General features: G+C 54.4%; 7 protein-coding genes across 46 annotated transcripts; 3 read left to right on the forward strand and 4 right to left on the reverse strand.

Moving 5' to 3' along the window:
• Positions 1-182211: 182211 nt before the first annotated feature.
• Positions 182212-758640, reverse strand: SND1 (staphylococcal nuclease and tudor domain containing 1). 2 transcript variants are annotated; one of them, XM_050952694.1, is made up of 24 exons: positions 758480-758638; positions 732805-732954; positions 727785-727905; positions 720010-720088; positions 707875-708035; positions 707454-707545; positions 705711-705869; positions 704684-704790; positions 703398-703488; positions 685360-685473; positions 571920-572009; positions 506175-506275; positions 462207-462317; positions 433851-433923; positions 404260-404401; positions 304087-304196; positions 200736-200924; positions 191070-191211; positions 188797-188920; positions 185614-185683; positions 184744-184857; positions 184193-184396; positions 182797-182841; positions 182212-182599 (listed from the first exon to the last, which is right to left on the reverse strand). In XM_050952694.1, exons 1-24 carry the CDS (start codon positions 758549-758551, stop codon positions 182534-182536), a joined length of 2727 nt encoding a protein of 908 aa, XP_050808651.1. In that variant the 5' UTR covers positions 758552-758638; the 3' UTR covers positions 182212-182533. The 2 variants fall into 2 exon arrangements, with proteins under 2 accessions (XP_050808651.1, XP_050808660.1); XM_050952703.1 differs by lacking the exon at positions 571920-572009 and having other exon boundaries at positions 758480-758640.
• LRRC4 (leucine rich repeat containing 4) lies at positions 241078-245551 on the forward strand. The gene has a single exon (XM_050952761.1). It carries the CDS (start codon positions 242202-242204, stop codon positions 244137-244139), a length of 1938 nt encoding a protein of 645 aa, XP_050808718.1. The 5' UTR covers positions 241078-242201; the 3' UTR covers positions 244140-245551.
• Positions 758641-829454: 70814 nt separating the features above from the next.
• Positions 829455-849447, reverse strand: FSCN3 (fascin actin-bundling protein 3). Its single transcript, XM_050953207.1, has 6 exons — positions 849349-849447; positions 836384-837080; positions 833234-833352; positions 832621-832780; positions 830520-830690; positions 829455-829660 (listed from the first exon to the last, which is right to left on the reverse strand). The coding sequence occupies exons 1-6, from the start codon at positions 849445-849447 to the stop codon at positions 829455-829457; spliced, it is 1452 nt and encodes a 483-aa protein (XP_050809164.1).
• A 2385-nt stretch (positions 849448-851832) lies between these two features.
• Positions 851833-863423, reverse strand: ARF5 (ADP ribosylation factor 5). Its single transcript, XM_050953496.1, has 6 exons — positions 863250-863423; positions 859939-860019; positions 857954-858063; positions 857009-857080; positions 853308-853433; positions 851833-852486 (listed from the first exon to the last, which is right to left on the reverse strand). Exons 1-6 carry the CDS (start codon positions 863314-863316, stop codon positions 852400-852402), a joined length of 543 nt encoding a protein of 180 aa, XP_050809453.1. The 5' UTR covers positions 863317-863423; the 3' UTR covers positions 851833-852399.
• A 2996-nt stretch (positions 863424-866419) lies between these two features.
• Positions 866420-873799, forward strand: GCC1 (GRIP and coiled-coil domain containing 1). 2 transcript variants are annotated; one of them, XM_050952749.1, is made up of 3 exons: positions 866420-866484; positions 866911-867996; positions 872048-873799. In XM_050952749.1, exons 2-3 carry the CDS (start codon positions 866950-866952, stop codon positions 873350-873352), a joined length of 2352 nt encoding a protein of 783 aa, XP_050808706.1. In that variant the 5' UTR covers positions 866420-866484; positions 866911-866949; the 3' UTR covers positions 873353-873799. The 2 variants fall into 2 exon arrangements, with proteins under 2 accessions (XP_050808706.1, XP_050808697.1); XM_050952740.1 differs by having other exon boundaries at positions 866427-866519.
• A 22465-nt stretch (positions 873800-896264) lies between these two features.
• On the forward strand, positions 896265-910854 carry LOC127051193 (transmembrane protein 116-like). 2 transcript variants are annotated; one of them, XM_050953178.1, is made up of 12 exons: positions 897133-897258; positions 899229-899272; positions 900320-900383; positions 901152-901292; positions 902968-903066; positions 903892-903947; positions 904456-904596; positions 905191-905233; positions 905808-905888; positions 907508-907661; positions 908764-908834; positions 909774-910854. In XM_050953178.1, exons 1-12 carry the CDS (start codon positions 897208-897210, stop codon positions 909927-909929), a joined length of 1101 nt encoding a protein of 366 aa, XP_050809135.1. In that variant the 5' UTR covers positions 897133-897207; the 3' UTR covers positions 909930-910854. The 2 variants fall into 2 exon arrangements, with proteins under 2 accessions (XP_050809125.1, XP_050809135.1); XM_050953168.1 differs by lacking the exon at positions 899229-899272 and having other exon boundaries at positions 896265-897258.
• A 3597-nt stretch (positions 910855-914451) lies between these two features.
• On the reverse strand, positions 914452-960367 carry DENND6B (DENN domain containing 6B). Of its 37 annotated transcripts, none has more exons than XM_050952776.1 (20): positions 960167-960367; positions 945099-945137; positions 944979-945021; positions 943262-943374; positions 941317-941397; positions 938910-939015; positions 931477-931556; positions 931176-931238; positions 930436-930491; positions 929341-929463; positions 928270-928365; positions 928046-928140; positions 927413-927478; positions 925045-925109; positions 924381-924470; positions 920634-920687; positions 918821-918930; positions 915980-916082; positions 915032-915106; positions 914452-914679 (listed from the first exon to the last, which is right to left on the reverse strand). In XM_050952776.1, the coding sequence occupies exons 1-20, from the start codon at positions 960341-960343 to the stop codon at positions 914557-914559; spliced, it is 1758 nt and encodes a 585-aa protein (XP_050808733.1). In that variant the 5' UTR covers positions 960344-960367; the 3' UTR covers positions 914452-914556. The 37 variants fall into 37 exon arrangements, with proteins under 37 accessions (XP_050808733.1, XP_050808964.1, XP_050808957.1 ...); XM_050953007.1 differs by lacking the exon at positions 960167-960367 and adding an exon at positions 960128-960137; XM_050953000.1 differs by lacking the exon at positions 960167-960367 and adding an exon at positions 960089-960098.
• Between the last annotated feature and the right edge of the window lie 15935 nt (positions 960368-976302).

A 976302-nucleotide genomic window follows, 5' to 3' on the forward strand; every position in this document is an offset into this window, starting at 1 on the left:
TGCTCCCCAGTCACTTACTGCAAGCAGCGCCATTCACGGGGTGCAGTACGTCCCGCCGCTGCCACCAGTTGTCACGGAGCCACCGGGCGATGCTCTGGAACAGCTCCCCACCAAGCCAGTCAGGACTTTGGGGAGCCTCCTCTCCCTTGGAGCAGACTTGTTCAGGGCAAGAAGCTCACACGGCTTCACCTCCTGGGTCTCTCCTTGGAGCATTCAGCATCCTCTGCCCCTCCGTGCGCTTCCCACAGCGAGCCCGCCTCAGTGCGGTCCTGGGGAAGCCACCGGGTCCTGCACCCCCACTTCGCAGTCAGACATGACTCTCAGCCAGCCAGTAAAACAGAGGTTTATTCGATGACAGGAACAGGGTCTAAAACAGAGCTTGTAGATACAGCGAACCGGACCCCTCGGCCGGGTCCATTCTGGGGGAGTGAGCCAGACCCCCACGTCTGCACTTCACTCCTCGACCCCAGCCAGCTCCAGACTAACAACCCCCTCCAGCCCCTCCTCTCTGCTCAGCCCCTTTCCCGGGCCAGGAGGTCACCTGATCCCTTTGTCTCCAACACCTTCAGCTGGCACCTTTGCAGAGGAGGGGCCCAGGCCATCAGTTGCTAGGAGACAGAGTGTCAGGCATTTAGGGGCACTGGCCCTTTGCTCTGCCAGATACTTAAGAACTGCCATGGGGACACTGAGGCACCAACACAGTATTCAGAGAAAACGTTAAGAACTTTCCCAGTTCGTCACACCACCTGTGAAGGAGGGAGGAGGTCCCCAGGTCAGCTCCTCTGGGGGGCTGGATGCTCCAGGCTCCAAGTTTTTGGTTTACAGGGTGGGAACGGGGCTGCCCCTCCGGAGAAAGTGCCTTGTTCCCCTGGAGGTAGATGGGAGGGAGGTCACTGGGTACTGGGACACGGGCGCAGAGGTGACGCTGGCCTGGCCCGAGGTGGTGGTCTCAGATCGAATGGTGCCCGACACCCACCTGACGCTGATGGGTGTGGGTGGGACCCCATTCAAGGTGCCCATGGTGAGGGTACACCTGAAGTGGGGGGCCAAGGAGGGCCCCAAGGACTTGGGGGTACACCCACATTTGCCCACGGAGGTGTTAATAGGGGGGGGACCTGGAGGTCTGGCCAAGCAACGCCCGGGGTGCCCTGGTCGTGACCCATAGTCAGAGTCGGCGCAGGGCACTGCGCCCCGACAACGGGGAAGGGACTCTACCCGAGGCGCAGGACCCTAACCTGGGGGGGAGGGAAAGCCCAGGGACACGGCTCAGAGAGGCTGGGGCCTCAGACCCAGCCAGCGAGAAAGAGCAGGTCCCCATCCCTGTCCCAGCTGCTGAGTTCCAGGCCGAGTTGCAGACAGAACCCTCCTTGCGGAGGCCAAGGGACCTGGCTGACCTCAGTGCGGTACAGTCCATGAGGAGAGGTTGCGAGGAGAGGTTGCAAAGAGAGGTTCCTGTAGGGGAAGGAGTTCCTGTACAGAGAACGGGTTCCCCCAGGGGAAGTAGAGTCATGGGGGATCAGGAGGCAGCTGGTGATTCCCCAGAAGTTTCATCACAAGCTGCTGTACCTGGCCCATGACATCCCTCTCGCAGGGCACCAGGGAATCCGGCACACCAGGTAGAGGCTGCTACAGAACTTTTACTGAACTGGGGTCTTTACCCATGTCCGACAGTACTGCCGATCCTGTGACCCCTGCCAGAGGGTGGGGAAGGCCCGGGACAAGAGGAAAGCGGCTTTGAGGCCTTTGCTCATCATAGAAGAATCTTTCCAGAAGGTGGCCATGGACATAGTGGGACCTCTCAGCAAGACGACCCAGTCGGGGAAGAAATACATTCTGGTGGTGGTAAATTTCGCCACTCGCTACCCTGAGGTGGTGGCCTTGTCCTCTATTGAAGCAGGTACCATGGCAGAAGTGCTGCTGACCATTTTCAGCCTGGTGGGGTTCCCCAAGGAGGTCTTAACGGACCAGGGGTCCAACTTCATGTCAGCCCTGCTCCGGTGCTTGTGGGAGAAATGTGGGGTCCAGCACAACTGGGCCTCAGCGTTTCACCCACAGTCCAATGGGCTGGTTGAAAGGTTCAACGGGACGCTGAAGATGATGCTAAAAACATTTATGAACCAGCACCTGCAGGATTGGGACAAGTACTTACCTCACTTGCTGTTCGCGTATAGGGAGGTACCCCAGGAATCTACCGGGTTTTCACCTTTCGAACTGTTGTATGGAAGGTGGGTGAGGGGGCCCCTAGACCTGATGAGGGACGAATGGGAGGGGAAGACCGCTCCCGAGGGAGAGTCAGTAGTGGAGTATGTCCTGACCTTCCGGGAAAGACTGGCCGAGCTCATGGGCCTGGCCAGGGAGAATCTGGCCTGAGCCCAGAGGAAGCAGAAGGTCTGGTATGACCGCACGGCACGGGCCCGTGCCTTCGCCACCGGGGATCAGGTGATAGTTCTCATCCCCGTGAGGAAAAACAAACTCCAGGCCGCCTGGGAAGGGCCCTTCAAGGTTATCAAGCAACTGAATGAGGTAAACTATGTGGTGGAGCTGTCAAACCGGGCACATCACCGTTGGGTGTACCATGTGAACATGATGAAACCATACTATGACAGGGGGAATGTGGTGTTGGCCGTGTGTGGACATTGGGAGGAGCAGGGAGATGACCCCTTAGTGGATCTATTCCCTGGGACAAAAGCTGGTTTCCCCCTGGAGGCGATTCCCCTCTCTGATCAACTGACCCTGGCCCAGCACGCTGAGATCAGAGGGGTGCTGCATCTATACCGACAGCTGTTTTCCAACTAGCCTGGACGCACTAATTTGACTATCCACCGGATGGAGACCGGGTCACACACCCCTATAAGATGCTCCCCTTTTCGGGTCACTGGGAAAACTGCCCAGGAACTAGAAAGAGAGGTCAGGGACATGCTGGCTTTGGGGGTGATCCAGCCGTCTTCCAGCCCTTGGGCCTCGCCAGTGGCGCTGGTCCCCAAAAGGGATGAGTCGATCCGGTTCTGTGTGGACTATCGAAAGCTCAATGCTGTGACGTTATGAGTGTAATATAATATCTCATTGAAAGGTGACAGGGCCAGAAAGAGTTAATTAACTGACCTCACCGACTGACCTGACCCATGGGTGTACCTTAAGGACTGGTTAGCAAGATATGTACATGAACAGAGCTTTGAAATGCAAGTCTGCATTGTTAGAGGTAGAAGGGGAGGTGTTTGCTTAGGTCTTGGGATGCCAGCAAACAAGTCTTGTCTATTGCTATAGTTTTAATTCAAAGATGAAAAAAGGAATATTAGCATTTAAGATGAAACTTGAATGAAATAGTATTATTGTCTATGTGTCTCTGTGAAGGTTGTGGTAACCTGCATCTGAACTGTTTAATGGATAATTTACTCTGTGCTAATTGCCAGGATGTTTGGAAGGAGAGTTAAGCCTATTGTTTTCTCAGGCTGAAAGGCTGCTGGAAATGTATAAGAACCCTGGGACACGATCCTTCTTCATCTCAGATCTGCTCTGGGTTTCAAGAGGGGGAAACCTTAAGCCATAAGGATTGAGATCCCCAGTCACTGACTGGAGCCACCCTGAATATGGACATTGGATTATAACCTCTGGACTATTTCTAGAAGGACTTTTGGCAACTACAAGCTCATCTCTGCTATGCATCTGAATCTCAAGAACTGAATTCAAGTCTGTCTGTATATTGAGCTTTTAACCAACTCTCTCTTTTCTTTTTTAGTAAATTTTAGCTTAGTTAATAAGAATTGACTATAGCATGTATTTTGGGTAAGATCTAAGTTATAATTGAACCTGGGTATGTGGCTGATCCTTTGGGATTGGAAGAACCTTTTCTTTTATATGATGAGATCAGATTTTCAAGAATTATCATCATATTTTTGACAGGTGTGTCTGGACAGAGGCCTAAGGCTGGATACTTTAAGGGAACTGCATGGTTGGGGCTTCTAAATAACCAGTGAGGTATTATAGAAGCTGTTTTGTGCTGGCTTGGTAAATCTAAGTATTGGAATAACCACCAGCGTTTGGGGTTTGTCTGCCCCGTTTTGTTTGCAGTTCACCCTGATTGAGTGACCTCAGCTGGCTCCCACGGGCAGCACCGTCACAAATGCCATCACCGTATCTGATGCCTACCCCATGCCCAGGCCTGATGAGCTCCTAGACAAGCTGGGAGGTGCTCGGTACCTCACCACTATGGATCTTACAAAAGGCTACTGGCAAGTGCCGCTGGACGCAGATGCCAGGCTGAAATCGGCCTTTATCACCCCTCTGGGGCTCTATGAGTTTCTGACCCTGCCCTTCGGCCTCAAGGGAGCTCCGGACACCTTCCAGCGCCTGGTGGATCAGCTACTGCGGGGGATGGAGAGTTTTGCCGTGGCGTATATTGATGACATCTGCGTCTTCAGCCAGACCTGGGAGGACCACATGTCCCAGGTTAAACAAGTCCTGGACCGACTCCGAAAGGCTGGGTTAACAGTAAAGGCTGAGAAGTGCAAGGTGGGGATGGCTGAAGTATCTTACCTGGGCCATTGGGTGAGGAGCGGCTGCCTGAAGCCGAAACCAGCCAAGGTGGAGGTGATCAGAGACTGGCCTGCTCCCCAAACCAAAAAGCAGGTCCAGGCCTTTATTGGGATGGCGTGGTACTATCGAAGGTTTGTGCCCCACTTTAGCGCCATAGCCGGCCCCATCACTGAGCTGTGCAAGAAGGGGAAGCCAGACAAGGTGGTCTGGACTGAGCAGTGCCAGCAGGCTCTTCGGGCGCTGAAGGAGGCTCTGGTTAGTGACCCAGTTCTGGCAAACCCAGATCTTGACAAACCCTTTATGGTGTTCCCTGACGCCTCAGACACGGGACTAGGGGCGGTGTTAATGCAGGAGGATGAAAAGGGGGAGAGACACCCCATCGTGTACCTGAGTAAGAAGCTGCTACCCCGGGAGCAGAACTACGCGGCCATTGAGAAGGAATGCCTGGCCATGGTGTGGGCCCTTAAGACTCTGGAGCCATATCTCTTCAGGCGACACTTCACCGTGTACACCGACCACTCTCCCCTGACCTGGCTGCACCAGATGAAAGGAGCCAACGCCAAGCTCCTGAGGTGGAGCCTGCTCCTGCAGGACTATGACATGGACGTGGTCCATGTGAAGGGAAGTGCCAACCTGATAGCGGACGCATTGTCCCGGAAGGGGGGCCCTGAACTTCCCCAGGTCACTGGGCAGAGTGACCCCGCTCAGTTCAGTCTCGAAGGGGGGAGAGATGTGATGCAGTAGGGACTGTCTGTGTGGGGGATGAGAGAGCAGGAGGTGACTTTAGGTGAGGGACAAGTGCTCAGCCTGTAACCTGAGCCAGGTACAGGGGGAAGGAGTCAGCACCTTTGCCTGGGAAGCTGGACAAAGGAAGGGGCCGGCTGGAGGGAGTTAGGTTAGTTCAGTTTTGGTTTTGGGCCGGGTGGTTGGAATTCAGGGAATCCCAAGCTGGGGACTAAGCTTCCTGAACCCCAGAAGGACTTGACTGAGGGGTCCTGGTTGTGCTTACAAGCTCTGCTATATCCTTCGTTCCTGTTGTCCAATAAACCTTCTGTTTACTGGCTGGCTGAGAGTCACTGTGGGTCCCAGGAAGAGAGGTGCAGGGCCGGACTCCCCCACACTCCGTGACAGCCCCCAGCTTGTCTCTCTAACATCCCAGGACCAACATGACTACGGCTACCTGTCTTCCCCAGTCAGTTCTGAGGGGGCCTTTTCTGTAAGAAACAGTTTAGAATCGGGCTCAGTTTATACCCTGGGGGTGGGCTGCATTTTGTAAACTTCGTCCCTCCAGTCAGTTCCGTAACTAATATTGTCACTCTGGAACTTCGCTGGACATGAATCATTAGCCGAGATGTTATGGAAACTTGACAGTCCCACCAGATATCTGTCCTCCAGCCGTTCCAGGGATTCTCTCAATTGGAGCAGCCCAGTAACTAAATTCTACAGGTGAAATGATCCCTGGTTCCTCACATTGCTCTGAGATCTGTAGGCACAGGATGAACCTCAAGAGGCATTTGTACGTCATTTGGCAGCTCTCCCTTTCACTACAGCCCGACTGCGAACAAAATCAGATTTGTATCCTCCTTCCAATGTGACTAGTGGATCAAACACATGGTACCCGGTACTCCTGCCAACACTATCTCGTTCAGCCAGTTTCTATTATCAATTCGTGAAGGACCATTTCCTTAGGTAACAATGAAATGTAACAGCAAAGAAGTCCCCTTGTCCTTTACCTTGTCCTAATTCTAACACCTTGGGCTCCCCTGACTGTAGCTTTTCAATACTGCATCAATTTCTGCTAAACGTCGCATTGGCACATCTTTGTATTGTACATTTCTACAGGAACTACAGATGCCGCAGCATCTGCCCTATCAGTCGCCACCTTCTTGCTTCTAGTATTTAGAGTACCCCAAAGCGGAGCATTGCATCCCATTTACCCTGCACGGCACACAGCTCTCCAAAGGGCTATCCATCACCAGCCTTTTTCTCATTGCCGGTTTCCTTTTATAATGGTATTTTAAAAGCCCCCCCGACACCCCGTATGCTGCTCTGAGCACCTTTGAATTAATTAAAAAACAATGCAACCCAAACAAAGCCATCCAACCATTCCCAGCACAACTCCAGCCCAGTCTCACCCAACAGGAGGGGCCTTTCCTAACAAAATTCCACCCCACTGAACACCCACGTGCACTATTAGTGAGATACAGGATTCTTCCTCACTTCCTGTCTGAACACGTGTTCACCGGGGCTCAACCCTCTCCGGCACGGAGGGGAGCCACGCCGGCTCACTACACACCGATGGGTCCGGGGAAATAGTGCGGCGGGGCTCTCTCTCGGTAGCCCTTGCAGTAGTCGGCTGCACGGTGGTTACATCTGGCCCTGGCTCTGGCAGGGCAACACCCACTGGGTCAGGAGGCTCAGGTCCTCAGGCAGGGCTGAGCCATAACAACAGTTATGAGCCCCGGCCCTAGGTCAGGGTGGGGCAACAACTCCTGAGTCAGGAAGCTCAGGCCCTTGGACAGGGCTGAGCAACAGTAACAGGCTTCGGCCTCCTCAGGCCAGGGGGAGGGGGAGTCTGCCACCCAGGAACAGGGTGGCAGGGAGGACACAGGTCCTCCCACTTCACTGCGTCCCAGCCCGGGGCCCTCGCAGCGGCTGAGGATCCGCTGCTTAGTCAGTGGGGATCCTGGCCACAACACACTGACATAGGCTCCGGTAAGGCTGCAGCCCGTACTCCCCCTCGGGACCTACTGGGTCCTGACGTCGGCCTCTGGGGGGTCCAGGAGCATGGGTTCGTCACGGCTGGGGCTGGGTGGCAGGTCCAGCAACTCCTCCGGGTAACTGGCCCAGGGTAGCTCCGGCAGTTCCTCCGGGGATCGGGCACGGGGGAGCTCCGACAGCTCCTCCCGGTAACAGGCACGGGGACCTACGGCGGCTCCTCTGGGTAACAGGCGCGGGGGAGCTCCAGTGGCTCCTCCGGGGAGTGGGAGCTGGGGAGATCCGACGGCTCCTCCGGGGAGCGGGAGCGGGAGAGCTCCAGCGGCTCCTCCGGGGAGTGGGCGCGAGGTAGCTCTGGCAAGTCTGGGCGGCTGCCCAGGGCCACAAGGTGTCATGGAGTGTGGGGGAGTCCAGCCCTGCACCCCTCTTCCTGGGACCCACAGTGACTCTCAGCCAGCCAGTAAAACAGAAGGTTTATTGGACAACAGGAACACAGGTTACAGCAGAGCTTGCAGGCACAGTCAGGACCCCTCCACCGAGTCCTTCTGGGCTTTCACGGTGCTTGGATCCCAGCTAGGATACCCTGAATTCCGCCCACCCAGCCCCAAGCCCAAACTCCAACTGCTTCCCTCCTGCCACTCCCTTCCTTTGTCCCCTTCCCGGGCAAAGGTGTTGACCTTTCCCCTCCCTTACCTAGCTCAGGTTACAGGCTCTGGCATCGTCCATCCCCTAAAGTCCTCCCCTGCTCTCCCACTCCCCACACAGACAGTCCCTACTGCATCACATCTCTCCCCCCTTCGAGACTGAACTGAGCGGGGTCACTCTGCCCAGTGACCTGGGGAAGTTCAGGGTCCCCTCTCCGGGACAACGCATCTGCTGTCAGGTTGGCACTTCCCTTCACATGGACCACGTCCATGTCATAGTCCTGCAGGAGCAGGCTCCACCTCAGGAGCTTGGCGTTGGCTCCTTTTATCTGGTGCAGCCAGGTCAGGGGAGAGTGGTCGGTGTACACGGTGAAGTGTCGCCCAAAGAGATATGGCTCCAGCTTCTTAAAGGCCCACACCATGGCCAGGCATTCCTTCTCGATGGCCGCGTAGTTTTGCTCCCAGGGTAGCAGCTTCTTACTCATGTACACGATGGGGTGTCTCTCCCCCTTTTCATCCTCCTGCATTAACACCGCCCCCAGTCCCGTGTCTGAGGCATCAGTGAACACCATAAAGGATTTGTCAAAATCTGGGTTTGCCAGAACTGGGCCACTAACCAGAGCCTCCTTCAGCACCCGGAAAGCCTTCTGGCACTGTTCAGTCCAGACTGCCTTGTCTGGCTTCCCCTTTTTGCACACTTCAGTGATGGGGCCGGCTATGGCACTAAAGTGGGGCACGAACCTTCGATAGTACCCCGCCATCCCAATAAAGGCCTGGACCTGCTTTTTGGTTTTGGGGGGAAGGCCAGTCTCTGATCACCTCCACCTTGGCTGGTTCCGGCTTCAGGCAGCCGCTCCCCACCCGATGGCCCAGGTAAGATATTTCAGCCATCCCCACCTTGCACTTCTCAGCCTTTACGGTTAACCCAACCTCCCGGAGTCGGTCCAGCACTTGTTTAACCTGGGACATGTGGTCCTCCCAGGTCTGGCTGAAGACGCAGATGTCGTCAATATACGCCACGGCAAAACTCTCCATCCCCCTCAGTAGCTGATCCACCAGGCGCTGGAAGGTGGCCGGCGCTCCCTTGAGGCCGAAGGGCAGGGTCAGAAACTCGTAGAGCCCCAGAAGGGTGATAAAGGCCGATTTTAGCCTCGCATCTGCGTCCAGCGGCACTTGCCAGTAGCCCTTGGTAAGATCCATGGTGCTGAGGTACCGAGCACCTCCCAGCTTGTCTAGGAGCTAGTCAGGCCTGGGCATGGGGTAGGCATCAGATACGGTGATGGCATTGAGCTTTCGATAGTCCACACAGAACCGGATTGACCCATCCTTCTTGGGGACCAGCACCACTGGCGAGGCCCAAGGGCTGGAAGACGGCTGGATCACCCCCAAAGCCAGCATGTCCCTGACCTCTCTTTCAAGATCCTGGGCAGTTTTCCCAGTGACCCGAAAAGGGGAGCATCTTATAGGGGGATGTGACCCGGTCTCCACCCGGTGGACAGTCAAATTAGTGCGTCCAGGCTGGTTGAAAAACTTCTGTCGGTACAGATGCAGCACCCCTCTGTTCTCAGCATGCTGGCCCGGGGTCAGTTGATCAGAGAGGGGAATCGCCACCAGGGAGGAACCAGCTTTTGTCCCAGGGAATAGATCCACTAAGGGGTCATCTCCATGCCCCTCCCAATGTCCACACACGGCCAACACCACATTCCCCCTGTCATAGTATGGTTTCATCATGTTCACATGGTACACCCGACGGTGATGTGCCCGGTTTGACAGCTCCACCACATAATTTACCTCATTCAGTAGCTTGATAACTTGAAGGGCCCTTCCCAGGCGGCCTGGAGTTTGTTTCTCCTCATGGGGATGAGAACCATCACCTGATCCCCGGTGGCGAAGGCACGGGCCCGTGCCGTGCGGTCATACCAGACCTTCTACCTCCTCTGGGCTCGGGCCAGATTCTCCCTGGCCAGGCCCATGAGCTCGGCCAGTCTTTCCTGGAAGGTCAGGACATACTCCACCACTGACTCTCCCTAGGGAGCGGCCTTCCCCTCCCATTCGTCCCTCATCAGGTCTAGGGGCCTGTGACGAACTGGGAAAGTTCTTAATGTTTTCTCTGAATACGGTGTTGGTGCCTCAGTGTCCCCATGGCAGTTCTTAAGTATCTGGCAGAGCAAAGGGGCAGTGCACCTAAATGCCTGGCACTCTGTCTCCTAGCAACTGATGGCCTGGGCCCCTCCCCTGCAAAGGTGCCAGCTGAAGGTGTTGGAGACAAAGGGATCAGGTGACCTCCTGGCCCGGGAAAGGGGCCGAAGAGAGAGGAGGGGCTGGGAGGGGTTGTTAGTCTGGAGCTGGCTGGGGTCAAGGGTGGAGGGCAGACCTGGCGGTCTGGCTCACTGCCCCCAAGAATGGACCCGGCCGAGGGGTCCGGTTCGCTGTATCTACAAGCTCTGTTTTAGACCCTGTTCCTGTCATCGAATAAACCTCTGTTTTACTGGCTGGCTGAGAGTCACGTCTGACTGCAAAGTGGGGGTGCAGAACCCGGTGGCTTCCCCAGGACCCCGCTGGGGTGGACTCGCTGTGGGAAGCGCACGGAGGGGCAGAGGATGCTAAATGCTCCAAGGAGAGACCCAGGAGGTGAAGCCGTGTGAGCTTCTTGCCCTGAACAAGTCTGCTCCAAGAGAGAGGAGGCTCCCCAAAGTCCTGACTGGCTGGGTGGGGAGCAGTTCCAGAGCATCGCCCGGGGACTCCGTGACAACTGGTGGCAGAGGTGGGATGTACTGCACCCCGTGAATGGTGCTTCTTGCAGTAAGTGACTGGGGAGCAGTAAAACAAAGGAGGGATAATGAGGACCAGGCGTGCTGAAGGCTCAGAGAGGGACGGCTTCAGGGGGCAGTTAACCTCTGGGAGTGTGTGACCAGCGAGAAGGACTGTTGGAGTAACAGGGTCCCCCTGAGGACTGCAGCCAGCGGTCTCAGGGATGGAGGAGCTTACCGCTCGACCCTGGGAGAGAGAAGGATTTTTGCAGTAGCAGGGTTCCCCGGGGGATTGCAGGAGCAGTCCCAGGGGCGGAGGAGTCTGCAGCTTGACCCTGGCAAAGAGGTGGTGATCACGAGAAGGGCTGGCACACCAGGGGTTCTTCCTGGAAACCATGGGGGAGCCAAGAGCACACAGGCCTGTGAGTCCAGAGCCACTTGGGAACGGTGAAGTGATGGCCTATCACCATCTCCTTGAGAAGGACATTGTGATCCTGTGCACAAAGAGAGGGTTACGCATGGGGACGTTCACCAAGGCACAGTTAATCGTGCAGTTGGAGGAGGAGGACCGCTCTGAGGAGCAGATTCCTGGCCCAGATGGGGCTACAGGAGGATCTGAGAGCAGCTGGAGCATCAGCCAGGCATCCCCGGGAGTCTGGTCCCCAATCAGACGAGGGTCTTCACGATCGGGTTCCCCATCAGGAGATTGGAGACGGATGGGATGGGAGCAGAGCCCGAGAGAGCGAGAGGACCGTGAGAGAGAGCAAGAGCCTGAGGAAAAGCTGCAGGAGAAGCAGCAGCAGCGTGGACTGGTGATGGTGGATCAGAGAGACATAGGGGACTGCTCAGGGGTTAGTGGGGAAACACGCCTGCGGGGGTGAGACACTGGGACAGAGAGAACTGTGGTGGTGCAGCCCCAGATGCTGAGGGACTGTGGGACCTGGGTGAAGTTCCCTGGGGTGAAGTCCCTCGCCCTGCCTATGGCCCAGATCCCTGTACAGACCCAGAAGGGGTCGGGCTGGCTGGTCGTTGGGGTTCTCCAGGATATCGGCTGGGAGGCCCTGTTGGGGGGTGACTGTCTCCCCATGGGACAGGATCCAGGCCCCGCTCCTGTAACGGCCGAGGGTTTGAATTCGAATCCAGGGAACCAATTGGCTAGGATGGAAATGGTCAGTGAAAATGCAAATGACCTGGCTGGCAGGGGGGAGGGGCTGCTGGGCTCAGGATACCTGCCTACCTGTAACCAGCCCCCTGGGGCTGAGTGGGAGGGAGAGATGCTCCCCACCCCCCTGCACACCGGAGAGGGGGCTCACGCTGGCTCTGATGCTGTGACCAGAGCAGAGAGCTCGCTGCCTGCCCCCACTGGGACAGCAAGGGCAGCGCTGAGCACGGAGGGGAGCTGAGACCCCAGCTGAGTGAGGGGACACCCACGCAGGGCAGGTCAGCTGCCAAACAGCAGGGAGGGAGCTACCAGGGACAGGGCTCAGGGGGGCTGCGACCCCAGGCCCAGCCAGCGAGAGGGAGCAGGTCCCACTCCCTGCCCCAGCCGCTGAATCCCAGACCAAGCTGCAGAGGGATCCCTCCTTGAAGAAGCTGCGGGAACTTGCTGGCCACAGCGCTGCAAACCCCCTTGGGGAAGGCTGCAGGGACAGAGTCCTGCAGGAGGAGGGATTCCTGTACCGGGAATGGGCTCCCCAAGAGGAAGTAGAACTGGGGGGAATCGGGAGGCAGCTGGTGGTGCCCCAGGAATCCACAGGGTTCTTCCCATTCGAGCTGCTGGATGGGAGGAGAGTGAGGGGACCCCTGAACCTGAAGAGGGAGGATTGGATGGAGAAGGGGGAAGACCCCCAGGGGGATCTCTTCCCTGAGGTGGGAGACAATCTCCCCATCAGGTGTTCCCCATTCAGAGTCACTGGGAAAGCAGCCCAGAACCTGGAGAGAGAGGTCAGGGACATGCTGGCTTTAGATGGGATCCAGCCATTTTACAGCCCATGGGCCTCACCCGTGGGGCTGATCCCCAAGGGAGACAGGATGATCTGGTTTTATGGGGGCTATCAGAAGCTTAAAGCCATCACAGTGTCCAATGCCGACCCCATGCCTAGGCCTGGGGAGATTCTAGACAAGCTGAGAGGGATGGAGAACTTGGCCCTGGCAGACACTGATAACATGTGCATCTTTAGCCAGACCTGGGAGGAACAGGTGTCCCAGGTGAAGAGGGGGCTGGGCTGCCTCAAGGAGGTGGGACTGACCTTAAAAGCTGGAAAGTGTAAGTGGGGATGGCAGAGGTGTTGTGTCTGGGCCACAAAGTGGGAAGCGGCTGCCCAAGCCCAGAGCTGGCCAAGGCCAAGAGGGGGGCTTTTAAGTGCTGGGAGAAGACCCCGTCCCAGTTTGGACCCCAGAGGTATTGGGGTAGCAAAAGGGTTCAAGCCGCATAAACCTTCCCACATGCGGCCTGCAAGTGCCATCAAGCACACCCGACCTAAGGGAGGGCGTGAGACTGGACTGTCCAGGTGTAACTCACACCAAGGAATGGGAGAGATGCTGGGGCATCCATGGGAACGTTGATGGGTTCGAACTTCCCCAGGTCACTGGCTGGAGTGACCTCGCTCAGTTCGGTCTCGAAGGGGGGAGAGATGTGACGAACTGGGAAAGTTCTTAATGTTTTCTCTGAATACGGTGTTGGTGCCTCAGTGTCCCCATGGCAGTTCTTAAGTATCTGGCAGAGCAAAGGGCCAGTGCACCTAAATGCCTGGCACTCTGTCTCCTGGCAACTGATGGCCTGGGCCCCTCCTCTGCAAAGGTGCCAGCTGAAGGTGTTGGAGACAAAGGGATCAGGTGACCTCCTGGCCCGGGAAAGGGGCTGAGGAGAGAGGAGGGGCTGGGAGGGGTTGTTAGTCTGGAGCTGGCTGGGGTCAAGGGTGGAGGGCAGACCTGGGGGTCTAGCTCACTGCCCCCCCCAGAATGGACCCTGCCGAGGGGTCCGGTTCGCTGTATCTACAAGCTCTGTTTTAGACCCTGTTCCTGTCATCGAATAAACCTCTGTTTTACTGGCTGGCTGAGAGTCACGTCTGACTGCGAAGTGGGGGTGCAGAACCCGGTGGCTTCCCCAGGACCCCGCTGGGGTGGACTCGCTGTGGGAAGCGCACGGAGGGGCAGAGGATGCTGAATGCTCCAAGGAGAGACCCAGGAGGTGAAGCCGTGTGAGCTTCTTGCCCTGAACAAGTCTGCTCCAAGAGAGAGGAGGCTCCCCAAAGTCCTGACTGGCTTGGTGGGCAGCAGTTCCAGAGCATCGCCCGGGGACTCCGTGACAGGGCCCCCTTACCCGCCTTCCATACAACAGGTCGAAAGGTGAAAACCCGGTAGATTCCTAGGGTACCTCCCTGTACGCGAAGAGCAAGTGAGGTAAGTACTTGTCCCAATCCTGTGGGTGCTGGTTCATAAATGTTTTTAGCATCATCTTCAGCGTCCCGTTGAAGCTTTCCACCAGCCCGTTGGACTGGGGGTGATACGCTGAGGCCCAGTTGTGCTGGACCCCACATTTCTGCCATAAGGATCGGAGCAGGGCCGACATGAAGTTGGACCCCTGATCCGTTAAGAACTCCTTGGGGAACCCCACCCGGCTGAAAATTGTCAGCAGTCCAGTAAGGGGGTGAGAACTGCGATCCTGTCTGCAGGGTCAACTCTGTGCAGCTCGCAGGCATTCTCAAAGGCTGTCAGGAAGGTATCTATGTCCTCCCCCTCCTTACGCCGGGGCAGCAAGTACTTATCAAAGCTCTTTGTAGGCTTGGGTCCCCCCTCACTCACCGCAGCCGGGGCCTCACTTCTCCTCAGCTGGGCCAGGTCCAGCTCATGTTTACGCTGTTTCTCCTTCTCCGCCAGCTCGCGCTGGCGCTGGTTCTCCTCATGTTCACGCTGTTTCGCCTTCTCCTCCAGCTCTCGCCTCTTTAACTCGAGCTCCTCCCGTTTCAGCTCCCTTTCATATTCCAGCCGCATCCGCTCCACGGATGCGAAGCGTCGCAGGGAGGATCCCCTGCTGGGGGGTGAGCTTTGCTGGCAGGATCCCCTGCTGACCAGGGGGGTCACGGTGCCCTCGGTATACACTGGGCTCCTCCTCGCCCTTCCCCTAGGCCTAGGAAGGGGGGGTCTCGGGAAGCCCTCGTCCGCCGGCTGACCACTCCCAACGGGAACAGACACTGGTGCCTGCGCTGCATCTGCCCGGCTGCTTCTCTCAGAGACAGGGCTCCGTTCATTCATGCGGTCTCCCTGCTCCAGCTGGGCAATCAGCTGGTCTTTGGTTAGCCTCCCCGGGCGCAGCCCCCTCTGCTTGCACAGCTCCAGCAGGTCACACTTGCGCCGCTTGGCATACATCTTCCTGCTGGCCACTCACAGGCCGGGGTGCTCGCCGCTCCCCACGGTTTCCAGGGGGACCCCTAGTGCACCAGCCCTTCTTGAGGTCACCACCTCTCTGCCAGGGTTGAGCTGCAGACTCCTCCGCCCCTGGGACCGCTCACTGCAATCCCCCGGGGGACCCTGTTACTGCAAAGTCCTTCTCACTGGGCACACACTCCCAGGGGTTAACCACCCCTTCGTTTTACTGCTCCCCAGTCACTTACTACAGGAAGCGCCGTCCACGGGGTTCAGTATATCCCACCGCTGCCACCAGTTGTCACGGAGTGTGGGGGAGTCCCGCCCTGCACCCCTCTTCCTGGGCCCACAGTGACTCTTAGCCAGCCAGTAAAACAGAAGGTTTATTGGACAACAGGAACACAGGTTACAGCAGTGCTTGCAGGCACAGTCAGGACCCCTCCACCGAGTCCTTCTGGGCTTTCAGGGTGCTTGGATCCTAGCTAGGATACCCTGAATTCCGCCCACACAGCCCCAAGCCCAGTCTCAAACTGCTTCCCTCCTGCCACTCCCTTCCTTTGTCCTCCTTCCCGGGCAAAGGTGTTGACCTTTCCCCTCCCTTACCTAGCTCAGGTTACAGGCTCCGGTATCGTCCATCCCCTAAAGTCCTCCCCTGCTCTCCCATTCCCCACACAGACAGACCCTACTCTATCACACAGGGGCTTCCCAGTCTTGAGCTCCCCTGGGGCATCTGCTCTCCCGGGCAGCTCGAGCCCTTCTGAGCTCTGAGGACCGGCCTTTATAGTTCTGGGTCGCTGCCTGACCCTTTGCGGGGCGGGCTCAGAGCTCCCTAGCTCCGCCCACTCTGGCCTCCGGCACGGAGGCGAGCCACACCGGCTCACTACACTGTCCTAAAGTGGTAAGCAGCTGTGATGTTCCAGCCCAGAGATGGCTGCATTTCAGAGTCAGGCCAAATGAGCCACATGTATTCTCTTTATTTTGTAAAGTGAGAGATAACCCTGAAGGATCCCCAGGCCCTTCAGCAGCAGAGCACAGGAATCAGCCACTTGAGCTAAAGGAGGAATTTGAGTCACTGGTAGCAGTAGTAGGTTCTTATCTTATAGGTACCAGCTTGTGGCTCATTGATGGCTTGATGAAAGCATATCTCCTAGTGTGCTTGAAGCCAGTGTAGGGGATCTATTTGGTAATCAGCCTTTCTGCCTGACAAGCAGCCTGACAAGCAGTCAGTGGGGATGAAGTTACAGATTCCCATTTCTCTTAAAGGGCCCACTCCCTGCTCGGCTCTGTGGAATCTCCTTTTCAATACTGAAGAGCAGGTTTCCATGGGCTCAGATCTGACATCTCCATCAGAGGTGCCAGGGAAAATGGAATGGAAGTTAAATAGCCTCTGTCACCAATTTGTGATGGCAGCACTGCAGCCAGAGCGACATTCCCCTGCTCTGCCTCGGCCAAGGCATTAGAGCTGCTTGCATTGCATTAGCACTTTCCCTCCCTTTCTCCAGGGGCACTAGGGAAGGGGGCTGTGCAAAGGCCATGAGGACGGGGGAGATGCTGCCCCCACGCATGCAGGGCTGGTTCAAGGGACGGATCACAGAAATCGGCTCCCCCAGCCCTGGCACGCAATGCTGTGGCGACTGCCTTCCCCTGCTATTTCTCAGGTACCAGAGACTTAGCACCTCCAGCAGGCAGCTACGGTAGATGGATGAACTCAGTGGGCAACAGGGCAATGCTGGCCTGGCTCAGGGCTCATTCTGACCCCTGCCTCCAGGCAGGAGCATCGGTAGCTCAGATGTGGTGAAAGCTGCCCCACCTGCGCAGCCCACTGCTGGTGGCTGCATTTGTACCCCATGGCATCGGGAAGTCACTGGCACCAAATCCTCCACCCCCAACATACATTGCCTGTGAGAATGGGACCTGCTGGCTTGGGGGTGGGACTTTGCTAACACAGAAGTCAGGGGAAACCTCTGTGAATGTGACTGAGGGGGTGTGTTGTGGGGCTGTGCCCTCCACAGCTGCTTGGGGAGGGTGGAAGGGCCCAGGCAGCACAGAGCAATGCCAGCCCCTCTCAGGCAGCTGGATAAGTGGCAGAGCCAGTGTTCGGAGCTGGCCATTCTGGCAGGCTGGAGCAGGCTGGGTTACTTGCACCATAGGGACGACCACGTGTGCCCATGCTTGGCTGTGTTCTGTGACTGCAGAGTGGGGAGTATTGACCTGGGAAGGTTGCAGGGGGTTATGCTGGGAGTGTCTGCATTGGGGAAGGGAGGATACCTGAGCATGTAACCTGAAAACCCAGGAGGGGGGTTGGAGGCCAGGTAACACCTCTGCCCTGGACACTGGACAAATGACACAAAGGCTGGGGGAGGCGCCGGGGGGAGGCTGAGTGAGAGGCTGGGGGGAGTTTCAGTTTGGGGCTGGCTGGGAAATGGAGGAGAGCCCAGATTGGATGCTGACCTCTCAACAGGGCTCTGGCCTCCCTGCCCCCCCAAAGAGGGACCTAACTGGGGGGGTCCTGTTGTCTGTACCGGCAAGACCTGTCTTGGACTGTGTTCCTGTCGTCTAAATAAACCTTCTGCTTTACTGGCTGGCTGAGAGTCACGGTGAATCGCAGGGGGTGTAAAGCCTGGTCTCCCCTAACACTCCATGACTCTGTCTGTGTGTGTGTGTGTGTGTGTGTCTGTGTGTGTGTGTGTGTGTGCGCGCGCGCGCGCGCTCTGGCCGTGTTCCAGGCTGTGACAACGAATGCTCATCATTCCCTATGCTTGGCTTGCTTTCCTGGCACTGGGATGCCAAGGCTGGCTGCCAGGCGATGGCTGCAGCCAGAGATGGGACCTGCCGCCATGACAGTGTTCAGCCTCTTGCTGGTTGGTGCCACAGTCTCCTCTGACGAGTGTGGCTGATGTTGCCGTAAGTGGTGGCGGCAGAGATCGGCTGTCACAGCTCAGCTAGCTAAGAATTGAGGGCCAAATCCTGACGCTCTCCTCAGCCAAGAGTCCCACTGGCTCCAGTGGGCGAGCTGCTGGCCCCCGTCTCCAGAGGTGCCAAGCAGGGCTGCACATGCTCTGAGCATGCTCCTTCTTGGTCGGAACCCTGCTCTGGTGCCATCGGTGACGGCAGGACACAGCAGCAGCTGGGATGAGCTACCATCCTTTGGCTTAGATTTTTTAGACCACTTAAAAAAAACTCTGGAAAATACCTGCCCTCTTCTCAAAGGCCGTGGCACTCCCCTGCCTCCAGCCGCACCACCGGGCACTACACACTCTCTCAGCTGCACCGGGCCACAGGGCTCAGCCAGTGAGGGGCAAAGGGAATTACCACCTGTGTCCAACCTCACATGCCAGAGAGAGGTGACAGAGAAAGCTCGGACACTGGGGGGCCCTGCCAGGGGGGCTGATCCTGGGCCAGTTTCAGGAGGGAGCTCATAAGAGCCCAGCCAGCCTCCTGCCTGACCTGGTGTCTAGGAGTCCCCTGAACACAGAACATGAGGTGACTTTAAGAGCCATGCACGTGAACCCTGGCCCCTCTCTCCCCAGCCACCAGCAAACGATGGGGCAGGACCTCCTCTCCTCCCTGCCTGGGCCTCTCTCCTTAGTCCCATCCCGGGCCTCACCCTCACTGCCCCCTGCCCGTCCACACTGCGCCCCACCATGAAACAGATCAGCCCTCAATGTGCCCCAGCCACCCAAGGTTTCCACAACTCCCCTGCCGGAAACACCTCCCGCCCTGGGGGCTGATGATCTGTTAACGCTCACCACCACCTGCCCACAACAAAGGCCACTGCCTCCCGAGAGCCCCTGCTGCACACACCGGCTGCAGAGGCTCGCTGCCAGCAGAGGCTGGGCTATGACGCCAGAGCACTCCAGTCCTGACTGATGGAGGCATGAGGTTGTCGTGACTGCTAGGAGTTTGCAGGGTGCCAGGCTGCAGCAGTGACCAAGCCCGGAGAAGCCCGCTCCTTGACTAGCATTCTCCAAGCCGGATGGAAGGAGCTGTTCTGACCGGTCAAGCTGGCCTGGCTGCCCCCCACCCCGGAGAGCACCCCTCCTGCTCCACTGACGGTGCCTGGACTGGGGCTGATGCTTGCACGGGGCTCAGCAGCTTCCGCAATCACTCAAATGGGGGAGGAGAGGTTGGCTTTAGGGAGCTCTAAGTAAATTCTCAGAAGGGCTGAGGCCTGGCCGCTGTCTTTGCAGATGCAATTCCCTGAGTTATAGGCTTTGGTGAGGAGGAGCGTCCCACCTGAACTCTTCACAGACACTAATGCATTTATCCTGACGTCTCCCCAAGAGCTAGGGAAGGGTTTTTCAGTTGGGGAAAACTGAGGCAGAGCTAAAGCAACTTGCGCAGAGAGCCAGGATCTGAACCCAGATATGAGTCCCCAACACAAATCCGATAGTACCATCTGCTGCTGGCTTTTTACTGACACAAGAATTTGCTAATAGTGCCGAAATGCACGCCAAAGGTCTTTGCTGCTTCAATAATTCAGCTGACTGTCCCGTGCCCTATAACTACTGTTCTTGGAAAACAGGCTGTCCTGAGTCACTGATGGCCCTTATCCTCGAGAGTCCCTCCCGTCCTCCCTGTCGCCTGCTCCGAGAACCCTCGTGTGGAGAGTCTGAATGATCCTTAGCACGCGGGCAGCTCTCTTCCTGCCCCGAGCATCCTGAAGGCCCGAAGCGACTCACTCGCCTCACCCGTTGGTGGAGGCAGGTCTGGGGAGAGCAGATCCCTTTTCTCCTTGGCTCTCTCTAGGTCTCATTTCCTTCACATCTCCCAATAGGGTTGAATCCCCTACTCACAAGTGTTTATTCATGAGGGGCCTAAACATGACCCACACACCCACACCTCCTCTGAAGCCTCACCGGGGCAGTGGATAATTCTTGTTTACTTGTACATTGGTGCATGTAATAATAATAAAAGCCAAGCTGGAGTTGGGCTGTCTGCAGCAGCATCCCACTGCTGCTGGGTATTCAGTTCAGCATCCCCTGGAATCCCGTCTCATCCCCCACAGCTGACTGTGGCGCATCCCAGCCCCGTCATCTCTATCTGTGTATTTGACTAGCCCATTCTGTGCAAACCAGGCTCCATTTTGCCTCTCCTGGTATTGATTTCACACGGTTTCTCCAATCTATCAGGGTCATGCCATATTATAATCCAGTTCTCCAGAGCCTCTGCTGGCTTCAGAGCCTGTCAATTTCATTAGCATGCTCTGTGATCTTTTTCAGAATCTGACATTCATCCTGTTAACCTCCACACTGCGCGAAGGGGCTGCGGCTGCTGGGAGAGAAGGGGGCCGCACCCCAACACTTGCCTGAAGGGTCATGTTGGGACCTGAGGCTGGGACATGGCCCAGCCAAGGCACCTGGGCTAGAATCTTGCCTGAGTTCGTGAGGATTGGCCCAAGGGTGGTTTAATGGAGGCAGACATGGGACAGAGGCTCATCATGCAATGCTCACCTCTGCCCCCCAACTTCCTGGGTGACCTTGGGCACCTCGTTGATCCCCTCTGAGCCTCAGGGTGGCTTGCTGGGCTGAAAGAGGTTAATCGTATGGCTCTGTGACAGGCAGGAGTCCAATTCTCAGCATCCATTACTTTGCTCAGCTGATCTGAATGAGGCAGCACCTGACTTCTGCTGTTGTTAAAGCTGCAAACGTCCTAGGCAGAGGAGGTGCCACCCGGGCTGGCCCCAGTCCTTGTGCAGAGCCAGCCTGGCATCCCAATGATAGTCACAGCACGGGCAGGTCTGGCTATGGGGGAGGTGCCACATCCACCAACCTTCCACCTTCTCTGTATTCAGCTTCCTTCCAGAACCCAGCTCTCCCCCGGTCACCAAGAATGAGGGCTAAGGAGGGTGCTGGAGAAATCTCCCTACACCATCCCCATGCATCCTGTCACCTCATGCCGTGAACCCTTTGGGACAGGACCTGCCTTACCTGTCTTTGTATTGTACAGCACCGAGCACACTGTCAGTACTAACCAAATATGCATTAGAGAGCCTGGGAATTCATTGCACAAGCTTCGCTGAGCTGCCAGGTTCTTAGATACCCCTCCTCCCACCAGGGAGCATCTGAGTCCTCCCATACGTTAATGAATTTATCTTCAGCACATCCCCGGCAGGCGAGGAAGACTACCCCTATTTTGGGCATGGGGAAACTGCCCCAAGTCACACACAGAGTCTGTAGCAAAACCAGTAATTGACCCCAGACCTCCTCGGTCTTGGACCAGAGCCTTCCCCGTAAGCTCAGCCGTCCGCCCCTACTGGCCATGGAGGGAAGAGCCTGGGAGGAGGGCGGTGGATAAAAGACCGTAACATTGACCTTGAAACTCCTGAGCCAATGGACATGTACTGAGATGAAGGTCACGGGATCTTCAAACATCGGACATGGGCCAACACATCAACACCTGAGTGCCTTGCCTGAAAGCAGCCAAACACAAGTCACTATCGTGGCGGGTAGCTTCCCCTGGGAGAGATGCAGATCTAGGCCATGGCTGACCCACCTCCAGGAAATGCCAGAGCTAAGGGCGATATCTGTACAAACCTGGGGCAAGTGTCTCTTCCCTGAGCCCTCGAGCAGGTCGGCTGCAGGGGCTGCACTTGGTGAATAAGTGTGATCAGCAGGAGAGGCCTTTGCTGCAGCTAGGGCCCCACCCTATGATGCAGCTAAGAGAAGAACTTTATGCATGGACTCGACAAATTGTCAATTGATTGCTAGCCCCTGAAAAGTCCTAGGGATCCCTTCACCTTGCACCCATGGGGCAAAGGCCCACAGTGAGAGGACACCAGCATGTCGCTTGCTCCTCAGTTGTGGCTGTCGGTCTGCCTGGGTTCTAGCACTGTGCCCATCACCATGATATCTGAGCATCGGGGCATGGAGCTTTTCCAGTCCACGCTGCGGGTGGAATTACCTTGCAGCTGCTGACTGGGGTGAGGAAGCCCAGGTCTGCAGGATCCTGCGAGGAGGCCCCTGCTCTGCAAAACAGCCCCATCCTTCAACACACTCAGCTGCACCACCATTGAATGAGTCTGCAGGTTTGAAAGCCAAGACAGCGGCAACATACGCAGGCTGCAGCTCTGCTACAGCCAGGTCTCGGAGGGTGCTGGCAACCGGACATGGCCCATTCAGTAGGGGGTCGGGGATTGGGACTGAGGACTGGCTCCTGCTGGCAGCAATCCAGAGTGATTCCCCTGCAGCCTGTGGGTTTACATCGGCTGTGGGAATGGCCAGCCCCGAGTGGGGGTTCGCTCATTTTATCTCTCTCACTCTCTCCTACGTGTTGGGCATTTTCTGGTGAGGCTCTGCTGCCTATGAAAAACCTCGGCCTGTCTCACCCTGTCCTAGGGCTGGACTGTGCCAGCCTCATCGTGGTGGTAGTCCACCAAGAGCCCCATCTGGTGAAGGGTGTCAGGCCTGGCAGAACCTGCCCTGGGACAGCTCCATTCACCCCCAGAGCCAGGATTGGCCATGGGTGGCCTCAGGGAAGGCATGGTTGGCCCCTCCATAGATTTTGTGCTGGTTGATCCCAATGAGGTAAATTCTCACTCCTGCTCTAAAACCCATCGCATGCAGCAGAATTGCACCCAGGCATGACCCTGGCTTTCACAAAGCACAGCAGTGGCTCACTATAGGTTTTGGCTGGATGACTTGTGTGTGTTTGTACAACCTTTCTAGATGTAAGTCACTGCATCTGAAAACGTGGTGGTGTGTGCCCAGACTCAGACTACGATGCCAAGGGAACAGATGGCATTGGCTGGCCCCAATACATCCCTGGCTGGACACACAGGCACATGCCTGGCTGGAGGCTAGGGATGATTTTTTTCATTCATAGCCCAGACTCAGGGATTTATCTGGGGAGCTTTTCCCTGCAGTGCACTGGGTTCTGGGGAATTGAGGGGGCTTGGTTAATTTGCAGTGCGACTGAAAATATAAGGGACCAGGCTTGGGTTGGCAGCCAGGGCCCAGGCAGCTGGCAGTGCCTGTGGTTTGTCCTGCTTTGTCCTGCTCCCTGGGGTGCTTGCTGCTGGAGTAGAGCAGAGGGGCGATTGGTTGCAATCTCCTTCTCCAGTGGCACCGATCCCTGGATCTGGGGAGCAGCCCTTTGCCTGCACCCCCGGGCCTGCCCAGTGCCCCAGCCAGAGGGCAATGGGGACCCCCCCCCCCCGCCTGCTGGAAAGTCCAGCCTGGCCCTGTGGCTTTAGCAGGGCAGTGCAGTGGGGCAGGCGGTGGCTTTGCCCTGCCTGGCAGCGGGCTGCGAGCGGCCAGAGCGCAGGGCCAGGCGGGGAGAGCCGGAGTTGCTCTCGGCTGGGGAGGGGGCTGAAATGGGGGGCCGCTGGCTGACCCCTGGGGCTGGGTCGGCGGGCCGCTCTACAGCTACACCCGGCAAGGGGCGGGTGCCCCACCCGCGCTGCTCGCGGCCCGAGTGGGGCTGGCCTGGCTCCAGCCCGGGATTCGCCCGCCGCCCCCTGCGCTTGGCGTGGGAAGCTCCCACGGGCCCCGCCGCCGGAGCAACTTGGGAAAATCCTTCCCTGCGGGGCAAGGAGCTCCTTCCCCAGCCCTCCGTGCTGGGGCTGCGCTGCGGGTGCGGGGAGCCGCTTGTGTCCCCGTCTCCCGGCTGCTGTGCGCGCTGGAGGGCCGGGGAAGGGAAGGAAGCAGCGGCCGTTTGAGGGGGACCTCTCCTTGCTCCCGGAGGCAGGGACCAGGGGGACAGAGTGAAGGGTTCACACACACACCCCGAGCCTGGCAATGGGAACAACCAGCCCCGCGACAACCGGACCCCACCTCCCGTCAGATCCGGAGCCAGCCTCGAACTCCAGCCCCGGCCCCTGGCGGGCGCAGTGGCCGAGGTGCTGAAACCGGAGCCTGGCCAGCCCGGCGGGCAGAGCCCGTTCCAGCTGCCGGGGAGCCCAGCGGGCCGGGCTGGGGAGCGGCACCGTCCGAGGGAGGCAGCCGGGCGCTGGGGGAGAAGGATCCTGCAGCCCCCACCCCGGGGCGTTGCTGTGAGCCGGGGCTGCAGCCCTGTGGCGATAGCGCTGAGTGGCGCGGGGCGCTCAGCGCGTCTCCGCACACAGACACACCGACATAGAGGAACACGGACACACACGCAGAGAGACAGGGACACACACAGAGACACGGACACACACACAGAGAGACAGGGACACCCACAGAGACACGGACACACACACAGACACGGACACACACGCAGAGAGACACACGCACCCAGAGACACACGGACACACACTCAGTGTGGACACGCGCGGCGCACTGGCGGGCAGGGAGACACGCGGATTTCCAGTGGATTCTCGCTCTGTCCCGGAGCTCTCTGCCCAGGCAGGGGGCGGGGGCTGGGGCCGGGGGGGGTCCAAAGTGGTTCTGCCTCAGGCACCGACCCGCTCTTTAAAGCCCCCCCCCCCGCCCCGCCCCGGGGTCTGCAGCCCGAGCCGGGGCCCTGCAGGCAGCCCCCCCCCCCCGCCCCACACTTCCAGGCTGGGTGGGAAGGGGCGACTCACGTCAACACCGCTGCAGGGACCCCCCCGCCCCCGGGAACAGCGCCCAGGTGCCACCTACCTTCGCCGGGCAGGTCTTCGCCCCCGTCCGGTCCGCTCCAGCTGGGGAGCCCGCGGCGCAGCCAGGGAGCCGGGCGGGGCCGGGAGCCGCGAGCCCGGGCTCTCCCCAGCTCGCTCCCCCACGCCTGAGCCTCCTGCCCCCGGCTGCTTCCCCGCCCGCCCCGGCGCCTCCCCCAGGACCGGACGGGAGCCGCTCCGCTCCCCGGGCCGCCAGTGACCTGCATTGACGTCATTGCGTCATTAGGTTTCCCCTGGAAACACTGGAGCGCCCAAAATAGTAACACAGGAACTCAGCCCGGAGCGCCGGAGCCGCGCGGGAACCCTGCGCGAGACCCCCCCCCCCTCCCCCGGGGGCAGGTGGGGCGCCAGCTGCAGCCCGGGGCCAGAACCAAGCGAGGGGCGAGACCCCCCATAGCTGTGTGCACCCCCAGCGCCCCAGCTCGCTTCCCCCCCAGCCAGCCCGGGGGGGTCTGCACACACACAGCTGCAGAGCAGTGTCCTTCACAGGCGCACACCCCCGAAATGCGGCTCTGACACACACACACACACACACAGCTGCAGAGCAGTGTCCTTCACAGGCGCACACCCCCGAAATGCGGCTCTGACACACACACACACACACACAGCTGCTGTAGTTATTCTCTCGCTGGCTCACAGACACACAGGGGTCACATGCACACATCTGTGTCACACACACCTGCGGATTGGTCACACACACCTCTGGGTTACATGTAGCCTATTCCCTCACACACACAGCCATGTAGCTTATTCACACACCCGCCTCTTTGACGCACACACACGTGTCACACATGCACACACAGACGTGGACTATTCACACACAAAGACACGCATCTGTGTCACGCACACACACACAGCTATAATTATTTCACCTAAACAGACACACGTATGCCACATGCAGACACACGGATGTAGATTATTCACACACACAGAGATTATTCATACGTAAACAGATGTAGGTTATTCATACACACTCATCAGTGTCACACACACACTTAGTTTAGTCACACATGCACAGCCCTACAGCTGTAAATATCCCACACACATACATGTGCACGCACACACAGATGTCCAAGCACACACACATACATGTGCACGCACACACAGATGTCCAAACACACACACATACATGTGCACGCACACACAGATGTCCAAACACACACCCCTACACACACACCCCTACACACACACACAGGTAACTCTGTGGTGCTGCTGAAGGTCCCTGCCTGGGTTCTGTGCCAGGCTGGAGGAGGAGCAAGCCGCCTGTAGCTAAAAATAGCCAGTGCTCAGCAGTCAGCTGTCAGCCAGGAGAGCCCCTGCAGTGGAAGGGAGGCCGGCTCTGCCTACTGTGGGATTCCTGACAGTGTGTGTGGGCGGCTAATGACTGGCCAGGACTCTGCCTGCCTTCTCACTGGGCCTGGGGGTGGCCCGGGCATGTCTGCCAGAGACCAGGCTGTGCCCGGAGGTGCCGGCTGCAGCTCCTGGTCTGGGGCATGTGGCTGCAGCGGGCAGCCAGCCTGCCCCCTCCCTCCCCTCGCTCTCCCATTCTAGAAGTGCAGGGAGGACAGCTCTGCCAGCCAGCCTCCCTGTCTCCTTTCTGCAGCAGCCTCCACCCCTCCCTGATGCAGCTGCCCAAGGGTCCTGCCATGCCCCCCCCCCCCCCATGCCCTGCCTAGATTTCCTCTGTGCTCTTCAGCGCGGGGCACTGGCCCTCTCCAGCCCTTCCAGCCCCACAGTTCTAGGATTCGGTGCTGAATATGCCCCACCCACAAGGCTCCCGGTGAAGCCATTCACCAGGGTACCTGGATTTAGCTCGTCTCTAGCTGACAAGGCCAGCATTCACCAAGCTGGCTCCTGGCTGGCTCCGTGCTGTCTGGGCCCAGCTGACAGCCAGCGTTGCTTTCCCTGACTAGGACACAGGCCAGGTGTGGGTTCTGCAGGCAGCACGGTGTGGAGTGAGCCAGGGTGTGGACAGTACAACAGGCAAGAGCAGACTGCCTCATGCCACGTGTTGTCAATGACTCTTGTGTAGGGTGACCAGACAGCAAGTGTGAAAAATCGGGATGGGGGTGGAGGGGGTTATAGGAGCCTATATAAGCAAAAGACTCAACAATCAGGACTGTCTCTATAAAATTGGGACATCCGGTCACCCTACTCTTGTGCAAAGTAGTGGGAAGATGTCGCCTGGAAGCATCTGCTGCCTGCCTTGCCCAAGTGGAAATGCTGGTGCAAGGGGTCAGGCAGGCTGCATTCAGCCCCTCGGCCTCCCAGCAAGCCAGACTGCCTGGGAATGGAGGAGTCACAACATGCTCCTGGGGGGTGCCAGAGCACCTAGCACTGGGGAGATTGCATGCGTTCGCCAAGAGGAATCCTTTCCGTCTCCAGAGGCAGCCACGGTGCCCTGCTGGCAGCACAAGCCCTGTGCACTCACCCAGGACGGAGGGGGAGCGTGGAGCGGGGAATGACTCGCCCTCTGGCCAGGGCTCAGCGTCAGGCTTCCAAACTGAGTTCCCAGTACAGCCATGAGGGAGGAGCACATCCCCGCCCTGCCCACGCCACCTCCTCAGGTTCCCCATTCACTCAGGATCCATTCCAAATCCTCCGTGGCCCACTGACCGCACGGATCGTCCCCAGCAGGATGTTGACAATGACCCAGGGGCTGGAAATAATCTTCTGTGAAGGGGGATAGGAAGAGGGGGCTTGTTACTGCAGAGCAGAGACAAAGGAGAGGGAATGTGGTAAAAGTCTATAAAATAATGGCTGAGCTACCCCAAGGAGATTGAGACCTTCTGTCCTTCCTGTCTCAGCACAAGAACAAGGGGATGGGCAGTGAAATGAATAGGTGGCAAATTCCACACTGATCGAGGAAATGTTTTTTTTTCCTTCACACAATCTGTGATTTACCTACGGAACTCCCTGCCCCTGGACAATAATGAGGCCAAGAATTCAGCAAGACTCAGAAAGTGTCTGGACATTTTTAGGGCTGATGAGAGTAGGCAGGGTTAGAATAGCTAATGCTAACAAAAGCATTTTGGAATGGATATACAACCTGTTTCAGGATTTAGGTCAATCTCTGTTTGGGGGACAGATTACATCTGGTGCCGTGGGGTTCCCACAGCTCTCAGAAGCCATTGGGGATGGGCCCTGTCATAGGCAGGAACCCAGACTAGATGGACCTCAGGGCTCACCCAGCCTGCCCATTCCTGTGTTCCTCTTCCCCACTGCCCCTGGCCTCCTAGCACCAGCCCTCCCCTTCAGCCCCTTTTCCTAGTTTCCCCATTGCTGCACCGGCCTTCTCCACAGCAAAGGTGTATGTGTGTTGAGAGGGAGACACTTGGCTGTAGCATCCTCCAGGCTCTATGTGTGAGTGCTGGCGGTGGATTTGGCTGGGCTCCGGGGTCCCGAGGATCCCTGTTTGGGAAGACCTGCCCCCTCATGCTCAGCCTGGCGGGCCAGGGAGACTGGCAATGCCTAGCGACATCTAGGGCAGCCAGTCCTATCCAGCCCTGGGCGGAGGAGGAGCTGCCCCCAGTGGCCATAGACACCAGCACAGATCAGAGAACACTCTGGCCAACTCTCACCTTTGCTGCCGAGGCCTCCCTGGAGCAGGCTCTCTGCAGCCAGCCAGTGCTCAGTGCCCTGTGCTGGCCCCACAGAGATGGCTTCTCCTCACCCCATTGAGTGCAGAAGGGGGTGGCTCAGCATGCAGAGGGGTGGCTGAATTGGAGACCAGCAGCAGCCCTGAACGGAGCCGTGGACCCACCCCACGACATAACTCCACAGCCCGGCTATCGCCTCCTGCATGGCCCATGCCTCAGTGTCCAGGAGCCAGGACACTCCTGCTGGGCCGGCCCCATCAGCTCTGCTGTTCTCTTCCAAGAAAGTCCTTTCTCCCCCAGTGGACAGGGATCCCTGGCCCACTCCCACTTGGGCCTGCTAATGCTGTCAGCATCCCAGTACCCCTCCACACACACATTCTGGGACAGTCACAGGAGAGGTCTGGGATCCAAGCTAAGGAGCCAGGGACTCACCTGAAGCCAGGAGCCCCATCCTGGACTGACTGTAAGGCAGCAAGACGGCCCCCCCACAGCAGCTGCTCTGTACCTGGCTGAGGGGCTAGTGGCAGCACCGTCAGCAGAGGGCTCACCTGTGCCGAGGTCCAGGAGCTGCTCATCTGTCCCTCTGGTAAGATGCTGCTACTGGTGACTTCCCGCCCTTCACACACCCCAGGTGGGGTCCCAGCTCCTGCGTTCTCCCTCCATCAACCAATAGCCAAATGGCAACCAACAGGAAGTCCAGTCTGAGCTGGGCTAGCCCCAGGCTCCTCTCTCAAGGCTGCTCTGCCCACACCCTGTATCTTCAGGCCCGCACTCCCAAGACCCAGTTCTGAAACCTGCCGTGACCCAGACATGACCTGGCAGGGACAGAACAGCCACCTTCTCAATATTTCACCACACGGGGTCATGTGGAGCCTCTGCCTAAAGCTAAGAGCTAGCTGAGTATGGAAGGATGTTTGTGTTGGAAACATTTTTAGGGTTGTGTAACATGTAGAATATTGGGTTCCAAAACTGGGGGAGGAGAAACCAGTTACATGAGGCACGGGGCTGTGGGGTTTCAGAGCTGAATCAGTCAACTCTGAGAACAACTGACATCCCTCCACCCAGCCAGCCCTGCGGTTGCAGTGTGGGGCAGAAGCAGACGTGAGCATTGACAGAGAGAAAGGTCTGGGACTGTCTTAGACAGAGGTTCTCAAACTTCTATACTGGTGACCCCTTTCACACAGCAAGCCTCTGAGTGTGACCCCCCCATATAAATTAAAAACACGTTTTGATATATTTAACATCTTTATAAATGCTGGAGACAAAGCGGGGTTTGGGGGTGGAGACTGACAGCTCACGACCCCCCCGTGTAATAACCTCGCGACACCCTGAGGGGTCCCAAGCCCCTGTTTGAGAACCCCTGAGTTAAGAGAAAAAGAATGGTGCCTATTTCAGAGGTGACTCTCTGCCAGCGGGAGTGACTCATGAGAAGTGGATCCCAGCTCTCTGGGCTGGACAAGTGCTGGACGGATTGACCACTGGCTGAGAAATACCTTCTCGAACAGGAAAGTGACATGTTAATAAGCACAGGCTCTAGCCTGTGTTGTGTATTTCTCTTTTACCTGTAACCTCATGTTTCCAAATCCTTTTACTTGAATCTTTAACTTGACCTTTGTGAACTAAACTCCAGTTTGGTTTTACTGTAGACACATTTAAGTGCCTTGTACTAAGGAAGGGGTTGACCTGAGGCATGGGCAGTGGCTACAATAGGCCAGGGGAGGCGAAGCCTCCCCTAACCCAGGCCCTGGCTCTGCCCCAAGCTGGCAGGAGCTCAGCCCTGGCCACAAGCCTGCAGGCAGCTGGGGCTGGTGGGCGACCCGGCTCTGGGGGTGGCTGGCAGCCCTGTTCTGGAGCCGGCTGACAGCCTGGGGTTCTACCGGGGCTCCTGTGGCCATGGTATGGAGGGGGGTGTTTGGGGCTCCGGCAGATGGGGGAGGGTGGTAGAGTCGGGGCCTCGGGCAGAAGGTGCAGGGCCACATGGCTAGCCTCTCGAATCAGGGGCTCACGCGCAGCCCATGGCCTGAGGGGACGCTAGGGAATGGGTGTGTGCTGCTTCCACAGAGGCACCAAATCTGTGTGCACTGCAGGTGTTGGGAAGACAAGGCGCTGGGCACAGATGGAACAAAGTTGGGCCTGCAAGTTGCTAGCCTGTGGAGAGAGAGAGCAGGGCTGGCGGAGCCCAGAGTGGCACAGAGCAGGCAGAGTTTCCCCCGGTGGACACAGCCAGGACTCTCACACTGCAAGCAGGTGGCAGTGATTCACCCTGGACATGGTGGGCAACCATGAAAAGCGTCACCATGGTGCAGACGGCAGGATCTATAATTAGTTTATGAGCGGAACAGAGTTCACGCTCCAGGCACTTCCCAAGTGTTGTGACGCAGACGCCTTAGAGAGTCAAAGGCAAGAAAGTCGGAAGCAGCAAAGGAAACGGTTCTGTTTTGTTGTGTTCGGTTCGGAGAGGGAAACGGAACCAAAGACAGCGCAACATGGACAAGCAAGAAACATAGCAACCAAAGCTGAACAGCTGTGCACAGATCCTCATTTAGATGCTCCAGGGCAAAACGCCCAGAAAATGAGGTTTATGCTCATGGAACAAAATCAAGTGGGTGACCAGCAGCCAGACCCCTGGGGATGAAATGAGAATGGGGGGAATAGCCTGGGTGCGACTCCCCCAGCAACGGGTCATCAGCCTGGCACAGTCCTCAGCAAAGCAGCCATCTGGCTGGAGATGACTGGATAGGAGCTGGTGACATTAGAAAAGGAAGGAGCGCATCGGAGGTGGATGGTGGAGAAAGTCTACAAGAAGGCAGCGGAGGAAAGGGCCTAAGAGAGAAGAAGGCAGTAACGGGAGAGAAACAGGTAGCAGAAGAAGTCGCCGATCAGAGACTGTTGGAGCTGGAAGAACAGAAGTGTGACAAGAGGGAGCATGCACGCATGTTTGGAAAGCAGCCAGGCGGGGCCCAGCAGGTCAGTATAAGAAGAGCTGCAGGGCCAGTGGGAGCTCAGTTCCTTGCTAGATCTGGAGGAGAGAGGAGCGTGAGCCTGGCTGGCTGCTAGGACTCCACCAGGACAAGGCTCTGAGGTAAGGGTGAAGAATGTACGGAAGTCATAGTGAAGTGGCCCAGGGAATTGTAGCAGCTACACAGTTTATTTAAAGGGGCATGATGGATGGCTGCTATCTATAGGGTCCTTGGGCTGGGACTCGGAGTAAGGATGGACCTGGTTCCCCCGCACCAGCCACTGGGAAAGTGGCCTGGACTTTGCTACACTTCAGAAGGGGAACTGAACTTTTTTGTGGCCCAGCTGAAGAGCTGGGCCCAGAGAGGTGAAGAGTCTCCAGGGAGGGAGCCCTGAGGGACATGGCCCCAACCCAGGGCCAGGACTGCTTGAAGAGCAGGGACAACTTGAGAGAGTCCAGAAGGGGCTGAGACAGTTCCAAGCAGGGTACTGCGATAGCCCCCACTGGACATATATCCCGGAAGGGGTTTGGTTTTATTCCACATGCAGATTGTGCGGCTCGGCCGGAGGCCTGAGTCACCAAAGACCCACCACAAACTCTGGAGAGAGAGTTCAGGCACAAACACTGAGACAGGGGCACTTGCATGAGGTGAGTGCACCCCATTACACCCCTGTGTGATGGAGTAGGGACTGTCTGTGTGGGGGACGGGAGAGCAGGGGAGGACTTTAGGGGATTGACAATGCCAGGGCCTGTAACCTGAGCTAGGTAAGGGAGGGGAAAGGTCAACACCTTTGGCCGGGAAGGGGACAAAGGAAGGGAGTGGCAGGAGGGAAGCAGTTTGAGTTTGGGCTTGGGGCTGGATGGGTGGAATTCAGGGTATCCTAGCTAGGATCCAAGCACCCTGAAATCCCAGAAGGACTCGATGGAGGGGTCCTGACTGTGCCTGCAAGCTCTGCTGTAACCTGTGTTCCTGTTGTCCAATAAACCTTCTGTTTTACTGGCTGGCTAAAAGTCACTGCGGGTCCCAGGAAGAGGGGTGCAGGACTGGACTCCCCACACCCCGTGACAACCCCCTCCCACAAGTGATCCTCCCCGGGGACAACCCAGCTATGAATAACTAGGCTCCCCCTGCTGCCGGCTCGAGACTGCCTGGAGGGCTATCTGACTAGCTTGGAAAGGCCGTGCGGAGTACACCAGCTTTCCAATGCACAAAGAATGTCTTGCTTCCCAAACTGTCTGGAAAAGCCCTGCATGGCTTTAATGAGAGATCTGGGGCAGGCTGTGATTTCTGTTCGGCTTAAGGAAACTGTGTTGAAAAGGCTCCAGGTCACCCCAGAGGTTTCTCACCTGAAATGTAGAGACCCGCAGACATCGTATGAGGCCTAAGGGGGAATGGGTTTATACCACGTGAGATATAATATTTAAGGAGTTGGGTGAGGGGAAGGGGCAGAGAGCTAAGAAATGCTGGTAGACCTCCTGTCCAAGAGCAGCTCTGTGATGCCTGCACTGATGAGGGAGAGGCGGCAGGCTGATCTATGCATGCAAGCCAGGCCATTCCTAGAGCGCAACACCCCAGTGTCAAGGGGTGTGCTCATGTTGTGCCTGGGAAGGAGGAGGGTGGGGGTGGGTTTAAGCCCATAGCACCCAGAAACGGCCCCTCCTGGGAACCCTAGTAACTGACTCCTGGACTAGGGAGATGGTCCAAGGAGCCATTACCTGTGTGGTTCCACTGAACCTGGAGGAAGTGATGTGCTTTGTGTGTGGAATCCAGATGCCAGTCCTGAACTGCCCTGGCTAATGTGGCTCCTTTGCATCCGGAGCCCCCAGGTCATAAGAACATAAGAACGGCCGTACCGGGTCAGACCAGGGGTCCATCCAGCCCAGTATCCTGTCTACCAACAGTGGCCAATGCCAGGTGCCCCAGAGGGAGTGAACAGAACAGGGAATCATCAAGTGGTCTCTGCCCTGTCACCCAATCCCAGCTTCTGGCAAACAGAGGCTAGGGACGCCATCCCTGACATCCTGGCTAATAGCCATTGATGGACCTGTCCTCCATGAATCTGTCTAGCTCCCTTTTGAACTCCATTACAGTACTGGCCTTCACAACACCCTCTGGCAAGGAGTTCCAGAGGTTGACAGTGCATTGTGTGAAAAAATACTTCCTTTTGTTTGTTTTAAACCTGCTACCTATTAATTTCATTTGGTGGCCCCTTGTTCTTGTATTATGAGAAGGAGTAAGTAACACTTCCTTATTTACTTTCTCCACACCACTCATGATTTTATAGACCTCTATCATATCCCCCCTTAGGCGCCTCTTTTCCAAGCTGAAAAGTCTTATTAATCTCTCCTCATACAGCAGCTGTTCCATACCCCTAATCATTTTTGTTGTCCTTTTCTGAACCGTTTCTAATTCCAATATATCTTTTTTGAGATGCGGCGACCACATCTGCACACAGTATTCAAGATGTGGGTGTACCATGGATTTGTATAGAGGCAACATGATATTTTCTGTCTTATTATCTATCCCTTTCTTAATGATTCTCAACATTCTGTTCGCTTTTTTGACTGCCTCTGCACACTGAGTGGATGATTTCAGAGAACTGTCCACAATAACTCCAAGATCTCTTTCTTGAGTGGTAACGGCTAATTTAGACCCATCATTTTATAAGTATAGTTTGGATTATGTTTTCCAATGTGCATTACTTTGCATTTATCAACATTAACTTTCACCTGCCATTTTATTGCCCAGTCTCCCAGTTTTGTGAGATCCTTTTGTAACTCTTCGCAGTCTGCCTGGGACTTAACTATCTTGAGAAGTTTTGTATCATCCGCAAATGTTGCCACCTCACTGTTTGCCCCTTTTTCCAGATCGTTTATGAATATGTTAAATAGGACTGGGCCCAGTACAGACCCCTGGGGAACACCACTATTTATCTCTCTCCATTCTGAAAACTGACCATTTATTCCTACCCTTTGTTTCCTATCTTTTAACCAGTTACTGATCCATGAGAGACTTTTCCTCTTATCCCATGACAATTTACTTTGCTTAAGAGCCTTTGGTGAGGTACTTTGTCAAAGGCTTTCTGAAAATCTAAGTACACTATTGTCATAACCTTAGTCCCAGATTTGGACCTTAGCGTCCAAAATATGGGGGTTAGCATGAAAACCTCCAAGCTTAGTTACCAGCTTGGACCTGGTACCTGCTGCCACCACCCAAAAAATTAGAGTGTTTTGGGGCACTCTGGTCCCTCTGAAAAACCTTCCCTGGGGACCCCAAGACCCAAATCCCTTGAGTCTCACAACAAAGGGAAATAATCCTTTTTCCCTTCCCCCCTCCAGATGCTCCTGGAGAGATACACAGACATAAGCTCTGTGAAACTATACAGAGTGACTCTCCCTCTCCGTTTCCAGTCCTGGAAGCAAAAAGTACTTTCCTATTCCCCCAGAGGGAATGCAAAGTCAGGCTAGCAATCCAATACACAGATCTCCCCTTGACTTCTTCCTCCCACCAATTCCCTGGTGAGTACAGACTCAATTTCCCTGAAGTAAAGAAAAACTCCAACAGGTCTTAAAAGAAAGCTTTATATAAAAAGAAAGAAAAATACATACAAATGTTCTCTCTGTATTAGATGATACAACACAGGGTCAATTGCTTAAAAGAATATTGAATAAACAGCCTTATTCAAAAAGAATACAAATCAAAGCACTCCAGCACTTATTTTCATGCAAATACCAAAGAAAAGAAACCATAGAACTTACTATCTGATCTCTTTGTCCTTACACTTAGAAACAGAAGATTAGAAAGTAGAACTACTTCTCCAAAGCTCAGAGAAAGCAGGCAGCCAGAAAAACAAAGACTCAGACACACACTTCCCTCCACCCAAAGTTGAAAAAATCCGGTTTCCTGATTGGTCCTCTGGTCAGGTGCTTCAGGTGAAAGAGACATTAACCCTTAGCTATCTGTTTATGACACGCCCCCCAAATTGCAGACAGTGGGGAAGCTCACTGGCGGCGATTTCCTTCTAGAACTTTAAAATAAACAGATTACTACAACACATGCACCTTTACATATACTACTAAGTATATAACTAACAGACTTCTACATTTTAAGAACACTTTTTAACTACTGAATTCTGGGAAACTCTCACGGGAGAGTGCATCAGCTACTTTGTTAGAAGCTCCTGTGATGTGTTGAATTTCAAAATCAAAATCTTGGAGAGCTAAACTCCAACGAAGAAGTTTCTTGTTGTTCCCCTTGGCAGTATGAAGCCACTTTAGTGCAGCATGGTCAGTTTGTAGTTGGAACCGCCGTCCCCAAACATATGGGCGTAGCTTTTCCAGGGCGTACACAATGGCATAGCATTCCTTTTCACTGACTGACCAGTGACTTTTCCTCTCAGACAGTTTCTTGCTGAGAAACACGACAGGATGGAAGTTGTGATCTGTTGCTTCCTGCATGAGCACTGCTCCTATACCACGCTCAGATGCATCTGTGGTTACTAGGAATGGCTTGTCAAAGTCCGGGGCCCTGAGCACAGGGTCAGACATGAGCATCGCCTTAAGCTGGGTAAAGGCCTTTTGACACTCATCAGTCCACTTAACGGCATTTGGCTGGGTCTTTTTGGTCAGGTCAGTCAATGGGGCAGCGATTTGGCTGTAGTGTGGTACAAATCGCCTGTAGTATCCGGCCAAGCCTAAGAAGGATTGGACCTGCTTCTTTGACTTTGGGACAGGCCACTTTTGGATAGCATCCACCTTGGCCTGTAGGGGGTTTATGGTTCCTCGACCCACCTGGTGCCCCAGGTAAGTCACTCTGTTTTGGCCTATTTGACACTTTTTGGCCTTAACAGTTAGTCCTGCCTGCCTGATGCGCTCAAAGACCTTTTCCAGGTGTAGTAGGTGTTCGGGCCAGGAGTCTGAAAAAATGGCCACATCATCGAGGTAGGCAACTGCAAATTCTCCCAGTCCAGCTAGTAGACCATCTACCAGCCTCTGGAAGGTGGCGGGTGCATTTCGAAGGCCGAAAGGAAGGACATTGAATTCATACACCCCCGCATGGGTGACGAATGCTGACCTCTCCTTGGCAGGTTCATCAAGCGGTACTTGCCAGTACCCCTTGGTTAAGTCTATTGTAGAGATGAACTGGGCACGTCCCAACTTTTCCAATAGCTCATCGGTACGTGGCATTGGATAGTTGTCCGGACGAGTTACCGCATTTAGCTTACGGTAGTCCACGCAAAAGCGTATTTCCCCATCTGGTTTGGGTACCAGAACCACTGGAGATGCCCATGCACTGGTAGATGAGCGGATTATACCCATCTGTAGCATGTTCTGGATCTCCCGTTCTATAGCAGCTTGGGCATGAGGAGACACTCGGTAGGGTGGGGTTCTGATTGGGTGAGCATTACCTGTATCAATGGAGTGGTATGCCCGTTCAGTTCGTCCTGGGGTGGCTGAGAACAATGGGGCGAAGCTAGTGCACAGCTCCTTGATTTGTTGCCGTTGCAGACGTTCCAGGGTGGTTGAGAGGTTCACCTCTTCCACGCCACCGTCTTTTTTCCCGTCGTAGTAGACACCGTCAGGCCACTCAGCATCATCTCCCTGGACTGTAAACTGACAAACCTGTAAGTCTCTGGAATAGAAAGGCTTGAGAGAATTAACATGGTACACTTTAGGCTTTAGTGAGGAATTGGGAAATGCTATGAGGTAGTTTACAGCTCCCAGGCGCTCTTGGACCGTGAATGGCCCTTCCCATGATGCTTCCATCTTATGGGCCTGTTGCGCCTTCAAGACCATAACCTGGTCTCCTACCTTGAAGGAACGTTCTCTGGCATGTCTGTCATACCAGGCCTTTTGCTCTTCTTGAGCATCCTTTAGGTTCTCTCTAGCAAGGGCTAAAGAGTGTCGGAGGGTGCTTTGTAGGTTGCTTACAAAGTCCAGAATGTTAGTTCCTGGAGAAGGCGTAAACCCCTCCCATTGCTGCTTCACCAACTGTAATGGCCCCTTAACCTCGTGACCATACACCAGTTCAAATGGTGAAAACCCTAAACTGGGATGTGGTACAGCCCTGTAGGCAAACAGCAACTGCTGCAACACTAGGTCCCAATTATTGGAGAATTCGTTGATGAATTTTCGTATCATGGCCCCCAAAGTTCCATTGAACCTTTCAACCAGGCCATTGGTTTGATGGTGGTACGGGGTGGCAACCAAGTGATTCACCCCATGAGTTTCCCACAGTTTTTCCATGGTCCCTGCCAGGAAATTAGACCCTGAATCTGTAAGGATGTCAGAGGGCCAACCTACCCTGGCAAAGATGTCTGTTAGGGCCAGGCACACAGTGTTAGCCCTGGTGTTGCCTAGAGCTACTGCTTCTGGCCATCGGGTAGCAAAGTCCACTAAAGTCAGTACGTACTGCTTTCCTCTGGGCGTCTTTTTTGGGAAAGGGCCCAGAATATCCACAGCTACTCGCTGAAATGGGACCTCAATTATGGGGAGTGGCTGGAGAGGGGCCTTGACCTGGTCTTGAGGCTTACCCACTCTTTGGCATTCCTCACAAGACCGGACATACTTGGCAACGTCCTTGCCCATCCCCTCCCAGTGGAAGGACTTCCCCAACCGGTCCTTGGTTCTGTTCACCCCAGCATGGCCACTGGGATGATCATGGGCTAAGTTTAAGAGCTTCCCCCGGTACTTAGTTGGAACCACCAACTGTTTTTGCGGCTGCCATTCTTCCCGGTGTCCACCAGAAAGAATTTCCTTGTATAAAAGTCCTTGGTCTATAACAAACCGGGATCGATTAGAAGAGCTGAGAGGCGGTGGGGTGCTCCGTGCCGCCGCCCAAGCTTTCTGAAGGCTGTCATCTGCTTCCTGCTCAGTCTGGAACTGTTCCCTTGAGGCTGGGGTCACCAGTTCTTCCTCAGACTGTGGACTTGGGCTTGGTCCCTCTGGAAGCGATGTAGGTGATGGGGTTGTTTCCGTTGCTGGTGTACCGCTCTCCGCTGGTGCACCTGAGGGTATTTCAGGCTCTGGCTGAGCCTTTTGGGTATGGCTGTCTTTTGCTTCTGCCAGTTCTTGCTGGTGCTGGTTGCTGTTCCAGTTCCGGGCCTGGGACTGGAGATGCTGTGGCTGTTTCAGTGGTAGGCATGGAATCCGGGTCCACTACCTCTGTCTGGGTCTCTGGTAACACAGACGGGGCCTCTGTGGACGGCTCAGGAACAGGAATGGGTCTGGAAGCTTGCCTGGTTTGGCTACGTGTAACCATTCCCACTCTCTTGGCCCGCCTCACCTGGTTGGCCAAGTCTTCCCCCAGTAGCATGGGGATAGGATAATTGTCATAGACTGCAAAAGTCCACATTCCTGACCAGCCTTTGTACTGGACAGGCAGTTGAGCTGTAGGCAAGTCTACAGCTTGTGACATGAAGGGGTAAATTGTAACTTTGGCCTTTGGGTTGATGAATTTGGGGTCAACGAAGGATTGGTGGATAGCTGACACTTGTGCCCCCGTGTCTCTCCACGCAGTAACCTTCTTTCCGCCCACTCTCAAATTTTCCCTTCGCTCCAAGGGTATTTGAGAGGCATCCGGGCCTGGGGATCTTTGGGGTGATGGTGGTGTAATGAATTGCACTCGCATGGTGTTCTTGGGACACTTGGCCTTGATATGTCCCAGTTCATTACACTTAAAGCATCTTCCATCTGATGGGTCACTGGGCCGAGGTGAGTTACTGGAGACTGGTGAGGTTGAAGGGTAGGGTATCTGTGGCTTTACTTGGGTGGTATGTGGGGTCTTTGGCTGTCCTCGGTTGTAGGGTTTATGGTCTGTGTGCCCCCTGGGGTAATCGTTCCCCTTGACAGTAGCTTTCTTGCTTTCTGCCAGTTCCATCCATTTGGCTCCAATCTCCCCCGCCTCAGCGATATCTTTGGGATTTCCATCTTGTATGTACCGTGTGATGTCTTCAGGAACACCATCCAAGAACTGCTCCATTTGTATGAGGAGGTTCAGTTCTTCCAAGGTTTGAATGTTGTTTCCTGTTATCCAGGCCTCATAGTTTTTTGCAATGTAGTAGGCGTGTTTGGGAAATGACACCTCGGGTTTCCACTTTTGGGTTCTGAAGCGCCGACGGGCATGATCTGGGGTTATCCCCATTCTGTATCTGGCCTTGGTTTGAAAAAGTTTATAGTCATTCATTTGCTGCTTAGGCATTTCAGCTGCCACCTCTGCTAAAGGTCCACTGAGCTGTGACCTTAATTCTACCATGTACTGGTCTTCGGGAATGCTGTACCCAAGACAGGCTCTTTCAAAATTTTCCAAGAAGGCCTCGGTGTCATCACCTGCCTTGTAGGTGGGAAATTTCCTGTGCTGTGGAGCAATATTTGGCGCCGGGTTGTTAGGGTTGGCTGGCACATGCAGCCCAGCTTTTGCCAAGTCCAGTTCATGTTTTCTCTGTTTTTCCTTCTCTTCATGTTGTTTTTCCATTTCTTTTTGTTGTTTTTCCATTTCTTTTTGGTGTTTTTCCATGTCTCGGCGGTGGGCCGCCTCTTCTTCTTCTTGCTTCCTTCTGTGGGCCAACTCTTCTTCTGCTTGTTTCCTTCGGTAGGCCACCTCTTCTTCTTCTAGTTTTCTTTTGTGTGCTGCCTCTTGGGCTGCCTGTTCTCTTTGGAAGGCTGCCAGTTTCATGCTTTCTTCCTTTTCTTTCATCTCCATCTCTTTTTGTTTTATTTCCAGTTGTCGCCTGTGTTCAGCTTCTTTGATTTGTTCTTCGGCGTCGATTTTTGCCTTAGAAGTCATGGTTCCTGTTTTCTTGTGTTGGGGTGCCCTCCGGTGTTTATCTTCTGAACTGCAGGTTCTGTTGCCTCCTGAAGTCTGCCTAGCAACAGTGCTTTTTCCTTTTCTCTCTCTAGCTAATGTTCAATGAAGGGAAACCAGAAAAACCACTTTATTTGCATGCCTATAAGTGCTGGTACTTGCCTCCTAATGGGAGGGCTATTGCATGACAAAAGACCCTCAACAGTCTCTTAATGGCTTCTCGCTTAACATGCAAGCCACAAACTGCCAGAGAGAGCAGAAAAAAAAAATTCTCTCTGGTTCCCTTTTAAAACCAACTGTTTCTCTCTGCTAAAAAGCCCTTAGCAGAGAAAAGAAAAATATAATATTTCTACTGGCTTCTGGATTCTGTCTATATCCCACCGCTGCCACCATGTCATAACCTTAGTCCCAGATTTGGACCTTAGCGTCCAAAATATGGGGGTTAGCATGAAAACCTCCAAGCTTAGTTACCAGCTTGGACCTGGTACCTGCTGCCACCACCCAAAAAATTAGAGTGTTTTGGGGCACTCTGGTCCCTCTGAAAAACCTTCCCTGGGGACCCCAAGACCCAAATCCCTTGAGTCTCACAACAAAGGGAAATAATCCTTTTTCCCTTCCCCCCTCCAGATGCTCCTGGAGAGATACACAGACATAAGCTCTGTGAAACTATACAGAGTGACTCTCCCTCTCTGTTTCCAGTCCTGGAAGCAAAAAGTACTTTCCTATTCCCCCAGAGGGAATGCAAAGTCAGGCTAGCAATCCAACACACAGATCTCCCCATGACTTCTTCCTCCCACCAATTCCCTGGTGAGTACAGACTCAATTTCCCTGAAGTAAAGAAAAACTCCAACAGGTCTTAAAAGAAAGCTTTATATAAAAAGAAAGAAAAATACATACAAATGTTCTCTCTGTATTAGATGATACAACACAGGGTCAATTGCTTAAAAGAATATTGAATAAACAGCCTTATTCAAAAAGAATACAAATCAAAGCACTCCAGCACTTATTTTCATGCAAATACCAAAGAAAAGAAACCATAGAACTTACTATCTGATCTCTTTGTCCTTACACTTAGAAACAGAAGATTAGAAAGTAGAACTACTTCTCCAAAGCTCAGAGAAAGGAGGCAGCCAGAAAAACAAAGACTCAGACACACACTTCCCTCCACCCAAAGTTGAAAAAATCCGGTTTCCTGATTGGTCCTCTGGTCAGGTGCTTCAGGTGAAAGAGACATTAACCCTTAGCTATCTGTTTATGACAACTATATCCACTGGATCTTCTTTGTCCGCATGCTTGTTGATCCCCTCAAAGAATTCTAGTAGTGAGGCATGATTTCCCTTTACAAAACCATGTTGACTATTTCCCAACAAATTATGTTCATCTAAGTGTCTGACAATTTTGTTTTTTATGATAGTTTCTACCAATTTGCCTGGTACTGAAGTCAGGTTTACTGGCCTGTAGTTGCCCGGGTCACCTCTGGAGCCCTTTTTAAAAATTGGTGTCACATTAGCTATCCTCCAGTCATTTGGTACAGAAGCTGATTTAAATGGTAGGTTACAGACAACAGTTAGTAGTTCTGCAATTTCACATTTGAGTTCATTCCGAACTCTTGGGTGAATCCCACCTGATCCTGGTGACTTATTACTGTTTAGTTTATCAGTTTGTTCCAAAATCTCCTCTAATGACACCTCAATCTGGGACAGTTCCTCAGATCTGTCACCTAAAAATAATGGCTCAGGTTTGGGAATCTCTCTCACATCCTCAGTCATGAAGACCAATGCAAAGAATTCATTTAGTTTCTCCACAACGGCCTTATCGTCCCCGAGTGCTCCTTTTGCATCTCGATCGTCCAGTGGCCCCATTGGTTGTTTAGCCAGCTTGCTGCTTCTGATGTATTTAAAAAAATTTTGCTATTACTTTTGGAGTCTTTGGCTAGCTGTTCTTCAAATTCTTTTTTGGTCTTTCTAATTATATTTTTACATTTCATATATATATTTCATTCATATATTTTACACTTCAGGTCCCGGTTCACTTTGTCCAGTCTGACCTCCTGAGGCCAGACAAGGCGTTTGTTAAACAGACAAGGTCAGTGGCAGGATGTGCCATGCAGGGAGGGACATAGGCCCAGATCGCACTTGCCAGGAAGTATCTGGCTAAGGAATCTGATCTGCTCCCAGGAGAGAGGGTAAAGCCCCTAGCATGGGGGGGAATCAACCCGCCGGGCCTTTAGCTCACATCCAGCTGGAGTGGGCAAGCTGAAAAGGTACTTTGAAGGCAGGAGTTCTTCAGAATAGACCTGTGGATGCACTGGTGGGGAGGGATATTCGATCACTGCCTAGGGCTGTTACTGTGAGCTGCAGCAAGGAGGAGTCTGTCCCCAGGCCCCCAGCCAGACACCCCATAGACGGGGTGCTGAGGGCTCTCCACCCTTGGCAGCAGAGAGTTGCGATATGCAGTACGAGCAGGAGCCGAGTGGAGTTTGCTGCTGAACAAAGCACAGCCACCTCCGTGAAGAGCAGAAGGGAGAGCACCCTGAGCACTGCCCCAGTAGAGAGAACGAGGGGAGATGCTTTCGGGACAAGGGCAGAATGCACAGGGAAGCCCCAGTGAGGAAAATAGACATCCAGGTTAACACTCCAGACAGCTAATAGTGCCCACCAAGCAACACTGCTACCAGCCCATTGGCCGGACCCCTGGAAATGGAGAGAATATCTGAGCAGCTAACAAAAACGTTCATTGGCCAAATACCCAGAGTATTACATCACACTATTACCTTTATCAACAAACTTGTACTCTCATCAAAAAAGATCTGAAGTTAGTTTCACAGATCTATTTTCCTTAAACCCATGTTGAGTTGCATTAATTCCATTACCCTTCTTTAGATCTTTATTAATCAAGTCCATGTCAGCTGCTCCATTATCTTGCCTGGGTTCAATATCAGACACACAGACCTATAATTACTAGAGTCATCCCATTTGCCCTTTTAAAAAAATAAAACAATATTAACTTTCTTCTGGAACTTCCCCAGTGCTCGAAGACGTATTGAAAATCAGCATTAATGGTCCAGCTAGCTCCTTAGCCAGCTCTTTTAAAACTCTTGGATACAAGTTATCTGGAACTGCTGATTTAAAAATATCTGACTTTAGTAGCTTCTGTTTTACATCATCCAGAGCTACTAATGGAATGGAAAGAATATCATCCCCACATGATGAGAGAAAATCATCTGATCTTCCCCCACAAGTACAGAACAGAAATATTTATTAAATACTTCTGCCTTTTCTGCATCATTCTAGATAATTCTGCCATTTGCATCTAGAGAGCACTGATCTATGTGAAGGATTAAACCCCAGCTGAAAAATCAGAAATTATGGCTGTGTTGCAAAGTCCTCAGCAGGTCTATTTTCCACCCAGCCAGGTCTGACTAACAGAATGGTCCATAAACTCGGCACCGAAAGACCATACCCTGCACCCAGCAAAGCCTACCGAACACCCGGCAGAATTCAGGAGCAAGTCCATAGGGAGATAGGAAGCATGCTGGAGATGGGAATAATGACCACATCCAATAGTCTTCCCCAGTCTTCATGCTCCCAAAAAGGATAGAACAATAAGATTTTGTGTTGACTATAGGAAATTTAACACTGTCCTGGTGCCTGCTACACACCCCCTGTGGACTCTGCAGATTTAACCCAGCGGTATTGGCAAAGCCCCCCAGACAATGAAGTTGAGAAAAAATGCACCTTCATGACTGATTCAAGACTTTTGAGTTGCAAGTGTTACCATTTGGAGTCATTAACATAGGTGGCGCATTTCAGCAGCTAGTTAATCAAGTGTTGGCCTTTACTCATGCCTACTTCGATGATAGTGCCATCTTCTGCTATTCCAGGGCAGTTCATCAAGATCACGTGGGAATTGTGCTGGAGAGACTTGGAGCTGCAGGTCAAACCTTAAAAGTATAAAAATGCTAGATGAGGGCAGCCCACGTCTCTTATCTAGTTAGCAGAGGCAGGTTTGCCTGGATCCCTTGAAAGTCGTATCCATTGATAACTGGCCCTTTCCCCAAACCAAAAAGCAAGTCCAACCATTCACAGGCTTAGCTAGTTCTCCCTGCAGGTTTGTGGAGGGTTTCAGCCCCCTGTGGCTGCTATCACAGAGCTCTGCAGAAAGCCATGCAGGGAGCGCAGCCTGTCGGGCAGGCTTTGAGGAAGGAAAGAGGATTCTGCCAGGAAAGCCTGTCTGACCAATCCAGGCTTTGACCAGGTGTTTGGACTCTGCACTGATGCATCCAGCGCTGGCCTGAGACTGATGCTGATGCAAGCAGGAGATGGTCACAAGAAGCAGCTCGTCGCCCTTCTGTGTAAAACGTTGACACCAAGTGATTCAGTTACAGAACTTGAATGCCGCACAGTCATGGGGGCTGTCACGCAGCTTAGACCGTGGGTCCCGGGTTCAAAGAGACCACTCCCCTCCTGCATGGCTTCCCAGAACAAAAGCCACCGACTCCAAGAATATGGGGGTCAGACAAGGTGGCCAGGGTCCCTGCTAACCCTATGGAGATTTTACCTACCAAAGGCAAGGAGAATGTAGTGGCAGATGCCCTGTCCAGGAAGAGGGCCCAGTGCAGGGGCCTGCAGAATGGCCAGTGGCTAACCCTACGGTGTCAATATCAGGAGAGGGGGAAGGGGTGGACACGGTCCTGCCCCCGATGCCGTCGCTGGTATCCAGTCATCTCAATATTACACCGAAGGGGTGGGGGGTCATGTGGGGTCTCCGCCAAAAGCTGAGGATTAGCTGGTTATCACAGTTATTGCAAGAAGTTTGCACAGGAAACCCGTTTAGAGCCATGCCACATGTCCAGTCCTGAGTTCCAAAATGGGGGGAGGTGAAACTTGTCACCTGAGGCAGGGAGCAGCTCTGAGCTGACGCAACCAACACAGAACGATCCACGTCCCTCGCCCCAGCCCAGCCCTGCACTTCCGATGTGGGGCACACGCAGACTTGAGCACGGACAAAAGCAAAGGGCTGGGACTATACAGGAGAGGTACAGAGGACACACCCGTGTCCATTATGGGGGTGATAGTCTGCCAGCAGGAACATCTCCTGAAACATGGATCCTGTGTCCAGCTGTACTGAAGTGTGTGAGTCCCAACTTCCAGGGCAGACTGTTAAGAACTGGCTGTGGGGTCTATACCAGCAAATTATCAAGAGTGAACTCCTCAGGCACCAGAACAGCCTTAGCATGGAGTCCCGGACAGTCCCCCTGGGTGCTCCGATCCCTCTTACCACTCCGGTGAGCCTGCCTTTGTCAGAGATGGTCCATTAGTTACACCAAAAATCACAGTAATAGTCATGTTACTCCCGGTCCCAAAGAACCAGTCATTTACTCCAGGCCAATTGCACGTTAGATCTCACACCAGAGACACTGCTTACAGCCAACCCTGTAATAAACCATCAACAGGTTTACTAAATAGGAAACAGAAACAAGAGTCACTTACAAAGGTAAAGTCGGCAAACACAGATACACACACGCGTTCCAATGGTACATTTCACAAGGCACTAGAAGCGTCTATAATAGAAAAGGTCTCTATGTCCTTAGGGCAAACCCAGGCTAAGCAACTGGGACTCCCTTACTCATGCCTAGAAACTTTGCCCCCCAGACTCTGAGCAGCACAGAGATCCAGTTCCTCCTCGTTAAGGGATTTAATTCCCTTCCCCCCTTGTGCTTTGAGCTGAAAACTCAGCGGATGGGAGGAATTCGCTTGCACAGCTCTTCTTCATGGAGGTAGAGCGGGAGAGCAATCAGCCAAGTCTTTTGTCCTCTTTAATTTTCCGCAATAGTTTATCTGGTGTTGATGGGCCTTCCCGGTGGCCCAGGACCTAAGTCTGCTGTTGGAGGTCAGCACTTTGTACTAATTCATGTCTCAGCTCAGCTGACAGGAGGAGTCCATGGCAGGACTCATCTTCCCGGAGGAAGCAGAATAGTAAAAGTCTGTTGTCCTCTTGTTGACAGTACGTAGGGAAGCTCCAGTTGCAATGTCCCACGATGATCTGTCTGGTGCTCATGGACCGTTCCGGCCCTTCCCACTAGTTAATGCCTCTCTCCTGGCGAGTGAATCACGTCACCACACAAGCTCACAACCCAGCCGCTCAAATGTTACAGATGTTCTAACTGAGCTTAACGCTAACTGCAACCCGCAAGCTGCAGTGGAAAGAGAGAGCCAGAAATATGGGCCTGGTGCAAGGCCTGAGGTGTGAACTTTGGAGTTTGGGTGCTGGGTGCAGGCTCCAGGCTGGGGCAGGGTGTGTGTGTGCAGGAGGGGGTAAGGGGCTGTGGATGGAGGCAGGCTCTGGGATGGAGTTTGGGTGCAGGCTCTGGGCTGTGGCAAGTGGTAGGGGTGCAGGAGGGGATGGGAGTGCAGGCTCTGCGATGGAGTTTGGGTGCAGGCTCTGGGCTGACGCAAGGAGTGGGGGTGCAGGCTCTGGGAGGGAGTTTGGGGATGGGAGGAGGTGTGTGGGAAAGAGGTGGGGGTGCTGGCTCTGGGAGGGAGTTTGGGGGCAGGAGGGGGTGTATGGGAAGGGGGAGGGGGTGCAGGCTCTGAGAGGGGGTGGGAGGTGCAGCGCTTATCTGGGGCTCCTAGGCAGGGCAAGCCAGGGGGGTCCATGCGCTGCTACCCCCACGCACTGCCCCCACAGCTTCCCATTGGCCACAGGGGCACTTGGGGCAGGAACCGCGCGAGTAGACACAGACCCGACCCACCCCACCCAGGAGCCGCAGGGGGGGCAGCAGCCACGTGGAGTGAGCAGGCAGGAAGCTGCTCAGCTCCTCTGTGCTGCCGGTGGTGGGTGGCGGCCCCGAGCCATTTTAAATTTCCTGGGGGACTGTCAGGGGAGTGCCCGGGTCGGAAGGTGAGGCCGAGGGAGAGACCCGGCTTCAGACATTGCTGGAGCTGGGCCCCAGGCTAGGAATATTCCTGGTTCCCAGGCACCACAGGCCCATAGAACTCGCTGCCTAGGCTCTCTCGTACCCCCCTTAGGCGTCTCTTCTCTAAGATGAACCATCCCAGTCTTTTTAATCTCGCCTCATATGGAAGCTGTTCCAGCCCCTTAAGCATTTTTGTTGCCCTGTTCTGTACTTTTTTTCCCAGTTCTAATGTATCTTTTATGAGATGAGGCGACCACATCTGCACGCAGTATTCAAGATGTGAGCATATCAGGGAGTTATATACAGGCAGTACGATAGCTTCTGGCTTATTATCAATCCTTTTCCTAATGGTTTCTAGCCTCGTTAGCTTTTTGCCTGCTACTGCACACGGAGTGGATGATTTCAGAGAACTCTCCGCAATGACTCCAAGATCTTTCTTAAGCGGTAACAGCTAATTTACACCCCATCATTGGATATGTGTGGTTGGGGTTATGTTTTCCAATGTGCATTACTTTGCAGTTATCAACATTGAATTTCATTTGCCATTTTGTTGCCCAGTCACCCAGTTTTGTGAGATCCCTTTGTAACTCTTCACAGTCAGTTAAGTTCAAAGCTATCTGGAGTAATTTTGTATCATCTGCAAATTTTGCCACTTCACTGTTCACTCCTTTTCCAGATCATTTATGAATGTGTTGAATAGGACTGGGCCCAAAACAGACCCCTGGGAGACCCCAGTCACCGAGTGTGGGGGAGTCCGGCCCTGCATCCCTCTTCCTGGGACTCACAGTGACTCTCAGCCAGCCAGTAAAACAGAAGGTTTATTGGACAACAGGAATGCAGGTTACAGCAGAGTTGGAGGCACAACCAGGACCCCTCCATCGAGTCCTTCTGGGCGTTCAGGAAGCTTAGTCCCCAGCATGGGATTACCTGAATTCCAGCCACACAGCCCAAAACCGAAACTGAACTAACTCCCTCCAGCCGGCCGCTTCCTTTGTCCGGCTTCCCGGGCAAAGGTGCTGACCCTCTCCCCTCTATCTGGCTCAGGTTGCAGGCTTAGGTCCTGTCCCTCACCTAAAGACATCCCCGGCTCTCCCATCCCCACACAGACAGTCCCTACTGCATCACATCTCTCGCCCCTTCGAGACTGAACTGAGCGGGGTCACTCTGCCCAGTGACCTGGGGAAGTTCAGGGCCCCCTCTCCGGGACAACGCTTCTGCTGTCAGGTTGGCACTTCCCTTCACATGGACCACGTCCATGTCAAAGTCCTGCAGGAGCAGGCTCCACCTCAGGAGCTTGGCGTTGGCTCCTTTCATCTGGTGCAGCCAGGTCAGGGGAGAGTGGTCGGTGTACACGGTGAAGTGTCGCCCAAAGAGATATGGCTCCAGCTTCTTAAGGGCCCACACCATGGCCAGGCATTCCTTCTCAATGGCCGCGTCGTTCTGCTCCCGGGGTAGCAACTTCTTGGTCAGGTACACGATGGGGTGTCTCTCCCCCTTTTCATCCTCCTGCATTAACATCGCCCCCAGTCCCGTGTCTGAGGAGTCGGTGAACACCATAAAGGGTTTGTCAAAATCTGGGTTTGCCAGAACTGGGCCACTGACCAGAGCCTCCTTCAGTGCCCGGAAAGCCTCCTGGCACTGCTCAGTCCAGATTACCTTGTCTGGCTTCCCCTTCTTGCACAGCTCAGTGATGGGGGTGGCTATGGCTCTAAAGTGGGGCACGAACCTTCGATAGTACCCCGCCATCCCAATAAAGGCCTGGACCTGCTTTTTGGTTTGGGGGGCAGGCCAGTCTCTGATCACCTCCACCTTGGCTGGTTCCGGCTTCAGGCAGCCGCTCCCCACCCGATGGCCCAGGTAAGATACTTCAGCCATCCCCACCTTGCACTTCTCAGCCTTTACTGTTAACCCAGCCTTTCGGAGTCAGTCCAGGACTTGTTTAACCTGGGACATGTGGTCCTCCCAGGTCTGGCTGAAGATGCAGATGTCGTCAATATACGCCACGGCAAAACTCTCCATCCCCCTCAGCAGCTGATCCACCAGGCGCTGGAAGGTGGCCGGCGCTCCCTTGATGCCGAAGGGCAGGGTCAGAAACTCGTAGATCCCCAGAGGGGTGATAAAGGCCAATTTTAGCCTGGCATCTGTGTCCAGCACACTTGCCAGTAGCCCTTTGTAAGATTTATGGTGGTGAGGTACCGAGCGCCTCCCAGCCTGTCTAGCAGCTCATCAGGCCTGGGCATGGGGTAGGCTTCAGATACTGTGATGGCATTGAGCTTTCGATAGTCCACATAGAACCAGATCGACCAATAACTTTTGGGGACCAGCACCACTGGCAAGGCCGAAGGGCTAGAGGACGGCTGGATCACCCCCAAAGCCAGCATGTCCCTGACCTCTATGTTTAAGTCCTGGGCAGTTTTCCCAGTGACCCGAAATGGGGAGCATCTTATAGGGGGATGTGACCCGGTCTCCACCCTGTGGACAGTCAAATTAGTGCGTCCAGGCTGGTTGGAAAACAGCTGTCGGTATAGATGCAGCACCCCTCTGATCTCAGCGTGGGTCAGTTGCTCAGAGAGGGGAATTGCCTCTAGGGGGGAACCAGCTTTTGTCCCAGGGAATAGATCCACTAAGGGGTCATCTCCCTGCCCCTCCCAATGTCCACACACGGCCAACACCACATTCCCCCTGTCATAGTATGGTTTCATCATGTTCACATGGTACACCCGGCGGTGATGTGCCCGGTTTGACAGCTCCACCACATAGTTTACCTCATTCAGTTGCTTGATAACCTTGAAGGGCCCTTCCCAGGCGGCTTGGAGTTTGTTCTTTCTCACGGGGATGAGAACCATCACCTGATCCCCGGTGGCGAAGGCACGGGCCCGTGCCATGCGATCATACCAGACCTTCTACCTCCTCTGGGCTCGGGCCAGATTATCCCTGGCCAGGCCCATGAGCTTGTCAAGTTTTTCCCGGAAGGTTAGGACATACTCCAGCACTGAATCTCCATTGGGAGTGGCCTTCTGTCACGGAGTCCCCGGGCAATGCTCTGGAACTGCTCCTCACCAAGCCAGTCAGGACTTTGGGGAGCCTCCTCTCCCTTGGAGCAGACTGTCTCCAGGGCAAGAAGCTCACACGGCTTCATCTCCTGGGTCTCTCATTGGAGCATTCAGCATATGCCCCTCTGTGTGCTTCCCACAGCGAGTTCACCCAGGTGGGGTCCTGGAGAAGCCACAGGGTCCTGCACCCCCACTGCACAGTCAGATGTGACTCTCAGCCAGCCAGTAACACAGAGGTTTATTCGATGACAGGAACAGGGTCTAAAACAGAGTTTGTAGATACAGCGAACCGGACTCCTTGGCAGGGTCCATTCTGGGGGGCAGTGAGCCAGACCCCCACATCTGCACTTCACTCCTCGTCCCCAGCCTGCTCCAGACTAACAACCCCTCCCAGCCCCTCCTCTCTGCTCAGCTCCTTTCCCGGGCCAGGAGATCACCTGATCTCTTTGTCTCCAACACCTTCAGCTGGCACCTTTGCAGGGGAGGGGCCCAGGCCATCAGTTGCTAGGAGACAGAGGGTCAGGCATTTAGGGGCACTGGCCCCTTCCTCTGCAGCAATCACACACCCTTGTTCCACCACCTAGATATTAAGAACTGCCATGGGGAAACTGAGGCACCAACACAGTATTCAGAGAAAACATTAAGAGCATACCCTGTTCGTCACACCTTCCCCTTCCATTTGTCTGTCATTAGGTCCAGGGGCCCCCTTACCCGCCTCCCATATAACAGTTCAAAAGGCGAAAACCCGATAGATTCCTGGGGTACCTCCCTGTACACGAACAGCAAGTGAGGTAAGTACTTGTCCCAATCCTGCGGGTGCTGCTTCATAAATGTTTTTAGCATCATCTTCAGCGTCCCGTTGAACCTTTCCACCAGCCCGTTGGACTGAGGGTGATACGCTGAGGCCCAGCTGTGCCGGACCCCACATTTCTGCCATAAGGACCGGAGCAGGGCCGACATGAAGTTGGACCCCTGGTCCGTTAAGACCTCCTTGGGGAACCCACTCGGCTGAAAATTGTCAGCAGTGCATCTGCCACTGTGTCTGCTTCGATAGAGGACAAGGCCACCGCCTCGGGGTAGCGAGTGGCAAAATCCACCACCACCAGGATGTATTTCTTCCCTGACCGGGTCGTCTTGCTGAGGGGTCCCACTATGTCCATGGCCACCTTCTGGGAAGGTTCTTCTATGATGGGTTAAGGCCTCAAAGCCGCTTTCCCCTTGTCCCGGGCCTTCCCCACCCTCTGGCAGGGGTCACAGGATTGGCAGTACTGTCGGACATGGGTAAAGACCCCAGGCCAGTAAAAGTTCTGTAGCAGCCTCTGCCTGGTGCGCCGGATTCCCTGGTGCCCTGCGAGAGGGATGTCATGGGCCAGGTACAACAGCTTGTGGCGAAACTTCTGGGGAACCACCAGCTGCCTCCTGATCCCCCATGACTCTACTTCCCCTGGGGGAGCCCATTCTCGGTACAGGAACCCCTTCTCCCACAGGAACCTCTCCTTGCAACCTCTCCTCATGGTCTATACCACACTACGGTCAGCCCGGTCCCTGGACTTCCGCAAGGAGGGATCTTTCTGCAACTTGGCCTGGAACTCAGCAGCTGGGACAAGGATGGGGACTGGCTCTCTCTTGCTGGTTGGGTCTGAGGCCTCAGCCTCTCTGAGCCATGTCCCTGGGCGTTCCCTCCCCACCAGGTTAGGCGCCTGCGCCTTGGGCAAAGTACCTTTCCTGTTGTCAAGGCGCAGTGCCCTGTGCCGACTCTGATTACGGGTCACGACCAAGGCACCCCGGGCGTTGCTGGGCCAGACCTCCAGGTCCCCTCCCATTAACACCTCCATGGGCAAATGTGGGTGTACCCCCAAGTCCCTGGAGCTTTCCTTGGCCCCCCCACTTCAGGTGTACCCTCGTCATGGGCACCTTGAATGGGGTCCCGCCCATGCCCATCAGGGTCAGGTAGGTGTCAGGCACCATTCAATCTGAGGCCACCACCTCGGGTCGGGCCAGCATCATCTCTGCTCCTGTGTCCCAGTACCCAGTGACTTTCCTCACATCTACCTCCAGGGGAACAAGGCACTTTCTCCAGAGGGGCAGCCCCGTTCCCACCCTGTAAACCAAAAACCCGGAGCCTGGAGCATCCAGCCCCCCAGAGGAGCTGTCCTGGGGCCCTCCTCCCTCCTTCGCAGGCAGTACGCGGCCAGCCCCGCTTTCCTGCAAACGCTGCCCCTCATCCAGCTGGGTCTCTACCAAGTTAACCCGGTGTGGGGAGGGTCTGCTCAGTTTGTACTGGAGCCTGGGGCACTGGGATCATATGTGGCCCCTATGGCCACACTGATAGCAGCTCATGTACTGTTGGTCCCCTCGAACCGGTCGGTTTTCCCTGACGCTGGGCGTTCCCCTTGGGAGGGGGTTCTCCCTATTCCCCCTTTGGGAGGTGTGACGATGCGGTTCTGCCGGGACCCAACTGAGAGTGCCAATTCAGGACTGTAAAAGCAGCAAAGAATCCTATGGCACCTTATAGACTAATGGACGTTTTGGAGCATAAGCTTTCGTGGGTGAATACCCACTTCTTCAGATGCAATTCAGGACCAATTGCTTAAACAGGGCAGTTACAGCCCTAGGCTGGGGTTTTTCCACCTCTAAGGCAAACCAAAACAGCCAGACAAAAATGACTTCGGTTTCACCCCACTGGCTAACCACAAGTCACACAAGCTATTTCCTTAGACGTTCCAGTCTCCCAGTATCACCACCAGCGCCACCCGTCCTGGGGATGAATGGTTATGAAAATCAACACCCCAGTAAAAGAAAAAGGTTCTCTCGATCCCAAAGGACCAAGCCCCAGACCCAGGTCAATATACACATCAGATCTTACACACAAATCATGCTGTTGCCAATCCTTTAGAAGCTAAAATCTAAAGGTTTATTCATAAAAGGAAAAAGATAGAGATGAGAGCTAGAATTGGTTAAATGGAATCAATTACATACAGTAATGGCAAAGTTCTTAGTTCAGGCTTGTAGCAGTGATGCAGGTTCAAATCAAGTCTCTGGAGAACATCCCCCGCTGGGATGGGTCATCAGTCCCTTGTGTAGAGCTTCAGCTTGTAGCAAAGTCCCTCCAGAGGTAGGAAGCAGGATTGAAGACAAGACGGAGATGAGGCATCAGCCTTATATAGGCTCTTCCAGGTGTAAGAACACTTCTTTGTTCTTACTGTGGAAAATTACAGCAAAATGGAGTTTGGAGTCACATGGGCAAGTCCCTGCATATTTTGCTGAGTCACAAGGCGTACCTGCCCCCTCTCAATGGGTCAATTGTGTAGCTGATGGTCCTTAATGGGCCATCAAGCAGGCTAAGCAGAGCTAACACCAACTTGTCTGGGGTGTTTCCCAGAACTGCAGCACCAATTTGAAATACAGACAGTATACAGCCAATACTTATAACTTCAACTACATAATGATACAGACATACAGACAGCATAATCATAACCAGTAATCCATAACCTGGTCTTAGACACCTTATATGACCCCCTTTACATAAGATTTGGTGCCACTACAGGACCTTGGTTGCAAACCATGTTTTATATGATCCCAGTTTATATCAATAAAGTCCCAGGAGGTCCCAGGATGACTCTCTCTCTCTGCATCGCGGCGGGCCTGTTCTTTTGGGACTGCTCCCTGCCACCCCCTGTCTGGTTCTTCACAAACTCATCAGCCAGGCCCCCTGCATGTTGCGGGTTCTCCGGCTTTTGGTCCCTCAACCACAGCCTCAGCTCGGATGGGCACTGCTCATACAGTTGTTCCAGTACCAGCAGTTTAACCAGGTCCCTCTTCGTCTGGGCCCCATCTGCCCACTTGCTGGCGTATCCCTCCATGCAAATGGCTAGTTGCAGATATAAGACCAAAGGGGTTTTATCCTGACTCCGGAACCTCTCCCGGTACATCTCAGGAGTCAGCCTAAACTCGCGCAGCAGGGCCTGCTTGAATAGTTCCTAGTTCCCTTTCTCCTCCTCTCCCAGCTAGCAGTACAAATGTTCGGGTCCAGTAAGGGGGTGAGAACCCAGAGCCTGTCCGCAGGATCTACCTGGTGCAGCTCGCAGGCCGTCTCAAAGGCCTCCAGGAAGTCATCCATGTCCTCCCCCTCCTTACTCTGGGCCAGGATGCACTTCTCAAAGCTCCGTGCAGTCCTGGGCCTCCCCTCACTCACTGCAGCCGGGGGCCCCGCTGCCCCTCTGCCTCCCCAGTTCCAGCTCATGATGACGCAGTCGCTCTTTCTCCTCCAGTTCCCGCTGTCTTCGTCTCTCCTCATGTTCTGTCTGTCGCTCACGATCCTCCAGCTCTCTCAGTTTTAGCTCTCTCCCCCATTCCAGCTGCTTCCACTCCACAGATGCCGAGCGTTGCCGGGATGATCCCCTGCTGGGAGCTGAGCTTCGTCGAGAGGATCGCGTGCTGGCCAGGGGGGTCAATGTGCCCTCGGAATTCGCTGGGCTCCTCCCCACCCTTCCCCTTCTCCTTTTTCTGCAAAATAAAGCATTTTTCTTTATCCCTGTCAGGCTGTTAATTAGCTGTCAGCTAGGCAGACCCGATATTTCGGTAACACCCTAGGCCTAGGAAGGGGGGGTCTCGGGAAGCCCTCGTCTGCCGGCTGACCACTCCCAGCTGGGACAGACACTGGTGCCTGCGCTGCATCTGCCCGGCTGCTTCCCTCAGAGACAGGGCTCCGTTCATTCGAGCGATCTCCCTCCTCCAGCTGGGCAATCAGCTGGTCCTTGCTGAGCCTCCCGTGGTGCAGCCCCCTCTGCTTGCACAGCTCCAGCAGGTCACACTTGCGCCGCTTGGCATACATCTTCCTGCTGGCCACTCACAGGCCGGGGTGCTTGCCGCTCCCCACGGTTTCCAGGGGGACCCCTAATGCACCAGGCCTTCGTGAGGTCACCACCTCTCTGCCAGGGTCGAGCTGCAGACTCCTCCGCCCCTGGGACCGCTCGCTGCAATCCCCCGGGGGACCCTGTTACTGCAAAGTCCTTCTCACTGGGCACACACTCCCAGGGGTTAACCACCCCTTCGTTTTACTGCTCCCCAGTCACTTACTGCAGGAAGCGCCGTCCACGGGGTGCAGTATCTCCCGCCACTGCCACCAGTTGTCACAGAGTGTGGGGGAGTCCGGCCCTGCACCCCTCTTCCTGGGACCCACAGTGACTCTTAGCCAGCCAGTAAAACAGAAGGTTTATTGGACAACAGGAACACAGGTTACAGCAGAGCTTGCAGGCACAGTCAGGACCCCTCCACCGAGTCTTTCTGGGAGTTCAGGAAGCTTAGTTTCCAGCTTGGAATTCCCTGAATTCCAACCACCTAGCCCAAAACCGAAACTGAACTAACTCCCCCCAGCCGGCCTCTTCCTTTGTTCAGCTTCCCAGGCAAAGGTGCTGAGACTCCTCCCCCCTACCTGGCTCAGGTTACAGGCTTAGATCCTGTCCCTCACCTAAAGACATCCCCGGCTCTCCCATCCCCCACACAGACAGCCCCTACTGCATCACAATCCCACTGTTTACCGCTCTCCATTCTGAAAACTGACCATTTATTCCTATCTTTCGTTTCCTATATTTTAACCAGTTACCAGTCCATGAGAGAACCTTCTTTTTCACACCATGACAGCTTATTTTGCTTAAGAGCCTTTGGTGAGGGACCTTGTGAAAGGCTTTCTGAACGTCCAAGTGCACTATATCCACTGGATCCCCCTTGTCCACATTTGTTGACCACCTCAAAGAATTCTAGTAGATTGGTGAGGCATGATTTCCCTTTACAAAAGCCACATTGACTCTCCCCAACAAATCATGTTCATCTATGTGTCTGTCCATTCTGTTCTTTACTAGAGTTTTAACCAATTTGCCTGGTCTGGAAGTTAGGGTTACTGGCCTGTGTAACCCTTCTGCCAGTCTGAGTTGGCAGCATCAAGGGCCAGGTTCAGTATCCAGGGGTTCCGTTTCAATAACACAATGCAACACCGGCTCGAGCCCCCACCCAGTGACCTGGGACAATTACACACCACCCCCCAGGTGCCTCTAAGAGGCAATACTTCCCCTATCGCAAGCACGGAGTCCGAGGGTATATCTACACTATGAAATTAGGTCAAATTTATAGAAGTCAATTGTTTAGAAATCGATGTCTGTCAGGGGCACCTGGACATAAATGGGAGTGACTCCAGGTCACTCTCTTTTTAAGTTTCGTCTTCTGGAGATTCAGCCCTGCCTGCAGTCATACTGCACCATCTTCTGGCGAGTAGCCAAGAGACAACGATGGCTAGCAAGCGTACCACACCGTCTTCTGGCGAGCGATCAGGAGACGACGATGGCACGCAGTCATACCACACCATCTGCTGGCAAGCGGCCAGGAGACAACGATGGCTAGCAGTCGTACCGTGCCGTCTGCTGGCGAGCAGCGAAGAGACAACGATGGCTAGCAATCATACCGCACTGTCTGCTGGCAAGCAGTCAAGAGACGACGATGGCTAGCAATTTTACCGCACCATCTTCTGGCGAGCGGCCAGGAGACGACGATGGCTAGCAATTGTATCGCGCCGTCTGCTGGTGAGCGACCAGGAGACGACAATGGCTAGCAATCGTACGGCGGCATCTGCTGGCGAGCGGCCAAGAGACGACAATGGCTAGCAATCGTACCGCACTGTCTTCTGGCGAGCGGCCAGGAGATGACGATGGCTAGCAGTCATACTGCCCTGTCTGCTGCCAGCCTAAGATGTATGAGAGATGGAGTGAGTGGATCAAAACAAGAAAGTGACCAGATTTGTTTTGTATTCATTTGCTCCCCCCTCCCTCTGTGAAATCAATAGCCTACAATCGTTTCAGTGATGCACCCTGAAAAGTTTAATGGAGATTCAGTCCTGCCTGGGATAGTGAGTGGTGGGCGGGATAGCTCCATGGTTTGACCATTGGCCTGCTAAACCCAGGCTTGTGAGCTCAATCCTTGAGGGGGTTATTCAGCTGTTCTCAGTGATGGCAGATGACAGAACAAGGAGCAATGGTCTCAAGTTGCCATCGGGGAGGTTTAGGTTGGATATTAGGAAACACTATTTCACTAAGAGGGAGGTGAAGCATTGGAATGGGTTACCTGGGGAGTGGAATCTCCATCCTTGTAGGTTTTTAAGGCCCAGCTTGACAAAGCCCTGGCTGGGATGATTTAGTTGGGGATTGCTCCTGCTTTGAGCAGGGGGTTAGGCTAGATAGCTCCTGAGCACCCTTCCAGCCCGGATATTCTGTGATTCTATGGAGGGCAGGGCTTGTGCTGCTAGAGGCTGGTGGTTTCAGGGAGCTGGTCCATAGCAGGCCCAGATGAGGCTGATTCATGCAAAGGGCAGGTGGGGGTGAGCTTTCTCCCAACCCTGGATACCCCCAGGAAGAGTCCAAGCACTCCCAGCCCCTTGGTTGTCTCCTCTCTGAGATCTCCTCTTAGACCTCAGTGGCAACTACAACTCACTGGCAAAGCATGTGTTGTATCCCTTGCTCAAGAGCCCTAGGAGATAAGAGCCTGCAGCTGGCTAATGGGGGTGGCAAAGGTGTGTGTTATGGTGCTGAAGGTTCTGGGTTCAAACCCTGCTAGTGACCCCTCAGAGGTTCATTATGCAAATCTCTCTAATTTCTCTCTCATCCAGCTCTGTGGTTTAATGCCGCCCTGTGTTTGGGGACAGCATGTGTGAAAGGCGATACACAGGACAAAGCTGTCTTGCATTTCATGGAGAAGATCCTGTTCTTACCGCTTACTAAATTACACATAATGGACCTCAGAGTAATTATTGTGTGACCTGTTCTTTGGCTTAGAAGACAGATCTAATCCCACACTTCATCCGATAATGATACAGGCTCACTCAGCCACTACCCCAACTGCAGACAAGCACTCACTTCCCAGACTCACTCTAGCACTGGGACACCGATGCCCTCGCTGCCCACCAGAGCCCTCGCCAGGGGTCCTCAGACAGCATGTGCAGAATGCAGGCCCTTCCGCGTCAAACTTTAGCCCCTCCAGCTCAAGGCACGTTGTTACCACAGCAGTAGTTGTAGTAGGGCTTTTATCTTCTGCGAGGGCTACTGCTACAGGGGACAGGCCCATCTACCTGAGTGGGTCTGGCATTTCACCAGGACAGGACAGTGACGTGCACACACTTGCACACACACCACAGATGCACACACCGTGCATGCACACACTTCACACAGGCGTGCACGCAGCAGATGTGTTTTCATACAAAGGCACATGCACCACAAAGGTGCACCCACACGCACTTCATGCAGGTGCATGCATGCAGACTCACACATGCACCCCAGGCATGTACATACACATGTCTCACACTGTGACGAACTGGGAAAGTTCTTAATGTTTTCTCTGAATATGGTGTTGGTGCCTCAGTGTCCCCATGGCAGTTCTTAAGTATCTGGCAGAGCAAAGGGCCAGTGCACCTAAATGCCTGGCACTCTGTCTCCTAGCAACTGATGGCCTGGGCCCCTCCTCTGCAAAGGTGCCAGCTGAAGGTGTTGGAGACAAAGGGATCAGGTGACCTCCTGGCCCGGGAAAGGGGCTGAGGAGAGAGGAGGGGCTGGGAGGGGTGGTTAGTCTGGAGCTGGCTGGGGTCAAGGGTGGAGGGCAGACCTGGGGGTCTGGCTCACTGCCCCCCAGAATGGACCCAGCCGAGGGGTCCGGTTCGCTGTATCTACAAGCTCTGTTTTAGACCCTGTTCCTGTCATCGAATAAACCTTTGTGTTACTGGCTGGCTGAGTCACGTCTGACTGCAAAGTGGGGGTGCAGGACCCGGTGGCTTCCCCAGGACCCCGCTGAGGCGGGCTCACCGTGGGAAGCGCACGGAGGGGCAGAGGATGCTGAATGCTCCAAGGAGAGACCCAGGAGGTGAAGCCGTGTGAACTTCTTGCCCTGAACAAGTCTGCTCCAGGGGAGAGGAGGCTCCCCAAAGTCCTGCCTGGCTTTGTGGGGAGCTGTTCCAGAGCATCGCCCGGTGACTCCGTGACAACTGGTGGCAGCGGCGGGACGTACTGCACCCCGTGAATGGCGCTGCTTGCAGTAAGTGACTGGGGAGCAGTAAAACAAAGGAGGGATAATGAGGACCAGGCATGCTGAAGGCTCAGAGTGGGACGGTTTCAGGGGGCGGTTAACCTCTGGGAGTGTGTGTCCAGCGAGAAGGACTGTTGGAGTAACAGGGTCCCCCTGAGGACTGCAGCCAGCAGTCTCAGGGGCGGAGGAGCTTACCGCTCGACCCTGGGAGAGAGAAGGATTTTGCAGTAGCAGGGTTCCCCGGGGGATTGCAGGAGCAGTCCCAGGAGCGGAGGAGTCTGCAGCTCGACCCTGGCAAAGAGGTGGTGATCACGAGAAGGGCTGGCACACCAGGGGTTCTTCCTGGAAACCATGGGGGAGCCAAGAGCACACAGGCCTGTGAGTCCAGAGCCACTTGGGAACGGTGAAGTGATGGCCTATCACCATCTCCTTAAGAAGGACATTGTGATCCTGTGCACAAAGAGAGGGTTACACATGGGGAAATTCACCAAGGCACAGTTAATCGTGCAGTTGGAGGAGAAGGACCGCTCTGAGGAGCAGATTCCTGGCCCAGATGGGGCTACAAGAGGATCTGAGAGCAGCTGGAGCATCAGCCAGGCATCCCCGGGAGTCTGGTCCCCAATCAGACGAGGGTCTTCACGATTGGGTTCCCCATCAGGAGATTGGAGACGGATGGGATGGGAGCAGAGCCTGAGAGAGCGAGAGGACCGTGAGAGAGAGCAAGAGCCCGAGGAAAAGCTACAGGAGAAGCAGCAGCAGCGTGGACTAGTGATGGTGGATCAGAGAGACATAGGGGGCTGCCCAGGGGTCAGTGGGGAAACACGCCTGCGGGGGCGAGACCCTGGGACAGAGAGAACTGTGGTGGTGCAGCCCCAGATGCTGAGGGACTGTGGGACCTGGGTGAAGTTCCCTGGGGTGAAGCCCCTCGCCCTGCCTATGGCCCAGATCCCTGTGCAGACACAGGAGGGGTTGGGCTGGCTGGTCGTTGGGGTTCTCCAGGATATCGGCTGGGAGGCCCTGTTGGGGGGTGACTGTCTCCCCATGGGACAGGATCCAGGCCCCGCTCCTGTAACGGCTGAGGGTTTGAATTCAAATCCAGGGAACCAATTGGCTAGGATGGAAATGGTCAGTGAAAATGCAAATGACCTGGCTGGCAGGGGGGAGGGGCTGCAGGGCTCAGGATACCTGCCTACCTGTAACCAGCCCCCTGGGGCTGAGTGGGAGGGAGAGATGCTCCCCGCCCCCCTGCACACCGGAGAGGAGGCTCACGCTGGCTCTGATGCTGGGACCAGAGCAGAGAGCTCGCTGCCTGGCCCCACTGGGACAGCAAGGGCAGCGCTGAGCATGGGGGGAGCTGAGACCCCAGCTGAGTGGGGGGACACCCAGGCAGGGCAGGTCAGCTGCCAAACAGGTTTGCCTGGTCCAGACGTGCTGCTGGGAAGTGATTACACAGCAGGAAGGGAGCTACCAGGGACAGGGCTCAGGGGGGCTGCGACCCCAGGCCCAGCCAGCGAGAGGAAGCAGGTCCCACTCCCTGCCCCAGCTGCTGAATCCCAGACCGAGCTGCAGAGGGATCCCTCCTTGGAGAAACTGAGGGAACTTGCTGGCCACAGCGCTGCAAACCCCCTTGGGGAAGGCTGCAGGGACAGAGTCCTGCAGGAGAAGGGATTCCTGTACCGGGAATGGGCTCCCCAAGGGGAAGTAGAACTGGGGGGAATCGGGAGGCAGCTGGTGGTGCCCCAGGAATCCACAGGGTTCTTCCCGTTCGAGCTGCTGGATGGGAGGAGAGTGAGGGGACCCCTGAACCTGAAGAGGGAGGATTGGATGGAGAAGGGGGAAGACCCCCCAGGGGGATCTCTTCCCTGAGGTGGGAGACAATCTCCCCATCAGGTGTTTCCCATTCAGAGTCACTGGGAGAGCAGCCCAGAACCTGGAGAGAGAGGTCAGGAACATGCTGGCTTTAGATGGGATCCAGCTGTTTTACAGCCCATGGGCCTCACCCGTGGGGCTGATCCCCAAGGGAGACAGGATGATCTGGTTTTATGGGGGCTATCAGAAGCTTAAAGCCATCACAGTGTCCAATGCCGACACCATGCCTAGGCCTGGGGAGATTCTAGACAAGCAGAGGGCGATGGAAAACTTGGCCCTGGCAGACACTGATAACGTGTGCATCTTTAGCCAGACCTGGGAGGAACAGGTGTCCCAGGTGAAGAGGGGGCTGGGCTGCCTCAAGGAGGTGGGACTGACCTTAAAAGCTGGAAAGTGTAAGGGGGGACGGCAGAGGTGTTGTGTCTGGGCCACAAAGTGGGAAGCGGCTGCCCAAGCCCAGAGCTGGCCAAGGCCAAGATGGGGGCTCTTAAGTGCTGGGAGAAGACCTCGTCCCAGTTTGGACCCCAGAGGTACTGGGGTAGCAAAAGGGTTCAAGCCGCATAAACCTTCCCACATGCGGCCTGCAAGTGCCATCAAGCACACCCGACCTAAGGGAGGGCGTGAGACTGGACTGTCCTGGTGTAACTCACACCAAGAGAGGGGAGAAATGCTGGGGCATCCATGGGAACGTTGGTGGGTTCGAACTTCCCCAGGTCACTGGCTGGAGTGACCTCGCTCAGTTCGGTCTCGAAGGGGGGAGAGATGTGACGAACTGGGAAAGTTCTTAATGTTTTCTCTGAATATGGTGTTGGTGCCTCAGTGTCCCCATGGCAGTTCTTAAGTATCTGGCAGAGCAAAGGGCCAGTGCACCTAAATGCCTGGCACTCTGTCTCCTAGCAACTGATGGCCTGGGCCCCTCCTCTGCAAAGGTGCCAGCTGAAGGTGTTGGAGACAAAGGGATCAGGTGACCTCCTGGCCCGGGAAAGGGGCTGAGGAGAGAGGAGGGGCTGGGAGGGGTGGTTAGTCTGGAGCTGGCTGGGGTCAAGGGTGGAGGGCAGACCTGGGGGTCTGGCTCACTGCCCCCCAGAATGGACCCAGCCGAGGGGTCCGGTTCGCTGTATCTACAAGCTCTGTTTTAGACCCTGTTCCTGTCATCGAATAAACCTTTGTGTTACTGGCTGGCTGAGTCACGTCTGACTGCAAAGTGGGGGTGCAGGACCCGGTGGCTTCCCCAGGACCCCTCTGAGGCGGGCTCACCGTGGGAAGCGCACGGAGGGGCAGAGGATGCTGAATGCTCCAAGGAGAGACCCAGGAGGTGAAGCCGTGTGAACTTCTTGCCCTGAACAAGTCTGCTCCAGGGGAGAGGAGGCTCCCCAAAGTCCTGCCTGGCTTTGTGGGGAGCTGTTCCAGAGCATCGCCCGGTGACTCCGTGACACGCACATGCTAGTTCATGCTGGGCCAGGGAGAGTGGGTGCTGAGTATGGTACAGTAGCAGGGTGAGCTCCTAGGCTGCCCGGGAGGCTGGGCCCTGCCCAAGGGAGGTGACCCCAGCCGCAGCAATCCTGCGTGCCTGGCATTCAGCCTTGGCTAGCCCAATACACGGGACTGGGGGCTTTGGGGAAGTGCCAGTGCCAGCTCCTCCCCACATGAGCCCCCGTGAAAAGGCTTCAGAGGCTCCCTTGCAGCCAGGGCATGCTGTAATGGGTGCAGGCGTCTGAACTGATGAGCTAACTGTTAGGTCTCCAAATGAAACTGAAAACGGGGAGTCATCACTGAGCAAGTATGTTCCCAAGGGGGTCTTCAGGAAGCAGGGTGTGATGCAGTAGGGAGTGTCTGTGTGGGGGGTGGGAGAGCAGGGGAGGACTTTAGGGGATGGATGTTGCCAGGGCCTGTAACCTGAGCTAGGTAAGGGAGGGGAAAGGTCAACACCTTTGCCCGGGAAGGGGACAAAGGAAGGGAGTGGCAGGAGGGAAGCAGTTTGAGTTTGGGCTTGGGGCTGTGTGGGCGGAATTCAGGGTATCCTAGCTAGGATCCAAGCACCCTAAAAGCCCAGAAGGACTCGGTGGAGGGGTCCTGACTGTGCCTGCAAGATCTGCTGTAACCTGTGTTCCTGTTGTCCAATAAACCTTCTGTTTTACTGGCTGGCTGAGAGTCACTGTGGGTCCCCGGAAGAGGGGTGCAGGGCCGGACTCCCCCACACTCCGTGACAACTGGTGGCAGCGGTGGGAGATACTGCATCCCGTGGACAAGGCTTCCTACAGTAAGTGACTGGGGAGCAGTAAAACGACGGGGTGGTTAACCCCTGGGAGTGTGTGCCCAGTGAGAAGGACTTTGCAGTAACAGGGTCCCCTGGGGGATTGCAGCGAGCGGTCCCAGGGGTGGAGGAGTCTAGAGCTCGACCCTGGCAGAGAGGTGGTGACCTCACGAAGGCCTGGTGCACTAGGGGTCCCCCTGGAAACCGTGGGGAGCGGCGAGCACCCCGGCGTGTGAGTGGCCAGCAGGAAGATGTATGCCAAGCGGCGCAAGTGTGACCTGCTGGAGCTGTGCAAGCAGAGGGGGCTGCACCCAGGGAGGCTCAGCAAGGACCAGCTGATTGCCCAGCTGGAGCAGGGAGACTGCATGAATGAATGGAGCCCTGTATCTGAGGGAAGCAGCCGGGCAGATGCAGCGCAGGCACCAGTGTCTGTCCCCGCTGGGAGTGGTCAGCCGGCGGACGAGGGCTTCCTGAGACCCCCCCTTCCTATGCCTAGGGGAAGGACGGGGAGAAGCCCAGTGTATACCGAGGGCACCGTGACACCCCCGGCCAGCAGGGGAGCCTTACGGCGAAGCTCACCCCCCAGCAGGGGATCCTCCCAGCGAAGCTCACCCCCCAGCAGGGGATCCTCCCGGCGACGCTCACCCCCCAGCAGGGGATCCTCCCAGCCTCGGCATCCGTGGAGCGGACGCGGCTGGAATATGAAAGGGAGTTGAAATGGGAGGAGCTCGAGTTAAAGAGGCAAGAGCTGGAGGAGAAGGTAAAACAGCGTAAACATGAGCTGGACCTGGCCCGGCTGAGGAGAAGTGAGGCCCCGGCTGCGGTGAGTGAGGGGGGACCCAAGCCTACAAAGAGCTTTGATAAGCACTTGCTGCCCCGGCGTAAGGAGGGGGAGGACATAGATACCTTCCTGACGGCCTTTGAGAATGCCTGCGAGCTGCACAGGGTTGACCCTGCAGACAGGATCGCAGTTCTCACCCCCTTACTGGACTCCACAGCCGTGGAGGTGTACAGCCGACTGAAAGGGGCGGAGGCAGGGGACTACGAACTGTTCAAACAGGCCCTGCTCCGCGAGTTTGGGCTGACTCCTGAGATGTACCGGAAAAAGTTCCGGAGCCAGCGTAAAACCCGTGAGGTCACATACCTACAACTGGTCAACCGGGCGCAGGGGTATGCCCGCAAGTGGACAGCTGGGGCCCAAACTAAAGAGGACCTGCTTGACCTATTCATACTGGAGCACCTGTACGAGCAGTGCCCGTCCGACCTGAGGCTGTGGTTGATGGACCAGAAGCCGGAGAACCCGCAGCACGCAGGCCAGCTGGCCGACCAATTTGTGGACAATCGGGCAGGGCATGGCAGGGAGGAGTCTCGAAAGAGCAGGCCTGCCTCAACGCAGAGAGAGAGTCATCATGGGACCTCCCAAAGGGGGCCTATGGAGAACCCCCCCAAAAGGGGAACATCCAGCGGCAGGTCCCTCCGACCCACTCAAGGGGACCCACGAGACATGGGCTGCTATCGCTGTGGCCAACGAGGTCACATACGGGCCCAGTGCCCCAGGCTCAGGGACAGACCAAGCAGACCCAACCCGCAGAGGATGGACAGGGTAAACCCAAGCGGAGGAGGGGCTACATTCCCAGGAAAGAGGGGCTGGCAACATACCACCTGTGGATGCTCCCGGTTCCGGGTTTTTGGTTTACTGGGTGGGCGCGGGGCTGCCCCTCTGGAAAGAGTGCATTGTTTCCCTGGAGGTAGATGGGAGGAAGGTCACTGGGTACTGGGACACGGGCGCAGAGGTGAAGCTGGCCCAGCCCGAGGTGGTGGCCTCAGATCGGATGGTGCCCGACACCTACCTGACCCTGATGGGAGTGGGCGGGACCCCATTCAGGTGCCCGTGGCAAGGGTACAGCTGAAATGGGGGGCCAAGGAGGGCCCCAAGTGTGTGAGGGTACACCAATATTTGCTCACTGACGTGTTAATGGGAGGGGACCTCGAGGACTGGCCTAGTAACACCCAGAGTGTCCTGGTCATGACTCGTAGTCAGAGTCGGCAAAGGGCACTGCACCCCGACAACGGGGAAGGTACTCGACCCGAGGTGCAGGACCCTAACCCAGGGAGCGGGAAACGCCCAGGGGCACGGTTCAGAGAGGCTGCAGCCTCAGACCCAGCCAGCGAGAGAGAGCCGGTCCCCATCCCTGTCCCAGCTGCTGAGTTCCAGGCCGAGTTGCAGAAAGATCCCCCCTTGCGGAAGCACCGGGACCGGGCTGACCTTAGTGAGGTACAGACCATGAGGAGAGGTTGCAAGGAGAGGTTCCTGTGGGAGAAGGGGTTCCTGTACCGAGAATGGGCTCCCCCAGGGGAAGTAGAGTCATGGGGGATCAGGAGGCAGCTGGTGGTTCCCCAGAAGTTTCATCACAAGCTGTTGTACCTGGCCCATGACATCCCTCTCGCAGGGCACCAGGGAATCCGGCGCACCAGGCAGAGGCTGCTACAGAACTTTTACTGGCCTGGGGTCTTTACCCATGTCCGACAGTACTGCCAATCCTGTGACCCCTGCCAGAGGGTGGGGAAGGCCCGGGACAAGGGGAAAGCAGCTTTGAGGCCTTTACCCATCATAGAAGAACCTTCCCAGAAGGTGGCCATGGACATAGTGGGACCCCTCAGCAAGACGACCCGGTCAGGGAAGAAACACATCCTGGTGGTGGTGGATTTTGCCACTCGCTACCCCGAGGAGGTGGCCTTGTCCTCTATCGAAGCAGACACAGTGGCAGATGCGCTGCTGACAATTTTCAGCGGGGTGGGGTTCCCCAAAGAGGTCTTAACGGACCAGGGGTCCAACTTCATGTCGGCCCTGCTCCGGTCCTTATGGCAGAAATGTGGGGTCCAGCACAACTGGGCCTCAGCGTATCACCCCCAGTCCAACGGGCTGGTAGAAAGGTTCAACGGGACGCTGAAGATGATGCTAAAAACATTTATGAACCAGCACCCACAGGATTGGGACAAGTAATTACCTCACCTGCTGTTCGTGTACAGGGAGGTACCCCAGGAATCTACCGGGTTTTCACCTTTCAAACTGTTGTATGGAAGGCGGGTAAGGGGGCCCCTAGACCTGATGAGGGACGAATGGGAGGGGAAGGCCGCTCCCAAGGGAGAGTCAGTGGTGGAGTATGTCCTGACCTTCCGGGAAAGACTGGCCGAGCTCATGGGCCTGGCCAGGGAGAATCTGGCCCGAGCCCAGAGGAGGCAGAAGGTCTGGTATGACCGCACAGCACGAGCCCGTGCCTTCGCCACCGGGGATCAGGGGATGGTTCTCATCCCCGTGAGGAGAAACAAACTCCAGGCCGCCTGGGAAGGGCCCTTCAAGGTTATCAAGCAACTGAATGAGGTAAACTATGTGGTGGAGCTGTCAAACCGGGCACATCACTGTCGGGTGTACCATGTGAACATGATGAAACCATACTATGACAGGGGGAATGTGGTGTTGGCCGTGTGTGGACATTGGGAGGGGCAGGGAGATGACCCCTTAGTAGATCTATTCCCTGGGACAAAAGCTGGTTCCCCCCTGGAGGCGATTCCCCTCTCTGATCAACTGACCCCGGGCCAGCACGCTGAGATCAGAGGGGTGCTGCATCTATACCGACAGCTGTTTTCCAACCAGCCTGGACGCACTAATTTGACTGTCCACCGGGTGGAGACCGGGTCACATCCCCCTATAAGATGCTTCCCTTTTCGGGTCACTGGTAAAACTGCCCAGGATCTTGAAAGAGAGGTCAGGGACATGCTGGCTTTGGGGGTGATCCAGCCTTCTTCCAGCCCTTCGGCCTCGCCAGTGGTGCTGGTCCCCAAGAAGGATGGGTCAATCCGGTTCTGTGTGGACTATCGAAAGCTCAATGCCATCACCGTATCTGATGCCTACCCCATGCCCAGGCCTGACGAGCTCCTAGACAAGCTGGGAGGTGCTCGGTACCTCACCACTATGGATCTTACCAAAGGCTACTGGCAAGTGCCGCTGGACACAGATGCCAGGCTGAAATCGGCCTTTATCACCCCTCTGGGGCTCTATGAGTTTCTGACCCTGCCCTTCGGCCTCAAGGGAGCACCGGCCACCTTCCAGCGCCTGGTGGATCAGCTGCTGAGGGGGATGGAGAGTTTTGCCGTGGCGTATATTGACGACATCTGCGTCTTCAGCCAGACCTGGGAGGACCACATGTCCCAGGTTAAACAAGTCCTGGACCGACTCCGAAAGGCTGGGTTAACAGTAAAGGCTGAGAAGTGCAAGGTGAGGATGGCTGAAGTATCTTACCTGGGCCATCGGGTGGGGAGCGGCTGCCTGAAGCCGGAACCAGCCAAGGTGGAGGCGATCAGAGACTGGCCTGCTCCCCAAACCAAAAAGCAGGTCCAGGCCTTTATTGGGATGGCGGGGTACTATCGAAGGTTCGTGCCCCACTTTAGTGCCATAGCCGGCCCCATCACTGAACTGTGCAAAAAGGGGAAGCCAGACAAGGTGATCTGGACTGAGCAGTGCCAGGAGGCTCTCCGGGCGCTGAAGGAGGCTCTGGTTAGTGGCCCAGTTCTGGCAAACCCAGATTTTGACAAACCCTTTATGGTGTTCACCGACGCCTCAGACACAGGACTGGGGGCGGTGTTAATGCAGGAGGATGAAAAGGGGGAGAGACACCCCATCGTGTACATGAGTAAGAAGCTGCTACCCCGGGAACAAAGCTACGCGGCCATCGAGAAGGAATGCCAGGCCATGGTGTGGGCCCTTAAGAAGCTGGAGCCATATCTCTTTGGGCGACACTTCACCGTCTACACCGACCACTCTCCCCTGACCTGGCTGCACCAGATGAAATGAGCCAACGCCAAGCTCCTGAGGTGGAGCCTGCTCCTGCAGGACTATGACATGGACGTGGTCCATGTGAAGGGAAGTGCCAACCTGATAGCAGATGCGTTGTCCCGGAGAGGGGGCCCTGAACTTCCCCAGGTCACTGGGCAGAGTGACCCCGCTCAGTTCAGTCTCGAAGGGGAGAGAGATGTGATGCAGTAGGGACTGTCTGTGTGGGGAATGGGAGAGCCGGGGAGGACTTTAGGGGATGGACGATACCGGAGCCTGTAACCTGAGCTAGGTAAGGGAGGGGAAAGGTCAACACCTTTGCCCGGGAAGGGGACAAAGGAAGGGAGTGGCAGGAGGGAAGCAGTTTGAGTTTGGGCTTGGGGCTGTGTGGGCGGAATTCAGGGTATCCTAGCTAGGATCCAAGCACCCTGAAAGCCCAGAAGGACTCGGTGGAGGGGTCCTGACTGTGCCTGCAAGCCCTGCTGTAACCTGTGTTCCTGTTGTCCAATAAACCTTCTGTTTTACTGGCTGGCTAAGAGTCACTGTGGGTCCCCGGAAGGGGGGTGCAGGGCCGGACTCCCCCTCACTCCGTGACACAGGGCCTGGCCCTCTGCTACTTAACATTGTATTGCTGACCGGGAAGAAAACATCAACTCGGCCCTGATCAAGTTTGCGGCTGACAAACATTTTGGGGAATAGTAGAGAATGAAGAGGCCAGGTCACTAATGGAGAGTGAGCTGGGTCGCTTGGGAAGTGGGGTGCAAGCAAACAGTGTGTGTTTTAAGGCCGCTAACAGTATCCATCTGTGCCCAAAGCGTGCAGGCCACACATACAGCAGGGGGGACTCTAGCCTGCGAAGCAGCGACTCTGAGAAAGCTCTGGGGGCCGTGATGGACAATCAGCTGACCAGAAGCTCCCAGGGCGACACTGTGCCCAAAGGGGCTAGTGCCATCCGGGGGTCCTGTACTCTGCACTGGCATGACCGCTGCTGGGATCCTGTGCCCGGTTCTGGTGTCATAATCCAAGAAGGAGGCTGCTGAACTGGGGAGGGGTCAGAGAAGAGCCACAAGAAAGATTAAAGGATTAGAAAACCTGCCTTATAGTGCTAGACTCAGGGAGCTCAATCTGTTCCGTGTAACACAGAGGAGGCTCAGGGGTGAATTGAGCACAGCCTGTAAGTACCTACGTGGGGACAAGTATTTGATCACGGGCTCTTCAGCCTAGCAGAGGAAGATCTAACCCAGCCAATGGCTGGGAGTTGAAGAAAGACCAATTCAGGCTGTCAATGAAGTGGAACGTTTTCACGGTGAGTCATTATCCATTGGAACAAGGTACCAAGGGGCATGGTGGAGTCTCCATCACTGGCCATTGTTAAATGAAGCCTGGCTGGTATTCACGGCTCTGTCCAAGGCGTTACTGTGGGGCAGGTCTCTGGCCTGCGTTACACGGGCTCAGACAAGATGATCTGAATGGTTCTGCCTGGCCTGGGAATCTAGGAACACAGCCAGGGGGAGGCTTGGAGCAGGGGGAGTCCCAGCAAGGCTCTCATCCGGAGCGACTGACCCCCTGCAGGGCACCACGGCACCCCCCATGATGGGCACAGGGCCCGAGGGACAACCTGGCCCGGCCGGGGAGGGCAAGGGAAACACGTGACGGGCTGGGGCCAGAGATCAGCTGGGACTGGGTGGCCACTAGGAATGGGCACTCAGTGCTCGGCTGGATTGGAGATGAGTGCCAGGGAGAAGCAGGGGGACAGGGTGGTCAGGGGCCTTGGCACACAGCAGGACTCTGGTCACGCAGGGCACTGGGCCCAGAGGCTGAGACTTCCTGCTGGCCAGAGCACCACTCTTCCCCTGGTTGATCTGAGCCGCTTCTGGCTGGAGCTGGCCGCTCAGGGCTCTTCAGTCTCCATCTGGCCAGCGGGTGGCCCCCCCGAGCCGTGGTTCAGGCTGGGAATATCCAGGGGGATGGATCAAACACTGAACCGCTCCTGGCTGGGCAACTAGAGGTGCCTGGTCAGCACTTTGCCCCGTTCCCAGGACCCGGCACCAGAGCTATCTGTGCCTGCTGGGGGAGGGGGTCCTGAGGTAGACAGGACAAAGCCTGGCTCACTCCGGTGTCTCGAATACTGAGGCAAGTTCCCCAGGAGCGCTGGAGAATCCAGGCTGGCGCAGCGAGCAGGAGCACAGTGAGCGGTAGCCTGGGGCGGGCCCTGGCTCTCAGCCCCGATGCCAGGAACTGGCAGGGAGAAGCCGAGGTGCTAGGGTAGCTCCCCCAAGGGGTCAGCAGGAGGATCGGAACCCGGCACTAGCAGCACAGACCTCTGTCATTTCCGGTAAGGGAGTGACTCCATCAGTTGGCAGCAATGTAAGGCTGTTATCCTCCATGCAGACTAGCCAGGGATGGGAGACTTACATTAGAGACAGATGCTAAAAATCATACCTCTGGAGGGTTGAGGGGGGGGCCTGTTTCTGTTTGAGGGAGAAGTTGTAGATGCAGTCTCTGCTCTGGCCAACTGAGCAATGTGACATTTGAGCACCTGGAGCATCACTGCACCTGGGGACCACCAGGTAATGACAAGGAGCTCTCCCCTCCCCCCACACACACTCACCCAGCCAGGGAGCCAGGAGTGAGATTTGGCACATACAGCACCGTGCATATTTCTGTTACCTAGATGCTCCAGGGATGGGCACCGCAGAAACAGCTCAGAAAGATCAGCTCATAGTGGAATCAGACTCTCTTCCTGCACTGGGCTTGGTCTCTGCCACCTGGGAATCTCCACCAGCTGTTAGCAGTATGGGGCCTATGACCTACAATTCTGACTGCACCCGGCAGTGCAGAGTTATAAACCAATGCTGACAAGGGCTTGTGGATCCTCTGCCCACTCCCCAGCCCTTTACCTGCCCATGGAGATGGGGTTCAGAGATCACCTTTTCCTGACCATGGGAAGCTGCCTCAATTCACCCCTGTCCCTGGGGAGGTGGCACAAGGCAGGATCCCAGCATGCCCAGGCCACCAGGGGCCAACCCACCCACCCCGCAAAGCGCGTGGGTGCATGACCCAGGGGCTGGGCCTGATGCTGCAGCAGCATTTCCCCCCTCCCATGCTGCCCCTGGCCGGGGGTCCCAGGTCTGTCTGGGGTCCCCAGGCAGCCCCAGCACCCCTTTCCAGGAGGCAGAGTGGGGCAGGGACAGAGGGATCACTGCCCCCCTGGGTCTGGGTCCCTACGGAAACACCAGAAGCAGGGGCTCATGGCCACCCTCCCAGCCGCTCTGCACACTAAGCTGCTCCACCACCTGGCGGGCTCATGGGGAAGGATGCTCTGGAGATGGGGCTTGTGAAGGGCCAAGAGCCTGGTTGGGTCTCAGGGACTCATCCCCCAGATCTGCCGGTGCCCCTCAACCCCTACCCACAGCCCCTGCTAGCCCAGCCCTGGGCTCCCTACACAAAGTTCTGCTGGTGCCCCTCAGCTGACTTGCAATTCTCCTCAGCCTCAGTTTCCCTTCGGCGCAGTGGGAAGACGGCAGTGGCTGAGCACTGTGCTCCATCACTGTGTCATCCCGTGAACTGCTCCCTGGATATTAACAGCCTAACACGTTGAAAACAGATGCAGCCTGTTGGCCTCAGCTGGCTCCAGATAACAGGAGCCCAAGCCTGATCTCCAGCCCTGGGCTGTAGGAGCGGGCGGCCCATGAAGTCCTTCAGCCGCCCACAGGATTCACACTCAGGGCCGCCTGCGTCCGAAGCTCAAACACTGGCCACTTTGGGCACAGAAGAGCGGGTGTGCTGTGGGTTCTGGACACTAGAGGGAGATAGGGTCCCACACTCTGCAGCCAGCGCTCCAGGCCCACGCACCAGCCTGGGGCAAGGCAGGGCAGATGGGACATTCCCATACGGAGGCTGGGGGTGCAGGGAGCCTGCTCAGGGTCACACTCAGGGGTGAGAGGAGCCCAGGCTCAGGAACAGCTGGAAGGGACAGAGCCCCCCTGGGCTGTGCCCCCACCCCTGAGGCTGGCTCCCGAGTCCCGAGGGGGCACGAGGGCCATGGCACCAGAGAGTGAACTCCCCTGCCCACATCCTGCTGAGGCGCTGGGAGAGGTGCAGCTTGTTAAATCTGCCCAAGGGAGGCCAGAGGGGGGCGGGAAGCCTCTGCCTGGCTCCCGGAGAAGACGCAGGGGCGGATGACTGAATTCCCGCGGGTTCGGGGCAGGGGGTAGCGGGACTCAGACTAGTCCCTGTGAGGAAGCAGGACGCTTTGATGAGGAACAGGGCTGCAGGCCGGGCGCCGTGTGGGCCTGGGATAGACGCAGTCACCAGCTGCTCGCTGGCAGATCTGGAGGCTGCAGTGCAGACGACTCTCTCCAGGCACTGGCAGTTCCCCTTTCGAAGCCTGTGGAGGCCACAACAAACGTGGAGCAGCGAGAGCCCGGGCGCGGCTGGAGCCCTGACAGAAACATTTCATAGGAGCCGGCTGCAGTGGGCTCCGGCTGTGCCATGTTGGTGCCTCGTCTCCCTGCGGCTGCAGAGCTGCCTCCGCTGCCAGGCAGCCTGAGGAAACATCGCCGCAGCTGCCGCGTCTGCCCAGCCAGGCTGAAGCCGGGGTCTCCAGAGAGACGGCACTTTTCATGCATACAGCCGGGCGCCCGGTCTCCGCTCCCTACCCCGCAGGGCTGCTGCTGACAGGACCTGCCACAGTGCCTTCAGCAGAGCCAGGAACTGATCTGCTGTGTGACCTTAGGAGAGCCCCTTCCCCACCTGGTGCCTCAGTTTCCCCTCTGTACGATGACCAGCAGCATCGTATGCTAAGGGCTGGGGACGCGAAGTTTCTATAGCCAGACAGAGTGGTATTAACCTGTGGGACGCCCCTCCCTCCAGTGGCTCACTTACACCGGGGTCAGGGGAGTTACCAAGGCCTGGTTCCTGCCTGGGCTAATCCCCAGGGAACGGGGTGCTCAGGAGGCTGAGGCTGCCTCTGGATTTCACTTCATAGCACATGCTTCTCCCTTGTGCCCAGCATGCGCTAATCGATCCACCTGATGGGCAGAGGCATCTCTCTATCTGCTGTGCAGATGGGGAAACTGAGGCAGGGAGGCTCAGGAATTTACCCACAAAGGGAGTGTGTGGGAGCCCAGGCCTGTCAGACTCCAGCCGAATGGCTGCCACTGGCATAGCCTCTTATTAAAGCAAACCCTGCTGCACCTGTAATCAGTGTGCAAGACACAATGGGGACAGCTGGGTGCCATCCAGTCCTCAAGCCCAGCCTACACCAAGCCCCGGCTTTTGGATCTGCTGGGGCATTTCCTGCATTCCCATCCCATCTTGTGCTTTTGCTGCAGGTCCCCAGATAACTGGCTAATGCTTGAGCTTTGAACTGGGCTGAGAAGAGGTGGGCCCCATCGCAGGGTCTGCAGACACAGGGCAGAGGGCCAAACCGCTGCAGGGCTGGCTGGCTTCCCATCTGAAAAAACTGGCCTTTGAAAGCCTGTGACCAAGCTCTAGATCCACCTGGCACCTCTCAACCAGGCCAGTGCCAATGTGCAGCCTGGGGTGCTGGCGTATTGATGGGGCCAGAGGGGGGAATAGTCATATATGGAGATATCCCTATCTCAGAGCTGGAAGGGACCCTGAAGGGTCATCAAGTCCAGTCCCCTGCCTTCACTAGCAGGACCAAGTACTGATTTTGCTGTAGATCCCTAAACGGCCCTCTCAAGGGTTAAACGCACAACCCTGGGTTTAGCAGGCCAATGCTCAAACCACTGAGCTATCCCACATATGTCTCTCCAGCCCTGCCCGATACACCTCACAGACCAGCGGGGAGCCCTTCGACTGGGGCTTGTTCCGGGCCCTGGTAATGTGGACAGGACTTTGGTCCCATCCTCTAAAACTGCCTGCGCACTGCCCTTGCAAAGGCGGATTTTATCCAGCCATCAGCGAGACTCTGCCCAGGACGGCTACTTCCTGATTGCCAAAGGCACTGGCTGGGGCTAGCGCAGGGGATGGACAGAGCACGTGCAGAAGCTCCTGGCATGGAGTCCCCGGGCGATGCTCTGGAACTGCTCCCCACAAAGCCAGGCAGGACTTTGGGGAGCCTCCTCTCCCTTGGAGCAGACTGTCTGCAGGGCAAGAAGCTCACATGGCTTCACCTCCTGGGTCTCTCCTTGAAGCATTTGGCATCCTCTGCCCCTCCGTGCGCTTCCCTCAGCGAGTCTGCCCAGGTGGGGTCCTGGGGAAGCCAGAGTGTCCTGCACCCCCACTTTGCAGTCAGACATGACTCTCAGCCAGCTAGTAAAACAGAGGTTTATTAGATGACAGGAACAGGGTCTAAAACAGAGCTTGTAGGTACAGAGAACCGGATCCCTCAGCCAGGTCCATTCTGGGGCCCAGTGAGCCAGACCCCCATGTCTGCCCTCACTCCTCATCCCCAGTCAGCCCCAAACTGAAACCCCCTCCAGACCCTCCTCTCTGGCCTTTGTCTCTTTCCCAGGCCAGGAGGTCACCTGATCTCTTTGTTCACCTTTAGCCATCCCCTTGCAGCGGGGGAAGGGCCCTGGCCATTTGTTGCCAGGATATAGAGTGTCCGCCATTTATGCACCCTAGAGACTTAAGAAATGCATAAGGGAAACTGAGGAACCCACACAGTATTCAGAGGAAACATTAAGAACATCCCCACTTCATCACAGCTCCCGGGCAGGGTGAATTGAATTCTCCCTCCGGCTAATCCCTGGGACTGTCTGTGGGGTATCTAGCTCTGTGGGAGCCCAGGGGGCTGGGCTGGGAGCAGGGAGACAGGTATCCGCTCAGGATGTTCCGAGAAACTTTGCCTTGATTCTCAAGTTCCCCCAGGGTTGGGGGTGGCTGTATCACTGAACCCATGAACTCCAGACTTGACCCTCTCCTGCCAGAGCTAACGGAGAGCTCCCTCCGCTGGCTCCAGTAGACTGGTAGCCATTTTCTTGGAGCAGCCACTAGAGGGCGATGGAGATGCATAGCGTGCTAGCATGGGCTACATGTCATCCTGGAGTCTGAACTTCTCACTCCAGGCAACTCAGTTGTCTGGCCGTGGCCCCTCGCCCTGCGCGGCTGCCCCCGCGCCTGCAGACAGGCCGTATGGAGAGAAGAGCAAGGCTGGCATTTTCCGTGCTGCCTGGACTATGTGCACTCCTGGGCCTGACCCCTCCCCTCTCCCCCAGGACCAGCCCAGGCTGCTCCCCCGATGCCAGGGAGAGGAGAACCCGGCCAGGACCGAAGAGCACGTTCCAGACAGTCGAAGGCAAACCCAGCAGCCACGGGCATGGCCACAAAGAGCCGTAGGGCTACCCCCAGCACGGCACTGGCAGAGGAGGCTTTGGCACTGGCAGGTCCTGTCTTTGGCCTTGGCCCCCTGGCTGCTCAGTTGCTGAAGCAGATTAAAAATCGGAAGTTGCCTGTCTGACGAACTAGGAATGTTCTTAATGTTTCCTCTGAATACTGCGGGGGAGCCTCAGTTCCTGGCCGACCCTCTGTCACCCGGCACCTAATGGCCAGGCCCTTCCCCCTGCAAGGGATGCTAAAGGTGTGGGAGAACAAAGAGGTCAGATGACCTCCTGGCCTGGGAAAGGAGGTGGGGCTGGAGGGGTTTTGGGAGTCTGGAGCTGATTGGGGACGAGGAGTGAAGTGCAGATGTGGGGGGTCTGGCTCACTGACCCCCAGAATGGACCCGGCCGAAAGGTCCCGTTCACTGTACTTACAAGCTCTGTTTTAGACCCTGTTCCTGTCATCGAATAAACCTCTGTGTTACTGGCTGGCTGAGAGTCACGTCTGACTGTGAAGTGGGGGTGCAGGACCCTGTGGCTTCCCCAGGACCCCGCTGGGGCAGGCTCGCTGTGGGAAGCGCACGGAGGGGCAGAGGATGCTGAATGCTCCACGGAGAGACCCAGGAGGTGAAGCCGTGTGAGCTTCTTGCCCTGCAGACAGTCTGCTCCAAGGGAGAGGAGGCTCCCCAAAGTCCTGCCTGGCTTTATGGGGAGCAATTCCAGAGCATCGCCCAAGGACTCCATGACAGCCTGCTGTTGCTGCTGGGAAATATTTAGGCTCCTTTTTTCCTCCTCTGCACGAGTCTAATTGTACAGCTGGTAGTCAGGTAAACCTTCATTAGAGCCATTGCTCATTGTTCGCCTTTCATCCTGGCAGTTTTGTTGTGTATAAACTGGCTAAATTTAGCTTAATTGTTCAGTCAGTTAATTGCTTCCTCTGCAAGACACCTGCGTGGCCCTCCTGCTTCTCGCAGAGCACAGGGTTTCATCCTCCACCAGGACCAGTCGCTCCCTGGGGCCGGCTCCTCTTAGCCCCGCTGACCCTGCCCAGGGGCCCTCAGCCCCACCTCTGCACGTGAGCTAAAGCCCTACCATGCACCGGCTGTCAGCCAGAGCAGATGCACGAACTTCTGTGACTCAGCATCTGGGGGGGGATGTGGCGCCCACCGAACGCTGGTGGCAGCGTCTCTCTGGTAGGGTTTGCTTGAAACACTCTATTCTCCTCATCAGGCTGGGGGTGTCAGACTGTGCTGACTCCCTGGGACAGTGGACACTCTCCCTCACTAAGGGTGGGAGTGGCTTTCTGGGCCAGTGAGGACCCAGGGGATGGGCTGAGCAGGGCCAAAAGAGGAGTTCTAGGAATGGCCCAGCATGAGAACTAGGTTCAAGGTGAACTGATCTCTCATTCTTTTCTTTGTTACTAAAGAACATAAGAACGGCCGCACAGGTCAAACCAAAGGTCCATCCAACCCAGTATCCTGTCTGCCGACAGTGGACAATGCCAGGTGCCCCATAGGGAGTGAACCTAACAGGCAATGATCAAGTGATCTCTCTCCTGCCATCCATCTCCACCCTCTGACAGAGGCTAGGGACACCATTCCTTACCCATCCTGGCTGATAGCCATTTATGGACTTAACCACCATGAATTTATCCAGTTCTCTTTTAAACCCTGTTATAGTCCAGCCTTCACAATCTCCTGTGATGCAGTAGGGACTGTCTGTGTGGGGGATGGGAGAGCAGGGGATGTCTTTAGGTGGGGGACAGGATCTAAGCCTGTAACCTGAGCCAGGTAAGGGGCGGAGAGGATCAGCACTTTTGTCCAGGAAGCTGGACAAAGGAAGGGGCCGGCTGGAGGAGGAGCAGTTCAGTTTCGGTTTTGGGCTGGGTGGTTGGAATTCAGAGAATCCTAAGCTGGGATCCAAAGACCCTGAACCCCCAGAAGGACTTGATTGAGGGGTCCTGACTGTGCCTCCAAGCTCTTCTGTAACCTGTGTTCCTGTTGTCCAATAAACCTTCTGTTTTACTGGCTGGCTGAGAGTCACTGTGGGTCCCAGGAAGAGGGGTGCAGGGCCAGACTCCCCCACACTCTGTGACAACTGGTGGCAGTGGCGGGAGATACTGCACCCCGTGGGCGGCGTTTCCTGCAGTAAGTGACTGGGGAGCAGTAAAACGAAAGGGTGATTAACCCCTGGGAGTGTGTGCCCAGTGAGAAGGACTTTGCAGTAACACGGTCCCCCGGGGGATTGCAGCGAGTGGTCCCAGGGGCGAAGGAGTCTGCAGCTCGACCCTGGCAGAGAGGTGGTGACCTCAAGAAGGGCTGGTGCACTAGGGGTCCCCCTGGAAACCGTGGGGAGCGGCGAGCACCCCGGCCTGTGAGTGGTCAGCAGGAAGATGTATGCCAAGCGGCGCAAGTGCGACATGCTGGAGCTGTGCAAGCAGAGGGGGCTGCACCATGGGAGACTCAGCAAGGACCAGCTGATTGCCCAGCTGGAGCAGGGAGACCGCATGAATGAACGGAGCCCTGTCTCTGAGGGAAGCAGCCGGGCAGATGCAGAACAGGCACCTGTGTCTGTCCCCGCTGGGAGTGTTCAGCCGGCAGACGAGGGCTTCCCGAGACCCCCCCTTCCTAGGCCTAGGGGAAGGGCGAGGAGGAGCCCAGTGAATACCGAGGGCACTGTGACACCCTCGGCCAGCAGGGGATCCTCCCGGCGAAGCTCACCCCCCAGCAGGGGATCCTCCCGGCGAAGCTCACCCCCCAGCAGGGGATCGTCCTGGCGACGCTCGGCATCCGTGGAGCGCAAGCGGCTGCAATGGGAGAGAGCTAAAACTGAGAGAGCTGGAGGATCTTGAGCGACAGACAGAACATGAGGAGAGACAAAGACAGCGGGAACTGGAGGAGAAAGAGCGACAGCGTCATCATGAGCTGGAACTGGGGAGGCAGAGGGGCAGTGAGCCCCCAGCTGCAATGAGTGAGGGGGGGCCCAGGACCGCACGGAGCTTTGAGAAGTGCATCCTGGCCCAGCTTAAGGAGGGGGAGGACATGGATGACTTCCTGGATGCCTTTGAGACGGCCTGCGAGCTGCAACAGGTAGCTCCGGCAGACAGGCTGCAGGTTCTCACCCCCTTACTGGACCCGAACATTTGTACTGCTAGCTGGGAGAGGAGGAGAAAGGGAACTAGGAACTATTCAAGCAGGCCCTGCTGCGCGAGTTTGGGCTGACTCCTGAGATGTACCGGGAGAGGTTCCGGAGTCAGGATAAAACCCCTGAGGTCTCATCTGCAACTAGCCAGCCGCATGGAGGGATACGCCAGCAAGTGGGCAGATGGGGCCCAGACGAAGGGGGACCTGGTTAAACTGCTGGTACTGGAGCAACTGTATGAGCGGTGCCCATCCAACCTGAGGCTGTGGTTGAGGGACCAAAAGCCAGAGAACCCGCAACATGCAGGGCAGCTGGCTGATGAGTTTGTGAAGAGCTGGTCGGGGGGTGGCAGGGAGGAGTCTCAAAGGGACAGGCCCGCCACGATGCAGAGAGAGAGTCATCCTGGGACCTCCCAAAGGGGAATAAGGAGAACCATCTCCCAAGGGGAACACCCAGAGTCAGGGACAACCGACTGGTTTGAGGGGACCAACGGGACATGAGCTGCTATCAATGTGGCCAGAGGGGACACAGACAGTCCCAGTGCCCCAGGCTCAAGGTCAGACTGAGCAGACTGACCCCACACCGGGTTAACTTGGTAGAGACCCAGCTGGATGAGGGGCAGCGTTTGCAGAAAAGGGGGGCTGGCCGCGTACCATCTGCGAAGGAGGGAGGAGGGCCCCAGGTCAGCTCCTCTGGGGGGCTGGATGCTTCAGGCTCCGGGTTTTAGGTTTACCGGGTGGGCGCGGGGCTGCCCCTCCGGAAAGAGTGCATTGTTTCCCTGGAGGTAGATGGGAGGAAGGCCACTGGGTACTGGGACACGGGTGCAGAAGTGACGCTGGCCCGGCCCTAGGTGGTGGCCTCAGATTGGATGGTGCCCGACACCTACCTGACTCTGATGGGCGTGGGCGGGACCCCATTCAAAGTGCCTGTGGTGAGGGTACACCTGAAGTGGGAGGCCAAAGAGGGCCCCAAGGACACGGGGGTACACCCACATTTGCCCACAGAGGTATTAACGGGGGGAGACCTGGAGGTCTGGCCAAGCAACGCCCAAGGTGCCCTGGTTGTGACCCATAATCAGAGTCGGCACAGGGCACTGCGCCCTGACAACGGGGAAGGTACTCTGCCTGAGGAGCAGGACACTAACCTGGTGGGGAGGGAACGCCCAGGGACACGGCTCAGAAAGGCTGAGGCCTCAGACCCAGGCAACGAGAGAGAGCCGGTCCCCATCACTGTCCCAGTTGTTGAGTTCCAGGCCGAGTTGCAGAAAGATCCCTCCTTGCGGAAGCCCAGGGACCAGGCTGACCTTAGTGCGGTACAGACCATGAGGAGAGGTTGCGAGGAGAGGTTGCAAGGTGAGGTTCCTGTGGGAGAAGTGGTTCCTGTACCGAGAAAGGGCTTCCCCCGGGGAAGTAGAGTCATGGGGGATTAGGAGGCAGCTGGTGGTTCCCCAGAAGTTTCGCCACAAGCCACTGTACGTGGCCCATGACATCACTCTCGCAGGGCACCAGGGAATCCGACACACCAGGCAGAGGCTGCTACAGAACTTTTACAGGCCTGGGGTCTTTACCCAGGTCCGACAGTACTGCCAATCCTGTGACCCCTGCCAGAGGGTGGGGAAGGCCCGGGACAAGGGGAAAGCAGCTTTTAGGCCTTTACCCATCATAGAAGAACCTTTCCAGAAGGTGGCCATGGAGATACTGGGACCTCTCAGCAAGGCGACCCAGTTGGGGAAGAAATACATCCTGGTGGTGGGAGATTTTGCCACTCGCTACCCCGAGGCGGTGGCCTTGTCCTCGCTGCTGACCACTTTCAGCCGAGTGGGGTTCCCAAAGGAAGTCTTAATGGACCAGGGGTCCAACTTCATGTCGGCCCTGCTCCGGTGCTTGTGGGAGAAATGTGGGGTCCGGCACAGCTGGGCCTCAGCGTATCACCCACAGTCCAACGGGCTGCTGGAAAGATTCAATGGGACTCTAAAGATGATGCTAAAAACATTTATGAACCAGCACCCGCAGGACTGGGACAAGTACTTACCTCACCTGCTGTTTGCGTACAAGGAGGTACCCCAGGAATCTACCGGGTTTTCACCTTTTGAACTGTTATATGGAAGGTGGGTAAGGGAGCCCCTGGACCTGATGAGAGACGAATGGGAGGGGAAGGCCGCCCCCGATGGAGAGTCAGTGGTGGAGTATGTCCTGACCTTCCAGGAAAGGCTTGCCGAGCTCATGGGCCTGGCCAGGGAGAATCTGGCCCAAGCCAAGAGGAAGCAGAAGGTCTGGTATGACCGCATGGCGCGGGCCCGTGCCTTCGCCACCGGGGATCAGGTGATGGTTCTCATCCCCGTGTGGAAAAACAAACTCCAGGCAGCCTGGGAAGGGCCCTTCAAGGTTGTCAAGCAACTAAATAAGGTAAACTATGTGGTGGAGCTGTCAAACCGGGCACATCACCGTCGGGTGTACCATGTGAACATGATGAAACCATACTATGACAGGGGGAATGTGGTGTTGGCCGTGTGTGGACATTGGGAGGGGCACGGAGATGACCCCTTAGTAGATCTATTCCCTGGGACAAAAGCTGGTTCCCCCCTAGAGGCAATTCCCCTCTCGGATCAGCTGACCCCGGGCCAGCATGCTGAGATCAGAGGGGTGCTGCATCTATACCGACAGCTGTTTTCCAACCAGCCTGGACGCACTAATTTGACTGTCCACCGGGTGGAGACCGGGTCACATCCCCCTATAAGATGCTCCCCTTTTCGGGTCACTGGGAAAACTGCCCAGGATCTTGAAAGAGAGGTCAGGGACATGCTGGCTTTGGGGGTGATCCAGCCTTCTTCCAGCCCTTCGGCCTCGCCAGTGGTGCTGGTCCCCAAGAAGGATGGGTCAATCCGGTTCTGTGTGGACTATCGAAAGCTCAATGCCATCACCGTATCTGATGCCTACCCCATGCCAAGGCCTGACGAGCTCCTAGACAAGCTGGGAGGTGCTCAGTACATCACCACCATGGATCTTACAAAGGGCTACTGGCAGGTGCCGCTGGACGCAGATGCCAGGCTGAAATCTGCCTTTATCACCCCTCTGGGGCTCTACGAGTTTCTGACCCTGCCCTTCGGCCTCAAGGGAGCACTGGCCACCTTCCAGCGCCGGGTGGGTCAGCTACTGAGGGGGATGGAGAGTTTTGCCGTGGCGTATATTGACGACATCTGCGTCTTCAGCCAGACCTGGGAGGACCACGTGTCCCAGGTTAAACAAGTGCTGGACCGACTCCAAAAGGCTGGGTTAACAGTAAAGGCTGAGAAGTGCAAGGTGGGGATGGCTGAAGTATCTTACCTGGGCCATCGGGTGGGGAGCGGCTGTCTAAAGCCGGAACCAGCCAAGGTGGAGGTGATCAGAGACTGGCCTGCTCCCCAAACCAAAAAGCAGGTCCAGGCCTTTATTGGGATGGCGGGGTACTATCGAAGGTTCGTGCCCCACTTTAGTGCCATAGCCGGCCCCATCACCGAACTGTGCAAAAAGGGGAAGCCAGACAAGGCGGTCTGGACCAAGCAGTGCCAGCAGGCTCTCTGGGCGCTGAAGGAGGCTCTGGTTAGTGGCCCAGTTCTGGCAAACCCAGATTTTGACAAACCCTTTATGGTGTTCACCGACACCTCAGACACGGGACTGGGGGCGGTGTTAATGCAGGAGGATGAAAAGGGGGAGAGACACCCCATCGTGTACCTGAGTAAGAAGCTGCTACCCCGGGAGCAAAACTACGGGCCATCGAGAAGGAATGCCTGGCCATGGTGTGGCCCCTTAAGAAACTGGAGCCATATCTCTTTGGGCGACACTTCACCGTGTACACCGATCACTCTCCCCTGACCTGGCTGCACCAGATGAAATGAGCCAACGCCAAGCTCCTGAGGTGGAGCCTGCTCCTGCAGGACTATGACATGGAGGTGGTCCATGTGAAGGGAAGTGCCAACCTGATAGCGGACGCGCTGTCCCGGAAAGGGGGCCCTGAACTTCCCCAGATTACTGGGCAGAGTGACCCCGCTGTGACGTTATTGATATAAACTGGGACCATATAGAACATGGGTTGCAACCAAGGTCCTGTAGTGGCACCAAATCCTATGGAAAGGGGGTCATATAAGGTGTTAAGGCTGATGCCTCATCTCCATCTTGTCTTCAATCCTGCTTCCTACCTCTGGAGGGACTTTGCTACAAGCTGAAGCTCTACACAGGGGACTGATGACCCATCCCAGCGGGGGATGTTCTCCAGAGACTTGATTGGAACCTGCAGTTTACTCCATCATTGCTACAAGCCTGAATTAAGGACTTTGCCATTACTGTATGTAATTGATTCCATTTAACCAATTCTGGCTCTCATCTCTATCTTTTTCCTTTTATGAATAAACCTTTAGATTTTAGATTCTAAAGAATTGGCAACAGCGTGATTTGTGGATAAGATCTGATGTGTATATTGATCTGGGTCTGGGGCTTGGTCCTTTGGGATCGAGAGAACCTTTTCCTTTTACTGGGATGTTGGTTTTCATAACCATTCATCCCCAGGACAGGTGGCATTGGTGGTGATACTGGGAGACTGGAGTGTCTAAGGAAATTGCTTGTGTGACTTGTGGTTAGCCAGTGGGGTGAAACCGAAGTCTTTTTTGTCTGTCTGGTTTGGTTTGCCTTAAAGGTGGAAAAACCGCAGCCTTGGGCTGTGACTGCCCTGTTTGAGCAATTGGTCCTGAATTGGCACTCTCAGTTGGGTCCCGCCAGAACCGCATTGTCACACCCGCTCAGTTCAGTCTTGAAGAGGGGAGAGATGTGATGGAGTAGGGGCTGTCTGCATGGGCGATGGGAGAGCCAGGGATGTCTTTTGGTGAGGGACAGGACCTAAGCCTGTAACCAGAGCCAGGTAGGAGGGGAGGGGGTCAGCACCTTTGCCCAGGAAGCTGGACAAAGGAAGGCGCCGGCTGGAGGAAGTGCAGTTCAGTTTTGTTTTTGGGCTGGGTGGTAGGAATTCAGGGTATCCCAAGCTGGGATCCAAAGACTCTGAATCCCCAGAAGGACTCGACTGAGGGGTCCTGGCTGGCTCTCCTAGCTCTGCTGTAACCTGTGTTCCTGTTGTCCAATAAACCTTCTGTTTTACTGGCTGGCTGAGAGTCACTGTGAGTCCCAGGAAGAGGGGTGCAGGGCCGGACTCCCCCACACTCCGTGACACCTCCTCAGGCAAGGAGTTCCACAGGTTGACTGTGCGCTGTGTGAAGAACTTCCTTTGATTTGTTTTAAACCTGCTGCCCATTAATTTCATTTGGTGGCCCCTAGTTCTTGTATTATGGGAACAAGTAAATAACTTTTCCTTATCCACTTTCTCCACATCACTCATGATTTTATAGACCTGTATCATATCCTCCCTTAGTCTCCTCTTTTCCAAGCTGAAGAGTCCTAGCCTCTTTAATCTCTCCTCATATGGGACCCCTTCCAAACCCCTAATCATTTTAGTTGCCCTTCTTTGAACCTTTTCTAGTGCTAGTTTATCTTTTTTGAGATGAGGAGACCACATCTGTACACAGTATTCGAGATGTGGGTGTACCATGGATTTATATAAGGGCAATAATATATTCTCCATCTTATTCTCTATCCCGTTTTTAATAATTCCTAACATCCTGTTTGCTTTTTTGACCACCTCTGCACACTGCATGAACATCTTCAGAGAACTGTCCACGATGATGCCAAGATCTTTTTCCTGACTCGTAGATAAATTAGCCCCCGTCATATTGTATGTATAGTTGGGGTTATTTTTCCCAATATGCATTAGTTTACATTTATCCACATTAAATTTCATTTGCCATTTTGTTGCCAGTGCCTGGGAGACTGGGAGTCTGAGCAGGACACACTGTACAGGCTGTCAGGGGAGCAGCCTAGCAAAGGGACCCCCAAACAGTTTGACCCTCCCCCCCCCATAATCCCAGCCTCCAAGGCCTGGCATCCTGCAACCTCTCTTGCCTCTACTGGGGGATGGTCCCTGTGGGGCAGGGATGTGTGCGTGTGCGATTGCTGGTGCTTGCACCGGGCCTGCCCTGAAACCCAATAATCCCCTGCAGCACCTTCCCTCAGCCTGAAATTCACACCCGCTTGTTGGCGAAGGGTGGTTGGGATCTCAGCGGAGCAGTAATTGGCCCCGTCTCGAGGGAAGGGGGCAGTACCTGTGCACCGCAAGGAAAGAATCCAGCCAGGAAAGGCTGCTGCACTGGGCTCACCCTAGAGAGACAGAGCCTCAAGCAGAGACCTGTGTGCGAGGCCTCTCCAGTCTCCGCGCTGCTCACCAGAACACATGGGCCTTCCCAGTCAGAACACCCGAGGCCTCCTGCACGGGAGCTGGCTAGGCACTGCCGGTCTGTGGGGGGGGAACAGGCTGTATTTCTCCTCAGCTGAGCGGAGTGTGCGGCCTGCTCCCTGGTAGGTGTGCCGCCCGAGTGGCAAAGAGGGAAGGTGGCCTCATGGGAAAGGCCTCTGTGTTCAAGTCCTGCCTCCATCACAGACTTGCTGTGGGATCTGGGGCAAGTCCCTTAGCCTCTTTGTGCCTGAGTTTCCCCATCTGTCCAGTGGCTGGTATATTCACCTGGGGAGCTCTCTAGGGCCCTGAGCTCTGTTGGGGTCTCTTGGTGCTGCCGTAATACAGGTAATTAAAGCAGAAGTTTGTGCTCTCCAGTGCCTGACGTCAGCGTCCTTGGCGCCTCAGTGAGTGGTCTGATGCACTGATCCTGGAGCTCAGGAGACTTTCAGCACCTGCCTACTCTGCCGGCTTCCCTGTGGAGCCAGAGGTGCAGGCCCCTGGTTCGAAGGCCGTGACTATTATTATCTGTGTTCTGACAGCACCAAGAGGCCTCCACTGAAATCAGGGTACCCTCTTGTGAACCCATCTCTGAGAGGAGCCCCCCAACCATTTCCCGCACCTCCTATCATGCTGATGCCTTGTCCTGCATTGCTTGTTCACCTGCTTTCAACGTCCTGGCCGAATCTCCGCCCTTGCTGGGACCCTGAACCTCCAGCTTCTCTGGCCTGGGCCAGAGCTTGGCTGAGCCTGGGACCTACACTGGGCTTTGTTGTGTAGGGAGGGAAGGTGAGGTGGTGGGGTCAGCCCTTACCCTGCCCAGAGCTGAATCTGCTGGGTGGTGGGACACAACTGGCTGAAGGTTCAGACCAAAGGATCAGGGAACATTTCCTAATAGAGAGACAGGGAGAGTTCAGGCTCATCTGGCCACATTCTGACCTTCTGGCTCTCCCCGGCCAGAGGCCCTCCCACAGGGAGTCCTGCCTCCCGCCCACACCTCCTGGCACTGCTGTTAGCCCCAGATATTCAGTTGTGAGGTGCAGACCCCATGCGAGGAAGGAAGCCTCCACCACATCCCTAAGTCAGTGCTGTCAGGCCTCCCCTGGGGAGTGGAGAGAAGCCTCATTGAAAACTGGCCCCGACACAGGACTGGAGAACAGAAGTTGGACCAACGCAGGATTGTCCCCCAATGGAAGTGACCTCGAGAGAACACGAATGTGCATGGGGACCACTGGCCTTCAGTGACTAGCGCGCGGCACAGGATCAAGTCCCAGGCCAGCTTCCTTTCATCACAGCAGGAGAAGCCGGGGGCTCTTTGTAGCTCTGGTCCAGGTTCTGTCCCTTGCGCTGCTTGCAGCTTAGCCAGCCAATGTGCCCAGCTGGATTCACTGCAGCCAGGGGCCTCTTCCCTCCGATTCCATCCCATCGCTTCTCGCCCTGGGCATCCCGTGCAGCCCGGCAGCAGGAAACAGCAGACGAAGTGCGAGCAGTGAGTATGGACGCAGCGTAAATGCAGCTGCTCAGCCCATCATTTGCATCCATCTGACAGCTTCTACTGATGCCAGTGGCTGTTGTGAATTGAACCCGACTGCACATGGGGTTTGTGCTGCTTTGGGATCCCAGTCATTAAATGTGTGTTTAATCACATGTTGAGAGCTCTGCTAGGAGGCTGGCTTAAGTGATAGATTGTTAATGAAACATGTTAATTACCAGCCACCAATTCCTCTGCATGTAATTTGGGCACGGCACAATAATTTGGTCCGAGATGAGCTGCACAAAGTTGCCAGTTTAATTTAATTTATTTCAATTTAATTTTAATTTAACTTTAATCTATTCTCCATTTGCTCCTTTGACTGGGGTCTGAGGTTGTTAAATTGTTACTCTGTCTTACCTCGGCTTCTTGTGTAATGGAAAAGGAGGACGTGTGCTGAGGAGCAGCTCCTCTGGGGTCACTGTCCCTCCGTTGGTGCTATTGTGGGAACCACCTCCCTCCGGCTGGGAGAGCTGTAGACGCATTCAGTGCTGCAGGCAGTGGGAGCTCTGAGCCAGTAGATGGCGCACTGGGGGTGGGGGGTGACAGCTGCCATCTTTCTGACCCTGACCACATACCTGTGTTAACCCCGTGTCCTGGCCAAAGTCAGACACTGGGAATTCAGCATCCCAACAATTTCCCTTTTCACTTTCAGTTACATTCAAGGAGTCTCCTTGCTTTCTGTCCTGAGCTGCTGTTCAGCATTTCTGTTTAACAACTGCCATGCTCAGCCCCAGAGGTGACTGCATTTCAGTGGCTGACAAAGTGGTTAGGGCTCCATATTAATGTGTAATAGCATTATTGCAGCAGTGTGCAGAGCTCTCAGGATTGGGGCCCTACTGTGCCAGGCACTGTCCAGCCACCTAGGAAGACCCAGCCCCTGCAATCGGCAGCGCTAATGAAATGCCAGTTGGTCTTCCCCTGGGCACGTTCTTTTAGTCCGGTGTGCTGTTGCACGGGGCTGGGGGAGGGTACTGACCTCACCCCAGGGGACGAGGGCTGTATGGCGACGCAGCTGGTGGAGCAAGTCAGAAAGTGCCCGAAGAAAGAAAAGCTACAAGCCGCACCTGAGCAGGGAGGAGAACACAGCGGCTGCAGACAGGCGCCTGGAGTGATTCCGGCCACAGGCTGGACCAGGCCTGTCTGCTCCCCGCCGGACCCTGCCCGGGGATCAATAACCTGAAGACGTGTAAATAACCAATCTCATTTCAGATTCTGCTCTTATCCGGCTTTAGTCATAGCAACAGGCAGTAAAATCTGTGCCGCTGCGCCGGGGAATCCATCAGCTTCAGGCCCTGGGATGGCTCAGAGCGAGAGCGCTGAGTTGTGAGCATCTCCGAGCCAGACCATCTCTGCTGCCGATCTTGCCTCACTTCTCCTGTTGCTTCTATATTGATTTGGTCTCTCGTTGGCTTCTTTCTCCGCTGCATGGATAATTCTGCACAGAGCCGTCCATCCCGGCTGTCTGCTGGGTCTCCGTGGCTCCCGGCCCCTTTGCTCTGGGCCACTCCAAGAGCCAACACAGAAGCTAGGCATGGAGCAGGCTGCCAACCCGCTCTTCATCTTCAGGGGCAGCTCTCGCCCCGTGGGCTGTCCTCCCAGGGAAGCCAAAGATGGAGGGGGTGTCATGGACTGATTCCTTCCCTCTCTGCCTCTTCTCCCTGGTTGTGGGCAGAGCAGGTCATTCTCCAGCCTGTCACCTCTTCCCAGCTTCCTCCACAAGGTGCCCCACACCTGGCCTGGAGGAATGGCCTCTACACACGGACCCAGCCAGACCTCCACCACTGTGCAGCAACTGCAGGGTGCAGCCTGGGACCCCATGACTTGCACCATGGCAGCTGGCCCGGGGTTAATAACCGCTAGCAGGCCTGAGCTGGACAAGCTCTGATGACTTTCAGGGCAGTGGATCCCTGCTGTATCCCTCTGGGCCCTGCTCCCCGGAGAGCAACAGCAAGGCCGGGGGAAGGCAGTGTTGGGGGGGGCATGCCGCGGGGGCAGGAGATTCAGTGCTCACTCACTGCTGCTTAGGAGGCAGCATCTTGGGGCCAGGAGGCTGCTATTGATTCCTCATTAGTGCGGCTCATGGTTAATACAAACTGCTGCCTGCCAGGGCCGGAGCAAGGATGTTTCGCGCCCTAGGCGAAACTTCCACCTTGCGCCCTCCGCCCCCCGCGCCCGCACCCTGAGGCATCCCCCCCACAGCAGCTCCCCCCCTCTGCCCTGAGGCACCCCCCCTGCGGCAGCTCCCCACTCCTACCCTCTGCCCTGAGGCACCCCCCCGCCCCAGCTCCCCCCTGCCCCGCCTCCTCCCCCACGCTGTGGCTGCTTCACTTCTCCCTCCTCCCAGGCTTGCGGTGCCAATCAGCTTAGGTGCCACAAGCCTGCGAGGCAGGAGAAGTGAAGCGGCCACCGCGTGCTCGGGGAGGAGGCAGGGCAGGGGTGAGCTGGGGCGGGGAGTTCCCCTGCGTGCCCACCCCCTACACACTTGCTGCAGGCGGCCCTCCCCGTGCCCCCCGCCCCAGCTCCCTCTGCCTAAATGCCAGCCGCGACCGGGGCGTGTGACGTTATGAGTGTAATATAATATCTCAGTGAAAGGTGACAGGGCCAGAAAGAGTTAATTAACTGACCTGACCCATGGGTGAACCTTAAGGACTGCTGAGGAAGATATGTAAATGAATAGAGCTTTGAAATGCAAGTCTGCATTGTTAGAGATCTCAAGGGCAGATGTTTGCTCAGGTCTTGTGATGTCAGCAAACAAGTCTTGTCTATTGCTATAGCTTTAATTCAAAGATCAAAAAAGGAATATTAGCATTTAAGATGATACTTGAGTGAAATAGTGTTATTGTCTATGTGTCTCTTTGAAGGTTGTGGTAACCTGCATCTGAATTGTTTAATGGAGAAATTCCCCTGTGCTAATTGCCAGGAAGTTTGGGAGAAGGAGTTAAGCCTATTGTTTTCTCAGGCTGAAAGGCTGCTGGAAATGAATAAGAACCCTGGGACACGATCCTTCTTCATCTCAGATCTGCTCTGGGTTTCAAGAGGAGGAAACCTTAAGCCATAAGGATTGAGATCCCCAGTCACTGACTGGAGCCACCCTGAATATGGAAATTGGACTATAACCTATGGACTATTTCTAAAAGGATTTTTGGCAACTACAAGCTCATCTCTGCTATGCATCTGAACCTCAAGAATTGAATTCAAGTCTGTATGTATATTGATCTTTTAACCAACTCTCTCTTTTTTCTTTTTAAATAAATTTTAGCTTAGTTAATAACAATTGGCTATAGCATGTATTTTGGGTAAGATCTAAGTTATAATTGAACCTGGGTATGTGACTGATCCTTTGGGATTGGAAGAACCTTTTCTTTTATATGATGAGATCAGATTTTCAGGAATTATCACCATATCTGACAGATGTGTCTGGACAGAGGCCTGAGGCTGGGCACTTTAAGGGAACTGCGTGGTTCAAACTTCTAAGTAACCAGTGAGGTGCTACAGAAGCTGTTTTGTGCTGGTTGGTAAATCTAAGTATTGGAATATCCACCAGCATTTGGGGTTTATCTGCCCCATTTTGTTTGCAGTTCACCCTGATTGAGTGACCTCAACTGGCTCCCACGGGCAGCACTGTCACAGGGCGGCTGAAGATCCGGCTGCCGCAGTCGCTGCGTAAGAAAATGGTGCCCCCCAAATCCTAGCGCCCTAGGCAACCACCTAGGTCGCCTAAATGGTTGCACCAGCCCTGCCGCCTGCCAAAGGTTCTGTTATTTGTCAGCGAAGCAAAGCGGCTGAGTGGGGCAGGGAGTCGGAGCTGCCAGTTTCAAATGGACATATGGATCTCGCCTGGGCAAGGGGACAGTGCAGCCAGGCAGGGACTAAACCCCGCAGCGTGAGCTGCGGGCTGCAGGTGATAACGCGCAGGCTGGGAGGGGGTTTCGAAACTTCCCCTCCAGCTTCCACCAAGTGGTTGCATCTCAGCTGGGGCGGGGATTCTCTACGCAGCGGGTTTTGGTAGCAATCACATCCCGTCAGAGCGTGCTGCCAACGCAGCCGTGCTTCCCACATGGGAGCCTGTCCCGTGCTCTGCCGGGGCGTCATCGGCACAGAGCTACCCCCACACACAGAGAGGCCTCCTCCCTCAGGAAATCCTCCTGCACAGGCTAGAGGCAGGGTGACCCCGCAGCATCTTTTCCCGCCATGCCTTTCTGAGGCTGGCCCTTTGCATGGGAAGGGCCTGTTGGGATCCCCTCTTTCCTATTGCGGGGGGCTGGGCTGTTCTGACACGTGGCCCAGGGCCCCACGTTGCTCTGGGGAGGGGGCTGTGACGGAGATGGGCCTTTCACTACTGTGGCTCCCTGTATGACAGTAGCCAGACCAGGGCCCCGCTGGGCAGAGCCGGGTCCAGGCACCAGCGGAGGAAGCTAAGGGGCGGCTTTTGTTCTTTTCTTTTTGCTTGGGGCAGCAAAAACGGTAGAGCCGGCCCTGCCGCTGTCCCAGGCCCTACAGACGCAGAGGAAGAAAGGGGGTCCCTGCCCCACAGAGCTCAGTCTGAGCTGACTGGCCAAAGGGTGTCAGGCCAGCAGCCACACCGCAGGGATCTCCATCGAGCAACAACTGAGTCAGCCTAACGCTTTCTCTGCCCCCAGTGCAGCCCTCGGCTACACTTCCGGAGACAGGTCCATTAATGACGTCTAGCCAGGGTGGTCAGGGACACAGCCCCATGCTCCAGGTGTCCCTAAACCTCCCACCGCCAGACACTGGGCCTGGACCACTCGGTAATCGCCCTGGTCTGTTCATTCCCTCGGAAGCGTCTGACACTGTCAGAAGACAGGACACTGGGCTCCATGGATCCAGTGGTCTGACCCAGTCTGGCTGTCCTTACGCCACCAACAATTGTCGGGGGTTAACAGCGACAGTCCAGCCAGACCTTGTGATACTTCTATAGTGCAGGTCGGGCCGGAGAGCTGTAGAGGAAACCGCAGAGAAGTGACTTGTTCAAGGTCTCACAGTAGCTCAGTGGCAGAGCCAGGATCCAAACCCAAGTCTCCAGAGTCCCCGTACAACACCCTCTCCACCGAGCTGCGCTGACACAGACTCTTGTCGCTGTGTGAATGAACGGTCCCAGTCTGACCAGTCCCAGTGTGAACTGTCCCGGTCTGACCAGTCCCAGCATGAACTGTCGCAGTCCAGTTGGTCCCAGTATGAACTGTCCCAGTCCGACCGGTCCCAGTGTGAACTATCCCTGTCTGACTAGTCCCAGTGTGAACTGTCTCAGTCCAATCGGTTCCAGGGTGAACTGTCCCGGTCTGACCAGTCCCAATGTGAACTGTCCCGGTCCAATCGGTCCCAGTGTGAACTGTCTCGGTCCTACTGTGAACTGTCCCAGTCTGACCAGTCCCAGTGTGAACCGACCCTTTCCAGCCGATCCCAATGAGAACTGTCTCAGTCTGACATGTTCTCTCTCATTCATGATTCTGACCCTTGGTCAAGTGTGAGCCGTGGGTTTTGCTGTTTCATCTCCGTGCAGGAGCTGGAGCTTGGGGCTGGCTAGGGGGTTGGGTAGTGGAGGATGGAACGTCTCCACTCGGGCATATCACCCTTTGCTAGGGGATTTATTTTGGCAGCATCTGAGCACCTCACAAACATTTAACGCATGTATCCTCCCAGCCCCCTGCAAGGCAAGGCCAGGCTCTTATCTCTGGGCAGCCAAAGCACTGAGAGGCCAGGTGATTACTCCAGGTCACACCGGGAATCTGTGACAGAGCCTGGATTTGAGCCAGGCCAGTGCCCAGACCAAGGCACCAACCTTCCTCTCTGCTCTGGGTGGAGTTAAAAGATAAAGGTTTCTCCTAGCTGATGCTTTCGCTAGCCCGGCCCGGTGCACCAGAAACTTTTCCCTGCTTACCATTGCTGATGCCTTCCAGTTACGAGCGGATTTTCAATGCTTTTCCCCAAAAGAAACTGGCCTTCCTAATATTCTTCTTCTGCGTCTCATCCCTGCCTAGAGCTTTTCTCTGGGTCTTACGTTGTAGCATTGTGGAAAAAGAAGCTGGACTCTGCAATTGCCCAGACAACCTTCACTTTGCTCCCTTTATATTGGGAGCAAATTCAGCCCTTTGCAGAGAGCTGGCCCAGGCCTGGGTTCTGTCCGTGTGAAGTTAACAGGAACATATTGTGAGGAGAGTGTCAGATCCTATTTCAGTCGGGCTACTTCCGCTCACACCAGCTGAGGATGTGGTTTTATAGGTGAACCCACGCTACATTTGCTTCCATGTGAAACCTGCATGCAAGCAGCCCGCTCCATAAACCCAAAGATCACGTCTTCCCTCTTATTCCTAAAACCAGCATCTTGCCGCTCCATCAACATATCACGCTAGCAGCAAGCATATGGAGCTGGGGCGCCTGGAGACTAAATTAGTTTGGAAACCTTTTCGTTCTGATTAAACAACATATTCTGGTCTGTAGATGCAGTGTTATTTGCGAAGGCAGCCATGGGAGCAGGGTTTGAGCTGGGGCAGGAGGGGCAAGCAGTGGTGGTGGCAAGGCATTAGATGGCTGGATGGCCTTCACTGTTTGAGTCCAGGATATCATGGTTTGGGGAGGGTTTTACTGGGATAGAACTGTTCTCTGGGAAGGCAGATCAAGAAGCTGAAGCCAGGCAGATTCCGCTGAGAAAGAAGGCACAAATCTCCACTAGTGCCAGTGATGAACGGTTGGAACAAACTCCCCAGGACCGTGGTGGAGTCACCATCTCTTGATGGCTTCAGATCCAGACTGGATGCTGGTCTGGAATTTGGGCTTAGCCAGACTCAGGCCAAGGGGAACTGGGTGAGGTTCTCTGGCCTGGAAGAGATCAGACTACATGATCTGCTGGTCCCTGCTGGTGTGAAAGCTATGAAATCTGACCCTGATTTCAACAGCCCATCCTAGTCAGCAAAGCACTTCCACACATGCTAAGTCTCACCGCAGGTATGTCTACACTGCACACTAAGTTTGGGCTCTGATTCAGGTTTGAACCCAGCCCCCTCCCTTCCATCCGCACACAAATCAGCCTGACTTGGGTCAGCAAGCGCTCAGGACCGGGGTCCTAGGACCCCAGTGGGTGGATGAGTCAGAGCCTGACTCCCACTGTGACTGAGGTCCAACCCCTGTCTTTTTGCAGTGTGGTCTCAGCTCAAACCACAGACCTGAGTCAGAAGGTCTGCGCAGTGCAGTGTGGACATGCTAGCATGGCTGTGAGACTGGGTCTAGGTTTACACATTGGAAATAAATCCTTTGGTAAGGAAATAGGGTCTTGCAATCTCCTAGCAGCATGTTCTATGTTCTTCTTAAACTATCAAAAAAGAACTAGATAAGTCCCTGGATAAGTTCTAGATAAATTCCTAGTTCTAGATAAATTCTAGATAAGTCCCTAGACTCTGTTTGCCAGAACCTGGGAATGGGTGACAGGGGATGGGTCACTTGATGATTCCCTGTTCTGTTCATTCCCTCCGGGGCACCTGGCATTGGCCACTGTCGGAAGACAGGATACTGGGCTGCATGCACCTTTGGTCTGACCCAGGATGGCCATTCTTATGTTCTTATGTTCTTAACCTCAAAGGTGCAAAAACTCATGTGTCAGGCTCAGAAAATACCCTGAGATTGACAATTTGGGCCCTTTTTCTTTACCTTCTGGCTTTTGAGCCATTAGGATTCATGTAAGTGGGGGAGGCGGTGTCACATTTTTGTGCTGCGTCTGGCAACTGGGAGGGTTAGACATTTACTTTTTAAACAAAATGAAAGGTGAGATTTTCTTGTGTTCACCTGACTCCATGAGCTGAGGCTTTATGTGGAACACCATTGAGCGCGAGAGTTGGCAGCACCACTGTCTTCACAAGTATACAGCCAGCCCAAGGTTTTGGCATCTCTTAACACATAAAAACGGCCAAATGGGTCAGACCAAATATCCATCTTGCCCAGTGTCCTGTCTTCCAACAGCAGCCAGTGCCAGGTGCTTCAGAGGGAATGAATAGAACAGGGCAATTGTCGAGTGATCCATCCCTGTTGTCCAATCCCAGCAGCTGAAAGTTAGAGGCTTAGGAACATCTACGGCATGAGGTTACGTTCCTGACTATCTTGTCTAATAGCCATTGCTGGACTGTGCTCCATGAACTTATCTCATTCTTTTTTGAACCCTGTTATGTTTCCAGATTTCACATCCCCTGGCAACAAGTTTCACAGGTTGACTGTGCGCTGTGTGAAGAAATACTTCCTTCTGTTTGTTTTAAACCTGCTGCCTGTTTCATTGGGTGACTCCTAGTTTGTGTGTTATGTGAAGGAATAAATAACACTTCTCTATTCACTGCCTCCACACCAGTCATGATTTTATAGATCTCTGTCATATCCCCTCTTTGTCGCTTCTTTTCTAAGATGAACAGGCCCAATCTTTTTTCTCTCTCTTCACATGGAAGCTGTTCCCTACCCCTCAGCATTATTGTGTCCGATCTCTGAACCTTTTCCTATTATAATTTATCTTTTCTGAGATTGGGCAACCAGGACTGCACGCAGTATCCAAGAAGTTGGTGTACCATGGATTTACATAGCAGCATGATTATATTTTCTGTCTTATTATCTATTCCTTTCCTAATAGTTCGAAACTTTCTGTTTGCTTTTTTGACTGCTGCAGCACATTGAGCAGATGCTTTCAGAGAACTATCCACAATGACTCCCAGATCTTTGTCTTTAGTGGTAACAGATAATTTAGACCCCATCATTTTGTATGTGTAGCTGGGGTTATTTTTCTCAATGTGCATTATTTTGCACTAATCACCATTGAATTTCATCACTTCTTTTGTTGTCCAGTCACCCAGTTTCATGGGATCCTTTTGTAACTCTTCACAGTCAGTTTTGGACTGAACTATCTGGAGTGTTTTATACTGTCTGCAAACTTTGCCACCTCACTTTTTACCCACTTTTCCAGAACATTTATGAATATGTTGAACAGCATGGGTCCCACTACAAATCCCTGAGGGACCTCGCTACTTACCTCTCTCCACTGTGAAAACTGACCATTTATTCCTACCATTTTTTCCTTGTCTTTTAACCACTTACTGATCTATGAAAGTCCTTCTCTTTTATCCCATGACAGCTTACTTTGCTTAAGAGCCTTTGGTGCGGGACCTTGTCAGACACTTTATGAAAATCCACATACACTATGTCCACTGGATCCCCCTTGTCCATATGTTTGTTGACATCCCTCAAAGAATTCTAGTAGATTGGTGAGGCATGATTTCCCTTTCCAGAAAACACATGTTGACTCTTCTCCAATGCATCATGTCCATCTGTGTGTCTGATCATTCTTTTCGTCAGCCAATTTGCCAGGTACTGAAGTTAGGTTTATTGTCCTGTCATTGTCAGGAGCACCTGTGGAGCCTTTTTAAAATAATCAGCAATACATTAGCTATCTTCCATTGTCTACTACAGAGTCTGATCTAAGTGACAGGTCACATACCATGGTTAGTAGTTCTGCAGTTTCATATTTGAATTTCTTCAGAACTCTTGGGTGAATCTCATCTGGTCCTGGTGATTTTTGCTACTTAATTGATCACTTTGTCCCAGATTGAGATGTCAATGGAGGAGGTTTTGGAACAGTTCCTTAGATTTGTCACTTAAAAAGAATAACTTGAATGAGGGGATTTCCCCCATGTCCTGTGCAGTGAAGCTCGATGCAAAGAACAAGGCTGTTGCAGAGAAGCTAAATGAATTGTCATCCTTGAGTGCTCCTTTAGCACCTTGATCATCCAGGGGATTCACTGCTGGCTCGGCAGGCTTCCTGCTTCTGACAGACTTAAACAAATCTTGCTGTTAGTTTTTCTGTCTTTTACTAGTTGCTCTTCAAATTCTTTTTTGGTTTCTTAATTATACTTTTACACTTAACTTGCCAGAGTTTATGATCCTTTCTCTTGTCCTCAATAGGATTTGACTTCCAATTTTTAAAGGATGCCTTTTTGCCTCTAACCTCCTCTTTTATTCAGCTATTTAGCAGTGGTGGCATTTTGTTTGGTCCTCTTTCTGTTTGTCTTTTTTTTAATTTGGGGTATACATTTAGTTTGAGCCTCGAGTATGGTGTTTTTAAATAGTCTCCATGCAGCTTGCAGGCATTTCATCCTTGTGCCTGTTTCTTTTAATTCCTGTTTAAGTAGCTTCCTCATTTTGAGTAGTTCCCCTCTTTGAAGTTAAATGCTCCTGTGATGGGTTTCTTTGGCATTTCACACACACACACACACACACACACACACACACACACACACACACACACACACACACACACACACACACACACGGCTGTTAAATGTAATTACATTATGGTCACTGTTAATAAGTGGTTCAGCCATATTCACTGGTCCCCTCACACGCCTGCTTTCCCAGAGCAAAGCTGTAATTGCAAGGGTGGTGTGGGATTTTGGGGGGGGGGGTGGAGGGGCAAATGGAGGCTACTTAGAGGATCCTCATTTCTCAGAGGCTGGTTGCTCAGCACCTCCTGGAATCCAGGACCCCTTAATCCAGCCCCCCAAAATGAAGATGGCTGATACAGCCAGTCACTGCTGGCAATGGTGGGCTCCTGCTCTGTGCTGGGTTCCCAAGTGCTCGGATGGGGCTAGGTCCTGCAGGAGGCCCTGCATGCTGACATGGAGCACTCCTGGAGTCAGGGGGATCTGCCCAGGCAAGGCTGGGTGCAGGTTCAGGGCCAGGGGGCACACGGCACTGATGCTGGCAGCTCTAGAGGGAGTGGATGGAGAGGAAGAAGGCAAGATAGTGACTGGGCTGATGTGATTTCAAACTCCATCTCATGAGCTAATGGGAACAGAAACACCCGCAATTCACCCTGGGAAATGCGTGAGCCTCAGCTCACCGGGGGGCATAACATTAGGTTCTATCGGTACAAGGTCCTGCCCCCGGTCCCTAAGATTGGGCAAAACTACACACCATTCCTCTGTCTGCCCCAACCCCTCCAGATCCGCCTGCCATACCTTGAGCAACAGGCAAAGCTCGGATGGTGCCAGGCTGGGCTTGGAGAAGGACCCAGAATTCTGGATGTTGGTGCTAGAGCCCCCTGGGCCCCCGGCATGACTGGGACGTGCCTGGGAACTGGTTCCCTGCTGCATTTTGGCGCTCCTTGCCAGGGAGTGGATTGGGGCATCACCCTCACCGGGCTTTGCCTTTGACACACAGCAGTCAGCCTGCAGGGGTTGCCCCTGTGTGCTGGACCAGCCTCCTCTCCATGCTACAGATGAGGAAACTGAGGCAGACCAGCAAAGTGACAGAGGTGGGATCAGAACCTGTTGCTCCTGGCACCCTGTCCTGTGCTGTGATCCAGAGAGTTGAGTGGGAGCTTGTATGATTCTAACTGGGACCTTCTCCCTATCGAGACGTGACTCTCAGTGACCCGGTGCATTCACACCTACTTAGGCCTGACGGCACCAGCTGCTCCCCCAGCTCATTCTGCCAGGCAAGAGCGGGCGGCGCTGGCACTGAACTCCTGCTTTTCTCTGAGAACGGATGAGGTTTCACCAAAGCACCGAACGTCCCTGGGGGCGATGACACAGAGCTCCACTGCACGGGAGCGTTATCCATCAGCTGGGCCACTGCCTGCCTCAGCAGGATTTACAGGGCTGTTTACCATTCTGATCTCTCAGGGGCTACATAGATCACACCACATGGCCTTAACACAGCTCAGCAGAAAGATTTGGGCAAACTTCCCCAAGCGACACAGGTTTTCATCTGCTGGAGCAGAGGACATCACAATCACCTAGTTTACAAATGGACAGGGAGTGAAGGAAATGAAAAGACAACAGCCAACCAGGTAAATCAAACAGCCCTGGAGTCACAGCTCAGCCCTGGGGCTCGCTCCGGCCTCACGCCCTCTGCTATCAAGACAAAGTGTGTCTGGGGAGGGCACAGGAGCTCTGAGATCAGGGCCCCACCATGCAGGGCACAGCACAGAGCCCAAAGAGCCAAAAGTCTGAGCAGACAGGACAGAGGATTGGGATCCCCATGCTACAGCTGGGACCTGGCCCAAACTGATCCGAGGTACGTCCGCACAGCAAGGCCGGGCTAGAAACCAGCTCTCCTGTGTCCTATGGGCACCTTTTCTCTCCAGCATGTTACACGGAAGTGAGCCCAGGGGACGGCTGGAACTTCCACTCCATTAGGGCAATTCTGACACCCCTTTGGGGGCAACTTCCCCCCTCCCAGGGGCAATCCCCCCTCAGCAACTCTTTTCCTTGTGACATTTCCCTGGCCTGCTCTCCAGCCCCGGGAAAGATGCTTCCTGTCAGCTCTTCCCTGTGAAGTTCTGTTGGGACAGACACGCTGGCCCCGGGCCAGGCAAACCACAGTCTCTCTGACCGAGCTCTGCCTGCACCCTCAACCCTCCTCCCCCCCAGTGTAGACGCAGTGATGCCAGCACCAGATTGCTTCTACCGGCACAGCCCACGGCACTCGGGGAGGTGGTGTTACTATGGCGACCGAGGAACGCCTTCTGTCCCCAAAGCACTTGTCGGGTAGCCAAGGCCTTAGATTCCCCATCACCATGGCATCTGGGCAGTGCCAGGCATTGCCGAGAGTGGGCAGGTGCCTTCGGCTTTGTGACTGGAGGCAAGTGACAGTGTCCGCTCTGCCTTTCCTTCCTCCTGATTGTATTGTAACTCTTGGCTGGGGGGTCACTGGCACCCCAAGTCAGAGCCACGGGGTGGGGTGCTCAGTAGGGGGCACTCTCCCCACACAGTCAGTGGTGGCTCCAATGTCCCAGCGTGGCAGTAGGGGGTGCTGTGCTGCAGGGGGCTCAATAGGGGGCATGCTCCCCTGGCAGTCAGTGCTGGCCCTCTGGGGGTGGGGGTGGGGGCTGCACCCTCTGCTCAGCCACGTGCCCGGGGTGGGGGCTGCACCCTCTGCTCAGCCATGTGCCCAGGGGGTTGAGGGGGTCTGCACCCTCTGCTCAGCCACGTGCCCCGGGGGTGGCGGGTGGGGTGGCTGCACCCTCTGCTCAGCCACATTCCCAGGGGGGTGGCTGCACCCTTGCTCAGCCACATGCCCGGGGGGGTGGGGGGGCTGCACCCTCTGCTCAGCCATGTGCCCAGGGGGGTGGGGGGGGCTGCACCCTCTGCTCAGCCACGTGCCCGGGGTGGGGGCTGCACCCTCTGCTCAGCCACATGCCCGGGGGGTGGGGGGGCTGCACCCTCTGCTCAGCCACATGCCCGGGGGGTGGGGGGGTTGCACCCTCTGCTCAGCCACGTGCCCCGGGGGTGGCGGGTGGGGTGGCTGCACCCTCTGCTCAGCCACATTCCCAGGGGGGTGGCTGCACCCTTGCTCAGCCACGTGCCGGGGGGGGCTGCACCCTCTGCAGGCAGCCCCAGGGATCCCTTCTCCATGGGCTGCCCCAGGCGTCTCTGCTGAGGCCTCTTGTGGTGGTGGCTGGCTGCAGCCTGGAGGGCTGTTGGTACCCCAGGACAAAGCACCATCTGCCAGGCGAGAGAGGGGCCTGACGCTGGCCCCAGCTCTGCTCCCCTCCCTCACTCCCCACTTTGAGCCCGTCTCCCCTGGGAAATGGAAGTGCTGCTGCTCCCCATCCCCAACGCAGCAAGGAGAGCTCAGCAGGAAGGCCATGGGGCCGAGTGGGGGCTCCTGCCCTGAGCAAGGTCTGGGCTCAGAAGGGGTCTGTTAGGGCCTCCACATCGCTGACCTCCATCCTCCCCGAGAGCTCAGCACAGGCCAGCCCAGGCGCAGTGGGAGCTGCTCTCGTCCCAGCAGGGAGATGCACCAGCCAGCAGGAGCTACCCAGATCCCCAGGACAGACTCCCCTGGGCCCAAGGGGACCCGCTGTAGCCGCTTTGGGGGTTGCTAAGGCCAGCCAGCCTGAGAGGGATTTCCTCTGGCCATGCTCCTGCCCAGCCCTGAAGCGGCCCCTCCGCTGGCAGCCTCATTATCCCCTGGCAGGCCGGAGGCAGTGACCAAGCATGGCGTAATGGGGGGGAAAGCCACACGCCCTCCCCAGTGCGGAGGTGGCACCTCCAGCCCCATCCATCATTGTCGGGGGCCATCAGTCCCAGAAGGAGCAGGCAGGGGGCCCAGACGTTGATCCACCAGTGGGGCAAAGCGCCAGCAAAGCGGGGACATGGAGTCCAGTCAGCAGCTGCGGGAGGTGCTGAGGGTTCCCAGGCTGCCCTGGGCTCCCCCACCACATCTCTGCTAGCTCCCTTCCGGCCTGACCCACAGCTCCCCCAACCCAGAGCTCCTGCCACCATATCTCTGCCAGCTCCCTTCTGGCCTGACCCACAGCTCCCCCCACCCAGAGCTCCCCCCACCACAGCTCCCTTCCGGCCTGACCCACAGCTCCCCCCACCACAACATTGCCAGCTCCCTTCCATCCTGACCTCGATTCCGGTCCTGAGCCTCACCTGAGCAGAGCCTGACACTCCTGCCCCAAACATAGCAGTGATGGGTCTGTAATGTGGACAATCAGCTGGGGCTGCTGGACTCACTGCACTTGGACGCTTGCTGCCTGGAAGGTGGAGCTGAGCCAGCCCCCGGGGAAGGAGTGGGGGATTTTCCTGCTCTCCAGCCTGGCGCGCTGCCGAGAGCCAGTGCAAGGAGTCGGGCAGTCTGTCCGTCCCCCCCTGACCCCCCGCAGCCCCAGCATCTTTGAGCCCCGTGACCTGGTGCTGAGGCGGTTAAAGTGCTGCCTGTCTGAGCCATGGCTCAGTGAGCCCCTGTGGGGCCGGGGAGTGGGGCCCAGGTGTGCTGAGCGGGGGCGTGGGAGGTGGTACTTAGCCAGCCTCCACTGGGCTAATTCACTGAGCTCAGTGCCTGGGGCTCGGAGAGAAATCCAGCAGCCAAGTCCTCGCGGAGCCTCATCCAGCCAGCAAGCGAAGCCAGCCCAATCAACGGGCCATGTGCCCACGGCACTGGCACTGCTGGGGCACGGCCCCTGCCCCTTGCCTCCTCCTCCCTTCCTGCTGCCTCGATCAAGCCAACCCGAGTGGGGTGGGAAGGCCAGGTGATGGGCGGAGGACCCGGGGTCTGCCCAGAAGAGCGCTGCAGAGGATGATGGAAAGCCAGATTTGCCCAAGGGCATGTGTCTCTCTCACCCCCTAGTGGTGGCCCAAGGTGGGTATAAAAGCCCTCGCACGAGCACACTTCAGGGGGACCCTCCTACGGCTGGCGGCAGGGAACAGAGGGTGCTGGGGTCCTTTGCCAGAGCCCCCTGTATGCGGTGCAGCACCATGGCGCAGGGCCCGCACGGGACAGATCCGGGTCACCTGCAGGAGGCCAAGCGGAGGCTGTGCGCAGAGGAGGGCACTTCTGTCCTGGGAGCTCACAATGCAGAGGGGACAGGTCTCCATTGCGGCTGCTGGCCCCAGCTGGCCCCTGGGGCTCTCTCTGGCTCTAGTTCCCAGCCTGTGCTCTCGAGGGCTGCCACCAGGGATCCCTCTGGCCCTGCCGGGGCCCCAGTGGGGCCGCTGCCAAGTGCACAGTAATTGGTGTAAGATCTAGGGGAATAAGAGCAAGTGGCACCTGAAGCAGGCGGGATTTTATCTGAGTCAATATTATAAAGTCTGCTGGAGGGTTTTTAAACCTATTTAATCCAAAAATCCCCAGCAGATGCCATGCTGTGTTCATCCCTTTCTCAGCACATAAGCAAATCAATTCGCTATTCCACACACCTGCCAGGCTGAGCAAAATCACTCCCGTTCCATCTTGCTTCTGGCCCTCGGGTGACACCTGGGGCCAGAGCCATGGCCTGATCCTTACTGACTGGCCTCTTGGAGCATCTCCCTGCCCCCAGCCATCTCATCTGATTCTCTCATCCCTCCAGCTCTCCTCCTGCGTAAGAGTCCCTTGTGCTCTGAAGAAGGCAGGACTGTGTGTGTAACGTTCACCTGCAGTGTATTATTCAGCCACTTAATGTCTCTGTGTGTTGTACAGAGTGCCAAATGCAGTGTGGTCCTGGTAAACACCGGGGACAAAGCTGGAACTGGAGCTATGCAGATGCCTGATTGTCTGTAGTGTGGAATGGCTCGTACCTCCTGTTTAAGGAGGACTGATTCCAGACAGCACAAATGGATGTGCCTATGTACACCCTTTGGGCACCCCCTGCCAGGAGCAAATCACCAATGGAAGATCTTTCATCTTGGATTCCAGAGAGGAGCTATAAATATTTTAAACGCACGTAGAATTAACCCGTGGAACCTCCTGCCACAAGGTCTTATGGAGACCATTAGCTTAATAAGATCTCAGTTAGTTCTTCAACTGTCACATAAAGACACTGGCTGCAGGATTCCCAGGGGACCAAGCACTGGAGCAAGACCCTGATGGGCTGGGAGATGGTCCCAGATAGCCCCTCTCTTGCAAAGTAGTCAGCAGAATGGAAAAGTATGGCCACTTCGGGCTGGACACAGAGCAAGGCACTGCTCACACCCCCTGCCCAAAGAGACAGCCTAAATCCGGGGAGAGTGAGCCATTAGAACAGCTCTCAGGGGGTGCTCTGAGCATGGGAGACTCTCTCCCTGCATGGGGAGAGTGGGGGCTGGAGTCGGAGCAGCCGGACTGGCCGGGGAGCAAAAGCAGAGAGACTCCTGGCCATTAGAGAGGGAAGAGCTCTGCTCGGTACCATCCGGCCCATCTCCAGGGCTCTGTTCAGTCTCTTTTGGAGCAGCTCCAGTGATGGGGTCAGAGGTTGATGAGGCCCTCGGGTGGCGCAGCTGGGAGCCAGGGTCCCAGAGATGCAGCCAGCCATGGGAAGGAGAAAATTCAGCTGCGCTGCAGGCCCAGGCCCTGGGGGAATCTGCCCAGCCACTGAGGAGACAGATCCTGTTTCCTTTAGCATGAATCACTCGTTGCCAAGCTGCAGATTCAGTTTTCAGCAGGGCTGATTGGGAGCGGAATCTCTTCCATGGAACAAACCCTGTTCCTCTAAGAAGGTTGCTGGCTACAGAGAGTCCTGGGGGACCCTCCCATCCCTAGCACTGCCCAAGCCCAGGACAAATAGCCCAGCAACCACTCCATGGTGCTCGGACCCTGAACCATGAATCGCTCGCTTCATCTAGCCTGCCTCTGTATTCAGGGAAAGCACCTGGGAGCCCTTGGCAGGACGGGCCCTGTATGCACACGCGGCATCTGCAGCCCTGCCTGGCATCACGGCAGCACTGAGGGGTCCTAGGCCAGGACGGTGTCAGGCTGGGAGACATTGCAGGGAGGATGAGGGGCTCCCCTTAGAGTTAGTGCTGACCCTCCTGCCTGGGGTTAGGGGATGCTCTGCTGCAGAGATCAGTCCAGCATGAGGCCTGCGTTACATTCTCCGGCCCTAAATTCACCCTGCAGCTGCAATCAGAGCTGTTAAAAAGCTCTGCTATGTTCCACCCCAGAATTGGCTGCAGTTGAGTGGAGGCTGACAGGATCCCTGTCAGTGTTTCTTTGGAATGAGCTCTAGAAGTGTGAGATCACAGTGATGCACGGGAAGCTGGCCAGTGCTGGGTGCGATCACTACGCACAGCAGAGACACACGCCTTCTGGACACTGCAGTGTGGGACTATGTGCAGTGATTTTTCACGGTGCTGCACAACAAGGCATCCTCCCATAGTGCCGTGTCCAGAAAGCCCATCTCTCTTGTGCCTTTCTGCCCCGTCAGAGCTGGTTCCAAGCTGATTACTCTCAGCTCCTAGCAATTGTGGGAAAATCCAAGTCCAGCTGTTTCCACCCAAAAGAAAAAGAGTGATGAGCAGGCAACCAGATCTGCCAGCCGTCGTTCTACCACCTCCATCTGCACCCACCCAGCCCCCCAGACTGTCTGTCCGGGGCTTTACCACGACGGGAACAAGTCACCGCTCGCACCCTCCTGCCCCCGGCCTGGCTGGGCACGTCATTCCAGCAGCCCAGCTAGACAGGCGAGCGGGTTAATCGTAAGCTAGCTGCTCAAAGCCCTTCTAGCACCCGGTGTGATTCACAAAGTCATGTGTGAAAACAGGCCAAAATGGCTGAGTGTTTCCTCGCTGAGCGGTAACAGCCTGAAACCCCAGGGAGCAAACCTGGGATGCTCTGACCCCCCAGAGCACTCAGCCCTGCTCAGAGCTGCTCCCAGCACTGCCTGCTGGTGCAACCAATCCTACATGTGGGGTTATTGTGTGTGCTGGCTGGTTGTGTTGCACTGGGAGATTTGTGTGGTGTTGAATAAGGGTGTCTGCTGCAGTGAGGGGCTGTGTGCTTGGTGTTAGTGCGTGTGCTGGTTGTGTCGTGTGGGTGATTGTATTGGTCTATGTCTGGGGGTGTGTGCTTGGAGATTTGTGTTGATATGTGCAGGTGGGGTATGAGAGGTGTGTGCTACGGTGAGGGGCTGTGTGTTTGGGGTTGCTGCATGTGCTCGTTATGTCATGTGAGTCTGTGTCTGAGAGGGTGCTGGGAAAGTTGTGTTGATTTGTGTAGGCTGGGGATGAGAGGTATGTGCTGGTTGTGTGGTGTTGGTCTGTGTCTGAGAGGGTGCTGTGTGAGTTGTGTAAGTGGGGGATGAAAGGTGTGTGCTGGTTGTGTGGTGTGCAGGTTGTGTTGGTCTGTGTCTGAGGGCAGTGCTGAGAGAGTTGTGTTGATTTGTGTGGTGGCGAACGAGGGTGTGTGCTGTGATGAGGGGCTGTGTGTTTGGGGTTATTGTTTGTGCTTGTTGTGTCGTGCAGCTGATTGTGTTGGTCTGTGTCTGGGGGCTGTGCTAGGAGAGTAGTGTTGATTTGTGCAAGTGGGGGATGAAAGGTGTGTGCTGGTTATGTGGTATGGGTGATTGTGTTGGTATGTGTCTGGGGGCTGAGAGAGTTGTGTTGATTTGTGTGGTGATTAATGAGGGTGTATGCTGTGTGTTTGGGGTTATTGTCTGTGCCTGTTGTATCATGCAGGTGATTGTGTTGGTCTGTGTCTGGAGACTGTGCTGAGAGAGTTGTGTGGATTTGTGCAGGTGGGGGATGAGAGGTGTGTGCTGGTTGTGTTGGTCTGCGCCTGGGGGCTGTGCTGGGAGAGTTGTGTGGATTTGTGCAGGTGGGGGATGAGAAGTGTGTGCTGGTTGTGTTGGTGTGTATCTGGGGGCTGTGCTGGGAGAGTTGTGTTGATTTGTGCAGGTGTGGGATAAAAGGTGTGGGCTGGTTCTGTGGTGTGGGTCTGTGTCTGGGGTCTGTGCTGGTAGAGTTGCGTTGATTTGTGCAGGTGGGGGATGAGAGGTGTGTGCTGGTTATGTGGTGTGGGTGGTTGTGTTGGTCTATGTGTGGTGGGTTGCTGGGAGTGTTGTGTTGATTTGGGCGGGTGGGGGATGAGAGGTGTGTGCTGGTTGTGTTGGTCTGTGTGTGGCAGGTTGCTGGGAGTGTTGTGTTGAATTGGGCGGGTGGGGGATGAGAGGTGTGTGCTGGTTGTATGGTGTGGGTGGTTGTGTTGGTCTATGTGTGGCGGGTTGCTGGGAGTGTTGTGTTGATTTGGGAGGGTGGGGGATGAGAGGTGTGTGCTGATTGTGTGGTGCGGGTGGTTGTGTTGGTCTGTGTGTGGCGGGTTGCTGGGAGAATTGTGTTCATTTGGGCTGGTGGGGGATGAGAGGTGTGTGCTGATTGTGTGGTGTGGGTGGTTGTGTTGGTCTGTGTCTGGGGGCTGTGCTGGGAGAATTGTGTTCATTTGGGCGGGTGGGGGATGAGAGGTGTGTGCTGATTGTGTGGTGTGGGTGGCTGTGTTGGTCTGTGTCTGGAGGCTCTGCTGGGACAGTTGTGTTGATTTGGGCGGGTGGCAGCTGCGCACATGAGTGGCATTACAGTCTCCTCACACACCCCGTGAGGCTGCTCCACCAGCTGGGGAGTACAGGTGGTGATGGCTGAGCTCGCTCGGCTGTCCCAGGGCTCTAGGAAGCCTGGCCTGGCACAGACACAAGCCTCACACTAGCTGTGCAGCGCACGGGGACAAGCCGTACAGTCCGAACGGCTGAGAACTCAGAGGTGGCCGGGAACAGGCCGGGAAGGCCAGGGCCGATTCGGCCTGGGGATGCTCTGGACACAGAGCGCTCTCTGCCGTGCCTGGAGCTGCTTCCAGCGCTCCGTGCCCGGGCTGCAGAGGGGCACGTGGCTCTGGCCATAGACACATCAGCCGCCTCCTGCAATGTCTCTGGAACCGTCCCCCCAGGTCCATGCCAGGTTTGAGGAGTGGGGCCAGCAGTGCTGCATGGGGAGGAGTGGGGTGGCAGAGCATTGGGTGCTTTGCCATGGAGAAACAGCACTCCGGGGAAAGGACCCCTGGGGCCGTCCGAAGGGGCTTGGCAGCCTGGCACAGCTCTGGGACCTTTTCAAGCCTAGCGGCCATCGGCAAAGGCTGGGACACTTACCCAGGGAGCTGCAAGGCCTGCATGTACCTTTCTCCCCAGCCCACCCCTGACACACGCACAGCGGTAAGGACTCCCCAGAGCCCCACAGGGGGCTTGTTCCGTGCCGTGTGAAAGGCACACAGGGAGCAGAAATGCACTCGGCTCACCGGTGAGAGCTCACGGTGCCGGGGCAGGGTGTGTGGCTGCATCGAACAGCCCAGCCCTGGTGCACTCTGGTACCTGGCAGGCCATCCAGCCGAGTAGCCGTCCAGCCAGTCCCAGCCCAGCGCTGATCACAGCTGACAACTGGTTTTCCCACTCGCAGGCACCTCGATCTCGGACCAGGCCGGCTGCCGCGTCACAGTGTGACCCAGCCCTCCAGAGCCAGCAGAGGCAGCGGGTCAGGAGTCAGCTGCTGCGGCTGGATTCTGAAAGGGGCTGCCTAATCGTATGGCCATTAATAACTTTGCGGCTGAGCCAGGGTGGATAATGAGCTGGGTTTAATCACCGCTCCTGCTCTGGGGGCAGGGCCGAGCCCACTGCCTGTTGAGGTCAGAATTTGAATGGCTGAAGTTCTCACTTTCGCAGAGCAGGATCAGGTGGGACTGGATGGCCCAAGCTGCCAGTCTGTGGAGCCGGCTGTGTGCTAGCAGCTCTGATCCGACAGGGAGGGGAAAGGCTGGGCTGGCTGGCCCTGTGTTCCGACCCTGCCGAGCAGAGCCCGCGGGAGATCCCAGGCTAGAGAACACGGCGATGAGCTGTACCGCAGGAAGCAGATGCCGGACAAGACGTGCTACGGCTGGAACACTGGGGTCTGTGCAGCGCCTCGCACAATGTGGGGCTCTGATCTGGCCCCTGAGCTCCACCCTAATACAAATAATAAATAATCATTCTGATTGGCTGGGAGCTGGGCTGTTTGGTGTCCCTTGGCCGATCAGAAACCAGCTTAGCTTTTAAAACCCAATCCACCCCTCCACCCCCCGCTCCCTGGCCAGAATCAGCTGAGCTAGTACTCAGGTTACTGAGCCAAGTGGCTGGGGATGGAGTCTCCAGCATCCCTGCTCCCTGCCTCCAGCGGCTGCCTGAGCTCCTGGTTTAAGGCAATCGTCTGCAATAGCTGGGTAGAGACCTGCCCCTCAAAAGCCCCAGCTCCTGCAGAGCAGCAGGCCCCACCCATTGACCTCAGCCTTCCTGAGCACAGCTGGGACAGCTCCAGCAGGCGCTGGTATCCAGCAGCAGACCGTGCACAGGCTCACATTAGCCGGCCGCCCGCTTGGGTGTTCTCCATCTGTTAACACAAATGGAAAGGACAGGGGCCCCTGGGACTACAGCAGGGTGAGTGGGAGGGCTTGCGGTCTCTGTGTGTGTGCGGGGAGGGCTGTGTGAATTGGTGTTGTGTTAGGGTGCTGGCCCTTGCTGCGTCTCGTCAGTTCAGACGGGGAGCTCTGCAGGGCAGGGTAATCTCTCACTGTCCGGGCACTGCTTGTAGGGTTGTGATGAAGTGGGGATGTTCTTAATGTTTTCTCTGAATAGTGTGTGGGTGCCTCAGTTTCCCTTATGCATTTCTTAAGTCTCCAGGATGCATAAATGGTTGACACTCTGTCTCCTGGCAACAAATGGCCAGGGTCCTTCCCCCCACTGCAAGGGGATGGCTAAAGGTGAACAAAGAGATCGGGTGACCTCCTGGCCTGGGAAACAGACAAAGGCCAGAAAGGAGGGGCTGGAGGGGGTTTCAGTTTGGGACTGGCCGAGGATGGGGAGTGAGGGCAGACGGGGTTGTCTGGCTCACTGGGCCCCAGAATGGACCTGGCTGAGGGATCCGGTTCTCTGTACCTACAAGCTCTGTTTTAGACCCTGTTCCTGTCATTGACTAAACCTCTGTTTTACTGGCTGGCTGAGAGTCACGTCTAACTACGAAGTGAGGGTGCAGGACCCTGTGGTTTCTCCAGGACCCCGCCTGGGCGGACTCGCTGTGGGAAGCGCACGGAGGGGTAGAGGATGCTGAATGCTCCAAGGAGAGACCCAGGAGGTGAAGTCGTGTGAGCTTCTTGCCCTGCAGACAGTCTGCTCCAAGGGAGAGGAGGCTCCCCAAAGTCCTGACTGGCTTTGTGGGGAGCAGTTCCTAAGCATTGTCACTCCGTAACAAGGGTGAGCAGTGAAGGACATAAATCCACACCATGTAGAGGTTAAGCATAGGAGTTTATTACACACAGCGCTGGCAGAGTGTTACCTTGCTTATTAGGCTTAGAGACACTGTTAATTAATTGATTACAATAGAATATATAGATTTTTTATGGGTGGGGGAAAGTGACGGGGTGGGCAGTTTTACACCCCGGGATAGGTTTTGCAGCAAGACAAGATAGCACATTAGCCAACGGTTAAAAGGTCACATAAAGTTTTTGCCCATGGTTTTAAGTTAGCAAGTTAACATTTAATTAATACTTTGATAAAATGTTATTAGGATAAAATATATATATATAGAATTTTAATTTGGGGTTTATAGGAATGGAACAACTTTTTTGTTTGTTTAACAGGTACATTTTTAGGGTTTAAAGCAAAAAAACAGTGAAAGTATGTGACAATAAAGATTGTCCCCTTTATGTTTTAAGGCGGGCATTGGTTCCTGGGAAGAGAGGTGGAAGGATGCCATATTTTATACTGACATGTGCCAATTTTTATAAACTTAAGGTTGGATTTGTGGGAAGAACATTTTTTACAGGAGAGACTGACACAATAGGAACAGGGATTTTTTGTTTAATTTGAAACATTAGATGAAACATAATTATTTAGTTACCGTTTTAACATTTGGCATTTTTACTGACCAAGCATATTTTAGTAAAGGCGTGTTATTTTGTTTACCCCAGCTTTTTCTTAGCTAATTACTATTTGCTAGGCCTCTGGTCGCTTGACCAGACTTTGGACTTTGAAAAGAGCTGGCACAATCCATATAAAGTGCACATTGATTTTAACCCTTCAAGCAGATTTTATGGGGACAGTCCTGATTTTTGGGTCTTTTTCTATGGTTCATCAGCAGGCTTTGAATCCAGGCCCCACAGAAGCAGAGTGCACACATCTACCACTTGAGCTAGAGGAGCAACCACAGCTGCTGCACACTTGGCTAGCGTGTGTGAAGATGCTGCGCGTGGGAGCCAGCTGAGGTCACTCAATTAGGCTGAACTGCAAACAGAACGGGGCAGACAAACCCCAGAAGCTGGTGGTTATTCCAGTACTTAGATTTACCAAGCCAGCCAAAACAACTTCTATAGTATCTCACTGGTTACTCAGAAGTCCAAACAAAGCTGTTCCCTTAAAGTGCCCAGCCTTAGGCCTCCATCCAGACCCACCTGTCAGGTATGATGATGATTCCTGCAAATCTTATCATACAAAAGAAAAGGCTCTTCCAATCCCAAAGGATCAGCCACAGACCCAGATTCAATTACAACTTCGATCTTACCCAGAAAACACGCTCTAGCCAATTCTTATTAACTAAGCTAAAATTTATTAGAAAAGAAAAGAAAGAGAGAGTTGGTTAAAAGATCAATATACAGACAGACTTGAATTCAATTCTTGAGGTTCAGACACATAGCAGAGATGAGCTTGTAGTTGCCAATTTCCACTACATGCATCCGACGAAGTGGATATTCACCCACAAAAGCTCATGCTCCAATAGGTCTGTTAGTTTATAAGGTGTCACAGGACTCCTTGTCGCTCTTAGCTGCTGTAATAACCTTAGTCCCAGATTTGGACCTTAGCGTCCAAAATATGGGGGTTAGCATGAAAACCTCCAAGCTTAGTTACCAGCTTGGACCTGGTACCTGCTGCCACCACCCAAAAAATTAGAGTGTTTTGGGGCACTCTGGTCCCTCTGAAAAACCTTCCCTGGGGACCCCAAGACCCAAATCCCTTGAGTCTCACAACAAAGGGAAATAATCCTTTTTCCCTTCCCCCCTCCAGGTGCTCCTGGAGAGATACACAGACACAAGCTCTGTGAACCCAAACAGAGTGAATCTCCCTCTCTGTTCCCAATCCTGGAAACAAAAAGTACTTTCCTATTCCCCCCAGAGGGAATGCAAAAATCAGGCTAGCGATCCAACACACAAATCTCCCCTTGATTTCTTCCTCCCACCAATTCCCTGGTGAGTACAGACTCAATTTCCCTGAAGTAAAGAAAAACTCCAACAGGTCTTAAAAGAAAGCTTTATATAAAAAGAAAGAAAAATAAGTACAAATGTTCTCTCTGTATTAAGATGATACAACACAGGGTCAATTGCTTAAAAGAATATTGAATAAACAGCCTTATTCCAAAAGAATACAAATCAAAGCACTCCAGCACTTATATTCATGCAAATACCAAAGAAAAGAAACCATAGAACTTACTATCTGATCTCTTTGTCCTTACACTTAGAAACAGAAGACTAGAAAGTAGAACTACTTCTCCAAAGCTCAGAGAAAGCAGGCAGCCAGAAAACAAAGACCTTAGACACTCAAATCCCTCCACCCAAAGTTGAAAAAATCCGGTTTCCTGATTGGTCCTCTGGTCAGGTGCTTCAGGTGAAAGAGACATTAACCCTTAGCTATCTGTTTATGACAGCTGCCAAAAGTCCTTTTAGAAATAGTCCAGAGGTTACAGTCCTATGTCCATATTCAGGGTGGCTCCAGTCAGTGACTGGGGATCTCAATCCTTGTGGCTTAAGGTTTCCCCCTCTTGAAACCCAAAGCAGATCTGAGATGAAGCAAGATCGTGTCCCACGGTTCTTATATATTTCCAGCAGCCTTTCGGCCTGAGAAAACAATAGGCTTAACTCTCCTTCCAAACATCCTGGCAATTAGCACAGGGGAATTTATCCCTTAAACAGTTCAGATACGAGTTACCACAACCATCACAGAGATATGTAGACCAGTGGTCTCCGAAGTGGGGTGTGCAAAAGGATCCTTCGGGGTGTGCGGCAGGAGAAGCACAGTCAAAACAGAGCCACTTCAGCAGTTCGGGGGGGGGGACTTTTTTTTCCCCTTCGGCAGTTTGGGTGGGTGTCCAAGCACCTTTTCTTTTTGGTTGGGGTGGCAAAAATGGTAGAGCCGGCCCTGAGGCACGGCAGGGGGTGCGTGCTCAAAATTTTTTACTGATAGGGGTGTGAGATCACTGATATAGACAATAACACTGTTTCCCTCAAGTGGCTTCCTAAACACTAATACTCCTTTTTTGATCTTTGAATCAGGCCTACAGCAATAGACAAGACTTGTTTGCTTACATCCCAAGACCTCCCCTTCTACCTCTAACAATGCCAGCTGCATTTCAAAGCTCTGTCTCTAAAGGTTGGCCCTGGGTCAGGTCAGTCTGGGAGATAATTAACTCTTTCTGGCCCTGTAACCATGCAGTTAGATATGATGTTACTCTCAGAACCTCACTGTGTGCTCCGTGCCCACACAAAGCTTCTATCCCGACTTGCTGGCTAGGAGTTAAAAGCTAGAAGGGAGGAGAGAAGAACCAAGAGGCCTCTCCAGTGAAGGTGAGATGGGGCCCAGCCGGACAGGAGAAGGCTCTCACTCCACCCGTGGGGCGGGGCAGAGGAGGTGGCTGCCAGGCTCGAGGCAGGGGACACGAGAGGATGTGTGACTTAGAGGCTGGAGAAGAGGCACTCCCCATGGAGATGCTGCCAGGATCCAGCCTGCAGGATCCAGGCTCGTGATGGCTTGGACCCAGCACCCTGTCACTATAGAGAGGGACTCAGCCCCTTAAAGCTGACCACAGTGTAGGCTGAGGGAAGGGAGCAGAGGTGGCCTGGCTAGGGCAGGACTGGCCCCTACAGTCTATTCCCTGGGGCCTCCACCATGAGTGACGGAGGCTGTATTAGCATCACCCCACGAGGGCCAGCTGGATAAACTGGTGGGCCCCTGGGCAGCTGGGAAGTGCAGCCCTTCGCCAGGCAGACTGTGTTCAACCTGCCTGGGAGCGTGCCACTTCCCGGGTGTGAGCGGCTGTGCCTGAGTGCGGACAGCTGTGTGCATGGGGGGCTGTGCTTGCATGCGGCTGTGCCTGCATGCGGTTGACTGTGTATGCGGGTGGCTGTGCCTCCGGGTGGATGGCTGTGTACATGGGCAGCTGTGTAGGTGGGCGGCTGTGCCTGCAGGCGGATGACTGTGTACATGGGCAGCTGTGCCTGCCTGTGAAAGGATGGCTGTGTATGTGGGTGACTGTGCCTTCATGCAGATGGATGGTTGTATATGTGGGTGGCTGTGCCTTCGTGCGGATGGCTGTGCCTGTGGGTGGATGGCTGTGTATGTGGGCAGCTGTGCCTTCGTGCAGGCAGATAGCTGTGTACACGGGCAGCTGTGCCTTCGTGCGGATGGCTGTGCCTGTGGGCGGGTGGCTGTGTATGTGGGCGGCTGTGCCTTCGTGCAGGCAGATGGCTGTGAGTACACAGCATTCCTTAGGAATGTGCATATCTGTCTGTGGATGCATGCATGCACTTCTGTGTAGCTGCTTGCCTGCGTGCTTGTGAGTCCATGGGCACACACATGCGCACAGGGGCATGCACCCCACTACCTTCCGCGGGATGGAATGTGTCAGTGCGGCAAACAGCCGTGTTGGTTCCCTCCTGTGGCTGAGCCCCAGGCCCGTGACTCAGGCAGAGCCCATGCTCCAGGGGTCCGATTCACTCCCCAGTGCCATGCGTGATGAGCATAGACACTCTGCATGGTGACCATGGATTACTAACTCCTGCCGGCCCCTTCCCTCCTCCTAACACTTTCCCAGTCTGGGCCATTGGCAGGGATCCGTCCCTGGTGGTGAACCCTGCCCAGCGGCATCTGGGGCTCAGAGGACTGCAGTCAGATACAATTAATCAGCGCTTGCTGGGCGGCAGGCGCAAGGACCAATACAATGTGGTTGTACTGAGGTTAACAGCAGTTTGTCTGCTCTCAGAGCCAGGCAGAGGGGAGTGGTTTCTGGGAGTGGTTCTAGTTTTCAGAGTTAATTACATCAGGTGCTATGGGGCTGGAGGGGAAGGGCAGCCCCCAGATGTGTGTGTAAGGGTGGGGTGTGGGGCAGCGGGCCGGGGCTGGGCAGGGAGAAGAAGAGTGTGCCTGAAGTACCAGGGGATGGGAACAGAAACAGCCTTGCAGGAGAGGAAGAGGCCAACTGGGACATTGTGTCCTAGGCGAACGGTGCATGTCAGCTGCAACGGAAAGGTAGTGGTGTGCGTTCCCAACCCCGAATCCAGCAGCCTCAGTGCAAAGCACTCCCGTGAAGGGGGCTCAGGTGTTTTACTGCCATGACATGAAAAGCAGTGGCTTTGTTCAGAGAGAGTGAAGGAGACGGTGGTGGGACCATCCTCCAGCTGGCCAGCACCTCCTACTGAGACCCCACCCTGATTCCGGCAGCACAGTGCCCCCAGCACTGCACTGGGTCTGTGACGGGGTGGACTAGGCCCAGAGGTCCTCCTAATGGAGACCTCAGGGTCCTACCACACCTGTCCCAGAAAGAAGCAGTAGAGAAGTCCTCCAGGCTGCTTAGAGTGGCTGTGGGGGAAGCAGCCAATCAGGGAGAGGCTACAAGAAGCCTCCAATCAGGGCGCAGCAGGCCCGTATAAAAGCAGTTGCAGTAGCAGAAGACAGTCAGTTGCTGCCTGGAGCTGGAGGACGGTGCTCCTGGCTGGCTGAAAGACCTGCAGGGATCATGCACTGAGCAGTTGCTGGCAGGGACTTGGGGAGGAAGAAGGAGCTTGTGGCCAGCTGCCGGGACTGGGTACAAGGCTTCAGCCCTACGGTAAGAGTGAAGTATTCGAGAAGGTGCTGGGGCCATGGGGAAGTGGCCCAGGGAACAGAAATGCAGGTTAGTTAAAGGGATGCAGCAGGTGGTTGCTATTTTTAGGGTCCCTGGGTGGGACCCAGAGCAGTGGGTTAGCCTGGGTCTGTACTCTCCCCACACCAGCCCTTAGGGAAGCGGCTGAAGCCCTGAGGAAAGGAGTAGAGAAGGGACTGATTACTGAACTGTAAAACAACCCTGGAAAGGGATCAGACAGTTTAGTGGCCCAGCTGGGAGCAGAGCAGGTGAGGATGATGTCTCTAGGGAGGAAGCCCAGGGGGTACAGCCCCATACCAGGGCCGGGATTCTAAAGACTGAGCCCTGGGAGGGCCATGGAGATGCCAATGGAGGGTATGGGGCTAGGCCCCTGTTGGATGCTAAACCCATGAATGGGTCTGTTGGTTTCACATCCAGCCTGTGTGTGAGAGGCGGCTGGAGCGGGAGTCACTGACAATCGCCGGAGAAGCCACCGACAGAGGTCGCTGCAGACTGATAGTGCAGGCACCTGGCCAGAGGGTGCTGGTGAGAGGTGGGTGCCACACTGACTCAGGGGGGAGTGCGCCCCTACTGAGCCCCAGCTCACTCCCTGCTGCCCCTGGGTTTTCCCGTTCCGGTACTGACCAGGCTCGAACCTTCTGGGCTTGTGAGCCAGAGCCATGGCACCGGGCAGTATTTCTGCTCCCGTGCGGCACACGTGTCTCCTCTGCTCGATCTCCAGTTCCCTTCACGCGGGGGCCCCACCAGGTTCGTTCACCCAGTGGTGTGGGGTCCAGTGCAGTGACTGATATGTGACCGCATTCCCTGCTGCCACCCTCGGCTCTCCCCAGATCCCTGCCTGGGTCATGGTGGTGGAGGCATCGGGGGGAACCAGGCTCTTCCCAAGCTGCCTGCCCCATCCCGGCTGCTCTCTTCCTAGCTGCCCCCTGGGTCTGCAGCTTCCCCTACCCCCCTTGCAGTTACACCCTCCCGCTCTGCCCCCCACCTCAGCCCGGGGCCCACGCAGCCCATCCCATGGCCATCTAGCAGCTCTGTGTGAACCGCATTCAGCAGAGGCCGATCATTTGTTGTGCAGGCACAGGCAGCACGGGGACCTGCAGCGTGTGTGTGGGAGGGTGTATGCTGGAGCCTGGGGGGCTGGGGTTAGTGTCCCAGCCCTGGGGGGGGGGGGAGCGGAGGAGGGGCAGATACCCTACACGTGTACCAAGGTGAGAGCGGAGGGACATAGTGTTTTCACCCAGGAAAGCCAGGGGCTAGGAGAGTGAGGCCCAGCCAGAGGGGGGTGGGGAATCACTTAGCATATACCAGCCCCTCCCCAAGGGGCTGGGAAGGGACCGACACTAAGGACTGATACGTGCTCAGGTAAGTATCAGAGATCACAATATGGAGTCGTTCCTGCCCAGAGGTATGAGGGAGCCCCTGGTGGGAGGGAGACGTTCTGCAGTGTCATTGGGGGTTGAACCCGGACTGTTTGCATGGCAGCACCATCCTTTGCTGCTTGGGCTAAAGGAATGCCTCTGGCAGCAGTAGTTGGCTATTATCTTCCAGTGGACTGGCCACAGCACATGCCTCTCTTGCAGTACCTGCTGATTGATGCCGACTGAGCATCTGGCTCCCACCCTTCCACTGGCATTAAATTCACAAAGCAAAAACCTCCCTTCAAATAAAAAATGACTTTGTGGAGGTCTTAGAACAAAGCTGGAGCCATCCGTCCCCTCCTGCAGCCAGGCTGCCAAGGAAAGATTGAAGCCAGTCAGCAGAGCACATTTCATTTGCCATGATGAGGTCTGAAAAGAAAAGCCCTCTCTGGAACTTCTAAGGAAACCATTTTCAGATCCCATTAGCTTCCTGAAAAATAACTTGTCTGGGCTGATTTGTGGCTGTTGGCCGGTCCCCGGCCACACACCCAATCCATCCTCTGGGCTAAAAGGAGCTAGAAGCACTTCCACAGGGTCAGCGCCTGAGCCCTCCGGGAGAAGGGGGAGCTGGCAGCAGAGGCAGAGAGTGGGAGAGTTCCAGATCTTGGAGGAAAGAGAAACAGAATAAGGAGAGAGTGTGACCTGGGGGCTCAGGGAGGGGAGTGGGGTCTAGTTTATACAGCAGGTGGGTCTGGAACTCAGGACTCCTGGGTTCTATCCCTGACTCTGGGAGGGGAGCAGGGTCCAGTGGTTAAAGCAGAGACCTAGGAGTCAGAACTTCTAGGTTCCGTTCCTAATTTTCCCACCGTTATGCTGTATGGCCTTGGGAGAGTCCTAAGTGAAAGACGATAAAACTCCTCTGTAACCATCAAAGGGCGCAGCACTGACCCCCTCTCATCTGGGAAGGCAGTACAGGCAAGAAAAAAGAGCTAAACTGCTCCCTTGCTAGCTGGCCACCCTGGTAGTGTGGCAGGTTTCTGGGGCCAGTTTCTGCGTGGTAACTGTATGTGGCCAAGCCTGTCCGCAGGGGGTTGTGAGTTAGCATGATGACGGTGTTTGTCACTATTATGGGATCTGCTAATACATAAAGGTTATAAAACCCAAGCAGACTGCACAGAGAGTGAATCCCTAGGGTGCTGCACCTCAAGCAGTCACTTGCCACCAACCCCACACTCCCCTCCCTAATGGGTGATGTTTGACACCTGGTTTGCACATGTGTGCCCAGGAACACAGCAGCCCATCACAAAACCAACTGGCAGCCAGCAACCACGGTCAGAGCTATATATCGACGTGCTAGCTCCATCCCCAGAGCGGGGCTTAAGCTATATATAACTGGTTCTCTGTGTTGGATGCCTGTCAGAGAGCAGCTGGAGAATCCCGGGACTGCGCTGAGCAGGGGACGAAAGAGGAGCTGGGTGCAGAGGCGGTGGCAGTGCTAGGAGAGAGCATGCGCCCCTGCCTAGCCTCTCCCCGGGGTGCACAGGGCAGGCACACGCGGAGCAGTGGTGCTGGTGCTTTCCATTGTCCACAGCCTGCCCAGGCAAGACTTCAGTCATGCTTCGCTCTAGGTGTATTTCCACTGGGCTGTACCCTGGAGCTGGGGCTGCTGCAAGGAACCAGGGACCATTCTGCCCCCTTGCTTGGCCCAGCTCCAAGACCCTCCCTGGGGACTCCAGCAGCGAGCCCAGAGCTTGTGATGGAGCCAAAGCATGTCTGTTAGCAGCAGCCTTCAAACTCCAAGTGACAGAAAACCCCTCTCCTGCCCAGGTCAGCAGCCCTAGCGGCAGCGATCACGCGGGGTGAGGGTCCCAGATTTCAGCTTTTCCTGTTCATCAGCAAAATGGATTTCTGAGGGGCTGAGGGAGGGTCCGCCAGGCCTGTGGGGTGGGGCTAACGAGCTGGCATGTGCAGGGAGTGTGGCGAGGCTGCACCGAGTGTGGGCTGGTCCATCAGGTGAGTTGGTGCATTGGGACTGGCACTGGCACTGGCTCTGGCACTGGGGGGAGGAGTAGCTCAATGGTTTGAGCATTAGCCTGCTAAACCCAGGGTTGCGAGTTCAATCCTTGAGGGGGACACTTCGGGATCTGTGGAAAAATCAGAACTTGGTCCTGCTAGTGAAGGCAGGGGGCTGGACTCAATGACCTTTCAGGGACCCTTCCAGTTCTAGGAGATGGGTATATCTCCAATTATTAAATGAGACCCAAGAAGCCGCTCACCTGGGCTCTACCCACACTTCACGGGGGGCTCTAGTGCAGACCGGGCACCAGCAGCCTTTGGCACTGCCCTAGCCCTGCTCAGAGCAAGTGGGCTGAGACCCACCAACTCATCTCACGGATGGCAGCAGCTCCCAGTCGCTACGGCCTGGGCCAGCTGAGACTCGCAGTGAGCCTGCAGGGCGGGGATGGGAGCAGCTCTCCCTTGCTATGCCGGCACAGAAGAATATTCCCAGGTCCTGTATTGAGAGTCTCACAGCACAACAGGGCAGGGCAGCTCCTAGTGCTCCTGGCAGCTGTAGTAGGCTCAGATTAGGGGTCTAGCCTGGGAATCCCTTGTTCTTTGCTCCCCACTGGCAGGCTGGGGAGGGCTTTGGTCTAGAGGGACCCTCAGAGGCTGGGACCTGCTGTGCCAGACCCAGTGGCCAGGAGAGGAGGCTGCTGGCAGGGTGTCTTTGCAATGCCTTGCTCCCTGCTTGGTCCCTCAGCCATGCAGTGCCCAGCCAGGGGAGCTTAGGCTGGCATTTCAAAGCAACTCCTTCCAAAATCTGCCCTCAATAGGAGCCAGAGGGGCAGAGCTGATAGCCCAGGCTCCAATCTGCAGCGCAGCCGGTGACACCCTTTGCCTGCGCATCCTGCGAGGAGCAAAATGGCTCTGCTGCCTTTGAGACATCCGAGTAAATCCCTCCCTGCCAGCTGGTCCCAGCTGAGCGCTAAGCTGGGGGCCAACTCCCCCGCAGCAGGAGGGGGCTGGCTGTGGGCTAAGAAGCTCCCTGAGCTCCCCATTTGCATTGAACTCATGAGCCAGTTTCTGCCGCGCCGCATCCTCTCCCATTGCCATGCGCCTGAGCTAATGCCATGCATTGAAACAGGCCCACTCGGTGAATTCTTCCCTCCCATGGACGGCCAACACGGATTTATTCCACACGCCGGAGAAGTGCGAAGCTATTAGAGCTCTGCTACAGCTCAATTACACTCCCTGAGAAATGCAAATCTCTCATTTTCTCCTCCGCACGGAGTGCTGCAGGCATCTGACTTTCTTAATTAGACTTTTTCAAGTTATTAGCTTTGCGAAGGCGACTGTTTTAAAGGCGAAAACAAATATGCAGCTGGAATATTAATGACTTGCTTCCCCACGCCAGCCAGTGCTCTTTTCTCAGCCTGCATCCTGTGCAGCACACAGCCACGTGGGGAGCCAGCCTGCGCCTTCTGGGAGAGGCAGCACGTTCTGTTCCCATTGGGAGAAGGAGCAGAGAGCCAGGGGGGCTGGGGGGGGCCAGTACCAGTACCAGGTCCCATCTCTCTAGCTACTTGCATGGCCCCGTAGCTGTTATTTCAGGGAAACCCAGACGTCCCAGTGACGGTCAGGGCCTCATCGTGCTGGGCACTGCACTGAGTGACAGACGAGCCCTGCCCCAAAGGGCCCACAGTCTAAACAAGAAACATCCCTGTCCTGATTTACAAATGGAGAAACTGAGGCACGGGGTAGCTTAAGGGACTTGCCCACAGTCACGCAGGGAGTTGGGGCAGAGCTGCGAGTTGAGCCCAGGTCTCCTAACTCCCCATCCAGGGCCTCAGCAAGGCCAGCCCTCCATCTGGGAGGTTGTCTTCCCATAGCCTGAACCTCCCCTGCCTGCAAAGCCTGGCTGAAGTGAAGCATGTTACAGGTACCATGTGAGGGGGTTTGGTCCTCAAGCAAAGGCGGCACATCAGCCAAGCTGCCGGTCAGACCCTGCTGCTTTGCCCGTCCGTGCCTGGGCACTCTCGCCAGCACACTCGCTTGCTCAGCACCTCGCAGGTGACGGCATTTTGAGCAATCCAGTTCCAGCTTGGTGAGCCGGGCAGGAATCCGAAATAGTCAAATTCCTGCAGCCTGCTGCCTTGCAGGCTGAGATTCTTTTTTTACTTCCAGAATTTGGATGCAGCCAGCTCTGCGCAGGGGGCTGTGTCAATCAGCAATCAAGACCTTTGCTTTTCTAGAAGAGGAGAAAGGAACTTTGGCTGCCACCCCTGCAGATACGTTACGGCCCCTTTTGCCTGTGCTGGGCCCAGCCTGGGCCTGGGGCACTGAGGGGCTGGCAGGTTGGCTCAGCAGCACTGGAACGGTTCTGCAGTGTCTCCGCATCATTTTTGTGGCTCCTGTTCTTTGTTGCGAATTAGATCGAGCCAGATTCCCCCCGGGAGACTGGAGTGTCTCCAGCAGCCTGTGCTCCGCCGAGTCCCTCAGAAACCTCCTTCAGCTGCTCTTGTGTGTTTAGTGCTTCTCAATGTGGAAAGTGTGGGCTGCGTCTCGAGTCCTCCTCCTGCTCAGTGCAAATCTCAACGCATGCAGCGGAGCTGAATGGACCTGTTGAGAGACGCTCCCCTGAGAGCCTCAGCAAGCTGAGACATCCACAGTCTTTTTTTCAGCCAATCTGCTGGGAAGCTGATGATCATAGAAATGGGGGCTGGAAGGGCCCTCGAGAGGTCACCTGGTCCAACTGCCTGTGCTGGGGCAGCACCAAGTAACCCTAGACCATCCCTGACAGGGGTTTGTCCAGCCTGTTTTTAAAACCCTCCAGTGATGGGATTCCACAACATCCCTTGGGAGCCTGCTCCACGGCTCCTTAGGGCTGTGCGAGGTGTCACTTCTTCCTCAGTGAGGAGCAAGCCCCCAAGCGAGCTCGCTCCCACATCTCAGAAGGGCAGGATGCTCACACCAGACGCTTCCTCATCTTTTCATTCCACATTTGCTGGCTCAGGAAGCAGCCAAGCCCACCTTGCCAGATCATCCTCTACATTCTGGGTCGACGTCTGCAGTTACAGGTGTCCTGCATGGAGTGGACGCTTGTGGCCACCGTCTGGTCACTCCTCATCTTTGATTCATCTTCTTGCCCAGGTATCAATGTTGATCCTTGACAATCTTTCTCTGATTTGGGCTCTGTGTGTTCCCTCGCGGCATCCACTCATTCAGTGGCACAGTTAAGCTCAAGGAATCAGAAGAATCTAATTTTCTGCACTTGCTGGAATGGCCGTAACCCCTTTCTCCAGCCACGCTTGGCAGCTCGGTGCAAGGCGTGCGTTTCATTTGAGAAGGATTAACTGCTTTCCCTGCTGAATCCATCGCTCTGGCCACTGGGTTCCTACTGCTTCCTCCAGCTTCAGGCAGGCTGAGGCAAAACAATTCATGCACTGATCTTCAGTAATTACTGAGCGCTAATCACCCATCTGCAGGAATGATCCACAGCTTCCACTTTTGCTACAGCTGGAATTTGAAACAACCACGAGTGAATTCAGCTCTGCAAGAACTGAAAAATAGGGGGCATTAGCCAGCTTTTTATGTAGCATTCTCATCTGCCCTGACTATAGAATCTTCTGTATCCTCCAAAGAGTTTGTCATGCCATGCGCTGCTGTCACCAGTACTCAGGGACAGTTCATTCTACTCACTAGTGACTCCCTTCTCTCCAGTCGCCAGTCCCCTTCCCACCTGGAACCGCAGACAATTCGGCCTCATGCTTACCGCTCCCTAGCACACACTCATCCCATCTTTTCAGAGGAAGGCCGGCAGGGATCAAAGAGCCATCAGCCAGAGTGTTCCTCCACCACGTTGTTGGCGTGGGGCCCTTCACTCAGCCTGGACAGTGACACCGGCCTGGTCAATCACACTGACGGGTGTTTACACGTAGGTACCATGACATTGAGCTTGGCCAGCCAACACAGCACAGGGGGAGGTTTAGCAGGCAGAGTAGGTATGTGAGCTTCTCTAGTAACTCTGTCAAGTGCTCTGAAGCTAAGTACGGCCAGGCCGAGTCAGCCCTGCAATGGGAGACCTGCAGGAAATGCTGTTGGTGAGTCAGTAGCTTTATAGATGTCAAACCCGGAAGTGATGATTATTTAGTCTGAGCTCTTGTAAAACCCAGGCCACAGAAACCCACCCAGTGATCCCTGTAGGAACCCAGAACTCCTGGCTGAGCAGAGAGACGCCTGATCTCAATTTAAAGACCGCAAGTGATGGACAGTCCACTGTGTTCCCAGGGTCCATTACCCTCCTTGCAGGTTAATCTGAATTTCTCTAGGTTCATCTCCAGCCGTCGGTGCTCACTCTGCCTTCAGCAGCCAGATGGAGAGCTCTCTGCTCTCAGAAATCATCACCCCATGGAGGACCTTGCAGACTGTGGTCAAGTCCCCTCATCGCAACCTTCTCCTGGATCAACTAACTAGCCTGTGCTCCTTCAGTCGCTCACTGCCAGGCACGTGTCCTGGCTCTCAGGTTGTTCTTGCAGCTCTTTGCTGAACCCACTCTGATTTTTGTCAACATCCTTTTTTGGGGTGTGGACTCCATAATTGGCCCCTATCTCCAGAAATGTCTCATTAATGCTGTAGGTAGCACCACCTTCCGGCTCTTATCTGATCCTCCCTGGCAATGTAGCCCAGGATCACATTCAGCCCCAGCACTGCACCGGGAGCTCATGTGCCGTTGGTTTCTGCCATGACCCCAAGTCTTTTTCACTGCTTCCCAGGATCCAGGTCCCGTCTCGTAAGTGTGACATACATTCCTTGCTCCAAGATGGACGGCTTTGCATCTGGTTGTGGTTGTATGAAAACACATGTTGAAATGACCCCGCCTCCTCCTGAGATCCAGCTCGCTCTGCAGGACTGACTTGGGCCATCATTATTTACCATTCCAACTGAGGTAGTGCCATCTGCAAATCTTGCTAGCAGTGATTTTCAATTTTCTTCCAGAGCATTGATTAAAAGAGACTGAAGAGCAGGGGGCCCAGAACAGATCCCTGCCAGACCCTACTACAAATGCCCTCAGATGGTTTCCCCCCGCCCCCCAAGGAGCCACCTGAAGGGCTGAGATACCACGGAGACTGCTTCTTCTCCCAGCATGGGCCCCCTTTGGCCTGTCTTGCTGAGCCAAGCTCTTAAGCCTCGTCCAGCGCGCACACAGGCAGAAAGACACAGATCCTGAGATCAGCTCTGGGAAGACTCAGCTTAAGGGACTTACCCCAGCACTCAGGCTCCCATCTCCCTTGGAGTGCAGGCCCAAAGGGATACTGTCTTGCGCTGTATAGAAGAATCTGCACAGCGCAAGCTCATACAAATGTGCCCTCTGCCTCAATGTGATGAGAGATATGCACCCCTTCTTTCGCCCCCCACACTACTTAGAAATTGCACAAACTGGTTTTAATAATAAATACAACAAATTTCTTAACTATAAAAGGCACATTTTAAGTGATTATAAGAGATAGCAAACAGAACAAAGCAGATTACTAAGCAAATAAAACAAAGCATGCAAACTAAGCTTGAGTCACTACAGAAATTGGCTACAAATCGTAATTTCTCACCCTAAAAGTTGTTTCAGGCACATTAGAGACTCTGGAAAGCCAGCTGCAGGTGGTATTACTCACAGGCGAGATGCCCTTCCAGTCTTGGCTCAACTTTTCTGTCCCCAGTTCAGTTATTGCTTCCTGGTGTTTCCCAGTGGCTCTTCGGTCAGGGAGCAGAGAAGGACCATGATGATGTCACTCCCCTGCCTCATATAGCTCTTGTGTAGGGTGGGAACCCTTTGTCTTCCAGTGGAAAAACACTGGCATTCCAAGGGGGGTCCAGTACCAGGTGACTCAGATCCATGTCTCTACAGGGCTGTGGCAGCCATTACTCACAGGCTGTTTGGAGCAGCCCCAGGAAAACTCAGCTCTTTCACAGTTCATTGTCTTTGCTGATAAGCCATCAGCCCTGTCTGGCTTTTCCATTGTGGTACCTGAAGGACTAGTTATGGGTGTCACCCAAACTTGCACATTTGAAATACAGATACATAGTCAATATTCCTAACTTCGGGTACAGGAATGATACAGGCACACAAATGGGATAATCACATTCAGTAAATTGTAGCCTTTCCAATGGTATCTTATATGAGCCACCTTGCATAAAGTATAGCTCGGTTATGCCATATTTATATCATAAGCATATTTCCATAAAGCATATGGAGTGTAACGTCACACACCCCATTGACTGAACTGTTACCTTTCTCAACCAAATCTCGAATTCCTTCAGAAAATAACAAGTTTGTCCAACAAGACCCATAAAGCCAGGCTGCTCGGCGTGTATGCTCCCAGCCATTCATTCTGTACTGGTTGCTTCCTATCTGAGGCTTCCCACGATTTCTGCCTTTGACATCAACTTTGACATTCAACCTGTAGATTCTGAGATTGTCCCATTTACCTTTAAAACCATTGGCATCACATTAGCTTTTCCTCCACCCCTTGGGAACTTCGCCAACGTTCCAAGACTTGCTAAAGATCTGAATCTATTACTCAGAGGGCTCCTTGGCTCTCAGTAGTCTTTGGATATAAGTTATTGGGTCCTGCTGTTTTAAAGATGTGTAACGGTTGCTATATAACTCCCTCCCGAGTTACAGAGGGAACACAATGTATTGCTTTATCGCTGGAAGATATGAACAAGTTATCCCATTTCTTTCCAAATACAGAACAGAAATATTTACATAATAGCTCTGCATGCTCTACATCACGACTGACAATTTTGCGGTCCTTATCTAGCATCAGCCTCTTGCCATCGCTAGGCTTTTGTTTGTTCCTGATAGAGTTAAAGAATTCCCTCTTATTGTCCATAGCCCTACAGCCCGTAGGTTTTTCATTGGTAATTTTAACCTCCCTTATCATTTTCCAGCAGCTGATTTTCACTCACTGCTATCAACTTCCTCAGTTTTCTGCTTATTTTGGGGGGGGGGGGGGAGAGGGGAGGTTCATTTCTACTTTCTCTTCCCATTTGACCCCAGGATGAGTTTTTAACCAAAGTCGCCGCCTTACACACGATTACTTTATTAGATGGCCAGAAAACCCACATTTTTAAGAACGCCCAGTTACCATTGACAGAGTCGTGGTTGGGTGACATTTGTCCCTCTGACTCAGTGGTTCTGAACCTATTGACCACTGTGGGCTGCGTTTGCACCTCTCTGTGTTATGTGGGCCGCACGCACGCACTGTGTGCTGCTTGTATGGCCCTGAAGCTGTCACATGGGCTGCAGCCATGTGCTGAAGGGGCCACAGGTTGAGAACCACTGCAGTACTGAAGCAATAACCAGATTGTCCTAGGGTGCACTGAGCTGCACACTATGAGATGGGGGGCTCAGCAGGGGATGCTTTCCCCTCTCCCCAGTGCCCCAGCACAGTGCTAGGGGGTTCCGTGCCATTTTCGGCTGAGACACACAGTCAGAATGTTGCCGTTCTGTGCTTGTTAACGGCCTCAGTGGCAGATTTCATAAGAGGTGAATGTTAACCAAGTGTCTCGGCCAGATTCCAGCATGGGTAATTCCATTTCACTCTCCTGAAACCCCTGCTCCCATCCACAGGTTCTTCCTTTCCAGCCCTGAACTGACACGGGGCTTTGCTGTAGGCTGTTAAACAGCTGCTGCGTTCTACCCCAGAGTTGGCTGCACTTGGTCCTTGGAGGATTCCTGCCTAAACAGGTAAGGAAGGCAGCAAACGGCTTGGGGCCCCATCTGGCTGCAAGTGCCACCTGATCATGAGTGTTACATTGCCTGAGCTGGGAGGGCTCCCCTCTGCAGCCTAGAGACGGGGCTGGGCTTTTTTCCTTCTAGCCAGCTGGCGGTGGGATTTTTTTGCTCCATTCAGTAACAAATATACGGCCTGTAATTAAATGCACGCAGCCCTGGAGGGGGGATTTGACGTGATCTAATAGGTCTTTGGCATCTCTGATTCGATGCTGTGATACAGCCTCCCTGCACGCCGCAGTGCCTGTGGCTTGTGCTGGCTTGGTGCAGCCCAGCTGCGGTGCCGTTCGCTGCTGGTGTTTCTCTCACCGGTGTAAAGTTCCTCTCGCTCCACGTTAGCATAACGAGTTTGTGCCCCCCAGCCCTGTGCCTCCAGGCCAGTTGGCACAAGGAGAAGCAGCCTGGGAAGCAGCAGTTGCCGGCTCGCCGGGCATGGCTGGCACTTACTTCCCAAGGCCTGGTGCCAGTCTGACCCTGACGCAGGTGAAGGGACCTTCCCTCACCCTGGGCAATTCACTGCAGTGTCTGTGAGCCAGAGGGCAGGAGTCCAGCCTGCTGCAGGCCTGTCTGCCAGGCAGGCAGGAATCGGGTCACAGGTGCCACTCTGTGTCAGCAGGGGATTGACATCGCAGCCTCGCCGAGGGGCAGCCCCCGAGTGAAACTCCAGGGGCAGTGGAGGCGGGAGTGCCCTGGCCTGCTGACCAGTTTCGTCTTGTGCTTCCCTCTCTGCTGCCTAGTCTCATTATACCCGAAGTGCAAGCGCCTATGGGCAGGGCCTGTCTGTGTACTTGTACAGCACCTTGCGTGGCAGGGCCATGCTCTGTCATCTGGGATCCTGCAGTGCTACTGCAGTAGGAACAACAACTTTTGTGGGCTCCAGCTCTGTGCCCTCCTAGCGATTCTCCGGGCCCCTCTCTTGGGGCGTTTATGGTCAAATCTCTCTCTATTTATAGGCTGTGTAACACCTGCAAAAGGAGGTGGAGGGTGGAATTGCAAACAGCTGCAAAGAGCAGAGACCCGAGTGTTACAGGCCAGCCACAGAGAGATTTTCCAGCAACTGCAACTGCTTCCCCAGCAAGCGTGACTCATGGAGCTGCATCACTCCTGATAGTAACAATCCTGCCAAACGCCCCCAGCCTCCTCCTCCCTGCATCCTCCGGCTGCCAGCCTCGCCTTGTCCTCAAACAAGCTGGCTTGTTTGGGTTGGTAGTTCTCCGGGGCAGACAATGCCCAGTGCGCTGTTATAATACTGCATCAGTCATAGCTAGTGGTCAGTTCCTGGGGGCTGGGTGCCCACGCAGAATGCCCAGGCACAGACAAAGGGTGGGCAGCCTTGTGCTAAGGGCACCGTATTTGGAACTCGAGAGGTGGGTTTGAGTCCTTGCTCTGGCACAATCTCCCTGTGTGACAGGCTCATCACTGCATCGCTGGGAAAGTCTGCACTCCAGTTAAAAACAGGCGGCTGGCCCATGCCAGCTGCCTTGGGCTCAGGCCAAGGGGAGTTTTAACTGTGGGGTAGATTTTGGGATCAAATTCCTTGACTCTCGCACCTCCCGGAGTCCTAGAACCTGAGCCCAATATGTCTATAGCGCAATTAACCAGCCCCTTAGCCCGAGTCAGGTGGCATGGCCCAGCCCTGGGTTTTACCCGCTGGGCCTTGGATCGCTGCCTGTCACCTGGGGATGATGCCCCTCCTCTGCTGTGTCTGTGCAGACAGGGAGTCCCCCAGGCAGGGGCTGCCTCTCCCTCTGGGTCTGTGCCCGGCAGGGCCCTGATCTCAGCTGGGTCCCCTATAGCCACTGTAATTTATAGACAAATAAAGTCTCATAACGACAAATGTGGGTGTTCCCCAAGTCACAGCCGGGCGACACCGCGAACAACAGATGCAGACGTGGTTGTGGGGCGCAGGGCCTGGACAGTCTGGTTGTTATGGCCCAGGCAGCAAGTCACTCTGTGTGCAGCTCGACTGCTCGCCCGTAATCCCCTCCCCAGGCTTCATCCATTCCAATCTGTCTGGGGATGGAAGGTGCTAGAGAAGGGGGAACACCCACTCTGTGGCCAGGCTCTCCCCCAGCTCCGTGGCTGGGGCTGGGCGTCAGGCCGTTGGCTTGGATGGCAGTCGGAGCGGGACCAGCTGGAGAACACGACGCTGCTGCGATGTGCAGGATCAGCTGAGGCAAAGCGCAAAGGGCAGCGGTACAGGGTACGGAGCTGGACCTGGGTCCCCTCCGCCCTGTGCACAGCTGCTACCCACTGGGTTGCAGAAGGGGCCTGACGGACGAGGAAATCTTGGTATTTATTCCCTAGAGTTAATGTGAGTTTGTAAGACCTTGAACTCTATTCCCAGCTCTGGGAGGGAGGTGGCCTGAGTAGGTGCTTAGAGTAAGGGCAGATAGAGACAGGACTTGGGGCTCTATTCCTGGCTCGGGGATGGGGTCTCATAGTCAGATCCAGGGGGACCTGGGAATCAGAACTCCTGGCTTTGCCCCTGGTGCTGGGCCATGCACCAATCCCCAACCTGGTGGCCATTTCAGAGTGGTCGTATTTTGGCCCCATGTGCAGTTTTGTTTGCTTGTGCGGGTGTAACCTTTACGCAGCAGCTGCACCTCAGATAAAAATCAGCCAACAGAGAGAGATTCAGGCAGAACAGATTTTCTGTGGAGCCAGCCCCATCTGGTTAAAAATCATGAGCTAGGACCCCAAAAAGCATGAGAGAATTTTGAATTGATTAGTCCTTCACCTTCTGGGTTTTCAGTCGTTACGGGGTGCTTGCTTCCGGCTGCCAAGCTTTCATCCACAACCTAGAAGTCTGGAAAGGTACTTTTGGTTTTAAATGAAAGCTGAGATTCTCATGAAATAGCATGATTCCAGCAGCTGAAACTTTAAGAAAAACCTGAAAAATGGTGAGAGTCAGAAACATTGTGATTTTCCAAAATGAACTGCGCCGCAGCTGATAACAGGCATTCACTTCCACACCCGGCTGCCTGTGCATGCCTTTAATAGCTCTTGGAACACTGTCCGTGGCTGTGCCATCTGGTGACTCCCTGTAGTGTTCCAAGCTGTGGTTCTCCCTGGCACAGGCAGGGCCGTCCTTAGGCATAGGCAACATAGGCAGCTGCGTAGGGCACCTGAAAATTTGGGGCACCACTGGGTCTTAGTGTCCACCCGCTTGTTTTCCTATCCCTGTTCTGACCCTTCCTGCAGGCTCCCACAGATGGCTGCTCTAGCCTGGTGAGTCTTCCTTGGGAGGGAATCTAGTAGTTAAAAGTGAAAAAACCTCCAGCCTGCCAGACCTATTAGCACAACATTGAAACTGTTAAAGAGACATTCAAGGGGTAATAAAGCCATTTAACAGGCATTTGCCAACCCCAAGGTATATACTGACAGGTTTCAGAATGGTAGTCCTGTTAGTCTGTATCAGCAAAAACAAGGACGAGTCCTTGTGTCACCTCAGAGACTAACAAATTATTTGGGCATAAGCTTTCGTGGACTAGAACCCATTTCATCAGATGTCCACGAAAGCTTATGCCCAAATAAATTTTTATACTGTCAGTTTCTGACTTTACTGACAAAAACAGTTGTGCATTAATGTAATATTTACACAGAACATGTCAGTCTACAGGACCTTAGTTTAAAATTTGCTTTAAAAATATTTCATTAGTGAGCTGGTGAAGGTTATAAAATCACATTTCTAAAAAATGCTTGCATAGAGTTTTAGATGCACAATCATCTTTAACCTTAAATGTGTGGATCTTCAGACATACAATTTTTTAAATAAATCCTTCAAAAGACCTCCCTTATCCAAAATACACATTTTAATTACTATAGTTTTAAAAAAAAGTGCTTCCAAGTCTTCCTGTGTCCTTTCTGTCCATCCCTTCACCACCTCTCCCCCCACTCCCCACTGAAGAGAGCCCTTAAAGGGACAACAGTCCTTCCCTTCCAGATAGCTGGACAAAGAGTTTCCCTTTCTTTACTTCTGACTGTCCGACGAACTAGTTTTAAAAGAACCCTCCAGCAAAATCAGTACCTTAGTAAGACAAAATCCTTGTTATACCTAAAATCTTTGGAAACATATTTTTTTAAAGTTGGTGAAATTTCATAACCATGTCTCTTGTTATGGAGATCACACAAAGTAAATTACTGTTCCGTTTTTCTAAAAGCAATGAACATTGTTCTGAACACACTAAACCTCTCTGATTAATTTAAAAGAATGTCTTTGTTTCAGTGAGTTAAATATGTAGTAATCTGGAATGCTGGCTTAAGATTTGAGTACATTTAAAATATAAATTCAGCTTAGAAATACTGATTAAGAAAAAGTAAAACAGAGAAGAGCTGCATCATGTATTCCATTATATGTAATGTTGTATTCAGCAGGACAGCTGACTCACCCTTACTATGAAGTTTTTGCAAATAAATCTCTGACAAACTTCAGGACATATCAAAAAACCTGTGACTGACATTTTTTATTCCCAAATTTTAGTGCTTTTAATTAGGTACTTTCTTCATGTCCATTCTGCATGAGGGAGAGGGCATGGAAGTCTCTGCGGGGAACTGTGACTCTCCGCCACCATGAGGCAGGCCAGGCATCTCATTGTCCTTTGCTGTCAAGTCCCTCCTCCCCCTCCCCCACCAGGCTGTGACCTTGGGCTGCCATCCGGCATAGGGGCACCAGTTCAATAATACTGCGTAGGGCCCCATAAATCCTAAGGACGGCCCTGGGCACAGGGCTTGCTTTTTAAGCTCCCTGCCTTCCCCTGCTCGAACTACTTGGCAGCCAGGCCATCTGAAGTCTTCTGACATCTTTTTCTTTCCCCTGTTGCCTCCTGTGCTGCTCTCAGAAGGCCGGGATATCCCTGAACCATGTGTCCTTTCACGTGTCGTTAGGGCCAGGCCAGAGGCGACAGATCGCTCCTGATTATTTGCCTCTCTGTGGTGGTTAAAGACCAGCCAGGGGACACAGGAGGAGTTCTCCCGTATTAGAGCTGGGGGGTTAACTGCAGAGGTCGCTGCCTTCCAATCCTGCTGTAGGTGGTGATCCACACATCTCTGTAACGGCGCATTTAGTGCAATAGATTCCGGGTCCTGGCTTATAGTCTGTCTTAGCCACATGCCTCTTCCCTGCCCAGCATTGCTGCAGCCAGTCCCAAACCGGCAAGCGAGCAGTGCCCTAGAGCGTGGCTGCTTGCCGACCCAGGCAGGGTGGCACTGGGGTGGCTCCCCTCGGGGAGCTATTCTGCAGACATCAGGGAAAGTTGGACGTTGGATGAAGTTTAGTTTTTAATTTGTATTTTGAAGGCGTCGCTAACCCTGGTGCAGTGCCCGAGCTGCAGCTTTTGTATTGTCACTTTCTGCCTGTGACTGCTAACAAATTATGGAAATCCCTTTTAATTTTGATTAGAGTTATTTTTCCCGGCTTCCCATGACATGATTCATTCTTCTTTAGCGGCACTCGGATTAGAAAAGGGTTTGATTTTTTTACCAAAGCAGGTTATCGGACCTGCCAATCAGGAAAGCATCTGCTCAGGGAAGAAATTAAAGCAAGAGAGCAAGAGCAGACATGCACACACGCACCGTTCTGGGTAGGTGTGTGGATCTAGAGATACACAGGTGCGCACACACACCTCTGTGTGTATAGTATACACACAGCTGCTTGGGTAGATATACACAGGGCTGCGTATGTACGTTATTCACATGGTTAATCCTTTTGAGCTGAGCAGTTAGCCACAATGTGAGGTCTTGCTGGTGGTTTCTGCTAGGAGAGAAGCTGATGATGGATCGATGATGCAATCCTGCGTTGGGTTTGCAGGATTGAACACAGCTGGCGTTAAACAGGGTTGGGGGGAGGTAGTTTATTTGCTCACAGCTCCAAGCCCTTTTCTAGCCAGTACTGTGCCCAAAAGCTCTCCGCTTTGTCTCAGGGTCACACTACCAGTGCTGCTGTGGCTGTGTCAGTGCTTCCTTCCTGCCTTTGCTGTGCCCTTGTGTGATAGTTCTGGCTGTGTGTACGTATGCACATTTACATGCATGCACACACTCACTTTCTCGCTCTCTCCAATACACAGAAAAACTTCCCCAATCTCTTCCTGACCAGCCCCGGGGCTGGGCAGCAACTCCTATTGTTACAGGTCTATGAGGTAGAGGAGCTTGATTTGCAATTTGCTTCTTACATTTGCCCTGAGTGAAGGGCGGCTGTGTCACCCACCAGTTTCACAGAGGTTTTGTGCAGCCCCCAGCATACCCTCACCCCCCCCACCTAAGCTCTGCCCATTGTCGCAGTGGAGTCTAATGAGGGGTGACAACACCCGTTGTGCTCCTAATTTCCCTCTTGTGTGATTCAAGGCCAGGACTCTGTGGCAGGAGGAAGCGTGTCATCGCCCCATCACCTGTGCCCCTCACGTCCGCGTGTGGTGCTGCAGAATGGCCATCCCTCAGTGCCGCGGTACCAGGGCACTCTGGGGTTACCCCAGGTATTCAAGCGCTGGCTGTGGGGATGCATGTGGGGCTGGGGCCATTCACTGCTGTGTGTCAGACCCAGCCCCACATAATATGTTATGGCACAGTGTCCAGTGTCCCAGGCGAACACAGCTGTGAGCTGAGACCTCCCCCAGCGAGGAGGTTAGACCGCCTGCCCCTCCCACACTGCCCCATGCAGGGAATGGGAGGGAAGGACCCGCTCAGCACACCTTGCCCTGGCCCAGCGGGGCCAGACTCTGGCTAGACTAGTCCTAAAGCAGTCTTGGGCTGTGTTCACCAGCGTCCTGTTAAACTTCGCCAGCCAGGCTCAAACGCACACTCTGAATGTCACCATTAGTAATGAAAAGAAGCTTTGGGCTCATGCCTCCTCCCCACCCCACTCAGAAGTGATTTCCTGGCCTTGCCTGTCAACTCCAGCCCTGCCCCAAACCGCAGGGACGATGATTCTTTCCTGCACCTTTGGCCAGTCGCCCAGGAGGGCTGCAAGGGGCTCTAGGACCAGCTTGGGGGATTGCCCGGTGCCTGAGGGACAGCGGCGGGGTCCGTTCTGTCAATTGAGCTGGCCCATATGGGCCCAAAGAGTGAAAGATGCTAACATCAGCCTGTAACTGTGCAGCGTTCAACGGTGTTACACAAGCTCTGGGGTGTGGTACGCAGAGACCCCCGCCTGCTTCGCACCACGGCAAACGCACCACAGAGCAGCCGCTTCACCTTCATTAAAGACACGGAAAAGGGGAGGACGCAGGTAAGGCCTGTGAGATGCAAAGTGTCAAGGGAGGTTTGCAATGTAACAGCAGCCAAAAAGCCCCTTGTTTGCCAGTCTCTGAGCCGGTATCAGCAGCTAAGTATCCTGCTGGGATCCAGAGTCGAGCGTGGAGAAGGGGTGGAGCCGAGCTGCGATGCTATTCTGGTTAAAGTCCAATATTGGCTCCTGGAAGACAACGCAAAACGAATGCACCCAAGAGAGGAGAGGAAAGATCAGAAAATGCAGCCTCTGCCTCTGGTGCTGACTTTTACCTGCAGCCTGAGTGCTGGAGCGAGACGGGCCTGTCACGTGCTCGTCTCAGCCAGTCCGAGACCTGGCAAACCTGTACCAGCGTTGGCATGTTGGGGCATTGCTTCAATTGGCTCCCTGGTCACAGGCTCACAGCAGTGTTGCAAAATATTCTACCTTGGTTGGCCCAGCCAGACGCTGACTAGGCAGAAGGAAAAAGGTGAGCGAGAGAGAGAGGAAAGAGAAGAAATAAGGTGGAGAAGGAAAAGGGCACAGGGGAGAGAGGTCTCCTATCCCAGGTGGAAGTTGGGATTTAGCAGGAGCCAGTGTGCTCTGCGCAGGGCTGGCTTTAGGCCAATTTGCTGGAATTGGGCCCCACATCTTAGGCCCTTTTTAATTTTTTTTATTCACTCCAGCAGCAGCCCTGCTCCCCTGGCCAGAGCATGGCAAGCCCCTTGGCTCCCCTCCCCCAGCCAGCAATTGAAGTGCTGCTGTTAGGCCTGAATAAAAATATAGCAGACAAAACCAGGTATGCCAACCTGACCAAAGTCAGGCTAACAGAGGTTTGTGGGTAATCCCTGAGTGGAAAACACTGAGAAGCAGCATGTCTCACAAGCCCTGGGAAAAAGTGAGATCAGGGAGAGGCTGCATTCCTGGCATAATACCAGATGTGCTATGTTAGGAGCAGATCCTTCCAGGAACTGATAAGAGCCCTAGCTTCCCAGCCTCCTTGTCTTCACTCCCTGGTTTTGTTCTTTGTTTGTTTTTAACTCCCCTACATTTCTAACTTTAGGCATGCATATATACTAAAGGTGTCTAGTTTCTAGTTGTTAGAAGAAGGGGGTGGTTTGCTCCAGTGAATAATTTATGATGCGACAGAACTGTCTATATAGGCTTATACTAAGATGTAAAGAGCAGGCTGGTTCTCTCTGGAGACGAGCTGCTCTCTATTGGTGCGTGCACTTGTCAATAAAGAGCTTTTCATCGGACCTTGCTGGTGTTGCCTGTCTGTCTCGCGGTCAGACAACGAACTTTGCCGTCTGGGTTAGAGTCCCTGGCATCTTTGGCAACTCCGCCAGGACTTGTCTGACTCTCCAGCAGGGGATCGGACCCTGAGACAACGCAGCGCACATCCTCCGGTTTAGAGGAGCCTTGCCTGGTGATCTGATCTCTGCATTGGCGATAAGGCGTGGTCTGTGAACCAGCTGAAGCTCGTAGAAATCCAGCAACGTCCACCTACCCGTTGAGTAGGGTCCAGGTTGCCGGGGTTAGAGTCCCTGACAACTTAGGTCTGGGTTAGGGTCCCAGTCCAGGTCTGGGTTAGAGTCCCAGTCCAGGTTTGCACAGGATCCAAGTTGTCTGGGTTTGAGTCCCAGTCCAGGTGTTCGAGTCCCTGGAGAGGTAAGCGAGTGCTCGATGCGGGGAACGGGGGTTAGAGTCCCTTTACCTCTCCGTGGGGAAGAGGGGTTAGAGTCCCTTCATCAAAATGGGACAAGTTGGCAGTAAGTGCCCAGGGGATGCCCTGTTGTCTCTGATACTTAGAGATTGGAAAGAGATTTCTGAGACCGCTGGTCTGGTTAAATCTAAGGTGAGAAATCTGTGTTGGATCCAATGGCCATCATTTACCTTTCATTTGTCCCTGACTAGAGACTGGCCGGAGGGTGAAACCTTTTCCACAGATAGGATGAATTCCTTAAGGGATATTTCGGTTGATCTTAGGCCGGGACAAATGGATTACTTGTTTGTATGGTATAATTATAAACCCATGGAGGGACGGGTAGCTTTTGAAGCTGTTTGTATGGAGAGCTCTTGTAAAAAAATCCCCCACCATATGCCCCAGAGCCGCACTGGGAGGAGGACAATTTTGCTCCTGTTCTTCCCCGTCTGGTGGAGTACAAGGATTCAAAAGCAGGTTAGGGACAGTTCAGGGACAGAGGAGAATCAAGGGGGAGCTCAGAGTGATGTTCCCTCATCTTCAGAGGAATCAGGCAGCCTCACCCCCTCTGTGCAGCCTCCAGCCAGCCTTTTGCAAACTTGGCCAGGGACTGCTTTTCAGACACCCCCAATATTACAGCAGCCCTCATCCTCGCCCTTGTGGACCCCCACTAGGTTACTTAACTCCATGAGGGAGAATGTTTGAGACACCCCTGATATTACAAGCCTCGTTGAGAACTTATCCGGTTCCACTGGTTGCTGGGGGACATGAGATGGTTTTACCCATACCCTGTTTGCAACTTCAGATTTGTTTAACTGGCAGTGCACTATGCCTCACTTATGAGACAATCCTGAGGCAGTGGAAAGAATGTTCTGCACAATCTTTTTCACTCATGTGCCCACTTGGGCAAATGCAAATCAGTTATTAGATACTCTCATGACAGAAGATGTAAGACAAAAATTAAAAGAAAAATCTGCAGGTCATTTGAGTGCACTTTGGCTAATTACTGACCCTAACTGGAATCCCAATAATCCAGCTCAAAAGACAAAGTTGGATGGATTTTTAAAAGCTGTTTTGAATGGTATTAGAGATGCAGGGGAGGCTACTCCAAATTGGAGCAAGGTGACTGCTTGTGTTCAGCGTCCAGACAAGCACCCCTCTGACTTTTGTGCTCAACTGATTTGTGAAGTTAGAAAGCATGGGAATTTAAATCCTGAAACTGATCATGGAAAGGAGGTGGTTAAAATGGTTTTCATGTCACAATGTGCAAAGGATATTGCAAAGAGATTTAGAGTCCATCCAGATGGTACGCAAGGGAAAAGTTTGTCTAACGTAGTTAGCATTGCTACTAGAATGTTTAATGGGAGAGAGGAAAAGAAAGAAAAAGAGAAAAGGAAGGAAAGGCAGAAGGATATAAAGGAGCAAGTGTCACCGTTGGCAGCAGCAATGACCGGGGGAAGGGGAAAAGGTCATGGATGGAACAGAGGTGGATGGAATGAATGGAAAAAAGAAAAAGCAGCGAGAGGCCGTGGATGTGAAGAAAAAGTTAGAAGTAGTGGTTGTCATTATTGTGGTGCAGAAGGACACTGGAAAAGAAAAATTGTTTGTGAATGGATCTGCATTTGTTCATGAAGGAATCAGACACTCTGGATATGCAGTTACTGATAGGCAGACTGTATTAATAGGGGAAGCTTTCTCCTGGGGTGAGTGCCCAAGCTGCGGAGTTAAAAGCCCTGACCACAGCCTGCCTTCATGCTAAAGGGAAAAAGGTTAACATTTATACTGACTCTAAACATGCCTTTGGGGTGTGTCATGCTACTGGAGCCATTTGGAGGGAGAGAGGATTCATTACTTCTTCAGGATCTCAGATTGCTCATGGAAAAGAGATAGCTGAGTTACTGCAAGCTAGCCAAGCCCCTAAAGAAATTGCAGTTATTCACTGCAGGGCTCATACCAAACAGACTGATCCAGTGTCAGTAGGAAATTGTTTTGCAGATGAAGCTGCTAAGGCAGCTGCACTAGAAAATACACACTTGACTGTGGGTTCCCCTCTTTTGATTTGGCAACAGCAAGCCCCGGATGGTGAAAAAACAATCTGGTAAAAGTGGGGAGCTAAGCCCAACTCGACAGGACTTTGGGAATGCGATGGTCGCTATGTGTTGCCTAAAAGTTATCAGAGTGAAGTGCTGCAACAGATTCACAATAATACACACTTGGGGGCAAACAAAATGGCCCAAATTATCCTAAGACAGTTTGTTTCTTCAGGACTTTATGAGGTAGCTAGGAGAACAGTAGAGAAATGTGCTTTATGTCAGCAATGTAATCCAAAGGGTGTGAACAAACAAGCACCACCTAGGGGGTACAGATGGGCTCATAGGCCCATGCAGCACATGCAAATTGATTTTACTGAATTACTCCCCTCAGAAGAAACCTTACAAACTGCTTTGGAGTGGCTGCTTCTTAATGAGATCATGCCAAGATTTGGCCCTCCTGAAAAATTAATTCTGACCAGGGAATGCATTTTACAGCAAAAATTTGCAAGAAACTTACTGAAGCAGTTGGGACAAAATGGGTTTTTCATGCTCTCTGGCATCCTCAGAGTTCAGGCCAGGTGGAGCTTAGGAATGGAACTCTAAAGACTGCCCCAACCAAGTTGTGTAAAAAACTTCAGATGAAATGGACTAAAGTTTTTCCATTGGCTTTGTATATTGTCCGGACTACCCCGAAAACTAGGTGTGATGGAGTAGGGGCTGTCTGTGTGGGGGATGGGAGAGACGGGGATGTCTTTAGGTGAGGGACAGGATCTAAGCCTGTAACCTGAGCCAGGTAGCGGGGAGGGGGTTAGCACCTTGGCCTGGGAAGCTGGACAAAGGAATCGGCGGGCTGGAGGAGGGGCTGGTCAGTTTCGGTTTTGGGCTGGGTGAGGGGAATTCAGGGGATCCTATGCTGGACCCAAGCACCCTGAAACTCCAGAAGGACTCGGTGGAGGGGTCCTGACTGTGCCTGCAAGCTCTGTTGTAACCTGCATTCCTGTTGTCCAATAAACCTTCTGTTTTACTGGCTGGTTAAGAGTCACTGTGGGTCCCAGGAAGAGGGGTGCAGGGCCGGACTCCCTCACACACCGTGACAACTGGTGGCGGCGGCGGGAGATACTGCACCCCGTGGACGATGCTTCCTGCAGTAAGTGACTGGGGAGCAGTAAAACAAAGGGGTGGTTAACCCCTGGGAGTGTGTGCCCAGTGAGAAGGACTTTGCAGTAACAGGGTCCCCCGGGGGATTGCAGCGAGCGGTCCCAGGGGCGGAGGAGTCTACAGCTCGACCCTGGCAGAGAGGTGGTGACCTCAAGAAGGGCTGGTGCACTAGGGGTCCCCCTGGAAACCGTGGGGAGCGGCGAGCACCCCGGCCTGTGAGTGGCCAGCAGGAAGATGTATGCCAAGCGGCGCAAGTGTGACCTGGTGGAGCTGTGCAAGCAGAGGGGGCTGCACCCAGGGAGACGCACCAAGGACCAGCTGATTGCCCAGCTGGAGCAGGGAGACCGCATGAATGAACGGAGCCCTGTCTCTGGGGGAAGCAGCCGGGCAGATGCAGCGCAGGCACCAGTGTCTGTCCCCGCTGGGAGTGGTCAGCCGGCAGACGAGGGCTTCCCGAGACCCCCCCTTCCTAGGCGTAGAGGAAGGGCGGGGAGGAGCCCAGTGTATACCGAGGGCACCGTGACACCCCCGGCCAGCAGGGGATCCTCCCGGCGAAGCTCGGCATCCGTGGAGCGGATGCGGCTGGAATATGAAAGGGAGCTGAGACGGGAGGAGCTCGAGTTAAAGAGGCAAGAGCTGGAGGAGAAGGCGAAACAGCGTAAACATGAGGAGAACCAGCGCCAGCGTGAGTGGGAGGAGAAGGAGAAACAGCGTAAACATGAGCTGGACCTGGCCCGGCTGAGGAGCAGTGAGGCTCCGGCTGCGGTGAGTGAGGGGGGACCCAAGCCTACAAAGAGCTTTGATAAGCACTTGCTGCCCCGGCGTAAGGAAGGGGAGGACATAGATACCTTCCTGACGGCCTTTGAGAATGCCTGCGAGCTGCACAGGGTTGACCCTGCAGACAGGATCGCAGTTCTCACCCCCTTACTGGACTCCACAGCCGTGGAGGTGTACAGCCGACTGAAAGGGGCGGAGGCAGGGGACTACGAACTGTTCAAACAGGCCCTGCTCCGCGAGTTTGGGCTAACTCCTGAGATGTACCGGAAAAAGTTCCGGAGCCAGCGTCAAACCCGTGAGGTCACATACCTACAACTGGTCAACCGGGCGCAGGGGTATGCCCGCAAGTTGACAGCTGGGGCCCAAACTAAAGAGGACCTGCTTGACCTATTCATACTGGAGCACCTGTACGAGCAGTGCCCGTCCGACCTGAGGCTGTGGTTGATGGACCAGAAGCCGGAGAACCCGCAGCATGCAGGCCAGCTGGCCGACCAATTTGTGGACAGTCAGGCAGGGGATGGCAGGGAGGAGTCTCGAAGGAGCAGGCCTGCCTCAACGCAGAGAGAGAGTCATCATGGGACCTCCCAAAGGGGGCCTATGGAGAACCCCCCTAAAAGGGGAACATCCAGCGTCAGGTCCCTCCGACCCGCTCAAGGGGACCCACGAGATATGGGCTGCTATCGCTGTGGCCAACGAGGCCACATACGGGCCCAGTGCCCCAAGCTCAGGGACAGACCAAGCAGACCCAACCCGCAGAGGGTGAACTGGGTAAAAACCCATCGGAGGAGGGGCTACATTCCCAGGAAAGGGGGGCTGGCAACATACCACCTTTGAAGGAGGGAAGAGGTCCCCAGGTCAGCTCCTCTGGGGGGCTGGATGCTCCAGGCTCCCGGTTTTTTGTTTACCGAGTGGGCGCGGGGCTGCCCCTCCGGAAGGAGTGCATTGTTTCCCTGGAGGTAGATAGGAGGAAGGTCACTGGGTACTGGGACACGGGCGCAGAGGTGACGCTGGCCTGGCCCGAGGTGGTGGCCTCAGATTGGATGGTGCCCGACACCTACCTGACCCTGATGGGCGTGGGCAGGACCCCAATCTAGGTGCCCGTGGTGAGGGTACACCTGAAGTGGGGGGCCAAGGAGGGCCACAAGGATGTGGAGGTACACCGATATTTACCCACGGACGTGTTAATGGAAGGGGAACTCGACGACTGGCAAGTAAAACCTAGAGTGCCCTGGTCGTGACTCACAATCAGAGTCAGCAAAGGGCACTGCGCCCCAATAACGGGGAAGGGACTCTGCCCGAGGTGCAGGACCCTAACCTGGTGGGGAGGGAACGCCCAGGGGCACAGTTCAGAGAGGCTGCGGCCTCAGACCCAGCCAGCAAGAGAGAGCCGGTCCCCATCCCTGTCCCAGCTGCTGAGTTCCAGGCCGAGTTGCAGAAAGATCCCTCCTTGCGGAAGCCCAGGGACCGGGCTGACCTTAGTGCGGTACAGACCATGAGGAGAGGTTGCAAGGAGAGGTTCCTGTGGGAGAAGGGGTTCCTGTACCAAGAATGGGCTCCCCCAGGGGAACTAGAGTCATGGGGGATCAGGAGGCCGCTGGTGGTTCCCCAGAAGTTTCGCCACAAGCTGTTGTACCTGGCCCATGACATCCCTCTCGCAGGGCACCAGGGAATCCGGCACACCAGGCAGAGGCTGCTACAGAACTTTTACTGGCCTAGGGTCTTTACCCAGGTCCGACAGTACTGCCAATCCTGTGACCCCTGCCAGAGGGTGGGGAAGGCGCGGGACAAGGGGAAAGCAGCTTTGAGGCCTTTACCCATCATAGAAGAACCTTTCCAGAAGGTGGCCATGGACATAGTGGGACCCCTCAGCAAGACGACCCGGTCGGGGAAGAAATACATCCTGGTGGTGGTGGATTTTGCCACTCGCTACCCCGAGGCAGAGGCCTTGTCCTCTATTGAAGCAAACACAGTGGCAGATGCGCTGCTGACAATTTTCAGCGGGGTGGGGTTCCCCAAGGGGGTCTTATTGGATCAGGGGTCCAACTTCATGTCGGCCCTGCTCCGGTCCTTATGACAGAAATGTGGGGTCCAGCACAACTGGGCCTCAGCGTATCACCCCCAGTCCAACAGGCTGGTGGAAAGGTTCAACGGGACGCTGAAGATGATGCTAAAAACATTTATGAACCAGCACCCGCAGGATTGGGACAAGTACTCACCTCACTTGCTGTTCGCGTACAGGGAGGTACCCCAGGAATCTACCGGGTTTTCACCTTTCGAACTGTTGTATGGAAGGCGGGTAAGGGGGCTCCTAGACCTGATGAGGGATGAATGGGAGGAGACGGCCGCTCCCGAGGGAGAGTCAGTGGTGGAGTATGTCCTGACCTTCTGGGAAAGACTGGCCGAGCTCATGGGCCTGGCCAGGGAGAATCTGGCCCGAGCCCAGAGGAGGCAGAAGGTCTGGTATGACCGCACAGCACGAGCCCATGCCTTCGCCACCGGAGATCAGGTGATGGTTCTCATCCCTATGAGGAGAAACAAACTCCAGGCCACCTGGGAAGGGCCCTTCAAGGTTTTCAAGCAACTGAATGAGGTAAACTATGTGGTGGAGCTGTCAAACCGGGCACATCACGACCGGGTGTACCATGTGAACATGATGAAACCATACTATGACAGGGGGAATGTGGTGTTGGCCGTGTGTGGACATTGGGAGGGGCAGGGAGATGACCCCTTAGTGGATCTATTCCCTGGGACAAAAGCTGGTTCCCCCCTGAAGGCGATTCCCCTCTCGGATCAGCTGACCCCGGCCAGCACGCTGAGATCAGAGGGGTGCTGCATCTGTACCGACAGCTGTTTTCCAACCAGCCTGGACGCACTAATTTGACTGTCCACCGGGTGGAGACCGGGTCACATCCCCCTATAAGATGCTCCCCTTTTCGGGTCACTGGGAAAACTGCCCAGGATCTTGAAAGAGAGGTCAGGGACATGCTGGCTTTGGGGATGATCCAGCCGTCTTCCAGCCCTTGGGCCTCGCCAGTGGTGCTGGTCCCCAAGAAGGATGGGTCAATCTGGTTCTGTGTGGACTATCGAAAGCTCAATGCCATTACCGTATCTGATGCTTACCCCATGCCCAGGCCTGACGAGCTCCTAGACAAGCTGGGAGGTGCTCAGTACCTCACCACTATAGATCTTACAAAGGGCTACTGGCAAGTGCCGCTGGACGCAGATGCCAGGCTGAAATCGGCCTTTATCACCCCTCTGGGGCTCTACGAGTTTCTGACCCTGACCGTCGGCCTCAAGGGAGCACCAGCCACCTTCCAGCGCCTGGTGGATCAGCTACTGAGGGGGATGGAGAGTTTTGCCGTGGCGTATATTGACGACATCTGCGTCTTCAGCCAGACCTGGGAGGACCACATGTCCCAGGTTAAACAAGTCCTGGACCGACTCCGAAAGGCTGGGTTAACAGTAAAGGCTGAGAAGTGCAAGGTGGGGATGGCTGAAGTATCTTACCTGGGCCATCGGGTTGGGAGCGGCTGCCTGAAGCCGGAACCAGCCAAGGTGGAGATGATCAGAGACTGGCCTGCTCTCCAAACCAAAAAGCAGGTCCAGGCCTTTATTGGGATGGCGGGGTACTATCGAAGGTTCGCGCCCCACTTTAGTGCCATAGCCGGCCCCCATCACTGAACTGTGCAAAAAGGGGAAGCCAGACAAGGTGATCTGGACTGAGCAGTGCCAGGAGGCTTTCCGGGCGCTGAAGGAGGCTCTGGTTAATGGCCCAGTTCTGGCAAACCCAGATTTTGACAAACCCTTTATGGTGTTCACCGACGCCTCAGACACGGGACTGGGGGCGGTGTTAATGCAGGAGGATGAAAAGGGGGAGAGACACCCCATCGTGTACCTGACCAAGAAGTTGCTACCTCAAGAGCAGAACTACCCGGCCATCGAGAAGGAATGCCTGGCCATGGTGTGGGCCCTTAAAAAACTGGAGCCATATCTCTTTGGGCAACACTTCACGGTGTACACCGACCACTCTCCCCTGACCTGGCTGCACCAGATGAAAGGAGCCAACGCCAAGCTCCTGAGGGGGAGCCTGCTCCTGCAGGACTATGACATGGACGTGGTCCATGTGAAGGGAAGTGCCAACCTGATAGCGGACACGTTGTCCCGGAGAGGGGGCCCTGAACTTCCCCAGGTCACTGGGCAGAGTGACCCCGCTCAGTTCAGTCTCGAAGGGGGGAGAGATGTGATGGAGTAGGGGCTGTTTGTGTGGGGGATGGGAGAGCCGGGGATGTCTTTAGGTGAGGGACAGGATCTTTAAGCTTGTAACCTGAGCCAGGTAGGGGGGATGGGGTTAGCACCTTGGCCTGGGAAGCTGGACAAAGGAATCTGCCGGCTGGAGGAGGGGCAGCTCAGTTTCGGTTGTGGACTGGGTGAGGGGAATTCAGGGGATCCTAGCTAGGATCCAAGCACCCTGAAACCCAGCAGGACTCGATTGAGGGGTCCTGACTGTGCCTGCAAGCTCTGCTGTAGCCTGCATTCCTGTTGTCCAATAAACCTTCTGTTTTACTGGCTGGCTGAGAGTCACTGTGGGTCCCAGGAAGAGGGGTGCAGGGCCGGACTCCCCCGCACTCCGTGACACTAGGACTAAGCTAGCACACTTTAAAATACTTTTTGGACATGTACTACCTTCTTTTACTTCTCTGGTTTCAATACCTAGTGACACTGATCTGACTTGTGAAACAAAAACTTATGTAAAAGTTTTGCAGCGGCATTTAACTTCATTACAACAGTACTCAGCACAGTCTCAATCTTTACCATTGTGGGCAGCTGTTCATTCTATTTCGCCAGGTGACTCAGTGTGAATCAAAGCTTTCTGAAAGACTCCACTTCAACTCCAATGGCTAGGACCGTTCAAGACTATCCTGGTGAGCCCTACTGCTGTTCGGGTCAAGGAACTTCCCACTTAGATTCATCATACCAGGATCAAGAGGAGCACCACTCGGGAACCTGATCTGGTTAAGGGTTCCCCAGAAGCAGACGACATCGGACTTCGAGGGAGCCATGCACGTTCACTCCACCGCGAACTGGGTGAGCCAGAAGCAGAGGACCACTGTGCCCAGAACACATGGACTGCCACCCCCTTGGGCAACCTGAGGCTAACTCTCAAAAAGAAGTATACTGGTGCTCATTCTCCAAGGAATGGCACGAATAGTCGCTTGGCGAATTGGTGAACTCATTTGTGTATTGTTTGTTTTTCTTTGTGGTGGTTAAATTAACTAGGGGATATAAATATAATGTCTTTATTCGCTTTGTTCATGAAATCAAAGCCCGTATGCCAGCACTGATTAATATTTCATGTTAGGTATGGTCTTCCCATGATCCCCATACCTCTTAGCCCTATGAATATGACATGGACTCCTTCACGGAAGGACTCCTCAGGCTTGCAAAACCTAACCTGGGCAGATTCAGGAATCCAGATTAATAGATACCTTACGGTGTGGAAGCGACATGGTGAGTGATGCTTCCTGGGTTCAGGAAATGTGCCTGTAGGAATTAGCAATCGTAAAGCCTATTTTAATGGAACCCATTTTGGTGGTAGCCGTGGCCCTGATTGTACTCTTGTACAAGGGTTACCCCAGCCTGGAAAGTCCTGGTATATTTTCCCTGCTAACTTTTGCAGCTTGTTTAATTGGTTGGTATTGGATAAACCTCATGTGTTTACCAGAATAGGTTGCTTTATAGCACCAGATTTATTACACACTGATTGCACCGCAGTGCTGGAGCATTCAGAGATCATTCGCATACACTGCATAAAAAGTCATTCTTTTAATTCTTTGGGTACTAAGTATTTTGTGTGTCAGTGTATTAATAATGCTACTAATAGTTTTCACGGTCTCTCTGCCTGGACTGGATGGTATTACAAATCTCAATATACCGCATTTGTTATATCTAATCCCTTGTTTGGAGTCTATTGGGTTTGTGGAGCAAAGACTTATTTGAGCTTGCCTGTCTCCTGGAAGGGGTCATGCTATTTGGCCTGGTTAGAACCCCTGTCCTATATCGAGATCACCTTCCTTCTGGATGTTTAAGAAATGTGCGAGATGCCAGGGAAGATGTTGACAGGTCTTGACCCCTTACCTGGAAAGTACTTAATAATTGGACAGGAACCTGTGCAGCCCTTTTCTTTGCATGCGGAGGTGCTACTTACTGTATAGGGGAAGGTATAATGAGATTACAAGGAATGTTAGAAACAATGGCTAATAACACTGGTGAAACCCTCATTGATCTGGCCACCGAGCAAAAACAGCTTAGGCAAACGGTTCTTCAAAATAGAATGGCTTTGGACATTTTGTTAGCCTCACAAGGAGGGACATATGCCTTAATAGGACAAGAATGTTGTGTATATATTCCTGAAGTTTATAACACTACATGGGAGAGATCAAAATATCTTGAAAAAATTGCAAGGGATCATGGAGGAAAGTGACCCAGCTGGAACTCCTGGTGGAGTGATTTATTTAGCTGGTTGCCTGATGTAGGTGGATGGCTACATAATCTGCTTAAAAGTGCTGCTGTTATTATTTGTCAATTTTTGTTGCTTTATGTATTCATAAGGTGTGGATGCTGTGTGGGAGCTCAGCTATGTAAAGAAGACCCCAGGGTTAAAAGGCCTGGCCAGGTAGTAAACCCCTGATATACATAAATGAATATGTGTCCCAAGACTCCCATTATGGTCCTCTAAGGACAAAGGGGGGATTGTTAGGCCTGAATAAAAATATAGCAGACAAAACCAGGTATGCTAACCTGACCAAAGTCAGGCTAAAAGAGGTTTTCGGGTAATCCCTGAGTGGAAAACACTGAGAAGCAGCATGTCTCACAAGCCCTGGGAAAAAGTGAGATCAGGGAGAGGCTGCATTCCTGGCATAATACCAGATGTGCTATGTTAGGAGCAGATCCTTCCAGGAACTGATAAGAGCCTTAGCTTCCCAGCCTCCTTGTCTTCACTCCCTGGTTTTGTTCTTTGTTTGTTTTTAACTCCCCTACATTTCTAACTTTAGGCATGCATGTATACTAAAGGTGTCTAGTTTCTAGTTGTTAGAAGAAGGGGGTGGGTTGCTCCAGTGAATAATTTATGATGTGACGGAACTGTCTATATAGGCTTATACTAAGATGTAAAGAGCAGGCTGGTTCTCTCTGGAGACGAGCTGCTCTCTATTGATGCGTGCACTTGTCAATAAAGAGCTTTTGATCGGACCTTGCTGGTGTTGCCTGTCTCTCTCGCGGTCAGACAACAAACTTTGCCATCTGAGTTAGAGTCCCTGACACTGCTCAGTGAGTACAAGCTCTGCCCCCAGGAATCAAAGCTGGCCCTGGCTCTGACCTGATCAGGGTATCTTTAAAGTTTATAGATCAGGGTTAGAAGGGACCTGAGAAGGTCATGTAGTCCAACCCCCTGATGGATTTTTGTCCCCAGATCCTTAAGTGGCCCCCTCAGGGATTGAACTCACAACCCTGGGTGTAGCAGGCCAATGCTCAGACCACTGAGCTATCTCTCCCCCCCAGGGTGATGGGGATAAAGGGGGTCTGGGGGCTCAGAAGACTGTGCAAGGGGCAGCCCGATGGTGACGCTCACTCCAGTAACCAACCCCCCCGCCCCCTCAAGTCTGTCTCTTTAAGGCCCCCAAAGACAGGGCCAGCTTTAGGCCAGTTCAACCAATTCCCTTGAATCGGGCCCCGCACCTAGGAGGGCCCCGCACCCAAGCCCCACTGGTGCGCTGTACTGGGGCGGCCTGGCTTCCCCAGGGGGCAATTTAAAGGGCCAGGGCTCCCACGGCTATTTAAAGGGCTGGGACAGTGGAAGCAGGGGCGCCCTGGGCCCTTTAAATAGCCCTCAAGTCCTGGGCTGCTGCTGCTACCCCAGTGGGGGAGGGAGGAAGAGGGCGCATTCACCATACAGGATGGACTGTACCCCCTATACCCGCACCCCTGCCCGCAGCCAGCCTCTGCTGCACCCCCTGGTCTGCCCACAGCCCCGCACCCCCTGGCCTGCCTGCAGCCAGCCCATCTCCAACCAGCCCTACACCCCCTGCCCTGCCCGCACCAGCCCCTGTCTCCAGCCAGCCCCACCCCGCCTGCCCTGTCTCCAGCCAGCCCCATCCCCCCTGCCCGCAGCCAGCACCTCCCACATGCCCGCAGCCAGCACCTCCCACATGCCCTGCCCTGCCCACACCAGCCCTGCACCCCCTGCCCTGTCTCCAGACAACCCCTGCCGCACCCCCCCGCCTGAAGCCAGCCAGTTCCGCACTTCTCTGTCTCCAGCTCTGCCAATCCTACCTCCAGTCAGCCCCTGCCCTGCCTCCAGCCAGCCCCATGTCCACTGCTGCCCTGCAGTTCTCAGGGCAGTAACTCTGCACACCTGCTTCAGTGAGGGGGGGCAGGGAGCAGCTGGGACCCAGACACGTGCACACCTAGGGTGACCAGACAGCAATTGTAAAAAATTGAGTCAGGGGTGCGGGGTAATAGGATCCTATATAAGAAAAAGACCCAAAAAGCAGGACTGTCCCTATGAAATTGGGACATCTAGTCACCCTAGTGCACCCCCAGGGAGTGGCGGGCCCCGCACATGTGAAACGGAGCTCATTTCTAGTTCAGGCCCATCTTTTTAAAAAAGAACTTACTTTAGATGGGCTTAACATACATCTGTATTTTCCTGGGCATGTCCAACTTTTTGGTTCTTAAATCGCCATCCAGGAGGAATTTTTAAAAATACGGACGTATGGTAACCCTCTTGGTACAAAACATATATACTATGGCACATCCCTTAAATTAGAACTTTTTATAGGGAACCGGTTGCTAAGAAATGAAAGGCTTCTTTTAACGGGTTTTTTTAAGTCGTCCCTGCCGGGGCCCTGCTGAAAATGTTAGAATTGGGCCCTGCACTTCCTAAAGCCGGCCCTGCCCAAAGGGCGTGAGGAGTGGAATAGCCCGTTCCCTCCTTACTGCAGCTACTAATCGGCCTGGTTTCTGACACTCCAGTTTTGGTTCATTGAGCTCTGGTCTCCCACTGTTCTTCTTTACCAAGCATGTTCCTAACACAGCCTGGAGTTCTCTCCCGAGGCCTTTGATGGGGCTAATTCCCGTCCGTCTGTCCGTCTCCAGGTGGTGCCTTTTCCTGTCGGCATTGATTGGCATAGGCTGTGGTGACCTTTGACAAACTCACACTCACTTCTGACAGCTGAGTTCACAAGGTGGGTAAACACGTGCCCAGTTCTCACGAGCGGGCTGCCTGGCTGGCACCCAGCCCTAGCACCCAGCCCTCCCCCTCCCCCGGCTGGCACCCAGCCCTAGCACCCAGCCTTTCCCCCTCCCCCGGCTGGCACCCAGCCTTTCCCCCTCCCCCAGCTGGCACCCAGCCTTAGCACCCAGCCCTCCCCGCTCCCCCGGCTGGCACCCAGCCCTAGCACCCAGCCTTTCCCCAGCTGGCACCCAGCCCTCCCCCCTCCCCCGGCTGGCAGGGAGGAGGCGCAGAGCAGCTGAGCCAGGCGGAGAATGTCAGGCACTCGCTGGGAAGTCGCAATGAGCTGGAGCCTTGTGTCCTGGGCAAGGGAACAGGCCATAAAGCGTCACTCTCCCTGCTCGCTCTGCCGCAGGAATCACCCCACAGGCAGGGAGAGCAGCCCCACCAGAGCCCGCCTGGGGGGCGCAACACCTACTCTCCCCCTGCCAGGAGTCTCCAGCCACAGCGCGGGCTCGCCTTGGCTGCTGGAGTTCCTTGCCGGCCGATGTTTGGGTGCGGGGCTTAGCCCCAGGGCTGTGTCCTCCAGCATCGCCCTGGTGATCCTGCCCAAGGCCAGCGGGCGCCCTCCGCGAGGTTCCCCAGCGAGGGGGCAGGCTGCTCAGGTCGGCACCGGGGGGTGGAGGGAGCCTTTGCCTAGGGGACTGCATGGGGCACGGGGGCGGGGAGGAGGTCTCAGGCCAGCTCCTCGTGAGACTGGTTTCCCCGGCGCACAGCCGCCCTCAGCAGCGAGGCGAGGTGCTGAATGGGGCCTCGTGGGGGTGGGGGCTGCGGGGACGGGGTGTTGGAAGCACCTGTATAGAGATACAGAGCCACTGCGGGAGGGGCGAAGGGGGAGCCATGTTTGGGGCAAGGTCTGTGCTGACCTGGCTCCGGACAGCAGCCCAAGTCCGCGGGATGGCAGCGCTGTGCTGGGGTAGCTGCGCTCTCCCTGGGGGATGTGCCGGGCAGCTCTCCAGCCTGCTGCACGGAGCTCACAGCTCCAGCTTCTGGGGGGGGTGACGCCCCCGTGCTCCTCCTTCGCTGAGCCTCCCTCTGGTTGCTAAAGCAGCAAAGAATCCTGTGGCACCTTATAGACTAACAGACGTTTTGGAGCATGAGCTTTCGTGGGTGAATACCCACTTCATCAGATGCTGGTTGCTATGACACTGACAGACGCGGTCCCCAGTGCAGCTCTTCATTCCCTAAGGGCTAATTAGCCAATTACCTGCTGGGCCTGTCAGGACAGGTGCGAGCATGTTACTAGCATGTCCGGAGGCTCTCCCAGGGTCAGCGTGCCCTGGCATGCCAACCTGTGTCTGCCACGTGCAGCTCAGGGCGCTGAGCCTCGTCTCTGCTGCCAGCGCCCCAGAGAAGACAGGCTGCATGTGGCAGGCAGCGAGCCTGGCTTTCCAGCCCCAGCCAGTCCCTCTGCTGACACCCCTCTGGCTGACATTAGGGATCCCCTCCCAGAGCTGTTCTCCTGCTCCCTGGGCCAAGCCTCTAGGCTGATCCCAGGGCTGAGTGTGCCTGGCAACGCTGGAGGATGGCAGGGCTAGGGAAGCAGAGCCGGGATTGCTAAATGTGAGCACGGTGCATGGACAGCTCTGTGTGGCACAGCCCGCCTGAGTACTGGGCAGATTCAGTCCCCCAGCGCTGGTTACTGGTGATGCCTGCTGTGTATCGTGGCTTCCTGGGTGATGCTTTTAAAAACCCCAAAAGGGATTAAACTCCTCCAAGGAAACATCCAGTCTGATTGGAATCCATCTGTGCAGGGAAATGAAGGGTTAAGAGAAGCAAACAAGGAGAGGAGACTAGCAAGTGCAGTGAGGATATAATTAACAGCATCCTCCACCCCCATGCTCCAGGGCACATTCTGAGCCCCATCTGTGGCCAGGAAGGATCAATCCTGAAGGATTATTAGGGACTATATGCCCCTTCCTCTAAACCATCCAGCACTGGCTCACCAGAGACAGGCTATAGAGGGATGCAGCAACTGTTGTGTTAATCCCCTACTGCCTGCCCGATTGGGTCTCTGAGCCAGCTGCACGTGAGCCTCTCCCCTCATGTGTGTCTGTGACCAAGTAGGAATTTTATACATTCGTTTTAAGCCCTGTGTGTGCCTCAGTTTCCCCTATATGTTGCATGGCTGGACTAAGTTTGTGCTCATGGCAGGCTGAGACATGGGTGCGTGTCTCCTCCCTCTCTGGGTGGGATGAAGAGTCATCAGGGGAGTGGTTGAAACCCATTCGCCAAGGTGGGATCAGAGAGACAATGCAACTTCCAAGGACTCCTGGAGTCCCCTACCTCCCACCAGGGAAGCTGAGCAGAGACCCCAGCTCAGGAACAAAGGCCTGGGAAGCTGTGAGCTCTCTCCCCACGGGAACTGACCGGGGAGATCAGACTGAAAGAAGAGACACCGATCTGGCGGGGCTGTGACTCCCCTCACCGGGGTCCGATCCTGCTCCCGTAGAAAGGGCAGCAGGCAGGATCCCCTCTCCCAGCTCTGAAGCACGTGGGATGGATGCAGCTCTGTCTGTGTGCCTCTCCTAGCTGGTGCATGGATGCAGGCAGCTCACCCTGCTTTAGGGCATGTGCACCACAATCAGGAGTTCCTGGGGCAGGGCTTTCACAGCGAGCTGGGCCGTTGGGAAGTGTAAGAGCCTGGGGTTAGCTGTATCCCAGAGCATGCAGCCCTGCAGAGATGAATTAGGTTCAGAGTTGCTGGTCATGTGTGTGACGAACTGGGAATGTCTTAATGTTTCCCCTGAATACTGTTGGTGCCTCAGTTTCCCCTTTGCAGTTCTTAATATCTAGGTGGTGGAATAAGGGGGTGTGATTGCTGCAGAGCAAAGGGCCAGTGCACCTAAATGCCTGGCACTCTGTCTCCTAGCAACTGATGGCCTGGGCCCCTCCTCTGCAAAGGTGCCAGCTGAAGGTGTTGGAGACAAAGAGATCAGGTGACCTCCTGGCCCAGGAAAGGGGCTGAGCAGGGAGGAGGGGCTGGAGGGGTTGTTAGTCTGGAGCTGGCTGGGGACGAGGAGTGAAGTGCAGACGTGGGGGTCTGGCTCACTGCCCCCCAGAATGGACCCAGCCGAGGGGCCCGGTTCGCTGTACCTACAAGCTCTGTTTTAGACCCTGTTCCTGTCATCGAATAAACCTCTGTGTTACTGGCTCGCTGAGAGTCACGTCTGACTGCAAAGTGGGGGTGCAGGACCCGGTGGCTTCCCCAGGACCCCGCTGGGGCGGGCTCACTGTGGGAAGCGCACGGAGGGGCAGAGGATGCTGAATGCTCCAAGGAGAGACCCAGGAGGTGAAGCTGTGTGAGCTTCTTGCCCTGAACAAGTCTGCTCCAAGGGAGAGGAGGCTCCCCAAAGTCCTGCCTGCCTTGGTGGGGAGCAGTTCCAGAGCATCGCCCAGTGACTCCGTGACAATGTGTTAGTGTCTGGAAGGAGACGAAGTGTCACTAATGTGTCTGGAGGTGGGAGGCGTTGCCTGGCATCCTTTGCTGCCAGTGGCCGTGCTAATCACACTGAGATTTCCCTGCATTAACGACTGACCTTTCCAGGCCTTTCCACATTTGGCAAGTGCAGGAGCCTTTGATGCATGGCATGGGCACGGAGGAAAAACGATGCAGAGAGAGCAGCAGCAGCAGCAGCAGCAGCAGCATTGGACAGAGCAAAGGGGAAGGCCAGTGAGCTCCTGGCTGGGCTATGGGGTTCCTGGCTAGCCACATACACGCCCAAATCTGCCCTCACAGGTCTCATTCCAGGAGCTACAGAGCAAATCCTGAGATTGCAACACTGCAAAGGAGAGAGCGTCAGGGTCCGCTTGTTATCCAGGGATCCGACCCGGTGTCCATGCTCAGCTGGGGACAGCCAGGGGGATTCTCCAAGCTCGAGCGAATCTCACTGGGCAGACAGCCCCCTGGAGCCTGCTGCCTGGTGGGGCGATGATTTAACAGAGCAAATTCCCTTCTTCTCAGGTCACTGACCAGAACAGCTGAAACACCCCAACAGCCCCCACCCCCAAACAAACCACACGTGACCCCACTTGTCTGCCAGGTCCCGGCAAAAACTGACAAAACATTCTAGTCTGACGGGTCTGGGGGCAGGTGGCAGGGGACACAGGGATAATCTGTTTTCACACAGCCCTCAGGGGCAAGGTTGAATGTGTGCTAGGGCTGAGCCCTGCAGCCTCTGGGCCCGGCAGTTCATAGCCCGGCACCTCCGGGCCTGGCGGTTCAGAGCCCGGCACCTCCGAGCCTGGCGGTTCAGTTATGAAAGTAAAAAAAAAAACCACGTGAGCCCCCGCCCCTCTTTCGTTACAAATGAAGCCCTGCTTGGGGGGACCTTGCATCATCCCGTGGCCAAAGCACTTCATGGATCAATAGGCTGGTAAATGCTAAGGCCGAAGGAACCATCCTGATCATCTTGTCTGATCCTCCCAGGCAGCCTGGGCCAGAGACACTCCCCCCTCCCCCAAGGGGTCCCTGCATCCCCACCCAGGACTCCCTGCTGAGCCTGAGCTCGATGTAAAGACGCCAAGTGATGGAAAATCCACCGCGTCAGTCGTTCCAGTGGCCAGTTCTTCAAAATGGGCCTGGCCTTCCAGGCTGACTTCATCCGGCTTCCGTGCCCAGCCGTCGGCTCTCGTCCAGCCTGCACGTTCGGCCCTTCTCTTTTGAGGCCAAATCGATTGAGCTTCTCAGTCCCTCGCTGTGGGCAGGTTCCCGGCTCTCAGCGGCTCTTTTCGCTCACACAGTTGAGCCTCATGCAGTAAGCTCCACAGGCCCCAGGTTTGATCCTGCTGTCATGGAGTCACCGGGCGATGCTCTGGAACTGCTCCCCACCAAGCCAGTCAGGACTTTGGGGAGCCTCCTCTCCCTTGGAGCAGACTTGTTCAGGGCAAGAAGCTCACATGGCTTCACCTCCTGGGTCTCTCCTTGGAGCATTCAGCATCCTCTGCCCCTCCGTGCGCTTCCCACAGCGAGTCCACCCCAGCGGGGTCCTGGGGAAGCCACCGGGTCCTGCACCCCCACTTTGCAGTCAGACGTGACTCTCAGCCAGCCAGTAACACAGAGGTTTATTCGATGACAGGAACAGGGTCTAAAACAGAGCTTGTAGATACAGCAAACCGGACCCCTCAGCCGGGTCCATTCTGGGGGGCAGTGTGCCAGACCCCCAGGTCTGCCCTCCACCCTTGACCTCAGCCAGCTCCAGACTAACAACCCCTCCCAGCCCCTCCTCTCTGCTCAGCCCCCTTCCCGGGCCAGGAGGTCACCTGATCCCTTTGTCTCCAACACCTTCAGCTGGCACCTTTGCAGGGGAGGGGCCCAGGCCATCAGTTGCTAGGAGACAGAGTGCCAGGCATTTAGGGGCACTGGCCCTTTGCTCTGCCAGATACTTAAGAACTGCCATGGGGACACTGAGGCACCAACACAGTATTCAGAGCAAACATTACGAACATTCCCAGTTCGTCACACCTGCCCGCTGCCCGCTGCCCGCTCGGGTCTCTTGGCCTTACCTAAGCCCTTGAGGAATCTAGCCGGGGCAGGGTGGGCCACGGCTGAGAAGCCCACGATGGGTGAGTGAAAAGCTGCAACAGCTGCGAGATGTCCCCATGGATCTCACTGATAGACCCTGAGCCTTTACAGCTAACACAGAGGCAAGATTCGTGGCAAGTGGCACCTCGGAGGCGAGGGACGGGAGCACCAGGGATAGACATGTTTCTAGCCCCAAAGATAAGTTTTGCAGGGACTAGGTCTGGTGTGAGGATCGTTGGGAAAATGGGGCTTCCCACTCAAACCCCCTTTCGCCCCCCCTCTTCCCCCGAGAGAGTCCCGATCTTTCGGAGGCGCTGTGATGGGTTTGGAGAGACTGGGGTATACACAGATCTGAGCCCTCTCTGTCATTTCTCCTCCTTCTCTGACCACCTGCCTGGCCCTCCCTGAGCTCTGCCATGCCTGGGCACGGCAAACCGGAGCAGGAGGGGTCGAGATCATCCCTGTAATAGCATAACCACTGCTCAGCCTTCCCCAGGAGACGCCGCAGTTCTCAGCGGCACGCCATGGCTGGAGCCCATGAGCCCCGCACCAGAAGCACCAGCCTCGCGCTACAGACGACTCGTTGGTCACTGTCAGCACCATAGAGCATCTTACACAGGGCTGAGGAGTTCTGGTTCCAGCCAGTAGGAGGCGGTGGCACAGGCGCACACACACCCACAGCTCACGCACACAGAGCTCACAAGCGCACACACATGTTGCCGGCACAAAGTGCCTGAGGCCAAGCAACAGCGGGGGGGTCTGTCACCTGGTGTGCCGCGCCAATAAACACACCAGGGTGGAGAAGCAAACCAAATTTATTTGAGATCTCAAAGCGGTGCAGGGAGACTGACGCCTCAAACCAAGCACACCTAAAACAAGCAGTCTGTTCCTTTATACCCCATGAGAACTTTTCTTGCTGACTAGCAAGCCCCCGTTTCCCCTCCCTCTTCTGTCTGGCTGCAGCATTCTCTTCTCACACACCCCTTTGTCTTCCCCCTCCCTCTCCCGCTTTCTGCTGCTGAGACATGTATGCTGTATCTAAAAGTGGCCTTGAAACTTGCTTCAGATTAGCTCCAGTGTGTTACAGGGAACTGGCTGTTACAATCAGAAAACTAACTGCTGACATTACATTTTACAGCTCTTAACATATTAGGTTACACTAGGTTACACAAAGTGTTTAACATGAAGGAACAATGGTTCACTGAGGCCTACAACAGGAGGGCTTCATTGACACTTTTGGTCTACCACCCTCCCGAGTTACCTAGGTTTATACCTGGTAACACCAACACACAGAACTTTCACATACAGCTCACACACACGCACACACACACAGCTCTCACACACAGAACTCACACACACACAGTTTGCACACACAAAACACACAATTCACATGCACACACACAGCTCGCACACATGCACGCACACACACACAGAGCTCACAAGCACACACACACACAGAGCTCTCACATACAGCTCACACATGCACACACACATATGCACATGTGCACACACACACACACACAGCTCTCACACACAGAACTCACACACACACAGTTTGCACACACAAAACACACAGTTCACATGCACACACACACACAGAGCTCTCACATACAGCTCACACATGCACACATACATATGCGCGCGCGCACGCGCACACACACACACACACACACACACACACACACACATATACTAAGAGGAGGCCCTGAGATATAAACCTTGGTATCAAAGGCCCAGTATGAGGCCTGAGGCCTGAACTAAAGTAATGGTCAAGACTTTGCTAACAGAAAGCAAAGTGAAGCTGTGAGCCAGAGGCAGGCCCTGCTCACACAAGCTGCCAAGGAAAGGGCTGATGCTGCAGAGAGAGACATAGCTGAAAGGTACTGGACACCAGATAGCAGAACATTCGCATACTTGTACAGTCCACACAGATAACAAGGAACAGACAAACCCATCCCAATGACAGGGGCAGAAGGGTAATATGATGGATAGAGTTGTTTTGTTCGAACCAACATGTACAAGGTGAGAGGCAGCACCTTGCTACGTAGAGGGGTTGCACCTCATACGTCAGGAGTGATGTGTAGCTTGTTTGTACCTGCGTATAAGAATGCATCCCTGGGGCGGTGTCTTTGTCCAGCCGAGGGGGCAGTGGAAAGTCCCGCCACTGACTGAGCTGAGTCCATTGCCGGGGGGCACATACTCGTAGTATGTCCTGTAGAGTAAAAATCTAGCGGGAACTATCATTGTGTTTCGTTTGACAATAAACCTGGCCGACGTGCCTTCGTACCTTACTAGACTCTGTGGTCATTGGGGCTTTTCTCAAGATCTGCTGTGTCAGCTATCTGCGCAGATCTGGGACAGCACACAGAGGGAACACACACACACACAGCCGAGTGAAATCAACATTGAAGAGAGCAGAGCACCACAACGGTAGCATCTGACAACACACACACGCACGCACGCATGGCCCGCGCTTCCATTTAGGCGGCCTAGGTAATCACCTAGGGCGCCAGGATTATAGGGGGGCAGCATTTTGCTGGAGGGGGCGGCAGGCGGCAGCTCCACTGGAGCCACGAGACCAAGGCGCAGGGCGGCGAAATTGCCGTGCGCCTAGGGTGCTAAAACCCCTTGCGCCGGTCCCACACACAGAGCGCACACGCATACACACAGCGCTCACACACTCAGTGCACCCCCCCCCCAAACACACACACAAAACCTCATTGCACCCCGCTCTGTATTACAGCCTCGTCCTTTATTATTCTATCCAGGGTTCCTAATGCTGTTAACGTCAGCCGCTTGGTGTTAATGGAATGAGTAAATTACACACACACGCACACACACGCGCACAAAGTCTGTAAGCCTCATTTTTCATGCAGCATTTAGCAGGGCGAGGAGGAGATGCTGCATGACAGACACTTCACCCAGAAAGCTGGTGCCAGAGGAGGCCGGTGCTGTGGGGACAAGGGACTGCACAATGGATGCGCTAGGAGAAGCAGAGTCTCCCGCTCTCTGTCCCAGGGCATGAGCTGTATGGGACATGACAGGGCCTCTGCCATCCATTTCTGGGCTTTTCAGATGCAATTAAATGGGAGGCCATCTGAAGTGGCTAAAAGGCATGGTCTTTACCACTGCAGCAGCACACGATTAACCTGTGGAACTCACCACAACAGGATGGCATAGGGGCAATTTGCTCAGTAAGATTCACTGGACCCCTCCCCAGCAATGCTGGCAGCTGTCTCCTTCCTAGGCAAGGTTTATGCAGTGGTGACCAGCCTTTCATTCAGTGAGGGGTGAGGGTGGGCTGCAGGGTGGGGAGACCTGGGAGCTGCAGCAGGGGTGGGGTGAAGGCAGGACACGTCTCCAGTGACTGGCCTCTGTCACTCACGGCTGGAGGGAGAGGTCAGTCTTGGGGAGAAGAGCTGGTTGCAAATGTTTTGTCCAAAATAAGTGTTTTGCGTCAGACAATGGGCTTTTTTTGGAAGAATGAATGTTTTTATTTAAATTGTCTGAAACGTGTTTTTGGTGTGGAAAAATATCATGCCCTCCCCCAACCCCCCATCATACACAATTATGACCAAGCCCCTTACTGAGAGAAACCCCAGGAGTCGGTAAATGAAAATCATCAAGACAAATGCGGGGCTAGGCTTTAAAAAATCACTCCCAACAACATGGCAAAAATGAGGGGTGGGTCCATCCTGTCTGGGCCACGTGGGAGCCAGAGGGGGGCCCAGCGAGGGGCTCGTGATCTGTCCAGGAGCGCCAGGGATCAGCACTAGTGCTCGGCCCAGGCGTCCCAGGGCTCCAGCCACGCACCTGCCCCTGTCCCAGAAGCACCGCTGGCTCTGCTGTGAGATTTGAGGAGTGGGGACCGGCTCTGTTCCAGTCCCCGGTGCAGGGAGAGGACAGAGGAGTCCGGGGTCAGGTTGCTCTGCACAGGGGGTGGCTGTAGGATTCCCACAGTCTAGGACCTGGTTCAGCCATCCTGTCCCCCCCCTTCACAGAGCCCTTTCCACAGAGGGAGGGGAATGGACAGAGCCTTCCAGGGCCTGGCCACGGGACGCACTTCCAAGGGGTTCAGCCAAGTGGCCTCAGGGTAGCAAGGTCTGGGAAGTGATGCTTGGCCCAGCTGCTCCCTGCAGGCGCCGGAGGCCTGGGGCTGGGATGCTGTGGGGTTAAGGATGGCGGATTTGCGGTTGGGGGTCCAGCAATCACTGCAGATCCAGGTCACTGCAGCCTCGAATCGCATCCCTGGCTTCGCAGCAGGAGCCCCGCCCGGAGGGCTGGGAATAACGATGCAGTGGAGCCGCAGTGATGAATTGCCGGCATGGCTCGCTGCCGGGGATGGGGGCGAACGCCGCTCGCGGGGGCTGCAGCGGGCAATATTGGCCAAGCTCCTGGCTGGGAGGGGAGGGAGCAGCAGACAGACACTGGGCATTGGCATCCTGGGAGAGCAGCCACTGGCCAGTCCCAAAGCCACCTGGAGCACAGGGCTAAAGGCCCGGGATGGAGCAAGCCAGGAACCAGGGACTCTGGCGAGTGAGAGCAGGCGGGTGAGCCAGTGAGCCCTTGGCTGGAGCATGGGCCTGCACCAGCAGTGAGGACCCTCCTGTCTCGCCCTGGCACCGTTCAGCTCTGCCCCAGGTGCTGCCTCCCTCCTTCCTCCTCTGCTTGGCCCACCTAAGGCCACTCCCCCCACGTGCCTCCCTAACCTGCGTCCTCTCCCTGCCCGTTGCTGTGCTTATCCCTCAGGCACTGCCTCTGACGGGGCACCTGGCTGGCACAGAGACCCTGATGTGCCCCAGAGCAACGGGGAGCAGTCAGCAGCGACTCGGCCAGGGCTGCTGGGTCACTGCCCTGAGAGCTGCCCACACGGCTGCGTACTCCCCCCTACCAGGAGATGGGGCTGGGGGCCGGCTGGCAGGAGCAGGGCAGGGACGGGGGCTGGGCTCCAGGCCTGCTGCAGAGGGAACCTTTCCCAGCATCTCCTGCGTGTGGGCTCGCAGCGCTGCAGGGGAAACGTCCCTTCCATTCACGTCACTGACCCCGGAGCGGGGCTGGGGGCCTCCCAGCAGCCAGCCAGAGCCCCCTCTCTGCCCTGGGACCCCACAGGTCACACCGCTCTCACGGGTACACACACACTGCCTGCTCAACTACACACCCACTCAACACCCATCGACACAGCTGCACATGCAGCTAACCAACACAGCCTCACAACACACACCACTTGCACACAGACACAGCTCAACTGCACACTCACAACCACGCGATGCACACTCTGTAGCTGTGTGCATCTTGCACAGCTGTGTAAAACACACACAGCACTTTGCCAACCCATAGCCAGGCAGAATCACACGCGCACACACAGCCAACACACTAGGGTTGCCAACTGTCAAACCCAAACACCCTTGCTCCATCCCCTGCCCCGCCCCGCCCTTTCTCCAAGGCTCTGCCCCACTCAATCCATCTCCCCTCCCTCTGTTGCTCGCTCTCCCCCACCCTTGCTCACTTTCACCAGGCTGGGGGTCTCTATGTGCTGCCCGCACCCACAGGCACCGCCCCCAGAGCTCCCGGAAGGGGCAGCGCGCAGAGACCCCCTGCCCTCCCCCCTCCTCAGGGGCCACAGGGACGTATCGGCAGCTTGTAGGAGCGACATGGGGCCAGGGCAGGCAGGGTGGGTGTGTGCCTGTGCACACAAGCGTATGTGCATGCCCCAATGCTGCATGGGACACGGGATGTGTGCCCTTGTGCCAGTGCTGCCGGGAAGGTGTCACTTTGCAATGCTTGCTGCCCAGTTCCCAGCCGTGTCCCGGGGAGCGTGGTGAGAGCTGGCTGGGTCAGTGCCACCCACTGGCTTTTCCGAGCACAGAGCCCGGGCGGGGGGGGGAGGCTGTCTGCGGGGTGGCTCGGCTACTGGGGAACTTTGACAAACTTGGAATGTTCTTAATGTTTCCTCTGAATACGGTGGGGGGGCCTCCGTTTCTGGCCGACCCTCTGTCTCCTGGCAACTAATGGCCAGGCCCTTCCCCCTGCAAGGGATGCTAAAGATGTTGGAGACAGAGAGGTCAGGTGACCTCCTGGCCCGGGAAAGGAGCTGAGCAGAGATGAGGGGCTGGAGGGGGTTGTTAGTCTGGAGCTGGCTGGGGACGAGGAAAGAAGTGCAGATGTGGGGGTCTGGCTCACTGCCTCCCAGAATGGACCCAACTGAGGAGTCCCATTTGCTGTACCTACAAGCTCTATTTTACACCATGTTCCTGTCATCGAATAAACTTCTGTTTTATTGGCTGGCTAGAGTCACATCTGACTGTGAAGTGGGGGTGCGGGACCCGCCTGGGTGGACTCGCTGTGGGAAGTGCACGGAGGGGCAGAGGATGCTGAATGCTCCAAGGAGAGACCCAGGAGGTGAAGACGTGTGAGCTTCTTGCCCTGAACAAGTCTGGTCCAAGGGAGAGGAGGCTCCCCAAAGTCCTGACTGGCTCTGTGTTCCAGAGCATCGCCCGGTGACTCCGTGACAACTGGTGGCAGCGGTGGGATGCACTGCACCCCGTGAATGGCGCTGCTTGCAGTAAGTGACTGGGGAGCAGTAAAACAAAGGGATGATGAGGACCAGGCGTGCTGAAGGCTCAGAGAGGGACGGTTTCAGGCGGCAGTTAACCCCTGGGAGTGTGTGACCAGTGCGAAGGACTGTTGAAGTAACGGGGTCCCCCTAAGGACTGCAGAGAGCAGTCTCGGGGCAGAGGAGCTTGCCGCTCGACCCTGGGAGAGAGAAGGATTTTGCAGTAGCAGGGTTCCCCTGGGGATTGCAGGAGCAGTCCCAGTGGTGGAGAAGTCTGCAGCTTGACCCTGGCAAAGAGGTGGTGACCTCACGAAGGGCTGGTGCACTAGGGGTTCTTCCTGGAAACCATGGGGGAGCCAAGAGCACACAGGCCTGTGAGTCCAGAGCCACTTGGGAACGGTGAAGTGATGGCCTATCACCATCTCCTTGAGAAGGATATTGTGATCCTGTGCACACAGAGAGGGTTACGCATGGGGAAATTCACCAAGGCACAGTTAATCGTGCAGTTGGAGGAGAAGGACCGCTCTGAGGAGCAGATTCCTGACCCAGATGGGGCTACAAGAGGATCTGGGAGCAGCTGGAGCAGCAGCCAGGCATCCCTCAGAGTCTGGTCTCCAACCAGACGAGGGTCTTCACGATCGGGTTCCCCATCAGGGGACTGGAGACGGATGGAATTGGAGCAGAGCCCAAGAGAGCGAGAGGACCGTGAGAGAGAGCAAGAGCCCGAGGAAAAGCTGCAGGAGAAGCAGCAGCAGCATGGACTGGCGATGGTGGAGCGGAGAGGCATAGGGAGCTGCCCAGGGGTGAGTGGGGATAGACCCCGGGCTGCCAGTTCCACAGGGAACCTCAACACTAAATTGCTGCCCCTGGTTAAGGAGGGAGGGGATGTGGATGCCCACCCCGTTGCCTTCAAGCAGGCGGATGATTTGAACCAGGGGGACCCTGCAGAAACACCCCGGTATCTAGCTCCCTTGCTGGGTCCCAAGGCCATAGACGCTGTCAGCTAGATGGGTGGGGTGGTGGACAGGCTCCCACTCCTGGCCCTGGCCTATATGTCTGGTTGGAGTCTCCTGGGCTCAGGCCCCTCGGACCCCCAGTGGGAGCAGAAGATGGGGGTCAATGGGGAGACACGCCTGGGGTGGCGAGACCCTGGGACAGAGAACTGTGGTGGTGCAGCCGCAGATGCTGAGGGGCTGTGGGACCTGGCTGAAGGTCCCCGGGGTGAAACCCCTCACCCTGCCTATGGCCCGGATCCCCGTGCAGACCCATGAAGGGTCAGACTGGCTGGTCGTTGGGGTTCTCCAGGATATCAGCTCGGAGACCCTGTTGGGGGGTGACTGTGTTTCTTTGGGAGAGGATCCAGGCCCCGCTCCTGTAACGGCCGAGGGTTTGAATTCAAATCCAGGGAACCAATTGGCTAGGATGGAAATGGTCAGTGAAAATGCAAATAACCTGGCTGGCAGGAGGGAGGGGCTGCTGGGCTCAAGACACCTGCCTACCTGTAACCAGCCCCCTGGGGCTGAGTGGAAGGGAGAGATGCTCCCCGCCTCCCTGCACACCAGAGAGGGGGCTCACGCTGGCTCTGATGCTGTGACCAGAGCAGAGAGCTTGTTGCCTGCCCCCACTGGGACAGCAAGGGCAGTGCTGAGCACGGGGGGAGCTGAGACCCCAGCTGAGTGGGGGGACACCCAGGCAGGGCAGGTCAGCTGCCAAACAGGTTTGCCTGGTCCAGACGTGCTGCTGGGAAGTGATTACACAGCAGGGAGGGAGCTACCAGGGACAGGGCTCAGGGGGGCTGTGACCCCAGGCCCAGCCAGCGAGAGGGAGCAGGTCCCACTCCCAGCCCCAGCAGCTGAATCCCAGACCGAGCTGCAGAGGGATCCCTCCTTGGAGAAGCTGCGGGAACTTGCTGGCCACAGCGCTGCAAACCCCCTTGGGGAAGGCTGCAGGGACAGAGTCCTGCAGGAGAAGGGATTCCTGTACCGGGAATGGGTTCCCCAAGAGGAAGTAGAACTGGGGGGAATCGGGAGGCAGCTGGTGGTGCCCCAGGAATCCACAGGGTTCTTCCCTTTTGAGCGGCTGGATGGGAGGAGAGTGAGGGGACCCGTGGACCTGAAATGGGGAGGATTGGATGGAGAAGGGGGAAACTCCATTCTGGGGGGCAGTGAGCCAGACCCCCACGTCTGCACTTCACTCCTCGTCCCCAGCCAGCTCCAGACTAACAACCCCCTCCAGCCCCTCCTCCCTGCTCAGCTCCTTTCCCCGGCCAGGAGGTCACCTGACCTCTTTGTTCTCCCACACCTTTAGCATCCCTTGCAGGGGGAAGGGCCTGGCCATTAGGTGCCGGGTGACAGAGGGTCGGCCAGAAACTGAGGCCCCCACACTGTATTCAGAGGGAACATTAAGAACAGCCCCACTTCGTCACATAAACCTTCCCACCTGCGGCCTGCAAGTGCCATCAAGCACACCCGACCTAAGGGAGGGCGTGAGACTGGACTGTCCTGGTGTAACTCACACCAAGGAATGGGAGAGATGCTGGGGCATCCATGGGAACGTTGGTGGGTTCGAACTTCCCCAGGTCACTGGCTGGAGTGACCTCGCTCAGTTCGGTCTTGAAGGGGGGAGAGATGTGACCAACTAGGAATGTTCTTAATGTTCCCTCTGAATACCATGGGGGGGCCTCAGTTCCTGGCCAACCCTCTGTCACCTGGCAGCTAATGGCCAGGCCCTTCCCCCCTGCAAGGGGATGCTAAAGGTGTGGGAGACAAAGGGATCAGGTGACCTCCTGGCCCGGGAAAGGAGCTGAGCAGAGAGGAGGGGCTGGGGGGGATTGTTAGTCTGGAGCTGGCTGGGGACGAGGAGTGAAGTGCAGATGTGGGGGGTCTGTCTCACTGCCCCCCAGAATGGACCCGGCTGAGGGGTCCGGTTCGCTGTATCTACAAGCTCTGTTTTAGACCCTGTTCCTGTCATCGAATAAACCTCTGTGTTACTGGCTGGCTGAGAGTCACGTCTGACTGCAAAGTGGGGGTGCAGGACCCTGTGGCTTCCCCAGGACCCCACTGGGGCGGGCTCGCTGTGGGAAACGCACGGAGGGGCAGAGGATGCTGAATGCTCCAAGGAGAGACCCAGGAGGTGAAGCCGTGTGAGCTTCTTGCCCTGAACAAGTCTGCTCCAAGGGAGAGGAGGCTCCCCAAAGTCCTGACTGGCTTGGTGGGGAGCAGTTCCAGAGCAGCGCATGGGGACGCCGTGACAGGAACCTCCATCCTGGCTCGAGTGAATCCTGCAGCCAAGAAGCACAGGAAGCCCAGCAGCCTCACCCAGCCACTGCAGCACGTCAGCTAGCGGCCTGTCCCGCTCCTCTCTCGCCGATCGAGTGCAGCATGTCTGGGACAACGGCCCAGGGGCACCAGGTCCTGCACTGCACGTGCCCTGGGGCGTCCGACTCGCAGGCCAGGCAGGGAGCGCGGCCTGCGTCTGTTACACCTCGTGCAGGGGCTGTGTGTGTACACGAGCAGCACATTCCCTTCTGGCCTGGGTGAGGGCAGGGGCTGCTGGGCCTGCCGGAGAGGCACCTGGGCACCATGATGATGGGCATCAGGTTTCCCATCCCAGCGGACTCAGGCGATGGCCCGGCCACACCCCTGAGCCCACTCCCAGCTCTCCAGCATCCCCAAAGCTTATGTAAATATTGTTCCAGTTACAATAATTGGCTTGCATGAATTATTGAAACATGCCATACAGTGCACTATACTATAATTATGTTCAAATTAAATTAGCATGGCCTCTAATTAGCACATCAATAACAACACACAAGAGGGGAGGCTCCCGAAACAGGTCCACGCAGCCGGCACAGCTCATCCAAGGGACCTCTCTGCTGCAGCCCCCAACAACAGAGTAAAGTGAGCAACCCAGTCGGTAAAACATCAGCTCCAGGGACAGGCAGCAAAACCCACCGAGCCGCCCTCCCGCTCAGTGCTGGGACTAATTGCCAAGACTAGCTGGGGAGAGAAAGAGCTGAGATGAGAAAGGTTCCTCCCTCTGCCACAAACCAGTCCTAGGGTAGCATAGAGACAAAAAGTGGGTGTTTGGGGATAGATAGATAGATAGAGGGGTTGTGGATGGATAGAGGATTTGTGGATGGATAGATAGATAGAGGGTTTGTGGATGGATAGATAGATGGGTTGTTTGGGGATAGAGAGATAGATAGAGGGGTTGTTTGGGGATAGATAGAGGGTGTGTGTGGGGATAGATAGGTTTGTAGATAGATAGGTGGGTTGTTTGGGGATAGATAGATAGAGGGGTTGTTTGGGGATAGATAGAGGATTTGTAGATGGATAGATAGAAGATTTGTGGATAGATAGATAGAGGATTTGTGGATGAATAGATAGATGGGTTGTTTGGGGATAGATAGAGGGGTTGTGTGGGGATGTGACGTTATTGATATAAACTGCGACCATATAGAACATGGTTTGCAACCAAAGTCCTGTAGTGGCACCAAATCTTATGTAAAGGGGGTCATATAAGGTGTCTAAGACCAGGTTACGGATTACTGGTTATGATTATGCTGTCTGTATGTCTGTATCATTTTGGTAGTTGAAGTTATGAATATTGGCTGTATGCTGTCTGTATTTCAAACTTGTGCTGTGTTACTGGAAAAGATCCCAGACAAGTTGGTGTCAGCTCTGTTTAGCCTGATTGATGGCCCATTAAGGACCATCACCTACACAATTGTCCCATCGAGAGAAGGCCGTTCCGCCCTGTGACTCAGCAGGGTGTGCAGAAACTGGCCCATGTGACTGCAAACTCCATTTTGCTGTAACTTTCCACAGCAGGAACAAAGGAGTGTTCTTACACCTGGAAAAGCCTATATAAGGCGGAGGCCTCATCTCCATTTGGTCTTCAATCCTGCTTCTTACCTCTGGAGGGACTTTGCTACAAGCTGAAGCTCTGAACAAAGGACTGAACGACCCGTCCCAGCTGGGGATGTTCCAGAGACTTGATTTGAACCTGCAGTTTACTCCATCACTGCTACAAGCCTGAACTAAGAACTTTGCCATCACTGTATGTAATTGATTCCATTTAACCAATGCTAGCTCTCATCTCTATCGTTTTCCTTTTATGAATAAAAAGACGGTTACTCACCTTTGTAACTGTTGTTCTTCGAGATGTGTTGCTCATATCCATTCCAGGTAGGTGTACGCGCCGCGCGTGCACGTCTGCCGGAAACTTTTTACCCTAGCAACTCCAGTGGGCCAGCAGGTCGCCCCCTAGAGTGGCGCCATCATGGCGCTCGATATATACCCCTGCCGGCCCACCCACTCCTCAGTTCCTTCTTGCCGGCTACTCCGACAGTGGGGAAGGAGGGCGGGTGTGGAATGGATGTGAGCAACACATCTCGAAGAACAACAGTTACAAAGGTGAGTAACCGTCTTTTCTTCTTCGAGTGATTGCTCACATCCATTCCAGGTAGGTGAATTCCAAGCCATACCTAGGCGGTGGGGTCGGAGTGAGAAGTCGCGGCATGGAGCACTGCAGATCCGAAGGCCGCATCCTCTCTTGACTGCTGGACCAGGGCGTAGTGGGAAGCAAAGGTGTGGACCGATGACCAGGTCGCTGCCGAACAGATTTCCTGGATGGGCACAAGGGCGAGGAAAGCCAGCGATGACGCCTGCGCCCTGGTAGAATGCGCAGTCACACGGCCCGTAGGAACGTGGGCCAGCTCATAGCAGGTCCTGATACAGGACGTTACCCATGAGGATAACCTCTGCGAGGAGATAGGAAGCCCCTTCATGCGGTCCGCTACTGCCACGAAAAGTTGGGGGGATTTGCGGAACGGTTTGGTCCTCTCCACATAGAATGCGAGAGCCCTACGGACATCAAGCGAGTGGAGCTGCTGCTCCCTGCCTGAAGAGTGAGGTTTCGGGAAAAAAACCGGGAGGAATATCTCTTGGTTGATGTGGAAGGTCGAGACCACCTTGGGGAGAAAGGCAGGGTGTGGCCTCAGCTGCACCTTATCTTTGTGGAAGACTGTATACGGGGGGTCTACCACGAGAGCCCGGAGTTCCGACACCCGCCTAGCTGAGGTGATAGCTACTAAAAAGGCAGTCTTCCAAGAGAGATAGAGTAGGGAGCAAGTAGCTAACGGCTCAAAGGGGGGCCCCATGAGCCGAGACAACACTAGGTTCAGATCCCAGGTTGGAGCAGGGAGTCGGACGTTAGGGTATAAACGTTCCAGCCCTTTCAGGAATCTAGACGCCGTCGGGTGAGAAAAAACGGAGCGGCCATCCCCACCGGGGTGAAAGGTGGAGATAGCTGCCAGGTGGACCCGCAACGACGATATCGCCAGACCCTGTTGTTTGAGGGACCAAACATAGTCTAAGATATTGGCCACCGAAACTTCCATAGGGCGGAGACCTTTCTCCACGCACCAACAGGAGAAACGCTTCCACTTGGCTGAGTATGTCGCTCTAGTGGAAGGCTTCCTGCTGCCCAAAAGCACCTCCCGTACCGGGGTAGAGCAGCGCAGTTCAGAACCGGTCAGCCATGCAGGAACCACGCCGCTAGGTGCAGCGACTGCAGGTCCGGGTGACAGAGAGTCCCATGCTCCTGGGTAATCAGGTCCGGGTGAAGGGGCAGGGGAACTGGGTCGGCTATGGCCAGGTCCAGCAGCATGGGGTACCAATGTTGCCTGGGCCACGCCGGGGCTACCATGATCACGCGAGCCCTGTCCCTGCGCACCTTCAGAAGGACCCTGTGGACCAGTGGGAACGGGGGAAACGCGTAGTACAAGTGGGTCGTCCATGGAATAAGGAAGGCATCCGCTATAGACCCGGGCTCCCTGCCCTGAAAGGAGCAGAACGCCTGGCATTTCCTGTTCCCCCCGGACGCGAAGAGGTCCACACGGGGACAACCCCACCTCTGGAAGATCGAGAGGGCGACGTCCGGGCGAAGGGACCACTCGTGTGAGAGGAAGGATCTGCTCAGGCGATCCGCCAGCGTGTTCCGTACTCCGGGGAGGAAGGAAGCCGTGAGGTGAATGGAGTGGGCTACACAAAAGTCCCAGAGTCGCATCGCCTCGTGACATAGGGGAGAGGATCTGGTGCCGCCCTGCTTGTTGATATAGTACATGGTCGTCGTGTTGTCGGTAAACACCGCGACACAACGACCTTGAAGCTGGTGACAGAACGTTTGACAAGCAAGGCGGACCGCTCTCAACTCCCGCATGTTGATGTGCATCCTCACCTCCTGCGGGGACCACAGGCCCTGCGTTCTCAGGGTTCCCAGGTGGGCCCCCCAGCCGAGATCTGAGGCATCCGTTGTCAGGGACACCGAAGGCTGAGGAGGGTGGAAAGGGAGCCCCGCACACACTACGGACTGGTCTAGCCACCAGCCGAGAGAATCTAACACCCCCTGGGGGATTGTGATCAGCATGTCTAGCGGCTGCCTTGCCAGCCGGTAATGTTCGATGAGCCACAACTGGAGGGGCCTCACGCGGAGCCAAGCGTAACCGGTCACAAACGTGCATGCTGCCATGTGGCCTAACAGGGTTAGACATGTCCGTACTGATGTCAAGGGGGCTGCCCGTAACCGCTGAACGATCGCCGACAATGCCTGGAACCTCGGTAACGGCAGAAGAGCCCTGGCCACGGTGGCGTCCAGGACGGCCCCGATGAACTCCACCCTCTGCGTGGGGATCAGGGTGGACTTGTCCATGTTGATCATGAGGCCCAAGGTAGCAAACAGGCCGGTGATCACGCGGACGTGGCTGCAAACTTGCAGTTCCGACGTGCCCCGAATTAACCAATCGTCTAGGTAAGGGAACACGTGGATACGACTGCGCCGAAGATGTGCCACAACGACTGCCATGCATTTTGTAAATACCCTCGGGGCCGTAGAAAGGCCAAATGGGAGGACTGCAAATTGGTAGTGAAGGGGGCCCACCACGAAACGAAGGAAACGTCTGTGGTGTGGCCAAATGGCGATGTGAAAATAAGCGTCCTGCATGTCGAGGGCGGTGTACCAGTCTCCCGGATCCAGGGATGGGATAATGGTCCCCAGGGATACCATGCGGAACTTCAACTTCACCAGGTATTTGTTGAGCTCTCGCAAGTCGAGGATAGGCCTGAGGCCTCCCTTGGCCTTGGGGATCAGAAAGTAGCGGGAATAAAACCCCTTGCCTTTCTCGTTTTCCGGAACCGCCTCTATAGCTCCTTTGTTGAGGAGCGTCTGTACCTCCTGTCGAAGGAATTGCTTGTGAGAGGGGTCCCTGAAGAGGGACGAGGAAGGGGGGCGGGAAGGAGGAAACGATGTAAACTGCAGACGGTATCCCGTCTGCACCGTACGCAAGACCCAGCGGTCCGATGTTATTTGGGTCCACGCCGGAAGGAAAAACGAAAGGCGGTTGGAAAACGGGGGGGAAGGATCCGTGGGGGAAACTGTTACTGCGCCCTCGGGCGCACCTTCAAAACGAAGGCTTGGGTCCAGGCGGGGGCTTAGAGGAGCTTTGATTCTGCCCCCCTTGGTTCCCCGAATGCCTACGCCTTCCATTCCTGCCACGGCGCCTATTGAGGTCCTGCCGTTGGCGGAACTGGGGGTATGGCCTGTGCTGCTGCTGCTGCTGTGGCCGGAAGGGTCTGCGCTGCGTTCCCGGTGTGTGCATCCCGAGGGAGCGCATAATGACCCGATTGTCCTTTAGACTCTTAAGTCTGGGGTCTGTCTTTTCCGAAAACAGGCCCTGGCCTTCGAACGGGAGGTCCTGGATGGTATGTTGGAGCTCCGGTGGAAGGCCAGAGACCTGCAGCCAGGAGATACGGCGCATCGTTACCCCCGAGGCGAGGGTGCGGGCAGCCGAGTCTGCAGCGTCTAAAGAAGCTTGCAACGATGTTCGTGCAACCTTCTTGCCCTCGTCTAGAATGGCCGCAAATTCTTGGCGGGTGTCTTGTGGCAGCAGCTCTTTAAATTTGTCCGCTGCCACCCACGAGTTGAACGCGTATCTACTGAGCAGGGCTTGTTGGTTCGAAACCCTGAGCTGCAGGGCCCCAGCCGAGTAGACTTTGCGCCCAAGGAGGTCCATACGCCTGGCCTCCCTGGATTTGGGGGCTGGAGCTTCCTGCCCATGACGCTCCCTGTCATTCACCGACTGCACCACCAGGGAACACGGTGTCGGGTGGACGTGGAGGTACTCGTAGCCCTTGGAGGGGGCCATGTACTTCCTCTCGACGCCCCTCGCCGTAGGGGGGATGGAGGCCGGTGACTGCCAGATTGTATTGGCATTGGCCTGGATCGTCCTAATGAAGGGTAGGGCGACCCTGGTGGGAGCATCCGATGAGAGGATGGTAACGATCAGATCCTCTATTTCTGAGACCTCCTCGGCTTGTAGGCTCAGATTCTGAGCTACTCGCCTAAGGAGGTCTTGGTGCGCCCTGAGATCCAGCGGGGGGGGGCTACTGGAGGAGGTGCCAGCCACCGCTTCATCAGGGGAGGAGGATGAGGAGACCCCCGGCAAGAAAGTGTCCAATGGGGGGTCTCCCTCGGCCCTCGCCTCTGCCTCAGGAGCCAGAGCGGAGTCTTGCTGCTTGGACCCTTCCTCCCCATCCGGGGAGGGAGGGGGGCGAGACAATGAGGCTTCCGGCACCCTGTGCTCCGCCGTCGCAGGCCTAGCAGGGAGCTGTTGGGGGCCCTGGGCTTGATGGTACGCCCAGGGTGTCCAGAACCCCCATTGCTGCGGGCCTTGGTCGTGTTGTGGCGGGTCGTGAAATAGCGCCGCCTGCCGGTCGGTGCCCAGCGCATACCCGCTGTCCGTTTGGGAGGAGACCGACGGCTGCCTAGAAGGCCATGGCGGGGCCGACCCCGGCTGGTAAGGGTCTGCGCGGGTCGGCACCGAAGATCTTCTCGGTGCCGGGGATCGGTACCGGGAGTCATAGCGGTGCCGGGATCGGGACCGGGACCGGGTTCTGTCTCGGTGCTGGGATCTGGACCGGTACCGGCCGCTGCTTCGGTGCCGGGATCGGGACCGGGACCTTCCACTGACGCGGTGCCGGGAGGTCGACCGGGACCGGGACCTGCCACCAGCTCGGTGCCGGGAGGTCGACCGGTGGGGCGAGTGACGGTGGGATTGGCTCCTGGAGTCACGGTGCCGGTATCGGCGGCTGGAGTCAGACCGCGACCGTCTGGAGGTCGATCGGTGCCGCGAGTGCGACCGGTACCGCCGAGCGGTGGGATCTTGATCGGCCGTGGCGTCGGGACCTGGATCGCGAGCGCGAGTCCCGAGACGGTGCCGACATCATGGGCTTGCCTCTAGATGCGACCCGCACTGGAGGTACCGGGGGTGGCAGCTGAGTAGACTCCGTTAAGGCGATAAGGTCCCGTGCCGAGGCGAAGGTCTCCGGCGTGGATGGGACCAATAGCTCAACCCCAGATCTTATGGGGGAGCTTGGCGGCACCGGACTCAACGGACCCGCCGGGCCCGGAGTCGACGGTGCCGGCGGCGCCGCGGCCGATGTCGAGGCCGGGCGCTCCAGTCGGGTCTGCCTGGCTGGAGTAGCAGACGCTGACGGTCTCGGCTCTGCACCCGGTGCCGGAGAAGGTCGGTGCCGGGGAGTCTTCCCGGTGCCGGTGCGATCCGGTGCCGGCGTCGAGATCACGGCCTGCGAAGCCGCCGGGTCAAGTGCCGCCTCCATGAGGAGAGTCCGGAGTCTTTGGTCTCTCTCCTTTTTTGTCCTGGGCTTAAAAGCCTTGCAGATGCGGCACTTGTCCGATCTGTGCAATTCCCCCAGGCACTTCAGACACGCGTCGTGGGGGTCGCTGGTAGGCATAGGCTTCTTACAGGCCGCACACTGCTTAAAGCCCGGCGAACCAGGCATGAGCCCGGTGCCGGGTGCCGGGAAGGGCTACAGCCCCCGGCGAACAACTATCTACAACACTATTTACACCTAATTACTTAACTAACTACACTTAACGATCTAACAACTATAACAATAATGATAGTTAACAAGGAGAGCTAGGGACGTGGAGGACAGCTATGCCGCGCTCCACAGTTCCAACGACCGACACGGCGGTAAGAAGGAACTGAGGAGCGGGTGGGCCGGCAGGGGTATATATCGAGCGCCATGGCGGCGCCACTCCAGGGGGCAACCTGCCGGCCCACTGGAGTTGCTAGGGTAAAAGTTTCCGGCAGACGTGCACGCACGGCACGCACACCTACCTGGAATGGATGTGAGCAATCACTCGAAGAAGAACCTTTAGATTTTAGATCCTAAAGGATTGGCAACAGCGTGATTTGTGGGTAAGATCTGATGTGTATATTGACCTGGGTCTTGGGCTTGGTCCTTTGGGATCGAGAGAACCTTTTTCTTTTACTGGGGTGTTGGTTTTCATAACCATTCATCCGCAGGACGGGTGGCACTGGTGGTGATACTGGGAGACTGGAGTGTCTAAGGAAATTGCTTGTGTGACTTGTGGTTAGCCAGTGGGGTGAAACTGAAGTCTTTTTTGTCTGTCTGGTTTGGTTTGCCTTAGAGGTGGAAAAACCCCAGCCTTGGGCTGTGACTGCCCTGTTTGAGCAATTGGTCCTGAATTGGCACTCTCAGTTGGGTCCCACCAGAACCGCATCGTCACAGGGGATAGATAGATAGATGGGTTGTTTGGGGATAGATAGATAGATAGAGGGGGTGTTTGGGGATAGATAGATAGAGATAGAGGGTTTGTGGATAGATAGATAGAGGGTTTGTGGATGGATAGATAGACAGATAGAGGGGTTGTTTGGGGATAGATACAGGGGGTGGATAGGGATAGATAGCTAGATAGAGGGAATGGATGGGGATAGATAGATAGAGGGGGTGTTTGGGGATAAATAGATAGATAGATGGGTTGTTTGGGGATAGATAGAGGATTTGTGGATAGATAGATAGATAGATAGATAGATGGGGGTATGGAGACAGATAGATAGAGGGTTTGTGGATAGATAGATAGATGGGTTGTTTGGGGATAGATAGAGGGTGTGTGTGGGGATAGATAGGTTTGTAAATAGATAGAGGATTTGTGGATAGATAGAGGATTTGTGGATGGATAGATAGAAGGTTTGTGGATAGATAGAAGGTTTGTGGATGAATAGATAGATAGATGGGTTGTTCGGGGATAGATAGAGGGGTTGTGTGGGGATAGATAAATAGAAGGGGTGTTTGGGGATAGATAGATAGAGGGTTTGTAGATAGATAGATAGATGGGTTGTTTGGGGATATACAGAGGATTTGTGGATAGATAGATAGAGGGGGTGGATGGGGATAGATAGATAGAGAGTATGTAAATAGATAGATAGATAGAGGGGTGTATGGGGATGGATAGATAGAGGGTGTGTGTGGAGATAGATATATAGAGGGGGCGGATGGGGATAGATAGATAGAGGGTTTGTGGATGGATAGATAGATGGAGGGGGTGTATGGGGATAGATAGATAGAGGGTTTGTGGATGGATAGATAGATAGAGGGGTTGTTGGGGATAGATAGATAGTGGGGGCGTGTGGAGATAGATAGACAGAGGGGGCCTATGGGGATAGATAGAGATGGACAGATGGGGTGTGTGGGGATGGATAGATAAGGGCAGGGGGACTGGCCGCCCAGGACCCCGCATCCCCCTGAAGTGCGGGGCCCAGGGCGGTTGGACAAGATGGCTCTGCTTGGACCCATTCTGGGCACCACCAATAATTATACAAAGCTGGTGCCCATGAGGCCCTGCCCACCTGAGCCAGGGCAGAGCTCCCTCAGGGGGTAGCAGCAGTAGGTGCCTTATCCTATCCATGAGCCCCGCCCCTACAGCGCAGCGCCTCTCCCAGACACAAAGCCAGGGCTGTTCGTAGAGCCCCTCCCTGTGAACACGAATGGCTGGGCTTTGGGAGCACCCGAAAGCCAGCCCAGAGCAGGGGCCAGCAGCACGAGGAGCCGCCGGGCAACGACCTTCTGTGGCCAGAGCCAGCTCGGCGGAGGCTGCAAGGGAGTTGCTGGCTCAGTGCTGCGGCTGGACGCCCTCGATGGGTTAGTGAGTGTTCCACGTTGCCTTCGTTAGCAGAGCTGGGCAAGCCCCATTAACCTCGTCTGGGAGGAGCATCTTAGCGAGTGGCTGGCTAAACAAGCCCTGTGTCCCCGCAGTGGACTGCTGACCTGAGGAACTCCCTGCTGCAGGGGCCACGTAACAGGCCACCCCTGCCTTTGCAGCCTCTCCCTGCCGAGAGGGACCTCCCTGCAGCCACCCTTGGCCTTCGGTCACGGCCACTCCCTCTGCTCAGGGTCATGGGCTAGAGCAGATTGCAGTGGCCAAGCCCCAGACACCAGGACCTGCCCTGGCCTCACACCAACCTCAGGAGCAGTGGGGTGGGGGCTGCTGGCCCGGGGCGGCTAAAGGCAGGTTCCTGGAGCCTGTCTGCGCTGTAATGCAGGGCACTGGAGCAGGTGAGGCTTCCCTCTCACCAGTTACTTCTCACCTCACACCCACTGGCCCCGCAGGACGCTTACCCCACTGGCTGTAGCAGCAGGGTCATTTGTGCCAATGAACATCGGGCGTATGGGAGCTCCAATGGGCCCAGGGGTGCGAGGGCTGGTGGGCAGAGTGGTGTCTCTCCAGCCTGCAGGGTGGCACAGCCAGGGCTGCCTGGCACCGGTCCAGCCCTCTGGGCAGGGGAGTGGGTCTCTAGTGCCGGGCACTAGCCTCTTCCTCCTAGCGGGTGCAGTCTCGGTTGGCCAGGCCCCATCCTGTCTCCGCTTGATGCGGTGGTCTCTCTCAGCTTGCCTGGCGCAGCACGAGCCAGAGGGGCGCTCTGGCTGATGGGGAAGATGGGTAAGGATCAGGACAAGGGGCATCGGCAGCGCTGTGGGTGCTGGGATCCCAGGACTGGGTTAGCCTGGGGCTGAGATCGGGATCGAGGGGCACCAGCAGGGCCATCTGGGGTGGGGGGAGTCCCAGCCCCTCCCTGAGCAGTACCTGACTCTGCTGGTGCTATTGCCCCCTCGCTCCCACACACGCCTCGAGGGGCTGCAGGTCCAGCCCTGCCTCTCACACCAGCCGTCAGCAGGGCAGCGTCCCAGGCGGGTTTGGTCAGAGCGTGTCCAGCGGAGGCCATGGCCCCTGCTCGTGGCAGCCGCTGGCCCATCTTCCCTGGCACTGTGCCCGCTCGTGCCCCAGCTGTGGTCCCTGCCACAGCCAGCTCCGGCCCACATTGCTTGGGGCCCAGGCTCATCGCCCTATGGATGATCGGGGAGGGACCGCGCTGGCTGCTGGTGCTGCTGGCCTGTGGGCAGAGTCAGAAGGCACCCAGCCAAGGGGGGGGGGTGAATTGGCACACACTGGGAGAGGGGCTGGGGGAATGGTGCGGGGGGGGGGTTTCACCCAGCCTCGACGCTTGGCCATCAGCGCCACCTGCCCTACCCGGTTCGCCCCGCTCCCATCTGGCCTCGGCAGTTCCCTCCTGGCTCTGGCCTGTCGGGCAGCCCTTCCTTGCAAGGCTCAGCCCCCGCCCCCCAGGCCTGTGAGCCAGTTCTCACTCCTGCCCTGCTGGCAGCCTGGCCCCTTGGGTGCATTCGCGCCCCCACCAGCCCAGCTGTGTCCTCCCTCCGGTAGCCAAGCCCTTCTCCCCAACCATGGCCCATCTCGGCTCTGACCGGAGCTGGCAGACGCTGTGTGTTCTAGCACCCTGAGCCCTTCCCCAGGCGGGCACCATGGTGCGAGCCCAGGCCAGGGCATGGGGCCGAGATCTGCCCCAGGAGGGCGGCTGTGGCTGGATGCAGCGAGTTCCAGGGGCTGTAACTTGCTCCCCAGCTCCCGCCCCCACAAGAGGCATTCGTGCTGGGGCCGGCGGCTGTAAATCTCCTGGCAAAGGCAGCCGGACAGCTTTAGTGCCAGTGCTGCTGGGAATGACAAGGCCAGCGGCTCCTCTGTGCTGAGGGCCCCGCCTGTGCTGGGCCATAAATCCCAGGCGGCTGTCGGCACCGGAGCCAGCAGTGGCCCCACTCACTGGTAATTGGCACTAAATAACCCTAATGGATGGCCCTGTGGTGCCCATGGAGGGCTGGGTGCATGAATGCCCATAAATCCCCCAACGGCCGTGCCGGAGCGCATGCCCCGGGGCTGCGCTTAACAAACCTCAGCAATTAAACACTAATGTTTGTGTGCCAGCCGCCAGCGCTGGGAACGCGCTGGGCCGGGGCTGCTGCCCAGGAGATGGGGTTAACCCCCAGCTTTGCAGCAAGACTGGCAGCAGCTCTTCAGCTGGGGGGTGCAGCCCACCCAGCCCAGCCAGGAGAAGGGGCTGGGATCCAGGACAACTGGGTTAGACACCTGGCTCTGCTGCCACCATCTACTGCCTCAGTTTCCCCAGCTGTAACAGGGCTAACCAGCGTGACCTGACTCCAGGAGGGGGCTGAGGTGGGGCTAGGGAAGGAGCACCCATACAGTGGTGCCAGCAGCATATGGATAAAGTATCCCATGTCCAGCAATGCCCAGTGCCTGATGTTGGGGGGGGGTAGCCCCCATAATACCCCTTGTGGTACCATGCTATGACTGAGGGACATAACTCGGACCTCACATCCCTGCTGGTGTCCCCACCCTTACTCCTTCCCTGCACTCCCCAGCCCACCCTCTCCCTGCCCCCCAGCAGCTTGGGTGTCTGGGGGGGGGCAGCCTGCAGGAGTGGGGCTGGCAGGGTCCCCAAGAACAGTGGGGACTGGGAGTTAAAACCCACATGGAGATGTACAGGGCAGCATCCCCCTCTCAGAGCAATGGGCTCAGGCTCGCTACAGACTCAGGCAGCATTCCTGCATCGGTCACACCCAGGTCATTTTTCCAGCTTTTCTCCCAAATGAAAAGACTTCTTTTTAAAATGAAGATTGAAATCCCCTGACTCCGGGAACTGGGGCTCAAAAATGGTTCCTTCAGAGCCAGCAGGGAGGCAAAGGGTAAACAGAGCCATGGACATGACTCCCCACTCCCTCACCCACCTGGGTAGGGCTGGGATCCTGGGAAGCTTGTCCAATGACTCGTCATCCTGACGATGGGCTCAGAGAGCTGGGGACCATAAAGTCACACTTGGGGGCTGCCCCCTGGCCTGGGTGCAGCCAGTACCAGATACGCAGGCAGAGCTGGGGGACGGGGGGTGGGGATTCTCCTCACAGCGAGGTCCCAGGTGTGTGTGTGAGAAGCCGAAATCCCAGCATCAACCTCCTCACACCCAGATGGCTCCTGAGTCCCTTCAACCCACGAGAATTTCTTCAGCACCAGCACTGCTGTATTTCCGTGGCACCGCTGGCTTCCACCACCCCGACCCCAGAGCCTGACCTCAAGAGCTGGCTGGGCTAAGGGCACTACCAGGCCTGTGTGACCCCAGAACCCCAAAAGGCCAACTGAGAAGGGTCACAAATCTCATGGTTCTGGGGTGCACATTTCTAGCTCCCCAGAAAACGTCAGGGCGGGTGAAGCTGGAGTCACACTGGTCATTACTGTGGTTGAGAGACAGATGCTGTGTAAGTCGTTACACCCGTCCACCCCGACAATCTGTTGATATCAGGGTGTTAGGCACCAGCAAAGGGGACAGCCAGGAGGTGAGGAACTGTTCTCCCAAGCGGGCGTCCATGCCACATTGTGAGCTAACACAGCAGATGCCCATTCACATACAACGTCAAATGATAACGAAGAGATGTGAAGTCAACAGGAAAGGAGACCAGGGAAAGAACAACCCCCCCCAGGAGGGGGGGCTATCCCATCTCTGTGTGCAAAGACAATGAAGTGGGGGGGGAGGGTTCCTAGAAGACACCCCTAACCCTGCACTTAGGATATCACCTGCCAGTGCATTTGCCCCGTCACAGAGTGTGGGGGACACAAGGTCCTGCACCCCTGACCCCCTGCGATTCACCGTGACTCTCAGCCAGCCAGTAAAGCAGAAGGTTTATTTAGACGACAGGAACACAGTCCCAGACAGGTCTTGAGGTACAGACACCAGGACCCCCCCAGTTAGGTCCATCTGGGCCCCCAGGGAGGCCAACACCCTGTTGGGAAGCCCAAGCCCCATCTGGGCTCCCCTCCATTTCCAGCCAGCTTCAAACTGAAACTCCCCCCAGCCTCTCACTCAGCCTCCCCCCGGCGCCTCCCCCAGCCTTTGTGTCCTTTGTCCAGTGTCCAGGGCAGAGGTGTCACCTGACCTCCAACCCCCCTCCTGGGGTCTCAGGTTACATGCTCAGGTATCCTCCCTTCCCCAATGCAGACAGTCCCAGCGCAACCCCCTGCAACCTTTCCAGGTCAATACTCCCCACTCCGCAGTCACAGAACACAGCCAGAACATCCGCACTTCGTCACAGCCGCCATGAAAATGGGGTCTCAACCAGCCTTGCTTGAAAACACTGAACTTGGAGTGAGTGTGACGGGGTGTACCAACCCCCCACAGGGCAGGCAGGGGTTAACTTTGGGCCAGGCCCCCTTGCCCTTGCCGGGCATGCTCCGAGGAGGAGACAAGATGTGCACCGTGGGCTCCTGCCGAGGCACTAGAGACTCCACCCAGCGGCAGCCGGGGACCCTGACGCCTCGCGGAGAACCAGTTGACCATGGGGATGCCGAGTCGCTGCCAGCTGAGGAGATGCCCGAAGCAGGCCCAAGAGTAGGAGGTGACCCAGGGAATGGCCCAGAACCCTGAGCCCTGCATGAAGAAACTGGTTTCACAGGACCCAGCATGGGAACCCAAGGGCATAGGGTGGGCCCGGGTTCCTCTCCCTGCCCTCCATCTAGGTGCTACTGTTGTAGACACCCACTGCCAGGCCTGGCTGCCTGAAGGCAAGGACGGCTCTGGGAATCCTTAGCACCAGACATCACAACCACAGCAGAGGGGGCAACCGCCCCTGAACCCATCACCCCCCGTGACAGTGAGAGAAACTCCTTTCGCGGGGCTGTTAACGTGCAGTTAAATTTAGGCTCCAGCAAGCACGGGATGATTTTGGTTTACATGCAACTTTTTGTTTCCAATATTCTTACTCACCATAACTTGAGTCTCTGATAACAACCGTATCCGTTTTCACTGTAAATAGATCTCAGTGCTGTGGTGTGAAGCCAAGTGAAGGCCCTGACCTGAATCTTACAAGCTGTGTCTATAGACTCTCAGACTTGAGCGCCAGAAGGAGCTTTTCTGATCATCTAGCGTGACCTGCACATCGCAGACCACAGAAGCTCACCCACCCCATCCCATAACAGGCCCGTAACCTCTGGCTGAGCTACTGACGTCCTCAGAGCTTGTTTTAAAGACTTCAGGTTAGAGAGAATCCACCATTTACTTTACTTGAGAAATACCATCCCGTTCCTTCAGGAACCGCATGCCTGGTACGTCTGTGAGCAGAGTCAGAGTCTGGCTGGATATCACAGGGGGGCACTTACCGTTAACCTGCCAGGCAAAGTAAGGGCTGGCCTAGCCCAGAGAAGCTGTGGGAGGGGCTAACAGGCTGGTGGGGGCAGGGAGCTGGGGGTAACAAGGTGACTCACGTCCTGGATACCCCAAAAACCGGGTGAGTGGAGCAGCCGGCAGGAGATGCACAGTTTGCTGGTTAGCTGCAGCTCCAACACCAAACGCTTGCAAACTGGGTTGTAAGCGTGGAGGCTGGGAACCGACAAGGTTACAGCTTCTTCCTTTCGGGTAAGAGAAATGGAAGGAAAGGAAGCATGAGCTGGGTGAGGCGGCCAGATGGCCAAAAGCTCCACCCCAAGGGCTGGAGGGCGATGGGGAGGCAATTGCAGCAAACCAGCCTAGCCCGTCCCCCAGCGAAGCAGCCCTGCGCCGTGGAGACACGGTGCATGGAAAAGGACCGTGCGCACCGGAGCTAGAGGCAGAGCCAGCACCCCAGCAAGCCACGGCACCGCGGAAGCGGCTGTGTGAGGCGAAGGAGCAGTGCACATGGTGCTGGAGACGCAGCTACAGGAGCCTCAGGCCCCAAGCTGCCCCCTCCGAGGCCCGATCGCACAGCTGGGACAAACCGTGTCCTAGTGACAAGGTAACTGGCTGGACTGATGAGTAGTTAGAGGCTCGGCAGTGCCCAGAACAGCCCTGGGAACTGGAAAATGGTGGCTCCGCTCCACAGGCTCCTGGGTAAAGTGCTACAAGGGTTTTCACGCTGTGCGTGTGACTAAAGTTACGAGCGACGCTGGGTTTAAATCATCTCTGGAAAAAAGGTTTCAGAGGATGCTAGCGGATCAGTGTCTCAGACTTGGGCCCCTCCTCCAGGGCGATAAACGGCGTGGGGAACAGTGGCATTAAACGGTTCCATTTTGGGAAAAAAATAGCTGAAGAGTAACGGGACAGCCCCACGACACGCTAGGGGAGCGGCTCACTCAGGAGAAGTATCCACTTTCCAGCAACGGAGAATCCACTCCCCCGTTGCCCGGGCACATAGTGCCAATGGTTCATTGTATGATTAGTGTGTGTACCTCAGTCGGAGTCTGGAGTTGTCCAGCTTAAACGTCCAGCCATCGGATCTTTTTAGACCCTTGGGGGCTAGACTGAAGAGCAATTCTCTTCCAATGTCTGTCCCCCACATAGGGACTTACAGACTGTGATCGAGTCAACCGTGAACCTACTCTTTGCTAAACTAAATAGCTTGGAAAAGAGACGACGAAGGTGGGATATGATCGAGGTCTATGAAATCACGTCTGCTGTGGAGAAAGTAGATAAGGAAGTGTTACTTACTCCTTCTCATAACACAAGAACTAGGGGCCACCAAATGAAATTAATGGGCAACAGTTTAAAATGAACAAAAGGAAGTATTTCTTCACACAACACACAGTGAACCTGTGGAATCCTTGCCAGAGGATGTTGTAAAGGCAAAGACTATAACAGGGTTCAAAAAAGAACTAGCTAAATTCATGGAGAACAGGTCCATCAATGGCGATTAGCCAGCGTGGGCAGGGATGGTGTCCCTAGCCTCTGTCAGAAGCTGGGAATGGGCGACAGGGGATGGGTCACTTGATGATTCCCTGTTCTGTTCACTCCCTCTGGGGCACCTGGCATTGGCCACTGTCGGCAGACAGGACACTGGGCTGGATGGACCTTTGGTCTGACCCAGGACGGCTGTTCTGATGGTCGAGTCTATCACTATAAGGGAAGTTTTCTAATCCTGTCATCAGTCTCATGGCTCTTTGATGAACCCTCTCATTTATCACCATCCTTCTCGACTCGTGGACACAGGATCCGAGCAGCAGGCCCACCAGTGCCAAGTGTAGAAGTAAAATCACCTCTTTGCTCCTATCTGAGATGCCCGTTCATGCATCCCAGGATCACATCGGCCCTTTTGGCCACAGCCTGACGCTGGGAGCTCCGGTTCAGCTATCTACCATGCCCCCGCCAATCTTTTCCCGAGTCCCCTGTCCTGTAAGCGTGGCTGCAAGGGGAGTTCCCAGATGCACACACTGACGTTGGAACAGGCAGGTGCTTGTGCTCCCTGCACCAAGCAATGCAGATCGCACGCTAGCGGTGTGACGAACTAGGAATGTGCTTAATGTTTTCTCTGAGTACTGTATTGGTGCCTCAGTGTCCCCATGGCAGTTCTTAAGTATCTGGCAGAGCAAAGGGGCAGTGCACCTAAATGCCTGGCACTCTGTCTCCTAGCAACTGATGGCCTGGGCCCCTCCTCTGCAAAGGTGCCAGCTGAAGGTGTTGGAGACAAAGAGATCAGGTGACCTCCTGGCCCGGGAAAGGGGCTGAGCAGAGAGAAGTGGCTGGGAGGGGTTGTTAGTCTGGAGCTGGCTGAGGGCAGACCTGGGGGTCTGGCTCACTGCCCCCCAGAATGGACCTGGCAGAGGGGTCCGGTTCGCTGTATCTACAAGCTCTGTTTTAGACCCTGTTCCTGTCATCGAATAAACCTCTGTGTTACTGGCTGGCTGAGAGTCACGTCTGACTGCAAAGTGGGGGTGCAGGCCCCTGTGGCTTCCCCAGGACCCCACTGAGGCGGGCTCACTGTGGGAAGCGCACGGAGGGGCAGAGGATGCTGAATGCTCCAAGGAGAGACCCAGGAGGTGAAGCCGTGTGAGCTTCTTGCCCTGCAGACAGTCTGCTCCAAGGGAGAGGAGGCTCCCCAAAGTCCTGACTGGCTTGGTGGGGAGCAGTTCCAGAGCATCGCCCGGGGACTCCGTGACAAGCGGTGACCCGGCTCCTCACCAATCACCACTCCTCCCGTCGGTGTGTTGTCTGCCGACTTTACCAGTGATGAGTTGATGTTTTCTTCCAGCTCACTGATAAAATTGTTACTTAGCACAGGGCCAAGAACCAACCCTGTGGCCCCCCAGGCACACGCCTGCTTGCTGATGAGGATTCCCTAAGCTTTGCATCGTGAGACTGTCAGCCAGCACTTAACCTGGGCCAGGCTCCTTTATCAGTCTAGCTTCCTACTCAGACAGTTGTGCAGTAGCAAGTCAGACACTGCACCGGACTCACCATCTCTCCCCGGCAGCTACCGCCCGCGTGACCCCTCCAAAGAACACTGCCCAGGCTCTAGCCCCATAACCCCAGACTGATCTGCAGTCATTGCACCACCCTCCCGTGAGTCTCTATTCAGCGAGTCCCGTACCAGCCGCTCCGTTTCCGTGCCCGGGATCGGCAGGCCTGTAATTACCGGATCATAACTCATGGCAGGCTGGGAGGGCATGGGGGGTTGTGAGGCTTGAGGCCAGGTGATGGTGGGGGGGTGCCTCGCACTGGGGTGCAAAGCGGGGGACATAGGTGGGGTTAAGGCTCCTGTGTGGGATCAAGGCGCTCAGGGAGGTAGGGGGTCGGCGTTTCAGGGGAACACGGCAGGGGCTGGACTAGTTCCCTCGTCTGTCCCAGCCCACGATCTGTGACTAGTCCGAGGGGCAGCCCAGGGCTGCATCAGCCACAGGAGGCAGCAAAGGGCTCAGGCTTCCCCTTGGCTCTGTTTCCCGGCGTGTGGCACAGCCACCCCTGGGGTGGGCAAGTGAACCCTCCCCTCAGAGCAGCCACTGCCCCGAATGAGGCCACGCTCCTCCCCGCAGGGGCTCCCCGGGACAACTCCCCATCTAGCAAGTTGGATTGGGGGGACCCCACTGGACAGGGAGGGCCGGGGCACCCACTGAAGGGGGGATGGGTGCAGAGCCATGGTAGGAGAAATGGGGAGTCAGTCTTGGAGCCCTGCCCCACATCACAGCTGGGGTCTCCTCCGAGTCCACACAGGACCTGACCCCTCCACCTCCCCCCGAACTGGTGTAAACCTGGCATTTCCCAGCTCAGGGGCCTCTCTCCCCCGGACTCCTGGGTTCCAGCCCCAGCTGCTCACAGATGTGCTGTGCATCCTGCGGACGAGGCCGGCTGGGCTGCACCAGCAGAGCCTGGCTGGCAGGGGAGGGCCCAGCCCTCTGCTCTGGGCAGGGGTGGGGAACCAGCAATGGGCCCCCGGATCCTCCCCACGCCGGCAGGCCCTGGCCGCAAGGAGACAGCACAGAGCAGCACTCGACTACTTTATTGGGCCTCTGAAGCTTTAAATACAGGCCAGAGCCAGCTCCACGCGGGACAGCGGCAAGAGCAGATCCCCCACCGGTCCGACTGGGGCGGGGGGGCCAAGAGCCGCCTGCTCCCCTTTCCCCCTGGGGCACAGGGCCACCCCCAGCGGCTCGCTGCCCGGGTCGCGGAGCTGAGGCGAAGGGGGACAGTGCGGGCCCAGAGCGGTGCCCTGGCCCTGTGGTGACGCAGCGGCTGGGGGCTCGGGGAGGAGACGAACACAGACGGCGGCATGGTGGCTGGGAGGGGCCGGAGCCCAGGGCCTCCCCTAGCGGCTGTAGCCGAATTCATCCGCATCGTCTGCCCGGAAGTCGCCGTAACGCCACAGGTTCAGCTGCAGGGGAGAAGGGCCGAGGTGAGAGCCATGGTGGGGTCTCCTGCTCCCCTCCGCCCTGCCCCACAGCCCCCTGCCACGCAGTTCCCCACCCCCACTCCTCCCCAAACCTGACACCACTCCCATCCAGCACCAGCCCCACTCCAGCTCCCCTGGGGCTGGGGGACCGGCTGCCGTGGGGCCCGAGCTGGACTCACCCGGTTGGTCTTGGCCAGCTCCTGCGCGTTCAGGTACTCGGTGATCTGCACGAGACAAAGGCCGTCATGGGGGATGGGGATGTGTCCCCAATCGCCGCTGGGCCCCCCCCCCCGAGCCATGTCCCCCATCGCCCATTGGGCCTGCTCCCCGCCCCCACGAGCCATGTCCCCAATCGCCCGCTGGGTCAGGTCACATGACACAGAGCATGGGGGGCCTGAGCCAGACAATTCCTGTCGCCCCCCAGGTGAGCATGTGTGTGTGGGGGGGGCCAGGTTTCCCAGCTCTTTATGGCCAAGGAGCTGACAATGCCCCAGGCCCGTCTGTTCCGGTACCACCAGCCCCCCTACCCCCACCAGCGACCTGGCGTGCAGGGTGCGCTGTGCACCGGATGCCATTTTGAGAACAAACCGGGGTCCCTCTGAAGCTGCCCTGGCTCTAGGGACAGACCCGCACATAACCCAGCGTGGAGCCCAGGGGCCTGAGGGCCCTGCTTTGGGAACCCACTGGCTGAGGGCACCTTTTCACTGTAGGCTCAAAGCGCTTGGCAAAGGGGGGGGGTCATGCTACAGATGGAGAAACTGAGGCACAGAGCAGGGCTGGGACCATTCCAAGGCCACAAAGGGTGGGGCTAGAATGCAGGAGTGCTGAATCCCAGTCCGTCTGCTCCAGCCACTAGTCCTCACTGCCCACCAAGAGCCAGGAATGGTCCGGTCCGGGCTTCCTCATTTATGCCCTGGACAAGAAGCGACGGGTTATTCTGCAGCAAGGCAGGTTTGGGTCAGATGTCAGGAGCGCCCCATATGCTCCGGGAGTGAGGCTGGCCCAGGTCCCTGGGTGCTGCACCTCTCGGGGGCCCTGCTGGCCACCCACTGCCAGGGCAGTGACTGCAGCCTGGCACGCACTGGGCTCTGTGTCAGGGCACAGGCCAAGGGGGCTGCAGTAGGGTGGGGTCCATCCCCCGGCCAGGGTGCAGAGACGGCGCCGCTAGCCAAGCTGCCGGGGAATCAAACAGCTCCACGGGACCCAGAGCATCGATCTGTGAGCCCTGGGCACGAGCAAGAGCCACCTCAGTGCCCCTGCACGCCCCGCCCCCTAGGCACAGAGCACACGGGACGGCCTCCCTCCAACCCACAGTGATGCCAGCCTGGGGCAAAGGGGGGCAGGCAGCGTGACTCCCACGAACCCGGCACTGGCACTCACCAGGGCTGGGCATACCCAGGCCCTTGGCACCCGTTCCTCCACACCCCCTGCGCCCTCCCCAGTCCCCACCTCAGCAGCTACACCCCATGTACCCCCAGCCCCTGCACACCCCCCCCAATCAGGCCAGAGCCACAGGCCAAGCCCATGGACCCCTCTCCACCCTGCTCCCACTCCGCAGTGGAGGGGCTCACGTACCACTTTCTGGAACTGCTTCTCCTTCCGCGCCTCCACCATGACCAGCCCCTCCTTGACCAGCCCCAGCCCCACGTCGCCCTTGGAGTCGGCAAACTGCAGGGTGACGTGGGGGCAGCTGGGCCCGAGGTGCTCCACGTTCAGCAGGCACTGGGTGTTCTGGATGTCCCGCACCACGCTGTCCACCGCGTCAGCGCGGGCATCGTCCTGGGGGGGGCCGGGAAAGAGAGAGAGACCGTTGCCATGGGGCTGGGCGTGGGCGATGAGTGATCAGAGCCGTGCGGGGAGCTGGCCCTGAGCTGAGAGCACAGAGGCAGCATGGAGCGTGTCCAGGGCGGGTGCAAAGCCGGACAGAGAAGGGAAGGGACGGATGGACAGAGATGGACACATAGAGAGAACAGCTGACACGATCGGTCTCTCCCTGGAGTCGGGAAGAGATGTATTTTGCCAGTTGTGGGCAGTGGGACGCTGGGCAGGCTGGGTCCAGGCCCTGCCCCTATGGGGAGCCCCCATCCTATGGGGTGCCCTGCCCCTGCCCCGCCTCCCTTACTTACATCCTGTGGCACCTGGATAAAGGCAAACTTGTACTCGATGGCCTGGGCGGGCAGGATACGGGTGCTGAAGGCAGGCGGCAGGGTGCCCAGGCGCGTGGAGGGCAGGGTCTCCTTCTGCAGAGAGCAAACGGACAGCGAGTCAGGGGGCCCCATGGGGCGGCAGAGCTCTGGCATGGTGGGCAAGCTCTCCCACTGCTGTCATGGCAGGGCCAAAGGCGCTCATCCTCCATGTGAACCGCACCCGTGGAGCATGCCAGGCACCCGGGCGTGGTAGTCAGGGAAACAGTCACGCCAAGCCTGCCCCGGGCGATACAGCAGGGTGGGGGCAGGGAGACCAGTGCTGCTTAGCCCATCGCCTGCGGATCTCAGCGCTGGGGGGCCAGGTGGATGGGCAGGTTGCTGACCATCTGCGCTGGAACCATGTGATTCCCGCGCCCACATTCCCTTCTCAGTCCTTCCGCCAGGGCCTGGCCCTTCCTCAGCACGCTGCTGATAGCCAGCCCCCGACCCAAACCACCCCATAGCCCTCCAGTGGTTGCTGGGGAGGGAGAGCCGCCGGGCCCAGGCACTGGGTGGCAGATTGCCCCATGGCCCCCCGGCCCGGACACAGCTGCCAGGAGCAGGACTCAGCCTGGCCATCGCATAATGAACCCAGGAGCTGACAACAGGTTGGGGCAGGGAAGCCAAACTTCGGCGCCCCCCGGCTGGGGCTGCATGGGCCATGATGGGGCCTCCTGGGCACAGCTCTGCCCCTGCGGATCTCAAAGCGCCCAGGTCTGGCCATGCTGAAGGCAAGCGGCCCTGCCACTGGCTCTGCTTAGCCGGGCTGGCTGGGGTGGTGAATGTGCCCATGGCTGCCCAGGAACTCACGTTGCCGTAGTCGATGTAGAAGATGTGCACCCTGGCTGACGACTCCACCTTCTCCACGCGGGCCCGGTACCTGGCAGGCAGGGAACACGGGTGAGAACTAGCCCCCCTCAACAGACAGGAGCAAGTGGATGGGACCGAGAGACCGACTGGGGGACAGACCCCCCCACGGGCTCTGGAGGTTCAGCCTGAACCCCGGCCCTGCTCAGATCCCCCAGCACAGCCCCTCCCCTGCTGTCCCTGCCCCCGTCCGGGCTCCAGGCCCAGATGAGCAGCCAGCCAAGCCGCCGAGAGGGGAGGACCAGATTAATGGGACCCTGGAGCACAAAGCATCACCACTAATGAGCAGATTGATGTGCGCGGCTTAAACTAACACGCTTGCCACGGCGGTAATTAGCTGGCAGATCCAGCTGGGGCTTCGCACTGACAGACGTCCGTGGTGACTCCCGCCCTGGGACAGGCTGTGACGAAGTGGGGGCGATTCTTGGTTTTTCTGTGTTTTCCGCGGTTTGCATGCACAGGGGGTGGGACTCAGTGTCCCGGGTGTTACTGGTTTAAAGAGGGGAGGGGAGAGGGAGTTTGTTGGTACAGAGGACCGGAGAGGGAACTTGGGACCCCGGCCGATGGCCTGGAAGATGGAGACCCCGGTGACTGGTGACCTGGAGACCCAGCTCAGGAGTCACAGCCGGTTCTGGCCAGTGGGAGGACAATGGGCTGCGGGGAGAGGATCCCGGTGACCTGACCAGCTGGTTCCAGCCAGAGGGGCCAGGGGAGGCTGACAGGAGACAAGACTCAGGCCTTCCTGTTTATGATCCTTTTTACCTGGAGAGAAGACAAAGGACAGAGGGGGCTGGGGGCCGGGGATATCAGCTGCCCAGCTGGGAAGCAGGGGGGCTTGGGGCTGGCGAGGGGAAGCAGGCAGAGCCCACCTGGCTGCAGGGGGACTGGGATGTGCTGGGCTGAGAGAGGCCAGGCCTGAAGCCCTGAGAGTTTCCTGTGCTGGGGTCAACTCTCAATAAACCCTCCTGTTTTATGCTGGCTGAGAGTCACTCTGGTCTAGAGAACAGGGGGAGGGGGGGGGATCAACCCCTTTGGGGGTGAGGAGGCCGGGGGGGTCCAGAGCGTGTGGAATCCCTGAGGGGGCCCACAGCGAGAGAAGGCTCAGAGGGGTGCGGTCAGGAGGTGGAGGGGCCTGACCCCGAGAGAGAGTGGACCCCCGAGAAGGGCTGTCGCACTGAAAGGGGCACCCCCCACGGACCCGTGAGTGGGCACGATCTGTGAGTCCGTGACACAGGCATCTCTGCTTTGCCCTATTGCTGCTCCCCCCCGAGGCAGTGGGAGAACCGAGAGCCTGGCAGTTACCGACTGTGCTGGGCCTGGTGTGGCCTGCGTGGCTCTCCACACGGAGCCCCCCGGGAGAGATCCGCACCCCAGTGCAGGCCACCAGCCCAGCAGCCGATTCCAGGGGGGCAGGCGCAGAGCCCCTGGCCGAGTGCCCCCTCCTCACCAGGCAGAGGGAACCCCCACTGGCCTTCCCTGGGGGTGAGAGCGGAGAGCAGCCCCTGCCCAGACCCCAGCTTTGCCCAGCACCGGGCGATGCCCGCCAGAGGGGGTAGCAGGAGCCAGTGCAGACAGAACGGGGGTCTGGCCCTTGCTAGGAGTGGCAGCGTAAGGCAGACTGGAGCAGAGATGCTGCTGCTGGGGGTTCGGACCAAGGCACAGCTGAGGGCCGCCCCGCCCTGTGCTCTGATGCACCGTGGGGGTGGGGGGAGGCGCGCTGGCTGGGACCCGCAGTGCCCAGCTGTGAACACAGCTGTGCCACAGCAACAGCAACATCAACCCCACTCACAGCTGCCAAGGCGCTGGCACCCCCCATTCCCGCAGCGGCCTCGCACAGCCGGGGGGTGTTTCCCATCTGTCTGTTCCCCCCGGCAGTGGGACCGGGGATCGGGGGGTGGGAGCAGCCTAGCAGCCAGGGGGCTTCTCCCTGAAGCACGGAGGAGAGTCCCATCACCAGCGAGGTCTGAGGTTGTGCTACCCCGGGGCAGGGCAGTGTCTGGAGGCGCCACTCAGGGCCAGGTCCCTTCCCAGCCACGGCAACCAGCCCGGCCCCAGGGCTGGAGCTGGCACCATTCGTGGGGGGCAGAGGTGTATGTGCAGAGTCCTGCTCATCTCAGTGATGTGGGCCCCGGGCCGGCTCTGCTGGGCACGGCTGGCTGCAGCGTGGGCCCTGGGTCGGCTCTGCTGGGCACAGCCGGCTGCGGCGTGGGGCATGGCTGGCTCTGCTGGCCCTGGGCCGGCTCTGTTGGGCATGGCCGGCTGTGGCGTGGGGCATGGCTGGCTGTGGCATGGGCCCTGGGCTGGCTCTGCTGGGCATGGCCGGCTGCGACGTGGGGCATGGCTGGCTGCGGCATGGGCCCTGGGCTGGCTCTGCTGGGCACAGCTGGCTGCGACATTGGCCCTGGGCTGGCTCTGCTGGGCATGGCCGGCTGCGGCATGGGGCATGGCTGTCTGTGGTGTGGGCCCCGGGCCGGCTCTGCTGGACACGGCCGGCTGCGGTGTGGGGCATGGCTGGCTGCGGTGTGGGCCCTGGGCCGGCTCTGCTGGCCCCGGCTGGCTCTGCTGGCCCCGGGCCGGCTCTGCTGGGCACGGCTGTCTGTGGCGTGGGGCACGGTAGGCTGCGGTGTGGACCCCGGGCCAGCTGCTTGCTATGACCTGGTTTCTGCTGTCTCGAGGTCTGCCCTCCCTACTCAGAGAGGTGCGACCCCCACCACAGGCATTTCTGGCACCAGCCCAGTTCTACCCTCCACCTGGCTCCTGCCTGTCAGCGATCCCTCTGCTGGGCCTGGGGCCAGTGATTCCCGAACCCTCCCATCCTGCCCTGGGAGGCTGCGGGGTGAACAGACACGGCTGGCTCAGCTCCCGCAGCTGAGCTGGGATGGGGACAGCCCTCCCCCCGTGCTCCCCTCATATTACTGCACTGAGCCAGCACCCCCCCGTCACTGAGAGCCCTCCCCTGGCTCCTGGGGCACTATTCTCAGACAGGGCATTCAGCAGGAGCTGGTGTACCCAGTGCATGCCCCGTGGCGCTGCAGCCAGAGCCCTGCCCCCACGTCCTTGGGGAGAGCACACCCCTCAGCTGGCCACGTGGCTCCGTGCCCGGCCTGGGACCGCTCTGCGGCTCACCATTCCCCATCCACAAACTTGGCGATGCAGTAGTCCCCGCGGCGCGGCATGTAGGACCCTTCCACGGGCGGGTGGCTGGCAATCTCGCTCCTCATGTTCTCCATCAGCTTCTCCAGCTGGGTCCCTGCAGGGGGAGAGACCCGGTCAGGCAGAGGGCAGCCCAAGGGCCATCCACACAGCCCCTCACAGGCGGCTGCTCCCCAGCTGTGGCCGCAGCGGTGCCGGCTGCCTGGGCGCTGAGCGCAGAGCGCGTGGCCTGGCGTCACTCCCGGTAACCCCGCCCCCGTCGCCTAGCACTGATACCCCTCCGCCCGTCACAGGGCCAGAACCTCCCGTCTGATGCATGACACAGGCATGGCGCTGCCCGGAATGACTCCGTCTGATCCAGAGCAGAGCGGTCAGAAAACCGGCACCCTTCACTTCCAAAGAATCCTGAGCCCCGGTATATTATTCCACTGATTGATTACCCTCCCAGCTCACCGCAGCCCGAACTGTCTCGCTCCAGCTTCCCACCATGGGATCATGTTGGAGCTCCCTCTGCGAGGCCGCCGAGCCCTGAGGAGGTGCTGCCCGACCGGGAGCAGGTCACCCCTTCGCCACTTCTCTGCGGCGCAGAACAGCCTGAGCTCGCCCAGTCTCACTTGCAGGCAGGTTTCGAAGCCTTTAACCCGGCGCTCCCCAAGCTTTCCACGGTCACGCCCCACTTTACCCCTGCCCTCTCGGGAGCCAGGGGTGGGGCTGCAGCTCGAGGGGGGCGCAGACGGAGGTAAGGGGGCCAAGGTGTGGCTGCAGCTCAGGAGGGGGCGCAGATGGAGGTAAGGGGGCCAAGGTGGGGCTGCAGCTCGAGGGGGAGGGCAGATGGAGGTAAGGGGGCCAAGGTGGGTCTGCAACTGGGGGTGGGTCTGGGGTCAGGAATAGAGCTAGGGTCGGTCTGGGGGCACCAGGAGCAGAGCTGCAGCTGGGGGCAGGGCTGGGGTCAGGCCACTGTTGGGGGCCACGATCGGGGGCCAAGGCTTGGCTGGGGGTGGAGCAGGGCAGGGTGGCACTCTCCCCCCACCACGTTCCTCTGTGCCCCCTGCCGGGGTGCACCCCCCAGTTTGGGGCTCTCTGCTTTAAGAATCTCCTGGCTCTTTGCTGCCCCTTTACTCTCTGGCACTGGGTTGTAAGTGCCTGCGGTGTAGCTGAGTCCACCCCGGGCACGGACGGACTCTCTGGGGACCCAGTTCGCTGTGCTACACCAAGAACCTGGGCACAGCAAGGTCCCGGTGGGATCAGACGGCTCCTGGCAGGGCCAGAGCTTCCCCCTCCAGAACAGGAGCCACAGCACAGGGGACAAAGCTCATTCGAATTAAAACTATCGCCCCTTCTCTCCCAAACAACTTCTCTGGTTCTGTCCCTCCTGCACGGCTGGATGGCGCAGGATCTGTGCCAAGGTCCCCCCCAGCCCTGCTCACAATTCAGCCTGGCAGCTCCTTACCTGGATCTGCCCCGGTGACTTCCCCAAGGCCCCACCAATCCCCACACATCCTATTACGGCCCTGCGTGTGGAGGGCTGCAGAGCACTGGGCATGTAGCTGACCAGGGCAGTGGGTGCTGGGGGGCATTACAAGCCCCCCAGCGACTTGGCAGACTCAACAGCAACAGATGAATTGTTTGTTCAACCACAGATTAACCCTCTGGAAGGGATCCACAGCATCCCAGTGCCTCTGCCCGGGCACCTCCCTCTCCGGGCGGGTCAGTGAGCCAGGCTCACAGGGTGCGAGGGCATCTCCCCATGGCGATGTGCTTTGGGCAGCTGTGCGCTGGGAATTCCCGTCTCCCCTGGGAAATGCTGACATGGGGGTGGCGGGGGGCAGTGGTTAGCGCAGGAGACAACTGAGAACTCGGACTCCTGGGTTCTGGTTCCTGGCTCTGAGGAGGGACATGGGGTCTAGTGGTTACAACAGGGAAGTCTGGAGTCAGGACTCCTGGGTTCTGTTCCCAGCTGTGCCAGTGGACGAGTGCACCTCTCGCAGGCCACATGGCCTCACCCAGCCCAGTCGGGCAGGGAGCAGTGGAGATGCCGAGGGGGACGGCCCTGAGTGACTCGGCTCTGATTCCTCATGGCTGGTTCCTGAGCTCGGTGCTCCCAGCCCGATGGGAGCAGCTCCCCACAGGCCCCTGAGGAAGGAGACGGGAGCAGGGGCAATCCTGCCCCACTGGGGAATGGGTCCCCCCCACTCCCAGCCTTGTCCCATCCCACCGCGGTTACACAATGCCCCCCCCACACCTACCTGTCTCCACGTCCTGCACGTAGAAGTGCAGCTCGTCGGTGATCTCCGTCACGAAGACAGGCTTGTAGCTGGTGGTTCGCTCCTTCTCCTCCAGCACTGGCATCACCTCCTCCACCGGCACCTCCTCACACTGGGACCACACCTGCCGGGGAGAGGAGACCGGGGCTGAGAGACGGAGCAGGCGAGGGGCACTGAAATGGGATCAGAGCGCCAACCCGTCGTTCTCCATGGGACCCCCGCCCCCGGCCCAGCACTGACCCGGTGCACCGGGGAGCCCAGGACTGGCACAGCAGGGGGTGGTGTGGGTGGGAACTGAGGGGCATTGACCGAGCTCTGTGCCTGGGCAGCTCAGGGCTGGGATGGCAGAGGGGTGCTGTGGGTTGGGATTAAAGGACACTGGCAGAGCTGGGGGGCAGGGGGGAACCCAGGGGACTGTGGGTCTGGATAGAGGAGAATTGATGGGTAGAGAGCCAGGGGGTGCAGGGGCATTGGCAAGCTGGGTGTGGGGAGCCTACTGCTGGCTGGGGCCCAGGGCTGGGAGGTCCCTTTAGCGCCAAGCCTCGGAGCCTGGCATCTCCCATCTCACCGCCCTTCAGCTCTCTGCATGCTGGGTGCAGGGAGGGAGGGGGCTCCGTATACCCCCCCCTCCTGTCGCGGGAATGCCAGCTGGAGTCCCCTGGGGCTCCCCACCCAGCTAAGCAATGGCCCTGCCTGGGACCCCACTGTGTTCTAGGTGGGGAAACTGAGGGGTGGGGAGAGTGAAGGGCCCTGTCCATAGGCACAAAGCGATGCTGCGGCAGCACCAGGAACTGAACCCAGGAGTCCCGACTCCCAGCACTCTCGTCTAACCACTAGCCCTCATTGGCCTCCTGGAGAACCGGCGCAGGGAAGGGAGCCAGCCACAACGAATGGTGCAGCAGGCGGCTGGAGCCCTGTGCAGTGCTGGGGCGAGCTGATGCGACTCCCTCCTCATCCTGCCGGCACTAGGGGCGGGTTCATTCCCAGCAGGGCAGGGCCCAGATACTGGGAGATGCAGCCCTGCCTGCTACGGACTCAGCCACCCCGGCAGCGCGGCAGGCTGGGATCCCCTCTTATATCTGGCACTGGATTTTCCCAGAGCCGATGGGCCCACCCTGCAGCCCGCCAGGTGCCAAGGCCTTTCATGCTGCAGCCCCACGTGTGGACAGCACCACTCGTCTCTTAATCCAATGCCAACACACTCCCCACAAAGGATCGGGGCCACCCCTGGCCAGGGGCCAACCAGACCGGCTTGATGCTGGTGCATGCTCGGGACCGCACAGGAACCAGCAGCCCAGTTACACGCTGCAGCTCGGGGGGCTCAGGGCCAGCCGGGGGGCTCAGGGGAAGGGGTGAGGGGGAGTGGTGGCTCAGAGGGGAGGACTCCTGGCACCGGTGTGCTATTAACCATCCAAAGCTCCCTCCCTCTGGGCCAGACTCTGCTGTGGCTTCACCACCTGTCTCCGGGTGACTCTGGATTCACACCAGGCACAGCAGCCTGTGGCCCGGAGCTGCTGGGAGGGGGAAGGCCCTGGGCTAGCACGGACCAGATGTGCAGGGTGCAGCACGGGCACCAGGGCATGGCCAGGTGGCTGGGAAATGCCGGAATGGCAGTACCACTCTACCAGCCCAGGTTTGAGCTGAAGCAGCTCAGTGCCCTGCGAGTGGCTGCAGCAGTGCCCAGCCCATGCCCACGCCCTTGGAAGGACGCAGCTGCTGAGCGGTGACCTCTCTTCACCCCGCCTGGCACTCCCCGAGCAGCGCCAGCACCCTGGCGTTCAGGATGGCAGGAGCAGGCCGGGACGCTGATTGGACGTGACAGCGTGTCACGTCTAATCCAGTCGCTCAGAGGCTGAACAAGCAGCGGGGTCTGTCACAGGCGGCCAGCGACACAGGCCAGCCGACGGTGCGGGTGCAGCAGAACGCACACACACCTGCTGCCACGGGGAGCAGAAACCCCCCACGCTCATCTACGCGGCAGACAGGGTCGGAGCTGAGACGAGGGAGCAGACCCCAGCCGCCCTCGGGAACAGCCGAGGCTGGCTCCTGGCAGACAGCGGGTGTCTCTCCCCGCCCTGGACAGGGAGGCAGCCCCTGCCAGAGGGGGCACCCACAGCCGCGTTACCGGCACGGCCGAGTTGGAGGGAGCTGCCCTGGCTCGCGGCAGTGAGGACGAAGGATCGGATCAGAACCAGCCTGAGTAACGGGAATGGATCAACCGGACACATCGACTGCCCTACCTGGCCAGCCCAGACAGCTCCCCACAGGCTGCTACGTGCCTTGGACATCAGAGACCAGGCTCTGGGCAAAGCAAGCAGCCCAGCGAGCGAGCTGCACCCTAGGGTGCCACCTGGGGTCAGGGAAAGGGCACAGCTGGTGCAGCCCCCCTCAGACACCGGCGCTGGGGCAGGGGAGCAGCCAGGCAGACGAGGTGTCTGCTTCGGACCGGGACCTGCTCTGCAGAGCGCGGCCCCCCCTTGACAGGGGCTGTTTGAAGCCACCAAAGTGCTGCCCTCAGACAGGGAGATGCTCGTACCTGGGCACACAGCCACCTCTGAGAACGGGGCCTGGAGTGACCTACCCACTGCCTCTCGCTGAGTCAGCCGCGGCACGAGGAACTCTCCCCCTCCACCCAGCACCAGCAGGAGCCTCCCCCCGCAAGCCACCGCAGGGCCCCTGTGCACTGACACCACGGGGAGACACCGCTGGGCACAGGCAGGACGGTTCCCTAGGCTGAGTTCTCATGGGCTCCCGGTGCCCTGGGCTGAGCACTTCCCTTCACTCGGCTCCTTCCAGCCCCCTGGGTCAGCGTCCCCCACCACCGGCAGGGCTCCTGGCACCCCCAGACCACGGGGCGGCCATGCAGAGCTCACCCCGGCTCACAGACCGAGGCAGCCATCATCCTGGGGGGAACTGACAGTGGGGCGCCCAGCCAGGCCTTGTGTCCATGGCACCTGAACCAAAGGCTGGCCTGCGGGAGAGCCCTGGGACCCAGCCCAGGCCTGGGCCCGGGCCCACTGCCTGGCAGCCACGCGTGCCTGGGACCGTGGGGCAGCAGGCAAGGGGGGTGCAGCCGAGCGGGCTGGAGCCAGCACCTCCAGCACTACTGCCTGTTCTGCCACCAGCCGTCTCGTGTCAGCCCGAGCAGCCCCTGGGTTGTGAAGGGCTCCAGGATCCAGGCTGGAGGAGCAACGTGATCACTGCTTGTTAGATACCGAGGTGACAGGTGGGCACCTCCCAGGACAGAGAAGGGGGCGTGGGCATCTGGGCAAGTGGCCCCCATGACAACCGAGTGCTGTGGGCTGCCGGAGCTACGGCCCCTGGGGTCCCACACCTGCTGCTGGCACCGCGGCTGCTCAGGCCTGACTGCACGGGTAGCAGGGGACCCCAAATCCATTCACCCACCCAGTACCGGGCTCTGGCTGGGGGAGGAGCCCATCCGCCATTTCCCAAGGCTGGAGCTATGCTGCCCCAGCCCTGAGACCCTGCCCGCGGGGCACCGAGCCAGGGCTGCCCGGGGGGTACAGAGCCAGGGGGCAGCTCACGGGGTACAGAGCCAGGGGGCTGCCCAGGGGACACAGAGCCAGGGCTTTGCCCAGGCTGCTCCCAGGGTCAGTGGCACACCCTGGGATAGAACCCAGGAGTCCTGGTGCCTGCTCTGAGTACTGTCTCAGGAACACAAACCTGCCGGCGTCGGCAGGGGTAGCCCGAGAGGCGGCCGAACAGCAGCTGCGTGTGGCTGAGCGAGGCAGCTCAGTGTCAGGGGGCCTGGCCAGCCTGTCCCTGCTGGCAAGGCCCCAGGGTGGAGGGTTCACTACAAACACTGTCTGCCCCATATCAGAGCCCAGGGTCCCTGAGCTCAGCACAGGGCTGTATTAGCCGGGGTGGGCAGGCCTTCCGCTGGTGTCCGCTGGCAACGCTCCACCAGCTGCGGATCTGGCCCAGACCATTTGGGGATTTCATTTACCTGCTGCCTGTGCCGGGGCGGGTGGGACCGGGACTGCCCCTGAAGGCGGCTCTCCTCCCAGGGACAGCGCAGAGAGACACAGGATGCCCGCCCCAGGCTGACACTGATCTCCATGGGCGCTGGCTAGACTCTGCTCTGCCACGCTTGGGCACTGCACCTCGGCCACTCCAGGTCTGGATCCTTGCCAGCCTGTAACCCAGCAGAGGCCCCCGAGCCGGGCAGCTTTGGGACCACTGCGTGGTCAGCTGGGTGCTCTCTGCCTGCCTGTCGGCTTGGGAACTCCTTCGACTGCCCCTGCGGCCGGGGTGAGCCCTGGGTCGGGGCTGCGGCGAGCGGAGGGTGGCAGGGAACAGGAGAGCTCTCTAGGATCATCCAGTCTGGGGGCCAGCACAGGGCTGCTCTCCGCAGTGCATGCTCCCGCCCTTTGCTCTGTTACAAAGCATCCCAAGCCATGAGGCTTCCCAGTCGCTGGGGAGATGATGTCCCAGGCCGGTGCGACTCTCTGCCAGGGGCTTTGCTGGTATCCAGCCTAAATTGACCCTGTCTCCGCTCTGGCCTCGCGCGCTTTTTGCAAATCACAGCGGCTGTGAGTCACCAGTGGTACGTTTAGCCAGGTGACACTGGCGTGTGCTGCCCAGTGCTGCCAGCCCAGAGAGGCCAGGGCTCTGCCCGCAGCAAGCTCCCAGGCAAGGGGGCAGAGACTGAGCAGGGGAGTGGCTCACTCGGCCAGGTACGGGTCAGTGTCTCTCCGCCTGCCCCAGCCAGGGCTGCGGGAGTCTGGAGCCAGGGTGCAGGCAGTGCGCCCAGCTAGGAGGGGTGCAGAGGTGGCTGCAGGGACCCCACGAAGGGAGAGGCAGCACAGGGCACACACAGCCCCATGGAGAAGCTCGGCCAGGGGAGAAGAGAAGCAGCAGACAATGACAACGGGGCAGGGACACTGCGCGACCTCCCAGCTCACGTAAGATCTGCCAGCCTCTCCAGGGGGCCAGGAACCAGGACAACGCTGGGGGTCAGGGGGGCGCTCAGGAGGCAGCAGCCTCTGCTCCCCCAGCTGGGCTAGGGAGTGCTGGCACTCTGGGTCACCCATGCCAGCCCCAGTGCTGGGGGTCACTTGATGGCAAGCTCAGCTCTCACAGATATGGGGGGGACTGAGGGGGGCTTAAGCGCACTGGTCCCTGCTTATCAGAGTGCGCACGCTTTCACGTGACCTCCCCCAGCTGCTGAATCAGCCCTGGATGTAATTAATGGAAGAATTAAGTGGCCTGCTGGCTGGAGCCTCAGGGGCCCTGCACGCCGCTCACGAAGCGCTCCCAACAGACCACATTCAATTAAGCCGGGAAGATGGCTAGCTGGCTCCGCGCACCACAGGGGCTTCCTTCAAATGTCGGAGGCTCGCTACGCAGGCCGGGCGTTCTGTAGAGGAGTCGATTCAGAGGGGTTGAAGCTACGTTCGTCCATGTCACTTCCCTCTTCCCCATAGCACCTGCAGCGCTGGCTGCTGGCGTCCCGCTGTCACAAGGCAGGCACTTGGGGATCCAAGCGAGACATGGGATGTTCCTCTCCCCATTCTCAGAACGCCCCCCACCTGGATCTGTGCCGCCAGTGCCTCCCGGCTGGGGCCAATGCGCTGGCAGCTGACGCAGCCCCGTGCATGGGCGCTGGCGGGACGAGGTGGATTGCTCCACACCTGGCAGACTGAGGTGCTGCGCTGTGAGTGGCCTGTGTGTTCCTGGCTGGGGAGAACGTGTGTATTCAGCCTGTCTGCCCGGGCGGCCTCCGAGCCGGCCTGCTCTGTCTGCGGCATGGGCAGCGCCTCGGCAGAGCGGCGGCGAGTGGACGGTGTCCAAAGGCAGTAGCTGGAGGTAGTGCAGCTCCTGTTGGCTTATAAACATTCACTCCGTCTCCGGATGAGCCGCTGCCCGCGTGGTGGGGTCATGAAACCCCGTCGCTGGCTCCCAGCGGTAGCTGGCAAGTGACAAGGTTAGTTTAGGCCAAACTCCACGGAATTCATTGACCCCCATCAGCCTGCAGCATAGGCCAGGTGGGACCCTACGGAGGCCTGACGCCGGACTAGATGGGCAGAGGAGGTGGGGACTCAAGGTGACCTACTTTAAGGGTTAGGGCTGTTTGGAAGATCCCTGTGATTCACATCTCACAGCTGCCGGTCCCCCTGTCCCCTAACACGCCCCTCCCTGCTTATGAATTAAACCAACCTAGACTCCCTTGGCCAGGCGCTCTGCCCTCTTGGGCTCCCCCTCCAGCTTTGTTCCAGCCACTGTCTCCCACCTTCACCTGCCACGATGGCGGATGGTATTTAAAACTTCAAGCCACGCAGCCCTGTTCACTGGAACACCAGCCAACCCCAGCAAGACACTGCACCCAGCTGGGCTGCTTTCGCTCTGGATGTCCTTGTTACTCAGCGTCCAAATGCTCCTTGAGCCAGCTAGGCTCCCAGCCTCCTGACATCCTGCAGCAGTGAGTTCCATAGGCGAACTCGGCCCCATGCGGAGGCGGCTTTCCTAGCCTCAGTGCCGCTGTCCTTTCCTCTCCAGGCCCCCTTGCTCTCCTATGACAAGACGCAGTGGCTGGGAATCCCTGATCTCACCCATCCCAGGCAGCATTTCCTGCCTCTGTGCGCATCCCTGGAGAGCCGAGAGGCGTACGGCAGGCCCGAGTCATCTGGCTAAGCCCAGGCTGCGGGGCTCCCGGGAGGGCAGCACAGGGACTCCTGACAGCACTGGTGCGTTAATGTGTTTTACTGGGTTGATTTTCCCCACTCGTTGCCTCTGACACAAATTCAGAGGGATGGGGCCTGTCAGGCAGGTAGCAGCCAGACGACAGGGCAATCAAACAATTAACTGGCGAATAAACCCTGCTTTAATTGTTGGGTTAATGACTGGCTTGTGCTGCTCTCACGCTGGGCCGTGACAGGTGGCTCGCGCAGGCTGCTATGCCGGAAACCTCTGACCTGGCGGGCTCCCCGGCGCTCGGGGGGGAGACGGGCTTTGGGCACGAGCTGTACCAAACAGCAGCGATGCTCCGGAGCGCAGCCAGGGCAGGCTGCAGCCTCGCCGTGCAGTGACACACACACACACACACACACACACACACACACACCCGCACCTCGCCTGGGAAGCGCATTTCCCTGCACAAGTTGGGCATGCGCAGAGCATCACGGCCCTGCCTGGCCTCCTGCCAGGACACGGGGGTTCAGCTCCCCCTCTGCAAGCTGATGGGCTGGCCAAGGGCCAAACCCACATGTTCTTCCACCTGCCCCATGGTGCTTATAGCACCCGACCCCACGTATCCAAACTCGGGGGGCTCCAAGCAATTGCTGCCCCACAGATGCACGTTTCAGAGCTACCCGACAGCCTATGTGGGGCTGCATGGGGCTCAGGGGGCAGCAGTCCCCCTCCTCCGCTGGGACGGCTCTGCTAGGGCAGGGGGCACAGCAGCAGAGAGCACCTGCTGGGATCCCGGCCTGCAGCACAGACGCCAACGCAGGAACCAGACGTATCCCCCACTGGCCTGGCGGGGTGAAGGAGCTCGGCATTGGGACGGACCTGCCAGGCCGCTGGATCACCCAGGCCGAGATTCATCTGGGGCTTCCGGCTGCAGGATCAGTGCCCCCGAGGGAACGGCACTGGGAGCAGCTCCAGGGCCAAGGTGGTGCCCGGGAAGGGCTGGGAACGGCTCCAGGGCGGGGCCTGGGAGTGGCTCGATTGCTGCCACGGAAGAAGGACCCTCCACCGAGGTGGGCTCTGGCAGCTAATTGAGCTGCTGATTAAGTCCCACTGCTGTCTTCGGCGACAGCTCTTTCGAATCGGGTCCCACAGTGCCTAAAGCCGGCCCTGGCAAGAGGGGAACGAGAGCACACAGAGCCCCTGGCATGAGGGAAAGGAGGAACGGGGGGGCACACAGAGCCTGTGGCACGAGGGAAAAGAGGAACGGGGGGGCACACAGAGCCTGTGGCACGAGGGAAAGGAGGAACGGGGGGGCACACAGAGCCTGTGGCACGAGGGAAAGGAGGAACGGGGGGGCACACAGAGCCCCTGGCACGAGGGAAAGGAGGAACGGGGGGGCACACAGAGCCCCTGGCATGAGGGAAAGGAGGAACGGGGGGGCACACAGAGCCCGTGGCACGGGGGAAAGGAGGAACGGGGGGGCACACAGAGCCCGTGGCACGGGGGAAAGGAGGAACGGGGGGGCACACAGAGCCCCTGGCACGGGGGAAAGGAGGAACGGGGGGGCACACAGAGCCCGTGGCACGAGGGAAAGGAGGAACGGGGGGGCACACAGAGCCCCTGGCACGAGGGAAAGGAGGAACGGGGGGGCACACAGAGCCCCTGGCACGAGGGAAAGGAGGAACGGGGGGGCACACAGAGCCCCTGGCACGAGGGAAAGGAGGAACGGGGGGGCACACAGAGCCCCTGGCACGAGGGAAAGGAGGAACGGGGGGGCACACAGAGCCCCTGGCACGAGGGAAAGGAGGAACAGGGGGGCACACAGAGCCCGTGGCACGGGGGAAAGGAGGAACAGGGGGGCACACAGAGCCCGTGGCACGAGGGAGAGGAGGAACGGGGGGGCACACAGAGCCCCTGGCACGGGGGAGAGGAGGAACGGGGGGGCACACAGAGCCCCTGGCACGGGGGAGAGGAGGAACGGGGGGGCACACAGAGCCCCTGGCACGGGGGAGAGGACAGGAAGAGAGGGGAGGGGGCAACGGGGCCCCCGAAGGGATGGAGGGGGGCAACGGGGCCCCCGAAGGGATGGAGGGGGGCAACGGGGCCCCCGAGGGGATGGAGGGGGGTAATGGGGTCCCCGGGGGGATGGAGGGGGGCAAAGTGCCCTGCTGACTGCACTGAGCCCGGCCACCAGGAGCAGGGGAGGGAGGGACACCCCGGTTCGTCACCCCAGCCCGTGGGGAGTCAGGCACAGGGAGAGGTGGTGACATGGCCAGGCCTCCCCCAGCGAGGCAGCGCCGGAGCTGGGAACAGAACCCAGGGGCCCTGAGTGCCCCACTACAATCACTAGGCCTCACTCCCCCCCAGAGCCATCTGCCTGCTCACGCCCTAGCACCTGTTCCTCTAAGGAGACACCTCGCTGGGAGCCCCTCCGGCGACCTCCTGCATTGCCGCTGCATGGTGGAGCTGGAGACGCGGCCGGGGCAGAGGGCACGGTCTGCTGGGATCTCCAAGGATCCCTCCCCAGGCCTATGTGTTGTGCACGGCCTGTCCCTGTCGCTGGGCAGGGTACCCCACAGAATGGGCTGCGGGGTCCCCAGGGGACGAGGCAGCGGGAGCTTACCCACGTCAGCTGATTGAGGCAAACCCCAGGCTGCTCCCTAGTGCCCCCCAGCAGGCCCCAGAAGGCTGTGGTGGTGCAGCCGTGCAGGATCCCACCCCAGGCCAGGCCAGGCGAGCGGGTATTGACCCATGCTGGCATGTTCCCAGCGCCCTCCCCTGCTCAGAAACCTGCAGGCGGGCACTGCCAGCCGCCTGGTCTCTGGGAATGGAGGGAGGGATGTGAGGTCAGGAGCTGGGAGGACAGCCGGGGGGCTGGGCCTGCAGAGGCCCCCTTGGCCCTGGTGCTGGGGGATGCAGTGGGAGAGCCCCAGGCAGGGAAGGAACCAGGCCCCCTCATGCCAGCTCCCCCTCCCGTGGAACGGACCCGTCTCTTACCTTCTCCTTCTTCTGCTTGGCGGCCTCCTCCGCGGACAGCAGGGCCTTGTAGTAGGAGCTGCGCTCGGCCGTGAAGTGCACCTTGGAGAGCGCGTGCTCCACCAGCGCCACCGACAGGTTCAACCCCTCGATGTGCAGCCAGCCAATGAAATTCCCAGCCTTGTCCATGCTCTCCACCTCCACCTCCGCCTGCGGGCACAGACGGGCAGGCCGGTCAGCGGGCAGCCGAGGGGCAGGGGGAGCACGGGGGGGCTGGGGAGTGCAGGGCTGCTGGACACGGAGCCAAGGGGCAGGGTGGGCAGGCACAGAGTCTCGGGGAAAGGGTAGCATGGGGGGAGGGCTGGGGGGCATGCAGTCTCAGGGAAGGGGTAGAATGAGGGGAGGGCGGGGGGTACAGGGAGGGGCAGGGCTGGCGGGTGCACAGCAGCGGGGAAGGGGTAGCACGGGAGAAGGGCTGGCGGGTGCACAGCCGCAGGGAAGGGGTAGCATGGGGGAGGGCTGGGGGGCGCACAGCCTCAGGGAAGGGGTAGCATGGGGGAGGGCTGGGGGAGCACCGAATGGGTCATTAAAAGGCCTGGCCAAGGCTGGCCCATATCAACGGAAAATCCCAGTGGACCAACCACCAGGCCTGTACCCCTGGCGAGCAACGCCCGGGGGGAGGGGGATTTCCCCACCGCCCCGCTGGGAAGCTGGGCACAGACCCCAGCTCGAGAACGAAGGACGGGGGGTGAGCGGGGGCTCTAGAAGGCGCAGGGGCTCTCATCTGGGAACGAAGGAAGGAGCCAGAGAGAGGGGGCCTGACACCCGGAGGCACCACAGCTTGGCTGGGCTCTGGGTGAGCAGAAGGGCCTCCCTCCGCTGTAAGCTCCGTGCTGACCGAAGGCCGAGGCTGCCCTCGTGGCTAAGACCCCGGCGGTCCTGATACCGCTGCGTCAGCGGCCCTGCAAACGCCTGCTGCGTGCACTACTCCCGGCACCGTGGCTGTCTCTCTCCCAGGGCCCCACTCGGCAGGAGGCTGGGCTGTCTCAGGAGGTGGTGAGGCCACGTGACCTACCCTAGAGAGCAGTGAGACCTGGGGGGCTGGCACAGTGCAGAGGTTCTGCCCAAAGACCAGTCCAAAGGGGTGGGGGGGTAGCACCGATCCGGTGGCTCTGTGACGCACGGGGCGGCTTCGGCTTAGAATGGAGCCATTGCGAAGGGCTCGTCTCCACAGGGATGCTCAGGAAAGAAAAGCTGAAGGAACTAAGGGTGTGATTCGAGGCGGGTCAGTTAAATCCTATCCACCCCGTGCAGATGCTCAAGTGGCCTAAATTCAGTTCACTTAATTCACACCCTGGCGCTCGCCCTGCCATCTCCCTAGACAGCTGCTCCCCGCACTGCAGCCGCCCCCCTCCCCCAGCCGTGGGGAGCACGAGCCTTTCATCGACTCGTCTGCTTGGCTGAGTCAGTTCCCCGGGGCCTCCTCCCCTGCACGACGCTGTCGGCCTCCGAGATCCAGGAGCCAGAGCTCGAGGCTCCTGCACACACCTTACACGAGTGCTGGCCGACAGCGGCCCCCCATCCAGGAGCAGCTGGCCCCCACCAGGCCAAGCACTTCCCTGCACCCAGCCTGCTGTCTCCCGCTGCCCCTGCAGGATGTGGTTCCCCACGCTGGGGTGTGGCCGGGGCCCCACGGCATGTGCTCAGACACTTGCAAACAATGCAATGGGCCCCCTGCCCTAGCTGGCAGACAGCGCCTCCTGCGCACTGCTCCCCAACGTTGTGCTCTGAGGGCCCCGCTTCCCGCAGCCGCTGGGGGTTCTGGCAGGCCACCCCTGCTGGGGAGAGCTGACGAGCCAGCGAAATGAAGCATCAGAGAAGGAAGGAAGAGAGCTCAACCAGCCGCCGAGCGCACAGCCCTGAGAGCGAGGCCCCAGATACACAGCACCAGGGCCCTCTCCTCCTGCCAGGGCAGTGCTGGGATGCTGCGTGCCGAGCGCAGGGCACGAATGCAGGGCCGTCCATTTGAGCGGCTCTGGTAAACGCAGGAGACGCCGGCAAAGAGCAGCCCTTATGACTCGGCGCTGTTCTCAGTGAGGGGCCAGAAGTAACTTGGGCACGCGGTCCGAGCGGGCACAGTCAGAGACGTGGGTCTGCTAGGAAGCCCGGCACAGTTTGCTTGCTGCCCCCGAGTTATTGCACATAAAGCTGGTCTAGCGGGAACGACACTGACCTTTCAGCGCTGCGAGGCCCACTACGATTTGCCATGCGGACAGCCTTCCTGCCCGCTGCAATGCCATGTTAAGTGGAGCAGGGCTGGGGAGCGACTGGCGGAGCACAAGGGCCGAGGGGGGGACTGGCAGAGTGCAGGGGAGACAAGTGGAGCAGGGCCAGGGAGCGACTGGCAGAACGCGGGGGCTGAGGGGGGGAGGGGGCCTGGTGGAGCTGGCCGGGGAGCGACTGGTGGAGCACAGGGGCTGGGGAGACAAGTGGAGCGGGGCCAGGGAGCGACTGGCGGAGCACGAGGGCCGGGGGGGGGACTGGTGGAGTACAGGGGCAGGGGGGACTGGTGGAGCGGGGCCAGAGAGCGACTGGCGGAGCGCGGGGGCCAGGGAGCGACTGGCGGAGCACGAGGGCCAAGGGGGGGGGACTGGTGGAGCACAGGGGCAGGGGGGACTGGTGGAACGGGGCCAGGGAGCGACTGGTGGAGCACGAGGGCCAAGGGGGGGGACTGGTGGAGTACAGGGGCAGGGAGCGACTGGCGGAGCGCGGGGGCCAGGGAGCGACTGGCGGAGCGCGGGGGGGGGGGGGGTGCCCAGTGGACCGTGGGGACAGGCAGAAGGCAGGCTGCTCATGTTCTCCCATCCCCAGAGCAGGTGGTGATTGCGTTGGGGGTGAGCGATTTGACAGATCATCCCCTTCCCTTGGGTCTCTGAGTAAATCCGAGCGGGACAGATGCCCAGAGGAACGTCCCCTCCTGTGCTCAGTGCTTCCTTTCCTACCTACGGTGGAGTCATGACCTGGCCAGCACCACTGCCCTCTACTGGACACGTTCAGAACGACATGCGTGCGGGTCATAGGTCCTATATGCTAACAGCTGCTGGGGAGTCTCCTCTAGCTCACATGGTCAGAGCTGTGGCTTTGAGAGCAGAGGGGGCTGGGTCCTAACCCTGTTATTGCTGGGGAGACCTGGGCCAGCCCAGGCGAGAGCCGGAGTATTGTGGTAGTTTGCCAAGGGGCTGCTGCCCTCTCGCCCACAGAACAAGCTGGCACCTCAAGCAATGCCAGTCTCTAGGCCAATGGATGCTCGCTCAGGACAGTGTCTGGACCAGCCATGGTCTGTGGTATCCCGCGAGGGGCTCGCGTACCAGGGAGAGCTGCAGCCCTGGCACTGAGAAGGCATTTTGGAACAGGATGGAGCCAATCACCACCCAGTGGACTCAGCGCCGGTGCTGGAACCAGGGGAGTTGCCACACCCCCAGTCTGAAGTGTTTTCTATTATATCCAGGTGTTACTGTTTGGTTCACTGGCTCTCAGCACCCCTGAGTCCCTGCAGGCAACATCCCCCCCCGTCAGGTGAAGGCAGAGTGCCACAGGCCATGCCACGTGGCTGCCCCACATCCTGCAGAGAGCTCATCTGGCCTGGTGCACAGACGACAGCCCCTGCCCCTTTCTGCACAGCACTGGCTCCCTGCTCCGTACGAGACCTCCAGAGTGCCACTGCCTGTGCCAGCCGCAGCCCCCCTGCGTCCCAGCCACCGCTCCAGCGCTCTGGATCTGCGAAGAGGAGCCTGGGAGCTCCGGCTGCAAGAGCTGCTATTAAACATGCAGGGTCCCTCCCTCCTGCAATTATCATGCCACAGGGATCTCAAAAGGGAACCGTGGATGGGAAAAAATGACACTCAAAGCAGCACAACTGATCAAAATTAGGTGTTCTATTCAGACAGCTGCCCTGGCTGCCATGGCAACCAAAGTTTAACCAACATCTTGCCGTGTCCTCCAGCAAAGCCCCCCGCCCAGAGGCGCCTGGGCAGGGGAGCAAGGCCACCACGCTGAGCAGGCAGCAGATGGGTCAGGAGATCTCCTTGGACTGGCAAATAGGGGGCACTTTAGGGGCACTGCTAACACTCGGCCTGGGCACAAGGGTATCTCCAAGACCAACCTTCCATCACAGCTCCCAAGGGCTTCCAATGCCAATGCTTCAGGGCTCCCAGCTGATCCCCAGGCTAGGTCGGGAGGAGACTTGCCCCAGGCCACTGCACCAACCACCACTAAGACTGCTTCTTGGCCATGGCACAGGGCGCTGGAGGGCAACGTATGCAGCAGCCCCTGCAGCAGGGCAAGGCACGTGCCCGTCAGCAGCCCCGGCACGCAGCTGCGCTGATGGGCAGTTTTGCACCCAGCGTTAGTGGAGCTGGGGCCCCAAAGCAGACAGAGGGTGAGCGTGGAGCAGGGTGGCACTCAGACACCCTGCCTGGTGCTGACCCTCTCTGGCTATCGTGCCATCCTTGAGTCTCCCCACAGTGTCCTCCCTACACCCCCAGGGCTGCCCCGCAGCACGTGGTCCAGGCGATCACAGGCTGAGCTCAGATCCAGCCTCTTGCATTCACCTCTCCAGGCTGGACCAAGGCCTTTTTTCATGCACATTAAGATACACTCTCCACAACCCTACAGCCGGCCACCACAGCCCATTTCCTGGTGTAACGCCGGGGGCCAGCTCATGCCAGGGTCCCCGGGACTCAGCTGAACACCGCCAGCTCCGTAGCTGGAACCTGGCCGGCTCAGCTGTGCGGTAGGCTCGTTAGAACAGGTGTCAGCGTTACCAGAACGTGCTCCGTGTTCAGGCTTTATTGGATGCTTGAGAGTCGCTGCTGGCATGAGCCTCACTGAGAGCATCTGTGCCCCGTATTGTGGTAACATTTGAGCAGTTGTGTTGTGAGCCTCTGTGACTGCACACCACCAGCCAGGAGAGACACTAACTCGTGGGAAGGGCAGAGCTCCAAGCCCTGCCCAACAGGACGCCCCATCCACCCCAGACAGACCATTGTGGGATAGTCAACGAGAGGACAACAGACTTGTTATTCTGCCTGCTCCCGTCAGCTCAGCTTTGCAGCCCAAAGCATGCTGGGAGAAGAGACTGAAGCCCCTAAGGAGGAGGAAGAAGTGGTCCCTCTTCTGTAACTTGTTCCTCGAGATGCATTGCATGCGCCCATTCCGCTGTTGGAGAACTTTCTTCCCCTCCGTGGTGCCCAGCGGGGTGGCCTCTGCCATCTGACGCCGCTGCACGCGGGTAGCAGAGCTGCCTCCAATCCCCTCAGCTCCTTCACCCCACACAGATTCCAACAGAGAGGGGAAGGCAGCGGGGCGTGGAAGGGACCCTTACGGAAAGGTAGGGAACCGTTTCTCCTTCGTGTGCCTGCCTGTCCATTCCACTGCAGGCGAGTCGCAAGCAGACAAACCTGGAGGGGGGCTTGGAGTCTGACAACCCGTTTGACACTGGCCCGGCCGCGGACTGGCAGGGAATGGCATTGGGAGAAGCAGAGGTGTGGTTGCTGCTTTGCAAATGTCTAAGATCGGCACTTACAGAACCATGGGGTTCGAAGGGACCTCCAGGATCAGCGAGGCTAACCCCCTGCCAAGATGCAGGATTTGTTGTGTCTAAACCACCCAGTACAGGTGGCTCCAGCCTCCTTTGGAAAACTCCAGGGAAGGAGCTTCCCCGACCTCCCGAGGCATCTGTTCCATTGTCCTGCTGCTCTTGCAGTTCGGAAGTTTTTCCTGAGATTTAATCTCAATCTGCTCTGCTGTAGTTTGAGCCCATTGCCCCTTGTCCTGCCCTCTGTGGCAAGAGATCAGCTTTTCTCCATCTTTTTATGGCAGCCTTTCACGTATCTGAAGACCGCTATCACTTCCCCTCTTCATCTCCTCTTTTCTGAGCTGAACACACCCCGTTCCTTCAGCCTCTGTGCTATGGCTGGCGTTCCATCCCTCTGAGCACTTGCACCGAAAAGCCGCTGACGTTGCCTGGGCTCTGGTGGAACGGGGCCGATGCGCTAGCTGGCAGGGCTGCATTAGCCACCCGGCAGCACAAACGGCTGCCCGAAGAGACGGAAGAGGAGATTCTCTGAGTGGAAACTGGATCAGCCCTTAGCCCTATCTGCAACCGCCATGCAGTGTGTGGGGACCTAAGGGCTTGGGAGGCTCCAGGGAGGAAGCTAATGGCATTATTGCACCCAATGAACCAAGTCTCTCCTCATCTCGCCATGCAGGGGACTGGGAAGAACGTCAGCAAAGAGACATGGGCGGCCTTCGGGAGAGGGCAGAGAGAAATGTCATCCTCATGGAAAACGGTCTCAGGAGGCTCTGCCACTCCCCCTCCCTCTGGCTGGGGGGGATGGTCACCAGAAATGCTACCTTCACAGAGAGCCAGTGGCAAGGGATTCTGTGGGTGAATCCCAGTCACTTGGCTAGCGCTGCATTCAGATCCCAAGGGATGGGATCTGGCATATGCGGGTACGCTCTGACCAAGCCCTTCAGGAATCTGGCGACAATGGGGTTGGAGAAGAGGGACTGGCTCTCCAGCAAGGGGCAGGAGGCTGAGACAGCTGCCAGGTGTTCTCTTAGAGAGCACAGGGCCTAGCACTAACACTGTAGGCAGAGAAGAGTCCAGTGTCAGGGGTGCACGCTCTGGGGACCGAATGGAGCAGCACTTCCATTTAGCTGGGTTAGTGCCCCTAGGTGAGAATTTTCTCCTATTCAGATGCATTTCCTGGACACCCTGAGAACAGGCTGATAGGCTGGAGCAGAGCAGGTGGCCACAGTCCCGAGAAATCACACCTGGATCCAGCCGGAGAGACGGTGGAGACTTGACTGAAAGGTCAGTAGGGTCCAGGCCCCGCTGATGCGACAAGGATGAGACAAGCATCGTCTTGTTTGACTTTGACAAAGACCTGGGGCAGGAGGGGAAGCGGGGGAAGGCCCACAGGAGTCAGTCTCTCCAGGGAAGCAGAGATGCATGTGTCAAGGAGCCTGGGCTGAGACTGTCATGGAGTCCCTAGGCGATGCTCTGGAACTACTCCCCACAAAGCCAGGCAGGACTTTGGGGAGCCTCATCTCCCTTGGAGCAGACTGTCTGCAGGGCAAGAAGCTCACACGGCTTCACCTCCTGGGTCTCTCCTTGGAGCATTCAGTATCCTCTGCCCCTCCGTGCGCTTCCCACAGCGAGTCTGCCCAGGCGGGGTCCTGGAGAAACCACAGGGTCCTGCACCCCCACTTCGTAGTTAGATGTGACTCTCAGCCAGCCAGTAAAACAGAGGTTTATTCGATGACAGGAACAGGGTCTAAAACAGAGCTTGTAGGTACAGAGAACAGGATCCCTCAGCCGTGTCCATTCTGGGGGGCAGTGAGCCAGACCCCCATGTCTGCACTTCACTCCTCGTCCCCAGCCTGCTCCAGACTAACAACCCCTCCACCAGTCTCCTCTCCGCTCAGTTCCTTTCCCGAGCCAGGAGGTCACCTGACCTCTCTGCCTCCAACACCTTTAGCATCCCTTGCAGGGGGGAAGTGCCTGGCCATTATTTGCCAGGTGACAGCGACGGCCAGGAACTAAGCCCCCCCCCCCACAGTATTCGGAGGGAACATTAAAACCAGTCTCACTTCGTCACAGAGACCATCTCAGGAACAGAATCCAGGGCGTTTTCTGTTGGACATGGTTGCAAACAGGTCCACTTGGGGAGTCCCCCAGCGCTGGAGGGTGGATCTGGCGACAGCCAGGTGATTGGAAAGGTCCTGCTCAGTCACTCTGCGGATGCGTTCTGGAAGGTCTGCAGCGCCCCACTGGCCTAGATCCTGGCATGGCAGGTCAGGCAGGCTGTACCCAGAGGGATACTGGCAAGTTGCCAGGGGTGCGGAGATGGGACAAGAATGGCCTGGGAGAGCAGCGTGTGGGGAACGAGCAACAGATGCCGCATGGCTACAGGAGGAGCAAGCAGCGAGCGTGAGAGAGACACCATGTGCAAAGCCGGGAGGGAGGGAGCCCGCCGGAGGAGAGTATTTGATTGCTCAGGCCACTGGGGTGCCACTCGCCAGGTCTCATCAGGAAAATTTACACGGACTCTCCAAGGAGCTTCTGAGCCGTGGGATGCACCAGGCTGGGAAATCTTCTCCCCAGGGACGGGGCAGAAGCCCCACTGCTTGGGGCATTTACAATGGGACCAGGCTCAGACCGAGCGGACACTCCTACACCAGCTGATCTCCGCATCTCCAAGGCCTCGGCTGGAGGGGAGCGTGGGCCTGGCTGGGTTGGGCTGGGCTGGTGTTGTCCAGCAAAGGCACCGTGATCTCACACAGCAGCGAGCCGCACTGTGAACTCACAGGCACGGTCAGGTTTCGGAAGCGATGAGCTTTTAAATCCTCAAGGGGGTTTGCAGGCAGCTGCCCCGACCAGATGGTGCCCCTGCCGCTGCAGACAGAGCTCTCCAGCTGATGTGCACTGGGGACACTTAAAGGGAGGAGAAAATAATTTCAAGGCATCAAACCTTGTGTGTGCCACCTGCTGGCGCCAGGGCAGAGGATGTTGGCAAGCTGGCTGGCAGTGGCTCAAAGTGCAGGTACACCAGTCTCGGGGCAGGCTGTCGGCAAACAGGACACACAACCGACTGGCTGTGAGTTCTAGACTTACATTTCACTTACATTTCACCAACTAGTCACGCGGTGTGAACTCCTCAGGCCCCGTAACAACCTGGAGCCACAGACAGTCCCCTTGGGCACCCCACTCTGGCTTGCCACCTACATGAGCCTGCTTCCCTCACAGCAACAGGCTGCCAGTCCCAAGGGACCAGTCACTTACCGCAGGTCAACTGTGCTTTAGAGTTCACCGCAGAGACAACGCGTAGAGCAAGTCCTGCGATCACGGACTCGGAAAGGGAAAGCAGAGAGCTATTTACAAGGTTAAAGCAAGTGACACACACTAATGAGTTACAGCCTTAAGTTTCGAAAGACAACTTCAGCAAGCTCTCTATGTCCCTTGGGGCTAACCCAGGCCAAGCACTGGGGATCCCTTGCTTATGCCAGGAAAACCTTGCCCCTCAGACTCCAATGAGATCCAGTTCCTCCTGGGTTGGTGTTTTTATTCCCATCCCTGCTTCTGCTCTGAGCTGCAAACTCAGCTACAGGAGGACTTCACCTGCAGGACTCATCTCCACCAGGCACGGGGTGACAACAAAGTCTTTTGTCCTCATTAATGTCCCGCACTAGTGTCCATGGGCCGTCCCTGCCAGGCAGCCGTCCCACCTCCTGCTGGAAAGCAGCACTTCCCACTAGCTAATGGCTCTCTCCTGGTGATTTACAGAGACTCACAACACAAAACACTCTGATGTGTCCGTACAATATGGGACACAGATGTTATCTGCGAGATTCATGCTGGCAGCCACTCAAGCATGCCATAAATTCTAAGCACTGAATGCGCTCTCAGATCTCCAGTCCCTGCGTTACCAACCCTTACACCCAGCTCTGGGTCTGTCTGGCCAGCTGAGAGATGGGGACCTTGGCATGAGCTGGCACCTGGTCTCCCAGGTCGAGACCCCCGTGCACCTGGCAGAGCTCATGCTGCTGTCTCTGAAGCCCTGGCAAACCGCAGTCCAAGAGCGACTCGCCCTCCCGGGCTAGCGTGGGGCAGGGAGCCAGGGGCTGCCTCGTTCTATAGATATTCATTATGCTCTGGCGTCCCGCAGCGATCTTCACCCAGGATCATTACAGCAGAATTCCAGAGGCCAAGAGCCCATTCCCACTGCTCAAGCCTGTGCCCATCTGCTCCGGTTGGCAGGAGGGGCTGTGCAGATGCAGCTGGGGGGGCCAGCTGGGGCGCAGCAGGGAACGCCAATCCTCTCGGAGGGCAATGTAGGGCTATGGTCCGGGCATGCGCCAGAGCTCCCGCATGCCGTGCCGATGGAGGTGGCTCCCAGTCTCATTTGCCAGAGTTGGGGACAGAGCGGGAACCGGCGGCACCGGGCGCAGTAGCAAGGTCTGCTGAGTTCAGCCCAGCTCTGGCTCCCTCGGCTGGGCACACAGCACCTGCTGCATCCACCAGCCAGTACGCGAGTTGGCCATTCCCACAGGGAGGCCTCAGTGGGCAGTGGAGGCTCTGAGCGAGCCAGTGTGCTGCGCTGGGCAGCAGGGATCAGGGCGACTGGATGTAAGGGGTGGTGGGAGGTGAGGAGACTGGGATGACCAGGCAGAGGCAAGGAGGCGGACGCAGGGGTTGGGGCATTTCTGACCTGGTGCCCGGGCTGCGCTGTCAGGAGGTGACAGAGTAGGGAGTGAGCAGAGGATGCAGGAGGCTGAGAGGGGCTGCCAGCAACTAGCCGACGGGGGGGTCGCATCCAGGCTTCCTGCACCTATGGGCAGCCAGCACACCCCCACATGGTTACAGCCGTTCCTATCAGCCCCAAAGCCTGCGGTGGCCGAAAGGAACGGAGCGCGGGGCAGGGTGGTCCCACGCCCTGGGCTGGGGAGAGGGTGAAGCCAGGCTGGGGGCCCTGGAGTTGCTAGCCTTGGCAGGTGGCTCGGCTCTCAAGAGAGCACGGCTGCTGTAATGGTGCGTTTTGCTCCCATGAATGCTGCATGAGAGCTGCGGCGTGAGCCCCGCATTCAGCCAGCCACCTGGATCTGACGTTTGCCAGTCATTAGCACTGATACAATACCATGAATAATGGATCGCCGGGCGCTGGAAAAGGTAGCTTTGTGTTAGACGTGTGAGCAGCCCTGATTAATGCCAGGCCCTCCGCGGGCGTGGAGCCAGCCATGCCTCCGAAAGAGGCGCCAGTCATCTCACCATCACCGGCACACAGGCAACGCGGCACCGTGACAGGCTCTGCTGTGGCCCTGCTCCGAAGCTAAGCGGAGTCCAGGGCATTGGAATGTGAAGAGGCTAAACAGCAGTGTCCCAGCTCATGCCACGAGCATCTGTCCCGCAGCACCCTGGCTAATGCCAGCTGCAGGTAGGACCCCTCACTGGGCCGTATCACCAGACGTGGCGTCCCAACCCAGAAGCGGCTGCATTGCAGTGGGGGCTAAGCGAGCCCGGGGGAGTTTAACTCCAAGCAGCAGTTTTTAACCCTGGGGCGGGGGGGCTGGAGGCACGTCGGGAAAGGCAGGAGGCTGTTCTGAAGTGGAGAGACATGGACTCACAGCTGCATGCAGCCATGCCCGTGAGAAAGCAGCTAAGCCCCCCTTTCCCTGCCGAATCTGTGGGCCATAGGGCCTGCAGAAGGGAGTGTGCACGTCCCCGTACCGCAACTGTACCTGCTGCAACACCTGCCCAATTCTGGTAGTAGGAACACAGGTGGGCGCTGGCAGGAGAGCTGAAAGCTGCGGTGGATGGAAAGGGGAAGAGACGCATTTGCCTGCACCCACAGGCCAGGGAGGGGGCTGGCTCCCAGCGCTGGGACCCCAGTCGTTTAGGACCCTTCCTCATGGCTCCGCCAGGCGGAAGCAGGGTTCACGTGCATGCAAAGAGTGTTTGACCACAGAGGGGCCGAGTGTAGCCGCTGGAGCACCCAGCCTCACGTCTCTGGTGCCGTCTCAGAACTCTTCCCAAGCTCCCCTCCTAGAGTCTGGGCAAACCTAAGTGGAAACTGAGGCACAGACGGGGCAGTGGCACCCAGGTGGCGGTGCCCTGTCACCACCAGACCCAGCATCCTCCTGAGCTGCATGACAGGATGAGGATCCAGCGCCTGACGCTGAGACATGCTCCAAGGCAAGACTAGCGCTGGGTCCTTCCAGCTCCTGCCACGGGACCAGGAGTCCACGGGGCAGGCCGAGACAGGAAGACGCCGGATGCGGTGGCAGCCTGCAGAGTGGCACACCTCCCCCAGCCAGACCAGGCAAACGGCAGCTTTGATCGCCCAGTGCATCATCCCAATTGCTGGCCTGGCAGCAGAGGCGCCCGCTCCCCTAGACTGTGTCAATCGCTGCTCGGGAAGATGTGGAGTTGTCGCTGCTGCGTGGTGATAAATGGGCGGGCGTGGCCTGTTCAAGAGATAATGGGAGACTTGGCAGGCTGGGGCTGTGGCTGCTGCCGCTGCTCAGAGCCGAGCTTGGAGTCCTTCGGAGGGGAGGGTTACCAACGCAGCCTTGCCTCTGGTTCTGGAAGTGATCCAGGGCCGTTCTTATCTCCGGTGCCCAGATCCTGACAGCTCCCCTCTGCTGTGCCGCAGACAGCGCTGGCTGGTGGGCCAGTCCCCTCACACAGCCTTGGGGGACAGGTGTCCGTGGCAGGGGCTTCCATCTGAGTCAGTAGTTCCCAGGCCGAGCGCTGCCCAGCCCCGTGTCCCAGCCTTCTCTCTTCCCTGCTGCCGACTTTCATAGATAAGGCAGCCGCAGCCCTGCTCCTCAGCAGCCATCTCAGCCAGCGTTCCCGGCCCAGCCTGCGAGCTCCGACGAGAGCCGCATCCTGCCAAGGGCTGCCCTTTCACCAGGCAGTGCAGAGCCCACGGGGGCTCCAGGGCAGGGCAGCACACTTGCTGCCACAGAGACATTCGAAGCGGAGAGGAGAGATTTGCCATGCACGGCCTGTCCCCGAGACGCCGTGGAGAAGGCAGAAATCTCCAGTCCAAGTGCTCCCTAGTGCAGACTTGCCAGCCAGGGTCCGGGAACGGGAGCTGCGGGGACATATGCACCCTGCACTCCCTCTGCCCACCAAGGAGAACCGACTCCCAAACGCTAGCACTGAAACCCCCAAGGATTTATCGCTGCGCGGAGGAGGAAATCTAAAACCCAGAACCAGCCCGCTGGCCAATAGATCAGGGAGCTTGTTCCCCATCAGAGTAACTGTACATGCCACACATCCTGCTTATTCAACTAAACGTTTAAAGCAGTAGCCCTCTCCCTGCCCCGCAGACACTGTTTATGGTTTTCTCCTCACCTTTCCAAGTATATTCATCACCCCATTTTCCTTCCCCGCTCGAGATGGGCTCTGGCGTTACCACCTGCCGAGTGGTGCCGACGGTTTACATCATGCATGCCGAGGAGCAGGCCATAGCGGGTCGGAGGCTGGGGAGGCAAGAGCTAGTGCCTCGGCTGCAGGAAAATCCGAAGCTCCTCAGCGAGAGAAGGGGGTAAGGAGCAGGAGACGGGATGATGAATTTAAGAGCTGGCAGGATCAGAGGCCCAGCCAGTCTGGCTGATAAAAGTGAAAGCTCCTGGGCCCAGCGCTGCTATTAATGTCACCCCTCATGTATATGAGATATTTATACACAAATAAATCCACACCGCGGGAAGCTGGGCGGGGACAGCTGCCGGAGCAGCCTGTGCCCTCGCTCACCCTGCACACGAACTGGACATCACAAGCCAGAGCAAAAGGATCAAAGTCCCTTACCCCTCTTCCCAGGAATCCTGCAGGCTGTCACAGAGTCCCCGGGCGATGCTCTGGAACTGCTCCCCACAAAGCCAGGCAGGACTTTGGGGAGCCTCCTCTCCCTCGGAGCAGACTTGTTCAGGGCAAGAAGCTCACACGGCTTCACCTCCTGGTCTCTCCTTGGAGCATTCAGCATCCTCTGCCCCTTCGTGCGCTTCCCACAGCAAGCCTACCCCAGCGGGGTCCTGGGGAAGCCACAGGGTCCTGCACCCCCACTTCGCAGTCAGACGTGACTCTCAGCCAGCCAGTAACACAGAGGTTTATTCGATGACAGGAACAGGGTCTAAAACAGAGCTTGTAGATACAGCGAACCAGACCCCTCAGCCGGGTCCATTCTGGGAGGCAGTGAACCAGACCCCCCCACATCCGCACTTCACTCCTCGTCCCCAGCCAGGTCCAGACTAACAACCCCCTCCAGCCCCTCCTCCTCTGCTCAGCCCCTTTCCCGGGCCAGGAGGTCACCTGATCGCTTTGTCTCCAACACCTTCAGCTGGCACCTTTGCAGGGGAGGGGCCCAGGCCATCAGTTGCTAGGAGACAGAGCGTCAGGCATTTAGGTGCACTGGCCCTTTGCTCTATAGCAATCACACACCTTTATTCCACCACCTAGATGTTAAGAACTTCACAGGGGACACTGAGGCACCAACACAGTATTCAGAGCAAACATTAAGAACATTCCCAGTTCGCCACATCTCTCCCCCCTTCGAGACCGAACTGAGCGAGGTCACTCCAGCCAGTGACCTGGGGAAGTTTGAACCCACCAACGTTCCCATGGATGCCCCAGCATCTCTCCCATTCCTTGGTGTGAGTTACACCAGGACAGTCCAGTCTGACGCCCTCCCTTAGGTCGGGTGTGCTTGATGGCACTTGCAGGCCGCATGTGGGAAGGTTTATGCGGCCTAAATCCTTTTGCAAACATATATTCCTGGGGTTCAAACTGGGACGGGGTCTTTTCCCAGCACTCTGGGCTGCGATTTGGGCTCTCTTGGTTAAGAGTCCCTGTCTTGGCCTTGGCCAGCCGCTCCCCACCTTGTGGCCCAGATACAACACCTCTGCCATCCCCACCTACACTTTCCAGCTTTTACCGTCAGTCCCACCTCCTTGAGGCAGCCCAGCCCCCTCTACACCTGGGACACCTGTTCCTCCCAGGTCTGGCTAAAGATGCACATGTTATCAGTGTCTGCCAGGGCCAAGTTCTCCATCTCCCTCCGCTTGTCTAGAATCTCCCCCGGCCTAGGCATGGGGTCAGCATTGGATACCGTGTGATGGAGTAGGGGCTGTCTGTGTGGGGAATGGGAGAGCAGGGGAGGACTTTAGGGGATGGACGATACCGGAGCCTGTAACCTGAGCTAGGTAAGGGAGGGGAAAGGTCAACACCTTTGCCCGGGAAGGGGACAAAGGAAGGGAGCGGCAGGAGGGAAGCAGTTTTGAGTTTGGGCTTGGGGCTGTGTTGGCGGAATTCAGGGTATCCTAGCTAGGATCCAAGCACCCTGAAAGCCCAGAAGGACTCGATGGAGGGGTCCTGACTGTGCCTGCAAGCCCTGCTGTAACCTGTGTTCCTGTTGCCAATAAACCTTCTGTTTTACCGGCTGGCTGAGAGTCACTGTGGATCCCAGGAAGAGGGGTGCAGGGCCGGACTCCCCCACACTCCGTGACAGACCATGATGGCTTTAAGCTTCCGAAGGTCCCCACTAAACCAGATCAACCTGTCTCCCTTGGGGACCAGCCCCATGGGTGAGGCCCATGGGCTGTAAAACGGCTGGATCACATTTAAAGCCAGCAGGTCCTTGATCTCTCCCTCCAGGTTCTGGGCTGCTTTCCCAGTGACTCTGAATGGGAAACACCTGATGGGGAGATTGGGTCCCACCTCGGGGAAGAGATCCCCCCGGGGGTCTTCTCCCTTCTCCTCCCAATCCTCCCCTTTCAGGTCTAGGGGTCCCCTCACTCTCCTCCCATCCAGCAGCTTGAAAGGGAAGAACCCTGTGGATTCCTGGGGCACCACCAGCTGCCTCCCGATTCCCCCCAGTTCTACTTCCCCCTGGGGAGCCCATTCCCGGTACAGGAATCCCTTCTCCTGCAGGACTCTGTCCCTGCAGCCTTCCTCAAGGGGGTTTGCAGCGCTGTGGCCAGCAAGTTCCCTCAGCTTCTCCAAGGAGGGATCCCTCTGCAGCTCGGTCTGGGATTCAGCGGCTGGGGCAGGGAGTGGGACCTGCTCCCTCTTGCTGGCTGGGCCTGGGGTCACAGCCCCCCTGAGCCCTGTCCCTGGTAGCTCCCTCCCTGCTGTTTGGCAGCTGACCTGCCCTGCCTGGGTGTCCCCCCACTCAGCTGGGGTCTCAGCTCCCCCCATGCTCAGCACTGCCCTTGCTGTCCCAGTGGGGACAGGCAGCGAGCTCTCTGCTCTGGTCACAGCATCAGAGCCAGCGTGAGCCCCCTCTCCGGTGTGCAGGGGGGCGGGGAGCATCTCTCCCTCCCACTCAGCCCCAGGGGGCTGGTTACAGGTAGGCAGGTGTCTTGAGCCCTGAAGCCCCTCCCCCCTGCCAGCCAGGTCATTTGCATTTTCACTGACCATTTCCATCCTAGCCAATTGGTTCCCTGGATTTGAATTCAAACCCTCGGCCGTTACAGGAGCGGGGCCTGAATCCTGTCCCAAAGAGAGACAGTCACCCCTCAACAAGGCCTGCGAGCCGATATCCTGGAGAACCCCAAAGACCAGCCAGCCCGACCCCTCCTGGGTCTGCACAGGGATCCGAGCCATAGGCAGGGCGAGGGGCTTCACCCCAGGGAACTTCACCCAGGTCCCACAGTCCCTCAGCATCTGGGGCTGCACCACCACAGTTCTCTCTGTCCCAGGGTCTCGCCACCCCAGGCTTGTTTCCCCACTGACCCTTGGGAAGCCCCCTATGTTTCTCCGCTCCACCATCGCCAGTCCATGCTGCTGCTGCTTCTCCTGCAGCTTTTCCTCGGGCTCTGTCTCTGTCTCTCAGGCTCTGCTCCCATCCCATCCGTCTCCGATCCCCTGATGGGGAACCAGACCGTGAAGACCCTTGTCTGGTTGGGGACCAGACTCTCGGGAGCGCTTGGCTGCTGCTCCAGCTGCTCCCAGATCCTCTTGCAGCCCCATCTGGGTCAGGAATCTGCTCCTCAGAGCGGTCCTCCTCCTCCAACTGCACGATTAACTGTGCCTTGGTGAACGTCCCCATGTGTAACCCTCTCTTTGTCCACAGGATCACAATGTCCTTCTTAAGGAGATGGTGATAGGTCATCACTTCACCGTTCCCAAGTGGCTCTGGACTCACAGGCCTGTGTGCTCTTGGCTCCCCCATGGTTTCCAGGAAGAGCCCCTCGTGTGCCAGCCCTTCTCGTGATCACCACCTCTTTGCCAGGGTCGAGCTGCAGACTCCTCCGCCCCTGGGACTGCTCCTGCAATCCCCAGGGGAACCCTGCTACTGCAAAATCCTTCTCTCTCCCAGGGTCGAGAGGCAAGGTCCTCCGCCCCTGAGACCGCTCGCTGCAGTCCTCAGGGGGACCCAGTTACTCCAACAGTCCTTCTCGCTGGTCACACACTCCCAGAGGTTAACTGCCCCCTGAAACTGTCCCTCTCTGAGCCTTGAGCACGCCTGGTCCTCATTATCCTTCCTTTGTTTTACTGCTCCCCAGTCACTTACTGCAAGCAGCGCCATTCACGGGGTGCAGTACATCCCACTGCTACCACCAGTTGTCACGGAGTCACCGGGTGATGCTCTGGAACTGCTCCCCATCAAGCCAGTCAGGACTCTGGGGAGCCTCCTCTCCCTTGGAGCAAACTGTTTCAGGGCAAGAAGCTCACACGTCTTCACCTCCTGGGTCTCTCCTTGGAGCATTCAGCATCCTCTGCCCCTCCGTGCGCTTCCCACAGCGAGCCCCCCTCAGCGGGGTCCTGGGGAAGCCACAGGGTCCTGCACCCCCACTTTGCAGTCAGACGTGACTCTCAGCCAGCCAGTAACACAGAGGTTTATTCGATGACAGGAACAAGGTCTAGAACAGAGCTTGTAGGTACAGCGAATGGGACCCTCAGCCAGGTCCATTTTGGGGGGCAGTGAGCCAGATCCCCACGTCTGCACTTCACTCCTCATCCCCAGCCAGCCCCAAACTGAAACCCCCCCCCAGCCCCTCCTCTCTGCTCAGCTCCTTTCCCGGGCCAGGAGGTCACCTGATCCCTTTGTCTCCAACACCTTCAGTTGGCACCTTTGCAGAGGAGGGGCCCAGGCCATCAGTTGCTAGGAGACAGAGTGCCAGGCATTTAGGTGCACTGGCCCTTTGCTCTGCCAGATACTTAAGAACTGCCATGGGGACACTGAGGCACCAACACCGTATTCAGAGAAAACATTAAGAACATTCCTAGTTCGCCACACAGGCCAATAGCTCCCTGCCACACAGACAAGCCATCAGCTGCCTTCCCGCTCCCGGGCCACCGAACCGACCCATGGCCTAAGCACAGCCCCACCTGTGCCGAGAACAGGAGCAGGACACGAGGGGGCAGCACCCCCCCCCCCGCTGAGGGGTCCCAGCCCCCCTTCCTGAAGCTGCCCTGGAGGAGGCAGCAGGCAGCTCAGTCTCTGCTCCACAGCCGATTCGGTCCTCAGCCCCTCTGCTGAGGCCACCAGCCAGTGCCAAGCACGCCGTGTATTCACCACGTGGAACTGGCTTGAGACTTGCCGGCTTGTCCTGCCCTAGCCGCTGAAGGGCTGCGAGACGGCAAAGGCGAGTGACCCAGCACCGGCTGGATTCTACCCTGTGCCCCAGGGATCGAATGCTGAGCACACACCTAGTCTCCTGCGACAGCCCGCTCCCTGCCTGGAAACACAGGGGATAAAAACACACTGCCAGCCGGTCCCTGGCTCAGCACAACCTGGGAGCCACCAGCACCGGAGCGGGGCCAGCTTTATGCAGCGTCTTTGCAGTGATCAATAGCTCCATGAGAAATACATGGCCAGTGCTCGCTCTGCCTCCTCCGGGGCCAGGGTGGGGCTCCACTAATTCCCATGCTCGGGTTTCACTTCATTCTGCTGCTGCCCTATAGGCAGCCTGCCCGCTCTGCCAGCCGTGTATTGCCAGGACCAGGACTCACTGCTCCGAAGGGGAACGTGTGCTGGGTGCAGGGCCGGGCTCTGTGAGAGCTCGCAAGTCAGCAGCCCAAACAGGAGGCAGATGCCCACCTTGGGGAGAAGGTCCCTTGGGGAGCAGCACCCAGCTGAGGGGCAGGCTGTCAGCCCCGGGAGTGTCACCGCTGCTCTCTGGTTAACGTGGAGTATGAGAAGCTTCCTGGGGGTAGGCAGGGTTGTGAGGTACGGTGCCACCACCTCTCCGCAGCCAGAGAACCTCACCTGAGCTGGCCTGGCTCAGCTCCCCGACACCCCTGGCCACAAGCTCTCAGTCCTCACGCAGGAGAGCAGCAGGTGCCCCCCCACTGCATCCGACCTCTTATCCACTGGGCACTGCCAGACTGCCCAGGCCTGTGGTTCCCCAAGGAACCGTTCACATCAGCTTGGGAGCAGCTCTGCTGAGCACCCAGAGAGGAAGCCACTCAGATCCACTCACTGCGGGTGCGGGTCTCACTCAGATCCAAGGCTCAGAGGGCAGCAAACACAAACACGGGACACAAACGGTGATGTGTAAAAAAATCGCAAGCTGCATTCTAGAGCCTAACCACTGCCCACATTCTGCCCTGCGGTGTCCTGGGTCCTGCTCACCCCGCGCCCTTTTCACAGCGCGATCAGAAGATCAAGTGTCTCCCCGATGCAGGGCGCCGGGGGGGTCTGGCTGCACCTCCAGATAGATCAGCTGTGATGGGCGATCTTCACCTGAACCCCCGCTCCTTACCTCTTCCTGTTCATCTCTTCTCCTGCAGTCCCTGTGAGCTTCTCCTCAGCAGTGGAGTCAGGCTGCACACGCCAGGGAAGGGAGCGTCTCCCATGGCCTGTCTGGGGGAACCTGGGCGAGGGTATGTCACCACTGGGGCCCTGCCGCTAACTGCCCCACCTTAGGAGCATGAGTTCCAGGGTACAGACCCCTCTCCCAGTACACTGCCCGCACACGTGCTTCCCAGAGATCACGCTGACCCATGTGACATGGGCTTTCGGCAGAGACCTTGCCCGGTGAACTAGGATACCAGACCTCGAGGGTCCCTTAGGCACCCTGTGCCCTCTGCCAGGCAGCCCTTGGGTCAGAGGGGGCCCTGCCCTGGTAGGCAATTGTCTCTGTCTCTGCTCGAGAGGGCACTGGCAGGGACTGAGGGGCACAGATCATTCTGGGGAGGCCTGGTGCTGCCAGGGATGTATGGGCAGGGGATCCGTGTGGCTGCTGCGTCACACACAACCAGAGCACGGTGCTAGCCAGTCACAGCAGTACAGGGACCGGTTCAGGTTCCCCCCATTCGGCCTTAGCAGGGTCTCGGGTTACGGCTCCCCTGGCCTAGTGCTCCCACCAGAGATTGCCCTGCCAATCTGCAGACAGGTGAGAGCCTGTGTCTAAGACGACACGGCACTGACATGCAGCTGCCATTGTCCCTTGGGAGGCAGCGCCGACCCAGCTCTGCTGCACCTCAGACTTCTCCCTGAGCCCCAGGGCCCCGAACCCCGGGGAGCAGGTTTGCAGCCCCTCCCTACCCCAGACTCCTTGGGGCAGTGAGCACCAGCATCTCCTCTGCTAGGAGCACTGTCAGCTGTCATAGCCGGCAGGCCGGAAAGCTTCCCGCTGAATGTTTGACAAGGCTTGTCAGGTAAACATGCCGGCACCTGCCTGTCACACTTACACCTCTCCCCTGACAAGCCTCTGTCAGCGCTAGGGCTTATCTCCAGAGCACGTCAGCCTCCTGCCAGAGAGAGACGGCTGCGGACCTGCCGCGGAACCATTCCCGGGAAGCTAGGTCTCATCACAGCCCAGCCCGGCGGGTGTCCTCCTGCTGCTTGCTCTCCCCAGCCCAGCCCAGCGGGTGTCCCTCCCACCCAGGGCCGGTGCAACCATTTAGGCGGACTAGGCGGTTGCCTAGGCCGCCGAGATTTGGGGGCGCCAAAAAGCACCCCCCAATTTTTTTTTAAATAGTTGAGCAGCCGCTGCTGGGACAGAGAGGGAGTCTGAGCTGCCGGCGGCAGCCAGCAGCCCAGGGCGTCCCCTGGGTCAGGGCGCCGCCGCGGCAGCCCAAGGTGTCCCCTGGGTCAGGGCGCCGCCCCGGCAGCCGGTAGCCCAGGGTTTCCCCTGGGTCAGGGCGCCGCTGGAGGGGGCGGCAGGCAGCTCCCGTGGAGCTGCCACAGTCGTGCCTGCGGGCAGACGACTGCTCGCACGGCTTCAGTGGACCTCCCGCAGACACCACTGCGGCAGCTCCACCGAAGCCACAGAGCACCGGACCCTCCACAGGCACCACTGCAGCAGCTCCACCAGAGCCGCAGACCAGCGCGCGGGGCGGCGAAATTGACGTCCGCCTAGGGCGCTCAAAACCCTAGCGCCGGTCCTGCTCCCACCGCTCGTGCCCAGCCCAGTTGGTGACCCTCCTGCTGCTCCCTCTCCCTAAGCCCAGTCCAGCCCAGCCCAGCCGGTGTCCCTCCCGCCGCTCGCTCTCCCCAGCCCAGCTCAGCCCAGCCCAGCCCGGCTGGTGTTCCTCCCGCCGCTCGCTCTCCCCGGCCCAGCATGGCAACGTGGGCACTGCCTCCCTCCCGGTACAGCTCGCAGCGTGCTCCCCTCAGCACGCCTGCCCAGAGAGCCTCACACTGCCACTGCCTGCCTCCACCATGCAGCATCTGTCCTGGCACTCTTGGGCCACAGGTTAGAAGAGGCTGGAACCGGTGTGGAGGAAGGATGGGATGCAGCTGGGTGCAGGACACAAGCATGAGATCCTGCTGGCTCCAGCACGGCCTCCCGCCATGGCATATGCAGGGAACAGCCCTGCCAGGCTGGGAGTAGACAAGGCCTTTCCCTTCTGCTCCTACCACCTGATGGTGTGAGAGCGCCTCAGAGCATCTACCAGCACCTGACACCCTCAGAAATGCAGCCATCTCTGGAGTGGGCTCCACCTCCATCCTTTGCTGTGCCCCAGTCACCAAACCCCCCATGCACAACCATTATTCATTGTCTCACCTGGAGGTCTCCTCTGCCCTGGGCCTGTCACACAAAGGGTTAAATGGGGGAAAAGGCAGCGGATCCTTTTAGGAAACCGACCTGGCCTCTCTGGGGCTAGCTCCCTGTTTGTCCACAGCGGCGCCCTGGGAGCTCCTGCTCAGCAGATTGTCCACCACGGCCCCCAGATCCCCTCAGTGTCACTGCTCCCCCCCTGTCCATAACCCTCGGGGTGCGGTGGGAACAGAGACGGCCGTGCAAACAGCTCGCTGCGCAGGAGAAAAACGTTCCCCACCCCCGCGGGCTGGAGCCCAGTGGCAGAGCGACAGCAGCACAACAAGACGCAGGGAGGCCATGTCCAGCCAGGCCTCTTGAGAGCCAGCGGGCACCATGGTACACGTTACAGAGCCCCAGCATGGCAGTGCCCTCCTGTGGGGACGATGGGTCCCAGCATGCGCTGCTCCACCTAGCCTGGCCTGCACAGTGCACCCGGATACGGTCTCTGGGCCCCCTCCCATGCCTGGCTACCAACACCCCAGCAGGGGGCAGCAGCGGGACCCCCAATCTGGAAGCGTAAGCCACTACCGCTAGTCAGCCCCGCGGGAGGGGGCAGGGCTGCGCCCCCGCACTGCAGCAAGGCCAGACATCGAGGCTCTTACTCTGCAGAACGCCGCAACCTTGGTGCTGCTCGGGGCAGGCCGCGTGCAGCTGCCGTCAGCAGCCGAGGACAGGGCCAGCGGCACAGGTAGAGGACGCTCGGGGGATCCACTCACGTGGCCCTGGCTCCGGAGCGGCAGGTGACCAAGAAGCACCTTGACGGGCGCAGCAAGGGGAGCACTGCATGCCACCACCTGGCGAGTATCCGGCACGGCAGGAACCCTCGCCCCGGGCGGCCGCTCGAGGGAGGAGACGAACCCAGCGTCTCCCAGACAGCTATGAGTGCTCAGGCTGCCTAGAAGCGCAGTGACAGCTGCCGCTGACGGGAACAGCAGAGCCCTTCCCTGGCCCCAAAGCCTCACAGGGGAGTGAGGCCCTGGCCGAACCCCCCGGCTACGCCACGAAGTGTGGCTTGGGGAGCCGGATGCATACCAATCCCAGCCTCTGCCCGCTCCCCGTTGAGCTAGAGCCGGGACGCAGGCGAACACTCCTCTGAAGCACTGAGGAGAGCGTCTCTGCATGGCTGTGCCCGCAGCCTGGCATCCTGCCCCCGGCCCATCACCAGGGAAGGGAACATGGCATAGAGGATTTAAATGTTCCCCTTTGGCCCTGACTTTGAATGTCACATGGCTCTGGCTGTTTTCTGCTCTCCACAAACTGGGGCTTCTGGCAGCACAGGCAGGAGCTCCCGTTGGGCCTTCTGCTGCTGGAGAGCGAGAGGGGAAAGGAAGCCCAGCTGTTCAGCCGGCAGCGGAGCAGGAGCGCACAGGCAGGAATACTGGATGGGCGAGTTCTTCAGCACCAGACCCTACCCTGGGATGTGCTGCCCTCCGAACCACAGAGCCTGTGAAAAATTCATGCCCAACTCGGCGTGGGGGAGAACCCCACCAAGGCCAGCACCACTGACCCATCTGCAACCTCAAGGTCTCTGACCCCCTGCAGCGTGATGACGCTGCCAGTCCCAGCGAGTGGCTCTCTGGAGATCCCAGCAGCCACAAGGAGCTGCCAATGGGCATGGCCTGAGCCCGCAGCCCCTGACAAGTGGGGGAAAAGGAGCCTGCTCCAACAGCTGCATGACTGACGGGGTCGATGGAGCTGTTCTGCTGGGGGCAGGAGCAGACTTGGCTGATTTATAAACACCCCAGGGTAGAGGTTAACGCCCCCCAGTGCTGTGCTCCTCAGCTGCCGCTCCCTGCAGCCTCCTTTCCCGGTATTCACCCCCAGCAACCCGAACAGGCAGCAGAAAAGGGACCCGAGCAACGTCCTTGCTGGGAAAATGCTGCGCTAGCGAGTGCCCGATGTCCGAGGAGACACACAAGGGTGGGAATATGCCCTGATTAAGCCGGCTCAGCAGCCCTGCGAGGCTCTAGGAGCTACACAAGCTCAATACTGCAAGTTCCAGACGGTAAGATGGCTTTCTTCACGCCGGTCGGCTTTGGCCAAGCCACGGTGCGAGGAAGGAGACCAGAGATCCCAGCCCCACGGCTCGGGTCAGAGCCTGCAGCTGAACTCTGGCAGAGCATTACCGGCTTTCCCAGCCACGCTGCCTTGGGGGGTTGGCTTGGTCTGGTTATGGTGCTGGTGCCCTGCGGGGCATCCACGCCACCCTTCCCTGTACTCAGCACCAACAATTGGAGCTGGAGTTTCCAAAGAGCCCAGTTCCCATTTTGGCACATTAGCAAGCAGCCAGGTCTTGCGACGGGCCCAGCTTTTAAGAGCAACTGGCGCTTCCTGGCCCGGGCCCAGAGGCACGGGAGACTGGCAGAGAGCTGGCTCCAGCAGCATCCAGCCTGCCCAGCAGGACACCGGCTGTGCACACAGCCCAGCACTGGGATCTCACCCACACGGGGTCTGTCTACACTGCACGGTAAAGCCGTGTCTGTGGGACTGGGCACGTGCACTGCATTGCAAACCTGTCTCCAACAGCTAGACCCTGGTGTCTCAGCCGTGCTAACACGGCCACACTGCATGGCGCAGGCCTTCTGAGTCGGGGCTGAGACCTGAGCTGCGGCCACACTGCAAAATGACAGGGCTTGGACCCGAGTTGTAGCAGGACTCGCCTCTGCCCCCCCACCCGGCAGCATCCTAGGAGCCAGGCCCTGCACTTGCTGACCCGTCAGGCTGACTTGTGTGTGGACGGAAGTGGGGCTCAGGCTAAGGGTGCAGAGCAGACATACTCAGTGCTCAAGTGTGCTAATGGGGAGCAGGGCACCACAATCACCGAAATGTGCCAGGGACACACCCGAGGCCAAAGCCCTGCGAAAGGAGACCAGGAGCGTTGGGGGGCAGGGAGAGCAGGCCCCCATTGGTGGAGAGCCCTGGGTGGATGAGATTCTGGGAAGCAGTAGCAGTTATATCTGACTGCTCCAGGGAGCCGGGGGGCCTAGGAAGGTCTCTCAGGTTATATTAGCACCAGAGACTTTGCCCTCCTGGCAGCTGCCCAGGAGGCGAAAGAACAGCGTGTTCCCCCTCCTCCATCAGCACCATCTAAGCTGGCACTCACACCTGCCCTGGCTCCACGGATCCCCCGGGTCAGCTCTGCCACAACAGGAGTGCAAGGCTCGGCACTGGTTGCACACGCAGAGCAAGCCCAGCCAGCCCCACACCCCATCGACACGCCACTGCCGCCCGGGCAGACCTACCAACATCCGGCTGTTAGGAGCTGAGGAGAGCCAGGGCTAGACCAGTGCCCCCCACGGGTTGAGCCGCACCGGCAGGCGGATTTCAGACCCAGCCCAGTACAGACACATCACAATCTAAGCCCAGGGACAAAGCAGCACGCTCTGCACCATGGGCACTGCTTGCGGTGGGGACCTGTCTGGGGGGTGTTCCCATCTCAGCTACTCTGCCCCCTGCAGACATGGGCTGAGACACCCTGGCAGCCCGAGGCCCAGGTCTGCACCAGAGCTGGAGAAACGAAGAATGAAATTTACAGGCGATGCACCAGGGGTCCAGACTCCCCACTGGGGTTGTAAAGTTACCAGGAAGCTCCCCTGATCTGTAACGCCTGGCGCTGCTGGAGAACACCTGTCCACCTCCTCCCCTCTCCCGTATGCACCAGCCTTCAGCGCGTGCCCCCTTCAGACGGGGGCACCTACTCCCCCTGCCAGGGAACCTGCCCACAGGACCGGCGGTCGATGGTGTCTGGAACTGGCTCCTGGCTGCGCGGGAGAGGCGACCCCTTGCTCAGCGCCCTGCCTCGCTACACTGCTCCCCAGCAGTCAGACACTTTTCTCCAGCTCCGTTCAGTTAGTGGGAATTGAAACACTACAACATCCAGCACATCACCCCAGCTGAGCCATCCTGCCAGAGCCCCAGACCCTGGCCAGCGAGCGCCGGGTGGCACAAAGGGCAGGCCGTCTCCGGGTCTTGCTCGGAGCGGAGATGCGCATGGATCAGCAGCTGGGGACCCCAACTCCCTGCAGCCATAGTGACACCCTGGGATTTCCAACAGCAGCCTTCCTTGAAGCAGAATCGACCAACCCTTTCCTCACTCAGCAGCAGCGACGGAGCCGGGTCCTGGGGGTGTTAGTGATTATACCGCACCAGGCACAGAGCACAGCTGGGACCAGGCCCCCATGGGGCCGAGCGCTGCACAGACACCTGGAGAGGCAGGCTGCCCCCTCATCGCTCACAGTCTGCCCAGACAAGGAAGAGGGGTTACTAGTCTCCGGGCACTGAGACAGCCGGTGACGGGCCTGGGTCTGTAGCAGAGCTGGGGAGCGAGCCCTCGCCAATGCCTTAGCCACCAGGCCCCCTGTCCTTTCCCCACAGGGCTCAGGCTACCCAGGATCGTCGTCACCCTCCACCACGGCCAGGGAGCTCACGTGCTGCTGGGTTCTGCCCTGAGCCCGAGTCCCAGCGTTCCAGTGACCCCTGTTCCTGGACGCACGACTTTCCGTTTGACTGGCTGTCACAGAGTGTGGGGGAGTCAGGGCCCTGCACCCCACTCCCTGCTCCGTCACACTGGCCAACACACATTTGGAGTGAGCCCCCCACCAGCCACCTGAGCGCTCTGGGGGACTGAGCGGCCCCAGAGTTACTTATTGCTCCAGCTGGTACTGGGTCAGCCACCACCTTCTCCAGCAAGGACTCTATTCCCTTCGGGATGATGGCTGAAGCTACTGAATAGCCCTGGGCTAGACCAGACCCCTGCAGGACCCCCAGGGGATACCCAGCCCCATTTACAGTTACTTCTTCAGAGCTAGCACTTGCCAGTTTTATCCCATTCAATACGGGATGCAGAGTTTTTCTATGGGGCGAATGATTTTTAATCAGAATGCTGAGGAGGGCAAGTCAGACACAGGAAACTCGTGTCTCATCACAGACCCGGTTCCAGCTGCCCCAGACCCATTTCTGTAACGGCCGGCGGACTGGCACTGACTGCGCTGCCATCCCTGAATTCAGCCAGTGCGTCCCAGATCAGCCGTGCCATGATTTTGCCCAGGATCGAGGTCAGGCTGTGCAACCTAGTTACCCAGCTCATTCCATCTGCCCCTTTCACATACTGGCCCGTTAGCAGTGGCTGCGAGCGCCTCGGCCGAGTCTTTTAATACTCTTGGGAGCCAGTTATCTGATCCAGTCTATCTCAAAACTTCATTTTAGCAGTTACTGTTTAGCACCCCACCTCCTTACTGGAGAGAGAGGCATTCCTGTTCCTCTCCCCTCAGCCCTGACCCCACAGACTCCAGCAGCCCTTCCAGATCAGTGACAAGGGCTCCCAGTCTCGCTGCCCAGACTATGAACGTCTCAAACAATATCCTCGTCTCCAGGAGCCTGCTGACTCAGGAGCATCGGGGAGAAGGCAGGATCTACCCAGCAGGAGCAACAGAATGGGGTCCTCCGAGGCTCACAGCAATCACCCCTCTGAGGGAATGGGGTACTGCCCCCCCAGGGAGCACTGCACCCCCAGGGAGCACACAGGAAGTCCTATATAGCACTGGATAAGCAGCCAAAGGAACTGCTTACCTAGCAACGAAGCGCAGCGGCAGGAGCCGGTTATACAGGGACCCCTCCTCCGGCACTGAGATGCAGCCACCTCTGGGGTGGGGCACAGTGGCTGTTTCTACAGGGACCCCTTGCCCAGTGTCAAGACGCAGCCCCTCTGGGGTCCAGGTTCCACCCCAGTGGGGGGCTGAACAGCGACTGGAGGCAATCAGAGTGAGTCCTGAGAAGGGGGCTCCCTGCTCCCTGGCAGGTGTAGGGTGGGAGTCAGGAGAGAAAGTCCACCCTGATCTGGGGTGCAGGTTCACTTGCTCCCTGGGCATTTGTTTTAGCCCCTGGTCGCCCCTCTCAACACCCCCAAAAGCAAAGAGCTTCTGCCACCCCATCAGCCTCTCCCCTGCGGCCATCCCGTCAGCTGCCTCCTCCGCTCACAGCGCAGACGTCAGCAGCGAGAGTGGGGGCACAGATAGGCAGCTCCCAAGATGGAGGTGGCATGAGCAGCCCAGTCTGACACTCTGGGGCACAGGGGATGCAGGGGCGCTGGTACCCTGCAGGCCCTGTCCAGAGCTGGCTCGGCTGGCAGTTCATCACGCACACTGGAAAGCGTTTACTGCCATCTCGCCGTGGCAGAGGGGGCCCGACAGTCAGCAGGCAGTTCATTCCGCACGCTGGTGAGCTTCGTGGCGGGGCATGAGGAGAGACAGCGCATGTGCGGGCCCAACGGACACTGTTCCCGAAGTTCTCCAGGCAGCAGCGCAGGGATGCAGGCACACCGGGGGCTGAGCACCCATAGAGACGGCACTGGGAGAACTGCCCGGTTCCCAGCCGCAGCCAGCTCGTCGTCCCGTTAAAGAGCGAGGCAGGAGGAATGGAGCCGCTCTGCTAATCTCTGCTAATCCTGTAATCGGGAGTTAAAGCCCCCGCACACAAGTGGATTTGCAGAATAAGGCTCCTTGCAAAGCAAATGACATTAGCTGGCTTTCAACTGAAAGAAGAGAGCGAGACACGGAGCACTGGGCGATGTGGCAAACCGGTGCCCTGGAGGCTGCCCCCTCCTGGCCAGACTGGCACAGCGCAGGCCAATGCATGGCGTTAGGGTTGGCTCTTCCGTAATCAGATGTGCCCTAGGCAAGCTCTGAAATTTGCACCTGTAAATAACCTGGCCCCCGTTACCCCAAGGCCAAGCCAAACAGCCCCAATGGCAGAAACGTCACTGCACCTCTCCAAGCCCGCACCACCCCCTCTGGGCACGGGGAGAGAGATGGCTGCACAGTGCACAACGCAGCTAGTGAACGCCGGCTGCTACACAATCGTGCTCCAAAGGCTGTCGCTTGCATAGGTGCAGCAGCTGTTATACACTGTGTACACACACACAAACATACACGCACCCCCTCTTCCACCCTGATCACCACCAAGTAACAGATCAACTCTTCCGCTGCCCCGAGGCCTGTTTCCAAGCGAGCCGCACGGGCTGGCCCATCCCAGGGGACAGAGAGCCAGCCACAGCCAGCACTTCGACGCTGCAGCCACGCCGAGGAGCGCGCCGGCCCTGCCCGCCAGGCGGCTCTGTGGACATCTAGTGGCTGGTCGGGGGAAGGAGAGCAGGCACCTCAGGCCATATCTAAACCAGGCAGGGAAAACGGCCACGTCCTGACCTCGGTGGGGCCTGGCAGCACCGTTTGCATTAGAGTTTGGGCCCGGCCCTGCACAGCACACAGCCAAAGATCAGACTGGAAAGAGGGAGCACCCCTCCGTAGGAAGACTGGTGACCTGCCCTGAAACTCACCCCCAGCCTCCTGAGCCCCGGGCTAGAGCCTTCCCCCGCTGCCTCTCCAGCCAACCCCCAAGGGCAGCCCTGCAGAGGTGGCTCTGCGCGGCCAGGGCAGGGAGGGGACCTTCCAAGAGGTGGCTCGTTCCTTTTCCTGCCCCCCAAAGGGAGCAGACTGCTTGGCCCGTGCATGGGGCCAGCAGCGGGAGCAGCGCTCTCCTGCTGCCCCGGTGCAGAGCAAGGGCTGCACCTCTTCAAGGATGGGGCCTGCTCGAGATTTCCCGGTGCCGACACGAACACCCAGTGTGACCGGATCCTGATCAATCGTCTGCAGCCCGTTGGCCCCGGAGCTTGGCCAGTGCTTTCCTCTGCAATCAAATCCTCATCAGGGGCCTAGCAGTGGCAGCTCGTTAATTGAATTAGCCTGCCTGACAGAAGAAACGCTCAGCCAGAGCGCCAGGGCGGACGCAGGGCGGCACGCGGACAAGCATGGTCCCTGGAGGTCAGCGGCATGGCTGGCGGCCAGATGCCCTGGAGATGCGCAGCCCACAGGGGCCCCGGCATGCCATGGCTTTGTGCCTGCATCTTCTCACTTCGGCGCCGTCGAGGGGGTGTGGGGAACACACCCAGAGCGCCTGCAGCTCCCAGAGCTTCTGTCAGCCACAGCCCCTGCCCCGTGGGGGTGCGGGGCCATGGTTATCTCAGGGGAAGGAACTCACCCCCGGTCACGGAGCAGGGATCAGAGCCTAGCAGTGGGGCTTGCTCCCCCCCCTCGCCCCCACACTTCAGGGCAGTGGGAGAGCAGCCGGGGTGGAAGGGCAGCCCAGGTGGGCGGGCCCAGCTAACTACCAGGCAGAGATGGATGGATCCTGGTGCAGCCCTACAGGTGCCATGTGGCTGTAATTCAATTAGCCCAGTGCAGCCGCCGCGCTGGTAACTGTGTCTGGCTCCCACCACACGCCCAGGGCTTCCCAGTCCGATCTCCTCTTCAATCAGTTTGTCACCCTTCCTGCCGCGTCGCTCCTCCCGTGCCGTCTCGGCCTGCCAGCGAACACCGATGGAGAAGGAGGTTAAGAGCGACTCGCTGCCAGACGCGCGCCCCAGCATCGCTAGGAACCAGCTCCGCGCCCGCAGCAGTGTCCAGTCACCCGCTCACCGCTCCAGCTGGGACACGCTCTCAGCCGTGCACCCATCCCAGCAAAGCTGCTGGCCGCTGAGGCTACAGGCGGGACGCTCTGCCCCTGGGAAAGGGAGAGGCACCTGTGTCACGGAGTAACCGGGCGATGCTCTGGAACTGCTCCCCACCAAGCCAGTCAGGACTCTGGGGAGCCTCCTCTCCCTCGGAGCAGACTTGTTCAGGGCAAGAAGCTCACATGACTTCACCTCCTGGGTCTCTCCTTGGTGCATTCAGCATCCTCTGCCCCTCCGTGCGCTTCCCACAGCGAGTCCACCCCAGCGGGGTCCTGGGGAAGCCACAGGGTCCTGCACCCCCATTTTGCAGTCAGACGTGACTCTCAGCCAGCCAGTAACAGAGGTTTATTTGATGACAGGAACAGGGTCTAAAACAGAGCTTGTAGATACAGCGAACCGGACCCCTCAGCCGGGTCCATTCTTCGGGGCAGTGAGCCAGACTCCCCACGTCTGCCCTCACTCCTCGTCCCCAGCCTGCTCCAGACTAACCCCCCCAGCCCCTCCTCTCTCCTCAGCCCCTTTCCCGGGCCAGGAGGTCACCTAATCCCTTTATCTCCAACACCTTCAGCTGGCACCTTTGCAGAGGAGGGGCCCAGGCCATCAGTTGCTAGGAGACAGAGTGCCAGGCATTTAGGTGCACTGGCCCTTTGCTCTGCCAGATACTTAAAAACTGCCATGGGGACACTGAGGCACCAACACAGTATTCAGAGAAAACATTATGAACGTTCCTAGTTCATCACAGCCTGCTATGCCACCCAGGGACCGTGCCCCAAACCCTTCGCTGTCCTGCCTGGGAACGCGGGCTCCGGGCTCCCCACGGGGTATGTGCTTTCCACTCTACCATCCAGCCTTGTCCCCTGGAGAGAAGATCCATCACATCTTGCCCAAGCTGGCCCTCTGCCCTGCTGCAGCGTGGGGCTGCTAACTGGCGGCTGGGTTCCACTCCAGAGTGGATGCGTTCCCGCTGTGAGCGCACAGCCCAGGCTGTAACCAGGACCACTGGGGCTGGGGAAGGCTCGCTCGGGTCAGGTCGGATTTTGTGTGAGATCCAGCTCGTTGGGCTGGTACTGGAGGTGGAGGCACCATTCCTGTGGCTTCTCTATCCCAGCTGAGCCCCCGAACTGTCAGAACTCCCCAAGACGAGGAGATTCCGAACACTCAAACCGGCGGCAGCGCCTCCATCACCACGACTCGGGCGACTGCAAAGGGGCCGGCGAAGGCTGGGATCCGGCTTGGGAACTGTGGGGCCTTCCAACGAGGGGCACGCTGGCTGCCAGCCCCCGCCCCCCGCCATGTGCATCCTGTTCCATGAAGTAGCATCACCTGTTACAAATTAGACGGAAAATTGAGCCGTGATAAGATCTTTGCCTCCTTACTAGACAGCACCATGATCTAGTGGCGCCTGACAGCCGGATCTCTGTCTCGGGGCCGAGCCGGAACCTTCCACCGCAACGGAGGCAGCGTAGGTGGGGCCTCACCTCACCCATGTGCAGAGGGCAGACAGCAAAATTCCTGTTCAGACCCAGCTCTGGAGCAGCCGTCACGTGGGCCTTGTGGCAGAAGCACTGGACGAGCACCCTGGAGCTCTGTGCTCAGCTCCCGTCATGTCACAGGCTCCCTGGGTGACACTGGGCAAGCCACAGGGTCTCTCTGGGCCTCCGCTCCCAGCTCTATAACGGGACAGACCCTTCCTTTTGTCCCGCCCGCTCTGACTGGGGCGGGGGCTGCCTCTCATTGTATGTCTGGGCATCCCGGACAGGGTCCAGGCAGCATCTGGCTCAACAGGGGGGCCCCGGATCCTGGATGGGGTCCGGGCAGCTCCCAGCTCAATGGGGGGCCCCCGGATCCCGGACAGGGTCCGGGCAGCATCCGGCTCAACAGGGGGGCCCCAGATCCTGGATGGGGTCCGGGCAGCTCCCGGCTCAATGGGGGGACCCCGGATCCCGGGCAGTGTCCGGCTCAACGGGGGGGCCCCGGATCCCGGACAGGGTCCAGGCAGCGTCCAGCTCAACAGGGGGCCCCGGATCCCGGGCAGCGTCCGGCTCAACGGGGGGCCCCCGGATCCCGGACAGGGTCCTGGCAGCATCCAGCTCAACGGGGGACCCCCGGATCCCGGACAGGGTCCGGCTCAACGGGGGGCCCCCGGATCCCGGACAGGGTCCAGGCAGCGTCCAGCTCAACAGGGGGCCGCGGATCCCGGGCAGCGTCCGGCTCAACGGGGGGCCCCCGGATCCCGGGCAGCGTCCGGCTCAACGGGGGGCCCTCGGATCCCGGACCCGCAGCGCCCGGCTCAACAGGGGGCCCCGGATCCCGGACGGGGTCTAGGCAGCGCCCGGCTCCATGGAGCTCATCATGGTGCAACCACAGTATGAACAATTAGCAATCATCCACCACATCCAGTTTCCACTGGTGCTCAATCACAGGGTAATGGTTCTCCCACAGTGCACAGGGACTCGCCAGCGACTCAGTGAACATCCACCAGGGAACTGCTCCCCCCTGCCAGGAACCTCCCTCTCGTGCCCCAGACCTGCTTCCGTGGGGCTTGGAGCTGGAGAACCTGGCGATGGGGCGTATCTGCAGGGCCCAGCCCAGGGTGCTGGTCGGGGACCAGTTCTCCTTGGTGCTGCACCACCACAAACCCCAGGAGCCATGGGGCAGCGAGACAGGGACATGGCAGAGCTGGGGCTCTCCCGAGGGAGCGAACAAGCTGCTCTAAGCCAGCCCAGCCCACCACCCGCCCAGGCTCAGTTCACTCCCGCCCTGCCGCTCGCTGGGGCGCTGTGGACGAGCTGGCAAGCTGGCGGGGCTCAAATCAGGCAGAGCAGATGCTTGCACAGAGCAAGGCCGGGGAGGAGCAGGGGAGAGTGATTCCCATTAGGCCAGACAGAATTACATCCCATTACTCTCCTCCCGACGTAGCCAGCTCGGCAAAATTAGTCCGATCTATCTCAGTGCCGGCAGGGCTCCCACCGCCACGGCGTCAAGCGCCACCAAGTATTTAAAAATAGGAACTCTAATCACCCCCTCCCCCCGGCAGCCTGCCATCAGCAGAGCCGGCTCATCTCACAAACCCTCCCAATCCATTACGGGCGCCAGCAGGGTCCCCACCCTCGCCAGTGGGCACCACGGCCCACGCTCTGCTGGGCAGGGAGCTCCAGGGGGCCTGGGGTGTTACATGGGGCGAGGAGGGGAGGCCCCCTCCTGCAGAGCTCAGAGGGGATCCTGGGCTATTCCACCGGCCAGGAGGCAGGGAAGGGAGGCACAAGGCCGACAGCCCAAGGGACATGTTAAAACCGCAGCTCGTAGACCCAGTTGCTGCTCCTCCCCGAAGAGGCAATCAGCCGTCCGTTCCTTCTCCAGCCCTAGTCCTCGCTAGGACCCTCCCTCCTTCCCGGCCGCCGCACAGCATGACCTGAAAGTCCTCAGGCTGGGGCTACAGACGAGGGGGGGGGGCTTCTGGAGAATGCCCAGCTGGCAGCTCCTTCTCCAAGACCCAAGAGATCTCCAGCTCTAACCCATCACAGCCGCGTCCCTCTGACAGGCCAGCCCCGAGCCACGCAGGCCTCATCCAGCACCCGAAGCTCCATGCGGTGCAGTCGTGTCACTGGCTCACAGCTACCCAATTCTGTGCCCGTTCCCTGGGGAATTTAAGGGGCAGCCCCATGCGGCACGCACGACAGGAGCCTACGCCCCAGCTGACAAAGGCCTGGCCGACAGAAGCGAGGCCCCGGGCTGATGGAACAGCTGCGCCAGGGGGATGACGGGAAATGCCCGCCGAGAAGATGCTGCTGTGTGATGCCAGATAGTCACCGGGGAGCCACTGGACTCCCCAGAGCATGGACTCCGTCAGCAAACGGGGGCACCCAACCTCCGTACCAGAGACAGGCACAAATGTAGCTCTCCCCCGCTCACCAACAGCCTCCAGTGCCACATAACCGCCACCTGGGCACCCAGCTCTGCCCGCCAACAGGACACAGAGCGACACAAGAAACTAGTCCGTGCACCTGCATTCCCACGGGGCAAAGGTCCCTGCTAGCCAGTCAGCCCCTCCGGAATTCAGAGTCCATTTGGGCCCGCTGGTCACGCTGCTTTGGTGTGCACCTGCCTGAGAAATTTCCCCCTAGGGTGACCACAGCTGTGCACCCAGAGGGGTCTAGCTAGCCACAGGCGGGCACAGCGACTGGATTTCTACACCGAGCCAGTGCCTGTGTGTCACGGAGTCACTGGGCGATGCTCTGGAACTGCTCCCCAACAAGCCAGGCAGGACTTTGGGGAGCCTCCTCTCCCTTGGAGCAGATTTGTTCAGGGCAAGAAGCTCACACGGCTTCACCTCCTGGGTCTCTCCTTGGAGCATTCAGCATCCTCTGCCCCTCCGTGCGCTTCCCACAGCGAGCCTGCCCCAGCGAGGTCCTGGGGAAGCCACAGGGTCCTGCACCCCCACTTCACAGTCAGACGTGACTCTCAGCCAGCCAGTAACACAGAGGTTTATTCGATGACAGGAACAGGGTCTAAAACAGAGCTTGTAGGTACAGCGAACTGGACCCCTCGGCCGGGTCCATTCTGGGGGGCAGTGAGCCAGACCCCCCCCCGTCTGCACTTCACTCCTCGTCCCCAGCCAGCTCCAGACTAACAACCCCCCCCAGCCCCTCCTCTCTGCTCAGCTCCTTTCCCGGGCCAGGAGGTCACCTGATCTCTTTGTCTCCAACACCTTCAGTTGGCACCTTTGCAGAGGAGGGGCCCAGGCCATCAGTTGCTAGGAGACAGGGTGCCAGGCATTTAGGGGCACTGGCCCTTTGCTCTGCCAGATATTTAAGAACTGCCATGGGGACACTGAGGCACCAACACAGTATTCAGAGAAAACATTAAGAACATTCCCAGTTCGTCACACTGTGCATGGAACTGCGACTGTGCGGCGAAGGGCACAAAATCCACACGTCTCGTAGGCAGAGCAGAAGCGAGAGCCTCGTGACGGGACCCGAGCACATTCCATCACCTATGGATAGAGCCTTTGTCCCAATACAACAGGCTTGCAGGTGCCGTGCCCGCCCAGAAAGAAATGTTTCAATGCTCATGCTTTTCAACCACAGCAGCACGTGACACAGACAACCACAAGGTGCTACCGCTCCACCTCCAGGACCCAGCCGGAGAAAACTGCAGCGCCGGTCGCTCCACTCCAGCCAAACCTAGCGTGGTCATGGGCATCTGCCCCTGCTCTCCAAGGGTGCTCTGCTTCAGGGGCCCCCAGAGATCCAGCTCGTGTTCCCTGCTCTCTGGGAGCACTTGGAGAGGTGCTAAGCCCCCTACTTGTCAATATGGCTCCCCCACCCTCACCGACAGGCTGTCTATTACACACACAAAACTACCCTACAGGAGCGAGAAGGTGGCCAAGTGGGGCACTCAGAAGTCAGGAAATGCCGGAACACCCATCCCATCCCATGCTGCAGAGAAGGGTGCAGCGCTCCCCCAGGCTGCTCCTTCCACAGGCCTCCCGCCTCCGTCAGCGAGTGACCCAGGGCTGATTTCACGTGCCCCAGGCCCTGCTGCACATTTCTTCCTTTCCTCCTGGGCGTTTCCATGGTGCTCTCACCCCAGTATCCAAGCGCTTCACACACGTTAGTGGATTTGTCACCACAATTCCCCGGTGAGATTAGGTGGCATTATCATCCCTGTTTACAGCTGGGGGCTGAGACTTGGAGAGATTAAGGCCAAAATTGTCAAAAACATCTGTTAATTTTTGGCACCCAACTCGAGACTCCTGGGGGCTGGTGTTCCAGCGTACCTAGCACGTGTACAGCGCTGTCTGTTCGAAGCACAGCTGCCATCAACTGCACTTCTCCAGGTCTGCCCCGGCGTCTCTCCTGGGCCCCCCAGATAGTGGCCAACTGAGCATTTTCCTCTGTGACTTGTCCAGCGCTGCACAGAAACGCTGGGGTGGCAGCTGGGGGAGAATCCAGTTCTCCCGGGCAGCATTCGACTGCCTTCGCCAAGAGAGCCTCCTTTCTCCTCCGGCATCCCCTGCCTCAGTCACTGCACACCCGTCTGCAGCAAAGGATGCCGGGGTTCTGCAGACCCAGCCTCCTTCACTGCCCACCTCAGTCACCTCCAGGGCAGTGTGGAAAAAACCATGTGATCATGTCATTGCGCCCGAGGGCGCAGAGTTCAGGTTGCACAAACAACCTCAATTGTGGCATTCCTGACTGCAGTGGGCTCCACTTTGCTCCTTAACGTCCTTTTCCTGGGCTTTTTGGATGTAATTTCCAAAATAACCCCCCTGGAAAAACAGACCTTCCACCTTCTGGAGCCACACTGACCCCCAGCGTGGGTCATCAGTAGGCTGGGATCTTCTTACCCACACGACAGAGCTTGACCCCGTGAGCGACGGGAGAAACCGGCAGCAGTAGCAGACCGTTATCCTCTCAGCACGCGGGGCTGGGCGAGATGTTTGGCCAGTGGGTTTCGCAGCGACGACTGACAGCTGAGAATGAGGAGCCAGCAGGGGAATGTGCTCTCACAGGCACTGCCCCTGCTGCCCCATGCCCCTCGCCTGGCTCTGGGCCATTCTGCTCCTACCCACGCAGCTCACCTCTGGCTCCTGCCGCCCCTCTTTGCTCCCTTCTTCCCCTCAACCCTCCCTGCGCCTCAATGGGTGGGGGGCACAGAGCACAGGAGAGCCAGGCCCCTGCTCTCAGTCCGGTGCTGCTGCGGTGCCGGCAGCCCCACAATGGAGCAGGGTCAGCCTCTGCAGGGATATGCAGGCGGAGGCTGGGCAGCGCGAGGGCTCGATGCCGGCTCGAGGCAGACGGAATCGTCGGCTCATTGAGCTGCCGAACCAGCAAGTCTGTTGCGCACCCGCACACTTGCCAAGTTTGGGTGGCTTTCCATAGGAACAGCAGAATCTGGGTCTGTGCTCCCAGGGACGCCCTCGTGGCTCCGTTCCCAGCCCTGCTGCCAGCACAGGGCCACCAGAGCGTCTCACTCAAACAGCTGCAAAGCCACATTTCCCCCAATGTCGTTTGCAGAAAGGGCTGCACTGGTTTAGCAGAAACGTATCCCAAAACCTCAGCGGCAGGCAGACGCGCCGCAGGGAGCATTTCGGCACCGACGGTTAAAGCTGGACACAGGTACAAGCAGCTAAGACCTGGGTCTTACCATGGAAAGTATCAGACAAGCTGAACGAGTGCAGCCCATTGCAAACCCTCTGTCGGTGGCTTCAGGTTGCCGATGTCGAACGCAACCTCCGTCGATACCCCGGGTCTCGGGAGCCTTGAGGTAACCCCGTGCCCCAAGCAGGGTGCGGTCACCGATTCTACCCTGCCCGTCCTCCCCCCGTTGCTGTCGGTCAGTAACAGGCCCCAGGCAGGAGCAGGCGCCGCTCTAACCCGAGACCACTGCCCTGCCCATCACACCATCTCTGCCCCGGGGGGGGGAAGGAATGAACCCAAGGCTGCTTGGGAGACAACTCGCTCCCTTTCCCCGCTCACCAGACTGGGTTGCAGAAGCCAGACATGTCCACCAGCCATGCAGCAGGATGGCATCATGTGTCTATTGCCTTGCCAAGCCATCCCCGCTGCTTTCCCAGCCTCCCCTTGTGGGCGGCGGAGAGCCAGGCTTGTTCCGGTGTGACCCAGAGGTAGGTGTGTGGGGGGGGACACAGCCTGGCAGAGCCAGCTGCGGGCACGAGGGACCTACAGCCCTTTGGAATCCTGGCCTAGTGTCCAGGTACCGAGTAGCCATGTGGAACATCAGCTGAGAGCCCCCAGCTGGCAAGGCAGCACGCCCAGCCTCCCCTGGCAGATGGGGAAATGCTGGCCGGCCAGCCCCGGTGGGATCCAGCTACAAGGGGCACGAAGGGGCATCACAAACACCCCAGCCTGCTGCCCCCACCCCAAGAAGGGAGCCAGGCTGCACACATCTGTCCTGGGGCATGGGGAGCCAGCAAGGGGCCGCAAGCAGGATCACAGCCCCCACTCACCACCACCACCGCTCTCTCCCCTGCCCCTCGTGCTTCAGGGCACACGAGGCGACAAGTGACCTGCCCCCACCCCCCAGCACAGGTCAACTTCAGAGCTCCCAGCCCTTCCTGGATCATGGGATGAGGCGACTCCAGACAACCCCCCCGCCCATCCCAGGGGCAACTCCAGACACCCCCTGCCCGTCCTGGGGTCATGGGATGGTGGCGACTCCAGATCCCCCACCCCGGGACAGGGTGAATCCAGACACACTCACTAGGGCGACTCCAGACACACACACATCCCTGCCCATTTGGGGTCAAGAGACGGGGCAACTCCAGATCCCACCCTGGAACAGGGTGACTCCACTCACACCCACCCACCGATCCCCAGGTCACAGAACAGGGCAACTTCAGACACCCCCCCATCCCAGGGTCATGGGACAGGGTGACCCCACTCTCCCCCCGAATCATAGGATGGGGCAACTCCAGACACCTCCCTCCCGCCAAGTTCAAGGGATGATGCAGCTCCAGACCCCCCTGTCACAGAGTGTGGGGGAGTCAGGGCCCTGCACCCCCTTTTCCAGTGATTCACCATGACACTCAGCCAGCCAGTAACACAGAAGGTTTATTAGGTGACAGGAACACAGTCCCCAACAGGGCTTGTAGGTACAACCAAGACCCCTCAGTCGGGTCCCTCTGGGGGGCAAGGAGCTTAGACCCCAGACTTGGGGTTCCCTGCCTCTTGCCAGCCAGCCCAAAACTGAACCCCCCCTCCAGCTGACTCACTCCCCTCCCCCAGCTCCTCCTCGGCAAAGGTGTCACCTGGGCCCACCCCCCTCCTGGTTCAGGTATCACCCCCTGCTCTCCCATCCCCCATGCAGACAGTGCCAGTAAAACTAGACACATTCCCGGTCAGTCCGCCCCACTCCCTCCTGCCTCACACCCCCCTACCCCTCAGGGGCACAGGATGGGGGTGACTCCAGATCCCACCCCCGGGACAGGGTGAATCTAGTAACACACACACGGTCACAGGACAGGGCGACCCCCCCTACCCCACCCCCTGGGTCACAGGACGGGCTGACTCCAGACACACACACACGGTCACGGGACAGGGCGACTCCAGACACACTTGAGACAGGGCAACTCCCCCCTCCAAATCCCCCCTCCAAATTCCCCCCCACGGCGTCACGGAATGGGGCAACACCAGACCCCGCCCCGGGTCATAGGATGGGGTGATTCCAGACACACACGCATGACTAACGAGACAGGGTAACCCTCACTCCCCTCCCCTCCCCATGGGGTCACAGGATGGCGCAACACTAGACACCCCCACCCCCGGGGTCACGGGATGAGATGACCGCACTCTCCCCCCCGATCAGAGGATGGGGCAACTCCAGACACCCCACTCCGCCCAAGTTCAATGGATGGTACAACTCCAGACCCCCTCCACTCTTTGGGGTCATGGGGATGACTCCAGACACCCCCCGCCCATCCTGGAGTCAAGGGATGGGGCGACTGCAGACACCCACCCCCCAGAGACAAGGGATGGGGCGACCCCATAACTGCCCCCGAAGGTCACGGGACGGGGTGACTCCAGACACACACATCCAGGTCACAGGACAGGGCGATGTCCCACACCCCTCCTCCCCCCGGGGTCACAGGATGGCACAGCTCCAGCCACCCCTCAGTACCCGTAAGGGCTATGGGTCAACTCAGTTCAGACATCCCCCACCCCCCGAGCCCTGGGACACGGCCGTTCTACCCCAGCCCCAGGCCCCCCAGCCGCACTCCCCTCGAGGAACGAGGGCACCTGGGAAACCCGGGGGTGGGGACGGAGCACGTGAGGGAGGCAGAGGAACGGTCTGAGCTGCTCAGTGCTGCCTGCCTCTGTCCCTGCGCCGCCCCCTCACCCGGGCCCCCACGCAGGCCCCCGGACAGCAGCCCGCTCCGCGCTCGGCAGGGCATCACTGGGCCTCTACCCCGAGAGCCGGGGGAGCGGGGCGGGGGAGAGGGGGTCGCCGGCGCCCCGTCCGCGGCCACCCTGCCTCCTCCTGCAGCAGCACGGAGCGAAGCGGCTCCTCCTCGCGGCCCGGCTCCCCGGCCCTCCTTGCAGCCTGGCCGTTAACCCCTGGAGGGAGGCAGAGGAGGGGGAGGCTGCGAGCCCTGCATCACGCTCCTGCTCTGCCCAGCACACCATGCGTCAGCAGTACATTCACGTTCCCACTGAAGGACAAAAGGATGAGAGAGCAGCCTGCGCGGCTGCCGCCTGCACCAGCACCGCCGCGGGGAGCCCGGGCGCCAGGGGAGAGGGCTGCCGCCGGCACGGCTAGGAAGGGAAGATGTTACCGGGCTCCGGTGCGTCTCACGCCGCCGCTACTGGTGCCGCTGCTGCGCCGCCTCCGCCTCCTCCCGCTGCCGCCGCAGTCGACGGGCAACAAAGCCGTTAACGGCACCGGAAGGCTGGCGCCACAACTCACTACCTCAGAGCCGCGGGGGAGCCGGCCGGGGCCACGGGAGGGGAGCCGCCCGCCCTGCCCATCCTGCGCCGAAGCCCGGGCTCAGCGCTAACGCTGGCGCGCTCCCCTCAGCAGGACAGCAGCACTTCAGAGCGGCCCCCTCCGCACGGCCGCGTGCCCCCTTCCCCCGAGAAGCTGCCGGGTCACCACGAAGTGCGAGGAGGCTGCAGCCGGGCAAGGCAGCGCAGCCCTGCACACAGAGGAAGGGGGGGCGTGCAGTGACAGCTAGCCTCCGGCGAGCCCCAGCACAGCCCCCCGAGGGGAGGGGAGGGGAGCGGGCACGGAGCGGAGGACGAGGCTGGCGAAGGCGCAGCGAGCAGAGAGAGTGATTCTCTTTGGTTCCTTGTCTGGCTGTTCCCGGCGGGGGTGGGGGGGGCAGGGTCCATGCTCCAGCGATGGAGCAGCAGCCCCAGCAGCTGCGAGCAGCAGCCGGCGCTCGGAGCCAAGGACAAATTTGCAAAGCGCTGGCAGCGTTGCTCCCCAGGGCAGAAGGCAACTATGCACCTGCCTAGCCAAGCGGGCCTCACCTCCAGCCGGGCTCCTTCCACTCGGCTTTCCCGGCTCCTGCTTTGGATTTACTAGGAGCCATTTTGTCTTTCACCCCCTTTCCCCTTCCCCCCTCCCCCTTCCTCCCCTTTGTTCATTCAAAACTGCACCGGAGAGGGGATGGGGGGGATGGAGCGGCGTCCTGTGGCGAGAGCTTAAAGAGCAGCTCACAGACCCCTTCCTCCCCAGGCAGGTGCCAATTACAGAGCAAGGGGCTCGGCTGGGGAGGGGGGGGGCTTTTGCTTTGCTTCTTTTTTTTAAACCCCGTTTTCCCTTGACCCCCCCCAGCTCCCTCCCCCCTCCTTTGTTAGCTGGCGAGAGGAACAAACAGCTGGTTTAAGCCGGGGGAATAGGGCCCCTTCTCCTTTCTGTGCCAAATCCCGGACGATGGTGAATTATGAACGTGCCACATCATGAAGCTCTTGTGGCAGGCAACTCTGCACCACACCTGGAATGCTGCCCTGCTCTCGGTCATCTACCTCACGGCGCAGGTGTGGATTCTGTCTGCAGCAGCTGCCTGGGCTGGAGCCCCGAACTGCCCCTCCGTCTGTTCCTGCAGTAACCAGTTCAGCAAGGTGGTGTGCACGCGCCGCGGCCTGGCGGAGGTCCCTCAGGACATCCCTTCCAACACCCGCTATCTCAACCTCATGGAGAACAACATCCAGCTGATCCAAGCGGACACCTTCCGGCACCTGCATCACTTGGAGGTCTTGCAGCTGGGCAGGAACTCCATCCGCCAGATCGAGGTGGGTGCTTTCAATGGGCTGGCCAGTCTCAACACCCTGGAATTGTTTGACAACTGGCTGACCGTCATCCCGAGCGGGGCCTTCGAGTACTTGTCCAAGCTGCGGGAGCTGTGGCTCAGGAACAACCCCATTGAGAGCATCCCTTCATACGCCTTCAACCGGGTCCCGTCCCTCATGCGCTTGGACCTGGGTGAGCTGAAGAAGCTGGAGTACATTTCTGAGGGGGCTTTTGAAGGATTATACAACCTGAAGTACCTTAATCTTGGGATGTGTAACATTAAAGACATGCCGAACCTCACGCCCCTGGTGGGGCTGGAGGAACTGGAGATGTCGGGGAATAACTTCCCTGACATCAAGCCAGGATCTTTCCATGGGTTAAAGTCTCTCAAGAAGTTGTGGATTATGAACTCCCAGATCAGCCTCATTGAGCGGAACGCGTTCGACGACCTCACCTCGCTGGTGGAGCTCAACCTGGCCCACAATAACCTGACCTCGTTGCCACACGACCTTTTTGCCCCCCTGAGATACCTGGTGGAGTTGCACTTGCACCACAATCCCTGGAGCTGTGACTGCGACATCCTGTGGCTCTCCTGGTGGCTGCGGGAGTACATCCCCACCAACTCCACCTGCTGCGGGCGCTGCCACGCCCCGATGCACATGAGGGGCAAGTTCCTGGTGGAGGTGGACCAGACCTCCTTCCAGTGCTCTGCACCCTTTATCATGGACGCCCCCATGGATCTAAATATCTCTGAAGGACGAGTGGCGGAGCTCAAATGCCGAACTCCCTCCATGTCCTCCGTGAGGTGGTTGCTGCCTAACGGGACTGTTCTGAGCCACGCGTCCAACCACCCACGGATATCCATCCTCAATGATGGGACCTTGAACTTCTCCCATGTTTTGCTAACAGACACCGGGATTTATACGTGCATGGTCACCAATGTGGCAGGGAACTCCAATGCCTCGGCCTATCTCAATGTGAGCACGGCCGAGCTCAACACTTCCAACTACAGCTTCTTCACCACTGTCACGGTGGAAACCACAGAGATCTCCCCCGAAGACATCTCCCCAAAATTCACTAAACCAGTGCCAACGACTTCGACAGGGTACCAGCCGGCATACACCACCACCACGACGGTGCTGATCCAGACCACTAAAACGCCCAAGCAGGTGGCGGTGCCCACTGCGGACACTAACGACAAAATGCAGACCAGCCTGGACGAGGTGATGAAGACCACTAAGATCATCATCGGCTGCTTCGTGGCGGTGACGTTGCTGGCGGCGGCCATGCTGATTGTCTTTTACAAACTTCGCAAGCGGCACCAGCAACGCAGCACGGTGACGGCCGCCCGGACCGTGGAGATCATTCAGGTGGACGAGGATTTGCCGGCGGCACCAGCGGCTCCGCCCAATGTATCAGGTGAGGGGGCAGTTGTACTGCCTACAATTCATGACCATATTAACTACAACACCTACAAACCGTCACATGGGGCCCACTGGACAGAAAACAGCCTGGGGAATTCGCTACACCCCACGGTAACCACTATCTCTGAACCTTATATAATTCAGACCCACACCAAGGACAAAGTACAGGAAACTCAAATATGACTTTTTTCAGAAATTATACATGCAATAGAATGCACAAAACAAAACAAGACAGCAACTTTTGTACAGAGTGGGGGAGAGACTTTTTTTCTTGTATATGCTTATATATTAAATCTATGGGCTGATAAGAGAAGCAGATTATATTAAAATTAAAAAAACTATTTTCTAACTTGCAAGTTCTATTTAAAGCAAAAGGGGTGGGGGGGGAATCAAAACCTAAAACAAAACCGAGGCCAAACTGACTTTCTGGCGCGAGGCTGGGAACACAATGAGCGAAGGGCCAGGCAGGGAGCGGGGAAGGAAGGATCAGCTCTTAGAAGCTGTTCCACAGAATGCGGGACAAACCCGTTTCTATAACCATCTTTTCTGAAAGCCCAACATCAATATTTACAGATTTATCTTAGTTAAAAAAAGAAGGAAAAAGGGCACCAAGAATTTGTACTGTGCCAAAATGTTACAAATGCAATAATGGGGTTTTTGTGGGGCGGGGGGGATATGGAGAGACCATGGGGCTAAATATATATCTGTATTAAAGAAAAAAAAGCCAACGTTTGCCATGTATCTCAGTAGGGCTGTGTGTGTGCCGGCTCTGTGGGGATCATGTATCCCAACGGAGCTTTGAAAGAAACAGCAGTGAAAGAGAGAGAGAAATTGGCGTCACTCTCAGTCAAATGCTTCCATACTGCACCAGATTTCTGCAGTTCAGTTTAACCCGCTGCGCACAGGGACCATGTGTGTGTGCCTGTGACTTTCCCAGGAGGGAAGGGAGCAAGGGAAGGTTAGGTCAGGTTGGCTAGAGGACATCCTAGCAGCCTTGTGCGCTGCGTGTGTGTGTGGCTATGGTGCGGGAGAGCTGACAGATGACTGTAGACTATGCTCCAATTTTATGATTTTTTTTCCATCTTTGTTAAGGTGGCAAGAGCTGAAGCTTTTCCCTCCCCCCTAACTGCTGGGGTTCCCCAATCAATCGAGGGCTCTTTAGATATCTGTCACCTGGTGGGGGCAGGAGCAAATCAAACGGGAGCTGCTGCAAGGCAGAAATACTCTCACTTGTTTATAGAAATGCAACCAGATTACGCATGGGGGAATCGTCAGATTGACAGTCTCTTGCTCATGTGAGCATCTGGCGAACCCTGGAAGGGGGAAAAGGCTCTCCTCCCTGGCACATTCACCCCCAAAACCAACTTGTGGAAGGTGTCTGGGGAGCAGGGAAGCGCTGAGGGAGGCTGAGCCCATTTCCAGCGGAACTTCTTTCCTTTCTGAGCAGAGCTTTTAACAAATGAAGTGAAAGGATTCAAATCTAAGGGTGAGAACAGACAGAGCGACACCAGAACAATCGGCCTGTACTCTGAGAAAAAAGTGTATTTTTGTATTTTAATAAACATTGTTCACATTTTTAATGACACGTCCCTAACGGATTAAATTGACCAGCTGGCCCGAGGTGGGAATCAAACAGAATCAAACCCAAAGGGTTTTGACCTGGTACTGGTCAGAAAAGCCAAAATAAAATAAAGTGGGGGCAGGGGAGAGAAACGGAAGAGGTTCATTTTAAAAAAGCATTGAACATTTTCCAAGCTGGCCGGAGCCTCTCCTCAAATGAAATAAAACCACTGAGAGCCGGCAGCCGCAGCCGAGTCCGAGAGCTTCCCAGCTGGCGCAGGGTCCTGGTGCGAGTGGGCGCATGGCGGAGCAATCAGCCCTACTGAGCTGCCGAAGGAGAGGGGAGAAATAACTGCAACCTCATCAAGCCGCCCCCCACCCCCACAAGCACTAACCCAGCTCCCCGCCCCCTTCCCCTCGCCATTAACACTTGCTCAGGATTCCCAGGAGTTCTCTCCAGCGCAGGGTATTAGATTACCCGCTCTCTGCGTGCTATTTACACCCCCAAGTTCATGGTGCCGGAAGGTTGGCTTCCTGCCTGGAAGCCTGGTGGCCTAGCAGGGCTAAGGTGCATTAGCATAGTGGTGTCAGAGAGGGGGAAGTCGTGAAGCAAGCGGGTGGGCGCAGGGGAGCCAGACAGGTGCCTGGATGGATGGACAGACAAGGCAGCCAGGGCTCTCTCCCCAGCCTCACACATGTTAAGCTGCAGATGCTGAAAGCCCCTGGCATGGCTAGTTTGCATGTAGGAATTAAACTGCACAAGGACTGGCAGGATCTTATTAAAAAGAAGAAAAAGGCCAACCCAGCGCAGGGCCAGCCGGCAGCCTCCCTTGCTCGGGTCCTGCTCCCTGAACCGGAGCCTCTGAACCAGGCCGACCCCCTCCGCAGGGAAAGCGCCTGGTTCTCAGCACTGGACTGATTAGAAGTTACGAAAGGGGGTCCGCAGGGCAGGGGAGGCCACCTGGCTGATTGCGGGGCGACCCCCTCAGCAAAAGCCAGAGCGGACCGCCATTGCGCGGGTCCATTAGTCGGCTTGAGTGCTGCACCTCAATAGACTCGGCCAGCAGAGAAATTGCACTGAAAGGACATTCTCCCAGGGAGCACAGGCATTTGAAAAGCAGCTGGGAGGGGGACGTGGCGGGCTGGAAGGAAGCGCAGAGGGACAAAGCCCATTAGGGGTGTGTGTGTGTGTGGGGGGGGGGGGATAGCCCTGCCGCGAGGAGCTGTAATTGGTCCAGCGTTGCGGGACGCTGGATCCTGCATTAGCCCATTTCTCAGCTGCCCTCCCCCATGCTCTGCTCCTCCAGAGGCCTGAGCCGGCTCTGGGATGCTGGACCCTCCAGCCGCGGAGGATTTCCTCTTGTCCCCAAGCCAGGGGACGGTCTCTGGGAGACGGCTGCTGAGTGGAATTTCTCCATCTGCCCCTGCAGCACGACGGGGGCTTTTAAAGCAACCCGCTTTAGTTACCATAATGGGTCACCAAATCCGTCCCAACCACGATGGGCCAATGCCCTCCAGACTCTGAGAATGCGGCATAAGGCGCAAGCTCCCCCCGCCCCGGTCACTTTCTTTGTGCCAACCGATGCCAGCTCCGCAATGGGCACAGGCCAGACGGAGCTGCTGGCTGAAGGCACAGTTCTTTCCCAGGGACTCCTGCCAGCCGGGCGTGACCCACACACGGGGGCTGGAAAGACCTGTGTCCACTGGCCATTCTGTGGGGCGTCCGGGGTGTGGGGGGCAGGACAGGGGCCAGTTCCCCAGGCAAGCACAGATGAGGCAGTTAACGCTGTGATTTATAGGTTCCCCTGCTGTAAAATATTAATTCGTCATTAAACGAGAGAGGGGCTAAATCCATGAATGAATCACTCGCTAGCTTGTTCCAGGGGAGGGCGCGTGCTGCAGGCTGCCATGCGTGGGGCTGGGCTGGTGTGTGAACGAGACAGAACAGGCTAACCAAAGCCAGACTTCACCTCCAGGGTGGGCCCTGCCCTGATCCGACCCTGGCCTTCCCAGCGAGCCAGCCCCTTGCCCAAACTCCTCGAAGGGCCGCTGGCCAGGCCGGCAGCGGCAAGGAATGGCTCGCCGAGCACCCTCATCCCACCATGCAGCCGCCATCATCAACAGAGAACTTCCCCACGATTGGTGGGCAGGAGAATCATTAGCGCTGATCCTGGTCCAGAGAAAGTTAAACCTCTCCCCACGCATCCTGGGACGCCGCAAGGAGGGGAGCCCAGCCAGACGACAACGGCAGCCAAAGAACAAAGGACTTGCCAGTCCACCACACCCCGCCAGGGGCTCGGGCATCGCAACCCCCAGAAACAGGGCACTGGCTGGCTGTACCCAGTGGGTTCCTGCCTCCCTGACGTACACACAACTTTTGTCAAGACACCACATCCAGGAGGAGCCATGAGCTAAACCCGAAATCAACAAGCAGCCCTGTCAACCCCCCCAGACCCAGTGGAGCGAGAGGGACCCCCCCCTCCCCAGGGTGCTCTGGAGGAGGGGGTGGGTCATTTCCAATCTCCTGGCAAACAGCCAAACCCCTTTGCTGCTTGGCAGAAGCACAGCCAGGCAATCTCTGGGCGTCTCCTCCTGCAGGCAGGGGCACGGGGCACTGACACCCCAACGAGACTTCTCACTGGATGTCTGCTGGGGAGGCAAGGCTCATTCCACAGGAAAACCCACCTGCCGTACCCCAGGGGTGAGGGCGAGGAGTCATGGCCCTGAGACAGGATGGCACTGGGCTCAGCACAGACCGGCGCCCGCCCCATTCCCTAGAATTAAAGAACAAATTGCTGAGTGTTCCCCCCCCTCAGCATTTCGGGGTCATGGGTCTGGAGAGTATGCCGGTTGGTTTTGGCTCTGTGGCAGGAGTCTGCCAGGCCGGGTCCCAAGGTCTGATTCTCAGGACAGAGGCCTGGGCCAGGCAGGAGAAGACTGTCCTGGAAGCGAGCAGGGCAGGCTGTGTCTTGGGGCTGGCCAGTACCTCGTGATCCTGCAGCAAAGGCAGGAAGGTCATTAACCTCCCTGCCTCAGGCTGCAGAGACCCCAAACCACTCACGGCCTCTGCACCTTGCAGCACCAAACGCTCCAACGAGTCCGACTCGGCCAGCGCCGGCAGGAGAATCGGTGGGAGCATCTCGCTGGGGTTCTGTACATTTCATTTAGTCAGGTTATTTATTTATTTTGTGGAAACTGGGAGTGTTTCTGTCAAAACATGTGTCTGATTTTATCTTCCCGGACGGCTTCTATCGCTCCGGCTGATCGGTTAATGAAAACGCTGCACCACTTCGGTCGCGTCTCTGCTTCAGCTCTGCCACGAATTGGGTCTGTGCTCCGGGCTCTTCCTGCTCTGTGCGCGCCTCCCCCAGTCTCGCCTCCGCCCTCCTATCCGCGGGGACTATCTCCCCCAAACCCAGACAGGCAGGGATCGGGCTGGAGCCACACAGTGGTTTTAGTTAAGCACTTAGTTTTAATTTGGTATTTAATTAAAATACCAAAGCAAATAATGTTCTTACTTATAGCAAAAAACTGACTTCAGAGGGAGAGCGGAACCAGCCTCCTCTCCTCAGGAACCCGGCTCTGCGGCTCAGCACTCCGGCGAGGGGAGAGCTTTTGGCTGGGGGTGAGTTGCAGCCGAGAGCACGGCTGCGGCTGAACGCTACAGCTGCTAGAGGCAGCAGAGAGCCCATTTGCTTCCCTTTCTCCCCGAGCTCTGCCAAACTTTGCTCCCTGAATATCGTTCAATAACGATTAAGGCTACGGGAGGCAGTTTATTCGGGGGCTGCAGAGACACGGCAGATCAGCCAACAGCCCAGGCCAGCAAGAGAAGCCAGCGGGGAGGTGTACGGGGATGGAGAGCGGGGCAACCTTTGCAGGGAATTCTGGGCAGAAGCCTTTACCATTGATTTCTCAGACAGGCAGGCGCTGGAATGGTTTTATGACTCCAGGGCTGGGCCCACCCCGGCACCCCACCAGCCCCAACTTGTTTGGGAATCGGGGGGCCGAGAGTCGAGACTCAGAAGCTATTGTCGAAGGAATCCCAAAGAGCCAGGCGTCCAGGGGGAGACGCAGGGACATGGCCAACAGCCACAGGGGGGTGGAAACAGCTTCTGTAACGGCCAGCCCCCCCCCCGCCCCCCCCGCGCCATCCAGCAGATCCCCCTCCTGAGGGGGCAGCTCATGGATCACACGGAGAAGGTGGGGAGGGAGGAGACGGGACAGGCAGAGGAATCTGAGCTATTCCTCGGCCATAGCAGCCATGGCCTGCAGTATAGGACTCCGTGAGATGAGGAACCAGGCCCTGCAGTCCGGTCCCCGGGGGAAGGGGGCTGCAAGGGGCACAGGGACAGCGGATGGAGCTAGAACCTCCCAGGACAGCGCTTGCTCTGACCACGCTCGCGGTGGATTAGAGGAGCTTGGGAAGGCAGCTCCCTCTGCGCATCGCTTGGGAGCGCGGAGGCCTCGCCGGGCCAGGCCCTGTGCATTGTTTTAGAACAATGCCGAGGAGCCACGGTTAGTGCTGCTGGCAGACGGTGCAAGACCCTAACACCGCACCCAGGAGTCCTTGTCAAAGCTGCTTTGAATACTCCTCCATCGCAACCCCTCGGGCACACCCACTCCGGCTCCAGGCATACCCGGTGCCACACATGCCAACCACAGAGACCCCCCCCCACAGGCCCGGAAGCCAGCTCAGAACCGCGCCGATTCCCAAAACCCACAGGCCAGGCACCCAGGGCAAAAAGACCTGGCGAGTTCCTCAGGCGATCACAGACCCACGGGGTTAGAAGGGACGCAAGGGCCAACCCCCTGCCACGATGCAGGCTGTGCTGTGTCTGAACCAATGGCACAATGACGCTGGCGCAGGCTTAGACTGACCTAGAACGAGGCTGGATTCTCTCCCGAAAACCGACAGGATTTGAGAGACTTTTTAGTGGCACTGCACCAGGCTTTGCTATATCTGCTGTGTGAGAGCGCGCGAGGGAAATGCTGTATAACCGCTAGCTCCTGCCCGCGACTGAGACTGGCCACAGGGAAAGGGGAAGTGACTTGTCCAAGGTGTCAGCAGGATTAGAACTCCTGACTCTCAGGGGCAGGACAATAGCCAGGTTAGGTGGGTTCCCCAGCTCTGGACTCTCTCAATGAGTCACTGGTGAGACCTGTCGCACCCGTCCCCTCCCACCCCCGCAAGTTACAGCACCAGGTATTTAATTAGCTGCAATGCCTGCAAAAGGCAAATATTTACTAACAAAGATGCACTTTCAAAAGAAGTAAATGTCGCAGCAGCGCCGAGAAATACCCCCTGGTGCCACAGCCTCCCTTTTCTGGGATGGCGTTGACAGGGGTCTCTCCCACCACGCTGCTGGCACCTCCCAGCAGCAAGCTGGTTGGGACAGAGGACGCTTTGCTCCCAGCGAGGTGGGAGGGTGTCAAGGCTGCTGGGGCCTTGGGACCCCCTTCCTCTCCCAGCCATTCCAGGCTGAGGCTGCATTTCTTGTGCCGAGGGCTAAGGCGTGTGTCAGGGCAGATTCCCGCGTGATTCTGGCTTTCAGTGCCATGAGAACTGGGCAGCGTGACTGTTGGGAGTCCCCAAGGGACACACCAGCCCAGCCTCACCCTGGGCCTGCTCTATGAAGGACTAGGGGGGGTAGCCCCAATGGAGAGCACTAGGACAAGCAGCAATTTTCCAGGGTGACCTGACTGACAAATAACTAAGCTCAGCAGATCTGCTCCCAGGGTGGAGTCAGACCCCCCAGCGGCTGCCCTTAATGACAACACTGTTGTCACTCCTCTTCAGCCTGCAGAGCCACCCCAGCCGAAGGGGAGCTGAAGTCTGTGCCTCTTCGAGCATCATCCAGACGTGCCAATCGCAGGGCTTCGGCTGAGCTCCCGCAGCCTGCACTGCAGACAATGGAGTTCCACAGATGTCATCAAGGGCTGAATTTGGCTAGCAGAATTCTTTATCACCGGTGATGATGCTTCAACAGGAAAGATCACAGCTTGCCTCCTACAGCCCAGGCTGAAGCTGCAAGGCTGGCAGCTAGGGAAAAAACAAGCAGTCGTTTACTCTGAAACAGAGCAAATTTGTTATGGCAGCAGTGTGACACAAGCCTGGAATCCGATGAGGAAACGGCACAGTGACTTTTCCGAGTCAAATCACGCTTTGCAGAAGCAAAATCCTTCCCTCCAGTGCCGGCATCCCCGGGTGAAATCCTCTGACTGTGTTATGCAGGAGCTTAGGCTAAGACAGTTCCCTTACAGCCTTAAAATGTGCCAATTGCCTTTTCAATGGAACTGAGCGACAGGAATCCTTCCTTACCCTCGGTCACTTTTCCCCTCGGAAAGGGCTTCCCAAATGGGCCCAGCTCAGCTGCCAGAGGGGAGGGGGGCAGGATTAGGGTGACCCCATGCAGCAGTAATGATGGTTCCTGTCACAGAAACTGCACTAAGGAATCTGGCCTTGATTCGGAGAAATTTCTCAGTGGAGCCCAGCAGGTACGCAGTGGAGACGCTCGCTGCTCTGACTCGTTCTAAGCAGCACTCGGATGCCTTCCTCTGGGGGCATCCCCACACACGGGCAAGCCGATGCCAAAGCGCCCAGGTTGTTCTGGCTGAGCGGGATCAGACGTTCCCCACAGAACCCGACTGGGGTTAACAGTCATTATTCTTACTGCTGCAGATGTTTTTGGCTTCGTTGCTGCGGATGTTTTTGCAGATCTGCATGAGTTTACAGTAGCAGCAGCCGACTGGCACGCACCCTTGTGAGGGTTCTCCTAGTCCCACCCGGGGGTGGGGGGGGGGAAGATATACTTCGAAGAGGTGCCCAGGGGTTGCAATGAGGGACAAAAAAGATGCATTTGATTAAAAAAAAAGTGTTTAGAATCCTTATATTCCATGATAGTTTTTCTGTAACCCACAAAAGATACACCGGGCGCATATGGGTGTCTCCCCAGTCACCAGAGAGGTGGTAGCAACTCCAGCCAATGGTGGTGGAGTTTAAAGGACTACAGGCCTGTACTTCACACTTGAATGATTCAATTTAGTCTCCAGTTTTTGCATATACACACACACATATATGCACACGTACACTCACACATACACACCCCTATAACCTGTGGCACATATTTGTATGTATATATAAATGGTTCATGGTTTTACAGTGTACAGAGTTCAATGTCGCTATTCAGCATGTGTATTATCAGTATGCAACATAGATAATGCCCAGTTACATCCATTGTGTGTATGTGATGTCCCTGTTCTATACTGGAGCTGGCCTACAGCTCTGTACATTACCCTGATAGAGTTTAATATTTAAAATGCATCGAGATATTGCACAGATCTTTGTGTACACTAGTGCGTGGGTGTGTGAGATCTGCAGTGGTGAAGTACGACGCACACACGGATTAGAAGATCCCATTTCCAAGAGTGCAATACGACTATAAAACCACAAGCCATTTATCCTCTTCCAGCACAACCAACTGCTACAGGACTGTTGTCAATCGGAACGTGATCCTTCCCCAAAATTAGCTAGCGCTGGGTTAGTCACAGGCTCGCTCGCTTCACCTGGCTGGTGAGTCAGCAGCCAGCCAGAGACAGTATTTTAAAAATACATCCTCCTCCTCCTGCCAGACTAGGAAAATTAGAAGGTATTTGGTTTCCACTTCTCCCAGCAAGGCTCTGCTCTCCCCACTAAGTTGGCACTCCCCCCACCCCATCTGGCATCCCAACAACTCCCCTCCCCGAAGGGCTGACGCCACAAACGGCTTTGCCCGCTCATCCTAGAGAACCGAATGATGTCAAGAGAACGCTTACGCTGTTCCCAGCCAGAGAGCAGGCTACCGGTGCGGTGCTACCAGCAGAGCGGCCAGTGCCAGGGTTAAAGGAAACACCCACGAAGGCGGGACCCAATGCAGGCTATCTGTATGTAAAAGAGCAGGAACAATACGTTCTCCTATTAGCATCAGCCTCTGTGATCTCCCACTGGACTTTACTGCTTGTGACATGATAATTTGGAGCAAGAGCCGGTGGATGGACCGTGCGCGTGTGCAAGCATGTCACATGCAGCGCAGCGCTGGGCTCTACAGGCGTGCAAATATACACACACGCACACGCCCCTGAACCTTCCTGCAGCCCAGCCCCTGATCTCAGCGGGATGCTGGCACATGCACGGGGTGCCCGTCCCATGCCAGATTCTGAGCTGGCTCACTCCAGTGACCCTCCTGGGGTCAGGAGAATTACTCCACACTTACATTAGCCCGAGGAATCGGGCAGTGGCCCTTCTGCGGCCCCTGGCCAGCGAGCCTCACAGAACCACAGCAAAGCTTTCATTAGTCAGATTGACTTGCACTGCTTGGTTTCTGTCCCCCTTCTATGGCAGCAGGTGGAGAGAGTGTGTACGCGTGTGTCTGTAACAACCCTCCTTAGGCTCACAGCCACCACGGAAGTTGATGGAGGGGAGGGAGCATTGCACTCACCCTCCTTTTCTTTATTGGCCTTTCCGCTGTCCCAACCCCTCTTTTCTTCCCCCCAGACAGTTATTCTTCAGAGACCCTGAACGCTGCAGCAGCCCAGCTCACAGCAGCCAGGGCCTTTTGCTGACATGGGACTCTCGCTCCTCTGAGGGGCGAGTTGGTAAGAGGAGCTGAAATCAGAGCCAGGCTGTCTTTCCCCCAAAGAAAATGGCCTTGCTACAGGGCAGGCTGTTACTCCAGCAGCGTCAACATCCCTGCTTTAACATGGCCAGTAAATCCTACCCCTTCCCCAAAGGACCTGGAATTTGGGGGCAGGGGGGGAAAGACTTATCCGGCTAGCTCTTCTCCGCCAGCATTTCCTTTTATGGGTTATTTGGCCTTGCTGGGTCAATTTCTCTTTGAGCCTTTTGCAGACTGGGCTGGGGTAGCTGCAGCTCTGGATCTCAGGGGCCCAGCAGGCAGCAGCAGTGAAAGCACTGGCCTACGAAACCTACATTCAGTTCCTGGCTCTGCCACCGACCAGCTGAGTGACCTTGGACAAGTCTCTTTGCTTCCTTGCGCCCTGCTCCATCTGTCCTGGCTGTGAGGATCGTGAGCTCTCCGAGGCAGTGCTGTGTGTGCCCGACCTGGCTTCCTAATGCTGGCTGTGACCACTAGACACAGCTCCACTGATCCCAACACGGGGGCGGAGTACAGGCGTGTTATGCTCGGGGAATACCCCAGACAAGGACCCCAAGGGGCGGAACAGTCCCTCTGGCCCAAGGGATCCAAAACCCCAACACCGATTCGGGAGGGTCGGAGCGGTGTGCAGGCTGGGGGGCAGGGAACGCTGAGCGTACAGGAAGGCAAATCCCCACTCTCTGGGCTGGGGACCCCACAGCTCAAGGATGAGCAGAGGAAGGGTATGGAGGCCATACGAGCCATGCAGCCAGACCATATCGGTGGCACGGGCAGAGGACGCTGGTGCCAAAGGACGCATCAGACTGCTGGGAGAGTCCTGGGTGTCACCTGCCAGCATGCAGGGGCTCTGTACAGACGCTGACAACTCCTTGCATTTTGCTTGCCACCCTGGGGCGATTGCAGATGCATGTGGAGGGGATCCTGCCCCCGCCCTGGGCTCAGGTAGCTCTCCAAGGCTCTCCTGATGTCTAACACGTGCCAGAGGCTCTCTGGGCTGCGAGGCACAGACGGCAAGGCTGCCCTCAAGGAGCTATGAAGCACGGCTTCCAGCAGCTGTGAAATCGTCCAAGGAACACGAACCTCTCCATCCTTGGGCAACAAATGAGGGAGCTGCTCAGAACGTCCCCAGCCTCCCAACTCCAAAGCCAACCAGGCTGAAACACTGGCCACTGGGGAGCTGCCCCTGAAGGTTACAAACAGCAGGCTGCTCATGCTGCAGGAAGGGCTGCAGTGGGTGAAGACACGCAAGACCAGATGGATGGAATGAGGATTAAATAACGAGAAGGACAGAGACGGGGACTCAGGAGCATGTGCTCAGCCTGGCTCCATTCAAGAGCAAATTCAAAACTGATAAAAAAAAGGAAATACTTATTCTACACATGGTGACACTAGCCTGTGGAACTCCCTGACACTGGATGTCAGAGTTCAAGACCTAGCAAGATTCAGAGAGGGACTGGACATTTCAATGGATCACAAGAATTAGCCAGAGTTGTTACCGCTAATGGAGTGGATATAAAACCTCCAGCTTCAGGGCTAAAGCCAATCTCTGCTGGCGGTGGGAGATCTTTATGGGGGGCTGATTATTCCCTAGCTGCTATTGACCAGTGTGATGCAGTAGGGACTGTCTGTGTGGGGGATGGGAGAGCCGGGGATGTCTTTAGGTGAGGGACAGGATCTAAGCCTGTAACCTGAGCCAGGTGGGGGGCGGAGGGGAGTCTCAGCACCTTTGCCCGGGAAGCTGGACAAAGGAAGGGGCCGGCTGGAGGAGGGGCAGTTCAGTTTTGGTTGTGGGCTGGGTGAGGGGAATTCAGGGAATCCTATGCTGGGATCCAAGCACCCTGAACCCCCAGAAGGATTCGATTGAGGGGTCCTGGTTGGGCCTCCAAGCTCTGCTGTAACCTGCATTCCTGTTGTCCAATAAACCTGTTTTACTGCTGGCTGAGAGTCACCGAGAGTCCCAGGAAGAGGGGTGCAGGGCCGGACTCCCCCACACTCCATGACAACTGGTTCTTGCATCGTCCCCGGAAGCAGCTGGTGCAGACACTGGGCTGCATGGACTGGGGCGGGAGCCAGTGGGTGTGCTGCACGTGACGCGCTGGAGAGGCCCTCTCTTCCAGGTGCCACGTGGGAGTTGGGCACAGCAGGCAGAGTGCGTTCTGGCCAGCGCATGCTCTAATGGCCCTGTGGGGCCTTCCTCCGGCTCTGCTCGGCCGCCAGGCTCAGACCTCAGGGTCTCAGCACCACAGGCACTGGCTGGAAGAGGATGCATTGTTGCAAGGCACGCCATCTCCGAGAGCAGCCAAGGCTTCTGGAGCCAGCGAAGAATCCTGGAGCAGGCACTGAACTGCTCCCTCCCAATCGCCCATGTCGGCCTGGTTAGCAGCAGAGCCAGAGGGAAGGCGCCTGGAGAAATATCTCCCTGCCTTGCCATTTGCTGGCTCAGGCGAACTGCTCCTGGGTGAGGCTCTGGTTTGGCAATGGTTCTCCAGGGTGCAGCGTCCCCCTGCTCTCATGCCGAGGGGACCTCCATGGGGAATGAACAGGACAGGGAATCATCAAGGGATCCAGCCCGTCGCCCATTCCCAGCGTCTGGCAAACAGCGGCTAGGGACACCCAGAGCATGGGGTTGTGTCCCTGACCAGCTTGGCTAATAGCCACTGATGGACCTATTGTCCAGGAATTATCTAAATCTTTTTTTAAACCAGTTATTCTTCTGGTCTTCACCACATTCCCTGACCATGAGCTCCACAGGCTGACTGTGCGCTGTGTGAAGAAATACTTCCGTACGGTTGTTGTAAGCAGCAACCCCTGGCCTGGCCTTGGCAGCTAATCATGGCCCGTTTCCTTGCTCTCAATCCCCACAAGAGCAGTGGCCCTTTGGCCATCGGCCTTGTGCCAAGAGCCCTGACTTGAGGACTTCCCAGTCCCTCACGTTGGCATTGGTTTGGAAGCCCTCCCTGCATGGAGCTTTCCCCCAGGACCTCTCGCAGGATGTCCCCACCACAGGGCGTGTGCCTACCCAGGGCGCACAGACAGCATGTTCCCGGCTGAGTGCCCTGGGCCATGGTGCCGGGAGGAGATGCTGCTGCAGCTTCCTTCTCTGGCAGGCGCAGGGCAGCCCCCTCCACACCATCACCAAACAAGCCGAGGGAACTTGCCTCATTGCTCAGCCTGGCACGGGGCACCCTGCAGTCTGGCTGGCCCAGCCAGCCAGCTCTTGCTGGGGAGGACCCATCAGCTGCCTGGGGCAGCCCCACACTTGATGCCGACACGCTGGCTCAGTCCCTAAAGGACACGAGGCCTGTGCCCCTCAGAGCCTGGTCCCCGTCGCACCCCGCTCAGCAGCCTGGCTGGCTCCAACATGGCCATGGCTGGTGAGCGACTGAGCCTGGGGCCTGCAGGCACTGGGACGCAGTGCCGGGTTTAGGGTTACCGCCTGCTGGGTTACCCAGCACAGGCAGGGACTTTGGGTCCCCTGTGATGTGGTTACCGCAGCGACACTAAATCCCATAATCCTCACCTACCCCCAAGTGCCTGGCAGCAGCTCGCTGGGAGCGAGCCACTCGTCCTGCACTCCAGCACTACAGGCTGACCCAGCACAGCAAGTCTTCGCCAGCCAGCAGCTCTCTGCCCTAGACAGCCCGGCGCAGCGAGGCCCTGCCAGCTTTGCACTCCGAATTCAGACGCGCCAGGGGCCAGTGGGCTGCTCCAAGACCAGACAGCAATGCCATCCTGGGCAAATACTCCCCCCTTTTATCCAAGTGCTTTACAATCAGCAGCAGCCCAATACCAGAGATGGGGAAACGGAGTCTTGCCCAAGGTCACCCAAGGAGGTGGTGGCATAAGGGCCATGGGACCCAGGAGTCCGGATAGCCAGCTCTCCATCCTGCTCTATAAAGTACCCAGCCCGGCCATTTGAATTGCCGCTTCACTTCTGCAGCCTGGCTACCTGAGAAGAAGAGCCTGCAACGTGCCTCCCATGAGCGCAGCACCATCTGCTCGCACACCCGTCCAGAGAGCAGCAGGGCTCTGACGCGGGGGTCAAGGGCTCGGCACGACATTGCTTTTCAGTCCTGCAGCATGACAGCAATGCGCCCTGCGGGACCCGGAATGGTCTCCGCCGTAATTTTATCACCTACGTTTAATTAGAATCTCTCCCGTCCTGATTGTTTCAAGCAAAATCCCCCCAAGGTAGATTGTGATACACTGAGCGCTCGGCGCAGTGCGCTCCCTCCCCATCACGTTCATTTAGCAGAAATTTGCCACTATGGCTCTGGCAGCTGAACTCCATAGCTGGGTGTGCGCACATGGGGTGCCTGTGGGCCTGTCGGGTGGCAGAGGGGGAAGAGGACAGGGTTTCCAGTGCACCTTCCCGTTAGCAAAGAGAAGTCCTTTCTCCCGGAGCCCCCGAAGGCAGGGCTCATGGTAATGGGCTGAACAGAGTCAGCTCGGGTCCCTTCGCTGGGATGAACACCAAGTGTGCCAAGCCATTCCCTCCCTGCTCTGCGAAGGAATTAGCAGCCGAGGTGTTTGCGTGTGCACCTCTCCCTAGGCCTTGTGTTTTCAAGGCTTCGCTGCAAACCCGCCTCGCCCAGGGCTGCTCAGCCTGCTGCCCTGGCACACATGGCCCCGGGTTCCCTCCAGGTCCCCTGCCAGGACCCAGCCACACCCCTTGCCTCCAGCGCTGGGCAGAATCTGCCAAGAGCTATGCTGCCTCTCTAGCGTCCCCCTCTGGCCAGCCCAGGTTGCATTGACTGGCTCTGGAGCACGGTGATTGGAAGGGAGAGGGGTGAGATGCGGGGCTCAGATGGTGGGAGGAGTAAAGGGGAAATTCTCCAGGCCCCACGGACTAGAAACCGCCAACAGCAGCTAAGGATGCATTGCCCATCAAAACTGACCCCCAGCTGGCGAGAGCACCGATGAGGGCAGCAGGGAGGAAGGCTGCTTGGGCCCACGGCGCTCACTGTGCTTAGCCCAGAGTTTCCAGTGGGGGGAGTTTTTAGCCTTGTTTGTGCCTCCTCCGAGCTCCTCGCGGCATAGCACTTCCAGGGCTGTTTCATCACTACAGCACGTGTGTAAGTGCCCAGCTCGTCCTCCGCCTCCGGCAAACAGCCTCTCCCCAGCGTGGGGGGAAATCCTTCGCCCGTGGAGGGGGGGATTATTCAACTGGATTTACGGACCGGGAACCGGCTTGGCAAAGATCATGCAGCAAGCGGGTGCTGGAGCAGGGATAAAGCCCAGGCGCCCTGACTCCCAGCCCCCCCACTGCCAGGAGTGGGGCTCAGCATCTCCAGGGGGAAGCTGGGGATACACCATGCAGCCGCTGTCACTGATGAGCGAATCATTCCATGTCCTGCAGTTCAGCAGCAGGCACGAGGGGTCAGAACAAGGGTAGGCAAATGCCGGCATCTGGGCCAGAGCCGGCCCGCCAGCCGTTTTAATCTGGCCCTCCAGCTCCAACTGGGGAGCAGGGTCTGCGGCTTGCCCTGGTCCTGTGCTCCAGCTGGGGAGCAGAGTCGGGGCCGCTCAATGCAACTCCTGGAAGCAGTGGCATACCCCCCGCCCCCCCAGATTCCTATGTGTAGGGGCAGCCAGGCGGCTTCGCTCTGCATGCTACCCCTGCCCCAAGTGCCACTTCCGTAGCTCCCATTGGCTGGGAACCGTGGCCAGTGGGAGCTGCAGGGGTGGTGCCTGCAGATGGGCAGAGTGCAGAGCCGCCTGGTCGCACCCCCGCATAGGAGCCGGAGAAGGGACATGCCACCGCAGCTTCCGGGAGCCACTTGAGATAAGTGCTGCCCAAAGCCTGCACCCCTGAGCCCCACCCCCTGCCCCAGCCCTGATCCCTCTCCTGCCCTCCGAACCCCTCAGTCTCAGCCAGAAGCACCCTCCTGCACCTCAAACCTCTCATCCCCAGCCCCACCCCAGAGACCACACTCCCAGCCGGAGCCTGCACCCCATCCCGCACCCCAACCCCCTGCCCCAGACCTGATTCCCCTCCTGCCCTCTGAACCCCTCAGTCCCAGCCCGGAGCACCCTCCTGCACCTCAAACCTCTCATCCCCAGCCCCACCCCAGAGACCACACTCTCAGCCGGAGCCTGCACCCATCCCGCACCCCAACCCCCTGCCCCAGACCTGATTCCCCTCCTGCCCTCTGAACCCCTCAGTCCCAGCCCTGAGCACCCTCCTGCACCTCAAACCTCTCATCCCCAGCCCCACCCCAGAGACCACACTCCCAGCCGGAGCCTGCACCCATCCCGCACCCCAACCCCCTGCCCCAGACCTGATTCCCCTCCTGCCCTCTGAACCCCTTGATCCCAGCCTGCAGCAACCTCCTGCACCCCAAACCTCTCATCCCCACCCCAGAGCCCGCACCCCCCAGCTGGACCCTGCACCCCGCTCCCGTGCCCCAGCCCAGAGCTCCCTCCTACACCCTGAACTCCTCATTTCTGGCCCCATCCCGGAGCCCGCACCCCAACCCCCGATTTCGTGAGCATTCCTGGCCTCCATACAATGTCTGTACCCAGATGTGGCCCTCGGGCCAAAAAGTTTGCCTACCCTCAGTCAGAGGAAAGCCACACGCTGACACACACGTCATGGTGGCTGGCTGTCGCGTCCTGGTCAGCGCAGGACCAGCTGCTGTCCCACTGCCAGGCGAGGGGCCAACTAGAGCAGCTTAGCCACCCCCACAGCGCTGGAGCAGCCGGCGGGCGCCCCATCCGCATGCCACGGCTAGCACGCAGGCTGCCCTCCGGGGAGCTCGGCCAATGAGCCTCTGGACTGGAGGTGGAGCAGCTGCCTGGGCTGGTGCCAGATCAGAGGGGAGCTTTGTGGCTTTAGCGCCTGTGATGAACTAGGAATGTTCTTGTTTTCCCTGAACACTGTGTTGGTGCCTCAGTGTCCCCATGGCAGTTCTTAAGTATCTGGAAGAGCAAAGGGCCAGTGCACCTAAATGCCTGGCACTCTGTCTCCTGGCAACTGATGGCCTGGGCCCCTCCTCTGCAAAGGTGCCAGCTGAAGGTGTTGGAGACAAAGGGATCAGGTGACCTCCTGGCCCAGGAAAGGAGCTGAGCAGAGAGGAGGGGCTGGAGGGGTTGTTAGTCTGGAGCTGGCTGAGGGCAGACGTGGGGGTCTGGCTCACTGCCCCCCAGAATGCACCCAGCCGAGGGGTCCGGTTCTCTGTACCTACAAGCTCTGTTTTAGACCCTGTTCCTGTCATCAAATAAACCTGTTTTACTGGCTGGCTGAGTCACATCTGACTGCGAAGTGGGGGTGCAGGACCCTGTGGCTTCCCCAGGACCCCGCTGGGGCGGGCTCGCTGTGGGAAGCGCACGGAGGGGCAGAGGATGCTGAATGCTCCAAGGAGAGACCCAGGAGGTGAAGCCGTGTGAGCTTCTTGCCCTGAACAAGGGAGAGGAGGCTCCCCAAAGTCCTGGCTGGCTTGGTGGGGAGCAGCTCCAGAGCATCGCCCGGGGACTCCATGACAGCGCCCCTCTCTGGGGGGGCCTGGCATGACATGGGCATCACGCCACCACCAGCTTGCTCCCTCGTTGCTCTGGAGCGCACACAGGGGAGAGGAGTTTAATTAAATTACCACATAAGCAAGCCACGGTTCACAGCAGCCTCTGAAACTGGGCTCATGTTAACACGCAGCTCCATGTGCACAAAACCCAAACACTTGCGCTCACTCGGCTGTGGGCAGCTGAGTTCCACTGGCAGCGCCCGGCGCGCGGGCTCAGAGCTGGCAAGCTTGCTGCAGCCTGCCTGTATGAACACCACCACTCCAGAAAGCCACATCTGGTGCCAGTAGCCTTCCCCTGGCGATTAACCCTAGAGGACGCGGACCCCCCTTCGTCCAGGAAAAATGCACCCAGTGGGGCCCTGCAGGCCTGGCCAGCAGCCACCAGGAGCGGGGATGGCAGAGGCCAAGTCGAGCTGCCAACCCCTCCCCTGGCACAGGGCGGATCCCGCAGCACAGAGAGCAAGACAAGAGACTGGGTGTAATTCGACAGCAGCATCGCCTCCCTCCCCGCCGTCAGGGGAGCAGAGCCCCGGTCACATGTGGGTCTTCTCTGAACTCCCTCCAGTCTGTCCGTCCCTCCCTCATGCCAGGGTGGCCCTAAAGCACAAGGCTTTTTGCTGGGATCTGCGTGGAACTGACTCAGGCCGCGACCCAGCGAACAACCCCAGAGGCGGAGAAGGGACCTGTGCGCCTGTGATGGCAGCCAGTGCCGGCAGGAGTTACCGGGCCCTTCGCGGGGTCCCGGCGCCGGCAGGAGCTACCGGGCCCTTCGCGGGGTCCCGGCGCCGGCAGCACAGGTGTAAGGAGCAGGGGATGGGCCAGTCTTTCCCGAGCTGGGACCACAAGCTGCCCGGCCTGGATCCCCACCCCCCACATCTCTGCCTAACTGGCCAAAACAAGGCAGGCCTTGGAGCACCAGGCCAGTGGGGCTTCCGGCGCATCTCAGGCTGGGCCAAGGCCTTCGGCAGCCCGGCCAGAGCACCTGGAGATCTTCCACTAAAGCCTCTTAGGCTAAGCGCACGTCCAGACTAACCCGCGGCATCGGTGGGTTAAAATCGATTGCTCGGGGATAGATATATCGCGTCTAGTCTGGACGCAATGTATCGATCCCCGAGCGCGCTTACATCGATTCCGGAACTCCATCAACCCGAACGGAGTTCCGGAATCGACGCGGAGAGCCGCGGACATCGATGCCGCGCCGTCCAGACGGGTGAGTAACTCGATCTTAGAAATTCGACTTCAGCTACGTTATTCCCGTAGCTGAAGTTGCGTATCTAAAATCGATTTTAATACCTAGTCTGGACGTGGCCTAAGTAACACCCTATTCTAGGCTAGGCTAGCCCAGCCCCAGGCTCCCCCCGAGCTGTGCCGGTGCCCCTCAGTCCCGACCCGCAGCCCCCGCTAGCCCAGCCCCGGGCTCCCCCCGAGCTGTGCCGGTGCCCCTCACTCCCGACCCGCAGCCCCCGCTAGCCCAGCCCCGGGCTCCCCCCGAGCTGTGCCGGTGCCCCTCACTCCCGACCCGCAGCCCCTGCTAGCCCAGCCCCGGGCTCCCCCCGAGCTGTGCCGGTGTCCCTCACTCCCGACCCGCAGCCCCCGCTAGCCCAGCCCTGGGCACCCCCGAGCTGTGCCAGTGCCCCTCACTCCCAACCCGCAGCCCCTGCTAGCCCAGCCCTGGCGGTGTCCCTCACTGCCGACCCGCAGCCCCTGCTAGCCCAGCCCTGCCGGTGCTCCTTACTCCTGACCTGCAGCCCTGGGCTCCCCACACCCAGCTCTGCCAGTGCCCCTCCCTCCCGACCCACAGGCCCCGGCTCCCCACACCTGCCCCATTGTGTGACGATATATAATTTGGACTCAGAAGTACAAGGCCTCCAATCTCCTTTCCTGTGCTGAGCTTGGCCTGGGCCCCAAAGCGGAAAGCCAACGCTGCCCCCGTAGCTTGCACAGGACCCACCCGCCCCGTCTGGAGGGTTCTGGAGCCCACGAAGGAAGCTCAAGTCAAGCCTCCTCTGCCCAGCACGTGGCCAGGCGCCCAAGTGCCAAACCCTACAAACGGGGGGGTCCCCGAGGAGCCGCTGCCTGGGAACCTCCGGCACCATTCCCTAAGCTTCACGCCAGAGCTCAGAGGCTGGTGCCACCCCACGGTCTGGGCACACTGCAGAGACCACAGGCACATGCCAGTCCTGTGCCACCTCCCGAGGAACCAGCTGAGCACACGTGGTGCCACCCAGGCCATGCCAGTGACTACCGAGTGTACATGAGCCTGTTCAAAGCATCGTTCTGCCCTGCCTCGGCCCCACGCGCTCTGGGGCTGGGGACGCGCTGGCCTGTGAGGGGAGCGGATTTAACCCCCTTCCCAGCCCCACAAAAAGAATCGGCCCCCAGACCTGGCAACACCAACCGCCCCCTTGCCTCCCTGCAGGGAGACACCACTTAAAGCCACTGAGGATCTCGCTGGCATGGAGCAAAGCCACTGGGGTCCTGCCAGGCCAGCGCTCCACAGCTCTGCTCTCCAGCTCTGTCAGGCTGCCGCCAGCTACTCTCCATTACCAATGATTACAGGTGCGAATCCCAGGTGCCTGTGGAACTGGTGCTCCAAGCTCTCACGCCCGAGGCCGCCTTCCAGCGCGGGGAACAGCAGCTGCGAGCCGTGTTGGAAGGACCAGGCAAGCCAGCTTTCTCCTCTCCCCTGTAGCCCTCGCTGAGCAGGTGAACCAGCCCCAGCGAGGCACTGAGCTAGTGACACAAACACGCGCTGGATGGCAGGAGCCAGCTGAGGTGGCGAGGCCGGGAGAGGAGGTGGTCAGCTGTGCTTAAGTGATTATGTAACATATTTAAGCGAGGAGGGATGCAGCCAGGGAAATACAGACCAGGGATTAGCACTGGGGCAGGGAGGTGGCAGAGTTGTGCGCACATGCGGCGGCTGCTGGCATCTGTCAGGGCAGAAAGGCTCCCCTCAGGCCCAGGCCAGGGGCAGCGCCGCATGCAGTCAGAGGACAAGAGAGAAATGGAGCAGCCAGCTCTGGGCTGGGAGCTCTTGAAACAAGCAGCGCACCAGGCAAGAGAGGCATGTGAAGCCAGAGGCAGCGCCAGGGGCGCAGGCAGCCGGACGTCCTTGCCAAGATTAAAACTATCCAGGAGCAACGGCCGCCGAGCTGCCCACGCGGAGACAAACAGCCAGTGCCAAGACACTGGCCCCCCGGGCTAAATCAGCAACAATCGCACCCCTGGAGCGTCTCTCGAGACATTAACCCCTCAGCACCCTACAGCCCACGCTGTGAGCAGAACAGAGGGGATTTCCCCTCCCCACCCAACATAGCCGGCACCATTCCCGGAGATGCCCACTGCCCGAACAGCAGGGATCACTGCGGGTAGGGGGTCGGCGATGTGAGGGAGGGAGCCCAGGACTGGCACAGTACGGGAGATCAGAAACTGCGGGTCAGGGCTGAGGGGCACCGGCAGAACTCAGGTGGCGGGGACGGAATACCGGGGGGCTGCGGGTCAGGGCTGAGGGGCACCGGTTGAATGCAGGTGGCGGGGACGGAATACCGGGGGGCTGTGGGTCAGGGCTGAGGGGCACCGGCAGAACTCAGGTGGCGGGGAGGAAATACTGCAGGGCTGCGGGTCAGGGCTGAGGGGCACCGGTTGAACGCAGGTGGCGGGGAGGAAATACCGAGGGGCTGCGGGTCAGGGCTGAGGGGCACTGGCAGAACTCAGGTGGCGGGGAGGAAATACTGCAGGGCTGCGGGTCAGGGCTGAGGGGCACCAGCAGAACCCAGGCGGCGGGGATGGAATACCAGGGGGCTGCGGGTCAGGGCTGAGGGGCACCGGCAGAACTGCGGGTGAGATTGGGAGGACACCAGGCCTGGTGGTGGGAGCAAGCAGCCTCAGTGGTGGAAAGGAATCTACATGGATGTGGAAAGGGCCTCAGCACCCAACCATGGCACTGTCTCTGCTGCCTCATGCCCCCGAGTGGGCCTGAGCCAGAGCCCCTGGCAGGTGAGTACCAGAGCGCAGTGCCGGCTGCATGGGCAAGGCCAGTCCCTGCCAGGGGCACTGTCCTGCCAGGCAGCTTCAGCAGTTCTGCTCGCCCGGCCAGGGGGTTCAGCACCAGGGCAGCTGCTTCCCAGGGGACCCCAGCAGACACTAAGCTCAAGACGGTCTGGTCGCTCCTGCGGACAGGACCCTGCAGGCCCATCCTGCACTGGCTTGATGGGGCCTGGGCCACAGGTCGCCTTTGTCTTTACATCTGGGGTGAACTTTCTGAGGGGCAGGGCTGGGGCAGGACTACATTTCCCATCATGCAGTGCTTCGGACACATGGCACGGCAGGGCTCGGGGAAGGCTCAGCATGGCCGTTAACGTCCCCACAGGGACCAGGCCGCCGCGCCGTGCAGGAGCTGGGGCGCCCACGTAACACACCCGGACTGCGCCCCTGCTGGCAACGGCCCAGCCGCCCTGTGCGGGTGTGCAAGGGGTCGGCCCCAGTACGGACTGACGCCTTGTCCGGACCACCAAGGCCTTTCTGGAGCTAGATGCTCTAGCAAGGGAAAGAGCTGCGGCCATGAGGCAGATTGTTCACAGGCCCTGGAAGGCGGCTGCTAGGAACCCATAGCACCAGGAACGAAGGGATGGCTCTAGGGAGCGAACCGCCTAGCCCAGCCAGCGGGACCGGGGAGGGGAGGGGAGGAGGCCGGGTGCCAGCCGCAGCCTGGGCATGCAGGCGTTTAACAGAGATCTAACACCTCCTCTCGGCTCCCAGCTCCACTAGGGACCCATTTTCCTACTCTGTGAGAAACTCAAGTGGGTAAAGTGCTTCTTGAAGCTGGAGTGCCCACAAGAGCTCCAATAATATTCTCACTGGTGTCAGCACTGCTGCAGCTCTGCCTAGCCACGAGGCCTTCGGTGCCCCGCCAGGCAAGCCCAGCAGAGTGAGGTGGCCATGGTCACCCTGCAGCCCAGTGGCAGAGCCCAGTTTGGTGCCATGCCCACAGGGCCTTGCTGCACCCAGTAACCAAAGATGGCTGGGGCTCAGGGCTAACAGGCAGGGCTGGGTCCGCGGTGCTTGCCCCAGAGGCTGAGCAGCCAACTTTCCGGGCTGCAATTAGCAGAGTCCAGGGACATTCAAACGAGACTCTCAAATCCCACCTCCTGCCTCGTAAGAGCAGGGGTCTGACTCTGAACTCCTGGGGCTGGGATTCCTCTCCCCACTGCCTCCTTGCAGCATGCCACGTGCCGGCTGGATACTCCTCCTCCCCAGAGCTGGCTGCAGGTCAGTGCTGGGTCAGCGAGCCCCCAGTGTCGTTTGCGAAGCATGTTGGGATCCTAAGGATGGATGACTCTGTATAAAGGCAAAATATTATGCACCTTGGGAAAATCCGGCAGCTTCTCTAACATAATTAAATCAGGCACCTTGTCAAAATAAGGCTGCTCATTTGCACAAGGCAGGCGGGCGAGGGGAGGGGTGGGCAGGCCGGGACACACTCCAAAACTCTGCCTTTGTGCAGGAGCTGGCGCCTGTGCGTTTAATTCCCTGGCAGGGCTGCAGAGACCGGCCAGCCTAGGCCGAGGATGGGCCGAGCTGCCCCCGGCATGAAGTGACCCCTTAGGGGACTGTGGCCCCCAGGGATTGGTTAATCCCTTCGAACAAGACGCAGCCTCCCTTGGCCCCGTGACAGCAGCACGCTGAGGCCTGGGGTGCTTTTAACTCCATTGCCGGTCTCTGACCCCTGCAAGGGCAGGGCGGTGCTGGGAGGGCAGGGCAGCGTGGCAAGCACAGACTGCCAGTGGCTAGCAGTGCAAAGGCAAGACACGTGGAACCAGCCCTTCTGGCTTGGCCTGGACCCTCTGAAGGAGGTTACGCAGGGAACAGGGGGCGCGAGCACAGAGCAGCTCCCGCACTGGCCCCCTGGTGAGAAACATACCAGCTTGGCCAGCCGAGGGCTGGCACCGAATGGGTCCCACGGGGCCGCGCTCTGATGGACAGACTGGCAAACAGCAGGAGACAGCAGCAATTTGCTCAGGAACACGTGTCACTCACCTAGGTTGGCCAAGGGAGATAAACACACGGGTCCCAGCCCCTATGCCCAGCCAGCCCCACGCCAGCAGCCCGAGAGAGAGTCTGGCTGCCTGGAACAGGTGCTGCTCTCCTCTCTGGGGTCAGGAGTCGGCTGCCTTCAGACGCAGCCCAGAGGGCAGGAAAGACCCCTCCTGGGGCAGGGGGCAGGCGGCACCGGCCGCTCCGGAGAGGGGAACGAGCGAGCGAGCGAATGGGCTCTGACAGACACACACGGCGCAAACTGATCAGGAGACGCGGCACACGCTGGACAGACTGACAGACGCTGCAGCTCCCGTTCAGCCACCCACCTGCAAAGGGCTCCCGGTTCATGGACCCCCTGATCCGGCCATTCCCCTCCGAGCAGCCAGAGCAGCACCCGCCCGCCCCCGACCAGGCCATTCCCGCTCAGAGCGGCCAGAGGCTCCCCCCATCCCGACCGGGCCATGCCAGCTCTGAGCGACCAGAGCTCCCCCCCTCGCTCCAGCCATTCCCCTCCGGGCAGCCAGAGCCCCCCCCATCCCAGGACATTCCCCTCCAAGCAGGCAGAGTGCCCCCCACCCCCGCCTCCAACCCAACCATTCCCTCTTCGAGCAGCCAGCACCCCCCACCCCCCAACCCGGCCATTCCCACTTGAGTGGCTAGTCTGGGCCCGCCCCCTCCAGCCAGAGCTCCCCCTGCATTCCCACTCGGAGCTGGCAGAGGCCCTTCCTCCCAGCCATTCCTGCATCCCACTTCCCAGTGACCTCGCTGCGGGGTTCCCCCGAGGATGACCACCCTTCCTCTTCCTCCTCCTCCTCCCGGGGTGCAGTGAGGTTCTTACACCAGCTGTGGGTTGTTAGCTCCCAAACTTCCTGCCCCTTGGCTCATCCCTTCCGCCCCCCCCCACACACACCCCCTCCCCGTCCCTCCTGCAGGCCTTGGCACAGCTTGTCCTACACTGGGCAAGGGGCTGCTCCGAAGCCTCACCGCTGGCCAGGTGGGGAGCCCACATCACCCAGCTCCCTGCACTTCCCAGGAACTCAGGTGCCAAGGTGAGGGGCATGTCAGTAACGCTGCCTCCTCCCGGCTCAGGACAGCCCAGCCGATAATGAGCCTGTTACAGATGAAAAGCCGTGTGGCCGCCCTGGTCCCTCTGCTCCACACCCTGCAGTCTGTGAGTGGGGACTGGATCTCCTTCCCCAGGTCCCAACCTGATCCAACCCCCCACGGGCACCCAGCTCCCATGTTTTCTAGAGCACCGATAAAAAGGTGCCGTGTGCTGAGCAATTTATCCTCCGCAGGCAGCTCACAGCCCAGCGCAGCAAATCCCCTCAATGACTCTATTTCACTGTCTTATTAACAATAAAATACAGAGCGGTCACGGCTCAGCGCTCCGCACGGGCTTTGCCACAGCTCTGATTCGGCCGGCAGGAGGGGCAGCCTTCTACAGCGCAGCTTGTGCCCACCACAGCCCAAGGGAAAGGAACGGAAAATCCTTCTCCCTGCCCGCTCCTACACAGCGCTCTGTCCCTGCCTTCGAGCTGCCAGGCTCAAGCAGGGAAAAGCTCCTTGTCGAGCTCTGGCAAGCTGCCATGTTAGGGCTCCCGCGTCTGCCCGTCCCGTCTGTCGGTTTCACCCCGTCAGGCCCCGGCACAAACCAGCGTGTGAACTCTCGGGGCAGCAGTTTGTACGGCTGGGTCTGCCGGGAATACCAGGCTCAGGACAAAGGCTGGGGCTCTGGGTCCCATCCGGTGCAGCGCTGGCCTAGGGGGAGTGGGACCAAGGGCAAAGGGACAGACAAACGTTTCCTCCGTTGGCAGGGAGATCACCGCAGGCCGTGCCCCTGCTGCTGCCTGAGCCCGTCGCCGCAGCTTTGCTACGAGTGCAGTAAAGTCCTCAGTGCGTCAGCTTTGTGCATGGGGCCAAGGGCTGGCAGAGACTGGAGCCAGGGCTCTGCCCCGCACGTTCGCAGGGCTTCACAAACAGCTCCCTCACAGCCACCGGCTTTTCTGTGGCTGCTGGTGGGGGTCCCTGGCACTGCAGGAGACTCATTTGGCTCTGGCAGGAAGTTTAACAGAATCTGTTTTCTAAGAGTGCAGACGCTGCAGGGATCTTCACCCCGGCACTCGCTGGGCACGGGCAGGTGGCTGCTCCACCGATCTGACATACGTGGTGCTACTAGAGAAGGGGACTGGGCTGGACACTTTCCTTTGCCAGCAGGTTTTGGGAGCTTTTACAGAGCACAGACCAGGCCTCAGTCAAGAGGGGCTCTACACCTCCTCCCCCCACTGTGCATCACTGGCCCTCCGCCCCCAGCGTCGGGTGTCTAGCAGCCCTGTGCCAACTACAGCCCCGAGCAACACGTCAGGCCTCCGCAGGCCCCCTCCTGGCACCACGGCTCTGCCCCGCCAGCACAGCAATGGGGGAGGAGGAAGAACGTCTAAAGATGGATTTGCACTGGCTGGCCACCAAAGTCTGGCAAACAGGAGCCAGCCCCCAGCGACATCCCTTGCATGCAGCATCCCAAACATGCAACAGGTCCCTACCCGCCAGCGCGTACAGAGCACGCCCAGCTCCCCAGCACTGTCACAGCCACAGCCGGCAGCTGAGAGCGCCGTGATCTAGGCAGAGACCATACGAGGTTTTGTGCTATCCCTCCTGTGATCTGATAAATCATGTAAAGTCAGTTACCAAGCAGGACTCGGGGCGGGCTACATTCGCTGTAGGAAATGCAAGGATGCCTGCCCCTCCCCCAGACTCCCCCGGCTCGCTCCCAGCCAGCCAGGGCTGGCGCTTGCTGCCCGGCCTGCAAGCATCACGGCGAGTGGCAGGTATGGGGATGGCAGGCGTGCCGAGGAGACTACAGCTGCACACTTTGTTGCACTCAAACAGGATACAATGCAGTCATTTTTTGCTCAGTGATTTGAAACCGAGAAACCCCCAGCGGCTGGGAACATGGACTTCTCAGGAGTCGGGCGCCCAGCATGTGTTTTAGAGATCTCCATGCATCCTTCTCTGAATCCCCCGCCAGCTCTCTGCAGAATGGCGACCGCAGCAGCAGATCAGAGCCAAGGCGACTGGACAACCACAGACAGGAGTAGAGCCCATGCCGGGCCAAGGAGACCACTGAGCACCGTCTGGCCTAGCCCATTAACACACCTGTGCCATGCTCAGCGGCCCTGCCCTAGCCGAGGGCGAGTACCGGAGAGCTGCTGGCTGTGCGACTGGGGTGTGCGCAGGGTGGGGTCAGCGAGGGCAGGTCACAGTCGGCACCTTGTGCTGCAAGTGGAAGGTCGGGAGGGGGGGGGGACGACACTTCTGACTGAATCGTTTTCCACGACCAGACCGGTTTGGCAGGAAGCCATGCTCCAGCCGAAGCAAAAGGCAGTGCTCTGAGCTCAGCAAGGGGCCAGAATCCGCCCATGGGAAGCTGCGAGTTTCCGGCCCAATTTGAGATGAGAGGGTGTGATGTTATGAGTGTAATATAATATCTCATTGAAAGATAACGGGGCCAGAAAGAGTTAATTAACTGACCTGACCCATGGGTGAACCTTAAGGACTGGTGAGGAAGATATGTAAATGAACAGAGCTTTGAAATGCAGCTGCATTGTTAGAGGTAGAAGGGTAGATGTTTGCTCAGGTCTCGTGATGTCAGCAAACAAGTCTTGTCTATTGCTATAGCTTTAATTCAAAGATCAAAAAAGGAATATTAACATTTAAGATGATACTTGAGTGAATTAGTGTTATTGTCTATGTGTCTCTTTGAAGCTTGTGGTAACCTGTATCTGAACTGTTTAATGGAGAAATTCCCCTGTGCTAATTGCCAGGATGTTTGGGAGAAGGAGTTAAGCCTATTGTTTTCTCAGGTCGAAAGGCTGCTGAAAATGTATAAGAAGCCTGGGACATGATCCTGCTTCATCTCAGATCTGCTTTGGGTTTCAAGAGAGGGAAACCTTAAGCTGCAAGGATTGAGACCCCCAATCACTGACTGGAGCCACCCTGAATATGGACATTGGACTGTAACCTCTGGACTATTTTTAGAAGGACTTTTCGCAACTACAAGCTCATCTCTGCTGTGTATCTGAACCTCAGGAATTGAATTCAAGTCTGTCTGTATATTGATCTTTTAATCAACTCTCTCTCTCTTCTCTTTTTTAATAATTTTTAGCTTAGTTAATAAGAATTGGCTATGACGTGTATTCTGGGTAAGATCTAAGTTATAATTGGACCTAGGTATGTGGCTGATCCTTTGGGGATGGAAGAACCTTTTCTGTTATATGATGAAGTAAGATTTTCAGGAATCATCATCATATCTGACAGGTGTGTCTGGACGGAGGCCTGAGGCTGGGCACTTTAAGGGAACTGCGTGGTTCAAACTTCTAAGTAACCAGTGAGGTGCTACAGAAGCTGTTTTGTGCTGGTTGGTAAATCTAAGTATTGGAATAACCACCAGCGTTTGGGATTTGTCTGCCCTGTTTTGTTTGCAGTTCACTCTGATTGAGAGACCTCAGCTGGCTCCCACGGGCAGCACTGTTACAGAGGGGATTTCCCATGGACAGGAATCCCCAGAGCTGGTTGCAGTGGGGGAGATCTGGGGTGGCCCTTGGGGGGTTCCAGCACCCACTGCAGGGATGGGGTGCAAACCCTGCCCATACCCTTAGCAGCAGGGAGCGAGCTTGCTAAACCCCAGTACCTCTCCCTCTCCTTGCCTCGCCGAGTGCTACAAGCTACCTCCCGCTGGGAAGCCCTCAGCCGCCCTTGCAGAACGCTGCTGGGAGCCTGGGATACATCTGACCAGGCCACCGGGTCCCGGCAAGGCTAACTCACCAGACATGTGAGGGCAGAAGAGCAGGGGAGAGTTCGTGGAGCTCTCAGCAGGCCCATACCGAACTCGGCACCTCCCACGGGATTCGGACTAAGCCAACTTTCCCGCCAGCATTTTCCAGTATTTAATTCCTTAAAGGCATCTCAAGTGCTCGCTCTCAGGGCACTGGGCCCCCTGCGGCACCTGCTGAACAGCGCTTCAAGGGAACCGCTGTCGTGGGAGCTCCAGCATCATGAAAGAGGCTTTCAAGGGTATCAGGAATCAAGCTGCGCGCAGCCATTAAGTGGAGAATTACGCCTCCCTATTAGAGCAGGAAAAATGCATCTGAGGCAGAGAATTGCACCTTGACGGGGAAATTCTGCCCACAGATTAAATGAATTGTTCCCGTCAGCCTGGCTGTGGAACCCAAGCTGAGCGCAGCACAAGGCAGGGAGACAGACCAGGCCAGCGCACACTCCCAGAGCGTGCAGCGGAAAAGGCTTTTCAGGAGCTGCCTGCCCCATTGCCAATGGGAGCTGGGGTGGGGAGCCCATGATTCAAGGGGCTGGCCGGCTCAGATGGGATCGTTGGTTTAAGAATGGTCCCCCCCTCCAGCCAAGATCCCCATAGATCATAACTCCCATAAGTGCCAAGGCCAGAGAAGACGGTTACTCACCTTTGTAACTGTTGTTCTTCGAGATGTGTTGCTCATATCCATTCCAGTTAGGTGATTCCCAAGCCTTACCTAGGCGGTGGGGCAGGAGTGAGATGTGGCAGAATGCAAAACTGCTGAGCCAAAGGCTGCATCATCTCGACTGTTGAACCAGAGCATAATGCGAAGCAAAGGTGTGGACAGAGGACCAGGTAGCTGCGCGACATCTCTCCTGGATAGGTACACGAGCCAGAAAGGCGGCAGATGAAGCCTGAGCCCTGGTAGAATGTGCGGTGAGATGGCTCGAGGGAACATGAGCCAAGTCATAACAAGTGCGGATGCACGCTGTTACCCAAGAGGAGATCCTCTGAAAGGAAACAGATAGGCCTTTCATTCGGTCTGCTACCACGACAAAGAGTTGGGGCTTTTTACAAAACGGTTTTGTCCGCTCAATATAAAATGCGAGCACTCTTTGGACGTCCAGGGAGTGCAATTGTTGCTCCCCTCACATTGAGCGTGGCTTAGGGAATAAGACCAGGAGAAAGATGTCCTGGTTAACATGAAAGGCCAAAACCACCTTAGGGAGGAAAGCCGGGTGTGGTCGCAACTGCACCTTGTCTTTGTGGAACACAATGTACGGCGGATCCACTGTAAGAGCCCTAAGCTCAGAGATTCGTCTGGCCGATGTAATGGCTATGAGGAAAGCTGTCTTCCAAGACAGGTATAGCAGCAAGCAGGTTGCTAACAGCTCGAATGGGGGAGACATAAGTCTGGTTAAAACCAGGTTGAGGTCCCAGGTTGGGGCTGGGTGGCGTACTTGAGGGTATAAGCGCTCCAAGCCCTTGAGGAACCTCGAAACCATAGGGTGTGAGAACACGGAACGACCACCTTTGCCGGGTGGAAGGTAGAGAGGGCTGCCAAGTGTACCCTCAGTGATGATACTGCTAGGCCCTGCTGTTTGAGAGACCAGAGGCACTCCAAAATAGAGGGGATCAAGACCTCAGTGGGACTAAGATTAAGCATTTCACACCAGCAGGAGAAACGCTTCCACTTGGCCAGATACGTTGACAGGGTGGAAGGCTTCCTGCTACCCAGGAGAACTTGTCGTACTGATTCTGAGCAATGTAACTCTGACTGGTTTAGCCACGCAGCAGCCACACCGTGAGGTGAAGAGCCTGCAGGTCCAGTGGCGAAGCCTGCCGTGGTCCTGAGTTATGAGGTCTGGGTGGAGTGGCAGGGTAATTGAGTTGGCTATCGAGAGGTCGAGCAACGTGGTGGACCAGTGCTGCCTGGGCCACGCTGGAGCGATCACGATGATGTGCGCCCTGTCCCTGCGGAGTTTCAGCAGGACCTTGTGAACCAGCGGGAATGGTGGGAAGGCATAAAGAAGCTGGCTCTTCCACGGCAGCAGGAAAGCGTCCGAGATCGATCCCGGGAGAGACCTTGGAAGGAGCAGAACATCTGGCATTTCCTGTTCTCATGGGAAGCGAACAGGTCTATGTGGGGAAATCCCCACTTCTGGAAAACACAACGCATAACGTCCAGGCGGATCGACCACTCGTGAGACGGGAAAGACCTGCTGAGTCGATCCGCCAGAGTGTTCCAAACGCCTGGGAGAAAGGACGCTACCAGATCTATCGAGTGGGCTATGCAAAAGTCCAAGAGTTGGATGGCCTCCTGACAAAGGGGGGGGGAGGACCGTGTCCCTCCCTGTTTATGTAGTACATGGCCATTCTGTTATCTGTAAACACTGAGACACAACAGCCTCACAACTGTTGCTGGAATGCCTGGCACACCAGGCGGACTGCTTTCAGTTCTCGGACATTTATGTGTAACGCCAGCTCCTGAGATGACCAAAGGCCTTGAGTACGAAGGTGACCGAGGTGAGCACCCCAGCCAAGAGATGATGCATCCGTTGTCAGGGACATGAGGGTTGGGGCGGATGGAACGGCATCCCTGCACACACTGGGGACGGAGTTAGCCACCATTCTAGGGAGCCTAGGGTGCTCGGGGGAATGGTGACTATCGTGTCTATTGGGTCGCTGCCCGGGCGGTATACTGAGTTGAGCCAAACTTGGAGAGGACGGAGGCGGAGCCTGGCGTGTTTGGTTACAAACGTGCAGGCAGCCATGTGACCCAGGAGACCGAGACAAGTGCGAGCCGAGGTCATCGGGAAATTCTGTAGACCTCGGACGATTGCTGCCATCGCCTGAAACTGCAGCTGTGGTAAGCAGGCTCTGGCTAGACTGGAGTCCAAGATAGCTCCTATGAAGTCTAACTTCTGCGTGGGAACCAGAGTGGATTTTTCTATATTGATCATCAGGCCTAGGCATATGAATAGGTCCTTGACAATGCCCACATGCTGAATGACGTGTGTCTCGGAGGCCCCTTGGATGAGCCAATCGTCCAGATACGGAAAAACGTGTATCTGACGTCGGCGGAGATAGGCGGCGACTACGGCCATACACTTTGTAAATACCCGTGGGGCTGTAGAAAGGCCAAACGGCAGGATCGTAAACTGGAAGTGCTGACGGTTGGCTACAAAGCGGAGGTATCATGTGCGGAGGAAAGATGGCGATGTGAAAGTACGCATCCTTCATATCGAGGGCGGCATACCAGTCTCCAGGATCCAAGGACAGGATAATGGTCCCCACGGATACCATGCGGAACTTCAACTTTATCATAAACTGGTTGAGTCCTTGCAGGTCTGGGATAGGTCTGAGACCTCCCTTCAACTTGGGGATTAGGAAATAACCAGAGTAAACCCCCTTGCCCCTTTTGTCCATTGATACCTCCTCTATAGCTCCTATGGTGAGGAGCGTCTGCACCTCTTGTAAGAGGAATTGTCATGAGAGGGGTCCCTGAAGAGGGACAGGGTTGGAGGGTGGGGTTGAAATAAATTGGAGGTGGTACCCATACTCCACCATGCGTAGGACCCAGCGATCTGAAGTTAACTGGGACCATGCTGGGAGGAAGTAGGAGAGACGGTTGGAGAAGGGAGGAGAGGGATCCTGGCCTGTAACTGGTATGCCGCCCTCGGGTGCACCTTCAAAAGTTCGTCTTTGGTCCCAAGGGACCTTGATTTTGGCCCCCTTGGGGTCCTGATGGTCATCTGCGACCACCTTGGCCGCGCCACCTGCCAAAGTCCTGTCTTTGTCTAGGCACAGAGTACGGGCAGTGAGGCTGGGGACGGAAAGGCCTGCGTTGGGTCACCGCCGTATGCATGCCGAGAGAGCGCATTATGACCCGCATTTACAACCTCATCTGCTCTAACCCCTCAGACAGAGACCAACACCTACAAAATCTCCACCAAGCATTCTCAAAACTACAATACCCACACGAGGAAATAAGGAAACAGATCAACAGAGCCAGACGTGTACCCAGAAGCCTCCTACTGCAAGACAAACCCAAGAAAGAAACCAACAGGACTCCACTGGCCATCACATACAGCCCCCAGCTAAAACCCCTCCAAAGCATCATCAAGGATCTACAACCCATCCTGGACAATGATCCCACACTTTCACAGGCCTTGGGTGGCAGGCCAGTCCTTGCCCACAGACAACCTGCCAACCTGAAACATATTCTCACCAGTAACTGCACACCGCACCATAATAACTCTAGCTCAGGAACCAATCCATGCAACAAACCTCGATGCCAACTCTGCCCACATATCTACACCAGCGACACCATCACAGGACCTAACCAGATCAGCCACACCATCACTGGTTCATTCACCTGCACATCCACCAATGTAATATACGCCATCATATGCCAGCAATGCCCCTCTGCTATGTACATTGGCCAAACTGGACAGTCTCTACGGAAAAGGATAAATGGACACAAATCAGACATTAGGAATGGCAATATACAAAAACCTGTAGGAGAGCACTTCAACCTCCCTGGCCACACTATAGCAGACCTTAAGGTGGCCATCCTGCAGCAAAAAAACTTCAGGACCAGACTTCAAAGAGAAACTGCTGAGCTTCAGTTCATCTGCAAATTTGACACCATCAGCTCAGGATTGAACAAAGACTGTGAATGGCTTGCCAACTACAGAACCAGTTTCTCCTCTCTTGGTTTTCACACCTCAACTGCTAGAACAGGGCCTCATCCTCCCTGATTGAACTGACCTCGTTATCTCTAGCTTGCTTGCTAGCATATATATACCTGCCCCTGGATATTTCCATTACATGCATCTGAGGAAGTGGGTATTCACCCACGAAAGCTCATGCTCCAAAACGTCTGTTAGTCTATAAGGTGCCACAGGATTCTTTGCTGCTTTTACAGATCCAGACTAACACGGCTACCCCTCTGATACTTGACATTATGACCCTGTTGTCCTTCAGGCTTTGCAGCCTGGGGTCAGTCTTTTCCGAGAAGAGGCCTTTACCATCAAATGGCAAGTCCTGAATGGTATACTGCAGCTCCCGTGGGAGGCTTGAAACCTGAAGCCATGAGATGCGCCTCATGGCAACACCCGAGGCCAGAGTCCTGGCTGCTGAGTCTGCTGCATCCAAAGAGGCCTGGAGGGAAGTTCCGGCCACCTTTTTCCCTTCCTCCAAGAGGGCAGCGAACTCTTGGCGGGAGTCTTGAGGGAGAAGCTCCGTAAACTTACCCACCGCCACCAGGTGTTATAATTATAGCGGCTAAGCAAGGTCTGTTGATTTGCCACCCGGAGCTGTAGGGCCCCTGCCAAGTACACCTTGCGGCCGAGTAGGTCCATTCGCCTAGCCTCTTTCGATTTTGGGGCTGGCGCCTGCTGGCCGTGGCGTTCCCTCTCATTAACAGACTGGACGACTAGTGAGCAGGGAGGAGGATGGACATACAAGTACTCGTACCCTTTAGAAGGCACCATATATTTACACTCGACTCCCCCGGCCGCAGGAGGGATAGAGGCTGGGGACTGCCATATAGTATCTGCATTCGCCTGGATGGTCCGAATAAACGGTAGGGCCACTCTAGTGGGGCCATCCACCAATAGAATGTCCACTATCGGGTCCTCTACCTCCGGGACCTCCTCCACCTGGAGGTTCATATTGAGTGCTACCTTCCTTAGGAGGTCCTGATGGGCTCTCAGGTCGATTGGAGAGGGCCCGAGGAGGACGTCCCTTCCACCGCCAGATCTGGAGAAGAGGAAGAGAAGATGCCAGCGACGAGCAGGTCCTGTGTGGCCTTTGCTCTTGGGCAACATCCTGCTCCAGTGGAACCTGGGAGTCCGGTGGGTGAACTGGGGCTTCCTCCGCAGCAGTCGGAGGGGGACGGCTAACCGTCGCCTCTGGCTCTCGGTGCTCTGATGAAACAGAGCGGGACGGAACTAGTGGTATGCCTTGGGCCTAGTGGTACACTCAAGGTGTCCAGAAAGACCACTGATGGGGTCCTTGGTCCGGGTCTCTTGGAAGACTCCGGTGGGCACATCAGAATCGCGGTCCTGAGCATAAGAGCTGTTCGCCTGGGACGACACTGATGCGTGTCTGGATGGCCATGGAGGTGCTGAAAGGCCCTGGGCAGTTTCTGTCTCTAGCGGACCTTGTTCTACTCGGCACCGGGGACTGGTACCAGGAGGCATACTGGTACCGGGAACGAGATCAGGACCTGCGACCGGAGTGGTGCCAGGAGGTCGACTGAGATCTCGAGGCTCAACGTCGGGAGCAGCTACAGGAGTCACGGTGCTTGGAGCGGTGCCAGGAGCTGGAACAGTGCCAAGAGTAGCGGGCTGGCAAACGGGATACCGACCGGTGCCGCGAGTGCGACCGGTACCGAGGAGAAGAATGGTACCGGGACTGCGAGCGGCGTCAGGAGCGGGATGGTAAGAAGGAACTGAGGGGCAGTTGGGTCGGCTGGGGTATATATCCGGCGCCATGGTGGTACCACTCCAGAGGGCGCCCAGCCAACCCACTGAGTGTTGCTAGGGTAAAAATCTTCCGACGAACGTGCACGCAGCGCGCGCACACCTAACTGGAATGGATATGAGCAAGCACTTGAAGAAGAACAATGGAGTTACTTATGTCTGTCTCGGTCAGGGGCTGGTCTTTGCAGCACCGGGACCCCAATCTCAGTGGGGAGGGCTGTGCAGAGCCTGGCACAGCAGGGACCCTAGTCTCAGAGCGGGGGGCAGATCTGCCGGCCCCAGTCTCAGTCAGGACACCTGGGCACTCTGGTAAGACATACGGGATAGTGCTGTATGGTGCGGATGGGGATCCCAGCAAAGGAACGTATTTCAGCACTGACCCTGCTCCATGCCCTGCTCCCATTTCTCCTTGGAAGAACCTCGTTCCCTTTCAGCCCAGAAAAACCAGCTGCCTCCCGCTCTGCTCACAAACGGCTGACATGCCAGCCAAAGCCTCTAATTCAAACCCTAATCATAACGGAGAAACGTGGGCTGCACAGCGCGCACTAATGGAACACCGCCCTCCGGTCCCAGGTCTCATCAGAGCTCTGCAAAGCCATTACCCGCACGGTCCCAGAGTAAGCTCATCAACTGCCCTGTTATCAGTCTGGGAGCATGGGGCCAGGGCTGGACCGGCCCATTGGCCCAGGGAAAGGGAAAGGAAGACCGGCCGGCTGGCCGGCCGGGGATGGCACCCTGACAGTAATAGAATATTTTATCATAAATGGCCTAGAGCTGCCAGACCTCTTTCTCCCGCCATTTGAATCAATAAAGGGAAACGGTGACTTGCTCTCGATCTTCCCGACGACGCTGTACAAATTACGGGAACGCTGGGCCAGACAGAGCAGGGCCCACCGCAGGCACCTTCTCCCCAGCTCCATGGTTCGTGCCAAGCACGGATGCTGAACGCATACAGTGCTGGGCACAAGCCTATCGAGGACGTCTTTCCTGTGGAGAGACCAGAGGTGAGACGCGCGGAAGGATGAGAGTCACAACCGCGAAGGCAGGCATGCTCCGGCACACGCTGACGGAGAAGGGCCGGGGGCGGCGTCTGGCAGAGGTGCTAGCACTGAAATGCCAGGTACGGCAGGACCTGCCTGGCTCTTCCGGACAAATTCGAGCCACAGGAAACCCCCGTCATAAACATACAGCTACAAGTAGCATAAAATCCCTCCCTTATCTATAAGGGGTTAAGAAGCTCAAGTAACCTGGTTGGCACCTGACCAAAAGGACCAATAAGGAAAGAAGATACTTTCAAATGGGGGGGGGAGGGGAGGTCTTGTTTGCATTCTCTTTGTTTTTGTTCCCTCTGGTTAGAGAGAGAGAGAAAGCAGGTAACCTAGCTCCCACTGAAATGATACGTCGACAATTACAGAAATTCTAAGTAATAGCAAGGAAATGCATTAGTTTATCTTTTGTTTTAGCTTGTGAATTTTCCCTGTGCTAAGAGGGAGGTTTATTTCTGTTTTTGTAACTTTGAAGTTGAGCCTAGAGGGGAATCCTCTGTGTTTTAAATCTTTTTATTACTCTGTAAAATTACCTTCCATCCTGATTTTACAGATGTGCTTCTTTGACTTTTTTCTTTATAATAAAGTTCTTTTAAGACCCTGATTGGTTTTTATTGTCCTAAAAACCCAAGGGGCTGGTCTGTGTTCACCTTGTTAACTTATCGGTCAGTATATTATTCTCAAACCTCCCCAGGAAAGGGGGTGAAGGGGCTTGGGGAGATATTTTGGGGAAATAGGAACTCCAAGTGGTCCTTCTCCTGAATCTTTGTCTAAATCACTTGGTGGTGGCAGCAATATCGTCCAAGGACTAGGAAAGGAATTTGTGCCTTGGGGAAGTTTTTAACCTAAGCTGGTAGAAATAAGTGTAGGGGGGTTTTCATGCGGGTTCCCACATCTGTGCCCCAGAGTTCAGAGTGGGGAGGGAACCCTGACACCCCTCAGGTGGGTGAGCGCAGGCATGTACCAGGCAGGGGCTAAGGAGCATCTCTGGCCGTGGGCCGGAGAGTTTGATCCTGAGCACTGATCTGGATTCTGCCAGTGCCCAGACACGCACACCTGCTCTATGGGCAGGCGGGCGAGTGAGGGAACTGCTGGAGCAGAATGCCAGCAGGGCACACCTGGCAGAACCTGTGTGTCCTGGTTTTAAACCCAGATAGGGGTGAGGGGAGGAAGGGGGCAGCCTGGTTGGAGGGGCAGCCCTGGCCAGGAATCAACAGGAGTTTGGCCCTGCTCCTGGCAGAGCTGTGCCCAGGGCACCTGGGGCTGGAACAGCTGCATGGTTGTGGGTCAGGACTGAGGAGCATCATAGAATGCCAGGGTTGGAAGGGACCTCAGGAGGTCATTGTGATGAAGTGGGGCTGTTCTTAATGTTTCCTCTGAACACTGTGTGGGTGCCTCAGTTTCCCCTATGCATTTCTTAAGTCTCCAGTGTGCATAACTGGCCAACACTCGGTCTCCTGGCAACAAATTGCCAGGGCCCTTCCCTCCTGCAAGGGGATGGCTAAAGGTGAACAAAGATCAGGTGGCCCAGGAAAGAGACAAAGGCCAGAAAGGAAGGGCTGGAAGGGGTTCAGCTGGGAGCTGGCTGGGGACAGGGAGTGAGGGCAACGGAGTTGTCTGGCTTGCATGAACCCGGCTGAGGGGTCCGGTTCGCTGTATCTACAAGCTCTGTTTTAGACCCTGTTCCTGTCATCGAATAAACCTCTGTGTTACTGGCTGGCTGAGAGTCACGTCTGACTGCGAGGTGGGGATGCAGGACCCTGTGGCTTCCCCAGGACCCCGCCTGGGCAGATTTGCTGTGGGAAGCGCACGGAGGGGCAGAGGATGCTGAATGCTCCAAGGAGAGACCCAGGAGGTGAAGCCGTGTGAGCTTCTTGCCCTGCAGACAGTCTGCTCCAAGGGAGAGGAGGCTCCCCAAAGTCCTGCCTGGCTTTGTGGGGAGCAGTTCCAGACTATCGCCTGGGGACTCCGTGACAATCATCTAGTCCAACACCCTGCTCAAAGCAGGATCAGCCCCAACTAAATCATCTCAGCCAGGGCTTTGTCAAGAGTGACCTTTGTCTGCGGGGAGCCCAACACTGAACTGCAGGGACGACGGAGGGGCAGTGAGGGAGGCGCGTGGCTTGCACAGACCAGTGCACTATGCCTGGCTGCACCCTGTGCTCTCCAGCGCTCCCATTTGACACTGCTGGCCAGACCACTCGACTCCGTCGAGGAGCCCACACAAGACAGGTGACCTTGTGCAAGTCCCTTCCCCTCCCTGTGCCTCTCTCTCCCCCCTCCCTGCTCTGTCCAAGCCGGGCCTAGCTCAGGTGTCCGTGCTACCATAATACAAAATAATCATAAGGCAGGCCACCAGCTTCCGGGTGTTTGCTGCAAAGTTCCCCGATAGCCTCCGGGTGCGACAAAATAAGGAATCAGCTCTTCCATGGGCCGGATGGCAGATTACACTTTGTAGAGGTCACCAGGCGAGGACCGTCATTAATGCAGCGGGATCATTTCCCTGGTGTTCGAACCCCGAGAGCTGGATGGAAAATTGACCTCTCCAGCTGGAATTCCTCAAGCCCGGGCTCTGCCTGAAAGTGCAGTGCTAAGTACACACGCCCGTGAGAGAGCACTCGCTCCACACACACGCCTTCTCCACTGAAAACCTGGTACTTTGCCATTTAGAAGGAGGGGGAGGGGACCCTGAGAGAGAAAAGATTCCTGCCTTGTGCCAAAGCTATAAAACAGGGTGGAGCAGGACAAAGGGGGCTGCCAGTGATGAGAAAACCCCTGCTTAGTACCTGAGATGTCTGCTGGATCTAACAAAGACTGTACCGGGGAGAGGATTGGGCCCAGACTAGGGAGGAGTCTAGTCTGTGAAAGAAGCTTATTGGAACATCTAAGGGTGAGATTTACCTGTACTCAGTTGCTTAATGTATTGGGCTCAGACTTGCATGTTTTGTTTTATTTTGCTTGGTAACTTACTTTGTTCTGCGTGTTATTACTTGAAACCACTTAAATCCTACTTTTTATACTTAATAAAATCCCTTTTGTTTATTAACAAACCCAGAGAAAGTGATTAATACCTGGGGGGGGGGCGGGGGGGAGCAAACAACTGTGCATCTCTCTCTATCAGCTGGCCCGAGGGCGGACAATTTATGAGTCTACCCTGTATAAGCTTTATACAGAGTAAAACAGATTTATTTGGGGTTTGGATCCCATTGGGAGCTGGGTGTCTGGGTGCTGGAGACAGGGGTACTTGCTGTGCTGTTTTCAGTTAAGCCTGTGGCTTTTGGGGGACGTGGTTCAGACCTGGGTCCGTGTTGCAGCAGGCTAGTGTGTCTGGCTCAAAAAGACAGGGTACCGAAGTCCCAAGCTGGCAGGGAAAATGGGCTCAGAGGTAACTTCAGCACATCAGGTGACAGTTCCAAGGGGGTCTCTGTGACTGAACCTGCCACACTCTCCATCCCGGCTGGCCCTACTCAGCCTCCATGCCCACGCCTTGGCAGAGAGACCGCAGGCTGACGGGCCGCACCCCCTTGGGGGCAGCGCTGCGGCCTGCAAGCAGAGGAAGCTTTCCCTCCCGCTGCCCAGCTAAGGAGCCCACTGGGTCGCCAGGGCTCTGAACCTCCGGCTAAATTCGCCTCCTCCAATGAATAACCAAAGGAAAGAGCCCTGCTCCCGCTTGGGCCCCAAAGGACTCCAGCATTTAGCAAAGGAGTTTAAAGCTGCTGACCTGGCATGGGATGAAGTGCTGAGATGATTATGAGAAAACCTTGAACTGTGCCCTAGGTATTTGGGGGGAAGTTGCAGAGCTGCAAGCTGCTAGAGGATTACGTCCTGACAAGCCCGGCCAAGCGGTGCCTGTGCTGCGCTGGCACTAACCTCCGTGCAGGGAGGCAAGGACGTGTTAAATATGCGCTAGACCCATCCTCAGGCCAATCTAAAAATACAGCCGACCCCATTCTAAAATTACAGTTTGACACTGGCAGCTGGCAGGCGAATGGCCCAGAAATCCACCTCCATCAGCAGCCAGGGACCGGCGTGTGCATTTCCATAGCTGAAATTGCTGCAGCACTTCAGAGGCATGGGCCTGGCCCTGCTCACAGAGACCGCGGCTCTGCACTTTAATTAATTAATAACTCACTTAGAACACACGGGGGGAGGGGAGACTGGCAGCAGGACCAGCAACACCTCTGCACAGGCCACTACTCATTCAGCTAAAGGTGCATCTCTCTGAGTTGACAGCAGTAGTAGGCTGTTTTCTTGCTTTTGACGGTGGGTTTGTGGCAGGGTGCTAGCAGGGTAGAACTGTGTTATCGTTACACAGCCCATGACTGGCTGGAAAGAGGGAAGTCCTCAGGGCGGTGGCCACGACAACCCAGGGTAAGTGTGATGGGACCACATGTTACCTCCACTGCTTGCAGGAGGGAGCCTGGCCAAGGGCGACTGCTTTCGGGGCAGAGACAAACCTGCCTGAAGTTGCTAACCCTGGCCAGGGCACTGCCAGGTACCCACCTCTCTGCAACGGCAGCCAAGGACCCACAGGGAACATTACAGCGGGATCTGTGGGGCCTGGCGCGGCCAAGTGACAGCAGCTTTGGGGGGAGGGGGAGGGTTAGAAGGTTACACTGAGGTGCTGCCTGCGGGGAAGAGCTGTTCTCAGAGCGCTGCTGCACTGCGGGCCAGCCCCCTGCGCCCTGCCAGGGGGTAGGGCGGATGCTCCTTGCTGCGCTGTGGGGTGAGCAGAACCCAATTGCGGGTACGGCTGACTGCACAAACCATGGGCTCCGCAGGTCAGACTGGCTGGCCACGTCTCTGAGCCCGCTCCTGGCCCCACTGCCACATGGGCAGCTCCCAAAGCACAAACCGCTCTCTGGATTGAGCAGCCCGGCCACCGGCTCACAGCCTTGCCAGGGCCCTCCTCCAAACCCAGCCGCCCCCGGGATGCCGCCAGCCCTGGTGCAATGGAGCCATCCAGCTCGGCTGTCTGAGCGAGCACCACACTCCTATGGGAGCCTGACACCCTTGCCAGCATTCCCACTGCACCAACCCCGGCCCCACCACAGAGACAACCATGGTGCCAGCATACCGTGCCCCAGCATAGGCCGTGCCTCCTGGTGAGGGACGGGCGCAGCAGCCTACGTCCCCCGCCTCCCAGAGTTATTTAAACCAGACAAATTCGTTATCCCCCCTGACAATTCGCGGGGCGGCCTCAGCGCTGCCCTGCACAGGGCTTAATTAGAGGCACTCGCCAGCTGGAGACGCGTTCCAGGCAGAGTACACAGCCACTTAATTAACAGCACCTGCCCCAGAGAGCACCAGCCAGCCCGCGGGAGCTCCAGCTCGGCTCCGCCGCGCTCAGGATGCGGCCAGGCAGGCCTGCTGTTAAGGTAGAGGCCGGCTGCGGAGAGGCCATGCTTTGCTGGGGAAGGGATGATAGTGAAATGCAAACAAGGGGAGACAGCACCTCGGAGGTGCCGGAGGAGCCCCAGCCTCACCACAGCACCTGTGGGTGCAGAGTGCCACCTCTCAGGGCAAGTCACAGCACAGGCTGCCCAGCTGGCACTGCACTCCAGAGCACGTGCTGCTGCCTCGCGCCCAGGAGCAAAATCCCCCCCTCAGACACAGGGCAGCTCCCCGCCACGCCGGGGGCCTCGGCTCCAAGGGCCAAGCCGCTTTCTCAGATACAAGGGCAGCCATGCTACGAGCCCGCAAGGGACCTGCACCGGCCCTTCTGGGACTAGCTTCGCTCACCCGCCAGCAGCAATGGCTGCCCTCCCGACACAGCAGGGAGACGCGCTGGGATTAGATCAGGTGGGTTTCGGATGGCCACCTCCCTCCAAGAACAGAGTCAGCAAAGGAGCCTTCTGCTACACCCCCCACCCCGCCATCTCAGGCAGCCCGCAGGAGAGGGGTCCCTCCCACCTGCAGCAAGCTAGTTCCCCACATTGATTCCTAGAGAGAAGCTGCCACACCAGGGCGGTCTCATCTTATTCGCTCAGACGCACTGGGGGATGCCAGGGCAAACCCAGCCTCACACAGGGCAGCCAGATGCGTGTCCTTACACCCAGCCCCTTCCACCCGACCCCTCCTCGGCAGAGCACCACCCACCCCAGGCCAGAGAGTGCTGCAGAGGGAGCGCCTCACACACAAGGGAACTGTTTCTGGCACCCAGAGCACCCTGGCCATCTCCAAGATCTGCTGACCTCCAAGCCTGCCGCTCCCTGCAGCTGGCGGCTGCTAGCCAAACAGCACTGCAGCTCTGGCTCTCATCCACATTGCAAGCCATGGGCCTTGGGCCGGGGAGGGGTGCAACAGGGCACCGTGGAGCAGGGGGCACAGCGGAGCAGAGGACCCAGGCAGGCTCGGGCATGGCTGCTTCACCGGACTGGGAATGTAACCTGGCCTCCTCCCTACAGGGATGAGGAACCCTGCTCGGTCATGCTCCTGGGTCTGTTTCTCTCTCTTCTCTCCCCAGGTCCCTTCTGCTGCTCCCCTCCCCAGCAGCATTCACCGAGCATCAGCAACACGCGGTGGGGTCAGAAGCGGGCACAAAGGGGGGCCAGAGAGGGAAGGACCTCTCCACACACTCAGCCCCCAGACATGGCCATCAATGGGGCAGCGTGTGCTGGGCGTCTGGGGAATCTGGGCACGTGGGCTTTGGAGTCCCAGCCCGCTGCAGCCCAGGGGCCAGATGGTACAGAGGCAGCAGCTCCATCTCTTCCCCTGGCTCCGTTCCCAGGGGGAAAGGGGAGGCGGGGCTCTGCTGGTCCCCCTGGAGGGCTCACCCGCGCACCCAGCACCCTCTCCCCTCACGCAGGCAGATCCCAGTGCAGATAATTCCCCAGTTTGTTCATTACCCTATTTCATATGTCGTCACATCTCACACCCTACCAGTGGACGCTCCGTTCATCAAACCAACGGCCGCTCAGCCGGCCAGCCATAGCCACCTATGGGGCACAGGCCGGGAGTGTCACTGCTCCTACGGGGGAGCCAGGTGGCATGGAGGGCACAGCCTGCCACTGGCGTCAGCCCACCTCCATGTCTGTGCCCAGGGGAGGGCCGCAGCGAGCCAGCAACTCATGGGAACGCTATTAGACAAGTCCCACCCCTCCCCTGCCAACGCAGCAGCCCAGTGTACGCTGGTGGCCAGTGACTCAGGGAGCCCAAGCCTTGCCTCGTCCCTTCGAAATGACAGCAGGCAGCACGGGCAGCTCTGGAGAGGGCGGGGTAAAGCCCAGAGACAAGGCTGCAAACCCAGCGCCTCACACAGAGCCAAGCTGAGGGAGCGGCACCGCAGGGGCCAAGGTGACAGCAGCCTGCCAAGGGGCGTTTGCTCATGGGGAGCCGCTCCCTGCTGACCAGGCTGGGTTCCTGCAAGCTCGCAGGAGCTTGCTTCTCAGCCTCGGCGTGCCCTGCAGGAGCTCCGTGTCGGAGGGCCCCCAGGGCTGTCCCCAAAGATCAGCCCCTCGGCTTCAGTGCACAGGGAGGAGCCAGTGACGTGCCAGCTCCTGACTCCCGGGGGAAGCCCAGCACCAAACAGAGCTGGCTGCTCCGGAAACCAGTGTAGCCATGGAAAGCCCAGGACCACAGCAACCACCCTCCTCTCCTCTCCTCTCCTCTCCCCAGGCCAGTGGGGCTGGGAATCCCCCTTCGGAAGAGCTGAGTTGAAAGGCCAACTTGGGACATCCCAAAGAGACATGTGACGAAGTGAGGCTGTTCTTAATGTTGCCTCTGAATACTGTGTGGGTGGCTCTCAATACTTTGGGGGGAGCAACCAGGGAGGGAGAGGAGCTGGTGAGGCTAAAGGACGGTGCTGGCACAAGAGCCAATGAGGATAAACGCAGCTTGTATGACAAGCAGATTTCTAACCTCCAGAGGAGAGGTTCTGGCCCAGCCCCTGCCAGGACCCCGCTAGGTTTAAAATTGTTAAAATTCGGACTGGGACTGTAGGCCTGGGGCTGCTTGCACTAGACGCAGACAGGATTCACTGACCCAGGAGGTCCCTGCCAGTCCTAATCACGTAATAAATAATTCAGGGCCACAGATTGCCTCCAGCCTCCAGAGCTCGGCAGAATTCCGTAGCCACAAATCTACCCCTCAAGCAGCTGGGATACAGGAGACACCGGGTTTCTCCACCCAGCTTGGAAACGTGCATTTCAGACAGAGAAGCCAGCGCCAAAAACCCTGCTGGACTCTTCCTGCTCCTCTATGCCCAGTCCCAATGCTGCTGATGGCTGCAGCCCCCAGGGAGCGATGGGAGTGACAGGTGAGCCCAGACGAAAAGGAGCAGCAGCAAATTCCTAATAACCAAGGGTTTAGAGTTCTATGCAGCCAATCTGCAGCTGGTTGACTGTCAAAGGAATTGCACGTGCCCTGACCTTTCGCCAGCCTTGCCCAACCCGCAAGGTTGGCAAACTACCAGCAAAACACAATCTGTCATGCTCCGAGCAAGCCGAGACTTGCAGCAGAGACGGCTGTTTGCAAGTGAAAGCATGAGAGGCATTTTCAGAGAATCATAGAACTGGAAGGCCCTCGAGAGGTCTCTAGGCCAGTCCCCTGCACTCACGGCAGCACTAAGGATTATCTGACCATTCCTGACAGGTGTTTGTCCAACCTGCTCTTAAACATCCCCAGAGATGGAGATTCCACAACCTCCCTGGCCGATTTATTCCCGTGGCTAACCACCCTGACGGTGAAGAAGTTTTCCCTAAAACGCCCTTGCTGCAATTTAACCCCATTGCTTCTTGTCCTGTCCTCAGAGACTATTCTCCAGACTAACCCAAACCAAATTTCCTTTCATCTTTTTCAGTCATGTTCTCAACCTGCTGCACCTGGGCCCCCGTTTAGCAGTAGGGGGCCGGATGGTCCAGCTGCCTGTCTGTGAGCCCCGTGAGGTGGAGGAGGAAGGTTTCTAGCCGTGCCAGGAGATGAGCTGGTAGCCATTGCTAAGGGGAGTTGATGAAGTACCCAGGAGACTCTTCCAGCCCACTCCAGGGCTGGCCAAATGCTGCTCTGAGGCTGCCCTTGGCCTGGCTATGGCAGAGCGACTGTGGAGACAAGAGGCTCCAGTGCCCTCTGGATGGGAGGTGCCACTGGCTCTATGCGATGGGCCAACATGGCCCTTAGCTCCCCCTCCCTGCTCCTAGGCTAGACTCCTCTGCCCAAGCCAGGGGCACAGTCTGGTCCACATGCTAGTACACCACTGGCCATGCTGCCCCAGAGCCACCCGGCTAGGAGCAATCCCACTGCATGGCACACGAGCCCCCATCCCTCCTGGAGGAGCAAGGGATGGCTGGTACCTCCCTAGGCAGCCTCCAAGGTCCCAGGCCCCCTTCAGCCCAGACAGCGCCTCTCGTGCTATTGCTGGCTCCTGTGACCATGCTGGGAAGGATCGCTCCGGTGCCTATCGCAAGGGGCAGGGCAGTCGTACCCAAGGGGTCAGTCCCACCGGCAGCTGCCGTCAGGGGGCCGAGCAGCAGGCAGACCTTGGGGTCACGGAGTCACCGGGCGATGCTCTGGAACTGCTCCCCCTCAAGCCAGTCAGGATTTTGGGGAGCCTCCTCTCCCTTGGAGCAGACTTGTTCAGGGCAAGAAGCTCACACAGCTTCACCTCCTGGGTCTCTCCTTGGAGCATTCAGCATCCTCTGCCCCTCCGTGCGCTTCCCACAGCGAGTCCACCCCAGCGGGGTCCTGGGGAAGCCACTGGGTCCTGCACCCCCACTTTGCAGTCAGACGTGACTCTCAGCCAGCCAGTAAAACAGAGGTTTATTCGATGACAGGAACAGGGTCTAAAACAGAGCTTGTAGATACAGCGAACTGGACCCCTCGGCTGGGTCCATTCTGGGGGGCAGTGAGCCAGACCCCCAGGTCTGCCCTCTACCCTTGACCCCAGCCAGCTCCAGACTCACAACCCCTTCCAGCCCCTCCTCTCTCCTCAGCCCCTTTCCCGGGCCAGGAGGTCACCTGATCCCTTTGTCTCCAACACCTTCAGCTGGCACCTTTGCAGAGGAGGGGCCCAGGCCATCAGTTGCTAGGAGACAGAGTGCCAGGCATTTTGGTGCACTGGCCCTTTGCTCTGCCAAATACTTAAGAACTGCCATGGGGACACTGAGGCACCAACACAGTACTCAGAGAAAACATTAAGAACTTTCCCAGTTCGTCACACTTGGCGAGAGTGTACTGCTAACTTGAACGTTTCTGGAGGTAGTGGGGCTCTTGCTCCGTTTGGGAAAGCAGTAGGGTGACCAGATGTCCTGATTTTATAGGAACAGTCCTGATATTTGGGGTTCTGTCTTATACAGGCGCCTATTACCCCCCACCCCCTGTCCTGATTTAACACACTTCTTGTCTGGCCACCCTAGGGCGCAGGCACTGGTCCCACTCCACCCTGTGGAGGAAGGCGCAGAGACATCCCCATGCCAGAGGCCTTTTAAACACCGGTAACCACCAATATGCGTTACACAGAAACAAACTGCACTGATTTATTCGAGAGACTCCCACGATGGTCCCCTCCTAGCGCCTGGTCCACTGGAAGAGAACAGCCTACAACTGCTGCCAGCTAATGCAGTTGCCCTTTAGCTCACGGGAGAGCCATGCTGGAGAGCCGGAGGCCCCAGCAGGTTCACACCCTGCTACTGACGCATGCCTGGGGAGAGGGGCAGTATGACGAATGCCCACTTCCTTCGTTAGCACCGCAAGGGAGTTTAACTTCTGCCGCTTTGTTCTCACTGCCAGTGCCCTGGGGCAAGGGTCATACCTACGCAGGGTGTGACTGCCACAAGGTTTGAAAGGGCCTGCTCCAGATGGAACTGGGATCCCACGGGATCCCACGCTACCCTCAACGGTGCTCAGAAGGTCCAAGGGAACTACCTGCCACTAGAGCCGCTCCCCACCCTGGGCAGAACTCAGGTGCCTGCACTGTCTCTGCTCTCCAGCCCTAAGAACTCAACATTCACCCAGCTCGATCACCCTGGAGAACGGCTGCAGCTTTGAGCAGAGACAAAATGCAAAATCTCCCGATCGTAATTCAACGGGCGTCGAGACCAGATGGAAACAAGCGCCAAGGGGTCAATGCATAATAAAAACCTAACCTGGCGCCAACACTCCCTGCAAAGGCTGCTCTCCGCATGGCCCCTCGAGCACAGCGAGGTGGACAAGCTGCCTCAGGACATCTCATTCATTTATTATGTTTCTCTGCCCAGCGCCTGGCCACGGTGTGTTCTGCAAAGACACAGACGGTTCCTGGGAGCAAAGAGCCACTCCCGCTCCCCACCCCTGCCCGCCTCAACCCACCCTGCGGGAGCTGGGCCTGGAAACCCAGAAGGACCGAGTGCAGGAGAAATTGCAGAGTCTGTCCCCAGCTCCCTCAGGCCTAACGAAAGCAGCTCTGTCCCGGTTGATTGCAGCTCTCGGGAGCCAGGACCATTCCCGACCACGCAGGTCCAAACCCACGCAGCAGCCCCTACAATGAGCACCAGCAGCGCCAGGCTGCACTCTGACCTACCCAGAGGTGACTCGGACCCAGCTCTGCCTAGAGAATTGGAGCCGGCAGGGTCCTGCCCCCTGCTCCCAGGGAGCGATCTACACCCATTCGCAGGATCCAGCCCACTGCCTAGGAAGGGTTTTGCACCGACCAGCGCAGCAGCCAGCGGCTGCTCAATCAAGGGAAACCTGCCTCTTCCCCTTGTGTGGCAGAGATTCCAGCTTTCACTGCTGCCACAGTAACCACCAGCTCGTACCCCCTCCCCACGTGGTCAGCCTGCCAGCTCCTCAGCCCCTTGGGGACAGCACCCGCCTCCAACCGGGCCAGGCAGAGCTTGGACGTGCAGATCAAGCGCTGGGCCCAGTGCGGTTACACAGGAGCGGATGCAATTCTGTGCTCAGCTGGCCGTGAAAGCAATGAGCCGAGGGAAAGCCGAGCACACTGCAGATCGGAGCTGCACACAGGTAGCAGGAACCAGCACACGCTCTCGGCCCTTCCAGCCCCGAGGCTGTGCGCACACCTCTGGATCGGACACAGGCTGGCATGGAGCTCACGCACACGGCTACACCCTAGACACGTCTGTCCATCCGGGGGATACCAGAGGCCCTTTGCTCTTGACTTAGGACCTCTCAGTAATGGGCCGTGTTGCTGCTGCCAGCCCACTGGGGGGTGACTGTACTAGCCCCTAGCTGGTGCTATCCAGAGGGGCACCCGCTGTGCCAGGCGCTGCACAGAAACCCGGCCCCTTTCCCCCAGAGCCTGCAGTCCAGGCAGGCACCCGACATGTTACGTGGGGGAGAGGAGATCCCGGGGGGGTTCTCCTGCAGGTTCCTCTCAGGCACAGCACAGGATGCAGCAATATCAGGACAAGTAACATGAGTTATGAGCATGACAGTAGCGCCTGGGGCCCCACGTGCTGGGTGCTGCTTGCAGGCCGTTCCTGCCCACAGAACACATGGAACTGATGTTCTATTTCACGTTGACCTTTCCCTCTTCCCCACTAGTCCACGGAGACCGAATTCTGCCCATTCCACGTGCTATGTTCCAGGACGTCATGTGGGGTCGCCTTGCGCTCTTGAACACCGGCCGGGTTCCACCCCAGAAGTGGCTGAAGAAGTCCCTGTGCCTACCAATGGAGAACCAGGAGAGACGGATACAAGCTCATCACATGCTTGTTAGAGGAAGCTCATTGTCACCTTGTTAGTAACAGCTTGCTGACCCCCCCGGTCCCCAAAGACGCTAATCACTGAACTCCGGCGCGTGCTAGAAAACAGCTTTCCTGGTTCAATCTGCGAAGTGAACAAAGCGGGGCACTACTAGGAGAAGAGGACTTGGAGCATCGTCTATTTATAGCAAGCTAGAGCAAACATCAGCCAAGGCGAGCGCCTCCCCACTCTGCTAACTATAAAGCCTTTCCTCGAACAGCTGCTCTGCTCCAGTCCACACGCACACACGCTCCTGCAGCATGATTAACGGGAGTGCACCGCGCGGGCCGGCACCCGCCACTCCACACAAGGGAGCTGCAAAGGGTGTCTCAAACCAGCGGTAGGAGCTGAAAAGGCAATCGCGAGGGCTCCTGTGTTGGCTAAGCCCCAGCACGGGCAGTGTGCAGGCATGTGTGCATGAGTACTGCCAAACACGAAGCGGAAGGTATGGACCGCGCCCAGGGATGGCGGCGAATTTAAATGGAAAGGAGATTTACCACTACCACCAATGCGATGGGGTAGACACAGCCTGCGCTGGAGAGAAGCAGAGAGAACATAAACGGTGTTTTATCTTGACAAGCTCTTACCAACTCCCTCCAGGGCCGCCTCCCCTCCCGCCTCCTGGGAACCTAGCTTCAGCAAAGCAGCCCTCAGTGCATCTAGACGCTTTAACAGTCAAACCTAGGCTAGGAGATGGAGCAAACCCTTGGCATCCCAAGGGGCCAGATCTTTCCAGCCTGGGCCTAACCTCCAGCTCTCATCTGCGGCTCCCTCCCCGGGGCCCTGCAGCTCATGAAGTCTCGCTACCCGGAGAGCAGACGTATGGAAGGTGCTGGGTGGAGAAATAGCAAACATCTGACCTTCCAAAATCCAACTGCAATTTCTCACCCCTCCCTCTCCATGCCCACCCCCTGCCCCAAATCCAAGGGAAAATCCCCACACACGCACCCAAGCAGAGATCTTGGAGGATGTTTACAGGGTTTCTAAAGAAAGAAAGTCATTGACATTTTCCTGTATGGAAGGGAGAGAAGCCTCTTCTGAGGGGTGACATGTGTAATCAGAGCAAGCTGGGGCTAGCCAAGGCCAGGGAAACGCCATCCATTCTGCAAGTCACAAGCTCACAGACAGAGCCCCCGAGAGACCCTCCCCTCCGTCCCTTCTGCGCCTTAGCTAAGGTGCGGTTTCTGGCTCCGTGTCAGCCAGGCATCCCTACACAACCCCTGGCTCCTAGAAGAGCCACACAATCGCCAGGAAAGATTCGGATCCATTTTCAGCTAGGCAGCCTGGCCTATCTTCTCTAGGCTGAGAGATCACAACCTTGCGCCCAGCCCCCCGTACTGCTACCTCGGGGTTCCGCACCCCTGCGAGCACCCACCTGGCTCTGCGCTGGGAGGCTCGTGTGCACCCCACCCGCAGCGGGGCCAACATAACAACAGCTCCTGCTCCTCAAGAGTGGGTCTCCTTCCAGCGGCGCCACAGCAATGCCAGGCTCTCCCTCCCTTGGCATTGAGAGGCACACCCAGAGCATGGGGGCATAACCGGGCTGCACCAATGGGCAAACCATGCAAGAGGCAGGTTTCCCAATGGCTGCTTTACCAGGGGCTGGCTTGCCACCTTGCACCTCCCACAGTCCCCAACCTTCCTGTCCTCACGGAGCCCAAGACCTAAGTGGGTGCCCTCAGTGTGCCTGGCAGATGGGCATCAGGATCCCAGCCCCAGAACCGCCATCACAGCCACGGGTGGGGTACAGTGCCCACTCCAATACCACTAATACTAAAGGTTCCTCGTCTCTGCTGGCTCAGTGGAACTGACACGCTCCGTGAACCCAAAGGGCCAGCTCCCCCATTCCTGTCTTACAGCTGAGTCCTTGTTCCACTTGGCACCCTGGTCAAGGCGCTGCCTTAGTCACTGGCCTGCGAGTCAGGCGAACGCAGCTGCAAGCGTGACATCTCCAGCCCTTCGCAGGACGCCCTCCCTGCAATGCAAGTGCTACAGAAAGCCATCTGTCCTAGCCACACCAACTGCCCCAGCACCCCGACCGATCCAGAGCACGGCAGGGCAGGGCAGCCAAGGGCCAAAACAGGCTTTTATTGATTACTTTTAATTGCAGTAGAACCTCATTAATTAGCACTAACGACCGGGAGACCAATGGTGAGTAACTGGATTTTCTGAGTGAGCCAATTGGCAAATACCACACATGAAGGCAAGGATGGGGCATCACGGAGCGCACTGCGTCTGACAGGTATAGCTCCAATGATTTGTACCCACCCTGTCCCACCTAACAGGTGCTGTATGTTTTGGGAACGTGAGTGAGTGTTGTGGGAGGAGGGGACGGATGCATGGTGGTCCTGCTGGGATCAGCAAAGTGCGCAGCGGCACAGCTCTGCAATCTGCTGCAGCAGGCACTGGGTAAAATCCACCTGCCTTCCCAGGAGACCGACTCCAACCCACAGTTCAGCTGTCCACTCCCGGACTGCCTGTCCTCCCTGCTTCACAGCACAACCAGACCGGGGTAAGCAATCCCCAAGGTGGAGCACGCCCAGGCCTGCAGGACACCACAGCTTCTCTTCTCATGGTGCCTTTCACACGCTGGGTACCAGCCGAAGGCTGCAGAAGAGACTTGGATCCCATGCCAGGAGGCCAACGGAGCAGCTAGGTGACATTCAGCCCTGCACATCAGCATGCTGCCTTTGCTCCTGTGACAGCACATCGAGCAGAGGGCTCACTCCAATACTACAGCCACGGGGGGGTACAGCGCTCCAATACCACAGCCACGGGCGGGGTACAGCACTCACTCCAATACTACAGCCACGGGCGGGGTACAGCATGCCAATACTATAGCCACGGGTGGGGTATAGCGCGCCAATACCAGAGCCACGGGCAGGGTACAGCGCGCCAATACTACAGTGATGGGCGGGGTACAGCACACCAATACTACAGCCACGGGCAGGGTACAGCGCTCACTCCAATACCACAGCCACGGGCGGGGTACAGCATTCCAATACCACAGCCATGGGCATGGTAAAGCGCTCACTCCAATACTACAGCCATGGGCGGGGTACAGGGCGCCAATACTACAGCGATGGGCGGGGTACAGCACACCAATACTACAGCCACGGGAGGGGTACAGCGCTCCAATACCACAGCCACGGGCATGGTAAAGCGCTCACTCCAATACTACAGCCACGGGCGGGGTACAGCGCTCACTCCAATACCACAGCCACGGGCGGGGTACAGCGCTCACTCCAATACCACAGCCACGGGCGGGGTACAGCGCTCACTCCAATACCACAGCCACGGGCGGGGTACAGCGCTCACTCCAATACCACAGCCACGGGCGGGGCACAGCGCTCGCGCCAATACCACAGCCACGGGCGGGGCACAGCGCTGACTCCAATACCACAGCCACGGGCGGGGTACAGCGCTCACTCCAATACCACAGCCACGGGTGGGGTACAGTGCTCCAATACCACAGCCACGGGCGGGGTACGGCGCTCACTCCAATACTACAGCCACGGGTGGGGTACAGCGCTCACTCCAATACCACAGCCACGGGCGGGGTACAGCGGGCCAATACTACAGCCACGGGCTGGATACAGCGCTCACTCCAATACCACAGCCATGGGCGGGGTACAGTGCTCACTCCAATACTAGAGCCACGAGTGGGGTAACGTGCTCCAGTACTACAGCCACGGGTGGGGTACAGTGCCCACTCCAATACCACAGCCACGGGTGGGGTAACGCGTTCCAATACCACAGCCAGAGGCTGGGTACAGCGCTCACTCCAATACCACAGCCACAGGTGAGGTACAGCGTGCCAATACCACAGCCACGGGCGGGGTACAGCACTCCAATACCACAGCCACGGGCGGGGCACAACGCTCACTCCAATACCACAGCCACGGGCGGGGCACAGCGCTCACTCCAATACCACAGCCACGGGCGGGGCACAGCGCTCACTCCAATACCACAGCCACGGGCGGGGCACAGCGCTCACTCCAATACCACAGCCACGGGCGGGGCACAGCGCTCACTCCAATACCACAGCCACGGGCGGGGCACAGCGCTCGCGCCAATACCACAGCCACGGGCGGGGCACAGCGCTCGCGCCAATACCACAGCCACGGGCGGGGCACAGCGCTCGCGCCAATACCACAGCCACGGGCGGGGCACAGCGCTCGCGCCAATACTACAGCCACGGGCGGGGCACAGCGCTGACTCCAATACCACAGCGATGGGCGGGGTACAGCGCTGACTCCAATACCACAGCGATGGGCGGGGTACAGCGCTGACTCCAATACCACAGCCACGGGTGGGGTACAGTGCTCCAATACCACAGCCACGGGCGGGGTACAGCGCTCACTCCAATACTACAGCCACGGGTGGGGTACAGCGCTCACTCCAATACCACAGCCACGGGCTGGATACAGCGCTCACTCCAATACCACAGCCACGGGCGGGGTACAGTGCTCACTCCAATACTAGAGCCACGAGTGGGGTAACGTGCTCCAGTACTACAGCCACGGGTGGGGTACAGTGCCCACTCCAATACCACAGCCACGGGTGGGGTAACGCGTTCCAATACCACAGCCACGGGCGGGGTACAGCGCTCGTTCCAATACCACAGCCACGGGCGGGGTACAGCGCTCGTTCCAATGCCACAGCCACGGGCGGGGTACAGCGCTCACTCCAATGCCACAGCCACGGGCGGGGTACAGCGCTCACTCCAATACCACAGCCACGGGCGGGGTACAGCGCTCACTCCAATACCACAGCCACGGGCGGGGTACAGCGCTCACTCCAATACCACAGCCACGGGCGGGGTACAGCACTCCAATACCACAGCCACGGGTGGGGTACAGCACTCCAATACCACAGCCACGGGCGGGGTACAGCGCTCCAATACCACAGCCACGGGCGGGGTACAGCGCTGCAATACCACAGCCACGGGCGGGGTACAGCGCTCCAATACCACAGCCACGGGCGGGGTACAGCGCTCCAATACCACAGCCACGGGCGGGGTACAGCGCTCGCTCCAATACCACAGCCATGGGCGGGCTACAGCGCGCCAATACTACAGCCACGGGCGGGGTACAGTGCTCACTTCAATACCACAGCGATGGGCGGGGCACAGTGCTCACTCCAATAACACAGCCACAGGTGGGGTAACGTGCTCCAATACTACAGCCACGGGTGGGGTACAGTGCCCACTCCAATACCACAGCCATGGGTGGGGTAACGCGCTCCAATACTACAGTGATGGGCGAGGTACAGTGCTCCAATACCACAGCCACGGGCGTGGTAAAGCGCTCACTCCAATACCACAGCCACAGGTGAGGTAACGCGCTCCAGTACTACAGCCACGGGTGGGGTAACGCGCTCCAATACTACAGCCACAGATGAGGGAAAGATACCTACCCACCCTTTTCACTTTACCTATTTCATGGTTTCCAGCCCTGCAGCGTGGTAGCTAATTCAAAGGAGTGACAGCTTCTATTTATTAGTGGCTTGTCCACTTCACCCTGCAGTCCCGTCGGCACTCCCGGGCTGGCTGGTTCTCGCGAAATGTTCGCCTGCCCACCGCTTTCAAAGCCTGACGAGATCACTTCAAGAACTCAGTTCTAGCCTAACCTCCCGTGCAGCTGGGCCAGGGAACTCCAGCCAGGCAACAGACCCAGTAGGTCGATGGCTGAGCTAACAGCGCCCTGGAAAGAGAGACCTGAGCGGAATATCACAAGCCCCCCACGTCCCGTGGCCAGTTCTTCCAGCAACGCCTCTTCTCACCTCAAATCTCTACAGCCTGAAAGCGACGGGTGGCAGGGAGCTCGTCTGGCTGGCTGCTTGGCCCCACAGGCCTTCACCTCCCTACAGTTCGCTCTCTAGAGCCGAGAGCCCCAAGTGACGGATCTTCCATTGGGGACTATTCCAGAGGCAAAACATGCACCTCCCGGCAGACTTTCCTCTCAGTCCTCCCACAGCCTTCCTTCCTCAATTTCACCTCCTAACCCCACCGACAACCTCAAGTTAACTCTGCTCCCTTCCTTGGCGCGTACTCCCTTAGGTAACCCAAGCCCTCCCAGCAACCTGGCTGAAGGATCTGGGGACACTCAGCAGCCAGGGGGCTCCCACAGAAATGAAAGCTGGCCACGGACATGCTCATCGCCCCTACAGCCCTGGCAAAGCTGACTGCACAGCCAAAGCATGGCTCAGTTTCCCAGCACTATGATGCTAGCTGCTCTTGAAATTGCAATGGAAGAGCAGAGTGCTTTTCTCTCTGAAATAGCCCGTAAATGCAGAGCAGATAAATAAACAAACCCTTCTATCGCACAGCAACAGGACGTTCTCTGGGTGGCACTTGTAGCAATGGATTGACGGTACTGAGACTGGATGGCTGTTCAGTGCTGCCAAACGGGAAGGGCATTTCTTCCACAGGCGTGTAACTCGCCAGCGGGGAGAGCCCCCGGCCAAAGTACAGCCTACCCCAGTGCCAGCACAAAGCAGGAGCACACGTGATGTAAGTTAGTGATTTTCAGGGTGAAATCTCTGCTTGGGGTAGGGTGGGTTTTTAAGGATTGTATTCATTGCCTTGGTTTTGGTAGGCTTGTGGTAGAAGGGGACTTGATGGACCTTGGGTCTGATCCGCTCTGGCAGTTCTTACAACCCTAACCGATTTCTCGGGGTAGCTATTCCACGGGAACGACCCCTCCACCCGAAAGCCCAGCTCCACCTCTAGTTCACTGCCATCCCGGTGTGGTCTGCCCAGACAAAGGCAGCTTGTTCAATCCCGCAGGATGGTGGGGAGCGCCCAATCTCATTCCCGATGGGGAATTGTCCGTGGCTGATCAAAACTGGCACCAGAATCACCATCTCCGTGGGGTGGGAGTAATTGCATGCGTGTGAGGGAGTGGGAGAAGAGAGCTGTGCGTAGCTGTTAGAGACTCAGACACCGACTTTGATTTGAATTGCTGGTTTCCTGGACAGGGAAGGGCAGAGGTAGGGGGTGGAGAACCCACGTAACTTGCCCAGCTTCTGCACAACCCCAGAGAAGGCTCCAGCGCCAGACTGCAGTACGCCACAGAGCCCAGGAACTGCTCGCTGCAGGAAGTCTCAAGTCATTACCGTGTATTAGAAAGATCGTGGAAGTGGCAGCTATGCAAATGCAGCAGGGTTGTGCTGGGACAGGAGAGACTTCAGAAACTCGCCAAATGGAGACCTTTCCTTCGGAAAGGGAGCCGGGAAATGCAGCCGGGGCCGCGGAGTAACTGGACAGTGAATGATGGCTGGAAATGTCAGCTTCTCAAAGCGGGCTGGCCTTATGCAGCAGCCGCGTAAAACGAATTTAAGGGGAATTGGGTTGACAGTTCTCGAGATAACCAGTTCTTAAGTCAATTTAAACCGAACGGGTGGGAGTTAGAATGCAGGGCAATGATGCAAAATTGATACATAAATTTTCCTTGTCTGAAGAGTGGATCCCTTGGAGGAGAATGTGCCAAATGAATAAAACAGAGTGCGAACGTCAGAGGGGCACAAAGCACAGCAGTGCGCTGTCCACACACCAGGACGCCCCGCCAGCGAGATCCACGCACGTGACAGTACCGCCTGGCCTGTAACACACCCTGCACTCTGCCTCCAACTGCCTGAGAGCTATTCCCTACCCAGAAAGGATCCGCTCATCTCTGAAAGAGCCCCCGGCTCCTCTGCCCAAGGGCCATCTCCCAGCCCCACTCCAAACACTGCAGTCGGTCTGAGCTGCCGCATCCTCTGTAGGGTTCACCCAGAGATCCCCACAGCTTGGGAAGGAGCTGCCGAGGTGAAGGAGAACGAGGGTGGGATTTCTGGGGGGTGGGAGGGGTTCTTCCTGGTGTTTTGCCGTGCTAAAGGTCTGATGAAAAGGTCAGTGGGAATTCACGAGTGAGTCGCAGGCAGGAGTGGAAGCCTGCTGGAAAAGCCCCGGTACGCGGAGGTGCCCGAGGTCAAAGCAAAGACCTCTCTCAAAGTGAAAAGGGAAGGTGGCTCGGAGCGGGCTCCGGCAGCCCCTATGACAGTCAGGCTGGCGGGGGGCACACTGGGCATCCCCACTGTCCACTCCTCACAGGCCACAAAGTGAAAGTGCTGCTAGCCCTGCAGGTCACTGTCCCGGCCCCAGCCAACGCCTGTCTGTGCGAGAGGAGAGCTGCCAGTGCGCGGTGCCTGCTGCCAGAGAACTGGCACTTGGGGAGGCAGGCAGGAGCCGGGGAGCTGGGGTGGCTGTACGTGCTCTGCAGCAGGGTTGGGATCAGTACTACTGGTGACTATGCTCCTTCCCGGGCACTGCCCGAGCAGAGCCATTCCCCCCCGAATTGCTCAGTCTCCAGAGACTGGACACACACCGGGGTCGGGGGAGGGAGACTGGACACACACCGGCGTCGGGAGGCGAGAGAGACTGGACACACATCGGAGGGGGGAGGGGGGCTGGACACACACTGAGGTCTGGGGGAGAGAGACTGGACACACACAGGGTGCGGGGGAGAAGACTGGACACAGAAGCAGCAGCAAGAACTGATGCTATAGCAGCGAACAGCATGGCAGGACCAAGACGGGCTGGGATTTGTTCGCTACTTAAATCTGAGGCTGGCAGGGGATTGGCTAGCTGGAAAGACAAGGGCAGGGGGAAGCAGCAGGCACAGGGCGTCAAACATGGCATGAGAACACGGTACAAAGCAGACGCAGGCGTGAGCTGCTTCTGCAGGGCTGCTCCAGCCTCTGGCTGGCTCCTCCCTAAAGGCCCCGTGGCTGGGGGGCAGCCAGAGGGGGTCTCCCTGCATGGTTCTTGGGCAGGGAGAAGGGGCTGTCTAGGCCCCTCTGAACTCCCTTTGACGCGGTGCAGCAGGGCCTGCTTAGAGAGACCCTTCCCAGCATGGAGGTGAGCGGCCATACGCTCGCTGCGGAACAGGGGCGAGAAACAAGCCAGTGCCAGGCAGGGTCCTTTCCAGCCCCTGCCTGAGCCCAGCTGCAGGAGTCAGCCCAATGCTGGCCAGACCCGACCTCGATTCACCTCCTGCAGAAACGCAGAGTTCAACACCTGGTCCCTGGCCATGCCATCCCCAAGGGACTGCCCCCAGCTCGCATCCCACCCCGAGAGGTTGTCCCCTTCACATACAGACACCCCCATTCTCACACACTTCCAATTCGAGCCCTCGATCTTTCCCAGCTGAGCTCTTCTCTCCCAGGAATGGGTTCTCAGTGCTTTAACCAGCACCCAGAGCCTTCCAGTCTCACCCAGTGACACAGCCACCCTTGGGTGCACGTCATACCCCAGAGCTCTCAGCTGCAAGCTTTCTTGGCCCACCCTCTCCGAGTGTAAGGCCAGAAGGGACCGCTGTGATCACTAGTCAGCCCTCCTGCACATCACTGGCCACAGAACCTCACCCGGCCACTCCTGTGACAGACCCTGAACCTCTGGCTGAGTTGCGGACGTCCTCAAATCATGGTTTAAAGACGTCAGGTGACAGAGAATCCCCCACTGACATCAGTTTAAACCTGCCCAGGCCCCAGGCTGCAGGGGAAGGTGACATACGCCAGCAGGATTTCTCCGAATGCTGCGCTTAGTCTGTGGTATCGTGTGAAAGCACCATTCCCCGGGGCAGACACCCAGCCTGCCGTGCTTGCACTGCGGCACACGGCATTACAGGACCGTACCCATGTAGGGCCCGGCTCAGGGAGGGTGAGCTCGCTGCCCAGGATCAGCTCAGCCCCACACTGCCCCAGGCAATCCTGGTGCAATCTCTGTGCCCAGGGCTAGCCGCGCCACGCCAGTCAGGAGCCCGGGAGGAGCAGGGCAGCTAGCCCCAGCCTCCACGGTTGCAGGGGCACAGACATGCTGCCGTTCTGCAGAGCAGAGATCCCGGTTAGCTCCGGAGTCCCACAGAGGGAGTGTTCCTGGCGTGTGCCCCTGCCCCATGGAGCAGGCTGGGAATCGCTCTGCTCTGCCATTCCCCCGGGAAGCAGGAGCGGGGGCCTGTTATTGACAAGCACTGAGTGATGTGCAGCTCAGCCTCAGGGGAAGAGTCGCACCCTCCCAACAGCGCAGGAGCTGCTCCTTGGGGGCAGGGGGGGAAACACTCCCAAAGACCCGCAAGGTGGGGCTGCCACGCCGGGCCCACAGGGGGACCTCGAGCTGGAAGCCAGCACTGCTCAGCTGAGGCAGGGCCAGGCTCCTCTGATGGAGCCACTTACTACACCCCTTCCAGGTCGCGCCCAGCCTGGGCCCTAGGGCATTCGCAGCACACGCTGGCAGGGGCCACCCCAGCACCATGGCGGCTTGGCAGGGCCTGGGGAAGCCCAGGCACTGGTGGCTGGAGATGCTCTCACCCGGGCACCTGCTCAAGGCTTCTGTCAAGCCCAAGAGTGGGAAGAGCAGTCGGCTCAGTCCTGCCCTCCCGCACCCAGCAGGCAGGCGAGACATGGGGTCTCTGCGGGGAACAGGCGCAGACTGACAGCAGTGCACAAGAGCCTGGCTTGCCTTTAACTCTAGGGCTTCTCCCTCAGCCCAGCTCCCCCACGTCAGCTGGTGACACAGCCGAGTGGCACCCTGCCCACACTGCAGACCTGATGTCCCGGGGCCGGCTCCGACCCCAGCAAAGCAGAGCGAGGCTGGAGCCATGAGACGCAGATCTCGGAAGAAGGTCCAAGACCAGTTAACCATGGGAGTCGGAGTTCAGTGGGCTTGTCTACCCTTCCAGCCCGGCTCCCCCGGCGGGTCAGCAGAGCGCCGAGCACTCGGGGGTTCCAACCAGCAACTGCTGCTCCTCTCCTGGAGGGCGCAAAGGGCACAGCCCTGCCCCCACAGACCCTTCCAATCCCAAAGGCTCCTCGCTCTGCTTGAAAACTAACCCAAGGCTCCCAGTGAGGCCATTACATCACAAACGAACTTCTCCCTCGAGAGCAGCGAATCCCTGCCTGGGAGAGGCGACTCCAGAGCGCATCCCAGTGCAGGGCGCCAATCCAAACCGAACAACACTCCAGCCCCGTGCGGCTCAGCGGGACGTCACCACCTAGGGGCTCTGCTGAACACAACCGCGATGCCTCAGCGCAGTGAGCCACTCGACCCACTCAGCAAGCCCCAGCCAGAGCCCGGGGTGCCCATGGAGCCTGGTCTCTGCTCAGGAGCAGCCAACACGCTGCGGCACCATTCGTAGGGAGGCAGAGGCCGAACAGGGGAACAGGAGCACTAACTACCGACCGGGAACCAGGGCCACCGCCCTCTGCCACCACCTATTCCAAGGCGGAGCCTTAAAGCCAGCCGCAGCGGCCATCGCGTGCATGGGGAGGTGGGGCACGGTGGAGGCACATGTCCTACCTCACGCTGCAGCACCAACTCCTTGGTGAAGACGGTGGCTTCTTCGCTGAAGGGCTCTCCCTCCTGGACCAGGCCGGGAAGGTTTCGTGCTCCGCGGGGACACTCGATACCTGAGTGGGGTGATAAACACACCTTGGTGAGGAGATGAGCACCCAAGGGTGCGGGGGGGTGTCACGGATGTGAGGGAGGGGCTGGCGGCTGCGGCCCAGAACTGCCCAGGTCCCTGCCTCACCAGAGCTGAGGGGATCGCATGCAGCCACCTCTCCTCTGGGGTAGCATCCAGCACCTCAGACCGGGGGTGGGAGGCGTAAAGAACAGTTGCCCCTCCCACTTCCCCATGACAGACACTGCAGTCTGGGACTCAGGAGACCTATGGTCTATCCTGGTTCCACGACCTGCTGGGTGATCTTGGGCAAGTCACAGCCTGCCCCGTGCCTCAGTTTCCCCTCCCACTTTTAGTCCAACTGCCCAAGGCTATCACTCCCCTCCTGGACAGAGCACAGAGCATTGGCCCACAGCTATATCTACCAACCCACAACTGAGCTGCTAGTCAGAGCCTGCCCTGGGCTCGGCCAAGGAAAACAAGCCCCAGGTTCCCCCCTTCTGCAGTGCAAACCCGCTCCCCTAGTAAGGTAGACTTGCCTACCGCGGGGGAGGGGTTCTCGCTGTGCTGAACCAGGCCCCTAAGCTTCACTGGCTGGAAAGTTACATGGACAGACATGACAGCACCCGATTTCCAAGCTCCAGCCCACCGGGCATGAGACTCACCGGCTGCTGCAGGGAGGCTGGCACAGAAGTTTCCATCTCCATGCCTGGCCTGGAGATCTCTCTCTACAAAGCCACCCAGGGCAGAGGGAGCCTGGCAGGCCCTGGAAACGTGAGCCCCACTGCACGCAAGCTGGGCACACTCCTGGCTAGCTGCTAGCAGAGCCTCGGGACGGGCACAGAACGTCTGCACTGCCCTACATGTTCAATTACTGGGGGCCTGACTCAAAGCTCACTGAGCCAACAAGACTCTCCAGCGACTTCAGGGGACTCCTGATCAGGCCAAAGGGCCTGGGATACCCGCGGGGCTTCAAGGAAAACATTTATGGACAGGAAAGGTGCCCAGACACTATGGTGATGGGCACTACAGAGACCCCACAGGAGCAGACAGCCAAGCCCTGGGGGGCCGGGGGGCCACGGCTAGGCTGTGAGAAGACATCGCCCATGTCCCCCCAGCAAAGAGGAGCAGGTGGGCTGAGGAGAGTGCTCTGTCAGGAGCCAGGTGCCCCGGGAGCACAGAATAAGCACGAATAAATCTCTGAGCCTTGGAGGGAGTCTAAATAAGGTATCACAACTTCTGCTGGGATGATCAGGATAATTGTCAAGGGAAAGGCAGCTGTGTAGACAGCCTGAGCCGGACGCGAGGAGCGTGCATGTGAGAGAACCCCCCTGCCTTGCAAGGCGAGTGCTGGATTTCCTCTGCAGCTCGCAAGCTGAATGCTGATCAGCTCAGGCCCAGGCCAGGAAGGGAAGTAATTTAAAAGTCGGGTGAAATCTGCGAAGGGGGCGGAGGGAGGGGGGCTTCCACTCAACCCAAGAGCCCATTTCGGCAAAACAATTTTAAAAAGTAATAAAAGCTGGAAAGGCAAACGCCAGGCTTGCCCCTGAAATAAATGTTTAGTGAAGGGAATGTGCCGTCAACTGGAGAACAAGGGGACCACAGTGCATAAAGATACTTTATTACAGTCACCGCCACATCTGTCAAAAGGCTCATTCAGTGAGCGTGTGTGCGCTCTGCGAAATGTCATCGCGGCTTCGCCAGCAGCGGGGAGCGCCCAGAGCTGCCTGCCCAATCCGGCTCTGCTCCTCTGACCCCCAGCAATAGCCCCCTCGCTCCCGACAGCCTGGATAGCCACATGTCCCACCAAGGGTCACTCGCTATGCTGAAGACCAGGGAGAAAGACCTCCAGAACACACCCTCCTTCCCCTCCATGCCAGCCAACACCTGCACGGGTAGATACACCGGGAGAGACGGTGAGGAGGATGGGGACGCCCAGGGATTCAGTGTCAGAGACCCTCGCCCAGTGCCGCCTGCACCGAAGCTCTGCTTGGGCCCCATCTGGCCTTAGAATCTATTCTATACACGCAGGGGTCTCCTGCTTCACCCACTCCATCCAGCCTGCCCCCCTGCAAACCCAACCACCAGCGCAGCGAACCCCTGAACTCTTTCGTGAGCCAGCTGGACGCATGTCACCAGGCTGGGGCGATCCTGCTGCTGACGGGACACAGAGAGCAGAGCACAGGTGGAGGCGAGAACCGCGGTGCTCCAGTGGGAAGGGAAGGGGATTGCCTCTGCCAGGGAGCAGTGCAGACACTGCAACCGGCTGCCAGCAAATCCAGCTCCTGGGCTGGGGAGGAAGGACCTCGCTGCTTGGTTTAGTGCCTCACAACTGCCACAGCGGGGAGAGGGAAACCTCTGCTCTGGGTGAAACTGCTGGGCCGCAAAGCGAGCCTTTGCGGGAAGAGGCTCCTGCCATACATGGGAGATGCCTGCTCAGGCCAGCACCGCTTATCCCGACGCAGCTTCCTCCCCCAGGCTGGGTCTGCAGTGTCCCACAGCACCCAGCACAGCTTATCCCAGCCCAGCTTCCTCCCCAGGCTGGGTCTGCAGCATCTCTCAGTACCCAGCACCGCTTATCCCGACGCAGCTTCCTCCCCCAGACTGGGTCTGCAGTGTCCCATAGTACTCAGCACAGCTTATCCCAGCCCAGCTTCCTCCCCCAGGCTGGGTCTGCAGCATCTCTCAGTACCCAGCACCGCTTATCCCAACCCAGCTTCCTCCCCAGGCTGGGTCTGCAGCATCCCACAGCACCCAGCACAGCTTATCCCAGCCCAGCTTCCTCCCCCAGGCTGGGTCTGCAGCATCTCTCAGTACCCAGTACAGCTTATCCCAGCCCAGCTTCCTCCCCCAGGCTGGGTCTGCAGTGTCCCATAGTACCCAGCACAGCTTATCCCAACCCAGCTTCCTCCCCCAGGCTGGGTCTGCAGTGTCCCATAGTACCCAGCACAGCTTATCCCAACCCAGCTTCCTCCCCAGGCTGGGTCTGCAGCATCCCACAGCACCCAGCACAGCTTATCCCAGCCCAGCTTCCTCACCCAGGCTGGGTCTGCAGCATCTCTCAGTACCCAGCACCGCTTATCCCAGCCCAGCTTCCTCCCCCAGGCTGGGTCTGCAGCATCCCATAGTTCCCAGCCCAGCTTCCTCACCCAGGCTGGGTCTGCAGCATCTCTCAGTACCCAGCACCGCTTATCCCAACCCAGCTTCCTCCCCAGGCTGGGTCTGCAGCATCTCTCAGTACCCAGCACCGCTTATCCCGACGCAGCTTCCTCCCCCAGGCTGGGTCTGCAGCATCTCACAGTACCCAGCACAGCTTATCCCGACCCAGCTTCCTCCCCCAGGCTGGGTCTGCAGCATCTCTCAGTACCCAGCACCGCTTATCCCAACCCAGCTTCCTCCCCAGGCTGGGTCTGCAGTGTCCCATAGTACCCAGCACAGCTTATCCCAACCCAGCTTCCTCCCCAGGCTGGGTCTGCAGTGTCCCATAGTACCCAGCACAGCTTATCCCGACCCAGCTTCCTCCCCCAGGCTGGGTCTGCAGCATCCCATAGTACCCAGCACAGCTTATCCCAGCCCAGCTTCCTCCCCCAGGCTGGGTCTGCAGCATCTCTCAGTACCCAGCACAGCTTATCCCAACCCAGCTTCCTCCCCCAGGCTGGGTCTGCAGCATCCCATAGTACCCAGCACAGCTTATCCCAGCCCAGCTTCCTCCCCCAGACTGGGTCTGCAGCATCCCATAGTACCCAGCACAGCTTATCCCAGCCCAGCTTCCTCCCCCAGGCTGGGTCTGCAGTGTCCCATAGTACCCAGCACAGCTTATCCCAACCCAGCTTCCTCCCCAGGCTGGGTCTGCAGCATCCCACAGCACCCAGCACAGCTTATCCCAACCCAGCTTCCTCCCCAGGCTGGGTCTGCAGCATCCCACAGCACCCAGCACAGCTTATCCCAGCCCAGCTTCCTCACCCAGGCTGGGTCTGCAGCATCTCTCAGTACCCAGCACCGCTTATCCCAGCCCAGCTTCCTCCCCCAGGCTGGGTCTGCAGCATCTCACAGTACCCAGCACAGCTTATCCCAGCCCAGCTTCCTACCCCGGGCTGGTTCTGCAGCGTCCCATGGTACCCAGCACAGCTTATCCTGACCCAGCTTCCTCCCCCAGGCTGGGTCTGCAGCATCTCACAGTACCCAGCACAGCAGGGCTCCAGGCCCAGCTTCCTCCCCCGGGCTGGGTCTGCAGCGTCCCACAGCACCTAGCACAGCGGGGTTCCAGGCCCAGCCAGCTGCTGCTGACTCCTCCCCGAGCCCAGAGCAAGGGGCCGGAGTTACCCCAGTGCTGGAGCATTTCCACTGCAGTCCATACCCTGCCTGGCACTCCCCCTGCTCTGGCACATGCCCCGACACAGCCAGTTCGGGGGTGCTGCCCTTCACACGCAGGCCCAACGCTGCTCCTGGAACTTCAACAGACTTGAAAGAAAATCAAGGCACCAGGGCCCCTGAGCCATAAGCAGTTGCAGCCACACTTTGACTTTCTGTAGCGCCTTATTCAATCTCCAGGTGCATCGAACGGCTAAGCGGGAGCAACCCCTGCAAGGATTTCCAGGTGAGGAAACTGAGGCACACAGAGGCGGCCAACATTCCAAACCTGGCTGCCTACACTTCGCCACCTCACTAAGTGGCCCGATTTTCCAAGGCACGGCCCCACTGACGCCGACAGGAGTGGTGGGTGCTCAGACTTCCAGCTGCCTACCCCTCAGCAGTCAGGACCCTCAGCCCGCACAGACTTTGGCCTGCGGCCCAGGGAGCAGTTACACTGACCCGCGTGCAGAGTTCTGGAGCAACAGAAATCGTTGCAGGCACGGGGCCCAATTTGAAAATGCTGCCCATACACGTAGCCCAAGGTCACCGAGCGTGGCAGCGACAGCTCAGGCAGGACTGGGACACACGATCGCCTGTGCCCGGCTCTAAAGACAGAGGAGCGGCAGGAGCCCTCCCAGGAGGCAGACAAAGCACAAAACCTTGCCCAGAAGCCAGTTCAACATCTGAAGGGAGATCCTGCTGGAGGTCCAGATGCTATCCCAAGCCAGTTTAATAAGCACACCTAATTTTGGGTTGTGCTTATTACCTTTAATAGCTGCCTTTGCTGATAACTTCAGCTGGGCACTACCTGACAAGCCAGTATTAATTCTGCCATGTCACTTGTGACGTTATTGACATAAACTGGGACCATATAGAACATGGGTTGCAACCATGGTCCTGTAGTGGCACCAAATCTTATGTAAAGGGGGCCATATAAGGTGTCTAAGATCAGGTTATGGGTTACTGGTTATGATTATGCTGTCTGTATGTCTGTATCATTTTGTAGTTGAAGTTATGAGTATTGGCTCTATACTGTCTGTATTTCAAATTGGTGCGGCAGTTCTGGGAAACACCCCAGACAAGTTGGTGTTAGCCTGCTTGATGGCCTATTAAAGACCATCAGCTACACAATTGACCCCTTGAGAGGAGGCAGATAGCCTTGTAACTCAGCAGGGTGTGCAGGGACTGGCCCATGTGACTCCAAACTCCATTTTGCTGTAATTTTCCACAGTAAGAACAAAGAAGTGTTCTTACACCTGGAAGAGCCTATATAAGGCTGATGCCTCATCTCCATCTGGTCTTCAATCCTGCTTCCTACCTCTGGAGGGACTTTGCTACAAGCTGAAGCTCTACACAAGGGACTGATGACCTATCCCAGTGGGGGATGTTCTCCAGAGACTTGATTTAAACCTGCAGTTTACTCCATCACTGCTACAAGCCTGAACTAAGAACTTTGCCATCACTGTATGGAATTGATTCCATTTAACCAATTCTAGCTCTCATCTCTATCTTCTTCCCTTTATGAATAAACCTTTAGATTTTAGATTCTAAAGGATTGGCAACAGCATGATTTGTGGGTAAGATCTGATGTGTATATTGACCTGGGTCTAGGGCTTGGTCCTTTGGGATCAAGAGAACCTCTCTCTTTTACTGGGGTGTTGGTTTTCATAACCATTCATCCCCAGGACGGGTGGCACTGGTGGCAATACTGGGAGACTGGAGTGTCTAAGGAAATTGCTTGTGTGACTTGTGGTTAGCCAGTGGGGTGAAACCAAAGTCATTTTTGTCTGGCTGGTTTGGTTTGCCTTAATGGTGAAAAAACCCCAGCCTTGGGCTGTGACTGCCCTGTTTGAGCAATTGGTCCTGAATTGGCACTCTCAGTTGGGTCCCGCCAGAACCGCATCGTCACAGTGGCATAGCCGTGCTAGGATCCACAGAACCAGGTCAATTAAGCTTTGGGTCAGAACCCCACACTATCCAAATTTGAAATTTTGGAATTGAGAGTTTGGTTGGTTAAAAATTAGTGACCATGTGCCATAAAGCATCAGCAAAAGCAATGAAACTGCAAACCCTGATGGACAGCCTGCAGTTCAAATATGAGCAAAAACTGGCAGAAATTCGAATGAAAGAGAAGCAAGCCTTGGTCCGGCTAGAGAAAGAGGCTGCTGAAAGAAAGAAGGAGGCTGAGGAGAGAGAAGAAAAAGCTCGTAAGGGGCGTCTGGAGCTGCTGGCTGCTGAGGAGAAAGCTCGACAGAGGCAACAGGAGACTCACAAGCTGGAACAGGAGACTCACAAGATGCAACAAGAAACTGCCAGACTTCAGCTCCAAGTCAAAGAAGCAAGGGAAGAACAGCAAAAACTGTATCCTCTTAAAAGTCCAGTTTATAACAATGTTGGTATGTTGTATAACTCTGAGCAGTTGTCTGGGTGTAACCAAATGTACCCCAACACTGCCACCTTTTATGTCAATGCTGTGGCCATCCTGCAGCCAAAAATCTTCAGGACCAGACTTCAAAGAGAAACTGCTGAGCTTCAGTTCATCTGCAAATTTGACACCATCAGCTCAGGATTGAACAAAGACTGTGAATGGCTTGCCAACTACAGAACCAGTTTCTCCTCTCTTGGTTTTCACACCTCAACTGCTAGAACAGGGCCTCATCCTCCCTGATTGAACTGACCTCGTTATCTCTAGCTTGCTTGCTAGCACACATATATATACCTGCCCCTGGATATTTCCACCACATGCATCTGAAGAAGTGGGTATTCACCCACGAAAGCTCATGCTCCAAAACGTCTGTTAATCTATAAGGTGCCACAGGATTCTTTGCTGCTTTTACAGATCCAGACTAACACGGCTACCCCTCTGATACTGAATGCTGTTACTGTGTGTTCAGTAGAAGGTGGCTCCATAAATTGTGCCAGTGCTATGTATGGGAGTGGTGATGAAAAATTCATAGAGAGTGTAAAAGTCAATGGTAAAAACTGTTTAGGGCAAATGATGGCATCTGACATCACTCTTGTTAAAGCAGATCTGGTCAAAGAGGAAGATTATTTACCAAATCAGAGTGTGAATGTTGTGATCCTCTATGAGTTTACTGTCCGTGTGCCTGTAGCCAGAATCTACCTCGAATGGAATGGGGCTAAGCATGAAGTTATAGCTGGGGTAAGGAAGTTATTGCCTAAAGATCTTTTAACTGGGGAAAATGTTAAAGCTTTGTTCAGTTCAGGTAGCCAGTCACAGGACAGGAATGATCTTACACTTGTGTCTATTGTGGGCAATGGTTTGCCTGAAGAGGGTTGCTCCAAAGGTTAGTCCGTGCAAGAACGCAGTGTGTCTGTGAATGGAGTTTGTGAATGTCTGTCTAATGTCTCAGAAGTGAATCTGGAGTTAGATCAAGAGCAAAAAGATCTCATTGGGGAGGAAAATGTTTCTCAGGAGCAGATTCAAGTAAATGGTCAGGTGGAAGCCCTAACTGAGGAAGGAGAGGGTAGATTTGTGATGGGTGATGGATTGGTGGCTAGTGCAGCTTGTAAAAGTGAACCTGAAATGGGTAACTGTGATTTGCTGGAAGTAGCTCAGTGTAGTGAAAAAAGCAGCAGCTTATCTGTTGGAAGTCGCAATGTGCCTGGTGGGGAAAGTTTGGAGCAGCCGAGCCAGCCTTGTGAGCCAATGGTTTGTCTAGTCAGCAGTTTGGGAAGACAGGGATAGTGGAAGATGAGTGTCCCTATCCCTTACCTGTTTCCTGTGTGGAGAAATGTGACAGTGAAGGGAATGTTCCTGTGTCTGTCAGGGGTATTGACTTGCCTATGGAGGAAGCTACCTCGGTCTCCAAGCAGTTGTCTGTGAATAGCCCTGTGTGCTGGGACAAGGGAAAGGAAATCCCAAGCTGTGTGTCTGGTGAAGGAGAATGTGTCTCTGGCTCTTCTGTGTCTGTGGAGCAGACAGAAGGTGCCTTTCAGCCTGTGATGGTTGAGGGTGATTCAGTTGTCTCAGAGTTGGTTGTAAATACAGCTAAAGCCCAGGAAGGGAATGGTCCTAAGTTTGTGTCCGCTGGGGAGAATGGCACTGTGACTAGGTGGCATCCAGTTAGTGTCTTAGCAAAATCCCAGAGACCAGACAATTCTGGTGCTTGTAGTTTGCCAAGTGCTAATGTGTGGCTGGAAAAGGGTGTAGCAGCTCTGTCTGATCAGGGTAATACCCTAGCCAGGGCACAAGGAAAGCAGAAACATGATTTAATTGTGTTACCTACTGATAGTTTAACAACTTGTAAAAAGGAGGAAAAGATTCCTAAACTTGTGGGTATTAAGCCTGACAACGTGCAGGTTGCCAGTGCCTATGAGAAAAGTTGCAGAGGGAAGGAGGGAACCTCTACACTTTTATCTAGTAAGTCTATAAGTTTGCCTGAAAGGAAAGTGGGTAGAAATCTGCCAGATGGGCCAAAGGTGATCATGGATGTAAGTAAGACCCAAAAGGAGTCTGTTGTGAATCAGGAAAGTGTTCCTTTAGAGCAAGCCCTAGGTGAAGAAGGTAAGAGCAGAATGTCTGTAAGGGGTGAATTGTTGCTTAGGCTACGTCTACACTACAGGATAAATTCGAATTAGCTTAAACTGATTTTATAAAACAGATATTATAAAGTCGATTGTGCGCGTCCACACTAGGCACATTAATTCGGTGGTGTGCGTCCATGGTCCAAAGCTAGCGTCGATTTCTGGAGCGGTGCACTGTGGGTAGCTACTGTAAAATAATGAGGCCAATAACTTCGATTTGCGTCCACACTAACCCTAATCCGATATAGTAATATCGATTTTAGCATTACTCCTCTCATTTTGTAGGAGTACAGAAATCGATTTAAAGAGCAGTGTAGTGTGGACGGGTGCAGCGTTAAATTGATTTAACGCTGTTAAAATCGGTTTAACAGCGTAGTGTAGACCAGGCCTTAGAAAAGCTGCTAAGGAAAGAAATCCTCATGGTAATCTGTGCAGGCAGTTTGGTACAACTAAAGGGTGGTAAAAGTGATTTAATCAAGGAAGTTTCAGTTCCTAACAGCCAGAAATTTTCTGTTGTGAATGGATCCACTGAATTTCCTTTTGAAAGATCCAGTGGGGGTAGCTTTGAGAAGGTCTCAGATAGAGTAGAAGCTGTTAAGAAAGTTAAGCAGCCCTATAATCAAATGGCTGTGGGTGGCCAGCTTGTTGGGAAGACAATGGTGTTGGGACAGGAATGTCTCCATGCCAATTCTGTGAGTGAGCAATCTGTGCTTCAGGATCTGAGGACAGATTGGGTTACTGGTGTTTCAGAGCAGAATAGTTTTATGGATAAAGGCTTGAGGATGCAGGGGAGAGCAAGCAAACTCTCACTCTCAGACCCTTTGGATTTGTGTGGTATCTCTGTAAGACAAAGTCCAGCCTTAGAATTGGTGGCAGCTAAAAAGTTAAAAGCTGGTGTTTGTGTTAATGCAAATTACCTGACTGGCAGGGAGAACTTGCTAATAGGTGTTAGCACAGGGAGCCCACCCCATCAGCCAGGGAATGTGGTTAAGCAAGAGAAATCAGGGTTTGATCCTGCAGGACCAGGAAAAAGGAGAAAACTGAATTTTGCAAAGGGAAGCAACAGGTTAACCCTAAAATTCCCAAACTCCAATGGTAGTAATCCAAAGGTGTGGCATAACAAACATAATTGTAAATGGACACTTGCAATGAATTTGTTGTTATGGCTAATGGTGATTTTTGTAACTAATGTGTTGCTATTACCAAGAATTGTAAGAATGTGCAATGTGCCCAATCCTTTGGAAAGTCCCTTGAATGTGTTGAAAGCAGTACATAAGAACACACTTTATGTTAAAAGGCCTTGCTATACTAATGTTTCACAGTTAATGCCTGTAAACAGTATTGAAACTTTTCACAGAGGAAAAGACATTCCAGACCTGACGTGCACTAGGAAAAGGGAAACTGAGGCACACTACCATATTGCTTTCATGGCTAAATGCCAGAATTCCTCTACTGTGAACAACATTAATATCTATGTTGATTTGATGTTAATTGGGTTCCAAACAATTGCCAAAGCTTGTATAGATAAAATAGCTAGTTTCTTTAGCTCTTGGCAGGATCATATAAGACATACAGGAATCCTGCTGCAAGAGCAGATCCAATCCACTGTTGTTCAAACTAAGTTTTACCTTGAGTTTGTAAAGAGATTCAATTACGTTATTGAACATGACTTTGATAAACCATTTCCGGTATAATTGATATAGCTTCTAACCCAGGACAAGCTGTAGTGAGACAGAACCCAGGACGGGGAGCTCTTGGGATGCAGTCAGTGATGTCTGTGTCATCCCTTCCTGCAACAATTTTGCGTTGGGGGTGTGACATTATTGATATAAACTGGGACCATATAGAACATGGGTTGCAACCATGGTTCTGTAGTGGCACCAAATCTTATGTAAAGGGGGTCATATAAGGTGTCTAAGACCAGGTTATGGGTTACTGGTTATGATTATGCTGTCTGTATGTCTGTATCATTTTGTAGTTGAAGTTATAAGTATTGGCTGTATACTGTCTGTATTTCAAATTAGTGCTGTAGTTCTGGGAAACACCCCAGACAAGTTGGTGTTATCTCTGCTTAGCCTGCTTGATGGCCCATTAAGGACCATCAGCTACACAACTGACCCATTGAGAGGAGGCAGATAAGCCTTGTAACTCAGCAGGGTGTGCAGGGACTTGCCCATGTGACTCCAAACTCCATTTTGCTGTAATTTTCCACAGTAAGAACAAAGACGCGTTCTTACACCTGGAAGTGCCTATATAAGGCTGATGCCTCATCTCCATTTTGTCTTCAATCCTGCTTCTTACCTCTGGAGGGACTTTGCTACAAGCTGAAGCTCTACACAACGGACTGATGATCCATCCCAGCGGGGGATGTTCTCCAGAGACTTGATTTGAACCTGCAGTTTACTCCATCACTGCCACAAGCCTGAACTAAGAACTTTGCCATCACTGTATGGAATTGATTCCATTTAACCAATTCTAGCTCTCATCTCTCACTACAGACACAGAACCAGTCAAGTGCTAGTCTTCCTCCACCCCACAATCGGGCAAGTCATTACTAAAAATAAAACGGCTAAAACTGGACCAGTCACACTCCTGCGCCAAGCGGCGAGGGGGATTTCTAATGGAGATGCTAACAGCAAGAGGCAGCGCCCTACGCTTTAGGTCTCAGCCAAGCGAATGGAAGAGCCAGAGATGCTATGCGAGAATGCACCATGCTCCCAGTTTTCAGGATCTTCCTTCCAACAGCCACACTGGCACCAGCCCTCAGCTGCATCACGTTCACACAGCCTCAGTCACTCAGCTGGCCTGTTTGTAGTGGATTTACCCACACATGGCTAGTGAGGGATGGACGTTACCATGAAGAGGGAGGTTGATGCAACAATGTACTGATAATAACCTCCCTAAAATGTTACAGGGCTACTGACCCATGGAGACGGAGGACTTGGCTACACTGGAGAGTTGCAGCGCTGGTGGTGGGTTTACAGCGCTGCAACTTAGTAACTGTCCACACCTGCAAGGCACATCCAGCGCTGCAACTCCCTGGCTGCAGCGCTGGCTGTACACCTGGCCTGCTTGGGGTGTAACGATTGCAGCGCTGGTGATGCAGCGCTGCTCATCAAGTATGGTCACCAAAAGTGCTGTTATTGGCCTCCAGGGTATTAGTAGATATCCCAGAATGCCTGTTCACAACAAACCGGAAGAATGGCTGAACTCTGAGCTCCCCCGAGCTGCTTATCTAAAAAACAAACACAGCTCCTGTTTGCTGAGCGAGCGGAGGCAGGCAGGGGAATTGCTTTGGAATGTTCACAGCTGTTTGCTTGAAGAGAGAAACGGCACGCTCACACGGCAGAGGGGGAGGGGGGAGTCCGTGCTGAGCAGCTGCTTATGTGGTCTGAGGGCTATTTAGGAGTGCATAATTTGCATTTAGTGAATAAGAGAGGGGTGGGGGAAAGGCTCGAAACTTTTAAAATGATTGAAGGTAGGTGCTGTGTGTCTTCCAGTCCTTAGAACTTGCAAGGCAGGGAGCTGAGAACAGTGTCAGCTCCAAAAATCCACTCACTCTGTCTCCCCCACGCTCCCTGTCACACTCCACCTCACCTCCGTTTTGAAAAGCACGTTGCAGCCATTTGAACGCTGGGATAGCTGCCCACAATGCACCACTCCCAACAGCGCTGCAAATGCTGCAAATGTGGCCACACTGCAGCGCTGTCCCTACACAGCTGTATGAAGACAGCTGTATCTCCCAGCGCTGTACAACTGTAAGTGTAGCCATACCCTAAATCACTTTAGGAAGGAGAGTAACACACACAGCACAGCACCCATCACTGCAATGCAGCCAGCTCTGGGGTGCAGCTGACTGACAGTCCACAGCAACACTAACCAATAGATTAGGGCAGGAAGGGAAAACCTAACAATGCAACTGAAGCCGCAAAGGGGTGTCACGGAGTCCCCGGGCGATGCTCTGGAACTGCTCCCTACGAAGGCAGGCAGGACTCGGGCGGAGCCTCCTCTCTGTGAGCAGACTGTCTGCAGGACAAGAAGTTCACACAGCTTCACTTTCCTGGGCCTGACCTCAGAGTATTCAGCATGTGCCCCTCCGTGCACTTCCCACAGCGAGTTCGCCCAGGCAGGGTCCTGGGGAAGCCACAGGGTCCTGCCCCCTCACTTCGCAGTCAGACGTGACTCTCAGCCAGCCAGTAACACAGAGGTTTATTAGATGACAGAAACATGGTCTAAACCAGAGCATGTAGGTACAGCGAATCAGACCCCTCAGCCAGGTCCACTCTGGAGGGGTTAGGGAGCCCAGAACCCAGTTCAGAGCCTCCTTCCACTCCCACAGCTGTTTTTAGGCACCAAGTTTGTCTGGAACTTGCTTTCCTCCAGCCGCCGCGTGGAAAGAGCAGAGCTGACACGGACTGGGAATGCAAGCAGCCGCTGGGTGGGGCCGGCTCTGCCCTTTGAACCGGGGAAGCTGCGCTCAGCTCCGTTTGAAGAGAGGAAGCACGCGGGGCTCTTTTGAAGGGCCTTTGTGCTGCGCTGACAGGCCAGGGCTGGCTCTCACAGGCTTCAATGCTGAAGCTTTTGTACTCAGCAGGAGGAGGAGATTTCCTTGCGCAGGCAGGAATATGGGAACCCACTTTGGCAAATCTCTGCTTTCCCCACTGCTTGGCACGCTCCCTCCTCCCCCAGAACGGACACGGCCCCACCTCCGCTGCCGGGCAGAACCCTGGCCCAGCAATCAGGGAAAGCGGGGCTCACTGGGGAGAGAACCTAGGAGACCAGCGTTCTAGGCCTGGCTCGGACATCAAACCGCTGCGTGACCCTGTCCAAGTCCAGGCCTCCCTCTGTGCCTCAGTTTCCCCCCTGTACATGGGGATAGTGATGCTGGCCTTCCACTGGAAAGCGCTTTGAAAGTGCCCATTCCTTTCCGGCCATCGAGGGGTTAAGTAGCCCACTGCTAGCTTCCCTGCTGGTAAAGGGGAGCCAGCAGCGCCAGTGAGCAGGCGCCGGACCTGTTCGCTTCTGAAGTGGAGGAGCTCTCGGCTGGTGAGCAAAGGAACTGTCAGGATAACCATGAGGATCAAGGCGATCAGCCAGCCACTGGCCATCCCGGGCTCCAAATCAGCGAGGGTCAGAGGATGGGAAAGGAGCGGCACAGAAGAGCCCTGTTCTGAGTCAGATTAACCGTGGGGGGAGCACATACAACGCAGGGCCTCTCACGGAGCTCGAGGCTTGTTGTGCTGGGCGTGCCACTTAAGCATAACAAGTGGATCCCTGCCTTGGTGAATGTCTCCTCTAGATAAAACAAGGCAGATGGGGCAGGAGTGGACAGGGTCCCCCAGCAGCCAGAGCTGGGGCTAGAACACAGGTGTCCCGAGTCCTCCTCCCGTCCCCATCCCCTGGACCACACTTCTGGTCACGCAGTCTCTCGCCTGCCACGTGTTACCAGAGGGAAGCTGGACTCTGGAACAGCAGGGAGAAGGCAGGTTTACAAATACGACCACAAAGAAGCCGGCGATTCAGTGGGCCAGGCACACCCCAGGAGGCTGCTCCGTGGGGCGGGAGCTGCAGAGGAGAAGGCTCTTGCATCAGCAGCAGTGGGATTGCCTGGTGGGACACAGGGGAGGCGGCTGCTGCTGAGGAGCAGAGAGCAGGCCCATCAGAGCAAGTCCACAGAAAGCTCTAAACGCATGGAGGATCACTGCAGGGGTCCCATCTGTGCCTAAAGCAGGGGGCAGATGCAGATCCGGGCAGGCCCGAAGCAGGGCATTTCAGCTGAGGGCAAGCTCTGCAACGAGGCCACAGCGGCAGCAGACAGAGGCGGCTTATCCTAGACAGATTCTTTCCCTGCCCTCAGTGCTGGGGTAGCCGTGAGCCTCGCTACTCGTGCAGTGAGCAACGCGAGGCCCATTCTCTCTGTCGGGGGATGCTGGGTATGCAGGGGAGGGGCCTGGTCTTTTAAGCCTCATGATTTGTCCCCACTGCTCTAGACTCTCGCTGGGGAGGGCAGGCTGGGGCAGCGGGCTGGGCAGCAGGAGCAGCAGGTGCGGAGGTCTGGGATGCTGCTGGGGCAGGGAAGGGTTTGTTCCCCAGTGAGCGCTGTCTTGGTCACAGGCAAGCTCTGCCCTTGCAGCAGGTCGCCCCGCTGTGCCCGAGGAGCGGAGCTGCCGACCACAGTCCCTGTCCCACAGCATCACACGATCTGGGGCAGCCTTAGCCTAGGCCCTTGGCCGCCTTGAGACAGACTCTGAATCCTGCCAAAGGACAGTGCAGACAGTGAAAATGGGTCAGAGCCTCCTTTCCCCACCAGGTTTTCTATTATATCCCAGCTGGCCCCGTTTCCGGCTAGCCAGAGCGGCCGGCCCCTGGGCCAGCCTAGCCCGTTTGAAGGCACTGCCGCCCTAATGCCAGGGATGACGGGACAGAGCCGTGCGCTCCTGAGGCCACTTGCCACCAGCCCAGGAGAAGGCCAGCAAGGAAGAGCAGCAGGTCCACGTTCGGTTTCCCGTGCCTCCAGGGTGGACTTTGCCAGCAGCTTGTTTCTGTTTGGCTGCACAAGAACGTGACCCGTCCAAGCCGGGCTGATCGTGCTCAGGCCTCCACATAACCTCTCCCTCGTGGTGATTTAAAAGCCGCAGCGCCCCAGCTGATGAATGCCGTCCTTCCCTGCATGTCGAATGCCAAGAGTGTGGCCACAAACCATCCGCACAGGCTGGGCATGTCTGGCGTGACAGGGCATCTCGTTCCCAGGACAGCTGTTCATCTTCAGCTCTGCTGTAAGCACTGGTTGCAATAATCTCACGGTCAACATCCAGCACGAGAGGGGAAGAGCCCGCAGAGGGCGAGAGCCAGGCGCAGAGTGAGGGAGGGGAACTGCCAAGTGCTAATCCTGCCCGTGCCCCACTGAGACATCCGGAGCAAGGTCAGTTCATCTCTCCGGTCTCGCGCACGGCAGGGACAATGCTGACCTCGCCAAGCAGCTCGGGAGGACTGGTTAGTCCTTGGCATGAGTGAGCATTAGCTGTTTTCACCTTCCAGAAGGACGGCCATCCTGGGTCAGACCAAAGGTACATCCAGCCCAGTATCCTGTCTTCTGATAGCGGCCAATGCCAGGTGCCACAGAGGGAATCATCAAATGATCCTTTCCCTGTCGCTCATTCCCAGCTTCTGGCAAACAGAGGCTCTGGACACCATCCCTGCCCATCCTGGCTAACAGCCATGGATGGACCTGTCCTCCATGAATTTATCTAGTTCTTTTTTGAACCCTGTTATAGTCTTGGCCTTCACAACATCCTCTGGCAAGGAGTTCCACCAGTTCACTGTGCGTTGTGCGAAGAAATACTTCCTTTTGTTTGTTTTAAACCTGCTGCCTATTAATTTCATTGGGTGACCCCTAGTTCTTGTTATGAGAAGGAGTAAATAACAACACTTCCTTATTTATTTTCTCCACACCACTCATGATTTTATAGACCTCAATCATATCCCCCCTTAGTCTCTTTTCCAAGCTGAAGAGCCCCAGTCTTATTAATCTCTCCTCATAGGGAAGCTGTCCCAGAGCCCTAAGCATTTTTGTAGCCCTTTTCTGAACCTTTTCCAATTCCAATAAAACTTACGAGTACGTAAGCGTCACCCCACCACCAGTAACGTGGCAACTCGCACCACACCGCCGGCCCTGAGACGGCAGCAGCACTCTCCCGTTCTAAGGAAATGGCTCGGACCCTCACGGGAGGGGGGAGGAGGTGGTCTGGCAGCCAGGGCCCAAGGTTGGGACTTGGGAGACCTAGGGCCAATTCCCTGCTCTGCCACAGGTTCCTTTGTGTGGCCTTGGCTGTGTCACATAGCCTCCGCGTAGGCCCTGCCTGCTGCCCAGCTCTGACTGCAGCGAGGGCCAGACGAGCGCCAGAGACCCCAACGGCTACGACTGCCAAATTCTGATCTTCCCCTCCCCCCGTACACACGCTACACTTCAGTGCCATGAATCTAAGAACCAACCTCCCTCCCAGCCAGCACTGCGCATTGCTCCTGGGGCAAGTGTCTCGTCTCTGCTCCCCGCCCCCCCTTCAGCCTGCAGCTGGCTTTTAAGTCCAGTAATTACTATGGAAACTATGGTGTCGTCCCGCTGAGCGGCGCTTGGCGACAGGGAAAGGCAGACAAGGCTGTGGCGAGGGGGCAGTGCAGGGGAGAGTTAAGGGTGCTGTAGGAGCAGATGCTCAAAGCTGATGAAATAAAGGTGAGAGATTTGAGTGTGTTGGCTGAAACTGTCTGGTGCCTGGACCCGGTGCGGAGCCTGTGCGTCCATGGCCTAGTACACGGAGCAAAATCTCTCTCCCGAGGGCCCGGGCGCTTGTTAAAGCTGCCCATGGAAGACACAGAGGTCCTGCCACAGGCCTTATTCCTGCATCTGCTGGATAGGAGCAGTCCCCGTATTTGTACTGGCAGCTGCTCTCCACGAGTCTCGGGCATGTTGAAGAACAACTCGGGAGGGAGAACCAGGAAACAGAGCTGGGACTCTGCCCCCCGGGGAAGAGGCAGAAGGAGGAAGCACAATGGGAGGGCGAGGAGGTGAAATGGAGCAAAGCAATGTGGTGACCACAGCTGAAGACACAGTGGAAAAGGTCCGCACTGCAATGGAGCCTGGCCAAGCTGAGAACTCAGCACTGCCAGGCACATCTACACTGCCGCAGCTGGCCCAGGTCAGCTGACTGGGGTTGGGGGCTATAAGACGGCAGCGTAGCTGTGCAGGCTCAGAGACCCTCTCCCTTTGGGGGGTCCCGAACGTCAACCCTGCAGTGCTATCCTGCTGAAGCCCTAGCCCGGTCTTTTACTGCAGTGTCCACCCCCCCTTAGCGAGAGGCGGGAACACCCTCAGGCTAGAGAACCGTCCAGCTCCACACTGTCAGAGGATTGTTCCCCCAGATTCCCGCGGGCTCCAGGGCAGGTATCAAAGGGAGAGCCATCTGCCCGAGCACCGGAGGATCAGACCAGACAGTGACAGGAGGAGCTGATCACCTCTCTGTCTCCACCCAGCTGCTTTGCGCCCTGGTGCTAGGGACCGACACACACACGGCCCTCGCTTAGCACACAGCCTGGCTGGAACGCACGTGGAGCGCTCGCAGCTGGCAGAACGCACGGGCTCTGGGGCTGCAGAGGAGAAATTACACACGCTAACCCCTTATACTGGAAAGGGGCAACTGCTGGGATAAATGCTGTTTGAGCAACTTACCTACTGCCCTGTTACCTGGGTAATATAAAATCTCTGCCTCGTAAGCCTGTTCACTCGGCCCCTGGTAATGCCGCTATTTGAATGGGAACATGCAGGGAACCGGCACTGGAGGCCTGGCTCCTTGTGGCCCTTTCTGCACCGTGCTGGATGCAGTTTGGCCTTTGATTTCTGGCTGCCACGGGGCAGTCACAAAAGCAGGATCTGGGTAGAGACCTGGGACCTGCCTCTGGGGACAGCGATCAAGCTGGGCTTCCCTTGAGTTGGTCGGCCTCCTCGGAGAGCTATGCGGGCACTTCAGAGGACTTGTTTAGCTTGATTTCCAGGTGCCCACAAGTCCCTCCAGCATGTGTGGAGAGAGGGTGGGAGCAGACACCAGCGCATACTTCTACTGTCTGATACAGAAAGGCAAAGCCAGGGCCCAGTACCCTCAACTCCCATGGAGTCACAGGCATTCATGGGGCTTGAGACCTCTTTTTTTTTTTTTTTTTTTTTATAATGGAGATATCCTATCTCCTAGAATGGGAAGGGACCTTGAAAGGTCATTGAATCCAGCCCCCTGCCTTCACTAGCAGGACCAAATATTGATTTTTGCCCCACATCTCTAAATGGCCCCCTCAAGGACTGGACTCACAACCCTGGGTTTAGCAAGCCCATGCTCAAACCACTGAGCTGTTCCCCCCCCCCCAAAATATCCCCCCCTAAAAAAATCAGGGTTGGAAGGGACCTCAGGAGATCATCTAGTCCAACCCCCTGCTCAAAGCAGGACAAATCCACAGACAGATTTTTGTTGTGTTTTTTTTTAAACCCCTGTTCCCTAAATGGCCCCCTCAAGGATTGAACTCACAACCCTGGGTTTAGCCGGCCCATGCTCAAACCACTAAGCTATTTTTCCCCCCTAAAAAATATCAGGGTTGGAAGGCACCTCAGGAGATCATCTAGTCCAACCCCCTGCTCAAAGCAGGAATAACTCCAGACAGATTTTTGCCCCAGATCCCTAAATGGCCCCCTCGAGGATTGAACTCACACCTCTGGGTTTAGCAGGCCAATGCTCAGAGCACTGAGCTATCCCTCCCTCTCAGAATCAGTCACGAGTTGCCAGCCAAGCACCTCCTGACCCTCTAGCTACAAACCCCGGGGCCATCCCTCCACTCTGAGCCATGGCACCAAACCCTGTGTCATCTGCGATTCTGACCTTCCCAACAGAAAGGGCCGGGCTCCCTCCAGAGTAAGTAAAACCCTCCTGGGCTTAGGGCTGTGCCATCAGTTGAGGGAGAAAGAACTGGAGTGCAAGCTGCCCTCAAGGTAATAAGACTCGGGGACCAAAACGCATGAATCAAAATCCCAGAAGAGGAACACTTTGCGAGCGTCCTTCACCTCGCTCAGAAAACTAATGGCAAAGTAGAGACGCAATTCAAAGCACCGCCCTGGTGCCAGGAGAGACCCCGGCTCGGCAACATAAATACTGATCCGCTTTGATCTACAGCGCTCAGCCCAGCACTGTTTGAAGGACCGGGCTCATTTGTTTGGTGATCATTTTATGAAGAATGGTGGCACTTGGAAAAATTACAAGGAAGGGCGACAAAGTTCAACTGCTCTTAGCCCTGGTGTTAGCAAAGGTGACAGTATTAAAATACGCACCATGGAGCTCTAAATCTGCGTGGTTCCTGCCAGTGGGCGAGATGAACAGGCAGAGGGAACAAGGGGAACTGCTGAAGTGTGCAGCTGCCTCCTGCATGCATTGCACAAGGAGCACCCATCCCACCGCCTGCGAGACGGGAGCAGGGGAATGAAATCTAGGGTGTGAGTAAACCCCGAATTGAACGGGACAGATCTCCGGGCCACTGAACTTTACAAAGCCAACTCCAAAACCCAGAAACAGACAACTCCAGAGTGAGTGGGTGGTAAAGAATAAAGAACCAGGATGGGAACACTGGGGAATCCAAAACACACGCAGCCCACTGGCACCAGGTGATGTGAACCCAGGGCACAGCAACCATTATGTCTCAAGTGTCCTGTGAAAAGGGCAGACCCAGACAGCTGGAGGGAAACAAAGGGCTGCAGATTTTCAATGAAGGAAAGAACATCAATCCTGACAATTACTCTTCTGCAAGTGGAACTGCTGCTGTCCCTAATAAGTGCTGGACCAAGTGTGACGACGTGGTTCTGGCAGGACCCAACTGAGAGTGCCAATTCAGGACCAATTGCTCAAACAGGGCAGTCACAGCCCAAGGCTGGGGTTTTTCCACCTCTACGGTAAACCAAACCAGCCAGACAAAAATGACTTCGGTTTCACCCCACTGGCTAACCACAAGTCACACAAGCAATTTCCTTAGACACTCCAGTCTCCCAGTATCACCACCAGTCCCACCCGTCCTGGGGATAAATGGTTATGAAAACCAAAGCCCCAGTAAAAGAAAAAGGTTCTCTCGATTCCAAAGGACCAAGCCCCAGACCCAGGTCAATATACACATCAGATCTTACCCACAAATCACGCTGTTGCCAATCCTTTAGTGTCTGAAATCTAAAGGTTTATTCATAAAGGGAAAAAGATAGAGATGAGAGCTAGAATTGGTTAAATGGAATCAATTACATACAGTAATGGCAAGTGTGCATGTATCATTTTGTAGTTGAAGTTATGAATATTAGCTATATCCTGTCTGTATTTGAAACTTGTGCTATTCTTCTGGGTGACACCCCAGACAAGTTGGTATTAGCTCTGCCTAGCCTGCTTGATGGCCCATTAAAGACCATCAGCTACACAATTGACCCATTGAGAGGAGGCAGATACGCCTGGTAACTCAGCAGGGTGTGCAGGGACTGGCCCGTGTGACTCCAGACTCCATTTTGCTGTAATTTTCCACAGTAAGAACAAAGAAGTGTTCTTACACCTGGAAGAGCCTATATAAGGCTGATGCCTCATCTCCATCTGGTCTTCAGTCCTGCTTCCTACCTCTGGAGGGACTTTGCTACAAGCTGAAGCTCTGCACAAAGGACTGATGACCCATCCCAGCAGGGGATGTTCTCCAGAAACTTGATTTAAACCTGCAGTTTACTCCATCACTGCCACAAGCCTGAACTAAGAACTCTGGCATCACTGTATGTAATTGTTTCCATTTAACCAATTCTAGCTCTCCCTTTTCTCCGTTATGAACAAAACCTTTAGATTTTAGATTCTAGAGGATTGGCAACAGCGTGATTTGTGGGTAAGATCTGATGTGTATATTGACCTGGGTCTGGGGCTTGGTCCTTTGGGATCGAGAGAACCTTTTTCTTTTATTGGGGTGTTGGTTTTCATAACCATTCATCCCCAGGACGAGTGGCACTGGTGGTGATACTGGGAGACTGGAGTGTCTAAGGAAATTGCTTGTGTGACTTGTGGTTAGCTAGTGGGATGAAACCGAAGTCATTTTTGTCTGGCTGGTTTGGTTTGCCTTAGAGGTGGAATAACCCCAGCCTTAGGCTGTGACTGCCCTGTTTGAGCAATTGGTCCTGAATTGGCACTCTCAGTTGGGTCCCGCCAGAACTGCATCATCACAGAGAGTTTGCTGGCTTTCCCCTGCATCCTCAAGCTTTCAGCCATAAAACTGTTTTGCTCTGAAATACCAGTAACAGAATCTGTCCTTAGACCCTAAAGCGCAGACTGCTCACTCACAGAATCAGCATGGAGACATTCCTGTTCCAACACCATTGTCTTCCCAACAAGCTGGCCACACACAGCCATGGGGTTATGGGGCTGCTCAACTTTCTTAACAGCTTCTACTCCACCTGAGACCTTCTCAAAGCTACCCACACTGGATATTTCAAAGGGAAAGTCAGAGGATCCATTCACAACAGAAAAAAGACGGTTACTCACCTTTGTAACTGTTGTTCTTCGAGATGTGTTGCTCATATCCATTCCAAGTAGGTGTGTGCGTGCTGCGTGCACATCCGTTGGAAGATTTTTTACCCTAGCAGCACTCGGTGGCTCGGCTGGGGGCCCCCTGGCGTGGCACCGCTATGGCACCTAATATATACCTATGCCGACCCGTCCACTCCTCAGTTCCTTCTTGCCAGCTACTCCGATAGTGGAGAAGGAGGGCAGGTTTTGGAATGGATATGAGCAACACATCTCAAAGAACAACAGTTACAAAGGTGAGTGACTGTCTTTTCTTCTTCGAGTGCTTGCTCATATCCATTCCGAGTAGGTGAATCCCAAGCCTTACCTAGGCGGTGGGGTCGGAGTGAGATACTGAAGCGTGTAGAACCGCAGAGCCGAAGGCTGCGTCCTCTCTGGATTGTTGTACCAGGGCATAATAGGAAGTGAAGGTCTGTACTGAAGACCACTTAGCTGCTCGACATATCTCCTGGATGGGTACTCGAGCTAGGAAGGCGGCCGAAGAGGCCTGAGCCCTGGTGGAATGGGCGGTAATATGCCCCGGAGAGGCATGAGCTAGGTCATAGCAAGTACAGATGCACGCCGTTACCCATGACGAAATTCTCTGAGAAGAGATGGGTAGGCCTTTCATCCGATCTGCCACTGCCACAAAAAGTTGGGACGTTTTGCGGAAGGGTCTCGTCCGGTCAATGTAGAAGGCGAGCGCCCTACGGACGTCGAGGAAATGCAATCGCTGTTCTCTACGAGAAGTATATAGTTTGGGAAAGAAGACTGGGAGGAATATGTCCTGGTTGAGATGGAAGGCCGAGACTACTTTAGGGAGGAACGCCGGATGTGGATGTAACTGCAACTTGTTTTTGTGGAACACCATGTATGGCGGGTCCACCATCAGAGCCCGAAGCTCAGAGACTCTCCTAGCCAATGTGATGGCTACAAAGAAGGCTGTTTTCCACGACAAATACAGGAGCGAGCAGGTCGCCAGTAGCTCGAATGAAGGAGTCATAAGTCTCGTCAGGACCAAGTTGAGGTCCCAGGAAGGGGCGGGGCGTCGTACTAGGGTGTATAGATGCTCCAAACCTTTGAGGAACCTCGAGACCATAGGGTGGGAGAAGGCAGAGTAAGAACCTTCTCCGGGATGGAAAGTAGAAATAGATGCCAAGTGCACTCGCAATGATGAGATAGCGAGGCCCTGTTGTTTAAGGTACCAGAGGTAGTCCAATATAGTGGGAATGGAAACCTCCGTGGGTGATGTATTCTGTGCTTGACACCAGCAAGAAAAACGCTTCCACTTGGCCAAGTACGTAGATCGGGTGGAAGGTTTTCTGCTGCCTAGGAGTACTTCTTGCACAGAGGCAGAGCAACGTAACTCTGACTGGGTTAACCACGCAGGAGCCACGCTGTGAGATGGAGGGATTGCAGGTCCGGGTGGTGAAGCCTGCCGTGGTCCTGCGTTATAAGATCCTGATGCGGGGGCAGAGGGATCGGGTTGGCTATCGAGTGGTCCAGCAACGTTGTGTACCAATGCTGTCGGGGCCACGCAGGGGCGATCAGGATCAAACAAACCCTGTCCCTGCGGAGCTTTAAGAGAACTTTGTGCACCAGTGGGAAGGATGGAAAGACGTACAGCAGCTGGTCCTTCCATGAGATTAGGAAAGCGTCCGATATCGAGCCCGGGGCCAGACCTTGGAAGGAGCAGAACTTCTGGCACTCCCTGTTGTCGCGGGAAGTGAAGAGGTCTATATGGGGAAAGCCCCACTTCTGGAACATGGAATATAGGACGTTCAGGCGAAGAGACCACTCATGAGACCGAAAGGATCTGCTGAGATGGTCTGCCAGGGTGTTCCGGACTCCCGGGAGGAACGATGCTACAAGGTCTATTGAGTGGGCTATGCAAAATTCCCACAATTGGATCGTCTCCTGACAAAGGGGGGAGGATCGAGTCCCGCCCTGCTTGTTGATGTAGTGCATGGCCGTTGTGTTGTTGGTAAGCACCAAAACACAACGACCTTGCAGGTGTTCCAGGAATGTCTGGCACGCCAGGCGGACTGTTCTCAGCTCCCGGACGTTTATGTGAAACCCTAGCTCTTGAGGTGACCAGAGGCCTTGCATGCGACGATGGTCTAGATGAGCCCCCCAGCCGAGAGACGACGCGTCCGTCATTAGGGACACCGAGGGCTGCCTCGGATGGAACGGCAGTCCCGCACAAACCAGGGAGGGTGTTAGCCATCAGTTGAGGGAGTCTAAGATGCTCTAAGGAATGGTGACCACCATGTCTATGGTATCTCTGGCTGGATGGTACACTGAGGCGCGCCAGGTTTGAAGGGGACGCATGCGCAGTTTTGCGTGCTTCGTTACAAAGGTACATGCAGCCATGTGACCAAGGAGGCTCAGACAGGTGCGAGCCAAGGTCGTCGGAAAGGTTTAGAGGCTTTTTATAACAGAGACTAGTGCCTGAAACCAGGGTGGTGGCAGGCAGGCTCTTGTGAGTTTGGAGTTCTGAATGGCCCCAATGAATTCTATTCTTTGAGTGGGTACGAGAGTAGACTTCTCTCGATTGATCATCAGGCCCAGTCTCTCGAATAGGTCCGTGTTGATGGCTATGTGGCGGGTGACCTGGGCCTCGGAGGTCCCTCGAATAAGCCAGTCATCTAGGTAAGAAAACACATGTATTCGCTGACGGCTGAGGAAGGCGGCCACTAGCGCCATGCACTTTGTAAAGACGCGAGGGGCCGTGGAGAGGCCAAACGGAAAGACCGCAAACTGGAAATGTTGGCGGTGCACCATAAACCGTAGGTACCGTCTGTGCGGGGGGTAAATAGCGATATGGAAATATGCGTCCTTCATGTCGAGAGCAGCGTACCAGTCTCCGGGATCCAAGGAAGGAATAATGGTCCCCAGGGATACCATGCGGAACTTCAACTTCTTCAGAAATATGTTGAGTCCTCGCAGGTCCAGGATGGGTCAAAGACCTCCCTTTGCCTTGGGGATTAGGAAATATCGAGAGTAAAATCCCCTGCCCCTTAATTCCTCCGGTACGTCCTCTATAGCTCCGTTTGAGAGGAGCATGCAAACCTCTTGCCAGAGGAATTGCTCGTGAGAGGGGTCCCTGAAGAGGGACGGGGAAGGGGGGTGAGAGGGAGAGGGCGAAACAAATTGGAGGTGGTATCCAAATTCCACCGTGCGTAGGACCCAGCGATCCAAGGTTAACTGGGACCATGCAGGGAGGAAGGAGGAAAGGCGGTTGGAAAACTGAAAGGGATCCTGGGAAAGGACTGGTGCTCTGCTCTCGGGCGCACCTTCAAAAGTTCGCTTTCGGGCCCGGCCCTGGTTTGGCGGGACCGGTATTGTGTCCGCCGTGGGACCCAGATTGTCGCCTGCGGTTCCCGCGACCGCGCCTCCTACCAAAGTCTTGACGCAGTCTGGGCGGGGGGTAAGGGCACTGGGGTTGGCTACGGAAGGGCCTGCGTTGGGTCTGTGGGGTTTGCATCCCGAGGGAACGCATGATCACCCGATTGTCCTTAAGACTCTGTAGCCTAGGGTCCGTCTTCTGGGAGAAAAGGCCCTGGCCTTCAAACGGCAGGTCCTGGATGGTGTGTTGCAGTTCAGGAGGTAGACCTGACACTTGCAGCCACAAGATTCTCCTCATAGTAATTCCCGAGGCCACGGTTCTGGCCGCCGAATCCGCAGCATCGAGGGAGGCCTGCAGGGACGTCCGTGCCACCTTCTTTCCTTTCTCGAGAAGGGCTTGGAATTCCAGGTGGGAGTCTGGTGGGACCAGCTCAGTGAACTTACCCATCGGCTGCCAGGTGTTATAGTTATATCTACTGAGCAGGGCCTGTTGGTTTGCCACCCTGAGTTGGAGGCCCCCTGCAGAGTAGACTTTATGTCCCAACAGGTCCATCCGCCTAGCCTCCCGGGATTTTGGGGCGGGGGCTTGCTGGCCATGGCATTCTCGCTCACTGATGGATTGAACCACCAAGGAGCATGGAGGAGGATGGGTATATAGGTATTCATACCCTTTGGAGGGCACCATATACTTTCTTTCCACCCCTCTGGCCGTAGGAGGGATAGACGCCGGGGATTGCCAGATTGTGTCCACTTTGGCTTGGATAGAGCGTATAAATGGCAAAGCTACACGGGTCGGGGCATCCGCCGACAGTATGTCTATCACTGGGTCCTCAACTTCAGGGACCTCCTCCACCTGGAGATTGATATTTAAGGCGACTAGCCTCAAAAGATCCTGGTGAGCTCGGAGGTGGATAGGGTGCGGGCCCGAAGAGGATGTACCAGCCACTGCCTCGTCGGGTGAAGAGGAGGATGACAGACCCGGTACCAGTGGTTCCTGGAGGGACTCTTGGTCCGGAGGTACGCCAGGGTCCGGGAGGACCTGAGGTCCGGTGCCTGAGGATAGTGATCTGTACCCGCTGGAGGGGGGGCGGCTAACAGTGGCCTCTGGTGCGTGATGTTCCAACACGGTGGAACGTGATGGTGCCGTGGGCTCGCCTTGGGCCTGGTGATATGCCCAAGGCTTCCAAAAGGACCACTGATGAGGATCTTGGTCTGGACCTTGAGCCTCATGGAGAACCCGGCTGTGCGCCTCTGAATCAGGATAGGCAGCACTATCCGCGTGCGATGACTCAGACGCCTGCCTTGATGGCCATGGCGGAGCGGAGGCTTTTTGAGGGTAAGCCATGTCTCTAGGGTACCGTATGTCATCCCGCACCGGGGAGTGGTACCGGGAGTCGTATTGGTAACGAGAGCATGATCGGGACCTGCGACCGGTGCGGTGCCGGGAGGTCAACCAGGATCTGGACGCTCTTTGATGAGAGCGGCTGCGGTGCGAACGATGCCGGGAGCTGGACCAGTGCCTGGAATATCGGTCAGGAGAGCAGGACCTTGAGCGGTGCCGCAAGTGCGATCGGTACAAGGCAGGAGATCGGTACTGGGACTGCGAGCGGCGCCTGGATCTGGAGCGATAGCGAGATCGAGAGCGTTGACGGGATCTCGATCTTGAGTGCTGTCTGCCAGAGTTGTCGATGGAAGGTGGCGTCACCATGGCAGGCTTGCCTGTCAATTGAATAATCCGCACCGGCGGTACCGGGGTTTGAGGCAGAGCGGGCTCCGTTAAGGCAATAAGTTCCCTCGCAGTAGCAAATGTCTCTGGCGTAGTGGGAACGAGAAGCTCTACCGAGGCATGTGCCGGGGAGCTGTCACGCACCGGACTCGACAGCTCTTGCACTGCCGGAATCAACAGTGCGGAGGTTGTTGGCGCCGCGGCAGTTGGTGGTGCCGGGCGGCTCAACTTAGATTGTTGCTCAGACTGCGGTGCAGATAGCGAGGCCGCAGGAACTTTAAGCTTCTTGGCATGTGGGGAAAGGGAGCGGTGCCGGGCCGGTTTCTGTGCCAGTGACGGTTGGTAGCGAGCTGTCTTTGCAGTGCTGGAGCTCTCCAGTGCCGATGAGGCACTTTTCCCCAGCGCGGAATGTCCGGCAGGCGGTGCCGAAGGTGGAGGAGTGAGGGCTGCCTCCATTAGGAGCTGCTTAAAGCAAAAGTCACGCTCCTTTCTCGTCCGCGGCTTGAACGATTTGCAGATCCAGCACTTGTCTGCAAGGTGGGATTCCCTCAAGCACTTGAGGCAGGAGTCGTGAGGGTCTCCCGTGGGCATCAGCTGGCGGCAGGCCAAGCACGGTTTGAAACCCGGTGAGCCAGGCATGGGCCTGGGCACCGGGAGAGGGAAAGGGCTAATCCCCGACCCTCTGAACTATATACACTAACTACGTTTACAAAAATCTATTAACTAGAACTACAGAAAATAAACTATATACACAGTGAGTATTAGAACGAGCGAAAAGCTAGGGAAGTGGAGATCAGCTAAGCTGCGCTCCACTGTTCCAACGACCGACACGGGCGGTAAGAAGGAACTGAGGAGCGGACAGGTCGGCAGGGGTATATATTCGGTGCCATAGCGGCGCCACGTCAGGGGGCACCCAGGCAACCCACCGAGTGTTGCTAGGGTAAAAATCTTCCAACGAACGTGCACGCAGCGCGCACACACCTACTTGGAATGGATATGAGCAAGCACTCGAAGAAGAACTTCTGGCTGTTAGGAACTGAAACTTGCTTGATTAACTCACTTTCACACCCTTCAGTAGCAATAAACTGTTTGCACAGGTTACCATGAGGATTCCTTTCCCCAGGAGCTTTTCTAAGCAGCAATTCATCCCTCTCAGAACTTCTGCCCTTACCCCTTTCATCCAGGGCTTGCTCTAAAGAAACACTTTCCTGAGGCACCACAGACTCTTGCTGGATCTCACTTACATCCAGAATCACCTCTGGCCCATCAGGCGGATTCCTACACAATCCCCTTCCAGGCAAACCTATAGACTTTCTAGATAACAGGTTAGAAGCATTCCCCTTCCCTTGGCCATGAACAAGTTCAGGAATCTTTTCCTTCTTGCTACAAGTTGTTAAACTGTTAGTAGGCAACACAGTTAAATTACCTTTCTGCTCTCCTTGTGCCCTGGCTAGGGTATCACCCTGAGCAGAGTTGCTACACCCTTTTCCAACCACACATCAGCAACTGGCAAACTACAAGCACCAGAACTGTCTGGTCTCTGGGATTTTGCCAAGACACTAACTGGATGCCACCTAGTCACAGGGCCATTCTCCCCAGCAGACACAAACTTTGGACCATTCCCTTCCTGGGCTTTAGCTGAATCCAGAACCAACTCTGAGACAACTGCACTATTCTCAACCATCACAGGCTGAGAGGCACCTTCTGTCTGCTCCACAGACAAAGAAAAGCCAGAGACACATTCTCCTTCACCAGACACACAGCTCGGGATTTCATTTCCCTTGTCCCAGCACATAGGGCTGTCCATAGACAGCTGATTGAGACCGAGGTAGCTTCCTCCATAGGCAAGTCAATACCCCTGACAGACACAGGCACATTTCCTTCTCTGTCACATTTCTCCACGCAGGAAACAGGTAAGGGATAGGGACACTCATCTTCCACTATCCCTGTCTTCCCAAACTGCTGACTAGACAAAGCCATCAGCTCACAAGGCTGCCTAGGCTCATTCAGGCTTTCCCCACCAGGCACATGGCCACTCCCCAAAGATAAGCTGCTGCTTTTTTCACTACACTGAGCTACTTCCAGCAAATCACAGTTACCCATTTCAGGTTCACTTTTACAAGCTGCACTAGCCACCAATCCATCACCCATCACAAATCTCCCCTTCCCTTCCTCAGTTAGGGCTTCCACCTGACCATTTAATTGAATCTGCTCCTGAGAAACATTTTCCTCCCCAATGAGATCTTTTTGCTCTTGATCTAACTCCAGATTCACTTCTGAGACATCAGACAGACATTCAGACACTCCATTCACAGACACTCTGCTTTCTTGCACAGACAAACAGCTGTTACCCACCAGGTTAGACTCCCCTTCTCCCCGCCATAGCAAAACTGGTTACACACAGAAAACTGCCCAGAGTAATACCACATATCAACACAGTTATAAACTGGATTTTCAAGAGGACACAGTTTCTGCTGTTCTTCCCTTGCTTCTGTGACTTGGAGCTGGAGTCTGGCCGATTCCTGTTCCATCTTGTGGGTCTCCTGTTGCATCTGTCGAGCTTTTTCCTCAGCAGCCAGCAGCTCCAGACGCCCCTTACGAGCTCTCTCTCTTTTCTCTCAGCAGCCTCTTTCTCCAGCTGGGCCAAGGCTCAGCTCCTCTTCCACTCGTATTTCTGCCAGTTTTCGCTCATGTTCAAGCTGCAGGCTGTCCATCAGGGTTTGCAGTTTCATTGCTTTTGCTGATGCTTTCTGGCTCGTGGTCACTGATCTTTTACCAACAAAACTCTTAATACTAAATTCAAATTTGGATAACGTGGGGTCCTGTCCCAAAGCTTAATTGACCTGGTTCTGTGGATCCAAACACGACTACGCTACTGTGACGATGTGGTTCTGGTGGGTCCCAACTGAGAGTGCCAATTCAGGACAAATCGCTTAAACAGGGCAGTTACAGCCCTAGGCTGGGTTTTCTCCACCTCTAAGACAAACCAAACCAGCCAGACCAAGGGGACTTTGGTATCCCCACACTGGCTAACCACAAGTCACACAAGCAATTTCCTTAGACACTCCAGTCTCCCAGTATCACCACCAGTCCCACTCGTCCTAGGGGTGAATGATTATGAAAACCAACACCCCAATAAAAGAAAAAGGTTCTCTCGATCCCAAAGGACCAAGCCCCAGACCCAGGTCGATATAAAATCTAAAGGTTTATTCATAAAGGGAAAAAGGTAGAGATGAGAGCTAGAATTGGTTAAAAGGAATCAATTACATACAGTAATGGCAAAGTTCTTAGTTCAGGCTTGTAGCAGTGATGGAGTTTCAAATCAAGTCTCTGGAACATCCCCAGCTGGGATGGGTCATCAGTTCTTTGTGTAGAGTTTCAGCTTGTAGCAAAGTACCTCCAGACGTAAGAAGCAGGATTGAAGACAAGACAGAGATGAGGCATCAGCCTTTTATAGGCTCTTCCAGGGGTAAGAACACTTCTTTGTTCTTACTGTGGAAAATTACAGCAAAATGGAGTTTGCAGTGACATGGGCCAGTTTCTGCACACCCTGCTGAGTCACAAGGCGTATCTGCCTCCTTTCAATGGGTCAGTTGTGTAGCTGATGGTCCTTAATGGGCCACCAAGCAGGCTAGGCAGAGCTAAGACCAACTTGTCTGGGATGTCGCCCAGAACTACAGCACAAAGTTGAAATACAAACAGTATAGAGCCAATACTCATAACTTCAACTACAAAATGACACACACATACAGACAGCATAATCATAACCAGCAACCCATAACTTGGTCTTAGACACCTTATGTGACCTTCTTTACATAAGATTTGGTGCCACTACAGGACCTTGGTTGCAAACCATGTTCTATATGGTCCCAGTTTATATCAATAACGTCACACCAAGTATGAAGAGAAAGAGGTTGCGGACCACCTAGGAGGAGCAGCTCACTCAGGAGGCTGAGATTAAACGGGTGGGCAGAGGAGTTAGCTCATGTTTCTCTAGGAGTCATGGAAGGGGAGGGGAATCACAGCCCACCTTGTTTGAGATGTGAGGCTCCCAGAGCACTTCACCCTGCCTGCCCCCACTGACGCATGCTTGGGGAAGCTAAACAGAGGCAAAGTCCAAGGCCACAAAGAGAGTAGCAGAGCCAAGAACAGAACCCCAGAGCGCCCGACTCCCTGCTCTCTCCCCGGGACACTGCACCCTGCAAAGGCAGACGGCCCCAACAAAGGTGGGATTAGAACGCAGCTCGCCACTGAGTACTCTGCCAATGAAATTAATGTGGCAGCCCCCCGCAAGGGAAGGCGGAACCCTCCCCACATATGACCCCTCCCGCCCTCCAGAACCCTCACCCCACACCCACTAGCTCCTCCATTTCTACTGCACAATCCTAATTCAGCTGCTTCGACTTTTCTGCCCAGTTTATCAAAATCTGGCCAATTAGATCAGCTGCCAGCTTCCTTCTGAAAAGCCATCTTCATGCCTTCCCGGGAGTGGGTCTGAGAGGAGACCGCAGCCTCCATGGTCCCATGCTTGGCCATGTCTAGCACTGCTCAGCCCCTTCGCCCCCCACGACCAAAGCAGCAGCCTCTTCCCCCTCCACCAGCATCCACTTCCGCTCCCTCAGAAGCCATCGTTCCCAGAAGCAACACACCCCACGCTGCCAGCCCTGCCTGGCACACTTCTCTCTAGTGCAGGAGTTTCTTGGACCTGATCTCGCAGCATAAAAAGCATCTGGAGGAAATAGGTGAATAAATCAGAAAGAAAATGCTTTCTGCAGCAAAATCTCCCTCCAGTGCTTCCACATATTAATGACCCTGGGGAAGCTGGCGCAGGTTTGCTTTCATGGTGGATGTTCCCCAGCATATCCACGTGACCCACTTTGCAAGGCGAGTGAGCACAGTGGGGGTTGCACTCTGGAAGGAAACACAACCCCTCTCCCAACCCGCTTGCTTCCCAGCCGCCTGGCCTGACGGAGGCATGGCTGAAGCTGGGTGAGAGATGGGGATGGGGAGCACTGGAGAGTCACTGAGCTGTGTCTCAAGGTGTGACCGCAGGCCACGCTGTCACGGAGTGTGGGGGAGTCCGGCCCTGCACCCCTCTTCCTGGGACCCACAGTGACTCTCAGCCAGCCAGTAAAACAGAAGGTTTATTGGACCACAGGAACACAGGTTACAGCAGAGCTTGCAGGCACAGTCAGGACCCCTCCACCGAGTCCTTCTGGGCTTTCAGGGTGCTTGGATCCTAGCTAGGATACCCTGAATTCCGCCCACCCAGCCCCAAGCCCAAACTCCAACTGCTTCCCTCCTGCCACTCCCTTCCTTTGTCCCCCTTCCCGGGCAAAGGTGTTTGACCTTTCCCCTCCCTTACCTAGCTCAGGTTACAGGCCCTGGCATCGTCCATCCCCTAAAGTCCTCCCCTGCTCTCCCACTCCCCACACAGACAGTCCCTACTGCATCACATCTCTCCCCCCTTCGAGACTGAACTGAGCGGGGTCACTCTGCCCAGTGACCTGGGGAAGTTCAGGGCCCCCTCTCCGGGACAACGCATTCGCTGTCAGGTTGGCACTTCCCTTCACATGGACCACGTCCATGTCATAGTCCTGCAGGAGCAGGCTCCACCTCAGGAGCTTGGCGTTGGCTCCTTTCATCTGCTGCAGCCAGGTCAGGGGAGAGTGGTCGGTGTACACGGTGAAGTGTCGCCCAAAGAGATATGGCTCTAGCTTCTTAAGGGCCCACACCATGGCCAGGCATTCCTTCTCAATGGCCGCGTAGCTTTGTTCCCGGGGTAGCAGCTTCTTACTCAGGTACACGATGGGGTGTCTCTCCCCCTTTTCATCCTCCTGCATTAACACTGCCCCCAGTCCCGTGTCTGAGGCATCAGTGAACACCATAAAGGGTTTGTCAAAATTTGGGTTTGCCAGAACTGGGCCACTAACCAGAGCCTCCTTCAGCGCCCGGAAAGCCTCCTGGCACTGCTCAGTCCAGATCACCTTGTCTGGCTTCCCCTTTTTGCATAGTTCAGTGATGGGGCCGGCTATGGCACTAAAGTGGGGCACGAACCTTCGATAGTACCCCGCCATCCCAATAAAGGCCTGGACCTGCTTTTTGGTTTGGGGAGCAGGCCAGTCTCTGATCACCTCCACCTTGGCTGGTTCTGGCTTCAGGCAGCCGCTCCCCACCCGATGGCCCAGGTAAGATACTTCAGCCATCCCCACCTTGCACTTCTCAGCCTTTACTGTTAACCCAGCCTTTCGGAGTCGGTCTAGGACTTGTTTAACCTGGGACATGTGGTCCTCCCAGGTCTGGCTGAAGACGCAGATGTCGTCAATATACGCCACGGCAAAACTCTCCATCCCCCTCAGTAGCTGATCCACCAGGCGCTGGAAGGTGGCTGGCGCTCCCTTGAGGCCGAAGGGCAGGGTCAGAAACTCATAGAGCCCCAGAGGGGTGATAAAGGCTGATTTCAGCCTGGCATCTGCGTCCAGCGGCACTTGCCAGTAGCCTTTGGTAAGATCCATAGTGGTGAGGTACCGAGCACCTCCTAGCTTGTCTAGGAGCTCGTCAGGCCTGGGCATAGGGTAGGCATCAGATACGGTGATGGCATTGAGCTTTCGATAGTCCACACAGAACCGGATTGACCCATCCTTCTTGGGGACTAGCACCACTGGCGAGGCCCAAGGGCTGGAAGACGGCTGGATCACCCCCAAAGCCAGCATGTCCCTGACCTCTCTTTCAAGATCCTGGGCAGTTTTCCCAGTGACCCGAAAAGGGGAGCATCTTATAGGGGGATGTGACCCGGTCTCCACCCGGTGGACAGTCAAATTAGTGCGTCCAGGCTGGTTGGAAAACAGCTGTCGGTACAGATGTAGCACCCCTCTGATCTCAGCGTGCTGGCCCGGGGTCAGTTGCTCAGAGAGGGGAATCGCCTCCAGGGGGGAAACCAGCTTTTCTCCCAGGGAATAGATCCACTAAGGGGTCATCTCCCTGCCCCTCCCAATGTCCACACACAGCCAACACCACATTCCCCCTGTCATAGTATGGTTTCATCATGTTCACATGGTACACCCGACGGTGATGTGCCCGGTTTGACAGCTCCACCACATAGTTTACCTCATTCAGTTGCTTGATAACCTTGAAGGGCCCTTCCCAGGCGGCCTGGAGTTTGTTTCTCCTCACGGGGATAAGAACCATCACCTGATCCCCGGTGGCGAAGGTACGGGCTCGTGCTGTGCGGTCATACCAGACCTTCTGCCTCCTCTGGGCTCGGGCCAGATTCTCCCTGGCCAGGCCCATGAGCTCAGCCAGTCTTTCCTGGAAGGTCAGGACATACTCCACCACTGACTCTCCCTCGGGAGCGGCCTTCCCCTCCCATTCATCCCTCATCAGGTCTAGGGGCCCCCTCACCCGCCTTCCATACAACAGTTCGAAAGGTGAAAACCCGGTAGATTCCTGGGGTACCTCCCTGTACGCAAACAGCAGGTGAGGTAAGTACTTGTCCCAATCTTGCGGATGCTGGTTCATAAATGTTTTTAGCATCATCTTCAGCGTCCCGTTGAACCTTTCTACCAGCCCGTTGGACTGGGGGTGATACGCTGAGGCCCAGTTGTGCTGGACCCCACATTTCTGCCATAAGGACCGGAGCAGGGCCGACATGAAGTTGGACCCCTGGTCCGTTAAGACCTCCTTGGGGAACCCCACCCGGCTGAAAATTGTCAGCAGCGCATCTGCCACTGTGTCTGCTTCGATAGAGGACAAGGCAACCGCCTCGGGGTAGCGAGTGGCAAAATCCACCACCACCAGGATGTATTTCTTCCCTGACCGGGTCGTCTTGCTGAGAGGTCCCACTATGTCCATGGCCACCTTCTGGAAAGGTTCTTCTATGATGGGTAAAGGCCTCAAAGCTGCTTTCCCCTTGTCCCGGGCCTTCCCCACTCTCTGGCAGGGGTCACAGGATTGGCAGTACTGTCGGACATGGGTAAAGACCCCAGGCCAGTAAAAGTTCTGTAGCAGCCTCTGCCTGGTGCGCCGGATTCCCTGGTGCCCTGCGAGAGGGATGTCATGGGCCAGGTACAACAGCTTGTGACGGAACTTCTGGGGAACCACCAGCTGCCTCCTGATCCCCCATGACTCTACTTCCCCTGGGGGAGCCCATTCTCGGTACAGGAACCCCTTCTCCCACAGGAACCTCTCCTTGCAACCTCTCCTCATGGTCTGTACCGCACTAAGTTCAGCCCGGTCCCTGTGCTTCCGCAAGGAGGGATCTTTCTGCAACTCGGCCTGGAACTCAGCAGCTGGGACAGGAATGGGGACCGGCTCTCTCTTGCTGGCTGGGTCTGAGGCCGCAGCCTCTCTGCACCGTGCCCCTGGGCGTTCCCCGCTCCCTGAGTTAGGGTCCTGCACCTCAGGTCGAGTACCTTCCCCGTTGTCGGGGTGCAGTGCCATTTGCCGACTCTGACTACGAGTCACGACCAGGGCACTCTGGGTGTTACTAGGCCAGTCCTCAAGGTCCCCTCCCATTAACACGTCAGTGGGCAAATATTGGTGTACCCCCACATCCTTGGGGCCCTCCTTGGCCCCCCATTTCAGGTGTACCCTTGCCACGGGTACCTTGAATGGGGTCCCGCCCACGCCCATCAGGGTCAGGTAGGTGTCGGGCACCATCTGATCTGAGGCCACCACCTCGGGCCGGGCCAGCGTCACCTCTGCGCCCGTGTCCCAGTACCCAGTGACCTTCCTCCCATCCACTTCCAGGGAAACAATGCACTCTTTCCGGAGGGGCAGCCCCGCGCCCACCCGGTAAACCAAAAACCCGGAACCGGGAGCATCCACAGGTGGTATGTTGCCAACCCCCCTTTCCTGGGAATGTAGCCCCTCCTCCGATTGGGTTTTTACCCAGTCCACCCTCTGCGGGTTGGGTCTGCTTGGTCTGTCCCTGAGCTTGGGGCACTGGGCCCGTATGTGACCTCGTTGGCCACAGCGATAGCAGCCCATGTCTCGTGGGTCCCCTTGAGTGGGTCGGAGGGACCTGACGCTGGATGTTCCCCTTTTGGGGGGGTTCTCCATAGGCCCCCTTTGGGAGGTCCCATGATGACTCTCTCTCTGCGTTGAGGCAGGCCTACTCCTTCGAGACTCCTCCCTGCCATCCCCTGCCCGACTGTCCACAAATTGGTCGGCCAGCTGGCCTGCATGCTGCGGGTTCTCCGGCTTCTGGTCCATCAACCACAGCCTCAGGTCGGACGGGCACTGCTCGTACAGGTGCTCCAGTATAAATAGGTCAAGCAGGTCCTCTTTAGTTTGGGCCCCAGCTGTCCACTTGCGAGCATACCCCTGCGCCCGGTTGACCAGTTGTAGGTATGTAACCTCACGGGTTTTACGCTGGCTCCGGAACTTTTTCCGGTACATCTCAGGAGTCAGCCCAAACTCGCGGAGCAGGGCCTGTTTGAACAGTTCGTAGTCCCCTGCCTCCGCCCCTTTCAGTCGGCTGTACACCTCCACGGCTGTGGAGTCCAGTAAGGGGGTGAGAACTGCGATCCTGTCTGCAGGGTCAACCCTGTGCAGCTCGCAGGCATTCTCAAAGGCCGTCAAGAAGGTATCTATGTCCTCCCCCTCCTTACGCCGGGGCAGCAAGTGCTTATCAAAGCTCTTTGTAGGCTTGGGTCCCCCCTCACTCACCGCAGCCGGGGCCCCACTGCTCGTCAGCTGGGCCAGGTCCAGCTCATGTTTACGCTGTTTCTCCTTCTCCTCCCACTCACGCTGGCGCTGGTTCTCCTCATGTTCACGCTGTTTCGCCTTCTCCTCCAGCTCTCGCCTCTTTAACTCGAGCTCCTCCCGTCTCAGCTCCCTTTCATATTCCAGCCGCATCCGCTCCACGGATGCCGAGCGTTGCCGGGAGGATCCCCTGCTGGGGGGTGAGCTTCGCCGTGAGGCTCCCCTGCTGGCCAGGGGTGTCACGGTGCCCTCGGTATACACTGGGCTCCTCCCCGCCCTTCCTCTACGCCTAGGAAGGGGGGGACTCGGGAAGCCCTCGTCTGCCGGCTGACCACTCCCAGCGGGGACAGACACTGCTGCCTGCGCTGCATCTGCTCGGCTGCTTCCCTCAGAGACAGGGCTCCGTTCATTCATGCGGTCTCCCTGCTCCAGCTGGGCAATCAGCTGGTCCTTGGTGAGCCTCCCTGGGTGCAGCCCCCTCTGCTTGCACAGCTCCAGCAGGTCACACTTGCGCCGCTTGGCATACATCTTCCTGCTGGCCACTCACAGGCCGAGGTGCTCGCCGCTCCCCACGGTTTCCAGGGGGACCCCTAGTGCACCAGCCCTTCGTGAGGTCACCACCTCTCTGCCAGGGTCGAGCTGCAGACTCCTCCGCCCCTGGGACCGCTCGCTGCAATCCCCCGGGGGACCCTGTTACTGGAAAGTCCTTCTCACTGGGCACACACTCCCAGGGGTTAATCACCCCTTCGTTTTACTGCTCCCCAGTCACTTACTGCAGGAAGCGCCGTCCACGGGGTGCAGTATCTCCCGCCGCTGCCACCAGTTGTCACGGAGTGTGGGGGAGTCCGGCCCTGCACCCCTCTTCCTGGGACCCACAGTGACTCTCAGCCAGCCAGTAAAACAGAAGGTTTATTGGACAACAGGAACACAGGTTACAGCAGAGCTTGCAGGCACAGTCAGGACCCCTCCACCGAGTCCTTCTGGGCTTTCAGGGTGCTTGGATCCTAGCTAGGATACCCTGAATTCTGCCCACACAGCCCCAAGCCCAAACTCAAACTGCTTCCCTCCTGCCACTCCCTTCCTTTGTTCCCCTTCCCGGGCAAAGGTGTTGACCTTTCCCCTCCCTTACCTAGCTCAGGTTACAGGCCCTGGCATCGTCCATCCCCTAAAGTCCTCCCCGGCTCTCCCACTCCCCACACAGACAGTCCCTACTGCATCACACACGCCACGGCTGGGTCCCAGAGAACACACTCTGGCTGGGATCTTGTGGGCTGCCACCGCCCTGACAGGTGGACGGGGAGGGGACACTCATCCTACCCAGCCGCGCTGGGCCACGCACAGAGGTACAGAAGGACCCGTTCAGCCTGGGGAGGGTTAAGGGCCAGGGCTGCAGGGGTGGGGGCGTTTACACCCTGGGAATGTGGAGGAGAATGAATGGGAGAGACTGGGTTCCTGTTTCGCCCACTCACAAGCCTCCATGCCGGGTGCTCGAGCCGGGTGCTCGAGCAATCTCACCCCGCCTGGGGAGAAGCCAGCGCTGTGTCCAGAGCGGGGCGCAGAACTGGCCCCTGCTCAGCTCCCCATTACAGCTCCTAACACTACAGCCTGTGGCCTAAGGCAGCTACCAAATCAGGAGCATGGCTGGGGGCCTCTTCCCCGCACCTTGCCCCAGAATCCTCCTTCACTCCCTGCCCCGATGCTCCGCTAGCCTGGTCTCCTCAGCAGCTGCAATGCTGCCAGCCCCCTGCTCTCGACCCACCCGGCAGCACTGTCCTTGGTGCTCCATTCTCCCTGCCCGAGAAGCCTCAGGCTCCGCGGCCCCTCCCTCTCCAGTGGACAGGAGACCATGCTGAGAGGCCAGGAAGCGGCCTGGTCCTGCACCCCCTCACCAGCAGCCACGGCAGTGCAGGACCCACCCAAGCTAGAGTCTGTCTGGGGGAAGCCCAGCCTGCACTTGGGTCTGGTTTGCTCCAGAGCCCCGAACCCGGACCCCTGAGGGGGCAGGACTGCCTGCGACTGGGGCCCAAGGACCCCGACGGGGTCCTCTCCAAGGGCCAGATTGCACCGTCACCCCAGCCCATCCCCGCTGTCCCTTAGGGGAGCAGGGCCTGGCCAGCAGCATGCTGCGGCTCTTCTCCTGCCCAGCCCAGTGAGGGGCAGGCGGGCAGAGTTCTGGGGCCTTCGGGCACTTGCATCCACCCAGTGGGGATAGCAGCCGCCAGGAGCACAAAGCGCATTAGCAGTGCTCAGCGACAGCCACTGGCCTCCCTTCCGCACCGCCAGCGGTTCCCTGCTGAGGGGACCCACGCCCATGCACGGCCCTGGGGGAGGCTGGACTGGGTTTTTCCCAGAATCAGGGCTGTCTGAGCCATGGGCCGGGGTCCTAGCCCCATTCCTCCAGAGATTGCCAGGTTTGGGGGCTGGTCCCGAGTGGCAGGGTCTCACCTGGCAATGCACCTCCCCTCCCGTGGGTACAAACCTGGCAATGCAGCCCTCCCCACTTCCCTAGGATGCCCTCCCAGCCCACTGCCTCTCTCACCAAGTGGGAGACTGCAGAGCTGAGGTGCAGCACCAGGCAGCAAAGCGTTTTCTCCGCTGGGCTGGCTCCCAAGGACACAAAATATTTCAAGGGAGCCTGGCAGGAGTTTAACAAACGTGAGACAGCAGCCACCCCCGCCGGCCCAGGGCTGTCTCTGGGGCAGAGGGCAAAGGCCTCCGCCGGCACTGGGATTTGACAGGCTTATCCAGCCTCTTGTAACCATGTGCAGAGCAAAACCCACCCAGTTCTGACCAGGGTGGAGCTGCTAACACCTGTGAAGGCAGAGACATCAGCCGAAGGGGCTAGAGACATGGGCAGGAGCCCCCGCTTGGAAAGTACGCGGCTAGCACGCCTGGGGGAAGCAGGGACCAGCAGGGGGAGAACGCAGCTTTCAAAGTGCAGGTGCAGAGGCCTCATGTCGGTGGGCAGGGTATCCTGCAAGCCTCCAGCCAGGGCCCCAGAAAGGGATTGACAGACTGGAGAGGGTGCAGAGAAGAGCAGCTGGGACAGCTGGCGGGGCTGTGCCGCAGGGGAGGAGAAGCATCAGTGCGAAGTCAAGGGCTGTCTCTACAACAGGCACCTCTGCCATGAGCCACGGGTTCCTGCTCCGTTCCCATCAAGGCACACCTGCACTCGTGTTCCCGGACACACCACTGGCGCTTGCTCTGGGGCTGCAGCCGAGGGTTAAGCACAATGATCAACAACTGCAGGCACGTGCTCTGGCCACGCTGGAATTGACTCTAATGTTAGGGGATGCATGGCAAGGCACAGCTACCAGTTCAAGGGCGGAAAGTTCTGGTCGGATGGAACCAGATGTTGCTCTCCTGTCCCCCTTCCCTTCTCCTGTTTTCTGTCCTGCCCTGAGTTGGGGTGGGTGGAAATCAAAGTGCAGGCAGGCCATGACTCAGCGCCCAGGCCGGTGCCTGGGGTCCTGCCTCCCCAATTCCAGGGCAGATGTGGCCCCGGCCATCAGACACAACAAGGCCTCCAGCCCTCTGCTCTGCAGGCCAAACCGCCTGTCCTCAAGCCCTTGCTACTAGGGGTTCTTTAAAGCCAGAGCATGCAGCAGAGAGGCACAAGAGATCAGCGGAGGGGGCAGATAAGGAGGGGTGCTCTCCAGGGCAGGGGCCTGGACACAGCAGCTCCCCTCCCCATCGTGTCCTGCCCCCATATTCGCATTCGCTGGAGATTTGACCGTTGTGAGGTTTAGACGTGGAAAGTTCCCATCCAACTCATCCGCTGAGGCAGGACCGTTCAGGTCGTCGGCACCCTTCTGGCATGGAGGGGCCCAGAGCCCGACACCAGCTAGGACTGAGGAGCATTCTGGGGCCCAACTTGAGACACCTGACAGGAGTCTGGGTCAGCAGAGGCTCAGCCCATCCTGCAGATTAGGACCCTTTAAGGCATCTCCGCATGGGCCCCCAAGAACCGCAGCGCCCCCAATCAGCAGCACAGCAGTAAGCCAGGCTTGGGACTTGTAAGCGCAGTCACCCCCGCACCGCGCAGGATGCTGCTTCACACTGCCAACTCACCTGACCGTTGCTCACTCCCCAGCCCCCTCGCAGCCAACACAGACCCTCCCGTACAGCTTAGAAATATCCCAGGAGTTCCTGGCGCTCCATTATGGAGGAAGGATTCAGACCTGCCCATTCTCAGCTCCGGGTCCCTGCGGATCAGAGCCGGCCTGGCTGAGGGAGAGCCTGGTTCTCCAGCACGGAGGGAAGGGAGGAAGGAGAGGGAAGGCTTGGCTGGTCTCCCAGGCTGCACTGGGATGGGACTCAGCAGCAACAGGCAGCACTCGAGGAACTAGAGAGGGCAAAAGGCTCTGTCCTGTCCCGAAGAGCCCTGGTCCCATCTCTGCCCCTCCGCATCCTCTCCTCCTCCGCCTGCTGCCTCCCCACACCCAGCGTCAGGGGCACGGCTACGCTGCTTCTCTTCCACTCCAGAGCCCACTGCCTGTGAGAATACAAGCAACACAGAGAGAGGGACACACACACACACACACACACACACACACACACCCCTTGTAGGCTCTGCTGAAGGGCCTACTTTGACTCAGCTTGCAAAGCCAGAGGACAATGAGGGGAGGGTGCGCACCGCCATGCCTTTTATTTCCTCCTCCTCCACTGCCATCAGGGGAGGGGGGGCCCTCGTCTGACTGAGGCTGCCCACAACTCTCCAGGTTCACCTGCTGCTGGAGATCTGCATTTCCAGAGCCCCACGAGAGGACCCAGGGCTCAGCCTGGGAGGGGGAAGCTGGAGTCCAAGGCCGGCGCTATGGGGAAAGCCCAACACGCAGAGGAAGGAGGAGGGTTTCCAAGCTGCACAGTCGCTCGCCAAGGGAAAACCTGCTTTTGCACCATTCTTCTGCTGGGCGGCTCCCGGCCTCACTGCCTCCCATGCACCTCTGAACTGTGCTCGCAAACTCAGGACGCGCTAAGCTGGGCCGTGCCATCGAGGGAGGCTCCTCTGCAGCGCGGAGCATGCTGGAGAGAGGGGGAGGGGGAGCAGCACCCAGACATCCTCCCGATGACCTGAATTAGAAAGAGGATTTCCCGCTCTGCAGCCTTCACGCCTCAATGAGTCACACCAAGTCGAGCGGCAAACAGGCAGGAGCCTCAGCACTGAGGCTCAGGCGTGTGGCTGGAAAGTCACCAGGCAAAGCGCTGGCACCGGGCACCCAGACCCTGCCTGGCGCTCTGGGACGAGGGTGTTGGGGACCAGGGCAGGGCCCAATCCTGGGGTTACTCAAAGGGCCTGGAGCTGACAGCCAAGGCCCCAGCCCCAGTGCTCCAGGGGCTGCACAGGCACCGAGCTAGGGACAGGCCCTGCACCAGAGCACTTGCCACCTAACCAGACACAAAGGAAGGAGCATCATCCCCACGATACAGCTGGGCCTCAGGCCCCACAGAAACTGGGCGACAGAGGCGGGGGCAGAGCTGGGAATCAAACCCAGAGTGCCTGAGCTGCCTGTCTCAGTCACCGGCATGTCCAGTGCCCTAACCACACCAGCCCCTTTCTGGCCCAGCCCCTTCCACCCCTCAGCACAGCTCAGCCTCTGCCATGATGTCAAGGAACTCGGAGAGGCCACCTGAGACAGATGGGGTGGCACAAACAGAGGGGGCTGACGCTCAGGACCAGGCCAGGCTATATACAGGGTAGGGATTCCTTCCTGGCCTTAAGTATCAGAGGGGTAGCCGTGTTAGTCTGGATCTGTAAAAGCAGCAAAGAATCCTGTGGCACCTTATAGACTAACAGACGTTTTGGAGCATGAGCTTTCATGGGCGAATCCCCACTTGGGTATTCACCCACGAAAGCTCATGTTCCAAAACGTCTGTTAGTCTATAAGGTGCCACAGGACTCTTTGCTGCTTCCTGGCCTTGGAGTCCTCTCGTTTGGGGTCGGGTCTCATTTGGGGTTGGGCGAAGCGAGGAAGATTTTTGCCTGGCTCTACACTGACCCCTGTTAGCCAGCACCATAAGCTCAGCCAAGCCAGAAAGACTGTGGGCTCTGGCAGTGAACACAAGGGAAAAGCACAGACTAGCCCTGTCCCTGGCCAGAAACCAGGCTGGAATCACTGTGCATGGTACGACTGCCCAGCCTGCCTGTGATGGGAGGCAGAAAGAGCAGAGCTTGGCCTCACATCCCCCTCAAGCCACCCTTGCCCCGGAGAACCAGGCTGGCTTTTCTCTGCTTCTTGGTCAACAAGGCCTGTCAGGGCTTCCATGTCCCCATCTGCTTCATCACGGGCTGGCTCCTGCTGCCACATAGAATTATAGAATATCAGGATTGGAAGGGACCTCAGGAGGTATCTAGTCCAACCCCCTGCTCAAAGCAGGACCAACAACAACTAAATCATCCCAGCCAGGGCTTTGTCAAGCCGGACCTTAAAAACCTCTAAGGGTGGAGATTCCATCACCTCCGTAGGTAACCCATTCCAGTGCTTCACCACCCTCCTAGTGAAAATTTTTTTCCTAATATCCAACCTAAACCTCCCTCACTGCAACTTGAGACCATTACTCCTTGTTCTGTCATCTGCCACCACTGAGAACAGTCTGGATCCATCCTCTTTGGAACCCCCTTTCAGGTAGTTGAAAGCAGCTATCAAATCCCCCCTCATTCTTCTCTTCTGCAGACTAAACAATCCCAGTTCCCTCAGCCTCTCCTCAGGAGTCATGTGTCCTGGAGTTTGGGGGAGACAAGGCCCTGCACCCCCAGCTTCCTGCGAGTCACCATGACTCTCAGCCAGGCAGTAGAACAGAAGATTTATTAGACAACAGGAACATAGTGCCAAGCAGGGCTTGTAGGCACAAACAGGATCCCTCACTCAGGTCCTTCTGGGTAGTAGGAAACTTAGACCCCAACTTCAGGGTTCTCTTCAATTCCCCAGCCAGCCCAAGACTGAAAAAAATCCTCCACCCGTCTCACTCCTCCCTCCCTGCTCCTCCTCTAGCCTTTGTCCATTTTCCCAGGCAAAGGCATCGCCTCCCCCTCTCGCCCTCGGGTTGCAGGCTCAGGTATCCTCCCTCAAAGTCACCCCCTGCTCTCCCATCCCCCATGCAGACAGTCCCAGTAAAACTAGACACATTCCCCTGTCAATCCACCCCGCTTCCTCCTGCCTCACAGCATGTTCCAGCCCCCTAAGCAATTTTGTTGCCCTCCGCTGGACCCTTTCCAATTTTTCCATGTCCTCCTTGTAGTGCAGTGCCCAAAACTGGACACAGTACTCCAGATGAGGCCTCACCAATGTCGAATAGAGGGGAATGATCACATCCCTCGATCTGCCGGCAATACCCCTACTTATACAGTCCAAAATGCTGTTAGCCTTCTTGGCAACAAGGGCACACTGTTGACTCATATCCAGCTTCTTGTCCACTGTAATCCCTAGGTCCTTTTCTGCAGAACTGCTGCCTAACCATTCAGTCCCTAGTCCGTAGCAGTGCACGGGATTCTTTCATCCTAAGTGCAGGACTCTGCACTTGTCCTTGATGAACCTCATCAGGTTTCTTTTGGCCCAATCCTCTAATTTGTCTAGGTCCCTCTGTATCCTATCCCTACCCTCCAGCGTATCTACCACTCCTCCCAGTTTAGTGTCATCTGCAAACTTGCTGAGGGTGCAACTCAGGTCATCCTTCTCATCTCCCCAGGAAGACCAGTTATCAGGCCATCAAGTGCGGCTGCCCCTGAGGCCGGCTGTGTTCAAGGGGGAAAGGGCTTGCCCAAAACACGGCCCTGTGCGGTCGCCTCCATGTCCCCAGGCCCAGCAGTTCTGAGAAGAGACGCAGGAGCAAAGGCAAGGAGGGCACCGGCTCTCCAGGCAGCAATACATGCAAAGCGAACAGATGGGCCCACATTTGGTAGCAGGGAGGAAATATGCTTTTTGCTGAAATCAAAGCCATCAGAAATTTGCTTTTTGCTGCACATTTGCCTCCAGTCTGAACTGAACAGACACATTAGCCAGGCTTTCCAACGTGACCAGCTCCGCAACACTAGGGCTGCAGCCATTGCGTGACCTGCGTTCAGGATGGCCTGTCCTGCTTCACCCTACGCAGCAAGGGACTCTGGGAAATAACACGGCTGGACTTGTAACTCATTCTCACCTGGAGGGGAGGGGCCTGGATTCAGCTCACCCCCCAAAAGGCAGAGAAATTACAAACCACAGCCAATATTTTTGTAGGACTTGCAAAGGTTCATGCTCCCTCTGCAGCAGCAAGAGAAAGGGGGAAATATTTTGCTGCTAATTGGTTCTAACAATGATGAGGGTTTTATAAAAAACAGAATGATTTTAAAAAGTAGCTGAGAGAGCATCCAGGTTCTTAAATCAGCACACGAACAGCGCAGCGTTTCTACAGTGCAGCTAAAGCCTCTGAGCCCTCACAGCCAGATGGAGGAAGGTGACTAACTCCAGTGGAGACTGCCCCATGTAGAAACCTCAAACCCTGAGCAGACTGTGCAGCAATTCAGGGGCCACTTTGGATCCTTTCTCTGCCTCTGGTGCCCCCTAAAAGTGTAAGAAGGAAGCACCCTTTAAAACCAATTGGTTTTTAAAGCACAAAACGAGCCCGACCAAAGCTGAAAGGCCCCCTCCGACACATGGGATGGGGGGGGGGCACTCTGCGATCGTCACCATCCGAGCGAGCCTGTCCAAGTTACACTCCCTCGAACTAACTAAATAACGGGCCCTGAGAGCCCGTCTCCGTCGCTCTCCCCGGGAAGCTGTAATGCATTAATCCGGGTAGATGAGTGATGCAGTTTAAAATACTGCAGTGTTTGGCTGCCATTTCTCTCCCCTGGGGTCTCAAAATAACTCAGCCACAAATCAGTTTTACTAAACACTTGCTCAGGCAGCGTCTCTCTGCCAGAACACGGAGCTTATGTAAGCTGGGGAGCCCGGCGTGAAGCGGAGGCAGGGCAAGGGGTGACGCAGGAGAGCTCTTCAGCCAGCCCTCAGCGTGAAGACAAAGCGAACGGGGGCTGGCGGGAGCCCTGGGGAGGTCACTCAGGCAGCTCAATGAGGGGCTGTCCCAGGAAAGCCTGACCTGACTGAGGACATGGCTCCCACCCAGAGGGATGCGCAACTGCATCCAGCCTGCCTTGCCGGCAGTGCCTTGTTCCCCCTTTGGCTGCAAGCAATCGGCCAGAGCTTCAATGATAAAAGGCGCCTGGAAAAAACAGCACCTGCTTTGCACTGATCCCCTGCCTGCTGCCCTTTGCGCAGGGCTCCTGAGCACAGGAGCTGCCCAGGCCAAGAGCCATGTCTCAGAGGCCCTGGCACCCCGCACTGGAGACTGCCCGTTTTGCAGCTGAAGAGACGCACCCTGCCGATAACGGGCGGGCAGACTGCTGCCTCCTCCACAGACCGTGCTCCTGTCAGTCTCCCCCACCTGTTTACTGGCCAGCCCCACCTACCCACCCCACTCTGCTGCCATTTGTCTCCTGCACCGGTGAGCTCACAGCTAGCTTGGTGTTATGCTCTCTGGGGCAGGGGCTGTGAGCACCCAGGGCAACGGGCCCAACCTGGGCGAGACCCTTCAGTGCTACCACAAGACAAAGGTTAAAAGAGGAGGAGCTGCTCTGAGCCCTCTGGGACTGAGATTGTTAGCACTTCTTTGAACAGCACCTTGCACCAAGGGTCCGGGCCCTTTACCAGAGCCCAGAGACACAAGGGTAACAGAAGTTGTTACCTAGGGAGGGAACGCATTCAACCCCTGGGTGGCAAGGAGCCTGTGCATCATGCCAGTGCATTCTTCTGTCCCTCTGAACACACTCACTGCTAACCTCTGCCCCTGGTACGGCTCCCCTAGTTCCAACACACTCTGCAGATCTCTCACACACACACTCCGCAGATCTCTCTCTCTCTCTCTCTCTCACACACACACTCCGATTTCTCTCACACACACACTCCGCAGATCTCTCTCTCTCTCTCTCACACACACACTCCGATTTCTCTCACACACACACTCAGCAGATCTCTCTCTCTCTCTCACACACACACTCCGATTTCTCTCACACACACACTCCACAGATCGCTCTCTCACACACACACACACACACGCGCACACACTCCACAGATCACTCTCTCACACACACACACACTCCGCAGATCTCAATCTCTCTCTCACACACACACACACACACACTCTGCAGATTGCTCGCTCTCTCTCTCTCTCACACACACACACACACACACTGCAGACCGCTCGCTCTCTCTCACACAAACACACACACACACACTCTACAGATCAGACCTCTGAGCTGGAATATTTTACTGTCAGCCACAGGCACGGACTTTCTCATTTCCCTAGAGGTGCTCGACCCCTGCTCTGCCCACCCCCCACTCCACCACTTCCCCCAATGCCCCACTCCCACCCTGTCTCTTCCCACCTCCTCCTCTGAGCATGCCTCACCCCCACTGCTGAACAGCTGATCCATGCTGGGAGGGAGGGGGGAGGAGCTGACTGGCTCCACTGTGGGGTGCTGAGCACACACAATTTTTTGCCATGGGTTCTCCAGCCCTGGAGCACCCATGCAGTCGGCACCTATGCTATCAGACAGACAATAGCTAGCGTGTGGCATTTTTAGACGCTTTAGATTTGTTTCTACTCCTTAAATTTCTCTCCCTTCCTCCTAGACCTGAAAAAGCAGCCCAGAAAACAAACAAAAAGACTCACTAAAGCATTGAAAAAACCTCCTTTAACTTAGCGGCCTGCCCAGAGCATACAAGACTAAAGTACAAAGTGGAGGTCTGAGCAAGAGCCACACTAAGTCTGAAATGTGCCTATGGGCAATGGGACCATCCGCAGTAGCATGAGATAGCAGGGCTATAAACGCTCATGCTTCAGGGCATGAGCCAATCACTAACTGTAAGGGTCAGGAAGGAACCTTTCCTGGGGGGCAGGTTCGGTAATTGTCCACTAGGTCTCCTCCTGCAACTTCCTCCGAAGCAGCCAGCCCCAGCCCTTGTCCGAAATGCAATGCTGGAATCCTGGGGCCTGGCCAATGGTGGTAATTCCTAGGCTTTTGGTACCCTGTCTTTCTAACACTGTGCTCGTCACCATGTTCTCTGAGCACCGCTGCATCCCTCACACACGGCTGGACCAAACGCAGCCTCGCACTGGCCCAAGCCATCTGCTATTTGTATATTTATAATCTCTAGCCCTAGAATGCAGGCACTCAGGTACCATGGAGATGAGCACAGCACAAAACTCAGAGGGACACATCCTCACTGGCAGGTCCTACCCACAGCCCGGCACGCCGGACTGTCACAACCCCCCTCCTGGGTCTGACCCGGCAGCCCTACACACCCAGGGCTCCCTAAGGAGGCTGTGCAAGGTTAGGCCCATAGGCCTGCCAGGCTGTGGGCATTTCTGTGAGAAGCACCACAGCCACCTACCTCCTCCAGCAGAGCCAGGGAGCCATCCCAGAGGGAGCTGTGCTCAGCACCCCAACAGCTAGGAGAAGGATGCGGCCTGCAAAGAGCGTTTGATGTGGCAAAGATCAGAGGTCCCACAGGACGAGCGAAAGTGCAGGAGACCCCTCCCCGCTCCGAGAGGCAGCTGTTGACAGACTCTCTGCTTGAGTGGGGTGAAGCGGTTTCCCCATCCCCGGCTGGAGATAACAGTCATTCCCAGCAGTGCCTAGGAAGGGGCTGAGAGCGTTAGCCCAGCAAAGTCGCTGCGCTCTCCAGACATGAGCAGTCTCAAGGGATCTGGCTTCGATTACTGCCTCTGCGCTGCAAAGGGCAGGGAAGCACTGTAGCCATCTCAGCCTCCATGCAACCGGGACCCGACCCCGCTGGCAAGTCTCCCATGCACGAAGACTTCAATGGTGCACGAGCAGGACCCTGGAGAGAGCCAGTAGCTCACCACGGGGCACCTCCATGGGCGCACGACTGCTTCCAGACTTCTGGCGGCCACCCCTCCCCCCATCCTCAAGCACGGAGCAGCAAGCAGGGCGGATTTGAATGTTGCAGGGGAGTTACATTGGGGATGGGGGACTCCCCTTAAAGGAAGCTCCCTGAGCTGTAACCTGAGCCAGGAGGGGGGTTGGGAGAAGTGACACCTTCTGCCTGGGAGACTGAACAAAGGAGAGGAGGACCTGGGGGGAGGGGGAGAGCGCTGCTGGAGGAGGTTTTGTTTTCAGTCTTGGGCTTGGGGGTGCAACGCAGGGAACCCCAATCTGGGGTCTAAGTTCCCTGAACCCCCCAGAGGGACCAGGCTGAGGGGTTCTGGTTGCACCTATGAGCCCTGCTTGGGACTGTGTCCTGTCGTGTAATAAACCTTGTGTTACTGGCTGGCTGAGAGTCACGGTGCATCGCAGGAAGAGGGGTGCAGGGCCCTGACGCCCCCACACTCCGTGACAGGGAGAGGAGCTCTACACCAGCTGAAGACCTGGGCCGTGATGTAGCTGGGACCTCTGGAGTAAGATACACTAAGAAAGGCAAGTTCACCGCTTCCTAACAGCCCCATCTTGCTGGGCAGGCCCCCCACTCTACCGTCGCCCGCAGCCGGGCGAGCTGCAGTGTTTAGCAGGGCCTCTGCACATCTCTGGCATGCCTTTGCTGCGGCGTGTCAGTTCAGCAGAGGAGTGGTTTTTCTTTAAGCACAGATTGCGAGTGCTGATTTCATGTTTGTCATAGGGATAAACTAAGGGGGGGGTGGTTCCCACACTAATCTCTTTATTTCACACACAGCCACTGACAGATGAATGGGAATTTTCCAGCAAAGCAGTTAATAAACTTTTGAGCTGGCTGGCTTAACGGCTTCACCTGCAGGATATCCCAGAGATTCCAGCCACTACATTAGAGCCAGGCCACTGCTCATCAAAACTCCATCAGGGGCAATGTTCTCTCACACACACTCCCCCAGCTCCTGGAGAGGATGCAGGAGGGATTTACCGAGTGGCACAACAACAAGCACCTGATGCTTTTCCTCTACAATTCAAAAACTGTCACTCAAATTTCTCTAGAGAAAACTTCTCCCTGATTTACCATTGACGACCTACCCGTGTACGGGGGCTTCTCATTAAATGAAAATCGTGCATCCAGAGGTCAGACCGTACTGATTTCTGGTCTGTGCCGTAGCCGTGAGAACATCCCTGGGCAGGGAGGGGAGATGGCACCAGTGCCGTTTGGCGACTCAGCCAGCACAATTCCCACCCTGGGAGCATTTTCACAGTTGATGAATGGGGAAGACTGATCTTCGGGGGAATTTACAGATTTTTTAAGAAATATAAAAGCCGAACATAGGGGAGGACAGCAGCTGCTCGGCAGCATCAGTCATTTGAACGGAGCCACCCAGTAATTACGGCCAACACGCCGAGGCGAGACCTGAATGTTTAAGAACAGCATTAAGCCCTGCTGCGCGTCCACATGCTAGACACCATCCAAAAGTTGAAGTGGATTCAAAGGGCCACCCAAGCTCAGCAGCTACCGGCTCTGGGGAATGGGCACGGGGGTTTAAGGCCAGCAGGACTGTTCCCACAAATGCACACGGTTAACATGTGGGTGTGCGACAGCTGCCCCAAGATCCAGGTAACGCAGCATCCTGTCTGTGACCGCGGCCACATGCTTCCGAGGAAGGCGCACTAACGCACCCCAAGAAGCCTCAGTCAAGATCAGGGCCCCCTTCTACTGGGAGCTGTGCAAGTAAGAGTCCCTGCCCCAGAGAGCTCACACTCGAAATAGAGGGGTGTGTGTGTGTGTGTGTGTGTGTGTGTGTGTGTGTGTGTGTGTGTGTGTGTGTGTGTGTGTGTGTGTGTGTGTGTGTGTCAGAAAGGGAAAGCAACCTCTCCCAGGTCACACACCAGGACACTGACAAAACGAGTGTTGGGCCCAGATGCCCTGAGTCCCAGTGCGGCGCTCGCAGTGGCAAGAGGAGAGTTCATTTTTATCCAAAGAGCAAGATCCTAGGGCAGCAAAATGGAGGAGAGGAGAGAAAAATCCCCATAAGTTCAGGGGTGAGGAAGAGAGAAGGGTATGGGGGCAGGGCAGACACCAGCCCCTCTTTACCACTGCAGTGCTGCTCTCCAAGTGCGAGGAGGTTTTTGGCTGGGGAGCAGTGAGGGGAAAGGCATTAGCTGCGAGCGGCAGGGATGCCAGCAGCCCCAGCTCTGAAGGAGAGTTAAAGGGACTTTGCCAGCTCCGGTCTGCGTCCCCTCGGCACTCTCACACTCCCTGCATTGCAGAGAGGCAGCCGGCGCGGCCGCATTCGCTTCCTCATGCAGGCAGCAGCTTCCCTGCCGTTGGCACAAACTGGTCCAACTCGCGAAGTCGTGATGGGAGCTTGGCTGCTGTCGCAGAGCCTGTGTGGGAGCAGTGCATATTTTTAACATAGTCCCTACAAAAATAGAGGTTGCAGAGAACGGAGAGCCAGACAGTAGCAGGAAGAAGTGAGGCTGGCCTGCAGCAGCCTGCTCCCCGAGCAGCCAGGTGGGGTCCTGCCTACAGCTCCCAAACCTGCTCAGAATTTGTATCATGAAATAAATTGACCTAAAAGGTAACCCATGTACAATACAAACAGATAAAATACCCCGAAGATATCAATGCTAAAATAACGGTACCTCCTGGGCAGCATCTTGGCGTCCCCAAATGAGATCAGGTGCTGCACAGACACAGAGCAAGACAAAGGGTGGGAGAGGAAACTGAGGCACAAAGGGGCCGTGACCTGACAAGGTCGCCCAGCCGGTCTGTGGCAGGGCTGGAAAGAGAACCCAGCACTGCGGACTCAGTCAGGTGCCCTAGCCACAGGGACACGCTGACCCTCCTCCTGTGCGACAGGCGCTGGCTGGGCTACAGGCTCTGGCTTGCAACCCCTTGCTCTAAGGGAAATCAGTCAAACACGCTACAGAGTACCGAAAGGCCAACTACACTCTGAGCTGCAGGAAGCGGCCAACCCATCGCCACAGCCCCGGGAACGCTCTGGACAGCTCCAGGGAGCAGCCAGCTGGAGGGAATTCAGCCAGGGGATTTAGCCGGGCCCGGAGGGGCGAATGCAATAGGGGGTGTGACGTTATTGATATAAACTGGGACCATATAGAACATGGTTTGCAACCAAGGTCCTGTAGTGGCACCAAATCCTATGTAAAGGGGGTCATATAAGGTGTCTAAGACCAGGTTATGGGTTACTGGTTATGATTATGCTGTCTGTATGTCTGTATCATTTTGTAGTTGAAGTTATAAGTATTGGCTGTATACTGTCTGTATTTCAAATCGGTGCTGTAGTTCTGGGCGACACCCCAGACAAGTTGGTGTTAGCTCTGCTTAGCCTGCTGGATGGCCCATTAAGGACCATCAGCTACACAACTGACCCATTGAAAGGAGGCAGATATGCCTTGTAACTCAGCAGGGTGTGCAGGGACTTGCCCATGTGACTCCAAACTCCACTTTGCTGTAATTTTCCACAGGAAGAACAAAGAAGTGTTCTTACCCCTGGAAGAGCCTATAAAAGGCTAATGCCTCATCTCCATCTTGTCTTCAATCCTGCTTCCTACCTCTGGAGGGACTTTGCTACAAGCTGAAGCTCTACACAAGGGACTGAATGACCCATCCCAGCGGGGGATGTTCTCCAGAGACTTGATTTGAACCTGCAGTTTACTCCATCACTGCTACAAGTCTGAACTGAGAACTTTGCCATTCCTGTATGGAATTGATTCCATTTAACCAATTCTAGCTCTCATCTCTATCTTTTTCCCTTTATGAATAAACCTTTAGATTTTAGATTCTAAAGGATTGGCAACAGCGTGATTTGTGGGTAAGATCTGATGTGTATATTGACCTGGGTCTGGGGCTTGGTCCTTTGGGATCGAGAGAACCTCTCTTTTTTACTGGAGTGTTGGTTTTCATAACCATTCATCCCCAGGACGAGTGGCACTGGTGGTGATACTGGGAGACTAGAGCATCTAAGGAAATTGCTTGTGTGACTTGTGGTTGGCCAGTGGGGTGAAACCAAAGTCATATTTGTCTGGCTGGTTTGGTTTGCCTTAGAGATGGAAAAACCCCAGCCTCGGACTGTAACAGCCCTGTTTAAGCAATTGGTCCTGAATTGGCACTCTTAGTCGGGTCCCACCAGAACCGCATCATCACAGGGGGCCGCAGCACACCGGAGGGATTTAGATGAAGGGAATGACTATGGGACAGTGCTGCCGGAGCACCACAGCGCTGACTCCTCTGTGGAAGGAAGGGGTTTCTCTCACGCGGAGGTTAACCCTCCTTCCCAGCATTCGTCCATCAACTGCAACACATCTGCCCCAGGGGTTTGGTCAAGCTAACTATGTTCTCCACAGTCCGGCGCCACGTGGCGAGGGCAACCTGGCCAGGCCTGAGGCAGTGAGCCGGCCAGGCTGCAGAACCAGCTCCCCATGGCGCAGGGCTGGCAGCCCATCAGAACACTCCTATGCAGGCTGGATGAAGCCCCAGAAAGCGCACGCTGGGGAACCATCCTACCTTGGACAGGGCAGCAGCTGGTGCTGGAAGGGGGTTTACAGCTGGCACAAAGTGCCCCTCAAGCCCAGCCTGCACAGGAAGGATGGTGGGTGGAGCCCCCAGGCTTGGGGGAGGCGTACAAGGTTCTCACAAGAATAGTGCTTGCGGAGATGGGGTGCTATTCAGGGCCTGCCTTATAACCACTCATGTCCCAAAGCAGTGGGTGCCAGAGATCCAGCCGCAGAGCCAGCCTTGCCCGCTGCCCCTGCTTCCAAAGCTGCAGGGTCCCTCCCACAGGGCGAGGTCTCCCTGAGCCCCCCACCTCCCAACATTGACTGCAGAGAGCAGGAAGGAGAGGACAAGAGGGAGAAGCCCTGCGCAGGAGCTGGCTCTGGCTGTTGGGACACCCTGGCAGCATTGTGGGGAGGGGGAAGATGAACATTCGGAAAGACTCTGCTGAAGGTTAGGGGAGAAAAGCAGCAGGCCCTTAGCCGGGGAGCCACCTCCGCCGCTGCTGCAGCTCAGCCCGAGCTAACCTGGTTTCGATTCCTCGGGCAGCCAGCCTGCTAACACCGCACTCTGCTGCTTTCAAGGCTTCCTTTCTTGGGGCAGGGTTTCATTCTCTACACACGGCAGTTCGGGGGGTTTCTAACACACAGCCCCTCTGTGGAGCCAGAGCCCCCCTCATGCAGCAGGAAAATAAAGCTCTGTCTCGCCCTGGAGCGGTTCTGTGGAGCTGTCAAACCCAGGAGCAGGCCGCCGGCTGGGATCACCATTACAGCCCAGTTCCCAGGGAGCGCAGCGAGCAGGCTCGGCACAGCCTGGATCACTGCAGGGACAGTCCCCGTGGGCAGGCTGGATTCGAGCCCAGGTTGTAGGAGCCTGCGTGTCTTCACGGGGGCTTGGACTTCCTTCTGCTTGGCCGTTGATAAAGAAAAATAACCCCAGGCCCAAAAGCCAGGTCTTGATGCTGCTATAGATTGCATCAAGACAGTGGGCCTCAATCGTACTGGCATGTGGCAGGGTGAGAGGAGCTGATTTTCCACTAACTCTCCTGAGGCTCACTCTCTGATTTCTCTATACACTACTATTATCACACTATTATGCTATTAAAATGCTGCCTTTAAGGGATTAAACTAATATAAAGTCCCTTGTATTACTACTGAAATAGACTAACAACTGCTAGGTCACTATAGTTTATTAAAAAGCTTGTGCACGCATAAAAATAACCCCAATGTACTTGGCCAAAGGAACAAACATGTATTTTTGAACCCAAGTTCCTCAAATTTTGCTTGGGAGCACAGCTGCAGAAACCACAAGTAGGTGGACACCAGGTGCCAAGATCCTGACAAACAAAACAACCTGTAAAAAGGGGAAGTTGCAAAGGGCAAGCTTGCAAAATTAGCTTATTTTATATGTTTTTAGGAAATGGTGTCATTGTATTAACCAAATATGGTATATTCGGATGCATGAGTTCATATGCTAATGTGCGGTTTTTGGCTATATAAACCCAGGTACCACTGCTGTAAGGTAGAGCGACTTCCCCTTGCTAGGGGACTTTGTCGTCTCTCCCTGCATATATGCTTGTATTCTCTGATTAATCAATAAAGGAGCCTCAGGCTGTCTGATCAACTCAACTGAGTGGTGGTCCTTTTCCACGACACCGTGAATCCGGCCTGTCCCCAGTCAGATCCCACAATGATCAGCTAGCCTGACCCCTGCATTGCACAGGCCATAAGACTGCCCCGAATGGATTCCTAGACCTGTTCTCTTCGAAAAACCACCCCCATTGCCAGTGATGGAGAATCCACCACGACCTGGGTGAATTGTTCCCATGCTTAATGAGTAAATTTTTAACAGTGACTGTCATGTCCAGTCTGAATTGGTCTCACTTCAACTTCCAGCCATGGGATCCCGTTAGACATTCCTCTGCTAGAGTGAAGAGCCCATGCGCCAATACTTGTTCCCCAGGCACGTACTTACAGACTGATCAAATCAGCCCTGAGCCTCCTCTGTGTTAAGCTAAATAGACTCAACAAGCTCAATCTAGCACTGTAAGGCAGGTTTTCAAATCCTTTCATCGTCCCTGTGACTCGCCTCTGACCCCTCTCCAATTTCTCAGCATCCTTCTTGAATCGTGACACCAGAACCGGGCACAGGATCCCAGCAGCGGCCGCACCAGTGCCGAGTATAGGGTAAAATTATCTCTCTGCTCCTCCTTGAGGTTCCCCTGTTCACGCACCCCCGGATGGCACTAGCCCCTTTGCACACAGCATCGCCCTGGGAGCTCCTGTTCAGCTGATTGAGAAAGGGCTGGGGGCCATGGTGGGCAGTGTCACTGCTTCCCAAGCTAGAGTCTCTCATCCCATCTGGGGGGAGGGATAGCTCAGTGCTCTGAGCATTGGCCTGCTAAACCCAGGGTTGTGAGCTCAATCCCTGAGGGGGCCATTTAGGGAACTGGGGTAACAATCTGTCTGGGGTTGGACTAGATACCTCCTGAGGTCCCTTCCAACCCTGACAGTCTGCGATTCTGGCTTTACCAGACGCAGAGTCCAGATCTTAGAGCCCCTACACAGACCCAAAACTGCTGAATGGCCCGTGAGGACTCTCCCTTCATAGCTCCTGCCTGGCACAGGCCAGGCAACCTGACCCAGCGATGCCAGCACTACTCTCTCCCACACGTACACGCGCCAGAGCAGTCCCCGGGCAGTGTGGTTTCTGGGTATGACAGTTACAGGCTGAAGGCAGGAAGAGGAGCAGCGACCTCTCTCAGGCTAGGCCTGCACTGCGATCACAGGGTGCGACGTGGTTCACGTGGACAGAGCTGAGCTAGCTTCAATCTAGTCTCCTGGGGCTGAGGTGCGCACTCCTCCCCGGCTTGGCCCCACCAGGGTCGTTCAGCCCTGCTGGTTAGCGTACGGCTAGCTGAGTATGTCTATCCAACCTGCAGCAGCGATGTGTCCTCGGTCCATGATCATCAGGCCCCAGCTACCCAAAGCTCTGAGCCATTCTCTGCTCCAGCTCAGCAGAGACAGGCCCCCTGGGCTATGTAGAACCTGCTACAAGGAGTCGGGTGGAGCAAGCCCAGCGACGCAGCATCCTGGGCAAGCCACGCCCGACCTGCTCGCCCCACTCCTCAGGGGGAGTTAGTGGGCAGCAGCAGAGCAGTAGGTGCCCAAACAGCAGCCAGATGAGGAGCTTCACACCCGCGTTGCACAGATACGGGAAAGTGTGCGCCAGAGCAGCCCCGGCTCCACACCAAGTAGCCTAGAGAAAGCACGGCAGGAGCTCTGATCTTGGGCACATCTCTCCATCTCTTCCTGCCAAGCAGCTCAGCACCCACCGCGAGTCGGTGCACTTCGAGCCAGCGAGTTAGAGACAATTGCCCGCGACCCCCAGCTCGCACATGGCTCTTGGAGAAGCAGGCAAACAAGGGCTTCCGGATGCAAAGAAGTTCAGGCCTCCCCCATTGGCGAGATGGGGCCAATCCTTCCCCGAGCTGTTTGGCAACGGTCCTTCTCCTTCTCTGGCCCCCATCACCACAAATGCTGATGCATTTCTCCTCTCAGCCCCCTGGGCAGAAGGGCTCTCGGGGCAAACGCCCCAGGCTGGCAATGCAGGGAAGCGGTTGTACCCCAGGCGGGTGCTCTAACCACTGAGCCACCCTTCCTCCTAGACTGTTGGACGACTCCCGTAAAACGCTTTGAGATGCTCAGATGGCAGGTGCCAGAGAAATCCAGAGCGCCAGCTGGGAGACTAGTGACCACTCAGGGTATACAGGCTGGGGCCTCCTGAGGTGATAGGCCCTTGGGGGAAAGGAGGCCCCAAGAACCACTCTGTGAACATGCAGGCCCCAGCAGGGCACATGCGATGGAGAGAGAAAATCAGCCCTAGCGCAAAGGGACCTGCTCCCCGAGGCCTGACTGCAAAGGGAAACACTTGGACCTGGCCGACAGCAGACGATGGCTGTAGGTTTGACACGGGAGCCTAAGGACTGCTCTGACCTGACACACTGGCATAAGCGCTGAGACCTGTCTACACTGGCAGCTCAGCGCCAGGGAAGCTGCACCAGACTCTGCCCAGCGGCAAGTGCAGTGCTAGCTGGCAGGCAGTGAGAATTCAGGAGCACAAGCTGTGACTGGACCTTGCTACCGGACTGGGGGGGTGTTTTTTAGGGCTCACTAGAGGCTAGGCCACAGCCCCCGCAATGCTATCAGGACGCTGGATCCCTCCCAGTCTGATGGCCGAAAGGCATGGATGTCTATCACTGGATCACCACGGTGAAAGGGAGAGAAACTGCCAGTTACCACTTGGAAGCAAGCCCGCACGGATGGAAAAGCGGAGATAAAGTATCCACAATGTACTCGGCTCCTTCACTGTGACAAGCGTCGCTTGGTTTAAAGCTACATTGCCATGTACGAGTAAACGTTCTCCAGGATGTTGCATACACAGAACAAAGCGCTAGTAAGACAAGGCCTTGGTATGGGCATTAATCACCAATATGGAAGTCTAGAGAGACCACTGGTTTTTTGGCACATATTAGTAAGGCTCTACTATGTCATTTCTACATCATCTTCTCTTCCAAAGGCTCTCAAGGTGCAGCCACCTCTGGGGTGGAACACAGTACCTGATCAACAGCAATATTAGGCAGCAGTTTAGGGCAGGATGCCAAGAAAACCTGCTCCTTCATAAGTGGAGTCAGACACACAATTCTTGCCTGGGAAACCACAGGACAGACATTAGTCACACCTGACTCCCTTTCTGAACACGGGGGGTTGGCATCTTCGTGAGCTTCCCCCCAGCCTGAGGACACTGAGGTGCCGACCGACCGTACAGCTGAAGCACAGACTAGAGGCACAACCACGAACTTCCAGCAGAGCTGGATGTCACAGAGCAGGTGCGAGTGGGTGGCTCTCTGACGGCTCTCGAGGAGGAATAAGACATAATTCCTCCTCCTCTCCCTTGAATTAACCAGGATGGGGCTACTGCCTCAGGGTACATCTGCACCTGGCGCTGGGGTGAGACTCCCAGCTCCAAGAGACATACCCACTTCTGTCCCCCGCCCCGAGCTAGCACACTGTAAACAGCATAACCATGGTGACAAGAACAGCTAGCAACTCAGCTGGGGAGGTACTGGGGTGACTAGCGCCTCCTGCTGCGACTACGCTCACTTTGAGAGCGAGTGTGAGCATGTCTCCTCCAGCAGGGCCCACACCTCCAGCTCCAAGTGCAGACTCTGGGATTTTACACCGAGTCTTGCAAGAGCTGGCAGTGTCCTTAAAACTCCAGCACCTGGAGTCCCAGGAACGTAAAACCACGAACAAAGAGCAGCCTAACAGCTCAGCAACAAAAAGAACCTGCCACCTATTTATTTAAATCCCAGGCTGGGCCGGCTGGGGCATTATGAACATGTGGGGCTCAGGGCCACCCAGAGGATTCAGGAGGCTTGGGGTCTTCAGCAGCGGGGGGCCCCTGCTTTCGCAGTAATTCAGCAGCGGGGGGTCCTTCTGCTCTGGGACCCACTGCCGAAGTGCCCCAAAGATCCGCAGCGCCACCGCTGAATTACTGCCGAAGACCTGGCACTTTGGCGGCGGGTCCTGCTTCGGAGGTAATTCAGCGGTGGCCGAAGACCCAGAGCGAGTGAAGGACCCTGCTCCAGGGGTCCCGAAAAATTCTCGTGGGGGCCCCTGCAGAGCCTGGGGCAAATTGCCCCACTTGCCCCCCCACTCTGGGCGGCCCTGGTGGGGCTGAGCGGTCTGTGCCCAGCCTGGAACCAGGCCGCAGCATGCATGTGTATCCCACTCTTGCTGCAGGAGGCGGCAGAGAAAAGGTTCCCAGCTCTGCGGGGAGCAGGAGGGGAGAGCCGCTTGGCTGAGTGAAACAGGAAAAGGAATGACCCTTTCTTCTCTCCATTTCTTTATTCATCTTAGGCCAGGACGCGAGGGGCTGCTCGCCCAGCGCACGGGCTCACCACGCTCAAGGAGGCCCAGCAGAAAAAAAGACGGTTACTCACCTTTGTAACTGTTGTTCTTCGAGATGTGTTGCTCACATCCATTCCAGGTAGGTGTACGCGCCGCGCGTGCACGTCTGCCGGAAACTTTTTACCCTAGCAACTCAGTGGGCAGGCAGGTCACCCCCTAGAGTGGCGCCGCCATGGCGCTCAATATATACCCCTGCCGGCCCACCCGCTCCTCAGTTCCTTCTTGCCGGCTACTCCGACAGTGGGGAAGGAGGGTGGATGTGGAATGGATATGAGCAACACATCTCGAAGAACAACATTCTTCTTTGAGTGATTGCTCATATCCATTCCAGGTAGGTGATTCCCAAGCCTTACCTAGGCGGTGGGGTCGGAGTGAGAAGTCGCAGCCTGGAGCACTGCAGAACCAAAGGCCGCATCATCTCTGGACTGCTGGACCAGGGCGTAATGGGAAGCGAATGTGTGGACCGATGACCAGGTCGCCGCCCTACAGATCTCTTGGATCGGGACGCGGGCGAGGAAAGCCAGCGATGATGCCTGTGCTCTGGTGGAGTGAGCAGTCACACGGCCCGTCGGAACTTGGGCCAGGTCGTAGCAGGTCCTGATGCAGGAGGTAACCCATGAAGATAACCTTTGGGAGGAAATCGGCAGCCCCTTGACCCGGTCCGCTACTGCCACAAATAACTGGGGGGACTTGCGGAAGGGTTTGGTCCTGTCCACATAAAATGCTAGTGCTCGTCGGACATCTAGCGAGTGGAGCTGCTGCTCCCTGCGGGACGAATGGGGCTTGGGAAAGAAGACTGGGAGGAAAATCTCTTGGTTCACATGGAAAGCTGAGACCACCTTGGGAAGAAAGGCAGGGTGAGGACTCAGCTGTACCTTGTCTTTATGGAAGACGGTATACGGTGGGTCCACTGTGAGGGCCCTCAGCTCTGACGCTCGTCTAGCTGAGGTAATGGCCACAAGGAAGGCGGTCTTCCACGAGAGGTAGAGCAGTAGCTAATGGCTCGAATGGACGGGCCATGAGCCGAGTCAGGACCAGGTTGAGGTCCCATGAAGGGGCCGGAGGGCGAATTTGTAGATAGAGCCGCTCCAGCCCCTTCAGGAATCTCGCCACCATAGGGTGAGAGAAGACAGAACAGCCGTCCACTCCAGGATGAAAAGCGGAGATGGCGGCTAGGTGGACTCGGAGGGACGACAGTGCCAGACCCTGGGTCTTAAGGGACCAGATATAGTCTAAAGGAGTGGTGACGGGAGTCTCCGTAGGACGAAGAGCTTTCTCTGAACACCAGCAGGAGAAACGCTTCCACTTAGCTGTGTAAGTCACTCTGGTGGAAGGCTTTCTGCTGCCCATGAGAACCCCGCGAACCGGGGTGGAACATCGCAACTCGAAGTCTGTCAACCACGCAGGAGCCATGCCGTAAGGTGAAGAGATGGAAGGTCCGGGTGACAGAGCCTGCTGTGGTCCTGAGTGATCAGGTCCCAATGAAGGGGCAGGGTAACTGGGTTGGCTACTGAGAGGTCCAGCAACATGGGGTACCAGTGCTGTCTGGCCCATGCTGGAGCTATGAGAATCACCCGGGCTCTGTCTCTGCGCACCTTGATGAGAACTCTGTGAATCAGCGGGATGGGTGGGAAAGCATAACACAGGTGGGCTGTCCATGGGATCAGGAATGCATCCGCTAGAGACCCTGGCTCCCGACCCTGGAAGGAGCAGAATGTTCAACACTTCCTGTTCACCCTGGACGCGAAGAGGTCCATCTGGGGACGACCCCACCTCTGGAAGAGTGAGAGGGCGACGTCCGGACGGAGGGACCACTCATGCGAACGGAAGGATCTGCTCAGCCGATCCGCTAGGGTGTTCCGCACTCCCGGGAGATAGGAGGCGGAAAGGTGAATCGAATGGGCTATACAAAACTCCCAGAGACGTATTGCCTCGAGACAGAGTGGAGAGGACCTGGTGCCGCCCTGCTTGTTGATATGAAACATGGTCGTTGTGTTGTCGGTGAAGACCGCGACACAACGACCTTGAAGGAGATGGACAAACGCTTGACAAGCAAGGCGGACCGCCCTCAACTCTCGTACGTTGATATGGAGGTTGATCTCTTGTGGTGTCCACAAGCCCTGAGTTCTCTGGGTGCCGCAGTGAGCCCCCCCGCCCCAGATCGGAGGCGTCCGTGGTCAGGGATGCCGAAGGTTGGGGCGGATGGAATGGGAGCCCCGCACAGACTACGGATTGGTCCAGCCACCAGTGAAAAGAGTCCAGCACCCTCTGAGGGACGGTGACGACCATGTCCAACGACTGTCTGGCCAGCCGATACTGCGCAATGAGCCATGATTGAAGAGGTCTCATGCGGAGTCGGGCATATGCTGTTACAAACATGCAGGCTGCCATGTGGCCTAGGAGGGCCAGGCATGTTCGTAGAGAGGTCAGCGGGGCCGCTCGCAAACGTAGAATGATGTCCGACAACGACTGGAACCTGGGCAAGGGTAACAAGGCCCTGGCCAGGGTAGAATCTAGAACGACCCCGATAAACTCTATCCGCTGCGTGGGGAGTAGAGTAGACTTGTCCACATTGATTATGAGGCCCAAGGTCGCAAAGAGGGTGCTGATCCTGTCGACATGGTCGCGGACCTGCAGCTCCGACGTGCCTCGGATCAGCCAGTCGTCCAAGTAGGGGAAGACGTGGATGCGGCAACGTCGAAGGTGTGCGACGACGACTGCCATGCATTTTGTAAACACTCTCGGGGCCGTAGAGAGGCCAAACGGGAGGACCGTAAATTGATAATGTTGGCGGTCGGCCACGAAGCAGAGGAAACGCCTGTGTTGGGGGGCAACAGAGATGTGAAAGTAGGCGTCCTGCATATCGAGGGCGGCGTACCAGTCTCCGGGATCCAGGGAAGGGATGATGGTTCCAAGGGATACCATGCGGCACTTCAACTTCACGATATACTTGTTGAGTTCCCGCAGGTCGAGAATGGGCCTGAGGCCGCCCTTGGATTTGGGGATTAGAAAGTAACGGGAATAAAACCCCTTGCCCTTCTCGTTTTCCGGAACTGCCTCTATGGCTCCCTTGGCAAGGAGCGCGTGCACCTCCTGACGGAGGAATTGCTCGTGAGAGGGGTCCCTGAAGAGGGACGGGGATGGTGGGTGGGAGGGTGGGGGCGAAGAAAACTGCAGGCGATAACCGGCCTGCACCGTACGCAAGACCCAACGGTCCGACGTTATTTGGGTCCACGCCGGGAGGAAAAAGGAAAGGCGGTTGGAAAACTGCAGGGAAGGATCCGGAGGGGAAACTGGTACTGCGCCCTCGGGCGCACCTTCAAAATGAAGGCTTAGGTCCTGGAGGGGCCTTGGTGGAGCCTTGGTTCTGCCCCGTTTGCCCACCAGACTGCCTGTGGCGGTTGTTCCTGCCTCGGCGCCTCGAAAGGTCCTGCCGTGGGCGGAACTGAGGGTATGGCCGCCGCTGCTGCTGCTGATTTTGCTGCCTGAACGGCCTGCGTTGTGTCGCCGGCGTATGCATGCCCAGCGACCTTATTATGACCCTGTTATCTTTAAGATCTTTCAATCTAGGGTCTGTTTTATCCGAAAACAGGCCCTGGCCTTCGAAGGGGAGGTCCTGGATTGTGTGCTGGAGCTCCGGCGGAAGGCCAGAGACCTGCAGCCAAGAAATCCGGCGCATCGTGAGCCCCGAAGCTAGGGTCTGAGCGGCCGAGTCGGCAGCATCAAGGGAGGCCTGTAGCGATGTTCTTGCTACTTTCTTGCCCTCGTCCAGGATGGTGGAAAATTCCTGGCGTGCATCCTGGGGCAAGAGCTCCACAAACTTCCCCGCCGCTACCCAGGAATTGAAGGAGTAGCGGCTGAGGAGGGCCTGTTGGTTTGAGACCTGGAGCTGCAGCGCCCCCGCCGAATAGACCTTGCGGCCCAGGAGGTCCATCCGCCTCGCCTCCTTCGACTTGGGCGCTGGGGCCTCTTGCCCGTGGCGCTCCCTATCGTTCACTGATTGGACCACCAACGAGCAGGAGGTCGGGTGAACATATAAGTATTCATAGCCCTTTGAGGGGGCCATGTACTTTCGCTCCACCCCTCGAGCCGTCGGAGGGATGGAGGCTGGTGACTGCCAGATGTTAGTGGCATTAGTCTGGGTCGTCTTTATGAAGGGCAGGGCCACTCTGGTGGGCGCATCAGATGAAAGGATGCTCACCACCGGGTCCTCAATTTCCGACACCTCCTCCGCCTACAAGTTCAGGTTCTGTGCCACTCGGCGGAGGAGGTCCTGGTGTGCCCTCAAATCCAGTGGGGGGGGGGGCTGGAGGACGAGGTGCCCGCCACTGCCTCATCCGGAGACGAGGACGAGGAGACCCCCGGCAACAAGGTGTCCACGGGGGGTTCCGTGAGGGGCTGCACTTCCGTTTCTGGAGGGAGCTCTGGGTCCCAGTGAGTACCGTCTGTTTCCGGGGAGTGAGGGGGTCTAGACGCCGTCGCCTCCGGTGGTCTGCGCTCCGCCACAGGGCGGTGGGTAATGTGTTGTGGACCCTGGGCCTGAGAGTATGCCCATGGGGTCCAAAACCCCCATTGTGGAGGCCCTCGTTCTTGTGGCGGAGGGTCTTGGAACAGGGCCGCGTGCCTGTCCTGTGCCACGGCATAGACACTGTCAGTGTGGGAGGAGACTGACGGCTCCCTAGAAGGCCAGGGGGGCGCTGAGCTTGGTTGGTATGCAGCTCTATGCGCTGTGACTGACGCTCCCCTCGGTGCCGAGGCTCGGTGCCGCGACCCACATCGGTACCGGGATCGGGACCGGGAACGGTGTGATGATCTGTGCCGAGATCCCGACCAGGAGCGGGAGCGATGTCGGTGCCGGGAGCGGGACCGTGACCTTCTGTGAACGCGGTGCCGGGCCGGCAGCGGAGACCGGGACCTACCACCAGCGCGGTGCCGGGAGGTCGACCGGGTTCGGGACTTGCCACCGGTTCGGTGCCGGGAGGTTGACCGTGGGGCCGAACGCCGAGGCGAACAGTTCCTGGAGTCTCGGTGCTGGTGGTGAGATGAGCCCGACCGGGACCGTGCGGATGGTGATCGGTGCCGCGAGTACGACCGGTACCGTCTGGGCGACCGGTGCCGGGACTCCGAGCGGTGCCCCAAGCGTGAGCGTTCGCGCCTCCGGGGTGATCGGTGCCGGGACTCGGGAGACAGCGCTCGAAGCATCGACTTACCCCTGGAAGTTATGCATCCCGGGGGTGCCGGCTGAGGCTGAGATGGCTCCGTCAGTGCAATTAAGTCCCGAGCCAAGGTGAAGGTCTCCGGCGTCGATGGGACCCTTAGCTCGACCCCTGATCTTACGGGGGAGCTAGGTGGAGCTGGACTCGACGGACCTTCCGGGCCCGGAGTCGACAGCAGTCCTGCAGGCAGTGCCGCGGCTAAGGTAGGTGCCGGGCGGTCCACTCGGGCCTGCCTTTATGGTGTCGCAGATGCCGAGGGACGTAGATCTGCTCCCGGTGCCGGAGAGTCTTGCCGGTGCCGGCGCGGTCCGGTGCCGGAGTAGAACTGGCTGACTGCGCCGCCGGTGCCGGAGACAGGGCCGCTTCCATGAGGACAGCGCAAAGTCTTTGGTCTCTCTCCTTTTTAGTGCGAGGCTAAAAAGCCTTGCAAATGCGGCACTTGTCGCTAATGTGCGAGTCCCCAAGGCACTTAAGGCACGCGTCGTGGGGATCGCTCGTAGGCATCGGCTTCTTGCACGCCGAGCACTGCTTGAAACCCGGCGAGCCAGGCATGGGCCCGGTGCCGGGTGCCGGGGAGGGCAACGGCCCACCCGCAGGCAACGTTCGATAACTATTTACAAGATTCTAACTAACTATTATACTAAAAGGCTATCTACTACTTAACTAAGAACTATCTACAATCAAACGACGAAGACGAACAGGAGAGCTAGGGACGTGGAGGTCAGCAAGCCGCACTCCACAGTTCCAGCAACCGACACGGCGGTAAGAAGGAACTGAGGAGCGGGCGGGCCGGCAGGGGTATATATCTGGTGCCATACTGGCGCCACTCTAGAGGGCGACCTGCCGGCCCACTGGAGTTGCTAGGGTAAAAAGTTTCTGGCAGACGTGCACGCGCGGCACGTACACCTACCTGGAATGGATATGAGCAATCACTCGAAGAAGAATAAGGGCATAAATCCTGCGAACAAACAGGTTTATGTTTATGCATGAACACAGCCTGGCAAAGGGCAAACAAGCCACAGGGACGAACGGGAAGAGGTATCACCCCATCCACACGCCCCTCTGGGGGCTGCGCTGCCAGCGGTCGGCTCCAAGTCACCTGGCCATAAGGCTCTGAGTGGCTGGTGGTGGGAAGATGCAACTTCTCCCCTGATCCATGGACACACACAGCCTGAGCTGTCCGATCACCCTGACACCTGAAATTACATGAGCCCTGTGACTACTGGGCTCGCAGGGCATCCTTGATGGCAAGGCCTCAGCTTTGGAATCCAGGGACAAGCACAGCCACATCTGCAGCACGAAGCAAGACAGAGCTTTGCTAAGTGGAGCTGGGAAAATCCTATTAGCGGGGAGGCTTCTCCAGGGGAAGTGGTCTGGCCAGTGAATGAGAGATGTGGGGTACACATTTCCTGCCTTGGGGGAACTTGGCTCCGCTCATCAAGCCCATGGTGACAGGTGCCAAGCGAGGGCAGACAGCAGAGATGATGTGTCTGAACCAAAAATTCACTGATCCCCTGACACCTCCGCTTTGGGCTGCTGCCTCCTGCTTAGCTGAGAATCCCAACTGCGGAGCCCGGACTCAAACCTGGGCAGCGGGAGGATATTGCAAACACAGCCAGAGGGAAAAGAAGGCTGGCGGAGGCGGTGTCTGAAGCTACGGCAATGTGCTGCGAATGTTCCCTGCTGTCATAACATTTCTTCCCAGATCTGGACCTTAGCGTCCAAAATATGGGTGTTAGCATGAAAACCTCCAAGCTTAGTTACCAGCTTGGACCTGGTAATTGCTGCCACCAGCTAGGAATTATACAGTGCCTAGCTCACTGTGGTCTCCCCAATACCTTCCCTGGGGGACCCCCTGACTCAGATGCCTTGAGTCTTACAACAAAGGGAAATAACCCCCTCCCCTTGTTTCCTTGTTACTTCCTCCCAGGCTCCCCTCCCTGGACGACCCTAGGAGATTCCCTGCTTCCAGTCCTGGAAACACAAGTATCGAGAGATCTAATCTCTCTTCCCCCTCACCCAGAGGGTATGCAAAGTCAGGCTTAGTAAATCTAACACAAAGAGATTTTCCCCCTGACTTCTTCCTCCCACCAATTCCCTGGTGAGCTGCAGACTCAATTCCCTGGAGTCCCCACTAAAGAAAAACTCCAACAGGTCTTAAAAAGAAAGCTTTATATAAAAAGAAAGAAAAATACATTAAAAATAGTCTCTGTATAAGGGTGACAATATACAGGGTCAATTGCTTAAGAAAAAAAGTGAATAAACAGCCTTATTCCAAAAGAATACAATTTAACACATTCCAGCAACTACACACATGTAAATACAAAAAAAAACCAATATAAACCTATTGTCTTACTATCCTTGTACTTACAACTTGGAAACAGAAGATTAGAAAACCTGGAGATAGAAAAATCACTCTCAGAGCTGAGAGGGCACAGACCCAAGACAAAGAACAAAGGACTCACACCCAAAACTTCCCTCCACCCAGATTTGAAAAAGTCTTATTTCCTGATTGGTCCTCTGGTCAGGTGTTTGGTTCCCTGTGTTAACCCTTTACAGGTAAAAGAACATTAACCCTTAGCTATCTGTTTATGACACCTGCCCCGTCCTCTAGAGACAGTTGCTGGCTCTAGAGGGCCAAAGGGTCATTCCTGCCTCGGGGGCACACTGGCAGGGACCCAGGGAAGGAAGACAAGGAGACAGGGTAAGGGTCCACCAGTGCCCTCTGCATGCAGCACCAGCCGAACACACAGCAGGCACCAACACACCAGCTGCAATGGCTGACCCATGGGGACACAAGAACAGAGACAACACTTGGCAATTCTCTTCCCTAATACTGACTCCAGCGCCTCCCGGCTTTCTGGATACTCGGGAACCCCTGCTTGCCTCCCAGGAGGAAGATGAGGTGCTGAGCGAGGACGGGGATCTCCCCAGGTCACGCAGCACATCAGACACGGAACGCAGCCACCTTCTGCCAGGAGGTGGGCAGTGAGCAGAGACGTTCGCCCCTTGGGAAGCAGCGCCACCCATGCAGCTCCCACTCATGCCAACTGATAAAAGCAGATGACCCTTTTCTGTGGCTGGCCGGGGCTGGTAAATTTTGACAGCATGCTCAAGGCATGGAGAGATGGGCAGCAGTGGCCAGGCAGGATGCGCATGTTTTACAGCCAGATTCTAAACAACAGAGCTAAGAAATCAGAAAGTGAGCAGATTCCAGGCTCCCAATTTGCCAGAGCAGGGCCTGCTTCTCAGCTAAGCCGGGTCCCAGGCCGCTGAGTGAAGCCACTGCACAGCCCCCAAAGATTACTTTAGGGCTCGAGCAAGGACAGCCACGTTGGCAAGAGGCAGGCATCATGGCGGCTTGTCCCTCCAGCTCCTCTTCCGCCCACCCAAAGTGCCTCACTCGGCTCTGTTTCTGTGTCTAGCTGTGAAATGAGCAGGAACAAGGTCTCCCTGGTTTACCGACTCCATGCACCCCCCTCCTTTAGGGCCGCTTTGCTAACAGCGCAACACGCTGAGGAAACCAGCCAGATCTGCCGAGGTTAGTTTGAAAACCAGAAAGGTGATTGTTCCCGGACCGTGCAGCAAGGCGCCGGGCCGGGCACTGACAAACCCCGACTGCAGCTGGCACTGATCTATGGTGAGACGCCGGCTTTTAAACCGATCCTGGAGAAGGGGTTAAAGCCAGTGCACGACACTCAGGGGCTGTCTGGCTCCTGCGCCAACATTACAAACATGGGGCTAGTTAACACAAAGTGCAGCTTGCAGAGCAGCTTGGCGTTATCTCGCTGGCATTTGGCGGTGCCTCCCTCAGAGGGAGCGGTACCTCTTGCCTGAATTTCAATCACTCTGCACTGCACCGGAGCCATGGAAGAGCTGCGGCGCCGTCAGACGGGCTGGCCTTTCACCTTAACTCCGAGTCACAAGAACAACAAAGGAAACAGAGCAGAAGTGCTGCATTATCCAGTGTCTGGGGAGAAGCGGGCTGGGGCTCAGGACTCTTGGGTTCCCCTCCTAGTTCTGGGAGGGCAGTGGGAGTTAAAGGGTTGAAATGGGGGTAGGGGGAGAACAGGAGTCTGGACAGCAACACTAACATTTCTGCATCGTTCCATGGAGACACACTACCTACTGCCCCCCAGCAGCTCCCTAGCCAGTGTTACGCTGGAGATAGTCAGGCCTGTCTGCACAGGCCTCTACGGTAAGAATTTAGGTGTGTTCTTATCACTCAGCTAGTTCCAGAGGCACCAAACCACAGTCTGCCTGTGTCTGGGTCTTATCTCACTAGGAGAGTCTGAGGCCCTGTCCTTAGGCTAAGGCCTTTGGCCAAGCAGCAGGGGCAGCCATAAGCTGGGAAGCGAACGGTCACATCCTCACCAGTCACACACAAATAAAAAAAATGAGGAGTCCTTGTGGCACCTTAGAGACTAACAAATTTATTTGGGCATAAGCTTTCGTTGGCTAGAACCCACTTCATCGGATGTATGAAGTAAAAGATACAGGAGCAGGTATAAATACATGAAAGGATGGGGGTTGCTTTACCAAGTGTTAGGTCAGTCTAAGGAGATAAATCAATTAACAGCAGGATACCAAGGGAGGAGAAATAACTTTTGTAGTGGGAAGAGTGGCCCATTACAGACAGTTGACAAGAAGGTTTGAGTAAGAGTAGGGAGAAAACAATATTGGGGAAATTAAGTTTAGATTTTGTAATGACCCAACCACTGCCAGTCTTTATTCAGACATGAAAGCTTACGCTCAAATAATTTTGTTAGTGTCTAACGTGCCACAAGGACTCTGCAGTTTTTTTGCCAATACAGACTAACACAGCTCCAACTGAAACAAGGCAGTTTGGGGCTGTGAGGAAGGTGATCCAATCTCTCACCTCCAGAGAAAGGGAAGAGCCTCGAAGATGCAAAGAAAACTTAGTTTGATAGTATCCTGTACTCCTGTTCTTTGTGCGGATACAGACTAACACTGCTGCTACTCTGAAACTTGTCACTTATCAACAGCTGGGGTGTGCAATCCTCATTTCACTGTATCCCCACTTCCCTATTGTTTGGCTGTATAATCTCTGGCTGGTTCAGTGACTGTTTCTGTCTGCTGTAGCATTAATTTTGCTGGGGGTAAGTTAATTAAGGTGGTGGGGTATAATTGGTTAGCTAATCAGGTTACAATACGTTGGGATTGGTTAGATAGGTTTCAGTGAAATGACTGGTTAAGGTCTAGCTGAGATTATTATATATAAAATAGGGGCAAACAGGAAGTACGTTGGGATTCGAAAATAAGGAAAAAGGAGCTTGGATTTAAGCTTGCTGGACATTCACCCCCATAAACATTGAATTATTTGCACCTTCGGACTTTGGGTAGCGCTGCTCTCCCTCCATTCGTGGGAGGAAGACCAGGGAGATGGGAGAGTGAAGGCAGAAGCTCTCTAACATCCAGGCTGAGGGGTGTGCCTGCCCTGGACAGCTTCCACTCCATCAGTCTCTGCACTGAGGCGCCCGCTGGAAGCGGTGGGAGACCAGCCTGGGCAGGGGAACGTTCTGCTCCTGAGCCAGGATTACCCATCCGCCCCATGGCTCTGAGGACCTAAGCTCTGCATCTTGACAGATGGTGCCAGAGCCAAGACTGACAGGTGCCTCTGCCGCAGCGGCATTACGGCTCCTTCCTTCCCTTTAGGCAGCAAAGGCTCCAAGGTACCAGGAGAGATGGGCCGTTTCTCTGCCTGCCAGAGCAGCACGGCCCCGCCTCAGTGGAGCACAGGTCCTGCACCCTGCCACAGCCAGTGAGCCGCACCACAGGCCCAGGGCCGATGCAAGGATGTTTCACGCCCTAGGTGAAACCTCCACCTTGAGCCCTTCCCCCCTGCACTAAGGTGCCCCCCCGTAGCAGCTCCCTCTCTCCACCCTGAGGCACCCCCTCTGCCCTGAGGCACTCCCCTTCTGGCACCCCCCCCACTCCAGCTCACCCCTGTTCCACACACGAGCACGCCGTGGCTGCTTCACTTCTCCCCCCTCCCAGGCTTGCGGCACCTAAAATCCAGCCACTGCAGTCGCTGCCAAAGAAAATGACGCCCCCCAAATGCCAGTGCCCTAGGCGACTGCTTAGGTCACTTAAATGGTTGCACCAGCTCTGCACAGGCCCCAGGCAGGCTCAGGCACTCTGCTTGGGGCTCCCCAGGGGGCTAGGAGGAATCCTAAATGCCCCCCCACGACACTCCTGTTGAGAGGGTGGGGGCTGGGTACAGAGGCCCCCACACACACACACAAAAGGAGGGACATGGGAGCTGCAGGCCCTGCAGTCAGACTAAGACTCCAGCATCTGAGGATGGAAGGCAGGAGCCAGACACCAGCTGTGCACAGTGGAGCTGCCCCTGCCCTAAGGGTCCTCTGGGGTAAATCACTCCTACTCCCTTCCCCTCTGGGGCCAGCTCACTGGGTAGCCGCCTACACCCCCTATTTGCTACAGACAAGACATGAGCTGCCCCCTGCCACCCCAATCACCATTGGCCTGCTTGCCCCAACTCCCCTGCTGACTCAGCTCCCCCACCTCGCCGGTGCTGCTTCGGCAAGGGAGGGCTCTCTGCTGTCCATTTGGTGAGGGCCCACCCGGCAGGGCCCCTTCCCAGCCAGCACCCCGGTGCGAGGGAAACGCAGTTCCACTCACCACTGTGCTGCCCCTTCCCCCACAGGGTGCTCTGGGCCCCACTTGCCCACGTGCTGCCAGGCCAAGCCAGGCCAGCTCGCACGGGGTGGGGAAGGCCCAGGCAGACGCAGAGGAGGCTGAGAGTTCCCACCTCCCCACGCCAGCCTGGCTACACTGCCTGCCCGGCCCTGCCGGCGGGGTGAGTTATGGCTTTTCTCCCACTCCGCAGATTGCCTCCATTCCCTGCCTCGGTCCGTGAGCTGATCCCCAGCCTCCCACACACAGATCAACCCCACAGCATCCAGAGGGAGCTGCCGCAGCCCTCGCCTCGCAGTCAGAGAGATTGGCCTGTGCCAGGGCAGGCTGTCCAGCGTTCTCAGGCAGGAGTGCAGCCTGGCAGCAGCCCCGACAAAGAGCCCAACAGGTGCCCCAAAGCCCGTGTCGGCCAGGAGTTGGATTGCCAGGGCTGCTCAGCCAGAGCTCCCTACCCTGCTTCCCACTCAGCCTGAGGCCAACGCCAGAGTCAGGCTTTACTGCAGGATCAGTCCCCTGGCTTCCCCACCCCGCAACTGGCTTGTTATGGCCCTACCTTGACAGCAATGCAAGGGGGCAGGGATAGCTCAGTGCTCTGAGCATGGGCCTGCTAAATCCAGGGTTGTCAGTTCAGTCCTTGAGGGGGCCATTTAGGGAACTGGGGTAAAAATCTGTCTGGGGATTGGTCCCCCTTTGAGCAAGGGGGGAACTAGATGACCTCCTGAATTCCCTTCCAAGCCTGAGATTCTATGATCACCTTGTGACGAACTAGGAATGTTCTTAATGTTTCCTCTAAATACTGTGTGGGGGCCTCAGTTCCTGGCCGACCCTCTGTCTCCTGGCAACTAATGGCCAGGCCCTTCCCCCTGCAAGGGGATGCTAAAGGTGTGGGAGACAAAGAGGTCAGGTGGCCTCCTGGCCTGGGAAAGGAGGAGGGGCTGGAGGGGGTTGTTAGTCTGGAGCTGGCTGGGGACGAGGAGTGAAATGCAGACGGGGGGGTCTGGCTCACTGCCCCCCAGAATGGACCCGGCTGAGGGGTCCAGTTCGCTGTATCTACAAGCTCTGTTTAGACCCTATTCCTGTCATCAAATAAACCTTTGTGTTACTGGCTGGCTGAGAGTCACGTCTAACTGCAAAGTGGGGGTGCAGGACCCTGTGGCTTCCCCAGGACCCCTCTGGGACGGGCTCGCTGTGGGGAGCGCACGGAGAGGCAGAGGATGCTGAATGCTCCAAGGAGAGACCCAGGAGGTGAAGCCGTGTGAGCTTCTTGCCCTGAACAAGTCTGCTCCAAGGGAGAGGAGGCTCCCCAGAGTCCTGACTGGCTTTGTGGGGAGCAGTTCCAGAACATCACCCGGGGACTCCATGACACACCCCCTCTAACTAAGGCCCCCAGCTCCCTATGCCCTCCACTGCGCGCACACATATCCCACAGCCCGGCCCAATCCCACTCCACCACCCTCATTTTCCAGCTGACCCTTCTCATTGGCTTCCAACCCCCCGGGCCATCCATGCCAGCCCACCCTATGCCCCTACTGCCCTTCGTGCAGGCAATTCCCAGCTCCTGAGCCATTCGTGCCAGCTGTCACAGAGTTCCCGGGCGATGCTCTGGAACTGCTCCCCACAAAACCAGGCAGGACTTTGGGGAGCCTCCTCTCCCTTGGAGCAGTCTGTTTCAGAGCAAGAAGCTCACACGGCTTCACCTCCTGGGTCTCTCCTTGGAGCATTCAGCATCCTCTGCCCCTCCGTGCACTTCCCACAGCGAGCCCGCTCCAGCAGGCCCTGGGGAAGCCACACGGTCCTGCACCCCCCACTTTGCAGTCAGATGTGACTCTCAGCCAGCCAGTAAAACAGAGGTTTATTCAATGACAGGAATATGGTCTAAACCAGAGCTTGTAGGTACAGAGAACAGAATCCCTCAGCTGGGGCCCAGCGAGGCAGTCCCCCCGCTACATCTGCCCTCACATCCCATCCCCAGCTAGCTCCAAACTGAAACCGACTCCAGACCCTCCTCTCTGGGCTCTGTCTCCTTCCCAGGCCAGCAGGTCAGGTCAGGGGAGAAAGGTCCCGGCTATTTGTTGCCAGGATACAAAGTGTTGGCAATTTATGCACACTGGAGACGTAAGAAATGCATAAGGGAAACTGAGGCACCCACATACTATTCAGAGGAAACATTAAGAACAATCCCACTTCGTCACACCCGCCCACCCCGTGCCCCCACTGCCCTTTGTGCAGGTAATTCCCAGCTCCTGGGCCACACAGCCACCTTCTCTGCACGCTACTCTGCCTGCTGGGGAGCAGGGCAGCTGCAAGGCCCCCAAAGGTAACTGCACCGTGTTAGACAGGGCCCTCAGGTCACTGAAGTCTTATCTCAACCACAAGAACCATGCAATGCCCAGCACTCTTGTCAGGGCTGGAGACATCATAGCAACAGGGGAGGAGGACAGGTGCTGGCATCCCACTGCGACAGACACAGACAGCCGCCCGAGCCTCTCGGTACAATTTCTTGTGCATTCTCCCTCTGAACACACCAGCCAGCACCGCTGCCATCCTTCACTCACTGCCTGAGAACACAGGATTCAGAATCTCTCCAGGAGAATGCAACGAGCCAGTGAGATTCAATTATGACTCTATTTGCAAATATTTATAGCACCAGAATATCTATATTTCAGCTGGTAAGACAGCATCAACATCCACTGCGAAGATCCCTGAAGTCAGTGACACAATGGGCCTGGCTCGCCTGTAACAGGCACGTTTGCATTAGACAAGTTTTACTTTTCAGCATTGATGATTACAAGAAATAATTCTGTAAATAACAAGGAAAATCGACAGGCGTAAATGGCCGTGTGGCGGCAGCATGGCCAGAGGGCGGCGGGAGAAGTTCAGCGGCATGCTGGCCAGAACACCACATCTCTGATCATTAGCAAAAGTGGCAAGGAAACAGGCCCATGACTGATTCATGAGAAAAGAGCCAGTGCAGTAAATCCGGACAGCAGTCCAGCTAAGAGACGACTAGTGGGGGCTACAGGGGCAGCGCCTAGCAGAGGGGGAAGGGTTGAAAGAGGGGAGATGCACAGGGCACAAGCTCTAAGAGCGGGGCTGGCAGTGGGAGAGGAAATTAGGAAAAGGGTTGCAGAGATTTAGCCTTGGTTGGCTCACAAGGACAGGGGCAACCTAGCGCCTGCCTGGGGCTAAGCCTCTTTGCCTGAGGCATCAGCAGCTGGCCTGACCAAAGCCCTGGGGAACAGACCAGAAGGCTCCTGCTGCCCAGGCCCTGCCAGCTCGCAGGGTAGATCACCAGCTACTGGCACCAGGGCAGTGCCCAAGGCTGCACACACACCCCCTGAGCAGCCCCAGGTTTTCCTGTACCCAAGTCACAGACTGCACCTCTCCCTCCAGACCCTGCTCTTACATCCCTCCCTCCTATCCCACTTCTCAGCACCTGGCTGCACTACGCCCAGGAGCCCCCATGCCCGCTGGGTGGAGCGCTGTGTGTTGGGGGGATCTGGCAGCAGGGAGAGGGAGTGTTGGAAGGGGCGGAGGGCTCATGGCCTCCTTTCTGCTACCACAAGCGCAGACTCCCTGCTACACCAACCACAATGGACATCCTCAAACTGCGGCCACAAGGCGGCCTCCAGCCCACTCCCCCAGCAGGGCTGATCAGCATGTCCCCACATATGGTGTACGCCAGCCCCTCCCCTGCCGCAGACCCCGTGCCCTAGTCCATGTGGAAGCACCTTGCTGTGGAGGATTTGAGCCCAGGGGCTGGCAGCTCTTGATTTTCCTCATGCCTGGCTGCGATTTTAAAAATTTCTCTCCAAGTTCCAGAACAAGCCACTTCCCCTCTCTGGCTCAGATAGTACAGGCTGGCTTGAAAGGGGGGTGCAATCCCCACCATGGGGGTGCCTGGCTGGCTTGGACGAGTTGAGAGAGCAGCTATGGATTAACTAGTCCATGAGCCCAGGTTGGCACCCCCCAGCAGGGAGGGGCTAGGATTACTTGGTCCCACCTCAGCACACGGGGCTGGACTCGGTGACCTCTCAAGGTCCCGTCTCGCCTGACAAATGCATGGGTCGATGGCTCTGGCTCGGCTCCAAGAATCAATATAGCTCCTAGGCACGCGGCGCTTTAATATCAATCCTGCACATTATTCTATATAATGTAATTATTTTGGCAATTAATCAATTAGCCAATTACCAACAATTGTTCTCCAGCCACCACCCCTCCTCAGTGGGCCATGGCACGAACACATGGGCAGGCATCAAAAACGGCGGATGAAAAACAGTCATGGGGCTGACTCCACAGAGCCCGCAAAGCTTTGGAAACAAAGGCCTCATTTCCAGAAACTACCTTGCGAGGAACACTCACCCTATCATCAAGAGACAGTGCAGGGAGACCTAGGTTCTAGCCTGAGTGCTGCCACTGCCTCTCCGTGCCTTAGTTTCCCCACCTGGAACAAGTGGCTAATAACACTGCCCTGCCCTGGTTGGTGTTTGTAAAATGCTTTAAGATCTGACTCAACAACAAGAGAGGGTACATGGCCTTCCATGTCCCACAGCCATGGATGCGGGGCACCAGTTACAGAGAAACTAGGAGAGCAACTGGTCCTGCAAGTCCCTCTCCCCTCCCCCAACTAGCAATTGGAACGTGACCCCCTCCCTCACTTGCAGCCGAGCTCCCACAGAACTTACCATGAGCAGCTCCTGCCAGGGGCTCTCCCTCCTCCACTTCACCGGAGCATGCAGCTCACCCCACCCGTCCCCCCGGCCTCTGGCGGAGGGGCTCCTCCAGGGCAGAACACCCCCATTGCCCAGGACTTAGGGCCTGGAACAACCAAGGTATTGGCCAGGCAGCACCGGGGGTCACTAATCCACAGGGGATCCTGTGAGTTTCCCTGGTCTGACTGGCGGGCAGCGATTGTAGTGGTATGGGACTTGTCACCCAGCTAATACTCCCCAGCAAATCAAACCCTTAGCAAAGCAGAGGGCAGCCCTGAGCGGGGCTGGAAGTTCTCCTCCCTGGGCAGGCTGTCCCGAGCGCCAACACGCTGCCAGCCGGAGACCTGGGCCAACATGCCCTCCCCACCCTTGCCACACAGAGGCCCAGCAGCTGGGACTCCCGGAGCCCTCCCCTCCAGGCCCTCTGGCCCTCCCAGGCTCACCTCGCCAGGCCCCTTGGGCCCTGGCCCAGCAGCCCATGCTCCCCAAGACTTCCCCACCAGCTGCCTGGCCCCCTGCCCTGCTCTTGTACTTAGCCCTAATTCTAAATGGCCTTGCTCTGTCTTGCAGAGGGATTACTGACCTAGCGTTCAATTTTGCTTTCAAACAAGGGAGAAGAAAAGAGACACCCAAGCAAGTTCCCATCAACTCAGCAGAAAACAAGCAAACACCGGAGAACAAGAGAAAGAAGCTGCTAAGTGAGACACATTTAAACACAGCTGGTGATTAGAGCTGACAAAGGCTGAGGGAAGCACCTTTCCCTCCCCTAGGAGGGTTTAACCCACATTGAAAATCACCCACTCCAGCAGCGCCTGCATCAGCACTTCCAGCTCCCCGGACCTGGGCTGCAGGGGACAAGGCCAGGCTGGAAGTGGGTGGTCAGGGTTAGGGCCGTTGATGCCCAGTGAGGATCAGCCCCGGCGTTGCCCCAGAGAGTTTACATAGCCCGATGGGAATCCGGGCAGACAGGCCGCGGCGGGCGTTCCAGGGTGGGACAGGAGTTGATGGCTGGATGGGCGAAGCAGGGATCACCAGGGTGGAGGCGGCAGGGCAGGGCACTTGGCAGTGACAGAGGGGAGCAGGAGGTTAAGCGGGGTGATCAGCATGGTGGGTCGGGAAGATGCCCCAGCAGGAGTGGTGGCTGTTCGGGGGCTAGCAAGCAGGGTGACTGAGGGACAGCTGTCTGGGTGGAGAAACGGGGAGTGTCAGTGCACTCAGGCCCTGCAGCAGGATCCCGCTATCCAGTCATTCAATGATCTCGAAAGGTGCTCCCCAAGCAGGTAAGACAAGCCTGCGGCATGCCACGCTGCAGTGAGAGGAGCAGGGAAGGAAGGGAGGGGGTGGAGCAGGGTGCAGAGCAGTGTAAATCGCCAGTGGAACTCGGTCAGTCCATGCAAGGTCCAGATCTGGCCCGGGACTGCCTCCTCCTCCAGGCCAAGCTGCAGAAACTGCTGGTGCTCGCTGGAGAATTGAGAGCAATAATAAATATCCCCTTTCCTTGCCACTAATTGCAGGGCTGGGAGCTGGATCAATTGCATTAGCGCTAGCCCGTGGCTAACACCTCCCTAGTCAGAGACTTAAAACACATGGTATGTCAGCTAATTAGAGAGTGTTCATCTGAGGAGCAGAGTATTCGACGGGTGGCTCCCAGAGCCATCGGCTCCTGCCCAGACTCATGCCCGTCGTGCCCAGGGGATGAGCCCGTAAGCAGCACGTCCTGCATGTGGCCAGGCCTGCGGCGAGCTCTGACAGCTCACCAGGAGGTGACAGACCCCAATCCCACACCTTGGCCACGCAGCGCAAGGGGGTGGGGAGAACGAGCCAGCGCTAGGAGCAGGGCGAGAACTGCTGTCGCACAGCTGACTTCAGCATGGAAGGAGCCGCCCCTCCCTCAGCAGCCTCAGCACAGGGGCAGGTGCTGACGCCACTCACGTGGGGCAGTTGAGGTGCTGAGCACTGGCAGGTCCCCTGGAAAGCTCTGCTCCAGGGCTATAGGACTTACCGCCTTGCCCCTGTGATTCCCCACCCCTTGCTCTGCCTTCCCCAGTCCACTCCACACATGGCAAGCCTGACACAGGGATGAATCAGAAGGGAGCTGCCCACACAAGGACATGTCTCTGCTCCCAGCCTCGTCCCACCATCCAGGTCTGGGGAGGGACGTGGGGCTGCCTGAAGGGAGCTCTGTCCAGGCAGCCTGCCCTCGGCAGCCCCCGACAAGGCAGCCACACAGCGCCCTCGGTGACAGTGGGGTGGGTGCCTCCCCACACCGGGGACTGGGCTGAGTTCGAACTCATCCCTGCTGCTGAGCCCCACTCCCGGGGAAGGCCTCATCACACTGCTGGCTCCAGCCGGGAGCAGAGAAGGGCTGGGATGATGTTCCAGCCACACAACTGCCGGCAGGTCCCTGGTACACATGAGGCAGGATCTGCTCTAGCGCTGAGAGGGGTCTGAACTGCCTGCTGCACCCCACCTCCCGCAATTTCCAACAGCCCAGCTGTCCATGCAGAGCCTCCCTCCCTCTCCTAGGCGAGATCCCCCCCAGGCGGGGCGAACTGGGTCACGATCTACATCACCAGCCAGCTTGTGAGATCGACTCCAGCAGGGAAAGCAACACGGAGCGGGCTGCGCTGCAGGGAAGCTCAGGGACCAAGGTGGGGGCCTGGGTCATTTCTGGCAACCTCTCTATGTTAATCAGCCGATGTCTGTACAGCCCTTCCCCTCCCAAAGCACTCGGGGAATTATCACCCGTGACCCATGTGCAGTCACTTCTGGGGTGGAACAGCTGCTGTTTAACAGCCACACAGCAACGCTGCACAACCAGGACAGCAAAGGGAATGTAAGGAGGCAGAAAGTAACGACCAGGCCAGAAGATGCCCAACGCTACCCAAACTGCCCTGGGAGTTGACTGGCCAGCGATTAGGATGTGGATTTCGACATCTTCGAGAGACACGTGACAGCACGCTGGGGTCAGCCACGAACCCTCTGCCCTGGCCACCTCCCAGCACACTGCAACCCGGGTGACTCAGCATGACTCCAAGGGGGTATTGCCTCCCCCAAGTCCCTCTCCCCACTTCCCGCAGCACAGCACCCCCTAGCACCACACTGGGAAAGGGGCCCCTGCTCTCCTCCATGCAGGTGGTGCTCCATGGCACCTACTGGGGTCTAGCTACCCTCCAATTCTCCAGCAGGGACGGCTGTCTCCAAGACCCAGCGCCGCCCAGCCAGATGCCTGCAGCCAGCCCAGACACGCAGCTGCTTGGCTCCCCATGGCACAGAGGGGCAGCGTGGCAGGTTTATCCCCTCCCCTGCCCCCCACAACTACTGAGTTTACCCCAGTGGCCCTTCTGCCCAGGTAGAGGGCAGGCAGGGTTTGCCTTTGATCTCCTCTCTTCCCCAGGCCTGAGGAGCTGCCAGTCCCGTGAACTCATCTGGCCTGTTATTAGCGATTTCGCTGAATAATTCATCCAGGCTGCCCAGGGCTCATTAGAGGGAAAGATGCTTCAGTGACCAAGTTAGGACTTTGCTTACTCAGGGCGAAAGTTTAATTTTCCAATAAATATGATGCCTGGAGCTAACAATGGCTTGGCCCTGCCTTCCCCACCCCGCCTCGAACCTGCCACTGGGCTCCCAGACTCACTCCCTCCCGCATCTCCCCACCCTTCCACTTTGCGCCCTGAGATCCCAAAGCTCTTTGGATCACAGCCCCTCGGCCCTCCCCGGCTTCGAATAGGGAGCGTGGCTGTCATGCTGAGGCTGCCCAGAGGAGGCTGCTCCAGGCCATCTGAGGTTGGCCAGGCAAGATGAGTTGGGAACTTGCTTTAATTCTGGGGCAGGTGATGGAAAGGGCCAGTTCACCCCACCCTAGTGCCCAGGCTGTCTGACGTGTAGGTGTCAGACTCCGTTCGAGCAGCCAGTGCTGGCTAGCAAGACAGGCTCTGCCTGGGGGAAGGATCCGGTGAAGGGCCAGCAACGGCTCCAAGCTCTGGTAAGCTCAGCCTCCTTTCATTGTGCCGAGCCATGGGCACCCCCAGCCATCCACTCTCAAGCAAGGGGCTGATCTAGTCACAGACAATGGGGCAGAGTTAAGGGGAGATTGTCTCTCACATTCTCCTCAATTCCTGTGGCTAGCAGCTGACATCTCCTCATAGCCACTAACAGCAGAATACCCTCCCCCCTCCACTGGTCCCACACTTACCGTGTACGGCTCAGCCCTGACACCTACAGGTTGGAGCCTGGACCCTGGGCAGGAGAGCGAGATGCTTTCAGTATGTGTTGGCCTGTTTCCCCAAGCTGGAGGAGGGGAATCTCAGGCATCACTTGCCTGACCCAGAGCTAGCCCATGCTCGGGGTGGGACAGCCAGCAGGCCATGGCCTGGGCTCGGGGCCAGCTCCTTGGATTCCCCAACCCCTAGTTAAAGGTTTCAGGACCAGCGGCTGCCTGGGGTTCCACTGGACTTACAAGGCAGCATACTGCAGTTCGTGGTGGCAGCGACTCTAGCCTGCAGGTGGGGCATGGGGTGAGCCCAGAACTAGGGTGGGGGTGTTTTTGAATGGTGTGATGCTGAAGCATGATTCCGTGGCAGGCTGAAGAGCAATATCTCCCCCACTGCTACCTTAACATTCTCTCTGTCTGGGAATGCTGCAGACATAGGGATTGTTTCACCCACCACCAAACACAGCCCGCTCTGGGGTGGAGCAAGGCAGCTATCCGGCAGCACACAGCAACACTGCACAATAGCTTCAGGCAGGAAGTGAAAGAAAATCCTGCGACAGCACGGGGTTGTGGGCAGAGCTCTTGGATGGGGTTAGCGCGCCCCAGATGGGTCCAACAAACGCTGACCCATGATCACTTTCATCAGGCCGCGCGAATGAGACGTGACCCATGACCTGCTGTGCCACCCTGTGCCAACTGCTGCTCGCAGTTCCGGGCTGCAACCCTTTGCTTGGGCGCTGCATGTGGTTGAATCTGACAGCCGAGTCAATGATTGCAAAGGAAATTCTCCTCTCTCTATTCAGCCCTCCTCAATAACGGAGCCATTGAATGAGTGACAATAGTTGATTTCAAATAAAGGAGTGAAGGAAAGCGCGCAATCCCCTCCATCCAGCCCCAGCCACTCGTCAATGGGCGAGTGCCAATATTGCGGAGCAGGGAGCTTCATTCCTGCACTAGCTGCTCGTTATTCTAGTGGGCGGCTTCGCTGCTTACACTGGTTTCCAATACCCAGGGCTGGCGCCGGGCCAGAGACGTTATGGTGCAGTTAGCGGCACGCAGGCTGAGGAGCTCCCATGCATAGCGCAGCGCGGGCCAGGAAGGCTCTCTATGCAGACAGCCCCAGCAGCTCACGCTAAGCCCGCTCCAGTCACGGTTTCAGCCAGCAACCAACAAGTTCCGTGCAGTGGAGGCAACGCGCAGGGGGTGCAGAATGGGCTATGCAGCCTTCCACCCACAGGGCGGTAGTTCAAATCCAGGCCAAGGGGTCAGGCACCCAACCCCAGGGGAATTTCAATGGGAGTTCGGGGCCAAACTCCTCTGAAAATCTCCAGCCTATGGATCTTCTCCATGCTGTCTTGGCACCAACTCAGGGACCCCATGCAAGGAGTGGGGGTCTCACCACACAAACTCCCAGCTGGCCGTCTCAGCACAGAGGCAAGCACCAAGAGAGGCTGAATGGCTCCACCCCGCTACAGCTGGTGCCCTGTCCACATTTGCATGCAGGAGGGATGGAGGGAGGGGAAGCTTGCTAGGCCAATGCCCTGCCATACCCACCTCCAGGGGCAAGGGAGCGCCAGTCTCCAGGTTTGTCAGTCCAGCTCCGGGGACTCAAAAATAATCAGCAACCCCAGATTTTCCAAATAGCAAGGTGCAGAAAGGGCCCAGCTGGAGACAGGGCTGCAATGCACATTCCCGTGGACACGCAGGACAGGGAGTGGATTTGGGGAGGATTAGGTTTGTCTATCCAGCTTGTATCCCAGCCCTGCACGGCTTGATTCACTCCAACAGCCTCCTAGCCAGCAAGAGGCAGGGAGAGAGATGGAAGTCTCAAACCCTGATCTGCATCTCTCCTCCACCTTGTTTTGTTCCTGGGATCTTTTCAGGGGGATGCCGTTCCTGTCAACCTCCACAGCAGGCATCCCGTAGAGCAAGCATTCGGCAGCACGTACAGATGTAGTCGAGACCCCATGTGACCTATTCTGTGTGGCATGCCGGGTGCGTTGGGACCAGCGGCAGCATCAGGGGTCCCAAGATGGAGAAGTTACTCGAATAACAAGCGTGATCACTACTCCAATTCATACATGAAAGGGAGAGAGAAGCACATGCCGCCTGGTGACTACCTCAGCTGCTAGCTTGCCTCAGCAAGAGCCAGGGAGTTCAGTTACCCCGGCTACACCGCGGCCCTAGCCCGCGGAGCCACTGATGCACCCATTCCTGCCGCAACGTGAAGTCAGCAGCCCTCAGAGGAGGGCCATGCGCAGCATGTAGGGCACCACACAGCATGCTGACAGGCAGCATCCCCGCACCGCACCCATCTAAAGGCTCCCTTGGCACCTGACTGACGCCCTGCCCCGGGCTGGAGCATGGAGCGATGACAAGATGGAACCGTTCTCTGGGGGCTGTACCTGCACATTACCAGGGGCGGGTCTCAGGCCACACATGGCCCCTGGCTAGGGTCAGGCCCCACCTCTGCTCCCCAGGAGAGCAGGAGACCCAGTCTGACTGGCTCACCGCTGGCTTATTGTCCAGGACCTGGCTTGGCCTCCGACCGACTCCAAAAGGTGGTGATGTGCTCGGGCCACCGGCCAGCCCAGCCCGCTGACAGGTGGAGTGCAGCAGAGCTCCCTGCAGTGCAGATCCTTCTACTCCAGAAACAGCAACGGCCAAACCGCGGGGCCATTTGCCAGGGCTGGAGTGAAGAACTGCCCATAGGCACAGGAACTAGGAGTGCGGGGGGGCCCCCCCAGGTTTTACATGGGTCTCAGCTGCCAGCCCCATGCCTAAGTGACCCCGCTCCCAAGGCTCCGCCCCCACCTGTGGCCCCAGCCTTGGCCCCCTTACCTCTATGCACGTCCCGCCCTCCTGGAGCAACAGCCTTGCTCCCAGCCCCAGCTCCAGAGGCGGGAGGCACAGATGGGGTAAAGGGAGGCACAGCTCCCCCATTCTAAAAGTTTTCCAGTGCCTCTGGAGTGGCCCCCATTACCCAGCTCCTCCAGCCACTGCCCTTCATCCCATCACCATTCAGTCCATGCTGCTCTGCCACCACCGCGCAAGGCCCGGTCCTGCCAGGATAGATCGCTGGAGCTGCAGGACTCCCTTCAGCCCTGGCCCACGCCTGGACTCTCCTTAGCAAGGCGTTTGGCTCACTGGACACAGAGCAGGGGTCTGCACTGCCAGTCCCCCGGGTTCCACACACGGCCCAGAACTAAGCCAACCCTAAGAAGGGCACCACTTGCTGCACTGATTCAGCCTGTCCCCAGGAGCTACCAACCACCAGGAGATCGGTGGCACCTGAGATGTACAGGTGGGGCCTGACGCGCGCTGGAGCAGAGAAGGCCAAATCTGCCCCAGGTTCACCCACGTGCGTACATGGCGAAAATTAACCCTTGGGTTCTGGATCGACACCCGCCTCACAAAACTATAAATACAGACAGACACACAGCGCTCCTGGTCGCAGCATCTGGATGCTTCACACCCGATAGATTACAGGACACCCCAGGCTGCTCAGATGGTAATTAGTGTGTCCGAGTGCCCAGGCGAGTCTTCCCAATGCCCTGAGAATCACCTTCCCTTGGAAGGGCCTGCAAAACTCCTCCTCAGCAGCTGAGAGCATGGCATCCCATAGCCCCAGGACATACGGCAGGGAGAGGCAGCAGCTCCAGCAGCTGGGACACAGGCCATCCAGGAGCTTCTGCACAGGGATTTTCTGCAAGGAATGGGACTGAACAGATACTGATGGAGCCACTTCTGCATTCATAGCACGCGCAACGTCATGCACAACAAGGGAACGGTGCAAATATAGCAGAAATGTCGCCTTGTCATTTAGAATGCAAATGCTTCCCAGCGAATGGGTGTATCGGTGGAGTTAATAAGCGCATGCATCACAAAAGGAAACAGCTTAAAACACACTGAGCCCACAGACACCACGTTCCAGTTTTAAAATGAGAGAGAGAAATCCAAATTAACCCCGGGAATAGAGATACCAACAGATGTACAGACTCCAAAACAAGGGAAGGCAGAAGCAGCACCTCATTTTCCATGCTAATTGGCACGTTACCTGCCTTTAAGTCCATAATAAATGTATATAACTTGATTAGAGAGCTGGGGGGTGGGGGCAAGGGCACGCTCCCAAGAGGGGAGCCAGGATGGCATGGAAACAGCAGGTAATTCCCAGAATGATACAGGTGGGCTGCTGCATACTATTTACATCCTCACCGAGGAGGAACAAGGGAGCCTGGGGGAGAGCCAGCCCTCCCCGCTCTGGATCCCGGAGCCTGACTGCTCAGTTGATGGGCTATCCCGGGCAGTGCACGCTACACACTGGTTAGGGGGCATGCTGCTGGACCCACCTTATTCTACAGGCAGGAGGGGCAGCTGGCAAAGTGTTCTCAGTGAGAGCACTGGGACTTTGCCACTCGCTCCTCCTGCACCCAGTGGTCCACAACAGCCCAAGTGCAGCGACAAGCTAGGCCCCAGTCGCTGGGGCAGGCACAGGATTTGTCCCCCTCACACCCTGGGGGTGGCACAGAGCCTTTCTGTAGTTGGCACAGTTTGGCTTCCTGGCTGAACGTGGGATTTTTAATGCCACTGGGAAACTAGCATGACGGTAATTTTTCAGGACGCCTGCAGCTCTTGGAAAAGCAGATTTTTTACCATTAGGATTTAAAGTCAAGACTATGCTGTAGCCTCTTGCCCCAGCAGGGCTGGGGTGGGGGAGATCCCTTTTACTGTGTGCTATTTACATCCTCTCCGAGGAGGAGCCCTCCCTCAGCCAGCCCTTCACCACAGGCCCTCAAATCCACCAAAGGGCTCAGGGCTCCCGGCTTGCCTGGAGAGACTCCAGTGACAGAGCAATGAGCTGCCAAGGAGAGCACACAGAGGTGCCAGCTGGGCAAGTGGAGCAGGCTAAGCCTGGGCTGGCCAGGGACACTCCAGCAGCAAGGCCGGAAGAGGCTGCCTTGGGGGTCTCAGGGAGAATGACTGCCCCAGGTCAGCACGGTCATGCTCCCGCATGGAGCCACACCTGGTCACTGGGCTAGCTTTCCCTTTACTTTAACCCATGAGTGAGCCTCGAGGCTAACAGCAGGGTGCTGGAAAGCGAGGGTTGGGGTGGCTGGGCAGCCGGGACGGGCAGAGGCCATGGATGGGGTTTACGGCAGCCCAACCAGGCCGCATTTTTAATTTTGAGAACTTTTCTCAGGGAAATCAAACCTCTGATCGGGCGACTGTCGGTTCCCATAGTAACGAGGATTAAATATAACTTCCAGCGAGAGCAGCACACCCTGGAACCATCCATTACCAGGGTTCAGAGCATCCCTCTCAACGTCAAATTACCAAACTTCGAGCCGCCACCCAATGCCAGCGCCTGATCCCCGACCTCGCTGCAGCGCACCGGGGGCGGGGACCCGCCTGTGGGAAAGGATGGCTATATTTAACCCCTGTTCCCAGGGGACAGCCAACAGGGCCTCCAGTTGCCTGGCAAACGGGTTAATGGTTCTGACAGTGGGCAACCCATTTCAATTAACACTGCCTTTGGAAAGGCACAGCATGCTCACGCCAATCACCAGCCAGGCACTGGGCTGAACTATAAATGGGGGAGATAGTTGTACACTGCAGACTCTTCCGCCTGCTCCCATCAGCCTGATCGGCAGCAGACCCGGCTCTTAAGCAGGGTGACGTTAATTGCTGCCTGCGAGGAGACCGGGTGACGCAGCCCTGCTACTGGCGATAAGGGGGGGACGGGGGTTCCCACCTGAACACGCAGCTCCCTCCAAAGCTCAGGGACTTGAGCGGCCTGGGAACACCCCATGCAGCTGATCTCCCCCAAGGGTGGGGGGCCCACGGCCCGTGCTGGAGGCCACATGCCATGCACAGCAACTGCACAGGCTAACAAGCCTGACATCGGCACTACCAGGCAGGAAGGTGCCAGTGCAGGCCGGGGGCATCTTGCTTCCCACCTCGCCCAGGCGCCAGGGCCTGGAGAACTCCTGTGGGCAGGCAGGGACAGGCTGGGCTCTTAGCCCTCACGAGGCCGCGGGGCAGAGACCCCCGTCTCCCAGCAACGAGTGTGACAGCAAAGGGCAATGTCTCCTGGCAAGTGGGCCCGCAGGTAGATACAGGACTCCCTAGTGTCTCGAAAGCCCTTTGATTCCCCTCTCCCTCTCCCAAGAGCCTCAGTCCATGGGTGGAGGGGCCCTATAGGCTGGTGGGAACATGATGCTTTGTGCTGGGGCCGTCTCTCAAGGACAGCTAAAACGCAAAGGTCCTAGGAGCACCTCTGGCAGCCACGCTAACAAAGACAGGAGCCAGTCCCCCCGTGCTGGGTGTCTCCATGCAGGGCCACATACCAGCCACCTGCCACAGTGGCTTGCACCCTGCCAGGTATCTTGTGGGGCCTAGTGGCTAGAGCACTCAGCTGGGACTCAGGAGACGTGGGTTCTGTTCCAGGCTCGGGTGCTGGCCTGCTGGGGGATGTTGGGCAAGTCACTGCCGTGCTCTGTGCCTCAGTTTCCCCACTTGTGCAATGGGGATAATGACAGTGACGCTCTGTGACGAACTGGGAACGTTCTTAATGTTTTCTCTGAATACTGTGTTGGTGCCTCAGTGTCCCCATGGCAGTTCTTAAGTATCTAGCAGAGCAAAGGGCCAGTGCACCTAAATGCCTGACACTCTGTCTCCTAGCAACTGATGGCCTGGGCCCCTCCTCTGCAAAGGTGCCAGCTGAAGGTGTTGGAGACAAAGGGATCAGGTGACCTCCTGGCCCGGGAAAGGGGCTGAGGAGAGAGGAGGGGCTGGGAGGGGTTGTTAGTCTGGAGCTGGCTGGGGTCAAGGGTGGAGGGCAGACCTGGGGGTCTGGCTCTCTGCCCCGCAGAATGGACCCAGCCGAGGGGTCCGGTTCGCTGTATCTACAAGCTCTGTTTTAGACCCTGTTCCTGTCATCGAATAAACCTCTGTGTTACTGGCTGGCTGAGAGTCACGTCTGACTGCAAAGTGGGGGTGCAGGACCCGGTGGCTTCCCCAGGACCCCGCTGGGGTGGACTCGCTGTGGGAAGCGCACGGAGGGGCAGAGGATGCTAAATGCTCCATGGAGAGACCCAGGAGGTGAAGCTGTGTGAGCTTCTTGCCCTGAACAAGTCTGCTCCACGGGAGAGGAGGCTCCCCAAAGTCCTGACTGGCTTGGTGGGGAGCAGTTCCAGAGCATCGCCCGGACACTCCGTGACAACTGGTGGCAGCGGTGGGATGTACTGCACCCCGTGAATGGCGCTGCTTGCAGTAAGTGACTGGGGAGCAGTAAAACAAAGGGGATAATGAGGACCAGGCGTGCTGAAGGCTCAGAGAGGGACGGTTTCAGGGGGCAGTTAACCTCTGGGAGTGTGTGACCAGCGAGAAGGACTGTTGGAGTAACGGGGTCCCCCTGAGGACTGCAGCGAGCAGTCTCAGGGGCGGAGGAGCTTGCCGCTCGACCCTGGGAGAGAGAAGGATTTTTGCAGTAGCAGGGTTCCCCGGGGGATTGCAGGAGCAGTCCCAGGGGCGGAGGAGTCTGCAGCTCGACCCTGGCAAAGAGGTGGTGATCACAAGAAGGGCTGGCACACCAGGGGTTCTTCCTGGAAACCATGGGGGAGCCAAGAGCACACAGGCCTGTGAGTCCAGAGCCACTTGGGAATGGTGAAGTGATGGCCTATCACCATCTCCTTGAGAAGGACATTGTGATCCTGTGCACAAAGAGAGGGTTACGCATGGGGAAATTCACCAAGGCACAGTTAATCGTGCAGTTGGAGGAGAAGGACCGCTCTGAGGAGCAGATTCCTGGCCCAGATGGGGCTACAAGAGGATCTGAGAGCAGCTGGAGCATCAGCCAGGCATCCCCGGGAGTCTGGTCCCCAATCAGACGAGGGTCTTCACGATTGGGTTCCCTATCAGGAGATTGGAGACGGATGGGATGGGAGCAGAGCCCGAGAGAGCGAGAGGACCGTGAGAGAGAGCAAGAGCCCGAGGAAAAGCTGCAGGAGAAGCAGCAGCAGCGTGGACTGGTGATGGTGGAGCAGAGAGACATAGGGGGCTGCCCAAGGGTTAGTGGGGAAACACGCCTGCGGGGGCGAGATCCTGGGACAGAGAGAACTGTGGTGGTGCAGCCCCAGATGCTGAGGGGCTGTGGGACCTGGGTGAAGTTCCCTGGGGTGAGGCCCCTCGCCCTGCCTATGGCCCAGATCCCTGTGCAGACCCAGGAGGGGTCGGGCTGGCTGGTAGTTGGGGTTCTCCAGGATATCAGCTGGGAGGCCCTGTTGGGGGGTGACTGTCTTCCCATGGGACAGGATCCAGGCCCCGCTCCTGTAACGGCTGAGGGTTTGAATTCAAATCCAGGGAACCAATTGGCTAGGATGGAAATGGTCAGTGAAAATGCAAATAACCTGGCTGGCAGGGGGGAGGGGCTGCTGGGCTCAGGATACCTGCCTACCTGTAACCAGCCCCCTGGGGCTGAGTGGGAGGGAGAGATGCTCCCCACCCCCCTGCACACCGGAGAGGGGGCTCACGCTGGCTCTGATGCTGTGACCAGAGCAGAGAGCTCGCTGCCTGCCCCCACTGGGACAGCAAGGGCAGCGCTGAGCACGGGGGGAGCTGAGATCCCATCTGAGTGGGGGCACACCCGGGCAGGGCAGGTCAGCTGCCATCCAGGTTTACCTGGTCCAGACGTGCTGCTGGGAATTGATTACACAGCAGGGAGGGAGCTACCAGGGACAGGGCTCAGGGGGGCTGTGACCCCAGGCCCAGCCAGCGAGAGGGAGCAGGTCCCACTCCCTGCCCCAGCCGCTGAATCCCAGACCGAGCTGCAGAGGGATCCCTCCTTGGAGAAGCTGAGGGAACTTGCTGGCCACAGCGCTGCAAACCCCCTTGGGAAAGGCTGCAGGGACAGAGTCCTGCAGGAGAAGGGATTCCTGTACCGGGAATGGGCTCCCCAAGGGGAAGTAGAACTGGGGGGAATCGGGAGGCAGCTGGTGGTGCCCCAGGAATCCACAGGGTTCTTCCTGTACGAGCTGCTGGATGGGAGGAGAGTGAGGGGACCCCTGGACCTGAAGAGGGAGGATTGGAAGAAGAAGGGGGAAGACCCGCTGGGGGATCTCTTCCCTGAGGTGGGAGCCAATCTCCCCATCAGGTGTTTCCCATTCAGAGTCACTGGGAAAGCAGCCCAGAACCTGGAGAGAGAGGTCAGGAACATGCTGGCTTTAGATGGGATCCAGCCGTTTTACAGCCCATGGGCCTCACCCGTGGGGCTGATCCCCAAGGGAGACAGAAAGATCTGGTTTTATGGGGGCTATCAGAAGCTTAAAGCCATCACAGTGTCCGATGCCGACCCCATGCCTAGGCCTGGGGAGATTCTAGACAAGCAAAGGGCGATGGAGAACTTGGCCCTGGCAGACACTGATAACGTGTGCATCTTTAGCCAGACCTGGGAGGAACAGGTGTCCCAGGTGAAGAGGGGGCTGGGCTGCCTCAAGGAGGTGGGACTGACGGTAAAAGCTGAAAAGTGCAAGGGGGGACGGCAGAAGTGTTGTGTCTGGGCCACAAAGTGGGAAGCGGCTTCCCAAGCCCAGAGCTGGCCAAGGCCAAGATGGGGGCTCTTAACCAAGAGAGCCTGAATTGCAGCCCAGAGTGCTGGGAGAAGACCCCGTCCCAGTTTGGACCCCAGAGGTATTGGGGTAGCAAAAGGGTTCAAGCTGCATTAACCTTCCCACATGCTGCCTGCAAGTGCCATCAAGCACACCCGACCTAAGGGAGGGCGTGAGACTGGACTGTCCTGGTGTAACTCACGCCAAGGAATGGGAGAGATGCTGGGGCATCCATGGGAACCTTGGTGGGTTCGAACTTCCCCAGGTCACTGGCTGGAGTGACCTCGCTCAGTTCAGTCTCGAAGGGGGGAGAGATGTGACGAACTGGGAACGTTCTTAATGTTTTCTCTGAATACTGTGTTGGTGCCTCAGTGTCCCCATGGCAGTTCTTAAGTATCTAGCAGAGCAAAGGGCCAGTGCACCTAAATGCCTGACACTCTGTCTCCTAGCAACTGATGGCCTGGGCCCCTCCTCTGCAAAGGTGCCAGCTGAAGGTGTTGGAGACAAAGGGATCAGGTGACCTCCTGGCCCGGGAAAGGGGCTGAGGAGAGAGGAGGGGCTGGGAGGGGTTGTTAGTCTGGAGCTGGCTGGGGTCAAGGGTGGAGGGCAGACCTGGGGGTCTGGCTCTCTGCCCCGCAGAATGGACCCAGCCGAGGGGTCCGGTTCGCTGTATCTACAAGCTCTGTTTTAGACCCTGTTCCTGTCATCGAATAAACCTCTGTGTTACTGGCTGGCTGAGAGTCACGTCTGACTGCAAAGTGGGGGTGCAGGACCCGGTGGCTTCCCCAGGACCCCGCTGGGGTGGACTCGCTGTGGGAAGCGCACGGAGGGGCAGAGGATGCTAAATGCTCCATGGAGAGACCCAGGAGGTGAAGCTGTGTGAGCTTCTTGCCCTGAACAAGTCTGCTCCACGGGAGAGGAGGCTCCCCAAAGTCCTGACTGGCTTGGTGGGGAGCAGTTCCAGAGCATCGCCCGGACACTCCGTGACACGCTCCAAGAGCTAGGAATCATCATGGTCCAGAGCTCTGTGCAGGTTCTCCTATGGCGCCTGTCAGCCAGCACGCAAGTGACATGATCAGCCTCTGCCCAATCTGGTCCCTTCGCCCTCCCCCCAGAGTGGAGGAGCTCCATTAGGCACCGTGTGCTGGGTGTGTCCGGAGGACACCATGTGCTCCCAGCAGAAGCCAGCGAGGTTTGGGGTGCCCTGGACTGGTCCCCAAGAAAGCCCTCTGCCCCATGACATGCAGCTTGTCCATTATCGCCCGGGGGTGGTGCAGAGATGCTCCCAGAGCACAGGGAATCACTAAGGCCCCATATCATTCAGACAAGGACCTCGACCTCGTGCCCTTGGGGGAGCCTGTGCTGAGACAGCGGGAGGCTCTGGTGTGTCTACCCAACGCTTTAGCCCAGCCACCTCCTGGCCACTGTTACAGCCCTGCTGGTGACTATGACAACTTAGCCAAATGAACCCACACAGCTTCAGTGGCTGCTGCCCCAGACCTCTGAGTCAAATTCTCCTGGGCCCCCGCAGCACCCGGTGCTGAGTGAAGCCACTCTGGAAATGAATGGGGCTTTCTGCATGGAGATGAAGTGTGGGGCGGCGGGAACAACACTGTCCCTTCCTGATTGCCATAAAACAGTAATTCAATTACAGAAAGCAAAGAGAATTCCGAAGGCTCAGCAGCCCCACTGATTGTCTCATTAAGGGCAGAAACGCAGGGAACACAATTACACCGGCTATCTGAATCATTCATGCCCCTGCGAGAGCAGTGCAGGATTCCATTCAGACATACAGAGGCCCTAGCAGTGTTGTGCTGGGGGAGAATCTTGCCACCCTAATTTATGGGGGGGGGGGGGGGTTTGTTCCCCATGCCTTTCCTCTGAGCAACTCTGTGGTGTCAGCCCACCCAGCTCCCGCAGAGGGTTCGTGAGTATGCAGAAATCACCCCAGAGCAGCATCATGCAGCCAAACCCCACAGTCTGCCAGCCGGGTGCAAGAACCCCACCAAGTCCAGCCCAAGGGGTAGAAGCAGGAGCCCGGGTGCAGGGAGAGTTTGGCTCCACACCCTGAATGAACAGCGACACGTATTCATACAGTGCACAAAGGGAGTGACTGGCACTGGGGTAGCACTGGAGATGAGCTCTCAGGGCAAGCCGAGAGAACCCCTTGTGCCAGTTGCTCCCAAGCCTGCCATCCCGCAGACACATTATTTAGTGGTTTTCCCCCCAAGTGGGAGTTTTATCGCTTATTAAAATTTGAAGATGTCAGAGGCCCTGGCACAGGGAGTCTTTCTTGTCTTTTGCAGCTGACTTTAAGGCTAGTTAATTATAAGTAAGATTGTGCAGCAACTTGTGCCCACACACAGAGGAGCTGGCTTCACACACGCCTCCCACAAGCACACGTCTAGCCCAGATTCTGGAAAATGGGTGTATGGAAACAGCAATGCTTTGCCCACTGCGCAGGGTGCAAACTTCCTTCCGCCCAACTGTGCAGCGCAGAGACAGACACTGCAGTGGTGGGAAGTCCCTATGTTCCAGACAGTTTGCATAGGTGAGATCTCCAGTCACTCATGGGGAAGGAAGCAGCAGGATCACCCCAGCACAAGCAGCCCTGATGAAGCTGGCGCTCCAGCTGGTGGTGTCTTGCGAACGGACAAGGAGCATGGACTCACAGCAACTGATCCACAGCAAACTGGAGGCAGCCACGAGGGGGGCAAAGGAGCCAGGCAAACACCACACAGCTGCGTAGCGTTGAGACGGGGCTGGAAAGCTGCACATTTGCCCATCGGCATGGGCAACAGGCGTCACTGCGGCACCACAACACCGGCCATCTCTGCAGCAGCTGCCACATCCAGCGCAGAACCCCACAACTCTTCTCTGACCGCGCTTTCCATTTGTAGCTCTCAGGGCTTCACCAAGGCAGGCAGGCGGCATCACCACCCCCTCTCACGGCTGGGGAACCCAAGACATAGAGGGGCAGTGGCTTGCCAGTAGCAGTGCTGCGAATAGAATGCAGGTCCCTGAGTTCCAGGACAGTCCCTAACTGCCAGGCCTCTCCATCAGCTTCACCAGCTGCAAAACATCCACTCCAAATCCCGCAGCACATGGCCAGCGCAACCTGAGCTCTGCAGCCAAGGAGGAACTTGGAGCCACAGTGTCAGGGAGTGTGGGGGGGACACAAGGCCCTGCACCCCCCACTTCCTGTGATTCACCGTGACTCTCAGCCAGCCAGTAACACAGAAGGTTTATTTAGATAACAGGAACACAGTCCCAGACAGGTCTTGCGAGATCCTCCCCAATTAGGTCCATCTTGGGGTCCCAGGGGCACGACAGCCCCACTGGGGGATCAGAGCCACGTCTGGGCTTCCCTCCATTACACCAGCCATCTCCTGAAACTCTCTCTCCCCCAGAGTCTCCTCCTCTAGCCTTTGTTCAGCTTCCTGGGCAGAGGTGTCACCTGGCCTCTACCCCCTTCCCGGGTTCTCATGTTACATGCTCAGGTATCTTCCGACAAGGCCAGTCTCCCATCCTCCAATGCAGCCCATCCTCCCAGGCCAACACCCCCGACTCGGCATTCACAGCCCACAGTAAGAACAGCCCCAGTTCCTCACACACAGACCTGCCCTTTCCAGCTACTGAACACCACCACCCACCCCCCGCCAACTCCACCCTGCTGCAGCACAAAGGCCCTAGCAGAAGAGTCCCTGGACTGTCACTGTCCGAGCCACAAAAGGCTGCAGAGCAGAACTCCAGCGTACTGCCCACTCCATGCCCTGCACACTGGCGGCAGGAGGGGCCCTTGGTTTTGGCTCCGGTTCTTAATATCCTAGTAGCTCCTGGGGGCCCTGGCTGAGATCCGCTTGGCACAGCCCACCCGTCAGTGATGCAGAATCCTTGCTCCACAGTGCTCACAAGATGGGGGAGGGAGATTTAGTGACTTGCCCAAGGCCACCCCACACAGGTCCCTGGTGCGTTAGCCTTCTGCTGCTCGGGTTCCCTGAGCCTCTCAGGGTGGGGTGGGTCTCTAGCCACCTGCTAATTTCAGGGGCCCAGGGCAGGTCAAAGACAGCAGCAGCAGGGGAGCAAGGAAGAAAGACCCTGCTCCTCTGTCAAGCATCAGCTTTTCAAGGGCACAGATTGCTCTCCATCTCCCGGACAAAAGGACTGAAAGCAGGTTAAGGCTGTAAATTTAAATCTCTCCTGAAAATTTCTTCCTCTGGTAGAGGCAAGAGCCAGAGTCTACAGAACCCTCCTGTCGGTGTGACGCCTGTCCATTTATTTATGCGCTTACTGAATTTTTCATAACAGAGTTAAGAATGATCAGTGTTCAGGGTTATCCTTTGTCCATGGTTATCGCCATAGAAACAAGAAGAAGAGAGATAAACACAGCCCCACGTTGTCTCCCGTTGATGGAGCCAGGAGAACACAGCAGGGGAGGCGGGAAGCTCTGTGCACTGCAACCTGCACAACAATCAAGTACTCTGAAGTCAACAGCATCGGAGAGAAAGAGCTGGTCCCATCCACAGGGACAAAGGGCGTGCAGCAGCCTCCTCTGGTTATTTGTACCTGCTGCCGCTACCACCCTGCTAGGCTGCCAACAGAGTCTGGTAACTACTAATAAAGGCTCCACGGCATTTGGGAAGGGCTATAGATGGGCTAAGTATTAGTTCAGAAATGGACCAGTAATAGGAGTCCTTAAAAAACCCCACAACACTGTTCAGCGTTTTTGTAGGACCTACAGGAATTAAAAAAAACCTCTCTCTTACCTTTCCATGCAGATCCTGCAACATTAGTGACTGCAATAGGTTCCAAGCGGTCAGTGATGCTGGTGCACAAGCTAGAAAATGAACCAGCTTTACCAGGGCAGGAACGTCTCGCTTCTAGCTTCTGGAAGAGGGATGCGCGCAAAACACATTGGTGGTGTGTCCGTAATTCCCCGGGCAGCCCCCAAGTCAGAGGTCAGTGCAGAGGGAACTCCGTGGTCATCCTATCCCTAGGCCGGTTTTATGGAACAGCTTCCCTCTGCCAATAGCCCTCCCCAGAAACTGGAGACTCTTGGGAACCGGAGGTGATGGAGGACTCGGCCCTGTTACAGTAATTGGGCTACGTATTTACCCTCGTTGCGAGCTCAGTGCAAAGAGCGCAGGAACATTCATAAACGTCACAATAACCGATAGCAACACATGTCGATGGGAAAACGTACGAAGGGGCAAAAAAGCCAAATTAGCCCAAACAAAACGGCCTCCAGATATAGCCCAAGGACTGAGTCATGTTAGAAATCAGTGACCCAAAACTGGGAGGGGAAACTAGGCCTAACTGGCAGATAATGTAACAACGGGATGGGCTGTTCCACCCATCCCCCCTTTTTGGGTCCTTACAGCAAGAGGCTTTGGGGGAAGACACGGAAGAACAGACAGAACCTACTGGAGTTAGCTCCACCATCCTGGCTGCCACGCCCCACCATCTCTTGGGACCGTGGGCCTTTTCCCTCCCGATCCTGAGTGGTGGCCAGAGAAAGGGACCCAGCTCACATCGCCATCCCTACCGGCTCCGGCTCAATCTCAACCACCACCCGGAATAAAACAGGATTGGATTTAGCAGCAGCAGCAGCCTCAGCCCATCTCAGCTAACGTCATCTCTTCTCCCCAAAAGGAGAGTTATCACTGGCTTTCTACTATCGCAGAGACTGGCAAACAGGGGCCTTTTCCTTCCCCAGCTCCCTCCGGTGAAAGGTAAAGGGGACCCAGGAGGCTGTTACAGGAAAAGCTCTACCCAGCATTTTACATGGCACAGGCTGTAGCTGTTTTTCCTTGTTTTCTGTATCCTTAACAAAAAGGTGAACAGGTTGCTCCGTGATGCGTCTGCCACGGTGCGAAGCAGGCAGAGATCCCTGTGTATCAAACCTGAGCTTGTGTAACACTGGGCAGTGACCGGGTTATGTTAGCACCTTAGCCCACACATTCCCTCAAACACAGCAGTTTTTCAGGAGATTCCATGCTGTTTCCACAGCTGGTGCAGCTGCACTGGCAGGAGTGCTGGTGTAAACACGCCGGGTCGCCAGCCCTGCTCTGAGCAGGGGCACATGAGAGATGGCTATGCCTGCCAGCCACTGCTGTACACAAAGGGTACATCTCACCACACACTCCTTTTGGCAGCACAGAGTGCGTGCACATTACACACATCCCTAGTACAGTGCACAGAGGCACCACTACACTCCCCTTGGTGAACGGAGCTGAACCTGCCCCACCCCATCCCCAGAATACCGGGGCAGGGCAGAAAGTATAAAAGGAAGGCTCTGCAGCTCAGTTGGGCCGGAGCCAGCGGAGGAGACAGATGCCTCTGCCCTGCTGTGGCACCAGGAACCGAATCTGGGCTTGGCCGCACCCTGCCCCTAGAGGAGACAGACCCAGATGAGGACTTGCCATCAGTTGTATACCCAGAGGAGCTCGAGGACCAGTGGACACCAGAAGTACCAAACCCCAGGGAGGAAGGAGGAAGCCAAGGGGCAGCTGAAGACAGGTTGGATACAGGACTGACTGCTTCGGGGTCAGAGTGTTGTGGCTGGATCCCTGCCAACCCGAGACGGATCACTCTGCCGCCGTTAGGGCCCTGGGCTGGGACGTGGAAGAGTAGGATGGGCCCACGTCCCCCTGCCACTACCCAGTTTAGGCCAGGAGGCCTGTGCTTCTTGACTCCCCCCTCCCTCCACTAGCACCCTAGACTGCCCATTGGGTGCTCAACCTCTCTGGAGCCCCTAGACTGTGTGGGTGCTCATGCCTAGTTGAACCCCGAGACTGTGTTTGCTGGCTGCTTAGCCCACAAGCTGAAGCAAAAGCCTGCTCCCTGCTCTGCCTCACCCACAGGGCTAGAGCTACTGACTGGGTGTGCTTGCCGGCTACCTTAGGCCCGAAGGCTTAGGCTACAGCCGGCTATCAGCCCCGTCCCGCCCCGCCGACTAGGGCCCAACTGTTCATTTTTGTCAGCCCCAGCTGAGAGGCTGGGGGCTAAAGATTACATCAGGCGCTGCCCCACCCACGGGTAGGGACCAGAGCCCCAGACTACTGTGGTGCGTTTGCCTGTTCGCCAGGTCCAGAACCATAGACTGCACATGGCCCAGCCCTGCCGGTGTGGCCCGAGCCCCAAGACTACCACCCCTGACAACGAGGCAGAGTGACCTCCCTCCCCAGTGGAGAGCGAGGGTACAAACAGCAGTGTAGACAGGGAGAGCAAGGATAAGCCTGAACCTTGTGGGAACGTACCTGGATAGGGACCTCTAGGGCTCTACTCGCCCAGCCAGTGCCTCTCATGGCTACTGTGCTATTTTGAGCAGCAGTGTCCCACTGCTGCAGTGAAAGACTCCAGCAGTGGAGAAAGGCTCTGGCAGGAGGCAGGCAGTGGGAAAGGTGCCAGCAGTGAGGAACGTGCCTTTCACTGTGCCATGTACCACACCTACCCTACATGCTGCCGCCACTGGGGTGCAGTAGAGACAGCCTCTGGCACCCCCAGGCCGAGCTACCTAGTGCCAGGCTGGGGGTCCATAGCCCTGGGAGAGGCCTGGCTTCAGTCAGAAGTGGGGCAGAGGGATGAGGACAAGTGACCCAAATCAAAGCCAGACGGGAGATTCTGAATTACCCAGGTGGAAACGTAACATCCCAGAAGAGCTAGACAACATGCTCCCCACCAAAAACGTAAGATGCACAAACCCCATTCTGTACGCAGAGGTCTGGGCCATCTGCCACCCCCCATGAGTACAGCCAGGGATCTTGGGCATCCTCTCTACCAGGACAGTCAAGCACGTTCAGCTTCACACACCAGCGCCTGGGTTACGCTGCCACAGGGCCAGTCAGACAGCACCTAGGTACTGCAGAGGAGCCCTACCTGCATCCAGCCATCGATCGCACGGGGAAGAGCCATTCCTAGCACAGAATTTGCAGCTCTCACAGATTCCTTTCAAACAACCCCTGAGGATTCCCGAGGGCCTGTTCGGCACAGAGGTGGGACCTGGGCCAGGGAGACAATTGGATGGCTACTGCAGAGAAATCAATCTCCTAGCACACAGCTCGCACCGGAGCTGGCACCCAGGCCAGGGTGCAGGGCAAAGTGGCAATGAGGAAATGCCATCTCGTCACGGAGAGTTTGTCCAGCCAGCCATATGCTCAGCCATAAGAACCTCAGGTCCAGGATGCATCCATGTGCGGCAATGGCACCGGGAGCCCAACAGCTTGCCAACAGCAACACCACCCCCGCAAACACATTCCCCCCGGGACACGAAACACCTGCGAAGCCAGGAGCAGAGGCAGCCGGCAGAATAGGGCCCAGAGCTCCCGGCACTGAGCCGCAAGCAGCTCAGAACCGTTGCCTGATTTACAGAGGGTTTTTAGGATACAAGGGCAACAGCTGTTTTCCCAACACTCCACTATAGCTACCAGCTAATACATTTCACATCTGTTCAGCTCACTGCTCAATGAGATTCAGGACCCGACTCTGGGAGGGCTGCAGCAGATACCCCAGCAGCCTGCTGGGAGGCCACGGAGTGACCCCGCTACCACTCGGACTCTGCCTGAACCACTCCAAGAGCTGGCTGGAGAATAACTTGGTTGCATGGAGACCAAACAGAGCAGTGTCACCACGGAGCCGGTGACGGAGGAGCACCCGAGAGGAGCAGAGACCAGCGGGGCTCGGGATACTCCCTGCCGGCCTGGCTAGGCACCGTAAGGACATCCCTCACCTGGAGGAGAGCCCCAGTGCGGCATTTTCCTTCCACAGGGAGCCTGGGTCACGGGAAAGCCCAGATTTAGGCACCAGGCAGAGAAGTGTGGAGGGATAAATAGAAGTGTTAATAAAACAAAGAACTGAACCGGAGCCAGCTGTCTTGCCTCCCTCCTACATCATGACTCAAAGGCTCAGCTGCCCATGCCACGTGGGATCTCCCTGGGGACCGGCGGAGGGAAGAAAGCCGAGGTTTGTTTGTAGGCCAACAGCCAGGCCTCCATGACTGCCTGCCAGTGACCCAGAGACCCCTCTCTGCACCCTGGCAGGAAGAAGGGAAGATCTCCAGTGAGAGCAGAGCTGTGCAAACAAGCCCCGGAGCGCACGTGGCCCCAGTCTCAGCCGCTAACACGGCCCTGGTGCCGGGATTCTGACAGCTCAGCACTCTCGCCTCAGCAGAGCCCGCAGTCATGTCTGATTAGGGCGCCCCAGCTCGATTAATTCCTCTAGAAGGCATAGCAAGTTGCAGAGTGATCATTAACTTCACATGCAATGAGAGAGATGCTCAACAAGAACTGACTGTGGGGGAAGCAGCTGTGATCTCGGGCCCCATATCGTTCAGCAAGACGCACTGCGTCCTGTGACTCCATCTACCTGCAGAAAGAAGAGTGAGAGGCGAGGGGAGGCAGTTCCCAGGGCCTGGCATGGAGGAGGAGACCCGGGGCAGATGGCAAGCGGCTGCCAGCAAGCCCCACTGCGGCCAGGCGAGACTCATCACCCAAGAGACCTGTGAGAACGAAGAGGCAGCGCAGACTTCACGGGCTCAGTGCCGAGCGTGATGGGGAAAGGCGCTGCCTCACCCGTAACAACACAGCCCCTCCAGGAGGCAGCAAGCGCCAAGAAAGGCACGTTTTACTGCTCGTCAGCGGGGAAGAAATGAAGCATATGGCTCCTTGAGCGCATAAACGAACATTGTTCCAAGCACATGGCTCGTGACTGCGCTTTGCTGGGAGAGATGAAGGCACCAGACAGACAGAGCTACGTGTGGATGGAACAGAGCAGAGTAGCCGGCTCAGGTACCAGGGCCGCCAGGAGGAGCCAGGGCCAGGGTTCAAACCTGGATCTCCCCCGTAGGAGGCAGCGAGCCATGGGAGATGGAAGAAAGCGGGCTCTGGGCTGGAGACAAGTCGGGGGGGGTGTCCCCTAGAAACACTGGCCCAGGGCCAAAGCAGGCACTGGGGAAAAAGAGCCTCTCCACCTGGAAGGGCACCAGGCAGGTTTACACAGCACAGGACATGTGGCCAAGGTGCTGCAAGGCACCAGACCTGGGTTACGTGCTGCTCGCTCCCCTGCACACAAAGAGCCCATGCTGGCAGAACATCAGGGATGGAAGGGGCCACAGCAGCGTGGGGAGGGGAGACCCCGGAGGGAGCCTGCACTCTGTGCCCTCCTGGCCTTAGGAGAATCAGACTCAGATCAGTTACAAAGAGAGTTGGGGCACTGGGATGGACACACGGACTGGGGACCTTCCCCCATTCCAAACACTTCTCACGCTGCGGCATGGCAGGCCTGAGAGCTCCCGTGTGGTGAAGGGAGACCGCAAGCCATGCCCCCGCCGGGCACCGCAGATCAAGGGCAGGCTGAGCCGCTGCCCGCCCAGCAAGGGACCGACACAGCACGGGCACAAGCCCCACACCCGCAGACACGAGGCTGGCTCACCCGCTAACAGGAAGGTGATAAGGCAGGTTTCCTTTGGCATGTACAGCTTGAGCCGAGAGCCGCTGAAGACGTACTCCACCACTGCCTCGGAGCGGCCGGCCCGCTGCAGGAAGGGCAGGAACTGCTTGGCCTTCTGGGTGTCCTGGGAGAACAAGAAAGGAGAGAGAACGTTCGAGACTGATGGTGCGAGGGGGAACCCACGCCCCTGTGGGACAAGGCACAGCGTCCTCATGTCAGCCAGTTACACAACCCCCAGCCTGGGCTGGCGAGAGATCGAACCAGGCCTTGGCCTCCAAGCACAGGCCCCTGCCGCTCAGGCCAGAGACTGAAGCCCGCTGGCTGGGGGCAGAGGGACTGACGAACCTGGGGCCACCAGCCAGAGGAGATGGTGGCACTTGGCCCATAATGAGTCACCATTAAGATGGGGCTTGGCCTGTTCAGTGCTGTAACTGGCTGGTTGGGAGACTCTCCCTGGGGAGCACAGCGCTTCCCGGTGCGAGGTGGAGAATCTGCTCCAGGGAGCCAAGCCCTGACCCCAGCTCCCAGCCCCAGGCAGATGGTGGGGTCAGCCCCAGCATGCCAGGTAGCAGGGCACATTTGCACTAGGGAGCCCCTCGGGCAGGGAAGGGGAGAGCTGCGTTTCCTGGCAGGGCAGCAGTCAGGTACTCCTGCCCGGCACCCACTCGTACGCCCAGCTGCATGCAGGCTGCGAGCAGGGCTACAGCCCAAGCTGGCAGCAGGGCCAGGGCCCAAACCCCACAAGGCCTGGTGCTGCCCTGCACAGCCTCTTATCTCACTGACAGTGATTCGAGTCCCAGCGTGACCACCTCTCCTCCACCCGCCCAGCAGGACAGGCAGCGGGAAGCTGGGTGGGTGGAGGTGGTCTCCAAGGCCTTGTCTCCACGGAAGTGTCCATGGTTTAGCTGCCCTTTGCCCTCCCAGGCCTGGGACTCTTCCATTTGGATCCTTCTGGCTTAGCTCAAATCCCTTCCCAAGAGAGACAAGCTGCATGGAGAAAGGGCAGCTCTTCCTCTAGATCGGGAGGCCTGGGGCTGAGGCTACACTGGGATAACAAACCCGAGTTTGTACGGAAAACCGTTCCTGCATAGACAAGGCCTGAATGCAGCCTTGGAGCTGGGCTCCCGTAGCCTCCTTCCCCAGCTGTCGAGGCTGCTCGGGTCAGGTCTCTGAAGCTGCTCTGGCAAGCCAGGGCAACAGCACCCGAGAAACACCCACATGCCCTACCAGCTGTGGGGCAGCATCTGGGCACGAGTGGCTGATGGTCCTGGGGGAGTCCCTGCTGAATTCAGCCCCAGGAGAGACCAGTCACTCAGACGATCCATGGAGCACTCAGGGCTGAGCAGATGTCAGTACTGTCTCAGTGTTTCCATGTGCTCCCCCATCTGTCTGTCTCTACCTGACATCTCGTCTCATACTCTGATGGGGAGCTCTCTGGGGCAGGGGCCGGCTTTTCATCCTGTGATTGTACAGCACCTAGCACAATACAGGCCTGGCTCCTGGGCGCTATGCTAATGCAAATCATCACTAACAATGCTCAGTTATCTACCTGGCCCCACAGTCTGCGTGCCTGGATCCAGGCAGCTCCCTGTGACCTTGGCACAGCACCTGGCCTTTCTCAAGGAAGGAGCTTGCGTCTCAGGACCTCTGTGCTGCAAGAGCACGCTCTTTCTGTCAGGCTCAGAGCCACCCATGGGTTCCCCTCCCCACCCATCATGCAAGATGCCCTGTTTAAGACACTGCAGCAAGAAGGCAGGTGCCAAAATCCTCTGCGGCTAGCTCCCCCCTGTCAGGCTAGCTCCCCTGTCCTAGGCAGTTCCACTAAATCCTGCCTATTTGAGCATTGTTGCAGGTGAATAGGAGAGATGCCAGCTGACCCGGAACACCCAACTCCAGCAACCTCTCACCCCCCCCACCCCTCGTTAAATATAACCTGGTGCCGACGCAGCCCTCGGCAGAGCAGCAAGTGCTTCCCTTTCACAGGGAATCTTGCCTCAACTGACTGCCGCACTCTGGCTTGTTGCTATGAGCGGACCAGGCAGCACTGTACAGAAATGAATGCATATTGGTTAGTGAAAAATCAGCGTGCCATGAGCAAGAGTCAGTGGCGGTGCAGGGACCCCGAGTGCTTGGTGAAATGCGGCAGCACCACACTAATGCCTGGCACGCTTTCATTAGACAGGCCCAGACATTGAGGGAGGGCTCAGAATGATATTTACAGTAATGAGATTCACTGTTCTCTCAAATGGACCCATCACAGCAGAAACAGCAGGAAGACAGTCTCCTCCCAGCTCACTGCTGCTTTCCTTGATAGAAAGCAGAGCAGAGCAGCAGCCTAAGTTCGTGGAAAATTCCCACATGCCCAACTTCCCTCCCCACCCCAAAACGGAGCAGAGGCAAACAGGACAAACATCCAACAGGTCAGAAAGCACCAGCAGATTAAGACCATTTGCTAAACAGGCTTACATCTCAGGTCATTATTCATAGGCTGGGCCTATAATTTGGGAAAGTATTACCTAACTGCTTATCTCAAATTGCTAGGTTATTGACTGATTTTGAACCAGAGGCCTTAGCCAATACCTGAGCAATCTGTACATTTCAGACGCAAGACACTGACCATCACGGGCTTCTGATTTATTTCACCCAGGAACAAGAAGCTGTTCCTAAAATAAAACGCAGCCAGGTGGCTTTTTATTTCCACTGTGTCCTTAATTTAGAAAAATGAATGGGAAGGGAAGGGAAGGGAAAAGCTAGCCGCAGCCAAAAAACTTTCCTCCCTTCAGTGAAAGCTTGGATCTAGTTCACTGAAGGGCTGCCTGACCAGACTGCTAAAGAGAGACGTAGATGGAAACTCACTATATCACAGAAATAAAATCAGTAGGATGTTCCCAAGATCCGGCTCCACTGCTGAATGGCTTGCACTGTAGAAAAGGGCTTACTGGGAAGGGGCAGGGGCATTCAAAATGCCATATTTTATGGCAAAGGTTAGAGCAGAGAGCTCGCTGCTCCAGCTATGGGACTTGAATGTAAATTGGAACCAGCTCCCCGACTCGGAAACTCATTATTCCCAGCGCAGGCAGCGAGTGAACAGAAATGGCTATCTGCATGCGTTCCTTAGACCAGAGTGCGAGCCAGGCTGCGATTACACGCCCGCATGTCACTCCGGGAAAATTAAGTGGCGAGGGGAGAGTGGGAGCAGTGCATACGCTGACAACAGCCGAATCCCGATTGACAACATGCGTCCGCACCTCTCAGACTCTCATTAACAGGACGCGACCTGCAGTTTTTCAGATGTGACCAAAAAAAGAAACCCAGGAGGGACCGGGCAAGTGGAGGCAGCCATAAATCTTTGGAGCGGAGCCTCCACCCCAGGACAGCAAGAGGTGCTTTGGCAGCGGTATGGCAGATCAGACTTGAAGATGGGAAAAAAGGCGAATATCATGGCCCATCTGGAGCTGCCGATCCCCGGGGGTGCACAAGAAACGATGACAGTGTCCCAGCATGAGAAGGAGGCAGCTGATAACAAGCTAGGCAATAACAGTGATTTGCACTCCAACCGTACAGCAGCTCACCAGAGAGGAAGGACGGCCCAATGGTTAGAGCGCTAGCCTAGAATGAGAGATCTGTCTTCAATTTCCTGCTCCACCACTGACTCCCTGTGAGGCCCTGGGTGAGTCACTTAATCTCCCTGATATAATAGCACGGAGGGTAAATGCACTGAAGCATGTGTGACACTCAACTGAAGGGGGCTAGAGAAATAGCTGTGAGGGACCAGAGGGCCTCAGAGTGCGGTACAGACACTGAACCGCATGGGAGCCCAGTTCCCCTGAAAACGGGGCCAGAGTCACACCGGGAGTCAGTGACAGCCTGGATTAGAACCCAGGGTCTTGACTCCAGACACTAGACTACACAGCCTATACTAGCAAGCCACAGGGGGACGTGGAAGAAGCTGTTCTGGGTTCCCTCAACTCGGACTGGAGGAGTTCTTCAAGGATGACTCGGGACTGTTCCCATTTAGATATTTTCATTGCTGCCCTGGCACAAGAAGAAGGAATGTGCTAACGAAACGTGTGGACGACCCCACGCTGGTAGGACGACCCCACGCTGGTAGGCATCGTCAGTAAAGAGGAGGATCAGAATATCGTACAGGGCAGCCGTGAAGCCTGACGTAACAGCAATGGGATGAAATGTAAGAGCACAAAGTGCAGGGGACTAACAACAAAAATGTCTGTTATAAGCTCAGGGCTCATTGGGTGACAGCCATAGAGGAGAAGAGACCTTGGCGTGTGGGTTGATCACAGACGACAACAAGCCACCAACATGATGCTGCTGTAAAACAAGTAAAGTGCAATCCTTGTGTGCACTGGGTGAGGGAAGCGTTAATGCCATTGGATAAAGCACTGCTGAGCCCTCCTTTGGAATACCATGTGTGGTTCATCAGCAACCGGAAAGGTGCAGCTGAGACCTACTAGGATGACCGGGGAAGGGAGGCCTGTCTTATGAGAGGAGCCTGGGAGAGCTTGGTTTGTTTGGCCTAGCACAATGCAAGCTGAGAGGGGATCTGACTGCTCTCTACAAATACAGCAGGGGTAGGCACTGATGGGAAATGGAAGAACAGAGTGTTTTGCATTCGTTTCGCCCCAGCAGCAAACTGTCCACACACACAGATGAAGCTGTCAGTTCAGTAGGCACCAGTCTTACCAATAACTAAAGCACTCCCAGGTGCCATAAGTTTGAGATTCCAGCTGTGGAACCTGGACCTATTCCACATATCAAGCTCTTGCCGCTCTCCAAGGGCTAGAATGCTGGAGCTGCTGCCCTTCAGGACAAAGTAAAAGGACAGAGGGATAGAAAGCTGGCTAGATCATCGGGCTCAGTGGGTAGTGATCAATGGCTCCATGGCTAGTTGGCAGCCGGTGTCAAGCGGAGTGCCCCAAGGGTCGGTCCTGGGGCCAGTTTTGTTCAATATCTTCATTAATGATCTGGAGGATGGCAGATGGCGTGGATTGCACTCTCAGCAAGTTTGCAGATGACACTAAACTGGGAGGAGTGGTAGATATGCTGGAGGATAGGGACAGGATACAGAGGGACCTAGACAAATTAGATGATTGGGTCAAATGAAATCTAATGAGGTTCAACAGGGACAGGTGCAGAGTCCTGCACTTAGGTTGGAAGAATCCCATGCACTGCTACAGACTACGGAGTGAATGGCTAGGGAGCAGTTCTGCAGAAACGGACCTACGGGTTACAGCAGACGAGAAGCTGGATATGAGTCGACAATGTGCCCTTGTTTTCAAGGAGGCTAACGGCATTTGGGGCTGTATAAGTAGGGGCATTGCCTGCAGATTGAGGGATGTGATCATTCCCCTCTATTCGACACTAGTGAGACCTCACCTGAAGTACTGTGTCCAGTTTTGGACCCAACACTACAAGAAGGATGTGGAAAAATTGGAAAGAGTCCAGTGGAGGGCAACAAAAATGATTAGGGGGCTGGAGCACATGACTTATGAGGAGAGGCTGAGGGAACTGGGATTGTTTAGTCTGCAGAAGAGAAGAATGAGGGGGGATTTGATAGCTGCTTTCAACTACCTGAAAGGGGATTCCAAAGAGGATGGAGCCAGCTTTGATCAGGGGGTTGGACTAGATACCTCTTGAGGTCCCTTCCAACCCTGATATTCTATGATCCTACGATCCACTCCCTTTACACTCTGCTCGCCATGCACCCTGCAGCACTGGCCGTTGTAACCGTTTATCTCCACAGCTTGGCTCCGAGATGCAGAGAAGAGCGGCTGAGAAGGGCATTTAGAGGAGCCACAGACAGGGCTCCAGTTTGTTTGCCATCTGCCTGGCACGCAATTCCGATAGGAACCTGAGGCCAAACCAGGCGTGCAGGCCGGTTAAAGCCCTCCCACTTCCTGGGGCAGAACAGGTTTTATCGCCGTTTCTTGGTGCTGTAATGGAGGCTCAGTCCACATCACTTCTCTCTGTGTAACTCTCTTCATCCCAGGACAGCCTAGAGTTCAGTATTATGGCCATGGAGAAACTTACAGGAGAGCGTCAGAGAAGCACTAAAGAAAGGAAAAGGTGGGAGGAGCTGATGAGCCGGAGGAGCTGCAGAGAAGCCTCTTGTGCCATGCAGTGAGACTGACTCAGGGCAGAGAGAAGGGCCAGGACTCAGTGGAGCAGACAGAGAAACACAGCTAAGTTCCACATGGGTTTAGAATCAGAGGCCCATTTGCCTCAAATCTGAACTCGGGGCCTAGGCCATGAACTTTGCAAGGGCTTTTCACAGGATGCTCAAGCTTCATTAGCAAGCCCAGAGAGTTGCAATGCGTTCTGACTCTGCAGCGAGGACTGACACACCTGTGCCCCATCCCAGGAAACACAATGTGTGCCTGGCACCCAGACGAACCGCCTCACCCAGGGGAACATCGTGCATCTGCTGGGAAAGGAGGGGGACCTGGTCTCCAAGAATCACTGGATCGTTTTGTTCATACTTCGCAGGCCCCGAGCATCTGTTGGGCAGACAGACACGGGGAGGCAGAGCGACTGGCCTGCTGTTGCGTGGTGAGTCAACGCCCAGACCCTTGGTCTACCCACGAGGTGAATTCCAAAGCTGGGGAAGTGTAATTCTAATCTACACTGCACTGCGGCCAAGAGATGGAGGAGCCCAGATCCCAGGCTGCCAATGGCACATTCCGAAGCCGCTCTGCACTTTGTCGCTTGTGCATGCTGGGGTCTTGATTTTCCAATCTGTATCTGCCTTTCATCTTCATTTAGGGTTTTACACTGTGTCACGGAGTCCCTGGGCGATGCTCTGGAACTGCTCCCCACAAAGCCAGGCAGGACTTTGGGGAGCCTCCTCTCCCATGGAGCAGACTGTCTGCAGGGCAAGAAGCTCACACGGATTCACCTCCTGGGTCTCTCCTTGGAGCATTCAGCATATGCCCCTCTGTGTGCTTCCCACAGCAAGTTCACCCAGGTGCGGTCCTGGAGAAGCCACAGGGTCTTGCACCCCCACTTCACAGTCAGATGTGACTCTCAGCCAGCCAGTAAAACAGAAGTTTATTCGATGACAGGAACACGATCTAAAACAGAGCTTGTAGGTACAGAGAACGGGACCCCTTAGCGGGTCCACTCTGGGGCCCAGCAAGGCAGACCTCCACGTCCGCCCTCACTTCTCGTCCCCAGCCAGCTCCCACATGAAACCCCCTCCAGCCCCTCGTCTCTGCTCAGTTCCCTTCCCCGGCCAGGAAGTCACCTGACTTCTCTGTTCTCCCACACATTAGCATCCCTTGCAGGGGGAAGGGCCTGGCCATTAGTTGCCAGGAGACAGAGGGTCGGCCAGAAACTGAGGCACCCACACACTGTTCAGGGCAAACATTAAGAACAGTCCCACTTCATCACACCCAGCAGCCCATCACCATAGTATCTGGCCTAAAGCTGGGTAAAAGTTTTCAGCAAACAGTAAATTTGTCAAAAAATGCATTTTGAGGGGCACTAAAACGATTCACAAATTTGGGTCAAGTTTAGCAAATAGCTTTGACTGAAACACACTGAAAAAGATTCAGAAATGTCCATTCAAATCAACATTTTCGTTTTGAAATGTCATTTCCACTTGCCATTTCACTCCAAATGTTTTGTTCAAACACCAATAAATTATTTTGGTGTTTTTATTTCAGGCAGAAGAAACTTGAAAAAAATTCAATTTTGGGTGAAAACAAATGGAATTTCCAGTTTGCATGCACACAAGTACATTTTTGTTCAGCTCGAATCAGACTGGCCGGATCCTGCCTTTGAAAGAATGACGCTTCAGGCAGAAGTAACAAGTAAAGCGCTCTGAAATCCGCTCTGAAGGACCACGTGCTGGAAGTCACCTTTTTGACCCAGCACTACACAGAGGATGAGATGCTTAGATAACCCTAAACCACACCTCCTTGTTGTTCTTGACTAGAGCAAGCCTCTGCTTCCAGCTATGCCAGCCTTAAAACACGTGCCTGGAAACTTATTTCACAGCTGTGCAGTCAAGAAGTTAACACAACACATGTAACCACAATCTGGAAGCAAAGAAAAAAATTCGTTACCCAACTATTAACCACTTAGGTTTAACGTATGCAAATCTAAAACAGAAGCTGCTAATGAAGGCTACTAATTAGTGGTAATCACCATACAGTCACAGTTTGATTAACTTACAGAAAAAATGAGCTGGAAAACAGAAAAAAGTCCCACCGTGGGCTGAACTTTCCTGCTACTCCCCAAAAGTGAGAGGGGGAGTTTAAAGTCCCCACATTTCCCAGCTTCGCTTAGGAGAGCGGTTCTAGCAGCTCAGGCGAGCGGATCCTGTCTGGAACACAAGACTCTGCTGACTGGCAAGCGCAAGCCAGCTGCCATCAACAACCAAAAGCAGCAGCAGTGTTCAAATATTCTGAGAATGACCTTAAAATCCACACATATTTGCATAGCACAAAGCAGGCTCCTCTCCGAGAGGGGAAGAGACAGGCAAGCGCTGATCGTTAATGTGGAATAATAAGTGGAGAGTGGCAATTATTGCACGGTAAGCCATAGAGTCATCAGCAGCAGGCTGACACCAAAGTGACAGATTACAACTCATTTCCCAAAGCTTCCGTTAGGACAGTTTTCAAAGTCTTATTTATTTTCGGCTTCGCGGTACAGACGTTAATGGAGAGGGAACAGCACTGTTCATAAATCGCACTCCAGTAAGGGGGTCAGGGATCCAAGAGGGCACACAAATAAAGGGCATTTTTAACAGGCGGACTGTTAGCGGGGATTCAGGCTGGTTCGATTTCCTTATGTCGAGGTTACAGCAATCAAAGCTCCACACATCCTAAACCCAGCTGGGCTCCCGTGCTACGGCAAACCTTCCCCCGGGAATTGCGGCACTCACGCAAATCCTGCAGCACGCTGCATGTTCCTCAGCGGCTGTCAGGAAATTCAAGAACAGTGGGACTGGTTTGGTTTTTTAAAACCAAATGAGATATGGACGAGAGCAACACCATCAGCACCACATTCCTGGGGTTATGTTAATATTAAACATCCACATTACACTGGTCCCAGCTTTTCACTGGGCCGCAGATTTGTATACTCATGGGGCTACATGGAAAGGATAGCTGTCAGGGAAGGACGCTGGCTCAGATGTGAGCCAAATGTGCCTCTGATTGGGGTCTAAATTAATTGTATCCACTCAGGTAAAAGACATGGCCATCACTGAAGGTAGATCAATGAAAGTCTCTGCTCAGTGTGCAGCAGCAATCCAAAAAAACTAACAAGTGGTTTAGCTGGAGAAAGAACAGGACACAGACTATCCTATACACAATGGTGTGGTTCCAGTCACCCCATGTCCAAAACACTGCAGAGCCAGGGGTTCAGAGACTGATGGGAATGATCAGTGAACTGGAGAAATCTCTGCTCAGAGGGGAGACTGAAACAAACGGGAATGTTTATCTCAGAGGGGAGGTGTGGGGGGGGGGTCGGGGGGGGGCGGAATCTGATCATCTATAAAATAGTGAATGGGAGAGAGAAGGGAGATCAGGACTTCCATCCACTCCATCTCATCCACAATAGCCAGGGGACTCTCAATGACTCAGAAAGGTGGCAAAATTCAAGCAGACTGATGAAGGGCAATACTTTTTCAGATGACAGAGCCTATGGAACTCTCTACCACAATATGTCACAGAAGCCAAGAAATCTGCAGGATTCAAAGGGACAGGACATGCATGAAGATACTAAGAACAGCCAGAGTTACCCGAGTTCGTTTACAAGAGCTTGGGAAGCACTATAAACCCTCCTGCTGCAGGGCAGCAGCCAAACTAAGGCTGGTCTGGGGGCAAGGGGAGGAGAGAGAATCAATCTAAGTTACGCAACATCAGCTACATGAATAGTGCAGCTGAAGTCGATGTACTTAGATCTACTTACCGTGGTGTCTTCACTGCGGCAGGTTGACTGGTGACGCTCCAGCGACTCTGCCTACGTGTCTCGCTCCGCTCCGGTGGAGTACCGAGTCAAGAGGAGAGCGCTCACCGGTCGTTTTATCGTGTCTTCACTAGGCAGGATAAATCGACCCCCGCTGGATCGATCACTCCAGAGGTAAGTATAGACATGTCTCAACTATTGGGGGTCAGGAGGAAACTTTTCCAGTGCAGGATCTCTCATCACTGCCCACTCGGGGGCCTCTTGCACCTCTCTCTGAAGCTGCTGGCACTGGCCGCCGGTGGAGCCATGTGGCTGGGCTGGAGTCTTGGTCTGACGCCTTCGGGCACTTACTATACTTCTGTATATTGGAGGCATCCATGACCAAGTCCACAGAAGGGGCCAGTGATATGGAGGAGATCCCTATGCAAACACTGCACAGTGCCTAGCACGCTGGGGTCTGAGGGGCTCCCTGCACATCTGTCACCATGGGGGGCGGGGGGATCTCAATTGCTCCCCTCTGCCCATCAGGACTGATGGAGGCCTCCCAGGGGTGGATGGAGTTATGACAACACCATCAGTCCCAGGAGCACACTGCACATCCAGGCTGGTTTTACTGGCTTATCATGTCTGATCACCTCTCTGCCCCGGGGGAGCTGGAGCTGCTCTAGCGAACCAGATTTCTGGAGAATTCAGGAAGGAGGATTTCTCTTGGTTTACCCTCGGCCAGGAGCATGACTGAGGGTATGAGTGGGCTGGGGTAGGGGGGGGACGGGCGGTGCACACGATCTGGCCTGCACTAAAGAGCAGGACTTTGAGCACTTTGGGAAAGTGTCTGACCTGCTGTACCCTTCTCTCCAGGCCTGGGCAGACGGGTGCGTTCTCACTGTGCCAGCCAGCTGACCCAGGAGGCAGACCCAACTGCACACATAGCACTCACACTTCAAGGCAACCCCGGAGGCTGGCTTGGCATGGTTCTCAGGTGCTGGAGACTGGGCTTTCCATGCGGGGGCGTGATGCCAAGAGCCAAGGCGAGCAAAGAATTCCCAGAGACTGAAATGCAGAGCATCAAGCATCCTCTCTCTGCCTGGAAACTCCCAAGTCTGGGCTGCTGGTGATGGCATTAAGTGCTGCACCTCAACGTTCTTCCTGCACCTGGTACAACACTGACGTGTCCTCACTGTAAACCCAGCAGGGACAGAGTTGCTGCAGAGCAAAGGCAGCCAGCCCCGTTGCAAGCACTGCTCAGCCAGCAGCAGAGCAGGCCAGGCTGCTCCAACGCCCACGCGCGGGCAGCAGTCTGGGCCATGGGGACTCCCCTGCACCAGGAGGGAAGCAGCGTGATGGGAAAGCTGACAGCCAAACACCCACTGGGCACCAGTTTAGCTGCAGTGCCAGTTCAGCACAGGACTGCTCAGTGCTGGTGGCTCAGCACTGGGCTCCCAAAGCCTTTGAGAAGGGAGGAAGAGGGGAAGCTGCTCTAAGGATCCACCCAGCTTTCTAGCTAAATCTGTTCCCACGTGGGTCTATGCCAAACCAGACACTGGGTTCCTCCTCTCACGTTGTGCTCTGCACCTTCTGAAGGAGACAAGCAAAGACCTTCCCCCTCCCCCTCAGCATCCATTTGCTCCCGCGGGCCCTGCAGGAAAGCATGCTGCGGTGGCTTCCTTTTTAGGAACACAAATGTTCCCAGACTGGGTCAGACCAGTCATTCATCTCTGACAATGCCCCGTACGAGATGCTTTAGACTCTTAGAAGAAGGTGAACAGTGAACAGACAGGCAATAATCTACCCCAGGAGAGTCCCCCCCAACCCCTCCAAAACTTGGTTTGAATTGACCATTGTTACTCTGGCTAGGCTTGGTACCCATATAATGTCCAACTCCCTTGGATTCTTGCCAAACTCTTGGTCGCGGTGACATCATGTGGCAGTGAGCTCCACAGACTAGTGGCACATGGTGTGAAAAAAACCATGCTCTCTGATCCGTTCTGAATTTGCCCCCTTTTGGTTTCATTGCATGTCCCCTTGTCCTTGTGTCATGAGACGAGGAGAAGAGAAGCTCCCAATCTCCTTTCTCCAGACCAGTCAGTATTTTATGGACGTACGTCCCCTCTTATTCGACTCCTCTCTGAGGTAACAGCCTCAATCTTTTTAGTCTCTGTCAAGAGGAGAGTGTCGCCAGGCCCTTGATCACTCTGGTCACTGTTCTCTGAAGCCCCCTAGCTCTGCACCATCCTTTGAAGATGCGGTGGCCAGTGCCGCACAGAATAGACTCACCACTGGCTTACGGAATGGCATAATAGTCTCTCTAATCTCCATCCCATTCCTTACACATCCTCTCCCCCTCCACAGCCCGTTCACTCTGCCTCTCCACATCTGACACACCCGGGAGCAGCTGCCACCCCAGCTGAGGCCCTGACTCAGAAATTGAAGTAGCTGGGGAAAGTAGGGGAGGCGAAAGAAAAGAAGGGCTCAAACCCAAGGATGCGCCAGCAGTAAGATGGGAAAACTCCTGCAGCCAATGCTGGGCTCATTCGAAGGCAGAGGAAGAGCAATCAGAGCTCCTAGATCACCGGAGGAGGAAGCCCCAGAAACCTTATAGACTCTTAAGGATACTGGGGGGAGTAATGAAGGGTTTGGGGGCCCTCAGAACTCAGGCCCCTCTGGGGAGAATTTGCTGCTGGGGATGGACTCGGGATTGAGGCACTGGAGTGAGGACCGTCTCTCCTACAGGTTCCTGTGTGACCCTGGGCCAGTCACGTCCCCTCTGGCCTTTGGCATCACCATCAGCACTGCAGGGATAACAGTCCTTCATCTGTTCGGGTCTAGTTACCCTGTAAACTCTTTGGGGCATCTGTACAGTACCTACCACAGGGACTCTCCATCCCGCTGGAGGCCCCAGCACCATTTTGACACAAACAAATGACAGCGAGAGTGAATTCCAGACCAGACTGACATGCGGAGGGGGCTGCAAGGCGGTTTCAACCCAGGACCGCTCCGGATTGTGTGCGATTAGGAGACCGCACCTTGCTGTAGGTAACCCGTCAGTCAGATGGAGAAGCGATTAGGCAGAGCTCTGTTTTACACTGCTCCCCAGCACTTAGCTTGAGACTTGGTGACAACACACGTCCATCTCCGATAAGGCCTTCATTCAGAACCGCCTTGTGCCCCCAGACACGCTCAGCTGCATTGTGTCCTCGGCCAAAGGTGGCTCCCAGCACAAGCCTATTCACGCCGGAGAAGGTATTGCTGCACAGAGCAAGACTCAAGGACATATAGATTTTCCAGCACAGACGGCACTAACGCATGACACCACACGCAATTAAAAACCACGTGTGCAGACACTGCCACCGTCCTGCTGCTGCCAGTCCCGGAGTAAGGACAGGCGAGCAGGCCAGGAAACCAGGTGCACTGTGCTGGGATCCAGCTGCAGTCAGTCCGCACTTCACTAATCCAGCCATAACTTGTTACAGGAGTGGGTGGGTGAGATGCTGTGGCCTGCGTTGTGCAGGAGGTCGGACTAGACGATCATAATGGTCCCTTCGGACCTTAAAGTCTATGGTTCCATGATTCTATAGGCAGCACTAATCATCTTGCATTGATACAGCACCTTTCAGCCCCACGGATCCCAAAGAACTTTGCAAATATCCATCCCCACCTGGATGGCAGCCACTTCTGGGGCGGGACGCAGCAGCTGCGTAAAGCACAGTTTTCGGCTAGGATTTAAGGGTGACTCTTGAACCCAACTAAAATGCCAGGGGAAATGTAGGGGGACAGGCCAGCCCACATGACACTCCCCCAGGTCCCAAGTTCAGGGCTAGAGGATCCTCAGCAGCACCTGGGTTTTATGCTGCATCCCAAAAATGCAGCACAGCAACCCAAAAGCACTAGGCTTGGGGCAGCATTACCTCCTACTGGAAGGACACAGCCTGCGGAGTCACCAGCTGCATATTGCTAAGAACACTCCGTGCCAGGGCTAATCCAGCTGAGGGCCATCAGCACTGCTCCTCCACCACAGAGCTGGATCAGCCTGTCTGAGGCAGGGCTCCCCACCCACCCCACGCACACAGCTTGGGCGCTTGGATTGTCAGTATATCCCTAGCCCAGAGAGGCCAGGAACAAAGATCCTGGTGTGACAAATCTCCACATCAGGCACAGCAGGAGAGCCAGGCCCATGGGGCGCATGGCTGTGGGTACACCCCAGCCCTCAACCCAGCCTGGACGGGAGGGACCTAGAAATGTCAGGGTTAATCTCAGCTCATTTAAAAGAGCATTTCTAGCCCTTTTCTGTGCAGAGCGCCTTGAAAATCACGCAACCACAGACCAGCCAGCCTCACTTCGATACCCAGAAAGATATTGAACAACGAACAAACAATCAACGTGTAAGCACCTGGAGGACAACAGGGTGATAAGGAACAGCCAGCGTGGATCTGTCAAGAACAAATCACGCCAAACCAACCTAATTTCTTTTTTTGAGAAGGTTACTGGCCTAGTGGATGCGGGGAGGGGAAAGCAGTAGCCGTGGAACCGCTTGATGTGAGCAAGGCTTTTGACACTCTCAAAAGCAAACCAGGGAAACGCAGTCTAGATGAAAAGGCGAGTGCACAACGGGTTGAACGCACGTACTCAAAGAGTAGCTATCGCTGGTCCACCGTCAAACAGAGGATGTATCTGGTGGGGTCCCACAGGGGTCAGTCCTGGGTCTGGGACTATTCAGTATTTTCATTCATGACTTGGATACTGCAGTGGAGAGTAGGCTGATCAAACGTGCAGATGACACCAAGCTAGGAGGGGCTGCAAGCATTTTGCAGGGCAGGATTTGAATTCAAAATGACCTTGACAAATTGGTCTGAAATCAACAAGAGGAAATTCAGTAAGGACAGATGCAAACTATTACCCTTAGGAAGGAAAACTCAAATGCACAACTCCAAACTGAGGACTACCTGGCTAGGTGGCAGCACTGCTGGAAAGGGGCTGGGGGTTCTAGTGGATCACAGATTTAATGCAAGTCAACAATCCGATGTAATTGCAAAAAAAGGCTGGTATCATTCTGGGGTGTGGTAACAGGACTTCGTATGTCAGACACAGAAGGTGACTGTCCCACTCTGCTCAACACAGTTGAGGCCTCAGCTGGATACTGTGTCCAGCTCTGGGTGAAACACTTTAGGAAAGATGTGGACAAACTGGAGAGAGTCCACAGGAGAGCAGCAAAAACGATCAAAGGTTCAGAAAACCTGACCTACAAGGAGAGGTTAGAAACCCTGGGCATGTTTAGTCTTTAGAAAAGAGTGAGAGAACCTGAGAACAGTTTTCACATGTTACAGCCTGGTATTAAAAAGGACAGGAATCTCTGTGCCCACTGATGGTAGGACAAGGAGCAATGGGCTTCATCTGCAGCAAGGGAGAGTTAGGTTCGATATTAGGAGAAATTTTCTAACTCTCTGGGTAGTTAAGCCCTGGAGCAGGCTCCCAAGGGCAGATGTGGCTGGACAAACCTGTCAAGGCCAGGTTAGGGTTACCTGGTGCTGCCTCAGCACAAGGGGCTGGACGACGTGACCTCTCCTGGTCCCTTGCAGCCCCCCTTTTCCAGGACTGTGTGACTGTGTGATTGAAGCAAGTGCACTGCTGGGACTGGGAGCTGCTCGACATCATGGGTTCATCGTTCACCCCACCCAAAAGGTACCCAGCATCTGCCTTCAGGATCCAGGAAATCCAGACCCTCCGTTCTGGGATGTGACGTCCTGGCCAAGGAATGGCTGATGACAGTGCAACTCCGGGGCTGCAGCTGATTTACTTGGGCCCCCACAAGCTGTGTCCTAGTCACACCAGGCTCCCTTGCTACCTGCCTGTGGACAAGAGAGGCAGCCTGGTCTCGCGGGTTGACAGCAGCCTACTTCTGCATTGGGATACCAGCCTCGACAGTACCCCTGCCCCCGCCAGCCGGTTTAGTAATGGGACCTTGCCACTAGCACAGAGCGCTGGGAGGAACAAGTCTTGGCCCTGCTAGGTGTGTTACTAGAACGTCACTGTGACAGGACGGGCCTGGGAGAAGGCAGGTTCCAGTGTTAACCCTTCAAACCCTCACAGTCCATGCTGACTGCAGACTGGACCCCAGGGAAGGCCTGGGGCTCGCTCTCTCCTTCAGAGGGAGACGCGTTGCTCAGGAAAAGCCGGCGTTTCGTTTGAATGCCTGAGCACTAGCACAGAAGGCTCTGCAGGAAGCGAATCCATCCCGCTGTGTGCACTGCTGGCTCCTTCAGCTCCAGACCTACTGAGTTTCTCCAAGAGACAGTTCAGAGGAGAAGTGACCCCAAAAGACCCGGCTGGGGAAAAGAGGACAGCAGAAGGCTCTTCTCTCCAGCAGACAAAGGATTGGGAGCCAATGGCTGGAAGCTGTCCTTAGACAAACATCCTGGAAATATGGTGTAAATTTTTAGCCTGGAGGAGAATTAGCCATTGGACCATGGGGATGAGGGGATTCTCAAGCACCTATAGTCTTGAAATAAAGATCGTGTGTCTCTTTATAAAAAACACTGGTTCATTCAGGAATTCCCGTGGCAAGGCTCTCTGGTCTGTGTGATGGAGGTGGTCACACTGGTGCTCAGAATGGTCCCCGCCAGCCTTAACATCCACCTCCAGGACCATGAAATCATTCCTTTTGGAACACCCCACACTCCTTGGCAAGGTACACGATCCTTCGCAGGGCGGGAGTCTCTGCCTTCCTAAGCTGATTGCACCACTGGCCAGCTAGATTGTGTGCAGCATCACAGCGGTGGGTTCAGTACGTCTCCACATCGACACCCAGATGCTTTCCTGACTCGATGCCTCCCTCTCTCACTGCTGACCCTGCACTGATCTGTCGGCCCCTCTGCCTGGCATAGCAAGCTGCTCACCCACATGGCCCGTTACTGCAGTGTTATCCCCACTGTACAGCTGGGAACCGAGATGCCATGTGACCTGCCCAAAGTCTGGGGCGAGGCAGAGCAGGGACTCAAACCCAGTTCTCCCGAGTCACAGGCTCATCCCCTAACCACTGGACCATTCTCCTTTCCTGGACAAACAGCAGGGCTTCTGGAGTTAAATGCACCTGGAACGCACACAGCCCCCTGAGCAGCCAAGGGCATGGGACGGGAATACGAAGGGGTGGATGGGTCTACTGGAGGGATGACAAAGTAACTTAAAGCAGAGCTGCACATTGCACGGCTGCTTAGGGGTTGGGGCACCGAGATAGGAATCTGGCTAGTTAACCCACCTTTCCAGCTAGCCCAGAACCAGCCTTCACTGCAGCACTGAGGGAAATTTCAGAGCAAGTGCCTGAGCAGGGGAGGAACAAGAACCCTCTGCATTCTCTACCAGTTTCAGCGCTGGGAGCAGACAGCCGCAGAAATAGGGCTTCCAGCTGCATCTCCAGAGAGGCAGCCACTACCTCCCAGCTGGCCAGCCCCCTCCCTGCTCACCGCCAGGCCAGCATCATGCCATCTTCCATTACTAGCATGTTAACGTTCCCAGTGGTTAATTATCTCTGATCTGAAGGGAAATTATGCATAAATACAGTGAAGAAAAATATAACCACAACTCTCCTTTTATGCGCAATGCTGCCAATTATGCAAAATTATGCAAGGACTTTTCGCAAGGAGAGGAGGTTTTCAGTGGCTGGGCTTACAGGAGACTGCTCTCTGCCCTGTAACGGGCTGCACATTGCTTAACGGGAGAAGTGAGTGAACACGGATTTGTCTTACATGATTTAAATTATTTAGTAAATTACTCCCGAGCTGAAGGACGGTGCTTCCGCCCCTCTGCCTGAGCAAGGGGGATGGAAGCAGAATGCCATCAGCTAGCCCGTCTTCCCCACCGCAGAGCCAGCTGGTGTGAAGACCAGACAGGTGAGGTAAGAAGAGGGACACTTCATATGCAGCAGCACTAACAGGCAGCAACACGGTTCCATCGGCTGGAAATCTTTCCTATTACCAAGGGCTGCATTTAGCGAACGGAAGTTAATTTGGAGCTGCTAAGTGGTGTTGTCAAGGGGGCAGTGAGGAATGTTCAGGTGCGCAGCGCCGTGATGTGCTCATCTGAGCGGTGTTAGGTGACAACGTGCTCAGTCTAACCTCAGACCTGCTGGCGCGAGCCAAGGATTAACTCAGCTGCCCCTAGCCGGAGCAGCATTGGGCTCATCGACAGGACTGAAGACCGCGAAACACAAGTCAGGTACAATACTAAGGAGTGAATGTTTAATTGTTCGTTTAAAGGCAGCAGCAAGTGTTTGACAAGCAGCTGCCGCCTCCTGGAAAATGTGGATTGTTCTATTTCTAGTCTGTTCTGCTGCTGTCGCCGGGAGACCTGCCTCCAAACAGGATGGCTGGTGCAGAGTTCAGGCTACTCTGGCCACTGCTTTGCTCCTGTGGTCTCAGACTCCTAGGACTGGGTGTTCAGGTGAGTCCCAGCACAACCACCATTGCACTGTCAGCAGGAAAAATGAGAGAGCAGAAGGCCTGAACAGCAGAAGACTGGGCACTGCTCTGAACCCCAGAGAGGCTCCTGCAGCCTTCCCCGAGGAGTCAGCAGCAAAGCCACAACTGGGGCTCTCCAGAGACAGCTCAGATCGCAGGCAGCAGTGCCAGAATCTCCCCAAGGGCTCGCTGGGAACGGTGCTCAGAAAACCTTCAGGCCAATTCAGAGGCATTCGCGATCTGACCTCCAGGAGCTTGGCTGTGCAAATGACATCAAGTTTGTGAGGGAACAATTACAACAGGTGGGTTAATTGAGCACCTGCAGGATCGGGTCCATCAATGGCTATTACCCAAGCTGGCTGGACACAGCCCCATGCTCTTGGTGTCCGTCACCTCTGACGGTCAGAAGCTGGGACTGGACAACAGGGGATGGATCACTCGATAATCGTTAGGGCGACCCTATTTCCCTATGTTGAATACGGGACACTTGGTAAAATGACTCGTATTCAAGTGAGTTCAATGGCAATCAGAACTATGCAGTGCGAACGTGCAACTTAACATCAAGCTGACTGAGCCCCAATTAAAAAGAAACACTGCGGAGCTGGATTCTTTTTATTTACCTTCTGATCTTCCAGGCTGTAGGGTTCACCCGGGGAGAGGTGAGACACACTCCCATACACCTCATATGAGGGGGAGGGGGAGAGGAGAGGAGAGAGAGACAGACCGACCCGACCCGACCCCTCCTGCCCAGCACCATCTGCTCCTGGCTGGGCCCCTGGGACGGATCCACCTCTCCTAGTATCTGGTGCCGCATCTTCCCAAGGCACCATGTGGGGGAGGCACACAAAGCCACATGCCCTCCCCCAGATTTCTGCCAGGGCTCACATCAGAACATGGCCAGCAGCAGCCTTTCAGCACTGTGCAGTAGGGAAGGGATGGGAGCTGCTTCTGGCTTGGGGCAGGGGGGGAGATGACCTGGCTCCTGCCCTGTCTTTGCAGACCTCAGCTCTTCCCCACCCCAGCCCCGCTCCCTTGTGGCTGGAAGCAGCTTGTCCCCTCCTGCCCGCACAGTGTGGAGAGGCAGCTAACACCTCCGGGCTGCTGCTGGCCACCGACATAACCCAGCTACCTCCTGTCCCCTGGCTATAGCACAGGCAGGAAGGGGTTAGGCCCTAGGGATGTACTGTGCACCAGGGCCCAGGGAACCTGACTGCAGGGCTTCAGCGAACCGGCCAGAGAGGTGGCTCAGCAGGGGAGGGTGCCTAGGGGACAGAGCAGTCCCGTGCTCCCTGGGGGCAGGACGCAGGGTGGGGGGGGGGTGAAGAGGGGACTACGCCCCTGGCTGGGAAGCTGCTGTGGAGCCTGCAGGAACGGGGCAAGAACAGGCTGGAAATCGCTTCCCCTCCCCACCCTCCTGCCACTCCACAGCTTAGCTGAGGGGCAGAGAGGCTTCCCCGTGTCAGCGCTGTGCGAGGGCTTTGACATACGCAGGGCTCAGCTCCTCCGGGCCAACACCCCAGGCTGGAGGGTACTGGGCTTTCCTAGGGCACCAGGTCCAGCCAGAGGCAGTGAGGGAAGGAACGAGCCTGCTGCACAGGCTGTGGTGAGCTGGGTGCTCCGACCAAGAGTTAGTTCTCCACACGCTGCAGCTTGGCCCTGCCACTAGCCTTGCACACCCCACCCCCATCGTCAGCCACTGGACCCCTCCACTCAGCGCTGGTGAGCAGGAACCCAGCCAGCAGCAGGACCCACCAGTACTGGTTGGGGCGGGCAGGGAGAGGCAGAAAATACAGGAGAATTTGCCCCTTTTTAAGAAACAGTCAGGACACCTGCAGGAAGGCTTAAATACAGGACTGTTCCTTTAAAAATGGGACGCTTGGTCACCCTAATAATTGCCCTGTTCTATTCATTCCTGCTGAAGCACCTGGCATAGGCCACTGTTGGAAGACAGGACACTGGGCCATTGTTTGTCCCGGTATAGCCGTTCTTTCATTCTTATGACACACGCAAATACATGGACATCGACACCATCCATATTCATCTCAAGCAACTGAGATGCATCTGATTCAGCCAAGCCCTAAGTGACTCTAGGAAGAGCGCAGAAGGCCCACATGGCCCAATCTCCTTGCACTTCCAGCAAGAACACCACGGTGCCAATGCCAACACAATTCCAGGGCCACAGAACTGTGCTCGACATTGCCAAACACACAAAGCTGATTAGACCAGTGGCAAAGCTCCAGAGTCAAGAAACACCAAATTCCCACATTCTCATGCAGTCCCATTGGCGCATTCGTTCAGTCCTGCTACAGCACTCCGAGAAGAGGACCTCAGCTCACATGCTCTGCAGATGTTCTGGATGACATTTAATAGGCTAAGTAGGGTTGGGGTTCCCCTGAGGCCTGGTCCACTCCATTCCCCGAGAACTCACATTGACTCCAGGCTCGTTACTCAGGTGCCCGTATCTGGCAGGCAGCAAAGCTCCAGTGAGTTGTTCAGAATCAATGCAGAGGGGAAGCCAGGGCGTACCGCACATCCAGAGTTACACAGCAAATCTCTGCCTTTCGCCACATTCACACAGCTCGCCGCACTGACTGGCCATTGCCCCACACGTGGTACCGGTGTAGGAACCGATCTCTGTACAGCAGGCTCCGTCCATGCATGACTTCCTCTTTGGCGTGTCTCTCATTCTCGGTTTATCCTGCCCATTGTTCTCTTGTCCACTGCCAATGCTTCCCTGAGGGGTCACCCCTCATCTTAGCTAGGACAGACATTCCGTTTCCATTTACCTCCCAAGCCTGGGTCCCAAGAAATGAGGCCTCCCCCATGTCCCATTACTCATGTCAAGCCAGGCCTATGTTCCACTGCTTTTTATATTAGCAGACGTTTCATTTGCACTATATCCCCGTCTTTCACTTGTAAGACCACAAGAGCCGTAATCATTTGAACCACCATTAATCCTAGACTCAGAATACAAACCCGAGGGTACCAGCTGGCCTCCTATGGCATAGCCCACCAGCCTATAACTCCACATGACAAGCTTGCTCTGCCTTTGAAAGAAAAGCAAAGGGGAAATCATCTAAGGATGCTTTAGTACCATTATGAAAAAACTGGTACAAAATATACAAATCTTTCCGTTTATCCCCCCAGGGAACGTGGGTGCGAAACAGAACACAGACCTGTTCTAATCACACTCCCTGCTCCACACCAGAAGTGGGCTTCTTCAGCTGCCACATAACACTTGTCATCCCCAGCCTGGGAAGTTTTTCCTTAACGTTCCAGCCTCTCAACTGCACGGTGCTACTCGGAGACTGATCCCCAGAGCGACACCCCCACATGCCGACCGCTCTAAGACATGACACCTGCACTAGTGTCCCTCCAGTGCAGGTCTGGAGCTTCCCAGGCCTTGCATTGTCTCACAGCAGTATTTGAGGAGGGAAAAAACTCCTTCCACACCATATGGGGTGCAGCGCTTTTACACTGAACTTCCTGGTCCTGAAGCTTGGTAAATTTCCTTACTCGGCACTGACTGGCAACACCTCTTGTACCAAATGTTTAACTTTCCTGTGGTGATAAGAGGGCAAGTTTTCCTGCTCCCTGGCACTTATGGACTCTTCCTTTGCACAGCACGTATCCCCCGCATACTCCTTACGACAGCACCATTAGAACACAGCGACACAGTGATGTACTTTTTTTTAAAAGCAATTCGATTGTCATGTAACAGTTAAAGCTTCATTAACGAGTCCTTGCTTTTGCTTATTTAACAGATGTGGTACTTTTGCTGCTCTCTTCTGTTGAAATGCTTGGTCATGTTCCCACAGCTTGTCCAATTACTCTGGTCAAAGCGGGCTTACAACTAATAGCTGAAAACAGTCCCATGCAGGAGAGCTGGGCCGTAACAGATCGTGTGGCTTATCTAACATTAACACTTTCTGCATTTCCTGAAGTAGAGTTTAAATGTGGCGTATCACTGTCCTGTGAAAGGAGAGGCGCCTTACATGGAGCACCTTCTGCTTTAGAACAAGGAACTGCCCGTGCGTGAAACTAGGCCTCTCCGGCTCAGAGGCGAGCAGGGTGCTAAGGGGCAGGGTTCCTGGAAAGCAAGGTCCCAAAGGAGAGTGTACATAGCTCAGCAGCAAGGACAGTGCCAGTGTCCCAACTGGAGGGTGAGAGCCACTGGGAGAGGGGAACTCAGTGGTGAGAAGAAACCTGGTCTCCAGCACAAGACCCCTGCCTAGCACCACGGGCGGCTCTAGGTATTTTGCCGTCCCAAGCATGGCAGGCAGGCTGCCTTCAGCGGTTTGCCTGCGGGAAGTCCCTGGTCCTGCGGATTCGGCCACACGCCTGCGGGAGGTCCACCGAAGCCACAGGACCAGCGGACCCTCCGCAGGCATGCGACCGGCAGAGCGCCCCCCGCGGCTTGCCGCCCTTGGCGTGGCTGGTGCCACCTCTGCCTAGCACACAGGAGAGCTGGGTTCCTAGATCCCGAGGCCAGAAGGGACCACTGTGATCATCTCTTCTGCCCTCCTGCACAGCACAGGCCAGAGACCTGGTGTCATGGACTGTCGGGGAGTCATGGCCCTGCACCCCCGGCTTCCTGCAATCCACCATGACTCAGCCAGCCAGTAAAGCAGAAGGTTTATTTGGATGACAGGAACACAGCCCAAGACAGGTTTTGCAGACACAGACAACAGGATCCTCCCCAGCTAGGTCCATCTTGGGGTCCCAGGAGCACCACAGCCCCCTTGGAGGGTCAGAGCCCTGTCTGTCCTTCCCTCCATTCCCCAGCCAGCTCCTGAAATTCCTCTCTCCAGCGTCTCCTCTCCCAGCCTTTGTTCAGCTTCCTGGGCAGAGATGTCACCTGGCCTCTACTCCCTTCCTGGGTTCTCACCTTACATGCTCAGGTATCCTCCCTCCAGCCAGTCTCCCATCCCCCAATGCAGACAGTCCTCCCAGGCCAACACTCCCCACTCAGCATTCACAGCCCACAGTAAGAACAGTCCCAGTTCCTCACACCTGCCCCACAGCAATCCTAGAGCAGAATTCACAAAAACCTACCCAATCTTGATCTAAACATTACCAGTAATGGAGAAGCCAGCACGACCCTACGTCAGCTGTTCCAAAGAAAAGTTATCTTCCTTGACAAAAATCTGCGCCTTATTTCCTGTCTGAGAAAGTCTAGCTTCAGCTTCTAGTTCATAGACTCATGGACTTTAGGGTCAGAAGGGACCAATGTGATCATCTAGTCTGACCTCCTGCACAAAGCAGGTCACAGAACCCTACCCATCCACTTCTATAACAAACCCCTAACCTATGTCTGAGGTATTGGGTCCTCTGCAAAACTGGGGAGTTCTGTGCTACCAAACTTCTGTTCCCCACGTAGGTACCCTACAGACTGTGGCCAGATCACCCCAACATTTTCCTTGCTACGCTAAACAGACTGAGCTCCTTGAGTCTGTCACGCTCAGGCAGGTTTTCTAATCCTTTAAGCATTTTCGTGACTCTTCTCTGAACCTGCTCCATGTAGCAACACCCTTCTTAAATTCTGGACACAGGATCCCAGCATCGGTCACATCACCACCAATTACAGAGGTAAAATAACCTCTCTGCTCCTACTCAAGATTCCCCTGTTCATGCATCCCAGGATCACATCAGCCCTTTTGGCCACAGCATCACACTGAATGCTCATGTTCAGCTGATTATCCATCATGAGCCCCAAATCTTTGAGAGTCCCTGCTTCCCAGGCTGCATCCCCTGTCCTGTACATATGGCCCCACGCTTTGTGCCCAGATGGATAGCTGTACATTTAGCTGTTGTAACGATTTGCTTGCACCCAGCTTACAGAGCGAGCTGGATCTCTTGGTATCAGTGACCTGGCCTCTTCATTCTTTACCACTTCCCCAGCATGCATGTCAACTGAAAACTTCATCAGTGCTGATCTGATGTTTTCTCCCAGGTCACTGACAAAAGTGTTCGAGTACAGCCTAGAACCAGTCCCTGGTCAATAACCAGCTGTGCCACAGGCCCCTTGGCTGTACCACTTAACCTCTGCTGCGGCTCGGTTCCCTGTCGCACATGCAGCCAGGGCGGAGATCGCTGGGAAGAGATGGTTTCCACGTGGTGCTCTTAAGAAGGATGGACCCAGCAAAGAGCAGAATGGAGGGCTGGCCTAGTGCCAGCAAGCTGGGCAGGACAGACTCTTCCCCCATGAACCAGGCACAGTCGAGTCCAGATGCCCTGAGCTCTGTCTCCATGGGAAGAAGAAACCCACAGAGCCCAGGACTTAGGCTCCCGGGACTGTATAGTGCTAAAAACAGCTGTATGGACATTCGGGCTCAGGCTCTGAACCTAGGGGGTGGGGAACAGGGGGTGCTCAGAGCCCACGCTCCAGTTCAAACCCGAACATCTACACAGCCAGCTTTAGTGCTGCAGCGTCTGTGTCAACCTGGGCTCAGACACTCTGCAGTGGGTTTCTGCTTGCCATAGAGATATACCATGGGAGACTCCCTCTTGGTCTAGAGGGCAATGGGCTCATGTGAGTTAGTATGGAGCCTATAAGAGGGCAGAGGAGGCTGGTGCCCTGGGAATAGGGCAGCATGGAAGAAGATGGGGGGGGGGGGAAGAGATGGGAGATGCAAAGGAGGCATCAAGGGTGGTACAGGGTGGATAACATGGTACAAGACAGGCTGTGGCAGGGCTGCAAGAGGGAAGTGGGGTGTGATTGTCCGCCCCGTGGGAGGGCTATGCACGACAGTGGTGTCAGGATCTGAGATCAGAGCAGTAGATGGCCATTGAAACCAGAAAGCCCCCGACCCGTGCAGGCATCTGCAGCCATGAGCACAAAATGCACCCAACAACCCCCCTCCCCGTCAGCAATGGCACGGGGTGCCGGGAGATGCAGGCCCAGGCAGCAGGGCCCCTGGTATGAGGGTGAGGGAATGGTGCATGCCCGGAGTGGAGTGAGGAGCCAAGTCACCTGTGGGAGGGAGCAGACACAGGAGCAAGTGACTCGGCGCCAGCCAATGCCTGCAGCACGGGGGTGAGAGCAGGTGGCTCTCAGAACATGCAATGGCAGGGGCAGAGGAGAACTCAAGGGCAGCAGGAGACTCCAAAGTCACTGGCCTGAGGGAAAGCAGGGCCCCGCCTCTCTAACCCCAGCACCAGACAGAGCGGCACTGGAGCTCCCAGCCAACGGGACAGCAACTTGAACGTTGCAAACGAAGCAGGGGAGAGAAGGGAATGGTTCTGGAGCCCACCACGTCCCTGCGCTAATGAGCAGGGCCCTCCTCTCCCCGAGGCCGTAACTCATTCTTTTGTGTTTCCAGAGCAAGGTGGAGCTCCAGCAGCGTGGGCCCTCACTGCCTGCTCTACGCTGCGCAGCTGCAGGGCTGACACAGTAAGAGAACCGGAGAGCAGCACTGCAGGCGGCCGGGAGAGCAGAGCCGCAGCCAAGCTAGCACGGAAAGAGCATCGCACAGAGCAACGCTGCTGCTCCTCCTGCTCCGCCACCTCTGCCCAGCCCTGCCCCTCCCCACCTGGTGTGGAAGGCAGGCGCTGTGCTGACAAGGAAAAGCCCCCATCTAAGGTAGCCGGATGGTGATGCAGATATTCCAGCAGCAACTGCAGACCCGCCCAGGACAGCGCCACCAGCAAATAGCTTCCCTTGAAATAATCCCAGATTAAAAGGCAGCACTAGAGGACGGACGGGCTATTGACTCATGGCAGCAATTAGATGCCAGGCACCATCTGAATCAGCACCTCCTGCCAGGGTGCTGGAAATGGGGGAGCAGAGAGGTCTGATTGGGCTTTGCTCTGCGGATGCTAGCAGCCTCTCCAGGCCACAGCCTGGTTCACTGAGACAGCTCTGACGGCCTGTACAACTCAAAATAATGAGATTATCCGCAAAACGTGCCACACACCATGCGCTAACAAGAGAGTGTAAAACCCCTCATGGGGTATTTACAGCCCGCGCTGAAGGGAGAGCCACTAACAGGACACAAACACTCCCTTCAGCGTCACGTGGGTGAGAAACAGAACACGGAGGCTTTAGGTGACCTCAACTGGAGCACGGAGCTGGCAATTTCTTGCAAGCAAATTAACATGAGGGGGGTCTGAATGCCACAGGCGGGCATCAGCGCAAGAGATGCACAGCGAGGCAGGCAGTGCCGCCGAGGAGACCATCACACGTCTTGTGACCCTCCTGCCTGTTTCCGCACCAGAGCCGGGCCGTGAGGACGGACCCTGTTACACAACACTGCAGCTGATGGTGCAGCAGGCTAACCTAGTGTTATCACCCAGGGCCTGCTGGCAAGCCAGCTTCCTGGGTAGCCTGCCCGAGAAGTGAGCTATTTGTTCCAAGTGCCAAGCTTGATTTCTTGAGAATTACCCCCATGAGGGGGAGGTGAAGGGGCAAACAGACTGAAAACACAACTGTGCACTTGCATAACATAACGCTGCAAAACCAAACCAGCACACGGGTGCCCTGGCAGCCCTCCACAACACCTCCCCTTGCATCGCCCCAATTCTGCTCATGTTGGCAAGAATCCTGCATGGCGAGGGGCCGGAAGGAGCAAGGTCCCTGCAGTTCTCCACACCCCCAATGTCTTGTGCTACCTTCTGCACTGGGAGGGGAAGAGGCACATGCCCTGCAGCTGCAGGCTGGGTTAAGCTGGGTGCACACAGCAGGGAATACTCCTGCAGTGGCCAAAGGAGAGGGTGCGTTTGCTGGGACACTGCAGGCCACCTCTCAGGCTCTCTCAATTTGGGGGCATGCGGCTACGCAGGGCGCATGTCCATGCCGCCAGAGGAGAGCACAGATGCTAATTCACATTACATTATTTTGGCAGCAGTAAAGCACACGCTGTCAGCTCGGCACACACTAACATTCATCACGCCGTGCAACTGCTGACATTCAGCTAAGAGCAGGATCAATTTAAGAAAAACTATTAAAGATTTAAAAAGATTAACAAAGCGTCATAACGTGGTGATGTATGACCCCCATTTTATTTGTGGAGCCCCATCTTTTACCCGCTGCGAAGCGGCTGCATGTTTTACCTATTAAGTTACAGGCGCTCCTTAGAATCCTGTCCACTGTCACAAGCATGGGGGTTTGATGTGAGGAGGGGGCCTTGAGCCTTGCACTGACCGCACAAGGACCCCCGACGATGGAGAGTGCGCACCCATGCGCGCACGGAGGGAAGGAAAGCCACTAAATCTCCCGGCTTGGGAGGCAGCAAACAAGAGTTCAGCATTTTAAAGAGAGAGCGCTTTGTGCTCCTGGCAGACAAGGTCAAACTCGGCAGCTCTCGCGACTGAAACGTTGGCCTCGCCTTATGTCTCAGGTTTTACTTGGGATTTTAAATTGCTCCTGTGCACAATTTAACCAACATGTATTTTTTAAACCGTCAAAGCGCAGCAGCCATCCAGCACAGGCAGCTGTGAGATGCCTCTGCTCAATAGCAGGCTGCACAGGGCTGTCCCCAGGCCCCCCTCGAGAGGGCCCTGTGGATTTTGGACCGGGTCTTTCTGTCCACATCAGCTCCACAGAGGTTCTTTGCAAGGTCCCCGACTCCCCTCCTGTATGCAGGCCTCCGCAGACAGCACTTGGACTCAACGCCCCCTCCCTCTCTGCCTTGGGGAGGGGGCAGATAGGCGGCTCTAAGGCCAGAGATGTGAAGCACAGGGGCAGGCTGCATGGAGAAGACTTCGATCTAAAGGGATAACTGGCCTAGGCTGCACCCCTGAAGAATCCGACTTTAATGGGATTAACATACCTTGGAGCCCTCAGCCATGATGTTAAAGGGACTCCCTCGTTTCAAGGCCATGCCCTGGGATTTCAGTGACATGGGGTTTAAACTCAACCATGGCAGCCCCTCGGGGGCCCTGCCCAGCTACCCTGAGTTATTACGGACTAGGCACACCGCATGTAGAGACTGCTGTGTAGGACTGAGATAGGAATTGGGCTGGTTTATCAACACGGGGCCAGTGACGCACCCACCAGCGACTCCAGGTTCCTGAGCCGGTATGTCAGTACAAGGGACTGCTGAGAATCACTTTGCTTTAGCCAGCTGCACAGCTAGCCCAGGACGCCCCAGTGCAGGCTGATTCCAATGGACAGCCAGCCCGGCAGCGGCACTGCTACTCCCCCAGGACAGCAACGCCGCAGAGAACTCTGTGCTCCGGCTCCTGGGAGAAAGGAATCAGCTCCCGCCACACAACAGCGCCCCTGCTGGCCAAGCGAAGAATTGTACCAATGGGCCCTCGAGACATCCTTGTGTGGAGTCAGAAGTACGGTTGTTGCACACAGGCCTCAAAGCAGGCACCAGGCTGCAGGGCCAACCAGCCCCAGGGCTTTCCTTGGCACGAAGCCCTGCGACAACGCAGGGCCCATTTCCACATCGACTGCTTCGCCTAACACAGTCCCCAGTGCGCAGACAGCAATGTGCCGGGTTACGTGCGCTTATCCTACTTGTCTTCTCTTTCCCCTTTCCAGGCTGCAAGCGCTCCGAGCAATTCCAGCCTGAGGACAGCACGAGGCAAGCGCTCTGACTGCGTCATCGAACAAAGAAAGCTCGTTTCCTTTCTCTAGGCCTCAAACTTTTCGGTGCCGCTGCTCACATTCCAACACCTCCCCCTCCCACCTCGGCACGCAGGGCGGCTGCAGGGCGAAGAGCGGAGCCGAGCGCGCCGGCAAATTGGAAAAAGGCACTTGCAACACACAAGGGAATTGAAAAGGGCAAATTGTGTTTAAATCCGAGGGCTCTTCCCATTTAAACGATAATCATCAATCAGGCCAGGGTCTCGCTCTTAGCCCCCTACTGGGGCTGCACCACAAGTGCTGTCTGCGACAGTATGTTTCAGTAGCCACCCTCTCACCTGTGCCCAGAGCATGATGGGAAAGAGCCAGAGGCCCAGAAGCTGCGGCACCTTGAGGAAGTCCGAGCTAGTCCTTCAACAATAAAGCAGCAGCAACCATGTGGATTCAGGGCCCAGCAGAGGGCTCGGTTTGGAGAGCACAGCCTGACACGCTGTCTCCAGTCATCTCGCTGCTCCTTGGCATCCCCCCGCTGTCTGCTATACCCACATGTCATCGCAGTTTACAAGGGTGTGCACTCTCAAGCCCTTAGCAGTATCCTTAGGCTCTACCACAACACAACTAATAATGCCACACTGCATGGGCAGAACCATGCGGATCCTTACCCCAGAGATATCGGCCACCCGGTGTATTGGCACCTCTTTCTTGCTGTGCAATCCTTTGCCATTCTTGATAGCCCTGTTGCAGGGAAAACAAACAGAAAATATAATCAGCGTGGGAAAGCAAAGCGAGCTGTGCCATCTGCACTGCGCACGCCGGATGGCACCGACAGCTCGGCACCGTGCGCGAGGGGAGCCCAGACGCGCTCGTTAGCCTGCTAATCCCAATTACTGGTATTCAGCTGCTCACCTGAGCTATGCATGTACCTGATCAGAGAGAACATTTGTAGATGTTACCAAATTAAATGGCTTTGTTCCCTGCACAAGGGAAGGAATCAACAGGAAGAGCACACCAGGGAGAATCAAAAGTAATAAATGTTTCTTTCAGCGTTTAATCATGTGAAATATTTTAAATGCAAAATAAGCAGCCAGCATTCCAATTCGAATGGAAATACGTTCCTCCCAGGTAAAAAAGAAAAAGAAGAGAAGAGAAGTAGCCTGAATGAAGCAACACTGTACAAGGAAGTCATTTAACAGCCACAAAAATTAGCAAATGCTACAGAAGTGACATGAAGCCCCATTTTCAATTCCATCTGAAGCCATAACTATTAGAGCATATTAACAGGAAAAGAAGAATTGCCACGACAGATCATCTCGGTCCAGCCTGGGCAGCACTCTTCCTCTCTCCCTCAGCTCCGGTATCCTGCTGCCTTGCAGCCGTACTAGCTCCGAGCTCTAGCTAGCAGATTTTATCTATGGGGAAAGGAGCTTTGCCCACAGTTCAAAAGGAATATGATGCACACCTAAAATGTAAGTAATTGCCTCCTTCTGACCCTACTGGGATAGGCATCTGTGAAACCTGAGACCCCAATATCCAGCCCTGAGCTGTGCCAGAACAAGCCACTAGTCTGTCTCTGTGCTGCACCTAGCACAATGGGGTGCTGCTCCATGACTGGGGCTCCTAGCCACGAATGCAAAACAACAAATAAAATAATAAAATAAATAAGGGTCCCAGCCCAGTCTACTGCTTGTGGCAACAGCCAGCATATGACACTGCCACATGGCAAATTATTGGGGGCAGGGAAGAAATTCCTCTGCACTCCATCTTTCACCCAGTAGCAGGAGATACAGCCGACCTTGGAGCCTGCATAGCTACAGTGTTATTAAATGGCCAGATTCATCCAGGTCGTTCCTTTTCCTGAAAGCTGAGATGCTATCCAACTCCTTCCTGTAGCAAATCCCTTAGCTCAACCATGGGCTGTGTGATGTATTAAAAATGGACTTCAAGCAAATTGCAGCTCTGTATTTTATAAATATTGAATGAAAGAGCTTTGGAGTCCGAATGCTCCAGCCCGGAGACAAGTTGTTCCCCCCACCTCCACCGGTGTTGCAAGTCTTGCAATATTTGGGGTTTTATGTAAAGACCCAACTCCTGGAGTCATGTGAGATTCTCACATACAGAAATTGCTAGCCCTATGGTTCCAGAGAAAAGCTTGAAAACATGAGCCCCTCAAGGCTTGAACACCAGAAAGCAAATTTAAACAAATAATTTGTACAAGCCTGGAAGATAATAGGGTGATAAGTAACAGCCAATGCAGACTTGTCAAGAATAAATCACGTCAAACCAATCTAATTTCCTTTTTTGACAGCATAACCACCCTAGCGGATGCAGGGAGGGAGAAGAGAGGGAAGCAGTAGCCGTGATACAGCTTGATGTGAGTAAGGCTTTTGACACTGTCCTATATGACATTCTCATAAGCAACCTAGGGAAAAGTGGTCTAGATGAAATTATCAGAAGGCGGGTGCACAACTGGTTGAACGCACGAACTCAAAGAGTAGCTATCACTGGTTCACTACCAGAGGATGCATCTGGTGGGGTCCCACAGGGGTCAGTCCAGGGTCTGGGACTATTCAGTATTTTCCATTAATGATCTGGATAATGGAGTGGAGATAATGCTTATAACGTTCGCAGATGACACCAAACCAGGAGGGGCTGCAAGCCCTTTGGAGGGCAGGATTAGAATTCAAAACGAACTTGAAAAACTGGGGAGCTGATCTGAAATCAGTCAGAGGAAGTTCGATACAGACAAGTGCAAAGTACTTCACTTATGGCTTATCTCCATGGCACGTCACTGTGGCAAGGGAGGGTGTGCATCTACAGTGCATCAGTTTACCCCCTGCTGGGCACCTACACCAGTGTCCTGGAGTGCTTCTCTGGCACTTGCAGTGTCCACACCTAACATTATTGCATGGCAAGCCGGTGTGCTCTAGATTCACACTTTGACTTGCCACAGTGCCCTTACGAAGGAAAAATCAAATACACAACTATAAAATGAGGAACAACTGGTTAGGTGGCAGCACTGCTGAAAAGAATGAGAGGGGTTGCTCACCCTGTGCAGTAACAGAAGTTCCTGTTCTACCGCCGAGTCCATGTTTGAACCCTGAAGCAGAGGGGAGGAGAGTGGGTAGTGGAGCACCCATGGGGGGAACACATCTCTAAGAACCTCAGTTGCTGCACAGGTGAGTAAAGCCTCCTCTTCTTCAAGTAGTATCCATACAGGCACTCCACTGTAGGTGACCGTAGAGCAGTGCTCTTAGCTGGGAGGCTTGGGTGTCGGAATCGTATCAGTGAGGACAGGACAATGCATTCTAATATGGGATCTGATGGTGAGTCGTGGGTGATCGCATAATGCTGTATGAATGTGGCTGATGCGCAGGTGTCCGCCTTACAAATGTCCATAATCAGCACGTCCTTTGGAAAGGCTATGGAAGTGAACAACGATTGAGTGGAATGCATTCGAATGCCCAGTGAGGCCCATAGTTTATGTGGCTGGTAGCGAAGGTGAGTGCACTCGGAGATCCATTTAGAAAGTCTCTATTTCAGATGGCAGATCCCTTTGATCTTTCAGTCCCCGAGAGGAATACATGTGATAACTGAACGATTTAGTTCCTTCGAGGTGGAAGGCCAATGCTTAGGGTAGCACGGCCTCTCGCTGGTTTCCATGTGGTTTAGAGAAAAAGGATGGAAAGTGGATGGTTTGGTTCAGGTGAAAGGATGATGGTACCCTGGGTAAGAACTTCAGGAGGGGTCATAATGGGACCTTATCCTTGTAGAAGGTTGTGGGGGGGACGCCATAAGGGCACCAATTTCACTTGTCCAGCAGGCGGATGTAATCACTACGAGAAAGGCAGTTTTCATGAATAGGCGCATGGAGGAAAAGGTAGCAGTGGGTTCAAACAGGGAGCTTGTGAGGGAGCGTAAAACGAGATTGAGATCCCAAGGTGGGGTGGGGTCTCATACTTCACAGTACAAGTTGCGAAGGCCCTTGAGGACTAATTTTTTGGTCATCAAGTGGGTAAAAACCAGATGACCTTCTATCTTAGACTGGAATGCAGTGATGACAGCCAGGTGTACACGAATGGAGCTCAAGTAGAATCCTGGTCTTGAACTGAAGGATGTAGTCCAGAATGAGTGGTAAAGGAGCCCTCAGCACTGAAACACATTTGGTGCCGCACCAAGTCTGGAATCTTTACCATTTGTGTAGATAATGGATGGCGAATTGTTGAACATTTAATATTTAAAAGGATACCTTTTACCTCATCACAACAGGTCACCTCAGGAGCGTGGAACCATGTGTCATGGAGTCACCGGGTGATGCTCTGGAACTCCTCCCCACCAAGCCAGTCAGGACTTTGAGGAGCCTCCTCTCCCTTGGAGCAGACTTGTTCAGGGCAAGAAGCTCACACGTCTTCACCTCCTGGGTCTCTCCTTGGAGCATTCAGCATCCTCTGCCCCTCTGTGCACTTCCCACAGCGAGTTCGCCCCAGCGGGGTCCTGGGGAAGCCACAGGGTCCTGCACCCCCACTTCGCAGTCAGACGTGACTCTCAGCCAGCCAGTAAAACAGAGCTTTATTAGATGACAGGAACAGGGTCTAAAACAGAGCTTGTAGATACAGCGAACCGGACCCCTCAGCTGGGTCGATTCTGGGGGGCACTGAGTCAGATCCCCTACATCTCCACTTCACTCCTCACCCCCAGCCAGCTCCAGACTAACAATCCCTCCCAGCCCCTCCTCTATGCTCAGCTCCTTTCCCGGGCCAGGAGGTCACATGATCCCTTTGTCTCCAACACCTTCAGTTGGCACCTTTGCAGAGGAGGGGCCCAGGCCATCAGTTGCTAGGAGACAGAGTGCCAGGCATTTAGGGGCACTGGCCCTTTGCTCTGCCAGATACTTAAGAACTGCATAGGGGACACTGAGGAACCAACACAGTATTCAGAACAAACATTAAGAACATTCCTAGTTCGTCACATCTCTCCCCCCTTCGAGACTGAACTGAGCGAGGTCACTCCAGCCAGTGACCTGGAGAAGTTTGAACCCACCAACGTTCCCATGGATGCCCCAGCATCTCTCCCATTCCTCGGTGTGAGTTACACCAGGACAGTCCAGTCTCACGCCCTCCCTTCGGTCGGGTGTGCTTGATGGCACTTGCAGGCCACATGTGGGAAGGTTTATGCGGCCTGAACCCTTTTGCTATCCCCAATACCCCTGGGGTTCAAACTGGGACGGGGTCTTTTCCCAGCACTCTGGGCTGCAATTCAGACTCTGTTGGTTAAGAGCCCCCATCTTGGCCTTGGCCAGCTCTGGGCTTGGGCAGCCGCTTCCCACTTTGTGGCCCAGACACGATGCCTCTGCCGTCCCCCCTTACACTTTCCAGCTTTTAACATCAGTCCCACCTCCTTGAGGCAGCCCAGCCACCCCTTCACCTGGGACACCTGTTCCTCCAAGGTCTGGCTAAAGATGCACATGTTATCAGCGTCTGCCAGGGCTAAGTTCTCCATCTCCCTCTGCTTGTCTAGAATCTCCCCAGGCCTAGGCATGGGGTTGGCATCGGACACTGTGATGGCTTTAAGCTTCTGATAGCCCCCATAAAACCAGATCATCCTGTCTCCCTTGGGGATCAGCCCCACGGGTGAGGCCCATGGGCTGTAAAATGGCTGGATCCCATCTAAAGCCAGGATGTTCCTGACCCCTCTCTCCAGGTTCTGGGCTGTGTCACGGAGTGTGGGGGAGTCCGGCCCTGCACCTCTCTTCCTGGGACCCACAGTGACTCTTAGCCAACCAGTAAAACAGAAGGTTTATTGGACAACAGGAACACAGGTTACAGCAGAGCTTGCAGGCACAGTCAGGACCCCTCCACCGAGTCCTTCTGGGCTTTCAGGGTGCTTGGATCCTAGCTAGGATACCCTGAATTCCGCCTACACAGCCCCAAGCCCAAACTCAAACTGCTTCCCTCCTGCCACTCCCTTCCTTTGTCCCCTTCCCGGGCAAAGGTGTTGACCTTTCCCCTCCCTTACCTAGCTCAGGTTACAGGCCCTGGCATCGTCCATCCCCTGAAGTCCTCCCCTGCTCTCCCATTCCCCACACAGACAGTCCCTACTGCATCACATCTCTCCCCCCTTCGAGATTGAACTGAGCGGGGTCACTCTGCCCAGTGACCTGGGGAAGTTCAGGGTCCCCTCTCCGGGACAACGCATCCGCTGTCAGGTTGGCACTTCCCTTCACATGGACCACGTCCATGTCATAGTCCTGCAGGAGCAGGCTCCACCTCAGGAGCTTGGCGTTGGCTCCTTTCATCTGCTGCAGCCAGGTCAGGGGAGAGTGGTCGGTGTACACGGTGAAGTGTCGCCCAAAGAGATATGGCTCTAGCTTCTTAAGGGCCCACACCATGGCCAGGCATTCCTTCTCGATGGCCGCGTAGCTTTGTTCCCGGGGTAGCAGCTTCTTACTCAGGTACACAATGGGGTGTCTCTCCCCCTTTTCATCCTCCTGCATTAACACCGCCCCCAGTCCCGTGTCTGAGGCATCGGTGAACACCATAAAGGGTTTGTCAAAATCTGGGTTTGCCAGAACTGGGTCGCTAACCAGAGCCTCCTTCAGCGCCCGGAAAGCCTCCTGGCACTGCTCAGTCCAGATCACCTTGTCTGGCTTCCCCTTTTTGCACAGTTCAGTGATGGGGCCGGCTATGGCACTGAAGTGGGGCACGAACCTTCGATAGTACCGCGCCATCCCAATAAAGGCCTGGACCTGCTTTTTGGTTTGGGGAGCAGGCCAGTCTCTGATCACCTCCACCTTGGCTGGTTCCGGCTTCAGGCAGCCGCTCCCCACCCGATGGCCCAGGTAAGATACTTCAGCCATCCCCACCTTGCACTTCTCAGCCTTTACTGTTAACCCAGCCTTTCGGAGTCGGTCCAGGACTTGTTTAACCTGGGACACGTGGTCCTCCCAGGTCTGGCTGAAGACGCAGATGTCGTCAATATATGCCACGGCAAAACTCTCCATCCCCCTCAGTAGCTGATCCACCAGGCGCTGGAAGGTGGCCGGCGCTCCCTTGAGGCCGAAGGGCAGGGTCAAAAACTCAGAGCCCCAGAGGCATGATAAAGGCCGATTTCAGCCTGGCATCTGCGTCCAGCGGCACTTGCCAGTAGCCTTTGGTAAGATCCATAGTGGTGAGGTACCGAGCACCTCCCAGCTTGTCTAGGAGCTCGTCAGGCCTGGGCATAGGGTAGGCATCAGATACGGTGATGGCATTGAGCTTTCGATAGTCCACACAGAACCGGATTGACCCATCCTTCTTGGGAACCAGCACTACTGGCGAGGCCCAAGGGCTGGAAGACGGCTGGATCACCCCCAAAGCCAGCATGTCCCTGACCTCTCTTTCAAGATCCTGGGCAGTTTTACCAGTGACCCGAAAAGGGGAGCATCTTATAGGGGGGTGTGACCCGGTCTCCACCCGGTGGACAGTCAAATTAGTGCGTCCAGGCTGGTTGGAAAACAGCTGTCGGTACAGATGCAGCACCCCTCTGATCTCAGCGTGCTGGCCCAGGGTCAGTTGCTCAGAGAGGGGAATCGCCTCCAGGGGGGAACCAGCTTTTGTCCCAGGGAATAGATCCACTAAGGGGTCATCTCCCTGCCCCTCCCAATGTCCACACACGGCCAACACCACATTCCCCCTGTCATAGTATGGTTTCATCATGTTCACATGGTACACCCGACGGTGATGTGCCCGGTTTGACAGCTCCACCACATAGTTTACCTCATTCAGTTGCTTGATAACCTTGAAGGGCCCTTCCCAGGCGGCCTGGAGTTTGTTTCTCCTCACGGGGATAAGAACCATCACCTGATCCCCGGTGGCGAAGGCACGGGCTCGTGCTGTGCGGTCATACCAGACCTTCTGCCTCCTCTGGGCTCGGGCCAGATTCTCCCTGGCCAGGCCCATGAGCTCGGCCAGTCTTTCCCGGAAGGTCAGGACATACTCCACCACTGACTCTCCCTCGGGAGCGGCCTTCCCCTCCCATTCGTCCCTCATCAGGTCTAGGGGCCCCCTCACCCGCCTTCCATACAACAGTTCGAAAGGTGAAAACCCGGTAGATTCCTGGGGTACCTCCCTGTACGCAAACAGCAGGTGAGGTAAGTACTTGTCCCAATCTTGCGGATGCTGGTTCATAAATGTTTTTAGCATCATCTTCAGCGTCTCGTTGAACCTTTCTACCAGCCCGTTGGACTGGGGGTGATACGCTGAGGCCCAGTTGTGCTGGACCCCACATTTCTGCCATAAGGACCGGAGCAGGGCCGACATGAAGTTGGACCCCTGGTCCGTTAAGACCTCCTTGGGGAACCCCACCCGGCTGAAAATTGTCAGCAGCACATCTGCCACTGTGTCTGCTTCGATAGAGGACAAGGCCACCGCCTCGGGGTAGCGAGTGGCAAAATCCACCACTACCAGGATGTATTTCTTCCCTGACCGGGTCATCTTGCTGAGGGGTCCCACTATGTCCATGGCCACCTTCTGGAAAGGTTCTTCTATGATGGGTAAAGGCCTCAAAGCCGCTTTCCCCTTGTCCCAGGCCTTCCCCACCCTCCGGCAGGGGTCACAGGATTGGCAGTACTGTCGGACCTGGGTAAAGACCCCAGGCCAGTAAAAGTTCTGTAGCAGACTCTGCCTGGTGCGCCGGATTCCCTGGTGCCCTGCGAGAGGGATGTCATGGGCCAGGTACAACAGCTTGTGACGGAAGTTCTGGGGAACCACCAGCTGCCTCCTGATCCCCCATGACTCTACTTCCCCTGGGGGAGCCCATTCTCGGTACAGGAACCCCTTCTCCCACAGGAACCTCTCCTTGCAACCTCTCCTCATGGTCTGTACCGCACTAAGGTCAGCCCGGTCCCTGTGCTTCCGCAAGGAGGGATCTTTCTGCAACTCGGCCTAGAACTCAGCAGCTGGGACAGGAATGGGGACCGGCTATCTCTTGCTGGCTGGGTCTGAGGCCGCAGCCTCTCTGCACCGTGCCCCTGGGCGTTCCCCGCTCCCTGAGTTAGGGTCCTGCACCTCAGGTCGAGTACCTTCCCCGTTGTCGGGGAGCAGTGCCATTTGCCGACTCTGACTACGAGTCACGACCAGGGCACTCTGGGTGTTACTAGGCCAGTCCTCAAGGTCCCCTCCCATTAACACGTCAGTGGGCAAATATTGGTGTACCCCCACATCCTTGGGGCCCTCCTTGGCCCCCCATTTCAGGAGTACCCTCACCACGGGTACCTTGAATGGGGTCCCGCCCACGCCCATCAGGGTCAGGTAGGCGTCGGGCACCATCCGATCTGAGGCCACCACCTGGGGCCGGGCCAGCGTCACCTCTGTGCCCGTGTCCCAGTACCCAGTGACCTTCCTCCCATCCACTTCCAGGGAAACAATGCACTCTTTCCGGAGGGGCAGCCCCGCGCCCACCCGGTAAACCAAAAACCCGGAACCGGGAGCATCCATAGGTGGTATGTTGCCAACCCCCCTTTCCTGGGAATGTAGCCCCTCCTCCGATTGGGTTTTTACCCAGTCCACCCTCTGCGGGTTGGGTCTGCTTGGTCTGTCCCTGAGCTTGGGGCACTGGGCCCGTATGTGACCTCGTTGGCCACAGCGATAGCAGCCCATATCTTGTGGGTCCCCTTGAGTGGGTCGGAGGGACCTGCCGCTGGATGTTCCCCTTTTGGGGGGGGTTCTCCATAGGCCCCCACTGGGAGGTCCCATGATGACTCTCTCTCTGCGTTGAGGCAGGCCTGCTCCTTCGAGACTCCTCCCTGCCATCCCCTGCCCGACTGTCCACAAATTGGTCGGCCAGCTGGCCTGCATGCTGCGGGTTCTCCGGCTTCTGGTCCATCAACCACAGCCTCAGGTCGGACGGGCACTGCTCGTACAGGTGCTCCAGTATGAATAGGTCAAGCAGGTCCTCTTTAGTTTGGGCCCCAGCTGTCCACTTGCGGGCATACCCCTGCGCCCGGTTGACCAGTTGTAGGTATGTGACCTCACGGATTTTACGCTGGCTCCGGAACTTTTTCCGGTACATCTCAGGAGTCAGCCCAAACTCACGGAGCAGGGCCTGTTTGAACAGTTCGTAGTCCCCTGCCTCCGCCCCTTTCAGTCGGCTGTACACCTCCACGGCTGTGGAGTCCAGTAAGGGGGTGAGAACTGCGATCCTGTCTGCAGGGTCAACCCTGTGCAGCTCGCAGGCATTCTCAAAAGCCGTCAGGAAGGTATCTATGTCCTCCCCCTCCTTACGCCGGGGCAGCAAGTGCTTATCAAAGCTCTTTGTAGGCTTGGGTCCCCCCTCACTCACCGCAGCCGGAGCCTCACTGCTCCTCAGCCGGGCCAGGTCCAGCTCATGTTTACGCTGTTTCTCCTTCTCCTCCCACTCACGCTGGCGCTGGTTCTCCTCATGTTCACGCTGTTTCGCCTTCTCCTCCAGCTCTCGCCTCTTTAACTCGAGCTCTTCCCGTCTCAGCTCCCTTTCATATTCCAGCCGCCTCCGCTCCACGGATGCCGAGCGTTGCCGGGAGGATCCCCTGCTGGGGGGTGGGCTTCGCCGTGAGGCTCCCCTGCTGGCTGAGGTGTCACGGTGCCCTCGGTATACACTGGGCTCCTCCCCGCCCTTCCTCTACGCCTAGGAAGGGGGGGGACTCGGGAAGCCCTCGTCTGCCGGCTGACCACTCCCAGCGGGGACAGACACTGGTGCCTGCGCTGCATCTGCTCGGCTGCTTCCCTCAGACAGGGCTCCGTTCATTCATGCGGTCTCCCTCCTCCAGCTGGGCAATCAGCTGGTCCTTGGTGCATCTCCCCGGGCGCAACCCCCTCTGCTAGCACAGCTCCAGCAGGTCGCACTTGCGCCGCTTGGCATACATCTTCCTGCTGGCCACTCACAGGCCGAGGTGCTCGCCGCTCCCCACGGTTTCCAGGGGGAACCCTAGTGCACCAGCCCTTCGTGAGGTCACCACCTCTCTGCCAGGGTCGAGCTGCAGACTCCTCCGCCCCTGGGACCGCTCGCTGCAATCCCCCGGGGGACCCTGTTACTGCAAAGTTCTTCTCACAGGGCACACACTCCCAGGGGTTAATCACCCCTTCGTTTTACTGCTCCCCAGTCACTTACTGCAGGAAGCGCCGTCCACGGGGTGCAGTATATCCCACCGCTGCCACCAGTTGTCACGGTGTGTGGGGGAGTCCAGTCCTGCACCCCTCTTCCTGGGACCCACAGTGACTCTTAGCCAACCAGTAAAACAGAAGGTTTATTGGACAAAGGTTTATTGGACAACAGGAACACAGGTTACAGCAGAGCTTGCAGGCACAGTCAGGACCCCTCCACCGAGTCCTTCTGGGCTTTCAGGGTGCTTGGATCCTAGCTAGGATACCCTGAATTCCGCCTACACAGCCCCAAGCCCAAACTCAAACTGCTTCCCTCCTGCCACTCCCTTCCTTTGTCCCCTTCCCGGGCAAAGGTGTTGACCTTTCCCCTCCCTTACCTAGCTCAGGTTACAGGCCCTGGCATCGTCCATCCCCTAAAGTCCTCCCCTGCTCTCCCACTCCCCACACAGACAGACCCTACTGCATCACAGGCTGCTTTCCCAGTGACTTTGAACAGGGAACACCTGATGGGGAGATTGTCTCCCACCTCAGGGAAGAGATCCCCACGGGGGTCTTCCCCCTTCTCCATCCAATCCTCCCTCTTCAGGTCCAGGGGCCCCTCACTCTCCTCCCATCCAGCAGCTTGAAAGGGAAGAACCCTGTGGATTCCTGGGGTACCACCAGCTGCCTCCCGATTCCCCCTAGTACTACTTCCCCTTAGGGAGCCCATTCCCAGTACAGGAATCCCTTCTCCTGCAGGACTCTGTCCCTGCAGCCTTTCCCAAGGGGGTTTGCAGCGCTGTGGCCAGCAAGTTCCCTCAGCTTCTCCAAGGAGGGATCCTTCTGCAGCTCAGTCTGGGATTCTGCAGCTCAGTCTGGGATTCAGCGGCTGGGGCAGGGAGTGGGACCTGCTCCCTCTCGCTGGCTGGGCCTGAGGTCACAGCCCCCCTGAGCCCTGTCCCTGGTAGCTCCCTCCCTGCTGTGTAATCACTTCCCAGCAGCACGTCTGGACCAGGCAAACCTGTTTGGCAGCTGACCTGCCCTGCCCGGGTGTCCCCCCACTCAGATGGGATCTCAGCTCCCCCCGTGCTCAGCACTGCCCTTGCTGTCCCAGTGGGGGCAGGCAGCGAGCTCTCTGCTCTGGTCACAGCATCAGAGCCAGCATGAGCCCCCTCTCCGGTGTGCAGGGGCGCGGGGAGCATCTCTCCCTCCCACTCAGCCCCAGGGGGCTGGTTACAGGTAGGCAGGTATCCTGAGCCCAGCAGCCCCTCCCCCCTGCCAGCCAGGTTATTTGCATTTTCACTGACCATTTCCATCCTAGCCAATTGGTTCCCTGGATTTGAATTCAAACCCTCGGCCGTTACAGGAGCGGGGCCTGGATCTTGTCCCATGGGGAGACAGTCACCCCCCAACAGGGCCTCCCAGCCGATATCCTGGAGAACCCCAACTACCAGCCAGCCCGACCCCTCCTGGGTCTGCACAGGGATCTGGGCCATAGGCAGGGCGAGGGGCTTCACCCCACGGACCTTTACCCAGGTCCCACAGCCCCTCAGCATCTGGGGCTGCACCACCACAGTTCTCTGTCCCAGGGTCTCGCCCCCGCAGGCGTGTTTCCCCACTGACCCCTGGGCAGCCCCCTATGTCTCTCTGCTCCAACATCACCAGTCCACGCTGCTGCTGCTTCTCCTGTAGCTTTTCCTCAGGCTCTTGCTCTCTCTCATGGTCCTCTCGCTCTCTCGGGCTCTGCTCCCATCCCATCCGTCTCCAATCTCCTGATCGGGAACCCAATCGTGAACTCCCTCGTCTGACTGGGGACCAGACTCTCGGGAATGCCTGGCTGATGCTCCAGCTGTTCTCAGATCCTCTTGTAGCCCCATCTGGGCCAGGAATCTGCTCCTCAGAGTGGTCCTCCTCCTCCAACTGCACGATTAACTGTGCCTTGGTAAACTTCCCTATGCGTAACCCTCTCTTTGTGCACAGGATCACAATGTCCTTCTTAAGGAGATGGTGATAGGCCATCACTTCACCGTTCCCAAGTGGTTCTGGACTCACAGGCCTGTGTGCTCTTGGCTCCCCCATGGTTTCCAGGAAGAACCCCTGGTGTGCCAGCCCTTCTCGTGATCACCACCTCTTTGCCAGGGTCGAGCTGCAGACTCCTCCACCCCTGGGACTGCTCCTGCAATCCCCCGGGGAACTCTGCTACTGCAAAAATCCTTCTCTCTCCCAGGGTCGAGCGGCAAGCTCCTCCACCCGAGACTGCTCGCTGCAGTCCTCAGGGGGACCCCGTTACTCCAACAGTCCTTCTCGCTGGTCACACACTCCCAGAGGTTAACCGCCCCCTGAAACCGTCCCACTCTGAGCCTTCAGCACGCCTGGTCCTCATTATCCCCCCTTTGTTTTACTGCTCCCCAGCCACTTACTGCAAGAAGCGCCATTCACGAGGTCCAGTACATCCCGCCGCTGCCACTAGTTGTCACGGAGTTGTGATGGAATAGGGGCTGTCTGTGTGGGGATGGGAGAGCAGGGGAGGACTTTAGGGGATGGACGATACCAGAGCCTGTAACCTGAGCTAGGTAAGGGAGGGGAAAGGTGAACACCTTTGCCCAGGAAGGGGAACAAGGGAAGGGAGTGGCAGGAGGGAAGCAGTTTGAGTTTGGGCTTGGGGTTGGATGGGCGGATTTCAGGGTATCCTAGCTAGGATCCGAGCACCTTGAAAGCCCAGAAGGACTCGATGGAGGGGTCCTGACTGTGCCTGCAAGCTCTGCTGTAACCTGTGTTCCTGTTGTCCAATAAACCTTCTGTTTTACTGGCTGGCTAAGAGTCACTGTGGGTCCCAGGAAGAGGGGTGCAGGGCCGGACTCCCCCACACTCCGTGACAGGAGTCACCGGGTGATGCTCTGGAACTGCTCCCCATCAAGCCAGTCAGGACTTTGGGGAGCCTCCTCTCCCTTGTTCAGGGCAAGAAGCTCACACGGCTTCACCTCCTGGGTCTCTCCTTGGAGCATTCAGCATCCTCTGCCCCTCCGTGCGCTTCCCGCAGTGAGCCCGCCCCAGCGGGGTCCTGGGGAAGCCACAGGGTCCTGCACCCCCACTTTGCAGTCAGACGTGACTCTCAGCCAGCCAGTAACACAGGGGTTTATTCGATGACAGGAACAGGGTCTAAAACAGAGCTTGTAGATACAGCGAACCGGACCCCTCAGCCGGGTCCATTCTGGGGGGCAGTGAGCCAGACCCCCCACGTCTACACTTCACTCCGCGACCCCAGCCAGCTCCAGACTAACAACCCCTCCCAGCCCCTCCTCTCTGCTCAGCTCCTGTGATGCAGTAGGGACTGTCTGTGTGGGGAGCGGGAGAGCAGGGGAGGACTTTAGGGGATGGACGATGCCAGGGCCTGTAACCTGAGCTAGGTAAGGGAGGGGAAAGGTCAACACCTTTGCCCGGGAAGGGGACAAAGGAAGGGAGTGGCAGGAGGGAAGCAGTTTGAGTTTGGGCTTGGGGCTGTTTGGGTGGAATTCAGGGTATCCTAGCTAGGATCCAAGCACCCTGAAAGCCCAGAAGGACTCGATGGAGGGGTCCTGACTGTGCCTGCAAGCTCTGCTGTAACCTGTGTTCCTGTTGTCCAATAAACCTTCTGTTTTACTGGCTGGCCGAGAGTCACTGTGGGTCCCAGGAAGAGGGGTGCAGGGCCGGACTCCCCCACACTCCGTGACAGCTCCTTTCCCGGGCCAGGAGGTCACCTGATCCCTTTGTCTCCAACACCTTCAGCTGGCACCTTTGCAGGGGAGGGGCCCAGGCCATCAGTTGCTAGGAGACAGAGTGCCAGGCATTTAGGTGCACTGGCCCTTTGCTCTGCCAGATACTTAAGAACTGCCATGGGGACACTGAGGCACCAACACAGTATTTAGAGAAAACATTAAGAACATTCCTAGTTCGTCACATCATGAAGGAGTCATGCCTTCAGGTGGAGAATCTCCAGATTTGGATGGAGAATTTGGCCTGCACTCAGAGAGGCGGTGTAGATTTGGCTGTAGAGTTATTGGAGGACAAACCACCATGTGCAAGAGAAGGTACCATATCTGTTGGGGCCATTAGAATGACTTCAGCTTGCTCTACTTGCATCTGTGAAGCACCCTGAATATTAGCGGAAGAGGTGGAAAGGCATAGAGGAGAGGTGCATTCTATGTGATGATAAAGGCATCCCAAGGGAACATGACTTACAAGGAGAGGCTGAGGGAACTGGGATTATTTAGTCTGCAGAAGAGAAGAGTGAGGGGGGATTTGATAGTTGCTTTCAACTACCTGAATTGGGGTTCCAATGGAGGATGGAGCTCGGCTGTTCTCAGTGGTGGCAGATGACAGAACAAGGAGCAATGGTCTCAAGCTGCAGTGGACGAGATCTAGGTTGGTGCCACAAAGTCCCTGGGTGATGCTCTGGAACTGCTTCCCACAAAGCCAGGCAGGACTTTGGGGAGCCTCCTCTCCCTCGGAGCAGACTGGCTCCAGGGCAAGAAGCTCACACGTCTTCACCTCCTAGGTCTCTCCTTGGAGCATTCAGCATCCTCTGCCCCTCTGTGCGCTTCCCACAGCGAGTCCGCCCAGGCGGGGTCCTGGGGAAGCCAGAGGATCCTGCACCCCCACTTCGCAGTCAGACGTGACTCTCAGCCAGCCAGTAAAACAGAGGTTTATTCGATGACAGGAACAGGGTCTAAAACAGAGCTTGTAGGTACCGCGAACCAAACCCCTTGGCTGGGTCCATTCTGTGGGGCAGTGAGCCAGACCCCCAAGTCTGCACTTCACTCCTCGTCCCCAACCAGCTCCAGACTGAAACCCCCTCCAGCCCCTCCTTCTCTGCTCAGTTCCTTTCGCGGGCCAGGAGGCCACTTGATCTCTTTGTCTCCAACACCTTCAGTTGGCACCTTTGCAGAGAAGAAGGGCCCCAGGCCATCAGTTGCTAGGAGACAGAGTATCAGGCATTTAGGTGCACTGACCCCTTGCTCTGCAGCAATCACACACCCTTATTCCACCACCTAGATACTTAAGAACTGCATAGGGACACTGAGGCACCAACACCATATTCAGAGAAAACATTAAGAACATTCCCACTTCGTCACAGTTGTATATTAGGCAACACTATTTCACTAGGAGGGTGGTGATGCACTGGAATGGGTTACCTATGGAGGTGGGTTACCTCAGAGATTTTTAAGGCCCAGCTTGACAAAGCTCTGGCTGGGATGATTTAGTTGGGGTTGGTCCTACTTTGAGCAGGGGGTCAGGACTAGATGACCTCCTGAGATCTCTTCCAACCCTGATATTCTATGATTCTTCTATGATCTGGGGAGGATGAGGAGAGGTTGGCCGGTGGTGTGACCACTTCCTCATGTTCCTCGAAAGGCTCTCTTTGGTTTGAGGGGCTTGGAGACTGAGGAAGATGAAGAGGGTGCATGTCAGCTCCTCTGATCAGTAGTGGCTGAGGAAAGTGTTGCCTGTATGCCACCCATAGGTCCCAATGCGGGCAAACAGGCATACGGGGCGGCATCCATGGGCACCTGTAACAAGGACCTGGCTTGGTTCTAGTGTCCTGATATTGAGGGGGTGTAAAGGATTCATGTTGTGCCATCCCCTGATATGATGGTGGGGTGTGCAGTGTAACTGAGCAATCCTCCTGACTAAAGAAGATGGGGGGCAGTTCCAGGAGGTGATGTAGTGTGTGGTATCATTTGCATCTCTGCAGGAGAGACATGAATTGGTCCTGCTTTGAGCAGGGGGTTGGACTAGATACCTCCTGAGGTCCCTTCCAACCCTGATATTCTATGATTCTATGAATTGTTAGTAGTTTGCTATGGAGAAGCAGCAATGCCGCAGTTTTAGAAACAACCAAGTCTCTTAGGAACCTGAACTCTGTGGTACCAGCACGATCATTAATCGGTAACGCATGATGTGAGTGCACTGGTGCCAGATGGGGTCGGTGCCAAGCTCAGCTGAAGTCCACCAAGTAGCCAATAGGTGGTGCCAAGGGCTTTGCCTGTGTCAGGGGCTTCACCAGTGCCGAGGCATTAAGCCATGGGGAAGTTGGTACCAACTGAGATTTCTGATCTGTCTTTGTAAGTGCCCCCTTTATGTGATCCTGCCCTTTTAGGTTCCTTTGAACTACCAATATTACTGGTACTGGAGGTACTTGGGTGATGAAAGGAGCTAGGTCTCACTCCAGAAGATGTGGGGGCCACTGATCTCAGGGGGTGTTTCTTGTCATCCTGACTAGGAACTGAAGACTCTCTCTTCACAGTGTGCCGTGAGTGTAGGATGGCAGATGACGGTGCTGATGGAAACCGCTGCACAAGAGAGGTATCAAGAGTCAGGGTCTAGCCACAACGAGCCTTCCATCATAATTTTCGTTTCAGTTCACAGGCCTCTTGGCCTGCATTTCCAATTTGAGGCAGTGGGTACACTTCTGTGGTATGTGCCCCTCTCCCAGACAATAAATGCACCGTGAGTCGCCGTCACTCATGAGGATGGCCTTGCGGCAGGAGAGGCACCTCTTAAACCCAGGGGAGCCAGGCATAACCCTGTGCAAGCAGAACTTTGCTGTAGAGTAGAATGTAAGAACTTACACTAAGCTAAAAGGTAATGGAGAGGAAAGAACAGAAAGAAGAGTTTGTGTTTGGCGGACCTTTGGGGAGAAGAAAATAAAGGGAGGGAGCAACTACTATCTACTTTGAACAGAAACTTATTGCCACTACAGACACTAATGATGCCTGTGAAGGGCTCTGCTAGGGATTCCGTCCCAGACCCAGGGGCATTGAGAAGGAAGTAAGGGCAATTGGACCGCATAGCACTACAGAAGCCGCTCATGGTGAAAGATGAGGAAGAGAACATGTGCAGCCCAATGGGCACTGCTACTGAAGATCTCTGATCCCAGGGGCAAGGACACTAGCTCACCTAACGTGGAACACTCATAAGGGGACACATCTCGAAGAAGAACTGGGGGCTCTAGTGGATCATAAATTGAATGAGACACAGTGATGTGGTTGAGAAAAAGGCTGGTATCATCCTGGGGTGTGTTAACAGGAACATCTTCTGTAAAACGGGGAGGTGACTGTCCAGATCTACTCAGTACTGGTGAAGCCTCAGCTGGAGTACTCTGTCCAGTTCTGGGTGCCACCCGTTAGGAAAGATGTAGATAAATTGGAGAAAGCCCAGAGGAGAGCAGCCAAAACAATGAAAGGTTTAGAAGACCTGACCTATGAGGAAAGGTTAAAAAACTGGACATGTTTAGTCTTGAGAAGAGAAGGCGGAATGGGGACTTGATAACAGTCTTCACATATGTAAAAGGTAGTTATAAAGAGGACTGATCTGTTGCTCTCCATGTCCACAATAAAGGGTACATTAAGAAAGAATGTGCTTACTCTGCAGCAAGAGAGATTTTGCTTAGATATTAGGAAAACTTTCTGGCGACAAGGAAAGTTAAGCACGGGGACAGTCACCTAGTATCCCTGGTAGAGGTCGAACAGGTTGGTCGTAATCCTGTCTCAGAGCAGGGGGTTGGACTAGGTGACCTCAAAGCGTCTTCCAGCGCAACATTTCCATGGTTTTAAGATCCACCCAACATTGGCTAAAATACCAGGACATTAAAAGCAATTAAAATCAATCTTGTAGATCCCAAGGCCAGAAGGGACCCTTGTGATCACCTGCTCTGACCTCCTGTACAGCACAGGCCACAGGGCCTTCCCTGAATTAACTCTTGGTTGAACTGTACTTCAAGGGCCTTTAAGAAGTGATTGAAAAGGACGGCAAGATAAACCACAGTGGAGCTGAAGAGCTGCTGACTTTTGGGGCACCACACCGTAACACCAGCGTCGCTCTGCCATCTAGTCTTACCACTTTTGTGGACTGCTTGCAAACGCATCTGCGTGAGAAGCCATCCGGGATATTTATAAAGTTTTCATGTAATTTGCAGCTTGTCTCACTTGTTGGAGAGGAAAGAGGGAGAAAGATCAAGCAATACCCCGGATAAGCTCACCAGAACTGAAAGGTCTCTGAACACAGACTGTAGGTTAAAGGGTAACACACACATTTATTAAAGCCTGGAACAGCTCCTTCCCCTGACAGGTTTGTCCTTTTCCGTTTGCAAATGCCAAGTTTATTTTCCAGGTGTTTCTAGCGGAGCAAAAGCTCATTATGGCTGCTGTTGGTCAGCCTCTCGCTGCACTGGCCTCAGTGATGTCAGCAGGAAAGGAGCAGGGCTCTGTATCTGTTAATTGCTACGTGCAGCCCAGCAGGGGGAGCTCACCACACTTTTTAATGAGGCAAAGTGGGGTCTGTTTAATTTTCCAAATAGATGGATGTTGTTATACAGCCGTAAGTGTTAGACTGTAGAGACATGCCTTTCGTTTAAAGGCCAGGAGTAAAGGAAATCAGCACTCTCTATTTTACAGATGGGGAAACTGAGGCATTCCCAGCCCTCTGGTCTATGTACTTGGTCACACTGCCTGTCTCAGCAATGGGAGATTTAAGCAGGCATGAGGTGAATGTCCCACTGGGTTAGACCAATCTGAGGGGAGGCAAGGAGTACAGCTATCAACTTGGCTCCAAGCTGCCCTTGCTGGATAATATTACTGAGATGGAGGCAGCACTTCCAGGAGTCCTCCTCCATCATCCTGGCCCATGTAGTTGCCAGTCAGAGGAAGCACCGAGACTGCCCTTGTTCCGTCAGTGCATCTCCTCACAATGGGAAGAGGCTGGGTTTTTCGGCTGTCATCTGGCCATGGAGTTCTGATGGCTCAGCTGCAGGCTCCCAGCACGGGGTGGGGAGACCACTCTGAAATGGACTTTTTCCATGCAGAGATCCCAGGGCATGGTGCGGGACTGCTGCTCAGCCACCATGACCAGGGCTCTGCTGAAGGGTTCAGGGCACAATCACCTTCCCGTTCAGCATCCGAGGCCGCTGGGGAAGACGTCAAAGTTCCACGGGCCTCACTGCCATCAGCGTACTGCCAGCACGCAGACAGCTCGGCACCTTTTCTTCTCCCAGGCACCTGAATGAGACCAATCCTGGTGGTGGGTTGGGGAAGGACTTGGAGAGTCCGACAAGGACAGTTATTGGATGAGGAGTCACCCATTGCTTCCAGAGACCCAGGTGGCATGATGGGCAAAATGCCCATGCTCAGCACGATTCTTCTTGAACCTGGGCCGTGCGGAACCTTGGAGACTTTCACAGAGGATGGCAGTGATGCATCCTGCCCAGGGTCACTCCTGAGACGCTGCAGAGGGGGCAGAACGCAGCAACCTTCCCTGCCTGCAGAGACTAGCCATGGAGTACACGCCAGGCCAGCACTCTAGCAACCACACTGGATCCCTGAGCATATCCGTGGGCAATTCGAGGGCTTGACTTTGACCTATAAAGCCGTATGTGGCTGAAGTCCTCTATCATTGCTACTTCCCATGCTCTGCTCTCACTAACTTTCCTGGCCTGGACTACCTGGGGCAGCTCTGGAACTGACATCCCCAGCACTTTGGCCCCAGAAGGTTGCTTGACCTTCACAGCTTGTTGCCAGTCCCATCTGCTCTCTCCAGCTGCTGGATACAGCGATTGACCTTCCTGGGTGTTGTGTTTTCAGAACTGCTAATGGACTAGGGGTGGAGGGGATGTTACTCTTGTGTCTGGGGGTTATTGTGTAGGCTGGAAATTAGCCTCAATTTCACCACCGCTGCAATGGCCCCCAGTACAAGAGCTTGTGTTTATCACTGCTTGAAACCGGGATGAGCTGCAACAGACTCAATCGCCGCTCCCCTGCCTGTGCGTGGCATCGATGGCTGGAACCAGGGCAAAGGCTGGTACAAACAAGGCCTCTGTTTCAATCATGGCGGAGTGATGGGCACGGTTTGGGGTTTTTTTAAAGAGGTTTCTTGCTGTTGCCAGCAATGGTCACCTCTGCTTTAATGGTATTTCATTTCCATAGCTGTCTGCCCAGACCCAGGCACTCGATGGACATCTCTATACATTGGACCACAAATGAGAAGTGTCGCCAGATCAGTCCTGATACAAAACCCACCCCTTTCCCCTGCTCTGGGTTCGGCCTTGATTTCTGCAGCCCTTAGACTCTCACATTAGACTCAAAATAAAAGCTCCTGACTTCTCAAACTTCCCCTTCCAGGCCCACTAATGGCTGCTCCTAGACACGCAGTGTGCCTTTGTTCAGACTGGGCCGTGATCATCATAAAATACAAGAGAAAGGTTCAAAGCCCTACAGAGGCTTTGTAGAGCAATCAGTCTGCTGAGGGGTATCATTTGGGAGCAGTGGAAAACAGGCCAACCTCTTAAATGGTAGGCACAGATTTTTAGAACTCAGAGCCACTCAGTGCTTCCAGGGATAAGTGGCTTGGCAGCAGATGGCTGTTTGCTGGAAAGCAGCTACCTGCTCCGCTTCTGAAAGAGAAGTTGTTAAACTTGCTAGCAGTGAGTTATTATAGCAAGTTGCCTACCGTGTTCCACCCAAACTCACTTGCTGACGCTTCAGGATGGTAGAATTGTTCAGAGGGGCCGGACTCATCACAGCTTCACACTCTGAAATCGCGAGAGTCCTGCCAAGTTTAGAGGTGCAATGTCCCCACTAGATGGTATCTTATTCCAGAAGAACAGGTTCTTCCAAAAGCAGAGGTCAATCTATCATTTGTGCTTATGGCCCACGAGACTCACCTGGTGGCTGTCATTTCTGGGGGTTCAGATACCACATCAGGGCACAGTTGGCTCCCAGAGCGGGCTGAAGAGGTGGGCTTTTAGGGACACAATTCTTTGAAGGAGCTGTTAAGTCACAATCCTTTCTGCCTTTGCCCCAAAAGATGCTCAGAGGGAAACTCAGATTCTGATCTCAGTTGTCCCACTGTCAATCCAGAATAACTCCCTTCAGTGGAGTTACTCTGGATTCACACCAATGTAACAGAACCTGGCCTCATTCGTGAGAGTTACTGCTGAATGCAAACCTGAACTCTCCCTGATGGGGACATCGTGAAGTAAAGAACGAAGGGGGGGGGGAGGGAAGGAAGAGAGAGAAAGCATTTAAAAAAAAATCACTTGAATCGGGACTCACAAACTGCAATACACATTCGTTATACTCGTATGGAGACTGCATAGTGTCACTCTGGGGTAGAGTTAAGGTTGTTTGGGGGCCTCAGCGGCGCATTGCCATGCCTGCACAGCTTTGGGTTTCTTTGAAGTTTAGCCTGCACTCTGAATGCTTGTTCTGGGACAATTCCATCAGCCCTCTATCACCAGCCTCAGCCTCAGCTCCAGTTCCTGTCGGTTGGGCCTGGGAATGTCAAGGCCTGGTTCTACCCTTGGGGCGGGAAGCCTGCATTCAGAGCCCTGGCTTGTCTTCTCAGTCCGATAAACCAGGGGCTGGATGTTCAGCGTGACACTGGGACTCCGACCTACGTTCTATTCCCAGCTCGGACGCTCAGTTCCTTGTGACATTGGGCAAGTGCCTCCCCTGCTCTGCGTCCTAGCTTGCCTGTCACTAAAACAAGGAAAACACTCCTCTGAGAGTTATCAGGAAGATTTAGGTTTATAAAGATCTCAGAGACTCAACTAACTGGCAAGCACTTTGATATCCGCAGCTGGGAAACATTTCACAAGTGCAAAGCATTGTCAACACCCTCCCTTGAGCCCAGCATTAGAGCGTGATCCCAAGCACACAGCTCCCCCTCTAGCAGCAGATGCTACCTTCACTCCCAGCTGCATGGGGCAGCTCATCCACCTCCCAAAACCCCAGAGCCGACTGTACTTGGAAAGCCTCCAAACTCAGCAAGCCAAAGAGGAAAGAATCCGCTTTACCCCATCTCCGTGCAGTCAGAGCCAGTACAAACCGCAGCAGTTTGCTTAGGATCAAGCAGGAACACAGCAGAGAGCTCACAGGTTAGTTCAGCCTCTAAGTTCCTTTCAGAGCAAACGAACGAAACCAATGTGGATTTCTCTGTCTTTATAGGGTCAAATGAAAAGTGGAGGCCCAAAAAGCAGCCAAGTATTTGCTCTTTAAGGTCTCTCTTCAAATCAGCTTCCCCAGGAGAAGAGATGTGTGATCCTTTCCTCAGCTAGCCAGCCAGGGACCTACAGATCACGGTGCTGAGCCTGTGTCCCACAGACCCTGGTGGCCCTATGTTTAAAATTGGTGACACTTCAGGGAAAACAAATGCCCTCTAATCTAGAGGCTGGACCAGGGGGATGGGGATACCATCAGCTGAGATGCACGCGGGGTTCTGGATGCCAGCACGGCTGTAGCAGAAACAGAAACCAAACACTAATACTGCCACCACCACTTAATGCCATCCAGGTGGGAGCTCATCTTCACTGCTGCTGCCAACGGGTGCATAAAAACAGCACACCTGGGGTGGGGGGGCCTGGATGGATTAACCTGTGCGGGCAGGGCTAAAGCTAATTCTGCATAGCTTGGGTAAGGGTGACAAAGGGTGCAAAAGAAGGAACACGAGACAAGTATTTAAAGGCACAGACACCAAGGAAGCAGAGGAATTGTTTAGTGCAGAGAAAGGAAAGGGAATATCAAATCAGACTTCCCCACAGACTCTGGACTCGTCTCCCAAGGCAAGATGTGTTTGATCTCCTCCCACACAACGCTAGAGGGGACAGCTCACTAGCACTATTACGGAGGCTCTAGCAGCTAAGGCTGTGCTGAGATGACTCCTCTAGGACTGAGGCTGCAGCAGCCGGGAAGAAGGGCTGTATGGGACCCAGCGAGTTCTCCCCATCTCTATCTTTCAGGGGAAGCGACAAGGTGGCTGAGCAGCCAGGCCATGTCCTGACTGGTGGCACATGAAGGGCAACAGGCTTCAGAGAGAAATAATTGACCAGGAAGCGCATAGGGAACAGCTGGGCTGGCTGGTTCGGTGCCTGACTCCAAAACATCCCAAGGACCCCTGGAGAGTATACAGTCCTAGAGCAGGGGCAGGCAAACTACAGCCCGTGGGCCAGATTCGGCCCGTCTGGGCTTTCAATTCAGCCTGCAGGATTGCCAGCTCTGTGGTGCAGCAGGGCTAAGGCAGGCTCCCTGCCTGCCCTGGCCCAGCACCGCTCCCGGAAGTGGCTGGCACCATGTCCCTGCGGCCCCTGGGCAATGGGGGTCCAGAGGGCTCTGTGTGCTGCCCTCACCTGCAGGCACCGCCCCCTGCAGCTCCCATTGGCTGGGAACCAGGAACTGCAGCCAATGGGAACTTCAAGAGTGGTACCCACAGGCGAGAGCTGCCTGCCCCACCCCACCCCACCCCCAGGTGCCACTGCCAGACATGGTGGCCATTTCCGGGAGTGGTGCGGGGCCATGGCAGGCAGGGAGCCTGCCTTAGCCCTGCTGCACACTGCTGCCACCCCACAGCCACTCAAAGTAAGTGGCGCTGGGCCAGAGCCCGCACCCCGAACCTCTCCTGCACCTGCTGCCTTCAGCCCCCTGCTGCACCCCAACCCCTGCCCTGAGCCCCCACCACACTCCTCCTGCACTCCGCACCCCCTCCTGCACCCCAACCACCCATCCGTGGCCCTGCATACATTTTCCCCACCCCTACCATAGAGGATTAACCTCAGTACAGCCTCAGATGTTAGCACTACTAGAGCCTGCTCTGCCCCCAGATACACCAGCCTCTCCTCCCCCTCAACTCTGCCCCAGAAATACCCGACTCCCACATTCTCATCAACTCTTCCCCCCGAGGGATACCATCCTCCCTGTTCTGTTCATCCTCCTTAACTCTGTCCCAGAGCAATGCCAGCTGCCCCCTACGCCATCCTTTGCTCCTTCAAGCAGGTCCAGCTGTGCCTGCTGTATTATTTCAGGTTCTGCATCTAGCTCCCAGGGCTGACAGAAGGCTGCAGACTATGGCTGTGGACTGGAAGGACTCTGGCAAAGCCACTGTACTGATCCACTCCCTCATTCTCCCATCTGCCCTTCATCCTCTGCATGCTGGGCACGATCAGAAGTCCACATGTGCCTCAGAGCACTGAGTTGATAACTGGTTTCATACGCACACGTCTCTGATACTAGGACGCTGCTTCACCTCTGTGCTTGTCAAGCGCGTCAGGGCTGCAATTTTGTGGTGTGGACAGGCAGGCTCACCACCTCCCTCTGCCTCTAATGACACTTGTGTAATGGATCGCCAGCAGGCTCTTAATGACCAGGGAGCAAATCGCTGTTAGCATTCCATTTGCCTAGGAAAGCATCTGGAACAGCTCTCTCTGGGCGGGCCGCAGTTTTCCGGAAAGGCAGCCTGAGCCGACCAAGCCACTGGACACTTTATCCATGCAGGGAGGCTCGACTCCAGGGGCTGCGACCAGCCGTGTGTCGCTCAGACGTGCGCCAGCTGTGCTAATGAGCTGTCTACACTACAGCCCCTTCACACCGCCCTGGCAGTGGCACAGGCCTTCCCATGGGTATCAATGTGATGTGTCTCTACTTCACAAGAGGCCTTGGAGCAGTGAGAATCTGGCCCCTGGTGCAGACACCAGGCCTGGCACGTGCGTGAGTAGGAGCCCAAGTGCCCGTGCTTCCGGGTTCTCCCTAGGCCAGCAGTAATGCCAGGCATTGCCAGGGGAGGCTGCGGTTTGCTTCAGTTTGACCTTCACTCTGGATTTTCTAATAATTCCTTTGATTGCCACAAAATTTCCCTGCCTGGGTTTCCTGACACTCTCCAGCCTAACCACCTGGGCCTGCCATAGGTTCGTAACAGGTTTTGATTGTATGGCACGTACAGGGACCCAAGGACTCCATAACATTGCAAAGCCAAGCAGGGTCCACCTGGCCAGAGCAAGCCCGTTGCCCTCCACTCTCCAACGCCCTCCTGTGCCCCCTTCGCTGCTGGTTGCCAGAGCCCATTAAGGGTCTTAGCAGCATGGCAAGGGCCACGAATCCTGGCCAGACTTTACGTAGGCTGCAGGGAGGAGGGTACGTGGATTATCTCACAGCTCGGCAGAGCTACAGCAAGCCGTTCCAAGGCATGGACCCACCCCCCCACTCCCTAAAAGTCATCAGCATCTCCCTTCCCCTTCTGCTCTTCACACAGTGATCCCATCAACAGTTCCAACACCTCCTCTCACTCGCCCCCTGATCCACAGCTCCCAGGCCCTTCAGTGGAAGGACAAGACCCTGATGCCTGTACTGCTGGAAACAGAGTCACCTGCCAGCTCTCTACTCGGAGACTGGGGGCGGCACGATGGACATCCCAGTGCATCATCACCAGGAGGCACAAGCAGCTGGGAGTGAAAACCCCCAAACAGCAGAGGGGACACGCCCACATTGATTTCAGGGGGACATTTCCAACTGATAGGGTTTAACTGGGCGCCCTAGGCTTCACCAGACTGCCTGCTTCTGTAACTCAACCCCTGTGCCTCAGTTTCCCCATCCGGTAGGTGCTATCCCCAGTTGCACACTGCGACGTTATTGATATAAACTGGGACTATATAGAACACGGTTTGCAACCAAGGTTCTGTAGTGGCACCAAATCTTATGTAAAGGGGGTCATATAAGATGTCTAAGATCAGGTTATGGGTTGCTGGTTATGATTATGCTGTCTGTATGCATGTGTCTTTTTGTAGTTTAAGTTATGAGTATTGGCTCTATACTGTCTGTGTTTCAAATCTGTGCTGTAGCTCTGGGAAAAATCCCAGACGAGTCAGTGTTAGTTCTGCCTAGCCTGCTTGATGGTCCATTAAGGATCATCAGCTAAGAAACTGACCCATTGAAAGGAGGCAGATACGCCTTGTAACTCAGCAGGGTGTGCAGGGATTTGCCCATGTGACTGCAGACTCCATTTTGCTGTAATTTTCCACAGAAGAACAAAGACGCGTTCTTACACCTGGAAGTGCCTATATAAGGCTGATGCCTCATCTCCATCTGGTCTTCAATCCTGCTTCCTACCTCTGGAGGGACTTTGCTACAAACTGAAGCTCTACACAAGTGACTCATGACCCATCCCAGCTGGGGATGTACTCCAGAGACTTGATTTAAACCTGCAGTTTACTCCATCACTGCCACAAGCCTGAACTAAGAACTTTGCCATCACTGTATGTAATTGATTCCATTTAACCAATTCTAGCTCCCATCTATATCTTTTTCCTTTTATGAATAAACCTTTAGATTTTAGATTCTAGAGGATTGGCAACAGCGTGATTTGTAGGTAAGATCTGATGTGTATATTGACCTGGGTCTGGGGCTTGATTCTTTGGGATCGAGAGAACCTTTTTCTTTCATTGGGGCGTTGGTTTTCATAACCATTCATCCCCAGGACAGGTGGCATTGGTGGTGATACTGGGAGACTGGAGTGTCTAAGGAAATTGCTTGTGTGACTTGTGGTTAGCCAGTGGGGTGAAACCGAAGTCTTTTTTGTCTGTCTGGTTTGATTTGCCTTAGAGGTGGAAAAACCCCAGCCTAGGGCTGTGACTGCCCTGTTTAAGCAATTGGTCCTGAATTGGCACCTCAGTTGGGTCCTGCCAGAACCGCATCGTCACAGACACCTACCAGGTGACCTCTTGTAATGTTTGCCAAGTGCTCTGCGATCCCGGCATGAAGCAGTAAGACAAACCAGGAGGCTCACTGAGCTGCCCGGGGCTGGGGGATGCAGGTGATGGGAGCTGCTTGGGCTGGCCTGCTATCAGTCAGAGAAGGGAGGGGAGCTGGGGAATGGGCCCCGGGCCAGAGGCGCCTCTTGCAGAGCTGCAGCTCACTCTGCCCATTCTGCTGCCAACAGAACAGAAGACGCATCAGGCAAAAGGAACATTTGCCTGCATCTCTCTCACCAAGATAACCCCAACCTCATTACATGAGCGCAGAATGTGTTGGAAGTCCTTTCAATCGGCTCAGATGTCATATTCTTTAAATGCAATTACTGCTCCCGCAGACAGGCTGGGGCAGGAAGCTCTCCACGCTTTCTGCAGTGTACGCGGCCCCAGGGAACGAAGCTCGGCCCTTTGAACTCCCCTCAGCCTGACCACCTTTTCAAGCTTGATACGTGCAATGGGCCGGAAGATTCAAACAATCTCCCAGGCATTTTTAAAATGTTATCTTCTTTAATCTGCCTGTTGGGAGCTCCACAATTAACGTGGAGAATCCAAATGCAATCCGCCGTACCCACTGACTCTCAGCACGCCTGGCATGCTGCCAGCGTGCCAGAGCCCTTTGCAGCACCAGACAGTCACTCTGCAACGCAAGGCGCTGGGGGCTCGCAGCACCGCAGCTTGAGAGAGGCAGCTAAAGAACAGAGAGGCAAGACGAGGCGGGGGACTCGCAGGCCAAGGGAGGATTCCAGATGAATGGGGCCGGCTCGGGCAAGGGGCCGAGTTTGGAAAAGCAGGAGGGTAACCAAGAACTCAAAGTGGAGCCAGACGGCTCGGCGGAGGGGGCTCCAGGGGACTCACTATCCCCAGCCCTGAGAGCTGTGGTCAGTCAGCAATCTGAGGAAGGGGCAGAGCAGGGGGTGGACAGGGACTGCAGGGTGGAGAGCTCAGCCAGGAAGCCCCTCCCCTATTTGCTGCCCGAGGAGGGGGGCTAATGAGGAGCGAGTCCCTCCCCCTATCTGCTGCCCGAGAAGGGGGGGTGATGAGGCAGGAGGGGAGGAGCGATGCCTGGCTGCAGCAGTGAGTTTACAGTGGAAGTGGAGGCAGCCTGCCCCGTCCCAGGGGGCTCTGCTGGGACCCTTCCCAGGCCCGGGATAGTCACCACGGCAGAATGGAGAACAGCCAAGCATGGTCTGTGCCCAGTACCCACATCTCAGCTCACCTCCCCTACACCCCAGCTGCTCCCTCTGCTCCCCCCTCCCCGTCCTTAGCGCTCAAACACCAGTCCATTGCATGGCACTCTCCCACACCACACAGCCTGGCGTGCTCTGCTGCCGGCCTTCACCCAGCAGCTGTACTGGCCGAGCACGCAGACCCCCACTCACCGTGCCTCCGCGGCCAGCAGCTCGTCATAGTGCGAGGATCGCTGGTCGTCATCCTGCCGGTAGCGGATGACTGTGGCAAGGCCCTTGCTCACTAGGGCCTCAGCGATGTTTCTGCAACACAAAGACATTGGGGACTCAGCCTGGGGGAAGGGAGGGGAGGTCAGTCCTGGCAGCCCGCCCCACACACACCCCTGGGCACTAGGCACGGCTATGCCCTCTCTGTCACATATGTAACACGTAATACCACACATGGGAGCAGCAGCAATAGCTCAGCCGTGAGGCAGGGTCCCAGAGGTGCACCTAGCAGGTGAGAGCTGCTGCATCCCTTGGTCCCTTAGACCCAGCAGAAGCCCAGGCAGAGCAGCTGCTTCCCTCCCCACCCCCGTCTTGCCCACAGCCCCACTGGAGAGCAGCTCCTCACCCCACAGCTCTGGTGCAGGGACCTCCTAGGAGCTATGGAGCTGGTGGATCTTGGAGCTGCAGGACAGGGCGCTGGGTGGGAGTGATGGGAAAGCGAGTGGCTAAGGCAGAGCACTCTGGGGGTTAAGCCAACCCCAGCCCTGTTCAAGGTTCACCCAGGGGAGCTGCAATGGGACCTGGGCACAGCAGCCTGCCAAAGGCTCCCATCGCTCTCCTACATCCAGAACAGTGTGCGTTTTTCTCAGCTGGGACGGAAAGGTCAAGGAGAGAAGCTCCTCAGAGCGGGGAGTGGCTGCGGTTTGAAGCCCGCATGCCAATCTGGGGCCCAGCCCTGGCAAAGCGCGGTAAACTGGCTGCCATGGCATTATGCTGCTTTAACAAATTCATGAGTTGTACTTGGCCAGCACATCAGTAATTGTCCCCCAATTACACACGCAGGGCAGGCACCAGTAATTCACAGCTTACAAACCCAGGACTCATCCCCGCTCTGTGTCATGGGGAGGGGGTCAGGCCGGGCTGGTGCCGAAAGCTGAGATTAGGTCTCGCTTGGGGGGTAGGGGGGAGGAAATCAGAGGATTTGTAAGTGAGGAAATCAGCAGCAGCAGGAGGTAACTGCAGAGGTAGCACTCGAAATGCCAGGCAACCAGGAAAAAGCGCCAGGCACGCACCGCACCGGGGAGGGCGAACAGAAGGCCGTTTGCTCCCAGCAGCCCACACATCCTTGCTTTCCTAGCCAAGTCAGGTGCTGCAGTGAGACACCTCCACTCCCCGCACTCCTCTCACACATGCGGATGACAAAGCACTTTTTTGAAAGCACAGGTGCCCCCTGCCCCAACCCACAGCCCTCAAGACTCTGGGTGACTTAACCCCTTTTAAGGGGACAGAGGCATGTGGTTAAATTATCTGCCCAGCATGTGCATCCTGTTTCACAAGGCAGCATGGGTCTGCAGAGGCTCTCCCCAAGACATGGGACCTGCTGCCTGGAGAGGCTGGTGCAATGGGCTCCTCACCACACTCTCTCAGCACACAGCCCATCATGCCACAGGCCAGGGCAGACCAGCCACAGCCTGGATGTGGCACGAGCAACCCTCCTCTGGCCATGGATTCTTCCTTGCTGCACTGCCGGGCCACACCACTCCGCTAACCGCAGCACCTCCAGCTGCCACCCACCTTCCGGCGCCTCGGGTGCCTGGGAACCACACGCGGGATGCAAAACACGCTGCCTTCTTCTCTGGAGTCAGCTCGTCCACAGCACAGAAAACCTGATTTTGGGGAGAGGCAGCGAAGGACAGGGCTCCACCCAGCATGCAGCAGAAGTCTTCAGAGCATCCAGGAGCCCTGCCAACCGACGCCAGTAACACCTCCTCCAATGGCACAACCTGCCGCCATAAGCCAGTGCATGACCCATATCTCAGCACAACCTGCCTCACCCAGCAACCAACTCAATACACATCTCAACACTACAGCCCAGAACAGAGAGAACCAGCAGCCCTGTGGGATGCACCTCTCGTGGCCACGGCAAAGGTCATGCATCCACACTTCTACAGCAGGGCCCTTCCATTGCATTCACGCCACCCTGCTGGGCTCTCAGGCATGGCAGGCGCCAGGACAGGGCCGACATGCTGCAGCTATGTCTCATGCTACACCCAGCAATCTGTGATGGGCATCGGCATCCAGATCCGCTCCCTGGGGGCTCACCCTTCAGCTTCTGTATGAGGCCGCGGGGGAGGGCAAGCTTTCACCAGCCATGCAGCAACAAATAGGTATCTCCCAGCTCCACCCCACCTTCCTGAGACCCATGGTGCCAAATCCTGGCTTTCTAACAGCCCAGACCCCAGCCTGCACTCTGGACAGAGCAGCAGCTGAAGCTGAGGGGAAAACCTCCCTGTCTTTCACTGAGGACATTTGCCCTCAGAGCACCAAGACAATCTTGGTCTTAGCTTGTGTCTGGGTGGACTCCCAATGCCATGGCCACGAACCCAGCCCCCTTCCTATCTCCACCTGGCAGGGCTGCGCTGTCAGAGATGGACTACATGGCTCGGTCTGAGGGCTCCCAGCAAACTGCACCATGATCCTCAGCTGAGGTCCTAGCGCAGGAGGCTGGCCCAGGTGCTTGAAGGGCAGTCCGCGAGGGATGGAGGAGGAGGGGGAGCTGGGAGCAGAGCTGGGCTCATTTTCCAAGGGCTGGGTTTTGCTAGGATAAGCAGTTAGCAGCTTGTTTCTATGTGGCTTACTCCAGGCCTGTTAGTGCAACAGCTCAGGAGCCTGAGCACCTGGATGGCAGCCAGGGAGGCTGGGGTTCACTCCCCAGGTAACTGATTTTCTCCGTTTCAGCAGAAAGCATCCCAGCCGCTTGCCGGCGTTTGCAGATTGTTGTACAAAGTGAGGGGGGCAGGCGGGCGAGAATGCTGAGTCTCCATTCCGGTTCTTAGCCTGTCAGCCAGCACATGCTGGTAGAATGCTGCCTGCTGAAGTTTGACACATTTCACATCTCCAAAGAAACGTCTGCGGCTTCTCGGCTCGTTGAGGTTCGCATTGTGCATTTGTGCTGATGTTAAAAGCCGGAGCTTTGCAAGGGGGGAGGGGGGGGTGGAGAACCAGAACAGCTGTCGCAAAGTGCCTTATGGAGAAGCTCTCGTAATGTTAGCCTAGATTTCGGATTCATTATTACAGACGCTCCTGGGAGAGACGCCCAGGCAGTGATTGGCACCTGACCTCCAGGAGGGTAGACTAGCACCCCATCACCTCAGCTGGAGTTGAAAAACTAAGCGTAAAATTAGCAACAGTAATGGCAACGAAGCTCCCAGCTCCGAACGGGGCTCACAGGAGCCAGGCACCCAGCCCTCTGCACCCCACAGGGAACGAGGCAGGAGAGGGAGTGGAGCCAGTATTCACCTCCAAGCCCGAGTCTGTGTGGGAATAAAAGCGCCTCTCATGGGAAGATGCTCCCGGATTCACTTCACACCACCCGTGGCCTGGAACTAAGGCTATGCACCCTCCCTTGGGACACCTCCACCAGCAGCTTTCCAAGAACACCAACAAGACAGGGCTACAGTACTGCAGAGCGCGCACCGGCGCCTGGCGAACTGCAAGAGGTGCCCCAATGCGACGCCCATTCCAGACAGAGTTCGCAGGAATCCGGCTCTCCAGGACTCAAGAGCCAAGGCAATCGCTCAGGGACTGGGGGACAGCAGGTCAGGCTGACGCTAGAGAGGGGGGCTAGAGCCCAGCTCTCCCAAGGGGAGATCTCTGACCCAGGCTGACTAACTGAGTCGCTGGCATTGGGCAGGTGTCCTGTGCACTCTTGGAAAGTCTCAGTTCCCAGCGGGCAGGTATCCCCATCACCCCCACATTACCAAATTCAGCAGAGGGGCCTTGCTGTCTGAGCCCCCCTGTCACGGAGCGTGGCGAGTTTGGCCCTGCACCCCTCTTCTTGGGACTCACAGTGACTTTTAGCCAGCCAGTAAAACAGAAGGTTTATTGGACAACAGGAACACAGGTTACAGCAGAGCTTGCAGGCACAGTTAGGACCCCTCCACCGAGTCCTTCTGGGCTTTCAGGGTGCTTGGATCCTAGCTAGGATACCCTGAATTCCGCCCACACAGCCCGAAGCCCAAACTCAAACTGCTTCCCTCCTGCCACTCCCTTCCTTTGTCCCCTTCCCGGGCAAAGGTGTTGACCTTTCCCCTCCCTTACCTAGCTCAGGTTACAGGCTCCGGTATCGTCCATCCCCTAAAGTCCTCCCCTGCTCTCCCATCCCCCACACAGATAGCCCCTACTCCATCACACCCCCGCCTCCACCCCTCTCCTGGTGGTCATGGTTGAGGGGGCAGGAGCCTGACCCTCGGCTGCTCAGGCAGTGCCTGTTCCGGGGACGGAAAGAGTTTCAGTCCCTGGGGCTTGTAAACCTGGCCCCATTTCCCCACATGGCATCCACCCAAACACACTCACATCCTGCTCAGTACTGGCCAAGGCAGGCTGAGGGGAGCTCACTGGCCTCACAGCAGCTTTCTTCCTATGAGGGAGAGGCCTGGTGCAACCCCAGGTGGACACTTCTGTGCACAGGTATCATCTTTACTGACGCGCACAGACCGAACAGCAGGCCCAGAGCACTTCCTGGCAATCACAGAAGATTAGAGTTGGAAGAGACCTCAGGAGGTATCTAGTCCAACCCCCTGCTCAAAGCAGGACCAATCCCCAATTAAATCATCCCAGCCAGGGCTTTGACAAGCCGGACCTTAAAAACCTCTAAGGAAGGAGATTCCACCGCCTCCCTAGGGAACCCATTCCAGTGAAAAAGTGTTTCCTAATATCCAACCTAAACCTCCCCCACTGCAACTTGAGACCATTACTCCTTGTTGTGTCTTCTGCCATCACTGAGAACAGTCTAGATCCATCCTCTTTGGAATCCCCTTTCAGGTAGCTGAAAGCAGCTATCAAATCCCCCCTCATTCTTCTCTTCTGCAGACTAAATAATCCCAGTTCCCTCAGCTCTCCTCATAAATCATGTGCTCCTGCCCCCTAATCATTTTTGTTGCCCTCCGCTGGACTCTTTCCAATTTCTCCACATCCTTCTTGTAGTGTGGGGCCCAAAATTGGACGCAGTACTCCAGATGAGGCCTCACCAATGTGGAATAGAGGGGAACGATCACATCCCTTGATTTGCTGGCAATGCCCCAACTTATACAGCCCAAAATACAGCAAGACCTGCACAGCAGCTAAGGGAGAGGCACTAGTTGTGCTCCTCTCTTCCCTGTGCCAAGCAGCCCAAACCCCTGCTCCAGCCCTGGCACGCTCAGAGCCATCGGGCTCTGGAGGCAACTGGCACAGGGGGAAGGGGCAGAGCTGATTGAGACTCCATCCTCCCCTGCACATTTAGGAAGTAGAGACACGGTTTTCAGCCAACTGAGACCATTTGCCATTCTACTCTCTCCAATTTTACATTGCTCCAGTGCTTCCCCCAGCTCCTGCAAGAGCTTCAGCTACCTATGCTAACCACAGGGGAGCTGAAACGCAGCCACCTCTGGGGTGGACGGCAGTGCTCCAGGTGAGGGGAATTCTCGCCAGGCATGCCAGGAAGAAAAGAAAATCTCCATTTCAGAATCGCCTGCTGGGATCTGAGTCTGTGGCACTGCTGCAGCCCTGGAGTACAGGGAGGGCACTGTTGACAGGTGCAGCTCCACACCACTCACCAGCCTGACGCATTTTCAGCCGGAGCAGAGAAATCTCAGCCTCCCTCCAGAAGCTGGAGTACATAACCAAGGTGATGCCGTGCCATGGAGGCGCCACTCCAGGGGCACCAGAGATGAGCCAACTGATACCACTAGGAGGGAAGTCTTCCTGCGACAATGCATGCGATGGGCACACACCTATATTGGAATAGACATGAGCAAGCACCCAAAGAGGGTAGTTGAACCCCATGCTCACCATCCCCATTCGCTCCCCCAGAAAAGCCACTGCCACACACAGAAGGAGGGAGGGAGCCGGCAGGTGGAACCCAGGAGTCCTGGTCTCCTGCACTCTTCCCAGCCCCATCACTGACTCAAGGTGACTTGCCCATGGTCCCTCATGGCAGCTCCACCTCAGCTTCCAGCTTTGGCATATGGGTCTAATACTGACCGGCCTACAAGGGAAAGCACTGAAATCCTCCAAGGGACAAGCCCGAGAGCCATCACCACGAGCCTGCCTCCTGCTCCTGTGCGCACCCAGCACAAGCTTCCACGTTTGGCCAGGGGGCCCAACACACAGCAAAGACATCTCAGCTCCTGAGATTGATCTGCCTCTGGCAAGGAGCTATACCCTGGGCCATCGCTTCCAGCCCACTGACCTGGGCAATAAGGGGTGGGTTGGGAGCCACAGCCTCTCCTTGGACAGTCCTACTCCAAAGGAATCCAGAGCCCCCCAGCCACTGATAATCAGCTCACAACAAAGGGCTGATGCAGCCAGACAGCTCAGCCTGCTGGAGCACAGGGGACAGGGCTGGCACCACCATGCCTAGCATTGGCACCTCCTGTGAGCTCTACTCCGGGAGCAGCCATGGAGAAAACCGACACTGAAGGTCCTGGCAAGGACATCCTGACAATGGTGTTCACTTGGCCTAACAAAGGGGCCCTCCCCATTGCTGGACAGACTCTACCAGCCTGGCACAGCACAACAGCCACCACTCACACCTCAGGATCTCAGAGCTTCCCAGGTCTGCAAGCAGCAGGTAAACGCCTGTGACAAGCACTCACGCCCCAGGTCTGCATTCCCCTGGGCCACGGCCACCAGTGATAGAGACACAGGATACAGTGTGCTCCAATCCCAGTCACTTCCCATCCCTGTGCACACAGACTAGGGAGCCTACACACTCCAGCTCAGTGTGCCGTTGGCCAGCGGGCCCCTCAGCAGAGGGTGAGCAAGAGCCCACGGACTGTGACTTTGCAGTAGAGAAGCCCGAAGACACAGCTAGAGCAGCACCATAACAACACGACAGATGAGCTCCAGAAGGGCCCATCCACTGTCCTGGCTTCAGAGCCAGGTTACCCGCAAAGGGGGGCAGGTTACCCCATCACTGCCAGTGTGACCTTGGGCCTGCCACTCTGGGGCTCAGTTCTCCCCAGAGTATGTGGGTGACCCCCTGCCTGGCCACTCAAGGGAGCTGGCAGGATACGGACATGAGGAGATTGTGATAATACAGTAACGGCCAGGCAAGTATGGTACCTCAGACAGTGAGAGCGGTTCAGGCACATCCCCGCCCTTCTGGTACTGCCACAGGTGAAGGCGAGATACCAGGCCGCATCTGCCCCAGTCCTGCAGCTCCTGTGCCCTGCGACTTACTGACATTGCATGGAGTTAGGGGGGACTGGGCAGGTGCCCAGCCCAGGGCAGGAATCAGCCCTCCACAGGGACAGGGGAAAATCGTGCATGTCAGTTGAACCCTTAACCCAACTGTGTTGTACAGGAACGCTCAGGCAGCAGCAGTAAGAGATCCTGGGGGTGGGAGTGGGGATTGAAGACGAGTAAAGCGCTGAGAAAAACACAAGTCGGCTCCCCGCTCCCTAAACAGACCATTTCATCCTGCCCCCAGCGTTTCGGAAGCACTGTAATCTTGTTGCCACTTCTAGCTGATGGCTTCATTTATTCAGCGATCTCACAGTTATGGCTTTCCTAAGACAAGTAAAGTAGCTGGCATTTTCTCCCATTGTGCAGCCTTCCCCAGGGAGCAGCGCGGAATGGCAAAGGAACGGGCACCACCACCTGGGCTCTCGCAGCACATTGACTCCTCTGCAGGGGAGGCAGGCCAGGTACGGCCCTGGGAAGACCCCAGCCAGCGCAGGCAGCTTGGCTCCAGCCCGACTTACGTTTTAATCAAGTTTCATGGCGTTTAAGGCTAAAGGACCATCTCATCTGGCCTGATTTAAATCTCAACCGCCTACCCTTGTACTGAGACCAAAGCATTTCAGATCGCGGGAGAGCAAACGGTGAGCCACAGGGAGAGACCACGGTGCCAGCAATGCCTGATGGCACAAAGCCATTCGGTTAGCCATGCCCCACGCTGCAGAGGAAAGCGAAAACTCTAAGGTCCCTGCCAGTCTGACTTGAGGAGAAACCTCTTCCTGACCCAAAATCTGGGGGTCGGTGTGATGGAGTAGGGGCTGTCTGTGTGGGGAATGGGAGAGCAGGGGAGGACTTTAGGGGATGGACGATACCAGAGCCTGTAACCTGAGCTAGGTAAGGGAGGGGAAAGGTCAACACCTTTGCCCAGGAAGGAGGACAAAGGAAGGGAGTGGCAGGAGGGAAGCAGTTTGAGTTTGGGCTTCGGGCTGTGTGGGCGGAATTCAGGGTATCCTAGCTGGGATCCAAGCACCCTGAAAGCCCAGAAGGACTCGGTGGAGGGGTCCTGACTGTGCCTGCAAGCTCTGCTGTAACCTGTGTTCCTGTTGTCCAATAAACCTTCTGTTTTACTGGCTGGCTGAGAGTCACTGTGGGTCCCAGGAAGAGGGGTGCAGGGCCGGACTCCCCCACACTCCGTGACAGTCGGTTAGACCCTGAGCACATGAGCAAGACCCACAAGCCAGGTACCTAAGCCAGAAGACACTCTGCATCACATCACAGCACCGGCCTACCCTCCCTGGGGAGAGGGATAGCTCAGTGATTTGAGCATTGGCCTGCTATCCCTAGGGTTGAGGAGGCCACTTACGGATCTGGATCAAAATCAGTACTTGGTCCTGCTAGTGAAGGCAGGGGGCTGGATTCGACCTTTCAAGGTCCCTTCCAGTTTTACTAGATAGGATATCTCCATTATTATTAGAAGTCTGTGTCCCATATCTCCAGATACTTCAGAGGATGGCAGGGAAAAAACCCAAAATACGCCTCACTAATTATGCACAGCAGACAGGGAGCGATTCCTTCCTGACCATTGCAGGCAGCCAGCTGAAGCCCTGAAGTATGATTATAATCATTTTAAAGCAGAGCTGCGAGTGTTTTGAGCATACTGAGGGCAATCCCAGTCTCCACACCTCCCCATGAAGGAAGGGGATGAAGAGAGGGATTCACAGACTCCCTGGCCAGGAAGGACCACCACGACCATCCAGGCCAATGCTGGATTAAAGCAGAGCTTTGAGAAACATACCTAGCCTCCTCTTAAAGACTACAGGAGACAGTGGGCCCACCACCGCCCCAGTGAACTGTTCCAGTCAGCCTCGCTGCCAAGAAATGGCACCTTCTTTCAAGGCTGAATGTGTCTAACCTCGAGTCCCAGCCATTGGATGTTGTTCTGCCTCCCTCAGCAAGGCTGTCAGATCTCCTTTCCATGGGCACGTGCCCACATACTGACCAAGTCACCTCCCACGCCAGCAAAGGCCCCCCCATCGGTCCCAGCAATGGAACCCGTTGTCGCAGAATGGACAGTGCTGTCTGGGCCCATTTAACGCACATGCTCTCCCAGCTCTGGTGGGAGACGCTCAGCTCCCCTGGCTCTCCTAACCTTCCATCTCTCTGCCAAGGTGCCCACAAAGGGAACCAGCCAGAGCCAGCTGCACTGATGCACTTGGGATGTTGGCATCTCTCCTCTAGGACACTAAGTTAGGGCTGCAAATGCCCATCTGACAGGGACAACTGTCTGCTGTTACTGACCTGGTCTGGGCTCAAACCAGTGACCAGCTTTGAACCTTGCTGCTCATCACAGAACCATGGGGTTGGAAGGGACCGCAAGGGTCATCTAGTCAACCCCCTGCCAAGATGCAGGATTTGTTGTGTCTAACCCAACCAGGACAGATGGTTCCAGCCTCCTCTTGAAAACCTTCAGGGAAGGAGCTTCCCCGACCTCCCGAGGCGTCTGTTCCATTGTCCTGCTGCTCTTGTAGTTAGGAAGTTTTTCCTGAGATTTAATCTCAATCTGCTCTGCTGTAGTTTGAGTCCATTGCCCCTTGTCCTGCCCTCTGTGGCAAGAGATCAGCTTTTCTCCATCTTTTTATGGCAGCCTTTCAAGTATCTGAAGACCGCTATCGCTTCCCCCCTTCATCTCTTTTCCAAACTAAACACACCCCGTCCCTTCAGCCTTTGCTCATGTGGTTTGCATTCCAGCCCTTTGATCATCTTTGCCACTCACCTGTGTTCTTTCCAGTTTCTCTACATCCTTTCTAGACATTGGTCTCCAAAACTGGACACTGCACTCCAGCTGAGGCCTAACCAGCGCCGAGCAGAGCGGTATCACCTCCAGTGATTTGTTTGAAACAGCTCTGTTAATGCAACCTGAAATTTTGCCGCAGCATCGCATTGCTGACAGTTGTGGTGCTCCCAGATCCATCTCAGCAGTGCTGCTGCCAAGCCAGTGATCCCCCATTCTGTATTTGTGTGTTTCCTTCCTTAAGTGGAGCACTTTACATTTGTCTTGGTTGAATTTCATTGTCGTCTATAGCCCAATTCTCCAATTTATCAAGATCCTGCTGAATTTTAGCTCTAGCCTCCAAAGTGTTGGCAGCCCCCCTAGCTTTGTCTCATCTGCAAATCTGATTGGTCTGCTCCCTAGTCCTACATCCAGGACACTGAAAGACGTTAAACAGCATCGGCCCCCGAACAGATCCCTGGGGAACCCTACCTGAGACCTCCCTCCAATCCGACATCAGTCCATTAATAGTGACTCTTCGTGGTTGTTTAACCAATTGTGTGTTCACTTAACAGTAGTTCTGCCAAGCTCACGTTTCTCCAGCATTCTTACAAGAACATTGTGGGACTGTCAAAAAAAACAAAAACAAAAGAGAAGTCTTGCTGAAGCCCTGCCCTGGGCCCAAACCACAGGATCCTTCATCAGGGCTCCCTTCTCCCTGCAGAACTTAAGGAAATGCTAGAAGGGCATGGGCTGGCCACAGCTCACCTTCTCCGGGACAAAGTGTCTGCGCAATAGCCATTGTTCTGTCTCCTGCAAGGCACCACCACCACCACTCTGGAGCTGAGAGCTACAGTGAGGACTGGACCTAGTCCCCCAACCCTGCACAGCGCCGTTTGTGGTTTGAGTTATGCTGCCTGCGCCCACTCTCCATCCCATACCCTGCTCCTGGAACTGCGGCCCAGCTTAAATTGGAGGGTTTGAGAAATCAATTCCTGGAGCTGAGAGCAAGCTGGGCTGGAAGAGAGCCATAAACCTGGCCGTTGAACAAGGGAACAGCGTGGTGTGCGAGTCTCTCCTTCAGTGCTTGGGTGAATTCGGTGCCCAGAGAGTTTAGGGCTTGTAGCTCTGGGTCTAGGATCACGCAGGGTGTGCTCAGATGCCATGCAGCATTGTCGTTTCATCAACAGAGATAATGGGCAGTGCCTCCTGCTATTCCAGGTCTGAACCCCCTTCCACACAGCTCTGCCAGTGCCCCCCCCCCAGTCCTGCCCAGCAGCAACCTGCTAGCCCAGCCCTGGGCTCCCCACACCCAGCTCTGCCAGCGCCCCCAATTCCTGCCCGGCAGCCCCCTGCTAGCCCAGCCCTGGGCTCCCCACACCCAGCTCTGCCAGTGCTCCTCAGTCCTGCTACCTCCTATGTCAGGTCTGAACCCCTATCCACACATCTCTGCCAGTGCCCCTCAGTCCTGCCCAGCAGCCCCCTGCTAGCCCAGCCCTGGGCTCCCCACATCCAGCTCTGACAATGCCCCAGTCCCAACCCTCAGCCCCCTGCTAGCCTAGCCTAGCCCAGCCCTGGGCTCCCCACACACCCAGCTCTGCCAGTGCCCCTCACTCCTGCTACCTCCTGCGAGCCCAGCCCTAGGTTTTCCCCACCGCCATACACAGCTCTGCTAGATCCTGTCAATCTTGACCCGCAGCCTCCTGCTCTCCCTACCCCACCCCCCACAGAGCTCTACTGGTGCCCCACAAACCCTGCCTTCTGATGGCTCCTGCCTCTACTCTTGTGCTCCTCACTCCCTCAGAGGCAGCGGAAGGAGGCTGCCAGCACTGGGCTGCAGACTGCCCTTTAGCCACTGTGAATCCAGCACACCCAGAGGAGAGCTAAAGAACGTGGGTGGTGAGGCTGCCCTTGCTGCAGGTCACTCTGTTTGGCACAGGATACCGGGAAATAAAACCAGGCTCCTCATCCTAGAGGGGCCCTGCTAAACCGCAACAATGTCAAGGCAAGGTCACATGTGGAGTCGGACCTCCTTGACAACGTCCCTTTCAATAACTCCCAGCCCTGCAATGAAGACACATCTCTGCTCGCTTTGTACCACTTGGTGCCTGATAAAGAAATTCTCTTGGATGAATAACCTAGTTAGAGCGAGAGCATCAGGGTTGTGCATTTGGAAAGGAGCAGTCTAGATCCTGTGAAATATTGTGACCTCATCTCAGCTTAGAACCCGGATTCCCATTTCATCACCGTAATTTATTCTGCGCTGATCGCAGCTCTCAGTCCAGGAGCGACGAATTCCACACAAACACACTGTGCGGGAAGGAGCAGGCTGGACATCCTCATTTTCAAAGCCAATAAACTGAGAGAAGGCGGTGAAAGCACTTTCCCAATGGCACAGTCACTCCGCGGCAGAACCCAGGGCCCCAAACCCAGCTGCTGCTCGAGCCCTGCCCCATATCGAGGACTGGGGCTTTCCCATCCTGCTCTCCCAGGGCGGCATCAAAGCGCTTTAAGTGGCCCAGCGCCTGTGAAGCACTGAGCATCAGACAGCTTCTCTCAGGATCTCGCCTTCCAAAACCCCCCAGCTCTGCTCTCTGTGGGGCAGAAAAGGAGCCCAGCACCCTGGCCTGAGCTCAGCTGGGCTTAGAGACCCTGCCCCACCTGCATGTGCAAACTCATAGGAGGCCTTAGAGGAGAGACCTGCATGGGCAGAACGGGCTGTGCAGGCTCCACTCCATCCCTTCTCCTCTCCCACGCCCCAGGCTTCCAGCTGAGACATCCCCGGATGATGGCAGGTGGCTGAATCGCTACAGCCACACTGAGGGTAGCATTCGCTCTCCGGACAGGGAGGACAACAGCCCTAGTGTCTTAGCCCTGCTGACCAATTCCCCCTGCAGGTCTGACTGGACCCAGGAATCTCCAGCTCTGGACTCAAGCATCCAAGTCGAGCTGCTGTGCGTTACTGAGCAGGTGCCACGCTCCTTCGCAGCACAAGGGGCAAGTGTTTTGGGACTTGTTAGTCCTGACTTTGCAGTGGCCAGAAGAGCATTAAGGGCACTTCACAGGAGTCCTGGAACAACATGGCCCCTCCTCCAAGGAGCCTACAATACAAGCTTTAGACATGGCAAAGCATGAGAGGGCGAGAGGCCAGGAGCAGCATGGTGGAGGGGTTAGTGGAATCTAGGCATAGATGTTCTGGAGCAATGCCAGGTATCTGCTCTGGCTGTGAACAGCACCTCACCTAACCCTGTGCCACGGCCCAACCACGGGGGTCAGAGAACAGACTATGCCCTTGTGATGAACTGGGAATGTTCTTGATGTTTCCTCTGAATACTGTGTTGGTGCCTCAGTGTCCCCTATGCAGTTCTTAAGTATCTAGGTGGTGGGATAAGGCCATGTGATTGCTGAAGAGCAAAGGGCCAGTGCACCTAAATGCCTGGCACTCTGTCTCCTAGCAACTGATGGCCTGGGCCCCTCCCCTGCAAAGGTGCCAGCTGAAGGTGTTGGAGACAAAGATCAGGTGACCTCCTGGCCCGGGAAAGGAGCTGAGCAGAGAGGAGGGGCTGGGGGGGTTGTTAGTCTGGAGCTGGCTGGGGTCGAGGAGTGGAGGGCAGATGTGGGGGGTCTGGCTCACTGCCCCCCAGAATGGACACAGCTGAGGGGTCCGGTTCGCTGTATCTACAAGCTCTGTTTTAGACCCTGTTCCTGTCATCGAATAAACCTCTGTTTTACTGGCTGGCTGAGAGTCACGTCTGACTGCAAAGTGGGGATGCAGGAGCCTGTGGCTTCCCCAGGACCCCGCTGGGGCGGGCTCACTGCGGGAAGCGCACGGAGGGGCAGAGGATGCTGAATGCTCCAAGGAGAGACCCAGGAGGTGAAGACGTGTGAGCTTCTTGCCCTGAACAAGTCTGCTCCAAGGGAGAGGAGGCTCCCCAAAGTCCTGACTGGCTTGGTGGGGAGCAGTTCCAGAGCATCGAGCAGGGACTCCGTGACAGCCCTGCTCCGCAACTCAGCAGGCCTCATGCAGATCTGGGGACCCCTGAGCCTGGATGGGATGCTGGACACTTCAAGATGCTCCTCAAAGCAAGGGGTGCTGCAGGGCTACACGGGAGCCCACCTCCGCCGAGCATCCCAGGGCTGCAACTGTAATTCCGAGAGCTTATGAAAGTAAGGAACTTCTCCTGCCTCTCCCCTGGCTGTGGGACCTGCAGGGCTCCCCACTCCTCCATCCAGATCCTCATCCTGCATGTGACAATTCACTCCTCGCTGGCATGGGGAGACTCAACCTTGGCACTAACTATCCCTTAACCTGGGCAGCCCTTCCTCAAGAAAGCCCTGGTGCTCCCAGCGCCGAGGAGCACAGCAGGAACTCAGCAGCCCCGATCTGCCTCCCGGTGATGTAAGGCGAGAGCTGCTGGCAAAGCTCGCGGCCTAACGGGGATACTAGAACAGATCGCCCTGTCTTGGCAGCGTGTGTGGCTGCAACACTGGCTGCAGGTTAATCCCCTCCCTGCAAGCACTCCTGTTCAGCTACAGGACCGGTCACCATCTGTTACCCAGAATTAGCATAATGATCGATAACTGAATCCCTTCCACGTCACTGTACTCGCCCAGATCCAGAATGGCACCATCCACACGCAGCCACAGAGACCCCCACCTGCCCAAACCCCAGGCCATTGTACATGGCCAGAAAACAGAGAAAAGACAGGCTACGGTTAAAACAATCCCCCGTCCCCAAGCTTTGAAGAAAGCCGAATGGCTCCTCCATTGCAGAATGGATCCAGGTCCAGGACTCCTTGGGGTAGAATGCAACATCAGGGAAAAATAAACACTTCCCCACGCATCCAAGAAGGGCAATATACGATACTAACAAAAACAAACCAAACTCCTCCCATGCACCAAGCAAGGGAATGGGGAATATAACCACACGGTCAGTCACCCACCTCAGGTAGAGTGCTGTTAAACAGGAGAACCCAGGACTAGCAATCAGAACAAAGCAGCTGGCTTCCCAAGTTCGACAGGCCTGCCATGATCTGCAGCTAAGGCTGAAATTCACCAGGGGATGCAGGAGGCCGAGCGCATCCTCGGGGCTGCAGCAGGACTCGTGGTGCACTGGGCCCTGCAGAACTTGGGTTGTCTATGGCCAAACACTGGCCCCTCTGCACAGGTGACAGATTTCACATTGGCACCTGCAGAGAGAAGCATCCTTCGTCGCAGACCCACACCTCTGGACTCCACTGGGGACAGAGGCAAGGATTGACTCACCACAAACCTCAGCCTTGCACAGTGCAGAAAGCTGTCAGGCCAGCTGGACAGAGTCACGGACAGGGAGGGGCTCAAGACAGAAGAAGCCTGGAGCCAAAGCTTCTCAATAGGCTCTTTGGATTATGGGAGAGCCCAGAGGACACCCACTGAGTCTGCCACCACACACTGTGCCAGACCAAGGTTAGGGGCCCCACTGTCCTGGGCACTGCACCATCCCATGTGCTCAACTGAGACCTGGGGTCTCCACTGGGCCAGGCAAACCCTGCCACTGGCCACGATCCAGGCTCCCCAGACTGTGCTGGGCACCCACACCGCACAGAGAGAGTTCCTCCCCCAAACACTGGCAGTGTAAGTAGACAAAAGTCACGCAGCAGGGTGATGGCAGAGCTGGGAACAGAGCACAGGTGGCCTGAGCCCCAGACCTGCAACCTCAGCTACGGGTCACAATTCCTGTGTAGAACAGCAGCACAGCCAAGTCTGTCACCCCTCCCTGGGAGCAGCAATCCCATCCCTTCTCTCCCCACCAAGGCTTGCCTGGCTAGTGAGCCCCTCGCCCCTGGGGAAGGGCAGAGCTGTCTGGTGCTGCCCTCCAACACCCTCCCCAAGCTAACGGTCATTCTCTAGACGCAGGCAGAGCCAGCGCACCCCGCAGGGGAGGAATTCTTCTCCACAGCCCATCCTGCCTTTGGTGCCTCTCCTGAACCTGCTGTCAAGAGCCCCAGTGAGCACTGGGGGCAGTGGAACTTGGGAAGCCAGCTGGCCCAGCAGAACTGGGCGCAGTGCTCATTCCGTAGCAGCCGCTGCACCGCAATCAGATGGTGACCACTGACCCAAACTGGATTGGAGCCAGCGACACAAGGGGAAAGGTTCCAACCCTCATTGCTGCTCTCCTGAGCCCCTAGCCCTCAGCTCTGGGACTGTAGCAGAAGGGGTGGGGGGGTGTCCTGGGGGAGGGACCCAATCACCCAGGCACAGCAACTCAAAACTTGCCTGGCCAACAAAGAGGATGCCCAGGCTACATGCAGGAGGCCTGTAAGACACCTGCAGCCTGTGCGCGTATCTCCTCCCAGCTGCCCATGCTTGAATCATACCCATTTAGAGGGGACAGCAAGCTCACCCTGGCGCTGGCATCTGGCCAGATCCAATATGCATGAAATCAAAGTTCTCCTCATTTCCATCGGTCAAAGGGCAGTGAGCATTAAATCCCAGAATACCAGGATTAATGGAGGAATCATTAAAAATCTGATGTTAAATCACCTCAGCAGCCAGCCCCCGAGTGAGCTCTCTAATACATTCTGGGGCTGATTAGAACTTGTTTCCTTCTAATTTAGGAAGATTTTATCTGGGCTTTGGAAGCAAGCAGGGAGCTTTAGCTGAGCAGGTGTTTCGCAGAGATTTGTTGGAGGCACAACCTGAGACTCCAGTATGCGCTGGAGCAACTCATCCAGGCACTGCAAAGCCAAAATTCAACACATGCTCGTGCCATCTTGCCTGGGCAGCCCAGGCAGCAGCAGCTGCTTGGAGCCGAATTCACCATTGCTGACAATCCCACCTTTGGCACAAAGAGCAGCCTTGCCAACACTTCACACTATGCCAGCCAGGCCTGCTTCCCTCTGCCAGGCAGCGCTGGAGAAGCCGCAGGGAATGCTTCCCACAGCCTCCAGTCAGAGCAGCCTACTTCTTCATGCCCCGACACCCAGCAGAACGTCATGCGCTTGCTCAGTCAGCAAGATGAGGCTGGAGCAGGAGGCACCGGGACCTGTGATGCCTGGATCCCGCCTTCCCTGTCCCGGACTGCCCCCAGCAGCATCGCACAGGCTGCATTTCAGCCAGAGGGCAGATCCGGCCCCACCCCAGCGGCAAGGTGTGCCCAGGCAGGGAGAAGTTTGCAGCCATCCCCCTGCGGCAGTCCATTCCTGGACAGACCAGCGGCTCTGCTACACAGCCCTGAAGGCTGGAAGAGGAGCCCAGCATAGCCCAGTGGCCATCCGTGGAGAATGCTGATGTGACTTCATTTGGAGGGTTTGATTAAATTAAGTCAGGACAAGCTTTTTAAACAGCCTTACGTAAGGCTACAGATTTTCAATCAAACCTGCTTGCTTCACAGCGAGCGAGCAAGCCCGCCTGGGGAGTTGAGAGTTCCAATGGCAAAAGCAGGCTGCCTGGCTCCAGAGCAGCGCTCACAGAAACACAGAGCCAGGCTGCAGCCCACACTGCTGAAGGCAGCCATGACGTGACCACCATGAGGGCCAAAGGGCTATTCTGCAGGGCATCAGCAGGCATGCAGCAGTGACGTGGATTCCCTGAAGAGGATCAGGTGTGAGAGATCCTTCTGGACATGGTCCTGTATGCTCTGACTTCCAGGAGGCCAGACAGATAGGCGGAGAGTACATAGCCATGCACTCTCTCTAGGTACCCACACTGCCCCTGTCACCACAATAACTAAGTGACCCAACTATTTAAAACACACTATCCCACCCTCTTCCTGACCAGAAGCTGCTTTATGTCCCACAAGAAGCAAGCCACGACATCCTAGCTGAGGTGCCCTGTCACGCACCAGCTTGGGGTGGCGAGCATGGGCAGCGCCCTTCATGCACCGAGCCACACAACAGCTCCCTCGTGGGACCAGGCAGCTGCCCTTGGGGAGAATGGGGCTTCGCCAGTTTCTATACAACTTTGACTAATTCTCAATAGAAGTTCCTAGCCCTTGTGGCTGCTGCCCTGCCTGCCTGAGTCTGCAGACACCCTGAAACAAAGGCTGCAAACTGCTGCCCTTCACCTCAGATGGGCTGTTCTCTCTGGTACATCTCCACGCTCCTCCATAAATCCCAGCTGCTCCCCTAAACACTGCTCAATGCCTGGAAGTTATGGGGGGCCCCATCTCTGACCCCATCCTAAATGCACATCAAGGGCCAGCACCAAGTAGGACTTAAGCTGTGTTTGCGGAGAACAGATCCTGTGAAAATAACTTGGCATCTTTTTCAGAGGTGGTTACCAGTTCAGCTGATAAGAGGGAAGAGTGTTGATGTAACAGAGACCCCTCAGGCATTTGACTTGTTCTGCAAGACATTTTGATTAAGAAACTAGAATGATACAAAACCAACATGTTTGGAACAGGGACTGTCTTTGTTCTGCTTTTGTACAGTCTGAGTGCTTCAGTAATACAAACAACAACACGGCACAGATTAAATGGACTGAAATAGGAAAACCGATGGGTCTCAAAACGTAATAAGGGGAAATTATCATCAAGCAAGAGTGTTTCTAGCACAGGGGCAGGCAAACTTTTTGGCCTGAGGGCCACATCTGGGTATGGAAATTGTATGGAGGCCATGAATGCTCATGAAATTGGGGGTTGGGGTGTGGGCTCTGGGGTGGGACTGGGGATGAGGGGTTTGGGGGTACAGGAGGGTGCTCCTGGCTGGGACCAAAGGGTTCGGAGGGCAGGAGGGGGGATCAGGGCTGGGGCAGGGGGTTGGGGTGCAGGCTCTGGAGTGGGCTGGGAATAAGGAGCTTGGGGTGGAGGAGGGGGATCAGGGCTGGGGCAGGGGCTTGGGGTGCAGGCTCGGGGCAGGGGCTGGGGATGGGGATGAGGGGCTTGGGCAGGGGCGTGGGGTGCAGGAGGGTGCTCCAGGCTGGGACTGAGGGGGATCAGGGCTGGGGCAGGGGCTTGGGGTGCAGGCTCCAGCTTGGGGTGCAGGCTCTGGAGTGGGGCTGGGAATAAGGAGCTTGGGGTGCAGGCTCTGGAGTGGGGCTGGGAATAAGGAGCTTGGGGTGCAGGAGGGGGATCAGGGCTGGGGCTTGGGGTGTTAGCTCGGGGCAGGGGCTGGGGATGAGGGGCTGGGGCAACAGCGTGGGGTGCAGGAGGGTGCTCCAGGCTGGGACTGAGGGGGATCAGGGCTGGGGCAGGGGCTTGGGGTGCCGGCTCGGGGCAGGGGCTGGGGATGAGGGGCTGGGGCAACAGCGTGGGGTGCAGGAGGGTGCTCCAGGCTGGGACTGAGGGGGATCAGGGCTGGGGCAGGGGCTTGGGGTGCCGGCTCGGGGCAGGGGCTGGGGATGAGGGGCTGGGGCAGGGGCATGGGGTGCAGGAGGGTGCTCCAGGCTGGGACTGAGGGGGATCAGGGCTGGGGTACGGGGTTGGGACATGGAGAGAGGCTCAGGATGGTGCTTACCTCAAGCAGCTCCTGGAAGCAGTGGCACGTCTCCCCTCCAGCTCCTATGTGGAGGCACAGTCAGGTGACCCTGCACACTGCCCTGTCCACAGACACTGCCCCTGGAGCTGCAGGGGCAATGTGCAGAGCTCCCTGACAGCCCCTACGCATAGGAGGCAGAGGGGGCACATGCTGCTGATTCCAGGAGCCACACAGAACCCCGACATGCACGGAGCAGGGCAAGCCCCAGACCCTGCTCCCCGGCTAAAGCTTGAGGGCCAGATTAAAATGTCTGAAGGGCCAGATGCAGCCCTCGGACTGTAGTTTGCCTATGCGTTCTAGCAAGTTCCTGCAACGATTCCTTCTTGGCCCTGTGCTATTTCACATTTTTATCACTCACCTGAAAGAAAATGAAATAGTTACTGAGGAAGTTTGCAGATGACAAAGATTGGGGGAGAGGTAAATGAAGAAAAGGACAAGTAACCAACAGAGCAATCTGGATCGCTTGGTAAGATGGGTGCAAGCCAATATATACTATGATATCGCTGAATGTAAAAACTCATAGAATCACGTGACTATAGAAATGAAGGGCTGGGAGGAACCTAGAGGAATCACCAAGTCCAGCCCCCCAGTGCTGTGGCAGGACCAAGTCTAGACCCTCCCTGACAGATGTTCGTCCAACTGTTCTTAAAACCTCCAGTGATGGGGATTCTACGGCCTCCCTTGGAAGCCTGTTCCAGGGCTTAACTACCCTGAGAATTAGAAAGTTTTTCCTAATATTGAACCTAACTCTCCCTTGCTGCATATTAAGCCCATTCGCTGTGTTAACTAACCTAAGTACTTCCAGTGCTGTGTTCCAATTCACTAACAAACCCGACCGTTCTGCCATTGATGTCTGAGTGTCACCGCAAACACTGAGCAAGGTGCTTCAATCCCTGAAGAGCACGCATGTCTTTCCCCAGGGGGGCTCTCTCAGCGGGACTCCCTTAGCAGAGCTCACAGGGGAAAGCAGGAGGGCTGAAGCCCCCAAGGTTCAGTCTCTGGAGGTGATGAGGCCACGTGACCTAGCGTGAAGAAAGGGTGAGACCCTTGGGGGTCTGGCACATTGAAGGGGTTCCTGCAAGGGACTGCTCCAGGTCTGGGGGCGTAGCACCGACCCTGTTAATGCGCCTGTCACAGATCCAACAGAGTGTCCTACATAAGATATGGGAAGCCGTCATCTCACTCTGCTCAGCACGGGTGGGGCCTCAGCAGGAGTACTGTGTCCAGTTCTTGGTGCTGCACTTCAGGAAAGATGGGAACAATTTGGAGAGAGTCCAGAGAAGAGCAAGAAAAATAAAAGGTTTAGGAAACCTGACCTATCAGGAAAGCTTAAAAAAACAGGCATATTTAGTCCTGAGAAAAGACAACTGAAGGGGGACCTGATAAATCTTCAAATACGTTACAGGCTGTTATAAAGTCAACGGTGACCAACAGCTCTCTGGGTCTACTGAAGGTAGGACAAGCAAATATAGATTACAGCACAGTCCATGCCATTCAGACCAGAGCAATTCACCAGTCAAGCTGTGGTGAGCCCCATTTTCAGGTCCTGTGTGTGTGATTTCCTGAGTCAGTTCCCAGGTGACAGACCCTGGCTCCTTTCAGAAGCCAATTCTTTATTCCCCATACCGCCCATCCTCTCTTTTCCTGCTGGCCTTTCTGCCCTTCTTCCCTATGGAGAGGAGGGGAAATTCTGCTCCTCTGGGGCAGTGGAAGCCAGGGATCCACGTCCTGGTGATTGGGTTTTGCATTGTACTCTGATTTTCAAGTGATATGGATCTGCCTCAGCCAGCCTTTTTTAATGACCTGTTCAGTCTTCTCAGACAGCTAGTTGACAAACGCCCATGTCTCTTGGTCTGCCCTGAGAGCAAACTCCAGCCTGGTCTACACTGCAGTCAGGCCAAAGACAGACAGCTTACACTGACCTAACTCTTCAGTGCCTACACTAAAATGCAGCTCCCACCTCCAATGTAACTCACCCACTACGCCGACTTGAGCGCTACGCCTCTCGCAAAGGTGGGGTTAAGTCAATGTAGTTGTGTCGACACAGTGTCAGTGTAGACACTGCGTTGCTTATATTCACTGTTGTTGCCTTTAAGAAATGGTCCCACAATGCCCCACGCTAGCAGTAAAATTGGAGCAAGCACTCCTGGTGAGGATGCGCTCTGCCAACACAAGGAGCGTAGTGTGGCATGTACAAGCAATTCAATTACTGCAGTGGCTGTACATCAACCTAACTTAGGTTGACTTAATTTTGCAATGTGGACTTTCCCTCAATACTTGCGCCACAACACTGGGTAGCAATGCACAGTATATGGGAAACTGAGGCACACAATTCATTAAAAAATTACAGCACCTCAGAATATTCACCTTTTTCACAACTGCATCCCGTTGTGATCCACTAGAACCCCCAGCTCCTTTTCAGCAGTACCACCACGGAGCTAGTCATTCCCCAGTTTGTAACTGTGCTTTTCGTTTTTCCTTAAGTGCAGTATTTTGCACTTGTCTTTATTGAATTTCATCTCGCTTTCAGACCCATTCTCCAATGTGTCAAGGTTGTTTTGAATTCTAATCCCATTGTCCAACGTGCTTGTAGCCTCTCCCAGCTTGGTGTCACCTGCACATTTTCTAAGCACACTCGTCACTCCATATCCAAGTCATTAATGAAAATACTGAATGGTACCGGACCCAGGACTGACCTCTGCAGGACCCCACTAGATACGTCCTCCCAGTTTGAGAGCTACTCTTTGAATATGGTATTTCAACCAGTTGTGCACACAACTTGCAGTAATTTCATCTTGTCATAAACAGATAGCTAAGGGTTAATGTCTCTTTCACCTGAAGCACCTGACCAGAGGACCAATCAGGAAACCGGATTTTTTCAACTTTGGGTGGAGGGAATTTTGTGTCTGAGGTCTTTGTTTTCTGTCTGCCTGCTTTCTCTGAGCTTTGGAGAAGTAGTTTCTGCTTTCTAATCTTCTGTTTCTAAGTGTAAGGACAAAGAGATCAGATAGTAAGTTATATGGTTTCTTTTCTTTGGTATTTGCATGAATATAAGTGCTGGAGTGCTTTGATTTGTATTCTTTTTGAATAAGGCTGTTTATTCAATATTCTTTTAAGCAATTGACCCTGTATTTGTTACCTTAATACAGAGAGCCCATTTTTATGTATTTTCTTTCTTTTTTATATAAAGCTTTCTTTTTAAAACCTGTTAAAGTTTTCTTTACTGGGAAATTTCAGGGAAATTGAGTCTGTACTCACCAGGGAATTGGTGGGAGGAAGAAATCAGGGGGAGATCTGTGTGTGTTGGATTTGCTAGCCTGATTTTGCATTCCCTCTGGGTGAAGAGGAAAGTGCTTTTGTTTCCAGGACTGGGAACGGAGAGGGGGAGTCACTCTGTTTGGATTCACAGAGCTTGGGTCTGTCTATCTCTCCAGGAGCACCTGGAGGGGGGAAGGGAAAAAGGATTATTTCCCTTTGTTATGAGACTCAAGGGATTTGGGTCTTGGGGTCCCCAGGGAAGGTTTTTCAGGGGGACCAGAGTGCCCCAAAACACTCTAATTTTTTGGGTGGTGGCAGCAGTACCAACTCCAAGCTGGTAACTAAGCTTGGAGGTTTTCATGCTAACCCCCATATTTTGGACGCTAAGGTCCAAATCTGGGACTAAAGTTATGACACATCTAGACTGCATTTCCATAGTTTTCTTAAGAGAATGTCACGTGGGACTGTGTCAAAAGCCTTACTAAAAATCAAGATATATTACATCTACCGCCCCCCAAACTACTCGGCAAGTCAAAAGGAGGAAATTAAGCTGGTTTGGCATGATATTTTCTTGACAAATCCATGCTGGCTATTCCTTATAACCGTATTATCCTCTAGGTGCTTACAAACTGATTGCTCAATCACTTGTTCCAGTATCTTTCCAGCTACAGATGCTCCCCGACTTACACAAGCATTACGTTCCGGAATGTCTTGCATAACGAATTTTGCATAAGTCGGAAACGTATACTTGACCATTACACACACAAAAAAACCCACACTATTTCTAGTTTACGGAATTTTTTCCGTAAATGTGGATTTGTGTAACCTGGGGGGCATCTGAAGTTAGGCTGACTGATCTATAATTTTTCTCTTTGTTTCTCTTTCTAAAGACAGGTATTATATTTGCCCCTCTCCAGTCCTCTGGGACCTCACCTGTCCTCCAGGAATTCTCAAAGATAATTATTAACAATTCCGAGATTGCTTCAGCTAGTTCCTTAAGTACCCTAGGAGGAATTTCATCAAGCTGCTGACTTGAATACATCTAACTTGTCTGTATTTGTTTTGTATCATCTATGAACAAAGACTGGAGGGCATAACCTACAGGATAGGGACTCTACCCTGGGAAACAAGGACCCTGAAAAACATTTGGGAGTCATGTAGGATGATCAGCTGAACACGAGATGCGAGAGCAAGGCTGTGGACGAAAGGGCTATCACAGGCCTTGAACGCATACACAGCGGAATGAAGTGCTGCAGCAGAGAGGTTCTATTATCTCTGTATTTGGCACTAGTGTGACGGCTGCTGGAATCCTGCACCTGGTTCTGATGTCCACAAGGCAAGAAAGCTGTTGATAAATTGGAGAGGGGTCAGAGAAGACCATGAGGATGATTAAAGGATTAGAAAAATGTCTTACAGTGAGAGACTCATGGAGTGGATGGGTCACTACAAGAACTAAAAACCAAATTCCCCATGCTAATTTTCCCCTACTGTTATTCACACCTTCTTGTCTACTGTTTGAAATGGGCCACCCTGATTACCACTACAAAAGTGATTTTTCCTCCTGTTGATAATAGCCCACTAGAATTGGTAAGGAAACTCCCATCTTTTCATGTACTATGTATCTATCTTCCTACTGTATTTTCCACTCCATGCATCCAATGAAGTGGGTTCTAGCCCACGAAAGCTTATGCCCAAATAAATGTGTTAGTCTCTACGGCGCCACAAGGACTCCTCCTTGTTGGAGCTCAGTCTATGTATTTTAACAAAGAGAAGGTCCTTGATCACAGTCCTATATGGGAAACATATTTAATAATGGGCTCTTCAGCCTAGCAGAGAAAGGGCTACATAGGATCCAATGGCTGAAAGTTGAAGCGAGACAAATTCAGACTGGAAAGAAGGTACATTTTAACATTGGGCGACGGGCATACTTGCCCAGCACTGATCCTGCAGGGTTAACTTCACCCTCTGGGCCGAGGAGACCATGTCCCCTTGGCCCTGCCAGGCATGCTCCAGCTGGAGACAGAGGAGAGAGGACAGGTCAGGCACTCTAGCCTAAGAGCCGCTGAAGCCCCAGCCTGTGGAGGCCAGAGGTGCAGAGCCCCAGGCAGACATCCAAGGAGGGCTGGAGCTGCCGGGAGCTACATAGGCCGAGGAGCCCAGAGACCCTGGAGATGCCCAGAGCACTGCATCAGGGACAGCGTAGGAAGTAACCCAGGAGGCAGGGCCGGCTCCAGGTCCCAGTGCGCCAAGTGCGTGCTTGGCGTGGCATGCCACGGGGGGTGCTCTGCCAGTTGCCGGGAGGGTGGCAGGCGGCTCCAGTGGACCTCCCACAGGCGTCCCTGCGGAGGGTCCACTGATCCCACGGCTCCGGTGGAGCATCCGCAGGCACGCCTGCGGGAAGTCCACCAGAGCCGCAGGACCAGCGGACCCTCTGCAGTCATGTCTGCGGGAGATCCACTGGAGCCGCAGGACCGGTGAACGGCAGAGTGCCCCCCGCGGCATGCTGCCGTGCTTGGGGCGGCGAAATGGCTAGAGCCGGCCCTGCCAGGAGAACTAGTCTTTGAGCCAGAGGCATCAGTGTGTTTTGGTCAGATCCCACTGACTCACTGACTAGCACACTTACCACTGCCAGGACTCTGGGCTAGGACTCAGCGGAGTAGGGAGGGCCTGGGTCCCCCTACCCCCCTAGGTGGTGGCCCTCTTCCCTGACTCTGGCCACTATACCACATAGCCCTGAAGGAGAGGGCAGCCATGTTGACTTTGGCCCCTAGGCCACACTACACTGGGACTAAGGGTGATAGCGCAGACCTAGCCACTGGGCTAGAACAACCCTTCCCCCACTCCAAAAGGGGACGGGGCATGGCTGTCCTGCAACACACTGGAACAATTTACCAAGGGTCGTGGTGGATTCTCCATCACTGAACATTTTTCAATCAAGATTGAACGTTTTTCCAAGAGATCTGCTCTAGTTCAAACGGGAATGACTTTAGGGAAGTGTTGGCCTGTGCTATACAGAAGGTCAGACCAGCAGGTCATAATGGTCCCTCCTGGCCTTGGAATGTAGCAACCAAAATGCCATAGCGAGAACTCTACCGCCTCCTCTTTCCCAAGCAGCCTAGAATCCAAAGATTCTCAGCCTGGGGGACAGGATGCCCCATTTCAGGCCCAACCAACAAGCTGATAGCAAGAAACGGAAACCGAGCAACAACTTCTGCCCGCGCAGCTCCTTTTTGACATAAAAGCATTTCGAAAGGGCTGCTGGAGCCGCGGCAAAGAGGAGATGCGCCGCAGTTAAACCCAGATTAAAGAATGGGAATAGGAGAACACAGATGAAAAGCCGGTTGCTGTGGAAAAATCTTATTAGGCCATGAAATATAGTTTTTGCTGCTTAAAGATACCAGAGTGAAAAACAGCCGTTCTCAAGCTGCCTCCCCACCCCCCTTCTCTTTAATAATGTGAAACTCATTTCGCAATTCTCCCCAGAAAATCTGGTGGGGGGGTTTCAAAGGACTTTCCATCCGCAGAAACTTCTCCTCCTAGCTGCTTACGTTTCTCTTGACTTTGGATAGTGTTGTTCAGTCAGAAGAGCCCAGAATAATTTGCATCCAGGAACTACTGGTAAGGGGGGTTTCAAAGAGCTTTCCATCCGCAGAAACAACTCCTCCTAGCTGCTTATGTTTCTCTTGACTTTGGATAGTGTCCACTACTACGACTACTGCCAGGGTGTGCTCTGGACCAGTGCAGGCCCATATGCCACACACAAAGACAGGGGAGAGATATGGGCATAAGGAGTCAGGAGAAACAGTCTCTGGAGATGGAGTTAAGAGCAGCGCGCTGTGTGCCCACCCCGCAGAGCAGCTGTGGGTGGTGAGATCCATGCATCAGAGTCACTGGAAGAACTCCAGGGCAGAGCATCCTTCAGTGCCAAAACACACTAGTGCTATGGATTTTGGGTGGGCAGGAGTTAATAGTGGCCCCAACCAAACAACAACTCCCTTCCTTGGGGCATCACGCTGCCAGGGGCAGGAGCTCTGCAAGACGCTCAGGTGTTCAGGAGACACTGCAAAGCCTCAACGTGGTTGAGATCACTGGGAAACATGAACGAAGCTGCATGCTCAGGCCCACTCCAGCCAAGAGCCTGCTGTGGCTGCCAAGCAGAGACCAGCAAGGCAGAGTTGCCCAGTGCTCTAGGAAGTTAAGCTCTGAAGCATTGTCATGAGAGAGAGACCAAGGCTCTAGATGAGTGTCTCAACCTTTTTGATACCAGGGATCGGCCTGCTGCCTTCCTAAACTGTGCATGGAAGATCTCCGGGAAAAACAAACCCAAGAGAAGGTCCTTGCCCCCAGAGCTTCCAATCTAGATAGAAGAGATGGACAGACAGATGGTGGAGCCTACAAGGAAACAATGGAGTTCTCCTCCTGACCCCACTGTGCGTATGGTAGCCAGGGAGATCTCAGGAGCCAGGCAAACTTGGGGAGGTGCCCAGCCTTGCCAGCCCTGTAATTAGACCACCTGGGCCCACCACTGGGGATAAAGTAAATGTTTGCCTGCAGTCTCACTTAGCGGCTGCCTGTGCACAGACAGGCCAGTCATTACAACATGCCCCAGAGCTACAAGGAACCAGCACTGATCAGCAACACTGACACTGCAATCTGAGCCGGAGGACAAGCAGTTGCTGCTCTCAGCTGCAGACAGGGTACAGGTCCAGCACACAAGAGGCAGGCTGAGCTCAGCCCAGCAATGAATGGGGGAGAGGGGAGATACAGGGGCTAATTACACAGGTACTGCAAGCTGGGCAGCACCTCTGTACAGCTAACAGCTCTCCGCTCTCTGGCCTCTCTCAGTGATTACGGCGCCAGGCAAACTCTGCCCCCCGCAGACACGATTTCCAGCCAGGAAGCTGCCCTTCCTAAAAACCATCCAAGTCCTCCTCTGCCCTGGCTGTCAGAGCACCAGGGAGAAAAGGGCACTGTTGCCACTCGGGCCAGTCTACACTACAGCACTACATCGGCGCAGCTGCACATCTGGGGAAGACACACTATGCCCCGAGGAGAGTGCTCCCGTCAGCAAAATTACTCACCTCTGCAAGAAGCAGAAGCTACGTCAGCAGGAGCGCGTCTCCTGCCGACATAGCGCCAGTGTGGACACCTGTAGGTCGCTGGAACTTGCATCACTGGGGGATGTCGTCTTTTTCACACCCGAGCAAGGTAAGTTACATCAACTTAAGCAGCAGCGTAGAGCAGCCCTCAAGTGCCCCCTTGCCAGCTCAGAAGGCTGCTCTCGGGGGTTACTGTCAGACACGATTTAACCCTTTCCGAGAGAAATAAAGGCAGCAGCTGGGCCTGCCCCAGCAGGTCCCAGGCACGCTTCATGCGAACACAGCACACTGGAAATGCAAACCCAGCTAGCCAGCGTAGAACATGGAAAGACAACAGCTCCGCTAAGGCCCAATAACACCACACTCACACAGGTGCTCCCTGGGGTCCCGAACCCCAGCTACATCGTCCTTGTTTTCAGGTGGAGTTTAATGGTTATCCGATAGTACTATTTAAACCACTCCGCTAACAGCCCACTGCACACCCGCTCCGTTCCAGTCAGCGCACGTGAGGGGCCCCCCCACTTCATCTCACAGGGTAACTGCTGCCCTGCTATGGCTGCAAGTCCCTCCTGCACCCACAGGGCGGATCTGGAGGCAGCGGGGGTAGGGCCCATTCTGATTCCCTTGGATTTATTTAATTTTCCTTAGGCTGACTCTCTCCTGTTGCGACAGCAGAATCTAAACCTCTGACCTTACCTGCGCTCAACAAAAAACAAGAGCCGCTGCAGAGCAGTGGTGCTTGCTCACCAAAGCCATGTGGGGTCCAGCCTCTGCAAACCGCCAGCTGCACATACCTGCAGAGAGCTCGTGGAGCTGCAAACAGTTCCCCTTCTGTGTACATGCAGCATATTGGCAGCCTGTGCTGCACTGCCCCTGCTACCAACCAACCAAGTCACTCTAAAGCACAGACACCAGACAGCTGCATCCCAGCTCCGGAGGTCCCAGGTTCAAAGCTGGTTAGTGACCAACTTGTGGCTGGAGATGAGGCAGGGGGGTCCTTACAGTTACACAAAGGTCTCAGTGGATGGCCAGAGACGTAGAAGTTTGGGTGATGAGAGGTGCTAGGAGAAAGGTCCCTGAACTCAGAGCACAGTGAAGAGCGCACCAGGGCATTTGCTTCACGGTTGGGATCTCTGTCAAGCCAGTCTCCCCTCAAGGGACAAGTGAGCTCCAGCTAATGAAGGGGGTGTGTCATAAACAGATAGCTAAGGGTTAATGTCTCTTTCACCTGAAGCACCTGACCAGAGGACCAATCAGGAAACCGGATTTTTTCAACTTTGGGTGGAGGGAATTGAGTGTCTGAGTCTTTTGTCTGTCTGCCTGCTTTCTCTGAGCTTTGGAGAAGTAGTTTCTGCTTTCTAATCTTCTGTTTCTAAGTGTAAGGACAAAGAGATCAGATAGTAAGTTATATGGTTTCTTTTCTTTGGTATTTGCATGAATATAAGTGCTGGAGTGCTTTGATTTGTATTCTTTTTGAATAAGGCTGTTTATTCAATATTCTTTTAAGCAATTGACCCTGTATTGTATCATCTTAATACAGAGAGCCCATTTGTATGTATTTTTCTTTCTTTTTATATAAAGCTTTCTTTTAAGACCGGTTGGAGTTTTCTTTACTTCAGGGAAATTGAGTCTGTACTCACCAGGGAATTGGTGGGAGGAAGAAATCGGGGAGATCTGTGTGTTGGATTTGCTAGCCTGATTTTGCATTCCCTCTGGGGGAATAGGAAAGTACTTTTTGTTTCCAGGACTGGAAACAGAGAGGGGGAGTCACTCTGTGTAGTTTCACAGAGCTTGTGTCTGTCTATCTCTCCAGGAGCACCTGGAGGGGGGAAGGGAAAAAAGACGGTTACTTACCTTTGTAACTGTTGTTCTTCGAGATGTGTTGCTCATATCCATTCCAGTTAGGTGTGCGCGCGCCGCGTGCACGTTCGTCGGGAAAACTTTTACCCTAGCAACCCAGTCGGGTCGGCTGGGCGCCCCCTGGAGTGGCGCCGCCATGGCGCCCAATATATATCCCAGCCGACCCGGCCACCCTTCAGTTCCTTCTTGCCGGCTACTCCGACAGTGGGGAAGGAGGGTGGGTTTGGAATGGATATGAGCAACACATCTCGAAGAACAACAGTTACAAAGGTAAGTAACCGTCTTTTCTTCTTCGAGTGATTGCTCATATGCATTCCAGTTAGGTGATTCCCAAGCCTTACCTAGGCGGTGGGGTCAGAGCGAGATGTGGCGGTATTTAAAACTGCTACGCCAAAGGCCGCATCATCTCTAGATTGTCTGACTAACGCATAGTGATCGGTGAAAGTGTGTACCGATGACCAGGTCGCCGCACGACATATCTCCTGAATAGGCACGTGCGCCAGGAAGGCCGCTGATGTCGCCTGGGCTCTTGTGGAGTGTGCTGTGAGGTGGCCAGATGGGACACGAGCCAAGTCGTAGCATGTGCGGATGCAAGCAGTCACCCAGGAGGAGATCCTCTGAGAGGATATAGGTTGTCCCCTCATGCGTTCTGCAATCGCTACGAAAAGCTGAGGGGACTTCCGAAACCCCTTGGTTCTCTCGATGTAGAAGGCAAGCGCTCTACGTACATCCAAGGAGTGTAGATGTTGCTCCCGCCGAGAAGAGTGTGGTTTCGGAAAGAAGACGGGAAGGAAGATGTCCTGGTTGGTATGAAAGGTGGACACCACCTTAGGGAGGAACGCCGGGTGGGGTCGTAGATGTACCTTGTCCTTATGGAAGACGGTGTAAGGTGGGTCCACTGTGAGAGCTTTCAGCTCTGAGACCCGTCTGGCCGATGTAATGGCCACCAGGAAAGCTGTCTTCCATGATAGGTGTGTGAGCGAGCATGTCGCCAGTGGCTCGAATGGTGGGAGCATGAGCCTGTTCAGGACTAAGTTAAGGTCCCACGTAGGGGCAGGGCGGCGTACAGGCGGGTATAGTCGCTCCAGTCCTTTAAGAAATCTGGCGACTAGCGGATGAGAAAATATGGAGCGGCCATCTTCACCTGGCCGGAAGGCTGAAATGGCCGCTAAGTGCACCTTTAAGGAGGAAGTTGCCAGGTCCTGCTGTTTAAGGTACCAGAGGTAGTCGAGGATTGTGGAAACTGGGGACTGCGTGGGGTTCACCCCTTGGGAAGCGCACCAGCAAGAGAAGCGTTTCCATTTGGCCCTGTACGTAGAGCGAGTGGAGGGCTTCCTGCTGTTAAGAAGTATATGTTGGACCGGCGTAGAGCAGCTGAGCTCTGCCGAGCTCAGCCATGTAGGAGCCACGCCGTGAGATGAAGGGCTCGCAGGTCCGGGTGGTGAAGCGTGCCATGATCCTGGGTAATTAGGTCTGGATGGAGAGGAAGGTGAATTGGGGGGTCCACAGATAGGTTCATCAAGGTGGTGAACCAGTGTTGTCTGGGCCACGCAGGTGCGATCAGTATCAGGTAAGCCTTGTCTCTGCGCAACTTCAAGAGGACCTTGTGCACCAGGGGGAACGGAGGGAAGGCATACAGGAGATGGCGGGTCCACGGCAGGAGAAATGCATCCGTGATCGACCCCGGGGAGAGACCTTGAAAGGAGCAAAACTCCTGGCACTTCCTGTTGGACCTGGTTGCAAAGAGGTCTATGCGGGGAAACCCCCACCTCTGGAAGATGGAATGGATGACGTCTGGTCTGATCGACCATTCGTGGCAGAGAAAGGATCGGCTGAGGTTGTCCGCCAGCGTGTTCTCGACCCCTGGGAGAAAGGATGCCACTGGGTCTATCGAGTGGGCTATACAGAAGTCCCAGAGTCGAATGGCCTCTTGGCACAGTGGAGATGACCGGGTTCCCCCCTGTTTGTTGATATAATACATGGCCGTTGTGTTGTCCGTGAGTACGGAAACACAACGGCCTTGGAGGTGACGGAGAAATGCCTGGCAGGCAAGGCGGACTGCCCTTAGCTCCCGGACATTTATGTGGAGTGACAGCTCGAGGGTCGACCACAGGCCCTGGGTGCGCAGGTTTCCTAAGTGAGCTCCCCAACCCAGGGATGACGCATCGGTTGTTAGAGTCACCGATGGCTGTTGCGGATGGAATGGCATCCCCGCGCATACCAACGATGGGGTCAGCCACCAGTCGAGGGAGCGGAGAGGATCGGGGGGCACCGTCACTAACACATCCGGGTGGTCTCTGCTTGGTCGGTATACTGAGTGAAGCCACGTTTGGAGGGGCCTCATTCTGAGTCTGGCATGCTTTGTCACGTACGTGCAAGCGGCCATGTGACCGAGGAGTGTGAGGCATGTCCGAGCCGAGGTGAGAGGGGATGCTTGCAAGCTCCGGATGATCGCCCCGATCGCCTGGAAACGAGGTTGAGGTAAGAAGGCCCTGGCCTGAATAGAGTCCAGGGTCGCACCTATGAAGTCCAACCTCTGTGTTGGAACTAGGTTGGACTTCTCGATGTTGACCAGCAGTCCCAGTCGGGAAAAGAGGTCCGTGGCAGCCTCTACATGTCGTCGTACCTGCGACTGGGAGGAACCTTTCAGGAGCCAGTCGTCTAGGTACGGGAAGACGTGGATTTTCCGCCGACGGAGGTAGGCGGCCACGACGGCCATGCACTTGGTGAACACCCTCGGGGCTGTCGAGAGACCGAATGGTAGAACCGTGAACTGGAAGTGTTGATGTGTGACCGTGAAGCGGAGGTACTTCCTGTGCGGTGGGAAGATGGCAATATGGAAGTACGCGTCTTTCATGTCGAGGGCGGCGTACCAGTCTCCAGGATCCAGGGATGGGATAATGGTTCCCAGGGAGATCATACGGAACTTCAACTTGAGCATCCACTTGTTGAGGCCCCGAAGGTCTAGGATGGGTCTGAGACCTCCCTTGGATTTGGGGATCAGGAAATAACGGGAGTAGAATCCCTTGCCTCTCTCGGCTAGAGGTACTTCCTCTATGGCCCCCGCCGCCAGGAGGGAGCGAACCTCCTGTAGAAGGGTTTGCTCGTGAGAGGGGTCCCTGAAGAGGGACTGGGAAGGGGGGCGGGAAGGGGGTGAAGAAGCAAATTGTAGATGGTATCCATGCTTCACTGTGCGTAGCACCCAACGGTCTGACGTTAATTGGGACCACGCTGGGAGGAAGCGGGAGAGGCGGTTGTAGAAAGTAGGGAAAGGATCCTGAATTGAGACTGATAAGCCGTCCCCGGGCGCACCTTCAAAAGCCGGACTTGGGGCCCGGTTGCGACTTGGAAGGCCCTTGGTTCTGGCCTCCCTGGGAGCTGGGTTGGCGTCTGCGTCCCCCGCGTCCACGCCGTCTATTGAGGTCTTGCCTCTGACAGGGTGGGAAGTATGGGCGCCGTGTTTGGGGCCTGAAGGGTCTGCGCTGGGTGGACGGGGTATGCATCCCTAATGAGCGAATAATGACCCTATTGTCTTTTAGGTTTTGCAATTTTGAGTCCGTCTTCTCAGAGAACAAGCCTTTCCCGTCAAAGGGTAGGTCTTGGATCGTGTATTGCAGCTCCGGAGGTAGTGTGGACGCTTGAAGCCAAGAGATGCGCCGCATTGTTACTCCGGACGCAATGGTTCTGGCTGCCGAATCAGCTGCATCGAGGGAGGCCTGGAGGGTAGTCCTGGCCACCTTCTTACCTTCCTCCAGGAATGCATTGAATTCTGGGCGTGAGTCGTGGGGGAGCAGTTCCGCGAACTTGCCCACCTCCACCCATATGTTGTGGTTATAACGCCCTAAAAGGGCCTGCTGGTTGGCCACACGGAGTTGCAAGGCCCCTGCTGAGTAGACCTTGCGACCCATGAGGTCCATGCGCTTGGCCTCTTTGGACTTGGGGGCCGGTGCCTGTTGTCCATGACGCTCCCTGTCATTGACCGACTGGGCCACGAGGGATGAGGGGGGAGGGTGTACATAGAGGTATTCGTACCCCCGAGAGGGTACCATGTACTTCCTCTCCACTCCCTTAGCTGTCGGAGGGATGGAGGCCGGTGACTGCCACAGGTTTTCGGTGGTAGATTGAATAGTCCGTATAAACGGCAGAGCTACCCGGGTAGGGGCATCTGCCGATAGTATGCTCACCACCGGGTCCTGAACCTCCGAGACTTCCTCCACGGGGAGGTTGATATTAAGTGCTACCCTACGGAGGAGGTCCTGGTGGGCCCTGAGATCTATTGGTGGAGGTCCCGATGTTGAAGTCCCCGCCACTGCCTCGTCTGGCGAGGAGGAGGAGGAGACACCGGGGATGATGTCCTCCTGTGCGGTGTCTCGCTGTTCCTCTGTTTCCAGCTCGTGACAGCCCGGTGAGTCTGGACGTGGCTGTTTGTCCGACTCAATCGCGGGAGGTCGGGAAACAGTGGCCTCTGGCACCCGATGCTCTGCGGTAGCGGGACGCGGCTGAGGTAGGGGGGCACCCTGGGTCTGTTGGTAAGCCCATGGTGTCCAGAAGCCCCACTGTTGGGCACTCGTGTCCTGTGTATGTGGGTCTTGAAACTCGCCCAGCGGTACTTCAGGTTCGTAATAACTACCCGCATGGGAGGATGCCGACGTGGCTCTTGATGGCCACGGTGGTGCTGCAAAGGTCGGTGCCGCGGTGCCGACCGACCTCACACCTCTGGATACTGGCGACCGGTGCTGGTATTGGTGGGGAGAGCGAGACCGGGACCTGCGACCGGCTCGGTGCCGGGAGGTCGACCGGGATCGCGAGCGCCGTTGTCTGGATCTGCTCCTGTAGGCGCGGTGCTCCCTGCGGTGCCGTGAGCTGGATCGGTGCCGGGAGTACTCAGTTGACGCACGTGACGTCGACCGGTGCCGGGAGCCCGACCGGTGCCGGGAGCCGGAGCGGTGCCTGGAGCCGGAGCGGTGCCGGGAGCGTGAGCGGTACCGAGGTGATCGGTGCCGAGAGCTCGACCGGTGCCTGGGTGATCGCCGACGAGGTGATCGGTGCCGGGAGCCCGATCGGTACCGGGATCGGGATCGAGATCGGGACCGACGCCGTGAGTCTGAACGTCGTCTTGAAGCTGAGCGTCTGCCGGATCGCGACCTAGAGCGGTGCCGGTCTGTTACACTGACCGAAGCTGGTCTGGTCAGGGTCGGCTTGCCCATAGAACACAGGACCCGCACCGGCGGTGCCGGGGGTAAGGGCATGGGTGCCTCCGTAATGGCGATCAGCTCCCTCGCCGCGGCAAATGTCTCCGGGGTAGTAGGTGTAGAGAGCTCTACCACTGCGTGTACCGGGGAGCTACCAGGTGCCGGACTCGACGGACCTCTCGGGGCCGGAGTCGACGGTACCGGTTTGGGCGGTGCCGCGGCTGGTATCGGTGCCGGGCCATCCGCTGTCTTCGCAGGGTCTGGCTGCGGGGCGGCTGATGGCGAGACGATTTGTGCCTTCGCCGCCTTTGGTCTCGGGGAGGTGGAGCGGCTTTGGCTCGGCTTCGGTGCCGCCTTCTTGGAGGAGGTACTCGGTGCCGCGGTGCCCTTGCTCACCGGCTTGCTTGCGCTCTGAGCCGAGGGCGAAGGTGTCAAGGCCGCTTCCATTAGGAGCTGTCTTAATCTAATGTCCCGCTCCTTTTTGGTCCTTGGCTTAAAGGACTTGCAGATTGAGCACTTAGCAGTTAAGTGCGACTCCCCTAGGCATTTTAAGCAGGAGTCATGAGGGTCTCCCACAGGCATAGGTTTATGGCAAGCCGCACAGGGCTTGAAACCTGATGAGCCGGGCATGGGCTCCGGCTCCCCGTGTGGGGGGAGGGGAGGGGGGGGTACCCCGATCCCCTCGTTACCACTAAAAACTAAACTAAAGCACTAAACTACTAACTATTGACAACTATAAACTATCTATATACAATGAGTAACTATATACCACGAAAGCTAAATGAGCTGCTAGGGAGTGTGGAGTTCAGCGAAGCCGCGCTCCACAGTTCCAACGACCGACACGGGCGGTAAGAAGGAACTGAAGGGTGGCCGGGTCGGCTGGGATATATATTGGGCGCCATGGCGGCGCCACTCCAGGGGGCGCCCAGCCGACCCGACTGGGTTGCTAGGGTAAAAGTTTTCCCGACGAACGTGCACGCGGCGCGCGCACACCTAACTGGAATGCATATGAGCAATCACTCGAAGAAGAAAGGATTATTTCCCTTGGTTGTGAGACTCAAGGGATTTGGGTCTTGGGGTCCCCAGGGAAGGTTTTTCAGGGGGACCAGCGTGCCCCAAAACACTCTAATTTTTTGGGTGGTGGCAGCAGGTACCAGGTCCAAGCTGGTAACTAAGCTTGGAGGTTTTCATGCTAACCCCCATATTTTGGACGCTAAGGTCCAAATCTGGGACTAAGGTTATGTCAGGGTGCTGCTCTATTCTCCAGTGCCAGCCTAGATGTGAAGCCAGTGCCATCACTTAAAGGGATGCCCAGGGCTAAGAAGCCTGTAATTCACCTTCCCTCGACACACATTTACACACTCGAGACAGAGGGTGGGCACTGCACCATTCTTCCACTCACGTGACAGGGGTGTTACAGCTCACAGCAGACTAGACAGACCACTAAGGGATCCTGGCCCTGGCCCCTTGGAGATGGACTGAAAACAACATCCCCCTCTCGAATTCCTGCACTGGATGAGGGTACGGCAGCAAGATGGGCATGAGCCCATAGACACACTCAGCTCCCTGCAGGCGTTATTGTAGGGTTTCTGGAAGCAAAAAGGGTTGTTTCCAGTATGGTGGTGTCTTGTTTCTGAGGGACGGGGTTTTCCAGCTCAGAACAAGTTTAGGGGGCAGTGCTGAAAGCAGGTAAACCTTGGGGCACTACTGGCCACAGCACCTCCACAAGCAGGTCCCCGTGCCGACGAAAGCACTGTCTACTGTCTAGATGAGTCCAGCCAAATCCACTTAGACCCCCTGCCCCCACACACACACTTCCATTTCCCAGCTTTGGTGGCCACCATTCAAAGAGGGTTGATGAATTGGAGAAGGGTCAGCAAAGAGCCCCGGGAATGCTCAAACGATTAGAAAACCTTTACGATTAGACCAAAATGATTAGACTCCAGGAGCTCAATCTCTTTGGCTCAACAAAGAGCAGGCTCGGGGGTGAATTGAGCACAGCCTGTAAGTACCTATGTGGGGACAAGCATTTGATCACTGGCTCTTCAGCCTAGCAGAGGAAGCTCTAACACGATCCAAAGGCTGGAAATTGAAGCTAGACAAATTCATACCAGAAATAAGATACACATTTTTAATAGCAAGAGTAATTAACCACTGGCACAATTCACCAGTGGCCGAGGTGGATTCTTCATCACAGAATTGTTAAATCCAGACGGGATGTTTTTCTAACAGCTCTGCTCTAGGAATTACTGAGGGGCAGGTCTCTGGCCTGGGCCATATGGTGGGCAGACCAGGTGATCACAATGGTCCCTTCTGGCCTTGCAATCTACAAATCGCCAGTGATACAAACACCCTGGCTCCTAGAGCCAAGCTGGGTTCTCTTTTCTGCCCACACCCCCCACCTACAATAAAGGGCCTACAAGCCAAACTCCACAACCCTCATGCCCTCAAATTCTACCTTCAGTTACTGCCAGGAACCCACTGTCTTCAGCAGGCTGCACTGCAGAACACAACAATTCAACGTGGTCAGTAGCTGCACCGAGGCTATGGGACCCAGCAGGGAATCCAGTCCACGCTCTGGCGTCTGCGCCGACTCAGCAAACAGCTGAGAGTGAGCAGCAGTGACGCTCCTCAGAGACACACACAGGGATCAGGCCCCAACAGCACCACAGTGCCATTTTTACAACACAGCTATGCGCTTTCAAACCAACTCCTACCTTCAGCTCAACTCCCCTCACCATTCTCTGATTACGCCATGCAGCATCGACAAATCAGCACAACCAGCAGCTCTGCAATTTCATGTCAGGTTCACTCCCAAAACAGGGATTAAACTCAGAAGTTATTTGAAAGCAATTTACAGCTGGAGACACTAAGCGCAGGTGACAGCACGCAGAGAGGTATGCTTCCTTCCGACCCAGGCTGCGCCGGCACGGAGCCCGGCTGGGGAGCGCCCCAAGCAACAGGCGTCTGCATGGCTTCCTCAGCCCCAGACATAGGGACACACAACGGGGACGGTAGGGCTCACGCAGATCAAAGTTCCTGCATCTCTATGGACAGGCCTCCCCTGAGTGTGGCTGGCTGGCATGGCTGCTTTAGCTCTCCACCACCCTGGGTAGGGAGCTTTGTGCCGGCTGATGGTGGGCCAGATCCCCAGCTGGCGGGAAACCAGCACAGCCCCCTTGATTTAGAGCAGCTTAGGATGAGCCCTCACCCCCCCTGCCCTCCTCCTGGTCCCACCCTGAGATTCACTCCCACAAGCTCCAGCTGACCTGGGGAACTGCAGGACTGGTGGGAACAGATAAATATTTACTGACCCAGGAGTGGCTAGTCCTTCAGACTTCCCTCCACAGCAGCAGATGGTGCTGCGTGGGGGCCGCGTCTCTGAAGAGGAACCTCGTGTGATGATGCAGTTTGAGACACGGAGCATTTGAGGGCATGGGAGGCTCTGAGCTCTTGCAGCGGGAGTTTGGGTTCTGTGACTGTTGGGTTAGCTTCTATTCTTATTCCTTCCCACTCTGTGGCTGCCTCCCAAGCCCAGACCACCTGTCATCAATGCCCCAGAGCACCCCTACTCTCAGTGGGCGGATGCTCCCATATGCCAGCATAGCACCACCCTCCATCCTAGAGCTGCCTCCCCTCCCTCCCGCATGCTGCAGGAACTCCTGATGCCCACAGTACAGGCCCCCTCCCTCACAGGTGCCACAGGCACCTTGCTGCTCTCAGGTAATCTGAGTAACCCAGGGAAGTTGCATCTCTTGTTAAGGAGTCCATCACGCTCTCTCCCCACCCAGGCGCCTCTGAATCCTGAGCCTGGAAAAGGAGCAACCACCACTTCTAGATCGGTACCACACCAAGGCCTTTCCAGCATTCTGTATCCCCAGCGGCCGGCCGCAGCCAGACGGCCTCCCAGGAATGGCCTCCCAATGCACGTTCTGCTTTGCTTTGCGCCTAGATGAACGGCCAAGGCTGCGGCACTGACTGGATACGACTAAGCTAGAGAGCTGTTCCTTCTGCCTGGGTACTGGCCTCCTGACCCCTCCTCCTCCAATATCCCTGTGGACAAACCATTCACATCCGGAGTACCCTGCACCCTGCCTCTGTGCGCAGTTAAAAGGCCTTGCGTTTAACACTGATGAAGACTCCAGCCTATTTGCATAGTCCCAGATGTCCCATTACAAATGTGCCAAAATCCTTCCCAGTTAAATGATTAGATTTCCACACAGACACCACAATAATGAAATCGGCTGGAATCAAGTGGAAACCATTAGACTAGCACCTCTTCCCCGGCACAACGATCATCACGGGGGTCAGCCCAGCCTTGGGCTGCAGGGAACCTCCTCTCAGTCCCAACAATGACGCACCCACAGCACAAGGAGACAAAACGGGACCATTCCATGCAGCGACCCCTGCCCAGGAGTCAGTAAGTTCTGACCCTCACAGAGGAAACCCCTCAGCAGAACAGGGACACACGCTTCTTGGGCGAGAAACAGCGAGCGAAGGGCGAGCCGAGCCACAATTAAACTAGGCAGACATGGTGCTCTGTGGCATGCCGGGCCAACATCATCTGACCCCTTCGTTAGTGGGCAGGGAGATGGCCAAATACGGATGAAATTCAGAGCTACTGGACTGGGAGAAGCCCTGCCTCGGCCTGAGGAGGGCAAGACAAGCAGAGACGGAGGTAGGGTTTGACAGAAATCGAGGATCACTCTGGAAAGATGCAAGCGGGGGGGGGGGGGGATTCCCTGGGACACAGACACTTGGGGGGGGGGGGTCCTGCTCAGCTGCAATCCCAGAGGTAGTGGGAAGGGAGACAAGGCCAGGCAGGAGTTTGCTCTGTGGTGCAGCAGCCAGAAAAGAGGTCAGTGTATTCATGGCAGCAGGCGGGGCGGGGATGGCTCTTTCCTGGCGAGGAGCATGCGGAGTGCCAGGCCCAGGCCCACCCAGCCCAGTGTCCCGTCTCCCTCAGTGGCCAGCACCAGCTGTTTCAGGAGAAGGTGCAAGATCCTACAGTAGTGAGCAGGGACAGCCTTCCTGGGGCCGGCTGTTGTGTCCTCCCCCACCCCAGCACTTGGCTCAAGCCTTAATCCAGAGGTGGACAGTCCTTGGTGGGGGTGGGGGGTACTTTTATCTTTGGTGTAACCCATGTAAGTGCCCAATCCTGACCAGTGTCCCTCCAAAGTCTTGACACTGGCGACCCGGGCCCGTAACACTCATTCAGCTCAGGGCACCGCGCTGCCAGAAGTATATTGAAAAGCTGCAGGGAGTTCAGAGAAGAGGCACAGAACACAACCCAGGAACAAAGGGGAGAAATCAAAAGAGCTAAGCCTGCCCAGTGGGGCTAGAAACAGTCCAGGAGGGGCCAGCCCTGCAGCGGGGTGGAGAGGAGCAATTGCGGAGCCGCATAAGGCCATAGCTGGGAGCAATGCGACAGAACAGCCCCGACTGCAAGCCGAAGTGATACAGGCCCCACCAGTGGGAGGATTTAAAGAGAGACCAGACAGCACGTTAGCAAGCAGGAGCTAGGCTGCCCCGCTCTGCTCTGCGGGAGGCAGCTGGGCTTTTCCACCCATCTAGCCTCCCCCATTCCAGCCAGGCCTCTGCAATGGACATGTAAATGCTATTTACCAGCTGAGTGCTGCTGCTGACCAGCACACACAGTCAGCCAGGTAACTCAAGACCCACTTCGAGCCCTTCCTTCCCTCGCTGAGCCAGCGCCAGAGAAGCCCCTTTGCATCTCCTCATTCCACACTTCATTCCCAGTGCACAGCGCGAGCGATAAATCTCACCTCGACGGGCGCTCACCACAGGCCGCCCCGGCTCTCACACACACTTTATGCTAATGCTGCCACGGTTGTATCAGAGCAAGCGGGACGGCCCTTTACGTGTCACAAGCCAGCCCCAAAGACTGGGGGCTCGAGAGCCACCTTGGGGCTGCAGGAGTCAGGTGGGAGAGAAACAGCTGCCTGGACTGAGAGCCTTTGTCTGCAGCATGGCCACCGACCAAGGGAAGGGCAGCCCTTCGCTCTCCCCGTCACCAGCACCCTGAGACACGGGGCAAGGCAATCTGCCTCTATCTACTGTCCAGCGATGCTGCAGCCTATCCTATGACTGCAGCTCGTCAGAGCAGCGCCCCCTAAGGGATGCAGAGAGAGAGCTGGAAACCTGCCGTGGGACACCACGGTGCTGAGCGGGGCGCAGAGTGGCAGAAGGAGCCCCCTGGATGGCACCACTACCTGCAGCAGCCCCACAGGCCATTGCATGTCAGCAGTTCCGATGCAGGAGGAAGCAAATGCCAGCATCAGGCCAAGCTGCTATGAAATGATCTGTCTTCCCCTGGGGAGCAGGGCTCATGGATACCAACTTTCCAGCCATTCCCATCATCCCAGTGGGACATAGACAGTCAGGACCAGGCCAATTCTCCCCACTACATCTGAGGAACTGTAACGCCTGCTCCCCCACTGTGACCCAGTCAAACCCAAAGGGCAGGGACAAGGACAGACCCCCAGCACCCTCCTCCTGCCACCCAGCTCATCAGGCTGAGGACCACGCCAGCCCAACACCCACGAAGCGTCTGGCACGTCGCAGCCCCGACCACTAACACCACACAGTAAGTGCCACACGAACGCTGCCCCCATGGTCTCCCAAGAAACCAGATAGGGCTGCCCCAGAGACAACACCCCCTCCTCCCAGCAGGCGGGCCCAGCCCTGACGAGTAGTCTCCCACCCCTAGAGCGAGAAGGGAGGTCAGTCTCTATGGCCCTTTCAACTCTTTGTCCTTCTGCCATTAAGGGGGCTCAAGGGAGGGCCTGGCATGGGGCACTTGGATGCCTGTGGATTTTTGTCTGTCCACTAGGAACTAGACCGAACCCTTCGACTCAGACCAGAGAGCCCGTCCCGGACAGATTCCGGCCAGCAAGCCAGAGGCACAAGGCTCCATATCTCGGCATCAGCTCTCTGAGCCATCCTCTCCCCGCTTGGTGCCAAGGCGCATGGGCTACACGTGAACAGTGCACTGTCCACAAGCTGCTGCCCCCAGGGCCTGCTGGAGTCTGGAGCAGGCATCACAAGCCTGGCTGAAGGTCACGGCCACAAGTGCCTTCATTAGACTCAAGCTCAATAACGAGCAGACTTGTGACTTCCACTCAGCAGGGCTCCCCCAGCTACAGAGCATAGGCTTGGCCCTGGTCTGCATTACAAACTATTTCGGTATGACTACGCCGCTCGGTGGGTGGAACAACCACACGCCCAGTGACACAGCGACCCCGACCTACGCATCAGTGCAGACAGTGCTGTGTCGGCAGGAGAGTGTCTCCCAGCGACATAGCTACAGCCTTTCGCAGGAGGGGAGTAACGAAGCCGGCGGGAGAAGCTCTCCCCGCTGGCTTAGAGCGTCTCCATTACAGTGCTGCAGCGGCAGACCTGTGCCAAGGCCATGTTTGAAGCCCAGACCTGCCCTCGGACTGAAAACCGAAAGGGCAAACCCCAAAGCACTCGGGGTGCTTTCCAAACTAGCCGCTGGGAAGAAAGGCCTGGGGCAGTGCCCCCAGACACAGAGCCCAACACACTAAGAACACAGCCACCCGAACAGCCAGAAGGAAGCTCTTTCCATCCTACAATCACCCCGCCATGGCTACCAGGGGCTGGGGGTAGGGAGCATGTCCCAGATACACCCATCCCACGCACAGGCCAGAGCGGAGTCGGCACAGGAAGTGTTTGGCTGCAGGCACCGAGAGCATGTGTTGGTGCCTGGGGCCCTCTCGTGCCATCCAGAGGCTGCAGACACCTGCACCGACTGGCAGCAGCCTGCACTAGAGAGCTGCAAGCCACCTAGAGACACATGGCAGCCACGTACTGTCAGCTCTGCGACAGGAGGCTAATGGGCTAGCTGCTCTAGGCAGGAGGTGATAAGCCAACTCTCTCCAATAACCAGGCCCTGCTGGAAGTCCCAACAGTGCAGGGATCCGCAGTGATTTGGTGCTTCCCGAGCACCCCCCGGTCAATAAATCCCAGACCGACGGGCTCAGAGCTGCCCTTGGAGTCTCTCCTTCCCCCAGGGCCCTCAGCATCCCCTAAGCTGTGTCAGGCTTTGGGCACTATTCCTGTCCTTGGGTATGGCAAGAGCTAGTGGAGACAGCGGCCCCAGGGGTGTCTGCATCTGAGCAGCACCTCATCCCCTCATGCAACACATGGGTGCTAGAGCAGCCCAGCGAAGGGCCACGGGTGAGCATGACAGACCCACGAGCCAGGCTCTGGCTGCAGGCACAGCCTGCTCACAGCTGCCTGGCTCGGAAGCACTCGAGCAGCTGTTAAATAATGTGTAAATCATTTGATGGAAAGAAGAGTTGGGAAGAGCAGCAGGAGGCAAGGTGGAGGCCAGCCCGTGCATCTGAGCACAGGGGCCTCAGAGCTGCACGGCCCCTTGACATTGTTTGTAAAACACCAGCAGTTTGGGCGGATGGCCAGAGTGTGCAGGACTGGGAGCCAGAAACCACAAGCTTTAACCCCAGCTGGGCCAGCAACTCCCTTAGGGATGAAGGGCAAGTCACATCTGCTTTCTCCCTGTGATTCCCTGTCTGAAGTGGGCCCGAGAACACTGAACCACCACAAGGTAGGGCAGAGCGGAAAGTAATACATGCAAAGGGCTTTGCAGACTGACTGTGCTAAGCACGGGCAGGAGATTCTTGCCAATAGTCACAGCAGGAAAAACGCAGAGCTGGGGCACATCTCCAACTTGTATTTGCGCTCACCACAAGAGTGACGGAGCCTAGCCCAGCGAGGGCTGCTGCCCCTGAGACACAACACATGCAGAAAAGCTAAAAGCCGCAAGGACTTAGGGCTCGTCTGCATTTACCGTGGGGATTAGGTGGGAGAACTGCATTGCTCAGGAGCGTGGACACACATTTGACATGTGGACTTGGGCTTCCACACTGAAACATCCAAGCAGCAGCACTTGGTGTCATCTGCAGCATAAAGTGAAAACCAGAAAAGCCAGGTATGATCACCACACTCAGCTGTGGCTGCAAAGCTGCTAACTCTGTGCCCATGCTCAGAGCTAGCCAGCCCGGGGTTCTCAGCCTGCGTAGGTTGATACTCACATGCCTCCAATGGCAACGGTGGCACAGGTTCGCTCCGAGAAGGCAGGCACAGTCTCCGTGGCGGTGCTGGCAGGTCTGATGTAGTCCACAGTGACGTTCACCTGCAAGAGAAGGCAGCCAGGTCTGAGACTTCATAAACCACCAGAGCACATGGTAACAACAGAACGAGCCCAGGGCGAAGAGGCCTCTGCACCCATACTGCTCAGGGGCTCTCTGAATGCGACCTTCCCCAGCCCCCTCTCCTTTCACAAGAGCCCCCTGCCCACACCCAGAACCAACTACAGGCTCCCAAATACCCCATCCAATCAAAGCATGCACTTCCCAAGTTACGCTAGCCAGGGCGGTGAGTTACAAGTGTAACATCTGACAGGCCAGCAGGAGACAAAGGCAGAGAACATGTACACCAGGAGCCTCCCAGGTTTAACAGGATGCACAGAACTTCGCTGCTGCAGCCCTTGGCTCAGGGAGGAAAGCGCAGCTCCAGCATTTGGGCTGCGAGAGCAGGACTGACCCCACTTCGCTGCTTCTTGCTCCCGAACGCACACGAGACGCAGCAGGGTGCCAGCCGCAGCCTAGCACAACATAGAGACCCAATGGAGAACCAAAGCCAGGCCTATAATTTTACACAAACTAGACAGAGCTCGTAGTCCTGCTGCTGCCAATGGCACAGGTGGGCAGCTGGCAGAGATGGTGGCACATTGCTTATCAGTGGGGTGCTGAGAACTAGCCACAAATCATTGCTTGGGAAAACCTCAAACACCCCTTTGGATACCATTTAAATATATAAATCAGCATCCACCTTGGACAGTATTATACTGTCATTAGCATTCAGTTCCCAAACCACTTCAGACCTGCACATCTGGAGTCAGCCGGCTAGTATTTGTCCACACTAGACAAGGGCGTTTGTAAAACGTGATTGCTACAGTCCTGCTGCAGACAAAGCAAGTGGTAGCTTTAACATGTTAGCTTGGCAGTTCGTAGCCTAGGCTCCCCACCAGGGTCCACCTTGACCAGTTAAGCCGTATAACCTACAACCTGCCCTGTCTACACTGGGCTTTGAATCGGGTTGGCTGTTAACACACACAATGGGCGAAAACCCTGGCCCTGCGGCGTCAGCGACAACATTGACTTTAAGGGTGGAGGTGTGGCCCCAGCAGTCTCCCAGTACAGACAGGCTCAGATGGCCAGCCTTGGCTTCCCAGGATCAAAGCCACTGGCCCTCATCTCCTAGTGACCGCAAGATACAAACCTCTCTGGGCTGAAGCCGCACTCGCTCCTGTGCCAGCTCTCTGCATAGGGACAATTTTTACCCTCCAGAGGCTCCTGTGGCCAGGGTAGGGGGAGCTGTTCCTGTCCTATGCGCCTTCCCTACAATCTAAGTCACCCCTGCATAAAATTCCCAGGGATGCCGCTGTTCATGGCAAAGAGCTCAGATGGTCACGTTCTCTCTCTGTTCTCTTTCAAGAAGACTACAGGTGATGCACCAGTGTGGCGGAGCCACAGCTGAGGAAGTCAACTCACCCAAAGTGGTTTAAACAGGGAGGAAAGCCCAAGTGGGAGATCCTAAGTGCAGAGTTTAGAAGGCTACATTTTCAAGAGCGACTCTTGGCCTTGGCTGCCCAAATTTGATGCACTGAAGGGCCAGCTCTTCCCAGGGGCTGTTCTCGGCACTTTCTGAAAAGCAGGCCCCATTCCATGGGAATTGCAAGATGATCAGACCCCAGAGGCCCATCTAGTCCTGCATCCTGTCATTGACACCCAGAGGAAGGGGTAAGAAGCCCAGTGGGGGACAGATGGAATAATCTGCCCTGCCCATGAAGGTCTCACCCAAACTGGAATAGAGATTGGTTTGAACCATGGAACAGAGGCTCTCCCTCTTCACAAACTCTCTTTACAGCTTTAGCTACAACAGCTCTGGATGATGTTATCCAGACACTGTCCAAAACGCCTTTGAACCTTGCTAACTTCTTGGATTTAACTTCCTGTAGCAGGGAGTTCCACAAGCCAAACAAATATTGGAGGAGAAAGCATTTTCTTTTCCGTTTTGAACTGACCTCTTTCAGTTGTGCTGAATGCCCCCTTGGCACTGTCTGATGAGATGGGGGAGCAGAAGTTCGACAGTGTCGAGTTAAATGGGCACCTTTTGGTCAGCTTGGCCCCCAATTTTCAAATGAATGCAACAGAATCCGACTCATTAGCTAGCTCTGCACGATGCAGTGGTACAGGTACCGGTGAGTTTGACCAGCAATTCCCGACTGCAGTAGAAAGGGCAGCACAAGAGGGGCTGGGGGAATTTCAACTGAAGGGCTGAAGTGTCTGAACAAAGCCTGTTACCCAATTCATGCCAACAGCTACATTTCTATGTAAATCCAACTGCTTTGCTTACTCCAAAAACTTACTTTCTAACTGCCACTTAACCCAGATAAAGCCGAGCTTATTCCAGTAACTGGGGATGGAGACAGGGGGAGGTGTCAGCATCAAGCAATCTGCCTTGCCAGGCTTGGATTTCCCATGACTGCGAGACCTGCTCCTGCTAGCAGAGTTCAGACCTATCGTTTTCCAGCAGCAAAGGCAGCAGCTGTGGTGTGGGAATGGCACAGCCATGCCATCGGTGAGTGCCCACACTGAGTCTGCACCAGCGCTACTCCCCCAGTGGAGAGACAGACATTCCCAACACAGACAAGGCCCTGGAGCTGACCAGAGACTCAGGTCTTTCACAGCCCAAGGCAGAATCACTGCAACTTCCTGAGTGGGATGCCGCCCCTCCTCACACACTGCAACCCGCCTTGCCTGTCAATTGGCTCTGGGGATGGGCTCCAGCCCACCCAGCCTTAAAGAGGCAGCAGCTCTCAGCTGTAGCACTTAGAGGGTTGCCAGCCCAAATGTAATCAAGAGGCAGCAGTGGGGCTCCAAGTTTCAGCCGAGGAACAGGCCTGGCCTGTGTTTCGTCACCTGCTGGGTGTGTGGCCTGGCAGGTCGTGCTCTAAGGTGTGCTTTCCCAAGACTGGTTTCTTGGGAGGGAAGAGGGAAGCAGTTGGTTCTAGGGAGGAAGAAAGTGTCAGTGGAAGGCAGGGAGGGTAATTCCCCCTGCTTGGAAGCAATCAGGCAGCAGAAGTGGGGAGACAGGCGCCGACAGGGCCCAGCACTAGGTCTCCCTTGGTAGGTCACCAGCCCATGGAGCTCCAAGTGTCTCATATGTCCACATGGCTAAGCCATCTCTCTGCCCTAGGGTTCCCTCACTGCAGCATCTGGGCACCTTGCACACAGACGATCAGCAATAGCCGAGTCTCTAGCAGACTTCATGGCGAGTACAGCTCTTCTCCCTCACCAGGGGATAGAAAGCCTTGCTACTCACCCCGCCCACCCAACGGAGCTAGAAGTGAGTGCTCCCACCAAGGAGACTGCTGAGTGCTGCTTCCGCTGTGCTCTGCAGCCAGCCACCAGGAGGAATCTTTTATACTTCACATTTTTTTTTCCAGGTAGGGTTTTTTCCTCTCTTTTACACCTTGTACTGCGAGCTAGCACCTTCGTTCCACTTTCAGCCTCAACTGATCAAGTCAAAAGGGAGCAGAAGACAGACAGGCGTCAAGTTCATCAGTGTTACAAGAGTGTCATTAAAGCCCTTTCAACTGTCGGCTCTTTACAAGCCTTGCGTTTTAAAGGAGCATAAAAATGTAAAAAGGTAGGACTCACTCAAAGCCTCCTGCCACCGGCTCGCTCGCTTGTAAAACGGAGCCAATCATGTCTGGGAAGCAACAAGAGGGAACTCTGTCAGGGAAGAGCCAATTAAGGCGGGAGGTTAAAGTAATTCCTTCTGGTGAAACTGCTGTCATAATTCTGGGGGGGAGGGGAGAGGAATGATTATTTGGAAAGGGAAGTTAGGAAATTCAAACTCACCCAGGGTTTCTCTCAGCAGCAAGGAGCAGCTCAGTTCAGAGATGCCTTGAGCAGAAGCAGGCAATAGCTTTTGGCTAAGGATGGGGACAGGCAGCTGACCCAAGACCTGATTCAAAGGCATGCTCACCCCCCATGCATGCTCCAGCACACGGCCACGGCCACGCATGGGGTGCTGCGTACGTACCAGGGTAAGGTTGGCAGCAGCCACGCATAGGGTGCTGCGTACGTACCAGGGTAAGGTGGGCAGCAGCACAAAGGGTCATTGCATTTTACACCTCAAGACGCAGGTTCAAATCTAAAATGGGGGAAAGAGTATGGTGGCTGAGGTGTGGACTGAGGTTCACTAGCCATGCTAAGTATCACAACAAAGTGGCACGAGTAGTGGCATCTGCCCTGGCCAGCAGGTTCAGGTGCCCTGGAAAAGCCGACATGCCACCCATATATACTAGGACAGCGTGGTTAAATCCTTCGTTTCTCTTAGCAAAATCCCTCCCCCAGACAGAACACCCCACGAATTCTCTACACACTCAATCTGACAGGACTCCAAACAGTTAGCATCCAGGCTGACGCCGCTTCCTTCCTGGTGCCACTTTCAGAGGCAGGAATGTGACAATCTAATTCCCATTTTACTCATCCACTAAAAAAATGCAGCCAAAGCATTGAGCCCAAAAGGTGGAAAGGCTTCACTGTTGCCAACTTTCATGCGGTAAATAAGCACCCCAACTTTCACAATAAGCCAAAAACCAAACTAATCCCATTTCAAAACAAGCCAGTCCCTAAGAACCCCCACCCCCACTCTATGTCACCAGATCCCCCGGCGTGCAGTCTGGACCTGTGGTGGGTCTGCTATGCACCCGACTCTCCCTTGCCCCTGCTTTGCCGGGAGCCAATCAAAACAAAGAAGCAACAAGATACAAGCCAAAAACTAGGCAACAAGCAACTCACAAGCCAATTAAGCCAAAAACAAGCCAATTTCTGCGTTTTTTCCTCAGGCTTGGCATGTCTGAAAGGACCCCAAGGGCCAGTGATTGCAAACACCACACAGCCGATATTAAGGAGGCTGACGTCACAAGCCAACAAGTCATGGAGCACTGTTGGGGATGGCTGAAATGTTCTACCCCGCTGACCCAACAGCACCCGAAGCAACAAGAAGTTACTCACCTTGTGCAGTAACAAAGGTTCTTCGAGGTGCGTGTCCCCAGGGTGCTCCGCGGTAGGTTTGCCTGCAGCCCTCCAGTGGAGCACCCTAGGGACACTACTTGAAGCAGCAACGGCTATGCCATTGCCATAGCATCAGGGCGGAGGAGAACTGCGGCATGGCACGACCAGCACAGCTGAGAAACAAACATGGGCAAGACCCAGTGTGTGGTTTAGCAGAGTGACTCTCCACCTTTGAAAGGCGGATTTGTCTGGCATACCCCCCCGCAAGTTACACCTCACTTAAAAACTACTTGTGACAAAATCAGACATAAAAATACAGAAGTGTCCCAGCACATCAGTACTGAACAATCGCTGACTTTCTCCTCTGAGCACAGAACTATAAAACAAATCAACTGGAATATAAATACTGTACCTACATTTCAGTGTTTAGTATGTAGAGCAGTATAAACAAGTCATTGTCTGTATGAAATTTTAGTTGGTACTGACTTTGCTGGTGCTTTTTCTGTAGCCTGTTGTAAAACTAGGCAAATCTCTAGCTGAGCTGACGCACCCCTGGAAGAGCTCTGCGAGCCCCCAGGGGTACACGTCCCCCTGCTTGAGAACCACTGCTCTAGTACACAGAGCCTGGGTTGAGCAGTCAAGAGAGCCAAGATCACGTTCTTGGCAGTCACTGACTTGCAGCATGGCCTTTGACAACCACTGACGGTCTGATTTTCAATGGCCCGCCATCACTGGGCTGAACACCACTCAGCTGCTCCGAAAGAAACTGCGATTATACAATCGTATTTATCCACCTCCCCGGGGCACTACGGGTTCGTGTTTGCAATGCACCGAGCTCTGGAGAGGAGAGGTGCTAGGAACACGCCTATTATGCTATTATTGAACATCCCATAACATTGCAGTTCTGAAGAGACGCATCCAAGAACCCCAAAGGGGATCCAAGAATGGCAGCCAGCAACATTACAGCAGCAGGAGGCAGCTACGCACTAGAAATTAAACCCTACCTGTAATTAGCATTCTTGGCACCCAGACACATGACATCGAGGGAACACAAACCTGTATCTCAGACCTCAGCATCTGCCCTGTTCTCATTCACACCCAGGCTCAAGGGACCCCATCGGAAAACTGGCATATAGCCAGGTTACCGCTCAATCCCATCTGATCCTGACCCACAGCATCCCGGCTATCCGAGACCTGCTAGTGCCCCTCAATCCCAAAATGCCGCCTCCCTGCTAGTCTGGCCCTAGGCACCCCCCAGTTTTGCAGATGTCCCTCAATCCTGCCCAACAGCCCCCCAAGCCCTGAATTCCCCATGCAGTTCCACCAACACGTCAGCCCCATGCAGCCTGCTGGCTACCCAAGGCCTCTTTAAAACAGAGACTGCTAGTGGTGCTAGACTGCAAGAGACACTATGGGGCATGGTGGGCCCTCTGGTTTGTTGCACCTGTTACTGAGAGAGTCTGCTCCTAGGTCTCCAAAGGGGAGGGCTCATGCATTGACCCATGGCCCAGAGGACATGGCAGTGTTAGATCAGCCCTACAGCTGTGGCTGTGAGCAGATCTTCCCTCCTTTCAAGCCCCTTTGGGGTGCACTTTGCTGCACTCTCTTCGGGATACATGGGTCATACATACAACCTCCATTGAGCTAATGGCCTCATTTACCTAGGCTGGCTGTTTATCTCAGGCCCTGAGCGGCATTCCATTCCCCCCTCTTCCCCTCAGAAGGATCATTCTAACTTAAAATCACAGAATCATAGAAGATCAGGGTTGGAAGGGACCTCAGGAGGTCATCTAGTCCAACCCTCTGCTCAAAGCAGGACCAATTCCCAGCTAAATCATCCCAGTCAGGGCTTTGCAAAGCCTGACCTTAAAAACCTCTAAGGAAGGAGATTCTACCACCTCCCTAGGTCACCCATTCCAGGGCACACTGTTGACTCATATCTAGCTTCTCGTCCACTGTAACCCCTAGATCCTTTTCTGCAGAACTGCTGCCTAGCCATTCGATCCCTAGTCTCTAGCAGTGCATGGGATTCTTCCGTCTTAAGTGCAGGACTCTGCACTTCTCTTTGTTGAACCTCATCAGGTTTCTTTTGGCCCAATCCTCTAATTTGTCTAGGTCCCTCTGTATCCTGTCCCTACCCTCCAGCGTATCTACCACTCCTCCCAGTGTAGCGTCAACTTCAGCCACCTTCCAGTCTCATCAATGGATCGCAAGCCTGAGAGGTGCACAGAAGTGCTCGGGCAGGGAGGATTTCTGCCCTCACAGTTCTGGTCAGGCGCATTTAAAGAACCCACCAGATCATAAGTAGTATCCTATAATGAACAGTTAGAGCAAGGACATGGCCTCTGCCCTGAAGCACTTACAAGCCAAACCAATCGATATAAGAGGGAAATACAATCCATGTGGACACACCCCTCTGCAGTTGAAAGCAGGGGCCCAACTCCCCAGGTGCTTAGTCTTCACCACTTGCCATGGCCACTGAGCACCCCATCTTTCCAACACACCAGTCTTGAGTTTAACTTCACTTCCTGTGAGATTATCCCCATTTAACAGATGGGGAAAGTGGCAGAGAGATGGATGACACAGGTAGGTCCCATGAATCCCAGCGAGCCAAGTCCCCATGGCACCTGCCCTCCCAAACCAGCCATGCAATGGGCTAATGCTACAGTAGCGTCAGGAAGGGGCTGAGCGCACCGTTCAGAGGAGGGCCTATCTAAATGCAGAGCCTGTGGCAGCCGGCTCCATCTGACCCCAAGCATTCCCATAAGTAGCCATTACCATCACGCAGCAGACCTGCGCTTTGATGAATATTTGATGGGAAGAAACATTTCATGGAAACAAGAGCCGATGTGCTTGTCAGTCTGAGCACAGGCGTGTGGTCAGCTCCCTTGTAGCCGGCTTGGGCCTATGCACATGGCACTTGTGATGAAGTGGGACTGTTCTTAATGTTTCCTCTGAATACGGTGTGGGTGCCTCAGTTTCCCCTACGCACTTCTTAAGTCTCTAGGGGGTGACAGTGTTGCAGAGCAAAGGGACGGTGCACATAAATGGCCGGTGCACATAAATGGCCGACACTATCTCCTGGCAACTAATGGCCCAGACCCTTCCCTCCAGCAAGGGGATGGCTAAAGGTGTTGGAGAACAAAGATCAGGTGACCTCCTGGCCTGAGAAAGGAACAAAGCCCAGAGCAGGAGAGGCTGGAGCAGGAGTCAGTTTGGAGCTAGCTGGTGACGAGGAGTGAGTGCAGACATCGGTGTCTGGCTCACTGCCCCTCAAGATGGACCCAGCTGAAGGGTCCCGTTCTCTGTACCAACAAGCTCTGTTTTAGACCATGTTCCTGTCATCGAATAAAACTCTGTTTTACTGGCTGGCTGAGAGTCACATCTGACTGTGTAGTGGGGGTGCAGGACCCTCTGGCTTCCCCAGGACCCCGCTGGGGCAGGCTCACTGTGGGAAGCGCATGGAGGGGCAGAGGATGCTGAATGCTCCAAGGAGAGAACCAGGAATGTGAAGACGTGTGAGCTTCTTGCCCTGGAGACAGTCTGCTCCAAGGGAGAGGAGGCTTCCCAAAGTCCTGACTGGCTTTGTGGGGAGCAGTTCCAGAGCATCGCCCGGGGACTCCGTGACAGCACTTAAAGCAGAAGAATCAAACAGAATCCAGAGGGGGAGACGCCATGCGCAATCCGTGTCCTTAGAAGCAAGGGAACGTCTTCGCACACAGGTGTTCCCAGCTCACTTCCCAGGACCGAATGTGCATTCACCACCACGTCACGGCCAGTTCAAGGAGCGACCCGTCAGCTCCATGCACTCAGCATGTGGCCTGGTCACGTGCCGCTCTCACCACACACACGGCTCCCTGCTAACAGAGCCAGTGGTCACACAAAGGCATCCATTTACCATCCCCCTCCTCCCCTGCCCCAGATCCATCCCACCCACCAGCCCTAGACTCGCTCTGGTTTACAGCCAGTGTCGATAGCAGTCGTCTACCGGCAAGTTTCCAAGGTCAGCTGCAGTCAGTGTGAATTAAATCACTAGGGCAGTTCTCCTCCCTGGAGGAGATCCAGCCCCAAGAAGAATGGCACTACACAGAGATCGGTTTGCCTTTGTACAGTCCGCATGCTCAGTGTCACCCTCCCTTGCCTGGCGCCCAAGCACTCTACTGGGATTATTACAAAGGAACCAGACCCTCCCCACGACCAATGGAATTTGTGGTCCTGATTAATGAGCTGCCTGCACTCTGCGGGAGGAGGAAAAGTCAGCACGGACTGGAGGAGGGGAGCCATGTCCTCCAACCTCTGCAGTGTGCTCCATCCCATCAGCTTTTTACAAGGACAGATGGGGGAATAATGCACCAAGAAGTTTACATGAATAATTTCTGGCAGGGGACCCAAGTCACTGCATTAATCCACTGTTACCAAGGGAGGGGGCATGTGCCCTGTTCAATGGCTGGCTCTGGCTAGGCCCCCGTAAGGACAAGCCAAGCTAATTAACATGCAGCCGGAGTTCACCAGGCTGGGGTCACAGAGCCTTTGGGAGCTGCTCCCATTTCCAAGGCAGCTCAGGCTGAGCGTGGAATAGAGGGGAAAGGAGGAGGCAGCTCCCTCCCCACACAGACGGGTTATGTGTTACCAGGCCTGCCGAGGCTGCAGCATCCCCCCTACCTCCCGGAAACCCTTCTCCCATCCCAGGCTCCACCGTGGCCATCCCCAGCTCAGCAATGCTGCTGTCAGAGCACAGCCCAACCACCGGCGGGAGATGTGACGGAATAGGGAGTGGGAGGATTGACCTGGGGTTGTTGCGTGGGAATTCTGCAGGTACTGTCTGCACTGCTGATGGGATATCAGGGTGTGACTTCACTTCAGGGATGATACCTGAGCCAGGAAGTGGTTGGGACCAGGTGACACCTGCCCGGGACACTGGACAAAGGCTGGAGGAGGAGCCAGGGGGTCTGGCTGGAGGGAGTTTCAGTCTGGAGCTGGCTGGGGAAACGGAGGAAGCCCCAGGGATGGGGTCTAAGCTCCCTACCCCCAAGATGGACCTGACTGAGGAGGGAAGAACAGCACCTTTCCAGGGAGGAGTGACAACGTACCACCAGCACGCCGACCCACGGGGCCAGGCTGAAGCTCACTCACGGCACGGGCAAACACGCCAGAGAGCCCCAGCTCTCAGAGGGACATCTCTCCCCTCAGACTAGCATTTTTAATGGAAAGAATGAATAGTTATTGGAAGTTTGAGGAAGAGAGGACAACTCGCTGTCTACAGGCACTACCATCAGTAATTACAGAGGAGCCGGTCTGGTGTGCCAGCCGCCTACCCACCCCCTGCCATCTGCACCTCCTCCCACCCAGCCATCCTGCATCACGGCCCTCTCTCTCCCTGCCCCAGTGCTGTTTCCTTGCTTACAAGCCCACATCCCCACACTGCGAACATTGGCTTCTCTCTCGGCCCCGGAATCAGCCAAGTCACTGAAGCTTGTGCCTTAGAGGCTGAAGAAATGGGGGCTCGAGTCCTTGGTGAGCTCAAGCTGAGACATTTAATTTAGAAGACCCCATCCTCTCCTCCTAGGAGCTGGGACCCGCAGCACAGGGTGAGGGGCAGGGACAGAGCTGCTGGGGAGAGTGCTGAGCAGAACCGCCTGATGGTGAAGGGAGAGCGGTTGCGGTGATCTGGACCTGGCTGGACCAAAGAGGTAGCAAAGCTTAGTGCCCCAGGCTACTGAGCACCCCAGAATCAGTGCACGAGGACTCTGCAGTCAAGGATCGGCTGTAACAGCCACACTGCACAAGCATCTGCTCAGCTGTTCCCCAGAATGCACTGGGAAGAACGCAAGCCCTGGGCTGGGTTTGCTGGGGACAGTGGGGTCTGAAGTCCCACTCAGACACCAAAAAGGGATCTCTCCAGCACGCTGCATGCAGGAGGCGGCTGTGTTTCCCAGTCCTGGAACGTCAGCAGGAAAGCCAGTGCACGAGAGCCGCTGCATCCTCTGGCATTGCAGGAATGTTGCCATGGAAGCCCAGGTGCCCACCCCTTTCCAGGGCACTCGCACCTGCCAAGCGCTGAGCCCACCCTACAAGAGCTGACATCGCTGACGCCCACAGCAGAGCTCACCTGAGTGCGCTTGGCTAAACCACGACCAAGAGCGCCCCAGGAGCTCCGGTGCGGGCAGTTTGCTGTACAGCGGCATGGCCACTCCTGTGCCCTACCTCCTGCAGCAGCTTTCAGTCTCGCGCGCTCAGATTTCCAGGTCCCTTGTAGCTAGTCCCAGGGGACAGCATATTCCCAGCAACGGGGCAAGCTTGTCAAAGCACGTCCCTGTTCTAACAATGGACAGCGTGACTCCAGAGCAAGCGCGTTTCATTCACAAGCAAGCTGGGCTCTCTGGCCGCCCTACAGATTCAGCCAGGGATTAGGCTGGGCTCTTTTCTTTTTGCACGGCAGCCCCAGTAGAGAAAAGACGGTTACTCACCTTTGTAACTGTTGTTCTTCGAGATGTGTTGCTCATATCCATTCCAGGTAGGTGTGTGCACACCGCGTGCACGTTTGTCGGAGAAACTTTTACCCTAGCAACCCAGGCGGGTCGGCTGGGCGCCCCCTGGAATGGCACCGCCATGGCGCCCAATATATATCCCAGCCGACCCGGCCACCCTTCAGTTCCTTCTTGCCGGCTACTCCGACAGAGGGGAAGGAGGGTGGGTTTGGAATGGATATGAGCAACACATCTCGAAAAACAACAGTTACAAAGGTGAGTAACCGTCTTTTCTTCTTCGAGTGATTGCTCATATGCATTCCAGTTAGGTGATTCCCAAGCCTTACCTAGGCGGTGGGGTCGGAGTGAGATGTGGCGGTATTTAGAACTGCTACGCCAAAGGCCGCATCATCTCTTGATTGTCGGACTAGTGCATAGTGTGCGGTGAATGTGTGGACCGATGACCAGGTCGCTGCACGGCATATCTCCTGGATGGGCACGTGTGCCAGGAAGGCTGCCGACGAAGCCTAAGCTCTCGTGGAATGTGCCGTGAGGTGGCTAGAGGGGACATGAGCTAGGTCGTAGCATGCGCGAATGCATGCAGTCACCCAGGAGGAAATCCTCTGAGAGGAGATTAGTAGACCCCTCATCCGTTCTGCGACCGCCACAAACAGTTGAGAAGACTTCCGGAACGGCTTTGTTCACTCAATGTAGAAAGCGAGCACTCTGCGTACATCTAAGGAGTGTAGCTGCTGGTCCCTCCGAGAAGAGTGTGGCTTCAGGAAGAAGACCGGGAGGAAGATGTCCTGGTTGGTATGGAAGGCAGACACAACCTTAGGGAGGAACGCCGGGTGGGGTCGTAGATGTACTTTGTCCTTATGGAAGACGGTGTAGGGAGGGTCCACTGTGAGAGCTCTCAGCTCGGAGACCCGTCTGGCCGATGTAATGGCCACCAAGAAGTCAGTCTTCCATGACAGGTATGTGAGCGAGCAAGTCGCCAGTGGCTCAAATGGTGGGAGCGTGAGCCTATTTAGGACCAAATTAAGGTCCCAGGTAGGAGCAGGGCGGCGTACAGGGGGGGTAGAGACGCTCCAGGCCTTTAACAAACCTAGCGACTAGGGGGTGGGAGAATACGGAGCGGCCCCCCTCTCCTGGTCGAAAGGCGGATATGGCCGCTAAGTGCACCTTTAAGGCGAGAAGAGGTCCTGCTGCTTAAGGTACCAGAGGTAGTCTAGAACCGTGGGAATCGGGGCCTGCGTAGGGTTCACACCCTGAGTAGCACACCAGCAAGAGAAGCACTTCCACTTGGCCTTGTACGTTGAGTGAGTGGAAGGCTTCCTGCTGTTAAGGAGGATATGCTGGACCGGTGTAGAGCAGCTGAGCTCCGCCGTGTTCAGCCATGCAGGAGCCACGCCGTGAGGAGTAGGGCTCGTAGGTCCGGGTGACGGAGCCTGCCGTGATCCTGTGTGATCAGGTCTGGGTGGAGAGGGAGGGGGATTGGGGGGTCCACAGACAGGTCCAGCAAGGCGGTGAACCAGTGCTGTCTGGGCCACGCAGGTGCGATCAGGATTAGATGCGCTTTGTCCCTGCATAGTTTCAACAGGACTTTGTGCACCAGAGGGAACGGAGGGAAGGCATACAATAGGTGGTGGGTCCATGGCAGGAGGAATGCGTCCGTGATCGACCCGGGAGAGAGACCCCGAAAGGAGCAAAACTCCTGGCACTTCCTGTTGGACTTGGTCGCGAAGAGGTCTATGCGGGGAAATCCCCACCTCTGGAAGAGGGAATGGATGACATCCGGTCTGATCGACCATTCGTGGCATAGGAAGGATCGGCTGAGTCTGTCTGCCAGTGTGTTCTCGACCCCTGGGAGGAAGGATGCCACCAGATCTATCGACTGGGCTATGCAGAAGTCCCAGAGTCGAATGGCTTCCTGACATAGGGGAGACGAACAGGTTCCCCCGTTTGTTGATGTAGTACATGGCCGTTGTGTTGTCCGTGAGTACGGAAACACAGCGGCGGTGCAGACGTTGTTGAAAGGCCTGGCAGGCGAGGCGGACTGCCCTCAACTCCCAGACATTTATGTGGAGTGACAGCTCTTGGGACGACCAGAGGCCCTGGGTACGTAGGTGCCCTAGGTGGAGCCCCCACCCCAGGGATGATGTATCGGTTGTTAGAGTCATCGATGGTGGCTGTGGATGGAACGGCATCCCCGCGCATACTAGGGATGGGGTCAGCCACCAGTCGAGGGAGCGGAGAGGGTCGGAGGGGACCGTCACCAATACATCTACGTGGTCTCTGCCCGGGCGGAATACCAAATGAAGCCACGTTTGGAAGGGCCTCATTCGGAGCCTGGCATACTTCGTCACGTAAGTACATGCAGCCATATGCCCCAGTACTGTGAGGCAGGTGCGAGCTGAGGTGATTGTGGAGGCCTGCAAGCTCCGTATGAGCAAGACGATAGTCTGGAAGCAGGGCTGAGGTAAGTAAGCCCTGGCTTGAGTAGAGTCCAGGGTCGCGCCCATGAAGTCCAACCTCTGTGTGGGGACCAGGCCGGATTTCTCGGCATTGAGAAGCAGGCCTAGTTGGGAGAAGAGGTCCGTAACCACCTCGACATGTTGCCGCCCCTGCGACTGGGAGGACCCCTTTAGGAGCCAATCGTCGAGGTACGGAAACACGTGGATTTTCCGCCGACGGAGGTAGGCGGCCACAACGGCCATGCATTTGGTAAACACTCTCGGGGCCGTGGAGAGGCCGAAGGGTAGGACTGCGAATTGGAAGTGCTGCTGTCTGACCGTGAAGCGAAGGTACTTCCTGTGCGGTGGAAAGATGGCGATATGGAAGTACGCGTCCTTCATGTCGAGGGCGGCATACCAGTTTCCAGGATCCAGGGATGGGATAATGGTTCCCAGGGAGATCATGCAGAACTTCAACTTGAGCATCCATTTGTTGAGGCCCCGCAGGTCTAGGATGGGTCTGAGACCTCCCTTGGACTTGGGGATCAGAAAATATCGGGAGTAGAACCCCTTTCCTCTCTCGTCTAGAGGTACTTCCTCTAAAGCTCCCGCCGCGAGGAGAGAACGAACCTCCTGCAGGAGGGTTTGCTCATGAGAGGGGTCCCTGAAGAGGGACTGGGAAGGAGGGCAGGAAGGGGGTGAGGAAGCAAATTGTAGGTGGTATCCTTGCTTCATCATGCGTAGCACCCAACGGTCTGAAGTCAGCTGGGACCACGCCGGGAGGAAGTGGGAGAGGCGGTTGGAGAAGGATCCTGTCTTGAGGCTGGTACGCCGTCCCCGGGCAAACCTTCAAAAGCCGGACTTGGAGCCCAGTGGTGCCTTGGAGGGCCCTTGGTTTTGGCCTCCCTGGGAGCTGGATTGGCGTCTGCGGCCCCCCCCGGCCACGCCGTCTACTGAAGTCCTGCCTCTGGCGGGGTGGGAAGTATGGGCATCGTGTTTGGGGCCTGAAGGGTCTACGCTGGGTGGAAGGTGTATGCATCCCCAGCAAGCGTATGATGACTCGACTGTCCTTCAGGTTTTACAATTTGGAGTCCGTTTTGTCCGAGAACAAACCCTTCCTGTCAAAGGGTAAGTCCTGGACGGTATATTGTAGTTCCGGGGATAGGGTGGAGGCCTGAAGCCAGGAAATGCGCCTCATGGTGATCCCCGAGGCCAAGGTTCTGGCTGCTGAGTCGGCCGCGTCGAGGGAGGCCTGTAGAGAGGTCCTGGCCACCTTCTTACCCTCCTCCAGGAACGCATTAAATTCCAGGCGTGAGTCCTGGGGTAGAAGCTCAGATAACTTACCCACCTCCGCTCATATATTATAGTTATAATGGCCCAATAGGGCCTGTTGGTTGGTCACACGGAGTTGCAAGGCCCCAGCTGAGTACACCTTGCAACCCATGAGGTCCATTCGCCTAGCTTCCTTGGCTTTGGGGGCCGGGGCCGGTGCCTGTTGGCCGTGCCGTTCCCTGTCGTTGACAGACTGGACAACTAGGGAGGAGGGAGGAGGGTGGGCGTATAGGTACTCGTACCCCCGAGAGGGTACCATGTACTTCCTTTCCACTCCCTTAGCCATCGGCGGAATGGAGGCTGGCGATTGCCAAAGGTTATCAGTAGTGGACTGGATAGTCTTGATGAATGGAAGGGCTACTTGGGTAGGTGCGTCCACAGAGAGGATGCTCACTACCGGGTCTTCAATCTCTGAGACCTCCTCCACAGGTAGGTTGATGTTAAGGGCCACTCTACGGAGGAGGTCCTGGTGGGCCCTGACGCTGAAGACCCAGCCACGGCCTCATCTGGCGAGGAGGAGGAGGATGATACTCCGGGGATGAGGGCATCCTGTGCGGGCTCCTGCTCCTGGACTGGTTCCTATTCCAGTTGACCCGGGGAGTCTGGTGGCAGCTGTTTATCTGACTCAACCACGGCGGGGGCGGGAAACAGTGGCCTCTGGTACCCGATGTTCTGAGGTGGCAGAACGGGTCTGGGGCATGGGGCCCACCCTGGGTCTGATGATATGCCCAGGGTGTCCAAAAACCCCACTGTTGGGAACCCACGTCCTACGGGCGGGGGTCCTGGAACACTCCCAGCGGTACCTCGGGATCATGGTCCCGTTCGTAGTAGCTACCCGCCTGGGAGGATGCCGACGTGCCTCTGGACGGCCATGGTGGAGCAGCGAAAGTTGGAGCCGAGGTTCCGACAGACCTTACACCTCTGGGTTGTGGTGACCGGTGTTGGTATTGGTGACGATGCCGAGAGCGAGACCGGGACCTGCGACCAGCTCGGTGCTGGGAGGTCGACTGAGATCTCGAGTCTCTCTGTCTCGATCTGCTCCTGGAGGTGCGGTACCCACTGCGGTGCAGTGAGCTGGAGCGGTACCGCGAGTACCGGGTTGACGCTCGAGATGTCGACCGGTGCCAGGAGCCTGACCGGTACCGAGGCGATCGGTGCTGGGAGCCTGATTGGTGCTGAGGCGATCGGTGCCGAGAGCCTGATCGGTGCTGAGAGCCTGATCGGTGCAGAGATCGAGATCGCCGTCGAGAGTATGAGCGACGCCTCGATGCAGAGCGTCCGCGGGACCGCGATCTGGAGCGGTGCCGGTCTGCTACGCTGACTGAAGCCGGTCTGGTCAGGGTCGGTTTGCCCATTGAGTGTATTACCCGCACCGGCAGTGCCAGGGGTAAGGGAGGTGGCGCATTGATGATCGCTATCAGATCCCTCGCTGCGGCAAATGTCTCCGAGGTAGATGGCGAAGCAGGCTCTACCGCGGTGGGTACCGGGGAGCCGCCAGGTGCCAGACTCGACGGCCCTCGTGGGGTCGGAGGCAACGGTACCGGCTTAGATGGTGCCACGGCAGGTATCGGTGCCGGGCGGTCCGTCTTTGGCGCAGGCTCTGACTGCGAGGCAGCTGCTGGCGTGATGATCTGTGTCACAGAGTCCCCGGGCGATGCTCTGGAACTGCTCCCCACCAAGCCAGTCAGGACTTTGGGGAGCCTCCTCTCCCTTGGAGCAGACTTGTTCAGGGCAAGAAGCTCACACAGCTTCACCTTCTGGGTCTCTCCTTGGAGCATTCAGCATCCTCTGCCCCTCCGTGCGCTTCCCACAGCGAGTCCACCCCAGCGGGGTCCTGGGGAAGCCACCGGGTTCTGCACCCCCACTTTGCAGTCAGACGTGACTCTTAGCCAGCCAGTAAAATAGAGGTTTATTTGATGACAGGAACAAGGTCTGAAACAGAGCTTGTAGATACAGCGAACCGGACCCCTCGGCTGGGTCCATTCTGGGGGGCAGTGAGCCAGACCCCCAGGTCTGCCCTCCACCCTTGACCCCAGCCAGCTCCAGACTAACCACCCCTCCCCGCCCCTCCTCTCTGCTCAGCCCCTTTCCTGGGCCAGGAGGTCACCTGATCCCTTTGTCTCCAACACCTTCAGCTGGCACCTTTGCAGAGGAGGGGCCCAGGCCATCAGTTGCTAGGAGACAGAGTGCCAGGCATTTAGGTGCACTGGCCCTTTGCTCTGCCAGATACTTAAGAACTGCCATGGGGACACTGAGGCACCAACACAGTACTCAGAGAAAACATTAAGAACTTTCCCAGTTCGTCACAATCTGTGCCTTCGCCGTCTTCGACCTCGGGGAGAGGGAGCGGCTCGGAGCCGGTTTCGGCGCCAGCGGAGGCCGGTGCCGTGAGTCCTTGGTGGCAGTGCTCGGTGCCGTGGCGGTGCCCTTGCTTACCGGCTGACTTGTGCTCGGTGCCGAGGGTGGAGGTGTCAGGGCCGCTTCCATAAGGAGCTCTCTTAATCTAATGTCTCACTCCTTCTTGGTTCTCAGCTTGAAAGACTTGCAGATTGAGCACTTAGCCGATAAGTGCGACTCCCCGAGGCACTTCAAGCAGGAGTCATGGGGGTCTTCAACTGGCATAGGCTTGTGACAAGCCGAGCACCGCTTGAAACCCGATGAGCCGGGCATGAGCTCTGGCTCCCGGTGAGGGGAAGGGGTCCCCGATCCCCTCAAACTATAACTAATAACTACACTATTAACACTAACTAACTAACTGACTAAATAATTATATATACACACACACACACACACACACCCCTACTATATAACAACGATAGCGAAAAGAGCTGCTAGGGAGTGTGGAGGTCAGCTAAGCCGCGCTCCACAGTTCCAACGACCGACACGGGCGGTAAGAAGGAACTGAAGGGTGGCCGGGTTGGCTGGGATATATATTGGGCGCCATAGCGGCGCCACTCCAGGGGCGCCCAGCCGACCCGCCTGGGTTGCTAGGGTAAAAGTTTCTCCGACGAACGTGCACGCGGCGCGCACACACCTAACTGGAATGCATATGAGCAATCACTCGAAGAACGGTTACTTACCTTTTCGTAACTGTTGTTCTTCGAGATGTGTTGTTCACGTCCATTCCACATTAGGTGTTCACATGCCACGTGCACGAGTGTCTAAACTTTTTCCCTCAGCAGCTCCCGCCAGAATGGTGCCACTGCACCATGTACATATATCCCCGCTGGCCCGACCTCTTCCAGAGCTCCTTCTTGCCAGCGACTCCAACAGAGGGCTAGGAGGGTGGGTGGTGGAATGGACGTGAACACCAAATCTCGAAGTACAACAGTTATGAAAAGGTACGTAACCGTTCTCTCTTCGAGTACTTGTTCACGTCTATTCCACATTAGGCGAATCACAAGCTTACCTTTGGAGGGGGGTAGGAATCACGAGACAGTCGACTGCCAACTGCCGTGTCCTCCCGTGCCTGATGGCTGACCGCGTAGCGGATCGTAAAGGTTTGCACCGATAACCAAGTGGCCACCCTGCAGATCTTCTGGATCAGAACCTGTACCAGGAAGGCCGCGGAAGCTGCCTGCGCTCTGGTGGAGTAGGCTGTGACCGCCGGAGCCAGGAAACCAGTGAAGTCATAACATGCCTGAATGCAGTCCGTAACCCATGACGAGACTCGCTGCGCCAACACCGGAAGGCCTTGCATCCGCTCAGCTACACCCACGAACAGCTGCGTGGATTTACAAAAGGGCTTGGTGCGCTCGAAGTAGAACGCCAATGCTTGGCAGACATCTAGAGTGTGCAAGCTGTGGTGACTCAGGTCCGCATGGGGTTTGAGAAAAAACACACTGGCAGACAAATGTCCTGGCCCAGATGGAACTGTGAAACCACCTTTGGGAGAAACTTAAAGTGTGGGCGGCCCTGCACTTTGTCTTTGTGAAACACAGTGTATGGCGGCGCTGAGGTGAGAGCCCTCAGCTCAGATACCCTCCTGGCTGAGGTGATGGCTACCAGGAATGCCACCTTCCAGGAAAGGTGGAGGAGGGAGCAGGTAGCCAGGGGCTCGAACAGGGGCCCCATGAGCTTAGAAAGGATTAAGTTGAGATTCCATGGAGGGACCGGGGCGGCGCAAGTAAGGGAACTCCCTTTCCTGACCTTTGAGAAATCACCCCACCATTGGGTGAGAGAAAACCGAGCTGTCTGAAAACCCTGGTGGAAGGCAGAGATAGCCACCAGATGCACCTTAACAGAGGGCAAGCCCAGCCCTTGCTGCTGGAGGTGCAGTAGTATTCTAGAATGGCCAGCACTGGGGCCTGGTACAGCTGCACCTCTTGTGACTCACACCAACATGAGAACCAATTCCATTTGGCCAAGTAAGTCACCTTGGTAGAGGGCTTCCTACTACCAAGCAGAACCTGCTGCACAGGAAGGGAGCACTGGCTCTCCAAAGCATTTAACCACAAAGCTTCCATGCCATCAGATGCAGCGATTGCAAGTCAGGGTCCTGCGTAATGAGGTTCTGGTGTAGGGGCAGGGTTATTGGAGCCTCCACCGACAGCTCCAGGAGCGTGGTGAACCAGTGCTGCCAGGCCCAGACAGGGGCGACGAGAATAATCGAAGCCCCGTCCCTTCGCACCTTGAGCAGTACCTTGTGCACCAAGGGAATTGGGGGGAAGGCGTATTTCAATTTCCTTCCCCACGGGATCGCGAATGCATCGGCTATCGAGCCCGGGCTGCAACTCTGGAACGAGCAGAATTGCGAGCACTGGGCATTGCCCTTGGCAGCGAACAGGTCCACCCAGGGAAACACCCACTTTCAGAAGAGCGAAAGCACGACGTCCGCTCTGAGCATCCACTCGTGCATGCAGTAAGACCTGCTGAAGTGGTCCGCCAGCCTGTTTTGCTCCCCCGGGACATATATCACCTGTAGGTGAATGGCATGGGCTACGCAAAAGTTCCAGAGGAGGAGAGCCTCAGTGCAGAGTGGGGAGGAAAGGGCTCCACCCTGCTTGTTTATGTAAAACATGGCGGTCGTGTTGTCTGTCAGGACTGTCAAGCTGTGACCACTCAGACTGGCATGAAAGGTCTGCTAAACGAACCGCCCAGAGCGCCTTCATGTTGATATGGAGCCAATGCTTTGCCCCCGACCACACAACCTGAGGTACCCCAGGTGAGCCCCCTACCCGAGGTCTGACGCGTCTGTTACCAGCAGCAAAGTGGATGCCTTCGCAACCGGCAGTCTGGGACTGCCCCATCAGGGAGCCCAACACGTCTCCCGGGGCTGCCACTATGAAGCCTAGGGGGTCCCTGCCCAGGCGGGATATATGGGCAAGCCAAGCCTGCAGAGTCCTGAGTCTCAGTCTGGCATGCTTGACCACACGTGTGCAAGCCGCCATGTGGCCTGGCAGCCTCAGGCCGTCGTAGTGAGGAACTGACACAGTGAGTTCACTCCTTGCTGGATGGCCCAGAATCGTGATTCTGGGAGGCTCGCCCTTGTCTGTATCGCATCTAGGATCGCCCCTGTGAACTCCACTCTCTGCGTTGACACAAGAGTGGACTTGGGAACAATGACCAGGAGCCTGAGCTTGCGGAATAGACTCTGGGCCATCTGTATGCGGGACCGAACCTCCTCTTCGGACCGCCCTGCCAGGAGCCAATCATTGAGGTGCGGGTAAACTCGAATCCACTGCCTCCACCACCTCCATGCATTTTGTGAATACCCATGGGGCCGCAGCTAGACCAAACGGTAAAACCACGAACTGGTAATGTTCCTGGGTCATGGTGAAGCACAGGAATCAGCGATGCACTGGGTGATATGAAAATACGCGTCCTTCATGTTGAGGGCAGGGTACCAATCTCCCAGATCCAGGGAAGGGATGATGGTGCCCAGAGAGACCATGAGGAACCGGGCCTTGACTAGGAACTTGTTGAGACCACGCAGGGCTAGAATGGGACGAAGGCCCCTTTTGACCTTGGGGATGAGGAAATAGCGGAAGCAGAACCCTTTTCCCCTTAGGTCTAAGGATACTATCTGTACTGTCCCTGAAGAGGGACGGGGAAGGGGGTAGGGGGTAGGCAGGGAGGAAAACTGTAGCATGTACCCGCTTCACACCGTGCGTAACACCCAACGGTCCGACGTAATGCTGGACCATGCATGGGAGAAGCAGGACAGGCAGTTGAGGAAACAAGGGGATGGATCTTTAAAAGCTTGGCTTAGGGCCCGCCTGAGATTTATGTTGGCCTTGGCTCTGGCCCGGCCTATTGGAGTTATTGTTATTATTACGCCACCTCCTGTTGTCTCCGCCTCGCCTGCGGTATGGCTCCTGTCCAGGACAAGACTAGTACTGGTGTTGGGGAGGTGGTTATGGCTTAAATGGCTTCCTCCGAGTTGCCAGGATACGCATACCCAGTGACTTGAGTGTAGCTCTAGAGCCTTGAGGTTATGCAGCTTTGCATCCATCTGGTCCGAGAAGAGTCCGGACCCTTCGAAGGGACGGTCCTGGAGTGAATTCTGGACCTCTGGCGGGAGACTTGACTCCTGAAGCCACGTTGAGCACTGGTGCCGTGAGTCCTTGGTGGCAGTGCTCGGTGCCATGGCGGTGCCCTTGCTTACCGGCTGACATGACCACACCTCACACGACTGTCCTGGCTGCCGCGTCCGCTGAGTCCAAGGACACTTGGAGAGAGGTTTTTGCTATGGCCTTGCCTTCCTCCACCAGGCTGTGAACTCCTGCAGGGAGCCCTGTGGGAGGTTGTCCCAAAACTTCCCCACTGCCGCCCTGGAGTTGAAGTTATGCCTGTCAAGGATGGCCTGCTGGTTAGCAATCCTCAGCTGAAGGCCCCCTACCGAATACACCTTCCTGCCAAACAGGTCTAGGCGTTTTGCCGTGTTGACCATGGGGGCCGGGGCCTGTCGCCCATTGCACTCGCTCGAGTTTACTGCCCAGACTACCAGGGAACATGGGCTTGGGTGGAAAAACAAAAAGTCGTATCTTTTCGATGGGGCAAAGTACTTGCGCTCCACATCCTTGGCTGTTGGTGCGCTGAGATGCTGGGGGTCTGCCATATAGTCATGTAATTAGACTTAATGATCTTAATGAGTGGGAGCGCTATTCTGGATGGACCTTCTGGGCTCACAATGACCACCATGGGGTCCTCCTGCTCAATCATCTCCTCAGCTTGCAACCCGAAGTTATGGACCACATTACGTAGCAGCTCTTCATGGGCTTTATGGTCCGATGGCAGAGGTCCTGTTACCGCCGTGCCTGCTACTGATTCATCCAGGGATGACGAGGAAGTTAGTTGCTCAGCTTCCTCCAGCTGGTCACCCTGGCTCCCCATCCTCAAGGGAAGGGGTTCTGCCTCAGGCTGAGGTCGGTGGCCATAGGGTGGTACCAGACACAGTGCCAGGCTCTCCAGTCTTTCACTCAGCGAGGCTGCAGGTGGCTTGGACGCTGTAGCTTCCTTTACAGGGGAGTGTTGGTGCAGGGACCAGGATCTCTGTACCAAACAACTGGCCCTAGAGGGAGCACCTTGAAGCTGGTGGTAGGCCCAAGGGGTCAGAAGGGCCAGTGCCATTGTGGTTGCCACCCAGTCTGTTGATCCCTTCTGTCCGGAGCCTGTTATGAGTAGCTGTATCAGCCCAAGTCAGCTACTGACTCCGGCAACGCCAAGCACAAGGGCCATGGCGGTGCTGGCCATCTGTGTCGGCAGGAGGCTGATGATCGGCTTCTTGCTCATCAGGAGCAGGACTGGCACCGCTGCTCTCTGGACTGGGACCAATGCCTTCTGGGAGCCCTCGGTGACTCCCAGCTCATCGTCACCTGGTGCCGGTCCCGAGGGGGGGGCGATGCGGAGCACCATGTGTCCTGCACTAACCCCACGCGTTGACTCGCCTCCAGTACAGAGACTTCCCTCAGAGTCGAGGTAACTGGGAGTCCACCGACTTGGAGCTCGACTGGGACCAACACCGGGAGCGGAGCAGGGACGGTGACCAACGGGCACACCATTGTCGGCTTTCCCTTCGACAGCACCCCAGGTCCGGGTGCCAGAGGCTTCTCCCTGGCCGGCAGGGGGCTCGCCTTCAATGATCCGATGAGGTCTTTTGCAGCCTCAAAGGTGTCAGGCATGGAGGGCTGATCGATTATGCTCTCGAGCCCTTCGTCCACACTGAGTTCACTTCTGGCTGGTCTCGGTGGGACTTGTGTCGCCGGTTGGGCTGCACTGAGCAGATGGGTGGTGCTGCCTACGGCCTGGGGGAAAGGTAGGACAGCCCAGAGCCAAGCCTCCATTAGAACAGCTTCTCCTCATCATAACGCAGCTCAGGTGAAGCTTATTCATCATGACTAGGGCTCCTGGTCTCTCTACAAACAGGAAAGGAAACAGCCGCTTATGAGCCATCTGGGGAGCAGCAAAGGCTGAGCCAGGCTGACACTGCAGGCTGCGTCTCTCTGCTCCGCTCTCCTCGGAATGGAGACCGTTACGGATTTCCCTCCGTTCCCTGTCCGGTTTCATCTCGCAGGGCTGTGTAATACACAAGGCGGTGACCTGGTCTCTTTCTGTGGTAGCTGCATTAGGCACCAGGGCTCTTCCCATAAGCTGAGGGAGCAGTTCTGGCCCATTCTCAGTATTGCTCCTAATACCGGGCTTCTGTACAGGGACTCTGCCTTCCTGGAACTCTGCATGAGAATGGCCATTCCTGTTTCACAGATGGGGAAGCAGCATGCAGAGGGGAACAGACTTGCCCTGAGTCAACGGCAGAAGTGGGAAGAGAACCTGGGTGGCCTTGGTCACAGTCTGGCACCCTACCCAGCTGGCATACTCAGCATGCACCATTCTTGGAGACATACAGCTACGGCAGCAAGATGGTTCTAGCAGGCAAAGGATGAGGATGGGACCGACCAAAACAGCTTGGAGCAAGATGTTTCAACATGGTTTCCCACAGGCTCCTTCCGTGCAGTGACACAAACCCATTACTTCCTGCCTCTGGTGCTTCTTGGAGAGATGCTCCCCGGGGTTACCACTGTAAAGACACCACCTGCACTCCAGCCTGCCTCCCTCATCCCTCCAGCTGCCCCTTCCGGAACATCTGCAGAGCCTGACTAACCTCGCTGCTCCAAGGGCAGCTGAGACAGGGAAAGCCGAGCTCCCGTCTCCTTGGCTCTGCCAAACATTAATGCCGCTCCAGCCTTCCTCCCACGAGGACGGTAACCATCTTCCGTAACCTCAGAACAAGCTGCTTGGAGCCACTTAGGGTCTGTCTGCACAGCTCGCGCCGGTTGCTGACATGGGCTTGCAATGCCATGCTGAAACCAGCTATGTAGATGTTGGGTCATGCGCTGGAGCTGAAACCTAGGGTTGGGGTGGACTTCAGAGCCCAAGCTGTGCCATGTACACAGCCACTTTCAGCACGGCAGCGCGAGCCTGGCTCTTTTGACTGTGGCTCAAAGACGCCTTGCCGCTCGCTGCGTGGAGAATCCTTAGCGCCCCAAGGATGCACACCACGTAGCTCGCGCACGCTGCAGGAGACACCAAGCAGAACAGCCGGGCAGCCCTCCTCTGATGAGGGTCTTTCTGGGGCCAGCCCCCTAAGCATTGCTCAGCGCTTCTCTGGCACAGCCACATGCCAAGCACGGAGATCAGCGGCTTGGTAGGACAAGGGGAATGGAAGATTCTGCCTGCCTGTATTGGGCTTACAGTTACCACAGCTTCTACCTCAGCCAGGTCACCGGCGTCCGGCATCAACATGGCCCTGACACCAGCGGCAGCTTAGCCACGGCAGCCAGGAGAGGCCGTCTGCCTGCACAGGGCTTTGCCAGAAGCCAATACACCCACAACACAAGCGAAATGACTGCCTGTGATCAGCAGCCATGCTCCGAGAGGAGACTGGCTGCCCGAGACCACCCCTGCAAGCTGAGCGGCTCCACTGCCACCCACACGCCCAGCAGCTGCTCGCCAGCCCAGCACCTCGCACACAGATTGCCTAGAGATCGAAGCCAGGCAGGGCACGGAGACAAAGGAGTGAGGGGTCCCACACTTCACCACCAGGCCACACAGCCTCCAGACCAGGGCACATCACTTTCCTGCCACTGGGTCGCTGGGCCCCAATCTCCCCCCTTCCCTCCCCCAAGCAGCTGGGAAGCACAACGGGAGAAGGCTGGGCTCCCTGCCGGCACCCCAGCTCAGCCTGCTCTCCAGGTGGCCGCCAGGGAAGCAGCACAGTCCTTGCCCTGGTTCTAGTTTTTCCAGCATGGGGGTGCAAACTTGGCCTCGCGTTAAATGAAGCTCAGTGATGCGCCCCAGCCAAAGGGACAGGCACAGGGGCATGAGAGTACTTGGAGACCCCACCCCTTTAACGCAGGATGCCCGGTGCTGCAGCTGAATGCTCAAACGCAGAGCTGGGAGCCCTCCCCGAATTTCCCAGGTTTGGGAAGTGGGCTCTGCTCGAGGTTAGCGAGTTTCTGACCTGACAATGTCCTTTACCCCACAGCTGCCCAGCGCAGCTGTTTCTTATGAAGCAGCTGGAGACCAGGTTAGATAGACCCCCCAGCCTGGCAATTTCTACTAGCATTGGGGGCAATCTCATTTAACAAGCTTCCTCTGCAAGGCTAGATGGACCTTCGATTTGACCCAATATGGCCGTTCTTACGTTTCAATCCACCCACCCTCTGGGTCTCAGACTGCACAGCAAGTGGGTCCTCTGGCCTCTCATCACCAGCCTGACATGGTCTGATTGGGTATGGGGGTGGATCCAGCCAACCCGTCCCTCTCCAGACAGCTCCTGCTTTGCCATCGCCCTGCGTGCAGTACTAGGCGCTGCCTGTGGCCGTCCCTGCAGCCACCATCCCCCAAGGCCTGGGCTTGGGGGAGGAGGGGTTGGAGGGCCTGTCAGAGCCATCAGTGGTACCAGGGAGGCTCTGCTCTTTCCTCCCACTCACAGGACAGGCATTACAGCACTGAACAAAGGTGTCCTGCTGTGACAGCCCCTCCCCCAGACACCCCTGAACCCTCCCCCCACCCCCACTGCTTGTTCTGGCAGATTAATTTAATTGAACTAGATTAGAACTCCAAGCTTCATGCTCCGAACATCCCATCCTGGCACCCACACGCCATTCACCAGTCAGTAGACCAGAAACCGCCTGTCTCTTCAGTTTCAAACGGGGGAACATCTGCCTCCCCCACCCCTGGGACAGATCCCTGCAGAGGATGCAGGGAAGCCTCAAGGAGCCTGGGGTGGGAGTGGAGGGGCCAGGGACACAGGAGCAGGCTGCTGCAGCAGCCATGAGCAGATACATAGAGCCAACTCCCCAGCTGGCTCCCCGCCCTGGCGCTCTGCTGCACAGCGGTCCTGTTCAGTTTGGCCGCTACGCTGGCATGCAAAGTCCAGGGCGCTCAGCCTCCTACTTCTCACCTCTCCCCACCAGCGGCTGCCATACCGCAGCCCTTCCTCCGCCATCTGTTCAAAGTTATGGCGCCGTCCTTCTCTGTCACTAGGAAAGCTGCAACCTCTGCACTCTTGTTCCCTGCACCCCTGCCATCCAGGAAGGTGCCCGGGTTTCCTTTGGGGAAAGTCTGATTACCCTATGCCGGTCTCACTTGAGTACAAACTCCTGGGCCACTCCCCTTCTTCCATTGCTTCGGATTGACCACCAGGGCTGATCAGTCAGCTCTTCACCGACAGCACCAGGGGTTTCTCACTAACACACATTTCCAGGGGAAGGAGCACAGGACTGGGGCAAGGTTTGCCATTTCCCTAACGCTGCCCAGTGGGACAAACAGCTCCTCCTTAACTCTGCAGCGCCGAATGTGGTGAGACCCCAGGCCATCCAAAAGCTGCCTCGTTGCAAAGCAGTGTTGCAGAACGATGATAATGCACAGGCTTGAAATGAGATTTCAAGATTCATGAGCCACCTGTCAGCACCAGTGCTACCGAGACAGCAGGAGATGGTCACGGAAGTGTCAGTGTCTTTGTTCATTTGTTCCTGTAACCCATTTACACCATACAGAGTACTGCTGGGGGTGCAGGCCCACAGTCTGTCACATCCTATTTCCAGAGGAACTGCCCCCATTCCAAGGACTGTTGCTCTTCGTTCCACCCTTGTGCCCGCGTTTTTGCACATTAATCGTCTCATTTGGAGACCACGACCAGAGTCCTGCTCATTCTGCTTTCAATTTCCTACAGCTGGCCATTAACCCCATTCACCTCTAACATGCACGACCTCTGCAGAGACTGACTAGTGGTCTCCCTCGGACCCCCAGAACGCAGCATTCGGTGGCTGCACGCGTGGAGTCCATGAGAAACCACACGAAATGCAAGAGCTGAGCCAAATACCGTTTGCATCTTTGATTCCTCCCCTAAAATGGGATGTGAGGAAAGCCAATCACACAGGGCATACCAAAGATCTGCAAGTGCCCTGAATTTTATGAACATCTCAAGGGACACCCCAAACCTCTGCAAAACCAGGGGTACTAATGACTGGGAGTTTAGGTGCTTTGCGTGTAGTATCATTTCCTCCGTTTAGCTTCAGTCCCGATGGACTCTCACGCTTTCCGGGGTGAAGGCTGAAAGTACAGCCTGGCAGAGCAGAGGAGCGATGCATGAGCAGAGCCTCAGTGCTGCCCCAGGATATAACTGACCTTGCTAAGGCAGGGTCTTGGTGAGAGCTCTGAGAAATCAGCACTGCAATATACAAAGCAGAGTGCTGGCTGCTCCACTGGAGAAAACATCTGCAGGAAGAAAATGGATGTGGGGGGGAGGGAATAGTTCCATGTTTCTGATGACTGATTTGGGGGAGATACAGGGGTGAGAAGGGAATCTGGGTGTACCTCAAGCCATTTCAGCCCTCCATAAACAGTCTTAATCTAGATGGGGCTAGAGACCTTCTGCCTGGCTTGCTGCCTTCTCTTTCCATTCACTCACTTACATTCTCCTGTATTGTTTGTTCCTAAAACTATTCAGCTAAAGTTAGCAGAGACAAGATGGCTCCCAGGTTTAGCTGACATCTCAGAAGGGTTTGACTAAGAGCCCATCTCCCCACCATGTCTGGATGCTGATATGAATTACATGATCTGTATTACTGGGGTAACCCCATCAGTGCTGCCCCGGTTACTAGCATGGGCCTATTGGAAGTGGGGGAGGCTGTCACAAGACGTTTGAGGTACACGTCCAGACACAAGGGGGTTTGGAACTAGCACAGATGCTCTGCAGCACTGAAGGGCAGTTTGCATTGGTGCACACTACCTTGGTTTGAAGCTATGGGAAGCTGCAGCAGCACAAGCAGCTTTACACCAGTGCAGCCTGTTGCACTAGCAGATTTGGTGTGTTACACTGGTGCAAAAAGACACACACACACACACACACCCCAGTCAGACTGTTTATCCAGTGCAGCAACTACAGCTACTGAATGGATTTGGATGGTCGAAAAGCAGAAGTCACTTATTCCCGATCTTTCTACTCTCCCACCCGAGTCCTCACAGCTCGCAGTAAACACCTGGGCTTTTTGGCAAGCTCCAACAGGCTGCGTCTTCTGGTTCAGTCCAACCCTCTCTTTAGTCTTGATAAAAGATGTTTTTCATGAGACCTGTCTGGTTTCAGATTGCGTGGATGCAACAGTGTCATGGTGCAACCTCCCAGCCCCTTGTGGGGGGAATCCAGAACAATCAGATGCCTCACCTGGAGCTTTCTGGTGCAGCAGCCCCTAAGAAGTGCTACGCAGACACTAGCTCCAGAAGAGGACTGGAGAGAGACAGTTTGATCACAAGGCATGGTAGGAGTGCAATGCCCCGGAGCGGTGCATATGGAACCGATACACAGAACTCTAGGACACTGGAAACTCGTATCCCTTACAATTAACAATCCCTCTGGCCGATCACCTTTGGGTCTCAGGGCTGATCAGCTCTGGAAAGGAGGACAGCTTTGCAGCTACATCCCACAGGTTTCCTGCAGGACCTTGGCCAAGGCAATCCATCTCACTTCCCCCTCTGCAAAATGGGGATAATCCTTCCTCTCTTCTACCCCTTGTCTTGTCTATTTCCATTTTAAGCTCTTCAGGTCAGGGAGCAACTCACTATATGCTCATACAGCACCGAACACAGAGCTCAGATTGCAAAGAGGCCTCTGGGCATCACTAGAATAAATAAAATGCAGACAACTCTATAAACAGATGTATTCCAGGCTAACCTGAAATCCACAATGCTCCATGAAAAATATAGGAGGATTTTATTTTATTTTTTTACATCCGAGAGAAAGCACACCATCATCATTAAGTTACAAGTGATGCCTGCACCCCATGTTGCCAGCTGTCGCTAAGTTTACAGACTGTCAGTAACAAACAGGGAAAATTGCCTGGCAGTAAAATATCTGCAAAAAACCATATGTCAGTGGAAATGGAAGATATTCTAGGAGGAAGTGTTTTCCTTATTCAAGCACCGTTCTCTGTATTTTCCAGCAGTGCGCTTAAAGCAAAGCCTGCTCTCAGAGACGCTGTCAGCTCTCATGCTGGCAATTCTGCTCACCACAGCCCCAAAGAGCACATTTCTGAAATACGTCTCAGACCAGAAGCAGAAGGCGGACAAATCAGAAACTGCTTAGAAGTCAAAAGCTCTGCTTTCCAAGGCCTTTTCTACATTGCTCCGTCCTTGCTGGCTGTTGGGAGAAGACAGAGGTTCCAGCCCTTCGGCTGAATGCCACCCCACGCTTGACGCCTGGGGACCAGCCTCCCTCACTGCCTCAGTAACAGTGCCAAGGCAGGGCTCCAGAGGTAGATCTGGACGAGGGCGTAGGGTCAGGACAAGGACACCCTACCTCTCCCAAAGGAATAAGCACAGAGATAGCCAAAGCGAGTCTGTGCTTGCTCTCAGTACTGCTCCACTGCAGGTCAGCTTATTGCATACCAGGCCTGCCAGGCTCCACAAATAGCAACTCCTTATTAAAGACCTTGGTTCTTCCTAGCCCCAGAGCAATGCACTCGCCAGATCGAGGCCGCACTGAATCAGGTGCTGCATAGACCTGAGGAGCTTACAGCCTGAACAGAAAACGGGTGGAAGAAAGGAAGGATAATTATCCCCATTTCGTAGCTAGGGAATGATGGCACAGAACAATGAAGGCCAAAATGTCAAGAGTGGCTAGTGATTTTGGATGCCCAGCCAGTAGGTGCTCAGCCCCCACCCTCTGAGAATCAGGACTCTTTAAGGTGTCTCCCCAAGTCAGTCACTTGAAAGCCTTGGCCTAAGGGACTTGACAAGGTCATTCAGAGTCTGTGGCAGAGCTGGGGATTGGATCAATATTGCCAGATTCCCAGCCCGGTGCCTGAACTCTTCTCTCTGCTGCAAGGTGCCCCACTGTGTTAAGGGTTAGTGTGCTAGACCAGCCCCTACCCCAAGGAGCTTCCATTCCAAAGGCAGCCTAGGCATGGGTCCCCCTAGCTCTTGGGAAGCCATCCCTGGGTCATGCCCAGAAATGCAGCCTCCTGCTCTGACTGCAAGGCAAAGCCCCATGTGTCAGTCCTTCAGCACTGCTACCAGGACCCCTGGGCAAGTTCTTCTCAAGTACAAATCTAGCCCCACCGTCAGGGGCAGAGCTACGTGAACCAAGTCTCCACCCCACCTCACCTGCCCTCCCGACTGGACAAACGCTGACACTCATGTCATAACCTATTCCCAGATTTGGACCTTAGTGTCCAAAATATGGGGGTTAGCATGAAAACCTCCAAGCTTAGTTACCAGCTTGGACCTGGTAAAGCTGCCACCACCCAAAAAATTAGAGTGTTTTGGGGCACTCTGGTCCCCCCAAAAACCTTCCCTGGGGACCCCAAGACCCAAATTCCTTGAGTCTCACAACAAAGGGGAATAAACCATTTCCCTTCCCCCCTCCAGGTGTTCCCTCCCTATTTCCAGTCCTGGAAACAGAAGTACTTCCCTCTTCATCCAGAGGGAATACAAAGTCAGGCTAGTAAATCTAACACACACAGATTTCCCCCTGACTTCTTCCTCCCACCAATTCCCTGGTGAGCACAGACTCAATTCCCTGGAGTTCCCCACTAAAGAAAAACACTAACAGGTCTTAAAAGAAAGCTTTATGTAAAAAGAAAGAAAAATACATAAAAAATGGTCTCTCTGTATTAAGGTGACAAATACAGGGTCAATAGCTTAAAAGAATATTGAACAAACAGCCTTATTCAAAAAGAATACAATCCAAAGCACTCCAGCAACTACACACATGTAAATACAAAAAAACAAACCTATCTTTGTACTTACAACTTGGAAACAGAAGATTAGAAAGCAAGAGACAGAAATCCTCTCATAGCCGAGAGAGAGACAGGCACAAGACAAGGAATTTAGACACAAACTTCCCTCCACCCAGATTTGAAAAAGTCTGGTTTCCTGATTCGTCCTCTGGTCAGGTGTTTCAGGTTACTTCTTTCCAGGTGTAAGAGACATTAACCCTTAGCTATCTGTTTATGACAGCAGAGCTACGTGAACCAAGTCTCCACCCCACCTCACCTGCCCTCCCGACTGGTAACCCACCCCTCCAAGTGCACAGCCTGGCACAAAGGACAAGGCTCGCCCGCACACATGGCACTTGCCTTCCCAGCCCCTGCCCGCGCCCATTCGCCCCACCTGTCCTCTGGACAGGGTGTGCCTGTGACTGACGTGGGAACATGCCGCTACGAGGAACAATGGCGATCTGCGCTCTCTGATTTCAAGGACATGTCCTGTGGTCACTTCGGCTACAAACTGACCTCAGGGGTACTTGGCATTGCAGTCTCCACTGCACCAGCTATGGACGCTACCATGCACTTTCATCTGCAGAGCCTGCCTCCTCCCAGCCCACACCTCAATCCAGCCCATTACAGAAGGGATAGCAGCAGTCTCAGACTCCACATGCCACACTGATGAGAACAAAGAGCTACAATAGCTCAAACCCCAGATTGTGCAGCCATTACTGATTCAATCTACAGACACAAAACAGCAACAGCGCGGCTCCCTGAAGCACAGGAAGGCTGGACAAGCGGCAAGCCTCACAGAATCCAGCCCCCGCTTCCTGATGAAATGTGTCTCATGAACTGCAGGAGACTGATGGATGTTACTTGCAAGGGCGAGATGGAGATGCTTCCTCCTTCAGCAGCGTTCTTCAAACCAAGTCATTGGAGGGAGAAGCCAGAGCTGAACAAACAAGGCTGAACGACGTCCCCCTCTTTCGACCCCTGCAAGAGGACCCAGAGGCACTCTGTTCCAGAGGTGACTCCACTCCCCTCATGCAGCCCTGGGCTCTCCCCCACAGAGCCTGCAGCAGCAGGAGCAGGGCTGTCAGGAGGGGTCAGGTAATCAATATTTCAAGGTTTGCGTATTACAATGAGCATCTGCCTCCATGAACTCCTGGTGCCCCCAGGCAGGGGGAGGGTTTGCCAGGTCACACCCCTTCGCCAGACTGCACCAGCCAACGTTAGATAGGAACTTCAGAACTGGGCCCCCCCCAATAATCCCTATGATGCACTGAACAAATCCAGGCACACACCCCCAGGCTCCAAATTGCCATAGCTGCCACTGAGATGGATCTGGAAGGAATGTGAGAGACGGGTAACGTCTCCCCACGCTATCGCGCGCCCCACCAGAATCCAGCAAGTACCCTACAACAGGTGCCTGGCTGGGCCTGTGGGACATGGCACCACCCTGCTCAGGCTAGCAGAGGACTGCCCCCAGACAGCGGGGAGCGACTGCCCTGCCGACACTATGGGAAGACGGCTGCAGAGCCTCAGTGGCTGTCATGCAGAGGGGCGGGAGGACATACTGCACGGTTAAAGCAAGTGACCCAGACACCACGCTCCAGAGTCCAGACCCGTATGTCTGTAGGCTGCGGCACCCCGGCTCCATGCTCTGCCGTGGGAAGCAGCAGATCCTCCATACAGCATGCCCTTCCTTCCTAGTCCCCAGCCTCAGCACATCCCTCGCAGGCAGGGACCATGAAGGAGAACTATTCCACATCGAGTTCTCTCGTGCCACCACTCTCCAGCCACATGATTAATCCCCACCGGCTAATTAGAGGAAAGGGCCAACAGCACCCATTTAGACCTGCTTGCGCAACGGCATAATTAAAAAAGCTGCTTAATGGCCATGCTTGCCCCACGCTAAAATCGATAGACAGTATCTGTGCAGAGAGAGTCATCCATGACACTGACATACACCAAAGATTTATTCCATTGCAGGAGCCTGCCTCCCACCACTCCACACTGTATCACAGCCGCAGATCGCCGGAAGGGCTGGCCAGCGAGGGGGGAAATGCCAGCGAGATGGGGCTCTTGGTGAACTACTTTTCAAAGGTTTAATAGGGCTTACATTACCCCAACCCTCGCACTAAACTGCCAGAGCACTGCCGAGGAGTGAGCGTGTGCGCACAACATTACAAAGCAGTGGTTTCACCTCTCGTAGCCTGGGACTGCTCCTCCCCCAAGAGAGGTCTGGCTGGAACGCAGCTCCACTTGACACACACAGAAAGGGCAGAGTGCCTGCGACCCAAATACCTTTTCCCATCATCCACGTGGACAGCCCCCAGCATCCTGGACCAAGGACTGTCCATCTCATCCAGATCATCATTTATGCTCCAGGAATGATTGGGCAGCAGTTCTCTGGCCTGTGTTATACAGAGGTCAGACCAGATGGTATCAATGTCCCCTCAGGCCTTTGGATCTATGGCTCTGCAGCTACCGATCCCACACCAGGCATCCCTGTCTCCTGTCTCGGAGTATCAGGTGGTTACTCTGGTGCCCTCCATTGCTCGATGGGCCTGGGGGCCGCAGGATGCCTTCCTTCAAACATGGGGTGTGTGGCTGCTGCTTGAGATAGGATATGGACTTTATGGACTGACGGTCCAATTGAGCATGGCAGAGGCTGCCAAGACAGACAAGAAAAACAATGAGGTCTGTTTAAAGGAGAGCCAACGCTCCATAAAAATCAGAGCTTCATAAACCTTCATGCCGCTTTGATGAAAGGACAAGACAGAAAATATATCAGCCGCTATCTATCTTGAGGGCACTGGGGATTCACATGTGGTTAGCAGCAGCCCAGATCTATTCCCAACATAAGGATTCTACAAAACACAAAAGCAAACAGGCCAGCACAGGCACCGAGGGGACAGGAAACAAAACCACTTCCAGGGCCAATATTTTTTAATCTTCTCCTTTAATGCTTCAGCACTTTGGAGTTCCGCCTGACACTGGATTCTGTGCAAGGATCAGGGAGGGAGCTGGCTGTTCATTAGTATCACAGTAGCACCTAAAAGCCTCCAGCTAAGATCCGAGCATCTTTCTGCTGGGCGCTGGACAGACAGTCTCTGTCCCATGAAATTTACCCCCTTTCACATCTATTTCGAGGGTAAGAGCCAGAACTGAGCCCCAGAGCGATTCAGTGACCGGCCCAAAGTCAGACTAGCAATACAGACAACTGCTGGTAAGTGACCATTGGAACAACTGACCCAGGGACAGGATTGCTCCTTTCAAATCAAGGCTGAGTGACTCATTCTAAAGATCTGCCCTAGCTCCTGGGTGATGTCTCCAAGGCCTGTGCTATGCAGGGGGTCAGACTAGATCATCCTTCCAACCTTAAATCTAGGAGTTGAACAGGAAGCCTGTGGCACAGATGGCGAATGAACCCCGATCTAAGTCCCAGGCCGATGCCTTTTCCACCTGACCATCCATACATAGGTACCCGGCTTGGATTACTGTCAGACCTCGAGCCAGTGAAGGAGGGATCCTGGCTAGATAGCATTCGCACGGAGGAGGAACAAGACGCAACATTCAGATAGGCAGACACCATGTCGGGCCAGAGCGAGCACAGGATCACGTGCAGTGCCCACAGGGATTATCCCATGCTGGCAGGAAGAATGCTTAGACCGAAATGTGTTTCGGGGAGATGTTACAATGAGGAATAATCAGAGACCCGGGAAGAAGGGCCCATGCAGAAAAGTGATGGGACGCAGGTGTACCCAAACTGGAGAAAAGTAACAATCTCCCAATGCACAAGGCCCTGAGAGAGAGGGTGGGGGAGAATCAATGCTTGCTAGGCAGCAGACACAGAACAGGGAGGTACGGACCTTTGCAGCAGGCAGATCTGCAAGTGCAGAACAAGGTGTCATGGAGTCCCTGGGCGATGCTCTGGAACTGCTCCCCACAAAGCCAGGTAGGACTTTGGGGAGCCTCCTCTCCCTTGGAGCAGACTGTCTGCAGGGCAAGAAGCTCACACAGCTTCACCTCCTGGGTCTCTCCTTGGAGCATTCAGCATCCTCCGCCCCTCCATGCACTTCCCACAGTGAGCCTGCCCCAGCAGGGTCCTGCCCCCCCACTTTGCAGTCAGACGTGACTCTCAGTAAAAACAAAAGGTTTATTTGATGACAGGAACACGGTCTAAAACCGAGCTTGTGGGTACAGCGAACGGGACCCCTCGGCCGGGTCCATTCTGGGGGCAGTGAGGCAGACCCCCACGTCTACACTTCTCTCCTCATCCCCAGCCTGCTCCAGATTAACAACCTCCTCCAGCCCCTCCTCTCTGCTCAGCCCCTTTCCCGGGCCAGGAGGTCATCTGATCCCTTTGTCTCCAACACCTTCAGCTGGCACCTTTGCAGAGGAGGGGCCCAGGCCATCAGTTGCTAGGAGACAAAGTGTCAGGCATTTAGGTGCACTGGCCCTTTGCTCTGTAGCAATCACACCCCCTTACTCTAGCTTGCTTGCTAGCATATATATACCTGCCTCTGGAAATTTCCACTACATGCATCTGAAGAAGTGGGTATTCACCCACAAAAGCTCATGCTCCAAAACGTCTGTTAGTCTATAAGGTGCCACAGGATTCTTTGTTGCTTTTACAGATCCAGACTAACACAGCTACCCCTCTGATACTTGACCCCCTTATTCCACCACTTAGATACTTCAGCACTGCATAGGGGACACTGAGGCACAACACAGTATTCAGAGAAAACAGTAAGAACATTCCCACTTCGTCACACAAGGGAACAAGCTGCCAATGAAGGTTATGGAAATGCCACTTCTCAGAAGAGCCAGAGCTGAGACGAGAGCAGTCAGTCTGGGAAAGGAGTCTGTCCTGCTGCTGTTCAGAGAAAACAGGTCCCCCAGGGGCCCTGACCAAGTCAGATGGGTCCCCTTCCTCTAGCCACCAAGTCCATGCTATACTTTATACTGCACAAACGGTTGCTTTTAGCTTTCAACTGCCCCAACTCCCCCTGCGAACAAAAGAATCCCCATGGGGCAATCCTTCCACCGGGGCAGCGTGGGTCAGATTACCCCACCCCAGAGCAGTGCACATCGTAGAGAGCCCCACGAGGGGCAGCCCTCTCCCCCCAGGCAGTGCATGTCAGAGTCTCCCCGGGGCAGCATGGGTCATAGATTACCCCACCCCGGGGTAGCGCGCATCATAGAGAGCCTCCCGGGGGGCAGCTCTCTCCCCCCCCCCCCGGCAGTGCGTGTCAGAGAGTCTCCCCGGGGCAGCGTGGGTCATAGATTACCCCACCCCAGGGTAGCACATGTCATGGATAGTCCCCCAGTGGGCAGCACATGGCAGAAAGAGTCCCCCTGGGGGAGCGTGGGTCATAGATTACCCCACCCCGGGGCAGCGTGTGGCATAGCCTGGCTCCGCCGCATGCTCCGTTCTGCTTCACCCCCAGCAGGGAGAGTAAAGCAGGGCATTCTCTTAGGAAGGAACACGTCGCACAGAGGAGCAAACTGCACAAAGACTTATGGAAGAAGAGCTCTGCTCAAAGCCCAGCTCCCCCTTGTAACTGTGACGAACTGGGAATGTTCTTAATGTTTTCTCTGAATACTGTGTTGGTGCCTCAGGTTCCCCCATGCAGTTCTTGGGTGTCTGGGTGGTGTGATAAGGGGGTATGTTTTCTGCAGAGCAAAGGGCCAGTGCACCTAAATGCCTGACAGTGTCTCCTAGCAACTGATGAACTGGGCCCCTCCTCTGCAAAGGTGCCAGTTGAAGGTGTTGGAGACAAAGAGGTCAGGTGACCTCCTGGCCCGGGAAAGAGACAAAGACCAGAGAGGAGGGGCTGCAGGGAGTTTTTCAGTTTTGAAGCTGGCTGGAAATGGAGAGGGGAGCCCTGACAGGGCTTGGGCTTCCCAATGGGGCTGTGGCCTCCCTGGGGGCCCCAGATGGACCTAATTGGGGAGGATCCTGTTGTCTGTGCCTGCAAGACCTGTCTTGGACTGTGTTCCTGTCGTCCAAATAAACCTTCTGCTTTACTGGCTGGCTGAGAGTCACGGTGAATCACAGGAAGTGGGGGTGCAGGACCTGGTGGCTTCCCCAGGACCCCGCCTGGGCGGACTCGCTGTGGGAAGCGCCCGGAGGGGCAGAGGATGCTGAATGCTCCAAGGAGAGACCCAGGAGGTGAAGCCGTGTGAGCTTCTTGCCCTGAACAAGTCTGCTCCAAGGGAGAGGAGGCTCCCCAAAGTCCTGCCTGGCTTTGTGGGGAGCAGTTCCAGAGCATCGCCCAGGGACTCCGTGGCAGCAGCACAGGGATGCACAACTTCCCTTCCCAGGAGGCCACACTGGGGGCAGCACTCCAGAGATCAGGAGACATCCAGATATCAGAGCGAAGGACACAGCACAAGAGTTGGTGGTAGCCTGGAGGGGCTGATCCTCTGCCATGGTATTGCCATCTAGCCCAGATTCCACCACCTCTGAAGAGGTTGGTTTGGTTCTTAGGCACTAGGGCCCAGCCATGCAGGGGTCTGGGGGGCCAAGGGGAATTCAGGATTCAAAGGCAGCCCTAAGCTTTTACCACTGTCACTTTGAGATTCTTACAGAGCAGCAGCCACTGGAAGTGTTTTTGGAGGGATAAAGGAGAGAAATGAGTGATTTGATGTATCCTCCTTCTACAGACTCTGCCTCAGAGTGGCTCTCCTTTGGAGAGACAGAGAAGGCTTCTGTATCCATTGGTACTGCTGCTAGCTTGGGAGCGGGAGGGGAGGACCCGGAGATCACCCACCCCGTGACAAACAGGGCTGTCCTTAGCTATTCTGGGGCCCTACACAGCCCCCTCATGGGGGGGGAGGGTATCCCAGGCCTCTGCGAGGGGAGGGGGGGCTGGCGTACCCAGGCCTCCACCGAGAGGAACCACCCCCCAGCACTCACCGGCAGCACGGCTGGGGCTGGGTCCCTGCACTTCCCGCTGCCGGTGCGGCCCTGCTGCACTCCTCAGGGGCAGGGCTGGGGTGGAGCAGGGACAGGGAGGGGTCCTGGGAAAGAGGGAGTAGGGGCTGGAGCAGCACACAAGGAAATGTGGTGTCCCAAGTTTCCTGGTGCCCTACGCAGCTGCGTACTTTGCGTATGGGCAAGGATGGCCCTGGTGACAAACCGCACTGTCCTCAGCCCAGTGCTGGCCGACAAACTCCAGGAATGCTGCTTACCAACACCACTGGGCTTGGAGCCACTGCAGCTCTGTTCCATGAGAGGAAGGATGGCCCACAGGGTAAGGTACTAGCCAGGGACTTGACTCTCAACTCCCTGATCTGTCACTGATTCCCTGTGCCCTTGGGCACATCACCTATTCTTTGTGCCTCGGTTTCCCCATCTGTACCTGGGTGAGAAATAGCACTTCCCAGCCTCACAGGAGGAGCTGTGAGGATAAATACCATAAAGATGGTGAGGGGCTCAAGCCCTACAGTGACAGCGGCCAGGTAAGTACTCATGATAGATCCATACATCTCAAACTGGTAGGGACAGAACTGCCAAGGCACTGCCCGGCACGGAACACAGCTGCAGGTTCATGCAAGTCGCTACACACGGGCCTCCACACCAATGAATGGGATCCAGTTTTACTATTCACATTCAATCTTTGCCTTGCAAGAATACCCAACGGTCCTAGTTAGGAACAGGGCCCCATGTGTCAGGCACTGCACAAAACCATGCAAAGAGACAGGTCCTGCCTCAAGGAGTTTACAACCTAAATTCATCCAAAACCTCTCTCAGGGTTTTCCCAGGAAAGACATCCAACCAGGAGATGGCATAACAGGAGCACACCTGACTCCAGATCAGAGGGCTGCACATGCATGTCACATCAGGGACATCTTCTCCTTCGAAAGGAAGAACGTGGACTTGTGGTTAAAGCACTAGGCTGGGATTCAGGAAATCTGGTTCAATTCCCAGCCCTACCACACTCCCTGTGGGACGCTGGAAAGTCCAGGCCCCAGTCTCCACATGCAGAATTTCTTCTCTCTCATTCTACCTATGTTTCATCTGCTTGGATTATAATTTTTTCAGGACAATCCAGTGCCTTGCATAAGGAAGCCCTTGATCTCTAGGTGCTAGTGAAATATATAACAAAAAATGGGCTGAGACTGAACGAAACTCATTTCACAAAGGTGCCTCTTTCCCTAGCCTAGAAGGCAGCCCACACCCAGAGCTAAGCACTTTACCTGCTCCGCTCGAAGTCTCTTTCCCAGGCCCCATCGTGCATCAATGCCAGGGAAGGAAGAGGCACCTAAGAGGAGCTACATTAGCAGCAAGCAGCAGTTTAACAAGGAGTTCAATATATTGAAAGAGCAGTAAATAGTAGCAAGACGCTGATGTATTTAGTTCCAATTCATTTCAGCTGTATGGTGCGGGTGGGGTGATCCATCTCCAAACCCGGGCGGGGGAAGAGCCAGAACACAGCCACCATCCTGCCCTCATTTAGTGTTTAAAGAAATAATCACGGAGGTTTCAAACAGAGAAATATCAATTTACTCCCTGCCAGCCTGATAAAGTCCAGGGCTAAACGGCACCCTTTGTGGGGTTGCCTGGTGTTTTCAGGAAGGAGGGGCGCGGGAGATGAAGGAGAAGTTAGGTCGGCTCATTCCCAATGCAGAGCAGTGAGCAAGCAGGCCAGAGTGACAGCGTTACAGCCAGGGACGCTCCTCTGGCGCCACACAGAAAGGGGAGGGATAGGAAGTGACAGAAGGCAGCAGGTTGGGGACCCACTGGCAACAGCTTAATTCACTATCCAGTGTTAGCAGAGATCACACAGGAGGGGGCTAGAAAACGAACGCTTGGTGGTGGCTGCCTCCCAGAAAAACCCAGGCTGCACATCAAAATGGTCCACTTGGCTCAATCCTCGTGTTTCTTCCACACTGGTCAGGCCAAGCGACCTGACACATCACAAGTGATGACACATAACTACACTGGTCACGAGAGAAGGGATAGCCGCGCGGTTAGGACAATGGTCTGGGACTCAGGAGACCTGGAGTCAATTCCTGCTCCACCACTGACTCCTTGTGTGACCCTGGACAAGTCACTTCTGGCCTCTCTGGGTAGGTCTACAGAGCAGCTAGGCACCCACAGCTGGTCTGAGCCAGCAACAGGCTTGCAGGGCTGTTTCACTGCTGCAGAAACATCTGGGCTCAGACTGGAGCCTGGATTCTAGGACCTGTGAAGTGGGACAGTCCCAGAGCTTAGGCTCCAGCCCAAGCCTGGAAGTCCACCCAGCAATGAAACAGCCCCACAGCCCGAGCCCCGTATGCCCAAGTCAGCTAGCATAGGCCAGCCGCGGGGCTCTTTGCTGTGTAGACAGACCTTCTGCACCTCCGTTCCTCATCTGTACATGGGGATAATAGCACTGTCCCTGCCTCACAGGGCTGCCAAGGGTATGTATGTTACAGATTGCGGGTGCTCGGATACTATGGGGAAGGAAGGCCTGGTAAGTATGACAGACATCTCATCTGTAATTACACAGCACACAGAGAAATCATCTCCCCTGCCAAGGAAATGTAGCCCCCTCTGAGACTAGACATGGCAGCTGTTGCACATCCACACAGTAAATGCTGCACAATAAATCTACCCGATTTCACCCAGCTAAGGTTTTACTCTCAGCCCATCACCGCAGTATCTGTGTGCCTTCCATAGAAAATAAATAGCAATAACGAAGATCCTACCGGACTTTACGGCATCTCAGGCACATCTCTCGCTTTGGAGGGAGACTCTGCTTGGGGTAGAGTTTTCAAGTTTGATTTTTCAGATTTTAATTTAATGGGGGAGGGTTGAAGTGAAAGCAGTGGTTAGATCAGCACAGTAGTAACCAGTGTTACTTCCCCCCCCACCCCCCAGAGCAGTGACTATTTCCAGGGCTCGGTGTAAAGATAGCCTGCACCCTCCCCCGACAAAGAAAGGAAAGCCGCCAGCACCCATGGCTGAGGCACACCCAGATGTTACTGTCAGCACAGAAACCCTTCAGGATGCTGACTGATTGTCTGATCGTTTGCTTATCTGTTTTCTGAGACCCAAGAAATCTCTGGCTGCACTGGAGGGCTGTCACAGCTTCCGATGGCATTGCAGCAGCACTCGGAACATACTCTGTGCTTTCCAAAGCGACAGCGCAGCATTCCCTGTCCCTAACAGCTTGTAATCTGCAGAGACGAAACAGGATGATGGCACAAAGGGATACAACAGATAAAATGACCAGAGGACTGGCATCCACGTCACGTCGATTCCATTTTTTAACAACAGTCCTCACCACAGGTCATCAGCAGGATTTGAACTTACAACTTCAGCTCCACAGCTGCCCAGACCTCTACCACCAAAGCAGAAGGAAGAACTGCACTGGCTGGCAAGCAGTAGCAGGCTATCACCCTCCATGGCCCAGCCACTAGAAAGGAAGGTTGTACGCTCCTGGAGTAGAGACTTATCAGTTTGTACAGCTTGCCCCTGGATCCAGGAAAGTGCAGAGAACTTTCAGGAGGTTCTGGTCAGAGAAAGGAGCCGGGAGGGCATAAAATGTGACGTGGATGGAGACATGAACTGCAGTAGCCCCAGGGACAGGCTTGATCTACACTAGGAACTTACATCAGTATAACGACGTCGCCCAAGTGTGTGGAAAATCCACACCCCTGAGCGAGATGCTCTCTCGTCGGCACATATAGCATCTTCAGAAAGTGCTACAGTGCTGCCACAGCCCTGGAAATGTAGACAAACCCACAGCGTTTAACTGGGTGAGCAGTGCAGTAAGGAGCCAATGAAGTGACGGAAAATGGGACGGCATGGCTGGAAGACCAAGCAAGAGGGGATTCTGGAACGTGTACATCACCGGGACTGGGGAAGGGCAAGGTTAGCATCAGACCAGTGGTGAACAGAAACGGGAAGCAGAGAGCAGGCCTTAAATTAGAGACCTGCCAGTCAGGAACAAGAAGGGCTGAATTATAGCACTGCTGTGGCTGAAAGAGCAATTGGACTCTAGTTCCAACGTGGATGTGGGAAGGAGGAAATGAAGATGACTGAGGTCACAGGAAGGAGGATGGTGTTAGCGTGATGGAGGAGGGGGCTGGGCGGGGAGGTCAGGAGTTCAGCTTGGGAAGCAGGTGACACCCAGAAGGAAACGGATCCATTGGCCAACGCAGCGGGACACCATAAGTTCACTTTACAGGGCAGCTTGTACATCATTTTCAAGAGCTTTAGTGCCAGCTAAGAGACTCTGGGGAAAAATAAATAACCCCTAACATTCCCACCACATTTCACCCGCAGGGCTGAAAAGAACTTTACAAGCGATCACATACCAACACCAGAGTCACTCCTCAGGCACACTCGGAAACGCAGCCACCTCTGCGCTGGGAAGCTGCAGCTTGGTAACAGCAAGCAGAAACCCCATACCAAGATGCAGGGCAGACAGTAAAGAATCTCATTACCAGAAGAAGCTGTAAAGGGGACTTGAGGTACCCACAGCATAATTACCCCACTGGGAACTCGGCCAGGACCTCAGAATTAAACACCAATTCAACAGAACGAGTCACCTGAGCTTTAATCCCGCACAGGGTCAGAGCTGTTTTCCAAGTCTAATTCCTGCAGCACAGCGCCCCCTACTGCCGTGCTAGTGTACTGATTCAGCATGCACTTAGAGAGGAGACAGCAACACCTATTGAATCAAGGTCACCGGGTGCAGTTTTCCTTGGAGGTCTCCCATCCAGCATTAACCCAACTATCTTGCTTAACAGACGTGGCTGCAAGGAAGCAGGGGAAAATGTCAACTCCTGCAAGCTCACCCTGCACGTGAGATCTGGCACATGAACTCCTCTGGGGTGAGAGCAACGCAAGGTAAGGAAATTCTCGTCCCGAGCTGCAGAACCAGGCAGGCTCACTCAGAACTCGCAAGGAAGGAGTCTGCTGATGAAATATAGATGATAATACCGAAAGCAGAGCCTAGCCTAATTATTCCTAATATTCTATTCATCAATCTTGAACGGAATGATCACATTCATCTGGAGCTGCTGCCAGGAGCCATCTCTCCTGGGTTGTGTCATGCTGGGAAGCGCTGCCAATGTCAGAACTGCTCCATGCTGCTCAGAGCAGGAGCCAGCCCGTTATCCAGCCTCACCCTAGGAGGGAAGGGCACATCAGCTATTCGATCAAGGTCACCTGTTGCGGTGTTTTCCTCCCTACACTGACATTAAGCTTTCCCTGAGATGGGATGTTACACAGAGCTGCCTGGCCCCCTCCCCAAAACACCAAGGGTCTGCCCAGCCTGGCAAGGGGGAAGACTGTAAGCCAAGTTTCTGGATAAGAAGGGAGCACATGGATTATCCATACTGCATCAAGGTAACAGCTGCCACTTGCTGTGCTCAGCCCTGCTCCAGCACGGCCACCAGATGGGAGGCAGCTCAGAGGGACCAGGGGCTGAACAGGAACTGACTCCAGCTGGGCCAAGGCCTCGCCCCACATGTCCACAAGGGAGCAGAGAGCTCACAGCAACCTCCACCTTCCAGCAGGGCAGGGCACCGCACGGCCAGGGCTGCGGCAGGGCACGGGGCCCACTCCAGCACCACCCCATCGAGGAGCACGGCTCCAAACAGAGACGGGGAAGGAAACCAGAAGGACCCCCCACGAATGAACAACTGAAGAGGGTCTGAGCCCTACTGGTCCAGAGAGAGACAGAGAACTAGCTTAACCTGCTCACGAACCCCACAGCCAGTCAGGGCCTTGGAGAAGCTCCCCCCCAGCCCTTCTGGCCAGGGCAGGCCAGTGTGGGTGCCATTTCCAAAGGAAGGCACGACAACAATCCCAGTCAGGGTCCACTTCCGCGATACAGATGGAAAGGACAGAACGTGCCCAGCTCCAGAGACCAGCCCCTTCCAGTCCAGGGCCTAGACACTCACTCAGCCATCCCGCTCCTTTGGCAGGCGCACAGCGCCTCCGTTCCATACACCCCTTCACCCTAAAGCACCCTCAGAAGGGATCACTTCCACAGCACTGAGACACAGCAACCCCTGGGGTGCCAGTGGAGCAGCACCATGCTACTGCCAGGGAGAGGAGGGAGGCACGAGGCACTTCACCATTGCCAGGGCTGGCCAGTCAGACGGTCCCATGGGAACTTCAACAGCCACAGGCTATGTAGCCCTGGTTTTACACAGCTCGTAGGCACCAGGCTGGGATGCCAGATTCAGCACTGGCTTGGCACTTACAGCACTTCCTCTCAAAGCACCGACCTCACTCCCTAGCACGCAAAGAGGCGCTCACAGCAAAAGGCTCCAGACGCTGCCTTTGTAGTGGCGGCCAGTCACACATCCCCGGAGCTGCAGTAGCAGGGCTCAGCAGCTGGTGTGCTGTGACTGCTGCTTATCACACTGATATCAGCACCGCAGCGTGCCTGTCTGCCACGTCCAGCTGCTGGCTCACCTTAGACAGCCAAGAACAGTGTCCTGGTGATGCGCACAGAGCCCAGCCAAGCCAAGCCAGGGGCTTCCCAGGGCTAGCACAACAGCGACACGGACACAGCTTGGCAGGAAAGCCAGCTGTGCTAACCGCCCTCTCCTCTGGGGGTGGAACACACTCTCCCCAGTGACTGACCCCCTCAACTCCTGGCTGGTGAGATCCATGCAGGACTTTGGGAGCCTTCAGGGCATTACAAACCCCATGAGAAAAGGCAGTGTTCTTCTGTAAAAGAAGGTTACTCACCTTTGTAACTGTTGTTCTTCGAGATGTGTTGCTCACATCCATTCCAGTTAGGTGTGTGCGCCGCGCGTGCACGTCTGCCGGAAACTTTTTACCCTAGCAACTCGGTGGGCCGGCAGGTCGCCCCCTAGAGTGGCGCCGTCATGGTGCTCGATATATACCCCTGCCGGCCCACCCGCTCCTCAGTTCCTTCTTGCCGGCTACTCCGACAGTGGGGAAGGAGGGCGGGTGTGGAATGGATGTGAGCAACACATCTCGAAGAACAACAGTTACAAAGGTGAGTAACCGTCTTTTCTTCTTCGAGTGCTTGCTCACATCCATTCCAGGTAGGTGAACCCCAAGCCTTACGTAGGCGGTGGGGTCGGAGTGAAATCTGGCAGAATGAAAACTGCTGAGCCAGAGGCTACAGCATCTCTTGACTGTTGAACCAGGGCATACTGTGAAGCAAAGGTATGGACCAAGGACCAACGGAGCTGCGCGACAGATCTCGTGGGTAGGAACACGAGCCAGCAAGGCGGCAGATGAAGCCTGAGCCCTGGTAGAATGTACGGTGATGTGGCTTGGGGAAATATGAGCCAAATCATAACAAGTGCGGATGTACGACATCACCCAAGATGAGATCCTCAGAGGAAAACAAGCAAGCCTTCCCTTTGGTCTGCTACCGTGACAGAGCTGGGGCACCTTATGAAATGGTTCTGTCAGCGCAATATAAATGCGAGCACTCTACAGATGTCCAGGGAGTGCAATTGTTGCGCCCATTGCATTGAGCTGTGGGTAACATGAAAGGCCGAAACCACCTTAGGGAGGAAAGCCGGGTGCGGTCATAACTGCACCTTGTCTTTGTGAAACCTAGTGTACGGCGGAACCACCGTAAGAGCTCTGAGCTCGGAGACCCGTCTGGCCGATGTAACAGCTACGAGGAAAGTTGTCATCCAAGACAGGTATAGCAGAGGGCCGGTCGCGAACAGTTCGAATGGGGGAGACATAAGTCTGGTTAAAACTAGGTTGAGGTGCCAGGTTGGGGCTGGGCGGCGCACCCGAGGGTGCAAGCGCTCCAAGCCCTTGAGGGACCTCGAACCCATAGAGTGTGAGAACACGGAACGTCCACCTGAGCCTGGCTGGAAGGTAGAGATGGCTGCCGAGTGTACCCTCAGCAATGATACCGCCAGGTCCTGCCGCTGAAGGCCAGAGGCAGGCCAAATAGAGGGAATCGAGACCTCAGTAGGAGCAAGATCGAGCGTATTGCACCTGTAGAAGAAACGCTTTCACTCGGCCCAGTACGTTGACCAGGTGGAAGGCTTCCTGTCACCCCGGCTCAGTTATGCAGCAGCCACACCGTGAGGCGAAGAGGTTGCAGGTCCAGGTGACGAAGCCTGTCGTGGCCCTGAGCGATGAGGTCTGGGTGGGGTGGCAGGGTAATTGGGTCGATTATTGACAGGCCGAGCAACGTGGTATATCAGTGCTGCCTGGACCACGCTGGAGTGATCATGATGATGCGCGCTCTGCCCCTGCGGAGTTTGAGTAGGACCTAATGAACCAGTGGGAACAGTGGGAAGGCATAAAGGAGTTGGCCTTTGCACGGCATCAGGAATGCGTCCAAGATCGATCCTGAGGAGAGACCTTGGAAGGAGCAGAACATCTGGCATTTTCTGCTCTCGCAGTGAGCGAACAGGTCTATGTGAGGAAAAATCTCCACTTCTGGAAAGCAGAACGCCTCACATGGGGCAGAGTGACCACTCGTAAGACAGGAAAGACCTGCTGAGTCAAAGCGCCAAGGCGTTCCGAACGCCTGGGAGAAAGGACGTCACCAGCTCCATCGAGTGGGACATGCAAAAGTCCCAGAAATGGATGGCCTCCTGACAAAAGAGGAGAGAACCATGTCCCTCCCTGGTTATTTATGAAGCACATGGCCGTTGTGTTGGCTGTAAACACCGAGATACCATGGCCTCGCAGCTGCCGCTGGAATCCCTGGCATGCCAGGCGGACTACTCATTTTTGGGGCATTGATGTGGAATGCCAGCTCCCGAGAAGACCAAAGGCCTTAAGCTCGGAGGTGACCATGAGCACTCGAGCAGAGAGATGACGCGTCCGTCGTCAGGGGCAGTGAGGGCTGGGGCGGATGGAACCGCATCCCTGCCCACACCAGGGAGGGAGTTAGCCAGCACTCTAGGGAGCCTAAGGTGCTCGAGGGAACGGTGACTACCATGACCATTGGCTCCCTGTCCGGGTGGTACGCCGAGGTGAGCCGGACTTGGAGAGGATGGAGGCGGAGCTTGGCGTGTTTGGTTACAAACTTGCGGGCAGCCATGGACCCAGGAGACTGAGAATAGTGCGAGCCGAGGTCATTGGGAAAGTCTGCGGACCTCGGATGATTGTTGCCATCGCCTAAAACTGCAGTTGTGATAAGCAGGCTCCGGCTAGGTCGGAGACCAGGATAGCCCCTAGGAAGTCCAACCTCTGCGTGGGAACCAGAGTGGATTGCTCTATAGTAATCATCAGGCCTAGACCTGTGAATAAGACCGTGACGATGCCCACGTGCTGAGTGGTTTGTGTCTCAGAGTCTCCTCGGATAAGCGAATCGTCCAGATACAGAAAAACGCATATCCGACATCAGCGAAGGTAGGCGGCGACTATGGCCGTAAACCAGAAGTACTGACGGTTGGCTAGAAAGCGGAGGTATCTCCTGTGCGGAGGGAAGATGGCGTTGCGAAAGTACGCGTCCTTCATATCGAGGGCGGCATAGTAGCCCCCAGGAGGCAAGGATGGAATAATGGTTCCCATGGATACCATGCAGAACTTCAACCTTATCCTAAACTGGTTGAGTCCGCGCAGGACTAGGAAGGTCTGAGACCTCTGTTCGAGTGGGGGACTAGGGCATAACGGGAGTAGACCCCCTGGCCCCTTTCGTCAGTCGGCGTCTGCACCTCTTGTACGAGGAATTGCTCGTGAGAGGGGTCCCTGAAGGGGGACAGGGCTGGAACAAATTAGAGGTGGTACCTATGCTCCACCGTGCGCAGGACCCAGCGATCTGAAATTAACTGGGGCCACGCCAGGAGAAAGCGGGATTGGGATCCCGGCCTGTGACTGGTACACCGCCCTCAGGCGCACCTTGGAAGGTTCGTCTTTGGTCCCAGTGGTAATTGCGAGGGACCTTGACCTTGGCTCTTTAGGGGTCCTGACGTTCGTCTGCGACCACCTTGGCCTCGCCGTTTGCCAAAGTCCTGTCTCTGGCTAGGCACAGAGTATGGCGGCTGGGGACAGAAAGGCCTGCGTTTGGTCACTAGCATATGCATGCTGAGAGAGCGCATTAGGACCCTATTGTCCATCAGGCTTCGCAGCCTGGGGCTGTCTTTGCCGCGAAGAGGCCTTTACCAACAAAGGGTAAATCCTGAATGGCATACTGCAGCTCCGGCCGGAGGTTTGAAACCTGAAGCCATGAGATGCACCTCATGGCGACACCAAAGGCCAGAGTCCTGGCTGCTGAGTCTGCTGCGTCCAACGAGGCCTGGAGGGACGCTCTGGGTACCTTTTTCCCCCGTCCTCCAAGACGGCAGCGAACTCTTGGCGGGAGTTTTGAGGGAGAAACTCCATAAACTAAACTACCTTCACCCAGGTGCTATAATTATAGCAGCTAAGCAAGGCTTGTTGCTTTGCTACCCAGAGCTGCAGGGCCTCTGCAGAGTACACCTGGCGGCCAAGTAGGTTCATTCGCCAAGCCTCCTTCGGTTTCGGGGCGCACCTCTCCTTAACAGACTGAAAGACTAGTGAGCAGAGAGGAGAGCGGACAGACGAGTAGTCGTACCCCTTAGAGGGCCCCATACCGGGTCCTCTACCTCTGGGACCTCCTCCACCTCAGGTTGTCAGGGGGCGTATCAGAATCGTGGTCCTGAGCATAAGATCTGCGCATGTGGGATGACACGAATGCGTGTCTGGATGGCGATGGAGATACTTAAAAAAAAAAAACATGGGCAGAGTCTCTGACTCTATCGGACCTTGCCCAACTCGGCACCGGGGACCGGCACCGGGAGGCGTACCGGTACCTAGAATGAGATCCAGACCTGCAACCAGAACAGTGCCGGGAGGTCGACCGAGATCCCGAGGCTCGGGTAGAGGCTACGGGAGTCACGGTACCTGTCGCAGTGTCGGGAGTCGGAAAGGTGCCGATAGTAGCAGGTCGGCGAACGGGATACTGACCGGTGCGGCGAGTGCGACCAGTACCGATGAGGAAAACAGCACCGGGACTGCAAGTGGTGTCGGGTGTGCCGACGGGACCTGGAGCGTCTGCGGGACCGTGATCATGAACGGTGCCGCTCTGCTGTGCTGACGGAGGACGGTCATATGAAGAGACTGTATTACCCGCACCGGCGGTGCCGGGGTCAGGCAGCATCGACTCTGTCATGGCAATGAGATCCCTCGCCGTTGGTAATGTCTCCGGCGTGGAGGGAACAGCAGGCTCAACCACAGTGCATACTGGGGAGCTGTCAGGCACCGGATTCAACGGTACCGAGGTCGTCAGAGCTTCGGTAGGTGTCAGTGCCGGGCGATCCGACTTAGACGAGCTCTCTGGCTGCGGTGCAGTTGGCACAGAAGCAGCGGGAGCAGTAAGCTCTACCATGGTGCGTGCCAGGGAGCTGTCAGGCACTGGATTCAATGGCCCTGGGGGACTGGAATCGACGGTGCCGATGTCATCGGTGCCTCTGCAGGTGTCGGTGCCGGGCAATCCGACTTAGACGAGCTCTCTGGCTGCAATGCAGGTGGCACGGAAGCAGCAGGAGCAGTAAGCTCAACCACGGCGCGTGCCGGGGAGCCGTCAGGCACCGGATTCGACGGCCCTTGTGGGACCGGGATCAACGGTGCCGACGTCGTCGGTGCCTCGGCAGGTGTCGGTGCCGGGCGATCCGACTTAGACGAGCTCTCTGGCTGCGATGCGGGTGGAACGGAAGCAGCAGGAGCAGGGGGCTCAACCACGGCGCGTGCCGGGGAGCCGTCAGGCACCAGCAGGAATTGTAGGCTCTCTCGACCTCGGAGGAAGGGAACGGTGCCGAGTCAACTTCGGTGCCAGCGACGGCCGGTGCCGAAAGGCCTTGGCAGTACCGGCGGGGTCCGGTGCCGAGGAGGCGTTTCTGCCAGCCGCTTGATCATCGCTCGGTGCCAAAGGTGGAGGGGTAAGTGAAAGTCCCGCTCCTTTTTGTTCTCGGCTTAAAAGCCTTGCAAATGGGGCACTTAGCTGTCAAGTGTGATTCCCTGAGGCACTTCAAACAGGAGTCGTGTGGATCTCCCTTCGGCATCGGCTTCTGGCAGGCCGAGCCCATTTTAAAACCCGGTGAGCTGTGCATGGGCTCCGGCACCGGGTGCAGGGAAGGGGCTACTTCCTGAACCCCGCTAACTATTACTAAACTAACTATGTTAGCAAAGAAAAAACGTATAACTATACAAATATATATCTAAAAGGATTATAACTGCATAACCATATACGAGAACTACAAGTAGCTAGGGAAGTGGAGGTCAGCTAAGCTGCGCTCCACTGTTCCAACGACCGACACGGGCGGTAAGAAGGAACTGAGGAGTGGGTGGGCCGGCAGGGGTATATATCGAGCACCATGACGGCGCCACTCTAGGGGGCGACCTGCCGGCCCACTGAGTTGCTAGGGTAAAAGTTTTCTGACGAATGTGCACGCTCGGCACACACACCTAACTGGAATGGATATGAGCAATCACTCGAAGAAGAACTGATGTTCTTCAAGATGTGGTGCTCATGTCCACTCAGCTTCGGTGTCTGTGCTCACCACATGCACTTGTGCCAGAAATTTTTCCCTCAGTAGTATCCATAGGGGACCGTCTCCAACGCTCCCTGGAGTGGTGCGCACATGCCGCGGTACATAGGGAAGGCTGACACCACCTTGGGAAGGAAGGCTGGGTGGGGTCAGACTGGAAGTAGACCATTGCCAGCCATTGCTGCAGGGGTCGCATCTGGAGCCTGGCGTGATGCACCACATATATACACACTCCCATGTGACCTAGTGGACAAAGGCAAACCCTGGCTGTGGTTAGGGAAATGCAGAAACTTCCGCAATGAGGTCCGTCAATGCGCTGAATCTCTCGAGTGGCAGGAACGCCCTGGCGCAGGTCGAGTTGAGCACCTCTCCGGATGAACTCTATCCTCTGTACCGGAACTAACATGGATTTTTTGTTGCTTACAAACAGGCTGAGGTGACAGCAGGTGGCTAACAACATTGTGACATCCCTTTGGACCTGGCGGCAACCCTCTTCAGTAGTTCCTGGTGCGCTTCAGCATCACCCGGAGGAACCGGGGGGGGCGGGGGGGCATTATAGCCTCATCTGGCAATGACAAGGAAGATGCCAGTTCCATAGGGTCCTCCACAACCATTGGTGGCCCAGTGGCTTGCTCCCCTGCTCCCTCTTGGACCTGCTGGGTCCTCGTGCCCGAGGCTTCGTGCACTGGAGGCGGGCAGGAGAAAGGATCCCAACACCGAGTGGGCAGCCTGGGAGGGCTGGATGAACCCCCATGGGTACCACAGGGCTGGTTTCAGTGCCAACAATATAGCCCGTATCACTGGTACCAGAGCTTGTCCCACCATCAGGGAACCTCACTTGGAACCACAGCTGGCTCCTGAGCCGTCACTCCCAGGTGACCAGGACAAAGAGGAACAGTGGCTCTGCCCCAGCCGGTGCCAGTCACTCCGCCTGGAGTCTGATCTGGAGCGGGGTCTTGAGTACCGGTGGCGCTTGACCCATCCGCAATGGCTTGGAGTCGATGATCTAAGTCTGGCGCTTGACGAACAGTACCGGGATGAGGAATGGGGCCAGAAGTTGGAATGGGCCTGGTGCCAGGAAGTGCTCCCCCCACACACACACGCATGCACGCAGTGATGCCCTCCATGGAGATCAGTGACAGTCCAAGGAATGGTAGAGTCCATCCCTCAATGGTCCCTGGAGCGGTACCATGGTCTTGGAAATACCGGGTGTTGGGACTAGTACTCCTGCCTACAAAGATCTGTGCCCGCTGGCTGGCGAGCTGCACCTCAAGCCGCTCTGCCCATGCCCAAGGTCCGAGGACCATACAGGGCTGTGCTGCATCTGCCTTTTGTGGGCAAAGACATGGCAGCTACGGGAGAGCGAGCGCTGGCAGAACGTCCTCCACGATGGGGAACGGTGCCGCTGAGGTGGGGACCGAGACCAGTGAACCGCAGGAGCCAATGTGGGCAGCACTGGGAGGGACATGATCTCCTGTGCTGCCTCCAGGGCCTCCAGCATGGACAGTATCCAGAGCTGGCAGAGGCCTCTGCCACTACCCAAGGTGGCTGGCTGGTGGAGAACGGGCTGGGCTCCACCGCTCCACCAGAGCTGGGGCCCGAGATCCTGGCGGGGGTAAAGAGTTGCCCAACCTGGGACCTTGCTCTCACCCAGTCTTACCCTTTCCTTTGCAGAAAAGGCTGGAGACCCATCTTGCACTGTCTCCTTGGGCTTCCTGGTTGGAGCCACGGATCGGGACTGGTGCCGGCCAGTGGACGGTCCCTGTGGGGCGCTGCATACCGAGGTCATGATGCTCATTGCCAAGTTGGAGCATTGCTCCAGTGCTGGGTGAGGGCTGCCTCCATAAGGAGCGTTCTTAAACGAATATCGTGCTCCTTCTTAGTCCTTGGCTTGAAGGACTTGCAAATTTTGCGCTTTTCACTAATGTGCCTAGGCCTCTTGCAGCGATCACAGGGCTTAAAGTGTGGGGACAGGGTCATACCCCGTCCCAAGGCAAAGTCCCATTCGGGACCTACGAAGTCTCTAACTATAGCTAAGGGATTTACTAACACTAGCCGAAAACTACACATACTATAATACAAGGATTAACGAGTTTGTATGAACAAGAAAGCAATAGCAGTAGCTGAAGCAGCAACAGTTCCAGCACCGTCCCTAGCGGCAAGAAATAACTGAGGGTGGGTGAAGCCGGCAGCGCCACTCCAGGGGGCACCGGAGCCGGTCCCCTAGGGATACTGCTGAGGGAAAAACTTCCAGCACAGGTGCACGTGGTGAGAGCACACACCTACACAGCATGGACATAACATAAGAACGGCCGTACTGGGTCAGACCAAAGGTCCATCTAGCCCAGTATCTGTCTACTGACAGTGGCCAATGCCAGGTGCCGCAGAGCGAGTGAACCTAACAGGCAATAATCAAGCGATCTCTCTCCTGCCATCCATCTCCACCCTCTGACAGAGGCTAGGGACCCCATTCCTTACCCAGCCTGGCTAATAGCCATTTATGGACTTAACCACCATGAATTTATCCAATTCTCTTTTAAACGCTGTTATATAGTCCTAGCCTTCACAACCTCCTCAGGCAAGGAGTTCCACAAGTTGACTGTGCGCTTGATATGAGCAAGCACTCAAAGAAGAGAAGGCTGCACTTCACCTGTGTGCAACTGAGTTCTCTCTCCTGCAGTGGGGAGAACAGCTCAGCCCTGCCCTGCCACACTGCACAGGGGGAGGATAAATACACACTGATGACAGAGAGATGCTCAGATACTACAGTGAGGGGGGATAAATACCAAAGATAGAAATATTCAGCTAAAAGGCAGCTTGCTTGAAAATACCCTACATTAGCCCAATCATCATCAAGAGCATTATGATGCAACCCGAAGCAAAGAGGAGTGAGCAGTCTAAATGCTGACCCACCTCGTTCCAGTTCATTTGGAAAAGAACTGCCTTCAAAAGCCACTAAATTCACTATTGGGGTTTGGGGCGTTTAATGAAGGAATCTGCAGCGAAGATTGATCCCGACAGTGAGCCGTGTGAAGGCAAGGACGAGCTGCCTCATCTAAGCCTGTCATTTTAAATCAAAATGCATTTCCAAGCTCTAGGGACTGTTTTGATCATTAACGTAGAGGACTTTTTCATCGCTTAACTCAATCAAATTAATCTGAAGTGAAAAATGTGGAGCTGACAAAGGAAATATTTAGAAAGCAAACTATGCAGCATCAAAGGCAATTGGAAACAAGATTCCCAAGGCTACCTAAACAGCAAAGCCGAGAGAGAGAAGGCTGGAGAATGCGGCAATGAAATGCATGGCCCAGGCAATGTGTACAACAAGGTTATATTGGGGCGGGGGGTGTTAAAAACGGAGGCCGTTTTAACTTGCAACCAAATATCTATTTGCTTCGATTTATGTAGGCCACTGGCTTCTTAACAGCCACTTCCAGAGTGTGAAACACTGCCCTACTTACTCCTTCCTTCCTTCTTTCCTGCCGGGGGATTCTGAAACAAATATCACTGAAGGGAGCTGGGCTTCCTCCCAGGCTGGTGGCTATTTGTTCATCCCACCCTGACCCTGTAGCCACCTCCCCAAGAACACATCTGGCTCAGGGTATGGCTACACTTACAGTTTTGCAGCGCTGGTAGTTACAGCTGTGTTCGTACAGCTGTGTAGGGCCAGCACTGCAGTGTGGCCACATTTACAGCACTTGCAGCGCTGTTGGGAGTGGTACATTGTGGGCAGCTATCCCACAGAGCACCTCGTCCCATTTTGGCTGTGGCTTGTGGGAAGCGGAAGGAAGTGTGCGGGTCTTTCCACTTCCTGTTCCAACGCCCCGTGGTGCCTTGCTACACATTCCGAGCAGTTTGGCGGCATTGTGAGTCTGCAGCGCGATTTCTGTTAGAAATGGAGCCTGAGCAGCTGAGGACCTTGCTGATGAATGTTGCCAGCACATCACGCATGGCAGTGGAGCTATTCCTTCAGCTGCAAAGTGACAGTGAGGAGTCAGACGATGATATTGAAACGCCTGATGCTGAAGACACTCAATTGCTTGTGGCAGTAACAGACGTGCTCAGCACCGTGGAACGGCGCCTTTGGGCTCAGGAAACCAGCACTCAGTGGTGGGATCACATCATCCTGCAAGCCTGGGATGACGAGCAGTGGCTACAGAACTTTCGGATGAGAAAAGCCACTTTCATGGCACTGTGTGCTGAGCTCGCCCCTACCCTGCGGCGCAGGGACACGAGATTGGGAGCTGCCCTGCCAGTGGAAAAGCGGGTGGCTATTGCAATCTGGAAGCTGGCAACTCCAGACAGCTACCGATCGGTGGCGAACCAGTTTGGAGTGGGAAAGTCCACCGTTGGAATGGTGCTGATGCAAGTTTGCACAGCCATTAATCGCACCCTGCTAAGAAGAACCGTGACTCTTGGGAACGTGCAGGACATTGTGGATGGCTTTGCAGAAATGGGTTTCCCTAACTGTGGAGGGGCAATAGATGGGACGCATATTCCTATTCTGTCACCACCCCACCTGGCATCAGAGTACATTAATCGCAAGGGGTATTTCTCCGCGGTTCTGCAAGCGCTTGTGGATCACCGTGGGCATTTCACTGACATTTACTCAGGATGGCCTGGAAAGGTGCAAGATGCACGCATCTTTCAGAACAGTGCCCTGTTCAGGAGGCTGAGGGCCGGGACTTTTTTCCCAGACCGCAAGATCACAGTAGGGGACGTCAAAATGCCCACTGTGATCCTTGGAGACCCCGCTTACCCCTTAATGCCATGGCTCATGAAACTGTATACAGGGAAGCTTGACAGGAGCAAGGACCGGTTCAACTACAGGCTGAGCCGGTGCAGAATGACTGTGGAGTGTGCTTTTGGCCGTTTGAAAGCACGCTGGTGCTGTCTTTATGGGAAGCTAGATTTGGGGGAAAGCAGCATCTCCGCTGTTATATCCGCATGCTGTACCCTCAATAATATTTGTGAAGGGAAGGGTGAAAGATTCAGTGAGGAATGGACCTCCGAGGTTCGGCGCCTAGAGGATGAATTTGCACAGCCAGAGAGCAGGGCTGCTAGGGAGGCCCAGGAAAGGGCTTCAAGGATTAGGGATGCTTTAAGGGAGCAATTTGATGCTGAGAGCCAACAGTAATGTTTGGTGCCTTTGCTGTGCTTTGTTCTACCTTGGGGTACAATATTGACCACTTCCTGCAATAATAAAACGTATTGTAAAAGCCATAAAATCCTTTATTCAAAGTACAGTACATAAAAGGCCAGGGGGGTTAGGGTGGTGGACTGTACATTCAGAGGTTTGAATATGTCCTGTTTGGATTACTGTTCAATGTCTGCTGCACTTCAGGATTACTATGCTGCAGGGTAATGGGGGTGGAGTGCACAGGGTAAGAATTGTAGTTATCAGGGCTGGCAGGTGATCGTACAGGTGTTGGGGGCAGCTGGGGGTAATAAGAAACTGGCTGCTGGAGAAAGGTGTTTTGTGCAAATACTGGGGAACAAGAAAGAGAGCTTTGAGAGGGGTGTGGGTTACCACGGCACATATCTGCCTGCATGGCTACAAGAGACTCGAAAGACTCAGTCTGGCGAGCCAGGAGGCTTATCATCTGCTTTGAGGTTTTTTTGATAGCCAATTCCTTTCTCCTGCTTTCTGTTTGCCTCCAGTCATACATTTTCTCTCTCCATTCCTGTGTCTTCCTACTTTCTCTGTTGTAGTGATTCATAACTGCTTTGATCAATTCTTCTTTTGATTTTCTGGGATTTCTTCTCAAATTCTGCAAGCGACGTGAGGCCGGTGATCCGGCTGCATTAGTCAAGGTCACTAGAAAAAACAAAGATAGAACCATGTAATACACAGAGGCTACATTGTTTATTATCACACAGTGAAGGAGTTTTTAGACTTTTTGTAGCATCCTTCCCACATACCTCACATAACACAGAGAGGCCAGGGAAGCTAAGTCATGGCGAGCAATGGGGTGAGTGTTTCTGCCCCGAGTGCACCTGGGAGGGGGAATTGACCGATAGGTCACTGGGGTTTATCTGCACTGGGTACAGGAGGTAGCTGGTGTCCTGCACAGGGGACAGTAGTGAACAGGAAGGTGGCGAGCTGCTGGCGGGGGTCCGCGTTAATGCCGGCCTGCTGGTGAGGGGGGGAAAACGCACAGCTGTGCTGGCTGCCTGCTGGGAAGGGTGGGGGAACACCGGAGCGCACCGCAGCGCTGGATGCCTGCTGGGAGGGGGGTGGGAGAACACCGGAGCGCACCGCGGGGCTAGCTACGTGCTGGGAAGGGGGGGGGGGGGGCAAGACTGGAGCACACCGCGGGGCTGGCTGCCTGCGTGCCGGGAAGGGGGTGGTGAGACCGGAATGCACCGCAGGGCGGGGGGGGGGGACCGCGAACCTGGCGCCCTGCACTCAAGTATCCCTAAATTCTCAACAGGGTTTCCTACTGCCAGATATATCACTGCTGCGTGTGTGACGAACTGGGAAAGTTCTTAATGTTTTCTCTGAATACTGTGTTGGTGCCTCAGTGTCCCCATGGCAGTTCTTAAGTATCTGGCAGAGCAAAGGGCCAGTGCACCTAAATGCCTGACACTCTGTCTCCTAGCAGCTGATGGCCTGGGCCCCTCCTCTGCAAAGGTGCCAGCTGAAGGTGTTGGAGACAAAGGGATCAGGTGACCTCCTGGCCCAGGAAAGGAGCAGAGCAGAGAGGAGGGGCTGGGAGGGGTTGTTAGTCTGGAGCTGGCTGGGGTTGAGGAGTGAAGTGCAGACCTGGGGGTCTGGCTCACTGCCCCCCAGAATGGACCCAGCCGAGGGGTCCGGTTCGCTGTATCTACAAGCTCTGTTTTAGACCCTGTTCCTGTCATCGAATAAAACCTCTGTTTTACTGGCTGGCTGAGAGTCACGTCTGACTGCAAAGTGGGGATGCAGAACCCGGTGGCTTCCCCAGGACCCCGCTGGGGTGGACTCGCTGTGGGAAGCGCACGGAGGGGCAGAGGATGCTGAATGCTCCAAGGAGAGACCCAGGAGGTGAAGCTGTGTGAGCTTCTTGCCCTGAACAAGTCTGCTCCAAGGGAGAGGAGGCTCCCCAAAGTCCTGACTGGCTTGGTGGGGAGCAGTTCCAGAGCATCGCCCGGGGACTCCGTGACAACGTGTTACCTGGGAAGAGAGGGAGGGTCTTCTACAGCAATGTGGATTCCGCCCTGGCCCCTATGCAGCTTGCCTGTGTGCAGCCATGGTCCCCCCACCCCTCGCTGCACAGTGATCGGACGAGTTAGCCTGACCGGGACAAGGACCACGGTGGCTCTCCCGATAAACTTAAGAAAGCACATTGTGCACACTCTGGCTGCAACTTTTCAAGAGATTACCGAGGCAGATTACAGAGACGTGATAGAGCAAATCAATGGGCTATTCCACGTTTAGGCATGCATGCAGGCAGCCATAACCCAAACCCTCCTCTCCCAAAACATAAAAATCTACTTACCCCGAGCACGCTCTTCAGTTTCTTCCTCACCAGCAACTTCCTGCTGCTGCAACTGGCTAGTCTCCTCCTGGCTTGAGAAGAGCTCCTGGCTGCATGCCTCCTGGGACTCCGGGGTGTCTCCCTCCACACCAGTAGCCTCACTGTCGGCTTCCTCTACACCCTCCCCCACTTCTCCCTGCTCTGAACTCTCCATCGTGCTCCTAGGATTGGCAGTGGGGTCACACCCAACTATGGCATCCAGCTCCTTGTAAAAACGGCAGGTTGTGGGGGCAGCTCCTGAGCGGCGATTTCCCTCACGGTCTTTGCAGTAAGCACTCCTCAGCTCTTTTATTTTGACCGTGCACTGCAACGCGTCCCGTTCATGGCCCCTTCTCAGCAAGGACTGCGATATCTGCCCATAGGTATCCTAATTTCTCCTTCTGGAGCGCAGCTGTGCTTGCACAGCCTCCTCACCCCAAACACTGATGAGGTCCTGCAGCTCAGAATTGTTCCATGCTGGGGCTCGTTTGGTGCATGGAGGCATGGTCGCTGATTGATTGAATGATTGATTGCACTCCACACCTGGCTGAGCAAACAGGAAGGGGATTTTTAAAATTCCCGGGGCATTTAAAGGAGGGGTCAGCTGAGCCCAGGGCAGTGGAGTTTGCATGATTACCAGAGAGGCTTCTAAGGTATGCTGGGATACCTGCTTATACCACGGAGGTCAATAAAAGCACTGGTGAGTGTCCACACTTGCTGACCAGCGCTGGATCACCAGCGCTGGAATCCCTACACCCGAGGCTCGACCGGGTGTACAGCCAGCGCTGCAATCAGGGAGTTGCAGCGCTGGCCGTGCTTTGCAAGTGTGGCCACATCCCAAGTTGCAGCGCTGTAACCCCCTCACCAGCGCTGCAACTCTGTAGTGTAGCCAAGCCCTCAGACACCATGGATACACGATCCAGCACGCAGCTTTAATCCGGTCCCCAAGAGAGTGTTCAAAAGGGCACAGAAATCAACCTCCTGCAACTCTGCAGAGGAGGGATTTGATGTGGAGGAGCAGCCACTACAGACCAAACGAGCAGATAGGTGGGAGCCGAGTGGCAATCCTGGGAGGCGGCAGAGCCTGAGTAGCTATGGAGGAAGGACCACAGCATGAGAGGCTGCACTGAGGCCAAGCCCTAGGATGGGGATTGCTGTGCTACAGCCAGAGGCCAGCCCAGGCATGCCACTGAGCAGAAGGAAACCAGAACTGGGAGAAGAGACTGGTTCTGCGTGAGCTAGGGCAGGTTACTGTGGGTTGGGCTCAAGGCAGAGGATTTAGACTCAGACTTTAAGGCCAGAAGGAACCATCATGATTATCTAGTCTGACCTCCTGCACATTGCAGGCCACAAAGCCTCACTCAGCCACTCTCATAACCTCTGGCTGAGTTACTGATGTCCTCAAAGCTTGATTTAAAGACTTCCAGTTAGAGAATCCACCATTTACTCTAGTTCAAACACCAGCAAGTGACCTGGGCACATCCTGCAGAGGAAGGTGAAACCCCCCACAGGGATTTGTGAAGGTGAGCTGCAGAGGTGAAAAGGTCTCAGCCTTTTATTAATATAGGAAGGAGGCCTCTCAGCAACTCTTCAAAAGAGTTTTGCTGCTCAATTTTTACACCACAAATACAGGTCCAGCCAAGCCTGTTGTTCCTGACAAATACCCCTGGCCAACTGGAGAGCTAAACAACTGATTGCAGCACAAATACCAAGGCAGTGAGACCTACGGGCAAAAGATTTCTATTCAGGCTGGTTAAAGATCTGGGCTGTGTTACATGCCTGCCACACAGCTTGAGGGGCTAAAGCCTCAAAGGTAGGAAAAATGAAAAATCCACATCCAAGACTTTCAGGGTGGTTCCCAGTAAGACAAGCAAGAGACTTGACATGACCGCTGTTTAAAGGGTGAACATGCAAAGAAGTGCATCTCTTTACAGGAGACTTCAGATACTGCCAAGAAAGCAGGAAGGGCTCAACACCAAGGAAACATGGAATGCCCCATGGCTGAGCTCATGGAGCTGGGGAAGGCAGCATTAATGGTAATGGAAAAAAAATAACATCACTGATGTGCCCAGGAAACTGACAGATTAGATGAGCTGTGACCAAAAGAGCTAATGCAATCCTTGGATGCCTGAACAGAGGAATCTCGAGTAGGAGCAGAGAGGTTATTTTATCTCTGTATTTGCACACTGGTGTGACCACTGCTGGGATCCTGTGCCCGGTGCTGGTGTCACAATTCAAGAAAGATGCTGAGAAATTGGAGAGGGGTCAGAGAAGAGCCACGAGAAGGACTTAAGGATTGGAAAACCTGCCTGCGTGTGACAAGTTTAAGGAGCTCAATCTATTCAGCTTAACAAAGAGAAGGTTCAGGGATGACTTGATCAGTCTAAGTAGCTACCTAGGGAACAAGTATTTGACCCTGGGCTCTCCAATCTAGCAGAGGAAGCTCTAACACGATCCAATGTCTAGAAGCTGAAGCCAGACAAATTCGGACTAGAGAAGGTGTAAATTTATTTATTTATTTATTGGTTAAACAGTGAGTAATTAACCATGGGAACGATACACCAAGGATCATGATGGATTCTCCATCACTGGCAATTTTTAAAATCAAGATTGGATATTTTTCTAAAATCTGCTCTAGGAATTATTTGGGGAAATTCTCTGGCCTGTGTCAGACGAGATGATCACAATGGTCCCTTCAGGCCCAAGAATCTATACTTAACTCATTGATTATTTATCCGGTACCCACCTACAAAACTTCATGACATTTAATGAAGTTCTTTGCATGTTAAATTTGTAGAGTTCAAGAACAGAAGGGATGTTCCAATCTTCTCATCTGACCTGCATCACAGGGGCCAGAGAACCTCACCTCACCCAGGGATTTGACATTTCTAGGATTTTTTAATCAAGCCCATAGCTGTGTGTGTGTTAGTGAGAGAGAAAGTCTTGATTTAAAGAAGGTACCACGTCCCTAGGTCAATTGATCCAAGAGTTAATAACTAGAAGACACTTGATGTGCTAGTTACTGAGGAGAAAATTGGTGCTCAGCTTATGGAAATTCCCTAAAGCCACACGCCCAGAGAAGTACAGTGAAGTTCCACCCTCTAGCAAGATGCACTTGACTAGGCCACGGCATAACACAGCAAAGGGACATAGCAACTGTTATGTTCATGTCACGTGTTTCGGTAGCTGAGCAGGAGGGATTTGTAAAGTTGCTTATCTGTCAAACACAAACAACTGGAAAGAAGTGGTGACGCTGGAAGCAAGGTGCACAGCAGCAGAGGAGAGGGAGTGACAAAGGTGTGTTTCTGAAGATATTGGGTATCGAGGTACATCCCTGGGCAGAGGAGATGAAGGAGGAGAACAAACCAGTGAGGGAGGGGAAGGTGTCTAAACCAGGAAAGGAAGAAGGAAGACCAATGAGGATTACCAGTACCTTTGGCTTTGGAGCAGCCCTGAGACAGCTCTGCCCGTTAGCTAACCCTACAGGGAATAAGGAGACAGGGGACATGTCCCTGCACTGAGAGACAGATGGGGAAAGAGAGCTGTGGTCTGGGCATGAAACCTCCAGCATCAGTGAGTGGCATGCTTCCCACAGTTCAACATGCCCACACACTCACCCCTGCTGCAGAGGCCCTGAACTGCTCCCTGCTCCCCTTCACTGCAATTCTGAGGGGACATCAGATCCGCCTGGAGGCAGAGAACGGATTCCGTGGGAAACAGAAGCTCCCAGACTAAGCATTTTGATTTCTAATTACAAGAGAGCACCTATTACAAATAGGCTTAGGTGTCCCGACATCAACCATAATCTAGCCCACCGTACAAAGAGCTGTTACCATTGGCTGCCGAGGCATTTCAACCCATCACAGATCTTTACATTCTGAACACCGCAGCCCTACTGGGGAGCTCCTGCCTCCAGACGCAGCAACAAACATCTCAGCAAACCCACATACTGCACAATAACGTTCACACAAATCATCTCCCCAGTGCCAAGCCCACCTCCAGTCTAAGCTCTGCTCAATACTGGTAACCAGCCCCTTAAAGATGCAGTTATTCTGAAATCTCTCACTAACAGTCAGCTCAGATCAGGGTCCTATTAATTGCAACCCCGGATATAGAAGGACAGAGCCAGCTAGGGGCAAGGACAGAGATATTCTACCAGAAGCAAACTTTGGAACAGCCAAATTCAGGAGCAAGCTCAAGCAGAAACTTTGCTGAGATTAAGGGGAATCCATCTTGTCTGAGGGCACCCCGGGACCCACACAATCTACTCACTCCAAGATGAGCATGTAACATTCACATCCGTCTCGCACAGGGAGCTGCTCCCAGGGACATGCCCACTGGTGCACACAATGTTCGCACTAACGCACTAAGCATTCTGCTCACGAGCCACATGGTGCAGAGGGGTCAGAAAGACAAGCCTTCCTGGCTTCCCCATAGCCGTTAGAGGCCGTGCAGGAATGGCACACACCTGTATGGAGCTAAACACGGGTTCTTCCAGCTCTGGCTGACCTAGCCGGAAGAGAAAACGGAGCTATTACCAGCAGTAAGTCTGCCACGAGCATGATTAATTCAAGAGCAACTTGAGCCAGGACTGATCTCAGGGGACTCTCTACCCTCACCACCACCTTGCCTCCCAGGTGCATGACATAACCCATGGAAATGGTGCAGGAACACATCCATCCAATGCTACCTTGAAGGCATGAGGAGGATGCGTTTTGGCTGGCATCATCTAATCAGATGCAGCCCATCCTTTCAAAGAGTACATCCTGCAACCAGAGCTCCAGACCGACAGAGCCATAGACTTCCAGCCTCGTGTTTCAGAGCTGCAGCCCTTAACCTCACACACAAGGAACAAAACACTGCCAGACCTGCTTCCAAAACAAACCCCAGGCTCCACTCAATGAGGGATTGAGGTGCTTTTAAGCATGTAATTAAGATGGCTTCAGTATATCGCGAGCTGCCTAAGTGCCATATTTTCATGTAAACACTTTTTGAAGAACCTGCATTTGTCTAAATTAAAAATAAGCACCCTTGTTGCTAATGAGCTCTGTGGAGACAGCAGCCAAGCCAGGGTCTCTAGCACACTCTGTCATGGGTGTAACAAGAGGACACTGGAATAGGAAACGGGCTGCTCTGAGGGAGAGGCCTCCACCCTCATAGACACACCTGTTTGGGGATCGCTCTTAAAGCAGGCATTAAGCCGCGGAGCCCCAGGGCCCACACTGGAGTGTTACTGCAATATTATTAAAATGCTTTGGAGCCTGATTAGCTGCGCTTGGTATTTATTGTCATTCCACCTGCCCTGAAACAGGAGCTGCAGGCGCTCAGAGAAATGGATTCAAAGTGTTTTGCCTGCTTTCATCATCGCTTCTCTACGTGCCCCGGCACCTCAGCTGGAGCTGTCTAGCAAAAGGACAATTTCTTCCAGCGACACCTTCTCCCCCAAAAACCCCCTTGTGCAGGGTTATTCTAGCTGTTCTGACACCAGGGAAAGAGCCCTACTGTGCTGCATCAAGGGGAGGCTGTCTCTACACACCAGCCCATACAGCCTGCCTGTCTTCCTTCACTCGGTATAGCACCAAGCAGTCAGCACCCTGATGACAGCAGGAACTAGGCCATGGACAGATAATCTTGCTAGACAATTCCCTTTAACACCCCATCACCATCCCTTTCCAAATGCCAGTTACTGGATGAAACCTCCTTCTAGGCTCACATTGGCCCAGAGATCTGGGGGTTTGAGGTCAAATTCCCTACAGCCATTTCCTGAAGGAGACAAGCAACAGACTTTTCGCCACTTAAAAAACCCTGCAAGTCTTCTTAATATATAAACAAGTCTCTGAAATGGAAAGATATAATTAGGCATGGAAATAGTCCTCAATGAGCTGCCTTGCTATGGAGGAAAATTGATTTATTTGACCATTTTATATGCATTTGAAAATTGCATCCTGAGCATGTGCATCGGTAGTAAAGTGCATATTATACTCTTCATTCCCCAGAACGGCTCTAAACCAGCAGAGAAAAACAGGCCAGGAAAACATGGAACTAGAGGGGGATGGAAATAAGGACATTACCTGGTACCGTAGAAACAGTACACACTAACGTAACTGAGGACTGGATCCTACCACCATGCGGGGACAGAGGCGGAGGTATTCAATGTTTGCACTGTGGTGGCTCAGAGCCCCCACATGAGATCAGGCCCCCACTGCGCTAGGTGCTGTACATACACAGTAAGAAACAGTCCCTGCCCTGCAGACTATCAGCTAAACAGGCAACGCAGAGAGGGGAGGAAAAACAGAAGCACTGAGAGAACTGACTTGCCAAAAGGTCAGGCAGCAGGTCAGTGGCGGGGCTGAAAATAGAACCAGTATCTCTAGGCTGAATGCTGAATCATGTAATATTAACACTGTATGCATCTTGTCATAGAAAGCCAGGATAGCTTCCACCTTCCCAGCCACATTCAGTCGCTGGGGTGTAGATCCACGTATGCTCCGGTGACATGGAAAGGACGTGCCCTGGGACTGTGGCCCAGACCTCTCAATGTTCACTGCAGCAGATGGTTGAAAGCGAAACTCGAAGGACAGAGGAAAGTACTGCACAGCATGCAGCCAGCTACACAGGAACAGGAGGCTAGTTCTTCGCCTGTGCGTTTTAAAGAACCTTAGAGCTCAAAGGGAGCTTGCTTGCTTCTGTTTAGCATTGGGGCCATTTCTTTGGCAAGAAGCCCTCTTCCCACCCCTAAAACAAAGGATAGCACTACCGTATCTCTCGCCAGCACCTTCTACTCTCAAGCACTTATGGGGCTGGGATTCTTCACCATCCCCTAAGCACGTGCAGCCGTGTCTGGAGTGGGAAAGCACCAACAGCGGTTGCACCAGCCAGCTGGAGGAACAGGAATTCTATTCTGCTCCCTAAACTTCTCCTGGGACACAATCAGAACAAGAGGAGGATAAAGCTACTGTGAAATTGAACAGCCGCCATGGGGTGGGTTCCCTCCTCATTCCCAGGAACAGCAGCTCCAGCAGCACAGCACACCTCTACACCCCTACACACACCTCACGGAGGCATCAGCTTTGTACAGTGTCATGGAGAGCGCTACCCAACATATTTTCAGCCCATCTTCCAGTAGCAACTGGGTTCTCCTTGGTCTAAGCCTGCTCGGCCCATGAGGTCCCAGGAGATGGCAGCTCTAGCCAGCTGGTCTGCAGGTTGCTCCAACAAGCAATTTCTAAATCCCGATCCAGTTTCTTACCTTCTTTCCAATGAGCTTCTTCCGCAGGAACTCCCGAGCCTCAAACATGTATGGAATGTCGTAGAGTGGGCGCAGCTTCCGGTTCTTGTCCTGCAATGAAGAGGAAAACCCAAATAAGCTTGGGAGCAGCAAAAAGTGAAGGTGCAGCCAGCCAGCGCACTGCACAGGAGGCCCTCAGCAGCAGAAGGGACTGCACTCAAGCAGCAGCACAGAAAACAGGGGCTCTAGCTATTTGATCCTGGATCATAAAGGCTTGACTACACCGTGAATTTGACCAGAATAGCTACTGAGCAAGCGCTGCTCCAGAATAAGCTCCCCATGTGGACACGTGATTCTGGAACAATTACTGAACTTCCAATGTGGAGCAGTTATGGAATAAACTGATGGTATTCCAGAGCAGAGCGTGTCTACACAGGGAGCTATTCTGGGCAACTTTATCATGTAGACAAGTCCCAAGAAGCAGATTTGAAGGATCACAATTTACCCTCATCCTCTCTTCACCCCTCCAAGCCAGCACAGGACTGTCCCCAGCAGCACTTCTTCCATTTCAGCGTTACAGTTTCCCATGCAAACAGAGACCTTCCACACCCACCACGAGACTGCTCCTCAGCCTGGGCTCTCTTGTCATCAGGAGGTTATTCTTGATACTCAGCCTCCATTTGCCTTTACTCAGTTTTGTCCAATTCCGCCTAATTCCAGCACCTCTTGCCCGGGGGCTTACCTCTGCAGATCACATGACCAGCCACAGCCTTCAATCATTGCTTAGCCAGACTGGTGGCTGGTAGCGTCCTCATTAACAGGTCTGCTCCCACAGGGACACATGCCTCCCATTTCACACACACAGATACAGTGCCCATTGCTGGTCAACACTCCAAGACCCTGCAAGAGGCACGTCCGCGTGGATGCACAGCGCAAGAGGCTAGAACAGGGATGAACGGCGATGCACTGTGGCACCATCTGAAGCCCCCAGCCCACCAAAGCCCCATCAGTCCTGGCAGCTAAGCAGGGGTCACCCTTCAGCCTCTACCCGCATCAGACTCCGATTCCAGCACTAGTAGCCACAGAGCTCCTTGCCTTTTGGAGCAGCCTCTCAACAGAACGGCAGGTTCGACTGGTTTCTCAGGAGAACACAACAGCAGCTCAACGATTAAAAGGGTAGGGGGGCCAGTTTTATCGCAGGAACCCACTGAATTGTGCAAATTTTCACACTTATCTGCAAGGCTGGAGCGCACTGCATCCAGGCTTTACAGCCCAGCATGTCTCAGCTCCAGATTACACAGCACCCCAAGCATCTCCTATGGGGGGCAGAAGGGGGGAAGGAATCAGAAGGCTTCTCATTAAGAAGCCTTTGCACACAGCACCTTCGTTCCCACCCATACTGTTTTCACCTCCCTACCAAAAAGGGCTCCTTAATTAACGTAACCTGGCAAGCTCAGTGCATGTCCTCCACTCACACAGGCTCGGGTGGAAAAGTTGCTCATTAGGCAAGCTCATTATCAGCTAGTGATTAATAGCACTCCTGGGATGCGACACCAATGAAAAGGAATTGCAGAGCATCTCACTGCATACCAGTTACCGCTGTCTACCAGCTGCTAAAGGCATCTTGTGGTGATAAAGACCCTTCAAAGAGCAAGAGGAAAAAAAGTTTCCAGCCAAAATAGCTGCCACGCAGTCAGAGCTGGGGGGACAACAGGGAGTTAAAACTAAGTTAGTTAAGGGGAAAGCTAGAAATCTGAACGCAAATGAAACAGCAAGGCTAGTAAGCAGTGAATGGCTGGGAGGCACTACTAACGCCTCCTTGCAACTGGACCTGGAGAAGTTCAGGGAGTGAATGAAAGTACGTCAACTTTCCTAAATCTTTGCTGTGAGCGCTACTCCCACAAACTCATCTCAGCTCCCAGTGGGCAAAACCTCCACTGGCAGAACCCCACCAACACCGAGTCATGGACAGGCTCAGAAGCCGGGGTCAGGGAGAGTGCACGGCCCTCAGTTCTAGAGGGGGTCTCCCCCTTCGACCCAAAGCTTAAAGCCAGCTGGTGGGGACATTTGCATTGGAACTGCCCACACCAGTCACCTTAAGGTCAGAAGGGACAATTATGATCATCTAGTCAGAGGAAGAGGGGTCCAGTCTCTGCTCCACCCCAGACTTCCTGGGAGCCATCAGGCAAGTCACTGTGTGCCCCGGGCCTCAGTGACTATGTGGAAAGCGGGGTAAGAGCGCGGCCCTACCTCGCAGGGGTGTTGAGAGGATAAATACAGTACAGAGTGTGATGCATCAGATGTGACAGCGATGGGTCAGACAACCTGACAGACCACGGAGACCTCAGTCCGCCATGCTGATCACTACCATCTCCTTGTACTCCCATCTGTATTTATCCATTGCCTCATCTTAGGTGAACTGTGAGCTTTGTGGGGCTGTCTGTCCTCAGCCCCTAGGACAATGGGGTCCTGCCCATGACTGGGGCGCTGAGGTGCTATGGTAATATCAATAAAAATAAAGCTTTTCTGATCTACCTAGCACAGGCTAAAGAATCGCACCCAGGAATTCCTGCAGGAGGAAGGATTACTGGGGGTTCAAGACCAGAGCTGTGCATAGGAGGGCCCAATACTACCCACAAGCACCAGAATCACCTGGAAACATTAATGGGTAAACCAGCAGTTCTCAAACTTGATCACTTCCTGTTAGGTTCACTCCCTCTGGGGCACCTGGCATTGGCCACTGTTGGCAGACAGGATACTGGGCTGGATGGACCTTTGGTCTGACCCAGTACAGCTGTTCTTTTGGGGGTCAGCACAAGCTCCACCCTGACCCAGGGCGACAGGGCTCATGCTGCTGCCCCATGTCCCGTCCCCCCCCCCGCACCACGTGGGGCAACAGGGCTCAGGCTCTGCCCCCCACATGCCATGTGGCAACTCTGTTGTCGGGGGGTTGTGGTGCAACTCAGTTTGAGAACCCCTGGGGTAAGCCAATGCAGCTCCCTATTACAGCCATTAGAGCTCCTTAGTTTGTCTGCTCAGGACTTGATCCCTGCTGCAGGCTTCTCCTTACACTCAGAATTGTGGCTACTTTGCATCAGAAATTTGTTTAAGACAATGTAAGTGAACAGGTGCCGTTTGGGAGGCTGGAGCCTGCCCACTGCTCCCAGCCCACGGCTTCGAGTTACAGCAAACCTCCAACTCGATGGAAAAGAACTATTACACTGTATTTCATCCTAGAACATACAATCCTGACGAAGGCCTCTGACCTCCCTAAGTCTGCAATCTATAGCGGATGCTGGCTCATTAACAAGGATTTTCTGTTGCAGCCTGAGGAATTGACATTAAACACCAGAGAATGTCTCACCCAACAGAAGACGCAACCCCAAGAGCAAAATCTTTAGGATCTGAGCCTCTCAACGACTGGCTCAGCACCTGCTGAGGAAAATCAAATGCACAGACAGAAACAGGCCAAAGTAGAAACAGAGGCAGAGGTTGAAACAAGAGTCAAAGAAATGAGGAGTTACTTGGTTGATCCAGTTGTGCACGCAGCTCACCTGTAAGACTGTGCAATCACCCTGCCCCCCATTGCTGTTGCCTGCCACTCTCACTTGTCTCTGGGTTCCAGCCCCCAGCGTCACACTCATGGCAGGTAAGGCAGCGTCCTGGGCTCTGGGATTCATGGAGTGGAGTTGCTCCCTATGACAATGGTAACAGGCGCTACAGGAGTGAGTTTAATGCCTTCTATCTAGGAACGAAGGGCAGAGACTAGGTGGTCACCTGTAACCAATGCAGGCTGAGAACGGTCTCTAGCAGCTGCAGATCCAAGCTCTTGGGTTTTATTCCTAACTCCACCACACCCTTGGACCAGTCACTTCTCTCACTGGGTCCCCAGAGCCCAGAATTAAAGTCTTATGTGATTCCAGCCACCAGTCTCAGTACAAGAGTTACCCGCTCTCCTGGGCTCTCTTGGGGGAAAGGTGGGAGGGAAGGAGGATGAGTGGATGGCACCAGTGTAGACGGAGCCTCAGTTTCTTGGGGGGCGGGGGGACCATAAGGGGGAATCTAGAAGGGTTTTCGTCTATGAGCATTGGTCCAGTTTGCCATCATGTGGTTTTATTTCTCCAGACTGTATGCAGGTCCAGGCCATGGGATGGACACATTGCAGCACATCTAACAGCAGCACTATGCTGCCGGACTAGCCCATCTCTCGGCGCTCTGGGGTCCACCAGGCACTGGCTGGGCTGCAGCGGGGGGGTAGCAGCATTTAGGCCTCATGCTGCAGGGTCCAAGTAGGAGCTCCAGTGTGGGACAGGCATCTCCGGGTCCTCACATGGGCCAGTGTTCAGAGCAGCAGCCAATTGCGGAACATCAGCCATGTCCAGCCCTCAGCTGAGGTGGGAGGATCGGACCCCCGAATTAAAGAAGTCTCATGTGATTCCAGCCACCAGAAGCAGCCTGGCAATGGGGTAACTCCAGAAGAGTCCGCACTCCCTTAATCAGCTGTGGTTTGTGTCATAACATTCTTTCCCAGATCTGGACCTTAGCGTCCAAAATATGGGTGTTAGCATGAAAACCTCCAAGCTCAGTTACCAGCTTGGACCTGGTATCGCTGCCACCAGCTAGGAATTATACAGTGCCTAGCTTACTGTGGTTTCCCCAAAACCTTCCCTGGGGGACCCCCAGACTCAGATGCCTTGAGTCTTACAACAAAGGGAAATAACCCCCACCCCTTGTTTCCTTGTTACTTCCTCCCTGGACGACCCTAGGAGATTCCCTGCTTCCAGTCCTGGAAACACAAGTACCGAGAGATCTAACCTCTCTCCCCCCTCACCCAGAGGGTATGCAAAGTCAGGCTTAGTAAATCTAACACAAAGACTTCTTTCTCCCACCAATTCCCTGGTGAGCAGCAGACTCAATTCCCTGGAGTCCTCACTAAAGAAAAACTCCAACAGGTCTTAAAAAGAAAGCTTTATATAAAAAGAATGAAAGGACATAAAATGGTCTCTGTAATAAGGTGACAATATACAGGGTCAATTGCTTAAGAAAAAAAGTGAACAAACAGCCTTATTCCAAAAGAATACAATTTAAAACATTCCAGCAACTACACACATGTAAATACAAAAAAAAACAATATAAACCTATTGTCTTACTATCCTTGTACTTACAACTTGGAAACAGAAGATTAGAAAGATCACTCAGAGACAAGAAAAGGAACAGACCAAGAACAAAGGACTCACACCCAAAACTTCCCTCCACCCAGATTTGAAAAAGTTTTGTTTCCTGATTGGTCCTCTGGTCAGGTGTTTGGTTCCTTGTGTTGACCCTTTACAGGTAAAAGAACATTAACCCTTAGCTATCTGTTTATGACAGTTTGCCAACCCTAATTCTGAGCACAAGACTGGTGCAAACTGCAGGCATCCTCACTCTGCCCAAGGATGCTGCCCCAGGGCCCTCTGCCCAGAGATGCCTGCACAAAGGACGTGGGTTCTGCTGGGGGGAGGTGGGGCACGCACTGGCTGAAGGACAGATGTCCATGCCAAGGTACATCAAGTGCAGCTACTTTTTGTTTATGAAGCTATTTTCAGAGGTAGACCAGGACTTTATTGTACATGAAGATCTTACAGTGAAAACCACACTGATGTTTACAAATAGGGACATTTCATAACCCCCAGCAACCCACGACTGTGATCTACTGTGACCCAGATTCAGTTGTTCTATTGTTCTGCCCCTATGTGAGAAGGCTCTCACTTCACTCATCCTGCCGGGACAGGTCTGTTCAGGTGGATTGGCACCCGCGTGCCCCTGCAACCCAAGCTACTCCCTATCTGCCCCCTCTGCTGGGGAAGGAAGTTGCTACTCCTTGCCCAGGCCTCCCAATGGCACCAGCTCTGAGCGAATACAAGCTGCAGCCTTCTCACAGCGACCCAGTGCCAAGAGCTTCCCCCAGAGCTCAAGGCAACATATTGCAGGAACAATGCTCCCTCTGGCTAGCTTCCAGTCCCTTCATGGCTTGGAACATCTTCCACACGCTGCCCAGCAGTGAGCTGCACGGCCATGCTGCATGCATACCTAGGGGTTTCCATGCTATAGAACATGGACAGGGCAGCAGGCTTCATCCCCTTGACAATACGCTGCTACTGCCTTCCCCCGACACAGACACCGTCACTTGGGCATGGGGCTGCTAAGGCTTTCGATGGGTGTCTAACTCCACCCTCAGGTCAGCAGCCCCATCAGGAGTTCGAGGCTGTAACAGAAGAGACAGGCCCCTCCTAACTTAAGTTTCAACCAGTTTGCCTGGTACTGAACAGAATTATCAGGCAGAGAGATGAACACTATTTGATGGGGAAGAGTCAACACAGCTTTTGAAAAAGGAAATGCCTCAACCTATTAGAATTCCTTAAGGGGGAAAGGAGGGGTCAAACATGTGGCAAGGGTGACCCAGTGGATAGAGTGTACTTGGACCTTGTCAAAGGCTTTCTGAAAGTCCCACATGGAAGGCCCTTCAGCAAAGTAAGCAGTCATGGGATAAGAGGGCAGGTCCTCTCATGGATCAATAACTGGTTACAAGATAGGAAACAGAGTAGGAATAAATGCTGTTTTCACAGTGGAGAGAGGTAAAGAGTCAGGTCTCCCAAGGATCCGTAGTCGGACCATTACTGTTCAATGTATTCGTAAATGATCTGGGAAAGGGGTGAACAGCGAGGTGGCAAAGTTTGCAGAGGATACAAAATTATTCAAGAGAGTTAAATCCAAAGCTGACTGTAAAGCGTTCCCACGGGATCTTGCTAAAATGGGTGACGGGGCAACAAAATGGTAGATGTAATTCAATGTTGATAAATGCAAAGTAATGCATACTGGAAAACAATCCCAACTATACAAAACCCATCACTTTGTATAAATTAGCTCTTACCACTCCAGAAAGATTTTGGAGTCCTCATGGCTAGTTCCCTGAAAACATCCACTCAATGTGCAGCAGCAGACAAAAAAGCGAACAGAACGTTAGGAACCGTTAGGAAAGGAATAGACGAAAAATACCACAACTACACAAATCCATGGTACACCAGGCCTCAAATACTGCATGCAGTTCTGGTCACCCAGCTCAAAAAAAGCTATAATAGAATTGGAAAAAGTAGAGAGCAGGGCAACAAATCTGATATCGGCGTGGAACAGCTTCCACGTGGGGAGAGAGTTAAAAGATTAGGAATGTTCATTTTAGCAAAGGGACAACTGAGAGGGGATAGGAGGGAAGGAATGGCTTAGAGAACATGTAATGAAGGGTTATTTATCTCTTCACACAAACACAAACCAAGAGTCACCCAATGAAATTAACAGGCAGCAGGTTTAAAACAAACAGAAGGAAGGATTTCTTCACACAACAGTCAACCTGTGGAACTCGTTGCCAGGGGATGTTGTGCAGGCCAAAACCATAACTGGGTTCAAAAAGAATTAGATAAGTTCATTGAGAATAGGCCCAGCAATAGCTATTAGCCAGGAGGCTCAGGGATGCAACCCCGTGTTGGGTATCCCTAAGCCTCTCTCTGCCAGATGCTGGGACTGGATAGCAGGGATGGATCACTCGACAAATTGTCCTGTTCTGTTCACTTCATCGGAAGCACCTGGAACTAGCCACTGACGGAAGACAGAATACAGAGCTAGACGGACCACTGGCCCAACACAGTGCAGCCATTGTTATGTTTTCTTCTTCCTCTCTTACAGGAAGGGGTAGGTCACAGCAGAGGTTCTCAAGAGCTTGTTGTGCGGTGGTGTAGCGCTTCCCCAATCAAGGCACATGGATTATATGGATAGGTAGAGAATAAAAACCACATCAGAAACCAGAGTTGTGTAGTGACATGACAACATGGCCTCCCCTTCTCCCAATGTGCGGTGGCAGAATGGTGGGAGACTGCTAGCTAGCATCGCTTCCTTCCAGCCTCATGCCACAGGCAGGAAGCAGCAGGGCAGGTCTTGAGACAGAGCAGTTTCCTCGAAGCGAGGCCACAGAGCTGAGGAAGGGGGCCTGGACTGGATGCAATGAGCACCCAACTGAGGGACAGTTCCTCTCTGGCCAGCAAGACTTCATAGCAGAGGTGACCTTTTAAACACTGGAACCCATGGCAACAGCTATTCAGAACTGCTGGCCACATTATCTGGCTGAGTGATGCAAGATATCATCCCAAAGGTCACATTTGCATTTATAGAGCTCTATCAAAGCCCCTTACAGAATACTCAAACTGGGGCCATTTTGCAGCCTGTGGAAATGCAGCCACCTCTGAGGTGGAATGCAGCAGATGTTCACTTCCTCCCCTTGGGTATCACACAGCATTGCCATGCACTTTTGGACACTGTGCTCAGTTTACACCTGCAAGAGGGATGTAGAGTAACTGATTTGCCCATGCCAGAACTGGTTCTGACTCCAAGCCCAACACACCAACCCTTGAAGGAAGAGTCACAGGATTTGCACCGCAGGTCAAGAACTCTGGCTCACGTCTCATCCATAAGACCATTCCCGCAGCACAGGAGCATGCCCCAGCATGATTCAAGGAATCTGTTCAGTACTGACTCGGGGAAGAGGGTCAATTACATCACTTCCTGCTGGCTGTCTTTGTAGCTCTCCCAGGAACCGGCCATGCTGAGCTGGCAAGACCAAACTGAGTTACCAGGCAAGGGGAGGCAGCTAGAAAAATCCTCCCAATAGCAGCACCTCAGAGCTGCAATTTTAAATGCACATTCCCAGCAGGAATCGAACCCAGCTCCCTGGGCCAGGAGGCAGCAGCTGCACAAGCAGATTTCACCTTTCCTGGTGCATCTCATTCACTCATAGTGCCCACTGAAGTGATTTTTTGACAAACGTAGTGGTTCACTGCACAGTCATGGTTACAAATATTTGCTGGTGACTTGCCAATATCTGAACAGTTCTATTGTAGCAAAAAAAAAAAAAGGGGGAAGAAAAGAACCAAAGCAAATGTAGGCACTTGATATCTTTGCAGGGACTCTGCCCGTTATCTCTAGCACACAGCCTTCGATTCCATTCTGCAAAAACTCACAAAAAATTAAACCAGCATTTTCATGATCATCATGTAAAAAGGGATTCTCTTTAGAGACTGCTCTTCTACTCAATTACATCTTCAATCCCAGACAGACCATTTCAAAAATCATTTGCGACTGCTTGCGAGGATACTATTAGCTAAAAAGGAACCAAACATTAGCTTTGAACTGTATGGATTTCAGCAGCAACTGAAGTGTTTGAAGACTCAAAAGCCATTATGAGTAGCAAGCCATGTGGTGCTCGCTCTCTCTACAAGAATTTTGCAGCTATACCAAAAAGAAGCAGCGCTGTCCTTTATGGACCTAAACGCCACAGGAAAACAGTCAGTGTTATTGAGGGGAAAACAAGCTACTCTGCTCGAAGCAACGAATGCTCCGTCACAGAGATAAGATTTCAAGAAGTGAGACTCCTGCCAGCCACCTCCCAACCCCAACACGCTGAGAATTTTGACTGCAGAGTGCTAATAAAATTCGAGCCAGCACTCTGGTTGGAATTCTTGCACAGAAATCGTTGGAGGTGGCACACTCGTTCTGCCTTAGAGAAGGCTGATCAGACTGCCCAGAACACCAAGCCCAGCTGGAGACACCTCAGTTCCACTGGCACTCAACCCTGGTGCTCAAATACCACTAGAGGCAAAGTGAAGGGAACGCGGAGCAGAAGTGATGAAGGGGAAGGACTGACTCATTAGGAAGACAGAAGAGGGGAGAGCTCAGCTAGGCACCTAGGGAGCATCAAGTGCTGCTGAGCCACAGCATTGACAAGCAGTAAATTAAGAACAGTAACAGAAGTACATTCTGTTCCCATTCTCATGGGGTTCAGTATCTTATGATACTTAGAGGTTCTCTATTTCCCCACCACACCCGACTTTCTTCTCAGCTTTGACCAGCAGGGAGGTTTTGCATCTGACAGACTGTTCCACAGGTAAGGACCAAGTGTAGAAAGACCTGGGCCTCCAGCTCCCCAGACTTTCAAACCCTGACAATAGCAGGGGACTCAGGACATGGAGTTGGCCCCCTTATGGGCAGGTCAGTCCACGGAGTGCACAGAGCACTGGTGCGACGCATTCTCAGCAGTGAGCCCTGCTCAAAGAAAACTCCTGCATGTCAGACCAGCTGGGGTTTGATTGGTCTTATCTGTCTGGCAATAGTCCAACACCTGCCGTGGTCTGATCATTGGAGGGCAGATGTTGGGAGCAGCTAAGAGCCTGCCTAGCTCCTCCAAGCATTCCCCTCTTCCTGCTGGCATCTCTGCCACCTTGCCCAGGCTGAGCCATAGCCAGGCCTACAAACAAGAGCTCCTCTTGCTCGCACCAGTGTCTGAGTCGGGGGAATGCAGCCGGCCGGCATGCCTGCAGAGCAATCGCACAAGCCTCATCCCCTGGGGCACTGAAACATAGGCAGGGCCCCGGTGAACATGCTGCAGCTCCTGGAAGGATGAGCTGGGTGTCACTGCCTCCAGCTGTGACTGGCACAAAGCAGCACAGGTCCCAGGAACAAGTACAGAGCAAGGCGGTGGCAGCAATCACAGGCTGCCAGCCAGAGGGCAGAACCTTGCTCCCCTTAAGAGACATGTCTGGGGAGGCTGGGTACATAGCCAATACAGCCAGCTGCCTTCTCCCTCATCCCTGTGGGATGGAGGGGTTTTGGCCAATAATGCTGGTGGGAGGTGTCTGCCTGATGACTGTCCAAGTCCTTTTCTGAGTAAGAGGACATAGGCCAGTAGGGTGAGGCCATTCTAACACAGCCGGGACGAAGATTTCTCTGAGGACCCCGGGCAATGCCACTCTCAGCTATGTAAGGGGAGGCCAACGGCACCATGTGTCACACCACTAGGTGAAAGTCTTGCAACATGCAGCAGGGACAGATCACCTGGGCTTGGAGCAGGAACAATCTGACCACAGGGTCACAAACCAAGAGCTTTGCTGTGGCTGCTTTATGCCACAAGGGAAGTGCAAAACTCAGCTAAGGAAGACGACAAATCTATGTCCCCAGCCAGCAGACACCCAGGTCGAGGGCATTAGCGGGAACACGGGAAGGATGGAACTCATTTGGCTGGGCTGAAGCAACCACCCCCCCCCCAAAAAATAACACCAAGTGCTCAGTAGGAGCGCTCTGTGCATAGCACATTGGGGCTCAGTCTTGGACTGGAGGCTCTAGGGACTGCTTCAATACACACATCTAGTCATGAAGACCCAACATGGAAATCAGGAATAGAATGAACTTGTCCAGTGTTTGAAAGGGGCGGGGGCCAGACCGCAAACCCAGAGGACCCTGAGAAGAGCCTCTTTGCTGCCGAAGCGAGGGAACCTAAGAGAAGAATAAATTGAAAAGAATGAGATAAGGCAAGAGCAGCAGGAAATGAATCAGATGGGAGAGAGAGTGAACAAAGACACAACAGCAATTTCATTCCACATTTTTCCATAATGAATGAGCCTTTGATACGGTTTATTATTTCCCAAGCAGGCTGCGCCCTCTGTGCCTCTCCCTCTCCACATCCCAGGTCGCATCTCATTCGGAACTTCTGCCCACGCCCAAGGCCTGGGGCTACTTTGGGCAAGATGAGAAAACGGAGTGGGAGTTTGGACCACAGCTGTGATGGCTACAGATGTACCTAGAAAAGCCAGCACCCCAAGACCCAGCAGGACACTACTACCTCGCCACTCCCCCCATTGGAGCGCTAAGCGCTGGGCACTCAAGGACATGATGCTGGGGGGGGGGGCGGGGAGGAGGGATTAGTTCCATAGCTCCTGCTGGTTGGTTTGTCAAGGTTTTTGAGCATTTACTCACTGGGACTTCTCCCACTCTCCACTCCTGTTAAACTGAGGAGCAGAAGACTGAGGAAGCCAATCCCATCCACATCAGTGGGCCATGGTTAAAACCAATGACTGCCATCATGTGAGGTATCTTTTTGCTAAACCAACTAAATCTACTACAAATATCTATGCCAGGAAACTGGCTTTTGCTTCTTACTCAAGCAGTGAATCTGATGCCACCTGCAAATGCCAGGACAAGAGAATCTAGGACAAACAATTGGTGCTTCACGTTACCTAGCAAAAGAAATGGCTCTCTCTTTTTTATGATGCTTTTAAAATAAGAAAGCAACAGTCACTTTCTGACACCACATGAAACCAGACACAAACAGGCAGGGTGAAAAGGGTCTTCAAGGAAGACGGGAGGGCTGCAGAGTCCTTTGTTCTGGAATGGCTCATCTACACAGATATTAAACTGACATGCAATTTGCTGAAAGAAAGACACTTATTGTGCAGCTCAAATGAGGAAATGAAAGCAAGGAGGAAAAAAAACTAGGGTTGCCAAACAGAAACCTCGCTTTACCCCTCCAACCCCTTTCAGGCTCAGGCATAAATACAAATCTTTTGCACAAAAGGGAAAACTGCTTTCAAAAAAGACAATTTCCAAATATGAAACCAGAACTAATGGAGATCTGAATGCAGGCTCCTCTGAATGGAGAACGAGAGAGACTGTAGGAGTCTCCAAGAGAATGGCACATGCCACTCCATCCCCTTCCAGAGTTTGAGTCTGGTCAACTGGATCCAAACCTGCAATTTCATAACTAACCAGCTGACCCCAAAAAAAGTTTTCTAGCAATGGAGAAGGACTCCCCGCCCCAGCTAAATAGTCAATATATTCAGATCAGACATTTGCATTATTTGAAACACAGGCAACTAGCCAGATGAAAGCCTTCCAGTGCTGTGAACTGCCACATTTCCCACAGATCTGGAGACCAAATGAAAATCTGACTCTCTCCCTGTCTCATGCACCGCAAGCAATGCAGACAGCCCAATTCACAGGGTAAACCCTTTTGCATGAGGGGACGATACATTATGCACGCATTCTGCCCTCTCCTTGGAGAGAGAAGGGGCACAGCAAGGATGTAAGTGTTTCCATTATTTAGCTGGTGCCAAAAAAATGTCCAGCCCCATGCCAGATCTCTAGTCAAGCCACACAATAAATCCTGCAGTGCTTCAGAATTAATCTGAATTATGCTGTTGCAAGGCATGAAGTCTTCTCCCAAATGCTGCTTACTCGCCTTGCCAGCCTCGGTGCTCCAAGTTCTAAATCAGGCTACCAGTGGCACATTTTATCCTCCAAATCCAAGGGATTTTCGGGCTGTATTTAAAAATGCACTCAGTTCACCTCTTCCCGTGGTCGCATTCCGGGGGCACTCTCATTTTAACCCCATGGAGCAGAGATGACTAACTTCTGTGTCACAGTCCAGCGCCATAGATCAGTGGATTACAGCAACATCCATCACCTCACTGAAACTTTGGGCAGAGCTAGCAAATGAAGTCAATGGAACAACAAATAGCCCAGACAGCCTTCTGATACAGTACACTGCTTGCATTGCAATTTCAGAGCTGCTTCGCCCCTCGCTTTCCCTTTCCACCCGCACAGGCGACCCAGGACTGCAAGGATTTAACATTGATTGTCCTGCTAGCAAGAGGGCGGAGGTCGCTATTGAGAAGCGGAGAGATTCTGTCTAATTTTAGGAGCTATTCCCTATGTTCAGTCTGTACAACAGCACAGCAAGGCTGCTGGCAGCTATTGAGAACTGGGAGGCAGAGATCAGGAGATTGGCACTTTCACACCTAGGCACAGAAGACTGTCCCCAGAATTCCACTTTTGGGAACGCATGCGCTGATTGTTTCCACAGGATCCCACTGCCCAGCACACAGCCCCAGATATGGCCAAACGGAAAAGAAAACACAAACACCCATTTACTGATAGCCCCTTGGTGCCAAATATTTATTTTTTTAATGTATACCATGGCCTCTGTGTGCATCATGCAATACAGTAGACCCTGCCGTGAACATTTTATAGCCAGGTTGCCCCTGCTTTTCAGTCAATCCCAATGGGTTTCCAACTCGCCATTTCAAGTTTTTATGAGGACGAAATGTCCCCAGGGCATTTTTTATTTTTGGCCAAGAAAAACGAATAAGTGACATTTTGCCAGAAGCAGACACTAGTGACAGTGTCACATCATAAGGCAGCAAGGTCCAGTGGACAGAGTCAGGAGACTGGGGTCTAGTGCATAGATTGCACCACTGCTGCACCGTGCTGAGCATGTCGTAAGCATTCAGCCAACTCTGAACGTTCTTCACACAGCACACAGTTAACCTGTGGAACTCCTTGCCTGAGGAGGTTGTGAAGGCTAGGACTATAACAGGGTTTAAAAGAGAATTGGATAAACTCATGGAGGTTAAGTCCATTAATGGCTATCAGCCAGGATGGGTAAGGAATGGTGTCCCTAGCCTCTGTTTGTCAGAGGGTGGAGATGGATGGTAGGAGAGAGATCACTTGATCATTACCTGTTAGGTTCACTCCCTCTGGGGCACCTGGCATTGACCACTGTTGGAAGACAGGATACTGGGCTGGATGGATCTTTGGGTCTGACCCAGTATGGCCATTCTTGTTCTAAAATCCCTTCTAGCCCATTGTGCACAGAGTGCAGCCTCTGTGATCGCACGCCTATCAGAGGCACCAGATCAAGGGTCTGCATCACCACAGAGCATGCTGCAGCAAGGTAACCCTTTTCACAGCCTCCAGAGAGGCCAGTCCTGTATTTCACCGACTCCCTCAGCTTTGGGGCTTTACATCAGACTAAGAACCTGGAGACCATTTGTAATTTCATAGCAGCCTGCACTGCATGAGACCCTGCAGCTTCTCCAGAGCCTCAAAACATGCAGCACAGAATTAATGTTGATGCTTCCCACCACATCTCTCTAGTTTATCGCACCAAGCCCATCGGACGTCCTGCTCTGAAGAGCACATGGCCATATCAGAGACCATCCCCCCTCGAAACCAAAGCTAAATACGTTTCTTTTTTGCTGGCTGCTGTCTAGGTACAGGAAGCACAGAGCAGGTCACCAACCCCTCCTACTGCTTCAGCTGAAGCTTTCCACTTCGCTGTAACTATTTAAGATGACACATTAGTGACCGTTTCTGTGCAGATGTGATCAGACTCTTTTCCCCAACTACTGTATGTTTCCACATGTAATAGATTCCCCTTTCACTTGCCTGCTGAGTCTGCCTAGGTATTTATCTGTCATCACTCAGATACTTACACGTCCCTCATCAAAGCATCTCTGCACCTCCAATCATTATTGGATTTTAGCCTCTGATGTAGGAAGTGGCATCCCTGTTTTACAAAGAGAGGAAGGGGGGTACAGGGTAGATTCAAATGACTTGCCCCTCATCACACAGGAAATATGGTTAAGCCAGGAACTGAACAGTCTCCTGAATCCCTGGCCAGTGCCTTATTCACTGGAGCATCCTTCCTACCAGTCACCATCTATACGCCTTCATGGACTCGAGTCTCCCATTTAGAATCCTGCCTTCATCCCAGCACAGAGCTGGGTATTCTCCTTCACCTCCAAGGACTGCATTACTGTAGGCACCAACTCTTGTGTGGGAATACACATTCGGAACGCAGACACTGGCTACTTAACCAAAACTGATTTTTAATTGTCTTCCTCGAAAACAAGCTTGCAATTAAGCCTGAAGAGAACTTATTGTCCAAGGGTCTTTATGAAACCCAAACAAGTTCACAGTTTAAAGTGTCAAGGTAAATATCACTTCGACCCTTGTCTTGCACTCCACATATTCAAAGCACTCCACAAACACTAATTAATCGTCATGAACCAACTCCAAATCTATTGCTAATTTAAGTGTTCGTCTGGCACAGGCGGTTACAGTCTACATCCCACTGAGCACAAGGTTTGAGGAGGAGGATGAAAAAAAGCCATGGGATCTTGTGTGGATGTTAAGCAGAAACGTACACCCTAACCCTCCCACCCAGGTCAGCATCAGCACAGCCCGGGGCTCCAAGATGCCAGTGCCAATTAAGGTGAACAGAGAAGTGATCAGATAAAGCCTGTCCTCCATTAGTTATCAAATAACCCTTGCTAAGTTAAGAAACATGCAAGGAGGGAGTTCATAGCAGCCTTACCCACTTTGCAGGCGACTACAGCAGGTGGCAGGATAAGATGTGCTTCCAGGGGGAGGTCACTATTCCAAGAAATGAACCTCGCCACATGGCTGCTTTATTATGCGTCCGTACAGTGGCACAGCACAACAGGGCCCTGATCCTTGACTGGGGTTGTCGGGACCCTTGCATTCCAAAGCCTCTGCTCAAGCTAAGAAAGGGATTTAGGGCAAACTTTCCACTGAGCTACTGTTTGGTGGGTCAAACTATCATTCCTGGTATTTGATTAGCGATGGAATTATGGTTCTTAAGAACATTTTTATTGCCTGGAGAAGTGGAAACCCTCTCTGAAGCTAGAAGTGAAGTGATGAAAAGTCTCTTCTCAAAAGCAGTTGCAGCCGCTATGGAAAAAGAAACAATTCAAACCTTTGCCTTAAAAGAAAATTATCTCCAAAGCCACAGACACCTCCATTCAATTTATGCTCGGATGAGAGTTCAGCAGCTATATGTAGCCAAGTCTGGACAAGGTGCCAGGTCTGCCTTATTGCCTAGCTACACAGGTGCACATGCCGCACCCAGCCAAGCAGCACTGCGCTCAGCCTTGCGTGCAGGGAGGAAGGAGTCGTGTATTCATCAGAACCAATAATGGTCTAACAGCATCCAGAGAGCTTCCTTCCAGATGTCAGTCCAGTGCTGATCACCAAAGAGTTTCACGAGGTGAGACAGAAAAGTCCAATTAGCACGCACAGGAGCAGAAGGCAGAGTAAAGAAAGGAATCCTGGTACCTAATCGCCCAGCCTTTGCAGGATGTCTTTTAAAAACACACACACAAGCCTTTTGTAATGCCCAGAACAACTAAAACTCAATGATCTGTGCCAAGAGTCAGATAGAAACATTTAAGTGTGCAGTACATATTGCCCTTAAACACTCTCCTGTCAGCCACCATTAAATACCGCTTTGCTAGCCTGTAAAAATGATATTTCATATCAGAGGGAAATGCACAGTGGATCATTCTGGGAAGCCGTTCAAGAATTTGGACACACATTTGAGGTTCTGCAAATAAACATTAAAAATCAATATAACCGCAAGGATGCTAACTAAATTCTATGACTATCAAACATCTCACAATTATATTCACATGTAAAGATATTGCTTTTTTAAATTACTTTTTAGCCCAAGAGCTTGAATGGCAATAGCTTCCCTGAAAACCACCCTGACATTCCAGCTCACTGAAGGTTATGTCTCAGCATTCCTCATTTTCCCTCCTGCTTCAACACACCAAGCCTTGGGGACACATCATCTTCAAGGTCAGCAACTTGTCCTGGCCTTGGGATGGTGTTTTGGGCATCGTACTGGTGTCGATCTCTGATAAGATGTCAGGCAAGCCAAGACCGTAACAGATATTTACCCAAATCCCAGCATCCATCCTGAACCATGCAATCTTCCAAATCAGTTACCGAGGCCCAGATGTGTTATTTAAAACTAAGAACTGAACGAGAAAGCCAGCAGCCCAGGCTATTTTATCACATCCCCATCAAAGGAGCGGCTAGGCACTGGCTCTGTTTGCTGCACATGGATTTACTGTAGGTCACGGACCAGACAAAATGAGGGCAGAAGTGAAAAGAAAGTCATGGACAGTAGCAAGGTAAGTTACCTCCACAGCCCAAACCCCACATGTACCCCCTCACCTTGTCCTATAACCTTATCTCGGGGGGGCGGGAGGGCAGTGCAGAGAACCAAGTCCCCGAGCAGAGGGCGATTCTGGAGGCTTCTTGTTTTTGGGTAAGAGCCAAAGAAGTTATAAACAAGGCAAAGGGTGCAGCCTTTGGACTGTACCCACCACGCTCTTAGCCTATTCACACCACTTCCATTAGGAGGAACTCAGCACTGCTGAATACCACTGCTAACACCTGTCAGCACTCCATGTGATGCCATTGGGCCACGGCTGTGTCACTCATAGCTCCCGTCCCCTTTGGGTAACGACTGTTCATCTCTAATAAAGCTTCAGAGCTCTGAAAAGGCTGAAGGAGAGGGGGGAAACTGGAGAGGTTAGGCAACAGCTGTCAGACTTCATTTCTGTAACAGTGGACACATCTGGCTTGCAGCCTCATGGGAATTCTACCCATAGCTCTAGATATCAAAATGTAAAGAGGTGCCATGACAAACAGCGCCCGTTCTCTCGCAAGACTCTGATGAAGGACATTACATGATTTGCACACACCGATTTGCTTCACACACACTTGCATAGGGGCTTTCCCCCAACTAGGGCGGAGAAAAGCAGTTACCCACTACAAAAAAAAATAAAAGTTATATTTAATTTAAAGTGTACAGTGGGAGGAGTAAAATATTTCATTAGCTGGAAGGGTCAATAGGTTTATTTTCTATAGATAGTTGGGGGTGGAAATTCTTGAGGCCTCCCTCCAGGGAAGCAGAGGCAGAGAACTGTAAACGAGAAATCAATAGCGATGTATGGTTTCCTGGCAGGCCAGCAGAAGGATCCATGCTTGGGAACCACAAAAACAAGTGGGCTTTTTATTTAAAATGAACATGAAACATCTTGCAAGTGGGTCGAGGCCAAAGCTGCCTAAGCCTCTAAAAAAGCAGTTGTGGAACCCAGAGCCACAAACCGTCTCTTACCAGTCTCTATAGAGAGGCATTAAGTGCCGGCATTCAGGAATGCTCTCACCCCCTCCTTCCTCCTCAAACAACATGTGTACAACTTTAAATACCTAATAAGCTGATTGAATTATGGCTCTCTTGTCAAATTAAAATCATTACACTGTAAAGTAGCCAATTAAAGTCTATTTTCAGCAAACTAACAACGCATATCTGCCATGAAGGATTGTAACCTACGACAGTGAGTTTTAAATAGAAAATGCTTTCACTTCTCAAGCTGCCTGAAGACACCCTTCTCTCCAGCCAGCATGAGCTGCTGAGGGGCTAGTCTCTCCAGCGGTGCCTCTCTTCTGAGCTGGAAGCACAGCAATCCAGCTTGCTTTTGGCCTGCGTGCAATGCAGGTAAATACTGCAGCCCTAGGCTACTCACTCTACAAGTTGTGAGGCACTTTCAGGCCATTTGTCTTCACACTTCAATTGCACCTAATGAAAGCCGCTGCTCTCCAGCTTACAATCCCTTTTTCATTCACTTTCCCCTCTAGAAAATAAAGGGAACTTCAGCCACAATCCCCATCAGCCAAGTGAGCTGGGTTATCGTGTGTGTATGCAAAGAGTCATTCAAACCACCACACCCAGTCCGTCACTGCCCCAAGAAAAACAAGCAAACAAGGGGTATTAGGAGAGGGACAGGAGGTCCAAGAGCATATGGTGCTTCTTAGACCCCACCTGGGCTGGGGAATAGACCCGCTGGAAGAGGGAAGCAGCCCTGTGGGGTGGGACAACAGAAAGCATCCAAGATCTACAAGCGGTGGCTACAGGTACTTCTAGAGGCAGGACACCACAGGTCTACCCCCCACGCCCACCATTTGCCAGCCTAACCTAGACTAACTCGAATGGCACAGACCACAGAGCTCCCAGCATGATGGGGTCAATCTTGACTGCATTACAGCGGCAACCCCAGGTCTTAGTATGGCTCACGCCCTCCTTGGGTGGGACCTGGGGAGCCAACGCCCATTTTAAGGTGAGCAGAAGAAACTCAAGCTTGCAGGAAGGAGCTTCCCCACAGTGCAGCGCTCAGGAAGCAACAGATACTATCAGAGAGGAGGGGAGGATCTGGTTCTAGCTGCACGAGGGTGGTGCCCCAGAGAACATTACGGCTTTAGGATGCTGCAGGGGAAAAAAATGGTTACCTACCTCTCATAACTGATGCTCAAGATGTGTTGCTCATGCCCCTTCCAAGACCCCCACACCCACCGCTCTGTCGGAGTACTCCGGCAAGAAGAAACTGAGGAGGTGGCAGGTTGGCAGGGACCTATATACACACCGCCATGAAGGCGCGACTCCAGGGTGCGCTACAGTTGACCCGACGGGTACCACTGGGGGAAAACCTTCTGAAGACTGTGCACACAGCACGCACACATCTACTTGGAAGCAACATGAGCAACACATCTCAAAGAACAGTTATGAAAGATTGGTAACTGTTTTCTTCCTCGAGTGCTTGCATGTGTGACTCCCAAGCGTCTCCTAAGAGGAGGAGTCTGAGCTCAGCGGATCGCAGACGGCAGCATCATCTCTGGCCTCTGCAATCGCAATGAAGAGTTGTATAGATTTCCAGAATAGCCTCATTCTTTCAATGTGAAAGGCTAACGGTCGCCTGACATCCAGGGAGTGAAGCATTCACTCCCAGTTGCTAGCATGCAGCTTAGGAAAGAACACTGGGAGAAGTAAGTCCTGGTTCACATGGAATTGCGAAACTACCTTAGGGAGAAAAGCCAGGTGTGGCCACACTTGCACCTTGTCCTTATAGAAGACAGTATATGGGGGCTCAGAGGTCAAGGCCTTAAGCTCAGACACTCTCCTGGCTGACATTATAGCCACTAGGAATGCCACATTCCAGGAAAGATACACAAGAGCATGTTGCTAGGGGCTCAAAGGGAGGAATCATCAGTCTTGAAAACACCATGCTGAGATCCCATGGAGGGGGGGGGGGACTGTCTTTCTTGAGGGTACAGTCTGTCTAGAGCTTTGAGGAAGTGGCCAGTCATGGGGTTAGTGAAAACAGACCAGCCAGCCAAACTAGGACGGAAAACCGAGAAATCATCAATAAAGGTGCACATGGCTGCTGACAGGCCCTGATGTTTCAGGTGTAATATAGTCCAGGATAAAAGGGAAGAGTGTCCTTTTGTAACGGCCAAATAGAGTACCTCTTCCACTTAGCCAAATAAATGGCCCTAGTGGATGGTTTCCTGCTGCCAAGGGGAACCTCCTTTACAGGGTCTGAGCTCCAAGGGGTTCAGCCATGATGTGGAGAGACTCTAGACTGGGTTGTTGGAGGCAGCCATGGTCCTGTATGATCAAGTCCAGAATCAGGGGCAGGGTTATGGGTGTGTCAGCTGACAGGTCTAGGAACGTGGTGCACCAGTGTTGACGTGGCCATGCTAGTGCTATTAAGATCATTGATGCTCCCTCTCTTCTGACTTTTAGCAGGACCTGGTGTATGAGCAGAAAGGGCGGGAACGCATACAGCAGGTACCCCTTCCAAGGGAGAAGAAAAGCATCCACAAGCGAGGTTGGGCTGTGATTCAGGAAGGAACAGAACTGCTAACATTTCCTGTTGAGTCTTGTTGCGAACAAGTCTGCTGGGGAAAATCCCAACTTTGGAAGATGTTGATCACAACATCTGGCCAGACAGACCACTCCTGATTGTGAAAGGACCTGCTGAGATGATTGGTCAGCTCATTCTGGGAGCCCCAAGGTACAGTGCCTCTAGATGCATCCAGTGGGCAATACAGAAGTTCCACAGTTTGAGAGCTTCCCGGCACAGGGGAGAGGAGCAAGCACCATCTTGTCTGTTTATATAGAACATTGCTGTTGTATTGTCGGTCAATAACAATACACATCTGCCCTCCAGATGGGTTTGGAACGTCTGGCAAGCAAGGCGAACTGCTCTTAGTTCCCTGGTACTGATGGGCAGCAAAAGTTCTGCCTGGGACCAGAGACCTTGAGCCCTGAGTCTCCCCTAGGTGCGATCCCCATCCCATCGCCAACACATCTGTGACTAGAGACAGCAAGGGTTGGGGCCTGGAGAAGGGTACTCCTGCACACACCTCTTGTGGGTTAAGCCACCACTGAAGGGACTCGATAACTGAAGGAGGAAGAGTGACTAACCTATCTAGGCTTGGCCTGTATATTGAGGCCAGCCAACCTGAAGAGGTCAGAGCCACAGTCTTGCGTGCTGAACTACATACGTACAAGCAGCCACATGATCAAGCCGCTTAATGTCACATAATAGTAGTGAGGTATCATTGCAAGCCCTCTGATGGCCCCCATGGTCAGAAAACACAATTCCGGAAGCAATGCTCTGGCTTGACCTGAGTCTAAGAGCACTCCAATGAACTCTAGCCTCTGAGTGGGGGGTTAGAGTTGACTTTGTTGCATTCAGTATCCATCAGAGCCTGTCAAAAGTCGACTGTACCAGGTTTACATACTCCACCTGAGCTTGATTAGCCAGTTGTCTAGGTACCAGAATACTTGCACCTGTCGCCTCCTCTGGAAGGCGGCTACAACCGACATGCACTTGGTTAACATCCGAGGGGCCACCAATAGCCCAAGGGGGAGAACAATAGACTGATAATGGGTGCTGTTGACCACAAAGCAGAGGAACTGCCTGTGGGACAGGACTATCAACAAATGAAAGTATGCATCCTTCAAGTTGAGGGCAATGTACCAGTCCTCTGGATCCAGGGAGGAGAAAATGGAAGCCAGGGAAACCATGCAGAACTTCTGTGAAACTTCAACAGATTCATGAAAAAGCTGGCCTAGAATAGGCCTGAGTCCACCCATGACCTTTGGGATTAGGAAATAGCTGGCCTAGAACCCCTTGCCTCTGAAAGCCTGAGGAACCTCCTCATCCACTCCAGTTTCTAGGAGCATTTGCACCTCCTGTATGAGAAGGGCCCCTGAAGAGGGACACAGAAGGGGGATGGGAGGGAACTCATGCAAGAGGTCTGAAGCCTACAGCCATGAGCTCCTTCTCATGGGTCCAGTGGTCAATATCATGTGGGTTGCAGAGTCCACTGAGTCAAATGCAGCTCGCAAGGAGGTCCTTGCTATAACCTTGCTCTGATCGATGATGGCCCTAAACTCTGATTGGGACTGAGTTGGGAACAACTCCTTAAACTTAGTGTTCCAAGAATTGAAACTGTAGCGGCTGCCAACCAGTAAGTGGTCCTCAATTTGAAGCTGGAGATCTCCAGTACAGTAGACATTTCAGCCAAAGAGATCCAGCTTCTTGCCCTCCTTAGATTTAGGCGTTGGTCCCTGCTGTCCTTCCCTCTCTTTTGCAGCTGCCACGACTAGCGAGCCTGGCTGAGGGTGGGTAAATAGGTACTCGTACCCCTCTGAGGGTACAAAGCACTTCGTTTCCACCCCTTTGGCTGTGAGGGGAAGAGAATCGGGAATCTGCCACAGGGTCTTGGTGGTGGTTTGGATGGTCTTAAATCGGGGGTAAAGCCACCCTTGAAGGATTCTCAGGTATCAGAATATCCACCATTCGGTCAGTCTCCTCTGATACCTCCTCGGCCTGAAGTCCCAAGTTCTGTGCCATTCTCCTGAGTAGCTCCAGATAGGTTCTGTTGTCCATAGCCAGCAACGTGGCAGATGAGCCTGCTACTGCCTTGTCCAGGGAGGATGATGCCCTCGGTAGCACTAGGTCCTCTTGACCCTTCAATTCATGGGGGGGTCCCTCTGCGCTGATGTATCCTGTGCAGAGCCTCACGGTGGTTCCCAGGCCATAGAGGACATTGGGGGAGCCTGCCTTTCTGAGGCAACCGCCAGGGATCCCCCGGGCATGGTGGTACGCCCACGGGGTCCAGAAGGGCCACTGCACCAGCACCTGCCATTGCAGTGGCCAAGGCATAATGGGGAACTGCTGTCCCTCCTCCTGTCTGGAATGGTGCCACAAGCAGCATCTGCTCCATTTTGAGACATACAACTCTGGCTCTGAGTTCGAAGGTGACTCTGAACCGAGAGACCATGGCGGTGCTCAACAGGGCGGTCAGAGGAGGTCAACCGGTGCCTCATCATGGCCGTTTTTCCCTTGGAAGGTACAGAGCTTCTCTGCAGTGTTGATGCCTGCAGATATGTTGTAGCTAGGAGGACCCTGGCCACCTTGAACGTGTCTGGGGTGGACGGAAGCTCCAGCTCCTCTACCAGACTCTCCTGCATGGGGGGAGTCCACCAGTACCGGACTCAGACCTCTCTGCAAGGCCAGAGTTGATGGTGCCAGCTTAGCCGGTGCAGGGGCTGAGTGTCTCAGTGCAAGACGCACTCCTGTAGCACTTTCGCGCTCTCCTGCTCTAATTGTGGGCTAACGCCCCTTCTTGGTGCTTTTCCGTTTCTTACACAGCACTAGCAAGTGCAAGCGGTGCCGGGCAGCCACGGTGAAGGTCTTCAGTGCCGGGGAGTGGCAGTGCCAAGGGTCCCTAGACCCAGAGTCCTTTTTCAGCACCACAGTCTCCCTCACACCGAGGCCGGTGAACTCCACACTGAAGTTCTGGGCTTCGGGTCCAAAACAGGCTGTGCCAGCTGGGGATACAGAGCTGACTCCATGAGGAGTACTTTTAACCTAAAATCTCTTTCCTTTTTGATTCCTGGGCGAAAGCCTTCGCAGATCTTGCATCTGTCGATATGGAGGAATTCCCCCAAGCACTTTAAGCAAGAGTCACGGGGGTGTCCTCTAGGCATGGGCTTCTGGCAGGACCCACACAGTTTGGACCCTTGAGACCGAGGCATGCCAGAAGGGTTGAACGCAGCGAGCAAAACCCCAACGAACCGGAGCTCTCCTGTGGGCATAAAAAAGCCACCCCCATGAGCAGCATAAGCTACGTTGGTGGGAGAAGCTCGCCCGCCAACATGACGCTGTGCCCATGAGCACTTGTGTCAGTGTCGTTCAGCGGGGTGGAACACTCATCCCCTGAGTGATCACGTTTTGGCACCACAGGCAGTAGTGCAGACATAACCTTAGTGAACTCTTCTATTAAGGGTTCTTTTCAAAGGCAGAAAAGGACAATGATCCAATTAAGATTAACAAGTGAATTAGCGAGAGGCTCTTAAGCACGGTTTCACCATAAACTCGCTGAGACTCTACACAGATGCTGCTATAGGAGCTGTGACCAGAGTGGCTGCAGTTCTGCAGGCTGAATTTCCAGATGCCCAGTGAGTTCCACATTTACCTGGACATACCGTTATTAAACGGTGCAAAGGGACCAGATGGAAAATTGATAAGGGGAGGGAGGTGCAGCCCCATGTGATGGGAACCCAGGGACACTGCGCTAGTTATGATGATGAGGCTTGAGCTCAGTCCTGCCTCAAGGAGCTTGCAGACTCAGGGGGACCCGCATTTCTCTAGGAACTCGTTTCGCAGGCAGAAAGCACGTGGCTAGCCAGCACAAGCAGCAGGTGAAAATTTAAGATGAGTTCCTGTCCCCATCACTCATGTTTTTAATGCATAGCCCTCTCCATCATATCGAAGTACCCACAGATCTTTCCTTTCCCCCTTACTCGCTCCCAAAGCAGCACCAAGTGTGTGGTGTAAACAAGTCCTCTCCACCACTTGGATAACAGCACATGAACACACCTGCCCAGGGACCGCTTGGGGTTCAGCGACTTGGGGTGAGAGGTTCCTGGGGAACACAGCATACCCCTACAGTGAGAGGAGTTGTCATCTCAGAATAGCACCATGTTCATTTCACTCCTGCATTACAATGGGCCACCAAGCACAGGTTCCACGACAACCGGGCAAACTGTCCCGCTCCCCTTACCCACAGAGCCATTTGTATCCGAGATGCTCTGGTGACAGCTGCATGGAAGAGTCCCCCCTACCCACAGCCTCCCAGAAGCCAGCACCAGACCCTCCGCTGGCTTCACCCAGCAGGCCTCACAAAAGCCTGGTTTGGATAACCACCGTTCGAGGACAACAGCCTGTGTTTGGTTCGTCAGGAGCCTGCTCCACACTGGCCCACTGGGCACCCGCCTGCCTGACCTGCCATCACGCCCCTAGAGCAGGTCTAGCCCAGACACAGGGATGGGACCAGTTCTCGATAAAGCTTGAAATGCGTGTGGGAGGCAACTCGACCTCAGCCAACGTGGAGCGTGGCTGTGCAATCCACAGGAGAAAACTCTACTTCCAGGCTGCAGGGCTGAGCCAGGGTGACTGGGTTGAGTGCTTGAGTCTGTTAGAAGCTGGGAGACCTTTGCAAACAAACATTTCTCCCCTTTTAAAGCTGGATTTGCACCCACAGCTGTGTCTGAGCACTGGCTAGGTCTCCACGATGGAGCTTGGCCCAGGTACTGCCACAGGATTGTTTACCCATAGTTAAGAAACCAATTTTCCATCCCCTGGAGAATCTAGGGCCATGGCTACACTGGCGCTTTACAGCGCTGCAACTTTCGTGCTCAGGGGTGTGAAAAAACACCCCCCTGAGCACTGCAAGATACAGCGCTGTAAAGCCTCAGTGTAATCAGTGCCGCAGCACTGGGAGCGCGGCTCCCAGCACTGCAAGCTACACTCGGAAGGGATGTGGTTTACGTACAGCGCTGGGAGAGCTCTCCCCCAGCGCTGGTGCTCCGACCACACTCACACTTCAAAGCGCTGCCGTAAAGTGTAGCCATACCCTAGGAGTGAAACCGTTTAGTTACTTAAACCTTCCTGATCGCCCTGCAGTCAGAAGAGCTCCCAAGACTACAGCTTTGCCAGAGTCTGACAAATCAGGAGACTCCAGTCGTTTAGAGCACTGCCTAAGATTTGGGAGGCTGAGGTTCAAGGCCCTGCTCTGCCACAATCCTCTTGCGCACCCTTGGGCAAGTCATTTAACTACTCTGGGCCTCTGCTTCCAGCTGTAAAAAACAGACATAAGAGCCCTGCCTCCCAGGGGCATGAGGATAACTACACTGATGATTGTGAGGTGTTCAGACACCACAGAGATGGGGACCATGGATAAGCGCCTTGGGGTATATGTTAACCCCTTCCCCTAGTTCACACTCAGAGATTCAAATTCCAAAGCCAGAAGGGACCATTGTGATCATCTCGTCCGACCCCATGTATAGCCCAGGCCAGAGACCTGCCCCACAATGATTCCTAGAGCAGAGCTGCTAGAAAAACATCCGGACTTGACTTAAAAATTGCCAGCAATGGAGAATCCACTACGACCCTGGGTGAATTGTTCCAACGGTTAATGACTCTCACTGTTAAAATTTTACACCTTATTTCCAGTCTCACTTCAACTCCCAGCCAGCGGATGGTGTTAGACCTTCCTCTGCTACACTGAAGAGCCCGTGATCAAATACTTGTCCCCACGTAGGTACTTACAGACTGACGTCACCTCTGAACCTCCTCTGTGCTGAGCTGAACAGTTGGAGCTCCTGGAGTTTCTCACTACATTTCCACGAATTCTTAGTAGATGCTAGGCCCCAAACATTCCCCAAATCACCAGGAAGTAGCATCTGACCTGTCCATCTCCCAGATATGCCTAACAAGGTACCATGGTCTCCAGGAGCCCTGACCCCTGCATTCCCTCTGCCCAATCAATTCCCGAGACTCCAAGAAGCGCTATCTGGATGCAAGAAGAAGGTGAAAGCAGGCACTGGCCATTCAGGTTAACAAAGCGAAAGGAAGTGAGACAACTACAGTGACTTTGCAGCCCTGGTTAGTTCAGCATGTGATACCCGCCCCCTGTAGCGCGAGACAAGGATTCTTCACTTGTCTGCCAGAGAGGTGTCACGGAGTCCCCGGGCGATGCTCTGGAACTGCTCCCCACAAAGCCAGTCAGGACTTTGGGGAGCCCCCTCTCCCTTGGAGCAGACTGTCTTCAGGGCAAGAAGCTCACACGGCTTCACCTCCTGGGTCTCTCCTTGGAACATTCAGCATCCTCTGCCCCTCTGTGCGTTTCCCACAGCGAGTCCGCCCCAGCGGGGTCCTGGGGAAGCCATCGGGTCCTGCACCCCCACTTCGCAGTCAGACGTGAATCTTAGCCAACCAGTAAAACAGAGGTTTATTTAGATGACAGGAACACTGTCCAAAACAGGTCTTGTTGGTACAGACAATAGAACCCCCTTTAGTTAGGTCCATCTGGGGCCCCAAGGAAAAGACGGTTACTTACCTTTGTAACTGTTGTTCTTCGAGATGTGTTGCTCATATCCATTCCAGTTAGGTGTGCGCGCACCGCGTGCACGTTCGTCGGAGAAACTTTTACCCTAGCAACCCAGTCGGGTCGGCTGGGCGCCCCCTGGAGTGGCGCCGCCATGGCGCCCAATATATATCCCAGCCGACCCGGCCACCCTTCAGTTCCTTCTTGCCGGCTACTCCGACAGTGGGGAAGGAGGGTGGGTTTGGAATGGATATGAGCAACACATCTCGAAGAACAACAGTTACAAAGGTAAGTAACCGTCTTTTCTTCTTCGAGTGATTGCTCATATGCATTCCAGTTAGGTGATTCCCAAGCCTTACCTAGGCGGTGGGGTCGGAGCGAGATGTGGCGGTATTTAAAACTGCTACGCCAAAGGCCGCATCATCTCTAGATTGTCTGACTAACGCATAGCGATCGGTGAAAGTGTGTACCGATGACCAGGTCGCCGCACGACATATCTCCTGTATAGGTACGTGCGCCAGGAAGGCCGCCGATGTCGCCTGGGCTCTTGTGGAGTGTGCTGTGAGGTGGCCAGAGGGGACACGAGCTAAGTCGTAGCATGCGCGGATGCAAGCAGTTACCCAGGAGGAGATCCTCTGAGAGGATATAGGTTGCCCTCTCATGCGTTCTGCGATCGCCACGAACAGCTGAGGGGACTTCCGAAACCCCTTGGTCCTCTCGATGTAGAAAGCAAGCGCTCTACGTACGTCCAAGGAGTGTAGCTGTTGCTCCCGCCGAGAAGAGTGTGGTTTCGGAAAGAAGACGGGGAGGAAGATGTCCTGGTTTGTATGGAAGGCGGACACCACCTTAGGGAGGAACGTCGGGTGGGGTCGTAGATGTACTTTGTCTTTATGGAAGACGGTGTAAGGTGGGTCCACTGTGAGAGCTTTCAGCTCTGAGACCCGTCTGGCCGATGTTATGGCTACCAGGAAAGCCGTCTTCCATGATAGGTGTGTGAGCGAGCACGTCGCCAGTGGCTCGAATGGTGGGAGCATGAGCCTGTTCAGGACTACGTTGAGGTCCCAAGTAGGGGCAGGGCGGCGTACAGGGGGGTATAGTCGCTCCAGTCCTTTAAGAAATCTGGTGACTAAGGGATGAGAGAATATGGAGCGGCCATCTTCGCCTGGTCGGAAGGCTGAAATGGCCGCCAAGTGCACCTTTAAGGAGGAAGTTGCTAGGTCTTGCTGCTTAAGGTACCAGAGGTAGTCGAGGATTATGGAAACTGGGGATTGTGTAGGGTTCACCCCTTGAGAAGCGCACCAGCAAGAGAAACGCTTCCACTTGGCCCTGTACGTAGAGCGAGTGGAGGGCTTCCTGCTGTTAAGAAGTATATGTTGGACCGGTGCAGAGCAGCTGAGCTCCGCCGAGCTCAGCCATGCAGGAGCCATGCCGTGAGATGCAGGGCTCGCAGGTCCGGGTGGTGAAGCGTGCCATGATTCTGGGTAATCAGGTCTGGATGGAGAGGAAGGTGAATTGGGGGGGCCACAGATAGGTCCAGCAAGGCCGTGAACCAGTGCTGTCTGGGCCACGCAGGTGCGATCAGGATCAGGTGCGCCTTGTCTCTGCGCAGCTTCAACAGGACCTTGTGTACCAGGGGGAACGGAGGGAAGGCATACAGGAGATGGCGGGTCCACGGCAGGAGAAAAGCGTCCGTGGTCGACCCCGGGGAGAGACCTTGAAAGGAGCAAAACTCCTGGCACTTCCTGTTGGACCTGGTTGCGAAGAGGTCTATGCGGGGAAATCCCCACCTCTGGAAGATGGAATGTATGACGTCCGGTCTGATCGACCATTCGTGGCAGAGGAAGGATCGGCTGAGGTTGTCCGCCAGCGTGTTCTCGACCCCTGGGAGAAAGGATGCCACTAAGTCTATCGAGTGGGCTATACAGAAATCCCAGAGTCGAATGGCCTCTTGGCAAAGGGGAGACGACCGGGTTCCCCCCTGTTTGTTGATATAATACATGGCCGTTGTGTTGTCCGTGAGTACGGAAACACAACGGCCTTGCAGGTGACTGAGAAATGCCCGGCAGGCAAGGCGGACTGCTCTTAGCTCCCGGACATTTATGTGGAGTGTTAGCTCGTGGGACGACCATAGGCCCTGGGTGCGAAGGTTTTCTACGTGAGCTCCCCACCCCAGGGATGACGCATCGGTTGTTAGAGTTATCGATGGCTGTTGCGGATGGAATGGCATCCCCGCGCATACCAACGATGGGGTCAGCCACCAGTCGAGGGAGCGAAGAGGGTCGGGGGGCACCGTCACTAACACATCCGGGTGGTCTCTGCTCGGTCGGTATACTGAATGAAGCCACGTTTGGAGGGGCCTCATTCTGAGTCTGGCATGCTTTGTCACGTAAGTGCAAGCGGCCATATGACCGAGGAGTGTGAGGCATACTCGAGCAGAGGTGAGAGGGGATGCTTGCAAGCTCCGGATGATCGCACCGATCGCCTGGAAGCGGGGTTGAGGTAAGAAGGCCCTGGCCTGAATCGAGTCCAGGGTCGCACCTATGAAGTCCAACCTCTGTGTTGGAACCAGGCTGGACTTCTCGGTATTGACAAGCAGTCCCAGTCGGGAAAAGAGGTCCGTGGCGGCCTCTACATGTCGTTGTACTTGCGACTGGGAGGAACCTTTCAGGAGCCAGTCGTCTAGGTACGGAAAGACATGGATTTTCCGCCGACGGAGGTAGGCAACTACGACGGCCATGCACTTGGTGAACACCCTCGGGGCCGTCGAGAGACCGAAGGGTAGAACTGTGAATTGAAAGTGCTGATGTGCGACCGTGAAGCGGAGGTACTTCCTGTGCGGTGGGAAGATGGCAATATGGAAGTACGCGTCTTTCATGTCGAGGGCGGCGTACCAGTCTCCAGGATCCAGGGATGGGATAATGGTTCCCAGGGAGATCATACGGAACTTCAACTTGAGCATCCACTTGTTGAGGCCCCGAAGGTCTAGGATGGGTCTGAGACCTCCCTTGGATTTGGGAATCAGGAAATATCGGGAGTAGAATCCCTTGCCCCTCTCGGCTAGAGGTACTTCCTCTATGGCCCCCGCCGCCAGGAGGGAACGAACCTCCTGTAGGAGGGTTTGCTCGTGAGAGGGGTCCCTGAAGAGGGACTGGGAAGGGGGGCAGGAAGGGGGTGAAGAAGCAAATTGTAGATGGTATCCATGCTTTACTGTGCGTAGTACCCAACGGTCTGACGTTAATTGAGACCACGCCGGGAGGAAGCGGGAGAGGCGGTTGTAGAAGGTAGGGAAAGGATCCTGGATTGAGACTGATAAGCCGTCCCCGGGCGCACCTTCAAAACCCGGACTTGGGGCCCGGTTGTGACTTGGAGGGCCCTTGGTTCTGGCCTCCCTGGGAGCTGGGTTGGCGTCTGCGTACCCCGCGTCCACGCCATCTATTGAGGTCTTGCCTCTGACGGGGTGGGAAGTATGGGCGCCGTGTTTGGGGCCTGAAGGGTCTACGCTGGGTGGACGGGGTATGCATCCCCAGAGAGCGAATAATGACCCGATTGTCTTTTAGATTTTGCAATTTTGAGTCCGTCTTCTCCGAGAACAACCCTTTCCCGTCAAAGGGTAGGTCTTGGATAGTGTATTGTAGTTCTGGAGGTAGTGTGGAGGCTTGCAACCATGAGATGCGCCGCATGGTTATTCCTGACGCAATGGTTCTGGCTGCCGAATCAGCTGCATCGAGGGAGGCCTGGAGGGCAGTCCTGGCCACCTTCTTACCTTCCTCCAGGAATGCGTTGAATTCTGGGCGTGAGTCCTGGGGTAGCAGTTCTGCGAACTTACCCACCTCCACCCATATGTTGTGGTTATAACGTCCTAGAAGGGCCTGCTGGTTGGCCACACGGAGTTGCAAGGCCCCCGCTGAATAGACCTTGCGACCCATGAGGTCCATGCGCTTAGCCTCCTTGGACTTGGGGGCCGGTGCCTGTTGTCCATGTCGTTCCCTGTCGTTGACCGACTGGGCCACGAGGGAGGAGGGGGAAGGGTGTACATACAGGTACTCGTACCCTCGAGAGGGTACCATGTACTTCCTCTCCACCCCTTTAGCTGTCGGCGGGATGGAGGCTGGTGACTGCCACAGGTTTTCGGTGGTAGACTGAATAGTCCGTATAAACGGTAGAGCTACTCGGGTAGGGGCATCTGCCGATAGGATGCTCACCACCGGGTCCTGAACCTCTGAGACTTCCTCCACGGGGAGGTTGATATTAAGGGCCACCCTACGGAGGAGGTCCTGGTGGGCCCTGAGATCTATTGGTGGAGGACCCGATGTTGAAGTCCCGGCCACTGCCTCGTCCGGCGAGGAGGAGGAGGAGACTCCGGGGATGAGGTCATCCTGTGCGGCGTCTCGTTGTTTCTCTGGTTCCTGCTCGTGACAGCTCGGTGAGTCTGGACGCGGCTGTTTGTCCGACTCAATCACGGGAGGTCGGGAAACAGTGGCCTCTGGCACCCGCTGCTCTGCAGTAGTGGGACGTGGCTGAGGTAGGGGGGCACCCTGGGTCTGTTGGTAAGCCCATGGTGTCCAGAAACCCCACTGTTGGGCACTCGTGTCCTGTGTGTGTGGGTCTTGAAACTCTCCCAGCGGTACTTCGGGTTCGTAATAGCTACCAGCATGGGAGGATGCCGACGTGCCTCTTGATGGCCACGGTGGTGCTGCAAAGGTCGGTGCCGAGGTGCCGACCGACCTCACACCTCTGGATACTGGCGACCGGTGCTGGTATCGGTGGAGAGAGCGAGACCGGGACCTGCGACCGGCTCGGTGCCGGGAGGTCGACCGGGATCGCGAGTGCCGTTGTCTGGATCTGCTTCTATAGGCACGGTGCTCCCTGCGGTGCCGTGAGCTGGAGCGGTGCCGGGAGTACAAAGTTGACGCACGTGACGTCGACCGGTGCCGGGAGCCTGACCGGTGCCGGGAGCCTGAGCGGTGCCGGGAGCCTGAGCGGTGCCGGGAGCTCGAGCGGTGCCTAGGCGATCGCCGTCGAGGTGATCGGTGCCGGGAGCTCGATCGGTACCGGGATCGGGATCGGGACCGACGCCGTGAGCCTGAACGGCGTCTTGAAGCTGAGCGTCTGCCGGACCGCGACCTGGAGCGGTGCCAGTCTGTTACACTGACCGAAGTTGGTCTGGTCAGGGTCGGCTTGCCCATAGAACACAGGACCCGCACCGGCGGTGCCGGGGGTAAGGGCATGGGTGCCTCCGTAATGGCGATCAGCTCTCTCGCCGCGGCAAATGTCTCCGGGGTAGTAGGTGTGGAGAGCTCTACCACTGTGTGCACCGGGGAGCTACCAGGTGCCGGACTCGACGGACCTCGCGGGGCCGGAGTCGACGGTACCGGTTTGGGCGGTGCCGCGGTCGGTATCGGTGCCGGGCAATCCGCCTTCTGCGCAGGGTCTGGCTGCGGGGCGGCTGATGGTGAGACAATTTGTGCCTTCGCCGCCTTCGGTCTCGGGGAGGTGGAGCGGCTCTGGCCCGGTTTCGGTGCCGCCTTCTTGGAGGAGGTACTCGGTGCCGCGGTGCCCTTGCTCACCGGCTTGCTTGCGCTCTGAGCCGAGGGCGAAGGTGTCAAGGCCGCTTCCATTAGGAGCTGTCTTAATCTGATGTCCCGCTCCTTTTTGGTCCTTGGTTTAAAGGACTTGCAGATTGAGCACTTAGCAGTTAAGTGCGACTCCCCTAGGCATTTTAAGCAGGAGTCATGAGGGTCTCCCACAGGCATAGGTTTGTGACAAGCCGAACAGGGCTTGAAACCGGAGGAGCCGGGCATGGGCTCCGGCTCCCCGTGTGGGGGAGGGGGGGGGGGTACCCCGATCCCCTCGCTACCACTAAAAACTAAACTAACAACACTAAATTACTGACTATTGATAACTATAAACTATCTATATACAATAATTAACTATGTACAACGAAAGCTAAATGAGCTGCTAGGGAGTGTGGAGATCAGCGAAGCCGCGCTCCACAGTTCCAACGACCGACACGGGCGGTAAGAAGGAACTGAAGGGTGGCCGGGTCGGCTGGGATATATATTGGGCGCCATGGCGGCGCCACTCCAGGGGGCGCCCAGCCGACCCGACTGGGTTGCTAGGGTAAAAGTTTCTCCGACGAACGTGCACGCGGCGCGCGCACACCTAACTGGAATGCATATGAGCAATCACTCGAAGAAGAAGTCACAGTCCCGTTGGGAGGCCTGAGCACCGTCAGGGATCCCTGAGCACCGTCAGGGATCCCAACCATTTCCAGCCAGCTTCCAAGCTGAAAACTTCCCCCAGCCTGTCACTCAGCCTTTGTTCAGTTTTCAGGCAAAGGTGTCACCTGGCCTCTACCCTCTTCCTGGGTTCTCACATTACATGCTCAGGTATCCTCCCTCAGGCCAGTCTCCCATCCACCAACGCAGACCATCCTCCCAAGCCAACACTCCCCACTCAGCATTCAAAGACCACATTAAGAACAGTCCCAGTTCCTCATAAGGGGTAAATGGGCTCCTGTCCTTCTGAGAACAAGCTAGCGCTACTCAGCCTGAACAGCTCTGAAGAGATTGGAAACAGCCAATGGGGGGCCCCAGGAGGCATGTGACACCATTGTTCCCTCTTCCCAGCCTAGTTTAATCTGCAGCATAGATGAGGATGTGCCTTTGATCTTAGGAAAGGTGACTGAAATTCTGGGGAATTCTCCCCCCTTCTCTCTCAACCACACATACACATAATCCTCCGGCTTTGTTTGGGCAAAGGGTACTGAAGTTCCCAACTTCTCACTAGAGGAGGAAAAGATTGCCTGAAAGAACCCAGGTCCCCAGCAAGTCTCCTCTTTGCATCTGTGCCAGGGTCTCCTCTGTGCAGAGGTTCTCTGCTCATCCTTTACAGATAGTGAAGTCCTAGTAGAGACATGGAGAGTGCATGAGGATGCAGCAAAGGGGCCTCCCCATTGCCAGGTTTAAGGCGACAGTGTACCCCTTCCCCTGCTCTGAAGCTAAGGCAGTCAGCTTCTAACCCTACAAACTTCTTACGAACAGCCCCGATGGGTCAGACCAGTGGGCCATCTAGCCCAGTATCCTGTCTTCAGACAGTGGCCAGGGCTGGTCACGCATCAGAGGGAATGAACAGAACACAGCAATTATCAAGTGATCCATCCCATTGTAGAGTCTTAGGTTCTAGCAGTCAAGAGGTTTAGAAACACCCTGACCATCTTGTCTAATAACCATACATCTGTCCTCCAGATACTTATCTAATTCTTTTTGAACCCAGTTATACTTTTGGCCTTCACAACATCCCCTGATGAGTTCCACAGGCTGACTGTGCACTGTGTGAAGGACTTCCTTCTGTTTGATTTGCCTATTCATTTTATTGGGAGACCCCTGGTTTGTTTTATATGTAGGGGTAACAAACACTTCCTTATTCACTTCCTCTACACCATTTACAATTTTATAGACCTCTATCATATCCCGCCTTAGTCATCTCCTGTATAAGTTGAACGATCGAAGTCTTTTTCCATCTCTACTCATATGGAAGTTGTTCCATACCCTGAAATATCTGCTGCCCTTCTCTGTTTTTTTTCCAATTCTAATATCTTTTTATTGATGGGACAACCAGAACTGCACACAGTATTCAAGATGTGAGCGTACCACAGATTTATGAAGCAGCATTATATTTCCTGTCTTATTATCTATCCTTTTCCTAATGGTTTCTAGCCTTGTTAGTTTTTTTTTTTTTGACTGCCACTGCACACTGAGTGGATGTTTTTGAGAACTATCCACCATGACTCCAAGATCTTTCTTGAGCAGTAACAGCTAATTTAGACCCCCTCATTGTATATGCATAGTTAGGATTATGTTTTCCAACGTGCATTACTTTGCATTTATCACCATTGAATTTCATCTGCCATTTTGTTGCCCAGTCACCCAGTTTTGAGAGATCCCTTTGGAGTTCTTCAAAGTCTGCTTTGGACTCAACTATCTGGAGTAATTTTGTATCATCTGCAAATTTTGCCATCTCACTGTTCATCTCCTTTGCTAGATCATTTATGAGTATGAACAACACAGGTCCAAGTACAGATACCCCACTATTTACCTCTCTTCACTGTGAAAAGTGACCATTTATTCCTACCCTTTGTTTCCTGTGTTTTAACCAATTACTGACCCAGGAGATGACCTTCCTTCTTATCCCACGACTGCATACCTTGCTTAAGAGCCATTGGTGGTGGTGTGGAGAGGGGAATCATCCTTGTGCACACCTTTGTTTATCCTTCTCAGAGCATGCCTGGCCAGCACACAGAGGGAAAACCCTGTTAGGCCAGATAAACTCCTCTCAGAGAAAAGAACACAGGCTTTTTAATCAGAGAAATCTGGAATCCCAGAAACTACATGACAAGTACTAGTTCACAGCACGGCCAGGATCGCTCCCCGGCAACATGCTCCAGTACCTTGTCCAGTCTACAGTATTACAGGCAACAATGGCTTCTGCTACCCACAGTCTGCTCATCACAGCCCTCATCTCTGTGACATAAGCGGCTTTTGCAGGGCTACACGTCCCTGTTGCACGTGCTTGCGCCATGGTTCTTCGCATCTCACACTTGGCAGGCTGGATTGCGGGTGGGGAGTGATCCCTATTACATATGAACTAATTAGGAATTCATTATTTGTTAAGTAATTAGCATAACACATCAACTCAAAATGACACGAGAATAGACAATTCAAAACGAAAGTCAAACTTAAGCAGCAAGATAACTGAAGTAACTTTCAGGCAGCCAGTCACTCTCAGGGTATCTGGCTGCTTGTCGAGAGGATAAGAGCCAGGCCTAGCAAACAGTGAGATAAGAAGGTGGGTGTCAGTGGTTCTCCGGTTTATTTTTCCCCTGGGGTCTTTCTAGGCCTAAAATCCAGAGTCAGTCATGGATGCACTGCAGTGTTTGTGCAGGAGGCCATGGAGCAAAAAGGGTTGCACTCATGCTAATAACACCAGAGACGAATACACTTCAGAAATGACTTACTACAAATGTGGTTTGAAGTTACCTGAATTCCCTTTATCACTCAAGTTATTCTTTGCAGTGATGGGCTTTGCCACTGCGCAATCAACACTAGGGTACCTGGCAGGTCAGTGTTTCAGGCCAGAAAGGACCCCAGGCCATCTAGTCTGACCACCTGCACATCACAGGCCACTATCTCCCACCATTACCTTCGTGTGCAGGTGAACAACCCGCTGTATTGCAGCCCTCAGGAGACTAAACTGTGTGCCACAGGAAGAACACGAGGGACCAAGGTGCACCAATGCCCAAGGCATTGCAGGGATAGGACATCAGTTTGGTGAAGTGTGTCCAGAGAAGACAAGCACGAACAGAGACCCCCTCGGACAAGGTGGGGGTTCCACAGGATTTTAAATGTAGCAATATATGTAAACATAACCTTTCCCCAAGTTATTTCAGCCACCTATGAGAACATCAGCCTTTCTAGAAACACTGGACACTGACCACCATGGTCTCCTGCATTCCAAGCCCCACAGCCTCCCTTCCAGGTCACTGCTCATCTGCTGGGTTGTATGGATGCTGACAAAGTAGCCTGTGACCCTATGGGCTCTGCGTCTGCTCTCAAAGCACAAGACGTTTCAGGAGTGGGAAAGACCACACAGCCCAACGTAACAGGCTTCTGCTTGGTCTCAGCCCCAACCTTTCTGCTCTTTCAGATCCCCCACTCCTTCTTTAAAAAGCCTCTGTCCCCAACTCATTTATAGAACCCATTCCCAGTCCCTTCCCCAGCAGCTCCTTCCACCCTCGTCTAAATAGCACTGCCTCAGTCACTGATTCCCTGCCCTTACAGCATGTTCGTTAATACTCTCTTTCACAATGCTGGAGAGACTGCCTGTTCCCAGCTCCTTTCAGACTCGTTTTCCATCCAGTCCATTTCACCTCCTATTCCCAGCCGCACGCTCTCAGCCATTAACCTCTAATGGGACCCTCGTCAAAACACTCCTGAAAATCTAAACATACTGCATCCCTTGATCTCCGCTGGCAGCAATATCCTCCGAGAATTCCTGCTTGTTAGTTATGCATGGCCTCCTTCACTGCCTGAATCCACACTTGCTACCCCTTTAGTCAAACTCTGCTCTTCCAGCTGTTCTTCCAGCGCATCCTGATGCTTTGCATATTTTTCCACCCCAATCCATTCCAGAAACCTGTTTCTTCCAAAGTGCTCACAAACGCTAATCCGCCTCAGCATCCCCCTTAGCAATGTACCTTCACTCTCTAGATAGAAGGGCCACCCAACATTTTAATCTGATCCTTTTTAGGCAAATTCCAAGGGCAGAGAGGCTCTCATCCTGCACCAAGCATCCCATCAGCAATTCACTCCCATACAGCAAAGTCATGTGCCAAGTACCAGCAGGGTCACTCGTGAAAAGGGGCGGTTTATCCTTTGCTCTGCGAATCTCAAAGGACTTTACACTCCAACACCCAGAGATTCTTAGCACCTGTTTGTGAGGTACTCTGATGACCATTCACTGCTCCACCCACTACACCACAGACCTCAATCTCCTCACGGAGCAAGCCAAGTATGCCAGGGAACCAAAAGTCAGAGTGAACCAAGTTTTGGAAGAGGGAGAGGCAGCTGTGGCACACTGCGGGCAAACTTTCAGTGAAGCTTGCATCCAAAAGCTGTTTGGGGAAGCCAGAGCTACCTCTGTGAGTAGAAGCAGCAAAGAATCCTGTGGCACCTTATAGACTAACAGACGTTTTGGAGCATGAGCTTTCGTGGGTGAATACCCACTTCGTCGGATGCATGTAGTGGAAATTTCCAGGGGCAGGTACATATATGCAAGCAAGCTCGAGATAACGAGGTTAGTTCAATCAGGGAGGATGAGGCCCTGTTCTAGCAGTTGAGGTGTGAAACCAAGGGAGGAGAAGCTGGTTTTGTAGTTGGCAAGCCATTCACAGTCTTTGTTTAATCCTGAGCTGATGGTGTCAAATTTGCAGATGAACTGAAGCTCAGCAGTTTCTCTTTGAAGTCTGGTCTTTGAAGTCTCCTACCTGTAGGAGAACACTTCAACCTCCCTGGCCACACTATAGCAGACCCTAAGGTGGCCATCCTGCAGCAAAAATACTTCAGGACCAGACTTCAAAGAGAAACTGCTGAGCTTCAGTTCATCTGCAAATTTGACACCATCAGCTCAGGATTAAATAGAGACTGTGAATGGCTTGCCAACTACAAAACCAGCTTCTCCTCCCTTGGTTTTCACACCTCAACTGCTAGAACAGGGCCTCATCCTCCCTGATTGAACTAACCTCGTTATCTTGAGCTTGCTTGCATATATATACCTGCCTCTGGAAATTTCCACTACATGCATCCGACAAAGTGGGTATTCACCCACGAAAGCTCATGCTCCAAAACGTCTGTTAGTCTATAAGGTGCCACAGGATTCTTTGCTGCTTTTACAGATCCAGACTAACACGGCTACCCCTCTGATACTCAGAGTAGGGGACAGGACCTTGGGAGATGCAGAGAGAGGGAGGACAGGCCTCCAGCAGACAGCTATCCAACGAGTTCTCAGGGCAGCAGCCTGGTGACTTGAACTCCATGAAAATCCCAGTCATCTCAGGTTGCGTCTGGCTGCAGAGAAAACTTGAAGACTGAAGAGGATGGACACCAAGACAGTTCATTAATACTGTCTCACGCATTGTATTCCCAGGCTCACCCTGATCCTCCCACAGACTCCGCACACTCTGCTGGAGGGGCTTAGCAGGAAATCCATTGCGGAGGACAAACAGATCAGCCACAGCAAACGTGACAGCAAGCTCCCTTTCGGGATAATGAGCACTTCCCACACAGAAGCTGGTGATGATGAGGGAAGATGAGGTGGGCCTGCAAAACTCACTGCCTCTAAACACACAGGGACATGTTTCCACGCTGTGGCCTCCATTTTTTCATGTTCTACTTTGTCCTACACAAATACCAGAGCATTTTTGCATGCAGACCTGGGTAACAGCTCACCTGCAAACACATCACTGATGTATCTAGATAAGGTATTTCAATAGCCCCCATTAGTGTAGCACAGTGTGACAAAGTTCCTCCTCTACTCTAGTGGGTCCTGCGCTTATTGGCAGATTTGCTCACCTCAGTGAGCTTCCCCTCTTGTGGAACCCACAGTCTGGGTCAACTTCTCCTGTGTCTGATCAGGAGCTGGGAGGTTTGGGGGGAACCCGGGCCTGCCCTCTACTCCGGGTTCCAGCCCAGGGCCCTGTGGATTGCAGCTGTCTATAGTGCCTCCTGTAACAGCTGCATGACAGCTACACCTCCCTGGGCTACTTCCCCATGGCCTCCTCCAAACACCTTCTTTATCCTCACGACAGGACCTTCCTCCTCGTGTCTGATAACGCTTGTACTCCTTAGTCCTCCAGCAGCACAGCCTCTCACTCTCAGCTCCTTGCGCCTCTTGCTCCCAGCTCCTCACACGCACTTCCTCTCCTCTGGCTCCTCCTCCGCTGACTGGAGTGAGCTCCTTTTTTTTAAACCCAGGTGCCTTGATTAGATCACCTGCAGCTAATCAGCCTGTCTTAATTGGTTCTAGCAGGTTCCTGATTACTCTAGTGCAGCCCCTGCTCTGGTCACTCAGGGAAGAGAAAACTACTCATCCAGTGACCAGTATATTTGTCCTCTACCAGACTCCTGTACCCCACTGGTCTGGGTTTGTCACAATAGTTACACACCATAGTCTGAGGTACATGTCCTCACAACCCCGCAGTGCTGCAGGACACTGCTACTGTCCCCATTGGACAAATGGGGAGTGGAGGCACAGGGACGCTGAGTGACTGGTCTGAGGTCATGCAGGAAGTCTGTGGGAGAGTCAGGAACTGAGCCCAGGTCTCCCAAGGGGTTTGGGGAGAGCAGCTGTAGTGCTATACAAAGCTGAACCTGTCCAGCAGCCAAACCCACCCTTGGCACATCTCTGCTGGGACATCTGTGCCTCAGCCCTTCCCCACAAAGCATGGGCAAGGCTGTGTATACACTACAGCTTACATTGGTGTAAGTTATGTTGCTCAGGGATGTGACCACACTTTGAATACTGCGTGAAGATGTGGTTGCCCCATCTCAAAAGAGGTATATTGGAATCAGAAAAGATTCAGAAAAGGGAAACAAATTATTAGGGGTCTGGAATGGTTTCTGTATGAGGAGAGATTAATAAGATTGGGACTTTTCAGCTTGGAAAAGAGACAACTAAGAGGGGGATATGATTGAGGTCTATAAAATCATGACTAGTGTGGAAAAAGTAGATAAGGAAGTGTTATTTACTCCTTCTCAAAACACAAGAACTAGGGACCACCAAATGAAACAGGCAGCAGGTTTAAAACAAACAAAAGGAAGTATTTCTTCACACAACACAGTCAACCTGTAGAACTCTTTGCCAGAGGATGTTGTAAAGGCCAAGACTATAACAGGGTTCAAAAATGAACTAGATAAATTCATTGAGGATAGATTCATCAATGTCTATTAGCCAAGACAGGCAAGGATGGTGTCCCTAGCTAGTTTGCCTGAAGTTGGGAATGGGAGACAGGGGATGGGTCACTTGATGATAACCTGTCTGTTCATTCCCTCTGGGGCACCTGGCATTGGGCACTGTCGGCAGACAGGATACTGGGCTAGATGGACCTTTGGTCTGACCCAGGACGGCCACTCATGTTCTTATGAAATAACGGTTACTCACCTTCTCATAACCGTTTTTCTTCGAGATATGCTGCTCACGTATATTCCAATCAGGTGTGCACGCACTATGTGCACAGCAGCCAGAAACATTTTCCCCTAGCACTAACCGTCAGGTCGGCCTGGGCGACCCCTAGGGTGACGCCCTCATGGTGCTCAATATAGGGCCCTGCTGACCTGCACCCCCTCAGTTCCTTACCACCGTATGTGACAACTAGTCAGAGCATTTGTGACTCTTGCTTTGCGAGCGCACTGCTCTAGTTCTTGATCTCTCTCTGTGTACATAGTTCTAAGTAGTTTATTTAGCCTTAGGTTTCCATTGGGGGTGCACCTTTAGCCCCCCCGCAATTCCCCCAGGGCTGGGGCATGCCTCTGTCGCCAGGGTTTAAGCCCTGTGTGAACTATGATCCGCAGCTTTCTGTCTGAAGTGATTGGTGAATGCCATCTCAAAGAGCACTGCAAGATCTGCAAAGGTTTTCAGCCAAGAACCCAGGAGATGGAACAGCACCTCAAGTTGTTATTAATGGAGGTAGCATCGCGCCCACATTCGGACCCTGGCACAACGGAGCCGGCACAGAGTACCTTGGCACCAGGGCATGGTGCCCCGGCACCGCTAGAACATGACTCGGTGCCGAGAAAGGACTCAAGATTCGGCACCAGCAGGCACAGAGCAACACAGATCCCATTCCCTGGTCCCTCACAAGACGACAAGGCCCAAGAGGGGGTGCTCCCCGACTACTAGAGCAGCATCTAAATAGCCCACCACTGTGAGACCCGCTTCGGGCCTTGGGAGTTAGGCCTCTTCTGTAAGGCTCTCATCGACTCCTGCCCCTCCTCGGGACCAGTTGAATCCAGACCCCCACCTCTCCCAGGTCCAGAGGCCTTTCAGGCAGCTCAGGACTTAATTGCCCATATGGCTCCGCCCTCTCCCCCGAGACCGGACAGGGCACCGGCATCGGTCTCAGTGGCACCTGCGAGACCCACAGTGCCTCACCCTGCGCAACAAGTTACAGCAAGCATGGACAGTGCTATGCCAGCAGGAGAGCGCCTCCTCCTGCTGTTCACAGGGGCTGGAGTAATTCAGTCAATGGGAGAGCTCTCCCTGCTGGCTTGGAGCATCTGCACTAGCAACACTACAGCAGAGCAGCTGCATAGCTCTGTAACACAGTGTGACAAAGTTCCTCCTCTACCTTGGTGGGTCCTGCGCTTATTGGCGATTTGCTCGCCTCAGAGATTCACCTGTGGGTCGGGAAACAGCCCAGAGACCTTCTCCTCTAGTAGAAGCCACAGTCCAGGTCAATTCCTCCTGTGTCTGATCAGGAGTTGGGAGGTTTGGGGGGAACCCGGGCCCGCCCTCTACTCCGGGTTCCAACCCAGGGCCCTGTGGACTGCAGCTGCCTAGAGTGCCTCCTGGTACAGTTGTGAGACAGCTACAACTCCCTGGGCTACTTCCCCATGGCCTCCTCCCAACACCTTCTTTGTCCTCACCACAGGACCTTCCTCCCGGTGTCTGATAATGCCTGTACTTCTCAGTCCTCCAGCAGGATGCCTACTCACTCTCAGCTCCTTGTGCCTCTTGCTCCCAGTTCCTCACACGCACTTCCTCTCCTCTGGCTCCCTTTGGCCTGACTGGAGTGAGCCCTTTTACAGCATCAGAGGGGCCTTAATTAGAGTCAGGTGCTTAACAGCCTCACCTGACTCTTAGCAGGTTAATTGGAGTCAGGTGTTCTCATTAGCCTGGAGGTGCGCCTGCTCTGGTCACTCAGGGTGCAGAAAACTGCTATCCAGTGGCCAGTATATCTCCCTTCTACTACTCTGCTGTTCCCAACTGGCCTGGGTCTATCACAATAGCCTCAGCCCAAGACATTAGCAAAACCTAAATAGACAGTCCCAGAGCTAACAAAGTGTATGCAAAGCAGCATAGTCAGAGCAGGGGCTGGGGGCCACGAGACCTGGGTCTGTGTATGACCTTGCCCAAGTCAGCCTCTCTGCAATTCAGTTTCTCCATCTGCAGAGCGCTAATCATCCCCACTTTGATATAAGGACGTAAAGCACTGAATATCTATCTCCACTGTTTGTGTTACTTCCAGCCCCTGCCTGTCTGTAAGGTCTTCTGGCAAAGCGCTCCTGATTTAATTGTCTAAAGCGCCCGGCACACTACAGGCACATGATACCAAGACAGCAAGAGCCTCAGAAACACGTAAGAGCATTGATAAATGTAGGGTGGCTGCATCAGGTCCAGATTGGAGGGGTTTTAACTTCAATAAAAGTTTAAGTCCTATGCACCCCCTGTGGATGGGTGATATACAAGAGCAAGATTTACACCCACTATAACCAGCCTGCCCTGGGTTCTGGGTCTGAGGAATGAGTACAAACAGGTTTCAAATACTAGAGGCTTGAGCTGCAAGCCTGACAAGCTTGCAGAGAATCTTAGTCAGCCTACTCCACCCCCATCTCAGCAGCCTCAATCAGTGCATCCTCCTGGGTCCTGGCCTCAGACAGTATTACACAAATTATCAATCACCTTTTATATTGACAGAATTACGAGCCACAATTAATATATTCATTGCCCCACAGACCTCTCAGCAGGGTAAATCAGGCACAATCTATAGCAATGGACCAATCAACACTTAATACCTCACCAGGGAGTGGCAGGTCTCAGGTGGGGGTGGTCTGGAGTCCTCCTCATTGCTGCAGACAGCCCACTGCTAATGGGTTTGATTAAACATTTCCACTATTGCCCATCCCCTCTCTTGGAGAGCAGCTTGAAACCAGCTCCTCTGCAGCCTCTTCAGGGAGGAAGATAAAGAAAAGATTAAAGCATCTCAGTGGATATTTATGCAGGTAACAAGAACATCCAGAGTTACAACAGAAAGAGGATTAACACACCCACACACTCTGGAAGACTATAAAGGCTCATGCTTCAGGGCATGAGGTGACCTCTAATGGGGGTCAGGAAGAAGCTTGTCCTGGGAGCTGGTTATCCCACAGCTGCCACTGCAGAGTTTTCTGTACGTTCCCCTAAAGTATCTGGTGCTGGCTTCTGCCAGAGGCAGGAAAAGGGGCTGGATGGAGCACCTGTCTGACCCAGTATTGAAATTCCTATGTTCTTATGCACATGTGAATTCCAGTTAGATTTACACTTCAACCAGTCAGAAACCACATGATCATTAAAAAATGGCTAGTTGACTGGCTATGTATTCCCGCAAACAAGCCCCAGTTCTCCATCAGGGTGGTTACAGCCTGCATTGCGCTGAGCTCACTAATAACCTTAAAAGAGGATTAGACTAAGAATTCTCAAAGCCATGCAAGAATTGAACACGGCACAGCTAGTGCAGACTCCAAACTCATGAAAGCAGCATCCCCTATCCTCTCTGCTTCCCACTCTGGACACTGTTTAGTGTCAAGTCAGTGACAATCCAAGTGTACCAATTAGCATCTGGCACACTTCACAGCCTGCTGTAGGGCAGGGTGGGGCTTCCCTGGCTCCTGGTTGGCTAAGACTCATTCTTGTAGCAGAATGATGGAAATCAAAGGGGATGGCTCCTGTGCTTCCCTGGAATTCTGCCAGCGTAGCACAGAAACGTCCCTCTGAGAAATTCAAAACCTCTCCTTAATTCACTACAACAGCAGCTTTGGAAGGGAAGGAGGGGACTGGAGTGGAAAGCAGCAGGGCAGCATTCTCACTAGGGAGGCTGCCTGTGGGGCGGGAATCAAAGTCTGAGCAGCAGGAGATAGGAGGCGTGGTATCTCTTCATACAAACGGGATTGATTAAGATAGTCTGGTAGCACAGGAGAGGCGTAATGGGGACACAGGGAGCACCACGGGGCTGGGGAAATGGAGGCAGCCAGGAAGCACTTCAGAGGTATTAACATGCCCTGTGGGGAAGGGAAAGGCAATGAAAATGGATTCTGCGAGAGAAGGGGAGGGTGACAAAAACAGGCTTCAAAGAGGGCTCCACAAGCTGGAAAACGCACTTCTGCAGAACCAGGAAGAGAGCAGAGCAGCCCGGGGAACAGGCTACACACACAGGAGAGCACCAGAGGGCAAAGGACATTCTTCAGCCAAACCCACCCCCCTAGTTGTCACCTACCCATAGGCGCCAACTTCCACTGTTCTCAGTGGGTGCTCGACCCCACCCCCTCTCCTGGCCCCGCCCCTGCACTGCCCTCACACAGCCCCCATTCCACCCCTTTTCCCCAAGTCCTCACCCTACCAGGCAATCACTGCACTCTCAAACAAACTCAGAAAAATGAAAAATGATAAAACAAAAACATCCCATCACCTCCCTGTGGACGAAGCCCTTTCACAAAACGATCACTCTGTATCCGACCTCTCAGTCCCTGTGCTCAAAGGAAGCCTGCACAGCACCATGAAAAGACAAGTTTGGGAGCTTAAATTCATAAGCTTACAGGGCCCATGATCTCTAGTGTCTAGCAGAGACACTGAATATATGGCTTTTTACAACAAGCTGTATCTCACAACCCCCTTTTTGCCCTATGACTGCCAAGGTGTTATCAGGCCACCTTCAGTCTGGTCTCTCACGATATGCGAGAATTACTTCTACTAAACAATCTGTTCCACCTGGTATTTAGCTCTGACACTCTCTGAACCTTTCCCAGACCTGATGAATAAGCTTCTTCAAAGCTTGTCTCTCATCACCGAAAGCTGGGCTAAGAAAAGCTACGCCCTCAACCAGCTTGTGTGTCCAGCATCTCTACACCATCACTGCATGCATCAGGAAGCACAGGGAACAACACTGCATTTTGACTGTGGGCTCCCGGAGAAAAGCACGGGGTCATGCATGGTCACATGGGGATCTGGAGCAGCTCTCCCTGCTAAGAAGGTCTAACAGAGCTAGGAGCCACAAATCTGTGTCTTAGTCCTACCAGACAGTTACCAGTGCCGTGTGAACAAAAACCATCCCCACCCACCCACCCACCCTGCTTTGAAATGTTCACAGGCCCTTTCCAAGGTCAACATTACTTATCAGCCAGTAGAAACTGTCACCTCAGACCAAAGATTAAGAACTGCCCCACTTTCCAATCTCCCCACAACTAATCACCCCAGCATGCCCTGCTTCCCCCATGTCTGTCTTCACTTGCGTTACCTGCGTATGTTTGGTAGCTCCTCGTGGCAGAGATCTTCCCTTTATTTTCATAGGTGTGCATGGTGCTTTACCAATGAACCCAGGAAAACATACCAAATGTGTCCAACCCTATGGTATCTCTAGCAGCAATGCACAGTTATCCCTGCAGACACACCTGTGGTCTCAGGACAGAGGGAAGATCTCTACCAGCATCACAAGTAGTGTTGCAAGTTGCCCAACAGCTCTCATACGCTTCACTCCTTCCCTCACCTTGGCCCACTTTCCCCTTTGTGCCCGAAGAAAAAGCTGTCAGAACTCAAATGAGCTGACGCTGGCTAGACCCAGCTAGGTAAGGACAGCTGCAGCTGACAAGCCACAAGCCAAGGAAAGAACAGCCCCATGAAGTACCTGGAAGAATCTTGCCTTCTCCAGTTTTCTATTTGGAAAGCCAGTGTTAGAAGCCAAGAACCAAAGAACACTCCCAGAGCGAGAGTCTACAGAGCAGACCTAGGTGCTGCATGCAGCAGCAGATGCTCCTCATTTTCCTTCCTAAGTGGATCAAATAAGCCATCCAGCCTTGTGGGTTTGCAGGGGGGAGGGATAGCTCAGTGGTCTGAGCATTGGCCTGCTAAACCCAGGGTTGTGAGTTCAATCCCTGAGGGCTAATTAGGGAACTGGGGTAAAAACCTGCCTGGGGATTGGTCCTACTTTGAGCAGGGGGTAGGACTAGATGACTTTCGGAGGTCCCTTCCAATCCTGAGATTCCAGGATTCTATCAAAGCCATGAAGAAGAGCCATTCTTTCCACCCTCCCCACCCCGGATACCAGCCTCACCTAGAGCCCAATATGCCTAGGCTCAAAAACTCTCCCTCCCTCCAACAGATTTGGGCCATTTTAAGCAAAATTTTCTGCTCTTCATCTTGTCTGCCTGACACCAGAGTAACAACCTGGCCCAAGAAGCACAGACCTTAGCATTAGGGTGAGGTAACACAGCAAGAGGCCAGACCCAGGGTCCATATAGTTCACTATCCTGGATATGACTGTGCCTATAAGCGGCTGGAAACCCCTAGTGGACAGTTGTGGAATAACCTTTCACTCTGCCCCACCCATTACTTAGCTGAAGCCCTGAAGCATGAGGGTTTGCAGACCCTGTGTTTTATATCCCACTAATATAGCTTAGCTACTGATGTCCTCATTATCTTTCTGTCTAATCCTTTTGAAGGCTGTGAGGACAGGGAGAGTGGGGTAACATTCCCTGCTGGGGTAATAGACAATGATACATTCACCACTCCTCCGGAAGCTGAGAGCTGCCTAATCATCCCAAGCCTTGTTCCCTGCAAAGAGGAGATCAACAAGGGAGGGGATGGGAACTGTTTTCCAGACAACCTACTCAGAAGCCAGGGGAATGCTCTTCTCCCAGGCCATGCCAGTGTCCGGCACTGATCACAGACAGGGCAGAGAACTAATAGATTTAACGGAGCCACGGCGGAGCCCAGGAGTTAGAGCCTCATTAGCAGAGTCCAATTAAAAATGGAAAACCAAGCTACTTTCGAGCTGAGTGCTTCTACCAAAAAAAGAAGCCACATCTTAATCACTTTCATTATCCAAACAGACTCCCCGCTGGAGCCTTGTAATTGGAAGTCTCCCATTTTAACGAGATTTGCATTTTATCCAAGTGCACTGCCAGGACTAAGAGCAGCGCTCTCACTCCCAGCTCCCCCAGCCCCACAAACAAGCACAGGCGATGAAACAAGATAGGAGGAGCAATGTCAGAAGCTGCGCCCCCACCATGGGAGCATCTGTTTGGCAATTTCCAACCTACCGTGAGCTATAAAACAGACTTTCCCTTCAACACTGCTGTATTCGTGTGTAGGAGGCCATGTAATATCAGAGAGGGGGCTAAGAGGGGTGGGGAATATAAAAAAAAAGTTTCAAAAGCTTTCATCCATCAAGCAACATGAAAGATAATGCAGCAAACACCACACCCTGCAGAATGACAGGCAAGATACTGAATATCCTTGAACCAGCCAGAGCCCACACATGCAGCTATAACTGCAGCTACAGATTGTATCCATGCAGGACACAGCATGGCCAGTGGGTAGAGGCTTGGACTGGTATTCCAGAGACCAGGGCTCCATTCTCAGCTTTGCCACTGACCTGATAAGTGACCTTAGACAAATCCCTTAACCAGTCTGTGTTTCTGTTTCCCTTCCCTCCCCCTATTTAGAGACAAATGTTGTTCAGAGCTTCTTAGTTTGCTGTTAGTTCAACAGGACTCCGATCTTGGTTAGGGGGGTGTTGTAATACAAACACACACACAGCAGATTTTAAGCAGCCATCTGTGTTAAATCAACACAACCCTTTAAGCCTCCCAAGGACACCAGGTACTCCAGTCCTCCTCCGTACAGGCTTTCCAAAGCAACATACAGTGGAGCCATATTATAGTTGGGTTTTTTTTATGCTACAATATGTTCTCCCCACTTGTCTACAAGGTGGACGGGTGTGGGTTTTGTTCAAAGCCCTCAAAACATGCCCCTCATGTGAGACCAGAGAAACCTTCAGGTAACTGCTTTGGAGAGTTTTGTTTTCATAAAAACTACCAGCTCACCCCTAAGCACCTACCAGCGAGCACTTCAAGCCAAGCCTTTTGTCCCTTACCACACTCAGCATAAAGGTACAAAAGAACAGATGCAGCTAAATGCAGGGAGAAGCCAACTGAACCCAGTCTAGATGCCTGGCTGATTACTGACCAAGCACACCACAGCAGGATGCAATCAAATCCAGAGGGTATAAGCCATACTATGCTCTCGCATTTCTGTACCTCTGCAGGAAAAGCACCCTAGAGGGGAAAGGGACAAGTTGTCCCTCCAGCAAGGGACAGAGCAGAGGCAGCTTCGGGGTAGGAAAGCACTGGCCGGTCTGCTGGCCCTCTCCTACTTCCTCTTAAACCTGCTCTTCCCAGTCAGGCCCATCACATCTCAGCCCAATCGCTCAGCCACGTTACTTGTGGCATCTCCAGCGTATCTGACACACTGATCCAGTCCTCTCCCCGGGGATGTGGGTTCCTGTTTACGACATAGCCACATTGCCTCCAGTCTGAGGCGCAATGGCTGGGTGGTTCAGGAGCTCAACTACAATCCTGAAGATCGTGGGTTTGAGAGTTTCTTGATCTCACTCCGAAAGGCCACATCCAGTCCAACCAGCTGCAAAACGGGGACCTGACACATCAGGTTAGGGCTGCCAAAGGCGGTCAGACGTGATGCTGGCCACAGCGTAACCTTGTTCATCACTGGCTGTGAAACGGACATGCCTTAGCCACCTCTGACCAATGAGCCATTGGCCCAGGAGAACTCTGACTCTCACTCCAGACTTCTGCAGCCTTCCCCGGCAAGCTCAAGTCCTGTCAAATCTGAAAGGGCCTATTAGGTACATTAGAGCCAGGCCCTAATCTCAAACTCACTTGACTCTGAACCCTGGCCAGTGACTAAGCCTTTAGATGATTAAATGGAAGCTGCCTTTAATCACTCACTTTAACATGTTTTGAAAGGTGAGAAGCCAGCTGCAGCTCAGAGCAGGGCTCCACCACATCAGCTCCTGCCAGGATTAACTCCTTCTATTTAAAAATTAAAGATCACTAAGCAGCACCACTCAGGGACAACAGTGCCTTTGACTGGGTCTGAATCTCCGAGCAGCTACACAATGCACCTAGGAAACCCGAGGCAGAACCCACTTGGAGCCATAAAGCCACAGACTCCAAGGCCAGACGGGGCCATTGTGATCATCTCATGGGATCCCGTTTAACACACAGGCCAGAGATCTGCCCCACAGGAATTCCTAGAGCAGGGCTGTCAGAAAAACATCCAATTTGACTTTAAAATTGCTAGGGATGAAGAATCCACCATGACCCTTGGTGACTTGTTCCAGTGGTTAACGACTATTAAAAATGTACACCTTATTTCTAGTCTGAATTTGCCTAGCTTAAATTTCTAGCCATTGGACCATGTTAGATCTCTCTCTGCTAGACTGAAAAGTCCATTATTAAATATTTGTTCTCCATGTAAGTGCTTATAGGCTGATCAAGTCACCCCTTAACCTTCTTCTTAAGCTGAAGAGTAATCACCCTGAGAGAGAACTTTAACAAGAACACATTCTGCACACCCCAAAATACCTAGGGGGCGATCACACACACAAACAAGGGGGTGTAGATGGGTCCCACTGACTGAATTAAGTCATGTTTTGATCCAGCAGCCTCTGTTTCCCTGTCTGGGATCTGGGGACTCATGGAGGGGAACCAGAAGGGATCCATGTGAGTTGGGAAAACTGCAGAACTCCCACACCCCCAGTCCCATGTGCCATACTGTCTACAGGTAAAGCAAGAGGCAGCTAAGCCACCCCAGACATCTTGCGTGGCTCCTGTTGTGGCTGCAGGAGTGGCTCACGTACATGGAGCTGCAGGCTAGGTGGTGGGTCCCTGTGCTCCTGCTAAGCCTTGGGTGGTACCAACAGACACCTAGTCCAACTCCAGCGGGCTGTGGCCTTTTGGCCAGCAGGGACATGCAAACAAGAGTGAAAAAAAATGGGCAAGGGAAGAAATTACACCAAAGGAGAGAGAATTGACAGCGGTAACTGGAGTGAGGCCAGGATTCAAAGGGGACTCTGTGCCAAACCATGCCCAGGGCACACCAGCAAAGAAAGGCTTGGCACCGCAGCATTAACACTACTAGGAAATAGGAGTTCCAGAGCACCAATGGCCAATACTCCAGGGTCCACACAACAGCTCTATCATGCCCAGCAGGGACTAGGACATATTCCCCAGAGAGGGGTGGTGGAAGCTTCTCTGGGGGCATCACTGCAACCTTGGCCAGGAACAGCCTCGGAGGACAGACTGCAGAGTCTGTCGCTGCTTTATGCTCCCAGCCACGCAGGGGGAACAGACGGTCTAGATGGAACCTAGTCCAGAGACTAGTTGATATTAGAAATTCTTCAGAAGGGAGACGTGGAGACTCATTTTAATGCACATTTCAGTTTGGGACTATCCAGGGGTGCAGGGGTGGGGCACATACATTGGGGGAATAGAGCCAGAGCACTAACCAGGTCACCCGTGCAGGCAGAGGACAGCCACAGCCCAGCTTCCTTTCCAACATGCCACTATCCCTCGCTTCCAAGCTACAAACTCACCCAGCCCTGCTGTTCAACTGATGCTCTTTTATTGCCATTTCCTGCTAGATACTTGAAGTGACTAATTGCACCTGACTCCATCCCATACAACAGGGTGATGGGCTTTGCCACTCCAGCCCCGTGCTGGCAAGGGATGGCCTGAACCCCTAGCTTTCCTACGGTTCCCCAGCTGTGGGTGGGGGAGATTTCCAGGGCAAAGGCATGATGCAGCATTCCTACCCAGACTGCTCGAGGCCAGCTGGAGTACAGACAGCGAGAATTCAGAGCCAGGCCTTTCCCATCCACCACGCATCCCCTCCGTTGAAAAGAAACCTCCTCCTCCCTCCATATAGAGCACATGCCTCCATCCTCAAGGGTGAGAGCCTGCCCCTGCACCTCTGAAAGAGCTTCTGTTACTGGAGTCATGCCGTCCCCCAGGCCATCAGCCCTATTTCCTGTCTGCCGGCTCACCCCACCCCTGCATCCGACGAAGTGGCTATTCACCCACGAAAGCTCATGCTCCAATACATCTGTCAGTCTATAAGGTGCCACAGGACTCTTTGCTACCTCACCCCAAGGGCTCTTCGGCAGAGGGACACTGACTGGAGCGCTTCTCCAAACCCTTTCACTCAACGCTCCCCCAAAACTCTGCAGAGGGCTGCATCTCTCTACTTTTAAGCCCAATTCCTCATGGGGTGTGCACCAGCGACAGGCGACTGCGCTGTCAGTGCCAGGCCCATGTTCCTGTCAGTGTAATATACTAACTGTTTCCTGACTGGACACTAGGGTGTTGGTTACCAGGTTGCTGGATTTATTTATTCATGGAGCTGGAGCTCAATTCCCCCAACAGGCTCATGTCCATACGCCTCTCCTCCACTTGCACTGGGGGCCCAGCTGGCAGGTCATTTTTCCTCTGGCACAATCCCAGCCTTTGCTAGTTTGCAGCCCTGACACGGTGAAAAGTGAAAATTCGCACCAGGATGGACTCGGACCCCAAAAAAGGAGGACACCAGCTGGCAAGAGTGAAATGCAAGAGCTGCTTTATGACCAGCATGTCCAGCCCCAGCCACACTGCAAGGCAGAGCTGCCAGCTGGTATCCCCAGGGTAGGGTCTTGGTGGGCTTAGTGTATCCCACCCCCAGGATGCTGCTCTGACCGTCTTAGGCCAGACAGGGAAGTGGAAGCTTAGCGGGTAGGATTGCTGGGTCTTGCAGAGGAATCCCCCACTGTGCACACTTATCTTAACTGCTGAACAACCTCATACTGCATAGCTCTAAGCTCACGCACTCCCCTCAAGGCCTTCTGATACGCTTACAGGCCGACTCAGACAGACGCAGCTCAGTCACAGGGTGCATCTGGAATGGAGTTCCTTTCATGGGATTTAACAGCCAGCAGATCAGGCCGGAAAGTGACTTTTCCCAGCAGTTCCATTTGTATAACCAACCCCTGGAGATCAGTCAGTGAGCTCAGTGATACACCACAAGGTGTTTTGCTTACACGCATAATCCTCATCTCTTATTCCAACCCAGGGCCCTCAAATGCCAGGACCAATCACTGAGTGAGATTCAGAAAAACAACTCCTGGATTGGTGAAGTGGCCGTATCAGCCTCCTGCAGGATCAGGCTGCTCTGGCCTACAGAGGCACTGCAGGATTCCTTGGGGCAGCTTCCTTCAAAAAAAAAAAAAAAAAGGTGTTGGGGGGCACAGCAGCTCGAGGGGTCACCCAGGCTGTCCCCTAACTAAATCCGCTCCAGCAGAAGACTCTGGACAGGATGGTAGCTGCTTCCCTCTTGAGGCAAACCCCTTGGGTTCAGAAGCACAGTGGTAAAGGGTCCCTTCCTCCTTCATGCACTAAAACAAGCAACTCCCTCAGCATTGAGCAAGGAAGAACCCAGGCCCTCACACCTTCCAGAGACCAGGCATCCAGAGAACTGGTACAGGCTGCACTGGAGAAATGGGGGCAAAGAGACAATGTCTCCTCTAACAGCAACAATCAGTCCACGGATAAAGCCACCTGCCCCTCTTTGGAGCCCTACATACAGCTTATGTCTGCTGTGTCCAAGCTCCCGGCAGAGAGAGCAGAGAGCCAGTTGCAGTAATGCTCCCTCTGTGCAGCCTCATGCATGCACCAGACAGCCCAGTGCTTGCTGCTATTCTAACAGATCACACGGGGAAAACTCTCCTACCCTCTGAGGAGAAAGCAGCACCCACACAGAGCAGATAGGCCCTGACCTGCCCCTAGTACCCAGGCAGGAGGGAGCAGAGAGGGGCGAGTATGTGCCTTGGAATGTTTTAACAACTCCATATTATATCAGTGAAGCATTCCAGAAGCAAACAGTGACGATGCTATGGCTCAGGGAGAGCAGCTCTCCTACCGTTATAAGCGGATGGTGAACGACTGAGCATCTGCAGTCTCTGCATTGGGAACCCAACCACTTCCCCTCCCCTTCTGTCTCGAGATCAACTCCAGGCGTGTTTAAGACAAAAGCAGTTATATATCTAATTGGTTTGCAAGAAGGGAGAGCTTATCTCCTGTCACCACTGTGTGCATCAGCTCTAATTCCTCAAAAGCCCATACGAAGGTGCATTTTGTTTGGAGAATTACGAGCTGCAAACACTCCTAAACAAGCGCTTTGCTCCTTGTTCGTTAAAAACATTGTTTTATTAAACAGGAAGAACACACACAGGCCCCCGCTTTAGATCAGAGCCCAGCAGAAAGCAGTCATTAGTGCAGTCGCACAAGGGCGAGGGCTGGTTGAGCCAGATCTTCTCGCATTCCTATAGAATTCCTAGTCATACAGCTCTGCAATCCCATTAGCAGCAGGCTTAAATTAATAAAGTTGTTTGTCTTGTCAGCTCATGTTACACGTTGTACAAACTTGTTAGATAATCAGCAGAGGCATGACAATTCATTATTCTACAGGGAGCCAGCCTGGAAACTAGCAGCTTCCGCCTGCAAATCTACACACCACATCAAATTAGACCGGCAGACGCAGTTCGCCTGCACACACTGCGGGGAAGACGCAGGCCCCATTGTTCCCAGGGGCTGCAGTAAAGTGCCTTCTGCTGCTTCCCGCAGCAGCTCAGTGTCAGGGGGATCTCTGCAGTGGTGGACTGGCATGGCAAAGCCTCACACTCGCTGTTCCAGCCTTTTATTATGTTTGGAGGGCAGGGAGCAGAACGCAGGCTGGAGGTGTGTTCAGCTCATCCTTAGTCAGGAAGGCTCAGCGTGAGGCCCCTCTGCGCTTTCTGGCTTACTCGGCCAGAAAAGCTAACCCTTTCAAAGCCGGGGGCCACAGAGCATCATTTCAGATCAGCCCGAGGGAGACAGCAGCTTTGAAACTGGCAAGCAAGTCTCTCGACTGGCTCAAACCACTGCCATTTTACTGCTGCAGATGGCACTAGAAGCGCATATACCAGAAGTGAGAAACCACTCATCTGACTGCTCTGAGCAAGGCCCTGGGAACCAGGGCTACTCCTGGATCTGCCAGCAACTTGCTGCGACACCCTGGACAGGTCAAGGTTGACAAGCCTTCAGTTTTCCCCGGTGGCTACTCACCCACAGGTGAGGACATCCCGCCTGGGTTGCTAACTGTCACGTGCCTGGAGATGGCTAGGTGCTATGGAAATGCAGGTAAACGAATTTAAAAAAACCCAGAGTTGCCTGTTTACACACAAAGCACTTTGCCACCTAGATACCAGGGTATCAGCAGCTGATGAGATGCTGAAATTGAATCGTGTGAGGTGAGTGCCCCAGTTTAGAGATGGAGAAAAACAGGGGAAGTCACTTGCCAGCAACATAACCCAAATCTCCCAACTCCTAGTCCTGCACCCAAACACTATCAGCCAGTTCTGCCACAGCCTCACGGCATGACTTGGCACACCTCTGCTGCTCATTTGAGGCGCTGTTGGGAATAATTAGGAAAGGGACAGATGGACAGAAAATATCACATTGCCTCTATATAAATCCAGGATATGCCCACACCTTGAATACTGCGTGCAGATGTGGTCGCCCCATCTCAAAAAGATGTACTGAATTGGAAAAGGTTCAGAAAAGAGCAAAAAATGAGTAGGGGCATGGAACGGCTGCCATGTGCAGAGCGATTGAGATGACTGGGACTTTTCAGCTTGGAAAAGAGACGACAGAGGGGATATGACAGAGCTTTATAAAAAGTCATGACTGGTGTGGAGAAAGTAAATAAGGAAGAGCTATTTACTCTCTCTCATAACACACAAACTAGGGGTCACCAAATGAAGCAGCAAGTTTAAAACAAACAAAAGGACGTATTTTTTCAACACAATAGTCAACCTGTGATACTCTTGGCCTTCACAACATCCTCTGGCAAGGACTAACCGGGTTCAAAAAAGAAGAGCTAGATAAATTCATGGAGAATAGGTCCATTAATGGCTATTAGCCAGGAGGGGCAGAGATGATGTTCCTGGCTTTTTTTTTGCCAGAAACTGGGAAAGGGTGACAGGGGATGGATCACTTGATTCCCTGTTGTGTTCATTCCCTCTGGGGCACCTAGCACAGGCCACCTTCAGCTGACAGGATACTGGGCTGGATGCACCTTTGGTCTGGCCGTTCTCATGTTATGTCATGCCAATGGCTCCAGCGTGCCACACTCCTAGGTATATTTGCTTTACCACAGCTACAAGCTGTGAGCCAGAACGCTTTCTCCCTCCAAGTGACATCCATGTATCACGTACTCCCAGCCTGGAAATGGATTTCTTGCCCCTCTCTCAATTTAGCTATTGCCAAATCTCTGCTCTGCAAAAGTCTGTTGTGAAATGATTGAGAATGGCCCCATTTACCAGCAGCAGCGACAAGCTCCTCTACAAACAGGACTTGACTGATGGAGTGTTGGGCCACTCCCAGCTGGGAGCCTGTCCAGTGATTGAACTCGTGCACCAGGCAGCATTTGTGCGCTGTGAAACCAGGGGAACCCATACCAGCATCCTGGCTGTTCACCCAGGGCAGAACACATCAGGCACTTAATGGAGAGGTTGCCAAGCCCAGTTTCCAGCTCCCAGCCCAGAGGGGAGTAACAAAAGATCCTAGCAAAACAATACTCAGACTGAACTGAACAGAAGAAGCTTAAGCAATACTATGTTTTTCTCTACACAGCAAAAATAAGCAGCAAACACTGGTTCAGCAGATCAGCACCAGAGCTGTCTCTTTTACAGACGAAGCTGGAGCACAGACTAGGAGAAAACAAAAAGGTACCAGCACAGCAGCCAGGGAACACCCCTGGGGGAGGCCAGCTCTAGCAGACACGATCTACTGGGCAATGTGGGGACAGCAGGTGAGGCAGGAATCTGTGGGCATTCTAGGATTTCCAAGTCACGGCGCAGCCATTCCCCTCCAAGCTGGGTGCAATTGGCGCTCAGTGTTGGGTAGTGCTGCACATCAGCCAGTCCAAATGCTGAACTACACCAAGCCTCATCTGCTGTGCAACGGGTGCCTCATCCCATGCAACGCGGCTGTAACAATGGCTAGGCCCACATGACTGGAAAGAAGAGGGAGGCATCAGAAAGATAATGAACCTATCCTTGGTGCCTTCACCTTGTGACATGATCCCATCAGGGCTCTGGCAATGCTGGGACAGACTAATACCAGAAGGGGAGACCACAATGCAATCCCCTGGGTACTGCAGGCAAGTGGCACTGGCAATGCAATAGGTGACAATGCTCCAGTGTGGTCCTAAGAGGCGCTGTGCTGCCAAGGGACAACAGACAAGATAAGAAGGGGCAGCTCCCCACCTCCTGCACCCAAGAGGGACTTTCTGTGAGGATACATGAATCTTGGGATCCTGGCCAAATTCAGGCTCTATCTGAATGTCCCCAGTAGTTCCAACAGGAGACCACACTCCTGTTTCCACAGCAACTGCTTTGTGGTGCTACTGCTAGCCCCCAGTAGTGTTCCACCCAGGAGGTGGCTGCATCTTGGCAGGGGATTTGCTGACTCTGGTGCACAGTTTGGTTCTGCCAGGAGTACTTGTTCTGATAGTACCTAGGCCCAGTGACACTGAAGTCTTTGCCACACCAAGCTGGGGTCATTCCAGCAGAGTGATGATGCTTAAATCCAGGATACTAGCTGGGATTCTGAAAGCAGCGGGACACCAACCCAAATAAGAGGGCTCTGGGTTGCTGTGACAGCTTGAACAGTGCCTAGTGAGATGATTTATGGGCCTGTCATCCATGGGTGGACACATCTTACAAGCACCCCCCGAACGGTGGATCCAGTTTGTATTAAAGCCAGGGTGCAGCGTGCCAGCAGGGAGTGGGAAATGGCTACCATGGCCTCAATGGAGTCAAGAGTAATTGGCATGGCTGCTCTCACTTCGGCAGGATCAAGTTCTCCTGCTTCACTGGCAGAGTGTTTTCCCAAGGCACTTGCGAGTGCTTGAAGGAAAAGCTGCTACATCTAACAATATGGCTAGCTAAGCTGGATTTCAGCCGACGTACAGACCCATCGATCAGACATTCAAAAGCAGCAAGTAGAGGGAAGGCAGAAGAATTCAGACACCTCCTCCCCAGTGCCTGTACTTCAAGGCTACTTAGGGACTCTTGAACCAACAATCCTCTGGGCAACACCTTGAGTGAAAGGCACTGAAAGTTATTCAGCTCCGCTGTAGCCGGAGCTCCTGCTAGCAAACCTGTAAAGAGAGAACACTGCTGCTCTGAGATCCACCAACGCTCGGAGGCTCAGCTCAATCTGTTCATCGGATTCAGCTAGCCTTTAAACAAAAGGCCATCCATTTCCCTTTCAACTCCCATCTCTTCAAGGGCACCAGGCAAACAGGAGGGACCATCCTTAGACCCATGCACACGTATCCATTAAAAGCAAGCTCCTTCCTGAGCCCATCTTCCTTTCTCCAGATACGGAAAGGGGAAGGATGGCTGGTGCAGGCCAATTAAACATGCAAACAGTGCTCCCAGGCCTGGAATGAGAACTGGGAAGGCGAGGGGTTTCTCTGAAAACTGGCTTCCCAAAACGCGTGGCACTCTTGCACAGGGTACACCTGAATTTTAATGCAAAAGCAATTGAATTATTTATTCTTAACATTAGGTCGTTATAAACTTGCCTGAGCCTTTAACGAACTTACAGTCATGCACAATGCTTGTGGAATAAAACACGCTTATGTTTGATTGCTTATGTTATCAGGGTAATTAAAGAAATTTCTAGGAACTCTGCTCTCTTTCAACTATTGACACTTTGGGAGCCTGTCACAGGAAGATAACATGTTTAATGCCCCAACTGTGTTCACACAGACTCGGTAGGAATGTTTAGGGGCATTATCAAGAGCCATAAATGACACAGGAAAAGTTTTCCTTACTCCTCCTTTGGAAAAAAGGGTCCAGTTTAAATCCTTAAAGAAATCCTATTGAAAGTAATGTATTTTATAAGCTCTCTGAAGCCTCTAGTCTTCAAATGTGAAGAACATTTATGGTTGCAGACCAGTTTGTACAAGACCTCTTACTTCTAAATTAATATCCCTTCTTAAAGGTGAAAATCTGTCTTAAATACTGCTTTTGAGATGTTATTTGCCCACATTCTGTATCTAAATGCAAGCATCTAATGTAATAACATCCTACCTATGTAAACGGTAAAATGTTTTGCTTACCAATATGGAATCTAAGGATCTTGCTACAAGTGGTTACTAATGTAAGAAGCCATTTGAGTATTGAATTATTGACACTGATCAGGGAATGAATTAATTATCTTTCTGGCAATGCTTCAACAACTTCATCCAAAAGGGAGGCAAGAACCACCTCGCCAAAGATGAGAGGAGATGATGCCTTCTTTAACGGCCAACCAAATTTGAAGACTAAGACCAATTCAAGTTTAAAAAAAACTAGTTTGAGAACTAAAAACTTATGCATGACAAAGGTGTTTGGATTAATTTGAAACAATATCAATTCTTCTGAAAGGCTGATAAAACTAAATGAAATTCAGAAAATGGGTTGAAAACAAAAGAGTTACAACTCTGACTTGAAAGATGCTCTGAGAATTTCCCATCTCAAGAACAGAAAATTAAAACTGCTGCCACATATTGAGACTGCATATTCATGAGTTTCAGTTGCTGCCTAGACCAATCCACAAAGCTCCTGAGTGGATGATAGCAGCTAATTTTTGAATCTAGCCAAGCCCTGGAAGAGTGGGAGGAGTATAAATCTCTCTGAAAGCCCCCGAGTCCACTCAATAATTCTCTCAACTTCAACAGCAATGCTCAATGCAGCAGGCTCATCTCAGCTCTGTGCCTCTTCCAGCTGCCACCGTTATAAAAGCAACAAAGCAGCAAGAACCACCAAGAGGCAGTAAAAGACAGTTGCTCACCTTTGTAACTGTTGTTCTTCGAGATGTGTTGCTCATATCCATTCCAGTTAGGTGTGTGCGCGCCGCATGCACGTTTGTCGGAAGATTTTTACCCTAGCAACACTCAGTGGGTCGGCTGGGTCAGCCCCTGGAGTGGCGCCGCTATGGAGCTGGATATATACCCCTGCCGACCCAACCGCCCCTCAGTTCCTTCTTGCCGGCTACTCCGACAGTGGGGAGGGAGGGCGGGTGTGGAATGGATATGAGCAACACGTCTCGAAGAACAACAGTTACAAAGGTGAGATACCGTCTTTTCTTCTTCGAGTGCTTGCTCATATCCATTCCAGTTAGGTGATTCCCAAGCCTTACCTAGGCGGTGGGGGCGGAGTGAGATGTGGCAGAATGCAAAACTGCTGAGCCAAAGGCTGCATCATCTTGACTGTTGAACCAGAGCATAATGCGAAGCAAAGGTGTGGACAGAGGGCCAGGTAGCTGCGTGACATCTCTCCTGGATAGGTACACAAGCCAGGAAGGCGGCAGATGAAGCCTGAGCCCTGGTAGAATGCGCAGTGATGTGGCTTGGGGAAATATGAGCCAAGTCATAACAAGTGCGGATGCATGCTGTCACCCAAGAGGAGATCCTCTGAGAGGAAACAGGTAGGCCTTTCATTCGGTCTGCTACCACGACAAAGAGTTGGGGCGTTTTACAAAACGGTTTTGTTCGCTCAATATAAAATACGAGCACTCTACGGACATCCAGGGAGTGCAATTGTTGCTCCCGTCACATTGAATGTGGCTTCGGGAAGAAGACCAGGAGAAAGATGTCCTGGTTAACATGAAAGGCCGAAACCACCTTAGGGAGGAAAGCCGGGTGTGGTCGCAACTGCACCTTGTCTTTGTGGAACACAGTGTACGGCGGATCCACTGTAAGAGCCCTAAGCTCAGAGACTCGTCTGGCCGATGTAATGGCTATGAGGAAAGCTGTCTTCCAAGACAGGTATAGCAGCAAGCAGGTTGCTAACAGCTCAAATCGGGGAGACATAAGTCTGCTTAAAACCAGGTTGAGGTCCCAGGTCGGGGCTGGGCGGCGTACTTGAGGGTATAAGCGCTCCTAGCCCTTGAGGAACCTCGAAACCATAGGGTGTGAGAACACGGAATGACCACCTTTGCCGGGTGGAAGGTTGTGATGGCTGCCAAATGTACCCTCAGTGATGATACTGCTAGGCCCTGCTGTTTGAGAGACCAGAGGTAGTAAAAAAATAGAGGGGATCAAGACCTCAGTGGGACTAAGATTAAGCATTTCGCACCAGCAGGAGAAACGCTTCCACTTGGCCAGATACGTTGACCGGGTGGAAGGTTTCCTGCTACCCAGGAGAACTTGTCGTACTGATTCAGAGCAACGTAACTGACTGGTTTAGCCACGCAGCAGCCATGCCGTGAGGTGAAGAGCCTGCAGATCCGGGTGGCGAAGCCTGCCGTGGTCCTGAGTTATGAGGTCTGGGTGGAGTGGCAGGGTAATTGGGTTGGCTACCAACAGGTCGAGCAACGTGGTGTACCAGTGCTGCCTGGGCCACACTGGAGCGATCATGATGATGCGTGCTCTGTCCCTGCAGAGTTTCAGCAGGACCTTGTGAACCAGCGGGAATGGTGGGAAGGCATAAAGGAGCTGGCTCTTCCACGGCATCTGCATAACATCCGGGCGGATCGACCACTCGTGAGACAGGAAAGACCTGCTGAGTCGATCCGCCAGGGTGTTCCGAATGCCAGCTAGGGAGGTGGAAGTCAGTGAAACTGCACTCCACTGTTCCAATGACTGACACGGGTGGTAAGAAGGAACTGAGGAGCGGTTGGGTCGGCAGGGGTATATATCCGGCGCCATGGCGGCACCACTGCAGGGGACGCCCAGCCGACCCATCGAGTGTTGCTAGGGTAAAAATCTTCCGACGAACGTGCACGCAGCGCGCACACACCTAACTGGAATGGATATGAGCAAGCACTCTAAGAACAACTTTGCAGTCCAGCACTGTTCCTGCAATATGACATTACTGATACTGCAGCATCGTGGGCAAGATGAAGTTTGTAACCAGGTTTCTTGTAATGATTTTAATGGGATATTGAAATGCTATTGTCACTTAAGATATTGACAGCTTCTCCTGTTAAATACTCAAGTGCTTAACATAAGAACGGCCGTACCAGGTCAGGCCAATGGTCCATCTAGCCCAGTAATTGGAGAGGGTCCAGAGAAGAGCAACAAGAATGATTAAAGGTCTTGAGAACATGACCTATGAAGGAAGGCTGAAGGAATTGGGTTTGTTTAGTTTGGAAAAGAGAAGACTGAGAGGGGACATGATAGCAGTTTTCAGGTATCTAAAAGGGTGTCATCAGGAGGAGGGAGAAAACTTGTTCACCTTAGCCTCCAATGATAGAACAAGAAGCAATGGGCTTAAACTGCAGCAAGGGAGATTTAGGTTGGACATTAGGAAAAAGTTCGTAACTGTCAGGGTAGTTAAACACTGGAATAAATTGCCTAGGGAAGTTGTGGAATCTCCATCTGTGGAGATATTTAAGAGTAGGTTAGATAAATGTCTATCAGGGATGGTCTAGACAGTATTTGGTCCTGCCATGAGGGCAGGAGACTGGACTCGATGACCTCTCGAGGTCCCTTCCAGTCCTAGAGTCTATGAGTCTATGAGTATCTGTCTACTGACAGTGGCCAATGCCAGGTGCCCCAGAGGAAGTGAACCTAAAAGGTAATGACCAAGTGATCTCTCTCCTGCCATCCATCCCCGCCCTCTGACAAACAGAGGCTAGGGACACCATTCCTTACCCATCCTGGCTAATAGCCATTAATGGACTTAATCTCCATGAATTTATCCAGTTCTCTTTTAAACCCTGTTTTAGTCCTGGCCTTCACAACCTCCTCAGGCAAGGAGTTCCACAAGTTGACTGTGCGCTGTGTGAAGAACTTCCTTGTATTTCTTTTAAACGTGCTGCCCATTAATTTCATTTGGTGGCCCCTAAATTCTTGTATTATGGGAATAAGTAAATAACTTTTCCTTATCTACCTTTCTCCACATCACTCATGATTTTATACACCTCTATCATATCCCCCCTTAGTCTCCTCTTTTTCAAGCTGAAAAGTCCTAGCCTCTTTAATCTGTCCTCATATGGAACCCTTTCCAAACCCCTAATCATTTTAGTTGCCCTTCTCTGAACCTTTTCTAGTGCTAGAATATCTTTTTTGACATGAGGAGACCACATCTGTAGGCAGTATTCGAGATGTGAGTGTACCATTGAGAATATATTATTGCCCTTATATAAATCAGTCTGATTCTCTATCCCCCTGCTCAGGCCAGGAATAGTCAACAGACGGATTGTGGGCAAATTCTGGTCTGAGAGATGCTTTTGAATGGACTGCACAATCTTTTCATTTACTTATTGCAGTGTGAAAAACATTTCTCTGGAATCTAGACCTTGACTATACTTTAACCAAGGAATTTGAACCTTGACAAAAAAAATTGACTACACCAGGCGTAGACCATCTATCCCTGGAGAGGAGACATTAGCTAACCATTGGCAAACAAAATAAGTATGATTGTTTCAAGAAAGCTCCTGGAATGGATTCTTTTAAGTAACATTTAAACCTTTTTTGGTTTCATAAGACAGTTAAGATCACTTATCTTTACCCATTTATAAACGGCTTAGGCTACCAAACAGAAATCACACAGGACTCATCTACCCTTAAATGAAGTTCTTCTGCCCATCCATAAATTGTTTTATTTACCTGTGATGCCCTAAGACAGGACTGACATTTTGGGGGATTGCTTTGGTAACTTGCCAAGAGAAAAATTCCCCCAGCAGCTGCAGGCCCACTCTCTGCTCAAAGATTTCAACAAAGACATGCAGAAGGGGTTGGAATACAAGTAACCATTATTTGTGCTCTATTTGAACCCTCCTCCTCAATAAACCAGAGTTAATTGAAATTATTGTGCTGATCTTTCATCACTGTTCCCCTAAGGCAAAGAACCTCATCTGATTACAACATGGGGAGTCGTATTCCTGAAGTGGCATTAAGAGAAAAATCAAGATTTGGGCTTCAGTGTTTTGTTTCTCTAAACTACAGACACATAGCTTTCATTACTTGCTGTTCGACAACTTGAAATATCCTTCCTAAACCCCACACTCCCGCAATTTGTGGTGGATTTGGTGTTGAAGTAGATGCTGGATACCAGGGGCCGAGGAGGTCAAACACTTGCCCTGAACCCCCAAGAGCAATGATGCCTGTGTGCAACTTCCATCTAAACAATGAGCAAAATAACTTTCCACATACTGAGAGGAGAAGAAGATAAGCCATCTTTGTAAGCAAGCGCTACTTCAGTTATGCTAATGACATGACAATACACTGACTAAGTAGACATGAAAGTGGCAATAGCTGTGAAAGCCCTGAGGATGAAGAATACGCGTGGCGCAGATCAACCAAACGCATACAAAACAGATCCATACTCCCAGCAAGCAGCCCAGACCTCTGCCACTTGCAGGTTGGGAGTAATGGCACTTCATAGGTTCCCCAGATCTGGGCTGAAGAGTTTCACACGAGGAGGACCAAAGTAGCGTGCACAGGGGCTAAATCTGCCTCTGACAGGAGGCAACTACATAAAAGCAGCCTCTACAATGATGGAGACTCACAGCTTCCCAAGTATCAGAGGGGTAGCCGTGTTAGTCTGGATCTGTAAAAGCAGCAAAGAATGCATGCATCTGAGGAAGTGGGTATTCACCCACGAAAGCTCATGCTCCAAAACGTCTGTTAGTCTATAAGGTGCCACAGGATTCTTTGCTGCTTTTACAGCTTCCCAAGTCACTCCAATCACCCTCCATGTTTACAGTGCAACAGCAGGAGGTCCCAGTCAGGATCAGGGTACCATTGTGCTGGGAACTGCACAAACACAGAGGACAGTCCCTTCCCCAAGGAGCTTTTATCTAAGACAAGTAGATTGTGGGGGGGGGGGGGGAGGAGAGGAGAGAGAGATCAGGACAATCATCCACAATTGATAAACAAGCTTGGCCATTTTTAGAGTAGTTAAATAGCTCTACCCTTAACTGCCTCTTAGCCCAGCCAAGACATAGCCGATCCCTTGCAAGCAATGCAGCAGCAACTGGCCTGAGGAGAGATTTGAAGGAGACTGAACAGAATCCCCTCCTTGAAAGGCAGATCAGGTCGTCCTTGTGTAAAGTGCTACATGAACTCAGAGCTCCTTGGAGCAAGGACTGTCTTATCTAGACTAGTAGATTCATGATGGGGTAAAGACTGGGACAATCACAGTATGAAAGAAGGGATTTTGAGGAGACTGAACTGAACCCTTTCCCTGAACAAGAGGACACAGTTTCTGTACAAGGAAAATGACAGTGCTGCTGCCCCTTACCTGGACTGCTCCATACAAAACTGCAAGAGCGCATCACACAACAGGAAATCCCCAAAGAATCCTGGGGCCTTTGCTCTGCCAATTCAGAGCTAGTAGATTCTCCCTGGATCCAACAGATGACTGCACAGGCAGATTCTGCATCTGCTTAGTGCTATTTGATTGGCCTAATCCTCACATGACAGGGTTGGACAATAGAGGGAGGATAGAAAGAGTCACTAGATTAAAGGTCCCAGTTATGCAGCTTTCAGCTCTCAGTACAAAGCTCCAGAAGGAAGCAGAACATGTCAGGCTTGGTGCTTCAGCACGGATCCAGGTCTTTGCCTAAGACACAGGGAGCAGGCTGCCTTATGAGACTGCAGGTGAGAGTGGACTCAGAACAGGTGGCTGTTAGGAATGAAGTGATGTGTGGGAAGCCTCCGCTCTCAGCTGCTGGCGAGTGAGGGCCAGGAAGAGGCCCACTGCTACATGCCCAGATTGGACTGAGGGAGGCTGCCCTTTCGAGGTTAAGAAATATGGCTATGTTAGCAATACTAGAGTAAAGGTCCTGCAGAGATCAGCCCAAAGCATAGTTTCCCCCTCTCTGGAGAACTGAGTCCATCTCTCCCCCAAGAGCCAGGAAAAAACTCCAACAGAAGAGTGCAGCTGTTCAAACCCCTGCTCCCAGACCACTCCAGACACCAAGAGTCCTGACTGCACTGGAGTTCATGTCGGGACCTCCCTTCCTGAGCCACCAAGAAAGGAAAAGAATGGAGGTTTCCGGCCTCAGAAAGAGGACACTTGTCCATATGGCTCCTCTGGCACCTCATAAGGGCAGAGAGAAGGTGATGTAACGCTGTGAAGCTGGGGTGGTAGGTCAGTTGCAAACTCTTATTTGGAGACAGGTTCATTTGTGCAGCACGGAGGTGGAACGGCTGTGCACAAGAGCAAAGGCTGCAGTTCCTCAAGGGCTCTGCAACAGGACATGCAGCCTTTCCCTTCAGAGTCAGAAACCTGAATCTTGCCCCAGATTTAAGGCCTCAAAGCTTCACTGCTCATTAGAAGCTAACGCTCCCATTGCGGTTCCCAGCATAGCCAGTATCCATGTCCCAGCCTCCACAACTGGCACTGGGTCAGTCTCAGCAGAGTGGCCACAGACTGAAGGACCACTGAGACTCCCCTCTTTGCCCTAGCAGTTGTCTGGCCAGATCAAAGATGAGGTGTGGGGCTTTGCTGCCCATGACGCAGGTGTTCTGGGGACAAACAGGATGTCGGTGGACACCTTCCATGTGCACTTCATCCACAAAGTACTTTAAGGCCAGGGCTTGGCACTAACCTGCAGTTAGCCTGGAAGTTAAATACTTGAGTCCCATTCTAGCCATTTCCAGTCACTGAGTCATGGACTAACTGGGAACCATGAGGTAAGATAACAGATGGCCATCTGCGAACAGCAGACCAGCTCCCAATGTGAGACCTGCTCCATAAACGCATTCAACAGCATATAATATGCTTTCTGTATTATTCACTACTGAAAGGTAATTCACAGTCCGAGGCCTGGCAGGGAAATGATTCAATATGTTAATTGGCCCAAGTGGAACAATTGCTGGTGATTCGCACGGCTGAGCTGCTATCAGAGAAATAATTCTAGCCTCATAATCCTCATGGAGATGCGAGGAAGAGTGAAGGGCAGGCACTGTTGAACATTTCTCAAAGAAAGAAAGAAATGGTGCACGCTCCCTATTATTGCTGCCATAAGCCCACCCTCCAAATCAATAGGCTCCCATTGCCAACCCAGCAGGAGGGCCCTGCCCCAGTCTCTCTCAGCCATTTGGAACAACAGGAGGACTGGTCTGTATGGGTTTGTCCTATCGTACAGTGCAAGAAGCCTGGCTGGTGCCTAACAGAAAGCACAGACAGTCCCTACCACAAAGATTACCAGCTAAGGGCAAAATTTCACAAGCCTTAATAGACAGCTAATGGCTCACACTAGCATCTTGCAAAGCAAGGGAGTGTCACAGCAAAACCACCAACAGTGCAGGGACAAGGGAAGGGGACAAGTAACAATACAAGATCATGGTGTTGCTCACATTTGCTATATAGACACACACACACCTCGTTAGCCTGAGGCCTTGAAAGTTTCTGGATGGTTTTGTACTTTGAACCAACAGAACAGAAATACAATAACTCCTCACTTAACGTTGCAGTTATGTTCCTGAAAAATGCGACTTTAAGCGAAATGATGTTAAGCAAATCCAATTTCCCCATAAGAATGAATGTAAATATGGAGGGTTAGGTCTCAGGGAATTTTTTTTTCACCAGACAAAAGATTATACATATTATATATATACACACACATTATATATACACACACACACACACAGAGGATAAGTTTTAAACAAACAATTGAATACCGTACACATCAATGATGACTGTGAAGCTTGGTTGAGGTGGGGGCAAGAGGATGGGATATTTCCCAGGGCAGGCCTCACTGCTAAAAGATAAACTAGAACTTGGCTGAGCCCTCAAATGTTAACACGTTGTTAATGTAGCCTCACACTCTACAAGGCAGCACAAATGGGAGGGAGGGGAGACAGCATGGCAGACAGAGACACTGTGTGTGTGTGTGTGTGTGTGTGTGTGTGTGTGTGTGTGTGTGTGTGTGTGTGTGTGTGTGTGTGTGTGTGTGTGTGTGTGTGTGTGTGTGTGTGTGTGTGTGTGTGTGTGTGTGTGTGTGTGTGTGTGTGTGTGTGTGAGATATGCATTGCCCCTTTAAGTACGCTGACCCCACTCTTTACTACACTGCCCTTTTAAGTAGATCCGCAAGTTGAGAGGGCAGCTGCTGCCAGCAAGCTCCCTCCATCCTGAGCCCTGTCTTGTCCTCTCCCCTCACCCCTGTTCTATAGGTATGGGATAAGTGGGGGACAGGAGCAAGGGGACACCTGACATTAGCCCTCCTTCCTCCCCTCCCCTCCCCCTCACACAGCAAGCAGATGGTTCCCAGGAACAGCTCAAGGAAGAGGTCAGGAGCAGCACATGGTGAGGTGGGAGGAAGGAGACAACAGCGGAACTGCAGGGCAACTGATAGCCTACTGGACAGCTGCTGCACAGGGAACTTAGGGGAGTGCGGATCCGATGGGTGGCTGCTGGTCCACCCTAGTTCCAACCCCCACCAGCTAGCTCCAATGAGCCGCTCTTTCTGTAAGCAGTGGACAAAGCACGTGGCTCCCAAACAACATTATAAGGGAGCATTGCACAACTTTAAATGAGCATATTCTCCAATTGTCAGCAACGTAACAATGAAACGTTACTGTATTCCAGTTCTGATTTCACTTTCAGTAAAGTTCTCATTATAAGAAGCATTTACTTTGTAAACCTGTTTTTGCTCAGAAGCTGCCAGTGCAAAGTTGAGAAGTATTTTTAATAAGCAACCTGAGGAAAAACTACTGGTGATGAGATACTGAGCCTCAAACCTCTAGGTCGCTGGTTCAAATGCAGAGCCGAAATAACCTAAAAGCCATCAGACCAGCTGATAGCCTGAAAGAGAGAAGTCATGAGGTCTCCATTCTATTCCCAGCAGACAAGCACCCATATCACATTCCATGCTAACTAGCTCCTTCCCTGACAGTCTGCACTGAGACGTAAACGGACAAGCGAGCCAGAGCTGAACTCTCCTTTCATCCCAAGATGGCTCCCCCACATTCGGGACTGAAGCGTGTTGGCAGGAGATAGCATGGAGGGAGCTCACACAAATGGATTCTTCAATTCTGGCAGCGCAGGGCCATTTACCGCCATCAGTTAAAATCTGTATAAAAAACTTGCAAGCCCTCCAGTACCAAGTCACTCCAGCCAGGCTTCACTGCTGGACTATGAGGGAATCCTGTGAGAGAGACTAAAACTAGAGCAACATTTGGCAAAAGATCATTTGACAGCATAAAGAGACAGGGTCACTAGGGGCCAGACGGGTCTATACAAAGCAGCACAGTTTCTGTATGTCTTGTGTTTGCAGTAAGTTTCTGTTAACATAGGATCCTTCCTTTTAAAGAAAGGTCAGCTGGATTCCATCCCAAAGTTCAGCTAAAGGATGTTCTGTAAAACCTATTACTTTTATCTGTGCTGTTTGCGCAATCCCAAAATTGCAGATAATCGGGAAAGTGAAACTGACTAGTCCACATGGGGGGGTGGGGAGAAGAGGAGAGAAAAACCCCAGCAATGCGATAAAGTAGATAAAGTTTAATAATCGCCAGTGATCAGAGATTCATTTTCAAAATGTCAGATTTAAAGTTTTACCATTTCCCTTCAAGATTTCATCTACTCAGGCCATTTATTCCCCAAATTTTAAGGTAATTCTCTGTAACATGACTGGCTGTAAGGGAAGTAATCGGTGTCACTTAAAGGATTTGACTGACTTTGCATGCGAAACCAGCAGCTACAAATGAGAATTTCTCCTTCTAATCTGGTCCTTTTCTCTTTGGCAAACAGGTTTCCTTCTTAGTTATAATTCAACAAAGCAAAGCAAGATTTCTGTTTGATATTTCAGTTTCTGTTAAGTCCATTAATGGCTATTATCCAGGATGGGTAAGGAATGGTGTCCCCAGTCTGTTTGTCAAAGGGTGGAGATGGATGGCAGGAGAGAGATCACTTGATCATTACCTGTTAGGTTCACTCCCTCTGGGGCACCTGGCATTGACCACTGTCAGCAGACAGGATACTGGGCTGGATGGACCTTTGGTCTGACCCAGTATGGCCGTTCTTGTTCATAGATTCTAGGACTGGAAGGGATCTCGAGAGGTCGAGTCCAGTCACCTGCCCTTATGGCAGGACCAAATAATGTCTAGATCATCCCTGATAGACATTTATCTAACCTACTCTTAAATATCTCCAGAGATGGGGACTCCACAACCTCCCTAGACAGTTTATTCCAGTGTTTAACCACCCTGACACAGTTAGGAACTTTTTCCTAATGTCCAACCTAAACCTCCCTTGCTGCAGTTTAAGCCCATTGCTTCTTGTTCAATCCTTAGGCCTTGTCTACATCACAAAGTTGCAGCGCTGGTGAGGGGGTTACAGCGCTGCATCTTAGGAGGTGTACACATCTGCAGGGCATTACCAGCGCTGCAACTCCCTGTTTGCAGCGCTGGCCGTACACCCGGTCGAACCTCGGGTGTAGAGGATCCAGCGCTGGTGATCCAGCGCTGGTCATCAGATGTAGACACTCACCAGCGTTTTTCTTGACCTCCGTGGAATAAGCAGGTATCCCAGCATACCTGAGGAAGCCTCTCTGGTAATCAAGCAGGTCTCCTTCCCCGCAGTTTGCTGGGGGGTTCGGGGAACGTGAGAGCAAACCGCGGGGAAGCAGGTCTCCTTCCCCGCGGTTTGCTCTCGCGTTCCCCGAACCCCCCTGCAAACCGCGGGGAAGGAGACCTGCTTGCAGAGGGGTTCGGGGAACACCGGAGCACACCGCGGGGAAGGAGACCTGCTTGCGGGGGGGTTCGGGGAACGCGAGAGCACACCGCGGGGAAGGAGACCTGCTTGCAGGGGGGTTCGGGGAACGCGAGAGCACACCGCGGGGAAGGAGACCTGCTTCCCCGCGGTGTGCTCTCGCGTTCCCCGAACCCCCTTGCAAGCAGGTCTCCTTCCCCGCAGTTTGCTCTCGCGTTCCCCGAACCCCCCTGCAAGCCGCCCAACAGCGCTGCAGTGTGGCCACATCTAACACCACTTGCAGCGCTGGTTGCTGTAAGTGTGGCCACTGCAGCGCTGGCCCTATACAGCTGTACTAATACAGCTGTAACAACCAGCGCTGCAAAATTGTAGATGTAGACATACCCTTAGAGGCTAAAGTAAACAAGTTTTCTCCCTCCTCCTTATGACACCCTTTTAGATACCTGAAAACAGTTATGTCCCCTCAGTCTCCTCTTTTCCAAACTAAATAAACCCAATTCCTTCAGCCTTCCTTCACAGGTCATGTTCTCAAGACCTTTAATCATTCCTGTTGCTCTTCTCTGGACCATCTTCAATTTCTCCACATCTTTCTTGAAATGCCGTGCCCAGAACTGGACACAATACTCCAGCTGAGGCCTAATCAGCGCAGAGTAGAGCAGAAGAATGACTTCTTGTGTCTTGCTCACAACACACCTGTTAATGCATCCCACAATCACGTTTGCTTTTTTTTTCCCCCCTCACAACAGCATCACATTGACTCATTTAGCTTGTGGTCCACTATAACCCCTAGATCCCTTTCTGCAGTACTCCTTCCTAGACAGTCTCTTCCCATTCTGTATGTGTGAAATTGATTTTTCCTTCCTAAGTGGAGCACTTTGCATTTGTCTTTGTTAAACTTCATCCTGTTTACCTCAGACCACTTCTCCAGTTTGTCCAGATCATTCTGAATTATGACCCTACCCTCCAAAGCAGTTGCAATCCCTCCCAGTTTGGTATCATCCGCAAACTTAATAAAAGACGGTTACTCACCTTTGTAACTGTTGTTCTTCGAGATGTGTTGCTCATATCCATTCCAGTTAGGTGTGTACGCGCCGCGCGTGCACATTCGTCGGAAAACTTTTACCCTAGCAACTCAGTGGGCCGGCAGGTCGCCCCCTAGAGTGGCGCCACCATGGCGCTCGATATATACCCCTGCCGGCCCACCCGCTCCTCAGTTCCTTCTTGCCGGCTACTCCGACAGTGGGGAAGGAGGGCGGGTGTGGAATGGATATGAGCAACACATCTCGAAGAACAACAGTTACAAAGGTGAGTAACCGTCTTTTCTTCTTCGAGTGATTGCTCATATCCATTCCAGTTAGGTGAATCCCAAGCCTTACGTAGGCGGTGGGGTCGGAGTGAAATGCGGCAGAATGAAAACTGCCGAGTCAGAGGCCACAGCCTCTCTTGACTGTTGAACCAGGGCATACTGCGAAGCAAAGGTATGGACCGAGGACCAATGGAGCTTCGCGACAGATCTCGTGGGTAGGTACACGAGCCAGCAAGGCGGCAGACGAAGCCTGAGCCCTGGTAGAATGCATGGTGATGTGGCTTGGTGAAATATGAGCCAAATCATAACAAGTGGGGATGTCCGCCATCACCCAAGATGAGATCCTCTCAGAGGAAAACAAGCAAGCCCTTCCTTTGGCCCGCTACCGCGACAGAGCCGGGGCACCTTAGGAGATGGGTCTGTCAGCACAATATAAATGCGAGCCCTCCACAGATGCCCAAGGAGTGCAATGGTTATGCCCATTGCGTTGAGCTGTGGGTAACATGAAAGGCCGAAACCCCTTAGGGAGGAGACGTAACAGCTACGAGGAAAGCTGTCGTGCAGGACAGGCATAGCAGAGGGCCAGTCGTGAACGGCTCGACTGAGGGAGACATAAGTCTGGTTAAAATGAGGCTGAGCTCCCAGCTCGGGGCTGGGCGGTGCACCCGAGGGTGCGAGCGCTCCAAGCCCTTGAGGGACCTCGAACCCATAGATCGTGAGAACAGGGAACGGCCACCTTAGCCTGCTGGGAGGTAGAGAGGCTGCTAAGTGTATCCTCAGCAATGATACCGTCAGGCCCTGCCGCTGAAGGCCAGAGGCAGGCCAAATAGAGGGGATCGAGACCTCAACAGGAGCAAGATCGAGCGTATTGCAGCCGTAGAAGAAACACTTCCACCTGGCCCTGACCGTTGACCAGGTGGAAGGCTGCCCGTCACCCCGACTCAGGTACGCAGCAGCCACACCGTGAGGTAAACCAGCTGCAGGACCGAGCGACAAAGCCCGTTGTCGCCCTGAGTGATGAGGTCTGGGTGGGGTGGAAGGGTAATTAGGTCTGTTACTGACAGGCCGAGCAACATGGTAAATCAGTGCTGCCTGGACCACTCTGGAGTGATCATGACGATGCACGCTCTGCCCCTGCGGAGTTTGAGCAGGACCTAGCGGACCAGAGGGAACAGTGGGAAGGCATAATGCAATTGGCCTCTCCACGGCATCAGGAATGCGTCCAAGATCGATCCTGCGGAGAGACCTCGGAAGGAGCAGAACATCTGACATTTCCTGCTCTCGCAGTGAGCGAAGAGGTCTGTGTGAGGAAACATCTCAACTTCCGGAAAGCCGAACGCCTCACATGGGGCAGAGTGATCGCTCGTAAGACCAGAAAGACTTGCTGAGGCAAAGCGTTAAGACGTTCCGAACGCCTGGGAGAAAGGACGTCGCCAGCTCCATCGAATGGGCCATGCAAAAGACCCGGAAATGGATGGCCTCCTGACAAAAAAGGGGGGGGGGCAATGTCCCTCCCCGGATACTCATGAAGCACATGGCCGTTGTGTTGGCCGTAAACACCGAGATACAACGGCCTCGCAGCTGCCGCCGGAACCCCTGGCACGCCAGGCGGACTACTCTCATTTTTGGGGCATTGATGTGGAATGCCAGCTCCCAAGAAGACCAAAGGCCTTAAGCCCGGGGGTGACCATGAGCACTCGAGCAGAGAGATGACGCGTCCGTCGTCCGGGCAGTGAGGGCTGGGGCGGATGAAACCGCATCCCTGCCCACATCAGGGAGGGAGGTAGCCACCACTCTAGGGAGTCTATGGTGTTCGAGGGAACGGTGACCACCATGACCATTGGCTCCCTGTCCGGGCGGTACGCCGAGGTGGGCCGGACTTGGCGAGGACGGAGGCGGAACGTGGCGTGTTTGGATACAAACTTGCGGGCAACCATGGACCCAGGAGACTGAGACAAGAACAAGTCGAGGTCGTTGGGAAAGCCCTTCGACCTCCTATGATTGTTGCCATCGCCTAAAACCGCAGGTGTGATAAGCAGGCTCCAGCTGGGTAGGAGACCAGGATAGCCCCTTGGAAGCCCAACCTCTGCGTGGGAACCAGAGTGGATTGCTCTATAGGAACCATCAGGCCTTGGCCTGTGAATAAGACCGTGACGATGTCCACGCACTGAGCGGTTTGTGTCTCAGAGTCTCCTCGGATAAGCGAATCGATGGTAGGCGGCGACTATGGCCGTAAGCCAGGAGAGTGACCGTTGGCTATAAAGCGGAGGTACCTCCTGTGCGGAGGGAAGATGGCGTCACGAAAGTACGCGTCCCTCATATCCAGGGCGGCATAGTAGCCCCCAGGAGGTAAGGATGGAATAATGGTTCCCAGGGATACCATGCAGAACTTCAACCTCATTCTAAACCGGTTGAGTCCGTGCAGGACCAGGAAGGTCTGACCTGTGCCCGCGTGGGGGACTAGGGCATAACGGGAGTAAAACCCTTCGCCCCTTTCGCCCGCCGAAGGGGGACAGGGCTGGAGCAAATTAAAGGTGATACACTGTCCCCAGGTACACCTTGGAAGGTTCGTCTCCGGTCCCAGTGGTAATTACGAGGGACCTTGACCTTGGCTCTTTAGGGGGCCTGACGTTCGTCCGCGACCACCTTGGCCTTGCCGTTAGCCAAAGTTCTGCCTCTGGCTAGGCACAGAGTATGGCGGCTGGGGCCAGAAAGGCCTGCGTTTAATCGCCGGCGTATGCATGCTTAGAGAGCGCATTAGGAGCCCATTGACCACCAGGCTTCGCAGCCTGGGGCTGTCCCTGCCACGACGAGGCCTTTACCAACAAAGGGTAAATCCTGAATGGCAAACTGCAGCTCCCGTCGGAGGTTTGAAACCTGAAGCCATGCACCTCATGGCGACGCCCAAGGCCAGAGTCCTGGCCGCAGTGTCTGCTGCGTCCAACGAGGCCTGGAGGGACGCTCCGGGAACCTCCTTTCCTCTGTCCTCCGAGACGGCAGCGGACTCCTGGCGGGAGGTCTGAAGGAAAACTCCTTCACCCCGGTGCTATAAGTATTGCAGCTAAGCAAGGCTTGTTGCTTTGCTACCTAGAACTGTAGGGCCTCTGCAGAGTACCCTGGCGGCCAAGCAAGCCCATGCGCCAAGCCTCTTTCGGCATTGGGGCGGGCGCCCGCTGGCCATCATGTCAGGATCATGGTCCTGAGCATAGAATCTGCGCATATGGAATGACACAGATGCATGTGCGGACTGCCACGGAGGTACTAAAGAAGGCACAGGCAGAGTCTCTGACTCACTCGGACCTTGCCCAACTCGGCACCGGGGACCGGCACCGGGAGGCGTACCGGTACCTGGAACGAGATCCAGACGCACAACCAGAACGGTGCCGGGAGGTCAACCGAGATCTCGAGGCTCGGGGAGAGACTACAGGAGTCAAGGTATCCGCCGCGGCGCCGGGAGTCGGAACGGTGCCGACAGCGGGTCGGCGAACGGAATACCGGGCGGTGCAGCGAGTGTGACCAGTACCGATGAGGAAACAGCATCGGGACTGCCGATGGTGCCGGGCGTGTCGACAGAACCTGGAGTGCCTGCGGGACCGTAATTATGAACGGTGCCGCTCTGCTGTGCTGACAGAGGACGGTCACCTGAAGAGACTGTATCAGGCAGCATCGACTCTGTCATGGCAATGAAATTCCTCGCCGTCGGTAACGTCTCCGGCGTGGAGGGAACAGCAGGCTCAACCACAGCGCATAGTGGGGAGCTGTCAGGCATCGGATTCGACGGCCCTTGTGGGACCGGGGTTGACGGTACCGAGGTTCGGTGCCGGGCGATCCGAGTTAGATAAGCTGGCTGGCTGCGGTGCCGTCGGCACGGAAGCAGCAGGAGCAATAAGCTCAACCACGGCGCGTGCCGGGGAGCCGTCAGGCACCGGATTCGATAGCCCTTGTGGGACCGGAATCGACGGTGCCGACATTGTCGGTGCCTCAGAGGCGTCGGTGCTGGGCAATCCGACCGAGACTAGCCCTCTGGCTGCGATGCAGGTTGCACGGAAGCAGGAGCAGGGCTCTCAACCACGGCGCGTGCAGGGGAGCCCTCAGGCCCTGGATCCTAACGGCCCTCGTGGGACCGGGACCGACGGTGCCGACGTCATCGGTGCCGCAGCAGACGTCGGTGCCGGGCGATCCGACTCAGAGGAGCCCTCTGGCTGCGGTGCCGTTGGCACGGAAGCAGCATGAGCAGTAACTCAACCACGGCGCGTGCCGGGGAGCCGTCAGGCACCGGATCCTAACGGCCCTCGTAGGACCGGGATCGGCGGTGCCGACGTCATCGGTGCCGCAGCAGGCGTCGGTGCCGGGCGATCTGACTCAGACGAGCTCTCTGGCTGCGGTGCCGCTGGCACGGAAGCAGCAGGAGCAGTAGCTCAACCACGGCGCGTGCCGGGGAGCCGTCAGGCACCGGATTCTACGGCCCTTACGGGACCGGGATTGACGGTGCCGACGTCGTCGATGCCTCAGCAGGTGTCGGTGCCGGGCGATCCGACCTAGACGGGCTCACTGGCTGCAGTGCCGCTGGCACGGAAGCAGCAGGAGCAGTAGCTCAACCACGGCGCGTGCCGGGGAGCCGTCAGGCACCGGATTCTACGGCCCTTACGGGACCGGGATCGACGGTGCCGACGTCGTCGATGCCTCAGCAGGTGTTGGTGCCGGGCAATCCGACCTAGACGGGCTCACTGGCTGCAGTGCCGCTGGCACGGAAGCAGCAGGAGCAGGAGCTCAACCACGGCGCGTGCCGGGGAGCCGTCAGGCACCGGATTCCACGGCCCTCGTGGAACCGGGATCGACGGTGCCGACGTCATCGGTGCCGGGTGATCCGTCTTAGATGAGCTCTCTGGCTGCGGTGCCGTTGGCACGGAAGCAGCAGGAGCAGTAAGCTCTACCACGGCGCGTGCCGGGGAGCTGCCAGGCACCGGATTCCGTGGCCCTGGGGGACTGGAAACGACGGTGTCGACGTCATCGGTGCCTCTGCAGGTGTCGGTGCCAGGTAATCCAACTTAGACGAGCTCCCTGGCTGCGATGCAGATGGCACGGAAGCAGCAGGAGCAGGGGGTCTCAACCACGGCGCGTGCCGGGGAGCCATCAGGCACCAGCAGGAATCGTAGGCTCTCTCGACCTCGGAAGAAGGGAGCGGTGCCGAGCCGATATCGGTGCCGGCGACGGCCGGTGCCGAAAGGCCCTGGTAGTATCGGCGGGGTCCGGTGCCAAGGAGGCGCTAATGCCCGCCGCTTGATCATCGCTCGGCGCCCCAGGTGGAGGGGTAAGTGAAAATCCCACACCGTTTTGTTCTCGGCTTAAAAGCCTTGCAAATGGGGCACTTAGCTGTCAAGTGTGATTCCCTGAGGCACTGGAAACAGGAGTCGTGTGGATCTCCCTTCGGCCGCGGCTTCTGGCACGCCGGCCCATTCGAAAAACCGGTGAGCCCCGCATGGGCTCCGGGACCGGGTTCATGGAAGGGGCTACTTCCCGAACCCCGCTAACTAAACTAACCATGTTAGCAAAGAAAACGTATAACTATACAAATATATAAATAAAAGGGTTATAACTGCGTAACTATATACGAGAAATACGAGTAGCTAGGGAAGTGGAGGTCAGCTAAGCCGCGCTCCACTGTTCCAACGACCGACACGGGCGGTAAGAAGGAACTGAGGAGCGGGTGGGCCGGCAGAGGTATATATCGAGCGCCATGGTGGCGCCACTCTAGGGGGCGACCTGCCGGCCCACTGAGTTGCTAGGGTAAAAGTTTTCCGACGAATGTGCACGCGCGGCGCGTACACCTAACTGGAATGGATATGAGCAATCACTCGAAGAAGAAGCGTACTTTCTATGCCAAACTCTAAGTCGTTGATGAAGATACTGAACATTGTATATTGTTCTTATAAACAATGTCTAATGGACTGAGCATGGAACTGGGAGCCAGGAGCTCCCTGTTAAGATAAGTTCCTGTCTGCATCCGAAAAACTTGCCCATACCGGTATTGCCCTGGCCTCTTCTTTTGTCATTCAGTGTTAAACGCATTCTAAACTATATGCATTTCCTCACCTTTTGGGGGCGAAGCCAGACTTTTAGGACCTGCTCCCCTACTTGGTGTAAACTTTGCTTGTACCAATCAGAAACGAACACACACAGTTTTTGGGCCCCGTCCCCTATGACACTTCTATGATGTCATAGTGGGTACTTTAGGCTGGTCTGCCATGCGCAGGCAGAAGAGGAGAAAGAAAAACGAATCCTGTGTACCTTGTGCACACCCATAACCGAGCCTGATCACCTCGAAGCCTCTCTCAGCTCAAGTGTTTTAAGCAGAGTTTCTATGTTTGCCCGTCGTTGAGTTGGTTTGTATTCATAAGTATTGGTTATTACTAAATGCTGCATCTGTGTTTATAAATATTGTTTGATAGTAAATACTTTAGCCATTGTATGTTTTAAGTTCCATTAACCCTATTAGCTAATCATACGCTGCTCCCCTACCCCTTGTAACTATCCCCAATAAAACTTTAAATTAATTAATTTTAGTTGTGTGCGTGCCTGCAGTTTGCATCGTGACCCATACCCTCCTTGCATCCCTTACTTATACAGTCTATTGCCACGTGCAGCCTGGTAAATAACAGGCCTGCATTTTTCTTTCGCCCCTAAAAGTACGTGGCAATCTACACTCCCAAATTCTAATCCCAGTGTCAACCTGCCCAAATCATTTAACGCATCTATGTCTCAGTTTTCCCACTTGAAAAATCCAAGTTACCACCTCACAGGTGTAAGTGAAGTGTTTGCACAGAGCTTTAAATGTACTAATAATCTTACATTCTTACTACACATCAGCAAAGCCGTTGAACACTCTTTGCTGCTGCATCGACCAAAGTCTGTCAAGAGCCCCAAAGTGTCCCCTTTCAGAGTTATGCACAGTTGATCTGCCTTTGTTAAGATGGCTATTTAGAATGCAGAGCACATTCCCCTCTTGATTATACCAGTTTTAAAATAGGTCAGATCTTGGGCCTCCCTCTCTCCTCCACAGCAGCCTGTTAAGCATTCAGGCAGAGATACCATCAGACTTTACTGCACAAGAGACCCAGGGTTTTTAAAAAAAAAACATGAAACTCCAATAATTTTTGGACAGAGTCTGTCCTAACAGAGCAGTTTACAATCCAAGCAAAGCAGCCTCAGGAAAGCCAGGATTCTTCCTGGCTTCAAACATTCTGATGCAGACACCGGGAGAAAGGTGTATTTACTGAGTTCACAGGAAACCAGGGATGTGCAATCAATGCATGCTGGAATATTGACAAGGAAACAAGGTGCCCAAATCCCTTTGAAATGCAGGACTTGGGTGCCTTATTCCCTTGTGCACTTTGAATATCCCAGTCTCAGTGCTCACTAGAAACAGGAAAATATCAAAACTAATGGAAATCATAGACAACTTAACAAGCACGTCCCTTCCATCTCAAACCTATTAATGGCATCTCCCCTCCTAGAACAGAGGTCTTTGAAGGGGAGCTGTAGTGATCTGGATACAGCACTGTGCATCTCAGGATCTAATCCTTCACCACACTACAGACTTTCCAGCATACACTATACAGGGACACCGTCACCTTCTCAGCACTGTCACCCAGGCAAACACCCCCAAGTTCGTAAATGCTGGAGGCAGCGCCTGGTTTCAAAGCTCAATCAGACTCAAGTGTAGTGATGGGGCAATTCCCTGCCCCAAAGGGAGGCGTCCCTGCCACAGGCCATTTCCCTGCAGGGCTCAGAATACTTAACAGCATTTATTTCCGCACTTTCAGGATGCGCCAAACGGCGTTTTTAAGAGATCCTGCATCAGTGAACAGCGGCAGCGCTAATGCATCACAATGTACTTCACTTAGCCTGACAATTGGTTCACGTTAGTACTATGTCATAACGTACCAGCAAATATTCCATGGCAAGGATTTATGAGGCCTGACTGCGGGCGCTGCAGCCGCTACTCAGTCTCTGCTAAGAAGAGAACAGCAGAGGAGGCGGGGCTCAGTGTGGTTCGACTCTAAGGTTTGTTTAGCGGGTTCCAGGTTAAAGGCTGGAGCCATGGCAAGCCAACGCAGAGCCCACACTGCCTCTAGCCAGCCATTTACTCCACAAGCATAGTAGACAGAACCCTAGAGAAGTGAGAGCAGGGACGAGAGCCACTGGTTTCTATATAAGGGGTGTTCACCCAGTACTCTAGACACCCTGGCCCAACACTGGGAAAAAATAAAAGGAAACACTGAACAGGAGAAAAAACTCCCCTCCAACCCCGATTCTCCACAGCAGCTTGCACAAAGATTGCCTGCAGGGTCCACCTACCTGGGCTATTTGGGACTGGAGGAAGCTTGATCCAAAGCAGAGGCCCCTGGCTCCATTGTCAGCTCCCCCACTGTTAACCAACCCCAGGGGTTCCAGCTGGGGCACCAACAGCAGCACAGCCTGGGGGCAGAGGCAGTGCCACCCACACAAGGCAAGTTGCCATCTGATAGGGAAGACTCAAGCAAGTTTTCCAAGCAAGCTCCATAACAGGCTGTGTTTGAGCCCCCTCCATTAGCTGCACAGAAAATGTGGGGGGGGGGCGCAATCCTTTCCACACTTCCCATGTCGAGTAACTAAGCAGATGTTCATAAACCAGTGCTGAGAGCAAGGGGAGCATTCATGACGACTCTGCTTAGTGTCTCTGCGCTGCAAGGCAGGCTCATATACTACTGGGTCGGGAGGTTAGACATCAACCTGGCATATAAAACAAGCAGTAAACAACCCTGAGTTACAGGTGGGGGGATACATTGGTAGGTTCTCACTATAGCAATTATTTCCCCTTCCTGAGGAGCTGATGCCTTTGCCATCCTGTGTGGCTGGAGATATAAAAGCCGATCCTTGACCTGCAGCTAGATGTGAGACTGTAGTGTGCTTAACTTTAACAAGCTCTAAAACAAACCCAGTACATGGAGGACAGAAGGGGTCAGGCAGCCATACAAGTGCAGGGTCAATTCTCAAAACACAACACTCCCCTCTTGTACGGTGAGCCATCAAACAGAGGCTAAGGCTGCAAGCTGACAGCCTGTTGGCACAGTTGAGCTGGTACGCTAGCGTCACACCAAGACCAGCGCCTGTCAGAAAGACACCTGACCCTGCAGTAGAAGTCTCCGCAGGAACGACCTAAAATTCTTGCTGACACAGGTAAACAGGAACCCCAGTATGCCTACAATTGGCATTCAGCTGAATCCCTTGCCATTCAGATGTTTTATCAAGGTCATTTTAAGATGCAGCTTGTGCTGAGTGTTGACCATTTTGTTGGTGGACTAATCTAGTGGCTCCCACACCTGGATTAAATACCCTGGACTGGGCTCTCTGTGTACATGGAGGGATGCACAGGTGTGTTCTGGGTCCTACAGTGGGTGCTTAACTTGCTGGTTTAAGTAGAGCTGCTGCCCAGTTGCACACTAGATGACAAAGGGGACATTATGGTGATGTGCTTAGATGGGGCCAAGGACTATCTCCTTGCATCCCTGAAATCCTTTCCAGCATGCACTGGTACAGCCCCTGCCCTCTCACCCCCACCCCATGACACCGGACTCGCCTAATCCCAGTGGCAGTGAGTTCAGAGACTAGCTACCAAATTTATTTTTTTTTAATCAGTCACAGAATCTGCTCTCAGCCATGGAGGGACCGGACAAAGGGCTCCTGATGACACCACCTGGAGTGCCTCACCAGGAAGGGCACCTGCTGCACTAGGGCCAGATGAGATTAACCTAGCAGCCGCAGGAAGCATCCATGCAAAGTCACAGGGTGAAGCCAACACAGGCTGTGTCCTGAGAGTTCCCCGAGTGCAGATGCCTCCAGCCTTGGTGTCAACAGGTAGGTTACTGAGCTGAAATGCTGGCCTCAGCCCCTCCCAAGTGACTAGCTGTACACTTCTAAACCAAGGCCTGATGGACTGTCCCCCCTTTCAGTTGTGACCACAAGCCTAGAACAGCCTGGAAACTTCTGTATCCTACAGCAGCTTCATAGGTTTATCCTCCTGGATTCCCTAAAGCTTGACATGTCCTCTCAGAGCATCTTATGGTCCCAGACAGGACTGCTCCGAGTTGGACTCTGCCTGAGGCTCCTCCATTCCCCACAGCTACCCAGGCACTCTCATTTTTAAAAATCCTTGAAGGAGCAAGAGAAGTTTTCTAACGCCATTGCTGGTGGGGGGGAGGGAGGTTTTGCACTCCTGCAGCTCACACAATGACGTATCCCTCCAGGAAGGAGGCCACATGGAACATCTTCACTAAAGACACTACCTTTGAAGACATGGGTCATAGCTTCATGGGAGGTGAGGGATAGATCAGTGGTTTGAACATTGGCCTGCTAAACCCAGGGTTGTCAGTTCAATCCTTGATGGGGCCACTTAGGGATCTGGGGCAAAATCAGTACTTGGTCCTGCTAGCGAAGGCAGAGGGCTGGACCCCATGACCTTTCAAGGTCCCTTCCAGTTCTAGAAGATATACCTATCTCCAATTATTATTATACTATATATCCTGAGCCTGTATATTCATGGGCTACTCAGTAAGGTTTGCAGAACCTTCACTGTAATGGCAGGGCATCAATTCTGCAGTTGAGTGATCTGGCAGAATCAAAAAATACTCTAATTTTGTACAATTTAACCATCAAAAGATAACTCACTTTAGCTTCTCACTGAGTTCAAGGGTCAAAATGTCATTCCTAGATCACCATTCTAGTGCTCACTCGATGCTCAGACCAACTCAGCAATGTTAGTTATAGCTTCAAATACAGACTGTCAAATCCATCCACCTCAAACACAGACGACACCACTCAGGGAAGGCTTTATGGTTGCTGCCTCCACTCCATTGTAGTCCCTGGAAAAAGGCTACAAGGTCACATCTCTGAAGACTGGTTACACAACATCTCACAAGGAAAGCAAGGACATCTCTTGCACATTAAAGGAGTGCACTCACAGCCAGGTAAGAGAGCTATCACCAGAGATACATGTTGGCAACACATGCCTGGAACTTCCCATGAGCAGCAGACAACTAAGCACTAACTGCTTCCAAGGCAATGTTAGAACAGTAACAGAGCAACACTTTTCAAACTGAAAGTTATTTTTGCAGGAACTAGTTGAACATAACCCAGGACTTACTGCCACAATGCGTCCTCACACCAAAAACTTAATTTCTGAAAAACGGAACTCTGCACACAACACATGCTAGAGAGGTACAATTCTTTTCAAGCACCCAGAGGCACAGAGATTAAGCAACCGATCAAACGTCACAAACCTGCCGCACAAGCGTGGAGCGAACTCATGAGTCCTGACTTCTAGTACCCATCTCAGCTCAGCTCAGCTCCTGAAAATGCAAACACCCCTGGCAACACCCTGCAGGGAGAGTAAAGGACTTTGCTACCCAGCCAGGACATACAACACTTGGAGATCAGTGCCTAGCCATGCTAAGATCTTCCATCAAAAAAGCTACAGCAAAAATACAAGGTAGCACCAGCCTGGGGTCCATGCAGCTGACTTGCAGCTTTCGGCTGGCTCTGCCATCAGCTCAGTATTACACAATTACATGTATTTCTATGCAACTGTGCTTCTGGACAGTTTTGTAAGTAATAAAAGGTTTTACTAGTATTCAATCCAGGGTTACCGATTGAGCTGTCAGCATCTCCTCCCAAAAGTGCTGCAGAGAAGTCCTACGACACAACACACTGAAAACCCCAGGAGTACACAGCCACAAGAGCAGACAAGGGAGGAGAGGCAAGGTGGTTCAACGGGGAGGGCTCAGGAGACCATTCCCAGGTCTGCCACGGACCCTGCTAGGTGACACCTTGGGCCAGTCTCTCCCCATCTCGGCTTCCCCCTCCCACATTATGGTCTAAGCAGACAGAAGCGCTTTGGGGCAGGGCCTCTCCCTGTATTTGTACAGCACCTAGCACAACCACACGTCCATCTCTAGACACTTCTGTAACAGAAACGACGCTCAAGTCCAGCCCCGGCAGATGGTGCAAAGTCCCACTAGCTCACATGGAACGCCTGACCCTGAAAACCCAGGGCCTATTGACTATATCCTTGCAAGTTACTAGTAGCACCTTTCAAATGAAGATTTCAAAGTTGCTTGTCAGCGCCATTTTACTTGGTGCAGAAAGGTTAAGATGACGTGCCCAAGTTCAACCAGCAAGTCAGCAGGAGAATGGGGAATAACGGTGCTGAGATGCTCAGACACACACACACACCCCTTTTAGGGAAATTCTGACGTTAAACGCTGCAGAAAACAAGCGGTAGAACTAGTGATCAGCTTTAACACTGTCCAGTGACCAGTCTCACACGTCACTTAGAGTGACCTACAATGGTGTCTTCGCAGTCAAGAGCCATAATCAAATGCCTCGTGCCTGCTTGCTAACCACAGAAAGCCAGGGAGCACAAGGGGGAAGGAAATGGTTGAGAGTTATGCAAGCTAATTGTTTTTACACTAGAAAAAGCATTCTACCGCAAGGTCTGGGAAACAGGTTGTCAGAACATACTGACTTCACATGCTGACTTCCTGAAAGCTACTCCAGCTTCTATTAAATATTGATCAGGCTACAGTTTAGTAGCATCGTCCTTTCTGGCTCCCCTTAAGCACACCTCGCCGCAGCCGATATGAAGAACGCATTAAGAGCATATGCATCAGCACTTTGCATTTTACACTGCGATGCTCTGCCGACTGAGCTGGGCTTGTGGAGCCTCACATCCAAGCCAGCAACAATCAGTTCTGTTACATGATACATGGATGAGTTACTGTGATCCTTGTAACTGTAATTTAATGGAGATGAGACACTGATGAGTTCATGGCTTTGTTTCTCATTAATCTTTTATTGCTCTGAGTTGCGTGCTTTTTGTACTACAGCTCCTGCTCAACAAATAGGGAAACAAGACACTTGCTCAGACAAGTGGGCCTCAGCCTCGCAGACTCTCTCATGGCAGAGGGATAAACACCAACCAAGCATCTGTCTCACACAGGAGCCTTACTATGGGCTCAGACAAAGAAGCTGGGCTCATCATCAAAGCAGACGTCTCAACTCCAAAAGCCTGGGGCAAAACTTGGCTAAGGCATTAAGGGGCTGTGAGGAAAAAAGACAACTGGCTTCTATCTAGGTACTATCTGGAGCACCTTGCACTGCAGTGGAGTTTAGTGGCATCCCTGAGGCCATGTCTACATCTAAAATTTTGCAGCGCTGGTTGTTACAGCTGTATTAGTACAGCTGTATAGGGCCAGCGCTGCAGAGTGGCCACACTTACAGCAACCAGCGCTGCAAGTGGTGTTAGATGTGGCCACACTGCAGCGCTGTTGGGCGGCTTCAAGGGGGGTTCGGGGAACGCGAGAGCAAACCGGGAAAGGAGACCAGCTTCGCCGCGGTTTGCTCTCGCGTTCCCCGAACCACCCTGCAAACCGCAGGGAAGGAGACCTGCTTGCTCGGGGAACGAGAGAGCAAACCGGGGAAGGAGACCAGCTTCGCCGCGGTTTGCTCTCGCGTTCCCCGAACCACCCTGCAAACCGCAGGGAAGGAGACCTGCTTGCTCGGGGGTTCGGGGAACGAGAGAGCAAACCGGGAAAGGAGACCAGCTTCGCCGCGGTTTGCTCTCGCGTTCCCCGAACCACCCTGCAAACCGCAGGGAAGGAGACCTGCTTGCTCGGGGGTTCGGGGAACGCGAGAGCAAACCGGGAAAGGAGACCAGCTTCGCCGCGGTTTGCTCTCGCGTTCCCCGAACCACCCTGCAAACCGCAGGGAAGGAGACCTGCTTGCTCGGGGGTTCGGGGAACGCGAGAGCAAACTGGGAAAGGAGACCAGCTTCGCCGCGGTTTGCTCTCGCGTTCCCGGAACCACCCAGCAAACCTCAGGGAAGGAGACCTGCTTGCTCGGGGTTCGGGGAACGCGAGAGCAAGCCGGGGAAGGAGACCAGCTTGATTACCAGAGGCTTCCTCAGGTATGCTGGGATACCTGCTTATTCCACGGAGGTCAAGAAAAGCGCTGGTAAGTGTCTATACTTGATTACCAGCGCTGGATCACCAGCGCTGGATCCTCTACACCCGAGACAAAACGGGAGTACGGCCAGCGCTGCAAACAGGGAGTTGCAGCGCTGGTGGTGCCCTGCAGATGTGTACACCTCCTAAGTTGCAGCGCTGTAACTCCCTCACCAGCGCTGCAACTTTCTGATGTAGACAAGCCCTGAGAGGCAGGGGACAATCCCCATATTACAGATTGCAACACTGCTCCCAACTGCTCAAGGTCACACAAGGGAGTCAGGAATCGAACCCAGGTCTCCAGAGTCCCAGTGCAATGCCATAGCCACAAGGAGGCTGTAAACACCAAGAGTGGCTCCAAAGAAATTGAACAGAAGCAAAAGCTAGAAATTAAGTGCAGAAAAATGAAAGCTCATGATCTTCCTGACAAGTTTGTTTGCTAGTGGCATAGTGTCCCAAAAGAAACCCCCTCACTTGAGGCATTGAAAAATCAAGCAGAACAAAGGTATGGTAGGGAACAAGCCCATACAGGAAGGCGTGAGGGCGAGGTGCAAGTGACGTTCTGCAGCTAATGTGTATGATTCTTTGAAAGCCACATGCATGTGCACAATAAGGAGAACGGAGGAGGATCCTCCAGCACTGCATCCTGGAAATCAGAAGGGGCAAAATGAGTGCAGAGTTCCAGAGACGGGCTCCTACATTAATTACTGCTTCCGATAATTTCCCCTCCCCCCCTTCTGCACTCCACTTCATAGATAAATATTAAAAACTCAGCCTTGAAAACAGTCCTCAACTCAAAAGGCTGGATTTCTAGGGAGCAGACTAACGAGGCTCAGTCTGTCAGATCCAAGCACTTCCCTTACTTACATAGCTATGAACGTCCTTTCAAACAGCACACTCACAGCTCTGCCTCAGAGAGCCTCGGTTGAACCCAACACAGGAATTTACTTCATATATAAGAAAGTGAACAAAACTACCATTGCCCCTTTAAAGAGAGATAGGAGGGGGTAGTAAAATGCAGCATCAAAGCCAAGCTGGAAAGCTCTAAGCCACAGGCAGAGGAATCCAGTTGGCTGCAATGAATTGTTACTGAGCGTGTAAATAGTCTGGCTGTGGCTAGAGGGAAGGGAACATGCCGGGGAACTGGGGGACCTTCAACAGCCCATTTATGCTCCAGAGCGGGCTAGCTCCACTGGGGAAGATGAAGGTAAAGGAGCCCTTGGAGCTTTCAGGCCTGCCAGTTTTTCAGAGAAGAGCTCTATGGAATTCCCAGGCTGCCAGAAACTTGAGAAGCCAGCCGCACACCAACTGCACATGGAGATACAAGGGCAGCGCAAGGCATTCTGGGAGCTGGTTACAGGGATGTGTGCGAAGCGAAGGTGCATGAGACGTTAGCAGGGAGGAGGTGAGAGTACAGAGCAGCATGGTGGGAGGCCTAGCTTAGGCTCAGTGCAGATCTAACAGAAGAGGGGAGACACGGCTAAGGCCACGTCTACACTACAGAGTTAGGTCAAAGTAAGGCACTTCTGTCGACCTAACTATGTCAGCGTATGTGATGAAGTGGGGGGTTTTCATGGGGTTTTCTGTGTTTTCCAGTGGTTTGGGACTCAGTGTTCCCAGGGGTTACTGGTTTAATGAGGTGAGGGGAGAGGGACTCAGGACCCCGGCTGATGGCCTGGAGGATGGAGACTCCGGCGACTGATGACCTGGTGACCCGGAAACCCAGCTCAGGAGTCTCAGACGGTTCTGGCCAGTGAGAGGACCCCGGTGACCTGACCAGCCAGTTCCAGCCAGAGGAGGGCTGAGAGGAGACGAGACCCAGGCCTTCCTGTTTACGATCCTGTTTACCTGGAGAGAAGAAAATGGACAGAGGTGGGACTTGGGGCTGGGGATATCAGAGGCCCAGCTGGGAAGCAGGGGGGCTCAGAGCTGGTGAGGGGAAGCAGGCAGAGCCTACCTGGCTGCAAGGGAGACTGGGATGTGCTGGGCTGAGGGAGGCCAGGCCTGAGAGTTTCCTGTGCTGTGTTCAACTTTCAATAAAACAGGAGGGTTTATGCTGGCTGAGAGTCACTCCGGTCTAGAGAACAGGGGGCATCAACCCCTTTGGGGGTGAGGAGGCCCAGGGATCCAGAGCACGTGGACTCCCTGAGGGGGCCCAGGGCAGAGACAGGCATGCTGAGGGATCAGAGAGGTGCGGTTCCAGAAGGTGGAGGGGCCTGAGCCCGAGAGAGAGTGGATCCCCAAGAAGGGCTGTCGCACTGAAAGGGGCATCCCCAACGGACCGCACGGGGCCAAGAGTGGGCATGATCTGCGAGTCCGTGACAGCGTACAAACTACAGCCTTGCCCCTGCCGATGTCAGTGCCCTGCTACATCAACATAAGCCCTACACCTCCTGTGGAGGTAGAGTTATGTAGATGTAGTTTGGGCGATGCAGTGTCTACACAAACACTGTGAGTTACTTACATCAGCTGCTGGCCATCAAAGCCTGAGCTGTGAGCGGTTATCACCAGTGGCGGGCAGGGGGTGCTCAGGCACCAGACTGCCCCCAGGAGCCTTGGCGGCTGCCATGATTCTGGCGGGGAGCAGGGTGGGAGAAGGGGCAGACAGGCTCCCAGCACTGAGTGTGGAACTACATGGAACTGAGAGCCCAGGCTCTCAGCCCATGTCCTACCCCTCTTAAGCTGGTGGAAGCGCTCCTGGGGAGGACGTGCACGGACAGAAGGAAGGTAGTGTGGACATGAACCACCGCAGTGGCTATAAAATCGACCTAACACAGGTGGGCTTAAGTTTGTCATGTAGACATGCCCTAAGGCTAGGAATCCCTGAGGCCACTTAACAGATGCTTTGAGAGGCACTGAATGCTGCCACTGGCAACCAGCTGGAGACAGAGGCCTAAACTGGCCACAGGAACCATTAACATTTAAATGTACCAAGTCCCAGATTCTACTTGCCATCTGACTCAGCCACGATTGCTTTTACTGTCATCTCAACAACTCCTGAGGATTTGTAAAGCAAACCAACCACTTCACTTGCAAGTCAACACAACCTCAGAACAGCATACCTGAACCTTGCCTTTGCAACAGGCTGCAAAAAACAGGAGCGAAACGGGATGAGCCCTTATTGTTCTGGGAAACAATCTTCTGTGAAAGAACCACGCTTTGCATTAAGGTTTTAGGCTACTACAAGCCCCAGTTAGGGTCAGGGCAGATTCAGGAAAAGCACCACAAACTGGATTATCTAGAGAGAACAATGGAGTTATCTTAATTTGGAAGAGGCCTGAGAATTAAATGCAATCCTTTTTTTGGAAATAGTTTGAGACAGTTAAATAAACTCCAGCAAAAGGGAGAATTTTAAATGGTCACTGTCCCAGGACTAGTTCTGAACTGATTCTTGTGACCCAGATGCTTAAGACACCAAAAGGGGTGCAGCTTCCCCACTTGTTAAATGGAATAAGGGCACTGCCAACTGGCTGATGTGCTGCCTAATGATTGCATGTTTTAAAGAACTGATCCTCAGATGCTGTTAACAAGACCTTATTTGCAGTAACAAGTCCTATGATATGACAGTTCACAATAAGAAAAGCCTGTTTCCTGAGGTAAATGCCTTGTAATTGCTAAAGCCGGCTGTGATCTGATTCTATCTGAATAGCTATTTTTAAAACCTAAGAGGAGGATAAATCTGCAAACTCTGAACATTTCAGGAGACATGGAAGGGGGTGTGTCAGCTGGTTAGTGACCAACTTTTCAAGTCCTCTAGTAAGCAGCCTCAATAGCTGTAAGATGTTAACCTATGAAGTTATATGGCATTTGAAATGGGACCTAATTTTACCATGCATGTTAAATGGCAAGAGAGTTCCCAGTGGATTCACTGCAGATAGATGCAGCAGGCTAGCACTGCCCAGACACTTTCTGATCCAATGCAGTCTAGTAACTCAGCACAGCTGGGTGGAACAGGACTCTGGGTTCTAGCTGCAGCTCTTCCACTGATTGCGCATGGTCCAAGGTGAGTCACCTGCCCACTCTGTGCTTCCAGTTCCCCACCTGTAAAGCAAGGATAATGCTAACCTGCCATTTAAGATCTTCTGCCAGGTATTACTATGGCGGTGGAACCCATGCTACATTGTGACACTGCTGAAGGAAGCCAGCAGGAAAGATGCATATTTTATATAAAACATATAAAAAGAGCTTCTAGTTGCACATAAATATCTTCATAATCACCAAGTGACAGCAAAGGGAACAGAGAGGAAGTACCACAGTTTAATGGGGTTTAGGTAAAATATTACTCTTTCTAAAATTTGCTCAAGTGTGGCAGACACTATGGGCTGAAGCTATAAAAAATGGCAGAGAGAAACTAATTATTTTGTAGAACCACAGGGAAGCAGAATAAAGTAGATAAAACCACATGCAAACAGAAGAGTGTGAAATATTTCAGTGCCCATCTACCCTTGTGCTGTTCAGGAGAAACTCACCTTCCCCCCAAATGCTGCTGCCTTTTACCATTTGCCTTTCAGCAGCTAAGCAGCAAAAAGCAGGGAGCTGAGAAAAGCCAAAAGCAGGACACAAAGGTCATTCTACACTGAATGATGGGACAGATGAGGAACTAGACAAAACCCTTGTCAGGACTAAATACCAGCACCTTTGGGGCTGCATGTCTGCCACATGCATCACGCGAGATGGAGAAGTCTAGCACAACTTCACTGTGCATTCTTAATGCAGCCGCCCCGCAGTCAACCTTGGATCTCCTTGATCCCTTCTTGGAGCAGGATATATCCTGCTCAGCTAGAGGGTGGCAAGATGTTTTTTTGTGAAGTAGCTGCCTACATATGGCATTGCCTTAGCGCTGATCACTCCGTTTATGTACAATCAAGCCTCAATATTATCCTTGTTTTGCAGATGGAGAAGCTGACAATTTAAGAGACTTGCCCATGGTCACATAGCAAGTCAGTGGCAGAGGCAGGAACAACCTTGGAGTCTTTAATCCCCAATCCCCTATTTCACAGCACCTCAAACAATCATCTTTACAGACCTCGGCAGGTGAGCTGACCAGTCCACATCATATATAAAAGATGAGCCACCATGCCAGCCACTAATCCACAAACCCAATGTTATTTACCCCTGCTGCTCTGTCCAGATCAAGTTCCCTGCATTAGCAAGAGAAGAAAATATCCTACTTTCAAATAAAGGCAACGGATGCCTCCCACCCCCCCACCTCAGTTTTTCCTCTCTACATCTGGGGCCCATGTGTTTGGCTTTTTCCCCCCAAAGCATTACCAATTAAGATAACAATTTAGATAAATTGTGGGATCAGAGCAGGATTTGTATTGCCATTGCATCAATTGTGCAAATGTCACTTTCTAGAACGTAACTGTTAACGAGATGCTATAATTTAGCTGTCCAAAGGAATGAGGATCTGATAAAGTTGCATTAAAATCAAGATTCTACTCAACATGGCAGTGAGATAAGAAGAGTTTGGTTAAAAATCCTAAAAAAGGAATCCTAGCTCCCTAGGCTGGAAGCACGTGTAGGCATGGATACAACAAAATTATTTTATGCAGCATGACTATCAAATCTATACCCCAGCGCTCCTGCCCCTCCTCCCTCATCCTCCCCCCTACCCCCCAAGACTTTGGCGAGGTCAAGAGGAAGAAAATTAAGTCAGTGGGACAATACACATTGACTCAGAATAGCCACTTACAGAGAGCTCTTCTGGGGCTTCCACCTCCCACCAAGATGTCTATTAACTAGATCCAGCCATCTCATTAGGCAGCATTAAGTGCTCATGTGTGTCCAGGAGCCACAGCCCATGACAGGATGGAAAGTCAGTGTCCAAGCCCTAAGGCTCTGCCTCATGCATAGCAAATTTAGGGCTCAGTTCACCACCGGTGGAGGGTGGAAACAAAGTATAGCATAAACAGCTCTTGCCTCCATCACCACCACCAGGTTCATGCTGTGTCGTGCTGCTAAAATCCTGGCCATACTATGGCCCCACTGACATAGGAACGTGCCTAAGCATGTTCAAGGATGGGACGGTCCCTAAACATTCGTACAAAGGTCAGCTCATTACATTTTTCAATACATCAATGGGTCCGTTGACCCCACACTTCCGCATACAAAAGGCTTAAAACAGGTGGCTCTGAGACACCCTGACTGCATGGCTGTTTCCAGGTAGAGTATGATGTGTCAATTTTAACCTATAAACCCCTAAATGCTTTGGGACTTATCACATGGGGGTGGCAATCATTGCAGCTGGGATCAGCAGAGGCATGAGCTCCTTTCATATTCAAGGAAAGGGGTGCTGTTATAGAGTTCCCCCCAGGCTTGGTCCATCAGGGCTTTTATTGGTTAGCCACCCAAGTCTGCCACGAACCCAGGGCTTTTTGAGAAAGCTGGTGGTCATATGGGAAGGCTGTCTGGGGTTTATCAGTATAGCAGGTACACACAACAAAAACACAGAATTCCTGGTATTTTCTCACCTCTAGATATTTGAGCAAATTGCAGGGAGACCCTACAATAGTAAATTGTAATAGTTATACTGTAGCTAGTAAAGTGGCATCAACCCCAAGACATCGTCAGATTCTTCCCTGGTTGCAAGAGGAAAAATATACTAGCAACCACCACCACGCGTATGCAAATAGGGGGCACGAGAGGTCGACATGTAGAGGCCATGATCCCAGATAGCCCACAGCTACTGGATCATGGACATGCTCTTTCTAGAGGACTCTCCAAGCACATGATTGGAGGGGATGTGAAAATGAGGAGTGGGGTGGTGAGTTTATTCATAACACTTGCCTCAGAGGAGAGCTCATCTCACCAGGGAGACAGCTGCCCTACCAGGGCTTGTCACTGTGCGCCGTGGCGTCAGAGCTGCACCTGCAGACCCAGCATAAGGGCAGCGGGGAGGGTGCAGTTTCATTTGAATATATTATGTTCCTTGACAGACAAGCGATAGAGATATTAAATGCTATCAGCTCCTGCACTCAGAATTCATTTCGCACTGGGTGATGAAGGCAGAAGATGAAAAGCTGTAGGATTTTATTACACAGAATTTTCAGTTTGTCAGTTTCCATCTACAGTATCAGGTGCCTAGGGACCAATCTGCATTCTGTTGGATGGAGATCTCACTCCCCAGCACGGCTCTACTAACTGTTCACCACCTACTCTGTTTTATGGAGCTCAAACAACAACAAGCCAGAAAAGCTGTTAGAATTGATGCTGCTGAAGGGTTCCTCGAGTGAGGGTGCCTGCATTTTGCTGAACGGGCTTTTCAAGCATCGGAGCACTCAGTCCTACATCCACCCAGACGGCACAAGCTCTGTGCATGCCCAGAGAGTCACTTCAGGGAGCCTTTGAACTTGTGTGCATGGGTACAGCAGCACACGCTGAACTCTGCAGAACGAAGGTAGGGAGCAGCACCCTGATTGCCAAGACTGGACCACTCTCCAGGGAGCTACCAAGAGGAAGCACGGACTGTAAGTGCTGCTGCGGTCCAGACAGGATGAGTGCTTTGGAATAACCAATCACCAACCCAATAAACCACACCAATTTAGCCTTAACCAGATCCTTCCCACCTGTCCTGAGCACTTTGACTGTAGCTAGTATTCCATACTCTTCCTCTGATTTTGGTCTTTAAGATTAAGCCCTTTAGCTCAGGGACTGCATATGCTGGTTTGTAAATCGAGCCCAGATCCAGATTGGGAAATCGGTCCCACAATGGAAGCAACAAAATAAGCTTCGCAGAGCAGAATCTTCGTATACCTGGACAGCACAATATAGGAGCTTGCACAATATAGAAACCTAGTGCCTAAGAGTGCTAGCCATCCTGTAGTTCCAGCCCACTCCAGAGGTAATGCAAGCCAGTAGCCCCTAGGACCTGCTCTGCAGGGAGGCCCTCCGAGCCAAAATCGAGTGTCTTGCATTTGCTGCCAAGGGAGATATGGAAGAGGTGCCAAAGCTCTGCTTGGAGGGGACAGGGCATTCTGGTCAGCTGGCTGCATCACTGCACGGGCCGGTCGCTAAGACTGACAGCCAAGTGGAGATGGGGAGACAGAGGAAAAACGGTTACCCACCTTTTAGTAACTTGTTCTTCGAGATGTGTTGTTCATGTCCATTCAAAGCAGGTGTGCGCATGCCGCATGCACACCAGCCGGAAGATTTTCCCCTAGCAGCGTCCATAGGGTCGGCCTGGGCGCCCCCTGGAGTGACGCCACCGCGGCGCCCTATAAAGGGGCTCGCCAACCCTCCACCCCCTCAGTTCCTTCTTGCCGGCACTCCAACAGAGGGGCAGGAGGGTGGGTGTTGGAATGGACATGAACACCACATCTCGAAGAACAACAGTTACTAAAAGGTGGGTAACCGTTTTTTCTTCGAGTGGTTGTTCATGTCCATTCAAAGTAGGTGACTCACAAGCCTAACCGTAGGTGGCAGGGTTGGAGATCACTGCTGACTGTAGAACTGCATGCCTGAAGGCTGCGTCCTCCCTCGCCTGGTGCGTGATGGCGTAGTGAGACGAGAACGTGTGGATGGAGGACCACGTGGCCACTCTACAAATCTCCTGAGTCGGAACCTGAGCCAGGAAAGCCGCAGAGGAGGCCTGCGCCCTAGTGGAGTGGGCCGTGACCGGAGGGACAGGGGTCTTAGCTATATACAGTAGCATTCCCAGATGCAGGTCGCGATCCACGAAGAGATCCGCTGAGAGGAGACCGGGAGCCCCTTCATCCTTTCCGCCACTGCGACGAAGAGCTGGGTCGAGCGTCTGAACGGCTTGGTACACACTATGTAAAAAGCCACAGCCCTGCGGACATCCATGGAGTGTAGCCTCCGCTCTTCACTGGAGGAATGTGGTTTCGGATAAAATACCGGGAGAAAGATATCTTGGCTCATATGGAACTGTGAAACAACCATGGGTAGGAAAGCCAGATGAGGTTTAAGTTGGACCTTGTCCTTGTAGCAGACTGTGTCCAGGGGCTCAGACGTTAACGCTCGAAGCTCCGACACCCGTCAGGCCGAGGTGATGGCCACCAGGAAGGCGGTCTTGTACGACAGGTACAGCAGGGAGCACGAAGCCAGAGGCTCAAAGGGAGGCCCCGAGATTCAGGTCCCAAGCAGGGGTCAGCTGACGCACATGCGGGAAGAGCCTGTCCATACCCTTGAGGAAAAGGCCAACCAGCAGGTTCGCAAACACCGAGGCACCCCCCTCTCCCGGATGAAAAGCGGATATGGCCGCCAACTGAACGCGAATGGAGGAAAGGGAGAGGCCCAGTTGTCTTAGGTGAAGCAAATAGTCGAGGACAGTGGGGATTGGTACCCCCAGCTGGTCGTGACCCCACTGACCCGACCATATGGAGAAGCGCTTCCATTTGGCCAGGTAGGTAGCCCTAGTTGACAGTTTTCTGCTACCTAGCAGCACCTGTCTGACCTGCTGGGAGCACTGCAATTCCACCGGATTCAGCCATGGCGCATCCAAGGCTGTGAGGTGAAAGGACCTGAGGTTCAGATGGTGGAGGGAGCCCCAGTCCTGCGTAATCAGGTCTGGGAGGAGGAGCAGTGTCAGGGGAGCCTGAACAGACATGTGCAGGAGCGATGTGTACCAGTGCTGGCGTGGCCACGCCGGAGCTATCAAGATTACCCTGGCGTGATCCCTGAGAATCTTTAAAAGCACCCTGTGTATCAGGGGGATTGGAGGGAAGGCGTAGAGCAGATCGTCCTCCCATGGCTGTAGGAAGGCGTCCAACAGAGACCCCCGACTGCGGCCCAGGAGGGAGCAGAACCGTCGGCACTTCCTGTTTTCCCTCGAAGCAAAACAAGTCTAACCGGGGAAAGCCCCAGAGCTGGAAAATTGAGCGCACCACATCCCATCGGAGAGACCACTCGTGACCCTGGAACGAGCAGCTGAGAGTGTCCGCCAAACCATTCTGCTCCCCCAGAAGATAGAACGCCGTCAGGTGAGTGGCATTGTGAATGCAGAAACCCCACAGCGCGAGGGCTTCCCTGCATAGGGGAGAGGAGCGTGCACCCTCGTTTGTTGATATGAAAAACTGCCACCGTGTTGTCCAAAAGGACTGAAACAACTGCCGGCCAGGTGGGACCGGAAGGTCAAACACGCCAGGCGGACCGCTCTCAGCTCCCTGACGTTGATATGAAACTCGAGGTCCTTTGGTGACCAGAAGCCCTGCGTCTGGAGACATCCCAGGTGCGCTCCCTAACCTCGATCCGAGGTGTCCGTCACCAGGGAGAGGGAGGGCTGCAGGGCAGCAAAGGGGACACCCATGCAGACTTCCCGCAGGTCAAGTCACCACCGCAGCGAGCTCAGCACCAAGCGGGGAACGGACACCACTGAGTCCAGGGGATCCCTGACCGGGTGATAAACTGTCGCCAACCAGGACTGCAGTGGGCGAAGCCAGAGTCTGGCATGAACCACCACATAGGTGCACGCCGCCATGTGGCCCAACAGCTGGAGGCAAACTCACGCTGTGAGTAACCGGGGCATGGTGCAGCCCAAGGATGAGCTTGGAAATTGCACAGAACCTGGACTCCGGCAGGTACGCTTTGGCTTGGGTGGAGTCCAGAACCGCTCCTATGAACTCTATTCGTTGCGTCAGAGACAGGGTGGACTTGGCTTCGTTCAAGAGGAGGCCCAGATTGAGAAAGGTCCGCCTGATGAACAGCACTTGGGTCTCCACCTGCTCCCTGGAGCAGCCCTTTATGAGCCAGTCGTCCAGGTAGGGGAATACCTGGATGCCCCATCTGCACAGGAAGGCCGCCACGACAGCCATACACTTCGTGAAGACCCTGGGAGCAGCTGACAGGCCGAACAGGAGCACCGTGAACTGCAGATAGGCGCCAGCCATGACGACCCTGAGGTACCGACGGTGCCGTGGAATTATGACAATGGGGAAATAGGCGTCCTTTAAGTCGAGGGCAGCATACCAATCTTCTGGATCCAGGGAGGGGATAATCGAGGACAGGGAGACCATGCAGAACTTGAGTTTTCGCACAAACTTGTTCAGCGGCCGCAAGTCTAGGATGGGTCTCAGGCCCCCTTTCAACTTCGGTATTAGGAAATACCGGGAGTAGAAGCCTCTGCCCCTGAGCTCCCGCGGGACTTCCTCCACCACCCCTGCCTTCGTGAGGGACTGCACTTCTTGAAAAGACGGTTACTCACCTTTGTAACTGTTGTTCTTCGAGATGTGTTGCTCACATCCATTCCAGTTAGGTGTGCGCGCCGCGCGTGCACGTTCGTCGGAAACTTTTTACCCTAGCAACTCCAGTGGGCCGGCAGGTCGCCCCCTGGAGTGGCGCCGCCATGGCGCCCAATATATATCCCTGCCGGCCCACCCGCTCCTCAGTTCCTTCTTGCCGGCGACTCCGACAGTGGGGAAGGAGGGCGGGTGTGGAATGGATGTGAGCAACACATCTCGAAGAACAACAGTTACAAAGGTGAGTAACCGTCTTTTCTTCTTCGAGTGATTGCTCACATCCATTCCAGTTAGGTGAATCCCAAGCCATACCTAGGCGGTGGGGTCGGAGTGAGAAGTCGCGGCATGGAGCACAGCAGATCCGAAGGCCGCATCCTCTCTAGACTGCTGGACCAGGGCGTAGTGGGACGCGAAGGTGTGGACCGATGACCAGGTCGCTGCCCGACAGATTTCCTGGATGGGCACACGGGCGAGGAAAGCCAGCGACGACGCCTGCGCCCTGGTAGAATGCGCAGTCACACGGCCCGTAGGGACGTGGGCCAAGTCATAGCAGGTCCTGATGCAGGACGTTACCCAAGAGGATAACCTCTGGGAGGAGATAGGAAGCCCTTTCATGCGGTCCGCTACTGCCACGAAAAGCTGGGGGGATTTGCGGAAGGGCTTGGTCCTCTCCACGTAGAACGCGAGAGCCCTACGGACATCAAGCGAGTGGAGCTGCTGCTCCCTGCCTGAGGAGTGAGGTTTCGGGAAAAAAACCGGGAGGAATATCTCTTGGTTGACGTGGAAGGCTGAGACCACCTTGGGGAGAAAAGCAGGGTGTGGTCTCAGCTGCACCTTGTCCTTGTGGAAGACCGTGTATGGGGGGTCTACCACAAGAGCCCGGAGTTCCGACACCCGTCTAGCTGAGGTGATAGCTACTAGAAAGGCCGTCTTCCAAGAGAGATAAAGCAGGGAGCAAGTAGCTAACGGCTCAAAGGGGGCCCCCATGAGTCGGGACAACACCAGGTTAAGATCCCAGGTTGGAGCAGGGGGACGGACGTTAGGGTATAAACGTTCCAGCCCCTTAAGGAATCTAGACACCGTCGGGTGGGAAAAAACAGAGTGACCATCCGCACCCGGGTGAAAGGTGGAGATAGCCGCTAGGTGGACTCGTAACGACGATATGGCCAGACCTTGCCCTTTGAGGGACCAAATGTAGTCTAAGATGTTGGCTACTGAAACTTCCATAGGGCGGAGATTTCTCTCCACGCACCAATAGGAGAATCGCTTCCATTTGGCCAAATATGTCGCCCTTGTGGACGGCTTTCTGCTGCCCAAGAGCACCTCCCTCACCGGCGTGGAACAGCGCAGCTCAGAGCCAGTCAGCCACGCAGGAGCCACGCCGCTAGGTGCAGCGACTGCAGGTCCGGGTGACAGAGGGTCCCGTGCTCCTGGGTAATCAGGTCCGGATGAAGGGGCAGGGGAACTGGGTCGGCTATGGCCAGGTCCAGCAGCATGGGGTACCAGTGCTGTCTGGGCCACGCCGGGGCTACCATGATCACATGAGCCCTGTCCCTGCGCACCTTCAGAAGGACCCTGTGGACCAACGGGAATGGGGGAAATGCATAGTACAGGTGGGTCGACCACTGGATGAGGAAGGCATCCGCTATCGACCCGGGTTCCCTGCCCTGAAAGGAGCAGAACGCTTGGCACTTCCTGTTCCCCTTGGCCGCGAAGAGGTCCACCCGGGGATAACCCCACCTCCGGAAGATGGAGAGGGCGACGTCCGGGCGAAGGGACCACTCGTGTGACAGGAAGGATCTGCTCAATCGATCCGCCAGCGTGTTCCGTACTCCGGGGAGGAAGGAAGCCATGAGGTGAATGGAGTGGGCTACACAAAAGTCCCAGAGTCGTATCGCCTCGTGGCACAGGGAGGAGGATCTGGTGCCGCCCTGCTTGTTGATATAATACATGGTCGTCGTGTTGTCGGTGAACACCGCGACACAACGACCCTGGAGCTGATGACAGAACGTTTGACAAGCAAGACGGACCGCTCTCAACTCCCGCATGTTGATGTGTAGCCCCACCTCCTCCTGGGACCACAGGCCCTGCGTCCTCAGGGTCCCTGCGTGGGCCCCCCAGCCGAGATCTGAGGCATCTGTTGTTAGGGACACCGAGGGCTGAGATGGGTGGAAGGGGAGACCCGCACACAACACTGACTGGTCCAGCCACCAGCCGAGAGAATCTAAGACCCTCTGGGGGATCGTGATTAACATATCTAGTGGCTGTCTTGTCGGCCTGTAATGACTGATGAGCCACAACTGGAGTGGCCTCATGCGGAGCCGAGCGTAATTGGTCACGAAAGTACAGGCCGCCATGTGGCCTAACAGGGTTAGACACGTCCTCACTGACGTCAGGGGGGCTGTCTGTAGTCGTTGCACGATTGCCGACAAGGCCTGGAACCGCTGCAATGGCAGCAAGGCCCTGCCCACAGTGGCGTCCAGGACGGCCCCGATGAATTCCACCCTTTGTGTGGGGGCCAGGGTGGACTTGTCTGTGTTCACCAAGAGGCCCAGAGTGGCGAACATGTCGGTGATCACACGGACATGGTTGCAGACTTGTTGTTCCGACGTGCCCCGAATCAACCAATCGTCTAGATACGGGAACACGTGGATACGACTGCGCCGAAGCTGCGCCACAACAACTGCCATGCATTTTGTAAACACTCTCGGGGCCGTGGACAAGCCAAATGGGAGGACTGCAAATTGGTAATGCAGAGACCCCACAAGGAAGCGAAGGAAACGTCTGTGGGGTGGCCAGATAGCAATGTGGAAATACGCGTCCTGCATGTCGAGGGCGGCGTACCAGTCTCCCGGATCCAGGGATGGGATAATGGTCCCCAAGGAAACCATGCGGAACTTCAATTTCACCAGGTACTTGTTGAGCTCTCGCAGGTCGAGGATGGGCCTGAGGCCTCCCTTGGCCTTGGGGATCAGAAAGTAGCGGGAATAAAACCCCTTGCCTTTCTCGTTCTCCGGCACCGCCTCTATAGCCCCTTTGCGGAGGAGCGTCTGCACCTCCTGCCGAAGGAATTGCTCGTGAGAGGGGTCCCTGAAGAGGGACGAGGAAGGGGGGCGGGGAGGAGGAAATGAAACAAACTGCAGGCGGTATCCCGACTGCACCGTGCGTAAAACCCAGCGGTCTGATGTTATTAGGGACCACGCCGGGAGGAAAAAAGAAAGGCGGTTGGAAAACGGGGGGAAAGGATCCAATGGGGAAACTGTTACTGCGCCCTCGGGCGCACCTTCAAAATGAAGGCTTGGGACCAGGCGGGGGCTTAGAGGAGCCTTGGTTTTGGCCCCCTTGGTTCCCCGAATGCCTGCGCCTTCCGTTCCTGCCGCGGCGCCTGTTAAGGTCCTGCCGCTGGCGGAACTGGAGATACGGCCTGCGCTGTTGTTGCTGTTGCTGCGGCCGGAAGGGTCTGCGCTGCGTCACTGGAGTGTGCATCCCCAGTGACCTCATGATGACGCGGTTGTCTTTTAGATTCTTTAGTCTAGGGTCTGTCTTATCCGAAAACAGCCCTTGGCCTTCAAAAGGAAGGTCCTGTATTGTGTGCTGGAGCTCCGGCGGAAGGCCGGAAACCTGCAGCCAGGAGAGGCGACGCATTGTTACACCCGACGCGAGGGTACGGGCAGCCGAATCCGCAGCGTCCAGAGAGGCTTGCAAGGACGTGCGTGCGACCCTCTTGCCTTCCTCTAAGATGGCCGCAAACTCCTGACGAGCGTCTTGTGGCAACAGCTCCTTGAATTTGTCTGCTGCCACCCAGGAGTTAAAGGCGTATCTACTTAACAGGGCCTGTTGGTTGGAGACCCTGAGTTGCAGCGCCCCCGCCGAGTACACCTTACGGCCGAGGAGGTCCATCCGCCTAGCCTCCCTGGATTTGGGGGCTGGAGCCTCCTGGCCATGACGCTCCTTATCATTGACAGATTGGACCACCAGGGAACACGGAGTCGGGTGTACGTGGAGGTACTCGTAGCCCTTAGAAGGAGCCATGTACTTCCTCTCGACACCCTTCGCAGTGGGAGGAATGGAGGCCGGGGACTGCCAGATGGTGGTGGCGTTGGCCTGGATGGTCCGTATGAACGGCAGGGCGACCCTGGTGGGAGCGTCTGCGGAGAGGATGGTGACAATAGGGTCCTCTACCTCCGAGACCTCCTCGGCTTGTAGACTCAGGTTTTGGGCTACTCGCCGGAGGAGGTCCTGGTGCGCCCTGAGGTCCAGCGGGGGGGGGGCTGTTGGAGGAGGTCCCAGCCACCGCTTCATCAGGGGAAGAAGATGAGGAGACCCCCGGCAAGAGGGTGTCTAAAGGGGGGTCTCCCTCGGCCCTCGCCTCTGCCTCAGGAGCCAAAGTGGAGTCCTGTTGCTTGGATCCTTCCTCCCCATCCGGGGAGGGAGGGGGGCGAGACAACGAGGCCTCAGGTGCCCTGCGCTCTGCAGTCGGCGGCCTAGCAGGGAGCTGTTGGGGGCCCTGGGCCTGATGATACGCCCAGGGTGTCCAGAAACCCCATTGCTGTGGGGCTGCGTCCTGCTGTGGAGGCTCGCTGAACAGCGCCGCCTGCCGGTCGGTGCCCAGCGCGTAGCCACTGTCCGCCAGCGAAGACACGGACGGCTGCCTCGAGGGCCATGGCGGAGCGGACCCTGGATGGTAATGGTCCGCGCGGGCCGGCACGGGCGATCGTCTCGGTGCCGGGGACCGGTGCCGGGAGTCGTAACGGTGCCGGGAGCGGGACCGAGTTCTGCCACGGTGCCGGGATCTGGATCGGTACCGGGCGCCGCTTCGGTGCCGGGATCGGGACCTGCCACCGGTTCGGTACCGGGAGGTCGACCGGGACCGGGACCTGCCACCAGCTCGGCGCCGGGAGGTCGACCGGTGCGGCGAACGTCTGGATCGGCTCCTGGACTCGCGGTGCCGGTAACGGCGGCTGGAGTCCGACCGCGATCGTCTCGGTGTCGACCGGCGCCGCGAGTGCGACCGGTACCGCTGAGGGGAGCGGTGCCGGGACTGCGAGCGGCGGCGGGATCTGGAGCGACCTTGACGTCGGGACCTGGAGCGAGAACGAGAGTCCCGGGACGGTGCCGACATCATAGGCTTGCCTCTGGACACAACCCGCACCGGAGGTACCGGGGGTGGTAGCTGCGTGGGCTCGGTCAGGGCTATGAGGTCCCGTGCCGAGGCGAAGGCCTCTGGTGTAGATGGCACCACTATCTCAACCCCAGATGTCATGGGGGAGCTTGGCGGCACCGGACTCGACGGACCCGCCGGGCCCGGAGTCGACGGTGCCGGCGGCGCCGCGGCCGATACTGAGGCCGGGCGCTCCACTCGGGTGTGCCTGGCCGGAGTAGTGGACTTCGACGGCCTAGGCTCTGTCCCCGGTGCCGGAGAAGGTCGGTGCCGGGGAGTCTTCTCGGTGCCGGTGCGATCCGGTGCCGGCGCCGACATCACGGCCTGCGAAGCCGCCGGGTCAAGTGCCGCCTCCAGGAGGAGAGTCCGGAGCCTTTGATCCCTCTCCTTCTTAGTCCTTGGCTTAAAAGCCTTGCAGATGCGGCACTTGTCGGATCTATGCGATTCCCCCAGGCACTTCAGGCACGCGTCGTGGGGGTCGCTCGTGGGCATAGGCTTCTTGCAGGCCGCACACTGCTTGAAGCCCGGCGAACCAGGCATGAGCCCGGTGCCGGGTGCCGGGAAGGGCTAAGCCCCCGGCGAAAAACTATTTACAACTACTTAACACTTAACTACTACTATCTAACTAACAGTCTAATTAACAACTACAATAGAGATAACGATAGAAAAACAAGGAGAGCTAGGGACGTGGAGGACAGCTATGCCGCGCTCCACAGTTCCAACGACCGACACGGTGGTAAGAAGGAACTGAGGAGCGGGTGGGCCGGCAGGGATATATATTGGGCGCCATGGCGGCGCCACTCCAGGGGGCGACCTGCCGGCCCACTGGAGTTGCTAGGGTAAAAAGTTTCCGACGAACGTGCACGCGCGGCGCGCACACCTAACTGGAATGGATGTGAGCAATCACTCGAAGAAGAATTAGAAGTTGCTCATGAGATGGGTCCCTGAAGAGGGACGGGGAGGGGGGTTGGCGGGACAGAAGGGAGGAGAACTGGATAGAATATCCCCTCTCTATCGTGCGGAGCACCCATCTGTCCGACGTGATTCGGAACCAGGCACGGCAGAAATGGGACATATGTGACCCAAAGGTAGGGGTGGAAGGATCCAGAGTCTCGATTGGTAGGTCGCCCTCGACCGTACCATCAAATAGGGGATCTAGGCCCTGATGGTAGTCTTGATTGACCAGATGCCTGGCCGGAGAAGTGGCGCTGGTGACACCTCCTACCATTTCTGCTCCGCCTGCACCTCAGCTCCTGGCGAGTCTGTGGCTGGTATGGGCAAGGGGCCGCCTGCGGCCTAAATTATCTGTGCTGGGTCGCAGGGGTATGCAAGCCCCAGCGAGCAAAGCGTGGCCCTCGAGGCCTATAAGCTATGGAGAAGTTTGTCCGTTTTCTCCGAAAACGGCATCTGCCCCTTAAAGGGGAGGTCTTGAATTGTCTGCTGGACCTCATAGGGCAGGCCCGAGACCTGGAGCCAGGCTCCCCGCCACATGACCAGGCTCGTGGCCAGGGTGCACGAGGCTGAGTCCGCCGCATCTAGGGCGGCCTGGAGAGAGGCTTGGGAGATCAGCTTGCCCTCCTCCACTAGTGCCAAAAACTCTGATCTCGAGTTCTGGGGAAGGAGCTCTGCAAACTTCGACATGGCCGAACACGTGTTGTGGCCATATCGGCTTACTATTGCCTGTTGGTTGGCAATGCGGAGTTGGAGTCCCCTCGTGGAGTACACCTTCCTGCCAAAGAGCTCAAGTCTTTTCGCGTCCCTGCTCTTCGGTGTTGACCCCTGAAAACTCTGATGCTCCGGCTGGTTAGCTGCATCTACTATCAGTGAGTCGGGGGGAGGGTGGGTGTACAGGTGTTCATGCCCTTTAGAGGGGACGAAGTAGCGCCGCTCTGTCCTCTTGGCAGTAGGGGCCAGTGTTTGCCATAGGGTGCGGGACGTATCCACTATAGTCTATCAGTGGGAGGGCCACCCTGGATGGCCCTGAGGGAGCCAGAATGTCCACTACAGGGTCCACATCCACCTATATTTCCTCCGCTTGGATTGCGAGGCTCTGAGCTGCTTGCTGAAGCAATTGTTGGAGGATTCAAGTGTCCTCTAGAGCTGGTGCAGCAGCCGTGCCCAAGACCGCCTCGTCTGGGGAGGACGACGAGGAGGTTACATGGAACGGCCCTTCCTTCGGTGCATGCGGCCCCTTGGGGTCCTGCAGCACACAGTATGAGGTTGCGGTGCCGGTTCCGAGTCTAAATGCGGCACTGCGGCCGGTACCAGGGTCACCAGGGAGTGGCTTGGTGTATCATGCGGTGCCAGCGGAGCCCAAACTGAAGCCATTGCCCGGTTAGGGGGTGCTGAACTTGACAATGGCACACCCCTGCCCAGCGACGGTGCCAGTGGGGGAGGCAGCTGCGCCGGGGCCACTGACATCAAGGACACCGAAGCCGACCGTGACCGAGGGCCAAACGCCTGGCCTACCGACTGATGGTAGGCCCAGGGAGTCCAAAATGGCCACTGTGAGGGTGGCTGCCATTGTTGCTGCCACTGCGGGTAACGTTGGCGGCTCACCCCCGAAACCGATCTCCTGCTTTGCAACCAGCTGGAGCGATAGGAGTCTGCCTCTGAGTCTGAGGTCTCTGAGTAAGAGGACCTGGGGGGAGCAGCGCCCGGTGCCGATGGAGAGCGGTGGGGAGGTGGCGAGGAGCCTCTCATCTGGTCCGGTGCCGCCTTCACAGCACGGTGAGCAGAGGGAGGTGACAGCATGGCCAGTTTGCCTCTAGATTGTACTAGGTGACGGCACACAGTAGGCAACTCCCTACGATGCGGGGAGGCTGATGCCAGGAGACCCATTAGGTCTGAGGCCGTCTTGAATGCCTCCGGCAACAACAGGGGGGCGTATGTCTCTGTTGAGGTCCGGGGAATTAGGCTGGTCCGGACTCAACCGCCCTCTCTGCGATGCGGGAGTTGACGGAACCACTGAGGGCTGTAGCCCAGCCTGTCCGTTTGCACCCACGGACGGCATCGGCCTCGGATCCTGGTGGGGTGACTGATCCCTCACCAGCTTCCTTCTCTTGGCGGGCACGGGTGAAGGCGAGCGGTGCCGCACTGAGGCCAACTTCCTATGACCCAACTCCGTCCAGTGCCAGGTTTTTGACGACTTGGGCTGGGCCCTAAGTCCTGATGCCAGTGCCGGGGTACTCCGCATCGAGGACGATGTGCTGGGCACCGCCTCGGCCGGTTCCGGGTCCGAGGGTGGCCATGGGGCCGCCTCCATTAGGAGGACTCTAAGTCTTTGAGCCCTGTCCTTAAGAGTTCGCAGGTGGAAGCCTCTACAGATAGAGCACCGGTCCTTTTCGTGGCTCTCTCCAAGGCACCACAAACGCGCAGAGTGCGGGTCACTCTTGGGTATGAATTTCCCACAGTCCTTGCAGAGTTTGACCCGGGCATGCCCCAGCGAGCAACAAAGACTTGGGGGGGGGAACCCCCCACCTACAAAAACCGTATACCAAGATCTAACTGAATACATGGATTAAACAGTAAGGATAGGACACTGCCAACTTGCTACGCAAGAGAAGTTCCAGCTAGCCGTCACCGGCGGTAAGAAGGAACTGAGGGAGTGGAGGGTCGGCAGGCCCCTTTATAGGGCGCCCAGGCTGACCCTACGGACACTGCTAGGGAAAATCTTCCGGCTGGCGTGCACGCGGCGCGCGCACTCCTACTTTGAATGGACATGAACAACCACTCGAAGAAGTGTGTAGCATCCAACACAGCCCAGCCTGGCACATACCTACTGGGGATTCCAGTTACGATAAGTGGCTTTGAAATCTTCCCCAGTCTGGAAAGCAAGAGCAAACCATTAACTTTTAAAAACTGAAATGAAGCCAGAATCCTCACCTGGCAAACTCATGGCAGGGCAGGTGCAGTCACATCCTGCCAGAAAACACTAACTCCATCACTGAAAGTTGTCGTCAACCCATAGACTAGATGGTCGTTAGCAGCCACACCTGGGCACATGTTGCCAGTTTATGTTGCAGACTCCTACAGGCAGGGACCACTTGTTCTGTCCAGCATAGAGCACCCTCTGAGAGCGCTTGAGAGAAACCTGACACTGTTTGAGGAAAATTACTGAACTCCATTCAGGTTCTTCTACCGTGCCCATCGCCAGGGAGGATTTAATGTCTGAATTCTAGCACAGCAGTTGGTACAGCACTATCTTACAATGACATTTCTGAGGGCTGGTCACATGACTGCATACTGACCATCACTAGAGGACAGAACATGCAACGATAAAGGGCAACAGCCAATTAGAGTAGGTGGCCAGAGGGGCACCACAAGGACCTGGCTGAGGTCTCACCTTATTTAAGGTTAACGACCTGGAAGGAGGGGGTAAACACCCCATTAATTACATTCACAGGTAATTAGGCAGCCATGCAAGCACCACTGAAGCTAGAGAAGTCAGGAAAGAAAAATATGGGCAGGAAATAAGATTCAACCTGTGCAAATGCGAGCTAATGCAGCTGGGGCAGAACGAACCCAAAGCACAGACGCAAGGGACACTTGCTGTGCAGTGACCTGATGGCTGCTGCAAATTAGAGGTTAAGCTGACAGATGGGGCCTAGAAGCCCATGCAATTTGCAGCTGCATGTGCAGAAACTCCTCACAGGGCAGGGAGAATACTAGCTCACAAAGCTCTGACAGGAGCTCTTGGTTCTTAAGCCAGCAGCCAGTTCAAAACAGCAGCAAGAGGCAGGTAAAGGGGAGTTCAGAGAATAGCAGTGGAGATGACCAAAGCTGGAGGGATTGAAGCCTTGCAGAAGGCACCATGGAGAACTTTCCCAGCCCACAGGGACGGATGCACGGGCCAGACAAGTATTTCCCCTCTAATTGCTATGACTGTCACTCTCCAGTAGGCTCCATATCTAGCCTGCCCCTGCCAAAAGCAGGAGCCAGCACTGCAAGGCAGAGGAGGATCAAAGTAATCTCAGAGATTCCTCTTCAACCCCAACCCCATCCCCCTTTGAAATGGCAGAGTCTTTAAATGCAGTGACCACAATCAGAACCCTGCAGCCCAGGCTCAGAGTTATTGGAAAGTATTCATCTCTGTAGGCACGAGGCTCCCAGTGACATTCCCAAGAGAGCAAGCGGCTCCAGCGTTCACTCATTCTCACCTCCTGCTCCTCGTTAGTAACCGGATGTGCTCGCTTGCCCAGCATGGAGCTCAAGCTCAGAGGCCACAGCTTCAGGATCAGTGATTTGAAAAAGTTGGATCGATTTCACTTACGTCTATTACAGGAGACTCCCAAAACCCATCAGCTGCATGGAAGCCCCCTTGTCCTGGAAGCACTATGCACACAGAACAATGGGTTCTGCTCCGAAGAGCCTACAGTCTATTAACAAATGATGCAGTTGAGCCGCGAGTGGCCCTAGGCCTTCCAACAGGAGCTAGATGACAACGTAAGAGCAGCCAGACTGGGTCAGACCAGAGGTCCATCTAGCCCAGTGTCCTGTCTTCCCACAGTGGCGAATGCCAGGTGCCCCAGAGGGAATGAACAGAACACGGAATTAAGTGATCCATTCCCTGTTGCCCATTCCCAGCTTCTGGCAAACAGTGTGACCTGCAGCTTACACCAAGAACTAGGAGTTTCCTGAAAAACTTCTATTTACTGAGCAGGCTGAAACGCTGCTCACTACGGCACACCACAGACTGAGCCCCAGCCCCTAGTACAGCAGTTCCCATGCAGTGAGTTGCGATCCTTCACATGTGGAGCACGTTCCTTTGCTCTGCACACCTTGACCGTAAATGTATGGTGTGTGAGGTGCCAGGATGCATGGCGGGCGCCATTCTGCTCCAGCAAATGGCATTCTCCACCCAGCGTGACCTCATCCTCACCATACAAGGTCATTGTGGAGGAAATGGTGCCCTCCATGCAGTGTGACCTCACAAGCAGTGTGCATGCGAGGACACCAGTTTGCTCTTCAAACCCTCCATGCTGTCTAGGGTGACAGCAAGCAATACTTCATTCAAATGGGGTCATGCCGGCAAAGAGTTTGGGAACCTCTGCCTGATCAGCGTGCCATCTAAACAATGACATGGGCCTGGTGACCCAGAGGATGAGGCAGGTAACAGCCCTTTATGACATGGGTTAGTCCCTGCAGGGAGTTTAACAGAGGGACCTAATAGGAAGGGAGGAGCCCCAAATACAGGCTACCTGCGCTCAGCAGTCCAGCCCGAAGGCAGAGGTAGGAAGCAGTAGGCCCAAGCAGATGGGCACAGATTGAAGTTCAAGGGCTACTTGGCTGCAGGTAAAGAATGTCAAATGTGGCAAAGCAAATCAGATGGACATTGGGGGTGGGGGGGCGGGAAGGAGACTCAGCAGTGTCCTGGCTAGATGGCGATTCAGACCCAGGAAGTTTGTTGTTTTACACACCTGGATGCAGTGATCATTAGGGTACAAGCGTCAAAACAGGTGTTTGACCATGCGGACTTATCTCAGAATCCCATTGTCTACTCTGCAGTGGTACAATGTACGAAGCCATATGGTAGGGACTGATCACTACCGCATTGCTGTCAGATGCCAGGAAAGGACCAGCACACTGGGTGAGAGGAGGAGGCCATTTCCCATTCTTGTGGCATGTTTTTAACCATACACACAGCACACATATGCAACCTTTGGGATCTTGTCAACCCTTGTGCTTGTTTCAGATGGAGTCTTCCATCTGAAAGCAGTGTGTACTGCTGGCCTCAAACCCCTGTATCAAGGCCAGCGCTCCAGAGGTCAGCACACATGACACTGCATTTCCCAAACACAGCCAATTGCCAGCTCCAGCCTCTGAGGCTAAACAAAAAACACGCCCAAGCATTTTGAAGGGAAGTGGCAGCATAACGCTGCCTGAGCATTAGGACACAACACAATCTGAGCCCTGATGGTGGGGAGAGAATCCTGCTTTTGATCATGGACCTTGATTTCAGGGCTGCAAGGGATACGCTTAGAAGGTCACCTCAGCAGTAAACTTCAATCGTCTGCAGACCAAGCAGAGATGAAGGAGGTGAGGACAGTGTCCCAGAAGAGTGGAAAGGCATTAACCTCTGTGCTCTGGAGGACATGGTACTTTAAGTGAGGAAATATAATTTTCAAATACATACAAAGGCGAAGCCTAGAGCTGGCAGCACTGCCAGGATGTAACCATTCTGCTGGTCTTCCAGGACACTGAGGAGAAAGCAGGCTACTTAACAAGGACACTACACATTCTGCTCAGCAAGGCAGGGGCTGCGTGATGACCCAAGCTCAGCTGGGCAGCTCCCTCACAGGACAGGTCTGCAGGGCACTGGAGCTGTCATGATGCCACCTGTCACCACAGCTACCCTGGGACAAGTCAACAAGCAAGGCCAATGTCAAGGGTCACGGTGAATTCTTCATCACTGAATTTTTAAATCAAGGTTGGAAGCTTCTGAAAGATCTGCTCTTGGAATTACTGTGAAGAAGTTCTATGGCCCGTGTTACACAGCAGGTCAGACACACTGGCCAAAACAGTCCTGTCTGGCTGTGTGATCTATGAAAAGTGAGCTCTACTACCAGTCAGCTCCTGGCACTCCATGCCCTCTAACCTGGCCACATTTCCCTCCTGCAATCTAAACGGGGTGCTCGATTCACCAGGGCGCAAAGGAAACAGCAGGAGGGACCATCTAATCCTGGAAGTTATTCACAATTACATGCATACAAATTAATGCAACATTGCAGAAGTCAGGAATTTCCAAGTGCTGGTTCCCACAGCAACCCCAACTCCACCCGCTAAACACATAGGATTTTGGATGTTATTGCCTTATATATATATATATATATAAAAAAACTGAGGCCAGGTATGGCTCCCCTAATTGCACCACACAACACAGTGACTGTTCACATCACACTGATCAGGGACTGTAGGCAGAGCAGAGGCTGCTACAGGAAAACAAATTCTTAACTTTCAAGCATGTGAAGTCTTAACCTTAATGCAGCATTATACTATGGAATAAACTCCTACTACGTGGGCTCGTCGCTAGAGAATCACAACAGCCATGTGAACAGGTGACCATATTCAGCTACAAGCACTAAATGTATTTGGCATTTCGAGTTTACTGTGAGGCCCTTGGGAGCTACTAGAATATAAAAAGACATGATCCCCGCTCCCAGGAATGTACAGACAAGATGAAACAAGGGGGAAACAGGGCAGAATCTAAGGCCCTCATCCCCACAGCCCTTACATTTTACAGACAGGGAACAGAGTCAGATAACATCCGCGCCAGAGACAGGATCAGAACCTACTCCAGTGCCTTGAAACAGCATGGGTTAAGCAGCAAGCTCTGAGGAGCGCACAACTGTTTGTAGGAATTTCAGTGCCTTCACATTAATATTAAAGTGCTAGGATTCAGTGCACAGTGTTCTAGATACAGTTCATGCTTACTTACAAGAGGCCTCAAATGGAGATCGGTTCAAATGAGTGGAACTGGACTGCACGTGCACAGAAACATTTCCCAAAGACCTCAACATCAGGATTTTTAAAGCAGAGATCGACACCTTGCTCTGATTGACCAGTCCACAGGAGTCTAATATTTTAAGTCAAATAAGCCAGAGAACAAGAGAGTCTGAAATTCGCCCGAGGTCTCAAAAACCCTGTCACTAACCTGGGGCCCTAGTGGAATTCTCAAAACCATTGGGCTGGGAACAATAAGAGACACTCCAGCCCAAGGGGTATTATGGGGCCATCCAAGACCTTCTTTTCAGGCACTGAGCACTTTGCCAGCCCTAGCTACAGCACTGCTCTTAGGCGTAATGCTTACACAGAGCTCCATCTCTGCGGCACTTCACATGCAGCCTTCTGCAGTGCTAAAATCAAATCTAAGTATGGCTGTGGGTGCTGTAACCCTTTTACCGGAAAGACAATCACAAAGAACATACTAAAGCAGAGAAGAGGCTGCACAGGAAGGCATAACTAGAATTGCACTGAAATGGGATTGTCTCAGTGGGGACACTTGTCCTATTCTCGTTGATATCTGTTTTATACTGCTCTCATCACTAGTATCTAGCTCCTTCCAGTGGTACATCTGTCACGCAGGGTTTGTTCTCTAATCCTCTCCCCAAGGGCAGAAGCATGTGCACTGGAGTGTCTGCTTTGGTAGTTTATTTTGGTTTTTGAAACAAGTGCACCTGTTGCTGTGTTTCTATCAAAGAAATGGGCTTTGCCCCTGCATTGGAAGGTAGTGAAGTTTGTCATGGTCTTTAGCTCCTGGAGAATTTTCCCCCAGTCTCAGACCACCCCATGGAAGGTTCTGTCTCCCACACAGATGAGCTTTACTTATATTACAGAGCATTCCACTGGGCTAGACAACCACAGATCAACCTCTTTTTCATATCCTGGGCTCAGATCATGGACCATTTGGAAGGTAACGACCAAGACCTTGCACTTGATTTGAAGTTCAGTGGAAAGCCAGCATAGCGAGCGTAGGACGGTGTGGTACGTTTGTGGTAGCATACGTTGCTGAGTCACTACTAGTTGGAGTTTTCTATGTGTGGAAGGTTTCATGCCTTGCTGTAGTCCAACTAAGAGGTGACAGGCACGAACAACTGAGCCAGGTCTCTGTCCACAAGGATGGCATGGGGACTCCCAGCCAACCAGGGAGGGTGGCAAGCATCACTTGCAGCTGCTGCGATGTGAGAGCTCAGAATCAGCACAGAGTCCAAAAGAAATCCTAGACTATAGACTGAATTGACAAAGTGGGGGTGTGACCCTTCAATCAAAGGAGACTACACCATGGCCGCCAACTTCTCCAAATACTTCCCTCTAACCCTCAGCATCACCTCTGTTTTGCTCAGGTTCAGCTTCAACCGGCTGTTCTTGAGACATGATCGTTTCCCCCCAGTTAAGCAATAATCCCATCCCCGCCTCCCTCCCAGCTGAAGGAACTCTGTTGCCATAGCCCTGCTGAGCAAGAGGAAGGAAGGAGGAAAAACCAGGAGGATTTAACATGTTCTCACTCATTCCCTCTGTAATGTTTCTTGGATTTCTCATCTTTTAATTAAGAAATATTAGAAAACAGCAGTGGAATAAAGACTGGCCGCTGAACTGATTAGGATTCTCTGGGTGCACCCATCGCTTGCATAGAACCCCTATAGACAAGCAATACAAGGAGCTAGGAACTTTGGAACAGCAGGGTCCACTGGAACTGTGCACACACCTGCTTATCTCAACACCAGGGGTATGTTTCTCTCAACACGAGGAGAGCTCCAGGCTGCTTCCTGTTAACAGTGACCATAGCCTGGGCTAGTCCTTTAACATCATGCAAGTAACACTTGGCAATTCTGTAGCACCTACCATCCCAGAGTCTCAAAGCACTTCACAAACCACACGGACTCCCTGTGAGGTAGACAGATATCCTGTATGGGCGCGGGGATTAGGAATACAGGCAGCAAGGGGCAACTGACTCACCCAAGGTCATGCAGAAAGCCCTCTCGCTTTACCCTCTAGGCAGTGATCCTTCTTCATGAGAAAGAGGACGAAGCTGAGCAAAGGGAGCCTTACATTGAATGTGATGGAAAACCTTATGCCAGAGCAAGTGGGTATGGCACGCTGGAACCGCTTCCTGTGTGAGTTCTGCATCAGGAGCTCAGGAGACTACCTACTTTAGGTAAGAGTCACGTCTTCTGTATAGCATCTCCCCACACATACAGACACTAGCAGTCAGAACAGCAACACCCTCTCAAAATGGAGGTGCCAGGAGCTGCCAGAGGCTTTGCCCTGTGTCATGGGGGAACTCAGAAGCCATCCTGCTGTTCAGGGATTCATCCCATCCCCAAGTCTCAGTCCTATTTTAAACTTGAAATAAGTCACCTCGCCTGCAAACAGGGCACAGGACCAAAGGAACCTTACCTGGGTGCCTTCTCCTTCCAGTCTAGGTGGTCGGATGCTGGACAGATGAATAGTTTTGTAGTCTCCAGAGTTCAGCTTAACCACAATGGCATCTGCATTTAGCACTTGCATCACCTAGAGATGAGGAGGAAGATACAGAGATGAATATTGGTTGTGCACAAGCAGAGTCCAACATCCATTTCAGGTGCATCCAACCCCCAGGTGCAAGGCCACCAGCCTGCAGGTCCCAGCAAGCACGTGAACCCACCAGGCACCCACCTCACTAGCATTGCCAAAACCAGCATTGGCCTTCCTCAGCCCAGGCACCTCAGCCTGTAGATGCTCAGCAACACAGTCCAGCCATTAAGCCTGGTGAGGGTGACACTGGGCATAATACAGTCCCCAAAAGGCTTTGAAAAGCCCCGGTAAACTCTGGTTATCACAGGGAACATGATGATGAGTTAAAAAGGAGATGATAGGTGGCCCTGCTGTTGAATGTTCCTACCTGAGAGCCCTGAGGATTTGGCTGCGGTACTGGTTCTACAGGACTGGAACTCAGCCAGCCCGTGTCCAGCATACGCAGACAGCCCTGGCACTTTAAAAGCATGACAATGCCAGGGTTGGCCATGACCCTGCATTAACTCTGCCACCTCAGGGACTGGCCCCTTCTCCTATTAATGCTGGACACCAGACTTCTCACCCAAAGCAAGGCAATCAGGAGGAAGAATGCTTTGCTCCAATCTACTGGAAGAGCATCAGGCACTGGCATCATTCAAGTCTCTCAGCAAACAACAACAGAGCAAATTCAAGCCAGCAGCCAAGATTCTACAGGACCATGTGCCATTCCTCTCTCTGCACATGTAGTGCCTAGCACACGAGGTCTGGCATCTGGAATGAAGCCCTTAGGTACCAGGGTATCAATACAGGCAGAGCACTCACATGAAGATATCAGTAATTGAGATGAGCTTACTTGCGGAGAGGTGAGGGCACGGAACCAGCCAGAGTGAGGCAGGACTGTCTCTTACGCGTCTGTACAGTGGTAACACACTGGGGCTGTCATCTGGGCTGGGGCTTCCAGGGATGACCAAAGCAAACAAACTGAACACTAGGAAGACTGGTGGCGAAGCGGGGCAGGATTCTAGCAGCCCAGAGTGGGACGCTCATTCTGCAGGGCTTTTTATTTTAATATTTTATGCTATTTTTATCATATGCAACATTACAGTTCTGACCTGATCTGAACTGTAGAAAAATTCAGGTGATTTTCACCAAGGCTAAGGCATGTCTAGATGGGATCTGCAGAACTGGCACAAATATTTACCAAGTTCCAGCATTAAATAAAAAAAAATTTACCCATCCACCTCCGCATCTTGATAAAAATGAACATTTTATTTATTAATTAAAGAAATCCAGGTGCCTTGGGCAAGTGAGAGAGCAAACATTTGCAAGCCTGACAGACCCTTCTCACCCAGAATTTGGAGCTCTCCAAAGCCTTGCCACTTCCACCACATACACGTGGGGAACGGGAAAGAAATAAAAAGAAACAGACTTTTGTAACTCGCAGCCCTTTTGCCCCAGCAAGCACATCAATCTCTCAAAACGTGCTTAGTCAAAGGGATAACAGGATTATATGAACCAAAATTAAAACAGACACTAAGGATTGTCTGGGCTTCCTTCAGCCGAGATAACAGCCTTCCAGGGAGCTTTATTACCAATGGCCTCAACCCCTTCTGGGACCTAGCTTTTTGGTTTTGCTGAGAGAACCCTCCCTGAAGCAGGACGCATGCTAAGAGGAGAGTAATCAAGTCTCATGCTTCTGGGCATAAACACTGCTGTAGGGGTCAGGAAGGGTTCCCACCCTCTGTACAACATTGCGCAACAGACCAGGCGCATACATGTTTTCACCTTCCTCTGAAGCATCAGGAGAGGCCAGCATTGGAGGCAGGACCCCAAGCTGAGTGGGTTATGGGTCTGATCCAGCAGGGAAAATCCTGAGCTGCATTACATTGTTGCCACACGTATTACTTATTTCTACAGAGCCCAAAAGTATGCGAGAAGGCATTGAGAACAGCCAGATGAGCTGTACTTGACCTGAACTGAAACAGGACATGCTGGCTGGAGAAGACACAGTAAGGAAGGGACGTGATGAGGGTTATGGCAATATGATCATGTAGTTGCTTAGGTATATGCAGCTGTGATGGAGTAGGGGCTGTCTGTGTGGGGAATGGGAGAGCAGGGGAGGACTTTAGGGGATGGAAGACACTAGAGCCTGTAACCTGAGCTAGGTAAGGGAGGGGAAAGGTCAACACCTTTGCCCGGGAAGGGGGACAAAGGAAGGGAGTGGCAGGAGGGAAGCAGTTTGAGTTTGGGCTTGGGGCTGTATGGGCGGAATTCAGGGTATCCTAGCTAGGATCCAAGCACTCTGAAAGCCCAGAAGGACTCGATGGAGGGGTCGGTCCTGACTGTGCCTGCAAGCTCTGCTGTAACTTGTGTTCCTGTTGTCCAATAAACCTTCTGTTTTACTGGCTGGCCGAGAGTCACTGTGGGTCCCAGGAAGAGGGGTGCAGGACTGGATTCCCCACACTCCGTGACAGCAGCCCTTGATAATCAGAAGTATGTATCATTTAATATGCATGCTGACCGACTCCTGCATTACCAACAGGTTGGAGCAGTCAGACCAAACTTCTCCAGCCTTGGCATTCAGTTTTTGCCATAAGTTACTATACAGGAGAACAAACGACAGCTTTTAAATCATCCAGCAAGGAGCGACATGCAGGAGCTTCCCAGGACAACTGCAGGGAACTAGTGTTCTCCAATATACACCTCCACCCCAATATAACGCTGTCCTCGGGAGCCAAAAATCTTGCCATGTTATAGGTGAATTAGCATTATATCAAACTTACTTTGATCCACAAGAGCGCAGAGCTCCGCTCTCCCGGAGCACTGCTTTACCATGCTGTATCGGGACACGTTATATCAGGGTAGAGGTGTACAACGTGCAGCTTTCACACAGCAGCATGAAGGCTTTGCAGGGAGCAACAAACTAGAGAACAAAGGAGTGTTTAGAAGCAGAACATGGAGAGGAAACTATTTGGTGGCTCAGAGGGACCGGAGGAGCAGAGGGAGGAAAGCATCAGCTATGCAGGGCAGCATGAACAAGGGACAATTCCCAAGTGTGCAGAGCTGCAGGAGATGGGGCACAGAGGCCAGGATGGGAGGAGCAGAGCAAGGGGGATGTGAATGCGGAGCAGCAGAGTGGAATGAACCCATGGAGAGTTCTGAGAACCTGGCAAGGTGATGGAGGGTCGGAAGCAGTGGGCTAGGAGGGCAAGGAAGGGGTGAACAACACACTCCAGCTTCCTGAAGCAAGAGAAACTTGACCCTAGCTCTCTGAATCCATGGAAGCTTAGTGGAGTAGTTAGAGACACTACCAGGGAATTGCAGTAGCGGAAATGCTGATGGACTGAATCTACAGAAATTATATAGCAGCTCACTGCCTGCGCCTCCACCCCCAGTGCTTTAGAAGCCTCTCTGCCTCCCCCTCGCCATGGCTCCATCCTGATGGCTTTATTTCCTACCCATCTTTTTTCCCCCCACCAACTCCTCTCGCTAGATGTCAGCTGCGGCAGCTGCTTGCTCCTCCTCTGACCCCCCGCAGCTCCCAACCGGGTCACAACACTGCAGAGTAGCCACCTTCAGCCAACACACTCACTGTCCTCACCTGCCAGGCCTGCAGAGCTGAGCTTCCCCCAATATTTGAATCCCCCTCGACCCGCTCTGCCAGGCCTCCACCCCCTGCAGGAGATCCCAGCCCTTCCCTCCATTTATTGCAGACCCCCTCCAGGCACTGTGCTAACCAGAGCAGCCTGTGACCTTATTGCGCTAGGTCTTCTCCCACTCACCCACCATGCCTCCTTCCCCAGGTGCTCCATCCTGGTTATGTCCATCACCACCAGCGAACCTGAGCACCTCCCACCTTGGCCTGTTAGCTCCTCAGAGCAGAGCCTGTCAGTCTAAAGCACAGTGCACTGTGCAACCAACTGATCAAGAACTCCATCAAGGCAGCGTGGCCACTGGGGTACCTCTACACCAGGAGTGGGCAAACTACGGCCCAGCCCAGCAGCTGATTTAATGTGACCCTCAAGCTCCCACTGGGGAGCAGGGTCTGAGGGTATTCCTGCTCCCACGCTCCAGCCGGGCAGCAGGTCGAGGTCTGCTCTGTGCACACACGCGTGCTGCAGCTTTGTGTGGCTCCCAGAAGCAGCAGCAGCAGCATGTTTCCCCTCATGCAGAGCCGCCTGGCCATGGCTCTGCATAGGAGCCAGAGAGGGAACATGTCACTACTTCCAGGAGCTGCCTGAGGTAAGTGCCACCCAGAGTCCCTCTCGTGCGCCAATCTCCTGCCCCAGCCCTGATCCCCCTCCTGCCATCTGAACCCTTCAGTCCCAGCCCAGGGCACCCTCCTGCACCTCAAACCCTCATTCCTAGCCCCACCCCAGAGCCTGCACCCCCAGCCAGAGCCCTCACCCTATCATGCCCCAATCTCCTGCCTCAGCCCGGAGCACCTGCCCACACTCCAAACCACTTGGTCCCAGCCTGGAGCACTCTCTTGTACCCCAAACCCCTCGTCCCCAGAGCCCGCACCTCCAACTGGAGCCCTCACCCCCCACCCCAAACCTCTGCACCAGCCCAAAGCCCCCTCCTGCACCCTGAATTCCTCATTTCTGGCTCCACCCCCAGAGCCCTCACTCCCAATTTCATGAGCATTCAGGGCCCATCATACAATTTGCATACCCAGATGTGGCCGTTGGGACAAAAAGTTTGCCCACTCCTGCTCTACACTGCAATTAATCCCTGGAGGCTGGCCCAGGTCAGCTGGCTCAGGTTCACAAAGCTGTAAAATTACCATGTAGATATCTGGCCTGCGTCTGGAGCCTGAGCCCTGGAATCCCATGAGGAGGAAGGTCCCAGAGCCCAATTCCAGTCCAGGCCTAAACATCTACACAGCAATTTTTACCTCACATGGCAATCCCAGCTGACCTGGGCGAGCCATAGCTATGCTGCAGGTCTTATTCCAGTGCAGACGTTCCCTGGGGGAACCTTCCTGCTCAGAGAGCAGCAGCACAGCTAGGACTCAAGAGATCTGGGTTTACTTGCAGTATGCCCTGGGGCAAGTCCATCTCCTCCGTGCCTCTGCTCAAACGCCCCACACCCCCCTTGTCTCATCTGTTCAGACCGGGACAAGGACTGTCTCCTCAAGCGTGTGCCGCGCACACAGCAGAGCAGGGCTCTGGGCGCAGCTGGCACTACTGTAATAAAATACGCCAGCACATGCCCTCTGTCAGGCAGATTCCCATGGCAATTGAGCTAGAATCAGTTGATGGCTCTTGCAGTGGCTAATAAAGGGTACTGGGGAACTCCCACTGCAAACAGCTAGACAACGCCATGTGCTGATGCAGGTGCCCTCTCCCAAGGCTGGATGAATGAACCCATGGCAATAGCATGGTCAGCCATGCTACGCAGGGGAATCAGTCAGGCCTACGCTTTGTCTCCTGCTCCACAGCCAGTCGGAGCTGTGGTGACTGCATGGGTAGCAGTCCCCGGGAAGGAGTCATGGGGCAGGCAGAAGAAATCTGAGAGTTCACCATTCAGCCATAGGCACAAGCTCCATCTCCATCACAGACTGCAGGAGACACCATCCATTCTGAGTGCCAGCTACTATCTCTTGCAAAGGGTGACAGGAAGGAGATTGGTAGGACAATGGTTACCAGCCTGTAAGTGGTGTTCTTCCAGATGTGAGAGCCATGTATTCTGCTTGGGCATGTGCACCCAGCCAAAGAACTTTGCCTAGCAGCCCATAGGGGCAGCACTCCAGCCGCACGGTCCTAGCCCCTTCCCTGGTGATGTAAAGGCAGAGCTGATCCTTCAGCACCAACCACCAGAAGCACAGACTCTGAAGCAGAGGGGACAGAGGCTGGGTCGTGGAATCCATCCCGAAAAACACGAGTTACAGGTAGGTAAAGTTTTGCTTTGAGTAGATACAGCTGTGTATTTTGCCCAAACAGTACCCAGGAGGTGGGGCTTGAGTCTATTTAAACAAGGACTGTGTTCACAACATTTGCAGCTGCTCTGGACTCCGCAGGGTTGGCACAGCAGTCTGTAAAAGTATGCACAGAGGACCAAGTGGCAGCTCTCCAAATGTCCAGTGTAGGAATGCCATTAACACTGCCTGGGCTCTCGTGGCATGAGCTCCTATTCTCTGGGCTACTTCGTGTAGCGTCACAATACAGGAAGTTATCCACCTGGAGACAGGCTGTGATGAGGCTGCTTGACCCTTCCTTGGGTCTGCATATGAGAAAAATGTTTGGTCCTATCCAGATAAAAAGCTAAACTTCACCTGACATCCAGCATGTGAAGACACTGTTCCTCTGGGGTAAAACGTGACTTAGGGTACGTCTTCACTACCAGCCGTATCAGCAGGTAGCAATCAATCCCCAAACGTGCTCCTGTCGACTCCAGAACTCCACCAACGCGAACGGTGGTAGCGGAGTCGACATGGGGAGCCGCGGACATCGATCCCGAGCCGTGAGGACGGTAGGTAACTCGATCTAAGATACTTCGACTTCAGCTACACTATTCACGTAGCTGAAGTTGCATATCTTAGATCGATCCTGCCCTCTAGTGCAGACCAGCCCTTAGAGAAGAACAATGGTAAATATATAGCTTGGTTCGAGTGAAATTGGGAAGCTACTTTAGATAAAAATGTACAGTGTGGCCACAGGGTTACTTTGTCATTGGAAAACTGGACGTAAGGGGGCTCTGCCATCAAAGCCTGCAACAAAGCCACCCTCCTTGCAAACATTACTGCTACAGGGAAGGCAGTTTTCTGACACAAAGAAGCAGTGTTGCCAGAAGCTCAAATGGAGGCCCCAGGAGAGCTGCTAAGCCAGTATTAACGTCCCACAAAGCAATCGGCTCTAACTGGTGGGTGGAGACAAGTGATTCCTTTCAAGAACCTCATCACCACAGGGTCTGAACACACTGAAATCACCAGGTGGACTCTCAATAACTACTCACAAGACCAGAAGACTTGGGGCATGACTGTATTTGCAGATGTAGAGCGCTTTGAGTTAAACCAGCCTTCGTAGAGCGCAGCAGGAAAAGCGCTGCAATCCGTCCACACTGACAGCTTCAAGAGCACTGGCATGGCCACATTTGCGGCACTTGCAGCAGTATTGGGAGTGGTGCATTATGGGCAGTTATCCCAGCATGCAAGTGACTGCAACATGCTTTTAAAATGGGAGGGGAGGGGTCGAGTGTGACAGGGAGGGTGTTGTGTGTATGTGAGGGGAGAGAGAATGGGTTTTTGGGGGGCTGAGAGCATGTCAGTATGCTGTATTGTAAGTTCAGACAGTGGACCTCCCGCTCCCCCCGGCCTCTCTCTCTCACACACAGCATTCTACAGTAAGGGCTTGCATGCCGCCTGTCAAACAGAGCTTTGAAAGGGCATTTCCGTGTTTCTACAGGAGTTCAAAACAATGACTAGAGTGGCCACTTGACTTAAGGGGACTATGGGACGTTTCCAGGGGCCGATCAGAGCGCAGAAACGCAACTCCTCGTTCACACTGACGCCCGGGCTTTGTAGCCAAGGAGCAGCAAACGTTATTCCACTCGCCAAGGTGGAGTATCAGCAGCGCTATAGCCATGGAGTCATAGCACTCTACGTGCCTTGCCAGAGTGGATGGGGAGTGAGCTAGGATGCCCAGGGCTCCTTTGTTGCGCTGTAACTCAAGTGTAGCCAAGGCCTAGGTGTGAGTGTAGTTGTAGCTGTGTTGGTCGCAGGATATTGGAGAGAAGGTGGGTGAGGTAATAACTTACTGGACCAGCTTCTGTTGGAGAGAAACTTTCGAGCCACAAAGAGTTCTTCCTGGGGTCTGGGAAAGATACTCCAACCACTCTGTCTGAACCTCTCAGCCCTGATCCTCAAAGGAAACCTCTACAACATATTCAAACGACAAGACTGGGCGCCTGAATTCATTACTCTGTTAGACACTAAAGTTCAAGAACTAAACAGACACACTGGATTTATGACATTACAACAATCTGTAACCCACTGCCCCCCTCTTTGTCCTATGACTGCAGAGGTGTTAACGGGCCACTCTACCTAGAACAGTTCCTTACAATAAGTGCTAACTACTTTTGCTAAACCCTGTGCTCAGTCTTGCATTTAGCTGTGATGCTGAGTACACCTTTCCCAGACCTGAAGAAGAGCAAGCTCATTGCCTGCACAGTTCCGCTCACACCTTCGCAGCTGTTGCTCACCCCCTTCCCGGAAATGTCACCTGGCAAGCTGACATTTTCCAGCCTGAGTCCTGACAGTGAATTTTGGGTGGTGAGGCAGCGTGTGCACATAAGGACAGTTCAGCCATTTTGAGAGCAAACAGGAGCAGAAGACAGAGAGAGAGCTGCCCTTTCAACCAGATTACACACCAAACTCAGAGATGAGCTGTGGCAAGGAAACAGCCCATAGGGATGTGTGACTTGGCACGTTCCACAAAAAGCTGGGTCAGATTTGGCCAAAGTCTGGAGCATCTCCTTTGCAGATGGGCAGTTGTTTTTAAAACAGTTTTCCTCGTTCTCCAAAGGAAACATGTGCATCCCTAGATGAACTGTTAGCGAAATCTACAGCAAACTCACATACTGACTGAAGCAGGGTTCCATGGGTGCATGATCAGTGGGGAGCCCTGCCCCTTACCGAGTAGTAACTTTCATGCCCTATGGTGTCACAGTGAGTGAGGCAAGGCTACTTAATGCACCTGTATTTACTGTCAAGTATCAGAGGGGTAGCCGTGAGTCTGGATCTGTAAAAGCAGCAAAGAATCCTGCGGCACCTTATAGACTAACAGACGTTTTGGAGCATGAGCTTTCGTGGGTGAATACCCACTTCTTCAGATGCATGCTCATGCATCTGAAGAAGTGGGTATTCACCCACGAAAGCTCATGCTCCAAAACGTCTGTTAGTCTATAAGGTGCCACAGGATTCTTTGCTGTATTTACTGTGCTATTGAACACGTGCTTTGGGAGATTAATGGTCGTATTAGGTTTATTTGCCTCTACTATAGATCAATGTTAGACCAGATTAAGATTGGCTTTCACAGATGTGCAACAAAGGCTAAGTAACACCCTTGTGCAGCAGCGAGATTTCTTTGAGATGCAAGTCCGTGTGGGTGCTCCACATCAGCTGCTCAGCACACGACTACTGCCATAGCCAGGGAGCAAGCAGCTGATGTGGGGCACCTATAGGAACACTACTGGAAAGAGGCAGAGCTCCGTCAGAGGAAAGAGGCAGAGCTGCTGGTCTCTAGCCTATTATCTTCCACCATTTCCCTTTTGAAGCTCCAGGAACTTCCACATAAAAACTCCATTAACGGAAGGCTGCTGTTGCACATGCCAGCACTTAAAGCCAGGAAACGCAAAAAGGCAGAATGCACAACCCTAACAGCCCCTTATGTGCACTATACTGAATACACCATCACAAACAATGAGACAAAGGATGAGCTGGATGTAAGTGTACTGGCCATGGTTTTTCTCAAATGACTAGTGAACTCGAGTGTCTAACCTGCTGTGTGGATGCTCAGCACCTTGTGAAAAATCCAGATCAATCCTCAGGGCACCCCAAAATCTCAGCACTGTATGTTCAGTATAACAGCAATAGAGAAGACAGGGCTGGCAGATTTAGCCCCTCTAAATCTGCTAATGAGCGAGTCTGGAAGTTAGCTGTCATCCCCTGAATGGCAACTAAAAGGCAGCTGCCCTGAACATCCCAGCGCAGTCAGGTTACCTTCATACTTTGAAGTGAAAAGCAGTCTGCTCATGTGATTAAAGCTATGGCAGGGCATGTGTACAAGGGGCAGAGGTAACCACCTCAACTTTGCATTTCTCAACAGTGCATAACCTTGGTAGCAAATACATTCCACACCAAAAACTAAGTGCTGGTAACGGTCAGCTCTGTATAGGATGGACTCCCAATGCATTCAGGCTGCGAGTTGACTGTATAAGCAGGGGCACTCAGAAGAAACAGCCTCTTTAATCCTTTAAAGATTATTTCCACTACTTTTCCTTCCCACACACCCCACTGTTTATCTCACAAATTAAAACCTATTATTTAGGGCCAGAACTCCTGACGCTTTTCAAATAATCAAAAAAATAATCAGTGCTCTCACTCTCGTACCATCATCTGAACACGATGGCAGCAGGATCTGAAATGATCCAAAGCCAATTTGCCACGGTCTGAAGAACTGCCTGTAACTGATACTACAATGTCAGCTAAGCAAGGTTTTCCCCTCCCCTCACCCGAACCCTTACATCATTACTGTCAGTGGAACAAGTGACTCAACTGGCTGCCAAGCATAGAGGTGGCGTAAGCAATCAGCTTCTGCAGCATTGGTCATGTCAGGTTTCATTAGTGTGCTACGCAGACATTGCGATACACATTCAAGTGTGAAAGAGCCCCATGCCAGGCAGAGGCGTGTATGGTGTGGTCTGGCAGATATAGCACAGGGAAGCCACCTGGTGTCCCCAGCTCAGTTCCCCCATCTGAGAGACAGCAAGTACTTATCTACCTCTCCCTGGGCATCAGGAGGATTGATGAGTGTTTATAAAGCACCTTCCATAGGAGGCCCGCAAGACGCAACACATGTGACGAACACCCGTTTAAGCTCCTGCACTTTAAAGCACTCAGACATTTGTCCTGATTGTCCTTGTCACTTACAATTCTCAGCAAGGAAAGAGGGACCAAAGATTGACACTGCAAAAATGGTGCCACTCAGGAGCTTCCCAGGGTTTGCTTCCGAAATGCTGACTGGCACATTTCTGCTGAAGTGGCATGTTAGCAGAAGACAGAAGTCTGGTGTTACCAGTCAAGGACATGGGAAGGCAATGGGAGCCCGTCGAGTTTAGGGGCCCAAGCTTCAGGCTAAGCCAGGAGCAGTCAAAGTGCAGCCGGCCAGATGCTGCCTGTGGATTTCTACCATTAGCGCAGCACCTTGAACAGATGTGGCCTGGGGAGATCATTATGTGTTACAGCCACACCTACAGACCCCAGATAAGAGCAGGGCTCCACGTCGGGCACACAGACAGGCCCTGCCCCAACGAGCTCAGTCTCAATCAAGACAACAAAAGGGATGGGGGACAGAGGGGAAATGACTTGGCCAAGGTCACCGGCAGAGCAGGGAATGCAGTGCCCTAGCCAGCAGTTTACAATCTAACAGAAAAGAGATGGGGGGAGGGAGAGGAAATATCCCCATGTTACAGAGGGGTACAGAGGTCCAGGAACCATTACCTGCCTGTGGTCACAGTAGGTCAGCAGCAAAGCTGGGAGAAACTCCTATCTCCTGAGTTCCAGCCCAGTGCCTCAAGACCACTCCTAGCCCTGACTACAGGTGCCATCACTCAACCAGCCACCAGTATCTGGCTATGCAAGTTAAGCACAGCCCTCAGTTGGGGTTCTTCTGGAGGAGGTCAGACCCCAGGGCCCTCCCAGCCCTCTGGACTGTTCTCACAGCATCAGAGCTCAGCTGTTGGTCTTGAACACGTTAAACCTTCTGTAAGAACACCAGGCGAGTTCCTGGAATTGGCACAGCGAGGGAGGGGGAAGCCAGCCACATGCCCAGGGGACCATATGGTAGGAAACAGCAACCATCAGCAAAAACGACATGGGAAAGGCAGCAGAGCCAGCACACTGCTACAAGAAGTCACGTTTCAGAAGAAAGTTCAGCTAACCATTGTGAAGTTAATGTGCTTTCCCTCTAACCCAAAGAGACAAGGAGAGCTCTCCCTTGTCCTCCCTCCTCAGGGCTGCCAGCTAAGCAAGGACTGGGGCCAGCCCCTCCCAAGGGGTGCTCTCCTAGGCAAACCAGTGCCAGCACCCAAGAGCCTCTTGGAAGGCTGAAGGGTGCAGGGGTGAGGCTCTAGGCCAAGGTCACCCAGCTCTAGTCCTGCTTGTGGCAGTTCACCCTGAGCCTCACCAGCTCTGACACCAGGGAGCACTCCAATAGAATTACATGGGTCTGACACTTCTCTGCTCCCCCAACTCCAGACAGCCTGCCTCACACCTCCCTCCACTTCCAGACACCAGGAACATTTAGCAGAATTGGAGGAGGAGGGGGAGAAGAGGACCATTTCCAGTGCCCTCCCAAGTCCCATGTCGGGCCAACCAATCCTTCCAGCAAAGTTAGAGTCAACTCTCTGGAGTCAGCCACGGCCCAGACAATACCCTAAAGGGGACATGCTGACAGAGGCCACGGGCTGGTTCTAATTGGGCTTTCCTCTGCCTTCCAACTAAGAGCCAGGGATTCAGGGCAGCACTGGCTGCTTTCTAGACCCAGAAGGAGACCCACCTCACAGGTGCCCTGCCCCAGCAACTGACTCAAGTGCCATGGCATCCCTGCAAGAGAAGAGGACAGCCAGCCGGTCAGAAGACTATGTGAAAGGCACTTGATCCCCAGAGGGTACATCTACACTGTGATAAGACCCACAGCAAGGTCACAGCAGGCCTGGGTCAACAGGCTCAGGTTGCAGGGCTGTAAAATTAGTGTAGACTTTTGGGCTCAGGCTGGAGCCCAGGTTCTGGGGCCCTGTGATGGAGAGGGTCTCAGAACCCAGACTCCAGCCTCAGCCCCACCATCTATGCTGCTATTTTTAACCCACAGTCCAAATTAGTTGACCTGGGCTCCAAGACTCTGCCTTGGGTGTTTGTTTTTTTAATGACAGTGTAGATGTAGCCAGAGAACCTGCATAATATGGCTGCTCCAAGGTCTCTGTACACTGGCATGGTCCTGCTGTTGCATGTGGATACCTAGGCACAGGCTAGATGAACTCCCGTGGCCCCACAGCCCACCTGGGAGTGGTACGAAAGCAATGTATATTCTACAGGGGGAAGGACAGTGAGAGAAGAGAGGCCTGGACCATGGGTTGGTTGCCTGTTCCATTCCCAGTCCAACACATGCCCTTATATCTTCAAAATCCTAAATAGGGCTAGGGCCAGAGATGTTCAAAGCCATTTCTTCCCCTGGGACGGCAGCTGTCCCTAGGGCAGACTCGGGAAGCATTGCCCAGGGCAGGGCATTCCTGGCATGCCCTCAGCAGTGGCATTCAGAGCTGTCAGAGAGCATACCAAACCCAAGGCAGACATCAGACCTGTTCCCAATTCAGTGGTGGTGTCAGTCCAGCCCCAGCTACAGCTGCCCTAGACAATGAGATGGCTCTGAGAAAGCAGGGGTGGAGACACTTGCCTTGGTTCATTTCATTCATTTCCAATTAAAGGGCTCCCAGGTAAGACAGTGATGGGCATCGTCCAAATGCAGGGAGCAGGCATCACCCCTGGTAAGAGGGCACCTGCACTGGCACTGGCCTACCCCAGGAGGACATTTCTTCAACCATCTCAAGAAGGTCAAAGAGCCCAGTTACCTGCCAGCCAGGAGACCTTCAGTTAAAGAACTGGAGCCACGTTCATACATCACTCCCAAAGTCAGTCCCCACCATGGGCAGAGAGGGACCTTTGCCGCTAAATTTTGCCTCTTGGGGCTCATGTTCTGGCACCAGGACCTATGGCTGTGCTCCAGTGTATTAGGTGGTGCATGGGCTGAAGGGACAGGTTAAATTCACAAGCAAAGTGCCCTGTTTTCCAGCCTGGCAGGAGTTAACGCATTGAATACCCCCGTGCTCATCCCAGAGGGCACTGCAACTGCCACACTTGACTATACCATTGACACTTCCGACAGCCTCCTGCCAGTATAACCAAGAACAGGAGCCAAACATGGTGCATTTGCATTGCTGCATTCCAATGCCCCTTGTTGCAAGACCGCTGCTGCCCTGTGCCATGATCTGGGGTGACTACTCCACAAGCCCTGTGGGAAAGAGTCCTCGGCAGCTGAAAGCCAGAATGCAAGAGGATGAGAGCATGCACATGGCACTGTATTGGGGCAGATGGCAAGCGCAGCTCAACCTGAATGAAGCAGTATCTCCTCAAAGGCTTAAGCAATGAGCTGGGGACAGAGGTCAGACTGGTTCCCTCTGAACAGGTGGTCCTCATCCCAGGAGCCACCAGAAGCTAACTGCTCCGCTTGTCAGCAGCTACAGCAGGAGCACCAAGAACTACGTGGATCATACGAAGGTGCAGAAATGTAACAATGAGGGCTGTTAACCACTGTGCAGTCTCAAGATCTGCTCCAGGCTCAATCCAAAGTTCTGTGCTGGGAGCAGGAATCACTGAGCAAGGGTCTCTGGCCAGCACAACACATGAGGTCAGGCAAAGGTCCATCTGGCCTTCAAGTCTCAGTCCAACCTTCTCTGCTCCCCACCAGCTAAAAGTTGAACCATGGAAGGGACTTGTGATTAGACAGTAATAAGACTACCTCAGTCTCCAAGGCTGAGAATCCAGCATGACGTTTACTGGCACAGGTCTCGTACCCAGCTCTGTGAACTCACTCCAACATCGCTCTGTCAGGTCTGCGTGCTGACTCCAGCATCACTCTGTCAGGTAGTCCCACCCTGCGGTTGGAATCTATTTCCCTCCCTGCCTAAGCACACACTAACCAGCAGTTTCTCAGCTGACTGTGTCTAGTGTCTGTCAAGCTGGGAAGAAGTATCTAGTGAGGTCCTGCTGGGGTCAGTCCTGGCTCCGGTACTAAACATTTTCATTAATGACTTGGATAATGCAGTGGAGAATAGGATTATAAAATATGCAGATGAAACCAAGCTGGGAGGGGTTGCAAGAACTTTTTGAATTCTACTCCTCTTCTCCAAGGTCCTTGACCAATTACAGAATGGGTCTGAAATCAACAAGATGAAATTCAAAGACAAACTACCACACTTAGAAAGGAAAAATCAAATGCATGACTAGAAACCAGGGACTACTTGCCTAGGTGGTAGCATTGCTGAAAAGGAGCTAGAGGTTTTAGTGGATCACAAATTGAGTATGAGTCACTCTCATGCAGTTGTGAAAGAGGCTAATATTCTGGGATGTATTAAAAGGAGCAATGTATATAAAACATGGGAGGTAGTTGTCCCACTCTGCTCAGCACTGGCGAGGCCTCAGCTGGAGTACTGTATCCAGTTCTGAGCACCACCCTCCGGGAAAGAGGTGGACAAATTGGAGAGAGTCCACAGGAGAGCAGCAAAAGTGATCAAAGGTTTAGAAAATCTGACCTACGAGGAAAGGTTAAACAAACTGAGCATGGTTAGTCTTGAGAAAAGTTGACTGAGTGGGGACCTGAGAACAGTCTTCAAATGTGAAGGGCTGATATAAAGAGGACAAGATCAACTGCTCTCCAGGGCCACTGAAGGCAGGACAAACAGTTATGGGGCTTAATCTGCAGCAAAGGAGAATTAGGTTTGACATCAGGAAAAATGTTCTTACTCTAAAGGTAACTAAGCTCTGGAACAGGCTTCCAAGGGAGGCTGTGGAATCCCCAGCACTGGGGGTTTAAGATCAGATTCACAAACCTGTCAGGGAAGGTGTAGGCTTCCTTGTGCACGGGGCTGGACTAGTGATCACTCAAGGTCACTTCAGACCTACACTTCTATGGTTTTTAGTGCCTCATTGCCATGCCTAGGTGCCAGACAAGGATTTAAAGTCTCCACATTATCCTGGGACGACTTTGTGCTCTACACATCCTTCAGCAAGGATGCAATTCCAGAGCTGCTGTCTTGGGCTGGCTACATACCAACAGGATAGAAGAGACAAGACTCAGCCACCAGAACATCTATTGTGCTAATTACGGTAGACCTGTGCACTCAGACGAGTCTTGCATTGTACTTTAGAGGTAGCAAGATATGAGATGACCTCAGCCTTAAGAAGTCAGTGACTATGGGCATTAGCCTAACTCCCAGAGCCACTGGGACCTCCTCCAGCCCTTCATGCTAAGCTGTTGCCCTAGACTGCCCGCAGATCTGTCCAAGGTACACGGGCTAAGTATAATGCCCACATACGGAGCATGTGCTGGTGAGCGGCACCGCCTGATTGTTCCTGGCACTGTTTCCTTTCCCCGAGGCGCCCAGGTGTGGACTGTTGGAGAGCAGCAGTGTTCTGATAGGTGACAGCCCAACCACTCCTGCTTAAAGCAGACTCCTCACCACCCAGTGCGGTCTCTCCTACAGATGCACAGGAGAATGCCAAGCAGGAGAGCATCCTGCAGCTGATTATGAGACTAATTCCATTTCCAAGACCGTTTACAAGGGCTGGAAATCTAGAGACAGGCTGCAAGGGGGAGAGGCAAGGAGGTTCCACCCAGAGGGGGCTGGAGACCCACTGCTGGGATCATTCCCAAAGAGTGGGGGAGGAACTGAGAGCAGGCGGTTAAGTTTACTTTTCAAGAAATTGGACTGCCCATTTCTCAGGCATTTCCATCCAAATTAAACCTCCCCAGCTGCATGCATTTATACACAGCATATTTTCCCAGAGCTTAACTACACGCCAACAGCACCATCTAGTGGCTTTCCCACCACTTCCCAATCTCCAAGCAGCAGGCTGATGTGGTTACACAGTATGAAATATTTACAGACCGCATTCAGCAGGTTACAGCCCCGCAGCGTACACAGCACCTCCCAGGCAATGCTTTGCTAGCTCCAGAGACTCCCCAGGCACAGCAGAGTAGGGCACCAGGGAAGAGGGTGAAAGGGCTTGGTTTTAACCTCAGTCAACACTGACCTGTTCTGTGACCTTAGGCAAGTCCTCTCCCCACTCCCTCCCAACACCATTTCTGTTGTCTATTTAGCCCATGAACTCCCTAGGGCAGGGGCCGTCGCTCGCTATATCTGTACAGCTCCTAGCACAATGGGGCTTTGATCTCAGCTGGGACTGTTAGTGGTGACTGCAATACATGCAGTATGAACAAGGAATACAGGCCAGGCTCTGTCAGATCAGATCTGTGGCTCATCTCGCTCAGGTCAAGCTGATTCAGAGGAAGGTGCAAGAAATCCTGCAGTCCTGGGATAATCTGCCCCAAAGGGAAAGCTCCTGCCTGACCAGTCAGTGGTTGGTTTATTCCCTGACTCAGAAGGGTTCAATCTCCCTTCCAGACTCAAGGTTCCTCCATCTCAGATTGCTGTAATGCTGGAGTTTCATTATCCTCCTGTCAAGCAGCTCTGGAAAGGAAGGCTAGGAGGTGGCTGCAGAAGGGTTCACTACAAAGCAACTGAAGGAAATGAACTTTACCAGAATAAACATTACCATGAGCCCTCTGCTGGCCACAGCACTGTATGAGCAGCCGAAATGTCCCTGCACTACTCACCAATGTGCACAGGGTGGAGCGAAACCCTCGATTTCAAGCTTGGAGGATTAAACTTTCCCATTCTTTCTGCACACATCAATTCGGGCCATTCTTGACCCGATCCTCATGCTCCTCAACCCCCTTCCTCACTCCTCAGTACCACCCTGCTCCAGCCAGTCCTGGGACTTTCCCATCAAGGGAGGTTTGAGCACAGAGGAGAAGCCAGGGAGGGGAAGACAGAGTATGGTGCATGCAGGAAGCATGGTGGGCAGGTAACTGCAGATGGGAGTTCCATGGGACAAGTGCTCCCACATACAAAGGGTCGAACAAGCACAGCTCATTGAGTGCAGATTGAGCTCCTTTGCATCTGAGGGGCAGCCTATGCCGGGCACCGTGGCATTGCTGCGGCTCAGGGCAGGGTTGAAAGGAAGCCTAACTCTGATACCTTCTCACCCTGAGCAGCTGTGCTAGCAGCACTGGCTGCAAGTTACAAGGAGGTAGCATCTGCCACCCCAGTACAGACCAACAAGTCCCATCTCCTGCTTCTGGCCTTGACCAGCGTGCCACCCTACAGAGGAAAATCACAATCCCCTCATGCACCTGGCCAGTTGTGCAATGCTGCACACAACAGGGAAGGGATGTGCCATCTGTAGCTATGGAAAAAATCCCAAAGTTTTATGCACTTTGAAACCAGCAGCAGCACATGCTCTGTGGCTACCTGTCTTCCATGCTCCGCTCAGGTCCTGAGAGCCTGAACAGGACAGGACATCTCCTCACCTGCTAGGCACTCACCTTGGCAACGAACTGCTTGTCCTTCTGGTCCAGATTAGCCGTGGGAGCGACATAGTCTCTCCAGATTCTCAGCTTGCGTTCCTTGGCATGCCTAGCAACAGAAAGATGCACCTGACCATCTAGAGCTAGGTTTGGGGTGTGCGTCCTTTCCTACTTCCTGCCATCGCGGGAGATGGGGCCAAGCCCCTTGCAGATGGTGACCCCCATCTAACCAAGACTGACATGGTATCCGTGCCCTACACACAGGCAACTGCTCTGAGCACTAAGTCAGTCCTGATTCCTCACACAAGGGCATCCAGCAGACGAACGGGCCTTTGTAACCCAACTGCAGTGAGGAAGTGGATCAGGACAGCAAGAAAATTAAAGGCAACACAGGAAGCAGCTGAGTCCTCTTGAGTCCTCATGGCCACTTGCCTCTAAAGCCATGTGGAGGCCTCCAAGTATCAGGCCCCCATTGCGAAAGCCATGGCCCAAACCACTCGTGTATCCTGCCCACCTGCAGCTCCCATCCTAGCCAGGCAAGTGCTGTGTTAGCCAGCAACATCCAACTGAGCAGAGCAGGTGACAGACCTGAGCTGGCTGGAATATATATGCCAAGGGATCAGCCAAGCTCCTGCCTCTCCATAATCACCTTCCAAGGCAGAGATCTGCCTTCTTCTGAAGCTGCATGCAAGAGGCAAACTACAGCAGTGAGGGGTGCTCCAGGGCCATGGGCTGAGGGGGAAGGATGCCCCTAGATCTCAGCCGAGATAGGAGACAGTGGCAGGGGAGCACCACAGCTGTCAGCCACCCACAGAAGGCCCCAGGCAGCATCCCATCTGCTCTGCTTGGACACTAGCTGTGAAAAGGAGACACACACCTAGTCCCTACCTCCCTCTTCAAAGAGCAGCTCTGGGATTTCCCCACCAGGCATCAAGAGGGAATGGAGAGAAGCCAGCCAGTAGGCTGGGAGATCACCTTCCTCTGAGCCTTTCCCAGCTGGCTGCAGCAGTCTCCCACCTCCGCAGGAGCTCAGCTAACCCCACTCCCCTGCAAGCAGAGCACACCAAGCAGCTGTCACCAGGGGCAGAGCAGGACGCAGACAACTGTCCTTCCCACAGCCAAGCAGCTGGGCCCAACTCCCTAACGCCGCCCCATTCAGGCAGCCAATGGGAGGCAAGGATGTGATTTTCTTTAGCTCATAAAGCCCTCCCGGTCAAGGGCACTCTGGGTAAGACCTTGGCTGATGCTTGTGGAGCCCTGTGCCCCAGGACCATCTCCACCCAGCATCAGGAGCCACCAGTTACCTTTCGGCCGCTCGCAGCTTCTCAGCCCCGCGGGTATACACAGCGATGGACCAGTCCACGCAGCGCGCAAAGCCTTCCTTCAGCAGCAGCTCCGTGATGTTGCCATTCTGGAACCAGGAGGGGGGACGACAGGGTCAGTCTCTACACTCCTGAAGCTTGGAGGCTCAGGTGTCATTCCTGTGGCAGGGCCAGGACAGACACCCATTTCCTGGCCCACTAGTATGTGGGAGGAGTCTAGAGCCACGGAGGCCCTCGTTGCCAAAAGAAGCAGCATCATGCTAGGCCCAGCCCTAGCTCATTGCCATGCTCACAGGACAGCTGCAGCTAGCCCATGGAAGGCAGGGACCCATTCTGCACCCCAGGCTAGCAGGAGCCATACTAGTGACTGCCCCCTGCACCCCTACACGAGTAGGGAACTAGCCAACAGGAAAGCACTTAAAACTTGCCCTCAGTGGGGGATGTTAGAGGAGGCAGCAGCCCTCTGACTGTCACCTGGGCTGCAGTCCTGTTGGGCCCCTCGGATACTGGATGCCCAAACAGCCAGCCACCCTCTACTGCCACCAGTGACTGCCTAGAAGTCACCACCCTGGCCTGCCACACCACTGGCCATGGAATCCCACTACAGTCAGGAACTCCTACCCAGCAATAAAGCCACCTGCCCTATAGAGATCCCAGTGGTGCAGAAGGCAGCAGGTTCTGCAGTTTAATAAGCAACACGAGTTGCCATGAGCAGTCCTCCCTGGCTAGCTATGCTCTCTGCACCGACTCCCCACTGAATATGGAATGTGCTCTGGACACCTCCCCTGAAATTCAAACACTCCTCCATTTCAGTGGCCACTCCGTGCAGCTTTCAACTCCAAGCTCCAGAGATGAAAGACTGAACCCCACAGTACCACTAGGACTGTTGGCCAAATACACCCAGCTTGGGCACATGAGCAAAAGGCCCAAATCTCTGCTCTCCCCAATGGCAGTAACCTGTCGCACTGGGATCTGCCCAGAGACCCTCAGCACCTCCTGCCCCACTTGCCGGATGGAGGATGGTGCCCAGGATGTTCTGATTGTGGCAGCTCTCCAGGACAATCTGCACATCTCTCTGCAGCAGCCGTGACTCAGTGAAGAACTTTGCTTCGGCTGCAAATGGCTCCGGTGTCTCTGTGCCATCTGCCTCCCGCTTGAACGTGGGGCACTGCAGAGCGGAGGCAAGGGCAGATTAGGAGGGGGCGCACTGGTAAGACCTCTAGGATGGGGCAGATTGCTCGGCAGCAGTAATTAGAGAGCAGGGATGGATGGACCACCATCGCTCCTGCTCCCACTTCCACTGTGGATTGTACAGAACAGAGCACACCTCCACCATATGTAGAATCGCCAGCAGCAGAGCGAGGGCACCTGGACCACGGACCGGAACCATTAGTGCCCTGGGTGCTGGAATCCTGGAGTCCACTCCACGGGAACGGCCTCAGACTCATGCATTTGTGCAGTAAGTAGGTGACCAGATATAGCACTGTGAAACGTCGAGATGGGGGACCATAGGTCCTGTGGAAGACCTAACCCCTAATATCGGGACAGTCCTGATAAACATTGGGACATCTGGGCACCTCTCAGTAAGTGCTGTTAACCCTTGGGGAAATAGCTGTGTAATTACATTACTCTTGATATTCTGGGGGCTCCCAGACCCTGTACCGAGATACAGGCCAAGGCTCACCCTAGTAATTTTGAGTGCCCAATGGGAGACCGTAAAAAAGGCAGATTTTCAACACCTGACCAGCTGTCAGGGCTCTCAGTGTCTGCCTGGAAGCACATCCACAAATGCATAAGAATGGGAGCGTTTCTCTGGGAAAGGCATTTGCAAAGTTCTAACCATGGCCACGCATTGTGGAAGGGAATTCCAGCCCAGGCAGCAAGTGATATGCTAGCACCTCCTTGACTTTGTGGAACCGTTGACAGTCCCAGAAGAGGGAAAGACGTGGAGGGCTCTGGCTTTTGGGAAGCACAGGACAGTTCCTGAATGGAGTACTGGCCCCACCCTTATCCCAGGATCTTCAATGACCATGAGTGTCAAGATCTTAGGATTTGTGTTATCTGAAAAAGGCTACCTCCCATCAGCGACAGCTAAGCACCAGGCTGGGACACAGAGTTTAGTGCTGGGTCTGAAGGGACGGTCTTCGCTCACTGAATTAGCACAGCCCTGGGAGTTTTAGCCAAAACCCTGATGAGGCAGATCCTGCTTAGCCTGAGACAAGGCAAGATCATTGCCCTAAGGCTGCACTGGCTGCAGAATGCTTTCAAACCAGATTTCCCCATGGATTTGTTGCCCCTAAGCTACTAAAAGACAGGGATTAAGTCTTCGACTCTTAAGTAGCTAAGATCTGCTTTAACTCCCACCTCCTGCAGGAGACATGGAGATGAGCAGCCACTGTCTCCTTGTGAAGTCTAGAGGAGGGGTGTGGACACAGGTGCCTGACAGTTACCAAAGAGGCAGTCCTGAGACAGGGAACTTCATGGACTCCAAGGGAATAAGACCAACTTAAAAGCTGTGAAGCTCCAGTTCAGGTGGTTTAATGGGGGTTACTGGTGAAAGCCCAGACTCTCCTCATTGAAAGCAGCAATGCACATTAGAGTAGGCACACCCCAACGGGCAGTGCAGCTCAGCACAGAGCAGTGGAGGATATCAGCATGCCTGTGACAAGCCTCAAGGCCCAGCTGCAGCACAGGTCTGGTTGCAAACCTGGAGCCACGGTTCCAAAAGAAGGAAACAAGAGCCATGACTCACCTTGATGCCAGAAAGCATGACGGTGACCAAGTAGTAATCAGGGAGGAGCAGGGCTCTGACCACGCTGCCATCCCGGACATGTTCTATGATGGCTGCAGAACAGAAACGAGTCAGGGTCAACTCTCAAAGAGAGAAGAACAGCACCAACTTTACGCTCCTCCCACCACAGAATTCAATCAAATCCAGCCATGAGAAAACACCCACACCCAAGCAGCACATACTGCAATCCCCTGCCCTGGACACGAAAGGCCAATTCACTTGGGATATGCACCCAGCAGCCTCCACTGGGGCAGACTGCAAACTGAGGCCGGTCAGAGCTCAAAGAACAGTGCATACATAAACACTGGTAGGAGATGAACATCCCACAGCTATATGCTCGCCGGTACCCCACCACGCTGCTTCACCTGGAGCACACGCTCACCATTGACTGGCTTTTGGTGCATGGAGTCCACAAAGTGGCGCGGGTTTTCAATCGTGTATTTGAGATCCCGGACCGTGTGAGAGCCTGTTCCTTCGCTCCACATTCCTTTTTTTGCAACCTTCGCCTGATCTTCCAGCTCAGCGAGTCTGTTCTGCTCAGGACTAGGAGAAAACACAGCTCTATTGTAAGAGCATACAATAGCCAGCGCAGAGGTATGGGGGCTGTGCATAGCAGAGGCAGTTGGATGCTGGGGCATTGCTATCTTGCATGTTTTACCAAGAAGGTTTGCTCCAGGGAGCACACATTTGACTTGACATTTCACTTCTGGATGCTTTAACAATCCAACCACCACTCAGGTCGAACAGATACAGGGGAAAGCCAGACATCGCCTTGCTAATCGGAGTGCACACAGCACACCCGAGACTAGAGGAATCTTGTCTAGCATCTCAGCTGAGGAAGTTAGAGCTTTACAAGTACAGCCCTGAGGCCATCCCCATAAGAGGATTAGCTGGATGAAGACCCAAGGATGGCCAGGTAGATGGGAGCCCTGGTTTCATACCACGGTGCAATCTATTCCCCAGTACAATGGGAAAGAGACCCAACCCTTTGCTACAGCTTCCCCCAAGTTGGGCTGCACCCAGGAAGAACTGTGGGGTCTTACTGTCTGCGCAGACACAACCTACGCCGCACAGCATCTGAGTCAGAAATAAATTCCTTCCTTTGTGGGACATGGCCACAACAATTAAGCGACTGGCCCAAGGTGTCTCAGCAAGCGAGTGGCTGAGCCAGTAATCCAGTCCAGGGACCCAGACTCCCTGCGTTGACTGGACTGCCACAGTCTGGGGAACACTGTCTGAGAGGGAGTTGGTTTCACCAGCCTGGCTCCAGGAACTGCAGGCTTATCTTCTGACACTTAGAAGTGAACACTGCAGTCAATTTCCAACTAGACTAGGAAGAGCCAGCCTCCACGCCCGGATCCTAGAGCCACTGCTGCACATGCTGATGCAGCATGAGGCAGACCTTGCAACAATGGAAGCCAGTATCTGAAGTGCATGGTGGAAGCGCTCCCACAAGGCAGAAGCCAGGAAGAGCAGTGAGAGGTTCACTCACCCCCTTGAACAGTTAGCATAATTAACAGGTGCTAACAGATACCAGCACTGCAAATCACACCACATTGTACTTCCACATCTCACTTCTCGCAAAACGGAGACAATCAGAACATGCATGGAAGCCTCTCAGCAGAGAATTCACAAGCCGCTTCAGCTCTAACACCAATGGAGGCAAAAGGAGCCTTACCAGGTTTGAGTACAGGGATATCTGGCCTGTTAGCAACAGCTGTTCTGGATTCATTAGCCAATTTATTAATGCAATCATCTCATAACAAGAGCAGCTGTCAGCCCAGAGCACTGCCACTCCACTAACATGCTCAACGCACTTCCAGCAAGAGACTCAAAGAAACTCTCATACCAAAGCAGCACCACATTGCTCTTCCTCCTGCCTGGGCATAGGATACCAGCAAGACTGGACTGCTGGCACCGTGCAAACTGAAAGCCCGCCTCAGGAGTGGGAGGCCTGTTTTCCACAGCTTGGCATCCCAGCACGAAGAGGGCCAAAGGGTCCTTTCCCTGCATCAGGAAACCATCCTATTTCATAGGCTGAAATAGGCTATAGGACCCATATAGCCACTGCAAGCACTTCCCCACACACAACTTTCATCACAAGTACTCCTCCTGAAGGAATTGTTCATCTGAGTGAAGGGAGTTACCTCCTTGTGTTTGCAGGATCAGGGCCTTCCCTGTCAATACGATCTTTGCCTCCACCAGTGTTGCGTAATTCAATAAGGAACTCAGCCATAGTGGCATTTAAAAAAAATGTTTAAAGTTGCAATAGCTAACTTTCAAAATAGCTTTCCAAGCCCTCCCCCGACATTAAAACAAACAAAAAAATCAGTGATTTAAATTCCTTGATCCTGGTAAAGGACTGATCCTGCATTGGATGGGGTGGGATGATGGCCAAAGTGCTCCTTTATACCATATTGGCTTTCCCGAACCCTGAAACTGCCTTGGGGTCTAACAGGAGCCCACAGTGAGGGAGGAGCTGTGGGTTCCAACTTCTCCTGCAGAGTGTGACATTCTATGTCTGGATCAGGTGGGAAGAGCTCATGGCACTTATGCCACTACCAAGCTCTCCCAGCCTCCCTTTGGCTCTGAGACATGCCACTCCACCTCTCATCTAGGCCTCAGCAAATAGGAAAGAAGACTCAAGACAGCGTGCGACGTCTGTGTTGGCTTGAGTTGAACACCCGGCCTTCCTGTTAGCAAAGGGGCAAGCAGCACACTGTTCTGCACAGTCAGTTGCAGCAGTTACCTAAGGCACAGAGGTTAAGAGGCTGTGTACCAGCTACCATTTACAATGAAGCAAATGCAAGGTTTTAAAAAATGCCACTATAGCTGGGTCCCTTATTGAATTACACAACACTGGTAGCGGCAAAGAACATATTGACAGGGAAGGCCCTGATCCCGCAAACACAAGGAGGCAACTCCCTTCACTCACATGAACAATTCCTTCAGGAGGAGTATTCGTGTGATGAAAGTTAAGCATATGTGGAAGTGCTTGCAGCATCAGGGACTAAACTATTAAAAATGTTTAGTAGCAAAATCTGTCACTTCACAAGTAAACTGTTCCCGTATGAGTTATTGACATTTTTATTCACAGGCTAAAATGTTCAAAAATACCTTCAAGTTTGGCTCCTAAGCCTGTATTTAGGCACCAAGGGTGCGACTTAAGAGCACAAGTCCCACTGACTGAAAACTGCAATTCCTAATACAGGAGTACAGCCTGGTGAAAGCATTTCAGCTCTCATTTGGTGGTTCAGAGGGTGGTGATAAACCACAGGCTATTTGCCCACTATTTCCAAAAACGTTTGCATTCCTCTCCGAGCAAGGATATCAGTGAGGCTCTGGACTGGTCTTTCTCAGCACAGATGAGCATTTTAAGTGTTACACTCTAGCAGAATAAGTCTACATAAAATCAGATTGTAAGGCAGCAGCTGCACTGATTGTGGTGGGGAGACTAAGCCATTGAGAGAGAGCTCTCCCGTCACCTTAGCTACTGCCTCCGCGAAAGGTGTAGCTATGGCAGAAGCTCGCCCACTGACATATCATGGTCTACACTGGTGCTTAGCTCCGTGTAATTTATGGATCTCAGGGGGTGGATTATTCACACCCCAGAAAAGACGGTTACTCACCTTTGTAACTGTTGTTCTTCGAGATGTGTTGCTCATATCCATTCCAGTTAGGTGTGCGCGCCGCGCGTGCACGTTCGTCGGAAACTTTTTACCCTAGCAACTCCAGTGGGCCGGCAGGTCGCCCCCTAGAGTGGCGCCGCCATGGCGCTCGATATATACCCCTGCCGGCCCACCCGCTCCTCAGTTCCTTCTTGCCGGCTACTCTGACAGTGGGGAAGGAGGGCGGGTGTGGAATGGATGTGAGCAACACATCTCGAAGAACAACAGTTACAAAGGTGAGTAACCGTCTTTTCTTCTTCGAGTGATTGCTCACATCCATTCCAGTTAGGTGAATCCCAAGCCATACCTAGGCGGTGGGGTCGGAGCGAGAAGTCGCAGCATGGAGCACTGCAGATCAGAAGGCCGCATCCTCTCTTGACTGCTGGACCAGGGCGTAGTGGGAAGCAAAGGTGTGGACCGATGACCAGGTCGCTGCCCGACAGATTTCCTGGATGGGCACACGGGCGAGGAAAGCCAGCGACGACGCCTGCGCCCTGGTAGAATGCGCAGTCACACGGCCCGTAGGGACGTGGGCCAAGTCATAGCAGGTCCTGATACAGGACGTTACCCATGAGGATAACCTCTGGGAGGAGATAGGAAGCCCCTTCATGCGGTCCGCTACCGCCACGAAAAGCTGGGGGGATTTGCGTAAGGGTTTGGTCCTCTCCACATAGAACGCGAGAGCCCTACGGACATCAAGCGAGTGGAGCTGCTGCTCCCTGCCTGAAGAGTGAGGTTTCGGGAAAAAAACCGGAAGGAATATCTCTTGGTTGATGTGGAAGGTCGAGACTACCTTGGGGAGAAAGGCAGGGTGTGGCCTCAGCTGCACCTTATCTTTGTGGAAGACCGTATATGGGGGGTCTACCACGAGAGCCCGGAGTTCCGACACCCGCCTAGCTGAGGTGATAGCTACTAAAAAGGCAGTCTTCCAAGAGAGATAAAGTAGGGAGCAAGTAGCTAACGGCTCAAAGGGGGGCCCCATGAGCTGAGACAACACCAGGTTAAGATCCCAAGTTGGAGCAGGGAGTCGGACGTTAGGGTATAAACGTTCCAGCCCCTTAAGGAACCTAGACACCGTCGAGTGAGAAAAAACAGAGCGACCATCCCCACCCGGGTGAAAGGTGGAGATAGCTGCCAGGTGGACCCGCAACGACGATATCGCCAGACCCTGTTGTTTGAGGGACCAAACGTAGTCTAAGATATTGGCCACCGAAACTTCCATAGGGCGGAGACCTTTCTCCACGCACCAACAGGAGAAACGCTTCCACTTGGCCGAGTATGTCGCTCTCGTGGAAGGCTTCCTGCTGCCCAAAAGCACCTCCCGCACCGGTGTGGAGCAGCGCAGTTCAGAGCCAGTCAGCCACGCAGGAACCACGCCGCTAGGTGCAGCGACTGCAGGTCCGGGTGACAGAGAGTCCCGTGCTCCTGGGTAATCAGGTCCGGGTGAAGGGGCAGGGGAACTGGGTCGGCTATGGCCAGGTCCAGCAGCATGGGGTACCAATGTTGCCTGGGCCACGCCGGGGCTACCATGATCACGCGAGCCCTGTCCCTGCGCACCTTCAGAAGGACCCTGTGGACCAGAGGAAACGGGGGAAACGCGTAGTACAAGTGGGTCGTCCACGGAATAAGGAAGGCATCCGCTATAGACCCGGGCTCCCTGCCCTGAAAGGAGCAGAACGCCTGGCACTTCTTGTTCCCCCCGGACGCGAAGAGGTCCACACGGGGATAACCCCACCTCTGGAAGATGGAGAGGGCGACGTCCGGGCGAAGGGACCACTCGTGCGATAGGAAGGATCTGCTCAAGCGATCCGCCAGCGTGTTCCGTACTCCGGGGAGGAAGGAAGCCGTGAGGTGAATGGAGTGGGCTACACAAAAGTCCCAGAGTCGCATCGCCTCGTGACATAGGGGAGAGGATCTGGTGCCGCCCTGCTTGTTGATATAGTACATGGTCGTCGTGTTGTCGGTAAACACCGCGACACAACGACCTCGAAGCTGGTGACAGAACGTTTGACAAGCAAGGCGGACCGCTCTCAACTCCCGCATGTTGATGTGCAACCTCACCTCCTGCGGGGACCACAGGCCCTGCGTTCTCAGGGTTCCCAGGTGGGCCCCCCAGCCGAGATCTGAGGCATCCGTTGTCAGGGACACCGAGGGCTGAGGTGGGTGGAAAGGGAGCCCCGCACACACTACGGACTGGTCTAGCCACCAGTCGAGAGAATCTAACACCCCCTGGGGGATTGTGATCAGCATGTCTAGCGGCTGCCTTGCCGGCCGGTAATGTTCGATGAGCCACAACTGGAGGGGCCTCATGCGGAGCCGAGCATAACCGGTCACAAACGTGCATGCTGCCATGTGGCCTAACAGGGTTAGACATGTCCGCACTGATGTCAAGGGGGCTGCCCGCAGTCGTTGAACGATCGCCGACAATGCCTGGAACCTCGGCAACGGCAGAAGAGCCCTGGCCACGGTGGCGTCCAGGACGGCCCCGATGAACTCCACCCTCTGCGTGGGGATCAGGGTGGACTTGTCCATGTTGATCATGAGGCCCAAGGTAGCAAACAGGCCGGTGATCACGCGGACGTGGCTGCAAACTTGCAGTTCCGACGTGCCCCGAATTAACCAATCGTCTAGGTAAGGGAACACGTGGATACGACTGCGCCGAAGATGTGCCACAACGACTGCCATGCATTTTGTAAATACCCTCGGGGCCGTAGAAAGGCCAAATGGGAGGACTGCAAATTGGTAGTGAAGGGGGCCCACCACGAAACGAAGGAAACGTCTGTGGTGTGGCCAAATGGCAATGTGAAAATAAGCGTCCTGCATGTCGAGGGCGGTGTACCAGTCTCCCGGATCCAGGGATGGGATAATGGTCCCCAGGAATACCATGCGGAACTTCAACTTCACCAGGTATTTGTTGAGCTCTCGCAGGTCGAGGATAGGCCTGAGGCCTCCCTTGGCCTTGGGGATCAGAAAGTAGCGGGAATAAAACCCCTTGCCTTTCTCGTTTTCCGGAACCGCCTCTATAGCTCCTTTGTTGAGGAGCGTCTGTACCTCCTGTCGAAGGAATTGCTCGTGAGAGGGGTCCCTGAAGAGGGACGAGGAAGGGGGGCGGGAAGGAGGAAACGATGTAAACTGCAGGCGGTATCCCGTCTGCACCGTACGCAAGACCCAGCGGTCCGATGTTATTTGGGTCCACGCCGGAAGGAAAAACGAAAGGCGGTTGGAAAACGGGGGGGAAGGATCCGTGGGGGAAACTGTTACTGCGCCCTCGGGCGCACCTTCAAAATGAAGGCTTGGGTCCAGGCGGGGGCTTAGAGGAGCCTTGATTCTGCCCCCCTTGGTTCCCCGAATGCCTACGCCTTCCATTCCTGCCACGGCGCCTATTGAGGTCCTGCCGTTGGCGGAACTGGGGGTATGGCCTGCGCTGCTGTTGCTGCTGTGGCCGGAAGGGTCTGCGCGGCGTTCCCGGCGTGTGCATCCCGAGGGAGCGCATAATGACCCGATTGTCCTTGAGACTCTTAAGTCTGGGGTCTGTCTTTTCCGAAAACAGGCCCTGGCCTTCGAACGGGAGGTCCTGGATGGTATGTTGGAGCTCCGGAGGAAGGCCAGAGACCTGCAGCCAGGAGATACGGCGCATCGTTACCCCCGAGGCGAGGGTGCGGGCAGCCGAGTCTGCAGCGTCCAAAGAAGCTTGCAAAGATGTACGCGCAACCTTCTTGCCCTCGTCTAGGATGGCCGCAAATTCTTGGCGGGCGTCTTGCGGCAGCAGCTCTTTAAATTTGTCCACTGCCACCCATGAGTTGAACGCATACCTACTGAGCAGGGCTTGTTGGTTCGAAACCCTGAGCTGCAGTGCCCCAGCCGAGTAGACTTTGCGTCCAAGGAGGTCCATACGCCTGGCCTCCCTGGATTTGGGGGCTGGAGCTTCCTGCCCATGACGCTCCCTGTCATTCACCGACTGTACCACCAGGGAACACGGTGTCGGGTGGACATGGAGGTACTCATAGCCTTTAGAGGGGGCCATGTACTTCCTCTCGACGCCCCTCGCCGTAGGGGGGATGGAGGCCGGTGACTGCCAGATAGTATTGGCGTTGGCCTGGATCGTCCTTATGAAGGGTAGGGCGACCCTGGTGGGACCATCCGACGAGAGGATGGTGACAATCGGATCCTCGATCTCCGAGACCTCCTCGGCTTGTAGGCTCAGATTCTGAGCTACTCGCCTAAGGAGGTCTTGCTGCGCCCTGAGATCCAGCGGGGGGGGGCTACTGGAGGAGGTGCCAGCCACCGCTTCATCAGGGGAGGAGGATGAGGAGACCCCCGGCAAGAAAGTGTCCAATGGGGGGTCCCCCTCGGCCCTCGCCTCTGTCTCAGGAGCCAGAGCGGAGTCTTGCTGCTTGGACCCTTCCTCTCCATCCGGGGAGGGAGGGGGGCGAGACAACGAGGCTTCCGGCACCCTGTGCTCCGCCGTCGCAGGCCTAGCAGGAAGCTGTTGGGGGCCCTGGGCTTGATGGTATGCCCATGGGGTCCAAAACCCCCACTGCTGCGGGCCTTGGTCCTGTTGCGGCGGGTCTTGAAAGAGCGCCGCCTGCCTGTCGGTGCCCAGCGCATACCCGCTGTCCGTCTGCGAAGACACCGACGGCTGCCTAGAAGGCCACGGCGGGGCCGACCCTGGCTGGTAAGGGTCTGCGCGGGTCGGCAGCGAAGATGTTCTCGGTGCCGGGGATCGGTACCGGGAGTCATAGCGGTGCCAGGATCGGGACCGGGACCGGGTTCTGTCTCGGTGCCGGGATCTGGACCGGTACCGGCCGCTGCTTCGGTGCCGGGATCGGGACCGGGACCTGCCACCAACGCGGTGCCGGGAGGTCGACCGGGACCGGGACCTGCCACCAGCTCGGTGCCGGGAGGTCGACCGGTGCGGCGAGTGACGGCGGGACTGGCTCCTGGAGTCACGGTGCCGGTATCGGCGGCTGGAGTCAGACCGCGACCGTCTGGAGGTCGATCGGTACCGCGAGTGCGACCGGTACCGCCGAGGGGAGCGGTGCCGGGACTGCGAGCGGCGATGGGATCTTGATCTGCCGTGACGTCGGGACCTGGACCGCGAGCGCGAGTCCCGAGACGGTGCCGACATCATGGGCTTGCCTCTAGATGCGACCCGCACCGGAGGTACCAGGGGTGGCAGCTGAGTAGGCTCCGTCAAGGCAATAAGGTCCCGTGCCGAGGCGAAGGTCTCCGGCGTGGATGGGACCAATATCTCAACCCCAGATCTTATGGGGGAGCTTGGCGGCACCGGACTCGACGGACCCGCTGGGCCCGGAGTCGACGGTGCCGGCGGCACCGCGGCCGATGTCGAGGCCGGGCGCTCCAGTCGGGTCTGCCTGGCTGGAGTAGCAGACGCTGACGGTCTCGGCTCTGCACTCGGTGCCGGAGAAGGTCGGTGCCGGGGAGTCTTCCCGGTGCCGGTGCGATCCGGTGCCGGCGCAGAGATCACGGCCTGCAAAGCCGCCGGGTCAAGTGCCGCCTCCATGAGGAGAGTCCGGAGTCTTTGGTCTCTCCTTTTTTGTCCTGGGCTTAAAAGCCTTGCAGATGCGGCACTTGTCCGATCTGTGCGATTCCCCCAGGCACTTCAGGCACGCGTCGTGGGGGTCGGTGGTAGGCATAGGCTTCTTACAGGCCGCACACTGCTTAAAGCCCAGCGAACCAGGCATGAGCCCGGTGCCGGGAAGGGCTACAGCCCCCGGCGAACAACTATCTACAACAATATTTACACTTAATTACTTACTAACTATACTTAACGATCTAACTAACAACTATAACAATAACGAGAGATAACAAGGAGAGCTAGGGACGTGGAGGACAGCTATGCCGCGCTCCACAGTTCCAACGACCGACACGGCGGTAAGAAGGAACTGAGGAGCGGGTGGGCCGGCAAGGGTATATATCGAGCGCCATGGCGGCGCCACTCCAGGGGGCGACCTGCCGGCCCACTGGAGTTGCTAGGGTAAAAAGTTTCCGACGAACGTGCACGCGCGGCGCGCACACCTAACTGGAATGGATGTGAGCAATCACTCGAAGAAGAACGACAAAGTTACACCAAAGTAACCTGTAGTGTAGACAAGGGCTTAGTTAGAAGCGACAAAGAGTCCTGTGGCACCTTATAGACTAACAGACGTATTGGAGCATGAGCTTTTGTGGGTGAATATCCATTTCGCCAAACATCTGTTAGTTTATAAGGTGCCACAGGACTGTCGCTTTTTACAGACCCAGACTAACACGGCTCCCCCTCTGATACTTGACACCATGCAAGGCTTAGTTAGGAATCCAAAGAAACAAGTACAACATCCACTTCAGCAATGTTAAATCCTGGGTATGTCTATAGCACTACCAGGGCTGTGACACTGACTGCAGCTTGTGTAGACACACCCACACTAGCGCTACGGACTGGCTTGCTAAAAACAACGGTGAGGACATGGTGGCACAGGCCAGCAATGCCAGTAGGTACCCAAGGGGGTTGTGCAGTTCACACTAAAGCCTGTACATCCTGTCCTCACTGCTATTTTCAGCGAGCTAGCTAGATTAAAGGAGTGCAGGTACGTCTACGTGACTGGTAATCACACCCCCAGCTGCAGTGTAGACATAACCTATAGCATGGTAAGTAAAGAACTGCAACTTGGGAACAATTCTGATTTAAACAAAAGCTGGTTTGTTACTTGCTTATGGTTTGTATCCACCAACTATTCTTCATTGAGATTGACCCTTACAGTCATCAAGGATAACATAGCATGACCAAGAGGTGTATTAATCCTGGTGTCCTGCCCTTTCATTTCCCCTGCATTTTAATTGCACAGTATTTCGCTTTGTGCTCTGAACAGCTATGCTGCTGGGTTCAGTTAAATAACTGCCTTGTTCTTCCCAGAGCTTGGCAACAGACAACTGCACTGCTGCAACTTGCATTGGTCCCAAGAGTCCAGGCTAGCTCTCCTGTTTAAGGTGCACACATCATGCCATGTCCACAGGCAGCACAGCAGCTTGGTGGGATTGCACTGAGAGAATCAGGGCACTGCTGCAGCTGCATCAATAGATTTCATGCCAAAGCTGGAACTGCATTGGTGCAGTGACCCAGTATGGGATGCAGTGGGACAGAGTCTTGCTCAGTGAAAGTGTAATCACAACGGTGACTCTTCCCCACTGGAAGACGTATGTGGGGGGCTGATGCATCTTCAGGCCTGCCGGGCATTTTGCAAGTGTTCTAGCATAGAGGGGCTGCGTTTCAGTCGTGGTTGATGTGATTTGTGTCTGTAGTTTGGGAAGCCATTTACAGCCTTTCAGGAAATAAGGCACTATCTAAACGCAAGTCTATATTTGACCAGTAATTCTGGACAAGTTGGGCAATGAGGTCTGCACCACTGAGCTCAATGGCTCCTGAGCGACAGCACAGTCTAGTGGACCAAGCAGAGACTGGGCATCAGGCATTGCAGAGGTGCTGTGCTCATGGCATCACTGCCTTGCTGGCTGATACTGGGGGAAACTAATTTCTGCAGACAGGGAAACAATGGGGATTATACCTCCCTCCCCAGAAGTGGGATTGCAAAGCACTGTACTGTACACACCTTAAGTATTATGACTTGAAGAAAGCTTTAGGTCTGCCTGAAAGATGCAACCAAGAGCAAGAGAAGCTTAATCCAGAGCCCCCAGCTCTCCTGGGAAATGCCTGGCACTGCAGAGTTTTCTTTACTGGCAAGATTGGAGCTAAAATCCAGATCTTTGGCAATGTGGGCAGTGTTTACTCAGCATACCTGTTTACAGACTGCACTATGAAAACCTCCAGTGGAAGACATCCAAGTGTGCTAGTAACGGGCTTGAGGAAATCATACAGGCATGCTTCCAACCCGACAAAGGATAAAATAGCATCCAACAGCTATATATAGAACAGCTCCATAGACAATTCACTCCCCATGTAATACAATAACCCACGCCTAGGGATGCACTGGAGAGATCCTGGGTCTCCCAAGAGCTGGCCAGTGGAAAAGCTACTCATGAAAGCTTTGAGGATATCACTTCCAGACACGAGAGAGAGTGGAAAGTTGACATGTCAACTCCAAGGCTCTAACAAGTTTTGTGGATCCTGGCAGACAGTAAGGGCTGCATGCATGTGGGCGGAGTGTTGTGTCTGTGGGATACAGAGTTGGGAAAAATCAGGATTAATTGCAGTGTTATGTTCCAGTGCATCAGCATGCTCTGAGAGAGAAGGCCCAGGACAGCCTCAAAGAGGTTGCTTTGCAGCTAGAGAGGTCTCTCACATTTTCAGTAGTTCTTGAGTATAGGAGAAGTCTGGAGAGGCAGGGAAGATTCTTTGTTTACCCTCCTTCTGCCATAACCCCAAAGGAGAGGGGAGCTGCCATTTTGGAATGCCTGTTCCCAGCAAGCCAATCGATTTAGTAGAAAAATCTGTCACTTTACAAGTAAACTGCTTCAGTGTTAAAAGTTTGGCCTTCCAATACATTAAATTATTGACTTTTATTCACAGGCTAAAATGTTCAAAAATACCTTAAAGTTTGGCTCCTAAGCCTGTGTTTAGGCACCCCAGGGCTTGACTTCGGAGCACAAGTCCCACTGATTTGCAGCTGGGAAGTTGCTAGCACAGCCTGAGATAAAGCACCCGAGACACCATACTGCATAAAGCCCAGAACTCAACCAATAGCTGGTCTCTGAACAGGAGTGAGGAAGTAATTCATCAACAGTTTTGTCCTGTCACCACAGCAAAGTCAAAGCAAAGCTGTTTGGGAAAGTCATGTGCCGCAGAACATCTGAATCCCAGAACAAGTTTAGAGGAGAGCAGGAAATATACGTACTTATTGGCTCGGATTCCTTCCCTGCGAGAGGCCAGGCCTTCTGCCACAAGAGACTCAGCAATGTTCTCCCCAGTCGTGTCTGGTAAGAGGGAAAGAAACAAAATCAGAGTCAATGAGAGCAAAGTTCCGAGTCCTGTCGCTGCATAGCATCTGTTTGGATGAGAGACAGTTATACAGGAGGCTCTTTTTAGACAAAAAACTTGTGGGCAAAATATCAATTGAGACAATGACATGCACCGGTGCCAGAAGTTTTGCCCTTAGCAGTACCCATACTGGGGGAGCACCGCTACGATCCCTGGAGCGGTGCCTCTACATCGCGCCATAAAGGGGGCTGCGCGCTCTCCCCACCCTCAGTTCCTTCTTGCAGGACAACTCTGACAGAGGGGATGGAGGGTGGGGTGTGGAATAGACATGAGCAACATCTCGAAGAACGCTAGTTACAGAACAGGTAACTGTCTTTTCTTCTTCGAGTGATTGCTCCTGTGTATTCCACAGTAGGTGATTCCAAGCTATACCTGATGGAGGTGGGTACAAGTTAAGAGTTCCCATGACGCAGTACTACCCTGTCAAACCCGGCATCATTCCTAGTTTGGGAGATGATCGCATAATGCAAAGTAAACATGTGAACTGATGCCCTAGTGGCTGCCCTACAGACGTCCTTGATAGGGACATAAGCTACGCAGGCCACCGATGAGGCCTGAGCCCTCATTGAGTGCGCCTGGATGATCGATGGCAGGGGAACCCCTGCCAGATCATAGCACGTGTGTATGCACGAGGTGATACAGCGGGAAAGACACTGGGTGGAGATTGGTTGCCCCTTCACATGCTCGGTCGAGGCAACAAAAAGTTGCCAGGATTTCCGGAACGGCTTGGTCCGATCCAGATAAAAGGCCAGCACCCTACACACATTGAGCATGTGAAGGTGGCTCTCTTCCTTGGAGGAATGGGGCTTAGGACAGAGCACGGGAAGAAAGATGTTCTGTTCCATATGGAAGGCAGAGACCACCTTCGGGAGAAACAACGGATGAGGGCGAAACTGGACTTTATCCCTATGGAAGACCGTATATGGGGGTTCCGAGGTCAGGGCCCTGAATTCCGAGACACAACGGGCTGAAGTGATTGCTACAAGGAAGGCTACCTTCCATGAGAAGTGAGACCAGGAACACATACCCAAGGGCTCAAAGAGAGGCCCCGTGATGTAGGACACCACCAGGTTTAGGTCCCATTGCGGCACAGGGGGTCTAGCATACAGGAAGGAACAGTCAAGGCCTCTCAGGAAGCAGAAGGTCACAGAATGGGAGAAGACAGAATACCCTTGCACCAGCAGGTGGAAGGCCAATATAGCCACCAGGTGTACCCTGACAGAGGCAGGTGCCAATCCCTGGGTCCTAAGGGACAGGAGGTACTCAAGGATAAGATGGAGTGGTGCGGATGACAGAGAGGCTGCAAACTCCCCCGCCTACCTGGAGAATCCGGACCACTTCGCCAAGTACGTCCGGCATGTGGACACCTTCCTCCTTTCCAGGAGGACCCACCTGACCTCCTCCGAACACTTCCCCTCCTCATTGTCTAGCCACTGAGCAACCATGCTGTCAGGTGGAGCGTGGCCAGACTGGGACGGAGGAGGTAGCCTCTGTTCTGGGAGATGACGTCTGGGCGGAGCAGCAGCCTCCTCGGAGGGGCTGCCAAGAGGTGCAGGAGTGTCCCGTACCAGTGTTGGTGGGCCTACGCTGGAGCTACAAGGATGATACGCGCTTTGTTTATACTTTTTGCAGGACTTTGCCGATTAAGGGAAACGGTGGGAAAGCATAGAAAAGCTGGACCAACCACTGCAGGAGGAAGGCATCCGAGATCGCGCCCCTCCCCACTCCCCCTCCGGAGCAGAACCGGGGGCAATGCTGATTCTGGCAGGTTGCAAAGAGGTTGACCTGGTGAACTTCCCACTCAGAAGAACCGGTGAGTAACCTCCGAATGGAGTGACTACTCATACTGGGGTGAGAAAACCCTGCTGAGGCGATCGGCTTGCGTATTGCAGACACCTGGCAAGCGAAACGCACTCAGGGAGTTATTGTGGGCTATACAAAACTCCCATAGGCTCAGGGCTTCCCAGCAGAGGGCCAAGGAATGAGTATCGCCTTGCCTGTTGTGGTGCTGTTGTCCATCAGGACTCTGACCACTTTGCTGAGAAGGTGCATGTTGAAGGCAACACATGCCAACCGTATCACCCTGAGCTCCTTGACATTTATGTGGAGGGACAAGTCTGCGGTTGACCGCATCCCCTGGGTTTGCATACTCCCTGTGTGAGTTCCCCCATCCAAGTCGACGCGTCAGACACTAGGTCTAAAGACGGGGTTGTCTCCCAAAAAGGAACCCTTAGCAGAATATTGCTCAGATAAGACCACCATTGTAGGTAGGCAAGTATCAGTGATGGTACCAGGAGAACTTTGTCTAGCCCTCCCGGGCCTGGGAGAACGGGGAGGCTAGTCAGAGATGGAGAGGCCTCATCCAAAGCCTAGCATGGCAGACCACATACATGCATGCTGCCATGTGCCCCAGGATCCGAAGGCACGCTCTCGCTGTTGTCACCGGGAAAGCCGTGACTGAGGCAATAAGATCTTTTAGGGCCTCGAACCTGCTCAGTGGGAGAGAGGCTGTGGCCCTTGAGGAGTCCAGCAGTGCCCCAATGAACTCTATGCGCTGCTCTGGAACTAACGTTGACTTGGTCTTGTTTACCACTAGGCCAAGATCGACACGTGGACAGGAGCAGCTCCACATGGGCCCTTACCTTGGAGAGTTGCCCTTGAGAAGGCAATCATTCAGGTATGGAAAGATCTGTACTGCCTCCTGTCTGAGGTAGGCCACTACCACAGCCATGCACCTTGTGAAAACCCTGGGCACTGTGGATAGGCCAAATGGGAGGACCACAAAGTAGTAGTGGTCTAACCCCACTAGGAAGTGGAGGAAGCGCCTGTGCCCCTCGAAAATATGGATGTGAAAATATGAGTACTGAAGGTCCAGGGCCACATACCAATCCCCCTGGTCCAGGGAGGGGATAATAGAGGCCAGGGACACCATGCAGAACTTGGAGCAGATCAGAATACAGGTGAACTCAGGGTCCTGACCTCGGAATCCCCATATACGATTTTCCATTGGATAAAGTCCAGTTTCGCCCTCATCCGTCATTTCTCCCGAAGGTGGTCTCCACCTTCCATATGGAACAGAACATCTTTCTTTCCGTGCTCTGTCTTAAGCCCCATTCCTCCAAGGAGGAGAGCCACTTTCACATGCTCAATGTGTGTAGGGTGCTGGCCTTTTATCTGGATCGGACCAAGCCGTTCCGGAAATCCTGGCAACTTTTTGTTGCCTCGCCCCTTCACATGCTCGGCCAACCAATCTCCACTCAGTGTCTTCCCCGCTGTATCACCTCATGCATACGCACGTGCTATGATCTGGCAGGGGTTCCCCCGCCACCGATCATCAGGGAGCACTCAATGAGGGCTCAGGCCTCATCAACAGCCTATGTAGCTCATGTCCCTATCCAGGACACCTGTAGGGCAGCCACTTGGGCCTTAGTTCACACGTTTACTTCGCGTTATGTGATCATCTCCCAAACTAGGGATGATACCAGGTTTGGCAGAGTGGTACTGCATCATGGGAACTCGTAACTCCTACCCACCTCCAACAGATATAGCTTGGAATCACCTACTGTGGAATACACAGGAGCAATCACTCGAACACCATAACTGGTGTTCTTCAAGATGTGCTGCTCCTGTCTATTCCACACCCCGCCCTCCTTCCCCTCTGTCAGAGTTATCCTGCAAGAAGGAGCTGAGGGAGGAGGGGAGGGAGTGCGTAGCTCCCCTTATAGCACAATATAAAGGTGCCATTCCAGGGGTCACAGTGGTGCTCCCCCAGTATGGGTACTGCTAAGGGGAAAAACTTCTGGCACCGGTGCGCGTGGCAAGCACACACATCTACTGTGGAATACACCTGAGCAATCACTCGAAGAATTGGAAGCCTCTGAATCATGGTGTGAAGTACTCATGCCCCCAGACTCCATCATTTTAAAAGAATAAATCAACTGTGCCCCACTTGTGCACTGCTTTCAACTGGGACCTGCTGACAATCCCCTCTACTGCGTGAATGAAAAGCAAAAGGTGACTTCCTCTGCATGTCTGACTTTTGTTGGGGACTTATTCTTGGCTTCTCTCCATTTCTTGTCATAGTTTTCATGGGCGGTCTCTCTATTGGTTTGTGTCTTTTCCTTCTCCATCCAACACCTTATAGCCTCTTTCCTTGCACTCTTCTCTCTAGCCACGCTTTGCTCGAATTTCCTCCCCCAAGCTTAGTCCGAGCAAGGGTAAACCACCCCTGGAACCATTTACCAAAGGTTGTGGTGGATTTGCCATCACTAGCTGTTCTTAAAAACAAGGCTGTATGTTTTACTAAAAGCTCTGCTCTAAGAATTCCTGTGAGGAAGTGCTACAACTTGCATTATATAGGAGATCAGATTAGAAGATCAGAGTGGTCCCTTCTAGCCTGGGAATCTTTGAAAGCACCCCAAGTCCCCCAGACATCAGAATGAAGACCCTATTAGTCTGGGAGCTGTGTGTGTATGACCACCTTTGCCCCCACTCTTTCAAAAACTCCTGGAGGTGGGAAGAACGCAGATTTGGGTTTCTGACCCATTCCATAGCAAAGGACAAGGACGCACAGACTAAATTCTCAGCCATCAGCAGAACAGAAACAAGAGCCTGAACTTATGATCTTGACTAGAACACATTTTATGCCCTGACCATTCAACTTCAGACCACACAACTTGCCTTCCTCTTCCCTGAGCCCCAGACCCTCCTCACTGGAACTAGCCCCCCCAGATATTTATGGCAGCTGTGCCACTTTTACATCTCAGATCCTTCTTCCATGCTCCATAGGTCACTTTGCCCCTTTCTGCATGCTGGAACAACCCTAACAGACGCCGTTTAAGCATGCTGTCTATTGCAGCTCATTGAAAGCTGCTCAGTGAAGCATTGTCTGAAGGAAGCTATAAGTTAGAACTTTACAAAGTTAAAGCAATGGCCTAAAAAGAGCAATGGGTGCATTCAAAGTGCTACTCCCATTTTAGAAGTGCCAGATAACCCACTTCTGAATCGCTGTTCTCAAGCAGCTCCATGGTCAATGAACATCGATTCTCACTGCACTGACCCACACACGACAGTCCAAGGATGCTAATGAACTAAACGGGAGCTATGAGAACTCCTTTCTGTTGCCTGTCTCCAGTTGACTAAAGCCACAAGATTTATAATGGCAATAAGGGCTGCAATAGGAAATCTGAAGGAATTCAATTAGCACCACGACCTGCCACAGCCTGGAGCCCAAGCACATTCAGCAATGACAGTCTGCGGCTCCAGCAAAGCAAACCGCACTATAGGAACCCAGCACCCAACTCCAGTGGGTACCTGGAGGTCAAGTGAGAACCCGCACCTGAATTTCCCTAGTATTAGTGACAATGCTATAAATGGCAGCCTGAGGCCTGTAGGAAGATACCACAGAAGGACGGACAGCAATGTACAGCTGGGTGTCAGGCTCTCCCGGACTGAGGTCTGGTCTACGCTACGTGTTTAAACCGATTTTAGCAGCACTAAACCGATTTAACGCCGCACCCGTCCACACTACGAGGCCCTATATATCGTTCTTTAAATCGGTTTCTATATTCCTCCCCGATGAGAGGAGTAGCGCTAAAAAAGGTATTACCATATCGGATTAGGGTTAGTGTGGCCGCAAATCAACGGTATTGGCCTCCAGGCAGTATCCTACAGTGCACCATTGTGACTGCTCTGGATAGCAATCCGAACTCGGATGCAGCGGCCAAGTAGACAGGAAAAGCCCCGCGAACTTTTGAATTGCATTTCCTGTTTGCCCAGCGTGGAGCTCTGATCAGCACGGGTGGCGATGCAGTCCCAAATCCAAAAAGAGCTCCAGCATGGACAGGAGATACAGGCTCTGATCGCTGTATGTGGAGACGAATCTGTTCTATCAGAGCTCCGTTACAGAAGACGAAATGCTAAAGCCTTTGAAAAAAATCTCCAGGCTACACAGTGCTGCGTGACAAGCATAAAGGAAAGCCAAAGAAACAAATGGATGCTCATGGAGGGAGGGAGGGGTACTGAGGACTCCAGCTATCCCACAGTCCACAGCAGTCTCTGAAAAGTATTTGCATTCTTGGCGGAGCTCCCAATGCCTGTAGGTTCAAACACATTGCCTGGCGTGGTTCAGGGTATAGCTCATCAATTTACTCCCCCTCCCACGTGAAAAAAGGGAAAAAATCGTTTCTTGACTTTTTTAAAGTCACCCTATGTGTACTGAATGCTGCTGGTAGACGCAATGCTGCAGCAGTAAAGAACAGTATCCGCTCCTCTTCCCTCTCCAGTGGCAGACGGTACAATATGCTTGATAGCTGCTGAGTACTCCTGGCTGGCCTCAGGTGAGGCCGGCCCGGGGTAAGGGAGGGCACACCTGGGTAAAAACAGGAATGATTCCTGGTCATTCCCAGTAGATGGTACGGAACAGCTGGTAACCGTCCTCATCATAGCAACTGGGGGCTGAGCTTCCATCAGCCCCCTCCCTTTCACGTGTAAAGAAAAGATTCTGTACTGCCTGGACTATCATAGCAGCAGGATGCTGAGCTCCTCTCCCCCACACTGCTTAATGTCCTGCCTGGACTATCAAAGCAGCTGGCGGCTGCCTCCCCCTCATTTTATCTCACTAACAAGTCACTGTTTCTTATTCCTGCATTCTTTATAACTTCATCACACAAATGGGGAGGGACACTCCCACGGTAGCCCAGGAAGGTTGGGGAGGAGGAAAGCAATGGGTGGGGTTGTTGCAGGGGCCCCCCCCGTGAATGGCATGCAGCTCATCATTTCTGCGGGATCTGACATGGAGCGGCTGTGCTCTCTGGTTCTCTGATACACTTGCCCCAAATTCTAGGCAGGACTAACTATTTTTAGATACCATCAAGGAGGGATTGACTCAGGGAGTCATTCCCATTTTTGCCTTTGCGTTCCCGGCCAACCTCAGCCAGGGGCACCCATGATAGCAGCAGACAGTACAGAACGACAGATAACCATCACCTCATTGCCAATTTACAATGGCAGCAGACGGTACAGAATGACTGATAACCGTCTCTGCTATCATGCAAAAGCAAATGAATGCTGCTGTGTAGCGCTACAATATCGCCTCTGTCAGCGGCATCCAGTACACATACGGTAACAGTAAAAAAAAGCTGAACGGGCTCCATGGTTGCCGTGCTGTGGCGTCTGCCAGACCAATCCAGGGAAAGAGGGCGCGAAATGATTGTCTGCCATTGCTTTCCCAGAGGAAGGAATGACTGACGACATTTACCCAGAACCACCCGCGACAAAGATTTTTGCCCCATCAGGCACTGGGCTCTCAACCCAGAATTCCAAGGGGCGGGGGAGACTGCAGGAACTATGGGATAGCTACGGAATAGCTACCCACAGTGCAACGCTCCAGAAATCGACACTAGCCTCGGACCATGGACGCACACCACCGAATTAATGTGCTTAGTGTGGCCGCGTGCACTCGATTTTATACAATCTGTTTTACAAAACCGGTTTATGTAAAATCGGAATAATCCCGTAGTGTAGACATACCCTGAGAAGCAGCTCCAGCCTGAGGGGAAGCACATCACTTCACCTACCTGCATGGCACACTTTGCCCTGTGGGTGTCTGGCAGCCCCCTAGCCACTACTCACCTTTTCCAAGGTACACCATGCCGTACTCCCGGCCTTGTGGGGTCTTGTACTCCACAGTGAAGCACACCTCCTTCCCAATGAGCTTCTTTCGCAGGAACTCACGAGCTGGAAATCCCCAGGGCTGGGGGGGGGGGGGGAAGAACAGAAAACTTAGTCACTGGAGGTCAAAGTGGGCACCAGACCCTAAGGGTTCCCCTTCCACTGCTGGACAGTGCATAGAGATCTCATAGGCGGGCAGTGTTGCCTAGTAAACAGATCACTGGATTGGGACTCAGGAGATATGGATCTTAGTCTCACCTTCAAGACTGGCTTACTGGGTAAACCTGGGCAAGTTACTCAGTTTCCTCATCTGTAAAATGGGGTCAATGATACTGACCCACTTCATACGGGGACCTGCTGATGAAAAGAGTTACGTAGGAGCCAAGTGTTCTCTTGGCTAGGCAGCATTTCACTGCTCCTGCAGGAGACCCCAGTGATGCCACCTGCAGTTCGGTGGTTTGCAAGCGAAAGATACCAGGAGGCATCTGTGGGAAAGTAGGTCTGTCCAGCACTGACAGGTCAGGAGCAGCCCCAGTTAGAAGACAACATTTACTCATGAAAGCTCATGCTCCAAAATGTCTGTTAGTCTATAAGGAATCACAAGACTCTTTGCAACATTTAAACTATTGCTGTCCTCTTGATCTGCTCCAAATTAGTCAGGGTCACAACCACTCCCCAGGCAACAATGAATACTGTCCAGATAGTCTCAGCAGGGAAAACAGAGACCATGCCTAGAGCCTCCGGCTGGCGACAGCTCCTCTCTATTCTCTCAACTCGCATACATGCAGCCAGAGGAAATGATGGATTGCAGACCCTCACAGTAAGAATACAGCTGTGGAATCGCCTGCCCAAGGCACAGGGGGAAGCCTCAACACTAGACAATTAAAGTTGGACCAAACAGTGCCAAACATGCTAAGGAGCAATCTTTCCCTGGCCTGGGGATGGGGGTCCAGATGAGCTAAGGGTTATTTCCTGTCTAATGTTCTATGGTAGTTTGTACGCCCACACTGCCTCATCAAGGGGATCTGAGCTCTACTCTCCCTGCCCCAGTCCTATGCCCCAGCCACACAAAGGCTGCAAGGGCAGAAACTCAGCATTACAACGTGATTGCAGGGTCAGGCAAGCAGAGAAAACAGACTGGGGAGAAGAATGTTCTAGCCACCGACAATTAGCTGAACTGACAGGTGTGATTTTATAAAGCAGGAGATACGTATACAGTTCAGCAAAATGTTCAGGAGACCATCTCCTCAGGGAGAGTCTCATTGCAAGGAGACCTGCAGTTTACGGGAGTTCTATACTGCACCTAACACAGGGAGGGAGGTTGGCCCAGCTTTGGCTTAGTTCTAACTCCACCACCTCTATCCAAAAGAGGACATGAGGCAAGTTTACTACCACTCAGTGAGCAATCAGCACATGCCACAGCCATTAATGCAGCGTTTCTCAAATGTGGCCACTGTGGCTGCATGCAGCCACAGCCCCCTGGACTTTTTTTTTTGAGGTGGGGAGGCCACAAAGAAGCAGCCCTTTCCTGCTGCTCCTGGATACACTGCCATGGTGTTGATTGCTGGGGCCACCAGCAGTGGCTGGGCACGGCTCCCCCTGTGGAGACACCTGGAGCACAATGCTGGAGGACCAGGCAGCCAGTGAGTTTCCCACCTTCCCAGGGGCGATGAGGTTCAGGCTTTAGGTTTCAGCCCTGGGGTGGCAAGACAGCAGGGCGGCAGGCTCTGGCCACACTGCTTCGGACTCCAGCCCTCTACTGCCTCCCCCAACCCACCTGCATTGCCCCTGGCCCCCACTGCCTCTCCAGTCCCACACATCTGGGGCTTAATTTGTCCCTAGACTTGTTGACAGGGCTGAGTAAGTCTGCTGTGAATAATGATACCGGTATATTTATTAATGTAACTTGTCACAACAGACTTACTAGCTAGCAACAAATAAATTACAGTGATTTAACTGTGTCTATGGGCATATTTATTTGTTTTTCCTGAAGTTAAGTATTTTAGGAAAAAGTGTGAGAGCAGCCACTAGCAAGAGTTGGTGGCCACACTGAGGCCACCAAAAAATTGTGCACTAAGAATCCCTGCATTAATGGAAGCAACCAGCTACTCATCCAAGAAACTGATTGGTCACATGACCCCAAAAGCAAGTCCCTGAACCTTTGTTCTGTTCCCTGCAAATCAACACAAAGTGCTTAGATCCAGACCTTACACATGCTGATATCCAACTGCTGCAAATACTCAGCATTTCAGAGCAGAAGGGACCATCATGATCCTCCAGTCTGATCTCCTGCACAGAGCAGAGAATCCACACAGCGATTCCTCTACTCTAAGGTATGTCTCCCCTACCAGGGAAGAACACAGTCTGGGCCCTTTTCTGGTCCGATATGTTATTTCAACAGGATGTGACCAGAACTCTATCTTCCGAGAACAACTCACATATCAGGACCAGAAAGACAAGAAGTCAGAAGTGAGATGTCTCTTCAAACTGGTTTAGGATAGCCCTTCATTCATTATATACATTGGCTCGCATGCCTACTTAAGACACCTTCAGGGCAACATTTACTTAACCACTAAGATGTTCTGAGCTAATTTTTCAGTATTATCCCCAGCCTCACCTCCCCATTTGCTTTGAAATGGGACATGAGGACACTCTGCCAAATATTGTTCCCTAAGATGGTGCATTATCGCAGGGAAAAAGTCCTCAATTTTAGAGCTGGGCAGGAAACAGTTTTCTTTTCCCATGAATTTGAAAAGAAATTCCCATCCCCAAATCAGGACAAGTCAAAATCTAGACTCTTTGCAAGCCAAACATCCAAAAGAAATTCTGATCAAGTCAACTGTAATGTTTCATTTTGATTAAAGCTTAATTTTGAAACTTCTGAAGTTTTTCAAAATTTTCCTATGCATTGAAATTGACCCTTTCCTGCACAGGGTTTTGGTTTGAATGAATCAGTGTTTTCCAATAATGTCCAGACTCTCAAAAATTCCCAAACAGTTCTATTTATTCTTCAAACAAACAAGCAGTAACAGGTGAAGCAACTTGCACAGGTTAACAGTTGATCAGCATCTGAACTGCACATAGAACCCAACAACTACACCGAAAACACTGCACCTCACTCTGGATTGAAAAGCTCTAATTTCACCCTAGCTTTCACCTGCTATCAATGTGCCAGCTGCAATCACAGCCACTGACACCCAGCCTCAGACAGGAACACCATGTTCTGGAGGATGCTGGGGAGTTCCTTTCCCTCACTCTTCCACCAGTGGAAGATCAGGGCTGTGCCAAGTTCAGCACTGACACCAATGTCCTGCAATTAATATGCAGGCCTGAAAGTGAGTGTTACACTGCTCACATAGCGTACCCTGCTAATTCATCTGCAGTGAGATCCTCCAGTCGATATCCACTGTCTAAACTCCTTAGAGAACACTAGGCTACTGTATCCTACCAGTATCAGTTCGGACACTGGAGGGAACCCAGAGCTGAGAAACTGTATCCAGAATACTACATAAAATCTTGAGTTACAGGACCCTCAATCTCAGGAGAGAATGTAATGGAACATATAGCCCTGGATAACACAACCATGACCCGGCCGCGTCTCTGTGCTCCCTCACTCGGCACTAAAAAATGCCCTGCACTCAAACATGGCCAGTTTGAGTGTCTGCAGCCAGAACAAGGGGGGCAAGGGGGAAGGGCTGCATTAATACCTGCCCTTTGGAGGAGGAAGCAATAGGCCTGGTTTTGAGGAACTTTTAAATCCTCTATATTTAGCCCTCGAGCAAAGCAGCGAGTCAAAGGTAGCTCAGAGTCTGCTGGGTTGAGTTAGCATGCTGCAGCTTGTGTCATGCTTAAGACTGAAGCAGAAGACTACGGTAATGATACGTCTTAGCCTTGCAGCTGAAATTAGCTTCTCTCAGCATAGGTCTACGTAAGGTCTATAGACATTTTGTGCTGGTGATCCTGGGGGGCAAAAGAAGGCAGCTGGAGTCCTATTTATTCCCCAATGGTGCGCTGCAGAGCCAGCACCTATTCCCCATACCCAACCAAGGCTGCACGTTAGCATGGAAGATTTACCTGGGGCAGTGGAGGGGAAGCTCACTGCTACACTACATGGTTACTCAAATACAGAATCTGTTCATTTTAAACCAGTGAATTTAGACGGAGAGCAACACCTGCCTGCCTAGCTAAAGAGGGATCTGAGTTGTGAGTAAAACCTTCTGGGCTGGGCGATTGTGAATTAATCTTTTCACACGCCCTCTCAGAGAATTCTCATTTCCCTTCCCCTGTCTCCAGTGTGACCCATTTGACTGCAAGGCTAAGCAGGGCTGGGCCTGGTCACTAGTTGGATAGCTAGCACAGAGGCTGAAGGAAGAAGCCCTGTGGTTTCTATAGGTGGCACTTTCTGCTCCCTCTGAGCAGGCACTCAAGCCAGCTGGCAACACAGCACCAGATGAGAACAATTAACTGTGCTCTTCTGTTTCAGCTAGAGAAATGTAAAAGCAAAACAAGGCTGCAAGTAAGAACCTGTCCAGGACTCTGTGCCTGATCCCCAATTCATAGCGCCTCCTACCACCATACTGGGGCATTAGGTCAGCACATAAGGGAGAGCACCAGAGCACTGGGGCTTTAGGATCAGATTCCAGCCCACTGTGCAGCACAGCACCCCCTAGTGCCACATCTTGGCATTGGGTCTGCACTGACCCCCCCAAGCAAGGAGCACCACCTTATGGATCAAGTTATGCTGGTCCAAGACAGAGGACTTGCTATACTGAGCAGTGCAAAAAAATCACTGCTGGCTTGAGGTTTACTTTTGGGCGATCTGCCAGGGCTAGGCAGTATTTGGGTGGCAACCACATTAGGTTATCTCCCTGATTTATTCTAAATGAAGCTCCTGGCCACAGTACTAGGTGCTCTGAGCATAAGGAGTTAAATGCAGTCCAGCCTTATGCACCAGCCCCTTGGCCAGCAAGGAGACACTTACCTCATCAGGGGTATCCTTGGCATCTGGCTGTCCTGCAGCAGCCCGGCGGGCAAGGTTTCCAGCACGGATATTGCTGAGGTTGATCTGCCTCTCAGGAGGGGGCCCCCCACGGGGCTGCCCTCGGACAATGATGGCACAGCCCGAGAGGACCTGCAGGGAGACGGAGAACATTAGCACTCCAATAGCAAAGTTAAACCTTTGGAGAAGCATCCAGTGTGATGCTCTATTCCACTCCATCCCTGTCTCCCCACCTTGGGCCTTGTGCTAACAGTGACCTGTGCTCCCAACACTGACTGCCCAAGGGATCCTACTTACAGATCTGGAGTTGCATTTCCGCTGTAATGGGCCCTTGATTGTCAAATTCACGCCCCTCAGTTCCTGTATCTAGGCTGTATTCCTGGCACACATCATTATGTTCAAGCATCATTCTCCACGCTTCCTAACAGCACCTTCAAAATTTCCCCATGTGCATAGGGGTGTTTTCACAATAGCCACTGCTGGCCCCAACTTCCATTCCCTCCCACACCCTCTCCTGGCTGCACCCCCTCAAAGCTCGCCGACTGCGGGAGATCGAGTTCTGTCAACGCCAAACTCTTCAGACCCATCCTCACTGAGTGAGGCAGACACTGGAGTTCATCCACATGCGGAATTCTGATAGAACTTCGCACTTCTGCTGCAACACTGGATTTTCAAGTCCACAAAAATGGACAATGTACCTGAGCCCCAAGGGACAGCAGTTTGATCTGACTCTGCTGAACAGCACCCTGGGACCCTGGACTACAGGGCTCCATGTATATCCTAGCACTAGGCCTCCGCAGTACAATCAGCTGCGCCCACTTCCAGCCACTGTGCAGATAGTAGGAAGTGTGTCTGCTGCGCAAGAGGGTACCAGCCCCATCTGGAGAGATGTCAGTAGGCAGGAGAAGTGAGCAAATCATGGCACATAGCTGGCCCCGCTATGACAGAAAGGAGTGGGCCAGGGCCTAGCTGCCAGACCCAGAACACTGCCAGCGAGCAGAGATGCGGTGAGGTTTAGCCAGAAATTGTATGACCAGCTTCACTGGAGCCACCAGGTCAGCCAGCTGCAGATGGAACAGATTCAGGAATAAGAGCACAAATGCCAGATTGAAGTGGAGGTAGCAAGCTGTTCTCCAAGCATCTACAGCAGTGAGCAAGCAGACATGCAGAGCAGCAAGGCTGGCAGGTTCAAACTGCCAGGGTGTGACATTAACAGGACTCCCTGCCCATTCCCCAGCAAGGCACTGCATAAGACGCTCTCACCACAGCCAGCAGTAGTGAGCACCCCAGCACCCAAGGTTTGTTTGCCACTGGAGCTTTCTGCGGGCCAGAGAAACAAGCTCAAGTGGAGCTCAGCAGAGCTCAGTCCCTGGGCCTCCAGCTATCAAGTTACTCACATGTGGCACTTGCAAGCCTTGCCTACAGCCAGGGCGGGTGGCCAGCAAGCTGTGCAGTGGCACCACTGCTGACCCCTAGTGCAAACTAGGGCAAGGCAGGGTTTGCACTTCACATCGCGGCCCCTTTATGCCTGTAATCCCCAGAGCAATGCACCCAGCTCCCTTCTCTTCACACCCCACTTCCAGCAGCCCTTCATGCCCTCTCACTACTAAGCTCACGCCATGCCTTACTCAAGGTTAGGTTTCGTCAGGTGTCTGGTTTTTCGTTAAAAGTCAGGTCAGCAGCACAGCAGGGCTAAGGCAAGTTCCCTGCCTGGTATGGCTCCAGGCAGCTCCTGGAAGCAGAGACATGTCTCCCCTCCAGCTCCTATGCATAAGGGCAGCCAGGGACATGCTGCCCCACTGCAAGCACCGGCTCTGCAGCTCCCATTGGCTGGAAGCCACAGCCAATGGGAGTTGTGAGGGTGGCACATGCAGATGGGGCAGCACACAGAGCCACCTGGCTATGCCGCCGCGTAGGAGTCAGAAGGAGGACATGGCAGGAACTTCTTGAGGTAAGTGCTGCCCAGACCCTGCACCACTGACCCACCCACTGCCCCAGCGCTGATCCCACTCCCATCCACCAAATCCCTCAACCCCAGCCCTGAGAACCCTCCTAACACCCCAAACTCATCCCCAGCCCCACCCCAGAGCCTGAACCCCCAGTCAGAATCTCACCCCCCCACCCCTCTGCCCCATCTCCCAGCCCTGATCCCCTTCCTGCACTCTGAACCCGTCAGCCCCAGCCCAGAGCCCCCTCTTTCACCACAAATTCCTCATCCCCAGCTGCACCCAAAAGTCTTCACCCCCAGCTGGAGCCCTCACCACAACCCTCCTCCCCAGCCAAAGCCCTCATTTCTCGCCCCACCCCAGAATCCACAATCCCAGCCCAGGGCCTGTACCCCTTCCTGCACCCCAACCTCCTGCCTCAGCCCGGAGCCCCCTCCCATACTCCGAACCCCTCAGCTCCACCCCCAGCCTGGAGTCCCCTCCTGCACCCCAAGCCCCTTATCCCTGGCCCCTTCCCGGAACTCACCACCCAGCCGGAGCCCTCACCCCCTCCTACAGCCCAGCCCCCGAGCCAGCCCTGTGAAAATGAGTGAGTGCGTGCGGACAGAGCGAGCGACGGAGAGGGAGGGAGAGGATGGAGTGAGTGGGTCAGGACAAGGGTATTCAGTTTTGTAGCAGTAGAAAGTTGGCAACCCTATCCAAGATCTGTTCCTGTTGGTGATCTATTTCATCTGAAACAGTTGGCTCTCCAAGGAAGGGAAGAGGCTTATTCCAATGCACTGAGTAAGTCCACACCACCAGGAGCTGCCCCTGAACACATTAGCAAGGTTGGGCGCTGCTAATGGGAGAATCCTCCCACTTACAGCCAAGGACCTGGAGCATCAGGACTGAGCCCTTGCGGACAATCCCACAGAGAATCCATGCTGCGCTTGGCACAGCAAGGTCTAACAGTCTCAGTTGGCTAGTTCTCCCCAAGCCCACACCCTCAAGAAACAACCCCCAGCACGTGTGCTAGAGCACTCATTCGCCGCAGCCAGATAAGTCCTCCTAGCTAGAGAAGAGAGGTTGTAATGAATGATGTCCAGGCTCTTCCCCTGGAGATTGGCTGAGACATCTGTCTCCCTTGGCAGTTACACACAGGAGAAGCAGCGCAGCCTTGTGGGGCTGAGGAAAGCTGAGCTCCGTCTCCAGCTCTGCCACTGCCCTGCTGGGTGACCCTGGGTGAGTTACTTCACCTCTCCCTGCCTTTGCTCCCCACACCCCTGTTATTTTGTTGCAATAGTCCCTGCTCCTAAGAGTACAATTACTAAATATTTGCACAGGGCTGAGCACAACAGGCCCCGATCTCAGCTGGGGCCTCTATCCTATCTTAGATCAGTTCTTTTACCACACATCATCACAGTATCTGAGCACCATCCACTTGTGCATTAAACATGACTCACATTTGCCACGTGTTTGTTCTTGGTGCCGCCGTAATCCAAATACTACAGGCTTCGCTGCAGGCCAATTGCAAGAGCAGTGCCATCACCATGTGTGGGGCCAACAAGCAGGATGGATGTAGCAAAAAAAACATTTAAACAGCCCAAAGCCCAAAACTTCCCAAGCAGATGAGGGGCAACACAGAGGAAGGGCACTGCCAGCCACACTGACATTGAACACCAATCTTTCACCAGGAATATTCAGATCATGCACAGCTGGTGAGGAGAGAAAACCCAGCACTTCAAAAGAGTTTTGCTCACTGAGCAGGGCCTGCTGGGAAGGACTGTGACCACCTCATTAGACTTGGGGCCTGGATTCCCTAGATGTTGGGTTTGTGGGGAGGCAGCATGATTAGCCCCAAGAGGAGAGAGCATCCCTGAGCAGTAACTCTGAGCACACCCCAAAGAGCCCAGGTCAAGCCACCCTGGCTGAAGGATGACCAAGAAGCAAAGCTTGTGTGATACCAGAGATCCCTGAATATCTGGTATGAAGAACCACCCGTTCGTCTTGCCTGCCCCATGATGCAGTGCTACCTGGAGGACTGGATTTCCATGCAATAGCCAGGCTGGAAAGGCATTTCCAGACTTCAAAGGGAGCTGCATCTAGTCCTGCTTGGACCCAGGGAGAAGGCTCACCAAGGAATGACCCACAAATTCTGATTGATACATGCAATCTGCTGCTTTATCTACAGTTTAATTCTCAGTACAGAAAAAATCCCAGGAGAAACCTGCCAATAGAGAAAGCAGGAGGAGCTGAGAGATAAGCATGCTCAGCAACAGGCAATTAACTAGCATCCTGCTCCTCAAGCAGGGACAGGATTGGTGCAGCATCTAAACTAGAGCACTGCCAGAGGAGCCACTCCATGTAGCCTTTAGCTTTGACTGAAGTTCTCCTTGCTTCTACAGCTGAGAGTAGAGACCAGCTAGGCCAGGGGAGTATGGAAGGATCATTTCACCCAAGCAGCTAACCCAGGAATAGAGCATCCACAGCCTATCCTACTGAGTGGCCTCGATACTCCTCCAGTCACCCAGCAGGTTTGAGATAATATGGCAGAAGCCCAGTGCCCTGTAGCCCCTAAGGCACCCCATCAGCACAAGTGGCTCTGCAAGCCACAGCGCGATGGAAAAGCACTAGCAAAGCAAACCGAATGGGCACATGGAGGAGGATGCAAGTACCGTGCATGAAAAGCTTCAGTACCAGCAGGACATTTTGCTGGTGCCAGGTGTACCCCTCTGCTAACTGGATCCAGGACCGTAGAGCGCTGGAAATGTTACTATAATTTGTCTGCCCAGAGACAGTGCCTTCTCAGCTGGCTGTGCACTTGGGACAGCTGTCATCATTTTGGCTGCGTGGGATCCTCCAGCACCAACACAAACTTGACCTTCAGACCCAAGATTGCTGGCCTCAGTTATCTCCCTCCTCAGAACAACTGGTCACCTGCCTGTGCTGTACTTTCTGCTCTGCTGACTCCTATACCCTCAACAAGCACAGCCCCCATCCAGCTGCAATCACAAGGGATGCAACAGAGCCAAGGAGGGGGACCTGCACATCAGGCCACAGGGAACCTTTTTGGATACCATGGAACCTGGCTTGAAAAATTCATTCCTTCTCCTACCAAGTGGGATGCCTAAGCCATCAGTTTCTGCAGGAACTAAGATTTCATTCTGAAATATACATTTTAGCCTATATGTTTGTGATCCAATGCAATGCTGCCTTCTTTAGTCTGCATGCACCTCTAGTGCCTCTGTCACTGCTCCCTGCGCCGGTCAGATTCACTGCCACTTTCTAGAATCCTGTGGAACTCTGTACAACACACATTAGCGCAACATCAGGGGAGAACTAAATGCAGAAGAATCAGGAGTGTCACCTCCTGGTAAATGCTTACAGATGGGCAAGGGGTTGACACTACAGTTGCTGCAGACTCCATGACTCTGAACTGCATGGTACGGCTGTAATTTCTCAACTATCTTGTGGCATTAACAATGTCCTGTGCTGGATAAAATACATGGGAATCTCAAGCTGAATAAGTTCTTAAGACATGTTCTTTAAACCACTAATCAGTTACTGGAACCAGTTATAAATGGCGAATAGAGGGATCAAAGGAAGCAGCCTGGTCTCACTGATTCTCAGGAGCACTCTGATCTGCTGATGTACGTACAAGCAGTCTGGGAGCCAACTGCCCACAAGATGTACTGAACATTAGGAAGGCAAAACTGCCAGCACCCCTATAGGGGGAAAGAGGAGTGACATCACCTCCCAAGAGCCCAGAGAGGACAATGAGGCCAAGAAGGGTGCGCAGGAATACAACTACCTAGCCAGGTGAGGTGATGGCACAGCCTTGCCTGTTAAGTCAGCTCTCTGGCTAGTAGATGGAGAATATTTCAAGCCTATAGTTCAGAGAAAATTCCTTTGCCATCCAGGCACCCATAAACCAGATCTGCTGAGCTCTACAAGAGACTGTCCTGTTCTCACAGCATGCCACAGCACTGAGGAGGACAGCTGCCATGTTCGGATGAATTACAGCCCAAATATTCCATTCACAGAACATCCAGTGTCCTGAACCAATGTAAGAAGTGGATGCTTTTCACCTTGTTTTCAGACTGCTCTTTGCCTTTCCCCAATTGCCTTGAATCCAAATGCAAAAAGCAAACTCCAGGCCAGTCTCCTGGCTAATGGGAGACTACAGTCACCTGGCAGGCTGCCAAGAGAGCAGAGATCTAATCTAACAGGTGAGCTCTCCCCTCCCTCCAGGAAAGCTGGATGTACACTGGACTACAGAGCCACGCTTTCACATGGGATTGCACTGAGTCTGTAAGGAGGAGGGCTGTCTGGCAGCAAACAGAGCCGATCGAGCCCAGACAGGGAGTGGAGATGTTCTCTGGAGGAGAATGCATGCTCTCCAATGCTGGAGCACAGACAGGCAGCATGAACCCTTCAATACCATAGTTAGGGTCCGGGGTAGGAGTGCGTCTAAGGTGCAAGACATGCAGAGAATGCAGTTGCTTGCATCGGTCAGCACATACTCCTCTGGGCTGTGTCAGACCCAGCAGAAAGGAGGCAGCGGCTATGGTGGGGCGGGATACTCCTGCCTCAAAGAGGGACATATTCCCCTCCCCCTGGGCATCACTCACCACAGCCAGAGCATTCATCCATCAAGTCCTGTGTCCCCACCCTCACACATTAGCCTTCCTCTAAAGCAGCAGATGTGGGCAACCTCCACCTCCTCTAGTTATGCTCACCAGCAAGGTCATCAGGACATAACCTGAAAGGGCTGCCATCCAAAAACAGGCATTTCCAGAGGCAACTTCAGTTTCTCCTCCCTGGAGTTCTCCAAGCGCTTATCCATCCACCACCCTGTTCTGACCCAATCGAGGATGGGTACCATCCTCTAGCCACAAATGACGATTCCCCTCCTCTCCCCCCTCAGCAGTGGACATATCTCTGCAGCAAGTGCAGCCTTGGCAGGCAAGGCGCCCAGCTGGAGTCCCAAACTCAGTCCCCAGCATGCATGGTCCCATATTACACAAACACTACCCAACACCCAGATGCATGCTTAACCCCACCCCACATCACTGCCAGGCTGGTGAGAGGAGCCATTTGGCCTCAGCTCTAGTAGCAGGGTGGAAAGCTGTCCCCACTCATAACTCCAGATGGGAGCTGGAGTAACAGCAACACAGCTGCAGATGCAGTGCCACCCCCTACAAGATTCTGTTGGGATTCAAGAGCTCATTCCAGAATACGCCTAGAGCATGTCTCCACCTGGATTATAAAAACCACCCCCTCTTCTGCACAGGAAAGGGGAGGGTAAGCCACACTGCAGTTATAAATAAGGAAGAACCCAGCCTCCTATGGGTAGTGTTCCCTCTAATTTCCCCCAAGCATATGTGGAATGAATTTTGTTGTGTGCACCAATATGGAGTTGTCACTCAACAAACTTCATGTGGTGGGCGTGGGGCTGAGGGGTTTGCAGTGTGGGAGGGGGCTCAGGACTGGGGCAGAGGGTTGGGGTCCAGGGGGGGTGAGGGTTCCAGCTGGGGGGGTGCAGCTCTGGGGTAAGGCCAGGGATGAGGGGTTTGGGGTGCAGGGTGCCAGGGGCTATGGCAGGTAGAGAAGACTCCCACAGCAGCACCTGGGCTGGGGAGAGGCAACTCTCCACCGGCAGGTCCAGGCTGGGGCCAGTGGAGAGAGGCACCTCACCCCACCACAGCAGATCCATGCTGGGGGAGAGGCATCTCTGCCCACGGCAGCTCTGAGCCCCTGCACAGGGCTTAATAGGCAGCTGCGCAGCTCAGAAGGAACTTAGCCTACAGGTGTTTAGCTCCAAATACACACTTGCCATGCGCCCCCACCCCGCTCCTGCAGTGATTTGAAACCAATGCACTAGTAAGGCTAGGGCTCTGCTACACTGACCTGACTGTCAGGTGACGGGGGAGGAGTTTGCCCTGCAGCACAGACAGGGCCAGAGGTGTTTCAAGTGTGCTGCAGAACTGCGCTGGGTCCTCACTCAAGCCTAAGGCTGCAACAGCTCAGAACTAATGGCAGAACACTACATCTCATATACACTTCAAGATGAAGCCCTCGGCTGCAGCCAGATACCCCTCCATATAGTGGTAGTTTCTACAAGGGAGCTAGGACAGTAATTGCTTCCCATGTGCTGTAATCTGGATGCTCTCCACGCAGTGGTGCTAGTGGGAGAGTTAAAACCAAGGTCCTGAGCACTTGGCGTTGACGGACTGTCGAAGCTGATAGTTGTTACACATTTTCAGATTAATAAGCCACTCAAAACAGGAATGTGCTGGGGGATCCGCCAGTGAAAGAGGGAGAGAGGAAAAAGAATGGCCCACAAGGCCAATGGAAAAGAGACCCTCCCTCTCACACACATTGCTGGGAAACGTTGCCAGCTCCATAAATTACGGTAACAAGAACAATCTGACCAACGTGGACAGCAAACAAAAGGCTTTCCATGATTCTGGTCTAGTTAGTCTCAACCCAATTCTCCCCAAGACTGTGACCCACCCATTTATCACACTACTGTCTCTGCACAGTAAAGTATCAGAGGGGTAGTCATGTTAGTCTGGATCTGTAAAAAGCAACGAAGAGTCCTGTGGCACCTTAAAGACTAACAGATGTATTTGAGCTTAAGCTTTTGTGGGTGAATGCCCACTTCGTCAGCTGGAGAACAAAGTTTGGCCACCTGCCAGCCCAGTCAGGGATTAGCTGGGATTCCGGGGGTCACACATTTCCCATTTTCTAAAGGTTATTAGCTAGCTACCATGGTGATAGATGCTATTAAAAGCCACAATGCCCGAGTCATGTTTCAAGCTGAACAATAACTTCCTGCTTCCATAAAATTCCCACTGTGGCTTAAACTGGAGACAACATTCCTTACTTCCTAACCTAAAGAGAGGTGAAGGGTTGCTGTGCTCTGTTAAACAGCTCGTGTTCCACCCCAGACATGGTTGCAATGATCCTTTGCTAAAGGCTTTTGGGATCTAGGAGAAAAAGTGACGCAATGTAACTGATTTACTGGGAACTGAATCCTCATTCCACTCTGACTGAGGGCTCGGTTCAGCTTTTAACATTATACACAAGGTACCAGGGAAAGTGTGGCAAGTTTCTCTGCACTCGAGAATACTGCCTCCTGTGTTCAGGAGCATATCACTGTGCCCAGCTGAACAGCAGATAGATGGTACACACCAGATAACTGGTCCCAAACATTCCTACCTGGAGATCATTTGTATTGCACATGGCACCAGGCATCGCTAAATTCGATTGGTTATTTGTCATACAGTAGATCATATAAATGAAATAAATTCACACTACAAACTACTGGAAATTGAGTTTCACTTTAAGCCTGAAAGTAAATTATACATACAGATCAATCCTGTTACAAAGACCTCAGTGCTCAACAATTAAGGACTCTGACGTTACATAGTTGTAATTACCTTTAATCTTTAATTTACAGGGCACAAGGAAAGTCAGATGCTGGTAATTGGATAGAACAGTTAACAACACCCCCCAAGTGTTCTGGGAAATTATTAGGGTTCTCTGATGAGGGGAAGAGGCAGCTGCTGTTAGCAGGTGAAGCCTTGAATCTGATGGTTCTGGGGGATTTCAGTAAGAGGTCCAGATAGCCCAGCTCCCTAAAAACTGGCATATCTGGTCATAGGAGGGTCACTCCAGCACAATCGAAGGGCAGCCAGAAGACACCTCCAGCTGCCAGCGTAGGTGCCACCAGACTCCCCCTGCTGTGATACTGGTCCCTTGGAATTGTCAGCAGCTGCTATCAACTTAACAACTTTTAGGCTCCTCTAACTTACACTAGAGACTGGTCCAGGATCAGTGCAGCACAAAGTGAGCCTTTGATCCCACCCTGGGCATTCCTTCATTACAGCTGGGGACCTCACCCAGAGATTTTACAGGACTGGGGCAAATTGGACCTGACAGTTCAGACTACACAGCCTCTGCTAGGGCAGCAGTTTAACTCTTTTCACCAGCACTGGAGATAGCAAGGTTTGTCTTTTCACACAGCATGCAATAAAATCCATACCACTGTCCCACACCCGCTAGTCACCCTTACACTCAGCACTCATGCATCTGACTTTATAACCCAGGCACGAGGTCAACTATCAGCCAGGCAAAGAGCTAAAACAGGGGTGGCCAACCTGAGCCTGAGAAGGAGCCAGAATTTACCAATGTACATTGCCAAAGAGCCACAGTAATAAGTCAGTAGCCCCCCAGCTCCCAGTGCCTTCAGCCCACCAGCAGCCCCTCCAATCAGCGTCCTCCCCACAATCAGCTGTTTCATGGCATGCAGGAGGCTCTGGAGGGAGAGGGAGGAGCAAGGGCACAGCAGGCTCAGGGGAGGGGGTGGGAAGGGCCAGTTGCACAGCCAGGGGTTGAGCAGTGAGCACCCCCACACACTGGAAAGTTGGCATCTGTAGCTCCAGCCACACATTAACTTCTGAAGAGCCGCATGTGGCTCCAGAGCCACAGGTTGGCCACCCCTCAGCTAAAACGTTCAGCAGGCTCAAACTGCCAAGAGCATGATGGGAAAGAAAGCCATGAAAGCAAGATATGGGCACAAAGGGGCATATGTAGAAGGGAGGGGAAGCTAGCAAAGAGGCAGAGGAAACCCACATTGTAAAACAAGTCAAATGGTGCATTTAAAAACTGACACCATGGGAAGGCAGAGGTATCTCCAGTCACCAGGCGTTCCACGTTTACACAAAAACAACCAGGAGTCCTTGTAGCACCTTAGAGACTAACAAATTTATCTGGGCATAATCAGATGAAGTGGGTTTTAGCCCACGAAAGCTTATACCCAAATCAATGTTAGTCAGTCTCTAAGGTGCCACAAGGAGGACTCCTTGTTTTTGCTGATACAGATGAACACAGCTACCCCTCTGAAACATTTACACAGCAGCTGTAGCCACCCACAATCTGGCTCAAAATGAGGGTCTCATCTGAGGTGCAAACTAACTACCATCATTCCTATAGCTTTTCTATATATTCCTATGCACAGAGCTTTAAAGACAAATTACGTTCCTGCCCCAAGTTGCTGATTTCACACATTTAGTGAGTTCAGCACCAGAAGGCTAGCCAGAATTTGCATTTAATTGTTTTCAAGATCCCAGATGGCCTCTCCCAGGGGGAAGTGCCACTTAACCTGTTGCTAGACATTAGTAGTCTGTTTGCCCTGACTGTTCATGTCTGCACATAGCAAAAAGCGAAACCTGACAAGGTGGCTAGAAGTTGCTGAAACGCATCACATACTACATGCTCGGACCTGTTAGAACAGACTATTTTTTTGGCAAGAAAGCAAGTATACCACCTTGGCCATTTGGTTTCTCTTTCAGCACCGGATTGAAAGAGCAGCTGGAACTCAGCCATTTTCAAGTGGATTGCAACATCCAGGACACAGTACTGGAATTACTGAGCAGAACAGGAGCAAAGTCCTGAAAAGACCACTCAGCAGACGTACTTGCCCTTCCCTAGGTGGAATCCATGCTAGGAACCAAGAATCCTCAGTTCAAACCAAGTATTCCAAGATGGAACAGCTGACTTGTCTTTAGCAAGTCACCTCGACTTTGCAAACATGCAAGAGATTTTATAAGGGCCCAAGATGAATCAGCAGGCTGTCTCCAGCTGTATCACCTGTCATTTATGCAAAAAGGCAACAGGAAAAAGAAACCAACCATCAATCCTATCTAATCAGCGATGAATCGTTCTATTTGAGCTATGAAGCAAGCCTCAAGCAACACTGTGCAAGATGCAGAGTACACAGGAGACTAGTAGCAGACAGTGCAACTCCATGAGGGTAATTACTCCTTCCAGCTCTACACCAGACAGTGTCTGGGCACACAGTAAAGATCCAACCACATCCCTCACCTCCCAGACATACCAGGAATCTGTCTACTCGTACTGACCTGAGACAGCTGACCTCCAACAGCCACTAACAGGGAAGGTGACCTCTGAGGAACTCATCTGGGATGTTGAGAAGTGTTAGAGATGGCAGCTCATCAACATGAGCTAAGGCAATTCCCTCAGAGTGAGCTCAGCCCCCACGACCCTCACCTCAGGGGAAGACCTGCCCTGGACACCAGCCCTCGACACCCCAGGCAGTTCCCTAGAGAGAAAGCCACAGGGAATGATTGCAAGAGACACCCATCAAGACTCAAGGGGCTGTGGCAGAGGGGAGAAAGCCCAAAGGTGACATGCAGGCTCAGACTAAGATGGAATGTGACTGAATTCAATAGAGTTCCTTCCAGAGGTTCAGGGAACAGGAGTTTTCAGGCAGCAAGACAATATGGTAAAAGAGAAGCAAGAGAGAAAAGTCAGAAAATACCCCTGCAGTTCAGAACAAGATGCCAACTCATTAAAGCGAGGGATCACAGCAATGCAGCAAGCTAGCCTAGTCACCTCTCACGTTCCTCATGCTTTGATTCACATTGTTAGGCTTCTGAGTTACCAATCAAGGTAAAAGGGGCAGCTCAGGCCTAGCAGTTTCAGGCTGTGGGCATCATCAGTTACACTCCAGTCACATTCATAAAGTTTTCACTGCAGCTAGAAGTGCTACGGTTTTACTCTTTAAAAAAAGAAAGCAGCTTCCAATATAACGTAGGACAGCCTGTCTCCATCCAACTCAGCAGGATGCTCTGCAAGCACTGGGGTTGCTCTAAGAGCAGGTCATTTTCTCAAGAAAGCATTGTTACCCGCACACTCTAGGGCATCCCAACTTTAACTGGGTTACACCTTGAGATCCTAGGAACAGGGGTGCCTAAATTATCATTTCCTAGTTCTTAGGGCTCTAGGCTGTGATGCAGTAGGGACTGTCTGTGTGGGGAGTGGGAGAGCAGGGGAGGACTTTAGGGGATGGACGATGCCAGGGCCTGTAACCTGAGCTAGGTAAGGGAGGGGAAAGGTCAACACCTTTGCCCGGGAAGGGGAACAAAGGAAGGGAGTGGCAGGAGGGAAGCAGTTTGAGTTTGGGCTTGGGGCTGTGTGGGCGAAATTCAGGGTATCCTAGCTAGGATCCAAGCACCCTGAAAGCCCAGAAGGACTCGAGGGAGGGGTCCTGACTGTGCCTGCAAGCTCTGCTGTAACCGGTGTTCCTGTTGTCCAATAAACCTTCTGTTTTACTGGCTGGCTAAGAGTCACTGTGGGTCCCAGGAAGAGGGGTGCAGGGCCGGACTCCCCCACACTCCGTGACATAGGCAAAAGGCACCTACACTCTTACCCAGTTCTTACGGCTTAGGACATAATCTTCTGCGGGTTTGTGGGGCCTTTTACCAGTGAAAGAGCCATACACAGTAATGCCCTTAGCCTCTACTTATCAACAGTTACCAAAACAGAATATACATGCTAAGTAAGCATACAATGTGCACCACTCCCCATAAGGCAGACAAGCTTTTCTTGGTGGCCAGTCAGGATTAGGTTGTCCTTGGCTCCAGTATTCTGCACCATGTGGTTGGCATGGTGTTGAGGTCTGGCAGCTCTGATCTTGGGGCTGTCCCTTCGAGTTGGTTCCAAAGAACTTCTTTTTGGACTGTAGTTTATATAGTGAAACTTGAGTCCTGCTTAGCTGTACCATAACCAATCATTGTAAACTACAGTATTTTTCACCAATCCTAGCCCATTACAAAATAATTCTTTAACTAATCAGATCCCAGCACCTTAGCTGAATTAAATCTTGCAAGATTGTTTCTGTTTCATAACTATTCACAGAACCAGAGACCCTACAGATAAACAACAGACGTGGGGACCATAAAGACACCACAAAGTAGTGGGGATTTCACAACCACAACTGTTGATATGTGGTTCCTTGCCAGACAGAATGCCAACAAGAGTTTTCTCTAAACATCTTAAGCTTTGTTTCTTTATCTGGTGGCAGTGGGTGCTGTTTGGAGAGGAGCACCTCCTTAACAGCCTGACAGTACATTGTTTTAGTAAAATTTAGAATGAATGTGAGGGTGTGACTCTCTGCTACTTAGCTCATGGCTGCTGTCTACTGCAGAAAGGCCTCAGACCTTACAGCACAGTCCAGTGGACATGCAGTCAGGTGGATGTGAGTGCTATTCCCAGCTGTGCTGGGACACTCTCTCTGTTACCTGGGATAAGACACTTCACTTCTGAGGCTCAGTTTCCCCATCTGCAAAAGGAACAACACTGACTATCCTTTGTAAAGTGCTTTGCGATCACTGGGTGAGACGTGCTGAGCATTATTACTGTGCATTTTTATTGGGTTTGAGATTCCCACCACAAAAAATGCACAAAGCTGACATCCTAGTTGTCATTCCCACAGCAGCCATCCATCTGCCTCCTTGTGTGTGTAACTATCCAGCTCTCATTACCCGCGCAGCGAGAAGATATGATCTGCCTGCACCTGTGGTTCCAAGAAAGGAATATGCCATGTTGCCTCAGGGGTCAGCTTGTCTTTCACAGAGCCCAGCCTCCACTCCAAATCGTGTATGTTAATAGGCACTTAGCACTGCTACTTTCCTCACATGGGGGCACATCTGCCATACACCAAGCAGGGACAGGACTGGGTGCTCTTTGAGAAGCATCTTCCCCCCTTCTGCCAAGGCTGTGACGTGGGGGCTCCCATACAGGCTAGATATACATGTTTGGGGCCTTTCTATGAGTGCAATGCTCTCAAGGACATTGTTGGAAAAGGCAGAGACCCCACTAGTCTTCCAGGCCTCAGGAGAGCAAACCTGAGTCAGATGTGAGCACAGATTTCTACTGCTCACCTGCGCAGACTGGCCCTGCCATCCCTAAGTGTAAGGAGAAGCCAGGGAGCGGGTGTGAAGTTAGAGCTTTTCCTTGTGTTTCAATCCTGCACCTTCACTGTGCTCACACAGGGACTAGCCGGAGATCTGTGCTCTTCAAGCTTCCCCTCTCCACTTCACGAAACACAGGGGCGACCAGCTTCTCAATCCTGTGCGCTCCACCCACAAAGGAACCTTACTGCTGACCTGCCACCTCTCCCTTGGCAAGGCTGATTACTGGGCCATACCCATTCACCTTCAAGCCTCTCCATTCCTGACATTCACAGACCCCAAATCCACAGTACAGTACAGGGACAAAGACCAAGACTTCTGCTTTATCTTCTGACTCAGTCCAGTTCCCCGTGCCACCCCTTGCAGCCCATGCAGGTCTCCTTCAAAAATCTAGGGCTCCTAGGGTATGTTACCCTGCAGTGCTCCCTTATGCTCTGCTCTCAATCAGCCATTGCAAACAACCTGCCTGCAGTCTCTCAGATCACCTTTGCTAAGTCCCTTAAAACACACATCTTTGCACTCTCTATTAGCTTCTGAAAGTCCTCATTCAACCACAGCACCGTGTGCATTCTTGGCACCCCACATACATGGCAGAGCGTATCCCATGCCCCCTGTATAGCTTTAGCCCACCTGCTGCTCTGTGAGCACCTTCCTCCTTCAGGAATTGGTTCTCAGGAAGCATCTCCTCAAACTCATTTTCTCAGTTTGTCCCGATTAACAAAACAAGAATGCTGTGATTTCCATGGTGTTTCACAGAGTAAGACCAGATTCTCCCCCATTAAAAGGCTAGGATCAGAGAGACCAAAGCAGGCAAACCACAGAACAGCTCAAGTAGAGGAGGGCATGAAACAGGTAGGCCAGGCAGCAGCCCTGGAAACAGTGGCTTTAAGTAGGGATTTGGAGGCCAGAGGATGCTCAAAGAAGGAGATTGTCCCAAGGATAGGGCCCTGCAAAGTCAGAACTCTGAGCCAGGTTACAGTACAATCAGTCTTTGGAAGCATAAAGCTACATGCCCATCATCCCGACACGTCAAACAAAGGAATTGTGAACCGTCATTCACTCAGACAGTGAGTAGGACAGCAGCCCTACCTATAGTCCCCCAATCTCTTGGAGTGACTGGAGGAACAGACTCCCAACTACCTCAGTTGTCTTGGGAATACCTACTACGTCCTCAAGATTTGACACCAGTGCTGGAAGGAGACATCCCGGGCTCTGTCTGCGCAAGTCCAGGCCTGCAAAAGAGGGAGCCCCTTCACCTATCTGCTCCTTTCCATTGATCTTCTAGGTTCTCGTCACTGCAATAGTGCTGCTGCCTTCTCTGACTCGGTTCAGTAGCTAACTTCTGTTTGCTTGTACTTGCACTATTATCTGTAGTGTTCAGCTCCAAAGATGCGAACAAGCCCTTGCACAGAATGGGGCTTGCTAAGTGCTGTACCTACAGCTGCTAATTCTGCCCCATCTGCAGCTTCTCACAGGTCTGTCTCTCTCCTGAGACTCCTGTTCCCTCCTCCTAAAGCAGTTGGCTAGCAGGCTGAATTACACCAGCATGACCCATACAATATGCTCTAGCCAGGTACTCACATGGCCCACACCACCATAATATCTGAGCCAGCAGTGTGCAGAGGGGGTTGCTATCTACTGTGGGCTCTCAGACTTGCTATTTCCATATACAGGCGGGGGGGGAGGGGGAGAAAGAAGGGCTCCCAAGGGAAGATTCATATGATCAGTTTCATTCACTTTCCATCTACTTATTTCACTGGCTTCTCCCTCCTATCCTGCCAACTTCAGCCCTCCTATGCCCCAGCCCCAATTCCTTTACCCTTCCCCAAGGGAGTCTGCACCTACCCAGGTAATACCACAGTACCACTGCACCTCTTCAAGCAGACATCCACAGAACCAGCTTTCTGCCCATTAACTATGGCAGGATGGACAGTGCCTATCTCTCCTCATCTCAGCACAGCAGGGAGAGAAGTTCCAATGCTAACTCCTGGGGTCTCAACTGGACACAGTTCTCCAGAAGGAAATTACATTTAAGCAGCTACTACTTAAGAACTGGTCTAACAGCGTGAAAAACCTGACTACAGGACCCAAGAGACTGGGCAGTGTGGAGATAGCAGCCAGTGCCCATTCTACTCCGTGCCTACAATGGAACAGAAACTGCAACCCACCTCAGCTACCACACAGATACATGACCACAGAGACTGCAGGGGTGGGAAGGTGATCATCCAACTTGATCGAGCAGGATGGAAATGAGAGCACTGGATGACAGGACATGCAGGTCTGACTCATGGGCAGCACTCAAACCATCTCCAGCCTAGAACTCTTCCGATTAAGCTTGCTCCATTGTCATCGAGGGAAGTTTGGGATTCCTGATGGTTAAAGACAGCAATGGGGCTTCAAAACCTTAGTGCAGCTGGTAGCTGCAGCCCATGACCAACCGCAAGCTACTCTGAGCTTGAATCAACCACCAACTCCCACATGTTAAAATGAGCTGCCACTTGCCCTACAACTGTAGCATGGACTGCATTTAACATATACGTAATTATCCAGTCATCTGCGAGAGCCAGGGGACCTAAGCAACAAAAAGGAACAGCCACTGTGGTGCACTTATGGCAAAATGCCCTTGTTTGAGACATTTAAGCTTCTCTTCCTCTTTGTGCAGGGGCTTGGAGGCCCATTTCTCAGCTCCCCAAACGTCACAGGCTTTCCCACATCAGTAGGAAGATGCACCTAAAAGGTGCAAAAACAAAATTAAGAAGGTGCCAGAACATCTGTAAGGAGAAAACTGCAGGGCACTGAGTTGGGAAGTGTGACCTTTAGTGGAGAAATAATGCCCCAAGTCACCATCCTGAGGGTTGTTTCCACTAGGACTATGCCATCCTGGACTCTGTTACACTGTAGGAGTGCCAACATGCTAGGAATTTTTCTAACACAAAGAGCACACACTCCCTACCCTGAAGACACTACAATGAGAAAATCAAAAACAGGAAGGGTGGGGGAGAGTATAGCACATACCAACAGAGCAACAGGCTGGTAGCTCTGCTTTTGGGGGACTGCATCAGCTATCCCCCCACTTCCCTCCTACTTAGAAATTACTCACTGGGTAATTTCTTGCAGATTTCGTAAGAGCTTAAGAACTGCCACACTGGGTCCGACCAATGTTCCATTGAGCCCAGTATCCTCTCTTCTGACAGCGGCCAGTGCCAGGTGCTTCAGAGGGAGTAAACAGAACACAGCAATTTATCAACTGATCCATCCTCTGTTGTCCCTTCCCAACTTCACAGCAACAGTGGGTCTAGAGGGTGTCCCATGCACTGTGGATGGCACAGAAAACAAACACTGCTATGGAAGAGGTGGACAGAGGAGTCAACAAGGCTAGCACTGCAGTGGAGAGATAAGAATGATAAACGTGGTCCATTAAGGAGAGTCAGAAACATGAAGGGCCTTGAAGGCAAGAACAATAAGCGTGATGTGGTGGAAAGGGGATCCATGGAGGGAATTCACTGCTGGGGAGCAAACAGGGTAATATGGTCAGGCAGGTAAGTTTGTATGAACCAAAGGGAGTCAAGGCAGCCAGAGAGCAGGCTGCAGTGATCAAGGGCTGCAGGAGAAATGGTGCCAAAGAGATTGTGGCCAGGCAGGAGACTGGTGAGCTGATCCAGCACTGAAGGCTAATGAGGAGTCCTGCAGTCAAATGGGCCATCAGAAAGGGAGTTATCGAAGAGGAGGGTCAGATATTACAAAGAGGAAGGGAGGGGTCCAGTCAGAGGAAGGTGACTCAATGGGGGCATGCACATGACAACTACATGGACAGAAGAGCACGACTACCATTCCAATAGAGCAGGAAGGCTTAGAAACAGCCGCAAGAGGGATTCCCATCCCACCATCATCCTTGCAGTCTCAAAGAGGGAGGTGACAACTCTGAGGAACTGTCCCAAACTGAGGCATCAAGAGGTGATTTTGGAACAAATGATAAATTAAACAGCAATAAATCACCAGGACCAGATGGGATCCACCCAAGTTCTGAAGGAACTCAAATGTGAAATTGCAAAACTAACTGTAGTATGGAAACTGTCGCTTAAATCAGCTTCTGTACCAGATGACTGGACAATAGCTAATGTAAACCCAATTTGAAAAAGAGGCTCCAGTGGTGATCTTGGCAATTACAGGCTGGTAAGGGTCAAACTGATTGAAACTATAGCAAAGAACAGAATTATCAGGCACAGATTAACATGATTAGTTGGTGGAAGAGTCAACATGTCTTTTGCAAAGGAAAACCATGTCTCATCAAATCTATTAGAATTCTTTGAGGGGGTCAACACACATGCAAACAAAGGTGACCAAGCGGATATACCATACTTGGACTTTCAAAAAGCACTGACAGGGTCCCTGACCAAAGGCTCTTCAGCAAAGTAAACTGTCATGGGACAAGAAGGAAGGTCCTCCCACAGATTAGTAACCAGTTAAAATATAGGAAACAACAGGCACTAGTAAATGATCAGTTTTCAGAATGGAGAGCAGTAAATAAGGGGGTTCCCGAAAGATCTATACTGGGACCAGTGCTGTTCAACATATTCAAAAATGGGGTAAACAGTGAGGTGGCAAAATTTGCAGAATATACAAAACTAGTCAAGATAGTTAAGTCCAAAGCAATCTCACAGAACTGGATGACTGGGCAATAAACCGGCAGATAATATTCAATGCTGATAAATGCAAAGTAATGCATATTGGAAAACATAATTGGAAGTATTTCTTCACACAACGCACAGGCAACCTGTGGAACTCTTGGCCAGAGAATGTCGTGAAGGCCCAAACTAACTGGGTGCACAAAAAACTAGATAAATTCATAAAGGAAAGGCCCATTAACCAAGATTGTCAGGGATGCAACCCCATGCTCTGAGTGTCCCTAAGCCTCTGATTGTCAGAAGCTGGGACTGAACAGGGGAGGGATCATTCAATAACTGCCCAGTTCTGTTCATTCCCCCTGAAGCACCTGGCATTGACCACTATCAGAAAACAGGATACTGGGCTAGATGGACCATTGGTCTGACCCAGTATGGCTGTTGTTCTTAAGGAGAGTCTACCCAGGAAATGTTGCCGTATACACCATTCCCACTTGATGAGCAAGGTGCAAGGCAACGGGTGGCTGAACAAAATACACAGCATCACCCTATCAAATCACCTCAGGATGGACACACTTAACTCCCCACCCTCACCCGCATTTGTCTCCCACAAGGGCCTGGCTCTCACCCTTCCCAACAGTTTGCCCCATAGGAGAGGTCCTCCCCCACAGAGGCAGCAGCATCCAGAGCTGCTGGATTCAGGACTCCTGGGGTCTATTTCCAGTTCCACCCACTTGCTCCCTAACCTTAAACAGATCCACAGCACCTCAGAGGGTCATGAGGCCTGCGTGTAAAGTGCCTTGAGAGTATCTGGTGGAAGATACTACAGAGGTATGAAGTATGGGCTCATCACCAAGGGAAACGTCTAACCAGCCCAAGCAACAATCCTTCCCCAATTGCCACCATGTACTCTTACATCTAGACTGCATTTGCCAGATGCGAATTCCTTCGTTGCAAGAAAGTTTGACGCTGCAGCAGATTTACACTGTAGCATGAACAGGGAAGTGATTCACTGATTTTTAGAATGAGAAAGAGAAAAACTTAACCGTCTTTGCTTCAAACCAGTGCCATTCTTCGGCAGCCCTTGCACAGCCTGCAACGACTTCACTTTACTACACCTCTACTCTGATATAATGCTATCCTCGGGAGCCAGAACATCTTATCGCATTATAGGTGAAACCACATTATATCGAATTTGCTTTGATCCGCCAGAGTGCACAGCCCCACCCCCCCAGAGCACGGCTTTACCACATTATATCGGGATAGAGGTGTATTCCCAGGGCACTGCCAGGAGCACAGGGGAGCTCAGTTTACCATTTTACAAGCTGTCAATGCATTCCAGGGTGCACAGTTGTGAAAGTCATCCAGGTGGCTTGAAGCCCTGGGTCTCACCCCTCAGCTCCTAAATCACAAAGTTATACCCTCACATTAGGGAACATGGGTTACTTGGAGAGAAGAGAGAAAAATTTCAATAAAATAAGTGCATAAGATGCCAAAAGTGCTTCCTAGATTTCTCTCTATTCCTCAAAGTGAAGTTCACAGCTCAAACATGAATTCCTCGAAGCAAAGGTTCTGAACAATAGGAATCAGACAGAGAGAAAAGCCTAAGGCTGCAAGACATGCTGGTGAAATCTCTCTGGGACACTTATCTGACCCCCCCATCATTGTAGTATCTGAGCACTACAATTTTTGATGCAGTTATCCTCCACCCTCCTGTGAAGTAGAGCAATACTAGTAGCCCCACTGGACATCTATGGAACAGAGTAAGGCCATGGCTACACTGGCACTTTACAGCACTGCAACTTTCGCGCTCAGGGGTGTGAAAAAACACCCCCCTGAGCGCTGCAAGATATAGCGCTGTAAAGCCTCAGTGTAATCAGTGCCGCAGCGCTGGGAGCGCGGCTCCCAGCGCTGCAAGCTACACCCGTAAGGCAGCGCTTTGAAATTTCAAGTGTAGCCATACCCTCAGTGACTTGCCCAGGGGCATAGAGGAAATCTGCAGCAAAGCAGATATCAAAACCAGGTTTCCCACAGCCCAAACTAGCACTCTAACCACTGGACCGTATCCATCTAAGTATATATATACACACACACATATACATGAGTTTTTACTCCCCTAAAGGCTGTTTAGCGAGCATTACAGAAAATGCTTTGCATAACTGCAATTTGAAGAAAACTTCCAACTCAGCTGAGAAACAGCAGTTTAGCAAACTAAATCTAACTGAAAATTAAGCCAAATTCCCATAAAACACCATCTGTAGCTCATGCTCAGACCCTGCTATTCTGCATCACTGTCTGTTTTAAAAAAGAATATGCCAGTCTCACTTGCTCACCAAAGGAAGTGGCAGAAGAAACAAGGTTTGTACTTCTGACGAACTACATTCACTTGTTCACAAAGCTGAGACATTTCAAATTTAAGGTTCAATAATGCACCAAGTTTCTCACAAGTGTTCAGCACACACCAGTTAACATCCCCAAAATCAGAGTCATGCCCTGATATAAACAGAAAGTTGAAAGAACTTTGCTTATAGGATTTGCTGCACTGGCTCAGGAGTCCAGGCCAAAGTTTTCACACCTGAAAACCTCAAGTTAGGGAACTTAAACCTGCATCAAGGGACCTAAATAAAACTTACCTGATTTCCAACACACAGGACACCTACAGTCCCCATTAACTTCAATGAGAGAGAGTTGTTCAGTACTCCTAAAAAGCAAGGTATTTTTAATGAAGGCCAAGCCATGGATTACAAGCCTAACTTTAGACGTGAACCAACCTCAAACAGTAACTTAAGTCTGCTACTCCACACAACAACAAAAACCTGAGTACACCCAATTGTACCATTTTGCAGATGGTAGAGTTCCTTCCTGACTCCTCTACACAATCAGTTTGTACCCTGAAGCAGGACACTTTATTTTCCCTTTAATCACAGGTTGCAAAGCTACAATTGTTAGGTCGTAACATTATCCAGTCACTGCACTCCTCTCGATAACCTCCTGAGGCCATGGATGCCACAAGGATGATTATGCTACATAAAGTAGCATTTATGTCTATTGGGTCTAAATTCACTGCCCTCCAATTTCCATTAAGCGACTTCCTGCAAACAGCGCCCAGCAGCCAGCCCCAGAGTGAAATTTAGAGTTTTAGTCTCACATGCCTTGAGAAAGAAACTGCTGCAGAGCCTCCTTTAGCCTGCTCAAGCACCTTATATTGGGGGAAGGGAACAGAAGATAACAGGAAAGGGACAAAACATCCAAAGAGGAAGAAATGCTGGAGGGAAATAAAAACACATGCTTCTAGTTGGGGTGGAGACAAGATGAGTGTTTCCTCTGCCTGCTAATCTAGCAGGGATAGTAAGTAACAGCATCAGTAGCCTCCCTCCCTGCCTTCAAACTTCTGAATCCCTAATCTGTGGGAGATTCAGTACAGCTAAAGAACTGTTCTTAATACAAACTTGCCCCTAATCCATATCGGTTTGGGAATGATGCATCTTTTACTCTGTTTGCACAGCACTCCCTCCCCTCACTGACCTCTTATCATCAACCACCTATCAGTTTGCCAACTATATTTCATATACTCTGTATATTACAATAGGACTAGAGGCCTCAGTGCACTGGTTACTGCATATACCCTTTTTAAATTAGGGATGTGTTTGTTTCCCACACAAACTACTTAGCTGATTTTTGTGAAAACTTATGCAGCTGTCCATCTTGGGGCAGAAACTAACCCTGAAAAATCTCAGCTCAAAACGGAGTACAGAAAGGTCTAACCTCAGACCTAGGGCCAACCCTAAATCTGACAGCACTTGCTCTGGCAGAGGAACCAGGAAGTCTGATGCTCACATTCCTTGGGATCTCTAGCAGCAGCCTAGCAACTCAAAGCTGCTAAAACCTCTAGTTACATTTTTTTAACCTACTATGTACTGCCCCTCTGGGGAGCTCCTGAAAGAGCTAAACAAGGAGCAAGCCTTTCCCGTTTCAGCCCAACAGGGCACATTCAAAGCTCTGACAATTCAGTGGGTTAAGCCCTCTGGTGGTAAAAAGCCCACATCAACTGTGGTGAGCAAGATGAGGGTCCCTTCTTGTAGCAAGACTGAGGGGGGAAAACAACTTCTGAACCACTCCACATGCAGAGATGTGACCCGCCCCCCTTCCTGCGCTGCTGCCTTGGCTAGAAGACTGCTCCCTTCAGAGCACAGCATGGCACAGGTCAGGGCCCATGTCCAGATTCCACTAAGATTCTGTTCTGCATTATAGCTGAAACTGCACTAGCAGTCCTTGCATCACCTGCCCAGACCCAGCACTGCTTCCCAGGCCAGCCTGAGCAGGCTTTTTTCTGAACACATTTAAAGTTGTGATAAGGACAAACTAGGAGAGAGTGAGGCATGACCACTGTAAAACTCCCTGCCTCCACAGGATTGGGCATGGACCCCTGACCTGCTAGTAACAGTAACTTTAGGACAGTTGCTAGCACCTTAACTGTTAACAGGACCTGTATGGAAACAACCCACTAGCCCCAGCTCCCCACACACACCCCAGCCCAACCAGAAAAACAAGTCTCAGTTTCCACCAACCCCAACATTCCCCCACCCCCAAATAACTGAGCTGTATGTCTTGTGCCTGCTCCTCTCCCACAGACCAGGTTCCCATCTGAAAAACCTAGCCTCTCCACGGGCTCCCAGCAGTCCAGACAATGGCAAAGGATTAGACTTTGTGGCAGCTTCCAGAGCAGGGCTTGCTGTAAACAACACTGTCTGGGCCAATACAGATGGAGATGTGTGCAATACACCAACCCCCAAGCTAGGTCTCCCCCAGCCCCACCAGCACACAGATCGATTCCAAAATAGAAAACACACTGCACACCCACCTCCCTAACCCTCTTAGCCCCCCAAACAATGCAGACACCCCCACACCAAGCCGCACATGTCCGTGTCCATGTTCCTCCCCCATCACCCTACACCCTCTTCAGAGCTCACCCCCAGCAGTTTCCTTCCAGACTGACTTAGGAGCAAGTTTTTCATACAGCTACTGAAAATGTTGCAAAGCCGATTGGAAAGCCTGCCCTGGACATAAGGGCCGGCCAAATCGTCAGGGTAAAGTACATAGCCACCGATCCTCTGGTTCAGGCCCCTCCCTGCAGGTAGAGGGCATGCCCTCCCCAGCCCCAGGATGAACACACGTTCATCCACACGACAAGAGCAATCCCTGAGCAGGTCTCCAGCCCTTGTGGGAGGGCAGAGAGCATGCCCCAGCCCCCAGCCCCTGCAAGACTGAAGGACACGTCCAACCCCTCCCACATATGAAGGCCTCCTGGCCTGCAGGAAAGGCACCGCAGCAGACAAGTTTCAGGCCCAACTAGACACCTCCACCCGCGAGAAGTTGCTGGGGACCAGCCCTGGGGGCAGCGTGCCAGACCCAGCTGGGGCCCTGCCCCAAGGAGCAGCCGGTGCCCAGCACAGACCAGTCGGCAGAGGCCAGGAGATGCCAGGCCTGTCCGGGAATGAGGGATCAGGGACCCGGGAGGAGTTGCGGGGTCTCAGCTGCAGCTCAGGAGAACAGAGGGGCGCGGAGGGGGGAGCGCTCCACGGCGGCCCCGCAGAGCAGCTGCAGGGAGCGGGGCGCGGCGGGCAGGACCCGGGGAGCAGGTGGCACGGAGGGAGCTGGAGATGCAGACAAGTGGGTACAACAGAGACCCGGGGGGGGGGGGGACGCACCGGCGTGGGGGGTGCAAAAGCAACGGGGCAGAGCCGGGGGCAGCATCAGCGCGGGGGCGCGGACCTGCGGCACCGACACCAGCGGCCGGTCCCTGGGCAGGTACTGAGAGAGCCACGGCTGGGGAGCGGGAGCGGCGGAGCCCGGTGCCGGGGGAGCGGGAACGGCGGGGGCCGGTGCCGGGGGAGCGGGAACGGCGGGGGCCGGTGCCGGGGGGAGCGGGAATCGCGGGGGGAGGGGCCCGGGGCAGGTCCCGGGGGGAGCGGGAATCGCGGGGGGGAGGGGCCCGGGGCAGGTCCCGGGGGCAGCGGGAATCGCGGGGGGGAGGGGCCCGGGGCAGGTCCCGGGGGCAGCGGGAATCGCGGGGGGGAGGGGCCCGGGGCAGGGCCCGGGGGCAGCGGGAATCGCGGGGGGGAGGGGCCCGGGGCAGGGCCCGGGGGCAGCGGGAACGGCGGGGGCCGGTGCCGGGGGCAGGTCCCGGGGGGAGCGGGAACGGCGGGGGCCGGTGCCGGGGGGAGCGGGAATCGCGGGGGGAGGGGCCCGGGGCAGGTCCCGGGGGCAGCGGGAATCGCGGGGGGGAGGGGCCCGGGGCAGGTCTCGGGGGCCCCGTCCCGGCTCTCACCATCTTGACGATGCCGCGCTGCAGCGCGAGGGGCGCGGCGGAGCCGCTCTGGCCGGGGGCGGCGGAGGCCATGGCGAGCCGAGCCGAGCCGAGCGGGTCGGGCCGGACGCGCTGAGGTGAGGGGAGCACAGAGCGGACGCAGCCGACTCAGCCGGCAGTAACGTGGGGGGGAGGGGCGCTCAACGCCGCCGACATTTATCCCTCCCGCCACCCCGCGCAGGCGCGCTGAGCCCGGGACTCCCTCACCCGACCAATCAGCGACCCGTCCGTCAGGCCCTGCCCCTTTCTGCCAGACCAATCAGCGCGCGGGGCCTCAACATGGGTCCGATAGACTGTATTCACAATGACGTCACCGGGGTGAGGGCGGGGCTTCCGGGGCACGCGGGGCAGGGACACGTCGGCAAAACTCGGCTGCCCTGGTCCCACGTGTGACGGCCGCAGCGCTGACGGGAGGGGGCGCCGGCGCCTCTGACCTCCCCGCCCCGCGGCTTAGCCCGGAGTGACCCGCCCCGGCCACACCCCTCCCCCACCGCTCAGCCCCGGAGCAGGGGAACCCGAGTGACCCCCCCCGCCACACCCGTCCCCCACCGCTCAGCCCCGGAGCAGGGGAACCCGAGTGACCCCCCCCGCCACACCCGTCCCCCACCGCTCAGCCCCGGGGCAGGGGAACCCGAGTGACCCCCCCCGCCACACCCGTCCCCCACCGCTCAGCCCCGGGACCGGGGAACCCGAGTGACCCCCCCCGCCACACCCGTCCCCCACCGCTCAGCCCCGGGACCGGGGAACCCGAGTGACCCCCCCCGCCACCCCCGTCCCCCACCGCTCAGCCCCGGGACAGGGGAACCCGAGTGACCCCCCCGCCCCCCCCGTCCCCCACCGCTCAGTCCCGGGACAGGGGAACCCGAGTGACACCCCCCAGCCACACCCGTCCCCCACCGCTCAGCCCCGGGACAGGGGAACCCGAGTGACCCCCCCCGCCACACCCGTCCCCCACCGCTCAGCCCCGGAACAGGGGAACCCGAGTGACACCCTCCAGCCACACCCGTCCCCCACCGCTCAGTCCCGGGACAGGGGAACCCGAGTGACACCCCCCAGCCACACCCGTCCCCCACCGCTCAGCCCCGGGACACGGGAACCCGAGTGACGCCCCCCAGCCACACCCGTCCCCCACCGCTCAGCCCCGGGACCGGGGAACCCGAGTGACCCCCCCCGCCACACCCGTCCCCCACCGCTCAGCCCCGGGATCGGGGAACCCGAGTGACCCCCCCCGCCACACCCGTCCCCCACCGCTCAGCCCCGGGACACGGGAACCCGAGTGACGCCCCCCAGCCACACCCGTCCTCCACCGCTCAGCCCCGGAACAGGGGAACCCGAGTGACCCCCCCCAGCCACACCAGTCCCCCACCCGTCAGCCCCGGGACAGGGGAACCAGAGTGACGCCCCCCAGCCACACCAGTCCCCCACCGCTCAGCCCCGGAACAGGGGAACCCGAGTGACCCCCCAACACCTGTCCCCCACCGCTCAGCCCCGGTACGGGGGGACCAGAGTGACCCCACACACACCTGTCCACCAGCCCACCGCTCACCCCCGGGACGAGGGAACCGGAGTGACCCCCCCAATACCTGTCCCCCACCGCTCAGCCCCGGGATGGGGGAACCGGAGTGACCCCCCCAGCCACACCTGTCCCCCACCTCACCGCTCAGTCCCGGGATGGGGGAACCGGAGTGACCCTCCAGCACCTGTCCCCCACCTCACCACTCAGCCCCGGGATGTGGGAACCGGAGTGACCCTCCCCAGCCACACCTGTCCCCCACCGCTCAGCCCTGGGACGGGGGTCCGGAGTGACCCCCACCCCAGCCACACCTGTCCCCCACCATTCAGCCCTGGGACAGGGGAACTGGAGTGACCCCCCGACAGCTGTCACCTACCGCTCAGCCCCGGGATGGGGGACCCCGGAGTGATCCCCCCTTGGCCACACCTGTCCCTCACCACTCAGCCCCAGGATGGGGGGACTGGAGTGATCACACACACACCTGTCCACCAGCCCACCGCTCAGCCCCTGGGACGGGGGAACCAGAATGACTCCCTAAACCTGACCCCCACTGCTAAGCCCCCAGGATGCGAGGACTGGAGTGACCCCCCCAGCAGCCCACCACTCAACCCTTGGAATGGGGAACCCTGGAGTTACCCCCCAACCCACCCAGGACAGGGGATCCCAGAGTGCCCCCTCAACACATCCCCCCCAACCCACCCCACAGCTCAGCCCCCAGGAGAGGGGATCCCCAGTGTCACCCCTCCCCCAGCACCTGACCTTCAGCCCACCCCTCAGCTTAGCCCCAGGATGGGGGAACCCCAGAGTGGCACCCCACCTCATGGTTCAGCCCCCAGGACAGGGGGACTCCAGAGTGATCCCCGACCACCAGCCTCCCAGCCCATCCCACGCCTCAGCCCCAGGGACAGGGGAACCCCAATGTCACCCCCCCACCACCTGACCTCCAACCCACCACACCACTTAGCCCTCAGGACAGAGTGACCCCACCAGAAGCTTCCCTTCAGCCCACCCCATGGCTCAGCCCCTAGAAATGGGACCCCTGGAGTGACTCCTCGCCACAGCACCTAGCCCCCCTGCAGGGGAAAGGACCTGCCCAACCCCTCTCCCACCACAGTTCATCATGTAGGACAGGGAGGTCCCACAGTAAATCCCCTTCCTTTAGGGGAAAAGGACCTGTCTGCTCAAATCTCCCCCAACCCAGCGCATGACTCAGCACCCAGGGACAATTAGGGACCCCAAAGTAACACCTCCAACTCCTAGCCCCCAGGAAGGGCAATGACCTGCCCAAATCCACTGACCTCCAATACACGCCACCATTCAGCACCTGGGGACAAGGGGAGACCCCAGCATAACTCCCCCACACCAATAAGCCCCCATCCCTCACAAAGGGAAAGCACTTAGTTATCTAGCATTCCCATCTCCTGCTGACCCCACTCAGCACCTAGTGAGAAGTGGGGACCCCAGAGTAACCCCCCATCCTCCCCTACTCACTCCCTAAGAAGGGAAAGGACCTGCCCCCTCTGCCCTCACATTCTACTGACATCATAACTCAGCACATATGGAAAAGTGAGATTCCTCACAGCCCCAGGAGAGGAAAAGGACTAGCAATCCCCACCTCCAACCTGCCCCAGATGAGACCCCTAGTTTCTCCCCTCCCCCCACCCCAGGAATCCCCCAGGTGCCTGGAAAGGGTCACCCTCTTCACAGCTCAGCAGAGGTGGGGATCCCACATCAATTTCCCATCCCCACCTTCTGGATCCCACTTGCCAGGAGGGCAAAGAACCCTACCTGAGGCCAAGCAGTGAGAATGGAGATGGAGATGAGAGAAACACAGCACACCAACGGAACAGCTGTCTCTCATCCAGCCAAAACCCATCTCCCTTGCCCCATCTAACACTCCCCATACGAAATATTGCTGCTCATCTTAGGTGGGGACTGCAGAAGGAGAGGAGCTTAGACAGCAACAACCCCCACCCAATGCCCCAGCCCCTAACCAGTTTCAGTTCCCATTCCGTTCACGTCTAGTCTTTTCTGAGGCAGTGAACAGAACAGGGCAATTCAACATACGGAAAAGGCAGTGAAAAGTGAGCTGGCAAAATTTTCAGATAATACAAAATTACTCAAAATAGTTAAGTCCAAAGCAGACTGTGAAGTGTAACAAAGGGATCTCACAAAACTGGGTGACCAGGCAACAAAACGGCAGATGAAATTCAGTGTTGATAAGTGCCAAGTAATGACTGGGGATATTGAACAGCTTCCATATGCAGAGGGATTAAAAACAGTGGGACAGTTAAACTCAGAAAAGAGATGACTAAGGGGGGTATGATCGAGGTCTGTAAAATCAGGAATGGTGTGGAGACAGTGAATAGGGAAGTGTTATTTACCCCTTCACATAACACATGATCAAGTGGTCACCCAATGTATTTAACAGGCAGCAGGTTTAATACAAACACAAGGAAGTATTTCTTCACACAACACACAGTCAACCTGTGGAACTTATTACCAGGGGATGTTGTGATGGCCAAAACTATACTGGCTTCAGAAAAGAACTAGGTAAGTTCATGGAGGACAGGTGCATCAATTACTATTAGCCAAGATAGTCAGGGATGCAACCCCATGCTCTGGGCATCCCTAAGCCTCTGACTGCCAGAAGCTGGGACTGGGTGACGGGATGGATCACTTGATAATTGCCCTGTTCTGTTCATTCTCTCTGAGGCATCTGGCAGTGCTCACTGTCAGAAAACAGGACACTGGGCTAGATGGACCATTGGTCTAACCCAGTTGGTCATTCTTAAGTTCTTATGTGCGGCTCACCCTCCCGATTCTCAGAGACAGGCTCAGGAAGAGGAGAAGGGAAGTTAGAGAGTTTGAATATTCCCAACTACTGGTCCATGGTCCAGGCAACGTAATTCAGGTTTAGGTGGCTGGTACCTTCCAGACCTTGGTGATGAGTTCTTGTCTACCTCCCCGTTCATTCCCAGCCGAGAGCATCCACTACTTGCTTTTCACAAGGCAGGGCAGGAGAGTTGAAGTAGTCCAAGTTCTACTGCAGGCTGGAGTGAAATAAAAAGCTGTGGCCACTGGCTGTTGAAACAAAAGCGTTACACTGCTGAGCTAGTCCAGGTGCCCAGACTGCTGTATTCAGGATACTTCTTAGAAATCAGAGGGAAATACAGTAATACCCTGTCTGCTCCCATCCAGTCCTATCATCTTTATCCTCAAGCCCCTTCTGTTGCAGGAAGAAGCTGCACTTCCTTACCGCTGTCAGGTTTGTACATGTTCTCATCCATACACTATTATTTGCACTAGAATAGCATCCTGGAATCATAGAATATCAGGGTTGGAAGGGACCTCAGGAGGTATCTAGTCTCACCCCCTGCTCAAAACAAGACCAGTCCCCAACTAAACCATCTAGAAGCCGCTCCTAAGGGCAGGGCCCCACTGTGCTAGGTGAGGTACAAACACATAGGAACAGAGTCCCTACCCCAAAGCGCTTACAGTCTAAATAGACAAGACAAACAAAAGGTGAGAGGGGAACGAGGGGAAGCGAATTGCACAGGGTTGCTCAGTAGAATTGTAAACAGAGCCAGATCTCCTGACTCCCAGTCCAGCATTCTATCCGTTGGGGAGCAACTTGCATTCCTCATAGACTCATAGACTTTAAGGTCAGAAGGGACCATTATGATCATCTAGTCTGACCTCCTGCACAATACAGGCCATAGAATCTAACTCACCCACTCTTGTAATAAACCCCTAACCTATGTCTGAACTATTGAAGTCCTCAAATAATGGTTTAAAGACTTCTCATGGGTGACATCCATTTGCCCAGTCAGTAACTACATTAGCAACTCTCACTCACTTTGCACAAAAATAAACAAATTGGAGACCTTCTTGTCTTGATTGATGTTGCAGTCCATAGAAACTACAGTTCCCAGCATGCTGTGTTCTATCTTAAGCCACATTTGGATCAAGTGGCTTCCGTTAGGATCCAGAGTGAGTATTTGCATGCTGGGATTTGTAGTCTCCACAAGCCACATCTCTGTATTCTAGACAAGTGATGCTTACGGACAAAATTGAATGCTGCAAAGTGTGCTTTTGGCATACGTGGTTTAGTTACACTCAGGATAGAGTAAATCTGTGTTTTAGCTTCCTTTTGAATTCAGAATCATTTTCCATGCTGTACGTTCACTACTGGACATTTTCTCAAAGGAGCTACTACTGATGTTGCATTTCTAGCTTCTGGGTGGATATTCTGACATGCAAAGACTTGAATCTGGGGAAGGAGCTTTCCTCCTTCGGGGACCTACAGTCTACCCCGGGGTAGGCAACCTATGGCATGGGTGCCGAAGGTGGCATGCAAGCTGATTTTCAGTGGCACTCACACTGCCCAGGTCCTGGCCATCAGTTCAAGGGGCTCTGCATTTAATTTAATTTTAAATGAAGCTCCTTAAACATTTTAAATACCTTATTTACTTTACATGCAACAATAGTTTAATTATATATTATAGACTTATAGAAAGAGACCTTCTAAAAACTTTACAATGGATTACTGGCACGCAAAACCTTACATTAGAGTGAATAAATGAAGACAGCACACCTCTTCTGAAAGGTTGCCGAGCCCTGGTCTATCCCATTCCCTGGGGCAGCTGCTGCATCACCTTAGAGACTAACACAGACAGCTGTAAAGTTTAGAACATTGTAACATTCAGCCTCGTTTGCCAGAGCGAAGGTTAAGATCACTATGCAAATTGCCATGTAAAAATAGAATCCTGTGCCTGTTTTGACCCTGCAAGGAGGAGCAAGAGGGAATCAGAGTAACAGAGTGGTTACAACTCAGCTGATCTGAGAGCAGCTATTTTCAGAAACTGGTTTCAGGTTAGGCGGTGGTAACCTCTGCTTCCTCTGCTGCATCTTAGTTTATCTTGCAGAAGGAGCTGCAGAAGGAGTCCTCATTTTCACACTAATGGCTCTGGTCTTTTTCCATGCTGCCCCTTATGCCTGGAATTTCCCCTCAGAACCCATTTGTCCAGTAACCACCTTGGCATCATTCCGCTCCTGCCTATAAACTCACTTCACTTCCACTTCAACCTGTGCAACTCTTTGCCAGAGGATGTTGTGAAGGCCAAGACTATAGCAGGGTTCTAAAAAGAACTAGATCAATTCATGTAGGATAGGCCCATCAATAGCTATTAGCCAGGATGGACAGGAATGCTGTCCCTAGCCTCTGTTTGCCAAAAACTGGGAATGGGTGACAGAGAATGGATCATGTGGTGATTACCTGTTCTGTTCATTCCCTCTGGGGCACATGGCATTGGCCACTGTTGGAAGACAGGATACTGGTCTGACCCAGTATGGCTGTTCTTATGGTCTGCCAGGCATTCTATGAGAGGAAGGATGGTCTTATGGTTAAGGCACTGGACTGGAACTCAGGAGCTTTGGGTTCAATTTGCTGCCCTGCCACAGGTTCCTTATGTGACCTTGGCCAAGTTGTTTATACTTTTTTTGTGTCTTAATTCCCCATCTGTTAGAGAGGGAGATATTCTTCCTTTGTCTGATTTGTCTGTTTAAATTGTAAACCTCTATGGGGCAGGGACTGTCTCTTACTGTCTGTATGTACAGCGCCTGGCACAATAAATTCCCAGTCTCACTCAGGCCTCCAGGTGCTCCTGCAACATCAAAAATGAAGTAGTAATGAACAGCCTCTAAACCAATAAATAATTAAACAGTGTCCATGAACCAACTGCATGAACACAGGATCTGATCCATCTCTTCTCACACCTACTTGTGTCATGTCTAAATCCTAGATGGGAAGTGCCTTGAGCCAGGGGCTGTTTCTGACCTGGGAGGCTGATAGCATATACCTCTGGGATTCGCACAAGCAAGAAGGTAAAAGGAGTTCCAGGGGGATGTTAGTTTATAACCTGAGTGGCTTCAGCCTCCTCAAGGACAAGGCTTCCACATGCCCTTCATAACTTAGATATGACGCGCACGAGAGATCCATATGCATTAAAAGAGAGCGCTCAATCTTTTCCCGGCTGGCCTTTGCGATCAGAAGCTGCCTTTTATCATGTACCAGCAAGGGAATGTCAAAGTAAGGTCGCAGCCTAACGCAGCTCCTGGAGATGTTTGGCCTTCTCCTTCCACACATTCAAGGTGGAGTTATACAACTAGTCTCATCAGTAAGAATTGCTGGATTTGATCCTATTTCTTCAGGTTGCTATAAAACCTCCAGAACAGAGAGGGGCAGTGAGGTCCAGTGGATAGGATACAGGAATGAGATTCAGGACAGTTGGGTTCTAAGCCCTGTTGTGCCACTAGCCACACCTCTGTGTGTTTTGATTTCCCTCTGTCTATCTTGTCTACTTACATTGTAAGCTCTTGGAGGGCAGGGACGGTGTCTGTACAGCCCCTTGCACAGTAAGGCTGTGACTGCCATTGGGGCTATTGCAATAACAATAAAGCAGCTCTCCTTTCCTCCTTATTAGTGTACAATGCTCAGAGGCATTTTAAACCGGAGCTCAATAGCTCCACCCTCCAGCAAATGACCCCTGGTCCATTCCACCCTTCAAGGACAAGCACACAGGCCCTTAGCTAATGTTTGTTAAGTGCTCTGGAAATCAGAGGGTGCTGTAGGAATACCAAGCCTTGTTATTCCATCGGAGATGTGAGCATTACTCCTTGCTGCTGACCAGCATGGTGGCTTGGTTCTGTGATCGGTACAGAGCTGTCCTTAGAGCAGTTAATAACATTTAATGCTTGATTTGTAAACCGTCCTACATCCCCTGCCACAGTGCTCAGGGTGCTGTGCCACGAAGGAGTGAAATGCATTCCTATAGTTAAATCAGTGGCTCAGATCAGCAATCACATTCTCTTTTTGAAATATATCAGGTCTTGGAAGCTGTCAGGCTAATATTGAATCATGTCATCTGTGGGTGGTAGAAAATTATTATCCTCTCTCTGGTAAGTGGTCTCACAGAAAACCTGGGAATCTTATAGCTGAGCATAACGCCAATGGCACGTTCTTTCCTTCGGTAGCTCGAACAGCGTGGCCCCTACTCTAATGATCAGAGGTGTCAAAGTGACTGATTACTGCAGCCATTATTACTTCCATGACAGTAGCAGCCAGAGCCTCCAATCGGGATCAGAATCTCATTCTGCTGGATTCTGCCTGGACACCCTGGAAGACTCCAGCCGTTTCCTGTGACTGGGTTACTGAAGGAACAATAGTGGTAGGGCCTGGTTATTCTTGGATGCGACAGAGGGCAGTTTGCTTCATCAACCAGCCACTGAACCAACAAGAGTTGATCCAGTTTTAGAGTCAGTTCTGTGAGGAGTGAGGACATGGTAGAAGACCTGGCTGGCTGTGTGATCACGAGTTAATTCAGTTTACATGAAACAGAAGGATAATCAAACCAGGCCACCAACTGTGGGGTTTTATTACAAAAGGAAAATGAAGGGAATTAGTTACCAAAGTCAACTGGACTGAAGAGCTCAAGGATATGAATGTGGAGGAGGCTTGGAATGTCTTTAAACTGATCTGTAACTTGCATCCCTAGCAAAGGGAGAACTTATAGGGAAAGGCTCCCGACCCAGATGTCTGAATAACCACTTCAGAAGGGTTATTAGGAATAAGCAGAGAGCCTATAAGGAATGAGAAACGGGATTGATGAGCAAAGAAAGCTACATCGTAGAGGTCAGAAAATGTAGGAATAAAGTGAGAATTGCTAATAGTCATGTTGGATTGAGTCTTGCCAAGGGAATTAAAACAAATAATAAAAGAGTTTTAGTTATATAAATAAAGAGAAAATTCAAAAGGATGAGTTTGGGTCACCAAGCAGTGTGGACAGAGAGGGAAGATAATCTAGGTATGGCCCAAAAACTAAATGAGTTTTTTGTCTTGGTTTTCAGTAGGGACGACAACACAGAACATTGGCAAGTGCAGAGAAATAGAAATGACCACGACTGAAGTGAAAGAGAACTTTTGCAGACAAAATACTACCAGCCCCACAAGTGGCAGTAGTTTTGTCAGCAGACAGAGTCGTGTTCACACTGCCACTTGCGTCAGCAAAACTTTTGTCTTTCACGGGGCTGCTTTCTAAAGTACCCATGAAAAACAAAAGTTTTGTTGACAATGTTGCAGTGTAGACAAGCCTTTAGAGGTCAATGTGATTAAATCATGGGGACTAGATAATTTCCAGCCCAGAGTACTAGAAGAATCATAGAATATCAGGGTTGGAAAGGAACTCAGGAGGTATCTAGTCCAACCCCCTGCTCAAAGCAGGACCAATCCCCAACTAAATCAAAAAGAACTGGCACATGAGATTGCTAATCCAGGAGCAAGGAGTTTTAATACATTTACCTGTTCAAGGGTGATACCACATGACTGGGGACTAGCTAACATTGCATCTATATATAAGAAAGGGGAAAAGAGGGCTCTGGGCAATTGCTGACCTGTTAGTCTGACCTTGTTCATTTGAAAGGCTTTAGAATAAACATTGTGGGAAAGAAGTAAATTCCTGGAGATAAACAGAAAAGGGGACGTAATGCGACATGGGTTTACCAAAGATAGATTCTGCCAGACTAACCTGACATCCTTCTTTGAGAAGACAACTAATTTCTTTAGAGAAGGGAAATGCAGTAGATTTAATACTTCAGTAAAGCATTTGAGATGATACCACATGGGAAGCTGTTAGTTAAATGAGAGAAGATGGGAATTAGTACCAGCACTGTAAGATGTGTAGACAACTTCTTGACCTGCTGCTCATAAACAAGGAAAAATTAGTAGGGGAAGCAAAAGTGGATGGGAACCTGGGAGGCAGTGACCATGAGGTGGTCGAGTTCAGGATACTGACACAAGGAAGAAAGGAGAGCAGCAGAATATGGACCCTGGACTTCAGAAAAGCAGACTTTGACTCCCTCAGGGAACTGATGGGCAGGATCCCCGGGAGAATAACATGAGGGGGAAAGGAGTCCAGGAGAGCTGAGTGAATTTTAAAGAATCCTTATTGAGGTTGCAGGAACAAACCATCCCGATGTGTAGAAAAAATAGTAAATATGGCAGGCGACCAGCTTGGCTTAACAGTGAAATCCTTGCTGATCTTAAACACAAAAAAGAAGCTTACAAGAAGTGGAAGATTGGACAAATGACCAGGGAGGAGTATAAAAATATTGCTCAGGCATGCAGGAGTGAAATCAGGCAGGTTAAATCACACTTGGAGTTGCAGCTAGCAAGGGATGTTAAGAGTAAGAAGAAGGGTTTCTACAGGAAGATCAGGGAAAGTGTGGGCCCCTTACTGAATGGGGGAGGCAAACTAGTGACAGAGGATGTGGAAAAAGCTAATTATCAGGGGGTAGCCATGTTAGTCTGTATCCACAAAAACAACAAGGAGTCCAGTGGCACCTTAAAGACTAACAGATGTATTTGGGCATAAGCTTTCATGGTTAAAAAACATGTACTCAATGTTTTTTTAGCCTGTGTCTTCACAGAGAAGGTCAGCTCCCAGACTGCTGCCCTGGGCAGCACAGCAAGGGGAGGAGGTGACCAGCCCTCAGCGGTGAAAGAACAGGTTAAGGACTATTTAGAAAAGCTGGATGAACACAAGTCCATGGGGCCAGATGCACTGCATCCGAGGGTGGACGTGACTGCAGAGCCATTGACCCAGTAGCGTATCTAGGGGGGTGCAGGGGAAGCAGCCGCTTCCCCTCAGCACATTTTCCAAAAGCGGTGCCTTAGTTAGGGGTTACCATGGCGCCAGCGGGCGGGGCCCACGCTCTGCTCTGAAGCTTGGCCTGCAGGGCCTGCGCTGGGCTCCTGCAAGCAAGTGGGGGCAGCACAGCCAGAGCAGCCATTGGGGGGGGCAGCACGGCCGGAGGAGCCATGGGAAGGGTGGTGTCGCAGCCAGAGGAGCCATGGGGGTGGGGAAGGCATGGAGCGGCTGGAGGAGCCATGAGTGGGGGCAGCACAGCCAGAGGAGCCACGGGGGGGTCATGGGGGCGGCAGACAAGCCACGGGGGAGTGGCACAACCAGAGAAGCGAGGTGGGCTCAGATGGCAGCCTGTAGCACGGCTGGAGGAGCCATGGGGGGGGACAGCATAGCCAGAGGAGCCATGGGGGAGCGGCACGACCGGAGGAGCCATGGGAAGGGTGGCGTCGCAGCCAGAGGAGCCATGGGGGTGGGGAAGGCATGGAGCGGCTGGAGGAGCCATGAGTGGGGGCAGCACAGCCAGAGGAGCCAGGGGGGGGTCATGGGGGCAGCAGAGGAGCCATGGGGGAGCGGCACGACCGGAGAAGCGAGGGGGGCTCAGCTTGGCAGCCCGTAGCACGGCTGGAGGAGCCATGGGGGGGGGACAGCACGGCCAGAGGAGCGGCACGACCGGAGGAGCGGGGGGGGGGGGCACAGCATGGCAGCCCGTAGCGTGGCTGGAGGAGCTATGGGGGGGACAGCATGGCCAAAGGAGCCATGGGGGGGCGGCGTGGCCGGAGAAGCGAGGGGGGGGCGCAGCATGGCAGCCCGTAGCGTGGCTGGAGGAGCCATGCGGGGGCGGCACAGCCAGAGGAGCAATGGGGGGGGCATGGGACAGCACAGCACGGCCAGAGGAGCCATGTGGGCGGGGCGGCGTGGCCGGAGAAGTGAGGCTGGTCTCAGGCGAGGAAGGGGAAGGAGATAGGCAAATGGAGCTGGCGGCTCCCGCGCTGCTCCAGGGTGTGTGAGGGGAAGCAGGCAGGCCCCAGGGAAGAACAGAGGTGTGCGGGGATGTCAGGCTAGGCGGGAGCCTCTGGCTCTTTGCCGCCCGGCCTGAGCCGGGCAAGTGGGGGATGAGTTCAGGGCGACCGGCGCTCAGCCTGGAGCACAGAGACTTCCTCAAACTGCCCCACTGCCCAAGGGGCTCGGACCTGCCAGGAGCTGCGTTCCTGGCCAGCCGTGAGGGGTCAGAACCCCTGAGCAGAGCTGGACCCTGTAACCTCGATCCAGGCTATAATCCCCTCTGTTCCCTGCACACACACGGGGCTGGAACTGGGGAAGGCTGCTGCACCCCCGGCTTGAATGGGGGGCACAGTATGGCCGCAGCATGGCCGGAGGAGCAGGGGGGGTGGCACGGCTGGAGGAGCCATGGAGGGGGGGCCGTGGAGGCGGCAGAAGGAGCCAGCCAAGGTGGGGGGCACGGAGAGGCTGGAGGAGGAGCCAAGGGGCGTGGCCAGAGGAGGAGCCAAGGGGGGACGCCCTTTTAATGATTGCTCCCCCTGCTCTTAGAACTTGGCTATGTCACTGCATTGACCATTATCTGTGAAAACCCATGGGGATCGGGTGAGGTCTCGGATGACTGGAAAAAGGCTAATGTAGTGTCCATCTTTAAAAAAGGGAAGGAGAAGGATCTGGGGAACTACAGGCCAGTCAGCCTCACCTCAGTCCCTGGAAAAATCATTGAGCATGTCCTCAAGGAATCAATTTTGAAGCACTTAGAGGAGAGGAAAGTGATCAGGAACAGTCAGCATGGATTCACCAAGGGCAAGTCATGCCTGACTAACCTAATTTCCTTCTATGAGGAGATAACTGGGTCTTTGGATGACGGGAAAGCAGAGGACGTGTTATTCCTTGACTTTAGCAAAGCTTTTGATACGGTCTCCCACAGTATTCTTGCCAGCAAGTTAAAAAAGTATGGACTGGATGAATGGACTGTAAGGTGGATAGAAAGCTGGCTAGATCGTCGGGCTCAACGGGTAGCGATCAACGGCTCCATGTCTAGTCAGCAGCCAGTATCAAGCGGAGTGCCCCAAGGGTCGGTCCTGGGGACAGTTTTGTTCAATATCTTCATTAATGATCTAGAGGATGGCGTGGATTGCACTCTCAGCAAGTTTGCAGATGACACTAAACTGGGAGGAGTGATAGATACGCTGGAGGGTAGGGATAGGATACAGAGGGACCTAGACAAATTAGAGGATTGGGCCAAAAGAAACCTGATGAGGTTCAACAAGGACAAGTGCAGAATCCTGCACTTAGGAAGGAAGAATCCCATTCACTGCTACAGACTAGGGACCAAATGGCTAGGCAGCAGTTCTGCAGAAAAGGACCTAGGAGTTACAGTGGATGAGGAGCTGGATATGAGTCAACAGTGTGCCCTTGTTGCCAAGAAGGCTAACAGCATTTTGGGCTGTATAAGTAGGGGTATTGCCAGTAGATTGAGGGATGTGATCATTCCCCTCTATTCGACATTGGTGAGGCCTCATCTCAAGTACTGTGTCCAGTTTTGGGCCCCTCACTACAAGAAGGATATGGAAAAATTGGAAAGAGTCCAGCAGAGAGCAACACAAATGATTAGGGGGCTGGAGCACATGATTTATGAGGAGAGCTGAGGGAACTGGGATTATTTAGTCTGCTGAAGAGAAGAGTGAGGGGGGATTTGATAGCTGCTTTCAACTACCTGAAAGGGGGTTCCAAAGAGGATGGATCTAGACTGTTCTCAGTGGTGGCAGATGACAGAACAAGGAGCAATGGTCTCAAGTTGCAGTGGGGGAGGTCTAGGTTGGATATTAGGAAACACTACGACACTAAGAGGCAGGGCCATCCTTAGCCATAGGCAGAACAGGCAGCTGCCTGGGGCACCACTAGGTCTGGGGGCACCGCTCTGCTGGGAGCCCGGACAGGTGGGAAGCAGTGGAGCATGTAAGAGCAAGGCTGCTGGGTCCTAGACAGAACCAAATGCAGCACAGTCTGAGGGACAGGATTGGCTGTTGGGCTCTCTGGGAAGGGGTGGGGGAAAGAATTTACCTGCAGAGTGACCAGATGTCCCAATTTTATAGGGACGGTCCTGATTTTTGGGTCTTTTTCTTATATAGGCTCCTATTCCCCCCCACCTCCCTCCCAATTTTTAACATTTGCTGTCTGGTCACCCTAGGTGGAGGTAATTGGTATCTATATAAGACAAAGTCCCAAATATTGGGACTGGCCCTATAAAATCAGGACATCTGGATCTGGTCACCCTAGCTGGGGAGCGCGTCTCTCCCCCAGGCTCTCAGCGATCCATCTCATCCGGGGGGAGCTGCACAGGGCAGGATGAGCTGCTGTGGCTTCATGGGTGCCCCGTCACTGAGATTAGATGCTGTGCTAACTTCACCATGGTCCGTTGGGCTGGCGGCGGTGCCCATTGGCATGTGATTGGAGCTGAGGGTTTGCTGCTGCTGTTGCCACTCTGCACCCCAAGAGGTGGATTTTGGGGTCCTGCAGTTTTCCACCTATCTCCTCCTCTGCTGCAGCTGTTGGACCAGCAGGCTGGGGGGTGAGCCAAGGAGGAAAGCAGTACTGTGTTGCCATTTAGATTGTCATTTAACAAATTTGTTCGCCAAAAATGCTTGCTAACAATCCTGAATTCAGTTTCAATATTTAAAAAAAAAATCAGTATCTTAGCCAAAAACAGAAAATTAAGTTGTTGACAATTATTTGTGACAAGTTTGGTATGGGGAAGGGAGTGGGCCAGTTTTCGTCAGAGAAACAAAAAATGTTGACTGCCTTTCCTATAGCTCTACATGCATCTGACTACACGCATCTGAGGAAGTGGGTATTCACCCACGAAAGCTCATGCTCCAAAATGTCTGTTAGTCTATAAGGTGCCACAGGATTCTTTGCTCCTATAGCCCTGTTACTGCTAAATGGAGCCGTCCAACAACTGTAATATGCTCATCTCCTTTCTAGCATATAGAGCAGGGGTTGGCAAAGGTAGGCACACGTGCCAAAGGTGGCACGCGAGCTGATTTTTGATGGCACACAACAGCGGGCTGAGTGGCTCAGTCCACTGCTGCTCTGGGGTTCCGGCTGCTGCCCCATTGCCACCCGGGGTCCCGGCCGCTGGTCCCACTCAGCACCTGCTGCTGGCCTGTGGACCCCCAAGGAACCCCAGGCTGGCAGCAGGCTGAGCAGGCCAGCGGCTGATGCCCTGGCTGAGCCACTCAACCCGCTGTCGGCCTGAGGTTCCATTCACTCAGCTGGCAGTGGGCTGAGCGGGACTAAATTCAACAAAATAGGAAAACAAGAGCAACTAATGACAGAGTGCAAGAACCTAGAGCAGTGGTCCCCAACTTTTTTCGTTTCGTCTGGCAGGTGCCAGACGAAGGAGCGTGGCAGTGGACGGGCATCTGCCAAAATTCCGCCAAAATTTGGCGGCATTTCAGTGGCGACGCCTCTGGATGACGCTGCTTATCGGCGGCAAGCGGTGTCATTCAGAGGCGTTGCCGCCGAAATGCTGCCGAATTTCGGTGGCATTTCGGCGGATGCTTGTCCACCGGTCAGCACGCAGGTACACTGAGAAGCCCCTGTGGGCACCATGGCACCCACGGGCACCGCATTGGGGACCCCTGACCTAGAGAGCCTCCTGAAGCATGGCGATCGTTTTGATTTAAATGGACTTGAACTGTATGAAGAATTGAGTACACTGTCATGTCATGGAATCATCGGGCGATGGTCTGGAACTGCTCCCCACCAAGCCAGGCAGGACTTTGGGGAGCCTCCTCTCCCTTGGAGCAGACTTGTTCAGGGCAAGAAGCTCACACGGCTTCACCTCCTGGATCTCTCCTTGGAGCATTCAGCATCCTCTGCCCCTCCGTGCGCTTCCCACAGGGAGCCCACCCAGGCAGGGTCCTGGGACAGCCACAGGGTCCTGCCCGCCCACATCGCAGTCAGACGTGACTCTCAGCCAGCCAGTAACACAGAGGTTTATTCGATGACAGGAACAGGGTCTAAAACAGAGCTTGTAGGTACCGCGAGCTGGACACCTCGGCCGGGTCCATTCTTTGGGGCAGTGAGCCAGATCCCCACGTCTGCCCTCAGCCAGCTCCAGACTAACAACCGCCTCCAGCCCCTCCTCTCTGCTCAGCTCCTTTCCCGGGCCAGGCGGTCACCTGATCTCTTTGTCTCCAACACCTTCAGTTGGCACCTTTGCGGGGGGGGGGGGGGGGCCCAGGCCATCAGTTGCTAGGAGACAGAGTGCCAGGCATTTAGGTGCACTGGCCCTTTGCTCTGCCAGATACTTAAGAACTGCCATGGAGACACTGAGGCACCAACACAGTATTCAGAGAAAACATTAAGAACATTCCTAGTTCATCACGTCATCAATGTTGCCACATGTAAAATCGATGATGGTCATTGTACAGTTTACTCGTACCAGCAAACTTGTTGACATATATCCTAATGTGTCCATTTCCAGTCGTATTCTACTGACAATTCCTGTAACAGGAGCATCAGGAGAACGGAGTTTCTCAAAACTAAAGTTCATTAAAAACTATCTCCGCTCTACAAGGAGTCAGGAACACTTGACTGGTCTGGCTAGTCTTGCAATCAAGCAAGACATCACTTCGTCTTTGTCATACGATGACATTATTACTGATTTTGCAGCCCCAAAAGCCAGAACGATTGCTTTTAATTAAAAACAAATCCTTGTTTCAATACCTCTTCGTAGAAATTTCCAATAAAATGTTGACAAATTAAAAAAATTACATTATTTGCATCATTCTGACAAATCAGAATTTTTTCTATAGTGCTGCTTCTTCAGTGCTAGTCCATCAGCGTTACAGTGTGCTTAACTACATTAAACTGGTTTTAATAACATGCATGTGGCAAGTTTTCCAATAGTGTAAACTTATGTTTGTGTTGCTAAGAGCAAGACAGGCACAGGGGCACCAGTTTAATTATCCCGCCTAGGGCACCATAAATCCTAAGGACGGCCCTGCTAAGAGGTTGGTGAAGCAGTGGAATGGGTTCCCTAGGGAGGTGGTGGAATCTCCATCCTAGGAGGTTTTTAAGGCCTAATTTGACAAAGCCCTGGCTGGGGTGATTTAGTTGGGGATTGGTCCTGCTCTGAGCAGGGGGTTGGTCTAGATACCTCCTGAGGTCCCTTCCAGCCCTGATATTCTATGATTCTAACCGGTTAAAAAGGAAGATGGCAATGGGCTGTGGTGAAAGGGGAACTATCAGACTGCAGGGAGGTTGCCAGTGGAGTTCCTCAAGGATCAGTCTTGGGACCAATCTTATTTAACATTTTTATTAATGATCTTGGCAGAAGCAGGAGTGTACTAACAAAACGTGCTCACGACCCCACATTGGGAGACACTGTCGAGGAGGATCAGAGTATTGTACAGGAAGGGCTGGCTAACCTTGAACACTGGAGTCACAGAAATGGGATGAAGTTGTATAGTACAAAGTCCAAGGTCCTACACTGGGCATGTGTGCTGTTTAGCAGTTGCTTGTAATTATTAGAACTGGGAGCACTGGCTGTTGGGAGTCTGAAAGGACAGAAAACAGGAAGGAGGGGGGAGGAGTTGAGGCAGAGTGAGAGTTACAGAGGGTGCAGCTGCAGCTTGGTCGAGAGGTTTCCACTTTAAAAATAAAGTCCTGTTGAAGTTAGTTAATACCTTGCCTGGTTATTACAACAGCACGGGAGCAGTGTGGGGCTAGCGCCCCCTCAATGGAAATATTGCAGGAGCTGATCTGTGTTTCCACCCACTGCTCCTGTAAACTGCGCACAAGTGCTGGAGGAGCAGGGTGGAGGTGGGAGCGGAACCCAGAGGGCTAGAAATGCTGCCACAGTGCATGTAGGAACTGCTCCCCTTCTGCCCTGACCACAACTGTCCCCTGCTGCCCATGCAGAGCATCCCCAGCTCCCCATTCACAGCGAGCTTCCGCCACCTCTGCACTTAGGGGCTAACAATAAGAATTTCTGCTGTGAGCTGGGGCCTCATCAGTTAGTAGTGACAAAGGAGGAGAGACCTGGGTGCGCGGGTCGATCACAGAGCAACGATGAGCCACAGGTGCAATGTGGCTGTGAAGAAAGGAAATACGATCCCAGGATACATCAGGCAAGGCATTCTCCAGTACTATATTAATGCCATTGCTGCAAAGCATCAGTCAGACCGCATCTGGAGTGCCGGATAAAATTCTGGTCACCCGTGTTCCAAGAAGATGAGTTCAAACTGGAACAGGGTCGGAGAAGAGCAGGGGAAGGGAGAGCTGATCTTACAAGAGGAGACAAAGAGCTTAGCTCATCTACCTCAGCAAGATGCAGGCTGGGAGGGGATCTGATGGTTGGGGAGAAATCCCCGGGAGGGAAACAGCTACTTAAGCTAACGGACAATGTTGGCACAAGAGCAAACAGGGATAAACTGGCAATAACCACATTTAGGCTGGAAATGAGAAGCAGGTTTCTATCCATCAGCGGAAGGCGGCTCTGGAACAGCCTCCACTAGGAGTTGTGGGGCTGTCAGGCTGATTCCCCACTCTGGCACTTCGAGTGCAGAAGGTGGGGCCCACAAGGATTCTAAAAATTAATACTGGCCACTCCAGGCTGCTATTAAACTCCCAAGGTTACAGTTTCTCTCTGACCTTGGATGGGTAGATATTGACACCATCCAAATGCAAAAATCCCTTTTGAAGCCAGAAAGGCGCACATGGGAATTCCTTCCTATGGGCAGGGCCGGCTCCAGGCACCAGCATCCCAAGCTGATTGGGTGTCCACAAGAGGGAGCTACCCCGCTCCGCCATTTATCACAGGGGCTAATGACCCAGCTAGATTTAAAATGGAGCTTGATCAGTTTATGAAGAGCATTGCATGACAGGGCTGTTTGTGATGATAGGGGGCAGCCCAGAGGGTCCCTTCTGGTTCATGTCAGATGTTCCTGAAAAATCTCATGTTTCAAGGATTCTGCTGGTCACCTCTGGGGGCTAGGAAGGGCCCCCCCAGTGCATTCTGGGATTGGGCTTTTAGTTTCCTGCCTCTGAAGCATCAGGGATGTCCATGGCTGGAGATGGGACAATGGGCGAGGTGAGGCAGGGCTCTGAGGTGGCATCCAGCATTCTCTCTCTCAGGTGCTTGGCTGACTGGTTCTCGCTCACATGCTCAAGGTCTAACTGATCATTACATGTGGGGTAAGAAGGAATTTTCCCCCAGGTCAGATTACTCCTGGGGGATTTTCACCTTCCTCTGCAATGTGGAGGGCAGGGCACTTACCAGGATCATCTGGGTATATCTCACAATCAATTTCCTGCCATCGCAGGGCCATGGGCAGTGGTGAACCTCAGTATCTCCTTCTGCACCTGTGGCACATGCTGGTTTAGTCTCCTGAGGGCTGTAATACCTCGGTCTGTTTCAGTTGAGTTTAGTGTGCGGGTGCTGGGGTCCTGGATAGACTGTAGTCAGACTGGACCAGGTCCCTTCTGGCCTTTAAATTCTATGAGATGGCTACAAAAAACTTGTCAACCGTTGGGCTCTTATGTTATGAACCAGGATGTAGGCAGTCTGACCTACTAGTCAGAGCAGGAGTCAGGTTTAGCAGGCAGAGCAGGCATCCAGGTTGGAGAATGAAGCCAAGGGTCAGCTCCAGAATCAACAGTCAGAACCAGGCATCGCAGCTGAGGGTCAAAGTCGAGGCCAGATGCCAAACACCAGGAGCCAAAAGTCCAGCCCGAGTCAAGGTCAGAGGCTGGAGTAGGAGCCAGGATTGGAGGTGAGGATAAAGGCAGGAGGAGAGGTCAGGATCAAGCGAGGAACAGAAGCAAAGGCGAGAGCAGGGCAGGAGCTGAGCAGGAACAGGACTGGGTGCAGGAGGCAGGCGCAAGCAGGGTCCAATGCCGCCACAACAGGAAACCACCTTGCTGCTCAGATAAACTTCCTGTTCCATTCTCCTCCTGGCTTAAATCGAATCGGTGGAGCCAGGCGATACTCCAATCAGAGCTCCCATGAGTAGGGTCTTGGCTCGGGCAGCTTTGCAGTCCCCTGGTTTCACTAGCCAGGATGTAGCAGCTGTCTAGGGACTCCCAGGCCTGGGTTCAAGAGCCAGGCCATCACCTCTTGCTGTGGGGAGACCAGTGCCGATCGTGCTAACCAGCAGAGTCTCAATGTTGACCTGTTGCCCCCAGGCTGCCCTGGCTTTTGATTCTGAAAACAGTCACCTTAAATTAGAGAATGGCCAGGAGCTGCCCTTGTCGTTCCAGGGAGTTTTGTTCACTCTCTCTGGTCCTTCTGTTGGTTTCTTCTTTTGCACCATCTCTTTTTATTTCTTCACCTCCCTTTGCTGCCCAGCACACTGCTCTTCTCAGATTGTTCCTGGCTTCCTTGTAACTCCCTGCTGCCACGGGTCTCTTCCCTCTGCAAAGGGGCTCGTGCTTACCGCCGCTGTCTCCTTCCCTCGCCACACTCACCCAGTTCCCAATTCCTCTGTGCCCAGACACTCCACCTCCTCTTCTAGCCAATGGATACCGTCCACAGCGCTCAGCACACATTGGGTGACAGACAGCCAACACAGGGCCTTGACACTGCTATAATCTCACAAGGTCCATGCTCCACTTTAGAGGCGCATAGACCTTCTGCTAGACGTATGGATGAGGAATGAATTCCCCCCACATCTGAATAGCCATTGAGCATGTACGACAGTTACCCCTCCATGGTGCATGAGGAAACAGCTGCTGGAATTCAAGCCCTGTTTGCCAGACAGAGGAAAGGACAAAAATTACTCTGGGAGGAAATCTTACATCTGAGCTCCTAATGAGTGATCAGAGCTAGTGTCTGTCAGTGTCCTCTCGATACTACGACCATGATTCATTATGTGCTTCGTCACTCTGTTATTAAGAGCACACCTGCAGCTGTGCAAACACGGGGGCCGAATTCAGACAGGAGTGTAAGAGAGCGTGCTGATTTATACTGTTTCCCAGCCAGAGGCGTCTCTAGACATTTCGCCACCCCAAGCACGGCGGCATGCCACGGTGGGTGCTCTGCCAGTCGCCGGTCCTGTGGCTCGGGTCGACCTCCCGCAAGCCTGCGGGAGGTCCACCGAAGTCACGGGACCAGTGGACCCTCCGCATGCACGCCTGTGGGAGGTCCACTGAAACCTGGGACCAACAGACCCTCCAGGCGACCAGCAGAGCGCCCCCGCAGCTTGCCACCCCAAGCACGCGCTTGGCGTGCAGGGGCCTGGAGCCGACCCTGCTCCCAGCAGCTCACTCCAACCTTAGACACCAACAGATTCACCTCTGCATCTATCTAGCTTACCCAAGAGAAGGTCAAGGGGGGCCATAGATCCATAGCTTTTAAGGCCAGAAGGAGCCATTATGAGCACCTCATCTGACCTCCTGCACCACACAGGCCTGAGAATCTCAGCCAGGAAATGCTGCATCAAGCCCATAATTGCTGTTTGAGCCTGGATTTACAGACTACAATCCACCATGGCCCTAGGTAGGTTGTGCCAGTGCGTAACTGGACGGTCTATAAGTATCTACATGGGGAGGAGACTTCAGAGACCAGAGGGCTTTTCAATCTAGTAGAGAAAGGCAAAACGGCTGGGAGCCCAAGCTAGAGAGATTTAGACTAGGAACAAGGCCCAGATTTTTACCAGTGAGGATGATTAACCATTGGAACACTTTTCAACCTAGGGATGTGGTGGATTCTCTCTCACTTGCTACCTTTACATTAAGACTTGCTGTCTCTTTCTACATGACCTGCTCTAGCTCAGCCAGAAGTCTGGGCTTGATACCGGAACCCCGGAGTGAAATTCTCCAGCCTGTGCGATGCAGGAGGTCAGATGAAATGATCAGAAAGGTCTTTTCTCACCTTAAAATCCAACAATCTGGCTCATGGTCTCTAAACTCAATGACTTCTAAACCATGGGTATTCAGGACCCAGACTGCCAGTGCCTTCTGCCTTGTGGGGGAGTGCGCTAGAAATACACAGGAAGGACCAGATATTCAGAAGAGCTGAAAAGCAGATTTCCAAGTGCTCAGTGCTCACAGTTGGAGCTGTATTGACACAAGAGCCCAGCTCCTGTTTAGACACCTAAATAAGGCCTGAATTTTCAAAAGGGCTCAGCAGCGAACATGACCCCAACAGGCTGAGCTCTTTGGATAGTCTGGCCATAGAAACACAGACTGAATACATAGAGAATATTGTAATTATTAGCATGGACACAACGCTGCCTGCCCCAGCCCCTGCACTGAGTAATCAGGTCCTCCCAGCTCACTCCTTGCCAGCCTGGTGCCTGGCACAAACGTCACACTTCTGAATTTGTATACATACAACCCTGTATGGTTTAATACACTTTTCTTTGTATCTGTGCAACCTCTTGCATCCAAATATCTCAGATCATTCCCTGTTACCCCAGGAGGTACAACAGTCACAGTATTTCCATACTACATCCAGGGAAACTGAGGTACGGAGAGGGGGAAGGAACTGTCCCATGTTACCGCCCACACACCTAATGCCTAAGTGTACAAAGCAAAAAAAATGTTAATCAGTTAACCAAAACAGAACAGAACCAGAACCAGATAGCATTTCCTTATCCTATTAGGGCTCACCTTATCGGAGCACGAACCCCAGGGGCCGCGGTGAAGTGAGGAAGAGGGGCTAAACACCCCGGTGGCACCGCTCCTAGTTCTCCGCAGCCGTCCAGAGTCCGATGTCGGAGCTAGGAGAGTCCCATCTGGGTTGCCAGAAACTGTTACCGAAATGTCGGGTCTGCCTAGCTGAGAGCCAATAACAGCCTGACAGGGATAAGGAAAAGATGCTTTATTCTGCAGGAAAAAGGAGAGCCTTGCACCTTGGTACAAAGACTCTGTCTCATACAAATTTCACAAATCTTTTATACACATTCAGACAAAGACCCTTGCCGTGTTAACACTTGATTGGTGGTTGCCAGACCCCGTACTTCTGCTGTCTGGTCAGTGAAAACCGGTTTAGAGCCAGATTCCTCTGCCTCAAAGCAGAGGAGAGAAGATAGTTCAAAAGTTCAGGTTACTGTGTACATGAGGCTTCTGCTTCCCCCTAATGGCTGCCTATTTGCTGTTAAGGGGGGTCGCTAGTAACTTTCACACCACGGCCACATATGGAGTAATGGCAGAATGAATAATAGAAGCTATCAGTCCTGATTTGCAGCTTGGCCCCACCTGGGATAGAAGCCAGATGTCCTGAGTCCCCAGCCCTGTGCTCTGACCTCTGAATATCACCTCTCTCAGAGCTGGGTCCAGAACGCACTAGTCCTGACTCGTAGCCCTGTGTTTTGACTACGAGACATCACTCTCCTCCCACATAATTGTATGGTGAGTTTTTTCAGTGATGTGCACCCCTGTTCACCAGGGATTTGGCTGAAGGACAGCCAGGTTCTCCCTCACTTGTGAGCCAGTCTGGATTTGAACTCAGGCCTCCAGACACAGAAAGCTTTCTGTGCTAACCCCCCACACTCATCCTCTTCCCCATGTCCCTGCAGCCCCCACAAGCCCCTTCCTTGCCCTATGGTCTATGGAACTCACCTGCCCATGAATGCCCACCCTAGCGGCAGGTCGAGCCCCTGTCGATGTCACCGTGGATAAGCACTTTCTTCTTCATGGGATCTTGCAGAGGTGGAGGTGAGCTGTCACTGCCCGGTGTCCTTTATACGCTGAGTAATACATGAAACCTCTTTATGAGGCTTCATTTCAGCACGTTGCTAAATCAGGGAGCATAAATATTTAATGTCAAGCGCTGACATTTTAATACCACTTGGAGTGATGCATTTGACCAGTAATCACAAAACAGCCACCCTGCGGGCGGGGAGGAGGAGGAAGGGAGCTCTGAAAGGGGGAGAGAATGGGGAGGGCTGGCAAGAGGGAGAGAAATGATTTTTGGGATGAGGACAAGACCAGTAACTTTAACTCTGGTGAAAGGTGGTGGCTTATCAGCCCCAGAGACTGGGCACCCTGCTACAGCTCAGGCAACAGCCGTACAAGCTTCTCCCAAGCCCTGCTTTGCCCAGACATCTCAACCCCAAACTGGACTTATCAGCTGCTGTGGTGATGGGGGCCAACAGCAGAACCTTGCAGAGAGTCGGGGCAATGCTGGGTTCAGCCCCAATGGCCTCGTCAATCGTTGGCCTCTGTGGTGTTTGTAGTGGTGGATATAATGTTCTGACGCTTCTCTGGCCCAAGAGGCGCATGTGAGCCATTGAATGGCTGATAGATGGTGCCTGACATGGGCCGCATTGGCTGTCGTGAGGGAAATGCTGTCTCACAGCTAGAGAGGTAGCAGCAGGGTTCACTATCAAAATCTCTGCAGCAAAACAGTCAGCATTCCCATGCCTTCGTGGCTAACCATCCCAGTCCCCAAGGATCTTCCAATCTCATCCCAGCAGTGGGATCCTCACAGCACAGACGGCCTGTGGCCCAGCTACCTCCTCTTCAGACCCCTTCCTCAGTTCCCCATCTGCCATTGCATCCATGGCAAGTGTCTTGCCAAAACTCCTCATAACTGCCCACCCGCCGCCTGCTCCGCTGACGAGCCTTGCTTTGTCATCCTGTTACACTGATGCCCGCATGTCTTCTCCCACAGGGCCCCTGAGCACACCCACATGGCCCCTGCTCCAGCCCCATTTCCCTTCCTCCAAAAGGCCCACCTCTCCCATGCGCTTTCTCATGCATCAAGCTGCCTTGTACAGAGCTGCCTGTTGTTGTCCCCCTTCCCCTGATGCTCCCTATCTGTGAGCTCTCTGGGCCAGGGACCACCCTGTCCTGAATGTCTGGAAAGTGCCTAGCCCGTAGCAGGCACTGCCATAAATAAGAGGAGATTCAGCAACCCAACCTCTCTTATGGCACTGGCCCATTCACTTACAGTGGGCATCATTCCTGGTGGGTCTGTGGCCCAGTAACTACCTTTCTATAGTAGCTAGAAGGGTTTGAGGGAGCAGATCTAGGGATAGCTCCTCCCTAGCCCCAGTTCTGCTCTGGTCCCACCCACCCACAACCGCATCCCTGGCTCCCAGCCCTGCACCAGCCCCCAGCCTTGGCTACTGGCTGCAGCTCTGCTCCCAGTCACAGACCACCCCCAACTGTGGCCCCAGCCTAGGCCCCCTTACCCTTGTCCACGTCCCTCCACGTGGAGTACATTCCCAGCCCTGGCTCTGGGGGGGCAGAGGGGGTGTAGACAGGAGTAAGGGTGGGTGACTCTCAAATGTTTGGGGATCATTGATCTAGGGTTTCAAGGTAAATTTTAAGATCTCAGACCTAGTAAATGGGAGCAGGAGAGGTAACTCAGGCAAGAGAAATGAGAAAGGTTCCTGTACTAACCCCCCACTCATCCTCCCCGACATCCCTGGACACACACCCCCATTATCCCCTTGTTTTCCCTATGGTCCATGGAGCTCACCTTCCCATGAATGCTCTCTGGGAGGGGTTTGCCCACTCCAGCTGCAAGTCGAGCCCATCTGGTAAGGCTGAGAGGATGGAAGATGGTAAAATACAGGTAGGATATGATGAGAAACAGTCAAATGAAAAAGAGTCCAATTCAATTACATCACGTAATGGCAGACAGCTAAAAAAATATTTAAGTGCTTATGTACAAATGCTAGAAGTCTAAATACTCAGGTAGGTGAACATGAATGCTTCATATTAAATGAGAATATTGATATAAATAGCAACATAGAAATGAGGAAAATCAATGGGACACAGTAATACCAGAGTACAAAATATAACGGAAGGACAGAACAGGTCATGACGGCGGGGGAGTGGCACAACATGTGAAAGAGAGCATAGCGTCAAATGAAGTAAAAATCTTAAAAAAAACTGCACTGTGGTTGGGAACTCTACAAAACACTGTCCTCTGCCCACCAGCATCACCTCTGCCTTGTTCAGGTTCAGGGCTTGTCTACACTACCAGCCGGATTGGCAGGCAGCGACTGATCCAGCAGGTGTCAATTTATCGTGTCTAGTATAGATGTGATAAATCAACCGCTGTGCGCTCTCCCCTCGACTCCGGTACTCCACCGGAATGAGGAGCGGAAGCAGAGTCGACGGGAGAGTGTCAGTGTCGACTTACTGCCGTGAAGACACCAAAGTAAGTAAATCTAAGTATGTCGACTTCAGCTGTGCTAGTCATGTAGCTGAAGTTGTGTATCTTAGATCAACCCTGCGCGGTAGTGTAGACAAGCCCTCAGTTTCAGCCCGCTGTTCTTCATCCCAGAGCTGCTCTCATCCAAGCACTGGGCCATCTAGGTGGCGGTGGTGTGGTCATACGTAAAGGCAGGGATACCAGACTATATGGACCAAAGGTCTGATTCGATACAGCAGGAGGTGAGGATGCTGGACTATATGGACCAGTGGTCTCATCTGGTATAGCAGGAGATGAGGACACTGGACTATGTGGACCAATAGTTTGATCTGGTACAGCAGGAGGCAGAGATACTGGACTATATAGACCAATGGTCTGATGTACAGTCATTTCTATGGCGCTCTGTCTGATCCCTACCCTGGTCATAGGCTCCCGTGTCACGTAGGCGAAGGTGCTCCCTGTACTGTGATGCTGATGGTACCCAGAGGGGCTACGTGGGCCCAGGAAGAACCCTGATCGCAAGACCCTGCAGTGGCAGCTCCCATAACCTGATCTCTGGGCCTTACATCAGTGTCCTATTGACTGGCCGCTCTGCTAAGAGCCTCTTGCAGGGATGCACCCCCTGGTATGGAGGGGCAGGGCCTCATTTCTCAGCAGCTGTGAGGATCCTTCCCTTGGCCATTGCAGGCTTTGACTCTGTCTCCTCTAGAGCCTGTCAGAGCCCCAGGCCCAGGTTAATTTTCCTGGGGGTCAATATCTTGTGTTTACCTACAGACTCGTCTGAGGTTAATCTCCACATCATGGGCCTTCCAGTGATGAATCCTGAGGGGCTTCTTCCCAGCTCTCAGCCAGGGCAGGAGGCCTGGGGTCTTCAGGTGCCATTAGCTTCACTCTCCTCCACTATTACGGCCTTCCCTCACCCCCATCTTGCTATAGCCCCATCTCCTTCTATAGCTTCATACACCCCCTTTCATCCTCTCTGCCTCCATACAAGCCCATTTCACCTCCAAATAGCCCACATCTCTGATTCCCCCTCCATTAATCTCTTTCCCCCTCTCATTGCACTCAACCCTACTCTCCTACCGACCCCCTGCAGCAGGGCTTAAATTCTCACATAGTATTTCCCAGAGCCCCCCATGTTCCCACCTATTTGGGGCTTCATCTGTGGGGTGGGAGTGTGCCAGGGCTTGGGGGGTGTAGAGGTTCAGGGCTTCTGCCCCACAGGTGAGAAAATAGTTACCAGAGCTCCACTCCAGACAGCTGTGGTTGAATTTAAGCCAAGCCCTGCAACATTTCCCTTCCCCTCTGTATAATCCCTTTCCCCCTCTTCTTTCCCTCCTCCCATGACCCCATTTGCTCTCCCTCTCCAGCTATGGTTCCCACATCCTTTCCTTTCCCTCCCCCCTTCTTCCATTGCTCTAAAATCAAAGGAGAGACAGGTTATCAGACAGCTACCACCTGAGCAGTTTTCCTCGGTTCTTTGAGCAGCAGGTTTCCCTCTGCTCTGCTGGAGCTGTGGGTGCAGATCTGCCCACCTCAAGCTCAGACACCTAAATGAGCGAATTCCCTGCTTTTCAGTTCCTCCAGCAGATGGCGCATTTGCTGCAGGTGTGGCGGGGAGGGGCTGGCTGATCCTTTAACCCCTTGTTGGCTAGTGTGGGGTTTGTACACCCCTTCGCAGTGCCCATTTCAGGCTCTGTTTGCAAACTCTGGGGTCCAGGCTTGCTAGCGATCTGCATCACAGCACAGTGCGGTCTGAGGCAGCTCTGGGCATGCCCAAGGAGAGGCTGTATTCTCAGGTACTCTGCCTTCTCTGCCTTTTCCTCCCGCTTACCTGGCGTTTCATCTTTCCTCCTGGGCCTTCTCTGCCCAACCTCCTCCCTGGGGCTTGGCCTGGGGTGGGCTCAGGGAAAGGAGATGCTGCGCTTACATCTCAGCACAGCTAGGCTTGGCCTCCATTTCCTTCCCTCTGGAGAAGGGTTCCCAAACTTTAACAACCTGTGAACCCCTTTCTCTCAGATGTCAAGTCTCATGAACCCCCTCCTAAAAATGACTATTTCCAGGGATTTTCTCCTTTACCTGAGTAGAAATGATAAAAGCAGTGAGCTTGGAAATATAAAATCTGTTTTTGTGACATGCTTATTACACACTATGTATTATTAATTATTATTTATCATTACAATATTTATATTGCATTATGAAAACGGCAACACTCTTCCAAGATCTCACTTTCGCAGCTTGTATCACTTTGAATAAGCCTGTTATAAGACAAGGCTCCTATGTTTCATCAAGGAGTATCAGATGTGAAACAGCAGGAAGGGATTTAAGAAGCCAGCTCAAAGAGTTCTTCGTACACAAGCAATTCAGGTCCTGAGCAGTCCAGGCAAACAATGCACGTTACAACAAAGCTTAAACTTGTTCTTCATAATAATTTAAAAAACAAGACTAGCTGCCTATTTCATTTAAAAAACAGCAAAAAATACCAACCTTCAAGACTCCTTATAAGAAATGGAAAGGGAAGTGAAGTCTCCTCAGTGTGACAGAGATGCTGGCTTTGATCTGCTTAGCTCTTGGAAGTCCAGGGGCTCCGGGCTGCTGGCCCTGTGCTGCCCAGGGTCCCTATGGACAGCTCTGTCCACCATTAGCGAATTTTTTTCCCAAGAACCCCCTTTAATGTTTCATGAACGCCTGGGGGTTCATGAACCCCCGTTTGGGGACCATTGCTATGGAGGAAGCTGGTCTGCAGCCAGGATTCTGCCTCCAGGAATGCCTTAACCCTCAGGGGGCTATCCTGGGGCTGTGGTCTCCCCATGCAGCATCGCTGTCTCAGTGGTTCGTGGCCAGGCTGGCAGCGTATGAGCTAACCTGGTTGGCACCCATCATTGGCCATGTGCCATTGGAACCAGGGCTTTGTATTTGCTCTGGGAATAGAGACACAGCCAGAGAGGTCGGCAGGGAACTGTGGGAACAGTGCCGGGCTCAGCCAGTCGTCTGCCTCGTGCTACAACAGATGTCACTCAGGCTAGTGGTCACAGTCACCCCAAGAGAGAAGGAGTTGTAGTGGGAGGAGAACCCCGCCCCGGACCTAATTCTGTTCTTGTTTACACCACTTTCACTCCATAGACTTCAATGGAGTAGCTCCTGATTTATCCTGATGTCCGGAGAGAGGACTCAGATCCATGGATTGCAATGGCAGGATTCTCGGAGAGGCCAATAACTTCCCAAAGAGATGACCACAGCCTGTGAGTCCTGGAGCAGCAAGGAGTCCAGCAAGTACATGCCCCTTTATCCCACATTGACAATCAGCAGGAATTGAGGGAGACACCATGTTTCCACAGGCATCTCCATTTTTCCCTTCTATTCCTAGCAGCATCAGTTCTGTTTTGCCTGCTTCTTGTGGGCACTGGGCCACCTTGGACAGGGGAGGCTGCAGAGGTGGAGCAGACACGGAGCCAGACTCTCTGCTGGGGTACACTGGCAGACAAGCACCAGTCTACACCTGCAGAGAATGTGGCCCATAGAGTTGCCATTGTCATGCTATTGATATTGGAGTCCAAGGGACCTTGTTCTCTCTTTGATGGGTCTCTGTGCAGATGAGATCGGGTGACAATCAGGCATCTAGCTGGATTGCTTTGGAGTTGGAGGCCTTTTGAACTCCAAGCTGATTGGTCAGTGCTGTCTGAGAATAGCAAGCATTTCGGGTGGGAGTATGGGGGGAGATCTTTATGTGCCTTCACATCTCTATGAACTGCTACTCTTGTAAAACTGATTAAAGAAATTTTTTTAATTGTTCACTTTATTAATGTAACTTCTGTTCACCATTTGTTACACTTGTCTATATTGTAACTTCTGTTCACTGTTTGCCATATTGTAATTCAAACCCCATTTTAAAACGCTCACTCCATTTTGTAAAAGCTTCCTCCAACCTTCATTTTTGCAAACCCTGCTGTACTCTTATTAGTTTAGTTTAGATGTGTGACTGAGGTATGTACGGATGATGGAATCAACCTCCAGCCCCAGCCTGTCCTGATGAAATAGAGTTCAAACTGAAAATGCAGACAAGAGCCCTAACAAAGTAAGCAGAGTCCACCCTAAAAAGAAAAGATACAATAGAAGGAAGATCAAAGGCAGGTCCCAGGCTGAAAGTCACGTCTGCAATTGACGGGTGATCAATCACCAAACCCAGAGGCAGCGTGACACAGCAAGACCTATAGACTCTGGATTCAAACTAAAGCCTACAAAAAGGATGGGTGAGATGGGAGACTTTGGAGGGTAACATTCTGCTGCCAACATGGAAGGGCATCGGTGCAGGCCCAACAGAGACCCAGATCGTCCTTGTGCCCGGCTTTCCTGGCCAGTTAGCTGCAACAAGCTACAAACCCAAGCTGCAAAATCCAGCCACGAACTCAAGCTACGTCCAGGACTGGTAACTATGCAGCAGCTGCAGAACATCTGATAGATGTGTGTGAGTGTGTGTGTGTGTGTGTAGGTATTAGGTATAATGTGTGTGTATAGGGATTAAGATATTAGTTATTGGTCATTGTCATAAACAGATAGCTAAGGGTTAATGTCTCTTTCACCTGAAGCACCTGACCAGAGGACCAATCAGGAAACTGGATTTTTTCAACTTTGGGTGGAGGGAATTGAGTGTCTGTGTCTTTGTTTTCCGTCTGCCTGCCTTCTCTGAGCTTTGGAAAAGTAGTTTCTTTTTTCTAGTCTTCTGTTTCTAAGTGTAAGGACAAAGAGATCAGATAGTAAGTTCTATGGTTTTCTTTTCTTTGGTATTTGCATGAATATAAGTGCTGGAGTGCTTTGATTTGTATTCTTTTTGAATAAGGCTGTTTATTCAATATTCTTTTAAGAAATTGCCCTGTATTGTGTCATCTTAATACAGAGAGACTATTTGTATTTTTTCTTTCTTTTTTTTATATAAAGCTTTCTTTTAAGACCTGTTGGAGTTTTTCTTTACTGCAGGGAAATTGAGTCTGTACTCACCAGGGAATTGGTGGGAGGAAGAAATCAGGGGAGATCTGTGTGTGTTGAAGTGGCTAGCCTGATTTTGCATTCCCTCTGGGTGAAGAGGAAAGTACTTTTTGGTTTCCAGGATTGGGAACAGAGAGGGAGATTCACTCTGTTTGGATTCACAGAGCTTGTGTCTGTGTATCTCTCCAGGAGCACCTGGAGGGGGGAAGGGAAAAAGGCTTATTTCCCTTTGTTGTGAGACTCAAGGGATTTGGGTCTTGGGGTCCCCAGGGAAGGTTTTTTCAGGGGGACCAGAGTGCCCCAAAACACTCTAATTTTTTGGGTGGTGGCAGCAGGTACCAGGTCCAAGCTGGTAACTAAGCTTGGAGGTTTTCATGCTAACCCCCATATTTTGGACGCTAAGGTCCAAATCTGGGACCTAGGTTATTACATGGCGGCAGCTGGTGGGAGATAGACAGAATCCAGAAGCCAGTAGAAATATTATATTTTTCATTTCTCTGCTAAGGGCTTTTTAGCAGAGAGAAACAGTTTGGTTTTAAAAGGGAACCAGAGAGAAATTTTTTTTTTCTGCTCTCTCTGGCAGTTTGTGGCTTGCATGTTAAGCAGAAGTCGTTAAGGACTATTAACAGTCTTTTGTCACAAAATAGCCCTCCCATTAGGAGTCAAGTACCAGCACTTATAGGCATGCAAATAAAGTGGTTTTTCTGGTTTCCCTTCATTGAACATTAGCTAGAAAGAGAAAAAGAAAAAAGGCACTGTTGCTAGGCAGACTTCAGGAGGCAACAGAGAACCTGCAGTTCAAAAGATAAACACCGGAGGGCACCCCAACACAAGAAAACAGGAACCATGACTTCTAAGGCAAAAATTGACGCTGAAGAACAAATCAAAGAAGCTGAACACAGGCGAGAGATGGAAAAACACAAACAGCAACTGGAAATAAAACAAAAAGAGATGGAGATGAAAGAAAGAGAAGAACAGATCAAAGAGGCAGCCTACCAAAGAGAACAGGCAGCCTACCAAAGAGAACAGGCAGCCAAAGAGGCAGCACACAAAAGAAAACTAGAAGAAGAAGAGGTGGCCCACCGCCGAGAAATGGAAAACCACCACCGAGAAATGGAAAAACAACAAAAAGAGAATGAAGAGAAGGAAAAACAGAGAAAACATGAACTGGAGTTGGCAAAAGCTGGGCTGCCTGTGCCAGCCAACCCTAAAAACCCGGCGCCAAATATTGCTCCACAGCACAGGAAATTTCCCACCTACAAGGCAGGTGATGACACCGAGGCCTTCTTGGAAAATTTTGAAAGAGCCTGTCTTGGGTACAGCATTCCCGAAGACCAGTACATGGTAGAATTGAGGTCACAGCTCAGTGGACCTTTAGCAGAGGTGGCAGCTGAAATGCCTAAGCACCAAATGAATGACTATAAACTTTTCCTAACCAAGGCCAGATACAGGATGGGGATAACCCCAGATCATGCCCGTCGGCGTTTCAGAAACCAAAAGTGGAAACCAGAGGAGTCATTTCCCAAACACGCCTACTGCATTGCAAAAAACTATGAGGCCTGGCTAACAGGAAACAACATTCAAACCTTGGAAGAACTGAACCTCCTCATACAAATGGAGCAGTTCTTGGATGGTGTTCCTGAAGACATCACACGGTACATACAAGATGGAAACCCCAAGAATATCGCTGAGGCGGGGGAGATTGGAGCCAAATGGATGGAACTGGCAGAAAGCAAGAAAGCTACTGTCAAGGGGAACGATTACCCCAGGGGGCACACAGACCATAAACCCTACAACCGAGGACAGCCAAAGACCCCACATACCACCCAAGTAAAGCCACAGATACCCTACCCTTCAACCTCACCAGTCTCCAGTAACTCACCTCGGCCCAGTGACCCATCAGATGGAAGATGCTTTAAGTGTAATGAACTGGGACATATCAAGGCCAAGTGTCCCAAGAACACCATGCGAGTGCAATTCATTACACCACCATCACACCAAAGATCCCCAGGCCCGGATGCCTCTCAAATACCCTTGGAGCGAAGGGAAAATTTGAGAGTGGGCGGAAAGAAGGTTACTGCGTGGAGAGACACGGGGGCACAAGTGTCAGCTATCCACCAATCCTTCGTTGACCCCAAATTCATCAACCCAAAGGCCAAAGTTACAATTTACCCCTTCATGTCACAAGCTGTAGACTTGCCTACAGCTCAACTGCCTGTCCAGTACAAAGGCTGGTCAGGAATGTGGACTTTTGCAGTCTATGACAATTATCCTATCCCCATGCTACTGGGGGAAGACTTGGCCAACCAGGTGAGGCGGGCCAAGAGAGTGGGAATGGTTACACGTAGCCAAACCAGGCAAGCTTCCAGACCCATTTCTGTTCCTGAACCGTCCACAGAGGCCCCGTCTGTGTTACCAGAGACCCAGACAGAGGTAGTGGACCCGGATTCCATGCCTACCACTGAAACAGCCACAGCATCTCCAGTCCCAGGCCCGGAACTGGAACAGCAACCAGCACCAGCAAGTGCAACTACATCTTCAAACTCAACGCCAGAGGGCGCCAGCGAGCCAAAACTGGCAGAAGCACAAGACAGCCATACCCAAAAGGCTCAGCCAGAGCCTGAAATACCCTCAGGTGCACCAGCGGAGAGCGGTACACCAGCAACGGAAACAACCCCATCACCTACATCGCTTCCAGAGGGACCAAGCCCAAGTCCACAGTCTGAGGAAGAACTGGTGACCCCAGCCTCAAGGGAACAGTTCCAGGCTGAGCAGGAAGCGGATGACAGCCTTCAGAAAGCTTGGGCGGCGGCACGGAGCACCCCACCGCCTCTCAGCTCTTCTAATCGATCCCGGTTTGTTATAGACCAAGGACTTTTATACAAGGAAATTCTTTCTGGTGGACACCGGGAAGAATGGCAGCCGCAAAAACAGTTGGTGGTTCCAACTAAGTACCGGGGGAAGCTCTTAAGCTTAGCCCATGATCATCCCAGTGGCCATGCTGGGGTGAACAGAACCAAGGACCGGTTGGGGAAGTCCTTCCACTGGGAGGGGATGGGCAAGGACGTTGCCAAGTATGTCCGGTCTTGTGAGGTATGCCAAAGAGTGGGAAAGCCTCAAGACCAGGTCAAGGCCCCTCTCCAGCCACTCCCCATAATTGAGGTCCCATTTCAGTGAGTAGCTGTGGATATTCTGGGCCCTTTCCCAAAAAAGACGCCCAGAGGAAAGCAGTACGTACTGACTTTAGTGGACTTTGCTACCCGATGGCCAGAAGCAGTCGCTCTAGGCAACACCAGGGCTAACACTGTGTGCCTGGCCCTAACAGACATCTTTGCCAGAGTAGGTTGGCCCTGCGACATCCTTACAGATTCAGGGTCTAATTTCCTGGCAGGGACCATGGAAAAACTGTGGGAAACTCATGGGGTGAATCACTTGGTTGCCACCCCGTACCACCATCAAACCAATGGCCTGGTTGAAAGGTTCAATGGAACTTTGGGGGCCATGATACGAAAATTCATCAACGAATTCTCCAATAATTGGGACCTAGTGTTGCAGCAGTTGCTGTTTGCCTACAGGGCTGTACCACATCCCAGTTTAGGGTTTTCACCATTTGAACTTGTGTATGGTCACGAGGTTAAGGGGCCATTACAGTTGGTGAAGCAGCAATGGGAGGGGTTTACGCCTTCTCCAGGAACTAACATTCTGGACTTTGTAAGCAACCTACAAAGCACCCTCCGACACTCTTTAGCCCTTGCTAGAGAGAACCTAAAGGATGCTCAAGAAGAGCAAAAGGCCTGGTATGACAGACATGCCAGAGAACGTTCCTTCAAGGTAGGAGACCAGGTTATGGTCTTGAAGGCGCAACAGGCCCATAAGATGGAAGCATCATGGGAAGGGCCATTCACGGTCCAAGAGCGCCTGGGAGCTGTAAACTACCTCATAGCATTTCCCAATTCCTCACTAAAGCCTAAAGTGTACCATGTTAATTCTCTCAAGCCTTTCTATTCCAGAGACTTACAGGTTTGTCAGTTTACAGTCCAGGGAGAGGATGCTGAGTGGCCTGACGGTGTCTACTACGACGGGAAAAAAGACGGTGGCGTGGAAGAGGTGAACCTCTCAACCACCCTGGAACGTCTGCAGCGGCAACAAATCAAGGAGCTGTGCACTAGCTTCGCCCCATTGTTCTCAGCCACCCCAGGACGGACTGAACGGGCATACCACTCCATTGATACAGGTAATGCTCACCCAATCAGAACCCCACCCTACCGAGTGTCTCCTCATGCCCAAGCTGCTATAGAACGGGAGATCCAGAACATGCTACAGATGGGTATAATCCGCCCATCTTCCAGTGCATGGGCATCTCCAGTGGTTCTGGTACCCAAACCAGATGGGGAAATACGCTTTTGCGTGGACTACCGTAAGCTAAATGCTGTAACTCGTCCGGACAACTATCCAATGCCACGTACCGATGAGCTATTGGAAAAGTTGGGACGTGCCCAGTTCATCTCTACAATAGACTTAACCAAGGGGTACTGGCAAGTACCGCTAGATGAACCTGCCAAGGAGAGGTCAGCATTCGTCACCCATGCGGGGGTGTATGAATTCAATGTCCTTCCTTTCGGCCTTCGAAATGCACCCGCCACCTTCCAGAGGCTGGTAGATGGTCTACTAGCTGGACTGGCAGAATTTGCAGTTGCCTACCTCGATGATGTGGCCATTTTTTCAGACTCCTGGCCCGAACACCTACTACACCTGGAAAAGGTCTTTGAGCGCATCAGGCAGGCAGGACTAACTGTTAAGGCCAAAAAGTTTCAAATAGGCCAAAACAGAGTGACTTACCTGGGGCACCAGGTGGGTCGAGGAACCATAAACCCCCTACAGGCCAAGGTGGATGCTATCCAAAAGTGGCCTGTCCCACGGTCCAAGAAGCAGGTCCAATCCTTCTTAGGCTTGGCCGGATACTACAGGCGATTTGTACCACACTACAGCCAAATCGCTGCCCCACTGACCGACCTGACCAAAAAGACCCAGCCAAATGCAGTTAAGTGGACTAATGAGTGTCAAAAGGCCTTTACCCAACTTAAGGCAACGCTCATGTCTGACCCTGTGCTCAGGGCCCCGGACTTTGACAAGCCATTCCTAGTAACCACAGATGCATCTGAGCGTGGTATAGGAGCGGTGCTCAGGCAGGAAGCAACAGATCACAACTTCCATCCTGTCGTGTTTCTCAGCAAGAAACTGTCTGAGAGGGAAAGTCACTGGTCAGTCAGTGAAAAGGAATGCTATGCCATAGTGTACGCCCTGGAAAAGCTACGCCCATATGTTTGGGGACGGCGGTTCCAACTACAAACTGACCATGCTGCACTAAAGTGGCTTCATACTGCCAAGGGGAACAACAAGAAACTTCTTCGTTGGAGTTTAGCTCTCCAAGATTTTGATTTTGAAATTCAACACATCACAGGAGCTTCTAACAAAGTAGCTGATGCACTCTCCCGTGAGAGTTTCCCAGAATTCAGTAGTTAAAAAGTTTTCTTAAAATGTAGAAGTCTGTTAGTTATATACTTAGTAGTATATGTAAAGGTGCATGTGTTGTATTAATCTGTTTATTTTCAAGTTCTAGAAGGAAATCGCAGCCAGTGAGCTTCCCCACTGTCTGCAATTTGGGGGGCGTGTCATAAACAGATAGCTAAGGGTTAATGTCTCTTTCACCTGAAGCACCTGACCAGAGGACCAATCAGGAAACTGGATTTTTTCAACTTTGGGTGGAGGGAATTGGGTGTCTGTGTCTTTGTTTTCCGTCTGCCTGCCTTCTCTGAGCTTTGGAAAAGTAGTTTCTTTTTTCTAGTCTTCTGTTTCTAAGTGTAAGGACAAAGAGATCAGATAGTAAGTTCTATGGTTTTCTTTTCTTTGGTATTTGCATGAATATAAGTGCTGGAGTGCTTTGATTTGTATTCTTTTTGAATAAGGCTGTTTATTCAATATTCTTTTAAGAAATTGCCCTGTATTGTGTCATCTTAATACAGAGAGACTATTTGTATTTTTTCTTTCTTTTTTTTATATAAAGCTTTCTTTTAAGACCTGTTGGAGTTTTTCTTTACTGCAGGGAAATTGAGTCTGTACTCACCAGGGAATTGGTGGGAGGAAGAAATCAGGGGAGATCTGTGTGTGTTGAAGTGGCTAGCCTGATTTTGCATTCCCTCTGGGTGAAGAGGAAAGTACTTTTTGGTTTCCAGGATTGGGAACAGAGAGGGAGATTCACTCTGTTTGGATTCACAGAGCTTGTGTCTGTGTATCTCTCCAGGAGCACCTGGAGGGGGGAAGGGAAAAAGGCTTATTTCCCTTTGTTGTGAGACTCAAGGGATTTGGGTCTTGGGGTCCCCAGGGAAGGTTTTTCAGGGGGACCAGAGTGCCCCAAAACACTCTAATTTTTTGGGTGGTGGCAGCAGGTACCAGGTCCAAGCTGGTAACTAAGCTTGGAGGTTTTCATGCTAACCCCCATATTTTGGACGCTAAGGTCCAAATCTGGGACCTAGGTTATTACAGTCATAAATCAGATTGTTATCATAATAAATGTGGCATCTTTGTCTTGCCCCCCTGAAAAGATCCTGTGTAGTTTTGTCTGTACAACACTCTCTTCACCCTCTCTAATCCATCTGCCTGGGAAATAAGGAGAGTTCAACAAAGTATGTTCCAGGCAGAACGTCTTGGAACTGTCAGCCTGTGATAAAAGTCCCAGACCTGATCAGGCTGAAGTGAACTGTAGTTTGCTCAAAAATAGAGTTCCCACTTGGAGAAACAATAATTATGCGGTGAGAATAAACATCCGAGCCACTGAGGCAGCTGACACCACCAGGAATAACAATTATTTATCCCATTTGGTGCTGGAAACATAAAAGTAAACACCATGTTCATGTTTCGAGGGCTCAGTGGGATGGGATTTTCAACCAATACAATAATACTGGGTTACACTGTCACGCCAAAGGATCCCAACGCAAGAGACAGAAATCACTTCACACTCTGCTGGAACACAGGGAGAGAAACAGGCCCTGATCCAAAGCTCGGGGAATCAGGTGGAGTCATTGGCTTTGGAGCTGATCCGCAGAGAATGCAGCCCTGGACTGGAGAGCTACAGTTGAGACGTTGGTGTGATGGTAAATGCAGCATTGATTCTGGGCAGGGTAACAGAGAATGTGGCGCTTGCTGAGGTTGTGGACTTTGGTGTAACAGAGAATGAAACGCTGGTTCTGATTGGGGCATTTTGGAGCGTATTTAATACCAGTAGCAGACGAGTTGTTAAACTGGAGTCCTGGTCAGCTTCTAATCTGGTGGATTGTATTCAGCCTAGCTACACTCTCCCTGCAGTTACAATTAACTGACACATTCTTCTCCATCTGCTGTTCCAGACTGTTATATGGTGTTGCTGTTCACTGCTTAAGCAGCTGCTGTGTTCCACCCCAGAGGTGGCCATATCTATCTCACTAATAACCCCAGGATTCATATTGCATGGAAGCACTAAGACCCCGGTCTTGCAGCAGGATCCACATGAGTGCAAAGGTTATCGGATGTGAATCTGAATATGGGATTGGATATTCAGGGTTGTGGGGCATCTGTAAATGTGTCTCCTGTGTTTTGGGTCCATAACTGGCAGGATCACGCATTAGTTCAAGGTTATTTTACAGCTCGGTGGAGAAGCGCCTGTGCTCTGTTTAGTGTTTGTATGGTGCCTAGCATGTTGTGAGCCCTGTAGTAAAGAATCACCACAATGCAGTGTGACTATTTTGTTTTTATCTAGGGCCATAGGGGGTGTGGCACTTTCCCAGTGAGTGTCTGCAGGAGAGAGCTCCATTCATGGAGCTACCATGGCGCAGATGAGGTTAAACATTCTTTGTTTGTGGGGCAGGCTGTGAGCTTGGGCAGAGAGGTTCTAACTGCTGAGGTAACCCTTGCTGTCTTCGCATTTTAGTCCAACAGGCTGTATAATGTCCCAGGGCTGGGGTAGCAGGGGGCTGGGTGCCAGGAGTGAGGGGCATCGGCAGAGCTGGCAGTGTGGGGCAGGGGGAATACTCAGGACAAGCATAACAGGAGGAGGCTCGGGGATAGGATTGAGGGGCATTGGCAGAGCTGGGGGACGCTTAGAATAGTGGGATGGGGAAATGCAGGTCAAATTTGTGGGGCACTGGCAGAGCTGTTAGGGGTGGGGAGCCCAGAGCTGGACTAGCAGCGGGCTGTGGGTCAGGGCTGATGGGCACTGGCAGAGCTGGGCAGGGAGGGAAACCCAGGGCTGGAATAGCTGGGGGTTGCAGGTTGGGAGTGAGGGGCTCTGGCACAGCTGGGTGTGGGGAGCCCAGGGCTGGGATAGCTGGGGGCTGTGGATTGGGAGTGAGGGGCATTGGCAGAGCTCTGGGTGTGGGGAGCCCAGGGCTAGGAGACCAGGGGGCTGCGGGTCGGGAGTGAGGGGCAGCGGCAGAGCTGAGGGGTGGGCGCTATGAGAAGAATAGTGCCTGAGGCCAGGTTAGGACTGCACAGTGCCTGCCCTCTCCTTTCCTGACTCCAGTTCTATGGCTCATGCTCTTTGAAGGGCATGCCTAGGGTTGCCAACCCTCCAGGATTGTCTTGGATTCTCCAGAAAATTAAGACTAATCTTTAATTAAAGATTATGTCATGTGATGAAACCTCCAGGAATACGTCCAACCAAAATTGGCAACCCCAAGCACGACACTCACTCACTCACTCCCTGAGAAGCATTTTGGATTTATTAATTGTTAACCCCCCTTCTTAATCATGCGCAGTAACAGCAGGCTTTGCTACCCTCGACGGGGCACCTGGTGCTGACTCTGCCCATGGGCTCCATGGAGCAGTGGGCCTAGGGGAATGGGATGTTTGCATAAGAACGGCCAAGCTGGGTCAGAGCAAAGGTCCAAAGAGCCCAATGTCTTGTCTTCCGACAGTGGCTGGTGCCAGCTGCTTCAGAGGGAATGAACAGAACAGGGCAATTTATCGAGTGATCCATCCCCTGTCGTCCAGTCCCAGCTTCTGGCACTGGGAGCTTTAGGGTCACCCAGAGCATGGGGTTGTGTCCCTGACCAGCTTGGCTGACAGCCATTGATGGACCTGATCCTGCAGGAACTTTTCCAAACCCCGTTATAATTTTGGCCTTCACAGCATCCCCTGGCACTGAGTCCCACAGGTTGATTGTCTGTTGTGTGAAGAAATACTTCCTTCTGTTTGTTTTAAACCTGCTGCCAATTAATGTCATTGGGTGACCCCTGATTCTCGTGTTATGTGAACGGGTAAATAACACTTTCTGGATCACTTTTTCCACACCCATCATGATTTTATAGACCCCATCATACCCCACCCCTTAGTCGTCTCTTTTCTAAGATGAACAGGCCCAATTTTTTTAATCTCTTCTCACATGGAAGCCGTTTTAGACCCCTAATAATTTCTGTTGCCCTTCTCTGTACTTTTTCCAATTCTAATGTATCTTTTGTGAGATGGGGTGACCAGCGCTGCATGCTGTGTTCAGAGCATAGGTGTCACATGGATTCATATAGAGGCATTATGATATATTCTATCTTATTATTTATCCCTTTCCTAATAGTCCTTAACATGCTATTAACTCTTTTTATGGCCACAGCACATCAAGCAGATGTTTACAGATAACTCTCCATGGTGACTCCAAGATTTTTCTGGAATGGTAACAGCTAATTTAGATCCCATCATTTTGTATGTAGAGTTGGGATTGTGTTTTCCAATGTGCATTACTTTGCACTGATCAACATGGAATTTCATCTGCCATTTTGTTGCCCAGTCACCCTGGTTAATGAGCTCCCTTTGTAACTCTTTGCAGTTAGCTTTGGACTTAGAATCATAAACCCATGGGGTTAGGAGAGACCTCAAGGGTCATCTAGTCAACTCCCTGCCAAGATGCAGGATCTGGTGTGTCTAACACATCCAGGAGAAATGGCTCCAGTCTTCTCTGGAAAACCTCCAGTGAAGGATCTTCTCCGACTTCCCAAGGCATCTGTTCCATTGTCGTGCTGCTCTAACAGTTAAAAAGTTTTTCGTGAGATTTAATCTCAATCTGCTCTGATGTAGTTTGAGCCCATTGCCCCTTGTCCTGCCCTCTGCACCAAAAGAAAACAACTTTTCTCCATCTTTTGTATGGCAGCGTTTCAAGTATTTGAAGACCACTGTCACCTCCCCCCTTCATCTCCTCTCTTTCAAATTAAATACACCCTTTTCTTCAGCCTTTGCTCATATGGTTTGCATTCCATCCCTTTGATCAGCTTGACTTAACTAGCTTGAGTATTTTTTGTCATCTTCAAATTTTGCCATTTCACTGTTTACCTATTTTTCCAGACCATCTATGTATATGTTGAACAGCACTGCTCTCAGTGCAGATCATTGGAGGACACCACTATTTACTTTTCCTCATTCTGAAAACTGACCATTTAATCCTACCCTTTGTTTCCTATCTGGAAACCAGTTCTGAGCCATGAGAGGACCTTCCCTCTTATCCAATGACTGCTTACTTTGCTTAAAAGCCTTTTGTGAAGGACCTTGTCAAAGCTTTATGAAAGTCCAACTACGCTATATCCACTGGATCATCCTTGTCCACATGTTTGTTGACACCATCAAAGAATTCTAGTAGATTGGTGAGGCATGATTTCCCTTTCCAAAAGCCATGTTGACTCTTCCCTAACAAATTGTGTTTATCAGTGTCTGATAATTCTGTTCTTTACTATAGTTTCAACCAGTTTTCCTGGTACCGAAGTTAGGCTTATTGGTCTGTAATTGCCAGGATCACCTATGGAGCCATTTTTTAAAAATTGGCATCACATTAGCTATTTTTCAGTTATCTGGTGCAGAGATTGATTTAAGTGATAGGTCACATACCATGGCTAGTAGTTCTGCAGTTTCCTATTTGAGTGCCTTCAGAACTCTTGGGTGAATCCCATCTGGCCCTGGTGACTTGTTACTGTTTAGTTTAGCAATTTGTGCCAAATTGCTCTAATGACACCTCAATCTAGGACAGTTCATCAGATTTGTCACCTAAAAATAATGGCTCAGGTATGCGAATCTCCATCACAGTCTCTTCAGTGACGACCGATGCAAAGAATTCATTTAGCTTCTCTGCAACAGCCTTGTCTTCCCTGAGTGCTCTTGTGCACGTCAATCGTCCAGTGACCTCACTGATTGTCTGGCAGGCTTCCTGCTTCTGATGGACTTAAACAAAAATTGCAGGCAGTTTTTGTGTCTTTAGCTAGTTTCTCTTCACATTCTTTTTGGCCTGCCTAATTATATTTTTACACTTGATTTGCCAGAGTTTATGCTCCTTTCTAGTCTTTTCAGTAGGATTTTACTTCTGATTTTGAAATGATGCATTTCCCCCTCTAATGGCATCTTGTACTCTGGTTAGACATGGTTGAGGCTTTAGGTCCTCTTACTGTTTGTTTTAATTATTTTTATTTGGGGGATACATTTACTTTGAGCCTCTCATCTTCTCATCCTCTTCTTGGCTTTGCCCTCTTTTATATTTGTCCGAAGCCAGCATTATAAATAATCTCTGCCCTCCTCCCACACATGCTGCCCGAGGTCCCATCTCATTCTGGATCTGAAGAATAGCTACAGCTGGATCTGACTCCCATGGGTACCGGAGCAAAGATACCCACTGATGCCAGCACTAAGATGCCCATAGACACTGGGGCCAAGACACCCATTGTTGCCCAAGCCAAGACACCCGTGCCTCCTTCCAGTGCCAGGGTATGGTAAGTTGTGACCCGCACACAGCACAGGATTTGCCATAAAGCAACACCGGCTTCCTTGGAGGCAAACCCAGAGGGATCTCTCCCCAGACCACGGCCAAGACAAGGCCGGCGAGGGACACTAATCAGCCGCTGGAGAAAGGGACTGAGGCTCCCCCAGACCCTGGCAGCCCGGGTGGGAAGGGCCTGGGAACAGGACGCAGAGCCCAGGGGAAGGCAGATGTGCCGCGGGGCCAGCCTGGGCGGTGCCCTCCTGCAGCCTGCCGGGGTACAGGGCTCCGCAGCGGTCAGCAGGAAGCCCCTGGCCACGGCCCCATCGGACTGAGGGCGAGCGCTGCCCCCAGGGGACCCCTCTCCCCCGCGCCGCGAGCTGCTGCCAGGCGGGGGCTCCAGCCCCCTGCGCTCCGCATCCCTCCCCGGCTGGGCCCGGGCAGGCTGGGGAAGGGACCGAGCCCTCTCGGCTCTGGGGGTGCCGGGTGGCAGGGGAGGGCAGAGCCCGGGGACGCGCTGGAGAGCTGGTCCTGTGCGCTACCCCCGGCTCCGGGCCCTGGAGCCCGCAGAGGCGGCGCCTCCCTGGGCAGCAGGAGGCTAGTCTCGGGCAGCGTGGTCGGACCCCCCCGGCTGCTCCAGGGGAGAGAGGCAGGGAAGCAGGGTGGGCAGCCTCCTCCATCACCCAGCCCCGACCCCCCTCTCCCCTGCGTTACGCACAGGTCTCCCTTTGCGGCGGGGACCCCCCCGGCTCCCGCTTGCAGGGAGCAGCTCAGAGGGGCCCTTGGCTTGCAGAGCTGCCCGTGGCAGAGGTGGGATCGGGGCTCCCCGCTCCGCCCCTGCCCGCGGGGTGCCTGGGGAGACGCTCGGGTCCGGAGGCGGGGGAGCGGAAGGGGGGCGCGCTAGCTGCTCAGGGCTGGGGCTGGGGAGCGGAGGGCCGTGGTTAATGTATAATTGGGAGCATATGGTATTTAAAAGGCAGCCTGTTCTCTCGGGAGCGCTCGGGGCTGGGAGGGCTCCGCTAATGATGGTCAATTACTCAGAAGGCTGGGCGAGCAGGGCAGCCACTCCGGGCTCCTCGCTGGCTAATATTTGCTCTTCAAATATGTTACTTGAAAGGTTTACAACGTGTTTTTATCTGCAGCCCCCGGCGGAGGGGGCCATCTGCGCCGGGGCCTCGGGGATTAGAGAGACATTGGCCCCCCCAGGGTCCTCCAGCCGGGCCTGTCTTCTATTTGCTCAGTGCAGGAAGGAGCGGGGGGGACACACAACAGCCCCGTAATAAAACAGAACCTGGGCTGGGTTTATGGTTGAATCCGAAGCACTTTGCCATCTGGCAGGTGAGCCTGCCACCCCGCCTGCCCTGTTTGCTCAAAAAGCGCCAGAAAGCCAGGCCCTGCCCCAGCCCGCGGGCCCAGCTCCGAGGGATGCTCCGGGCACTTGGCCGGCTGCCCCGTCCGCCCCGGGATGCGGGAATCCACAGAGGGGGCCGAGAGAGACCCCCCGCCCCGCCCCCGGCCTGCCACCCCGCGGGGATGCTCCGGGCTTGGGATGCTGCGGCGGCGGCCGGGCGGATGCCGGCGGGATGCAGCCGAGGCGCTGGGATGTGCTGTCCAGCCCGAACTAGTGCTGAAATCCCTGCTCCCACGGGCGCTGCCTTCGGGCCGCGGCTCCTCCCGAGGCAGGTGTCGGCTCCGGGCCAGGCTCCGCTTCCCGCCGCTGCCCTCGGCCGCCCCCCGCCCCCCGGGGAGGGCCGGAGCCCAAGGAGCAGGGAGAGGGGCCGGGAGGGGAGCAGTCAGCCCTGGGGAGACTGGGCCGCTGCACCGTCCGTTCAGGGCCAGTGTCCCCTGCAAACCCACAGACTGCGGTGCAGGGCCCTGCTCGCCCGGCCCGGGGGTCCCCCTGCTTCCCACGGGACAGAGCCGGCTGAGAGCAGCCCCTGTCTGGCCCAGAGCCAGCCTGACCCGGCCAGGCCCACGGAACAGCCGCGGGGAGAGCCAGCGCTCCCAGCCCGCGGGCTCAGCCCCCCCGCAGCCACCGGACCCCAGCGCCTGCCCGGCCCTGGCTTGCCGGGGGGCGAGACGGCTGAGAAACCCCACCTCAGCGAGGATGGTGCTGCTCTGGGAAGAGGGGAGACAGCCCGGCACTGGCGGGGAGGCGAGGGCGGTACATTTCGGGGGGTGGAAAGCAGCCTTTGGGTGGGGATGAATTTAGCTTGCACAGGAGTGTGAGTATGTGTGCGTGTGAGTGTGCGCCCGGGTGCATATGTGTGTGTGAGCATGTGTGTGAGAGTGTGTGTGTGCGTGTACATCTGAGTGTGTATGTGTGTGTGCGCATATGAGTGAGTGTGCATAATGAGTGTGCATGTGCACATGAGTGTGTGTGTGTGCATATGAGTGTGTGTGTGTTTTATAACCCAGGCCTGGCTGGAGAATTCACAATGCGGGTGAATTCTCTCCTCCTCCTCCTGCCCCTGCCCTGTGACATCACCACCTGCTACCCTCCCGCACCTCTGCCTGGAGTCACATTCCCCCTGGGCACCCGGGAGAGGGACTCCAGCTTCCCCACTGCCCGGAGCGGGAGAGGAAGGCTGAGCTCTCCGGCTGGAGCTGACACCCCAGGGAGGACAGAGAAAGTTCCCCGAGGAGCGGCCGCCTCCAGGGCCCGAGCCCCTCTTTGCTCCAAACAGGTAGCTGGCTGTAAAGGCTCCTTAACCTTCCTTGAGGGGGGAGGGGAGCTGTTTTCTATTTGGCTTCATTTTGCTGTCTCCGCTTCCTTGTAACGCCTAGACCAAGGCACCTGCGTGTGCCCCTCTGCTTCCTCGCCTACCCGCCTGAGTCAACTGAGACGCAGCTTTACATTGGACGGAGGCTTTTGAATTTATTCCTCGGCCAGACAGATCCCCTCGTCTTGTCCGAGCTGCCCCAGAACAGCGACAGAGCAACGATCCTTGTAGCAAATGGGAAAGTTTCATGCTTCCTCCCTGCACATGCTCGTTCCGCTTCCAGCCTGTTCTAATCTGATCCTGCCCCCCTCTCTCTAGTCCTTCCTCAGGCACAGCTCCCACTGACTGCAGTCGGGTCTCTACCCAAGCCAGAGCTGCAGCCTTGGGGGTTTGGGGTCATTCTCGGCATGTTTTGCGTCTTCCTTTCCCCCAGCGTGGCAGGTGACTGTCACAGGGTAGTGCCCCTGCATATCCAGGAGCAGGTTCTCCAGCCACTATAAATCAGTGCAGCTCCACTCGAGTCCCCACTGATGGGCACCAGTGGGACAGTGGTGGGAGGTGACACAACGAAAGTATCTTGTGAGTTACACCCCAAGGCAATCTGTCAGTGAATTGTCATTGGTCAGCTCCAGAAAATGTACTGAATCCTTTCCCCTTCCTTTAGTTACTTGGATATCTGTTTTCACAGAGACAGAGAATATCAGGGCTGGAAGGGACCTCAGGAGGTATCTAGTCCAACCCCCTGCTCAAAGCAGGACCAATGGCCAACTAAATCATCCCAGCCAGAGCTTTGTCAAGCCTGACCTTAAAAACCTGTAAGGATGGAGATTCCATCACCACCCTAGGGAACCCATTCCAGTGCTTCACCACCCTCCTAGTGAAATAGTGTTTCCTAATATCCAACCTAGACCTCCCCCACTGCAACTTGAGACCATTGCTCCTTGTTCTGTCATCTGCCACCACTGAGAACAGTCTAGATCCATCCTCTTTGGAACCCCCTTTCAGGTAGTTGAAAGCAGCTATCAAATCCCCCCTCATTCTTCTCTTCTGCAGACTAAATAATCCCAGTTCTCTCGGCCTCGCCTCATAAGTCATGTGCTCCAGCCCCCTACTCATTTTTGTTGCCCTCTGCTGGACTCTTTCCAATTTTTCCACATCCTTCTTGTAGTGAGGGGTCCAAAACTGGACACAGTACTCCAGATGAGGCCTCACCAGTGTCGAATAGAGGGGAATGATCACATCCCTCAATCTGCTGGCAATGCCCCTACTTATACAGCCAAAAATGCTGTTAGCCTTCTTGGCAACAAGGGCACACTGTTGACTCATATCCAGCTTCTCGTCCACTGTAACCCCTAGGTCCTTTTCTGCAGAACTGCTGCCTAGCCATTTGGTCCCTAGTCTGTAGCAGTACATGGGATTCTTCCGTCCTAAGTGCAGGACTCTGCACTTGTCCTTCTTGAACCTCATCAGGTTTCTTTTGGCCCAGTCCTCTGGAGTTAATAATCACAGCCAACCTCCCCAGGCAACCTCCCCAAGCTCTGGGGTGGATGTACACAGGGCGTGAAATTGGCACACACCTCTGAGCGAGCCAGTGATTCACAAGACATCAGTGAGTTTTCTTTGGTGATCGCTTGAACTGCAAGATCAAAACCACATGTCAAAAATCCCAGCCAGAATTCTTCAAATCAGTGATTCTGGGAAGGCCTGTGGGAATCAGGCTGCTGGCAGTGGTAACAGTACCGTGGCAGAGCCTACAGGAGAGGGCAGTACGGAGCTAGGCTCTGTACAAACACATAACAAAGATGATCCCAGCCCAGAAGGTGCCTCAGTGTGTGGATTTAGGGGTGTGATTTTAGGCACACAAGCTGGAAAATAGGAGTTTATTCCTTTCAGGCAGACTTTTCAAAGCCACCTAAAGAAGTTAGGCACTTCTCTTCCATTGACTTCCAAAGGGAATTGGGTGCCTGTTTTTCCTCTCTCTATGCTTTTGAAAATCTTCCCTTCTTTCAATAGTTTTTGATTGTGTGGTTTTTATATGTGTGTGGGCGAAGGGAGAGAAGGTGGCAACAAATATACAATATTGTGTTAGCTGTTGTGGTTGGTTATTATGAAGATGCAGAAGTATATACACGTTATTTTAAGCTCTCAGTTGCTACAAGTGAAGAAAGAAAGAAAGAAAGAAAGAAAGAAAAAGAAAGAGAAAGTAAGTGTTTGGAGATAGATGATAGATAGAGGGGGTGTATGGAGATAGATAGATAGTTGGGGTGTGTGGGAGATAGATAGATAGAAAGAGGGGTTGTTTGGGGATAGATGAATAGATAGATGGTTTGTGGATAGATAGATAGAGGGGTTGTTTGGGGATAGATGGATAGATAGATAGATAGAGGGGGTGTGTGGAGATAGATAGATAGTTGGGGTGTGTAGGAGATAGATAGATAGAAAGAGGGGTTGTTTGGGGATAGATGAATAGATAGATGGTTTGTGGATAGATAGATAGAGGGGTTGTTTGGGAATAGATGGATAGATAGATAGAGGGGGCGGATGGGGATAGATTGATAGATAGATAGAAAGAGGGGTTGTTTGGGGACAGATGAATAGATAGATGGTTTGTGGATAGATAGATAGATAGAGGGGTTGTTTGGGGATAGATAGATGGTTTGTGGATAGATAGATAGAGGGGTTGTTTGGGGATAGATGGATAGATAGATAGAGGGGGCGGATGGGGATAGATTGATAGATAGATGACAGCCATTTTCATATGAGACCTGAAAAATGAAGGTCCACACAGATGTCAGGATGACGTCTTTTTTTCCTAAGAGCAAGGCCTGCCTCAGTGCCCTCGGCCGAAGTGTCTCCTTGCAGTGCAGCCGGATGTCTGGTAGTTGCTCTCCCACCCAGCGATGCTGCATTTTAGCGGGGCGGGGTGTGTGTACTTGCAAAGCACCTTCGGATCCTTTCTTTCTTCTGTCTCCCGGAAATATGAGACATTCGTTGTTATTCGATACACATTAAATGTGGCACAATTAGCGCGTCTTTAGTTCTCTCGCTTTCCACATAAGCTGCTGGGGAGTTGGCAGGTGGTAACATTTGGTCATTGGCACCTCGAGGGAGAGTCGGCCATAACCCAGCAGTGAAAGGAGCCGTGTCCTGGCAGCCCCCTCCACCCCCCCCCCCGTGCCCAAACTTGTCCCAGTGTTTCAGAGGCTTCTGGCTAGGATGTGCCGCCGTGGGGAAGGACTGGGCTTTGCAAAACGCGCTGCAGAGATCCTGACATGCAGGAACTGGTTTTGGCTGCAGCACTGGCGTCTAGTAAATCCTGGGGGGCTGGGGAGGGTGGCATTGGCCCAGCACACGAACGAGACCGCTGGACACTGATCAGGAAGCTGTCAGGTTTTCTCTCTCTGTGGCATAATAACCCAGCCTACCGAACTCAGTCTCTGAAACACAACGTGCAGGACTGCACGGGGACGGGGAGCTTTGCGATGCTGGAGAGCTGCCCCCAGAGAGGTTATGCTCGTCTATGTCGTCCGTGCCAAAGGCCAGGTGTTGTGGCTGAGGCATCTACATCCAGGTGGTTGGCATATGCAGAGCCCAGGGGGCAGGTGAGGGGGGACATAGGCCAGGAACACCCAGAGACCAGGAGGAGTTTCCTCTTGGAACAATAGCAGCACCTAGAAGAACCGATTTTGCACTTTCGAAGTGCAGGACACAGTGGGGAAGAATGCAGCGCTGGGCCCTGGGGTCAGTGTCCCCTCTCCGGATCGGTGGGGGGAGATAAACGGACTATGAATCAGCCCCCACAAAAGACAGAGTAGCCTGTCCCTGCTCTTCCTTGCACTGCGATCAATCCGGAGCAGCTCCACTGGCTCCAGTGCAGTGCCACCGATGGGCGTGGGGGGACAATCAGACCTTGCGCAGTCAGAATTGGGCTCTCCTGGCCAAAGGCTGAGCTCATGTGTAGTGGTGTAAATCTGGAGTTACTGTGCTGAAGTCACCAGAGTGACTCAGGGGCCCACAGGCTTCGGCGGGATCAGGGCTGTCCCTCGGTTTAAAAGGAACAGACGGGACATTGGAGACACTTGAGAGGAGGGCCTAGAGATGGAGAACAGGTTTGGAAAATAAGTCCCCTGGGGAAAAGTTGGCACCTGGGCAGGTCCCACCTGGAGCAAAGAGAGCTGGGCAGAGACAGGAGAAAGCTCTGCCGATAGAAGAAGGGGTGTTGGATGGGAGAGGGGTCAATTTGTCCCACCAGTTGCTAAGGGTGGGGCTGGCGGGACAGGCTAACACAGCCCATAGGCCACCCCAGGAATCCAAATATCTGACACGCACCAGTAACTTCCAGGGTCCGGGTGACTCAGCACCAAGCCTCGCCATAGAAACCACCCTGAAATCAACCGCCCACCCAAACCCCCGGAGTAGAGGCATCCAGGACGTGGACTGACCTCCCGCCTCTGTCATCAGCAGGTGCTTGTGCCTCAGAGACACGCCACTCCACCCTTTTTACACGGGGAGTCGGTTCCAAGTTTGTAGGTTCAAATCCCTGGACTGGGGTCCGGGGGTTCGAGTGACGTCAGTTTCACTTTCATCTTAGACCGCAGCAGGGAAACTCCCGGGGAGAGGGTGGGAAAGGAGCCTGGAACCCGTCCGAGCAGCTTGGGCAGCGGAGCAAGACTGCGGGGGAGGCCGAGGAATTGCTGTCAGGACAGAAATTCACCGATACGCAGGATGCTCATGGATCAAGTGTGGTCCAGGGATCATGGAACCACCCTGCCGTGCTGCAGCGGGACAGAACCAGACAACCCATGAGATCCCCCACCCTATCTAAGCCACAATATTCACAAATATCATCACATTCACAGAGCTGACCCATAGTATCTGGACTGGCCTGTCCTAGGTCCCCCGCAGGCCCCTCTCTGCCTGCTCCTATCTGTTGTGGTTCCTTTCTGCTGCCTTCCCAGCTTCCCCCTTGCGGCCTCCTATGGGAGCAGACACCACGGGGATGGGCAGCAGTATAAAACCCCAACAGAGCTATGTAGTTTCCAAGGGAGGGTCTCCAGGATCTGATTCACTCAGAAGCAGTTGTATTGTCTCACCCGGAGTGGGGCTCCTCTCACCCTCTGGACATGGCAAGGAGCTGCCTGCACACCTGGCTCCGGCCCCTAACCGCTGACTATAACCCAAAGGGAGGTTAGTAAATGATGTGTGCGCAGCGCCGAGCACAGTGGGGCTCGAGAGCTCCGGTAATACCAATGAACGGACACCAATAGGAAGGTCAGAATTCTGTTCCGGATTGTGGGCTCTCCTGTCTGTCTGCGCAGAACCAGAACATCCTGTGCTGGGGAGCTGGCGGGGCAGGGCTGGGGTCACCACCTGGCAAGGGGGAGGAGCAACATTTTCAGACTCTTCCAAGTGACTTAGGGGCCTAGGTCCTATTTCCAGAAGTGACTTAGGCACCCGGAAGCCTAAAGTCCCATTGACTTTCCATGAGACCAAGGCTCCTAAGTCACTTGGGTGCTTTTGACATTGTGACTCTGTCGTTGTCTGTCTCTGACCCTCTGGTCTCACGTCCCTCCTGCAGCGGAGGAGGCGTCTGGAATTGCCTCCCCATCACCCACTGAGCTGAACAACCCCCTGGAAGACGCCTGGGCTCTGAGAAGCGGCCACCTGAAGCCTGAGACATGCAGCACCGAGGTAAGAGCTGCTTCCCCACCGAGGTACTCACCAGCCAGGGCTGCTCCAGCTTCCAGCCCCCCGGGCAACCTGCGGGTGCTGCACAAGCCGCAGGGCGGGTGCTACAGCTGCTGTGGGTTGGTGCAAAGAGGGAGAAAGAGGGAACCCAGTTGGCTCTCTTTGGCTAGAGAGGGCGGGCTAATCCCCAGGAGATCTGGCTTCTGCTCCCAGCTCTGAACATAAGAACATAAGAACGGCCGTACCGGGTCAGACCAAAGTCCATCTAGCCCAGTATCCTGTCTGCCGGCAGTGGCCAATGCCAGGTGCCCCAGAGGGAGTGAACCTAACAGGTAATGATCAAGTGGATCTCTCTCCTGCCATCCATCTCCATCTTCTGATGAACAGAGGCTAGGGACACCATTCTTTACCCTTCCTGGCTAATAGCCATTTATGGACTTAGCCACCATGAATTTATCCAGTTCCCTTTTAAACATTGTTATAGTCCTGGCCTTCACAACCTCCTCAGGCAAGGAGTTCCACAAGTTGACTGTGCGCTGTGTGAAGAAGAACTCCCTTTTATTTGTTTTAAAGCTGCTGCCTATTAATTTCATTTGGTGGCGCCTAGTTGTTGTATTATGGGAATAAGTAAATAACTTTTCCTTATCCACTTTCTCTACATCACTCATGATTTTATACCCCTCTATCATATCTCCCCTTAGTCTCCTCTTTTCCAAGCTGAAGAGGCCTAGCCTCTTTAATCTTTCCTACTATGGGACCCTCTCCAAACCTCTAATCATTTTTGTTGCCCTTTTCTGAACCTTTTCTAGTGCTAGAATATCTTTTTAGAGGTGAGGAGACCACATCTGTACACAGTATTCGAGATGTGGGGGTACCATGGCTTTATATAAGGACAATAATATATTCTCAGTCTTATTCTCTATCCCCTTTCTAATGATTCCTAACATCTTGTTTGCTTTTTTGCTTGTTTAGCTTTTTTGTTTGCTCTGCCGCTGGTTCTCTGAGCCAGGCCCCGAGCTGGGGGCAAAGGAGACTCCTTGGACTGAGAACAGAGCAGCTTGAGGGGGTGCGCCCCCTCGGCTCCCCAGGCGTGGACAGGATGTACCCCAGGGGGGCGGAGCGCATGGTTAGGGTCACCCCTAATGCCCCCCTCCTCCTCTGTCATGCTGCTGCTTCCCACAGCACAGGGCAAGGCCAACCCTTTCGGGGTGTCCTGGCAGGTAAAACAACGACCCAGGCCCCAGACATCTCCCCCTCCCCCGTTACTGCGGGCCCCTGACACCCACCTCGCTCCCCTCTAGCCTGTCCCGCACCGTCTTCCTCGCCCACCAGCCACACAGCCTCCTCCCCGTCCCACCGTGTAAACGGCTCCTCCTGGCCCTGCCCTGCTGGCAGGTGAGGGCTCCTGTCCTGCCAGGGTCGCGCTCGCCCTTCCAGCCCCTCCCCGGCCAGCCCCCCCTGCAGACCCCTCTGCCACCATGCGCACGTACCCCGGCTCTAGCCCCCGCAGCTCCCCCCAAGCTCAGCTTCCTCCCGTGGCTGGGGCTCCCCGTGCCCCTGAGCGTCTCCAGGCGGGGTCCCCGTCCGAGCGGGGCTGTCTTCTCCCGGTGCCCATTACCGACGCTGCACAGATCAGGGCACAGACTCCTGCTCTCTCCGGGGCCGGAGACCGGCTCCTGGCCCTGAGCAGATTCCGAGGGTGTTTGCTTTGGAAGCTGCCTGGCTAGGGCCCGTGGGAACAGAACGGGGCCCGCGCCCCGGGGCGCAGCGGAGCGAGCGGGGACACCCCCCAGTTCCTAGATCGCCGAGCCGCTCCAGGCTGACCTCGGGCAGGGCAGGAGCCAGAGCGCGTCCCCCGGTGATTCCTGCACCAAGCCCGGATCTTTGGTTGGGCCAGGACGTAGGGGCTGGCCAGAAAGCGGCACCCAGGCGGGACTGCGGCCGCCAAGTGCCAGAGCAGCCGCCGTGTCCCTCGGTCCATTGTTCCAGGGGTTCATTCCCCCCGCCAACACTTCGCACCTTATTTCTAGCCTGACTCACCGGGCCCAGCAGCCCCCTGCCCCCCCCAGAAACCTTTTCTCAAGGGACCGGAGACGACACGCTCCTGAAATAGTCCCGCAGACGCCCCCGCCGCTCCCCCCCCAGCCCAGCACAGGAGCCCCCTTGGCTCCTGCGGGTGGGGGAGGTCACCTCTCTGCTTGCGAGAGCCCCACGTCACCCGTCTGCCCGGGCTCTTCCCCAGGGGCTGGCGGCGTGAACCAGCTGGGGGGGCTCTTCGTCAATGGCCGCCCCCTGCCCCCCTGCAAGAGGAAGAGGATCATCCAGCTGGCGGCGAGTGGGGTGCGCGCCTCTGACATCTCCCGGAGCCTGAAGGTGGGAATCGGCCGGGGGGCTGGGGGGGGAGTTTATTGTTCCCAGCACACGGGTGGAGGGTGCCAGAGGCCAGGCCCATGCTTCGCCCCGAGGCCCCACTCCCACGTCCCGCTCTTCCCTTGGGGCCCCCCCACGCTGCTCCTCTTCCAGTCCCGCTCCGCATCTCCCGCCACGCCGGCAGGCTGGAGCTTGGGGAGGGCAGCTCAGCTGGGCTGGCCAGGGCTCCTCCTACCATGCTTGGGGGCTCTGGCGGGTGAGGCGGGGGAGAAGGGGAGGGGCCTCATGTAAAGGGCGGGGCCTCAGGCAGAAGGGGCGGAGCAGGGGCGTGGCCTCAGATAGAAGGGGCAGGGCAGGGGCTAGCCTTCTGGAATGGGGACTTCACGCCCCACCCATGTCCCAGCAAATATACAGATACCCGCAAAAAACAAGAGGAGGGCATCGTTGAGGAGACAAGCAGAGGCCAAGGAGCACCAGCCACTCAGGGAAGGGCCGGGTGGGGGGGGCTGGGCAGCAGAGGGCCAAGGGAGGCTGGCAGGGAGGGTCCTGATTTGTGGTGCTTGATCCCCTATTTCTCCCATCTCCTTATACCTCCGAGTCCCTGCCCGGAGCCCCTGCCTCAGTGTCTCTCTCTCTCTGTACTGCAGGTATCCAATGGCTGCGTGAGCAAGATCCTGGGCCGCTACTACCAGACAGGTGCCATGGAGCCGAAGGCCATCGGCGGCAGCAAGCCCCGCATGGCCACCCCAGAGGTGGTGGCCCGGATCGCACAACTGAAGCTGGAGCACCCATCCATCTTTGCGTGGGAGATCAGGAGGAAGCTGCACTCCGAAGGCATCTGTGCCAGCAACCGGACGCCCAGCGTAAGCCACCGCTTGGAGAATTCACAGAGCCAGGTCCTGGGCTGGCGTCACGGGCTGGAACTCCAGGGATCTGACCCTTTGCTTCCATCCCAGGCTATGCACAGTCCACCGACAGTCAGCTGGAAACTGTTACTGTCTAGGGCAAGGCAAGGGTATAGGGAGGGAACTATCACTACCCTGACTGCCCCCTCCAGACTTGCCATCCATCGGCACTTTCTCACAGCCTCCACAGGTGAAGTGGCTGGAGGAGAGGTTAGGAGGAGATGGGACATGACCATGCCAGATGGTGCAGTGAGGGCCTCCCATACAGAGGGGAAGGAAGCGGGGGGGACAGTGGAGGGAGAAGCGGACAGCAGGAGGAATGATGGGGAGCTGCCCTGAGAGTAGTGGGGGGTTAGTGCTCATGCCAGGGGTGCCGTTACTGCACCTGACAGACAGTGGGGCTGGTTCTGTTGGAGACCCAAGTGGAACCACCCATCTGCATGTCAGGTCAATGGAATCGACTGTGCGAAGACAGAGCCTGGCAGTTGCTCAGGCCAGGTGTCCACCCGGGACCCAGTGAGACCACTGCGCTCAGTGGGAGCCCACGGTGAAAGCCAGGCTGTTTTCTGGGAGGGTCCCACACAATGGAGCAAATTCCCAGGGGAAATCAGAACACCCCTCACCTGAGTGTTCCTAGAGAGAGAGGCAAGACCTGCTGCTGTTCACTAGCTTTCCCTCGGTGACATCCGGTGTTATTCCCCGGGGCAGACCGCAACGACCACTCTATCAGAAGGATCGCAGACAGAAAGACAGAGAGACTAAAATGTCACCTCCAGTGTCACAGCACAGGGTTAGATTTTCTAATCACAGAGTCTCTCCAGTTTCCATCCCTGATTTGCAGATTGTCTCGCTGCAAATATTATTATTCCATTGAAATTAAAGGGCTTTCCAGCTTCTCAGGCCTCAGAAGCAGATGGGCGCTGTCCCTTGGAGTGGCGATTCCACAGCAAGAACCCAAGCGCAGTCAGGGAATGCTCAGGACCACCGGTCCTTCTGGAGGTTCGGCTCCAAGACTGAAGCTTTGAGACTTCCACAACTCCAGGCCTGCCCGCATCTGGACCCAGCTGCCCCACGTCTCCATCTACATGCCCTGAGCCAAATGAAGTCAACAGAGAGACTCCAGTTGACTTCACTCCCCCTGCTCTGCCCATTCAGTGGGCAAGAGCTGCTTAGCTCCAGGGCTGTGGGTAAGTCTGACTGGGTCACTCTGTCCCCAAGCGACTCCCTGCATCTTCTTTGCCCAGGTGTCCTCCATCAACCGGGTGCTGAGGAACATGCAAGGGGACATGCGGCTCACAGCTGACTTTGGTTTCATGATGGAGCCGTCACCACCAGGTGAGACATGCCATGGAAAGTCCCCTGGAGCGAAGACCCTTGGGGCAACTGCAGCCAGCACGTAACAGGAACACGCTCATAACATACATCCATGGAGAGACATGTGTACTCCCCACCCAACCACACACAGATTACCACCCCTGCAGACATCTCCTCCCGTGGCCTCCCTGCAGCAGGAATGCTGATGTGTCCCCCAGTGATAGCGTCTGTACAACCAGGGCACCCTCCTAGGCCCCCTAACACAAAGCTGGTGGGTAGCAGCTCCCTCCACTCTGGGAAACACATCAGAACAACCCACTTAGAATCATAGAATATCAGGGTTGGAAGGGACCTCAGGAGGTATCTAGTCCAACCCCCTGCTCAAAGCAGGACCAACCCCAACTAAATCATCCCAGCCAGGGCTTTGTCAAAAACCTCTAAGGCAGGAGGTCCTGACAGACCCATATTTTAATCCTAACCCCACAAATTCCTTCCCTCTTGCCAAGGTAAACCCTGGAGAGCAGGTGCAGGTGGCCTGGGCCAGTATCAGCTGCTCTGGGTCAGCGTCTTGGGGGTCTGAGACCTCGTCCCCCTGGGGCTGGCAAGCACAGCACACACCATCCCCAAGGGATAGGGAGTCTCTTCAGTCCCCCTGTTGGCTGGCTGGTCAGTGACCTGGGGGATACAACGGCCAGCCCTTGGTGGGTGGAAAGAGAGGCACTTCAAAGGGCAGGGATCAAAGTGGGGAAAAGAAGGGGGCAACTCCAAGGGGGCCCATTGTCTGTCCCCTCCAGAACACTCCCACAGAGACATTTATTATTATTAGCACCATAAATGTGCATCATGCATGCCATTATAGTAGTGAACAGCTCGGGGTTCTGTTTCTAGATGCAAGCCCCATTGCTGGCCTCACCCTCCCCACCCCACCGCCCCCAAGGAGACCACCCTTCCCAGAATCCCTGCAGAAAGCACCTAGAATGGATCACTCCACCCAGGGCGCTTCACTCCCCTCTCCTCCCACACTGCAGGTTCCCCCTGGCCAGGAGACGCCAGCAGCAAAGTCTCAGCAGAGGCAGCCACGTCCCGATGGCACCCTGGGAGGAGCTCAGCATCAGCCAGGGGACCCCTGCCGGGCGTCCAGCACCGGAACAGGACCATCTTCTCAAGTCAGCAGTCAGTGGCCTTGGAGAAAGGTGACCGGCTTGAGGGCTGGGGGTGAAACCGCGATCTGATCTCACACCCCCATGTACACTCAGGCCAGGGACACATCAGGCCATTGGCTTTCCAGCTTCAGAGCATGACCCAAGTGCTGATGGAAAGGGTCAGGAAGGACCATCCCCCAGGGGCAGGTTATGCCATAATTGTCATTTCAATCGTCCTCTGAAGCAACTGGCACTAGTTACAGTGGGACCCTGGCTCTGAATCAGCCGGGCCAGTCTCATAATCCTAATAGATTCCCTGTTGAAATCAGTGGGGAGTAAGCATTGATGGCAGGGTGTGGCCCTGTGTTATGGGGGAGGGGTTGACCTAGCTGTGCATCTGTGGGGTGGTAGCTGTGGTCCAAGGCAGGATAACTTTGCTCCAAACTCCCTTCCAGAATTCCAGAGAGGGCAGTACCCCGACTCCACTACCCGGGAGAAACTGGCCTCAGCCACTCAGCTCCCCGACACCACCATCAAGGTAAGTGGGAAAAGCCCCTGACCACCACCACCCCAAGCTGGTTCTGCACATGTAAACCCAGGCTGGTGCCAGCTGTGTTTGCACACCTGTGTGAGTGAGAGAGCACATGTATGTGCAGAGTAGTGTCTGATAGTGAGCAGACCTGGGCAACACTTTTTGGCTGAGACTTTTTTTCAGTAAAAGATGCAGATTTTGCAACATCGAAACTTTTCACAAATTCATGTCAGGTTCACCAAATAGTTCATTTCAAAATTATAAACCCCCTTCCCCCCAAAAAATGAAAATGTTTCAGTTTGACAATTTTGAAACAAAACATTTGGATTGTTTGGTTAGAAATGACTTGTCTCAAAATTGCCTTTTTTTTAATTTAAAAAACATTACAAATGGCCAAAATCAAAACACAGCCTCTTGTTCAACCCAAAATTATTTTTCCAACTTTTCTATTTGCCAAATATTAGGAATTTTTTATTTTCCGTCTGGCGCCAAATGATATTTTTTCTGCCTCTTCGAAATTGCCAGTGAAGCAAAAGTTCTGTAATTCATGCAGCTCTCTCAGGGTTAGTGATTGTCAATGAGCAAATGAGTGTGCGATGAGAGTGCAGCTGAGTGTGTCTGTAAAGGGACGGTGCACGCACGCCTGTGAGCGGACGTGTCTCAGCGTGTGCGAGTGAGGGGTGCATTAGTGGCTGTGAGTGTGGCTAAATTAGTGAGTGTGACTGTGGGTGTGAGAGAGAGAGAGAGAGAGCGGCACAGCCGTTCCGGGAGCCAGAGGAAGGCTCTGTCCCTCTGGACGTCTCCCCAGCACCTTGGCCAGCTACCAGGTGCATATTATGTGGGAGGCAGAGTCCCAGGGAGCTGAGATTTCATTGCCATCGTTGTGTAACTTGCAGTCTGGCCCATGCTCGTGCGTCTAGACCAGTGCAAGGGCGCCACCCAGAGGAGAAAGTAGGTGACAGCAGCTAACTTCTGAGTCTGAAGCTCTAGATATTTTTGTCACCTTTGCTGAACCAGCTGTTCTCTTTGCTGGCACGTGGACTGTGGCTCTGCAGACACATATTGGCCGTGCCATGGGGGTGTCAGATCAGGAGACAGTCACACATACGCACACACACTCACACACGCACACATACCAGCAGGCACAGCCAGGTATAGCATACCCTGGATAAATAAATCACACACACACACACACACACACACACACACACACACACACACACACACACACACATATTCTCATATATATTCTGGACGCACTTCGTAACACCAGCTATCAATCACTGTGTCACGGGGCATACTGAGAAAGACGACCTGTCTTAGGATCAGGCACTGGGGCCTACTGCTGCTCGCTCACCACGCTACAAAGCACTGGCTTTGTTTGGAATAGCTCAGACAAATGACACCATCATTGTATGACACCAGCCTGCTAAGACAGCATTTCCACTACACACTGCCCAGGCTGTCATGTGATACACTCACAAACCCCTGGGAAACACACACACACACACACACACACGCTGGGGCAAAGACTCCTGAGCCTTGTGCCTACAATAGTCTTTTACTTCTATGCAAAGTGAAAGCAAAGTGTTTCTGATCTGAGTTTGTTTAGCACATCTTTGCACAGCAGTAAAAGGCCCTAGCAGTGGCAAGGCAGACACGCTAGTGCCCCCCCCAGCCCAACCCGTTCTCTCTTTCACATGCAGTGGGACGTGTCTTGTCTATGCCCCGTTTTGGCAGGCGAGCAGCCAGCCCCAGCTTAGGAAAGACATTCCAAATTGCCAGAGTTTTGCACTGACATCCAGGCTCATAGACATTAATGCATTAGAGACAGAGCAGAGCAAAGCTTTGGGGTGGGGTGTGAGGATTTAGGGCTGTCATCATGCAGATGCCTTATCTCCAGCTCCAAATGATCCAAAAATCACATGTGGCTCCAAAAAAAGGCAGGAGACTGAAAAAAGTAACTAGCTGGGGAGGGCTCTGAGTTACTACAGAGAATTCTTTCCCAGGTGTCTGGCTGCTGGGTCTTGCCCACACGCTCAGGGTCCAACTGATCGCCAGGTTTGGGGTTGGGAAGGAATTTTCCCCTGGGTCAGATTGGCAGACAGCCTGGGGGATTTTCACCTTCCTCTGCAGCATGGGGCACAGGTCATTTGCTGATGTAAATGGGAGATTCTCTGTAACTTGTCATCTTTAAACCATGGTTTGAGGACTGCAGTAACTCAGCCAGAGCGTAGGGGTCTGTCACAGCAGTGGGTGGGTGAGATTCTGCGGCCTGCGATGTGCAGGTCAGACTAGATGATCGTGATGGTCCCTTATGGCCTTAACGTCTGTGAGTTTCCTTTTTCGTTGCCGTCTGGGTTTGGAGACTTTAGGGGTCACGTCGTCCAGCTTTTCATGAGTGTTTGGGTGCACCCAGCTGGAAGGGTGCAGTGGATCATTGGGGGATTGGGGCAAGTCACTGACCATCTCCCTTCTCCTGTGCTAGGTTTGGTTTTCAAACCGAAGAGCCAAATGGAAACGAGAGGCAAAGCTGAAGCTGGAGACTGACGGTGCAGGTGACAATCTACGTGCATTGCTGCATCGTGACGCTCCCAAGGGAGCTTTGACAGTCCTGTCCACTCTGTGCACCTCCTCTCTCCCCCAGCCAAATGCTCTGGTCTGGAAGCAGCCTAAGGGCAGCTTCCCAGACACCTCAGGCAGTCTTCAATGGGCGGCAATGTCATTTAGATCATCTGTCCGTCCCATCTCGCTCTGCCCGTGCAATTCAACCCTTCACTGCTGCTGGCATCTGAGACTGGTTCGGTGAACATATTGTCATTTCATGTTTAATCTCTAGGAAAACCTTCTCCCTTCAAATTCTTGGGTAGTTGCATGGGCTGGGTTCAGTACAGCTGCCACCTTCATGGGCGCCCCAGGAGTGCTGATACCAGCTGTCCATGGAGGCCCAAGCTTGGTGTTAGACATTGGAGAAAACTTTCTAAGTTCTCCAAGGCTAGTAAAGCACAGGACTATCTCACTAAGGAAGGCTGTGCAATCCCTGTTTTAAGAACAAATCAGCCAAACACCTGTCAGGGATGAATTACATTTATTAGGGCCTGCCTCAGTGAAGGAGGTGAAAGGGGTGGACTTGATTCCTTAAGGTCCCTTCCAGCCATCTGTAGGATTCATACCTACAAAGATTGTTCTGTGGCGCTTTATGAGATTCTTGCCCTGGAAATTGTTAAAGAGACGCCAAGCTCATTTTTAATAAAGAAGTCGGAGAAGGGATCCAGGAGTCAGGTCTCCTGGGTTCTATTCTGGGAAGGAGTGAGGGCTAGTGTCTGAAACAAGGGCCTGGGAGTCAGGACTCCTGGGTTCTGTTCACAACTCTGTGGCTGACGCACTGTGTGATCTTGGGGAAGTCACTTCACTTCTCTGCGCCCCAGTTATGAAATGGAGGCAATGATTTTCTCCGGTGGATGGGTTGCTGTGAGGCTTGTGAATGTTTGTAAAACACGTGGCGGCTGTCGCTAGAGAAGAGTCCAGACAATATTCTCTTCCTTGCCTCACTCAGGGTCGTGGTGTGACTGGATTCTATCCCCCTTTGCACCAGCTTCCCAGGCCTTGGCTGCTTTCCAGCCATCCTCAATGACCGACACCATCTCCACACAGGTAGGCAGTGTGCCCTGATCTCCCTCTGGGCCCGCTCTGTCTGGGAGGCTGTGAAGCAGTGGGAATGTTCTTAATGATGTGGGAAGTATTGCCCTGGGGAGGTTGCAGGGGAGTTTTGCTGGGACTGGCTGCATTGGGGATGGGAGACTTTCCTTGAGGGAGCACGGAACATGAGAACCTAGGAGGGGGTTTGGAGGCCAGGTGACACCTCTGCCCGGGACACTGGACAAAGGCTGGAGGAGGAGCCGGGGGGAGGCTGAGGGAGAGGCTGGAGGGAGTTTCAGTTTGAAGCTGGCTGGGAGAATGGAGGGGAGCCCAGATGGAGCTCTGATCTCCCAATGCGGCTCTGGCCTCCCTGGCCCCCCAGATGGACCTAACTGAGGGTGTCCTATTGTCTGTACCAGCAAGGCCTGTCATGGACTGTGTTCCCGTCGTCTAACTAAACCTGTTTTACTGGCTGGCTGAGAGTCCTGGTGAACTGCAGGAAGCCAGGGGTGCAGGGCCTTGTGTCCCCCACACTCCATGACAGAGGCTTACCCTAGATCCAGGATTTTTCCCATTTCCAGTGTAATCCCCAGGCTGCTCCTCTGCCTGCCAGACCATCCCATCAGCCAGCAATGGGGCACTGGCCCTTCTCCCTGGGGATGATCCCGGCTGGATCCACCTTATCAGGGTGGTGGGTTAGAGAATAGCAAACTAAGACCCCATGAGTTCTGAACGGGCGCGTCCACTCAGGGTTTTAATGCATTTTAACATCACAGTGTTAGTTAATGCATTTTAACTCTCTGGAGTGCTCCCCCATAGACAAGTCCTGAAGGTGCAAAGCAGCTGGATTCCTGTGGGAGAGGAGCTGGCCCGGAGCAGGCTGGGACCCTGAGTCTGGAGTGTCCCATCAAGCGTGGCCTTGCTCCTAGCAGGGTGCTGATGGCTGCTGCCCAGCAATGTTCTCTGGTGACCATCCCAGTGGGTGACGTCTCTCTCCCTTCTGCTCCCCTCACAGCACTTGGCTGCCTCCCCGGACACCCACAGCTTCACTGTCTACCCGGGGACCTCCCAGCCACTGCATCTGAGCACCTCTCCGCCTGGCACCTGGGAAGAGCCTTGCTGTGGTAAGTGGGGCTGGATGACTCCAGGCCTGGCTCCCACACTGCATGGTTTCCACAGCGCCCCCAGGCTCAGCCCATGGGGTAATAGGGCCAGGGACGTCTGTCCTCCACTGCTCCATGGGAGGGGGTGGGTAGCCCAGAGAGGGCACAGATGAGTAACCCAGAGGGAGAGCACCCCACGCCTTTGCTCCTCATCAGGCTCCAGTGACAGGGAAGAAGGAGTGAAATTCCCCCTTTCCCTCCCCTGAAGACTCCATCTCAGGCAGAAAGGAGACCTCAGGGGTGGGGTGGAGACAGGCAGGGCACCTGGGAGAGGGGATCCCCGGACAGCTCTGCGCATCACTGCCATGTGCATCCAGCTCTGAAGGCCTCTCCCCCAAGAATGTCCCCAGCTCCAGGTCCGCTGAGGATTCACCCAATCCCAGTTAGAAGGGGAAGCACCAAATCACATGGCCCTGGCTGATGCTTTGTTCTTTCGCTGCAGGGCTGGCTCCCTGGGGCACTCTGCCTCCAGCTCCTTGGAGGCTAGCTCTGGCCCTCCCTCCCTTGGACGCCTCGCCCTTTGCCCTCCCCGGCAGTGCCCCGCAAGGCTCCTTCTCTCTGCCACCCAGTGCCACAGCGATGTCCCCCTTGCACCCTCCTACTCCCCCTCTGCTGTCCAGAGCCCAGTTCCTCGCTGAGGATCGGACGCCTGGGTTCCATCCCCACAACCCCGGCTCAGCAGCAGCCTTTGGACACTTCCACTCCAGGCTTCAGTGCTTATGATGTTTCCCTGGTGCGCCCGGACAGCAGGCAGACCCGGAGATGGGCTGCCCTGCCCTTGTTCACTCCCAGCCAGGCTGGAGCCCACATAACCCCGTTGTCTAAATCATTCCCTAAGGGGAAATCTGTCGCTGAACCTTGGGCTCAAGGCATCTCAGCAAGTTCATGGCCCGATGCTGCTGATTGTCATTAGAGATGTACCTCCCCGTCGCTGAGTGGTGACCAGAGCTGCCCGCTACCCCGGAGAACACTCAGCTGTTAGACCCCTCCCCGTCAGCATGCATTCCCGCAGTCATGGGAGGCTGGGCCACAGCCCCTGGGGCTCTTGGCTGGGCTCTCAGATGGGGCCCAAGCACGGCAATCAGGTTATCCTTAATGAACCACGCGTTGTGAAGTGGGGAGGAGCCAGCCCACAGCCTGTTCTGGGACGTAGCACGCTGGACTTGATTTCACATAAAGCTCTCTCGGAGTAGGGAAAGGGGGTACCCGGAGCAAGGCAGCCTGCAGTCAAGGGACTTGGGGGTGCAGGAGAACAGCAGGATGAGGACCCTGGTCTGCATTTTCTGCCAGTGCCTGGGTCGTGGGTGGTTTGTGTCTTCATTCTCCTCTTCACCATTTCCCTTCCCTTGGCCACAGCTTCCATAACGGTGCCATAAGGGCAAAAACCCCAACCATCTCCTGAATGGGGTGTGATGCCACTCATCACCTCCTAGAGCCCTCCCCCTCCTAAGCCATGGTGCACCCTGTCATAAACAGATAGCTAAGGGTTAATGTCTCTTTCACCTGTAAAGGGTTAACAAACAGTGACCTGCAACACCTGACCAGAGGACCAATCAGGAGACAAGATACTTTCAAATCTGGGTGGAGGGAAGTTTGGGTGTGGGTCCTTTGTTCTTGGGCTGTTCTCTCTCTGGGCTCTGAGAGGGACCACACGAATCTCCAGGATCTCTAATCTTCTGTTTCCAATTTGTAAGTACAATGGTAGAAAGACAATATAGGCTTTTACATTGTTTTTCTGTATTTGCAAATGTGTAGTTTGCTGGAAATAGTTTAAATTGTATTTTTTCTGGATAAGGCTGTTTATCCATTTTCTATAAGCTAAAAGACCCTGTAACTTTTTACCATCTAAATTGCAGAAATAAACCTTTTACTTTTGTTTACTTTTTTTATTAAAAGTTTTGCTTTTAAGACTTGTCTAATTTTTTTTCTCCTAGTTAAGGCTCAAAGGAACTGAGTCTGTATATACCAGGGAACTGGTGGGGAGAAGGGAACGAGAGCAGGGAGGGAAAGGTAAATTTTCTCTTTGTGTTAGATTCACGGAACTGAATCTGTATTGCCTCTGGGAGAAGGGGCGAAGAAACCTGATCTCTCTGGGTTGTGTTTCAAGGAGTTGAAGCAGGGTAATTTCCTGGTGTACCCAGGCAGGAAAGATCTGGGAGGAGGTAAAGAGGGGGGAGGGAATGGTTTATTTCCCTTTGTTGTGAGACTCAAGGAATTTGGGTCTTGGGGTCCCCAGGGAAGGGTTTGGGGAGACCAGAGTCTATCAGGCGCTCTACCTAAGTCCTGATTGGTGGCAGCCTATCAGATCTACGCTGGTAATTAAGCTTAGGGGAATTCATGCTAGTACCCATAATTTGTATGACACACCCCCACCCTCACCAGTTCTCATAGCTATTCCCTTGGGAGTCAATCAGCCAGACACACTCCAGCCCCTCGTCGGCCATTTCTCTAAAGCTCCGAGTGCCACAGCCATAAGCTGCAGTATGCCCCAGGGAGCTGAGGCAGAATACATTAGGGTACAGATGCCTGCACTCCTCCATGGCTTCACAGGCCTGTGCTCCTTAGCCTGTGATGTGCTGGGGGGAAACCAAACAAACATCTCGGAGACACTTATACACACAGCTAACGAGCTGGCTCTTTGATCCCTCCAAAGCCCCTGGCTTGAGTTTTCCCTCCCACACTCTGATCAGATCCATGCTAGTATGATCTCAAAGCACAGGGATGTAGGAATCCCCACCCCAGGTCAGCCCAGGGTCTAGCCAGCCCATACCCTCTCTCTGTCAGAGGCCAGCACCAGCTGCTTCAGAGGAAGGTGCAAAAATCCCAGTGGGCAATGAGGCTGGGATTTCCAATGTGTTTATCCATATCTCACCCGTGTGAGGTAGGGCAGTGCTATTATTCCCATGGTACAGATGAGAAACTGAGGCACAGAGCGACTAAGTGACTTGCCCACGGTCATACAGGATCCTAGAAAATCAGGGTTGGAAGAGACCTCAGGAGGTGTCTAGTCCCACCCCCTGCTCAAAGCAGGATGTCTGCCGTGGAGCAGGGAATTGTCCTAGATTAGTATCCTAGCCACTGGCCCAGCCTCCCTCTTGTTGGGGTTTCCAGATGTACGCAGCGTTAGTCTAACTGCTAATACTGGAGTTTTACCCTTGACTTCAACCACAGCAGTTAGGCCAGCACCAAGCACTTTTGGAAACCCCCTTTATGGATTATCCAGCACGCAGGGAAAATGTCTTCCCAGCCTTCATGAGTTAGGGCCTGCCCCGATTCATGAGGGTCTATATCCTTGATCAATGTTTTATCCTTTCTGGGGAAGGCCTTCTTAGCCGTACGAATGTCTGATCCTTTTGTTAATAATCCTGCTAAGCCCCGTTCTAAGCCTTGTTATGCAATGTGCCGGAGACAATAAATTGTGAAGTAGGTTTGATAATGACTGCACTGACATCAGCACCGCAGGTTACTCATCACATTCCAGGAACTCTAGTTGCAACCACTGAAGGCTGGCTCCTGCACAGCCCCTAGGTCTAGATCAGGGGTTGGGAACCTTTCATAAGTGTCAAGTATCAGAGGGGTAGCCGTGTTAGTCTGGATCTGTAAAAGCAGCAAAGAGTCCTGTGGCACCTTATAGACTAACAGATGTTTTGGAGCATGAGCTTTCGTGGGTGAATACCCACTTCATCAGATGCAACTGACGAAGTGGGTATTCACCCATGAAAGCTCATGCTCCAAAACGTCTATTAGTCTATAAGGTGCCACAGGACTCTTTGTAGCTTTCATAAGTGGTGTACCAAATCTTCATTTATTCACTCTAATTTAAGGTTTCACGTGCCAGTAATACATTTTAATGTTTTTAAAAAGTCTCTTTCTATAAGTCTATAATATATAACTAAACGATTGTTGTATGTAAAGTAAATTAGGTTTTTAAAATGTTTAAGAAGTTTCATTTACATTAAAATGCAGAGCCCCCTGGACTGGTGGCCAGGACGAGGGCAGTGTGAGTGCCATTGAAAATCAGCTCGTGTGCCGTCTTTGGCACGCATGCCATAAGTTGCCTACCCCTGGTCTAGATGGATTCCCAGCAGCCCTTCACCAGAGGAAGACCAGTTTTCCCCTTCCCTCCCACTCCAGATCTGAAGGCTGGGTGCACCAAGCACCCCCTACATCTGACAACTCCTCCAGCCCTTGGCCATGGCATGGTAGCCGGTGCTGTCCCAGCATGATTTATTACTTGTTTCCAGGACAAAGGCAGGCGAAGAAAGAGAAGGTGTTGGAGATGGATAAGCATGCACCTCAAAGGGCACCTAACTTGTGAATGGGAACCTGCCCTGGTGGCCAGTACCACACACCTGGGGAGGGGACAGAGCCCAGAAGTAGGTGTGGCTTGATGCAGCCATTACTGAGATTCTCTGGCCTGTGCTATGCAGGAGGTCAGACTGTGTGATTACAATGGCCCCTTCCGGCCCATGCAATAGGTGATTCTATGAAATCCGGGGGCAGGAGCACGCCAAGATTATTAAAGAACAAAAAGCACCGTGTGACCATAGCACCTTCCACCCAACAATCCCAACCGTTAATGGCTGGTACCCCCGGAACAGTGGAAATTACCACCCTGTTACAGGTGGAGAAAACAAAGCACAAAGAGTCAGACAGGAAGTCAGGACTAGAACTCCACTCTCCTGCACCAGTACCTCAGCCATGAGGCCCTCCTCCACTCAAACGCCATTCTCCTGAGCTGGTACCTCAGCCATGAGCAGGGGCAGCTCCAGCACCAGCACTCCAAGCACGTGCCTGGGGCGGCAAGCCGCTGGGGGCGCTCTGCCAGTCGCCGCTAGGGCGGCAGGCAGGGTGCCTTCGGCGGCTTGCCTGCAGAGGGTTCACTGGTCCCACGGACCCTCCCTGCTTGGGGCGGCAACATATCTAGAGCCGCCCCTGGCCATGAGACCCTCCTCCACTCAAACTCCATTCTCCTGAGCTAGTACATCAGCCATGAGACCCTCCTCCCGCATCCCATCCTCCCCCTCTCCCTCCATTCTCCTGTGCTTCTGCCTCAGCCATAAAACCCTCCTCCCCCTCCATTCTCTTGTCTTTGACCCTTGTACTTCAGCTTGTCCAGTGACAGGTGGGGAGCTGAAAGGGCCTCCATGCTATAGCATCACTTGGCTAGGAATCAGGGATGCTGCAATGCCACAGATCGTAGGGGCTCACGTTCTGCCACGCAGGAGATCCAGGTTCAGTTTCTGGGGGATGGATAGCTCAGTGGTTTGAGCATTGGCTTGCCAAACCCAGGGTTGTGAGTTCAGTCCTTGAGGGGCACACTTAGGGATCTGGGGGAAAATCAGTACTTGGTCCTGCTAGTGAAGTCAGGGGGCTGGACTCAATGACCTTTCAGGGTCCCTTCCAGCTCTATGAGATAGGTATATCTCCATATATTAGAAAGACCTGCCGACTGCACTGCATGGGGACTCTGTAATGCCATGGGGGGATCCTGGGTTTGGTTCCTGGCCTGATGTGCAGGAGGGTTGAGCTCACGCCTATCTCACTAAAGCCAATGGAGGCTACAGGTGCTCAGCACCTTGGACAATCAGGCCTTAGCGGTCTGGGCTGGCAGGGAGAGGCGGCTACTGAAACCCAGAGGGACTAGACGAGTGTCATGTGACCTTTACAGTAACCCCTCCGGGTGATGAAAGAGCAGCACCCCTAAGGCTGGGAAAGGTCAGCACCCCTCCCAGCCAGGTCCAGTGTATGGCTCATTGCTACATAGCCTGAAGCACATGGGTGGGTTTCTTTGCTAGGGGCCCTGACCTCTGAAGCACGAGACCTTTTGATTCTCTTTCCCAGTGCTCCTCCTGCTGCCCTGCCATGGCGATTAACAGATACTTCTCCCCACCGGAGATGATGCCCACGGAGACCACAGGTCCCTGGATCCTTTTTACACACTGGAACCTGCAGCCTCTGTGGGCCACACCTCAGGGTACCATTAAAGATGGGGGCAGCTGCCATCTGCTCTGTTTTATACAGATTGGGCACAGGTCGGTTATTCAGGCAGCCCTCGGCCATGCAGCTTGGCTTAAGGCACTCTCGCTCCCTCATTGCTTTTGGTTGCTGAGTTGTGCTGCTAACCCAAGTGCAGAGAGAGTCATGTCCAGTGTGAACAAGCTGCTGAGTATTAGTGTGCAATCCAGGAGTTGCGGGGAATAGTGACATGCTGGATGGAGTTTTTCATCCCACACAGTGCTCAGCCTCTCCAATGCCATCCCCTCATTCTTCCCAGGGGGCTCCAGTGCCTAGCGGCCTCCGCCCCACCTAGCAGGAGGCAAAACAAATCCATCAGTCCCCCTAGACTCTAGCACTCAGACGAAGAGATGAAAAAACAGAGGTGGAGGCCCTTAACCAGCCAGAATATGGAAAGTGTTTGACTCATGTTGCATTAGTAAAAGTGGAGCATGTTCCTCTGTAGCTGGAAGTGAAGATCTTGGTGTAAATTAGACCTGTTCCATTGAAGTCAACAGTGCTGTGTTGATTTATGGTAGATGAGGGTCTGGCCCCCCCAGGGCATGCTCCATTAGCAGTTAGAGCTAGAAGAGCCCATCCACTCCACCAGCCCAGGGGCCATGGCTGGATGGCCCCATTTTCCCGTGCTTTTGTGCCAGGCTGGTTTTAAATGCCTCCAACTGGCGCGAGTTGAATTTTTTCCAATCAAAAAAGTTTTTCATAGGGGGAAAAACCCATCTTTTATCAAAAACAAACATTTTCACAACAAACAGGCAGCCAACATCATTCGCATTTGTCACTGTTTGCAGAAAGTTTTGCTCCATTTTTATCACTTTTAAAAAATCATCAAAGATGGTAAAAGCAGCAAAGAGTCCTGTGGCACCTTATAGACTAACAGACATTTTGGAGCATGAGCTTTCGTGGGTGAATACCCACTTTGTCACATGCATCTGACGAAGTGGGTATTCACCCACGAAAGCTCATGCTCCAAAACATCTATTAGTCTATAAGGTGCCACAGGACTCTTTGCTGCTTTTACAGATCCAGACTAACACGGCTACCCCTCTGATACTTGACATCAAAGATGGTGTTATTGAAAGATTTTGTTTATCAAAAATCACCCAGCTGTGTCTCCCGTGAGGGAGCAGAAGGGGTCAAGTGGGCATCTTAGGAACAGTATTTTGGGGAGAGAAGTGGGTGTGTTGGAATTGGCACAAAGGGGTTGATGGAGACATCAGCCGGCAGACTGTAGTGCTGGTGACAGGTGCCAGACCAACAGTGCCCGAGAACTGACATGCTAAATCCACGAACAATGACAGCACAGGCCTGAAGGAGCCACCCCTAGCAGCGTTCAGCCTTTGGCTTCCCCACGGACCCTGGTAGCTTTTGTGACAGGTAGACAAGAACACATGCCAGCCCCAGAATAGTAGCAATTTTCAGTCGTTACTAACCCAGCCTGGATTAGAACCAGCCATTTAGCACCGAAAGGCGCTTTAGGTCATTCCCCATTCGCTTAGCCACCCCCTCATTTGGGCCTCTCTGCTAAGACTTAGCAGGAGTGTTTGTGGCAGGTGGGGGAAGAGGGGGGCTGTCCTGTCCTCTGAGACCTACCGGACTCCAACTGGATATTATTTAATATTTGTATTAGTGCTTAGGAGCCCCAGCGATGGATCAGAAACCCACTGTGCTGGGCGGTGTACAGACACAACAAAAAGACAGGTTTCAGAGGGGCAGCCTGTTAGTCTGTATCAGCAAAAACAACTAGGAGTCTTTGTGGCACCTAAGAGACTAACACATTTATTTGACCATAAGCCACTATGGGTCACTACAAAAACTAATTTCCCCCTGCTGATACACCTTCTTGTCAGCTGTTCGAAATGGGCCACCTTGATTACATTGGCCTCATTAGCACCTCATTTTCCCTCCCTTGGCATTCACCCCTTCTTGGCAACTGTTGAGAATAGCCCACTTCCACCTTAATTGAATTGGCTTGTTAGCACTGACCCCCCGCACTTGGTAAAGCAACTCCCATCTTTTCACGTGCTGTGTATGTATACCTGCCTACTGTATTTTCCACTCCATGCATCTGATGAAGTGGGTTATAGCCCACGAAAGCTTATGCCCAAATAAATTGGTTAGTCTGTAAGGTGCCACAAGGACTCCTCGTTGTTTTAACAAAAAGACAGTCCTTGCCCCTAAGCACTTACAATATAAGAGAAGAGACAAGAGGCAGAGACAGACGGGGGGAGCACAAGGAAATAGTGAGACAATACTGGTCAGCATTATAGGCCATTGTCTTTGCACGCCTAGACAATGGCATAGTGGCTACTCGGCCAGCCCAGCAACATATGGGAAAGGAGAGACTCCTCTGTACCTTCCTCCATCTAGAATTCCCAGAGGCACTCGCTAGTGACTTCCTCGCTATCTGCCAGGAGGGTGCCGCTCCGGTCTCCTCGCATGTAGTACCCATTGGGGGCTAACACAGCCAGGATGTTACTCCCTTGGATCTCCAGACAAAAGTTCAAGGCGAACTTCCCCCAGGTCCTGAAGGTGCCGTCTGAGCTCAGAGACCAAAAGCTCCTGCCGTGGGCTGGGGAAGGAAGGAAGGAGAGCTGGTGATAGCTCAGGGGAGCACGAGCAGGTCCTTGCTTCCATTCCACCCCAGGCACACAGGCCCTGGGCGAGCATTCGCTGAAGAGGCCAAGGGGCTCTCCTGATTACATTGGATTTGTAGGTTAGAGCGCAGTCACCAAACTCACATTCATGCCCCAACCAGCCTGGAAACTAGATGCTCATCTTCACCAGCTAATCCCATTTACTGTTGGCCAAACTATGCACTTTTCTCCTCCCGCTGGGTCCCCTCTCAGAGCCCCGGGCAGCGCCCCGGAGCCCACAGGCATATTGCCTTAGTCATCAACAGTTCCATGCGGCGCCTGATGCCCCTGCAACGGCTTGAGTGAGGTCTGTTCCCCCCACTCCCCTGCGATGAGCCGAACGTGCTGACTCTGCATCCCCTGCCAGGGTGAGGAGTAAGGACCCAAACTCCACCCCCCTGCTTGGTAAAGGGCTGGTGCCATCCATCTGCCTCCAGCTGGGGGGCGGCTGCCTCTAATCTCGGCCCAAGAAGGTGCCTGGAGGCGAATACCCTCCACCCTGCACTCTGGCTTTCCCAGAGGTTTCTGCCTCCGGGTCTGCAGATCTGGTGAAACAGGGACACTCCTTGAGACGTGGGAGTGCGAAGCTGGAGCGTACAGCAATAGGAGCATACAGCTTGCTTCCCTCCCCAGCCGGCATACCCCACCCTGGCTGCTGCTGCTGCACCCCCTGCCACGCAGCACTGAGCTGCTCTGCCCTGGGTGGGACTGAGGTCGGGTTCATGTGGGCCCCATTTGCCCCGAGGCAGAGCCAGGCTCAGCACCAAGTGGTCAGGGCTCCCAGGACTCCCTTACCTTGGAAGTGGTAAATGCCCGGCTTGCAGGGCAGCAGCTCAATGCAGTCAGGGTCCAACAGGTTACACTGCAGGACATCATGGCAGGCCGAGCTCCCCACATAACCATATCTGCCACACAGCACCAGGAAGGAGCGGTTGGCCAGGCGCACTCCAAAGGCCTCACCAGGCCCTGCGGGAGGGGAGGGGTGGCAGAGGCAGGTCAGCGGTGTGACATTACACCCCATATTCTTCATGGAAATATTGTTACCATATGAATATGGTGTAACTAAGATGTGTTTTATGCAAGATGGGTCCTGTGAGGTATTATTGGAAAGGCTCTGATTTACTGAATGTGATTATCCAATTTGTAGGCATGTATCTTTTCTGTATCTAAATTTCGGAGTATGGACTATGTAACAATTACAATTAGGTGTGTATTTGGGAGACACCCACCAAACAGGCCATCAGATTTGACTGTGAAGATACAGCCAAGACTGTGAAGATACTAATCTCCCTCCCTCCTGGGAGGCATCCTGGGAGGGTAGCTGTGACACTACCAGGTCAGGTGGTCTTGCCACCTGATATTAAACATTACTGGGGACTTCTTGTAACTTTCCATTAAAAGGAGACGGGGGGGGGGTCAAGTTTGGGAAACAAAAAATTCCTGCCTTATGTAAATCCTATTTCAGTGTGGGGAGGAGGGCAAACGAGGCTCTACCCCATGGCCTGTCTGCCCAAGAAGAAAGATGCCTAAAGACACCTGAAGGGAAGGCAGGGGGAAGTCCAGTCTGAAAAGAGGTATAACTGGAACTCTGAACCAGAGAAACTTTGCAACCTGCCTAAAATAACATTTAGGGTAAGAAATTATATTTTGTAACCTGTTTCTTGAGTGTATTAAGCTTATCTTGAGTACTTTGTTTTATTTGCTCAGTAATCTGCTTTGTTTTGTTTGTTATGTCTTATACTCACTTAAAATCTGCCTTTTATAGTTAATAAATTTGTTTGGTTTATTATTAAACAAAGCTTGTGCAATTGCTAACTGCAGGAGGCAAGAAGTTGTGCATATATCTCTTCACATTGAGGAAGAGGGTGAATTTTATGAGTCTGCGCTGTGCAGATCTTTCTATAGAGTGCAAGACAGTATTATTTTGGGTTTACCCCTCAGAAGGAGTGTGCACATGAGTGCTGGGTGAATCCTCTCACACACAAAGCTTACTTCATTCTATGTCTGCAGCTGGGTGTGGCCATACCTGTGTGTGCACTGCAAGGGGCCGGAGAACCTCGGGAGAGGGACCCCAGGGGCTCAGTGAAACCCCAGTACATCAGATGGCATCCCAAAGGGGGTCTAACCCATCCCAAGTGGCTCTGACACATGAGCTCCTCCTTGTCTTCCTGGGCAGTGGGAGAGGCCTGGGGCTGCACCGTGGGCTGGGAGGTGAGTTGAGGAGAGTATTGGTCACTTGAGCTGTTGCAGCCCAGATGTTTCATGGAGTGGGGAAAGGGAGAAGTGAGGGGAGAGGGCTACAGCCACTTGTTACATGAGCACCTCCTGCTGGTAGAGCCACCGAGGGGAGCTGGCATCAGCTGGCCACACAGGGCTGCCCAAGTATGGAGACACGGGATTAGCAGGGTGGTGTCTCAGACCAGGGGCAAGGAGGACACTCAGCTCTGGATGCTGACTTATGGGGCTTGTCCTCCCAGTGACAGCCTCTGAACCCAAATTTCACTCACTAAGAATTAAAAGTTCTCCTTGCAATGGTCTCTCTCGCTCCCTGAGGTGCTGGGGGCAGGGCGGAGGCAGCACGCGGAGCCCCTAGGAAGGGAGGGAGACCCTCATCTGTGATCCCTCCCAGAGTGGGGGTGATGGGCCTCTCAGAGAAATGCCACCTGCTCTCAGAGCAAGGTGGGTGGGGGCATATCGGGTATGTGAGAGACCAGGGGGATGTTGGTGTGAGTGCAACTGGGTGGGTCCAGTGACACCTGGCAGGGAGGGTTAAGAACGCGCATCCCTCCCCACACGGGAGAGGCAACAAGTCCTGAAGTCTCAGATAAGTGCCACAGAGATGCCAAGGGGCTGCATTGCTCAGCTGTTGGCAGGTTCCCCCACCCATTTGCCTTACCTGGGTGCATAGCACTGGCCACCACTAGCCCAACGGGCATGGTGCCCAGGTACCGGCCGTTGAAAGCTTGCAGGAAGATTTTCCCATAATGCCACAGGGCACGGAAGTTGGTCTCTGGCTCCATGCGTCTCCCATTTGCCACTATGCTCTTGAATTTTCTCTGCAGGGAAGGGAAGGAAAGAGGTCAGCTCCCACCAGCTGGTGCCAAGGTGTCCTTCCTACTAGTGCCCTGCACCGGGAAGTCAGGAGAGCCAGGACTCCGCGCTCAAGAAGAGCAGCCCTGTGCCATGAAAGGGAGGAGGTTCCCTGGGGATCTGGTGGGGGTAGTTTACATCTTAAAGAAACAGCGTGAATCCTGGCAATACTGCCTTGTACATCCATGTCTCTATTCCATGGAATTATCCTTTGTGGGTCATTAAGGGACTATTATAATATCGTGTAAATCGACGGGACGCCCTCCCCTGGAATAGTGTGCTGAGTTCCGGTCACCTAGAAACAGAAGGAGTCAGATTCAAGCAATACAATGGTGAGCAAAGCGCCCACTGCTGCAGTGCAGGCTCAGGCTCTCTGGGCTGACAGCATCGCTCAATGAGCCGGGAGAGGGTTCACTCACCTGGGCCAGGTAGTGGTTGTTAACTGTCTTTAGCTGCACCGCACTGGTGTCAGGATCGAATTCGTAGTGGAACACGGACTTTGGGGTCACTTTGTCCGAGCCGGCATACACTTCCATGTCTGCACAGAAGGGGAGAAAATCAGGCCATGTCAAGCCAAATGCACTCTGACACGGTGCCATCCGTTGGCTCAGGGTCTATTTGCGATTCGGATTCCAAATTAGAGCAGTTCCTAGAGCTCCCAGTCAGGGATCAGGGCCCCAGCGGTCTATGCTCTTGTTGTTGTATCTTGATTGTTTAAAAACACGAATGAATATATACTCCCAACACCCTGGGGAGGGACGGTGGGGAGAATCCCCATTTCACATGTGGGGAACTGAAGCACAGAGATTAAAGCCCAACATGTCAGCTAATTGTGGGAGCCCAAACTGAGATGCTGTGGGCATGATTCTTCAGCGCAGTTTGCACTTTATGTCTCCAGCTGCTGTGAGCGCTCAGCACTTCTGCAAATCAGACTCCTGGTGTCTCAAGTGGGGATCGCAGAAAATGACGAACATGCAGTGGCAGCCTGAAAAATCTAAGATACTTGCCCAGCATCACACAGGAATTCTGTGTCAAGGCAGGGCCAAAAACCAACTTGCCAGAAGGGCATTCAGCTCTGCCTTAATCCTGAGATATCCGTTCCCAGCTTTCAGTCCCCAGCCTTACAAACCTACACACTTCCCACAGAGACGACTCAGGCCTGCTGATAGTCCGGGGGGGGGGGGGGGGGGGGGAGTGAGGGCAGCAGCTTCAGCAGGTGTTACTGAGCATGCTCAGTACAAGCCAAGCAGCAAATCTGAGGGGGCAAGTGACCCGGCATGCCCTCCCTCAGCCATTGCCTCTGCCTTCCAATGTCTGCAGCAAACGCAGCCAGGGGCTTACAGCACTGAGCCATGCTGGGCACTGAATGAGGCAGGGGTCAGGTGGGAAAAAAAGTATGTGACTATGTAATTAAAGACTACCATAAGAATATAAGAACGGCCACACTGGGTCAGGCCAAAGGTCCATCTAATCCAGTGACCAATGCCAGGTGCTTAAGAAGGAATGAACAGAACGGGTAATCAAGTGATTATTATAACCCATGTGCACATGGGAGGTCGATTGATGATTGCCCAAACAAGCTCAGTTCTGGCATTTCCTAACTCTGAGTGCTCTATTTTGCTCAACCTTCATGTTTTCTAATGTGGGGGGCAGGGGTTATGTAACTTACCACGTTTAAAAAAGAAACCACATAAAAATTTTCAAAACAAACATTTCATCATGTAGAAATAAGTTGATCCCCGCGGTTGGGAATCTTCAGATCCACAGCCCAGTCCTCCATTGGAGCTAGCTGAGTGACTACTGAGAAAACAGCAGCGATAGGCTGTTATCTTCCATATGGACCTGCATCTCTAGGGGGCTGGAGACCCAGTTGGCCCATGGGTTTCACAGCTATTTGCTGACAGCAGAGGAATGTTGACACTCAGGGATAATGGATTCATCTCCAGGTTCCACAGGGGCACGTGCTCTAGTGGCCACAGACCCTTCTGCCCCTGTCCACACCACTCCCTTTCTGTCCTCTGCTGCTCCATCCCCTCCCTCCCCAGCTCCTGTCTCTCTCCACCTAGCTTCTATCCCCCCAGCCTCTTCTTCTGCACACCCCTCCCACACCGCTCCTATTCTCCCTTCCTGCTGGGCTCTGCCCCTGCCCCCCCCCCCAAGTCCTGCAACTCTTCCTTCCCCTGCCCTCCACCCCTCTGCATTTGAGTCAGGCAGGTTCCTCCTTCTCCTCCTCCTCACTGCCAGGTCCCCAGGGCGGGGGAGGAGGGGTTGAGAGCAAAGGGGGGATAGTCTCTCTCCTCACAATTCCAGTGCCCAGTGGCACAGCAGCCCCCAGCACTGAGGAGCAGCAAATGGCAGGAAAAGTCCTGCCCACCTCAAGCGTTCAAAAAGGGTTGGACCTCGAAAAATCATAACGTGGCTGTAAAGTCATGAGACTTAAAAATAGCAAGATATGGATTCTTTTTACTTGCCTACCACAGTCATCAACTTTAGGGTTCACATTTTAAACAGGTGGCCTAAAAAGTTCCTTTTTAAAAAAAAAAGAAAGCTGAATTTTTCCCCAGTCACATGCCTCCAGGAGCTGGGGCTTTAAGAAAAACAGCAAAAAATGGCAAAACTCACAGTTAAGTTGCAGGAGTTGGCAACCTTGTGAGAGCTTCTTAATAAAGCAGTTTTAAGGGTTTTTGTAACGCTGGCAAAACAACCCACGTCCCCCTAGTCTCGGCCACAGAACCAGCTGAGCCAATTTATCTGCCACTTACCAAAAGAAGTGTTTGACCTGAGGCAGACTTCTGGCATGGGAAATCTCAGCTCAGACTCTGTACGTGTGGTGAGGTTATACTACCCTGCTTGCCGCTACGTATTCTGGAAAGTCTTACGCAGGTTTCAGTGTAAGCATCACATGCAACACCGTCGCTGCTCTGCCTATCACTGTATTTTAAAGTGTTGAGTGCTGGCTATTGCTAGCTCTGATGAGCAAGTCCTGTATGTATCCTCATCACAGGTACCGCATGGGCAGTGGCCGGACAAGCTCCCCACAACTACTCTGCCAAGGTATAGCAAGCCCTGTCCTAGAGAGATTGCTGTAGAAATGAGCAGGGAGATCCCTCTCCATGGCCTATTCAATCCTCCGTCCCCTGCTAAGGACAGCAATGGGGGTGCTGGTGGGTTTTTGTGATGTAGGCACACGTCCCATTCTGAGACATCCCCCGCCACCCCCGCTCACCCCATTTCATGTGATACTCGCTCATGGGTATTTGGCCCCTCGTAACAGCTTTGCCATGGTCGGGATGTGAACTGGTGTCTGGACTCTCGCTCTGTGGCTCCATGCCCTAGCTATCCTGCACCCGAAATAATCCTATGAAAAAGAGAACCACTTATATTCTACCCCAGCTTGTTCTCTGTGCAAGCTCACTGCAGTCGGGGTGGGCTTCACAGGGCTAAGGCAGAGCAGGACTTGTCCAAAGAACTGTCTACCAGGATGGTGACTTAGGTCCAGGGGGCATGTCCTGGCATCCTTCAGCTGGGCCCTCCACACATGCTCAGACTGGAAAATGGAATTTACTTGCCACATATGATGGACACGTATCTCTGGGCCTTAGTTTTCAGACTGACCCACTGCGGACACCTCTTTATAACGAACCACTCTTCCTCCTCTTTGGGGTTGTCTCCAAGGCACAAGCGCCCCCGCTTGCCCTGAGGGTACAGGACACACCCATCTTGGTCGCTCAGGAAAGCCAGGCACCTGGGCTTCAGATTTAAGTTGAAGGCCGTCTGTGCAGAGGGTTTCTTGGCTAGCTTCTCCACTCTGGAGACGAACTTGTGGCTGGAGGTCTCCAGGTGGTACATCCCGTTCCTGAACCGTAGCACGAAGCCGCACTCTTCCAGGTAAGGCACCGGGGTGTCGACCCACACCCTGTCCAAGTCTGCATCGGCTCGGGCATAGCATTGGTGGGTAGGGTTGTACAGCACAATGTGGACGTGCATGGCCAGCTGGGGCAGCCACTTCTGGTAGGGGGATGGGCTCCGGGAAATGCAGAAAACATCCTCCCCGTCTGACTCCAGGTACCTCTTGCTGTCCAACAACTGGAGAGTCCACTTGCCGCTGCGATGCAGCTCCAGCAGGAACTGGCTTTGCTGGACGGATGCTGGCTTCCCGCACCGGACTGATCCATCAGGATCCACTACGAGATAGCATCCCTGATGGCCTAGCAGCTCCACCACGGTCTGCTTCTCCTGCTTCATGGTGACCTGCAGCTCCCAGGTCTGTGAGGAAGCAATGAGCCAGAGTCAGCTGATTAGCTCTTAGAGAAACCCCTCTGGCCTTGAGCTGTGATCTGACATGCTGCTGCTTCTAACCTGTCTCCAGGTGTCTGCAGTGCCAGTGACCCACCAGGGTCATCCCACTGCCCTGATTGCTAAGTGCTCATCCTAGGACCCAGTGCGAACGTCGCCTTCCAGAGCTCCATGCCACTCGCTCCTTGCCCCACAGTCGCCAGAGACAGTGAGCAATCCCCTCCTTTGGAGGTGCAAGCCCTGTCATTCCCAGAACACAAATACAGCTCCCTCTGCCTCTTACTCACACACACATGTATGCACAGCACCATGCACCCACCCTGGGAGGCTGCTGGGGGCTTCTCCTTTCTATACAATAAAAACCACTCTCTGCATCTCCAGGGCCTTTCATAGCTAGGACCCCAAATAGCTCCCAGATCTCACTGGGCCCTATAACTCCCCCACATGCCGCCCTGCTAAAACAGCCAGCCACTTCCATGGTCTAACTCCCTTCAAGCATTCTGCCTGTTCTCCTCCAACCCTGGGTGAAACACTGGCCGCTCGCTGCCTCTGGAACTGTCTGTCTGCTGTGCTCCCAGTCTGACACCCAGCTGAGCAGCTAGCCAGCTCCCTGCTCAATGCCAGCCCTTCTCACCCTTCCCTGTCCCGTCCCCCCACACCTCTCAGCAGCATGTTCCCAACACCAGAGCTTGGGATGCTGTGAGCCAGCTGTACCTATATTGCCCCATTTAAAACTGAACGGCCTGGACCATTGGCTTTCCCGTGCTAGTAGCCAGGCTTTCCTGCGAGACCCCTGGGTTAATTGCCATGAAACAGAAAGTGGCAAAGGGGACCCAGATCAATGGCAATGCAGATTGCTGGAGAGAGGCGTGTAGTGGACGTCCGCGGGACCAGGTTAAGTCCCATCTTATTTAACAGGCTCATTAATAACCCGGAGAAGGCCATGGACTGTGAATGACGTTAGCCAGGTCAGTAAATTCAGAGCTCAGGACAGAGTGAAAATACGAAGGGCCCTAAAGAGGTGGAAGCTGGGCAGGACTCGCACGACCTGGGAAGATGGAGCTAATCCAAAATCCAGCCCCGCCGTGGGAGAGGGGATCCTGGAAACAGCACTGCTTAAAGAGACCTGTGGGACAGGAAGGAGCAAACGAGGTGTGAGTTTATCATGTGCTGTTACAGCAGAAAGAGGCCAGGGAAGTTTGGGGGCTGCCTGTGGAGAGACATGGGACAGGGCCGGGATAGTTCCTCCTTGCACTGCTGGGGTACAGACACACCTGAAATACCGAGCACAGACCTCGACACCTCAGTATCAGAAAGGGACTGACGGCGTAGCCAGAGTTTAGAGAAAAGCAACCAAAGGGAGCAGGAGCCGGAGCAGGGGAAGCCTGGGACACTTATTTCTAGACAAGATAAAGCAAACACAACCTGCCCCATCCCCCCTGGCTCGCACAAGGCCACAGTGGACAGCAGCAGCTGGATTTAGGGCAGCTGGCTGTACCCACAGCCTGGGCAGACTGAAGTGATGCTGGTGGGGAGCTAGCAGCCTGTTGAAGAATTTGCCATTGCCATAAAATCACCCCCCATTGAGGGCGTCTGCTGTCAGGTCACCAAGATCTCGGCAGCCTTGGTGTCCCCTAGACTCTGCACTGCTCCTGGATGCACAAGTAGCCAAGCCCGTGGAAAACATCCTTATCCACCTGTGACTGTGTGAAAGACTGAGCCCCCTGCTGCTGGAATTGGATTGGCGCCAATGATCTCATGTTTGTGACCTCCCCTCCTCCCCTCAGCTTGGTTATTAGGAGCACAGGTTTTGCCAGGCTGGATCAGACCCCAGGTGTATCTAGCTCAATATCCTGTCTCTGACACCAGCCAGCCTCGGATGATTCAGAGGAAAGTATAAGAAACCTGCAGTTGCAGATGTGGGATAATCTGTCCCCCCCATCCCGCCCCACAGATAGGTCTCATCTGAGTCATAGAATCATAGAATATCAGGGTTGGAAGGGACCTCAGGAGGTATCTAGTCCCACCCCCTGCTCAAAGTAGGACCAACCCAAGCTAAATCATCCCAGCCTGGGCCTTAAAAACCTCTAAGGATGGAGATTCCACCTCCTCCCTACGTAACCCATTCCAGTGCTTCACCACCCTCCCTAGTGAAATAGTATTTTCTAACATCCAACCTAGACCTCCCCCACTGCAACTTGAGACCATTACTCCTTGTTCTGGCATCTGCCACCACTGAGAACAGTCTAGATCCATCCTCTTTGGAACTCCCTTTCAGGTAGTTGAAAGCAGCTATCAAATCCCCCCTCACTCTTCTCTTCTGCACACTAAATAACCCCAGTTCCCTCAGCCTCTCCTCGTAAATCATGTGCCCCAGCCCCCTGATCATTTTTGTTGCCCTCCACTGGACACTCTCCAATTTGTCCACATCCCTTCTGTGGTGGCGGGACCAAAACTGGACGCAATACTCCAGATGTGGTCTCACCAGTGCCGTGTAGAGGGGAATAATCACTTCCCTTGATCTGCTGGCAATGTCCCTACTAATGCAGCCCAATATGCCATTAGCCTTCTTGGCAACAAGGGCACACTGCTGACTCCTATCCAGCTTCTTGTCCACTGTAATCCCCAGGTCCTTTTCTGCAGAACTGCTGCTTAGCCAGTCGGTCTCCAGCCTGTAGCAGTACATGGGATTCTTCCATCCCAACTGCAGGACTCTGCACTTGTCCTTGTTGAACCTTATCAAATTTCTTTTGGCCCAATCCTCCAATTTGTCTAGGTCACTGTGGACCTTATCCCTACCCTCTTCTCCCCCGAGCACTTGCTGAGGATGCAATCTATCCCATTATCCAGATCATTAATGAAGATGTTAAACAAAACTGGCCCCAGGACCGACCCCTGGGGCACTCCGCTTGATACCGGCTGCCAACTAGACATCAAGTCATTGATCTCGACGAGCTGCTGAGCCTGACGATCTAACCAACTTTCTACCCATAGTTCACTCATCCAATCCATACTTTTTAACTTGCTGTCAAGAATACCGTGGAAGACCGTATCAAAAGCTTTGCTAAAGTCTAGGTAAATCACGTCCACCGCTTTCCCCATATCCACGAAGCCAGTTATCTCATCATAGAAGGCAAACAGGTTAGTCAGGAATGACTTACCCTTGGTGAATCCATGCTCTCTTATATAGTTGGATACTGGCTTAAACCCTGAAACACAAGGTTTAATATCGCTTGCCAGAATTATTGTTGTCATTAATTATGATAACTCTGGATAATCTTGTTATCCAGATAAATGTCCAATCCATTTTGGAATCTTCTTAAGTTCTTAGTCTCCAGGAATTTCTGTGGCAGTGAGTGCCACAGGTGAATGACCCCGGCGTGAAAAGTATTTCCCTTTAGCAGTTTTGAAATTCCCATCTTTGAATTTCATTGAGTGTCCCCTTGTCCTTGTGTTATGAGACAGAAAGAACAGAAATTCCCACTCTATCTTCTCTAGACCAGAGGTTCTCAAACTGGAGGGCACACTCCTCTGGGGGGAGCACAGAATGTATTAGGGGGTGCATGAGAAGCTTCAGGAGAGCAGCGGCTACTAGCCAGGCGCCAGCACTGAAGGCAGCGCCGCCACCAGCAGCAGCGGAGACGTAAGGGTGGCGATGCCATACCAGGCCACCCTTAGTTCTGTGCTGCTGCTGGCGTCAGCGCTGCCTTCAGAGCTGGATGGCAGTATATGGACTTATGTGGCAGGAGCAAGGGGGAGTAGGGGATATAAATACACACAAAGAAGGGGGAGCGTGACCAAATAGGCTTGAGACCCACTGCTCTAAATTATTAATGATTTGATACATTTTTATCAGGGCCCCTTTGACTTGTCTCCTTTCTAAGTAGCAATTGCAGCCTTTTCAATCTCTCTTCCTAGGAGCATGTTTCCAGGCCTTGGATAATTCTAGTCACACTTCTCTGAACACCCTCCAGTTCTGCAATATCCTTTTGGAGATGGGGGTGAGCCGTACTGCAGAAAGCACCCAGGTGAGGCCACGCCATTGATTTATTATAAAGGCATTATCCTGTTTTTGGTATTATTCTCCATCCTTTTCCTCACAGAGTCAAACATCTGGCTTCCTTCTCTGACTGCAGCTGCACTTTGAACAGAGGGCTCCACTGGACACCCAAATCCCTTTCTGAAGCTCAGACAGTTAATTTAGACTCCTAGGAGGTGTGTGAGTAATGTATGTGGGTCCCTCCGATGTGCATTACATTCAATTTAATTTGCCATCATGTTGCCCGCTCCCCTGGCTGGGTTAGGTCTCTCTGCAGTTCCTCACCATCTTCTCTGGTCCTGACTAACCTAAATAATGTTGTCTCATCTGCAATTTTTTTCCTTTCACTATTCACTCCCTTCCTTTTTCCAGATCATTAATAAATACATAATCACAAGATCTAGTATGGAACCCTGAGGCCCTGCTGTTAACCTGCTTGTCACGGAGTGCAGGGGAGTCAGGGCCCTGCACCCCTCTTCCTGGGACTCACAGTGACTCTCAGCCAGCCAGTAAAACAGAAGGTTTATTAGATAACAGGAACACAGTCTCAAGCAGAGCATGTAGGTACAACCAGAACCCCTCAATCAAGTCCTTCTGGGGGATTCAGGGAGCTTAGACCCCACCTTGGGGGTCCCTGCATTGCACCACCCAGCCCAAACTGACCCTAAAAATCCCCCCAGCAGCTTTCTTCCCCCTCCCCTCTGCTCCTCCTCTCCTTTGTTCAGTCTCCCAGGCAGAAGGTGTCACTTCTCCCCATCCCACTCCTGACTCAGGTTACAGCTCAGCTAGCTACCTTCTCATCCCCACTGTAACTCCCCGGCAACATTCCCAGGTCAAATCCGCCCTGCTCCGTCACACTGCTATCATGGTAAAAATGAACCATTGAACCCTACTCTTTGCCTTTTGTCTCCTAGCCAGTGTTTGATCCAAGACAATACTTCGCCTCTCACCCATGATTACTTAGCTCCTGAAGGAACCCCTTGGGCAGGACCTTGTCCAAGGTCTTTTGAAAGTCTAAATAAATTGCCACCTGGTTCTCCGTTATCCACTAGCTTATTGACATGTTCAAGGAATTCTCAGTGTTTAGTGAGACACAATTTTCCTCTGTGGAATCTCTGCTAGTTAGACCCTATCAGACCATGGCCTCACAGATACTTAGTTAGCCTGTTTTTAATCATCAGTTCAACCAATGTGCTGGGAATGGATGTAAAGTGTCAAGCAGGTCTAACTCCCTGGCTCAACCCTGCAGCCGTTTTCAATATGAGGACAGCCTTTGCTACCTGCCAGTCCTCTGGCGTAGTCACTGTCACTAAGGAGAGATTAGGAAGTTTTGGTAGCAGCTCACCTACATCATACTTGAGCCCCTTTGTTGTAATTCCCTGTACTTAGGTGTGAAAACAACGCCCTGAAGAAAGCTACAACCTACCTGCTCAGCAACACAAACCACGAAGCGCCCATCGCCCTGCAGGTCTCACTGAGAGCCCAGACCCTCCTACCCTGGCCTCTGCATTGGCTCCCTGTTGGAGACTGAGTCACACTCAAGTGTTTGGTCCTCCCCATCAAAGCCCTCCAAGCTCCCTGAGGCACCATCTCACTCTGCATGGCCATGGCCTCACCCACAACTACGTCCCACTGGAACAAGAGAACTGTCAGTGCCAAGGATGCAGTAGGCGTGTGTGCGAGAGACAGGGCTTTCTCAGCTGCTGGCCCATGCAGCAGGAGCTCGCTCTGGGCAGAGAGCAGGATGGGTGCTGCTGTAATAGGGTGATCAGCCCCTTCAAGACCCAGGGCCCAGCCGGCTCTGCTCAGTATCAGACACCACTGGCAAGGAACGAAGGAAGGAAGGGATTACAAAAGCCAGCTGCTGGCTCAGTCGAGGAGCTGAATCACCGCTGGCTTCTCTAGTAGGGCTTGGAGAGGATAATTCCCAGGCAGATGGCCTGGAGGAGGACTAAGGACATGTAGGAGGAAGATGGGTTCCTGCAGTACCCCTGAAGCAGGAGGGACTGAGACCATCAAAGGGGAGGAACTATTTTGTGTTTGAGGTTTTGCCTGTGTCCTACACTGGGAGAATAAACCTGGTCAGGCAGTGAGTCCTTCATGAGCCAGGAAGACAGGCCAGCAGCTACAGGCAGCTACCCCATTGGCTTCAAAGCACAATACAAAACCCATTTCTTCATCCTAACCTCCCTGTAGTAACACTAGCAACACAAAACAGGCTGGCAAAACACACCCCGATGAGAGAGCTCTCATGTGCGACCTATAGAATTTTGGGAGGCTTTTAGAGGATATGTTAATAGACACCATATAAAAACCTGTCTAGATGGACAGATTGCACAGTCTCACCCTGGCCTGCCGTGGAGGTGGAGGGGAAGTGATGAAGACCAGACAGAACATTTCCACTATCCTCAAGCTCTTTGCTTCTATAATAAAGACGACCAGCATCTGATTTGATCAATGACTGTCACCAGCGCTGGGCAGAACATTGTTTTCCTATCCTGCAAAAATGTCTGAGATCTCAGACATTTTTCCTACCCCAAGTCAGGATGAAAGGTCAAAGTTTGAAAAAATGTTGTGAACCAAAAATAATTTTTTTAAAATTGATTTAGTCCAGTCAAAATGTTACATTTTGATAATTTCAAAATGTTTTTATTTGATTCAGATCACTTCTTTTTTAAAAGAAACATGTGCTGTAATTAGATTATATTTCAAAATAAAAAGGTCATTTAGAACTGAACAAAATAAAATGTTTGTTTTGAAAATGCCAAAATGGGAGCTTTTGACAAATTTTTAAAAAACAGTGATTTTTTTCAAGTTGAGAAATGCATCAAAGACGACCCTTTTCCACACAAAGTTTTAGTTTTGACAAAAAAAAAAAGTTTCCTTGACCAGTTCCTGACTGGCTCTCCTTGAGGCCATAGTTCAACTTCAGATTTAAGATGTTTGACCACTAGAGGGCACAGTGTGCAACAGTTCTTACCTGGGCTAACCTCAGCCACACCTACAGTGACTCATCTTGTCTCTCTCTACATTGGGAGCTCTGTTACCAGGCCGTGACTGGTTCAAGAGCCTGCCCTGAAGCCTGCTATGCTCAAGCAATACATGACATGGTGTCAGACGTACCAGCAGCCCAACTGGTGCCAGAGGACAACAGAAACCAGCAACAAAGGATGCAAACAGAAGAACAAAAAGCAACAACAGTTGCAGGAGCCAGTGGCTCTACTGGTCCAGAACCTTGGGGGTTCTCCTGGCTCCCACGATCCTTGGCTCCTCCAACAGCCTATATGACATCACAATCCCTCAGCGGTGACAGCCAGAAACCCTGGGAGCAGCATGGACTCTCTCTGCCATCTTAATTCCCTGTTCTGGAAGCAGCCAGGGTGGTGAGGAAAAGAACCATCCAGACACGCCGAAAACACCTCCCTGAATAGGGGATCTTGGCTAGTCTGCTCCTGTGCTTGGCACCTCTCCCAGCCCCTGGCCATCATCTGCTGAGAACTGACCGACTCCAATTCAGACAGCTGGAGAGCTCTGCAGAGCCGTCCGGTGGAACGCAGGGACCTGCTGGGAGAGGAGGCGACGGACAATGGGCCCATCTCAGATTGTTTAGTGGTGGGGCAAGAGGCGGACGCAAACTGTCATGGAATGGCAGCTACCAGGAGCAGTCGATGGTGTGTTTGGCAGCTGACGGTGCACCTGAGAAGCGTATAACGTCCTGGTGAGAGAGACAAGGGCTGGCCCTAGACAAAATGGTGTCCCAGGTGAGAAATGTCTTCAGCACTTCCTCTCCATTTGTTAAACTTTTGAATACCTAATTTTTTATTGCATTTGTAGCCCATTTCATGACTCTGGTGCACATTTGCATGCATGATTTATCCCTGTCATATAAGATGATACATTTGCAGGCCAGGATCTATAAATCGGTATTTATTCATACCATGCATAAGTGAATTTTAAAAAATAGTTTCCACTAAGCTTATAGAAACTTTTTAATTTTAAGAATAACTGAAAGGTACTAACATCAAGAAATGGAACTGTGCACCCACATTGGGCGGACCAGCATTAACTAGTGGTAAAGTAGGTGACAGCCTTAGAATGTTACCCTAGTGCTTTAGTTCAAAAAGTATCTTTTCTCACCTTTGCCCTCGTGAACTGAAGCACAACGTCAGAGAGTCGCTACTTACACTCTTGAAGACTTAAAACACAAGTACACTTTCACAATTACACAACAAAACAAGGTTCACAATACCGCAGCTGGGCTCTCACTTCACTTCGTTCTTATATCTCACTGTCTGACTGGTGACGCCGCACCTCTTAGATACCCGCCAGGGCCTGACTGACAACATTCTGGGAGGTTCGAGGAAAAGGTAGTTCTCGGAAAGTTTGGAAGGTTCCACGAGATTCTACAAAGATCCGGAACATTCTAGGAAGTTAGTGAAAAATGAATCCACCCATGGAATACCTGAAACATGTTACCTCAAACATTCTATCTTCCCTTTTGTCCTTAACAACATGCATCTTACGAAGTGGGTATTCACCCACGAAAGCTCATGCTCCAAAACGTCTGTTAGTCTATAAGGTGCCACAGGATTCTTTGCTGCTTTTACAGATCCAGACTAACACGGCTACCCCTCTGATACTTAACAACAGGCAGTTGCTGCCCCTAAATCCAGCCCTGAGAGAGAGACACGCAGGCTCAGTTTGCATCATGGAGAGAAAAATGCTTGAGGGAGTGATTTGTGATGGTCAATGTTAAGAAATAGGACCCTGAGCTCAACCCCAGCCAAGTCACGGGGAGCCTCTCACCGCCAATGAGCCCTGGGTGTGCCCAGCGTAGCTCAGCTGATGGGGGCAGGAGGTGAAAACCCCCTGAGTGTCTGAGAGGGGTAAACACGGGGAGCAGGGACTGCTTGGTGGGAGCTGCTCATTTGCCAACCTGGGGGGAAAGGGGTTATGGGAAAACAGGAGCCATCATGGGGTGAAAGTAGGAGAGGGAGCAATTGGGCTGAATCTCAGGGGCCATTTGCTCATGGTGAATGGTATTTGGCTGTGGGATAATCTCCCAGGAAAGGGGCAGGAGCCCTCTGGCTTGGGGCCTTTGGCACTAGACAGGAGAAAGTCCTGGGGACTAGGCTGCAGGGAACAGCCCCACACTTGCCTCGCGGAGTGGGGGACAGAGACTTGATGTGCTCGGATAGGCACTAAGTTCTATAATCAGGGCTGGTGCTTCCATTTAGGCGACTAGGGTACCAGGATTTGGGAGGGCGGGATTTTGCGGCCCTCGGCGGCAATTCGGCAGTGGGAGGTCCTTCCGCGCTTCGGGTCTTCGGCAGCAATTCTGTGGCGGGTCCTTCACTCGCTCCGGGACCCTCACTCGCTCCGGAACCCTCCGCTGAAGTGCCCTGAAGACCGGGAGCGCAGAAGGACCCCGCTGCCGGCAAATTGCCGCCGACTGGGAGCGCAGAAGGACCCCCGCCTAAGGCGCCAAAAATCCTGGCACCGCTCCTGTCTATAATGAGGCAGGGCTGGGCGCTCCCCTAGCCCAGACACGCCTGGAGTTCAACCCTCACTCAGCTTCACTGCTGTCGGTGCACTGATGGGGCTAGTGTTCCTCATACCAGCCAGGTAGGACGCCTGGGTCCGCTCCTCAGCCCCAGCCTCTCGCGGTGCACTAAACCACAAGGGAAATGCAGCTTCCATTTCTGCCTCCCCCCTCCTACCCTCATCACCCCCTCAGCTGCACCATTGCCAGATCTGCTTCGAGTTGCTTTATAACCTTGCCAAGTTTCACCCATGTGCAATGACATTTTCCATGCAGTGTGTCCATCTCTGGCTGAAATTTTGTTAAAAAATTCACTCAGAACGAGTTAGCCATTTCCATGAACAGGCTAGGAAAAAATACATTGTTTTGCCCATATTAAAAACATTCTGACAACTTTTGTTTTAATGCTGTAGCTTTAAAATCTACTGAAGTGTGACCAAGCTGTGACTTTCCCTGCAATGGCAGCTCTGAGCTGTTCCCGGAGGTGCTGGGTTCAGGTCCAGCCATGTGGTCTAGGAGCAGAGGGAGGCTGGCTTTCCAGTGCTCTCAATGACCCCCCTGCTGGCCCAGGTAGTGTAGAGGAGGCAGCCCTCTGACCTGAATGCAGAGGGGACAAGAGGAGGACCTGCAGGTGGGTTATGGGGGAAGTAGACTCAGACAAGAAGCCCAAGGGTGTGGCAGATTGGGAATGGAGGCTGGGGGCAGGGGGAGATCAGGACTGACTGCGCTGGAATGAGAAGCCTGAGGAGTGGGGACTGGGATTGGGGAAGTGAACAGAGTCGAGGAAAGACAGGACTGGGAAAAGGACAGGTTGGAGGGGACAGGACAGAAAGAGTCACAGTTGTGGGGGAAATGAGCAGCAGACTCTGTGCCCACTAAAGCACACTCCCCTCCCCTCCAGAGCCTGGTTTGGAACCCACGAGCCCTGAGTCTCACCATCCCTCTGCTGTGAAATTCACTGGCACAGTGTGTCTCTCGTCCCGTCTCATGCTGGGCCACACAGAGGATGACAACCTTCTACTGCTACCAGTTACTACATTAACTCAAGTGGCAGGGGTCTGTTTAGAGGATTTAAAAGTTCCAACCCCGCTGATGACCCATGTGGGTGTCAGTATGGTACCATATGATGGAATTCCAGTTGGTTTCTTTAAAAACATAGGAAATTACAAAAACACCCGTGTGAACAGACCATTAGTAAGGTTGGAACATCAAGCACTTGAAAGTCAAAGCTTGGGCAACTTCAGTTCAGCTTCTCATGTAGCTGGATTATATACGTCTGCAACTGCATGATCACGTGCTATTTTTTCCACAGGATCCCTGCCTCTTCCTGCCAAAATCTGCCCAGAGCTGGGATCAGTCAGTTCAGACTGGCCCTGCTGTGCCTATGTGCAGTCCCAGGGTGGGGGGAGGGCCAGGCCCTGGGGTCCGTGCCCCTTGGAGGCCTTTTCTGGGCATGTTGCAGCAATGCACTTGCATCTCGGCTTTTGTCTAGTGAGGCTCTTCAAGGAAGCAAGGGGGGCTGCAGATGGGATGAGGAGCCTGTCACGTCTCGTCCGCTCCTCTCCAGCCTCCCTGGCCCCCACATGACCCTTCTCCAGCCCATGCATATCACACCTGCCTGGGTTAAAACCTGTGTCTATCAATCTGCCCATATCCCTGCCCTCCACCCCCACCCCCACCCCCTCTGGTTCTCCCTTCGCCACTACATCCAGTTCAAGCTGCTTATCCTCCCCTTCCAGCCCATCACAGCCCTGCTGTTCTGCCCAGGATGCCAGCCTTGCTATCCTGCATCTCACGTCTCCTGCAACCGCAGCTGCATTTCTGTCCGTGTCACCCGCCCTTACATGTGGAACCCCCTCCCTGAGCTGGCCTGCAAAGCCACCACCCCTCCATGAGCCCCAGGCCTTCCAAGAAGCCTACAAGAAATTAGCTGGCAGATTCCTTTCCTTCACTCCATCATGCAGTGCAGCAGCCCTCCGCCCTGTAACCCTGCTAGTCCCCTGATTTTCCCTCCGTCTGCTCCCCCTTCCGCCCCAATGCTCCCTCCACAGGTCACCTCTGGAATTTGTCTGCAAACCTGCCAGGGAAGGATGGCGTCTCTCTACTTATCCTGTGAGAGGTTTGGCATCACCTTGGGAGCCAATAACATTCAGGGGCTGGGAGCACTTCGCACTGGGGGAGGAGGAGGGCACACTACAGCAAGGCCCCTGCCCCTGCCCCTGCCCTTTGAGGGCACCTCTCTGCCTTGGGCTGGATTATAACCACACTGCAGTGGCCCACAGTGCCTATCCCGTGTGGAATTCAGCCATCCTGGCCTGCAGGGCAGGAACGCCCATCTTTGCAGGCGGAAGGCAGCGTCTCTGCCTGGCCAGGGCCGGGAACCGTGATCTCAGCAGCAATGCGCTCGGGCAGGAAGCAAAGCTCCCCAGTGCGCTCTGCTAGGAGAGAAGATGCACCCCTAGAAAACCCCCCTTCCTTGTGGAATCAACATTCATGCGGGGGGTGAGGGATAGAGGCTGAACCCCAGCTTCTTACGCTGTCACATTATGGGCCACCCCGATGGGGGCGGCTCCGAGCCTGCGGGGAGCGCGGCTGGCTCTGCTCCAGGGGCGGGTTGCAAATCTTTGGCATCACGGTGGATTTTTAGCGTCACTCACCTGCTTCTTGCCCAGTGAGTTTCCCAGGACAGTGACGCCATCCCCGTAGCATTCGCTGGTGAGGTAACTCCCAGCCCAGTTAATCAGCCCAACCTTCATGGCTCCACAGCAGGGCAGCAGCTTGTGACTGCCTAGTCCTGTGGGACATCAGTCCTGCATGCACCCCTGGCTGGATGACTCCGTCAGGCCCAGTTCAGCCCTAAGGTCACCTTCACAGGCCATCAGATCCCTCTCAAGGGCAGTCAGGAAGCAGGGAGGGCCATTGCACCCCAGGGGGCCACCTGGGCAGGGATCCCTGCATACGTTCTGCCCCTGCAGGCCTGGCCTTTGTGACACGCAGCTTACATCACGGCAGCTGGTGAGAGTCTGCAAGTCCTGCCTAATAATGGGCTGGACCTCCTGTCTGCTGGAGTCAGTTGGGGGAACTTTCCATTGACTTCAGTGAGCACTGGGTCAGGTCCAACATACACCCTTCATGGGTGACGGTCCAACTCCCTTACAAATTCCACTTTCCCCTGGAGAAAACTAGCGGTGCAACCCCCCTGAGCACCCACACTCCTCCAGGCAACATCCCCCACTAGGCCAGCCCCAGGCCCTCTGGGTCTCCCCACCACCTGGGCACCCAGTCCCACAAATGACGGAGTTATTGCAACAAGGGTGAAATGCTGGCAGATAACAACACGTTTCTCCTCTTCCTTGTAAGTGGGGCCAGGAGCTCCTGGGGCTGGACAGAGCATGTCTAAGGCCGCTGTAAACCTCGTCACTACCTGGCAGATAAAATGCCTGCTCCGAAGGGCTGAGACAGCAAGATCTTTTAAAAACTTTATTACTGTTTCTGACATGCATTACGGTAATGTCCACAGGCCCCACCTGAGATCTCGTGCTAGGCGCTGTCCATGCGCCACCTATGAACTGCTCATCCCACACAGTTATCAGAGCCCTGTGGATGCACAAAATTGCCTCGGTGGTGGGTAGGGATTTTCCTACCAGGGCATGGCCCGGCTAATTCAATACTCTTATCCTGGCCCTGACAGCAGCCAGCACCAGAAGGACCAAGAAATCCCCTAGTCCTAGAGGACTATTACGGAAAAACCTGCACATGGGGGAAGCTTCTGCAGATCCCTTCTCAGTTAGACAGCAATACAAAAAAAAAAAATACAAACTCTCCCCTCACTCTAGCCATCGCTCTATGGGGAGAACTCTCAGATACCACTTTGTCTAAGGCAAGAATATCACAGGGATACTCTGTGTTCTCTGACCCAGCTCCATACTGTTAAACTAGTTTGACCACCCTCAAATGTAGCTGTCTGTATGTACAGGAACCAGGCAGGCAAACGCCGAGCCTTCAGGCTCCCACTCCCATCTGCCTGATGGAGCCTTGTCCAGCTGTGGGCGAGGGTGTGCTCGCTCTCATCACAGCTGTGTTGGCAACAGGCAGGTTGTCTTCATTAGTCACGACATTACACTGGACAGTCACATCACAAGCCCATGCTCCCCAGGAAACCCCAGCAGAGCTCTCCAGTGGCCTGGGGAAGGCAGCAGACACATCCCTCACTCCGCTTTCCTTCCCCAGGAGCCAGACCCCCACCACCCTGAAACTGACATGCAGGAAGCCAAGGGGCCAGGTAACACCACTGGCCCTAGTAAGGGGCTTTGCCCACATAACTCCGTGACCTGGGGAGGCGGCGGTTATTCTGGGTAGAGGCGGGAGGGCAGGTGTTGGGATGAAGCAGACTGATCACCAGCCTCCCCAGGAGTCACGGGGACAGGACACAGAGTTTTCAAGCCCTGGTGCCTGGAATTAGCACTGCCCCTCCCCCTTCTAGTTTTAAGCTACCAAATAGAAGTTGCCCAGTTTTCAGGGAGCGCTTCACTAGCTGCGGCTAGGGGAGGGGCAGGGGGGAAGCAACACGCACACCGCTTTCCCCCAGCACTGGCCCGGGCAGTACATCACTACTTGGAGAGAAGGGGAGGGTCTCGCAGAGGTCTGCTGAGTCCATCGGCCAAGCATATGCCAACCGGTCGCTGCATTAAACTCCCACTCTGACACGTAGCTGGATCCCACCAGTCATTTCCACATCTGGCACAGCTGGCTGCTGACACCGTCTCATCCTGTAGGTTGTTGTTGCCACACTTGGGCAGGTCACTCTGGTGATGACTTGAGACACTGGGAGCTACAGTCAGCAATAAACAGTGCTTGGCCGAGCACCCACAGGCCACAATCCTTCTGGCACCTGCATTCAGAGTGCACCCAGCCCCCTCCTTTTCAAACTGGTGCCAGGCACACAGCATGCTGGGGACTCTACCTTTCCACTCCAGGGTCTGAGAGGGGCTTTTGGGCAGGAGTCTCTCTACATTTCATCCTCTGGCTTCCCACACCACAGGGTGGCCCTGTAGCTCCCCATGTTAACCTCCTTAGTTACCCCAACCCGCATACACAAAAGCCGGGACCATCTGCTGGCGAGAAAGAGGTAGGGCATAGGATACAAACTGGTGGAGTTTTATTACTCGATATACAATAGCACATTACACAGTCAGAGTCCCAGCCCAGCCCAGCCCCGCCCCCCACCCTCCCCAAGAGAGACAATTATAAAGTTCGTGGAAGGATAAAAAGGAGAAACGGTTCTGTTCTGCAGTGCTGTGACGGCCGAAGCAGTTACCTACGGTTTTCCTCACAAGCTGCCAATGGAGCTAACTGGAACACCGCCACCCGCTCAGTGCTTAGACACGCCCCGCCCCCACTTCCCTCCCTCCCTCCCTTCCAACAGGCCCCGCTGGGACATGGCACAGGCTCCACTTAACAAGAACACATGCAGTTGGGTCGGATGGTTAGCAGGAAAGTGCCATCTGGGCAGCGGAAGGCAGGAGCACAGCTAGTGGAGCTGCCTGAAGAGTCCTCAAGCTTCAAGTTCTACCAGATAAACACACGGATCATTTAAGACGAGGTCACAGTGGGGAGGGAAAAACAACCCAAAAACTAAACTAAACCCGTCACGGAGATCCCAGGTGGGCACGACACTCGTCTGGTCTGTGGGCCGGATGGCCACCCAACTAGCGCTTGGAGAGCTCGTGCGATAACCAGTCCAGTCCGTCATAGAGACCAGTGCCCTGGGTTGCACACGTTGCCTGCACGTACCACTGAAAAACAAGGGAAGGGAAGGAAGTCAGGCAGCAGGCAAGACAGAGCAGCTAATGCTGAGAGGTAGCATTTAGTGGGCCGGGAGCCAAGCACCACCAAACCCTAATCCCACTTCAGCTTGCAGTGTGACCTGAGTGCCTCAGTTTTGCCCTCTGTAAAATGGGGATCATGATCTCACCCTACTGCATCTGGGAAATGAGGACTGATAGGCCAGTTTGTAACATGCCATGTATCATCAGCAAGCAAGGTCTCCAGTTCTCTTCAGCCCTATAGGAGACAATTGCTGGAGAACCCACTGAGGGGGTCGGAAAGGGAAGCAAGACAGAGTTTGGTGCTGATCAGAGAAAGACGGGGGGAGGTATAGCTCAGTGGTTAGAGCATTGGCCTGCTAAACCCAAGGTTGCGAGTTCAGTCCTTGAGGGGGCCATTTAGGGATTGGGGTAAAAAAATCAGTATTTGGTCCTGCTAGTGAAGGCAGGGGGCTGGACTCGATGACCTTTCAAGGTCCCTTCCAGTTCTAGGAGATTAATAATTGGAGATATACCAAATTAGATGGACTGTGCCAGGTAGGGCCAGGCAGAGTGCAAGCTCCATGCACACCACTCTGCCAAGTCACCTCTCAATCCTGCAGCAGCCCGTGTGACCCACTCCAGGCCCCCAGCTCACAGCTCTGCTTCAGCGTCACAGCCCATGAGACTGAGCCAAGGAGAGCTGCTGAGATGGGGGGAGAGGCAGTCAGAACGGAGCAGTTAGGCTACAATCCCTCCCGCAATCTCAGGACAGCCTCTCCTGGCAACCGCGGGACTCTGGGTACACTTACAGTTCTGCTGCGGAGTGTCTGCAGGCCCAGCTTGTCGGTCAGCTCACTCACTGCCATTGCATTGGGCATGTCCTGCTTGTTCGCAAACACCAGCAAGACTGCATCCCGCAGCTCATCCTCCTGCAGCTGGAACAGAGCAGGAAAAGCAGCTTAGCCACGGCTGAGCAGGGAGGCTGTGAAACCAGCTGGCTCACTCAGCCCGCTCTAGCCTACTGCAGTCTCCTAGGGACCAATCCAGAGTGACGAGAGGACAGCTCAATGACAGGGCACTGAACCGGGACTCAGGAAATCTGGTTCAATTCCCACCTCTCCCATAGATGCCATGGGTGACCTTGGGCAAGACACTTCTCTCAGTGCTTCGGTTCCCCAGCTGCTAAAATGGGGGTAAACCCTGCCTCCCTCCCCACATTGTCACCTGTCTTGTGTATTGGCCCTGTGAGCTCCGTGGGCAGGGTGTCTGTGCAGCACACAGCGCAGTGGGGCCCTGACCTCACATACAGTCAAGTTCTGGTCACAGGACAGACCATTTGCGTGTTACAACTCTACCGTGAGGGGCTGAATGCTTCAACTTAAAGCTTCTTCGGCCACCTCCTCCTGAGCCCTCTGCTGGGCCCCCCACATCCCTCAGGGTCTGTTCTTCCTCAGCTTCCCTGCATTTCAGTCGCTACCTCTCCATCCCTCCCAGCTTATCCAGCGTCTCATCCTCATGTCACACGCACTATCCCCCAGGGCAGCTATGGCAAAAACAGAACCCCTCTTTCTCCAGCTCCTCTCGAGCGTGTTCCTTCTTCCCCCCTCCAGCCTCCTCGGCTCACACCCAGGCTCTCCCTTCTCCCTCTGACAGTCTGAACCCCTCTGGCTCCCAGGGCCACTGGGTGCAAACACATGCCATGTAGCCATAAGGCAAATATTCCTGTATTCTGCACCATGGGCAGCCCCCACTGTGGCTAGTCTCGTGCGGGCCTGCTCCACAAGAGAGACACATCGTCGGGGTTTTGCTCTGTGTCAGTGCAAGGTTCTCTCGGATTCAGGAGAGAAGGATTTTTCTAACTGAATGGATTTTCTTTAAGTTAAGGTACTAACAGCAGCCCACTCCCTCAGCCGGCGTGTCCTCAGACCTATTTCCATGCTATACGCTACACCCGGAACAACTCCCTTTTCTCCCTCGGGTAGCCAGGCGGTGCTCTAGCTGCATACTCCTTTTTGGAGACCACAGTCAGGCAAGTCAGAACCAGGCAGCTACATATGGCACAACGCTGCGCTCAGGCACCCCTACGCCTTCCTTCCCCCTTTCCTTTGCTGCAGGTCTCAGCCTGTGAGTTCATCAGGGCTGGAACCGAGGCGAGACTCCTCTCTTCCAGGCACCCACTTTTCCCCAGCCCCTTGTCGTAATGCTTGAGTGCATGTAGTGCTGCTGCCACCTGCCGGATTAACAGAGACATGCAGCAAGGACAGGGTCAGCATGAGCTGAGCACCAAAGCCCTGCTCCAGAGCACCTCTGCTGGGGTGGGACAGGGGGAGTTCACTGCCGTGTTTGCCGGCCAAAGAGCCTGAAGGTTCTGGTGGAGCTCCCACTCTCATCCTGCCTCTGCAGCTGCCAAGAAGCCCCAACTCCTCCGGCTTTGGGCCTGGGATTTGCCTACAATCAGGCTCGGCCCAAAGGAAATTTTTTTTTCTCACAGTTGAAGAAAAGCTGGTTCAGCTGCTTGAGTTGTGGGCGTGATCTCCTGCTGCCCTGTGCAGGCCAGAGGAGCCACCAGCACCCAGTTCACAACAGCAAATACTGGGCAGCTTTTCAGGCTCAGTTTATTTTCTCATCCTCACTGAGGATGGAAGAATAGGGGGTCAGTGGTTTTAGGGTGAGGGGTGCTTGAAACTCGAGTTCTCCCAAGACTGGCTCAGGGCAGTAGGCACACAGCTAAGGCTGCAGCTTCACAGAAAGGGAGCAGTGCTCAGAGAAAATCACATCCAAAAATTAGCATTAACAGAGACCAAGCACTCAAGAGTCAAGGTTTCTCCTGCGATGTTACCTAGGATGTACTGTCCATTCCTGACAGCCTTGTTACCAGGAACGCTCTGGGAGTCTGTCCATGGGACACACACCAGGGCACCATTGGAGCCCCATTGACTTTTCAGTAGAAATCTTCAATTTTGGAGTTGCCTGACCGAACACCTGAATTCTCAGCCTTCATGCTCTACTGAAGCCAGTTTTTGGTTATCATCAATGGGCGAGACTTCCAGGAAAGCTCAGCATTTTGGTGCACACCAGCAGCCAAGTGCTTGTGACACTTGTGATCAGATTTTCAAAGTGAGCGCCGCATGTGTATTTCATCATGGCACTGTACGGAATTGATCTCTGTCTTGTGGGACTTATAATCCAGACTTGTCTACAATAGTAGATGAGGGAGTGGGACCGGCAGCAAAAGTAGGAATGGGATACTGCTGTAGAGGAGTGGTATTTGAAGAAGCAGGTCATCTAGCCGCTTTTTGTATTTTGATAGGGGGTCACAGGGGGCATAGGACCCGCTGCCCCAGAACAGCGGGCATAGGACCCACTGGCCCAGAACAGAGATTACTGGCTGAAATACATACTTTCTATCAGAAAAATGAATTGTATCCCCCTGAAAATGCAGGAGAGGACTGGCATTTTATAGCTGGAATGGGACACTAATTATCAAGCCCTCCACAAATGAGAAAGTGGTAATGGTTGTACAGTTTAGGGGTAGATGAGCTGTCCTTTTTAGCACATTGGTAGAATGGCCACGTGGTAAATGTGTCTATTGGATCTACATGAAGCAGCTTCCCTGTAACACTGTTGTTCAACATATGCTGAGGAAACAGTCCCAGGCCTCCACTTACTTGCAGGCTGGTTTTGACAGTCACTGGTGAGAGACAGCATTTCTAGGAGCCATCCTGTATCCATGCATTTCATGGTTGCCACTAAATATGTCCATTCAACCCACTCAAAGGCCTTCTCTGCATCCAGAGAAAAAGCTAGACTGGGGCTAACGGAGACACTTTCTATACTTGGCTCTGGTTAATTTTGGTTTGTTTTAATAAGTGAGTTTAATATGTCCCACCTATGGTTTTATGGAACATTTCTGGCAGACACTGGTTTAGTCTAAAGGGATGGCATGTGTATGCAATTCTGATTTCTGGAACTAGCTGTTAGTGCATTTCACCCTGTAGGTCAACACAGTAAGAGACGCTGAATACCAAGTTCCTATTGACTTCATGTCTCAGCACCCGAAGAGTCAGAACGTCAGTCACACCCCCTACCCACTCCCCCAGGGAGTCAGTAGACAGCAGGCATGACTATGGAAGAAGCAGTAGCGTTACATTTACTCCAAACACAAGGAATTTTGAGGACTGTATAAGTGACCTCTGCATGCATGCGAGTGCGTTGCAATAGCATCTAGACGCCTAGTCTTAGGGATAAGCACATTTGGGAAGCAGGCTCCACTGGTTTTGAGCCCCTGCTCCACACACGCCAACTTACCTTGAGATAGGAATTCTACACCAGGCTCTAGCAGAGCCTCGGCCACCCTAGATCCATGTCCTACTAGCCCTGTGAGCTCCTAGGCTTTCACACCAGAAAGATCCCACCTAACTATTCTCCACCTTCCCACCAGTCACCCCAAGCCCAAGTCACCCTACGGAGATAACATGCAGTCTCTCTCCAAACCACCCCCAGCACTCACCATCTTCTGCAGCTCATCTGCAGACTCCTGCACTCTCTCTCGGTCATTGCTGTCCACAACAAATATGAGGCCCTGTAGAAGAAAGCAGACAGACATGAGACAGTTCACACAGCGCAGGCACCAATGCCACAGTGAGGGGCACACTACACAAATCCAGAGGAACAAGCCTCTTTCCAACACTTTGGAATGGCAACTGAGATCACTGCCAATGTGGCAACTGCTTCCCACCATACCCCCAACCACGTATCTTCTCCAAAGCTATTCTATAGATCAGCAACAAGGGCTTGCATGCATCTTCATTCAATGGAAAATCCCACATCTCTTCTTGCCACTTCTGCTGCACAGAGACCAGGGGTGGGAAATGCCCTGGGGTAGTTTTCAGACACCCAACATTCAGCACCTCGCTGTGCTGAACAAAGGAAGTTACTCATGGCTCAGAGCAGAGGCGCCTTCCCTGCCTCATTCTGAAAGAGGCAGACTCAGAGGCAGGGTCACTGCACCAGCTTGGTGCAGCGAAGGTGTGGACAACTCCCAAAAGCTCAACACAGGCTGCTGCATGTGGGGAGCAAGGAGCTGCCTTCCAGCCATACTCCCTGGTTAAATCATCTCAGGAAGAGAACAACCTGCCACTACCAATGCCCAATCAAGCCCTAGCCTCTTTACCAATGTGACAGTGGTACTGCCCTTCCCCCGCAAGAAGGGAGAGGGGTCAGAGGGTCACCCAGAAATGCTGGGAAGGCCAAAGTGATCTAGCTCCTATGAGCAGGGCAGGAGCAGCATCCATGGGACTAGGTCCACATCTCATCCCCAGTTCTTTGCCATGGAAGCAGTTACTATTTCCTATTCCTATCCTGAGGCAGACAGGTGAGGGGAGGCCTCAGTGGATCCCTGTACAATAATCATGTCCAGAGGGCTCTTTCTCGGTGCCTCTGCAGCTCCTCTCACCTGTGTGTTCTGGAAGTAGTGTCTCCACAGGGGTCGGATTTTGTCCTGGCCACCTACATCCCAGACGGTGAAGCAGATGTTCTTGTATTCCACTGTCTCAACATTGAATCCTGCGAGGGCGACAGGAGGAGTGAGAGGAGACAGGGTTGAAGACGCAAGCGAGTCTCTGCTGAAGATGGTTAATCACCATGGCAGCCTGAAAACCTGCAGACCACAGCCGCGCACTACAGGAAACACCAGCCACTGCCGGCAGAGACGCCACAAGACCTCAGGGGATTTTTGAGTCGGGGGAGGGAGGATTCATGGGGTGACAAGCATCACAGGGGTGTGTTAAGTAAGATGAAGGTGGGGTGCAGCATCCTTCTCCTCCCACCAGCACATCTGGGGGAGGGGTAATGGATGATCCCTCAGCAAGCTGCTTCCCAGCCACTACCAGTAAACTCACCCAGGCTGGAGTTCCTTTACTGCTTGCAGACGATTCTGCATGACAAACTCTGACTTAGCAACCCTAGAACTCACTAAGTGGTTCTGTCCAGTGGTGCACAAGTCACATCTACCTACTTTGTTTCTCAAGCAGGTAGACAACTCTGAACACACATGATGAGCAGATGTCAAGAACCATCAGATAGACATATTTACACAGCTACATCTCAGGCTAGAATTGCACCAAGGTAACTGCCGTTCACTTCCATCTATAGCCCTGTCTGCTGACCACATTTCTCATGATCAGAAATAAGCAACCCACACGCACCCCCATTCTAAAAATTCACCGAGAAAGACATTTACCACAGTCAGTAGAGCTCTGCACAGCTGAGAAATACAAGCTCTGCTGGACTCACTGTGAAGACCAAATTAAGGTCAGATGATGTTTACAGTTAGACCATGTGACCCAATGATCCATCCCAGCAACCCAGTCATCTGCTCTTCTAAGGTGAACCTGTGCACATGCCACCATGGGCACCTCTACAGCCACTGCAGACCTGGCAGCTCTCAGACTTACAAGCATCAGAGACAGAAACATGGGGGTGGGGTGACAGGGAACGGAATACCGGGGGGGTGGCAGCTTGGGACTGGGGGGCATCAGAAGAGCTGTGAATGGGAAGCCCAGGGCTGGGACGGTAGGGGGCTGTGGGCAGTGGAGAATCAGTAGAACTTGGCAAGGAGCCCAGGACAATAACAGCAGAGAAATGAGGTCTACTGACAGTGTTGTGTGGGGGCGTTTGCACAGCATCTGCCTCTGCTGTGCCTTGCCCAGGCAAGTCCATCACTTTCAACACTAGCGTCACATAAAACATTTAAGATAAACACCACAGAGACGAACCAACAGGAAGCCTCTTTCTTCTGCTGCAGTCATGCTACCGTCAGACCAGCTCCTCGTATGCTGTGTCCGAAGTGAGCAGGGCTGAGACACCAGAGCATGGGCGGTTAGGAACATACGGACAATGACTGCACTTGCATGTGGTCTGAACTTGTACTGCTGCCCCAGCCAAGCCAGTGTGCAGGACCGACCTCCTCAGCATTAGAGATACCGGGATGGCTCCATTTTATCAGGAGACTGGATTGTTAGCTCCTCAGGCCAGGACTGTGCAAGGACCTGGGCTTGGGTCTCGCTCGTTGGCCTGTTGGGAAGTCTAGCCCCACGAGACGTGGGCACCTCCTCAAGTCAAGCCAGTGCCCAGCAAGGCGCACAAGCCACACTGCAGTTTAAAGGACCTTCCAGTAGCACAGCTCAGCAATGCGACAGGAGCCATCCTGACACATCCCTGCTGACTTCAGAAACCGTTCTAATTCCAATGCCACGATACAGCCCCCGCTCAGAGATGACTCCCAGCTAACCAGCAAGGGACCTGCAGGGAAGCACAACCCCACTGTCGACTCAGCTTGAGAGATGGGGGTCACTATACAGAGCTTGCGAACCACAGCACATTACCCCTCTCCTAGCCTTGGAGGCAAGCCAGAGCCAGGGCGCGGCTTTTCACACTCACCGATGGTGGGGATGGTGGTGACGATCTCACCCAGCTTTAGCTTGTACAGGATGGTGGTTTTACCAGCAGCGTCCAAGCCGACTGAAATGGTGAGAGAGAGAGAGAGAGAGGAGAGAGGCCAGTGTCACTTGCCAGCACCGGGGTGCAGATAAACACATGGCTCCTGCCTAAAGCCCCCATAACCTGTTTCCCTCCTGAGTCTGACTGACCCAGTATACAGCACCCCCTCTTTCTAGGAGATGCTGCAGACAATTCTAACAGCTCCAAGAGCCAAGTACATGCTCCCAGAGGCTCAGACAGAGCCATCCTAGCAAGATAGCTTTACAAAGGGCTACCAAATTTACAGCCTACAAACCCACCCACGGCCCCTTGTGTGCAGCTTACCCCCAAAACAGCCACAGCTCATTCATTCAGGAAAAGCAAGCGAGAGGTCTGCCCAGAACAAAACCCACCACTCGCGCGGCATTCTGCAGCTTTCCAAGCATGAGTTATCCCAGAGAACACCAAGCAAATCCACACGCTGTGGGGCAGAGATCTAACAGCAACTTCCCCCTCCACAAAGCTCTCTGTGAAGATCAATTCGGAGCACCAGGAGGGGAGAATCAGGAGAGATTCCTAAATGTTCCACTCCCTCCGTCACCACTCTGCTCAGTTCTAGGCCGCTGGTATCAGTTGTAGAGGAGTCACTTCAGTCTGTCCTTGACATGATGACCAGGGCAGGAATTGCTAGCGTAGGCCAGCTCTGTAATCCCCATCACAGAAGAGCAGATGTCTCTAGAGCCCTATCTAGAAGTGTCATTTCCAGTTCAGAGGCAGAGTCCGGTACAAGGCAGAACATGTGAACGCCCACACAGTTTAGAGTTTCCCCCTCAGGAAAGACAAGGTGCTTGTCAATAGAACAGATGCATCCTACAGAGACAACAGGAATCTATGGGGAGTTCTTCAAGCCTAGAGAATTCTGCTTCCCTTTTCTCTTCTGCTTGACCTGACCGACATTGTAGTCCCAAACTTTCCAAGGAGGGTGGTTCAGAAGGGCATTACCCAGGGAGCAGGGTGGCCCAGAGTGACAGGAATAGGCTAAGGAGACTCACACTTCCAAGGTGCTGTTCTGATCCGGGCCATGTCAGTATTGGCCAAGAGCCACTACCACCCAACGGCTCTTCTGGGACTCCGCTAAGTAGCGAGCTGGGGTCTCAGCCCAGTTGTCCACCTCGCAAAACTACCAGCACAAGGGGCCCTGCCTTGCTGGCCCTCGACTGGCTTATGGAGACTGAACACCCCTCGAAGTCAGAAACAGGACATGAGGAGTTAGAAAGGAGCTTGCACAGACACTGCCTAGGCCACACCTTGCATGCAACTGGAGAACTCCGGTCAGCGTGCCTGTCAAAAAGCTAGGACCTTCTGCTCATTAAAATTGGTTAGGGCCCTGACACTGAGCTGAGGCACCACTATATCTTGCAGGAACTCTCCCCAAAATCCTCCATTATTGTTACTTATTTGCACTGCAACTGAGCTGAGAGACCCCAGCTCAGGTCAAGCCCCTGCTTGGATAGTCTCTGTAAACCCCCTTGCTTTCTGCTGACAGGGTTCACAGCCATCTGTTTGCATTATGCACTGCACAGTGACCAGCCAGAAGTACCTCAGCAACTCAAACCCAGAAGAGCTGACCCGAAGACTTTCACACACACAGCCTTTGACTGGTGACACTTCCCTTCCAACAACGTTTAAAATGCACTAGACAGAGCCTGGGAAACACAGTCCCGCTGACCCCAGCAGAGTGGTTCATATCCCATCTCTGAATTCCAGCATGTCTTGACAAGATAGGCGTGCCCAGCCACACCGGAAGAGTCCGTTAGCTGGAGGTGTCCAGCCGCCACAAGGATAAATATATGATCTAGGGCCCAATCAGAATCACATTTCAGAGTGAACACCGTGTTTCAGGGTCTGACAGTTACGTGGTCCAAGCCCCACACCGAAGACAGCTGAATGCTCTCCAGAGCCTTCTCTCATGGCTGTTGGCTCAGCCAGCCCGGATAGGCTCAAGGACATGAGTCTAGCCCTTTTGCCACCAAGGGCTCATGGAGCAGACCCAGAAGCTACAACCTGGAATCCTGTTGCTACCTGCAGAGGCCCTTCTAGCCAAGGAATGTCCAAGGATCCTATGACCAGAGGTCCCCATCGCTCAGCCCATGAGGGGGGTTCCCCTTCCGTGAGGGCTGCTTTGCTGGATGGACTCTCTCTATAAACCCTGCAGCAGAGATCAATGCTCCATAAGGGGGCAGGGTACAGGATCCCACTGCCGTATAGGTCTCAAGGTCGGGGGGACGAGTCTGTGCTCCTCCTGGAAGAGGGCAAGAGACAGCGATAACAGTCACCCCAGCAATGCAGGGAGGGCAGATGCCCATGCCTGGCAGGGCTGCTCAGCGCCACTGGACCAAGGCAGAGCAAGTCTCCAGCAGGGACCGATGCTGTCCCCGATTCTCTGGGATAAGAGCTAGCGCTGGCAGCTGGGCAAGGGCAAGGCTCCCCCTACACCACTCCAGGAGCAGCAGCCAGGCTGCCAACCACACTGCCCATGGCAGGAGGGGATGTCACCGGGCCCAGCTACCCCAGAGGCATTGGCCATGGGGGTAGGTTAACACCACTTCCCCTGCCAGCCCTGCAACCCAGCCCAACCCAACCCCACTCCTTCAGGGGGGACCCTACCCACCCCCCAAGGCCCTGCAGCCAGAGCCCTCTGCTGTGGGGTGGGGAGAGACTTTACCCATCCCCCACCCTCCGGGGCCCTGCAGCCCGGCCCCGGGGGGGGGAACCCTACCCACCCCCACCCCTAGGACCCTGCAGCCCGGCCCCGGAGGGGGGGACCCTACCCACCCCCACCCCTAGGGCCCTGCAGCCCGGCCCCGGGGGGGGGGACCCTACCCACCCCCACCCCTAGGGCCCTGCAGCCCGGCCCCGGAGGGGGGGACCCTACCCACCCCCACCCCTAGGACCCTGCAGCCCGGCCCCGGGGGGGGAACCCTACCCACCCCCACCCCTAGGGCCCTGCAGCCCGACCCCGGGGGGGGACCCTACCCACCCCCAGGGCCCTGCAGCCCGGCCCCGGGGGGGGGGGACCCTACCCACCCCCACCCCTAGGGCCCTGCAGCCAGACCCCGGGGGGGACCCTACCCACCCCCACGGCCCTGCAGCCCGGCCCCGGGGGGGACCCTACCCACTCCCCCACGCTCCGGGGCTCGGCAGAGCCGCCCGCCACCCAGCGGGGAGGGGACTCGGGGGCCCCAGCATCGCCCCCCCCGGCCTGGCCTCACCCATGAGAATCCGCATCTGCTTCTTGCCGAAGATCCGAGAGAAGATGGCGGAGACCGTGAGGCCCATGGCGGCGGGAGGGGAGGCCGCGCTGCGAGCCCCGAGGCTGCCGATACCGCCGCTGGGCGCAGGCCTGGCCGGAACCAGCCGCAGCACCCGCTCCTGGCAGCCTTAGCCCCGCCTCCGGACAGAGCCCCGCCCCACCCGCCTAGCCCCGCCTCCGGACAGAGCCCCGCCCCCGGGCTGCTTAGCCCCGCCCCCGCACAGAGCCCCGCCCCCGCCCGCCTTAGCCCCGCCTACGGACAGAGCCCCGCCCCGCCCGCTTAGCCCCGCCTCCGGACAGAGCCCCGCCCCGCCCGCCTAGCCCCGCCTCCGGACAGAGCCCCGCCCCGCCCGCCTAGCCCCGCCTCTGGACAGAGCCCCGCCTAGCCCCGCCTCCGGACAGAGCCCCGCCCCGCCCCCCTAGCCCCGCCTCCGGACAGAGCCCCGCCCCGCCCGCTTAGCCCCGCCTCCGGACAGAGCCCCGCCCCGCCCGCTTAGCCCCGCCTCCGGACAGAGCCCCGCCCCCGGCCGCCTAGCCCCGCCTCCGGACAGAGCCCCGCCCCCGGCCGCCTTAGCCCCGCCTCTGGACAAAGCCCCCCCAGCCCACCTTAGCCCCACCTCCCTACAGAACCCCACCTCCTGGAAGTCTTAGCCCCGCCTTCTGGCAGAGCCCCCCCTGACTTAGCCCCACCTTCCAACAGAGCCCCGCCCCCACCACCTTAACTCTGCCTCGTGGCAGACTTAGCCCCACATCCAGACCTAGCCCTGCCCCCGCCTACCTTAGTCCCACCTCCTGATTTAGCTCCATCCCCCCTGTCTTCTGAAACAGCTCCGCCCCCAGCAGCCTTAGCCCCACCTCCTGACATAGCTCCGCCTCCTTGCCGCCTTAGCCCAGCTCCTGGCTGCCTTCTGAAACAGCTCCATTCCCTGCAGCCTTAGCCCCGCCTCCTGAAACAGCCCCAGCCCCGGCAACAACCCCGCCCCCTTCAATGCTAGCCCCACCCCTGGGAGCATGAGCCATGGCCCAACACTGTTAGCCAATCACGTCTCCCAAAAGAGCTCTGCTGCCATCAGCCTTAGCCCCACCTCCTGGAAGAGACCTCGCCCTTGCAGGACTAGCCCTGCCCTGGGAGCAGAAGCCCTGATTCGGCACCATTAGTCACGCCTCCTGAGAGCGCCACTTCCCTGCAGCATCAGCCCCACCTCCGTGGGGTTCCCCAACCCCAGCAAGTAACAGCCCAATCCTGGGAAGAATAAGCCCGGTCCCATAACAATAGCCCCGTCCCCTAGCAACACAAGCCCTGCCTCTCAAAGTGCTAACCACCCCCAAGGAGCTGGCCTGCCTCCTGAAAGAGCCACATCTCTGTAGCCTTAAATCCCGCCAGACCCCACTTCCCAAGAGAGTCCTACCACCCACCCACCCCCGAAATTTCGGCTTCCTGCAGCTCCAGGCATGCTGCTCATTAGCCTCCCACCCTGGGCCATGACCCTGCCATGTAGTCCTGTCCCTCGGAAGTGGCACCACCTTTTGAAGTTAAGCTGAATGGGATAGTCCACGCCTTTTGGAACTGTTGTTTCAGGGTGTCTACCAGACAGCTACAGGGCCACCCAGAGGATTCAGGCGGCCTTGGGCAAAGCAGGGGAGCTGTGCCGCTTGTACTCATCCAGTGGCAGGCCGGGTCTTCAACGGCATTTCGGTGGCAGGGGGCCCTTCAGTCGCTCCACGTCTTTGGCAGCACTGAAGGGCCCCCCGCCACCTAAATGCTGCTGAAGACCGAGTGACTGAAGGGCCCCTCGCCACCAAAGACCCAGACCGCTGCCAGGCCAGGGCTCGTGGGGCCCCTGCGGGGCCTGGGGCAAATTGCCCCACTTGCTCCCACCTCTGGGCGGCCTGGGCAGCTGGTGCGCCTGGCCTGCATTTTGCACGTCAAGGTTTTTTAAAATGAAAGCTAAGCTTCCGATCACAAGTGGCTCCAGTGATGGGGACCAACTTCCATAAGGTGAGTGCTTTAATCCACCTAAGAGAGGCGAAGTGGGTGAGGGAGTAGCTTCTATTGTACCAACTTCTGCTGGACCTGAAGAAGAGCTCTGGGTAAGCTCGAAAGCTTGTCTTTTCCACCAACAGGTCAGACATTACCTCACCCACCTAGTCTCTGAAATCCTGGGTGTCACACACGACTACAACTACACGATTAATACTGGGCTATTGAATTCTAGAATGAAGCCATATTAAGCTGTCCGTAACAGTTCTGGGTATCCTGCCTCAGAATCGAGATCCTGCTAATGAGCAAGAGGCAGACTAAGGTTTCTCTGATGAGCTCGAAGGAACAAGCCTTCTGCCTGAGAAAGGGGTTTATTCTACATTGAGACAGCCCCCCTTGCAAGGACAGGCCCTAGAAAGGAAGGAGTCACGTTCACTTGGGCTTTAAAACACTTCTGCATGCCACTTTCTGAGCACCTCTGCCTCTCGGGACTCCCCCAGATTTGGTACTCAGGGTCTACAGCAAATTCAGCTCCCCCTCTTGACATCTCTGCTCCGGGCCCCTCTGGTGCCCACTGCCAGAGTAGGGTGACCAGCCAGCAAAATTGAGACAGAGTGGGGGGGTAATAGGAGCCTATATAAGAAATTGGGACTGTCCTGCCTATAAAACCAGGACATCTGATCACCCTAGCCAGGAGACTCCCTAGCAAAGCGTTCACACCGCCCCGGGTCTCCAAACACAGTTCTGCAGCTGCTAACCAAGAGGCCCCGCCCCCAAACTCATAGACCCCGCCCTGCCCCAGGAAGCGCATGCGGGTCTGCGAGTGGCGGAGTCAGAGTTTATTGCAATCAGCACATGCGCAGTAAGCGTCAGCGGCGGAAAGACCGGACCGTGCGCTCGCGCACTTACAGTCAACCGGGACCAACAGGCGCATGTGCAACTGTTGGAAGGGAGCCACGGGGATTCGCGCAGGCGCGGCGAGTGTTGGACGGCTATTACGAGATATGCGCATGCGTTAGCGTGCGTCCGTAGGGAGCCACCAGGATTCGCGCATGAGCAGCACGCGTCGGCTGGGGACCGGCGTCCTACGCGCACGCGCTTTGGAAGGAAGCGGTGCGGAACGCGCCGGCGCGAGAGGCGGGAACAATGCTGGGACCTATGGGATACGCGCATGCGTGGTGACGGTGGGATGGAGCCGGAGGTGGGGATCCGGGTGAGGAGAAACGCCCTTGCTGGGGCCGGTGTGAGGTGGGTCCGGGGTCCTACGGCCAGGGGCTGCCCCGAGCCGCCCTCGGCCCCGCAGCCCCTCCGAGCGGTGGGTGTGAGCCCCTCTCGCAGACGGGTGAAGTGAGGGGCAGGGAGAGGCGGCGGGAGTTTGGCCGTGACGGAGCTGGAGTACCTCACGAGTCCCCCAGCGTCCAGCCCTGGGCCTGGGCTGGCCTTCTCCTGGGGTAGGTCTCCGGTGTTCAGAGTCTTCCCATACCTGTGGCTGTGCCCCGAGCTTGTTAGCCCGAGCGCTCCATGGCTGCAGTGAGCCCAGCGTTGTGGTCTCATAGGGTCGCCTGCACTCGTCTCTTTTAAGACTTGCTAGGGCTGTTTATGTAGCCTTCACTCCTGTTTTTGCTCCCTCTCCTTTCAGTTTGCATGAGCAGCAAAGTTGAACAGTTGCTGAGCAGTCATGGAGAAGTTTGGCATGAACTTTGGGAGCGGTCCTAGCAAAAAAGATCTTTTGGAAACTATCGAATCTCAGAAGAAACAGCTTCTTCAGTACCAGACTCGCTTGAAGGATGTTGTTAGAGCCTACAAGAGCTTGCTCAAGGAAAAGGAAGCCTTGGAAGCTAGCTTAAAAGTGTTGTCCGTGTCTCATGAGACAGACATTGGCCTGAGTGGAGCTCACCTTGAAGATGTTGCCAGCTCCAATGTTTCCTTTGCTGACTCTGCTGATGACAGGAGTTCTGTTCATAGTGAAGACAGCATGGGGACAGCTACAAGTGTGGACACTGCAGCCAGCTTGACCAGTGCCAAGGTTGAACTGGGGATAGAAGATGAGAGAACCACAGCTGGGGCTTCCCTTATGAAATCAGAGGAGGCGAGTGGATCAGAGAGTGGTGTCAGCACTGGCAGTGGGGATGTGCCCGCTACTGCTAATGAGGCTGACAAAAGGGTGCTCCAGCTGAAGACTCAGCTGGCCACCTTGACCAGCTCTCTGGCTACAGTCACCCAAGAGAAATCCCGCATGGAAGCCTCATACCTAGCAGACAAGAAAAAAATGAAGCAGGACCTGGATGAGGCCAGCAAAAAGGCTGAGGAAGAGAGGAGCATGTTGGAGGCAGAGATGAAGTGTGTCCAAGAGCAGCTGGCAGAGACCAAAGCTCGTCTAATCACACAGCAACATGACCGGGCCCAGGAGCAGAGTGACCATGCCATTATGCTGCGGGAGCTACAGAAGCTGCTGCAAAATGAGAGGACCTTGCGCCAGGATGTGGAGCTAAAGCTGGAGGAGACCAGGGAAGCACTGGCTGGAAGAGTGTACATGGCTGACCGTGTGGAAGAGTCTGAACTGCAGACCAAGCAGCTGAGCAGGGTGGTGGAGGAACTGAAGAGAGAACTGCAGGCTGTGCAGGAAGAAAACAGCAAGCCAGACCCCCGTCTGCAGGAGCTGCAGGATGAGATGTCCGGCCTCAAGAGTCACTTCCAAGCACAGCTGCTGCAAGAGATGAGAAAGGTAATTCTCTGTTTGTACACCAGGGTGCACTAGCCAACATCTTGTATAGGAAGAGACCAATAGTGAGTACATAGTGATTTGTAATGAGTTTGGGTTGACATAAATCCTGCATCTTCATAGGACCATAAATAAGAGAGATTAAAACAAAAAATCTACTGTTCCACTAGAAGGAATAACTTTTTAGTAAGGTTACAAACTACCATGCTTCAGGGCAAAAGTCAACCACTAACCAATGGGAGTAGGAAGAAACTTCTTTTGTGAACAGGTATGCCATAATTGTCCATTATAGAGTTTCTTACACCACCTTCAGAATCATGTTATCCTGGCCACTGTCCGAGACCAGATACTGGAGTGGATACAACACTGTTCTGAGCCATTGTGGCAGTTCCTGTGATTGTACTTTTGTAAAACTTTTCAAGATCCTGCAGTGAAAGAGCAGTGTAAATTGAAATTATTATGGAAATGATTTACAAAACACTACCTTAAAATTAACAGAACTCCCTATCAATGGATGCTGAGGTAAATAACTCAGTAAGATAAAGTGAAATGAGAAGGGCTTTTAACTCTTAAGCTTCAGGGGTTGAGCTGGGGTCATGAAAAAATCTTTCCTCTTTTCTTGGTACTGTGCGCATGCACAATGAGATGCATTTTGACAGTTTCACACCTTCCCTGGCAGCCAGATATCAGACTACAAGGACCCTTGTCTGTTCCATTGAGAATAATCTTGTGCTGCCATTGGCAATTGCTCCTCAATGTTGGTGGGAGCAACGTGAAACTGATGTCTTGTGCTGTCCTTGTAAGTTTCATGGTATTCCTGGGGAAGCTCTGCTGTTGAACCCCTTTGTGATCACTCTCTGTGAAGTTTGGCTGGCAGGGGGAACAACAGGGCAAAGGCCTGTCATATGCAGGTAGGGAGAGAGAAGGGCAGAAACCAAGGATACGGAGGAGAGAGCGATGAGTAGGCAAACCCAGATTAAAAAGGGGATAGAAATCATCTTTAGTAATTGGATTTGCTGCTAAAAGAATTCCAGAATAAAATCTTCAACTTCTCCTCTTAACATTCCAGAATTCTTTTTTCCCCTCTGGATTTGGAAATGGCTAGAAAATTCCTTCCACCAGATAACACATGGGTGTTAATTTCATTTTATCTCTGGTCTCGCACTCCTGTGTGGCAGGGCCGCCCAGAGGATTCGGGGGACCTGGGGCAAAACAATTTCGGGGGCCCCTTCCATAAAAAAAAAAGTTTCAATACTGTAGAATACTATATTCTCGTGGGGGCCCCTGTGGGGCCCAGGACAAATTGCCCCACTTGCCCCCCTCTTGGGTGCCCTGAGAAAAATAAACATTTAAAAACCTTCTGCATCTCAGCACAAACCCAGTTTTGAGAGAACTTTTCAAGTCACCTTTACAAGGTATCACTGGTTCTCAGCATCAGCTAGTGGTAAAAGGCACTAAAAGCTCATTAAAAGGATTGGACAAATATTTTCCATCAAAACTTTTTTTGGATCAAAAACTAGGGGGTTTTAAAAAGCAGAAAAAAAATCACAGACAATGTCTGCTTTCCTTCAAAATTTGTTGTGGTTTTTTTAATTGAAAAGCTGAAATTAGTCTGCCAAAATCTGAACATGGTTTGGGGTTTCAGAAGTGTGTAGCCAAATGTTTGCTGCTTGCTGCGTTTGATTGTTTAAAGAAACAAAAAAAATTCTTTAAAAAAAAAAAATCCAAATTTTTTGAACCACCTTAGCTTGTGACCAAACGCCTGAGCCCATCCAGTCAGAGATTTTTCCAGGTTTCTGATACTCTGCTGGTTTCCTTGACTTATATCAGTCTCTATAACTTTGGGTTCGTTTAGCTTAGAACATAAGAATGGCCATACTGGGTCAGACCAAAGGTCCATCCAGCCCAGTATCCTGTCTACCAACAGGGACCAATGCCACGTGCCCCAGAGAGAGTGAACCTAACAGATAATGATCAAGTGATCTCTCTCCTGCCGTCCATCACCACCCTCTTTGAAACAGAGGCTAGGGACACCATTCCTTACCCATTCTGGCTAATACCCATTAATGGACTTAACCTCCATTAATTTAATCAGTTTCCTAGAGACTGGCTCCATGGGATCCCTCACAAACTGGAGACGGTTACTGTGGGTTTGTCTTTAGTATAACTTATGTACATACTCCACGAACTGAGCATTTGAGCTTGTTCCGGGAATCTGGGATGAGCATATGTTGTGAAAACTGAAATACTCAAAACAGCACATGCATGTGAATGGACACAGGGTGCTAAAATTAAATTAACCCAGGGGTTCTCAAACTGGGGGTTGGGCCTCCACATGGGCTCACAAGGTTATTACTGGGGGTTGTGAGCTATCAGCCTCCACCTCAAACCCTGCTTTGCCTCCAGCATTTATAATAGTGTTAAATATATAAAAAAGTGTTTTTAGTTTATAAGGGGAGTGGGGTCACACTCAGAGGTTTGCTATGTGAAAGGGGTCACCAGTACAAAAGTCTGAGAACCACTGAATTAACCCCTCTGGAGCTTTGGGGAATGCAGGGGAAGGGGGTCTCCCTTGGAAGGGTTGGGAAGGAGGTAGATGGTGTAGAATATTGCTCTTCTCATGTGATCCCTGCCCTATGGCTCTCTTGGCTCTATCGCTGTTAATCTAAAGTGGCTAATTTTAATGAAGCTACCCTCCCCTGAAGTCTCCCTATGGCACTAAAATTAAATGTAGACTATAATTTAGCATTCGAGAAGTGAAAGGGATGGTAGCCTTAAGGGAAAAGATAACAGCTTGGATCTTTGTGTTAAATAGCGGTCTGCAAGCCTCAAACTGCTGAATGAGCTTTAGGGAAGGGAATGCTTTGCCTCCTCAAACAGTCTGGTTCTGCCCCCTATTCGACCCCCACCCACTTCCTGCCCCCCTACTGCCCCTCTCAGAATCCCCGACCCATCCTGCTCCTTGTCCCCTGACCGCTCCCCTGGGACCCCACCCTCCAGGAACCCCCTACTCCCTGTCCCCTGACTGCTCCGACCCCATCCACCTCTCCCCCCCACCGATTCCTGATGGACCCTCGGAACACCCACCATCCAACCCCTGTCCCCTGACTGCCCCCTGCCCCGAACCTGTGCCCCCTTCTTGTGCCCTGACTGTCCCCAGGACTCCCTGCCCTTTATCGAACTCCTCTTGCCCCCCCCCCCAGCCTCCTTACCATGCCACTTATCCCCACCTCCTTCTCCCAGAGCCTCAGCATGCCGCGTCCAAGAACGCCCTGGACGGTGCTGCAGCGGCATGGCTCCATGGGACCCAAGCTCCTGCCGCTCAGCCGCAGCTCCTCCCCCTTACCACACATCTCTGAGTGGGAAGAGCTCAGGCCCCGCCCACTTACCACACGAGCTCAGGCCCCACTGGAGCCAGGCCGCTTTAGCTCTGTCCAGGGCCGCTCCTGGGCGTGGCGCGCTGAGGCACCGGGGGATGGGTGGGTGGGGAACCTCCGACATTCTCGTTGGGGCCCCTGTGGGGCCCAGGGACTGGGGCGAATTGCCCCTCCTTTCTGGGTGGCCCTGCTCTGTGGGCTTGTCCTTGGAAAATGGCCTCTAATAAGAGGATTTCCCAGGGAAGTCTGACCAGTGGAGAAGATTACTTGAATTTGGCTGTGATACTAGCTCTGCAAGATGCTGCAGTTGTACTCAGTGCAGTTGCGTCTACTGCATCCTTTAGATTACACCCAGGTTTTGAGAAATCCCGTAAGAAAAACAGGGCCTTAAGAGATCCAGAGCTGGCATGCCTCTCATTGCCAATGCCAGTGTGGCATAACAGCACTTCTTGCTTGAGAATGGGGAATGCAAATAGAAAATTGTTTCTTGTTATTTGTCCTTTAAATATGGGCCAGACTAGCTGTGTAATGGCCCAGACCTGATTGTGAGAGAGGAAGGATGGCCTGGTGGATAGGGTGCTAGCTTGGGTTTCAGGAGACCAAGGTTAATATCTGCCACAAATTTCCAGGATAAAACAAACAGACGTGTAACCTGTCTGTGCTCCTTTTGTTTCCAGACTGCACAGGCAGAAGAGCAGCTCCGTCAGCATGCCCAGATGGAGGAGCGCCGAGTGGCCAGCTTGGAGAGCCAGGTCTCTGAGGTGTCAGAGCTGCTTGGCACTTACGAAAAAGCCAAACAAAAAGACCAAATGACCATTCAGAAACTAAAGGACCGCATTGTGCAGTTAGACCTGGAAAACAAGACTCTGGCCATCGCTGCTTCCAGCCGATCCCCAATGGACATTCACATTGAGGAAGCCAGCCTGGATGTTAACGTTCTGAAAGACAAAATGGAAAAGCTGAAGAAGCTGCTGCAGATGGCAGCCAAGAAGAGTCAGCCCACCCTGGACATAGAGAAGCTCTGTGAGCTGGAGCTGCCAAAGGGCACTGAGGCTGGGGATGGGGAGAAGGCTACTGCTCTGTATTACCAGCAAGAGCTGAAGCAACTGAAGGAGGAATTTGAAAGGTACAAGATGAGAGCACAAGTGGTCCTCAAGAACAAATCAGCCAAAGATGGCAACCTGGCCAAAGAGCTAGAGGACACCCAGGAACAGCTGGCTGAGCTGAAGGAGAAATACGTTGCACTTCGGCTCTCCTGTGAGGAGATGGAAAAGCAACACAAGCAAGAAATGGAAGCCAAGAAGCAAGAGTTGTCCCACCTTCAGCAGGTCCACAGACAGGACCTAGAGAAATGCCAGCTGGATTACAGGGAAAGGGCACTAAAGCTGGAGGAAGAGATGCACAAGCAGCGGGACAGAGCACTGGCTGTGCTGTCGGAAAAGGACCAAGAGCTGGAGCAGTTGAGGTCTCTAGCCATACCTTACGGACTTCAAGGATCCAAAAACTACCTAGCACCAGGGAGTGACATTAGCGGTGATGATTTAATGGATGCAATCTCTTCTGAGAACCTCACCCAGGCTCTGCATCTTGCTGCCACCAATGAGACCACTTTCTTTCTATATGCAGAGCAGCTGGCCCGGAAAGAGGTAGAAATTGTAGCCTTAAGGAAGCAGAAGCACAAACTGGAGAAGGAAGTTCACCAACTCCAGGAGAGACTTTTGGTTGAGGAAGAGAAACATAGGGAAGAGGTATCCACCCTTCAAGACCATATTCAGAAGAACTTAAGGGATAAGAGCAGAGAGGGAGCCAACCTGGAATATCTCAAGAACATTGTCTATCGGTTCTTGACCTTACCAGACTCACTGGGCCGTCAGCAGACTCTAACTGCCATATTGACTATACTGCACTTCAGTCCAGAGGAGAAGCAGGTTATTATGAGACATTCAGCTAACAGCAGTTGGTGGCTTTCTGGGAAGAGATGAGAACGCGGGTCCTGCTCATAACTACTTTACTTCTATGGTGACATGTTCCTGTTTTCTAACTGTACGAGAAGAACTAACCATCCTTCCCAGGACCTCTGCACTTAATTGTGTCCATCGTGTGTCAAGGGCATGGGAGCCTTCAGCAGAGTACTGAGCTTTTAAACTAGTGAAATTAGCACTAGGCCAAAAAACAAATTGTCATCTCAGTAATTCCACTAGGACCACAACTTTCTATGCCACAAGAATTCGCTCGGGGTTAAGACTTCATAGAAGGAGGTCCCCACTGAGGAGATCAGTATTTTTTTTTTAATCAAATGTTCTTTTTTTTTTTTTCAAATCTGTCAGGTATAGAATGGGGAGAACTTACTAAGTTAGATCACTTGCTTGGGTCTTAAAACTCCAAATGGGCTCATGGCCTAAAAATAAAAGGAAAAGCATTTAACCGATTGGGCAGCGCTGTGATCTAATCACTTAGCATTTAAAAAAACCCTGAATTGCTTTGCCAAATATGGGAACCAAAGGGCTGAGTAATGACCCCATGCCATTTCTAAAACAAAAAGGACAACGTACCCGTCTCATCAAGTTAGATCTGAGTTTTCTAACCTTCTTGGGCAAAGGGGAATCCAGTGTTAAATGTGTTAGATCCCAGGAAGGTGGTGATGAAAGCCTGGGATTGCAATGGCTAGCTGACCTCCAGCAATCATTTTAGGTTTTATGGGGCTTGTCCACTATCCTGGATATTCTTAGACCTAGCTTTTTGTTCAGAATTTTTGACGGGGGAGCACAACTATTGAAGAAGTTGGAAGAAGCAGTGAAGGGTGTGGGAAAAACAGTCTGAGCAGAGAGAACCCAATAGCTTACTGGGGAAATATGATTTGCAGTAAAGTACCTGTGTGTGTGTGAGGGCTTGGCCGAGTATCACGTTAATCCAGAGGTTCTGCCAAAATTTCTCCAGGATTAAATGAGATTAGCAGACAGAGGTCTGAAATAGTTTGAAATACCATTCTTTGGTGGACCACTGCAAATATAGCATTGGAAACAGTAACATTACTATTCCTTCTGGCTGTGCCCAGGATCCCTTCGGCAAGACTGATGGCTGCTACATCGCCCAATGTGAGGCTTTGACTTGCCCGAGATGACAGCAGCACTACTTATTTCAGTAAGGGCTGCAGGACTGGCCTCTAACAAGCCAGGTAGGGAAGGGGTTGGGCAGAAGATCAGGCTGTGGGTTCTGAGTATTGGAGTCTGCTGGCTGGGTGAGAAGGGTAGTCTGACGCGAAGTGTATTGGTACCATTGCTTCCTCGTGTATGTCTCTGCACCTTCTGATCCCATTTGTATTATATAACATGCACCAGCCTAGCTCTGCAACACCGCCAAGGGGGCTGGGTCCTGGTCTATCCTGTCTGTAGAAAACACATGTCTTTCTGGATTGCCGTGGAAGGTGGAGTCTGTGTGTGTATATCCAGTGGGAATGTGACCCAGTCCTTTTTCCTCGCCTGAGTGTGCTACAGAAGCTGAGCTATTGAAAGGGACATCCTTGGCTCTCACTTGGGAGTAAGGGACAACTGTCCCATGGCTGGCCTGGTTAGGAAGTAGAAGCCTCTTCACATGCAAGTCCCACACTGTCAAGCCTGTATTTCTCTGTGCTGAACTAGAGATTGCCCTAACCTCTGTCTCTTCTCATTCTCCTCTCTCTCCCCACCCCCGGCAATGGATCCCGACGTGACAGGCGTGCGAGTAGACAGGAATCGAGCTTTCAGCAAGTTCCCTTTCCTTTTTCTGTGGGTAGCTTTGCCTTTCTGGGCGGAAAGGATAGAGGCTGTCTGAGTACCCAAATGTATGAAGCTAACACTTTCCTTTCCATAGTGCATTGGCGCACCCAGATCACAAGGTGGCACCTTCTAGTCTGTGGTGGTAACACAGCTAAAGTTCTAGCTTCCCTCCCCATCATTCAGCTTTGAATTTAACCCCTGATGCCTTTGTTGCATAGGTATATCAGAGCCTGTCTCAGTTTACACACAGATCTGGTGGATAATTATTGGCCTCAAATCCTGCATCATTAAACCGAGTTTTGATCAGGTTACACAAGGATCAATCTGGAGAGTCAGGGATTTGGGGCCTGTTCCCGGATCGACACTGGGATCGGACTCTCCTATCTCACAGGAGCGTTTGTAAAGCACTTGGACGTCCTCAGCAGAGGCTGTAAGTGTAAACGCTGGCTTGGTTATAAACAACTGCCAACAAGCTGGCCCTAAGGTGCCAGGGCTCTGTGGCGTTCTGGAGACTCTGTGGCAACCTCATTTAAATTTAAAAATGGAGGATTTTAACAATTTAAATACAAAAATTATGAATCTACTTAGTAACTCCCCACCTGCAAAACTGTGATGGGGAACTTTGGGCCTGTGATAATCACACTTGCTGGATCTTTTGCTAACATGCTCAACAGTATAATAGGATTGACTTGTAAACTACCATTACGTTTTGGAATCACCAACACCACATTGAAACAAACAGGGCAGTTCACACCTTTCAGAGCTGCTGTTGGAGGCTGCTTGCAGACTCTAGAACCTAGCCCTGTACTGGTTACACTCAGTTCACGTTTTCAGGGTTTTCTCACCCAAGTGGGCAAGAAATGTTTTTGTTTGTAATGACTGCTGAGATTCTAGAGCCCAGTTCTGCAGCCACAGGACAGACGGGCCTGTTTGTAAGCACATACATTTGACCTTGTTTTAAGCTTCCTTCCTGGCACTTTGTCGTGTGGTGTTCCTGCTGAGTTTCCATTCCACTGGTGAGCCCTGGAACTGGGACAGGAAATAGATGGTTTAATTTAATCAGCTGGAGTTGTTGCTCTACAGCCTTGGGGGAGACTTCTTTCCCTGGCACACAACCCGGGCAGTGCTGCAGGGTTGTGGTGCTGAGTATCTAGGCAGTCATGCTTGCCCTTGCAGGCTGGCAATATGCTGCAAAGTTGGAGGAGCAGCCCTTAATGCTTCCAGGCCACAGTTGCCAAGTGGACTCAGTTGTGTCAGTATAACATACATGCTGTTTGCTTGGGTGCTGAAGAAGAACATGTTCTTTGCTCAGCTAGGGTTCCTAGGCACTTCCGTTGGAATCGGCACAATGCTGCATTGGGATCTTCTTTGAGGAAGTGGCTCTGACCAGGCCCACGAGTTATGCAGGGCTTTCCAGCTGCAGTCAGATGGGAGCAGTGTCTCAGCAAAGATTTCTTGGGAGAAAAAGCTTTCTGAGTGACAGCTGTAACGAGTGTGGGGGAGTTATGGAGAGCATGAGCAGTGAAATTTAATAGCGTCCTGTACATAGTGTTTTACTCTTTCAAGCAGCCCCTCTCCTCCATGGCGATCAGTGTTGATAAATTGTATAGTCAATTGCCTGACCACACTTTGGTTTATTTCGTTTGAAATATGCTCAAGACCAAATGACCAACGTTGGGTTTATTAATGCGATACAGGAAAGTTTCTAGACCATACCAGTCTCCAAAGAGTAGTCGCATGCAGCGATGGTACCTTAATCTTATGCAGAAGTTGTGCTCCTCAAGTTACAGGTTTCGGCTGCAGCTATTTATGTGACTTTACAAGTTATCCATTTCTTTACGCGACACTAAAATCCAACCCATCAGTTAGTGCCAGTTCCATAACTTCTTGTTCAGTTCCTTCCTTAGCTTTGTTTTGAACATTAGCATTCCACGTACTGATCCATGAAGGTCCTTCCCTAGTTTGTACCGTGACAGAGAACGAATGTGTCTTAATTTTGACAAGTTTCCTATCAGCTTGTGCCAAATGCTGACTTCAGCAAATGATAGGTATTATGCGATCCTTAGCATAAGTGAACAGGATTATGGTACAGACCGGATTAGGTTCTATCACTATTACATTATTGGTGCTTTGCGTGTGTATAATATATACACACACACACATTAACATCATGTACAATATGTATATATGGTGCAGATAATACATATGATTACTATGATATATATTTGTATGCTAGCCAGCATATATTAGTCAACATCGGGCTGGGCGGTGAATAACATGCTGGCAGACTGCTGTTGTGGTGATCACTTTGCCAACCACAAAGGGAAGCATCTGACTTGGTGATGCATAAGGGTCTCCATTCCATTCCAGAAACTGATTGTTAAATGGAAAACCTCAGTCCTCCAGTGCCATTTGCTCCCCCAGCAAACTCACAGAAGAAATGAGAACTCCACAGGCAGATTCTGTGCCTGCTGGAAACCTTGGAAAGGGACCGAAAAACCAAGGAGTAAACACTTCATCAGATGGTGCCAGGAGAAGAGGGGCTGGGTACCTCCACTTCATTGGATGTTGGGCTTCTGGGAACATAAGCGGAAAGGATGGGGCCTGAGTGAGTTTCTTCAATTAAATGTGGGATCAGACTTTTGCTATTGTGTTGAAGTCTGGTGGAGTCACTCCAGGTTGCTAGCAGTGTAACGGGGAGCAGAATTCAGCCTTGTGAGTCTCATCTCTCTTAAGGCCTGGTCTGCGCGCGCGGGGGGGGATCAATCTAAGTTACACAACTTCAGCTACATGAATAACATAGCTGAGGTTGAGGTACTTAAATCGACTTACCGTGGTGTCTTCCCTGTGCTGAGTCAACTGCTGCCACCCACCCATCAACTCCGCCTGTGCCTATCACAGCGATGGAGTATAGGAGTCAATGAGAGAGCGCTTGGGTGTTGATTTATCGTGTCTAGAGTAGATGCGATAAATTGACCCCTGCTGGATTGATTGCTGGTCCGGTGAATAGAAGACATACCCTAAGAAGTGCAGATAGTTACTGCTATGGACCCTGCTGAGAGGTCTGAAGGAGGAGTCTGCTTTCCCTAGTCTCCGTGGTCCTACTTTGGCCAACCTTCTGTTGAGTAGCACCTTTGAAACCAATAGGACTATTCACAAAGTAAGGTTCACCTCAGCATGTCGGGCAGAATAAGGCCCAGAGTTAGAATGGGCGAGAGGGGTCTCCAGGCTGGTAATTTTACTGCTCAGGCTGCCACTGACCAGAGCCATTCTGAGCGCCACTGAGCTTACCCCATGGATGTGTTTCCAGACTGTTACGAGACGGGCCATGTTTTGCCTCTGCCTGGTGTGATGATACCAAGCTGGGAGGGGTTGCAAATGCTTTGGAGGATAGGATTATAATTCAAAATGATCCGGACAAACTGCAGAAATGGTCTGAAGTAAATAGGATGAAATTCAATAGGGACAAATGCAAAGTCCTCCCCTTGGGAAGGAGCAATCAGTTGCACACATACAAAATGTGTAATGACTGCCTAGGAGGAGCACTGCTGAAAGGGAGCTGGAGTCAACAGTGTAACATTGTGCAAAAAAAGGGAACATCATTCTGGGCTGTATTAGCAGGTGTGATGTAAGCAAGTGTGACAAAGTTCCTCCTCTACTTTGGTGGATCCTGCGCTTATTGGCAGATTTTGCTCACCTCAGTGATCTTCCTCACAGTCTGGATCAGCTCCTTCTGTGTCTGATCAGGAGTTGGGAGGTTTGGGGGGAACCCGGGCCCGCCCTCTACTCTGGGTTCCAGCCCAGGGCCCTGTGGATTGCAGCTGTCTATAGTGCCTCCTGTAACAGCTGCATGACAGCTACACCTCCCTGGGCTACTTCCCCATGGCCTCCTCCAAACACCTTCTTTATCCTCACCACAGGACCTTCCTCCTGATGTCTGATAACGCTTGTACTCCTTAGTCCCCCAGCAGCACACCCTCTCACTCTCAGCTCCTTGTGCCTCTTGCTCCCAGCTCCTCACACGCACTTCCTCTCCTCTGGCTCCTCCTCCCCTGACTGGAGTGAGCTCCTTTTTAAATTCAGGTGCCCTGATTAGCCTGCCTTGATTGGCTGCAGGTGATCTAATCAGCCTGTCTGCCTTAATTGGTTCTAGCAGCTTCCTGATTACTCTAGTGCAGTCTCTGCTCTGGTCACTCAGGGAACAGAAAACTACTCATCCAGTGACCAGTATATTTGCCCTCTACCAGACTCCTGTACCCCACTGGTCTGGATCTGTCACATATCCCTCCCCCTTGCTCAACACCAAGGGGTTGGGCAGCTTGGAAAGCCAGACAGTGCACACGTGACAAGCCATCGGCATTGCCGTGACAGCTCCCTGCTCTGTGTTGCACATGGAACTGGAAAGGTTGGAGGGATAAGAACCACCTGGTCACCCTTGTGTTCTTCTCCTTGTTCCGCTGCATCCATTGAAGAGGGGCATGATCGGTCACGAGGACAAATCTGCGCCCGAGCAAGTAGTAGTGCAATGCTTCTATGGCCCATTTTACGGCAAGGCACTCTCTCTCCACCACTGCATATTTTTGTTCCTTCGGAAGGAGTTTCCTACTGAGGTAGAGAATTGGGTGTTCCTCCTCCCTGACCATCTGTGATAAGAGGGCCCCCAACCCTACTTCCGATGCATCTGTCTGCAAGATAAATTCCTTGGTGAAATCAGGGGCTATCAGTATGGGGTTACTGCAGAGGGCAGTCCGTAGGTCTGTGAATGCTTCCTTTGCTGCGTCAGACCATCTCACCAGATCACGTCCATGGGCTTTCACTAGGTCTGTCAGGGGGCTTGCCCTTGTGGCAAAGTGGGGGATAAATCGTCGGTAATACCCCACTACACCTAGGAATGCCCAGACTTGTTTCTTGCGACGTGGTCAGGGCCAATTTTGGATGGCCTCCAACTTGTTCACTTGGCTACATTGTGGGAAAAGGTCTGGTAAAACCCCAAGATATTTGGCCTCTGTAAACCCCACAGCACACTTGACAGGGTTTGCTGTAAGGCCAGCTCGCCTGAAGGTATCAAGGACTGCCTCCACCTTCTCTAGGTGGGTTTCCCAGTCTGGGGTATGAATGATCACATCGTCCAAGTAGGCAGCAGCATAACTGTTATGCGGGTGTAATAGCTTATCCATGAGGCGCTGGAAAGTAGCTGGGGCCCCATGTAGTCCAAAAGGGAGGACAATATATTGAAAAAGACCCTCTGGTGTAGAGAACGCAGTCTTTTCCTTTGCGTCTTCTGCAAGGGGAATCTGCCAGTACCCCTTTGTCAAGTCTGGAGTAGTCAAATACTGGGCATTACCCAGATGGTCCACTAGCTCATCTATGCGAGGTATGGGGTACGCATTGAACTGGGATACATCGTTTAGTCGCCGGAAGTCGTTGCAAAACCTTGTGGTGCCATCAGGTTTGGGCACCAGCACGATTGGGCTGGACCACTGACTGTGGGATTCTTCAATGATCCCCAACTCCAGCATTTTTTACACTTCTGCTTTTATTTCCTCCCTTTTGGCCACTGGCACCCGATAGGGCCTCATTGTTATTCTGGCCCCAGGGTTCATGACGATGTGGTGATACGTCTCAGTTGTTCGACCCGGTTTTGTCGAGAGCACATCTTGGTTCCGGAAGATCATCTCGGACACCTCATTCTTCTGGTCTGGTGTTAAATCAGGAGACGCTCTCACCTGTTTGGAAGGCTTGTTTTCCTGGGTTAGGTCTTTTTGGACAGTTATGCATGCCACTTGTGCATGCCAGGGTTTCAGAAGGTTGATGTGATAAATCTGTTCTTGTTTTTGGCGTCCTGGCTGCCGCACCTTGTAGGTTACTTCCCCCACGGGTTCAACCATCTCATAGGGTTCCTGCCGTTGGGCCAGAAGCTTGCTTTCTGCCATGGATACCAACACCATCACTCGATCCCCTGGTTGGAACTGTCGGACTTTTGCCTGGCGATTGTAATGGGTTCTCTGGGCCTCCTGAGCCTTTTCTAAATGTTCCCATACAATAGGAGTGACCCGGGCTATCCAGTCTCGCATCTGTATTACATGTTCTATTATATTTCTCCCCTCATTGGGTTCCTCTTCCCAGATCTCTTTGGCGATATCTAGTATGCCACGGAGGTGACGCCTGTATAATAACTCGAAGGCAGACAACCCAACTGAGCCTGAGGTACCTCCTGGATAGCGAACATAGGATAGGGTAGTAGGGTGTCCCAATCCTTCCCGTCCCGACTTACTACCTTCCGTATCATAGCCTTGAGGGTTCGGTTAAACCTTTCTACCAACCCATCAGTCTGCGGATGGTAGACTGAAGTTCTCAGGGTATGTACATGGAGCAGCGTACAGAGGTCCTTCATTAGCTTTGACATAAATGGGGTTCCTTGGTCTGTTAATATCTCCTTTGGTAGCCCCACTCGGGCAAAGATCCTCTCCAGCTCTTTGGCTATTTTAGAGGCTGTGTTCCGCAGGGGGACGGCTTCTGGGTAGCGAGTAGCATAGTCCAAAACAACAAGTATATATTGGTGGCCCCGAGCCTTCTTCTCCAGGGGTCCCACTAGGTCCATGGCTATTCGCTCGAAGGGGACCTTTATGATGGGAGAGGGTACTAAAGGTGCCCTCAGGTGGGGATGGGGACTGTGCAGCTGACACTCCGGGCAGGATGCACAGTACCTCCACACTTCTTCATGTACTCCGGGCCAGAAGAACTGTCATAGGACTCGTGCCAGGGTCTTCTCTACCCCCAAATGCCCCCCCAAAAGATGACTATGAGCAAGACTTAATACAGCGTTCTAGTGTTTTTGAGGTACTAGGATCTGCTGTACCTTCTGCCCCTGTACTGGTGCAACCCAGTATAAGAGATTCTTCTTCATTATGAAGTAGAGTCCTGGTTCCTGGGTTTTCCCTTCCATGGGAACCCCATCTATTTCAGTCATCTCCTTTCTAATGTTATTGTACCTTGGGTCTTCAGCCTGGTCCCGTCCAAAATTTCCTCTTCCGGGCTAATCTGACCAAGATCTAGGGGCCCAGTCTCTGTTGCCTCTACTGGTTCAGAAGCGTTAGAGTGGGGGTCAGACTCGGGTGCTTCTCCCTCCGGGGTGGCCTCCTTTTCAGCTGCTCGGGTCCGCCTGCCTACGAGAGCGATCCTCTGGCTTTGAGTCAGTATTCGGGTTCCCAAGGCCTTAGCTGCCCTCCTTTCCCTTTTCGACTTTCTGCCCTGTCTGGGAATGGAAAATAAATTGGGGGATATTTCAGAGAAGACTGGGGGTTGACAGTCTACTGTGGATGCCTCACTAACTTCAGGGTTCCCCTTTTCCTCCAATCCTCCTACTGAAAGTAAGTCTCCAAACCCTGGGAAGTCCCTCCCTATGAGCACCGGGTATGGGAGTTTAGGGACTACACCTGCTGCTACCTCACTAGTGTTTCCCTGAATCTCGAGTTTTACTGGGATGGTGGGGTAATAACCAACTGTCCCATGGACGCATGTTATCCCTGTACGCTTAGCCCGCAGCAACTGACTACACTTCATAAGCTTCCCCGAAACAAGCGTGATAGCACTCCCCGAATCAACCAGTGCTGTGGTCTCTACCCCGTTTAGCTTTACTGATCTGGTGTACATATGTGGAGTTAGTGAGACCCCCACAAGGTGGATTAGGGAGCATGGGTCTGCCCAGTTCCCCAGGTTACACTGCATTGTCTCCTCAGCATTGGGACACTGTGCAGCTATATGTCCCCACTCCCCGCAGGCATAACATCTGTATGGAGCCCTAGGCATTCCCTGGTCGCTTGGTTTGGGCAATCTAACATCATGATCCTCTTCTCCCTCCATGCTCCGACTCTTTGTGGCCTCTGGTGGGCCTTCAGCCCCTCTCTTTCTCCACCTGGGCCCTCCTGGTGGCCCAGTCACCTGAGCTCTAGGGCTTAGTGCTGCTAGTTTAACCTGGGGTGCCTCTTCCTTAACTGGTCGGGTCAGTTCCCTCGCCATTCTTCGCCTCTCTACTAGTGTGACAACCTCATCATAGGTGGAGGGTTCGTTCTGGCTTACCCAGGCACGAAGGTCTGGCGGAAGTCCCCTCATGTATCAGTTGATGACCAGAACCTCTAGTATCTCTTCCGGACTCCGGGACTCTGTTTGCAACCTCTTTCGTGCGAGATGGATGAGGTCATACAATTGGGACCGTGGGGTTTTGTTTTCCTGGTACCTCCACTCGTGATACTGTTGGGCCCGCACTGCAGTTGTTACCCCAGATCTGGCCAGGATCTCTGCTTTCAGCTGGGGGTAGTCTGCTGCTGCCTCTTCAGGCAGATCATAGTAGGCCTTCTCGGCCTCCTCACACAGGAATGAGGCAAGGAAGCCAGACCACTGATCTCGAGGCCAGGCCTCCTGTAGGGCTGTCCTCTCAAAGGCCAGAAGGTATGCCTCTACGTCATCCTCCCGGGTCATTTTCTGCAGCCAATGGCTCGCCTGTATGATCTGCATCCCATCATGGCCACGGTTCAGCTCTGTAAGGGTCTTTACCAGTTCCCACAACATAACCCGGTCTTGAGAAGCCTGGTCCATCAGCAGGCAATTAGTCTCTTGCTGCAGCTGCACTGCCTCCTATTGGGCAGCTGCCTGGACACGGGTAGCCTCCTGCTGGGCCGCCATAGCTTGTATCAATGCCCGCACTAGGTCATCCATTGTGGTGAAAAAAAAACAACCCTCTACTTTTTTTTTTTTTAAATCACCCTCCTCCTTCTGCCGCGCTGTGCACACCAGATCCCACTCCTAACACCAGTTGTGACAAAGTTCCTCCTCTACCTTGGTGGGTCCTGCGCTTATTGGCAGATTTTGCTCACCTCAGTGATCTTCCCCACAGTCTGGATCAGCTCCTTCTGTGTCTGATCAGGAGTTGGGAGGTTTGGGGGGAACCCGGGCCCGCCCTCTACTCTGGGTTCCAGCCCAGGGCCCTGTGGATTGCAGCTGTCTATAGTGCCTCTTGTAACAGCTGCATGACAGCTACACCTCCCTGGGCTACTTCCCCATGGCCTCCTCCAAACACCTTCTTTATCCTCACCACAGGACCTTCCTCCTGATGTCTGATAATGCTTGTACTCCTTAGTCCTCCAGCAGCACACCCTCTCACTCTCAGCTCCTTGTGCCTCTTGCTCCCAGCTCCTCACACGCACTTTCCTCTGGCTCCTCCTCACCTGACTGGAGTGAGCTCCTTTTTAAACCCAGGTGCCCTGATTAGCCTGCCTTGATTGGCTGCAGGTGATCTAATCAGCTTGTCTGCCTTAATTGATTCTAGCAGCTTCCTGACTACTCTAGTGCAGCCCCTGCTCTGGTTTCTCAGGGAACAGAAGCCTGCTTCTCCTGGGGCCAGTACTGGCTCTCCCTTTGACTGCTCTGCTGTAGAGGAAGGAGGGAGAGGGCTGCTGCTGCAGCTGCTGCTGCTGTTCCTGCTGGGTACTGGGCCCTCGCTGCTGCTGTTTCTGCTGCTGTTCCTGCTCCTGCTGCTCCCCTGGCTGGGCTAGACACCATCACCAGCCCCTTTCTCTGGTGTCTGTTTGCTGGCTGGCTGGTGGTTCCCCTCCACCTCAGTTACTGCTGTTATTCCACCTACAGCCCTTTGGAGGGGGGCTGCTAGCCTGCTTCCCAGAGAGGAGGGGAGTGAGGGACCCCAGCTCTTGTTGCTGAGGACACCACCCTCTGAGCGGGGTCCCTCCTGCCTGGACACCAGACCACCACCACCTGGAGCTGCTGGGGCTGCTGTGGCTGTTGCTGGGGAGCTGTTGGTGCCCGGAGGAGGAGAGGAAGGAGTAGAGGACCGCCTGCAGCTAGGAGACCATGTAAAGACCACTGTGGAGGGGGCTTTTCTGGACTGAGTCTTTTTCGAACTGTGCTCTTGTGGTGGGGGTTTGGACTGTGTCTGCTGGGGCACTAGGGGTGTGGCGTGGAGCCTGCCCCCGGTCCATCCGTGTCCCCCTTCGCCCCCACTACCATCATTGCCCCCTCCACCACCCCCGCTGGCTGTTTTCCTTCTGCTTTGGACTCCTGCCTCTGGGTCTGAGCTGCTTGCCTGGCTCACCATGCCCACTTCCACCATTTGGGCCTGCAGCAGCAGCAGCCTAGCATTGACTTTTTGGCACAAGTGCCTGGTGGTGCACCACCTCCCCCCTCCTCCTGGACTGACCCCCTGCCCTTTGCCACATTTGTCCACCACACCTATTTCGCTCTGCCGCCTGATAGTTCTGCCCCAGCCCTGCAGCTATCCCTGTGGTCCCCCTACCCCAATCCCAGCTCGCCCTTTCTCCCCACCCTGTGCTCCCCCAGCCCTGATCGGTCCCCCCCCATGCGCCCACGCCCCCTCCCAGGCGCTTGTGCCCTTCCCCATTTGGTTTCCCCTTGTTCACTGCTCTCCCCCCTCTACCGTTGCCTCCCCCCTCTACCGTTGCGACCCCCCACTCCCCTAGTGCAACTGGAGGAGCTGGAACCCCCCTCTGCGTTGGTGCCCTGAAACAATCCCACCCTTAGGTCCTTGGTTGCTCCCTACGCCCCTTTAGCCTTCCCCTTCTGGTGCCCTCCTCCCCTGCCTGCAGCCTAGCAGGGAGGGGTGGCCGCCTCCTCTCCTTCCCCTCCCCTCGCTGTTTGTCCCCCTCCCCGCTCTCGTTATGGCGGGGGACACGGCGGGGGAGACCCCTCGCGATGCTCCCACTGCCCCTCCTCCACCTGCCCCCGTGTCCACTGCCCAAGCCTCTACCTCGACCGCCGCTGCCGATCCACCTACCACCGCCCCTGCTGGGGCACCGGCGGCGGCGAGTACTGGGGAGACCTCCGTTGCTGCCACGTCTCTTGCCCCTTCTGATTCGGGGGGAGCCCCCCCAGCCGGTGGGAAGGGTCGGGGTGGGAAGAAGGGTAAGGGCCCCGCTAGAAAGGTCAGGCCCTCCATGGCGGAGACTGCCCCCGCTGCCGCAGCCCTGCTACCAGCTGCGGCATCCCTCCCCGCTATTCCCTCCACCAGTTCTGCAGGTGTCCCTCCCCCGGCCCCCAGGGCGTACGCCCAGGTGGCGGCGGCTCCCCCGCCTGCCGTTGCTCCTCCGACCGCCGCTTCCGCCAACATCTACAGCGGCCGGGGCCCCTTTCCCACTTTGACTAGGAAGCACGGCGTCCGTTGCCTCCTGGTGCCCGCCTCGCCCCACGTGGAGACCTACGTGCGGGCGTTGGCGAGGGTGGTGGGGCCCACGGCCATCGTGGCGGCCTCCAAAATGTACGGGAAGGTGGTCTTCTTCCTGGCATCGGAGGCCACTGCCCAGGAGGCGGTAGAGACGGGCCTGGCGGTGGGGGGCGTTCGTCCCCCTGGAGCCGTTGGAAGACCTGGGGGTCCGCTTCATCTTGACCTCCGTCCCTCCCTTCCTGCCCAATGCCGCCCTGCTGCCCGCCCTTTCTGCCCTGGGACGCCCCATCTCCGTCATCAGCCCTCTCCCCTTGGGCTGCAAGGACCCCGCCCTCCGTCATGTTCTCTCGTTCCGCCGGCAAGTGCAGCTTCAACTGCTGCCGGCGGCATGTGGCGGAGAGGCGCTCGAGGGGTCCTTTCTGGTCCCCTACCAGGGAGCCCACTACCGGGTGCATTACTCAACGGGGGAGGCCCGGTGCTACCTCTGCAGGGCGATGGGGCACGTCCGGAGGGACTGTCCCTTGGCCCAGCGCGGAGGAGCGTCCGGGACCCCCGAGCCCCGGCAAGGTGCCGGCCCTGTCATCGCCGGTGCCCCTGGCTGCCCAGCACCCGAAGCTGCCCCTCCTCCTCCTTCTCGACCCACCTCTGTGGAGGAGGGTGTGGCGGGGCTACCGCTGGATGTGGGAGAGGGCTCATCCCAGGGGGAATCCTCCCCGGTTTCTGCTGTCCCATCACTGCCTCCCCGAGTCCCTGAGCCATTGCCCTTGCCCCCCGAGCCGACCCCTGTTAGCCAGCCCCCGGATGATGCCATGGAGGGCTGGTCCTTAGTGCAGGGAAAGCGGGGCAAGCGGAATGCTCAAGTTTGCTTACATCCTTCGGATTCGGAGGCCCCCCGGAAGAGCAGGAAGGGGGGCACCGATGACGAGTCTTCTGCCTTGCCCCCTGATGACTCCCGTTGTGTGGAGCCGGCTGGGGATGCTGTGGCAGCACCGGAAGGTGACACCGCCCCTCCTCCGGGGTCCCTTCCCGTGGATGCCCCCGAGGGAGCCTCTCTCGCCCCCTGCCCACTTGGCGCCTCTGAGAGCGCCGTGGTGGGTATCGCCTCGGGTGCTGGCGGGGAGGGCCCTGGGGTGGTGGACGGTGATCTCCCTCCCATCTACGCGGAGATCGAGGCCCTGGGTTTGACCCCGGTCACGCAGGGGGAGGACGACCCTCTGCCGGTGGGCCTCGATCTGGGCGACCTCCCTACATCCCCCCTGTCCCTGGGTTCCCTTCCCCTACCCGCTGTTTCTGCTCCCACCTCTGAGGGTCCCCTGGAATCTTCTATCGACCTGGCTGCGGGTGGCACTCTGGCGGCTGCCAAGCCCCTTGGGGCGACGGCCAGTGCCCCACTGCTGAGCCCCGCTTCCCAGGGGGTGTCCCTCTTGGGTGTGGAGGACCCGCCCTCCTTCCTCAGCGGGGACCCCATTGACCACCATCTCTCTCTGGATGCCGAGGCTGCCGCACGTGCCACAGTGGCTGAGCCCGGCATCGTTAGGGGTCCCCTGCCCACTTCCCAGATCCTTGAGCCTGGCCAGGAGGAGCCACCTTCTGGCATCTCACCTATGGAGGCTCCAGATCCTGCCTCTACCTCCTTCCCGGATTCTCTCCCTGATCCCCGCCCTACTCCTGTTGGCTCTGTCCTTGTCCCGCCCACTTCCTGTGATGCCAGTGCCGCCCCTGGCAATACCTCCCAGGGAGCGGGTTCACTAGTTCTCTCCTGTCCCGACCCCCCAGGGGCTGCTGTTCTCCTTCCACCGCCCCTTCTTGAATCTGGGAGCGGGGCGGGTCATGTGGCGTCGGTCCATCTGCTGCCACGTTGGGGATCTGCCCCCTGCCTACCCGCCTTGGTGGGCCACGGGGCTGTGACGGGGGCCCCACTGGGGGCCAGTCATCGATCAGTGACCCCACCCCCCCATGCGCTGAGGGAGGAGCTGCGGGTGTTCCTCGAGGACGTCCGTGGCTCCCGGAACAAAGTCCATCTTGCGCTCCAGCGGTGGGGGGATTTCCATCAGGTCCTCCGGGCCGCGAGGGCCCTCATGGGGGAGGGTAGGAGGACCGGGAAGCAGGCCGCCGCGGCCTACTGGCGGGTCCGTGTCTTCCATGACTCCTTACTCACCTTCGGGGTTGGTCACGGATTGCTGCGCGGCCTGCCAGAGGCCGTGGGCGTGTCTGCCAGCGAGGATCCCCCCCAGCCCTCCTCATGGCGCCGATCATCCTTGCCACCTTAAACACCCGAGGCTGTAGGATGGGTCTCCGCAGGAGCCAGGTGCTCTCCTTCCTCCGGGAGGGGGGGTACTCTGTGGTTTTCCTGCAGGAGACCCATACGGATCCGGCCGCTGAAGCTAGCTGGCAGCTGGAGTGGGGGGACGGGGCCTACTTTAGCCACTTCTCTGTCTGCGCGGCTGGAGTGGCGACCCTGTTCTCCCCCGACCTACGGCCCGAGGTGCTAGGGGTCACCGAGGCTGTGCCGGGTCGCCTGCTGCACCTCCGGGTCCGCGTGGAGGGGCTTGTGGTTAATCTCGTCAACGTTTACGCCCCGACATCGGCCCCGGAGAGGCTACGTTTTTATCAGCAGGCATCCGCCTTCCTCGGCTCCCTGGACCCTCGTGAGTGCCTGGTCCTGGGAGGGGATTTTAACACCACCCTCGAGGAACAGGACCGCTCGGGGACCGAGCAGTGCCCAGCAGCTGCGGACGTCCTCCGGGAGATTGTCGACCGTCACTCCCTGGTGGACGTCTGGCGCGACCACCACCCAAACGACGTCTCGACGTTCACCTTCGTCCGGGTGGAGGCCCATCGGTCGTGCCACTCCCGGCTGGACCGTATTTACCTGTCACGTTTCCACCTTTCACGGGCCCACTCCTCCAGCGTTCGGCCGGCCCCCTTTTCGGATCACCACCTTGCCACCGTGACGGCCTCTCTCTGCGCGGAGAGGCCGGGGCCGGCCTATTGGCACTTTAATAATAGTTTGCTGGAGGATGCGGGCTTCGTGGCGTCCTTCCGGGAGTTCTGGCTGGCCTGGCGAGGGCAGAGGCGCGCCTTTTCCTCGGCGCGGCGGTGGTGGGATCTGGGGAAGGTGCGCGCCCGGCTCTTCTGCCGTGACTACACTCGGGGTGCCAGCCGACGGAGAGATGCGGCGATAGGGCAGTTGGAGCGGGAGGTCTTGGAGCTGGAGAGGCGTCTGGCCGTCAACTCCGAGGATCCATCCCTCTGCGGAGCGTGCCGGGAGAAGCGGGAGGAGCTCCGGGCCCTCGAAGATCATCGGGCCCGGGGTGCTTTTGTTCGATCCCGCATCCACCTCCTTCGGGAGATGGATCGCGGCTCCCGCTTCTTCTACGCCCTGGAGAAAAGGAGGGGGGCCAAGAAGCACGTCACCTGCCTCCTGGCGGAGGACGGCACCCCCCTCACGGATCCGGCGGAGATGTGCCAGAGGGCCAGGGCCTTCTACGCCACTCTTTTCTCCCCGGATCCGACCGATCCTAACGCTTGCAGAGTGCTCTGGGACGGGCTCCCGACGGTCAGCACGGGCGACCGGGACCGACTAGAGCTGCCTCTCACTCTGGCCGAGTTCTCGGAGGCCCTCCGTCACATGCCCACCAATAAATCTCCGGGCTTGGACGGGCTGACCGTGGAGTTCTACCGCGTGTTCTGGGACGTCCTCGGCCCAGACCTGGTGTGACGAACTGGGAAAGTTCTTAATGTTTTCTCTGAGTACTGTGTTGGTGCCTCAGTGTCCCCATGGCAGTTCTTAAGTATCTGGCAGAGCAAAGGGCCAGTGCACCTAAATGCCTGACACTGTCTCCTAGCAACTGATGGCCTGGGCCCCTCCTCTGCAAAGGTGCCAGCTGAAGGTGTTGGAGGCAAAGGGATCAGGTGACCTCCTGGCCCGGGAAAGGGGCTGAGGAGAGAGGAGGGGCTGGGAGGGGTTGTTAGTCTGGAGCTGGCTGGGGTCAAGGGTGGAGGGCAGACCTGGGGGTCTGGCTCACTGCCCCCCAGAATGGACCCAGCCGAGGGGTCCGGTTCGCTGTATCTACAAGCTCTGTTTTAGACCCTGTTCCTGTCATCAAATAAACCTCTGTTTTACTGGCTGGCTAAGAGTCATGTCTGACTGCGAAGTGGGGGTGCAGGACCCGGTGGCTTCCCCAGGACGCCGCTGAGGCGGGCTCGCTGTGGGAAGCGCACGGAGGGGCAGAGGATGCTGAATGCTCCAAGGAGAGACCCAGGAGGTGAAGACGTGTGAACTTCTTGCCCTGAACAAGTCTGCTCCAGGGGAGAGGAGGCTCCCCAAAGTCCTGCCTGGCTTTGTGGGGAGCTGTTCCAGAGCATCGCCCGGTGACTCCGTGACACCTGGTCACCGTCTGGGCCGAGGCTTTGCATAGCAGGGTCCTCCCTCTCTCGTGCAGGAGAGCCGTGCTGGCCTTATTGCCGAAGAGGGGGGACCTCCGCGACTTACGGAATTGGCGTCCCGTCTCGCTCCTCAGCACGGACTACAAAATTGTTGCGAAGGCCATCTCGATGCGGCTAGGGTCCGTGCTGGCGGACGTGGTCCATCCAGACCAGACCTACACCGTCCCGGGCCACACCATCTTTGATAACTTGTATCTGGTCCGGGACCTTCTGGAATTGGGGTGTAGGGATGGTCTGTCGTTCGCCCTCCTGTCCCTGGATCAGGAGAAGGCGTTCGACCGGATGGATCACGGGTATCTCCTGGGCACTCTGCGAGCGTTCGGCTTCGGACCCCTGTTTGTGGGTTTTCTGCAGGTGCTGTACGCTTCTGCGGAGTGTCTGGTCAGGCTCAACTGGACCCTGACCGAGCCGGTCAGCTTCGGGCGGGGAGTGCGGCAGGGGTGCCCCCTCTCGGGCCAGCTGTACGCTCTGGCGATCGAGCCCTTCCTCTGTCTCCTCCGCAAGAGGTTGACGGGGTTGGTGCTTCAGGAGCTGGGGCTGCGGCTGGTCCTGTCGGCATACGCTGACGATGTGCTCCTCGTGGTCCAGGACCCGGGCGACTTGGCGCGGGTGGAGGCTTACCAGGCTGTGTACTCGGCGGCCTCCTCCGCCCGGGTCAACTGGGTCAAGAGCTCTGGCCTGGTGGTCGGGGACGGGTGGCAGGCGAGCTCCCTCCCACCCGCGCTTCAGGCCATCCAGTGGAGCGTGAGTCCGCTGCTCTATCTCGGCGTTTACCTTTCTGCCACGCATCCGTCTCCGCCGGAGAACTGGCAGGATTTGCAGGGCAGGGTGACGGAGCGGCTCCGGAAATGGACAGGACTACTCCGGTGCCTCTCCCTTAGGGGGAGGGCACTGGTGCTTAATCAACTGGTCCTGTCCATGCTCTGGTACCGACTCAACACCCTGGTCCCGGCCCCGGGTTTCCTGGCCAACCTCTGGATGGTGATTCTGGAGTTCTTTTGGCCAGGGACGCACTGGGTCTCTGCAGGGGTCCTCCACCTGCCCCTGGAGGAGGGGGGGCAGGGCCTGAAGTGCTTACGCGCTCAGGTCCATGTCTTCCGCCTCCAGGCCCTGCAGAGGCTCCTGTTTGGTGCGGGTAGTCCGGCGTGGAGCGTATTGGCGCACGCCTTCCTCCGCCGCTTCCGAGGGCTCCGATACGACCGGCAGCTCTTTTACCTCCATCCGAGAGGTCTTCCGCGAGACCTCTCCGGGCTGCCGGTCTTCTACCAAGACCTCCTCCGGACCTGGAAGCTCTTTTCAACGACCAGGTCCGTGGCGGCCACCGTGGGGGTTGACCTCCTCGCGGAGCCCCTGCTACACAATCCCCAGCTTCGTGTGCAGGTGGCAGAGTCCCCCACGGTGTGCCAGAGGTTGGTCTCGGCGGGAGTCACCAGGGTCGGAGACCTCCTGGACTACGACCGGGGAGACTGGCTGGATCCCCTGACGCTCGCTCAGCGCATGGGGCTCTCCAGACCTCGTACTCCCCAGCGCGTACTTCAGGAGGTGAAGGCCGCTTTACTGCCCGCTGCTCGGGCTTACCTCGACCGGGTCCTGCGAGTGGGCACGCCCCGCCCACCCTCCACCCCAGGCCCCGTGGACACTTTTATCGGGCCCCTGCCCCGTGAATCCAATCGGCCCCCTCACCCTTTCACTGCCAGCCGGCTGCATGATCTGCAGCCGGTTTTGTTCCAGACCGCGCCACGGAAACATCTGTACTCGCTCGTGCTCCATACCCTTCACTACCTCACCCTCGCGTCCCGCCCCGATACCAAATGGCGGGACCTCCTGCCGCCTCTCGAGGGTGAGGAGCCCCGGTGGGCCAGCTTGTACTCTGCCCTGGTCCCGAGGCCCGCCGGGGATATCAGTTGGCGGCTCCTTCACGGAGCCGTGAGCATGGGCGTGTACTTGGCGCGGTTCACGTCTGTCCCTAGCACCTGCCCTTTCTGTGGTGAGAAGGAGACCTTGGCGCACGTTTATTTGGAGTGCGCCAGGTTGCAGCCCCTGTTCCGGCTCCTCCTGAATATTTTCCTGCGTTTTTGGTTGCACTTTTCCCCTCACCTTTTTATCTACACGCTCCCCATCCATGGCCCCACGAAGTCGCGGGATCTCCTTCTCGACCTCCTCTTAGCCCTGGCCAAACTGACCATCTACAACACCAGGGAGAGGAGGTTGGCCGACGGGATTTCCCGTGACTGTAGGGTCTATTTCCGTTCCTCCGTCTGCTCACGCATCCGGGCAGAGTTCCTCTGGGCGGCGTCCACTGGCTCCCTTGACGCCTTCGAGGAGCAGTGGGCGTTGTCTGGGGTTCTCTGCTCGATGTCCCCATCAAGTTCCCTTCGTTTAGCCCTCTGACCTCACTCCCGATCCTGTTTTTTTCATTAGTTGTCCCCCGTAATTACTTGGTGTCCCAGACCTGTGGGTCCTCCCCTTAGGCTGGGGGGAGGCCCTTTAGAAGTGGGTGGGCTTCACCCGCCCACCCCCGCTGGATGCCAATAGGACCAGTATATTTTCCTCTACCAGACTCCTGTACCCCACTGGTCTGGGTCTGTCACAAAGACACAAGCAGTAATTCTTCCACTCTACTTCACACTGATACGGCCTCAACTGGAGTATTGTGTCTAGTTCTGGGTGCCACATTTCAGGGAAGATGTGGACAAATTGGAGAAAGTCCAGAGAAGAGCAACAAAAATGATTGAAGGTCTAGAAAACATGACCTATGAGGAGAGATTGAAAAAACTGGGTCTTTTTAGTCTGGAAAAGAGATGGCTGAGAGAGGACATGATAGCAGTTTTTTCAAGTACATAAAAGGTGTTACAAGGAGAAGGGAGAAAAATTGTTGTTCTTAACCTCTGAGGATAGGACAAGAAGCAATGGGGTTAAATTGCAGCAATGGCGGTTTATGTAGGAAAAAATTCCTAACTGTCAGGGTGTTAAGCACTGGAATAAATTGCCCAGGGAGGTTGTGGAATCTCCATCATTGGAGATTTTTAAGAGCAGGTTAGACAAACACCTGTCAGGGATGGTCTGGATTAGGAGTTCTCAAACTTGGGGTCAGGACCCTTCAGGGGGTCATGAGCTGCGAGCCTCCACCCCAAACCCCACTTTGCCTTCAGCATTTAATGGTGTTAAATATATAAAAAGGTGTTTTTAATTTATAAGGGAGTCACACTCAGAGGCTTGCCATATGAAAGGAGTCACCAGTACAAAAGTTTGAGAACCACTAGTCTAGATAATAATTAGTCCTGCCATGAGTGCAGGGGACTGGACAAGATGACCTATCGAGGTCCCTTCCAGTCCTATGATTATTTGGAAAGGACTGTAGAATAAGAGAATGAATGGTGGTTTCTCTACTCTGACTTGATCATCCCAAGACCGTGCCTGAAAGATCACTGCTGTAGCCTAGAAAATCTGAAGGGATGCGGATTCTATATCCACCTGTGGCAGCTTATTCCAGGGTTATCGCTGAGCTTTTCCCAGTCACTGTTCTGTGAACAAGGCTTGGTCCTTGAAGCTTTGGTGACTAGTACTCATGGCCCCTCAACACTGGGCCTGTATGCCGGCCCTGCTAGTCAGCTGTGCATGCTCTAATTTGCAGTGGAACAAGAGTTGCTCTCAGAATCACAAGAGCAAGCAGCCAGTGCTCACAGATCAGACAGAATCAAAGCTAAAATGCTTCCTGGCTTTGCAACGGTGCAAACTGCTCTGAGTTTGAATTGATCTAACCTCAGAAGTTTCAACTTACTGACTTGAAATGTTCATAACTTTAACACTCCGTAACTGATTTTCTTCAATCTTGGCTTATTTTGACTTAAAAAACAAAGTATGTCAGTGTGAGCTGCAGCACGCTGAGCAGGAGGGTGTGAGAGAAGTTTGTGTTATATAGGGTGTTAGACAGGTTGGTGTAACGAGGCCATGTGTTGAAACATAAGCAAAAGGGAGCAGCAGAGTTGAGTAGGTTGAGTCTTCTGCCTTCAGTGCTGTCCCTGACTTCATAATCTTGTTGCTGGGTGACTGGCATCTTGTTGCATGGACTTGCTGTGTAGAGTCAAGGGAGCTGCCAGTACTCAGCTATGTCTGAGAAGCAACGGATTACCTGGAAGTGGGGAAAGCCCTGTCCTGCTGCTGGAAATGCTCTGTCCTAGATTTCATGCGTTTCCCTCTCAAATCTACATAATCCAGCTGTTCCCCCAATGTCCCTTTCCTGGGGTCAGCAGTGCGGCAAGAGCATTTTGTACTCAGAATGTGGCAGCTGGTGAACAGACAGCTCGGAGCCTGAACCATTCCATGTAGCCACGTCGCTGCTCTGGAAGCCCTCGGGGGCTCCTCAGCCAGGCTGATGGAAGTGGTGAGGAGTTAGCATAGACTGCCACAAGGCAGAAGATGGCTTTCAAACTTCAATAATTATCACAGTAGCTTCCCCCTTTCTGCAGTGTGGTGCTTTGCATCCCTCAAAACACTGCCCAGAAGAGAAGGATTGGTCCATCTCCCACCGGGGGAAATCTGAGGCAGAGAGCCTGGGACCTGCCCAAATCTGCAAAGGGAGGTAGTATCAGAAGAGATCAGGTTCTTGGGTGTTCCTGGCTCCAGTCCTGTGCTCGGGCCAGTAAGTGACTCAGCGTCAGTCTCTTCCCTCCTCCCGCTTGGAGAGCTGCAGCTGGGTGGGGCTTTGCACAGACATCCTTCACCCTACAGCATTGGGAATGTTTTTATTGAAGGGTTTGTGGGTGTGTATGAACTCATATGCCAACGGTTGTTAAACATGGGCCTCATTAAACATGCAGTCTGTTCCTTTGCATTATCGTGTGAATTTCCTTCTGCATGTTCCGGGCCAACACGGCCAGACTTACCTTTCCTGTGTTTGCAAAGCCTGCTAGCTGACTAGCCTCCGTCCTGTCCTCAAAGGCTTCTCTCAGCTGCCCTCCTCCAGCTGGTCTAATTTCAGTCATGTTCAGACTGATTCTACTGGCAACAAAGAGCTGTGTTGGAAAGAACTGGGCTATGTTCACTCATGCCCTGACAGCGTGGAGCCCCTCACAGCCTGCACACATTGTTCCTAGTCACAACTATGGCCCCGCCCACGAGGAGCCAATGAAACCATCTCTGAAGGCAGCATGGCGTCCTGTGCCTCGGGGCCAGGAGCTGGCATTCCTGGTGCGGAGACTCCCTTCCTCACTCTAGGCCTTAGTTTCAGTGATGGAGTAGGGGCTGTCTGCATGGGGGATGGGAGAGCAGGGGAGGACTTTAGGGGATGGACTATACCTGCACCTGTAACCTGAGCTAGGAAAGGGGGGTCGGAGGTCAACACTTTTTGCAAGGAAGGGGCCGGCAGGAGGGGGTTAGTTTCAGTTTGGGTTTGTGGCTGGGTGGTTGGAATTCAGGGTATCCTAAGCTGGGACCCAAGCACCCTGAAAGCCCAGAAGGACTCAATTGAGGGGTCTTGACTGTGCCTGCAAGCTCTGCTGTAGCCTGCGTTCCTGTTGTCCAATAAACCTTCTGTTTTACTGGCTGGCTGAGAGTCACTGAGAGTCCCAGGAAGAGGGGTGCAGGGCCGGACCCCCCCACACTCCATGACAGTTTCCCGCTGCTGTAGCAGCGAGATCATGTTTGCCCACGTTGGGGAAGTGGGGCGCCAGCTGTACAGCGCTGTATGTGACGATGTTGTCACCTGCCTGAGCCACAAGAGAGGAGCAGTTGAGTGGCACTGAAGCAATGGGTTAAATTCAGAGTGGTTGTGCGAGGTGATGTAAGACTTGCAGCCACGCACTGGGCCGAGCAGCTGTGAGGTGCATGCTCAGGAGCTGGTGAAGGTGTGAGTGAAAGGAAGCGGGGGAGGGGGTGGCTAGTGTTGAATTTTGCACCTTTTACACCGTCTTAGGGTTTGGGGTTTTGAGTTCCTGTCTGGCCCCTCAGCTTGTGAGTTATGTCACCCCCGCCCCCTCCCTGGGTGATGTAGCAGGGATATGGGTAGGAATCCGGGGTGATGAGCTATGCACAGAGAGAGGTGACTTGTCCCCTCTTGCAATCCCTCTGGACTCACCGGCTTGGGCCGGGTATCTAATCCCCACCTTGCTCCAGCCATGGTGGCTCCAGGGTGCTCTGGGAGGCTGCAGGGCATCAAGGGAAGGCTTCTGCCTCGGCCCCTTTGTGAGATAGTGGAAGGCTGGCTGGGTGAGTTGCTCCAGCCGCACTCTCCAGACTGTGTTCGGTGCAACGCCCTCCCCGTGACAGGGGTGTGGAACAAACCAAACAAGCAAAGGTTACAGCAGCAGTTCAGTCAACAGCAGCCTGCAAGGGAGAAAGGCTCCCAGGTGCTGAGCACCACCACCGCCTGCAGGAGCCCAGCCCAGGAGGAGGAGCTGGGAGGCTTTTTGCTCTGGAATCAACAGAAGAGGCTACAGCCAGCATGGACACAACGAGTGGAGGGAACAACGTGTCAGCGCTGTCCAACGACAAGGTACCAACCCACACGCACGAACCAGGGCCATAGAAACCCCAGCAAAATCACAGGTGCTCTGCACACCCTCACCAGCTCAGTGGAAGCCAGCAGGTCACCTCCCCATGCACTGAACAGTATGTCCAGCGTAGATGGGCTCAGGGGACACTCCTGGATCCACACGAGAACTGAGCGCCTGCAGGGAGGTGGATCTGATGTATTTCCCAGCTGCACAGTGCATGCTGTAGGACTCCCCCTCGTGCTGTGTGGAAGATGATTGATTGTGTTTCCTCTCTGGAACTGAGCTGCATTTCTCAGAGGCTGTAGCTTATGCTCTGTGCCTGTCAATCTAGCTCTTTCTTACCAGGATTCAGCTGTTCTATCCTCCGAATGAGTTGTAGGATGGCCTGTCTCTCCAGGAGCTTTAGTTGTCTCTGTCTGAGTCATTCAACCCCATCTGTCTCTTCATGGCTCATTTTCTCTCCATCTGTAACTGGGGGAAGCGGTACTGTTTGGGGGGGGCACACGGTGCCAGACGCAGCGTTTCAGAGAGGCAATGTAGCCAGAAGCTGCTCTCGGGAACTCCCCATTCCCAGGCTGCTGTGACCCACACGAGGCAGAGGGAAAGGATTCTGTATGACCCAGCGGTGCTGGCCAGGGAGCATCCCATGGGCTGAGGCTAAAGCGAGGCTGCTCCTCCCCTTACAGCAACCAGCCATCTCCCCTGTTAGCAGGGGAGGGGGGCTGCACCCCGGTCTGGGAATGAGGGGGAGCAAACTCCAGAGCAGGGCTTCTTGCTGGTCTCCCAGAGACACTGAAGGGAGAATCAAGCACCTTTTGCTCCTCTCTCTCTCACACCCTGGCAAACACTTTGTGCTGTTCTCCTGAGCTAGCCTGGCAGAAGCCAGCGAAACCCCACCCAGGATACTGGTAGGACAGGGTACCAGAGCCAAATCACCACCCCCACCGACTCCTCTTCAGGGGCACACAGTGAGTGCAGAAGGTAAAGACCTTCTCCGGCCAAGCTCCTGAGGCCAGGGCAGGATTGTTCCCTATTCCGGCCCGTTATCCTGCTTAGCTTGGGTGTCCCTTTGCTGGGAGACTAGCACACCCCAGGATCATCAGATCAGTTTCCCCAGGCCTGCTGTTAACGGCAGAGCATCAGGCACGAATAGTGTCTGGTCCTACTTGTGCTGCTGTCTAAGGAGAGTCTGGGAGAAGTCGCCAGGTTTCTCTGACAGCTCCTGGAGCTGGTTGAAAAATACCAGATGATGCCTTGTGTGAGATCCAGATTTAAAAAAAACCACCCTACAAAAGCCTTGTTTTCTAAGACAGTTTCAGTGTAAAACAAACCAAACCCCAAAACAAAACCAATGACCCCTCCCCCACCCCAACCCAACCCATCGGGTATTTTTAAGCCAAGAACTCAAGGCTTTACTGGGAAAAAAAAACTGGTTCTACCCACCCAACCAGACTCGTTTTTTTTAATTCTGTCTGAAAATCCATTTTCCATCACCCCACCTTTAGCCAGCTCCCTGGCAGCATTACAAGCCAGCCGGTGAGCGTCCTCGCCCGCAGCAATGCATGCCCCCGCATGGACTCTGCACCCAGCTTGTAACACGCACTGCTCCGTGTTTGCGATGTTAAACCAGGGTCTTTTCTGCCTATTTTCTAGTATGTCCCTGCTGGAAGTTAGAGCCCCTTCCTCCCTGTCTCTGGCTGTTTACACTGCTGAGTGGAATGGAGCCTGCCCAGGGTTCAATGTCTTGCTCTGTTCCACTGACAAACAGTTGGCTCAGCTGGGGCAAGTTCCCTGCTGGTGACCTGGCTGGGAGGGTCGAGGGGTCTCGGGTGGCCAAGCGCTGCTGCCAGGCGAAGTGGGGTGCTCGCTGAGCAGTGGAGGGCAGAGCCTTGGCTTGCACTGGCGAGGAATTGAATCAAGGCCACCGGACACGTGATTAACCCGCCGTCATCTCCCTTTCTTCTTTTAGATCTTTGTGCTGACTCGCGTCTACCTGGTGGCCTCATCTCTGAGGTGGGTCCGCTTACCTGAGGCCTGTCCCAAGCCCTGCTGGAGTCAGGATAGGCAAGGGCCAATGTGGATGCACTTTGCTCCTGGCCACTTGCCGAGCTCTTTCCCCTGGTAGCCCCCATGCTAGCTGCTGCCCCCCTTCTGTGGGAAGATAATGTAAGAGCTCAGGTATCTGCATCATCGAGGCCTCTGCCCATCCCTACACTAGAGACACATGCAGGATGGAGCCAGGTTCTGGGGGTGCTCTCAGGTAGCCAGGCAGTGCCAGTGCAGGTCCCAAGCCATAGTGATACCTTTGGGGTCTGACCCTGCATGCTCCTGCATCCAGCTTGCACGGTCATTTGGGATGCATTATCCCCAGCTCCAGGGTTTTTCCCCTCATCCTGTCCAGTCTTGTCCACAGTGGCAGGGGACTGTGGAATCCACCTTTCCTTCTGGAGACCACTACGTCCCCTAACATCCCAGGGCCCCTCTGGAAGCCACCAATGGTCATTGTCATCTCCACTGTGGAGGTAAGTGAGCAGCCTACGGCAGGGCTTGTGTCAAGGTTGCTGGTGCATGAATCCACCAGCAGGAGGCAGCAGTCCAGTGGGAAGCCATCTCCCTCAGTGCTTTTCCGTTGCCATATGCCAGCTCCTTTCCAGTGCCCACTGTCCCGTGGCTCTTCTCTCTGTGCAGTCTAGGAACCAACGTGAGCCCCACTGCAGCAGGGAGCGCAGGCACCTGGACTCCAGCCCCCCAAGTGACCAGGATGGAGAGAGATTGGGACGTTACGGGCTGGGAGGCAGGAGGGTTCTGAAGTCTGATCCTGTTCCCAGTTCAGAAACCAGCTGCTGGTAACTCACATGAGCGCCTTGCACTTCAGATATCCCAGCCGGGAGCCTGGGTGCAAAGTGGGGACCTTCCCGAGCCCCAGACTTGTGTCCGAGCCCAGGCTCAAGGAGAGGTTAAAGGGATGTTAGCTGTGCTGTGTGCAGACTGATCGATGGACACCATGCATGGCTGGCTGTGTGCGATGGAGACTAACCAGTGGCTGTATTTCCATTTCAGCCTCGTCGGCAGCAGCTCGGTCCTTGCTGTAGCCACAATCAGGGGGAGGTGCTTCCACAGCCAGGTCTGTTGCAGACTCGAGACTCCCTGGATTTTTAGAGAAGTGGAGAGTGTGCGATCTCACGGGGCAGTTCATGCCCAAGGGGTTTTAATCTTGCCCCATAATAGACCATCCTAATCCCATGGCCAGTTCACTGTAGCCCTGGCCAACCCTGGAATACCCATTTCTTTGGATCTGTGTTTCCTGGTGTTTAGCTGGAGCAGCTGCGGATCATGGGGAAAACCCCATAATCCATGGGGTTTTCAGAGCCCCTGCTACCAGACTGCGTGCGTTCACCCTGACACCAGGCAGGAGCTGGTCAGATGACTCTCTGCGTGGGACTCAGTGAGGTGGCTGCTTCTAAGGGCAGTCTTGAGAGATCGGTGATGGCCCAGTCCGTTTGGGTCGGGGAAAGGAGGAGCGGGGCAACAGCTGCCCTAGGCCGGCCTGCCCCATGGCTTGGTCAGCCCAGCAGGAGCGTTTGCTTTGCGTGCTCATTGGTTGCTGGAATTACAGGCTGGCTGCAGCACCGAATTCATGCCAGCTCTCCTTGGCCTGTTCCCTCCCGCCTCCGGGCACAGGGGTAGCATGAGGAAGAGGGCACAAGTGGGAGGAGATGGAGTGCTAGGCCAGGAGGGCATCACCTTCAGGGGAGGGCAGAGAAGCTCTGGACCACACACCATGTGGAGCAAGGGAGACTGATAGGTGCTGGGGAGGGAGAGAGACAGGGGAAAAGGGGCTGCTCCCTGCTGGCAGCATTGTCCCTAACGAACCTTGTTGCCTTCCCCATAGCTGCGCCCCCTCTTCCTGCTGTCCCTGGCAGACTTCCTGGCTGCCTTGGTGCTGATCATCACGGCTTCCATCCAGCTCCTTCCAGCCCAGCTCTTTGTCCTGGCTTACGAGTTCTGCCCCTACGGCCTGATGCTGGCCATGGTGAGCACAGATGGGGGTGGGGGTGCGATTGCACGGGGGTCGACATGTGGGCTGGGGCTGGCGATGATTGTGCCCTGCTCAAAAATCGCTGCTGCTGCTGTTTCTCTAGAAGCCGCGTCCCCTGGTAGAGCTGCAGATTGGAACTGTTAGTGCGGTGGGTGCGTCAGGCTGCCTCTGCACATGGTGTGCTGAGCTGTGCTCTCCACTCTGGGAGTATTAGAGCCCTCACAGGCAGGGGCCAGGCCAGGATTGTTCCCAGGATGGAGATTCAACCCCTGCCCTGGGGAGACGGTGCCACACCTCAGCCCTTCACCTGCCCCAGGTGCAGCGCTCACCCAGCACCCCAGGGCGATGCAGCTCTGCTCCCTCCCTGGGCTTTATGGCTCCAGAGCCCTCCCATGGTGATGCCAGTGGAAGTGGGGTTTCCTTCCGCCTCTGTTGACGACACTGGCCTAGGTCGCCTGAATCAGAACCAGCCCTGGGCCTCCAGCCCTTACCCGCTCCACCCTGCCCCAGCCGCTTTCTCCTGCTACTTTACCCTCAGCCCTTCCTGTGAGGCGTGTCCTCCCTTCCCTGGCAGCCAACCCCTTGCTCACTGTCTCCTACTCCACCTGCCTGCAGGGCCTCTGGGTTTGAGTGCCACTCAGCAATTCACAGAGCCCTGGCGTGCCAGCCACAGGAGCCCCTGGGACCCAAAACCACCCTCAATGCCTTAACGGGCCGGCCCCAGTAACGGCGACTGATGGGGCCTGCTCTCAAGGGGGCCAGCCTGCTCTGCTCGCCCTGGGTTGAAGGGCTTCCGGACAGTTTTGACTCCACGTGACCATGTCTTTTCCAAGCCCGTTTGAGCCAATGGCTCAACTGAGATTTCAGGAGCCACGGTCGCATGTGGGTTACTGCAGTCCAGGCATGGGACACCTGCTGCCCTTTGCACTGGGGTGGTAGCCACTGGCTCCTGTAGCTCTGGGGGAAGAACCATGTTTTCGAGCCTGTTGTGAGTGCTAAGTCTGAGCCCACATGGATCCTCTGAGCTAACCTGTGGGGGTGGGGGACGTGTCTCGGGGACGTGGTCATGTGTTATTAGAGGAGCCGGGGACCACTGCGTGGCTGAGCCTGTTGGCTACCGCAGGCCTGTTCTGTGCCACGGCCTGCCCAGATCCAGCTCCGCTACCGGGAGCACGTGGAACCCACTCGTCAGCGCGTCACGTGGCCGTGCTGGTGGGAATCCGTTTTGGGCCCCGCTATGGAGCCTGGCTGGTGAGGTCAGGCTGTGGCTACTCATGTGCTCAGCTCCAGATGGTCCTGGTTTGAACCCGTGTGTGTCAGCCAAGATGGCTGCCATCAGCCCCTGCTGTGCAGCATGGCTGGAAAGCCACGAGGGAGGCCCCAGTAAGAGCCTTTGTGGGGATGGATGTGGCGGGTGTGAGGTTCGTGCCCAGGTGCTGGTTCCTTTCCCCTCCTCTGACATGCTGGAGTCGTGGTGGTGTCGTTACCAGACTGGACAAAGCTCACATCCCCTGGGGTTATTGGGAGCAGCGCTGACACCAGGACCCTAGGCATGGAGAAGGCAGGAAAGGCTAGTGGGAATGGGGGCCCAGCGGGGCTCCTGGGTCACCCTGGAAGCCTGCAGGTGGGATTGTTGTTGGGTGTGACCCTCAGTTTCTCTCTTGCTCAGATGTTCTATGCCATCTCCTTCCTGATGGTCATTGTCTATGCGTACGAGGTGAACCACACCATCCGTGGCTGGAGAGTGACGCACGAGACAGCTCTGCAGGTAGGGGCTGACCAGGCCTTCCTTCTTCTGCTGTAATGCCTGAGGCGGTCCTTCTCTCCCACCGGGCACAACCAGGCCAGGGGCCAGATGGAGCTGCTGGTGGCAGCTCCTCAGAAGACCAGACACACACCACTGGGGAACCAGAGAGACAAACGGGCGGAAGAGTTACACCACATGCCTCCAGGCAGGGACAGGCTGTGCCGTGAGCGTCCCTCAGACCTGCCAGCCCCTGGCCCTGGCCTGAGATTGGGGGGTGGTGCTGTGGTCACCCACCTACACCTTGGTAGGGGAGGAAAGGGAGCAGGATGGGCCACAAGCTCCTAGCCAGGTTGCTCAGCAGCAAGTAGGTCTTGGTGTTCTCTAGCTGGCAGCGGGTTACCTTGGCGCCCTGGCTAGTAGTGGGTGTTGTGTCAATGGGACGGGAACAGTGGCAAGCGGGTGCCTGGGGCAGCCTGTTCCCTATTCTACCATGTGTGTATTGTAATGTGATGCCCACATCCCCGGGCACAGCACTGGGCCCCCAGCTCGCCTTCTGGTGGCCCCTGGGGGCCCGGGCTGCTCTGAGAATGGTCAGCCAGAGCGAGTGGTTCAGAGACGCACCCACGCAAGTGCAGAGCAGCAGCTTTTGGGACCCCAGGTGGTCCCCTCCTACATGGTTTTAATGCTACTGTTAAGGGCTGCACATTCCTGCGAGTCCCATGGGACAATAGGCCCCGTCTCTGGACCCGGCTCTGCGCTAGACGCTCCAATTTCAGTATCCAGGCCTCATCTCTAGCCCTGTGGTGAGGCTGCGGCCCTTTCTGACCCAGCTCTTCTCCGCTGCAGGAGAGAAGCAGGTGCATGGAGAGGGCGCAGCACTGCCTGCCCTACATCCTGGCCTGGTAGGTGCTGCCCCGCTGGGCTTCTTTGATTTGTGGGTTTGGATTGGTACAAAGCTGTGCGCCCCAGGCCCCCCCTCACTGCCCTTCAGGCCTGTGAGCAGTGACCAGTGCGGTACAGCCGCAGGGCCTGCGGGACACCTGCCCGCGCTGTCTGGCTCTTGCCAGCATCACCTGTTTCGGGGAAGCCACATGCTGTCCTGGCTCACAGCTCCAGGCAAGGGCGTCCCGCATTCCCCTCCTGGCTCCGCCACGGCTGTGCAGCCTGGCCTGGGGGAAGTGACCAGCATAACACAGCCCCAGTCTGACTAGTGACTGCAGCTCCCTCGGCCTCAGGGTCCCCATCTCTAATGCAGGGTCAGAGGTGGTGCCCTGGGAGCCCCAGCTGGGATGTGCTGTCGCCTTTGCAACCTGGGGCCAGGCACAGCCTTCCCAGTGCATGGGGCGACTCCCCGCCGCATGCCCAGGCTCTCACGCTCTTCCTTTCCCCTCCCCGTCTGTCTCTGCCAAGGCTGCTCCCCGTCCTCACGTTTCTGGGCCAGCTGCTGTTCAGAGGCACGTCGGTGAGAGACATCGCTCCCATGTCCCTCGAATCCGTCATGCCCCATACAGCCAACCTCTCCCGAGGGGCCGACAGCCTGTACTGCTCCAGGTAGCGCTTCGGTCCCTTCGCAGCAGCAGCCGGCCCCTTCTCTCTTCCAGCAGCCTGAGCCTCCCCCAGGAAGGCCCCACAGAGCCTTCGGCTGCCTCTTGTTCTGAACTTGACAGCGGGCTCTGGGGCTGGGACTGTTACTCCCAGGTCTGTGCAGAAGTGAGCAGGCCCAGTCCATAGTGATCCTGAGCCAAGGGTTGTGACACTAGCTCCAAGTCTTGCCCCTGCAGGTCTCCCTGAGTCCCACCTCGCAACCAGGTGAGGTGGGGCCCAGCAGCAGGGCTCAGGGCAGGATGCCCAACTCCCCTGGCACTGTAGAACCGCAGCTGCAGTGACAGCTGGATCCTTGAAAGCTGCTCCAGCCATGCCTGCTGCTGAAGAGCTGTTCGGCTGCTGGAGCCTGTCACTGAACTCTGCCAGCATCAGCTCGTGCCCTGGAGAGAGGTGCCCTGAACAAGGCCCTGCGCTCTGGGGCACGGCGCTGGTACATGGCCTTGGCAGGCAGACTGCACCGCCGTGATGGGAGCTCCCCCTTCCGAACATGCTGAGATGGTGCTGGGAGCCAGCGCCACTTACACAGCAATGTGCTTTCAGCTGCCTGATCCTCATCCACCGCTCCCAGGACGTCTGCTATAAGGTGAGAGCTCCCCGGCCTCTGCTTCCTCCACCTCCCTTTTCTTGAGCAGCACCCGGGTGCCAGAAAGCCTCAGCCTGGCTCAGAAGCTCTCCCAGGCAGCAGCTGTTTCCAGCCAGCTGCACCATTGCTCATGGCTGTTACCCTCCTGCGGGGGCTGGGGTGGTGGGGACTGTCCTTACTGGGTAACCAGTGCCCATTGCTTCCCCTCCCGGCCGCCCACCATTCTAGCCATGGGGCAGCTCTCCCGCCCCCTGCTGCCAGCTGGGCCCAAGGGGAAGATGGAGCTGGGAGGTTGGGGTTAGGGTGCAAGACAGGCAAAGGGCAGGGGGTGGAGGAGGGAAGGCTCATGCCCCAGCAGGGTCCTCTGTTAAGAACGGAAACTTCGGCTCCTCTGAGAGGCCTGGCTGCAGCTCTGGGCCCAGCCGTGTGTGTCCTGGCCTGGGCCCAAGGGAGCCGTGCCGGGCTGAGCCCCCCCGCTCGCTGCCACAAGAAGTAAGACGCGGTGCCTGGCAGGGGAGGGGGCAGCAGAAAGCCCCAGGCAGCCGCCTCACGGCGCTTTTCCTGTGGCTCCCAGGACGTGGGCGGGAAGGACACGGGCCTGGAGATGAAAATCCTCTTCTTCGTGTACCTGCTGCTGGTGCCCAGCTGCAGCGCGGTGAGCACCTGCCTGCGTAGCCTGGAGTGTGAGCAAGGGGCTGGGGGGAGCGAGTGTGCGTGCGGCGCGGGTGAGTGTGCGTGCGGCGGGGGGGGAGAGCGAGTGTACGTGCACCTGTTGAACGGCGTGGGGGGGGTGAGTGTGCGTGCGGTGGGGGGGGAGCGAGTGTGCGTGTGGTGGGGGGGAGCGAGTGTGCGTGCGGCCCGGGGGGGGGAGCGAGTGTGCGTGCGCCAGCTGAACGGTGTGGGGGGGGTGAGTGTGCGTGCGGCGGGGGGGGAGCGAGTGTGCGTGCGGCGGGGGGGGGGGAGAGCGAGTGTGCGTGCGCCAGCTGAACGGTGTGGGGGGGTGAGTGTGCGTGCGGTGGGGGGGAGCGAGTGTGCGTGCGGCGGGGGGGGAGAGCGAGTGTACGTGCACCTGTTGAACAGCGTGGGGGGGTGAGTGTGCGTGCGGTGGGGGGGAGCGAGTGTGCGTGCGGCCCGGGGGGGGGAGCGAGTGTGCGTGCGCCAGCTGAACGGTGTGGGGGGGTGAGTGTGCGTGCGGTGGGGGGGAGCGAGTGTGCGTGCGGCGGGGGGGAGAGCGAGTGTACGTGCACCTGTTGAACAGCGTGGGGGGGTGAGTGTGCGTGCGGTGGGGGGGGAGCGAGTGTGCGTGCGGTGGGGGGGGAGCGAGTGTGCGTGCGCCAGTTGAACGGCGTGGGGGTGGGGAGCGAGTGTGCGTGCGCCAGTTGAACGGCGCGGGGGGGAGCGAGTGTGCGTGCGCCTGTTGAACGGCGTGAGGGGGGTGAGTGTGCGTGCGCCAGTTGAACGGCGTGAGGGGGGTGAGTGTGCGTGCGCCAGTTGAACGGCATGGGGGGGGAGCGAGTGTGCGTGCGCCTGTTGAACGGCGTGGGGGGGGTGAGTGTGCGTGCGCCAGTTGAACGGCGTGGGGGGGTGAGTGTGCGTGCGCCGGTTGAACGGCATGGGGGGGGAGCGAGTGTGCGTGCGCCAGTTGAACGGCGTGGGGGGGGTGAGTGTGCGTGCGCCGGTTGAACGGCATGGGGGGGAGCGAGTGTGCGTGCGCCAGTTGAATGGCGCGGGGGTGGGGAACGAGTGTGCGTGCGCCAGTTGAACGGCGTGGGGGGGTGAGTGTGCGTGCGCCAGTTGAACGGCGTGGGGGGGTGAGTGTGCGTGCGCCAGCTGAACGGCGCGGGGGTGGGGAGCGAGTGTGCGTGCGCCAGTTGAACGGTGTGGGGGGGGTGAGTGTGCGTGCGCCAGTTGAATGCGCGGGGGTGGGGAGCGAGTGTGCGTGCGCCAGTTGAACGGCGCGGGGGGGGTGAGTGTGCGTGCGCCAGTTGAATGGCGCGGGGGTGGGGAGCGAGTGTGCGTGCGCCAGTTGAACGGTGTGGGGGGGGTGAGTGTGCGTGCGCCAGTTGAATGCGCGGGGGTGGGGAGCGAGTGTGCGTGCGCCAGTTGAACGGCGCGGGGGGGGTGAGTGTGCGTGCGCCAGCTGAACGGTGTGGGGGGGTGAGTGTGCGTGCGCCAGTTGAACGGCGCGGGGGTGGGGAGCGAGTGTGCGTGCGCCAGTTGAACGGCGCGGGGGGGTAAGTGTGCGTGCGCCAGCTGAACGGCGCTGTCTGTCAGTTCCTCTACTGCAGAGTGAAGCTCTGGTGCAGGAGGAGCAATGAGGTGCGGTTGCTGAACATGGAGAATGACGGTTTCGCCAGCAGGAACATCCAGAGCGTGTGCAAAATTTCTCGCTGCTTCCAGCTGGTTTTCCTGATCTGCTGGACACCAGGTGAGTTGCTCCTACTAGATCAAGACTGATGACTGGTCCTCTCTTCTGTGTGCACCATGATCCCTTCACAGTGCAATCAAGTGCAAACGTGTAGCCTCTCACACACCCTCCCCCTCCGCCAACATTTGGTCCGACTTTTCTCCACGCCCCCATGAGATCCCTGTGCCGAGAACGATACGTGTGTTCAGGGCTAGTGCTGCCATTTAGGCGATCTAGGCCGTCGCCTAGGGCACCAGGATTTGGGAGGGCGGCATTTCGGCGGCAGGGGGTCCTTCCGTGCTCTGGGTCGTCGTCAGCAATTCTGCGGCGTGTCCTTCACTTGCTCCAGGACCCGCTGCCGACGTGCCCCGAAGACTGGGAGCGCGGAAGGACACCTCCCCCACCGCAGAATTGCCACCAACGACTTGGAGCGCGGAAGGACCCCCCCCTAGGGCGCCAAAAACCCTGGCACCGCTCCTGCTTGTGTTCAGGGAGAGGCTGAGGAGCAGGAGTCAGGCTGGCTATAGCAACGGTGCGGGCAGCAATCCTGGGTCTGGCTGAGGAGAAGTAGAAGGGTCTGGCCTGAGGAGATGTTAGAATATCAGGGTTGGAGAGACCTCAGGAGGTATCTAGTCCAACCCCCTGCTCAAAGCAGGATCAATGCTCTGTGCTTTAAGCATCAGCTTTGAAGTCTCTGGCTTCCCTAGAAACACAGAACTCCAGTTCCTTCTGGGTTGGCTCAGCTCCTCCTCCCCCTCCCAGCTAGACCAGTTGAATACCATACATTTCAGTGGGTGGTGGCTTTTTCAGACGAGCCCTTAATCTTTTGTGCAGGTGCCCAGGAGCAGGACAGCCAGTTTCCTCTCCCCGCTACAGGCTGCCTGGCTTCCACTTTGGAAGGGGCTGCACATTCCCAGTGTAGCTGTGTGCGTACAGAAGCACTGGTAAATCATGTGGGGACCCACCCTCAGGGGAAAGATGCTGGACAAACATCAGCTGAGGCTTAGGGGCAAAGGCAGCAGCACTCCCAGGGCTGCGTGTTAAAGGCAGGTGCAGAAGCAAATGGCAAGAGAGATGAGCAGAATAAAGCCATGACTACACATTCCTTTGTTTCTGTCCACAGCTTTCCTGCTCAGCATCCTCTCCTTCACCAGCATCGAGCCCACCTCCATCTTTGCACTGCATGTTGCCATGGTAAGGAAGTCTCTTGCCGCTTAGATTGTGAGTTTGTTAGGGGAAGGACTGTCTTTGGATGAGTTTTGCACAGTGCCCAGCATGATGGGGCCCTGACTGGGGACCTGTATATGCTCCCACCAGCCAAGTACTGGGAGTGCAGAATGATCAATGGCCAGTGGAAAGGGAGGGAAGTGAACCAGCATGCAGACAGCAGGGGTTGCTTCTGTTACAGCTCCACGGTGCCTGTGCATCTGCTTCCTCTGTGTGCCTGTAGCACTCAGGTGCTGACAAGGCAGGTTCTTCTCTGCTAGTGTAACCCACACACCTCCTGGGTGTGGGGTTCTGTCCCATCTAGTGGCCTAAAGACCACTTAGCGAGAGAGAGAAAATGAGTCTGCTCTACAGAGCGGGGTCTGTCAGTGTTATGCTAGGCAATGCGGGTGCATGGGTGGAGGGGGCAGGCACTGCTCCATGCACATGGCACAGTGGCCCCTGCACAGTGAAATGAAATAAACCATCTCCAAGGGCCAGACGAGTTCTGCTGGGGCTACCAAAATGTAAATAAATGGCCCTATGAAATACAGGCCACTGGCTTGAGGGGAGCGATTCCATGGCCCGGCCCGGCTCAGCTCAGCACCTTTGCTCTTTCCTGCTGCCTCTCCTGGCTGTTGGTGCAAAGTCTTTTGCTAACCCTGCCAGTGGGAGGCCGGGTCAGTCTTGCTTTCCTTGGCATCCTGGCTGTGGCAGGAGGAAGCTCCTCTGTTTCCATCACTCCTTTGTCAGTTGGTTACGCAGTCATCTAACTTTCCACTTTCTGTCATGGACTCTGTTGGGAGAGGAGCTGCCTGCCTCTCCCTGGACATGGAGGCCTGCAGAGCAGAGGGCAATGGCCCTGCAGTGCAGAAATGGCACAGTCGCAAGAGGAGTTCATAAAAGTGCTGCTCTCCCTCTCTTGCAGGCCCTGACCATGTCCCTCCAAGGGCTCCTGCACAGTTTGGTCTATGGCTGGCTGCGGCAGAATTTCCGCCAGGAGGCTCTGGGGGAGACGCTCCCCTTGAGATACTACCCCGGCCTCAAAGCCTTCTACGATGAATCATTTGGGGTTGAGTGCTAGGAGAGTGCCTGCATCGTTCTCTACTGTTCCTGGGCCCCAAGTCTGCAGCAGCTGATGGGCATGACCCAGCTTCTCTCCTCACTGGGGGCTGGTCCCCCTGGGCACTGCACCAGGCAACAGTTAGGTAGTAAGGAATCAGCCCTGTACTGACTTTGTGGTGCAGCCTTCCTGGAAAACAGGGACCTGCACTGATTTCACCACCCTCCTGGATTTTGAGAAATAACTTTGCAAACACAGAGTTATAGCCACACCTGCTCCTGGAAGCAAGCTGGCTGGGAAGCTGCTCCTAGTTAAAGTAGCAAAATCATTAGCAACTGTTGTGTGACCAACTGTGGTTTGCTTAAGGAGTGTTAAAGGCCCAGAGCTGATGCTGGCTGTAAGGGAGAAGAGGCCAAGATCTCACTCAAATTCCCTCCCCCATACACTACTGTCCTTCCCTCATCTCTAAAGTAGCTTCTGCAAAAGGCTGGGAGTGGCAGCCTCCCCTCAGCTCCCCAGTGAGGACTGTGGGGCTGCTCCAGGCCTCTGTGAGAGAGAAGGGAGCTTGCAGGAACCGTGGCTATCACTACAAGGCCACAGGACTTAGAGGAGAAGCTCCATGGAGCAATTCTCTTGCACAATTGATTGATTCCATTATCCGTGGGGCCTAGAGCCCCGGTCATGGAGCAGGACCCTGTCTGTTCCAGGCGCTGGACCCAGCTCTGAGTGCATTCGTGGCCTGGGAACTCACAGGGTCTCTTTCCAGTCTGTATTAATTCAAACAACATGGACAGAGATAATGGGGTGCAGAGAGCTCCCAAGAGGGATTTGGCATCCCCCCCACTACTGGCAGTGGAATCTTGTGACTGGCCAGAGGAGGCAGGAGAGCTTGCTTGGCCCTCAATTGCCATCTTTACCCACTTGAGAATAAAAAACCTTAACCCTTTCTTCCCAAGCTGGCTTCACCTGTATTCCCTCCCCCAGCTCCTCACAGTGCTTTGTCTGGCAGAACCCCTCGCAGCGCTCAAAGGCGGCTGCTTAGCCGCTCCTCATCCTTCCTGCCCCAGGGTAAAACAAAACCCAGGCCTGGAGGGGCTCACCTCCTTTTCTGCTGGGGATGAAGGGGTTCTTGGCTAACGCCCCAGAACGAATACAGCTAACAGCCCTAGCAGCTCTTCTGCTCCCTCCTGTGTGCACTCAGGCTTCAGCCTTGTCAGCGTTAACCCCGCGTGCCCCCAGCTAGTTAAAAGCCAGACCAACCCTGTCTCATGTCTGGCCCTGCTGGTGGTGGCTCCCAGGGGCTAAAATTGCACCTCAGTGAACAGCAGCTGCTGGTTTGTACAGGCAGAGGAAGACAGCTGCCTTGCCTGTCCACAAGGCTGGTGCTGGAGCGGTGGTGACCTCTCGGAACTCTCCAGCCACATCTGGCTTTGAATGAGTCAGGCCTGACCCACATAGCAAACCAGCCTCATTGTGCCCAAATATTTATCCATGTGCTGTAAGGCCACCTTTCCATTCATTTCCACCCAAACTCCTAGGAGCTGCATAGCAGACGAGTTTATTCCTGGGGGAATTCGGCACCACTGCGCATGTGCAGAATTTGTCTCCTGTCCCCGCCCCCCCCCCCCCCCCCCCCCCCCCCCCCGATTTCTTTGCTTCCTCTCAGAAAAATTTGACTTTCTGATGAGGCAGCAAAGGGAAGCCATGAGTGGTCATGTGACCCTCCCCAGCAGTATGTTGTGGATGCCCCGGGCAGCCGGCAGAGAGGTAAATCACTGGGGGGTGGGGACTGGAGAAGACCTGGCTAGTGGCTCCTACCCTGTGCCAGGCTCAGCTGCTAGTCCCAGCTGGGTTGAGGAGGACGGGACTTCCTCTTCCCCTGCACAGCCTCCAGGGCCAGGTCAGACCCACCCCCAAATTTCTCCCCCAGCTTCAGGGGGAGGGATTCCTGTACAGGGAGCTGCTCCCCTATCTACCCAACACCTGTGCATCCCCACACACTCCCACAGAACACCCCTGATGAGCCCCACTCCACCTGCACGTGGATCACCATCCCACTGAGTCCCACTTCCCTGCTGTGCCCGAACCACCTTCACCCCCCATGCAGAGTCTCATTACCATTGCATGCAGAAGTCCCCGAACAAGCCCCTGTGCATCCAGACCCCCCACTGAGCTGCCCCCACAGAACCCTGTGAACCCACAGCTGGATCCCCGCCACACTTGGATCCTGCCTTGCTGAGCCAGCCTGCCTGCCCACCCACACCTGGCATGGAGGGGCAGGGCCCTGAGGTGTTTCTGGGGCAGGCCTGGTCCCTCTGCTGTGTCAGGGTTGGGTGCAGCCTCACCGCTGAGTCTGGGTCTCGGGGGAGGGGGAGCTGCACAGTGGTCTCCCACCTCTGTGCAGCCAGCGGCCTGCACACCCCACTGCCAGGGTGGAGCCTCCCCATTTATTTGACCAGTACAAGCTGCAGAATGTTAAAATACTGTGTGCACACTGCCCTCGGGAGAAAGACAAGGGAGGACGCAATGAACTGTAGGGGCCAGAGAGACAATCCACCCTCGTGCAGCATGAGAAGGCACAGAATCCAGGCTGCTCTTCTATGGAGAGGGAAGAACCCGAATTCTTTGGGGGTGTCACTGTTCCCCTGGGCAATGTCAAGCTGACCATCGAGAAGAGGCTAGCTGGGGATGATGGGCACACTGGCACCTGGGGTTCTTCTTACTCCAAGCACAGGGTGCAGAAAATGCCTGTTTCTTTTCAAAACAAAGCTCAGCCCAGCCCACTGAGGCTCCAAGACGAGGGCGTTTTTTAAGGTAACATTTACTACTATACGGTAGCGATATAAGTCCCTCCTGTGGGCACTGCACAGTTAGCGCGCACATCTCTATACAGACTATACACTATACAGACTGGGCTTTGTCACTACGGAGCAGTTTACAGAGTAACTTACTGCATGGAGGGCCCTGGCACCTGCTTCTCCAGACGGGGAGCCTGCAGGGAGGGCAGGGCAGCCATGAAGAAGGGCTCAGGGCTGCAGTGAAACGCTCACTACCATGACGGCTGCCCTGCTTTCTTCTAGACTGCGTGTGGCGGGGGATGAAGGAACCATCCCCCAGAGGCGGTGGCAGAGAGAAGTGGGAGGGTTCTGGCATTTGTGCTTTACTGACCCCTCTGCATAAATGAGAAACAGTCCCAAGGAGGGCAGGACTTGCTAGAGAACATCTCCTCCTCCCCACCACTGCACCCGTTGTCCCCGCTCCCTGTACACACAGCTCACAGGACGCCTTAGTGCAGGGTCCTGCCTGACACGCTGACCCTCCCTACTTTGCTATGTGCGGGCCCTGGATGCCAGGTTTGCCCCAAGGCCCACTGAGCACGGGACACACACACTCCATAGCAAGAACGCCCTGGGCCCTGCTCAGAGTGGCACAGGGTGAAGCATGAGGGCCTGGTACTGGCTCTCAGAGGGGAGCCCGGGGGGTGAGTTAAACCAGTGCTCAGAGAACCTGGAGAAACACTGCTCTGAAAAAGGGGGAAGGCGGTGGTCAGTCCTTTTAGCACTAGTAGAAAAGCCAGCCCATCATTCGTTCACCCCTTATGTGTGTGTGCAGTCCTTCCCCTTTTTCTCCCGCCCCCCGGAAATAACAGAGCCAGCAGTACCAGAGTCCTCTGATGCTGTGGGTAAGGACAGGGGAGCATCCCACTGGCAGTACAAGTATATGCACCAAGCCCTGTACCCACAAGGGAGCCAGTGCTATGCAAGTGCCCATTGGTGAGGGTAATGCAGCGTGTAAACCGTGGTGCTGAGTCCTCCCTGATGGGCAAGGGGGCTGAGAATCTGTAGGAGAGAAATGCTCGTTAGACATTCTCTGGTCAGACACCTCACTGCACAGGAGACTGGTACCTGTTCTCACACACTAGCAGAGCTCCAGCACCCCAGCAGGCTGTGCTCAGAGCTCCAGCCTGTCTAACACACACTGCTCTGGAGAGCTCCATTCCTTCCAGCAGTCACTTCTCCTGCTCCCCTTTATCCTGCCTTCAGCTCCACTAACAATTCACTAGGCCAGCGACTGCTCTCTCCAGCAATGGGTCCCCCTGTTATGGGGATAGTGGTGGATTTTCCACATTCCCTTGTGTGAAGGTACCTGGAATCACAAGATTAGTGAGAGCATCAGGTTTCTCCTGCAGGCTCTGCACATAAACCCCAAACACAGAGAGTGTTCCTGTCTCTACAGCTGGGACCATGACAAGTGGGCATGATGGACATGTATGTATCAATGGGCCTACTGCGAGGGCAAGGGTGCGGATGTCTTGTGTTAGGTCTACACAGCCACATGGGACTGGAACCCTGGCTGCCTCCCTCTGCCTCACTGATGGCCACACAGAGCTCTCCTCCTCCAGCTCCTCCGGGAGAGCAGGACTGGACAGCAAACAATTGTGCACAGAAACATTCACCTTCCCGTCGTCAGTTCCACCCCGCGCTCAGGACTCAAACCCACACGCACTGGCAGGCAGAATCCAGGTCAGTGTGGTGCTGGATCAGGGCGGTGCTGGATCAGGGCAGCAGCTTCTTCCTCAAACCTGACTGCAGCCCCCTGCAGCTCTGAAGGAGATGCTGTGAATGGGGGAGTCCTGGTGCTGGGTGGCTCAGTGGTGGTGCAGCACAGTCTGGAGATCCTCAGGCAGGGAACCAATGATGGTTTCGATGTAAAGGCCCACTCGCTGCAGCGTTTCCTCCTTCACAGGGAGGTGATGGCACCTGGCTCTGATCTGGGGGGAGGGGGAACTTTTAATACAGACTCCAAGTATCCCCTTTCTGCTTGTGCCTTTAACGTAAGGGAGCCCCATGGGTTCTCCCTTACCTGGGAGGATATACAGGCCCTGAGCAGTACTGCCCCTGTGGAGATGGTTTGAGATGCAAGGGTAGAGGTGAGAAGAGCAGGACTATAAGGTCCTTTTTCTAGCATATATAAGCGAGGCTCACACCTCCCTGGCTGACTTTGTATGCTGTTCAGCAGAGAGGAGCAGCAGGAATACACCGTCTCCTATACACTGTGTGTGATCCACTCATCACCAGAAGGGCCCATGCCCATAAGAACCAAAGCAGTAGGAGGAAACTCACCAGCTTCTCTCGAAGTTTCAGAACCAGGTCTACAATCTCCACTTCGGACTTGTCTTTCATCCAGGCCACAATGTTCTACAGCAAGAGAAGAAAAGTTCTCCTAAGGGAATCAACTTCCATACAGCAGGTCCCCTCAGAGCTATCTCCCAAGCAAAGCCTAGTACCGAGGCAGGGGTGGGGACAGAAGGTCCTTCTCCTCTGCACAGCTATGTTCAAGCCTAGGTATTTGCATGTGCTGCATGCAGCACAATGGCTTCCAGGCTGGCTGAACAGGACAATGTCCTCCCCAGCTTTCTGTCTGTGGCAACACTATCCGCTCCCAGCCAAGCCGAGAGGCCAGGGAGGATGTGGCAATACGCAGGCTCTGCATGGTCTCTGTTCTCTTACTCCCGGTCAGTGCCAGGATTCCTGCACATTCCTCTTGCCGTGTGCTCAGAGTCCACACGTAGCTGCCAAAAGGAGATGGGTGCAGGATTTTTGTGCTGCCCTGGGGCACTGCACTCAGACCATGCACTCGGCAGGAACCAGAGGCACTGGCACAATCCCAGCAGGCTTTGCAATTTGAGAAATGTGCTCTAGGGAGTTGCTGTCGGAACTCCTGTCTATTTCAGTTCCCGGGAAGGAATCAAGCAGGTGGAGAGGCATCTGATCACGAACTCAGCTGGCTCTGGAAGCGCCTGAAGAATTAAAATGACTGCCAGCAGGAGGCAGAGCAGGGTTTGTGCTGGCTCCTGGGAAGGCTGGTCTGACCTCAAACTGGATACCCAGGCACTGAGACTCAGGCAGTGACTGGGATGTGGAGTGGATGTTCCCCAAATACCTGAGTGCAGTCCCCCCCTCCAGGAGTGCTGAATCAGGACGTGACAGTGGGCATCCCCCATCACCAGTAATGACACCCAGGCACAGGGATCCCTGCATCTGCTTTCATTGGATTTTGTCGGAACATACCGCCTCGCAGATCGCCTCCAGGTGAAGAGCCTCCAGCTTCTGGGTCATTTCCTTGTGTCTCTGACGGTACCAGCCATCAAAGTTGGGAGACTTGAAGAAACGTCTGCAGGAAGAGACGTGAAACTGAGAGGGGGGGAGAGAGTGTGGACCGGGCTCTGGGGAATGGTACTTGCAGTCTGGTTTCTTCAGTACTCCTACGGATTTCTCATCCATTGAAAAGGTGGTTCCAACACAGAGATGTTAGAGGGGACACACAATCCCTGGTTCAGTGTAATTAGGTACATGGATAGGTTAGAACTTAAGAACAGCCATACTGGGTCAGACCAAAGGTCCATCTAGCCCAGTATCCTGTCTTCTGACAGTGGCCAATGCCAGGTGCCCCAGAGGGAATGAACAGAACAGGAAATTACCAAGTGATCCATCCCCTGTCATCCATTCCCAGCTTCTGCCGAACAAGAGGCTAGGGACACCATCCTTGCCCATCCTGGCTAATAGCCACTGACAGACCTATCCTCCATGAATTTATCTAGTTCTTTTTTTAACCCTGTTATAGTCAAGTATAGGTTGCTATGGAGAAGGCTCTTTCTGACCCCACCTTCCCTAACCTCTCATATCAATGGCCCGATTTATTCTTAGCCTCAGAAGTTGGCTTCTCATACAATACGTAGGTGCTAGGGTCTGGCGAGTTGGCTGCCCTGAGGCAGGCAATGGTGAGCGCTTCCCACCTCTGGGCAGGCAGCATAGTCTTATGGTTAAGGCACTGGATTAGAACACAGAAGATTTGGGTTCTATTCTTGACCCCACCACAGACTCCTTGTGTTCATTTTCTAGAATTCTGCCCAATCTGGTTTCCAGTGTGTCAGGAAATGGTGCTCCTGGTCTTTCCACGGGGAAATGACTCCACAGCCACGTCCAGGGCAGCGCCATTGTGTGTTTTCTAATCATCTTAAACTTGCCCTCTCAGTTTAACCATCTTAGCTCTGTCCCTCTGCACCGCAACTCCCCTACCTCCTTGGTGTTTGCATCGAACACTTATTGTTGTCATGGAGCTAAACTCCACACATTTAGGCCTTTTTCTCTCTTTATAAACAAGGCTTTGTGTACGCTGTAGCCAAGGGTTTGGAGGCTGCAGCCCTCCACGGTGCAGCCGATGGGTGATTATTTTTTTTTTTTGTTTCTTTTTTTACAAACAGAGGCTTTTACTGAATGAAATACGGAAGTGAAGCATTAGCACAGCTCATTAGTTTCACACAGCCCTGTCATTTTTAATTTTCAGGGTGCTGCAGAATTTCAGACTTGGAATGAAAAATGACATGGCGAGGTTGTCAGATGGAAGCTGGCAAGGGACATCTGAGAAGGCGTAGATGGTAGGAGGCAGTTTGTGATTATGGGATATGCAGATTAGTTGGATATTCATGCTAAAGTAATCAGCTAACACAGTTGAGATCTACACTGCCACGTTTCAGAGTTTATCCCCGGTTAAGAATGGAGAATTTCAGACCTTCATTATAGCCTGAAAAAAATTGCTGTTTGCAGATTCAAGCAGACAGCACTCTATCAGTGGCACTCAGTTCATGCATTTAAAGATTTCTTTGTAACCCTATAAAGGCTCAGAGCCTCAGCACAATGGGCCTCAAGCTCAACTGAGGCCTTTGAGTGCTGCCATAAAACACATTTTTTTTTCTTTTTTTATAAATTCCATCTTAGATTTTAGAGCATTATTCTGTGCTGAAGGCTGGATTATGCAGAAAGTTCCATAGTTAAGAACTGCAGAGCACACACGATTCTGCCCTGTAGACCCTGGTCATGTTCTCTGAACTCTCTCCTATTTACCAATATTTTTCTGGTAGGTAGGTAGGTAGGTAGGTAGGTAGGTAGGTAGGTAGGTAGGTAGTTGAATATTGCAGTTATTGTCACATCAAAGCTGCAGAGAGAGCAGCTATTCACTTTCCTGCTGCTTTATTTAACCTCAATTGCACTGACTTTATTTGCAGCCTTATGTTCCAAATCCATACATAATGTGCCTGTCTACTTTCTGGGTCTCTTTCAGCAACAGGTTCAGATTTTTAAAGGTACTTAGGTACCTAACTCCTTGATTTCAAAGGATCTAAATAGCTCTGAAAATCTGGACCCCAATGCCTTCTGTATCTCTCCTATCCACGAGTATCTGGTTTCAGTTTTCCCCCTCAGATTTTGGTGAAGATTTGCTCTGTTCTGTTTGCAACTCTCTAATTTTTCATTAGAATAATAATGGGGAGAACCCTCATACAAGTCGTCTCAAACTTGACCCTAAAGACCCTGTATTATTATATTACAAGATAGGATCTACAGGCCCCAATCAGCATCTGGGTCCCATTGGGCTGGGTACTGTACAAACACACAAAGATTGTCATACTGGATCAGAACCGTGATCTATCTAGGCCAGTACCTTGTCTCTGATGGTGGCAAGAACCAGCTGCTTCAGGAGCAAGGTACATGAAACTCTCTAGTGTACAATGACGGAATAAAGTGCCTCTGGGCAAGCTTCTCCCCAAACCTGTCACACTCAGGGACTGGCTTAAACCCTGAAACAAGAGAGTTTAAAGTCCTACTAAAACCTGACAGTTCCATGTCATTTAAAATATTATTTATACATAAGCAGGATTAGCTCTGTTTGCAGTTCCTCCCACCCATTATAACTTGGTCAGTTCCTTGTTGGCATCAAGCTTTTCAAAGGGAATGGTCTCTCCCTTGAAGCTGCTCCCTCCTCCTGATGAGTCGAAGCCAGGATTTGGCAGGTATGTTCGTTATACTCTTTACCTACTGCTGCTGAGATAAGACAACCAGCCACCACATTCTTACCTATACAGGCCTAACCAGTCACCCTTAAGTACACAGGTGAGTTGGGGACCAGCATGTTCAAGGGTCTTCATGAAATCCTCCTGTCGGAAAGGACGGATCTGGGGAGGATTCTGTGCAACAAAAAGAATACATCGCAATGCAGCCCCCAGTACTGGGAATGAGGCTCAGAGCTCCTAGGAAAAGTCTATACAGGATACACTGAAAATCTAGGAGAACCACCACATGCCTGAAACTGCACATCTCAAACAATTCTGCTAGGAGAGCTTACGTTACAGATCTCTAACAGCTTTGCTGAGCTGAAAACTACTGTAAGGAGGAAGCATCTGTCCCAGTGTTCATTCTATCTCCCTTTTCAGGGGGAACAATCCTGTCCCTGCAACAAGGGCAGTTTGAGAGTGGGCCATAGTATTTCACAGATTCCTACATCCTTTTTAACAGTCCTACCTGGGGGATGGAGGAGAGGAGATGAGCTCCTTGAGACTGGGCACCCTTGGATTTTCCTATGACCCAGTGTGACAGTCTGTACCCCTCTGTTCACCCCTTTTACAAGACTGTGTTAAATTTTGTACAAAGCATAAGGTATAATTTGAAAACTCCTGATTTGCTGATCATGACTGTCCTGGTAAAATGGTTGGCAACATTGTATGTAAAGAGGTAAGATTCCACTGTATAATGTATTGAGACATGTTCCAGCATGTTCTGGAGGGCAGTCACAGACAAGTTCTCCAGAGACAAAAGCTAGCCAATGTCTCAGCCAGGTGTCAATGAGACCAAATGGACCATCACCTGATTAAGTATCCACTCTTGGGCAGGAGAGAGGGTGTGGGAAAAAAAATCTACATTTTGACAAAGAAGCACCTTAGGGTTTCTGATCCCACAGACTTTCTGTCTCCTGGACATCAGCTGGAGCTGATTCTTGTGCAAGAGAAAGGGCTATAAGTAGAGAGGACAGACACCCCAACACATTTCTCCCTGCTCTCTACCCACAGCATTCATCAACACCTGCAGAACAAGGAAGCAGCACTGGACTGGGGAGGAGACCCTGACTGAAAGAGGTTCAGCCAGTAAGACGGCTGGAACATGTGATGAGAGAGACCTTTGCTTTGTATTCACTTAGCTTGTTAAGTTAGGTGTTAGTTGAGTTTTACCTTTGATTTCTTTGTAACCAATTCTGTTTGTATGCCTCATTACTCATTGTCACTTAAAATCTATCTGCAGTTAACACATTTTTGTTGTTTTATCTAAACCAGTATGTTTGGGAAACTCCATTTGGGATAACAGGATTTGTGCATATAATTTTCTATTAGTAAATTACAGACTTCATATGAGCTTGTATTGTCCAGGAGGATTCTGAGCAATACAAGAGGCTCATTTCTGGTGGAAAGTCTGGGGCTGGGAGTTTGCTGGCGTTGCCCGAAATGTAATTCAGGAGTGGCTAGCTATAGCACTCATCCAGTATAGCTGGGAATGATTTACATGCTGGAGGCTGTGTGTGGACAGACCAGGAGTCGTTGCTTTCATAGCAAAGCAAGGTAAAAGGCAACCCAGGCTGGAGAACTGAGGGGGGACAGCTGTCCATCATTCTAGATTGTATCCTGGATAATGTCACACCCAGATCTAAGTCCTGGAGGGCCTGGGCACTCTCAGAAGATCATGTGATCCAGATCTAGGCGCTCTAGAGGGCCTGACCTTGGGTACTTTTCCCACATCTGAGCAGTCTGTTGCATTCGGGACAATTTCCCAAGAGAATGATCAGCATAAAAGTGTAACTATTCCAAATCTCTATAAGGAAATCAAATTAAACTGGACATACCTTCCATGGAGTAATGGCCCTCTGTAGAGGCATCAGACTCGCAATGTAATGCTCCTATGGAGTAGTAGTGAAAACAGAACTTAGACTAATTAGAGAGCCCTTCCCAAGGTCATTAGGTGTCACGCTGTGTTTTAACAGCCACCAACATAACATTCAGTGAACAACCTGCCGTTCTCTTTTCCCCTTCTTTGGTGTGTAGATTTCCACAAGTCCAAATGCTTGTTTGCTTATCTCCCCCTGGATCCCCACCGCCCCGGGAAGCTAGGACATCAGAAATGGCTACTGTGGACGTTTTAAGAATGCCCCACAGGATGAGATCTGATGGGAGGGAATCAACAGCAGGAGCTGAGTGAGACTCAGAAAACACTAACATCACAACTCCCCTCACCGGAACAAAGAAGATGGAGAAGCCAATGCGATTCTAACTGTAATGTCTACCACAGGCGCAAGCAGAGAAGAGGGGTTGAAAACAGCAACCATTACCTTCTGCAGTAAAGCAACAGCCATCCAGGCAGGGCTCTTAAAAATGCTATGGTAGGGACTGAACCCTCAAGAACTAAATACTAGGGCTGTCAATCGCAGTTAACTCATGCGATCAACTCAAAAAATTAATCAAGATTAAAAAAATTGTGATTAATCGCAGTGTGAATTGCACTGTTAAACAGTAGAATACCAATTGAAATTTATTAAATATTTTGGGTGCTTTTTTACATTTTAAAATATATTTATTTTAATTAGAACACAGTATACAGAATGTCCAGTGCTCACTTGATTTTTTTATTACAAATATTTGCTCTGTAAAAATGATAAACAAAATAGTATTTTTCAGTTCACCTCATACAAGTACTGTAGTGCAATCTCTTTATCGTGAAAGTGCAACTTACAAATACAGATTTTTTTTGGTTACATAACTGAACTCGAAAACAAAACAATGTAAAACTTTAGAGCCTACAAGTCGACTCAGTCCTATTTCTTGTTCAGCCAATCACTAAGTGAAATAAGTTTGTTTACATTTATGGGAGATAATACTGCCCGTTTCTTATTTACAGTGTCACCAGAAGGTGAGAAGAGGCATTCGTAATGCACTTCTGTAGCCGGCATTGCAAGATATTTATGTGCCAAATATGCTAAACGTTTGTATGCCCCTTCATGCTTCGGCCACCATTCCAGAGTACATGCTTTCATGCTGATGATACTCATTTAAAAAAAGTGTGTTAATTAAATTAAATTAGTGACTGAACTCCTTGGGGGAGAACTGTAGGTCTCCTGCTCTATTTCACCCGCATTCTGCCACACATTTCATGTTATAGCAGTCTCAGATTGTCATGGTATAATTCCCCCACTCTGAAGCTTAGCGTCCAAGAGATGGGGTACCAGCATGAATTCCTCTAAGCTCAATTACCAGCTTAGAACCTGTAGCGCTGCCACCAACCAGGAATTTCAGTGCCTGGTACACTGGTCCCCTCAAAAACCTTGCCCGGGGACCCCCAAGACCCAGACCCTCTGGATCTTAACACAAGGAAAGTAAACCCTTTCCCTCACCGTTGCCTCTCCCAGGCTTCCCCTCCCTGGGTTACCCTGGAAGATTACTGTGATTCAAACTCCTTGAATCTTAAAACAGAGAGGAAAATGCACCTTCCCCCCTCCTTCTCTCTGCCCCTCCCAGACTCTCCCTGAGAGAGAGAGTACTCCTAACACAGAGAGAAATTAGCCTCTCTCTCCCCCTTGCCTCCTTTCTCCCCACCAATTCCCTGGTGAATCCAGACCCAGTCCCCTGGGGTCTCACCAGAATAAAAAAAACAGTCAGGTTCTTAAACAAGAAAAGCTTTTAATCAAAGAAAGAACAAAGGTAAAAATTATCTTTGTAAATTTAAGATGGAGTATGTTACAGGGTCTTTCAGCTATAGACACTGGGAATACCCTCCCAGCCTAAGGATACAAGTACCAAATTAAAATCCTTTCAGCCAAATACACATTTGAACTCCTTCCAACCAAATACACATTTAAACTCCTCCCAGCCAAATACACATTTGCAGATAAAGAAAACAACCATAAGCCTAACTCGCTTTATCTACCTAGTACTCTCTATTCTGAACTTATAAGAGCCTGTATTGGAGAGATTGGAGAGAAACCTGGTTGCATGTCCAGTCCCTTTGAGCCCCCAGAGTGAACAACCACCAAAAACTAACAGCACACACAAAACTTCCCTCCTTCAAGATTTGAAAGTATCCTGTCCCCTGATTGGTCCTCTGGTCAGGTGACAGCCTGGCTCACTGATCTTGTTAACCCTTTACAGGCAAAAGAGAGATGAAGTACTTCTTTCTATTAACTCTTACTTATCTGTTTATGACACAGATGATGACCCAGCACATGTTCATTTTAAGAACATTTTCACTGCAGATTTGATAAAGCACAAAGGTACCAATGTGAGATTTACAAAGATAGCACAGTACTCACACCAAGGTTTAAGAATCTGAAGTGCCTTTCAAAATCTGAGGGGGACAAAGTGTGGAGCATGCTTTCAAAATCCCTAAAACAGCAACACACTGATGCAGAAACTACAGAATTCAAGCCACCAAAAAAGAAAATCAACCTTCTGCTGGCGGCATCTGACTCAGATGATGAAAATGAACATGCCTCAATCTGCACTGCTTTGGATTGTTATCAAGTAGAACCCCATCATCAGCATGGAAGCATGTCCTCTGGAATGGTGGTTGAAGCATGAAGGGACATAGAAATCTGTGGCGCATCTGGCACATAAATGTTTTGCAATGCGGGCTACAACAGTGCCATGCAAATGCCTATTCTCACTTTCAGGTGACATTGTAAACTAGAAGAGGACAGCATTATCTCCAGCAAATGTAAACAGACTTGTTTGTCTGAGCGACTGGCTGAACAAGAAGTAGGACTGAGTGGACTTGTAAGCTCTAAAGTTTTACATTGTTTTGTTTTTTCATGCAGGTTTTTGGGTGTTTTACATAATTCTACACTTATAAGTTCAACTTTCATGATAAAGAGATTGCACTACAGTACTTGTATTAGGTGAATTGAAAACTACTATTTTTTGTTTTTTTACAGTGCAAATACTTATAATCAAAAATAAATATAAAGTGAGCACTGTAAACTTGGTATTCTGTGTTGGAATTGAAATCAATATATTTGAAAATGTAGAAAACATCCAAAAATATTTAAATAAATGGTATTCTCTTATTGTTTAGCAGTGCGATTAATCACAATTAATTTTTGTAATCGCTTGACAGCCCTACTAAATACTACACACAGCAGGGGAAGTTTTCAAACTGGTGTGTGGGATTTAAGCCCCTTGTTCCAATCAAAATTGATGAGAACCCTGGGGTTGGCTTCTCATTCATCTCTGTAAACGTCTCCCTTGCCATCTCTTAGCTGGATACAGGCTAAGATAGCGGAATAGGTGTCAGAGACCAATCAGAGGGGAAGTTAATTCATGTACAGGAGAAAAGGTTTGTTCCCTTTATAAACATTGTGCTGGGTGTGAGGATTGTAGAGCCAAGCACAGTATCAGTCAAACCTGCTAGAACCTGCCAATCGGAAGACAAGTTTATTCTTCTCTAAGAAGAATTAAAATGTCTATGATGGTGTTCAGGGCTCTGGCACAGAGCCTGTCTTTGTGGAATAACCTAGAGGGGAGGGTGGAACCCAGCATTCAGGCATATGCTGTTCATCCCTCCCATACTCCTTCACCACACAGATCAACAACCCTCTACTCACCAGGGGAATAATGAAACTCTGTGTGAGCTCCAGCAGGTGGCGCCTCAAAAGGGCACTTTGGACTTCAGAAGGGCGCTTCCTCTGAATCCCCTGCAAGTAGAGAGTGAAGTTACAGCACAGGGGAGGGCTCATGAAGATATCATTTAACAACCAGCAGCTTTAGTAGGTAAGAGCTGAGGCTATGCAAGTGTGTGCTGTTCTCAGCAAAATACTGCAGCTGCATGCAGCCAGTCAAGGGGCAGACTAGAAAAGAATAATTTTGTGCACTCTCCCAAGCCTGGCCCATAATACAAGCTCCACTCACTTGTGACACTAAAGTAAGATGCCACTCACATAGACTAGATTGTTTAAATCTGCCTAATAGGATCATCCCTCTCCTTTCTTGCTAACAATGCTAACGGTTAAGATATCATTAGGCTACAGAGCTCAATCAAGTGAAAATCTTCTGAGAGCACCAGCCTGAGAAGACTGTCCAAGTAATTTTAACCCACACTTCGATAGCCTGGACTAAACCATGCCGGGAGTCAGGGTGAAGTCAAACACCTCGGGCCAAAGGGAAAACCAGTACTATTTCTCCTTTGGGCTTCAATGGTTTAATCCAGACTTTAGCACTGCTTTCCTGCAGCGTTTTACAGGATGGGGGATAGAGACAGGAAATGCTCACCTTTAACAATCTCTTTATCAGGGTTTTGTCTTTGTGCAGAAACGTCTTGTAAGAGGTGTAGATTCCTAGATTAAAAATACAGAAATGCTTAAAAACAAATCACCCCCGGCCGCCACTTTCTCAAGGTCACATCATTGTGCAGTAAAGCCTTGTTCACAGGCAGGGGAGGTGAATTTCCCAATCTCAACTCTGGCTAGTTAGAAGAGAAAAAGCTTTGATGACAGAAACCTCCTAAAATGACAAGAGTTGCTGCCACAACAGCACTCACAGTAGGACTAACGTTAGAGACCTTTTAACTGTCCCAGGGCACCCCTCTCCCCCAAAAAATGTCACAGGAAAAGACACGTAACCAGCAGCATTAGCTCAGGACTAGACTTGAGTTGAATAGTTCAGTGGTGTTAGACAGCTGTATCTACCTACCTAGATACTTATGAGTCCCTTCACTATACCTGACAACCTCCCAAATACTCAACAGAAGTGATATAAATTTCTCTCCACTCCCAACCTGCAGGTTAAATAGCCTGAATAATTTATATTGGAGGGTTTAACATCTGAGAGCAAGGAGATGTGTTGTGTGTCTGTGACAAGAACATATCCAAAGTCTCAGCATGAGTTCTGAGCATGGCAAGGCCGGTGGCCTCATCTCCTGCAGAAATGAATTCATAAGAATGGCCATACTGGGTCAGACCAATGGTCCAGCTAGCCCAGTAACCTGTCTCTGACAGTGGCCAGTGCCAGCTGCTTCCAAGGGAATGAACAGTACAAGGCAATTCTGAGTGATCCACCCCTGTCACCGAGTCCCAGCGTCTGGCAGTTGGCGGTTTAGGGATACATGGGGCATGGGATTGCATCCCTGATTATCGTGGCTAATAGCCATTGATGGATCTATTCTCCAAGTCTAGGCCCAGCTCCCCTGAAAGTTCTGTCTCTCACCTCAGGAGCCTCTCCCTACTGGCCAACAGCTTCATTTCACCCATACAACAGAACTGTCCTGGAAGCTGCTCAGATAGTTAGGGTCAGTTCCAGAGAGGGGACTACGAACTGGACTGTCAGCGGGAGCTAGTGCAGAGCATAGGGCACCATCACAACATATGCATGTGATCCTGTTGCTAAGTGGGTAGGCGGTACATTTTTCAGAGCGAGACGCTGTTAGTGAATTAGCTGTAGAGAGTTTATCACCAACTCATGGATCACTGTGACCAAGTCTGTGGCTGAGAGGATGAGGCAGTGTCTTCTGGCTAGGTGCAGATGGACATGGGTGCTTTTTGCCACTTTCAGGACTCATTTGGCCTGAGACAGGCCAAGCCAACCAGCACCCATAGTGGGTTTTACCAGATGCTACAATTAAAGGAAAGTTATATACAAGTCAAACATTCTGATGCTTCACTCCCCAGCACATGCTTTTACCCATGTCCCTACCCACCAACTGATGTTTCCTTAGAAATGCTAATTCACTGCAAAGGGACTAGAGCCCCAGACTTCATGCAAACCTGTGAAGACTCAGGGTAAGTCTACATTGCAAAAAGAGACCCATGGCAGCAAGTCTCTGAGCCCAAGTCAACTGACTCAGGCTCGTGCTATGGGGCTAAAAATAGCAGTGCAGCTGTTCCCACTCGAGCTGGAGTCTGGGCTCTGAAACCCATCAGAGGGAGGTCTCAGAGCCCAAGTGTCTACATTACTATTTTCAGCCCCGTAGGGCAAGCACCACGAGCTCGAGTCAGTTGACCTGGGCTCTGAGTTTCCCTTATTTCATGTGAGCTGGAATGCCTAGGCACAATGGGGTGAGTTAAGGAAAGCAGAAAGGAAGCTTGAGTTGCATCACTGCAATGCAGAGATAAGAGTAGCCGCACTGGGGAGAGGGAATAGACAGGTGATTCAGTCCAGCCCCAGACCCCTGAAGACAGAACAGCCTCACAAAACCCCACCTTCTTCAGCCAGTCAGAGCCATAAGGCTACACAAGTACTTCCCAGCAACCACCGGGAGAAACCTCTAATGAGGCTTCTACCATCTCCAAGGCTTCTCCTTCCTCACACAGAGTCTTCCTCAGGGAGGTTTCTAAAACCAGATGGGGGGGGGGGGAGGGGCTTCCACGTTTTCTGTGATTTTTTTCTGTATCAGAAGCCTTTAGATGGCCCAGTAACAACAATGGAGAGCTCAGGAGAGTGCAAGTCAGGAAGGACACTCACGTAACCGTAAAGAACTACTGCACAGCAGCAGAGGAGCTGGAAGAAGTTACAGCCCTGGAGTTGCTCTAAGTTGAGGCAGAGGGCAATGCCCACAACACACGAATTGCTGCAAAGCCTTCAAACTCAGCAAAGAGGGAGGATAAACGCAATTAAACCAAATCTGATGTTAAATGGGAATTACCCGGCTTAGTGTCCAGAGTTTTCAGTTTGGTTAGTTTCTTCACCTTGACTTGTTTGGGTAAGTCACCTGTGGAAAGACACACAGTGTCTAGTACCAGGTTATAAAGGCGGCACTTCTACACTCACAGCCACAGCACACACGTGAAAGGAGTCGCACTTAGGACCATCCATGCCAAACTGTGAAGTGAATCCTGAGCTAGCGCTAGTATCCCAACTGCTACGGGAGCTTTCAGACCTGCCTCTGACAGTCCACGGTGGTGACAGGAAAAAGGTAATAACGAGTCACGTAGAGAACAACTCCTCAGCCCAGCCTACAGCAGCGCTCTTGGCTTTTCAGAAAATAAAACCAGTGTCTCTCTACCAAGCATCTCTCTCCTATTCCCTTCCATCTTCCATTTCCTTAAAGCTTAGAAGAAATAAAAACGAACTTTGTTGTAATTTTCTTAAGACTTTGCCTTTACTGCTGTCACCTCAGCTCCCAGGCTAGCAGCCTGAACTACCCTCTCTGAGTCCCCAATCCACAGAGAGGTGGTGATGTGCACATGAAATTGTGGCTGAGTCACCACTACATGGGCCAGCTCACCATCAAACTCTGAGTCTAATGCAGAAAGACGAGCTTGAGTTAGAGCTTTACCTGACATTTTGAGCTCCCCGATCCGAAGAAGGTGAGGCCAGTGCTGGAGCGTTTTGATGAAGAAAGGATTTGTGACTCCCACGACAATGTTCGGCCTACAGAGAGAAGGTTGAGACGAAAGTGGAATCCAGAGCAACAGTGCCCCCAAGTTCTGTCATGCAGCTTGTGCTGACTGAGTAATGAGTCTCGAGGTTCCTTTCACACAGCACAACCAGGGTACTTACGGGGCTTGTGTCCTGGTGGTGTACTCCTTAAATTCGCTGTCATGGATAGTAAAATATGGACGATAGTCACAGCAGTACTTAAGAGGGGTGAGACAGCTGCAAGAATAATACAGGAGTATTGTAGTCATCACGAAAGACAGCCCATGTTGGAGAGGAACAATTTTGGGACAGGCCAGTTTCCCAGTGGTCACTGCTTTGCACTGCCAGATGAAACACACAGGAGAATTTCCCCACCCTCCCTCTCTAAACTGGAAGCACGTCTACACTTCGAGCTGGAGGTGTCATTACCAGATGGAGGAGTCACACTCACACGAGCTCTGACAGAGCCAGCAGCTGAAAGTAGAGCGTAGCCACGGCAGTGCAAGTGGCAGGAGGGGCTAGCCACCCTGAATACGTGCCTATGGTCTCCCATGGCTACATACTCAGGGCAACTAGCCTCTGCTGCTGCTCGCACTGCCATGGCTACACTCTGTGTTTACTGAGTTGGCTCTATCAGAGCTAGCGAAGTATGTCTCCTTGAGACGGGGATCACACTCTAGCTCCAAGTGCAGATATACCCTAAGAGTGCTGCTGACAGGGCCATCCTTAGAGTGGTGCGGAGCCCAGGACAAAACAGCCCCCACCAGCCTGGTGGCCCCACTCTGCATCAGCGTCACCACATGGGGGGAGGAAGGGGAAGGACGGGGACAACAGCTGAACTGCTGGGGAACTTATAGCCTGCTGGGCATGTGCTGCACAGGTAACTTAGGGGAGTGGGGAGCAGATGGGGGGCTGTCAGTCCACTCTGGTTCCAAGCCCCACCAGCTGGCTGCAACGGGCTGCTCTTTCTGTAAGCAGTGGACAAAGCAGGTGGCTGTCAAACAATGTTATAAGGGAGCATTGCACAACTTTAAACGAGCACATTCTCTAACTGATCAGCAACGAAACAACGTTAACTGATGTTAAGTGAGGAGTTATTGTACTTGCATACACAAATTAGATCCGATGCAATTTATTGGACAGAGCAGTGGTTCTAAAGGGAGGAGTATTAATAGTATCCTGTGACAGTCACCTGCGATTCAAACAAATTACCTGGCAAGTGCCAGAACCATTTCTGAGGAAATTGTAGGGGATGGCGCCATTACAACTATTGGCTCCCCCAGTAGCATCAGCTCCCACAGCATCTGGATATGAATTAGCACTGACTGGAAACATCTGTTCATGAAAGAGAGAGTAACAGGGTAAGGCTAGAAATGGAGTTCCTGAAAGAACAGACTCTGGTATTAGACACATTCAGCTGCTCCTCTGCATCTGCACATTTAAGGTCTAGGATGGGTTTCTAATATCCTGCAGCAGAGAGTTCCACAAGGTAAATATATATACACATACATACATACATATATATATATATATATACACACATACATATATATATATATATATATATATACACATATATATACATACACACACACACACACACTTCCTGTAAACCATTTCAAATCTGTTAAAAGGAAACATTTTAAGCAATATATAGTTACCTTGTGGATCTCACTGCTCATTTGATATATTTTAAGCAAAATAAGATACATGTAAAAGGGAATAGGAAAGTGTTTCTCAAAGGGGTTGCCGCTTGTGTAGCGGTTCGCTGCTCTGGGCTAATGGGAGCGGCGAGGGCCGAGGGACAAACTGGCCGCCACTTCCAGCAGCTCCCATTGGCTTGCAGTGGCGAACCGCAAGTGGGAGCCGCGATCGGCTGGACCTGCAGATGGGGCAGGTAAACAAACCATCCCAGCCCTCCAGGGGCTTTCCCTACACAAGCAGCGATCCCAGTTTGAGAAACATTGAAATAGGACCTACAGTAGATTAGTTACATTAAAAATGTCCAGGGTAACCAATCTGCCAGGGCATAGGCTGATCCCCAGCCAAAGTCAGGAAGAAATTCCTGTCTCTACAGTCCAGGTGGTTGTGCATACAAGAAGCCCATACATGCACTACAAAGCTCCCTAATGCTCTTAAGCACTATGTGGCTCCTACCAACCCCACATTCAGACTGATGCACTTTACCGACAAGAAGTAACAAGATCACACTGAATGCCCACAACCTCCCACTCAGTTAAAGAACATCATGAGCAGAGAGGAAGGAGGTAGAATGGGAGGAGTGCGTTGAGAGAAGCTAACTCCCACCTGAAGAGATCCAGTTCCTGAACACTGGGGAGAACTAATGGGGCTGGTAACAAGTTCTGAATGGGAGAGAGGAGAAAGGCAGTTAATGAATGAGCACAAACCACGGTCACTCTGAGTTGCCCACCTCAGTCACAGAAAGACATTCCATCTACAGTAAGTACCAAAGCATCAAAAAGCTCAAAGATAATGTTTGGAGAGCCAAGCTAGGAGCAAACGTGGACAGCACTGACCAGAGGTAAACTGCTGAGCCAGTCGAGGTGTAAGAATTTCATTTCTTACCCCAGGAGCCAGCCAAAAACCCCTGCCTTCCAAGCCTGAGAAACCTTCCCACTGCATCCAAGCAGAGCTTGGGAAAATGATAATCAGGGAAGGCGGTGGATGCTAAGAGTCCAGAAATCTGTGAAAGGTAATAGCATAAAGGAGGGAAGGAGAAGGGATTACTGGCAGGGGTTAAGATGGCAGAACAAGGAGCAATGATGATGTAAAATTACCCAGGAGGCTGAAGCAGCATCACTCAGGGATTTCTCAGTCCAGACAGGGGTTAGTGTCATTCTTATTCGGCGGGAGTTTGAAGAGTTGAGTGAAAACACTCGAGAGGAATATTTAGGAAGCTGTTGTTCCAGGGAGCAACACTGGACAAGCTCCAAAGAGCTCCAATTCTACAGTACCCTTCTCTTACTCAGCAATCTAGACTCTGCTTGCTACTGGGCCATTTTATACCACTCTCTTCTTCATCTCACCTCCTGATTGAACTGCTTCAGAGGACTTGATCCGGGTTTATCCACCCTAGATGGGATTCTCACCTGGGTTACAAAGAGGAACACAGAGAAGTTATTTGGGGAGATGGGCTCAGCTAGCAGGCATGAAAACTTCCTGTTTATGTCTAAATGTGCAGAGAGTAGGAACAAAGGGAAAGAATTTAGAGCCGTCAGGAACATTAATATCCAAAGGAGTATAAAGGAAATATGCCACCTTTCGGGTTCAGTGTCCATCAATGCCTGTGGCTGGAGCGTTTGTGAGTGGAACAGCAGTAGCAAGTACCTGAATGACAATTCCCATCACAGGAAGGTTTAGCGTCTGTCCTGGCACCGGAGGTGGCCACTGATCAATCTCATTGCACACTGCAAAAACATGGACAAAAGGCAAAACTTTAACCCGAGGGACCAATGCAGCCGATTTAGGTTGTCTCTGTGAATCCTGCTGTGAACATATGACCACTGCTGCTGGTCTTTATTACAGGATAAGGTATCTAACTCTGCTTGCTAATAAGAGAACCAAAAAAGAACTACCGTGGCTAAACAACAAAGTAAAAAGCTGTGACAGGCAAAAAGGCATCCTTTAAAAAGTGGAAGTTAAATCCTAATGAGGAAAATAGAAAGGAGCATAAACTCTGGCAAATGAAGTGTAAAAATATAATTAGGAAGGCCAAAAAGGAATTTGAAGTACAGCTGGCCAAAGACTCAAAAAGTAATAGCAAAAATTTGTTTTAAGTACATCAGAAGCAGGAAGCCTGCTAAGCAACCTGTGGGGCCACTGGACGGTCGAGATGATAAAGGAACACTCAAGAATGATAAGGCCACTGCGGATAAATAAATGAATTCTTTGCATCAGTCTTTCTGGTTGAGGATCTGACGGAGATTCCCAAACCCGAACCATTCTTTTTAGGAAATAAATCTGAGGAACTGTCCCAGATTGAGGTGTCATTAGAGCAGGTTTTGGAACAAACTGATAAACTAAACAGTAATAAGTCATCAGAACCAGATGGTATCACCCACGAGTTCGGAATGAACTCAAATGTGAAACTGCAGGACTACTAACTGTTGTTTGTAACCTACGATTTAAATCAGCTTCTGTACCAAATGACTGGAGGACAGCTAATGTGACGCCAATTTTTAAAAAGGGGTCCAGAGGAGACCCCGGCAATTACAGGCTGGTAAGCCTGAGTTCAGTACCGGGCAAACTGGTTGAAACTATAGTACAGAACAAAACTGTCAAGACACATAGATGAATATAATTTGTTGGGGAATAGTCAACATGGTTTTTGTAAAGGGAAATCTACTAGAATTCTTTGCAGGGGTCAACAAACATGTGGACAAGGGAGATCCAGTGAATATAGTGTATTTAGATTTTCAGAAAGCCTTTCACAAGGTCCCTCACCAAAGGCTCTTAAGCAAAGTAAACTGTCATGGGATAAGAGAGAAGGTTCTCCCATGGATTGGTAACTAGTTAAAAGATAGGAAATAAAGGGCAGGAATAAATGGTCAGTTTTCAGAATGGAGAGAGGTAAATAGTGATGTTCCCCAGGGGTCTGTACTGGGCCCAGTCCAATTTAACGTATTCATAAACGATCTGGAAAAAGCAGTAAACAGTCAAGTGGCAAAATTTGAAGATGATACAAAACTACTCAAAATAATTAAATCCCAGGCAGACTGTGAAGAGCTACAAAAGAATCTCTCAAAACTGGGTGACTGAGAAACAAAATGGCAGATGAAATTCAATGTTGACAAACGCAAAGTAATGCACATTGGAAAAGAGATTCCTAAGTATACTTAAAAATGATGGGGTCTATATTAGCTGTTACCACTCAAGAGATCTTAGAGTCATCATGGACAGTTCTCTGAAAACATCCATTCGATGTGCAGCGGCAGTCAAAAAAGTGAACAGAATGTTGGGAATCATTAAGAAAGGGATAGATAATAGGACAGAAAATATAATATTGTCTCTATATAAATCCATGGTACGCCCACATCTCGAATATTGTGTGTAGATGTGGTCACCCCATCTCAAAAAAGATATATTGGACTTGGAAAAGATTCAGAAAAGGGCAACAAAAATTATTAGGGATATGGATCAGTTGCTGTATGAGGAGAGATTAATAAGAACTCCTTGCCAGAGGATATTGTAAAGGCCAAGGCTATATAATAGGGTTAAAAAAAGAACTAGATAAATTCATGGAGGATAACTCTATCCATGGCTATTAGCCAGGATGGGCAGGGATGGTGTCCCTAGCCTCTATTTGCCAGAAGCTGGGATTGAGCAACAGAGGATGGATCATCTGATGATTACCTGTTCGATTCATTTCCTCTGGGGCACCTGGCATCGGCCACTATCGGAAGACAGGACACCGGGCTAGATGGACCTTTGGTCTGACCAAGTATGGACAGTCTTATGTTCTTATGCTGTGTGCTGAGCTTGCGTTTGTCAGTCTGTTTGGTTTGTTTGTTTGAAGGACCGTGTGCTGTAGCTGGCAGTTGGAGGCGGAGCTACCAAGGAAGGTTTGAAAGCTAGAAGCCTCTGGTAATTGGCTGAGCCTTAACCAGTGGGCGGGGCATTCACTCAGGCCAGGGCTGTATAAAGCTGCGCACAAGCGACCAAGGAGCTTAGCAAACAGGAGCTGCTAACAGGGAGTTTTGCAAGGGAGTTTGGAAGGGGAGTAGAAAGGGAGTGGGGGTCCCTTGTCGGTCTCATCCGTGACCCATTGGTCCTCTGAACCTATAAACCAAGCCCCATCCTAAACCTTTCTGTTTAAAGCAGAGCAGAGTGGACCGGGAGCTGCAGACGGGAATTTGAGAGAGTTTGACAGAGGGAGGCTTGCAATGGTGAGGAGGACCCGCAACACCTGTGCCAGCACTGCTTCTGTCTCCTCCACCTGCGCCTGTAGCCAGACTGAGCACCAAAGCATGGATGCTTTTACCCAGATTCTGGTGTGGGCTTGCAAAGACTGTAATTTGCAATTTCCACTTACTGATATCCAGGCTGGGGGTGGCATCCAATGTGAAAGGTGCCTACTGGTGGAATCTCTCAGGCAGCAGGTGGGAGAGCTACAGGAGGAGGTGGCTAGGCTGAGGAACATCCATATCCATGAGCAATTCCTGGACAGTATCCATGTGGAGACAGCTGATGTAGCTGTCCCAGATCACAGGACTACTGACACACCAGTGGAGGAGGAGATGGCTCAGGGTGTGTCTGACACACCAGTGGAGGAGGAGATGGCTCAGGGTGGACACAGCCAGCTGGTTACTTCTGGCAGCAGGCAGTGCTCCACACCTGCTGCAAACCCTCCTGCTGTGGTAATAGATAACCGTTATGCTCTTCTTGATACAGGAGAGAAGGAATCACCCCCAACAGTTAAGAAGGCGAAGCCTCGTACCCCTAAGGCTGGGAGGTCTGCTGCCACCACTGATAATAAGAAACGTAGGGTAGTGGTGGTTGGAGACTCTCTGCTGAGGGGGACGGAGACACCCATCTGTCGCCCTGACCGTTCATCCCGGGAGGTATGCTGCCTGCCAGGGGCCCGTATCCGAGATGTTACAGAGGCATTGTCGAGGATTATCCGGCCTTCTGACTACTACCCCATGCTACTCATCCATGTGGGCACAAATGATACTATGAGGTGTGACACTGAGCAGATCAAGAGTGACTACAGGGCTCTGGGAGTACGGGTTAAGGAGTTTGGAGCGCAGGTGGTATTCGCTTCGATTCTTCCTGTCGAAGGTAGGGGCCCAGGCAGAGACAGATGCATTGTGGAGGTGAATGCCTGGCTGCGAAGATGGTGTCGCCAGGAGGGCTTTGGCTTCCTCGACCACGGGATGCTATTTGAGGAAGGACTGCTAGGCACAGATGGTGTTCACCTTTCGAGGAGGGGAAAGGCCTTATTTGCGCACAGACTGGCTAACCTAGTAAGGAGGGCTTTAAACTAGGTTCGACGGGGACAGGTGAGCAAAGCCCACAGGTAAGTGGGGAACAAGACCTGGGAGATGGGTTGGAAACAGGAGGGAGCACGGGCTATAATGGCAGAAAGAAAGGAGGGTCAGGGCAAAGCTGGGAGGCAAGATCAAACCAGTATCTTAGATGCCTATATACAAATGCAAGAAGTATGGGTAATAAGCAGGAAAAACTGGAAGTGCTAATAAATAAATACAACTATGACATTGTTGGCATTACTGAAACTTGGTGGGATAATACACATGACTGGAATGTTGGTGTGGATGGGTATAGTTTGCTCAGGAAGGATAGACAGGGGAAAAAGGGAGGAGGTGTTGCCTTATATATTAAAAATGTACACACTTGGACTGAGGTAGAGATGGACATAGGAGATGGGCGTGTTGAGAGTCTCTGGGTTAGGCTAAAAGGGGTAAAAAACACGGGTGATGTCGTGCTGGGAGTCTACTACAGGCCACCTAATCAGGTGGAAGAGGTGGATGAGGCTTTTTTCAAACAACTAACAAAATCATCCAAAGCCCAAGATTTGGTGGTGATGGGGGACTTCAACTATCCAGATATATGTTGGGAAAATAACACCGCGAGGCACAGACTATCCAATAAGTTCCTGGACTGCATTGCAGACAACTTTTTATTTCAGAAAGTTGAAAAAGCTACCGGGGGGAAGCTGTTCTAGATTTGATTTTAACAAATAGGGAGGAACTTGTTGAGAATTTGAAAGTAGAAGGAAGCTTGGGTGAAAGTGATCATGAAATAATAGAGTTTGCAATTCTAAGGAAGGGTAGAAGGGAGTACAGCAAAATAGAGACAATGGATTTCAGGACGGCAGATTTTGGTAAGCTCAGAGCTGATAGGTAAGGTCCCATGGAATCAAGACTGAGGGGAAAAACAACTGAGGAGAGTTGGCAGTTTTTCAAAGGGACGCTACTAAGGGCCCAAAAGCAAGCTATTCCAATGGTTAGGAAAGATAGAAAATCTGGCAAAAGACCACCTTGGCTTAACCACGAGATCTTGCATGACCTACAAAATAAAAAGGGGTCATATAAAAAATGGAAACTAGGTCAGATTACAAAGGACGAATATAGGCAAATAAGACAGGAATGCCGAGGCAAGATTAGAAAGTCAAAGGCACAAAATGAGCTCAAACTAGCTATGGGAATAAAGGGAAACAAGACGACTTTTTATCAATACATTAGAAGCAAGAGGAAGACCAAGGACAGGGTAGGCCCACTGCTCAGTGAGGAGGGGGAAACAGTAACGGGAGACTTGGAAATGGCAGAGATGCTTAATGACTTCTTTGTTTCGGTCTTCACTGAGAAGTCTGAAGGAATGTCTAATATAGTGAATGCTTACGGGAAGAGGGTAGGTTTAGAAGATAAAATAAAAAAAGAGCAAGTAAAAAATCACTTAGAAAAGTTAGATGCCTGCAAGTCACCAGGGCCTGATGAAATGCATCCTAGAATACTCAAGGAGTTAATAGAGGAGATATCTGAGCCTCTAGCTATTATCTTTGGGAAATCATGGGAGACGGGGGAGATTCCAGAAGACTGGAAGGGGGCAAATATAGTGCCCATCTATAAAAAGGGAAATAAAAACAACCCAGGAAACTACAGACCAGTTAGTTTAACTTCTGTGCCAGGGAAGATAATGGAGCAGGTAATTAAAGAAATCATCTGCAAACACTTGGAAGGTAGTAAGGTGATAGGGAATAGCCAGCATGGATTTGTAAAGAACAAATCGTGTCAAACTAATCTGATAGCATTCTTTGATAGGATAACGAGCCTTGTGGATAAGGGAGAAGCGGTGGATGTGATATACCTAGACTTTAGTAAGGCATTTGATATGGTCTCACATGATATTCTTATAGATAAACTAGGAAAGTACAATTTAGATGGGGCTACTATAAGGTGGGTGCATAACTGGCTGGATAACCGTACTCAGAGAGTAGTTGTTAATGGCTCCCAATCCTGCTGGAAAGGTATAACAAGTGGGGTTCCACAGGGGTCTGTTTTGGGACCGGCTCTGTTCAATATCTTCATCAACGATTTAGATGTTGGCATAGAAAGTACGCTTATTAAGTTTGCTGACGATACCAAACTGGGAGGGATTGCAACTGCTTTGGAGGACAGGGTCAAAATTCAAAACGATCTGGACAAATTGGAGAAATGGTCTGAGGTAAACAGGATGAAGTTCAATAAAGATAAATGCAAAGTGCTCCACTAAGGAAGGAACAATCAGTTTCACACATACAGAATGGGAGGAGACTGTCTAGGAAGGAGTATGGCAGAAAGAGATCTAGGGGTCATAGTGGACCACAAGCTTAATATGAGTCAACAGTGTGATACTGTTGCAAAAAAAGCAAATGTGATTCTGGGATGCATTAACAGGTGTGTTGTAAACAAGACACGAGAAGTCATTCTTCCGCTTTACTCTGCGCTGGTTAGGCCTCAACTGGAGTATTGTGTCCAGTTCTGGGCACCGCATTTCAAGAAAGATGTGGAGAAACTGGAGAGGGTCCAGAGAAGAGCAACAAGAATGATTAAAGGTCTTGAGAACATGACCTGTGAAGGAAGGCTGAAGGAATTGGGTTTGTTTAGTTTGGAAAAGAGAAGACTGAGAGGGGCATGATAGCAGTTTTCAGGTATCTAAAAGCTGCCAGTGCAAGCACACCAGGAGCTACCTGAGGGAGGAGGGTACCGAGTAGAGCTAGAGACCAGGCACAGGGGAACAAACCAGCAGAGCAGGAATCAGGGACCAGGCAGGGAAGCGATATGTGGAAGACTGAAGCAGACAAACAAAATAAGGGAAATGAGAGATCATTCTTCCAAGGGTAAAAGGGTGTAATCAGGAGGAGGGAGAAAACTTGTTCACCTTAGCCTCCAATGACAGAACAAGAAGCAATGGGCTTAAACTACAGCAAGGGAGATTTAGGTTGGACATTAGGAAAAAGTTCCTAACTGTCACGTTAGTTAAACACTGGAATAGATTGCCTAGGGAAGTTGTGGAACCTCCATCTCTGGAGATATTTAAGAGTAGGTTAGATAAATGTCTATTAGGGATGGTCTAGACAGTATTTGGTCCTGCCATGAGGGCAGGGGACTGGACTCGATGACCTCTCGAGGTCCCTTCCAGTCCTAGAGTCTATGAGTCTATAAGTCTATAGCAGCTCTGGGCTCCTAGGGGCTATATAGGTCCAGGGACAATAACTGAGAGCTGGGAGACTGTCATTCCTGTGCTTTCAAATAGCAACTGAAGTCAATGGGAGCTGTGCTTTAAATACACACAGTGACATATAACATGAAGTACTCTGATTAGATCAGGTCCTAGGTGTCTCAAACTGGATGCGAAATTAAGTGGATACTTTTGACCTTATTCTCTCTGTCTGTCAGGGAGAATGTGGAAAAAATAGTGTATGATCATGTGATTAAAGACTATATCACAATCCATGCACACAACGGATCCAAATTAAGGTTGCACAGACCACCTTAATTCTTGCACTTCCTAACTTCTGAGCATTTAACTTTCCAGTCTTAATAATAGTCTTTTAACAGCTGTGCGTGTGTAATATATATATATTTGTTTAATGGAACTAATTGACGTTTCTCCCTACCAGTAACGTGCAGCTCTGCAACCCTTTCTTATCAATTTGTTTTCCATTTTCCATGGCATACATCTCTCATTTGCCTCCACATTTACTAATATTAGATTTTTATCCCCATTACAAAACCCTCATGCCCACCCTTTCTCCTTACCTGCCTCCAGGCATGGCTCCAGCTTGTCAAAGTACTCAGGAGCAATCAGCTGCAGCAGAGATTGGAACAGGTTCACATAAGGCAAGCGTGACACCAGCACTAGAGACTGAAATAGATACACAGTAGCACCATCGTCAGCACTTTTAGCACTCCATCTACAAGAGGTGTTCAGACTCTGCCCACCGGATGTACAATGGACTCTTGCTAGGAGCCCACAAGCTGAATCTATTTTGCCCCAAATGATGTTTCAGTGCACTTGCTCACAGTCTGTGGAACACTTGATGGTTATTTTGTACTGGATTCTCCAGGTGTCCACGCTCAGGGAAGAGCCTGGATGTCTGTAGAAGCAGCTGTAAGGTGGAAGGAGCCAGTCTAGCAGCCTCCACTAGGGACCACTGCAACCATAAGAGATGAGTCTGCAGCCCAGCAGAAAAAAGATCACCAGTGCAAAGAACCAGTGATTGCCAGTAGGTACAAAGCTGCCAGTGCAAGCACACCAGGAGCTACCTGAGGGAGGAGGGTACCGAGTAGAGCTAGAGACCAGGCACAGGGGAACAAACCAGCAGAGCAGGAATCAGGGACCAGGCAGGGAAGCAATATGTGGAAGACTGAAGCAGACAAACAAAATAAGGGAAATGAGAGATCATTCTTCCAAGTTAATTTCATTTTGCTTTTTCTGCCCATTTTTCTAATCTCACTGGGTCCCTTTATACCATCTCTGTCATTGGTTTTTATACCAGCTTCCAATTCAGTATCCCCTCAGTGTGCTGCTTACTCTGCTTTTCAAATTATTCCAACTCAAATCTCTTCAATAACCCCTGGACATTTTCTCCAATTCAGTACACCTCTACCCAGATATAACGCTGTCCTTGGGAGCCAAAAAATCTTAACACGTTATAGGTGAAACTGTGTTATATCGAACTTGCTTTGATCTGCCAGAGTGCGCAGCTCTGCCCCCCAGAGCACTGCTTTACCACTTTATATCTGAATTCGCGTTATATCGGGTCATGTTATATCGGGGTAGAGGTGTACTTTGCCATTTGGTCTAGCCCTCCGTTTTACTCCCGTCTAAGGGCTTGTCTACACTACCACTTAAGTCAATGTAACTTATGTTGCTCAAGGGTGTGAAAAACCATCCCTCCAGGCGACGCAATTTACATTGACTTAAAGCAATACCCACCCCATGCTGTTGGTAGGAGACGCTCTCCCACTGACATAGCTTCCGCCTCTCGTTGAGGTGGAGTAATTAGCAGACAGGAAAACGCTCTCCTGTCAGGATAGCACATCTTCATCAGATGCACTACAGCGGCGCAGCTGTATTGGTGCAACAACGCCTAATGCGGTAGTGCAGACCAGCCCTTAGTGTGACAGTGTATTGTATCCAGTGCTTTTACATTACCCTCTTCTGTTGTAATTCTCTCGCAAAAGCAATTAAGTTAGCATGGCAAGAGGTGTTTTACAGAAACTCTCCAGTGCGATCCAATTTTCCACTATCCTCCTGATTTTAGGTATCAGAGGAGTAGCCATATTACTCTAGATCTGTAAAAAGCGACAGAGTCCTGTGGCACCAGGACTCTTTGTAGCTGATTTTAAGTGTTTTTCTCTCAGTGACTGATCGATTATTTTACTGAGGAGACAAGCTGATGAGTGTTAAGACAAGACTGGTCTTTGGAAGATACTCCGGGGTGTGAGCACAGAGCAGGACAGAAGAGGAGAAGCACACAAAACAATTATAGGGGCAAAAGAGCCTCAATCTTCTGTCAAATTATCAGACTGGCCTATTGTAAAGCAGAGGTCTCTGAACGACAGTTTTAATTCCCCTCTGGTTCAAATTCTTTAATAGGAGGTCACTTCAGTTTTGATGAGAAGATCAAAACAAAACTGGTAATTCAATGGATAAAGATAAAAGAAAGAGAAATAGATGTCTGCAATGAATTGGAAAATCTTCCTTCACTAGACTTGAGAAAAAGAACTAGTCTGAAATTCCATGTTCCTTGAGGCACCAGTTGTGTATTCCTCTACATTTGGACAGTGTCCAGCACATTGTGGGTGGTACCATCATACAAATAACAACAAAATACACCATCTCTGCGCTCCTGAAGCTGGAGTGTATGGGAAGGGAGATGTTCCTTCAGGGATTTCTCAGGAATTTATGCCACAGATGGACTGTAAATCACTGGTCACATGATTTATCTAGTACGGCAGTGTCTTGCAAGTTTGTTTCAAACTACACTTTCCATATAGTCCAACTGTTGCAGCTTTTTTCCCCAGGGTCCCTCCTGTTTCCTTGAGGAACATTTCCAGTGTCATTGAAGGGAATGGTGAGATTGTTAAGAATGATGGATAGATGCCATTTTACAGCTAGGTACTCCTTTAAAGCAGCAAGTTACCTAGTTTCAATACTTGCCTTCTGGAAATAACCTCTCTTCATTGAGCTGTCCTTGACTTGCCTGAAGTACACATAGCCAAAGTAATGAGCTGACTCTCGCTGCAAGAAAGAGGACAACAATACCATTGTCAAGGAACCTGCTACCTCTGCCATAAGTCTTGAGCCTCCCTCTAGTCTAGTGGTGGGCAACCTGCGGCCCGCGTGCAGCTCATCAGGGTAATCTGATTGCGGGTTGCGAGACATTTTGCTGACGTTGACCATCCACCGAGACGGCTCCCTGCAGCTCCCAGTGGACGCAGTTTGCCATTCCCAACCAATGGGAACTGTGGCCAGCACATCCCTGTGGCCCGCCGCTTCCCGCAGCTCCCATTGGTTGGGAACAGCAAACCGTGGCCACTCGGAGCTGCGGGGGGGCCTTGCCTGTGGACAGTCAATGTCAGCAAAATGTCTCGTGTCCCATAATCAGATTACCCTGATGGGCCGCACGTTGCCCACCACTGCTCGTCTCAGAGATCTGCAAGTACGCCTCAGCCCTGAATGACAGCACCCCCCATTACTTCAGGCCTGGTCTCCTCTTGGAGGCAACTGTCAATGACAAACTGTATGGCAGATTTTATAAAATGGGCATGTAGGGATGAGACGGCCCACTGAACTCGCAATTGCAGCATAAGGAGTTGAACTCCAGGGTGTTACCCAGCCCCTTGTACTACACCCACTGCTGTAATTCCATCTGTGGCCCTTATTAAAAGGGTTACTTGCTGTTCCCATTGAAACAAACCAGCTGGGCTTGCTCAGTGAGCTAATCCTGGTAACTCCCTGTTGCTATGTAGCAAGCTCTTGTCTGATTTCCAGCTTCACTCTTGGGATAAGACGGGCTTGGAGTGCTGTGGGGGCAACACATCTCCTGAGAGGAAGAAATGCCTGCCCTCCATCACTCAATAGCACTCTCTCCAGACGAACTCTTGAGTCAATACCATTCTGGCTTTAGCTAGGACAGTAGCTTTGACAAAGGACCTGAAGGACAGAGCTTGTAAGGCAAAAAAACCAAAACCCACATGATTTGATAAAAATCTCTCACCGCTAGTTGGCATTTACAACATCCCTACATTCCCACAACTGGCACTGGGGTAGTGATGGAGTCTAATTACCAACATAGTGGACCAGGCCTACTATTCCTTGGTGTGTCAGAGTTCTATTGACCATGGCACTTATAACACATCAGGCATTACTTTCCCAGGAGCAGCATCTAGTTTTTTAGCAGTCTTGCTCCCCTGGCAATTCTTTAGCACCACTTGGTGTGATTTCTGAGCGGGCCCCCTTCCCTTGCTGACTGGAGAGCTATGCAATTGTGTGTGTTGTAAGAGCATTAGGTGATGAGAGAGTCCAGAATATTCCCAGAATTCCTTCTCTGCGCAGCAGTCACCACAAGTCACTCCCCAGGGCATATGATGGCTGGCGTTAAGAAACCTTACACCGGCACCTGAGGGACCCTGACACCAAACAGGGGAAGACGGAAGAGGAAGTAAGGACAAACTCCTGCTCTAGCAGGAGAATCAGTACCTAACCACACCTACCTTCTCTGTGTGAAATGGACTAGCCAGTACAAGAGAGAATCACAGACCAGAACTCCAGGGGTAGAAAGCTATTCTAGGTCATCAGAGCTCTAACATTCATCCCCTGTTTGAGCGGAGCAATAACACTCCTTCAGCCTGGCTCATTCCAACACATCATATCTTGAGCTTTATTCCCACAGAGAGGTTAAATCCTCGGCAGTATGTCCCTCTACTCACATTAAAATGAATAGGAATCCTTATGCTGAAAATTTACCCCTTTGTGATTATTCCCAGTCAAACAGGACAATTATTTACAGGAAAAATAAATCCACGTTCACATTTTGTTTTTAAACACATGAATGCTATTGTTCATTTCGCAGGTGCAAGCTGCATACTGTGCAATAACTGACCTGTAGTGTTAGGGGGGCTTCTCTGTTATATTCGCCATCATCCCCAAAATGAGTGTTTCTCTGCCCCCCAGACTGACGGAGACGGAAGCTAAATTGACTATCTCCTAGGCCGCCTGAGACAGAGACAAGATCACACACACTCAAGAAGAAGGTTCAGTAAAGCAAGGACTAGGGACTTTGATTATCAAAAAAATTTAAGTAAAAACTAGTTAAAATATATCAAACTCAAATTAGCAGTGAGAGAGCAACAGCAAAACAGTAGGATCAATTAAGAAGGAGATGCAGCAGATCACAGGAATTTGTATTCATGTATTTATTATGCACTCATTTGCTGGGAACATTAAAAACGTCAGCCAGTACTGCCCACACTGAGCAGCTGCAGCCCTCCCGCTACCATCCACCAGATTGGAAACCTACACATATATAGTTTTAATCCAAAACTGCATAAAGGCTTGGCTGAAAACACAGCCAGTGCACCGTACCCCGAGAGCCAGGATGTACTTGTTCTGGCAAATGGCCAAGCTGAGTGAGTTCCCCAGCTGGGAACCCCCACAATGAGAACACTTTGCACATGGTACAAGAGCATGAAATTCTCTCCAGAAATACCCCAGATTGGAGGGATGGGCAGAGAGACACCTACAGAATATGTGCAAAGTGAGTTCACATCATTTTAGGCTCCAAATCATCATCATACATGTGAAAGGAGAGCCAAACTGAGACCAATATTCAGGTCTATAGAAAACTGACTCGACAGTCCAAGGATGGGCAAAATGCAGCCCACAGAGTTCTACCATGCTGCCATTCTCATCTCTAATATACAAGTGCAACCCACAGCAACTACAGCAGGAAGCTGGAAGGACTGATTTATGATGAAAAAGCTACATATGTAAAACTTCGCTAAACACTAATTTAGGCTAATCAATAACTAATGCACTACATAGAGGTGAGACATGAAACACCCTTCACATTTTTGTAGATGCTTAAGCCCCAAGGAAGGAAAGGGATTATTTTGTGTGTTATGAAGGAGTACAGCCAGAAATAAAGGGATAACACTAAGAACAAAAACATTTGGGATGGACAGCAGAAGTAGAAAGGGCTCAGAAAGGCAGTGGTGGAAGCACCATCTCTAATGACAATTAAAACTCAACTGGCCAAAGCCCTGGAGAGCAGACTATAGGAAACAATCATGGAGGGATTTACTCGAAGTGGCCTAATACAACTTTCCTTCTCATAGCTATCTTTCTGATTTGCAAACACAGACTCTGAATTTGTTGTGTTTTGTTCGGAGAGAACCCCTTCCCCAGAAAAGCTAAGTGCATTTCTCCCTGTGCTGAGCCATTTTCTGCATCAAAATGCTCATATCAGCATGGACTGCTGCAAGTCTGGGGAAATTTAGCCCCAATTACTATTTTTAATACTTCTTCTGGCACCTGAAAAGCATGAGCAAAGCTTGCACATAGAGAAATTCTCCAGTCAGCCGCTAGATCACAGGTTCTGCATCTATTTAGATAAGGATCAAAATTCAACTGGAAACCTCTCCATGCAGCCCTGATGCCAGAGTGCTCTCTGAGGTCTTCATTCTGGAAGATACAGCCGATTGTTCTCTCTGCTACATTACAGATGCTGACTCACTCTTTCTAATATGAGCCTTAATGTCTCTTTCACAACAACAGGAACCATCCTCACTCTCCATGCAGAGCCCACAGATGCCACCTACCTGAGTAGGAGTCTGGGAAGGACAAGTAGCAGATGTTGGTTTTCTGTAACAAACAAGAACACATTGTAAGACACCCTCTACGACACCTACCGATCTTAAAAACAGAAGAAACAATCCTACCTCTTTTTCTGTCAGTCTGAAGTCATAAGGATACACCAACTACAAAACAAACATGAGATGACAAGCTGTAGACAAGCATGTCCCCCCAAAACTCAACCCAACCAGGCCAATGTTTTTAAATGTACATTGCTTCCTGGCTGTAAGAAAAAATCAGGTTATATAATCCACTGACTAACTCACACTATTAACAGGTAAACATACCCATTTAGAAGCTGATAGTACAGTGAGTTATTGAAAGGCAGTCTGTGGCAGAAGCCACATTTACTAGATAAACCCATCTGTGGACAGAAAGAATCGTTCACATTTTAATTCTGACATCCCTGGTTTAAAAACTAGCAGTTCTCTGAACTTTAAAACTAACTAGCCTGAAGCTTAAACCTGATAGCAGAGATTGCTGATTTGGTGACTGTGCTCTCTAGAGCAAGCCAAACAGAACTATCCTCATTCAGCCTGAAATTGTTTCCAAGTCCCTTCCTCTTTATGGCCCCAATTCAGGAAAGCATCTCCATTCAGGACAGCACTTGAGCATGGGCCTATATCTATAGTTGTTTTTTTCTGCTTTTGAACCTGGCTAAGGCAGCACCTATGTTTCTTTAAAATGGTCCAAGTGTTCAGAAGGCTGCAGAGGGAACCACACCCTGTGACCACTGCAATGGAACAGCAAACATATAAGAACGTAAGAATGGCCATACTAGGTCAGACCAATGGTCCATCTATCCCAGTATCCTGTCGTCTGCCAATGGCCAGTGCCTTCATTTCAGAGGAATGAATAGAACATGACAATTTTGAGTAATCTAAGCCCTGTCAGCCAGTTCCAGCTTCTGATAGATGGAGGTTTAGGGACACCTGGAGCATGGGATTCCATCCCTGACCATCTTGGCTAATAGCCATTTATGGACCTGTGCCCATAACTTATCTAATTCTTTCTAAATGCAGTTATACTTTTAGCCTCCACAATATCCTATAGCAACATGTTCCACAGGTTGACTGTGCATTGTGTGAAGTAGTATTTCTTTTTGTTTGTTTTATACCTGCTGCCTATTAATTTGATCAGGTGACTCATTTCTTGTGTTGCGTAAAGGGGTAAATAACACTTCCCTATTCACTTTATCCACACCATTCATTATTTATAGATCTCTATCATACACACTCCCTCTTAGTTGTCTCTTTTCTAAACTGATCAGTCCAAATCTTATTCATCTCTCCTCATACAGAAGCCATTCCATGCCCTTAATCATTTTTGTTGCCCTTCTCTGTACATTTTCCAATTCTAATATATCTTTTTGAGATAGGGCACCCAGAAATGTATGCAGTATTCAAGGTGTGGGCATACCAGGGATTTATGTAGTGATGTTATGATATTTTCTGTCTTATTATCTATCCCTTTCCTAACGGTTCCTAACATTATTAGTTTTTTGACTGCCGCTGCACATTGAGCAGATGTTTTCAGAGAACTATGCGCAATGACACCAAGATCTCTTTCTTGAGTGGTAACAGCTAATGTAGATCCCATCATTTTGTATGTTCAGATGGGATTATTTTTCCAATATACATTAATTTGCACTTATCAACATTGAATTTCATCTTATATTTTGTTGCCCGGTCACCCAGTTTTGTGAGATTCCTTTGTAACTCTTTGCAGTCAGCTTTGGACTTAAGTATCTGGAGTAGTTTTGTATCATCTGCAAATTTTGCATCCTCACTGTTCACCCCTTTTCCAGATCATTTAAGAATATGTTGAACAGCACAGGTCCCAGTACCGACTCCAGGTGGACACCACTATTTACCTCTCCCTACTGCGAGAACTGACCATTTATTCTCAACCTTTCTTTCCTGTCTTTTAACCAGCTACTGATTCAGGAAAGAACCTCCCCTCTTATCTCATGACAGCTTACTTTGCTTAAGAGCCTTTAGTGAGGGACCTTATCAAAGGCTTTCTGAAACTCCAAGTACACTATATCGACTGGTATCAGAGGGGTAGCCGTGTTAGTCTGGATCTGTAAAAGCAGCAAAGAATGGCACCTTATAGACTAACAGACGTTTTGGAGCATAAGCTTTCGTGGGTGAATACCCACTTCTTCAGATGCATGTGGTGGAAATTTCCAGGGGCCGTATATATATGCTAGCAGGCAAGCTAGAGATAACGAGGTCAGTTCAATCAGGGAGGATGAGGCCCTGTTCTAGCAGTTGAGGTGTGAAAAGCAAGAGAGGAGAAACTGGTTCTGGAGTTGGCAAGCCATTCACAGTCTTTGTTCAATCCTGAGCTGATGGTGTCAAATTTGCAGATGAACTGAAGCTCAGCAGTTTCTCTTTGAAGTCTGGTCCTGAAGTTTTTTTGCTGCAGGATGGCCACCTTAAGGTCTGCAATAGTGTGGCCAGGGAGGTTGAAGTGCTCCCCTACAGGTTTTTGTATATTGCCATTCCTAATGTCTGATTTGTGTCCATTTATCCTTTTCCGTAGAGACTGTCCAGTTTGGCCAATGTACATAGCAGAGGGGCATTGCTGGCATATGATGGCGTATATTACATTGGTGGACGTGCAGGTGAATGAACCGGTGATGGTGTGGCTGATCTGGTTAGGTCCTGTGATGGTGTCGCTGGTGTAGATATGTGGGCAGAGTTGGCATCGAGGTTTGTTGCATGGATTGGTTCCTGAGCTAGAGTTATTATGGTGCGGTGTGGAGTTACTGGTGAGAATATGTTTCAGGTTGGCAGGTTGTCTGTGGGCAAGGACTGGCCTGCCACCCAAGGCCTGTGAAAGTGTGGGATCATTGTCCAGGATGGGTTGTAGATCCTTGATGATGCGTTGGAGGGGTTTTAGCTGGGGGCTGTATGTGATGGCCAGTGGAGTCCTGTTGGTTTCTTTCTTGGGTTTGTCTTGCAGTAGGAGGCTTCTGGGTACACGTCTGGCTCTGTTGATCTGTTTCCTTATTTCCTCGTGCGGGTATTGTAGTTTTGAGAATGCTTGGTGGAGATTTTGTAGGTGTTGGTCTCTGTCTGAGGGGTTAGAGCAGATGCGGTTGTACCTCAGTGCTTGGCTGTAGACAATGGATCGTGTGATGTGTCCGGGATAGAAGCTGGAGGCATGAAGGTAGGCATAGCGGTCGGTAGGTTTTCGATATAGGGTGGTGTTAATGTGACCACGGTGCAAATAAGTGATGGTCACATTAACACCACCCTATATCGAAAACCTACCGACCGCTATGCCTACCTTCATGCCTCCAGCTTGCATCCCGGACACATCACACGATCCATGGTCTACAGCCAAGCACTGAGGTACAACCGCATCTGCTCTAACCCCTCAGACAGAGACCAACACCTACAAAATCTCCACCAAGCATTCTCAAAACTACAATACCCACACGAGGAAATAAGGAAACAGATCAACAGAGCCAGACGTGTACCCAGAAGCCTCCTACTGCAAGACATACCCAAGAAAGAAACCAACAGGACTCCACTGGCCATCACATACAGCCCCCAGCTAAAACCCCTCCAACGCATCATCAAGGATCTACAATCCATCCTGGACAATGATCCCACACTTTCACAGGCCTTGGGTGGCAGGCCAGTCCTTGCCCACAGACAACCTGCCAACCTGAAACATATTCTCACCAGTAACTCCACACCGCACCATAATAACTCTAGCTCAGGAACCAATCCATGCAACAAACCTCGATGCCAACTCTGCCCACATATCTACACCATCACAGGACCTAACCAGATCAGCCACACCATCACCGGTTCATTCACCTGCACGTCCACCAATGTAATATACGCCATCATATGCCAGCAATGAACCTCTGCTATGTACATTGGCCAAACTGGACAGTCTCTACGGAAAAGGATAAATGGACACAAATCAGACATTAGGAATGGCAATATACAAAAACCTGTAGGGGAGCACTTCAGCCTCCCTGGCCACACTATTGCAGACCTTAAGGTGGCCATCCTGCAGCAAAAAAACTTCAGGACCAGACTTCAAAGAGAAACTGCTGAGCTTCAGTTCATCTGCAAATTTGACACCATCAGCTCAGGATTGAACAAAGACTGTGAATGGCTTGCCAACTCCAGAACCAGTTTCTCCTCTCTTGCTTTTCACACCTCAACTGCTAGAACAGGGCCTCATCCTCCCTGATTGAACTGACCTCGTTATCTCTAGCTTGCCTGCTAGCATATATATACGGCCCCTGGAAATTTCCACCACATGCATCTGAAGAAGTGGGTATTCACCCACGAAAGCTCATGCTCCAAAACGTCTGTTAGTCTATAAGGTGCCACAGGATTCTTTGCTGCTTATATCGACTGGATCACCCTTGTCCACAAGCTTGTTGACACCCTCAAACAATTCTAACAGATTGATGAGGCATGTTGTATGTTTGATTCCAACCTCAAATGCCTAAAGAATTATGCTATAAAGTCAATGGGGTTTGTCACCTAATGCTTCAAATGCAAAAGAAACTAGGCTGATTCTATGTATCTAAATTGAAAACAAATTCCATTTTGTACCTGAAATATTTAAGAGCTGCTAGCGTTGCATCTGTGTGCCTGTAGACAGCGTAACCCAGCTAAGGAGAAGTAAACTCATTCAGCATTTCTCAGTTCAGTGGCAAGTACAAAAATCTGTGTGCAACTGACATACACTAGCAAGGTTCTTTCCAGAACAATAATCTCAATCACAAATACAAAGAGATGTGAGGAATTCTGACACAGCGATAATGATATTAAGCTTTATATCCCACCTTTTACCCAGATGGATCCTAAAGTATTTACAACACTTTATTAATAAACCATGCAGCAGCTGCCCCAATCAGCCCTTCTGGACAGAAAATGAAGAATAACGTAGCCAAGTGAAATTGCAGGGGGGAATTTTAGGTAGGCAGGTTATTGGCACTTTGAAAGCAACTTGTACTGGATGACCTGCAAGACAAGGATTTTCTAGGCACAGTCTAATTCTGAGGGTCTCAGGAGGTAGTTCTGTTTCAGGACTGTATGAGGACCACCTGGTACTCAAATCAGAAGCTGTTTTCAAAACTTGGCTTCTCCTACCTGTCTATTAATAGCTACTCTGGGCTTCAAGCCAGAGCTTTGAAGGTTCACAGGATCAAGCCTGTCCTAGCTCTAGTAATTCCTCACAGCTTCTTTGGCAGCTTGGCCTCATCAGCTTCTGAAAATGAGTCAACTATTAGAGACTACGCTGACAGTACAGCCTCACCACACAAAAAAGGCATAAGCTATAAAATGCCAGGAGTGAAGTTATGACAGGTACAGTGCAGCAGTGAAGGGGCAGATGTGTGATAAAAGCAAGGCCAAAAAATCTGTTCTTTTAGACACCAAGATGTGATGCATTAGAACTGCACAGGAGGAGCATAACTATTTTCATAAAATGCTTGATGTATTTTTGCAATGAGCAGCTGACTCCAAACTCATATGGCTATGACCAATTTGATCTTCAGTCCAATTTTTCTTTCTGTAACTTCCAATTTATCACACACAGAGCAAAGGGTCCAACAAGAGTGGAGTCCTGCATGCCTGAAGTCTATTCATTCTCAAATGATCAGCCAACTGAACAGCTCGTGAATCCAGTACAACCACTCTTTCTGGAAGACTTACTGCTTGTGGTCTAAGTGCTGGACCAGAAGACAGGAACAGAATTCTAATTCTGATACCACATGTTCTATGGCCTCCAGCAAGCCACTCAAACCAAAATTCTCAAAAATGGACACTGAGGTTGGCCCCCTTATTTAGGCCTGATTTTCAGAGATGTTAAGTATTTACTTCAATTGGAGCTGCAGGCGATCAGCAGTTTGGAAAATCAGGCCCAAATGTCTCAGGCTGACTACCCAAACATTGAGACACTCAAAAATCAAAGGTCACTTTTGGAAGTCTGATCCTTAACGTCTATACCTCTGCTTCCCCAGTAAAATGAGCCAAGAATACTTACCCACCCAGGAGAGGGTTGGGAATAAGTTAATACTCATTAAATACTTTGTGGATGAAAAAAAATCCAGAATATTTAGGATATAGCAGTTTTCAATTGCAAAAAAGTACTGTATATAAAAAGGAACATTTCATTGTAAAGATCCCTTGAAATCTAAAGAGGAGCCCCAACTGGTGCAGTCACTCAGCATTCTCTGTGAAGTAGGAGCTCTCCCACCCAAGCTAAGTTAACTGTGCAGCCTGCTTGTACTGCTGAGAAAGGGCCATTCCACTAAGGCTCCCCCATTGAAATCTACAAGGGTCCCTAGTGCTCCGCTGCTGTCATAGCAACACAAACTGTAACCCTGAATATGGAGTCTGGTAGTTTAAAATAGTCCCTGCTACACAAAGCGCCTGTGTTTGGAGGGGTTTAGGAAGGGAGGGGTTGTGCTTTTGTGAAATGGGTTATTTTAGAACTACCAGACCCCATTTTCAGCACTCCACTGTCTGTTTCTATGACAGCAGCAGCCGAGCAGTCAGGGCCCTTGTAGAGTTCAAAAGCAACGTGCTAGTAAGATCTGTTCCCAACAGCAGCTACAGACTCCAAACTAACTGGAGGGAGAAAAACAAAAAAAGATAGGGAAATATTTTGAAAATTTCCCTATTTTTGTTGTCAGGGTGACAGACTGACAAAATCCTGTAATAGCCTTATGGAATTAAGATAAACTTATGAAGGTTAATATCTTGGAGTACATTGTATTAACAATGCAATTGTGTATGTGTTGTGACATTGTACAGACCTTCTCTAGTAGGAAAGGGGGATGCTAATGGACTTCATCCTTTATCAGGCTTGGAACCCACCCCTGCAGGGATATATACAGACACTAATTCAAACTGAATTCTCCAGAAACCAAGAGACAAAGAAGAGACTTTTAGATAAAAAGCCTGGGTTTAAAGTGTCTCAGGACCTTCTTCCTCATACAGTAAACAGACAGGACCTCTGGTCCACAGAGGGCCCCAATCCTTAGGGAAGGATTGGAAGGACTTGGCCTACTGAGGCCTCATAAGACTGAGTGCTTGTTCTGAGCTGGAGTTGTGATGAACTGATAACCACAGGGTCTCCTGTAGGGTGGGGGACTGAAGGACTCATCTGCCAGAATCCATGTTAGGAACTCGGAAGTTCCAGATAAGCTTATTAGCATGTGTGTAAGTTCTTTTATTGTTTTTAATGCGTCTTCTCCGTAATGCTTTTTACCTTACATTTGGCTTGCTTAGAAAGAACAGTGCAGTAACTTACAACTGTTGACAATCATTGTTATCAGTCTCTGAAGAAAAAGCAAGTAAGTCTGTTTAGGCCAGGCCTGCACAACTCGTAAAGCAGCGAGGGCCACATTACTCCAAAAAAAACAGCTGAGGGCCGAAACCCCTGGCCCCGGGGAAACACCCTCCCCCAAGCACCTCCCGGCCCCACAGAAAACCCCACCCCAGCACCGCTCAGCCCTGAAGAAACAAACCCTCCTTCCCCAGCTCCGTCCCACCAAATCAGCTGTGAGCCAAAAAGGAAGGTTGGGGGTGGGGAGGTGATACTTGATTTTAAATCAACCAGGGGCTCCCAGCTGAAGAGGTGGCTGGGAGCCCTCAGGGGCAAATTAAAGGGCCTGGGGCTCCAGCAGCTGGGGAAACCTGGAGTTTTGCAGGGCTGGGGCAGGGATTTAAAGGGCCCAGAGCTCCTGCAGCTGAGGGGAGCCCGAGCCCTTTAAATCCCAGCCCCAGCCCATCCGCTGGAGTCACGGCTGGGATTCAAAGGGCTCTGGGCTGCTCGCGGCAGCGGGGAGCCCTGAGCCATTTAAATCTCAGCCACAGCCGGGAATCTCTGCGGGCAGCCCAGAGCCCTTTGATTCCCAGCTGCGGCTGGGATTCAAAGAGCTCTGGGCTGCCCGCAGAGCACTGTGTGCACGGGATTTAGAAACCCCCCGTGGGCCGCACAGTGAGCCTCCGCGGGTCGCATGCGGCCCGCAGGCCGTATGTTGTGCAGGCTTGGTTTAGGCAGACTATCTGTGCTGGAAATATAGTCCCCATGGGAGACCCCACCTGGAATACTGTGTGCAGTTCTGGTCTCCCATGTTTAAGAAGGATGAATTCAAACTGGAACAGGTTCAGAGACGGGCTACTAGGATGATCCGAGGAACGGAAAACCTGTCATATGAAAGGAGACTCAAAGAGCTTGGCTTGTTTAGTCTAGCCAAAAGAAGGCTGAGGGGGGATATGCTTGCTCTTTATAAATATATCAGAGGGATTAATATTAGGGAGGGAGAGGAATTATTTAAGCTTAGTACCAATGTAGATACAAGAAGGAATGGGTATAAACTGGACACTAGGAAGTTTAGACTTGAAATTAGACGAAGGTTTCTAACCATTAGAGGAGTGAAGTTCTGGAATAGCCTTCCAAGGGGAGTAGTGGGGGCAAAAGACATATCTGGCTTTAAGATTAAGCTTGATAAGTTTATGGAAGGGATGGTATGATGGGAGAGCCAAATTTTGGCAACTTATCTTTGATTATCGCCAGATAAGTATGCCCAGTGGTTGGTGATGGGATGGGATCTGAGTTACTGCAGAGAATTCTTTTCTGAGTGCTGGCTGGTGAGTCTTGCCCACATGCTCAGGGTTTAGCTGATTGCCATATTTGGAGTCGGGAGGGAATTTTCCTCCAGGGCAGATTGACAAAGGCCCTGGAGGTTTTTCGCCTTCCCCTGCAGCGTGGGGCATGGGTCACTTGCTGGTGGATTCTCTGCAGCTTGAGGTCTTCAAACCACAATTTGAAGACTGCAATAACTCAGGCATAGGTTAGGGGTTTGTTATAGAAGTGGATGGGTAGGGTTCTGTGGCCTGCTTTGTGCAGGGGGTCGGACTAGATGATCACATTGGTCCCTTCTGACCCTAGAATCTGTGGATCTATAGCGAAGGCCAGGAACTGTTCTGCCTGGACATTGAGATGCAGTTCTCCACCTAAGAGAGGCAACAGCTGCGGAACAGGACGTCTGAGAGTGAGTGCCCTTGCTGGACCACTGAGGGGAAATACAGGTGCAGTTGCCCTGATCTGAGATAGTCACTTCATAGGCTATTTGAGGAAACATGCTGGTGCATGACTCATAACCACTGTAATTCTATCTGATTCCTGAATCAGCTGATTCCTCCTTTCGTAGCACCTATTACACTTCACATTATATTATATGTCTGACCACCACCAAGGACCTGACTTAAGCCAATGGAACGCTTTATGTTCAAGACTGATTGAATATCTGTGCTTGGGGATTGCTGTGCAGACAGCATACAAATCATGCAACATTTGGAAACGTGCAATCTCTAGGCCACACTGACAGCTGTAAAGGTGTACTAAGAGTTCCCATTCCATTTGATGGATCCACAATACAAACTAGGCTTGCCTTCATGCACATTGTTGTTAAAGGACAAGAACTGTGCACCAGGATGGCTCCAATTACATGCCTTTAATACTGATCTAGAGCAGCAAGGGGAAGGAAGAAATGAACTTATTTTAATAACACTGAAAGCTCCATCCAATCAGATCCATTTGGAAGAGTTCTATTCAGAAAAAAATATTTGAGACTGTACAGTTTCGAAGAACCCTACAGCCAGGCTGATTAGGTCTCCTATGTTTTTATTTTTTATACATCTCCAAAACCTAGCTAGGCACTGAAAAATAAAATAAAGTCCAGTAAACAGTTAAGAAATCCCAGTATTTAGAATAGATGTGTCCAGGATGACTGTGTTTCTACAAAGTACACAGAAGGAGTAATTTTTTACTCTCCTGTCTCAGATGTGGAAGGTGAAGTCTGAAGGGTGGGTGGGGGTTGGAACAATGTCAGTGCCAATTTATGTACTGAGAGGCCAAACAGGCAGTGCCAAAGAGTGGCAAAGATAAGGCACACACTAAGAATTCTCAGACTTAGTCTCAACATAGGCTATAGGCAAATTGGCAGATCCAGTGCCCTTCACCTAATTTGTATCCAAAGGAGTACAATGCAGCTTCCCCGTTGCTTAATACACAGGCACAGCCCACAATAATTACAGGTCTCAGAACGCAAATCTTGCTCCAACCAGATCTACCTCTACTGCAGAACTGTGGTGGCCATATGTGGAATACACCTACTCTGGAATAAGTCACATCACTGCTGTTTAATGGATTTCCACAAACACGCAGAACGAAAGCCTTTTTTGGCACCAGTCCATCTTCATGCACAGATTGCCAGAGGTTGCTGCAAAGAAGTATGATGTACACCCAACCTGGGCAAAGCAGAAAAGCTTTTCTCTCCACCTCTATATCAATTTTGCAATGTCACTGGCAAAGGCAAAATTCTTCTTCTAAGTATTTATGAAGTGTCAGTCCGAGGATCTGCACAGCAGCTGGAAGAGTGCTTCACATGTTAGCTCTGTTAGCATGCTAAAAAGTGCAGTGTGGCCACAGTGACAAGCTGCAGCTCAGGCTAGACATCCAAGTACCAGACCCAGGTGGTCGAGTGGGATTGTGCTCAGCCAGCCGGAGCTGCTGCTGCTTGTGCCACTGCAGCCACACTGCTATTTTTTACATGCTAGCTTGAGCAGAGCTTGTGTGTGTCCATCTATCCCCGCTGGGAAGCACCCTCCTCAGCTGCTGTAGACATACCATAACTATAAACATCTCTTCAGAAGCATACTGGGCCACATATAGACACACATTTCTTTAATCACTTGATGTCAACGGTGCAGTATTACAGTAGCGTCCAAAGACCCAGTCAGGACTGAGGTCCCATCACACCAGATGCTATACAAACATATTGTAAGACATTCTCCCTGCCCCAAAGAGCTTACAGTCTAAGGTTCTGACCCTGTAATTGACCTTGTGTGGATGCACTGATCTGTCCGAGTGGAGTCAATCACAGGATCACGACCTAATTTAAGACCAGCGAGATAATAGGACGGAAACGGATGTCTGTGTGGAAGGATTAGGGAAATGATGATAACATCACAGAATTAAAGACACTAACTAGCGTATATCTCAATGGTTCAAAACCATTTAAGATTTTTTTTAAATTACCTTCTTACAATTCTCTACCAAAACACAACAGTTTGAGCCCTCTAATCATTTGCTTCCTTCCCACCCAGGAAACACTCTGAGTTTCCATGCTTAATTCCACCCACATCCTTCCTCTTCCCCAAACTCTCTACCTTGCTGCAGATAACACTGTGGGGTTCCCCTTCTGCTTCCTCACAAAGGTGAGAAGGACCAGACAGTGTGGCGTATCCTAAATATAAACTGGTAAAAAGAGGACGTGGCATCACCAAGGTCCTGAGATGGCCCCACTATGTTCCAGGCGCCTAGTGCTGTCAGATAAGTGCTTCTCCAGGCCCTTACACCAAACAGAAGGAGACTATCCCATTTCAAGATGATTTGCTGCGTTGCCAAGTCAACTATACGCAAGTTCAAGTCACACTTCTCATCTAACAATGGACAGGTAGTGAAGGGTAAGAGTTCAACTTCTTTCAGGTTAAATATTCATTAGGATCTATGTAATATTTATGCTAAGAATTATCCTGATATGCAACAACAGCCCCCAGATCTGCATGTTCTCTCTAGGATTTAGTAGACCTAGCTATGAAGAAACAAGTCCACTGGGAATCTAAAACTGACTGAATTGCGGGGTGGAATTATTTTATTTTTATATATATTTTATTTTCAAACTACTTAGAAAGTAAAAATAAATGTAAATGTCCAGGAAGCAAAAAACTCACCCAAACAATTCCTAAGCAGGGATGGGCTAGTTTGACCTCTAGCTCCTCCCATCTAGGGACCTCAAAGTGCTATAACAATAATTAAGTCTCAATTCTCTAGGAGTCAGAGGTCAGGATCATCCCCGTTCTACAGACTGTAAATAAACGGCATGGAGAAGGGTAGTTCCTGTGATCACACAGTGAATTACAGGCAGGAGATGGGGTTCAAACCTGGGGTTCAGTGCTATCAGTGGAAATGTCTGTTAACCCATATTGCAAGATCCTTTCTTATGATGGGACCTCAAGCTCTCCTCTGAGCAGGGTGGGCTTCAAGCCTTCAGCCACCTCATATTTCCCATACACCTAGCTCCCTTTGTGTATCTCCCAATTCCCTTCCTCCACAGGGTCCCCTCTCAGGCTCCATGTTCTCCCAAGGAGGCAACTCAAGCCCTTTCAGTTAAGTGTTCCCCATCCCCAAACCATTCCCTGTATCCCTTATGGGGAATTCTCTATGGGGTTCAGGTGTGGGCCAAAGTTTACCCTTTTTCATCAGCTCACCTCCATAGCCATCTGCCCCCACCCCCATGGCCTCCCCTCCTCAGCTCCCCCATCACCCCATGCAGGGTCTTCCCTAGGAGAGTGTGGAGCCTGGGACAAATCAGCCTGTATGGGTCCCCTAAACATTTTTTATACAGGTGAAATCTGGTGTGGGGAGGGGACACCAGTGCTGGGGGCTGATGGACGATGGAGAGGCACCGGGTAGCACCTGTACTAAGGGCGAGGGGACCCCTATGCAGGAGGGTCCCAGAAAAGGGAAGGGTCCGGGGCAGAAGGGCAATGGATGGGGTCAACCTGGCGTTTTCTGGCGGTACTAGAGTGCACCAGGCCAGTGTGGAGGTAGACGAGTAAGAAAAAGAAATACAATGCGCGCTTCCCACCGGTGAGTGCAGGCTTGACCCCCACTGCCGGCACCAGGCCCCCTGTTAACTCCTTGGCCAGCCTAGCCCCCTAAACCATTAATCTCACCCCAGGCTGGCCTGGCCCCCCAGGCACCCCTAACCCCAGCTCCCCTGGCCAGCCTAGCGCCCCCCACATGACACAGGCACACTGAAGCAGGAAATCCCTCAAAGCACAGGACCCAGAGCAGTTGCCCCGATTCAACATATCTAAGGGACAGCTCTGACCCCATGGCTCCTCATACTCGCCTCCATGGACCCCCTTTGCCCATGCACCCCCTTGGCCACCTGCACTCCCTCACCTCCCTTAAGGCCTCCCTCCATAGCTCCTTCACCTCCCGCTCACCTCATACCCCCAGACCCTTCTCAACTCCATGGCCCCCAATACAGGGAGAGGGGTGTATTTCCCAACTCTCCTCATGCCATACCCCTCAACCCCTCCTCACCCCATGGCTTCCTCCCTTCAGGTTCCCCCCATTCACCTCCATGGCCCCGCTTTGCCCATACCTGTCCTCCCCACCGTACCCCTTAGTCATCTCCATTCCCTCATCCTGTACCCATCAAGGCCCTCGAGCCCCCCTCACCCCATGCCAACCTTCACCTCCATGTTCCCAGAGCCCCCCCTCACCCTGTACAACCATGACCCCCCTGCTCCCCATGGCCCCAGAGATACCCTCAGCCCATGTCCCCCCACTCTTGTTCTCTCCAGGGTCCCCCTCACCCTGCACCCCACACCCCCTGAGTCCCCCTCACTCCTCCAACCATCCCATACCCACTATCCCCCCACTGGCCCCCTCACCCTGCCCCCCACAGCCCCCCTTACTCCTGCCCCGTGGGCCCACACCCCCCCCACTCTGCACCCCTGCCCCCCACACCCCTGGCCCCAGAGCCCCACCCTCACTGGCCCCCTCACCCTGCCCCCCACAGCCCCCCGTACTCCTGCCACGTGGGCCTGCACCCCTCCACTCCATACCCCTGCCTTCCACACCCCTGGCCCCAGAGCCCCACCCTCACTGGCCCCCTCACCCTGCACCCTACAGCCCCCTGTGCCTCTGCCCCGTGGACCTGAGCCTCCCCCCCACTCCGTACCCCCTGCCCCCCACAGGCCCCCGGCCCCAGAGCCCCCCATCCCCACCCCCCTCACCTCCATGGCCTGCTCCCCACAGGCCCCCGGCCCCAGAGCCCCCCCGCCCCCCTCACCTCCATGGCCTGCTCCCCACAGGTCCCCCGCCCCCCTCACCTCCATGGCCTGCCCCCCAGAGCCCCCCCGCCCCCTCACCTCCATGGCCTGCCCCCCAGAGCCCCCCCGCCCCCCTCACCTCCATGGCCTGCCCCCCAGAGCCCCCCATCCCCCCTCACCTCCATGGCCTGCCCCCCACAGCCCCCCGCCCCCCTCACCTCCATGGCCTGCCCCCCACAGCCCCCCGCCCCCCTCACCTCCATGGCCTGCCCCCCAGAGCCCCCCCGCCCCCTCACCTCCATGGCCTGCCCCCAGAGCCCCCCCGCCCCCCTCACCTCCATGGCCTGCTCCCCACAGGCCCCCCGCCCCCCTCACCTCCATGGCCTGCCCCCCACAGGCCCCCCGCCCCCCTCACCTCCATGGCCTGCCCCCCACAGGCCCCCTCACCTCCATGGCCTGCCCCCCACAGGCCCCCTCACCTCCATGGCCTGCCCCCCCCCGAGACCCCCGCCCCCCTCACCTCCATGGCCTGCCCCCCACAGCCCCCCTCACCTCCATGGCCTGCCCCCCCCCCCGAGACCCCCGCCCCCCTCACCTCCATGGCCTGCCCCCCACAGCCCCCCTCACCTCCATGGCCTGCCCCCCCCGAGACCCCCGTCCCCCTCACCTCCATGGCCTGCCCCCCCAGAGCCCCCCCGCCCCCCTCACCTCCATGGCCTGCTCCCCACAGGCCCCCCGCCCCCCTCACCTCCATGGCCTGCCCCCCACAGCCCCCCGCCCCCCTCACCTCCATGGCCTGCCCCCCACAGCCCCCCGCCCCCCTCACCTCCATGGCCTGCCCCCCACAGGCCCCCTCACCTCCATGGCCTGCCCCCCCCGAGACCCCCGCCCCCCTCACCTCCATGGCCTGCCCCCCACAGCCCCCCTCACCTCCATGGCCTGCCCCCCCCCCGAGACCCCCGCCCCCCTCACCTCCATGGCCTGCCCCCCCAGAGCCCCCCCGCCCCCCTCACCTCCATGGCCTGCCCCCCCCCCGAGACCCCCGCCCCCCTCACCTCCATGGCCTGCCCCCCACAGCCCCCCGCCCCCCTCACCTCCATGGCCTGCTCCCCACAGCCCCCCGCCCCCCTCACCTCCATGGCCTGCCCCCCACAGCCCCCCGCCCCCCTCACCTCCATGGCCTGCCCCCCACAGCCCCCCGCCCCCCTCACCTCCATGGCCTGCCCCCCACAGCCCCCCGCCCCCCTCACCTCCATGGCCTGCCCCAGCTCCAGGTCGAAGGTGACCACGCAGACACACTCGAGCCAGGCGCAGAAGCGGGCCCAGGGCAGCAGCGAGGCCGCCGGGCCCGGCTCCGGGCAGGAGCACGCGGGCGGCTCCCCGCGGCGGCCGCGAGGCCGGGGGTCGGCGCCGCACAGCGCGTCCATGGCAGCCAGCGGCGGCCGCTCCCCTCCCCTGCGCGGCCGCGACAGCCGGGCCCACCCGCCCGCAGCGCCCCCTGCCGCCCGGGAGGACCTGCTCCGCGGGCAATGACCATAGAGACAGCCTCCAGCCAGCTAGAGCGGCCGCCCCCGGGCTCTCCGGAACGCAGGGGCCAGCGAGTCCGGCTGTGAGCAGGCGGGGCAGCCACGTGGGGCGCGCTGGGTCTGCGGGGTATCTCGGGGGGAGGGCTGATAGCAGGGAAGGGGGCGCGTAGTGCCCCGGCCTGTGGAGCTAGGACTCCTGGGTTCCACCCCCCCCATCACCCGCTTGCTGTGTGACCGCTCCGCCCTCTGTGCCTCAGTTTACCGTGGGGTGACACTGCTGCTCCTGGACGCAGGGAGCTGCCCCTTTCATGGAAGGCCTCAGGTACAGTATAAATACCAAGCCTTCCTTTGCGCCGTTAACCTTTCTAAAGGACCCCACCACTGCTCCGGATTTTACCACCTCACTCCCTAGTCCAGGCAAGCTAAGTCAAAATTAACAACGGGGAGGGGAGAGATTTCTGCCTGAACAGTGCTACCTTACAACAGCAGCACCTCTTATTGCTTCACAGGACAAACTTACAAAGGTATCCACCGACCTGTGTGGGGGCCTGGGACTGGAATAACAGGCTGTAAAAGTGCAGCTCTGGTCAGAATTCATATGAATTGGCAGAATGGTGTGTGTAGAACCCAGGACTGGAACAGTACTGCAGGCATGCTATTAAATTGAGGTGTGATTGCAAAACTGAGTGTCAGAGGCTTTCACAGCACTTGCCTCTACTGTATGCTATTTGGCTGCCCCACATTCCGTAAAAAAACAAATCCAGAAACAACAAACCACCTAACATTCCTAGTTACATTGAAAATAATTTGGAAAAGATCATTTTAGGGAAGATTCTCAAACATGCTAATAAAAGAGACTTCAACACTCAAGAGCTGGTGTAGTGCAGGAGTTCCTGTGAATTAAGATCAATTTCACCACAGACATAACAGCAGGTAGCATCTTCGGTCCACCCAACTGCTGTTATATCCACTCTTCAGTGGATGGCAGTTAAGGAGGGAGTCTGAAGATGGAAATAGTCACCAGTCAGTATCCGAATAATAAACCTGTTATAGACTCATAGACTTATAGACTCTAGGACTGGAAGGGACCTCGAGAGGTCATCGAGTCCAGTCCCCTGCCCTCATGGCAGGATCAAATATTGTCTAGACCATCCCTAACAGACATTTATCTAACCTACTATTAAATATCTCCAGAGATGGAGATTCCACAACTTCCCTAGGCAATCTATTCCAGTGTTTAACTAACGTGACAGTTAGGAACTTTTTCCTAATGTCCAACCTAAATCTCCCTTGCTGCAGTTTAAGCCCATTGCTTCTTGTTCTATCATTGGAGGCTAAGGTGAACAAGTTTTCTCCCTCCTCCTGATGACACCCTTTTAGATACCTGAAAACTGCTATCATGTCCCCTCTCAGTCTTCTCTTGTCCAAGCTAAACATACCCAATTCCTTCTGCCTTCCTTCATAGGTCATGTTCTCAAGACCTTTAATCATTCTTGTTGCTCTTCTCTGGACCCTCTCCAATTTCTCCACATCTTTCTTGAAATGCGGTGCCCAGAACTGGACACAATACTCCAGTCGAGGCCTAACCAGCGCAGAGTAAAGCGGAAGAATGACTTCTCGTGTCTTGTTTACAACACACCTGTTAATGCATCCCAGAATCATGTTTGCTTTTTTTGCAACAGTATCACGCTGTTGACTCATATTAAGCTTGTGGTCCACTATGACCCCTAGATCTCTTTCTGCCATACTCCTTCCTAGACAGTCTCTTCCCATTCTGTATGTGTGAAACTGATTGTTCCTTCCTAAGTGGAGCACTTTGCATTTATCTTTATTGAACTTCATCCTGTTTACCTCAGACCATTTCTCCAATTTGTCCAGATCGTTTTGAATTTTGACCCTGTCCTCCAAAGCAGTTGCAATCCCTCCCAGTTTGGTATCATCTGCAAACTTAATAAGCATACTTTCTATGCCAACATCTAAATCGTTGATGAAGATATTGAACAGAGCCGGTCCCAAAACAGACCCCTGTGGAACCCCACTTGTTATACCTTTCCAGCAGGATTGGGAGCCATTAACAACTACTCTCTGAGTACGGTTATCCAGCCAGTTATGCACCCACCTTATAGTAGCCCCATCTACATTGTACTTTCCTAGTTTATCTATAAGAATATCATGCGAGACCGTATCAAATGCCTTACTAAAGTCTAGGTATATCACATCCACCGCTTCTCCCTTACCCATAAGGCTTGTTATCCTATCAAAGAATGCTATCAGATTAGTTTGACACGTTTGACATTCTGCCTTTTCACTCTACTTGCCCTACAGTCAAACACTGAGACTATATCCCCACAGAATACCACACTTGGAAAATTTAACAACCACTTTCTACCCTTTTACAACCTCTTCAAAAACACATACAGGATACCACCTAAACTTATACTTCATTAAATCCACAGCCTGCTCTCATATCCCCCCTCTGTACCAACCTTACCCATGGCAAGAAGACCCCAGTGCCTTGCTACTGACACCACCTTCACAATTCTGAACTGAAATCATGCAGGCGGGAATCTCTAGGTACACGTGCACATCTTTGTTTTGATCACAAATATGGGGCCGGGAGAGAGGTGGGGGATCAGACACAGATCTCCTCCTATCACAAATACACCTCTGCCTACTTGCATCACCTACTACCTTCACCATTCAATACAGTTACATCTAACACAGAGAGTGCAGCTGGAGTGCATGCAGAGAATTCCCAGCGGTATTGTCAGCTCCAGGGGGGCAGAGTGAAGGTTGTATGGGCACTTTAACTTTAATTTCTAGGCTTTCCAAAGTTTGAGCCATGCCGAACCCGACATTCTGGAAGGGCACGAGATACCACTGGGCAACCCTAACTCTGCGTTAACAATGACTTGCTTTTTTTTTTTTTTTACATTTATTTATGATAGATATATAGATCCTTATGTAATTTACCTTGGTGTAAATCTAGAGTAACGAGATTGACTGCAGTGAACTTAATTTGGGTTATCACTGTGAAACACAGCATTTTGCATAAACAGATAACACATCAAATTCCCACAGAGACAATAATGCCATCAGTTCATTATAGCAGTAAAGATGCATAAAATGAAGCCATGGTCATGGGACAAATCTGGAAATTTTATTCGTGGTGGATAATAATCACCCAGTCAGTTTCTTCAGAGCACCTTTGATCTCCTTGTTCTTCATACTGTAGATGATCAGATTCATCATGGGAGGCACCACAGAATAGAGAAGAGCCACCATAGACTCAGACTCACAATGCATCCTTTTTCTTTTAAACTAAGCCTATTCCTGAATCTCTGCATGCGGCATGTGTTAGTGCTTGAGCAGAAAAGACTGAAACTGATTATACACAGAAAATGGCCAGCCTGTTTCCAGTAAGTGAAGTAAAATACATAACTTGCACTAGTCTCTATATACCACTTAAAGGTTTAAGTGAAATTTAAGTAGTGCATAGGCCTTGTGAGACCCAATGCCCCAGGTGAATTTTATGCAAAGTGTTAAAGGAATGATGAAGAGTAAATTAGATATTTTTAATTATTTCAGTTTAGTAAACTAAGGTATTATTAGTAGAAATTTTTGGGTTTTTAAAAATAATGTAAATTTTATGTCTCTTTGTTATATGTTTGTACAGTTCTTAGCACATAGTCGGGCTGTGGCTTCTAGGCACTAATGCGATATAAATAATCATCATTTTATCTTGCAATCAGGCCTAGAGTGACCAGATGTCCCATTTTTATAGGGACAGTGCTGTTTTTGGGGACTTTTTCTTATATAGGCGCCTATTGCCCCCCACCTCTGTTCCGTTTTTTCACAGTTGCTATCTGGCCTGCACTTTTGTATGCCTGTGAATGGTGGGGGACTGAGAAAGAAATAGAAGCAAATCTTTAATATGGTTGAAATTAAAATGTTAAAATGGATGCTTGGAGATACAAGGGTGAACCATGTTCGGCATGAACAAAGTAGGGGAAAGGTGGTACCAATTATAGAAAAGTTGAGAGAGTCCAGGCTTAGATGGTTTGGGCATGTGACAAGACAAGAGGATTGGAAGAATATACAGGAAACATGACATTATATTTAGGCCATGTCTACACTACTGAGTTAAGTCAACTTAAATTATGTCAAAGATCATAAGTCGCTTTAATAACATCAGTTGTGCACATCCACACAACACTCCTTGTGTCAGCAGAATGCGTCCACAGTACTTGTTCTAGCTTTGACAGAGATAGTTATTCCACTGTGTAACTCGCCATCCTTTGTCTCCCTCTGCCTCTGGGAGTTCTGAGAATGGATTGCGGTGCATCATGGGGACATGCTCACCATCTTGTGATGAAATTCTTTCTGTCCCATCATTCCATGTGCTTCCTACTTGTTTTGTGCCATTTTTCAATTACCCTTGTAAACTGTGTGCCCACCACTGCTGCCTGACAGCATGGATTCTAAGCTGCTGACTAGTCTGGTGATGAGCCTTATGAACACAATGTGGCTGGTCCTGCAGTATTTAATGAGCTGCTAAATGGAGAGTGAATTGGTGATGCCTGCCCTGCTGTCTGCCAAACAAATAATTCAAGACTGCTGCTGGCATTCACAGAGCAGCTTGCCAGGCTGGACTGTTGGAACTAGGCTAGGGAAACAAGCACTGAGCATCAGGATCACATTGTGATGCATTTATGGGATGGTGAGCAGTAACTGCAGAACTTTTGGATGCAGAAACCCACCTTCATGGAACTGTGTGCATAGCTCGCCCCAGCACTGCAGCATAAGGACAGCAGAATGAGAGCTGCCCTCACTGTGGAAAAGTGAGTGGAGATCACTGTGTGGAAGCTAGCAACTCCAGACTGCTCTCGATCAATTGTGAATCACTCTAGGGTTGGAAAGTCCACTGTGGGGGTTGCAGTAATGCAAGTGTGCAGGGCCATTAATCGTCTCTTGCTACGAAGGACTGTGACGCTTGGTAATGTGCAGGAAATAATTGATGGCTTTGAGGCAATGGGATTCCCTAACTGCAGTGGGGCAATAGATGGAACACATATCCCAGTGTTGTCCCCTGACCATCTTGTGATGGAGTACATCAACTGAAAGGGCTACTTCTCCATGGTCTTGCAGGCACTGGTGGATCACCGGAGCCATTCCACTGACATCAGTGCAGGGTGGTCAGGGAAGGTGCATGATGCAGCCCAGTAAAGAAAACTGCGGGCTGGGACTTTCTTTCCAGACCAGAAGATTCCAGTGGCGGATGTGCAAATGCCCATAGTGATCCTTGGAAATCTCGCCTACCTCTTGCTTCCATGACATGTGAAGCCTTACACTGGGAGCCTAGACAGTGAGAAGGAGCACTTCAACAACAGGCTCAGCAGGTGCTGAATGACCATTGAATGTGCCTTTGGCTGATTAAAAGCTGACTGGTGCTGTCTGTTTGGCTGGTTAGACCTCAGTGAGGAAAATATTCCAACGGTCATTGCAGCCTGCTGTACTGTACATAATATTTGCAAAGTGAAGGGGGGAAAGTTTCCCCAAGGGTGGGCTGCTGAGGCTGATTGGCTGGCTGATTTTGAGCAGCAGGATACAAAGGTAATTAGAGGGGTGCAGTGGGAAGCTATTCCAATCAAGAAGGCTTTGAAGGAGTATTTTGGCAACAATTTCCAGTAATGTGTCCTTATGTGAGGCATTTGACCAGGCAATGATTACTTGCTGCCTTGAATTACACCATTAGTTGTAGTGAGCAAATAGTCCTATCTATAGCCACTGTGTTTCAGTGTTAGCACTAACCAATGTATGTATGTCACAAATAAAGAATCACTTTATTTCAAAGACTCAAGTTTAGTAATAGGACAAAACACACATTTTTGGTCAAACAGGTGACTTGGGCAACGAGGAACAGTCTCGCAGTTAGGGCTTTCACAGCTGTGTGTAACTCCAGCTTTCACTGGGAAACCAGATCCTAGGCATGGGGTGCACAGGGTACTGTGAGGGACTGGGAACTTGCGAGGACTGCAGTGCGGGAGTTTGGAGAGGGCATGGACTGGAGTTCTGTAATGGGTGCAGGGTGAGTCGTGCACAGGTGTGCTCAGATTCCAGGGTAATGAGGGACTTAATCATCTCTGTCTAGCCTTCCAGTAGCTTTATCATCCACTCCTTTCCCCAGGTCCTTTCCAGGCTTATCCAGCCTCAGTCTTTCATTAATTGTCTCCCTCCATGCTCTTGTTTCATTGTGTGCTGCATCTGTTGACAGCAGCACTTAATAAAACATATCTTCCTTACTCCTCCTGATTTGCCACCTTATCTGATGGAGGCACTCTGCTGGAGGATTGGGTCCTCAAGGCACATCTGCAGAAGCTAAAGAAACAATGAACAGAGACAATATTATGAGTGCACTCACAGTTGTGAATCACAAAAGTTATACACACCTCTTTCTCACTGTCCCTGAGCTAGCATACACGTTGGCATGAGTCCCAAATATGGTGAGGTTGTGGGGGAGAGAGGTGGAAAGAGTGAATGTGCAAGAAGTTATAAAGAGTGGTTTGCAAAGGGGGTCACTAAAAGTGGTTAGGGAGACTATTCTGAATACTGGCACCCTGTTCCACATGTTAGAGCAGGGATAGGCAACCTATGGCACACATGTTGAAGGTGGCATGTGAGCTGATTTTCAGTGGCACTCACTGCCCGGTCCTGGCCACCGGTTTGGAGGGCTCTGCATTTTAATGTAATTTTAAATGAAGCTTCTTAAACATTTAAAAAACCTTATTTACTTTACATACAACAATAGTTTAGTTATATATTATAGACTTATAAAAAGAGACCTTCTAAAAACATTAAAATGTATTACTGGCACGCGAAACCTTAAATTAGAGTGAATAAATGAAGACTTGGCACACCATTTCTGAAAGGTTGCCGACCCCTGTGTTAGAGTAATCAAACCCGATATCTCACTCCTGAGGGTAACCCAGAATTCAAGGGTGTGTCTCCTGCATGCATGCCGCTTCAGACCAGCTCCGTATGCTGCTCACCTGTGTGCCACGCTGGTCCTTGCAGAAATAATTGCCAGGTGGCATGGCAAAGTCTCCTACAGTGGGGGGAGAAACAAGGCAGCTCTACCAAGGAATCTTGGGCAAAGGATTGCAGAATACCTAGAGGAACATTTCCTAGAGATCACTATGGAGGATTCCAGGGACATCCCCGTGTACATTAACAAACTTTTCCACCATCGACTTGCTGCATAGGCTCTGTTGTTAATATCTGTCCCTTATCCCTCTTCTGCCATATAAAAGAGTACATGAGAGCACACTCTCCTGTCACCATGCAGTATCAAAGCAAAATGAGCACTTACTGGAGCTTGCCTCTCCTGCATCCTGTGTGCCAGAGCCAGAGTGCTGAGAATGCCTAGACCCCTCCAGAGTGGAAAAGAGGTCCTGACTCGCCACACCACTGGACAACCTTGCCATTTGCTCCATATCATCCTCAAGCTCCATTTCCTCATCCATCACTTTATCATAGGGGTTGAATCTGCTGACCACTGCCTCCAGTCCCCCCAAAGTATCCATGGGGCTCTTAGCAGTGGAGGTGTGGTTGCTGCCGAGTATGACGTGCAGCTCCTTGTAGAAGCAATATGTCTTTGGCTCCACACCAGAGTGATGGTTGGCCTCCATTACCTTCTGGTAGGCCTGCCTCAGCTCCTTTGTATTGGCATAGGGTCTACTGTGATCCACCTTGCCAGAGCCATCAATGGACTTCTGCTAAGGAGAGTAGTGACTCTGGAAAATGTCCAGGACATAGTGGGATTTTGAGATTTTCCCACGATGGGGTTCCCTAACTACAGAGGTCTTGTGCTGCAGATTTTGTGAAGACATCCTTGGGATCAGTGGTTCCAACCTCAGAAAAGCCCCATTTCCCATAGCAACCTGAATGGTGCTTGAGGACAGGCACCAGCATAAAAGCCCACAAATAATTTGATTGTTACAAAAGCAGCACTGAGTTCAAGTGGAAGGGAGACAAACAGGAAGCATTGCCCCCAACCCTGATTTTTAAATGCTGGCTGTAATACAGCCACAACCAGGGCATGCTCGGGAAAGTGTGGTTGTGTGACCCAGAATTCACCAAACGGGTGGATTACTTGTCAAATTGCTTGGGGTTTATGGGCTAGCATTTAAAACTTCCCCCGTTTCCCCTAGGGGACCATATGAGCTATCACTCTCCTGAGTATCAGTGAGGTAGCCATGTTAGTCTAGATCTGCAAAAGCAGCAAAGAGTCCTGTGGCAACTTATAGACTAACAGACATATTGGAGCATAAGCTCTTGTGGGTGAATACCCACTTCGTCGGATGCACTCTCCTGAGGGTAACAGAGGCAGAAAGGGAGCAGATGCTGCAAGCGTCTGGGTACAGACCTGGTCCTTATGCTGCAATACTGTGTGCCACAATTATGCCAGATGAGTTAATACAGGAGTGGTACGGGAAAGTGTCCTACCATGGTGGACGAAATAAGGCAGCCCTTCCCAGAAACCTTCTGCAAAGGATTAGAGAGTACCTCCATGAAAGCTTTCTAGAGATCTCAAGGGAGGATTCCCGGGGCATCCCAGGCACATAAACAGTCTCTTTCGGAGAGCACTGTCTGCATAGCTGGAGTGGCCACTGATAACTACTGTCCCAATTTTTTAATTCAGATTCAACATTAAAAATAATAGCATGTGATTCCTACAGTTTGATTGAAAATGTGTACTCACCAGAGGTGCCTTCCCAGGCATCATGCTCTGCCGACAATCTGTCCTGTGAGGGGATGGGCTCCAGAGTTAAAAAAAGTTCTTGACTGTCGGGGAGAATGGATTCTCCGCTTGCCTGCCTCGCATTCTCCTCCTCCTCTTCAACAGTGTCCTCTTCGTTGTCACCTGGGGTTCCTGGGAGGTATCCACAGAGTGTTTTGGGGTAGTGGTGGAGTTGGCGCCTAGAATCGCACGCAGTTCCTCATAGAAATGGCATGTCTGTGGCTCAGAACCAGACCGACTGTTCACCTCCCTTGTCTTCTAGTATGCTTGCCGAAGCTCCTTTATTTTCACGTGTCACTGCTGTGTATCACTGGTGTAGCTCTTCTCCCCCATGCCCTGCATGATTTTGGCATAGATGTCAGCATTTCTTCTGCTGGATTGGAGCTCTGCCTGCACAGACTCTTCTCCCCACACAGCAATCAGGTTCACTACCTCCTGTGTGCTCCATGCTGGAGCATGTTTGCGGCCATGAGCATCCATGGTCAGCTGAGCTGACAAGCTCTCCACACCAAACAAACAGGAAATTAAAATTCAAAAGTTACCGAGGCTTTAACGGGGGTGGCTGTTTCCCGTGTACCTGTCTGAAGTGCAGTGAAGTTGAAAGTGCTCTCCAGAGCAGTCACAGTGGAGCACTGTGGGACACCTCCTGGAGGCCAATTCATTCTAATTACACAGCACTGTATGTACACTATCCTCATGTCAACACATGGATGTCGACTGAAGCACTACGCCTCTCGCGGAGATGGAGTACAGAAGTTGACTTTACAATCCCTTTAGGTTGGCGGAAGGGACTCGGTAGTGTAGATACATGCATTATTAACTCGACCTAATGTGGCATATGTCGACCTAACTTTGTAGTGTAGAGCAGGCTCCAGAGTCTTGGAAGCTGTAACTGCCAAGGGAGACAACTGGAGATCACCCAGGGTCTGTGCTGGACTCATGCCTATTATTGATCCTGTTTGAAGAGACAGTGTGTATTTCTATGTTAATTATGGCTATCTATTGTTTGTGTGCATCTCAGATGTTATTAGAATTATCATTACCATTCTTATTCACGGTAATATTTGTGGTGAACAGCATCCCAGATATGTGTGTGGTGGCTACAGCTGTATGAATTTCTTTGATCATAGGAGCAGAAGGCATTTTAAAGAGGGAAAAAGTGGTTTGGCTAAATTTGCTGGTATTTTTAGTTCATGTTGACTCCACTTTAATGTTTTTCATCAGACCCCTCAAGCCCTTTCTCTAGAAATAAACAAGGATTTTAATTTTCTTAACGTCCTTTTTAATCTGTGCTTCATTTGTCTTCCTCAATAACTTATCCTATATAGTTATCAAGGGAGAAATTCAGTCCTCTCTAGCGGGCCAACACCACATTAACGCTATTTTGTGTTTTTAAGTGGGACTTAAATGGTATATAGGCCTTATGTGGACCTTTGCAGAATAGTGATTTAATCCAATTTTCATACAATTATATCAGTGCAGTGGGTTGGATTGAACAGGTTAAGCCCTCAACAATATGAAGAATAAAGGACCTTATCTTGGCGCCTTGCATTTATATATTACAACAGAATCATTAATTGTGTGGTTGCATACTACAGTACTTCTCAGATAATAGTGTACCATAATACATTTTTTTCTGCAACCTTAGATGCATGTATATCTGAGATCCTGGAATCCACAAATTAAAGATTGCATTGTAATATTGTGTTGTTTGAGAAACAGTTTGTGATCTCATGGTTAAAGACTGTACCAGAATGCACATCCATGAGAACTCAGGTAGGATTTGACATTCAATCTCAACATTGATATTTACTGACTTTTGAGGGGTTCTGACGATTCTGAGGCTCAGTCCCTGAGCATTTCACTTTAATATTGTATTAATATGGAGCTTTTACATTTAATTTCCCAGGTTTTTGTTAAAGGAAAATAAGAAGGTGAGGGGATTAAATGGAAATGAGCATCAGAGCTTCCACACAGCAACAGACTTAAGCTTCCCAAGAGTTCTGGGCCTGTGGCATTTAGGAAATCTGCAGGAGACAAATGCAAAGAGCTCCTTTCCTGCAGTGAAGGTAAGCTCCTGAAGTCTAGAGGGCTCGGCCTCCCACGAGCTCAGTTTCTGTGAAGCATCTAAGTACCACAGGTCCAGAGTTTCAGGCCTATGAAGTTCCTAAATTCTGCTGGACCACATTTTTGCACCTAAGGTCCTGCAGAATTTAAGAGCATTACAGGACTGATCCTCACCAAAGCTCTGGCTTTGTTGAGCTGTTGTGCTTGTGACATTCCAGGGTGCAATCCAGAGAAGTGAGTTATTAGTTTTAAAATAATACCTCACAAGGCATACTTTGTACAAAGATTATTACCATAGTGTGCAGGGTGTGAATACAGGGGTGCACTCAGTCACACCTCCCCCCTTAAAAGCTGCAGGAGGGTTAGCCACTGGCTGACCCAGAGCCCTCTTTCCCGGGCAGCATGTCTGCCACCATGCTCTCTTTTCCCTTTATATGCACAATTTCCATATCATGTTCCTGGAGCGTGAGACTCCATCACAGTCATTTGGAATTGGAGCCTTTAGTTTTGTGTAACCAGACTAATGGAGAATGGTCAGTTTAGTCCCCTGAACTTTCGGTTAAAAAGATACAGCTGTAACTGCCCACAATATGCCCCACAAATATTTCACAATAAGAAGTATCACCTTGGAAATCTTCCTACTTCATATTAGAACTACATTGTTACCATTTGAGAGACAAGAATTTACTTGCTGCTTGGTGGGGAGAGGGGCATCAGCACCAACTGCCAGGGGCTGCCAACAGTGGCTGCTTCCACCACCCCTGGGACCACTGCCAGGGGCAGCTGACAGCGGCTGCTCCTGCTGCCCGCCCCCAGGACCACTGCTCAGGCAGTCCTGAGGGCCAGCCTCACCGGCCACTGCTTGGGTGGTCCCTGGGGCCAGCTGCCTGGGCCACACGAGCAGTGGCCAGGGTGGCTGTCCCTGGGGCCACCTGAGCAGCTGGCCCTGGGGTCAGCCACACTGACCGCTGTAGAAGTCACAGAGGTCATGGAAAGTCACAGAATCCGTGACTTCCATGACCTCTGTGAAAGACACGGGCCCTGTGTAGCAGTTATACTAGCAAAAGCACTTTTTTGCCCATATAACCTGTGTCTACAGTGGGGTGTGTGCCAGTATAGTGTTACTGGAAAATCTTTTCTATTGGAGACCTGGCCATAGTCTCCAAACCTGCAAATGCTTACATATGAATAACTTTACACGAGTGAGTAACCTCTTTGACTTCAACGAAACTACACAAATGCTGAAAATTAATATGTTTGTTAAGTGTTTGCAGGATGAGAGCCTAAATAAAACGGGCAAAGAGACGACAAGACACATTCAGAGACTAGGGGAAGTGATCCAATGTGACATTTTTCAAATCTCAATTAATCCTTTTCTTGTACAGATAACCGTACTCAGAGAGTAGTTGTTAATGGCTCCCAATCCTGCTGGAAAGGTATAACAAGTGGGGTTCCACAGGGTTCTGTTTTGGGACCGGTTCTGTTCAATATCTTCATCAACGTTTTAGATGTTGGCATAGAAAGTATGCTTATTAAGTTTGCGGACGATACCAAACTGGGAGGGATTGCAACTGCTTTGGAGGACAGGGTCAAAATTCAAAATGATCTGGACAAGTTGGAGAAATGGTCTGAGGTAAACAGGATGAAGTTCAATAAAGATAAATGCAAAGTGCTCCACTTAGGAAGGAACAATCAGTTTCACACATACAGAATGGGAAGAGACTGTCTAGGAAGGAGTATGGCAGAAAGAGATCTAGGGGTCATAGTGGACCACAAGCTTAATATGAGTCAACAGTGTGATACTGTTGCAAAAAAAGCAAACGTGATTCTGGGATGCATTAACAGGTGTGTTGTAAACAAGACACGAGAAGTCATTCTTCCGCTTTACTCTGCGCTGGTTAGGCCTCAACTGGAGTATTGTGTCCAGTTCTGGGCACCACATTTCAAGAAAGATGTGGAGAAATTGGAGAGGGTCCAGAGAAGAGCAACAAGAATGATTAAAGGTCTTGAGAACATGACCTATGAAGGAAGGCTGAAGGAATTGGGTTTGTTTAGTTTGGAAAAGAGAAGACTGAGAGGGGACATGATAGCAGTTTTCAGGTATCTAAAAGGGTGTCATCAGGAGGAGGGAGAAAACTTGTTCACCTTAGCCTCCAATGACAGAACAAGAAGCAATGGGCTTAAACTGCAGCAAGGGAGATTTAGGTTGGACATTAGGAAAAAGTTCCTAACTGTCACGTTAGTTAAACACTGGAATAGATTGCCTAGGGAAGTTGTGGAATCTCCATCTCTGGAGATATTTAAGAGTAGGTTAGATAAATGTCTATCAGGGATGGCCTAGACAGTATTTGGTCCTGCCATGAGGGCAGGGGACTGGACTCGATGACCTCTCGAGGTCCCTTCCAGTCCTAGAGTCTATGAGTCTACAGTGCTGGAATGTACAGGGCAACTGAGCTGATTTTAAAAAGGGGCTTCAGAGGAGATCCTGGCAATTATAGGCTGGTGAGTCTAATTTCAGTACCCAGCAAATTGGTAGAAACTATAGTAAGGAACTGAATTATCAGACACATAGATAACATGTTATGTTAGGGAAGAGTCACCATGGCTTTTGTAAAGAGAAGTCATGCCTCATCAGTCTATTAGGATTTTTTGAGGGTGTCAGCAAGCATGTGGATAAGGGTGATTCAGTCAATATAGTGTACTTGGCTTTTCAGAAAGTCTTTGACAAGGATCTTCACCAAACTTATTAAACTAAGTAGCCATCCATCCCTCACCAAATGCCATTCCCGCCTCCATGGAACCTTCCTACCCCCTCTTCCATCCCCTCGCCAAATGCCATTCCTGCCTCCACGCAATCTTCCTACCCTCCATTCCATCCCTCGCCAAATGCCATTCCTGCCTCCACGCAATCTTCCTACCCTCCATTCCATCCCTCACCAAATGCCATTCTCGCCTCCACGGCGCCTTCCTAACCTCCCCATTCCGTCCCTCGCCAAATGCCATTCCCGCCTCCACGGCGCCTTCCTACCCCCCCCCATTCCGTCCCTCGCCAAACGCCATTCCCGCCTCCACGGCGCCTTCCTACCCCCCCATTCCGTCCCTCGCCAAATGCCATTCCCGCCTCAACGGCGCCTTTCTACCCCCCCATTCCGTCCCTCGCCAAATGCCATTCCCGCCTCCACACAACCTTCCTACCCCCCCATTCCGTCCTTCGCCAAATGCCATTTCCACCTCCATGGCGCCTTCCTACCCCCCCATTCCGTCCCTCGCCAAACGCCATTCCCGCCTCCACACAACCTTCCTACCCCCCCCCCTTCCGTCCTTCGCCAAACGCCATTCCCGCCTCCACGGCGCCTTCCTACGCCCCCATTCCGTCCCTCGCCAAATGCCATTCCCGCCTCCACGGCGCCTTCCTACGCCCCCATTCCGTCCCTCGCCAAATGCCATTCCTGCCTCCACGCAATCTTCCTACCCTCCATTCCATCCCTCACCAAATGCCATTCTCGCCTCCACGGCGCCTTCCTACCCTCCCCATTCCGTCCCTCGCCAAATGCCATTCCCGCCTCCACGGCGCCTTCCTACCCCCCCCATTCCGTCCCTCGCCAAACGCCATTCCCGCCTCCACGGCGCCTTCCTACCCCCCCATTCCATCCCTCGCCAAATGCCATTCCCGCCTCCACGGCGCCTTTCTACCCCCCCCATTCCGTCCCTCGCCAAATGCCATTCCCGCCTCCACACAACCTTCCTACCCCCCCATTCCGTCCTTCGCCAAATGCCATTCCCACCTCCATGGCGCCTTCCTACCCCCCCATTCCGTCCCTCGCCAAACGCCATTCCCACCTCCATGGCGCCTTCCTACCCCCCCGTTCCGTCCCTCGCCAAATGCCATTCCCGCCTCCACGGCGCCTTCCCAACTACACATTCTGTCCCTCACCAAATGCCATTCCCGCCTCCACACAACCTTCCTACCCCCCCCATTCCGTCCTTCGCCAAATGCCATTCCCACCTCCACGGCGCCTTCCTACCCCCCCATTCCGTCCCTCGCCAAACGCCATTCCTGCCTCCACGGCGCCTTCCTACCCCCCCCATTCCGTCCCTCGCCAAACGCCATTCCCGCCTCCACGGCGCCTTCCTACCCCCCCATTCCGTCCCTCGCCAAATGCCATTCCCGCCTCCACGGCGCCTTCCTACCCCCCATTCCGTCCCTCGCCAAATGCCATTCCCGCCTCCATGGCGCCTTCCTACCCCCCCATTCCGTCCCTCGCCAAATGCCATTCCCACCTCCACGGCGCCTTCCTACCCCCCCATTCCGTCCCTCGCCAAACGCCATTCCCGCCTCCACGGCGCCTTCCTACCCCCCCATTCCGTCCCTCGCCAAATGCCATTCCCGCCTCCACGGCGCCTTCCTACCCCCCCATTCCGTCCCTCGCCAAATGCCATTCCCGCCTCCACGGCGCCTTCCTACCCCCCCATTCCGTCCCTCGCCAAATGCCATTCCCGCCTCCACACAACCTTCCTACCCCCCCATTCCGTCCCTCACCAAATGCCATTCCCGCCTCCACGGCGCCTTCCTACCCCCCCATTCCGTCCCTCACCAAATGCCATTCCCGCCTCCACGGCGCCTTCCTACCCGCCCATTCCGTCCCTCGCCAAATGCCATTCCCGCCTCCACGGCGCCTTCCTACCCCCCCATTCCATCCCTCACCAAATGCCATTCCCGCCTCCACGGCGCCTTCCTACCCCCCCATTCCGTCCCTCGCCAAATGCCATTCCCGCCTCCACGGCGCCTTCCTACCCCCCCATTCCATCCCTCACCAAATGCCATTCCCGCCTCCACGGCGCCTTCCTACCCCCCCATTCCATCCCTCACCAAATGCCATTCCCACCTCCATGGCGCCTTCCTACCCTCCCCATTCCGTCCCTCACCAAATGCCATTCCCGCCTCCACGGCGCCTTCCTACCCGCCCATTCCGTCCCTCGCCAAATGCCATTC

The sequence above is a fragment of the Gopherus flavomarginatus genome, chromosome 1 (genome assembly GCF_025201925.1).
Source record: "Gopherus flavomarginatus isolate rGopFla2 chromosome 1, rGopFla2.mat.asm, whole genome shotgun sequence".
NCBI classification, from domain to species: Eukaryota; Metazoa; Chordata; order Testudines; family Testudinidae; genus Gopherus; species Gopherus flavomarginatus.

Coding starts and splice junctions, on each gene's coding strand:
- LRRC4 (XM_050952761.1), top strand. CDS start 242,202: ATGAAGCTCTTGTGGCAGGCAACTCTGCACCACACCTGGAATGCTGCC.
- SND1 (XM_050952694.1), bottom strand. CDS start 758,551: ATGGCCTCCGCCGCCCCCGGCCAGAGCGGCTCCGCCGCGCCCCTCGCG. Junction 720,089..727,784: donor CATGGTGTACCTTGGAAAAG/GTGAGTAGTGGC, acceptor CCCTCTTACCAG/ACACGACTGGGGAGAACATT. Junction 462,318..506,174: donor ACCGTTGCCATTGGAGGCAT/GTGAGTATCAAC, acceptor TTTGTGTTGCAG/AAACATCGCTGAGGCCCTAG.
- FSCN3 (XM_050953207.1), bottom strand. CDS start 849,447: ATGAAGGTTGGGCTGATTAACTGGGCTGGGAGTTACCTCACCAGCGAA. Junction 837,081..849,348: donor ACTCACTGGGCAAGAAGCAG/GTGAGTGACGCT, acceptor GCTTCCTCACAG/ACCTGGGAGCTGCAGGTCAC. Junction 830,691..832,620: donor GGCCAGTGCTATGCACCCAG/GTAAGGCAAATG, acceptor CCCCTCCCGCAG/GGCCTGGTGAGGCCTTTGGA.
- ARF5 (XM_050953496.1), bottom strand. CDS start 863,316: ATGGGCCTCACGGTCTCCGCCATCTTCTCTCGGATCTTCGGCAAGAAG. Junction 858,064..859,938: donor CACCACCATCCCCACCATCG/GTGAGTGTGAAA, acceptor TCGCCCTCGCAG/GATTCAATGTTGAGACAGTG. Junction 857,081..857,953: donor ACTACTTCCAGAACACACAG/GTGAGAGGAGCT, acceptor TTTCTTCTACAG/GGCCTCATATTTGTTGTGGA.
- GCC1 (XM_050952749.1), top strand. CDS start 866,950: ATGGAGAAGTTTGGCATGAACTTTGGGAGCGGTCCTAGCAAAAAAGAT. Junction 867,997..872,047: donor TGCTGCAAGAGATGAGAAAG/GTAATTCTCTGT, acceptor TTTTGTTTCCAG/ACTGCACAGGCAGAAGAGCA.
- LOC127051193 (XM_050953168.1), top strand. CDS start 896,882: ATGGTGGCTCCAGGGTGCTCTGGGAGGCTGCAGGGCATCAAGGGAAGG. Junction 903,067..903,891: donor CGCACGAGACAGCTCTGCAG/GTAGGGGCTGAC, acceptor TCTCCGCTGCAG/GAGAGAAGCAGGTGCATGGA. Junction 905,889..907,507: donor TGGTGCCCAGCTGCAGCGCG/GTGAGCACCTGC, acceptor GCTGTCTGTCAG/TTCCTCTACTGCAGAGTGAA.
- DENND6B (XM_050952776.1), bottom strand. CDS start 960,343: ATGGACGCGCTGTGCGGCGCCGACCCCCGGCCTCGCGGCCGCCGCGGG. Junction 931,239..931,476: donor TGATGGGAATTGTCATTCAG/GTACTTGCTACT, acceptor TTTGTAACCCAG/GTGAGAATCCCATCTAGGGT. Junction 928,141..928,269: donor ACCACCAGGACACAAGCCCC/GTAAGTACCCTG, acceptor TTCTCTCTGTAG/GCCGAACATTGTCGTGGGAG.